Source organism: Triturus cristatus, chromosome 2_1 (genome assembly GCF_964204655.1).
Source record: "Triturus cristatus chromosome 2_1, aTriCri1.1, whole genome shotgun sequence".
In the NCBI taxonomy this organism is placed as follows: domain Eukaryota; kingdom Metazoa; phylum Chordata; class Amphibia; order Caudata; family Salamandridae; genus Triturus; species Triturus cristatus.
In genome coordinates this window covers 1,044,737,435-1,045,717,569 of record NC_140581.1, presented here as the reverse complement: position 1 = coordinate 1,045,717,569, position 980,135 = coordinate 1,044,737,435, and the positions used below count along the sequence as shown (strand labels likewise).

The 980,135-nt window shown below is 45.8% G+C and overlaps 1 protein-coding gene across 3 annotated transcripts; it reads right to left on the bottom strand.

Annotated features, from left to right (window-relative positions):
• Nucleotides 1–9,822: 9,822 nt before the first annotated feature.
• FAM13A (family with sequence similarity 13 member A) lies at nucleotides 9,823–937,270 on the bottom strand. Of its 3 annotated transcripts, XM_085635480.1 has the most exons (26): nucleotides 936,887–937,270; nucleotides 874,681–874,870; nucleotides 815,443–815,652; nucleotides 762,280–762,460; nucleotides 668,581–668,734; nucleotides 658,619–658,708; nucleotides 648,667–648,753; nucleotides 590,142–590,225; nucleotides 549,699–549,895; nucleotides 333,730–333,771; nucleotides 282,482–282,526; nucleotides 280,232–280,411; nucleotides 274,737–274,923; nucleotides 255,426–255,502; nucleotides 250,253–250,295; nucleotides 185,021–185,171; nucleotides 146,973–147,186; nucleotides 137,769–137,907; nucleotides 113,934–114,015; nucleotides 113,267–113,481; nucleotides 86,478–86,561; nucleotides 60,996–61,091; nucleotides 53,769–53,852; nucleotides 32,315–32,511; nucleotides 30,973–31,074; nucleotides 9,823–12,346 (listed from the first exon to the last, which is right to left on the bottom strand). In XM_085635480.1, exons 1-26 carry the CDS (start codon nucleotides 936,911–936,913, stop codon nucleotides 12,223–12,225), a joined length of 3,282 nt encoding a protein of 1,093 aa, XP_085491606.1. In that variant the 5' UTR covers nucleotides 936,914–937,270; the 3' UTR covers nucleotides 9,823–12,222. The 3 variants fall into 3 exon arrangements, with proteins under 3 accessions (XP_085491606.1, XP_085491596.1, XP_085491613.1); XM_085635470.1 differs by lacking the exon at nucleotides 936,887–937,270 and having other exon boundaries at nucleotides 874,681–875,201; XM_085635487.1 differs by lacking the exons at nucleotides 53,769–53,852; nucleotides 936,887–937,270 and having other exon boundaries at nucleotides 874,681–874,963.
• Between the last annotated feature and the right edge of the window lie 42,865 nt (nucleotides 937,271–980,135).

The window sequence follows — 980,135 nt, the reverse complement described above, 5'->3', positions numbered from 1 at the left end:
AAATGTGAAGTTGGCTCTAACATCGGAGCTTAACTCAAAGAGGGTTCAGGAGGCATTAACAGCACAGAGGGTGGGCTCTCTGGTGATAACCAGAGAGTGGCCTCTGGGAATCTGAGGGGACTTAAGGTGCACAAGAGGGAGCCAGCAAGGACCCAAAGAAACACAGCACTGTTTCCTTGGACTCCTCTACCTATTACTGCATCGCATACATTCCTGGAAATTCAGGTACATTGGAATCGGCTGCAGAATCGCCTCTTCTGCGGGGACTGGAAGAAAGCCCAAGGAGCGCCTTGATGCCCTTGCGACTAGATGGATAGATGGAGGAGCATTATTACCCCCTTGCAACTCCTTAGAATGAGTGGCGAGGCTGGAATGAGGCCTGTTTGGACTTCTGTTTCTTTTTGGATTTAGACTTACCCGAAAAACTTGGACCTCGATGAAGACCTGTGAAGATAGACTCCAACAGCATAAACTGGTCAGTGCTCTAGACTCGGAGCGAGAACAGGGCCCACAAGACTTCCTGTGGTGGTCGGCGACGTACAGTTTGGCTTTGCCATACCAAATTGCCTTTGAATGCATAAGGGCACACTCCTCTCATGTAAACTGAACTCAAACACCAGAGACCGAGTACGTGGGGATATGACACAGATATTTGGTTGTGACAGTTCCAATACGGTTTAAACTCTGTAGTTTTCTTTCCACACTGGAGGCACATTTCAAGAAAAAACTAGTCAACTGACGATAGAAAGTTAGGATCTAGCTCCAGATCCACACACAGACGCAGAAAGAAAGAAACAGACGTCAGCATGCTTGTGTGGCGTTTATATGCTGCGCCAGCCTTCACTTCCGGGGCGGAACGGGTTCGACATTAAGCTGCATGACACCCCCTACCGGCGATCCACTCTGGCACCTGGGGATGTTCTAAAGGTAAGGACTCTGTGGTTAGAAGTATTAATCAGAAGTGTTAAACTGTTCCTTTATTGAAATATCTCCCACTCATCCTGATATTAACTTCCCTTTCCTCAGCATCTTCAACTGTTTTAGAGATTTTGACAGTGCCTGTATCTCAGACAAGTAATTGGCTGTGGCTGTACTCGGTTCATCTACATTCTCAGGGTCTGTACGTCTCCATGATACGATATTCAAATTTCATGTGGTTACTTTTAATGTGTGTTCCGTAAGTGGCCCATTGAAGATTTTTAAAGTGGAACAGTACCAAGTTTTTTCGTTACAGGCCTTTAACACTCCGGAGGAAGTGACATTCATAAATTTGAAATGGAATTTCACAACAAAACTGTTTTGGGCTCTACTGGATTTTCAAGTTGTTTTTGAAGCCAATGGATATGTACTGACCGACACCAACAAAACTATGGCAACTTACATCATCTGATGTGAACATGTGACAGGGTTATCAAACACTTGGCTGTGTCATCTTTTTCAGATTCCATTATTTTTAATTGCGTCTTCTGAGTTTAAATTCACAAAATATACCATACGCCTGATTTAAAAAAAAAATGCAAATCTATGAGTGAACAATTACATCTCCGTCTGAATGTACTTTACAACTTTTTTCCAGTTCACAGACAAATGCAGAAGTGCACCTAGAAACTCACCCCTGGTGCAGATTTTCATGCCTTCTCCTAAGAATGTCATGTAACATTTACTCCTGGTTTCAGTGCCTCTGTGCAGAATTCAACATAGTGTACAATTCATGGCAAATCCAAGCATATTTTTTCTCCATGGGGTAGACATTCTCAAGACATTCTTCCCTATGAATAAAGCCCGTCACATACACCTCCAGCAAATGTGGAAGTGAACAATTCCCTTTCTCATTCTGTTAGGGACGTTTCTCCAGCTCCACAGTAAATCTCTGACCATTTCCACGGCACAAAGGGGTCAGACTGTTGTTTGTGAAAGCCTGAAACATACGACTGTGGGCTTTCCTAAACCTATAAAGTACACCCCACCATGTAGTGCTACCTTCCCACTCCCAGCTATGGACATATAACTGTGGCTTTCTCCACACTCATGCATGAGAAATCTACTGTGATAAACCCATTCAAGTCAAGCAGGAATTATTTTGTAAATTCCTGGCAGATGTAAATAAGGTCTTATTGGACTTTCAAGCTTTCATTAGCAGGTGCGGCCCGTGCAGGTAAGAGCGGTGGGACCGGGTTGGCGGGGGGGGCGATTCGACTGACGACCACGAGGGAAAATAAAATAAATAATACATTTTCCCTCTTCGTTACCGAAATCCCCCCCCTCTCTCCCCCCCCCCCCAACCTGGCCCAACCGCTCTTACCTGCACGGGCCGCAGCTGATCATTAGTATAAAGAAAAAAGACTTTCAATGAGAAATATCAATGCGGTTGAATACAAATTCTCTAGTTACGTTAAAATTCAATAAATACATAAAAAAACAAGCAAGGTGTCATCTGCCACATAGCAGCCAAGTTTTCAGATTATATATGTGTGACCTTATCATCGTTTACGTGTGCGCATGAGTGACATTTCATGCCTTTTGTGAGACACTTAATTCTCAATAAAAACAAACAGAAAAATCCCTTTAATAAGGTACATATAATGAAATATACTCATTTGTGCAACAGATAAATCTTTCCTAGCCCCCTTATTATCTATCCTAGCTGTAAACTTTTATAGCAGCGGTACTGATATTTTTACCACTGGGTGGCAAAAAACAGAAAGACTGTTGCTGAGCCCAAAAAAGTGTGACACAAAGTTCCAGTGTGGTAATGCGGGAAGGTTTATCAAATTGTGTTATTCTGACCCTTGATGCGTGCCACTTGGCAAGGCTGCTGCAAGTGGAGTCTTTCTTTGCCTGCTAGGTTCAGCCCTCACAGGGGTCACTCAGGAGCAGTATGCTCAGTAATAAAATACCTCTCAGGCACGAAGTGCAAAGCTATGAAGAAAATATTGACTGGAATTTTTGAAATATTTGATCAAAAAACACTACAGTATTCTCTGCTCACATTTTCAACATCACATGAGAAGTCTCCTAGTATCACATGAGGAACAAACGCTGATGAACATGTCCAGTCCAAAAATAATTTTTATTCCTTTCTTTTATACAAAATACAATCATGTACGAAAATGTACATAACATTTTTTCAATCGATCCATTTACATAAAAAACAACACTTTCCTTTCAATTTTCTTTTAAACTTACATAGACCGTGTAAACGTTAAAAGCTGGGCCCACATCAGAAAAGAAAATATTTTTGTTATATATATTTGTACAATATTGGTGGTTGCTTTCGTGCAGAGAATGGATGGAATCTGGAAAATGATTATGGTATATGGCTATTATTGGCTTCTGAACTACAAACATTCAAAGATAAATATATTTACAAATGCCCAGCAGTCGGTGATTGATAACACTGGTACAACTTCTCCAGGGTTGGGTGTATTCACCTCCTCATGCTACAGTGATTAGAGTTGTCCCTGGAGTAGGGGATACCATGCTATACCAAAAACTGTGCTGTCATGGGATGTAAAGTAAGGTTTGAGCCACTAGTCGTGCTTCACTGAAGCAAGATTTGATTCAAGGCTGAAATATAGTGGTACTACTGACTAATCACTCTCATGCTCAAAAAATGAAACACAGGGAAATGATTGTGCGTAAATAGAGGCTGAAGGCTCTTAGGTCCCAAAGGGTCCGTTCATCATGAAGTGGAGAGCTGTTGAAGTGTCATGTGTGCTGTATATTGTGTTTGCTGCTCTACCAATCATTATTGGTCCAGATATCACAGACATACTGGAATCTCCTTTTTCTAAGTTATAAGCAAACCCTTATACAAAATTCTGACTCATAAGAATATGTTAAAGAACAATAGCAGGTGTGCATGAATGGAGCGTTAACAAAAAGTAAATCAATCATCAAACTATTAGCAAGTAGAAATAAAAATGAATCAATTTAATCCACAGAGGAACAATTACTGCTTTTATCTCCACAAATCCACTGTTGTAAGAATAGGCAATCAGCACCTCTTCAGTACTATTTGATCTCCGTGCGTAGGGATATCCTTATCACTTCTTTTACATTTAACACAAAATATCTATCCTGGAGAGAAGCCGACAAAATATTATTCCAACCCCCTTTTCTTCTAAGCAGAATTTCATTTTCCACAACAGTGAGGCCCAAATCCTCTGGACTCATGTGGAATAAAAAAAAATATTAAACTGCAAAAACAACATTTGGAAAACTCTAGACTATACATATTGCCTGGCAAAATCTTTACCATATATCATTATCTCCCTGAAAACATTTTCACTTGTAATAAATTCCTAAATCTATCATAACTCACTGGCCACTTATTTTTGGACTAAGCAAATTAACTGTTCTCACTGCAGTTCTAGCAGGCCTTGAAGCTGGCATTTTGTGTGTGTGTGGGTGTGTGTGTGTGTGGGTAAAAATTTTTACAAGGAGATATTCATGTAAGATCAAAAATTTAGTAATCTAGGTTACTGCTAAATATGTTTTGAGTCTCTGTCAAAATCTACATTAAAGGCAGACGTGCAGCCTATTCCCATTCGGTGAACAGAGTGGTAGATACATTCTTATCTAGTTGGCACGGTTATGCTGCCCGTGAAATAAACGATTCAGCTGCTGCAGCACTTAGACTGACTCCTAGCTGAACTTCAGCTCTGCAGGTGATGAGCAATGCACAGCAGTGTGTTATTAACATGTCCGATAATTACAGGACTCCGGGTGAACTCATCCATGTATCCTTATTTTCCCTATACCCTTCACATGCTCACACCCACCGCACGCCATTTTACAATCATGATGACTATGCAATCAAATATTTCCCATTCATGAAATAACAATCTTAAAAAATAAAAAGTTATTTGTTGGTATCTCGGTATTTGAAATGTTCCACTCTAATCTCTTTACATAGTTATGCATTAAAAAAATATCTAAGCCAGTTCCCTCAAACCTTTCTTTGAAACAACCCCATTTACGTTTAGTAAATTGAGTGTGATAATGTCATGACCCCCATACATCTGCTACTATGATACTGAGATGGTTATAAAGTTGTACAATTGTTTGACCAGCCCTACCAGAAGGTCCTACACCATTCTGTCAATAACAAAGGGGTCCCACCACCGTTGTGAGAAACCTCAAAGTAGACTTAACTGCTGAGTTGGCAGGTTGCTCAAGGCAACCTACCACACAGCCTGGAGAAAAATATTGTGTTGAAAGGCATTCTCTGTGCAAATACTGAAGAGTATTGCATCCACGTTACGATTCACCACTGTACTATATATAAGATGCTATGATCCTTACCACAAAATAGCATGTCGAAATGCTAGAAACAATCAGGGCATCTGTATTAGGCCATTGCAACAGTCCTATCCCATTTAATTAAAAACGTATTTCTCAAATCTACCCGAATAGATTATAAGTGGGAATGAATACTGACACTGCAACATATATAGCTCAAAAAAGAATTTTAAAACCCGGTTGCGAAGAAAGGGAAGCAAAGACTGAGGACCTTAATAAGCAGAGCATTATATATATATTTTAGATGGAATGAACACTTAGATAGTGACCACAGCCACACTACAGCTTTGGATATGTTTGACCAGCAATAACCTATGATAATGGCGAAAGAGAACATAATGTCTAGTGGAAGGAAGCTCAGTAGAGCTACATTTTCAGGAGCTTAACAAGAAAGCAAGAAAAAAATAAAAATCTAAGTAATGGATTTACATCACAACTATCTACAATCTTGGGATCTACAAAGTTGACACATCTTGACACAAACTAATCAATGTATTGACAAATTAATTCCGGCCTAGATAAGCAAGACGACTCTTTACTATGCTGATGCAATTAGCATAGCATCTATTAAAGCAAGCACATGCAGACAGAATAGATGACAAAGTTAGAATGACGAACTCAAAACCTATTCCAGATTAACCCCAGACGATCTCCTTGCAAATTAATTGCAATCACAAACAAACAGAACTCATGCCACAGAACTCAAGCATTTTAGAAAGCAAGAGGTTTAGGTCCAGAGGAAATTCATTAAAATCTACTCCAATATGCAGTTTATGGGCCCAACGGTACTGCAGCTTACAGTGGAATCCCCAGAGGGAGGAGAACAAGCCTACTGTGTTTAAATCAACTAGACAAATACAGAAATTAATTTTCCTTTATGTACTCATGCAGTCAAAACTGAAATAACAATCACAAAACGAAACCTAACAGATCAGCTAGAGTCAAAAACGTCTTCCATGCTCATGAGCGATGAACAAGGGATTCTTGATAAATAAGATAAGTAGAAACATTAATGCCAGTGCAGCAGATTTATGTGCTTATAACAAAGAAATCCAGCAGAGGGGATTCAGTTTCTTTATTTGTGGTTTAGCTCGGCAATGTTGTCACTGCAAGACACACCTATTGTGCTCCTCTGTGGGTATATTCAGAGAACTATGCAGACATAAGCATAGATGTTAAAAAGCACGCTCATGATAAGGTGCGCTAGAGGATGCCTGGATGGGATGGAAGGGGTGAGCAGAATGAATCTGTGAATGTGCATAGACAATGGCTGAAAAGCCCGTCAAAGCCCTTTTAAGCAGAGGTTCCACGATCAAGGTATGACGCTCTCTGGGACATTAGGCTCTTTTCAAGATCGATCCCCGGAGGGAAGCTTTGCGCGTAGATAATTAATTTCGGTTTGAGGCAGAGGGTGTTGTGCCCAGTCCACAGCCCTGAAAAAACAGAGATGTTGTCCCAGTTCTGGGTGCAGATTTTTACGAGGGCCTGAGAAGGTCTTGGTATCCAGTCATAGTGCTGAGGATCCAAATGTAAATCTCCTATTGGGCTTACAGACTAATGGAAGAGCCCCCCTTTCATTGCTGGAGTGGACTTGTTTCATGTCCTCAGTAGCTGCAGTAAATTGCGACTTAGTAGAGTCGGTGCACTGACTTGTGGAGTAATGCACCAATGTTCTGTCCATTCAATGATGAATGGTCTTTCTGAATTTCAAAGCATTGCGCACCAAACAGTAGCTTTAGTTGTGGTCCCTTGGCAGACAGAGGTTACAAATCCAAAGTTGGTTCTTCCACGGGAATATACTGCTAAACATCGTAAAAATTAAATACTGTATTCTCCATACCCTCTACCCAAATATTCATTCTTATGTGAGCTTGTCACACAGTCTGGTTCTGAAGTGATTGATGAAACGGAATGGCCAATTCCTTCAAACTATCAGTGTTTCAGCATCTAAAATAATGTTTTTCAGTGAACATTGGTGGTATAGCAGCTGAAACACGTCCAAACCTGATTAAGGAAAACACTTTAAGCTAGAGTCTGTGGCCTGGTACATTGCAAGTTATCAGGTAAAGTACCACAAGTCACCTCGTATCCAAAACTCCTTTTTGAAGCAAAACTAATGGTACTGGTCAAAACCCAACACGAGATGGTAAGAGTGAGCACAGCATGTGATGACAGCAGCACATGCTGTAAGCCTAAGAATCAGAGAATGCACTGTGTGTAATAAATCCCATCTAGGACAAGATGAAGGACCTGATTGAGAGTTTGGCTGAGAGGATACTCTGTCGCAACTGTGACAGTGTACCCTCTCCGTCAAACCCTCGGTCCACTTGCCTGATTTACAGGTGGGCAGATCTTAAGTATGTTGCGGCAGAGCCACTCTGGATTTGTCCCCGTCATACTCATTTAACAGCCCATCACAGTACGGTTTGCCATATAACACTATCTGTCCAATTTGAAGAAGGCCGTGTTATTTTTTTTTTTTATTACTGTTTGTCACCCACGGACAGTGGGGAAAAAATGACCCCCAAACGATAAGAGCCGACTGCTACACTGTTGGAGGGGGTCATTAGTTTTTTTTAAATTTTTTTTACAAAATCCCACTTTTGGAATGTTGTTTTTAAAAAAGCAAACCGTTATTAAAAGTTTGACGAGCAATTGCTATGTTTGCCAGAGCAGTCCGTCAAGCTTTTAACACATTATCAGGAAACCAGAGATGGCAGTCCCTGCAACTGACTAGAGATGTCTGCCGGGTTGGTAGACATCTGTAAATGCGGAATAAGGGTAAAATACTCTGTTGCCCTGATGAAGTAAATACCGTCCCCCGCACTCTAGGTCAGGCCCTAAGTTAGTCCATCGATTTTAAGGTGCACTGACACTCCATGGTATACTGAGAAACAGAGAGCGGAGCTAAGATGTTCTTGGGTACTGATTAAGAAGCTGGTCTACTTTGCCCTGGTGTTGCAATGTTTGAATTTGGGTCAAGCTTTCCTTTCTTTTGGGGTATTCCAAAAGCACTTGGGCTTTGTTTACAAAACAGCACTGTTAGCATGAAGCCATGTGTCAGACAGCTGAATGAAATCGAAAGCAATGAATCCTCGATGAAAACGCATTAAAACACTGACCAACTCATTCACTCCTTCAGCTAAAATATCAATCCATTTAGGAAATTGAATTAGATTCAGCAAGACAGATTCACTTGGAGAACACAGCAGCCTACAATCACACACACTAACTACCACCATAGCCAAATCTGGAAAAAACATTTAGGACAAAGGCAGGAAATGTTCTTTTCTATGCAGCATTAGTGTGTTTGACGACCCCATTGCTAATTTCATCATACACTCGAAGCACTTGAGCATGCAACTGAAGCCCAACGCACTGACAGAACTCAAAGAGGATGACTGATCTGTCCTGACAAATCTTGAAAGGAATTCTTAGCAAACCAATATTACAACATCCACTTTAGAAAAGTTGCAGGTGGAAGTTACATAATCACCTACCACTACTCCTCTACAACAACTGTTTTTCTGCTTCGGCACTACATTATAAAAATCTATGGATCTCAATGATTTTGGGAATGATTGTAGTCTGCTTTTCAGTATTAATGCTGCATCCTCAGCAAAAACAGAAATACATGAACGGGCAATAGGTGATTTACTAAACTGTGTACACACACACACAAACACACACACACACACGTGCACATGCGATAATTCCATAGACAATTAACACTAAACTAAGTGACCTGCGCAAAGGCCCTGCCATTACTAAGCAATCTGAAAACAATAAAGCGACTTTAAAGTTATTTTGGACCAACTATTTTGGTTAGAGCCTTATGCAAAAACGTAAACTTGTTGCTCTTGTATGAGGCACGGGAACCTTCATTATACCCTTAAACGACAATTGAAATGTCAGTGAAAAGCAGAACAATTGAGGGGTAGTGCCACATTGCTCTATCTCTATGCAGTGTATCTGGCATATTACAGGAAAGCAGAAAGTGCTGCAACGCTATATTACCCTAAATTTCAGAAGAATACACGAAGGCCAATGGTTACAGAAACATTCAAAGACACCACAATTTACCCCTACCATTTAGTAAAAGAAACATATGCTATAGGGGACCTATTATTCGAGGACAACAAGGATGAGTACCCTTTGAAGCCTGGCCAGTATGCTGCCTCATACACATGAGTCAGACACCTTTACATAATTTCCTGCCTATTGGGCAATTTCTGGATGTGGAGTGGAAACTCAACACCAGAAAAATCCTACCTTGTAAGAAGGCACACTATTGCGCATGAAGGGTAGGGAGGCATTAGAACAAAGACAACAGGGTCAGTTTTCTCGCACAACACAGGTCGCCCTCCACATTCTTGTTTGAGATCACGGGGAAACAAATGAGTAAAAGAATGGTCTGTCAAAAATAACAGCATAAAACGCAAGGTAAAGTCTTTTGACAATGAATCACAAGATAAACTATTACCTATTCTTTATTGATGCTACATCAAAAAATACAAGTCTGTTTCTTTGGAGTTTATTTAATCTCTTTCAGTCTGTCGAGCTATTCACAATGCTAGATATTTCTTTTATTGAAGTGATTTAAAAAAATGATTATTTCAGTGCATCACTATGATCACAGAATATAAACAGCGATGTGAAGGGTGCACTGATGCCGATGATGACATTATTATGACTATATAACGCACTCTTCGTCTTCGGAGAAGTCAATGTTGTGGCATACCTATATACAAGGCACCCTCTGACTCTAAACTGTCTTATGCAGTTTTAACATTTTAAAACACCTGCACCTCTTATTCACAATATCTTCATAACAGCAGAGCATTGTTTTTCAAATACTTTCCAAGGATAATATTTTTGGGTGCGTGAATACTCATTTTAAAGCGACAGCTTGTCAGCGCTCAGAAGTTTTCATCTGATCCAGGCACAGGCAAAACAGTTTGTTGCTCGTTTTTAATATAGAAGAGAATAGACTATGTTAAGTGGACACACCACCTTTTTTGTAGTTTAAGTTACAGTGGTAACCAACCTACATTCTTTCAGCGTGTTCTGCTTAACTAGTCCTTGGATATTCCTTAAGATGTCAGCTGTTTGCGGTTTTCCAGTTTCAACCATTTTGCAGAGTGGCACAAACATCTGGGTTAACAACCGATATGTGGGAATCTACCCATGATGTACAATTTTGGATATGTAGCTTTTCATACCATCAAATTGTTTTCTGAGTGTTAAAAAAATAATTATATTCGTAAAGTGCATAAGAACACATGGGCTGCTTAAAGTTCTGATAATTCACTTGTAAAAAAAAAAATGAAGTCTGGATCTTTGGAACAAAGAAGGGTTAGAGCTCTTTGGGGAAAATAGAAATAGTAGAAAATGTGCAGTCTCACAGACAAAGCCCCAATTACATAGTAATCCCCCATTTACTTGTTGAATGTGTAGCTTATTCACTTCTCCTTCAAGTCACCACAATTCTTCACCCACCACCACTGGCCAGACCACTCTTCAAGCACAAGCTGTTTACAGAGCAAAGGTCTGAAGAATTCATCACAGATGAGTCTTCAAACCTGAACTGCTGCTCAGCACTTGAGAAGCATGATGGCTGAGAACACTGTTGTTGGGTTTGTACAGAGGGGGTCTTCCACCCCACATAGCAGAGTAGAACATTATCATTAAACCTTCTTGCTAAGACAATGCCCTGCACCACAAAGTACACCTGGAAGGACGCTTTACCTTCGATTTGGCTTCAGTACCACCCACTAATAAAGTCACCTCGTTATCCAGGAGCAGTGTCCTTGTATCGTTATTGTATCTTGGATGGTGGACCAAATGATGTGCGGAAGGTGTGAGGGAATTCCTTTGTCTTTCAGACTCCTGTCCAAAATGTAATCAAGCCCAAGTAGCTACCATACCGGACAACTAAGAGCACAACCCATTCTGTCCCCTCATATACTCCAACTTAAGTAATGTTTTCTTGTCTAGTATATCAGCATCAAGGCAGCTCACCGTACCCTGACCTCCACTCACTTACTCTTTCATGAGTGAACGTTGTCCCTTTCATCTAACATCTGAATGTAGATGAAATTCCTCAGAACTGAAAACAAGTCAGGTGGTGTACGTGCTTGCATTCTCTGGTTGTGCACACTCAATACTTCAAGAAGCACTGCTTTCACAATTGCACAATAAATCAGTCAATGCCAAGTAGTTAATACAGAGGTAGAATGATCCACAGATACCATTACTTGGCATGCACACCTGTCAAGAAAGCAGCGGGAGCGTCTTCACTTTTATAACCATTGATTACAAAAAGACCATCTTAAGGGCCACTAAGGTAGTTTGCAATAAAATACATACTGCTGAGCAGCTGATTGCAGCATCCACCCACAAGAGTAAAAGTGTAAACAAAACCGAAACTCCAGTTTCTAAGTATTTTAGCGTACTCCTTTTTTTTTTTTTTTTATGATTGTGATCCCTCTCGCCCCGGGCCAACAACAATTTCAGATGAGATCTACCTGTGAGCTGGCACTCTGCAGCGATTCATAATGGGGAAAAGCAAAGATCTCTCTCTCATCTAGCTGTTCGTCACTTGAAATTATAGTGACAGTGAAGGGAAGAATACATTATATGACAGATAACACAAAGAAATTTTGCTATCAATCAAATGCCACTGCTTCTTAGCAAATGGTCAGCTCCCCATCCAGAAGGAGCAGGTCAGGCTGGTGCAGAGGCAGTGCACACCACAGAGAGGCTTAACAGCACAGAGTAAGAGACAGCCTCTTCCCTCTGCCGTCCAGAATGGAAGTCTCGCAGGTCTTTAAGAATAGCTTCTCTCTCCGACTGGTTCTTGATGAGTTCTTTCTGTGCTTTTTGCATGACGTCTTGTCTCGCTTCTAAGATCCTACTTTACACAGGCTTTGAAGCATTCCTCTTGCCGATCAGTACCTCCAGGAGTCGCATCTTTGCTTTCATTTGTTTGTAATCACTGTATTCGTCCACCATTGGAGAGCGATCTTCCTTCTGAACGGTCCTGTAGAGAGATCATGACAGACACATGAATGCCTTATAACACAGAAAATTCAAAACAGCCTGGGGCTCATTCTCATGGGGCACCAATGCCAGCTAAAAAAGATGAACAAGAATGTAATGAACATCTATCTGTAAGCCTCTCATGGGGCACCAATGCCAGCTAAAAAAGATGAACAAGAATGTAATGAACATCTATCTGTAAGCCTGAAATGTAGTTTTAACTAGAAGATAAAAAGTATATAGTGGGTATGAAAAAATACATTCATCAGCTTAAGCAGAGTCATTGTATTTGCCGGAATTCTGAAGAACTTTAGGAATTGACCACTGTCAACTTACTTTCCAAGTTTCTCATCAATGGATATAATTTATTGCTATATGTACATTTAAAGTTGTATTGATCATATTGTTTTTTCCTTTGTTTCTTTCTCCCTCCATTTCTTCTAATCAACCAAATATTTGTATCATGTGCAGGTTTGTGAGGAACAGGGTAAAATTAGTGAATTTTTATAGAACACATTAAAAAACTTAACCTTAGTCTGATTGTGACATATGAAACAGTGGGAAATTTGAATTTTTCATTTCTACTAAACCACTCAATGTGGTTTTCCTTTTTTGTTTGTAATACATAAGCTAATATTTATTCTATGTAGGATCAACAGAAACACTGGAATTGGAGTTGAAATTTACACCAATTTTAACAGAAACAGTAGAACTGTATTACAAATTAAATCAATCTCCACCCTGCTGTACTAACAACAAATTTCGGCAATTCCTGCACTCCACTCATCTGTTGGCTATATAATTAAAAAGGAATATGCTACTTACCAGTATGCATCCGTTCTTGGCATGTAGAGCTGCAGATCTACACACTTTTGCATACATCGCCATCTGGTGTTGGGCCCGGGTGTTTGCAGTTTGCTTTTCCTCTTGGAAAGTCTTTGGAAGTCACGAGGTCGGTGACTCCTCCCTTGGATCGTATTGCGCATGGGCTTCGGCTCCATCCTCAGATTGTTTTTCGCCAACAGGGAAAGATGGAGCGTAGTAATAACAGTGAAGAAACCCATGTGTGTTGTATCTAAATAAGATAGACTGGAACAGATACAGGTAGCCGGGGAGGCGTGTGTAGATCTGGAGCTCTACATGCCAAGAACAGATGCATACTGGTAAGTAGCATATTCCGTTCGAGGCATATGAGCTGCAGATTACATACTTTTGCATAGACTATATAGCAGTTCCCAACCCTAGCGGCGGCCACCAGTATCTGTTGCAGTGGTTTGAAATAGTGTTTTTTGCACAGACTGGCCCACACTAGCTTGTTGCTTGGTTTGCACATCTACACAGTAATGTTTAGTGAAAGTGTGCGGTGTTGACCATGTAGCTGCTTTGCAGATATCATCTAATGAGATGTTCCCTAGAAAAGCCATAGAAGCCCCTATCTTTCGTGTAGAGTGGGCTTTAGGGGGAACAGATAGCGTTCGTTTTGCTTTGTGGTAGCAAATCTGTATGCATTTTACAATCCACCTAGCCATCCCTGATTTAGAGATGGGGTTGCCTTTGTGTGGTGGAGAGAAAGAGACAAACAGTTGTTTGGTCTTTCTGAAAGGTTGTGTTCTCTGGATATAGTAAAGTAAGGCCCGTTTAACATCTAGCGTGTGTAGAGCCGTTTCTGCAACAGTTTGAGGTTGCGAGAAAAATACCGGTAATTCTACCGATTGGTTTAGATGGAAGGGGGAAATGACTTTGGGTAGGAATTTTGGGCTGGTACGGAGGACAACCTTGTTCTGGTGCATTTGAAGAAAAGGTTCTTGTATAGTAAGTGCTTGTATCTCACCGACCCTTCTAAGGGAAGTGATGGCTACAAGAAAAGCTGTTTTCCATGTGAGAAATTGAAGTTCGCATTTATGCAAAGGTTCGAAGGGCGGTCCCATTAGCCTTGTGAGAACTATATTTAAGTTCCACACAGGTGAGGGTGGTACTCTGGGGGAAATTATTTGTTTGAGGCCTTCCATGAAGGCTTTAATGGCAGGCACTCTGAAAAGTGATAGGTGCTGTCTGTTCTGTAGGTAAGCGGCAATTGCTGCAAGGTGTAGCCGAATGGATGTATATGCTAGGTTACACCTTTGTAGATGGAGCAAGTAGCATATGATGTGCTGTATAGATACGTGTAGAGGGTTGATTGTGTTGTTATGGCAATAAACAACAAATCTTTTCCACTTTGCAGCGTAGCAGGCTCTAGTGGTAGGGCGTCTAGCTTCTCTGATGACGTTCATACAGTCAGGGGGAAGGTTAAGGTATCCGAATTCTAGGATCTCCGGAGCCAGATTGCAAGGTTGAGCTGAGCTGGGTCCGGGTGTCTGATCTCTCCATGGTTCTGGGTTAGGAGGGATGGTGAGAGGTGTAACTTTTGGTGTGGCACTACCGAGAGTTCCAGCAGTGTGGTGTACCACGGTTGTCTGGCCCATGTTGGAGTTACTAGAATCAGTGTGAGGGAGTGCTGTTGTAGCTTTCGCACCACTAATGGAATTATTGGGAGAGGTGGAAAGGCGTACGCAAATTTGCCTGACCAGTTCATCCATATCGCATTGCCTTTGGACAATGGGTGTGGGTATCTGGCGGCGAAGCTTGGCCATTTTTTGTTTTCGTGGGTGGTGAAGAGGTCTATGTGTGGATGTCCCTACATCTGAAAGAACGGATGAAGAACCTGCGGGTGAAGTTCCTACTCGTGGATCTGCTGCGTTTGTCTGCTGAGCAGATCTGCCATGGTGTTTTGGACTCCTGGGACATGTTGGGCTAGGAGAAAGATTTTGTGTGGAATTGCCCATCTCCATATGCTCTGTGCTAGTTGAGAGAGCTGTGGAGAGTGTGTGCCGCCTTGGTTTTGAATGTAGTACATGGCCGTCATGTTGTCTATGCGAATAAGGTCTGCCTTGCCTAAAATGTGAGTGTGAATGGATTTTAGGGCTAGAAAGATTGCCAGTAACTCCAGATGGTTGATGTGGAGTAACTTTTGTTGCGGCGTCCATGTGCCCTGCACTGTGAGGTGTAATAGATGAGCTCCCCAGCCGGAGAGCGATGCGTCTGTTAGGATTATTTGTGGAACCGGATCCAGGAACGGTCGACCTCTGGAAAGATTCGTGGTTAAAGGTAATCGGTTTTGAAGTTGCTGGCTGCGGTTTTATCGGCTGTGGTTGGTACTATAGGGAACTGTAAGAAAATACCAGCTCTATTCAAAATATTTTTTATTTGCCAGTTTTCTTCAAAGAAAACGGAGAGCACCATACAGGGTTTGTTGTATGATTTTTTGGGACCCAAGATTGGCTGAAACGGAATATGTGAGCATACATGCCAGCATACCCGATTCAGACTGGAGAGTGGGGCGGCAGAATAATTTGTGGCCAGTTTGAACTTGTTGGGCATAGTCTTACCGGTGCCTGTTCCTGTAGCCCTGTCTCCCCTCCCGCCGCCGCATTTGCCAACGTTGCGGCCGCTGTGAGGAGGGGGACTTCATCCCCCAGGGTACCTAGCGCCAAGCCGGAAGCCGACGTGGTAGCGGACGCGCCTGGAGGCGCTTCAAATTGCAGCACAGCCCCGGTGGAGCGGGCGGCAGAATAATTCGTGGCCAGTTTGAACTTGTTGGGCATAGTCTTACCGGTGCCTGTTCCTGTAGCCCTGTCTCCCATCCCGCCGCCGCATTTGCCAACGTTGCGGCCGCTGTGAGGAGGGGGACTTCCTCCCCCAGGGTACCTAGCGCCAAGCCGGAAGCCGACGAGGTAGCGGACGCGCCTGGAGGCGCTTCAAATTGCAGCACAGCCCCGGTGGAGCGGGCGGCAGAATAATTTGTGGCCAGTTTGAACTTGTTGGGCATAGTCTTACCGGTGCCTGTTCCTGTAGCCCTGTCTCCCCTCCCGCCGCATTTGCCAACGTTGCGGCCGCTGTGAGGAGGGGGACTTCATCCCCCAGGGTACCTAGCGCCAAGCCGGAAGCCGACGAGGTAGCGGACGCGCCCGGAGGCGCTTCAAATTGCAGCACAGCCCCGGTGGAGCGGGCGGCAGAATAATTTGTGGATAGTTTGAACTTGTTGGGCATAGTCTTACCGGTGCCTGTTCCTGTAGCCCTGTCTCCCCTCCCGCCGCCGCATTTGCCAACGTTGCGGCCGCTGTGAGGAGGGGGACTTCATCCCCCAGGGTACCTAGCGCCAAGCTGGAAGCCGACGAGGTAGCGGACGCGCCTGGAGGCGCTTCAAATTGCAGCACAGCCCCCGCGTCGCGGGACAGCGCGCGGGCAGCGCCGGGGCTAAGCCCGGGCAAAGGGCGGGCCGTCTGTGGCCGTCCGGGGCAGACAGGGGCTGGGCCGGGCCACCCCCCTAACGTCGAGGTAAGAGGAGCTCGGTGTTTCAGGCCGTATTGCCGCATCTAGTGCCGACCTGCTCGATACCTCTGCTGATCGACAGATGTGAGACTGTTCCTATTGTCGTGACTCATGGATATTGACTGGGTTGCACTAGAAGGGGCTATTGTGGACGATTATATCTGCTCTCCTGCCCGGTTTGTGAGATTCATGTGAAGCACACAACGACAAACTTGTAGGCATTTAATTTTCAATCTATTTTCCACTTAGATACGTTAGGTGTTAAGTTGCTTCTCACCTTGTTTGGAGGAGCTTGGGTGACCTTGCCCACCTTTTTAACCTCTCTATTACTCAAGTGTGCTGGTCGCAGAGTATAGATTGTTGTTGTACAACCGGTGGTTATTTATTACTCCCAAAAGTGCCCGTAAGACTGAATAATTTGTGTAGCATTTGAGTAGTTTTCAGTGTATTAATGTCTAAAAATAAATTGACTATGGATAATTATTTAGTAAAGGTGGTGAGTAAGATTAATAATGAAAGAAGGAAATCACTGGGTCGGGGGTTCTCCCCACCCCCACCTTCTCCCGCACCTAATGATAACTGTAGTGAAAATGCTGTATCCCCCACTAATGACATTTTGTTGGGAGAAACTTTTGTACCATTGGTTGTAGACCAGGATGCATTACAACAGAACTTACTAGATGCTTCCACGATAGTTTCAATCGCACAATCTCCTGTAAAGAGAGTTGTAAGAAAATGCATGAAAACGCTGCCTAAGCGGGGGACTTTAATATAAAAGTCCTCATCTGCCCCGATTCAGAGTAATGGGTTTATTCACAAGAGAACTATGACTAGTAAGTGTAATACTAGCACAGATATGAATATAGACCTTTTAGCCCAAATAACAAAGATATTTGAAGATAAACTCGAATCGGTTGTGCAGCCACTTGTAGATGAGATTGGTTTATTATCAGCTGAAGTGTCTAGATTGAGTGGTCTTATATTAAAAATATCTAATGACCATAGTACACCACTAAGGGAGAGGGGGGACCAACATGTAAAAGCAGCAGCACGGTTATCGTCGATGGAGAGAGTAAAGAGTCCTCAACCTATTAAGTTAAGTCAGTCGAGAGATAATAATCCCCTGACTGTAGAGGCTCCAACTAGGCTGGCGGTGCCTCTAGGCTCATTAAGGAAAACTCATTCAATTAATTTACCCCCAGAGTGTGAGCCATATGTTGCTGTTCTTTCAAAATGTCCCACCCCTGGACTCTTCCCTACCCAATTCACGGAATGAATCCCATGACTCACTCAAACGCAAAACGGTCTCCTGGTTGAATAAAAACTGTGGGTTCCCAATAAATTTTGCGGACCAGATATTATTAACTAGGCGGGTTCCTTGGATCGGCAATGCTAGAAAAACTTGCAGAGGTGATTGCATAATCATAAACTTTAGACACCCCCAACACGTTGCGACTGTGCTACTCAGAGCGGCGTCGCTGGTATTGGGGGAAAATAGTGTGGGTGTGCATCCCTTGGGGTATTTTTATAGTCATCTAGCTAGGTGGTACTTCTGATCTAGAGATATCTGTCGACACTCAGGCAGGGGAGCAGAGTATGAGCATCATAGAATCCGACCAACCATGTTTGGAGGTTTTCCCACTACCTAATGATGCTGAACTTACATCTGTCTTGACTCCTAAATCTGTGATAGTAGATGAGATTCTAAACACTATGGAAGCTAGTAATTTTGATTTGAGTGAGGGTGGACAATGTAGTATTGGGACCACTGAGATTGCGGTTAACAATACTAAAAAACTTATAATAGATAAAATAAACATTGCAGCTAGCTCTGTATCTGTATTAGTTGAGCATGATAGATCGGTGAAGGCAAATTCACCCTGCCCTGAAGGGAATTCATCTGTTAGACTAATATCATGGAATATAGCAGGTGTAAGCAGGAACTTACGGGACGCTGTTTGGTGTTCCTATATCGAGGAGTTCGATATAATCTTTCTCCAGGAGACTTGGGATGTTGAAACTCCCCATAGACTAGGGTATAAGACATTTTGTTGTGGTGCGATCCCATCAGTAAGAGGGAGAGCATCAGGGGGATTGGTGATCTGGGTAAGGGTTACTTTAGATATAGATGTTGCCCAATTATCGATTTCTTCTCCTGATTTATTGATATTAAAAATGGATACAAGGGGCAAAGGTATCATACATTTAATAAATATATACAATAGACCACATTCATCTAACAAGGAATCCAAGGTGATAGAGCTTTTGGATTCCGCTTTGGACAAATTAAGCCCGGATGCACAGGTAGTGGTTGGCGGGGACTTTAACCGTAAATACGAACCAGTGTTGGGCCTGGAAAATTTATTTGATGACCAGGATTCTGCAAATAATGTCCCGCCCCTGGATTCTACTGGATCGGTTAAGAGTTCTATAGCTGCCATCCAGATCCTACAGCTGTCTGTGACCCACGACTTAAGGGCATGTAATGGTCGTTTTCAGTCCGACAGACCTCCTGCCCCTACATTTTGCAAAGGCAACTGTAGGTCACATCTAGATTTTATATTGGTGTCCCTGAACTTATGGCATTTATTGATTGATTTTAATATCGATCACAGAACAGAGAGTGATCATTTTCCGCTTCATTTACGGCTGGACTTCGAGCCATTCATATCTAACCTAATTGGAGAATCTACATTAAGTTGCTCATTTGGGGAACCTCAAATAACAAATAATAGGCGTGCATTAAAATGGCCATATATTTTGGCTAAAGAAGAGACGTTGCTAAAAATCTATAATGCATTCGCTGATACTGTGGAAGCATGTCAGATGCCCCTAATAGGCACACAGGGCGTTTTAGATATGCATTACAAATTAGTAGACGCTTTAAACCCTCATCTGAGTAAAATTTACAAAAAGGATAATAATAATAAAGTTAAGCATGTAGAATCAGCCAATCAATGGTATAATAAGGATTGTCGTACAGCTAAGTCACTTTTGATTCAGGCAGTTAAACTAAATAACCCTAGGGATATAAGAGACAGAAGACAGGTATATAATAAAACCTTGACCCAAGCAAAAAAAGATTGGGATGATGCCCTATGGGCCGATCTTTTAAATGCGGCCAAAACGAGAGACCAGAGTACCTTTTGGAATATAATTTCAAAGGGGAACAAAAAGGGTAGATCTTCTAGGGATATCTATTTAGATGAAAAAACATGGTGCGACCACTTTTCGAAACTGTATGCTATTAATGATGAGGGGCTACCCACGGGGGACCAAGAGATTATCTCAGTACTGAATACGGCTCCCTTGTGGTTTAGCCTAAAGGAAACCACTGATATAATACAGGCCGTTAAAATGGGTAAAGCTCCTGGTCCGGACAAGATTCCTAGAGATTTATTTAAGCATGATAACGAAGTCTGGGGGCCTTATATAAATTTTTTATGCAATTCTATTGTGGCAGGAACACCAATTCCCGAAACCTGGAAAGGGGCTGAAATTGTAGTAATTTTTAAGAAAGGGGATCGTTATGACCCGAGCAACTACCGCCCGATAAGTTTAATAGACCTTTTACAAAAAATATTCGCCAGACATATTTTAAACCGCCTTTTAGAATGGATAGAGGAGACTTCAACATTAACCAAATGTCAGGCAGGGTTTAGATCCAAAACCAGCACGGTCGACCAAGTATTCAGATTCACGTGCATCTGCTGGAAGTATATTAATATAAGGAAGGGCAGCGTGTACGTGGCATTTATTGACTTGAGGGCCGCTTTTGACCTCGTTCCACGTAATTTGCTGTGGATCAATCTTAAAAACATGGCAGTCCCTGGTGAATTGCTCAAAGAACTTATTAGATTACACACAGGGAACTATGCCAAAGTCAGATGGGGAAAGGGTGGTGAAGTTTCAAAGGCCATACCTATAGGTCGGGGTGTGCGCCAAGGCTGTGTGCTGGCGCCCACACTCTTTTCATTATATGTCAACGATATACCCATCTATTTAAGTAACTGTGATCATGACTCCCCGAAGTTAGGAGGTGAGGTGATCACATCATTACTTTTTGCCGATGATACGATTCTCATCTCACAAACACCTAAGGGCTTACAAAATTTAGTGAATTCCTTTAGTAATTATTGTGCAGGGAAGGGGTTAGAAATAAATTCATCCAAAACAAAATATATGTCCATAAACCCACAGAAGTCCTTTAGAAAAAACTTGATATTAAATGACCAAAAACTGGAGTACGTTGGGAGCTTTAACTATTTAGGAATTATTTTGGACAGTACGCTTTCTTGGAAGGGGCAGCTGGAAAAAAGTAAATTATCCTTAAAACAAAATTCTATGCCCATTTTAAAAATGCATGGTAGTAGCTACTTTAAAGCTATTATTCCGGCATTGGAAGTATTTAAGGCAAAGGCACAATCAGCAGCACTCTATGGAGCGGAATTATGGGGGCATTCCTGCAAAAGTACTTTCGAGAAAGAGGAAAACTATTTTATACGCAGGTTGCTCAAGATACCAACGAGAACTCCCTTAGTACCAGTGTTTTTGGACATAAACCTCAAAAGGACAGATTACCATGCAATACTAAGGCCACTATTGTATTGGGTCAGATTATGGACAACCCCGGAGCTGAGCGATTATAAGAGCGGGCTGATAGAAATAACTCAGAATGTTGGGTCTAATAGAATAGCATGGCTAAAGCACATTTTTCAGTGGTTTAATAAGCTGGGACTCTCCCAGCTATGGGAAGAACCCCAAAACATGACACCCTCTCTTAAAAAACTTGTAAAATCTACCTTTTGGTCATACGTTAGTGATGAACTAATTCATAGCTCAACGATTGGCACATTGTCCCAGAAATTTTTGACTTTAAAGGATATTCCTGAATTTGAACAATTTATGGATGAGATAGAACCACCCTTAGCTAAAACTCTATACTTGCAACTTAGATATGGGGTTTTACAAACCACCGCTAATACTTGTAGGTGGGGGGGGGGGGAAATGATAGCAGCCTGTGTACCCTTTGTTTCCAAAATGCAAATGAAAAAGATGCCCACTTATTGTTTTTCTGCCCAGTCTATAAAAAACCAAGAGACCTTTGGATCAAACCCTTATGTAAAAACTTGGGGGTTAGGTCTTATAAAGAGGCAGAACGTATACTTAAGTCAAACACCACCCAACTGGTGGTGTTTTGTATAAGTAGTTTTTTATTTAGTGTGTATTTCATTAGGAAACAGATCGGTTGTAAGTTGTAATGAATTGTTGCGGGTCCTATTCCCTGTCCTGACAAATTGACTAGATAAACACTGATCTCTTCCTTTTAAATGTTTTAGACGCAAGTTTTAAACCTGGCTTTTTAAATTAATTTATAATGTCTTATTCGATTTTATGCGGTAGTTGCATAATTATTGTGAAAGATTAATTGCTGTCCGTCCCATTCTATGTAATATTAGAATATTGGTCTGTGCATATGTATCTAATTGTACTTAATCATTGGAAATGTTTATGTATATATTGCTTTTATGGCTTTTGCCGAAATAAAGTTGAATATGATATGATATGATGATTCGTGGTGTTCCACCACTGCAGAGAGCGATGGGTGCGACCGTCTACCAACACCAGATCTGTCAGTTGCCCCTGGGCCTGGTTCCATTGGCGCGCTAAGCACTCTTGGAGTGGACGCATCTGGAGTCTTGCATGAGGCACTACGAAAATGCAAGAGGCCATCATCCCTATCAGTTGCATAAACACTCTTGCTGGGAGAGAGCGTTGAGGTATGAATCTTTGACGCAAAGCCTGAATGCTTGCAATCCTGGCAGGATTGGGGTAGGCTATGGCTTTTGAGGTGTCTATGGTGGCACCGAGGTATTGCTTTGTGTGGGATGGTATTAGCTGGGACTTTTGGTGGTTCACCGTGAAACCTAGCTGGTGAAGTAGTTGGATTGTAGTGGCGGTGTGATGTACACATTGATTGTAGGACGTGGCTTTTATTAGCCAGTCGTCCAAATATGGGAAGACGTGAATGTGCTGTCTTCTGAGGTGTGCCGCCACTACCGCTAGGCACTTGGTGAATACCCTTGGTGCTGTTGTGAGCCCAAATGGGAGCACCTTGAACTGGTAGTGTTGCCCGTCCACTATAAATCCGAGGTACTTTCTGTGGGCATGGTGTACCGGAATGTGAAAGTATGCGTCTTTCAAGTCCAGTGTGGTGAGAAAGTCATTCTGGGAGAGGAGCGGAAGTACCTGCTGAAGTGTTATCATGTGAAAATGGTCCGAATGAATGTATGTGTTTAGAGGCCGGGGATCTAAGAAAGGTCGTAGAGTCTCGTCTCTTTTTGGTATCAGAAAATATAGGGAGTAGACCCCTAAATTTTGCTGATTGGCGGGGACTTGTTCTATCGCCTCTTTTTGTAGGAGGGAGATTACCTCCTGTTTTAGTAACGTGGAATGTTCTTGTGACATTGGGCGTTGCCTGGGTGGAATGTTGGGGGGGGGGGGGGGGTAGATGTCAATTCTAGGCAGTACCCTGAACGAATATTTGGGTCACCCATCTCTCTGATGTGATGGACTCCCAGACGTGAAGGAAATTTTGTAGTCTGCCCCCGACCGGAGTGGGATGGTCTGGAGGGAGCAGGGGGAAGTCATTGGGTAGGCGGTGTGGCAGAGCGGGCGGTATTTGTTTTGCCTCTGCCTTTATTGTTATTGCCTCTATAGCCGCCTCTTTGATAACGCCTTGTGAAGGTGGATTGAACAGGGGATTTGTAGGAAGTGGACGCGCTATCTGAGGAGTAGCCTCTGCCCGTGCCCCGAAAAGAAGAGCGGCGAAAGTAGCGCCTAGGAGGGTGTGACTGTAGGGCTCCCATAGATTTCGCCGTATCTGTGTCTTTCTTCATATTCTCGAGGGCCTCATCTACTTTTGGACCGAATAAATGTTCTTGATCAAAAGGATGATTTAATATGGAGGCTTGTACCTCAGGTTTAAAGCCTGAAACTCTCAGCCAAGCATGGCGACGGAGGAGGACGCTAGTGTTAATGGCCCTGGAGGCTGTGTCTGCTGTGTCTAAGGCACAGCGTATAGAGGTGTTAGTTATGGTCTTACCCTCTTGAATTAATTCATTGGCCCTATTTCTGTATTTTTCTGGGAGATGGTGCATGATGGGAATTTGACCTCTTCCGTGCAGTGGATACCACTAGGGAATCCAGTGGCGCTGGCCCTTTGATGTAGGCAGGATCTGTGGGGGCAGCTTTATACTTTTTTTCTATGCGTGGGTTTAGGACCCTAGCCCTGACTGGGTCTTTAAAAACCTCTGGCGCATGTTTTATTACCCCTTTGAGCATAGGCACTATAGAAGTAGACCTATGTGCGGTATCAAAGGTGTCGAGGAGGAAATCTTCCTCTACCGGGTCAGTGTGTAGCTCTACCCCGTGATAATGTGCCTCCCTGTGAAGTAGGTGGTGAAAACCTAATGAGTCTTCTGGTGGAGATGGCCTGGATGGATAAAGGTCATCTTGTGCGACATCTGGAATGTCTGGATTATTATAATCGTCCCATGGGTCTGGGGATCCTGTAGGGGTGGGGTCTTGTGGCACATCTGCTGGATCGTAGTATGGGTCCCCCTGATCATCATGGTCTGGAGACGGGGTCGGAGAGTGATGAGGCAGGGGTGGAGAAGGCGGAGAGGGTGGAGGAGGTGGGGAAGGCACTCTGAAAGGGGAGGTAGCAGAGTCTTTCCTCTTTGGAGGTGGAGCTGGTTTGTCCAAATGTCTCTTTTTAGAAGAAAGTGCCAAATGTCCAGTTTTTGGATCCTTGGTAAGTGTCTTTTGCAAAGGATCCGGTGTAAACAGTTCTTGAGACAATGGCTGTTCGGTCGGCGCCGAAGGTTTCGGGGCCGATGGCTTTTTAGGCTTGTCTGTGCCGTGCTTTTTTGGAACCTCCGATTTTTTGGTCGGCGCCGAGGCAGGCTTCGGCGCGAGGCCGATCTCTTCTTCGGTGCCGAAGTGTGTTTATCGGCACCGCTGGCAGGCTGGCTCGAGCCCGAGCCGCCGGAAGGCTTATTAGGCTTCTTCACCGGGCCCGAAGGTGGGGTGTTTGAAGCAGTGTCTATGGTCTTGCCTAGGCCCGGTGGCGAAGGCGTGACCGAAGCCTTTTTGGGAATCGGCGCGGGTGTGGGAGGGGGTATTTTACTCACGACCCTCTGTGCCGGGGTAATGTCCTCCACATCCGAGTCATCGGCTTCGGAAGCACTGACGAGGTCCTCTTCGGTGTGCTGCTGTCCCGGAGCTTCGACGTCGTCCCCGAAGATGTCGACTGGAATGGAGGTCGAGGAGTGCGCCATGTTTCGTCTGGCCCTTCGATCTCGATAAAAGTCTTTTTGGATCTGAAAGACTTGCAGGAGGGACAGTCTCGAGCCTCGTGTTCAGGGGAGAGGCAGAGGTTGCACACCTCATGAAGATCGGTGTGGGGGAATTTGGACCCACATCGAGGGCACTTCTTGAATGGAGTTCTTTCCATCAGCCGGGACCGGAGCTTGGATAGGCCCGAAGGCTGCCGTCGACGACTGGAATCGAAGGTGTGTCGAAGAGAAGGTGATTGAGGGGATCAGTATCTGAACAATACCGCGAAGAGCGAGGATTCCGCTTCGATCGTCGAACTGGAAATGTTCGGAACCGGAGCGCGAAGTATTACATCCGAACACAATGGCGGAAAAAAAACTATCTGAGCATGGAGCCGAAGCCCATGCGCAATACGATCCAAGGGAGGGTCATACTAATCGTGTAAACATTATCAACTCCTCCCTTATGATCCAAAAAGCTCACCCCTTCATTCCAGATTTAGTGAGCAACAACTCTTCAACCAGCTGACCGTACTAACCTACCTCCATACTACAAGCTTGCAAGAACACTCACTTACATGCCTCTTGATAGCCCAAGACAAGCAGCACAACCCTGTTGACCCAGCAAGCTGACCCAGCAAACGCACCCAGATGTGTAATCCTATAAATAAAGCACACTTTTGATTGTTCAAACAAATCCATCTTCAATATGTCGCTCTTGCAAACATACAGCAGTAAAAGCAGTAATAAAAATAAAATCTCCTACCTCAGCAGGACTCAGTCAGAAAAATAGTCATCACATCAATTATATAATGAGGACTGACTTGCTGACACAGCTCATTTTGTGGGCTACACAAGTTAACAGTTTGTCTTAAACGGAGAGGACACTTCAATGAAGTTAACGATGGGGTGAACAGTTGACATGAAACAGCATATACAATGTTCCAACTATCAGTGCTGCAACTAGATTTCCATTTCATTGCACTTTGACCAACCACTTCTATTCTGATCACAGGACTAAATTACACTAGAAACGCTCTGTTTGAATCACAGCCAAAACCCATAGACAATGCCAATATATCTAGAACTGCAGCAAACATGCCCATTTCAGTTGACCTGCTTTACAGTTCCAATTAAATTAGTGGGACTGTGTATTGGATCAACAAAACTTCATAATGTAGGGACTAACTCTTCTTCTATCATCAGTAAATGTTGTTTCGGCTAGCTCACAGTACTGCATCTAAACTCCTAAACCTCCAGAGTTATAGATCCTATAGGCAACCTCGAACATGACCACTCTTATTAATAGAAACAAATCTAACCCTTTCATCTGTCACTTTTGCATGCACATGGTTTCACAAAGAGAAGAGACAATAATACATTTTCAATATTTATTGAAAAGATCTAATCCTTGTAAGTTAAACATGATAATTATATGCAACATTGTTCTAAAGCTTTAGAATGGAGGAAAACAAACAATTCAACCATGTTAAATATTCCTAAAGCTACTCCCATCTATCACTAACACCCCTACACTAGTGACAGCATGGTGAGAGGTCCCTTCTGCCAGACCCTGTTGGAATGATCTAACCCCATACCTTGGTGTAATGTCTCAGAAAGCCGGCATCAGAGCATTAACAAATGCACTCAGTCTCGGTGTTCAAGCCTGCACACATTTCTACTTGCACAGCTATCTTCCTTCTCAGGATGAATACCAGGGCCTGCGGCCTGCATTATTATTATTCACAGCTGTCTGTCGCATAAATGGTAACTCTGGTGAGAAGTGTCACTTGCAGAATTCAAAATGGACGCTGTTTAAATAATAAAACACCAGCCTTATCTCATTCTGCTAGAGACGCAGATTTTATTTTAACTAAGTCTGGGGAAGAAAGTTGTCTCCTATGAGCATATAATAAAGCAAGGACATTGTGTTCTAGTATGTGTGTCCCTGGAACTAACAGTGCAGACTACAGAAAAGCAAAGTCTACCAAACATGCGTGTGTGGCATTTTCTCGTGTTAGCGAAAAACATGTTCAAACCCCCATCTTAAACAAAATGCTAAATTAACAATCATTTGCAATGCAATAGGTCTTGCACTACTGAAAGTTTGAGCTATTGGCAATGCTATTAATAATCCAGCACAAATAGCTCAAACTTTCAGTAATGAGAGCTACTGCAAAGCAATTGCGGCACTTACGCTTTAATGTCACTCATAGGAAAAACGAAACAATAGAAAGGTCATTTATAAGCAATCTGAAGACTTGGCATGGGGAGTCGTTCATAACACTGCTGTATCTGCAAAACAGATGAACAGCACTCAGGAAATCTCACCTATTCATGTTTATAATAAATGTTTCACGTTTCCAAGCCACAGCACCATTACCGCTGGCAGCATTTGCATCTTGCACTGCCACTTGTGTTTGCACGAGAGGTCAGTGCTTGCACCGCCCATAATTACAACTGTGTTTATTAACATAATTGCCAGTCTCCTCTCCTCTTAACATGCCAGCCACCCTTCTTTCACAAGCGCAGCAGCACTTAACCCTTATGTAGGAAACCGGGTGGAACTGGTTTTAACTGCTCACATTTGAGATCACAGGGACAGATGTTTAACAGGGCGGTTACTCATTCCAGGAAAGACTAGAGGAGGAGGAAGATGGGGGAAGGGGAAAATGAATAAAGCCCAGGCGAATACATTATCGTAAAACATCAATGACGTTGAACAGAGCTAACTAAATAATTCCAGAAAGATTGGTGGAGCAATAAATGAATACACAGTTTGACCAGGAGTAGTCCAGAAGAAATATGCTGCGCTGCCGCACAGAACGAGTTTGCACCATATAAAACTGCCACATAAAAACAAAAATTGATCAACCATTCCCAAAAACAGGAGCAAGAAACAGTGGGAGGAAAATTGAATAGCAAGCTCCCAGATGACTAAAATACACTATTTCACCCGGACTGACGCAAAAACACAAATTCATGACAGCAGCACAGTTCAATGAATCATTCCATAAAAAGAATCACAGCAATGGAGAAACAAACAACTGCACACTTGGGACAGGCCAGAGTAAGAAACACAGGACTGCCTCTCAGCGTTTTTTCAAACATTCAAAAACACAGACACAGAGAAAAGGAGATGGAGAACAAACTTTGCCAAGATTATGAAGAAACTAAAAAGCCAAAAAGTAAATTGCAGTAAAAAATCCACCGCCACGCGATTTCTCTACCTGGCGTGTTGTCTTTAAAACATACAGAATGCTTGTAATGCATCAATTAAAGAGCCGTGTAATGCAGGTCTCCTAAGTACCTCCAGATTATAAACTATTTAACAACGTTTACTAAATCACCATGGAATCAATAACGCACGATTTCAGGCTTTCAGCAAGTTCAGTCACACCTGAGAGCTGAATATTGTGTTTGAATAGATCTAGAACATATTTCCGAAACTGAAAAGCATTTCTTTAATAAATGGCTCAAGATTAAGAATTGCCAATCCATGGGCTCTGGCAGAATCTAATGGCATATTTTACAGATGGCCAGTATGAGCAGGAAATGCTTCTACCTGCCAGAGCTGAGCTCAGATGCACATACATCTGCACAAAGGCTGGCTGTTAAACATTCCAGAAAAAACAAGCAGCGACGGGCTAAAATAATCAATTTTAAAAAAAAGTTCTCCCAAACAGGAGATAAAGAAGGTAAGCGTAAGTCAGGGGTCTCCAACCTTTTCTGTGTTGAGAGCTACTTCTGCTCAAGGAAAGTCCTGCTGAGCCACTAGCATATGTTATCTCTGTAAAGTAGTGGCAGCCTGTGTTAAAGTTACACTATGACCACTCTAAGCTGGATTGTCAGTAGTAATCACCCAAGCATTCAAGATAAGGTTACCTGCAGAAATAGCAGGAAAGCATTCCTCGCTATTCAATGCCACCCCCTCACTAATGAAGTTACATTCAAATTATCAAATGCTCTGCGGCACAGAGGACAGAACTAGAGCAGTAAGCCCCCACCAACTCAGCTTGAATTAGCATTAGGCTATCAACTTTAAATGTGTTTTAGAAATAAAATATTTTGTCTTCGTCAGCATATTAGTTATTGAAAATACACATATTTTTTTTCTATCAAATACCACTTTCCATTTTGGGCAAACAAACTTAGTTTCCAGAATAAAAATCTAAAAAGCATATTTGCCATTAAAATATCAGTTTTCAATTTTAGAAAACACACAATCCACAAATATCAGTACTATCATGTAAAAATGCCTCACATAGACAGATTCTGCTTAAAGTGCCCAGGTATTACAATCATAGGTAATGGATTTTCACCATAGCACCAAGTATGCTTTTGTTATGCAAATAATGCCCACCGTTATACCAGGGCCAACTTACCAAGGCTGGGTGCCATAACATCCAGGAAGCCCAACGTATATCAGTTATGGCTATTTTTATGCAAGAAACAGTCATCATTTTGTCAGGGGTGGCTAAAAGTAGGCCAGTCAATATGTTAATGATGGCAGCCGGTATTGGAAATCCACACTAAAAAATACCTGTAATAGTCAAGGATGACCATTATTACAGCATGGGCACTATTATGCCATGAACGGAAACAATTGCACCAAAGATAAAACCCTAATGATGCAGGCCTGCATACACTTTTGATGGTCCTTGACTCTAGACATAGCTTCCAGGAAACAACACTGTTTATTAGGGAGCGACTCCATGTCAGACAGACGACACATAAATAAATGCAGATGAGGCAATTATTTTTTATTTGCTTTGGATCCATACACTGCTCCTCTCAGCTCTTGGGTTGATCAAGCTCCTAACAAATTTTCTCTCCGGCTCCTACAGTCCTACACTTTGGTGGGTCAGCACTGATTACTACTGACATTCTTTGATAGTGCATTGTTCACATATGTGCTGGGACTAAAAGAGCAGGGCGTATAACATGGCCGATCTCCTTGTGATTTAGAGTTAGAGTGGATACAGACGGTCATGTGGCAGACCCGTGACCCAACTCAGTTTGTGTTTGAGTGTTATTAAAAGGGTCTGCTATTGGTTTGGTTGGCTTTCACTCTAAGTGTTTTGAGATGAGCGGTGCTGCCTTCTTTAATATGCATAGACTCTCTGAGATTGTCTTGGCTTGTCTTCAACTCTGAGAGCTACTTTCAGGGTACTGGCGAGCTACCAGTAGCTCCCGAGCTACTGGTTGGAGACCCCTGGCGTAAGTACACTGTACTTTACCGGTGCTCCTCAGCCTTGAAAGGAAGTGAGGTATTATTGGCTGCACGAGGCTGCAAAGAAGAGTGATGCTGGAAAGAACCAACGGTAAGCAGGAGCTAGAAATAGAGTGGCTTTATTGATTACAGAAGGTCTTGCAGACAGCGCATGCACACTGACTGGCTCGACCTTAAAAAGGAAAACTAAAATGGAGGCTAAATCTAATTTCTGTAATAAGCCAAGTAAGAGGTTAAGAAGGCACTGCATCTAAGAAAGTTAAAAATTGTTGTAACAAGCCAAGAGGGCTGAGGAAACACATGGCAGTACTGAATGGCTGTTTCTCGCAAAATGCTACGGAAGCACTCCCCCACTTCTTTGTTGGTTAAAAACTTGAAAATAGGTTCTGTAGATGTCACACAGGAGAAGAGGTGGGGATAATTGAAAGGCAAATGATCAACAAGTCATTTGCACCTGAAACCAGAGTCTGTCTCCAGGTATACACTATTCCTTCAATAAATGTTTCAATGAATGAATGACTGGAAATCTTTCTCTCACTACTATTTCAACGTTACACCTTATTTTGCCTAAACATGTAGAACTTACATGCTGCAGATATTAACAAGACTAATAGTAATAGAAACTGAATTGGACTTTCCACCTCATATGTGCAGACACAAAATTACATTTAATCGAAATGAACGTACCTTCCATTTTGTCTAAAGAAGTCATCTTCAAATTCTCTCAGTTTTTTTCGAATTTTCTTCTTCTCCTCCCTTGCTTCGTGCAACTGCTCCATGAGTTCTGGCCTAAAGGTTAAAAGCACAAACATGGATGAGGGGATTGCGGATGCCAAATGCAGGTTGGGGTGTAATTAGTAAAATATCAGAAGTTCCTCTGGAGAAGGTTTGAAGGAACAGAAAAAAATGGAAAATTAACAGATTTCTGTCACTTGCTATTATCAAGTATGCACAGCAAAATGTTGAATCCTCATAAAAAAATGTGTCTCATGAGCAACCTCCCCTATTTCGATCTTCAGAAACTAACGAATACAGGAGATATTATGCATGGAGGTGGATTATATCCAGCGTTTAGTCCCAATTACCAGTTACCTAAACTTAAATAATGCACCCTCTAGACTTCTAGAACAATGCAGTTTTCCAGGTAGGGCAGATGTGTTCTGTGATGTGACAGTAAGGCACAGGATCACTGCGAGCTAAAAGGTTATCATATCCAAAGATTTTGCAAAAGTTGAGAATCAGTAGTTTCTCTCGTTTCCAGAAAAGAGAAGAGAGAATTTCAGAAAGTTGGTGAAGTGGCTCAGGATAACTGTGCATGCTGAAATGACTAAACTATCAAGAACAATGCAAGGATATACACCTATTCAACAGTAGTGCTCAAGAGGAAGCAAATCCTTGAACTAGCTGCCTCTCCTAAAAATACATACTTTCCTTCCTTTAACTGTGTCGTTTATTCATGTTTTTTTTACTTCGTCTTCATGCCATGCACTTGGTCTTATTTCCATGGCGATAGTTTCTTGGTTTGCTTTATTTCAATCATTTGGTTGCAAGTTTAGAATCACAGCTGCCTCTGTCTTTTTTTCTTGGAGGACTACTTACAGGATAGAGATGAAAGCAAAGCTTGATTAATGCAATAGCTCAAATTCTCCCCACTCCACTCCTCATAGTGTATTGGTCCTGTAGCACTGAGTCTTGAAGAATAAGCCTTGGTACGAGGGTGTAGAGGGCATATGGATCATGTGAGAAGGACTCAAATGTTAACCTTCTCTTCACTCCACCAGGGATTTTTCCTAATAGGAAACACTGAAAGAAGGGGACACTTGGGTACCCTTTAACATGGCCCAGGAGAGACGGAGAGCAAGTGCTTTAATCTTTAACCTGGATAGCTGATTTATGCAAAATGAATCATCGTGTCTGCTGGGGATAACCAACAGTGTAGTGTAGAGCATGCAGGCAATTCAGTGGACAAATCAAGAGTTAGTAAACATTATTTTTGGACGCAATCTGGTCTTAAAGAATAATTACGTACATTGATGCAGAGTGAAGGTTAGAAAGACCCAAGTCCTGGCTGCTCTTGGAAGGTGTCTTGTCATCTGCTGGTGAGATTACGCCATCTGGATCATCTTCAAGTTGCTCCAAAAAACTTCTCATGCTGAAACTTGCTTTCATGGTGACTGTGAAATCCTCTTTCACATTGTTTTCATCATCTGATCCATCTTCCTCTTCCTGTAAAAATAATTATAATCATCAAGAAAAGAAATAGAAAAGCAACTGAGTTTCATCATAGATGTTGACTTTAAGAAAGCACAATGTGCATACAGATTCACAAAACAGAAAGACACACACCCATGCAGAGCTAGATGATTAAGCAGCAGAGCAAGCACAGAACACCCTAGACAAACCTATACCGAATGAGTATTTCACAAAACAAATACAGCTTTTTTAGTGCAATAGCAGTAACCTTAATCAGAAGTTACTTCCATAGGGAGATACGAGTAATACATCAGCAATAGTTGACATTTGTAGTGTTGATCTGTGGAACTGTGCATGTTTTGTTGAGACTCTACTCCTGAAGTCCATTTTTTTTTTTTTTTTATCACAATCACATCGATTTCGAATTGAGGCTTACTACCATGATTTATTGGTCGAAGGCACGGTTTCTCATAGGCCCAGTAGGAACTTCACTTGTGAATGGGCTAAGTGACCCGAAAGGAATAGTGTACAGGTGTAGAGAACAGTATCAAAGCTCAGTGATTGAAAGTATTTGGAAACATTGCTCACTAATGAACGGTACTTACCTGGGTAACGCTCTATATGGTGAATATTTTAATCGCAAAGTCCTAATACTGTGAATCTCCTCACGTGTCAAACTCTAAGTTCTTGCTCCTGTGTGCCGGAAGGTGGCACCATCAGCCTCCATCATAACTCCATCTGCGTTGAAGCATGACAACATGGAGCAGATTATAGGTGCCAGTCCTGTGTGTTGACATTAGGTTCTCCATCTTCTTGGCACCCTAAGATGCAGAGATGTGCTTATAGATGGAAACAAGCTTGCAGTATTAAAACCTACCCAAGAACCTTAATATTTTCCAATAGTCCACAACATAGAATAGGGTGGTGGGTAGGTGGTGAGGAATCAGTTGTTTGATATCAGATAAAAGGTTTGCCAAAGTAACTTATTCATCTGATGGATACTTCTAACTGCAGAATCCTCACCATGAGAATTAATACCAAAGCAATGACCCCTCCAAAGAGGCAGGTCTGAGGAGTGGATCTTTCACCAGGTAGGGCAGAGGGGGCAATATGACCCTCCATGTGGATTTGAGAGTCGATAAAGTATAGCTTGGTGAAATCATAAATGGATGCCCTGGCGCATGTCTGCAGATGTTCAAAACCAGAACGCACACAGTGAAAGCCATACTTGCAGCCCTCGCTCTGGTGGAATGAGACTGAAAGCCTTCTGAAGGATCTTTGTAGGCAAAGACATAACCAAGTTTGATGCAAAAAACAGTTCACCTGACAAGGTCCGTTTTTGGATCAACTTTCCTTTCTTCGCACCTTTTCTTCACACGGGCAAATCCAACAATAAGCTGATAATCCAACCAGTACTTCCTTAGTCATATCTATGTAAACCAAGTGGACTAACACCCCCCGAGCCCCCTCCTTAGAAAAATGTGGTAGAGAAAAGAACATAGGAAGCGCAATGGCAAGCACATGGGGAGCATGAGGGACTTCCTCTCATGAAAGGATGACATCACTTTCAGAACAAAGGACGCACAAGTTCGAATCACCAGAGTGTCAAGACAAAAGGTTATATATGAGGACTGGACCAACAATGTTGGAGGTCACTGATGTGATGCTTTGACTTATTACAATCAGGAGCAAAGCCTTCAAAGTCAACAACCAGAGAGCAGCTGTGAGAAGGCTAGAAAGATGCACACATGAGGAGTGTGAAGACCAAATTAAGATCCCACAGCAACATTTTAAAAGGTAAATGAGGTAAATATATGTGAAAGCCCTTTAAAAAAAATGCATTACACTGGTAACTTAAACAAGGAAGACCCTGATAACTAGCCTTTAACTGTGCCTATAGCAAAACTTTGCCAGGTCAAGGACAATTAGAAAAGCTGTGTAACAGAGTTTTGCCTGCAGAAGATTGCACCAGACAAACCTAGCGCAACAACCTAAATAAACAGACTTGGGAGAATGGCAACACATAGCCAGAATGACATCTACTACTTCTGACAAAAGGTGAAAACCCCTCAACTGTTTGCACTCAATCTCTACAAATGGAGTTGTAGTTTGTGGGGGTTCAGGTGGAGCACTCTTTCCTGGTACTGGGACAGCAGGTCCTCTGGAAGAGGCAGTCGAAGTGGAAGGCAAATGCACAGTCAGTAGGTCACAGTAACCAATTCTCCTGGCCACAATGATCAAATGAGCCCGGTCCCACCTTACTTTTTTAATGACTCGCAGGATCAGATGCAGCTGTAGAAAAGCATACGAGGCTAAAACCCCATTGAATGTGCAGCGTGTCTACTAGAGATCCTTGAGGAGGAAACTAGAGCGCAAAAGGCCAGACATTAAGTGTTTATGTTAGTGGAAGTGGCAAAAAAATGCACCAAGTGTGTGCCCCATTGGGCAAATAAGGGTGCAGATGCTACTCATTATCAGCAAGATCACATCTTCAGAGCTAGTGTGCCCTGACGTAGAGCGACGCTGTCAGAAGATAAGACCATCAAGGAGGTCCTCTGAAGCTTCTGGCATTTCAACAGTATCAAGGCCACCAGACAGAGGGCAGGTGAGCCACACTGCTGGTGGCAGAATGGAATCACTGTTGTGTTGTCAAACATACTGCAGAGGCTTGCCCTTCATAAAAGGCAGAAACGTCTTGAGGACCAGTCGGACAGGTTGCAGTTCAAAATGATGAATGTGATGCACTGAGGCCTCTGTCCAGGTGATCTCCCCAACCGAAAGAAGACGTACCTGTCACCACGGTTACCTCCAGCGAAGATGTGGCAATGGTCTCACGCATGTCAGGTTGATGTTAGTTATTCACCACTGAATATCTCTGCAGCCTCATCGTAGATGCGTATAATGTTGGAAGGGCTGTTCCCACTGCAGACATAGGTTACATTGAAGGGTCCCACATGTGACAAGGAGCATGAGGCACCACAAAAATGTAGAATGCAAGAAGACCAAGCAGCCTCTGACCAAGCAGTCTCATAACTATTAAGGATGGGACAGCAGCTCTCACTTAAAACATTGGGATCATAGCCTGAACATGCTGGACTCGCTGTGGTGGCGGGTAAGGCGATGCATCCATAACAGCCCCAAAATTCTCATGGATGGAAGAAGATGCAATCCGAACACCTTCGACAAACCCAGCTAAACAATCTTTTCGAAGTGGTCAGACATCAGCGGAGTTTAGCAAGTCTTCAACAGACAGTCATCTAAATACAGGAACACATGTTTCCTGACCTACGAAGATTGGCCTCAACCATAGACATGACCTTTGTAGACACTAGAGGGGATGATGTTTGGCCAAAGGCAGGAAAGCATTTCCACACACAAACTGCTGTCTTGTAGGCCTCGCTTTGCACGCCTGTGGTTCGAAGATGGCCATCATGTTGATTTGGCTGCTCCACATTATGTTAATTTTCATCCTCTGGGTACTGAGTAAGTGTGTTTGGCCTCCGCATTGTTGCTCTGTGGGGGCAGCGCCATAGATTTCCACAGAAGAAGTGCAGATAGAAGCACATTTTACGGGGTATTTGAGCAGGCTGGGTAGCTCACCACTAGAGTGCCTTCATGGCATCAGTGCAAGTCATGCCCTCTCACCACCCCCCAAAATAATTTCTTTTTCAAGGGTCAACGTTTTACGTCAACTAAACTAGTGTTTTATTTAAAAAAAAACAAATGGGCCCTAAATTTAGTTACAAGTACAACAGAAGGATAATGTTACTTACCCAGTAAGCATCTGTTCTTGGCATGTAGAGCTGTAGATTTGCATGCTTTGCATACTCCTGCCATCTAATGTTGGGTCCGGAAGTTTGCAAGTTGTTTTTCTTAGAAGAAGTCTTTCCTAGTCACGAGTTAAGGTGACTACTACTTTCGGTGATAGTGCGCATGGTCATGGACTCCATTGTTAGATTGTTTTACCGAAGGGGGTGAGAATGGAGTAAGTAAGTGTAGTATAGAGATGTCCATGCGTATAAATGTATAATGAAGAACGCAACAACTACAGGTACCCGGGTGGGCGCATGTGAATCTACAGCTCTACATGCCAAGAACAGATGCTTACTGGTAAGTAACATTATCCGTTCGAGGCATGTGTGCTGTAGATACACATGCTTTGCATAGACTACAAAGCAGCATACTCCCAAAGAGGTGACTAACCAGTAGATGTCACAGTTGTTTGCAATAGTGTTTTAGGTACTACTTGGCCTACATTAGCTTGTTGACGTGTTAACACATTTACACAATAGTGTTTGGTAAATGTGTGTGGTGTAGACCATTTAGCTGCCTTACATATGTCAGCTAGAGGAATGTTACCTAATAAGGCCAAGGAAGTCCCTATTTTGCAAGTGGAATGCGCTCAAGGGGGTACGGATGAAGTTTTTTTTAGCTTTAGCGTAGTATGTTTGAATGAATTCAACAATCCATCTCGCAATACCAGATTTAGAGATGGGATTGCCTTTGTGAGGTGGGACAAATGCAACAAACAGTTGTTTTATTTTGCGAAAGTCTTTTGTTCTATCTATGTGGTACAATAAAGCTCTTTTAACGTCAAGCATTTGAAGAGCGCGTTCTGCTAGATGATCAGGTTGAGGAAAAAAGACTTGTAACTCAACCGATTGGTTTATATGAAAAGCAGAAACCACTTTGGGAAGGAATTGGTGCACAGAACTACCCTGTCTTTGTGTAGCTGAAAGAAGGTTTCTTCTAAGGATAATCTGTGTAGCTCACCAGCTCGCCTCAGTGATGGGATCGCAATGAGGAAAGCAACCTTCCATGAGAGAAACTGCAAGGGGCACTTGTGCAATGATTCAAAAGGTAGACCTATGAGCCTTATGAGAACAATGTTGAGATTCCAAACTGGAACCGGAGAAAACCTTGGTGGTATTACTCTCTTCAACCCCTTTATGAAAGCTTTGATTACTGGAACTCTGAATAGAGACAGATGTTGCCTGTTCTGCAAATACGCAGCTACCGCTGCAAGGTGCAAATGAATAGATGTATAAGCTAGTCCAGTTTGCTGTAAGTGTAACAGGTAACAGATTATGTTTTGTATAGAAGCATCTAAAGGATCGATTTTGTTGTTATTGCAAAACATCTTTTCCACTTTGTTGCATAGCAAGCTCTGGAGGTAGACCTTCTTGCTTCCTTTAGACTATTCATACAGTCTGGTGGTAAGTAACCAAACTCTATGACTACAGGAGCCAGATCGCTAAATTCTGTTCTTTGGGATTTGGATGTCTGATTTCTCCATGGTTCTGTGTGAGGAGACTGGTGGTGAGATGCAGCTTTTGATGTGTAACTAGACACAGCTCCAACAGGGTGGTGTACCATGGCTGACCAGCCCATGTGGGAGCTACTAGAATTAGTGTGAGGGATATTTGCCTGAGCTTCTGAACCAGAAACGGAATGAGCGGGAGAGGAGGAAAAACATAGGCAAATATCCCTGACCAGTTCATCCGAAGGGCATTGCCCTTTGAGAGCGGGTGTGGGAACCTGATGCCGAAGCTTGGGCATATTGCGCTTTCTGCTGTGGGGAACAAGTCTATTTGTGGGAATCCCCATTGCTGAAAGTAAGGAAGGAGAACTTGGGGATTAAGTTCCCACTCGTGAATTTGTTTCTCCTTCTGCTGAGAAGGTCAGCAATTTGATTGTTTACTCCTGGGAGGTGTTCTGCCAGAAGATAAATCTTGTGATGGATCGCCCACTTCCAAATGGCTTGAACGAGTCTTGACAGTTGGAGAGAGTGCCCCCCCCCCACACTTTTGCACGTAAAACATTGCTGTCATTTTGTCTGTTCGGACTAGGACAGTTTTGCCTATGAGGTGAGTTTGAAAAGCTTAGAGCGCTAGAAAAACTGCTAGAAGCTCTAGATACTTGATGTGGAGGCTCTTTTGTGTTTGTTGCTCCACAGGCCTTGTACTGTGTAATCTTGGAGATGAGCACCCCAACCTGTCAGAGATTCGTCTGCTGTGAGCACAATCTTTTGAATAGGGTTGTTGAAAGGTCGTCCTTTTGATATATTTTGTAAGTTCCACCACTGCAAAGAGTGATGGGTACGGCCGTCTACCAACAATAGATCGGTTAATTGACCTTGCGACTGATTCCACTGATGTGCCAAGCACTCTTGTAGGGGATTCATGTGAAGTTTTGCATGGGGTAAAATTTCGATGCAAGATGCCATCATTCCCAGCAGTTGCATGAACACTCTGGCTGGTAAGCCTTGGTTGGACTGAAACTGTAGTATGATAGCCTGAATATTGTGAATTCTGGCTACATTGGGAGAGGCTAGAGCTTTGACTGTGGAGTGGCTCCTAGGTAAGACTACATCTGTGACGGATGCAGGTGAGATTTTTGGTATTGACTGTGAAGCCTAGTTGATGAAGTAGGTCTATTGTGATCTGTGTGTGTTGTAGACAGTTTTGGTAAGTGCTCGCCTTGATGAGTCAGTCGTCTAGCTATGGGAAGACGTGAATATGCTGTCTTCTGAGATGAGCTGCGACTACTGCCAGACATTTGGTAAATACTCTGGGCGTTGTAGTCACTCCGAAGGGAAGTACTTTGAATTGGTAATGCTTGCCTGCTATCACAAATCTGAGGTATTTTCAACGAGCAGGATGAAATGGAACATCAAAATATGCGTATTTCAAGTCTAGAGTAGACATAAAATCTGAATTCTATAAAAGTGTAAGTACCTGTTTAAGGGTCACCATGTGAAAGTGTTCTGACAGTATATAATGGTTTAACTCTCTGAGATCCAGAGTAGGTCTTAGGGAACCTTCCTTTTTGGGCATGAGAAAATACAGAGAGTAAACCCCTGAGCCCTGGTACTGTGTTGGAACCGGCTCTATAGTTCCTTTCAGTAAGAGAGACTGCACTTCCTGTTTGAGCAATTGTAGGTGTTCTGGAAACAATTTGTGAGGTCGAGGTGGAATGTTTGGAGGATTGTTGGTAAGCTCCAGGCAATAACCATGTTGGATAATTTCAATCACCCATTTGTCTGTTGTTATAGATTGCCAAATAGGGAGAAATTGTTGAAGTCTTCCCCTGACAGGTGTGGTATAGTCGGGGGGAAGCATGGGCAAGTCACTGCTTATTAGGGTAAGGGGAGTTATGGGGTGCATTGCCCTTACCCCTACCTTGAAAGTCGTTCCCGCTATAACCTCCTCTAAAAATAACTCTTGAGGGAGTGGTCTGGTTGTTACCTTTGTAGGTGGAGGTATTCTGGTCTGAGGATGTACTTTTGCGCTTTAGCTTTATGCTCGAGTGGGAAATATTGAAGCAATTGCTTCATTTCATCCCAGTGTGCCCTGTGATACCTGGCAAGAAGGCCATGTGTATTTGCAATGCACCATTGATTCGCAGCTTGAACAGCTATGTGCTTGCCAGAAGCGTCTATTAACTTAGACTCCTTATCTGGTGGAGGAGCATCCCCTGATTTTTGGGAATTAGCCCGCATACGAGCATTAGACACAATCAGTGAATCTAATGGAAACTAGCCCTTGATAAATACTGGGTCTGTTGGGAAGGCTTTATACTTCTGGTCAACCCTAGGAGTCAAGCTGCGTGCTCGTACTGGGTCCTTAGAAATTTCATCAGCGTGTCTCATCATGCCCTTAAGCATAGGAAGTGTTTGTGACGAAATAAGTGTGAATCCTACGGTCTCAAACAAAAAATCTTCTTCTAATGATTCTTTGTGCAGTGCCACCCCATGATATTGTGCAATGAGTTCCTGGTGGGATACACTGTCATCTGAAGGAGATGGCATGGCTGGGTAAAGGTCTGGGTCATTATCTGCTGGAGGATCAATTGTATAATCCGTCCACTGATCTACTAGTAAATGCGTACTCCCATCTTCAACATCATCATGGTGAGATTCAGGAGGATCCTGAGGTGTGATTTGCAAAGGATTTAAAGGTGGAGAAGGAGGTGGTGGAGAAGGAGGTGGTGGAAGGGAAGATGGTGGTGGATGAGAAGGACTGGTAGCAACAGATTTCCTCTTTAAAGGGATCTTCTAAGGAGTGTCCTCATCAGGAAGCTTATGTTTTGGGATCCGTTTTTGAATTTGAATTTGAATTTAAAAACATTTATTGAGCGCACTTATACCATGCGGTTTCATGGCGCTTTGAGTGATGCAGTAGCAGTCGGCAGTAGAAGGCTAGACAATGTAGGCTTGCTCAAATAACAGGGTTTTGAGATCTTTCCGAAATTGTATGTATGAAGGAGAAATACGGAGAGCGGCAGGAAGAGAGTTCCAGAAGAGCGGGGCGAGAACAGCGAATTTCGCTCCGCCAGATTTCTGTTTCTTGAAGCGAGGAGTGGTCAGGAGAGCCTTGTGGGCAGAGCGGAGTTCGCGACCTGGAAGGTACGGTTTTATGGCAGAGCATATAAACTCGGGGGCTGTACCCGATCTGGCCTGAAAGGTGAGGCAACCGAGTTTAAAAAGAGCTCGTTCCCTCACCGGGAGCCAATGCAAAGCTTTAAGCAGGGGAGTGGCACGATGGTATTTGGGTAAGCCATAAATCAAACGAGCCGCTTGATTCTGAATGAGCTGCAAGCGATAGATCGCGTAGGCAGGAGCTCCATTGTAGATGATATTACCATAGTCAACTCGCGACAATACCATGGCCAGCACAATAATTTTTAAGGCAGAAAGGGGAAAAAAACGGGATACTTTCCTAATTAGCCTTAGTGAAAAAAAACAAGCAGAAACCACTGAACCAACTTGTGAGTGGATGGAGAGTTGTGAGTTAAGAAAAATCCCGAGAGTTTTGACCTTAGGGACGGGAAGAGGGGGAACACCAAGTGACAGGGGCCAGTGGGAGGAGGTCCATGGACTGCAACCACCTCCGGTCAGGACTAACTCAGTCTTGTCCGGATTGAGTTTGAGGTGGTTGCAGTTCATCCAGTCCTGAATGAATGTCATAACTGTCTGAACATTGGAGGCAGATGAAGGGGAATTAGAAAGATTAAAGATTAACTGGAGATCATCGGCGTAATTAAACACCGTGACCTCCATCTGCTGTAACGAAAAAATGAGGGGGTGGATGTATAAATTAAATAAGAGGGGGGAAAGTGATGAGCCTTGAGGAACCCCGCATTCCACCTTACGAGAGTCCGCGGTGAAGTTGGCCAGATGGACAGCTTGGGCCCTCCCTGTGAGGAAGGACTCAATCCACGAGAAGGCTAGGCCTTCTATGCCCGCCGCCCTGACACGATTGAGGAGAATGGAGTGGTCCACCGTATCAAAGGCGGCGGACAGGTCTAATAAGATCAAGGCTTGCGGAAGGTTGGTGTCAATGCCTTCACGTAGCGCATCCATTACCGAGATCACCACTTTCTCGGTGGAGTGCAATGGGCGAAAACTGGCTTGACGAGAAGAAAGACAGTGATAGATTTCTACATGAGTACTTAGGGTAGTTGTGACATGAGTTTCCAGAATTTTTGCTAGATAAGGCAGTAGGGATATGGGACGATAATTGGAGGGGGAGGAGGGATCAGCGTCCGGTTTTTTAATAATAGGTATTACAACCGCTGATTTGTGTAAGCCAGGGACATTTCCTTTCCTTAACGAGTCATTAAGGAGGGTCAAAGGGGGAGTGGGGGAGGTTAAATAAATTTCCCTAAGGATATGGGCTGGGGCGAAATCTAAGGGAGAACCAGATTTGACTCGGTGAAGTAATGGGAAGAATGTGTCCTCAGTTAGTAGTGGAATGAGATTGAGTTTAGAGACAGTGGGTGGGTGGGGGGGAGGGATTGACAAATGTGAGGGAGGGTGGGGGAATGTTAAGTTTAATTTTGGCTACTTTGTCAATAAAAAACTCATTGAGCGAGTTACAGAGGGACTGAGAGGGGGGAATGGTAGCCGTGGTTCTACTGGATAATGCTAGTTCATGGACCGTGGCAAAAATTTCCTTTGAGCGGGACTCAGCTGCCATAATCCTGCTGGTGTAGAATTCAGTTTTAGCCGCAAGAATGCCCTTTTTATAAGTTTTTAGAACAGACAGATACATTGTCTTTAGCTCTGGGCTATAGTTTTTCCTCCAGGCTCGCTCAGCTCTTCTAGCTGCTAATTTCTGTTCTTTTAGTTCTAGAGTAAACCATCGATTGGCTGCATGGGCCCGCTTAACAGTAAGTCGCCTCAGGGGGGCAAATTCGTCACCCGCCAAAGTCAGCCAGTTGTCGATGGCGACCAGTTGAGAGGTAGCAGTGAGGTCTGCAAGATCGGGAGCGGTTTTGGCCAGGGTTGAACAAAAAGAGGGCATATCCGTTTTTCCCCATTTCCTGACCCAGGTGTTTTTGGGAAGTGGAGGTTTGACCAACGCGGTCAGTGCAAGGGAAAAGGAGATGATAAAATGGTCGGACCAAGAGCACGGGGAAATTATGGGGGTTGTAGATGGAATGTTTAATGCCCAGATTTGATCCAACATGTGACCGTGTGTATGTGTAGAGCCATGAGTGAGCAGTAAGAAATTTAAAGAAATCATAAAGTCTGTAAATTCTTTGGATTGAGGGCTCTCAGCAGGTTCATTGGGCCAAAAATTAGGGTCCCCTAGAACTAGTACCGATGAGTTGTTAACCACCAGGGTGGCTAAGAGAGCCTGAATGCTAGGAAGGAAGGATGGGGTAGGCTGGGGAGGACGGTAAATTAAAACAAAAGTGAGTGGTACCTGGTGGAAGGTTGAACGAGCTACAAGGTAGTCTACCTCAGGAATGGGTAGGGAAGGGAGAATCTGGAAGCTAAAGTCAGTCCGGGCTATTAAGGCCACTCCACCACCCCGTTTGCCCTCAGGCCGGTCAGCTCGAATGGCAGAGTATGATGGAGGCAGCGCGGCTAACACGTTGGGCAGGGAGTCAGCCTTGAACCAGGTCTCAGTTAAAAATATAAGGTCTGGGTTATGAGTATCAATATAGTCAAATAACTCGTATTGATGACTAACCGCGGATCTAGTGTTTAAGAGTATTGCTGAGGTGTTGCAAGTTGGCGCTGGGGGAGCTGATGGGGGCAAGAGAATAAAGGATGGTGTTTTGGGTGAAGGAACTAAGTGTGGACCAATGATGGGAGGACAGTGAGGGGGGGGGGGGGGGGAGTATAGATCAAGCTGTCTCAGGTGGGTACTGATCAGGGGGTCAACCGCTCCAGGGACCCAATAGGAAAGTAGTAGTGCTGACGAATACGTAAGTAAACGGGTAGCCTTTCGTGCCCCTAGCCCCGGTCGGCCGCGGACGGGCGCAGACGGGCTTAACTCTGGCGCAACTCCGGCGCGCCTACGTCGCGCCCGCTGCGCTCGTCCGCTGCGCTGACACATACTGCACGATTAAGTAGGGGCGGGGCGGTGGAGGAGGGGCAGGGCTGGGAAGGAAGGCAGCCCGATCTAAGATGGCGCCCGTTGCTGCTAAGAGCCCGCAAATACGCCAACCCGCCCTGGCAACCCAACTCTGAAACCCCAATAAAGGTAAGAAACCTGCACAAACTTTAAAAGCGAGTTAGTAGCAGTAAAAATGCAGTACTAGTAAACATCGCCTGCGCTAGTAATCAGCGGAGGCGGAGAGCAGGGAGATCGCGACCAGTTGTCCAAGCGTTATACCAGCCAGCCCACTGCCACCGGGCTACTAGCAAACACGGTAGGAGAACAAGTCCAAACTCTTAAGTAGGGGCGGGGCGGTGGAGGAGGGGCAGGGCTGGGAAGGAAGGCAGCCCGATCTAAGATGGCGCCCGTTGCTGCTAAGAGCCCGCAAATACGCCAACCCGCCCTGACAACCCAACTCTGAAACCCCAATAAAGGTAAGAAACCTGCACAAACTTTAAAAGCGAGTTAGTAGCAGTAAAAATGCAGTACTAGTAAACATCGCCTGCGCTAGTAATCAGCGGAGGCGGAGAGCAGGGAGATCGCGACCAGTTGTCCAAGCGTTATACCAGCCAGCCCACTGCCACCGGGCTACTAGTAACCTCTTTTTGTTCCACTATATAAAGAGCCAGCTTCCTACATCAACCTCTGTGTAAATATAGTTACAAGAAAGTTTGTTTGAGGCATGTGTGCGGTAGATACACATCACATGCTTTGCATACTCCTGCCATCTAGTGTTGGGTCACGATGTTTACAAAAAAAAATTCTTCGAAGAAGTCTTTCCTAGTCACAAGGCAAGGTGACTCTTTTGGTGGTTTTTGGTGGAACAATGTCTAAATTCGGATCCGAAGTAACATCTTTCGGTTTCGGCTCTGACGTTTTCGGCGCCGGTGCTGGCATTTTGGTACGGAAGATTTCGGCTCCGAAGGCTGATTGGCTTTCGGCATGGAGGATTTCGGCTCCAAGATGGATTTATGTTTGGAACTGGAGAGCTTTGGTTCCCATGAAGACTTTTAACGGCTACGTACAGAGCTGGAAGGCTTAACTGGCTATTTCGGAGGCAGGCCTGGAGGCGGGGCATCGGAAACATTGTCTTGGTGCCGACCCTGGCTAGAAGGCAGAGGAGGTGCTGAAGCCTTGTGCTTTTTGGGAGTGATGTGAAGGGGCAAGGGGTCTTCAGTACTCACGTCACCTTGTCCCCGAGCCAGTTCTTCTGCACGGAGAAGGCTTCTTCCTTCTCTGTCGCTGATGCCTCAATGTCTTCTTGACCAGAATCTTTACTGTAGATGTCCGGCATGTCTTTGATACTGTGATGCTGCGTCTCACGACGTCGAGCCTGACGATTGCGAAGAGTTTTCTTTGAGCGAAATGATCTGCAAGCGTCGCAGTCTTCTTCCTTGTGCTCCGGAGACAAGCACAGGTTAACACCCTTTGAGAATCAGTGCGCGGATACATCGCGTGGCACTTAAGGCAGATTTTGAATGGTGTCCGTTACATCCACGGAGAGCTGATCTGACGCAGATAGGCCTGAAGGCTGTCAACGAAGCTTTACAATCGAAAAGTAGATTCCGTTGACCAACACGATACACAGAAAGTGGGAAATACGTACAAAACAATACCGTCGAGGGTAGAGAGGATTGCCTGTCAAAGGGAACCCTGAAGAGCGGTTTCGAATCGGAGCGAAGCAATACACGTCTGACCCGATGGTGAGAAAGAACAATCTAACAATGGAGTCGATGACCATGCGCTCTATCACCGAAAGGAAGAGTCACCTTACCTTGTGACTAGGAAAGACTTCTTCGAAGAATTTTTTTTTGTAAACATCGTGACCCAACACTAGATGGCAGGAGTATGCAAAGCATGTGATGTGTATCTACCGCACACATGCCTCAAACAAACTTTCTTGTAACTATATTTATAGTGGAACAAAAAGAGGTACATTGTGTAAAGAGTCCAGGCAAACCACAAAGGAATTACAGAGGCCCAAATTATACCCCTAATACCGTCTTTTGAGGTAGTGTGGGAGAGAAATTAGGCACATCAGAGGGTAGAGCTAAGCATTTATCGCACACATGCGCGCACACACACACATGCTGTGAGACACACACTCAAAGACTTCCGACACCAATTTATAAAAATAATACATACTTTTATATGATATTAGATACCAACATCATTGAAATCAGGCAAGTACTTTTCGACTTGTGAATTTTGACAGTTTTCAAAAGTTGTCAATTTTTGGGAGCAGTAATATTTTCCTATGGGTGGAAAACATATACTGCATTTGGGCACTTAACGACTTTAGGGACCAATATTTTGGGCTTAAGGTGCAACTGGGGTAAGGTCAAAGGTAGCACCAACAGGTCACCTCGGGAGGCTCTAAGGCATCCGGGTACAGAAGTGTGTTACGGCATCGGGTGTCCCATTTACTTTAATGAGGAGCGGTCCAGCTGCAAAGAGGTTGCAAGCTGGGACTGAGAGACCAGTTATGCTGACCCTACAAGGGGGCTCAGGTCTCACGATGCTCAGGGACATGGTGACACCTTTGGCCCTCATCTCCTCTGGTTAGGGCGACCGGGTACAGAAGTGTTCTGAGGCATTGGGTTTGCACCACCGGAGACGCTTGCGGTAGAGGGGGCCTGCACAAAGAGGCGGCAGGCGAGTCGGTGAGTCCACTGTGGGTAAAACCGAGGTGGGCTGTTTCTGGAGGCTTGGGGGACCAGGCTGGCACCATTGGCCCACTTAACTTGGGGCACGGGTTTAGAGGTGCTTTCCCGTGTTGGGTTAGCAGCAGTCCGGAGTCTGCACAGTTCGTTTTGGAGAGCATGTGCAATATAGCTGCATTCAATGATGGGTGGGTCCCTTGCGAATCTGTGAAAGATACTACCTTTAGTTATAATCAAGACACATTGGCTTCTTCAGCACTGGATCTCTTACAATCTTTGAAAATGAACAGCATGTATCTTGAGCAAAGAATAGAGGTGGGATGAGTCACCTTTTCTAAACAGGTTCTAGAGTAAAGCTTGCCCCACTCTTGGTTCTGTTCGGGCATGTACATCCTAGCAGAAGTGCCTAGAGAAGGAATGTACCATTCTCTATGTCGCCACTCTGCAAATGTACTGACACAGAAGTGTCTGCAGAGCTTCAGCCATGACTATTCCATTTGAAGAATGCACACTTATCCTGCCTCTAATGCTTCAATTCACTTTACCATTGCACAGCAGATGCATGCCAGTATTCACATTGCTATACCATGTTTAAACATAGGATGTTCCGTCTTAGCATGCAACAAACAGTTGATCCATTTTGTGGAATTCCTTTTCAAGTAATTAACAACTGATTTAAAGTGTGAAATGATTTTCGAAATAAAATTATTTCATGAAAGATGGTTCGGTACAGGTATGTGCATCAGTTTCCATAGCATTATACTCCGCTACCAAAGATACAAGAGGTTATCAGTTGGGAAACTCTCAGAATGGGCCCCTTTGAAAATAATCTTGGATTACATTTTTTACAGAAAAACAATTTTCTGTCATTTCTAAATCTTGAAATAGCCCCGAAATTGATTTTTATGAATCTGTGGCCCTGCTCCAACTCTTCCAGGTGTAAAAGATACAATAGGACTTAATAAGGTTAAGGCTGAAAACGGATGCAGTAATTTGCACACACACCCAGTAGTTAGATCCCCGTCCTTTGGGTGAGGTGGCTCCAGAGTTTGGGGTGCTGCATATCTCACACCTCCCACAGCTTGGTTTACCGCACCTGCCTCACATGGGTCAGGTGGCCAAGATCATTGTGCAAGGTTCTCATCCAGTCTTCGGAGCCATTCTGAATAAAACCAAGAGAAAGTATCTCCTAGACAGCCCCAATGGACGTACTTATTTGCAAATTAAGTCATTAATTTGTCGTTCGTGGAAAAAGGAGCAGTTGCCAGACGGCCTCTGGTCTGGCCCCTTATCATGGGAAGCTCACTGAGCTGTAGTAAGCAAGTCTGCTTGGTTGCTACCTATTTGGATTTGCTCCAGAACTGCATGTTTTAATGAGCTAGGCACAGGTCCCATGGCTTTTGAGCTCTCTCAGATAAGTATTGTGATTTGAGCAACCTAACTTCTGAATATGAAATTAGATTTCCACATATTGTATTGCCCATCAAGGACATTAATATCTGACTTTGACTATATCCAACTTGAAAGCTGGCCTGGATACCTTTATCTCCAGGATGTTTATGTGCCTTTTTCCTCCTCCTGTGCCCAATGGCATTTAGGAGTCGGGTCCAATGCATCTGGTCCCCATCGACAGAGAGATGTATATGTGACACTAGTTGTTTCTGGCCGAAGCACATTGGAATCAGTCCGATCAGTATTAAATTTTGCATCCAGCCAGATGTTGAATTGGCACATAAAAGATCAAGGATTGTCGGAATCCATAACACTGTCCCATGCATAGCTAGAGTGCCCAACTGTGTAAGTACTGTCATACAAGGCATCTAACCACTGAAACACTTGTGCAGTTGCTGCAAAGTCACCATAAAAAAATGGTTGAGGAAACTCAACTGTTGGATAGGACACCATCCTCAGTATTCATTGTTACCAGAAACTACCATAAATCAGGGGTGTGAATTTTTTTTCTTTTTTTGATAATCAATTTTATTGAATTTTCAATGTAACCAAACAAACAGCACCACTCAGAATTACATTGCATGAGAATAGTCCAGGGTAAGCACATTCCACACTGATACAAAAAGTGACGTACATGCAAATCTAAGGACCACATCTCCAGAGGCAATCCGTAGATTAAACCGACCCACCTTAAAACTCTATCACTCCCACCCACTTCCCCCACATTCGGCGAAATTTCCCAGGGCATCCCCATGCCACATAAAGAGGTCGTTCCTGGGTGGCACACCAGTCCACCCCCTTGCACCAACGTGCCAATGTTGGTGCGGTAACCGTCAGCCAATGGGCAGCGATATCCCTCTTTGCTACCACCAAGGCAGTGTTAATAAAAAGCTTTTCGACTCTGCTACCGTTCAGTCCATCAGTGATGCCCAATAGAATACGTGTAGGAGCCAGAGGAACCTCCCAGCCCAAGACCTCCGTTAATACTCCTGTTACGGACTCCCAGTACCTCTGTATTGCAGGGCAAAGCCACACCGTGTGATAGAAGTCTGCGCAGGGGTGGGAGCAGCGGGGGCAAAGGGCATTCGACTGGAGCCCTGCGCAGTGAAGGCGCAGCGGTGTGATATAAGCAACATGCAGGAAGTAAACTTGGACCAACCGAAGCCGCGCTGAGCCCTCCCACTTATCACGGAGTTGAGAGAGGGAGTTGGGGGTATTATTAGTGAGTGATCGGTATATTCTGGAAATGCCCCCTTTCCTCAAGTCACCAGTCATAATCTGAGCCTCCGGCGGACTGCATTCCGGCAAGGAAGTACCATCTGGGATGTATGAGCGGAGGGCATGGCGCAGCTGCAGGTAGCGGAAAAATTGGGAGGTGTAGAGAGAGTGCCTGGCCTGCAGGTCTTGAAAGGAGTGCAAATGGGTACCACTCCAGACATCGCCCAGCAGGGATATCCCAATGAGGTCCCACTGCCGGAAACCTGCCAAGGAAGCCACCTCCTCGAGCCGTGTTCCACACCACAGGGGGGATATATTGCGTCAACCTGCCCGACCAGCAGGTGTGGCACAATGAGGCCCGCCAAGCCAGGAACACTCCACGAGTAACCTCAGGGAGAGCCCGAGGGACAGCCGCACCATAGAACATCCCCTGGAGGGAGGCGAAGCCCAGAGTGTGCAGTTCCAGGCGATACGCCGGATCGGACCATCCGCCGTTAAACCAGCCATGAAGAGTGAGTAGTCGGGTCGCTAAATAATACAAATAAAGGGTTGTGGAATTTAATAAAGTATTTACTTGGCCATGGGGCAGGTTGCTTTATAAATGTACTTGTCCTAAATGTACTTGTCCCTTTGGTGCAACATCACTACGTTCTGCAGTGACAAATTATGGCAGCAATCTCTTTACACAAAAGATCTACTATTTGCCTTCCTGATTATGCCACAACCCATACCATAGTAGAGTTTGAGTACCAGCAATTTTCTTGTTCCCCCACACAGATCTACATACTGGGGCTGGCGTTAGTGCTAAGCAATAGTTCCAAAGTTGAATGCCCTTTTGAGTGTGTGCAAGCCTACTACACTGCATTGTTACTCCAGACAATGGCAGAAGTAAGTTCTAACAGGTTTGGGGGAAAAAGTTGTCGGAGGGTAAGGCAACTTAATAAAAGCAACAGATTTTCGCATAAGCAAATCTACATCTGCACATTTGCTCGTGCTAAAAAGCAGTTAACAAATAATTTCTAAGACTACGATTTCATGGCCTAATTCTGTAAGTCTTGTGAATTCATGAAAGCCGTAAATCTGTACTAATTCAAGGACATATACCATTGGTGCAACTTTGTGACTAACTTTGAGAATTGGGCCCCTAATTAGGTCTGGAGCTACCAAAGACATTTTTGTTTTTATTAAAATTCTATCTATCTATCCATCCATCAATCGACTGGCTTTTGCTCTTTAACAAGGAGCATATCTTTACACAAAGTAGTTTTGTTCATCGTCATAATATGGCAATGTGTACTTTTTGTGATCAAAAAATATTATTCTTTTTTTGTCAATGTTTATTATAATGGTAAGGGCCTGGCAGTTCCCACAAAGTTGTATAAAAATCATATCAAAACAGACACGCATTGACAAAACCAAAAGGCCGACTACTGATATCAGTCCTGTTGGCTTTGTCAATGCTCGTTTATTTTTGTTTCTCATTATCTTGCTGAAACGAATTGCAATGATTTTCCATTATGAATAGTTTTTGGAAATACTAGAATATATCAAAATATTCTACTATATGATGCTTCAAAGAAATGTTACCTACTATTTCACAGTAGTTTAGCAAAACTATTTTTTTCTTCCTAGTTGCATTTTTTTGGGAACAATTCATTTTGTAAGCAAAGGATCATCAATCTTGCTTTCAAGCTTCTGCAGATATTTGAAACTAGAGAGCATTCTTGGAGCATTGCATGTAGCCTCATATTGTTAAACGTTGCAAACATTAGACCGCTCACCCTAATAAGAAAGGTTTTATATTAATGAACTACAAATACTAGTTCGAACAGCATTAACATATGAACACAAATATTTCCTTAACTGCGGACAATACCCTTGCCCGATCCATAATGTGGTCCTGTAAGCTGGCAGCCAAAGGCTTTGTGCTGCAGTGGGTTGGGCCTAGTTGTCCCAAGGACAAAATAATAATGAAAACTTGTTGTCCTTGACCCTAACCAATATTTCCTGGGAGTTGAACTATAGGAATTCCACACCCCTGCATAAATATACTCCTCAATTTCTTTGGTGCATGGATGTTCTTTCTATTTCTATTTCAAATTTTAGTAGAATATCCTTTTCTTTTGTAACTGTAGAAAACTGTAATGTCCCCAACAATATATTTTTCAATAGCCAACTGGTATTGAAAATTCTTGGCAGCAATTTATAGGTCTACATATGTTTTGCCTATCCTCTCTAAATATATCCTTAAACACAGGGTGCCCCAAACCTGAATTTACGCAGGAATACGTCACATATTGAATGGGTATATATCCAATTGAAGAAGAAAATGAAGCACAAATGTATGCAAGTGCCTCAGTTTGTAAAGAGACTTAGCATGGTTAAATTAACAAAAGTTTGCCCCAAGTGTTGGTTAGGCACGCCAACTTCGTGATGACCCGAGAGTGGTATTCGGATTTTGCAGCCACAACTTTATATTGAGTTTGATACAAATCGGCAAACAGTTCCCATTTACTACAAAAGATGGTTCTGATATCAAACAGAACCCATACTGTCTAGTGAATCACAGACCTGTTCTATTCAAGTGATTTATGACAATTCCTATTCACAGGCATTCACTTTAAGGAAGACTCCTCTATCCCTATGCATTCAGGCTTTGACCACCCCAAGCACGGTGATTGATATGCATTTAAAAAGGCTTTGCTTTTCATGAGGAAGGCCCTGATAATTTGTGTATGTTACTGTTAAATCACTGTTAACTGTGAATTGCTATGAACAATCCACATTGAGTGAGCAGGGATAAATGACGTGGCTGGTCTAAATATGGAAGCATGCAAAAACAGACTGCAAACCTATCTTCTGCAACAAAAAAACTCCAAAAACAAGATGGCCAAAATCGTGACCATACATAAATATTCCCCTATAAAATGTTTAACCTGCACCTAATCCCATTATGAGGCACCTGTCCATAATTATATTCATGTTGGAGTTAGAATAGTAAATTAGCCCATAGCTAATATATATAAGGAGATAGGCTGGATTTATAAATTATATATAGGTCAAAATGTTTGTAGGGAGATAATACTCATGAGATTTTGGTGGTCTATATTTGAGGCTACAGTTTTGCAAAAGGTGTTGATGCGGTCTGTCTTATGCAGCTCTAAAATAAACTGTGAAGGGACCGGGGAACCCCTCAACAACACAAGCAATTCCTGCCTTGCCTCTTCTACAAGTCAGCTTTCTACGAGTGCTCCTCATCGCCACACTGGGCTTATCCTCCTGGGCAGTCTCTCCTCCTGCAGAGCCAGGCAGGCATGATTGAAGGCACTCCTAGCAGAAAGTGAAGACTTCAGGTGATATCCCTTTACCTCCGGGAGACTGGCACTCATGCTAAATGTAGCCATGTTCACACAGCAGCTCTTTCTGTACTCTGCAGAGCAGTCCCCCTCTTTGATCAAGACTTACTAAAGCCTGTTGATCCCACATTTATACACATTTTCCAGACAATGGATGTGAATCTACTGTCTAAGGTTACAGAACTGGATTGGGTTGGTTCTCTACCAAATGCCAATGCCTCCCAGGTTGCTCTGTAGAGACAGCCTGTGTGCAAAGTGGTGGTTCTCAGCAGCAAGCAATGTGGCTGCCTTCAACCACGAGTACCAAAAAGTGTGAGATCTCTGCACCTGACTGTCATCAGCCTTCTTGAAGAAGTAATCCGGGACAGACAAAGGGCATTTTTTTGCCTAGAAACGTCTTTACCTTGAACAGAAACTTTAGATCCATCGATCACCCCAACCATCTACCAAACAACACTTGCTAAGTGACACCGTACTGGTGAGAATGATCAGAGAATACCACTGAGGGTGTGCCCTAAAGAGCAAGGTGTCTGCTACAGCTTTGTTTTAAAAGTACATTCTGGAAAGCTAAAAAGGTAAAAAGCTGCTACGTGGCTCTGTGACTATACATGTAGAGACACGACTTGGATAAGGGATTTATTTTTAAAAATAACAACTTTTCAATTACATTGCAATAAATCTTAATCAACAATCCACAATTTCCCAAAAGGTATTCTGTGCAAGGATTGCAATATTCACCACTGTTCATCAGGCCATGTTTCAGTGCCCCTGAACAAAATGGAAAATGTGATGCAATAGGCACATAGAACAATGCACAAGCTTAGTCTTAAAATACAAGTGAAAATGAAGCATTCACCATGGCTCACATTCATGGGAAACAGCAAAGCTTCATGTTAATTCTGCAGATATCACACACTTTGCAGACATGAAAATGCAAGAAATACCCAAGAGAAAAGCAAGAAGTGCGCACACTTATGCGTAGTGAGATGCTAAAGAGCACAAAGCAAAGGCAGCATTGTATGCTAATCTGCGACAAGAGGATTTAGGAGGAGGGTATAGTTCATGATAGCTTTGCTCGAAAGCGACTACTGATTTTCAGGTGCCACTGCAAATAATCAACAAACTAAGAAGAGGAATGTGCTCTATTTCATTGGCTGGCGAAGGATTGAGACGGATTCAGCAGAAAGTTAGTAGCTGGAGGTGTTCACCTTTATATCCTTGAAGAAGGAAGCTGTTTCACCCTCGATAATTGGCTGCAGCAAAGGACTTCTCCGCTTGCTGGTAGGGGATCCCTGTGACAGGTGTTAACAAGTATTGTTACATTAATGCTTCCCTTTTCCCTCACTCCACCTGTGCTCATCGCAGTGACCAACATAGCCTGGAGTTTTCTTGCAGGGAATACAAATCTCCCAGACAAACATTACTATTCTTCTACTCATATGGACCTGGTTGCTGATGCTAGGTGCTAATGCGCAACACAATCTTAAATAGAATTTGCTTTAACCATGCTTTGTAGTAGCTGACAATACACAGCATGCTCATACCAGGACGGACTTCTCCCTTCTCCATCCCTAGAAGATAATACTTGTGTTCAGCATTACATAAATGATGGATTTGTACAAGAATAATAATAGAAAAAAGACATTATGATGCCAAGTAAACCACCTGTATCAAAGCCAAACTTTCCTCCAAATTTACTTGATTTGTGTTGACATGCTCTTAACTACCCAAGCCGACTCGATTGAGAGCTGTCTATGGATAAGGTAAAAGCCACAACCTAAACTGCTTGCTAGAGACTTCTACTACAACACCTTCAAAGGAAGTTACTTTATGTCAATACTTGAGCTCATTTACCGCTGCGAAATGGCTACCGAGTTCCTCATTACAGATGACCTGTAAAAATACCCATTATTTCCTCCCTTGCATTTACAGTTACCGAGGCCCCTGTAACCTCAAAGGTGGGGGGAATAACTGAGATAATGCAACTTTGGAAAACAGCGTATAGAAATCTAATTTACTGTGTAATTTCTGCATGGTTTCACCTGGTATTCCATCCAGAAACTTCACCTGCTGGCAGCAGGTGAAAACTCCAGGTGGAATACCAATACACAGCAGTATTTCAACTAAACCCATAATTCCAATGGGCCTAGTAACCCCAATTAATCTACAAAATAACAATGCATTTTTTTTGCAGAGAATGTTCAATCAACAAGGGAAATGTAATGCATTTGACAGAAATGGTGTTTCTACAGCACAGTACCAGCCTGGTTATCGACCAGAGGTCTACTAGTTATAGCATGATTAATTTACTTACCTGTAACCAGCATTATCCTTCATAGAATTTTATGCTATTTACATCTTGGAACAGTGGTACTTTAGTGCAACGTTGAAAAAGCTTTTGCAGAAGAAAGACTTGGGCAATACAACAAAAAGTAGCTGGATATATCACAAATCCTTGCTTTGCCAAGTAGGGGCTTCTACTGCACAAAAGCTGAAATAGTTGATTCATGTCAAAGTGGACAGAAGTGTCAAACCATTATCAGCAGAGCCTGACAGCGCTCCATTTACCTTCATATTATGAAATACCATAAAACTGTTTGCTTTTGTGAATGCCACTGTGTGTTGGTGGAACTTTAATCATTTATTCTGGCCATCTGCCATTGAGGGTCCTCTACAAAATCATGCTATTTATACTCTGGGATCTCAGGAGCCAAGCCCCAAATTCAGAAATGCCACATTGCTATAAGTAATCTCTTCTGTATCTGGAATGAACCAGTTTTCCTCTCCAGGGCACCACAATAGGAATTATATTGCATTTTTGCATCAGATACTCTTGTATCAACTAATGGATCAGGTGGAAGATATAATCTATCTGCGCATTCCATATTTCTTCAAAGACTGCATGCAGAGGACCTGGACCTAAATCTACAATGTGTAACGAGATTTGCAGTGTTTTCTGTTTCATTTTCTGTTTCTATGTGTTGTTCCAATAACTGTATACCATAAAGTACAGTTCATCCAAATATTTGTGCGGAGACTCCAACTATTAGGTTCTGGGTAGATGGTACCCACCAGGATGATGAGGGAAACAGAGTAAGTCTCCTTTCACCACATTGTCTCTTGATACCCAGAAATGTCATCCACTACTAATAAAGTGTAAGTTGTTTGAGAAACAAATTATAGAAGGTCAGGAGGATGCCTCCTTATTCAAACTAGAAAGATTAATAGTCTCTGGGATCTAAGAAATGTATTAGACTTGCATGGAGGGGTGAGAAAAGCAGGGTAACAAGAGGCAGGCTGATTGCTCTTGTGCTGTCAGGGCAGCAACTTACCAAGCGATTTGTCTCTCATCCTCGCTTGTGCAGCTGGCAGTCTGTCTCAGGTCTGAGCCATGAACTGAAAAATTCTAGACTGAGTTGTTCTTTCGTCGCATTTCATAGCCTTTTAGAGCTTGAGGGGGACTTGGGATGTGAACCTCTATTCAAAATGTTGGGTTGCTATGGCCTAGACCCAGTAGGAGGAACCAAATGTTTTAAACTTTTGAGTAGTTTCTACTTTGGTTACTATCCTTGATTGTCCTTCCACTTTCTTCCTCCTTCATGGGGTGTATTTATTCAGAAGTAGCCTTACTTTTTTTAAATACATAAATAAATAGAAAAATAAAATAGAATGGTCCATATCGATTGCTTATGTCACCAATCACATTCTTGTACTTTTGGTATCCCTTTGGGCAGTTGACAGAATCGCTGCCTAGCACATGTTGCCATGTGGATTACTGGGCCTTTTTTAAATCCCCTCTTTTGGTGTGCAAGCACACAGCATCCCTTTGCCCCTGTGGCTAAGCTGGTCAGTGCTTATTATGATTAGAATTTGCGAGTCTATCTCTCACATACCCTTCACTCTTCGGACTGCCGGGTGCAGTGTCCCACAGCAAGATAACCTCACCTTGGTGGTCATCACGCACAACATGAAAGCACTTCCCATATAGGATCCCCCAACTACACCCCCTATATGGTGCAGATTGCTATCGAAGTTGGCAACTGCTTCATTACCCCCACACAGGGGGTAGTAAGTGTTGAACAAATTCCATAGTACAATACTCACCCATTTACTGAGGCAGCGTTCAACATGAAGTTTTATTGGAGGAGAGGAATGAGTAGAGAATAAAACCCTAGGGTACTAAAATACCCGTCAGGAGAGGAATAGCTCTCTGGTATCGATTTTACTGATGCCCCTCCAACCACAAGATTAAAGCAAAGGATTGGACGGTTCAGGTTTCAGCCATGTGAGGCTGACGTATTTCAGTGTTTGATCATACTGCAACAATTTTATCAGGACCAGTTAATCAGTAATTGTGAGAAAGTGCCATCTTTCTTGCATGGTATGCCCCCACTTTTTGCTGAATTGCTGAATGTACTTTGACTGAGTGTGCCCTGGACTCCTGCCAATCAGGTGCCCATGGCCTATGTTCTTTCCCTAAAACACACAAAACCCAAATTGGCAAACCCTGGCCACATGTCAGCCCCGGGTAAATCGTACCCTAGGTACCCAGGGCCTTGTGACCAGGGAAGGCCTCTAAAGGCTGCAGCACTCATTGTGCCTACCTTAGAGGCCCTGTACCCTTACACACACACACACACACACACACACTACCTTTGGAGGCTGGGTGTCTGGGTGCAAGACAAAACAAAGTCGACATGGCACACATCCCTGTGTGCCATGCCCATCACCTACACTGCCATGGCATACATCAGCCACCCCTCTAGCTGGGTGCCTTATGCCAATGGTGTGGGCACAGGAGTAGGAGCCCTGTGCCCCTACAGTACCCAGGTCCATTCCTGAGCACTGTAAGTTCAGTGCTGCCATTTAAGAGTACATGGTGCTGAGAGCTCGTCAAACACGAACTCCACAGCACCATAATGGCAACACTGAAGACTGAGAAGTTTGGTATCAAACTTCTCAGCACATTAAACCCACACTGATGCCAGTGTGGGATTTAATGTACCAAGCACCCCAGAGGGCATCTTAGAGATGCCTCCTTAAACCTAACCTACAATCCACGTCTGCTCTGAGGCTGCCTAGGCTGCCACACAGCAGACATGTTGCTGGACCCCTGGGTGGGAGAGCCTCTGCTCTCCTGGGCCTGCAACAATGCACATCCTGGGCGAGGTGCTAGATCTCCTCCCCCAGGATGGGCAGGGGGAAGCTTCAAAGGCATGCCGCTTCTGTGAGCTTCCCCAGGCCACTGCAACCCCCCACTCTGGCGGGAAGCTTGGCCGGAAACCCCAAATAAGGACAGGGGATGTGCCAGCCTGCCAACCCCACCCCTCAGGTGGGGTAGGCGAGGTGAAGCACATCTCCGGGCTCTCGCCATCTTGAAGATGAGAAGCCCTACCCTATCAGGACTAGGCTACTGCCCCCCTCCCACAGGAGAGAGGCAAGATAGGGGGTGTACCCACCCCAGGACAGGGACCCATTGGTCCCTGCCCTTCACCTACCTGTAACGCCCCTAAATCTAGTATTTAGGGGCACCCTGAACCTTCCTTCCCCAGATTCCGAAATACAAAGAAGAGCAAGAAGAAAGAAGACCTGCCCTGCAGCTGCTAAGAAGAGGAAGACACCAACTGCTTTGGCCCCAGCCCTACCGGCCTGTCGACCCTCGAACCTGCTCCTGCTCCAACCCGGCATCTCTTGTGGCCAGCAACCTCACAAACCCCAGAGGACCTGGCTACCTTTTGGCTCTAAGCACCTGGGACTCCCATGAGTAGAGGCTCTACTCAAAACCTATTTCTAATCCCTGGCAGCAGCCCAGAACAACGAACCCAGCACTGCACCAGCCAAGCCTGGCCAGTGCCGGAGTGAACAAAGCCCACGAGGACGACCCCTCGGCGACTGTGACCCCGAGTCCGGCACCCAAGGACCTCCCTCGACACTCTTGAAGAAGCCTGCAGCCTCAGAACAAGGTGCCCCTCCACCGCGATCAACAGAGGGTAAGATTTCCCGACACCAAAAGGCACCCCTGCACGCAACGCCCCGCGGCCCCCTGTGCCCAATCCCGGGGTACCTACCTATCCTCCAACTACCCAACTTACCTCTCGAAGTGGTGGTGGCACCTGAAGAATCCTCGGTCCCGAGCTTGCAGTCTTTTTCTAAACTGGAGATTTCCCATTGAAATCAATTGAGCGGCCGAAGGCTCAAAAGCACCCTGCACCCAGCTGCCCGAGTGGCCCTGGCAGCGCAACCTCTACACCTACCTACTTCCCCACTTGCCCTGAGTAAGTGACCAGGAGCGCAGCAACCACAGCCGCGTGGCTTGCTAGTCAGCAGCCACCAACCAAGGCCCCCCTATCCCTCATAGGATAACATTGGGCCTAACTCTCTCTGCACCCGGCCGCCCTAGAGTCGCTGAGGGTGAACCAACTGTACCTACCTGACCCTGGGGGACCCCCTGAGTCTATGCTCAGAACCTCAACTCTGCCAGTCGAGTATTTACCTTTAAACCGATAACTCTATTTTCTTCATAGGGTAACATCGACTGGCTTTTTCCTGAACTTTCTTCTAAGTGTGGACTTTTCAAATCTTAAAATATTCACCAAAAATCAGCCGAGTAACGAAAACGAAAATACTCACCTGCTCTTAGGTGAGCTCCCAGTGCTGGATCTTGGTGCCCAGCCCTGACTCTGAAAAATACTTACAACTGTACTTACCAGTAACCCAATTTTCTCCCATAGGAAATCATTGACTGTTTTTCTGTGAGATTTCTTCTAAGTGTCAATTTCTGCAATCTTTAAATATTCTTTAAAAATCGTATAATATCTGAAAACGTAATTACTTACCTGTTTTGGATAAAGGTCCCAGTACTGAGTCTAGGTACCCAGTGCTGGATTACAAAAGTATCGAGAACATACTGTACCTGCAACTTGAATTTTCTTCCATAGGGAATCATTGACTGTTTTCTTTTAAATATTTTCCAAGTGTCAACTTTTAAAATAACTAAATATTGTTTAAAAATCATCACAGTAATTAAGTCGACTTTCATCACTTGATTCTAAGTACTGACCCAGGACTGAATCTAGGATCCAGTCCTGGAATTCCAAAAGTAATCCTAAAAGTAATCTGTTGCAAATAACTTGAAATTTCCATTGAGCTCAATGCATTGTTGTGTTTAAAATAGTGTTGCCTATTGCAACCACTTGTAACTGTTTACAAAAGTCAATTGCATATTGCAAAAGTTTTTATATAAAGCATCTCATTCTGAGAAAGTATATTTTAATGCCAAGTGTTGGTTCTAAAATAAAACAAGCATATCTTTTTTTTATATATAAACCATTGGCCTAGAGTTCAGTTTTTGAGTGTGTGAGACCATTTGCTGACTGAGTGTGCACAACAAATGCTTTACACTGTCCTCTGATACTGCCTTACTGCTCGACCAAGCTACCTCTTTAGAGAGTAAGGTTATATCTAACTTTAGACTCTGTCAAACCCTCTGTACACCCTCTGTACACCCTGTACCTATTAGGGAACAGTATATACAGAGCCACTTTCTCACAGTAATCATACAAAAAAAGTTATCCAGACCCATTAGTCTGCCCACTCCAGTGTCTTGACTGCTACATCCAGGGTGAGAACCAAGAGGAGGGGAGTACTTCATGGTTAGGAGCCTGGTTGGGTGAGCCAACATGCCTCAAGCACAAATGGGTATGCATAGCATATGATCTACAGCTCATATGCCTCGAACATGGGTCTTCCCAGAGATTACTCCCCAACTTGGTTCTCACCTTCTGGTGGAGTTTTTAAACATGCATTGATTTCATATTTTAGACTGGGAAAAAACAGTTTATTAGACTATGAGACTCATATCAGTGTTCGCAAGTAGTTGAGGGAATAACTTCTGAAGGGCCTGCTTTATGTAATAATCCAATACTAGCCTGTGCCAAGGAGCACTTTCATCTACAGGATGTTTGAGAGTAAGAAACAAATATAACTCTCAACCGATAGAAAAACTGTCAGTGGAGGAGACAGACTGGGAAATTACCTCTTCAGAATAGCCACAAACAACAATCACGTCGAGGCATGAAATATAATAGTAACATCCTCGAGAATGCTAATACTCCCTTCTGGGATGCGATGGTACCATCTATGGGGACGCAAACCCATCTTATAATAATGCAAAACCTTAGGTTTTCTAATTCACTTTATGATTTATTTTCCAGTCGTATTGCTCAAATGCAATGAGCTATAGAAAATGGGTGCATTCTTTTTCTATACATAATAAATGGCATTTTGCATTGGTATGAGGACGAGGAAGGGCTAATGGGCACTGTATAAGTGGCATCTCTTCATCTCTATACTTATTAAATGAGATATCTGTGAGCCAACAAGCTTGAAAACGAGATAGGGGATAAGGCATAAAATAACTGAAAAGCCATACTCACAATGACAGGAATGGTGCTCGCTCGGTACAGAATTTGTTTGACTAGTCGGTATCTGTCATACAAAGGCTTCATGACCTGCCTTTCGATCTTTGTTACCTAGAAAAACAGAAGAGAGAGTGTTTGATATTAATGCATGGATCAGAAGATACCCATGTCTGTCAATAAGGTTTCATTTCTTCAACAGACGTCTTGGCTGAACAATAGATAACCTGGTTACCTAGAAAAGGACATGGAGATTGTTCAGCAGTCAATTTCTCTGAAACACACACCTGTCTGTCCTACTAACAATGTGTTTCTTTGACCCGCAGGGCCAGTGACTCCATGCAACTGTGCCACTTGAACAGAGGATTAGAACATGATCTACCCGAGATGGGATGGAAGCTTTAGTGACTCTTGCACAACTGGTCATAAAAACATGGGTATTCTCTACAGATCCCTGGCAGCTAAGTACTTCAATAAATATATGCATTATTTTGCATCTCAGGGCTAGCCTGTTTTACAAAACTTTTGACATATAAAGGGTATCAGTACAATATCCATAATAGATCTATTAAGCCTTACAGCAATAATCAGACCGCAATTAACACTTAAAGTGAATTGAAATATAAAATGGATTCTGTCAAAGTCAATGAATAATTAGGTGCAATCTGAGAACAGGTCTAACATAATTAGCACGTAATTCTCAATTACCAAACCAAAAGCATTAAATACTTGTCTATTCGCTCTATGGAGAGAGAAGAAGCTTAGAGGGTGGTGGTGTGTGTATCTGTGTGAGTGCATGTGTGTGGGGGAGGGGTGTGGTAGAGTTGACTACACTGATCAGTAACAAGACCACTAGAATATGGGGGGGGGGGGGGGGGGGGGGTAGTGGTTATGGTTAGTTGCAATACATTGGATTATTAATTGAGGCAGGCACCTCAAGGAATAATCACAACTCTTGCCAGATTAATCCTTAAAGTGACACTGCAATGTCAAATAGGGTGCTTAGAGCACCCACCCTTCATATTTTGGGAAGTTCAGAGGAGTCCTTCCATGTCAATTCATGTCAGCCTATTGTGTGCTCTTGGGACTCACTTCACACCTTTTTCACACATATTCAAATGGTCATTATTAGCTGGCAGAAGTGGGAGAGCAAATCCAAATTTAGTCTTTAGAAATTTCAGGTAAACTATAACTTTATAAAAGCTACTTTTACTTAATATGCATTAAAAATAATCCAACTTCACTATTGTATTTGATTTTTAACAACTTTTCAAACTAGCTACTCAATTATTTTTCTAGCTAGTTTAATTCCCGAGATTCAGAATTAGAATACATATGACAGCTAGGCCTGCAACAGTGAAAAAACTAACTGTTGGATGCTAGTTACTGTAAGAACATTTTAACATTAAATTTCCACATGCCCAATGACTCAATATTTAAAAATGAGATTTTGATCTCTTAAAACGGGTTATTTTGACAGGCCGAACTGCAGTTTTGACTCTGCTACACTAGTAGGCCTGAAGAACAAGCTACTTACCTTCGGTAACGCTTTTTCTGGAGGATACAATATCTGCCTGTGGATTCCACACGTTGAATACCCCCTGCACCAGCATTCCGCGGGAAAATTATTTCCTAGCTCTCCCACGTCGACGAGGACGTCACAATGGACCGGCTCCGCTCGCGGCACCATATGACGTCATCGGAGCCACAAAAGGACCTCATCGGCGTGCTGACGTCAGATCCACCCATTTTTTCCGTGCCACCGAGGCAAACGAGCGGACCGACACATTTTCAAATGCAAACATAGCATACCAAATATATACATGTATATAAGTTCACAAATGAATAATCGAGAAAGGTATAGAGAAATAGCAACAGAATAAGCATTTCTCATAATTAAAATATAAACATGATTAAGACATATTAAAATAAAATATTTTTGGGTAGAAACAGGTGGACAACGGGGAGGCGGGTGGGAGCGTGAGGAATCCACAGGCAGATATTGTACCCACCAGAAAAAGCGTTACCGAAGGTAAGTAACTTGTTCTTCTAATGGATTCTTCTGCCTGTGGATTCCTCACCTTTTGAATAGATTCCCAAAGCCGTACCCCACCCGGAGGAGGGTGTCCACCTGACTAGACAAAAAAATCCTGCAAAACAGAGCAAGCAAAATGGCCATCCCTCCTAACCTCAGAGACCAAGCAGTAATGCTTTGCAAAGGTGTGGAGGGAGGACCAAGTTTACTGCCTTACAGATATCAAGAACAGGAACACGAACAGGTACTGGCGTCGCTTGAGGAGAAGGAGTTGGAGAGATAAAGTCCCTTCTCCGAGGTCGCTCAGCCGGAGTCGGCGACCTCGATCTGGGCCTTCGCAGAACGATGATGAGAGGTATGTCTTCTCTTGGATTTTTTGTGCTTCTTCGACCTCGAAGTGTGAGAAGACGAAGACTTAGCCCTCTTCCTACTACTCTTCTCCTTCTTGGCTTTCGCCATGAACAACTTCGCTTTCACGTTCTTTAATCGCCTTCGGATTCATTTTTCTGCAGCTTCTGCATTCCTCGACGTCGTGGTCCGAAGATAGGCACCACAGGCAGTCATCATGCGGGTCCGTAATGGACATGTGCCCGCCACACTCTCTGCAGGGTTTGAATCTGGTCTTCCTGGAAGTAGTCGTTCTGAAACAATATAGAGATACAAAGTTTTCCACAAGAGCCCTGAAAAAAAACGTTAAGCGTCGACAGCGCGGTAAAAAGGGAACTGAGGTCAGCACGCCGACGAGGTCCTTTTGTGGCTCCGATTACGTCATACGGTGCCGCGAGCGGAGCCGGTCCATTATGACATCCTCGTTGACGTGGGAAAGCTAGGAAGGAATATGCTACTTACCTGTAGACTTAGCTCTGGTGGAATGAGCTCTGATACCTTCAGGCGGTTCCTTCTTGGCCAGGGCGTAGCAAATCTTGATGCACAAGATAATCCACCTGGAAAGCGTCCTCTTGTGCACTGCCTTGCCTTTTATTTTCCCAACATAGCCCACAAAGTGCTGATCGTTCAGCCTCAGATCTGTAGTCCGATCCAAATAAAAGCTGACGGCCCTCTTAGGGTCCAACAGATGCAGTCTCTCTTCCTCCTTGGAAGGGTGAGGGGGAGGATAAAAGGTGGGTAAAGTGATGGATTGTCCCATATGAAAAGGGGTAACCACCTTGGGAAGAAAAGCAGCCCTGGTCCTTAGAACCAACTTATCCGCATGACTGGTCAGGAAAGGAGGTTTTGAACTAAGAGCTTGAAGCTCACTTACCCTCCTAGCCAAGGTAATGGCAATCAAGAAAACCGTTTTAAAAGAAAGAAGCCTCAACGGGCAAGAATGAAGAGGCTCAAACGGAGAACCCATTAAAAAAGTGAGTACGAGATTCAAATCCCACTGAGGCATAATGAAAGGTGTGGGAGGAAACTTATTTGTAAGACCATTAATGAACATCATGACAATGGGGGACTTAAATAAAGACGGCTGGTCCGGCAAACATAAAAAGGCCGACAAAGCCAATAAATAGCTCTTAACAGTGGCTACAGCACAACCTTGCTGTGCTAAGGAAAGAGAAAATACCAAAATATTAGACAAACGGGCCTTCAAAGGGTTAATGTCTCTCTCTCTGCACCGCTTAACAAATCTGGACCATCTGGAATAGTAAACAGATTTAGTGGAGTGTCGCCTGGATGATAAAATAACATTCACTATCTCTGGAGGGACAGAGAAAGAACTCAGGTTGCCCCGTTCAATCTCCAGGCATGAAGGTGCAAGCTCTGGAGGTGGGGGTGTAGAACCTGCCCCTGCGAGAGGAGGTCTGCCCTGAGAGGGAGATGGAACGGAGGGTGCGACGAGAGGTGAAGTAGGTCTGTGTACCACACGCTTCTTGGCCAATCCGGGGCGATCAATATAACTTGGGCTCGGTCTTGGCGAATCTTCCTCAGAACCCGAGGAATCAAGGGTATGGGAGGAAACGCGTAAAGTAGTTGCGAGCTCCAATCTATCTGAAACGCATCCCCCAGCGCTCCCTGCATCGGATACTGGAGACTGCAGAACAACGGACAGTGCGCGTTCTCGTGAGTGGCAAACGGGCCCAACCGAGGAGATCCCCACATCTGAAAGATGCGATGGACCACCTCCAGATGAAGCCGCCACTCGTGATCAGCCGAGTAGCGCCGACTGAGACTGTCCGCACGAACATTCAGCACACCGGCCAGATGATTTGCAAACACACAAATCTATTGGCCCTGAGCCCAGGACCAGAGTCGCAGAGCCTCTCGACAGAGGCGATACGACCCTACACCTCCCAGTTAGTAGATATACCACATCGCTGTAGTGTTGTCCATCAGGACCTGAACGGACTGACCGCGAAGGGAAGGGAGAAAAGCCTTCAGTGCCAAACGAATCGCCCGCAATTCCAGAAGGTTGATGTGAAGCAACCTTTCTTCTGGAGACCGAAGACCCTTGACCTCCAGATCCCCCAGATGAGCACCCCACCCTAGAGTGGAGGCATCCGTGATCACTGTGGCCACCGGCGGAGGAGGCTGAAAGGGCTTTCCTTGAGACAGGTTGCCCTGCACACTCCACCAAGACAGGTCCGCTGCAGCTTCTCCAGAGATTCTGATATTCTTCCCGAGATCTCCGTTGTGCTGATACCACTGCCTGCAGAGGCACCACTGGAGTGCCCTCATGTGCCAGCGTGCATGGTTGACCAACAGAATGCAGGAAGCAAACAGACCGAGCAGGCGAAGAACCTTCAGGACTGGAACAACCGCTCCATCGTGAAATAAAGGAATCATTTCCTGTATGTCGAGAATCCTCTGCAGAGGCGGGAATGCCCGACACACAGAAGTGTCCAGTATTGCCCCTATGAACAGGCTGCGCTGAGAAGGCACCAGGTGAGATTTGGGTACATTTATCGAAAAACCCAATTTGAACAACAGATGAGTTGTCACTTGCAAGTGGCACGAAACCAACTCTGGAGACTCCGCTTTCAAAAGCCAGTCATCCAGGTAGGTAAAAACAGGAATCCCTGACCTTCTGAGATGAGCCGCTACCACCGCCATCACCTTCGTAAAGACTCGAGGCGCGGAAGTTAGACCGAACAGAAGAACCGCAAACTGGTAATGTTGCGATCCCACTATAAACCGGAGATATTTCCGATGCGACTTCAGGATGGGAAGATGAAAATACGCATCCTGCAGATCGATGGACACCATCCAGTCTTCCTGTTGCAGCGCAAGGAGAACCTGAGCCAAGGTCAACATTTTGAACTTTTCCTACCTGAGGTAAAGGTTCAAAATCCTGAGGTCCTAGATCGGCCTTAATCGACCGTCCATTTTGGGAATCAGGAAATATCGGGAGTAGCAACCCTGACCCCTTTCCTGCTCCGGAACCACCTCTATCGCATCTTTTTGAAGGAATGCAAGAACCTCCTGCTGCAAAAGCAGCAAGTGGTCTTCTGAACAACCACCCTGGCGAGGAGGGTAAGGAGGAGAAAACTCCAAAAATGGGAGGGCGTACCCATTCTCTACAAGATTCAAGACCCAATGATCTGATGTAATCAGTCTCCAATCTTGTAGAAAGTGGGACACCCGACATCCAACTGGACCAACATGTTCTAAGATGGGGAATCTAGAACTGCTTTCCTGGTGCACCAACGGTGGCAGGAGGGGAGGTAGAGGAAGAGGAGGATGTCTGTTGTCGATTTGCACCCCTGAGGCCTCTCTTATTCTTCCCTCTGTTTGATTTATACAAGGGATTCTGCTGTTGTTGGCTCTGCTGAAATTGTTGGCTGCCACAAAAGGAAGCAGATCTCCCAAAGCCCCGATATCTTTTGTAACCATAACCTCTAGACTGCACCTGGAGGCCTAAAGGTCTTGCAGTAGCTCTACTGTCTTTGAAAGGCTGAATCCGCCTTTGAACCAAAGAACCTTGACCCATCAAAGGGCAAATCCAGCAAGGTTGCTTGAACATCAGCCGAAAAACCAGAAGACTTGAGCCATGCCTGTCTCCTTGCAGCCACAGAAGACCCTATAACACGAGCCACAGAGTAAGCAGTGTCCATGTCTGACTGAATCACTTGACGTGCTGTGGCCTGCGAATCCGAAAGGACTTCCAAGAAGTTGGCACGATCCTCCTCAGGCAACTTAGGAGCCAATTGAACAACAGAGTCCATCAATGCATGAATATATCGTCCAAGAAGGCAAGTTGCACTAGTTGACTTAAGAGCCATACTCGCGGAAGAGAACACTTTCTTCGCAGCTTGCTCCATCTTCTTCAAGTCTCTCTCACCCAAAATGGTAGGAAAAGCACTAGAAGACTTCTTTGAGCAAGAAGCTTGGACAACTAAACTCTCTGGTGACGGATGCGATGACAAAAAAGCCGGATCACCAGGGGCAGGCATGTACCTTCTCGACATAGAAGGAGATACAGCCGGAGCAGACAAAGGTTTCTGCCACACCTCCAGAATTGGATCTGTTAAGGCATCTGTGAAAGGAAGAAGAGGCTCAGAAGTTGACGAAGAAGTATTTAAAACTTCTGTTAGTATGTTGGACTTCATCTCCGCAGATGGGAGTTTAAGGCCCAATAAATCAGCAGCCTTCTTTATAACTACATGGTAAGGTGCAACGTCCTGTACAACACATACACTTGCAGATGGTAAGTCATACTCAGGGGAAGTATCTAGTCCACTAGCTTCCTGAAGGCTTTCAAATTCATCCACAGAGTCCACAATTTCTCCTTCCTCCTGATCTTGTAAATACTCCTCTTCCTCAAGCAATCTCTGAGCCTCTCTCCTGGAGCGTTGCTTAGGCAACGGCGTTGGTGGAGCCACACACGGCGCTGGAGAAGACACCAGCTGCGTCGATGGAGGAGCCTCAACATCGAACCTCGACATCCATCAAATTCGAGGTGGAGCAGACTCAGCAGCTGAAGGAATCCGGTGAACCGGAGTGGACGATCTCAGCGCCGGAAATGCCAAGCCGGAGTCGAAGGCAAAAATGGCATGAAAGGAGCCTGGGGATAGAACTGAGGAACGCCCAGGTTGAAAGCCAAAGGACCCACGGGTCCTGAAGGCGCGCCGGATGGAGTTGAGGCTCTGGTAAATAAACCAAACATCGCATTGAAAAAATGCGAAGAGTCAGCCCCAGGAGCAGGAAAAGGAGCATATGGATCCGTACCTTCCTTTAGGGGAGTCATCTGAGGTCGCACTGGAGCTTGCGGAGCCGGGGATGGCGCCCGCACAGGTGAAGCCACACGGCATGGAGAGGACCCCACCCGGCGCCGGTGACGTCACTGGAGCCGGTGAATCTTCATGAAGTGAAGAAGCCTATGAAACCGGCGACGCCGCAGCCGGAGATGGTACTGGCGTCGCTTGAGGAGAAGGAGTTGGAGAGATAAAGTCCCTTCTCCGAGGTCGCTCAGCCGGAGTCGGCGACCTCGATCTGGGCCTTCGCAGAACGATGATGAGAGGTATGTCTTCTCTTGGATTTTTTGTGCTTCTTCGACCTCGAAGTGTGAGAAGACGAAGACTTAGCCCTCTTCCTACTACTCTTCTCCTTCTTGGCTTTCGCCATGAACAACTTCGCTTTCACGTTCTTTAATCGCCTTCGGATTCATTTTTCTGCAGCTTCTGCATTCCTCGACGTCGTGGTCCGAAGATATGCACCACAGGCAGTCATCATGCGGGTCCGTAATGGACATGTGCCCGCCACACTCTCTGCAGGGTTTGAATCTGGTCTTCCTGGAAGTAGTCGTTCTGAAACAATATAGAGATACAAAGTTTTCCACAAGAGCCCTGAAAAAAAACGTTAAGCGTCGACAGCGCGGTAAAAAGGGAACTGAGGTCAGCACGCCGACGAGGTCCTTTTGTGGCTCCGATTACGTCATACGGTGCCGCGAGCGGAGCCGGTCCATTGTGACATCCTCGTTGACGTGGGAAAGCTAGGAAGGAATATGCTACTTACCTGTATGCATCTGTTCTTGGCATGTAGAGCTGCAGATTTACACACTTTTGCATAGATCGCCATCTGGTGTTGGGCCCGGATGTTTGCAGTTTGTTTTTCCTCTTGGAAAGTCTTTGGAAGTCACAAGGTCGGTGACTCTTCCCTTGGTTCGTATTGCGCATGGGCTTCGGCTCCATCCTCAGATTGTTTTTCGCCAACAGGGAAAGATGGAGTGTAGTAATAACAGTGAAGAAACTCATGTGTGTGGTATCTAAATAAGATAGACTGGAACAGATACAGGTAGCCGGGTGGGTGTGTGTAGATCTGCAGCCCTACATGCCAAGAACAGATGCATACTGGTAAGTAGCATATTCCGTTCAAGGCATATGAGCTGCAGATTACACACTTTTGCATAAACTATATAGCAGTTTCCAACCTTAGCGGCGACCACCGGTATCTGTTGCAGTGGTTTGTAATAGTGTTTTTAGTACAGCCTGGCCCACAGTAGCTTGTTGCTTGGTTTGCACATCTACACAGTAATGTTTAGTGAAAGTGTGCGGTGTTGACCATGTAGCTGCCTTGCAGATATCATCTAATGGGATGTTCCCTAAAAAAGCCATAGAAGCCCCTATCTTTCTTGTAGAGTGGGCTTTAGGGGGAACAGATAGCGTGCGTTTTGCTTTGTGGTAGCAAATCTGCATTTTACAATCCACCTAGCTATCCCTGATTTAGAGATGGGGTTGCCTTTAAGAGGTGGAGAGAAAGAGACAAACAGTTGCTTTGTCTTCCTGAAAGGTTGTGTTCTCTGGATATAGTAAAGCAAGGCCCTTTTCACATCCAGTGTGTGTAGAGCCCTTTCTGCAACCGTTTGAGGTTGTGAGAAAAAAACCGGTAATTCTACCGATTGGTTTAGATGAAAGGGCGAGATGACTTTGGGTAGGAATTTTGGGTTGGTACGTAGGACAATCTTGTTCGGGTGCATTTGGAGAAAAGGTTCTTGTATAGTAAGTGCTTGTATTTCAGTGACCCTTCTAAGGGAGGTGATGGCTACAAGGAATGCTGTTTTCCATGTGAGGAATTACAGTTCGCATTTATGCAAGGGTTCAAAAGGCGGTCCCATTAGCCTTGTGAGCACTATATTTAAGTTCCACACAGGTGAGGGTGGCACTCTGGGGGGAATTATTCGTTTTAGGCCTTCCATGAAGGCTTTAATGGCAGGCACTCTGAAAAGTGATAGGTGCTTTCTGTTTTGTAAATAAGCGGCAATTGCTGCGAGGTGTATATGCTAGGTTACATCTTTGTAGGTGTAGTAAGTAGCATATGATGTGCTGTATGGATGCGTCTAGAGGGTTGATTGTGTTGTTATGGCAGTAAACAACAACTCTTTTCCACTTGGCAGCGTAGCAGGCTCTAGTGGTAGGACGTCTAGCTTCTCTGGTAACATTCATACAGTCGGGGGAAGGTTAAGGTATCCGAATTCTAGGATTTCAGGAGCCAGATCGCAAGGTTGAGCTGAGCTGGGTCCGGGTGTCTGATCTCTCCATGGTTCTGGGTTAGGAGGCATGGTGAGAGGTGTAATTTTTGGTGTGGCACTACTGAGAGTTCCAGCAGCGTGGTGTACCATGGTTGTCTGGCCCATGTTGGAGCTACTAGAATGAGTGTGAGGGAGTGCTGTTGTAGCTTTCGCACCACTAATGGAATTAGTGGGAGAGGTGGAAAGGCGTATGCAAATTTGCCTGACCAGTTCATCCATATCGCATTGCCTTTGGACAACGGGTGTGGGTATCTGGCGGTGAAGCTTGGGCATTTTTTGTTTTCGTGGGTGGCGAAGAGATCTGTGGATGCCCCCACATCTGAAAGAACGGGTGAAGAACCTGCGGGTGAAGTTCCCACTCGTGGATCTGCTGCGTCTGTCTGCCGAGCAGATCTGCCATGGTGTTCTGGACTCCTGGGACATGCTGGGCTAGGAGAAAGATTTTGTGTGGAATTGCCCATCTCCATATGCTCTGTGCTAGTTGAGAGAGCTGTGGAGAGTGTGTGCCGCCCTGTTTTTGGATGCAGTACATGGAGGTCATGTTGTCTGTGCGGATAAGGACTGCCTTGCCTAAAATCTGTGTGTGAAAGGATTTTAGGGCTAGAAAGATTGCCAGTAACTCCAGATGATTGATGTGGAGTAACTTTTGTTGCGGCGTCCATGTGCCCTGCACTGTGAGGTGTAGTAGAGTAGCTCCCCAGCTGGAGAGCGATGCGTCTGTTGTCAGGATTATTTGTGGAACCGGGTCCAGGAACGGTCGACCTCTGGAAAGATTTGTGGTGTTCCACCACTGCAGAGAGCGATGGGTGCGACCGTCTACCAACACCAGATCTGTCAGTTGCCCCTGGGCCTGGTTCCATTGGCGCGCTAAGCACTCTTGGAGTGGATGCATCTGGAGTCTTGCAAGAGGCACTATAAAAATGCAAGAGGCCATCATCCCTATCAGTTGCATAAACACTCTTGCTGGGAGGGAGTGTTGAAGTATGAATTTTTGACGCAAAGCCTGAATGCTTGAGATCCTTTCCGGATTGGGGTAGGCAATGGCTTTTGAGGTGTCTATGGTGGCACCGAGGTATTGCTTTATGTGGGATGGTGTTAGCTGGGACTTTTGGTGGTTCACCGTGAAGCCTGGTTGGTGAAGTAGCTGGATTGTAGTGGCAGTGTGGTGTACACATTGGTTGTAGGACGCGGCTTTTATCAGCCAGTCGTCCAGATACGGGAAGACGTGAATGTGCTGTCTTCTGAGGTGTGCCGCCACTACCGCTAGGCACTTGGTAAATACCCGTGGTGCTGTTGTGACCCCGAATGGGAGCACCTTGAACTGGTAGTGTTACCCGTCCACTATGAATCTGAGGTACTTTCTGTGGCATGGTGTACCGGAATGTGAAAGTATGCGTCTTTCAAGTCCAGTGTGGTGAGAAAGTCGTTCTGGGAGAGGAGCGGAAGTACCTGCTCAAGTGTTACCATGTGAAAATGGTCCAAATGTATGTATGTGTTTAGAGGCCGGAGATCTAAGATAGGTCGTAGAGTCTCGTCTCTTTTTGGTATCAGAAAATATAGGGAGTAGACCCCTAAATTTTGCTGATCATGGGGGACCTGCTCTATTGCGTGTTTTTGTAGGAGGGAGATCACCTCCTGTTTTAGTAACTTGGAATGTTCTTGTGATATTGGGCGTTGCCTGGGTGGAATGTTGGGGGGGGGGGGTAGATGTGAGTTCCAGGCAGTACCCTGAACGAATAATTTGGGTCACCCGCTTGTCTGATGTGATGGACTCCCAGACGTGAAGGAAATTTTGTAGTCTGCCCCCGACCGGAGTGGGATGGTCTGGGGAAGCAGGGGAAAGTCATTGGGTAGGCGGTGTGGCAGAGCGGGGGGTATTTGTTTTGCCTCTGCCTTTATTGTTATTTCCTCTATAGCCGCCTCTTTGATAACCTTTTGTGATGGTGGACTGAGGAGGGGATTTGTAGGACGTGGACGCGCTATCTGAGGAGTAGCCTCTGCCCGTGCCCCGAAAGGAAGAGCGGCGAAAGGAGCGTCTAGGAGGGTGTGACTGTAGGGCTCCCATAGATCTCGCCGTATCTGTATCTTTTTTCATCTTCTCGAGGGCCTCATCTATCTTTGGACCGAATAAATGTTCCTGATCGAACAGATGGTTTAATATGGAGGCTTGTACCTCGGGTTTAAAGCCTGACACTCTTAGCCAAGCGTGTCGACTGAGTAGGACACTGGTGTTAATAGCCCTGGAAGCTGTGTCTGCTGCGTCTAAGGCACAGCGTATAGAGGTATTAGTTATGGTGTTACCCTCTTGGATGAATTCATTGGCCCTATTTTTATATTTTTCTGGGAGATGGTGCATGATGGTTTCTAGTTCATCATAATGCGCTCTGTCGTATCTGGCCAATAGCGCTTGAGTGTTGGCGATACGCCATATATTAGCTGCCTGTGACGCAGTGCGTTTTCCTGACGCGTCCAGGAGCTTTGATTCTTTGTCAGGTGGTGGTGCTTCGCCTGACGCCTGGGAATTTGATCTTTTTCTTGCGGTGGATACCACTAGGGAATCCAGTGGCGCTGGCCCTTTGATGTAGGCAGGATCTGTAGGGGCAGCTTTATACTTTTTTTCTATGCGTGGGTTTAGGACCCTAGCCCTGACTGGGTCTTTAAAATCCTCTGGCGCATGTTTTATTACCCCTTTGAGCATAGGCACTATAGAAGTAGACCTATGTGCGGTATCAAAGGTGTCGAGGAGGAAATCTTCCTCTACTGGGTCAGTGTGTAGCTCTACCCCGTGATAATGTGCCGCCCTCTGAAGTAGGTGGGGAAAACATAGTGAGTCTTCTGGTGGCGATGGCCTGGATGGATAGAGGTCATCTTGTGGGACATCTGGAATGTCTGGATTATTATAATCATCCCAGGAGTCTGGGGATCCTGTAGGGGTGGGGTCTTGTGGCACATCTGCTGGGTCGTAGTATGGGTCCCCCTGATGATCATGGTCTGGAGACGGGGTCAGAGAGCGATGAGGCAGTGGTGGAGAAGGTGGAGGGGGTGGAGGTGGAGAGGGTGGAGGAGGTGGAGAAGGCGGGGAAGGCACTCTGAAAGGGGAGGTAGCACAGTCCTTCCTCTTTGGAGGTGGAGGTGGAGCTGGTTTGTCCAAATGTCTATTTTTAGAAAACAGTGCCAAATGTCCAGTTTTTGGATCCTTGGTAAGTGTCTTTTGCAAAGGATCCGGTGTAAAAAGTTCTTGCGACACTGGTTGTTCGGTGGGCGCCGACGTTTTCAGGGCCGACAGCTTCTTAGGCTTGTCTGTGCCGTGCTTTTTGGGAACCTCCGATTTTTTGTTCGGTGCCGAGACAGGCTTCGGAGCGGGAGTGTCGGTGCCGAGGGCCTTATGATGTTTGGTCGGCACCGAGAGGCTGGGTTTCGACACCGAGGGCTTTGGTGTGGAGCTCGGTGTCGAGGTAGAGGCCGATCTTTTCTTCGGTGCCGAAGGGTGTTTTTCGGCACCGCTGGCAGGCTGGCTTGAGCCCGAGCCGCCGGAAGGCTTAATTGGCTTCGTCACCGGGCCCGAAGGTGGGGTGTTCGAAGCAGTATCTTTGGTCTTGCCTAGGCCCGAAGGCGTGACCGAAGCCTATTTGGGTGTCGGTGCGGGTGTGGGAGGGGGTATTTTACTCACAACCCTCTGCGCTGGGGTGATGTCCTCCACATCCGAGTCGTCGGCTTCGGAAGCACTGACGAGGTCCTCTTCGGTGTGCTGGTGTCCCAGAGCTTCGACGTCGTCCCCGAAGATGTCGACTGGAACGGAGGTCGAGGAGTGCGCCATTTTCCGTCTGGCCCTTCGATCTCGAATAGTCTTTTTGAATCTAAAAGACTTGCAGGCAGGACAGTCTTGAGCCTCGTGTTCAGGGGAGAGGCAGAGGTTGCACACCTCATGAAGATCGGTGTCGGGGAATTTGGACCCACATCAAGGGCACTTCTTGAATGGAGTTCTTTCCATCAGCCGGGACCGGAGCCTGGATAGGCCCGAAGGTCACCGTCGATGACTGGAATCGAAGGTGCGTCGAAGAAGGTGATTGAGGAGATCAGTATCTAAACAATACCGCGGAGAGCGAGGATTCCGCTTCGATCGTCGAACTGGAATGTTCGGAACCGGAGCGCGAAGTATTACATCGGAGCCCGATGGCGGAAAAAAACAATCTGAGGATGGAGCCGAAGCCCATGCGCAATACGAACCAAGGGAGGAGTCACCGACCTCGTGACTTCCAAAGACTTTCCAAGAGGAAAAACAAACTGCAAACATCCGGGCCCAACACCAGATGGCGACCTATGCAAAAGTGTGTAATCTGCAGCTCATATGCCTCGAACACAATTTTCTCGCGGAATGCTGGTGCAGGGGGTATTCAAAAGGTGAGGAATCCACAGGCAGAAGTATCCATCAGAAGCCATGTTACACACTGTCACTGTACTGAACGGCACAACAGGTGTTGCAGTCTACTAGTGACATTTAACTTACAGGCTGGGTACACTTTGTAACATATACCAGGGACCTAGAGCTAAGTTAACCATACCAATTTGGATAATGCCAATTTGCCCACGTTTGAAGGGGGGAGTACACACACTTGTAAGTGAGCAGAGTTCTAAAACCAGCAAAAAATATAGAGTCCTGCAAAAAACGAAAAATACAGGGTGAACGTGCAGAAAACGTAGATTTCCTAAAGTGCATTATACCACAAGCTGCCCTGCGGCCACTAGTGGCCTGTGTTGAATAGGTACAATTAAGAAAGACTAAGGCTTTAACAAAAGCTGCCCCATAATCACAAGACTGCACGACAATGATGATATAGCGTCACATAAATGCCGCTTTTTCCCTGAAAGCCAGCAGGTGTTCGCCCTTTCAGAATGTGCCAAGAACAGTCCGGTAATCTGCAGTGACGCTTGCACCGATGAAGAATAGAACTAGGTGAAAGTCCTGGATAAATTGAGTGGTGTACTTTAATGAGCTTGGCAGTGTCTAGAAATGTTACAGATAGAGAAATAAATATTATTTCAAGAACAGAGGGAACACATGTTAGAGGAAAGAATTCTTACATTTTCACAACTGAATGGAACTTCAGGGGGGAGTCATTTAAACTGCATGTCCCTGTGTTGGCACTGCATGTCAGATACTGAAAGTTTTCATGAGTCAGGGATACTCCAATCACCACACGCATAGTCACATGCTGTGTGAACAAAGGGAGAGACGGGGTGGGGGGTCAATGGTCCGGTGGGCACGGCTTTCCATGACACTCCGTGTGGCCCTGCTTGGTTGCCTCCTCCCGGTTGTTTTACACTGTGGTAGTGACTGCTTCTACCGGTCACCTGAGAGCGACGCACTGCTCCACATATTTAACTTTCCCAACGCTGGGTCCACCGGAGTCCGCCATTATCCATGAGCACTTTACCCTTAATGCTAATTGTCTCCTGCCCTCATCTTTTATTCAGGAAACTACGCGTTGAATTGACGTGCTCATTTGTTGCCGCTGACCGATGCGGTCAGTAGTGAAATACTTTTAGGTGAGTGGCCCTACTACAGTCTTCTGGTGATCTACACTACTAACCGGAGGCCGCTGGGTTGCCTAAAGTACCCGATAAGATTGTTGGATAACTGCTGCCCTTTTATACTTTTAACTTGACACTATTATTACTCTGGTATTTAGTCACATACACGACTAGGCCACCCTTTAAGGGGTCACTAATATATGCACGTGGCCGCACTAGATAACAACTACATTGTACATTGTCATGCTACTTGCTTACAATGACAAAGCTTGCAATTGATGCTCTCCCTGTATTAGTGACTATGTGGTTCCACACTTTGTTTTAAATCCTAGATTGATTCAAGCACTGACGGACGCTCCTCGCCGATGGTGCTCCAGAACTGGTAACACCTAGGTCAATGCACCTCATAACCAGTAATTAGTGTAGTATTATATTTATGATTTTTGGTCCTGAAGAATTGCCGCTTGATTCCATTTCTTGGAACTACAAGGCAAGAAACATGTTGACCATATTAGTGCAACTACCTACAACATCATTGTAGTTAGTTACCATCACCGTTTTAACCAGGGTAGGAGGCAGGATTATTAACGTAGTGGCCCTGACAACCGGCCCCTGTTTTAATTCACTATCTTTACACACACTACACTTTCGCACCTTGGGGTCCCACACACGCACTCACCAAACGGCAAGGATAAAAGATCTCCGCCAAAGAGCCCCCACTGAGGGTGCCCATCGGGTATAGTACCGCCGACCCGACGAGGAGCACGCCCGATGATGAAGCATGACACCTAGCGGGCTGGGTGTGTGAGGGCATTTTATCCGAAAGGAAGAATTCCCCATCCTCCTTTTTGGGTACTAAACACCATTGGTGTTCCCCTCTTTAATCACTATACAGATAATTTCTCTAGGAACTGCATACCAATTCTTGTTATTTTCATAGTCACATGCTGCCCACAAGACTTCTTTAATCCCTGGCCAGTGTCTGCCTTAAAGTCAGTAGTGAAACTTTTTATTACTGTGCTTTCTGTTATGGACAATGTAGTCGAGAGGACAAGCAGAGGATATATTTACTTAGTACATCTGTGTCTTCCAAGATATGTAAACAACTTACAGACTCTGGCTGTCAAGAGTACAGTGCAACCTATCTGATACGTGACATATATAAGTAGAATGCAAAAAAGGGGATGCAAAAGTCTACAAAAGTAAATTCATTTGAGGTCAAGACCCTTAGAAGCTTAACTAAGAAGGTGAAGATAGGAGCGAAAGTTCAAACGTCTGAAAAATAATTCTTTGCTTGATAAATGAACAATTCATTTACATGGTCTATATAACTTTAGGCAAGAAACACTAAATGTGCATATGGGAGTGATGCTGTCTCCCTTTCACTTCCTTCATACTTGCAAAGCAGTGACAATTAGTATTTTCCTTATTTATTTATTTGTTATTATTTTACACTATAACATAATAGAAACATTTAGAACAGTACATATTACATTTAGAATACAGAAATATTGTGCTACACAAAATAGGGACATTGTGCCTCGTATCAACTAATAGATTTAAGCAATGTATTATTCATTTATCAGTTCACATCAAATTAAATTACTCTTTTCATATTCAGATCGCCCCTTTATTAGAAGTATATCATGATTACTTGTATAAGCGCCTTATGAGGGATGCTCATCAGGTGGAAATAACAGTTACTGTTCATATCAGCAGCATCCATACAATACTCTTGTATTTAGGGGCAAGACCATGGAAGGTGGAAAAAACTGCATCTACTGATCGCATTTAAAGGGCTTACTTAGTAGGCTTGCATCTTATGTAAAGTCTGTGGCGTGAAATCCATTCTGTACAATACACTAAAAAGTAGATTTCTAAATCTAGTGTTAGGAGATACTCTGTGTGCCACTTAGATTTTTATCCCATTTCTTAGTGTGAATATTTTCACCACAGTTAAACTCTCATTTCTCCATCTTTGAGGTACATATAATTTAGTAATAGCTTTACATAAGGGTCATTCCTCTAATTGGTAGTTGTGAGGTCTAGTAAAGTGGGCAAAGTTAAGAAGAATTCTGATGTCTGTGACTTTCTGCCATGTTTCTATATCTGCCCTGTGTAACATATGTTACTGCAATTGCCCATTCCCTAGTTCCAAAATGACTTTAGCTTTTTCAAACGTCAGAAAGGCATCCTCTTTGAACACAGCAAGCACAACGTCTGTGCATCCTGTAAGTAATGTTCCTGTCCTCAGCAGTGTTCTAAAACTCTGGGAAAACCCTTGGTTGAGCCAGTGGTGCTTACAATAATCTAAATGTATGTAAATTCTTAACTGGGATTATGATGGAAACCCTGAAGCCAACAGGGCAAGGCACAGGGCTAAAGGAGAACAGGAGGGACTGCCAATGTGCCGTCGCACGATACAAATGTTATTTCCTAATACCCCTCACAATAGATCATCTTTACTGTCCTTATCATCTTACCTCTATCTCTTCCAGTTTCTCTCTCACATCTGATTCTACTTCTGTTCTCTCATTCCTATATTTTCAATTTATTCTCTCACCAAGAACCCTCGCTGCCTAAACTCCATACCTACCCAACTTTCCTACAAAACAAAAACTAGAGGGAACTAGAGAAAGGGAATGAGTTCTGAAATTCATCTGAACAGAGGTATAGGGAAGTGACAGGAGAATAGGGAGAGAGAGAGTCAAAGAGAAAGAAGGAATTGAGAGACTGAAAGGAAGAAAAAAGCACCCAGAAGAAAGACAGGCAACCGCCAACTAAAGAGGGGGCTAGAAAAGAAGGGTTAATCATAAAAAGACAGTAGGAAAGAGACACAGACAGATATGCTTTTAGCAAATTGTTTGACATGACAACCTTCTGTGCTATACAAAAAACACATCTTCCAGACGACAAGCTTTTTATAACTCTTGTTCCATCCCCCCTAACAATCTGCAAGTGCCACTTCACATCCATGCCTCTTTCAATCTGCAATGACCTGCTGCTACCAGCTCTGCTCATTTCTCTTTCTACTGAGCCCCTGTGTGCCACAGCTCCCCTACCCCTATCCTTCTTTGTGCTCATTTCAACCTATGCCCCATGCCGAATTAGTCTGGCTCCTTCACCTAAATCCCATCTCAATAAATTGCACCCACACATTTGTGCCGCCTCTGAACCACACCAAAGATACATGCTTTTCCCTCTGTCTTTAGGCAGAGTTCTATCGCCTGCCTCCAAATGAAATAATGACCCACAGTAATAAACTTATAAGGTTTGATTTATTTTGAGTTCCAGAGATGAGCCGCATGTGAAGTATGGTCACTTGCACTCATGTAAAGCGCCCTGTGAAATTACATCTAAAAGATTACCTTTGTTGTCCAGTGGTAGCAAGCTAGGCTGCTTCAATACCAATTGAAGCCTTCTCACTTTTATATAACTTGCTATGGTTAGAAAATAAGTATCTATTTCAAAAGTTTGAAAACTATCCGTATTTGACTAATGTGCCAGATAACACGCTTTAATTATCTAAATTTGCCAGCTTTTTAAAAGATTTCAAGGGGCACATACCCCAAGACCCTGTGCTAAATAATTTTTGTTTGTTTGAGCTAGGTTCCAGAAGCTCTTGTTTACTTACTTTACATTGTTTATCTCATAGATGGCACAGTTGTCTTTCCTACTAATTCCACTTTCAAAATTTCTGTACCATCTATGTAGGCCTCCTAAGTCAAATTATAAACAACACTTTTGGTTCCCATTAAAAATGTTATCAGTAACCATGACCTCGTTAATGGAGATCTTGACATACATTTAATGCAGCATAGCTGTATTGTGTTGGCATAAGGGTCTGCAAATAAGACTGACGAGGCTAAAATACTTTCAATGCAAATACAAAGGAAATGCCTGGACTTTGGATGAGGACAGGGAAAGGTTTACACACCGTACTTGTTAGAAGGTGGCAAAGCAGCAAGATGTATTTATTCTGCTTTGTGCTAAAGACGGATGGATTAAAATTCCACAGTGGTGTGCAAATTCCTGTACTTGCTGCCCCTGTGGTTTTATTAATGCCGCTCTCTTTTCACTGCACCCCTGAAAGCCGTGTCTGGCTCAGATGGCATGATGGTTGCATTTTGTTTATGCAATCTATTCCTATCTCGGGCCCTTCACGTGGATTTGAACTTGTTTATTCACTTTAACAGTTTTTTGTTCTGCTAAATCATGCAGTACGTTTGCCAATCTCAGTACTTTTCCAAAGCATTCAGTCCAGTGGTGAAAGTGAAGCCTACAATCTCACCTGAAGTCAGATAAGCTACAACACAGAACAAACGAGAAAACTACAAAAGCAGGGAAACAACATGGACAAACGTTTATTTGAAACCTGCAACATCTGGAATCTGCATTTGAAGGGAAAGTAAAATATGATCGAGGGTCATTCAGAAGTAGTGAACATATAATTATTTTAATTATTGTGGACTAACAGATGCAACATAAGCGCTGTGTACATTTTACTTGTCCAACTTAAAGAGGATAAGACAGGAGCAAGGTTGCATAACATGTCTGGTTGTATGGCTTCACAGGCAGTCCAGTCTGTTGCATCACTCACTGGACTCCCTTTAGATAACTGCCAGATAGCTGATGAGGATACATCCACAAAGTTTATGCTAACAAAGACAAGGCAATTACAGGCAAGAGAACCAGGGATCTGAGGAAAATTATAGAAAGGCTGGTTTTGAGGATGCATGCATCGTTGTGGCAATAGATTACAGAATCTCAGCTAGTGGGGATTCCTGCAAGGAAAACTATGTCCAACACACTGGAATAATTTATAAGAAAAGATTTTCATGAAACATTGGTGGGGTACTAAGGTGGTTTGATTAACCTTTTCATATTGTTCTTCCCATAATTCGATAGGCTGTGGCCAGCGATCAGTCGGGAAGGTAGAGCCAAAACCAGTGTGGGGACTGGTTTTGAGCAGGAGAGTGAAAGAAAGTAACAAATCAGTCGACCATTCGACATCTATATAGTAATGACGGCTTGCCACGGCAGTGGCGGACAGTGAATTTCGTAACTGGTGTGGCTTAACTTGTTGACCTGAGCTAAAGTAGCTGAGCCTAATGAGAAAGACTAATTTTCCTCCGGGTTTTATGCAAACCTTCATTTAAAAAAAATATATATCTTTTTAAATGATCTAAATTGTACTTTTTATAATACAGTTTGCAAATATATTTGTAAAAAAGCCACAAGTTTTACAGATAGCCCTTAAGAGAACTCACCAAAATATTTACTGGAGGGCTTCTACCAGTGCTTTTATTTGTACATAGAAATAACGTGCCGATGACCAAGCATTTCTAAGAAGACCAGTGCAAAATGTTCGAACTCTAAACATCAATATAATAGAACCATTGTGTAATCTGGTACACCAATAGACCAATTAGGAATAAATAAATCTACAATACCCAGAATAGATGTTAAATTAAAGCTTAGTACTGGTCCATCCATATTACAAAGACATCATCTGGCAACTGTTTAATATCGACACTCATTTTCTTCAGGTCAGACAGATGAAGGTGGAGAATCTGGATTTCAAATGTGACTTTAAAAAATAATAAACTGATCTACGGAACACGAGCTGAAACCTCTGAACTACCTTGCCATATTGTATATCATGACATTAAAACTACTAATGTACTACAAGTAGAATCAGTACCCTACAGCCAATCTATTGCTACTCAATAATCTCGGGCCTATGTGACAGCAGGCAATCCTGACTTGTTCTGACAACAGCTGTTTGCATTGTAACATGTCATTATGTTTGCCCCTTTAAAGCATTGACTACCAGTCCAGGTATGTAAATTGTATTTCAACAAAATGAGGGACTGGTGGGTAAGTTTAAAGAGGTCCAGTGTACATACCCTAACGACTAGTAGTACAAAAAGAGTACAAAGTTCCTCTGATCAGAGAAAAATATATAAAGGTGGGAAAGGTTATATTATCAGTAGGACTGTCATGTGTCACGAGGGGGGGGGGAAACCCTTTGTTGGAACTAGGGCTCTCACACACCCAGCAAGCTAGGTGTCATGCTTCATCATTTGAGCCTGCCCCTCGTCAGGTCGGCGCTGCAATTCCTGACGGGCTCCCAGTAATGGGGCTCTTTAGCGGGGATCTTCTGTTCCTGCCGAAGGGTGCTGTGGGGGTAAGGGGCCCTAGAGGGTGTAGATGTAGTGAAAGAATTAAAATAGGTACTGTTTGTCCACGGAAAAATATTTATTAAAGTGGTAAACAGCCTAATTAAAATAAGTGAAAAATGAGGTGGGTATAGCCACTAGTGGTTATGTTGCTAGTTATGTATGCCCTACACTCAAGAAGATCAACATGTTTCTTGCCTAAATAGCCAGCAAATGGTCACGGCAATTCATCAGGATCAAAAAAATATAAACTATCTACAGCGAAGGTGTGTGGATTCTACATACCTAAGAGGTGCTCAGCAGTAACCTATTGTACTGACAAGGCAATCTTGCAGCAGTGACCGGCGGATAAAAGGACTCCAGCGTGGGTCCTGCGTCGGTTGACGCTCGTGCTCAAAGACCTACCCCTGCCGCCGGACCTGGGATGTAAATTGTATTGGCATAAAAGACAGATGTCTAAATATTATACATCCAGCCTCTGAAACATGGAAATGTTCTCACAGTTTTGAGACAAAAAAAATGATTTTTATGCCTGTAACGCATGCCAAAAATACCACGTCTGAAATTCACCTTGATCATCACAAACTGACTTATGAAATCAGCCACAAGATAAACGTGTATTCCTCAAAAGCATGCAAATGCTGGATAGGTCTCTTAAATTCGACCCCCAAGCAGTAAAGCTTGCTTTGGAATCATTAGATTGATCTGGAAAATGTTACCGCTCCTTCCGTTGCCAGCTAGGAGAGTCACGGTTCAGGCATTAGTTCTCTCCTGCCAGGACTATGGGAATTTCCTCTACCTTGGTGCCCCTAAAGCCACCACGAGGAAACTCCAAGTCGTGCAGAATTGTGCAGCCAGGCTGCTAATCAACATCCCTAAAAAGCATCCTGCCAAGCCTGCCCTTAAAATGCTTCATTGGCTGCCAATAAACAAACGCATAATATTTAAATCATTGTGTATAGTACACAAGACCCTCTGGGGGAAAGGTCTCACAATCAACCACTCCCTTTATCACCTTCTATTGCCCCGTGAGATGTCTTTGTTCGGTCAATCTGGTCTTAGCATCAGTCCCTAAAATCAAAAGGGCCCGTTCTGGAGGCCGCTCTTTCTCCTATAACATTGCCAGATTATGGAATACCCTTCCTCTTCATCTCTGCTCAACTGCGCACCATTTCTCTTTTCGGAAGCTACTAAAGACCTGGCTATTCCAGAATCCGATTTAGAACTCTTGCTGTCGTCTGCCTGTTGTCGCTAGCACTGGGATGCCTACGGGTAGTTACACGCTCAAAAAATGTTAAATAATAATAATAATATATAAGAATGCCCCTCAAATATGCAGGCGCTTGCAACCCTTTGGATAGCCCCTCACATACATCAGTATGTCCAACAATACAACAAGCGGAGTCCAAAATATACATCAGAATGTCCCCAAATTTGCTGTTGATATCATGCAAATGCCACCATTATGCAACACCTTCCCTTGAAAACGCCTATGAGAATGTACCCCAAGTGCTCAGACTGTCTCCTAACCATGCAGACTAACACTCAAATATGCATCTGACTGTTGCCAAAAGATGATCTACACAGCTTCACAAATACATAGCCTCCACCAATGCGGTCTATCTAGTGTTTGCAGCTTTGGACTGGCCTTTCGGGCATTCTGCCACTGCCAGGTGGGCCAGCTTGATAGGGCCAGTGTGTGGGCTGGTTTTTTCTGGGTCTAGCCACAGTCTATGGGACCACAAAAATGGCCCACACACTGACCCTTTCAAGCTGGCCCATCTGGCAGTGCCAGAATGCTGAAAGGCTAGTCCAACAATGAAAATAAATGCAGAAATTATTTCCCTAAATAAATACCAGACCATTCACATCTGTATGAAACTTTGCTAAATGTATGCCAGAAAGTGCAAGGAGGTTCCTGCAGAACATTCCACTCCTCTTCACAAAAATAATTTCTACACTTATTTATTAGAGGGGCATCACACTTTCTATGAAACATGCCTCATATTTATTTACAAAATGTACATTGCTGTCACCCTCTCGCACAGGCCACTGCTCTCTTCATCTGAAGCCTGCTGCCTCTTAATGCTGTTTTTATGTTTCCCAGGTGTAAGGTCATGGTATAAGAGGTAACCCTGCAGCCAAAGTGGGTTAGAAGCCTTTATTTCAAATAGGTGGCCTTCTCCATCACTAGGACTCACATGACGTCCGTCCCAAATTACTGTACTGCTGAAATGACGAGATATTAATGAGGCACGCTCAGACAGCACCATCTATGGAGTACACCTAAGGATGAGTGGTCTTAAAACCCTCTTAGTGTTTCCAATAGTGAAAGAGCATGGAGTCTGGAGTTATGATATACACTTAAATTCCCTAAGCCTGTTAACTTGCCCTCCGGCTTCCAAAGAACAGTAAGAGCAGGAGCTCAGCTGTAATCTGTACCATATAGTGGAGAGCAGAGGTTGCTTCTTGTGTATCTTGTGGCACAAGGACTGACTTTACAACTATGGACACTGTGACTGTCCGTTGCCCGGCTAAGAGTGCCTGCTGATGTTGCAGGCTAAATGTTACGATGTAAAGACACTCAGTTTGAGTCAGTTTGTACTGAGCTTGCCTACTGGTTACCAAGGGTAAGACCACTCCCATCCGCAACTCTATGGTGGGGGCTGCAAAGTGGCACATGCAATTGCTGCTGGGCCTGACAGACTTATGAACAGCGAGTGGTGTGTGAGACTGGCCATGGCCCAACAACTGTGTTGTTTCAGTGCAGGGTTCCCCTCTGCCGGCCTGACCTTCTTCCCATCCCCTGGGTCCACTACCTCATCTTTTACTGAGAAGCCAGAGGGTTTGCACTTCATAGCCCATGAGTTCAGCTCATCTCCTTTTAAAGAGCTGAAAACAAATAATACTTCGTGTATAGCAAGCAACTCAGTACGGACTCCTGTTTAACAGAATCAGAAGAAGTAACTCACTCAGTATGGACTCTGGTTTGACAAAGTCTGACAACATGGTTTGTTCCCTTGATTTTTTTTTAATGCTGTATTGCTTTACTGAATTACAGTGAATTCAGCATGCAAATGAATGCCAGCAACAATACCTGTTAAGCTTTGTTTTTTGTTCACTTATTTCTCTTGCTGCCTTGGAACTGTTGGTACTGTCATTGCTCAGGAAGGCTTCTAGGTGATGTCGACACGTGCCTGCAGACACCAGAGTTGGAGCTCAAATTAACATCATCAGTGAGTGGAGACTGGTCATTAAGGCCATGTCTTTCTTTGCTGAGCTGATGACCTCACAAGCCTCACAGCTGTGAGCTCGTCAGCCCGGCAAATACTGTAGACTGTGGAACTGCACACAGGCAGCAGGTTAAGGGAATGCTTTGGCGTCGCTGACTAGCTGGCAGTGTGTTATCATGAGGGTAAGCACAGCAACAACAGTCCAGGCCTCAAGAAAGGTGCGTATACTTTTTTTTTTTAAAGCACCTTTAAAAAGAGTTTGTTTATACTTTACCAATGGAGGACACAGGGGGTGAAAGTAAAGGGGGTGGAGCCCCAACCCTCTTCCTCAGAAACCGCTGCTGCAGCAAGAATAAAGAAACGTGAACACACCTCGTTTTACTGAAATGCACAGCGTCAACTGAGAAGCACCACCAAAGTTTTGATTAAGTGGGTGATGCAGCATAGCGACACTGACCTCCTAAGTGGAGAATCTAGGATGATGATGATGTCTAACTTTTCACACACCTGCACATAGTAAAGGCAAGCTTGATGGCATTCATCAGTGAAGATGATCAGGTCCTGTGGCTCTCAAAGGGGAATACTGCACCATGAGATGCACGCTAAACTTATGAAACAGATAGCATGTTGTGGTGCATTACCTACCCCAAATCTAAACTCAAGTGTAGAAAAGCTAGAGTGTGGGGGAGCTGAAATATTTACAGAGCCCTTTATAGGATGCATAATGAACAACTGTGACACTGCTGAGGGTCGAACCTTGATTCTGCCAATTGATTTAGACTGTTTTCTCTGTGGTTAAAAATTAAATATCATTTAAACAAAAATGGTCCTCTAAGCGCCACAATGACTGTAGTTAACGTGTGGTTTACTTAGAGTAGTTTTTAATTCAACAGTGTGCTAAAACACAAAGCGGCACCTGAAGGCCTTGGCATGCATTCGGATATCAAACACAACATATCAAGAAAGCTACAGAAGCTATAAAGTTGAAAGTTAATTTCTAGCAGTAAGGCTACAAACACATTAATAAATGGTGATGGAAAATAGGCATACCGGTCTTCCGTGAATACTTTCATAATACAGCAGAGCTTTCTGAAGGGCCACTTTCTCTGAAGCAATTTCGTCTCTTGTCAGATCCTGTGAAAGAAAATAGGACAACTTGTTATCGGCAGCCACTTCAGGGTAGGGTCCTTATTTAATATGTGGCCACATCAAAATATCACTCCTCCAGACTAAGCTACAGTACCATCAGCCTGGACTGTCATTTTAATTGGCAAAAAAACAGGAGTTCAATAGAGATTGGGCACAATCTGAGAACTAAAGACGTCAATGAGAGACTTACAGCATCATGAAAATAAAAAGCTCCCATTCTGAACATCGTGATGACATAAAAAGATTAGCAAACATATCTGAGCTATGTTGCACCTACAGACTCCACATTGGCACCCCTGTAGGGGCATTCTACATGCTGCAGCAAGTCTCATCCAGGGCATGAAGAAAGATGACCACATCAACCCACCATGATAGAACTCCGTTGGCTCCCCTTGCAAGCCCGCACCATCGTCAAAACCAGATGCCTCTTTTACACAGCCATCACAACCAGCACCCCAGTATATATTGCAGACATGCCCTTCATCTCTGGTGGTTGTCAGCATGTTCGCAGCCTGAACACAATCAGACTGCAAACAAAGAAGTGCAAAAAAGAAAAAAAACAAGACTACAGGCTTTCTTCATCTGTGCACCCAGTATCGGGAACAACATGCCATATCCATCAGTACCGTCCCAATGCTCCTTCAATTTGGGAATGTTCAAGTCTCACTTTTTAAAGAGCACTACAAATGTATTAACCATAAACAACTCCCCTTCCTCTCCTACTACTCGTTGACTTTATGCTCATCTTTTACCACGTACAGCACTCCGCTGGCTTTTGGCAGGGTTTGTACGATGGAAATAACATATAAATACACACAAACACTCATACCAAGGCACTGCACAGAAAAGGAATATGCTACTTACCAGTATGCATCTGTTCTTGGCATGTAGAGCTGCAGAGTTGTACACTTAGCATAGGTCGCCATCTGGTGTTGGGCCCGGATGTTTGCAGTTTGTTTTTCTTCTTGGACCGTCTTTGGAAGTCACGAGTTTGGTGACTCCTCCTTCGGTCCGTACTGCGCATGGGCTTCGGCTCCATCCTCAGATTGTTTTTCGCCAACAGGGAAATGATGGAGCGTAGTAATAACAGTGAGAAACCCATGTGTGTTGTATCTAAATAAGATGGACTGGAACGGATACAGGTAGCCGGGGAGGCGGGTGGGCGTGTACAACTCTGCAGCTCTACATGCCAAGAACAGATGCATACTGGTAAGTAGCATATTCCGTTCGAGGCATATGAGCTGCAGATTGTACACTTAGCATAGATTATATAGCAGTACCCAACCTTAGCGGCGACCACCGGTATCCGTTGCAGCTGTTTGAAAGAGTGTTTTTAGTACAGCCTGGCCCACCCTAGCTTGCTGCTGGGAATGCACATCTACACAGTAGTGTTTTGTGAATGTGTGCGGTGTAGACCATGTGGCTGCCTTGCATATGTCATCTAAGGGTATATTCCCTAGAAAAGCCATAGAAGCCCCTAACTTTCTTGTAGAGTGGGCTTTAGGGGGAACAGATAATGTTCTCTTTGCCTTCTGGTAGCAAATTTGTATGCATTTTACAATCCACCTAGCTATCCCTGATTTTGAGATGGGGTTGCCTTTATGTGGTGGAGAAAAGGAAACGAACAACTGTTTGGTCTTCCTGAAGGGTTGCGTTCTTTGTATGTAATATAGCAACGCTCTTTTCACATCTAGTGTGTGTAAGGCCCTTTCCGCAACAGATTGGGGTTGCGAAAAGAAGACAGGTAATTCCACTGATTGATTGAGGTGGAAGGGGGTAATGACTTTGGGCAGGAACTTCGGATTAGTTCGAAGTATGACCTTGCTGTGATGCATTTGTATGTAAGGTTCCTGTATGGTGAACGCTTGTATTTCACCAACCCTTCTAAGGGAAGTGATAGCTACAAGGAAAGCTGTTTTCCAGGTGAGAAATTGTAGCTCACATTTGTGCATTGGTTCGAAGGGCGGACCCATTAGTCGTGTAAGGACCAAATTTAGATTCCATACAGGGGAGGGTGGTGCCCTGGGAGGAATTACTCGTTTGAGGCCTTCCATGAAGGCTTTAATAGCGGGCACTCTGAAGAGTGACAAATGCTGTCTGTTTTGTAGATAGGCAGCGATCGCTGCTAGGTGTAGGCGTATGGATGAATACGCCAGGTTACACCTGTGAAGATGGAGCAGATAGCATATGATGTGTTGTATGGATGCATCTAGAGGGTTGATTGTATTGTTACGGCAGTACATTACAAATCTTTTCCACTTTGCGGCATAGCATGCTCTAGTGGTAGGACGTCTGGCTTCCATGATGATGTTCATGCAATCAGGGGGAAGGTTAAGGTACCCGAATTCTAAGATTTCAGGAGCCAGATCGCCAGGTTGAGCTGAGCTGGGTCCGGGTGCCTGATTTCTCCATGGTTCTGGGTTAGGAGGCATGGGGAAAGGTGCAGTTTTTGATGTGGTACCACTGATAGTTGTAGTAGCGTGGTGTACCACGGCTGTCTGGCCCACGTCGGAGCTACCAGAATGAGTGTGAGGGAGTGCTGTTGTAGTTTCCTGACCACTAATGGAATTAGTGGGAGAGGTGGAAAGGCGTATGCAAATCTGCCTGACCAGTTCATCCATATCGCATTGCCCTTGGACAATGGGTGTGGGTATCTGGCGGCGAAGCTTGGGCATTTTTTGTTTTCGTGGGTGGCGAAGAGGTCTATTTGAGGATGCCCCCACTGTCGGAAGAATGGGTGAAGAACTTGTGGATGCAGTTCCCATTCGTGTAGTTGTTGAGTCTGTCTGCTGAGCAGATCTGCTATGGTGTTTTGTACGCCTGGAACATGTTGTGCCAGGAGAAAAATGTTTTGGGGAATTGCCCATCTCCATATGCTCTGGGCTAAGCGGGAGAGCTGGGGAGAGTGTGTCCCCCCCTGTTTCTGTATATAATACATCGCAGTCATGTTGTCTGTGCGAATGAGGACTGCTTTGCCTGAAATCTGCTTTTGGAAAGATTTTAGGGCTAGAAAGATCGCCAAAAGCTCCAGATGGTTGATGTGGAGCGTTTTTTGCTGTGGCGTCCATAGACCTTGCATTGTGAGGTGTAAGAGGTGCGCTCCCCAGCCGGAGAGCGATGCGTCCGCTGTTAGAGTCACTTGGGGAACCGGGTCCAGGAACGGCCGTCCCTTGGAAAGGTTTGTGGTGTTCCACCACTGCAGAGAGTGATGTGTGCGGCCGTCCACCAACACCAGATCCGTCAGCTGACCCTGGGCCTGGTTCCACTGTTGTGCTAGGCACTCCTGAAGTGGACGCATGTGGAGTCTTGCATGGGGCACTATGAAGATGCAAGACGCCATCATCCCTATGAGCTTCATAAACACTCTTGCTGGTAGAGAGTGTTGAGGAAGGAATATTTTGCGTAAGGCTAGAATGCTTGTGATTCTGGCTGAGTTTGGATAGGCAATACCTTTTGAGGTGTCTATGGTGGCCCCGAGATATTGCTTTGTGTGAGATGGTATGAGGTGGGACTTTTGGTAGTTCACCGTGAAGCCTAGCTGATGAAGCAGTTGGATGGTGCTGTTTGTATGTTGCACGCATTGGTGGTAGGACGCGGCTTTTATGAGCCAGTCGTCTAAGTAAGGGAAGACGTGAACATGTTGACGTCTGAGGTGTGCTGCTACTACTGCTAGGCATTTGGTAAACACCCGTGGTGCAGTGGTGACCCCGAAGGGGAGAACCTTGAATTGGTAATGTTGCCCGTCCACCACGAACCTGAGGTATTTTCTGTGAGAGGGGTGTATTGGAATGTGAAAGTACGCGTCTTTCAGATCCAGTGTTGTGAGAAAGTCTCCCTGGCAGAGGAGTGGGAGGACTTGTTGTAAGGTGACCATGTGAAAGTGGTCTGAATGTATGTAGGCATTTAGAGGCCGGAGATCCAGAATGGGTCTGAGGGTCTCGTCTTTCTTTGGGATTAAGAAATATAGGGAGTAGACCCCTAGATTTCGTTGATTGTCGGGTACCTGCTCTATGGCGTGTTTCTGGAGGAGCGAGAGTACCTCTTGTTTGAGCAGTGTGGAATGCTCTTGGGACATTGGACGGTGCCTTGGTGGGATATTGGGTGGGGTAGATGTTAGCTCGAGGCAGTACCCTGACCGAATGATTTGGGTCACCCATTTGTCCGATGTTATGGACTCCCATACGTGGATAAAATCTTGTAGTCTGCCCCCGACCGGAGTGGAATGGTCTGGGGGGAGCGAAGGGGAGTCATTGTGCGGGTGGGGTGGCAGAACGGGTATTGTTGGTTTTGCCCCTGCCCTTATTGTTGTTGCCTCTGTAACCACCTCTTTGGTTGCCCTTTGAAAAGGTATTTTGAGGAGGGGATTTGTAGGAGGTAGAGGCATTATCGGTGGAGGAGCCTCTACCTGTGCCACGAAAGGACGAGCGTCGAAAGGAACGCTTAGAGGCTTGGGTCTGGAGCGCTCCCATAGACTTCGCTGTGTCTGTATCTTTCTTCATTTTTTCGAGCGCTTCGTCTACCTTTGGGCCAAAGAGTGTTTGCTGGTCAAAGGTGTGATTAAGTATTGATGTCTGGACCTCAGGCTTGAACCCTGATATCCTGAGCCAGGCATGGCGTCGAAGCAGGACACTGGTGTTTATGGCTCTAGAAGCAGTGTCTGCTGCATCGAGGGCACACTTAATGGAGGTGTTTGTGATTAGTTTGCCCTCCTGTATCAGGTCATGAGCTTGGCGTTTGTATTTGTCTGGAAGGTGCTGCATAAGAGCCTCTAATTCATCATAGTGTGCTCTATCATATCGCGCAAGCAGTGCTTGTGTATTTGCAATGCGCCACATGTTTGCAGCCTGGTAGGCGGTGCGTTTACCAGACGCGTCCAGAAGTTTAGATTCCTTGTCTGGTGGTGGGGCATCTCCTGAGGATTGGGAGTTAGCCCTCTTTCTAGCTGTGGAGACAACTAGGGAATCTAGAGGAGCAGGGCCCTTGATGTATGCAGGGTCTGTGGGTGCCGCCTTGTACTTCTTCTCTATTCTAGGGTTTAGTACTCTGGCTCTGACAGGGTCTTTGAATACCTCTGTAGCGTGCTTGGTGACACCCTTAAGCATGGGTAAAATAGCAGTGGAACGATCTTGTAAATCAAATGTATCCAGTAGGAAGTCTTCTTCCACTGGTTCCGTGTGCATGTCCACCCCATGGTAGTGTGCTGCTCTCTGCACTAAATGGTGAAACCCTAAAGAGTCCTCTGGAGGAGACGGCCTTGATGGGTATAGGTCGTCTTGAGGTACATTGGGTACATCAGGGTTATTATAATCCTCCCATGGATCTGGGGTCCCTGGTGGAGTGGGATCCATTGGGGCGTCCCCTGGGTCATTGTCCGGGTCCCCGTCATCCGGGTCTGGGGATGGGGCCGGATCGTAGTGAGGTAAAGGTGGAGGGGGTGGTGGTGGGAGGGGGGGTGGCAGTGGGGAGGGTACTCTAAGGGGAGAAGTAGCTGAGTCCCTCTTTTTGGGTGGAGGAGGAGGAGCCGGAGCCTCAAGGCGACGCTTCTTAGTAATCACAGTCAAAAGGCCAGTCTTTGGATCTCTGGACAAAGTCTTTTGTAGAGGGTCTGGTGTAAACAGAGCCAATGGCGCCGAGTCGTCTGTCGGCACCGGCGATTTCGGAACCGGAGGTTTCGATGTTCTGTGTACGCCCTGCTTTTTGGAGGTCTCCGTGTGTTTCGGCGTCGAATGCTGTTTCGGCGCCGGAGCGTCGGTGCCGACCGATTTCTGTTTGTGTTTGGTGGGCGCCGAGTGTCCAGGCTTCGGCACCGGTGGTTTCGGAGTCGAGCTGGATTTTGCAGGCTTCGGTGCCGAGTGGTGTTTATCGGCACCGGGCGTCGGCTGGCTCGATCCCGAGCTGCCGTGAGACTTTGAGTGCTTCGACACCGGGCCCGAAGGTGGGGTGATCGAGGCTTTGGTTTTGGTTTTGCCCAGGCCGGCAGGCGAGGGAGTAACCGGAGTCTCTTTGGTTTTCGGTGCGGGGCTGGGAGGGGGCATTGTACTCACGGCCCGCTGTCCTGGTGTTACGTCCTCCAGGTCGGAGTCGTCGGCCTCGGAAGCGCTGACGATGTCTTCTCCCAGTTCGGTGTGTGTCTGCCCTGAAGCTTCGGCGTCGTCTCCGAAGATGTCCGGTGGAACTGTCGAGGATGAGTGCGCCATGGTGCGTCGAGCCTTTCGATCTCGGATCGTTTTCTTCGATCGAAAAGACTTGCAGGCGGGGCAGTCTCGAGCCTCGTGTTCCGGAGAGAGGCAAAGGTTACACACCTGATGGAGGTCGGTGTGGGGAAATTTAGACCCACATTTTGGGCACTTTTTAAACGGAGTCCTTTCCATCGGCCGGGACCGGAGTCGCGGAGGGCCCGAAGGCCGGTGTCGATGTACGGGATGGAAAAAGTGCCGCTTCGAGAGATGAAGATGAAGGAACTCGAAGAATCGAGGATTTTCCGTCGAGGCTGGAACCGTAGAAGTTCGAAGCCGGAGTACGAAGGATCACATCCGAGCCCGATGGCGGAAAAAAACAATCTGAGGATGGAGCCGAAGCCCATGCGCAGTACGGACCGAAGGAGGAGTCACCAAACTCGTGACTTCCAAAGACGGTCCAAGAAGAAAAACAAACTGCAAACATCCGGGCCCAACACCAGATGGCGACCTATGCTAAGTGTACAATCTGCAGCTCATATGCCTCGAACAGAGGAGTACTTCCTCTCTGCCCAGTCCTGGGGCACGTTCTATGCAACTTTACAAAAGGTGAGGATAGTAGGAGCAATTCCTCTTTGATGGACATGTTCACTAGTCACTTTGAAAGGGATTTCACCTACCCAAATCCTGGACATTCAAGCATGGACGGTTGCTACTTTATTTTTACTCTATGTTTGAGTGGAGGAATCCCATCAACCCACTATTGTATACCCTACAGCAAACATGAAATCTACTTTAGTCTTCCCTCCATCCTCCGAAGAGTTCAATTAATCTTGAAGAGTTCTATTTATCTCACCACGGTGTACGTTCATTAAATTAATAATTTTCAAATCTATGGCTTAAGAAAGCCTCTAGCAGCTCCAGATCTAGGGAAATCATTCTTTTAGTGAACAAGTTACTTACCTTCGGTAACGATGTATCTGTAAGAAACATTAGTTAGTTAGATTCCTCACCTTAGAATATCCCCAGGCGTCAGACTGGATCCGGAAGATTTTTCGTCAGCAATACCCCTTGCGCGTCGCTAGGCGTCGTCTGCGGCTCCGCGTCCGTCGTCGGCGTCGTGCGCCGGAATGACGTCGTCGGAGTACTTAGACGCCGCCCTCGCGCGCTGACGTCAGTTCTTGTACATAGCTTTCCGCGCCAGGAACGCAGAGCCATGCAAAGACTGACACTGGTGCCAAAAATAAAATCTAGGGGCCTGAAAAGGACAACCTTAACCCTAGATGTCAGTTCGCAGAACGGGGAGGATGGGTGGGTCGGTGAGGAATCTAACTAACTAATGTTTCTTACAGATACATCGTTACCGAAGGTAAGTAACTTGTTCATCTGAAAGAAACACGTTAGTTAGATTCCTCACCTTAGAATAGATACCCAAGCAATACCATCCCCGGTGGTGGGTCTGCGAACCAAGATCACACCAGAAAGTCCTGGAGGACAGAACGGCCGAAGAAGCCATCCCTCCGGACTTGGCTGTCAAGGCAATAATGTCTAGCAAACGTGTGTAGCGAAGCCCACGTTGCCGCCTGACAGATGTCCTGCAAAGGAACTCCTCGTCCCAAAGCAGTAGTAGCCGCCGTGGCCCGAGTGGATTGGGCGCGCAGCCCAACAGGAGGGTCCTTTTTCGCCAATGAATAGCAAATTTTGATGCACAAAACAACCCACCGAGAGATGGTCCGTTTGTGCACAGCTTTCCCCTTCTTAGCACCCACGTATCCAACGAAAAGTTGGTCGTCCACCCGGAACTGCTTTGTGCGGTCCAAATAAAAGGAGAGCGCACGTTTTGGGTCCAGACGGTGGAGCCTCTCTTCCTCTTTGGAAGGATGCGGAGGCGGAAAGAAGGTGGGCAAGGTGACAGACTGCCCAAGATGAAATGGAGTCACCACTTTCGGAAGAAAGGAGGGATGAGGCCGAAGGACAACCTTGTCCGGATGAACAGAGAGAAAAGGAGGCTTCGAAGATAAAGCCTGGAGCTCACTCACCCGTCTAGCCGAGGTGATGGCTACCAGAAAGGCAGTCTTAAGCGTCAGCAGACGAAGAGGACAATTATGAAGAGGCTCAAAGGGAGCGCACATTAGAAATGTGAGAACCAGATTCAAGTCCCACTGAGGCATTACGAAAGGGACAGGAGGGAACGTGTGAGTAATGCCTTTCAGAAAGCGTGTAACAACAGGGGACTTGAAAAGAGAAGGCTGATCAGGAAGCCGTAGGAAGGCAGAGATAGCAGCAAGATAACCTTTCAGGGTGCCCAGGGCAGAGCCCTGCCGGGCCAAAGAAAGAAGAAAGAGGAGAACCACAGAAAGAGGGGCGGAAAGGGGATCCACAGCCTTTGCTGTGCACCATGCCACAAATTTGTTCCACCGGCAGGCGTATACCGTCTTTGTGGAGGGACGCCTGGCTGCCAGAATGATATCACAGACTTCAGGAGGCAAGTCAAATGGTATCAACTGCCGCCGCTCAATCTCCACGCATGGAGGTGGAGGCTGGACAGGTTCGGGTGGAGGACCGTCCCCTGCTGCTGCGACAGAAGATCCTCCCGAAGGGGCAGACGTATCGGAGGATCGGTCAGCATACTGAGTAGCTCGGGATACCAGTACCTTCGTGCCCAATCCGGAGCCACCAAGATGACTTGGGCCTGGTCGTGCCTGATCTTCTTCAGCACTCTGGGCAGAAGTGGTATAGGCGGAAAGGTGTACAACAGACCGCAACTCCACTCGTGACGAAAAGCGTCGCCGAGCGAGTGCCGCCTTGGAAATTCCAACGCGCAGAACTGCTGACATTGCGCGTTCTCTTCGGTGGCGAATAGATCTAACCAAGGCTCTCCCCACTGCTGAAAGAGACCTTGCGCCACTTCGGAGTTCAGACGCCATTCCTGATCCATCATGCACCGGCGGCTGAGTTCGTCTGCTCTGGCGTTCAGAGAGCCCGCCAGATGTTGAACCACTAGGGTGACGCCCTGGTGTTCCAGCCATGTCCAGAGGCGCAGAGCCTCCTGACAAAGGGTCCACGACCCCACCCCGCCCTGTTTGTTGCAATACCACATGGCGGTGGTGTTGTCCGTGAACACCTGCACAACACTTCCCCTGACAGAGGGAAAGAAGGCTTTCAGTGCAAGTCGGATCGCTCTCAACTCCAACAGGTTGATGTGGAGACGAGACTCCGCCGGAGACCAGAGGCCTCTGATCTCCGCCTCTCCCATATGGCCACCCCATCCCAGGAGGGACGCATCCGTCACTACGACATGCTCCGGTTGGGGAAGGGAGAGGCTCTTGCCCGTGACCCAATCGCGGTCCGTGAGCCACCACTGCAACTGTTGTGCAGTGCCCTCCATGATCAAGACGTGGTCGGACAGGTTGCCGTGATGCTGGGCCCACTGAAACTTCAGGTCCCACTGCAGAGCCCGCATGCACCGCCTGGCGTGATGCACTAGTAGGATGCAGGAGGCCATCAGCCCCAGAAGCCGCAACACTAGCCTGACCGAAACCCGGGATAGAGGCCGAAAGATGGGAATCAGGGCCTGTATATCCCGGACCCGCTGTTCCGGCGGATAGACCCGGAACTGCGCCGAATCGAGAACCGCTCCGATGAAGAGGAGCTTCTGAGAGGGACTCAAGTGTGACTTCGGCACGTTGATGGAAAATCCCAGCAAATGCAGGAGATCCGCCGTAGTCTGGAGGTGGGAGACGACTGTCTGGGGCGAGCCCGCCTTCAACAACCAGTCGTCGAGATAGGGGAAGACTGGAACCCCTGATCTGCGCAGATGAGCTGCGACCACCGCCATCACTTTCGTGAACACCCGAGGGGCACTGGTAAGGCCGAAGGGGAGCACGGTAAACTGAAAGTGCTCTTGGCCCACCGTGAACCGCAGGTAACGCCGGTGGGCCGGCAGGACGGTAATGTGGAAATATGCGTCCTGCAAGTCCAACGCTACCATCCAGTCTCCAGGGTCTAGGGCAGCCAGAACCTGAGCCAAAGTTAACATCTTGAACCTCTCCTTCCGGAGGAAGGCATTGACGTTCCGAAGGTCCAAGATAGGGCGTAGGCCCCCTTTGCCCTTCTTGGGAACCAGAAAGTAGTGGGAATAGCAACCACGACCTACTTCTGGGCTCGGAACGCGCTCGACGGCCTCCTTGGCCAAGAGGGCCGAAACTTCCTCGTGGAGAAGACTCAAATGATCCCCCGAGATACGGTGGTGCTGTGGTGGCATGGCTGGAGGGGTCGTCTCGAAGGGGAGGGAGTAGCCCCTTCGGACGATTTGCAGCACCCACCTGTCCGATGTAATGGACCGCCAGTGGAGCAGGTGATGGCGAACTCTGCCGCCCACTGGCGTGGAATGGGCCTGAAAGCACGGACTAGGAAGGCTTTGAGGCGGATGCTGCCGGGGTGGATGTGGGCTGACCGCGTCGTCCTCCGGAACCGCCTCGGCGGAAACCACGTCCGCGCGCAGGTTGGTTCTGCGGCTGGTGGCTAGGCGGACGTGAGGAGGCACCCCTTCCTTGGCCACGAAAGGGGCGAAAAGCGGAGGTGTGCGCCCGCGGAGCCGAGAGGCCCAAGGACTTGGCCGTAGCCCGGGAGTCCTTAAAGCGGTTCAGCGCACTGTCCGCCTTCTCACCAAACAGGCGAGTGCCATCAAAAGGCATGTCCATGAGGGTGTTCTGGACATCCCCGGAAAATGACGTAGACCGCATCCAGGCGTGACGTCGAAGCGCCACCGTGGTGGAAATCGCCCTACCTAGCGAGTCTTTCGTGTCAAGCCCACATCGTATGGCGTGTCGTGCTGCATCCCTCCCATCGGCCAAAGCCTGGGTAAGACGTGTCTGGACCTCCTCCGGACACAGGGGCAGCACGTCCTCCACCGCATCCCACAGGGAGTGGGAATAACGGTCCAAGAGGCAGGCGGTGTTCAAAGACCGCAGGCCCAAACTAAGGGACGAGAACAGTTTCTTGCCAAACTGCTCGAGTCTCTTGGAATCCCGGTCCGGCGGGCGGTCGGGAAGGAGGATTGAGAGGTAGAGGCCTGGATAACCAGACACTCGGGGGTGGGGTGTTGGAACAGGAAACTGGGGTCGCCTGGAGCAGGGCGGTGGCGCCTGGCAACGTTCCTATCCACAGGAGGGACTGTGGAGGGCTTGGACCAGGTGCCCTGGAGAACGTCAGTGAGGGCCTCATTGAACGGCAACAGAGGCTCAGTGGAGCTTGCGGCCGTTTGAAGCACCTCAGTGAGGATGTTAGTCCTCACAGCCACGGCAGGCAGCTCAAGCCCAAGGGACGCGGCCGCCTTGCGCAGCACCACAGAAAATGCGGCACCCTCCTCCGAAGCCACAGTCGGAGGAGAAGTGAATCCAGTGTCCGGCGAGGTGTCCAGCCCACTGGCCTCCCCCAGTTCCTCCGCCCAGTCCTGCGAAAGCTGCGACTGAACAGCCATAGGGTCATCATACCCCTCCCAATCGCCCCCCGTCATCCGATTCCTGATATGCAGGAGGAAGGATCGGAGCCGGACAGTAGAGCTGATGAGGCTCAATCGGCGCCGGCGTCGGGGGCACCGGTGGCGTCGGCGTCGGCGGTTCAGGCGTCGGCGGAGGAGTGACTAGGTCAACCGGCGCTGACGGGGGCCCAGGCATGGGCCCCCGGGGACCTGCGGCGTCGGGACCGGAGTCTCCGACGGCGCCGGGGCCGGAGCCGCCGGCCCGCAAGGTCGCCCAGTCGAGTCCGCGGGGCCCGAAGGCGCGCCAGCGGGCGTCGACGGCGGAGCCAGATTCCTCATGGCCGAGAGGAAGGCACTGACCTCCGCCGGTGTCGCGTCAGTCCCAGGGACCGGAGGGTATGGGGACTTGCGCGGCGCCTGCGGCTCCGACGGAGCCGCGGGGGTGGAACCACCCGGACCCTCGGTCGAGTCGCGCGACCGGCGAGGGGAGTCCGAAGAGCGATGTCGCCTCTTGGACTTCTTAGAGCGTTTAGACTTACCCGACGACTTGGAGCCCGACGATCGATGGTGGCGTCGGCTGCGGCTCCGCGAGCGATCCTTGGACCTCCTCCTGGACCGGGATCGCGCACGACGCGGAGCCGAGTGGCGAAGCTCGAGAAGCTTGCGGGACCGCTCCCGCCTAGCCTTCGAAGTCAGGGCCTGGCAGTCGGAGCACGACTCCGCGTCGTGGTCGGGGCCTAAACAGTAGAGGCACCGGCGGTGGTGATCGGTCACCGACATCAGTCGATGGCAATCATCGCAAGCCTTGAACCCATGCATCCTACCGGCACCAGACGTCGATTGACAGGATCAAAAAGGATCAAAAAAGATTTAGTCAAAAAAGACTAAAAGGGGTAGCTCTCCCGGATCTGCGCTTACTGGCGCAGAAAAAAGAAGAACTGACGTCAGCGCGCGAGGGCGGCGTCTAAGTACTCCGACGACGTCATTCCGGCGCACGACGCCGACGACGGACGCGGAGCCGCAGACGACGCCTAGCGACGCGCAAGGGGTATTGCTGACGAAAAATCTTCCGGATCCAGTCTGACGCCTGGGGATATTCTAAGGTGAGGAATCTAACTAACGTGTTTCTTTCAGATATTTAGGTATTCATCAGCTCAGGTGTTCCGTAGAGCCAACAAATATGCAAATTACCAATTTCAGCTTCATGTTATGAATATTTATTAGGTGAAGTCCAGATTACCTAAAGGCATTTAGATCATGATATGTGGCTTGGAATTATACCCATGTTTTCCCTACCCTGGGAATACTGTTCCCAGGGAATTCCAGTGTATGTGGTTAACACGAATTACAAGTTACCAGCTATATCAGAGTTACTGGACCACTCCTAATGAGAGCCTAAGTGTTCAGTTCCTGGAACAACTGTATTATGGGGATATTTGCATATTTAAAAACCTCAAGCATGCACAGCTTCTATGGCTTCATTGTGCAACAGTAAGAGACAACACAATAGGTTCCAATAATCTGATTTACTTTTAGAACTACTCATTAAAAATGGGAGAGCAGATCATAAACTACTGACAGAAACTGTGGAGTGTAAATAGCGCACATCAGTGGCAAAAAGCAGAGCAACTGGATCTCGGCTTTATTAAGCTCATTTATTTTTCTCCTTATATTTTAGCAACTAGGTCACTAATCTAGTTGACCACATTTTGATGATTCACAGCTGATATTTTTTATGTGACACACAGTGCCATTCACCCTTGAAAAACTATAGTTATAGCCCATCACCAAGCAGCGTGGTGTGTCAGAGATTGGATTTGTTAGCATATGTAAATACAAATGGGATAGAAACTTTGATGCAAGTGTGAAAAAAATAAGTATCTTTCAGCCATGACGTTCACCAGATATGACAGGCCTTCACTACATAGCAAAGGGTTGAACACAAGACATCCTAATTTCAGTACCTTAAACATTAAAGGGTACACGGAGATCATCCCTGCCAATGCGAGGTCATGGCCAGCAGAGGAAACTTGTAAGAAATCTGATCATTCAAAAATCTGATGGCGTTTTGCATGTTCACGTAGGCATGGAACCTTCTGCGGCAAGAGAGTTGGGCATGTTAGGGGGCTTGGTTTACGCTGGGCAAGAGCCTCCTTGCGCAGAGTTATTGTGATGAAGTTGAAGAGATACTTGTTCTGCCAGCAAAGGTCATGGAAACTACCAGAATCCATGAACATTTGCTCAACTTAGAGCTACATCATGTAAGAGTGCATTGGGTGACAAAGAAACTGCAAGTAAAAGCTGATGCAAACACGCTGGGTGATAACATGAGAAATTTGCCTCTATTGGACAGGAAGCTTCTAAAGTTCAAAGAGCAGAGCACGTGCTGACTTGGGAACCTGAACACACAAGGACTTGCCGCTACACACCCTGGGATATGAAGGAGCTCTATTTGAACCAATAACATTTTTGTACACAGCCTTACATCACCTCTTTCTGGGCTCCTGCTTGAATGTTATGTATGCTTGATTGATAGAGATGCTCTTATTTGAAGTAGACTTAAGAACTGGCAATTCAGTTTGTACGCAAGAAAACTTTCAACACCTTAAATTCTCAGAATGACTGGTTATAAAAAGCTGACATGCTCACAGCCATGCAAGTATATATTTTGGCATTAAAGTAAAAGGCTATTCATTTGTTCCTGCTGCCCTATAATACCCTGTTATTTGTTACAACAATTTATCCATGGATTGTGAAAGCATCTGAATATGTTATAGCCCATAGACCTCGATATAAATCACGATTAAATGACAGAATGAATATACATAATAAACATTACAAATTGCTATTTAAAATAGTTTCTCAAGTGGTGACATAGTCCATTGTTAAGTATTTGAATATCTATCACTATCTTTCGATCTTTGTATCTCTCTCCCTACATATATATATATTCACTGAAAAAACCATAGGTTTCAGGGGTGTTCTAGTTATCTGGACTTTTCACTTGTACAAAACCATTGAAATTCCCCCGTTATAGTTAGTTCAGCTAACTATAACTCGCGCGCCCGCAATGCACTGCTGATGACGTCACATATTACATCACTCATGACATGGTCAGTGACATCACTCATGACATCTCAAATGACATCACTGATGACATCACTGATGACATCATCGATGACATCATCGATGACATCATCCAGTGAATGTGTGTTTTTCTGAAAATTAAATATGTTTTATATATGTATATCTCAAGGTCGATGGAAGAATAAATGGGTATATAAGTGTCTAAATGGATGATTTGTTTTTGAAAAATTGATTGTGTAACTGACTGATTAAGTGTATCATAGTGAATACATGGCTTAGTGAGTAATGTTTAAATATGTAAATATCTGTATCAGTCTCTCACTTTGTGTATAAGTGGCTGCATGGGTTGGTGAGTAGCTACATGGGTGTCTATATAGGTTATTAGTTGGTTTTTTGAGTATCAGTCTGAGTGTCTGCATGGTTCGGTGGGGGGTATGACGTAGTGCATAGGTGCATGAATGAGTGACTCACTGTTTGTATGTGTTGAACACAGCATGTGTGCAGGACTGTATGGGTGGATGAGTGTGTGTATGGGTGTGTTAGTGAGTGAATGGCTGTCTCAATAGTGCCTTTATGAGTAACTACATATGTTTTAAACTAGTATATGTGACTATTGGTGTATATATGTGAGTATATGTGAGAGTGAGAGATTGAAAGAGTTCCTGTATGAATAAGTATGTGTTTCTATAAGTGATTGTTTAAAAGACTAAGTATGTGTAAGTTTCCGTAGAAGTAAGTGTGGTGGTGTGTGTATAACTGTATATGCAAGTAAATGTATGTTTGATTCTTTATTAGCATGAGTGACTATGTGTGTGAGTAACTCTATGGATGAGTGGCATTGTGTAACAGGATGTATAGGTGTATGAGTACATATGATGAGTGAGTACATGTATGAGTGACTGTATAGGACTGTTGGTGAATGAGTGGATGTGTATGTGGATCTTAGAATTACTGAAGAGGTTGTTGTAACTGGTATTGGTATGTCCATTGTTTTGAAAATTTTAGTCTCTATTTTTGAATGTGTGTATCAAAGGTTATATTAGGGTGAGAGGAGGTCTGCCACTCTATCACAAGGATGATGTCATCAGTGATGTCATTTGAGATGTCATCAGTGATGTCATGAGTGATGTCACTGACCATGTCATGAGTGATGTAATATGTGACGTCATCAGCAGTGCATTGTGGGCGCGCGAGTTATAGTTAGCTGAACTAACTATAACGGGGGAATTTCAATGGTTTTGTACAAGTGAAAAGTCCAGCTAACTATAACACCCCTGAAACCTATGGTTTTTTCAGTGAATTTCTGAGGTTTTTTAAATGCTAATTCCTAACTATAACGTGCCTGAAACCTATGTTTTTTTCTGTGAATTTCAAAGGTTTTTTAAATGCTAATTTCTAACTATGCCTACAAAGATAGGACATGTGAAGAAAGAAGAAAAAATGCACAGAAAGAAACAAAAGAAGTGCAGAAAGAAGCAACAGAAGTCCTCAAATACGAAGATAAGTGCAGGAAGAAGGATAACGTGCAGAAAGAACAAAAAGAAGAGCAGAAAGAAGCCTTGTTGCAAAATCATCCTGTACCCTCAACTTTTTCAGACGGATACTGGTGGTAACTGAGTCTGACTAACCAGTCCTAGAGCCAGTGCTATGTTAAAAGACACTTAGAATACAGTGAAAACACCTACATACACTAGGGAACATTATGCGTTGGGGTCCCCCTGTGATTAGCATGACCTCCTCTGTAAGCCCCTAGTATATAATAGGGCATGGGGATTAAAACTACCTCTTAAAACAGGCCACAGGGCGTTTTTGCACACGTTAACTCAGGCCCCGTCCCGTCACCACTGTGTAAACACGCCCTGTGTCCGTTTTTAGTTGGGAGATTAAGTTCATTTGAATCCTGAGGGTCCCTAGGGTCCAACTAGCCCACTAGGTACCTCCAGTAAGTGCCACAGAGCTGCGTTGCAGAGAGGTGTAAGAAGTGGCACGGCCTGGACCACCTCTCTGCAATGCAGCTCAGTGGCGCTTACTGGAAGCACTTGGTGGGCTAGTTAGCCCCCAGGGGCCCTCAGTATTGAAGGGAAATGATATCCCCAATTTAAAACGTGCCATAGTGCGTGTTTGCACACGTCACCTCAGGCCCCGTCCCCTCCCTTCACCACTGTGTAAACGCGCCCTGTGGCTGTTCTAAGTTGAGAGATTAAGTCCCCTTGAATCCTAAGGGTCCCTAGGGTCAAACTAGACCACTAGGTACCTCCAGTAAGCGCCACAGAGCTGCGTTGCAGAGAGGTGTAAAAAGGGGCTTGGCCTCAGAACACCTGTATGCAGCGCAGCTCCCTGGCGCATACTGGAGATGCCTGTTGGGGGCGCGTTTGCAGAGTGCTGCACGGAGGGGGCATGGCCTCCGGCACGATGCCAGTCTTTTATTTATTTTAATTTTTTAAGAAGGGGGGGCTGTGTGGTTCCCCTTCTTATTCTAATTTATTGGCCCTGATGACCCCATCCCCCAGGGCCTGTCTCCTAATTATATTTTTTTGACCCCAATCCCCAGGGCCGGCCACTGTTTTTTATTATTTTAAAAAATATATATATTTATAGACACACCTAGGACATGCTGGACAAACTGTACGTACCTATCACCATGACGATTTGCATGATATTCATTAAAAGGCGACTATGCATGCAATGAATCCACGTGGAATGTATTTACACCACTAGTGAAGCTCTGACATGTCTGATGCCCTACCGTGCTTAATCCCGGTAGACACCCTTGTCGTTTATTTATACAAACATGGGTAGCTATTGACGGGCACATTTAATACACATGCACACCAAGCCATTCAAAGGGGATTCGACAAAAATTCGACCAAAACTATGCAAGAAACCCCCCTCACGGTTAATAAAACACACATCCACTGCCGGATGTGTAATACTTTTTATTTTACTCTCTGGAAAGGGGACGAACATCACTTGAGAGTCACAGCGCGCTTCTGACAGAGCCCAATGCTGTGTTACACCCACCATTGCCTGCCGAGTGCCACACACCTCTAGCTAGTGCATATGCTATGACACTCTCTAGCCCATGTGCACTGTAACACCACCCCGTGAATATGTCATGCCACACTTGTCTTCGCACGGGTTATATTGCCCCATCTAACGTGCCTTCCTCGATGCCTATGTTATAACGCAGTGCTATGCCATACATATTACAATCTGGGATCCATGTCTTTGTCACAGTGCATATGCAACGTTACACTCCCCGGCACATATTTTATATTACAACTTTAGAGACTAGTTAGGTTACACAACACTGCCCTGTGCATATTACACTCCAAGGCGCATATCGCATAGCACGCGCTAGTGCCTGTGCTATCTCGCGCTCTCCAATGAATCTGTCATTGCGCACAATGTATTGCATATTATATTTCACGCCCGGTTCATCTTATATCACACTTTTTGGTGCATAGTTTATACCATACACTATATCTAGTTTTCATTTTCAATCGTGCTCTCAGGACTATGTTCTATATAACACTGTGTTCACCTACCCTTTTCACGGGCATTACATTTTGCGATAGGGGGTGGAGGGTCAGGGGGTGTTTCTGCCAAGTGAGCCCGGAGGCACAGTCACAAACGTCCTCTTCTTCCTGAATAAAAGTGAGATTATGCTGCATACTTGTTCATATTTTAAGTAGTTCGCACAGACACAATGTTTTAAAAACAATAAAGTTCCTAATACCCGCCTTCTCTGAACAGTTAGCTTGCTGCCCCATCCCCCTCCTCCCTATCCTCTGTTGTGTGAATCCATGGACTTGCCTCCTCCCTCCTGCCATGCATGGTCTGATGTGCTGCCACTGCCCTCAATTTAGTATGATGTACCAGTCCATTCCTCCTGCCCTCCATTGCCCAATTCTATGCCCCATCATTGACCTCCTGCTTAAACTCTGTGCTTAGCTTGCTGCCCCTATTCTCCTTCCCCCTGCCCTCCGATGTCTTTGTGCATGCCCCTGCTCCATCCTTTTTGCCCACCATGTCCCATGGACCTGCCACTCCTATCTACTCTGGGTGTTCTGTTGAGCTGCCACTCCCCTCCCAACTGCCTAGCATTGTCAGATGACTGTAACCTGTCCCTGCCACCTCCACCCTGCCTGTCCACATGCCATGCCCCTATCCTCTTCCTCCTGTCCTACATGGTCCATTGTACTGCCACACCCTTCTGCCCTCCCTGGTCTGTTGTGCTGCAACTGCTCCTCCTGCCTGCCCCGTGTGGTCTGTTGTGAGGCCCCTTCCCCTGAACTTTCATGTCTCTGCACAGGTCCTGACCCTCCCTTCTATCCTCCATCGTCCTTTGTGCATACCCCTGCACCCTCCTTCTTGCCCATCATAGCCATTGTGCTGCCACTAACCCTCCCACTTGCCATGCATGGTCTTCTGTGCTGCCATGGCCCCTCCCACCTTCCCTGTGTGGTCAGCTAGCTGCCCCTGACCCTCTCCCACCTTCCCTCCATGGTCTGTGTGTATGCCATCACAGTCTCACTGTTGCTCTTCATGGTGTGTCTTGCTTCTAGTGCCCATCCTGCCTGACCTCCATGGCTATCTTGCTGCTCCTGCCCTGCCCCCTTGCCCCCAGCCCTCTGTTTACATGTGCAGACGCCTACTCCCTCCCTCCTGGCTTGTCTGTTCCATTGTAATGCCCCTGATCCGTCCCTCCTGCCCTTTATGGTCTGTTATGCTGCAGCTTTCTCTCCTGTCTGTCCATTATGGTCAGCTAGCTACTATTGCCTCTTGCCCCTCTGTTCTCTGTTGTCCATGTGCATGGTCCTGTCCCCTCCCTCTTGCTTTCTATGGATTGTTGTGCTGCACTCCCGTCCTGCATGCCCTGTGTGGTGTATTGTGCTGCTGCAAACCCTGATGCCTGCACTGCAGGGTCAGTTTGGTGCACCTCTCCATGTCCCTCCTGTCCTCTGTTATCCAAGTCCATGTCCCTATCCCATTTCCTTCCATGATCCAATGTACCATACTTGCGAACATTTTGAATTTGGTAAGAGGGAGATTTTGAAAAAAAACTGGGGTATTGATTTTCCCCTTTGAGTTGCATTGAAAAAAGAGGAGATTGTAGACAGGAGACAGATCAAATAAAGCCCATTTGAGCTTAAAAACATTGGACGTTTACAGGCTGAATCGGGTCTGTTGGCATGTATGGTTGTACTACCATTGCCTCTTCCTTCTACCCACAATGGTCTATTACATTGCCACAGCCTCTCTTGCAAGTCCTGTATTGTTGGTTTGTTGCCCCTGCCCCCCTTTCCACTGCCCTCCATAGTCTGTTGTGCTTCCACGGCCCTTCCTGCCTGCTCAGTGTGGTTAAATTGTTGCCTTTGCACCCTCCTACCTGCCTTCAATTTTCAGAGTCCGTGCCCCTGGCCTCTGCCTCTCAACAGTATCCTAATGAACAACTAGATTGCTAACATTCTATATTTATTACAAAAGTGCGGAACGCCTGACATCATCTTGATGTAATCAAAACTGTAATACCTAGAGCATTACCTTTAGAAATTACATATATGAGCGGGTCTTATTGGCATCAAAATTATGGTTAGTGCTCTAAAAGACTAAAATAAGGACATATTTTCTGAGTTTTCAAATAGCGAGAAAGCACTTTTAAATTATTTGTTATCTTTATGTTTTTTTATCCAGTTGACCACTTGATTAAATGTTGCACTTAGGGGAGAGGATGTGGTGTTACTTCCAGAACTGCAGACTTTGCAACTGGGGAACCAGGTTGAAGTTTCTGCTTCAGCTCGACATTCTGTGATTCTGGTCAAATCACTTAGTCTCCCCATGTCTACAACCAAAATGAATTTGTTCTTGTGTGATGTAACCAATGCTCATGTAAAGCACTCCAATACCTGACAAGTCTGCACTATATAACACTGCAAAAACACAAAATAATAAGTGTTTTGCACACTTCTGTCATTGGGCTATATTTGGGCTACATCTGGGTGATTTTGGGCTACATTTGGGCTCTTTTGTCTCTGGTGGCCATCTTGGGAGACTTATTTGTTATGAAGTTTCCTAATTTCCTCATTTACTGCAGTCTCCTCAGTAGGACATACTTTCAGTTTTTTACTTTGATTCCATCAAGAAGGCATGCAGATGTGTCACACATTTGCCATAAATTCAGAATGTTAGCACTCTTTTTGCTCATTAGATCACTGTAGTAAAGCTACTGCTCACCAGGGAAAACTGCTGCTGGTATTGAAAGTGCATGTTTCAGTCTGCATGTCAGAATTTTTTAATGAAATAGAAGAGGATTTGAGAAGTCACTCAAAATGTGCCCTAATTTTTCTTTCTGCAGCACTAATCATACTTTTTATGGAAAAATGAACCCCCTCATTTTGTTCCTTTTTAAATTAAATGTTTTAAGAGTTACCACTTTAATCCAAGCAAGATGGCTTCAGGTGTGCCATACGTTTATCATAAGTAGGACTGTTAGCGCTCTAGTAGTTCTTTGGAACACTCTGGGAAGCTGCAGTAGAACACAAAGGAATCAACTGACAGTCTCTGCCCTTGTTGGATGTACATGTTTTACTGAGAATGTCAGACTTCATTCTCACATGACTGAGAAAGATAATGTGAATTTACAGAAAATAAGCTCTCAGCTTAGCTTATAGATCACCTTCCAAACCTCTGTGGTAAAAGCATGAGAAAATATTTTTCTCTCAATCATGATATCCCAGCAGAAGGCTTTTTCACATGGTGATATCACCTTAGAACATACCACAATTCCTAAAATGAGTATGGTACCATCAACAAATGATTTATAATGTAACTAAAGTCTTAAAACCTTCTATTAACTGCAATGCTTTTTAATGAGGTGCTATCATGTATATTGGTCCCAAGATGGCTGCCAACACTTCTTGGATGAAGTGCTGACAGCCAATCAGATCTCAGGATGAGAGGTGTGGTTAGGCTCCGCCCACATATATATATGCTTTTAAATGCTATTTTCTCAGGAAATACTGAACAGATTTACACCAGACCTGCAAAAGGCACTTCCTTGACCTTATGGCTACCTCTCTGCCAAATCTCAAGTAATTCTGTTCAGCCGTTCGGGCTGTAGCTGCGTCTAAAGGTCCTATGGAAAAATGCATGGGGAAAACGCGTTTTGGGACCCCCCTTTTTTCTCGGCCACTGCTTGACGCATCACCCCGAGACTTTCAGGGTAGGAGCTGAACGGAGCGCCCCATTCGTTTTGAAAATTTCGCGAGGATTCGTCAACCGGCGCCAAAGTTATTCAAAATAGAATTTTGAGATTTCCTATGGAAACACGGTCCTAACTATAACTATCTACTGGCGACCGCCAGTAGATAATATATATATATATTATCTACTGGCGGTCGCGCCGAGAAAAAGTTTTGTTTAAAAAAATATATTAATAAATACATAACTTAGCATTTAAAAAACCGTACAAATTCACTGAAAAAACCATAGGTTTCACACACGTTATAGTTAGGAATTAGCATTTAAAAAACCTTGCAAATTCACTTAAAAAACCATAGGTTTCACACATGTTATAGTTAGCTGGGCATTTCCCTCGTAAAAAACCAATGAAATTCCCCGTTATAGTTAGTGCAGGCAACTATAACTCACGCGACCGCAATCCGCTGCTGATGACGTCAGATATTACATCACTGATGACATATGTGTCTTTCTGGAAAAAAAAAAAAATGAAATATATGTATAGCTAAAGATGAATGGAAGAAGACATGGGTAAATAAGTGTCTAAATACAGTGATGTAATATCTGACGTCATCAGCAGCGGATTGCGGTCGCGTGAGTTATAGTTGCCTGCACTAACTATAACGGGGAATTTCATTGGTTTTTTACGAGGGAAATGGCCAGCTAACTATAACATGTGTGAAACCTATGGTTTTTTAAGTGAATATTTATATATATATATATATATATATATATATATATATATATATATTACCTACTGGCGGTCGCCAGTAGGTAGTTATAGTTAGGACCCTGTTTCCATAGGAAATCCGCAACATTCTATTTTGAATAACTTTGGCGCCGGTCGACGAATCCTCGCGAATTTCTCAAAATAGGTGGGGCGCTACGCTCCGCTCCTACCCTGAAAGTCTCGGGGGGATTCGTCAAGCGGGGGCTGAGATAAAAGGGGGGTCCCAAAACGCGTTTTTCCCATGCATTTTTCCATAGGACCTTTAGACAGGGCTACAGCCCGAACGGCTGAACAGAATTACTAGAAATTTGGCAGAGAGGTAGTCCTCAGGTCAAGGAAGTGCCTTTTGTAGGTTTGGTGTAAATCTGTTCAGTAGATTCTGAGAAAATAGCCTTTAAATCAATATATATATCTGAGCCAGCTTACGGTACGCTTACCGTAAGCTTACCGTACGCGTACAGTGGCGTGCGCGAGCGCGATTCTGATTGGCTGTTACATCTAAGTAAACATTCGAATCGGTCGAAACCAGGAAGCGGCGGCCGCCATTTTCTCTCTCGCACTCTGAGGGGGGGGCTGTAAACAAAGGCAAAAAACATATAAAGGGGCTGTTTAGACAGCGCCCATGCACATAGCCATGTTAGTTGAGTCCTCAAAGATCCCCCAAGGCCAAAAACGGTAAATTTTTATTTTTTGAAAATTTCGCCGATTACGCTTACCGTACGCGTACGGTGCGCTTACGCTAAAAATTTTAATAATAAAAAAAAAACACTCTCTGTGCATGGCATATTATTGTCATCACTTACAAATTAAATTTAACAGATTACCTATCACAAGGAAGCGCATAATATGTCCTCCATGTGCGCACTGTGCGTAACGTGGGCACGCGGTGCGCGTAGCGCACTGCGTGCCCACCTTGCGTGTACGGCACTAACTGCGTAAAGTGGGCGCGCGGTGCGCGCACGGAACGAACTGCGTTAAGTGGGCGTGCACGCCACGAATGGCGTAAAGTAACTTAGCATTTAAAAAACCGTACAAATTCACTGAAAAAACCATAGGTTTCACACACGTTATAGTTAGGAATTAGCATTTAAAAAACCTTGCTAATTCAATGAAAAAACCATAGGTTTCACACATGTTATAGTTAGCTGGAAATTTTACTGATAAAAAACCAATGAAATTCCCCCGTTATAGTTACTGTAGGCAACTATAACTCACGCGACCGCAAACCTCTGCTGATGACATATGTGTCTTTATGAAAAAAAAATATTTGTAATATATGTATAGCTAAAATTTAATGGAAGAAGACATGGGCAAATAAGTGTCTAAATACAGTATTAGCATCAGCAGAGGATTGCGGTCGCGTGAGTTATAGTTGCCTACAGTAACTATAACGGGGGAATATATATATATATATATATATATATATATATATATATATATATATATACACACACACACATACACACACACACATACAATATTAAAGGCCAGATTACAGGTTTGGTGATCTATAGGACCACCAAACCTGTGGTGGCGGTCCGACTGCCAGCATACTGCGGGCCCGCCTGCAGTATTTTGAGTGTGGAGGTCGGCCCGCCACACGACTGCTGTGACTGCCGGGGTCTCGCAGTGGCCAGAGGCAGTAATATGCTGGCGGTGAAGCAGTGTCACCAACGAGCATATTACGTGTTGTCTCAATGCCACCCTTTCCATGGCGGTTAGAATGCCATGAAAAGTGTGGCAGTGAGACATAAAAGGGGGCCCTAACAGGGCCCCTTCATGCAGGGTGGAACATGGTGTGCCCCCCCTGTAAATATGCACCCCCTACTGCTGCACAGTGTGGCATGTATGCCACATCATGCAGGAAGGTGCAATAGGCGCTCTGAGAGCGGCGGTCTGCCTGTTAGGCTCTTTTATGAGACTGAAAGACCGCCGCTCGCAGGCCGCTGCAGGAACACCCTCCAGATCAGCAAAAAATCATGTTCTGGCAGGTGGTCGCACCACGGTTTGGCGGTCCCACAGCAGACGCCACGTTGCACCGTCCACTGTGGGACCGCCAAACTCGTAATCAGGCCCCAAATCTCCAATACACGTGCAAATTAATTGAAAGTGATTTTGAAAGTTGTGAAGTTGCAATCCATTAAGAACAGGTTTTTTGAGAGTCTGTAGAGGTTCGGCCAACACGTGTTTCAGCCTACAGTAGCAAATACGCCTAGAGCTTTTTCAAGGCAAGTAAGAAATTGTAGTCAATCCTGAGAGCACAATGCTCTACAGTAAGCGAAGGAACGCAATCAAGTAACTGGCTGGATGTTTAAGGGGTATGTGTGAAAACCTCAGTAAAAGTTTTTCCGTATAAACACATTCCGTGGACTGGTAGTTACGGACTGGAGAAGCGGCAGTGGGCTGTCAATACCCATGATAACCTCTCATGCGGTCTGCTTTCAGAGTAATGAGTGTTTATGTCAAACTGCTGTGCAGCTGTGGCCCTAGAAGGAGAAATATGAAGGGCATAAATGAACAGTGTGTACTTGTACTGAGAGTATGCCAATCCCGCCATGCCATCTTTCAAAGAAGAATAAAAGAAAACAAGACACGTTTTCACCGCCTGAGCTGCATCTAAGAAGGTGGAGTGAAGATTGTGATAATAAAGACTGCTGGCAAGAGAAAGAAATAAAGCCAGACTGTCTGTTAGATAAATGTGGCTGAGAGAACAATGGGCCTATAATAACAATCTTGGAAAAGGGCTAATAAAATTAGTAACCATTTATGCTTATGTGTTAAACTGAAAACTGACAAATGCTTTGGACGGAACCCGAAGAACTGACCCAAAAACTATTAACACTCCAAAACGAGGAATTACTTCCAAAATTCTTTTGGACTAGAAATGGCTCTCATTGTCCTTTTGTGGGCATGCACAGAAGTAAGACCACTTATAATATCTCTCTGTTTTGTTTTACCATACCTCTCTCCCTCACATACCCTTTTATCCGTTCTGCACAGCGGTCTTTTATTTAAAGATGTATGCATGCTGTTTGACCTCACCCAGTCTCACCTGAATATTCTTTTCTAATGCACCATCCCTTCAGCCAGAAAAAAATCCCTTTATCTTCTCCTCACTGTGCAACTTTTCTTCGAGGCCAGTGAAGATTAAAGAAACTGTAGAGTGAAAGGCATCTGTTTTTACCTTTTGATTTCTAAGTATTCATGCTCTTTAAGTTATTTTAAATTGGATATACTGGTTTCCACCATTCATGTATTGTAACTCTTTTTTTCCTTAAACACGAATGCATTGACTCAAAATCAGAATCCTTACAATTATTTTGACTCGAACACTTTTTTTTAACTTAACATTAAGTTGTTTTCTAGAAGCTATATTCAAGGTGGCTTTCGGCAGGATAGCAGAAAGTCAGCAACAAAAAAAAAGGAAAAAATCCCGCAACTCGGTATGTAGCCAAAATAAATAGTGGCATCACAGTTAACAGGAAGACAAACAGCACTTTTCTGTTTAAATCTACTATTCAGAAAGCAAGCTTAAATCAGGATCTTTCTCTAATTGACAATATTTCTTGCAGTAGAAAGGCAGAAATCAGTGTGTTTATTTTCTGTCTTAATTTAAAGTTAAAAGTAGAACTGTTGCAAGCAACACTTTTTTGTATTAACAGGTATCCTTTTAAATCAAAATTAAACAAATGTACATGAGTAAAAAGAGGAAATAGAGATGAATTGTGTACTCGTTTTCTGAATGTATCAAATATATTACTTTTATTTTTAATTCTCCCCATTCATTTGAAGCTTTTCCTATTTGAAAATTCCAGGTTGACTGGCACACTAAGTTGTTGTAAAATGTCTAACTATTGTTTTCTAAGGCCATCACATCAAAATTGTAATGGTACACTTAATGACAATGAGAACGGAACTTTCAGACTGTGGTTCCGATCACAAATACTTCAAAGTCGGCTCTGGAAGTTATTACCTTGATGTCATCCGACCGGTTCGTCTCAGCCCTCTTTTCCTGCAACTTTTTCTGGATTGACTCCATTGTCTCCTCTACTGTTGGCTTTGCAACTTTATCAAGTGCCTCTTGTTTTCGGTCCTCCTCCAGCTGTGAGAAAAAGCTCTTTGGGAGGGTGTTGCTCCGTTGGCGCACCTGGGGAACCATGTCCTCTTCAGAGATCTTCAATTTTGACTCTGGTGGAGCAGAGAACAATTAAGAACGGTCTTAAGTGCTATAACATAAAAGACAATCTATACAGAAAACTCTCAATGCCCAGACCATGGCAGGTGTACAGAGAGAACTATTGTTATTGTATATGCATAGCATCTTGGAATGGGAACTTCTGAGCAGTAGGACAAATAAACTGCAATACAAGTGACTGAGGTTAGCAATGGGTTTGCATGACTTCTTACAGAAATGATTTCAAGGTGTTTGGGGCAAGTGTCTATTACACGTTTAAACGTAAGCTTTTATTTATCCCTGGACACCCACATAAAAATTGTACATACGTATATAACTACAATCAAGATGCACCTTACACGTAGAATATATAGTTTAAGTAGTTAAGTATTTAAACTAAACTGTAACAATAAAATGCAGATCCAGTGGAACTAAACACTTCTTAAATAAAATATGTCCTACATACCTTTCAGTTGCTTACGGAACTTCGACAACTCATTCATCCATTTTAAGACTTCAGAATTGGCTGCTTTGTCGCTGTGCGAAGGCTAGAAGGGACAAGAATAAAAAAGAATAACAAATGAAATGTTCTGCTAGACAGCTTCAAAGTACATTTTAATTCTTTCACAAAGAAATCAATAAGTAAACTTTCAGAGAGAAGTAAACTATTTTATACCCTTCCAATAGGCCATGTGCCGTACTAAAGTAGAAATGGTCCCTGCCAGTCTCTATCATGCCCTCAAAGATGAAGCATGATATCTCCAGGACAACAGGATAAGAACAGGAAAATCATGTTGTACTGGCAACTAATTTGTTCATCTCTATGCTAACTTGTAAAGAGTTTCATCATTCTCAGAAGATAGAAAAGTAATATGATGGACAGGAATGAGGAAATAGGTGTTCGTGAGATAAAGCCAGTGCAAAATGTTTGATTATAGTGTGCAGATAAAATGATAGCTTCGCACCTATTGTAGAAAGATATAGATATGACTTCCAATAGGAGCAACTATGCCCATGGCGCAGTAAATCATTGTCTATTCTGGCTACGGAATATAGTAGTAAACTGCGGTAATGGACCACACGCTTATCATTTCCCTTTACAGATCTCAACAAAATACTATTGCATGATTAAAGTCTTAAACCTGCAGGACTACTTGGAGATGATTCTCAAAAAAACATTCATAATTATATCATTGTTTATGCTCAAGATTTGCACAGTTGGAAGAGTTACTTACCTTCGGTAACGATATATCTGGTAGAGACACAGTCTAGCCGCAGATTCCTTAACTTAAAACATCTCGCCAGGCGTCAGACTTGATCTGGAAAATCTTTTTCCCCAGCAATACCTCTACATGCAGGGAGGCGGCGTCGCCCGGCTACGTCCTGACGTCGTCCACGGACGTCAATGGAGCCATATAAGCCCCTCCCGGTGTGCTGACGTCAGTTTTCTACAGGAAACGTTCCCGCGCCACAACATGTAGCCATGCAAAAAACTGCGATAGCATAGGAACAGTGTGTGTTAAAAAAGAGCAAAATCGTTGAAAAAGCACCCAGTACCCGGAGGGACTGAAGGGAGCTCACAGAGTACTTGCTGTGAGCAAGGGCCCAACAAACCGCCAAGCCGTGTCCCATCTCAAGGGGGTAACGACTGCGGCACAAAAGATATGACAAGCCGGGCACAGCATGTCACCACAGGAGGGAAATGAAAAGAACCACAATATTGAAGCAACATGTTGCAAGACAAGTGACTAGAAGTGAACGACCACTAGAAAGTTCACTACACACATCAAAGAGAACCCAACCCAACCGACTGCCAGAGAAAGAAGGAGGTACAGGCGTGGGTGGTGGGAGGGAATTAAAAACAGAATAACTCCACGCGTGAGGAACACAGGTGGAACAACATGAGAAGGCAGTAAAAGTATAGACCATAACCACCTTAAAACGTGGACGGAGTGTACAGCCAAAGGTCTCGAAAGCCGAACCACACCCGTGCGCCAACGGACGGAGCGAGAACACGCCACCAACCTACCACTAGGACGGAGGGGAGGCCGAAGGGCCCCACGCAGAACACACCCTACCCCAGAGTGAGGTGCGAGAGCACACTTCCGGAAGACCAAGGCCACCAGAAAGTGGGGCTAGGTGGAAAAACACCATATGAAAAGGCCTTCGCAGAGCGTGGAGGATGGGCAGGAGTTAAGGAATCTGCGGCTAGACTGTGTCTCTACCAGATATATCTGTACCGAAGGTAAGCAACTCTTCCATCCGATAAGAGACATCTAGCCGCAGATTCCTTAACTTAGAATAGATACCAAAGCCATACCCCATAGGAGGAGGGTCTGCGAAACAACCACCAACTTCCAGGAGAACATATACGTCAAGAGGCTGATGAAACACGGTGGGAACCGCAATGCCAGGGCAACTGACATGAGACCCAGGAAACTCTGTAAGGAACATGAACAAGGGATGGCAAAGACACCAAAATCCGTCAAGGGACGGTGTGAGACCATGCTCGTCCAGACACAGACGAAAGGAAATACAGAACTAGAAAGGTCAGTGCCAACGTAAGGAACAATGCTGTGACTCCATCAAAGAAGGATTCCAGCACCGGACCCTATGATCCATAAGTAACGAAGCCCCACAGGGGCAAAACAACATGACAACGGTAGAGCATACCGCCGGAACATGCACCACAGTAGATGCCAAAATGAAAACAGGGGATAGTCCGAAGACTGTCAGGTTAAGAACAGGAGCCGTAACAGGAGGCCCGTGCGTCTAACAAAAAACACATCAATTGTGTACCCCCTAGGACATGTGACAACATTGGCAGGGCCGAACATAAGAGTCTAGTGCCAACAGAGACAGAAGAGTCACCATCGAGCAAAAGCTCAGTAGGTAGGCACTCAGACAAACGTACCAGTGTGAGGGACCAACCTGCAAAGCCAGGAACACATAGAGGACTCTATCCCAAAGAAGAGAGTGAGCAAGAAGGCCTAAAACTAGGGCAAAAAAGAACCTAGTATGCGAGCACCCCCGTGGCGTGTAGAACCTATGACATATACACAGACAGGAATATTGTCACACATACATGAAGTAACGAAACCCTAAACAGGGGAGTCGCTCAAACGGTACCACTGTACCAGTGTGCGGCATAACAGTCACAGAATGCATAAAAAACAACAGTGTGCCGAGGGGGAAGAAACCTGGTCTCCTGTGAGGCAGGCGGAAACATAGACAACGATACTGCCAGTGAAGGATTGAAAGAAGGCACAGACAGAAGCCTGTTGCCAAAAAGCATACACAGCTATAGACTGACACCATCTACCAACAGGGAGAATGTCGAGAAGAATACATGCACAGTAATGCTACCTAAAGAAGCAACTGTGCCAGAATGGGAGTAAGAACTCACTCAGAAAAACAGCTGGTGGGGAGCCCATCACCAGTGCTACAAATGTGAGTAAGAACCCATACCCCGAGAAACAGCCGGGGTGGAGCACAGATCCGGTGGAAAAAAGTCATATACAAGAGCCACTCCTTGAAGAACTGAGAAATATGCACAGGGCAGGAGTGGACAAACTGGACACCCTGTCCTGCAAGAAGCAAGGGACCGGCGACCCTGCTAGGGAAGTGAGGTAGGAGGCAAAACACAGCCGAGATAGAGCCGGTGGGAACTCACCTTGCCCTAGGCAAGAACCCCAACAGTGCTTGAGCCACAAGAAAAGATGTAGCGCACAACCTGTGTGCACCAATACGGCAAGTATTCACAGAATATAGAAGAGACTGTTCCAGAATGGAACAGAGGGACCTGCCCCCCAGGGGCGCATGGCCACCTGTAGACAGGCAAGACGGGCACAGCGAGGCTGCAAGAACACAAGAGGAAAAAACAAGCAGGACCAAACCCCAACGAAACGGCAGGGAAGGATGCCCCTACTGAGGCGGGGATGTACTACGGATCAACCGTAGACAACCAATTGTAACCCCCGCAGAGAAACCAACCACATGGATTTCACCAGAGGAGACATCCTACAACGGTAGGAAGAGTCAACGTACGGCAAAACTTCCTGGGTAAGGAAGAGTAGCAATATAACAGCCAACAAATACCCCACATAGGTTAAGGCATAATCCTTCAAAAGAAGGGTCCCTCTTGAGATAAGCTCGTAGGCAGAGGCTCAAAAGAACGGTAAACACAGCTTAACCAGCTGTACCAGAATAAGGAAATAACACGGCTGAACAGCCACACAACCCAGAACGTCTGTAACCCGTAACGGGTAACAGAAAAGAAAGTGACGGCAACTTCACAAAACCAAAAATCCTCCACGAGGATTAAAACCTGGGAAGACAATCAAACATAGACAGGAGGCGCCTGACCGCCGAATCAGCATGGGCGTCAAAAAGAGTGACCCCATCAATTGGTAAATCTCTAAGCCGCTCCTGAACATGCTCTGGGAAAACGCCATCACGCAACCACGCATGGCGGCGCATGACAACCGACCTGGCCATAGCCCGATCCACGGAGTCCGTGGTGTCTATGGCAGACCGAATCGAAAATTGCGCCATATCATGGCCATCACGGATCAGGCGGACCAGATCGGCACGAGAGCCATCCGGCAAGGAGGGGAGGAGCTGCTTGATAGAGTCCGAAAGGGCAAATGTAGCCCGAGCAAAGACACACAACGGGTTTAGGGACCGGAGTCCCGAGCTGGCGGATGCAAACGCATTGCAGCCACATGACTCCAACTCCCGAGTAGGAGGATGCAACGAACAGGAGTGGTAGAGAGAGCTGCCTGAATCAAAAGTCCTCCAGCCCCAGGATGGAGGGTCAAACAGGCGGGGTCATCGGGAGCCGGACGATGGTGATGTGCCACAGCACGATCCACAGGTTCCCCCGAAGAGGGCCTCGCCCACGTCCCGTGAAGGATGTCAAATAATGACTCCGCAAATGACAACAATGGATCCATATCTCCTGCGCCCTGGTGGAGAAGATCCAGCAAAGGCTCCGAAGGTCTAGAGACTGAGGGTGGCTGCATCCTCAAAATGTCTGCAGCCCTGCAAACAGCCCTGACAAACGTCCCACTAGCCTCCGTGGCCCCGCAAGGCGGTGACAGCAAGTCATCAGTAGGTGACGGACGCAAGCTAATCCGGCCACCCAACTGAGGCTCAGCAAAAGGATGAGTAGGCCAATGTCAGACTGGTGCCCGCTCCGGAAAGCGTTGAAAGGACTCAGGGGGTGGAGAATCCACTGGGACCACATCCTCCACCAATAAAGCCGGAGATGGTACCGGCGCCGAGGCGACGTCACGCCGGCGTCGGCGACCTCCGAAAAGGCCTCGACTGGCTGAGTGGAGCAAGCGTCGGCGACCTCTGAAAAGGCCTCGACCATCCGGAGTCGGACCGGCGTCGACTCAACATTCCCTGAGGTGGAAACCTACGGAGAGAGAGTGCGCCGCAGCGGTGTCGTGCACCGCGCCTCAGCCACCTCCAGCGACGCCGCTGGGAGCCACGGAAGGCTGTGCGACGGTGCTGTGGAAAGGCTAGATGTTGTGGGATGCCCCTCCAGGCCATGTCCCGACGTTGCGGCAACTCCGGAGTTGGAGTCCGGGCACATGGTCGGAGCCGAGGGTAAACCCGCCGGCAGAGTCCCGACCTAAGTCCCCACCTCCCCTGTGGGGCCCAAAGGCGCGCCAGGGAGGGGGGAAAAGCAAGAAAGGACTGCAGGGCCCTGCAGTAGTCCTCCATCTGAGGTCGAGTCGCTCCAGTACCCGGAAACGGGGGATATGTGGGGTTTGACTCCTGGGGGTCCGAGTCCGGGAAAGACCGGGAGCCCCAACGTGATGTCGAAGACTTCTGTTTGTGCTTACCAGAGGTAGGCGAATGACGGCGACGGACATGGGACCTGCCCCGAACAGGAACGTCCTCCTGTGAGGACTGGAGCCGCATGGACGCCTCCGCTGGAGAAGGAGACCTGTGTCGTGAGGGGTCCGTTCGGGACATCCGGGCAGACAGCAGCGTCATGCGGCATTCCCACAGGGATTTCGGCCGCAGCTGGCAGCAAGCGTCACACTCCACGGAGTCATGGTGCTCGGCCAAGCACCTAATACAGATTTCGTGAGGGTCCGTCGCGAGCAGGACCGGCACGGCTTGAAGCCCTCAAATGGCATCAAACACACTGTTCCTTGATGCAAAAAGGCGTCAAGAAGGCCTGAAGATAACAAAAACAGGCAAGAGGTATCACTGTCCCGGATCCGCGTTAGGACGCGGAAAAGAAAAAAAAACGGGCGTCAGCACGCCGGGAGGGGGCTTATATAGCTCCATTGACGTCACTTCCGTGGACAACGGCAGGACGGAGCCGTGCGACGCACCTCCCAGAGTGCAGAGGTATTGCTGGGGAAAAAGATTTTCCGGATCCAGTCTGACGCCTGGGGAGATGTTCTAAGTTAAGGAATCTGCGACTAGATGTCTCTATCAGACACTCATTTTCTAAAGCTTAGCATCTCTAGGCATGACAATTTCAAATTAACCAGGCTCTGAACTGAATATGGCAACGTTATGAAACTATAAAACATAAATGCTATATTGAATTGACCAAAAACGAACAGTCTGTCTTTCATACTCCTGCAGGACTGGGAAGAAAGTGAGTTTTAAATACCTATTTTGTTCAATAAGATTGGAACCTGGGTCCAAACTGGGGTTGGTCACAAAGCGGTGTTCTGATGTTAGCTTATGGTGTACTTGGTTGGGTGCTGTGGGTTTTGGACAAACAGTGTCTCAGCACGGGCTTGGTCATAGGCCAAGCCTGGTACTCAACTCTCATTGTGCACAGTCAAACGTTACATGGAGGAGAGGCACAGTTCCTTCATCTAATCTCTACAGCTGTGTGGCACAGTGGGTTATGCTCATATAGGGGCTGGGTGCAGGTCCAGGCCTTGTGCACAATGCGTTTTGCCCACAACGCGGTTTGTGCACAACTACACGCCACATGAGGGTGGGCCCAGTGCTTGACAGATGGTAAGGTTAAGGTTATATTTCATAATAGTAACTAACAGTAGATAAGCCACAGAAAGATTTTTTTTTTTTAATAATTGAAATAAACATTTTTACATATTGACAAACAAACAACCACATTTGATACAAAAATCACCAACTAGGCGATACATCATTTCCATCATCATTCCCCCCTCCCCGCACTGAGGCACTCTATTTTGGCTGTCAAGATGTAGGATGGATAGCAATGACACACCCAACACTTCCTCCCTCGAATCCCACTCTCAATTTTGCCAGGTATAATAATAAATAACATCAAGGTTTCTCAGGTAGCGCTTGATCTATAAAAATGAATTCCACTAGTTATGTATGGCATAGTGTAATCTGGGTAGAGGGACATTCTCTCCCCACCTCCTTCGCATGCAGGAGGTTGTATCGGTAGGTTATCAATTTCATCCGGCCTAGGGGAAAGCTCCAGTCTCGATCGGGTGGGGCAGGGGTTGGGCGGATGTTGTATGTCCCGGGCACCCTATGTGCTCTTTCTACTGTGAATAACATGGACAGGTTATTAGGCGCTACATCTTCTAGGCATACCCAGCACACTTTGGACGAGAAAGCAAAGCAGACACAAATGATGGACTAAATGCGGAACAAATAAAACATTCCCACCTAGTCAAGAGATCTGGGTCAAAACCATTGTTCTTTTGCTCATCAGGCCACCCAGTAAAGAACCAGTCATATGCAAATTAGTCTTACCCTGCTCCTTTCTTGCCCTAAGTGTGATGGGTATGCCCAGACGTGGGTCCCGGGTTCACTGTGGCACTGGATTCAAGCTAGCCTGGCTGATAAGGGGTGACAACCTGAAACCGGTCCCATGATGCTGGTTTCTGGTCAAAGGATGCCCTGGCTTGGCAATTCAGGCTGGACTGTCCCATGAGGTGCTGGGTCAAGACTGATTTGCATATGGCTGGGTCTAAACTAGGGTGGCAAGGTGAGAAAAAGAACCATGAGTTTATCAGAGATCTCTTGACTGGGGGTGAATGTTTGACTTGTTCCGCATTCTGTCCATCATTTGTGTGTCTCTTGCCTTCTATTTAGAGCCCTGGCCCTGCATTCTGCACACTTGTGTTGTAGTCTTTTTTCAGGGGGCACTCTGCCAATATCCGGCCTGTTGATAGTCCCTCTCACAGGTCTAATCAGCGTCCACCCTCACTGTAATCCTGGCGAGCCAAAATGTCAGCACTCACAGCCATCTGCTCCCATGTAGGTCAGGGGCAGCCTAGTAGGCCACTGCACTACGCTGGTTCTGTTCTCCACTGGAGCCTTCCAGCAGTGAACAGGTGCTGCATCTCAGTCCACAACACCTTTAACCATCAATTGGAGCTCAATCTGCTACCTGGAGACAGGAAGGGAAAAGCCCTATTTCCACTGTTTGGAGCGGGACCGCCTTTCAATGCAGCTAGTCAGCCATGTTGCTTAGGCCACACCCCCACAAAAAGAACAAGTAATGTACCTTCAGCAACATTCTTTCTTGTGGATACTCCAACTGCAGATTCCTCCACTTTTTAAGTCCTCCAGGTGCTGTACTCAGCTGAAATGTTTTGCTTTTAGCAAATGCTCCTATGTGCTGGTAAGGGGTGCCTTAGGACTCCATACAGGCTTTGCACCATCTCTGAAAGCGATAGCCCCGGTGCACCAATATCAGCTTTCTTTTTCAATCTTCCACGCCCTCAGACACTATCAACTGTGACAGACTCTAATTATGACAGTGTGCGAAACCTTAACTCGGTCCCGAAAAAGTCCAACCACAGAACAGGAAGATGGAAGATGGTAAAGAATCAGCAGATTCCTCACCTTTCAAACAGCTACCAAAAGGAGTACCACCCAAAAGGTGGGGGGAGGGTCCAAGACATGCAGGGGCAAGCAGGCGAAATGGATCTTCCTGCAGACAAGCTTTGAAACAACATTGAAACCTGGAAAAGGTGTGGACGGATGCCCATGGGGAAGCCTGACAGATGTCTAGTACTGAAACACCTTTCGCCACCACTGCAGTTGCAGCCTAGGCTCTGGTGGAGTTGTTCAGGGCCAAACATAACACTTAAGTACATCATGGTTATTTGGAGAAGGTCAGTTTCTTAATAGCCCTTCCTTTCTTAGTTAACCATACAAACAAGCGTACAATTTAGTTTTTGATAAACTTTGTTAGCACCAGAAAATCCAACAAAAAGAAAGTTGTCCACCTGGTACTCCTTAGTCTGATGAATGTAAAAACTAAGAAGCCTCATTGAATCCAATGGATGAAGCTTTAGAAGAACGCGACAGAGAGGGGGGAAAAAAAGCAGGAAAACATCATGGAGCAGCTCAAATGAAAAGGCAACACCACTTACGATTGGAATGATGCCCAGATCCGAAAATCCAATTTGTCAGGGAAGAAGGTAGCATATGTCAGCTGTACTGACAGCACCTGTAGCTCAATGACGCAGTTTGCACATGTAATCGCAATAAGGAAAACAGTCTTAATGGTCAGTAACCTGAGAAAACAGGCTAAGCTCAAAAGGGTAGCATATCAAGAATGTGATTACCAGGTTAAGGTTCCAATATGGCACGATAGAGGGCACAAGAGGAAACATACATAAACTTTTATAAAAAACGACCTCACAAATGAGGACTTAAATAACAAGGATTGGTCAGGCAAATAAGCTTGAATAGTGCTTATTGCAGAGCCTTTCTAACAAACGTCAAAACATTAGATAGCTTTGCATGAAGATAACCCGGTCGTTCCTTGCACCAGGCCACCAACTTCACCCAGCAACCAGAATTAACAGACTTGGCAGACAGCCGCCGAGTTACCAGGAAAATGTCTGCTACTTCTACTCAATCGCTAAGCATGCAGGTGTAGAATGGAGGTTCAGGTGATGAACCCCGCCCTGTTGCTGAGAAAGGGGTGGGCCTCCTGAAAAGAGATGGAACAGAGGTGAAATGCTCAGGATCAGCAGCTCAGAATAACACACTCTCCAGGCACAATGCGGTGCTAACAGGAGGAGTTGTGCTTGGTCCCTCCTAGCCTTCTTCAGAACTCGGGGCAGAAATGAAAGTTGTGGAAAGGCATATAAGAGACTGCAGCCCCACTAATGTGTATCGCCGGGAACTCCAGATCACAGAAGCCACAACCCTGCGTTTTCTGCAGTGGTGAAAGGATCGGCCCAGATCACTTCACTGGGAGAAAATACCTTTAGCCACCTAAGGGTGAAGAAGCCATTTATTTGGGGTCTTACAGATGACATACATGAAGCTCAACCTCTCTGGCACTTAGCAAGCTCACCAAATGATTGGCTGCCAGAGACATCCCTTGGAAGTTGAGCCACCACCAGAGTCTCAACGTTTCCTGGCATAGTGTCCACAACCTCACAACGTCATGCTTGGCAACAGCCACATGGCGACTGTGTTGTCAGTCAGGATCTGGACCGCTTCCCACTAATGGATTGGATAAAGGCCTTCGGGGCTAACCGAATGGCATACAATTCCAGAAGACTGATTTGGTGTTTCTGCTCCCCGGAGACTAAAGGCCCCCGATTTCCATCTTGTCCAGTGGAGTACCACCATTCTAGAGCTGATGAACCTGTACCAACTGTAAGTTCTGGGTAGGGTAGGAAGAATGGCATGCCACATCTCAGCAATCACTGAAGGTCCTGGACTGTCTCATCAATGATAAGGATGTTGTCAGAGTAGTATACTCAGTACTGAGCCTACTGTAGGCAGGGTTTTCACTGAAAAGCCCGCATGTCTCAACGAGCATGGGGAACCAGTAGGACGCAAGAGATCAAGAAGCCTTTGAACGGTCTGCACCAGAACACAGGATTAAACCTGAAACATTAAGAATGTCCTCAGATGAAGGGAGGAGCCTAGCGCTTGACCAAGATGGCCGCGTGAGCTTAGAGCTCCCGAGACCCTCGCGCCCTCCGTCGACTATCCTGTCTCTAATCCTGATGGTATGCATGGCACCGTGTTGCTGAGTTGTCAGGGAGGCGATTGATGCTACCCGCGGTCGGATCGCCCATCGGGAACCGGACTTACGACTGGCGGAAGATTGCGGCCTAACTCCCGGGGATGCCAGGGGCTAGAGTTGGCAGGATGCCCGACTCCTAGTTGATCAACAACGGCCTGGCGAGGTGTGAACTGTCGGACGGAGGTCCTCGCACTTTCACTTTCGATTTCGTTCCCTTTGTCTGCCCGGACACTGTAGAGCTCTGAGTGGTTTTATTACCCCAAGGACGCTCGGCGGGCTGCTCACTCCTTATCCCTCTCGCTGAGAGGGAACAGTCTTAACTGCACTGGACTGCCCGGAGTCCATTATGTCGGGCAAAGCAGAAGGGGATCGGCTGAAGACTAAGTCCACCAGGCGGGGAACATATTCCCAAGTCAACAGTATGGACCGCTACGCCCTCCTGAAAGCATCGCCGAGTGGATCGAGCCAGGCGCCGGATGCCCAGAAGGAGGACTCGCCTGGGACACCGGAGCTCTCCCTACAGGATGTCATGGGCGCGCTCGACGGGATGCAGACCTCGATGGGGAGACAGTTCGAGGCCCTGGCGCATAAGGTGGATGCCATCCTGGTAGATGTCAATCTGATCCGCTCGGACCTGGGCAAGACGAACGAGCGAGTTAAGAACCTGGACCACAAGACCACGGGCCTCACTGATGATGTTGCGGATCTGCAGACCGAGGTTCGGAAGCTGAGGGCCGAGAGTGACCTCGCCGCCCGCCGGCTGGAGGACTTCGAGAGCCGGGCCAGGCGCAACAATGTGCGCGTCATCGGGGTCCCGGAGTCCTCGGATGAGGCTTCGGCGGACCTGCTTGTGGAGGATTTGGTCCTCAATCATCTGAAGCCTAAGGGCCTTGGAAAGTTTTTTGCGGTGGAAAGGGCCTATAGGGTGCCGGGCGGGCGGCCTAAGGCGGGTGCCCCGCCGCGGCCGATTGTCGCCCGGCTCTTTCATTTTCGAGATCGGGACGCTATCCTGCAAGCTTCGAGGGTGACGGGCCCAGTCCCCTTCCAGAATGCGTCGGTGAATTTTTATCCGGACTTCACCCAGCAGGTGCAGAGACAGAGACAGAGCTTCCTGGGGGTGAAGCGGAGACTTCGGGAACTGGATCTGAAGTATGCCATGCTTTTCCCTGCCAGACTACGGGTGGTGCATGAAGATCGGACATTCTTTTTTGACTCTCCTGTTATGGCCGACGAATGGCTGGACGCTTTGCCCCGGCGACGGGCGGGGGATGACACAGCCGAGCATGGAGACAGTGGTCGGGATGGACAGGGCTGAGATCTCAGAGCCGGCCTGACTTGATTTGACCATAATTGAAGATTCGAACAGAGTGCAGTAACTGTGGAGGGTTGCGGGAGGACGAGGGGTGCTCTTTTCCTCCCTTAGGGTACTTTTTGTAGATTTTTTGTTTTTGAAGGGCGACAGGCACACTGCAAGTTGGGGGGGCTTTGTAAGCTGCAGCAGGGGTGCAGGGTGGGGGGAGTTTTGGGGATTTTGAGTTTGTTGTTGGGGGGTTTATTTCTGCAAGGCATGATGATTATCCTCAGGGCTGTTCCATGGTGGCTCCTCGGGTGTGGGGTGGGCCTCTTTCCGTTTGAGGATGGGGGGTAGGGGCTTAAGTGTTATAAGCTGGAATGTTAATGGTTTGGGGGATCGCATCAAGAGGGGGATTGTTTTGCAATTTTTGAAACGCTCAATGCCAGATGTTGTCCTGCTGCAGGAGACGCATCTCATAGGTAATATGTGCTATGCCTTGAATAGGAAGGGGTATAAATTCATTGCACACTCGGGATTCTCCTCTGGGTCCAGGGGTGCGGGCATCCTTGTTAGAGCATCGTTGCCTTTTGAGGTGGACTCCACCATTGTTGACGATAGGGGGAGGTTTGTGGCAGTGGCGGGGAGGTGGGAAGGAAGGATTTTGGTTTTGGTTTCGGTTTATGTCCCGCCGGCCCTGCAGGCCTCCACACTTGCCGACCTGGGCAGGGCTTTGCTGACTCTCCCGGGGGGAATGCTGGTAGTGGGAGGGGATTTCAACGCTGTGGGCTCCGGACTGTTGGATAGATACCCGCCCAGGGACACAGGGGGGGCTCAGAAATGGCTTCCAGATTTCCTGGATACGTTTGGTCTGATAGACTGCTGGAGGCTCCGGCACCCCACGCAGAGTCAATACACGTTTCACTCCGGGGCGCATGGTAGCCTCTCCAGGATTGATTACCTGCTCACTCTGGCCGCACATGCCTCGTTGATATCCGAGGCGAGGCACATGGCACGCAGTATCTCTGACCACTCGCCAGTGTGGATCCGGCTGGATCTAGGTCGGGAGGGAGGAGGGAGGGTGGCCCCCATCAACCCATGGTATTTCCGAGACCCCAAGATGCGCAGCGCCCTGGTAAAGAAAGTGGATAATTACTTTAAGGACAATCTGGGAACCGTGGACTCGGCGGTGTCGCTGTGGGAAGCCTTTAAGACCGTGCTTCGGGGGGAAGCCCTCTCCCTGGTGGTGGCTGCCAAGAATCGGAGGGATGGCGAGGTGCGGCAAGTGGAGGAGGAGATCGCGGCCCTTGAGGGGGCTATGGAGGAGGAGGTTACAGAGTCCTCACTGCATGAGCTTTGCTTGAAGCAGGCGGAGTATAGGGACCTGGTTACGAACGCCGCTAAGACCCTCAGTAGGGAACAACAGGGCCGCCTGTATGACGTTGGTGATAAGGCAGGGAAACTCCTGGCGTGGTTGGACAGGAAAGAACGGGTCAATAGAGTGGTGCCAGAGTTGACGGGAGAGTGGGGAGAGGCGATCGTGGAACCTGAGGGGATTGTGAAGTGTTTCGCCGAGTATTTTCGTAGGGTTTATTCCTCTGTGTCGGACAGGCCGCCCGAGGACTCGTCTGAGCTCCTCCGTGATATCGAGTTGCCCTGCCTCTCTGACGTAGATAGGGATGATTTGGATGGTGACATAACGGTTGACGAGGTGGCGGGGGCGATTCGCGCGTTAAACTCGGGTAAGGCCTCTGGACCGAATGGACTGCCGATCGACCTGTATAAACTGTTCCCGGATAGGGTCGCCCCTCACCTGCGCGCCATGTTTTTGGAGGCGCGGGGGGATGGGATCCTTCCGTTGGATCAGCGGCTCGCGTCGATCGTGGTAATACATAAAGAAGGTAAACCCCGAGATAGGTGCGCCTCCTATCGGCCCATTTCACTCCTCAACGCTGAGCCGAAAATTCTGGCCAAACTCCTGGCTACCCGTTTGAGTAGGGTGCTTGGCGACTTGGTCCACCCGGATCAATCTGGCTTCATCCCGCACCGAAACACAGCATTAAACCTTAGGCGTCTTCATGGCGTCATCGCCAGGGCGGGCACGCTGCGTGAACCGGCTATTGTGGCATCTCTTGATGCCACGATGGCCTTTGACACGGTGGAGTGGGCATACTTATGGGCCGTGCTGGCCAAGTTTGGTTTCGGTCGCGGTTTTGTGAGTTGGGTTCGGTTGCTGTACGAGGGGCCACTAGCGAATGTTGTGGTGAATGGTCAGGCATCTACTCCGTTTCAGCTTGGTAGGGGTACTCGGCAGGGTTGCCCCCTGTCGCCTCTGTTGTTCGCCCTCGCCCTTGAACCGTTGGCTGCGTGGATACGTTGGCACCCGGATATACGGGGCCTTCGGTGGTCGCCTGATCACGAGGACCGTATTTCGCTTTATGCCGATGATATCCTACTGTATCTTGCCTCACCTAAGAAGTCACTTATAGTGGTCTGTGACGTACTCGCATCGTTCGGTAGGAACTCGGGGCTTGTGATTAATTGGGGCAAATCGTACTTGTACGTTCTTAGTGGAGAGGTCCCACCGATCCCTAGAACATGTTCGATACAGGTTGCCCAGCAGGGTTTCGTGTATTTGGGGATTTTTATATCCATGGATCCTGCTGTGCGCTATGAGAGGAATCTGCTCCCCCCCTTGGCGCGCTTGAGGCGAGATGTTGAAGGTTGGCGGAGGCTGCTGCTCTCCCTTGTTGGGCGTGCGGCCCTGTTTAAAATGATGTCTCTTCCCCGCTTCCTCTATGCCCTCCAGAACACCTTGGACTGGGTACCGGACAAATACTTTCGGGAGGTCGAAGGCCTCCAACGGACGTTGCTGTGGGATGGGCGGCCGCGAATAGCTATTTCAAAGTTGACGCTACCATGGTACGATGGGGGCATTGCGCTCCCAGACATCCGACGGTACTATTGGGCCACGCAGCTGAGCGCGATCAACCATGGGTTTTATGGCCCTGCCCTCAGCCCTGGGTATGCCCTGGATAGGTGGCTGCTTCGTGGCGGCAACTACTACAGGGCGTTGTATTCGCGGTCCTTAGACTCGTCCCTCACGGGGCCCACAGGTGTGGCGGTGCGTGTATGGAAGATGGCGACTGATTCGTTGGGCTGGAAGGATAGGCTCACCCTCGCTACCCCATTGTTTGAATCGGAGAGATTGGGAAGACTCTGGCATACGAAGGGCTTTGATAAGTGGGACCTGATAGGTATATCCAAGGTGGGAGATGTGCTGCATAAGGGGAGGGTGAAGTCCTTCGAGGAGTTGCAGACTGAGTATGAGCTAGGGCCCTCAGAGTATTTCAGGTATATCCAGCTGCATCACGCCCTCCGATCAGTCCTCGTGGAGGGTGAGAAGGTGCCGGAGTCCTCTCCCCTTGAGGACCGAGTCCTTGATGGTCATATGCCCGAGAGCACGATCTCGCTCATATATAAGAAGTTGATTAACGTCCGGGCAGATATGCTTTTGGGACTGAGAGAACAGTGGACTAGGGATGGCCTTGAGTTGGATAATGAGGACTGGCAGTCAGCGGTTTCTTCTCCTAAGGAGGTTGCGATCCCGTCGCGTCTGAGGCTGGTGCAGCTTAAAATACTGCACCAGGTGTATGTGACGGGGCCAAGGCTGGTCCACATGGGATTCTCGGAGGACGGCCTGTGCAGAAGGGGATGTGGTATGGTGGGTACTTTCCTGCACATCATTTGGGAATGTGGTGTCATTGTGGAGTTCTGGAGGAGAGTCCATGCAGTTATGGGGGAGGTGACGGGCACTGCGGTACAGCCGGAGGCGCGGTGTTGCCTCCTGAACGTCTGGGGGCCCACTGACCTCGATGAGGCGCAGACCAAATGGGTGACTCTGGGTAACATGGTAGCTAAAAGGGATATCGCGCGATTGTGGGGCTCCTCGGGACCCCCTACACTGACCGCGTGGAAGGAGAACATGGACTGGAGCATGTTTAGGGAGAAGACGGTCTACTGCTCTAGAGGTCGCCCCCGGAAGTGGCACGCCATCTGGGGGCGGTGGAACCAATACAGGGGGGGAATATGTCTTGCCCCGGATCTGGAACCTCCCGAGGAACAGCTTTCCCCCTGACCTACTTTCCAGCACAGTTTGGTTTTAGGAACCGTTTTGGGCCTCTGCTGTCCCCCTTCTTCCTCCGTACACAGTCTTGTAACTAGTAGATGAGCGGGGTCCGGCCTCCCCTGGGGGCTTTCGCCATGGGCTTTCAATGTTCTGCCTTGCTGGGGTTTGTTGTGAGTTTTTTCTGTGTTTATTTAAAATTGGACCTATGCATTACTCTTTGAACTGTATTGGGGACACATCACTGTATCTAACTCTCAATGCTGCCGAACCTTCGGGCTGTCGGCTGAATAGCTGTGTCCTGAATTTTGAAATAAAGGTTTAAAAAAAAAAAAAAAAAAAAGAATGTCCTCAGATTATCTGAGGAGCAAAAAGACCCTAAAAGCCATTATGTCCAAGATGGCACTTAGGAAGGAAATCCTATGCATCAATTATGAAGGAGATTTCAGTTAATTTATCAAAAACCATAGGGAAGGCAGCAGGGAGACAGCTGTTTGGAGGTGGTTTGCATGCTTTCAATAGCCAGTTGTCGTGGTACAGGGCTACATGTAACCTGACCTCAGAAATGTGAAGCAACAACTGCCATCACCTTCATGAAACAGCCCAGGGACCGAAGGAAGGATAAATGGAGGGAAGTAATCGGAAAATGTTCCAAACCCACCATGAACCGAAGGAGGAGTCTGTGGGACTGCAGGACGAGTACATGAAAGTACACTTACTGGAGATCCAAAGACAACATCCAGTCCCCCGAATCCACGGCAGAGAGGATATAGGCAAGATTCAACATCTTAAACTTGTCTCCTGAAGAAAGGTGCTGTAGAACCAAAGGTCAAATATTGGCTATAAGGTACCAAGAGTAACCCTCCCTGCCCTTTTCCATTTCTGGAACTTTATCTACGACCCCTTTGGTCAACAGTGACCATACTTTCTGGGCAGGGATGGATGCTTGGTCTGCTGGAGTCTGAACAAAATCTGGAGTTACAAGAGGATGAGAAGACTCAAAAGGGAGGGCCTAACAACATTGAACTAGCAGCACCCACGGACCTGTGGTACCTACTTAACATCCAGGGAAATAAAACTGTATTCTGCACTCTACCGGCTGCCCATGATCATGGGAGGCAAAGTCGGAATGGCTTGGCTGTAGTCATGACATGCAACAAAGAATTACTGCACATGCTAGTGGCCATGGCCTTCGCTGCCACCATGTCTTCTGGCATCACGAAAAAGCTGTACAGCCTCTTGAATGGGCTGCAAGGGCTGCCTCTGTCAATAGGTGAGACCATGAGTATCCTCTGAACTTCCAGTACAGTAGGAGGAACAGTGGGGACGGAAACAGAAAGCCCGCAGAACGTGCAGAGCACGGTCATTTAAAAAAAAATCTTTTTATTAACTTTGCTCATGGTCTCAAACAGAATACAACCAATGTTGCAATACATAGTGAATAAGTCCTGTGCATGGTACCAATACAAGTCATCAGAGCTAAACAACGGCATTTTCATACTTGACCCCCCTCCACCCACCTCCGGGCACTCCGAAACCTCTTCCACGGTCCCCACACCTTTTGCCACTTCTTCACACAGCCCCTGTGTTATATATGGTTTCTTCAGCCCTCTGACACCAATCCAAATCCCTGAGCCATTGATCCCACTACGGTGGTGCCTGCACCCCCCAGCAACTGGCAATATTGCGTTTTGCTACCCAGGCCACCAGTGCAAGCCAGATCTCGTGATACCTGGAACAATCTGTGGGTCCTTTGATCATGAGAAGAAGCCATTTGGGCTCCACTGGGACCGGCGAGCCTACCAGGTCCGACATCGTACGCGCTACCTTCGTCCAAAAGGGTACTATGTTCGGGCAGTCCCAGAGGATATGATAAAATGACCCCTCCCCCTGACATCCCTGCATGCATAATGGGGACAGGCTACTGCCCCATGTGAAAATATGAGTACATGGGTAGTACACCCGATGGAAGATTTTAAGCTGCACGAGGCGGAACCTTACCCGAATGGCCACTTCGCGCGGGCTTTGCAAGGCATCCTGCCAGTCGTCATCCTCGAGGCGGCCAATATCTCTCTCCCATCTCTCCCTCAGGGACACAAGCGGGTCAGGCATATTGTTTATGAGTTTACAATAAATAGTGGCCATTGGCCTGCCTAGGATGGGATCCAGCAAAAGCCTGTCCTCCATGGGAGAGAACACAGTTATTTTTAAAGTGTTTCAAAGAAGAATCAGCTTTCTCGTCAAAAAGCATTACGCCTTCAAATGGCATACCCATGACGGACCTCTGCATGTATCCAGAAAATCTAATAGCACACATCAAGCATGACATGAATTCACCACATCGATGGCAATGGTGCAAATCATGCCGTCTGCAGTGTCCAAATCAGATCTCAATATGTGCTCAGCTGAGTTCTATCCATTATAGATTGTTTGTGCGAACGCTATGCTGAATTTCTCATGATTGGCTGAGCAACATGTCACTGTCCACAGCCCAAACAGCTTATCTATAGCACCTTAGCAGACTTTCTGTCGTGCGGGGTAGTAGGGAACATTAGGGTTGACCTTGCTGGTGGAAGCCTGAATCACTAAGCTCTCAAAAGTTGAGCACTGGGCTAGAAAGGCTGGGTCCCCAGGAGAATGCCTAGGATTCCCAAATACAGGCCAACTCAATGGATGTGCAGAGCACTGCTTAGAAAACCTGACTGGTATCATCATTGCCTCTGAATAAAGGGCTCTGACATTAAAAGGCCAGGATGCAAGATCGTGCTTAGCAGATGTGTTTTGAGGTCTACATGGGGCACTTGAAGGTCCAACACTTCTGCAGCTCTGTGGACTCCCACTGCAAAAGAGGTGCTCTTCTGTGTAGGGGAACCCGGTGGAGAGTTCAACACTGTCTTTAGAGAAGTGTCCAATATGAATCTGATTTAAATAAAGTAATATTAGTAGTGGCATCCGGATAGTGGTACTGCCTGGGAGTTCTCCCACACCAGAGGCTGCAGCTTAATTATTTCATAATAGGACATTAGCCAACCTCGGCTGAAGTTGGCTCCGGATTCAAAACCGGCATTTGGGGACGGGTCCAGAGTCAAGCCAAGGCCGGAGACAGACCAACTGGAATCGACAAGGCCTTCAGCGCAAGTGTGGTCTGAGAGGGGGGCCAACCAGGTCAGCTGGTGCAGGGACAGGTTGTCTGTGTAATAATTACTTGGGTCCCCAGCAGACCCATGATACCAGAACACACTCAAGAAAAACGCGGAATAATCCAGCACGGCCTCCAGGAAGGCCTTTACTTGCTGTCGTGTAGGATAACGCCCATGAAACTGGTGGTGCATCGTGACCAGCATCCAGAAAGGTTCCAAGATAAATCAGGGAAGCAGAGTCAGATCCTTCAAATGCTGATTGCATGACTTCTCACAAGTGCGGGAGTGATGGGAGGGAGGAGAAAGCGGTTTGGGCTTCTTATGCTTATGGACAAGACTTAGCTTTCGACTTCAACTTTCTCCAGGACTGCAACTTGGAGTGGGACTGAGATCTGAAGGGAAAGCAGGACCAAAGCTTGGAGTGTGACCTGCCCGATTTCTTCTGCTCATTAACAAATAACTTTGCTGCATGCTCCTTGATGACCTTCGGATGTATCAGGCATCATTAGTTGCAGGACCGTAGCTAACATCTGCTTCCTGTAGAGCACAAAAGATCTTCAGGGAAAACACTGTCCAAGCACACATTTTGGAAACTATTCTGAGGTTGGTAATACAGAAGCAAGACGTTTTAGATTGAAACTCCCGACCTGCACTAAAGGATGTGGAAAGAAAGGAACGGATGTCAGCACATGGGGGTGACACCTATATGTTGCTCGGTGCTGTCACTTCTGGAGGCTATGCCAAACCACCACTGAGTCCTATGACGCCACCTACTAGAGCACAGCAGCAAATGCTGAAGAGGTTATGGATCCAGTCAAAAAGGTGATGAAACTTCAGTTAGAACTATTCTTCACAATAACAGAGGCAAGAAAATGACTGAGGGCCCGATTCACAGAACTAACTTACAACACAATTCTAAACTTACTACCTTGTTGGTAATCACTGAAGGCAATTACTCATTTTGGTATTTGCAGAATGTACTTACTCATTTTGGTATTCACAGAAGGCACTTACTCATTTTGGTATTCACAGAATGCACTTACTCAAACTAACTTTATGTCCACACTTGGGACGGAGATTCCGGCCCAGTGGTGGAGGTTCCGGCTCGGTGGTGGAGATTCCGGCCCGGAGGTGGAGATTCCGGCATGATGGTGGAGATTCCGGCCTGGTGGCAGTGATTTAGGCCGGTGGAGGAATCTCCGCCACCGGCCAGAATCTCCACCTCTGGGCCGGAATCTCCACCACCTGGCCGGAATCTCCGGCCCGAGTGCAGACATAAAGTTAGTATGAGTAAGTGCATTCTGTGAATACCAAAATGAGGAAGTGCATTCTGTGAATACCAAAATGGTAGTAAGTTTAGGATTTTGTAGTAAGTTAGTTCTGTGAATCGGGCACTGAGTATCCATAGTGATGTTGTCAATGGCAAAGAACTAGGTTATCACTTGATGTCATCTGTGATGTCCTCTGTACTTAACACTATCAGACTGACTTCGTCTTCAGATTCCCTGAATTAAGACAACAATATGTGCTCAATGTTAAAGCTAAATTAGTATGTGATGTTGGAGGGTGCGTATGCTATTTCTAGGTGTCAGTTCTTCCAGTACTCATAATTGGATGGGCCACCACAATAATAAGCCTACAATACTGTAGAAACAATTGCTTCTTTCTAAGACTGACTGTAAAATAATATGAATAATCCACTGGCCTCAGAACTGCTGTTTCAAGGACGATGGTGATCATTTTACATTGCATTTATTTATAATACTCAAGTTGGCACTGGCATTTTTTATTTGGAGTAAATATAAGAACTTGAGGAGACCCATCCTTTTGTATAACATGGATATACTGAGGACCGATATCTGGAGCTTTAATCAATTTCTTCAATATTCAACATCAGCCTGATAGTCATCCAGGATTCTACCCAGGTTATGCTGCATGAAGTTTTTTTGTTTGGTAGTGACATGGATACCGAGGTATTTGAACCCAGCCATGTCCATTGTATAGGGAACTGGCAAGCAGCGGGCTGGTTTCAGTCCGTGAGGGGGAACCCCATCGTTTTTTGCGACACTGACATCATTAGCAACTGCTAGGCTCAGTTAAATCAGCTGTTTGCTTTTGTGTACTTATAAAATTTGATAACTCTAGCCAGGGAAATTTGGGGTAACTTAAGGTACAGGCAATTTTCCAATTAACGTAACTGAATTATCATCAAAAGTGGAAGAAAATCACTATGGGGCTCATTAGGCTTTCCGACTGACATCCATGGTTTAAAGTCTGACCACCTAATTGCAATGTAGGTGGGTTGGAGTTTAAATCGTCCGGTCGGACTGACTGGCTTCTGACGGGCTCAAGGAGCCTGTCGACAAGTCGGAGGCCACACATAATATCCTACGGATGGCGTTTCCCCCGTCGGGATTATGATGTTGGTTTCCGACAGGCTTTCCATGTCGGGCCTTTCGATATGAAAAGCCTTTTGGATAGTGACTTGGGGGCCACTAGCAGGGCCCTCATGCCTCTGCAACCTCTGGTTGGGGGCTTAGGGGGGCCCCTGTAAATCTCTGCATACTGTAGCAGGCACCATGAGGTGACTGCCACATGGTGCAGGGATTTACACATACTCCTATTTGTCTATGGGAGCTTGCGCTGCGGGCGGGTCCTGCCCGCAGCACAAGCTCCCATACAGCAATGGGAGTTTGCGACGGCATCATGTGTGGTTGCATCATAATACAGTGTGCAGAACCGCCGACCTATGGTTCGTCGGTTCCCACACCGAAACGGTGTTGGGCTGACTCAAGTTCGCCCGGCATCGTGATAGGGCCCAATGAGTAAGAAAAATGAACGAGTCGCCTAAAAAAAATTAAGAGATGACATAATTGTGACCGTTTTATGCATATATAGATCAAAGGATTCTCTGACTTCACTTTTGGCTCTCACTCAAGAAGCATACACCTTATTATAGTTCTTCCTCTGCTACCATATTCTAGCTCGCTTTCACTTTGGCAAATGCAGTTCTAGTATGGTGATGTTAGTCAGGATAAAAACAAAGTGGCAGTCCTACTGAGGCATCTCGGACCAAATATTAGATCAAACAACATCTTGATCTCAACTGTTCTTACACCAGTAGTTCCCACCCTCCCCCCCATTAATATTCGTCCTGTGCCAATGAAGTCTGGTTGGTTTAATGAAGAACAACGGTAGGATATGCCTGACCAAGAAAGGTAGCATGAGAAGCACATGAGAAGCAAGTGAAAATGGGCACTACAATATAACGATCAGTGAAGTACCCGCTTTTGATCTTGAAGCATGTACCCTATGGCCTTGAGGGATGGAGACCTTAGCAACAACATAAAAAAGAAAGATGCTAAGTATAAACCACTGAAGTGGCAGTGGATATCTTTAGATATAGGTTATGTTATTCATAGGCAATAGTGCAAAAAACTGGATCAATCTTGTTCATTAATATTATCGATCACAAAACCTAAGGAGACAGAAAAATAGCTGAAAAAGTCAAAACTGGGATATTTCTTTCTGGTGAAGTTAGCAAAACACACATTTTTACCCCACCTCCTGCAGTGGGAATCAAAAGCAAAAGACAACTGAGAACTTTAATCAGAAGAAAATATTTGTAAATAAAATCTCATGAACGAACATTGAAATTGTCCTAACAAGGTGAGGAATCCACTGGCAGATGTATCCATCAGAAAGACAAAATCACAACAGAAAACCACCCACTGGAATAACTGTGCAAGCGTCCCAAAGAGAAGAATGATGGGACAAAGACAAGTCTTGAAAACAGCAAGTATTTGAGGTCTGGGGTAGTATGGGATTTTGCATTCACTGTGGAAAAATGTTGGCTTTTTGAGGGCAAAAATACCAATCAAATATACTAAAGATACACTGCAAGCGGGCTTGTGATTACATTGAAAATTCTTGCAAATCATAAGTAAAGGAAGGTGCTGGAGTGGCATTATCCCGCCTACTTCGTGATGCCGAAAGAGATGTATGAATGGTTTGTGACCAATCTAGTGGTCACAAAACATTGATAGCATACTCATAACGGACATGGCTGGGATCCTGAGCGAGAGCTCCCACAAACTGAAGGTTTGTGGTCGTTGCATGCTCTCCCTTAGCATAGTGCCACAATTATTTTCATTCCTCTGGCTGTCTTTTTAAGTTACAGGGAATGCAATGTCAGCGTTTAGTTAAGTGACTACAGAGCTCTGGAGGTCTGGTGTCCCTCGCAGGCAAACCCTTCTTTGCATTCACCCATGGAATTGTTTCATGAATTTCAATGAGACAAAGGTTCAATTTTTGAGCTGTGTAAAATTAGAACATTCAATACAATACAAAAAAGGATTGGGTGATACTGTAGGACAAACTCCAATCAGTGTGAGATACACTCCCTACTGCACAAGGCCACTAGCTTCTGTAGCAAAGATTTATCATATGCCAGAACGTACAAGCTTTCCATTTACAACATGAATGACTTTGCTCAGGGTCATTGTTAAATAAAACTGCTGAGTTCATCCAAGAAGCATCTGTTACTTCCTGTCTTTAATCGAGCTGAGTTAGTACGCCAAATTAACTCTGTCATCTAAAAAGAACACAGCATCACAGATACAACATGCTTTAGCTAAATAGTTTTTACTCTATCTGTAGTGCTTACCAGAAAACTGGACCCACAAAACTACCATCAATTTGCTGCTGTCAAAAAAACAAAAAAAGCTATTTTACTATTATTTTGAGGAGAAAATACCCACCCTGTATTTGCGTTCTTCTTCAAACCGGTCCTCAAACTTCCTTATCTTCTTCTTCAGACCCTGGATCTTCCGGGTCAGCTGCACGGGTGAAAGATCTTCATGATCCTCATCACATGATCCCAGGGAGGAGCTGCGTCTCCTGTTATGTAGACAGCCCAATGAGATCAGACATATTTATTAATGTTTCTCAAGAATCTCTTGACACTGTCAAGGCTACCAAGATGTAACACGAGATAACCAAATATGTAAACAGAGGATAAAGTTCTCGCACAGCAATGTCAACCAAGGCAGGGGCATTAATTCTATACACATGTTTAACCATCTCTCTGAACAGTCGCCACAAACTACTGCACATCAAATATCTTAATAGAGTGTATTATACTCCAGCTCGTCTGATTTGCTATGGGTTGCGTGACAATTCTCGCAGTCACTGCTGTGGTGCAGAGGACGCAGGGTTTGCACGCTTAGTGTGGCACTGCCAGGGGATACAGAAGTTCTAGCAAGGCATGCAGACGGTATTAGGGGAGGTTATTGGTGAACACATGAAGCTGACCCCCTTGATGGCGCCGCTGGGGTACGACAGAGACGTCCTGGGCCTGGCAAGGCGCTTGGTGGCTATTGGCATACTGCTTGCAAGGCGCAGGATAGCGCTGCATAGGGCCCGTGTGCTGCTGCCGACCTTGACAGATCTGGGTTAAATCCATCATTCTTTTGCTCACCATGCCACCCTAGTTTAGACCTGGTCATATGCAAATCAGTCTTGACCCTGTGCCTCATGGGAACAGTCCAGCCCAAACTGCCAAGCCAGATCCTCCCTGGACCGGAAACAAGCATCCCAGGACCGGTTTCGGGGTTGCACCCTTACCTTAGAATACATACCCAAGCAATACCAACCCCGGTGGTGGGTCTGCGAAGTGAGAGTACACCAGAAAGTCACAGAGAACTGAACGGCCAAAGAAGCAGTCTCTCCGGACCTGACTGTTGAGGCAATAGTGCTTAGTGAAAGTATGCAACGAGGCCCAAGTGGCCGCCTGACAGATGTCTTGCAGGGGACACCGCGTCCCAATGCTGTAGTAGCTGCTGTCGCCCTGGTAGAATGGGCGCACAGCCCAACCGGAGGTTCCTTTTTAGCCAGAGAGTAACAGGCTTTAATGCACAAGACAACCCATCGGGAGATAGTGCGCTTGTGCACAGCCCAGCCATTCTTGGCGCCCACGTAGCCAACAAAGAGCTGGTCATCCACCCGGAACTGTTGTGTGCGGTTGAGATGGAACAAAAGTGCACGTTTTGTGTCCAGGCGGCGGAGCCTCTCCTCTTCTCTTGAAGGGTGCAGAGGCAGAAAGAAAGTGGGCAGAGTGTCAGTTTGCCCGAGATGAAAGGCAGAGACTACTTTTGGTAGAAAGGAGGGACGTGGACGAAGCACAACCTTGTCCGGATGAATTGCCAGGAAAGGAGGTTTACAGGAGAGAGCTTGGAGCTCACTCACCCACCGAGCGGATGTGATGGCCACCAGAAAGACAGTTTTCAAAGTTAATAACCACAAAGGACAGTTATGAAGAAGCTCAAAGGGAGCGCACATCAAGTATGTGAGAACCAGGTTCAAGTCCCATTGAGGCATCTCAAAAGGAATAGGAGGGAAAAGGTGTGTAAGACCTTTGAGAAATCTATTGACAACCGGGGACTTGAAAAGAGAGGGCTGTTCAGGCAGCCTAAGAAAGGCTGAAAGAGCAGAAAGGTAGCCCTTGATAGTGCCCAGAGCAGAGTCCTGCGGGGCCAAAGAAAGAAGGAACAGTAGGACCTCAGAAGGAGGGACAGCAAGAGGATCTACAGCTTTCGCTGTGCACCATGCCACAATTTTTTCCACCGACAGGCGTATACCGTTTTAGTGGAGGGACGCCTGGCTGCCAGAATTACATTACAGACTTCAGGATGCAAGTCAAAGGGAATAAACTGTCGCCGCTCAATCTCCACGCAAGGAGGTGGAGGCTGGACAGGTTCAGGTGGAGGACCGTCCCCTGTTGCTGCGAGAGGAGATCCTCCCGAAGAGGCAGTCGGATCGGGGAATCTGAGTAGCTCGGGATACCAAACTCTTCGAGCCAAGTCCGGCGCCACAAGAATGACTTGTGCCCGGTCGCATCTGATCTTCTTCAGTACTCTGGGCAGAAGTGGTATAGGTGGAAAGGCGTACAATAGATCGCAACTCCACTTGCGACGAACAGGGATACCAAACTCTTCGAGCCAAGTCCGGCGCCACAAGAATGACTTGTGCCCGGTCGCATCTGATCTTCTTCAGTACTCTGGGCAGAAGTGGTATAGGTGGAAAGGCGTACAATAGATCGCAACTCCACTTGCGACGAACAGCGTCTCTGAGCGAGTGCCGCCTTGGAAACGCCAACACACAGAACTGCTGACATTGCGCGTTCTCTTCGGTGGCGAATAGATCTAACCAAGGTTCTCCCCACTGCTGAAAGAGAGCTTGCACCTCCTCCGAGTGAAGACGCCATTTGTGGTCCAACATGCACCTGCGGCTAAGTTTGTCCGCCCTGGCATTCAGTGTACCTGCCAGGTTTATTCGCTTGTTTCACTAGCCTGCAAACACACATCTTACGTAATGCTGCAAGCCAAGCAGACGCTAATAGCATCCCATAATACTAACTGTTTTGGAAACGCAAAATAGCCTTTAAAACATATGGCCAGGCATATTGCCCAATTATTGAGCCTTTGGGTCGTATAAATACCATGTTAAAGTCACGAAAGATCAAACCGAGTCTCCTCAAGCAGCTGATAATAACATAAAGTCTTGTAGTCACGGAGCAAAGGCTCAATAATTGGGGCAATATGCCTGGCCATATGTTTTACAAGCGAATATCACAAATATATATTTTAAATATTTGTTGCCATGTTTCCGTTCATATCTATCTTTTTTCTTCCTTTTGGTTTATGATTATATGGGTTCGAGATACTATTGTGATGATAGCATGGTTCTGGGATTCATGATTATTGCTTGTGGTTATTCTACCCAAGATTATAACTGTTTCGTAGGAGTTAAAATTGTTTGTTTTGTGGGATGGTAGAATTATATGATGCTTGCTTATCACACTTAGGTTTACCAGGATCTGATGTTAGCGTGCACTCTTTACGCTAGTCATTTGTTGCCGGGGAGAAGGTTTACCACTATACCTTAAGGGACATTCAACACCCGGCTGGCCTACATTGCCTTTGACAGATATTTTGGATGATTCAGGAATTCCTTTAATGGATCTTTCTAACTGCTTCTAGGTGAGAACAATATGGTTAGGGTTTATTTTTCTATCCCCTTTCTTGTTCTAGTTTCTTCACTGGTCCTTGGTGGTGGTTTCGATTTCCCGATAGTAGGGACACATACTTTTTCTTTTCGGTGGGTCAGTTGATTATGGTTTGTTAATTAACACTTTGGTTGCTACACCATGTTTATGTTTTGATGTATAATATGTGTTATATGGTTTATAAATGGAAAGCATGACTTATTTATTCTCTTAAATAATGTAATCAGCATGACATTGTAAGTGTACTAACTGCCTACCCATAGGATCACAGTTGTGATAATGAGATTTTATGGGATGGGTAACTGTTTTAGGTTTGTGATTGTTCTTTTTATGTATTGTTTACAGCCTTGAAAAAGTCGTTGTTAGGACGAAACACGTGTCGGCTGGTGTGCGGCAGTTGTGCACACATTTCTGGATTTTGCAAGAAGCGATATTAAAAAGAAACGTGCAAGTGAAATTCCAAAGCTATTGATGGACTCTAATTTTCTGATATGCTCTAACACATTGTGGATACCAGCTTCCCTGGTTTATTATAATTGTTGTGTGCCTCAGCAATTTGTGGTAAAAAGTTTGTGAAGTCCTGAGAGCCTTGCCTCTTCTTGGATTTCCGTTTTATTCTCCTAAAAGCAGAGGCGGACGTTTTGCTTGAGAGCACCGTGAAGACCAATTCTATGGAATCTAATAGTTTTTTTTACATGTTTACATTAAGTGGATGTGCATGTAAATGTTCTGGTAAGCTTCTGCTTGTTTCCTTGTGGTTTAAAAAAGTGTACCTGCCAGGTGTTGAACCACCAAGGAAATGCCTTGACGTTCCAGCCACTCCAGAAACATAGTGCCTCCTGACAAAGGGTCCACAACCCCACCCCGCTTGTTGCAGTACCACATGGCGGTGGTATTGTCCGTGATCACCTGCACCACTCTCCCCTTGACAGAGGGAAGGAATGCTTTCAGTGCCAGTAGGATCACCCTGAGCTCCAACAGAATGATATGGAGCTTGGACTCCGCCGGAGACCAGAGGCCTCTGATCTCCGCCTCTCCCATGTGGCCGCCCAATCCCAGGAGGGACGCGTCCGTCACTACTGTGTGCTCCGGTTGGGGAAGGGAGAGTGATCTGACACTGACCCAACACTGGTTCGTAAGCCACCACTGCAAGTCCTGTGCAGTGCCCTCCGAGATCTGGATGTAGTCGGACAGGTTCCCCCGATGCTGCGTCCACTGGAACTTCAGGTCCCACTGCAGAGCCCGCATATGCCATCTGGAATGATAGGTCAGCAGGATGCAGGAGGACATGAGGCCCAACAGCCTCAGGGTCTTCCTGACCGAAACGCAGGACCAGGGCTGAAAGATCGGAATCATAGCCCGAATGTCCCGGACTCGCTGTTCAGGAGGATAAACCCGAAACTGCGCCGTATCCAGAACCGCTCCGATGAAGAGGAGCTTCTGAGATGGAATCAGGTACAACTTCGGCACGTTGATGGAAAACCCCAGCAAATGCAGGATGTCGGCCGTAGTCTGGAGGTGGGAGATCACTGCCTGGGGAGAGCCCGCCTTCAACAGCCAGTCGTCGAGATAGGGGAAGACTGAAACCCCTGATCTGCGCAGATGAGCTGCGACCACCACCATCACTTTCGTGAACACCCCAGGGGCGCTGGTAAGGCCGAAAGGGAGCACAGTGAACTGAAAGTGCTTGTGGCCTACCGTGAACCGTAGGTAACGCCGGTGGGCCGGCAGAATGGGGATATGAAAATAAGCATCCTGCAAGTCCAACGCTACCAGCCAGTCTTGCAGGTCTAGGGCAGACAAGACCTGAGCAAGCGTGAGCATCTTTAACTTCTCATTCTGGAGGAAGCGATTGACGTTCCGGAGGTCTAAGATAGGACGGAGGTCTAAGATCGGACGCAGGCCCTTGTTCTTCTTTGGAGCCAGGAAGTAGTGGGAATAACGACCACGACCTACTTCTGGCGTCAGAACGCACTCGATGGCCCCCTTGGCCAAGAGGGCCGCAACTTCCTGCTGGAGAAGTGCCAAGTGATCCCCCGACATGCGGTGGTACTGAGGTGGCATGGCTCGAGGGGTAGACTCGAAGGGAAGGGAGTTGCCCCTTCGTACTATTTGCAGAACCCACCTGTCCTAAGTGACGGTGCGCCAGTGGGGAAGGTGATGGCGAATCCTGCCACCCACTGGCGTCTGGTGGGCCTGAAACACCGGACTAGGAAGGTTTTGAGGCGGCGACGGCAGGGGCAGTGGTGGATTGACCTGCCCGCTGCCCTCGGGACGCACCACGGCGGGTCCCACGTCCGTGGCTGCCCTGAGATTGCAGCTGCGCAGGCTTGTTGGTCTGAAAGGAACGTGCTTGGGCGCCCCGACCCTGAAAGGAGCGGAAAGTGGACCCCGAAGGAGTACGCGAGGTGGCAAGACCAAGGACTGGGCCGTAGCCCGAGAGTCCTTAAAGCATTCCAGGGTGCTATCCGCCTCATCACCAAAGAGGGGAGTGCCATCACATGGCATGTCCAACAAAGTGTTCTGGACATCCCTGGAGAAGCCAGAAGTTCTGAACCAAGCATAACGGCGGAGCGCCACTGTTGTGGAAAGTGCCCTGCCGAGGGAATTGGCCGTGTCAAGCCCACAACGGATAGTAAATTTAGCAGCATCCCTCCCTTCGGTAATGGCCTGGGAGAGAACCGCCCGTGCTTCCACAGGGCACTGAGGCAGCACCTGTGCCACGTTGTCCCACACAGAATGGGTATAGCGGACCAACAGGCACGCTGTATTCACCGCTCACAACCCAGAACTGGCAGAAGTGAAAATCTTTTTCCCAAACTGCTCCAGTTTCCTCTATTCCTTGTCCGGAGGAGCAGGGAGCAGAAGGGAATGCGCTCGGCGAGGCAGAAGCCTGGACAACCAGACTCTCAGGCGTCGTGTGTTGTGTGAGAAAGCTGGGGTCGCCCGGCACCGGGCGATGGCAGCGTGCCACACCCGTATCTACAGGGACCCCTGAGTTAGGTTTCGCCCAGGTGCTCAACAGGATGTCAGTAAGCGCCTCGTTGAAGGGCAGCAGCAGCTCCACGAAGGAGGACGGTGGCTGCAGCACCTCGGTCAGGAGATTGGTCCTGATAGGTAGAGAGGGGTTCTCGAGGTGAAGAGCCTCAGCCGCCCTACGCAACACCACTGAAAAAGTCCCAACCTCCTCCATTGCCACGGAAGAAGGGGACAGTGTAGACAGAGAGAAATCCAGATCCACTGGACCTTCCATGTCGCCTTCCCATTCAGGCCCATCCTCGCATTGAGACGCAAGAGGGTCTTCAGACCCCTCCCAGTACTCTCCTTCATCCACCGGTTGAAGAGGAGGCCGGTAAGGACGAGGTGCCAGGGGAAATGGGACGAACTCCCGACCCAGAAATGGAATTGGGGGGGATGATACCAGTCCCGGTTCGGCGCAGTCCGGTATCAGCGCGCCCGGCTCCGATGCCGCCGAAGGCCAGAGCCGGCGGCACCGCAGGGCATGGTGCCGGCATAGCCACGGCCAAAGGTGGCGGCACGGGGGCAGACCCACCCAACAGGTCCGCGAGGCCCGAAGGCGCTCCGGAGGGACCCGATGGGGCAAACAAATGGCGCAAGGCAACACAAAGGCCTGTACCTAATCCGAAGTCGCGTGCGGTCCCGGAAAGGGTGGGTAGGCCGCAGGCAACGACTGAGGCTCCAACAGAGCCACGGGGGAATGACCGCCCGCCCCCTCCACCGCGTCCCGCAACCGGTGAGGGGTAGAGGAAGAGCGACGTCTCTTCTTCGACTTTTTATGGCGCCTCGACTTACCTGTCCCTGGTTCCGGCGAGTGATGCTGATGGCTCCACGACCGGTCCCTCGACCTCCCATGGGAGCGGGACCATGATCAGCACGGAACCAATTGCCAGACCTCTAAAAACTTTCGGGAATGCTCCCGCAAGCTTTCGGCGCCATGATCCGACAATCGGGGCACACCTCGGGGTCATGGGCATGCCCCAAGCAGAAGAGACACACGTCGTGCGGGTCCGCTACCGACATGTTCCGACGGCAGGCCCTACAGGACTTAAACCCGGGCATCCCTACTGCACCAGGAGTCAAGTACTCGACAAAACAAGTTGTCAGAAACCAAGATAAAACTTTTAACTAGGGGTACCGCTCTCACTCTAATCTGCGCTGCTGAGCGGAAAAAGAAAGAACTGACGTCAGCAAGCGTGGGTGCGTCTATGCCGCTCCGATGACGTCATCTCGGAGGCTACGACGCCACCGACGTACGCGAAGCCGTACGACGACGCCTACCGACGCGCTGGGGTACTGCTGACGAAAACTTTCCAGATCCAGTCTGACGCCTAGGGATATTCTAAGGTAAGGAATCTATCACTAACGTGTCTCTTTCAGATCGCTACGTTATCCTGCATTATGTAAGTTATGTTAGGTGGAGACTGCCTTTGTACTTAAACAAATAGTGTGTCAACCCATTAGCCACTGGGGGAGTAACCCTCACACAATTTCTGGAATGCAGACTTACTCTGTTGTCGATGCTGTTGTTTGTGTTACATGCCTCTTTGTAACCCTGACTAATTCTGTGTTTGTTGAGATGCCCACATTTGACATGTCCACTTACTCTGTACAACATCATTGATTTGCTTGTCATCAATCTCTGTATGTTTGTTTCAAAATGAAAATAAAGTTTGAAAAAATAAATTCTATACAAATGGTTTTCCTTCACTTCACATGTTCCATAATCATGTATCATACAGAGCTCTCTTTCATAGAGTGACACACTGATTGAAAGATGTGACTGTCAGACATGACCTAATTTTACTTACTTGTGCCTTGGGCACTACTCATGAATTTATTACATCAACAATCACCCGTGGATCCATCACATGTTCTAGGGATGTTGTATCTCTATGGATAAGACGAATGTGAACCACACAGTGTCGTATTTTTTGCAATGGATTTTCACTTGTTGGACAGATAAGTAAAAGTGAAACAGAAACCAAACAAAAAGAAGTGACAAGAGACTTCCGCATAAACATGCATTTCTGTGTTGTTCTTGGTGCAAAAATGCTCACGTTGTATCCTATCATTTTATGGAATTGTGTTTGGACAACTCACCTGAGGAAATGTGAAACAATATGAAGACGAGGTGATAGAGAGGTACCTATACAGAACAGAAACTTGGGATGTAAATGTCATGGGGTGATACAAATGTAATCGGGGTGCACACATGCGGGGGCACAAGGAAGGCAGATACAAATGTGCACGGGGGGGTGTACAAATGAGAGGGCAGAAAGATGGTAGGGATCATGAAAGTAAACTATGCAATAGAGCAACAAAATAAGTGTAAAAGAGTTTTAACATCAAGGGAATTACATCTCTTGATTACAGAGTTTAGCTTTCAAGATTCCTTTTACACAATTTATATGGATAGACAGGAAGCACAGGAGAGCAATGGTTTATTAGGAATCAGAAAATACCCACACTGCTTACTTGAAGTTGAGGTTGTTTTGGACAAATCTCGATGTGTACATTAGGAATGCAGCATCCCACGGAAAGCGACAGGATAATTCACTACTGCTGATTTAGATTTATTACACAGTAGCATTTGTACATTGCAGAAGCATGTTTGTAATATGTTAAACAGGAATATGTGCAAAAATGTAGACAAATGTGAAGTATTTTACAAATACAAATGTATCAGAGGCTGGCTTGTGCACTACAACCAGCCTCGATACATAGCAATACAGATAAAAAACACACATTAATAAGCCACTTATCACACAACGTAAGAAAATAGTAATTCACAGTTCTAAGAAATGAAAATATTTACCAACACAGCATGGCTCACAAAGGCAAAACTCACTGCAAATCAACATTATCCATCCAAACGTACCTCATGAATGAATGTGAATTTGGAGGGGAGGGAGGCACTTCAGTATCATCTAAAAACTGTTGACTATGTCCATAGGCATAGAAGCGTGGAGACAACATGGGATCATTATCTCCCTCTAGAAGCTGCTGAATCAGTCGTCCAGCCTGTGGCGATAGTCGGGCCTCATCTGGTTCAGGGGTATCCCTCTGCCAGGATGGGAAAGCTGGAACGGGATCTGCAAAAATAACAGCCGAGCAAATGTAAACATACATAACGCTATTATTAAAATCAAAGATGTAAATACATTTGTTATCAAAAGTATATGGCAGCTTTTGGGAAAAATAACTGCAAAAGTAATGAAAAGTTACAAAGTCGGTCAGTATGAGAGTATGAGAAAATAAACAGCACACATTTTAAACAGCTATGATACAAATTACATTGCACCCCACTGATTAAACTGGTTAACGTTAGTTGAGTGCTTAGTACAAGACGACTAATTCACTCTTTACTCTTGTAAAAGAAGTACGGAAAAATGAATTTGAGACATTTGGAGAATTGAGGGGAGCTATACTAATTTGAAGCAGTTAGTAAAATATTATTTTACATTTTGATTGTTTAGATAGTATGTGTTTTGTGTCAAGCACAAATCACTTCATTGAGGAGCAAACTTTCTTTATAGCATGATTTATAGCTAGGAGGAACAGCAAACTAATCCGGCTTTGGCTCTATTAATCTCCGTTTTGGATTTTGTACCTACCTGGAAAACAGTGCCAACCCCTAAATGCGGGTTTTGTGATCACACGTTTGAGAACTTCATTAATATTCTATGCACCTGTTCAAGTTTGCTCGAAATGCATAGAAAATAGCAATGCCTGATGTTTCTGAACCTAGGATTCAAAACCTGCATTATTGTGCTTAGAAGAAGATTCACTACAAGAGTCCTCTAGGTTTGTGAAATTCCTGGACTTAGTAAAAATATCACAAAAAATATTTTTATGTTGAAGGTTTGCTCTCTTGGTCATTGTTTTCAAGTCTCAGATTAATGATATTATTACCTATACCATGGGGGGCGCTAGAGGGCCACGGCAAGATTGCCGCACCCTAGTGCTGCTCTGCCCTGCCGGGCTACAATCCGCCAAATATCTGCCTAAGATCGACGCATCCGTTTCCTAAACTGGGTTAGGAAGTGTAGGGTTGTGCTCCTGCGACGAGTGGAAGCGAGTTTTGCCACCTTTGCTCGCTGTAACATCGAAAACGAGGACCTTTCAGCTGCTCGGCGAGCGCTCACAAAATGGTGCCCGCCGTGTATTCCTGCAGTGCCTGGCGACTTGCGGTGTGTCTTGCCTTCACCTCCAGCACGACGTGGCAGTGCATCTGGCCTGAGCGCTCTGCTAAATCGCATTTACTGGTCCCAGCGGTGAGGTCTCGGACCTGGAGTGTGGACGGAGGCGGAGAGCGGCGGCCACCCGACAGTGTCCCCAGCGTATCGGACTTCCAGACGGCGCCTGGCTGCTGACTGTGGGCTCCTTGTGGCCGGAGGTGGTAAGTGGGATGCGGCGCCTTGTTGGGCCCACGGCTGAGGCCGCAGGTGGGGGCCCACGATTGGCACTGTGCTCTGCGAGCTGCTGCTGGGCTCTGCGGGGCTGCGCGATCGGCAGGGCCACGGTCTCCACATGTTGCACAGGAGCTAGCTGCTGCGCCGTCTGTTGCTGTTGCTGCTGGGCTCATAGCTGGTCATCGAAGGTCGAGCCTGCACCATCCCTGCTTGAATCAAGTTTGCTGCATTCTCTGGTTTCACGCAGCTAAAAATCAGATTTCGCCTTCAAGTGGCACGGTGGCGCTATGTGAGCGGCGCCACTGAAACGCTGGGACTTTGGGAAAGTGTGGCACCTGGATTGTGTTTTTCCTCTGCTGATCCCTGGAATACATCCTTATTCTTCCCTACATATGTGCGCCACTGCGGTTTGTGTTGTGGTTCAAGTTAGGGTGTCGCTGCGTGGTGAGCCTCTGGAAGCCTACGGCCAGTAGTGGGCCCAATATCCCTGGCGCTTGTGTTTTTGCTGGTGGGCCCTCTCAACTCTTCACGTATGGGGGAAGTTGAACAGCATGTTTCAGCAACAGAGGATGGGCTAAGCGAGGTGTCTGGTAAGACGCTTAACATGGAAAAGGTGCTGTCCCTCATCCAAGCCAAGAATGAGGATTTAGAAGTTCGGTCCCGGCGCAATATCAGCAGGATGACTGGGCTGCCGGAACCCACCAATGTGGGGAGAATGGAAACTTATCTTGAGACACTCATTAAAGATATTTTTGGCACTGAGCACCTGTCCCACATGTTCATCGTTGAGCATGCTCCTCGCTCGCTTGCAGCAAGACCGCCCCCTGGCACTGCCCCCCGTTCTATCATAGCAAGACTTTTAAATTATAGAGACCGGGACACTGTTCTGCGTCTAGCCAGGGACAAAGGGACTATCGAGCATCTGGGCAATACTTTGGCGTTTTTCCCAGATTTCGCAGTTGCTGTACAATCCGCTAGAAGGGAGTTTAGTGCAGTGAAGACATTCTTACAATCTGAGGAAGTACCTTATGCTATGCTGTATCCCGCACGCCTGCGCATAGGGCCGGATGGTGATTCCAAGATTTTTTCTCACCCTAAAGCTGCCATGGAACATGCTAAGCAATTGAAACGCAGGCGGCACGAGACTAGCACGCCTCATGACGAAGAAGATTGAATTGTAGCGTTGCTTCATGCTGTCGTTTTATTTTTGTGGTTAATGTTGCTCACTCAGGGATGTAGTATGTTAAGGTTTCCATATGTGTGAATGTTTATTGGTGGGATTATCCCATTTCCGGACGACATTATGTTCATGATGAAATGTGTGCTGTTGTGAAACAGATCCAACCTCTAGGCCCAGGAATTAAACCTACTCGGCCACTTCCCACTGGATGGGAGGCTAGTTGCACTCTGCGGCCCCAAAAAGGGTGTACCCCAAATGCAAAGTTGTTTTGCTTGTTCTTGTTGGGGGGGGCTTCATTGACTTGGGATGGCTTTGGCAAAGTTTGGGACGCTGAAGTGGGTGGGGGGTTGGGTTTGGGGGGTTGAATGGGCAGGCTGCTGGTGTATTCCTTTTATGCATTTGTTGTGCTGATCGGCGGTGGTATATTTTGTATGTCTGCCAGGATGCATTGCGTTGGTATATATCTAATGTTATGATATGAGTGATGTGGTTAAGTTCATTACTTGGAAAGTGCGTGGACTCAACTCTCCCAAAAAGATCAGTTCTGTCTTTGCACACTTGGATAGACTGGAGGTGCAGGTAGCATTACTCCAGGAGACTCAACTCACTAAGGGCTCCGCACAAAACATAGGTACACAGTGGGCAACTATGAAAATTGAGTCCTCGTACTCCACCTATTCGAGGGGCGTGATGATACTTATTAAACAAGGAGTTCCCTTTACTATGATCAAGACTGATGCGGATGAGCATGGGCGTGTGGCGATTGTGTATGGACACCTGGGGGGCAAGACTGTAATATTGGTTAATGTGTACTGGCCGAACACTGACGATCCGTCCTTTTTTTCGGATGTGTGGCGCTGAATTTCTGGGTTCCCACAGGCTGAGATAATCTGGAGGAGTGACTTCAATGTAGGTTTGGATATAACCTTAGGTAGAGCTGGTAGTGGCACAGGGAGGCTTAAGCAGGCAGCGAAGTCTATTCTGGGGATCTTGGATGCGGGTCAATTGTTTGACGTCTGGCGTCTTCAACATCCCGGGGGCAGCAAAAGTACGTTCGTCTCCTCGGTGCATGGGACCTGGTCCCGTATAGATTTCTGACTTGTTTCTGAGGCTGTCTGCAAACGGGTGGTGCGAGTCGGACATTTGCCTAACACACTTTCTGACCACTCTCCAGTGGTTCTTGCCTTACAGGTACCTTTGTGTGAAAGACCGCCTTTTGCATGGAGACGAACAAAAGTTACTTACCTGTAAACTGTGGTTCTCCAGTATTGGTGTCTTTCATAGATTCACATGCTTGAATATTCCTTGTCGTCGAACTGGGTGTCCCACGGTACATAACATAGCAATGTAGTAATAACATAAGCCTAATAGGCATAAAAGAAAGTAAAACCATAGAGTTTTATGGATAGACAGCTTGTCACATCTATTACATATTACTGTCATTATGTTTTAGTCCAAAATCCAGCCAATCAGGCATCCGCACCCTCTAGAACCCTCTCCCCAGAGGCTCAGGCCCTCAGATTTTCGTAGCACAAGTGTGACATAAAAGTCAAATACATGATGGGAGCCTCTGAGGGGAGGTGGGTGGGTCGCATGTGAATCTATGAAAGACACCAATACTGGAGAACCACAGTTTACAGGTAAGTAACTTTTGTTCTTCTCCAGTATTGGGGTGTCTTTCATAGATTCACATGCTTGAATAAGAGTAGTGAGCAGTGATATCAGAATAATACAAGGTACATAAGAATCAAAGCAATAGCAATACCCAGTGCAAAAGATTTTAGGCATATAAAATATAATATATATATATATATATTCACTTAAAAAACCATAGGTTTCACACATGTTATAGTTAGCTGGACATTTCACTCGTGAAAAACCATTGAAATTCCCCCGTTATAGTTAGTGCAGGCAACTATAACTCACGCGACCGCAATCCTCTGCTGATGACGTCAGATATTACATCACTGTATTTAGACACTTATTTACCCATGTCTTCTTCCATTAATTTTTAGCTATACATATATTACAAATATTTTTTTTTCAGAATGACACATATGTCATCAGTGATGTAATATCTGACGTCATCAGCAGAGGATTGCGGTCGCGTGAGTTATAGTTGCCTGCACTAACTATAACGGGGGAATTTCAATGGTTTTTCACGAGTGAAATGTCCAGCTAACTATAACATGTGTGAAACCTATGGTTTTTTAAGTGAATTTGCAAGGTTTTTTAAATGCTAATTCCTAACTATAACGTGTGTAAAACCTATGGTTTTTTCAGTGAATTTGTACGGTTATTAAAATGCTAAGTTATGTATTTTTTTTTAAAGTTTTTTCACCGTGCGCGTACCGTACGCGTACGGTGCGCTTCACGCACCGTGCACGCGCTGTGAGCGCTTGGTGCGCTTCGCGCACCAAGCACCCACGATGCGTTGTTCGTGCCATGCGCGTACGGTGCATTGTATTTTTTATCCATCCTAGGAAGGATAGCTGGAATGGAGCTAGGAGTCTGCATCAGCTTGAGGCCTTCTTGCCAGATAAAATCGATAATTGGTATACAACGGACCTGCTTTTGAGGTTGATCCTTAAAATCATATAGGAAACAATCCTCCTCCCTGGTGGTCATAGGAAGGTGGAATCTTTTAGCTGCTCTTTCCATGAGCAAATGAAAACCACCAATGTCAACCGGTGGAGAATCCAAAGGAGCTGGATCAGCAGGAGATGGTGTTTGTATTTAATAGTTGTCCCATTCAGAAAGAAAGGAACCGTCATCCAGCTCACCTTCTTCTTTGTCACCCTCATCATCCTGCTCCTCGACAACATCTTCTTCTATGATTTGAGGAACTGCATGATGTTGCACTCTTGTCGCCGACGTAGGTGTGGCCTCCGTTTCCTTATTTGAAAAAGGTTGTGGAGGTATCTGCGGCGTTGGAGAAGTCTGCACAGAACGTGGAAAATGGCGGTTGTAATCATCCAACATATATTGAAGGTTGGAAATAAGACTTAACGGCAGTTGTGCCATAGGAAGTTCTGGAGCTGGGTGTGTGTCACAAGTAGAGAAATCGTCCTCTTGTAAATCGTCATCATCATCATCTGATTCCTGACATTTTATTAAAAGTTCAGAGGGACTGCGAGCAGCCCGAAATCTCTCATCCTCGGATTCCTCATCATCAGATGAAAATAGCACTTCTGGAGGCTGAGAAGGAGCTTTAATTGGCATCAGAGTATCCAAAGAGGAATGTCGTCGTTGAAGCAAAGAGCTTGAAGCCCTTAATGGTATCAGATCTTGAGATGGAGTCGTAGCCGTTGTTGCTGACGATGAAAGTCGTCGTTGAGCCACCGTCGACAACAAAGCCACCGTCGACGACAAAGCCACCGTCGACGACAAAGCCACCGTTTACGACGTAAGCTTCTTTCTATGCTTGCTTGCCGTCAACGACGAAGTTAAAGGCAGTGTAGATTAAATGGGTCTCACCTTAACAGATTCCAACGTCGACGGTGAAGACGCCGACGACAGGATCATGGACATAGAGGTCGAAGTCGTCGACGTAGATGCGACGACGGCAGCTCTCGTCGACGGAGGAAGCGTTGATGAGCTCATCGACGAGAGAGGCAGTTGCTGAGGTAAAAACTGTGCAGATGGAGTCTTTGACGCCTGAGAATCAGATCTCGGGGGCGTAAAGGATTCAGATAGACTCCTGGGGGGGGGGGGGAAATCACCCCTTTTGAAGTAGAAGGTTGGGTAGTGGGCTTATCTACATGATGTTTCTTCACCACCTTAGGTCTTGGAGAAACCTTCTGAGCAGGAGGGAGCAGTTTTGATTGAAGACACACTCTCCACATCTGAAAGAAGATTTTCTGAAGTCTTCAACTTCTGTAGCCACAGGAGACACCCTTCTCTGTCCTTTAAAGTTTTTTGAGAAAAGGTTCTACAAATTTTGCAATCCTTTACCAGATGTTCAGGATATAAGCAATAAATACATTTCTTGTGAGGGTCTTCAGAATGAAGCCTCAGTTTACCACAACTTCCACAAGGTCTGAAGAGGGATTTCTTGGATGTAGACATCACAGAAATAATCTTCTGAGGAGATATGAGAAGAAAACTGAGCAAGCTCTGGGAGACTCCCTTCACACGACGTGCGGTAGAAAAATCTGAGGGCCTGAGCCTCTGGGGAGAGGGTTCTAGAGGGTGCGGACGCCTGATTGGCTGGATTTTGGACTAAAACATAATGACAGTAATATGTTATAGATGTGACAAGCTGTCTATCCATAAAAACTCTATGGTTTTACTTTCTTTTATGCCTATTAAGCTTATGTTATTACTACATTGCTATGTTATGTACCGTGGGACTCCCACTTCGACGACGGGGAATATTGAAGCATGTGAATCTATGAAAGACACCCCAATACTGGAGAATTCAGTCTACTGAACTCGCGGACCCGGTTTTTAAATACACTATCGGCGAGGCAATTCAGAAATAAATTCACGAAAATGAGGGGTCAGTCGATAGTGCTGGAATGCTGTGGGAGGCATTTAAAGTGACGATTCGTGGGGCTTGCATTGGAGCGCAATCTGGAGTGCTACGGGATCTCCGACGTAGAATAAATAAACTGGCGTCTGAGATCCCTACACCGAGACTATGAGGAAAATCCCTCCCCACACACGTTAGCCAAGATAAGAGATCTGGTCACTGACCATAATGAAACGGTTGATCAGGAACTGCAGCACCGTTCTCGGCGCACAACTGCTCGCTATTATGGGGAGGGGGACCGTCCTAGTTGTTCCCTGGCACAGAAATTGTCGGTACCACGCAGTCAAGAGTGTATCAACTTGTAGACGAGGAGGGAGTAGCACATTACTTGACTCCCGAAATTAGTGATATAGTTTTAAGATTCTACACTACGCTCTATGCAACCAAAGATGCCCCCCTGACGGCAGAGACAGACTCCTATCTTGAACACGTTGCGTTAGGGTGGCTCTCAAACGCACACAGGGAATATTTAATGCAGCCTTTTGATGAGGAGGAAGTCAAACTAGCTATTATGTCATTGCCTACCTGCAAGGCGGCTGGTATGGCTGGATTCCCCAGCGAATTTTATAAAACTTATGTGGAAGATCTCGCTCCTAGGTTACTGGCTGTGTTTGCGGATGGCTGTGTTTGCGGAGGCTTATGAAGAAGGGAAAGTCCCACCTACTCTTAGAGAGGCTCTACTAGTGACCTTGCTGAAACCAGATAAACCCCTTGATCGGTGTGAATCCTATAGGCCTCTCTCAATCATCAACATCGATGCCAAAGTCCTGGCAAAGATGATCGCCACTAGGCTACAACCACTAATTCCTCCGTTAGTCTTGCTTAACCAGTCAGGTTTTGTATCTGCGTGCTCTACTACACACAACCTACGTACTGTTTTCTCCACGCTACACTATTTCGACCCAGATTTCCAGGCGGTGGCTGTGCTGCTTGATGCAGCAAAAGCCTTTGATTCCCTCAACTGGGATTTCATGTTCACAGTTCTAACTAGAATGGGTCTACCTCCGTTTTTTCTTCAATGGCTTAGAGTGCTGTACACTGCACCGGTCGCATGTGTGTGGGTCAATGGCTGGGTGTCCTTGGTGTTCCCCATTGGTAGGGGCACGCGGCAGGGATGCCCCCTGTCACCAATGCTCTTTTCATTGGCGCTAGAGCCTCTGGTCTGTAAACTCAGACAGAAGCATGCAGCTGCGGCATTAAGATTTCGGCAGAGACCACTAGTGGTCTCCCTATATGCCGATGATATGCTGTTATATGTCCGATACCCTGCTATCTTTTTACCAGAACTGTTACGGGAATATGTGAAATTTGAGCGATATTCAGGCCTGGGTATCAATTGGTCAAAGTCGGTGGTGTTTCCGCTGACAGATAGTATTAAGGTGATAGAACTGGATTTCCCGCGGACGTGGACTCAAGATCCGGTGCGGTATCTTGGGGTTTGGTTACACAGGGATCCTGATAGAGTGATATCCGAGAACTATGGTTGGGCTCTCACACGCATCGCTGAACAGGCGAGCGGTGGGTGCACTTGCCTCTCTCCCTTGCAGATCGAATTGCAGTTGTAAAAATGACCTTTACCCAAGCTGCTTTATTTTTCTGTTAATATTCCAATCAAGTTGAATATAGCGCTATTCCAGACGCTCCAATCTGCCAACCTTACATTTGTATGGGGTGGGAAAAAGCCTCGATGTAGTTGGGATGTTTTAGTACAACCGTTTTACTGGGGTGGGTTTGAAGCTCTGGACTTTCGACTCCGTTATTTATGCGCGCAGGTGCAGTTTGCGTACTACTGGAACTATCCGCCACGGTTTCAACCCCATCTTGCTATTGAATCTGACGCTGTTCTGCCATTGTCTCTGCAGGCGGCGACCCTTTCTGGGGGTTCGGGAGGTCCTAGGATTGAAATTAACCCAGTGTTATGCACTGCATGGGCTTGGAGGATGCTTGCAAAAAGGGCGCGGTTCCCATATCTATACGCCCTGCTACTGCCACTGGCTTCACACCGACATTTCTGCTGCACGGGAAAAACCTGCCATGCGGGAAATAGCAGCAGTAGGTATATCCCAGATGGGGGATCTGTACAAACAAGGTCGGTTCAGGTAACTGCACGATGTACAGGGGTCTACAGCTCGCAGATTCATGTTAAGTTTCACCTATGTCAGAGTCCGGCAAGCTGTCAAAACTATTTACCCGGAGGAACCTGACACTAGGATGTGGAACATCAACATAGAAAATAGATTTGGGGTTCTGTCAGATCTGAACGACTGTGATTGACTTGATGGGAATGCGAGACTCGAGGACATTGCATCAACTTTGCACGATACTTCATCTATCCCTATAGTGTCAGCCAGTTACAAAGACAGTATTGAAATAAGCAACCCCAGTTTTACCCAGCCCATTGCAAAGGAACTCTATAGATCAACATTACCCATTCATTTAGGATCTGGAGACATCGTACCCCAGGTACCAATAATTGAATCATCAGGCATTCCACGCAGTAGTGTTGATTATGTGAATGGGATTGGTGGTGAGACTCAAAGCTCACCAATGTTAAATGAGTTTATTAGTCCTCTTAAACCCGAGTCACATCTGTCCGTCTTATCCTGGAATCTTGCAGGAATTGGCAATAAAATGCACTGCCCTGAGTGGCACATTTTTGTCGACCAGTTCGACATAATCTTATTCCAAGAGTCATGGTCAACGGACCCGGTTTATCGTTTGGGTTTCCTTAACTTCTATGTACCTGCTACTAAAAAAAACTAAAGGTCGTCCCTCAGGAGGCTTGATAATTTGGATCCGCCAATCCCTACGCTGTAAGATAGACCAACATTGTCTTCAATCTAGCGACATCCTGTCCTTAAATATCACTTGGCCTAATGACCAGGGAGTGGTTATAACAAATATCTATGCTAGAGGGACGGTTGGAGGCACCTCATCTGATGTGATATCCGCCTTAGACCATCACCTTTCTGTATTACCATCGGAGAAGCCTATTGTAGTGGGTGGTGACTTTAACACGACGTTCGAGCCTCTTGGCTCGGAGGATCAGTTTCTAGCAGAAGAAGAGGATAGTAGGTGGGGGGTTCCCCAGTTGGATCTACCCCCGGTTAAGAGGTGGACTGCCGCGGCCATCCAACTCAAAGCACTCTGTTTAGAGAGAGGGCTCAGAGCTGCTAATGGACGTACCCGGTCAGATCGCCAGGGCGCAAATACGTTTGACAATGGCAGGTCCACTAGTCGTATTGATTATTTTCTAGTGGATATAAGGATTTGGGCTAGATTGAATGATATGACCATAATCGCACGAGGAGATAGTGATCATAACGCCCTGTGCTTGGAGCTACAAACCCCCAATGAGCCCACAGAACCTGAAATAGATGGAGGGAAAATCAGCCTGGATGTTGTCGTATCAAACAACAGGAGGCATGTTAAATGGGGAAGATTCATAGAGAAGCCTGAGGAATTAGAAGATCTTAAAAAAGTGGTAATCGATGAAGTGGCTAAATTGAATACCCAAACGACTGGTAATAAATTTTTCTCATCTATGGATGAGGTCCATACCTCCTTTTTTCTAAATCTCCAAAAATTCTTCGTAAAACCCCTAGAGGGTGAGAAATCTAATAAGGGCAAACAACTTATGGCGGGATGGTTCAATAAATCCTGTAGAACAGCTCGCCAGAGTTTAAGTTTGGCCCTTAGATCGAAAAATGTGGAAAATGTGAGATCTGCCAGAAAGCTATATAAACACACACAGCTAGTGGCAAAGAAGAAATGGGACGAGGATCACTGGCAGGATTTGAAAACTGCTTGTTTGTCCAAGGATCAAAAGAAGTTTTGGGCAATAGTGAAGTGGGATAGAGGCGGGGTTGCACCATCTCCCCAAAATAATGTGGCAATAAACCAGTGGGTTGATTTTTTCAAACCACAATATGCTTCAGTCTCGCTAGAAGGTGAGCACCCACCCCCTCCGGCTATTTATTTCCATACGCAGGTGTTCACGATCAAAGATGTAAATTTAGCATTAGATTGTATAACCAGGGGCCGAGCCCCCGGGATGGACGGGATACCTGCGGATGTATTTTTAACTGATAGATCATCCTGGTGTCAGTACTTTCAATATCTAGCAAATTCTATAGCTATGGGGCGCCCGTACCCCCCTCATGGAAAGGGGCTGAAATAATCCCAGTTTTTAAAAAAGGGGACAAATCATTACCCAGTAACTATAGACCTATCAGTCTCATTGATTCTGCTCAGAAACTGATAGGTCGATTAGTACAAAATAAACTACATACCTGGATTGAAGAAAACAATATTTTGTCCCCAATCCAGGCTGGGTTTAGACCATGTACTAGCTCGGTTGACCAGGTATTTTACTTTCTAGCACTCTATTGGAGGAATGTAAAGCTAACTAATGGGACCCTTTATGCGGTTTTTATAGACTTAAAATCCGCATTTGATCTAGTGCCCCGTACTAAACTATGGAGGGTTCTCGACGAAGCAGGGATAGCACCGGAACTGCTAACATTACTCGTCCGCTTGCACGAGAACAACTATGCACGAATTAGGTGGGGAACACAGGGGGAGGTTACTGACACATTCCCTGTAGAGCGTGGTGTTCGGCAGGGATGTGTCTTGGCACCCACGTTGTTCTCCCTGTTTATTAATGGCATTGTAGAATACTTGAGCCGTTACCCCACAGACGCTCCTGTATTGGCTGGGTCTCGCGTGCCTGTTCTCATGTTCGCGGACGACACGCTGATAGTCTCACGGACACCTAGTGGCCTGCAGAAGGCGCTAAATGCATTCGGTGACTTTTGTCGAGAACGAGGTCTTGAAATAAACACCTCCAAAACAAAGTTCATGTGCTTAAACAAGCGACAAAATTTTAGAGGTGTTATTAAATTCAATGGCACCCCGCTGGAACAAGTAGAGGCATTCACATATCTAGGGATATCCCTCCAGAACAATATGAAATGGACAAACCATATTGATATGGCTGTCCTAAAATTCCACCAGTTAGCGGGAGCAATTGTTTCGAAATATAAACTATCCTTGACTAAACCCATCACTCCAGCCTTAGAGATTTATAATATGAAGGCTATTAGTGCTGCACTATATGGATCGGAATTATGGGGCTTTGGCAACCTGAAACAACTAAGATTAGCCGAAAATAAGTTCTTACGTTGTTTAACGGGAGTTCCTCGAAGTACCCCTATGATTCCACTAGCATATGATCTTGGTAGGAAAAGAGTTGAGGACTTGGCACGATTGCGCCCACTCCTTTATTGGCGACGCATCATGGTCACACCGGAACTTGCGCATTATGCTACTGCCCTAAAAGACATTATCAGGGCTGACCATTTTCACTCTATAGCATGGCTTAAAGAAATCAGAGACTTGTTAATAAAATTAGACCTGGGACATCTATGGAATGACCCAAATGGGTTAAAATTTCCTTCAAAGTTTGAACTTAAAAAAATGTACTGGGACATGACTTTAACATCTGCTTTTAGCTCTGGCCAGAATTCCAATCTAACAGGACGATACCTTGACACTAAATGTATTCCATCTTGTGAGGCATTTTGGGATTACATAGAGGCCCACTGATAGAAAACTGTACTTTCAGTTTAGAATTGGGTCTCTCCCTGTCAAAGCATTTACCCAAAATTGGTTACCTAATAATGATAATAGTTGTCCTCACTGTCGAGATTTGATTGAAGATGCTGGCCATCTATTGTTTGTCTGTCCATTGTATGTTATCCCACGTCAAAGGTGGATAAAACCAGTATGTTTAAATTTGGGAATACGTAGATACAAGGATGCCCTAAGGATACTCGAATCTGATTGTACCCCATGCTTGGTTATTGCTGTAGCAAAATTATTGTGGTGGGCCTGGGTAATACGTTCGCGTACCCTAAAAATGCTAGAAGTTGGACAATGAGTATCTGACACTAAGGTTATTGTTCTACTTTTATTACAAAGGTTGTTTTTTAAATTGATGGTATTAATTCATCGGAACTATTCGCCAGCATCATGGTTTAATGTAATTTTAAAAATTGTACATTGTTTTTAAAAATAGTATTTATATTTATGATATTGTTAGGATGTAAACATGCTTTTATGACATGCTGTCGAATAAAGCTTTAAAAATATAAAGGAACCTGAGACTCTGTGGGCATTGCAGGCTATGCTGAAGGGGGAGGAGCAAAAGGGTCTATTCACCAAACTTTACAATGCCTCTTTGCGTGAGCAGGAGCCTGGGGAGCAACCATCCTATCTTAGATGGCAGACTGCACTAGGGCCTGCACTTACATTGGATGTATGGAAGACTTGCTGTAAGCTAACTGGTCGCCTTATGGCGAATTGTAATCTCCGAATTATCCACTTTAAATATTTGCACCAATTATATTATACCCCTTTGCAACTTAGTAAGTATGGTCTGCACGAGTCTGCTAATTGCGTGCGGTGTGGACAAGCTGACGCTGATTTCTTACATGTAGCTTGGATGTGTGCTGGAATATCTGCTTTTTGGTCTAAGGTGACAAATATACTCACTGATGTTGTGCTGGAACCGGTGCAGTGCACACCAGAACTCTGCCTGCTTGGTTTTTTGAAAAATCTAAATCCCTGCATTAGACGGACACCCGCAATTTCCACCACATTTGCTAAGAGAGCTGTAGCACTCTGTTGGGGAGCGAAAACCACTCCAACTGTGAAAAAATGGGTCCGGGACTTGTTTTACTGCAGGGATAAATTTGAGATTTATGCTGAGGAATTACCTGAAGCCTCACGCCCTAGGGATTTCTGGGCACCTCTCCGGACTTGACATGAACTGTTGGTTATGAACCCTTACTGCTTGGTGGAAAGTAGTTTTCATGATGCGGAGCCGCGCCTCGAATGACCGCTGATCCTCCACTCATATTTGTTTCTGATGTCTAGTATACTTCAAATGTATGATACACGGCCGTCTGTCCTGTTGGGGGGGGTGGGTTAGGGGTTTGTTCTTTTTCCGATATGATTATTCAATTTGCATCTATTTGTATGTCACTATGCACAATAAACACACTTAAAAAAAAACAAAAAAGTATACCATAAATGTAAATTTTATTTGGACTACCAGTTAAGAGATAACTTGTTGGATGGCTACAAAGCAGGTAAAACCCGGACTACAAGGAAACAATTCCAGGTACAGTCTGGACAAACTGTGCATGGACTCCCAAATGGTAATCAAGAGTACCGATACCAGAAAACATAGTGGCGTAGAATGTGACTCTCCAAGTTCATGTGCAGGTTGTCACATACATTTATGTAAAGCAACAGATTTTGTCTTGGCTCTGGCATAAAGTACACTGGCCCATTTGAGGGCAAGGACAGGACGACCTTTAATCTACAAACAATACCAGAAATAAGAAACAAAACTCCAGGACCAGCCCCTCCTACATTGAGGTGGTCAGCTGTACTTGACTAACCACCACAAACTTTGTCTGATGTCAATAAGATGGGGGTATACCTGGGCTATGAAATAATGATGTACGCCGAAACTGACAAACCTATTAGTTCTGCAAGGATGGGTGAAACATGTATTTCCCATTATGGAGGCCATCCAATTAATGGTGCTCATAAGAGCAGGTGTGCCAGCAGAGCTTGGTTATGTGACCTCAGTCTACGAAGGGTGGCAAGCCCAATCTGTCAGGAGGAAGGCGTAACAAAGATCCAAAATGTACCCTCACAGTGCCCTGTAACCTGAGGACATCTTAGCCAAGTTGCCTACTGCAGGCCAATTCACTCGATTGTCAAGGGAAATAAGTGTAAGCTTTTAATTTGAGCAATACGCCTTCTGGGAAAGAACTGCTTAGTTTTAGGACATGACTGTCCCATACCATCCAACTAAAGGCCTCAGATAGAACAGGTATCATAGGAAGGACTGCATGGATGATATCGGAGAAATCCAAATCAAGGGCAAGACTCATTTATGTCTCAATGAGCCAAATAGAGGATTGGAAACTAGAATAAATGGATTAATCTGGAACACCCAACACTCCGGAATCGCACGAAAGAAAATATCAAGAATAAGAAGAGAGTGAGAACTGGCAAACTGAGACTTTTACACTTTATTATATGGTGTCAGCGTGTTGAATATAATTTCTCTTGGCTCCTGCTCTAACAGATCATATCTTAATTCTGAAATACCCGATCATGCAGAAAGTCGTTTTCTTTTGAAATACAGTCCTTCAAAATTTGTCTTCAAGAAAATGGATTTAAACAAATTAAAATCCTTTGTAAGATGAAGTGTGAAATAATACATATGGAAAGGTTAGTTAGCTGTAACAATCAGTTGTGAAATTTATCTGAGGTGGAGCCTGTGTTCCTCTACAATACAGATCTTTCAGAACGTGAAAGAGTGTGATTGGGTGCAAGCTTGAAACCGACCACAAAAGACTGAAGAATAAACAAAATGTAATAGTTGGAACCAACAGTAGATGACAGATGAAAGCAAAGCATATGACTACAACACCTGCTGCATACACACATTTCCTACAACTTGATATTTCAGTTCAAATCAGAGTAACCTGTCTTTTCATAGAATAGAGTGTGCTTTGACACCCTCCCCCCCCCCCAGATGAGCATTTCTCACTTCATACTATTGGCTGTTTGGGGTATCATTTTAACTCCGACAGATTGATTATGAGGCAAAGCATGGGGCTACTTCACATTTTAATAGTACATCGAGTTATCACATAATAAATTATTTTATTTAAAGCCACATACCATAAAAAATGAATCTCTTTGTATTAAAGCAGGCTTTTTTTAGGTTTTAGTTGGGACTCAAAACGCAAGCCAGACTCTGTGACTTAACAGTGTTGGTTCCCAAAGAGTGCTTTTCAGATGACACAGTTATGCAAGGACATGGATGAAAACGGTTTCTTTTCTTACAGTATTTCCAATTCAGAACTTTCTTTTAAGGGAAAGGAATTCCTTAAATCATGCTCTTGTGCAGTGCTATGTTCAGATACAAATATACGAGAGACGTGCTATTGCATTTTTGTAATTATGTTTCTTCAGATCATCTGGCATTATTTTACTAAGTTAAAAGCTTTGGACTTTAGAAGAGCACTGGAGCACCTACGCCTTAAGAGTTGTCATCAATTGTGTTACAAGCATCTTCACCTTTACAACTGCTGCGCTGGAAAGTCCACTTTACCCCTAGTAAATTTGGTTTCAGTGGCATACAGCAATAACGGGATGCGTCATGGTGAAGAGGAAGATCATCATATGTTCAATCTCGAAATTGGAAAATCATGCAGTGGCGCATTTACTTTCTCGCCATCATCTATCTCCATTCTCCCCTCCTTTTTCAGTGTAGAGGCGTTCAGGTCTGGCAAAATGCACACCCCATTCACAAATATCAAAGTGACCTTCAGAGGCAAAGATGACCTCACTAGGTTTCAGGCACTCTTCGGCACCAACCACAACTCAAGTACTAAACAAGGTTGCATATGTTGGCATTAATGGCCCACCGCAATGAACCCAGGGACTGTTATGCCAACATACCACAGCCAAATTACCCTTTGAAGCTGGGACTTCGGCAGCCAGAGCTGCTGTCGCCTTCCAAAGGAAGTATCATCAAGAACTACAAAACTGTAAGCCTGAGTGGTGTCGCCGAGCGTGCTCGAGATTTATGTCATGAAACAGATAGGGTTTAGAATGGCACCGATTTTGACTTGGTCAAGAACCTTATCAGTGATGTATTCATAGAGCATAGCTGGCAGACAGAATTGGGATTCAGAATAGAATTTCAATTGTATTTACCTCATACAATGGTTGCAGCAGACATGAAGATTGTAATTACCATGGCCAACAGAATTTTTTGTACACTGTCAGAAGATTTGCAATCCATATATCACATAACAGAGTAACAACATATCAAATTTACTCCTGTGTTAAAAGAGTTCTACCTCACTGTTCCAGGTCTAGGATTCTCACAAGGCCACAGCTGAAGAAATTACATGTTCCATGTGCCTTTGGTGGCATAGACAGCTCAGGAAAAATGAATTGCCTTTGATACTTCTTGTGTTCCCACTGCATGCGCTTTCTCCTTTGTCACCTACTCTTTTCTGTGCGACACCTTGCGGCAGGACCAAAAACAATGCTTAACTAGACTGAAAATCTGTGGAGTCTAAAAGCAAGTTCTCTCTAAAACCGGACTTCAAGTTTGTTAACAGATTACTCAACTGCTCAAGATTCTGTTGTTCAAATTAGTTTTTTCCCATTTTTAGGTCTCGGCTAGCGAAGGTTGCGCTTGCGCAGTCTCGCTCGCGAGATTTAATGATTTCAGAAGTGGGGCTTGAACCCGAATCTCTTCTTCCTCTTCTCCATTGGCTGGCCTCTTAAATGCTGGTCAGCCATTGGAGAAGAGCTTTGTCTCTCCAAACAAGCCCCATCTTTTTCGGATTCGGGGGCGTGTTTTTTACTTTCTTTCTCTCCTCTGGAATGTAAACATTCCAGCCAATGGGAAGAGGAGAGAAAGAAAAACATGCCCCCCAATCCGAAAATCCCACTGCGTTTCTCCGAGGCATTTCTACTTGACCTCGGAGAAACATGGTTACCAAGTCGGCGAGCTCCTGTGGGGTCCTGGGGTCGGTGTCAGCCATCCCGCTGTCTGTGGGGCACGATTTGTTTTTCAAGCGCAGTAAACGGTAAATGATTTGCTGTGGCTCGGGGTTAAGTTCACTAATTAAATCAATAAAGGCAGAAATACACGTTAAAATGAATGCAAAGGATTTGTAAAAAGGTCTTTTTTTAACTACATATCCCGGCCTTTCTTAAACCGTGTACAAATGATTGCTATTTATTTCTGGGAAAGGTGTCAGTCCTGCCTGGTAAGCGTGCCCCAGCAGTTGACAAAACATAATCACGGGGTGTTAACAAATAACATGAAAGGAACGGCACGTGTGTTTGCGTCAGTCAGTTGCACATAGTTACAGACATTAGTCACAACTTCGAGGTAGCTGCTTCCTTCCACTCCCTGAGTTTCGATCGACCTCACATACAAGCTTTTTTTTTCTTTCAAAAGTGCTTTTGCACACGATAATGCCTGCTCTCAACTTAGCCGGGGAACCCTTTAAAAGAAAAGTGTTCAGAGCGAGGACAAGCGTGGTGGCCATCTTTACTTTGAGCCGTTTCAAAAATGGTAACAAAAAAGCAAGTCACAGCATTGAATACTTTCAATGGTAACAAACGCATCCAATATCGAGAAACCGTTACTGCACCTTGTGGCCGGGAAAAAGGACCTATGTGTTTTTTTCTTCGATTTCTATTTGTGGACGACATCGACTTCAATTGTAGCTCTAGTGTAAATCTAGACGTCATAAAATCGCAAATCCTGCCTGCCAGGCTCTCCCATGATTACGTTACGGTATTCCTGGTTTTACCTACACGTACCCAATGGAAATATGAAGATAGATTCTCAGAGTAGGGACTCCTCGATTCCACCGTAAAACAGTTGTGTGAAATTGACAAGACACCGGAGGGATTTTTCATGTTTATTAATGTTGATTTAAATCGTGTCAGTGTTATTACTTACTTGATAAAATTTAAAATTCTGGTGTTGGTTTTGTATATTCGCTAACGTTATTACTATAAATTACAGTTTAATGAAAACAACTGTTCAAACATAATTGAATAATGTCCTTCAGCCGGCTAATGTTTCAAGATGGCCACTCCGTTTCCCACAGTCCTGCAGGCCGCTGTTTTCGCCCCACTTCCTGGAAGATTCCGAACCCTGATTGGACGTCACGATGGGCTGTCAGTGCAGCTGGTCGTCCCTGGGAGACGTTGTTTTCGTGAGTGCGGTTCTGGAGTAGCATTAGCGGCGGCACTGCATCCATTGTCCCCATAGCCCCAGTATTGCGAGAGAAGAGGAGCTATGACCCGCATTTTCGGCAAGTCCAAGCCCAAGGCACCGCCGCCCAACCTGACTGACTGCATCAGCAATGTGAGTACTTATGAGCGTCTGCCACCAACTTTGTGTGTGGGAGAGAGGGGGTGTTACATGTACCGAACACAGTGGTATAGTACGATTTATGGAGGTGAGATGTGGGTAGTATAGAGGCCTGAATCCAAGATGTGTGCCTTGGGGGTTTAACTTGCCCTCTAGTTTCTCCCTATCTGCCTTTGCTTGTTATAGTATTGGTCCTTCGGGTGTCAGCCATTATTTCTGAACACCTGCATTGGCATTTGTATTGCCCCCTAACAAACACTTCATTTAATATAAAAGTGGCACTATCGTTGTCCAGAACACCGGTGAACCTCCTCTAAGAGTCTGATATAACACGCGTGAACTCCTAGCGCCTCTTGAGACCGTTTAATATTATCTAATGTCACTCCCCTCCTGGTCTCTCAAAACGACGTAGTGTACGCTAATGGTCACATCAAACTCCCCTGTCACCCTCCCCAGGTGGGACACATGGCATTAGACAGCGCCTAGCCTCACTATATCTATATCGCACATTATTCAACCAATCGCAGTATTCGCTGTTCTCGCTGCTGACCTATCCACGAACTTGTGTTTGTTGTAAGGTTTAGGTTATACACTTAACTGCTTTCCAGTGACTTCCTGAAGCAAAGACCCTAATACTTATGACACTATACACTTACGCTTGTAGTTACCCGTGATTGCGTCGGGTCTGCTACCCTCAGGAATACTGGATTTTGATTGTGCGGGTGACAATCATACAGTATTGCTTGAGCACAATCGCTTTGTGTATCACTTTTACTTCCTGGTGTCCTTTGTGTGTGGCTGTGTGTGTGGGGGGGAGGCTCTGTGTGTGTGTGGGAGGCTCTGTGTGTGTGTGTGTGTGTGTGTGTGGGAGGCTCTGTGTGGTGGCTCTGTCTGTGTGTGGGTAACTCTGTGTGTGTGTGTGTGTGTGTGTAGGTGGCTCTATTTGTGTGTGGGTTGCTCTATGTGAGTGGCTCTGTATGTGTGGGTGGCTCTGTGTGTGGGTGGCTTTGTGTGTGTGGCTCTGTGTGTGGGTGCAAATGCAATAGGTCTCGCATTGGAGAGTGATTAAGCTATTGACATTGTAAATGACAATGCCGTTTCTTTAATTGTTTTAAAAACAAAAACATAAACAAGAATAATGTCATGAGCAATGCCAACAGCTCTAACTTTAACAATGCCGAGACCATTGCATTGTAATTGCTTGTTATGACCAGCAACCAATCTCCAATAAAACCGCATGCAGTTAAAATATTTTTGACCTCAAATGCGCCTTTCGTTTCAGAACTGCAAGTTGTTAGCCTGTAAGGACACTCTTAAGGTAAGCAAGTCCCAGTAACTCCAAAACATATGCTGAACGTTATATTCTTACTCCTGCTACAAAACGGTAGAATCTAAGTGCAGAAGAACTAGTGATTTAAAAACCTCGTTGTTAACCATGCAGAAGTTCCCAGTTTCAACTATCGAAAACTGGAAGGTTGTATGGTCTGTCAAGTCCTTTTTAACGTGCCGCACAGCAGCAGGCAGCTCTCTTGGTTGCTGCTCGTGACCGAGAAGGACGCGGTCGCTTCTCGCCCCCCCATTCACACCCCCACAACAATCACGCACTGCTGGTGGGCCCCCTTCCATCTCATTGTCCTCCCGGGAGCCGCACTAGCTAGAGAGATTTTCCCCACCCACCATCCCCAGAGCAGGGTGCCCAAGGGGGTGCTTGCGGTAGCAGGGGTTGGGCAATGGGGGACATAGTAATTACAATGTAGTTGTCTTTTGCAGCGATTTACCAGGATGTATGTAATGTCATGTTTGACCTTTTTTCTTTAGCATTCAATGTATTCTGCTCTCTTGAGTTGACAAATTTAAGCTGGGGCGGGTGAGGTCAAGATTGGGATAGGGGGAAACACTTGGGGTCCCTGTACAGCATCCTTTTTCTATCAAATTTAACATCAGTGTCCCTGAATCCTCTAAGGGGTGCTGCCACCAAGTCGAAAGAAGGTTGCAGGGGCGCGGGGATTCTGGCCAGTCGCTGACAGGTGGTCCTTACCCATCAACCACCCACGCAAGCGCATTTGGGCACAACCTAGCACTGGCCCTTGGGGGATGAGGAACTTGGATGTAGGGGCTGCCCGCGGTAGGTATCCCAAGGGCAGCCGGGCCCCCTGCATAGGAACATCCGAGCTCCCAGCACTGAAAAGGGAAGGTGGGGCCCTCCCATGAGGAGGCCATCCATCCTTTGGGACAGCGGAGGTGTAAAAGGAAGGGGCACAGAGCCAGTCATGATCTCATTCGGAACGGTTATGGAGTTTTTTGTTGGTTGCACAGGAACAGACTAGTTATGGTTAGGTGATTCCCATGTACTAGACTAGAGTCTTTGTTAAGTCTAGGTCTCACTTGCAAACAAGATGAAATAATGTGGTAACTGGGCAAATGTTATGATTAAATGTTTTTTGCGTGAAAAATAATAAATACGGCCAGGGGTCTTACGACCCCTAATCCAAAGAAATAAGAAATGTGCTCATGACATTGTTTTTGACATGGATATTGATCAGGTAATGGTAAGTACTCATGGGACATCGACAACTCCCTGGCCATATGCACTGAAGCAATCACAGTACTTTGTGGATAAGTGAAAGCATGCAGAGCGTGACGGAATGCACACTGTACCTACAATGGGGCAACTGCTTCAGACCGGTTGCTTTGTCCTTACCGTGTGCCATTCATCCAGAAGTAACGATCCTAAGCTGGTTTGCATGCTCCTTCTTAGCACACCATAGGATTACATTTGTGCTGTGACCTTGTAATACGAACAAGCAGCTACGGAGTCAGGATAATCAACAAACTAAAAGGGAGCTGATTATGTTTAGGATGAAAGGGTGGAATTGGCCCCCTGAGAGTGTTGAAGAAACCATTAGAACATAACTGTTTCACTGCGTTTCCTCTATGTAGAAGCGGAAACACAAAGCATAACAAAGTTAAGAAGCAGAATCGCTTTTCCTTCTGGAAATCTACTGGAGACTTTCAACTACTAAACTAATTGGGGAGGCATGTTTGAACTCTGATAATACTAAAGGCCTTTAGCCGCAAATTAGCCAATTTTTTATAATGGAAAGTATATGGATATAATTTCTTAACATTTAATGAAACTGAGCGTCTAAATTGAACAAGAATAGGACTGTTTTTGCTCCTCGCCCCATCCCCATACTCCGAAGGCTAACAAATGAACATGCCAGCTCCAGGGGCTTCACAGACTATCCACTCACAGTTTGCTAGGCGAACTGCATGGAGCACCACATTGGCTGTTCAATACTGACCTAAATTGAAACATCTTAACTTTCATTAGCTTCTGGTGATCTGTTTGAGAACTTATGACAAAAAAAATATTCTGATCTCATTCCAATTCTCAGTGGGGCATTTTTTCCGCTGCTAAAAACCTCTTTGATACTTGGCACAATTTTGTACCCTTGCTGGAAGTCTTAGCACAGCTGCAAAATAAATTAATGAGCAGAGACTGACCTACTTTCTCAATTGAAAATGTTTGAGGTGCACTGGTGACTGTGAGGAAGCGTGCATAGCTGTGGAGGCTTGAGTAACTTTGCTTCAAGCAAAAATATGTTCACGCCCTAATAACCTACAAATACCTACACGTGATGCAGTATACAATGTGTGCTGCGCAAATATCTAATTCTCACACTAGAGCATGTGCTCTGTCTCCCAGGAAGTATGTAGCAGGCGAGCTAGACGTGCAAAGAAGTATGATGATGAGAATTAGACTCCCAATTCTTCAAAACTACTACAGCAGCAGTATGCTACAGCTCTGCTGCCAGTTTTAGGCTTACATTTTCTTTCCCAGGCAGGATGTAGAAGAGAAATTAGACTAGTTGAATGAAGCAGCCTTGTAACTTAGGCTCACAATGACAAAATGTCTGTGAAATTAGGTGGTTTAATCATTCAACATTAACACACATTCCAAAGAACAAGCAGCCCTTTTGCAGCCTAGAAGCTCTGTGCATTCAGTTTTGCAACTACTGCCATGCCATGACGACACCTCATGTTAGGAACTGGAGAGATGAGACAGGCCTGGCGGAGCGTGCTGGCAAAAGAGTATGGTTCAAGAGGTTCTACTTTCAGAAATATGTGGATTCGTTGATTTTATTACTGTGCCCTCACACCTTAAACAACTGACAACATGCAGGGACAGATGGTCATTAGTTGTGTATTTTTAGGTGAATACAGTAGAGGGACAAGCAATGATACAAGAACAGATAATGCAGAGGGTAATCAATTCTTTCGCGGCTAGGGCAGTTGACCTTGAAGCTGGGGAACGGGGTTCGAGTCTTGGCAGGGACGCTCAATATCCTGCGATGCTGGGAAAATCACTTAATCTTCCTGCGCCTAACAAAAACAAGCATTTGCAATGCAATAGGTCTCGCATTTACGCAAGCTTGAGCTCTTGGCATTGTAAATGACAATGCCTTCTATTTATGTTTTAAATAACAAAACATAAATAAAAGGTATTGTCATTTACAATACCACTAGCTCAAACTCGTGTAAATGCGAGACCTATTGCATTGCAAATGCTTGTTTGTTTCGTAATTCTTTAATTAAAGATACAAGTAAAACGGCGGAGAGGGTGGGGGGGCGGGTCAAAAAAATGATACCATAAACCATACAATGCTACAAAGCTGCCGCCCCCTAGGCCATCAAAGAGTGCAAGGGTACATATGACAGGGAAACGGGGATCTGGAACAAATGGGAGATGGTGGGTGAGCCAGGGAGGAGGGGCGGGGGGATGGGGAAGTGACATAGAGCACAAGGGAGGAAGGGTCAGGAGGTGACAGGGAGGGGAGAGGGAAAGCGGAACAAACCAAAAGATTGAAGCGGGAAAAGGAAATGATAGAAAAGAAAGAAAAGTAGAGAAAGAGACGAAAAAATAGGCTTACAAAGAAGGGGAGGAGAAGAGAAGAGAAGAGAAGGAAAGAGTAAAAACGAAAGAAGAGTACACAAAGAACCGAAAAGGAAAATGCACGCTGGGAAAAGCAGGGGAAGGGTCGGGCAGAAAGGGTGTAGAAAAAGTGTGAGTGGATGTAGAGGGGGACATCGTCGCTGGCGGGGTTGTTGAGGATGATGTGGGCCCCGAGCGAGGGCCACGGCAAGGAAAAGGATAGGGGGAGAAGAAGAAAGGAAAGGAGAAGAGGCCCAGGAAACAGCCCAAGACCCGGTACCTCCGGTAGTGCCGCCAGGGCGTCATCCAGCCCGGCAGCGCACGCAGGGGCACCCGGGCACTGTAGGAAAGGGGCTTATCAAGGGGACACTCCCGATGAGGAGCTCTAGACCAAGCCACCCATTAAGTGTCCAAGCGGAGTCTCGACTGTCCAATTGAAGTGCAGCGGCTGCGGTGCTACGGCCCTGGGACACAAGCGATAAAAGACAGTCGATACTGCCCAATAATAAGCACTGCCCCAGGGCCCCCAAAAAAGACTGCACGATGACAGGCAATCTGCCGACACAAAGCAACCATAGAGAAAGACCGTCGTCGAGGTGCTGTCAATGCGCCCAGGAACAGAGCAGCAGAAAAACAACACGGGAGACAGTTACTGTACAATTACAGAGGCACAAGACTGCTAGTAAGAGAGCCAGGGTGCGACAGCAGAAGGAAGCTGAAGGGGGAGAGGCAGATTAAAAAGACGCAGAAAATGAAGGTGAAAAGTCTAATATTAAATGGAAAGAGTAAGACCTACAGTGAGAAAGTTAGTACTTCTGCTGACAGTGTGCAGAGTGAAGCTCTCTCTAGCGTGGGAGTGAGACAGACTGCCTTAGAGTGATCATCTTTTCAGCGAGATAGGCGGTATTGGGAGCGATAGTCTCTAAGGAGAGACATACAGTATTTAGAGTGGTTGGGTCCTCAGAGGGAGACAGGCAGATCTCAAGGGCAGAGAGAACACCCGGCCGGCCCTCAGAGCGCCTGGAATTTCTGATCCAACCCGCTGCAGGCGATGCTGAGGTGTGCCAGTGCAAGTCCTGACTGGGAGAGCGCAAAGAGTGAGTGACACGGAAGGCAGTCAGTCGGTACTGCCCGCCCCCACAGCACACACACTCCTGCTCTGCTACCTCCCCTCTGACCCCCACACCCAGCTCCCAAGACCGCAGCTAGGGCAGATAGGGGGCCTCCGAGCCTTAGGAAGAGGAAAGTACTCTCAATCAATAATGCATGAACGCGCGTAATGGACGGGAGGAGGCCCGCAGAAAACCGCAGAAGCAGAAAAGGACTAAGGCCTGATAATTAGCGCCAAGGAGGGGAGGTGAGCGCTAGAGGGGAAGAGAAGCGTGAATGGTTATAGCCAGGACCCTGTGGGAAGAGGCGTCAATGAGCAAGAGCAGCGCGTGGAAGGCAGAGGACCAAGATCTGCGCGCTTACAGCAAGGATTGGGAGCTGGCCTCTGGGAACCAATGAGTGGGACCTAAAGGGCTAGTGCCAAGAAGCGACAGCGTGTCACAGAGACCCAAGGAGTGAGAGGCGAGGGGCTGCTACAGCCGAGAAGTCAGGGCTGGGGTAGGAGAGACATCCGGGATAAGCGGGGAGTTCGCATTAAAGAGCAAGTAATGCGCCTTGGATGCCCTGGACAGAGACCCGAGGAGCTAGAATTAAGGAACAAGCACTAATCAGTGAACGTCGACTGGACGGCGCTTATGACCGACAGCTGAGCCAGATCAAAGAATAGATTTTCGTGTGGTAAGTACAGCATATTCAGTCCTCAGTGGAGCACTGCTGACGAGGATACCACACACTTCCTGTCCACGGCACGCCCCGGCCCTTCAGGGCCTGTTTAATAACTGGCACCCAGGGTTAGATAGACTAGGACAAAAAATAAGCTCGGATGCTAAAATAAAACTGGCACCCTAGCGAATTGCAGCGCCGCTCGCGTTCTATCTCCCTAGCGCGAGCTGCTCCAGTGCGAAGTGGACACGTGTCTGGGTGCGAGCGGGTCCATCGCAGCCTTGTCTGGAGGCTATTCATCCACAGACCGGACCATTTAAACCAAGCGCTCGCCATGACGTATTTGCTTGGCTTTTTCTGCCGGCCTCGCCTGCCAAAAGGTTTCTTGTCATTATGGGGCCATGTGTTTGGCCCCATAAAGATAAGAAACCTTTTGCGAACAACGCAAAGCAAGCGAGTCCGTCCAAATGGGACGGCTCGAAAAGCCAAGCAAAAACGTCATCGACACCTCTGTTCCAATGGCTGGCCACCATTTAGCATAAACGGTGACGCTGGCCAATGGAACAGAGGGGAGGGGCTTAAAGCCCCTTACAGAAAATCCTGTTAACACTAAATCTCGCCAGCGAGGCTGCGCATGTGCGCAGCCTACGCCAGCAGAGACCTAAAAACCACGAATGTGTCTGTCTGGAATGCAACTGGTGCTCATGTAAAGCGCTCTGATACCTTCGGGTCTAGTTCACGTTCTATAAAACTCCCCCCCAAAAAAACAGAAATCAAACTGGGCATCAGCTCTGGCAACCGCTTCATGGTGTACTGAAGACCAGAGATCCTTTCCCAAAAGATTTTTTAGAGTTGTTTTCGGAACAGATGTTGCTTTTGAATCATAGTGGCGAACAATGCGTAAAGGCAACAAGGGAGCTATAACTAGCTTTAAAGCCCTGAGAAGAAAAACAATAGATAACAAACAGCCTAGCCAGGTTTACAGGAGCAATTGAAAGAAAAGACTAAAGAATGACCTCACAGATTTCCGCTCTTTCAAAGTGACATAACCGTGAAGATACATCAACCAATGTTACGCCGTTTGTCTCTTGTGAATGTAGGTACATTTGCTGTGCAAATTCTGCAATTTTCTCGTAAAATTATAACTTTTTACTTCCAAACGTTTGTTTATATAATGTTGCTCAGGGATCCGTAATGCACCACACACAGACACTTCACAGACACTTCACTTATAAAGGAGCTTCCATAAAGGAATATAATTTGAAATATCATCAGTAAACAATAAGGACGGTAAAGACTTCTAGATATCAGTAATTCAAATTTAGCTTCAAGTGTATCTCTTGTAGGCTTGAACTTAAAGAATTTCTAGGCTTTTAAATAATTACTCAGGTGCCATGTAGATGTGTTTTTAGAATGCGGGTAGGTCGATGCAATTCTACCTGCTCCTAGGACGGCCAAGCAAGTTAAACAGAGATGCAGAACTAATGGCTCTTGATGACAGTTAGATAAAACAGGCCTGATTGTATATTAAATTTTGGAACGGAGTTCTACAGGAAGGTCTCGATCAAGATTCCCTTGCCTTTTCATTGGGGATAATGGCAAAATGATTTTCCATACAAGTCCATTGAGAAACAAAAAGTTTTGGTTAGTTGCTGAGCAGATGAACTTTCACAAAAAAATGATGGAGCCTATTCGTCTTGATTTCATATGCTAAACAAAAAGACCGACAATTTAGCTGAGTGAGATAAGCATGGCCGATCTTTTCCAAGTTGAACGTCATCAGGGCACTCTGTAAGTAATAGATATTTTCCGTAAAGAAAACTAACACAGGTTTAATGTCTCAGTCTCTGACTTGGACACAAAAGAAAGGATTTCTAAGGCACTCCAAAAGTGATTTCCAACAGGGAAAATCCTACACTGAGCAACGGACAGGTAAGCTTATACTACCAGAGGAAAAAGAGTACCACATAGGATAAACAATCATTTTAAGGCCCTAAATAGAACAAAAAAGGTGGATACAAAAAGCATCTGTTATCCTAAATTTAGGGTACCCAAAAAGTAAAATGAATCATAAGTAGAGCTTATTTTCCTAATTCCCATCGGTGTACACTTATTGCGACGCAAGACCTTAGATTGGTCAACAGCTACTTTTTCAAGAAGGTTTTGTTGGCTCAAGTCAAAGTCAACTGCCTCAGGTTGGTTAACTAAAGACCCAAAGTGAGAAAGGCTAATGTTTCTAGAGCCAGGTGCTCAAGATAAGTGATCGTAGGAAGAAATAATGATGGACCCGTCACTCCATCTCTTAAACGTCTTACTTTTACAGGAGCTGGACGGGTTACTTGTTGAAAGGAATAGGAGCTCCACAATCCATATCTCTGCTGCGCCTTGTCCCAGCCACAAAAATAACCGAACACCGCAGATTGTTTTTGATTTTCTGAAGGACCCTATGAAACTGAGGTATTGGAGAGAGGGCATAGAGGAACCGCCAAGACTAGATGATCATGAAAACACACTTCGGAGCAGGTGCTGAATTTTCTATTTCAGTTTTGATGAGTTGTACAGATAGTTATGTCCAAGCAACACTAAGCCTCAAAGACTGAGTCCAGACTATCCGGCTGAGCTTCCACCAGTGATGTGTGTGTAGCTGTTTGCTCAGACAGTCCACCACAAGCGGAGCACTCCTGCAATGAGGGGCACCAGAAGGAAGATGTCTTTAGAGAATACCCATTCTTCAGGGACATCCCACAAAGTCGAAGGAAGTGATTGATGCCGCAATGATTGCTTTCAAATTTTACACACATTTTGAAGCAATATATTTTATGTGATCCATAAACAGGTTTGGGCAGATCCTCTCAGTGGAAGGCCCAAATCATATTGGAAGAATCTCATTAGTGAGGTCTGTGGACTCTCCTGCCATAGCTTTTCGGTATCCAAGACTCTTTATCTGTATGGGACGAGGATTTGTTCTCATTTAAGAAGGCCACTGTTAATCCCATAAATTGAACTGCAGGGATGGGCACAAACACCGTTGTTTGATGCACTGTATACATTTGCCAAGACTTTGGCATGATAGGCTCAGAATCTATCTTATTCCATATCCCTTGAACCGGTTTCAGGACGTCCGGCTCAATGCTGAGTGATAGTGTAAATGAGAGAGCAGAAGCAACAATCAAAGCTTAAATGGCGGTTGCCACGCCACCAAGGTGTCAACAGACATATCCAGAGATGTGATCCGGATAGGGATACACCAGTTTCCCAATGATAGACTGACTAACTCAATATGGAGAATTCCAGACAGGCCAGGCTGCAGTAAATGCTTCCTAACTAGTTCAGGGCCACTTCGCTAGTTGTCCACATTCCTCCTTATTAGGAATACCAAAGACGAAAGTATGTTTCAAGAACTGTGTTAAGCAGGACACCTTTGTTCTGCAGCTCCTCCCTCCCCGTCACCCTGTAACAAAGTACCAACATCTCACTGGCACCTCTACACAGCCTATGTTCTCAGTGTGAAGTGCCACTCAACGGACATCCAGCCCAGGCTACTCGAGGAACGATCAGCCCAGGTCGTTGGAGGTTTGCCAGTCCACTACAGCATTCTTTGATTCTCTGTCAAAGGTGACCTAAGTGAAGAATCAGCATCGGGGGTGAGCTCACGGTTTAAGGGAACAGCCGAAGTTGATGGCACTGAACCTTGTGGGGAAGATGGACGTTAGCTGGCTCCATAGTTCTTTTTATGTCACTCAAGGTGATCATAGAGGTATCAAGAAAAAGCGAGGACAGAACATTAGCAAGTGGCATGCAGGCTTTACCAGACCAGATCTATCCAGATCCACTGTGTGATCTTGGGTGTGCACCAGCGGCTTAGGCAAGATGAAGCCTTGGAGTGAAGGTGCTCATAATTCTATCAGTAAAGCTGAATTGCTAGAATGCTCATCCGATAAAGCAGTTTATGCCTCATCCACTTAGGCGTCACACTAGTGGGTCTGCTCAGGGAGCTAGGAAAAAAGTTCCATATTATGAATAAGCCTGTTATAGCAGGTTCGAAACAGGAGACGCCAATCAAGAAGATGTACCCTGGTAATGTCCTCTGTCTGGAACAGATTTATTTAGGCTTTTCCATATGCATACCCAGTTTGGAGAATAAGTAGATCGGACTAGTGGCCACTGGGAAATGAACTACTTCATAACAAATTAAAACGTGAGTTCCCTGAATTTGAATAGTGGAGGGATATGGGCAATCCAATCAAAAGGATGGTAAAGAAGCTATGCTTGAGGGACAAACAGAAGAGGAAGAAAAACCATGAAATAATAAGCAACAAAATGAGTGACAAGAAAGCAAACCAATGGTAAGCAATGGGCTGACCCAACAGCCAGTGTAAGTATTAATGTTGCGAGATTTAAAAAGAGCAGGAGACCCGTGAAATGGAAACAAACATAAGAGAAGCAGATTCTTTTTCTAATCAATTGGCAAGAAGAAAGGAATAGTCTTCTAGGGTGAGTGTCGAACTAGAGATAGAGTGACTGACAACATATGGCTGCATATCTGGCCCCAGCTTTGAGGACCACTTTGAGAACCAACGCACCATTAGCACTGGGAAGCAGTGGATCCACTGATCAAAAAACAGAAGAAAGCAAGAGTAGTAGCACTTAGGGTTCTGATACACATTTGCATCAAAGGAGCTAGTCAGAAATCTGCAGACTGGAGACAGTATTGTACTTTGAACACAACTCTCATACCCTAACCCTTTCATAATTCTCTCTCTTCTGAGCCAAAATGTCTGTCTTTAGGTTTTACTATTTACAAAGCATTAAACTTGCAGGGCAGTAATGAAGAACTTATGTTTTGGGGCTACTGCAGGCAATAAAGGATGATTTACATCAAGTGCAGAGTGAAATCTTTGTATTAAAGAATTACAATTCACATATTTATAATTGCATTTCAAATCTTTCTGCACCTAAAAGTGTAAACATTACGTGATTCGCACATTATCACGTGATTACCGAGCATGTGCTGAGGCTAGGATTCAAACTAGGTTCCAAAGTCAGCAGCTTTACCACCAAACCACATTGCCTCTCCAAAACCAGGGTTACTTTAATTGTGTACCTCTGTTAAAAGACCTCTTACTTTTGAAAGGTCTGAAGAATTCTGGTAAAATCAAAACATGTACTAAAAACAAGCACAATGTTGATCAAAGGTTGATAGCATTTTAGTGGGAACTGCCTGGAATGAAGATTTTTTTTGTGTGTGTTGCAGCTGCATCCGATATGTTTACCTCTTACCCACTTTCCTTTCACTGCATTCAAGTAGCAAGCTGTGCAAAGTATGTTGCAATTGATCTCTGTTGATAGTTTTAACAATCCTCAAAACTAATCTGGTAGTAATCCTTTGCAGCGACTACGGGTGAGGGGTGAAACAATTGGGTGCTGTTGTGGTATGTGTGCACTGAAACAAAGAGTTTGACTGTACTTGAGGATTTTAGGCCCTATGACTGGTTTATAGACTACTGTAAAACTGAAGATACTGGTTGGTCCTCAGCTTTAGTACTTCTGTCACACAGTTATAGCTTCCTATGTCAACTCAATGCTTTACGGCATTCAGTTACTCTTTTCATCCGTTCTCATCTCTTTTCGCGCAACCACCTGTACTAATTTAGAATAAGACTTTATTATGCTACTTTGGGCTGCTGTGTCCCCCAATTTTACTATATACTGCAATCAGAAAACTATTCGACTGCAAAACCTATTTCCTGTACAAGGTTTGTCAGATAAGTACCTATTCTGATGCAAAAGTCAAGGAGAACATGCTTGGTGTGAGCTGGGTGGGATATAACATGCAAGCACGTAATACGTTTTCCTGCACATGACCTTAAATACATTTCAAGTAGGGCTCCACTTTATTTTCATGTATCTGACAATTATGACATACCTTATAAGAACTGAAGCACAATTTTATACAGCGAGACTTTTCATGTAAATGACATAGATTGCTGGCAAACATACAATATAAGAATATTTCATAAACAATTTAATGTGCAATCAATTCGAGATACTGACAGAGCAAACAGTTATAAGCCTTGTACTAGTGGGCAGCAGGCACCACAATGCAAACCTCAGATTGTAGGGGAGTGGACGAGCAAGGCCAAATGTTTGTGTTTTACTGAGCCAGGACTTTAGTAAGATTCTATGGAGGTTTTTTCCCTCTAGGAGTTCCTATATTCTAAATCAAAGATTGGCAGTCTGGAACAGAGTGTCTAGCTTCAAGCTGGGGGTTGGTTGACGGGACCATTAGCTGAGAAGGACCAACATGAGAGTGTTTGCGCAAAGGGAGGATTTTATGCACACAATACTTTTTTTCTGTGGTTGAGCCTAAAGCCACTGAAAACTGTCATCTTGCTAGCCAAGCAAACATGGTGCTTTTGGTGGAACACATTATGTAAGTTAAGGCTACTTTGAATGGGATACAGTCTTCAATTGGGAACCTGAAGGAAAAAAGTCACTACTTACTGATATCACAGACTATGCTGATGGGGGCTACTTATTCACTGACCAGGAGCACAAGTAGCCATATCCACACAGTAAGATCCATTAGATTACAGACAAGTGTCTGTTGGCTGTTTACTATAGACCAGAGTGTAGCCAGTGGTGGCAAGCGGTGTAATTCGGAGTTGGGAGGAAGTTGTTTTATGGGTGATCAGAAGGCAGAATAATTAAGAGTTAAGCGTATGCAACAACAAGAGGCCATCAAACAGCTGAGCACTTTGGGAAGCCTCTACACCTCTGGGTAATTGTTTGCACTCGAATTTCTATAACATATCTTTAGGAATGCAGCGGTTTGCTACTTGAAGGATTGAGACACCCATTAAATTGAAGCAGACATTACAGCACCCCAAACCCAGCTAAAGCATAAAGGTGAACGAACCCTCCGAGCATTCCATATGGACCGAAGTTTCACTTTAGTCTGAATCAACTTACTTGCATGGGATAAACATGGGTGAAGTGTAGATCAAGAACTAAACGCTCAAGCCCATGTTAGAAGCTGTGTTGCACTAAACAGAGTTCTGCTAAGAAGCATTGGCAAAACCAATATCTCTGGTTTTAATCTGCAAATACGTGCAACACTAGCGCATTAGAGAGAGACAAACGGGAGGAAGCCAGCAAGAACAGGAAGCAAGGGCTATAGCTGTAAAGTAGTACCTCATGAAGATGAAAAATTAATACTCCATTGGGCTGAGCTAATGTGTGATTAACAAAACATCAAGTCAATGGCTGAAAGACGTGGTTAGAAAAAAGCTAGTGGCTGAAAGGGGTGGACTTAGAGATTACTCAATATATATTGTTAGTAATAGGTTTGTCTGAGAGCTAAACTGCCAAATTCAAGACGTAAAAGGGGATAGGTTAGGCAACAACCATCAGCAAAAAAGCTCAGACGTAATTAATGTTCTTATGATTACATACGAACAAACACACATCACGTGATGGAGCAATAGCATATTGCAGACTAATTGAGCATCTGATATTATATTAACGCACAGTGCAGGAGGAGAAGCATAAAAGGAAATACAATCTCAAACTTATTGGGGTACGAATGGGTTTATTTTGAGAGCAAAAGTCTAAAATCACTAACCAAAACAAACCTAAATTAATCACTAACCATCAATCCTGGAGCGGCATGCTACTCGACATAAAGGGCTTCAACACCTAGTGAGGAGTGGTATGAGCTACATAAATACAACCGCAATACAATTCAATAGTGGTAGATGGAGACAGGTGGGAGGACACTGTGAAATAGTACATAGAAGCAGAAGGTGGGGCGAGTTGGGGTGCAATCATACCATGAATCATGGGTTCTCCTGTATTCTTTTGGAAATTTGTAGCGAATAGTTCAAAAGAGGTCAGAGTTTTAAGACCAATGAGACAGACTACTCTGGGATCAAATCATAGTTTGTTGCAAAAAGGAACAGATTTGCGAAATAAAAGCACTTTTAGAGATTAAAACAGATTAGATTCTATAGAAAATAAGTTTTTGCTCCACATAATTTATCAAAAACATAAGCAAAGTGAGGTTATCGTAATGGGATTTTGGCCATTACTGTTGCTCAAAATAGGTTGCATTTAAAATTATAATTGTTAGGTCTGATGTGCGTTACCCTAAGAATTGATGCAAGAAAGCACAGTGGTGGCTTTGTGTACACAGATTTGGTTAACTAGATTAGTGGGGAAAAAATGAAATTGCTGCAAACAGGGAAATGAACAGTGGTTAGAAATGGTTGGGAAAGCAACATTTTGGCATCGGTTTATGCAAAATTGGCGTGCTTAAGAACAGGCAATGTCAAAGATGTTTATACTAGCAATGGAGTAAATCTCTCTCACATTTACTGCTTCACAAAGGCTGAAAAAGTACATCCCTTGATACCAACTGTCTAATGTCCAGACCACAAACAAGTTAGATTAAAAGCTACTAACTTTAAAAAGTAAGACCAGGGAGTACTGGAACGGTAATACCGTCTGGTCAGAAAAAATAATTACCTAGATTATTCATGGTGTTTTCTCTGGCAACAACACAGCTAGGAGGAGGGCAGTTATTAACCTACATGGATTTTTAGGTTTGGCTGCTGGTTCTGAAATGATGCCTCACCTTTGGGGCAGAGGAGTACTACGGCTCATATATATATGCAAAAGCCTGATTCCCAAAACCACAGAATTCCAGAGACGCACTCAACCATGGGATACTCTCTGCAAAAATTCCATTACACATGGAGTAGGGTGTAGATATCAGTAACCACTTAAAGACTCCTTTCAATTATGTACTCTAACTTAAGATTCGATTGAGGGTACATGGGATCAAAAGGAAGAGGGCATTATATGGTCAAGTACTACGTTTATAATGCCACTTGCTGGATTAAATTCACAAAGTCTAAACTTGTAAAATGGGTTTCTATTCTGTAGACTATTGGTGACCCTGTCGACGCATGACAAGCAATGGGTTTCCCGGAGTGTCCAGTTACGTTTCCAGTTATGTTTCCAAACTACCGCAGGGTGCTCTCGATCTCACCTCTTTGAGGGGAAAACTCCATTGTTCCTGTTTACCACCGAAAAGGACAGCACACACCTGAGGGGGGTGGGGGGTGGAAACGTAAAATTAGACCTCCGGCTAGGGCGCCAGCAGCAGAGGGCACCAAATATGCCTGATAGCCTGTGGTGAGAAAGGTAGCAAAGAGGCACTGCTTCTAGGAGGGCAAACAAGGCTTCCCCTGGCATCATCCCAGGCAAAGTGAACAGTGGAGAAAACAGTGAGAAATTGATGTTTTGAACACTAAGCGTGTAGGGTGGGCAACAATAATTAACGCAGTACAGCACAGTTCACGGAAAAATAAACAGCAATATCTTTATAAACTTGTTTTTGTCCTCCCACAGTGACGTTGGGATGGCTAGCTTACACACAAGGCTTTCTGTGATGCCAGCTTTAGACAGTGGGCTTATTCTGCACTGTAGAACACTGGGAATGCTGCATGAAAACAATAATAACACAGTAGAAAAAGTTTCCATACCGAAAGGTTTAGGGAGTGCTATAAAAGAGAGGACGCTATGTTCTCAAAGCATTGTGGTGGCCACTACACCACTATAAGAAGCTTTTGTTTCTTTCTAGGAGCGTCAAGGAACGTATGATGGCTGCTGACCCTTACATTCCACATGGGCTGTTTCATAAAACAATGCTTGTCTACGTACTATGAGCAAAGAGTACAACTCAAAGATTCATCTGAACTGTACATTAACGAGTATGAAAATATATTGATGAAGAGACTTTCCAAAGAATATTTACACTTGTTCTCATGTCCATGTATTTTAACACCTTTACTTGTATTTTAGTTCTGTCATGGAGACAGTTCTAGCTGTCTCGCGAGCCCTGTGTGCTCCAAAAAATGAATAATAAAAATACACTCTTATAGGTACCCAAATGGGTTTTTTGACCACCCAGCATCAAGTGGCAGTAATATTTTCAACTACTGCCCACCACGGCATATAGCAGGGGGGGACAAGTCAGTCCACTCCAGCCACTTGTTCATTTCAATGTGAGTGACACATTTTGCTTCTATTTGCAAACAACCTGTACATCGGTGCCAAGGTGGAAATCCCACTCGACTGTCATTTCTGCCTTCATTTCATTTTTTTATTTTTTGATGGGTTATTTCTTTTACATACATATACACATTATCTTCCAGAGGTATTCTAACTGTGAGGTCATCCCATGGAGGCTGTGGCTTATTTTTTAGTAGAAGGGCGCACTTCCACATCTAAGAAGCTCTTACCTTTTAGTGTATCAAGTATGGAAAAAGCTGAATTGCGCAACTTTTGGGAAATAAGCCCTAAACAACCTAAACCCAATTATCGTCAAAGGTTTATTAGCATCATTGTATTGGGAAGGCTGGAGACCTGGAGTGCGGGGTGGGGGCAGTGCAGGGGCCGGAAGGAAGGCAGAGCTGCAGGAGTCAAAAGTGTGGTGACACTACAGATGGGGGGGGGGGCGGCAGGGGGGCCTGCAGGAACCTGGAAAGATGAAGCAATGCAAGCGGTTAGCAGTGACTGTTGCAGGAGCTAGGGGTGGGGAAACCAGAAGCATGGTCCATTCCTTTACCCCTCATGCTCCAGGGCAATCCCTAAGGTGCAATACATTTGAATACATTTCCTTGCCCTATACATCAACCACACTCCACAAAATGTAATCCCCACACGCATGTCAGTTTGAGGGCCCGTCCACCCACCCTGTCATAAACAACTTGTTGAAGGGGCTCAGCCTTACAAAGTTTTAAGACCACTGGTTTACACCGTAGATTTTTTAAACCTTCTCATCGCATGTAATGCCCATTTCATGGTTGTAAAAATAAACACAAATACCAGGCTTGCTGAGGGTAGACCTATTTGACTTTAAAAAAAAATAGGAGGTCTTGCTTCCACAGTGTTGGAGTTAGGAGCTGCTTTAAATTGAATACTTGCCTAATTCTTGTTATATATCCGACACAAGGGGGAAAGGCTTAGTTGACCCTGCTGGCGTTCGAACCCGTGACATGCACGTTACACATATTTTCAGCGGGATCATTAACCCACCAGTCTATCTAAGCGGCTAGCCGGAATAGCTCAATTAATGCCCATCAGCATACCCAACTTTGTTTCACCAGATCTAGGTTACGCAAGATAAAGAAGGAAAAAAAACAAGGTTCAAATAGCAACGTTTGCCCAGACTGCCAAAGTTCACAAACAGCGCCTGAATTTTGTTCAGCATCCTTGGAGACAGAGGGAGGGGTGCTTTGCTTGAGTTATGCGGAACAACCAGTCGAAAACGGAAAGGGAGTGGGGTTAAGGCAAGTACATTTTTTTTGTTCTTTATAAACAATTCGCCCCCCCCCCCCAAAAAAAAAAATCGCCACTTCCAAAACAACAGATGGGTGCAGAGGAGGGGGAGGGGCGAGAAAACGCACAGGGCCCTTGTTGTTAACTGCTGACTTGTATTTGTCCTGACTTGTCTGGCGCGGTGGCACCTGATCCACAAGTTACGCTACCAAATCTGCCTCACTTGTGTAGTGGGGAGTGGAACGGAGAAATGGCGGAAGCCCCTTTTAAAACAAGGGGCGCAGTCAGGTAATTGTATTGGAAAACGCATTATTTAGGCGAACACAACCTATCCTAGGATTTTTCCTGCTGCCTCGCGATATATAGAAATACAGTCCTGCAAGCGGAGGCCAGCTTACAAAGCGAGGGCACATTGAGTCGGTTTCTAGTGCACAAGAGCCAGGATTTGTGCAGGACCCGGTTGGTCTTTGTATTGTGTCTGCAAGTTTTATATCGTTTTAACGTAACAGAATCTACTACATGAAGCAGCCATTCTGACCCTTTAACTTGGTGAATAATAAATAATTGATGCAACACTGCTTTCGTGTTTCGATAATGTGTTGTATTACCTAAACTGCACTCTGTACCGCCCGCGCAGCTGTTTAAGGCTGAACCAGGATTCGAACAAGTAAGGGGCATGCGAGGTTCATCTGCAGGAGGGAAGCCAGGCAATGTCTCATTTCGATAAAGCTTCTAAAATCTTACCTTCCCAGTTGGTGTCTCCAGAGAGAGAGGTCAAGTCGAGCCGCGGCACCTCGTGGGCGAAGCTCTCTCCAGCGGGCACCTCCGCTTCTTGGCCCCTCTGCGGCCGGGCCTCTCCGCCGCCCTGGTGCTCCGGAATCTTCATGCTGGAAACCTGCAAGAACCCAAGAGCCAGGTTTAGAAAGGCGGCACGCGCTAGAAATCACCAAGCAGCCCTCTGCAAAGTTCAAAGCCACAACAACAGTTCACAAGTCCCAGCCCCCTGGCCAGTGACTCACGCGGCTAATGAGGAATGCGAAAACATCCGCCCCTCGGCCCTCCTCGACCCCGGCTTCTTGAGAGGGGGCTCAGACAGACGCACGCGGCCTGCCGACGGAGTATTGATCCTCGCGGTCCCGGGGGACGCAGGCGTTTGCTGGGAAGAACAGCACCACAAGTCGCGCGGCTTCGGTTGCTAAGGCGATGCTGGCAGCACAGCAAGGGGGTGCCGCCAGGCCGAGCCCCCGACGGCTGGCATCAATCGCAGCGCTAAGCTGAGCTATGCTGGGCGCTGCACGGTGCCCCAGGCTCCATCCACTCCTCCTGGGCAGTGCGCGGGGCGTATTCCTGCAGCCACGGGGCTCCGGCCTCTCAGCTGGGAGGAACGCAGGCCTTGGCGAAGTGCCCAGAAACAATATGCCAACAGACATGAAGGCCTTCTTGCGTCTTAACACGTCACTGAAAGCATGCATTCTGTGTGTTGTTTTGCATGACGGATATTTACCTTTCTTTGCCCAACCAAAGAAGTGCACGCCATCACCTGAATCAAGTGTACATGTTTAGTGATAGCAATGAGGCCAAAAGTTGCAATTCAAACACCGCACAGCAGTCTTATGATAAAAAATAAAACATAATTCAAGTCTAAATCGAATAAAAGCTGAATGCAAAAATGATGCGCTACTCTGGGTACCTAATTACATTCTTCCGGTATCGCTGGAAATGCAGTTTTTAACAGAACAATAACATACAATTATAGTCAGCTAACAAGGGCCAAACTGCCCGTTTTTTCCCGCTGACCTCGTGAGTCTGAGGCGCCTTAAATCAAATGACAGTAATCAACCGTCACGATAAATACACAAGAGACATTGACTCGGACAACCAAGACGCTGCTAATCTGCACACACCGACTGCTGTTTGCCTCAACATTTAGGGATCTGTGGCAGCGATCACGTGTATTTACCAGGGTTGTGTGAGATCAAGGGAACTGTGGCGAAAGGCGTCATCGTTCGCGTGCTGCTGCCCATTAGCAGATGTTAAGTGCCCTGGGCTCGTTATGCGCCTTAAGAACAGGCCCTCTATTCAAGGCAGGCACTTAACAGTCATTAATGCCACCTGCCCCCCCCCCTCCCCCCCGCAGGTGGCAGGCTATCCCCCATAGCATCCACTTGTCAGTGTGAGGGAACACCAGTATTCTTATATTATGCTCATTCAACTCGTAGCTATACTTTAACACTGACCATCAATCAGCCCAAAGACTCTGGGCACAAAGCCCGGCCTCGGGTCACCAGTACAACCCCACTAGCTGCGGCGATGCGCCCCAATGGTTATTTAGCAGTATTTATGGTTTCGGCCATAAGCCACACAAACAAGACATGCAGCAGAGGCGAACAACGATGTCAGAAGATAGTAAGACGGTCACGATTGTACATTTATTAAAAGGCAATACATAAAACTCATTTGAACACGCTAGATTGAAGAAAGGGTATTTACACTGTTCATCTATTCAAGGAACAACGAGTCCCGGTTATCGTAGGTAGGGCACTAAAGGCTTACAGACAGCATCCGCATCCGTGCTGTGTCACCGCATTCTAATATTTGTTTTAGATTATGACCAATAATGAGATCTTACTGATGATGTCATCCGTGATGCAATCCGTAAGGCCAGGCGCAGCGCCTTGGACAGAGGTACACATGGGTCCAGCAAAACCAGCGACTTTCAGACATTTTTAGGGCCTGTGCTGGAACCACCAAATCACGTTTACTGACATCTATAAGGAAATTACAATGGTCTTGTAACAAACATTTTCTCTTCTAAGCGTACAAAGGCAAGAGCATTTTCGGTTCCTTTTGAATGTTGTACTTTAAGACCGGGCCACAGTGAGAGCCCAGTATGCACAGCCCTTAGGAGGCCGCAGCATACAGCGCAGCCAGCCCCGCAGCATACAGCGCAGCCAGCCCCGCAGCATACACCGCAGCCAGCCCCGCGGCATACACCGCAGCCAGCCCCGCGGCATACACCGCAGCCAGCCCCGCGGCATACACCGCAGCCAGCAGCCTACACTGCAGCCATCCCAGCAGCATACACCGCAGCCAGCCCCACAGCAGACACCGCAGCCAGCCCCGCAGCACACACCGCAGCCAGCCCCCGCAGCATACAGCGCAGCCAGCCCCGTAGCATACCCCGCAGCCAGCCCGGCAGCATACACCGCAGCCATCCCGGCAGCATACACCGCAGCCAGCCCGGCAGCATACACCGCAGCCAGCCCCGTACCATACACCGCAGCCAGCCCAGCAGCATACACCGCAGCCAGCCCAGCAGCATACACCGCAGCCTGCCCCGTACCATACACAGCAGCCAGCCCCGTGGCATACGCCGCAGCCAGCCCCGCAGCATACGCCGCAGCCAGCCCAGCAGTATACACCGCAGCCAGCCCCGTACCATACACCGCAGCCAGCCCCGTACCATACACCGCAGCCAGCCCCGTGGCATACACCGCAGCCAGCCCAGCAGCATACACCGTAGCCAGCAGCATACACTGCAGCCATCCCAGCAGCATACACCGCAGCCAGCCCCACAGCATACACCGCAGCCAGCCCCCGCAGCATACAGCGCAGCCAGCCCCCGCAGCATACAGCGCAGCCAGCCCCCGCAGCATACACCGCAGCCAGCCCCGCAGCATACACCGCAGCCAGCCCTGTTCCATACACCGCAGCCAGCCCAGCAGCATACACCGCAGCCAGCCCAGCAGCATACACCGCAGCCAGCCCCGTACCATACACCGCAGCCAGCCCCGCAGCATACACCGCAGCCAGCCCCGCAGCATACACCGCAGCCAGCCCCGCAGCATACACCGCAGGCAGCCCCGCAGGCAGCCCCGCAGTATACACCGCAGGCAGCCCCGTAGCATACACCGCAGCCAGCCCCGCAGCATACACCGCAGCCAGCCCAGCAGAATACACCGCAGCCAGCCCTGTACCATACACCGCAGCCAGCCCAGCAGCATACACCGCAGCCAGCCCAGCAGCATACACCGCAGACAGCCCCGCAGCATACACCGCAGGCAGCCCCGCGGCATACACCGCAGGCAGCCCCGCGGCATACACCGCAGGCAGCCCCGCGGCATACACCGCAGGCAGCCCCATAGCATACACCGCAGCCAGCCCAGCAGCATACACCGCAGCCAGCCCAGCAGCATACACCGCAGCCAGCCCAGCAGCATACACCGCAGCCAGCCCCGCAGCATACACGACAGCCAGCCCAGCAGCATACACAACAGCCAGCCCAGCAGCATACACAACAGCCAGCCCAGCGGCATACACAACAGCCAGCCCCGCGGCATACACCGCAGCCAGCCCCGCGGCATACACCGCAGCCAGCCCCGCAGCATACACCGCAGCCAGCCCCGCGGCATACACCGCAGCCAGCCCCGCGGCATACACCGCAGCCAGCCCCGCAGCATACACCGCAGCCAGCCCCGCAGCATACACCGCAGCCAGCCCCCGCAGCATACACCACAGCCAGCCCCCGCAGCATACTGCCAAGCGCGACTATCAGGAAGCGCGCCCTTAGGACCCGGCACCCCCCGCCCCTGAGACACACCCTTTAGGGGGAGGCGGCAGCTTGACCGGCAGCCGGATTGGTAGCCGGTCGGCAGTTGTCCTTCCGGGTCATCCAACGTTGGGCGAACGTACTCTTCCGGCTGGGATGGGTGGAGGCGGGGCGTGGGGGCTATTTAGGCCCGCTTCTCTCCTCCACTCATCCTCTCTTCCTGCTGATACGACGGCCATCCCAGCAGCATACACCGCAGCCAGCCCCACAGCATACACCGCAGCCAGCCCCCGCAGCATACACCGCAGCCAGCCCCCGCAGCATACACCGCAGCCAGCCCCCGCAGCATACACCGCAGCCAGCCTAGCAGCATACACAACAGCCAGCCCAGCAGCATACACAGCAGCCAGCCCCACAGCATACACCGCAGCCAGACTCGCAGCATACACCGCAGCCAGTCCCGCAGCAGACACCTCAGCATACAACATATTAAGCACCGCATTTGAGCGCAGAGTGTGGGCTAGCCATGCCTTTCGCTGACTTTAAGCTGTGCACTACTTCCAGCCATACCCTGCTACTAACCCCTGTGCTCCAGAATCTTATGTGCACAGCTTTGGTCGTGTGCAGTGAGCCTCTATAACGCCCTAAGCATGACCTAAGGACGCAGAGCCTCGCTTATTGTCACAGCTTTTAGGCAGGGTGCGATTCTCAGTGACGCCCTGCACCCCACTATCAAAACATCCCATGCACAGCTTTTGCCTGTATCCAAGGGATCTGGTGCAGATCGAGGCCTCTAGCCAATCCATGCACCCAGAAAACCTAGTATATGACAAAGGCCATGCACAATGGGATAATGGCACGAAGTGTAACCTTCCACTTTCATGCATCCATTCCACTGCTCTCTAAACCTGCTACGGTAGTCTTTGTGCTCCGAGATTATGCTGTGCAGGGCAAACAATACTGCTAAGGCCAGGCCATGCCCGGCACTCATTCTCATGCCCACAAAAACAGCTCCACAAAGCTTTTGGAAGTATCAGTCTTTGGGTTCAGGATGTGGCTTCAAACCACACACTGCAACCGCCCCTGTGCTCAGAGAATTCGCTGCATATGGCCTATGGTCATGTCCAGTGACCACTGGAGTAGCCTTTGCCAATGCACTGTGTGCCCAGTCCCGCTATCCAGAGCCCAATGGGGTATTTCACACTGGCATCCGGGCCATGTTGCCCCACAAGCTTTTGTGCACAGATATCTCACAACAATAAGGGTTAAAACTCTGCGCTGCTCAGTTAAAGCTTGAGTACTTATGTCTGCATCACTTCATTCCGGTGGGGTTGGGTGACAACCATTAAGGACAAAGGGTTTGAATGAAGTGGTGCTTAAGGGACGACATTTACAGTTTCTATTCTTGTGATAACATTGCGTCTGTCTGGTGGTTTTCGTATTCTTTAATACAGTACTCCGCCTTCTTACCACAAATCACTGACAGAATAGGGAAAACAACAATATTGCGTTTCAAAAATATTGTGTCCCCATACTTATAATGGTATGGCCAAAAATATTGAAAATCAAATATTTCACACTAATATAGTTAAAAACATACATATATATATATATATACACATATATATACACACACACACAGTTTAAAATAGTACATTTTACATATTTTAATATATAACTAATAATGTAAAATTAATATTTAATACTACATATAAATATATACTCATATAAACACACACATGTATGTTTATATATACATATATATATATACTGTAACACTTATTCAAAAGACATTTTACATTATATTTTTGTATGTACTATTGAAAGTATATATAATATATATTAAACATAAAAAAATTAACAAATCAAAAGCAAAACAGTAAATACATTACCAAATAAATAAACTATAAAAAAATTTAAACCCAACAAAGACATTCACTAAAATTATATTAAAATATATATATATCTAGATATAGATATACATCTATCTATCTATCTATCCATCTATCCATCCATCCATCTATCTATATATATATCTCTAAAGCAACTTGCGCTCCTTCAGCAGCGTAATACGGGCCACACCAACAGTGCTTTCAAAGGTTTTTTATTTCAAGACCAACAGGCATTACGCGTTTCGAGTCATGCGACTCTAAATCATATGCCACTTGCTGTTACAACGGTGGGTTCGTTGGCTTTTAAATAACGCAACTCTTTAGACATTGAAAAAGGACAACCGTCAATTCTCCCAATTACAATTTAAAAGGGCAGTCAATTCTTGGTTTTTAGTTCGTGGTTCATGCCGTATATCACCAATGCAACGAGGGTGAGTACAGTTTCTTATTTCAGGTTACCCATTTAACCCCCAAATGGTTTTGCAATAAATGTGTTCCTTCGTTTCAAAATTACATTCGTTTTTTTTTTTTAATAATTACTGGGACTGCCACTCCCAAAGTGCTCCATAACTGCCCTTTACCTTCTTTTTTTGGTTTTCAATGTCGATTTTGGCAAAACTCAACTTGCTTCGTTGTTTACCGAATGCAACACTTGCTTCAAAAGGACAATTCCATAACTCGGTCACAGTATTCCACAAAAAAGTCCCGCTACCACCGAGTTCCTTTACAGCTATAGTTCGCCTTTTGAGATGGTTATTTCAAGCACGAAGTGCGTAGGAAAGTTCCTCTCGCAAATCCTGGCTGTTACAAAGTTAATTTCCCAAGTTGAGGCGGGCCTCACAAAATGGCCCTTCCGTTGAAACTTCGTTCCTGCTCAATATCACAGCCGGAGGGCACTCCTTTCAAGTAAACTCCAAGCTTCAAAACAACATCCTGACAGGTAGGAGGGACACTGCCTCACGGATCGGGGCCCGTTTCAGGTGTGTAAGACACCTCTTTACAATCTAAAGCAACTCACGCTCCTTCAGCAGCATAATACGGGCCACACCAACAGTGCTTTCAAAGGTTTTTTATTTCAAGACCAACAGGCATTACGCGTTTCGAGTCATATGCCACTTGCTGTTACAGCGGTGGGTTCGTTGGCTTTTAAATAACGCAACTCTTTAGACATTGAAAAAGGACAATCGTCAATTCTCCCAATTACAATTTAAAAGGCAGTCAATTCTTGGTTTTTAGTTCGTGGTTCATGCCATATATCACCAATGCAACGAGGGTGAGTACAGTTTCTTATTTCAGGTTATCCATTTAACCCCCAAATGGTTTTGCAAGAAGTGTGTTCCTTCGTTGCAAAATTACATTAGTTTTTTTAAAAATAATTACTGGGACTGCAACTCCCAAAGTGCTCCATAACTGCCCTTTACCTTCTTTTGTTGGTTTTCAATGTCAATTTTGGCAAAACTCAACTTGCTTCGCTGTTTACCGAGTGCAACACTTGCTTCAAAAGGACATTTCCATAACTCGGATATATATATCTATATATATTTATATATATACACACACACACATAATATAAAGAAAACAAATTAAATTAATATAGTAACCACACTTCAAAAACAGTAGGGAAAGTTTTGTGCTTCGGAGTGTTTACATTTATTATTCCCACCCCAACCAGCACAAAATTAGGGAAAGTGTTGGATTATGGAGGGTTTGGATTTACTATTCCTACTCCAATCTGTGCAACAGTAGGGAAAACATTGGACTTCGGAGGGATTAAATTAACTATTCCTACTCCAGTCTGTGCAACTCGCCTTTGGGACCTTATAAGTGTTTAGCCATGCAACAGTTGATGTTGTTGCACCAAGGATATTGTGCTGGATAACTAAACACTTATAAGGTCCCAAAGGCGAGACCTATCGGCTATGCCAATGCTTGTTGTTAGGGAGCCAGAGGTAAATGTTGCTCCTGTCCTCAGAGAAATATGATGGGGGGGGGGGCTCTCTGGCATAGCAAGCACTTGGAGGAAGTTGGATATGTTGCTGCTCACAGACGTCACCAACCGGCATGGAATATGCGCTTAACTGGACATTAGAGTATACTTCTATCAACAGACAACTAGGCGATCATCTAAGATAACGATGGCCCGATAATGCTCCTGGTATTAAAGACAGGATGATCTGCCCTCATGACTTCCCCTCCCCAATGTCTGCATTTATTTTACAACATTCCTACTACGCTCCATCAAACATTCTCCGCCACCCTGTGAGAACGGCTGACAAAATTAATACGGGAGGTAGAAACCCAGATTGTAGTGGGTCATGACCATCTTGTCATTTGAGAGCAGGGGCTTTGTGATACCGACTTTGGAGTGCTATCTCGCAGCACAGTCCCATTATGCAGCCTAATGGTATTAACCATGACAGTAAAGACCCTCACCTTCTCACAGAAAGATCAGGCAGAGACTGGAGATCTAGACTCAGGGATTGCCTGTAACCCAATCAGACCCTTGCAGGAGGCGTGTCAGCCAGGAACTGAGATGCCGGAAGAGGAGAGAAGGGATTCTTGCTCCCAGAGTTTGCAGATACTGAAGTCGCGAGTGAGGAGGACACGGGCCATGAGGATAGCTTGGAGTGAAGAGTGGCTGTTACTCCCGGAGGGTGCTTGCAGTCCGCCGCAATTGTGGAGAGTTGTGGCATACGGGGCTTGGTAGCCGGGGTCTGTGTTTCCTTTAAAAAACAAGAAGCGCGAGCAACAAGCCCGGGAGTTGTGTGCGCACGCACGCGTTAAAAAAAACAACACGCGAGTGGTGTGCGCGAAAGGAGAGGCCTGTGCACGTTCACGGTCACATGCACGCAGGCTTTAGGCCACTCTGGTAGCACTTTGAAAACCCGCTTACTTAAGGTCTCGCTTGAGCTAGCGCATGCGCTAGCGCTCAGGCGAGACCTAAAAAACGTGTGACTTCGGAGGGGTTAGACTTACTATTCTGACTCCATTTTGTGCAGCAGTGGGGAATACGTTTGACTTCAGAGTGGTTAAATGTACTAATCCCACTACAGTCTAATAAACAGGACGGAAAGTACTTCACTTCAAACACATTACATATTTGAATAACCGTATTCATTTAGAACAAATATAAAACCCTTAATATGAACATTAATAATTAACTCCCCACGAAAATATATATATAAAATAAAAAACAATCAACTATTTAGATGATTATTAAACAATTTAAAAACAATTATCAATTACAAAAATTGTTATTTATTACTTAATGAAATTCCCACACTACACAACTACAAGCCCACACTTAAAATATAACTAATATAAGCAGAACACAACTTACATAATTGATAATCAATTAAATAAATAATTATTTAATTACCCTAAACACCTAGCAACTGTCTACACCACTATAAATTACTATTAGTAATTAAATAAAAAATGATAAATCACTTAAAATTACAAACTATATTTAAACATATTAACAATTATACAAATAAAACATACAATTCATACATATGAACTGAAACACATTCAGATGATTAAAAAACGATATTTTTACAACTATAGTATTAAAAACGATATTAACAACAACATTCTCAACAACTAAATTACTCCCCTGAAAAAAAATGTATATTCTTGACAATGATATTTCTGCATCACACAATTTCTGTATCCCAATATTTACAACTCAGTATTTTGTCAAAATACCTCTTACTACTCCGCCCCTTTCTTCCACCTCCCTTGCCACCCAATTCTCAGTCTTGCTACAGCCCATCCTCCCTTTGATGCATCTGCTGAAGGTCAACTGCAGGCCAAAGGGCGGCAGATGGAGGAGAGGCCATAAATCAAGGGGAGGATGGGCTGTAGCAAGACAGAGTTACCAAATCGGTGTCCTTACTTCAGCATGGGTTGTGCCTTCTATTCACAGAACTGCTGCCACTCCACGACAAAACCACTGCTTTTACTTACAGGGAAAGGACCCAGTACAATCAGCAGTAAAAGCTTTGCCTCCTCCTATGGTCCTTAATCACACATACCAAAAAGAGCAACCAAGGTCAGTGTTCACATTTAAAAGAAAACCTAATAACTTGATTCAAAGAAGTGGAAGTAATGCAGATTATTACTATTAGTAAATGTTTTACTTCCCTGCAAAACAACGCTGAATATTAAGTCAAGTATACCACTTTCCATCAACCAAAAAGCTTTTTTTCATCAAATCTTTAACTCCTTAACTCTATTTTAACAGTGTTTTAGCTGAGCGCATGTGTCCCACTTAAAAACAAAGAGGTTGTCCTCGTCTTTACAAAGATTTAGTGAAAAAGCTAAAGAATGTGGATGTTCAGACACTGTTTTTGGTTTGTGTTTAATTAAAAGCGCAGTGCCTTAGGTACAGGTCACAAAGACAAGAGTCCGCTTCAAGGCAAACCAGAGGCACCATGTTAAGGAACCATTTAGACTGAAGATAGACAATAACTGCACACGGTGCTAATAAATTAAATGGATCGCTGCAATAATAATTTAGCGGTACAAGTACACAATTTAGCAAATCAGTTACGTAATGGAACAAATAGGATTTCATAAATCTGGAATTTAGTAGAATACATGACATATGTAAATACAGCATAACTAAGTAACACCGAAAAAGATAAGAGATTCATCATAGTGGGAGCTGAAATCCACTTCATAATTCGATCAATAACCAAAAAGGACACAAAGAACAATTATGTTAGCAATGGACAGGACAGAAAACAAGTATTAGCAAAGCCAACTGGTCTGGGTTTAATATGCTGACACATGCTAAGTTATCACATTACAGCAAGACATCCAGGAGGGAGCCTGCAGGGGTGGCTGAGACAGCTATAGTTCTAAATTAGTCCCTCATGCAGTTCAATTCAAGCACTTGAGCGGACACAGAGGAAAATACCCAAACAGGCAATTGCAATAGATGAGAGATGAATAATCCACCAGGCTGGAGAAAACCGTGATCGACAAAGCCTCAAGCCAGTGGCTGAAAGAGGCTGATAAAAGAAAACACATTTTTGAAATGGGGTAGATTCAAAGCTCACTCTAAGTATGTTGTGAGCAAAAGGTCTGTCTGACACATACACTGTCAAAACACAGACAAAATGCAATAGATGCTATTTTAACAGGTGACCATAGAGCAAGGCCACAAAGGCTCATTTTCTCACCCAAACATTAGACCAGGTTTACGCATTATATATACATCTGCACCACAAACACGCATTCGGATATACACTTCTCTACTTACTGATTTTGTAGCAGTGCGGCTGATAGCCAACTATTCTATGGACAATTATTAGTTCAGTATTTACACTCATTTTTCAGCTGACACGGATCTTGCAAAGTGCCTAAATTACTATTCAGTGATCTTAACACTCCAATTTTGTCTTCCTCGTCCCAAGAGAGACACAAGATCATACCACCTTGTGAGATGGGCACTGCCATGGCCCACCATTCTTAAGGTCTAAAATAGGTCTCTTATGCTCGTAATTCCTTCCCCTTGTCTGGCTGTAACTACAAGAAGCTGCTTCTTTGACAGTTCTTCATGTGTTCAGTCTGTCTCACCAATTCTGAATTCCTGTCACCCCCAGAACCTTCGTTGTAAAGGTGCAAACCCTTATTACTATCATCTTTTTTCTTGGCCTACTTTCAAGCACGTGCTATCAGATGACAGTAACAACAGACTGGTTCATCATTTCACTGAGGTGAGAAGGATATTCTGTCAGCTCCAGGGCAACAAGGGGTCACCAGAATCAATAAGACAAATCTACCCCACCGGTTTTGTGAAAAGGAAGAACCTGCTCCCAGCTAAAGTAGACGCATACGAGAGCAATGGTGGATTAGATTCCCGTTTCCTTTGCCAAGCCACACACGTGGGGACACACGCTATTCGATTTCACCAGGTGAGTCCTCAGAGCAGATACCAAAGTATGTTAAAGTCCCAAGCAATACATGATTCCACTTCCTGGCATTTGTGCTTAGCGGCTTTGCTGACTTGAGAAGGCTCTCACATGTAAGGAGCTCTACGGCAGCACGTGCAGGTTGCTTGGCTACCAGCACGTAGCCAGCCTCTAGAACACAGCATCTCTGGGAGTAGAAGAGGATCCAGTTTAATGGTGTCACACCAGGTGGTGATCCACCACGATCCAAATAACAGACTATGCTTGTTTTGATTGAGGAGCATTCCTCATAGGGAGTGGTCTTTCACTTCTGATACCCCTCATTGCTGATCAGGTAGCGGCACACTGCTCTCATTCAACCCTTAGCCTATCAGTCCATACAAACTGGATAGATATCAACTCCTGTTCATTTTCAACAAATCAGGCACACAGGGAGGCTGCACGCTTGTGGTATAAATGCTTCACTTCCTTTCACTGAGTTGGGCATATCGGGTGGAGTAAACATCTACTAGCTGTGCTTAATCTTCATACATTTTAAGTGGCAGCTGCTTATTTTCAGTCTACTCAGTCTATTCTCGTAGTCAGGATGACTGTTCCTAATAGCTGTCTTACAAGAACAGAGGGCTCCTGCACAATGACAAGGGTTTAAACAGTGCTGCTTCTTCCCACGGCAAGGGGCTGTGTCTGCCTGGGTAAAAAAAACAGGGGCCGGCCCTCCAGGAGGGTCAACCCTACAATAGGCTATGGCCTGCTTATTTGCTCAAGCCAAGTGGAGGCGGAGGTGGAAGAATCTATGTGCCCTATAGATACAGTCACTGGAGTGGAAAGTTGTACCAAAGAGTAAGGGGCCTAATTTAGCCTTTCAGAAAGACTGGCAGGGTGCCCAGCACACGAGGGAGGGGTCTGACTTCATGCATATGGAAGGACTGCTTTCAGGACAAAAACTCGGCAGTAATGGAGCATGAGGATATACAACAAAACTGAGATCAAAAACCAAGTCCGAGTTTCTCAAAGGACACATTTCCAAACATCTGTCAAAATACTGAGAACATACGACCTAGCGTGCTCCGATGGAACTGAGCGAGGATGGGCTTGAATGAGGACTGAAGATGTTCAGTAGTTTATAAATAAATTTCTTTCTCAAGTACTTAACTGTACGAACCTTTCACAAACAACCTTATGGATTATGGTTACGAGTGGTTGAATGTGGCACTCATAACCTGGAACTCACCGTAGTTCAGGAAGGATCATTGAGATGAAAATCAGGTCTTTACCATTCTCACGGTGACTGGACTTTCAAAGCCTTTCCCTCACACACAGAGACTGTGAGAAACTATGTGTATATATATATATATATATATATATATATATATATTCACTGAAAAAACCATAGGTTTCACACATGTTATAGTTAGCGGAAATTTTACTGATAAAAAGCCAATGAAATTCCCCCGTTATAGTTAGTGCAGGCAACTATAACTCACGCGACCGCAATCCTCTGCTGATGCTAATACTGTATTTAGACACTTATTTGCCCATGTCTTCTTCCATAAATTTTTAGCTATACATATATTACAAATATTTTTTTTTCATAAAGACACATATGTCATCAGCAGAAGATTGCGGTCGCGTGAGTTATAGTTGCCTGCACTAACTATAACGGGGGAATTTCATTGGTTTTTTATCAGTAAAATTTCCGCTAACTATAACATGTGTGAAACCTATGGTTTTTTCAGTGAATTTGCAAGGTTTTTTAAATGCTAATTCCTAACTATAACGTGTGTGAAACCTATGGTTTTTTCAGTGAATTTGTACGGTTTTTTAAATGCTAAGTTACTTTACGCCATTCGTGGCGTGCGCGCCCACTTAACGCAGTTCGTTCCGTGCGCGCGGTGCGCTTCGCGCACCGCGCGCCCACTTTACGCAGTTAGTGCCGTGCACGCACGGTGGGCACGCGGTGCGCTACGCGCACCGCGTGCCCACATTACGCTAGATGGGCCATGTACGCACGATGCGCTTCGCGCACCGTGCGCACATGGAGGACATATGATGCACTTCGTTTTGAAAGGTAATATTTTAATTTTTCAAAATTTTATAAGCCATGCACAAATGGTGCCCTTCGGGCACCATTTGCACACAGGGTGGGGAGAGTGTGGATAATTTTTTTTTTTAATATATTTTTTTTAAATATTTTAGTTTTTCACATTAACAATATGCCATGCACAAATGGTGCCCTTCAAGGAACCGTTTGTGCACGGGGTGGGGAGAATGTGGATACTATTTTTTTTAAATATTTTTTTACCGTACGCGTACGGTAAGCGTAATCGGCGAAATTAGCGAAAAAATAAAAATTCCGTTTTTGGCCTTGGGGGATCTTTGGGGACTCCATCAACATGGCTATGTGTGTGGGAGCTGTCTAAACATCCCCTTTACGTGTTTTTGATCTCTGTATTTTAATCATCACTCTCAGTGCGAGAGAGAAAATGGCGGCGCCGCTTCCTGGTTTCGGCCGATTCGAATGTTTACTAAGATCTAAGAGCCAATCAGAATCGCGCTCGCGCACGCCACCGTACGCGTACGGTAAGCGTACCGTAAGCGCACCGTAAGCTGGCTCAGATATATATATTGATTTAAAGGCTATTTTCTCAGAATCTACTGAACAGATTTACACCAAACCTACAAAAGGCACTTCCTTGACCTGAGGACTACCTCTCTGCCAAATTTCTAGTAATTCTGTTCAGCCGTTCGGGCTGTAGCCCTGTCTAAAGGTCCTATGGAAAAATCCATGGGAACAACGCGTTTTGGGACCCCCCTTTTATCTCAGCCCCCGCTTGACGAATCCCCCCCGAGACTTTCAGGGTAGGAGCGGAGCGTAGCGCCCCACCTATTTTGAAAAATTTGCGAGGATTCGTCGACCGGCGCCAAAGTCAAAATAGAATGTTGCGGATTTCCTATGGAAACGTGGTCCTAACTATAACTACCTACTGGCGACCGCCAGTAGGTAATATATATATGCACAGTAATTGGAAGGTGGCAATTGTAAATTCTAAAGGAAAACCCGAGATTATAGGTTGGGACATATATTTGACCTAAAGCATCGCTATACTTCAAATATCCTGCTTGCTGACATAATCAGCTTGCACCTTTGTAACATTAAAATATCAGTTGCCCTGTTTACCCAAATCAATGTTATTGATTTTTTAAATGGATTTTGGGAAGATGAAATGTTGTGTTGGCCCAGGTCAGATTGGACAAACAACTTCCACAGTTTACAAACATCTGCAGCAGATGTACTAACCCACCAGCTAGTTAATTTGTTGTTAAAGTTGACAACTAAGATAAGTTTCACTTATTAAAAGTGTTCCTTTAGGAACCATGGCCAAACATATCCATTCCCAATAGTTTTTGGACAATTCCTGCTTAGGTACTGTAAAAACCAAACAATCAGAGGATAACCTAGCCATGGCAATTCCATTTATTAGGTCTCGCCTAGCGTGGCAGCAGATGCGCTGCTCGCTCGGCGAGATTTATTGTTAACCTCTTAACCGCGGCGCAAATTACGCCGCGGTGAGGGAGTTTTATTGAGTGGGCGGGGTCGCATCGGCCAACGGATGTGCGCAGCACTGCCGAGGTAGTGCTCGGGACGGCCGTTGGCCGACGCGCGCACGCAACGGGTTAAGGAAGGCTTTCAGAAGAGGGCTTGAAGCCCCGCCCCTCATTTCCATTGGCTGGAGTCACAGTTTATGCTAAACGGTGGCCTGCCATTGGAAATGAGGGTTTTGGGTTCTTGCCCTTTCGCCTCTGATCCGGACTCGGTGGCCTGATTTGCTGCAGTCGCAAAGCACATTCTTATCTTTATGGGGCCATGTGTTTCTAATTAGAAACACAAGGCCCCATAAAGACAAGAGATCGCCATGCTCCGGCAGCAGCGCGGTCCTCTTTCACTTATTATATATCTGTATGCTATGACAGAAGCAGCAAAATACAAGTTGTCGTACACAACCACCAGCAAGGCTCCGTTTAATGGCGCTGTGCGCCTGAATCTCCATGTCTGTCAAGCTGCAGGGTTGACTGTGGCGTTACAACCAGAACTGCAGAATTTGAGAACCATGACTAAATCTCGGTGTGCTCAGAATCCTGTGATTCTGGGCACATCACTTCTCCCCGTGCCTCAAAACATGAATGTGATCTTGTGTAATTTAACCGGTGCTCATGCACAGTGATCCAATATCTTTGTGTGGAGTTTGCGCTATATAAAACTGCAATAAACCCTACTCCATCATGGTTTTACATTTGTTTTCATCTTGTTGGTTGGCCTGTGGGGTTGCCTTCCATCCTGGCTTATCTTGCTTGTAGTAGCGTGCGCAGAGCTCTAGGCATCTGTGAGAACTGACCTGAACCAAAACTGACTCAGTGTCGCCGTTAGTTGTCCTAGTCTCCCACAGATGCAGGGGCACAGCCAGCTAGGGCATGGTTTTACTGCCAGTGTTGTGTGTGCTGCGTGATCACTAGTGTGTCAGGAGCTGTGCTCCCTGCTGGGTTCCAACCTCCTACAGGTGAGCCAGGGCTTTAAGTGGGCCGGGTCCTGCTGGTGCTCTGCACTGGCAGTTCTATAAAGCAGTTGCCAAAGCAGGTCTCCATCGGGCTCTCCATTTTTTCCCTCGGGGTGAAAAAAGAATCTTACCTCTGCAGCAATGCCACTCGTCACTGCTTTTGAGGTAACTTCAAGGAGACTCGTTATAGTTCTTTCAGTCTCATCATTTCAGAAAGAAAGCATTTTCAATGTTATATACAAGGAAGCCGTAGTTGTTGCTGATTTATCTTACACAAACAACAATAGCCCTGGCTTGCTGTAGGTGTAATATTACTTTCTTTATCGGTATTATTTATCTGTATGCAATGACAGAAGCAGCAAAAATACAAGTTGTCGTACACGACCACCAGCAAGGCTCCGTTTAATGGCGCTGTGCGTCTTAATCTCCACGTCTGTCGACCTGCAGCGTTGACTGTGGCGTTAAAAGCAGAACAGCAGGATTTCGAATTTGAGAACCATGATTGAATCTCGGCGTGCTCAAAATCCTGTGATTCGGGGCACATCACTTCTCCCTGTGCCTCAAAACATGAATGTGATCTTGTGTAATTTAACCGGTGCTCATGCACAGTGATCCAATAGCTTTGTGTGGAGTTCGGGCTATATAAAACTAAAAATAAACGCTACTCCATCATGGTTTTACATTTGTTGTCATCTTGTTACTTAGAGGAGTCAAGCGAAATGCTGCGCATGGGCGGCCTGCTGTGCCACTTCTTTTCTTTTCTAGTATTTGGGCCGGCTCCTCAGGTGTCTCTCCCGGCCCAAACTGCACGAAAAACCTCTTGTGTGCCTGCGCAAGTAGCCGCTCTTCCTCACACTTTTCAGGTTACTGCTGCTGCACTTTGACTCCAGGGAGCACTTCAGCTGCATGCTGCAGATCCTCGCTGCCCCCCACTGCTACCCCACTGCCGGGGGGGGGGGTTTCTTTAAAGGTGCACTCGTGTGTGCCCCCAACCGAGGCTAACAGAGGGCACCTTGGCCCCAGCACTGCAGCGGTTGGTATTCCTCTAAAGCGTTTGCCTCGTGGTTAACTGCAAACGTGAAGCACTCTTCAAAATTTCACCACGCAGCACGCTGTTTATTTGCAGTCTGCACCCATTATTGTGTGCAACTGTGCTTGTGCACATTAACAAAGCAGTGCTTTCTTTTAGCTACATAAATAAAAACATTCCGATTTTGAAACGCAACGGTCACATTATTTTCAGGCGCCATTTACGGGTGCTTTTTGTTGTACATGCTTTGTGTTTAACTCACTAATCATTTATTTATAGCCTGTAAGATTTATTGTTCAATGTTTCTCATTTTTGTGCTGGAATGAGGAGAAAATGAATTAATTGCCGTTAGTTCAACCCCGATGCGCAGCGGCAGGGCTGTTTCAGAGGTCTCCCTTCTGTTGCTCTTCCCCCCACAACTGTGCTTTTATGGCTCTCTCGCCAGTGTGCCTCTCTGCTCTGTGCAACCTGACGAACGTGACGTGACGTGACGAACCTGGCATGCTGTCCTGCTCCTCTGTATTCTTTCTACTCTGCCACACCTTTCACACACAACAGCTATTATTTTCTCACATGAGCGCCTGCCGAGCTGGGCCTCTTTGCTTCGCTAGGTGGCTCTTTTCCATAAATGAGCTCCCTGCCGAGATTTATGGCTGCGTCTGCTACTCCACCCTTCTACAGTGAGCCATTAGACTTCACATGTAATGTCACCAGGGCAGTGTCATAAACCCAGCACACTAGCTGATCAAGACTTTGTATTTAGATTACTGTGCACTTTGTATGTCTGAGTTCTTATTTCAAGAAACATGTTTAGGGTTTGCATTTTTAAACATTTGAAATGCTGCTGAAGCTTTATTCATTAAATCTGCATTCACCACCTAAATTATGTATAAAAAGTTATTTTTTTTCCAAGTCATGGGCAAGGGATGGTTTAAAGTGCTCTATCCAAATTGTAATATCACCTGAAACCTTTCATTTAAGTACTTTCTGGCAGCCTCTCCAGGATCTGTGTTTATATATTTTTGGAAATGTTGTGGCGGTTTCTGTCTGGTAACTTTGCATCCAACAACTTACTTAGGCTAAAACAGGCCCTGCAAACACTTATAATTTTGACAGTCCTCCTGCAGCTGTTTTTACCGTTATTCATAAAGGATAATAAAGTACATTCAATATAGCCTTTGCACATACATGAACATTAATCATTGCCACCTAATTACACTCTACTAAATACCAGATAAATCCATCCCACATAAAACCACTATGCCACATAGCAAACATCCATACAAATACACTCCACACCATGCCACATAATTCCCATCAGCATAATTTCACTCAAAATACCACACAGTTCCACGCCACACAATTCAGCGCCACACATTTCCATTCTGCACCACATAATTCAACAAACCACATAATTCAAATCGACACACTTACACAACAAATGCATCCAATACACACCTCAAAATTCAACATCATGTCACACAATTCAACAGCTCACCACATAAATTAATACCACGCCACAAGACAACATACCAATACACATATTTACACTACATAATTCCAGCTAATTTAATACCACATAATTACTAGCAACATAATTCCACTACACAAATACACACACACACACTATTCCACCCCATACAATTCCACAACGAACAAATTCAATCCAATCCAATCCATATAATTAAACTCCACACTACATACATCCACTCCATAAACAAAAGACATTGTCATTTACAACACCATTAACTCCAACTTTCACTAATGGGAGACCAATTGCATTGCAAATGCTTGTGTTATTGTACTTTATAGCCGATCTGCTCCACTGTATCTCTTGGGGCTCTACAAACAAATTTGGTGATGAAGAGTTAATTGTATTTTTCTTATCAACTTTTTAATTAAAAAGTTCTTCTCTTCAATTTTCTGTAATTCCCACAGTTGAAAAAACAAGTATTTTCAATGCAAAAGGTCTTGCATTTCACGAGTTTGAGCTATTGGCAAGCGGACTGCTGGATGCTGTTGGTGTAGGAGTGGTTGATCATAAGAACTTGCAGGAGACACATGTGAACTCTCGTTCAACGTTGTGTGGTGCAGTGTGGCAGCAGTGCGGTGAGCGGCAGCCAGGCCTGAAAGCACAGCGGAGTGCAGCACGGTAGCGGGGCTTGGGACAGAACCAGGGTCCCTAGTGCTGGTGCAGATAGGCGCAGCTGTGCCTGCTGCACGCATCCTTTCATCATCCGTTTTGCAGCTGCCATCAAGTAGTTTGTGGGAAAGAGGAGGAGTACAGGGTGCCGTGGGCGGGAAACGGAAACCAGTTATGTCACTTCCTGTACGATGGATGATCGGAAATCCAGTGACGTCTCTTTCTGTGCAGATGGTTGATACGAAATTAAGTTCTCTTTGTAGGTTTCTTCTACTGCCTAGATATAAGCCCTCATTTATTCCCCATGCTTGCAGTGCAATACAGCAGGTTAAACATTCACACTACACATATAGCCAGCGCACCTTTGTGCATGACGGTGTTTACATGCATGAGCACATTGAAGCTTGGTACAATCAGACTACAGCATTAGTTCTGTATTGAAGAGATAAAAGTTGGAGAGTTTGCGGCTTTTCTCGAGAGTACATATGGAAAGATAAACTGTTTTCAAAGCCTGCGTTCTATACGTTTTATCTTGAGTAACACAGATGTAGGCCATAGAACTGCTAAGCTCGGCGTTTCATTATTGCAAAATATCCAAGATAAGGATTGACTGAAAACTGGTAAATATAAAACTTTGCATCATTTTGCGATTAACACAAAGGTGTGTTATTACCATGAGTGCTTGGCGCTGTACCTGTGTGCATTCTATCAGCGCATGGCGCTGCCCTGTAATGGCATTCTTGTAAAAATAACATCTCTGGGGTAAAAATCTTTCACTACAGGGCACATAATTTGACAGGTTATTTTCCCCTTCTTACTACCATACTCCTGTCGGTGCACTGTAGTTACCAGCAAGCCACTTTCGTCCTCTTGAGAAGGAATGACGGCGGCCGTTTCACCAACTCTCTGAGGAAATCGGCTGGGTTTGGCAAGTACCATGCATGCAGTCGGAACAACTCGCAGAAAAAAAAAAGCATTACAAATGCAATAGGTCTCGCCTTTGATTAAGTTAAAGCCATTTGCTTTGCTATACAATACTATTAGCAAAGCAAATGGATTTAACTTAATCAAAGGCGAGACCTATTGCATTTCCAATGCTTGTTGTGTAGGTTGTCAACATTTGCTGGGAGATGATTAGGTGTAATGGCCCCAGATTTTCTGTACTTTACCAAGTTTCTGTTACCTCATCTCTCTTGCATTCGCCTCTTTCGAGTGAATCTGCTGGTCCTACATCACGACAACTCTGAATGCTTTTTCTGTTACTGTGAGTATGTATTTTCGCCCCCACCGCAACAGGCTTACCAGGCACAAGGAATGTAAAACTATCCTGGAGGAATGTAACATGTTCCTGACCTTTTAATTCCTCATAATGCGGTCTGAATAAGTGGTTGTTTTTTAGTGGTGGGGAGGAAGATGGGAGGTACGGAGAAGGGGAGTGAAGAAGGGAGCAGCAGAGTAGTTATTAACTGTCTGTTTACCTTCTAAACACCACAAAACACCAGCAGACGACGTTTTGGATTACTATTTTCAATTCACTTATCCAACGGTAACATTAGTGACCACACAACATCAGCTGTCTTTCCTGGTAGCAAGAAAATTGGACCATTGTTATGCCAATCTTTAAACATTAAAGCAGGGCTTTAGGTGGGATGAAAAAACTGGGGGATCTCTCAAAGGAGCGTGGCCAATGTAATTAAGGGCGTGGCTTAAAAGCACTTAAGCTAAAAACCTGTGCTTAGCATAGTGTGCAGCCCGACTTGTATTTTGCTGTTTCTGTCATTGCATCTAGATATATGATACAACAAGTAACATCATACCTACAATAAGTCAGGACTATTGGCTTTGTCAATGGTTGTTAGTTGCATAAGATAAATAAGCAGCAACTATGGCTTGTATATAATATTGAAAAAGGTTCCACTTAAAGCCCTGGTGACACCACGACAATGTTGCAGCTCCTGAGTTTCAAAAAGAGAAGGGAAATCCAGAGATAAAAAGACTCTTTTTAAAGGATTTTCTCTTCCCCTACAATGCTCACCTGGCATGACTTCATGCTGTAACTTCTCCATTAGTGAGAAGTGCACATCGATGTGCCTACTGTCACTGCAGTCCGGGAAAAAATGCACCGCCTGTGCCATGGCACAAAACTGAGCCGATAGAGACCCGTTTCGAGGCCCCCTTTAAAAAACTGTCAGTGCTCAGCACCGGTGAGACCCAGCCCACTGAAAGCCCTGCATTAAAGGCTGTTCTCATTTTGCAAAAACTGAACCATAAACGCAAGGAAAGTAATCGGAACAGCACTTGCAACAAATTTGAAAGATTACTTCTGAATATTATCCAGACATGTCTATTCTGGAATGCAGTGCTCAGCTACGGCGTACAGATGTGTATGAATAATGGGATATGGTGGGACATTACCATTTCCAGTGAAGCACATTTCTTAACAAGCAATGGCAATGCCAACTGGTCTTACTTACCTTTACATAATTGCAAAACAGACTGGCAATGCCAATTTTTTGCTGTAAATAGCCTGTCAAGATTAATATGTTATCTTCCACATTTCTAATACATTATTTCTAGTGACCACTAGGTGGCACAGAAAGGCAGCAAACTGGTGTTTAAACGTAGCTCTGTTTGCAAAGCTGTATTCGGTGCTGGAAGAATGTTGCATCTAGAGACAACACAGCATAGCCAATAGGTCTCGCTTTTGGGACCTTATAAGTGTTTAACTATGCAACAGTTGCATAACTAAATACTTATAAGGTCCCAAAAGCGAGACCTATTGGCTATGCCAATGCTTGTTTTTTGGTAGGCACGAAGAGCCACCCTCCCCCGTGTAATGCCAGCTGCTGCAACAGGGGGAGGGACGGACTCTGAGGAGAGAGAGCAGAGGAGGAAAGAGCAACAGAGAACCAGTCTGCCAAGTAGGTGCGAACGTTAAAGTGAAAGTTATCATTTCGCGGGCGCTTTGATGTTCGCAGTGGCCGCGCGGTTTACTGAGAACATCAAAGCGCCCGCGAAATGTACACGCAGGCTGCCAAATGGTGTACGCGCCCGGCGCACATGCACTGTAGTTGGGGGCCTGAAAAGCACTCGTTTGCACTTCCAAATCCCTGTTTTCTATAGCTCTCGCCAGAGCAGCGCTAAAGCGCTGGCTCAGGCGAGACCTAACAAGCACCTGTGGGCGGGTCAAACACAGAAAGGGAGGAAAGACACAAATAGGAGCACGGTAACAGAGATTGACACCAAGGACATCCAATATTGAGCATGGATTGGCTCTGTGGAGCTTGGTATGCAATGTTGTCTCGAGACAGACAGCTGAAGCGATCTTTAGTGAGACCTCCAAAAATGTCTTCTACTCTGATGTTGTTTTCCTGAAATCCTGTTCACTTATATGTTATGTTATGTTAAGATGCGTTTATATAGCGCTCGGCTACTCTAAAAGAGTGTCCCGGCGCTTTCCACATACAGCTACAGTGTATAACAACATAACAAGAAAAACAGGAGCCCCAAAAGAGAAAAGGAAAAAAAATCCACCTAAACAGAAAGATTAAAAAGCCAAGTCTTCAAATTCTTTCTGAATTGAAGCAAATTGGGAGTACTGCGAAGTACCAGTGGGAGCGAGTTCCACAGCTGGGAGGCCTTGTGGCTGAAAGAGCGCCCCCCAATCCGAGCCTTCCTCACGCGAGGAACCACAGCCGTGAAAAGGGATTCCGAACGCAGTGAGCGGGCAGGGCGATAGAAGGCCAATCTCTTCTGCAGATAACCTGCGCCTGAGCCAAACAGAGCTTTATGTACCAGCGTCAAGGATTTGAACATAATCCGCTTTCGGATCGGGAGCCAATGCAGCGTCTGCAGAAGACCAGAAGCCCGTGCGCGTCTATGCAAACCAAAGATTGCGCGCGCTGCAGAGTTCTGTGTCACCTGCAGACGCTGGACCAAATAGTCTGGAAGACCCAGGAAAAGAGCATTGGCATAGTCTAGCCTGGATCCAATAAGCGCCTGCACCGTAATCCGTCTATGCTCCGCAGATAGTAGTGGAAGAAACCTGCGGAGCATTTTCAGAACACCGAAACAGGTGCCGGCCAGGCCAAGAACATGCGATCTGAGAGAAAGCTTGTTGTCAAGCTTGACGCCGAGATTTTTGGCCACCAAGGAAGATTGTGCCGGGGGACACATGGCGGCCGGCCACCACTGCCGCCCCTCGGGATCGATGACACAGCCGAAGAATAACACCTCCGACTTACTGGAGTTGGCCTTTAGACTGTTCCGCTGGAACCAGCCAAAGACCATATCCAGGCAGTCCCGTATTCTCTCCCCATCAAATGGCTGATCTTTAGCACAAGTGAAAAGGAGTTGTGTGTCGTCGGCATAGGACACGATCTGGGCTCCGTAAGCCTTCACCGCAGCCGCCAGGGGGGACATAAAGATGTTGAACAATGTCGGGCTCAATACAGACCCCTGTGGAACCCCAACTCCCAATGGCGGCATCTCGGCGGAGCTCTGGGACACCCAGACCGTCTGGCGGCGGCCCTCCAGAAAAGATGAAAACCATCTGAACGCCGTCCCCCTTAGGCCGATGTCATGAAGCCTAGCGAGGAGCGCCTCATGGGGGACGGTGTCAAAGGCCGCCAACAGGTCCAACATGACTAACATGGCCTTGCCACCCACATCCAAGGTCTCCCTGATGATCTCAGAGACCTCCACCAACGCCGTTTCCGTACTGAAGTTCGGACGGAACCCGGATTGGGATGGATGGAGCAAATTGTTAGATTCTAAAAAGCTCGACAAGACACCATGAACATGTTTCTCGGTGATCTTAGCCAGGGCCGGGAGAAGTGAAATTGGCCTATTATTGGCCAAGACCTCGGCATCAAGACCAGGCTTTTTCAGAAGGGGGATCACCATCGCCCTTTTCCAGGTGCGAGGGACACTCCCCTCCCTCAAGGAGGCATTGAGGATCGGGTTGACCAGGGGATTCACCACTGCTGCCATCCCGGCCAAAAATTTGGCAGGGCAGGGGTCAAGTGGGGAGCCAGATTTGAGACTGGCCAGCAGAGCCCGGGACATATCACTGGAGACAGGAGGAAAGTCAGCCAGTACTGCCGTAGGCAGGGACGATGTTCCAAGTCCTGCCCCGAGGCCACAGCAACCCTCCGCAACGCTCTCCGAGAAGGAGGCCTGAATTGCCTTGATCTTGTCGGTGAAAAAAGTGGCAAGATCACATGCCCACGCATCCGATGATACAGGGGGGGGAGAATAGGAGGAAGGGGCCGTGAACTCCTTCACAATCGTGAAGATCTCCTCACAGGAGTTCGCCGCCGCCTCAATCCTCCTGGCAAGATATTCCCGCTTGGCACCAAGAATGTCACGATGATAGGCCTTCACCGCCGATCTATAGGCGAGTTTGGCCTCCCCATCATATTGAAGGCGCCAGGCCCGCTCAGCAACCTTGCATTGACTGCGAGCCAAACGCAGCGCCTCCGTAAACCACGGCGCCGACTGCCGTCTCACCGAGGACCGGGGGGTTACCCTTGGTGCAAGATCATCTAACCTCTCAGTCAGCCATAGCTGCAGGGCCTCAGTGTCTCTTTCCGGATCCCCCGAGAGGGGACAGGGATGTTCCGTGAGCGCCTGCTCCAACATATCAGGCGTCACTCTGTACAACGCTCTCGAGGCCGTTCTGGGCACCGTGGGGGCGCAGATGTCAGACCGCCCATTTTCCAACACGGAAAACCCAATCAATCTATGATCCGACCAGAGCACCGGCCGTATTTCGATGTCGACAATTGGGACAGAAGAGAACACTTGATCGAGGGTATGCCCTCTCTCATGTGTAGGCCCTGACACAAACGGTGCCAAGCCAAGCGGAGATGTAATATCCAGCAGTTTAACCCCATTCGGATCGTCCGTGACATCGAGATGAAAGTTGAAATCGCCTGCCAGCAAGCAATGCTGTGCAGACAGCGCCAGCTCCGAGATGGCTGTCTGTAGGTCCTCCCAAAAGGAACCCACCGGGCCAGGAGGCCTGTAGACCAACAGACCCTTAAGTGCTTGAGCTGGAGACAGTCTGAGCGTAAAACCAAGGGATTCAGAGCCCTCAATGGAGTTAACAGGAAGAACAGAGCAGGAAATGTTCTTCCTCATCACCACAGCAACTCCGCCCCCCCTACCCTTCGCCCTGTCTTGGCGGAAAATATTATAGGTTGGAGGGATCCCAGTAAAGATGTCCGGATTGGACGCCTCTCCCAACCAAGTTTCGGTCAGGAGCAGGCAAAGAGGATTATCCCTGACAAGAAGATCGTAGATGTACTGGGCATGTCTTCCTACCGATCTTGTGTTCAACAGCAGACAGAGATGTTTCACATGTACTTTAGATGCCCTAGGGGCGCAGCAGAGTGACCCAGTGGGCGACCAGCCACACGCCGGGCAGCGACGTTTACCCTTGTGTCGACCGGGGAAAACAGAGCGACACAGGCTAGATGTAGTACGCAAGGCTCGAAGCGTAGCAGAGGTATAATGTAACATACTCCCCGCTTCCAATCAGAATCCACAGCCGCCCCGCCGCCTCCGAGACGCTGACGGGCGCAGACGGGGAGGACTCTGGCACGACTCAGGCTAAGCGAAGGCTTCCACCTGCGCGTTCCGCTGCGCGGAAGGGGCGCCTTTAAGTAGGCTCTCCCGTCACCCTACGTGCGCGAGTCCGCTCAAAGATGGCGGCCGCCGCTGAAAGTAATGCCCCAAACCAAAATGGCACCCAAAATCGATTCCAGGGCCCCGGACCCACCAAAGTGGTGGTGCTTGGAGGCGCAGAGTGCGCTTTTTTAAGTGCAGTGAGGGGCCAGAGGGCGCGCGCTACAAGCTAGAAGCAGCAAGAGGCAGTGGGATTAAAAACGAGGGTAAGTGCAAAACAAATACAAACCCAGATACAAAACAGGGAAAATTGTTAAAAACACAGCGCTAGTGCAGCGCGAGCTTCACAAAGTGGTAGGTGGTCAGAAACACCGCCACGCAAGGAGCCGCCTTAAGTAGGCTCTCCCGTCACCCTACGCGCGCGAATCCGCTCAAAGATGGCGGCCGCCGCTGAAAGTAATGCCCCAAACCAAAATGGCACCCAAAATCGATCCCAGGGCCCCGGACCCACCAAAGTGGTGGTGCTTGGAGGCGCAGAGTGCGCTTTTTTAAGTGCAGTGAGGGGCCAGAGGGCGCGCGCTACAAGCTAGAAGCAGCAAGAGGCAGTAGGATTAAAAACGAGGGTAAGTGCAAAACAAATACAAACCCAGATACAAAACAGGGAAAATTGTTAAAAACACAGCGCTAGTGCAGCGCGAGCTTCACAAAGTGGTAGGTGGTCAGAAACACCGCCACGCAAGGAGCCGCCTTAAGTAGGCTCTCCCGTCACCCTACGCGCGCGAATCCGCTCAAAGATGGCGGCCGCCGCTGAAAGTAATGCCCCAAACCAAAATGGCACCCAAAATCGATCCCAGGGCCCCGGACCCACCAAAGTGGTGGTGCTTGGAGGCGCAGAGTGCGCTTTTTTAAGTGCAGTGAGGGGCCAGAGGGCGCGCGCTACAAGCTAGAAGCAGCAAGAGGCAGTAGGATTAAAAACGAGGGTAAGTGCAAAACAAATACAAACCCAGATACAAAACAGGGAAAATTGTTAAAAACACAGCGCTAGTGCAGCGCGAGCTTCACAAAGTGGTAGGTGGTCACTTATACTCTACGCTTACAAACTAGGTTTATTTGGAGAACCAATCTAAAATTATTCACATGATTGTGTTATCTGTGGAAGTTGGGAGAAGGCCATGGCAAGCAGTTGTGTGTTTACAGGTTTGAGCAAACTTCTCAGAAAACCTCAAGCCATGAGCTCCTTTAATCCAGCATACTAAGGAACAAATGCACCAACTGTGTTAACCGCAGCAAGATTTGTTTCTGACCGGAGAGCATGGCTGCCGGACCACCATGTTCAACAGTTTGAGCTTCTTTTTATTATTTGTGGACCTGGATCATCGTATCAGCTAGGCACATCTACTTGTTTACCTTTTAACTGGAGTGTAGCCCTTCAATTGCTTTTATATTTAACAAATATATATACTATTTATTTGAAAACAATAATAGATAAAGGAAGATGGCGGATCGACTCCGCTGTGAGTAAGCAGCGTCCTGTGTGCAACCCCGACAGATGGCTTTCTTTTAAATCTCTGCAAGCTGCCTTTGGTGTTAAATGCAGAAAACCAGCGGATAAACTCTTTCCTGATTATGGCCTATTAACAGCTAAGAAATCACTACTGAATATTCTCTGATACCCTGTGAAACGTTTACAAACTTACCTGGTAGAAGAAGGTCCTTCTATATGTTCCGATGGGACGCCCAGCACTCTTTACCTGTCAGGAGATACCCAGAGTTCTGTGCATTGCCGGCTTCGACAACGGTGCTCAGTATTCTACTGGCTTGGCCTGACAGCTTGTCTTCGAACAGGACGACAGCTAATGGCGCCTCTGAAGGTGAATGTGCAGCGGGCCGGTCGGATAACCCGAAATACTGCTACAACTGGCGTGGCTAATTCTTCTAATCCTGCCGCAGAAAGTGCAGTAACCAAAAAAGCTGCTACGCGAGTTGGCAAGCCGGTTATGCAGCTACTTTGTTCAGGTGAGGCAACGGATCTCTTCACTGCTACCTCTGATACTGCCATGGGAGAGACAATCATGGAGGCGGTACAATGTAAGTTCAGCTGTTCACTGGCGGGTTCACCTGATTCATTGCTGGCGGCGAGAGCTGCTCGTGTTACGGAGCCTGGAGCGGAGTCAGCGGATGCTACGGGAGGTGCCGCTAGCCCAGACTCACGGCGTACCGGTGGACCTGCGATGGGTTCTCTGTCGCTCGACTTGCAGGCAGTAATGGTGACAGTCAGATACTAGCAACTACGGCAAGTGTCGGTAATGGGGGTAATGTTAGTGATGCACCCGTCGAGATAAGTGGCTTCTCGGAGCAGCTACAGACTGATATTGACCAATCTAGACTTAATTCTAATTTTACGCGGGTTGCGCCACATATATCACCATCTGCATGCTGCTCTAACCAAACAGTGGAAACCGGCAAAGATAATACGCATTCTTCATACGCAACTCTTAATGCCTTACCAAATGCCTTAAAAACTGTTTCGGTAACTTCTTCAGCGGAGAATATAGACCGGATTGTATCCTCGCAACCACATGGACAGGCAGAGACGGATGAAGTTGAACTGCCGAATTTGCTAAGTAGTAAGCTGGTGGATTCATCCGTAGATACATTGAAAGCATCATTGCTTTCTCTATCCCCAAGGAATATTGATGATTTGTCTGGTCACTCAATGGCAGAGACTACAACCTTTCAGTCTCATTCTGCTAAAAAGAAAAAACGCAATCTGAAGTTTACTACATCAACAATGGCTGGTCATAAGACAGAAAACAAGGATGCTCTATCTTATCAACAACAAGCCAAAACCCTGACTACTTCCAAAACAAAATCAAACACTCAGGATAGCCCTCTGCGCAAGTGGGTTACCTCTAAAGGGGAGGTAAAGGCGATTGTCTCGAGGCTATCGGGATCAATGCAAAATGTGTCTACGAACAGCGCTCAGACTGCTCCTGTCTCTCATTGCTTAAATAATCAAGCACTAAAACGCTGTAATGTGATTGGGGCCTGTAGCACTGATAATGAACAATCTCTTGCACCATCCATTGGCATGTTTGTTGCCAATCCAGCTAGAGCTCTACCAACACCAACGGCTATGCAAGAGCTGTCATTATCTTCAATTATGCAGATATTATCAGTGCAAAGATCTGAGGCACAGGAATATAACACACAACTTAGGGCGGACAATGCCACTATACAGCAGTAACTGTCATCAGTAACTAGTAAGGTGGCAGAACTCTCAACTGACATTAGTAACTTGCAGCAAAGGCTGTCGGATAACGAAGATGCAACGACACACTCCACTAAATTGTTACAAGAGCATGACACGCAACTTGATCTTTTACAAGGGAAAGTTGAAGATCTAGAGAACCGGCAACAGAGGAATAATTTACGAATATTTGGGATCCCGGAAGGCAAAGAAGGCTCGGACACATGACTATTCATCGTACAAGTATTTCAGAAGGCATTTCCTGATTTAGCAGACTGGGATTGGGACTCCCATATACAGCATGCTCATAGGTTACCAATCTTCCTCAATCGAGCAGATCAGAGTAGCTCGTGTCAGCCACGGCCTATACTTATTTAGGTTGGTAATTTCTGGCTACGCCAGACCATTGCTCTTAAAGCCCGTGCTACCACACCAGTTTTAGTTGATTCATTCTCCATCATCGCAAGATTTGATTTATGTAAAATTACGATGGATAAGAGGTGTTCGCCGTTGCTTTTTGCTCTGTATATTGATCCGTATCTTATGAAAATTCAGGAAGACTCAACAATCTTGCCAGTTACTGTTAACGGTACAGATTATAAGACGTTGGCATATGCTGACGACATTGTCATCTTAACTAGAGATGCTTCCATAGCTTTCACAACTATCATAAATTTGGCAGATCAATTTGGTTTAATCTCAGGTTATAAACTCAATGTCGATAAGACACAGATTCTCCATTCTGCTTTTATGTGTCCCTCAGACATTCCCATTACTACGGAAGCAACTTATCTTGGGGTGAAAATCTCTGCTTCTGTATCAGACATTCCTGATATCAATATGCTCCCAGTGGTCAAATCTATTAACATGAAACTTGGTAGATTGGATCACTTGCATCTCTCCTTATATGGTCGCTGCAATATTCTCAAAATGTTAGTCCTGCCGAAACTATTATATTTGTTTAGAACTATTCCGTTAGAATTTTCTTTAGCGTCTTTAAGTAGCGCCGAGAGGGCTGGCTCAAGATTTCTTTGGGGCTATCGTCGGGCACGGAGAGCAGCTAAATTGATGTGCCTTCCAAGAGCCCGTGGTGGGTGGGCGGTCCCAAATTTGATAATGTATTATTGGTCAGCTATGCTGCAACATTTTGGAATTCTTCTAGTAGGGGGTAGGGCAGATGTCCCCTTAGCAAATAGGCCCACTATCTATGAAATAGGTCTGGGGGACGCCGCTAAAGGTATCTTAGTAAAGATACTAGAACCTAGTTACTTCAAAAAGACAAGATTTAAAGTGATCTATGCTGCATTTATGATTTGGCGGAAGATTCGCCGTAGGTGTATGATTGCAAATATTAATTCATATACCCCCTTTTCCGCGGCTGGAACGTTGCCATCAATTTTCCAGGATCAAGTTACTTTAAGATGGCAGTTACATGGATTACAGGTGATTGGTGATTTGTGCTCGGGTGGGGAAATATCTACCTTTTCTGTTCTTAAGGAGAAGTTTAATTTATATACTCATGATTTTTTTAAGTATCTTCAGATTAGAAGTTTCCTTGAAAAACCCCGGAATGAGATCACTATTAAATTTGGCAATATAACTATAATAGAAATGGCTCGTAAGAAAGTCAGAATAGGCGCGATCTATCAGTATTTCTTATCCTGTCTACCAGACGACTTGGATTCGCAGGATTTGAAGTGGGATGGGAAATTTGGCAAGACAGGGGTTGATACTAGGCTCACATTACAGTTAGTAAGTCGGATTTCAGTTTCAGGCAGCTTACAAACACAATGTTATATGGCGATGTTCGACCTATACTATACACCTGCTAAGATTGCAAAATGGGGGGGGGCAGAAGGGTGATAGATATACTAGATGTGGATTTCAGGCTGCGGATGTAGTGCATATGTTTTATCTATGTCCTAAATTGGGGATATTTATGCATGAGATTGAGCAATTTATTAATGTGATGTTAAAGATTCAGTTTAAAGTTTCCCCTGAACTTGTGATAATGGGTTGTGATGGTAACGGATCCATTGGGGGCTCTAGATACACGGCTGCTTTTCTTTTTCTTGCAATGGCAATGATTTGGCTATGCATTACATCACAGTGGATTAGCTCGGAAGCTCCAACTTTCTTTAATTGGAGAGCTAGGATGTTAGCACTATATAATTTGGAGTCAGCGGTTTTTTTGTTAAGGGGGAGGAAAAGGCGGGAGTTAGGGGCTAGAACCTGGGCCCCTTTCAAGAACTGGTTTGAAGGCTGATGATCTGTTTTTCTAGTCTGTTTTCTTCTCTGTTCTCTTTTGTTTTACTTTACTGTGCGGTGCATAGTATGCTTGTCATGTTGTGTATTATTGTAAATTAAAAATTCAAAATAAAATAAAAAAATAAAAAAAAGGATAAGAGGTGGAGAATGAGGGAACTGATTGATTCTTGGAAGGCCCTTGGAGCATTGGTGTATCTTCAAGAACCTGCTCGATTGAAGGTTATTAAGGATGGCAAAACGCAGACTTACTATTCCGACCAAGAGGCAAAACTGGCTCTCGCAAAATTACAACAGAGTTCTAAATAAGTACACATTCAGAAAATATTTGCTGCTTTGGGATAATTGAAGCAGGATGTCTTGCACTGCTCAAAGGATAGGGTGGTTTCTTTTTTCTTATTCTGGGATTATTGGGTCGGGCTTTTTTTTTTTTATATAAATACTTTCGCAACATATATTCACAAGTGTTGTATTTACTAGCCGATGCTGGGAGGGTCTCGCAGGGTCCTGCTTCTCGATGCAGTCATCGATCGACAGCAGGATAGGGGGGCCGATTCCTTTCCTAGATACGGGTGGGGGAACCTGCCAAGGTTCAGGGCAGTGGGGGAGGGAGGGGTCTGCTGATCAAAGGGTGGTGTACTTATGAGCATTGGATATGGGGGTGTAAAAATCGGAGGGCACAGATTATTTCATTGTTGAATAGGGATATAAGCTACAAAACATATATAAGCAAGAAAAATGTATTTATGATTTGTTTGCAGATACTTAAAAGCTTGTTGTTTAAATAACTATTGAATTTTCTCAAAGAAAGAATTAGAATAAACCCGAAAAATCAAAGGCTACATAAAGGGTACTATTAGATGTATAAGCTGGAATGTGGCTGGGTTAAACTCATTTATCAAACGGCGGTTGGTTAAAGAAGAGTTTAATATATACAAACCGCAGTTGGTAGTTTTAGTAGAAAAACATTTGATATATAAAGATCGGGGTCTGTTTAAACAGCTTGGTTTTCAGATACTAGAATGCACTTTACAGGGTGCAGCAATTAGAGGGGTGGCAGTTCTCAGGGACAATCATTTTGTCTGTAAGAAACTAAAAACAGCTTCTGACCCAGGTGGCAGATGGGTCATTATACAGCTTGAAATTAACAACAAAAAATTAGTTTTGTGCGCATTGTATGGACCAAATCAAGATGATCTTACTCTTTTTGATAAATTAATTCTGGAGCTTCTGAATTGTCAGGGGGAAATTATCATACTGGGAGTTTTTAACTGCACTTTAAACTATACTATCGACTCAACAAACCGACATGCCCTTCCAAGAATGAACAGGGTCCACTAAGCGATTTTGAAAATGATCCATCTGTATGGGCTGGCCGACTTATGGCACATATTACATCCTACTCTACCTGGCTATACATACTATTCTGGGCCGCATGGACATTATTCCAGAATTGATTTAATATTAGTAAGTAGCTGTTCTCTAGATGTCACATATGGAGGTCTGTCCTCGGATAACATCTGACCATAACCCACTTCTGATTTGTTTTCAACTCGCAAATGTGGAGAAGAGTAAACATCCCTTTTCATTTCCAAGGCATTTGTTGTCCGACTCACACTTTATTACACATATCCAAGGAGCTCTAATTGAATTTTTACAACATAATATGGGTACTGCCCCTCTTTTCACTATATGGGATATGATAAAAGCTGTTATATGTGGCTCCACTCAGCAATACATTTATTACTTAAATAAGAATAACCAAAGAAAACAGGACAAGCTTTGTGATACTTTAATAAAATTAGAAATAGCATATGCAAAGGTAATTATGTCTAAGGGCCCGAATACTGGCGCTATCTACTCTTCATTAATAAGTACAAGGGCACTTATGACTCTGCAGTTTAAGGAGAAGGCAGCAGCTGCTTACCATAAAAACGGAATGAATCAATATGAATATGGCGATCAGGTTGGGTGGCTATTGGCTTACCAGGTCGCAGACAAGAAAGCTAGAACTAGGATTGATACAACTAAGGGTAGAGATGGGAGGTTATATAAATCGACTAATTCGATCTTAAAACAATTTTATCATTTCTATTCGGAGCTGTATGCTTTTTCTGATAATGTAGATGCAAAGCTGGCCGAAGAATATCTACAATTATCAACCTCACAAGTTCTTAATTCAGAGGCTGTGGATTATCTCCAGTTAGATATAACGAAAGAGGAAATTTCAACTGCTATAGCAGCACTACCTTTAGGTAAGGCTGCTGGGGAAGATACGTTGCCTATAGAATTATATAAGATTTTCAAAAACGTAATACTTCCGCTATTTCAGTTGGTCATTAATCAAATCAGAGAATGCAAGCAAGCTCCTAAATCTTGGAACATTACCAATATATATTTTTTCTTAAGAAAGGGCCCGAATACTGGCGCTATCTACTCTTCATTAATAAGTACAAGGGCACTTATGACTCTGCAGTTTAAGGAGAAGGCAGCAGCTGCTTACCATAAAAACTGAATGAATCAATATGAATATGGCGATCAGGTTGGGTGGCTATTGGCTTACCAGGTCGCAGACAAGAAAGCTAGAACTAGGATTGATACAACTAAGGGTAGAGATGGGAGGTTATATAAATCGACTAATTCGATCTTAAAACAATTTTATCATTTCTATTCGGAGCTGTATGCTTTTTCTGATAATGTAGATGCAAAGCTGGCCGAAGAATATCTACAATTATCAACCTCACAAGTTCTTAATTCAGAGGCTGTGGATTATCTCCAGTTAGATATAACGAAAGAGGAAATTTCAACTGCTATAGCAGCACTACCGTTAGGTAAGGCTGCTGGGGAAGATACGTTGCCTATAGAATTATATAAGATTTTCAAAAACGTAATACTTCCGCTATTTCAGTTGGTCATTAATCAAATCAGAGAATGCAAGCAAGCTCCTAAATCTTGGAACATTACCAATATATATTTTTTCTTAAGAAAGGGAAGAGCGCTGATGAGTGTGGATCCTATCGCCTAATATCGCTCATTAATTCTGACTCTAAAATATTCGCCAAAGTGATTTCCAATTGCCTGCCATCTTATATGCCTGGCTTAGTATCTGAACACCAACATGGATTCATCACCGGTAGGGATACCACCGCACATGTTAATACAGCTATACAAGAAACAAAAAGAAAAAAAGAAAACAATAATAGACCATTTTTTACAGCATAGGTTCATGTAAGTAATGCTGTGTGCTTTAAAGCGTTATGTATGGGGTAACAAAGAGACCCAATTTAAACAAGGTATAAATTTTCTAAATGGGCAAAAGGAGAACATTGCTTCCCTAAGGCACAACATTAGGGAGATTGGGCGTGCAATGCTGCCTGTATTTATTTTGTGTGATGGGAGGGGGTTTTATAGTGCTGCTGCAGAACTGAGTTCATGATGCTGGTTGAAGGGCTACTCTAGTCGTGCTGGCAATTCTGGTTTATTACTGTGGTTGAGGCCTGTGTAAAGATGAGGGAATACCACTGATAAGCAAAACTGATATGCCTCTGACCCAAGGTCAAAAGAAGTTCTGGAAATTCAGTGGCACCGGCGAAAGGCTTATTGCACTTTTATGTGCCGTCTGTAGCTATCTGTCAGAGACTCCACTTTACCATTACACGTACATACAGAAGAGTGAGCTTTTGTTCAGCCGCTTCAACAGCTGGCTATTGGCATTTTTTTAAGTTGCCATTAGCAGGGTGGGTTGACCTAGTAACCATGGTTTTTTGTAGAAGGTTATATGGGTTTTTAAGTTGCCCCAGTCACTCACCATTGAGCTGCTACCCCTGACTGTCTATAGATGCACAAGCATTGGCAATGTCAAACTTTCCAAAACAACCACCACACGTGTGCACTATGGCCACCTTTTAATGATGGTTCTTCAGTTTTTTTTAAACCCCATTATAAGAAGGGAACTATATGCATGTGCAATCACTGTGGCCATCTTGTAAAGGAGTATGAAAAAAAAAATAGAAAATCCATTACAAGAGGGTGCATGCAGTGGCAAAGCTGGTAAGTCGCAGCTAGATAGCAAAGGCAAGACTTTTTGGCTTTGCCAATGCCTTTTTATTTATGTTGCACTAGTACCTGAATTGAATTTGGGACTAACGGGGAGGCAGTGAAGTTGGCCAAACATGTGTAACATGGTCTCAGTTAAGTGCAAGCCTGTGGTAATAGAAACTGTTCACACAAACAGATTTGAAAAAAAAGCAAGATCTGCCTCTGGGAGACACCTTGCGTCCAGTCATTTCTTTTTTGAGGTGATTGGGGAAGATGCACTGAGTTAAGGAAACAGCTTCAAATTCAAATGTATATTTTTTTACTTATACTATGCACCTGATTAGGCTTACTATTCGCCAACCCAGTGGTATTGCTTTTATTGACCTAGGAAGGACGGTAGGTCCAGTGCACCCATCCCCGGCTCATGTTCCTGCAGGCCTCACAGAGTTCTATACAAAAGATGCATTAGTCTACCCGGCTATCTTACTTGCTAGAATTGAAGCCTTCTAGAGTGGCAGGCAGGCAGCGGGTGCCTCACTTCAGAGCCTGCATTCATTATCAACTGCTCAGGATGAAAGAGAATATACTAGTCAGACATTAAAACTGCACAGCACGAGGCAACAGAAAAGGAGAACAGTCTGACTTTCCCGTTTTATTTTTGCTTCTATAAGCTTCAGTTGGAACATTACACGTTTCACTTTGCGTGACGCTGGTAGATTCCTTTATTTAATCAGACGCATATTGCATATTTCTGCATCTAAGAAAGAAAGTCAAATGGTATTCCCCCATCGAACAGTGCCTCCTGTGCAGCGTCGCCAGCGGTGGGCTTCGGGGTCAGTCATGCGTTAGGAAAGCGCCCTGGGGGCAGTGGTGACTGCTTTCTCTCATGTTTTAACGGCCTCTACACTGCCATAAATAAGCTCGAATAGAGATTTGTATTAATTATTGCTCAGTCCAATGCTATCACTCCCTCCCTGACGAAAAAAGCATCTCACATTTAAATTACATTTTGTGACCTCTCAGGATACAGAGGGGGCATTTTTAACATTCACACCGACTACTGTTTTATTTCCATTTCTAACAGCTTCTCTAATGTACTTGTCACCTTAGAAATTGTCTTCTGAATGCTGCTCAATGCCTCCAACATTAGGTCACTGGTATTGAGGGAGCCTGTTACATGGCTCTTTCATTTCTACTAAAGCAAACAAAAACAATCACCTTATTTCCCATTCCTCTCTTCAAGTCCATTTCCCAGTTAACATTTTTATTCGGCCCTCATTGTTGACTTCTTGCAGCTTACTGATCCCACCTCATATCCGTTGCATTGAACATGAGCCTGGTCTACTACCTTCCTTCCGTATCTTTCTTTCCTGCAGCAATTCCCCGTCTACAGCCTCCTGGCCAGTACTTCGATCACGGTTCTTTTCTTCAAGCCACTCCAATGGGGATACTTCTCAGCTTCCTGTCCTTTCTCCCACCTCTTATGAGTCTCTCCAGCCCATAGGCTTCTCAAGTGTGTCTCTACTGCTCTCGCACAGTGAACTGAGGCCTGCAACCGCATGCTTGTCCGTTGCCACAATGGTGTCGAAGTAGGACCAGAAGGGAAGGAAACATGCCAAATTTGAGGGAATCATTGACTATCTGAAAAAGTAGTATTCACATCCCGTGGATATCATCAAAATCTGGCATAGACCCTAGCCTCCTGGGCCTAGGAGGCCCATACCTACCTCCAAGGCTTTAAGTGGGATAAAAAAACTTGGGGGTCTCTCGGAGGAGCGTGGCCAATGTAATTATGGGTGTGGCTTAAAACAGGTAAGCAAAAAATCTGTGCTTAGCATAGTGTGCCGCCCGACTTGTATTTTGTTGCATCCAGATATATCGTACAACAAGTAACATCATACCTACAAGTCAGGACTATTGGCTTTGTCAATGGTTGTTAGTTGCATAAGATAAATAAGCGAGAAAGCAAAAGACACACAATTGCATTTGTCACCCAGAGTGGGACGGGTATGCCCAGACGTGGGTCCCGTGCTCTCCATGCCACTGGAATCAAGCTAATCTGGCTGAAGAGGGGTGAAACCCCGAAACTGGTCCTAGGATGCTTGTTTCCAGTCCAGGGAGGACCTGGCTTGGCAGTTCGGGCTGGACTGTTCCCATGAGGCACAGGGTCAAGACTGATTTGCATATGGCTGGGTTCATACTGGAATGGCATTGTGAGCAAAACAACGATGGATTTAGGCCCAGATCTTTGTACTGGGGTGAATGTATGACATTGTTCTGCATTGTCTATCAACTGTTGTTTTGGCATAAGATAAATAAGCAGCAACTATGGCTTGTATAAAATATTGAAAAAGCTTGAACTTAAAGCCCTGGTGACACCACGACAATATTGCTGCTCCCGAGTTTCAAAAACAGAGGGGAAATCCAGAGAGCAAATGACTCTCTTTAAAGGGTTTCCCTTCCCCTACAACGCTCACCTGGCATGACGTCATGCCGTAACTTCTCCACTAGCGCGAAATGAGCAGTGTGAGCACACCACATCGATGTGTCTGCAGTCCGGATAAAAACGGACCCTGTGCCAGGGCACAAAACAGAGCCCGATAGAGGCCTCCTTTAAACAAGCATTGGCATAGCCAATAGGTCTCACCTTTGGGACCTTATAAGTGTTTAGCCATGCAACAGTTGCATAACTAAAAACTTATAAGGTCCCAAAAGCGAGACCTATTGGCTATGCAAAGCGGCTGTGCGGCTCCAAAAGTGAAAGTAATCGGGGTAAAGCGCAGCGCGCCCGCGCGCGTGCACTGTGGCTCTAGGCTGGCCTGGTAGCACTTTTTGGAGCCCTCTCAATAAGTCTCGCCAGACCAGCGCATGCGCTGGGTCAGGCGAGACCTAAAAAACTACTGGTGCTCAGTACCAGTGAGACCCGGTTCACTTAAAGCCCTGCCTACCTCTACCGGTTTCTATGCAAGGATGCACAAGACAGGCTTCTGCAAACGTTACAGGACCAGCTCAGCTCTCTTGCCCCTTTCATGCTATTTCTACTTTGTGCTTTCTGATTTACCGCTCGGCCCAAGGGTCAGCCCCAGTTCGCTCCTCTCTTCCAATCATGTAACGTAGACCATTTACTTTTTAGGCCACAGAGCATCACCTGCCCTGTGCTCTCGTGGATTTCTTCCTAGACAGAAAACCCAAGAGAGTGACCGTATTAGTAGTCACAATTAATCTACAGAAAAACAAAGTGCTAATTAAGCAAAAGGTAGAAACCTTTACCGAAAATATTGTTGCCCTCCATCTCAGAGGATCAGTCTAGAGGACATGAGTCATTCTAGTGGTGACTCCAGAGGCCATGTATCTTGCAGCCATCGCGGCCAAGTTGCACATTGAATGCTCTACTTCCCAATGCTCACGTGCCATCTTCTGCGATGTAAACAACCAATGTACTTTTAACAGAAATTATTCTCAAAATCACTAGGTTTTTTCCTTTTTTGACTACTGACAGACACATTCGCTTGCATGAAGGACTAGCTTGCTTTCTGTTACAATATATAGTCCTGATCATCTTCACACCAAATAACAGTTAGTGTTTTAGGTTGGCCAGACAACAGTTCTGGTATTTTCTCAGTGCCAAAATGGGAGGGAAAAACGCTTGAGTGTAAATTTTCACCTTAAGGAATCCACGGTCCAGTAAACAGCGCAACTAGCACATTTTTTTTTTACAGTTGCTCTCTATATCTACATTTAGCAGCCTTGTTCTCGAGGTGGGCACGGTAGGGAAAGGTTATCTTGGGCCACTCAGATTGCCTCATTGAATTCTGCAGTTATTAGTAACCCCACCTATGGACACAGTTCGTTGTCCTCCAATTTTCTTTTTACAAAATTTACCATGTGACTGAAATGTGAACCTGTGAAATGAAGGCACGCTATTAGCGTTTCCTCTAAGCACTTCCCATCAACTTAACCATTAGGCTCATCTCTTCTCTCTCTGGTGAAAATGTTTATGCTCCTGATGGTATGGGTGTATCTTGCCCACTCATCAACATTTCCACTTATGCGTCCATCAAGTGCATCCTTCTGTGAATGTTGGCAAAACCCAGAGACATGGGAAATTAGGCTGTCAACGAATTCACTTAGGTGCTGTATCTGGTTCCAAATATCTGTCAATTTGTGAATTTAAACCTGCTAGAATCTAATGGATTGAAAACACTTTTGTTCAACTGGGGAAAATCTCAATGAAATATTGCTTAATGCAAGTCCTTGGTGGCATACAATTGTCGAAGATTTGCAGACGTCACTGACTGAGAGGCAAACACCCGCAGCAGCTCACCTGTGATGAAAAAACCTTGAGACCTGCTAAAGACTCAGCTAGATAATCACTAAATAACAGAGCAAAGAGGGATGTACATGGTGGTAGGATAAGTAGGAGCACTGTGCCTCAAAATCCGTAGCAAGAGGACGTGATCCTTTTCTGTCCACACATTAGGGCATTTTTCCCACAATGGATATTAATGTAAAAGTATTAATTGCCCCTTCAATAACTGTCCCGCTAAATATCCCAAAAAGTTTTCCCATTAATGTGCAGGAACATTTTTGTCTCGAAAGTACTGAGGTACGAACTTGGTGCCTTCAAACTAGTTAAAGCCAAATTATTAACAGGGCAAATGAAGAAACACAAGATATCCCAATACTACCAATCATCTGTCATTAATACCCCTGATATGTTTTGATGGGAGAGATGATGGGGAACTGACAAATGAGGAGGGCAAGAAGTGAGACTGGCCCCACAACAACAGCATTAAAATTCAGATTGATCTAGCCTAAATATCTATACTGTACCTTACTGACCATGGAGAAGCTCTGGAAAATGGTGTGTGCTCCCTCCCTGGAGTGCCTTAAGACGCACAAGCCAAGAAGCAGAACTCTTACACACAACTTGGCAATGCACCAAACTGACACCCTTTTAAAGTGGGGTGCATGACACAGAGGAGGTGGCGCTGGTATGGAAAATATTGCCTATTCCTAAATAAGCACTGCCTCATAAATTGGCTGATTTAGATATAAAACTATATAAACTGGTCTTACTGCTGTCGAGCATCCTTGTAGCCAGAAGAGATATTGCCAGAAACTGGCAATCCGCCGAAGCCCCTTCTGTAGCGGCCTGGTGAAACAAGATGGACCACTGCATGACTTGAGAAGTACCAGTTTATAAGGCAAGTGGATGCCCAAAGAACATAAGATCTGGAGGAGTGGTGTCAATATAGAGGTATAATGCTTGATCTGACCCCAGAATTTAATCAGATTCCGAAGTCTGAGAACTATGAAACTCGGACAAGATTAGTGGGGAAAAAATTGACATTCTCTGGAGTTACCTCAAATGTTGTACTGCTGCTTTTCTGAATACCAATGTGATGCTGTGATTGCCATGTATTGTTTTCGGTTTTGATCGGGCACAAAATCAATAAAAAGTCCTCCCTCTCCTGCCCACTCCCCATGAAAAATATAGATAAATGCCCTGTGAGAAATTCCCTCTTTTCATCATGTCTTTGTTACTGCAAACTATGCCACACTATTTGATGGCAAATTCAATATGGGAGCACCTATCGGCCCTTGGATGCTGTCGGTGTGTCAGACACTGGCATGTTTAGGGAAATGAGAAATCTCCTCTTCTTTAACTACACCAAAGTGGTTCTGGGTCCAGCCCCCCATCCAACGGGCTAATGCCAAGCTGGCTACATAATGCCCCTAGAACAAATGATTCTCTTCCTCGGGGCTCCCATTTCATTTAACAATGAATGTATTGGCCCAAACCTGCTCTCTTTCACGTTACTGAAGTTTGTGATCCTTCCCCAGCAGCATTTCCTGAGCTGATAGGAGGCAACTACCAAACACTTAGGTCTTTCTGTCAAAGTGGGAAGGGTTGCCCAATAGACCTTTTTTATCATTGGTTAGGCAGTGTCCAGGATGCACAGGCCCATCTACTGGCCAGTGAACCCCTTAAAAAGTGGCACCTCACCCACAGCTCATTGGAACACATCCAAACCTGCAGAACAACGGAAGAAAACTGGACCTGCTGACGGTGACCTGAACGGAGAACTGAAGGGCCGGACCCGCTCCTACTTGAACCTAGGACTGAGTAGTGGACTCTAAGGGTCAGTTGGCTGACCACATGTGTGGCTACAGGGACATAACAAGCTGCACAGGGTCTTTTCCTGAAGTGCCCAGCTAAGCAGTGGCAACTAGACCTGGAATGGGCCCTGCTGGTGGACTCTGCTGCAGTGAGTCCTGATACCCTAAATGCTGTCTATGAGGTCCTGGGAGCCTTACAGTAGGCCAGGAGGAACTGCTCCAGAAAGTCAGATACAGCTTCAGGCTTGCCTCAATGAAAGATTTTGCGCTCGCTAAAAAAAAAAAATTGATGGTAAAAATCTGGACTTGGCGAAGGCGCGAAAAATAGCCGCACAAAGAAAGGATGATAGCAGTCACAAAATTATCATGTTCCCTCTCTGAGCGTTCCCCCCGGCAAAACAAACATCTTTAGAGGGACCTTGTTCAATGGCAATACGACTCTGAGAGGACTTCATTGGATCAAGCATGCAGCCATGCCCAGATAGTCTCTGAAAGGAAAATTTAAATCCTCTAAGTCAGAAGGTAAAATATATGACCGTGATGACATGCTTGGAGTATCCGACTTCTGCTCCATCACCGTCAGCCTGAAATCACACCTAGGTACCGGTCAACCACGAACACTGATTTGTGACTGGCGCTTTACTTTTCCTAAACTACAACTGAAACTTTTTAAATGATATCTCTGGTTCCTCTTATTGAATGTTAGTGATTTTTATGTAATTTTCCTCATTAAGTGTTTCTCTATTTTTAGAAATGCCTGTTACGTGCTCCGAGCTACAAGCAGCTGAATCCAGATTTATTTATTGACTTGTGATTTGTACCTGATAAACCTTGGGAAGGATTCGCATCATTTTCAACAAGTAACCCATTTACGCACATGTACCTACAAACTTCAGAACAAATCAACAGGGCAATGCACTAAACAGAAGCAAAGTCTGAAGAGGAGGTGTGACTGATCAGTAGTTTTGAGCTTCAAAATGTTAATGGAAACTCCTGAAAACTCCCATAAAACGATCAAACAATAGGTGGGGTAATGTTTTATGCCTCCAGGGCAAAGAGGCCCTACAAAAGGTAATCATTTGCCCTCAGGCAAGCTAGAAAATGAGTCAAGTGGGATGAAACACTAATCCCAGGGACAGGCTGGTCTATAGGACAATGGGAAAGCTTGGGATTGATTATGCTACTTACAAGTATGCATCTGTTCTTGGCATGTAGGGCTGCTGACATTCATATCTGTGCATAGATCGCCGCCTAGTGTTGGGTCCGGATGATTGCACATTGTTGTCCTGGAAGAGTCTTCGAAGTATCACGAGATAGGTGGCTCCTCCCCTGGACTACAGTGCGCATGGGCATCCCCTCCATCCTTAGATTGTTTTTCGCCATTGTGGCAGAGATGGAGTGTAACACAGTGAATGATGACCATGCTAACTAGAAATTACTGAATGCTACAGCTGCTACAGGCGCCGGGGAGGAGGGTGGGCGATATGAATGTCAGCAGCCCTACATGCCAAGAACAGAAGCATACTGGTAAGTAGCATAATCAGTTCGAGGCATGTGGGCTGCTGAATTCATATCTGTGCATAGATTATATAGTAGTCCCTCCTTTTAGCGGCGGCTGCCCGTGCCAGCTGCAGCAGTCTGAAAAAGAGTTTTGAGAACAGCCTGGCCTACAGCAGCCTGCTGTCTTGAGTGTACATCTACACAGTAGTGTTTGGTAAAGGTATGTATAGTGGACCATGTGGCTGCTCTACATATCTCCTCTAAGGGAATATTTCCCAGGAAAGCCATGGAGGCCCCCAACTTTCGAGTGGAGTGGGCTCTCGGAGGAATCGTTAGTGTGCGCTTAGCTTTTTCATAGCAAATCTGTATACATTTAACGATCCACCTAGCTATCCCTGCTTTGGGAATGGGGTTGCCCTTGTGCTGCGGGGAAAAGGCAACAAACAGTTGTTTTGTCTTCCTGAAAGTTTGTGTACATGAGAGCTCTTTTGATATCAAGGGTGTGGAGCATTCTCTCCGCTACATTCTCGGGATTAGGATAAAACACTGGTAGTTCTATAGATTGGTTCATATGGATCTGCGAAATGACCTTGGCATGAAAGTAGGGTTGGTGCGTAGCACGACCCTGTTTGCATGAACCTGTATAAATGGCTCCTGAATGGTGAGTTCCTGAAGTTCACTAACTCGTCTTAGGGAAGTAATGGCAACGAGGAAAGCTACTTTCCAGGTTAGAAATTGAATCTCACAGGAGTGTAGAGGTTCAAAAGTTGGTCCCATCAGTCTGGTGAGGACCACATTTAGGTTCCAGACTGGTGACAGGGGGTGTCTAGGGGGAATGACACGTTTGAGGCCCCTCCAGGAAAGCTTTGATGGCAGGCACTTTGAAGAGTGAGAGGTGCTGCCTGTTCTGAAGGTAAGCTGCCAATGCGGTTAAATGTATACGGATGGAATTGTATGCTAGATTGCATCTGTATAAGTGTAATAAATAACAGATAATGTTCTGGGTTGACATCCAGTGGATTTATGTAATTATTTTTACAATACATGACAAATCTTTTCCACTTGGCCGCATAGCATTCTCTGGTAGTGGGTCTCCTTGCCTCCTTGATGATATTCATACAGTCTGGAGGCAAGTTTAGGTAGCCAAATTCTAGGATCTCAGGAGCCAGATCGCCAGGTTCAGCTGTTGCGGATCTGGGTGCTGAATCTCGCCACGGCTCTGCGTTAAAAGAGTGGGTGTGAGCCGTAGCCGTTGATGCGGTACCACGGAGATTTCCAGAAAAGTGGTGTACCATGGCTGGCGTGCCCACGTTGGAGCAACCAGGATGAGCGTCATCGAGTGTTGCTTGAGCTTGCGTGCCACCAGCGGTATTAATGGTGCTGGGGGAAAAGCGTACGCAAATTTGCCGGACCAGTTCATCCATATTGCATTGCCTTGAGACTGTGGATGTGGGAACCTGGCGGCAAAGTTTTGGCATTTTGCGTTTTCCCTTGTGGCGAATAGGTCTATCTCTGGATGACCCCACTGTCGGAAGTACGGTTGGAGTACTGATGGGTGTATCTCCCACTCGTGCATTTGGTGGCTGTGCCTGCTGAGCAGATCTGCCATCTGGTTGTCTTTGCCCGGGAGGTGTTCCGCCATGAGGAAGATGTTCCTCTGAATGGCCCACTTCCACATGCTCTGAGCCAGATGAGACAACTGTGGCGAGTGTGTTCCTCCCTGCTTCTGTATGTAGTACATGGCGGTCATGTTGTCCGTTCGGATCAACACGACCTTGTTGCACAAGTGTATCTTGAAAGCTTTCATTGCAAGGAAGATCGCCATTAGTTCCAAAAGGTTGATGTGCATCCTCCTTTGCTGTGTCGACCATAGTCCCTGCACTGTGTAATTGAGTACGTGAGCTCCCCATCCCTGGAGAGACGCGTCCGCTGTCAGTATGATTTGTGGAACAGGCTCCTGGAACGGTCGGCCCTTGCAAAGGTTTTGTGGATTCCACCAATGCAGAGAGTTGTATGCCCGACCGCTCACCAACACTAGGTCTTTTAACTGTCCGTGGGCCTGATTCCACTGACGTGCCAAGCACTCCTGAAGCGGGCGCATATGTAATCTTGCGTGTGGGACTATGAAGATGCAGGAGGCCATCATGCCTATCAACTGCATAAACACTCTTGCTGGGAGTGAGTGTTGAGGTCTGAATTTCTTTATGAGCAACTGAATGCTGGTGATCCTCACTGAATTTGGTTGTGCCGTGGCTGCCAGAGTGTCTATGGTTGCGCCTAGGTACTGCTGTACGTGGTTGGGTTGAAGGTGGGACTTTGGATAATTCAGTGAGAAGCCCAGGCTGTGAAGAAGGTGAATGGTGTGGGACATGTGGCTGGCACAGTGCTGGGCCGACTTCCCCTGGATAAGCCAGTCGTCCAGATAAGGATAGACATGTATGTGCTGTCTCCTTAAGTGTGCCGCCACTGTAGCCAGGCACTTGGTGAACACTCTGGGTGCCGTCGTTACCCCGAAAGGGAGGACTTTGAACTGGTAATGCTGATTGAGAACAGTGAACCTGAGATACTTTCTGTGTGAGAGGTGTATGGGTATATGGAAATACGCATCTTTGAGGTCTAATGTTGCGAGAAAGTCTCCCTGACTGAGCAACGGTAGCACTTGTTGCAGAGTGAGCATGTGAAAATGCTCTGAGAGAATGTAACGGTTTAGAGGTCTTAGATCTAGTATGGGTCTGAGAGATCCATCCTTTTTGGGGATCAGAAAATACAGGGAGTACACCCCTGATCCTTGTTCCTTTGCAGGCACGAGTTCTATGGCTCCTTTTTGGAGCATACTGATAACCTCCTGTTGGAATAAGTGCAAGTGCTCTGCGGACATATGACGGTGTCTTGGTGGTATGTTGGGTGGAGTGGACGTGAACTCCAGACAATAACCGTACTGGACAATTTCTCTCACCCACCTGTCTGTAGTAATGGATTCCCAGACTGGCAGGAACCTCTGTAGTCTCCCCCCGACAGGTGTTACGTGGTCGGGGGGCAGTGACAAGGTGTCACTGTTTGTTGGTGGCGGAGGACCTGGAGCTGTTGTTTCCTCGGCCTCTGCCTTTGATGTTGTTTCCACGGTATCCACCTCTACTATTCTTGTTATAGGTGGGCTGTGTACCTCCTTTAGTGTACTGCGACTGTTGGGAGTTCTGTGTTTTAGATGGTCCTCTGTTGCTAGAGCGACGAAAGGACCCACTCCGAAACTGCTGGGATTGCAGAGCCCCCATAGACTTTGCAGTCTCTGTATCTTTTTAGGTCTCGCGAGCCAAAGGCTCGAAGAGACATTTTATATGGGGGATTTTCAAAGTGCTACCCACAGTTTTGGCTGGCCTAAACCTTGAGTGCACGATCACATGCACGTGCACAGCTGCTCCCACTCCCCCCTCCCTTCTAGCTTTCTTTCACTTTAGCCGCTCTGCTCCTCTGCTCCTTCCATTCCCCCCTCCCTTCTCACCCAGCCCTTTGATGCTCTGCTTGATTCGCTGCTCTAGGAGTGACCTATAGAAAGGGGCCATCTGTTTGTAATTAAAGTCGCCACGCGCGCTTGTTTATATTGCTCTACTCTCACTCCCCTGCCTCTCTCGCCCTCGTTTTCCGAAGCCAGGGCGCATTTCATTTGGAAATAAATTCCCTTTATTGAAAGAGAAAGCACGTGGAAATTGAACCCTTACAAAACACGCTCACATTAACCTGTAAGGTGATCCTCAGTAATGCAGCAATACCATTCGCTTCGAGGAGTTTCCCTTGAGCTAAGATGGCCGCTTCTTTGTAACTGGCTCGCTAATTTATCGTATCTTTTTTCAGTAGCTTGCCTCTGTATACTAGAGGGCCTGGATATCATGGCTGGTGGGGGCTGTGGCAGAATCCTGTCAGTTACTCTCATGGTCTATGTGGGCATATGCATACAAGCTGTAGTGGTGTGTTCCCGCCTATAGTTGCCTAGCTGGTAAGTGCCTGGGCAGCCTGTGCCACTCCAGCTGCCACACACAGAGAGCCAGGGTTTTTCAGTCCTAGCTGGGTGTCCCTTGCTTCCCCTTACATCATCACAGAAAGAATGAGGTGGTCGATTCATAGCTCTATACCCACAGGAGGTGGCTGCGGAGCTTAAAGAAAGCCCTTTGGCTGCACGAAGCAGCGCACACCCTTACCCCTGATAGTGAGGTGCTATTTACTTGGGTGCCCAGTGACCCTCCTATTGGTATTGCAGTGTGCTTATAGGTTGAAGCGCCTCTTCTCTTCTGCTCCTGGTAGGCGCTCTTGGCAGTTGCGGAAAGACCGCTGCTTCAATATATGATTTCAGTTCCCACAAACGTAATCTATGTTTTTTTTTTTAAAGACAGGATTATTTGTGAGAGAGGCTGATTGGGTGGAGCAGCAGCACCAGGAGCCAAATAATGCACCACACCTTGAGCTGCAGCACTGTTGCCTAAGTAGACCCGTCTCCTTTCAGACATTCAGTGCTTGTAAACCTGGGACCTACTGAGTTGGGCGGGCTGGCTATGGACCACAGCTGTGCCTGAAGAGGATGTCTCATGACTCATTCAAGCTGCCAGGGCCCTCCCGTCCCTCTCTCCATTTAATTTCATTTTATAATTTTGTAAAGCACGCAATTGCCAGAGGCGTCATAGCGCTAAGCATGCCTGCTGGATAAAATGAAAGGATCAGCTAATAATGACCTGAAAAAAGCCAAGTCTTTAACATTTTTCTGAAGTAAATATATTGAATTGAGACCTTAATGCAATGGGTAAAGAGTTTACAAAGTGGACGCTAAAAACGAAAAGCGTCTACTGCCGTGGAAAACAAGTGGTGGAATAAAAACCTACAGTCCATCCCGTCAGTACTGTACCTCTAGAATACAAACCCCTTTTCTGCAGTGTGCCATGGAAAATCATCCCGCCTCCTACCACCTTCTACTACTACTATCTCCAGTACTAGTCTCTCCCATCCAAAAGTACTGGTCACTACTGGAACATGTCTTCTGCAGTAGCTGTGTAGTGGTGGCGAGATGTGCCTGTGTGAGTGCATGTTACGACGCTTTAAAGGCTTTTACTGGTAATAACTGGTAGGCATTTAAGACATTTTGTGAAGTATTTGTTTTAAATGCATTGAAGAATTTTGATTCTCCATCATTTTGGTATATTCTTTGTAAACCAGTCATCCAAAAATAAGGGTCGTGTTTGATTAAAAGAAGATTGCTACCCGTTTCTCTAGGAATACAATGCGTGGTATAATGTAAAATGCAGCATAGGTTGTTAAAAAGATGCTTTGCATGCTTCCAGTAAAGCTTGTAAAAACATTCACTTATAACAGGATTTGACTGAAGCCTGTTGTAATCTTGGGAGGTTTATTTGTAATTCAGAGGGTGAATAACAGGAAAAAAATGGCGCAAACTCTTTGTAGCTTGTAAAAGTTTGAGCTGCTGACGGTTCTGGTCTAGAATTGCAAAAACAAATGGATGATCTGGAATCTCCGCAGACATAAGCATGAATGAACAGTCTTGGATGGACTACATTGTTTAATTTTATGGGCTAAGTATGTGATGTATCCATCAAAAAAGAAAAACAAAGGGGGGAGTAGAGAGGTTCCACTCAACGAGTGGTGGAGGTGGATACTTCCTCCCAATAAAGCGTACTTAAACAAAGGGATCCACCCGCATGTATAGTAGATCAAGAGACTCCCGTTCATACCATGTGTGTCCCACGGTCGTGGAGAATACACATCAGTTGTTAAAATACCCCTCACACACCAAAAGGGCCCTTGGTGTCATGCTTCATCATAGGGGTCTTCCCGCCCCTCTACGGGACGGGGCGTGCTACGACCAACGTATACGTGGGAGCACTGTTCTTGGTGAGACTACTATGTGTAGTGCAAGGGTGTGCAAGGAAGGGTCAGGAGTGAGTGGAGAGTGATTTAAAAAAATACCTGGCTCACTGGACTAGGAAAAAAATTTTTTATTCTGCCATCTAAGCTGGTATTAGTAAAAAGGTGGGGGTGGAGGGTGTATGCCTCAATGAGCTTGACCTCCTGGTGTCGACATGTTTCGAAGCTTCCCCAAGCTTCTTCGTCAGGACCTAAGAAGATCCCTTCCAACGACGCACTGTGATGTGGTGAAAAATAGTGGGTGAAAAAATCAAATAGGAGGTAAATAGCCTCCAAGGGTTGGTAACGCCCCAATGGGTCTTACATACTCCTTGTAACCTAAATGGAGAGAATGGTATGAAAAGAGAGATACACAAGACATTATTGTTATAAGGATAGACGTTCATTCCGTCGTGTTTAAAACAGTGATCTGAAAAGGAAGTGAGCGATGATCGTCTTCTAACGCTATCACGTGATCTGTGATAAAAATATTGTGTGACATACTACATTAAAAACATACAATAACAAAACAACAGAAAACACACACTCTACTCAGAAAGGAAACGAGGTTCCTGTAGGGCGAAAATGTCATTGTGGTTGTTTGCATGCCCAACAAAGCAAAGAGAAAAACATACTTGCTGCAAAGAGAACAATTTCCTCATGAGCTCATTTACCGAGTGGTTGGAGTGCCAAATAGGCTACCTAAATAGCGGGAGAGAGGAGACTGTAATCCAATCGTCATTTTCTGAAGGTAAATCTTCCACCTGCCGGCTATGCCGTACTTACGCCTCCTAGGATCAGTGTCCTGCTCAAATAACCACCCCGGTCGGCTCCGTCGATAAATTTAGACTGGAGATATTGTAGTTTAAATACCCCCACCAATCAGGGAATAAGTGCCACTCCGCCCCGTTTGACGGACCAATAGAAGGCTACCTGCTAACAAAGTAAGTGGAAACCCGCAGGCGCTGCTACACGGGACCCGGAACCGGAAGTTAGAAGCGGCCGGGTCACCGTGGTGAGACCGCAAAGGACCCCTAGAGAGAGAGGTGTCTATGTCGGATGCCTGATGGAGCGCTGACGAAACCCAATAATGAAGGGTGATAGATGTTCCAAACTGTCAACATCACCTGATTTTGAGGTTTAAATGTAAAAAAACAAATAAATAAACTGGGAAGGGGTGTGCATATATCGAGAAAGTATCCCTAGGTGTCCATATAGGTTGCCTGAATAACATCGGGATGAAAAGAATAAAATAAATAAAGGCATGTAACGGGTAGGAGAAATGCCCCCAACCTGCGTATTAGAGACACCCAGCTGGTACATAGCTAAACCAAGAGGTACATATATGCATGAGGTATGCAAAGCCCACATAAATAAGAAGGCTACAGCAGGGGGGCCTCAGCTGTGGTCACGAGGGGTAATTGACAAGGGCATGAAAAAAAGACAAAGAAATTACACAATGGTCCTAGAGTGGTACTACACTGGTTCAGGACAGATACGGGGGACCGAAAAAAAGGAGAAAAAACGTGAAAGGATTATTTTCGTCAGGTTGAGAACCGGTAGCTGAACAGTACTCAGTCAGGTATGATGATGGTTATACTCGGAACTGATTCCATGGTATATCCTCATTTAATCCATGGATGTGTGTTTTGAGACGGAACACCCATCGTTGTTCCTTCTCTAGGAGGCTGTGTTCGTTACTCAATTGTTCTATCACTGTCCACTGTAAATCGTCTATACAATGACTTTTGGAAATATAGTGATTAGACATCTTGGTAGTGCTCCTACCGCATCTGACATTACTGCGATGTTCGCCAATACGTACCTTAATTGGTCTGGATGTCATCCCCACATACTCAAGGCCGCACGGACAAGTGATTAGATATACAACATTTTTACTATTACAATTCGTGAAGCTTCTCTGGTCCCACTCATCGCCATTCCGGAACGTAATGTGTGTACTTTTTCTCGTCAGGTGACAGGTGCTGCAGTTCCCACAGGGATGATGCCCTTGTACTGGGGGTAGTAGACCAACAGGTCTTGGTCGAGATATGTTCTTTGGTCTTGTGTGAACAAGCATGTCTCTTAGGTTGCGTCCCCGCTTGTGAGCGAACATAGGTTTCGTTATGTTCAAGCCGCAGGAATTGAGTAGACGCCAGTGTTTATTCACTATCTTAGTGATCTGGTTAGAATGTGTGTTGTAAGTTGTTACACATATCGGTCTCTCATCGATCTGGTTTTCCACTTTGTCTTCCAAAAGAGCCTCTCTGTTATTATTCCTTGCTCTTTTCAAGGCTTTGTCAACGATTTTCTCAGGATAATTGCGTTTTATCAGTTTGGTACGCAGTTCAGATGCTTGTTGTTTGAAGTCACTAAGTTCAGTACAGTTTCTTCGGAGACGGAGGAACTGACCGTACGGTAAGTTTTCCCTCAGGTGACGGGGGTGGAAACTGTCAAACAAAAGTAAACAGTTCTTAGCTGTTGCCTTAAAGTGTGTGGTGGTTTTGAGTTTCCCCTGTTCAGGGTAGATATTCAGGTCCAAAAACACCAGGTTTTCCGCCGATACACTATGTGTAAATTTCAGAAATGCATTCTGTTGATTCAGCCATAGCATGAATGCCTCTGTTGATTCGACGTCACCTTCCCATACGACCAAGACATCGTCAATATACCTTTACCATACTTTGATGTGAGCGAGGTATGGGTTCATCGTGTGTAGGATCCTGTTAGTTTCCAGATGGTGTACATACAGCCCTGCTAGACTTGGAGCAAAGGTACTCCCCATGCTGGTACCGTGGCGTTGTTCATATATATCTTCAGCATACATAAAGAAATTACGGGTGAGAGCCAGTGAAACACATTCCATCACCAGACTACGAGGTGTCTGGTACTCCCAGGGAGTAGAGAATAAAACCTCCTCAATGATTAGCAGTGTTTCGTCGTGTGGGAGACTGGTATATAGGCTCTCCACGTCTAATCCCATAAGCAGATTTTTGGTGGGGTCAAAGTCGATGTCCTGCAGAATTTGCAGGACGTTCTTGGTATCACGCAGGTAGGTGCTGGTACTTTGAACCAATGGTCGAAGGAACGCATCCGCGAACCTTGATAGAGGTTCCAAAATGGAATTCACACCAGAGACGATGGGTCTACCAGGTGGTGAGACCAAGTTCTTATGGATTTTAGGTATGGTGTAGAAGTAGGGGATCCTGGGATTGGTATTAACCAGAAATTCAGCCTCCTTCTTGGAGATCCAGTCGTTTGCTAAGGCCTCCTCTACCATTGTGACAATCCTGACCCTGATTGACTCAGTAGGATCTACCTGAAGGATTCCATAGTTTCTACGGTCATCCAGCAGTTTTCTACATTCAATGTCATAGTTGACAGTGGTTTGTAAAACAATGGCTCCCCCTTTATCTGCAGGTTTGATGGTAATGTCCTGGTTTGTTGATAATTCATGTATAGCCAACTTTTCCTCCCTTGATGTATTGTGAAAGGTGTTACCAAATCCTTCAGGTAGATCCTACTGAGTCAATCAGGGTCAGGATTGTCACAATGGTAGAGGAGGCCTTAGCAAACGACTGGATCTCCAAGAAGGAGGCTGAATTTCTGGTTAATACCAATCCCAGGATCCCCTACTTCTACACCATACCTAAAATCCATAAGAACTTGGTCTCACCACCTGGTAGACCCATCGTCTCTGGTGTGAATTCCATTTTGGAACCTCTATCAAGGTTCGCGGATGCGTTCCTTCGACCATTGGTTCAAAGTACCAGCACCTACCTGCGTGATACCAAGAACGTCCTGCAAATTCTGCAGGACATCGACTTTGACCCCACCAAAAATCTGCTTATGGGATTAGACGTGGAGAGCCTATATACCAGTCTCCCACACGACGAAACACTGCTAATCATTGAGGAGGTTTTATTCTCTACTCCCTGGGAGTACCAGACACCTCGTAGTCTGGTGATGGAATGTGTTTCACTGGCTCTCACCCGTAATTTCTTTATGTATGCTGAAGATATATATGAACAACGCCACGGTACCAGCATGGGGAGTACCTTTGCTCCAAGTCTAGCAGGGCTGTATGTACACCATCTGGAAACTAACAGGATCCTACACACGATGAACCCATACCTCGCTCACATCAAAGTATGGAAAAGGTATATTGACGATGTCTTGGTCGTATGGGAAGGTGACGTCGAATCAACAGAGGCATTCATGCTATGGCTGAATCAACAGAATGCATTTCTGAAATTTACACATAGTGTATCGGCGGAAAACCTGGTGTTTTTGGACCTGAATATCTACCCTGAACAGGGGAAACTCAAAACCACCACACACTTTAAGGCAACAGCTAAGAACTGTTTACTTTTGTTTGACAGTTTCCACCCCCGTCACCTGAGGGAAAACTTACTGTACGGTCAGTTCCTCCGTCTCCGAAGAAACTGTACTGAACTTAGTGACTTCAAACAACAAGCATCTGAACTGCGTACCAAACTGATAAAACGCAATTATCCTGAGAAAATCGTTGACAAAGCCTTGAAAAGAGCAAGGAATAATAACAGAGAGGCTCTTTTGGAAGACAAAGTGGAAAACCAGATCGATGAGAGACCGATATGTGTAACAACTTACAACACACATTCTAACCAGATCACTAAGATAGTGAATAAACACTGGCGTCTACTCAATTCCTGCGGCTTGAACATAACGAAACCTATGTTCGCTCACAAGCGGGGACGCAACCTAAGAGACATGCTTGTTCACACAAGACCAAAGAACATATCTCGACCAAGACCTGTTGGTCTACTACCCCCAGTACAAGGGCATCATCCCTGTGGGAACTGCAGCACCTGTCACCTGACGAGAAAAAGTACACACATTACGTTCCGGAATGGCGATGAGTGGGACCAGAGAAGCTTCACGAATTGTAATAGTAAAAATGTTGTATATCTAATCACTTGTCCGTGCGGCCTTGAGTATGTGGGGATGACATCCAGACCAATTAAGGTACGTATTGGCGAACATCGCAGTAATGTCAGATGCGGTAGGAGCACTACCAAGATGTCTAATCACTATATTTCCAAAAGTCATTGTATAGACGATTTACAGTGGACAGTGATAGAACAATTGAGTAACGAACACAGCCTCCTAGAGAAGGAACAACGATGGGTGTTCCGTCTCAAAACACACATCCATGGATTAAATGAGGATATACCATGGAATCAGTTCCGAGTATAACCATCATCATACCTGACTGAGTACTGTTCAGCTACCGGTTCTCAACCTGACGAAAATAATCCTTTCACGTTTTTTCTCCTTTTTTTCGGTCCCCCGTATCTGTCCTGAACCAGTGTAGTACCACTCTAGGACCATTGTGTAATTTCTTTGTCTTTTTTTCATGCCCTTGTCAATTACCCCTCGTGACCACAGCTGAGGCCCCCCTGCTGTAGCCTTCTTATTTATGTGGGCTTTGCATACCTCATGCATATATGTACCTCTTGGTTTAGCTATGTACCAGCTGGGTGTCTCTAATACGCAGGTTGGGGGCATTTCTCCTACCTGTTACATGCCTTTATTTATTTTATTCTTTTCATCCCGATGTTATTCAGGCAACCTATATGGACACCTAGGGATACTTTCTCGATATATGCACACCCCTTCCCAGTTTATTTATTTGTTTTTTTACATTTAAACCTCAAAATCAGGTGATGTTGACAGTTTGGAACATCTATCACCCTTCATTATTGGGTTTCGTCAGCGCTCCATCAGGCATCCGACATAGACACCTCTCTCTCTAGGGGTCCTTTGCGGTCTCACCACGGTGACCCGGCCGCTTCTAACTTCCGGTTCCGGGTCCCGTGTAGCAGCGCCTGCGGGTTTCCACTTACTTTGTGAGCAGGTAGCCTTCTATTGGTCCGTCAAACGGGGCGGAGTGGCACTTATTCCCTGATTGGTGGGGGTATTTAAACTACAATATCTCCAGTCTAAATTTATCGACGGAGCCGACCGGGGTGGTTATTTGAGCAGGACACTGATCCTAGGAGGCGTAAGTACGGCATAGCCGGCAGGTGGAAGATTTACCTTCAGAAAATGACGATTGGATTACAGTCTCCTCTCTCCCGCTATTTAGGTAGCCTATTTGGCACTCCAACCACTCGGTAAATGAGCTCATGAGGAAATTGTTCTCTTTGCAGCAAGTATGTTTTTCTCTTTGCTTTGTTGGGCATGCAAACAACCACAATGACATTTTCGCCCTACAGGAACCTCGTTTCCTTTCTGAGTAGAGTGTGTGTTTTCTGTTGTTTTGTTATTGTATGTTTTTAATGTAGTATGTCACACAATATTTTTATCACAGATCACGTGATAGCGTTAGAAGACGATCATCGCTCACTTCCTTTTCAGATCACTGTTTTAAACACGACGGAATGAACGTCTATCCTTATAACAATAATGTCTTGTGTATCTCTCTTTTCATACCATTCTCTCCATTTAGGTTACAAGGAGTATGTAAGACCCATTGGGGCGTTACCAACCCTTGGAGGCTATTTACCTCCTATTTGATTTTTTCACCCACTATTTTTCACCACATCACAGTGCGTCGTTGGAAGGGATCTTCTTAGGTCCTGACGAAGAAGCTTGGGGAAGCTTCGAAACATGTCGACACCAGGAGGTCAAGCTCATTGAGGCATACACCCTCCACCCCCACCTTTTTACTAATACCAGCTTAGATGGCAGAATAAAAAAAAATTTTCCTAGTCCAGTGAGCCAGGTATTTTTTAAAATCACTCTCCACTCACTCCTGACCCTTCCTTGCACACCCTTGCACTACACATAGTAGTCTCACCAAGAACAGTGCTCCCACGTATACGTTGGTCGTAGCACGCCCCGTCCCGTAGAGGGGCGGGAAGACCCCTATGATGAAGCATGACACCAAGGGCCCTTTTGGTGTGTGAGGGGTATTTTAACAACTGATGTGTATTCTCCACGACCGTGGGACACACATGGTATGAACGGGAGTCTCTTGATCTACTATACATGCGGGTGGATCCCTTTGTTTAAGTATCCATCAAAACACAATGAGGCCAATATGCTCTATGGAGAGGAAAGCCATTCATTCGGGAACATGGAACAGATATGGACAAGAAAGCAGTGAAGCTGTGAGAAACGGGCAGACCCAATGCCCATCAAAGTCTGTATTGGGACAAGAGACCGTAGTCCTACGTTGTTGCATTGAGCAGCGGCCTGAGTTAACACTTTCCACAATGGAAAAGCTTTAACCCGGCCCCTGGGGTGGAAGCACCTGACCTTGGGCTCAGTTCTCTGGTTCACAATGTCACTGAGAGCCCGATACACAATCTTGCAGGCCCGAGAGCCTGTCTAGGTTGCGAAGCTCTGACCAGGCACTTGAGAACTCCAGCCCCACTAGGGTGGTAGCCCCCGGCTTTGAGGCCTTTTCTCTGACCTTCCATCTCTTAAAGTGTCCAGGAAGAGGAACATCAGGTCTCGGGAGGTCTCCCCTGCCTGACTGGCTTAAGAATCTCTAACTGGGACAAAGATGAGAGCTCCAGCTGGTGTGGAGATCTGTTCTCTGGTTCAGTACGTCTCAGAGTGCTCAGGACGGATTCCTGCTGGCACAGGAAGGTCACCACCGTCTGTAGGCATGACCTGAAAAGGGAGGAAGGAAATTCCTCTAATTTCTCATGATGGGAGGCAAATTGTAACAGCAAACCGATTACATTATTGAATGTAACCTGTTAATTGGTCACCGGCTAGTTTTTTGGGTGATTTGGGAGAGAGTAAATTGTAATGTAAAGGCAACAGCATTACTGGCATCAAAAGCACTAACTATTAGAGGTTTGTGTCTATGTCATTACATTGACTGTGGTAGGATTCCATACCAACAATTTAATTAGAAAGCATCTAAACTGTTACTAACCAGGGACACCTTCAAGGCTCTTCTTTTAACGATTTATTTTGTACATGTCTTCACTAGGAAATTGGAGAAAATGCACTGTTTTCTGCTTACATTGGGGGTAAAAGGGAGTAACCTGGTCAGCATGTTGATGTATGCTGACAATCTTGTCTTATTTAATGCAACCTAGTTAGCCTACAGAGGTTGTTGAATGAACTAACCATTTTTTTAAATGAATGTTAAAATGAAACCTGCCCCTTTCCCTAACAGAAATCCCCTCCTGCATTCAAGACACTCTGTCCTGTGTTTTCATTGTAAACCCTCCTTGCAGCGGACATTCGAGTCATGTTTCTGTTTCTCTCATTGTACAGCATTTACAAGACCCTTCTACCACCGTACATTCCTTTTCCCCAGGTGGATGGAAAATTTTAACAAAACAAATTCATGGGCTGCAATCTTGACGGGCTATGCTAGGAAGACCTATTGAGTAAGAGGTCTAATAAAGGTCTCCAAATCCCATTAGTAGTTGGGTATTTTCCCTTCATGTAAGTGATCGGATGTTGCATAGTCACTATTTTCACTGTCCTGATATCAGAAGGATCCACCTTCCTCCAGTTAAAGGCGATAGCCATCTTTTACGCACCCAAGCAATGTTTGAAAATTACTTTTACTGTCTGGGTCCACTCACAGAGTGATGGTTCTAGGATAATTCAGTATGGAGTAATCCACAACTTCCTTTATGGTGTTGAAGACCTTTTTTTTTCAGAAAAAAAGCCGACATGGTCAATCTCCATCAAACATGGAACATATCCATCCCTTCCTTTTTGGCCATATCCTCTCCTGCAATTTGGATTATTTGGCGCACATTGTGTAATCACAAGTGAGTTTAGTGCTAGGCCTAAATAATCTGATAATGTCCTTTCCTGTTATGAATACTCTTAAACATTTCTTTCGTAACAACACTTCCTACCCATTTTCAGTCTTGGTTTCCCAGTATTTTAACCAGCGCTCTTTCCCACTTCATCATATATTCGACAGGTACGCAGCTATTCTACCTTTTAAGAAGTTTATGTACATCCTGGAAATAATCGCCATGGTACCATCCGTGGCAAGTGGACATTTTTCTAAATCGTTTTGATCCCTTGATACCAACTTTTTCAGTGTTGGTTGTAAAACCCAGTGAAAGTTCTACATAGCTTCGCCACTTGCTCCCTTTGTGTCCCACTAAAATTTTATCTTGTATCTAACAGAGTGCTTTTTAGGTCTCGCCTAGGCAGGGCGCATGCGCTGCTCTAGGAGGGCCTTTAGCCATCGGTCTGCTCCTTTTCAAGCACACTTGTGCTTGGGCTGGCATCCACCTTGCGGGAGCAAGCAGCGGCACGCGTTCTAATTGAAAACATATGGCTCTCGCGCCGCCGCTGCTCGCTCCCGCAAGGCGGAGGCCAGTACAAGCACTGGTGTGCTTTAAAACAGCTGCTGCTTGTTTGCGTTCCAGCATTAGTCATTCACTGTGATTAACCCCTTCAGCGCGGCGCGGATTACCGCGCCGTGCTGAAGGTTCGTTGCGCGGGCGGGGCTGTGACGGAGCGGTTCTGTCATCCGCACAGCGCAACCAATGCGCATGACGGAACCGCTCCGTCATGCGCATCGAAAGAGTTAAACACAGTGCGGGCTGCGTTTAAAAAAAAAAAAAATTTTTTTTTATTCGTCCCTCACTCTCTTTCTCTTTCGCTCGCACTCTCTTTCGCCTGCTCTTTATTGTCGCATGTCGCACAAAGACAGCAATTCGTCTTACAATGTTCTTTGTAACAGCAATTAACAATAGCCTCAATATAAGGCAGACACTACTGAGCCATAAAATATCACATACGTTTTCCCTCATGCACTGCTCTCTCTCCAAAGTGTCCCATCACATTCCATTTTACTGCATTGCATTATGTTTGCATGTTACTTTCCTACTACCGGCTGCTGGGCCTAAAATGCTTGAATAACTCAAGTAGTGGCAGTACTTTATCTGCTATGATTTCAAAATAACAACCATTGCTTCCATTTATGGAGGAAAGATACCATAGAGCCAACCATAGAGAAATTACCCGGGCTCGTCCAAGTCCACTACCACATCCACCACATCCTCCACCACCACCACTACGTCCACCACATCCACCACCACCACGTACACGGCCAACACCACCACGTCCACCACCACCACGTCATCCACCACCACCACCACCACGTCGTCCACCACCACGTCCTCCACCACCATCATGTCCACCACCACCACCATGTCCACCACCACCACGTCCTCTACCACCACCTCGTCCTCCACCGCCACCACCACCACGTCCACCACCACCACCAGGTCCACCACCACCACCAGGTCCACCACCACCACCAGGTCCACCACCACCACCAGGTCCACCACCACCACCAGGTCCACCACCAGCACCACCACATCCACCACCACGTCCATCACCACCATGTCCATCACGTCCCCCACCACCACGTCCCCCACCACCACGTCCCCCACCACCATGTCCACCACCATGTCTTCGTCCACCACCACGACCACCACCACGTCCACCACCATGTCCACCATGTCCACCACCATGTCCACCACCACCATGTCCACTACCACCACCATGTCCACTACCACCACCACGTCCACTACCACCACCACGTCCACTACCACCACCACGTCCACCACCACCACGTCGTCCACCACCATGTCGTCCACCACCACCATGTCCACCTCCACGTCCACCTCCACCACGTGGTCCACCACCACGTCCTCCACCACCACGTCCACCACCACCACGTCCACCACCAGCAGGTCCACCACCACCACCAGGTCCACCACCACGTCCACCACCAGCACCACCACATCCACCAGCACGTCCACCACCAGCACCACGTCCACCACCACCATGTCCACCACCATCACGTCCATGTCCACCACCACCATGTCCACCACCACGTCCATGTCCACCACCACCATGTCCACCACGTCCATCACCACCACGTCCATCACCACCATGTCCACCACCACCATATCCTCCACCACGTCCACCACCATGTCTTCCACCACATCCACAACGACCACATGCACCACCATGTCTTCCACCACATCCACAACGACCACATGCACCACCACGTCCACCACCACCTCCAGGTCCACCACCACCACCTCCAGGTCCACCACCACCTCCAGGTCCACCTCCAGGTCCACCACCACGTCCACTATCACCACCACGTCCTCTATCACCACCACATCCACCACCACCACGTCCACCACCACCACGTCCACCAACACGTCATCCACCACCACGTCGTCCACCACCACCATGTCCACCACCACATCCACCTCCACCACCTCCACGTCCACCACCTCCACGTCCACCACCACCATGTCCACCACCACCACCATCACCCGTGACAGGTAAATTGTCACTGGAGGGCAGGGGTAATAGGAGTGTCAACCCCGGCTGTACATGGGACATTTAAGGATGCATTGGGTGTAAGAAGACGAGAATAGGGAATAGAGGTATTACACTAGACCCAAGATATATTTTGAAGAGGCGCAATGTCACAGAGGCTCCTGTAAAAGCACTCGCAGCATCTCTACCTCACAGTGGCATACCTGCACGAGCCACTCACTCAAAACAAGCATTGGCATAGACAATAGGTCTCACCTTTGGGACCTTATAAGTGTTTAGCCATGCAACACTTGATGTTGTTGCACCAAGGTTATTGTGCTGGATAACTAAACACTTCTAAGGTCCCAAAGGCGAGACCTATTGGCTATGCTAATGCTTGTTTGAGTTTCTCTAGAGTGGTGTCAACCTCGGGGCCAAAGAGGGAGTTAGGGTTGACCGGTTGGTTGAGTATAGTTGTTTGTATCTCTGGTTTGAATCCCGAGATTCTCAACCAAGCATGCCTTCTTAACATGACGCTGGTGTTGATAGCCCTAGCTGCAGTGTCAGCTGTGTCAAGAGCGCATTTAATGCAAGCGTTACTAATGAGCTTCCCTTCTCTAATAAGTGTGTCCGCTCCTTCTTTATACTGATCTGGGAGGTGCTGCAGCAGTGTCTCTAGGGTATCATAATGCGCCCTGTCGTATCTAGCGAGAAGTGCCTGAGTGTTGGCAATTCTCCAGATGTTAGCTGCCTGTGCAGCAACCCTCTTTCCTGATGTTTCCAAGACCTTAGACTCCTTGTCGGGGGGAGGAGCATCACCCGTTGTCTGTGAGTTGGCTCTCTTCCGAGCATTGGAAACCACCAATGAGTCTAAAGGCAACTGTCCTTTTATGTAGGCAGGGTCCACTGGAGCTGGCCTATTTTTTTTTTTTTTCAATTCTAGGGTTAAGGACTCTCGCCCTAGTGGTCTCCTTAAAAATGTCATTAGCCTGTTTTAGGACCCCCTTCAGCATGGGCAGATTTTTCACAGATCTTTCTGAAGTAGAGAAGGTAGCCATTAGAAAGTCGTCCTCAATAGGATCAGTGTGGAGCTGTACGTCATGATTGTTGGCAGCTCTTTCAATTAAGGCATTGAAAGCAGCAGTGTCCTCTGTAGGAGATGTTTTTGCCACATATGCCTGTGTGTCCAGAGCAGTATGTGTGTCCCCTGCATCCGTATTGTCCACCCAAGGTTGGTTTTGGTCCTCAGGGTCAGTATCCACAGGATAAGTGCCCTCAGCATCACCATCATCTCCAGCATCCGTATCAGAGTGTGTGGGCGAGAATGGCTGAGTTTCTGGGGTGCCAAATTGAATATGTTCCACCAGAACTGGTGATGTGGTTCTCTTCTTTTTTAATGGAATCTTGTACGGCTCCATTGTTGTCTCTGTTACGATTTTCCGTTTGTATATGGAAAGTCTACCAGTGGTGGCGTCGATAAACTGCCGTGGAACCTCATCGTCGTGAGGCACTGCAACAGGTCTCTGTCCCATCTGTATTCCTGTTGGTGCATCGACAGTTTTCTTCGGGTCGAGAGCTTCTTGCGGGTCGAGACCCTTCTTTGCGTCGAACATTTTCGGTGGCACCGCTGGTGGGAGGCCGAACTTTATATGCGTCGACGCGATGTGAACCGCGCTGACCGTTTTCGGCTGCGGGGCTGTCTTCGCACCAGTTGTGGAAGCCTTGTTGTGGATGCGTAATAACGACTCCGACACCTTCTGCTTGACAAAGGGCGATGGCGTCGTGGATTGGACACGGTCCTTCGACGCCTTCTTCGTTGTGGCATCAAGCCCCGTACCAGATGACGTCTTCTGGACCGGAATAGTGGGATGGGTTGGCTCTCGATGGCCGCCCTCCATATCTGTGTTGACGCTCTTTGGCGTTGGCGACCTTGGCTTTGAGTTTCGGCGCCGCCCTTGGCTCGACGTCCCCATGACCTCTCTTGGCGTCGACAGCCGTCTTTTGTGTTTTCGGCTCCGAGGGCTTCGAGGCCTTGTCGCCGTGGAGAGACTCTTTTACTTTCGGTTTTGATTTCGGTGCCGTTGCCTTCAGTTTCGATTCTCGTTGATCGAGTGATGGCGCTTTGGATACCGATGGCTCTTTAGGATAGTTCGACGCGGGCGTTTATGCGGGGCGGAAGAACGAGAGGAATGATCTTGGGTAAGGCCTTGTGGCGATCCCGCGACCTGAGCCTTATCGAGTGCCTCCGTCGGCCCTGTGGAGACCTGAGGGCCTACCTCATGTTCTGAGCCATCCTCCTCGGCCCCAAGGGCCTCTTCGTCATCTCCTACCTGTACGACGACGTCATCCTCCTCTTCATCTATTATATGTTCGTCTTCGGCATCATAGTCGGATTCACGCTCCGACGCCGGATCCAACATCTCTCCCTGAACTTCAAGGTCCACGACCTCCTCATCTTCGGTCCCGAAGATGTTGTCCGGGTGCGGCGCCGCTTTCTGCGCCTCGAGCCGAGCTGCTCGACGAATGCGAAGGGTCTTCTTCGAACGAAAGCTGGAGCACGCCATGCAGGTGGCTTCGTCGTGGTTTGGAGAGAGTTACTTGTTGCACACCGGGTGCACGTCGAAGCGAGCATACTTAGCATTGCAAAGAGGGCAACGCTTGAAGGGGCTATTCGATGTTTTTGATTCCATCGTCGATCTTGCCTCGGATGTCGAAGGGCAAATGGCTAACTTCGATGAAACTACTCGGCGCCATATGAAAACAATACCAACGAATAAAGGCCTAAATACTCTAAGAGCTAAGATTAGGACATCCGAACCCAATGGCGGAAAAAAACAATCTAAGGATGGAGGGGATGCCCATGCGCACTGTAGTCCAGGGGAGGAGCCACCTATCTCGTGATACTTCGAAGACTCTTCTAGGACAACAATGTGCAATCATCCGGACCCAACACTTGGCGGCGATCTATGCACAGATATGAATTCAGCAGCCCACATGCCTCGAACTATGGGATATACTTCAGAGGTGATTGAAAAGATGGGGGTGGGGCTGGGGCATGATGGGGACGGGGGAAAACAGGAGAATGAATGTGCTACTGTTTTTCACTTCTTTCCCTCACAGTGCCCTGCCTCAGCAACTTGTGTAGGAGGCATTTGAGGGGCAGGAATACCCCTGCCCAGTGTTGAGAAGATGGATGAGAGAACATTGTAGGGCCAGGGGGGTGAAGATTAGATGAAGCATGGGCAATGCCAGGGTGCGGTGGTGTCAAGTTACAGAAGCATGGTGCAATTAGATGAACAAGAGGCATGTGAAGTAAACCACTTTTTTGCCTGGTAGATAATGTCCTGTGCTACAATTCATTCTAGTCAGCATTTTCAGAAAATAATAAAAAAAAAAAATCTAATGAAACTGTATTTTCATATGAAAGTCCGAAAAGCCACTAAAAAATTGCTGTAACCGTTTAAGTTGAATGATGCGTGTGTTGTTCTAAATACCTAAAAAAACATTAAAATGTGTGAAAAAGAAACCACTTAAACTACTTGGAAGTGGAGTTCTCTTGACAGCCCCCACTTGGGTGTGTGTAAGCCCCAAGTTTCCTTTGAGGTTTTCTCCTCAGCACTGGACTCCTGCAACAGCCCCATAAGATAAGCACACATTTACCAGGCCGGACGACAAATAATGTCAATCAACAGTTTGCTTAATAAAATCCAAGTAGGAATGCTAGATGGACCCCACTGAACTTCTTTGTACATAAAACAGTCTATTTGGCTCGTTGGGAAAGGCTACAATGTAAGAGGCCAAGAAATTAGTTTGTTAACACGGAGGACAACTGAGTGCATTGCATGTTTAGGACATTCTGAGATAAAGAACTCTGCTAAGACCATTTTGCTTCGGTCTATAATATCATTGATTTCGAAGTCCCACACAAAAAGACCAAACTTGAACATGCTACCAGAATTGCATGAAATAAAACATTATTTGGATCAGTTTGTTAGGAGTATAGCTAAAATTTCAAATAAAGCCACATTATATGTCAATTTGAGTGCAGGCCAATCACACGTGAACATGTGATGTGACAACTAACAATCTTTCCAAATATGCAACAAACCCTGGTCTCATCAGAGCACTTTAAACTGCATACTCAGCCTGATTAAGCTGGTCTTTATGCCAACGCAGCCCCTGCGGTGTGTCTGGGGGCGTGGGGGGTCTCAGGCACTCCGCAGGGGTGGCAGGCACTTGTCCTGAGAGCTCCTGACTGGGTCCAGAGCGTGAGGCCCCCTCCATGTACTTTACAAGGGGGACCCCTCAAAGTCAGTCCTGGAGGGCAGGATCCATCCCGGATTTTTTTTAGCATATCCACATTTAGATAAATGCAGTTTTCTTAAAAATCTGGAATGGATTCGGCCCTCCAGGACCAACATTGGAGGACCTTGTATTAGACTGAAACGCTAAACCAAGTTCACTGGAGGGAGGGTGCAGTGCAGGCAGGGGTACCCGATACAACAGAGGCAAATAAAGGAGCTGGGGGAAAGGGGAAAGATTGAAACAAGGAGTAAATGATACTGAGGGCAACACAGGATACAGGTTTTGAAATAGAGTAGATACGCAGTTTCAACTGAAGATTAGGTTTTCAATGAGTAATGTATGCAACAGTGCACCCTCAAACAAAAACGCCCTCAAAAAATAAATCCAGGTATAATGAGATAAACCAGCACTCCATCTGTATCCCCTTATCTCATAGGATCATTGCATCTCGGATACATTTAGCAATTCTATTGTTAACACTAATAAAATAGGCATATTTCTATTAAACCATCATTTTTATCGTGACTGGACAACAGTTGGATACTAACCTGTGAATGTTTACCATAGTGTGAGTCAGGTTCGCTGTCCTTGCTAAAATGAAAAGGAGAATAATCTAGTTTAGCTTTACAAAAACTCGCTGGTGTACATGAGTTAGAGGCAGCGTAGTTACAAGTTTTCTTTAAACACATACAGGTGACCCATATTCTACTTATACACCAGGCAGAAATGCAGGGCACTGATTCTCGTTCAACTACTCAACACAAAATAGGACAAATCACAGTTGCTACGAATTTAGCCTAAGATGAAAGAAAATTATCAATTTACAGCTCCTTTCTTTTTCGTGTTACAGGTAAAAAAGACAAAAGTGAATCTCCTTTACTGATTTTTAGGTCTCGCCTGATCCAGCGCATGCGATGCTCTGGCCGAGACATTTAGTGTACGGGTTTTAAAAGTGCTGCCTGTGGCCTAAAGCTTGCGTGCACGCTCACGTGCACGCACGCAGCCGCCATGTGTCTTTCCTCCGCCGCGCTTGATCGCGATCACTTTCACTTTCGCGGCCGTAATGAAGTGATTCTTTCTGTAGTCCTACATTTTCCAGAGGTGCACACTACATATTTTACCAGTAAGTGTTATTTGTTACATTTATTTTTGCTAACTTCTGAAAGGTGACGTGCTGAGTTCGCCCAAGTGATATTTTAACTTTGAAGCTTGCACCCAGTTCTCTGCAGTTGGCACAATAACCCTCAGGGCCAGCCAGCATCCTAGTATAGTAACCCGTGTAGTGCCTTTCGCATACAGATCTCTGTTGCAGATTCACTACCATCTCAATTTTACAGATAATCAAAACTTCATATGCCCGTTAAAGGGATAGAACAGCATAGAAATTTCCTCTCAAACCAGTATTTTGGAAATCGCAGTTGCGCCTGCTTAGGTTCAGTCATGTGACTGATTCTGTCCCATCTGTACCTCCTACTTAGCAGGCACATGTCTTAGTAAGCATGGAGTGCGGACTTCTGTAGATGCTGGTGGGTCGTAACTTCTCTACGCTATCCACCTGGTCTGAAGCACTTAGTCACTTTAGTATCAATTGTTTTTAAGTTGCTTTAACTTGTTTTTACTGGTTTTTATTTGTCACTCTACTGCGTGTTGCAGAGACTTATAGATTCAAACTTGAGTTTTCCTCTTGCTCTTTCCTGTTTGTGCTGCTGCTAACTGTTCTTGCTTTGTTGCTAGGCAATGCCTTCACTTTGCTCTAACGCATGCATCGTTTTAACCTACAGTATTAGTTGCACTCCAGTACCTACAGCGCATGCCGCTTTAATTTGATTTTTTAATTCTTTTCTTCGGTATTCGGTGTAGTGCCTACATTCTGTTTTCCGGCTCTCTCTGAGCAGTTAGAGGAGCTGCGAACCTACAGAGACTAGAAACGTAATGGAGAGATTTGTGCGATAAAGAACAAAGCAAGCAGGTTGAGCAGTGGGCAAGTTTTGAGCTACGACTATTGATTTTTTTTTTCCTGTCCCAAAATTTTACATCTAGTGCATGTCACGGTTCATTTCTACTTATTTTATTGAGAATATTTGTATCGTTCCAACTCAACTGTGGCCTCAACAAAGCGCTCCCTGTAGTTAGACGAAAAGGGTGGAGTCATTTGATGACAGTGGCAGATTTTGGCAACTTTCTGTTGCAAATGTGCGATGAACATGTCCGTTTCTAGCAAGATTTTGCGCCTATGGTCGCCATCTCCGCCCAAGTAGGGTCATCCGCCCCCTTGATCCAAATTGGGGAACTGCTCTCTGTAGCCCCGAAATTTGTAAATTTAGTACTTTTGCTTTCTGTAATAACGTTATCTTTAAAGGTCAGAATACTTTTTCTGAATTTCCTTTATTTTTCAAGCCCCTACCTACACCTTAGGTGGCAAATACTAGCTATGCCTCACAGCGCTATATGTTTGTCATAAGGGATGGCACCTTTCCCAAGCACACAATATAAGGAACGTTCAACCTCCCTCATTGCCTCCTTTAAGCTTCCTTACTGTGAGAGCACAATAACCTTTTCACTCTGATGTTCACCAAGCAGGGCGAAATGTGTCCGTGATTGTGGAACGCCTTTGAGCGCGTTCATTCTCTGGCTCTTGGTGTTGCGTTTACACTCTAGTGACACTGGATGACGTCATGCTTCCAGTCATTGCAACTGAAAAGGGTGCTCCTCTGCCCATTTTGCACACTCGCAACGTCTGCTTGTGAGCACCTCCCAGGATGTAAACTCTTGACTGGGAGAGTCCCTCAGGAATGTGTGTGAGGAATGAAAGAGAGCTAGAAAAACAAGGCGTGAGTCGATGTTTTGATCGATTTGTGCGTTCAGGAGTGCTTTGACCAAACAGGACTCAAGTTGCTGCTGCTGCAGCACTGCATACCTCTAAGATGGCTCGGTGTGGTAAGTACCTGCTGCTATAAGGTTTCGTCTCCAAACTTTTTATTTGTATCCTATTGTAAACAAGAAATAATTTGGTCTCCTTGAACCTTTCCTTCTATTGAACAGCAAAATATCTTTCTTACATTAATTAGCTCTGAAGAGCTCCCCTGAATGTATAAACTTAACATATTCGTCACATCTTAATACTTTGTATATTTTAGCACTTTTTTTTATTTTTCATGAATATATTACATATAATGCTGTTCTTCGGCATTTTCATAAATTGCTATATGTATTTCTCGTTAACTGGCGCTACCCAACCCCATTTTCTTTCCTCTCCCCTTCTTTATTTTATGTGTAATATAGTATATTGTTCTTGAACATGGGGTTCCTGGCACTGCTGGGCGTTGCAAGCAAAGGAACTAAGCTGCATTATATTTCTATTTATAGTTGTAAGAAGATGTTAACTTATTTTAATGATGTGTTGCGGTTATGATTCATGCGTATACTCAAATATTGTACCTGCTGTTAACACCTGTGCTCGACATGAAAGTAACAGGTTTATATCTCTCCTGGGCCTTTCATCCTTCTGAGGTTGATAAAATGAGTATCACTGACGAAGGCATAGTTTAGAGTTCAGGGGCTGCTGCACTCGTTGTACTGCGGTGTCCCGCACTCCTTTCCTCCTTCGCTAGTTTAAGTTTTATCATTTCCAATACAAACACACATTTAATGTGGGGTGTTAAATTAAGTGTCACTGCCTAGAATAAGCCAAATGAGAGTGTAGCCTTTAACCTAAAGAGTGCACTATTTTCCTTTAAAGAATACACATTTTTAAACCTGGCTCCAAATGACTTTAGATTGTGTCAGACCTTTTACTGTCAATTATTTAAGATATACAGATAGCGGCTGTTGGCTATGCAGAGAGGAGTATTTTTCTTTGACTTCATGCTATTGGCTGTTTGGTATATCATCCCACCACCAATGGAATGTGTGCACAAGGGACTATTTTAGATCTAAATTGTCCACTCAACCACCAGACTTTTTGTCACATTATTTTTTTTTAATCGTAAACATGAAATACCACTATCACTGGCAATACTGCCTCCACCAGTAGAGATACCATCAATACTACAACCAGTACTAAAACCAATACAAATACACCAATATGACCGCCACCAATATCTCCACCGCCTCGATGAACTACACCATCACTGTTACCACACATTACCTATACACCATCACCAATACCACCATCACCAATATTTACACCCTACCACCAGTATCACTGCCAATATGTTACCAGCTCCACCATGACCAATAATAATACTGCCACCACCAATACCACACCAGCACCAATAACACTATACCAGTTAAATCACAACACCCCACAACCATCAGCAACACTACCAATATCACACCACCACCTGCCATGACAGATGCCACCACCACAAATACCACTAACTCGGACAGCTGTGTTACCATTAATACCAGGTTGGTGGAACAGTGGACTAAGACATCCAACTCCCGGATTTGTGTTTGACCTAATGGTCACAGGTTCGAATCCCAACAGGTCCACTCAGCCTTTCGTCCTTCCGATATCAATAAAATGAGTAACATTGAGTTGAATAACAATAAACATCTGTTATTTCAGAGCCAGAAGGCCCAAGACTTGGGCGAATGTTTACTTTACAAACTCATGTTATGTGAATTCTATCACAATAAGTATCAACGCTACCACTACCCTAAAACAAAACCCACCACCAGCCCATTGTCACACCACCGCCAGTACCACTAATGATGCTACCAACACTACTGGTGTAACCACCACCAATATCTCCACTACCACCACTACCATGTCAATAAGTCTGGCTTGAATGTTTTATCGCATGAAAATGCATTCCTGTGTTTGCAGTGCATGCGCGGTCACTTTAACAGTTGCTGTTGTTGCAACAAGGATATTGTGCTGCATAACTAAATACTTATAAGGTCCCAAAAGCGAGACCTATTGGCCATGCTAATGCTTGTTTGAGAGGCTATTAGATTCACTGCTTTCGCAACCAACACAGATACTTTCCTTTCTAATCACAGGCTTCAGCTACAGTATAACCTGATTAGGTGTCTTACCTCATGTGCATGCCCAAAAAAAGTCATGCTTGTCACCCTACAACCAGAATGAGCAAGACCCCAATAAATCTAGAGATTTAGTAGTAAAAGGTGACATAGGAAGGCTGAAAAAGATCACTGTGCCTTAGGTCACTTAGAAAGCTTCCACTTTCACCTACTGAAATGCAATATCCTGTCATTTATTAATTCCTCCCACTTTCACACCGCCACTGAAAAAGAAGGAGAACATGAGATCTCGAGAAGAGAGACAACAGGGCAAAGGAGAGATGGGGGGGGGGGGGGGGGGTTCAGATTTTTAAGGTATCCACTTAAAAGATATTTGTATTCAATAACTTCAACAGAGCTCACGAGGAGTCAGTACAATCCTGAATATTTAGGCACAGATCTGTCACTCCTGGGCTTACGTAACATACCCCTGCTCTAGCCATTTAGTTCTTCCCTGAACACTGCATTTTTATCATTATTCTTTTCAAACGAACGAAAGAAATAAGGACCTTAATAGATTAAAACATAATGGATATGCCCCCTGTTACCAGGAAAATGATAACTTCTTTGGGACCCACCTGCCCCCAGCTCTCATTTCATATTGCAAGTGAGCAGTGAATTCAGTCACAGCATTAACAATTGCAAGTGAGCAAACATGAATATCAATAAAAAAAAGGCCAGTTGAATAATTACCCTTCTTCAGACAACACTTCCATGCTGTCGGGTCCAACTGTATCTGCTGACCTCGGGGAGCCAAGAGTTTCCATGCTCTGCAAAAAGTACACAACATATATTAAGAGGTATCAATGCAAAACCATAGCATCTACATAAAAACAAAACAGAACATCAAGCCTTGCCTAGGTGAGCTATCGAATAAGACAAGAGAGGATAAGAGAGACTGGGAGGCGACCAGTGTCCAAGACGTCAACAGAACACGCCCACACTAGAGAGATAAACATTAATTTACACTTTTCAGGTTTCTTCTTCTGATGTTTTTTGAAGTCCTGTTTTTAATAACCCATACAACATTGGTCCAATGAGTAGGCAGGCCTAGACGCAACATTAGTTCTGACTATTATTTTTCATCAACACCCTCAAATCTCCTTTAGTAAGCAGATTAGTTGATAAGATTTAGAGGAATTCCGCACACTGTAGAAAAAGATTTTTCCATCTAAACCACTTAACATTTTCTCTCACAAAGGCACAATTCCAGCACTATTGTGAAAGATCGATTCACAGTTCAACAAAACTGAATTTTGGGTGGAACGTCTGCACTTCTGAGCTTGATGAAGCACAACATGTTAGCTGTTGTCGGTCGTCATTAAGGGTACTGTCCACTGGCACATTATGCCACAAGTGTTTACACTGATCTGTCTGGGCAGAAAATTGTATAGTACTGGTCATAGCACAAGATGGTTGTGGGGGCCCTAAAAGTACTGATTCCAATGCTCCAAAGGATTGGAGAGGCCTGGGCTGCAAATATTATTTCTAGGACAAACAAAAGGTTCTTCCCTTGCTGGGTATGCACATCTTAAGCCTTGGTGACCACTCACAGTAGCACTGAACTTTAGTGCGAAGCCGTGTCTTCCTCAAAATGACTACACCGCTACCACATTAGTGAGCAGGATCTTACCATATGAACGTACTTCCAGCAGCCGGAGTCAGATTACCATTAAAACTCGGCCCATTGACAGATTATATATATAAATATATATTCACACTCTTGATTACACTATTACACTTCCGATGGTCCACCCTCTTACTGATACATCCTGAATCCTGTACATTACCCTTGATACAGGAAGGGGAGGATCAAAACAATGGTGAGCCACTTACAAAATAGTTTGATGGCCGCGATCCTTAATCACCCATAAGTATGATACTAGACACCTCCCCTCTCCTCTCCCACCCATTCCTCCCTCGCTCTAGCTTCCAGTGTATGAAAGAGTTTTCAAGACAGATGAGGTCTGTCCCGAGGCCCATGTCTGGGAACCTCGTTTTTAATGTCATGGTGGCTCTGGTCTACTTACTATCTGTAATGAAGGAAGGGTTCAGGCATGCTTTATGTATCGTGTGCATCAGCATAATTGACTGAGATTTTCTGGCCTGCTGCCAATCGATTTTAACAACAATGTGTTTCTGGTGCCTGGGACAGGGGTTTTGCAGTCTGTGTGGATTTGACCCTGAGCCAATCCCTAAGGAACGTAATTTTCATGACAGTGGATGATCTAGCTTTCTTCTGGTGTTTCCACCTATGAGGAGGGAATTTTCATTTGCGGTCCCATGAGAAGGCAGAACACCTGTGCATGCAGATGCAGCTGGCAAGTTAAAACTGACTTCATGAACTGACATGGGGTGTGTACCAGAAAGACAACTGGGTGCAGCAAACAGCTCAAGAAACATTACGTTAGAAGAATATTTCTGCCGAGTGAAAGTGACTCCTACTGGCTGCATCCATTTTGTGTAAAAAGATATGCTTCGCAGAAGTTATACAGTCAACTTGGGCTTTTATATAACGCTCATTAGTTTGACAGTTTTAAATTCAGAGTGAGGTAGGATTTGGAGGTAGCACCGGGCGATGGAATGGTGGTAAAGAGTTGAAATGAAAGGAACTGCTAAGTGGAGACACTATAATTTTTTACCCGGGTCCAGAAAACATCTGCCTCATAACAAGTACTTTAAGAGGCATAAAAAAAGTGGGAGGCAATTGAAGGGGTTTGATCCAAGACTCTTAGCGAAGATACTTTCACAAGAGGTGTGGCCTATGTAACTAAGGGAGCCTGATACAAGTGAAATACAATCCTGTGCTCGAGAAATTTAGAGAACTCATGGACAAAGATTAACAGAAATCAGGAGGCAATAAGGTATATATCAACAGTTTATATTGCACCACTAACCTATCAAATAGGTTTCCTCGGCAGCTGACACAGGTAGGGACTCCATCACCACTAAAATTCCAATGTGACAATTCGAGTTCTAAGTCACTATTTTTTTTTTCTTGACTGTAGTAGATATTTTATGACCATAACGTCGTCAGCCTAAGGGAAGAGGACTGTACATTTAAGACATTACAGTTTAATCACAGACTTTGTGCCAGTGGCAGTGCCGCTATTCTCAAGAACCTTAAAAACATTTTACCGTGACAATGTAGCAGCTCTCCAATGACGCACTAAGATGTCCACAAAGCAAAAAGGGAAACGTGTTGCGTCGCTGGTCATGGAAGGGCTCAGCCTGAGATGATAAACAAGCCCCTGTCCAAAACAACAGGCAGCAGATGGCATGCGTGTATGCCCGGCCTCTCCTGAGCTCCCATTTCTGTCTGTCTGACGCGCTTGAACATCTGCGCATTTGCACGCGCGCAGAAGCGAGCACGCAGCACATTCTTAAGAAATGGCGGGCACCGGGGCGCACTCTCCGGGGTCACTGACTGGCCAAGGTCCAGGAACAAGCAAACGCAGCCAGAACGTTTCCGTCTGCGGATGATCCGGGTTCGCCACGAGGTGACAAGCTTCTATATGTATATAATTTCTATCAATAGTGCGCGCATCCTCAAAGAGATACGTCTGTGAAGGAGGCTCAGCTTCCAATGAAACGACGGCTAGCCTGCACTGCTAAATATCTTAGCAATGTCGCCATGTACATTATCGAAAACAGAGCCCAGTGGCCTCTTCAGATCCGTAGACGATGAGAGGTTGTTTTACGCCCTGGCTGCTTCGGGGACTATATTGAGCCTCACGACGCTGACTGGACATGACAAGGGGGATTTAAGACCTTTCGCCTTGGTGTCAGGTGGCAGATGTTTTCCACTCGAGAGCACACACCTCCTTTCTGCAGGGTGAGCCATCAGCTTTGATCCCACTACTGACAGCACACGAAACTGTATAGGAGCGTATAACGCCACTACCCTCCTTTCAGCTGACCCCTTGCTAGAAAAGAGAGTAAAACATGCAAGTCTACTGAAAATATAACACCTTGCTCCGAGTCAGAGCCATGGGACTGGCACAAAGTTGCAGTCAGCTGGCCTAGAATAAAGTTGCAAGGACCATGATGTCTCCCTGGGTACATAAGGCCCACTCAAATATAATAGAGCTGTCTACCGCAACGTTCAGAATGGCCTATACTGTGTGGAAAGCCTGTTTGGGACACGGAGAAGAAATCCCAGTTCGAAAAGCCATCTTCCTCTGGTACAGCCAAACGCTGTACTTTCCCAAGCGTACTGCACAATAACAGGCACATAGTACTCCCTGTGATTTTGATGGTGCAACGGAGCAATGTGTTCGGCACCACTAAGTCATGTGCACAAGATCTTTAGGTCAATCAGGAGATGCTCTGAACTGAGGGGGTCCCTGCAATACAGGCAACGCAGGTGCTAGTATGCATCTGCATAGCTTTCCTGTCCAGACACTGACGACACTTATGGGGCCCTCTAGTACCCAACACTCCGATCTTTCGGTGATCAAAGGGCTTTACTAGTTTCATGTGTGTCCCAGATCTGAAGATGTTGCCTTCTTGTGAGCTTAAAGGGATTTTCTGTCACAAAAATGGGGATTTTCACCTTGGGGAGACTTGGCTGTTTCCGCCATCTGTGACAGTGAAAAAACCTTATCTATGTTATAGCCTTATGTAACTGGGTCCAACGAGTTCACCCTGGTCAAATTTGAAGGATTCAAACTCTGAGCACGTCTAGGAAGACACAGCGTACAGCGCCCAATGACACTGCTGTCGAAGCTTACCAGCTTTTCGCGTGAACTTGCTTTAAGATAAGGAAGGGCTACTTGGTACTCCAAAATTAAATTAAGTGCTCTTTGTTGACTGCACTTATCTACAAAGTGGAAAATGTAATTTGCAACTAAGCACAATTTAAACACAATTGTGTTTAAAGGCAGAAACTCTCCTTACCCTAAACAACCAAATCAACAGAAAATATGAAGTCTTGCACAGTGTTGCATAAACTGTCCTTTACTGGAAAAAAAGGAATCCCAAATCACGATGTTGAGGCCTTGAGTGATTTCGTCAACAAATATATTCCATAAGAGTTTAGATAGATTAAAGAATCTAAACATGTGAGATTGCGGACCTCTGCTCGGCATCCTATAGCAGTATTGTTATTGAAAAACCCACTGTCGAGGATCACACAATTTTTTTTTAGAGAAAAACATGTCACACTACGCCAGTTAAACTGTACATGGTTTATATGTGACATGTGAATCTATATCAGATTCTTGCTGCAACCATGTGTTTCCTCTGCTCAAAGGTATCGGATTCCACAGAGCATCAGCCAGGCATTCACAGCCACCTTACCAGCTTTTGAAAAACAACGCTGGCGCTTTGGTCTGTGGCAGACTACACGGAAAAATGAGTGCCAGCAAAGTAGATCTTACTGTAGCACAGGAAGAATTTGTCCTAATGCAATCTGGGGCTAGCATGTTGCTATTGTGTTACCCTCCATAACGTATGCAATTAAATATCTAAGCACAGATGCTCTCTTAATGAAATAGAGAAGATGACAGGGTACTGGCACAGTCACAGCTTGTTTGAAGAGCTGAAGTTTTGTTTCCTGCTTTTTGAGGCACACTTTAAAAACTTAATGTTAAATTACAAATACACATAAATCACGATTTAGCAGAACAAATATATATTTAGAACTCAAAAGAGGACTATACTCTCCTTAAGTGAATTCAACCCTTTATTTTAGAAATAAATTAGATTTTATTGTTGCGCATACAGAAACAAAATACAAGTTTTACTTCTTTCATGATCTCTTTAGCAAAAGAGCAGTGCAGGGCCAGTGGTATTCCAAGCATGTCACAGAGAAGGTTTAGTCAGGTCTGCTGTACCCCAGGGAAGACTATTTATGTCAACATTCATTTTGCCACACAAGCCACTGATTGCCTGGAAAGACACTGACAGCTGCCTGGAATAGGAAGGGGGAGTCTCCTGACAGAAGAAACAGTGGCTGATGTAAGACACTGTTCTGTTATATATTAGCCAAAAATAAATCTTTCTATTAAACATTTTAGGGATATGATAGCAGAACTTGTTGTTTAGCAAGTATTCTATTTCCGTTTTTATAGTGCAGGGTTGGGCAAGAGAAATGTCACTTGATTTAAAAACCAAATAAAAATTAGAAACCATCAGAACCGCCATCGATGTATCGAAAAACATACTACAACATGTTTCAGCGAAATTAAGACACAACAAATGACATTTTAGTACATATCGCACACATTAAACAATGCACACATATGCTATTTATTTGGACATCACATGCCTGTAACAGTACCCACACTTCCTGATATTTCACACACCAGCCAACCAACTGACCACAAACTATTTAATATCCAACCAAAAAGCCATACAGATAGATTTAGATCACGACTCCCATAGAACATTACTAACTCCATCCAACATTCTCAAATAAAAACAACTGGAAATGGACAAGTTAAATAACCCACATTTTAACTAAACACTTTGGGCAAGACCTCCGGACCATACTCCTTAAATTCTATAATTCGCCTATCAATTATTAAAACAAACTTATGCTAAACCACAACAGAAAAACAAGCTTGCTAGATTTGTAGACTATGCCCCTTCTCCAATGCTACCATAAAACTGGATAACACAATTGTGTGTTAGACTAATAAAGCTATCACCATTCAATTATGTGTCCATTTCTCAGTTTTCTGAAAGGACATACATTCCTCAGAGGCACATAAACACGATACACTAGTGACTATCTATAATCAATTCTCAAAACACAAGTTAAACACTGAAAAATTCTCATGTTAATAAAACAAATTTGTGCACTAGAACAATGCCTATCAATAAATGTGAATTTCTTTTGGTCTTGTCTGCCACAGTGCATGCCCTCTTGCTTGCAAGAAGATATCTAGGCTGTCCTGTTTTCAGTTTCAATTTTTGGTAAATTTTTGGTAAATTCTGATGGGGTTTTTTCAGTGTTTTCAAGCGATTTTAATACCTTAAAAAACAATGGTTACACATTTTCGCACCATTAAAACAACAGAAACAGTGTTTTTCTGGTGTTTATGTAACTTTTTGCTTTTATTATTGCTTGCTTTCTGCACTGACAGTACATGGTATATAGACAGTGTACGTACAGTGTAAATGAGGTCCAAATAAATGTTTACAAATCATACTTATCGTAGTACACCATACAATACTTCTCCAGTGAGCCTTTGGTCATGCACGCTTGCTCTTACCTTCCAATGTAAACTTTTATCTGTGAAAAGGCCCTCTCAACATTGGCACTTGAGACCGGCAACTCCAAATTAGCCAGTATACAATTTGCTAACTCTGGCCACTGACATAGCTTTCCATGTCAATATTGGTGCACCTCAAGATTGTGATTCTCTGCGACAGGTTCTGCAACATATGCGTTGAACTGGGTGCATATGACCTCAGAGTTATTGAAGCGGTCAAAAATGAGGCAGCACTTTTGAAACTCCAGAGAAAATGTCCCTTTACAGAAGGGATCTAAAACTTGAGCAGAGTACCACAGTGAGGCTTCATTGACTTCAAATGCCATGGTTGGTGAAGTGCTATTTCTCATACATTGTAAAATAAAAGTTCCTGAATTGCTCCTCAACATTTCTTTGTTTACCAAGTAGCAAGCAAGTAGCAAGCACTCTATCATGGAATATGTTGCAGTGCCAAAGTCACTAAAAGTGTTGCCCAGCCTACTTTCAAGGAGATGTTTCACATCTACACCAATTATGCTGAACACTTGGTAGACAAGGGTATTTTCAGACTCTAGTTTTTTTTATTATGTCCACTACAGCAGTCATGCTTTCCTGTAAAAATCTAAGAAGGCAGTAGAATGTACTTTTTTCAAATCACTATCAATATGTGATCAAAGATCCTCCCATTTCTTGCCTTTGGCATCATCATTCAACAAAAGTTCTGTATACGGTTGCCACATGAATAAGCATTTGTGGCCTCTAGGACTGAGAACCACCAACTACGTGACAGTTGGGAGGACTCTTTCTTTGATGCCACACAAAGCACAAATTGAGAAATATTTGTGTTTTAGTTTCCGTGCATTACTAAACAGTTCACCAGAATGGACTAAAAAGTCAATAGCATTCTTCATTAAATCTGAAGATTTTAAAGATGCTTTCAGTATACCATCTAACAAGTGGCAAGGATCTCTTACAGGGAACCACTTTAGCTCAAGTATCGATTGTGACAGGTCATCACACAACTTTTTCATATAAGTTACTGAATCACTGCAAATTCAAACACAATCACTCCAATCTTCGTTGAACTTGGTAAGAACTTTTTGCAGCAGCATTCCAAGTGACACTACGTTCCATGTTTTCCAAAAGTCTGGTGTCATGTTTTCACCAGTATCACAGATGCTTTGTGGCTGCACTCTTTTCACATATACCAGTGACTGTACATTGCTTTGACTGTTTAAAGCCTGGGGTATTTGGCAATTCACCTATCAATACTGACTCCCTAGAAAAGGGGGTTGATGTATCAAGGGTTTTTACCCATTCTCTGTGGGTAAATGTGATGGTACATATTGGTAAAGATTCTTATGAAACCTACATTTTTCCTTATCAGTGAAAGACAAACGCAGCAAAAAAAAATCAAATATGGTTTTGATATATCCTGATTCTTTACAGTTTATAAAATAAATAAACAAGACCTAAAACATGCTAGATTCTAACCCCTGTATCTTTAGACCAAAGACCACAAAATTGAAAAAAGGAAGAAACAATATTTTAGTGACATCCCTAAACAACAAAACTCAAGCAGAATAGTGTTAGCCCAGTCTTTCTTACTGCTACCTTAAGTAACAAAGTCACATTGTATTGACCCCTTCAGGAAGAAATAAAAATGACTCTTTCACGCTCCTTTTCCTTTCTTTGAATGGCATTTAGTTTGTGGTTGTGCAGGGTTTTTTTCAGTGTTTATATGTTTACACTGGTGAGGGCTATTTCCCTTACAGTGGAGTTTTATCAGTTATTATAGGTTTAAAACTAAAACCGGACAGCTTAAAGATATCTTATACAACAAGGGGATTGCAACCCACTCATTGCTTAACATTCATTGGCTTCATTGTCATACTTATTTGCAGCCTTCTTATTTGCCAGCGTGTGCTGGCTTCACTTCCCTCTTCTCTTGGCTTCAGCATGGACCATGTACTGATTGCTTCAGCTTGATTGCTGTCCTTCCGCTGCGACTACTTTTAATTTTTCTTCTTCCGTGTCATACTTGTTGAACCTCTTGCTATTCATAGGTATGCTTTACAAGGCCACACACACATTTAAAAGAAGCCCTTTCTTCCTTGAAATGGATATTTACATTGACGATTGGTGTTTTAAAAAAAATTGTTTTAGCCACACTGCAAAGCATCCGCGCTGCTGTATAGCATGGCTACAAAACACTGTGAAAGCCAATAGCTCTCATTGGCGAGACCTATTGGCTTAGCCAATGCATGTTCTAATTTTTTGTACATGAATGAGAGAACGGTTGCAGCAGTTCAGATACTAGGGAGCAAGTGCCAGAGAAGAACAGATTTCTTAAAGGTTTATTTTAATTTTATATTATTTGTGTATTTAATATAGTGAACAGGCAGTTGTGCAGTGCATTACAGAGAATATTTGAGTGAAGAAAGCATCTCTAAACAGGAGTTCCACATGGAGCAATAAAATGTATGTGGATTCCCACTGAAGAGCAATTGCTTACCTCTGGTAACGCGTTTTCGGTGTATCACCAGCACTTTACATTCAGCACAACTATTTCACAGTCAGCACCTTTCAGGTAAGTAATTACTTAAGGAGTCAATACATCACAATAGGCATAGCACTTTTACAGCAGTATATCAAGTGTATTGGCGAAGTCTTTGTAAACCTATGTAAGGTGTTTCAACCAAAGGTAACCATAACTTTACAAGCACCTTTACTTTTTCCGTTTTTTTCCCTTATCTCACATCTGACTGTATCCTGTGTTCAACTCGCCATGGACAGCCAACGATCGCAGTCATGGCCTTCGGCGCAGTCCGTTTTTTCTTTTTTTAAAGAGTTTGCAGACCGTGCCATCAGGTTTGTGGCCCTTGCTGAATCATGGACCCATGCAGCAACTTTAGTTGGGTCCGTGGACAAAAAACACTTTTAAACACAAAAAAGATTTGCATCAAAAAGAGCAAAGGCACATCCTTGACTGTAGTTCTCTTTTCAAGCCACCTATTAAATATATGGGATGCTTACCCGCAGAAAGGAAGTGAATGAATGAATAAATGAGTAACATTTATACAACACAACAGCTGTCCCGTAGGCTGTCTCAGCACTAAAATATAAAATGGTATGATAGAATCTTATAAAGTGTTCAAAAGCACAGATGATTCTTGATGCGGCAACTGTTGGAGAGGATTATAAACTGGATAAGCCCCCAATAATTAACCAGCCAAGTTTGTAATGCCTTTCTAGGAGATTGCGGTATAAAAGGGGGTGGTGATGGACGGAGCATCAGAACCAATCAAACACTCACACCCAGTCAACAGATCCGGGTTTGATCCATCACCATTCTTTAGCCCACTCTGCCACCCCAGTTCAGACATGGCCATATGCAAATCAGTCTGACCCTGTGCCTCATGGGTACAGTCCAGCCCGAACTGCCAAGCCATGCCTTCCCTGGACCGGAAACAAGCTTCCTAGGACCGGTTTCTGGCATTTCAACCGTCTTCAGCCAGGCTTGCTTGAATCCAGTGGCAAAGTGAGCAAGGGACTCACGTCTGAGCATACCCTGCCAACTTATGGCGAACAAAGGGGTACAAAAGGGGGTGGTGATGGACGGAGCATCAGAACAAATCAAACACTCACACCCAGTTAAGAGATCTGGGTTTAATCCATCACCGTTCTTTAGCCCACTCTGCCACCCCAGTTCAGACATGGCCATATGCAAATCAGTCTGACCCTGTGCCGCATGGGAACAGTCCAGCCCGAACTGCCAAGCCATGCCTTTCTAGGAGATTGATCATGGATTTCAAGTTTAGAGGTAGGCTGTTCCATAGTTTAGCGGTGCGGCCATTAAAACCTCTGTCGCCACAGGAGGAGTGCTTACATTTGTGAACCCTCACATTTTTGGAAGACAGGCTGAAGCGTCCTAGCGGGAATGTACCATTTGAAACTATGCTCGGGATAGTCAGGGCCTGTATCGCGAAGGGCCTTATGGGCGATACAGAGGGCCTTAAAGGCAATGATTTTCTGGATTGGTAGCCAGTGTAACTTATGCAGGTCTTGCAATACTGACTGGAACTTGGGGATCCCTAGCAGCATGCTGGCTACTGCATTCTGCAAAGTCTGGAGTTTGTTCAGCAGTCGCTGCTTTATATTTCTACAAAGGGTATGACAGTCATCAATTATAGAAAGAACGAGGGTCATCACTACAGTCTTCTGAAGTTCAAAAGAAATGCACAAATAGTTTTTACTATCCTTAAGGTATGGAATAATGAAGAGATGACTGCCTTAATTTGAGTTTGTCATTAAACACGACACCTAAATTCCTTACTTCTTAACAGGGACTGGGAGTATTCACAGCTCCTGTGGCCACCAGGTGGGGGACCAGAAGGAAATGTCATTCCAAAATAGGAGGCTCTCAGTCTTCCCAGAGTGTAACTTAAGGCAATTGCCCTTCATCCATTTGCCTACTTCCAGCATACAGTTATGGAACCTCACGGCTGTATCTTAAATATCACTAGGCATCGAGACAATAATTTGTGTACGTCAGCATATGACATCATGGAAAAGCCAAAGGTTCTAATCAGACTAGCCAATTGTGTAACGTATATATTAAAAATCATAAGGCTCAAAGATGACCATTGAGGTACCACACAGAGTAAGGAAAAGGGGCTGGAAACAAACTCATATAGGGCAACTGATTTTTTTTCTTCTGGAGAGAAAGGATCCTGTAATGGCCAGTGCAGATTATTCCCAATATTGTTGAGACAGACAAGCAGCAGATTATAGTTTTCCATGTCGAACGCGGTCGATAGGCCAAGTAAAATAAGGGATGCTTTGCCCCCATTATCCAAAATTGCCCTCATCTCCTCAGGGGCCACAATCAGTGCTGATTCAGTACAATGACTGCTTCTGAATTGAAACTGGGTGGAACCCAGAAGGTGATTATTAGTTCAAAATGAAGCCATTCCTAGTTCAGAACCATCTCCGCAATTTTGGCAGGCACCAGAAGATGGGATGGCAGCTACTAGGTTCCTGAGGATTGAGAGTGACTTTACTTTAATTAACGGTAGCACAGAGGCAATTTTCCATTGTTTGGAAAATACCCTGATTTGAACATCTGATTAAAAATATCTGCAAGATGTATAGCTAAAATAAAGGGAGGTAGATCAGCACAGTCTTAAGCATTCTGAAATAACCAGAATTTCAGCTACATCTTGGAACTTGGTTCAGAAGGGCTAACTCTGAGATCAAGTTGTAATCATTCCACAGTTTGGAGGCTACAAACAAAAAGGATAAACTTCTTTTTCTGGCCCCATACATCTTTGTACTTTTTTACATCCGCTTCCTCTTTGAAATTTTTAACAGCAGCTGTTAGAAGATTGAAGCAGTCTGTAGAGCTTCTGAATGAATTACTTTATACTGCGGACATCCTAAGAGTTTCCTGGCGCTAAGCTCATACTGCTGAAATCTCTCCTTTTTTATGGCCTTTTCCGTAAAAAAAACTCTGTAAATAACCCATGTATTTGAAATAGATGCACCTTTGAATCAGTAACCAGTGCAACCTTTTCAAATGATGTGCAACAGATTGCTGACAAAGAACATTAAGTAATAGCCTCGTTGTAGCATTCTGCATCACATGAAGCCAGCACAGCAAGAACCGAGGCAGACAAAGATAAAGAACCCTGGCTTAATCCAACCTCAAGGCGATCATCAAGAGGACTATGGCCCTGTGTTATCAGCGAGCATGTTCACGATTTTTCTTAGGGCACATTAGAGTCCAAAACAGGTTGCAGTCAATGACAATATTTGAGGGCCAAAAGGCAGCTGTTTGTTAAATGTAATGCGCAAATTCCTTGCTACAGAAGTAGGGGAGGGTGGCTCTCCAAATTCATTTGGCAAATATAGGCTGAACCCTAAGGGCTAGGAATTGTCAGAAAACAACTTCGTATTTTTCCAGAGTTTAATTTGAAAGAGCTCTTTTTTATCTGATCTGGCACACTTATACGATTTAAAAGCCTCTTGAAGTTCGTTGTTCTGTTCCTGAAAAAAAAACATAAGTGGAGTGTCATCCGCATACACCACCACCTTGATGCCATATGCATGAATAATTGTGGCAAGAGGCACCATGTACACCTCAAATAAAGTAGGGCTCGAAGATGAGCCCAGGGTCACACCATGGCTCAATGGCTTAGTAGTGGAGGAATAAGGAGAAAGAAGAACATCTATCGATAAGAAGGACTGACGCCACCACAGCACACCACCACCTCTATGGAGGCATCTGATGTAACAGACATTTGCTCGGCAATGAAATCTGTCTGGACTTTACGTATTGCGTTAAAGCAAATTTATAGGAGTTTTTTTTAATCACTCACATCATACTTCTTACACAGCACGCTCTCTAAACGTTTGAAGTAGCTCCTCCTTCTGAAGCTCTGCTGTGAATCAAGCGACTGATGGTTTGGTTTTCAGGGACGTCTGAATTTTCAGAGGATCAATATAATCAATGGCAAGAAATAGCCATTGATGTTTAGAGCACACGTCCGCAACAATATCTGCAACATTTAGCTGAAAAGAGGCAAGTTGTGGTAAGAGATTACTTTCAATAACCCTATGCTATGCTCGAGAGGCTTTGATATATTTTAGGCTTGGCAACTGATCAGACTGGTGAAAAACCGAAAAAGGCGCAATATAATGATGAGACCAGATTAACGGGAAGGTGAACCAACTGATAGATCACTTTGAGAAAATAAGATCTAGTGCGTGGCTGGATACGTGGGCGGGCCCAGAGAGCCGCTGTGCTAGATTAAGGACTGAAAAGGCATTTATCAATTGGGAAGCTGGAAGGGAACTAATGTTAATTTCCTGCACAATAAAATCACAGAGCACGGTGAAGTTGGAGTACTGCACACAGAACGTGAGCTGTCCGATGCCCTCTATGATGAAGTACCTCAGATGTGAAAGGTTATCATCTGAATACTAGTTAACTAAGATTCTCTATGACCCTAGCTACACCCTATATGTGCAAATCTAATTAGCAACTAGTCATACATATTAACAAGTCAATATTTAACAAAATAATTAACTTGTAAAGTATCTTGATCCAAGATCCCTTCATCGGGCTGCGTGCATGCAAATGAGACTTGAAAACAAAGCACAACTTCTACTGCAACACCTCTCATCACTGCTTCCCCAGTCCACAGTACATTTTAGAGAGAAATTCCATCCAATCATTCGGATGCAGTGAGATGTTAACTTTAGGAGATTGTAGGCTACCCAGTGCTCAATGCATACACAACATATATGGGTAATGATGCCTCTACAGTTTAAGCGTTTAAACTCATGTGGGTGCTATAGCGATCCTCCCGCAAGTCAGTATTCAGATTCAAAATGAATAGAAGTTTAACGGATCTGTAAAGATCTCGACAGAGGAGGGGACAAAGGCAAGCTGAAATCAGTCAGCGCCAATCTCTACCTGCTATCAACGAGGAAGGTGACGAGCTCCTCAGAAGAGGTGCACCATTCTCCGGTTACATCTTCCAGAGCTGCTGTACCATCCTATAAGCAATTTTGATGGGCACCGCTCAAAAATCCAAAAGTGCCAACAGGCAAGGATCCCACTGAGCAGGGTATACGAATGGGCTTTTTAAGCATCCAAAAGGGCAGCTGTCTCAGGGCTGCATGTGCCCAGACTGGGAACTAGTCTAATGAGTGAGGAGCAAATTATTTCTGCTACATACTGATTATTCAATTCTCTAGCGTTCTTACCAACCAGGAAGGCCCAAAACTAGCTTTGTCGACAGAGTCAATGGACCAATCTTTAAAGAATGTGTAAAACACTTACAATCAACAATAAAATAAGATCAAGTGATAACGAGAAAGAAATAACTCTAGTGAAGCATGACATAGTCGCTTGCAAAATAGTGTTCACACGCATCAATTTGGATCAGAGAGACATCGGGGGTTCAGTTCTTCCTTAATATGGAAATTAGACTCTGAACATGTTTGTCGATCTTTATTCTCTTACCCTGACCACGAGCAGAACTAGCACAACGTGAAAATTGTAATACAACACAATACACCACACTAAGAAAAGGATATAGATACAAAATAATTAAAGTGTAAATAGCATATGAGCTCGTCACACACGAGATATGGCAGATATCCACAAGAAACTCTGCTCAAACATAAGAAAAGAATAACTCTTCCAACCATAGCTTCCAGCGCCTTGACCCCTGCAGAGTCAAACAATCATATGGAAAGGAAGCTGCTGTGTTTACCTCCTGGTCCTTCTATGTGGACGCTCTAGTATGAGTCTTGGATTTCAACGGGCTGCTGCCATTTTCACACCTCTCATTCACACACATTATTATTCCCCGGGCACTGGGCTGTCGGCTTTATATTAGCTCTATTACTGTATCAGTTTATGTAAACTTTCACAAATATTAAATCTGACAATCTTACAAAAGTTGTGTTGTCTTTCCCTACCTCTGGGGAAGGTTGCCTAGGCTGCACATTAATCTTTAAGTGACACACGCTTACTCGGAGTAGCAACAAAGCACTAGATGTCTTATGAGTCTTGCATGAATTCTAGCACTACTGACAAGTGACAGTATTACTAGAACTCCATGTCGATGGTTTGCAAAGATTTGTACACTCATTTTCATATACACACATTTTATAGAGACGCGTGACCCAAGAAAGGAACATTTTCAGCCATCCTGATAAAGGACGTGCACTTGACATTACTGTAAGATGTTTATTTGCCAATCTAGAACAGATCTGAATGCAGCTTATTATTCCGGCATGGTCAGTCATAGTTATGGCAATCAGTCTAGGGGACAGTAGTACAAAATCTTCAAATAGTTAATTTGCGTTTTTGATAGTTCATGTTCTGTTCAAATAGCACATTAGTCCTCTTCAGACATCTCAAGTGTGCCGTTATCTCTTAGCTGCTGGTTGAGGGTTTGGAAAGAATGTTGGCAACTCAAATGTTTGGCCTACACGAAAAAATGGAAATTACACTTGCCAAGAATATTGGGCATGTTAGAAGAACTCTTTGTGAATTTGAATAAAAGGTTCATTACAAGTAGGAGCCTGTAATTCAACGTAACCCTGAATTACAATTTATCGAGCAACTGTGCATTTTCTTAGTGTTTTTAGACCCTACATGAGTGGTGCCTTTACTTATCTTGGCAGTATCATGCTTGCAAAACAGGTACACACAAATGAAGTTTATGCTTATCCCCCAACTACTAGCTGGCTTTATTATGTGTTTGGTACACCAGTGTGTAGTAGAGGAAGATCTGTGCAACCGCCAAACCATAAACTAATTCCAAATTGCCATGTAGGATTATTTTGGTATTCATCTGGACAAATTTGTAGTAAAGAGCTAGATTCCAGATGCTAAATTTAAAAATCTCGGTTTTGGATGAAATGCAGTTGACTGGTGCGTTGTCAATAGGCGTTGATGTTTTGCCACCTTCCAGTGTGGTGCTTCAGACATCTCAACTAGGTGTGAGAATAATTTGTGCCTGGCTCAAGTCGATGCAATGCACTTTAATGTCACTGTTGAGAGTCTACTCTAACTGATCCCGTGAGGCTCGGCCGACAAGGGTGAAAGGATTATGCAAATGTCTATATCGAGTAATTCCTAAATAATTCAGCTTTGAACCTCAACATGTTTTAATTCTCTTTTTTTTTTTAAAGTCTGTGATTGCTGATCCCCAATCCTGGACAACTAGTTCTGCAGTATTCCGATTTAGTTCCCTCTCGTAGATTTCTCCAATTCGTCCTAGTCGAACTTAGAGGGCTGCTTATTCTTTTATTTAATTACCTATATTACCTTTCAAGTTTTTAAACTTAAGAAGGTAAACATTCAATGGAACTGTGTTGATATTTGCCTAAGTCTCATCACCAGTACTATATTTCTTGCTATGAAACAACCAATACAAAAGGCCACATACATAAATTTCATTCTGTGAGCTGCTATCCCCATGGCATGCAGCTTTTCCACTCGCAGGTCCTTGAGGTTCCCTCCCTGAGGTAAATCCAAGTCCCCATGAAGTTTCGATAGCTCCCCTAGTTTATCAAACCTTTCGGACATCCTCTGCTTCCACAGACCGTTTGTTCTGTGGCAAAGCACCACTCCATATACAACAGGTCTGTTGTTCAGACTACATGGGTGCCCCACAAATCGGTGCTGTGTCTGTAGGCACTGTTCTCATTCCCTGATTAGCAATCAGCTTATGGTATTTTGGTAAGGCCTGTTCACACCATATACCAAGAAGCACGGTGATGGTTGAGACATATATTGATAAGGACTACCAACACTGCGATAAATGTGCCACGTTTTGCAAATTCTTACTATATAATATACAAGTGCATCTTCATATATTACACCCAGTGCCAATCTCATGTGCCTTCTGTGATGGGTGAAGCGATTAAGAGTATATTTGCCATAATAAACATAGTACTACTGTATTGCACATAAAGATCAGTGCCACATTACAAGACACAAAAGAGCCTGGAAGGCTTTCCCTTGCAGAACTATTGCCTACGTTCTAGTTCATCAAGTAGTAGAATCTGACTGTACAGTTACGTCTTGTCATGAAATGCCCCCCGTATGTTCCACCAGACTGCAAGGGAGGCACTTGATATGGCCACACTTGGAACATAGCATAAAAATGGTCTTCCCTGGTCCAGGTTTCCGTGCCTGCTTCATTACAAGTTTGGGAACCTTTGTGTCCCAATTCAGTATAAACTGTAGTACTCTTTGACTTCCGAAGGGCTTTAGGTGTACATCAAATATGTAAACAGCCATAAGCTAACTTTTATGTTTGCGTAGTTTGTTGTCACTGTCTACTGTCTGACTGAATTCCCTTTTTGTTAAAGATCTCGAGGATAAATCTATTTAACAAACCATATTCATTAGAACCTAAAAACAAAGAATCTTTTCATGCTCCATGAAGAGAAAAACAAACAGATTTTTGTGTCCTTGCTGTGTCTAGGATTTCCTAGGGCATAAACCATCCTTCACACTTTTCGATCAAAAAGTATTTGCATTACAGGCAAACCTTGCAGATCTTTAATTGCTCACAAAAATAAGTGGGATCCGAGTGAGTAAATGTTTAATGCACCACCTAGGTGTCACTTGAGTGCACAAAAATTTGAGATTGTTAAATGGCAATTCTGACTACCAGATTCCAGATTTTTGCATAAGAAATGTACAACTACTTGACAGACTTTTCTCTATCAGTAAGTCCGAATTAGGGTAGAGAATAGGGGAGCATAAACGCGTCAACAACTTTTGCACACTTACAAAATTAGGCATTCCACATAATTCACCATAAGAAAGGATCTGAACAATTCTCCTGAAAAAGGAGCATGTGTGTTTCCAGTGTGGGACAACATGGCCCTCATATTCAATGAAGGCAAGGCGGGGGAGGTCTACAAGTGTAACTGCACACATACACAACATCTACTCATGGGGACTTGTCCACCTAAAATTGTTGCAATAAACATACTGAATGGAAGCTCTCTCTTGATTACAAGGACGACTCCAAGTTATTTTCTGAACCCCTTAAAAGCTGGAACTCTAAGAGAAGAGAACGGACTTTTAAAAGTATTTGGGCTAATTTCGCTCCTAATCGTAAATTCCTTTTTCCGTGCCCCTACTAGACAAAAAACAACAATTTTCCATGAATTTTCAGAAGCATTTTTCAAACTTGGTTGATACTTGAAAACCTGATATAGAGGGTGGGGTCCTTTGCTATTGTTCAAAACTCATTAACAGTGAGTTTTGCTCGTATAAAGTTTGAATACAATTGTGTCAAATAGCCCACACTGTAAAAGGCAGTTGGAGTCATAATTCCTAAGCAACTTGCCAACAAATGATCTTACCATCAGACAGCATGCATAAACATATTGGCATGTGCTTGGGCATTTAAAGCCGACATCATCATGAAACATACTTAAGTGGTTTTCCCTTCTTTAATTACATTCGCACGAGACAACATGTTACTATTGTAGGCACACATTATCTTCTCCTTCCCCTACCTCTGTGCTTGAATCCAAAGCCGGCCACTACTTCACATCTGTTCATGACTACATGGCTATCCTATCTTTTATGCTAAACACCGCAAAGACTGAACCTATTTACTTCCCTGCTACACCAGAACCATCTAACCTACTAATTCCCTGACACTCTTACACCTACCACTTGAACCAGAAACCTATGTGTGTGATGATGATGAGGTAATTTTATAAAGCAGACAAATACCCGAAGGTGTCTTAGCACTGTGCGGATCAGAAAACTCAGGATAGAGGCCGCCTGGAGGCCTACCTTAAGAATATAGCTGATGACTTACTGGGAGAACAGCCAGGTATTTAGCTCCTTCCTAAACAGCTGCAGGCTGAGTTGCGAGCGAAGGGTTAGGGGCAAGGAGTTTGCTATATTCCCCCCACGGTACAAGAGCATTCTTCCACCCCACTGTGCTGTGCTTATTCTTGGGATAGTTATCATGTGCGCTGAGCTAGACCTCAGGTTCCTGCCAGGGGTATACCTAAAAAAAAGACGATCCTACTGCTGCTATGTGCAGCATGTTTGTCAAATGCATATTTCTAGTTGAATAAATCAAATTAAATGCTGCATGTGTCTTGTATATTGTCTTGGTAGCTTGGATAGCATATTGTCAATCGACTCATCTGAAGCATGGTATCCAGCACAGTGCTCATTGGGTGTCTGTACTTGCTTACACCACGACATGCAACAGTCTGATAAAAATATCATTCCACTTACCAAGTGGCTGTCCTGGTTATCATTCCGCTCCGAGAGCTTTGTGCTGGATTTCTGGCGTTTGGGCTTGATCCTCTCCTCGAGATACCCAGAGCTTTTCTCCTGCAGCTTCTCCGCCTCCTGGGCAGCCAGGATGCATTCATCGAGGCTTCCGAACTTCGAGCGAATATTTTCTTTGTTGATGGCCTCTCTAAATAGGAAACAAAGTTGAAAGTCAGAGGGCTGCACTTTAGAATACACCTTCTTGAGCACACGCCACCGCAGTACCAAGGTATATAAATGCATAAAAATAGGAATGGGTATTTCAGAAGGTCCAGGGTACTACATTTTTATTGGGAGTCTCCAACAGGGAGAAGGACGTTATCGTAAGTGCGCAACAGTGCGATAAACACCTGCCAGGTGCCACCTGCTACAGATTATTTGCCCATGTGTCAATAATTCGAAGACTGAGTCACAATTCAAATACATTTTCTGTGACCTACTCTTACATTCAATGTATTGCAATGTCACCTGTGTTAGGTCACACAATGGTAAGCACTTGGTTATTTAAAACAAGCCTCCTACTGGGCCTCAACTACCCTAGCAATCCTCCACAGAAAGAAAAAACTAATGGAAAATCAACAATCACACACTTTCTCTGGGCCTCTTTCGTGCTATCCCTCTCAGAATAAACATGAATGAATTTGACATTATTTCCTGAGTGCAATAATGCTGCCTTCCTTGAAATTAGGACTTTCATTTAATAACCAGCACATGGATGACTGGGTACACTACAATGATTTGTTGAGCTACTGTAGCCACTTCTTTACTGAGACCAACGTGTTCTTTTTCGTGGTTAATTCCATTTTCTTGATAAGCCTTACAATCAAGAACTTTATTTTGATCACTTAAGATCATCAAAGTACATCATATAACAAGACAATTACAAGCAACGCGATACAAATAAGACATGACATTATAAATAAACATTCACAGTATATCTACAGTCACAGTACAGAACGGTCAAAGTGCATCATTGTTTGGACGCAATTAAAATTCATTTTAATAGCAGCAGTATTAGGGGCTAAAAAATGGCACCAATTATTTACGTTTAAAAACAACATAATAAAATGTTTAAAAGGGGAATAAAATAGATTAATAAGTGTGTTCATTTAAAATCGCACATGGCCCACAGTAGAACCTAGGGGGCCGCCAATAAAATATAGTACACCCTGGGAACTACACCCTAAAAACTATCAGGAGAGTGCTTTGTGCACCTGATCCACATGGCTCTTAAGAACTTGGCTGTACAAAATGCAATCAAACGCGTAGTATTTGATCGCAGTATTCTATAAGCCTCCTTGTACCTCCTTACTCACAGTTTTCTACAAAGGGGTGCAATCCATTTAGTTCGAGATTGGTGGTACAAGGGACAAAAGAATAGGACATGTTCAGGTGACTCAGGTAACCCTTGACAACAGGGGAAGTGTTCTTCAGCACTCTCTCCTGCTTTGCAGCAGTTAAAAAAAAAAAACAATTTAGGGGTAGACAACCATGCCTGAATTGTAGGTATAATTTCCTTGCTAGTGGTGGTTCAATTTCGTCCAGTGTGGGCTCTAATGAGGCTGTCTGTTTAAAATTCATAAAAGCAATTGAAAGTGATCCATTGCAATTCAATATCAAATCAGTTTGAACTAAACCCCAATTTTCTGCTTTAAGACAGGCTTTGTTAATCTGGCCAAGGGTTTACGGTTCACTCCAATAAGCATCCAATCCTAGCTTGAGTAACAGGTTCTTGACTGTGAGCAACAAGAGAATCTTGTCCTCCCAAGATGTTCTCATTAGTTCACAGACATCCACCCTATAGGAAACAAGTGCTACAGTGGACCATAACTGGTTCCAAAATAGGAGTATCTGCAGGGCCATCTTGTGTACAATTCTCTTCTGGACAAGATCTAAGTAGAGTGGAGCTTACATGAACAACTAAAAGCAATACATGCAGTAGAAAAAGTCAGGGACAGTGTAATAGGAAAGCCAGATTGGAGTCAACATGTGAGAACTCCAACGCGGGAAATAAAAAGGCTACAATGAAGAGTTTTTAAGCTCTCCATCAAACTGCATAGAGAATTGATTGCATATCAGTGAAAAAATGAAACAATCGTAAAATCTAAACCAAAACTAGCGGATTCCAAAAAAATAAGAATAGTTGGCAAGTAGATGGTAGCGGAGGGTGGGAAGCCATTTTCACTCATCAAGTTCCAAGATTCCCTAACTGAGGGAACTTAAGAAAGCTTGCTTAAGGGTCAGGTTTCTGATTGTCTGTTCAAGCTTAGGTCCAGCATGCATACACATTTCACAGGGTAGTTTAGACAGTGCTTTAGCCGCAAAGTCTTCTACTCAGAAGTATTGGACAGAAAAGCCAAGTGCAGTGTGGGGCAATATTCAGGGGGTACAATTGTATAATGCTAATAATGCAAAAGAAACAATTGATGGACGGAATGCTGGACAATGCAAACATTCACCCCCAGTCACAAATATCTGGGTTAAATCCATCATTCTTTTGCTCACCACACCTCCTCAGTTTAGACCTAGACATATGCAAATCAGTCTTGACCCTGTTCCTTGTGGGAACAGTCAAGCCCGAACTGCCAAGCCAGGTCCTGCCTGGACTGGAAACAAGCATCCTAGGACCGGTTTCAGGGCATCACCCTTTATCAGCCAGGCTATCTTGAATCCAGTGGTGTAGTGAGCAAGGGACCAACGTCTGGGCATACCTATCCCTCTTAGGGCGACATATGCAAAAGAAACAATGGTCCTCGGATGCTTGTTTCCAGTCCAGGAAGGACCTGGCCTTTCGGGCTGGACTGTTCCCATTGGGCGCAGGGTCAAGACTGATTTGCATATGGCTGGGTCCAAACTGGAATGGCATGGGGAGTAAAAAACGATGGATTTAGGCCCAGATCTCTGTACTGGGGTAAGGTATGACACTGTTCTGCATTCTGTCCATCAATTGTTCTTTTTGCATAATGCTAATAATAACCATTTACTTTGCAAATGCCGCAACACTGTCCATTGCAACCGAATAAGGAGGTATTATTACTACACAATTCAAAGGAACCCAGTTTAATGAACTGCAGAAGAATGACAGGCTGAATCTATCCTGCCAGGATTCAAACATTGGACCGTCTTGTTACAGACTAATTCCTGCGTCAATGCATTAGTTCTTTAAGTTCACATTTTATGAGCACTTGATATTCAGAGTGGACTCGTTCATTTAGTGGTATTTAGCATGTTCACCTGTATAACAAAAGCTGTCAATTTTTAGAGGGTGAGAACTGATGAGCGCCAAACAAGAAATGGCTCAACATGGGTAAAGCTCAAGGCTGCCAAGAGAATGTAGGACACTGCAGAGGGATCCTAGTGCAGAAGAAGTACATCCTGTTGCAAAGAGGAAGTTATGATGATGTATTGTCAATCAGTGGATGGTGTGACCTCATCTACAATAACGCGCCCAGTTTTGGAGATTGGCCCTTCACAGGCACAAAGCACAAGGAGTACGGAGGTGAGGGACCCAATTAACAGAAGAATTGGACTCAAAACCATTTAAGTGACATGTGAGGACTTGCAAGCACAAACTGTTCCTGTATATAAAAAATATGATACAGGTATGATTGGATTTATGAAGATAAAGTAATACAATATTGGAATGACCGACTCGGGAGACATTCAAGGAAAGGACTCTTCTAATAAAATTTAATGGGCTCCATACATCAGTCTCCACTGATGGAGGAGATGGTTACAAAGTAAACACTCTTCCTTCAGACTAATCGTCACTCCTTCAGGCAAAACAGGTAAAATCAAAACACACTATCTATCATATCTCCTCGGACCCACTCCTTTGTTCAGGAAGTGCTTCCAAGAGATATACAGAGATCTGATAGCCCATTCGCTCAGGAATGTTAGCTGGCACAGAACTGAAGCAGAGGATCATAAAATGGTGGCCAAGTAAGTTAAACATAAGACATCATATCTTGGTCGAAGGGGGCAGTCCACTGGCAGGCTGTCTAGGCATCGTCGTAATTAACTTCTACTTTATATAAGTCTCTCAAAATGCAAAAAGGTACAAGAAGACAAAAGGGAAAAGTAGACTCTTCATTCAGCAATCAGGGAGCAACTTTGATTACAGACAAACTACAAAGAAGCGACAATGGTGTGCAACTTGGCCAAGATTATAGTGCCAAACTGTTGGACTTACTTGTGGAAATAGGTTATTCAGAAAATCTCTAACTAACTGTTCCACGGGAAAAAAAAAACATGCTTGAGTGCTTCTGAGTACTAGTGGATGCTGCCAGCATATCAATGGCCTCAATATCTAGGACTTGAGTCTGTTCCTTATGTTGCCAGTTATGTGATATTCATGATGAGATGTTCATAATTATTTTCTTAATTGACAAAATGTTGCTTAATCTAAGAAAATTGTACTTAGAGTAACCAATTATAAATAATGACTCTTATCAGCGGTAATGGTCCGATCTAATCATTCAAATCAAAGTAAAAATGTAACTAACAACACAGTGAAAGTGGCATAACATGTTACCTAGCAATATGAGTTTGCTGCAAAGGGCACATCCTGGCAAGGCAGGGTGCAGTGAAGAGTAGTTCACCACGTTCCCCACTTCACTGCGTGCAAGGTTGATAAGTCAAAGGCTCGATGGAATAAGAAGTGGACTCAAGTCAGCTTCAGCCTTCAATTCTCCCATCCTCCTCCAGCCTACTTACATGAGGTCAATCATCATTTCATAACTTATCTTTCCTCATATAGTTCTTTTTGAGGCACTGCCTGCAAGTCTTTTGTGTCTTTTTAATTGGATATATCAAAACTATTTTTCCATGGCATCAACAAAGAATCTGCAGTAAACAGTTTCAATGATCACATCCCATGGTGGCTGTATCCACAATGTCAAACCGCGCAGAGGCGACAGGTCTTTTCAATAAAGCTCAGTTAGGTTTTCAACCACCCTGATTTGCGTTGAAGATGATAATTTGCAGACCTTGAGCCTCAGCATGACAAACACCACAACCATTGAGCACTGATCCAAGATCCACTGCATAAGGCGAGGTTTACGCCTGATGGTGCATTGATGGCCACGGGACCATTTGTATTGTATTATCTAAGGATACTTCCCTTTTCTGAGTGCACAATGATTTCCTAACCATCTAATACATGAAAGCCCAATTGGATTAATACCCAGAGACATGGTCTGACATCTCATTAGTACACAGAGTACCACTTTTTCAAGACATTGTGAATTTGAATCTTGATACAAAACAAATAACAACTAAACATTCCATGAACCACATACATTGTGGTAGTGAGAGCTTAAAATTCAATTACTCAGTGGCGTCAGAGGTGCACAGCTGGCAGCGAATGAAGAACTCCCAATAAAAGATGGTGCATGTCACCATTGCGTTTATCTACACATGAGGAAAAAGGAAGTGTATGATATTTCTGGTCTTACACATCTCTATTCCTCCAGGCTTCGTCCTGTTCCTTGAGATGCCTCCTCCTCTGTCTGGAAGACAACGTGGGCATGGTCGAAGACGTTCCAGATTCAGAGTCTTCTGAACTGTGACTTCCAGAGCCATGCACATCAAAGATATGCTGTTCCACTGCAGATCTGATGGTCCTCTCCAGGTACCTGGGAACAAAGAGCAGGAGGTAAACAGTGGAAAACAAGCAACCCCTACTGCTCTCTACCTTCACCACCTAATTATCTGGTTTATTACTTACAAGTTTTCCCATCATTGACTTAATTTCAAAACAATGCAGCAAAATCAGAACATGGGTACCAACGTTCATAGCAATAATCACTAATATTCATGCAAAAGAACTATTTTGACAAGCCATCATAAATGCAAGGTTGATAACGCTCAAATTAGAAGTAATATGTAAAATTTGCTTTCAGAATCATAGAGGTTAGCTTTTTTAGACTCGTCCAGACCGTGTTTCACCGCATTGTGGCAGAGGGGACTGGAGCTTTTTCAAAACGTATATTGGTATGAAAGATGCTAGTTGAAATAAAGAATATAAAAAAGCATCATATGTATGGTAAAAAGTTCAAAAATACTTAACAAAATATGGTCCATGCTGGTTTATGTGAATCACAGCGGTGAGACACGGCAAATGAAAACATACATTGGTTGTCTTCCCAAAAAAATAACATGTATGATACTGGAAACAAGTTACACATACAACTTCTATGTGAATATATAAAGAACAATAGCACACTTCTGTAATGAAACTATTGCCCTTGCATTTATGATAGATTTTCAAAATAATTATTTAGCATAAATATTAGTGATTATTGCTATGAACGTACCCACATTCTGATTTCTGTGCACTGACGTATTTATAGAGGACAGAGGGTATTATGCATGTCATATGAATGCATTAGTTACCTATTAATACAATTATCCTCGTTGATTTAGCTATCACACTGTAGACCGAAATGCACTGGGGTCCTTTTCTCTCTTCATCACAGTTTAAAAATAGCCGGCATGGCTACCTCTAGCAAACAAACACAAATTGTAAGACAGGTAGAAAAAAATAAATTATCTTAAAAATGAACGCTTCGGTTTAGCCCTCTTGGTGCAGTTATTGTTCTGCAGCGCATAATAGCAGAGCCAGTGGGTAACATGCTACCTGAAACAAGCAGAGGCGAAAAGTTGACTTTTATATTAACACCTTTGTGCCAGAGAACACTTAGGCCTTCATATAGCCTCCTAGAGGCAACACTACAGGGCCCTGATTACAGGTGCATTTGTAATGTTGCCATGTCGTGAAATCACTGGACCAACAGAGGTTATAAATCATGCAGAACACTACAGCTGGATCAATTTTCTCCATGCACATTTTTTGCAGGAAAAACATTCAATTAATTAAGAGAGCAAAAAGGCCAGAAAAAAAAAAAAATGGGAATCAGTGAGAAAACACGATATTCCCAAAGTTATTCCACATTCGAAGGTTGAAAACGTATTATCTTATAGGAATGTCATGTCTGGGAAAAGCCTCTTCACTTCCCCTCCCTCCTCTTTTGGAATTGGTACTTCCTAGTGAGAAAATGGTCAGTGGTTTCCATGTACACCCGTGAGGGCCAAAGGGTCTTTTTTTGATTCGGGTATATTTATGGCCCTGGCTTGTAGGAAAGAGGTGATAGGTTACCTTTAATTTTGCAGTCACTACAACCCTTTGCAGATGCCACTGCGCCCGTTGCACTGCTGCCCTGAAGGGCTTGATCCGTCTAAGCTGAATTTCATCACAACCTATTCCCCAAAAGGGCGTGTCCCACATGGTAATGACGAGCCATGTAACGCTCAAATCTGTAACTCTGGTCGTTATAATGTTAATCATTTATGCAATCGTGCCTGAGAACACACTATGATAGATTTGTTCAAATACTCAATTCCCTTTCAATCAAACAATAACAAATATGCTCCAAGAAAACCTTGTAAAACGGTACAAAAATAAAATATAGAATGGAAAACCGTGAAATATACACAAGCAGTGAATACAGTGACTCACAGGCTCCAAGTGCCTTTGTAGAGGAGATTGTGAAGGCTCAGAATCTGTGCGTCTGGCAACACACGAGGGTTGTGATAAATTCACCATTTCTGATGCAAGAAGTATTGAATACATGAGGCAAGATCATTCTTCTTGTATCCCACTAAACACAAAAACTCTAATACAACAAACGGATAGAACCACTTACTCTCCGCTGGCAGCAGGGACATTGCTGGCTTGAGTTGGGTGGGTGCTGTGGAAAAGCAGATACAAACACAGATGTTAGCCGAGCCTTCAGGAGATGCATGTCAATGCTCAAGAGGAGACTGAGGTCAGCGTGCCTTCCCGTTCTCCCTTTTTGGAAGAGCGGAAAGGAACAAAAGTTCATTATGTACTTACAATCAACACATTAATCTCTCCAGAAAAGGTAATAAGCCCTCACTATTTTCTCACGCACATACAAACAAGAATTGCGGCACGAAACTGACAAACACAATCTCAAAGCATGAGATTAATAGCCATACACAAATCCAGAGGAAGACCCCACCCCATTTTCAACCGAAAACAGTAACAAAACAGCACGTTTTTAACATAAGAGAGTACAACACCACAGAGACAGCCAGACTCATGATCCAATATCCTAGCATCCATAGGATGATAACATGGCTCCTCATCGCCGCGAACCATGCTAGCCCCTTTAGTTCAAGTACAGACTATGACTCCCAGAACACACTTTGTCAAATGGATCAGAGGACTGCAAAAGGGGTGCCCAGTGGCATCTGGTCACTTCAGACATGCACTCAGGCGCACATTCACATGTATTCAGCCAAACGGACACATAGGCACCACACTAACGCAGCAGGACATCATACAGCCGGAGGAACGCTTGCACAGAATGAATAAAATCGGACTTTAGACTACTGACAAATCCCAACAGCGCCTTGTGCTCCAATTTATGTAGTGCAAATGATTGCAGATTATAGGCATAGGCGCAGAAGCACCATTACAATAGGAGGTACCGAGTTTGAGGCTCCCTTGGGAAAGACGCCGGCTCTTTTTCTAGACAGGCACATGCCTGGGGTTTTGAAAGTCTAGTCCAGCTCCTGGTCTACATCAGCTTATTGAATATCGCCTAAATATCTCAAGCAGCTACTGAAGATCTCACTGGACCCTTAATCTCTGAAGCCTCTTACATGATCAAGGATCTTCGACCCATTCTGACGTTCCTGAGTTTTGCATCTGTGTATTTTCAGCTCGCCATGCACTGGTATCTACTGATCTCTCGCATGGTCATACATTGGATCAAGTCTAGAATAACTAACTCACCCACCAGTCGAATGGAAATCTTTCACACTTCCTCAATGAAAATCTATGAAGGTCTCACCAAGTTCCGTGAGGCTATGATTTGGCCTACTTATCTGGAATTGAGCAACGGCAACCTAATGGATGTATATTATTTTAACCTCAACATCTATGCAACATGCTCATATATTTGAGTAATGATTTCATAATATGTATTTAAACATGCAATTCTGTAGGGAAGATATTCTAAACCAAAATAGTCCATAAATAAATTTTACACTACATAAAAAACTTACCGAACAGCCTAATTACATAAGTGTTTTTGAGGTGGCAATAGTATTGAGATCTTATGGCATATACGTTGTTCCGCCTGCAATTCCCTTGAGAAGATTGGCAGTGAAGAAGCTGTATCAAGAAAATTCTCAAAATTCAACTGAAGAGTCCACTTTATATTCAGTTATCTAGGAATCATAACATTTTTGTTCCAAAACACTGCCGTGTTATGGACTTCCAGACGTCGAGGTCCTTCTGTTTATGTAGGCAATTCAGATTTTTCCTTACTCCAGATAAACCTATTTTGTCTTTGATAGCAGAAATCCTTTAAAGAACAACTGCCATTCACATGTTTGTGCTGGAAGCCATGCCTCTGTCCCTGCACCTCAAGATGCCCCAGCAGCGGTCTAAGGATCAACAACGGCCCTGCTTCCCCAGATGGATCATGTGCAGCGTGAAAAGGCTATAGCCCAAGTTTGGATCTGAAAGGAGTCCATGCGAACTGCGGAGCAGGACCATTATGCACCCATCTCTACTGCTTGGAAGATAAGGTAACAGATCATTTTTAAAAGAGCAATGAACTGCTGCTTATAACACTGCAATACAAAGCTCAACAAGCATTGGCATAGCCAATAGGTCTCGCCTTTGGGACCTTATAAGTGTTTAGTCATGCAACAGTTGCATAACTAAATACTTATAAGGTCCCAAAAGTGAGACCTATTGGCTATGCCAAGCGGCCGTGAAAGTGATCGCGATCAAACATCAAAACGGCCGTGAAAGTGAAAGTAATCGCGGTAAAGCGCGGCAACTGGTCCCTATAGTGAGGTCCAACGGAATGATGAGAATCTGCAGATGTGGCGTTTTCCGCATAATTGTGCATTTACCACCCTTTCCACATGATACATCATCTTTAGCAGAATTTGCAGATTTCAATGTAACAATAGTTTATAGCTCAAATTGTTCAAACGTTTGTAATGTAAAAAAAAATGTGCAAAGTACCGCGGTGCGGTGGCAGGCCCACTGCAAAACATAATGATTCCAAAAAGGAGCTATAGAGGGACAATGTGCCAGAACACCCTCCACTCAACACTTATTTTACCAACAAAGGTCTGGCTCAGATAGGCACTAATCTAATTGTATATAAATCCAGGACTGGGAGGAGGAAAGATAATTTTATCAAAAACCTCAATCACCTAATTAATGGCTTAGTGTAGCCCAATCCTGCGTGCCTCTTACTCTATTAAAATGAAGGAAACAGAAAAACATCAGACAAGAAAGTGATCAGTCAGTACCTTAAAAGGATTTTTTAGTTGACACATACCACCAATTTCAAATGTATATGTGTAAGAAAAGAGAAAGTATCTCACTTGCGCACCACTAGAGGAGCTACTGGCAGGTTCTCACCAGCTTGCCCACGTTTGTATCATCATTGATAACTTTCTCATAGAAAAAGTGATGTGTCCAGTGGAGAAGAGAGTGAAGATGAAAGAAACTTGTGTCCCCCGTGAAAAAAGTGAGACCAAAGAAGTCTCAATTAAAAATGGACTAAACTCACAAACACTATTCTCCTTTATTCCGGACTGAGAGTCTGTACCAAGTTGTGACTGGAGATACCGCGAGAAGAGATTGCAGGAGGTCTTAACAGTCGCACTTCGGCCGGCGGGGTTGCTGCTGGGTTGAGTTACCACCCTTATTCGCTGGGATGCGGTAAGAGTGTGTGTGACGAGAGCGCTTTAATGAAACGGGAAAAAGTGACAAGAGAAACTATGTATAATGTCACTGTTATGCCGTTTAGTTGAGAAGCTCGAGCTGGCATTGTATTATAATGCTGAATATTAGATATGATATGTTAGTGATGCAGGTGGGTTTCCTTGAGACCTCTCTCAACTTTCTTCTCTTTTTTTGAAGATGACACCGATCTGTGCCAATATAAAAGGATGTTTTGAATGCCGGTCAGTTGATCGGAGATACGAACGAGCATTGTAAGAATGTGTGGTTAATTGAGGATTAAAGCGGATTTTATTGATCAGATCCTCACGCTTGTGGTGAGTGTGGAAGGTGTCAACTTTCTGTGATGTTTTGTAGTTTTAAGTATATGGTATGACATCATGTGGGTACTGACTAAGATATGGAAGTGGGTTATTTGAGGTAGTTCACTTCGTGACATGAGATCTAGGACATCCCTGAGCTTCCAACACATAGGGTGTGATAATCATTGTGATTTATGATTTTTTCCACAGATGCAAGCATATAGCAACGAAAGTGCTTTTTGAAAGGGACGAAAACTGTACTTGATACATATTCCCTTGACTTGGTGGGAGCTGGTATGTGGGCCCATAGCTCCTACTAGGTAAATATTTGATGATGAAATTATAGGACTAATGAGTAGATCTAATTCATGTATCCTAGTTTCATGAGTTTTACCTGTACTGAAGAGAGCCTGGAGTTGGATATATCCCTTCTAAACTAGTTTTCCTTGTGTTTTTTTTGTCTGTCAGTCCTTTTTTTGATGTTGTTTGTCCAGGGAGGGGATTGTTAACCTTGTTTGCCCTGACGAATTTGCCACAAATAATATGGCAATGAAACATGTTGGCCGTCACTAAAATGGTTTAAAACATGCTGTGTTTTTAAACTTCGTACAGACTCTCAGTCCGGAATAAAGGAGAATAGTGTCTGTGAGTTTAGTCAATTTTTAATTGAGACTTCTTTGGTCTCACTTTTTTCACGGGGGACACAAGTTTCTTTCATCTTCACTCTCTTCTCCACTGGACACATCACTTTTTATCTGAGAAAGTTATCAATGATGATACAAATGTGGGCAAGTTGGTGAGAACCTGCCAGTAGCTCCTCTGGTGGTGCGCACGTGAGATACTTTCTCTTTTCTTACACATTACACATATACATTTGAAATTGGTGGCATGTGTCAACTAAAAAATCCTTTTAAGGTAGTGACTGATCACTTTCTTGTCTGATTTTTTTCTGTTTCCTTCATTTTAATAGAGTATGAGGCACGCAGGATTGGGCTACACTAAGCCATTAATTAGGTGATTGAGGTTTTTGATAAAATTATCTTTCCTCCTCCCAGTCCTGGATTTATATACAATTAGATTAGTGCCTATCTGTGCCAGACCTTTGTTGTTAAAACCACTGCAAAACATACCTGCTCACATTCCGTTCCTGAATGCTTGATTTAGCCGTTCAACGTCTGACCAGACAGTATGAATGCCATTAAAATGACGAAACAATATTGCCACACGAAGTGCTGCATTACGTGACACGCTCTGCCTCCTCTTGCTGCACAATTTAGTTAACGAGCTTAACAACAAAGAGAACGTCGTGTGTCACACAGAGAGAAAGAAGAACGCATCCAGCACACCAGCCCAAGGTAGCTCCGTAGAACCCTTACCGCCTCAGGGCAAGTAAAAAACAGCTTTTCAAAGCTTGGCCAAAAACTGCTGTAACGACCTACCACTAAGCAGGGACTCTGGAAAACGGCGATTTCAAGGCCAAAGCTTTTCCTATTTAAATATCAATTTGCAGCACTTGCCACATGGTCCAACACAATCTGCATAAAAGGACTTTTTTCATTTAAAAAAATGTCTAGTTCATAAGCATTAAAATCGCTGAACACATAGTGCAACGTCGCACTCGACACGGCAAAGCTTAACTGGTATCCAGCAGTTGCTGGGTGTTTTCAGCCATCTAAAGGGGTGACATTTTCTTCTCATTTCATCTTACTATATCACAATGTTTCTTGAGTAACAGTGGATTGCTGAGGAAAGGGGAATTCAGAAAACTGATGCAGGATGTTGCTTCAAAAATCTGAAACTGGAGCATGTTTTGAGGCGTAACCCAGACATGTTTTGAGAATTCTGAATGGCTGTAAAACTGAATGGAAAGAAGGGAGTACATTTTACAACTTCTTGCGGCTAAACAATCATTAAAAAAAAACACATTTAAATCATTGTTCTAGGACTTGCAAATTGCTTCTTGAACAAATAGCTCTACGCAGAACACTCCAATTCAATTGCAACCAACATACCTTTTTCTACACCCTCAGAATGAGTGCCCTGTAACAAGGTGAGCTTGGTACTGAAATACTTCACAATGGGCATCTGGCTAAATGGCACTGAACGCCCACCACTGAAACATGTAGCGATTGGTAGGACACAAGTGCAAATCCCCATGCCCAACTCAGCCCTTCATCCTTCCGAGGCCCACAATCCAAGCCATTAAAGTAAGTGATGTTAACATTTGTTAGTTACAGGTTAAGAAATGACAGGAGTGTAGTATGAAGCATTATGTAAGAAATGGTCACTACTGTCATATAAGGAAGTAAGGGGTGCCCGAGCCTTGGCCAGCTGACACATAAATGGCCTTCTTTTGAATATGGCTGCTCGCAGTTTTTCTTCCACCTATGGTTCCTCCATCTTTAAGCTCACAGGTGGCGGTTTGGGGGACGGAGGTGACACAGAAGAGGCTGATATGTTTTTGTTTGCAGCCAAGCGTTCACTAATAGTAGTCTCAGTGAAAAAGGCTGTCAGTGCTGGACTTCAGTACTGACTGCCTGGGTCAGGGGTGCATGTAGTGTGTAAGCCCATTTCTCGCAACCCGAATGGCATACGTTCCTGTTTGAAATCAGGGATAGGCAGCTCCAGGCAGGTGTAGCCCTTACAATGCCCAGTCTACTGGCCCTTGATGCCACCCAGGGGCATACACCAGAGGGGCTCAAGCCGCGCAGGCTGGGACCGAGAGGAGCAATGCCTACATGTCAATCATGGTGCTTGGATTCTCACACTAACCAGGAATTTCTAAGCTCTCCCTGTCCCGCTCGCCCCCAAGGTTGCCTGGCTTTGCTTAGATGTTTTCCTTTTAAAGCTCAGGCACAGTGACCCACCAATCCAGCCCCGGGCAGGCCACAGAATACAATTCATTCACGACAAACAGAACACATGAGAAATGTCTGTACCCAAAGCCAGATTGTGGTTTCATTTTAATCTTCTTAAACCCGGAAGAACATTGTTTCCGCTTTCACTCAGTTAAAGAATGACTAGAAAATAGGATTTAGCTTGCAGTTGGTCCTGTGACACAAGGCTTTTTTTAATGCTGTCTGTTGATGCAAGATCTGAGTCTGCCAGATATTCTTGTAAAGGGTAAACAAAATAGCCCACTGGAGATTACCAAAACAAACGGCTTCAGATTGCGATTGTGGTGAAGGCTTTTCCCATATTTAAGAGCATCGTCTAGTACCAAGGTTGTCTCTGAAGTTCAGTCATTTCTTAACTGTTAACTATTCAATGCCATTCAGGCATTTAGCTACGCAAAGATATTAAGTGCAAAAATTTACTCATTTCAACCTGTCACCTGTAAGTACCTTGACCATTCCTTAACCTGAAAATACACACTGGTAAAACGGATGAAACCAATATACCATACGTCTGGGGGTTCCCACTGCTTTCAGGTCATCCTCCTGCTGCATGCACCGGTATCGCTGATGTATGCAAGGTGCTACTTAGTTCGGTTCGCACTGACTATATATGGTAGGGCTCCCCGTGTCATGGTATTTATTTTTGACACTTCAGTCTGTTCTCATCCATATTTATTTTTCATATCCAATTGGTGTCTACGAATACCTAATTTTCGTCGGTGGCAAATAGAATAGTTCTGCATTTATTTAACTGACGTTCACTCACACTTGGATGTGTGCAGGATTTTAGTACACTAAGGGGCATATGTATCAAAATCACCATTTGCGATTCTCAAATAGCGATTTTTAAAGAATCGCTATTTGAGAATTGCAAAACGGGATGTATTAAAAAAATTGCAAACTTTTTGCGATTTCTTAAAATTCCTTAATTGCGATTAGCAAATTGCAAAATCGCAATTAAGGAATACCTGCCCATTCATTTCTATGGGCCAGGAGAACCATAGGAATGAATGGGAAGTAATTCTCAAATAGCGAATCGCAATTTGCTAATCGCAATTTGAGAATAATTTCAAGGGTGTCATGATGACACCCTGATGCACCCCTGAAATGAGCATGTGTGTGCATATGGCGCACATGTATGAGCGCCACGTGGCACTTTGTAAAATTCCAAAAAGTGCATTTTGAAAGGAAATCGCAAATTACCACCAACTGGAAGTTGGTGGTAATTTGCGATTTCTTAAGGATAATTCGCACAACTTGGGTGCTTTTTACATATCATTTAAGAAATCGCAATTTGCGATTTCCTAAATGCTTACGCAAAATTAAGAAATCGCAAAATTAGCAATTCCTTAATTTTGCGATGGGATTTGGCTCATACATCCCGATTACCGATTTTTTAATCGCAAACGCTGTTATTTTGCGAATCGCAGCGTTTGCGATTAAATAAACGTTTGATACATATGCCCCCATGTGTGTGTGCACAATGAAACAATCCAATCACCCGAATAGATCAGCGGTGAAGTACAAGGACGAGTAAAAATCCGCACCTCTTTAAGCTTCAATAGGACACTTCATCTTTTGTTTTAAACCTTAAACGATGCCGACATACAACGCTATTGGCCTCAGTCATGACAGATAGCACGGAGGGGCTCACACCAAGACATTTCTGCATTTTGCACGTGTAGAAAGAAATACAGACTTTGAAACTGTTTGTTTTCTGCCAGTATTTGGATAAAACAATAGAAACAGAAAACGGAGCACCTTATGTATAAATAAATCTACACTGGGTCAGCAGCAGACCAGTCCTCTCCAGCAAACAAGTTCTCTGGATGATTAACACACCCAACTCTAAAAGTCTTGCCGTGTGGGCCACACTATTTGCTCCTAAGTCTCAAGTGTGATGTTTGCTTAATCACAGCAATTGAGGAAGTACAGTTTACTCCCTAACGTGACTAGTTTGAGAATGAGAAACTGCGAGCGTCAAGACGACTGTGTCCCTGCTTACTTGAGAAATACATTCTCCTTCAGTACTAACTCCAGTCTTTCAACAAGCATTGGCAAAGTCAGTAAGCCTAGCCTTACAACAAATGTGATGTCTCCCCTTCAAACAAACGAAGTTCACAAAAATAAATTATCAAAAATATAAAAACAAATGAGTGGCCCGGGAAGCAAGACACCAGCGCACTCCTTTTCAGGAGGATCTGTACTTGTGAGCGGCAAAATGCGGTCATTCACAGCGACAAACAGTGAATGAATGAAGTTGGCGGACCAACTGACTCACGAGTAACGCTGAGCTGGGCAGAAGTAAAATGTAAATAATACCTGAACGGACCAATGGTTGAAAATAGCTTACCAAAAGCCCCTCCCTGTATGTACGTATATGTGCATGTATTTTTCTCAGTGGTTTTTTGAGAAACATACTGGAGAGGCAGTTGTAAAAACTGCACTGACTCCTTTGGGAAAGGCCTTCTTTTTAGGGCTGAGAATGATTTTTCTTTTCGTATTGCCTTGTTCTTTTTTTAAAAAGCTCTATGACCCTTATGTCTGTTTTTCTGTTGCGTCATTTCTTTGGGCTTGCAAGCGAAGGAGACATTTTCTATAATGGCGAACTGTGTACATTTTAATTATCTATTTAACTAAGTTCTTATAGTATTGAAAAAATTATGCTTTTGAACCAAGACTGACACATTAGGGGTTGGTATAAATTACCCAACTTTTCAATGCTTCTTATGATTGAGATTGATGTTTTACTTGCAACTCATTTTTAGTTATTTATGAATTGGAGTTTTGAAGGTAATCAAGTCATCTGATTTTGCACTGTGTCCACTTAACTGAATAGTAATAGCATTATTGCTAACCATGTTTACTAGAGAATTGTTAAACCCGAAGCCCTTTTTGAGCAGGACTTGTAATTGGTTCTTTTAAATTCTAGTTTGTTCTAGTTTGTATTGTTTTATTAAGAAGATTCATCTTAATGCATGTACTTTTATGATCTATGCTTCTTAACTAGATCGAATAAAGTTATTGAAATGGAATCGATTTTTAATTTCGTTTTGTAGATGAGATTTAAGCAGCATGGCTAGGCTTGTGTTACTATACCACTGAAGGAGCTAAAGGCGAAGCTACTTACCACTAGTAACAATTTCTGTTGGATACTCTCACTACAGATTTCTCACCTTTGGAACTACCCCCGTCTCCAAGATAGATCCAGAACTTTTTTAGCAACTGCTCGTATGCGATGATAGGTGGTGCCAACCAACATATGCCGTGGAGGTTACACACTATCTCTGGAAGACACAGCACAGAGCTGCATACAGGAACCACTTCTGCACGCCAAGGACAGTTTTATCTTTTAACACTTCCACGCCCTCAGATGTTACTTTATCAAATGTATTGAGTGCAAAATACTGAAAATATGTCCTGGTGCTAGGAGACTACACCCATAAGTCCTATGGCTGCAGGGAATAGGGGAATAGAGGAACAGAAAGCAACTTAAAATACAGGTGCATAAGAACAGTGACAGACTGCATACACAAGTGTGCCAAACCGAACGTGTTACTTTTTAGAATCCTAAAATGGCACTACACATTAGACGGGTGGGTGGTGGGCAGTGCTTTATTTGGGCCAGTGGTTTCTGGTGCCCGGCACTGGCACTTAATTGTGAACACCAGCACTTATGGCAGACTGCCACATGGTGGTGCTGTCAGTGTAATTTAGAGATGAGCAGAACAACAGCTATTTATTACTTCAATATACATTTAAAACAGTTAATTCCTGCCGCCCAAGCCGTTCTTATAGCTTTGGGGGCCTGGAATATTCTGAATTATCACACTAGTAGGAGTGTTATGGCTAATAGTTGTGTAGGTATTATCCTTGGTAGCGCTAGCAGGGGCAATGGCCAGTTAAAGCTGCAGTGGCCACCTGACGTGGGCTCTGGCACATATTTTATTACAAATTAAGCATTGATGGTGAGGTATCGGGGGTTCAATGGAGGATCAACCAGAAAGAGAGTAACTGAAGTAAGAAACTTTCTGGATTTCCTCGATGGATATTTCTAACAGCAGATTCCTCACCAGAGCAGTACTTCCCAAAAAGTGGAGAGTCTGATGAGTGGAATTCAACAAACTGCACCACTGATAAACCAGATTTTAATTGCTTTGCTTTATACATAGCAAGCCCCCATCCTGCACAGCTACCTTGGCTAACCTCACGTTGCTGAAAAATATTACTGCAACAATATTTATGAGGACATTAAAACAATTCTTATCAATTTCCAAGCTCTAAATTGCACTTAATAACAAAGGACATTTGAAATTTTACGAGTTCTGTTGGAACGCTATTGGCTACACATTACTAATCCATCCTTCCAAGATGGCAGCCGGCCTAAGAACAGAAACCTTTGGCCAGTCCACTTTCGAGTATCAGGGGCTGAGCTTGTAGCCTATGCAAGAGTTGCTGGCGATTGAAAGTGAGTGACTGTGCAAAGAAAAGAAGGGAGGTGAGCGCAGGACGCCACTGGCTGACCCTCAGGTGTATGGCACTCAACACCACCTGCTCCAGCCACGCGCAGCAATCAAAAGCTGAGCGATGTGGAGGAGAAGGTGAACAATACAAAACCACTGACGGCAGGAGTGAGCGAGGAACAGAAGAGGGGTTACACAAATAAAACTGTGTGGGTGAGAGGGACGGGCTGAAGTGGGAGAAGCAACAGATGAGCTCGGGTGGGAGAGCAATATGGAAAGCAGGGGACATGGGGATGTGAAGGGAGAAACAGCCCACAGGAAACAGCCAGAGGGAGCAAGAAACACATGCATTCCCAGACTGCTTAAAAGCAACAAAAAAACAAATAAATGTTTCCAAGACGTTAGCAGGGCTAGGTCACAAGTCATCCAATGAAAACTATGGTGATGAAGCTATGATCCAGGAAGGGATAACTCAAGAAGGAGACAGAAAGCGGCTGAATAAGAAGCAACCATTTAGGATAGGCAAGAAAGCCAGCCAGTGACACTTTGGGCTTTGGGTTAGTTCATTGTGTAAGTATGGGGAGTATGAAAAGCAGACAGCACAGCAGGCAGCTATTAGCGGTCTGTGAGCAGGACTCACCACGCAGAAAATAATCTCACGTATAATACGCAATTCATGCAGTGCTTAATTTGAGCCGGTGGTTGCTGGTGGGGGGGGGGGGGGGCATTGGCACTTAATTACCCCATATCCCATATTTACCGAGTGCAAGAGCACAGATCAGAAAGCCTGAGGAAGAGAAAGACGGCAAAACGGTCTTAGATGGAGACAGCAGGAACCTGCAAGAGTGAGAAGAGGAGACAGGGAGTGTCTGGTAGTGGATTCAATACTACCATCGTGGTATTCGGCGCGCCGACGTTTAAACTGCACAGGCCGCAAGCTTCTCGGCAGAGCTTCAGGCACCGGCACTCTTTCATTCCCAAATCAAGCCCCGAGTACAAGATATACTGCCCATGAACAGCTACACTTAGTACACTGCTGCATAAGCTAGACACAGGGAGTACCTCCGGGATAAGACTCCTCAATAAAATGCTGCATTGCTTGGTGTCTGCATACTTCCATGGAAGAACCCTTCCTTTGCAAGGCACACAGCACAATGCCTGGGCAAGCTTTGCCCAACCTCCTCCCCAACCCAGAGCCACTGATCCGAAGAGGCAGACTCGCACAGCACGGCCAGCTCTCGGGTCGGAACTAATGTCTGTATTTGAAGCGTTCTCATTACACGAATGCGCTGTAAATGGGACGACAAAATAGTCAAAGGACGTGACACTGAGCAAAGGGGTGGTGTGGAGAATCACAATGCGGACCGGGCAAAAACACCAAACCAAGTCTCGTGGCAAGCACCGGACTGGGTGACATCCAATGAAAACACCCCTCTGCCAATAGAAGGCAAGGTACCGAAATATGTCCAATCAATGATGCCTGTGTCAAGGTGGCCGCCTGCGACGTCTTATTTGGGATCATTCACCCTGTGCCCTGACGCCTGCCTTGGAATCCGAGGAATGCCACCAAGGGCTTAAATAAACAAGTGCAGCTAAACAAACACTTCCTTGACAAGCAAAGAACTGATGCTCAGACTATTCTCAAAGGCACCCAGTCTGTTAAATAACGGAGCACTGCTAGGCAAACAGCTCTAGGACAAGCAGAGACCAACCAGAGGATGCTCAGAATATTCTTACAAGACACACGGCAGCACCACCCGAGTCAAATAACCAAGCACACAGGGCTAAGAATCAGCTCTTCTACACAAAGGGAAACAAACACCTCTGCTCAGATTACTCTCACAAGACCCAGAGCAGCATCAACCCATTAACAATAGGCAATTTCATATTTCCCCATACTAAATCACCTTCACCTCCCCTTTACTCACCCAAACCCTCTGCTACGGCTATAAACGAGTTCTAGACTAGACTCTATCCTCTTCCTTCTCAATCCAAATAACTGACTAACATATCCACCACTTAAATTACTTTCATATTTCACTATACTAATTCACCACTAATCCTTCATAGGTTCCGGAGTAGCGTGCTACTCTCTGAAAAAGTGCTTTAACACCTCATCAGGAGTAGAAAGCGATATACACACACAAAACTTTTTCTCTCTTCTATCTCTCCACTATCCTTCTCAATCCAAATAACTGTTTAACATATCCACCACTCCAATTAAGTTCATTTTTCACTATACTAATTCACCACTAATCCATATGGGTCCCGGAGTATCGTGCTACTCGCCGAAAAAGTGCTTCAACATCTTACAGGGGTAGCAAGCGCTATATAATTGCAAACCTTTTTCCCTCTTCTATTTCTCTAGTATCTGTCTCAATCCAAATAACTGACTAGCATAGCCACCACTCAAATAACTTTCATATTTCACTATATTAATCCACCATTAATCCTTTATGGTATCTGGAGTAGCGTACTACTCAACGAAAAAATGCTTTGACGCCTAGTCAGGGGTAGTAAGCACTATATAAATGCAATTACAATACAATAACCAAGCACAGCAATGCAATCAGCTCCTTACATGCAGGTACACGAGCAACTCATGCTCAGAAACCCAGGTCAACATAGGTTTCTCCCACAACAATATTGGGAGAAGGCACCTCAACATTTTGCTTGCTAAACATGGAAGTGGTGAATGATGAAAATAGAACAAGAACTAGGGGGCCACATGTACTAAAGCATTTAGTAGTAGCACCCTGTAGGAAACTGGACTGGGTGCAGATGTCCCCCACTTTTTGCCCCCATTTGAACTGCTAGATGCCAGTTTTTAATTCTGACAGCGCACTGAAGCTTGCTAACCAGACTCCAGTGTTATTTTCCCTTAAGTGACGTGTAATTGGCATCTCCAAATGGCAAAGAGCTCACCTCCCTTAAAGTCCCTGATAAGTGGTACCTGTGGTACCCAGGGCATGGTTGGTGAAGGGGTACTCAGGGCCTGCAGCACGGGTTGTGCCAACCAGAGTGACCCAAGTAAACTAATGACAGAGGGTCTGCCATTGCAGACTGCAGGAACAATGTTCACTGCTCCAATCTAACTTTGTCCTCACCACGTGTGACAAAGTCCCAGCATGGTTTTTAGGTCGAGCCTGGGCAGAGCACCTGCCCACTCACCACCCATATTTTTATTGGCTGGTGTCATTTTCCACTGTAAACTGTGGCTGTTCATTGGTCAAAAGGCTTAGTGGTCCCTCCTTAGTACCACCTTGTCTCACTTTGTAACCTCCCATGGCGACACCCCCTGTTACGTTCTATTGTTACTCGGTAGGCTTTAATTACAGCCAATGAGCACTATTTTCTCAAATAGCTTTGTCCTGCCTGCTGTTGCAGGCAGGACAAGTCCTCTCAACGTTTTATTTTTATTTTTATAGCACAGGCGCCAAAGGCATTAGAAATGCAATAGGTCTTGCATTTGCAAGAGTTTAAGCTATTTGCATTGTAAATGACAATGCCTTTTATTTATCTGTTTTAAAAACAACACATAAATAAAAGGCATTGTAATTTACAATGCCAATAGCTCAAACTCTCGTAAATTTGAGACCTATTGCATTGCAAATGATTGTTAGGATATATTAGTCACCCCCAGACCAGGCCTCTTGAGCCCAGGAGGCATGGTGCAGTATAAGAGTGTAGACAAGTGAGTGCAAGCTTACATGTCTCTATAGTGATTTCACCATTAAAGTGCAATATAAGTGATAGGTGGTCCATAGGATAAGATGGGACTAGTACCTAGGAATACCCAAGTTGCTAGCTCCCTTTTAGTACCACCTAAATATTTTGAGATTGGTGTTAAACAACTTGCCTGCTCTCCCCTGATAAAAATCTTGTGTCGAGGGAAGGCTGGAATGCACCCAGGTGGCTACCTTAGAGGATGCCCATATGGTTACCCAATCTGACATGTACTTTGGCTGGCAGGCCCGGGTTTTCCCACCTCAGATTCCACCAAGACAGAGTTCTGACCTACTACCAGGTAGTATGCACGCTCCAGGAAGTAGAACAAAGGCTTAGGCAAGCAGGTCACACCTCCCTCCCCCTGGGTAGGCTAGTGAAGTGAGACACAGTGGCAAGCTTTAAAGGCTTTTACAGACTCGGATATGCAAGAAGGTTGTCTCCCCGTGGAAGACAAAGACCCCCCTTATCCTTAAGCGTGCTCGACCTGGGCGAGGGGGAAAATTAGGTATGCAGGTGGTGTGCACCTCCAAAAAGGTTGGCTACACCCCTAAGCATTGGCAGTCGAGCTGCACACCAAAATTGGAGTTCTGCCATCTTTAGGAGGGCAGAAATAGTGGGTTCTGGGTTGAAAAGGTGACCCAAACCAACGGATGGGGTCACCTCAGGGGTGGGTTAGCTGTAGGGAGTATTAGCTGTAGGGAATAGCTGCCTGTTGGCTACTAGCTCCCACACCTCTAACTACTCCTCTAAATCCAGGATTTAAGGGACACCCCTGAAACCAGAACCCCCAGATCTGTTCGACATGCTGCAAGGAAGGACAGCAAGAAGACCATTTTTACCAACAAGACTTTTCTCTGCCACAAAGGAAGAGAAGAATACTGAATCCCTGTGGCACCACTGTTTGGAACTGCATCAGCAACTTTTGACCGTGGCCAAAACTCTGCACTCTCTGGCAGAGAGACCTGTATGGGAGCCAGAAGCAGTTTCAGGCTCCCCTGGACTGGTGGAACTAGTCTCCTGTAAGTTGCAGGTAAAACGACGTGCTGAAGTAAAAGAAGTGCTGGCCACTGTGAACGCTGAGAAATCGCCCAAAGAAAAGTGGTGCAGTGCACTCTGGAAGTTGTAGTCCAGCTCTCCCTGAAGTCTTGAGCCATTACCTCACTCCAGTGGACCTCCAGCAGCAGAAGTTCCTTTGGATTACCTTTAATGCAACCACGGCTTGTTGGTCACCAGGCTGGTGACTGACCCCGTAAGTGGACTCTGCATTAAGAGAGCAGCTCCCATGAACAGCGACCAGCGTCAGTTATTACCTTGATCTGCTATACCTGCATCTTCTTAGCGACAGCGTCCCTTTAGAAAAAGCAGCCTTGGTGTGACTGGATTCAAGTGGATTGACAGCCCAAAGCTACCTCTGCACTCGGACTCACCGAGCACGGTAAAAGTGAACCGGCGGTTGAACCTGGGTCCCCAGACCCAAGACCTCTACCCTGCAAGAGTAAAAAAGTAACTTGACCCCGAAGTGACCATTTGTCACTAAGCAGCTATTCCCATAGACCACTATGTTAAAAACCCCTTTTTAACCTCTTGAGTGCCCATGACGAGCTGGTCTCGTCATGGGCCGCGGTTGCGCTGTGCCCATGACGAGACCAGCTCGTCATAAACCCCGCCCGCTAATGCAACGGCCGGCACAGGGCGGGGAAAGGGGCGGGCACTCAAGGGGTTAAAGCCCACTGACAGCTCAGAAGTTACCTCTGAACCCGGATTAACAGAGCACGTTAAAAATACTCTGTGACTGTTGAAACCTGGTGCTGAGGCCCCACAGACCTCTACCCTGCAAGGGTGACTGTTATGAGCAGAATTACCCAGTGACCGCAATGTTAAATGCCTGCATTCCTTAATATGTAGGATACAAAGTTTTTGTTTTGGTGTCTAAATTTGCACACTAAAATAAGCTCTATTTTTATAAATTGGTGTCGGAATTCTTTCGAGTCGTGTCAATTACGTATGAACCATAATGGCACTGTAAAATGCTTTAACATGTTCCTCCTGTAATGCCTGACTGAGTCAAGCAAATAATGAATGGTCCATGGGACTGCAGCATTCTCCTATTGAGTTCATCATAGCAGGTCAGCTTTTTTTTCTTTGTTTTTTTTTTAAGCAGCCCGTGTCCATTAAAGGGAAAGGTTCTGCTTTTTAAAAACACACACGACGGCATGTAGAGTAGATGGAGGTCTGCTGTCACGCGCAGGTCGTACTGTGTTCGCAGCATTTCATAAAGATTTACAAAACGTAACCTGCCTCGATGCCCAGGACTCTTAGCAACCAACAAATAATCCATCTAGCGACACGACTGGTTAGTACATCAGCGGCAACACAAAATTCTAGGAGGGTCGCAAAAAGTCGGTTCACAATGAAAATCATGCCTGTTTCCAGTCACTTCGCTTTTTGCAAGACACGCATCCGGCATCCCACTCTGAACGAGCCAGCCTAAAGCGCAGGGATTTTAGACTTGAAACCTTTATTTCCTGAGTGATCGGTTTGATTCTTCCAGATCCGGGCAGTTGTGATACAAGCCCCAACTGCTGTTCCCATGCCGTCAGAAATCTGGTGCAACTGCTGAAAGACCGCAGTTTCAGTTGAACTTATTTGGGTGTGAGCAATTATGCACAAGAACACTCGAGGTGCACGGCTCACCTGGAAACTATTACCATGGTTTTATTTTGAGATTTAACATATAAAGGCCTAGCAGAGGAACAACGCTGAGCTGTATCTTTTTCTCCAAGCTTTGTGTAATTTTACTGAGACCCGAAAAGAACACAAAGGAATAGTTAATGGGGCAAAGGGAAAAGTCAGATAAAAGACATTGGCTCAGTACTGTACTCATTGCGACACAGGCTTAAAGGCCTTCGTCATCCGTTTTCTTATTTTCCGGCAGACAACACATATGAGAAGTCAAAAATAGCTTATGATACTCTGAAGTGTAAGTCTAAACATCTCAGCAGGGAGGCACAACACAAGATCGTTTGAAGAGCAGTGTGGGCGACGGGCTAGAAGATCGGGATAAGAAGTTGGTATTGTCAGTGACAAGCAGGTGATATGCACAGGGTCTTTTGAGGGTTTTAATGATTTAGGTTGACACTTAAATGCAGTGAAAAGGGTTCTCTTTCAGCAGGTGGTGCATAAGCAAACCTGGGGTGGCGTAGGACTTAGTTTAATGATCCTACCATATTGTCCAAGAATGGTGGCTCCAGTGTCTTGTCGGATTTATATTTTTTAGTCCATGCCTGGTGTTGCTCAGGCTGTCAAAGTTGATGAGTTTCTCGGTCATACAGGCAGAGGATTTTGCCACAATGGCTAAGTAGGTGGATGCAGCTCTATTTAAGGGTGATATGGGCATATAAGGGTGGCAGCAAGTTCTCTGCTGTTTGATGAGTTGTGCTGGAGCACGCAAAACCATTCTGATGGATGCCATAGATTAATTGCGGTTGCCTGTAGTTACAGGGTTGCCACCATTTGATAGTCATCATCATCATCATCACTTTATTCAGTTATAAAATACAATAACCATCAAAGTACAGTATTAAAAAGAATAATTTACAGCAATAAAATCCTTATCAAACATAAATGTTGGAGATCACATAATCATTGTTTTCCGGCATCTAAAAACATTTTTAAGAAATACAGTAACAGAGGCGATGATGAATTCATTCTCTAAAAATTGCAGAGCTAAAAGGACGGGGCGACAACATCTCAAACCAAAGGTCTTTAAAACTGGTGTAATCCATCTCTTTCTTGGTACTTCATAATATTTACAGAATAAAATAATATGAATGGTAGATTGCATAGAGGTACCATCACAAGGGCATTTACACAGATGTTCATCGTAGGGAAACTTAGGAGTCTAAATATCAAGTTAAATCTGAAACGGGTCAGCAAAAGACGATCAAAATCATGAGTAATTATTGATAAATATAATTGAATAGTGGGTGAGGACAGGGTCAAATAGTGGGCTTGAACAGTGGGTTTTTTCATCTCAACAGCTATTCTTTTTTCGCCCAGATGGTCCATACAGCAGGCCTTAAGCTCTTTCCTGGAAATGTTGTGCATAGCGCTGGGATCTGTGTAGTATTCAGGGTGTCCTATGTCTGACATGAATTTTTTCACATATTCCAGCCACCTAATGAGTTTGGCACCATCAGATTTCAGTGCATCGGTCAGTAGGTAACGATTGAATCCTGTTTCCTCTGCCGTCCAGATTCTGTGCCACAGAAGAACGGGTTGGGTTTTAATCGTATCTTCCAAATATGGAATACCCAATTCCATGTGTACTATATATGTTGAGGTGCTTTGGGGTACTGCTAAGAGGAACTTCAAGAACGTGTTTTCCACAATCTGCATGATTTTTGTGTCAGCGTAACCCCAGACACCTGCTCCATAGATGGCAATGGGGACACATTTGGCCTTGTAAATGTGTAGGGGTTCAACCGGTGGACGCTTACCTAATTTTCAGACGCTAATGCCCTGGCAAACAATAGACGTCTACTCTTGATCGCCTCAATCCAGCTTCCTGTCCTCTCAATTAAGATCCCTAGATAAGAGAATGTTTTTGTTTGCTCGATTGGGCTGGTGTTGATAAATATGGTCTTAGCCCTCCTATTTGTCCCTGCCCCACAATTCATAGAATAAGTCTTTGCGCAATTTATAGACAAACCCAAGTTTGACATAAAGCCAATAAAAGAATTAACTACCTTTTGAAGTGCAAGTGGGGTGCAGGCCATTAAAACAGCATCATCTGCATACAGAAGTGCCGGAATGGGACGCTTAGCTGCCTTGGGTAGGTCCCTACACTATTTAGTTAAAGTAGATTCCAGACCATTTATATATAATGTGAAAAGAAATGGGGCAAGGACGCAGCCCTGCCTCACCCCTTTCTCAATTCCAAAGTGCCTCGTGCATTCTCCATTCCTACTATATCGTACCCTAGCCCTAGCTCCAGAATAAAGTTCCCTTAAAAAAGCAATAATTAAAAGATCTACGCCGAGCCCTTCTAAAATCAACCACAGCTTATTATGCATGACACAGTCGAAAGCTGCCGTTAAATCGACAAAGGTCATGAAGAGTCTACCCTTTTTTGCCTTAGTATATTTTTCCATCAATATGTGGAGGTTCAGACCCTGTTCAACTGTGCCCAAACCCTCACGAAACCCATATTGGAGGTCGCTAATAATATCTTGTTCATCTGCCCAGGTCTGTAATCTATTAAGTAAGACCCGGCCTATAATCTTAGTGGTGGAGTCCAGCAGCGATATCGGGCGATAGCAGGCTGGATTCGATCTATCACCCTTTTTAAAAATTGGTACAATCAAGGATTCGTACCAGTTTGGTAAAAAGGCACTATTACAGGCATTAGAAACCTGGGTTAAAAGAGGACCCCATAGGGCAGTATTAGATTTAAAAAGGTCCGCGGGAATACCGTCTGGGCCTAGAGCTTTACCAGAGGGGCTCGAATCAATAGCTACAATAATTTCATTTAGAGTAAAATTCATTTTAAAGTCATGTACTATGTCCAGGGTAGTGGATATAGGGCCTTGTTCCTCTAAGATTGGGTTATTATACAGGTTGGAATAATGTTTGACCCATTCAGATTCCGGAATAGCAACCTCCAATACTGCCGACTCCTTATCTGCCATAAAAGGTGAATTCACCACTTTCCAAAAAGCAGAAAAATCATGACTGTCTGCAGCATCACGTAATGCCCGCCAGGTGTTTTGTTTTAGGGTAGACTTAGCATTTTTGAGGGCATTTTTGTAATTACGTCTTGCCTCCCTTATATGTACAATGTTTTTAACTGTTGCATGAATACAATTTTTAAGATGAATATATGCTTTTGCGCATTCAGCATTAAACCAGCCTTGTTTACTTCTCGGGGTCTTGTTGTTTTTAACAGATAGTGAGTCTTTTATGTATCTGGAGATTTCCAGGAAGTTTTCCCTGATCTCATTACTAGGTGTGGTGTCATCAAGACATTTCAGAAACATGCTTTTACAGTTCGTAACAATATTTGAGATAAGTTCGTTAGTATTTGCATTGGACCATTTTAGTGCCAACCCATTTTGTCTAATGCCAACAATGTGATCAACATTGTCAGCAGTTGTTGATCTAGCGTTGGTGCTCTGGTTAAGCATAGTTACGTCAACACTGAGGGGGAAATGATCACTTAAGGCTATTTCGTGTGTCGTAAAATTATTGATGCAAGAGGAGTATCTACATGAAGACAAAATAAAATCAATTGTAGATGATAGACCTCTAGCATGAAAGGTAGGGCGAAAAGAAATCAAAGGGGAACACAATCTATTGGCAAACCCTAAGTCAAAAGTGAACATTATGTCATTTAAAGCATCCCCGTAAAGTGTATGCGGGAAATGAACAAAACTTTCCCCATTGCCATACGTTAACCCACAAACATCGTCATCAATATGTTTACAAAAGGGAGAATTAAAATCCCCACCCCAGATCACAAACACCTCCTTCTTTAGTCGGGTAGTTAGTGTGTGGAGAGAACAACTCAGTGACCTCATAGTGTCTGTAACCAGAGCCGATGACATATTATTATAAAAGTTTACAATTACTAGACAGAGGGTACTATCCAGATGGAGGGTCACAATATGATAATGGGGATCAGGGGAAGTGAATTACATTTTTACAACAATAAGATAATTAGAAACATATGTAGACAGGCCCCCCTTAGCTCTGCCAGATGATGTTGCAGTGGCTGGCGTATAAAATGTTTTATAACCATTAATATGTAGGGGGTCAAGCATCCAAGTTTCTTATATGTTAATTATTTTAAAATTATCAATAAATTCAGTCCACAGGGGATTGTCCACCTTTGATTTCAACCCTGCGATGTTCCAAAATAATATTTTGCTCTGGACCTCTAGACCTCTTCCATGATCATTTTTCCCTATTTCAATGTCTTGGAGTTGCGACAAACCAATGTGTCGTACTGGGCTGAGAACTCCCTCCGTGATACTAATAGCCATCAAATCTCGCACTAGGCCGGTGCTTACTAGATCATTATGTGCGGGTGGCTCATCTAAGGTGGTAATAGGTGATGGATCAGGAAGGCTCTTTCTAACCACCCGATCCTTAGTATTGGGTATGTCTATGCGGGGAGGTTCTCCCATTTGTTGTCAATCAACTAAGTTAAGATTTGAAAAAGTTTCAAATCGATTTTGAACAGGGACATTAAATCGACTTATGGGACCATTTGATAGTCATATACTAGGGCCTGTACAATAGTGCAGTATTTCTACATTATATTACACAGGGACAGCTGCGATTAGGTTGTCTTCATTTTCTTTGCAAACTAGGTCTTGAATCTGAGCGATTTGAGAGAAGTGATCAGGCGTGAACCTGAGGCGAAGCCTTTGAAGCCACAACTGGACAATAATGGGATGGTGAGGGGTCTTATGGGCTGGGTAGGCATAGGGGGTCTTAGGTCCTTGAAAGTGAAACGTTGTGTGTGTATTTTTTAATTTTTCAGCTCCCTTTGCTCTCGCCTTTGGTGGGGGTTTCTCTCAGCACATCTGATTGGAGCAAGGGTACCCAGACATGAGTCATGAAGGCCACATCAGTTGTGCTTCTGAGGATATCCGAGTGGCTATATAGCCTTAGAGAACTGAGCGTTCACCCTCTAGCCTGTTTGTTCGATGCCTCAGTCTTGGGAGGAAAGACTTGCTTGCAGGTGCATAACTGGTGATGTACATGGAAAACAAACTGATCAGGACCTGTGGACAATTTGGGGAGTATGCCTGGCTGGAGTGTGACAGAGTTCAGGTTGGAAAGGGCTAGCAAAAGTAGTTTGAGATGGGGGTCAGAAATCAATTTATTTCTGGTTGGATACATGCAGCACAAGGGTACCCCTAAAAGGACATTCATCATTTTGCCCTTTGCAAGGGCCTAGAGATGGGACCGCCAAACAAGGCTCATAGTGAGCCTTGAATGGGAAGACCTGTACTAGACCTCCTGGACCATGTAAATTCAAACATCCGTACTTATTCCGCGGTCTTGCTTACAAACCAGAGGTTAAATGTAACAAAAAAGCAATAGGAAATAGGAAGTTACGCCCAGAAAATTATGGTTTGGAGAAGATGGGGGCCTTCTTTATAAAAGCTATTGCCCCGGTAAAGATTGATAACTTGGTTTATTGTCTTTCAGTGTACTCAGATGTGTCAATGCAAAGGAGGTTTATCTAGGTTCTACACATGGTATAAGAATACCAGCAGGTACGCGGCGTAGCGTGATGGCTGCTGATTAGTGTAGCTCTGTCCAAACCAACTCTCCCCCGCATATCCGACACATTGATCCGGTACCTGAGAGGGAAACACGCAACCGGAAGGTGCAAGGTACAAAACCCAGAAAGAATGGAGCCAAAAGCCCGTCTACAGCTGGAGTTCCAAACTGCGGCCTGCACCGGGAGCCTAAGCCAGGGCCTAGAGTGGAGGCAGTGGCTGATTACGTGCTGATGCAACGCGGCGAGCTCAGGCGAAGGACCCGGGGAGGTGGCCAAGCACCGAAAAGTGAGGCCCTGAGACCCGCAGCACTCGGCCAGGGGACGGCCTGCCGGAGGGTCAACTGGGAGACGAAAAGGAACCAGAGCGACTCGTGGATTGCTAGCAGCCCACACAGCGAGGAGACCATGTGGTAACGCTGGGACATTGGGACCGGCCTTAAACAAATAGGGAAGGGGAGGTGACAATCAGGTGCCTGAGGAAGGGTGCGGAGGCCCCCCCACCTTCCCACCCGCCCGCACTGGACCGTGAAATATCATAGGTGGAGCCCCCCGCAGCAAGCAACAAAGTTCAAATGCGGAGCAGCGCCTGGCAGAGGGGAAGACTCTGCAACGGAGGGGCAGAGATGAAGAGCGCTCCCGAACATCGGCCTGAAACTGCAGACTGACTGAGCGGAAGGGCCGAGACTGAATTGTATGGTGAGAGCGGCGGGGAGTGACTGCATCCTCTAATGAGGTACTTCGCTGCCATGAGGAACAGTGCATCCGTTAAAACATGGGGCAGCACTCCTATGCATACCCCAGTGGCCCCTCCATCTATAGAGTTCATGAGGGGGGAGCCGGAACATCAATTGTACACCAGGCGATGATGAATTCATTCTCTAAAAATTGCAGAGCTAAAAGGACGGGGCGACAACATCTCAAACCAAAGGTCTTTAAAACTGGTGTAATCCATCTCTTTCTTGGTACTTCATAATATTTACAGAATAAAATAATATGAATGGTAGATTGCATAGAGGTACCATCACAAGGGCATTTACACAGATGTTCATCGTAGGGAAACTTAGGAGTCTAAATATCAAGTTAAATCTGAAACGGGTCAGCAAAAGACGATCAAAATCATGAGTAATTAATGATAAATATAATTGAATAGTGGGTGAGGACAGGGTCAAATAGTGGGCTTGAACAGTGGGTTTTTTCATCTCAACAGCTATTCTTTTTTCGCCCAGATGGTCCATACAGCAGGCCTTAAGCTCTTTCCTGGAAATGTTGTGCATAGCGCTGGGATCTGTGTAGTATTCAGGGTGTCCTATGTCTGACATGAATTTTTTCACATATTCCAGCCACCTAATGAGTTTGGCACCATCAGATTTCAGTGCATCGGTCAGTAGGTAACGATTGAATCCTGTTTCCTCTGCCGTCCAGATTCTGTGCCACAGAAGAACGGGTTGGGTTTTAATCGTATCTTCCAAATATGGAATACCCAATTCCATGTGTACTATATATGTTGAGGTGCTTTGGGGTACTGCTAAGAGGAACTTCAAGAACGTGTTTTCCACAATCTGCATGATTTTTGTGACAGCGTAACCCCAGACACCTGCTCCATAGATGGCAATGGGGACACATTTGGCCTTGTAAATGTGTAGGGGTTCAACCGGTGGACGCTTACCTAATTTTCAGACGCTAATGCCCTGGCAAACAATAGACGTCTACTCTTGATCGCCTCAATCCAGCTTCCTGTCCTCTCAATTAAGATCCCTAGATAAGAGAATGTTTTTGTTTGCTCGATTGGGCTGGTGTTGATAAATATGGTCTTAGCCCTCCTATTTGTCCCTGCCCCACAATTCATAGAATAAGTCTTTGCGCAATTTATAGACAAACCCAAGTTTGACATAAAGCCAATAAAAGAATTAACTACCTTTTGAAGTGCAAGTGGGGTGCAGGCCATTAAAACAGCATCATCTGCATACAGAAGTGCCGGAATGGGACGCTTAGCTGCCTTGGGTAGGTCCCTACACTATTTAGTTAAAGTAGATTCCAGACCATTTATATATAATGTGAAAAGAAATGGGGCAAGGACGCAGCCCTGCCTCACCCCTTTCTCAATTCCAAAGTGCCTCGTGCATTCTCCATTCCTACTATATCGTACCCTAGCCCTAGCTCCAGAATAAAGTTCCCTTAAAAAAGCAATAATTAAAAGATCTACGCCGAGCCCTTCTAAAATCAACCACAGCTTATTATGCATGACACAGTCGAAAGCTGCCGTTAAATCGACAAAGGTCATGAAGAGTCTACCCTTTTTTGCCTTAGTATATTTTTCCATCAATATGTGGAGGTTCAGACCCTGTTCAACTGTGCCCAAACCCTCACGAAACCCATATTGGAGGTCGCTAATAATATCTTGTTCATCTGCCCAGGTCTGTAATCTATTAAGTAAGACCCGGCCTATAATCTTAGTGGTGGAGTCCAGCAGCGATATCGGGCGATAGCAGGCTGGATTCGATCTATCACCCTTTTTAAAAATTGGTACAATCAAGGATTCGTACCAGTTTGGTAAAAAGGCACTATTACAGGCATTAGAAACCTGGGTTAAAAGAGGACCCCATAGGGCAGTATTAGATTTAAAAAGGTCCGCGGGAATACCATCTGGGCCTAGAGCTTTACCAGAGGGGCTCGAATCAATAGCTACAAAAATTTCATTTAGAGTAAAATTCATTTTAAAGTCATGTACTATGTCCAGGGTAGTGGATATAGGGCCTTGTTCCTCTAAGATTGGGTTATTATACAGGTTGGAATAATGTTTGACCCATTCAGATTCCGGAATAGCAACCTCCAATACTGCCGACTCCTTATCTGCCATAAAAGGTGAATTCACCACTTTCCAAAAAGCAGAAAAATCATGACTGTCTGCAGCATCACGTAATGCCCGCCAGGTGTTTTGTTTTAGGGTAGACTTAGCATTTTTGAGGGCATTTTTGTAATTACGTCTTGCCTCCCTTATATGTACAATGTTTTTAACTGTTGCATGAATACAATTTTTAAGATGAATATATGCTTTTGCGCATTCAGCATTAAACCAGCCTTGTTTACTTCTCGGGGTCTTGTTGTTTTTAACAGATAGTGAGTCTTTTATGTATCTGGAGATTTCCAGGAAGTTTTCCCTGATCTCATTACTAGGTGTGGTGTCATCAAGACATTTCAGAAACATGCTTTTACAGTTCGTAACAATATTTGAGATAAGTTCGTTAGTATTTGCATTGGACCATTTTAGTGCCAACCCATTTTGTCTAATGCCAACAATGTGATCAACATTGTCAGCAGTTGTTGATCTAGCGTTGGTGCTCTGGTTAAGCATAGTTACGTCAACACTGAGGGGGAAATGATCACTTAAGGCTATTTCGTGTGTCGTAAAATTATTGATGCAAGAGGAGTATCTACATGAAGACAAAATAAAATCAATTGTAGATGATAGACCTCTAGCATGAAAGGTAGGGCGAAAAGAAATCAAAGGGGAACACAATCTATTGGCAAACCCTAAGTCAAAAGTGAACATTATGTCATTTAAAGCATCCCCGTAAAGTGTATGCGGGAAATGAACAAAACTTTCCCCATTGCCATACGTTAACCCACAAACATCGTCATCAATATGTTTACAAAAGGGAGAATTAAAATCCCCACCCCAGATCACAAACACCTCCTTCTTTAGTCGGGTAGTTAGTGTGTGGAGAGAACAACTCAGTGACCTCATAGTGTCTGTAACCAGAGCCGATGACATATTATTATAAAAGTTTACAATTACTAGACAGAGGGTACTATCCAGATGGAGGGTCACAATATGATAATGGGGATCAGGGGAAGTGAATTACATTTTTACAACAATAAGATAATTAGAAACATATGTAGACAGGCCCCCCTTAGCTCTGCCAGATGATGTTGCAGTGGCTGGCGTATAAAATGTTTTATAACCATTAATATGTAGGGGGTCAAGCATCCAAGTTTCTTATATGTTAATTATTTTAAAATTATCAATAAATTCAGTCCACAGGGGATTGTCCACCTTTGATTTCAACCCTGCGATGTTCCAAAATAATATTTTGCTCTGGACCTCTAGACCTCTTCCATGATCATTTTTCCCTATTTCAATGTCTTGGAGTTGCGACAAACCAATGTGTCGTACTGGGCTGAGAACTCCCTCCGTGATACTAATAGCCATCAAATCTCGCACTAGGCCGGTGCTTACTAGATCATTATGTGCGGGTGGCTCATCTAAGGTGGTAATAGGTGATGGATCAGGAAGGCTCTTTCTAACCACCCGATCCTAAGTATTGGGTATGTCTATGCGGGGAGGTTCTCCCATTTGTTGTCAATCAACTAAGTTAAGATTTGAAAAAGTTTCAAATCGATTTTGAACAGGGACATTAAATCGACTTATGGGACCATTTGATAGTCATATACTAGGGCCTGTACAATAGTGCAGTATTTCTACATTATATTACACAGGGACAGCTGCGATTAGGTTGTCTTCATTTTCTTTGCAACTAGGTCTTGAATCTGAGCGATTTGAGAGAAGTGATCAGGCGTGAACCTGAGGCGAAGCCTTTGAAGCCACAACTGGACAATAATGGGATGGTGAGGGGTCTTATGGGCTGGGTAGGCATAGGGGGTCTTAGGTCCTTGAAAGTGAAACGTTGTGTGTGTATTTTTAAATTTTTCAGCTCCCTTTGCTCTCGCCTTTGGTGGGGGTTTCTCTCAGCACATCTGATTGGAGCAAGGGTACCCAGACATGAGTCATGAAGGCCACATCAGTTGTGCTTCTGAGGATATCCGAGTGGCTATATAGCCTTAGAAAACTGAGCGTTCACCCTCTAGCCTGTTTGTTCGATGCCTCAGTCTTGGGAGGAAAGACTTGCTTGCAGGTGCATAACTGGTGATGTACATGGAAAACAAACTGATCAGGACCTGTGGACAATTTGGGGAGTATGCCTGGCTGGAGTGTGACAGAGTTCAGGTTGGAAAAGGCTAGCAAAAGTAGTTTGAGATGGGGGTCAGAAATCAATTTATTTCTGGTTGGATACATGCAGCACAAGGGTACCCCTAAAAGGACATTCATCATTTTGCCCTTTGCAAGGGCCTAGAGATGGGACCGCCAAACAAGGCTCATAGTGAGCCTTGAATGGGAAGACCTGTACTAGACCTCCTGGACCATGTAAATTCAAACATCCGTACTTATTCCGCGGTCTTGCTTACAAACCAGAGGTTAAATGTAACAAAAAAGCAATAGGAAATAGGAAGTTACGCCCAGAAAATTATGGTTTGGAGAAGATGGGGGCCTTCTTTATAAAAGCTATTGCCCCGGTAAAGATTGATAACTTGGTTTATTGTCTTTCAGTGTACTCAGATGTGTCAATGCAAAGGAGGTTTATCTAGGTTCTACACATGGTATAAGAATACCAGCAGGTACGCGGCGTAGCGTGATGGCTGCTGATTAGTGTAGCTCCGTCCAAACCAACTCTCCCCCGCATATCCGACACATTGATCCGGTACCTGAGAGGGAAACACGCAACCGGAAGGTGCAAGGTACAAAACCCAGAAAGAATGGAGCCAAAAGCCCGTCTACAGCTGGAGTTCCAAACTGCGGCCTGCACCGGGAGCCTAAGCCAGGGCCTAGAGTGGAGGCAGTGGCTGATTACGTGCTGATGCAACGCGGCGAGCTCAGGCGAAGGACCCGGGGAGGTGGCCAAGCACCGAAAAGTGAGGCCCTGAGACCCGCAGCACTCGGCCAGGGGACGGCCTGCCGGAGGGTCAACTGGGAGACGAAAAGGAACCAGAGTGACTCGTGGATTGCTAGCAGCCCACACAGCGAGGAGACCATGTGGTAACGCTGGGACATTGGGACCGGCCTTAAACAAATAGGGAAGGGGAGGTGACAATCAGGTGCCTGAGGAAGGGTGCGGAGGCCCCCCCACCTTCCCACCCGCCCGCACTGGACCGTGGAATATCATAGGTGGAGCCCCCCGCAGCAAGCAACAAAGTTCAAATGCGGAGCAGCGCCTGGCAGAGGGGAAGACTCTGCAACGGAGGGGCAGAGATGAAGAGCGCTCCCGAACATCGGCCTGAAACTGCAGACTGACTGAGCGGAAGGGCCGAGACTGAATTGTATGGTGAGAGCGGCGGGGAGTGACTGCATCCTCTAATGAGGTACTTCGCTGCCATGAGGAACAGTGCATCCGTTAAAACATGGGGCAGCACTCCTATGCATACCCCAGTGGCCCCTCCATCTATAGAGTTCATGAGGGGGGAGCCGGAACATCAATTGTACACCACAAAAGTGTAACCGGGATTGGAACAGCCCCACATTGCAGTCGTAGGGAGCGGGCTGAGTTGCCCGGAGAGGGATAGGATGACATCTACGAGGGGACCCAAAACGGTTCAAACGAACAAACTCGACCGCTACACGCTCCCCAAAGATGTGTTACAAGACCCATCACCTAGAGATAAACACACCGGAGAAAAGGGGGGGTGAAAACCCGGAACTCACATTAAAAGACGTGATGGAGGAAATAACCTCGCTTGAGCACAAGATGGACTCAATCTCGTTTGAAGTTAATCTCATCCAAGCAGATCTTACTAAAATCAGCGAAAAGGTCAAAAAGGTGGAGATCACCAAGGCGAGCAGTTGGCGAACTGCAGAAATTTCATAAATTCGCAGAAAGCAAGCTGGATGACTATGAGGGACGCCTCAGAAGGAACAACATACGTGTCCTGGGAGTCCTGGAGAAATCAGGTCAGTCACCGGACCTCTTTGTGGAAGAGCTTATCCTTATTCACCTACAGCCCAAAGGACTGGGCAAGTTCTTTGTCATAGAGAGGGCACACAGAGTCCCTCGAGGTTGACCGAAACCGGGAGCCCCCACCGTCCAATTCTGGCCAGGGTCCTCAACTTTCGGGACAGAGACGTCATACTCCAAAACGCCAAGGTAGCCCCCCCACTCCGCAACGAAAACGCTGACATAACCTTTTTTCCGGACATCAACCAAATGGTACAAAAGCAGAGGCGATCCTTTGTGGCAATTAAAAAGAAATTCTGAGACAGAGGCTTCAAATATGCTATGTTGTTCCCGGCCCGGCTCTGGGTGGAGGCAGAGGAGAGGGCATGGTTCTTTGACCATCCGGAGTCAGCTGCCGAATGCCTGGAGAGCCGGAAGGAATAATTCAGAAACTATCAGGCCCACAGCAAGCGAACAGATTGTAATGTCAACGAACGATTGGGACCCATGGAGCAGTGGAGCCTCTCACCCAGATACACCAGACCCATGCCTAAGACAGGAGCAGAATTTTCTACTTTTAGTTAACTTGTTGGGTGACAGGCACTCTGCAAGTACCGTATGGGCAGTTTAGCGCCCAGAGTGCAGTGTCGCAGGGAGGGGGGTGGTTGGGATGCAGGTTTAAAGTTATTGAATGTTGTAGTTTTTGCATCGACAGAGCAAACTGACATCAAAACAGAGGAGACCGGCAGTTACACAGGTTCCAATGAGTATACAGTGGGACAAAAGGGCTAAAATCCTGAGTTGGAATGTCAATGGGCTTGGTGATAACGTCAAACGTAGCGTGACCTTGCAATATATCAAAAAACAGGCCACTGACATTATCCTGCTTCAAGAAACCCACTTGGTGGGAAATTCCTGCAAGGCACTAAATAGAGGGGGATATAAATTGGTGGCACATGAGGGCTTTACGACCAGCTCGCGAGGGGTAGGAATAATGGTGCAAAACTCATTCCCTCTATCTGTAAATTCCACACGATAGGAGTAGATATATAGGAGTCTCAGGACTCTGGGAAGGAAACACAGTCACGCTCCTGTCGGTCTACGTGCCGCCTAGCCTCCAGAACGACACATTTAAAGACTTGGGAACAATCCTCCTGTCACTCCCAGAGGGTCTCCTAATGGTGGAGGGAGGGGGGGGGATTTCAATGTAGTGGTATCAGGCACCCTAGAACGACACCCCCGCGAGATCAGGTCCTCTTATAGATGGCTGCCCAATGTTACAGAGGCATTGGGATTGGTGGAGAACACACAACCCACATAGAATCCAACATACTTTTCACTCCGGAGTTCACCACAGCCTTTCCCGCATAGACTACCTCCTAGTCCCAGCATCTCAGGTAGCTAGTATTCACGAGATCAGGCATTTGGGAAGGGGAATATCAGACCATTCCCCGATTTGGGCGACTATAGTCCTGGGTCAGACAAGGGTAGGGAAAATCGCTCCTATTAATCCGTGGTATCTCCGAGACCCAGGAGTCCGGAAAGCATTGGTACATGCCATAGACCACTATTTCCAAGAGAATGAAGGAACAGTGGACTCAGCCCAGACCTTGAGGGAGGCATTCAAATCAGTAATACGAGGGGAAGCATTTTCACTAATTGCTGGAACGAAGAAAGACAGACAGAAAGACATAGTTGAAGATGAGGTTCTCAGGTTGGAGGTAGAGCTAGAAATAGAGGTTACCCATGAGAAACTTCACCAACTACAACTCAAACAGGAAGATTACAAAGTGTTAGCCACCGATAGGGCTAAAACCCTGGGGGGAGAAAAACAGAGCAGAATATATGAATTGGGGGATAAAGAGGGGAAGTTAATTGCTTAGCTTGACAAGAAGGAGTGGGCCAGTAGACTGGTACCTGAGCTGAGGGGGGCTGAAGACACAACTATCACCGAACCGCAAGAAATAGCTAATCAATTCGCTGCCCACTACCAGGCAGTATATCACACTAGTGGGCCATTCACGGAGAAGGACTCCTAGTCACTACTACAAGACATAAAGCTCCCCTCCATGAAAGAGGAAAACTGACACCTCCTAGAAAGCGAGTTTAAAAATGACACAATTGCACAAGCCATCAGGTCTACACTCGGGGAAGGCCTTAGGCCCTAACGGCATACCCATTGAGTTGTATAAACTCACACCCGACAAATTGGCCCCATACCTCAAAGCCATGTTCGTAGAAAGCAGTGAGCGGGGAGTGCTACCAGAGGATGGCCACCCTAATTGCCATTCACAAAGAGGGTAAACCAAGGACTGATTGCGCTTCATATAGACCCTGGACTCCTGAGGCTTGAGCCGGGAGACAGAATCGGGTAGCGTGTTGCGTTGCGCGTTGTGCCTGTTTGTTCATTTTTCACCCTTAATTTTAAAATCAGTATACTTGTGAGGCTGTTTTGAAAAAAAGTATTGTGTGAGGCCGTTTTTTTATGTTTAAAACGTTTTTATTGAAACAAAACAAACCATGGGGGAGGGGGGTAGGAGGTTAGGGTACAGTTAATACAATCAAAGAAAAAAGGTGCAACTCAAGAGGGTTGGCGATGGATAGCTCGATGGGCCAGGGGAAAGGCACAGTAAACGAAAGGCTAGAGATGCAAACTGTGGAATCCCTGCGTGCATATCCAACACCCCAAATCTGAGCAATGAAAGCCAGCAGCAACTCGACAAAGCACAATCCACCCCCCCCATCCCCCCAGTAAAGAAAGAAAGAAAGAAAAAACAATACCCCACCCCCCCGTCCTATGGTCCCGCGTCAGATTAGTCCTCACCAAAAAGCCCCCCGCACCCCCCCCCCACCCCGGAGGCCTCTGTCTCACATGTGATCTAGTCCGCCGGGATCACCGGCGGCGTCAGCCTGAGAAGCCTAAGATACCTCGGACAGGTGAGCTCCCGGAATTCGGTGGACAGCAGCGCTAGAAAGGGTTGCCACAGCTCTTCAAATTGGTCTATTTCCCCCGCCACCGTGAGCGACAACTTCTCCATTCCCAGCACATGCCAAAGCCTATGCAACCAACCCGTGATGGAGGGAACAGTGTTGGTGCGCCAGTGGATAAGGATGTTCTGGACCGCAGACCCCAGCGCAATCGCGATCTGCCTACCCCTGCGGGACTTCAGTGGGTACATTAGGTCATTGGGGAGGCCCAGCAGAACATACGCCGGGAAGCGCGGCAGCTCTATCTCAAAGTGCTTATCCACCTCGTCCAAAACTTCCTTCCAGTAAGCGGTCAGCACGGGGCAATCCCAAAGAATGTGTGAGAGGGTACCCTCCTGCCCGCAGCCCCGCCAGCACCCCTTGTCAGTGTGTTTATGCATTTCATACAGTCGCTCCGGGGTGTAATACCAATAAGTGGACACCTTAGTGAAGGTCTCCGTAAGGCCCGTGTGATACGCAATTTTGTCCCATTCCTTGTGGCTGAGTGTCCTACCCAATTCCCTGTGCCAGCGCTCCCTCCCCGGGTTGTAATAGTGAAACGGCGGGGGTTGTAGGTACTTGTACAGATCGGTAATTAGCTTAGCGTCGGAGGTCCGGGTAGCCAGCCACCTCTCATACGGTGTAATTTGACGAGCAGCGGTGTCACGCACCTGGGGCTGGAGGGCCCAATGCCGAACCTGCATGTAGCGCAATCTGTCCAGCTCCGTCAGGCCGAACTCCTGGCGGAGTTGCTGAAACGGAGTCACTCCCTCCGGGCCATAGATCTGGAAGAGCGCCCTGCAGCCCGCCTGCACCCAATGGGAGAAAACTCCCGGCTCCATCCCTGGGGAGAAGTCCGGGTTGCCCGCTATGGGTGTGAACGGCGAAGGGAAGGTGGTGAGGCCCCGAGCCTCACAGACTGCGTCCCACACCCGCAGGGGGACCCGCGTAATAAAAGAAGCGTAAAGGTTAGGAGGGCGGTGCGCGCGGCGCAAGAATGGAACCTCTTGTAAAGTGCGGCCCGCCACTGCCTGGTCTTGAAAGAGCCAGTGTTTGTCGGACTCCCACCTGCTCCACTCCACCAAATATCGCAACTGTGCCGCCTGAAAGTACCTACGGAGGTCCGGAATACCGAGGCCCCCCGCCTCCGGAGCAAGCGTGGAGAGGACCCTCTTCATTCGTGGCTTGCGGCCCTGCCAGACAAAGCGGGAGATGTCAGCCTGCATTTGTCGTATCCAGCCCACCGGGGGCTGGAGAGGGAGGGCCCGGAAAAGATACAGTATCTGGGGCAGCACCGTCATCTTAACCGCCGCGATTCGCCCCAGCCAGGACAGTAGGCCTTTGCTCCAGCGACCAAGCTCCTCCTTGATCTTCCTGCTGAGGGAGGCATAGTTAGCCGTGACCATCTCCGGTAATGTGGGCGCCAGCAGAATCCCCAGGTATGGCACCGTGGAGGAGGACCACTGCATGGGGAAGAGTCGCTGAAGGTCCCTCCTGGTGTCCGCAGCCAGGGACACGTCTAACGCCACCGACTTGCTCATATTCATTTTGAAGCCGGCCACACAGGCAAAGGAGTCTAGTTCCTGGAGGCAAGCAGGCAGCGACCTCCTAGGGTCGTCCAAGGTCAACAGGACATCGTCCGCGTAGAGACTGACAGTGTGGACATACTGGCCCATCCGGACCCCAACCGCATCCGGGTTATCGCGAATCCTCTGAGCAAACGGCTCCATGTAGAGGGCAAACAAGAGCGGCGAGAGGGGGCAGCCCTGCCTTGTGCCGCGTTCGATGGCAAACCCACCGGAGCTACACCCGTTGACCCGCACCGACGCTGAAGAATGCTTATAACAGTTGAATACCATGGTGCGGAACTTATCCCCTATTCCCAATTTCTTGAGAACCAGCTCGAGATACGGCCAGTGAACTCTGTCGAAGGCCTTCTCCGCGTCGACGGACAGCAACATCCGCTCCCCCGGGATCCGCGAGGCCTTCTCCAGAACATGCGCCACCCGCTTGGTATTGTCAACCGTCTGTCTGCCGGGTACAAAGCCAGCCTGGTCCGCCTCCACCAATCCGGGGAGGTGTGGACCCAGCCTGGACGCTAGAATCCCTGTATACAACTTGAGGTCGACATTTAAGAGCGAGATGGGTCGATACGAACCGCGGAGGGCCCGGTCCTTCCCCGGTTTCGGAATTACCGCGACCGTCGCCCTCAGGAGATCCGGTGGGATGGCTCCCGGTTCGGAAAAGGAATTAAATAGCCGAGTAAAGACAGGGGCCACAGGCGTGCAAAGTCTTATAAAACAAAGACGTGTACCCGTCCGGGCCCGGGGCCTTACCATGCTTCAGCCGCGCGATAGCGGAAATCACCTCCTCAACATGGATATCCCGCTCCAGGTTGTCCGCCTGAGCCGGATCCAGCACCGGAAGGGTCACCGACTCCAAATAGCCTTCGGCATCCTGTGGCGAGGAGGGTTCCTCCGCATACAGCGCTTCGTAGAAGCCGCGGAAAGATTCCGCTACCTCCGCGTCCCCGGAGACGACCACCCCGTCCGTGCCCACCAGTTCCTTCACAACGCCACGCTGCTGCGTGACCCGGAGCCGGTGTGCTAGGAGCTTGCCACATTTGTCCCCCCCAGTGTAGAAGGCGTGTTTCAAGCGCAAGGCGGCATACTCCGCCCTATCAAGATCCATTGCCGACAGGAGCTTCCTCGCAGCCTTCAACTGCCTCCACACCCTTGGCGCCCCCGTACGGCGGTGGACCTGCTCAAGCTCCCGGACCCGAACGGTCAGCTCGTCCCTCTTCCGTTGCCGCTCCCTGTTTTCGGCTGCGGAGATAGAGATAAATTCCCCCCGGAGGACTGCCTTCAATGCCGCCCACTGTGTCGCTTGCGAAGTGTCGGTGTTGCTATTATGAGTTAGGTAGTCCTGTATGACCTCCCCAATGCGCTGGACTACAGACTTTTTGTGTAAAAGGGTATCCCGGAGGCGCCACACCCCCCGAGAGGGGGAGGCCGCCGGCCACTGGAAAACGCCGGTGACTGGTGAATGGTCAGACAAGGTCAGGACCCCGATGTCCGCCGCCGTGGCAGCGGCATGCATCGGTCCACTCACCAGAAGGTAATCCAGCCGTGAGTAGGTTCGATGTGCGTGTGAAAAGTAAGAGTAGTCCCTATCCGTGGGGTGCATGGAGCGCCAAAGGTCGTGTAAGTCCATTTCCGCAATCCGGGCCTTCATAGCCTGGGGCAGTTCCCCCGTCTGCGGGAAGCGCTGCGCCGATCTGTCCATCACAGAATCGAAGACAATATTAAGGTCTCCCCCCAGAATGACGTGGCGGTCGGGGGAAGCAGTGACATCCACCAACACGGAGTCTAGGAAACGCTCTTGGTGGTCGTTTGGGCTATAAACGGAGCCAACCATAAACGCTATGCCTCCTAAGCGCATGCGATACGCAAGAAGCCTCCCCTTCTGTTCAGCACACTTATACAAAACCTCCCCCCTAAAGGAGCTCGCTAGAAGAATGGCTACCCCCGCCGTCTTGTTCGCTGCCGAGGAGAAGAACTGGGTAGGGAACTTAGCAGAGCGCAGCCTATGGCAATCCCGGGACAATAAGTGGGTCTCCTGTAAAAGGCAAATGTCCGCCTGCGTCCCCTCCAGCAAAGATAAGATCGCTCTGCGCTTCACGGGGTTGTTCAGACCCTGAACATTAAGGGTCACTACCTTTAGGGCCGACATTCCTCTCGGGGATCGGGAGCGCCGTGCAATGGGCAGGGGCTCAGCGGGTGGGGCGCGCGGGGCAGCCGCGCAGGACAAGCCATAACAGACCAAGCGTGGGCATGGACAACGTCGGACGGGACCTCCCCAACCCCAGAACAACCCCTACACCCACCCGAAACACAACCCTGGCAACTAGCCAAACGCAAACTCAAATACCCCATTGTCCCAGTCAAGCCCCAAAACGGGCAAGTCCGTAGAAAGGAACGAAGTGGACGTCCAGCCACTCACCTCCAGCCGCTCCCCCCCGACCCCCCCGCCCCGAACCCAGCATTTAAAGAAGCTAAAGGCATCTCCCCCCGGAGTGAGTGTTAGGCCGTCAAGGCCACGCCGGTGGAGCCGGCCGAGTCCCTGGCCGCCGCCCTCAAAGCGTCGGCCATGTCCGCCCTGATGGTAGGGGAATCAGGACGCCCTGCGCTGGCCGCTGATCGTCGCCTCGCCGACCTCCGCCGGCTCCGTCTCTCCGAGGCCCTCCACGACGGTGTAGCTCCTTCCTCCTCCGCCGCCGTAAGCCCCAGGACTCCACAAATGTCCTGCAAGGAGCGTAGCTGGTGTAGCACCCCGTTCCATCGGAAGATCAGGCGGAAGGGATGACCCCAAGAGTACGGCGTCTCGTGCTCGCGCAAAAAGTCAGTGGCAATCCTGAAGGACCTGCGTTTCTGCAACGTGATGGCGGAGAGGTCCTGGTAAAGCGCCACCGGCCGCTCCCGGAAAGTCAGGGGCTGTTTCCTGCGGGCCTCAGTCATGATGCGTTCCTTCAGCGGGAAATCGGGCAGGAAGGCCAGAATGTCCGGTGGAGGTGCCGATGATTGGCGCTGCCGGCCAACCCTATGTGCCCTATCAATGCTAATGGGGAAGTCCGCAGCCTCCCCCAGGATCTCTCGGAACAGGTCCCGCAGGTAGCTCCCCAGATCGGACCCCTCGTCTGCAGTCGGCACACCACGCACTCGAATGTTGTTCCTCCGTGATCTGTTCTCAAGGTCCTCAGAGTGGGCCTGGAGCTCAACACACTGCTCCCGGAGGCGGAGAACGTCCTGTTGAAGATGGACTATCTCCTCCTCCCGGCGTTGGGCCTCCGTCTCCACCGTTTCAACGCGCTCACCAAGGCCCTCCACTTCCCTGCGCACTTCCCGGACCTCGCTGGCCACCTCCCGCTTCAGTGTCTGGAAGTCCTCCCTGAGGGAGCTAAACAGTTCCTCCATAAAGGTCCTCGTGACGGGTGGCTCCCCCCCAGTCACGTCCGCCGAAGCCCGGGAGGTCCCCGGCGAAGGCTGTGTTCTGTCCCGCAGTTGCTGGGCCCTGCCAAGCATGTCCGGCAGGGTGCGGTCCCCCTTCTTCGAGCCTCCTCTTCCAGACATCGCAAGCACTGCGGTCGGGCACTGGTCCAGCCGCCCCAGGGGTGCCCAGCTGCTGGCAAGCGCTCGACGTGGGTGTCCCCCACAAGCAGGGTCGCTGCGTCACAGGTGACAAGATGGCGGTCCAGCCCGGTCACCGCCAGCCGCGGGTGCCCATCCGAGACAGGAATGGAAGCTACAGTGGGGGGCTCCTCATCAGCACATCCCCCAAAAAGTCAGCCCGGCAGCAGCGGCGGTCACATACATCCACCAGCAAGGGCTCCGGTGAAGGCCAACACCACTGATCCCACGGGGACAAGATGGCGGCAGGGCGAGGCAGGGCAGAGCGACCAGGCCCGGCGACACCACCGGGGCCCCCAAAACGCACAGCAATCAAATAGGTTCCACCGCCGGTTTCAGTCTATCACACGCAGGGGCCCAGATGGTCCGACCCCAACAGAGAGTCCGCCGTACCTCGGCCAAGGGACAGGGGCCTACACAGTGCGAAGCGTCGCCGACGCAGGTCCGAGTGCCAAAGCACCCGTCCGAAGTCTTCCGCACCGTCGGGTCCCCTCCCGCAGGACTCCTTCACCCTCCGTCGAACAACGGGCCAGATTCCCTCCAGATCGCAACTTTCAGCACCAGGCCCAGCCGAGGCGCCCGGACAGCACTCCGATGCGCTCCGCCCCTCAGGCCCTCCTTCGCTCCTCGAGCTTGATCGGACTTTTTGGGGGCTTCCCCCGAGGCGATCAGAACCAAAACGGCAACAACGTGCGCACCAGGTGCTCCGCCACGCTCCTCTTCCACGCTGAGCCTCAGCGGGGGGAGAAAAGCATAAGAAAAGGGCTCAAGCTTGGCCGGGCCGGAGGAGCTACGGGAGGAAGCGTCCGCTCACCCCGCCATCTTGGCCACGCCCCCGAGGCCGTTTTTTTAATATAATAAACTCTACATCACCTTATTTTCCGCCGCATTGAGTTATTCACGCGGGCAGCGAGGTCCGCTGACGGCTGCTGAGGCAGGAGGGGCTGGGAGGAGGACAGACGCCATCTTGGTGGGAGTGAGGGTTGACGGGCTAGTTGCTCTTCAAGCGACGTTAAATGCCGGCACTACTGCGGCCGCGCAGCGGGCTCGCGCAGTGGGCGCGCCGCGGGCAAGCCCGTCTGCGCCCGTCCGCGCTCGACAGTCGCCGGTCACCAGGCACCCTGCCCGTGTTCCCGCGTGAGGAACTTTTGGGGCTGGAAACCAGGTGCTGTGCTTCTCGCTGGGAGCACCAGGTTGACTCCTTCAAGTGTAAGTCTTGCTCATTTCAGCTGCCAGGGGTGGTTAGGGTACCATTCCCCCCAGAGGCTGCGGAGTACAAGTTCCTTAGTTTGAACTGTCGGTCCCTCGTAAGACATCATGCGGAGGTGTTCGATTTGTTAATAGATGAGGCCCCAGATGCCTTGTTTTTAACAGAGACTTGGCTCACGCAGGACTCGATGGCTGTGCCCTGGTTGGCCCTTCCCCAAGGATATGTGCTGAAAACAGTAAATAGAGAGGGGGGGCAGGGTGGTGGCATTGCAATGATCATTAAAGATGTTTATAACTGTAGTTTTACTAAAGAGAACATTGCGGATTGCAAAAAGTGCAGTGTTCAAAGTTATGTTGAGCCCCAACTTCACTATGTCCGGCCTTCTGGTCTATCGGCCCCCGGGCTCCGCAATTGGCTACAGGGAGGATTTTCTGAGTAAAGTCGCACTATATGCGGGTAGGGCTTCGAATTTTACTATCTTGGGGGATCTTAACCTTCATTTTGAGATGCATGAGAAAGCAGAGATTTCAAACTTGCTGGGAGATTTGGATGCCTTTCAGCTAGTACAATGCGTCCTTGAGAGTACGCATGTGGCAGGGCACTTATTGGACCCTATATTCTCCAATCTATGTCCTTTACAGGTCTTCCCCCCCGGCGCCCCAGGCCTGGACAGATCTTTTCCTGGTTTCTTTTGTGTTGCGATTGCAGGGAAAAGCTGTTCCCTCACTTTCTGCCCCTGTGCTGAAACGTCCTTGGCACAAATTAGACCTTTGTCAACTATCTGCTTGTCTGGCTAACAATAGGCCTTTGCTGCCCCCAGACATGGATCCAGCAATCTCTTGTTTCCATGACTGGGCTTTACTGGGTCTGGATACTTGTATCCTGGCCCGTTTGGGAGCAAGGAGTAGAGGGTCTTCTAACCCGTGGTTTGACACACTACTTGTCAGCCAAAAAAGGGTGTAAGCAGCTTGAACGTGTCTGGAGACGCTCTTATGACGTTACAGCTAAGTTAGATTATCGGGCTGCCATTAAGCAGTATCATCGACTCATCCGGAAGACTCGAGCTGAGTACGTGGCTAACAAAATCTTGGCAAGTACTAATCCGGCTAAGTCGATATTCGCCTTGCTTAAAGGTATGAAAAGCGCTGGCTCAGTGGTATCCTGCCCGATTGTTTCTAACCAACAGTGTAGTGAGCTGGCTCATTACTTTTTGAACAAGGCTGAGCAGATTTACTCTAACCTGCCGATGGCAGATATGCATGTTGGGAGGGAGGTTCTGAATATTCCTGGCCCTATGGTGGGTAATAGCCTGGTTTCCTTTCCACCTTTATCATCTAACGAATTTGATGCACTCTGCCTGAAAATCAAGTCAGGATCCCCGGCAGACCCTCTGACCCCTACCTTGTTTCATCAGCTTCGCTCTGTGATCGCCCCTTGGGATATGTATTGGTGAACCTGTCTATGTCTTCTGCAGTGGTTCCTAAGGTGTGGAAACATGCCAAAGTCATTCCACTGCTTAAGAAACCCTCCCTGGATCCCGTGGAACCAGGTAATTATCGGCCAATCTCCCAGCTGCCTTTTCTGGCAAAAGTGGCGGAATCTCAGGAAAACTCTGTCCTTTCTGAGTACATCGAACAGAACTCCATTCTGGATCCCTCTCAACATGGCTTCCGAGCGCGCCATGGGACAGAGTCTGCACTGTTGGCTGTAACGGAAGCTATTAGGGCCAGTTTGGACAGGGGTGACTCAGTGGCTTTGGTCCTTTTAGATCTAAGTGCCGCCTTCGACACCATTTCACATGCAATTTAGTAACTCGTTTGCAGGAAATTGGTGTTGCGGGTGTGGCTGTGGGCTGGTTCCGCTCCTTCTTAGAGGGAAGATCCTTCCAAGTGTTTGTGCCTCCGTTCCATTCTCAGGAGTTTGCTCTGCATCAGGGAGTACCGCAGGGCTCAGTTTTGAGCCCGCTTTTGTTTAACATCTATGTCCGTCCCCTGGCTGCAGTAGCAAAAAATAGAGGGCTTGCGTTGGTGTCATACGCTGATGACACTCAACTGCTGATCTCCTTCTCTAAGAATCATGATGACCATCTGGAGAAATTCAAGGAGGATCTTTTAGCAGTGGCTGATTGGATGGCGGCAAATTACTTGCAGCTTAACACCAGCAAATCAGAGATCTTGCTGTTCGGGAAGGACCGTGAACTATGGTCCGAACAGTGCTGGCCTGAGCGTCTTAAACCTGCGCCCTTTCCCAAGAAGGTTGTGAAGAACTTGGGGATTTGGTTTGATCAGGGTCTGACGTTTGAAGCTCAATCTAAAACAGTGGCTGGGGTGTGTTTAAGACCCGTGATAGGCTTCTTTCCCCCTAAAGTGCGACAAACCATAGTCCAGGCCTTAATCCTGTCCAGGCTGGACTATGGAAATGTCCTCTACTTGGGTGCTAATAAGGCCAGTATTAAGCGTCTGCAGAGGGTCCAGAATGCTGCTGTGCGGCTGTTGGTAGCACTCCCTAAGTCTAGCTCAGTGGCCTTTCTGCTCCCTAAGCTGCATTGGCTGCCTGTAGAAAAACGCATTCAGTTTAAGGCATTATGCGTGGCGCACAAAATCTTGTCCTGTCATGCTCCTGTGGGCTTGTCCAACTTACTCAAGTTGTATGCTCCACAACGCCTATTGAGATCGGCTGGCTGTGCCCAGGTCTGCACCCCCCGCGTCTTCAAAGCTAGAGCAGGTGGCCGTTCCTTTCGGAATTTGGCGGCCAAACTCTGGAACTCATTGCCTGTTTCTATTAGAGTAATTCAGAAGCACTTGGCCTTTCGCAAAGCCATAAACACCTGGCTCTTCTCTGGCTTGGTTAAATCATCATCTGCTTAGCATAAATCTTGCTTCTGTCTCTGGGACGCTGGTCTTGGTTGGGGTCGCGCTGGGACGCCCCGTTGCTGGGGCAGCCATGCGCGTTACAAATCGGTCTAATAATAATAATAGACCGATTTCCCTCCTAAACGCAGAACCTGGCAAAACTCCTTGCAAACCGTCTAGTGAGGGTAATTGGCAGTCTAATTCACCTTGATCAGTTCGGATTGATGCCACATCGATACACCGCCTTAAACCTATGAAGGGTGCATGGGGTACTAGGGAAAGCAGCCACTATCCAGGAGGCTGCAATAATCGTGTTGTTAGATGCGACCATGGCATTCAACACTGTCGAATGGCCATATCTTTTTGCAGTTCTCGCTAAAACGGGGTTTGGACCGAGTTTTACAAAATGGATACGGATCCTATACTCGGTGCCCCTGGCACAGGTCATAGTCAACAATAAGAAGTCAACTATGTTCAGACTGAGTTGGGGGACCCGTCAGGGCTGCCCTCTATCCCCTCTATTGTTCGCACTTGTCCTGGAGCCGCTTGCTTCATGGATTCGCAGGGACCTGGTCATCTGTGGTCTGAGATGGTCCTCAGAGTGGGCGGATCGTATCTCTCTCTACGCAGACGACATCCTGCTTTACCTAGCCTCCCTGAAAGCATCACTAGTAAGTGTTCTGGATATCTTGGCAATATTCGGGCGATATTCTGGGTTCTCTACAGTGGGCTTTAAATACCTAGGTATCTTCATCTCCTTAGATCAAACACTCCGTTTCAACTGTAATCTCCTCCCACCAATATAGAGGTTGAAACGCGATATTATAAGCTGGAAAACGCTTCCGCTCTCGCTGCTGTGCAAGGCAGCCCACTTTAAAATGATGGCGCTGCCCCGCTTTCTATATGCACTACAAAACTCTCAGGACCCAGTCCCGGCATCATACTTTAAAGAAATCGAATGCCTACAGAGAGGCCTATTGTGGGACGGGAAGCCTCAGATAGTTTTAGCTAAATTTACCTTAAATTGGTATGATGGGGGGGGGGGGGGGGGGGGGGATTAGCCTCCCAGATATCAAAAGGTACTACTGGGCAACCCATCTTGCAGCCATTAATCAAGGCACCTACGGACGCCCAGGCGATCCGGGGTACGCCATGGATAGGTGGCTCTTGCCAGGGTGGAAATTATAATAGAGCACTCTATTCAAGACCCCAGAAATACTCCTTAACTGGGCCAACTAAACACTCGGTCCATATATGGCACACTGTGAATAAATACCTGGGATGGGACTGTAAGCTTACATTGGCAACCCCCTTATGGGACTCTGAGAAGCTGGGGAATTTGTGGAAAACTAAGGGTTTCGACAAATGAGACCTCATCGGGATCTCACAGATCAAGGCTGTATGAGTCAAAGGTGAAATGATAACGTTTGAATCCCTGCAGCAGCAACATGAACTAGCTGATGCAGAGCACTTCAGGTACACACAGATCCGCCATGCCCTCCAGTCCCACATTCCAAAAAGCTCCTCCCTCCCAGAGGCCTCGCCTCTACAGGACAGACTACTGGATGGCCACCTGCCTGAAAAGGCCATCTCCCTGACTTATAAAAGATTAATCTACAACATGGTAGACCCGCTTCAGCCCCTCAGAGAAAATTGGAAACGTGACAGAATAGAGCTGGATGATGAAGAAAGGCAAGAGGCACTGTCTTCCCTGAGAGAGGTGGCGATCCAGGCTAGATTGTGGTTAGTACAATTCAAAATACTCCACAGAATCTAAATTACAGGGCCCGGTTTGGTTCACATGGGTAGAGCGGAGAGAGGAGATTGCAGGCGACAATGTCGAAGTGAGGGCACTTTTATGCACATAATATGGGAGTGCGCTCACATACAAATATACTGGAGCAAAATACATGACATCCTTAGTGAAGTTCTTACACTTGATCTGCGCCCAGAGGCTTGTAGATGCCTCCTGAATGTATGGGAACCCACCCACCTAAAGAACTATAACAAGCAATGGGCAACGCTTGGAGTAATGATAGCAAAGAGGAACATTGCACAGCACTGGGGAGCTCAGCAATACCCTGGAGTAGAGGCCTGGAAAGAAGACCTAGATTGGTGCATGTTTAGGGAAAAGACAGTATACGTAGTTAGAGGCTGCCCTAGAAAATGGGCTTGGATATGGAGCTCTTGGAATGCTTACAGAGGGAACATCTGCACCCCACCGCAATGCACTAACACTGATGACTCCCCTACCCCATAAAATGTATATACAATGTACTGTTGCGCACTGCACAAAGATAATGTAAATACCGATAGGAAATGTACTCCATCTTCTCTGTACTGTAAACTGTTTGTCGATGAATACGTTTAATAAAAATATATATATATTTTTTTTAAAGAATACCAGAAGGCTAGGTCAGAGGTAGAGGTGCAGAGAAGAAGCAACACTCTTTTAACGAATCCCAATGTAGTTACCAACAAGATACATTAAGCAGTCGTCACTAGGCACGTCTGCAGGCCCTTTATCCTCCCTTCTATTTATTAATGTTGTCTGCTACCAACCCTCTCAGTAAAGTGCTCAAAATTGACCCAGGAGACTTACGGTAGATCCACAATGGCGCACTTGAGAGAGGGTGATCAGCAAATGATGCTTCTACCCAGCTATGTTCAGATAAATAAATTTCCGTAGACACTGCTATACTCATATTAAAGGGGTTAGGAAAGGGGGCATGTTTGGCAAATGGTAATTCTGAATTTGTTTTAGGCTACTGCCAGCCTGTTCATCTTCAAGATTTCAGTTCCAGGGCTCCCTTTACGATCGTGCATGCTTATATGCTTCCCAAAGTCCCGTGCTTGCTTCTAGCACTTCAGTACCTTTTTAGAATGGGTTTTTCACAAGGCTGTTGGTATAAATGAATTCATTCACTACCTTGATCATTTCCTGTTTACGGCCCCCTTTCCCCCGAATAGTGGGGCATACAAGAAGGCTCTGGACACTTATATCTTTGATGGGCATGCTAGGAGTCCTCTTAGCTACAGAAGATCAGTATTGGGGCACGAAGGCTTTCCCTAGACGAAGTTGAGGCTTTCAGGCCTGCCACTGAAGCCTGCTTAGATGACAGGAAAGTGACCCTAGACCTGATCCAGGACATGGTAGGACAACTGAATGATGTATTGCGTGTTATCCCCAGGAGTTACCCATTCTTCAGAGCTATGGTGCGGGCAATGGCTGGCCTGGAAACCTAGCATCATTGTACTTGTTTATTTGCTGAACTGCCTGAGGATTTGAGAATTTGGAAGAGTTTGAGTTACTTCAATGGCATAATGATGTGCCATTTTGGACCTACTCGCAGCGAGCAGTTTGGCGTGCCTACAGATGCCACAGGTAGTGTAGATTTTGGAACAGTACTTAGATCAGATTGGTGCAAGTCACTGGCCAGCTGCTTCGTACGGGTCTGGTTTGGTAAGGAATATCACCTTGGAGTTACCAATTTTGGTATACACACACATTTGGTGGAAGCAACTCTGTAAACCAGGCGTTATATTTTGGTCAGAGAGTATGTCTGCTTTGGACGCAATCAACTGACAGGGGGACTTGTATGCTGGTGGTAAGGTTGCTTAAGTAGTGGTGCTGCTTTGTTTGAAATACAACACGGTACGGTACAGGGTAACGAATAATGCTTCTGAAGTGTTGTCTTCTTCCAAGTTTAAGGAATTTCAGGCCTTTCACAAAGCTCAGCAAACTATATATAATTCCCAGAACAACTTTGGCATCTTGCTGCCTAAGTAACCGGGCTCACTGCAGCATCACTAGCCGTCATGAACAAGAAAGCTTATAAGGATGCTTTATGTTCGGACACTGCCTTTGTTAGAAGTGAAAATATTAAGGATTTACCTTACTTAGAGGCAAGGATAGCATGCAAAGCCATTTGAGGGAAGTAGGGCGCTCAGCTGCTTATACACAGACAGTTTGTAGCAATGGGACTCTTGGCTAAACTGCAGGGAAGCCTAGGCACTCTTAACAACAATTTTATAGTGAGGAAGGTTCTAGTTGGGTGTTGCCACATTGAGGGAACCCGAATGACAGGAGGGGAACGGTTTATTTTCAGAAAGAATCACTGTTGACGACCTGGCAGAAGTATGCCTCTCTGTCACTGGGTGGTCAGTCTTTAAGTCAGCCTTCACTATGGCATTTTTTTATGGGATATTTTGCATTGGGGAAATGGTGAAAAAAGCGAAAAGCAATATACAAGGATGCTAAGATTTGGAATATGTCACATTGGGGTCAGAACAGGTGATTGTCTGGCGTGAGGGGTTAAAGACCTATTAGGAAGGAAGGAATATTGGGATACACTAGGGGTAGTCCCTTACCAGTCATTGTGCCTCTACGGCGGCCCTTAAGTGTTACATGAAGACACGTCCTACAGTGCAATCTCGGTCTCTGTTTATTAATGATTACCTCAGTCCCTTGACCGGTTTTCAAATAGCAAAAGTGTGCTCAATGGTACTGGAAAGGTCAGGGATCATTTTTTTAAATCAGGGATCAACCGTAGGCAGTTTACACCACATACCTCAGGATAGAGGCAGCAACCACGGCAGCAGAGATGGGATTAGCGCTACGGGATGCAAAGAATTAGTAGTTGCGAGTCAGATTTTTACAAGAGGTAAATCCGGCACAATTTGCTGTGAATTGATTGTGTTCAGCTCCTGATCTTTTTCTGTCATCACTTTTCCATAGTTATTACTGATGTTGACAGTTTGGGTATTTGGTCATCTGTTAATGTGTAGCTAGGGGATGTAGATGAAAAAGTAAAAAGGTCCCCATGAGGCTTATAAGACCAGTGCTTAGGTGTTAGAGGATTCAGATTCTATAGGCACTAAGAGACAGTGATGAGAATTATGCATTATGTGGTGCACATGCTGCCAGAAGTGGTCATTCTTCACTTTTGCCCAGAGGAACTCAATAACAACGTTGGCACAAGATGTACTAAATGCAGTATTAAAACAATGTAGGGTCTTACAAAACGTATTTCCCACTGCTGTGGAGGCATGCTCAGCCATGAGCCCAAAACAGTGTTGGAGTGGTGTGCTGCACCCCAAGACTCTCAGTGTATATGTCAGGAGGCCTAATTCTCACTTTGCTGCCTTAGTAGATGATATTTAATTACTAAAGGTTGATATGAGGCGAGAACATGTTTCACATAGATGGGGTTAGGTTGTTGAATAAGGGAACATACGCCTTCGTAGAGACACAGGTGTCATTTGCTTCTACAATAGAGCTGAAGAGAAAGGAGAATAACAGTGGCCGTGGTAGCCCTTAGTGGGGTTAGCACTGATCCTGTGGTTTCTCAATACTTTTGGGGAAATTTACATCTCACAATTTGACATGTGAAGGCCTGATATTAACAATTCTGCACCAAGCATGGGCCACTTAAGGGGTTGGTAGTTTCTGTGACACAGAACTCTGGGCCCATGGTTCTGACCAATATACCAATCAAGAGATGCCTATGCAGCAAAAAGGGTGAATAAGGACAGAAAAGGGTCATCTAGAGATGATTACTGGGATCAAGGGCAGAGTGGGCACTCGAGCATGAAGAAAGGGTTGTCATTGTCATTTTAGTGTATCATGTTACGGGTCATGCAAGAGGGTTTGACCTGTTGAGTAGTTCTGCTTGGCCAATAACTGAAAAGGGTTCTGGGTTGGAGCAATGCTGGCCTAAATGTAAATATTAACCCTGGGCGGAAAACTACGCTACGCTCGCAGAGTGTGTGTAGCGAGCGCAACTATGCGCTATGAGAATCGCACGTAGCACAGTACAAAAACACGTAGCGGGCATGTTTTGCTCACTCGCGCGCGGTCCTCAACGTCAAGCCGATGTGAACAGTGAGGTGCAGTGTTGGGTGTGATTATGTGATTAGACAGGTGTAATGTGGGACTCTAAAAATAACTAAGGGATACCTAAAATCAGTCTAACATGTGGGTCCCTTGTTATCGTTTAAAAACAATGAATGGCTAGAAATGGATACAACAGTCTAAACTAGCTCATTAAATGATAACAGAAGGTTGACATGTTTCTTGCCTTTAACGTCAACGCTGTTCATAGCAATTCATCCAGACCAAGATTCTAATCTACTCATGGTTGGGTCGGTAGAAGGTTCCTAATATGTAAACCATTGCAACAGCGATCACAATAGCATGCAGTATACCTTAAGGGTTTTAAAAACTGACCTGAAAAGAGAAAGTAAACAATGAATCAACATATTTACATTCAATGGCATACTGTGCAATAGGAACGGTGCATGCCGAGGTATGTCCACACTAATGGTGCAGGTGTGTAATAAACAAACAACAAACTTAACCAAAAAAGGAAGTAGTACACACAGACAAAAGACACACAAAAAAAGCCCAAATGTGCAGGTCTAGCAAAATGAGGCCACTAAGACGTTGCAGGAGCATACATCGGGGTGCGGACTCCATCTTGAATAGAGCGCGCGGCATATTGGGAAAGTTTACTTCGATCCAGGTAATGGACATAAGTCACAGTCAGAAAAACCAAGCTCATATAAACTTGGCCACAGTTAAAAGGCGCCAGAAGTCCTGAACAAAGAGAAGACCCACGTGACTGCAGGAGACACATACCGCAGGGGCATCTCTGGGTTATATGAATAGTAATGAGCGCCATCTGGAAGTGGTGATCTGTCTTGAGAAAAGTGCAAACTCCTGTAGTTACATGGAGAGTGCTGACCACTGGGGCATCCATAAACCATGTGTTCTACACTAAGCGCCGTCTAGGAAGTGGTGCCTTAACTTAAGTAGAAGTGAAAACTACTGTGGTCATGGGGGGAGTATGAAGGTGCAGCACTCCAGTGATGGTGCCCTTTGGCAGGTCACATCACTGATAGATGCCCCAGTGGCAAGCACCTTCAGACTCCCCCACGCCGTTTGCTTCTTAAACGCCGCTCACTCTGCACACCAATTACCTCCGTGGTGACAGAGTAGGGTAGGTCGTTTGCAAATTGAGCTCTCGACAAACCATTAGTGTTGACTTCTATGGACCAGCTCCCCTTTGATATTCCAACTTACTTACTCGATTCAGAGTAATGCTCATAATAGTCTCTCCTTGGGTTGCTTAACGCCAGCGAGCGTTTTCCTCTGCCACTTTTTGTTGAGGTATAGTACCTCCCCATATATGGTAAGCCTCTCTTTTTGGGACACCGGCTTTTGCCTTCTTCATTTCCCCTAAACTGCGCATTTGGGCTTTTGTTGTGTGTCACGTGTCTGTGTGTGTACTTCTTTCTTTTTTGGTTAAGTTTGTTGTTTGGTCAATTCCCACATGCGCCATTAGAGTGGAGATGACCTTGGCATGCACTGGTCCTATTGCACAGCATCCCACTGAATGTACATATGTTGATTAATTGCTGACTTTCTCTTTTCGGGTATGTTTTTAAAACTGTGAAGGTATACTACATACTATTGTGATAGCTGTTCGGTACAGTTTACATATTGTGCACCTATTACCGACCCAACCATGAGTAGATTAGAATCTTGGTCCTGATGAATTGCCTTGATCAGCTTTGACATTAAATAGGCAAGAAACATGTCGACTTTCTTTTAATTATCACTTGTTGAGCTAGTTTGGACCACTGTATTCCGTTCTTGCCATTCATTGTTTTCAAATGACTACAAGGAGAGCCACACATTAAACTGACTTTGGGTATCCCTTAGTTATTTTTAATCCCACATTACACCTGTCTACTCACATTATCACACCCAACACTGCACCTCACTCTTCACATCGGCAAAAAACAAAACAACTCCGGCAAAGAGCCCCCTCGCGGGGCGCATTAGGGATAGCAACGCCCACCCAACGAGAAGCTGACCGATGATGAAGCATGACACCCATTTGGGTGTGTGAAGGCTCTTGTTCCTGAGGAATCAGATCCCCCGATCTGACGCTTCAGGCTTCTCCCAACCTCTTACGCACCTGTTAGGAACTGCATAGCCTTTGGATTTACATAGCCCAATTGGGTGGGGGCTTGTATGCTGGACCTTCATTCTCCCCTTGTAGATTCTGAGGGTTAGTGTTATCACACAACATACATAGACAGAGGCTTTTGAACAGCCTCTTTTAGCCATTGGCAACGGACGTTCTGCTGACACTGGTGCACAGGCCTATATCAGTGTTGATATCAGGCAACACCATTTTGCAGTTGCGAACATTCAAAAGGTAGTGCACACAGACGAAGTCTGGCTACACCACCCACCCCTTCAAGCTCCCGCATTCAAGTGCTGCTTACTGAAGCTTCCCCGCCTGTACAGCTCAAGGACCCCCTTCCTCACACCTGCCCCCCGCATCTTTTAGGGACCCCAGCTGCAAAATGCCACTGGGCCACTCATTTCTCATGGATGTACTCCTGCGCATTTTTCGGTTAATTACTTCGAGCCAGCCTACCAAGCAGGGGCAACTACATTTGTATCATTAAATCTCTCTTAATAGGCAAGATTGGTACAATGAGAGAAGCGTGGTAAAAAGTGTTCATTTTTCAGCACGTTAATTTGTCGTACACACACACACACACACACAAACTACTACTATCGGATTTGTTGTTTTTGTTCCAAGGGCTCCTCAATCAGACTGAATTCGTGGATGCCATCACCGACTTCATCCTTCCCATTACCTTTTGAATTAAAAAACAATGCTTACATCGTCTATGTAACTTTGTAGCCTATCCAGGCGAATTCCAGAAGCTAGAAGAACAATCCCACATGAGAACACTGAGGGCGGAGAGGGGCAGGCAGGAGGAATCCTTTAAACCAAAATCCACGGGAGATACTGAGCAGTCTCTTGGTACTTTAGTAACAGGCTCGTACTTTCACCCAACACACATGTAATTCACGTGACGCATCAGAAGTACACCATGGTAAACAAGGCCGCTTGGATTCGAACTAAGACTTAAAATAGGTTCTTCCTATTTTCAATCAGATTCATAACACGGCTGTCACGAGTGACGTCTCTCTACTAACACTAAGCTATAACGCAACCAATCCACTTTTTGTTCACCACTTTCTGTTGAATCCATGCAGATGTTTTAGAATAACTAAATTAAAATCCCCAGCCGCGATCTGCTGGGGTCTCCAGGCCTCCGTTTGTAAACAGAGAACGCTGAAAGTTTTTCGCTGCTCTGAGGTCGGTTCAATGAGTTTCAATTTCAAATGTGTATTAAATGCACATACCATTTTAAACTAGTATCTAGAAAAATCATTTGGCTATATTAAAGTAGATTCTACGTAACAGCGCCCTCGATTCGAAGTTGTGAGCAATAAAAAAAAAAACCTGCCAGATTAAGAAAGGATATGTATATACACAGGTACAAAGGCAGGGGAGACACGAAACCACACGCACGCCCATCACTCAATCTCCTGCACACATTTCGGGTTAACCCATCTTATTTTAGGGGGGTTCCAAGGGAGGTAAAAATAACTTACCTCATGTAGAAAGGCGACATGGGTCGTTCTTCATCCTTAACACTGAAACGACAGAAACCAATAGAGGGTTAGAGTTTTTTTCGGTAATGCCTCTGAAGGGACACGTTTTTACGCATCAATCTTGCACAGAACGCTTACAAATACATAATAAAGGATGAAAGGTCGGCCGAGAGTTTACCTCAGCCTTCGTTCCGTGAGATGCATGTTCACGCTGCCGGGCCTCGGGAAAGCGAAGGACGTGTTGGAAAAAGCAACAGTAAACAAAAGTCAGCATGCGATGTACAGTACCAAACGGAAGGCAGAGTCAACTGCTCGGGTGTGTGCGCGCGCCTGGGGGTTCCACAATAACGAAGGGGCGGTGCGCTGCATGAGCAGGAACGGCTGGCCCGAGCTACCTCAGACTGAAAATAACCAGTATGAACTGCCCGACAAGAAGAGAACTGGGTCGATGGTTAAAAAGGGTGTTTTAAGTGACAGCGTGAGTGAAGATGTCCCAGAAGATGACTCACAGCGGCTGTGACTGGCCGACCCCGACAAAAAGAAGATGAATCCTGTTGTTCTCGGGTGCAAGGGCTGTAAAGGTGGCAGGGTGCTGACAAGCGGAGTATGCGCACAAAGGGAGCCTGACATCACACAGCATTGCATAAGCACTGAGTCCAGTGCAGACGCATACGTGTAGACGCTGTCGTGTTTTAGGCGGTGGTATCTGTTCTCGCTTGAATGAAAAATAAATATATATATATATGTTATTTTTTTTTAACAGAGCTCTACACCGGGGGTCAGTTTGTTTCGCAGTGTTCCAAATTTTTTCAGGTTACGAACTGAGGCACGGGGAGAAGGAAATGTGTTTTGGGATCCAGAGTTCGAAGTGGGGAAAAAATATTAGGGAAACTGTGGGAAGGAATAACCCAAGGATTGGGCCAGTGGGCGGAGTCAATTGTATGGCCAGAAAGAGCAAAACATCCCAATTTTTAGTATTTGTTCGGCATTTCACTGACCCGTTACAGCTTTTAAAGTTATTTAATAAAAACAATGGATACATATGTTTATTTATGGTTTAATATGAGTTAGTCGCATTAAAATACATTCACAAACTGGAATATGTTCCCAATCACAGAATGTCCCAAATACGCTTTTAAGTGGACGCACAAGCCATTTGTCTCAGAGACATGGAGTATCTGTCATCAGCGCTTCTCCTCCCTTTTTCCACATGAGCAGTTGAAACATGAATGGCAAAATATCCTAGTTTGCAAAGGTTTTCTATATAATTATGGCTCTGCCATATTTGCCACATAATACATCTGCTGCATAATCTGATAATTTTAAGTAATAAATTGTTTGTGTATCAAACGGATCAAAAGTTACAAATAAATGTGACTTGGGTTGCTGCTACCTGTTGCAAGGGTAGACTGATCACCTTTCTCACTGCTAATGTTGTAGTTTACCCCTTGAAATGTTGCAACTTTTTGCTGCAAGCTTAAGGCACTTTAGTTTTGGAGCTGAAATTATAAAGCACGTTTTTTCTATTGCTAACTGTTATTGGCATATTGTTAAAATTATTTATATTTGCTGCTATTACAAGGCATTTTAGTTTTGGTGCTGTAAGTAAATCTCATTGTATTTGTATATGTATATGTTTAGTTAGATGTTGCTGTGGATATTCATTATTTTTTATTTTTCTTTGTAATGATTTTAATTAATCAACAAATAAATAAACTTAAACTAAACCTTTCTCACTACTGCACTTGAATGTTACACTGGTACTAAATAAGGCTACATCTTTCCAGAGACTGTTAGCATGTGTAAAAAAGTACAAATAATAAAGTATCAGAAAAAATACTGCATTACGCTGCAGCCTTTTTGCTGCATAATTTAGTAAACACTGCAGCATCATTTTGTCCTCCTTTGCTGCATAATTCCAGCAGCCCCAGAGCAGGCAGCCCAATGACTACCTCTGCCACGGATTCCCTCATAACCACCCTTTGACAGTGCCCCCCAAGTCTCCATAACCACACTCTCTCTCAGATGCATTTAATTTGATTTACAGTGCCACTCATACTAGTGTAGGGTGTCAGAGCACTTTATTTCACACACATTACACAGAGACAATCAATTCTACGTGTAAGAAATGTTACACAAGACCAAGGACTACAAGGTGCAGGAGTCACATGACAACCATACTATTAGGCTGTATAGTTTAATAGTGATTGGTGGAACCTTTTTTGAAACTTTTCCCTGTGGCCGGGCTTTGCTCCGCTGCCTTCCCTGTGGGACTTCGCTTTGGCCGGGCTGTGCTCCGCTGTCCCTCCCTGTGAGCTTCTCCGTGTGGCCGGGCTGTGCTCCGCTGCTCGCAGAACTCAGGACTTAATCCCCCAGCAGCCCGCAGGCATTGAGGACGCTGACGACGCTGTTAACGAGCGCCAGGAGGCGCATAAAGATCGGGGCGGGGCCGAGGCCGTGTGGAACCTTTTTTGAAACTTTTCCCTGTGGCCGGGCTTTGCTCCGCTGCCTTCCCTGTGGGACTTCGCTTTGGCCAGGCTGTGCTCCGCTGTCCCTCCCTGTGAGCTTCTCCGTGTGGCCGGGCTGTGCTTTGCTGCTCGCAGAACTCAGGACTTCATCCCCCAGCAGCCCCGCAGGCATTGAGGACGCCGACGACGCTGCTAACGAGCGCCAGGAGGCGCATAAAGATCGGGCGGAACTTCGTCCCGCGGGACGCGCGCGGGCGCGCCGGGCTAAGCCCGGGCAAAGGGCGGGCCATCTGTGGCCATCAGGGGCCAGAGGAGGCCAGGATGGGCCAGCCCCTTGACATTTCCAGCAGGACACAGGACTCAAATTATCGCTAAGTGAGCCGCAAGGTATTGATTGAATCGACTAGTTGTCTAGTGTTATCAATTTGCTGACTATAGTGTGGCATCATTCTCTTCTTATTAATAGTAAACCTTCTTCCCGCCAAATGTATTGCTAATTCTAAAGGGGGGGGTGGGGCAGGGGGTGTAGGGACATTGGATGCTTTTCTTAAACGGGCAGAATCAGTTGTGGCCAAGGAGATAGAACTAGTTGAGAGGAGGTTATCACTTGATCCACTAGGCCAAAACCCAAATCAGACACCAATTATAGAATTAATAGGAGGCATCGAGACTCCCCTCCAATCCCCTCAAGTATTAATTACACCCTCTAGTGATGTCGTGACATCAGTGTTACATACAACTAACATTTCCTGTACACCTATACCCTGTCCCCCTCCTTCACCTCCTAACACACGCACTAGGCAGTCACGGGCTGCACTTGACACTAGAGCTAAAGATCTGTTGGGGAACCGGAAGGCGAATAGTGCTCCAAAGGGAAGTAGGCAAAATGCGAAACAAGCTAGGAAAAAAAATTCTACACTCGGGCCGGGTAGTCAAACAGAAAGTTCAACGAACCAGGAAAACCACCCTAAGACTCAAGGAGGGGGTAATTTAATTACACGTGTAACAGATAATTCTACGGAGGGTAATACATTGTCAGAATTTATAGGGAATATGGAGGAGCGCCTAAAGGCACTTATCAACCCAGTGATGGACAAACTTGACTCAATCGATTGTAGATTAAAAGTCCTTGAAAGACACGTATTAAGTCAACAGGGGCCTACGATTGGGACAAAACTGACAGAAGCACGCTTCACCAATGCTCCCACACCCATATTTGCAGCCACTAGCTCGAGTGAACCCATAGAACCTATAGTCGCTCAGGCGACACAACCATCAAACATCTCAACTTCAGTTAGTGGAGTTAAGCTTGGTTGTGGGGGACCCAGGGGTAGTTTAAATCACACAGGTTACATTCCCCCGAAAGAAACTAGTCTTCATCTCCCCCCAGAGGCGTGCCCGTATTCCATCATTCTGGCAAACGTCCCCAAAACCTTTGATGGCAAAGAGGAACATTGGTCTACACTTAAAAATAAAGCACTCCACTTTTTGAATAACAGAACAGTGTTAGGCGAACATCTTTTTAACAACTTTAAGATGGTAAGAAGGGTGGACTGGGTGGGCAAGACTAGGAAGGGTATGGAGGGAGACTGTGTTGTCGTGAGTTTTGGATCCCCCCAATTGGTAGATCATATTCTGAGGCAGGCAGGATCATTAAGGATACATCAAGATCGCATCAACATACTACCATTGGGGTTTTTCTACCCACCTAGTAACACTGCCGCCACTAGCAGGAGAGACCATGTCATTCGGGTTGACCCTTATATTAGTTTCACACCAGTGAGCAACAGATTTGAGGTTCTTAGCTCACTGGATATTAACGACTGACTCTTGCACGGACAAGATCAGGACTTACGAGGAATTAATACAGCTAATCCACATGGAGTGAGTCTAGTATATGGAATAGGTCCACATGATACAATTCCCCCTGTATTGGCAGACAACACTCTGACAAGTGGACTAACCAATATTAATAGTCCGATGCAAGAGGTTCTACAATTAGGGGGTAAAGTAAATGGTACCCAAAATAGGGATGCGGATTCTGCTTTCTCATCATTGGTCTCCTGGAATGTGGCGGGGTTTAGAAATAAGGCAGCGTCATCAGACTGGTTAACCTTTCTTGATAGCAAGGACCTAATACTATTCCAGGAAACCTGGTTGAATGCAATAGAATTTAGACCAGGATACCTTAGTTTTAACGTTCCTGCTATTCCTAGCCTCCGTGGTAGAGCAAAGGGGGGACTCTTAACTTGGGTCAGACAATATAGCAGGTATAATGTTAATCAATTGGACTCAAAAAGCAGCGACATATTATTAATTCTAGTTCAGTGTCCTGGATCGAAGGACCTTTTTGTTTTTAATGCTTATGCAAGAGGGATGCCGGGGGACAAGTCTTCAAACACTGTTGAAGAACTAGATGTACTCCTTGAGATATATTGCAAAAAGGGTAATATTATAGTTGCGGGCGATTTCAACTGCTGTTTCGAACCTCTAGACAGTAATGATGTTGATCTTACCCTAGAAGAAGACCGTACATGGAATATTCCCCAGTTGACACTTTTGCCTATTAAAAAATGGACAGAGGCTGCACTTCAGTTAAAGGTCCTATGTGTGGAACAGGGGCTACGAGCAATCAATGGTAGATCTGCTTCTGATAAACCTGGGGCTTTTACGTTTAGCAATGGTCTACGAAAAAGTCGCATTGACTATACACTTACCAATAAAGAGAACTGGCCCAGTATCAAGGACATGATGGTAGTGGAAAGGGTTGAAAGTGATCATGACCCCTTACTTCTATCATTTAAGTTATTTAAATCTTACAGTCAGGAGGTTACTCCCGTAAAGGCTGACATTGTCCTATCAAATGATACAAGACGCATTAAATGTGAAAATTGTTTAAGGAATGAGAGTCCGATAATAACCGTTAGGGATTTGACCACCACGGCGACAAATGCCCTACAAAATTGTATTACTCAAGAGGAGGCTATTGCTAATGTCAACCCGATTCATACAAACTTTTTAAATCAACTTAGGGTTTTTTTTACCAAAAAGGCTTATACCAAACCTAAAAGACTACTTAGAAAGGAGGATCAATGGTACGGGAAGTCGTGTAGGGCTGCGTACCAGGCCTTGACCGAGGCAGTGAAATCCAAAGATAGAGATCGTGTTAAGAGTGCCCGTGTTGCTTACAAAAAAGCCCAATACGATGCCAAACATGCATGGGACAAGGATTATTGGAGGGACCTTCATTCTGCCAGCAAAGAACGAACATTGTGTACCTTTTGGGATATGGTCTAGTGGGGCAGGGGGTTACAAAGGGAAGAACCAATAAACTATGTCTCGCCTAACCTCTGGGTTTCGCATTACGCGTCCCAGTTTGCATCTTTTGAAACGGTTGGCGAGATTAGTAAAGATCCCACCCCCCTTAATAAGGATATAATCCCCTTAAACTTCGAGATAATCGAGGTGAGAAAGGCACTGAATACCATCCCCAGGGGTAGAGCACCAGGGCTGGACTCCATCCCAGCTGATTTGTTTATCCACGATAAGGAGCTTTGGGCACCATACATCCAATGTCTAGCTAACAGTATCGCCAATGGATCACCCATACCGAATACCTGGAAGGGCGCTGAGATCATACCGATCTACAAAAAGGGGGAGCGCTCAGATCCAGGAAATTATAGGCCCATAAGCTTGATTGACTGCATACAGAAGGTGGTCGCAAGGCTTGTTCTGCAGAGAATCCAAGGGTGGATTGAGGAGGAGGAAGTATTGGCACCACTTCAGGCAGGAGTTTGCAGTCACAAAAGCACCATGGACCAAGTTTTTAGGTTTCTTTTAATTTATTGGCGGGTGGTTTTGTTGGGGGAGGGTGTGTTATTTGCAGCTTTTGTTGACCTCAAATCAGCGTTTGACTTGGTTCCACGAGCAAAAATGTGGGCAGTTTTCGAAGATCAAGGTATGCCACTTGACATCTTGACCTTTTTAATGAAGCTCCACGAGGATAATTATGCCCAAGTTAGATGGAACCAATCGGGCAGTGTAACAGATAAGTTTCCCATCGCTAGGGGAGTACGCCAAGAGTGCGTATTAGCCCCGACCCTTTTTTCATTATACATCAACAGGGTGATCAACTATTTCGAGCAACACCCTACCGACGCTCCCAAGCTGGATGGTAAGTTGATCCCCCTGTTGAGGTTTGCAGATGATACTCTATTAATCTCAAAGACACAACAGGGTTTACAAAAAGCCATTGATGTATTCAAGGTCTTCTGCAAGGACCATGGGCTTATAGTAAATGTAAGTAAGACCAAGTTCATGGTCCTTCATAAGTCTAAATATACAAGAGGAAATGTGCAAATGAACGGGGTCAAACTAGAACAGACTAAGGTTTTTTCGTACCTGGGTATAACCCTTGCATCAAATCTAATTGGAAACCGCACACTACCCAGCTGGTTATAAGGCATGCTCAGCTAACTGGAGCACTAACAAAAGAGCTTCACCTCTCATATACCAGGCCAATAATACCAGCACTTAAAATTTACGATGCAAAGATAGGAACAGCAATTCTTTACGGGCGGAATTGTGGGGATTCAGTAACCTCACCCTGCTGACTAGGGCCCAAAATAAGTTCCTACGAGTAATTACAGGTCTTCCTGTATCAACCCCGCTGATCCCCCTCTTTTATGATCTAGGTGTCCAACGTTTGGAGGATATGGCCCGATATAGACCAGTGGCATACTGGAGGAGACTGTGGGTCACCCCAGACCTCTCACAGTATGCTCGGGCATTTATGGATGTCAGAGGAGCAGATAAGGTGCAAAAAATCCCCTGGATGCGGGAGGTTAAGGCAATTTACTCCGCCTTGGGCCTAGCCAGTCTTTGGGAAGACCCAACAGCACACACTTTCCCCCCTAGGCAAATCTTAAGAGATCTATACTGGAGTATGGTTTCAGTGAAAAGATTTGGTTCATGTATTTGGTCCGTCACGAACTGCGGATTTTATGGAACTTAAAGACTCGCCAGTGTTTGAAAGCTATTGGGACTGTATTACTGTTGTGGAGGACAGAAAGAGATACCATCAATTTAGAGTGGGCACACTACCTATTAATTCCTTTGTTGCTAAATGGAGAGAAGGCCTTGACCCTAGTTGTCCTTTCTGTCCTACACAACGGGAAAGTACTGGGCATATTTTATCTATTTGTCCAGAGTATAAAGATCCCAGGCGGTCCTGGCTTAAACCTATTTGTTTACAGCTGGGCCTTCGGGCAGGTGGAGAGGCTTTACGGGTTCTTAAAACTAACACCTCCCAACCTGCGACTATTGCTGTTGCAAAATTCCTTCAATGGATGTGGATAATCCGTGCACGCAAATTACGCTTCTTGTGAATATTTCAGATTTCACTTGTATAGCCCCTTTTTATATCATAAGCCTTTTAAACATTTTAAATGTTTTATTTATAATGGGATGTGTATTTATAACTGTTCTGGTGTGGCTTTTAAACAATATTATGAAATCTTTTACATTACATCCCTCGTGAAAGAACCCCTTTTCTCTTTTAAAATTGTCAAATATTTTAATGATGTCTTTTATGATTGAAAATCGAAATAAAGATTTTGAAATTGAAATGGATTGGTCTTGAAAAATACAAACTCAGAATTTAAAATGTAATACCATGGTTAGGGGTTCTCTTTAATAATCAGACTAGATTTCTATCGAAATGAACACTCTTTGCAACATTAGGATAATCAAAGACTTGGGGAAAAAACCACAACGCTCTCATTTATACCTTGCAGTTTGCATGCAGCTCTTAGATGACAATGAATAGTTCACTGTTCTGTGTTAGGATATTAACTGATAAACTGCAAATAACAAAAGGATCTCTCTGACAAAAGCAGTAACCCTCTGACCTATTTACATTATATGCACTTTGTGATCTGCATGGTACATGTTCTTTGCAGCAGGTACATTAACCCTCTGCGCTACCTTTCCAGGAGTCAAAACCTCTACTAGACAAAACTCTGTTCCTTCTCTAGGAAGAACATCAATCACTGGAGTGATCATGATATTTTTATTGTAGCCAAAAATTGCTGGAGGCCAAGAAGGGGGCAACTAGCCCTTTTAAAACCAAAATATACTTGCAAACACAACACCTGCAACCAAATTCAGCACCTGTTGCGGTCACACCGGTCGCACTGCCCTAGAGCTGGCCCTTCTCAATGGTCCTGTGACCTCAGTGGTAGAGTCACTGTTGCTCTAGGATGTGCTGCTTCATAGGCCTGCCTACAAGACAAGAGATGATTGTGGAGGACAGGCCTTCAAGGTTAACCGACACTTGCCACCACTAGGGTCCACTTGCTGGTGCTAAGACACCAGGGCTTCTAAGGTCTTGCGGAGGACTTCTAAGGTCTAGCATGGGAAAGTGTTCCCTCAGGAGAGTGGTCTGGAGAGCTGGTCATGAAGGCTGAACCTGGTTCTCCAGTTCCAAATTCGGCAGTTCTGACCATAGTGCCACATTCTCTCCCATACTGAACACCATACTGCCCCACTGAGAGAAACTTGCACTGCTTTCAACTACAACCCAATTGTGGCCCACTATAAACACCTTGATGCAACTCAATTCAAATTATGTACTAGACAAGAGCAATATGCATCCTGGAAAAAGCAAACACTCATAGGGAATGCAAGAATAAGTAAAGCATGAGAAATGTAAGCATGAACAACATGGTTACCATAACGCTATTACACTCACTAAGCAGAAATCAGTGAGTTCTTTTGCCTAAAAAGTTAAGGACATGACTACAGGGCCCGGAAGGGACCCATTTCAACGTCCATTGCATATATCCTTACTAAATGTAAACAATATGGTTTAAAAAGACTAAGTCCGTGAATACAGAGTACACATTTTGTTTTCCAATCCACCGGTCAATCAGACATTGCAGTACCGCCAGGATTGGGGCACTTCCCCACCCGGGGAAAACAATGCTGTTCAAGGAAAGTCAAGAAAACATAAGTAGCGTTTCACTGGCAAACTCTATAAAGTGACGCTAATGTGTTTGGGTATGAATAAAACCAATCTGCTCACTTTGCAACCAGTCTGTCTTGCTTTATTTAGTTATTTATTTATTTTTCATATTTTGTATTCCCGAAGCTGCACTTTGGAAAAGAAAAATGTCAGAAAAAGACGATATTTCCAGCAAAAGCGATTTTCTTTTTTGTATTCATTTCACAGGGGAACAAATAAATGCAAGAGAGGATGAGAACCATATCATGAAGTCACGGTTTTCAGTAAGTGAGGAGGAACTAGACAGAAAGAAAGGGAATAAGGGGAAGAAAGAAAGAGGGGGAAGCTGCTAGCGGCAGAGCAGAAGTGGACGCTGTCCTTGTCTGCTCTGGGCAAGACGGAAAAGACAGAGTTATTTTCCTTCTCTGCCCATCCACCCGTCCCGAACGCCGAGCCTTATCTGTAGGCCTTGGCTATTTCTGCCGTCCTGGGAAGCATGTTTAAAATAACAAAAGTAGGGGAACAGAATCTATTAAATTAAAGAAGTTGGGGCACGCTGTACCCTGCATATCCCGTCCACTCCAACCACTGCTTGGATCACACAATTTGTTGAAATGGGGGCGTAAACAAGCAGATCCCATGCTTTGTACGTCTGCAGCCAGCAAATATACGACTAATTTACACCCCATATTTACGAAGCCTCTTGGCTGGCAACACAGCTTAATTTTTTTCCCTAATTCTTTTCCTGTTCCTTAAAAATTTCTATACTTTTACTGCTGAAACCCACACTAGCAATGTATATAAAGTTGAGATTTACAAGTCTCGTTGTTATCTTCTCTCAAGCAGCTCACTGACCAGAGATAGTCAAGTATATTCTGAATCGACTGTCTCTCAATATTTCTGACTTTATTTTTCCTTTTAAGACAGGTAATAATAGCCGATGCATCATAAGATAGTATGACTATGTACATTTGAGGAGTTTCTTTATCGTTTCACTTTTTTTGTCATGTCTTAGAGATTCCACATGAAAAAATGTGATTTTTTTTTTTTGTAGATGGCCTTCCTTTCCTCCTTGCAATAGTCGTCAATTTGACTATTGCGAAATTGCTTCAGCAAATGTTAATATGGAAAAAGTTGAAGCTGATATGAAAAACAATACATTGATTTATGCGAACAAGATCGCGTCTTAATTAACAAATTCGCCCGTTGTGAACTTCACATCAACCCGAACTGCAAATGCGTAGTCAGGCCAGCACTGAGACCTAGGCTTGAAGTTATTGATTGACCGGTCACAGGTGGGGTGGCACGTAGCCGGCAGACAAACACACGGACAGGAAACCTTAGATTAATCCCACAGAGGGTTGGATCGGTTGGCGGGCACTCGGGCAATGGGCCGGTTGCAGCTGTGGGCCGCTTTATTGGCTAGAGTGCTGGCTGAATTGGGCTGTTTTTGTGCTGTTCAGGGGTCGTCAGACGCCCAGTGTGGGCATGAGCGGCCTTTCCGGAGGCAGATGGGCCTTTATTACCTCCCTTTTACAAACAGGACAGAAGTGTCATTCCTAGTCTCTCGCTGAGCCGGCCCATGCTTGTATGCGGATTGAGCAGGGGGCCTGAGCAGAAGTGGCCTCGCTTATATTCAGATGTGGTTCACAACAGAACTAATATGTGCACAAAAAGTCCTGGCAACATTTGCATTTTGTTTTATCTCAGTGAAATTAGGAAAACATGCCTCTTTTAAAGAACTGCCCCCCTTCATACTACTGAAAACACTTAAGAAGTGTTTTGCGAAAAAGTGCATTCCGCAAATGTTGGACACTTTTCTTTTTAGGGTGCCCAGGCCCCTATTTTTTAACCCAATCCAACCCTGATCCCACAGATAGGCACAGCGACACTACAATGGTCAAGGGAGATCGGCACCAATAAAGCACATATGGCCGAGGGTGGGAGGGGGAGAACACACTCCTAAAACACCATAAAGTCAGATGCTACATAAGTTAGGAATATATAGCCAATCAGAATATGGCACATGAAGTGATCATGCACTCACCATGCGGGACATCTTGACACATTACCCACGCAAGTCGCGGCCCACCTGTATTATCCATTTAGACAAATATTTATGCCTCCAAAAGCAGCAACTTACATTCCTCACCCTACAAGGATCATCGGAAACATTTTAATTGTCTATGATAAACTGTATTTAAGAGCGCCACAGATAAACTGTAAATGGAGACAGTCATCAGACACTATGTCTGTAAATGATCTCCCGGCAATGTTTAATTAAACAACCTGTTCTCTTGTTTTTTCAAGGTATTTCATGTTCAAGCAACAAGCACAATGTACAGTAGGGACCCACCACAACCAATAAAACAAGCACTGACATGGTCAATAGGTCTGTCTTTTTGTTAGAAGAAGAGTTTCTTAAATAGTTTGGCGAATGTGTGGGTTGCCATCAGCGACACCAGAAAGAAAATCTAAAAATCAAGCAACATCACAGGCCACAACTATGTGGAAGCTGGGAGTGGGGCACCTTAGTTAAACGGACGGCATTAGCAGAATTAACCTGTATGCTCAAAGAATAGTGTTGTGGAAAGGAGTAAGAAAATGAAGTTTGTGTTTGAAGTGGTGAAAACAGCAAACTACTGCATACTGAACACTTTTGACAATGCCTGCATGTCTTGACTTTGTGAACAAAAACAGTTGAAAATATAAGAACATTATAAAGGCAGCAAAAGCAAATGACCTTTCAAGGGTGAATAATGACTAGCCTTAGCCTGCCATAAAGACACCCGGGACACACTCCCTAAATAAAAACTCCACAAGCCAGCCGTTAAAAGGTCATCATGTCAGAACTTCTTGAGCACCATCACCAATGAGATCAAAGATCGGAAAATAAGCAAACTCCAAAATGCCACAGCCTTGAAGGACAGCCCACTCATGCAATCGCAAGCCATGAAAAAAACATCAAAAGCCAATGAATGAAATTGCCAGACCCTAAGCCCACTCGCTCTGAATTACATTTACTTTTTTTTTTTTTAAGTACAGGTAACATGAGGTCTCCCTCGTCTAAAGTGAGAAGTAAAAAAACAAAACACTGGCAAAGTCAATAGGTGAGGCATTGGCAGCTCTTTGTCTTCCTTGATCAATGCATGTGTTCTTGTCATTTTTTCTGCAAAATTCTATTGCTCTGGGAAGCCTCCCCTGAACTTCATAAGCTCCGCTGATCAGGAGGACCCAAAAGGCGCATGTTTAAAGTTAGCCTCAAAGACCGCAAGGCACTGACCACAGAAGGCCAAGACAGACCTAAGAGCAACCTCCCCCACCCCCCCAAAAAAGTGGTTTGGAAGATACATGTGATCGTATATTTCAGGCCATCCGAGAAACCAGATTAGGAATAGAGTTGAAAACAGACTCAGTAGTGGTAAAAGTTGAAGGTGCTGAGAACAGAGCACCACAAACTTTCGGATAGAGTGACAAGAGCATAAACCAGTGACCACTATGGAACTAGGAATTGTGGAACTTTTCAACCAGTTACAGAAACGGTAAGCGAGTGTAAGGTTCCTCAATTAAAGAGCAGAAGATGTCTTAATATGGTCACAACAGAAAAAAGTCAAATAATAATGCATGCCAGAGAAATCTGAGGGGCCATCAATGTAACTATTTCTAAAGGGCTAGATCATGAAGGAGATCGCACCCATAGGTCTATTCAAATACTTTACGGTGGAAAAGGCACACAGCTGAAAAGAGCTTCCTCCCCCACTTCCCAACCAGGTGCCAGAAAACAGCCCATTATCGCAAAGGTACTGTTTATGGGAACCTTTTACTTTATTGTCCAGAGAGCCAGGCACCTCAGCTCAACAAGATAAGAGAACGCAACTGTACAAATCCCCCCTCCTCCTACGACTATTAAAAAGCAGTCCAAAATGAACCAAATTCTTATCTAGGCATGAAAAGGAAACTTTAAGACCTTGTTCTAAAGTACATAACATATTGTTCTTCACAGTTATGCTGAAAGTGATTGTGGATGGGAAATTCCGCTTCTTTAACAATGTCTGAAAAGCCTGAGACTGGGAGTAGGTTACGACATACTCTGGAGAAGTACTGAGAATAGGAGAAAGGAGAGAGCCATGCAAGACCAGGCAGCGTTCCAGGATGGGACCGCCATGAATCCTGTGGGAACTTTTTCTGAAGTACATTTTGTTCACAGAGAAGTGGAAAGTGTTTGCGGATGGAAAATCCCACCTCTTTAGGTGTTGCTTATGATGGAACCAGGAGTGGAAGTAGAGAGAAGAGAAGAGCCACTCAAGTCCAAGGAAGCCAACAGTATCCCAAATAGGTACTTACAGAGCAGCAGAGATGCACAATTTACTGAACTTACATCCAAGACTGCAACAGAAAAGAGACCACGATGCTGCTCAATCGACTGCCAGCCCAGATTCTGGAATTGTGGTATCCAAAACAGTACAGTGGTGGGACCTACAAACACCAATGACAGCAGTAGAAATAAGCAGCACTACTCTTGCATCAAACATGGTCGCAACTACTAGTGGAAGCCGAAATTCCATGGGGAACCACTTAGCAGATTTGCACTTGTTGCCTATATAAAATGAACCATAGTGCTGGAAAGTACAATATATGACACGGTGAACTGGAGGAGCACTCCCAAGGAGTGAGGCTCCCCTTCAACTGCCACATTGGGACCGAGGAACCATTCAGTTATACATGGAAAGGTTGCCCCCCTAACCCACCTCCCAACGTTCTCTATTTTAACCGTGAAATAATTTTGTTTTACAATGTTTGGCGGTCTGGGTCTAATACCACAACTTGATGCACTCAATTGGTTCTTCTCACTAGGTTAAAGTTGCAAATATAAATGTAAGTTGAAGAGGATTGGACATGGTGGCGCATCGCCTAGTACAGGGACGTTTGGTCATGAAAGCATATTGTTACTAACTACACAATCTACGTCCACTCAATACCAAAGACCTACGAATGGTAACACCACTAAACTGTTCTTCACAAAAAGTCTAAAGAAGCTACTCACACACTAGTCGCTTTGAATGTCAGTCAATCCGGTTAAAACATACTAGATCCATGGTGTTTAAAAAAAAGATGAGCTCCCGTTGCCTTTTAGCAAGAAATGCACATTACAGACGGGGAAGGCCTAAAACCCCAGAAAAGCTGTAGAGGGCAGGGGTACCACACAGGATATTCAGACTGCATCAGAGGGATATTAAACTGATATGAGGAAAAATGGGCGTACCCTTTGTCTGCACCGGTTGCATGGTGAACTCCAGCGGTAGACACAAAATAAGAGTGAAAAAGAATGTATGCCCAGTTAACTTGGTGTGTATAAAGGCCCTAATGTGAAAACAGTACAGTTCTTGCGTCAAACATGGTCGCAACTACTGTTAGATGCACAAATTCACACCTTGGCATAGATCATATCCACGCAGCCTCGGGATTTGATCTACTTTATGGCTCCATGACCTTATAATGTAACTCTGCTTTCGACTTTCCTTTATATGGCCATGGAACTCCTCGGCAGGTGTTACTTTATCTAACATATTATAAAAAAGTAGAGGTGGGTGAGCCACAAAAAGCTCAAGCCAAGCTCGAGCCTGAAGCCTGGCTGTTCTCGAGGTCCTGTTGGAACCTGGAGCCAACAGCAACCTGAGATTTCATGTGTATTCCCCCCCCCCCCCCCAAATTACCCTGGGTTTGGCGTTAGGGCCAGAGATGTAGACTTTGGACGTGGTGAACAAAGTTGGAGTCTCGGCGTCGGCTCAATGTTCTGTAATCCTGGGCAAATACCTTCATTTCCCCATCCCTATAAACAATGAATGGTGACCTTGTGTAATGTAACGGATGCTTATGCAAAGCGCTTCAATACCTTCGGTCGTGTTTGCGCTATATAAAGCCTACTGAAAGGTGCACAAAAAGAAAAATAAAGCCTTACCATAAGAAATAGTGCTGTATAATAATCGGGACCATGTGCAGGGTACACATGACTAATGTCTGGCCTCTTAGCTCACTAATGGTTCATGTTTAAAAACTATCACTTTCAATAACCTGCTTCTCAGTATATATTGTGACAAATCAATGTCAGAGCTTCCATGTTAAAGAAATTACTTTTTTTGACTTCTGAGGAGACTTAATCATATTTCAATTTAAGTTTGGTCTATAATCTACAGATACAAATATTTTTAGGGCTCGGCTCATGCACGGGCTCTAAGATCCGAGTCAGAAACTTGGCTGAGCTATGGATCGACTCTCCTGGTTAATTTGTTGACTCGTCCACTTCTAATATAAGCATTAACAAAATATATATATTTTTTAGGTTGTGATGGTTCAACAGAGAGAAGGGAGGAGTTAAGCAAGGGGAGGGGTGTATCCTGTTGTTGCTCAAGGCCTCTATCAGTGTAACGCTGGCTTTTTCTTTAGGACATGTGTACTGGTAGCCTAGGATGTAGAACCGTGCCAGTGTGCACAGCTGCTTCCAAACGGAGCATGCTCCTCGCTTTGATGCCTACGTGAGCGACGTGTGCGAGTGAGCACACCATCTGTCCCCTCCAATCGCGCAACCGTGATGGGTGACTGAGGACTCAGGTGGTGGTGCATGTTTATTTAGCGCAATAGCACATAACTGTTCCCTAAAATAATTTGCTCTGGACTCTCCCGCACGCATGACTGAAGGAGTAGTTGCAAGGCGACATATTTTTCTTCCACTGCAGGGAACCCGTAATACCAAAGGCACCTTTCTCCATTCTCATACTTTGAAGTAAGTCACTTTTTCCTTTTTGTATTCAAAATCCGTTTTTTTCCCCTTTTTGTAGTGTCTGCTCGTTTACCAGTACCATTCTACCTTGATGTAACGGTCAGCCCTTCCAGCGACATCGTCTGCAACATTTCAGTATTGTTTTACACATGAGCTTAGGTTAGTTACTTGTATCTTTTGTACGGCCTCCTTCAACACACAGGCAAGTGAGAAGCTGTGTAAGATTCCCAGATTCGTTTTTTTAGAGGAATACAATATGCGTGTGTCATTTCATTAGATGTAAAAATTCCATTCCTCAAAAAAATACAAATAAAGAGAGAATACACCAACATTTTTTGTCATATCAAACACGCTTTTGAGTACCAAGTCCTCGCAGCACAACAAAATCTACAAAATTCACAGATAACATTCATAGTTTAGGTACTTAGTGACAGGCACACTAAAATTCAAAATTAGGAGTGAAATTTGACCCTCATTACTGATCCAAACTGCCCGACTTTTTAATGTGACATAGAAGAAATCCATCTATCTTTATTTGTAGGATTTTGTATTTAGATCAAGCCTACTAGAGGCAGACAGTAACTGGTGCAAGACCATATTGTGGTCTTTCCAAGAACATACAGGAGCTTGGAGACCACCCATTGCTCACCATCGGTTGACTTTCCTGTCACTCATTTGCTTTCTTCTTACTAAATGGCTTGCTTTTTCCATCTTGTGCCTACCCCTCCACTGGAGTATTGTCCAGTGAATTGTTTTCTTCCACTGCTCACTTTAGGAACCTACTTTTTTCTTTTGATTTAAGTAATCAATGAGAGTGCATGCATTTTCCAGCTGCCTTCCTTGTTTACGTCTCTTGACATGCCCCTCCTCAAGTGCCGTATTGCGCTTTCTCCACGTATTCATTGCCACATGCTTTGCCCCCATGTTGCTTTCTCACTCGTGTGCATCTTGCCCCTGCTCCACTTTTCGCTTTGCCCATTTGCTCTCCCCATGCTCCAAGTTGCGCTCTTTCCCATTGCTTCTCCTCCCCACCCCAACCTCCATGTTGCTTCTGTCCCCCTAGCCGGCTGCCCCCCCCCCCCCCATTCTGCGCCCTCCTCTCTTGACCGCTGCTTCCAAACCCTTCTTGCTATTTTGCTTCCCCCACCTTGGCCCTCTGCGTTATTCGCTCCTGACACTTCATTAAAAATCGCTCCCGTCATTCTGTAGGAGTGAGCATGATGGTGTGTACACCTACAAAATAACGCAGCTACTGCATCATAACATTTTTATTTTTGAAAGGTTTAGTGCCTCATGCTGCACAGTTTTGGGGATGCATTACAGCTTGGTAAAAATCAATGGCAAAGCCAATGTGTCCCAAAGGGGAGACCTATTGGCCTTCCCAATGCTGGTTTCTATTTGGGATCTGATTTTTTTTGGCTCAACGGACGATTTGTCTATTTGCGCTATAAAATGCCATGCCTTAGTCTTTTTGGTGCAGCCTAAGTATTCTAGGACCACCTAACTCCTTGTCAAGGCATTAGGCTGTCTAGGACACCTGCTTAAAATCTTAATGGCTGGTGCCCAAGTAATAAGGCAGGATGTCTTGTTGCACTGAAGTTAGGTATGAAAACTGTAGAGCAGGCCGAATCATCTCCATTGCACCGATTATGACAGACAGCTCGGGCTATGCTGAATTTGGACAACTGTCATGCAGGCACATTTCAGTCAAATAAATGCAACTTCACCGTCAATGGTGATATTGAGTTTGATAAATGTGATCAACTCCAAAATTACAGCATGCTTTTACTTGAGCTGAATGTGAAGCATGATCTGCATTACCCATTTGTATCTTCTGGTTACTTGATCCAGCTTTAGTGGCTACATGACATTCATCTTTGTAACAAAAGGTCTTCACAGTATTTATATTATGCTAAAACCTCTGTGAATGGAGATTAGTGGCTCAAGCTTCAAAAGACGCATACCGCATGTCACAAAAAGGAAGGAGGCTGGAGACCCGAGCCAATGGCCCTTTACATTTGTGAGTGGCTAGACCTGTTCCTTTCGGTAGAAGGTACCTCTTATACTGTCTACTAGAAGTAGTGCCAGGAACATGGGCTTGAAACACTCTAAAGGGACCAGGCTGAACTAGTTTGAGTGCAGTTGGAGGGAAAGCTAGACGTTCCCATGTACAAAGATGTCCCTAGCCATCTTGGATATTACCCCACTAGGGACTATGGGTGATTTGTCAGTAGGCAGAAAGTTTACGTTGCAATGAGATGTGTGGGACTAATTTTGGATCACCTACCAATGTATACCAGTTTCCTTTTAAAAACATTTGCTTGACACACCTATCAGTTGCAAAGAGTGCTTCTAACATTTGGCATGGGAACGCAGAGTTTGTGCCACCCCTGGATTGAACCAGGGCTTGAATACAGAACTAGGAGAGCCAGTTTTGTGGCTAGCATCCCAGGAGTACTTGGCCCTGCATATGTTGGGAAGGATGCTTACTGGACAGGCTGCCTTCAGGGACTGAAAAGCTTCTGGAACCAGACACATGTGCTCATCAGAAAACCCTTGAACTAAGAAGACCGAGCTTGGTAGATCCAGTTATTAAGAAGAAGCACCTAAGCTGGGTTTGGGTTAAACTGCTGTAACCCTTTGGAATCAGCATTAACATCCCCATCAAGCTCTGGATAATTTTGAAACTCCCTTCGTTGAACCAGCATCATGCTTCAGATTCCGAAAAGCGTCTTCACTTAGTTGTCCCACCACAGACATACTGGCTGCTCACAGAACCTTACGCTTCAAGTTCCCGATCTTAGAATTTAGCGCTACAGTTGGAGGCCTCATTACAAGTGGCCAGTAAAATCCAAAGTGCCCGGGTAATGGGAGCCCAAATTTCTGTGTGAAACTCCAGGGTAAACAAGGGGAGGTCCGCATAGAAACACAGTCTGTTCCCTGGAAATCCATAGTGGAGTAAAAAGGCTTTTAACAGGCTACCTATAATGAGAGTCTGAGTGTTTGGTCAAAGCACATCCCGCTTCAATCTTTTTTTTATTTATTTTTTTAAATAAATATTGTATTGGTGTCATCAAACACAAACCATTTAAAAAATGTTTTTTTTATTGGTGTCATCAAATACAAACCAGCGCCATTGGGTGCCAAACTACGTGCTACATTCCATCGCGTCACTATAAAAGTTCATCTTTCACCTTTGAATCAAATGAACATCACAGTTACAAAACGTCCAGTATGTGGCTGATCAGGTCCATTGTTGATCTATCCCTTGTACCCCCTTCCACCCAATCCCGATCTCCCATTGCACCCAGAATTCGGCTTTAAGCTTGCCTAGATGGGCTCTGCATTATGGTTTATCTGTAGCTTGTTAAACTACTTCCACACGGATGCTCGGACTCATTCAAACCAAATTTTCAACAACTTTGAGCCAGTGTCGACTGGCTGCAAGCCACGGTACCTCCAGCGTGGACCACTGGCAGCACAGTTAGATGAAGCCTCTGTGACCCCCAATAGCTGGCTCGATCTATTAGATTTTGAAACGCTGCGGATCAGGAGGTGACACCCCATCTTATAAAAACCAAATCTTTTTGAAACGTACAGCCAGAGTTGTGCGTTTCTGGGATTTTCTGATTTGTTACATAGACATCGTTTGTCTCTCTTTGACTCATACATTTACAACTCTTGAAGTGCAATCTCATGTAGCCATTGTTAATTTTTTTTTATCTTTTCCCAAACTTTGTGCAGACCTAAAGTTCTTTATTTCATGTCATCTGATGTGCCGCTACACACAGAATCCCATATTTTTATTCCAAGTGAGATTCGACTTCTCTGGACTAGCCAACAAAGATGCATCAAAAACATTCTGTGGAATGGCGACTGGGCATTCCAAACACAGTCCATCTCTCACAGGTATGGTATGTTATAATAGCATATCCATGCACTTAAAAAGAAACAATACCAAGGCTGCGTACGTTGCTACTTTGCAAATGGCTTCTCAAACATCCCATTGAGTCACAGTAATTCAGTAACTTTTCTTAGAATCAATAAAGCATTAAAAGATTACAGTTTGGACAGTGCGACTGGCTATTTCCTTAAAGACAGATACTAATTGTGCAACCCGTAAACGTCGTTGTCATGGAAGCCACTAAAGAAAACACCACTGCGTATTAAAATTATAAACGTCTATTTGTGCCTACATTTGATAATGGTAATTCGCTGGACATAGGCGTCCAGGTTTACCTACTAGACAGTGCAGAAGAAATACAAACCCTGGTTATAGATCTGGCCAGCAGATTAAGAAAAATGGTGCACTCTAAATACAAATTCCTCCTCTTCTAGGTCATCAGGAAATGCCCCCTCGGCCACAGCAACCAGATCACCAAACACTTCTCCGTTTTAACTACCTGCTGGTTTGCACCATTTCTCTTACGGAGCTCTGTGCGTGTTTTTAGTGGGACAGCTGCAGACAGCGACAAGGCCATGCCCCGGTTTCTCTGAACTACGCACAGCCTTGTGGGTAAGCCTGGGACTTGGCATGTGGTCTTGCCATTTCTGACTTTTTAATTTGATGCTTTGGATTATACTGCACTGAAACATGTGTCATTTATATTTTGTAATTCATATGCACTAGTCTCTCTTTAACACTTGTTTTGTTGTTCATACGAACCGATACTTGTTGGGGTTTGAGAAGTGTCATTTGTTAACAGATACAAATTGTAATGCATTCCTTACAGATGTCTATCTTGACGCACATGAACGGACTGTCATATTTATTTTTCACTGACCGGGACCCAAATTGAAGCTTCCCTTTTTCACTGCTCATTATTGTAGTAGGCAGACTGACAGTTGTTTTTACTTTCTCCTGATTAGGATCTGAGTTTGGCACCACACAAGAGTCGAAACGTCAACATCCACTACAGGTCTGGATTTACTGAAATCAATACGCTCCTGATCCCCGATTTACACAATATTTTTGTCCACCTGTGTTTTTTCTTGTAGCAATGTATACAATTATTCAATAGTCACCATGCACAGCACCGTCAGCAGCATAACGTCTGCAATGCACCGATATTTATTAATATGTCGAGTATGAAAATGTAGATGAACTGGATAGATTGATGATGTTTCTGGATCCGTCTGCCACTATAATAACTGGATGGTTTCTGCTATTCAGATAACTAGCAGAATCTTGTTACTGCATTTCATGGTCCTAGGGGAGTGCTCCCATGGTATTTTTGAAAATGATTCACACAATTCTCTTTAAAGGGATTATTGGAACCATTGCTTCCTTTCTTGCTCCATCCACTTCAGGTGGGAGGGACGCGCTTCTCAAACAACAACATATGAACAGCTTTCTTATGCACAGTAGGAACAAAATCTTCCACTGCACATTTAGTTAGATTCTAAAAACATTTTTTTCTCCAAAGACCAAATCAAAGGGGTCCATTGTCCACAATCCTACTGTGTTATGCGTCCTAAGTTAACTGGCATGTACTCATGCTAACCTGAATGTTGGCTCGTCCTTTAAACCAGAGTCCCTTTCTGTATGTAGCTTGCGTAACCTTTTACCAAGGTCATGTGACTGTCAGTGGTTGTTCGGCAGAGTAACCTTAGTATCCATCTCTCCTAGTTTTTCGGCAGTTCTGGGTGTGAGTAAGACAAATCAGCAGGTTTGAGAATCTGCCAACATTCCCAAAATACAAATCACACAAAATGGTTTAAACTCTAAAAAAAAAAACACCAGCCAAAAGTAAACTAGTATCCCCATACACAGATGGCGAAGTGCTTCGCTGTAACAGACAACAGGTCAGGGGTCAAAATTCCAGTATTCAGTTAGGCTATCAGGGACCTGGTGGTCAGTGACAGTCACTGGACTTTGCTGAACACAACACGAGCTACTGCTTCACATGGTCTTTAAGAAGCACAATTTCTAACAGAGGGGACAGTGGTGCTGGAGATGACCTAGCACCAGTAGCACCTCACTATGCAGTATTACACTTCAGTGACTTTTACGAAGGGTTGGTGTCCTCGTCCCAGGCCTGGGGACTTCGGAAGATTGCTACAGGAGGATGCCCCAAGTCCAGTAACACTGACCACATATTTCTAGCCACTGCAGGTTTGGCATGTTCACATCTGAACCATTAACCACCAACTTGATAATTGTTTTGCTGTTGTCAGTGGCAAGAATCTGTGCCTCAAGACCTGTGGCATCAAACATTTGTCAACCACGACAGGAGCTTTCCAAGATATTTGCCTTGAATCGTCTTGTGCATTTGCGGAGGGATCCAGGTGCAACCGAGCACTCCAGACAACTGTGCCCAGTCACAAAGCACAAGGCTTTGCAATCGCAGACCTACATTTGATGTTGTAACGCCACCAAACCAGGGTGGGACCCTTGCAAATTCGAGGTGGGTCTTGAGCAGTCCTTTGGTTCCAGAGAGGTTTCTTGTAACAAGCACTGAAACCACATGAAAATTATAGTACCAGCAATCAAAGATAAATGACTGCTTTGTAAACAGAAAGCTACATATGGCTATGGAGCGTATCCCGGATGTGAGAGCTTGAGGAAGGAACACCAGGAAGTGACTTGAGGAGGAGCCATGCAAAGACTGGCTGCTCTCCCTCACTGAAAGCACAGATAACATTTCTTGTACTATGAAGATAACCATTTACAATGCAATAGGTCTCGCATTTGCGAAAGTTTGAGCTACTGGCATTGTAAATAACGTGTTTTTGTTTGAAGTGGAGTGGAATTATGTGGGTTGAATTGGAATTGTTAGTTGCGGAATTGTGTGCAGTGGAATTGTATGGAGTGGAGTGCATTTGTGTAGTGGAATTATGTAGTAATTATGAATAGATCGGGGTGAGCGGTCCACAGTGTATATACAGAAAGGAAGATAGAAAGGGATAGGTAGTTTGTGCATAGAGTGGTGAATAAACTCCAGACAGAGGAGCAGAAACAGTATGTGGGAGAGAGAGAAAGAAAGGGTGAGCATACCATAGACGCATAAAGAGGGAGCTTCTGTGTACACAGAAGACACCCCAAGAAGAGGAGAGCATGGGTTTGAGGAACGGAAATATTGAAAAAGCACGGGAAAGAAACTGTGCTTGAAGACCTGAAGTGAACCATATGAGTGAGGTTAGAAGAGTGCATGAGAGAGCTGGAGAGAGAGGAAGGAGTGAGAGGAACCCGTGGGGGTTAGGGGAGACCCAAGAGGTGGAGTACTGCACATCGGGAGGAGGTATAGGAAGGTAGTATGTGTGAGCATGCAGTATGGAGAGGAGGCAGGGAGTGTGAGGGAGGTAGCGGCTTGCAGTGGAGTTACGAGATGAGTGCATGGAAATGCAATCTGTCTTGCATTTGTTTTAGTTAGAGCTATTGGCATTGCAAATAGCTATGTCTTTTACCTATGTATTATGGAGTGTATGTATGTGGTGTGTAGTGGAAATATGTGGGTTGGATTGGATTAGTTAGTTGTGTAATTGTGTGGAATGGAATTGTGTGGTGCCGAGTGGATTTGTGTAGTGAAATTATATGGCATGTTGTGCAAATATGTGGATAGTAATTATGTGGTATACAGTGTAGTGGAAATATGTGGAGTGGTATTGTGTGCTACGGAGTGTTATTACATGGAGTGGTATTTTGTGTTGTTGAGTGGTATGTTGCGGAGTTTAATTACGTGGTGTGCTGTTGAATTTTGAGGCACATTGTGGATTTTTGTGGTTTGGATTGGTTGTATGTGGTGTGCTGTGCAATTGTTTTGTTGAGTTGTATTATGTAGTTTGGTGTTGAATTATATGGTGTAGATTGGATATGTGTGTCGTACTTTAATATTCGGGACCGCGTAGGGGACAGGGCCCTACCCCTGTCTATCTTGGTATTAGCGAACCGCAAATGGTAAATGCGGCATGTACGAGTGCTTTATATATCGTTCTAGCTATGAATGCACTGTGTACACGTTATTCTGCTTCACTACGCGGGTTCCATTTTGGAAGCAGTGGCCATCTTGTCATTGCCCTCACATAGGCTATAATGGAGTAAATACGGGCCTCACAGTACATGGGCTTTCCCTCTGACTTCTCTGTGACCTGGGCAGCTGGCTCTGCTGCCCCAGGCCAAACCGGTCTCACGAGCTCCCCTTCCTCCGTCCACCTGTGATTAGCATCAGGGCTTGACCCGTCATAAAACCCTTTCATTCTACACAATCCCCCGGCTAATCTCTTCCACACCTGCTTGTTCCTGCTTTATGACTTGTTTCCCAAAACAGGAGATGCTCATGTTTATTGGGGGGTCTATTTACATCAAATGTGGGATCTGAACCTTACTGTGTAAATCATTGTGGGCTGGCCGAACTGGAATGTGGGATGGTCATCATGACTCTGCTTTTTCGTTTGTAATGTATACTTATAATGGCCATATCGTAAACCAAGGAATGTGTGCCTGGAGCATGATATTTTGTACTTAAGGAGAAGTCCGTTCCTATGATCTTCAGCAGTCTCCTGAGAACATACACGCTGTTGTACTTCTAGGATACCTGTAATTGGTCTGCAGCCAATAAACGAATCTTTGACTTCACCCAGAAGACTCTGTGTTTCTGTAGGTCCGGAACAGGGTGAACCCAGAAGTCATAGGGTGTGTGCCCCTGCACCGCTGGGTCTAAAATACCCAGTACTTCAGTTTGGCGCCCAACGTGGGGCGATTTCAGCGGTACCAGTCCAAGCCAGAGGTTCGTGAGGAGCTTCGTGTGGAAATTCCGGAGGAAGGCCGCCACTTCATCGACCCCTGCATGTCGACGTGGTCCGAAAGTCTTTTCTGCGAGGTTCTCCGCGTCCCGACGGCTACGAAGGACTGCTGCCCTGATTAATCGACCTGTTTTGGACCCTTGACGAGTTTTGAGAGAGCGAAACAATCGAGAGAGTCTTCTGGTGACGCCATCGATCAGCAATATTCAGTTAAGTATAAGTGGAGCGTCTCCTATTTGTTTTTGGTATCCTTCGGGATCGTTTGATTTGGTAATTTGGTACTTTGGAGTTTGCAAACGCCAAAACCAGAGGACTCGTGTATTCACGAGGCTATCGTAATCGATAATCCTTTGACGTTTGGATCTAGACTAGTGAGCGAAGATGCCTGGTTCTGGAATATTTGGTAGATTATCCTGTTTGGGTTGTGGAAAAGATTTCCAGCTAGAGGAATCATGTCCGGTTCCTCCGGTTGGAACTCCAACTTATGAGCTCTATGTAAAACATGGCGTAGGCCCCATTGCATATAACGAAGTGTGGATCCACTACACCAGGAAAGATGGTGTTTTAAAATGGCCCCAAAATGGTAGTTTTGATACCGATATTTTAGATAATTTGGAAATTAAATTGTTTAAGAAGAAAGCCCGGCCGGCGATGTTTGACTCTTTCCGCTTATGGCGAAAGGAAGCCAAACAAAAGGAAATTAAGTTAGCGAAAAAGAATAAGAGAGAGAGAGGTATGTCAGTAATGCAAGCGGCTGTACAATTTAAAGACAATGAAGAGGAGCAAATGAATGAGCAATTGCACAGGCAGCATAAGTTAGGGATTGACAAATGTTACCCAGCTTTACCACATTCTAAGCAGAATGAGTCCGAAGAAAAGGAGAAAGATCCCCTGATGTCACATTTGTTGAGTTCGCCACCCCCGTATGCTCAAACTGCCACGGCGCCTCCCCAGCTTGTAAATATGCCGCCTCCAGTGCATATACTGCAAGCCTTGCCGCAACCGCCAGTTGCTTTGCAGCCAGTTCCTATTCCTGTAGCGCAGCCCTCTCAAGCGCCGCCAGTTGTGCTTCCAACTGCCCCCGCACTTCCTGCGACTTTGCCTAATTCAGCAACTGCCTCCCCTAACACTCTTCCTTCCACCACTCCAGTACCCGTCTCTACATCCTCTTTTCTTCCCTCTGTTTTTCCCCCTGTTCTCGCCTCAGCTTCTCCTTCAGCGCGACAGCGCTTAGCTAATGTGGTTACTACATTAATGTCTCCTCTCTTCGAGTCATCTGGTGCGACTCCTGGTTTACAGCGTAAGCAGTTGCGCAGCCAATTGCCTAACCCCGATGAGAAAAAGGTAATAGATAACATGGCGCGTAGATGGATCGTTTTTCCTTCACTGTATGATGTGGAATCAGTTGTCAACGTTTTCCATCAATGGGATGCCCCTAAACAGAGATATGTGTTTGAGAAAATGTGCGAAATTCTCTGTGAAGAATTGGAGGATAGTGGTAAAAATCCGAACCCGCAGGAGTTGTGTAGAGTGAGGTCCGATTTTGGAACTGGTATAATTGTGGACCGCGAAGTAGATCAAGCAGTTGCGGTTGTATTGTCCTTTAGGAATGATGATTGCCAACAGTCATTGTTTGAACAAGAGGTCCTTGTGGGGAAAAAGGCAAAAGCGCGCCAATACTCTATGAGAGAAGTTCCCCCGGTATGGAAGGAAGCGGTTGCAGCTGCCGGTGGTAACCCCGCTGTGGCAGCGCATTTCCAGCGTGTTTGGGTGCATGTTCCATGGAAGCGCTCTGAGGTGTTAGCGCTTAAGCAGTCCTTGCCTGATCCCCGTAAAAACCCAGCAGGTTATTATAAAGAGTTGTCACAGACGGCAGGGTCATGTATTATGAATCTGGCCGACATAGACATGTTGTTTGGTAATGTTGTTCCACAGCCTCTATGGGGGTCAATTCGTAATGTAGATCACAATGCAGAACTAGGGGATACATGGGCTAACATTGTTGCTGCTGATGCTAGACAAACTGGTGGTGCGAAACCAGAACCTTTAGTAGCTGAACTGCCTGGTAGAATCATCACGTATATGAAGACAATAATGCCTGCGATGCGCGTAAATTGGGACAAGTTATCTGCATGCAAGCAGAAGAAAGATGAGACAGTGTCAGACTTCTTTACTAGGTTTGAAGAAACGTTTATTGACCACAGTGGGCAGGATATGAGTACTGAGGGTGGCCAACGGCTGTTTGTGGATAAGTTTGTGCAGAATTTACTTCCTGACCTGTGTAAAAAGTTAAAAGATTCAGAAAGTTCTTGGGCTGTTTCTTCTTCAGCGCAAATACTGGCTACTGCACAGTATTATGAAAATAGAGATAAGGACGAGAAAGATAGAACAGAAAAGAAAACGAAGGAACTAAAGACAAAGGTCCTTTTACAGCAGGCCTATCCGCCACGTGGAGGTCAGAATAATTATAGGCAACCCCAAGGTGTCTATCACCAACCCCAACAGTTTCAGAACAATCAGCAAATGAATGGGTATTACCAACCACGTGTCCCTGTAGGTCCCAACCAATGTTCATACTGCAAAGAGGAAGGTCATTTTAAATACAGTTGCCCTAAATTAATGCAGCGAAACGGTAATGCGTATGGCGCAAGAGGAAGGGGTGGTCAGCAAGCTCCTAGAGGCAGAGGGCGTGGAAGTGTTCCCCAGAACGCGCGTCCTCTGCCGCCTCAAAATACCATCAATAGCTTTGATCAGCAAGCTAACGCGATTAGTAATACGGCCCAGTATTATAATAATGATTATTATGCAGAGGACGGTGATGCAGAGAATAATGATTACTAGGACAGCCGTAGACAAAGAGAGGGAGTTGTTTCAGTGCCAGTGGATCAGAGTGGACCGTATGTTGAGGTGACTACAGCAAATGTAACGGAGCCTTTTCTGCTAGACACTGGTGCTGCAAAGAGTTCAATCATGCATTCAAAACTCCCTGGCGCACCTTTGTCTGGCGATATAAATGTTTCAGTAGGTTTTTCTGGCGCCCCAGTTAGGAACCCGATTTCCAGTCCCATGTCACTTTCTGTTGGACCTTGCGAGCTGAAAGCACCCCTGATTCTGACAACAGGTTGTGGTGAGAATTTGCTAGGATTAGATTTGTTGAAAAGATTGCACGCTACACTGTACTGTTCTCCTTCAGGAGTACAACTTACATTAGGGAAGAAAGTGATTTCCCCAATGTACTTGTCTAAAAACACAATGCCACCTGAATTGTCATCCCTTCCGGATGCCCTTTGGGCTACTGGTCCCAATGATGTGGGCCTCTTGGAGATACCGCCATATGTGGTGACTTTAAAGGCTAATGTCAGACTGCCACGTATTCCCCAGTACAAGATCTCTAATGAAGGGCAGAAAGCATTGTTAGACATTGTCAGCGACTTGATTAATAAGGGTGTGATAGAAGAGACAAGAGGCAACGTTTGCAATAGCCCGATTTTACCTGTCTTAAAACGAACGGACCCTTCACAGCCACCTGTTTACAGGTTTGTGATTGATCTTAGAGAGGTTAATAAGATTGTTGTGCCACAGTTTCCGGTTGTCCCCGATATAACTGCCTTGTTAACGATGATTCCAGCCTCTGCTGCATAGTTTTCAGTGATCGATTTAAAGAATGCTTTCTTTAGTATCCCAATTGCAGAAGAGAGCAGGGACATTTTTGGTTTTAGTCTGGGAGGCCGAAGCTTCCGCTTCAAACGTGCTCCCCAGGGCTACTGTGAGAGTCCATCCATATATAGTCAGGCTTTGAAAGCGCAGCTTGATGCACTTGTTTTACCTAGTGGCGCTATCCTGATTCAGTACGTGGACGATTTACTAATTGCCGCGGATACTGAGAAGATTTGTAAAGAAGCCACATTGTCACTGTTGCGCCATTTATCTGCTTTCCATCACAAAGTGTCTCTCTCTAAGCTGCAATATTGTCGACAAGAAGTGACCTACTTAGGTCATCTCTTATCGAAGGAGGGAAGGAAACTGACCCCAGAAAGAATTCAAGCCATTGCACAGTTGAGTGTGCCAAAAACACAGAGTGAAGTGCGTGCTTTCCTGGGCATTACTTCATACTGTAGGCATTGGATCCCTAGTTTTTCTTTATTGGCAAAACCTTTGTTAGCCTTAACATGCAAAGACACACCGAATCCTATCCCATGGTCTGAAGAGTGCCAGAAAAGTTTTGTGGAATTGCGTAATGCATTATGTTCAGCACCTGTGTTGGGTACTCCTGACTACAGCCAACCTTTTACATTGTATGTTCACGAGAAAGATGGATGTGCGTTGTCAGTGTTAACACAGCCTTTTGGCGACAGACCGCGCCCATGCGCATATTTTTCATCTACCTTGGACCCTGTAGCGAGGGCATTGCCAAGCTGTCTGAGAGCAACAGCTGCTGCAGCGATGTCTATCCGACAATCTGCTGGTTTGGTAATGGACAACACATTGATTGTTATGGTTCCACACGCTGTAGACACATTATTAAATAGGACCAAGACACAACACTTGACTAGTGCGCGGCTATCAGGTTATGAACTTACACTGTTAGCTAATCACATACACATAAAGAGATGCAATACGCTGAATCCAGCTACATTGTTGCCAATTCCAGCAGATTCAGATGAGATTGAGCAACATGATTGTCTGTTCAGAACGGAAGAAGAGACGAAAGGGAGAGTAGATCTAAAAGATACTCCCCTGACTGAGTGTGATGGCACTTTATGGGTGGATGGGTCTTGTTTCAAGCTCCCTAATGGTGACACGACTGCTGCATATGCTATCACGACTTTGCACACGGTTGTGGAAACTGCACGTGTGCCACATAATTCGGCCCAAGCAGCGGAATTAATCGCCCTCACGAGAGCATGTGTGTTGTCTAAAGGAATGAGAGTGAACATATACACAGATAGCCAGTACGCCTTTGGCGTGGCTCATAATTTTGGGCGACTGTGGAAAGAGCGTGGGTTCCTGACGTCACATGGAGCTAAAATTCAGAATGGCAAGCTGGTGAATGATCTCCTTGAGTCACTGACCCTACCGTTGCAAGTTGCGATCATGAAATGCAGTGCGCACAGGAAAGTTACAGATGATGTTGGACGTGGGAATGCGTTTGCTGATGAGACCGCGAAAGAAACGGCACAGAATGTGAAGACTAGAATGTATGTTGCAGGCCCTGCAAGATGGGTTAATGATGTTGGGATGTGTGAAAACACAATAGAGAGTGTGAAGTTGCTTCAAGCTGAAGCCACAGAGGAAGAGTTAAGCAAGTGGAGAGAAAGTATGGGTAAGTTGGATGAGAATGGTTGCTGGATTGATCTGACAGAACATAAGCGATGGTTATTGCCTGATGCATATGTACTTCCAGTGGTTACTATGGCACATGGAATGGCACATATTAGTACGAAAGGTATTTGTAAGTTGTTGGCTCCAGTATGGCAGAATGCTGGGATTCCCAAGTGTGCAGAGAATGTGGTCAAGAATTGCATAGTATGCTTGAAGTACAACCCTGGTAGGGGAACCCCAACTCCAGCTGGTCACTTCGCACCCCCATCATGTCCATTTGAAGTTTTGCAGCTGGACTTTATTCACATGGAAAGATGCAACAACCTGAAATATGTATTGGTGGTTGTTTGTGCTTTCTCAAAATGGATAGAGGCTTATCCTCTGAAAGATAACACTGCCCTATCCACAGCCAAAGCCCTTGTGAAGGAATTTTTCCCTAGGTTTGGGATGCCAAGAATGGTGTGGTGTGATAACGGAAGTGAGTTTGTGGGTAAAGTGATGAAGAATGTATGTGAAGGGCTAGGGATAAAGCAGAAGTTCCATGCTGCAAATCACCCCCAATCAGCTGGATTAGTAGAACGCTACAATGGAGCCTTAAAGCTCAAGCTGGCCAAAATCCAGGCGAGCACCGGTCTTAAATGGCCTGACGCTCTGCCTCTAGCACTCCTGTCCACCAGAATGACCATACACTCACGAGTGGGGCTTAGCCCTTATGAGGTCGTCTTTGGCCGCCCGGCTAATGTATGGGGCGTGCCAAGACCGGCGAAATTTAGTGAGATAGAACATCCAGTACTGCTCGATTACCTGTATGATTTGACTGTTAAACTGCGTGTTTTGCACCAACAGGTACATGATACTCTTCCCCAAGCTTCTGAACCTCCTGGACACCCTATCAACCCTGGTACGTGGGTGCTAGTCCGAAATTTTCAGCGCAAAAGCAACGACGAGCCTCGCTGGATCGGCCCTCATCTTGTTCTTCTTTCGACAAGATCAGCAGTGCGAGTGAAAGGGAAGAAGCACTGGATTCATGGTACCCACTGCAAAGTAGTCCCCTTGCCTCTGCCATATGACCAGTGGGTCAAGGAGGGTACCGCCGACTCAGAGACAGACATTGTACCTCGCTTTGTACCATTCAGTGACGCGCGCATAAAAGGCACAGTTTCAGACCAAGAGAGTGACAATATTCTACAGGAAGCTGTGCCACCATCAAATCGACTGGACACCACTGAGCCTGAACTTTTGTTTCAAGACCAAACAGCACCTGGCCGTCTCCGCTATAATTTGAGACCTAGGCCCATGGACAAATAAAGATTTCCTTACGATTTCCCTTTTGACATTTTTTGCTCTCCCATCTGAAGGACTTTCTTGATTTTTGTTTTTCGAACCACCATCCGGGTTCTGCCGCAGGGTCGCGGTGCCAAGACTTTGGGGTACAGGCCGAAGACGCTAGGTCAACGGTTCTGGTTGGTCTAGGGCGTTTCCCTGGACTGACAGGCGTGCCCCTCAGCAGAAGAAACTCATCCACCGCGAGCGGCCCGAGTAGAGGATGGAGTTTTTTAAGATGGAGAGACCGATTGAGGAAGTGAACTCTAACGCAAGGATGTGTAGAATTGTAAAAAGTAAATGTTTTGTCTTTTTGTGTCTTTTTATACTGTGTAGTATCATAATGTTTATTGTAGGATTTGTGTTTTTCTCCGCTCAAAAGCCCATTGCACCCACTGAACAGCCTATATCTCCTTCTACTGCCTCCTCTCACTCTTTTCACCCTTTGCCTGAGCACGAACAGATCAGACGATCAGAGTTTGTAAATAACTCATTTATCCAGCTCTTGCACCAGCACCAACTAGTAATGAATACGACCAATTGCTGGGTGTGTGGGTTAATGCCACATACCATTAACAAGGGTATTCCCTACCTGGTGCTGCCGTATAGTTACAATGGATCGTCATGGGCATTCCAAACCATGTTCCTCTATGCTCTAGATACATACTCCCCTCGCCAACCGCGTTCCATCAGACCTATCACCAATAATAAGGCTTTGATGAAAGGAGTTGCCGATATGAGTAGGGATATCGATGCATACTCATCCATTCCCAAAGAAGAGTTGAGACCTTATGTAGGATGGAACGCGACGGGGTATAGTATTAGTCTGGGTGAAAGACAGCGAAAAATCTCATCTCCAATCTGGGTCGTACCCCACATGGGTCGGTTCTGCTTACAGGGTAATGGTCAGAATCCTAGAGCTCAACTGGGAAGAAGTGACTGTACCGAAACGTACACCTTCCCGTCACAGTTTTCCCCTGCGTTTTTGGCTGCCAAGGGCACATATTTCATCTGTCATGACCGAGCATATACATGGCTGCCCCCTGATTTTTCGGGCACATGTTATATTGCGAACTTGCTACCGCCGACATTTACTGCTGCCTCTGACTATCACAAGACCAGAGTTGTGAGAGGTGTGATTAGTAAGGAGGACACTGCCGGTCAGGAAGCAGGAGACTTCTTCTTGGGTTTCCTGCCGTTTTGGGGTCCTATGGTCAATAGTAGGAACCTGAGACAGCTGACACGTGTGGTTGAATCCACTGTCAATGTAACGGCTGGTGCCCTTAGTAATCTGACAGCTGAGCTCCAAGCGGATCGCCTTATGACTTTGCAGAACCGCATGGTTCTAGACGTTATTCTTGCAGACCGCGGTGGGGTATGCAAGGTCATCCAATCCAGTTGCTGCATTTTCATACCAGATAATGCTCCAACAGTGTATCAAGCCATCTCCAAACTCCATAAAATATCTGAAGCCATACACGTGGATAAGGGAGATTGGTCACTGGTGGGGTGGTTCTGGGAATTGATATCTGCCTGGGGTTGGAAAGTTCTGACGGTCATTGGAATGATCTTAGCCATTCTTTTCCTGTTCTGTCTGTGTATACAGTGTGCTCCTGCGATATGTGGTCTCTGTGCTACCTTATGTGTAAGGAAACCTGTATCAAGGGACGAGCTAAGTAATAGGATGATGCTACAGCAACATCTCCATGACTTTGTGAACATTGACCTAGACTCGGATTAAGATGAGTATAGTGATTGCCTATGTAAGGGCAAAAGGAGGGTCTGTCGTACTTTAATATTCGGGACCGCGTAGGGGACAGGGCCCTACCCCTGTCTATCTTGGTATTAGCGAACCGCAAATGGTAAATGCGGCATGTACGAGTGCTTTATATATCGTTCTAGCTATGAATGCACTGTGTACACGTTATTCTGCTTCACTACGCGGGTTCCATTTTGGAAGCAGTGGCCATCTTGTTATTGCCCTCACATAGGCTATAATGGAGTAAATACGGGCCTCACAGTACATGGGCTTTCCCTCTGACTTCTCTGTGACCTGGGCAGCTGGCTCTGCTGCCCCAGGCCAAACCGGTCTCACGAGCTCCCCTTCCTCCGTCCACCTGTGATTAGCATCAGGGCTTGACCCGTCATAAAACCCTTTCATTCTACACAATCCCCCGGCTAATCTCTTCCACACCTGCTTGTTCCTGCTTTATGACTTGTTTCCCAAAACAGGAGATGCTCATGTTTATTGGGGGGTCTATTTACATCAAATGTGGGATCTGAACCTTACTGTGTAAATCATTGTGGGCTGGCCGAACTGGAATGTGGGATGGTCATCATGACTCTGCTTTTTCGTTTGTAATGTATACTTATAATGGCCATATCGTAAACCAAGGAATGTGTGCCTGGAGCATGATATTTTGTACTTAAGGAGAAGTCCGTTCCTATGATCTTCAGCAGTCTCCTGAGAACATACACGCTGTTGTACTTCTAGGATACCTGTAATTGGTCTGCAGCCAATAAACGAATCTTTGACTTCACCCAGAAGACTCTGTGTTTCTGTAGGTCCGGAACAGGGTGAACCCAGAAGTCATAGGGTGTGTGCCCCTGCACCGCTGGGTCTAAAATACCCAGTACTTCATGTGTGGCGTTGATTGGCGCTGTAAATGCAAATGTCTTTTACCTATGTGTTATGGAGTGTAGTGGATGGATGTGATGTGTAGTGGAATTATGTTGTTGTTTTGGAATTGTTAGTTGTGGAATTGTGTGGTGCGGAGTGGATTTGTTTAGTGGTGTGTAGCATGGTGTACAGTTAAATTATGTGGATAGTTATTATTGTGTATTTGAGTGTATTGGAGGTATGCTTAGTGGGATTGTGTGTTATGGGGTATAATTATGTGGAATGTTATTTTGTGTTGTGGAGTATTATGTAGTAGAGTTTAAATATGTGGTGTTTTGCAGAATTTTGCGGTATGATGTGTGATTGTGTGGTGTGTATTGGATGTACGTGGTGTGTTATGTAATTGTATTGTTGAATAGAATTATGTGGTTTGTTGTCGAATTATGTGGGGTGTATGGAAATGTGTTGAGTTGAATTGTGTGTCATGGAACTGTGTGGTGTGGAGAGAAAATATGCTGAGAAAATTATGTGGGATGGTACAGAGTGTTTTTATGTGGACTGTTGCTATGTGGTATAGTTTGCTTTTATGTGGTGTGTAATTATGTGGTAGTGAGTTGAGTGTTATGTGGAGTTGAATTATGTAGTGCTGAGTGGTATAATATTGAGTGTAAATATGCTGGGTGGTGTTGATTTGTGTGTTGGCGGATCTCAGTGTCATCGAGCAGCAGGGTGGCATCACCAGTAAAATGGTGTATATAAAAGCACAGCAGGCTGCGGTGAGGCTCTGCCTCTTGAAGCCTCATTTAAGTTTCTGCTCTAAATAAGTGGTAATACCCAGTATGATGCATACAGGACCACAATAGGACGTACAGTATTACAAATAATTAGGGTACTCTACACATGGATTGGGAAAAACTTTCTCAAATAACTTTAACTACTAATTTTCCATAGGACCAGAGAGAACAGTAATATTTTTTTTGTATTTTTGTTGCTGTAAGTGCAATATGCTAAGTCAGTAGAAGTTGGTGCTAGAGCGGTACTCCTTAGCTTTCCTGCATTTTTCCAGAACTCCACATGAGGGATATCTGGATACATGAGAGAAGCTTGGTCATTTACTATGTAGGCCTCAAACACTGCTGTCAACTAATCTCAATAGAGAAACCTGCATGAGATGTATTTATTTTTTCTTCTTTTTGAGAACAGCAACAATCTTGTAATCAGGGCCAAAGCTACCGTTGATGCAGAAGGGGCAGTGGCACCGGGGCGCACAGCCTTAAGGGGGCCATTGAAGCCTTAAAATGATTGTTGTTTACTGCCCAACAGCTGTCAAAGGGCCCGTTTCTTTACACCAAGGCATATTGCATGCATGTAACTGATTGTAATAAAGACAAGACCATAATTTGTAAACCAGCAGCACACTTATTGTCTTTTTTAAATCCTGACTTTTCTCCTAGATGATGGGCGCAGTTTCTGCTAGACCGTCATATCCTGGAGGACTATGCAGAATGACAGTTTGTTGATGTTTTTATACAATAAACATTTTGCTATGAAAAATGGCAAACCAGTTATTAGAAGTTACAAAACTGAATTCTGAGAATATAATAAAGTTACGACTGTGCCGTTCTCTCCACTGTGGCAAACGTGGCTATGAAAACATCAATTAAATAAGGAAAGTTACATGAAAACTCCTTTGCCCCCCCCCCCCAACAATTCTGAGTTCCCCGTTAAATGCCTTAGGAGATAACAAATAACAATTCTTGACTGTATCTCTCTTTTAGTTAAGACGATTTACACTCCCTGAAACCAGTAATAACCCACGGGCCAGGAATCAGAAGGTCCTTTAACACCGGTGTTAAACAAGTCCAATGAGTTTAACGCAAATTTTTATCACCAGCACAGAACCAGTGGTAAATATGGGCTGGTTTCTATTGTCGGTTTGGTGCAGGGATGGTTAGGCTGTCCGGGGTGATGGCGAGACTGTAGGCTCCGGGTGGGAGGGAGAAGAAGAATTGTCAGGCGGAGCTGTACTTCTGCCCCGATCCCCTCTCCTTCTCTACCCATGGTGTTGTCCAGTATTTCTGGGCCCGGAAATTTGGAGTCTGGAAACCCCAAACCGTGTGCAGTTATTCAGATGGTATCCAAGTACACGTTCCCAGGAAATTTGTAACAGGGACTGCGAAAATGTGTAGTTCATCCCAGCACAACAAACAGGCGATCAAATGTCGAGTAACTGAAGCGAAATCACGACAGGGGTCTGTTTCTAGAAATATTACAAGTTTGAACTGTGTGGGAGAGACTCCAAAGAAAATGTTATTCCTCAGCCAATACTACTGTAAGGCTGCCCGGGGGGGGGTTGCGCAGCGGCCCGCCCCTTTGAGGGCGGCCGCCTTAGTGCCACAGGAAGGCACAGGGGTGGGAGGTCGTGTCCCTGGGATGGACCTAGGGAGACCCCAGCAGATAGCTGCTTCCGGCGGGGAGGAGCCAGGGGGGTACATATTCTGTCTCCGTCCCCTCCTCGCCCTCTTGTCCGCTCGTTCGCCTACAGGACAAGAAGCCTGCTGACTCCTTCAAACCATCCTCGTGAGCCACCCTCGCACCCTCCCTCAGCTGCGCCCTCTCCTCTCCCCCTCACTCCCACCGCTCAAGCAGCCAGCGCTCCGGCGCCCCTGGCCATCAAGGGTCCTTCCCCTGTCATTCTTGACCGCTTGCTCGAATTACTCAGACTGTACCCCCTCTCCTCTGACAGCGCTCTCCTGCTAGAAGGCTTCTCGCTGGGCTTCACCATCCCTTATGTAGGTCCCCTGTCCAGTCGCGATGCGGAGAACCTCAGATCTGCCAGGGTTCTCCCACAGGTTTTAAAGGAAAAAGTTCAGAAGGAACTGAGGCTGGGACGGGTGGCGGGTCCTTTCAGGGAGCCCCCGTTAGATAACTTTGTAGTCTCACCCCTTGGCTTGGTCCCTAAAAAAGAACCAGGGTCTTTCAGACTGATACATCACTTGTCTTACCCAGACGGGAGCTCAGTAAACCACGGCCTCCAGGAGGGGTCTTGCTCGGTGTCTTATTGTACATTGGATGTCGCACTTGACCTGGTAAGGAGGGCTGGCAAAGGAGCATGGTTGGCAAAGGCCGACATTGAGTCGGCCTTTCGGTTACTACCAGTGCACCCCAGCAGCCAACACTTGCTGGGTTTCAAGGTGGACGGCATGTACTACTTTGACAAGTGCATGCCCATGGGGTGCGCGGTTTCCTGTGCCTTCTTCGAGGCCTTCAGCTCTTTCCTTCAATGGGCCTTTCAGCACACCTGCAGCGTTTCCGGGGTTTCCCATTACTTAGATGACTTCTTATTCATCGGGAGGGATGGCACTCATGAATGCAGGGCAGCCCTCGATGATTTTCAGGCCCTGATGCATCACCTTGGCGTTCCCTTAGCCCCTAAGAAAACGGAGGGTCCGGCCCAGGTTCTTTCTTTCTTGGGTATTGAGTTGGACACAGTGGCGGGGGAGGCCAGGCTGCCAGCCGACAAGGTGCGGGACCTGAGAGATCAGATTAGTCAAGTGGTAGGGAAGGAGAAGGTTTCCTTGGCAGACATTCAGAGCCTCTTGGGGAAGCTAAACTTTGCTGCCAGAGTCATCCCTGCGGGCAGGGCATTTGCGAGGAGGTTAGCTAGAGCTACGGCCTCTGTGAGTAGGAAGCATCACATGGTTAAATTGAGCAAGGGGATGCGTGAAGACCTGATCATGTGGGCAGACTTCCTATGCAACTTCAATGGGGCAGTCATCTGGCGCGACCCCTGGGCCAACAGTCGGGAGCTGGCCCTCTTTTCTGATGCGTCTGGCCGGGAAGGGTTCGGAGTGATTTTGGACAGGGAGTGGTGTGCAGAGAGGTGGCCTAACGCCTGGCACAAGAAAAAGGTCACGTCCAAGATCACCGTCCTGGAACTCTTCCCAATTGTGGTAGCTTTTCATCTCTGGCCCAGGGCCCTGTCCGCCAAACGTGTGCTTTTCTGGTCAGACAACCTGGCGGTGGTGCAGGCCATCAACTCCCAGTCTGCCAGCTGCCCCCTGGTCCTGTGTCTACTGCGAGAGCTTGTCAGGGCCTGCTTATTTAACAACGTAGAGTGCAGGGCTAGGCACATTCAGGGGATTTCTAATGTTGCCGCTGACTCTTTGTCTCGATTCCAGTGGCACCGCTTCCGGGAGGCCTGGCCGAGCGCACGTCAAGAGGGGACTCCTTTCCCGCCGCACTTGTGGCGGCTGCTGAAGTGGGACCACGGATGAGGGAGCTGGGAGAACGGTCCTTAGCCCCCAGAACTGCAAAGCGATATGGGAGCTGTGTCACTCTGTTCAGTGCAGTTACAGGAGGAGGATCAGGTGGCCCTGGAGCTGAGAGTGCAACAATTCTTGCTGTGGGCCAGAGGGGAGGGCAAAACACATTCCTGGATAGCTGGGCACCTCGCTGCCATCAGCCACCACGCCAAACTGAGGGGACAGTCTGATCCCACCAAGGCTTTTGTGATCAAGGCAGCCTTGCGAGGGTGGGCCAAACTGGTTCCACGGTCCCCTGATCCCAGGTCCCCCATTAGTTTCTCACTGCTACAAGGGATGTTAGATTGTATGGGTAGGGCCACCCACTCGGGGTACGAAGCCACACTGTTCTCGGCCTGTTTTTCCCTAGCCTTCTTTGGGGCCTTCAGGATCGGGGAACTAGTGGCTCGCTCAAAAGGTGATTCCTCGGGGGTGGCTTTGAACGTAAAAGACGTAGAGCTGGAGCCGGGGTGCCTGAAAATAGTCATGAGACAGTCCAAGACTGACCAGCTAGGGCGGGGGAGGTCATTTGTGCTACACAGCCTGGGGGATGAGAGGTATTGCCCGGTAGCTTGTGTCAGAACCTACCTGCCGCTTCGCCCGCGGGGGGCGGGTTACCTGCTGGTGCATCAGGATGGCCTCCCGGTCACTAGATTCCAAGTGGACCACATCCTCAGGGCCTGCCTAAGGCTGTCCGGCCATGAGGTTAGGGACAAAAAATTCAGCAGCCATTCTTTCCGCATAGGTGCGGCCACCACAGCTTTCCTGGCAGGACTGCCCGCAGAAGGTATCATGAATGTGGGGCGCTGGCAATCGCTTTGCTTCAAGCGATACATTCGGCCCTAGGAGTGGCCGTGCGGGCAGTGGGACACGTTGGTTGGACTGTCTAATTCGAGACCTACTATCTTGTCAGGCCTCCCCCCCCCCCCCCTTTCTCTGGCTCCTGATTGACGTATACCTTGACTGTAGATGTGCTTTTGTTTTGCTGATTTTCCGTTCAATAAACAGATACTCAAAACCAATTTTCTCTTTATTAGGTATGAAGGGTGGGTAATTGGTCACTCAATCATTGCAAGACTGGCACATTGGGCGGAGGCAAGAGAGTGGCAGAATGGCTTTGCCAACACAGACATCACGTGGTTGGGTTTCTCAGGCTTGCGCTGGTGCGAGCTGTTACGAAAAGTGAAGCAGAGACTCCAGGGGGGGGGGCTCCCGCCCAACCTCTTGGTGGTTCACCTGGGGGGGAATTACCTCACATCACTAGGAAGGAGAGCTTTGCTCCAGGACATGAGGGATACTTTCTGCAAGTTAAGCGTGTTGTTGGGGCCGTGTGAATTGTGGTGGTCGGAGATGACACCACGCGCGATTTGGCATGGTGCTCGCTCAGGGGACGCCATCGAAGTGTCTAGAAGAAAAGTTAACAGCGCCATGCGCAAGTTCACTGAGCAAAGAGGCTTTGGCTTCATCAGGCATGGCCTTCTGCACGGCAAATCAACTGGATGTCTGTCAGGAGATGGGGTTCACCTCTCGGATCTAGGCATGGAGTTGTTTTTACTGGATCTAGGGGAAGCACTGGCAGCTGCGGGTTGCAAATAATAGGGGACTTTGGTGGGGGGCCCTGGTAGTGACGGTGGCCACTCCCAAGGCTGTGGAGGAGTTACAGGGCGATCCAGGGTCTGCACTTACCAAGGGGTACAGCATGCAGCAGCACCATGGGGTGCTAAGCCAGGATACCCAGGGATGTTTAGCGGGTCCCCTGGAAGAACGACGGCGCCCCGCTAACCGACAGGCGGTTGTGGGTCTGAGCAACCGGGGGCTGCCATGTATGCTCCGCCCACCCATCACGGGGGGGCGTGTGTAGCAAGTGGACTGGTGGTCCACAGGTGGGAGGGGGGGACCCTCCCAACATTAGGTATACACCAATTGGCGTTGCCATGGTGACTCTAGGCTTATCAGACGGGCAGGCGGCATAGGGGCTGGCCTGCCCTGGGATCGCCCGTAAGATAACCCACCATGTTTGCATATTGCTTATGCTAATAAACCTGCAGCAATATTTCTCCACTTACATTCAGTGTCGTGTGTTTTATTTATGTACTTATGTGTGTTGTGATAACTGTTGCCGATATTGGCACTATGTAAGGCTGCCCGGGGGGGGGTTGCGCAGCGGCCCGCCCCTTTGAGGGCGCCCGCCTTAGTGCCACAGGAAGGCACAGGGGTGGGAGGTCGTGTCCCTGGGATGGACCTAGGGAGACCCCAGCAGATAGCTGCTTCCGGCGGGGAGGAGCCAGGGGGGTACATATTCTGTCTCCGCCCCCTCCTCGCCCTCTTGTCCGCTCGTTCGCCTTGCCCGCCCATCCGCTTACCCGGCGTCCGGAGGGACAATGGGGGGGCCAGGTTTTCTAACAATTCTCGCTTTGTGTTGCAGGAGGAGTTACAGGGCGATCCAGGGTCTGCACTTACCAAGGGGTACAGCATGCAGCAGCACCATGGGGTGCTAAGCCAGGATACCCAGGGATGTTTAGCGGGTCCCCTGGAAGAACGACGGCGCCCCGCTAACCGACAGGCGGTTGTGGGTCTGAGCAACCGGGGGCTGCCATGTATGCTCCGCCCACCCATCACGGGGGGGCGTGTGTAGCAAGTGGACTGGTGGTCCACAGGTGGGAGGGGGGGACCCTCCCAACATTAGGTATACACCAATTGGCGTTGCCATGGTGACTCTAGGCTTATCAGACGGGCAGGCGGCATAGGGGCTGGCCTGCCCTGGGATCGCCCGTAAGATAACCCACCATGTTTGCATATTGCTTATGCTAATAAACCTGCAGCAATATTTCTCCACTTACATTCAGTGTCGTGTGTTTTATTTATGTACTTATGTGTGTTGTGATAACTGTTGCCGATATTGGCACTAAGACGCCTGTGCTTTTCTTTCAGTTTGCCCTCATCGGCCGTGCTCAGGGAAGCTAAGCGGCTTGTCTCCACTATACTTTCCTGACTGTCAGGAAACGTCCCTAGCCGAGTGCGGCCTGTCAGAGACTGGAGTCAGAGCGGGTCTGATGGAGAGGTCTTATGCTTAGAAACTCGACCGATTCTGCAGTTTATTTTTGCCAAATCCATTTAAAAGGGGGAGGCTCCTCCCATTCTATCGGTCACCGACCGCTGGGATCTGGCGGGGCCTAAGTTGTATGTGGGTGATTTGGAGTTGTTTTTAGAAACGTGTTATTTCCTTCCTGCTGTTGCACTGCGTGAGTTTGTTTTGGATCGGATATGCAATAGCTGAGAGAATTATAAGTGCAAGAGAATTATAAGTGCAACATAGAGAAAGTGTTCGGTTAATGAACTGCCAAAGAAATACAGAGATGTAAAAAGAAAGCCATTTCCAGCAGACTATACACACACGCAGATCTCGAGTGGAAAAAAAAACGATGCTGCATCAGTGATGCACAACCCATGTGTCGCTGGAATCTAGCACAGGGGGGGGGGGGGCAGTCGAGGGGACACAGACTGAGATTTATGGTATCCATTTAGTCAGAACAGCCGTCAGCCAATGACTCCAGCGCAGAAGTAGGAGGCATGTGTGCGTGTGCGCTTCACAAGAAGAACAAATTCAGCTACTTTACATGTGACATAAAAACAAACCCCTCACTTCATAATAAATTGATGACGAGTGGTACATTAAATCCAGAATGGAGCCTGACCAGTCGGAAGGCAAATGGGAGTCCTCTGAAGTTGAGGCGTAGACGTTGCTTCCCTGAGAGCTTTGGAGCAGTGACATATTGAAAACTAAGGTACAGTCTGGGTAGCTGAAGTCAGTTTGATACACCGCTTGCTAGAGCCACCTTTGAATGCACCCTGGTGCCGTGGAACATAGAATAAATCCGGTTCCATTACAGATAAGTTTGCACATTCTAGGGAGCCAGGCAACTTATTTTTTAGAGTTGCAGAGCTGAAGTGTCCAGCATGCTGACCCCCTCATTAATAACAACAAGAGTCCTGCGCTGTAAACAGACACCTTCGAAGCCCCAGCCCTCGCCTCCTGACCCCTCCCAGGAGCGCACGTAATCGAATCAGCCTTGTTGAAGGAACTCATGAATGCATATAAGCTTGTTGTAGTCGTAAAGCATGAAGTGCGAGTGTTTCCTACCTCCAACAGCAGCAAGGAGAAACTCATTTAAGAAAATAGTGCTCACAGACTGTAAATGAAAAAAACTGAGTAACAACACAAGTAAGAGGGCCAGTCCTGGTGGGAGGTAACAACAGAAGACAGGGAGGTACCAAGACGGGACTAATAAGCCTATTAACAAATCAAAAGCCAACATTTACAAAGGACAATCACAGCAGCCAATTAAAAATATGGGGGAGAGTGGACAGAGCTTCAAGTCCATACCTCAATACAGCACGTCTCGAAGAGACAGCACAAGCGCTGCCTAGGCAAGACCTAAAAACATGGAGTGAGTTAGTCTGTTTAATAAGCTTGAACTAAGGCACATACAGCTCCCCTGCATTCTGAATGTGGCCCTAGGTTCCTCGGTCCAATTAAGTGACCAAATCTTATTCTCTCTTTGTGGATCAATCATAAGAAGCAGAAGACATACCAACACTGACCCATTCCAGACACCGTGACAAAGACGTCCACTTCTTTCTGTCTGGCAGATAAGATAAAATTAGCAGTCAGAAGTTAAAGAAAATGAAAGCATACAAAGGATGTATAAATATTGGATTTGCCTGCAGCACTAGGCTACAGCTGTGAGAGGACAGAAGTTACGAGACATAGTGCTCTGACAATCCATGACAAATAAAAGTGCTTCCTCAGAGCCCCATAGGCCCACAGTTCAGCCCTCGCCAAACAGGTCTCGTGGAATGGTGAATTTTAGCAGACTGTCAGAGGAGAAAACTCTAGGGCCTTGTTAACCCTCAACCTCCACCAATTTATTGTCAAAGTTTTATGTTAGTCACACCGGTATACAAACTTTTGCTTCCGTATCGAGCCACATCACAAATTGGCAAAATTCAAGTTGTTCCTGATGGGCGAGATGCCAAGAGATGGCAAGGGAGAGAGGCCCAACCTAGGGTTGCTGTGGCAACTGTTTATTATTAAACATCTTGGAGTTATAGTGACAGATAGTGACCAGGATACCTTGAAACATAACAAAGGCACTGTAATGTAGGGTCTTAAAGCAGAGGTCTTAAACCTGGGAGTGGGCCCTGGCCAAGAGAATCATCAGGATATCAGAAAAACTAGCAGACGGCTACACACCCGCCACAGCAATAGTAGGGGCTCCACATATTCATTAACGACACACCAATGACATGGCCGCTCACAGATGGCGAACGTAATAGGCGCTGAAGGCGTACTCCCTTAGCACACTGACATCTCTTGTTTGTTTTGGTTTTATTGTTAAGTATTGGGGAAAAAAAAATTTGTTCAGATGACCTGAATTTTGATGCACCCAAGAATATCGCTGGTAATGGACAAACTGAACATTCCCAACCCTGTATTTGATTGGAAATAATAGAATGTGCGGGCAGTTAACGCCCAGGATAATTCATAAACAATGGTTAAAGGTGGCGCCAAGTCTATGCAAAAGATATATACGCTGACGGCTCTTTACAGAGTCAGAGACCAAGTAATGTTATATGGAAAGTGATGCTTGCCGATGCTAGACAATAGATATGCTGTAACAGGAAATTATACAGGAAAATGTACTAATAAAAGATATTCAAACAAAAAAATCAGGATATCAGAAAAACAGAGCTGCAATAGGCCACTCAGTGCTGTGCCATCACTGACATCTTTGACCACTCGTGGCCTTGCTGGGAGTAGATGTCAAAGTGGGAGCACCTCCAAATAATCACCCCCCTCCCCACACATTTCAGATAAAGAATCACACAGTGAACAGTTTTACACTTTAATAAGACCAGTCTCCCTCTGCATGTTGGCAACCAAGTATTTGAATGCATGCTTAAACGGGATAACGGAACATACTGCAATCTTCAAATATGGTTAGGCATATTTAAACACTGCCAATTTCCTAGAATAGTTGTAAAAATATATATCTTTTCACACTGGGGGGGGGGTACGGGTGGGGGGTAATGTTTTTTCTTTACGTGGGGAAGGAAGGGAGGGGAGGGGAGGAGTGGCATTGAAAAGTTTGAAGACCACTGTCGTACAGGATTTTAGAAACTGGGCCAAAATCGCCACATTCATTGATGCGAAAGGTGTCCTTGGTTACAATGCTGGTATAGCACAGGTGTGTATATGATCCCCAGGGAACAATAATGGGGGTGACACAGAGACTCATAATAAACTAAACAGAACTTTTACAATAACATGGGCCAGATGGCACCCTACTATTGAACTAGCCACATTAAAAAGTCCATATGAGCAGGTGGAACTCGCGTTCCTGGATTTGGGGCGTACACAACCGAGCAGCAAACATGCAATAATTAGCATCATGGTGGCAGGGAGGCTGTAACTGGGAGATGTCCCTATTAGCAATCACCAGCAGAATGGCGGATCTGAGAGAAGTGCGACTGAAGTTGGGAGAGATGCCCCAGGAACCCCCCAGCCGGATTTCTGTTTTGGGTTGTACAGGGAACAAGTCCATATGCAAACTAGGGGGACACACCCAATATAACTCACACAGGCTCCCTTGTGGTGCCTATCTCATTTTGGTACTTTATGACTGGAGGAAGTAGATTAGGAGGATACAGAGGAGGCGGGGGAGGGGTGTGTGCAACATTTTGAGGAAGGGGCGCAGTTTCTGACATTTAAAGAAGTGCAGACACAGCTGAGATTCAAGAGGTGACTTCAAGCTAGATTAACAGGGCCAGGGTAACCTCAGCAGCCTTCAGTATCCAGGGCGTTGGGGACAGCAGTAAACCGGACAAATAGCTACCATGCAATATCTCTCCTGCATAAAGCTATAGGAGATACCACCCCCAGGATTCAAGCAGGGGTTTAGATTACATGGAAGGCAAACTGCGATAGAGCCTTGACTGACTTGAAGTAGGAACAAACATTCAATCAGGTAAAACAAGCTTTGGCACGGCCAATGCCTTTTGTTCACGGTGTACACCATAGTCAGAAATGCAGATGTTATACAGGATTATCAAAATGGGAACAAAGTCAATTTGTAGGACCACTAAGGGGGATGAGAGGCAACGAAGGAGCAGGTCCAGTTAGCCATTGAAGGGGAGGAAGGGAAAAGAAGCACACAAGGGAGGGAGCAACAAAGACTGCAAGGAGATGTGGACACCATAAAGTGAACAGATCAATGGCGCAATGAGGCGAGAACAACGTGGAGCCCGGGGGAGAGAACCACATGCGTGAGAGTAAGCAATACAGAACACAAGGAGAGAAACAAATGAGGGATGCAGCTGGAAAACAATGCATTCTCATGTAGTGTTCAAGCAACAACAAAAAAGTTCTCTGAAAGTGAGCAGTGGAAGGAAAGGACACAAGTATAGAGGGTATGGTCCAGGACAGGAACAAACAAGCTGGGCAAGGCAAACCAATGAATAAGAGGCAAGCATAGAAGTATGAAATAAAGCTCAAAAATGGGAAGCAGGGAGTGTACTTTAAGCCCACTGTAGGTGGTTGATAAGCTGCGTGGTCTAGTAGACTCAGACTAAAAAGCACCAAGTAACACGAGATTTAAATTCCTACTGCTTAAGGTCCTGCATATTAAGATCACAGTGCCCGAAACATTCCACATGATATGTTCCTCCAGAGAAGGAACTTATGCCAAGTGCCACAGGGATGACACAAATACCATGCAAATGGTATGGTCATGCCAAACAACAGAAGTATTGCGTGGGGGTGGTGAAGATAATGCAGGTGGGTGGAAGGTTGACTGAATAAATGACAAATTACTACCTGCAAGGAATGTGTAATAAGTCAAACTGAAGGAATATGAAAAGTAAATGTTTGTCGCTGAGCTTGGTATTTACCCAGAAATGCTATACATTGGTTTGCAGCCTGTAGAACCGGACCACCCATACATGTGGCGCAAATACCTCCTGAAATGGGCAGTGGCAGAAGAGTTGAATGGGGTAAAGGTGAGAAGAGATCCTAAAGCCGAAAAGGACATTGTACTATGGAGAGGTCTGTTTCGTTCTATGTTGCCGGAAACAGATGATTTACCTCTGTTACTCTCGTAATACTACATAAACCACAAGCGTGTTAACAAATATATGGGATCTGGGAATCTGTATGTGAAGAGGTTGTAAAAATTAATACCCACACACACGCAGTAATCTATTGTATGTTACTGTGGATGGACTACTGGGGGGGCCTCTTATAATGTCAAGGCTGTATTAGGATGGCATGTCTGTGTATCTATATATTTTTTTAAAATATACCATTACAGAATTCTGCTGAGGGCTGTAACCGTTGTTAGAGGCCCTGAACCCAAAGAAAAGGCCTGAGTCGCAAGTAGCAGAGTAGCCTGAGGCAGAAGGACTTACTGAGGGTAGAATGTCGTAAATTAAATAGGTAGAAAGAGAAAGTCAAACATTGGAATGTTGGAGAAGACGTTCTGTACCAGCCATTTTTGGCCCTAAGCTTCTCCATTGTTCTTAATTGAGCTCTCAACTTTCCAATGTTCTAATGAAAATTACTTTAAACAAAAAGAAAATGTCAGTGTTAGACCTAGCATCCATGGTGTGGTTTCCCCAGACTTTTTACCTTCTGACCTCCTGTTTTTGACTGTTTTGCTGACTTTGTTTTTGCTGGCTTTAGGAATCTGGGAGCTTTATCACTGCTAATCAATGCTAAAGTGCATGTTCTCTTTACTTAAAACAAGGTAACATTGGGTTATCCCCAAATAACATATTTGATTTACTTGTAAGTCCCCAGTAAAGTGCACTATATTTGCCCAGGGCCTGTAAATCAAATGCTACTAGTGGGCTTGTGGCACTTAATGTGCCACCCAATTCAGTAGCCCTTTAAACAAGTCTCATACATGTCCCTGCAGAGCCTGTGTGTGCAGTTTTAAACTGCTGCCATGTCAACCTCATTAAGTTAACCTACTTATCAGGCCCAAACTTTAAAAAAAAAAAAAGAATTTCAGATAAGTCAGTCAACCCTAAGGTAGGCCTTGGACAATCCATGGGCAAGGTGCAGTGTGTTTTAAAAGTAGGACATGTACTTTCAAGTTTAACAAATCTTGGTAGTGAAATACTCTAAATGTGTTTGTCACTGTTGCAAGGCCTATCTCTCCCGTGGGATAACATTGGGATTGCCTTATTACTTTTTATAAATTAATTTCCAATTGGGAAAAGATTGGCTTCCGGCACCACCGCATCCCTCACGAAACCGACGCATAACCACCACTCCGTGGAGACATCCGGCGCATCGACCCAAATGAGTGGAGATCACAGATTTATCTCGTTGCTGGCAACCACGATGAGGGTACTTTTGCTCAGCAGGCCCTGTGTGGGTCTTGTATCCACCCCGCGCGCCATTGTAGTCTGCCTGAATTCTTGACTTTGCCCCGATCCAGCGCAACCATTTTAACTCTAAGAGCTTATTACTTCTAAACACTATTTTTGCATTTAATCTTTAGAAATTCATATCTTGACTTCTACTAATTTAATTTTTGTTGCTTTGGTCTTGTTTTATTTATAACATTTTAGTCTATTTTTCTAAACTGTTGAGAAGACTTTTGTGGTGTTTTTACTGTATTACTGTTTGATATATTGCACAAATACTTTACAAATTGCCTTAAGCCTGACTTTTGTGTGCCAAGCTTCCAGAGGGCGAGCACAGGTTAATTTAAAATTATACTGACTTATCCGGACTACGATTGTGGTTCATGCTTGGACAGGGTACATACCTCTGGCAACCAGAAACCAAATTTCGAACAGTCAGCGATAAAAGCAGCATGCTACCAGAGTAAACTTGGCAAACATACTCAAGGATACAACTGAAAACAGAATGAATCCATTAACTTGGAAAGCGGGTGCAGAGAAAAGAACAAGAAGCTAGAGAGCTAAATATGGATATTTCTCCACAGTATCCTCAACCAATAAAACCTTGTTTGCTTATACCCTGCATTTTAAAATATAGAAATGGGCTGCTCTCTTTGGGCGTCATGTGCTTTGGTCCCTGCGAACGTATAGATTGGCGCTCAGAGCCATTAGAGAGAAGACACAACTGACTCCCAGCATGGGTGGATTTGCTGGCGTGGCCTTAGATGTCTGGGCACTCTGTTGGGACCCCTCCCCCCTGCTGGACCCGCGTGCTTGAACTGTAGACATGGAGCATTGGGCGCTTTCTTTTAGCGTGCTGTGATGGTTGTGGTTTGCGTTCCACTCTCGTCAAGAGACTAGCTGAGGCATATTTTATGTAATTGTCCCACTTTGTTTGTTGGTTGGTTATTAATTTCAGTGTTCAATTTCCAAATTCAAGGAGGAAGTAACTACTCTTGTCCGGTTACCTGGCACAGCTTGCAAAGATGTTTCGCATTATTTTGGACGCGGACGGCCCTCTGGGGTTGTTGGCGACACGCTGTGGATACATCATAATGTTGCACGCTGCCGGCCCAAGTGGGTCGTAGGCATTATTGCTGTGTTAAGCTCTTATATGCTCAATAAAGGTTTTGGGAAAAGAAAAGAAAAAATAAAAAAATAAAAAATAGGCTGCTCTCCCCTCAACGGGCTCACATCGTTTGCCCTCACAGTTCTCCTAATAAACCCTCACAGCCGATCAGTTTCTGCAGTGCACGCTGTTGTAAATTTCGCCCATCTTATCAGCAAAGAAAAATCAGAGGTCTAACCGGACTAACCGGATGACTTGAGTCGGGTAGTCAGGCCCACATGGCCTCACCCGGCAACAAGGTGTACCGACTGCTCACCAGCACCCAGCCTGTGACCTGGATCACAGTGTCCTCCGAGTCACCATCCCCAAGCAGGCGAGCCACTCCAATCGCTGGCACTGCCCCGTGAAAAGGTGTGCCAGAGTCCTCAATGCACCGAAAAAACGTAAGGATTCGCAATACACTTCTAGGAAAAGACGAACAAACCTTTCCTGCAGAAAGACCCTGTAGGCAAGGTCCGATGAAGGCCCCGTCTGCACGAGGCGGCAGCGGGGAGCCGTCACAGAGGGTGACTCGGCTGGGAACAATGGCAGCTCACTGTGGAGGGCTGCAGCCGAGAGGGCTGCTCGTGAACACACGCCTGGGAATGTGGTGTACATGAGCACATGGCTCCCAGCATCATTCCTAGAGGAAAGGTCACGCAGACACATGCCACAACATTCAGAACAGCACTCTGTTTAATGGAACGGATCACGCTTGCAGAACCTGTTCAACGCTCACTGAATTATTTATGGCTCTTTGAACAGGGATACAAACTAAGTAAAAAAACACAATGTCTCACTGTTAAGCAAGTGACCAGCTTGATAAAAAACAAACGAAATCCCAAAAGAGCAGAGCTCTGCCCGCAGGCAGGTGGTACTGAGGGGCCCTCCACAGACACAGCCCCAGCTTCTGAGGGACTGGACAAAACGTTGCCGTCTTGCACACGCGGATGGACAAGACCTCGTTGAGCTGTCACAGTCTGATGGCATCCACTTGAAGTTAGTGAACGCAATGTGATCCAAAATGGGCAGGTAACCCCTTTACAGAACAAGCATTGGCCAAGCTAACAGGGTTCGCTTTAGTGTGCAGTGTTTTCGCATCGCAGGCAGGCTGTGTCAAAGCTCCAAGGGGAACAGGAGAGAAAGGGAGGGGCAGAGAGGACGGGAGGACATAAGGGGGAGAGAGACCATAACGTCACACCACGTAGGTGGCACGCATAGAACCAAACAAAGTTGTTCCGATGTTTTTCTCAAATAACGCTGCATGCCACAATTCTGCCGTTTCTACGTGCTGTGAATAACAGGTATGACTACGCCCCACTTTAATAGCACTTGCAGTTTATGGCCTCATCAAAATGGAAAGCTGTGTTGGCATTGGCAGCATTTCACCTCATCATTCCTATCAAGCAGAAGTCAGTGACGAGCATGAACCCACTGAGCCACTGGCCACCAGGCTGCTCCAGAGCGCTACAAGGAAGTGCAGTAAAGGCCAGGAGAGGAAGGAAGGGCAGAGGAGAGCGAAAAGGGGGGGTAGTAAAGATGTTATATATCATGTTTCTTACCCCTATAGTAAATATGTAAAAACGTTCAGGGAGATACTTTTTCCCCTAAACAGACCGCTAGAGTGACCACTACGCAGAATGAATGGCCTCCTGGCCATTAATGTTTGGCATGGTATACACAGCTGCATCACTTACATTAAGTTACTAATGAGAGATTGGGTGCTTTCAATTCGTGTTCATAACAGTGCACTTTCGGATGATGGAAGGGCTGGGTGACAGTTGCACAGGTAGCTGCTTAGCTTAGCAGAGCTATGCTTATGCCCGAGGCGAGACGTGTTGCATTAGCTCCAGACTGCTGACCACAGACGGCTCATCACGTCTCACCATTATACACACTGTGGTGTCACACGTGGCTGGTTTCATATCTCCTCAGAGGAAGCCCATATGCATTAAAAACCACAGACTCGGATTATCCATTAGACTATGCGGTCTCTTCCTGGCCTTGCGGGCTGGCACAGGAAAGGGTGAAAGTCAACCACAGACACATCCTGAACCCAGATACCATGAAAACATTGTGGCCATCAGAGGCTGCTTACTTCTGCAATGGCAGACGGAACTTGCATTGGGTTGAGTTACTAACGCTCCATTTTTCATGTGCAGGCAACAAGAACATATGTAAGCATCCAGCAACAAGTGATTGGAGGGGTAGCTGGTCCAGAGACTGGAAGTGGGTGGTTACTTTGTCACGTTGTACTGTTCTTTAAAAGAGGTGGGTCTGAAGCTCCTGAACTGGAGCAGGACTTAGGTGGTTCTGTTTAATATGGGGGGGGGGGGAGGGGGGTTCTTTCCAGATCGCGGGGTTATAGCCTGAGAAAACTTTACATTTGTAGTCAACCCCGATACTGGCTAATGTATCCTTGATTGTGATCTTTTAATACCACCCTTCAGCTGCAAGGAAATAGCAAACAAGTCTCAGTGTCGGTCAAAAGCTGAAAAGAGCAGATGCATCTGGGTCTCTCACCATTCCCTGAAAAGCCTTCAGTACCGTCACTCCCTAAACAGAGTTTCACGTCTAGCAGGCCCCAGAGCCTAATCACATCAAAAATATACAAAATGGGAGTATTTGTGCAGCAACGCCATGCTCATCTCTCAGTGTGTACACTGAAAAGCACACAACAGATGGGGAAAAAGCTTTCTTTCTTTTTTTCTGGACCAAGAACAGGAAGAATTGAATAGATGTCACTGGAAGGTGGGAAAGAATAAACAACCACCAGTGATTCAGAGCCTCTCTGGACACACATATCTATGCAAAAATAAAATATAGGCTTACCTCCTCAGACACGTGTGCCTCCAAGCATGTGGACACCTAGATTATCAAAGAAAAAGAGTATTCCATACTTGTCGTATAACAATGGAAAGTATTTGCTGCTCTGAACCTTTTGCAGAACCGTTGATTAGGCGAGGACAATTGGACTTCAGTGAAGAAACATTTGTTATTCAAAAAGGGCAGAGGAGCCCCTGGAATGTGATAAAATAGGTACTTCACTTAAAAGCCAAACACTCTCAGACGCGCCTTAGCATCTCTTAGTAATTAGACATTGCCCCATCACCCTTACATCTGTAGAAAGGTTTCCTTCATTGCTAAAAGCAGATCAAATCCCAATGCAGAGCCGAAGAGCTACGGGCATCTCCAATAGTGGATTACAGGTACCAAGCACACCGTTTTAATGTTCTCTGCGATGCCCAGGCGGATTTGGATGTAGTTGGTCCCGGGTGCAGTTGGAAAGCATCCCAGGATGGTCAGTAGGGGATGAGAATAATTCAAGCATGCCACTTGCCACCTTTTGTTTCTCTACTGACATAGGAATGGCATGTGCCACTTACAGGGCAGTCATTTGCATGTATTAAAGGAGTTAACTGACTCAACCTCGAAGATAACCACATCTCCAGCACTCACCTGCAAAGCTTTTTCATTCTGTATAAGAGCAAATGCAAAAAAACACAACGGCCTAGGAAAGACAACAGAAGATCTCGAACCTGCAACTGTGCAAATCCTTCAACTCATCGCCTGGGTATGATGTGCATCTGGGGAATGGAGAGCCTGGGGCGAGGCAGGTTTGGAAACTGAGACGGACATTCACATTAGGGCCCTAATTACATATTAGGACATTGTCTCGGTATGCTCCTGTCGCACACAGTGTACCCGGCAGCGACTGAGACAAGGCGCCTGATTACACTATGAAATGTGCCGTCATGAGCGCAACCACAAACTCTTGACATTTTACTCTTGCGCTGATGAGAGTGCATTAGTGTAAGAAAGAGATTCCGCAGTGGTTTGAGCCCGGACTCTGTTTGAAGAGGGGAAAGGGATCCCCAGAAAGATGGTGGGGGGTGTACACTGCCTGTGCACCACCTCATAGGGAACAATCATTGCATTTCCCAACAGCTTCTTTCACATCGTGCCAGTGTTTGTAGCATTTCACAGGTTCAAAGGCACAGGGTTCCCTCATCCGCAAGGGGCCACAGCGCCAGGCAATTCACGAAGGGCCCTTGTGATTGTGCTGGCGTACCTCTGATGCCAATAGGTGCACACAAAAGGATTTGTATAATATGGTTCAAGGAGGCCCGTGAAGAACGTTAAGTTTCGTGGAAATCTGGATGTAACTCATAGACGGAGAAGTGGAAGGTTCTAGACACCGGCCTTGCTTATCTTCATGGGTTCACACCAGAACCCGTTGCAACAACATGCGAGAGATCCAAGTACAGGCAGCGGTGGTGAAAGCTCCCAAAAGACCCAAACCTCAGTTTGATTCAAGTTCATAAACAGTTTTCCAGGAGGAAAAGGAGAACAGATGGGAGATTCGGAATATGTAAATTCATGCTTTTTTTTCTCAAAATCTACTATTGCGGTGTAAAAATAAATAAAATGTCGGTATTGCTTTCTCAATAGGTGCAACCATTTGAGTGTGCAATGCTTCTGGCACGGAAGAATTCTGTGCGTCGCATGCTACTCTGTAAACCCGTCAGGCTGAGGCGAGTGGAAGGCCTATAGGGTGGTTTAAACACAAAAGCGGGAGACTTCAAACTTGTATTCGAGATACCGAGAGAAGCAGAAAGAGCAAGATCCAAGCCCTTGCCGTTTTCTCGTCCCCCAATCCTCAATCAGCATCTCAAAACACAACAAGAAAGCAAGTGCTGTGGGCCAGGAGAACACATAGTATTATACATTTTATGTAGCGCTTTCCACACAGTATATTGTGGCTTTGTAGCACTGTACATAAAGTAAGATTCAACTTAATGACACTCGGTTTACCAACCTCAAAAGTAAAGACCAATCTGCTCTGCAGGGATTCGAAACTCTGCCTAGAACACGAATCAGTGAGTTCCTAGCTCGCGGGACCGGGTTTGAGGCTTAGTTGACTTTTTTTATTCATTGTATACAAAAGTCAGTTTCAGTTCAGTTCAAAAGCTTTATTCGGTTTGTAATAACAACCATATAAGCGACAAAAGGAAAAACATTATACATTATAACTCGACATTCCCTTTGAAGTACAAGGTCTGTGCTAAGTTACACACAAAAACTGAATTTACAGGTACCGACACAAAGAAGTTGCAGTAACTCTCAAAGGAATACCTACTATTCGCATGGGGCCTCTGGTTCCTGCAGTTCGAATCTGCAAAACTTGCTTTGTTCAATGAGAAAAACGTGTCGAAAGAAATCCACAATAAGCATCAGGCCGGGCCAGTTCGTCAGCACAGAGGCGCATGCGCAGTACCACATTAGCAGCGAGGCTCAGGAGGGCCCGCTGAATAGAGTGCAAGCCGTAGCCTAGATGTTATGCAGAGGCCATCCCGTGCAAGAATCCGCACCAGCCCGTCCTGCCATACCAGAGCTCTGACATCGCTGTGTGACAGGCAGAACCACTGCTGGGAAACGGAGCCGATTGCCAGCGAGAAACAACGTAAAGCAAAGCTCACTGGCGCGGTCTCCAAGGTATGGTTCAATGCACCGACTGCACAGCTCCGCGAGGGATAGAAACTGCAGGATGTGACGCAGTATGTGCAGCACGGCACTCAGTGTAACAGTGGCCAAGCCGCCCAATCGTAATGTAATGCAGTGCCAGAATTCGACTTGACCACCATTAATAATCTCAAACTGGAGCTAATATTTCTAAAATAGGTCTCGCTGACCAAGCAAAAAATTGTCTTCGACAATTTCGTCATGTCCCGTTATGAGCAAGAAAATATTAGATGTCTCTGTTCAATTTAAAAGTTGTGCCTTTTAATCTTACAATAAAAGCACACATCTCCAATATCAATAAAATCCATATCCTATTCACCATACACCATTTAGTGCCCTTTACTGGGCTCTCTGAAGGTCCTCGACACGCCAAAACTTGCATTTTTCACGCGTTTCAATGAAAACAAAACGTTACATATTTTTCTTATAATTCCTTCATTTGCAAGCTTGGGAGTGGGTGGGGCATAAGCAATCATGGATTGGTGCATACCCAATTATGTTATCACCCCGCAAGCAAACACATGATCTCTTTCCACCGTTCCAAACACTCAGAGCTCCTTGCTGAAACAGCTCATTAATAACAGCACTACATACAAATGCAGAGAGAAGCGCCTGGAAGACAAGGTGAGTCATATATATAATTTTTTTCGATTCATATTAAATGTATGCGAGGCAGCGCAGGGGATTTACCCGCTGTTGTAAAGTGGTGGGCATTCCAGGCCAGCTGTCCAAAACAATGTCAGAAGAAAAATCCGAGGTGAGATATATTCATGAGGTTTCCATGGGGATGTAAGGAGTTATTTGAAAGCAATTAAGCTCAATATAAACCTATTAAAATGCATTCTATAACCAGGGCCACTGTAATTATGTGACAGGGAGGGACACATTTTGCGGCAAGGTTGACTAAATTATGCTGCAAGAAAAGGCAGATTACGCGGCATAATGAGGCACATTCTGTGATTACATTACTTCACTATTTTTCTAATTTTTACACTCGTTAGCCCTGTCTGGCATAGACTGTACCCCATTAGCACCAGTTTAACACCAACATATAGCATAAACAACCGAAAAGTGACCGGTCAGCCATTACAAAGGCCTTCCACTGTGCGGTAAAACTTGTCCCAACGTTTTTGGTATCTTTTGAACCGTTTTAGCTGGAAAGAATTATTTTTTTAGTTGAAATCCGCAGATTATGCAGCAGATGATGGATTATGTGGCGAATAATGAGAAAAACGGCGCGGCATCGCATAACTCCAGCGGAACCGTATATAATCAAGGCTTGCACTACTGTGAAGAGTTCGCTCTGGAAGTCACAACATTCGGAATGCAGTATTATGTACCTGCTTTAAAATACTTCTGTACAGACACACCTTGAGAGAATGAGGAAACAAATGATCGCCCCGCCCTTACCCAGGCAGCTCTGCAAGCCCGTGCTCGGCCACGGGGCCGCGCAGCAAGCAGTGACGTATGCAGGAGCTATGACGACAGCTTATGACCAAAGGCCAGAGGGCAGCACCGCATGTGTGCACATACACACGAAATAAGAAAATCGCTGTTAACGTAACGAGACAGCTTAAAGACAGAACATGGTCAGACATAAAAGAGGGCTGGCACCACTATACGGAGATTTATGGGTAAAATCGAGCCATGTCGCAATCAATTCCGATAGGCGTTCAGAGGTGCAAAGACTCGACAAGCATTTGATTGCTCACAGCAGGGTCAATTTAATGCACCGGTTACTAAACATTTTCTAAATTTGATGTCAAAGCCGCATTTTTTACTTGTTTTGTCAACACGGTGTCTGACACGCTGCAACTACGAATGAACAATCAAGAACACATAGAAGGCGAGCAACTGCCCTACTGTGGGGAACTGCAACGTTGCCCTCCTAATCAAAGTAAGCGTGGAGCCAATTTCCGTGCCCAACTCCACGTTAAGAAGTTAAACACGTGTTCATGTACTTAGTGAGAAAAATAATTGTTGTGCCAAAAGTTTTATATTGCTCAGATTTACTCAAGTATTTAAAGCTTTTTTTGTTAAGCCTTTTCCAAATCATTTCCTCTGCTAGATCAGACATCAATACTTCAACTACGTTTGGGGGAAAGGATTAATCAGAATTATAAGAGAGGTCCAATTTTGTAGAGGTAAGAGAAAAACAAGTACTGGTAAAGCCAATAGGTCACGTCTATGCGAGAGCTATTGGCTTTGTAAATGTCTTTGACTCATATTTTACAACAGTGCGGTTAAAGTGTTAAAAATCTATGTTACTTGCTCTATTGGGAATGACTGCGCCGTGAGGAACTCGTCAACACGAATAGAGGCATATCATAGCCTAAGAATATGTGACTACCAAAAATAGAAAACAACCAGTGATCCTATACGAATAATATGAGACACAGTCGTTATTAATAACAGAGTACCATAATATACTGAAGGACAGACGATTTCTTTCGACAAAGACTTGGACAACTTCTATATAAATTTACCTGGCTGCCTATGCTAATACTGATCAAAGCCTTGAAAAAGTTAAAAGAAACGAAACACATGTTGGCTGCCAGTTCAACGTATGGATTGTCACATCAAGATGCCTAATCCTGATTATGTTGCTATTGCTTTTTGTTATGTTATGTTATCTTTGATTTATAAAGCGCACAGCTACTCGAAAGTGTCCCGGCGCTAAACTCAAGACAAGAGGCAGAATAAAGGTAAAAACCCGACAAGCTAAAAAAGCAAGGTTTTTAATTTACTTTTAAACAGAAAAGGGTCATGGGTAGCGCGAAGCGCTACAGGCAGGGAGTTCCAGGCTAGGCCTGCTTACGGCCGAAGGAGTTCCCGCCCATTCTTTGGCGATTAAACCTAGGGGTCTGCAGCAAAAGCTGAGCAGACGAACGCAGCGTCCTCCCTGGTGTGTAGAAGACAAACCTCTTACGCAGATAACAAGGACCCAGACCTTAAAGGGCCCTATGCACAATGGAAAGCATCTTAAATTTCACACGAGATTCCACTGGAAGCCAGTGCAGAGCGCGCAGATGGGAACGAACACTAAGCCTAAGACCCACGCCCAGGAGGAGTCTGGCCGCTGCATTTTGGACCACCTGCAGTTTCCTAACCAAATATCCTGGGCTACCTACCAAAAGAGCATTTGCGTAGTCCAGACGAGATAGAATTAGGGCCCGAACCACAGTTTCTTTAGCCTTGTCAGGAAGAAGAGGAAGAAACCGCTGCACGCTTTTAAAAATACCAAAGCAAACACCAGCCAGCCTCTTCACTTGAGTTGCAAAATTCAAATTCTCCTCGAACCAGACGCCAAGATTTTTTACTGCCTCTTTACCAATGGAGGGACGAGGGAAATCAAGAGGCCAAAACCTGTCTCTAAACTCAAAAGAAGGAGAGCCATAGAAGAGAACTTCCGATTTACCTTCGTTGCATTTTAGCTGGGCATCAGCCAGCCAATGGAAGACCGACGACAGACACTGTTGCGCCTCCGTGACCGAGTCATCATCCTTATTCCAACAAAACAAGAGCTGAGTGTCGTCCGCATAGGCCATCACTCTTGCCCCCAAAGACTCCGCCAGATAAACCAGCGGGGTCATATAGATGTTAAATAACAGGGGGCTAAGGGATGAACCCTGCGGAACACCCGTAGTCATTTGTAGTTGAACGGAGGCAGAAGGAGGAATCCAAACCGGTTGAGACCTACCCTCCAAAAAAGACCGGAGCCACTGCAGGGCAGAGCCGCAAATGCCTATAACCGATAGACAATCCAAGAGCAGAGAGTGGGGCACGGTGTCGAAAGCGGCTGAGAGATCTATCATCACCAAAGCCGCTTTCCCACCGGCATCCAAACAATCACGGATTGCCTCTGTCACCTCAAGCAGGGCAAGCTCAGTGCTCTGAGCGGCACGGAATCCGGACTGGGCCGGGTGCAGCAAGCCCGCACTCTCTATGAACTTAGTCAGTTGAGTCGTGACCACCCTCTCACAAACTTTCGCCAAACTAGGCAAGAGTGAGATAGGGCGATAATTCTCAGGAAGGCATGATAATTCTCAGGAAGGCACGGGTCAAGAGATGTCTTCTTCAGAAGAGGGAGGATCAGCGCCTGCTTCCACCCCGGCGGAACTAGCGCCTCAGACAACGATCTGTTAATCAAATAGTTGACTTCTAAATTGATGGTAACTGCCACATCCGGCAACAGTCTGGCGGCGCATGGATCTTTAGGCGAGCCAGACTTTAGAGCCCTAAAGATCTTAAGAGAGCCAGGGAGATCAATTGGGTTAAATGCTGAGAAAGAAGGAGCAGTATTGCCCCTTAGCGGAACCACTGTGGTGCCTACAATCTTCACCGGTAGGTTTGAAAACGTCTCTTGGATGCTGACTATTTTATCCCTGAAGAAATAAGCCAGAGAGTTGCACCAGGACTCCGAAGACTGTGTCACTATCACCTGGGCGGTAGGTGACAGAAAATTTTGTACAATAACAAAAATTTCTTTTGAATTGTTATTGGCCCTCTCAATGCGCTCAGAATAGTACTTCCCTTTGGCCACCCCAATGGACGTGTAATTTCAGATTTTGTTATACACTTATATTAAATGGATTCAGCAAGAATCATACATATGTCCTGCTGGTATTTGGAGTAATTTCTAAATAAGTTTGTGAATCAACAGAAAACAGAATAGGAGTGCCGAATTTTATATTTTTGTTTCCACGTCTTCACCGGGTCCGATTGGGCTCCAGTGGTTTGGCACCTTGGGTAGTGGGGTGCAGTTACTTTGATCTCAAGGGGCACCAATACTTCTATGTTTTTATCTAGTGCACAAAGATAATAGATGTGCTACCAATCAAACCACTACTGCCATTTGTAAATATTGTTAAGAATCTATGGCCGTGTTATAGCACTTTAAAAAAAAAAAAAAATACCTTGTCCAATAATCAGGTATATTTATTCTACTTTTCACAATTCAGGTTCAAAGTTTGGTAACTTGAAACATGGCTATTATCTCTCATGTACCACACCTTAAAAAGAAAGAGTGCCACCTGCAGATGAAACCACGCTCTAAAACTGGCCGCCCTCTCTCGGCGTTTCATCCCCACTTTGCCTCACTTCACAAAACCTCAAGAGCAATTGAGCCATGAGGATAGAAATGCCTGAGCACAGCATTTTTAACAGGCGCACAAAATACTTGTGTGGGTGCATCTAGAAAAGCGGACCTGTGTAGCGCCTTATATGCAGGTACACGAACCTTCAGCACCACAGCATTTACAAAGTCAGGGCGTTTGCATTTATTAAAGCGCAAACCTATTTAACTTAAAAAGTTCCATTAAAGCGGGCCAGACCACTACTCATCTTTATATAAATACTGATAAATGGGCCGAAGCACCGATTCTGTGCTTTACTCCAGCTATCAACGGTTGGAATCAAGTCACATTGGCCAAAGCATCACTACATATAATACAAGAAAATGTGACCAAGCGTCACTTGAGCAGTTGTAAAAAATAAGCAAACAGATACCAACCTTAAGTAGACTCTCAGCCATTGCATGTGAGCACAGAAGAAAATGAAACCTGGAATGGGCACAAAAAAAGAGAACAAAGGTAGAAGTGTTTCCCTTACATCGCTACGGGGCGCCCTTTTTCTTTTCCTATGGCGGGTGGTGGCGGGCAACACGGACAAGGGGAGGGAGAGTGAGAAGGAAAGGGCAGCGGGACAGTTAAAAAACAAAGATATGACGCGGACAGTGCTGGACTCACCATAGCCTTGCCTGGGGGTTGGGAGGGAGAAAACGCAACATGAAGAATAAATTATAACAAGCATTTGCGAGAGTTTGAACTATTGGCATTGGCCGCGCGGCTCACTGAGGACATCAAAGCGGCCGTGAAAGTGATCAGGTAGGCTGCCAAATAGTGCACGCGCCCGGCGCACATGCACTGTATTTGGAGGCCTGAAAAGCACTAGTTTGCACTTCCAGATCCCCCTTTTACAAAAGCTCTCCCGAGAGCAGCGCTAAAGCGCTGGCTCAGGCGAGACCTAAAAAAAAATAGAGGAGGTGACGCTGGCACACGTTGCCCAATTAATAGGCAGCAAACAAGAATGACAAAGAAGCTAACGAATGGTAAACAATGGGTGGGTGCCAAGCCCCTTGTTGTAATATTACGTCTTGAAAGGGAGAGTGCATGAGCACTTGCAAGCAAGACCGAACTATTTTTTTCCTGGCTTACATGAGAAAATACTTACACACAGAGTATGACTTTACTGTTCCTTTTGCTCTTCCCTTTTTTGGCTCTGTCATTCTAGCAAAGGCTTGCATGAAAGTCAGCCCAAGGAGCAGATCTATTAGCCTGTGTTTCAACTAATCCTACTCACTCCACCTGCTTCACTGCCCTGTGCTGGCCAGTACTTGGAGTGCATCCATCACGCAGAGAGCATTCACTAACACTGGGGCCGGCTGGAACCTCTTAGAACAACTAGAAAACGTCACAAATCATTGTGTATAACCTCTAAAGATCAACATCTTCTCCCAGCTTTTCAGCTTCTTGTGACGACTAGTGGGTCAACCAGCATGTTCCTGCTAGCATACGATTACTTATGGGGGCAGTGTTTACTACAGCTGTTGCAATCATAGACCCCCAAATATTTCATCCAAGAAGTACAACTGTAAGCTCAGTTTCTGAAAATGCACATTGGGCCAGTGAATCACTAGAGCACAAGAAGATACACATAACCACGAGTGAATAAGTGACTGCAAAATCAAACACCCCTGCTACCAAGGAGCTATTCGTAGGGGTTCCCTGAAACGACGGGGAGCACACAAATAACAATGCTTGATTTCTTTGGAAGAAAATCAACTGGAGAAGTTAATACTGCAACTCATCAGGTAATCACACCCCTCCAAGGCATGCCTATAAAATACAATCCAGGAACAACAACAAAACACATGGTAACCTAATTCAAACACCATCCATGCTAGCAAACAGCACGAGAGGGCCTCATGGTGCTGAAACAATTGAACATTTCAACCCCGCACAACTCACTTTTAGATTACACCAAACACACCGAGCAGCGGATGGGATTTACACTTCAATGAAACCTTACAGAAAGGTGATGACTAGGACAAGATGAGCAGTCGTGGGATGGAAGGTCAGGGTAGCAAACCAGGTTTAGAAGCAGCTGGATGATTCTTGGGCAAGAGCACGGATACATTAAGCCTGCCTGAAAGAACACAAGATTAACAGGAGAGCTACCACCAAGATCTGTGATTGGCTGAAGATACAAATTATGTTGATGAAGAAAAAAAACACAGCTACCTGAAAATGGCAATTATTCGGCCTAAAGTTAATTTGTCCGATGGAGCTGTGGTATTTGGCGCAATCTGCAACAGCAGGACTCGATGCTAATTTAGTGGAAATTAAGATTTATGATGGCTGCGACTAGCGCCTTGAGACCAAGAGTTTATGCAGTGCACTTTACAGGATCAGCAATTAATTCACTAAAAGTGATGTTCTATGGCTGTTAGAACCCTCTGCAACAGAAGAGGATTAAAAATGATGATGTTCGAAACCAAACCAACCCCAGAAAGATACTAGGGGTTGCATGTTTAACACCTTCTAAGCACCTACACAATCTAACAAGTCTTTCTGTCAAACACAGAGACGGCAATGACAAAGCCAATGGGACTGGGGTTTGCAAGTTGGTCCTAGTTTAAAAAAATATATATTGGAAGCATATACCACAAAAATAAAAAGGTTAAAAACATGCTGCTGCCTAAACACGGCAGCCATACATTTGCAATAATAATCTAAAGATTACAATTCAGTATTAATTTTAAAGCGCATCACAGAAAAATTGTAATTTTATTTATATAGCACTTGCTACCCTTGATGAGGTGTTGAAGTTCTTTTCGGCAGGTAGCTCACTACTCCGGAACCCAAAAACAGGAATTGTGAGTAATTTGTATAGGGAAATATGGAATTAATTTGAGCTGTGGACATGTTAGTCGGATTGAAAAGGATAGTGGAGGGATAGAAGAGGGAAGGGTCTAGATTATTTTGGGGGGGAGAGCTCATAGCAGTAGGAGGAGGTTTGGGATGAGTAAAGGGGAGGCGGAGGGCGGAAGAGTCAGAAGGAAAAGTTTAGAAAGGTTTGTTTGAGAGATCTGAATAGTAAAATATGTATGAGATGTTGCAAGGAGGGGTAGAGGTGGGAAGAGTCTAGAAAGGGTTATTTTGAGGATGATAGTAGTAGAATTGGGTTTGGGATGACTCAGAGAGTGAAGGGAATGGATATACTGAGAGATGTATATGGTGAGAAATAGGATAGTGCGCTGGAGATGCTGAATTAGAAGTAAAGTAATTAATATATGATTGGTGAAAAGAAAATGTACTAGTGGGTTCAACTTTAATCTTAAAACAATGTAAATACACAAAGCTGATGTAAAATAAATAAAGATGTACAAGGAATGAGAAAACAAGCATTGGCATAGCCAATAGGTCTCGCCTCTAGGACCTTATAAGTGTTTAGCCATGCAACAGTTGCATAACTAAATACTTATAAGGTCCCAAAAGCGAGACCTATTGGTTATGCCGAGCGGCCGCGAAAGTGATCGCGATCAAACATCAAAGTGGCCGTGAAAGTGAAAGTAATCGCGGTCAAGCGCGGCGCGCGCGCCCGCGCACATGGACTGTAGCTCTAGGCTGGCCTGGTAGCACTTTTTGGAGCCCTCTCAATAAGTCTCGCCAGACCAGCGCATGCGCTGGGTCAGGCGAGACCTAAAAACACTGGTAAAAGAAAAGTATTGACACTAAAGTGAACTTCTTTTAGGCAAATGCACATGTGATGAAGCAAAATGCAATCACAATGCACAGGGCTAGAGGCAGAAGTAGCCTTACCCATTGTCTTGTGCTGTATTCTGTGGTGGGAGGAAGGTAAACGTGAATGACAGCTAACCAGACCAATGGATGAACAGGGCTACCCAAATCCACTTTTTGCATCTAACTAAGCGTGTGTTTTTATTTATGATCTTGTATTACTTGATGCGGTTTGCCCGGCTAAGCGAGCCTCTAATCCAGGGCTAAAAACGATGCGGTGTTACTGCCCGCATTCCCGGAGAGGCCTTGTGTGGAGCAATGGATGCACTTTAAAGCTCACACCATGCCCGCTCTCCGAAGCAAGCGCAGACGGGGAAGAGACTTGTATGGCAATCTGTATCAGACGCCAACTAACAGCTTCCTTGTAATCTTGCCAGGCGTTTAAACACCTTCATAGCTACATTGTGACAGTGTTACTAAGGGAGAAAGAAACATACTCCCATTAAATACGTAACAGGTTTAGTAAGGATGCATCCTGCACCTCTGGCGATGCACAGCAGTCACAAGGCGTGTACACGCTCCATACATTCTCGCGTTCAGGTTCATGGAAATGAATAATATTAGTTTGCTCACGTCATGTATGTTCTTTTTTTATTTTTTTGCCACATCCCCACGTTTTCTTCTCTCTCTTCTAGATTCTAGGAGTGCAGTAACAGTAGATGCAATTTTGGAAATATGGCGAAAAAATGACTATCCACAAGCTCTCCGTTCAAAAATCATACGCAGCGCGTGCACCTCAACTTGCACTGAACACGTTGGCTAAGAAACTGGGCCTCCAGGCACCCGTACTCCCTAGAGCCAGCTATACTTTACCAACGTTAAGAGGTTCCTGGAATAATATACGGTCACGTGGTTTGTATGCTTTACCAATATATACCCTACTGTAGGCTTCATCCCAAACCTCGTGGAAACAACGAAACAAGAGCCAGGTTGGTAGCAAGCCTCTAATATCAGGCAAGCGTTTTTCCAAAACAAGTGCACAGCTCACCAGGAACACAAGCATGTTTAAGGTTAGAAGTAAGACTCGAACAAGCTGGGCACATCGTGAGTTGCATCGATCAGACGATAAAAACTCAAGATTAGTCAAACAGCATTAACAAGACAAATCCTTCAATACCACTAAACTGAAAAATACCTCTCGGGAGGAATAGTGCAGCCTTAAGGTTTTCATTAACGTGTTAACATTTAGGATATCTATGGAGTGCAGATCTAGCCAAAAGTGCATCAAACCGTTGCACGTTTACCAGAGAGGAACACACGGTGCAGTTTGTGACGAGGGCAGACACTATGAAACTTCCTAAAGCACAGATTTTGCACTGGACTGCCAGGGCAAAAACAAGCATTTGCAATGCAACAGGTCTCGCATTTACGCGAGTTTGAGCTATTGACATTGCAAATGAAACTGCCTTTTATTTTTGTTTTTAAAACATAAATAAAAGGCATTGTCATTTGCAATGTCAATAGCTCAAACTCGCATGAATGCAAGACCTATTGCATTGCAAATGCTTGTTAGAACTAGGACCCGGTCCACTTCAAGCCCTGGACTGTGCCTAATTTATAAACGCAAGTGTGCCGGAGCCTGTGAGGCTCTGCTGAGAACCCACGCCTGGGGCTACTAAACATTTGGAGGGCCAAATGCCAAGGCTGGTAATGTTTACTTCTCAGGCTCAAAATGTCAGAATTAAATTTGCATCGTTGTTTTTCATTTATCTTAGACAGCTAACAGCCATTGACAAAGCCAGTAGTCCAGGCTGGTTTTAGGTGTCCATCAGCTGTTGTGTTGTATATTTGGATACAACAGAAAGCTCAGAGAAGAACCACAAACCGGTCAGGAGGCACTCTATTGGAATCACAGAAATACAGTCTACAGGTTTAAGCCACGCCCATAATTAAACAGACACCGCCCCTTCTGGACACCGCCTCACTTTTTTCATTCCATTTAAAGCAGGGGCATTAAGTGGCACAGGTTCCTCGCTTTCTTAGACACCACAGTAATTTAAAAACAGACATTGAAACTGGCCACCTTCGGGGCTTATGTTCATTTCCTTAACTTTACACGGAAAAACACAGACAATTTCTGAACAAATCATGAATGAAAAAAACGTGAAGGTAATCCATGACGGGGATTTAGGTCTTCTACAATTTCTTTCACGTTGTATTTAAATCTTGTATTCCTTAAGAGTGTTTGCTATTTCTGTGGTGAGTTTCTGTATTTTGTGTGAGTGGAATGTTACTCTTGTATAGTGCATAATTTGAACACTAGTAATTTGCCATATATTTTGCAGAAGCCAGCGCGAGGTTCTCATAGTGCCGATTTGTGGATCAGAAAGATGTTCAGAATACATGATCTTACAATCCTTGGACTCTCTGCAGAGAGCACAGAGACAACCATCGACAAAGCCTATAGTCATGGCTGGCTTTAGCTGTACATCAGTTGTTGTGTTATATATCTGCATGCAATAAAAGAAAGGTCATGGAGGCGTTTTTAGCACGCATATAATTAGAGGCCACGCCCCCAACTTTGTTGGTCTCCCTTAAAGCCCTACACTTAAGTCCTGCTCCCCCACTCCCTTCTCAATTGTCTCGAAGCACTAAAAGGAGAGAAGCACCGCTCTGAAAACTGAATGTTACTTTTCCTCATCAGCATGAGTACAAGTAACATTCCTTGCATCATCCGTACACCAATGTCACAGACAAGAAATTGACCTTGGAGTGCCAAGTAGCTAGGAATGTGGTTACCTGCGATGTCTGCCAGGTATAATTAGATGCTTGGAAAGTCACCTATGTTGAGGGTTGCTGGATGACTCCACGCCACCAGGACACAAGTTGTCTGTTCGCCCCGGGATTTAACGTGTGCTAGCGCCTGTGCAGCTCCAGAGCCTAGGAGGCAGGTGTTTCCTGTACTGCCCGACAGTCAGGGCTTGCGATGGGTCTGTTGGAAAACCTGGAAGTCGGTCCTCCAAGTATTTCTCCAAGGCACGCTGGTTGAACCGGTGCTCCTCCCGCACAGCTCCGCACTGATCCTTGGCCATTGCGGTCTGCCGCAGATCACACCTGCACGGGTAGTCCCGGCTCTTCTTCTCAAACAAGGCAGGTTACACTCGGTCAGTGGGTATGCATGATCCCCGCCCTCTGACTCCTGAGCGTCCTTTGCACATTAGTGACGCAGCCTCTGGAGCCAGGCAGGAGCATTGTGTTAAATATTGGGACTACAGTAGACCCTCCTCCTTATGAAAACAACGCTGGTGGCTTACCCGACCTCTGGGTAAATACCAAAAACTCTGCATACCTTAGCAGTCCGAGCGTTTAGCCAGCAGCACTATGCATGTTAAGAATTTTTTATGCAGCACTTACAAAGTTAAATCCGCATTGGCAAAACCAAGAGATCTCGGTTGTTCGAAATCTATTGGCTTTGTTAATGTAGTGCTTACAGAGTAATTGAAGGAGGCCGTGTCCCTCTGCAAGTAAACAATCCAATCCGGGTGGGCGGGGTCAAAAGCGGACAGGGTGGCAACCCTCAGTGTAATGATTGCCTCCGGTGCAATCATTACACTGTGTTTTGCATCATCCATGACGCAAAACAACGCGCACAAATCAAAATTGCAGGTGGAGCAGCGACACGACGTCTGTAATCGTATTGATTCCAAGAAGCCCTCGCATGGCGAGAGCAGCACCTGCACGCTGCTAACGCCAGGCGAGACCTAAAAACGTGAGCAGGATTGGTGCTCCGGCTCCAGTATGAGGACTTCCTGTGATCTGGTAAACGAGAGCAGGGTACTGTCCTCTTCACCAAACCACTGCTGGCAGGTACCCTGAAGATACTACAGTGAGACTAGAACATATAGATTGTAGGTCCCTGCTCCATGAAAAAAAATGGGCTTTCTATACCCGTGCCTCCCTACTCATATCATCAATACATCTTAACGTAACCTCCCCATCTGTATATGATGTGTGCTCAAATATAAATAAATATATATAAAAAACAAACAGTACAAGTATCATTAAGCATTCATTAGACCACCCTGTGACATTTTTATCTTCGTGTTAATCTTTCTACATACCCTACATTATTTTTAGGTCAAGCTTAGAGCCAGCGCACATGCGCTGCTCTGCAAGACTTATTGTAGAGGAGTAGGGAATAGAAGCCCCGCCCACTCTCCGCCCATATTTGCCATTGGCTTGTGTAACTGTCCGTCCAAAATGCTGGCATCTGATTCGTCAATAGGCTTGTTAGTTCCTCCTTAGTACCGCCTCCTCTTCATTTGTCACCTCCCATGGCAACTGGCCCCTTTACTTCGGTTGTTACACGGTACTTGTTATTTAGACTGTGAGCACTATTTTCTTTAACAAGGTTCTCCTACTGCAGGCACGACATGCTTTGGTCAAATCAAAACAAAAACCCACTGCCTGAATAGTTTAGTAGGTCCGCTATATGTTGGAAATAAAGAGACAAGGGGGACTTTCAATCCAGTCCCCTGGGAGTAAAGAGACCGGGAAAATATGTGGAGACAAACAATCTAATAAACATAACAGGAAAGAGACCTGGATTATATGAAAATAACATTAGGTTTATTCAACATTTTCAAATATCATTTTCTTTTAAAATTAGGACATCATTTAATAAATATTGCAATAAAGAACCACATCCTATGCATAGGAGATGCTTGCTATAGGTGAAACAGTACCCAGGCACAAAAGAGACACACACTAGATCCTCACATACATACCACAGATTCATGCTAACTCATTCACACAACAAATAGTTCAATGGCCTTCCACTGACTAGGAAAATCTCCTAAGAGGGTATGGGTGGTATTTAATATACACCTCAGTATGCAAAGCTTTATAATAATTGCTTATTATGCTGCAATCATGAAATGGACATGGATAGTCGATGGTCAATGGTTAAATAATGCTCTTAGAGCTACATATTAGCCTTGGGGTATGCATATATCAGATGGAAAGAGCTGGGGACGTATATGTCAGTGGATAACTGCGTCGACGCGTGTTTGGCTGACCGACCGGGGATGGGTCACACCTTCTTCAGGGCTCAGAGGTGGAGATGAACAGGAGAAAATAGGGCTGATGTGGGCCACTTTCCCTCTCCGCCACAGCGAGCTACTTGAAAATGACAGTCTTCCTTGTCTCTCCATTTCTGACACATTGCGGACCTACTAAACAATTCAGGCAGTGGGTTTTGTTTTGATTTGACTTCTTGCTTTCCCCTGTTCCCCTGCCTAGGCATTCTCTACAGGGTGCCCCCTTCTGTGTTATTGTTCTGTTATGACATGCCTTCTTTACTCCCCCACCTCCCTCCGGTTGTTGTGCCATCTTTCCCCCGCCAACCCTTCAGTTGTCCGTGCCTTCTCCCCCACCCCTGCCCACCCGTGGTCCGTGCCTTCTCCCACTCCCTTCGACCGCCTTCCCGTTGTCCGTGATTCCTACCATTTGCAATGCAATAGGTCTCGAGTAAATGCGAGACTTATTGCATTGCAAATGCTTGTTTTAAAAGGCATAGCTCAATCCTTCACTTTCTCACATACATTTACACTTCAGTTTTTGGCAGAGAACACCATTTAAGGGAAAGAATAAAGGACATGTTTACTAGTGGACAAGGAATCGTGCAACGAGACAGAAGACAAGAACTCAGATTCTGAAGCTTTGGACAGGGCACACGCGAGTTTCATTTGTGTATATCATAATAAAATATAAACTCTCGAAGCAACACCTATCTTCCCATCAACCTTGCCTAGCTAGTCACCATAGTAAATAAAATCGCCCTAAGCCCCAAGGTCAAAACCCTGGTAATCACTTTCAACTCAAAACAAGCATTGGCATAGCGAATAGGTCTCGCTTTTGGGACCTTATAAGTATTTAGTTATGCTGCACAATATCCTTGGTGCAACAACAACTGTTGCATGGCAAAACACTAATAAGGTCCCAAAGGCGAGACCTATTGGCTATGCCAATGCTTGTTGCTGTTTTTGTGGTACTGCAATATATAGGGATGTTATTTGTCACAGTTTACAGTTTGGATTAGATCATTAATGACACTATTGTTCATAGGATCACAATGTCTCCAGTGACAACTTCTTGCTGCCCAGGTCGTGCCGAGGGGTTCCTTTTCCGGTGGTTCTGCTGTCCTGATCGAGCCGAAGGTCCTGCTGCAGTTGTCTCCTCCCTTTGTGTGTGTGGTTGTGGTGGTGTGTGTGGTTGGTTGTGTGTGTGTGTGGTTGTGTGTGTGTGGTGTGTGTGGTTGTGTGTGGTGTGTGTGGCTGTGAGTGTGTGTGGTTGGTTGTGTGTGGTTGGTCGTGTGTGTGTGTGTGTGTGTGGTTGTGTGTGTGGTTGTGTGTGTGTGTGTGTGGCTGTGAGTGTGTGTGGTTGGTTGTGTGTGTGTGTGTGTGTGGTTGGTTGTGGGGTTGTGTGTGGTGTGTGTGGCTGTGAGTGTGCGTGGTTGGTTGTGTGTGTGTGTGTGTGGTTGTGTGTGTGTGGTTGTGTGTGTGGTTGTGTGTGTGTGTGTGTGTGTGTGGTTGTGTGTGTATGGTTGTGTGTGTATGGTTGTGTGTGTGGTTGTGTGTGTGGTTGGGTGTGTGGTTGGGTGTGTGTGTGGTTGTGTGTGTGTGGTTGTGTGTGTGGCTGTGAGTGTGTGTGGTTGGTTGTGTGTGGTTGGTTGTGTGTGTGTGTGTGTGTGTGGTTGTGTGTGTGGTGTGTGTCTGCTTGTGGATGTGTGTGTGGTTGGGTGGTTGTGTGCGTGTGTATGTGGTTGTGTGTGTGCTTGTGTGTGTGGTTGTGTTTAGGTGTGGTTGTGTGTGGTTGTGTGAGTGTGTGTGGTTGTGTGAGTGTGTGTGGTGTGTGTGGTTGGTTGTGTGTGTGGTTGCATGTGTGTGGTTGTGTGTGAGGTGTTGTGTGTGGTGTTGAGTGTGTGTGTGGTTGTGTGTGTGATTGTAGGTGTGGTTGTGTGTGTAATTGTGTGTGGTTGTGTGTGTGGTGGTTGTGTGTGGTTGGTTGGTTGTGTGTGTGGTTGTGTGTGTGGGGTTGGGTGGTTGTGTGTGTGTGTATATATGTGGTTGTGTGTGTGGTTGTGTTTGGGTGTGGTTGTATGTGTGGTTGTGGTTGCGTTTGTGTGTGTGTGTGGTTGTGTTTGTGTGTGTGAAAGTAATACTAAAAGCATCTCAAAATAAAGGAACACAAACATTGAGTTTGGAGAAAGAGAAAGCAAGTTGGAAGTCAAACAGGCGCAGCAAAGCATTGACACAACAACAAAAACAAAACAAGATCACTTAGCGAAGACTGAGTGCTGATAATGGATACACACAGCTCATCATCTTAAGAGTTTGATTGCAACCAATGTGCACTCAAACCTGCCCCCTCCTTGTGAGTTGCACCTCATATTTCATGAGTTATAACTGCTGCACCCACCATTGCGCTTTGAGATCTAAAGCGCAACATAGGTCTAATCGACTAAGCAGTCGCCAACATGCTGTACTTTTAAAGAGAATGTGGCAAAAGTTTCCAGCTTCCTCATCATGTCCTCATGAAAGCACCAACGAAAGGACTCCCTGAATGGTGCAACGGACATGAAGCAGCCGCTGCGATCAGAAATAAACACTGTGAACTTAGTCCAGTTGCACAGTAACATTTCCTAAATGTTCTTTAAGTCACAAAACAGTAATACTAAAGGCATCTCAAAATAAAGGAACACAAACATCGAGTTTGTTGTAAGAGAAAGCACGTTGAGGCAGCGATGGAAGATACATTTAAGGTGGGCGTGATATTGCCTGACGGAGATGCACCCACTGCAGGGAGCAAGCAAGAGGAAAGACAGATGGTGCTGAAGGCTGGCGGTTCGCGCGTGCATGCTCGCAAGAACGCAAGCTTGTCGCCAGCCAGCAGCACTTTGAAAACTCACCTACTAAAGTCTCTCCGAGCAGCGCATGCGCGCTAACTCAGCGAGACCTAAAAATGGCTCTCTATCCACAGTTCCGAGCAGTGGGCCGTGCATTGCTCTCTCGGTGTCTCTTGATCACATATTAACCTTCTTCATTCTAGAGAGCAAAAGTGTATTTCTGAGAACAATCATGAACTCCTGCCTTAACTACACCAACTCTCTCCACGTAACCATTCCCAAAGTGGTGCCAGGGAAAAATACCCTGGGCCTCCGCTGACACGACCCTCCAGGATCAGGACAAGTCAACTCCACCAATATAGACCAAGTGGATGAGTGAGGTTTTAAAGTTGTGGATTTTGCAGTGGTAAATTGCACAGAGAATGTGTTGGCCTTTCGCTGTGTTTTGCTTGATGATGCAAGCATTTCAACCTCATAGGGATAATAAACAAAGGTGTAACATCAAGCTGAGCAGGAATATTACGTAATAGGTGTGCAACGACAATTCCCTTGCAAAGGTGGGGCTGATGATGTTATGTCAAAAAGACATTCAAGCATCTGCACAGGACTAACTTGTTGAAGCTTTGTTGTTATGCTTTTGGAAGTTGAGAAAGAATAGGGAATTGTGTGAGAAAAGAAAGAATTCGCTGGAAACAGCAGACCTCCTGTGTCATCTTGTGAGATCCTACAAGGTCAACACATCTGTGGAGAGTTCAGTAGTGCAGACAACTTCCTGGAAAATATCTGTCTTGTTGATGAGACACCTTTCAACTTGAGTATTTGGTAAGCGATCGAAGGCGGGTGGACACTGCAGCCGTCACCAGGCAGTTTGAGATCTGAGATATCACTGCAGAGCAAGGTGACCAGATTTTTTTTTTTTTTTAAGTCAAGGTCAGAACTAGAACAGCCTGGAAATAGGCAAGGCGGGGGGGAGATACAGTGAGTGAAGATCAGATAACTCTTCCAATACATCTATCTAGTTCTGTGATCACCTCTGTGTAATTTGAAACTTTAAGTAGGTGAACAGTGTTGACAGGGCCTGGAATTCCATACCACTCCTGTCAATTCCATTACCTAATATCGCCCTGTATAAAGGCAGGACGTAATACTTAATTTCCTGGAGTAACTTGCCGTTCCACACAAAGTTTTGTGAATCAGAACCAAGGTCTGACATCATCTTTGTATGCCACAGTTGTCTTTAATGCTGTCAGCCAGACTCAAAGTGAAATTACGTAATACCTTAGAAGAAAACTACTACCAACCTTGAGTCGCCCTAGGCCCTTGCTTCCACAATCTGATCCATGGCTCCTGAACAAGGTACAATTCAAACGAAGTTAAACCGCCTACTGAATGAGCTTCCCGTGAACAACCACAGGAAGTCTAACCGTGTCTCTCTCAGATGAACAACCCCACCCACCATCCACACTCACCTCTTCTGCACTCTGTATGCACACTCCACCAGGAACAGTGAGCAGTGGGCAGATACAGTGCGATACAGACTTTCATGCACTTGTTTATTCAACAACAGGCAATGAGATACTACAAGATATGCAACTAAGTTGTTCACTTTGGCAACATGTTCTCATTAGTTCCAAACCACACATCCAGGCTGGCAGATACTAACACGCAACAATGTTTCAATCATAGAGTTATAGCGTCACCATGGAGAATGTAATCATAGAGGAAATACATTAAAACAAACACCCACACATCTTGTTCCAAAACTGCTGTCTGTATTAGGTTTGAGCCTGCCAGAGCATGCCTTAGCTCGCTTGAGAGATACTGTTGTTCTAAATATTGCAAGTGACATTGTTTATTTCTTACGTGTAATTTCTGAAAAGAGGCTTTAACACATTATTGTGCAGTACACCCCATTCCACCCAACTCCAACTCTAAACAAATCCACCCCACCTCACCCCACACCAATCCAGCCACTCAATCCAATCCAAACCACCCCAATTCAACTCCAATCCTCCCAACCCACTACAATCTTCCCCACTCCAATCCAAAAACGATATGCCTACTCAAATACACAGCACTCCAATCTGTTTCACTTCAATCCAATACAATCTGCCCCACTCCAATCCAAAACATTCTACCCCACTAAAAATCCGCCTCACTCCAATATGCCCCACTCCAATCCAAATAAATCTGCCCAACTACAATCCAAAACAATCAGCCCATTACAATCTGCCCCACTCTAAACCGATCCATTCCAATACAATCTGCCCACTCTAATTCGCCCCACTCCAATCTGCTCCACTCTAGTCCATCCCACTCTAATCCAAAACAATCTGCCCCACTTCAATCCAAAACAATCTGCCCCACTTCAATTCAAAACAATCTACCCCACTAAAAATCCACCTCACTCCAATATGCCCTACACCAATCCAAAACAATCTGCCCCACTTAAATCTGCGCCGATTCAATCTGCCCCGATCCAATCCAAAACAATCTGCCCCACTCCAACCCAAAACAATCTGCCCCACTCCAATCCACAATAATTCTCCCACTCAAATACGCCGCATTCTAATCTGTTTCACTCCAATCCCAAACAATCGGCCCCACTTCAATCCCAAACAATCAGCTCGCTCCAATCCTAAATAATCTGCCCCACTCAATACGCCAACCCCAATCCGCCCCATTACAATCCAAAACAATCTGCCCCACTTCATCCAAAACAGTCTGCCCCACTCCAAACTAAAAACAGTCTGCCCCACTCCAAACTAAAAACAATCTGCCCCACTCCAAACCAAAAACAATCTGCCCCACTCCAAACCAAAAACAATCTGCCCCACTCCAAACCAAAAACAATCTGCCCCACTCCAAACCAAAAACAATCTGCCCCACTCCAAACCAAAAACAATCTGCCACACTCTAATACAAAAACATTCTGCCCCACTCCGATTTGACCTGCTCCAACCTAAAACAATCTGCTCCACTCCAATGCAAAATAACTTGACCCACTCCAATGCAAAAAAATCTTCCCCACTCCACTGCAAAAAAAAAATCAGCCCCACTCCAAATCCAAAGCAATCTGCTCTACTGCAAATCCAAAACAACCAGCCACACTCCAACCCAAAACAACCAGCCACACTTCAACCCAAAACAACCAGCCACACTCCAACCCAAAACAAACAGCCACACTTCAACCCAAAACAACCAGCCACACTCCAACCCAAAACAACCAGCCACACTCCAATCCAAAACAACCAGCCACACTCCAATCCAAAACAACCAGCCACACTCCAACCCAAAACAACCAGCCACACTCCAACCCAAAACAACCAGCCACACTCCAACCCAAAACAACCAGCCACACTCCAATCCAAAACAATCTGCCCCACTCCAATGCAAAACAATCTGCCCCAATGCAAAACAATCTGCCCCACTCCAATGCAAAACAATCTGCCCCACATCAATGCAAAACAATCTGCCCCACTCCAATGCAAAACAATCTGCCCCACTCCAATGCAAAACAATCTGCCCCACTCCAATGCAAAACAATCTGCCCCACTCCAATCTGCCCCATACTAGTCTAAAACAATTTGCCCCTCTCTAAACTGCTCCACCCCAATACAATCTGCCCACTCCAATCCGTTTCACTCCAAGCCATCCAACTCCAATCCATCACACTACGGTCTATCTCACTCTAATCCAAAACAATTGGCCCCACTCCAATCCAAAGCCATCTGCCCCACTCCCGTCCCAAACAAACTGCTCCCCTCAAATTCAATCCACCCACTCATCCCAATTAACCTCACTCCAGCCCTACACAATCCACTCCACCACAATCCAAGCCAACCCACCCCAATCCAACTCCTCCAATCCAATCCACACCACTCCTTCCCCAAACCACCCCACTCCAATCCAAAACAATCTGCCCCACACCAGTCTGCCCCACTCCAAAATAATCTGCCCACGCAATCCGCCCCACTCCAATCCAAAACAATCCGCTTCACTCCAATCCAAATATTTGCTCCAGTCCACACCACTCCAACCCACCTCACCCCAATCCAAGCCACCCACTCCAAACCAATCCACCTCAATTCAATCTTTTCCCCTCCTAACCACCTCAATCCAATCCACCCCACCCCAATCCAATTCACCCCACCCCAATCCACTCCACCCCACCTCACTCCAATATACTCAACTCCAATCCACCCCAGTCCACGCCAATCTACCCTCAATACAATTCACCCTACCCCAATGCAGCACAATCCAATCCACACCACTCCAATTCAACCCATCCCCCTCTCCAATTCAATCTACCCCACTCCAATTTAATCCACCTCAGCCCACCCCACTCCAGTACATTCCACTCCACTGCAGTCCAATCCACCCCACTCTACCCCATCCACTCACCCCAATTCAGTCCACCCCACTCAATCCAATCCATCCAGCCCACCACCCCACCTCAACCCAATCAAATTCACTCCAGTCCAATCCCCCCCACTCTAATCCAGTCCAATCCACCTCATCCAGTCCAGTCTAATCCAACCCACTCCAGTCCAATCCACACTACTCCTACCCAATTCACCCACACTGTTCCAATCCATCCCACCCCAGTCATATCACTCCAATCCACACGCCCCTCTCCAATCCACCCCATCTAGTCCACCCACTCTAATCCACCCCACTCAATACCACCAACTCTACCTCAATCCAATCCACCCCATTACCTCAATCCCCTCCAACCCACTTCCTCCTATTCCAGCCTATCCCCCCTCCACACCATCCCACTCTACGACCCTGCTCTTTACGACACTCTGCCACTGAACTACTGAATTCTACTCCCATCTACGACACTTTACTCCAACAAATCCAGACTATGACACTCTACTACCCACAATAACTCTAGGACACTCCACGCCACTAACATTTAGCCGTGCTGAACAGCAGCCACACTGGTGTACAACATGGCAAAAAAACATTGTCACAGCCAATACCTACTGTATAGGATATTGGCTTTGCCAATGCTTGTATATGGTGCTTCTTTTAACATCCATCTAGCTTACTTAACAAAAGGAAGCTTTTACACATCACCTTGCCAAGCGCTGAGAAGCTACAACTACCATTCTATTATTCAAACTTTTTGATAAATTGTTGGCATACATACTTCAAACCAACAGACAGTCCAAATGACAAACAGAAAGGTAAAGTTTCGAAGGGGCTAGTCATGCAGCCTGCAAAAGTGATGTTAGTCAGCGAGCTCATGGATGGATGTTAAATGAAATACCTTTAAAGAGAACCGAGGTTTGCAACTGTTTAAATTAAAGAGAATGATCTAAAATGTTCTAGATCCATTATAAAAGAGATAATACCAACTTCATCAGTAAGGGATTCTATTAGTAGAGGTAAAGAATGCCAAACAGAAGGCGATCCTGGTGTGTGCTTGATGTCATGCAATATTCAACGGTGACGACATCCAACCATCGTACCACACAAATGGAGGCTGTTTCAGGAAGCGAAACTAGAAGCGTGATCACTGGATTGACTTGTTATTTTAGCAAGGTTAGAGGTGTAAAACAGCAAGAGGTATTCAAGTCTCTGAAGCACAGCTTGCACAAGATCTCTGAAGCAAATTCATTAGCTAAAAGCACGGCCTTTAAAACATACATCAACTGTGAAAACAGTGAGTAACTGAATCCATTAATACATTCCTACAGAGAAAAGAAGCACTGAGCCAGGGGAAAATGCTGCATGTCCCTTCTACTACGGTTATCTGGCGGCTTTCAGTAACTAAAAAGATAATACAGCAGACCTAGGGGTTTCTATAACAAACCACTGTAATCTGGTAACTCTGCTCAATTCGTTCAGTTGACATGAGGTAAAATTAGAACTCCCACATTGCACTATGTGGAGTGGTGTGGCTCACTGGTTAGAGGCAGCAGACCCGGAAGCAGAGGACGGCCCGGGACCAGGGTTCAATTCCCGACGCGGCAGGGTCGTGGACCAGGGCCAGCGGACTCGATAATTCTCGCTTCGGTGCCTACTCTAACCAGGGATCACACTCGGCAACTCTGGGCATTAGCTTGCCTCATCTCCACAACGGCCCCCCACATTCGCCGGGGATGCCTGGTTTCACCTTGGAGATACCCCAGCGGTCTATAGCGCCACGATGCCTCAGGGCAGCAGTGCGCTTTACAAGACACATACATTTACATTTACTATGTTGTTCGAATAAATCCCAGGGCTGGAGCACTGGCTCCCGAGGACACGGTTTAACATAAGACTTCCTGCTCCTCTCCAGCTGTTGACACAAGGATTCAAGTACAGAAAAGAAATCCACCTTGCTACTAATTGCTTCTGAATATTCACTGGTGCAAGGGCGATCATCAAAACGTCTAGCTACGTCATCCGCGACTTCCACTTTATTAAGCAGAGCGCATTACACAAACCCCTCTCTCTACACACACCACATCAACAACATTGCATGTAGTTTGGTGTCAACATCCAGGAGCCCTACCCACAAAGATCTATCACACACCACCTTACAACTGCACACAAATCGTGTAAAGCCAGCTCAGACCGAATACACAATGAATTGCCTATTAAGGCGCCAAGTTGCATTTTGTTCCGTCAGAGACTTACCATCCACGTAGACTGGCCAGGCAATGGTACATATGTTAGGAAAAATGAAAGCATTTCCGGAATGCTGTCCTCCCTCATCCACAACAAAAAAACAGCACAGCTCAATAATCTGACAAGCTCCCACACTAACAGCAGAATGTGTCCAATACAAGTGCCAATTAGTATGAACAATCAATGACAATGCATCCAAAATCTACTTACAGCTGAGGATGCCAACATCTCATTTATAGCTCTAGGCCCAACGTGGACAGGCCGTGGTGGCGCTCCTGCCAAGGTATGCCATTCTCCGCCTTTCAAAAAGAGGCTATTTGTGAATGGGCATGTGTGAATTCATAGGCTCGAGCGCTGGCCAGGTCAATTCCTGCAGTCCTGGGCATGGCAACTTATCCACGTGATACTGAATGCCAGGAAATGGCGTCTTCACATCTACCTACCATGATGAATGACTATGGGGTGCAAAGACAGACATGTGCCAAGGGTGCAGATACTGGGAGTGAATATACAGTGGTACTTAAATACCTCAAAGATATAAGTGCAATTGATGCCCAGGGCTGAAAGAAGATGAGTATGTAAAACTCATTACGCAGGCAGCATGAGCATAACGAAATCAAGTACTTCCTAAAAGCCATGTATGAACAAACCGACTGCAGGACCGTGACAGACGGGGGGTGGGAAGAGCTGAAAGAGTTCTGGGATGGCACAATATGCGCTGCTGTGGAAGGCAAGAGAATGGGTGCACATTATTCTGGTTCCATATTTGAATAGTGTTTAAACCTCACATACCTTAACGGGTTCGCACTGAATGACCCACTACCGAGATCAAAGAGCGCTGCTGTTCTGCTGGCCTGCAAAGCACCTTTCCAAACCACCGATACACCTAAAGCTTTCAAGAGGGTCACTCTACCTACAAGGATGCCAGTGGCAAGCTTTTGCACCTACATGCTTACGCATTTGACAATACCATATGAAACGACCACTAAGTCAATCCAGTTGTTTTTCGCATACATTTTTTAAAATATTTTTTCTATTGCCCTTAGGAGAAGGTGCAGTGATGTATGTACTCCTTTTTTTATGTAAATCTACGTTATTAAATGTTCTCCCGTATAGCATACCAAAACCACGTTACAATCCATCTGTACAAAGTTTTTGACCAGGGAGGCATAAAGTGGAACAAGACAAAGGACATTAAAGTACAACATATATCATATCGTGGTGGTGGGAGGGGGGATACTACTCACTCGGACTCATACTTCACAATGGGGGGTTTCACTGAAGCGGTATAAAATCTGTGTGTTATATAAAGCAGCGGTACGTGCAACACACATTTAAAGCTCGGTATGGGTGGAACTACTTCATAAACAAAGAGGAAATTAAGTCTTAATGCTTTTATAAAGTAAATATTTTCAATTGTGCGATGGAGTATTTCTGCAGTGGGAGCAGATAGCATTTCCTTCCCATTACCGAGCTATGCTAACATGAATGCGTGCAATAAGGACTTTTAAAATCTTCATAAGTACAGTTACACGATTGTGGGCTGGATGCTGCACGGAAAGAAAGAATCGGTTAGACAGTAATGCACAACCGTGTTACGAAAGACGTAACTGAGTTAAATAAAACATTAAAATTGAATTCCATTTGTACCTTTGCAGAGCCATGATTTCACAAGCCATACCAAGCGCTCACAGGAATAGCAGAAGACGGTTCTGTCTCCCGAAGAGACTCCCAGACCACCTCAAATGTTCTCAAGAAACCCCAGACTAGATGCTCCGTGGGGAATCAATTCCGAATGTAGGACAAGGTCCGAGAACAGAAAAGTCCCAGACCAGCTGTGCAGCGCCTCGCCTCGCCTCCTCGAGCAGTGTGGGCAGCTCACCATGCAGCAGCCGCAGCAAGCCTGGCCCCCGTTACCCCGCTGCTTACAGCCACTAGCCTGTCTGAGAGGCGAGAAGCACAACACACTCCCGCCCCTTCGATGGCCACGCTCTTCAGTGCTCGCTCATAAGCGGCGGGGAATGCCTTTCAGGAGGGGCAGCCAATCGAAACGCACGACGAGGCCTGCGGTGAACCCAAGAATCCAGGAAGGAAATCGAGTTGACAGTGAAGAAAACAAGGCAGCTGGGAGTCGCCGCTCCTTCAGGAATAACCCACCCTCCCCTCTTCTTCCCGCCCAAAATACATATTTATGCTGTTACCCTTTCACCAACATGCCGATTGAAAGCACACGCCCTACATAATACAATCCTGCGATGTTATCTTGTACGTCCCCTCGTGCCCGCAGCGCACGTAAACCGTGTTTACGAGCTGAGGCGGGGGCAGCCATCATCCCAGAGAGGGCGACATCATCTCGGACACGTAGCTGCCCCGGGGGAGCGCTTTTCACAGCTGCTGCCCTGCAAAGAACAGCTCTATTAACCCTTCAGAGCAGATCGAGTCAGGCACGTGGTGCAGCGCTGCTATTTGGGAAAAACACCCCGCGCGTGCTCAGCCTAGCAGTTTCACACCTTTATTTTCGTGCATGCACAACAGTGCCGTATAGAACATTGTTCAAATAAGGTAAAATAGTGTAAATGAGCCAGCAGAAAACATGCCGGACTAGGAAACAAGCTCTGGCAAAGCAAATAGGTCTCTGCAATTCGAGAGCTATAGGCCTTAGCAATGTAAATGCATTTGTGAACGGCTCTGGGACTGTTTTTATTAGTGTACATAAACGCATAAACATTGCCAAGGCCTATAACTCTCAGATTGCCGAGACCTAATGGATTTGCCAATGCTTGTTAGCACTTGGGATAACAAAAATAAGTGTAAATGTGCTCAGAACAGCAAAGTAATGCACCTCTAGGCACTCTGAAAGGTAAAGTCTGGTGGCTCAGCGTACGCATAATAACAAAGTCAATAGCCTTTGATGTTGGTACACTGAAGTAGGTAACTACTACGTATAAGAACAGATTACTTTAACTTACTATGTTATTTATGGCGTATTTATAGACTTTAATGTACTTACGCCTTGCTAGAATTAGCCACTGATGGAACCGAAAAAGTAAGTATTACAAAGTATAATAAACAGGCAAACAAACTAGGAAAAGTAAAGCAGTGCGCTTCTAATGGCCTGGAACGGAAAAGCACGCGTCTTTTAATTTACAAAACTACAAATTGTAGTACATCTCCCAGTGAGATCTATTCACCAGTAACGTTGGAAAATTACGGAGCTTTCTGCCAGTGCCAACACATCCTTTCTGACTTTATGGTATTCACAAACACTCCCAACAATAAGCCTGTCAAGCTGTGCCAGGTGACTGTTTCCAAACTTACTCTCGGCAAGGGCATGTGACTTTACCAGCAGGGTCCCAGTCTCCCTGTGGAAGTTTTTCATGACAGGAACAAGGTGACACGGCACCAGGTGAATAGGATTCCACACAAAATCTGGGGGTGATTCATTCCTTTTCCCACCCTGGAAAAGGCTTTAAACCAGCTATTGACTGGAGTAAAAATACAACAGTTTCCAGGGTGGAAAGGGGAATGAGAGGATTTTGTGAATGCCAAAAACACATAAAAGTTTGTGGACGTTCACAATATTCCAAGGTTTATCACACTCTGGAACGCCCATTTCCAGTTACTGGAGTGGAATTTACAGATGCGGAAACATTCACACTCACGGTGAATATCTCCAGACATACATGGACTTACGTCTACCAGGAATCTCTTTTTGAGTTCCTGACAGGAGTACAAAATGTTACATTTGGATGGAAACCTATGTTTATGACCAAATGTACCTTTCTGAATAGGGCCTAGAGTCTTTCTTCCGTCTCTTTCTATAGCTCAACCTCTTTCCTACTCTTTGCCCGTCTCTACCACTAAATCGGTCTCTCTGCCTATCCCTAAATCACTGCTCACTACCTTTCTATTTACCTATTTCGATACCTCACTTATCTCTCATTCCATCATCTCTTTCTGCCTACCTAGTGCACTGCACTTTACATCTCTCTACTTCTACCTCCATCCAACTTAGTCTTTCCTCCCGTATCTAACATGCGGCTTCCTCCTGCCTCTCCCTCTTTCAACCTCACCCATCTCTAGCTCATTTACCTCTCTCTCTTTTCCTATCTTGTTGTAGCTCATCTCATCTCATCTACCTTGCCAATCACTAAATCTCTGCCATTCCCTCGGACTCTCGTCTATTTCAACCTCCCTCTCTCCGACAACCTCTAGATCACCTCTTATCACCATGTGCCTCTGTTTCTCTGCGTCAAGTATCTTTCTGTTGCATGCCTCTCTCCTTAATTCATGTTGCATCATCTACCATACCTCTCTGGGCTTTCCTCTCTACCTAACCTCTACATCTCTATGTATCAACCACATCTCTTGGTCTCTACTGTCTACCTCTCATCTTGTTCACTAAACCTCTCTCTACCCCACCTCTGTCAATCTGCCACTCTCATCCTCACATCTTTCGATCACTCTTGGCGCCTCTTCTATATTTATACCTCTCTACTCCTCCTCTCTACCCGACAGGGCACAAGTCCTAAAAAAGAAGTGGAGGACTCTCCAAGTTAGGTGGTGTCACAGGAAGTGACATCACGGCAGGAAGTGACATCACAACAGGATGCTTTGTGTTACTCTCTCCCCCCTCTGAATTACCTAGCTGGCCGAGACCACTGATTGTTTGTGGAGATATTAATCTCACTGCTTGTTAAACTGGTACTAATGAGTTGAAATCTTTGCCCAGATCGTGTTACCGAATAAAACTATAAAAAAATTACCACATTATGCGCATAATTTGCCTTTTATTGCTGCATAATTTAGTCTACCGTGCAGCATATATCCAGTGGCCCTGACTGTGAACCCAGTTCTCTTGTTTTCTCCAGTTCTACTGGAGTCTGACCCATGCTCTCCCCAAACTTGAGATGCTCTAACAATTGTTACTCAGAAGCCTCTGCGGCAGCCCTGTATCTGGGCCCACAGTTGGAAACGTCATTTTCTGCTGAAGGAAGCCCCCCCCCCCCCCGCTTTCCCCCTCCCCCTCTGTGCTGTGTAGGCCCAGGGAGTGGCTAACCACACCCTGTCTTGTTCTCTGATGTCATCTGCTGAGAGCCTCAAACATTCTCTGTGGGGCATAGTGGGACTTTCATCTTACAAGTGCCCTGCTGGGAAATGATTTGTGTCTTCTGGTGTTGATCCCTTCCCCACCTCCCCAGCTCTGCTGGGCATGTCACCAGCTTCCAGCATAACAGTTCCTCTCCGAGTAGGGGCGTTAGATGCTTTTCTGGGCATAAAATGTGATATTTCTTTGCTTTACATCATGTTTTGGTATTTTTTTATACGACACAAAGAAAAGCAGCACTTGATTACAACGTTACAAAGCCAATGACTGGGTACAAAAGCCAGGAAGTTTAAATTAGTAGAAGGGAACGAGAAAACCCACTCCTATTGGTAAAATATTCGCAAAGCTGTACTCGTGAGCACATCACAGCTCAGCCTTTCATCGATGTGTCTCAGTGGGTTGAGCTCGTGCTGTACAGATCTATGCATGCAGCATGCAGGCAGCCTCTCATCCCTGCCCGTACCTCTCCCCTCCATCCTTCCGTTCAAGATAAACTAAGTACCGGAAATTGGGTAATGACAACATTTCATCATTCGATCGCCAAGCGACATGTACGTTTATAGTGAGCGCTACACCATTATAAGGGCTTAGTGTAGAAATTCCTCCTCTATATCTTGGAGTAGTACCTTGAGCCCCGATCTGTGTCTTGTCCCCTTACACTGGGACAAGACACAGATCTGGGCTCAGTCACCACGATGCTGGAAGACGGAGAAATGACCGGAAACTATCAAACGACAGCGGCCCGGTGACCCCTCCCAGAACAAGCACAGACAGCGCCAATACAAGCTACATATCTAATAAAAAAAGAAACGGAAAACAGGTATAATGCAAAACACGTTTACTTAGCGTACATTCTCAGGTGTTGGTGCTCATGAGGAAATATTAATTTGTCATTTTTGGTGATGATCCAAACATTTTTACTGCAAAGACTCTTAAAATGTACCATTTCTGATAAGTGTTAGCGAAGTGGCTAGAAGTGAGTCGTGCAGGCGCTACCCTTCTAGGTCTAGGTATCTAGTGACCTTAGGGAAGGTGGGGGTGGGGAGGGGGCTCTTGTCCATTCGCAACAGGCAATAAATGGCAACTTAGGTGTGCGACTTTGTCACCAGACAAAACGTATCTAGAATTCGAGCGCATCTTAGAAAATCCAGCTTTTGAGCAGGAGGGACGGCGTCCCCCCAGTAAAATAAGTGGGGGGACGACGTCCACCCGCGTGGTACCCTGACCCGTGCCCTGCTACCCGATCCTTCCCTGCACCCAAATCCTATTTCCATCTTAACTGCATGTATCTTTCTTCATCTATCTAACCTCCTCTTCAACTTCATCTCTCTTTATCTGACCTGTCTTTCTTTCATCCCTCTATAGTCTATGCCTCATCTTTCTTTACCATACTACCTACCTCACTGCTCTAATTCATTTCTGTCTGCCTCAAACCTCTATCTCACCACTTTCTTTCTTTTTACATTTCCGTATTCCCATCTAAACACACCGTATGTCTAAATCTAAAATCTAAATCCGGTATTTGTAAAGCGCGAACTAAACACCCCTAAGAGTCTCAAGGCACCTGGGGCAGTCCGGAAGATTAAGTGAGTTATTGCCCAGAGTCACATGGTGCTGAGCTGCACCAGCGCCGGGGATCGAGCCGTGAGCCTTGGGCTCCAGAGTCAGCCAATCTGGCCGCTGCGCCACACCTCTCAACTATCTCTCTCTACATTCTTAGCTTCTTGCCTCCATTCTCTATCGACCTTTTCCTATTTCTCTGTCTTTCCTTTTGACTACCACATCTTTCTCTCGTTACATTCAATCTCCACTAGTCACCTATTCCTCTCTGTTATCCCAGTCTCCACCCCTCCTCTGTCTATTCCACCTATCTCACTGGAATATTTTCTTTATCTCTCTGTCTTCTTGTCTCCTCCTATTTCTCTTACTCAGCAGTGCTGAGGGTCACAGTCTAGTCAGTGAAGTGTTGGCATAGATAGTGGAGAGGCGGGCCGAGGCAGAGAGAGAATTAAGCAGAAAGTTATCCAAAGTTATCAGATTTCACCTGATAGAATGGTGAAAATCTTCAAAGCAGAGCTCTGATGTTCTCAGTTGCAAGGACGCCAATTGTGAAGGGGGCTTTATTTGCAATTATGAATGTCAAGCAATTAAAGATTCAATTTTAAGTGCTACGTGCAGATGAAATAATTTTAAGCTTTCACCAAGTCTCCCTTTACCATGTGTTTGGTACAATAGAACAGGTTGGTTTTGGTGGATTCCACGTTCTAATTCTAGAAAATAAAATCTAGATCCAAGAAGAAATGACTTAATCAGTGCTTGTTATAGCTTCCCTTTGGTACGGTCTGTCTGGTGGATGCGGGACAGCTTGAGCTTTTGGCTGTTTTTGCGTGGCCGCACTGCAGAAAATTTAACATGCAATTCAATTCTGTTTGGCATCATGAGGACTTGAATTAGTTGAAAACGGACCAATCAATTGAAAGCTTTTCTGAAGATAGGGCCCCAAAATAGGTCTTGCTTATGGCCCCCATAATCCTTAAAATGGAAGTGAAACAGAGAATGAAAAAGAGGAAGGGGGGCTTGCAAGGCTCCCAGTCAAAGTTTGCACTTGATCTGGAATACAGGGCCTTGAGGAGACGAAGATAGGAACTGCAAGAGGCTTCTAATGACCACGGACCGGCAAGGACAACGACTGCAATGCCTGCAAAACAACACACCGATTGCCATCTATTTTTCATGTTATTGCAGAGCCTTGTGCCAAAACACACAAACTTGATGCCACACAGTGCTTGAAGCCATATATATTTACTAGACATTTGAAAGGCGGTGCAGGAGTATGAAATCTAACTTCGCAGCATTTAAAACATGTTCAGAAACTCTTGACCAAATAGATCCCCGAACACACAGTTAACATATGACTAACCCAGGCATGCTCAGGAGCACAGTCTTTTGGCAGGGCACATCTCAAAATGTGTCCAAAAGAATCAAACTGCATACCAAATTTGATGTTATTCAATTTCAGCAATTACGAGTTGCGCAGCCACAATCTGGCACAAATACTAAATGTAAAATCTCACTGTAGCAACTTGAGTCTTTAGCACGGTAATGCGAGTGGTGCCCCTATTTACACATATAGTATATTAAAAAGAACTTGTGTCCTTACATGGCCTCACAGACCGCATCTTTCTGCAGGGGCGGCTCCTCCATTAGGGCGGAGGAGCGTCGCCCCACTGCTTTCTCGCAGTGCAAGAAGCAGAAACATAAAATGGTATTTGAAATACCATTTTATGTTCCTGCTTCTTGCACTGAGAGAAAGCAGAAGGATATGCCTGGTTGGGGGCGGGCAGGCGGGTCGCAGTGAGGCAGGTGGGGCGGGGAGGTGTGGCCTGCCCAATGCTGTGGGCCCTGACTCTTTGTTCGTGCGCACTCTGCCTTTTCTCTATGTAGCAAACACAAGGAGATGATGGACGGAGTACTGAAACTTTTCAGACACTCCCCCCCCAGTCACAGATCTGGGCTGAATCCATCATCATTCTTTAGCTCACTTCGCCACCTCAGTTCAGACCCAGCTATATGCAAATCTGTCTTGACCCTGTGCCTCATGGGAACAGTCCAGCCCGAACTGCCAAGCCAGGTCTTCCCTGAACCGGAAACAAGCATCCTGGGACCGGTTTCTGGGTAACACCCTTCATCAGCCAGGCTATCTTGAATCCAGTGGCAAAGTGCACAAGGGACCCACGTCTTTGCATACCCTGTCAACATAGGGCGAACACAAGGAGATGATGGACGGAGCGCTGAACATTTTCAGACACTCACCCCCAGTCACAGATCTGGGTTGAATCCATCATCATTCTTTAGCTCACTTTGCCACCTCAGTTCAGACCCAGCTATATGCAAATCAGTCTTGAACCTGTGCCTCATGGGAACAGTCCAGCCCGAACTGCCAAGCCAGGACTTCCCTGAACCGGAAACAAGCATCCTGAGACCGGTTTCTGGGTAACACCCTTCATCAGCCAGGCTAGATTGAATCCAGTGGCAAAGTGAGCAAGGGACCCACGTCTGGGCATACCCTGCCCACTGAGGGTGAACAAAGCGAACACAAGGAGATGATGGACGGAGCGCTGAACCTTTTCAGACACTCATCCCCAGTCTCAGATCTGGGATGAATCCATCATCATTCTTTAGCTCACTTCGCCACCTCAGTTCACTTCAATTGATGGACAGAATGCAGAACAATGTCTCACATTCACCCCAGTACAGAGATCTGGGCCTAAATCCATCGTTCTTTTTCTCACCATGCCATTCCAGTTTGGACCCAGCCATATGCAAATCAGTCTTGACCCCTGAAACCCACCGCTTCTCCACACGAACCCGCGTGACCCCCCCAGCCGCGAGTTATGCCGGCCGCGACGGTCTTTCTGCAGCATCCACACATACAGGGCTTTAAGTGGGATGAAAAAAATAGGGTGTCTATCAACGGGGCAAGGCCGTGGCTTAAAAGACGCAAGCTAAAAATCTGCCCTTAGCATAGTGTGCGCCTGACTGGTATTTTGCTGCTTCTGTCATTGCATCCAAATTTATAATACAACAAGTAACATTATAACTACAACAAGCCAGGACTATTGGCTTTGGCAATTTTTATTAGTTGCATAAGCAACAACTATGACTTCTTTGTATATAATACGACAATCCTTCAGTTTGGAAATGATGAGAGTGACTATGAAAGAACTTTAACGAGTCTCTTCGAAGTTACACCAAAGGCAGTGACTGGTGGTACTGCTGCTGCAGAGTCGAGTTGTTTTTTTCACTCCGAGGGTGATGGCAAAAATGGAGAGCACCTGCTTTTTAGAACTGCCGGTGCTGAGCATCGGCAGGACCCGGCCCACCTAAAGCCCTGCACACATATCTCGCATGTTTTTCATGATAGTTTCTAAGTCCCCTAAATATCTCTTAAAGCACTTTTCACTGCCATTCCCACAGGGCAGGACATTTTCTAGTTCCGGGAAGGCCTTTGCTTTTCACTGACGCCTGTGTGACACTGTTCTCTCACAATTGAGACGAGCCGACACACCGTGTGGGAGAGCTACAGGTAGAGACAGACGATTCAAGAGAGGAGCGGCTGTGTAGGCGGCAAATAAAGAAAGTGCGTGACAAAGGGAAGTGAGAGCCAGGGAAGACATAACAGGCCAACATTGTATTTTTTGCACGAGCCTGGCAACAGTCCTGGTCTTTAAATGTGTTTCCCTTTAATTTGTTCACTCACCATCAGCAACAGAAATATCAGCGGTGCCTAGATGAGGGCCTACAGGAAACTTAAGCTAGGTGCTTATTGTCACACAAGGCACTTCATGCATCCGGAAAACAACCCCATTCTGTAAGACATCTAGAGTTCTCGATGCATTTCTAATCATGCGGTAACATTATTCCACATTTTCAGTTTGCTCGATTCATATATATGATTTACATTTTTCATTTTGAGGGAGCTCATCTGAATGTCTCACTGCCTCAGGCTACAAGCCGATAGAATTTGAACTGATTCCAATGCTATATGTATATGTACTATGTGTAGAGAGGCGTCTACATGGAAGAAACAGCAGGCGACTAAAGGGTTCTCAGTTACGTAAGGCTAAAGTCATCCTTATGATGACTCTTTTACTCTTAACCAGTAGCTTCTTTCCGACTAGCAACTCTTAAAGTACTCTGCCCCTTACTAACAAAACCAGAATCTACTTTTAAAACTTTTAATTGAGAGCTCTTACGTATACATTTGTCGTAAATAGTAAACCCCATTCCTTGTAGGAATGAATCTGTGTCCTCGCCAAATCTACTTTTTGATTGTTTAAGTAACAACAAAGTAACCAACTCACCATAAAAGATAACTTTCCTTACTCAAGAGTCTTTTCCACTTTCATTTTTGTGAGCAGACTCCACAGCAATTCAGAATGGCAAAGGAGGATGGAAAAGGCACGATCAGACAGCAAAGGCAAACAGGTTGCACAGAACTTCCTGCTCAAATTAACAAGCATTCTGGAAAGAAGTCATGTGAGCATAATGTCGGCAGTGGGTCAACCCAACAGGCTGTCTGTCTTCCATCTCATACAGGTAAACGCTTGCCGCCGCCACCACCACCAGTTTTCGTCCTGGTGGAGACTGCTAAAACTGGAGATGGACTTCATGTACAGCGTAATGCATCTGGCAATGCTAGGTTTAGCTACCATGAGTCACAAATGGTAGAACCAAAGTCCTCAAATTTAAAGTGAAGGACCTAAAAGTCGTGCAGGCGTCCGAGCCAAGCAAGAATAGAGACACACAAAAAAACATTTCAACAAATGGAACTCCTTGTTCAAAAGTTACTTTTGAAACAAAATGGGACATGTCCTCATAACCACTTTTTCCTGGTGAAGTACCATAAATGGCTCTGAAGTGCAAAACACTGGCCAGCTTACTTATGCACCTGGACAATCTTTTGGCCACTGTCACGAGAAAGGCTCCAGTTCTCTTGAGGCCAAGGGGTCAATGTCTAAGGAATGGGTTAAGGTCTCAAGAGATCATGGGTTCTCTGACCAAGAGGAGCAGATGAATCTGGCAAAGAAAATGTCTCAATGGCCATATAGAACTCCTTGGTCCAGTCAGAAATGCATGCAACATAACCCTTACAGATGTCGACCTGCACAGCTGTCTCAGCCAGAGGACACAAAAAGCACTTATCTACTGAGAAGGTTGATTGTTCGACACTACAGCCATGTGCTAGAATTTCAGCAAATTGCTTACTTATTAAGCTCTTGTGGAGGACATCCTGGCAGCTGCTAGGAAGTCCACTTTCACAATAATTCCTATTTGTGTACAGACTGGCTCCTCCAGAACCATGCCATTAAGTACAGTGAAATCAGCGAGGGCAAAGAACTCATCCCTTCTTCAGGTACTTCCACCAGCGGTGGTTGCTCTATTGGAGCACCTGGGCATTGGCCTCCTTTAGTCCCCATAGTACCCCCACTTATCTCCCGCCCATATTCCTGCGAATAAATATACATGTATATTTTTGTTCAGGCTGCTGCATTTCTTTTTCTAAGCTGCGGCCTGGGCTGCAGCAGGATGAGTGAGGTAGAGCCTGCAAGCCAGCGCGGGGATGTGGCTTATAAGTGATGACAGCAGGCACAGGTGCCATAAAAAACACATGGGAAACCCCCCACTGCAATTTGTATAAATGGGCAATATCTCCAAAATATTAAGTAGTCACCCACAGAACAAGTTCATTTAACTATTATTTATTCATAATTTTATCAAAATTCATTTCTTTTTTTTTAAGGATTTTTATAAAAAATATTTAATACATTTGATGTGCACAGACCGTAATAAATAACAACATTCAGATATACATAAAACAAATAATCTCAGCACAAACATAAGAGCCCTGACATAAACAAAAACACTGTTAAACAAAAGTGAAAGGCGCAGTTTTCCTGACTTTAATAGGTGGGCATATCATCACCATCCACAATAATAGTATACATTGTAAAAGCGAACAGGGCTCTAAAAGAACCGTCTATGCGGCAGTGCAGGGCGAAGAGCCTGGTAGAAATACAGAGTCGGTGCCCAGGCAAGTTGAACAATTCCACAACAGGAAAAAAAAGTACAGCAAGGACCGCTTCGGGGACACGTGGGGAGAGCGAAGAAAGAGACCAATAATAAATGGATATTGTAGACAATAAGGAAATCGGCGTCACATAGACATCCTGTATGGGCTGAGGGTACTGGAATCAGGGTATGGCCAAGAGGAATGTGAAGTAAAGTCCTCCCCAGAAGCTCGCTTATACGATATTGGAGTAGGATTGAAAAACAAAACAAAATCCCAAGGGCTTCTCTCCCACAGTCCTGCAGGCACAGGTGCTACTCACCTGGCTTGTGTCAACACACACCCAGTGCGCAAGTTAAGGTGGCCAGCTGCCTTTAAAGGACCAGCCTGACATGAGCGTTAGAGGCCTCTGAGCCTCTCACCACCAGCACAATTTAGTGAGGCAGGGGTATCACACCCACAGCACCCGGGCTCCTGATGAGCGCCGGGTTCGCCTGACCAAGGAAATGCTGGTGCTGTTCTCATGTGGTTTTGGTAAGCACAACAATATGAGAGCAGTGTCTGGATTGGCTAAGGTCACACAATTAGGCCTGCACAAGAGGCAGGGAGATTCAGATCCACAGAAGAATGGCCAATCACTGCATGGGTTTATTATGAAGCCATTCAATGATTGGCCATTTCTGTTTCCATGCTCTCTTCCTCCGTCGTGTGCATCGTCAGTAAAGGAACTGTGCACGAGGGGGAGAGGAAACGAGTCATTAGAGCTTGCCAGCTCTTGACCTGACCTTACTGAAAGGCTGCAGTAGCACACTCAGAGTCGCCGAATTGGAGACACTAAGCGGTGTAAAAAATAATAATAATTATAGCAAGATGAACATTGAATGTCTGTGTATTCTGTGCAATAGTGTGTTTGATGGTATGTCAATGTGACGAGATTTCAAAAATATATGGGCCTATTGTATGACTTGTGTGTGTGTTTTAAGCTCCACTTGTAAAATCCTTAATGTTGAAAACAACTAAATATGTTGCATGCTATGCTTGTTGTTCTTCCGCTGCCAAAGGACATCCGATCAGTGGGAAGATAAAATCAGTGGAGAATCGGTGATTGGATTTAAAGCGTTTTGGATGTTTGTAAATTGAATCAAAATAAAGGTTTTTGCATTTTACTGAATCAAACTAGTAAACTGCAAACACATTCTATTTGATTTAAAAAGCAGCCCAGATGCTTCCTGTTTGAATACTTAGTTAACAAGCATTGGCATAGCCAATAGGTCTTGCCTTTGGGACCTTATAAGTATTTTGCCATGCAACACTTGATGTTGTTGCAACAAGGATATTGTGCTGGATAACTAAACACTTATAAGGTCCCAAAGGCGAGACCTATTGGCTATGCAAATGCTTGTTATATTTTACTTTGCCATGTTGTCCAGCAGCAACAATGCACAACATGGCTAAAAGACAGCGACAAAGCCAACAGCTCTTGGGTATGCGAGAGATGCTTGGCTTCTTCAATGATTTTTTTTTGGTCCCGGTGGGGCGAGCAACATGGGACAGGGTGGGAACTGCAGAGGTAACACAAAATGACCGACAGCAAGAAGAGAGCAGAAAGGGCAAACATGACCACGGAAGAAAGGGAGGGAGCACGCTACAACAAGGATGGCGGGAGGGAGCCAGTAACAGAGCACAGATCAGCATACTTCAGTTCATCTCTAATTGGAGAGACATCACCACTGGCAAGTAGATTACCTTCAATTTTAGGATGCTGTTGTGATTTCATCTGTCCAATGGAGTCCATGCATGGGCATTGAGAAGGCCGAGAGGTGCTCATTGTCATAGTCAGAAGGATTTTTGCTCTTGGAATCTCCTGATCCGGAAAGCTGATGGACAGCCCAAATCAAAGGGCTGCTGCGATAGATGTCTTTACTGTTTAAGAGACTGGCTTCAGTGTGATTTGCTGGAGGATAGCTTAGTTCCAAAACTGTGATAGTTGAGTCTGAGTATATGGGTATTAGATGATCTCAAGAAGCAATCTGAACTATAATAAACCACCTGACTGTAGTAGAAGAATGAGGGCGAAAGTAAGAGGGGTTATCATGTATAGCCTGGATCTATTGTGGGATGGGAAATAAGACCTTGCCTACTTCTGTATCCACATCACCTAACTATTGAGACAGACTACTGAGCATTTGAGTTGTTAATTTCAGACTTCCTCTTCTCCAGGGCCACATATTCAGAGCTATTTTTGAATAGCCAGGCTTCTCCAACGAGTAGCTTGTGAACATGGTAGCGCTCCAGCTACCTGTAAGAAGCTCTTCTGTGTGCAGTCCAGCCTAATAAATCAGAAGTGTTTACTTGGCTAAATTAGTATATGTATACCAAAATTGAAAGGTGCATATTTAAGATGAAAAGTTGTTTCTTTTCAGAACTCATAAGCTGATGCATAGGGAAAATGGTTGATTTCCAAAATATATTTAATACTGATATTTGAGTGATAAAATCATGTGGCATTGGGGAGACTTATTGTTAACATTATTACCTTGGATATAGGGGGCCCTGCATCAATGGCTGTTATGTATTACCCACATAAAGGCATTCCAAATTGGCAAAGCCGTTTTCCATTACTGCTGGCAACCCTACCTCATGAACTAACATGATTCCAGCCGGTAAACATGCATAGGGCGGCCACTAGTGTACAGCTGGCTGATGTGGAATTATAACACTAATAATATTAGTAGCTTGAGATGATTTGCATTGAAGATACGTAGCTCTTATTACAGAAAAGGCAGGAGACCCTTCGAATATGCCCTTCAAGTAACTGAAGCTGCTGGAAAGTTTTGGGTACATTTCATGTTCAATCTCCTTGGAGCACCTTCATACAGGAGATAATAGAATTGCTGTCTTTTTGAATATATAGTTACATCATATTGCACAATCTATACCCCACTACCCCGTTATCTTGGTTTTACATTTCATAGGAACCTTATACTTTCCTTGCATCCAGGCAGGACTGAGCTAGAATTTCAAGCACATCAATCGGTGTGCCTCCTGAACCAGATATTGGGCCCTCAGTGGATGAACTTGTAAAGCAGATGATACTGCAAAGATGAGCCCCGCTTATTGCATGCGTTTATAAAAATTATCAATACCAATGTCCTTGGGAGTGCAAAGAGGAGTCAATACACAGGTACTGTATCACACATACCTAGGCTATTCTGGGGCACGTCATGTGATGTGGGCACCACTGAGATGACTGTAGCCAGGATAAATTGGAGATTCCTGTGTTGAATACTGGAAAGTCTGGTGGACTTGGGCAGCACCTCAGGTGAACATGCAGAGTTAGGCCTTGTCTTGTTGATGCCTTAAAGCAAGCCTCAATTTTAGGCGAGAAGCATTCTTCGAGGAAATCCTGGTGTCAAAGGCGGGGCATTAGGAAGAATGGGAGTTTGATTTGGAGGCTCCAGAAGCGGCGGAAAGGTGACAGTGCAAAAAGACGTAGTAACATGGACGAAGGCAGAGATTAGGAATTGAAGGGAGGTGAGTTAAGTCAGAGGCACAAAGTGGGCAGTCAGAAACGGGGCTGGTGGCTAAGAATGAGGGACGGCTGGAGGGAACAAAAAGAGGCATAAGAAGTATATGTAGCATGAAGCATTAGTAACTAAGAAGGACAGAAAGAAGGTTTCTTGGCACAACACCATCACCAAGGAAACTATCTGTCTATCACTCAAGCAGAGTCGGAAAAGGCTTCCTGTGTGGGACCCATCGGATCTTGCAGCATCCCACTGCGCTGTGCCCTAAGGGGACACAAGGGTTCCTGGAGGGAGGGAGAAGAGCTCACTCCTCGAGCTGTATTACAACCCTTCCCCATAAAACACTAGTTAGTGAGTTGATTTTATGCCCATAGGTACATTGTTCCAGAGCAGAGGAAGAATACAGCTTTAGGCATAGTTTGCATATTAGGATTTTTGTATGATTCTCACTTGGTGCGGCTTATCTATGCTTCCGGTGCAGATTGTGACATGTAAAGCAGTGACCATGTCAATATGATCAACATAGGGTCACATAGGGTCACAAAGAGCAGGTTACCTGTCAGTGAGAGAACCTGTCACCAGAGGTGGGACATGCACCCACCTTTAGCCATTTGCAGGCTTTGATTTGAAAAAGACATAGGCAAAAGCTAACCCAATGCGTGGGAGGAGTCAGACCCACACAGAGTAGATACAAGAAGCCTCACAGAGCAGAACATGCACCCTGTGCTAGGCTGGACCTAAACATTACTAAATAATGAGGCAATACTATCCCTAAATATGTCACATTAGGCTGCATAAATTGCCTTTTCTTGTTGCATAATTTAGTAAACCTTGCCGCATTATTTGGTCTTCCCCTGCTGCACAATTCTAGTAGCCCTGGATATGTGTCTATAGCTGCTTACAGTACACAGGACAACAGAAAGTCATAAATGGCCTGCATCCCTCCTCCATGTGTCACATACACCCGAGCAGCATAGACTGTAGTCTTTTAAAATTGCCATTATTTAATTGAATTAAAAAGAAGCACTCATGAAACGCACCCAGTACATGTATTTGGCCCTGTTACGTCATGTGCTCTAAAGAAAGTTCCCAGTAGTGTGCGATAAGAAAAGTTTGAAAAAACCGCAAAAGGCTCTCGTGCATAATTGTGCCTGCCAGCAATAGATAGAACAGGTGTCTGCCGTACATGGAATATGATACACTCATAAATCAGTCTGTGTAATGAGGATGCTGAAGAAACGGCTCTTTCGGGTCACGAACACCGACAGGAGGCATGAATCATACGTCTTTTAAAGGAGGACAGTAGGCCGGGCTGTGCACGTCCTGCATAGCCCTGCTACATACTCCAATCAGCACAGGAAGCACTGGCAGTAGGCTCCATGTGTTTGCGAGAGACACCTGTAGTGTAATAACAAACAGCTCAAGAGGAGTGGTGGGGGCGGGCACAGGGAGACAAGGAGGAGGGGTGCAGGGGAGACAAAGAGGCACTGCAGCAGCCGTCCTGCGCGCCGCTGCTCCTTCCCATGGCAAAACGCCGTGGGAGTGAACCTTTCAAAAGAGGTGGGACATGCACCCACCTTTAGCCATTTGAGTGCTTTCATTATAGAAAGACATATGCAAAAGACAATCCAATGCGTGGGACGAGTCAGACCCACAGAGTAGAGACAAGAAGCCTCACAGAGCAGCGCCTGCTAGGCTCGACCTAAAAAGCAAGGTGTAGGTTCGAAAGTGAAAGTGAAACACAATAAGATAAACAGGTACTACTACTTTTCTGTTTGGAAAAGACCGAGAGTGACCGACTGTTAATAATCTGTGGTCACCGTCGGATAATATGTGCGTTTCTGTTGCTGGATGTCACAGTCTGACTGACATCATCATGCACAGTGTGAAGCACAGGCCCTGAATTCAAAGCAAATTCGACAATTTTATAGGCATCATGGTCGGCAACTTGTGCTGTGCGCCTATTCAAAAATAAGCTGTGACACGTGCTTGCAAGGTAACGCACACAATTAAAATAATGATCATGGTTTTCAAGGCTTCCTCTGTGACTTACATGATCAGGCACAGTACGTGGCATTGTTGTGGCAAGTGTGTGAAACCGTATAATTAAAAACTATTGTTGTTTGTTTCTTTGTGGGAATGTTAATTAACTGTAAAAATGTGCTCTCTCATATACTATGGTGCATTCATGTCAGACTAGATCCCTGAAGCTTTCCCGAGTTCGACGAAAACTGTGTAGTGTAGCGTTCTAGTCTTCGCGTGTACGCGATGACGTAGGACGCGGCGGCCATCTTAGAGATCGGCAGAGAGTGCGGAGCCGCGGAGCTGATCGGACGTCTCCCGGCGCTCTCCTTTACATATAATAAGTAATACAATAAATACAGTATAATTACCCACTACCATGTGCCTGAGTTATTACCACCTGGTGGGGCTTTGAGGACATTACAACTGGCGACAAGACTGGGACCTGGGGAACAGATCCATACCCAGGCTGAGACCAGAACCCACGTGGGCAGCTAACCAAGGAAACAAAGATCCACCAAGCAGGCACAAACAGGAAGGAGAGCGCGGCAGAGGGGAAGACAAGAACTAAAAGGCAGAAAGCACAGTGCGCACTGGAGAAATAATAACAGCAGCTAGTGCACCGGCACGGGCGGAAGGACAGTGATCCATACAGCCACACCGCAAGGCAAGGGATAGCAGGTAGAGCAACCGCACAGGAAGGACGAGGCCCACCAGAAGGGAAGACCAGAGGCCAAGACAGCGACCGGGAAGCGCGCAGGCCAGTGCTCCAGTTCAAGGGAAGCAGACGGACCGCCGAAGGCCCTGGCAGAGCAAGCAGGACACAGACAAGGAGGTGGAGCAGAGGGGCAACAGAGTCCCCCACGCACACCAAGGCAAAGTGCGCCAGGTAGCCCAAGGGGTGAAGAAGAGTCACCGGGAAGAAGAGCAGACATGTGCGTCCAACCTTCCTCACTCACGACGCCCATCCCATTCCTGCCGAAACCAGGAGACCCGTCGATGAAGTGGGAAGACTGGAGAGAATACTTTATGAACTATCTGGAAGCCCTAGAAGACGAAAATGGAGAAGCATTTTCAAGTAAGAGAAGGAAGAGGATATTACTTCACAACCTAGGTCCAGAAGGCATCAGAGTGTTCCAGAACATAGTCCCGACGCCACGACAAGCGGCAGATGATGACGTATTTCAACATGCCATCGACGACCTGAACAAGCATTATAGACTGGCAGTGTGCACGTCCATAGACCGATACAACTTCCAACAAAGGAAACAGGCGGCAGGAGAGTCGGTAGAAGAGTATGTGGCCGCGCTGAGAAAGTTAGCGGTCACGTGTAAATTTGGAGTGCTGCATGACGAATTCATAAAGGATCAGATCGTAATGCACACAACAAATGCGACGATCCAGGACAAGCTATGCGTAAATGGAGAGGCGACCTTGAAGGAAGTGATAGCCATGGTGAAGAAGGCAGAGCTGTCAAAGAGATGCGCGGAGGCAGCGAAGAGAGAGACAACAGTCAGGCCCATGGTGAACAAAGTTACCGAAGTGGAACCACCGGAAAGGAACAAGGGATCGACGGGGGACGTGAGAGGGCAGGCAAAATGGACGCCCAAGTCAGCACCGGTGAAGAAGCCGAGTAATGAAGGCAAGAACACGTGCTACCGGTGCGGCAGTCTGTCCCATCCAGCCTATGACAAACGTTGTCCTGCATTCAGAGCGAAATGCATGTTTTGTGGTATAATTGGACATTACGAGAAAGTATGTCGCAGAAAACAAAAGAGAACAGCAGTAAAGTACGTTGCACAGGAAACTGAGGGGGAAGGTGAAGAGGAAGACGATGGAGTGTTGTGCATTGAAGAACACATACCGGGAATAGACTACAACCGTCCCAAGAAACCCCAGTGTGACCTGGTAATAGGAGGGATACCGATCAAGATGGTAGCGGATTCAGGATCTCCGTACACCATAATACAAAAGACGGTATGGGAGGAACACTTCAAAGGCCGCCTAGGGAAGCACCTGGAGCCCCCAGACATTCGTCCAGTCACATTTACGGGAGACCCGATCCCCATGGTGGGGTACAGAAGATTGAAATTCGAGTTCAAAGAACGGAACGCGACATGCAAACTGTACGTGGCAGAGAAAGGCCCTTCGGTGCTAGGGTGGATAGACCAAGGAGACCTAGGAATACAATTGAACCCGGGAGGCATCACGCAGGTCTTGATGACAGGTGAAGAACAACGACCAGTTACAGGTAAACTGCAAGAGGAATTCCCCACAGTGTTCGGTGGCAAGGTTGGAAAATTAACTAAGTTCACACACAAGATAGAACTCAGAGCGGAAGCGAAACCGGTGTGTCACAAAGTAAGGAACATTCCGATGGCAATCAGAGAGAAAGTACAAAAGGAATTACGCAGATTAGAGGAAAATGGCATCACAGAACCGATCACCAGCGCAGAATAGTTGGCTCCATTGGTGGTAGCAATGAAACCGAATGGCAAGGTGCGTCTATGTGTGGACTTGAGAGAATTGAACAAGAACATAATAGTAGAGAAATTCCCACTACGTTACGTTAAACGTTACGTTAAAATTATTTGTAACGCGCACTATCACCATCGGTTTCTTGGCGCTCATTGACAGGTAACGTGATCCAGGATGAGAGGGTTAGTCATATGCGGATGGAAAAAGCAGGGTTTTTAAAAGTCTGCGGAAACAGTCGTACTTTGGGCAGAGACGGAGTGACGGTGGCAGGGAGTTCCAGGTGGAGGGGGCCTGGACAGAAAAGCTCAAGCCACCGTGCTTTTTTCTTTTGAATTTGGGGACCTCAAGGAGATTAAATGATGCTGAGCGAAGAATTCTGGAAGGGATGTGACGGGTCAAGCCCGAAGAGATGAACGCGGGGGCTGCATCCGAGAGGGCCTTGAAGGTAGAACATGCCAGTTTGAAAGTGCAACGTTTGGAAATAGGGAGCCAATGCAGACTACGGAGGAGGGGAGTGACGTGCTGATGTTTGGGCTGGCGGAAAATCAGGCGGGCAGCTTGATTCTGCACCAGCTGTAGTCGGTGAAGGTGGCATGCAGGAATTCCCGCGTACAGCATGTTGGCATAGTCGAGCCTGGAGGTGATGAGTGCAATGACAACTTGGGTCAGGGCTTCTTTGGTGAGAAACCTGCTGATCTTGCGGATCCGCCTGAGGTGAAGGAAGCAGGCTGAGGTGACCGCGTTGATTTGCGGTCTCATCGAAAGATCTTCAGAAATGATCACCCCCAGGCTTTTGACTGAGCTCACAGAAGTGGGTGCTGTCCCCAGAGATGTTGGCCAGAAGGTGGAATTCCATGGGTGATTGGGGCCTCCTACCAGGACGAGCTCAGTTTTGGTAGGGTTCAGCTTTAAGTGGCTGTGGTACATCCACTCCGCAATGGTCAGCATGGTGGACTGGAAGTTAAGACGGGAGGAAGGAAGGGAGTCTATGGGAAAAATTAACTGGAGGTCGTCCGCGTAGTTAAAAATTGTGACCGGGGAGTTGCGGAGGGAGGCTAAGAGGGGTTGGAGATACAAATTAAAAAGTAGAGGGGATAGTGAAGAGCCCTGTGGGACGCCGCAGGGAAGGGATGTGTAGGGTGCGGAAAAAGTGAAAAGATGGACGGACTGTGATCGCTGGTGAAGGAAAGATCTGAGCCAGTCAAGGGCCACTCCCTGAATGCCGGCATTGTGGACACGGTCGATCAAGATGGTGTGATCGACCGTGTCGAATGCCGCCGAGAGATCTAATAGAACAAGGGCCTGGGAGGTGTTATTGTCAGCGCCCTTCCTGAGGGTGTCCATGACTGCTACTATGACCGCCTCTGTGGAGTGGAGGGGTCTGAATCCCGCTTGTTGAGGGTCCAGGAAGGAGGATTTCTCTATGAAAGAGCTCAGGCAGCGGGTGACGTAGGTCTCCAGAATCTTTCCTAGGTAGGGGAGGAGGGAAATGGGTCTGTAGTTGCTGAGTATTGTGGGATCTGCGTTGGGTTTCTTTAGGATAGGTAAGACGGCAGCTTGCTTGAAGGAAAGAGGGACCTCCCCAGTAGCAAGAGAGTTGTTAAGTAGTGCTAGGGGGGGGTCTGGACATGCGAGAAAGGCTTCTCTCAGGATCTGCGGCGGGCAACAATCATTGGGGGATCCCGAACTGACTTTGTGAAGGAGTGAGGTGAATTCTTGTAAAGAGATAGGTGGGAACTCCGACAAGGTGCTGGTATTTCTAGGGGGAAGAGGAGGGAGAGTAGGAGATGCCGGGGTCGGGATGTTGTTTTTTATTGTTGTAATTTTCTCTATGAAGTAGGAGTTTAGCGAGTCACAGAGGGTTTGGGTCGGCTGGGGTTGGGGGGTGACCCTATCCGGCAAGGAGAGCTCATTTACAATTGAAAAAATATCTTTTGTTTTGTTGTTTGAGTCCAGGATTCTTTGTGAGAAATATGCCGTCTTAGCTGCCAGGATCGATTGTTTATAAGATTTTAAAGCCTCAGTGTAAACAAGTTTAAGCTGTGGGTAATAGTGGCGACGCCAGCGGCGTTCAGCTTGCCGCAGGGCAAGTTTGTCCGCTTTGAGTTGGTCCGTGAACCATCGTTGTGCGTCGTGGGGGCGCTTAGCTTTGATCTTTTTTAAAGGGGCAACTTTGTCACTAGCCTGACGTATCCATTCATCAAGTTTGTCAACCTGATCCTCTAATGAGGTCAAAGACGTGGGTGCAGTAGAAGCCAGTGAGTCGTGAAATTCAGGCAGATTGGCTCTTTTCCAGTTGCGAGCCATTAGATTATTAATATGGGGGGGAGGACGCAGAGTGTGCAGATGTAAGTGAAAGGAGATGAAGTAATGGTCAGACCAGGAGCAAGGGAGAACTGAAGGAGGTGAAATGTCGAGGTTAGATGTCCAGACTTGGTCAAGGATATGACCTTTCTGATGGGTGGGGGTGTGGATGTGTTGGGAGAGATTCATGCGTTTTAGAAGGTCTGTGAATTCCACCGACGATTGGCTTTCATGGACATCAGAAGGCCAATAATTAAAGTCACCAATCACTACGATGTTAGCGTGGTTGATTGCTAGTTGGGCGATAGAGTCGCTGAAGAGTTTGGGAAAGAGAGGCATATAGTCGGGGGGTCTATATACGAGAACACAAATAAAAAACGACTTAGGGGAGGTAAATTTTAGTGCTAAGTAATCAGTTTTAGGGATAGAAGTCACCGTGATCTCGGAGAAGATATGTTCAGAGCGGATGATAGCCACCACTCCGCCACCAGTCTTCCCCGCGGGCCGGTTGGCGTGCATAATGTAGTATCCCGTAGGGATTGCTGCGAGAATGTCGGGGGCTGAGTCTTCAGTGATCCAGGATAGACGAAATGCTGGCAATGACCAAAGGGGTGAGATGGTTCTCTACCATTGACCTCACATCAGCATACCACCAGATAGCCCTACACCACACATGCAGAAAACTGACGTCGTTCATAACCCCGTTCGGATGCTGCCAGTTTCGCAGGATGCCGTTCGGGCTAGCCTCGGCAGCGGCAGTATTCCAGAAACTCATGCACAGACTATTCAAAGAAGTAGAGGGAGTTCAGTACTTCCAAGATGACATCTTGGTAATGGGGAAGTACAAAGCAGACCATGATGCCAAGCTGTCAACGGTCCTACATGTCTTGGAACGCAACGGACTCACAGCAGAGTGGGACAAATGCCGGTTTGGGATGACAACAGTTACATACCTGGGGCATGAGATCAGTGACCAGGGTATCACACCTAAACAATCCAATATCAAGGCTATATGTGATGTGCCATCCCCTAGGACCAAGGAAGAAGTCAGATCATTCCTAGGCATGGCTGAATTCCACAGCAAATGTGTGCCTCACTTTGCTACCAAGACACACCACCTGCGTCAACTCCTACGGGATAAAACAACCTTCAATTGGACTGAAGAGACTCAGGGAGAGTTCCAGAAGATCAAGACAGACATCAGCACAGCAGTCCCCTTGAGCGGTTATGATCAACGAGCCAGGTCAGTGTTGACGACAGATGCAAGTGAAAGGGGCCTGGGTGCGGTCTTGATGCAAGAAACAAAGGAAGGGGAACTAAACACCCTCAGCTTCGCTTCCAGAGCCTTATCGCCCACGGAACAAAAGTATAGCGTGATAGAAAAGGAAATGTTGGCAGCAGTATGGGCTATGGAGACGTTCCGCCAATTCTTATGGGGCACAAGATTCAGAATCAGAATCAGAACCGACCACAAACCTCTGGTCAAAGTCCTCACATCATCGGGACATGCCCACGCGACCCCCCGCATAGCAAAAATGACTTTCAAACTACTGGATTACAGGTATGACGTAGAACACATTCCAGGAACCCGAAACAAAGTAGCAGACTACCTCAGTCGTGTCGCAGCCATGGAGTAAGCTCCGAGAGACTCTGAGGAAGAAGACCTTAGAGTGGCATTCACGGAGGATCATGAACGGGTGATAGGCGAACAGGAGTGGAAGGAAGCGTATAAGGCTGACAGGGACATCGAGGAGATCAAAAAGTACACCCTTGAAGGTTGGCCCGAAAAGAGACACATGGGGACCTCGCTCAGAATTGTTTTCGAAGTGAGAGAGGAGTTATCGGTGGGGGACCGAGGAATCTTCCTGCGAAGAGGCGAAAAGGTAATTCCGCCCCACACGTTGGTGCCACGTCTACTAGCCATCATACATGAAGGACACCTAGGCATTGTGAAAACGAAGCTTAGGGCGAAGCGGATGTATTGGTGGCCAGCGATGGACAACCAGAGAGGCACGTGCGGGAGTGTGAACAATGCCAAAGAGCGGACAAGTCTCAAAGCATGATGCGTCCTCCCTTAGGACAAATTGACAACCCTATTAACCCTTGGGAAGATTTGTCGATAGACATCTTAGGGCCGATATTGGACAACCAAGGAGTCCAGAAATATGTGGCAGTAATGGTGGACTGGTACTCAAAGTGGCCTGAAGTGGACATAAAGGAAGACATGGACACTGACAAAATATTAAAATTTCTAACCACCGTTTTCCTCAGAGAAGGGATTCCCCGATCTCTTGACAATGGGCCTCAGTTCACTTCAGACCAATGGAACGCGCACATGGGGAGGAATGGGATAAAAGTCAAACATACCTCTATATACCATCCAGTGGGGAACGGACTGGCCGAGAGGTTTAACAGGGTCATCATGGGCTCGATACAATCAGCGATAGGATCAGGGAAGGATTGGGAGAAAGAGCTCATGTGCATGTTGTGGGAGTATAGGATCACCCCGACAAGCACAGGATACAGTCCCTTCCAAATTCTCAGAGGCCGAGACCCGTTCACGGGAGACAATGTTATCTGGAAGCAGCGCACGATAACAAGCAAGTGGTCTCCCGCGGTTGTTCAACATAATCTGGAAAAGGCTCAAAGAATATATACCGAACATTACAACAGGAGGAGGAATGTCAAGGAGGCCGAGTTGGAGAGAGGTGAATGGGTGTGAGTAAAACTATCCCAGTTAAGGAGAAAGGGCGACAGCAAGTTCAGCGCGCCCATGCAAGTAGAAGAAGTCTACAACCGAGCAGCTTTATTAAGTGACGGTAAAGTCTGGTCCCAAGATAGGATGTCCAAATGCAACAAGATCTTGGGATGGAGTGTGAAAGAGAGTGGACCAACGGGAACCCCACAGATACCAGGAGTGGAGAACAATCTGGAGAGAGTTGGATTGGGGGTAAACCGAGAAAGAGGAGGAGAAGAAGAAGTAGAGGAAAGGAGTGATCCGAGAGTGGAGGAACAGTCGGGAAGGACTCTCAGCTCACCGAGCGGTGGAGTTCCCTGGAGTGGTGAAGGAAGGGGAACCAGGAACACCCAAGAAATAGATGAGCACACTTCTATGACTCCGGTAAGGCGAACCCGCATGGGGAGAGCTGTGGTAAGGCTGTTGAAGTACAAGGACTTTGAGATGGGAGAAGGGAACACAGCGAATAGCAAGTAACCCAGAGACAATTGTTTAAATATAAATTGTTATGACTGTAAAGGGAGGAGATATGTAGTGTAGCGTTCTAGTCTTCGCGTGCACTCGATGACGTAGGACGCCGCGGTCATCTTAGTGATCGGCAGAGACTGCGGAGCCGATCGGACGTCTCCCGGCGCTCTCCTTTACATATAATAAGTAATACAATAAATACAGTATAATTACCCACTACCATGTGCCTGAGTTATTACCACCTGGTGGGGCTTTGAGGACATTACACACTGTTTAAAAATCAAACGTGTTATGTACACCGTCCATGACGTGACCTATTACTTGCTGATGTCACACGAGTTACAAAATGGCAGCACGGCTGGGCTGGCACAAACACTCAAATACTGCCATTTCGAGTTACGAATAGTTTCGATTTATGAGTAGGGTTTACACCTTTCCTAGAGAAAAATAAAATACTGGCCATTTTTTGTCATTAAAAGAGTATGCAAAGGCCTGGAAATTATACGACTGCAAACAGAATCGTATGTATTTGCAACATGACTTTTCCACTTTTGTTTACTTTAATTATTAGACAGGGATAGCTACACAGGTTTAGAACCCATTTAAAAGTGCTTTCTATTTATATTTGCTTGCGGTTTCAAGTATTTAAAAATGAGAGCTAAAAATACAAGCTTTAGGGGATTATGTTTATTTCTGTACAGCTGGGACAGCAGAATACTGAATACCAATGGTGCATTTTGAAAACCGGTCAGGTAGGAACCCTTACTGTGTGTGACTGGCAAGTGGGAACATATTATGACTACTATTGTAGAGATTGTGGCAATATAATATTTTGCCCCTTTTAACTGTGAAAGGTATGTGCTTAACTATGTTGCTTCTTATCTGTGTGACATCGCTGAATCTTCCCGACAATGGCGTGTTCAAATCAAATGAACACTACAACACTACTTAGTGCGCACATCAGCAGCAGCACTAGTCAATATCACACGACTTACAAAATGGCAGCACTGCTGCGTCACCAAGGCTGTCCTGCTTTGATGTTGGTACCATTGGGATAGAGGATGTTTCTGTCCTGCTTTAGGCAAGGCGCCTGGAGTGTTTGAATATTTCAAGTCTCTGCACTTTGAATATTGCTTTATAAACTGCTTGGCTTTGTCAGATTTGCTTTAAAATGTGCCATTTGTCTACTCTGTTTTTCAAAATTTTCTCAGGCGGGAAAACTTCTCCAAGCCCCTCTTAGGACAGTCGTGCTCGCTCGTGATGCAACACTCATCCAAAACTTTTATGCCCCATTACTTTCAAATCTCACCGCCACCACTGTAGTGGGGCGGGCACACACATGCACACACACTTCTACCCATACACAAGCATACACACTCACACCCATCCATAAGCACATACTATTCACACACACAATTATTCACAAACACACACACACACATTCAGAAGCACACATGCACAAATACAATACATGCACACACACACACACTCAAGGATTCAATAAAGCACATACATGGCCATGGCGGTGATAACGGGACTGGAGCTGGAGGCTTCGGCAGGAACGCAGGAAATAGAAGATACCAGCACCTCTTCTTATTGGCTAATCTAGCCTGTCAAGGGTTAGCCAATGAGAGGAGGACCTTCTCTAACTCGTTACAGAGTGGGGTGGAGTCAGTAAGACTTGCTAATCCCACCCCACTCTGTGATAAGTTAGGGAAGGGTGGTGTGACAGACCGCCAGCCCTGGTCACTTCAGGTCTTAAACCTCTAGTGACCAGGGCTGAGTCTGTCAGTGATGGTCCAACCCATCATGAAGCGGAGGATCACCACAGGGCTGCAGGGCTGAGTATGTTACTGGGGAAACAGCCATTACAATGCAGCTGTTTCCCCGCATGTCATTACAACGCATGCGTTACAACGCAAACGATGTAACAACGCGTAGCCATTACTTCACATGCCATTACATCGCATGTGCTTTTACAACGCATGCAAAGTAATGGTGACCCACCTCGTTGTGAGGAAACTGAGACTGTTCCGTTTCCTCACAACGACGTGCGCCATGCACCGCCCCTCAGACGAGGCAGGAACCAGGAGAGAGGAACCACAAGGAGAGCGAGGTAAGGGGGATTGGGCCTGGGGTTGAGGTTTATTTTTTAAGGTTTTAGGGTAGTGTTGGGGGGGTCGTGCAGGGTAGTGTTTGAGTTTAAGGACCGGACGGGGGGGTAGGGTCGTGCAGGGGGTAGTGTTTTAGGGTTTAGGGTAGAATTGTGGTGTTTGTGTAGTGTAGGGTAGTGTTTTAAGGATTAGGATAGTGTCAGGGGGTCGTGCAGGGTAGTGTTTGAGTGTAGGGACCGTATTGGGGTCGGGGGAGGGTCGTGCTGGGGGTAGTGTTTTAGGATTTAGGGTAGTTTTGTGGTGTTTGTGTAGTGTAGGGTAGTGGTTTAGGGTAGTGTTGGGGGATCATGCAGGGTAATGTTTGAGTGTAGGGATCGGACTGGGGTAGGGGGAGGGTCATGCTGGGGTAGTGTTTTAGAGATTAGGGTAGTGTTGTGGTGTTTGTGTAGAGTACGGTAGAGTTTTAGGGTTTAGGATAGTGTCGGGGTTGTACAGGGTAGTGTAAATGTAGGGAGAGGACTGGGGGTCGGGGGAGGGTCGTGCAGGGGTAGTACATTAGGATTTTGGGTAGGGCAGGGTAGAGTAACTTACCTTTCAAACTTTTACCATGAGTATACCTTTACCACCCATGCCTTTGCGTTGTAATAACATGCGTGGTAAAGGCATAGTCGCAGGGGCGTAACAGGCCCCTGCAGCCCCCGCGGTGCGGTGGGGCCCCAAGCTCCAAGGGGCCCCCTCGGCACTGCACTCTGGCCGGGGAGTTCCTGATTGAGCCCGGAGGGGGCCGGCCCCTCTACGTACCGTGTAGGGAGGCCCCCTCACTTTTTGTTACGGCAGTGCATAGTCTTGGTAAAAGTTTGCGATGTAATGGCATGTCGTTGTCATTGACACTGCGTAGAAATACCCACGTTGTAATGGCAAGCGTGGTGTTGGTATACGATGTAATGAGACATATTCATGTTGCTGCCTTCGGGACTGGGAGAATCTTTAGCCTGGAATATCTTGGCTCAGGCTGCCAGGCGCCTGATCATTAGCAAATGGAAAGCACCTGGCTGCCTGACCCTGACACGTGAGTGTCTGTCAGGCTGACTTTTTTCTTTGTCACTCATCATGCTTTGAAAAAAGGTTAGGGGGAAAAGCCCCGGGACACCTCTGGATAAATCAAACAGCCAGTAGTAAGAGGTGACAGATATATAATCCTAAAGGCTGATCCATGATGTGATTGATGCAGTCTAAAGGCAATATTTTAAAGGAGATGACGCAAACAGTTAATGGTTAAATTGGACTAACTCAAAGCACACTATGCACATACTAAATGATAGGTCCCACAAAGAGCTGCCCCGCACCTAAAATCCTAAATGTCACATTTAAAAATAATTGCCCTTGCCCAGTAAAGACACTTGTGTACCAAATTATTTTGGGCGCTGCTTAATACGAGCCATGATAAAAGAGCATAGATCTCCTTACTTAATGAAATGTGCGAAGTGAACAATAAACAACAGAAAAAGAACAACACCTCTCTTGGCTGCTGGTTGATCGCTTCTTGTTCCAAGAATGAACGATGCCATCCAAACACCCCGGGAAGTCTTTTGCAGGCATAATGGCTGCAATGTTAACACGTGGGTTTGCCAAACAGACTTTAAGTCTACAGTTCTTCAATTTGGCCCATCTGCAAATGATTCCATGTATTTACAAGGCTATAAGAGACAAAATGCAACCACTAATGCCACCAGGGCAGCAGTTTTACCAATCCAGAATTACGGCTGTCTTAATTGACCAGTAGTATTTCTAATTTAGGTATGAATGCGATTCAACCTACTGATCTAGACAGCTTCAAGTGCAAAGAGGGAACTGCAATGAGACTTCAACAACCATACATGAGGCAGCCATTGGGTGCAATACCCAGACGGCATCACTAACCTATCCCTCGGAAATCCTGTAACGCCTCTGCTGCCCAGACAGTAAGTGGGCTGTGGCAGTTTGTGTATTTGTCCGAGCTGAGAACAAACCAGACCATTCAGCTCCTTTGGACAATGTACTATGGAGACCAGTGTTCGCCTCCTTGCAATTTGTCTTCGACTTGAGATGCTTTGGGTGGTCAAAGCAAGAGACTATGGGAGGTGCGGAGCGTGCAAAGGTCTATGACACGGCGACACTTGCAGAGCAAGTCCTAGAAATCATACGACGATTCTCAGAAGAATATCCAATGTAAGCCCAAGCCAGTTGTGATCTTCAAGACTTAGCAAGCACATCATTGAATTACTTAAAATGATGGAAAAAAGAAGGCACTGCAGCATCTTTGAGACACCATGTAGCAGGGCAAGCTATCACCTACCGTAGTAAGCTTGACAGTCTTGAGTACAGCGGAGGACTGCATTTCTACTTCAGAGAAGAGATGGATGTTGAATCATCTAGACAGACACCGCACAGGGCTTTCTAACCAAAGCTAACAGCATTGGACGGTTTGGACACTTGTACAAACCATGTTCTACACTATTATATTTGTATGGATTTGATTCATTAAAATTACTACATTTTTTACTTTTAATCTTTAGGCAACTTTTCACGGTTCTATAAATATGTAAATCACATAGAATATATTCATATAACTATGACGAAGAAAAGTACACAACTGTTATTCAGCAACAGTGATGCACCAGCAAGTTAGGTCTTCTCCCGTCGTAGGGGAATGACATTCTGATCTGTTCTCATGCAAACAGAAATCTGGCTACTTAATGGCTGCTGGACTTTGAACAATGTTCTGATGCCTTACTGCTCAATGTTCGGCTATGCTCTGGCAAACGCGGTTCCACTGCCTCTCCCGGGAGCCCAGAGACCCAAAGGACACAGTGAAAGAGTGGCTGGTGTTCCAAGGCCTCTCACGACCTTCTTTGGCCTGGATTGTGTCTTCAGAAACCTCAAGCGGTAGGGAAGGCAGGTAGCGCTCTTGCAAGGACAATGGCCATCACTCCTGTGAACTGCAATATGAGCAGACTGTGCTGACGGGCAACTGCCAACACAGATCTCTGAGAGCCGCTGTCAGCAAGGCTCAGGCTTTGTGTACGCAGCTTCAGGCAAGGAGAGGGCAGCAAAGTGCAGAGGCTGAAGAGGGAGGGTGGCGAGACGCCCCACATTCCGTAAAAAAGAAAAATAAGATTGGGGTGAGTTACCGGGTGGGTGTGGGTGGCAAGATTCTAGGCATTTTTGTTTTGTAAATGTTAGAACTGATAGAGGAGAGAGGTAGCAAGAGTGGTGTGGGAGGGTGGCAGCAAATCAAGCATAATTTGTGTTTTTTGGAGAAAGTACTGAGAAGGGTGATGGGGGTGGGTGGCGGGGCACAAGGTATATGTCACTTTTCAAGTATAATTAGGGAAAAGAGTGCTGAAGATGTGGCATGACTCCCCCATAACTCGTCTGCCCATGCACAGCCAATCTAAGGGATCCGTTGAAAAAGGAAACAGGATTTGGCGGCACATATGTAACACAAATCTGTACAATGATAGTTGTCAATAATGTGCTTCCAGCCCTGGGTTCAAAACGGAATCCAAGACCACTTAAGCTTTGCTCTAGTCTATTTGATGTCACTTGGAATCGCCTTTTTGAAAACAACTTGTTATTGACAGAAATCTATCTAAAATTATGTACATTTTTTAAGAACAGTATGGGGTAGGAATCTCATCACCTCCAGCACAACAGCTACTTGGTTCCAACTTCTTACCTTCAGGAGAACTTTCGACTACCTACCTACAAAGTCAAACCCTTGTGCCTTGACCGCTACTGCTTTACCTATAATTATATTATCAAACTGGAGGTATTACTTCTGTTGCTTTTCACTCTGGCTTTCGTATAACTCTCTAAGATTGTCACGGTCACATTTTTGCAGACCTCGTCCAGTAATGGGTATTATAATAACAATTATTATTATTATATTGTTATTGTTATTATTATTAAAATAATAACAAAACAACTATTAATGCACACAACAAACAGGATTGTACCCTGGCAGTTGGGGTTTAAGGGTTAATTATTGTGCAATTCAGAGGTACTTATTTTAAGGGCAATTGACAAGTTAAATACTGATTTCTTCGAGAGGGGGCTAAAACATTTCACTTTCAGGTCTATGGACAGGCACTCAGACCACTGGGCCATCCTACAACCATAAATGGTTGTCTCCCACTTTTTTCGGGATATGAAATATTTAGTTACCTTCATGAGCCACTGTAACGGCCACAAATTGCAACCCCATGTTCTTGCAAGTTTCCTATATCTCAGACATTTAATTTCCTGGTTTGAAATCTGTTTAACCCAACAGAAAAATCCTTCTGTTGCACTTCTGGGATTTTCATTTGTGAATTTATTTGTGCCATATACCTTAGACCCTGAGCTTCAGTATCAGAATGAGGTCTGCACACAATAGGCACACAATGGTGTGTCGCAGTATACTTTCTTCAGTGTTATGGAGTTTGAAAACAGTGGAGACATTGTGCGCAATAGAAAAGAACCATTCCCTGGCTGTGACAATCTATTCACCACTGCAGATTTTCATCAAGAGGTGTTTGCACTGAATCAAAAGACACACTGAGCAATTGTTGCGTGGCAAAACATTCCGCTAGAAATCTTGTAACGAGTTTATTTACTAAAAGCAAAGTTCAAAAGTGACACTGCCCGTTAAGGACAGCCATCTTTAGAAGATTTTCATCATTCAGACATGTTTTCAGCACGAGACTCCACAGTTTGATGCCCAGTAGCTGACATGCTTTCGGGTAAAAAATAAAATAAAAAAAGCTGGCGGGATGACAAAGCTCAATCATTTTTGATGATATGGTGAGACAATAAAATAAGGAAAAATACTACACAAATGTAAATAAGCTCATTATACATTAATTTGGCCTAAGGTTTTTCTCGACATCATGATTTATCAAACATTTTTTTAATTCGAGTTTGGATTTAAAGGGTGACTCAATCAAGTAACATGATATTTGGAAAGATATTTTGTCATAAAACGTCATCCACTCCATATAATTTCACCATCATTGACAGAAGGCTACGAAATATATGCTTCAAGACCCAGAGGAAGTGAAACATGGAATGAACTGCACAGTGACAGTGGATGCAGGGCGCGCTCGTGAGCACTGAAGGCATGGAGAGACGCGCGCCCTCTCACCTTGATTGAAGCATGTTGCAGAGATGTGTTAATATGGATTTATGGTGAGACTGATTAATATATAACTATAATTCATCAGTGTACGTAGATTCTCTCCCGCACGTTATAAATAACTTGTTATCGGTATGAAATTCGGTAGAGGCAGCCCGTGCCAGACGGGTCTCTGTTTCAGCGCCGCGGACTATCCTATCCTCCATAAATAACTATTAAGGCTGCGTTTTACTGGAACGAATTTCCTGTCCTCTCAGTGTCGAGAAGGACCACAGCAGGAGGCCGCGTCCTCTGGAACGGCGTAGAATGCCACGGCGCGAGCCAGACTTGGGCACACAAATACCAGCCCGCGTGCCACCTCAACGCGTGACGCAGTCGTTAACCAGTAGCTTCTAGTAGTATATCTTAACATGTTTTGCTTCCTCGCGCAATGTGGGGCTGCACTCTGTTCCCATTGGTTGTCTTCTCTCCACGTCATTTAGAATGTTCCATTGTTATTTAATCTACGTCACTTAGAGGCACGGCATTCTGCTTACCGACGGCTTCCTGTTGGTCCCGACTTCTTATCAGCTGTATGCGGGTCTTTATATAGAAATAAATACTTAATTCATACTGACATCTTTGTTGGTATTTCTTTACGCAAGCTGACACTTCAATTCTCTTCCTGGAGAAGAGCAGGCGGAGAAGACACATATCAAAATGTGGATCAAGGGTCAACAAATGTATAGCTGCCTTTAGTCTGAGTGGCACAAAGGAAATGTACTCTGGTCAGAAAGGGTATAAATAATCAGTTGAGTCTCCCCTGTTGCCCACACGGAGCAACAGAGGTCAAATCGAAAGAGTGGCTGCAAAAACGTTTGTTTAAAAATATTAAAACATGCATTCCATCAACAGAAGACTGAAAGGCTGGTTCCACTACTCCTGTGGTGCAAATAACTGCATGCCTCCACGCAGGGGCACAACCAGGTCCGAAGTTCGGAGGGGGGCCTAGACTCCCATCGGGAGGAAGGGGGGCGGAGGGGGACGACGACGACTCAGTGGCAGCTGGTGACATTTGAAAGTGGTGTAGCATATAATTATTGTCATACTACACTACAGCGAGCCGCAAAAACCTACAGGGGTTTGGGGGTTCCCCCCCCCCCCCGAGATATTTTTTTTAAAAAGAGTGGGCAAATGGTGCCTTTTCAAGCAAATTTGAGAAAGCAGGAAGGTTAATAAAGCAATTATGAAAGTGCAGTTATTACATTAATAAAAAGATGTTATATAACAACATAGGTAGCTGCTTTTTCAGTATAACCACAGAGCCTCATAACAGATTTCGAGATACAATGACTTTTTAATTTCCTGTAAAGCCCTTCTTAAAAGAAACTAAGAAAGTAAAGAATGTCATGCTTCTAGAGTCTGAAGAACAAAAATGCAGAATTAAAGAGAGGGGTGATTCACAACTCTCCAAGCTGGCATATCATGGAAACAAAAACTGGGAGTCCAAGACTACCACCCTAATTAACCGCACTCTGTGCACACCCTGGCACGTTACTGAAAATATTGTGCACTGGTCACACTTATTTATGTGACACAACGATAAGAGCAAGACAGCAAACGTCTTCAAATGTTCATTTCCGTCTTCAAATGTTGTGATGAATGTTTTTGTATGGATTCTAAAAACTACAAACAAACGGCTAGATTATAGAATCATAATTTTATTTCAGGATTCCTCCTCCTGTCTCCCCTTGGCATCTCCCTGCTCTTACTGAAAGGATGGTGGCGCCTGGAGCCATAAACCGGATAGTCATAAATTAATTAATGCTGGGCCTGGAACTGGAAGGGGTGAGGTGAGAAAGAGAAGAGCTTCAGCCACGCAGCAGTTTCGGTTTCATGATGAAACTGAAACTGTTTTCTCTCACTTGAATGCAGTAGAGACAAGAGGAAGACCTGCTAATCAAGAAGCAGCAAGTGTGTTCCATTAGCTTTCTTTAACCCCTTCCCCGCTCATGACAGAACCACTCCGTCATGAGCCAGGGTTGCGCTGTGCTCATGACGGAGTGGTTCCGTCATGCTACGGCCGTTGGCGGCCGCTCCGCCCACGCGGCGCTAATTCCCCGCCTGTGCGGGCGATTAGCGCAGTGGGCGGAGACGTGACGGAACCACTCCGTCATGAGCACAGCTCAACCGTGGCTCGTGACGGAGTGGTTCCGTCACGAGCACAGCGCCACCGCACCTGCCCCCAAACCCCCCCAGCGCCGCGGCGGAATTCCTGCCGCGGCGAAGGGGTTAACCAACTGGTCCTCATGTAAACATAACTAAGCAGCATCAAGCGCTCCAATACTTCGGTCGAATTTGCGCTATAATAATACTGAGTCTGCCACAAAAAACGGAATACCTTTGTAAAATAAGTATTTTATATGTGATAGTTTCCTTCCTGGTTTGCATGGGGAAACAGTTTGTTAATGAAGGGTATAAAACATGCATTAAAAATTACGCCCAGTCTTGTATCAATGCAACCAGGCTGTGCAAGCACCCCAGCCCAACAGGACGTATCATTGAGCAGCGCGATGTGCACGGGGGCTGTCCTGTCGTGCTGTTGAGGCACGAGAAGTATTGATTTTCTGTATTGTGACGGAGCACACCGCTGCCAAGTTCTAATCTGCAATTAATCGATGCCCATCCATGCATGCAAAGTCGGGCCGCCAATTTATCTCGCTCTGGCTATACTGTTTTAGTGCACCTTGACACACACACCAACTGTTTCCCCACCTGCTTTCCAGCAAGGTTATTTAAATTGATATAATTCTTCATCGTGCTCTGGTGTTATCGGAAGCAAACGCATTTAGCAACATGCAGCCATTGGACAAATAAACTCACTCTAGGTTCATTGGGAAAAAAAACGCAATGACAGGATTACTCTCTGTGGTCTTATCTACTTTGGCTTATCCCTGACATCATATCTACGACGTTTCACATGTTCCCATCGTTTGGTCAACTGTTTAAAAAAAAATAATAATATTAAATGAACTGCCACCCTGGAAAATATTTTTCCATTTCACCCAGGCCAGGCGTCAGACTTCGCCAGAGTTTTTGCAATACCAACACTCGTATTGTTGGCAATAAAAGACAAATTTTATCAAATGAAAGAGGGAGAGATACAATTGCTAAATTGTGTGGCCATTTGCAAAAAACTACTCATATGACGTCAAGGCTTAGTTTTAACTAAATAAAAGTACGTTTTAAACACATTTTTTTGCGGGGAAATAAATCACCTCAAACTCAGGATCCCAAATACATAGACGAGAATATTAAAACGTCCGGAATTCACCTGGCGAACAAGTTACTTACCTTCGGTAACGATGTATCTGTAAGAAACATTAGTTAGTTAGATTCCTCACCTTAGAATATCCCCAGGCGTCAGGCTGGATCCGGAAAGATTTTTCGTCAGCAATACCCCTTGCGCGTCGCTAGGCGTCGTCTGCGGCTCCGCGTCCGTCGTCGGCGTCGTGCGCCGGAATGACGTCGTCGGAGTACTTAGACGCCGCCCTCGCGCGCTGACGTCAGTTCTTGTACATAGCTTTCCGCGCCAAGAACACAGAGCCATGCAAGAGACCGACACTGGTGCCAAAAAGTCTAGGGCCCTGAAAAGGATAACCTTAACCCTAGATGTCGGTTCGCAGAACGGGGAGGATGGGTGGGTCGGTGAGGAATTTAACTAACTAATGTTTCTTACAGATACATCGTTACCGAAGGTAAGTAACTTGTTCATCTGAAACAAACACGTTAGTTAGATTCCTCACCTTATAATAGATACCTCAGCAATACCAACCCCGGTGGTGGGTCTGCGAACCAAGATCACACCAGAAAGTCCTGGAGAACAGAACGGCCAAAGAAGCCGTCTCTCCGGACTTGGCTGTCCAGGCAATAATGCTTGGCAAACGCGTGCAGCGAGGCCCACGTTGCTGCCTGACAGATGTCCTGCAAGGGGACTTCCCGGCCCAAGGCAGTGGTCGCCGCTGTGGCCCGGGTGGAATGGGCCCTCAGCCCTACAGGAGGATCCTTTTTAGCCAAGGAGTAACAAGCTTTTATACACAATTCGACCCACCGCGAGATGGTTCGCTTGTGTCCTGCCCGCCCTTTCTTAGCACCCACGTAGCCCACAAAGAGTTGGTCGTCCACCCGGAACTGTTTGGTGCGGTCCAAATAAAAGGACAGCGCCCGTTTTGGGTCCAGACGGTGGAGCCTCTCTTCCTCCTTCGAAGGATGCGGAGGCGAAAGAAGATGGACAACGTGACAGACTGCCCGATGTGAAAGGCAGTCACCACTTTAGGAAGAAAGGAAGGACGAGTCCGGAGGACAACCTTGTCCGGATGGACAGAAAGAAAAAGAGGCTTTCGAAGAGAGGGCCTGGAGCTCACTCACCCGTCTAGCCAAGGTGATGGCAACCAGGAAAGCAGTCTTAAGAGTCAGAAGACGAAGGGGACAATTATGAAGAGGCTCAAAGGGAGCGCACATCAGATATGTCAAGACCAGGTTCAAATCCTACTGAGGCATTACGAAAGGGACAGGAGGAAACATGTGAGTAATGCCTTTGAAGAAGTGAGAAACAACAGGGTATTTGAAAAGAAAAGGCTGATCAGGAAGCCGTAAGAAAGCAGAAATAGCTGAAAGATAACCTTTAAGAGTGCCCAGAGCAGAGCCCTGCTGGGCCATGGAAAGAAGAAAGAGGAGAACCTCAGAAAGAGGGGCGGAAAGGGGATCCACAGCCTTTGCTGTGCACCATGCCACAAATTTGTTCCACCTGCAGGCGTATACCGATTTTGTGGAGGGACGCCTGGCTGCCAGAATCACATCGCAGACTTCAGGAGGCAAGTCAAAGGGCATCAACTGTCGCCGCTCAATCTCCACGCATGGAGGTGGAGACTGGACAGGTTCGGGTGGAGGACCGTCCCCTGCTGCTGCGACAGTCGTATCGGCAGATCAATTGACAGACTGAGTAGCTCGGGATACCAGTACCTTCGTGCCCAATCCAGAGCCACCAAGATGACTTGGCCCGGTCGCGCCTGATCTTCTTCCGCACTCTGGGCAGAAGTGGTATAGGCGGAAAGGCGTACAACAGACTGCAACTCCACTCGCGACGAAAGGCGTCCCGGAGCGAGTGCCGCCTTGGAAACTCCAACGCGCAGAACTGCTGACATTGCGCATTCTCTTCAGTGGCGAATAGATCTAACCAAGGCTCTCCCCACTGCCGAAAGAGGCCTTGCGCCATGTCTGAGTTTAGACGCCATTCGTGATCCATCATGCACCTGCGGCTGAGTTCGTCTGCTCTGGTGTTCAGAGAGCCCGCCAGATGTTGAACCACCAGGGTGATGCCCTGATGTTCCAGCCATGTCCAGAGGCGCAGAGCCTCCTGACAAAGGGTCCACGACCCCACCCCGCCCCGTTTGTTGCAATACCACATTGCTGTGGTGTTGTCCGTGAACACCTGCACCACACTTCACCAGACAACGGGAAGGAGTGCCTTCAGAGCAAGTTGGATCGCTCTCAGCTCCAAAAGGTTGATATGGAGCCGAGACTCCGCCGGAGACCAGAGTCCTCTGATCTCCGCCTCCCCCATGTGGCCCCGCATCCCAGGAGGGACGCATCCGTCACTACTACGTGCTCCGGTTGGGGTAGGAAGAAGGATCTGCCGCTGACCCAATTGTGGTCCGTGAGCCACCACTCCAACTGCTTTGCGGTGCCCTCCGAGATCAAGACATGGTCGGACAGGTTGCCCCGATGCTGGGCCCACTGAAACTTCAGGTCCCACTGCAGAGCCCGCATTCGCCACCTGGCGTGATGCACTAACAGGATGCAGGAGGCCATCAGACCCAGAAGCCGCAGCACCAACCTGACCGAAACCCGAGTCCAGAACCGCCCCGATAAAGAGGAGCATTTGGGAGGAACTCAGATGCGACTTCGGCACATTGATGGAGAACCCCAGCAAATGCAGGAGGTCGGCCGTAGTCTGAAGGTGGGAGACTACTTGCTGGGGCGATCCCGCCTTCAACAGTCAGTCGTCGAGATAGGGGAAGACTGGAACCCCTGATCTGCACAGATTAGCTGCGACCACTGCCATCACTTTTGTGAACACCTGAGGGACACGGGTGAGGCGAGAAAGTAGTGGGAATAACAACCACGGCCTACTTCCGGACTAGGAACGCGCTCGACAGCCCCTTTGGCCAAGAGTTGTCTCGAAGGGGGGGGCAGTAGCCCCTTCAGACGATTTGCAGCACCCACCTGTCCGAAGTGATGGAACGCCAGTGGAGCAGGTGATGGCGAACTTTGCCGCCCACTGGCGTGGAATGGGCCTGAAAGCACGGACTAGGAAGGCTTTGAGGCGGATGCTGCTGGGGTGGATGTGGATGGACCGGCACGTTGTCCCCCTGTACCGCCTCGGCGGAATCCACGTCCGCGACCGCGTGGAGGATGGTTCTGCGGCCTGTGGCTAGGCGGACGTGATGGGGCGCCCCTTCCATGGCCATGAAAGGGGCGAAAAGCGGAAGTTTGCGGGCGCGGGGCCGAGAGACCCAAGGACTTGGCCGTAGCCCTGGAGTCCTTAAAGCGCTCCAGCGCACTGTCCGCTTTGTCACCAAAGAGGCAATCGCCATCAAAGGGCATGTCCATGAGGGTGCTCTGGACATCCCCGGAAAAAGACGTGGACTGCAACCAGGCGTGACGACGAAGCGCCACCGTGGACGACATTGCCCTGCCAAGCGAGTCCGTCGTGTTCAAACCACATCGGATGGCATACCGCGCTGCGTCCCGCCCGTCGGCAAGAGCCTGGGTGAGCCGTGTCCGGGCCTCCTCCGGGCACAGGGGCAGCACGTCCTCCACTGTATCCCACAAAGAGTGGGAGTAACGGTCCAAGAGACAAGCGGTGTTAATCGACCACAGCCCTAAACTAAGGGAGGAGAACAGCTTTTTGCCAAACTGCTCCAGTCTCTTGGATTCCCGATCCGGGGGAGCAGATGGGAAGGAGGTCTGGGAAGTAGAGGCCTGGATAACCAGGCTCTCAGGGGTGGGGTGTTGGGACAGAAAACTGGGGTCGCCCGGTGCAGGGCGGTGGCGTCGGGCCACGTTACGATCCGCAGGAGGTACTGTGGAGGGCTTGGACCAGGTGCCCTTGAGAACGTCCATCAGTGCTTCGCTAAATGGCAGCAGAGGCTTCGAGGAGCTTGCTGACGGTTGGAGCACTTCAGTGAGGAGGTTAGTCCACACGAACTCAGTAGGTAGCTCCAGCCAGAGGGCTTCGGCCTCCTTACACAACGCCACAGAAAAGGTAGCACCTTCCTCTGAAGCCACGGTCGGAGGAGAGATGAAGCCAGTGTCAGGGGAGGTGTCAAGGCCACTGGCATCCCCCAGCTCATCTGCCCAGTCCTGTGATAACTGGCCCTGGCGGGCCAAAGGGTCATCAGACCCCTCCCAGTCCCCACCGTCATCCGATTCCTGATAAACAGGGGGAATGACCGGAGCCGGGCGTAAGATGAAACAGTCATCCATCGGCGTCGGATGCGGCGCCGGACGGCGACGCACCTGCGCCGGGCCCAGACTGGGGGGAACGGCATCGTCCGGAGACGGCGCCGGGAGTGGAACCGGTGTCGACGCTGGTGGAGGAGGCGTCGTGAGGTCGACCGGCATCTACTGAGATCCAGGCCTGGATCCCCCGGGGACCTGCGGCGTTGGGACCGAAGTCGACGACAGCGCCGGGGCCGGAGCCGCTGGCTCCCTAGGCCTCCCAGTTGAGCCCGCGGGGCCCGAAGGCGCGCCGGCAGGCATCGATGGCGGAGCCACGCCCCTCATGGCCAAGAGGAAGGCACTGATCTACGCCGGAGTCTCGTCAGTCCCAGGGACCGGCCGGTATGGGGACGGACGCGGCTCCCGCGGCTCCGGCGGAGCCGCGGGGGTGGTACCACCCGGACCCTCGACCGAGTCGCGCGACCGGCGAGGGGAGTCCAAAGAGCGATGTCGTCTCTTGGACTTCTTACTATGCTTCGAATTACCCGAAGACTTGGAACCCGACGAGCGGTGATGGTGGCTGCGGCTCCGCGACAGGTCCTTCGACCTCCTCCTGGACCGGGACCGTGAACGGCGCGGAGCCGAGTGCCGGAGCTCGAGAAGCTTGCGGGACCACTCCCGCCTAGCCTTCGAGGTCAAGGTCCGGCAGTCGAGGCACGACTCCGCATCGTGGTCGGCCCCAAGGCAGTAAAGGCACTGGCGATGGTGGTCCGTTACCGACATCAGTCAGTGACAGGAGTCACAGGCTTTAAAACCAGGCATCCTACCGGCACCAGTTTGAGTCGACGAGTTCATGAGTAGACAAAAGAGTCCGAAAAGTTTTAGTCAAAAAGTGACTAAAGGAGTAAGCGAGAGGGCGACAACGTCATTCCGGCGCACGACGGCGACGACGGACGCGGAGCCGCAGACGACGCCTAGCGACGCGCAAGGGGTATTGCTGACGAAAAATCTTTCCGGATCCAGCCTGACGCCTGGTGATATTCTAAAGTGAGGAATCTAACTAATGTGTTTCTTTCAGATAATAACGGTGATGCATGCAGATTATGCCAGCCTGGCATAATCTCCATGCATCGCCGTGTGTTTTTTTAACATCCCGTTTCAATTTCTGGTCTGTGCTAGCATATTTTATTTTCCCTGAGTGGACTGCCTTGTTATTGCAGGTGCGTTTTTGCGTACTTTGTAAGAACATTTCAGTCTGTACACCTTAGACAGTGTTTGCTGTCCTGTCCTCTCGGTTCAGATGTCCCTCACTTTAGTGAGTGATTGTGAGGAGATGCACTTGAGATAAGTGTATAAACTTTAAAGTATGCAGTTCACTGCATGCCATGTGCACCCTTCATGATGAGTATGCACAGGCTGCTCTCACTGCACCATGCAAATGTTGCTGCTCTCTATCCTTTTTATGCTTCCTTAGAACGTGTCAATATCAAAACCAAAGGGGGGATACTGTTCCTATAGCATGGTGCAAATAGTCACCATTGCATCAAGGTGCAAAAAGTCACCTATTGATTAAAAAGGAAAATTGAAGGAAGAAAAGGAAAGGGAGAGAAATCCTAGATAAGAGGGACCCACCAGTGAAGTGAAAGGACACATATAGTCCTCTGTTGCCCTCACACACCCCAAGGAGTGTCATGCTTCATCATCGGGCGTTTGCTCCTCGTGGGGCCGGCGCTGCAATTCCCCACGGGTCCCCCGAAGGGTCTCTTTGTCGGAGATCTTTTAGGACTGCCGGATGGTGCATGCGGGTGTGTGGGGTGGAGGTCTAATGAGGGTCAAGGTAGTGCGTGCATAGTGATGAGTCGGTGTATAAAGGGTAAACGTGCAGCAATTATTAAGATTGTATACCCTTCACAGACTAGTCTACTGTGTAAAATATTGCCCCTGCAGCGCATTATGCCTGGGTGTGAGCAAGGTCGTAGGTCAACATGTTTCACGCCTTTGTTGCCTTAGTGGTCGTTGGCGCTTCCTCAGGACCGAAACTGTGAGGTGCACGTGAAATAATTAAAATACCCTCTAAATAAGACAGGGCAGGCAGTGAGCCTGAGTACCTATGAACTGGCTGCAACTGCATGATGTATACCGCTCCTGGTTGATGCCTAGGAAAAGAAACCATAATAGATCACAGGAAATGAGCATCAGTAACAACTTGATGCTACAGGGTCTACCACAGTTGTGTGTATAATAGTTACATAGAAAAACAGAGAGCACCTGAGACATAACAGTAAAACATAGATACTCAATGGAACCCATGTCTAAGGGTGGGTGACTGACAAGGTCTAATTGAGACACCAGAAGTACGTGGACCGTGTCCTATCAAAGTAATCATAATAAGCAAAAGTGTTCTGGCAACTTAGAATTAATATGTAACGTGTTCTGGCTGCACACCGTTAAAAGACTGGCCAATTAGTGCTCCAATGAGAATAAAGTAACGTGTATGCTCGATGTCAAAACACTAATGGAAACTATTGGGTCTCCACGGGCACATACCTCCCACTGACAGCAGTAATTCTTATCTCGCTCGAGCTATGGACGCCCGCACAATGTCGGGCTGGAAAGCAATTAGAAAGTGGGCATGAAAAGATGTAGAATACATGCTCGTGCGCCAACGCTACTCCCTACTAGGTTAAGGAACACAATTTTTGCCGGGATGTTGACTCCTGTCCACCTACCCCGTCCCTGCGACTGCCAGTTTATGAGCCAAAAGGTAGTGGGACGCGGTACTAATAAGGAGGAGTATGGCCGGTTACCCTTTCCGGGATATCCTGAGGGAGTGGGGAGAGGTGCGCATGCGTAAGGGGAGGAATACAGTGCGCATGTGCTTTAATGTGGGAGACTACTTTCCACGCCCTGCGCAGAACCTTGCTGAGGAATTAACTAGTTAGATGCCGGTGTGGACGGTACGTCCACTTCAATTTATTACCAGCAATTCCTCAAATTAAAGGCATGGTGTTCTAGAGATGCCCCATAAATAATCACTTGTTAACTGATCACTGTATGCATAACACCCGTCCAATTGGACATATTATGTACTCCCTCAGCCTATCCATGTAATAAAGGAGGCTGTGATGGGGGTGCCAGTACGTGATAGTTCAAGGAGGAGATTTTATCATTGTAACGTTTATAAGGAGAGGCGAGGCTCAGTGAAATGTCACTGGAGTTGCGGACTCCGCATCCCTCATGCCTCCTGTCTTAAAGGCGTCATTGAACAGATAGCAAACCCACTATCAATAAGTTAGTACCTCAAGTGCTCATAGAAAGGAAAAGCAAGTAAAAAGCGACTATAGAAGGGTCCTCGGCTGAACCGCCGTACATTATCAATATAAACAAAGAGGGGGGGACCCAGGAGCTAATAAAGGTCCAGTATCCATGCTCCATATGTCAATATCAAAACCAAAGGGGGGATACTGTTCCTATAGCATGGTGCAAATAGTCACCATTGCATCAAGGTGCAAAAAGTCACCTATTGATTAAAAAGGAAAATTGAAGGAAGAAAAGGAAAGGGAGAGAAATCCTAGATAAGAGGGACCCACCAGTGAAGTGAAAGGACACATATAGTCCTCTGTTGCCCTCACACACCCCAAGGAGTGTCATGCTTTATCATCGGGCGTTTGCTCCTCGTGGGGCCGGCGCTGCAATTCCCCACGGGTCCCCCGAAGGGTCTCTTTGTCGGAGATCTTTTAGGACTGCCGGATGGTGCATGCGGGTGTGTGGGGTGGGGGTCTAATGAGGGTCAAGGTAGTGCGTGCATAGTGATGAGTCGGTGTATAAAGGGTAAACATGCAGCAATTATTAAGATTGTATACCCTTCACAGACTAGACTACTGTGTAAAATATTGCCCCTGCAGCGCATTATGCCTGGGTGTGAGCAAGGTCGTAGGTCAACATGTTTCGCGCCTTTGTTGCCTTAGTGGTCGTTGGCGCTTCCTCAGGACCGAAACTGTGAGGTGCACGTGAAATAATTAAAATACCCTCTAAATAAGACAGGGCAGGCAGTGAGCCTGAGTACCTATGAACTGGCTGCAACTGCATGATGTATACCGCTCCTGGTTGATGCCTAGGAAAAGAAACCATAATAGATCACAGGAAATGAGCATCAGTAACAACTTGATGCTACAGGGTCTACCACAGTTGTGTGTATAATAGTTACATAGAAAAACAGAGAGCACCTGAGACATAACAGTAAAACATAGATACTCAATGGAACCCATGTCTAAGGGTGGGTGACTGACAAGGTCTAATTGAGACACCAGAAGTACGTGGACCGTGTCCTATCAAAGTAATCATAATAAGCAAAAGTGTTCTGGCAACGTAGAATTAATATGTAACGTGTTCTGGCTGCACACCGTTAAAAGACTGGCTAATTAGTGCTCCAATGAGAATAAAGTAACGTGTATGCTCGATGTCAAAACACTAATGGAAACTATTGGGTCTCCACGGGCACATACCTCCCACTGACAGCAGTAATTCTTCTCTCGCTCGAGCTATGGACGCCCGCACAATGTCGGGCTGGAAAGCAATTAGAAAGTGGGCATGAAAAGATGTAGAATACATGCTCGTGCGCCAACGCTACTCCCTACTAGGTTAAGGAACTTACAATTTTTGCCGGGATGTTGACTCCTGTCCACCTACCCCGTCCCTGCGACTGCCAGTTTATGAGCCAAAAGGTAGTGGGACGCGGTACTAATAAGGAGGAGTATGGGCGGTTACCCTTTCCGGGATATCCTGAGGGAGTGGGGAGAGGTGCGCATGCGTAAGGGGAGGAATACAGTGCGCATGTGCTATAATGTGGGAGACTACTTTCCACGCCCTGTGGGTCCCTCTTATCTAGGATTTCTCTCCCTTTCCTTTTCTTCCTTCAATTTTCCTTTTTAATCAATAGGTGACTTTTTGCACCTTGATGCAATGGTGACTATTTGCACCATGCTATAGGAACAGTATCCCCCCTTTGGTTTTGATATTGACATATGGAGCATGGATACTGGACCTTTATTAGCTCCTCGGTCCCCCCCTCTTTGTTTATATTGATAATGTACGGCGGTTCAGCCGAGGACCCTTCTATAGTCGCTTTTTACTTGCTTTTCCTTTCTATGAGCACTTGAGGTACTAACTTATTGATAGTGGGTTTGCTATCTGTTCAATGACGCCTTTAAGACAGGAGGCATGAGGGATGCGGAGTCCGCAACTCCAGTGACATTTCACTGAGCCTCGCCTCTTCTTATAAACGTTACAATGATAAAATCTCCTCCTTGAACTATCACGTACTGGCACCCCCATCACAGCCTCCTTTATTACATGGATAGGCTGAGGGAGTACATAATATGTCCAATTGGACGGGTGTTATGCATACAGTGATCAGTTAACAAGTGATTAGTTATGGGGCATCTCTAGAACACCATGCCTTTAATTTGAGGAATTGCTGGTAATAAATTGAAGTGGACGTACCGTCCACACCGGCATCTAACTAGTTAATTCCTCAGCAAGGTTCTGCGCAGGGCGTGGAAAGTAGTCTCCCACATTATAGCACATGCGCACTGTATTCCTCCCCTTACGCATGCGCACCTCTCCCCACTCCCTCAGGATATCCCGGAAAGGGTAACCGCCCATACTCCTCCTTATTAGTACCGCGTCCCACTACCTTTTGGCTCATAAACTGGCAGTCGCAGGGACGGGGTAGGTGGACAGGAGTCAACATCCCGGCAAAAATTGTAAGTTCCTTAACCTAGTAGGGAGTAGCGTTGGCGCACGAGCATGTATTCTACATCTTTTCATGCCCACTTTCTAATTGCTTTCCAGCCCGACATTGTGCGGGCGTCCATAGCTCGAGCGAGAGAAGAATTACTGCTGTCAGTGGGAGGTATGTGCCCGTGGAGACCCAATAGTTTCCATTAGTGTTTTGACATCGAGCATACACGTTACTTTATTCTCATTGGAGCACTAATTGGCCAGTCTTTTAACGGTGTGCAGCCAGAATACGTTACATATTAATTCTACGTTGCCAGAACACTTTTGCTTATTATGATTACTTTGATAGGACACGGTCCACGTACTTCTGGTGTCTCAATTAGACCTTGTCAGTCACCCACCCTTAGACATGGGTTCCATTGAGTATCTATGTTTTACTGTTATGTCTCAGGTGCTCTCTGTTTTTCTATGTAACTATTATACACACAACTGTGGTAGACCCTGTAGCATCAAGTTGTTACTGATGCTCATTTCCTGTGATCTATTATGGTTTCTTTTCCTAGGCATCAACCAGGAGCGGTATACATCATGCAGTTGCAGCCAGTTCATAGGTACTCAGGCTCACTGCCTGCCCTGTCTTATTTAGAGGGTATTTTAATTATTTCACGTGCACCTCACAGTTTCGGTCCTGAGGAAGCGCCAACGACCACTAAGGCAACAAAGGCGCGAAACATGTTGACCTACGACCTTGCTCACAGCCAGGCATAATGCGCTGCAGGGGCAATATTTTACACAGTAGTCTAGTCTGTGAAGGGTATACAATCTTAATAATTGCTGCACGTTTACCCTTTATACACCGACTCATCACTATGCACGCACTACCTTGACCCTCATTAGACCCCCACCCCACACACCCGCATGCACCATCCGGCAGTCCTAAAAGATCTCCGACAAAGAGACCCTTCGGGGGACCCGTGGGGAATTGCAGCGCCGGCCCCACGAGGAGCAAACGCCCGATGATGAAGCATGACACTCCTTGGGGTGTGTGAGGGCAACAGAGGACTATATGTGTCCTTTCACTTCACTGGTGGGTCCGTCTTATCTAGGATTTCTCTCCCTTTCCTTTTCTTCCTTCAATTTTCCTTTTTAATCAATAGGTGACTTTTTGCACCTTGATGCAATGGTGACTATTTGCACCATGCTATAGGAACAGTATCCCCCCTTTGGTTTTGATATTGACATATGGAGCATGGATACTGGACCTTTATTAGCTCCTGGGTCCCCCCCTCTTTGTTTATATTTTCCTTAGAACGTGTGCACACAAAGGAGGATGCGGAGTATAGTAAGTACTGTGCGCTCAATTCTTCGGTCACGCTATATAATACAATACTGAGTATGCCACCAAAAATAAAGAGACTCAGACTACTACGCTCTGGTGCAGTATACTGTCTTAGTGTCTTCGCTGCAGATCAGTGCCTGATCTGCAGCAAAGACACTAAGACAGAAAGCATTGCAATTTGTATTTGCGTATTGCGTTTAAAACAGAGACCTGATGCACTGACTGCCTGCCTCCGCAGTCCGCAGTAACTAGCTATTTCAATTACAAATCCTGACATCCATCACACCAACCCACTTTATGCCGTTCAAGATCGATGCCAGAGTCCACGGAGGGTGGAGTCGACCACTTCGACCGGGGTGAGGTCGACTTGATCTTCGTGACCACTGATCACTCTCAGACATCAAGGCTCCGGAGTCCGGACCGTCACGTCACGCTCGCTCCCACTGACCCTGAGTGGGAGGGACTGACAGCCAGGCTGACTGAACAGCCCAGCAACGGTCGAAATGGCCAATCACTGCATGGCTGCACAATAAGCCATGACAGTGATGGGTCATACACCGTGTTAGTGCCTCCCACGCGTGGCGCCTCACAAACAATGCTCACTGCGGAGAGCGCGGCCTGGGCCACCTGGCAACCGCCACGTGCCTCTCAGCCAACCCAGACGCTGCTCTAGCAGCGCCAGGATTGGCTTGAGCAGTGATAGTCACCGCTCATTAGGAGACCGGGGGCTGCGGCATGGAACAACCCTTGCTCTTCACAGTGCAGCCTAGTGCGCATGTTTGGGCTGGTCGGAAAAATGGCCAGCCCTAAACAGAACATGCGCACTCTTGCTGTACGCTCCTGCTCCGCCGACCTGATATTGATTACAACAAATCACTGACAGAACTCCTGCTGACCCGCCCCCTTCAGAGCTGACTGCCTCGGGCCGGCCCGGGATAGATTTTTAAAAAGTGAGAGACGGCATGCGCAACGCTTGTTTGAAATTGAATGCCTGCCTCAATAGTGAGGCAACACCCAAACGCCTTAATGGACGTACCGCCACTGTCCGGGGCCCTAGCACTGGTCGCGCACATTGCAACCATCTTTTTTTGGCACCCCTCCCCCATTTCCTTCTTCACCATGAATTACCTTACTTCTACTCGCCAAAAATGCACCTCATCTATCTAAAGCCCCTTTATGACAAACATTTCATGTTTTTTTAGGGCTACTCGTAGTTTACTCATACTCAGTTCTGTGATTTGCATGGTACACGTTCTTTGTAGCAGGCACATTAACCCTCTGCGATGTGTTGGTGAAAGGAGTGCCCATGTGAGTGCATGGTGAGCGATGCAACAGTGTGAGAGTAGGGTGAGAGGAGTGACTGCAGGGTGAGTGAGATTACCATATGAATTAGGGTATGGATGTAAGTGCAGAGTGGGACGAATGGATGTATGGTTAGTGATGGGCTTGTTTGAGTGAGATTGGAAAGTTAGCAGTGAGGGGGACAGTTACGTGAAGTGTCCCATGAGGGCAGGGTGAGAAGTGTGCTTGTGTGACTGCATGGTGAGGTACAGGGTGATCAGCGCAAGTGCATTGTGAGTGCAAAGTGATCACTGAGTGCAGAGTGAGTGGTGTGCTCATGTAACTGCAGGGTAAGTGGAGGGAGAACGTTGTGAGTTCATGGCGAGTGGCATACGTGCTGTGTGGTAATTGTGAGTGCAGGGTGAATAGTGTGAGTGCATGGTGACCAGTGTGAGTGCATTGTGATCGCTATGAGTTCAGGGTGAGTGTGAAAGTGAAGGGCAAGAATGAGGAGTTAGTTGTCTGAATGCAGGGTGCATTCACTAGAAGTAACTCAGCATGTTATTTAGGGCTGGCATAGGGTTTCAGATATAAGTTGAACTATTGCTATTATGGCATTATTCAGGCACAGGGCCAGACTGGCCGTAGCGGGCACCAGGTGTTTTCGTGGTGGGCCGGAAGCGTGGGGGCCGGTTTTGGACCAGTGGGGGACGTATTTGGTACAGGGGGGGCAGTTTTGCAGCAGTGCTGCAATATCGGCCCCCTATACCAAAAGCAGCTGCAGTGTTTTCACATGCACTCCCCCACCCCCCCCCCAACCCGCCCAGACACCACCCTCCATCCCCGTGGCTGGTCCGACTCAATTGCCAAGGCCAGTTTGCATTCCCAGTCTGGCCCTGTTCAGGGATCGAGGGTGGAGGAAATAAATATTGTGCTAATCCTGCAATAAACTTACAGTCTTGTGATTAGGGCTGCCATCTCATTATATTGATGTCCCAGACATTACAAAAAATAAGCAGTCACCTAACGCCTATTTTCAGCACTTATCTGTGCATACTTGGAAGAGCAAATATAAACAGAAAGCATTTTTAATTGTGTTCTAGGGCTGCCTGAATGATCCATGACTGATAATTAAAGGGAACAAAGACAGAAAAGTCAAATTACAAATGAATACATATTATTTTATGTATAACCCTATTTAGTGTCAACTGCAGGCTCTTTAAACAACAAATGGCTGGTATTTTCTTTTGGCAACCCTACTTTATATTTCTTTTCATGAAATGCATTCTCACACTATGGCAGTAAAAGTGAAATCCAAATTTAAGGAATAGGCAGAATGGGGGCACAGGGGGTACTGGAATCAGAAATAAAACTAAGCCTTGGTAATCAATTTACAAAGGTATGTGTATATGCAAATGGTCTTTAAAGACCGGTGAACAACTCGGGCGTGCCGGAGATAAGACTCCAGACACTGCCCAGCCGAGCCCACAGCAGCAGCCCGGGCCAACACCCTTAAACCCACCCTAAAATTACTTTTACTGCGTAGGCTGTGAGGTCGAGCCTCTCTCTCATCACTCTTGACCTTAAAGACTTTGGAACAAGAGACTCACTGTGGTCAATGTATAGTCATAGAACACTTACTCTCATACTCATTTGCTGGTTTATGTTTCCACCTGCCACCATCTGCTGCTAAATATACAACAAACATTGTCAAAGCCAATAGGTCTTCCCATTGAGACATATTAGCAATGTTTTTTGCCATGCTGTACAGCATCCCCGATACTAGACAGCATGACTAAGAAACAAAAACCTACGAAGCAGCTGGCTGGGTCATTTTGTAGGAACGTGCACCACACTGCCAGTACCCCCTCCCCTATTTTGTTGTTGCTGATACGAACTGGATCAGCAAATTAAAAGAAAATCTGTGCTAAAATATTTATTTGAAGAACGCATGAAATGAACAATACTTAAGGCGTGGTGGGGTGACATGGAGGTCTCAGATGGGGGGAAGCAACAAGTGGGTTTGGAAGGAGAACCAACAGAGGGTGGGGAGGCAGAAGGAGAACGGAGGGCGCAGGCAGGGAGGAGAAGCAACAGGCGACAATGAAGGGGAGCGAGGATGGGGGCAAGCAAAACGGAAGGCAGTAAAGATGGGAGCATCACAGAGGGTCGGGTTAGAGAGAAGAGTTAACAGGGGAGAGCAACAGGGTGCGGGAGGGCGAGAAAGCAGGGGTGGCGACTGAAAGCAACTGCAACATGGAGGGCACGGCAGAAGTACACAGCCAACAGTGAGCAACACAGACACAGGGTGAGAGATGTATACAAGGGAGATAGGTGGAAATCACATGCACTCTAGTGGAGTGCTGAACCTCTGGCAAATTAAAGTGATAGGAAGGCCAACTAATGTTAAGCAATGGGCATTTATCAAGCCCCTGTTTTTCTTGGTAAGCCCACAATATGTCTTTCTCAACCAGACAGCTGCGCTGTTTGGTAGGCTCGACCAAAAAATGCTATAACCAACACTTAAGTGAGCGAATCTTAACTTATAAACAATACAGAGTGCCATCAACTTAAAGAGTTAAACGACTCCACCTAAATGAAGTAAAGTTAAGAAAATGTACAGTAAAGGTAAAGGTGGTTTCAACAAGGAATGCTTGTTACTTATAGTCATTCCATAAAGTGGCTAATTTTTTGGGGTTTGGACTAATACCCCCGGCAGTAAAAAACGAGAATCTATTAACAGAGGACTATGAAAGCGAGGGGCTGAACGATTTATCACTAGGTAAAACAAGATTTACTTGGGTTAGAAAAACAAAATGTAAAACCATCTGGCAGTGTTTCTTCTTCATGGTAAATGGGATGGTAGTCTCAGCCCAGATCACAGACGACAACGCCATCTTAAAATAAAACCCCTTTCCATGTACCACAACGATTTACACTAGAGTGTTCTAACAACCAACAAACATCTGAGGCAATCTGACATTCTTTTATTAGGGCAAATGTTAACTGGATTCTTCAAATGACACGGAATATAGGGGAACAACGTCTGGCATTATTAAAAAAGAATTACTGCAAGCAATCAAAACATATTATTCCTAAACTTGCCACGAATTCGAAGTTATACCTCACTATTGTGACTAAACATTGCTATTTCCTGAACTTAGTCCAAGTTATTCCCGTCTTTCCCATGGTCCTAAACCATAGAATTTAAAATGCAGCAAGGCCTATGACAACACTAACTAGCGGTATTTCCAGCATTGCCGGAGTCAGAAGTATCGTTGTACACTACACGTCAGGCATTCTGCACCAAGAAGTAATCGGCGAATTTGTGGATCCTGCCTTCTGGGCACACCATCCTACCTAATACTGTGGACTCAGCAGGCTTCCCATTTCGTTCTTCTTCCCCTCCATAGTAACTGGATAAACGAATGAACCCATTGTTGCCTCTTTTCTAATAATTCACTTGTGTGTGGCGGGTAAGGGGGGCTTCAAAGATGAATATTGCTACTTCCACTACCCCATTACTTTTTTTCATCGATTCCCCTGTGTCAGTCAGTCCAGGTGGTTTAACTTTTGAAGAAGGGCTGAAATCATATGGTAAATTCTTGCCTGCATTTGTCCTCCATGCAGCAGTGCGATCCCATCCAAGATGGGGGTTTGCTATTCTAACGAGGTGGCGGCACTTTGGCTGGGGTTAGCATCTTGGGGTAGTAGTAAAGCCAGGTACTTTCAGTGGCTTCCTCTTTAACCAGACACTTTTGCTATTCATTCAGTGACAGAGTAAAATTAAAATAATGCAAATTTACAATAAACTGCTGGGTCTCCCATGTCCTCTCACAGATGATTCACTGGCAGTCTCAGCGAGGAAGAGGCTACATTTTCTTTCAACGCAGAAAATGGAAGCGGGTCCCTCTGCGAAAGAGACGCGCTTGTTGTAAAATGGCCCCCAATCAGCATCTTCCAGGCTCATCATCTCCAGTTAAAATCAAACACATTTTCGACTGCTTTTCTGACCCTTTGTGAATATCCGTGCTGTAATCCAAGGACTGATCACCCAGGATGGCTCTAGCCTCTGCGCCCACATGCTGCTCCGTCATGTATGCACAGTTATGGTAGGGCTGGAAACATGACACAGCCGAGCTGAACTGGTACTGGATTCGGTGTAAACAATGACGAAGTAGCCTTGGCTAACAGTACACATAACAGCCTCATTACGAGTTGTGTTTAGGGTAAATCCTGATTCTGTTGCTAACAAAAGTTAGCAGCCGGATGGGGATTTACAGAGAGTGTGAAAAAAACACAGCATCTCTGGGCTTTTGCCAGGACACGTTTTGCCTGTGAAAAACAGGTGGAAATTAAATGGGGGAGAATGTCTAAAACGAGGGAGAATCAGCAGAAATACCGCACCCCAGAGTTACTCCTCACTGAGGGCAAAAATTAACACCTCAACCTGTATTTAACGCACCCCTCAGTACAGGAAACTCCACCATTGCAGCATCACTGAAATGCAGGACCCGTAATGAGCATCGCAGCAGTAAGAGTTAATAGAGACTATTCTAACTTTGTATTCCAGCACCCAGCAAAGAAGGAAACAACACAGAATGGAGCTCGGATACACGAGGCAAAATAGAAAATCATACTTGTCGAAAATATTTTTCATTTATTTAGAAGACAAAAATGCCCAGTTATATGAAATCCTTTCTTTGCATGCTGAGTGATTAGGAGATAGAGTGTTGTTAAGAAAGTCCCCGGGAAGAGAGGATTGGTTTTAGTATGGTACAAATCAAACCAGAATGGAACGAGGTAAACATTAAACATATTTCACATATTAACTCTAAATCAAGTCAGATAGTGAAAGTATGTATCTTCTCCCAGAAAACATGACCACCCTGTCTTACAGATGCTGTGTCTCGCTTTAGAACCACCATCTCCTGAGGAGGTCTGACCTGAGCCCACAGAAGTTGGCAGCTTCTCTGTGAACTCCAAACCCGCTCTCCCGTCTAAATACTATTGAAGGCCGGGGCCAGTATTAGAAGGTTCCACCTTGCATGTGAAGGTGTGAGGATACCCTCATGCAGCACCATGGCCCCAGAAGTCACTTAAATGTCCAACTCAATCCTGTGCTTGAGCCAAAGCATGACACTTTTGTGTCAGTGAAAATGATGACCACCTTATCCGGATGCCTAATCTCCTCATAAATGTGTGCTTGATGGCACTGATCAAGGTGACACCCTGTACCCTCTGGGAATCGCTTTGGGGTACTCACGGCTCGACCCAGACCTCAGATGTAATAACATCTCCACCCAGATCTGAATCTGTTCACGTCACTGCCTATGTGATGATCTGCGGTGCAGACACAGGCTTGGGCAGGAAGTGAATACGTTGCAAAATGGCAGACACAACGAAGAAGCATAGCATGATCTGTTGAATGGCAGCTTCAGTTCAGTGCAGAACCTTCCTTTGACAGCAGAGACACAGCTTTTGCTGGTCACGATTTGTTGAACACTATTTGCCACTGCCAAAGTCCGCGGTTCTTAGGCGGAAGCCCCTTTTAGGGATGTGGAGATGGTGAAGAGTTTTGTTTTTCCAGGGAGCTGTATGTCATTCAGTGATCTCCTGGAAGAAGCGCCCATCACCTGGATATTCTTCACTAAGTGGTGTTGTTACCTCATCACACAATGAAATCTACCGGGTTCAACAAAACCATCCTAAATTCGGATTTTTGTGTACCGAAGAAAGAAGGCAAACGTCCTCTCTTCCATTTATGAGACCCTCACTCGCTAGTTTTGCATGCTTTATCACTGGGTCACACCCTGGTGATGTTCATCCATTGTGGGCTCAACCTCTTATGAGGGCGTGCTTAAGACTGAATGGGGGGGGGGGGGGGAGGTTAAAATTGCCTAAAGGAATAATCCTAAAATATTTGGTAGTCTTTGGGAAAGTATAAAATTAGTTAAGTTTGATGTATTTGAGCCTTAATATCTCCTACATCGATTCATCATCGACATATTTCAGAGCCAAACTGATATGCTATGTAGGTTTGGGCTACAGTCTAGGAATGAATCCCTACTGATATACTAATCGCAAATTCAAGTGGGCGAAAATGCGTTCATCTCTTATAGTTGTGTAAAGAATAAAAAGTAGTTGTTTGTTTCAGGAGGGAATTGGTAATACCCAGACTTTAAAGCTAAAGAACCCCCGGGATATAGCAAGGTAGACAGTTACCTGTAGTAACATATTCATCAAGGATTGCGTGTCGCTTCTCCACCTCCGCAATCCCTACCAGCAGCAGGATAATTCTTTGGACCTTAATTCCTCTAATTTCCTCAAAATGTTTGTGATATTACCTTATCTTCATTATCACTTCCAAAATGTTCGGTGATACTCAATTTGCCATTTGCCAGGGAACAATATCCTTCTTTAGTGGCCAAATACAGTGATGTCAAAAGAAAAATGGCCTTGGACAACCCTACAACTGGCTACGGTGAAGGGGAGGGAGGACAATCTTGGAATGTCAGACTGAGTTTTAGTATTTTGCAGGCCAAAGCCAATGCGCATCAAAACAGATATCTGATGTACACAACTCAAGTATTGCTGTTTAAGTGTGTTGTGTGGCCTATGACCTTAGTTGAGGTATTCAAGAGTGATGCTCCTTTCAAACGAGTTGCAGACCCTTGCCACTTTTGGCAGAGCTGCCTGAGAAGAACAAAGTTGATTTCAACCTACGCACCTGCCAACCCATTCAATCCCTTTTAAAGGTCTATCAAAATGTGTAATTTTAGCATGGGGTACAAAACTGGCTGCGTGCACCCAAGCAGGTGTTAACTTTTGTAAGGGACCTGCATGGCTTAATAACTAGGCACAGATACAACTAAGTCAGACTGGATATAATGTACCAACTGGGCAGTTTAATCCATACACTTCGGACTCCAGCAGCTCACCTGACGTAGAGTTTTGGGACATTGAAACCTGTCACTAATGCTGTGGCAGAGACACCGCTGGACTTGGATGCAGTCAAGTAGGCAATTAGTTTTATATTGGCAATACACTCATCACAGAGCACCACACTGAAATGTGACTGCAGTTGCTGATCGAGGGATTTAGGTATTGTTTTAATGTCCAAAAAGAAGCTATGGACAGAAAAACACACAGCAAAATGTTTTCTAATTTGAAGTTTACATTGATACGGTGCCATAATTAACACTGTATCCACCAGACTCTAGCCCCACAAGCTAAAGGGACACCACAAACTGATTTGGTCCATAGATGAGGCTGACAGTGCGGGTTTTTAGGTTTAGCCTGCACAGCGCTTGTGATGTGCTTGCAAAATCTATGACATTAAAAAAAAAATCTTAAAAGGGGTTTAGAGCCCACCCATTAAGTACCTCTACTTACCACTGGTTGGCTCCCAAGTGGCTTCCACGTCACTTTACATACCATTGGCTGGCTCTCACGAGAGTCTCGTTTCCTTGCTTCCTATTGGTCAGCAGCTTCTATGGGCCTCAAGCTTCTTCCTACATTTCAGATTTTTCTATTGTTTGCCCAGGCTGTGGAGCTTGGACTAAGTACTGCTTCCTGTAGCCAGTTTCCTGTCAGTGGCTAGCAGGTACTTTTTTTATTTACTTTTGCACATGCACTGAGTGTATCTGCAGTCTATCCTAAAACAATTTAATTGAAATACCTTCCAAGATCCACTCTTGTTTTTTTAATTTTAAATATCTGACACTATAAACATGAATATCCACATGCCACCCGATTTGGGGGCTATATTTACTCCTTGTAGAATGTGACAATGAATGAATGTCCCATGTGATGAATTGTTTGCTTCTGAGATTTATGTTTAAATACAGCAATAGATTCATGATGTGGCTACTGACTCGTTTGCTTTGCAACAAAGTGCTTATTTTATGTGTTTCCTGAATCCGATTATATAAAGCAGTTGTGCGTATATATTCGCATTTTTGAATCCTCTCACAGAGTGCCCTTTTTGAAAATATCAGATAATTATTGTCAAAGGGACATCTTAGATTAAAAAGAAATTACTTTGGCAGTCTTTCATTAATTATCACGGCTTGCAATAATCAAAATTAGATTTTGGACTGAATGCACCAATAGAAGCAATGATATGTTGGCCTGAATACAAAAACAAACAACTGTTTGTCGTTCACTCTTGAGGAGAAACGCGTAGTCATAGGCCAGTTTCATCATTTAGGTAGTTTGAATGGAACTCATTCATTCACCTTTCCGAGTTTCAGTGTGACTAGTGTACAGGGCGTGGCAAAAGCGAGAGACGTGCATACATTGTACTGAAGAGCAAATGGGAGAGAAGACTGAACCAGCAATCCTGTCAGTGCCTTCATTGTGAATGACTCGCAGTTAGAGTTGCTTTTTGTGATTAATTAATTGGTTAACAGTATTTATTTTTGCCTGTTACGCTCACATTGACGCAAAGTGTCAGTTATTCCATCTGCACACAGTGGTGCTAGAACAGTTTCTGGCATGGGGTTTTCTCGCCATTTATCACAGTACGAAAATTGTACGTGCTGTCAAAAATCGAATTGTAAAGGGCAAGTGATATGAAGGAACCAAGCCCCGGCAAGAGGGAAGTGAGGGTACAAAGGTACATACTGGAGCACATTCTGCAAATACATTATGTAAGGTATAGTCAATTATAGAGAGCACTTCCTCCATAACTACCGCTTTGTATATCAAATTCACTAGAAATTACTTACTGTCAACTCCATTTTGATTGGGAAAGAGCAAAGTCTTTGCTTTCGCAAGTATGATTAACTTTTTAAAGACATCACCTAGAAACCACATAATCTTCTAACACAAACTGACAATGAATTGAATTGAATTGAAAAGACATTTATATAGCGCATGGCTACCCAGAGGCATCCCAGCGCTGGTAGCAGCAGAAGTAGAGAGTTTCACCAACTAAGGGAATAGCAAAATTTTTAGCAATTTACGGAAGGCTAGGTCGTTGGTTTCTTTACGTAGATGGGAAGAGAGGGAGTTCCAGAGCTTGGCCGCGTTAAAAGAGAATTGCCGACCCCCACTTCTGGCTTTCCTGATCCTGGGGACAGTAACAAGGTTTATAGTCTCCGAACGAAGACTTCTGTTGGGCCGGTAGGACTGAATGGTGCTGTGAAGAATGGCGGGAACTGTTCCAGTTATAGACTTGTGGATAATGCATAAAGCTTTAAAGTTAATTCTCTCCCAGACGGGTAGCCAGTGGAGTGATTTCCGAGCATGTTTGGCTGAATGATGTGTAGGAGTGCCTAGTAGAAGTCTAGCTGCCCAGTTTTGTATAATCTGAAATTTGGAGAGGGTAGCGGCAGGAGCACCCAGATAAAGGGCGTTCCCGTAGTCCAACCGGGACAGGATAAGGGTCTGGACCATGATTTTTCTTGCCTGGAAAAGAAGGAGGGGAAGAACCTTCCCGATCATTTTCAGGATACCATAGCATGTGGCCGCCGTCTTCGGTGCTTTGTCTTTAAATGTGACGTTTTGGTCGATCCAGACACCCAGGCTTTTTAACTGGGTCTTAGGGGTGGGGGCTGAGCCGGGAGTGGTTAGCCAGATTGAGTTTAGATCAAGGGGGGAGTGATTGCCCAAGATCATTACTTCGCTTTTTCCCCCATTCAATTTCAGGAAGGACTCATTCATCCAGTTGGCAATTTCTTCTAAGCATGGGCACAGACTGAGGGGGAACTTTCGGCTCTATTAAGCCCAATCACAAGTTGTGTGTCATATACGGAGGTGACTATGTGTACTCCAAAAGGTGATGCCACCTCTGCTAGGGAGCATGTGTATACGTTGAATAAGGTGGGGCTCAGGGAAGATCCCTGCGGTACTCCACAACAAAGGGGCATCTGCTTAGAGTTCACCTCGTTGTCAAAGACCTGGAAGGATCTGTTACTCAGGAAAGACTGTAGCCATGGCAGAGCAGTTCCGGTAACTCCCAGTTTTTTGAGTCTATGGACCAGGATATGATGGTTTACTGTGTCGAAGGCAGCGCTGAGGTCCAAGAGAAGGACCACAGCGGTGCCTCCGGAGTTCACTATCTTTCTTGACTCTTCCACGACTGATAGCAAAGCCGTTTCGAGAGGTCAGAAGCATGTCTGGGACCGGTGGAGAAGTTTGTGGGTCTCTAGGAAAGAGGACAGTACTGATTTGAAATATTTTTCAGCAATTTTGCTGACCCCTGGGAGCAATGATATGGGGCGGTAGTTTCACAAATTAGAAGGATCAAGGCTAGGTTTTTTGTAAAGTGCCTTTACCATAGCTTCCTGCCATAGGGGAGGGACCACTCCAGTAGAGAATGAGGTATCAATCAACTCTAAGACGACAGGGGAAACAACTCCTGCCACCTGCCTCAGTATCTTTAAAGGGGCTGGATCTTTGGGCGACCCACTTTTTACCTGAGTCAGGAGGCTTTCTAGTACTGGCATTTCCATCACTGGGATAGTTCCCAAAATAGGCTGATAGCTATGAGTGTGGAGGGAAAATGTACAATCTTTAATAGGGGGAAATGAGGTGAAAATAGTTTCAATTTTATTGAAAAAGAACTCCGCTAAGTTGTTACAACGTGCACCTGAGGTGTCAGGGATAACTGGAGGAGGGGGAACTCTGGAGAGAGTTTTGGCAATGCTAAAGATCTCACGGGCGGAGTTGGTTGCTGATAAGATTTTATTTTCGTAGAAGGCTGCCTCGGCTACTTTGATTTCGGCTTTGTAAATATTGATGACTTCTCTATATTAAATTTTCCTATCAATAGAGAAGTTTTTCCTCCAGTCTCTCTCAAGCTTTTTACAGGTTTGTTTTAGGCCCCGAAGTTTGGCTGAGTACCATGGTTTCCGGTTACTTTATATCTTAGATTGAATGCTTTTTACGTGAATGAGCGAATCTAGTGATTCTTGGAGCCAGTTGTTAAGGTTTTCATTGGCCGTTACAGCATCCGGAGAAGACACCGGTCTAGTTAATTCTAATATTGTGGTCCAGTGTTCAATTGACAATTTAGGCCAGGGACGTAATGTTGAGTAGATGGGTTTTGTGTGTAGAACCATGGGGGACGGTGCCCAGGTAAAAGGTATGAGAAAGTGATCTGACCATGGGACAGGGGCAGGTTTCTCTCCCATTAGGTCCTCCAAGTTTGAGAAGATGGGATCTAGTAGATGCCCTTTTATGTGGGTGGGCTCACACACTTTTTGTATGAGCTGATAGGCCGCAAGATCCTCTGTAATTTCGGTTGACGACGTCTGTAGAGGGTCATCAAAGTGGAGGTTGAAGTCCTCCATTAAAGTGAAATTGGCCGAAGTGCTAGCCAGATTTGCTGTCAGATCGGGTAGGGAGTTACAAAATTCCATGGAGGGACCCGGGGGCCGATAGATTAATATACCCGAGAAAGTGAGTGCTGGGGAAAATTCGATGGAGAAAACAGCGTTCTCACAGTCTGGCACAAGGCTGCTAGTCATCCGACAGGTCAAACAGTCTTTATAGATAACAGCTATCCCACCCCCTTTCCCTGTGGGCCGGTCCAGCCTCTGTATGGAATAACCGGGGAGAGAGCCTGGACGAGGTCCGGGTCAGAGCTAGGAGTAAGCCATGTTTCTGTGAGAAACAGGACCTCTGGCCTTTCTTCTTCGAGAAGGATAGAGATTTCTTCCGTATGTTTGGGCAGAGACCTGCAGTTTAGCAGGAACATTTTTTATTTTCTGGGTTTGGTAGAGTAGGTGTGGGAGTCTACTGTCAGTAGAAATCTGCAGTGAGGGCATTCGAGACAGTCGCTGGCGGGTGAGATGGAGTGTTTACATATATTCCTTATCGGGCCTGCTAGGCTGAGTAGCTCTTCTGCCTCATACTGTTCTCGTTGAGGAAGGCGAGATGCAGGGGTTATGGCCCCTGGCCCCGACCGGGTGCGGATGGGCGCAGACGGGCTTGCCTTTGGCGTGCCCGCTGCGCGCGTCCGGTCTGGCATCCTGATTAAGAGGATTCTGCCCCGGAAGTGAGGGAAGGTAGGGGGAGGAGCCACGTCCCTCCGCTTAAATCAGCAATCAGCTGTGGCGGACCGGGTACCGGCTGTGTAAAGGAGCAAAGTGCAAAGGTAGGATACCAAGTTAAAAACAATTCCCCCAAGTTAAAACGATTCAATTTTACAGATTTTTTTAAAAAACAACACTGCTTTAACCAGAGCTGGCGATTCTGCAGGTATGCGCTGCCACTACTGCTACGAGAATTTCAACTCCAGAAGAACAAGGATTCTCCCAGTCTCCGCTACCAATGGATTCGACCCCTGTATGGTGTGGAATGACTTTTTAGGAGTTGGTGCACCCCATCACAAAACACAGTTTGGCATATCTAAAAATTGAGATGTTTCCCCTTTCCTTCACCCCTGCTTTTTCTTGCAGGTTTATATTTTACTTTTCCGCGCTGTCCTCCCTTTCCTTTAACCCACACATTTTTTTCTTGAAGCTTTATATCGCGCAAACTCAAACAGAAGGTATTGGAGCACTTTAAATGCGCACCAGCTACAATACACAAGGACACATTCATTTTTGTTTCCTAGGCTTGTGGATATTAAGTGACCTGCACAGAATCACAGAATGTTGAACCACAGCCGAAAACTCGAACCTGGTTCACAGTCAACAGTTCTGGCTATTATGCTACATCTTCGCAGAGGAGAAGGTTGCTTCTCTGTGGCAAGGAGTGCCTCAGAGATCTTACCCGAGTCTAGGTCTTTTTAATGTTTATGTACACCCTCTGGCTGAGGTCATTGAACGCTTTGGGTTTACCAATGTCTCATATGCGGATGACACTCAGCTTATCACCACTCTTTCGCAGAATAGCAATCACATGGCCTCATCTCTTGGTCTGTGTCCCTCAGAAGTTGCCATGTGGCTGAACTCGGTCTAAAACTGAACGCAAGGAAGACTGAGGTGCATATCTTAGGTAAACAGCCCAATATTTGGTCTACTGCCTTGTGGCCCAATAGCCTTGCTCCATTACCTCTGCCCAAGCCCAAGATCAAGCATCTGGGCATCTGGTTCGACAACAAACTTTCCTTTGACAGTTAAATCACCACACTCACAGGGAAATGTTCACTTCTTTTCACATTATGGGGCTTAGATGGTTGATAGATGACACCATCATTTACACGTTATTTTTTCACCATTTCACATGAGCTTAAGAGTTAGGTCACATGTTTTTAGGTTGAGCCTAGCGCAGCGCTGCTCTAGGAGATGACCTTTAGAAAACGGTCTGCACTTTTGTTACACTTGTGCTTGTGCTGGCATCCACCTTGCGGGAGCGAGCAGCAACACGCAGGGGCCATCTGTTTTCTGTCTGGATTGAACTTCCGGAGGAGGAGCTTGTGTTGTGCCGTGCGCTGTGTTCATGAGAAGCGGTGAGTGGTGAACAGAGAGCCTGGGAGCCCGAGAGCCTGGGAGCCGCAGAGTGCCGCCGAGAGCTAAGTGTCCCGCCCGCAGCGCTGCGGAAAAAGTTCCCGTGGCCGCTGCCGTTGCCGTTTACTGGTTCAGAGTCTGCGAGGGTGCAGACTCCCAGCTGAGGCAGCCGGTCTCTGAGGGCAGCCGGTCCCTGAGGGCGGAGGACGGTGAGCGGCGGGCACAGCGCAGAGAGCAGCGGGCGGCCAGAGAAGTGAGGCTCCTAATTAACCATGGGGGTATAGAGTGATACTAAGCCACAGAAAACTTACGGACCTGCGGACTGATAGAGTCAAGGACTTTGCTGTGGGGAGTAGTGTGAACTGTGGTGAAAAAAAGTCAGCAAAGTTAATTGGCAGGCAAAGCAAGCAAAACAGAAGCTGAGCGGTGAGGAGGAGGAGGAGGGGTGGTGTCGGGCTTGGGCTTGAGCAAATACAGGGCTAAGGAAGAACTGAGAAGATCTTATGGTCCCTCCTTGCTCCCTCCTTGCGCCCATCCTGCAGTTCGGCTTCGCTCTGCCCTACCCTGTGTTAAGCCTTTAAGCTACTGAACCACTGATCCACTTCCAAACCACCAAAACCATCAAAATAATTAAAACCATTAAGATCTTGCCAAGTTTAGATCCTGTTTGGGATCCTGTTTGTTCCCCATTTAATCCCTGCCTTAGTCCCCTACCCACGCCACAACTTTGCTAGGATTCTGGATTTTGTCTGGATTTGGTAAAAACCTCTGTTAAAATTAAAATTTAAATTGCAACAGCAAACCATCCTCTGAGAAAAGACCTGTCAGCCTTGTTGGACCTGTGGGAAATTTATTGCAGTTAGAAGGTGACAGAGGTGCCTCAGACAGACGGTCTTGTGCCCCTAGAGCCTCATGCTGGCAGTCAGTAATTCAATATTCCGCCCGAGCTCATGAGACTGCGAGATTAAGAGCTGTGCATTGGAGAGTGGAAACTCGGTGCTCGGCGTTGCATAAGCGGAGTATCGGTGCACCAGCACATTGGAGCTATACCTCTCTGGCTGTGCTGGCCGTCCTGGCTAAGGGACTCGTTATATAAGAACTAAGATATGACCGCAATAAAATTACGCTCTGGAAGATTGGTGTACACAAAAGCTTGCAAAAAAACTAGAGCTAATCCTCATAACTCACTGCAAATAAACATTTTGAAGAGTTTCAATACCATCCCTTCCTTCTTTCTCAAAAAATTAACAAGTTTAAAATCAGTAGGGATGTTGGAGTCTTCCCAAAAAGGACATGAAGATCATGTAGAGGCTAAAGTTATTCCCGGAAAACCATTGCCAATAGTACACTCCACACTACCGCCCAAAATCGGGGGAGCATGGTTTTGAACCCGAAAGATTATCTCAACTAGTGTCCAAAGCGCGAGAACATATAATGTAAGATTTCACACTACCTGATATTAATCTAGATCAGTCTCCTAAGAGTTCTCATGTTTTCAATCTAGAATCGTCCAGGATTCTTATTCCAGTCACTTCACGTTACTCCAAGGATCATCCTGTTAAAATGCAACTGTTTAGTAGTACTCCTAGTTGAACAAGCTTATTAGATTCACGGGGCTCATTAACTCCTGAACTATTCCCGAACTTTCTTCCCTTAATCAATAATCCAGAGACAAAAATGGACTCTGTTTTGGCCCTGACAAAGTTGATAGCCTCCGAACAAAAATTATTGCCAGGCAAAGCTGGTGCACTTCCCCTCAGTATTCTAAATCTAGGGAGGGGATCTCCATTCCCCTCCTTTCAGGGGAGACTCCAACAAGCTATATACTACTCAAACAGACTCTCTTCTACATGTTAAAGGGCAGGAGTTTGGCATCCAGGCTGGTAAGCCTTTCTTTAGTAGAAAAAATAAAATCAAAATGAAAGAAAAGAAGATATACTTGATAAGTTACATTCCTCTACTTTACTGCAGCTCTTCGATTCTGAGTCTTCAGCTACAGTGGTTGTACCTATGTCCCACCCGCAAGCTAAGACGGAAAATACAAACTCAAGTACAATTCAGAAGGTTTTCCCTATTTTCCAAAAGACTGCTGTGAATTCTTCTAAGCAGCCTATGGAGGAAGGACTAAAAGTCGGATCCCCTCCTATTAAGGAAAAGGCTACCAAGAACAAATGTAACAACACCAGTAAGAAAAAGAAGAAGGAATAAAGGGAAAAACGCCGAAGGATAAATAAAAAAAGGACAAAACGATTACGCTTCAACCCCAACCTCATTCATAACATTCCATCAAATCTGGAATCGAATGTTCTGAAGAAAGAAGATGGACAAACAGAGTTCAATCTATCAGGTCCTGGTTCCTCTCTTCTGAACTCAAGTGCACTAATTAAATCTACCCAAGAGGCAATGATTTTAGATATAATTGTTCCCCCTACCACTCAGTGTATTTTGAACCCCAATGGTCTCTATTTGCTTCTTCTTTAGATAATAATGTCATTTATAACCCCAATGAAAATATTTCTGAGGTATCCACTCTAGTTAATAGCTCACATCCTGCCCCTTATAGCCTGGATTTTTCGTTTATTTTTACCATGAATTATTTATGAATAGGTTGCTTTGCTGAAATTTCAGGCCTTCAGATGATTGAAAGCAATGATATCGCTTTGGTTGAGGTTCAGAAATATAATAATTCTAGGGGTGCAAGAGTAACAATAGTATCCAAAGCTATCTCCCACCTGATAATGGCACACAGCGATAAACTACGCTGTTGTGGCACTGATGTTTTAATACTGGAAGTGGAGTTCCCATAAAAAAAGTGGCCCAAAATAAGCTGCCTAACATCGATCTAGAAACCTCCGTAAGAGGCAGACCTTTCTCGGAGAAAGAGAGTATTTTGCAGGTTTTCCTCAGTAAAGAAGGTAGGAGAGTTTCGCTCCATACAGAGAAAAATACTCAGTATTTGCCTCCTGCTGAGGCGGAAAATAAGAAATGGAGTTGGGTTGCAGGCGTTCTTAATTCAAATAGACCCCTAGGCCTAAAATGTGGGAGCTCTTCATAGCAAGGATATTAATGTGGTATCCTGGAACGAAGCCGGCTTAAGCAGTAACAAAAGCAAACTCTCATTTTTGAAAGAGCAAAATAACAATATAATTTGTCTACAAGAGACTTGGATCACAAAGAACTGGTCCACTGAAGATTATATTGTGCTGAGCCGGCCTGCGCTCCCTGTGAATAGGGGTCACTCTAAAGGAGGTATTGCTATTTTGCTAAGTACAAGTCTTAGCTGGTCATTTAAAGAAATTTTGCATGCTTCTAACTTAATTCAGGCAATTAAGTTAGATCATAAGGATGGCCAGGATCATTTCGATTCCTTGTTGATCATAAATGCATATTTACCTCCCGATGCATCCTATTCTTATTTATTAAAAGATCTATTCATTGTTATCTCCTTCACCTTGGAAAGTGAAGACTGCAGGTCCCTATTATTAGTTGGTGATAAACTCTAAAGTCTCATCTCATAGTACAAGGGTATTTTCCAACATCGAAAAAAACGAAGCCCTAAATATCCCCATTGCCCAATTTCCTAATAAAAGCAGAACAGACACAAGAGGAGTCTTATTACTCGAAGGCTTGAGAATTCTAGATCTCATAATTGCCAATGGGAGGCTAGGCAAGGATATTCCAGCAAATTACACTCAAAAGGCACCAACTGGGAAATCTATTATAGATTATTTAATTGTTTCTGCAGATTTTTCTGTAAACTTGCAAATATGGAAGTCCTGGGAAATGCTTTCAGTGACCATATGCTGATTTGCTTTAAATTTGAATTCACTTGTGCTAAGGTAGGCCCCTGGAACTTTAAAGGCGACTCAGTAGGGTTCAATGTAACAAATGGTAGGATTCACTGGAATACGCAAGCGACCGCTAAAATAAAAGCGTACTTAACGGCACTAATAAGAGATCAGCAGCACTTATTATCGGTCGAGTGTGGTTCTACCCAATTAGATTTACTCGAAGCCTTCTCCCATAATACAGGTCTCCTGGCTAAATCTCATAAATTAACACATGCTCCAGTTAAGCGGAGGTCATTTGTTAACCCATTGCTTACTAAAAATAGGGAAATAAATACATTAGTGAGGGCCCAGTACCTGAATTTTCCGTTCGAGCAAAGCAATTTAATAAACCTTTTAAAGAGGAAAAGACAGAGGAAAAAACACTTCCTAAGACAATAAAAGAAGATGGTACATGGATGCAGTTAAAAGAGGCAGCCTCAAAAAAGTAATTCCAAAAAGTACTGGGAAATAATCACCGAATGCTGTGGCACTAGAGTGAAATCTCTCCCTATACCCATAAAAGAAGAGGAATGGAAACTTCATTTGTTAGAACTGTATTCTGCAAATTTTTATTCCACCAGATTAATCATTGCAGCACCCGATCAGTTTAAAACCCCTGTATCCAACTATGTACATTCAATTAATGAAGTGGCTGGAGCTATTAAAACAAGCATTTGCAATGCAATAGGTCTCGCATTTATAAGAGTTTGAGCTATTGGCATTGTAAAATTACAATGCCTTTTATTTATGTTTTGGTTTTAAAACAAATAAAAGGCATTGTCATTTACAATGTCAGTAGCATAAACTCGAATAAAAGCAGTGTGTGGAGTGCACCAGTGTGCGGCGTGCAGCAGTGTGCGGCGTGCAGCAGTGTGTGGCGTGCAGCAGTGTGAGGCGTGCAGCAGTGTGCGGCGTGCAGCAGTGTGTGGCGTGCAGCAGTGAGTGGCGTGCAGCAGTGTGCGGCGTGCAGCAGTGTGCGGCGTGCAACAGTGCATTCTGGGAGTTGTAGTTTTGGTTCATATTAATAGATCAACATTTCTGATAACAATGATATGTCAAATAAAAGTTCAGTAATGGAAAAGAGGTGTCTGTCCGAGTGACGTGGAGCCGCCTGGCTACTTTAAGCAGGAAGGGGCTTCTTACAGACCGTCGGGAGACAGACACACTCTCTTCCACTCTTTCAACCACAATACCAGAATTGAAGGTTGGCTTGAAAAAGAATCACGTGATCCACGCAGGGGATTTTGGGAATGTTTTCAACCTTGCCCGCATGTTTACCGGCAGAGGCCAACTGACAGGAATTAAAAGCATCCTGCTATAAATATTCATGAAAGGCTCGGGAGGGCGGACATCTGCACGCTGCGTTCCATCAAAGAGGAATGTACCATGTAACATGGGCCGTACCAATGCAAGGGGTACTCACGCGCTACCAGATCCGCACTTAGATTGAGTTAATTAACCACATCATAGTTACTACCGTGACCCCCAGTTCATTTTCTTCCAACCATGTGCGCGCGGAAGGAATAGCAATTCCTACCAACTTTCTATTATCAAGGTGTCCACCTTGGGACCGCGTCCGCGATCGTTGACATTACGTCTGGACTATTGCATTGTGGGAGCTGAAGTCTAGTCGCGCTTTCATTAGTCCAATTCCACGGAAGGCAATGATCTGTAGTGGAAAATCCTCGGGCTAGACATGTGGCTCTCAGATCATGCATGGTACGGTTAGTACAGCAGAGCGCCTCGATACCGTTTAGTATAGGCGCTTGATTAACACATTAGACTCTGTCTGGAGTGGTTGTGTTTGTTAGTTTTGTATTGATTAGGAGTTTGCAGAGAGGCATCTCCCGCGCCTTTATGACACCCCACTGATCCCAGGTTAGTAGAGGGCACGCCAAGGTCTTCGGTTCTTGCTAGACATGTGGAAATGTGTATTCAATGGTGTTTGCTGATTGGAAGAGAAGAACGCGCGCGCACAATGGGCACGTGACGACTTAGTGGTAGTTGGTGACACACGCCTGAGTGCCTAGAAGTGCTTTTAGCTGCATGTGGCACTTTACACAGACAACGGAATACACAATAAATAGTGCTTGTATGGGAGAGAACAGCGGCACATGGTGGCTGCTATATTGCACGTAAAGGACGAGTTCCTTGCACACCTCAAATATATTTGCGGGTTGTTCTGTACCTAGCAGGTCTTTAGTCCCCTCGAGTGGAGCGAGGAGACGTCTAGGCTAACTCACCCTTCCTTCACCAGAATTTGTATGAGACAGCCGACATGTTTGTGAGCAGTCCGGGCAGGTGATCGGCGCTCCGTACACCGCTCCCCACACGTCTCCAGTGACCACGAAACGTGTTCGATGCGGATTGGGCAACCTGGAGTCCTGAATGTGTGTTCGTGCGCTTCTGAAGGGGCGGCCAGTTCAATGCCACGTGATAGGCCATCCATCCAATGGTGCAACAACCTATCATATTTAGCGGATGACGTCACGAAGGGTCCCATCTAGAGTGATGTCACAATACATTTTCTCTCGAGCGAATGTCGCCTCACTGGGTCTCGTCCATTAAGTTTTCATCGAATGACGTCACAATGCGCCTATTCCACCGAATAATGTCACAATGAATATCGGTCTCACCCAGCAGGTGTCGCTCCCTCGGTGAAAGACGTCACAGTATGTCTCATCACCGAATGATGTCACAATCTGCACTGGGCAGCTGTTGTCAGCGGAAATGGGTCTCATCCAGTGGAAGATGTACAGCTCATTCAAAATCTGCATTAGACAGCGGGTGTCTCATTAGACCTCCAAACAGATCCCTTCGCAGCCAGTTTTATCTAGCGCATGGAATACTCATAGGTGTCATCCAGGAGCTGTCACAGTACATTGGGTTACATCGGTCTCATCAATCGAAATACGTCATAGCTTGTCACGTTCAGCAAATTAACTCACAGTAGGTCTAATCCAGGAACCTCGTAATCTGTTTTTATCAAGGTGACGTCACAGTGGGTTTGAAAAACAAAAAGAGGTCAACAAAAGATACTCTGGAATGTTTAGCTTTAGACACTGACGGTGACGCAGGACTACGAGAGATGTGTTTCCGTTGATTGGAGCCCCCCCCCCCCAAAAAAAGAAGCTTATCGAGCATGAATAAATGAGGTCTCTGACCTAATCATGCCCCTTATTCCGATTGTGTATGTGAGGGGGAGGGGGGTATTGGTAGCACAAGAACAATTAGCAAAAATAATTATTTTCGAGCTCTGACGGTTTCTATTTTCGGGTGTACTTTTTAGAGAACAGAGGGTGTTAGGTTTTACGCCTTCATGTCTTTCGGTAACCGGGGTTCAGCAAGTTGCTGTCCACACAATGTCCTCCAGGACAGGAAGGAGCGGTTCCTCGTCGACTTGCGAGGTTGAGACACAAGGCTTACATTGTATATCTAGTCCTTCAGTCCTCGTATTTTCTCCCCTTTATCAAACCGTGTGATCTTTGGTGCGGCAGGGAATGAATACCCCTGTTTCTGTTGTCGTATCTGCTGGTGCTACAACTGTCGGTGCTTAGAATGAGGGCGAACATCTTTTTGGGGGCTAAATGTCAAAGCTGCTTTAAATGACACGTCGCTGACAGCTTCCACTGGCCCTTCTTTTCTATTTTATCTTAAAAGCACGGTGTTGTGTAAACTAAAGTTTACTGTGTGTCTCCAACGCTGGACACAGTATTTACAGATGGGCGTCTCTTACAGCGATAATTTATTAATTAAAATGCACATTTCTGCAGAGTGCCCGCAAAATCCAGATGTCCTTCATATGCCCTTGTAAAGGCTTCACGAAACTTAACTTGTAAATGTCCACGGAGAAATTAAAAAATAAAAGAATAAAGAACCATGTACGTTTATAAACACCATATTGCTGGTTTCTCAGCGGAACAGACCTGGATCGCTTTTAAAATATTAATAAAACAGAAACGCTTCCGAAGCAGCCCGAGAGGCAGCACAAATAAACCGGCGGTTGACTCAAAAGTAAAATAAACAAAAGAAGCCCGGCGGAGCGTGGTGCGCGCACTGGGCGGGGGAGCGCATTCCAGGCAGGGGAGCGGACCCTTTGAAGTGTGCTGCCAAACGGATTGCATGGCGGCATGATGCGCGTGATTGTGCACGTGCTAGCCATGCAATCCGCTTTTTGGGAGCACTTTTCAAACCCGCTTACAATAGTCTCGCTTTGCGCGATCGCTTACGTGATAGCAAGGCGAGACCTTAAAATGAGCTCTTCAGGAGCAATTGGCCCTGATGAAATTCCTATGACGGAAATTTAAAAGGAGCCACTTTTATGGGCCACTTATCTAGCTCCACTGTTTAATGTTTGCTACTCCCAGGGGAAGACACCACCATCTTGGTCTGGAAGTATTTTAATTCCTCTGTACAAAAAGGGCCCTAGAACACACCCAGGTAAGTATCGGAAAATAGCCTTATTGGATGCGGCGGGGAAAATATTTGCACGTAGTATCCTCGAAAAAATCATTCCACTCTTGATAATATCTCCATGCTGAAACTAATTGAGGAGAAATACACAATTTCTCGTAACTCAAATGTATACATGGCTTTCATAGATTTTTCAACCGCCTTCGATAAGGTAGATCGACCACTACTGTGGAGAAAATTACAAAAAATGGGATTGCCCTCACCCCTGCTATCCTTAATTATTGCATTACATTCGCAAACTTGGTGCCAGATACTAATGGGTGGAAAATCAAGGTTTATCTGACGTAATCCCTACAGAAAATGGTTGGAAACAAGGTTGCTTTTTTCTTTATATATGCACCAAAGATAAGCAGCCGGCCTTTTGCATGTCTTTTATATGCAGATGATATAGTAGTAATGGACCTTCCCCTATTGGGCTAAATAGAAAGCTGATATAACTAAAGAATTTGGCTTGATATGCACCCATATCCAAGATTTATCCAGGGTTTTACACTGGGGATATCAGCTAAAAAATAGCGAGCCAGATTCGTTAAGAGGCTTCATGTCCCATGAAATCTTCAGTGTTAAGGCAGGTTATTACTCTTTTTATCGTGATTTTTCATTGGCATTAAAAAAAATCGGATTAAAAAAGAATCAGTGATTACCCTTCCACCATTAGTATTCAAATCTCTCTTAAAAACTTTAAGTGGCAAAGTTAGCTTTGATAGAGATACTAAATTCTGTAATTCTAAAGAGAGATTAAAGCTAATAGCCAGGACAAACTCACCGAGAATTTCACAAAAATATTTATTTTGAATTTAGAACACGGAACTCGACGTTTGCTCACTTTATTTATTTATTTATAAAGTTTTATATAGCGTGAACAAGATCCCGAAGGATATCAGAGCGCATTACATTTATGTTGTATGAATCTTTTACCTCTAAACGACTTAACAGCAAACTGGCCCCAGAATTTGAAAAATTGAAAAACTTGTAAAATGTGTCAACTGAGCATTTAGTACCTGGACCATGTCTTGCTTGCCTGTCCAGCACTGGCTTCGAGACGACATCGTTGGCTTCGGCCGATGTTTTTTTACAAAATTGTGTTAAAAATGTAGCTTCAGCCCGAGATTATCTTTTTTCTCCCAAAAACGAAGCAGTGTGTGTAAAACTTTTTAATTATTTTAAGGCGTTTATGTATATATTTTAAATCTTTTATACATTCTTTTAACTGGGTAGTTAACCCCCTTGTCTGTCGTCTTCTTACAAGATATTAGTATTTTCTCATTTGTCAGACTTTATTTTGCACATTGATTGGCTGCTATTTACTACTATTTGCACAAAAGGGATATGTTGTGCTCGTTTCCCACTATGTTCTTGTTGCTAATTTCAAAACTTAATTGAACTGGGATTTTGAATGTATTTTGCACATAAACTGTCTGCTACCGAATTGCTCTTTGCACATGTTAGGATATGCTCTGTTATTCCTTTTTCTTGCTGCTAATTCCAAATTGAATTTTTAGCTGAAGCTGAATTTTGGACTCCATTTTGCACATGAACTGGTTGCTATTTACTGTCCTTGTACACTATTGGATATGCTCTGCTATTCCTTCATTCTTGCTGCTATTCTAAACTGAACTTTTAGCCAAAGTTGAATTTTGGACTTTATTTTGTATACAAACTGGCTGCTACTTACTGTACTTAGCACATGTTAGGATATGCTCTGTTACTTCAATCCCTATGTTGCTAATTCTAAATGCAATTTTCTCTCGAAATGGCTATGTGCTGCTGTCCAAATGATTGCAAATTTTTGCTAAGCACTGAGGTTATGCATATTATTTTTTACTTAAATGTACCTGCTATTGTCTAATACGGTCCTAAACAAACATTATCTCATACAGTAGAGGACTTGGGCCTCTGTTTGAGTCGTGAGCTAAACGGTTTCATTGTTGAAAATCGTAATTATTTTGAGTATTGGGATAATTGATAATATTGACTGATGTTATCTGAAGGAATTTTAGCCTTGCTAGTGCAGGCCTCTGATGATTGTATAATGGTCCGTGAAATGAGTTTTGTCATGTTTTATCCTTGTAATAATATGCATGCATTTTTATGTGGACCTCTTAGGAGTGCCAAATCTTTAATAAAATATTGACTAGGCCATCTGTTTTCAATTAGTGGGTCCACCCACGCTTGTTGACATTACTCTACTCTAGCTCTCACCCTCGCCCTCCCTTGTTTTTTAATAAGCACAGCTCTCTTGCTGGGCTTCCCATCCCTATTCCCTATCGCGCTTGTTTATTTTACAAATTATTTTCAGTTTAGCATCTCAAAGTGCTTCACATTTCACGCGACGGGGACGCCACATCTCCGAAGAACATATTGGATGTTATTGCTTAATATTGGTGATCTATAACTTTGAGGAGCACTTTTTTCATGACCAGCTGCTTCTCAATTTTTTTCCTCTTTGCGGCAAGCATTTGGATAACATGAAAGAAAAAAAAAGCCCACATGGATTTCAAATGCCTTAAATCCGTAAAATTGCATTAGAGGAATTTAAGCATATGATGTAGCCCAGTTACATGTGTTTAGAATGCCCAACATCTCTACTTTGTTTCAAGGTACCACGCATCCGCTAAATTAGCGCAGCCTGCTGGTGTCATATTTTTACCACAGCCTCTGGCATCTGTCTCATATTAACTTTATTTTCCTAATGTTAACGTAGTTAGCAGTCGATTTATCTACTTTATTACGGAGTTTCCCCATCGCGGTGAAGTAGCTTTCATAAGCCTGGGGTCAGATTCCGAGTTAGTTTATGCTTTCAAAAATTCACTTTAGAGCAAGTTGATGTTAGTACCAAAGGGAGGTTGTAACAACACGAATGAACTGCACTGATTCAAGCTTGGTCAAGCTGTAGCAGCGGCACGGTGGAAGCTGACCTTGGAGTAATTAATGCCCCCTTGCAACCACAAGCTGCGAGCTAGCATAGCATAGCAGGCATCCAGCCGCAGCGCGCGCAAGAGCACCCCCGCAGACTTACAATGGTATCACCTTACAAAGCCTCCCTGAGCAAGAGTGACCTGCACAGCCAAGTAAGGAAACACAGTCACGAAGAATGGTGATGAGTTAATCACGATGGCTCTCAAAGATTTGCTTTGGCTAATAGACCCTCGCTGTGTGTTTTAGATTCAAGCCGGGGTATTTACTCTGGAGAGGCGTCGATTTTGAAACAAATGGAACCAGCTTCGAGTCCCGACGTCGGCTCCACGTCCTGTGATTCTGGGCAATCAATTATTCTCCCCGTGACTTAAAAACAGGAATCTGACTTATGTAATGTTAACTGGTGCTTGTGTAAAGAGCTCTAATTTGGTCACGTTTGTGCAATATAACAAGCATTGTCATAGCCAATAGGTCTCGCTTTTGGGACCTTATAAGTATTTAGTTATGCAGCACAATATCTTTGGTGCAACAACATCAACTGTTGCATGGCTAAACACTTATAAGGTCCCAAAGGCGAGACCTATTGGCTATGCCAATGCTTGTTCTTTTCTGTCAAGAAAGTTGCAGATGATGACAGAACGAGCAAACTGGCGAGTACCAACCAGTAGTTCCATGGATGGTGCTTACGTGAGGCACTTTCTGACTTCTCTCACAATTTCTTCTTTGGTGGGTGTGAGAATAGCTGTGGATGGTTGATAATTTTTAACAATGAGGAACACTTATAGGCGGGCATGACTAGATCATTAAGCAAAGCCACACCAAGAAGAAGTAAATTATAATACCCGCTTAACATATTTTTCAAGACAACAATGTGTTCTCTATAACCAGGTTTGGTTTTTGTATGAAAATCGCTTATATAGAAACTACTGGCTTTGTCAATATTTTTTTTAATATTGCACAGCTGTTGAGCTGCAGTACAACGTGGCCTAAAGAAAAAAAAACTATGACGAGGACAGCATCATAGCACTATTTTTCTTTTTTTTTTATTTGAAGCCATGTTGCACAGCAGCTCAACTGACGTGCTACATGTTAAAAAACATTGACAAAGCCAATAGATTTTACCTAGTTGAAACCTTTCAACTTTTCCAGTACTTGTTTCTATATAATATGAGATGTTCAGAGCTTAAGCCCATGGTGGTACAGGTGGTAGCTAAAGTCTCGACCCCAAGGGGCAGAATGAATCTGATCTGCTCAAAGGTATGCCTGATGGGAAACCTGCTCCTCTGATGGGTGTGCAGCAGAAGTGCAGATTTATAGATTTAGCACTCCAGCTTGCAAAAAGTAGGAATATAATTTTATGGCAATCAACATCAGTCCTTACGTTTGCAGACTGGGTGAGTGATCTCCTCGGTGGGTCACAGCAGCAGTGAAGGAGAGCAGCAATAAGACTAAGTTCAAATGCATGGAGAACGTTCATGATGTTTACGCCTAATTTACACCACAGTAACACCAAGCAACTACTATTGTTAAAGATCTGGAAGTTGCATCTGCGACTGGTGGCCATCTTGGGTTGTATTGATTGTGGATGCAGGCATTGACCCTCACCCCAAGAAGCACTGTAATACTTTTCCTACAATGGTGTTGAGAAACACCAACTGGTCGCTAAATCACTGACTAGCCTAAGTTGAACACTGCAAATGGAAGATGGCCACTAGCGAGCGTAGAGCAGCAGGTGGTACTGGGTAAGGGACAATATCCTTAAAGGAGATCAAATGGAAGGATCTATCAGACCAGTAACAGGAACACACCACAGAACAAATAACTACTCACAGGGAAAAGTAAGGTTACATGTCCAGAGCAAAAAAAGACACCATCCAGGTGCGAAAGGTCAGGCAGGACATCTAACTCCCAAGGGTTGGAAAGGTCATGAGGGCTGCTGCTCTTGAGTACATGCCAAAGTATCAGCAAAGACAAGTAAAGGGTAGAGGCTGAAAAGAGACTGACACACAGAGGAAGAGGACAGAGAGAAGAAAAAAAGCAATTCCCACCTATATGTTTCCTCCAAAACCCTCTCCTCCTGCAGAGCCTTCTTGAGTAACTTAGTAGTATTGTCCTACTGTGTGAGGTTCGACAAAATGCCATATTTAGATCTATTTCTATGCACATCATTGGCGGCAAGCCCCTTTAAATTGGTCTTTAAAACCATATCATGGTTGCATTAACGTTCTTAGGCCAATGTGATTTAATTTTGACTCTTTTGCACTCCTTTTAAGTTAATGGGAAACAGTCCCAACCCTTCCAATACGGTCTTAAATATTTCAGAAAGATTTGCTTATTACTGGATTATTTGTGGCCCAATGTGTTTTGAATGCACTCTTTTGCACACATTTTCTGAAAATGTAATTGGAAGGCAATCACCTCCACTCACCTTTAAGAGTTGAAGTTGAAAAATAATTTTCTGACCACCAGGACAGTCATCTTCCTCAGACACACAGAGCAAGAAGCGGTGGGACATGGTTTCTTCACATGAGCATCAGCAAGTGTGCTACACACCAGTTCAGAAGTGTTAGTGGGGAAAGAAACATTATGAGCCGCAATAGGGAAAACATCCCTCACACACAATACTAGAAGCGGAGGGGATATCATTGTTCACATGGAATATCTGGAGAAGCAGAGTGAACACACTCTAAAATAAAGCAGCGTGGGGTATCAGGAGGGCAAGTTTCCATCCATAGAATGAACAACAGGGGCAACATCATACAAAGTGTCCCAGAGGCGTTCACAGCTACTTTTTGTGCCCTCTGGGAATTTAGATATTACAAAAGAAACTGTAGATGCCTGTGCAACCCATTCTGTAATACGGATCCCACCAATGTGAACGATGTGCCAGGCGCAATCACAAAGAGGCATTGCCCTGATTTGCATGGGGATGTGGCACGGACGTGCTCAGAGGCACAAAGCGTGTCAGGAGGCGCACTGACCATACACCACATCTGAGGTGACACTTAGTGTTCCCCCACCCCTAAGGGTGGATCTTGGGCAAGAGAATGAAGGGTCCAAGAGACCCACTTGGCATCTCCGTCAGGCTGGTGCAGTCACATACTACACACCTACCTCTGGGTGATATCGGCAATCCCCTTACATGGGAAGCGGGATCCACTGCCTGCAATGAAAGGTGGACATGCTGCTTCAAACAGCTTATTCGCCTTTCACGAATGCGCTATTACCAGTTCAGGTGGGGGTGAGCAGCTGCACGTTGAACTGCACATTTAATGTAATACGGCACACTGCTCCGGTCTGCACGCAGTCAAAGGTGCTCAGCAGCGCAGATTGGGAAAGTAAGCCCTTTGTGTAATACAACCCCGAAAGGCAAACTTCACACAAACACACATGACAGGGGACAGTCCTCCAATCATAGTATGATCAGGAGTAAGCAAGCTTCCTCCACATACAGGATCCGTAGCGGCAGGGGAAGCACAACACACGTAACGTGAGTAAGAGCAGGGAAGGCAATTCCACACAGCATAAGTAGCAGTAGAACATATTTCCTACACGTGTTGTGCTACCAGTAGTAGGGCAGGAGTCCTGGTCGAACAACGGTAGCCCAAGTTTCCTTCAGAAACAGCAGACCATGCTTAGAAAGTGCAGTAGTAGAACAAAATGTCTTCCCATTCAGTGCAGGAAGCTGCAGGGCAAGCTTCCTCCACGTACAGAAGGTGCACTGGCAGGTCTGAAGACACTTTACTTTTACACGTAGACATACACACATACAACACACACCTGGAGTGGCACCCGGGAAAATATAGTACCGATGCGGAGTAGGGCCGCAGTCGGGAGTCTTCTTAGCTAGTGCGGTTAGAGCGCCACTAACCTATTACCAGTGTTTTGTAAGGGACGGTACTGCCAGGGACGGAGTACTGGCACTTTTTTATTTTGAGAGGGATTGCACCGGCACTTCTCAAGAGATACGTAATACTTTTAACTGAAGAGAACCAGCACTTCTCAGAAACAATCAGGTACTCTGGTACGGTGTACCTGCATTTCTGTTTTTCCATTTTAACCACTGCCTATTACCCATTTAAACTGCAGAGAGGCACTAATGCTGGCCCATCAGTGGAGACTACTCAATGATATAACTTTACATAATGTTCATCCCCACACCACCCTCGCAGCAACAGACACAGGGGTGCCTGGCGACTGTGGGGGTCTGTGCACCACACCACCAGTACATCTTCAAAGCAGCTCAACAGGAGCTAGCTTGTAGTCCCGCTCTGGCTGTACTACTGGAGTTATTACGATCGTCAGAGCAGCCAATAAACAGTGGCACCTTCTCAGCAGCAGAGGAGAACTGTTTATGAACATACTGTTCAGCACAGTGCAATGTTTGTGTAAAGGGTTCAACCGTGGCACGGGCAAATAAAGATATTTTAATCTCGGCTATCAGTTGGCAGCAGGATGGGGGCTGGGGCTTGGAAGTCCCAAGGGCAGGTTTGTCATCCAGTTCTCTGCGCGGCCTTTCCTGACTCATAACACAAGTTATGCCGCTCGACCTTGGCGGGTTTTCATCACTCGAGGGCAGCCGTGTGAGCGCCCAGACACTGCTTTTGTAACAGAGCGGATATCATAAGCGTTCAAAAGGACCCTTCCCATTCACCTTTGAGATTTATTCTAATGTATTTATTTATTTTCAACTGCCTTATTGCTATTGATCTTTGTGATAGTGTGTGGCGTTCTGTTTAAATCTTTATATTAAAGTACCAGAGGAGCAGTACCATTCAAAGCAAAGCCATCTAAAAAAGTCTTTACCTTCCTAAAATCACCTAAAAAACGTCCATAATGAAAGCTCTTATCAGATCCATTAGAACACGACCACAGTCCTTAAAACTCTGCGTTTCTCTTACCACAGGGGGCGAGCGAGGCGTGGGGATGGGGAAAGGAAGTTGACGGGGTCCCATTTCATTGTGTGTTTTCAGGATTAATAAACTCAGTTTTCTCTACCCCTAGCTTCTGCCACATGAATGGCTGCTCTTCCCGGCCGCTTAGTATTCACGAAAGGAGCACCCAAAGGCAAAGTCCATAAAATATCCAGAACAAAGGCCAATTTCGAGGTCCCATATCTGCAGTGTCGTTGGGCCGATCGCAAGTTGGGAGGAGTGGTATCTCCACTTCGCCCAATTCCGAGTGCCCTGCTTTTACCACAACGGAAAATAATCGGGGCTCTGCAAAGAGGGTGGAGTTCCACTTGTGCAAATTAGTTGGAACAGAGAAGGTAAAATGGCCCGGTGATGGGCAAGAGATGTGTTCTATGCATTTCCCATTACGGAGTCCTCAATTAGTAATGACAATGAGATACCACATGATTTGGGGTAATTCAAAGTGAAAAATGTAATTACCTCCCCGCCCTATGACCTGTCACCTGTGTTCAGCACCTTTGTATTCTTTCTTGAAGAACTTCTGAGCTGCGCATACTAAAAGAAACAGCAATATATTTTCGTGTTGTAAATGTTAAACTGTGATGGGCACACCACAGCCATATGTAGACTCATGAGGAAAAGCACCATTCTAATGTCCAGAAAGATTTCCTTTTCAGGTTAAGTTATGTTCTTGATCTTTGTCACAGCGGTCAATAGCTTCACTCATCCCAGTCTTTCATTATGCCGCCTTGATTGGGTGCACTATCTGTAACTAGTCTCAATGTGAAATGGCGGAAACATGTCTACCATCCATCTCCAATGCCAGATTCCAGGCTCAGAGTAGACAACGCTTTACATAAGGGACTCCAACTGCCATGAGGCAATAATGGCGGTATTCCCAAATCCATATATATTTCCCCTACGTGCCATCTTTTCCAAAAGTTTCACTTTACTCTGAAGCTGAACCATTAAAATAGCTGTACAGACCTGGAATCTGATGGAGTTGTCCTGTTCAGTCCCCGTCCCCATGTATGATGACCTTTCCCCCCCTGTTTCCAACGCCAGGTCCCTTTCTCTTCTCCATCTAGTGTACAGGCCATTGTCTCCAATTCCACTCCAATAGCCACCAACTCCTATTCCTCAACATACCAGTTTTTAGGCAATTTCTCCAGAGACTTGGGTATTTTTGTATGGCCAAGCTGCCAGATTTCTTGCCTCTGAAAAACGCCAAGGCAGATCCTCTGCCATTGTCTGCATACGATTTTGCATTTAAAGAATTCTGAATTAATTTTCCATCATCGCCTTTCCTGGGCCTGTTTCCCTCATACCAGTCAGTGTAGTCCAGGTCACTGACACCAAGAAGGTGCCATGACGCTATACTGAGGTTGATAATATTTGTATTTCTTTATGGATATTTATTAAGCATTACTCACAATCCAACTGATTCTCTTAGCACTATAGAAGTTACAACAGAATAATTAATTATATTGAGAGAACGGGATGCTGGTGGTTGTGTTACTGAGAGCATAACCAGGTTTTCATAGCTTTCCTAAATTTTAGCAGGGTAGTAATAAGGTGTATTATCAAAGAAATGTTGGTCCTTAATGGATTCCCTAGATTCTAACAGCTCGATCACCCCATTTTGCAGGTCTGGAATGGAGGACTTGGAAAAGAGCATTGTTTTCCGATCTGAACTACCTAGATCTGTAATGCCCAAACTGGGGCACGACCCACTGGTCAAATGCCAGGCCATGTCTTCTGAGAAATTACGCTTATTTTTTAACATGGGGATTGGAGTTTACAAATTTCTCTCACTTTGCAGTCAAAGAAAGAAGAGTAAAGTGGATTACAGGACAATTTTGGTAATTCTGAAGTGCGATGGAAGCATAGATTTTAATAGGATCAAAACAAAGCAAGACACTTTATTTGGTGATGCACAATTGATACAAAATGTACTGAAACCCAATTTCTACACATTATCATTTCTGGCAACATAGTTGTATCCATGAAACAGTATGTCTGTGCACATTAAGTGGCTATTTCAGTTACAAATACTTTAGATACATTAAAAATAATTGCCAGCCTCATGTCCATTAAAGCTAGGTGAGGCGCAAAAGTTTGATGCTTTAAAAAGTGGGCTGTGGTTCTAAAAACGTAGGAAAGCACTGACCTAAATGGTTCATATTTATTAGATGTTTTGGAATGAAACATGGATACTGTTCCTAAATAGGATCCATTTCTCTCCTGGAAGTCAGTGTAGCTGGCATAGATATTCCAAAACGGATAAGTGTGTGCGCTTGTGAAGGGGTTAGAGTGAGTGTGCACTTCTGCAAGTCCCCAGCCGTCACTGCAAAGAAGGTCTAAAGGTGACAAGGAAACAGCCATAGTACAGCTCAAACACCTTAAGCATAGCCAGCTCTGAGGAATACCTAGAGAGACTTCAAGAAGAGAGGAACATCAGCACTTTCCATACAAGGAAAAAAAGATTTCTTTATAGAGTCGCTAGATTTGAAGAGGCCATTGACAGCAGATAACTGGTGGGTTATTGATGGGCTCACCAATAAAGGGGAAAGAAGGGATATAAAGGGACAAGTCTTCCTAACCTCAGATTCAGTTTCAACCAGGAGGGCATATCCCTTTTCGAGGAAACTCTGGTACCAGTGAGAGGAACTGGACTGACCAAAGAAGGCCCATTTCCAAAAGCTGCACAGTAAATGAATAAAAGGTGTTTGGCCCAATCTGACTGACTACCCTCACACTGGTACAAAGGTGGCCACTGGAGGCAAACAAAGGCCAGGTTTCTATCTGCACTGACTGTACAAGGGGATGAGGCTTTCTCACAAGTCACTTGACTACTGTGGCACTTAAACACGTACAAACAACTAACTAGATCATATTGCCCACCCACTTCAGGGTCTCCTGCATTTGGCACTGCTTCGAGTTTCACAAACTATTCCTCATAACGAGCATTAAGTGAACTTGATAATACACCATCTGTAGCTGTTTAGAAGATGTTTAAGCGGGGAAATGTGTCATCCATACACATGACTGCTCGCTATGCCTGCTGCAAGCATTATTCTATGAATGCCTCTTTCATCTAGGATTCTCTGGCACCGCCGGCTGTTATCTTGAAGGTCACTAGCTTACAAAGCCTCTTCTGCTTGATAATCAGTTTCCACGAGCTGGGAAACGCAAGGAATCCGTGGCTCTACGAGCGAGGACAAGTTATCTACTAAAGAAAGCAATTCCATTAAGTGAACATTTTCAGGTATCCGCATACAACTACATATCACAACAGAGTGCATTTAGAGAGAATGCTCAGCGCCGGTGAGAGTGTGTGGAGCCGCAAATAAAAGCTCCCTTACTTTTAAATTACAAAGGAAATACATATGACCCTTATTCTTGTTATCTCGGTCTTGGATTAAGCTCTGCATGAGCATTTAGCAATTTCTTTACATCCATTTTTTTAAAATCTAGGTTACTGTTTTTGTGGTATTGAAATAGTAATCTTTCATCCTAAATTTGCCAGTTTATATCAGTACAGATTTGGGAGGACAATATCGCTATGTAATGATACCGTTTGACTCTATTAAGGATGTGAAAGTGAAAAGGAGCCATGAGTCGGAAGACGGCGTAGGCTTGACTTCCTATTTGTAGCGCCTTGAGTTTGACTGCATATGCATCTCTGCACTTCCCACTCAGGTCCTCTAACAGGCCGCCCCATTGCAGCTGTGGAACGCACCTGAATGAACCGAATAAATTACACCATCTTTGCATCCTTAAACTGGCTTACTAGAAATCTTGTCAGCCTGCACCTTACAAGCTGAACCACACTTTTGGAAGCCAAGGTCTATGTTGTTCATGGCAGAACATGTTCGAAATGAACTGGCTTCCAAGGAGTTTATTAGGGCATTTACTCTGTGCCATATGAATTTGATTCAGGGCCATTATATTCCAAGCAAGCAGCTGTTTGGAAATACAAAGAGACAAGCAAATAAGAACGAACACAGAAACACACCCATACACCGGATGTGCAGTCAGTTAAGGATGATTCCAGGGTGCTTGCCTTTGGTCAAGAGGAATAAATCGTGCCGTTCGGCATAAATGACAATGATGTCAGCCCCCTTGGACTCACGCTCCAGACAAGTGAAAAGCCTCCAGTGCACACTAAATGGGAGCATCAGCCCTGAAAACCTTCCTTTCATTCCAAAAATGTTTATTTTCCATTAATTTCAAGGGAGTCACCCTCAAAATCCACTCGTCTTCACCCCCCCATAAACTTAAAATGTTGAAAGTTATGCCTTATCACAAGAGACCATAGGAGAAAGTGCAAACAACGAACGCTTGTTGCGTGAAGATCATTGTTGATTACATTCAGTTATAAGAAGGAGAGGTTGAAAGTCTGGAACATTAGAAAACACATTTTTTTTCACTTAAGATGTTATACCTGAGCTACAGTATACAGTAGACTCAACACAATTTGCTTGCTGGAATACGCATTCAGAGGTTGAATTAGCTGTTGTCTAGGACAAGAAATGACATCCATTGGCTACTATTATTTTAGTTCCAAAGCTTCTTGCTATATGCGAGATCAAAGTTAATAGTGGGGGAGAGGAGTGGGGAGGGACCAGACAAGAGATCGAAAGGGAAGTTAATTTATAAAGATATATATCACAACCAACATAGGCCAGAGAAGAACTGGAGTAAGACAGAACAAAATGGTAACAGCCCATTCTGTGCCATGATGCTGTCCTAGCTGAAACAATGGAAGCAGGGCGTGTCTCCTTTCACCACACTGTTCTTTTCAAATGTAATTTTCTTCTAATAATGAAAGTGAACGTTGTTCTAGGAGCAAAGTCATGAAGGTCAAGATGCCTCCTTTTGAGGTTTCGCTTGCACTGGGCTTGTGATTAGGTTTCGCCTGCACAGCGCTTGCACTGTGCTTGTGAAATCTCTTGTATTTACTATATCTTAAAAGGTTTTTTTATCAGTTCTTAATGCCGAATTACTGTGTTAATTCACTTTTGTGTGGAGCTTCCTTTTTGTTAACTTCCCGTTGCTGCACACATTTAAGATACTTCTACTAATGCTGTTCACATCGTTTAAGCCCCATTCACTGTCAAGATAAGATCTCTTCCCATGGAAAAGGCAGACCGCTTCTAACAGTATGTTGGAATGCTTGCTTTTTAGGTCGAGGACTACCGGTCTGCCGAAGGCAGAACCGGAAGTCGGAAGATTTAATGTTTCCTAGAGTGGCTATTTAGCCCGCCTCTCTTTTTGCTTCTCCTCCATTGGCTGGCTTCCTAAACGGAGGCCAGCCATTGGAGGAGAGAGCCATCCCTCCAAATAGGCTCAGTCTTTTTCAGATTCGGGGGCGTGTTCCTTGCTGTTCTTTCCACTTTTTAGCCACGCCCTTTTAGAACAGCAGGAACACGCCCTCGATTCCGAAAAAGTTTGGAAGCTTCCATCCGCCATTTTTTAGCAATCAAGAAGCTCCGAGGGCGTTGCGGGCGGCGCCGGGCTCGGGAATCCTGTGCACAGCTCCCAGGTGCAGCCTGCTCCATGCCGGCTGCCCTGTGCGCATCACAGACCGACAGCCTCCTCCCGATACAAATCTCTGCGAGATGACTTCTTTCGAAGTTTGTGCCAAACTAAATTAATTCGCGTACGATAAATGTTCAAAATAATATGTTGGTAGAGCCTGCTGTATCGAGTGATTCTTCTTGTCCTTTGATCGCAGAGGGCTCCTTCCCTCGCCACTCCACATAAGTGCTGCCGTTTCAAATGTCGAAGAAACGGTTTGCCGAGACACGACCCCTTTAATATTTTAATGTTCCACTCGTAGACGCGTTGTTAAAATAAGTCCTCCGGCTCAGCTTTTCATCCTTTCTTCCTAGTCTAAAAGTGTGGCTTTTGAGTTGGTTGGACTTCGTTTTCCATCTCAAAGTTTAATTCTCCTCTCTCAATTAAATCTGAAGAAAAATTTAAAATGAGTTGGAATCCCATTGCCCTCTGCCTTTCACCTTGATAAAATGAGTACCAATATCTCCTTTAATATTTCGGGGATCTCACGGCTCATTTTAAAAGCTCAAGAAATACAGTGATGTATTATGTATGTATACATAGATGTTTAAGTGCACGGCACTTGAATGCACACTTTTTGGCGCTACAAATGATGTGAGGTTATTGTGTTAGCGTTATAGCTGCTGCGAACTCGTTTTCTCCTTTGAGTGAAAGGCTTGTATGAGGGCCCCAGGAGCCTGGGTCATGCCTAGCGCACCTCTGTGCTCGCGGCGCTACTCCGGACTATCCGCGCACTGCGGCGTAAAAGGTATAATTTGACGGACTACTGTCCAAAATGGATTTCAGAACCCAGCCCCCATCCTTTCTAGGTCGGTAAATTCGTCGGTAAATTCGGCCAACCTCGGAATGGAGGGAGAGGCGCAAGTACGATGCAAGAGGGGCTTCTCTCCTGCCCGGGCTCTTTAGCCTAGACTCTATTTCTTTCACAGTCTTCTTCACAGCGCCCCCCTTCGGACAGCCCGGACCCTCCATCCCCTCAGTTCCTGAGCTAACCTGGCCCCCGGGCTCCTGCAGGGACAGGGGGGGGGGGGGGTGGGTCGGGCATTTCAGTGTTTACCCTTGCTGTGGTGCACGGTGACGAGTCTCTCCGGTCTCTCCTGGGGCTGACCTCCTTGTAAGGGGGGGGGGGGGGTCCCTGTCTCACAGTCTGCATCACTCGCAGGCGGTCCTGGGGTGCTGTGGGCCTTTCTCTGTCCCATCGCTCTCACACGCTCCTTCACACCTCTCACCTCCTGACAGCCCGGACCCTCCATCCTCTCAGCTCCTGTCCTCTGTATCAGGCTCTGCCGCTCTGTCCCAGGCCTCTCCTTCAGGGCCTCTCTCCTGTCCGGGCTCTCCCTCCCCAGCAGCTTCAATCCCCCTGCCTCCGCATCTTCTCCTCCTCTCTTTGTGTCTTCGTGAAGCCCTGAGCCCCCTTTCTCCCTCCTGTCTCCCTTACAGAGACGTTTTAATGCATGGGCAAAGTGGGCTCTGGCCCAGGGCCCCAGCCTTTCAGAGGGCCCCCTGATAGAGCCAGCTCTGTTCTGGAGAGAGTCATGACCTAATGACCTTGAATATTTCTGAAATAGATTGTTTTAAATACTGTTTTCCTTTAATTTACTTTTAATGTGGGTGATGTGTGAGAGTCCAGTACAGACATTTTGCAATGAAATATTGTATTATGTTTCATACAACATGCATACAAAGTTTCTTTCAGATCAAAACAGGGCCTCACATATGAGAAATAGGAGGGTGTCACGGAGATTTGCAGTCATATTGATGAGCTGCTACTGCTGTGTTACAATATTAAAAACACACATAATTTTCCCTGAAAATGACATGTAAACACATTTAGAATGTGGACCAGTGTGTCTGTGCACTGTCAGTGACCTGGCCAAAGAAGATATGGAAGAGCTGAAACCGTATCATAAATTCAAAGCTGTTCCGAACAGGGGCCCCCAAAACACATTTGGCCCAGGGCCCCCAAAATCCTTAAGATGTCCCTGCTCCCTTACCCTGCATGAGCCCCTCTTCTCCCTGCCCCTCTGACCCAGACCCCTCCTTCAGAGCGTCTCTCCTGTCCGGGCTCTCCCTCCCCAGCAGCTTCTCACCCCCTGACTCCGCATCTTCTCCTCCTCGCTCTGTGTCTTCGTGAAGCCCCAGCTCTGAATCCCTCCTAACCCTCCTGTCTCCATCCCCTCTCTGGCCCTCTGAGCCAGCTCCATCCACACCCCCTGGCCTCGGTCCTGAGCAATCCTGGCCCCCGGGCTCCGGCAGGGACAGGGGGGGTCGGGCATTGGAGGGTGTACCCTTGCTGGGGTGCACGGTGAGGAGTCTCTCCGGTCTCTCCTGGGGCTGGCCTCTTTGTAAGGGGGGTGGGGGGGGGGGGGGTCCCTGTCTCGCAGTCTGCATCACTCTCAGCCGGTCCTGGGGTCTCGGGGGTGGGCTGGGCTTTTTTGTTCTCTATCGCATCCACAATCCTCTGCACAGCGCTCTTTTTCTGACAGCCTGGACCCTCCATCCTCTCAGTCTCTGGTAGAAGTCAAGCTGCTGATCTTTCCTGCTGTAAACGTCTCTCTCCTGACGTCACAGGTGTGTTTAGAGCACCCTCCGCCCGTTGCCCTCGGCCAGGTAGAGATGGGCCCGGCTTACCTGGCATCGGACGCCCTTTCCTGGACACTGCTGATAAGACACACCCAGCGCCAGACACTCTGAGCTGAGCTGGTGATAAAACTGCACATCCTCCTTAATTACTTTACAACGTATCTGTGAGAGGGAGGGGGCGGGGGTCACTTGATTCCCCCTCCCCCCCCCCCCCCCCCACGGACCACCTCTATCCAGCGCTGAAACTGGAACACATGTACTCCAGGAACCCATGCATTGGGGGCAGGGGGTGAAGCCACGAGGGGCGGGGGTCACTTGATTACCCCCCCCCCCCACGACCCACCTCTATCCAGCGCTGAAACTGGAAACCATGTACTCCGGGAACCCACGCACTGGGGGCAGAGGGTGAAGCCACGAGGGGCGGGGGTCACTTGAGTCACCCCCTACGGACCACCTCTATCCAGCGCTCAAACTGGAACACATGTACGCCGGGAACCCATGCAATGGGGGCAGGGGGTGAAGTCACGAGGGTCGGGGCTTGGAACGCAGAGGCTGACAGACCACTTCCACTTTTATTAAAAAAGACTTTGGCACCAAGGCCTATATGTGCAGGGCCGGACTGGAGACTACATGGGGCCCGGGCACTGAAAGAACAGGGGGCCACACTCGCGGATAAGGGCCTCATGAAACGCTGCTTGGGATCGGGGGTCATCGTGTGAGAAATCTCTGATAATGAATCTCCGAGCTAGTGGGGTCGGAGCACCCCTGCAGCTCGCCCACAGCGCTGCTCGCCTGATCTTTAGGCCTGAACATTTCCTCACGTCAGGTGCCTGACTGTATGAGTCACCTGTTGGCCCCTTAGCCTGTGCCGCCCCCACTGCAGACCCCTGTATGTCCTGCATTGTATCAGGCATGAGTCAGAGAGACACGCGCATCCTCCGCGTCACCCTCGACCCTCCTCGCTCCTCCACCTTTCCTTTCTTCCTCCCTTCATTTCCTTTCCTTTCTTCCTCCGTTCATTTCCTTTCCTCTTCCAATATTTTAGTCATTCTCCCCCCTCTGCTCTCTCACTTCTCCATTTCTCTTTCTCCACATTGCGCTCCTCTCTCGAACCCTCTTGCTACTTTCCTGCCACGTGTTATTTTGACCCAGACTGCACGTTCTCCACTTTAGAACACAATTAAAAAGTAAATGTAAGTACTGTAACACTTATTTGTATTCGTGAATGAGCTCAGAGCAAATGCACTTCCAACTACTTCTTACTTCTCTCTCTAAAAAGATCACTACCTCACTCTCTATATCACAACTTCTCTCTCTCTCTCTAACTCACTACATCACTCACTCTCTATCTCTCTACCTCACTCTTTTTATCTCACTAACTCACTTTCACTGTCTCTTTCACTACCTCTCTCTATCTCACTACATCACAACACCACTCTGCTTACATCTCACTACCTCACAACATCCATCTCCCTCACTACATTACTGTTTCACTACCTCACTCTCTCTCACTACATAACTCTCTCTACCTCACTACTCCACTCTATCTCACTACCTCACTATCTCACAACTTCTCTCTCTCAAAACATCACTACCTCACTCTCTAGCTCACAAACTCACAACTTCACTCTCACTCACTACCTCAATCACTCTCTATCTCACTACCTCACCCTTTCTATCTCACTAACTCACTTTCACTCTCTCTTTCACTACCCCTCTCTCTATCTCACTACATCACAACATCACTCTATGCTTATATATCACTACCTCACAACATCCCTCCCCCTCACTACCTCAATACCTCACTCTCTCTATCTCACTACCTCACTCTCTATCTACCCCACTCTCTCTCACTACCTCACTCTCTATTTCAATACCTCACTCTCTCTCTCTCTATCTCACTACCTCACTCTCTCTCTGCTAATGCAATAGGTATCACATATGCAAAAAAAAGCTCATGCCAATAGAAATGACAATGCCATTTATTTAGGGATACAAAAATGATAAAAAAATAATGAGCAATACCAATAGCTCTACCTATAATATTGCCGAGACCATTGCATTGTAAATGCTTGTTAATACATAGTTGTGTAAAGCAGATGCATTAGCATTGGAATGTTTGTGACACTTCCTATTCATGTCTCAGTACCTTTCTTTGCACTTTGTAGGTATTATCGGATTGATTTTTTCAACATAATCTATTTGGTCATTATGTTCGTACTCTAAACGTTGTAATTAACAATGCACGTCAAAAATAAAGTTAATATACAAGAGCTATGATATATTTTACTACTAAAGAGGCAGCCACAAGTCCAGTTACCTTGCCATGATTTGAATGGTACAGCAGGTGCAGTAGCACCGGCCCCAAAAGTTGTCAGAACTCCTCTAAACACATAATATTGCTCCATTTGACTACTAAACAGGTAGTCAAAATTGCAGTTACCTTGCAGTTAAAATGGAATTGATTTGAATGGTGCAGCAGGTGCAGTTGTACAGGGGGTAAAAGTTCTAGGGACCTCACTAAACCCAGATTATTGCTAAAATGTAAAATTAAACAGGCAGTCAAGTACAGTTACTCAGCAGACAACAGGGTCATGATTTCAATGGTGCAGCAGGTGCAGTGACACCAGGACCAAAAGCTCTAGGCACCCCACTAAATACCTAAAGTTGCTATATTTTACTACTAAACAGGCAGTCACAATTGCTGTTACCTTGCAACTGAAAAGGGCTTGAATTAAATGGTGCAGCAGATACAGTGGCACCTGGCCCAAAAGTTGTCAGAACTGCACTAAACACCATATATGACTATATTTTACTAGTAAACAGGTAGTCACACGTGCAATTATCTTGCAGGCTGTGGGTCATTATTTGAATGGTGTAGCAAGTGCAGTGGCACTAGGTTCAAAAGTTGTCAGTACTCTTCTAAATATTGCTAGATTTTACAACTAAACATGCAGTCATAAGTGCAATTATCTAGCAAGCACTAAGGTCATGATTTCAATAGTGTAACAGGCGTAGTGGCACCGGGACCAAAAGCTCCAGGCCCCCCACTAAACACCTAATATTGCTTTATTTTATTCCTAAACAGGCAACCACAATTTCAGTTACCTTGCAGACAACAGTTTCTTGATTTGAATGGTGCAGTGGTACAAGGCCCAAAAGATGCCAGAACTCATCTAAACACATATTATTGCTATTACATAAATTCATTCAATTATTTCCCTTTCATTTCATTTTTCAAAATCTTGCTGTTACTTACCCGCACTATGCCACTAGTAACAGTACAATATTATGCCTTTTTGTACATAAAAAGTCATAACACTTTAACAGACTTTCTGTAACTTATACAACTACTCGGCAAGCAACAATTTACAACAAAAAAACAGTTTATAATATAATCACACAGGCGAAACCTAATGCATTTATCGATGCTTGTTTAAAATAGAAAGAACAAAGGTCTCTAGGATACCAGAAATTATTTGGGCTAGGATGGAGGGGTGAGGAAACCAGGGTAACATGAGGCAGGCCAATGTCCTTTTGTGATGTCAGGGCATGAACCTACCAAGCGCTTTGTCTTGTTCCCTCGCATGTGTAGGCTGCCAATCAGGATGGAGTCTCAGCAACAAACCACATAGGGCTCACCCAGTTTGGGAGCCTTTGGGAAGTTAAGAAGGGCTTGGAGTGTGAACCTCTGCTCAAACCTTTGGTTTCCTCCGGCCTAGCAGGAGTAGGTGGAACCAAGGTATTTTAAGCTTACGTAGCTCCATCTCAGATTGCCGTCTTGGCAGCTCTTCCATTTATTTCCCTACTCATTCATGGGATGTATTTATTCAGTGTGAGAAGTTGGTCTGGTACATACTGTCTACTATTTAAAGTGGGCACCTTGCACCAGTCGAAACGACCCTTATGATGATGAGGTCAAAGATAACCTTTAGAAAGCTATCCGAGTGGTAGCTGTGGAGAGCAGCCTTCAGGCTTAATCTTGAAGGAATATAAAGCAGCTTGTTTTACCAGAATATCACCTCCTGAATCAATTAAATGAAGGAGAACCGCACAGTAGTTATATAAAAATATGTATTTATTAATATAACACTCTCTAGTATCCTCTACACGCGGATAGAACACAAAGCACACAATACGAGATCAATAGAACAGTTGTAAGTAGCACAATACACAGTGGGCTCCAGGGGAAGACCAAACCATATAGTAAAATAGTGATATAACAACCACGACTCGTGTCAAGACAAGGTCTGGAGCACGTAGAATCACTTGGACCCCAAAGAACCACCCAAGGTGAGTAGATAGGGACCCCATGGAGGACGGGTGCAGTGTGCTAACACGACCACGTGCTCTGTATAATTCTATGGGAAAGTCGCGGTTGCAATTTTACAGTTTAAGGACCCTTCTAGGAGGACTTTGAGCTAACCCTTTGGAACTTAAGAGGTGGGAGAGCCACCCCACCCATGGATACCGTAGTACCCGAGTTACCTATCCCAGAGAAGCCGAGTGCGTAGGTCTGGAGTGGTGTCGAAACCCGCAGTTGTTCGCAATGGGGGGCTGCGAAGAAGTACTCCTGCTGTGAAGGTGAAAAGAGTCCGGTGGAATCCAAGCCTGGATTCTGGAAGGAAGGAACCTGAAAGCAGAGGAGACAGAGTCTGGGTCACTTCAGAGTGACCAGGGGCTCGGTAGACGAATGCTTACCGAAGTCGGGTGCTTCAGGTGCGAAGAAGGGATGCTTGACTCTGCAGCCACGAGGACCTGGAGACGTCGAGGACGACCAGGAGCCAGGTGCGAGCAGTCCCAAGAAGGATGTCGAGTGCTGAGGGGTCGGTGTCCGGCTGGAGCACCAACAAGCCTTGGCAAAATCAACCAACGCAAGAAGGTCAAGCAGTTTACGGTGTGGACCAGCTAGGTCCAGGGGACTCACCAAGCAATGGCGACTCTGGGCACATCTGGAGCAACCAGGAAAGCCCAACAGAAATCAAGATGACCCTCAGGAGGACCCACAGGCCGAATGACCAGGAGTCGCAAGGGGACCTCGAGCAAGATTGCAAAGTACCAGCCAATAGAGCACTCGGTGCAAGGAGGCCGGAGTTCTTTGGTGCAAATACTGCTCAGGGTCAGGACCACACGGAGTCCAATGCACAAGCTCGGGAATCGGCAAAAAGCATATGCAACTGCAAATGGACGCGGTGCAGAGGGGTTTGGGTTATGCAGTCCCCACGAGGAATACTGGCCTCAAACTTGCGGAGAGGGCAGATCGACCTCAGGGACCTTCAAAAGCCCACCTCCTGTGTTGCTGAAATCTTCGGAGTCTGCAGGAGCTCGGGAGCAGCAGACGGCTTTGTTGCGTTAAGGTGCCTGCAAATGCAGGGGAGTGTCTCCTTTACTCTAAGGGAGAGTCTTCAGTTGTCCTTAGTGCCCCACAGGTCCTGCACGGAGTCTGTATGGAGCAAGGGCACAGACGAAGCTTTGGATGGAGAGGGAGACGAAGTAGGGCCCAGTCGAAGTCCAGAGTGTCCAGACAGTCGAAGGTCAGTGGTTTCTTCTTGTCGAATCTTGTCCATGTAAAATATAAAATCTTACAGTCAGGTAAGCCCTTTTGTACCCATGGGAGAGGGTTGGACAGATTCAGGGGACCCGCCTAGGGGAGGGTCAGGACAGAGGGGTGGCTACACCCATGTCCTTTGTCCAGTTTTGCGCCAGAGCAGGAGCCAACGGCTCCCAGAACTGGTTTGAGCTGGGCTATGCACAGGGACACCAAATGTGTCCCCAGTGCAGACTTTCAGGCACTCTCAGAATGCACCCACCCAGCCCCAATACACTAAATCCTGTCTGGGAGGTGGTCACACCTCCCTGTGACAGGATGCCTACTGTGCTGCCTTCCTCTGCTCGAGCTTGGCTCAGCAGCAGGAGGGCAGAAATGTGTCTCTGGTCGGCAGCATCCATTTTGTGCTGACCGGGTCAAGATGGATAGACCAGTGACCCCACGAAGCTCGCTTCAGAAAGTAAGAATCATACCTCCCACACTGGTTACCGGTGTGGAGGTATGATTCCAAGGTATTTGATACCAAATACGCTACGTTTCTATGCAGCCGTTTTCAAAATAGAATTTACTGCGAGGTTATAATGCACCTCTACCTATAAGTCCGGCTGAGTCACCGACAACCCGGGAGAATGGTCCTCGAAGGCTGCAGAGAGGCTCTGCTCATGCAGGGGCACCCTCTAACTAAAAACCCAGCACCCTGCCTTCAGGATTGCTAAGGCCTGCTATAGGGGTGACATAAGTTTTTTGTGCAGTGACCTATAGATATAGTGAACCTATATCTAAAGTAATTGGTGCAAGCACCAGCTTACACAGGTTGCAGTAGCAGATCTGTAGTTCCATTTTCTATGGCCTCTCATGGGTGGCATAATACATGCTTCAGCCCATGGGAAGCCTCTGGGGTACCTATGCCCTGGGTACATGGGTACCATATAGGGACTTAAAAGGGTGCCCCATTATCGAATCTGGAGTGTACCAAAGTACATGTGTAATAATTTAAAGGAGAAAGCAGATAGACTGGGGTCCTGATTAGCAGGATCCCAGTCAGACTAGTCAAAAACAGTGCAATAACAAGCAAAAAGTGTGGGTAACCATAAGAAGCAGATTCTACTTCCCTTCATTCAGCAGTAGGCAGTACCCTGCCTTTAAATAAAAATAAAATACACAAAAATAAATAAACAAATACAACTTTGAATAGCGCATGGCTAATGCTTATGCCACCAATTCCAATTCTTGTCCTTTGGCCTTACTGATGATTCAGCAGCATCTCTGTCTGGTGCAAGTCACCATATGGGGTACTAGGCCCTCTCGGAATAGCACACATTCTGGTGTACAGGCACACAGCATCCCGCTGCTCCTGTGGATAAGCTGGTTAGTCTTTACCACAAATATAATTTGTGCGCCTATCGCTCACATACCCTCATCTATCACACTAGCATTACACGATAACTGCACCTCAGTGGTTATCACGTGTGGCATGACAGCATGTTCTGCTCGATTTTCCCGGCCTTCTTGTGTTAACAAGTGATTGAATGTGACTTCAGTCTCTTACCATTCAAGCCTAAGGGTTAGAGTAGTGAATGGAGCCTATTTACTAGGCGCTTCGACATGATTCTGTGCTCTTCCCCATAGATCAGGGCTTGCACACATAGCCTAGGGGATAGACTCGTTAGTATTAGGGATAACCTGTCCTGTAGTGAGGGTATTTCATGGAGCTGTGCTGAATTCAGGCCTGGTAGGCCTCAAACGGGAGAGACTCCATCTTTCTTTCTGCTTCGGCAGCTTGGGATGCTTCTAGGCCAAGAGTAATGTTTTAGTTATGAGGTGTTATTCGCTTGGAGAGAACCGGTTCAGGCCGGCCCTTATCGAAGGATTGTATTTTTCTTCATGCCGAAGACACTACATCAGGCCGGCCGGCTGGGAACGTGTCCTTGGTACGGGGAGGTACAAGAATTTGGTGGGCGGCAGGTTACGGGCCGGAATTTTCCATGAGGAAATGCACCTCTATATTAGTGAAAGTCTGAGGCAGTTACATGTTCAGTCCGTAGGCGGCATCTAGCCGTTAGCAGTAAAGCTACTACTTATTCCAGGGAAGACAGACGCCATCTTGAAGGCGGAGAAGAACTGAGAGACAGATGCTTTCCTAACAGAATAGCCAGAGAGGAGAGAGTAGCCGATAAGGAAGAGGTCCCAGTGACTCGGAGAAGGGTGATTCCAGGCGAGCCGAGGCACAGACGAGAGGGGAGCCTAGATGACCACTGAGTGCAGGCTACATACTACTAAGGTGATGTCGACCCTTTCTTATTAGAGTGTACAACTTAATCTTTCACTTTTCTTTGCAGGTTATGTGTTATATTGTAATGTTATGTGATTGTGTATGTAATGAGTAATAAAGTATCCAGTTCGTAGTGAACCAACATGTGATGCGTGTTCTTGTATAAGAGGGTAGCCTATTCTTCTAGTCAGCTGTGGCTACATGAACAGATGTTAACCCTGATCAGGTAAGTGGTAACTGAATAAAGGAAAGAGGAGCCCCTCGAACCTGAGAACAGGCTATGCCCGAACTGGCAATCCTTGTGTGATCTGATGAATAGTGAGACTGATTCCCTTTTTGTATGTTATGGTGATCATAGGATGAACTGTCGTATGAGACTGCCGTCTAGGTAGAGAGGTCTGGATTCGTAGGGGATCGCGAGGCCGCCGATTGTGCTGATACTGTCGTATGGGCAGAGAGGTCTGGGTTCGTATGGGACCGCGAGGCCGCCACTTGTGATACTGTCGTATGGGCAGAGAGGTCTGGATTCGTAGGGGATCGCGAGGCCGCCGATTGTGCTGATACTGTCGTATGGGCAGAGAGGTCTGGGTTCGTATGGGACCGCGAGGCCGCCACTTGTGATACTGTCGTATGGGCAGAAAGGTCTGGATTCGTATGGGATCGCGAGGCCGCCGATTGTGCTGATACTGTCGTATAGGCAGAGAGGTCTGGGTTCGTATGGGACCGCGAGGCCGCCACTTGTGATACTGTCGTATGGGCAGAGAGGTCTGGGTTCGTATGGGACCGCGAGGCCGCCACTTGTGATACTGTCGTATGGGCAGAGAGGTCTGGGTTCGTATGGGACCGCGAGGCCGCCACTTGTGATACTGTCGTATGGGCAGAGAGGTCTGGATCCGTATGGGATCGCGAGGCCGCCGATTGTGCTGAGACTGCCGTCTGGGTAGAGAGGTCTGGGTTCGTATGGGACCGTGAGGCCGCCACTTGTGATACTGTCGTATGGGCAGAAAGGTCTGGATCCGTATGGGATCGCGAGGCCGCCGATTGTGAGGTCTTGGTATGCATAGTAGGAATCCCCTGTCCTTAGGTGATAGATATATGTGGTTGCAGGATTGTAAATAGGTTCTAGGGAGGGGGTAACGTTCTGGCTGGGTTAGTGAGGCTCTGATGAGCGGGTTCTATCTGATCCGAAAACCCAAGCAGAACATTTGGCGTCACGAACCGTTTACGAAACCTGTGTGCGTTGTGGTTGTATCGTGTTTGCCTTCGGCGCGTGCGTGGTTTTGTTTCTATATTATTTGTATATAATTGTTTCTTATTTTCTTTTCTCTTTCTTCTTTTTCTTTTTCTCTTTTTCTTTCTTTTCAAAGATGTTTTCTAGAAAGTCGAAATCTACTTTTAAGTTGCCCGTTGATATTCCCGGCTGGGATTCAACGCCTTATGAAGCCTTAGCCCGTGAGTGGGCTGATTCTACTGGTTTGAGTGAGAATTGGAATTCTTTTTTGGAGCTGGCGGAGCCGGCTAATGTGATTACTTGTTTACAGAAGGCGCCGGTATCTAAGGGTGATGAGCTTCCCGTTTTGAGGCGCAGAGGTTGGATTGTTCTGTCTGCGTACAGGATTCTGCATGAGAGGTTGTTGAAGTTGCAGAACTTGCATAAGGATTTGGAAGCAAACTTTGTTGAGATTCAGAATGCTCATACTTTGTTGCGGTGTCAAAAGAAGTTGCTTGCTGATAAACTTGAGACGTACCAAACTATTGCCGAGAGGGCGGCTGTGCGAATTGCTCGTTATAAATACAAGAATCGGCGTGGTCGGGTCTCGACGCGAAAGGTGCGTCTGGTCGTGGCGAAAGCCGGACTGGATTGGAATCCTGATGAATGGGATGGTAATATCTGGAACTCGAGTGATTCTCCTTCCTCGGGTGAGGAGTCTGCCAAGCGCGAGTCCTCTCGCTCCGGCCGTGCTTGTAAATCTGCTTCTTGCGCCTCTGATGGTGCACCCCGTGATTGCGCTCGTCCTTCGAGCGGGGTCGATGCTTCTTCCACTAATTGTTCCTCTACGTGTACTGGTCGAGCTCCTTGTGATGCTCATCCCGCGGTCTCGGCGCATCCTGTTTTTCGACGGAAGGTGCAGCAGGCTCCCGGTGCTCCGAATGGTATTGCTTTAGACTCTTTGGAGGATTTTACTCAACAAGAAATTAGTGATATTTTGCAGCGATTTCGGCAGCGAGTTGGTGAGCCCTTGCTCACATGGATGGTGCGCCTTTATGAACTGGGCGCTGCTGGCATTATGTTGGATGCTGGCGATTGTTTGAAGTTTTGTTCCTTGAGTTCGGATTCTACTGTACAGGATCATTTTCGTAACTTTAATGGTGGTGGTCAAATTTCTTTGCTTCAATTGGCGACTGAGGGTTGTAATCAAAAATATCCTACTGAGTCTGACTGGCCTCTGAATGACAAGCCGTGGTATACTTTGCGCGATGCTGCGCAACGTCTCAAAGAGGAGGTGATGAAAACGGCGATTTTTCTAAATACTGCTGACAGGTTGCTTGATGGTTTCTTGACATCTTCTGTGCGGAATCGTATTATTCGTTCTTCCCCTGTTGCTTATAAGCAGGTCATGATGACTTTATTGATTAATCAGACTGGTAACATGTTATCTGTGGTGCTGGAATCGGTACGCCAACTCGGTGAGTTGGGTGAGTGGTTTAAACCTGAACGGCAGTCCCGGCCTGACACTCGTACTCCTGGTGACAATAAATTTACTAGACGTGATATGTTTTTTGCTCTTATGGCTGATGGTGTGCGGAAGGAGGACATTGATGGTGAGACTACTTCTCGTTTGTGGGAAATGTTTCGCAAACGTGGCTTGGATCGAAAGGAGGGTGCCCGGCGTGTTCGGACAACTGAGTGTGATCGTGGTTTTTCTGATGGTAGCGATGATGACGACCGCCGTGGGCGCTCTGATCGTCGTGATGATCGACGTTATGCGCGTGATTTGTCCCCCCGTCGTGAGAGGGACAGGGAGAGAGAGGGGGAAAGAGAGAGGGGGAGAGATGATTATGTTAACAGCAGACGTAGAGATGATAGGGATCAATCCCCTGAGTTGAGAAGGAGAGAGGATCGACACATATTGGCCGATCGAAACCCGCAGTACAATGCAGGGAACAGTAATCCATTTCGTAATAGAGATGGATATGAACAGGAGGTATCGATACCTAGGAACCGTGAGAGTCTTTATCCTGATTTATCCTGGTACACAGAACACAATAAAAAGGACTAGGAAATAGGTCAAGCTCCAGTACACAGATGGGCTCACAGAGATAATAGACCCTATGTAGATATTGATATTTATTGGAGACATCGTAATATCCAAAGGGCCCGAGCATTGGTAGATACAGGAGCGGAGGCCACTCTTATTCATGGAAAATCAAAGAAGTTTAAAGGTCAGCCTTTTACAATTACCGGATTAGGTGGAAAGGAAACTCCCGCAGTTCAAACCTTACTTGAAATGAGAATAGGTAGAATTCCTAGAAAAGAATACTCTGTATTAGTGGTGCCACTCTTAGAATTCATAATTGGAATTGATATTTTGAAAGGAATGACTTTGCACTTAGATGATGGATGTTACCAATTTGGAACTAAACATTATATATCGTCCAGGCCTGTACGAGTTGGTCGTTTAAGAATGCCCCCCATAAAAGTTCCCCAGGCGACAAAAGTGGTTCGTCAGAAGCAGTATCGTATTCCAGGTGGTCATGAAGAGATTAGTACCACTATTCAGGAGTTGGTGGATGCAGGAGTTATAACCCCAGTTACTTCTGCTTGGAATAATCCTGTTTGGCCTGTACGTAAGAGTGATAATTCTTGGCGCATGACTGTTGATTATCGAGAATTGAATAGACACACACCCTCTTTGACTGTTGCAGTACCGGATGTTATTACCCTAATTGAAAGAATCCAGAAACATCCAGGTACATGGTATGCGTCCATTGATATTGCTAATGCTTTCTTTTCGATTCCGATTGCCCCTGAGTGTCAGGAACAATTCAGTTTTACGTGGAATGGGCGTCAGATGACGTTTAGAAGTCTTCCTCAGGGCTATGTGCATAGTCCTACGATATGTCACCGGCTGGTGGCAGAGCATCTGGCTGAGGTACCAGTTCATCCACAAATTCAGATATGTCACTATATTGATGATATTTTGATCCAAGGTGAATCACAAGAGGAAGTTCAGACCCAGTTGGATAGAGTCATTGAGTGCTTGCGTGAGAAAGGTTGGGAAATCAACCCGGATAAATTACAAGGTCCGTCCCAGGCTGTGAAATTTTTGGGTATTAATTGGCATGAAGGGCACCGAGAAGTGATCCCTCAGGTTAAACAGAAAATTCTTGATTTTGCAGTTCCGAGAAATAGGAAAGAAGCCCAAAGCTTCATTGGTTTGTTTGGATTTTGGCGCCAGCATATTCCTCATTTGAGTCAAATATTGGCCCCTTTGTACCAGGTCACTCGTAAAAAGAATGCATTTGAATGGGGTAAACCACAGCAAGATGCGTTCAGTCTGGCAAAAGAAGCAATTCAGCATGCTCTGGATTTATGGCCTGTATGTGATGGTGATGTGGATTTGAATGTGTCTGTACAAGGCCTTTATGCGAATTGGAGTTTGTGGCAGAAACAAGGCAAGAGTAGAGTACCGTTAGGTTTCTGGACCAAAAAGTTACCTGATGCTGGTGAGCGTTATACACCTTTTGAGAAACAGTTACTTGCATGTTATTGGGCTCTGGTGGATACCGAGCAATTGACTTTGGGACATGATATAGTTTTGCGACCTGAAATTCCTATCATGCAGTGGGTTATGAGTTCGCCGAAAACTCACCGGATTGGACACGCTCAAGAGGCGAGTGTGATTAAATGGAAATGGTATATACAAGACAGGGCACGTGTGGGACAAAAAGGAGTTGCATCTTTGCATGAGCAGGTGGCACGGGCGCCATCAACTGAAACTGAGAGTGAATGTTCCGTACCTTTAGTACAGGAGTCTCCTGTTAAGTGGGGTAAACCTTTTGATGATTTGTCCGCAGAGGACAGAAACCATGTCTGGTTTACGGATGGTTCAGCAAGGTTCATAGGGACGAAACGGCATTGGAAGGCAGTGTCCTATAATCCGATCACACAAAAATTGCTGAGTACAACTGGTGAGGGTAAGAGCAGTCAATTTGCTGAACTCTATGCTGTTTATCAAGTTCTGAAACAAGAGTTACCTGGCACATGTCATATTTTTACAGATTCTTGGTCTACTGCTAATGGACTGGCAGTTTGGTTACCGACTTGGCATTCCCATAGTTGGAAAATCCATTCCAAAGAATTGTGGGGAAAAGAATTATGGCAGGAGATTTGGGAAATGCTCCCACAGAGTACTGTTACAATCTTCCATGTGGATGCTCATACCCCGATAGACTCTCTTGACAAATTCTTTCATAACATTGCAGATGAGAAATCTAAAATTGCTGAGGCAGTGGTGGACACGCAAGATTCTGATATTGCGGGATTGGCGAAATGGGCCCACCAGAAAGCAGGACACTTTGGAGAAAAAGCCACTAGCAGGTGGGCTGCTGATTGAGGAATTTATATTCCCCTAGATTTAATTAAAAATGTTATTCTACATTGTCCCATTTGTCAGCATATCAGGCAGCGCAAAGTGCCCCAAATTGTTAAAGGTCATTTACATCGCGGGAAATTGCCCGCTCAAATTTGGCAGATTGATTACATTGGTCCACTTCCTATGAGTAGGAATTGTCAATATGTTTGCACCATTGTTGATACATACAGTGGCCTGTTGGTGGCCCTTCCCTGTAAGCAAGCTACCCAATTGAATACTATTAAAACATTGGAATTGATTATGATGTATTATGGTGTGCCATTCCAAATTCAATCTGATAATGCATCCCATTTTCGTGGAAGATTGGTACAGGAATTCTGTGTGGAAAACAATATTGAATGGGTGTTTCATATACCATATTATCCACAGGCCTCGGGTCTTGTGGAGAGGTTGAATGGCCTGCTAAAAGACCAACTGCGCAAATTAACAGATGACAAGTATAAGAATTGGCGAGATTTTTTGCCTCAAGCGCTATTGATTTTGAATAACCGTCCTTTTCTAAATGCTGAATCCCCACTTATGCGTTTGTTTCCTCCGAATGTTGATGCTAAGCCCAATGAGATCAGAGAGACTGTGATGTACTGGGAGATTACTCCCGGAGCTTTGGCTCCATGCAGAGCGACCCCAGGGTCGGCAGGTTTAGACTTGCATGCCATGGATGACACCATTATAAAAAGTAAAGATCGAGTCATCATTGAAACAGGTGTTGGTGTTCAGATACCACCTGGAAATTTCGGATTAATTGCCCCTAGATCGGGGCTGGCTGTAAAAGGTATTCAGGTGCTTGGAGGAATCATCGATAGTGATTATCAGGGAGAGATTAAGGTGCTCCTGCTGAATAGCAGTGAGGTTGACTTATTGATACATAAAACTGACCGAGTGGCTCAATTGCTAATAATGCCTGTCTTCAGTGGTGAGATGGCAAAAGGCACTGCCCCAACGTTGCTAACTGTACGAGGCCAGAAAGGTTTTGGCTCCACAGACAATCCTGGGGCCAGAGTTTGGGTGCAGTCGCCTAAGAATCCCCCTGAACAAGCAGAGGTCATTGCAACCGGTCAAGACAATACCATTTTAGTTATGAGACCAGGGAAAGATAGCTGGGAAGCAGTCCCGGCTGACAAATGTTACTTACGAGAATGAATAATGCCTGTATTTGATTCTCTTTCAGATCATTCTTTGGACTGTTGCTGCAGGATGTGTCGGCGTTGGACTGTTTTTGGGCTGGTACGACGAGAGAGGAGGGATCCCATCAACCCGGGATGAGTTGAGAACCCGAGTGTCGCGTTCCTTCGCTGCGTGGGATTCGTCGTCGAACTTTTGGACTTCACTAGCGAAACGGGTGACTAACGCCCCTCATTTCTGCTTGACACCGATGAGATCAGTGAATGACATTTTGGCAATTTGTTTGGTTGCTGTCCCTGCTTCGTTGGAGACTTTGACTCATATTTTCAATATATCAACTGCCCGCCCCAATGTTCTTCTGGGCGATTTCGCTACCCATGAGTATTGCCCCTTGTGTACTGAACTGTCAGACCCGATACCCCCCATCCAGTCCCAAATAGTTACCTATAATATCACACAAGGTGATTTGTGTTTTTTCCTTACATGTAATCCTAGTGCAATTTCGGAATGTATGCGTTTAAAATTGAAAGGTGCCACTTCATTCACCGCTCATGAACGAACTTTGTGCCTTCAAAGGACACCGAAAATATGTACTTCTGTTCAGAATAACATGACTTGCAAGAGCATGGTAGTTGCCCCCAGTCATTATCGCACGATGTTACTACCTGCCGGATGGCTTTTCTCATGTGGTAATACTTCCTGGCCATATGTCCCCGCAAATATTTCTGGAGGCCCTTGTGCCATTACTAGATTGAGTTTATTGATGTTTTCATCACATCCGAATGCCAACTCTCGTGTGATTCGAGATACAGTGAGGTTACAGGAGGATTGTGACTCATCTTTGCATTTATATTCTAAGTCCGAATACCTTAGCCTGGCTATTTCAATTATTGGTGTTCCTGCTTTGGCAGTTTATAATGCCAAATCTATTGAGAAAATGGCCTGCTGGATGGTGAAATCCATTAATCATACTTCTACAGTCCTGTTGGACATGCTATTAGACGCCCAGGGTGAACGAAGGGCTATCTTGCAAAATCGAGCGGCCATTGATTATCTTTTGCTTAAACATGGACACGATTGTTCTGATTTTGAGGGTCTTTGTTGTTTTAACTTGTCTGATCATACACAATCCATTCGAGCTCACATTAATAAGCTACATGACTTGACAGAAGAAGTTAGAAAACACATTGACCAGGGCTGGTTTGACTGGCTCTTTAATTGTTTACCTGATTTGCATTTGTTACGTCAAATATTAGGAGGTATTCTGATTACTATCGCCATTTTGATTTCCATCTGTTGCTTTATTCAGTGTATTCCTTCACTACTTCAATTCTACACACCTGGTACTAGACATAGATCAGTTAGTTTTGTTTCATATTATTCTTCCACAGATGTTAGTTCTGTTTAATGAATGTATAATAGACTGAAGTCAAGGGTGAAATGTTCTGCTCGATTTTCCCGGCCTTCTTGTGTTAACAAGTGATTGAATGTGACTTCAGTCTCTTACCATTCAAGCCTAAGGGTTAGAGTAGTGAATGGAGCCTATTTACTAGGCGCTTCGACATGATTCTGTGCTCTTCCCCATAGATCAGGGCTTGCACACATAGCCTAGGGGATAGACTCGTTAGTATTAGGGATAACCTGTCCTGTAGTGAGGGTATTTCATGGAGCTGTGCTGAATTCAGGCCTGGTAGGCCTCAAACGGGAGAGACTCCATCTTTCTTTCTGCTTCGGCAGCTTGGGATGCTTCTAGGCCAAGAGTAATGTTTTAGTTATGAGGTGTTATTCGCTTGGAGAGAACCGGTTCAGGCCGGCCCTTATCGAAGGATTGTATTTTTCTTCATGCCGAAGACACTACATCAGGCCGGCCGGCTGGGAACGTGTCCTTGGTACGGGGAGGTACAAGAATTTGGTGGGCGGCAGGTTACGGGCCGGAATTTTCCATGAGGAAATGCACCTCTATATTAGTGAAAGTCTGAGGCAGTTACATGTTCAGTCCGTAGGCGGCATCTAGCCGTTAGCAGTAAAGCTACTACTTATTCCAGGGAAGACAGACGCCATCTTGAAGGCGGAGAAGAACTGAGAGACAGATGCTTTCCTAACAGAATAGCCAGAGAGGAGAGAGTAGCCGATAAGGAAGAGGTCCCAGTGACTCGGAGAAGGGTGATTCCAGGCGAGCCGAGGCACAGACGAGAGGGGAGCCTAGATGACCACTGAGTGCAGGCTACATACTACTAAGGTGATGTCGACCCTTTCTTATTAGAGTGTACAACTTAATCTTTCACTTTTCTTTGCAGGTTATGTGTTATATTGTAATGTTATGTGATTGTGTATGTAATGAGTAATAAAGTATCCAGTTCGTAGTGAACCAACATGTGATGCGTGTTCTTGTATAAGAGGGTAGCCTATTCTTCTAGTCAGCTGTGGCTACATGAACAGATGTTAACCCTGATCAGGTAAGTGGTAACTGAATAAAGGAAAGAGGAGCCCCTCGAACCTGAGAACAGGCTATGCCCGAACTGGCAATCCTTGTGTGACCGGATGAATAGTGAGACTGATTCCCTTTTTGTATGTTATGGTGATCATAGAATGAACTGTCGTATGAGACTGCCGTCTAGGTAGAGAGGTCTGGATTCGTAGGGGATCGCGAGGCCGCCGATTGTGCTGATACTGTCGTATGGGCAGAGAGGTCTGGGTTCGTATGGGACCGCGAGGCCGCCACTTGTGATACTGTCGTATGGGCAGAGAGGTCTGGATTCGTAGGGGATCGCGAGGCCGCCGATTGTGCTGATACTGTCGTATGGGCAGAGAGGTCTGGGTTCGTATGGGACCGCGAGGCCGCCACTTGTGATACTGTCGTATGGGCAGAAAGGTCTGGATTCGTATGGGATCGCGAGGCCGCCGATTGTGCTGATACTGTCGTATGGGCAGAGAGGTCTGGGTTCGTATGGGACCGCGAGGCCGCCACTTGTGATACTGTCGTATGGGCAGAGAGGTCTGGGTTCGTATGGGACCGCGAGGCCGCCACTTGTGATACTGTCGTATGAGCAGAGAGGTCTGGGTTCGTATGGGACCGCGAGGCCGCCACTTGTGATACTGTCGTATGGGCAGAGAGGTCTGGATCCGTATGGGATCGCGAGGCCGCCGATTGTGCTGAGACTGCCGTCTGGGTAGAGAGGTCTGGGTTCGTATGGGACCGTGAGGCCGCCACTTGTGATACTGTCGTATGGGCAGAAAGGTCTGGATCCGTATGGGATCGCGAGGCCGCCGATTGTGAGGTCTTGGTATGCATAGTAGGAATCCCCTGTCCTTGGTGATAGATATATGTGGTTGCAGGATTGTAAATAGGTTCTAGGGAGGGGGTAACGTTCTGGCTGGGTTAGTGAGGCTCTGATGAGCGGGTTCTATCTGATCCGAAAACCCAAGCAGAACACAGCACTTCACACATTGGATCAAAACAAAAATAACACCCTTCTAGCTACACACCCTCTATGGCGTAGCTTGCTATCCAAATAGTAAGAGTCCCTTGCACGGGGAAGTAAGCGCTATACTATGCTATAAATAAGATACAACACAAAAGAAAAATATCGGTACATAGCTCGATGTGTATGTGCGTGCATGTGTGTGTGCTGGAGGTCTTGTACAAAGAAGCTCTTTTGAGATCGCTAGATGGTGAAAATAAATGATAATGAAAAGATTTTGTCTAATGATGGCAACAAAAGGATGAAGAAAACACCCCAATCTCCTTATCTGCATCCATGCAGGATAACTAAAGGGCGCTGCTGGAGACTACAATGGGGTTTAGTGCTATTACAAAAACTATGGTCAAACTGTTTACAGTTTATTATTATAAGAAATGTGGTTCTTCACGGAGATCCACGGGCTCTTATTACAGAATAAATAAATAATAATTCATTTCAGTACAAATATGAACAAACACGCACTGGCAAAACCAATAGGTGTCGCTTACGAGAGCTCTTGGCTTTGGTAATGTTTAGTATCCAGGATGTACAGCAGTGAGGATGCTTTTCAGTGTGGCTAAATCAATTTTTAAAAAGTGCTACAACACAGCCAATCTAAAAAAAAGTACATTAGCGCTGGATGCACCATAGTCCTTTTTTAAATTATTTTTAGAAACGCTGCACAACAGCCATGATGCTATACACACAGCTACCAATCATTGCCTAAATCGGCAATGCCCATGCTGTACAGCATGAACAAAAAGACAATGGCATAGCCAGTGCTCTCAAAGGCTAGACCTATTGGCTTTGCTAATGTTTTAGGTCTCTGCACAACACCCCTGTGATTCTGAGAAAATCAGTTAATCTACCCATGTATGAAAAAGAAAAAAAAATATGACCTCTAGCAAACAAATCTTATCACATAAAGAAAGTAATTGTGTCCCTGTCTTCGTGAAAATACATTTGAAAGCGGATAACATCTGTTGTCACCATAAAATCAGATAATTTCTGTTGTCACAACAGAAATCCATTTCAAAGGAGGAAAGAACTTCTTTGAAGTGCATGCAGCATAGTACAACATAGCTACAAATGACAAGAGGTTCCACAAGGATGACAGGGAAGAAAAAAATAAAAGCAGTACTCCAATCACAACACAATCAACGGAAGGAAATCATTCAAGCTTAAGCAATTAGTACTTGGTCCATGCTCCAGTGGAAAGAGGAGGAAGTGAAACCAGAATGCACTGGTCAATAAGAAGGCAGCAAATAGAAGTGACAATTAAGCCAAATACTGTTGAGCAATGGGCAGACTGCAACTCCTTGTGGAATACGAGATACTCAAAGTGCGGCCCTTCTCACCTTTATATTCTGGTCCCCTGGTGAACAGCAGCACTAGGCTACTGTTCACTTGACAGAGGACAAACGTTCTGAGAGCTGTTTAAATGGGCAAGCATTTATTCAAATGTTAACTACAGTAACCTTAAAGAAGCAACTTATCTTTAGGAACATCTTAATGCTTAAAGACATCTTGGAATAAACATGTAAGGATATGATCAATTCTCTTCAAAAATCTAAAAAGTGTATTTCATGAACATGCAGTAGTGTTTCACCTAAGTACGCCAGAATATATCACTCTATTGAGGCATTTAGTAGAAATTATAATTTTCAAACATGAACTAAGAACATTCATGCCGCCCCGTGGAGAAAACAATGCCATTAGTGAACCAATAGGCAAGCCATTTGTCAGGTACACCCTCTGTGTGGCCTAGGTCATTATAATTGGGACATTATAATTTATTGAATCAAACACGAGGAGGTTTTGTACAGAGCACATACTGAACTCATATCTCATGATGCTCTCATATGTGGTATTGAAGAAAAAGGAAGCAAAGTGAAATAAAACAATTGTCTAGGATCACACAATTTGGTTCAGTGGGGAAGCCGGGATCGATTCCAAGTTTTCTGGGTTCACACTGTGCAAATCAGTCACTAGAGAAGTATCCATTTCCCTCCCACATTTACACCACCATGACCCTCGCCATACTGGCATGAGTGCGGCCTTCAAGAATGCCACCAACCATACGTATTGGCCCCTGAGGAAATGTTTGTGAGTACCCCTTGTTGCATACAATATTTCTCACCAACGAGAGTGCGCGCGCTGTCGCAGGCAAGACCTAAAACTTGCAAAAAAATATATAATTCTAAAACGTCTTTGATTATTTTGGGACTATATAAACTGGCGAGCCCTTAGCAACAATATTAAAAACACATATCTAATATGAAGAGACTTCTATGCTTGAGAGCCCATACAGTGCAATGCTGGGCAGATAAAAAACAAAATGGCCGAAATCTTAAATCGCATCCATGTCCGAACACAACTAAAGTGCTAAAGGTTGAACTAGACAAAATGCGGGTGCATTTCTGCAAGTCTGTATTAGTACAGTGACCAACATGCCACACTGCAAGACCGACGCTCGTTTTTTCAAACGAGAGCTCTGCAGTGGAATCACTGTTTCCTGACAACAAGATATGAAAGATTGCTGGCTCCCGAATAATAGACATGTTGTTACTTTGGACATAATGATCACATATACCACACCGATAAAAGCAAACCAATCACGGAGCAGCAGCAAAATAAAGCGGTTTAGTCCAGTCAGCAGAACACAATCGGGGTTTTATCGGGCTGCATTCCAAAGTCAGCTGCTGTTTTCAAAGCGAAGGAAGTTTAAGAAAACTCGGCGACAAAGGCCTTGGCAACCTCACCAATAGGCCCAGAGAACCAGCTGTATCCACAAAATGCCAGTCTTTGAGGGCACGGATTTTAAGACACGTCACGATAAAGCACTCAGTGATCCCAGTCATAACTCGGCTACAAGGTCTTTGTGGGTGATGCCGGGGGCTGGCACGCCACTTCGCTATCCATATCTGCCCGTCCTTGAACACAAGTATGTTCCCGCATCATTCGCAGGCTATTGTTATTAGCGTTCTTGATTGGCGTTTAACTGAGCGATGGAAACCAAAGTCCTCAATGCGTCCAGCGAATTTTCGGGCACGGCTCTTTTAGTCATTGTTAGCATGGCTTGTGCGTCAACATAAAAACAGCGATTGGTCCAAGACTACTCAGGGCAGGAACCAGCAGTGTTATCCTCAGAATTGTTTCCAAAAGTCACCAAAGCAATAAACCGATTTTAAAGCGGTTTCACACATTGACAAACCGCAAACAGAACATGACGTGCCCTTTGGAAGGATAAACTGAAACTTTTCATTAGAAATATATATATATATATATATATACATACATATATTTTTTTTTATTTTTAAATACAACCTTTAAAATTTTCATGAGAGAAAAATCTAGTGCCTGCCTGCTTCATAAAAAGGAATACGTCTGTAAACTCTCTGTTCTGTGGAAAAAAACATCTACTTTGGCAGGGTGCGCCTGTAGATCGAGAGATGGTCATTTGTACAGATTCATTCATTTTAAGGTGCCTTGACACATTAAAAACTGCACTTATGGTCCATGACAAACTGGACTACGCTTTCTGTAGGTATTGGGTCCAACAACTCCAATGCAGCACCCAGCATTGCAGCAGCAGCCAGGGTCGAACTGGCCTACATGACAATTGGGCAATCCCAATGGGCTGGCCAGACAGGTCTGGGTTAGAGTTGTTAGGTCGAGTCCGGGCAGCGCAAGTGCTGCTCTGTGAGCCATGCTGTATTGGAGTATGTACTTGAAGCCCCGCCCGCTCGCCACCCATATTTGTCATTGGCTTGTGTCATTGTCCTTCATAAATGCTGACTTCTGATTCGTTATTAGGCTTGTTAGTCCCTCCTTAGTACTGCTTTGTCTTCATTTGAAACCTACCATGAGTACTGGCACTTTTACATAAGTTGTTACACGGTACGTCTTCTTAAGTCTGTAAGCACTATTTTCTTTAATGAGTTTATTACTGCAGGAGGGCCAAGAATTTTAAAGTTAATAGGTCTCGCATTTGGAGAGTTTAAGCTCTTAGCATTGTAAATGACAATGGCTTTTATTTATGTTTTAAAAACCAAAATATAAATAAAAAGCATTGTCAGTTACAATGCCAATAGCTCAAACTTGCGTAAATGCAAGACCTATTGCGTTGCGGATGGTTGTTTTTTCTGGCTGTTTTGGGTCTGTTTTAAGGTTTACTGGGCAGGTATTTACTGTTGATTTCCCAGATGTCAAAACAAAAATTGCCTGCATCAAGCACAAATCCATGAGGTTTTCCATGCCTTCCAAAACATCTATATAGCGTGTCTTTAGAAGTTCAAAAGTGTCTTAGTCTGCAAACATGGGCTAGTTTTTTTATTTAATTATGTAGTTTAGTAATGGGGCCACTTTTACTTTGGTGCCTGGGCCAACTTTCTCTCCGAGTCTGACCCTGACAGCAGCCTCTCATGATTTGAGTAAACCCCTTATGAAGGCACCAGGATTTGTTTTGTGCCCATCAAGCCAAACTATATTTGTGCCCCAGAGCCATCCCGTTACCTCAAAACCTGAAGAGTACAGCAATAATGCGCAAAAAGAATAGATAGTTCTTGCCCAGGGTACACCATCGGTATGTAAAGTTTCCTTGAGCAAATAGCAGTGGTTAAAACAAGCCAGTGGCAATAACGCCACTGTGGACAAAACAAATGTACTGCTTCATTTCTCCACAACATTTCACAGAGTGAACACTGGGCCAAGGTGTTGTAAGAAACCTAGAAGTATTAATAGAAATGTGCACAGATCTCGTAAAACATATCTTGAATGTATAGCAATATAGGCAAGGTGAGAAGGAAATCAGATGAGCATCTGTCCGAAAGATGTTTCCTCTGAGTAACCCCAGTGGTGGTGCGTCCATTGGGGGCGTTGCCCCACTAAGCATGGACGACCGTCACGTCACGCTAACAATAACATTAAATTTTAAATTCAATTATAATCTAGTCTCGCCAATTTTTATAATCTCGCCAGCGCACTGACTGAGTGAGTGCGCACTCGCAGTCTGTTCAAGTTCAACGCTCTAGCTCTGGACAGTGAAGGGTGTGTGGGGGCGGGGCTGCGGCAGTTAGTGAGCGCGGGAATAGCACAGCAGTGCGCATGTCAATTTTTGGGCTAGTCATTTTGATGACTGGCCCAAACATGCGCACACGCGTAGTACTACCTTGAATACCATCGACTCAGACAGTGGCGAGGGACCCGAGGGTGCTTCTTCATAACTAGGGCTCCCAGTTTTCCGTTTTTACTGATTTTTACAGATAAATACAGACAGAAAACTATTTTTTCTTGTCTGTATTTATTTTTAAATACAGAAAAACACGGAAAATATGTCTTCTTTGGATGTTTTTTTTTGTCAATCATGAGTGCCAGGTCAGTAGGTGTACAGATTGAGAGGTAGGGGGGATTAAAAAAGACAATACATTTCCTAATTAAGCTTAATTAAGTGCAGATCTACAGTTATTTACACTATTCTACAATGCAAGTGTTTTCAGATGACGCTGTTGCACTGCATACTGCTGAAACCTTTTGGACATTCAAATGAGAATGTACATTTATCAGTTAAATAAATGTGGAAAAATACCCATGGCAGCTTCATTTATACAGAAAACACAAAATAGAAATGGATAAATACAGACAAAATTAGCAAAAAAGAAATATGGCTAAATACAGACGGAAACGTAGAAAAAATAAATACCATAAAACCGGGGCCCCCGCGTCTCATTATGGGCAGGGAGTAACCCTGCTCTTAGCCAATCCTGGCGCTGCTGGCGCAGCGCCAGGATTGGCTGAGAGTCTAACACCGCGCAGCCTGCAGAATGGTGCCGCACGTGGGTGGTGGCACTGCCCAGTGCTGCACTTGTATGCCCAATCACACTGCGGCTTATGTGAAGCCATTCAGTAGTGACCGGCCATTTCCTCTACGCTGTCGGCACATCACCGCGCCAGTGCCACACGAGTCAGAGTCACGAGTCGTCCTACCTCACACAGAAGGTAGACCTCGTGCCACCGGGGTGTGTCTACAGTACACAGTCAGTCGAGTGAGTCTACTTACTAGTACACTACTTCCAGACTAGTCAGTCTTCGTTCCCATAACGTAAGTTTTTAATTTTAACACAAACAGTGACTGTAGTTTGTACAGTGGCATGAATGATGTGAGAGTGTCAGGGACGCAAGCAAGGAAAATTGTCCGCGTTACCGTGCATAAGCCTCCGTTTGACCGTTTGGATTATTGGATATGAATTAAATTGCATTGCAAGATTCAAGAATCGTTTTTAAAAAACAAATGCTTCTCCAGTGGACCTTATTTTGATAAGATAACGCAGCGCACACCAGAGTCTTAGATTCCCTCATGAATGCCTGTGCCACCCTTCTGTTTACCTGATTACTGATCGACAATGCTGCCTGTTTTTTTGTTTCTGTTTGCGAACGTGAACATGCATTCTTTATGGATAACACGCACTTCCTCATTAACCAATAAATAAATTTCCTATATATGTGGCGGTTGGATCCCGTAGTCGAAAATGAGCAGCGCTGCTATTAATTTGAAGAATTTCAAATTCTTTCTCTGTACATTGATCCTTGCGCCCCGTATACACATTAACCTCGTCATAAAGAGAAGTATAGGATTTCTGCAAGTAAGTATGACAATCATTTTACGCATCCCCACTTTCAAATGTCACCGTCCGCCACTAACTGAAGGCCAGCCTAACACATGGCAGGGTATTGTAAACGTTCAGAAGAGGCAGAAATGGCTGCATTTAAGGTATAAAAGTTCAAGAGAGAGGGGCGTGGCTTGGTGTCCACGGAGGGGCGTGGCTTGGCGCCCGCGGGAAATGGCTGTCTGCGGCTGAGGCGCTCCGGCGGGAGCGGGAGTTTCTGCATTTTGTGATGGAGCCTGGCGAAGTTCTTCACTAGTGAGCCGTCGGAATGTGTGCTGAGCCTTCCCAGCACTTCGGCGCTCACGGGACCGGCTCAGGAATATTTTTATTTACCGAGTGAGTTTCCTTAGCGGCGCTGCAATACCGCGGCTGCCATTTTGGATTTTCGAGCGCTCGGCAATCTTCTTTGAACTTAGTGCGCTCCTACTCTACCTATTTCTTGTGCCCTCCTGCTTGTTTTTTCATGGATTTCTGCAGCTGAACTTAGTCTGCACGCCTTTGTTAGGGTTGTTGGGAGCAAGGAACGGTGCGCTTGTTTTTTCTTGACTGGAAGCATTCTCTGGTGGCCATTTTTTGTTTTTCTTCATGCTCCTTTGCAGAGGCGAATTGTCACTCTTGGAGCCACAGTGTCTTTTTGCCTACATGGTCAGGTCAGGAGTCGTGTTTACTCCGCCTCGTTATTGTTGACCGCTCTGACTATTATTTGCATATTTACTGTGAGTTGGGCATGGTCTTTTTCTTTACTTTGAATCCATATTTAAGCTTTAGTCTCCACGCTTATTCTTTATTTGGCGACTGTGCTGTGTCCTTATGGGCAGAACGAGAGGTGCTCTCTCCGCAAAACCACAGCACAAACATATTTTTATAAAAAAATCCAAGATTTTCACTGCATTCTCCCAATTTGAAGATTCTATGCAGCCTACATCAAATACCCCGGGGACAACCATGGATCATTCAGTGGTGCCACCTGCAAAGACACTCATTAAACGCCTAAAGCAAAATCCCCCTTCGCCTCCTAAATCAACCTCACCGGTTTCTTTGGAGCTGCTGTTGGATGAAATCAGAGCCCTTCGACCTTTTATGGAAGAGACTAATTCTAAACTACAAGTCTTAACAGATAACTGGTCTCAACTTGATGCAAGGGTCACTGCTGTGGAACAATCAGTTTCTTCCTTCAGGGATACTGTCCCGAGTGTCTCTCAACTTCAGTCACAGGTTTCAACGCTCCAGAAGCAGGTCGATGACCTTGAAAATCGTAGCAGGAGGAATAACCTACGTTTTTATGGTTTGGCGGAGGGGAGTGAGGGGGCGGACCCTGTCACTTTCTTCAAATCTTTTCTTCCTAAAGTGTTGCACTTGGCTGAGGGTGCAACTCTCAACATTCAAAGAGCACATAGACTAGGTCGCCCTTCTTCCAGTACGTCACCTTCACAGTGGCCAAGAGGAGTCATTATTTATTTCCTGGAGTATACAGACTTATTAATGGTGTTATCAGCGGTCAAGTCTACTCAACGCATTACTTGGTCCGCCTCAACTCTTTTTTTCGCACAGGACTATGCCAAGGTCACTGCTACTAGACGTAAAGCTTTTCTCGACATGCAACCAGCTCTTCGTTCTTTGGGAGCCCGCTACGGTCTTTTCCATCCATTCCTGTTCAAGGTTACATACAACAACAGAACAGTTACATATGATAACCCTGTAAGGCTGCAAAGCTTCATTAATTCTTGTAATTCTAGTGCCATGGATACTCAGCGGCCTTCCTCTTCAATTAACAGATGACTTTATGAGTTTGCTGGAATACTATATGGCCCAACTCATGTGGTTTAGTCGTCATAACTCCTCTTGTTCTTGACTGCGTTGCTTGTTATTTGACGGTTCGTTATGTTCTCATTGTTCTCTGTTCTCACTGTTTTCTCGCTTATACTGTGTTTAATTACACTCCCCCTTTGGTGCCGCGCTTAAGTTTTTGGTTTACTCATTGTTGGCTTGTTTGGTATAGTTTACCAGTTTATGGCTATCGTTCCTGTTATTGTTTAGTCCAATATCTGCCCTTCTGTATGCTTAATTATTTACCCTAACTCTTGTTCTGCATCGTTCTTACAGATTCCTTGTCCCGACATCGTGGTTTATCCTGGGCTCTCCGTTCGTCTCTTCCTGGATATGTCGTTCTCTCCATGTGGTTCTATCCCCCCTTACATATCTCCCTGATTTTACCTTTCGTAAGTATGTTGTTTGTTTGTGTATTACTCGTTCAGCCCGCTGTTTTATGTTTTGCAAATTCTTCATATATTTTCCACCTCTACCATTACAGTTCTACACTTACTTCTTCTCAGGTGACTTACCTCTTTCTTCTTTTTCATCTTTGCCTTTCTATCTTTGCTTTTCTCATTTTTCTAAGCTCGTTTTACTCAGACTATTTTCTTGTGTCTCTCTAAATATCTTTCACCTTTTTTGCGAGGTATTGAACTTTAATACTACAAGTTTGGATTCTTTTATTGCTGACCTTTTCACTTTATTTAATTGGAATATTACTAGGAAATGTTTCTTGTATTTTAATTTAGTATGTCATGTCACTTAAATTAGTTTCATGTGATATTATGGGTTTAAATTCTCCTATCAAGAGACAGAGGGTTCTGTCACATCTAGCTAAGTTAAATGCTGATATTGTTTTCTTACAGGAAACACATCTTACGGAAAGTGAATCCTTGAAACTGAAAAGAGGTTGGGTAGGAGAGGTTTATTTTTCTCCAGGAGATGGAAAACGCAACGGAGTTGTAATCCTATGTCGTACATCTCTTCCAATTATTTTACGATCGCAGGATGCTGATACTGATGGACGATGGCTTATTGTTCAATTATTACTAAAAAATTTACCAGTTTCCTTTCTTAATGTTTATGCACCCACAGGTGGGGATGTCCCTTTTTGGTCTGCCTTAACAAAGAGGATTTCGAATTGTATTGAGGATAATTGCATTTTGGCTGGAGATTGCAATCAAGTATTAGACCTTTTTTAGATAGGAACTCTAAAGTAGCTTTTATTCCCAATAAAACGCATAAATCTTTTGCTCACGCTATATCTCAATATAAATTGCTTGACGCCTGGCGTCTTTGTAACCCTACCACCAGGGAATACTCATTTTACTCCTCTTCACATCATACCCAATCCCGAATTGACTATATTTTTGTCTCCCATACCATTTCTCAATCCCCCACGTTTGCAGACAATGGTCCTATTCTCCTTTCGGATCACGCACCTGTTTCCATTGGCTTCGATATATTGCCTAAAACTAATTCTCCCAGAAGATGGCGTTTCAATAACGCTCTTCTTTTTAACCCCAAATTTTCTGCATCTTTTATCTCTTTCTTTACCGATTTCTTTGAAAGAAACCAAACAGAGTCCCTAGCGCCCGCAATTATCTGGGATGCATTTAAGGCATCAGCGAGAGATTTTATTATAAACTTTTTTGCGAAGAAACCAAAGTCTGCACGTGAGACTACCCCGGCTCTATTAAAAGATATTAAAGCTCTGGAACAATCTTATTACGCATCACAATCGGAGACTTGTTTGAAAGCCCTTCTTAACGCTAAATTAGAATTTAACAAAAAATCAACGGAAGATGCTTCACTTTATTTATTAAAATCAAGTGCAAAATTTTATGGGGGAAAAAACAAATCAGGGAAAGTTTTAGCCAATTACTTAAAGATCCGTCAAAACAAGTTAAATATAGATTCTGTTTTTGATGTGCACTCAGTTTTAAAGTTTAAAGATACCGAAATTTTGAATGAATTCTCCCTTTTGTACGAATCCCTATACTCTTCAGAAACCCAACCCACAGATCATTCATTAGGGCAATTCTTCTCTAATATCCAAAAACCTCCGCAGTCACCTCCAGATTTGTCTAACTTAGAGTCTGATCTTTCCCAGCAAGAACTTCTCCACACTCTCCAAAACCTTAAAAAACAAAGCACCCGGCCCAGAGGGTTTCACTGTTGAATTTTATACACATTTTTCTTAGCTTTTAATACCCAAACTGCACTCACTTTTAAGCTTTTTTTCTTTATCAAATAGCTCTTCTGGCTCCTTTTCGGACGCCAATATATGCCTTATTCCTAAGGAAGGTAAAGACCCCAAGCACTGTAAAAACTACAGACCTATCTCATTGGTTAATATCGATTAAAAAAATTTTTCCAAAGCCTTAGCCATACGCTTGGATTCCTATTTACCTGACCTACTGGGGAAAGAACAATCTGGTTTTGTTAAAGGGCGAGTTATCACGGATAATACATGGCCCTTTTTTGATATCACTCCCTGGAGGCAATTAGCTTTAGACGCTGAAAAAGCTTTCGATAGGGTTGAATGGAAATATTTATTTTATGCTCTTACATGGTTTGGATTCGGCCCTAATTTCATAAACTTGTCTCTTCTTTATTCTAACCCTCGTGCAGCAGTTTGTGCAAATGGTTCAATCTCCCCTTTCTTTAATTTAGGTAGAGGGGTGCGTCAAGGTTGCCCTCTTTCTCCTTTTCTTTTTAATTTGGCGCTGGAACCATTCTTGTCCAAATTATGCCAAAACCCTACTATTTATGGGTCAAATGCTCACCTCCAACTTGCGGCATATGCAGATGATATTTTACTTTTTATATCCAAGCCAGACAAATCTATTCCTGCTTTTTCAGAGGAGGTGCAATCCTATTCTCTTATTTCTGGCTATAAATTAAATAACGATACATGTGAAATACTGCCCTTAACAAAATATACTTTCAGCTCAGATTTTCTCCCATCCCGATTTAATTGGAGTCCAAAAAGCATTAAATATCTAGGCCTACATTTTACACCCTCAATCTCAGAGACAGTAACATTATGTATGACTAAATGTCTTCTAAAAATCTCGGAACTGACTTCTAAATGGCACCCTCTATATCTGTCATGGTGGGGTCGTTTGGACACAATCATGATGATGTTATCACCCATAGTTCTATATACCATTTTGAATATCCCAGTCCCAATCACATCCAAGTTATTTAAAAGAATTAACTCCACATTATCCTCTTTTTTGTGGTGTAATAAAAAACCCCGTATGTCTTTGTTAAAATTAATCCGCCCTAAATCAGAATGAGGAGTTAATTTCCCAGATTTCCGACCTATCAGAAAGCCTTCCTATTGCGTCAGGCATCTCTCTGGTTGCTTGATTCTACAGATGATTCTCCTCTCTGGACCTTAATGGAGCGATCTTTTTTTATCTCCTTACACATTTCGGGAATATCTCTCTTTCTCACGCAAACCACAATCCATTTCCACTCCTGTTACAAAACACACTTCAAAATTACTTGCTTTATTTTCTCAACCTATTCACGATTCTAAGGATTCTTTCTTAATTCAACAATTTGACATAATACACAATTGTTGGTACATGGTAAACCTTTTTATTGGAAGGCTTGGAGAACAAGGGGTTTGGTTTGGGTACACCAACTATTCTCAGAATCACAATTTATATATTTTCCTACGCTCAAATAGCTATTTAATCTGCCGACTTCTTTTAATCATAAATATGCCCTACTCAAACACACTGTGATGGAGGCCTTCTCCCAACTTTCTACTCTGCCTACAACCCCCGGTACCTCTGACTTCCCTTCTAAACTTCCTGCCTTGTTAGCAACTACACCCAAGGCTTCTATTATTTATAAACATTTGCAGGATACAGCCACCGTAACGCAGAAGACAAAAATTGAAGAGGCATGGGAGCACTACTTCACCACTTGCTGGCCATTATCTCTTTGGGAGGGTATATGGACCAAATTGCGTAAAGCCTCCAGGGCAGCAAATATCACTTAGACACTATGTTTTGTTTATAATAGACATTTATTTACACCAGCTTCTTTATGTAAACGTTTCCCATCTAGTACGGATACATGTTGGACTTTTTCTTCCCCTAACGCTGATTTGTTTCATATGTTATTCACCTGTTCACATGTACATAGCTTTTGGAAACAAGTATGGTCTCAAATCAATTTAATATATGACACAAATTTTTCCTTTTCTTTTGCACACATTTTCTTGGGTAGTCTCTCATCAATCTGGAATGATGTTTCACTTAATGTCAAGATTATTGATTTGTTACTAGCAATCGCATTTCAGCAACTTACTGTCAACTGGAAAGATTTTTCGAAAATCTCATATAGGGCCTGGTGGTATTCTGTATGCCATAATCATAGATTAGACACTGCTTTTGTTTACCCATCTCACATGACCTCTAAACGTGCTGATTTATGGTCGCCTGTCACGATATTTATCGATATTAGTGCTCTGCATTATTCCCAACCTCGTCCTTCACAACAGGAGGTCTCTAAACCTCCTTGAATCCCCTAATGGTTCCATCAGCTTCGTTCTAATATTTAACATACATATATGTCCCTTTTGATATGCATTTTTTCTTGTTTTGTTTCCTCTTTGTATAATTCACCCAATTCTTCTATTCTCAATGTATGGAGCTTAGATTATGATGTTTTACAATATGTACTGTATATTGTGTTGGTCACCAACATTTTTTCTTAATAAAGTCATTTGAACTTTAAAATGTTCAAGGAAATGTAGAGGTGCATAATAGCGTTCCAACCACAGACAAAGAATTAGCATTAATAGAAATGCGCAGAACAAAATGTAAAATGAGAATTAAGTGTAGAAAAAAACATGCATTTAAAATAACAGAGCTGTTAAGGCCTAAGAGCTCTTACTGCGTACAGTGTTATGTTGTCATTCTGGGCACAGTCCGAAGATTGGCAAAAGTGTCACAGTGGTGGACAATGAGAGAGGGACCAAGAGACGTAGACCAAGTCAGATGCCTCTAACAGAAACACAGTATACCTGTGCCAGCTTTGCAGCAAAGTTCCAGTACGACGGGCATTTAGTAGCCAATCACCAGACAAGCTCAGCAGGAGTTTCTATTTAGTATCTGTTACATGGCAACCAGTCTCACTAAACAGAAGTGTGGGGAAAATACTTTCCTTTTTGGTACACTAAAGTGAAAAAATAACTCAATATACCGGCTAGTATACTTTGTGTAACTGAAGTATTCATTGTCTGGAAAACATACAAATGTAAAGAATAGCTCAATGATACCAGCCGGATTGTTTATATTGTATAGTATTAGAGCATTTGTAGTGCACTTACTAGCCCTATCTGGGACGTTGAAAAGCTTGTCCATAAGTTTAGCTCACTTCTCCATATGGGTGCATGGTTGAAAGAGCTATCTATGCTTTGAGCCACGGTTGAAAGTGTTTCCATGTAGAAAAACTGACAAGAGAGTAGCAGATTTGTACCAGTAGTATTTGGGGAGAAGATGCTCAAACTAAGCTTGCGTTGAAAAGGCTACATATGGTTGTATTTTAAACAAGCAGTTACAATGCAACGGTCTCGGCATTGTTAAAGTTAGAGCTATTGGCATTGCTCATGACATTATTTTTGTTTATGTTTTTGTTTTTAAAACATTTAAAGAAACGGCATTGTTATTTACAATGTCAATAGCTTAATCACTCTCAAATTAGTATGGACACTCCCTTGAACTAAAAATGTGCAGAAAGAGCCCATTTTGGAACTGCCCAAGACCCGAATGTGTATTTGTCCAAAGACATATGGTTTGGATTTGGTAGCAAACATCTGATGCCAATATGCAGTCTGAGTTCAAAATGTACAACTGGCAGGCAGTGGCGGGCATTTGTGAAATCACTCGGCTTTTATGCGTCGGATTGAGCAGCCATGAATCCGATGACTACATCCGAATGCTTGATAATATGCTCCCTCTTTTTTTGGTAAAACGCGCGATAATTCTCTCTTTGCAGATTTTTCGTGTATACACAAACCTGCATATGCACAGACACGCACCCCAACGGTGCGCACACGTATGCATCACGCACACACTGCTCAAGCTCTACGAAACGTTGGGGGGGACTTCGGCGCTCCAGTTCTGGGGCCAGAGAGTATCTGAATTAGCAGGGAGGCGGGGGAGTTCATCAGACTGGGGGGAGGAGGGTGACGTGTGTAACAAATTAATTAAATATGTCCCCTTCGGTGCGCGCCTCCCTGTCAACCTGGACCCTTGGTCGGGCTAAACCTTCCACCCCGAAGCCCCCTGAGTGGGCAGGCCGTGGCCCTCGCTGGGGGAACTACCCGGTCCGGTCGGATTAACCCCTGCGTGGGCAGGCCTGGGCTCCTGTTCGGGTTAGTCCTCCGACCCCTGAAGCCCCCTGCGTGAGCAGGCCTTGACTGCTTGGTCTAGATGAGCCCCCCATGCCCAGGAGTGGACTGGCCTTCTTTACTACCGGGGTTTACAGCAACCTTTAGAGACAGAGGATGAACTGCACCAGCACAGTGTATACAAAGGTCTCCGCCAGATTCCACTGCAGACCTCTCTGTCAACAAACACACCGAGCCGTGAACTGCCCCACTCTCGGGGGCCAGCCCATGGCCTTATACCGGGGCACAGGAAGTGCAGGTGAAACATGGATAGAAACTGAGCTGCCCAGGCCCCTACAACTTCCGCCGACCCTAGCGCTAACCCCCAGAACATGGACGCTGGCAAAAATGGTGTCACGTGAACGCTGGAAAAACACTATCACACGTTTGATGGCAAACATAGTGCAACCTGGTTGCTGGCAAAGATAACCACCAGGTCCATTGTCAAAAACGGCAATTTCGGAGGGGGAAAAACTAACCAACATGACTGTTGGTAAACTAAGAGCAAAACTACAGAAGTGGAGCACCGGGACACTTTGCGTCCCGTTTTTTGCTAAGTAAACTTGTCACTTAGCAGATGTTTGTTCGGTGCCAATGAACGTGTTGTTGGTCCAAGAGATACTTGAAATGGCATTTATTATTAGACAGGGCAGATAACGAAAGTCCCTTTCCTCCCGCAGAGCGCTCTCTCATGATTCAAAACTTTTGTCGCATGCCGCCTGGCCACGAAGCCACTTTGACGCCGCCACAGACGTATGCCTCGCTAAGCAAACGTATTTGCAAACTGAATTGTGCCAGGGGAAGTCGTCATTCACGAGCGTGTTCCACGGTATTCTAAGTGGTACTGAGGGGGTGAGTGTTGACACTCGTCAGCTAATGGTGTGCACGCTAATGGTGTGCACACTTATGTTGTGCACTACGACTGTTAACTCACAATGACTGAGGAATCAGTGATAAGTGCCCAATCAGCACTCGCACAGCACGTGAGCGGTGTCAGAAATAACAGTGGCCACGCTACAGAAACTTCACGCAGGTGGAATAAAAAAGAAAAAACACACTAAACATCGATTTCCATCATTTTTACTGCTTCTATAATAAGGAATGGGCAACAGTAATTGCACGTGGGAAAAACAGATGGGCAGGCTTCACAGTATTTTAACTATGGGCACGTGATGGAGAATGGAAAGAAACATTTCACAGGTTTATGTCTTTTTTGCACATGTTCAAACTTCTTGTAATACTCACCAAGGCGTTATTATTAGCACCTGTGACAAGAAATGAACCAAATGAACTTTGCTCTTTATGCCACATGCGTTTTCTCCAACTTAAACATTTAACTCAGGACACAAATACCCAATGCATCCCTTTCTATTTTTGCTGTTTAAATAAAACAAAAGATGAGCAAATCCAATGTTCGACTCTGATTCCTAATGACGGGTATATGTTTAAAACAAAATGTATTTGTTGCACAGTTAGTTCTGTGAACAGCAGTGGCAGTGCGGCTTAAGTTGAATCATGGATCCCAATTTCATCGCTAGCAATTACGTATCTAACGTTTTGATTGGTAAGAGTTACCATTTTTATAACCGTTTGAAACTTCCTTTAATTTTCCGTGTTGCAAAACTCATATGATATGTGGACGGGGCTAACATTGTCATTTCCGTTCTCGAAGAACAAGCAGCAAAAATGGACAGCATGCATTTCCCCTGTTGTTCGTTTGCTCCCCTGTAACATTTACCTCGAACACCCCCTAATGTTCTCACCCTCTAGTCTCACGGATGAAAGACCGAGCGACACTCGTCAGACCGAAACTTCCAACACCAATGTCACAAAGACGAGACATGGTCTGGTGACCTGCCGACAGAGGGCGCTCCTCTCGCTTTCCAGGCCTTCCGTTGGATCTGCCGAGAAGAGCGCGCGATCAAACCGAGTTTCCTAGAAGCACCCGGACGGTCTCGCTCGGTTGCTAGGCCTAGTTCATACACTGTCAGCATTATTCGAATATCTGTTTATCCCTTTGACAATTTATCCCCACAAATATACATTATGAAGTGCCTTAAAGTGTATTCACTCAGTTTCACGGCGCATTTCCGACCTCCGAGTGCTCTTGGTGACCGTATAGGATTTTGTGATTGTTTTAAGTGATAATAAAATACACAATTCTTAAAGTTTTACAACATTTGCTGGATCGAATTTTGTATATGACTGTTTGCAAAGAATTCCAACAGTTTTCCTCAACCCATGAAACTGTTTTAACACACCGAATGGTGTCATCTTCTGGCTAAATTGCCGACCGTGGAACCAGGCCTTTAAACCGCACCAGAAAATAGGCTGCGAATGTTTATAAACCACACTAAACTACCCAATACATAGAAACATACGGAGACACCACCGCCTTGCTCCGAGGTCAAGCAGAAATGCCTCGGAGAAACGCAGCGGCGTTTTCGGATTCGCGGGCGTGTTTTCTTTCTCTCCTCTTGCCATTGGCTGGAATGTTTACATTCCAGTGGAGAGAAAGAAAGTAAAAAACACACCCCCGAATCCGAAAAAGACTGGGCTTGTTTGGAGGGACAATGCTCTTCTCCAATGGCTGACCAGTATTTCAGAGGCCAGCCAATGGAGAAGAGGTAAAAAAAAGGGGCGGGTTAAAGCCCCACTCCTAACATTAAATCTTGGAGCGAGACTGTGCAAGCGCAGCCTTCGACCCGAGACCTAAAAATGATGCATGCACGTGTTTAAAAAAAATAGTTGTGGTCCCTTTCATATACACAGTCAGCATGGAAGGACCTGGTATTGCCGATACCTATAAAGAGGTCATGTGTTACTTGGCACTGTGTCTAATTATATGCACAAGATGCTTACAATACCCTGCAATGTTCTTCCTTTACAACATAATCTTCTTCCTTATTACAGGATTTATTTTGTCTACTCTGGATAGACTAGTGGTTCTTTAACTTCATACCCTACTGCCCGCATTTTACTGCCCGTTCTGGCTCCAGAAAGCAAACATCTCCAGTCACTTATTGACAAATTAAGCATGTTTTCAGAGTTGCAATGGCCAAGTGAACATTTGCGAACACACCCTAAATTGGAGTTTAGTGGGAATGTATTTGGTTGGGTTTAGATTCCAGGCCCTTTCCAAACTCCGCCGCCACACTGTAGTCTGATACAGTGCACGCAATGGAAAGTCCCAAGTGGCTGCAAGAATACTGGTCTAACTAATGAAACAGTATCAGTAATGGGTTGCTTGAAATCAATTGACAAAACCAGGACCAGAGAAAAGAAATACGATCCTGGTCCAGCATTTGTGGAAGGAGAACACTTTCTACAAATATTTTGCTCCTACATCAAATCCTGAAATCGGTGTAAATTTCAGCACTCTGTAAGAGAGTCAGTCAAATCAGTTACTATATTGTTTACAGACATCTCTAGGAAAATGGCTACCCTCTCTAGTACTCACCCTTACTCAGTTGCTTGATCCCAGTCAGCATGCCCTTGCACTCTGGGACACGCGTTGTAAGAATGCAAGTAGCTTCTTCTTTGGCTTTTTTGCTTTTGGCCAGCAGCAGCCACAGATATGGCAATATTAGTGCCACTGTAGCTAATTCATGTACCATGAAAAATAATGTGCTGTTTGTGCCACGGCCCGTTTATGGTCACAGGCAATTTGTGCACAACTGAATTCCTGAGGTCTCCCCTTTGAAGTAAGATATTTCATGACATCCTCCGTCCTTGAAGAACCATTTATTGAAACCACTCACAGTGCATCAGCTGTCAGATCATTAATGGTGCAAATGAGTGACTGACAAACAAGGGTGGGAACTTGTTATAGGAACTTGTTATCAAACGATAGGATTTAGTTCTGTACAGTACGGTTTATTCCTGACCAATTCACAAAAGGTTCTGTAACAAGCATTTGCAATGCAATAGGTCTCGCATTGACACGATTTTGAGCTAATGACATTGTAAATGACAGTGCCTTCTATTTATGTTTTGGGTTTTAAAACATAAATAACAAGGCATTGTTATTTCCAATACTAATAGCTTAAAATCGTCCGGTTTGTTAACTACATTGAAGCCGCTGGACATCTGTACCTAGCGCTGGGACACCTCTAATGAGGTCTCCCAACACCGCACTGATTAGAGGCATGATCCTCGTTCTAATTCCAGCTGCATTAGCCTACCCAGAACTTTAGACCAAAGTAATCTCATCAAATTCATACAGTACGATCTTCCCCCATCCAACCGGCTACTCTAACTTACTTTCCAGTCACTGGCTCTTACCAAGTTCTGGACGGTTCGGTTTGCTGCACGTCCTCCTGTTGTTGATTAGCTATCTTTCCTGAGCATGAATATAGTGTTGCTCATCGGCGTGTGCTGGATTCTGGAAGCGTGGCCCTTACGTGACTTCCTAACAGACTGGCCTCAGAAAACACAACATGGTGATGGAGACCTGCGGAGCGACATGTGGGTGTCCCCAAGAGTGACTGCCTTCTGGGACAGGCAGGGAAGTACATGTAAATCACCAAAGAAGAAAGCATCTAGTTACCATTAGAGGAAGTCCCCATTTGGTGAAAGAGGTTGACACAGGTCACCCTTTCTATCTGTCCCATATGTACCCCACCATCTGGTCATCCAGGCCCCATGAAGGAAGGGCGCAGGAACCCCTGTAGTCACACTTTTGTCAAGGTGCGTTCCTCTCGAGAAACCTGATCCCGTCTGCTCCTTCCTCCCACCTGGTGGTGTGTGAGGACATCCCGTCACATTTTTGTGTATTTACAGCTACAGATGCTATGTTGAGTAGAACCCTGAGGGATATATAATCAAAAAATAAAATCTTGGATAGCTCTACTGTTTGAAAACATGTTTAGTGGCCAGCTTACCTTGAGGCCCCACAGTCCTCCGTGGAGAAGTTCCAGTGGTGTGTGTTTGTGGTCTCAGCACGTACACAGCAGGAAGGAGAAGAGCAGCAGAGCGGCAAATGGCAAGGAGCAGGTAAGTTATTTTCATGTTTTCAATTGTCTGTAAGTCCGTTCCCCCCTCCCCCATCACCCCAGACCCCTCCCCAGCCACTCTGCTGCGAGATAAGTCGCTACTGGTGGCTTGTGGCTAGGGCCAGAGAAAAATAGAGAAAGGGTTTTTTGTTCATAAAGCATAAATGCCCACTATGCTTGTTATCCAGGTTGTAAACATTTGCTGTTGTAAAGCACTCAGACTCAGATGCTCTGTATGGACTTGTTTTCTTTGATGTGAACATTTACTGTTGTAAAGCACTCTGATACCTTCAGGCCTAGCTGGCGCTATATAAAACTCTCAAAAAAATAAATGTTAAAAAGGCGCAGGTACTTAGTACCAGACAGTACCTGCCATTTAAAGTACTGAGCTGCATCAAACCCCCTTGTCCAGCATTTGTCTAAAAAAATGGTGGGACACTACAGTCAATCAACTCATGTTGGAATACGGGAAAGGGAATTGGGTTGATAGGGGCAAATGCTATACTTCAAAACTTCGCTGGGAGACATGTATGTAAGGGTGCGATGGTCCTGGGGAGGGAGTCAGTGGCACGTAGAGTGTGTCCCCCAGGGAGGGGGGGATAAGGCCATCCGGAGATCAGAGCCTTACTTCCTGTACAAACACTGACAGTCAACGGCCCTCCACATTTGTATGGGGGATGGAAAGGCTTGTTCTAGGTTTGATGGAATCTTGCATTGATGCAGCCCGTGATGCACCTGTTCTGTGTGTACTAGACAACCCTGGGGAAAGCTTTTGATGCACAAAAGTTAATGACTTACTGATCTACTAAATGGAGATAAAACAGAAAAGCCACACCCCCTCCCTTCCACCACTCCCCGGACACCAACATCATACATGCAAACCTCGACGAATAAAACATATCCCAGGATGACTCGGACTCTAAACCTCGGAACTGTGTAGGCGGCACTTACACAGCGCAACGAGGCCTTAATGACAGGTTGAGCGCTAAAAGATTACACACGTTTGTCAATGACTATGCTGGTATAGTAGCAGGTCGTTGCTCAGTGCACACTCTGAATGCCGGATACCGGCGCAGTGAGATGCAGAAGTGCTCCACAATGAATGCGCAGACTGACTTCTGGTAGATGCGGGGGCAAGGGCTCTCTCTCCCCCTGCAGCAAGCCCAGGCTTCCCCAGCGAGAAGCACGGGCCCTCCCCCACCTGCCCCTGCTGCAGGATGCCCATTGGTTGATTTTACTGTGAGTGTTTTTAGAAATAAATGACCTACTCATACACAGTTTTTGAGGCAGACCTTGCTTTGACGGTGCCTTAATAATTTACTTTATATCCCATTTCCAACACTTATTGCATGGGTCACACTACCCGCTGACAAATGTAAACAATCACTCATTAAACCGTTTAAGCTTGAAACAAGCCAACCCGGCGTGCATGTCCGTGATTTCATGAGTACTAGAATATTCCCCTGTATGTTACACTGCTCCACATTTCATGGAGATTTCCAAATATAGCTCATCAGAAAGAGACTGAATGAATCCATGCAAGCGCTAGAAAGCATGCGGCTGTGGGATGACTCGTTCCATCAGTTACCACTGACGCCCAGCTTGGAAAAGCCCCCGCCCAGACCCCCAGGCGGCATCTCGAGGCCAGCAACTGTCTCTTGTCTACTGTGCGCCTTTCTGTTTTTGTGGTGGGTCTCGGCGCGTAGAGCGCTTTATAGCGCTTCATACCGTTCTCTTAGCGTTTCCCATGGGTGTTTCCGTTAACACTGTTTCTCCGTGGCAGAGTATATGTCCCCCCTTTATTCGATCACCCCCACCACCACGACCACTTACCATGCACGGCGCCCCAGCCCACCAGCCCTCTTTGCACTCTCAACTCCTACAGCAATGAACGCTCTTGTTTATTTATTTAAACGTTTGTATATAACGTGCAGTTTTGCCCAGAGATGTCAGAGCGCTTTTACAATAGAGCAAAGTACATTACAATTTTCGTGAGGCCTTTAATTTTAGTTTTTCACAATCAGTTGCGCGTTTGACAAAAAATGCACAAATCCACGAGGAATCTGAAAACACGCAATCGTACATTTTCTAAAGCGACAAAACCGCACTTCCCATTAACAAGGCGAGAGTGGGGGGGAGGAGCCTAGCGCTTGACCAAGATGGCCGCGTGAGCTCTGAGCTCCCGAGACCCTCGCGCCCTCCGTCGACTATCCTGTCTCTAATCCTGTCTGCATGCATGGCATCGTGTAGATGACTTGTCAGGGAGGCGATTGATGCTACCCGAGGTCGGATCGCCCACCGGGAACCGGAGTTATGCATGGCGGAAGATTGCGGCCTATCTCCGAGGGATGCCAGGGGCTGGAGTTGGCAGGATGCCCGACCTCTAGTTGAACAACAGCGGCCAGGCGAGGTGTGAACTGTCGGATGGAGGTCCCCGTCCTTTCACTTTCACTTTCTCTCCCTTTGTCTGCCCTGCCCCTGGAGAGCCCTTGGTGGCTTTATTCTCCTTTGGACGCTCTACATGCTACTCTGGCGGCCCACTGCAGACCTGATCACTCCTGATTCCTCTTGCTGAGAGAGGGCCGTCTTATCGGAGCCGAACTGCTTGGTGCCAACCATGTCGGGCAAAGCAGAGGTGGATCGGCTGAAGCCTAAGTCAACCAGGCGGGGAGCCTATTCTCAAGCTAATAATATGGACCGCTATGCTCTGCAGAAGGGGTCACCGAGTGGGTCGAGCCAGTCGCCGGATACCCAGAAGGAGGTCTCGCCCCTGGCCCCGGAGCTCTCGCTGCAGGATGTCATGGGGGCGCTCGAGGGGATGCAGACCTCGATTGGGAGACAATTTGATGCCCTGGCGCATAAAGTGGATACCATCTTGGTGGACGTCAACCTGATCCGTGCTGATTTGGGCAAAACCAACGAACGGGTTAAAACCCTGGACCTCAAGACCACAGGCCTCGCCGATGAGGTTTCGGAACTGCAGACCGAGGTTCGTAAGCTGAGGACCGAGAGTGATCTCGCCGCCCGTCGGCTGGAGGACTTTGAGAGCCGGGCCAGGCGCAACAACGTGCGCGTTATCGGGGTCCCGGAGTCCTCGGATGAGGCTTCGGTTGACCTGCTCGTGGAGGATTTGGTGCTTAACCACCTGCAGCCTAAGGGTCTTGGGAAGTTCTTCGCGGTTGAAAGGGCCCACAGAGTGCCGGGTGGGAAGCCCAGGGTGGGAGCCCCGCCGAGGCCGATCGTCGCCCGGCTCTTTCATTTTCGAGATCGGGACGCTATCCTGCAAGCATCGAGGGTAACGGGCCCGGTCCCCTTCCAGAACGCGTCGGTGAATTTCTATCCTGATTTCACCCAGCAGGTGCAGAGGCAGAGACAGGGCTTTCTGGGGGTGATGAGGCGCCTTCGGGAGAGGGATCTGAAGTATGCCATGCTCTTCCCTGCCAGACTACGTGTGGTGTACGAAGACCGGACATTCTTTTTTGAGTCTCCCGCCATGGCCGATGAATGGCTGGACGCTTTGCCCCGACGACGGACGGGAGAGGACACTGCCGCGGATGGGGACAGTGGCCGGGATGGGCAAGGGTGATGTTTTCGGAGCTGGTCTGACTCGATTTGACTTTATTTAATGACTTGAACAGAGTGCAGTAAATGCGGAGGGTTGCGGGAGGACGAGGGGAGCTCTTTCCTCCCTTAGGGTACTTTTTGTAGATTTGGGTTTGGTAGGGCGACAGGCACACTGCAAGTTGGGGGGGCTTTGTAAGCTGCAGCAGGGGTGCAGGGTGGGGGGGATGGTTGGGACTTTGGGTTTGTTGTTGGGGGGTTTGTTTCTGCAAGGCGTAATGATCGTTCTCGGGATTGTTCCATGGTGGCTCTTCGGGTGGGGGGTGGGCCTCTTTGTGTTTGGGGATGGGGGGTAGAGGTTTAAGTGTTATTAGCTGGAATGTTAATGGTTTGGGAGATCGCATTAAGCGCGGGATAGTTTTGCAACACTTGAAACGGTCAATGCCAGATGTTGCCCTACTGCAGGAGACACACTTCATAGGTAATACGTGTTATGCTCTTAATAGGAAGGGTTATAAATTCATAGCTCATTCGGGATTTTCCTCCGGGTCCAGGGGTGTGGGCATCCTAGTCAGGGCCTCGCTACCATTTGAGGTGGACTCCACAATTGTTGACGATAGGGGGAGGTTTGTGGCGGTGGCGGGGAGGTGGGAAGGTAGAACTTTGGTTTTGGTTTCGGTTTATGTCCCTCCAGCCCTGCAGGCCTCCACGTTTACAGATCTGGGTAGGGCCTTGCTGGATCTCCCGGGAGGTATGCTAGTGGTGGGGGGGGATTTCAATGCTGTCGGCTCTGGGCTGCTGGATAGGTACCCGCCCAGAGACACTGGGGGGGCTCAGAAGTGGCTCCCAGACTTACTAGACACACTCGGCCTGATAGATTGCTGGAGGCTCCGGCACCCCACACAGCGTCAATACACCTTCCACTCCGGGGCGCATGGTAGCCTCTCTAGGATTGACTACCTGCTCACTTTGGCTGCGCACGCCCCACTGGTGTCTGAGGTCAGGCACATGGCGCGTGGCATATCGGACCATTCGCCAGTGTGGGTCAGGCTGGACATAAGCCGCGAGGGAGGGGGAAGGGTGGCTCCTATTAACCCCTGGTACTTTCGAGATTCTAAGATGCGCAGCGCATTGGTGAAGACAGTGGATAATTTCTTCAAGGACAATCATGGGTCCGTGGACTCGGCCGTGTCGTTGTGGGAAGCATTTAAGACCGTGCTGCGAGGGGAGGCCCTCTCACTTGTAGTGGCGGCCAAGCGGCGGAGAGATGGCGAGGTTATGCAAGTGGAGGAGGAGATCGGGGCTTTGGAGGGAGCGTTAGAGGAGGAGGTAACAGCGGCCTCATTGCATGAGCTGAGCTTGAAGCAAGCCGAGTATAAGGACCTTGTGACAAATGCCGCTAAGACCCTCAGTAGGGAACAGCAGGGCCGCCTGTATGATGTTGGTGACAAGGCCGGGAAGCTCCTAGCTTGGCTGGATAAAAAAGAAAGGGTTAATAGAGTAGTGCCGGAGTTGACGGGAGAGGGGGGAGAGGTGATTGTGGAACCTGAGGGGATTGTACAGTCTTTCTCGGACTATTTCTGTAAGGTTTATGCCTCAGTGTCGGATAGGCCGCCCGAGGACTCGCGTGACCTCTTGAGGGATATCGCTCTGCCCGGTCTCTCTGATGTAGATAGAGATGATCTTGATGGAGACATAACGGTCGATGAGGTGGCGGGAGCTATTCGCGCGCTGAACCCGGGCAAGGCCTCGGGCCCGAATGGCTTGCCGATTGACCTGTATAAGCTGTTCCCGGATAGGGTAGCCCCTCACCTGCGCGCCATGTTCGTGGAGGCGCGGGGGAGTGGGACCCTCCCGTTGGACCAGAGGCTGGCGACAATTGTTGTGATACACAAAGATGGTAAACCCCGAGATAAGTGTGCCTCCTATAGGCCCATCTCACTCCTCAACGCCGAGCCGAAGATTCTGGCTAAAATCCTGGCGGGCCGATTGGTCAGGGTACTTGGAGACTTGATTCACCCGGATCAATCCGGTTTTATTCCGCATCGCAACACCGCGTTAAACCTTCGGCGCCTTCATGGTGTGATCGCCAGGGCTGGCACGCTGCGAGAACCGGCTATTGTGGCGTCTCTTGATGCCACGATGGCCTTTGATACGGTGGAATGGGAGTATTTGTGGGCTGTGCTAGCCAAGTTCGGCTTTGGCCCTGGTTTTGTGAGTTGGGTGAGGTTGCTGTATGAGGGACCCCTTGCGAGTGTGGTGGTAAATGGCCGAGCATCGACTCCGTTCTGGCTTGGGAGGGGGACTCGGCAGGGCTGCCCCCTGTCGCCTCTGCTGTTCGCCCTTGCCCTTGAACCGCTGGCGGCGTGGATACGATGGCATCCGGACATACGTGGCCTTCGCTGGTCGCCCGAACACGAGGATCGCATTTCGCTATATGCTGACGACATCCTGTTGTATCTTGCCTCGCCCAAGAATTCATTCATAGTGGTTTGTGACGTTCTTACATCTTTCGGTAGGAACTCGGGTCTCGTCATCAACTGGAGTAAATCGTATTTATACGTCCTTAGTGGTGAGGTTCCACCGATCCCGCGAACTTGTTCGATCCAGATTGCTCAGCAGGGCTTCATGTATCTGGGGATCTTTATCTCCATGGACCCCGCTTTGCGGTATGAGAGAAACCTGCTCCCCCCCCTGGCGCGCCTGCGGCGGGATGTTGAGGGCTGGCGGAGGTTGCCGCTCTCCCTCGTCGGGCGCGCTGCCTTGTTCAAAATGATGTCCCTTCCTCGGTTCCTCTACGCATTGCAGAATACTCTGGATTGGGTGCCGGCCAGGTACTTTCGGGAGGTCGAAAGCCTCCAACGAACGTTGTTGTGGGATGGGCGGCCGCGGATAGCGATTGCTAAATTGACGCTTCCATGGTATGACGGGGGTATCGCTCTTCCAGACATCCGACGCTATTACTGGGCCACCCAGTTGTCCGCGATTAACCATGGTCTTTATGGCCCGGCTATCAGCCCTGGTTATGCCATGGACAGATGGTTGCTGCGTGGTGGGAACTATCTTAGGGCATTGTTTTCGCGGTCCCTCGACTCGTCCCTCACGGGGCCCACTGGGGTGGCGGTGCGTGTATGGAAGATGGCGACTGACTCTCTGGGCTGGAAGGATAGGCTCACCCTAGCTACCCCGTTGTTTGAATCTGAAAGGTTGGGTAGGCTTTGGCATACGAAAGGGTTTGATAAATGGGACTTGATCGGCATCTCCAGGGTTGGAGATGTGCTGATTAAGGGGAGGGTGAAGTCCTTTGAAGAGTTGCAGAAAGAGTATGAGTTGGGGGCATCCGAGTTTTTCAGATATGCTCAGGTGTGTCATGCCCTGCGGTCAGTCCTTGTGGAGGGTGAGAGGGTGCCCGAGTCCTCTCCTTTGGAGGACCGGATCCTTGATGGCCATATGCCAGAGAGCACAATCTCGCTCATCTACAAGAAACTGATAAATGTTCGGGCTGATATGCTTCTGGGGCTGCGGGACCAGTGGACCAGGGACGGACTCGAGTTGGATGATGAGGACTGGCAGTCTGCTGTTTCCTCTCCTAAGGAGGTTGCGATCCCGTCGCGTCTGAGGCTGGTGCAGCTCAAGATATTGCATCGAGTGTATGTGACGGGGCCGCGACTGGTTCATATGGGATTCTCTGAGGAAGGCCTATGCAGGAGGGGATGTGGTATGGTGGGTACTTTCCTCCATATCATTTGGGAATGTGGTGTCATCACGGAATTTTGGAGGCGAGTCCATGCGGTGATGGGGGAGGTGACGGGCATTGCTATGCAGCCGGAAGCGAGGTGTTGTCTCCTGAATGTCTGGGGGCCCACTGATCATGATGAGGCGCAAACCCAGTGGGTGACTCTGGGTAATATGGTTGCTAAGAGGGACATCGCGCGCTTGTGGGGTTCCGCGGGGCCCCCCACGTTAACCGCGTGGAAAGAAAATATGGACTGGAGCATGCTCAGGGAGAAGACAGTCTATTGCGCTAGAGGCCGCCCTCGGAAGTGGCATGCCATCTGGGGGAGGTGGAATCAATACAGGGGGGGAATATGTCTTGCCCCTGATCTGGATCCCCGCGAGGAACAGCTTTCTTCTTGATCTTCTTTCCAGCTTAGTATGCAGATGTGATGGTTAATTGACTTCTTGGGCCTCTGCGTTCCCCCCGTTTTCCTCTTTTCACAGTACTGTAACTGTTAGACGATTGGGGTCCGGCTCCCCCCTGAGGGGCTAACACCGTGGGTATTCAGTGTTGTTGCCTTGCTGGGGTTTGTTGTGTGTTTGTAGTTATTTAAAAATGGAACCTTTTCACTGCTCCTTCAATGCACTGTGGACGCTTCTTTGTCCTCTCCTACCGAAGCTGCCGAACCTCCGGGTTGTCGGCTGAATAGCTGTGTCCAGATTCTTGAAGAAATAAAGGTTTTATAAAAAAAAAAAAAAAAAAAAAACCAAAAAACAAGACGAGAGTGGAAACACCCCAAAACCGAACGTGATAAAGCCAGTGCATACCAGAACAAGCGCTCGCCATTGGAGGAAGGCAACGCTGTTTATATTTGCATTGTGCTTTCACTTTCGAAAGCGCGATGCAAAAATAAACACAGGGCGCCCTGTCTCCTTTTGGGAGGCCCATCAGGACTGGATCTCAGGGGTTGTTTACATAACAGCCTCCTTGAGAAAAGAAATTGCTTCACGACAGTCGTGAAGCAGGAGACCCAGTCCGGATGGGCCGTCCCAAAAGGAGAAAGGGCGGTAACTAAGAAGCCTCATTTTCAATGGGAAGCCACCATTTACCATAAATGCTGACGCTACCCAATGAAAATGAAGGGCGGGGCTTCAAGCCCCCTTCTGAAATATACTCTTTTTCAAGATCTTTTCCACTTCAAACGGAATAGGGTAGGCAGACGTCCAATCCCCATCTATCTGTGACAGTTATGCCCAAAAAAGTAGAGTTGGCTTGATAACCATAGACTTAGAGAGATAAGGAGCCAAAAGGTTCTATAAAGAAACTATGGCCATAGACATATTGTGTCCCGTTCAACTCGTATTAGGAATGGAGGCAGTTTTCCGCCTGGTCATACCTGGTACTGAAAATCACAGTGAATTGGCATTTATCTAACGCAGTCCGCTGCTCGCGGAGCTCCGCGTAGCGCTGCGGAGGGTTTTTTTTGCACTTAACGCCGGGAACTACGCCCAGGCTTAGTATATACTGGATCACAACAAAATCCACAGGAGCAGACATGGACATCCAAGCAAAGTATATTTCCCTGCATTCTCCTACATACTTATACATACTTCCGCCGATTTCTCAAACTGCAGGAGTAATGTGCATGAGCACATATGCCTATTTTGTCATTTCTTTTTTACTCTTTCATTAAGTTACATGCCCTTTCCCACCCTTGAATACACTTAACCCTGACTTAACTAGGAGTACGTTGGTTTATATTTCAGAGATACAATGGAAATCCCCATATTAAACGATTTTCTCCAGTAATAATGTGAGGTCAGAAAAATCCACAAATCCGGATACTTTCTGAGTCAGAATTTTAAAGTTCATTAGATTCAAATTGCTTAGCATCTACGGTGGATTTGGGTACACAAAATGTTCTTGAAATCAGCCCCAGATGCCTTTTGGGTACAGCTTTTAAAACAACAAAGTGCATGTCTGCATATGGACATATTAAATGACATTATACACAAATGGAGGGCACTACACACGTGTACATGTTTTTGTATTGTAATCTATGTCAACAATGCAAGCTGAGCTTACTGCTCACTGTATTTACTTAGTGCGTCCACCTCAATAGTAAAGACTTTGCAATAATTCACCGTACATACAATTTTGAACATCTTTTAAATGTGGATGGATGAATGAATGTCTTGTTTTAGAAGCCGACAATCTCGAAATGTAAAGTGTCAGCCAAAGGGTTCGCGTTGCAGTGATTTCGGCCTACATGTCCAGTGAACAAAATGAAACTGAAAAATGGTGTCCTTGCCCCAAACAATATATCCTGGGCGTCGGCAGATAAGAATGCCACGCTCATGAATTCGTTAGCAGCTGTGAAAGTGTTCCACGACAGATATTTATTACACTTATTAAACAACACAGAGCTATGAAAAACTCGCTCCAATGGAAGACCTCCTGCGTCACGCTTTCTATACAGCAACGCAGAACAATGACCATGAGACAACTAACTGTGCAATCTTCCATGACGTCACAGTGATGAAAAGAAACAACACTGTATTGTACTAATGTATCGCAGACCAACCAAACAGTATCTTCAGGCTTGACGACCAATTACAGAACCTGGGTTTAAAACCGTCATGGATCACAATAAAGCGATATTTCATATCATTCAAAATTTTAGGAAACTGAAAGACATAGTATTTAGGCGCACCATGCTTACAAATATAAGAGTTGCATCGAATGACATGCTCAGAGAGCACCTTTAAAATAGTAGGCAGTTTTAGGTGCAATATCCCAGTCTCACTCAGAGAGACACCTTATTTGTGAAATAGGAAGTTGAACTGTTGCCCAATCATGCCATAAGACATGGAATGGCAGCTTCCTAGAACAGTATCGAGGTTTCAGTTAACAAGTTCCAATCTCCATGTATGGCTTCTCAACAATACTGGCTCAAATGTTTGCATTATTTGTGGGAAAACAAGGGATGCAAACGGTTCTGCAAAACATAATGAAAGAGCCAAAGACAGCTGACATGTGAACAGCCATATTCAGAATTACGTAGTTCTAACGATTACCCTAAAATAACAGAGGCACTAAGAACTACCACCAGCAAGGAGTAAATAAATTACATACAAAAAAGAGATGCATTAAAAAAGTAAAAACTCTTTAATAAAAAAAGCAGGAAAAAGTGATAAAAGCTTTCAAACAGGCACTCGCTGAACTGGTCAATTTAGTAACCAAATTATTTAGGGAGACTTTGTTTTCTACACTCGAGCCAACAGAACCGAAAAAGAAACATGCGATTGGGACTTTCATGGCACATCTTTATAATACTATACTGTTATACGTGTCCTGTGAAATGCCAAATGCTTCTACATGCCAACCTGTATCTATAACTGAGATTGAAATCAGTGCAATATAAATCGAGGGCATTATTCCAGTAGCAGTGTATACATATGCAATTACCCTTAAGTGTAAGCATTCAAAATATATTATATGATGTTTGTATAGTGCAACATTTAACAACGCCTTAGGAGGATTCTGGAGTCTGAAGGTTTGGTGAGGAGACCATGTTCTCTACAGAGAGCTCTGTCACACCATCCAGCCGCCTGACTCAGGCACCATGAGGCTGATTGACGTCAGTCATGATAGGTTAACATCACCCTGGATGGCCAGCAGGGCATCGAGAAGCCGCTATTCACCCCTTAACTGCGACAGAGAATATCTCCGCGCTGAGATATCAGAAACATGCATAAGGTCCCAGAGATGACAAACATGCTTTGATATTTTCTATTTGAGATACCATTAAAGTCAAGTATTTGTATTACTATAGACATCAGAAAATCACTCCCAATTACTGAATTATTCAGTCATGCCACAGTAATATAATTCACACCGGACTGGCATTGTACACAAATGCTGTTGTACTGATTGAGAATGCATTTGTATAGCGTTTTTTACCTCTATGTTGGACGCTGAAGCGCTTACCCAAACGCATAGCAAGCTACACCGTGTAGGATATGATATGTTCTTGGAAGAGAGCGTTTTTTGTTTTGACCAAATACATTGTCATTGGACTTATATAGGGCGTACTACCCCAGACAAGGTGTTGAAGTGTTTTACAGTGAATAGCATGCTACTTCGTAACCTAAGGTTAGTGATTAATCTACTGGTTATTGTTGGTTATTGCAATTAGTCATGTGCTCTGGAAAAAAACATTGCATGCATTTATAACAGGTAGGCTTGACAATTATATTCAAAAAAGGAGTTAGAGAAGGAAAATGTATACCAGGTCACCCTCCACTCAATCTGTAATACAACAAAACAGACCTGGTAACAACAAGGCACACCTTTAGACCGATTGATTACATAGGATTTCTAGTAGGGTAATGTAAAAATCTATTACTCCTTCATTAGTAGTTCTTATCATGAACTATCATTAAATCCCTGGTGCCATACAACTTAATATTTATTAATTCCCAAACGGTGAAAATACCCAGCCATGTATAAAGTCACTCAACCAACATCTATGGTGCAAAAAAACAAAAAGTGAGGAAAAAATGAGAAAGTATCTCACGTGCGCAACACCAAGGGAGCTGCTGGCAGGTTCTCACCAGTTTGCTCACGATTTTATCATCATCGATATCATTCTCATAGGAAATAATTGTGTCCCATGTAGGAAAGTGTGAAAAAGATATAAATGAATAGTTTTATGCAAACCCCAAAAGAGCAAAAAAAGACCTGTGAAGTCTTAAATAAAATTAGGTCTGGCTCACATATACAAATCCAATTTCTTTATTCTGTTGTGTGAGTCATCCCAAGGTTAAAAACACGGTCATGTCATGTAACCACATTCAGGACTGGCCAACATGTTTCATTGCCTTATCAAATTTGCGGAAAATTCATCAGGGCATGAGAGGTCTGCGTTCACTTTCCCTGGACTTTTTCTTTTTGAAAGAAGAGTGACTGCAAATATGCAAAGATGGTTACATGTTTTCAGGCGAATGGTTGGTGAAATAGATAGGCTGGTGAAGATTAAGAGCCACAGCCTGTTGTGTGCAAAGCCCAGGACAGCCCTTCTGATCATAGTCTGCAGTATCCCAGCCGTCGTACAGGATCTGTATGCTGCACAAGGGGAGTTGACACAGAAAAAAGGTCTCATTTAAAGACCTTCCTTCACTATTCTGTAACTTAAAGTTTTTTTTCCCATCACTCACTAAAACAGAGTTATTTGGCACGGGCTGAGAGTGTCTCGCCACTGTATAGTCAATTTTATACCCTCTTTGGTCACCTAATACCACCCAAGTGTATGTTATGTTTATGGCTACTGTAGAATGTGCATTGTATGTATAAGCGAAGAGGAGTGATGAAGGCCTGTGGGTCCATTTTGAATATCCCAGGTCTGTTCCAGTGCAAAAGTTGTGAGTGATGTGGTTTTCCCAACACAACCAGCTCTAGGGCGGTGGGACTGGTGCAGCTGCACCTGGCGCTGACCTCTGGGATGCCGTGTTTAGAAATAACACAGGTTAAAAAAGTCACCTGCTGCACATGTCCTTATTTGTCCAGCAGTTTTCAGGCAACAATAAACGTGTCAAAATAACTCTGGTGCTTAATGCTGTTACTGGAAAGAGAGATCAAGTTTTGTCTAGTGGCAGCATAAGGGATATGACAAAATATAAAACAACTGAATTTGTGGGGGGAAAAAAAAGCACTGACCTGCAGGTAGACTCATTGCTCGTGTTAACGAGCGAGAGTTCTTCCGCCAAATCCATATCTTCTGAGAAGGTGGTCCTGCTGCTGGTTACACGGACACTGACCTGAGGAATCCCATCAGAGGTGCCTGGCTGTGGCAGTGGGGTTGGAGGCGGCTCTGGTACTGGCAGCGGCACCACCACGCTCCTGGGTGAGACAAGCTGGAGAGACACACAGGAGGTAATGAGAAGCTACAGGTCACTGAAGCAAATTAATTCCAGACACACTCATACCTCTGTGAGGAAAGCAGAGTGACAGTTTTTCAAACACAAGACTTCAAAAAAATGCTGGTTAAGAGGAACAGAGGCCATGCAGAACAAATGACGCCACTGCAGGTTTGCAGAACGACCAGGCAGGTTTACATCAAATACATCCCAGCAGCACATGCCCATAAGGTGCATAAAGAGCAATTAAGAAATAGTATACATGCTTATAAATATGACTATGAAATATTTCAAGAACGCAGCTCCGACAGATTCTTTGCAAAGCTGTCCTACCACCCACTACAGTTGTGATTACAGGGGTATGTACAGGCGAGAGATCTAGAATCCAAATTGTCGATTTGGGAATCAATCAGGTAACTTGCGTTCTTAATCCTGGTCTCAACCACTTCAATAAAACTGCTATTCGGAGGAAATAACATTATCTTCCTGTACCCTAATTTCACAGAAAATAATTTATAAACAGAGTAAGCATCGGCATATATTCATTCATGTACACTTCCCAGGAATTCACAAAACTTGTGCTATATTTCAACCATGAATGTGGAAATGTTCTTCTGTAACCCAAACGCAAAGTTGGATGAATCTCTCAGCCAATGAGTGAGGAGTCGACCAGAAGATTGTGTAATTTAAGCATCAACTTGTAATGTAAGATGATGGGGGTACATACAATCTCAATTTACTGTTTCTGAACCCATAATGAACCAATGGACATTAAACAGGAATCAGGGGGTGGTGGGGGAGGTTACTCTTCTTTTATTTTAAGTGCATTAGGCTGTGCGTTAAATCACAGTATGCTTCTTGTGTACTTTTTTTTGTTCAAATATTTTTTATTGTTTTAGTTCAAAGGAAATACATTTGCAGTACAGTAGCAATACAGAAGAATCGGAAGCAAATATATAATAAGAAAGAATAAAAGAAGAATGGACTATCTAACAAAGAACTGCTGGGTTGGAATAAAAAATGTCAAAGTTATTATGTGTACTTTACATGAATTCATGCTAAAATCCAACAATAAGTAATGTAAGCCTTCTGTTCAATTGGAAGTCTCCTTTTAATGTTAACTTTGCTCCCAGGGTTTGAAAAAAGTAACCACAGCCATATTTGTTGTCTGACCAAAATGACCCTACCAGACTCCACACAAGTACATTAAAAAGGCATATGAAACTCTATAAACTAGCCAGTTTATGTGCCTCTGGATCCAGAGCTATTGATGGGACCATAAGGTCCTTTGACCCATCAGGCCTGAAATCAAAATTTCTTGTTTGAGGTTAGATAGGCATTCATCCTCCTCCATTTCCCAGTGGAACTTCCTCGAGTCCAGTGCCATCGGGCCCATGTGGCCATCCCCCTTTGCTCTGAACAAATAGTTTTCCTTAAGGTCAGGGAGCCTCTAACCCTAAGAGAAGGAGACATGAGTTCCTTGAAATAAAAAGTGCAATCCAATTTTTTTCAAACACAATCATGGCTCAAATAATTTAGTAAATGTTACTTTTGGCCTTTCCTACTACTAACGAAAGTCAAGTTTTATATCAAAAGTTCAGTGGCCCTAACGTTTTTTACTGTCGACTGGTAGATACCAAGAGATTGGTCCTAGTGGCCAATGGTGAACCCTAACCCCAACCAAAAGGTATCAGGAGATGCAAGAATCCAGAGTTTAAGAAGAGGGAGAGAACTAAAATATTTTGATGCAATCAAGGGGGCATTAGATAATTGCACTTCTATTTTCATTGGTTTGTTGCTCAAAATAACTCCAAAAAGCTTTCACCTCTAGATGGACAACGAGTTCTATCTCTCCGGACTATCATTATACAATACAGTCCTATTACCTGTGGCTACTACATGCTTTCAACATTGCACCACCATATATCTCATTGCTAATGTTCAATATTTTTGACAGCTCTTGAGCTATTCATTGTCTTGAACTCTCATAAGACAGAATTTTCTCATATTATTTTGTGAAAGATGTTCTGCAAAAATCAATCATCCAACAGAGTCTTAACCCCAACGCTAAAGGCTAGACAAGCCAAATTTGAACTGTTGATTATCATCTTTTGTTTACACTGATCTTAGTGTGTTATATTTTCTAATGTAACTCAATCGGCAAAGAGTGTATGTGACTGTGATAACACCAGTCATAGTGTATGTGGCTGAACTTTCATGCCTCCTCCGATGAGCTAGGCCTTGAGTGCTAACCACTCAAGCAGAAGAGTTAAGGAGGCCCAACACTTTATCTTAGACCAAATATCCAGCATCTTGGTCCGTAAGGAACACAAAGATTCTCACCTTTACCCTGGCTAGGTTATCCCTGCACCTGAAAGGTCTGGAAAAAGGTCTGGTGGACTGCCTAATGGAGGAGCAGAACTAGCATTCGAGCATAATCACATCAAAAAATAGAGATTGGCATGGGGTGAAATTTCAGGGAGGAAACGAGGCAGGAGCGGGGGAATGGGTGAGATGCCGAATTACCCTGGTAATTCCTCAATTCAAAGGGGACATAGAGAGGGAAGGTGTTGTATGGTCCTGCCATTGTGAACCTAAAAAAACAAATACAAGAATTCCTGTTGATCCAACGACAATGCTCCAACTCAGTCTGTGGCTTCCTCTGAACTAAGAAGATACTCTTCCAGGATGTGACGTTATAATAAGTAATTTTATCCATTATATTAGAAAATACATTTTGCCTGGTTCTGAAAATAATACATGATCTTGCATGTGGCGGAAATTCCACAGATTAAAGAGGACTGAAAGGAGGCAAATGGGCCTGAAAATAAAACGAAATAGGAGAATCAGGCTCCACATATGGCTTGTTCAAAAAGAATTTGATTCTCATACCAATTATCCGCTTTTTTTCTTACTATATGGCACATTAGTTAAGGCTTAATTTCTATTTCGGTCTAAGAACGTTTAGACAAGAAAGCACCTCTAATTGAACATCAAAGTTCAACTGTCAACTGTCAACAGAAATAAGTTGTCACGTTCTGCTGTCCTCCCCATACTCAGCCACTATCCGCATACAAAGCTCTCTGCACAATCTTTGACCATAGCTATTTTTAGAACACATTATCCATATATTTGGTAGATACTCGAAAATCAGGAATTCAAGGAGAGTTCTGAATGTATATATTTATTTATTTGCTTGTGAATATACATTTTTTATTTCTGTCGTCTTATTCAGTTTATCATGTCTGGAACAGTGATTATGGTAATTATGGTACTTAATTTCGTTTTTTGCTCTTTCATGTCCTTAATTATTTTTTACTTTTTTCCTCTTTTATTTTGTTTTATTCCATATCTTATTCATGAACATGCTGATTTGTACAAGTTATTCAATGTTATGTACTTTTGGACATTTTTTAATAAAGAATTATAATAAATGGAGAAAAGAAAAAAAAGGACTGTAGCCAGAGCTCAAAGGTAACAAGTTACAAATATTTAGAGACCACATTAATATAAATAAACAACACATCCACGAAATGTCAGAAAATATTCACAAACGGTCAAATAGTTTCTCAGCAGTTCAGCAAAATTTACAAGTAGTTCATATGCCAAAATATTAGCACATGCAACGTTTCAAATCAACAAGTCAAGTGGATTAAACAAAGCCATAACTCCTAACGGTTGGCTTGTTATCACATGTAAAGTCCGCGTTAGCGAAATAATCAATCGATTTGACATTAAGAAAATATCATGAGCTGTAGTAAAACATTTCCATTTATTATCGCACCAGATTAGCCACAAATCACCTTAGTCAGCGAAGCTAAACTTCCCACACAATGCAGCAGAAATGGCAATACAGTTTGCAAACATTACCAACGCCATTTCCACCATATTTCAAGCATTTTCAAGAGATTTCGGAGAGTAACCTGTTTCTACTGGTCCTTGCTACACATTTCATGCGGTTGTATGAATTATTACCGGCAATTTCCAGAAATATCAAATAATGCTCCAGAGAGGAAAACACTGCCCGCATCCTTGACCACCACAATCTCTTCACAGTTAAGAAATGTGATAACTCCCAGCACCTTCATCCTATAAGATCATAAAGCAATTTCCTTTAAACAATACCAAGATGTGCTTCAATTAAGTGGTTGTCACAAGCAGAAACAAGGACCCAGCTCTCATTTCATGTTTAGATTGTTCAAAGTTAGCCTTTTATTTGGCAGCATTTCTATTGTGTTTTCCTACTTCGTTGAGGCCGTACAGCACTTTCTTGCAGGATCCATGAAGTACTTATTACATCTGTAGGACAGGGATAGAAGGGAGTTGGTAGTGCTCAGCTCTATTGATGTTGTATTTTGGTTCTGTGCGAGGCCCAGAGACTCTGCTCCAGACCTGGTGCCACTGCATGTACTTGAGGTGTTCGTAAGCAAAGGCGTCTGAAGATAGACCACAAGTAGCAAATACAAACCAGCCAATGGGTTAAATCATGAGTTTCAATTGGGCCCGAGTAATAAACTCCAACTTGGCGAAAAAAGAGAATGCTGCGAGAGGGAAATTTACTTAAATAACATAACACAACACCAAATATAGGCCATGCTAAAACCCCACAACCCTTCGACCATATATTATGTGGCTAGTCTCGAACTTGACCATCTCGAAGTGCTTAGCAGAGCTGACAGGTGCTGCAGAAACAAATGATGTACTGGGGTAAATGTATGACTTTGTTCAGCATTATGTCTATCAATTGTTCTTTTTGCATTTGTCACCCCGAGTGGGACGGGTATGCCCAGACGTGGGTCCTGTGCTCACTGTGACACTGGATTCAAACTAGCCTGGCTGATGAGGGGTGAAACCCCGAAACCGCTCCTAGGATGCTTGTTTCAGTCCAGGGAGGACCTGGCTTGGCAGTTCAGGCTGTACTGTTCCGATGGGAAACAGGGGCAATACTGACTTGCATATGGCTGGGTCTAAACTGGAATGGCAATAGGAGCAAAAAAACTGAGTTTAGGTCCAGATCTCTGTACTGGGGTAAATGTATGACACTGTTCAGCATTCTGTCCTTCAATTGTTCTTTTTGCATTTAGAGGAACTGACAGGCTCATGAATGGCTACACAAATGCTGTACTGATCAAACTGCCTGCGACTGTGTGAGGATCACCTGTCCAGGAACTGAAGCTTACTTAAACAAAGGGATCCACCCGCATGTATAACATACCAAGAGATTCCCATTCATACCATGTGTGTCCCACGGTCGTGGAGAATACACATCTGTTGTTAAAATACCCCTCACACACCAAAAGGGCCCTTGGTGTCATGCTTCATCATAGGGGTCTTCCCGCCCCTCTACGGGACGGGGCGTGCTACGACCAGCGTGTACGTGGGAGCACTGTTCTTGGTAGGACTACTATGTGTAGTGCAGGGGTGTGCAAGGAAGGGTCAGGAGTGAGTGGAGAGTGATGTTAAAAAATACCTGGCTTACTGGACTAGGAAAAAATTTTTATTCTGCCATCTAAGCTGGTATTAGTAAAAATGTGGGGATGGAGGGTGTATGCCTCAATGAGCTTGACCTCCTGATGTCGACATGTTTCGAAGCTTACCCCAAGCTTCTTCGTCAGGACCTAAGAAGATCCCTTCCAACAATGCACTGTGATGTGGTGAGAAATAGTGGGTGTAAAAATAAACATAGGAGGTAAATAGCCTCCAAAAGTTGGTACCGCCCCACTGGGTCTTACGTACTCCTTGTGACCTAAATGGAGAAAATGGTATGATATGAGAGACATACAGGACATTTCTGTTATAAGGACAGACGCTCATTCCGTGGTGTTTAAAACAGTGATCTGAAAAGGAAGTGAGCAATGATCGTCTTCTAGCCTTATCACGTGATCTGTGATAAAAAACATAGTGTGACATACTACATTTAAAATACACAATAACAAAACAACAGAAAACACACACTCTACTCATAAAGGAAACGAAGTTCCTGTAGGGCGAAAATGTCATTTGTGGTTGTTTGCATGCCCAACAAAGCAGAGAAATGAACACATACTTGCTGCAAAAAGGATAATTTCCTCATGAGCTCATTTACCGGGTGGTTGAAGTGCCAAAATAGGCTACCTAAATAGCGAGAGAGAGGAAAATGTACTCCCATTGTCATTTTTAGAAGGTTGACCTTCCACCTGCCGGCTGTGCCGTACTTACGCCTCCTAGGATCAATGTCCTGCTGGAAAAACCACCCCGGTCGGCTCCGTCGATAAATTAAGATCGGAGTAAATGTACTTTAAATACCCCCTCCAATCAGGGAATGAGTGTCAGAAAACGCCCCGTATGGCGGACCAATAGACGGTCCCTGCTAGTAGAGTAACCTAAAGCGCGCAGGCGCTGCTGCACGAGACCCGGAGCCGGAAGGTAGAGGCAGACGGGTCATTGCAATGAGACTGTAAGGACCCCCAGGGAGGTGTCTAAGTAGGTGCCTGATGGAGCGCCTTACATAAACTCATAATTAAAAGAGTAAAAGAGGCTATGGGGTGTGTGTAAAGGATAATCTACATAACACAAAATCGAGTGTAATGGGACCTAGCAAAATAAATGAACTATGGAAGATATCATTATTAAGAAAATAATTAGGTGTCCAAATACTTTGCCTGTAACATACGGATTAACAGATATTGATCTGGAAGGTTGATATAAAAATAAATCTAAACATATGTAACAGGTAGGAAAAATGCCCCAACCAAGCCTAGTGAAGACACACAGCTGGTGTATGGCTGCATCAAGAGGTATGTGTATGTATCGGATAGCTACTACAGGGGGGCTTCGGCTGTGGTCAGGGGGCAAATGACAAGTACATGTAAAAACGAAAAGAGATAACCCAGTGGTCCTGGAGTGGTACCATGCTGGTTCTAGGCAGATACGAGGGGCAAAAGAGATGGAAAGAAGGCAGACTTGAAGGGGTATCTCTAGTCAGGTAGATAACCGGTAGTTGAACAGTGCTTAGTTAAGTATGATGACGGTGGTTATACTCGGAACTGATTCCATGGTATATCCTCATTTAGTCCATGGATGTGTGTTTTGAGACGGAACACCCAACGTTGTTCCTTCTCTAGGAGGCTGTGTTCGTTACTCAATTGTTCTATCACTGTCCACTGTAAATCATCTATACAGTGGCTTTTGGAAATATAGTGATTGGACATCTTGGTAGTGCTCCTACCACATCTGACATTGCTGCGATGTTCGCCAATACGTACCTTGATTGGTCTGGATGTCATACCCACATACTCAAGGCCACACGGACAAGTAATTAGATACACAACATTTTTGCTGTTGCAATTCGTGAAGCTCCTCTGATCCCACTTATCGCCATTCCGGAATGTAATGTGTGTACTTTTTCTCGTCAGATGACAAGTGCTGCAGTTCCCACAGGGATGATGCCCCTGTACTGGGGGTAGTAGACCAACAGGTCTTGGTCGAGATATGTTCTTAGGTCTTGTATGAACAAGCATGTCTCTTAAGTTGCGTCCCCGCTTGTGGGCAAACATAGGTTTCGTTATGTTTAATCCGCAGGAATTGAGTAGACGCCAGTGTTTATTCACTATCTTAGTGATCTGGTTAGAATGTGTATTGTAAGTTGTTACACATATCGGTCTCTCATCGATCTGGTTTGCCACTTTGTCTTCCAAAAGAGCCTCTCTGTTATTATTCCTTGCTCTTTTTAAGGCTTTGTCAACGATTTTCTTAGGGTAATTGCGTTTCATCAGTTTGGTACGTAGTTCAGATGCTTGTTGTTTGAAGTCACTGAGTTCAGTACAGTTTCTCCGCAGACGCAGGAACTGGCCGTACGGTAAGTTTTCCCTCAGGTGACGGGGGTGAAAACTGTCAAACAGAAGTAAACAGTTCTTAGCTGTTGCTTTAAAGTGTGTCGTGGTTTTGAGTTTCCCCTGTTCAGGGTAGATATTCAGGTCCAAGAATACCAGGTTTTCCGCTGACACACTGTGTGTAAATTTCAGAAAAGCATTCTGTTGGTTAAGCCACAGCATGAATGCCTCTGTTGATTCCATGTCGCCCTCCCACACGACCAAGACATCGTCAATGTACCTTTTCCATACTTTGATGTGAGCAAGGTATGGGTTCGTCGTGTGTAGGATCTTGTTGGTTTCCAGATGGTGTACATAGAGCCCGGCTAGACTTGGAGCAAAGGTACTCCCCATGCTGGTACCGTGACGTTGTTCATATATGTTGTCAGCATACATAAAGAAATTGCGGGTGAGAGCCAATGAAACACATTCCATCACCAGACTACAAGGTGTCTGGTACTCCCAGGGAGTAGAGAATAGAACCTCCTCAATGATTAGCAGTGTTTCGTCGTGTGGGAGACTGGTATATAGGCTCTCCACGTCTAATCCCATGAGTAAATTTTTGGTGGGGTCAAAATCAATATCCCGCAGAATTTGTAGGACGTTCTTGGTATCACGTAAGTATGTACTGGTGCTTTGAACCAACGGTCGAAGGAACGCATCTGCGAATCTAGACAGAGGTTCCAAAATGGAATTCACACCAGAGACGATGGGTCTACCAGGTGGTGAGACCAGGTTCTTATGGATTTTAGGTATGGTGTAGAAATAGGGGATCCTGGGATTGGTATTAACCAGGAATTCAGCCTCCTTCTTGGAGATCCAGTCGTTGGCTAGGGCCTCCTCTACCATTGTGACAATCCTGACCCTTATCGACTCAGTGGGATCAGTCAGCAGGATTCCATAGTTCCTGCGGTCATCCAGCAGTTTCCTACATTCAATGTCATAGTTGACAGTGGTTTGTAAAACAATGGCTCCCCCTTTATCTGCAGGTTTGATGGTGATATCCTGGTTAGTTGATAGTTCATGTATAGCCACCTTCTCCTCCCTTGATGTATTGTGAAAGGTGTTACCACAACCTGTAGTGATGTCTTGGATTTCACCCATCACCGCTTTCTCAAAAGCAAGCAACTCTACCGGTAGGGTGGAGTTAGGGGGAACAAAAGTGGATTTGTTACGGAGGCCAGTATCTTGTCTAACCCCCTCAGTGGTAGATGGATTGTTCTCAAAGAAAACCTTCAATTTCAATTTACGTATGAATTCGGTAATCTCAGTGAGGATCTTAAATTTATCCAACCGATTAGTGGGTACAAAACCCAATCCTCTCTCAAGGACCTTCTTTTGTGTTGGTGTAAGAACCACATCGGTGAGATTAACCACCAGATTTACTTCCGGCTCGTTGATGGTTGAGGAGGTATGTTGTTGGTCATACTCCTGGTTGACATCCGTGGGGTCCCGGTCTCGGGTGCAGACCAATGGACGTTGTGTCCTCCTCTGTTGCGGGCCCTCCGTGGGCCCTGGCGTGCCCCTAAAAAAGGTTGTGGGTTGTAATTGTATTCGTACTCTTGAGGAGGAGGTATCCATTGTGGAAAAGGTCCCATCATAGGTGGACCATAAGCGTATGGGGGATACATCGGGGGGCCTTGATAACCATCCCATCTCCCTCCCCTCTGGTACGGAGGGCGCTGGTTGTAGTTGCCTCTCCCTCTATAGAAACGTTTACCACTGCCCCTGCTGGAGTTAGAGTTATCTGAACCAGTGTCAGAGGAGTCACCATCCTCACTCTGTTCCTGGTTCTTGGGAACATAGTCATCTCGTATATAGGGATATACTCGTTCGTGACTGAACCGTGAAGTGTCCTTCTTTAGTTTGTTATATTTGCTTTGTTTTAAAGTCATTTCGAACTCAGTCATCTCTTGATTGAGTTCCTCTAAACGTTTCTTGAGTACACTGGGGGATATATAGGCTTTCAAACGGACTTCTAGATTGACAATCTCGACTTTGAGTTCTTGTGTGAGTCTGGTGGCTGTTTTTATAATTAGGACTAGCCAGTCCCGGGTGCAATGCCACGAGATTAGTGACCAATCACGTTTGAAAGTCTTATCCTGTTGGAAAATGAAAGGCTCATTGCGGACAATTAAACCTTGGGGGGCTGCATTGGCCCGCAGGTATTCCGTCATTAATAGACCATGCAGGGCAGTTCTGATCTGGTTTCTCCTTAAGTTAGCTAGCTCATCCCAATCAGCATGATTTGGACCTGGATCGGTATTGCTCAGTCCTTCAAAAGGGTTGATAGCTGCCAGGATCCTTTCTACTTCGTCGTCAGCGAAGGTTAGACCCATGTTGTCTGCCATCTTGGTGAACCGGAGGTGTAAGTATAGTGATACTTGATAGAGTGTGTGTGTCGACTGGGAAAAGTTATGTGAAGGAGGTTAGTAGTATGGTAGTCTACAAAAAAGTATGTGTAGCAGAGGTAAATAGCCTTTGCTCTTAGATGAAAATGGGATATATAGTGCTAATATTAATAGCACTGATATCACAGTACCCAGAATTTGGGTGAAAACAAAAAACTCCCACAGCTGTACGCTGTCTATCATGGAAAGAGAAACAAGGGGGGGAGTAGAGAGGTTCCACTCAACGAGTGGTGGAGGTGGATACTTCCTCCCAACCAAGCGTACTTAAACAAAGGGATCCACCCGCATGTATAACATACCAAGAGATTCCCATTCATACCATGTGTGTCCCACGGTCGTGGAGAATACACATCTGTTGTTAAAATACCCCTCACACACCAAAAGGGCCCTTGGTGTCATGCTTCATCATAGGGGTCTTCCCGCCCCTCTACGGGACGGGGCGTGCTACGACCAGCGTGTACGTGGGAGCACTGTTCTTGGTAGGACTACTATGTGTAGTGCAGGGGTGTGCAAGGAAGGGTCAGGAGTGAGTGGAGAGTGATGTTAAAAAATACCTGGCTTACTGGACTAGGAAAAAATTTTTTATTCTGCCATCTAAGCTGGTATTAGTAAAAATGTGGGGATGGAGGGTGTATGCCTCAATGAGCTTGACCTCCTGATGTCGACATGTTTCGAAGCTTACCCCAAGCTTCTTCGTCAGGACCTAAGAAGATCCCTTCCAACAATGCACTGTGATGTGGTGAGAAATAGTGGGTGTAAAAATAAACATAGGAGGTAAATAGCCTCCAAAAGTTGGTACCGCCCCACTGGGTCTTACGTACTCCTTGTGACCTAAATGGAGAAAATGGTATGATATGAGAGACATACAGGACATTTCTGTTATAAGGACAGACGCTCATTCCGTGGTGTTTAAAACAGTGATCTGAAAAGGAAGTGAGCAATGATCGTCTTCTAGCCTTATCACGTGATCTGTGATAAAAAACATAGTGTGACATACTACATTTAAAATACACAATAACAAAACAACAGAAAACACACACTCTACTCATAAAGGAAACGAAGTTCCTGTAGGGCGAAAATGTCATTTGTGGTTGTTTGCATGCCCAACAAAGCAGAGAAATGAACACATACTTGCTGCAAAAAGGATAATTTCCTCATGAGCTCATTTACCGGGTGGTTGAAGTGCCAAAATAGGCTACCTAAATAGCGAGAGAGAGGAAAATGTACTCCCATTGTCATTTTTAGAAGGTTGACCTTCCACCTGCCGGCTGTGCCGTACTTACGCCTCCTAGGATCAATGTCCTGCTGGAAAAACCACCCCGGTCGGCTCCGTCGATAAATTAAGATCGGAGTAAATGTACTTTAAATACCCCCTCCAATCAGGGAATGAGTGTCAGAAAACGCCCCGTATGGCGGACCAATAGACGGTCCCTGCTAGTAGAGTAACCTAAAGCGCGCAGGCGCTGCTGCACGAGACCCGGAGCCGGAAGGTAGAGGCAGACGGGTCATTGCAATGAGACTGTAAGGACCCCCAGGGAGGTGTCTAAGTAGGTGCCTGATGGAGCGCCTTACATAAACTCATAATTAAAAGAGTAAAAGAGGCTATGGGGTGTGTGTAAAGGATAATCTACATAACACAAAATCGAGTGTAATGGGACCTAGCAAAATAAATGAACTATGGAAGATATCATTATTAAGAAAATAATTAGGTGTCCAAATACTTTGCCTGTAACATACGGATTAACAGATATTGATCTGGAAGGTTGATATAAAAATAAATCTAAACATATGTAACAGGTAGGAAAAATGCCCCAACCAAGCCTAGTGAAGACACACAGCTGGTGTATGGCTGCATCAAGAGGTATGTGTATGTATCGGATAGCTACTACAGGGGGGCTTCGGCTGTGGTCAGGGGGCAAATGACAAGTACATGTAAAAACGAAAAGAGATAACCCAGTGGTCCTGGAGTGGTACCATGCTGGTTCTAGGCAGATACGAGGGGCAAAAGAGATGGAAAGAAGGCAGACTTGAAGGGGTATCTCTAGTCAGGTAGATAACCGGTAGTTGAACAGTGCTTAGTTAAGTATGATGACGGTGGTTATACTCGGAACTGATTCCATGGTATATCCTCATTTAGTCCATGGATGTGTGTTTTGAGACGGAACACCCAACGTTGTTCCTTCTCTAGGAGGCTGTGTTCGTTACTCAATTGTTCTATCACTGTCCACTGTAAATCATCTATACAGTGGCTTTTGGAAATATAGTGATTGGACATCTTGGTAGTGCTCCTACCACATCTGACATTGCTGCGATGTTCGCCAATACGTACCTTGATTGGTCTGGATGTCATACCCACATACTCAAGGCCACACGGACAAGTAATTAGATACACAACATTTTTGCTGTTGCAATTCGTGAAGCTCCTCTGATCCCACTTATCGCCATTCCGGAATGTAATGTGTGTACTTTTTCTCGTCAGATGACAAGTGCTGCAGTTCCCACAGGGATGATGCCCCTGTACTGGGGGTAGTAGACCAACAGGTCTTGGTCGAGATATGTTCTTAGGTCTTGTATGAACAAGCATGTCTCTTAAGTTGCGTCCCCGCTTGTGGGCAAACATAGGTTTCGTTATGTTTAATCCGCAGGAATTGAGTAGACGCCAGTGTTTATTCACTATCTTAGTGATCTGGTTAGAATGTGTATTGTAAGTTGTTACACATATCGGTCTCTCATCGATCTGGTTTGCCACTTTGTCTTCCAAAAGAGCCTCTCTGTTATTATTCCTTGCTCTTTTTAAGGCTTTGTCAACGATTTTCTTAGGGTAATTGCGTTTCATCAGTTTGGTACGTAGTTCAGATGCTTGTTGTTTGAAGTCACTGAGTTCAGTACAGTTTCTCCGCAGACGCAGGAACTGGCCGTACGGTAAGTTTTCCCTCAGGTGACGGGGGTGAAAACTGTCAAACAGAAGTAAACAGTTCTTAGCTGTTGCTTTAAAGTGTGTCGTGGTTTTGAGTTTCCCCTGTTCAGGGTAGATATTCAGGTCCAAGAATACCAGGTTTTCCGCTGACACACTGTGTGTAAATTTCAGAAAAGCATTCTGTTGGTTAAGCCACAGCATGAATGCCTCTGTTGATTCCATGTCGCCCTCCCACACGACCAAGACATCGTCAATGTACCTTTTCCATACTTTGATGTGAGCAAGGTATGGGTTCGTCGTGTGTAGGATCTTGTTGGTTTCCAGATGGTGTACATAGAGCCCGGCTAGACTTGGAGCAAAGGTACTCCCCATGCTGGTACCGTGACGTTGTTCATATATGTTGTCAGCATACATAAAGAAATTGCGGGTGAGAGCCAATGAAACACATTCCATCACCAGACTACAAGGTGTCTGGTACTCCCAGGGAGTAGAGAATAGAACCTCCTCAATGATTAGCAGTGTTTCGTCGTGTGGGAGACTGGTATATAGGCTCTCCACGTCTAATCCCATGAGTAAATTTTTGGTGGGGTCAAAATCAATATCCCGCAGAATTTGTAGGACGTTCTTGGTATCACGTAAGTATGTACTGGTGCTTTGAACCAACGGTCGAAGGAACGCATCTGCGAATCTAGACAGAGGTTCCAAAATGGAATTCACACCAGAGACGATGGGTCTACCAGGTGGTGAGACCAGGTTCTTATGGATTTTAGGTATGGTGTAGAAATAGGGGATCCTGGGATTGGTATTAACCAGGAATTCAGCCTCCTTCTTGGAGATCCAGTCGTTGGCTAGGGCCTCCTCTACCATTGTGACAATCCTGACCCTTATCGACTCAGTGGGATCAGTCAGCAGGATTCCATAGTTCCTGCGGTCATCCAGCAGTTTCCTACATTCAATGTCATAGTTGACAGTGGTTTGTAAAACAATGGCTCCCCCTTTATCTGCAGGTTTGATGGTGATATCCTGGTTAGTTGATAGTTCATGTATAGCCACCTTCTCCTCCCTTGATGTATTGTGAAAGGTGTTACCACAACCTGTAGTGATGTCTTGGATTTCACCCATCACCGCTTTCTCAAAAGCAAGCAACTCTACCGGTAGGGTGGAGTTAGGGGGAACAAAAGTGGATTTGTTACGGAGGCCAGTATCTTGTCTAACCCCCTCAGTGGTAGATGGATTGTTCTCAAAGAAAACCTTCAATTTCAATTTACGTATGAATTCGGTAATCTCAGTGAGGATCTTAAATTTATCCAACCGATTAGTGGGTACAAAACCCAATCCTCTCTCAAGGACCTTCTTTTGTGTTGGTGTAAGAACCACATCGGTGAGATTAACCACCAGATTTACTTCCGGCTCGTTGATGGTTGAGGAGGTATGTTGTTGGTCATACTCCTGGTTGACATCCGTGGGGTCCCGGTCTCGGGTGCAGACCAATGGACGTTGTGTCCTCCTCTGTTGCGGGCCCTCCGTGGGCCCTGGCGTGCCCCTAAAAAAGGTTGTGGGTTGTAATTGTATTCGTACTCTTGAGGAGGAGGTATCCATTGTGGAAAAGGTCCCATCATAGGTGGACCATAAGCGTATGGGGGATACATCGGGGGGCCTTGATAACCATCCCATCTCCCTCCCCTCTGGTACGGAGGGCGCTGGTTGTAGTTGCCTCTCCCTCTATAGAAACGTTTACCACTGCCCCTGCTGGAGTTAGAGTTATCTGAACCAGTGTCAGAGGAGTCACCATCCTCACTCTGTTCCTGGTTCTTGGGAACATAGTCATCTCGTATATAGGGATATACTCGTTCGTGACTGAACCGTGAAGTGTCCTTCTTTAGTTTGTTATATTTGCTTTGTTTTAAAGTCATTTCGAACTCAGTCATCTCTTGATTGAGTTCCTCTAAACGTTTCTTGAGTACACTGGGGGATATATAGGCTTTCAAACGGACTTCTAGATTGACAATCTCGACTTTGAGTTCTTGTGTGAGTCTGGTGGCTGTTTTTATAATTAGGACTAGCCAGTCCCGGGTGCAATGCCACGAGATTAGTGACCAATCACGTTTGAAAGTCTTATCCTGTTGGAAAATGAAAGGCTCATTGCGGACAATTAAACCTTGGGGGGCTGCATTGGCCCGCAGGTATTCCGTCATTAATAGACCATGCAGGGCAGTTCTGATCTGGTTTCTCCTTAAGTTAGCTAGCTCATCCCAATCAGCATGATTTGGACCTGGATCGGTATTGCTCAGTCCTTCAAAAGGGTTGATAGCTGCCAGGATCCTTTCTACTTCGTCGTCAGCGAAGGTTAGACCCATGTTGTCTGCCATCTTGGTGAACCGGAGGTGTAAGTATAGTGATACTTGATAGAGTGTGTGTGTCGACTGGGAAAAGTTATGTGAAGGAGGTTAGTAGTATGGTAGTCTACAAAAAAGTATGTGTAGCAGAGGTAAATAGCCTTTGCTCTTAGATGAAAATGGGATATATAGTGCTAATATTAATAGCACTGATATCACAGTACCCAGAATTTGGGTGAAAACAAAAAACTCCCACAGCTGTACGCTGTCTATCATGGAAAGAGAAACAAGGGGGGGAGTAGAGAGGTTCCACTCAACGAGTGGTGGAGGTGGATACTTCCTCCCAACCAAGCGTACTTAAACAAAGGGATCCACCCGCATGTATAACATACCAAGAGATTCCCATTCATACCATGTGTGTCCCACGGTCGTGGAGAATACACATCTGTTGTTAAAATACCCCTCACACACCAAAAGGGCCCTTGGTGTCATGCTTCATCATAGGGGTCTTCCCGCCCCTCTACGGGACGGGGCGTGCTACGACCAGCGTGTACGTGGGAGCACTGTTCTTGGTAGGACTACTATGTGTAGTGCAGGGGTGTGCAAGGAAGGGTCAGGAGTGAGTGGAGAGTGATGTTAAAAAATACCTGGCTTACTGGACTAGGAAAAAATTTTTATTCTGCCATCTAAGCTGGTATTAGTAAAAATGTGGGGATGGAGGGTGTATGCCTCAATGAGCTTGACCTCCTGATGTCGACATGTTTCGAAGCTTACCCCAAGCTTCTTCGTCAGGACCTAAGAAGATCCCTTCCAACAATGCACTGTGATGTGGTGAGAAATAGTGGGTGTAAAAATAAACATAGGAGGTAAATAGCCTCCAAAAGTTGGTACCGCCCCACTGGGTCTTACGTACTCCTTGTGACCTAAATGGAGAAAATGGTATGATATGAGAGACATACAGGACATTTCTGTTATAAGGACAGACGCTCATTCCGTGGTGTTTAAAACAGTGATCTGAAAAGGAAGTGAGCAATGATCGTCTTCTAGCCTTATCACGTGATCTGTGATAAAAAACATAGTGTGACATACTACATTTAAAATACACAATAACAAAACAACAGAAAACACACACTCTACTCATAAAGGAAACGAAGTTCCTGTAGGGCGAAAATGTCATTTGTGGTTGTTTGCATGCCCAACAAAGCAGAGAAATGAACACATACTTGCTGCAAAAAGGATAATTTCCTCATGAGCTCATTTACCGGGTGGTTGAAGTGCCAAAATAGGCTACCTAAATAGCGAGAGAGAGGAAAATGTACTCCCATTGTCATTTTTAGAAGGTTGACCTTCCACCTGCCGGCTGTGCCGTACTTACGCCTCCTAGGATCAATGTCCTGCTGGAAAAACCACCCCGGTCGGCTCCGTCGATAAATTAAGATCGGAGTAAATGTACTTTAAATACCCCCTCCAATCAGGGAATGAGTGTCAGAAAACGCCCCGTATGGCGGACCAATAGACGGTCCCTGCTAGTAGAGTAACCTAAAGCGCGCAGGCGCTGCTGCACGAGACCCGGAGCCGGAAGGTAGAGGCAGACGGGTCATTGCAATGAGACTGTAAGGACCCCCAGGGAGGTGTCTAAGTAGGTGCCTGATGGAGCGCCTTACATAAACTCATAATTAAAAGAGTAAAAGAGGCTATGGGGTGTGTGTAAAGGATAATCTACATAACACAAAATCGAGTGTAATGGGACCTAGCAAAATAAATGAACTATGGAAGATATCATTATTAAGAAAATAATTAGGTGTCCAAATACTTTGCCTGTAACATACGGATTAACAGATATTGATCTGGAAGGTTGATATAAAAATAAATCTAAACATATGTAACAGGTAGGAAAAATGCCCCAACCAAGCCTAGTGAAGACACACAGCTGGTGTATGGCTGCATCAAGAGGTATGTGTATGTATCGGATAGCTACTACAGGGGGGCTTCGGCTGTGGTCAGGGGGCAAATGACAAGTACATGTAAAAACGAAAAGAGATAACCCAGTGGTCCTGGAGTGGTACCATGCTGGTTCTAGGCAGATACGAGGGGCAAAAGAGATGGAAAGAAGGCAGACTTGAAGGGGTATCTCTAGTCAGGTAGATAACCGGTAGTTGAACAGTGCTTAGTTAAGTATGATGACGGTGGTTATACTCGGAACTGATTCCATGGTATATCCTCATTTAGTCCATGGATGTGTGTTTTGAGACGGAACACCCAACGTTGTTCCTTCTCTAGGAGGCTGTGTTCGTTACTCAATTGTTCTATCACTGTCCACTGTAAATCATCTATACAGTGGCTTTTGGAAATATAGTGATTGGACATCTTGGTAGTGCTCCTACCACATCTGACATTGCTGCGATGTTCGCCAATACGTACCTTGATTGGTCTGGATGTCATACCCACATACTCAAGGCCACACGGACAAGTAATTAGATACACAACATTTTTGCTGTTGCAATTCGTGAAGCTCCTCTGATCCCACTTATCGCCATTCCGGAATGTAATGTGTGTACTTTTTCTCGTCAGATGACAAGTGCTGCAGTTCCCACAGGGATGATGCCCCTGTACTGGGGGTAGTAGACCAACAGGTCTTGGTCGAGATATGTTCTTAGGTCTTGTATGAACAAGCATGTCTCTTAAGTTGCGTCCCCGCTTGTGGGCAAACATAGGTTTCGTTATGTTTAATCCGCAGGAATTGAGTAGACGCCAGTGTTTATTCACTATCTTAGTGATCTGGTTAGAATGTGTATTGTAAGTTGTTACACATATCGGTCTCTCATCGATCTGGTTTGCCACTTTGTCTTCCAAAAGAGCCTCTCTGTTATTATTCCTTGCTCTTTTTAAGGCTTTGTCAACGATTTTCTTAGGGTAATTGCGTTTCATCAGTTTGGTACGTAGTTCAGATGCTTGTTGTTTGAAGTCACTGAGTTCAGTACAGTTTCTCCGCAGACGCAACGTCCATTGGTCTGCACCCGAGACCGGGACCCCACGGATGTCAACCAGGAGTATGACCAACAACATACCTCCTCAACCATCAACGAGCCGGAAGTAAATCTGGTGGTTAATCTCACCGATGTGGTTCTTACACCAACACAAAAGAAGGTCCTTGAGAGAGGATTGGGTTTTGTACCCACTAATCGGTTGGATAAATTTAAGATCCTCACTGAGATTACCGAATTCATACGTAAATTGAAATTGAAGGTTTTCTTTGAGAACAATCCATCTACCACTGAGGGGGTTAGACAAGATACTGGCCTCCGTAACAAATCCACTTTTGTTCCCCCTAACTCCACCCTACCGGTAGAGTTGCTTGCTTTTGAGAAAGCGGTGATGGGTGAAATCCAAGACATCACTACAGGTTGTGGTAACACCTTTCACAATACATCAAGGGAGGAGAAGGTGGCTATACATGAACTATCAACTAACCAGGATATCACCATCAAACCTGCAGATAAAGGGGGAGCCATTGTTTTACAAACCACTGTCAACTATGACATTGAATGTAGGAAACTGCTGGATGACCGCAGGAACTATGGAATCCTGCTGACTGATCCCACTGAGTCGATAAGGGTCAGGATTGTCACAATGGTAGAGGAGGCCCTAGCCAACGACTGGATCTCCAAGAAGGAGGCTGAATTCCTGGTTAATACCAATCCCAGGATCCCCTATTTCTACACCATACCTAAAATCCATAAGAACCTGGTCTCACCACCTGGTAGACCCATCGTCTCTGGTGTGAATTCCATTTTGGAACCTCTGTCTAGATTCGCAGATGCGTTCCTTCGACCGTTGGTTCAAAGCACCAGTACATACTTACGTGATACCAAGAACGTCCTACAAATTCTGCGGGATATTGATTTTGACCCCACCAAAAATTTACTCATGGGATTAGACGTGGAGAGCCTATATACCAGTCTCCCACACGACGAAACACTGCTAATCATTGAGGAGGTTCTATTCTCTACTCCCTGGGAGTACCAGACACCTTGTAGTCTGGTGATGGAATGTGTTTCATTGGCTCTCACCCGCAATTTCTTTATGTATGCTGACAACATATATGAACAACGTCACGGTACCAGCATGGGGAGTACCTTTGCTCCAAGTCTAGCCGGGCTCTATGTACACCATCTGGAAACCAACAAGATCCTACACACGACGAACCCATACCTTGCTCACATCAAAGTATGGAAAAGGTACATTGACGATGTCTTGGTCGTGTGGGAGGGCGACATGGAATCAACAGAGGCATTCATGCTGTGGCTTAACCAACAGAATGCTTTTCTGAAATTTACACACAGTGTGTCAGCGGAAAACCTGGTATTCTTGGACCTGAATATCTACCCTGAACAGGGGAAACTCAAAACCACGACACACTTTAAAGCAACAGCTAAGAACTGTTTACTTCTGTTTGACAGTTTTCACCCCCGTCACCTGAGGGAAAACTTACCGTACGGCCAGTTCCTGCGTCTGCGGAGAAACTGTACTGAACTCAGTGACTTCAAACAACAAGCATCTGAACTACGTACCAAACTGATGAAACGCAATTACCCTAAGAAAATCGTTGACAAAGCCTTAAAAAGAGCAAGGAATAATAACAGAGAGGCTCTTTTGGAAGACAAAGTGGCAAACCAGATCGATGAGAGACCGATATGTGTAACAACTTACAATACACATTCTAACCAGATCACTAAGATAGTGAATAAACACTGGCGTCTACTCAATTCCTGCGGATTAAACATAACGAAACCTATGTTTGCCCACAAGCGGGGACGCAACTTAAGAGACATGCTTGTTCATACAAGACCTAAGAACATATCTCGACCAAGACCTGTTGGTCTACTACCCCCAGTACAGGGGCATCATCCCTGTGGGAACTGCAGCACTTGTCATCTGACGAGAAAAAGTACACACATTACATTCCGGAATGGCGATAAGTGGGATCAGAGGAGCTTCACGAATTGCAACAGCAAAAATGTTGTGTATCTAATTACTTGTCCGTGTGGCCTTGAGTATGTGGGTATGACATCCAGACCAATCAAGGTACGTATTGGCGAACATCGCAGCAATGTCAGATGTGGTAGGAGCACTACCAAGATGTCCAATCACTATATTTCCAAAAGCCACTGTATAGATGATTTACAGTGGACAGTGATAGAACAATTGAGTAACGAACACAGCCTCCTAGAGAAGGAACAACGTTGGGTGTTCCGTCTCAAAACACACATCCATGGACTAAATGAGGATATACCATGGAATCAGTTCCGAGTATAACCACCGTCATCATACTTAACTAAGCACTGTTCAACTACCGGTTATCTACCTGACTAGAGATACCCCTTCAAGTCTGCCTTCTTTCCATCTCTTTTGCCCCTCGTATCTGCCTAGAACCAGCATGGTACCACTCCAGGACCACTGGGTTATCTCTTTTCGTTTTTACATGTACTTGTCATTTGCCCCCTGACCACAGCCGAAGCCCCCCTGTAGTAGCTATCCGATACATACACATACCTCTTGATGCAGCCATACACCAGCTGTGTGTCTTCACTAGGCTTGGTTGGGGCATTTTTCCTACCTGTTACATATGTTTAGATTTATTTTTATATCAACCTTCCAGATCAATATCTGTTAATCCGTATGTTACAGGCAAAGTATTTGGACACCTAATTATTTTCTTAATAATGATATCTTCCATAGTTCATTTATTTTGCTAGGTCCCATTACACTCGATTTTGTGTTATGTAGATTATCCTTTACACACACCCCATAGCCTCTTTTACTCTTTTAATTATGAGTTTATGTAAGGCGCTCCATCAGGCACCTACTTAGACACCTCCCTGGGGGTCCTTACAGTCTCATTGCAATGACCCGTCTGCCTCTACCTTCCGGCTCCGGGTCTCGTGCAGCAGCGCCTGCGCGCTTTAGGTTACTCTACTAGCAGGGACCGTCTATTGGTCCGCCATACGGGGCGTTTTCTGACACTCATTCCCTGATTGGAGGGGGTATTTAAAGTACATTTACTCCGATCTTAATTTATCGACGGAGCCGACCGGGGTGGTTTTTCCAGCAGGACATTGATCCTAGGAGGCGTAAGTACGGCACAGCCGGCAGGTGGAAGGTCAACCTTCTAAAAATGACAATGGGAGTACATTTTCCTCTCTCTCGCTATTTAGGTAGCCTATTTTGGCACTTCAACCACCCGGTAAATGAGCTCATGAGGAAATTATCCTTTTTGCAGCAAGTATGTGTTCATTTCTCTGCTTTGTTGGGCATGCAAACAACCACAAATGACATTTTCGCCCTACAGGAACTTCGTTTCCTTTATGAGTAGAGTGTGTGTTTTCTGTTGTTTTGTTATTGTGTATTTTAAATGTAGTATGTCACACTATGTTTTTTATCACAGATCACGTGATAAGGCTAGAAGACGATCATTGCTCACTTCCTTTTCAGATCACTGTTTTAAACACCACGGAATGAGCGTCTGTCCTTATAACAGAAATGTCCTGTATGTCTCTCATATCATACCATTTTCTCCATTTAGGTCACAAGGAGTACGTAAGACCCAGTGGGGCGGTACCAACTTTTGGAGGCTATTTACCTCCTATGTTTATTTTTACACCCACTATTTCTCACCACATCACAGTGCATTGTTGGAAGGGATCTTCTTAGGTCCTGACGAAGAAGCTTGGGGTAAGCTTCGAAACATGTCGACATCAGGAGGTCAAGCTCATTGAGGCATACACCCTCCATCCCCACATTTTTACTAATACCAGCTTAGATGGCAGAATAAAAATTTTTTCCTAGTCCAGTAAGCCAGGTATTTTTTAACATCACTCTCCACTCACTCCTGACCCTTCCTTGCACACCCCTGCACTACACATAGTAGTCCTACCAAGAACAGTGCTCCCACGTACACGCTGGTCGTAGCACGCCCCGTCCCGTAGAGGGGCGGGAAGACCCCTATGATGAAGCATGACACCAAGGGCCCTTTTGGTGTGTGAGGGGTATTTTAACAACAGATGTGTATTCTCCACGACCGTGGGACACACATGGTATGAATGGGAATCTCTTGGTATGTTATACATGCGGGTGGATCCCTTTGTTTAAGTACGCTTGGTTGGGAGGAAGTATCCACCTCCACCACTCGTTGAGTGGAACCTCTCTACTCCCCCCCTTGTTTCTCTTTCCATGATAGACAGCGTACAGCTGTGGGAGTTTTTTGTTTTCACCCAAATTCTGGGTACTGTGATATCAGTGCTATTAATATTAGCACTATATATCCCATTTTCATCTAAGAGCAAAGGCTATTTACCTCTGCTACACATACTTTTTTGTAGACTACCATACTACTAACCTCCTTCACATAACTTTTCCCAGTCGACACACACACTCTATCAAGTATCACTATACTTACACCTCCGGTTCACCAAGATGGCAGACAACATGGGTCTAACCTTCGCTGACGACGAAGTAGAAAGGATCCTGGCAGCTATCAACCCTTTTGAAGGACTGAGCAATACCGATCCAGGTCCAAATCATGCTGATTGGGATGAGCTAGCTAACTTAAGGAGAAACCAGATCAGAACTGCCCTGCATGGTCTATTAATGACGGAATACCTGCGGGCCAATGCAGCCCCCCAAGGTTTAATTGTCCGCAATGAGCCTTTCATTTTCCAACAGGATAAGACTTTCAAACGTGATTGGTCACTAATCTCGTGGCATTGCACCCGGGACTGGCTAGTCCTAATTATAAAAACAGCCACCAGACTCACACAAGAACTCAAAGTCGAGATTGTCAATCTAGAAGTCCGTTTGAAAGCCTATATATCCCCCAGTGTACTCAAGAAACGTTTAGAGGAACTCAATCAAGAGATGACTGAGTTCGAAATGACTTTAAAACAAAGCAAATATAACAAACTAAAGAAGGACACTTCACGGTTCAGTCACGAACGAGTATATCCCTATATACGAGATGACTATGTTCCCAAGAACCAGGAACAGAGTGAGGATGGTGACTCCTCTGACACTGGTTCAGATAACTCTAACTCCAGCAGGGGCAGTGGTAAACGTTTCTATAGAGGGAGAGGCAACTACAACCAGCGCCCTCCGTACCAGAGGGGAGGGAGATGGGATGGTTATCAAGGCCCCCCGATGTATCCCCCATACGCTTATGGTCCACCTATGATGGGACCTTTTCCACAATGGATACCTCCTCCTCAAGAGTACGAATACAATTACAACCCACAACCTTTTTTAGGGGCACGCCAGGGCCCACGGAGGGCCCGCAACAGAGGAGGACACAACGTCCATTGGTCTGCACCCGAGACCGGGACCCCACGGATATCAACCAGGAGTATGACCAACAACATACCTCCTCAACCATCAACGAGCCGGAAGTAAATCTGGTGGTTAATCTCACCGATGTGGTTCTTACACCAACACAAAAGAAGGTCCTTGAGAGAGGATTGGGTTTTGTACCCACTAATCGGTTGGATAAATTTAAGATCCTCACTGAGATTACCGAATTCATACGTAAATTGAAATTGAAGGTTTTCTTTGAGAACAATCCATCTACCACTGAGGGGGTTAGACAAGATACTGGCCTCCGTAACAAATCCACTTTTGTTCCCCCTAACTCCACCCTACCGGTAGAGTTGCTTGCTTTTGAGAAAGCGGTGATGGGTGAAATCCAAGACATCACTACAGGTTGTGGTAACACCTTTCACAATACATCAAGGGAGGAGAAGGTGGCTATACATGAACTATCAACTAACCAGGATATCACCATCAAACCTGCAGATAAAGGGGGAGCCATTGTTTTACAAACCACTGTCAACTATGACATTGAATGTAGGAAACTGCTGGATGACCGCAGGAACTATGGAATCCTGCTGACTGATCCCACTGAGTCGATAAGGGTCAGGATTGTCACAATGGTAGAGGAGGCCCTAGCCAACGACTGGATCTCCAAGAAGGAGGCTGAATTCCTGGTTAATACCAATCCCAGGATCCCCTATTTCTACACCATACCTAAAATCCATAAGAACCTGGTCTCACCACCTGGTAGACCCATCGTCTCTGGTGTGAATTCCATTTTGGAACCTCTGTCTAGATTCGCAGATGCGTTCCTTCGACCGTTGGTTCAAAGCACCAGTACATACTTACGTGATACCAAGAACGTCCTACAAATTCTGCGGGATATTGATTTTGACCCCACCAAAAATTTACTCATGGGATTAGACGTGGAGAGCCTATATACCAGTCTCCCACACGACGAAACACTGCTAATCATTGAGGAGGTTCTATTCTCTACTCCCTGGGAGTACCAGACACCTTGTAGTCTGGTGATGGAATGTGTTTCATTGGCTCTCACCCGCAATTTCTTTATGTATGCTGACAACATATATGAACAACGTCACGGTACCAGCATGGGGAGTACCTTTGCTCCAAGTCTAGCCGGGCTCTATGTACACCATCTGGAAACCAACAAGATCCTACACACGACGAACCCATACCTTGCTCACATCAAAGTATGGAAAAGGTACATTGACGATGTCTTGGTCGTGTGGGAGGGCGACATGGAATCAACAGAGGCATTCATGCTGTGGCTTAACCAACAGAATGCTTTTCTGAAATTTACACACAGTGTGTCAGCGGAAAACCTGGTATTCTTGGACCTGAATATCTACCCTGAACAGGGGAAACTCAAAACCACGACACACTTTAAAGCAACAGCTAAGAACTGTTTACTTCTGTTTGACAGTTTTCACCCCCGTCACCTGAGGGAAAACTTACCGTACGGCCAGTTCCTGCGTCTGCGGAGAAACTGTACTGAACTCAGTGACTTCAAACAACAAGCATCTGAACTACGTACCAAACTGATGAAACGCAATTACCCTAAGAAAATCGTTGACAAAGCCTTAAAAAGAGCAAGGAATAATAACAGAGAGGCTCTTTTGGAAGACAAAGTGGCAAACCAGATCGATGAGAGACCGATATGTGTAACAACTTACAATACACATTCTAACCAGATCACTAAGATAGTGAATAAACACTGGCGTCTACTCAATTCCTGCGGATTAAACATAACGAAACCTATGTTTGCCCACAAGCGGGGACGCAACTTAAGAGACATGCTTGTTCATACAAGACCTAAGAACATATCTCGACCAAGACCTGTTGGTCTACTACCCCCAGTACAGGGGCATCATCCCTGTGGGAACTGCAGCACTTGTCATCTGACGAGAAAAAGTACACACATTACATTCCGGAATGGCGATAAGTGGGATCAGAGGAGCTTCACGAATTGCAACAGCAAAAATGTTGTGTATCTAATTACTTGTCCGTGTGGCCTTGAGTATGTGGGTATGACATCCAGACCAATCAAGGTACGTATTGGCGAACATCGCAGCAATGTCAGATGTGGTAGGAGCACTACCAAGATGTCCAATCACTATATTTCCAAAAGCCACTGTATAGATGATTTACAGTGGACAGTGATAGAACAATTGAGTAACGAACACAGCCTCCTAGAGAAGGAACAACGTTGGGTGTTCCGTCTCAAAACACACATCCATGGACTAAATGAGGATATACCATGGAATCAGTTCCGAGTATAACCACCGTCATCATACTTAACTAAGCACTGTTCAACTACCGGTTATCTACCTGACTAGAGATACCCCTTCAAGTCTGCCTTCTTTCCATCTCTTTTGCCCCTCGTATCTGCCTAGAACCAGCATGGTACCACTCCAGGACCACTGGGTTATCTCTTTTCGTTTTTACATGTACTTGTCATTTGCCCCCTGACCACAGCCGAAGCCCCCCTGTAGTAGCTATCCGATACATACACATACCTCTTGATGCAGCCATACACCAGCTGTGTGTCTTCACTAGGCTTGGTTGGGGCATTTTTCCTACCTGTTACATATGTTTAGATTTATTTTTATATCAACCTTCCAGATCAATATCTGTTAATCCGTATGTTACAGGCAAAGTATTTGGACACCTAATTATTTTCTTAATAATGATATCTTCCATAGTTCATTTATTTTGCTAGGTCCCATTACACTCGATTTTGTGTTATGTAGATTATCCTTTACACACACCCCATAGCCTCTTTTACTCTTTTAATTATGAGTTTATGTAAGGCGCTCCATCAGGCACCTACTTAGACACCTCCCTGGGGGTCCTTACAGTCTCATTGCAATGACCCGTCTGCCTCTACCTTCCGGCTCCGGGTCTCGTGCAGCAGCGCCTGCGCGCTTTAGGTTACTCTACTAGCAGGGACCGTCTATTGGTCCGCCATACGGGGCGTTTTCTGACACTCATTCCCTGATTGGAGGGGGTATTTAAAGTACATTTACTCCGATCTTAATTTATCGACGGAGCCGACCGGGGTGGTTTTTCCAGCAGGACATTGATCCTAGGAGGCGTAAGTACGGCACAGCCGGCAGGTGGAAGGTCAACCTTCTAAAAATGACAATGGGAGTACATTTTCCTCTCTCTCGCTATTTAGGTAGCCTATTTTGGCACTTCAACCACCCGGTAAATGAGCTCATGAGGAAATTATCCTTTTTGCAGCAAGTATGTGTTCATTTCTCTGCTTTGTTGGGCATGCAAACAACCACAAATGACATTTTCGCCCTACAGGAACTTCGTTTCCTTTATGAGTAGAGTGTGTGTTTTCTGTTGTTTTGTTATTGTGTATTTTAAATGTAGTATGTCACACTATGTTTTTTATCACAGATCACGTGATAAGGCTAGAAGACGATCATTGCTCACTTCCTTTTCAGATCACTGTTTTAAACACCACGGAATGAGCGTCTGTCCTTATAACAGAAATGTCCTGTATGTCTCTCATATCATACCATTTTCTCCATTTAGGTCACAAGGAGTACGTAAGACCCAGTGGGGCGGTACCAACTTTTGGAGGCTATTTACCTCCTATGTTTATTTTTACACCCACTATTTCTCACCACATCACAGTGCATTGTTGGAAGGGATCTTCTTAGGTCCTGACGAAGAAGCTTGGGGTAAGCTTCGAAACATGTCGACATCAGGAGGTCAAGCTCATTGAGGCATACACCCTCCATCCCCACATTTTTACTAATACCAGCTTAGATGGCAGAATAAAAATTTTTTCCTAGTCCAGTAAGCCAGGTATTTTTTAACATCACTCTCCACTCACTCCTGACCCTTCCTTGCACACCCCTGCACTACACATAGTAGTCCTACCAAGAACAGTGCTCCCACGTACACGCTGGTCGTAGCACGCCCCGTCCCGTAGAGGGGCGGGAAGACCCCTATGATGAAGCATGACACCAAGGGCCCTTTTGGTGTGTGAGGGGTATTTTAACAACAGATGTGTATTCTCCACGACCGTGGGACACACATGGTATGAATGGGAATCTCTTGGTATGTTATACATGCGGGTGGATCCCTTTGTTTAAGTACGCTTGGTTGGGAGGAAGTATCCACCTCCACCACTCGTTGAGTGGAACCTCTCTACTCCCCCCCTTGTTTCTCTTTCCAGGAACTGAAGCTGCCAAGAGCTCCCACTGCCCCAAACAAGGTAATGTACAATAACACTCTAATTCTGTAAATATACGGGGGCATGATACACCACGGCAGCATTGCTGCACAGTAACGTCACTGAATTAATCTGATTCTACAATTTATTAAAAACGTAATTAAAAACCAGGACAGATCGAAAGAGGTACAAGGTCACAAAAGAATGCTTCATTGTTCCGTACAATCAACTATCGGCCATAAATAATCACAGAGTACTCTTTAGAAAATTACTATATATGCCTCTCCACTGCCAAAAAGAGAACACAAAGAACACCGATTCAGCATTTCTTGGAAATTACTAGTTGGAGGCTGTTTAAATGGTATTTCCTGTATTTGTGTGCCAGAACGCTTGCACCTTCCAACGTGTACCTCTATCTTCTCAGTATCAGGAAAGTTATCTCTAAAGTACAAAAACCTGAAGCGTAAATTGTTGGATTACTCCTTTACAAAGGTTGGCGTTCTCAAAATAAACCTCTTGACACGTTTACTCTGGACTAGGGCAGCTAAATACCTCTGATCACTAGCCACACATTTATTAGTAAACTGAATACTTACTAAACAAGCAGGGGCACAACCAGTAGGACTGGCGTAGGCTGCCTGCCTTTTGGTTTTGTCAATGCTCGTTTGGTCATGGTTTTTGTAAAACAAAAATTTGTTGAAGCTACGAGGCCCTCAACAATATGAAAAAAGAAAACATTGGCTAACAGCAAAAAACATTTCTCAAAAAGAAGACATTGGCATAGTAGTCCTTGTCGCTGAAGAGTAGTAATTTGTCTGTGGACGATCTCACTGTGAAAGGACAAAATGCCATAACTCACAGTGGAATTAGCCAGTGTGTGAAGTGCGTTGACCCACTGTTCCTTGCTGCGTGCTGTAGTGGGCAGAAGGAAAATGTGAATGACAACAGAAGGATGAAGAGGGCTGCAGTGGCGTAACATAGGCCCCCTCAGCACCCGCGGTGCGGGGGGCCGAGCTCCATGAGGGCTCCCTTAGCACAGTACCCAATCCTGAGAGCTCCTGGTTGATTCCGGAGGGGGGCCCCTCCTTGTACCTTGCAGAGGGGCCCCCTCAAGTTTTGTTACGCCAATGGAGGGCTGACTGAAAGCTCCTATAAGTAAGTATATTAAACATACAATTATAGTCAAATCAAAAGGTCCTGGCTAACATCACCTTTACGAGAGTGATTGGCTTTGGCGATGTGTTTTAGACATGTTGTACACCAGTGTGGCTGCTGTTCAGTATAACTAAAAGTTAGTGGCGTGGGGTGGGGTAGAGTGGAATGGGGTAGACTGGGGTAGAGTGGAGTGGGGTAGATCGGCATAGAATGGAGTGGGGCTACAAAGGGCTGGACTGGGGTAGAGTGGAGTAGGGTCGTTTGGAGTGGGGGGATTGGGTAGATTGCCGTGGTAGATCGGAGTGGGGCATATAGAATTATAATGGATTGGGTGGTGAGAGGTAGATTAGCATGGAGTGTGGTAGATAGGAGTAGGGTAGATTGGGATGGAGTGGGATATATTGAGGTAGATTGGAGTGGAGTGGGGTAGATTGCGTAAGAGTGGACTCGGGTGGATTGGGGTAGATTTAAGTGAAGCGGGGAAGACTAAAGTGGAATCCGGTAGATTGGAGTGGGGTAGAGTGGGTGGATTATAGTTGGGTAGAATGGGTAAATTGGAGTAGGACAGATTGGAGTAGAGTTGTGTAGATTGGAGTAGATGGGAGTGGTATGGGGTACACTGGGATGGGGAGGCGTAGATAGGAGTGGGGTACTTTGGAGTGGGGTCGATTGGAGAGGGGTGGGCTAGATTGAATTGGGGTAGGTTGGGGTGGAGTGCAGTAGATTGGAGTGGAGTGGGGTAGATTTGAGTAAGGTGGGGTAAAGTGGGGTAGATTGGAGTGGGAAATATTGGGGTAGATTGGAGTAAAGTGGGGTAGACTGGGGAAGACTGTAGTGCAGTATATTGGAGTAGATTGCAGTGGAATGGGGTAAACTGGAGTGGGGTAGATTGAACTGGAGCATATTGGGGTGGATCAGGGTAGATTAGCATAGAGTAGTGTAGATAGGAGTAGGGTAGATTGGGGTGGAGTGGCATATGTTGGGGTAGATTGGAGTGGAGTGGGGTAGATTGGGTAAGAGTGGACTGGGGTGGATTGGGGTAGATTTAAGTGGAGTGGGGTAGACTAGAGTGGAGTCGGGTAGATTAGATTGGAGTAGAGTAGACTGGGTGGATTATAATTGGGTAGCATGGAATGTAGTGGGGGTAGACTGGAGTAGGATAGATTGGATTTGAGTGGGATATATTGGAGTGGAGTTGGGTAGATTGGAGGAGTGGGGTAGATGGGCAGTCGTATGGGGTACAGAGGGATGGGGTGGCGTAGATAGGATTGGGGTACTTTGGAGTGGGGTTGATTGGAGAGTGGAGGGCTAGATTGAATTGGGGTAGGTTGGGGTGGCGTGCAGTGGAGTGGGGTAAATTTGAGTGAGGTGGGGTAGATTGGAGTGGGGTAGATGGAGTGGGAAATGTTGGGGTAGATTGGAGTGAAGTGGGGTAGACTGGGGAAGAGTGAGGTGCAGTGGATTGGGGTAGATTACAGTGGAATGGGGTAAATTGGAGTGGGGGAGATTGGAGTGGAGAAGAGTAGATTGGACTGGAGTGTAGTAAGGTAGATTGGAGTGGGATAGATCGAAGTGAGCTAGATAGAAGTGGGGTAGATTGGAATGGAGTGGAGTAGATTGGAGTGAAGTAGGTTGGAGTGGAGCAGGTTGGAGTGGAGTTGGATAGAGTAGTGTGGGGTAGACTAGGATAGGATGGAGAAGATTGGAGTGGGGTAGATTTGGTTAGGGTAGAGTAGACTGGAGCGGATTAGATTGGAGTTGAGTAGATTGGAGTGGGGAGAGTTTGGTGAGGTAGACTGGAGCAGGGTAGTTTTGGGTGGAGTGGGGCGAGGTAAACTAGAGTTGGGTGGAGGAGGGTGGATTGGGGTGGAGTGGGTTAGACTGGACTGGGGTAGATTTGAGTGGCATGTGGTAGTACTGAGTGAAGTGGAGGAGGGTAGGATAGGTAAAGTAGAATGGAGTGTGGCAAATTAGGGTAGAGTGAAGTGGGGTGGGTTGGATGGACTAGAGTGGATAGATTGGAGTGGGTTAGAGTGGAATGGAGTAGATTGGTTTAGAGTGAAGTGGGGTAGATTGGCATAGAGTGGTGTGGGGGTACAGTGAGTTAAAGTGGGCTAGAGTGGAGTGGGTCAATTGGAGTGGGGGAATTGGGTAGATTTTTAAATTTATTTTTGCAGTTTTATATAGCGCAAACTTGACCCGAATCGGGTATCAGAGCGCTTTACATAGCACCAGTTGCATTACATGAGAACACACATTAATTTGTTTTGGTTATGCACGGGGAGATGAAGTGATTTGCCCAGAATCACAGGATGTTCAGCGTCATTTCCGAGACTCGAACCCAGTTCCCCAGATTCGAGGTCGACCGCCCTAGCCGTTAGGCCAACTCCTCTCCCCTGGTGGATTGGCGTGGTAGATTGGCGTGAGATAGATTGAACTGGGGTAGATTAATGTGGAGTGGGGTAGATAGGAGTAGGGTAGATTCAGGTAGAGTGGAGCGGGATATATTGAGGTAGATTGGATTGGAGTGGGGTAGATTGGGTAAGAGTGGAGTGGGGTGGATTGGGGTAGATTGGAGTAGAGTGGGGTAGACTAGAGTGGAGTCGGGTAGATTGGAGTTGAGTGGGGTGGATTATAGTTGGGTAGAATAGAATGGAGTGGGGTAAATTGGGGTAGTTTAGCGTGGGATAGATTGGAGTGGAGTTAGGTAGATTTGGGAAGTGGGGGTACATTGGAGTGGTGTGGGGTAGACTGGGATGGGGTGGAGTAGATTGGAGTGGGGCCTAGTGGGGTCGATTGGAGTGGAGCAGATTTGGGTAGATTGCAGGGAGGACGTGAGGTGGATGGAATTGGGGTGGAGTATAGTGGGGTGGAGTGAGGTAGATTGGAGTGGAGTGGGGTAGATTAGAGTGAGCTAGAAAGGAGTGGAGTAGTTTGGAGTGGGGTAGACTGGAATGGAGTGGGGTTGATTGGAGTGGAATAGGTTGGAGTTGAGTTGGATGGAGTGGTGTGGGGTAGATTGGGATAGGGTGGGGTGCATTTGGTTAGGGTAGAGTAGAGTAGATTGGAGTGGAGTAGATTGGAGATAGGTTGAGTGGGGTAGATTGGAGTGGGGCTGATTTAGAAATGTAGATTGTAGTAGGGTAGTTTGGGGTGGAGTGGGGCAGGGTAGACTAGAGTGGGGTGAAGTGGGGTGGGTTGGGGTGCGGTAGATTAGACTGTACTGAAATGGGGTCGATTTGTGTGGCATGTGGTAGTACAGAGTGAAGTGGAAGGGGTAGATTAGATAAAGTAGAATGAAGTGTGGTAGATTAGGGTAAAGTGGAGTGGGGTAGCTTGGATGGACTGGAGTGAACGTATTGGGGTGAGGTAGATTGGGGTAGAGTGGAGTGGGGTGGAGTGCAGTTGGATAAATTGGAGTGGAGTTGAGGTTGGAGTGGAGTGAGATCGATTGGAGAAGTGTAGAGTGAGGTAGATTTGGGTGGAGTGGGTTAGATTGAAGAGGGATGATTGGAGTGGGGTAAATTGCAGTGGGGTAGATTGGAGTGGAGTGGGGTACCGTGGGGTGGGGTAGAATTCAGTGGGGGGAGTGAGGTAGATTGGGGTAGAGTGGGATAGATTGGAGTGGAGTAGGTTGGAGTGTAGTAGATGGGGGAGATTGGAGAGGGGTACTTTAGGGTGGGGAAGATCGGGGAGGGGTAGATTGGAGTAGGGAATGGGTTGAGTATATAGGGGTGGAGTGGGTCAGACTGGAGTGAAGTGGGGTAGATTTGAGTGGTGTGTGGTTGAGTGGTGTGTTGTAGATTGGAGTGGGGTAGATTAGAGTGAAGTGGAGTGGGGTAGATTTGGGTTGAGTGGAGTGTGGTAGATTGGGGGTGGGGTAGATTGGAGTGGTGTGGGAGAAATTTGTAAGGGGTGGAGTGGGTTAGACTGGGGTAGATTACATGGGGTAGTTTGTAGTCTGGTAGATTGGAGTGGGGGAGCGAGATAGATTGTATTGTGGTAGAGTGGAGTAGATTGGAGTCGAGTGGTTTGAAGTAGGGTAGATTGGAGTGGGGTAGATTGGAGAAGGACAACTGGAGTGCGGGAGTTTGCTTGGAGTGGAATAGATGGAGTGGAGTGGGGTAGACTGAAGTGGAGTGGGTTGGATTGGAGTAAGGTAGAGTGGGGACAGGTATATTGCAGTGGAGTGGGGTGAAGTGGGGTAGACTGGGGTAGAGTGGTGTAAATTGTAGTGGAGTAGAGTAGACTGGAGTGGAGTAGATCGGGGAAGATTGGAGTGAGGTAAAATTGGGGTGAGGTAGATTGGAATGGGGTAGTTGGGGTCAGTAGGGTGGGGTAGATTGGAGTTGGGTGGGCTGGGATACATTGGAGTGGAGTGAGTAGATTTGAGCAGAGTGTGGTAGATTGGAGTTGGATAGATTGGAATAGAGTGGAATTGTGAAGATTTGAGTGGAATGTAGTAGATTGGAGCGGGGTGGAGTGAAGTTGAGTGGGGTAGATTTGGGTACAGAGGTGTGTGGTACAGTGAAGTGGGGGAAGATTGGAGTGGGGAAGATTGCAGTAGAGTAGATTGGGTGGATTGGAGTGTGGTAGATTGGAATAGAGCGGGGTAGACGGTGGTAGATTGGAGTGGGCCAGATCATGGTAGCTTTAATTGGGGTAGACTGTGGTGGAGTGGGGTAGACTAGAGTGGAGAGAAGTTGGATGTATTGCAGTGGCGTCTGGAGCTGGAGTGTGGTAAATTATAATGGAGTGGGGTAAATTGAACTGGGGTAGACTGGAGTGGAGAGGGGTAGACTGAAGTGGAGTTTGGTATTTTGGAGGAGGGTGGGTTGGACTGAATACACTGGAGTGGGGTGGATTGGGATAGATAGGAATATGGTAGATTGGAGCAGAGTGGGGTAGATTTGAGTGGAGTGTTGCAGACTGGGGTTGAGTGGGGTAGATTGGAGCATGGTGGGGTTGATTTGGGTTAGATTAAGTGGAGTAGTGCAGATTTGAGAGGAGAAAATTGGAGTGAGGTAGATTGCGCGTAATGGATTGGGGTACATTGGAGTGGAGAGTGGTAGACTGGATTAGAGTGGGGTAGACTAACGTGGGGTAGATTGGAGTGGTGTGGGGTGAGTAAATGAGGGTGGGATAGGTTGGAGTGGTGAGGGGTACAGTGGAGTGGGATAGACTGGGTGGAGTGGGGTACATTGGGTGGAGTGGCGTAGGGGTAAATTGAAGTGGAGCAGATTAGGGTAGATTGTAGTAAAGTGGGGAGGGGTCGATTGGGGTAGAATGTAGCGAAGTGGGGTGGGGTAGATTGGGGTACACTGGAGTGGAATAGAATCAGATAGAGTGGAGTGGAGTAGATTGGAGTGGGTTAGAGTGGAGTGGGGTAATTGATGTGGAGTGGTGGGCCGTAGAGTGGAGAGGCGTGTTGTGTCGTGGAGTAGAGTTGAGTCGAGTGGCGTGTCACAGAGTGTCTTAGTGTGGAGGGGCTTACAGTGGAGTGGCATGTCCTGGAGTGGAGTGTCACAGAATGGAGTGGCATGGCATAGAGTGGAGTGGCATAATGTGGAGAATGCATGGTGTGATAGCGCACTTCCATTACAGACAACAGCTTTTCAATTGAAATGACCATTACATTTGCACCGAAATACGGTTTTACTGCACACAAATGATAATGTGTGCAAATGTCATCACCTAGTTTATGTGTTTTTCTGATCGTATTCATATATTTGTTTCCACCACGCTTCAGAATTACAAAAAAAGTGCTTTATTTGTACTAATTATGATATATTCTGAAACATCAGAACAGTTCATTTTTTTGTTGTGTGCTAGGAAATATAACATTTTACACCCTCTCCTCTTACATGAGTACTCAGCAGAATAGCCACATAAATTCTCTCACTTTGAAGTCAGAGAAAGATAAATAAATACGAAGCTCCCTGAAAAAGAAAGTCCAATATTTGACCTCTGTCTTTGAATGCACAGCAAATGTGACAAAATAGGAACAATATTGAAACGCCTGTTAGTTTGTGGAAGAAAGAATACAGTTAACAAAGTTTGGGAAATGGGAGGGACCAACTCAAGCTGGGCAGCCTAAAGCAAATAAAGTCAGCAAATAGAAATCCAGAAAATGTAAGTTACAAACCACAAAGTCAATGGTAAGCAACGAGCGGAATGCATTCCTAGGTGAGCTTTCCGAATGCCCCCAAGATGTTGGTAGCAATGTCTGGTAGGCTTAGACCTAAAAGGCATCTTGACACTCTGCACCGAGGGACAAATAAGGGCACAGACAATAACACTTAATAGAAAGAAAAAAAAATCAGAGACAACTTGAAAAGAGGAAAATTTTGCAGTTCCACAAAACTCTAGGAAAAGAGCGTTCCACCATTGGGACACCACTACATGAAAGGTTTTGCGCCCGCGGTGGCCAGTCTAAAACTGAGGATTTCTAATAGTAAATGTGCACTAGACCCTAGGGTCCTAACAGAGACGTAATCTATAATGTATAATTCTGTATAAGGCATAATGCAGGAGATAAAAAATAGTCAAGTGGATTCTTGGATTACCAGGAAGCTAGTGAAGAGAGTGATGGTCCATACATAGTCTGCACAACACATTTTGGAGTTACTGGAGTTTAAAGATCTCATACACAGCTAGAAAGAGATAAATCACATTCCAGTAGTCTAATGATAGCACACAAAGCCTGACTACTGAGGTATGCTTGGAAGGAGGGATAAAACAGATAATTTTCTTCAGCATTTTAAACTGTAGAAAGCCAGTGAACTAGACCTTTTGACTTTGTGGACCAAATAATAAATTATCATAGTATTGTATATTGTATTAATATAGCGCTTACTACCACTGATGAGGCATTGAAGAGCTTTTTAATAAGTAGCAAGGTTAGAATTAAATAGTATATATGCCAATATTTTAAAACTAGGAAGAGGGAAGTTTTGGAAAGAAAAATAATCGAAATGCCAAACTCTTGGTGCAAGCAAAGAAATCTTGATGAATGCAACAGGTTCCGGGACGGGACTATTTGTAATGGGAACAGATTAGAGGGCCAGAAGAAGTTATCTCGCCTGATCAGACAAAGCTATATTTTTTCTCCATTTAATTTCAGAAACTTAGAGGACACCTAGCTCTGGATGCTGAATACATGCTGAGTGACTGAAAGAGATGACGGACGTTTGGTTACATTTCAGCAATAGCAGGGTATCTGTCATCAGCATAAAAGAGTGTGTTAAAGCCAACTTACAAATGGGACAATTAACTCTCCCAAAGGTTGGATATATAAACCGAAAAGATGAAGAAAGAGCAGCGACATTGGGAACTGTGCGGGCAACGATCACTCTGGAGAACAGATATGGTCAAGCATATCAAATGCTGCAGGTAGGTAGAGCAATAGCAGGCCAACTCTCTCATCCTCACTCAGTTGTACCTGAGGCTTGTAAAATACAACCACCAGTACAGATTCAGTACAAAGTGCTGAACGAAATCCTGCCTAGCATTCATCCAGGAGATGAATAGACAAAAGATGCCTGTCCAGCCACTTAACCAGCTGCATCCCAATTAATTTGGTCATTACCAGCAGCACAGTAATGGAGCAGAGGATTTTCAGTCCTAATAAATCAAGCTCCAGCTTTTTGAGGCCCTACCCAGAGTAGTTATCTCTCACGTCATGCTATTGGCTGTTTATAGCGTTGTTCCACCTCCTAGGAACTCCTTCCACTGTCACGTATTAGGCGCTATTTTCCACCTCGAAAGCATTTGAATCAAGACACATTAAATTCTTTACCTAACATATGTACTGTATACAAAAAGTTTTTTTTTCTACTGCTGCAGGCTTTAAACAATATTTTAGTTAAGGCTCAAATGCAAGCCAGATGTTTGTTAATCTGTGGAATTACAATACCTGCTATGACTGACTATTGCACCTCGTGTCTTTGCATAGTACAATTTAACAAAAAAATCTCTTAATGAAACAAATTTTGCTGTAAAGTAGTGTTTGAACGCATGCTTACCTAACGTATAGCATGGCCTACCCTTATGTTTCATATTCAATTCAGATGTTTTCTTTAAAGCAAATAAACACCCCTATGTTTTCCTATCTATTATGTTCATGGACGTTTGGGGTTGGGGTTGTGCTATTTATCTCATAAACTAAAAGGAGACAATTTACTTAATTTTATAAATATTTGCAGGTAAGTTTTACCTTTAAGAAAGACCGTATATAAAGAGTCCCAAATTTGCCTGCTCAGATCCGAACATTCTACTTACTGACCTTTCGTTAAGCAATGCACGCAAATTACGCATGGCTAGGGCATTCTATAAGCAACGCCCAAAACAAAAAACCCATTTGCTCAATCAAACCTGGGAAACACACATTGCATTTATTGCGATTGGAGGTAAGGGCGTGGCTATGAGGTAATATTAAAGGACAAGAAAGTTAAATGTGCTCGGAGGTTCCGGAAATTCCTGTCAGAAGGATCGGACTGGGACAGAAAATGGGTCCGGCAACAAAATAAAAGGCCACCCCATTAGTGAATTAAATAGGCAAAAACCGGGCCCATTTTTAAAAATTGAGGCAGTTTTGAATAGAGGTGTCCGAGTCACTAAAAGTTCAAGCCAGGCTCAAGCACGAAGCCTGGCTCTGACTCAGTTCAAGGTCATGTTGCAACCTTGAGCTCATAACGAACCGAGCTCTCATGTGGCTTCAGCCTGCCTTCCTCCCTGATCCCCAGATGCGGTGTTATGGCCAGAGCTGTCGACTTTGGAGTTAAGGAACCCAGTTCCAGTCTCAGCATTGGCTCAACATCCTGTGATTCTGGGCAACAATGAATGGTGACTTTGTGCAATTTAAAGGGTGCTTATCTAAAGCGCTCCAATACCTTCGGGTAAAGTTTGCGGCTAAAGGGGCACGAAGAGGTAAAAACAAAGCCTTAACACAAGGAATGTTAGTCTAGAATAATCTGGACCAGTACAGGGTTTACATGACAATTGTCTTGCCTCTTAGTTCACTTAAGATTCTTGCTTTAAAATGGTCACTTCTAATAAAGTACTTCCCAGTGCAGACCTACAATCTGAAGTATTGATGTCAAAGCTTTCACATGTCAAAGAAATAAACTTTTTTGAATTTTGAGGAGACTTTATCATATTTTAAGTGATGTTTTGTCTATGATTTACAGAGGAAACCTTTTCATGGCTCGGCTAGTGCACGGGCTCTAAGATCCAAGCCAGACCCTTGGCTCGACTCTGGCTTGGCTCTCCCTGTTAATTTGTTGGTTTGTCTACCTATAGTTTTGAGTCAGGCGTGAGACTACCTTTTTTTTAAGCCCAAAATATCTTTATTTTAGCGCTCTTCTGCCTGATATTGCCTCTGCTTCAATACTAATCAATGGGAAATATCCATTCTCCCAATTTATTTTTCAAAATCTCCCACTTACCTATTCTAAGATGTAGACATGTATTCACACTATATACGTGTTTTGCAAGTTATGGAAGACTTCGTGGATTTGAGCATGCTGCAGAAAATATTTCTTTTAATATCAGGAAAATCAGAATAAGACCAGCCCAGAAGGCCATAAAACAGACCTGCAAACAGTGCTCAATTTGTAAAATAATAAATGCCACGGTGCTGACCAGGAGGCCTCTGCAGCTTGCACCACCCATCGCTCCTGTAAGCGCTGCCAAAACAACTACTAATCATCTCACGCCTGCAAGCGCCACAGTCAGATTATTCCAGGTCCCCAAAGCTAAAGGAATGGCTGGGGAGGCAGATAGCAGTCATTTTTTTTTGGGGGGGGGGGGGGGGGGAAATCTTTTTATTGAGAAAAGCAAAACAAATAATATCACACACATCAACACAAATACAAAAAGCAGTCGTGAAAATATACAATACGGATAAAATCAAATGTGGCCAATAACGAATCTTACACAGTACATAAGGGCACATTTTACAAGAGATTAAAGCCGGGTGTCTCCATTAGGACTGTGGTCAAAGAGCACAAGATTACAGTGGGTCATTGTCAACCGCAAACGGAGAGGTATCCCCAAAGGGGGTGCACAGCCATCCTCTACTTTCATTCCATGGGACAAACGGTAGTAGTCATTTTTAATGTATATTGTATTCATAAAGAACAGTGGTTCTGCTCATCTCTAAATTAGATGAGCAGTGCCACCATACGGCAGACTGTAATAAGTGCAGTGTTGACAATTAAGTGCCGTTGCTGGGCACCGGAAACCACCAGCTCAAATTAAGCACTGCCCGCAAACAGCCAAAAACCAGCACCCACACTGACCTGTCAAAGCAGTTTTTCGGGTACTGCCTGATTGCCCTATAGACCAAATACCCTCTGTTTCAGGCTTCCTGTCAGAATATGGGGCCCTCATGGCTGGATGAAAGTGTGGTTTCGCATGAAGAGGTGAAGAGGGCGTATGTGGGAGGAGGGGGAATAGCAGTGGGTGAAGGGTTACAAAGGCGCATGTTATGCCTTTAGGTGATCGTGAACAATGGATATTTGGGGCCATCGATATTATTATGATAAGGATCCCCTTTAATTTGCACTTCTGAAAACTCTTGGAAAGGAAACTCCCATCAGGCAGTATGTGGTAGAGGCATGTGGCTGTCACCAGAGTCTTCATATGGCAAATGATCAAAGGGAAACTCTCAGAAACAGGGCGCAGCTTTCACTATTTAAACTGAACCATCAGCATGGGAGCTGCATGGAAACAGGGTGCAGCTTTCACTATTTAAACTGAACCATCAACATGGGAGCTGCATGGAGTTTAAGCGACTCCTCCTTTTACTCAACTTCACTCTTCAACGAACAGCGGATATGATGGCAATAAGTATAAACAAGCAAGACATCAAATACAGCTATATGTCCCATAGGGGAGAATGCCAACTGTTTGTTCATAAATAAGACACCCAACAAATCCAACCTTGCACCACTGCAGAAGGGTAGGAAAGGAAAAAGGAAGGAGAGTGTCAGCCTTACCTTGCGCCTCGGTGAAGGTTTTGGAGCAGCTTTTTCCGAATCACACTGCAAAAGCACTGAAGGGGGCTCTGGTTCCGAAAAGACCTGAAAGACACATGTCAGCACATGAGAATAAGTTCCAGATAATAGAAGAACAACGCAGGACAAGCACGTATCTTCCGGAACACTCTTTCTGATGGATACTCTATCTAATCACTGATTCCTCACCTTTGAATATACTCAGGTGCCAGACTGGATCCTCTGAACCTGGAGACACGAAGCATCGGCAAATTATACGAGACAGTGTGTTGAGCTGGAACCTGGGACCTTTTAAAACTATCAAAGAGAGGGCTCCACAGAATGGGGAGGTGAGAGGGCAGTGAGCAATCTGTGGTTGGATCTAGAATTCACCTGCTTTCTTTTATTTACTTGTTGACCCTTTTGTGTTGTATTGATTTGGTTGTTTTATTGTCGGTTTAAAAAGAATGTTGCGAAAGAAAAGAAAACGTAGTATTTCATTTCACACAAGCCTTGCTGCTAGCTTAGTTACCTTGTGTAGCTTCTGTATGGAAGGCTTGAATTCTATAGCATGTTGGGGGTTTGAAATGTAATGGAAGGTTGGTGGAGACTGAAGCAAATTGGAGCCTGTGAGTTTCAGGGCAGTCTTCATCCTTTCAACTCAAATAAATCTGCTTGGTGATTTACAATAGTCTTGGGTCTTTGAACACCACAACAAGGTTCTCATTTTCACTGCTTTGCCATTTTCTGTAACTGAAAATCCTTCAATGAGCTGATCGTCTGCCTGATAGTCCTTTGTTTGGTCGAGGTAAAAGTGAGGCGCTCTTTTGGGGTCATGATAATGGTGTGTTTTCCTCCTTTAAGTGAACAGGGGGAGCAAAGACACTGGCAGAGTGATCGATTGGCCATCATGAATGGACCTTATGACTTCTAGAAGGAAAGCTGCCAGAATTCTCAACATCAGTTTGTCTGGGTAAAAGGTGGTGTAGGGTGAATGTACCAACAGCACTTACAGTTCACTCGCATGTCGTGAGGATGTGATGGAAATGAAAAAGACTGTCTTCAGAGTCAAGAGTCTCAACGAACAACTGTGCATCAACTTAAAGAGCATGCACAAAAGATATGTTATTGACCAGACTACGGTTGCACTGAAGTATAACAAATGGCTTGCATGAAATGTGTGTCAAACCTTTTAGAAAGCACATCACTGTGATTTAAACAACAGCTGGTCAAGTAAACATAACAAGGCTGAAAAGGCCCAAGCATATACTTTCACTGTGTCCACAATAAGGTATTGCTAAGACACCCCCCAACATCTCGGTATAGAGACACCACTCGTGGTGCCCCAGACAACTCCTGCTTAGCTCATCCTCTCAGTATAACAATCTAGGGGTTTGCCCACGTGATCCCACCACGAACTATTGTGTAGTTCATATAAAATCTATACAGGATCTGCGCGTTCGGGCAGCATACACTGTAGGATTGGTGTCAGACTGATTCTGAACACCCCCACCGAGTATGTTGGCCTTCTGTATCAGCTAGCTCACAGTGCCACTAGAATCTCCTCCTACCAGGGAGAGAATAGTTCTTGGCAACCATCGAACATGACAACCCTGATCCCTCAGTACCGTGGAAACAATATACCACTTTTCGCTCAGTCACTCGTGCTTACTTAGTCTGTCTTAGAGAAATACACAGAATAAACAGGCAGGGCGTTTTCAATAAGTATTTATTGAACAGTTGGTATTCTGGTGTAAAATAGATGAGCTGCAACAACCATTAGACAGTAAAAGATATAAATGATTAGCAGTACTATGAAAGTAAACGGATGGTATAGTTCTACCATCTTGCAGTAATCATTAATACATACGAGTATATAAAAGACATGACACTAAAAAGATGCGTACTCCTACGATGCCTCCCTAACTAGATGTACGTAAGTGTACCTAGTATGTGTGTAGGTGTTAAGCCAAGAATCCCTCTAGGATAAAGTCAACCCAATTATCTGAAGTGAGAGACTGCGGGACCCCGTCCTGGTCTCGGGTTGGACACCCCACGAGGATGTTAGACCCCTGCGAGCTGTAGTGTCTGCATGCAGGAACCTCAGCGTCTCTGGTCAGAGTGTCGGCCGGGAAGTTCTGATCTCCTCTAGCTATCTTAGCAAGATATGATACATATATACCCATAGGTCTCCCCAGGGGTCCTACCTCGCTGTATTACTGTCTCGGACTAAGGATGACGGCAGGAATGAACTTTATACATAGATATTATACAGGAGAGGGTAGTCCTCCTGCTGTGCTTCCAAGAATCCTCATGCATAATGTATGAGACTTCAAACTTGGGAAAACTCGCGTTCTGAATGCAGTGTCATATTTAGGTAAAAGGTCAGTCCCTGTAAACTGTTATAAGTATAATGTAGGGAAGAATATAGGTGAAAGGTTATGAAGTTACCTGGGCCTATATTATGGTACCTATATGGAATATAACAAACTGGGCACATGAAAACCTCATCCTCTCAAGCATTCAGGGACCATGGAAGGTGGTTGGTGATCAGGGAGATGAACAAGTTACTTACCTTCGGTAACGATGTATCTGTAAGAAACATTAGTTAGTTAGATTCCTCATCTTACAATATCCCCAGGCGTCAGACTGGATCCGGAAGATTTTTCATCAGCAATACCCCTTGCGCGTGGCTAGGCATCGTCTGCGGCTCCGCGTCCGCCGTCGGCGTCGTGCGCCGGAATGACGTCGTCTGAGTACTTAGACGCCGCCCTCGCGCGCTGACGTCAGTTCTTGTACATAGCCTTCCGCGCCAGGAACGCAGAGCCATGCAAGATACCGACACTGGTGCCAAAAAATTCTAGGGCCCTGAAAGGGATAGCCTTAACCCTAGATGTCAGTTCGCAGAACGGGGAGGATGGGTGGGTCGGTGAGGAATCTAACTAACTAATGTTTCTTACAGATACATCGTTACTGAAGGTAAGTAACTTGTTCATCTGAAAGAAACACGTTAGTTAGATTCCTCACCTTAGAATAGAGACCCAAGCAATACCAACCCCGGTGGTGGGTCTGCGAACCAAGATCACACCAGAAAGTCCTGGAGGACAGAACGGCCAAAGAACCCATCCCACCGGACTTGGCTGTCGAGGCAATAATGCCTGGCAAACGTGTGAAGCGAAGCCCACGTTGCCGCCTGACAGATGTCCTGCAAAGGGACCCCCCGTCCCAAAGCAGTAGTAGCCGCTGTGGCCCGAGTAGAATGGGCGCGCAGCCCCACAGGCGGTTCCTTTTTTGCCAAAGAATAACAGATTTTTATACACAAAACGACCCACCGGGAGATGGTCCGTTTGTGTACAGCTTTTCCCTTCTTTGCACCCACGTAGCCAACGAAAAGCTGGTCGTCCACCCGGAACTGTTTAGTGCGGTCCAAATAAAAGGAGAGCGCACGTTTTGGGTCCAGACGGTGGAGCCGCTCTTCCTCTTTGGAAGGATGCGGAGGCGGAAAGAAGGTGGGCAAGGTGACAGATTGCCCAAGATGAAAGGGGGTCACCACTTTCGGTAGAAAGGAAGGACGAGGCCGAAGGACAACCTTGTCCGGATGAACAGATAGAAAAGGAGGCTTGGACGACAGAGCCTGGAGCTCACTCACCCGTCTAGCCGAGGTGATGGCTACCAGGAAAGCAGTCTTAAGAGTTAGAAGACGAAGAGGACAATTGTGAAGAGGCTCAAAGGGAGCGCACATCAGGAATGTTAAGACAAGATTCAAGTCCCACTGAGGCATTACGAAAGGGACAGGAGGGAACGTGTGAGTAACGCCTTTAAGAAAGCGTGACACTACAGGGGACTTGAAAAGAGAGGGCTGATCTGGAAGCCGTAAGAAGGCAGAGAGAGCAGCAAGATAACCTTTCAAGGTGCCCAGGGCAGAGCCCTGCCGGGCCAAAGAAAGAAGAAAGAGGAGAACCTCAGAAAGAGGGGCGGAAAGGGGATCCACAGCCTTTGCTGTGCACCATGCCACAAATTTGTTCCACTGGCAGGTGTGTACCGTCTTTGTGGAGGGACGCCTGGCTGCCAGAATGATATCACAGACTTCAGGTGGCAAGTCAAATGGCATCAACTGTCGCCGCTCAATCTCCACGCATGGAGGTGGAGGCTGGACATGTTCGGGTGGAGGACCGTCCCCTGCTGCTGCGACAGAAGATCCTCCCGAAGGGGCAGACGTATCGGAGGATCGGTCAACATACTGAGTAGCTCGGGATACCAGTACCTTCGTGCCCAATCCGGAGCCACCAAGATGACTTGGGCCCGGTCGCGCTTGATCTTCTTCAGCACTCTGGGCAGAAGTGGTATAGGCGGAAAGGCGTACAACAGACCGCAACTCCACTCGCGACGAAAAGCGTTGCCAAGCGAGTGCCGCCTTGGAAATTCCAACGCGCAGAACTGCTGACATTGCGCGTTCTCGTCGGTGGCGAATAGATCTAACCAAGGCTCTCCCCACTGCTGAAAGAGACCTTGCGCCACCTCGGAGTTCAGACGCAATTCGTGATCCATTATGCACCGGCGGCTGAGTTTGTCTGCTCTGGCGTTCAGAGAGCCCGCCAGATGTTGAACCACCAGGGTGACGCCCTGGTGTTCCAGCCATGTCCAGAGGTGCAGAGCCTCCTGACAAAGGGTCCACGACCCCACCCCGCCCTGTTTGTTGCAATACCACATGGCGGTGGTGTTGTCCGTGAACACCTGCACGACACTTCCCCGGACAGAGGGAAGGAAGGCTTTCAGTGCAAGTCGGATCGCTCTCAGCTCCAACGAGTTGATGTGGAGGCGAGACTCCGCCGGAGACCAGAGGCCTCTGATCTCCGCCTCTCCCATATGGCCACCCCATCCCAGGAGGGACGCATCCGTCACTACGACATGCTCCGGTAGGGGTAGGGAGAGGCTCTTGCCCGTGACCCAATCGCGGTCCGTGAGCCACCACTGCAACTGCTGTGCAGTGCCCTCCGAGATCAAGACATGGTCGGACAGGTTGCCGTGATGCTGGGCCCACTGAAACTTCAGGTCCCACTGCAGAGCCCGCATGCGCCGCCTGGCGTGATGCACTAGTAGGATGCAGGAGGCCATCAGCCCCAGAAGCCGCAACACTAGCCGGACCGAAACCCAGGATAGAGGCCGAAAGATGGGAATCAGGGCCTGTATATCCCGGACCCGCTGTTCCGGTGGATGAACCCGGAACCGCGCCGAATCGAGAACCGCTCCGATAAAAAGGAGCTTCTGAGAGGGGCTCAGGTGTGACTTCGGCACGTTGGTGGAAAACCCCAGCAAATGCAGGAGATCCGCCGTAGTCTGGAGGTGGGAGACGACTGTCTGGGGCGAGCCCGCCTTCAACAACCAGTCGTCGAGATAGGGGAAGACTGGAACCCCTGATCTGCGCAGATGAGCTGCGACCACCGCCATCACTTTCGTGAACACCCGAGGGGCACTGGTAAGGCCGAAGGGGAGCACGGTGAACTGAAAGTGCTCCTGACCCACCGTGAACCGCAGGTAACGCCGGTGGGCCGGCAGGACGGGGATGTGGAAATATGCGTCCTGCAAGTCCAACACTACCATCCAGTCTCCAGGGTCGAGGGCAGCTAGAACCTGAGCCAAAGTTAACATTTTGAACCGTTCCTTCCGGAGGAAGGCATTGACGTTCCGGAGGTCCAAGATAGGGCGCAGGCCCCCTTTGCCCTTCTTGGGAACCAGAAAGTAGTGGGAATATCAACCACGACCTACTTCTGGGCTCGGAACGCGCTCGACGGCCCCCTTGGCCAAGAGGGCCGAAACTTCCTCGTGGAGAAGATTCAAATGATCCCCCGAGATACGGTGGTGCTGCGGTGGCATAGCTGGAGGGGTCGTCTCGAAGGGGAGGGAGTAGCCCCTTCGGACGATTTGCAGCACCCACCTGTCCGATGTGATGGACCGCCAGTGGAGCAGGTGATGGCGAACTCTGCCGCCCACTGGCGTGGAATGGGCCTGAAAGCTCGGACTAGGAAGGCTTTGAGGCGGATGCTGCCGGGGTGGATGTGGACTGACCGCGTCGTCCTCCAGTACCGCCTCGGCGGAAACCACGTCCGCGTGCAGGCTGGTTCTGCGGCCGGTGGCTAGGCGGACGTGAGGAGGTGCCCCTTTCTTGGCCACGAAAGGAGCGAAAAGCGGAAGTTTGTGGCCGTAGCCCGAGAGTCCTTGAAGCGAGCCAGCGCACTGTCCGCTTTCTCACCAAAAAGGCAAGCGCCATCAAAAGGCATGTCCATGAGGGTGCTCTGGACATCCCCTGAAAAGGACGTGGACCGCAGCCAGGCGTGACGTCGAAGCGCCACCGTGGTAGAAATCGCCCTACCCAGCGAGTCCGTAGTGTCAAGCCCACATCGGATTGCATGGCGCGCTGCATCTCTCCCATCGGCCAGGGCCGAGGAAAGTCGCGCCCGGGCCTCCTCCGGGCACAGTGGCAGCACGTCCTCCACCGCATCCCACAGAGAGTGGGAATAACGGTCCAAGAGACAGGCGGTGTTCAAAGACCGCAGGCCCAAACTGAGCGAAGAGAACAGCTTCTTACCAAACTGTTCTAGTCTCTTGGAATCCCGGTCCGGAGGAGCGGACGGGAAGGAGGATTGGGAGGTAGAGGCCTGGATAACCAGACTCTCGGGGGTGGGGTGTTGGGACAGAAAACTGGGGTCGCCCGGAGCAGGGGGGTGGCGCCTGGCAACGTTCCTATCCACAGAAGGGACTGTGGAGGGCTTGGACCAGGTGCCCTGCAGAACGTCAGTGAGGGCCTCATTGAATGGCAGCAGAGGCTCAGTGGAGCATGCGGCAGACTGAAGCACCTCAGTGAGGATGTTAGTCCTCACAGCCACGGCAGGCAGCTCGAGCCCAAGGGCTTCGGCCGCCTTGCGCAGCACCACAGAAAAGGCTGCACCCTCCTCCGAAGCCACAGTCGGAGGAGAGATGAATCCAGTGTCTGGTGAGGTATCCAACCCACTGGCCTCCCCCAGTTCATCTACCCAGTCCTGTGCAAGTTGGCTCTGAAGGGCCATAGGGTCATCAGACCCCTCCCAGTCGCCCCCGTCATCCGATTCCTGGTAAACAGGAGGAATGATCGAAGCCGGTCGATAGACAATATGTGTCTCTAGCGGCGTCGGATGCGGCGTCGGGCGGCGCCGCATCGGCGTCGGGACCGGACAGGGGCTGAACCGGGGATCGACGTCGACCGGAGCCAGCGTCGGGGGTAGTATCGGTGTCGGCGCCGGCGGAGGAGGCGTAACGAGGTCGACCAGCTTCGACGGGGGCCCAGGCTCGGGCCCCTCGGGGACCTGCGGCGTCGGGGCCAGAGCCTCCAACGGCGCCGGGGCCGGAGCCGCCGGCATGCGAGGTCGCCCAGTCGAGTCCGCGGGGCCCGAAGGCGCGCCAGCGGGCGTCGACGGCGGGGCCAGGTTCCTCATGGCCGAGAGGAAGGCACTGACCTCCGCCGGCGTCGCGTCAGTCCCAAGGACCGTCGGGTATGGGGACTTGCGCGGCGCCTGCGGCTCCTGCGGAGCCGCGGGGGTGGAACCACCCGGACCCTCGGCCGAGTCGCGCGACCGGCGAGGGGAGTCCGAAGAGCGGTGTCGCTTCTTGGACTTCTTGGAGTGCCTCGACTTACCCGAAGACTTCGAGCCAGACGAGTGACGATGTCGAGTGCGGCTCCGCGACCGATCCTTGGACCTCCTCCTGGACCGGGATCGAGAGCGACGCGGAGCCGAGTGGCGAAGCTCGAGAAGCTTGCGGGACCGCTCCCGCCTAGCTTTCGAGGTCAGGGCCATACAGTCGGAGCACGACGCCGCGTTTTGGTCGAGGCCCAAGCAGTACAGGCAGCGGCGGTGATGATCGGTCACCGACATCAGTCGGTGACAGTCGTCGCAGGCCTTGAAACCAGGCATCCTACCGGCACCAGAGTCGATAATTGACCAAAAAGAGTCAAAAAAGTTAGTCAAAAATTGACTAAAGGGGTAGCTCTCCCGGATCTGCGCTTACTGGCGCGGAAAAAAGAAGAACTGACGTCAGCGCGCGATGGCGGCGTCTAAGTACTCCGACGACGTCATTCCAGCGCACGACGCCGACGACGGACGCGGAGCCGCAGACGACGCCAAGCGACGCGCAAGGGGTATTGCTGACGAAAAATCTTCCGGATCCAGTCTGACGCCTGGGGATATTCTAAGGTGAGGAATCTAACTAACGTGTTTCTTTCAGATGTTCTGTTTTCCAGCTACCTCCAGAGACACAACAACTCCTAGCATACGATCCAAGACCCCAGTCCGCTTTGCTTGTTGCAGTACAACATGGCAGTCATGTTGTCAATGAGGAACTACACCAACCTCACTCTGCCGGAAGGCTTTTACGGCCAGACGGATAGCCGGAAACTGCAGCATATGCCTCTGACCTCCACATTTCCTAGGTGACCTCCCCAATCCAGGGTGGATAAGGGATAGTAGCATGCCACAGGTCAAATTGGCATCCACCATCCTCGACTGGAGACCATGTGCTGTCTCCTTCGAGATCTGGATAAAGTTGGCAAGGCAATAGAATGCTGGGAGCGTTGCGATTTGAGGTCACACTGCAATGCCCCAAATTGCCACCTGGAATTCAGGATGAGGAGGATGCAAGAGGCCAGGAGACCAAAAAGCCTCAGAGCCATATCGGTCGAAACATCCGAAAAATCAGGATCATGTCCCGAATGCCCTGGACTCGCTGTGGAAGAGGAAAGTCCTTGAAAGCCGCCATGTCCAGGATTGCCCCAAAAAATGCAATCTTTTGGGTTGGGCTTGGGCCTGACTTCTGTTCACTGACAGGCAATCCCAATGAAGTGTGGTCATTGTGTAGAAGTCACCCACAGGGACATTGGCAAGCTCGCCTTAAGGAACCAGTCATACAGCTACAGGAATACATGTACATCTGACCTCCGAAGATGGGCAGCGACCACTACCATTACTGTTGTGAACACCCGAGGGGCTAAAGTAAGGCAGAAGGGGAACCAGGCAAGCAAAGTGGTCTTTGTCCACTCTGAACTGCAGGGAACCATTGTGGGTCCACTGGACAGCTACATGAAATATCTGTCCTGGAAGTCCAAGGACTCCTTCCAATTGCCTGATTTCATATCTGAGAGAATCTGGGTTACTGAAAGCATCTTGACTTTCTCCTTTTGTAGAAAAGTATGATTGGTCTCTGTCCTTCTTTAGGAGAAGGCAATAGTGAGAGTAATGGCCCACCTCTTTCTCCAAATCTAGTACTCACCTGTTGGCACCTATGTAGAGCAAAAGATTAAACTCCTGCATCAAGATTCTAGATAGTTCTTCCGAAATGCGTTCTGGTGTGGGAGGCTATGATGACAAATAGAAGTAAAATACATGGCATCACCCTTTTGGACAATTTGTAAGACCCATCTGTCTAACATTATGGATCTGCAACTGGGGGTGTACTGTTGGATCCTGCCTCTTACCGGTCTAGCATGCGTCATTGAAGTCAAGCTAAAGTGGCTAGAAAGACTCTCCTGAGATGTAAAAATTCTGTTGGTGCCACACCCACAGCCTCAAAAGGAGTGTGTCTGCAAAATGTACATCTGGCTGACATGGTATATAAGCAATTCACCTGGAGTAGCCTCTGAATTCCAGAACTTGTGAGGAAATTGTTTTGTTGGCGTGAATAAGGCAAGGGATTGTGCAGTGGCACAGCGGTCTTTGAATTCTTCCATTGTTAAAACAGCCTTCTCCCTGGAAAGACTGGAGCCATTACGGGTATATCCATGAGAGATGCTTGGACGTCACCAAAGAACCAGTTTACCTCATCCAGTCATGCCTTTTAAGAACAACACTGGTGCCAATAGCCCTGCCAAACAGCCAGCCGTATCTTGGCCAGCCCACAGCATTTACTTTTCACTATCTTGGCCATCTAGAGAAGTCTATGCTACCAGGCCCTGAGACCATTTGGGACCATCAGAAAATTATCACTGCACATCTTATACAAGGCATGTGAATACTGGCCTTGTTAGAAAACTGCGACAACAGATCTAAGTTGTAGACCAGTCGTAGAGACGAGCCATTTACCAAAGGCATCAAATCTTTTTGATTTCCTGTCAGAAGGATTGTCAGGAAACAAACCCAGGTTGACCTTACATGTTGAGGCTTGGATGATCAGGCTTTTCCATGTCCAATCTTTTTTTAGAAAGTCTAGATCACCAAGGGCAGCCTATATCTTTGAGCTACAGGTCAACTGACTGTTGGAAATGAACGTTATTTAGCCCTTGTAGCCATGACAGCATCTTCAAGGCTTTATTAAACTGTAATGTATCTCAGAGAAAGCGAGTGGCTGCCATCTTGGCTGAGGACAGGAGGCTCCTCTCACGTATGCAGTACGCAACTACAGTCAGATTGTGGACCTGAGGATAAAATGGTACTGCTCCCCCAGTACTTTGGAAATTGTATTGTAGTGTAATATTTATACAGCGTTTACTACCCATAAGCAGGTTCCTGAAATGCTTGCCTACATGGATAGCACACTACACCATATGGGGTGTGGTTGGAAGGATGGGGGTCTTTTGTTTCGATCCTCTGTGGGCTCTGTCTTCATGTTGTATGTGACGACCACAGAGGTGCCCTTTTTTGTTTTGAGATGAAGTGCTTAGAAGTTTCATGGGTTACCAAATGTGAAAGAGAGGGTTACAATTTATGAGTTTTGGTAATCTGGCAGCTTTAATCAGCTCTGCATGTCTCTTTATGGTGTTTCTTATAATCACGGTCCACAAAGTTGGTACCCACACAGGGTTGTACATTATAAAATGTTTGCTTATGTTTATGGTCCTTAATATGCAAAGATTGGAGGGAGAGATGGTCAAGAGAGCTGCTAAAATGAACTTCATTGTATTCATCCCTTATATGACTGCCTTCGCTGAAGGTCCAGAAGTGGGCTAAGTATATAGTTTGTTGTGTCCCGCAGTGATGAACTAAATTAGAGTCCTTCAGTGACAAGTTGTATGTGGCAGATCTCTTTCGTTTTCCATGTTTGTTCGAATAAGGATGGGTGGTTTATTACAGCAGAAAGAGGCTTGTGGCAGCATTGTTGGTAGCGGAGTTTTGAGTATGATGAAACTGGGTGTGCTGTGGAATAGGCTTCTGGCACATTTGAATTTGGAGTGTACGAGTGTGAGCACAGAATTGAGCCTTTTTTGGTATCCAAGGTATTTGAGGTTTTCATTGTACTGAATGTGCACTTTGTGATCTTATTGACCTGTGTTATCAAGAATAGGTCTTCATCCGTGGCCACAGCTAAGTTTCTTTTTTCTCTTGATGTGGTTGGAAGCAAAATAAGGGGTCTATTGCGGTGGCGGGCGGACCGCCTGCCATAGATGGGGCGGTCCCGCCGTTGGCATTAGGATACGCCCGCCACACTGGTGGGCGCATCCTGCATTTTTTACACTGCGTCGGGCGTTGCTGCAAGCAGCACCCGCCGCATGGTAAAAAGTGCATGTTGTGCATTTGAATGCACAACGTGACAGGCATCGCGTGGTGCCTGCCACCTTGTGCATGCAAATGTGCACCCCCCACCACCATGAGGGCCCGAAACGGGCCCTCAAATGCAGGATCCGCATGCCTTTCCATAGCGACGTTGCCGCCATGGAAAGGCTGATCTCCGCAGTCATCTTAATATGGATGGCGGTGTCTTGGAAACACCGCCACCATATTAAACACTTTTTCCGCCTGGTCAACGAGTTGACCGGCAGAAAACCGGCAGACGGTCTTTCCATCCGCCGGTGTCCCCCCGGCCATCGTAATGTGGCGGGGGAAATGGGAGGCGGGTGGTGGAAATTGGCGGGCGGATCGCCACCGCCATGCAGGCGGTGGCGATCCGCCCGCTAACATAATCGACCCGTAAATTCCTTGGGCTATATAGCAGATGGCTGGTGTTTGTGCCATTATCCACAGTTCATAATCTCTCTTTAAGGAGCGGAGGTTTTGGTGGTTACTCATCATCATGCAATTAAGGCACTCATGCAGTCAAGTCTTGACTAGTAGAGGACTTCTGGGCCATACATTTTCAGATGGGTTTGCAAATCATCTGCAAAGTTGTAGCAGGTGAAATTGAACAAACTAATCTGGTCTGGTCTGGTAAGGGGTTTAGGTCAATATTAAATGAGAGGAAATATGAGGGAGCCCAGAATGTTGTGTGTGAAAGGTTGATATGACTGGTGACAGGTATTTCAAGCTATTTTTGTCATTGAGGTATGAAACAATTCATTTTACAGCTATTTCAGGTGGTGGATAATGTCAAATGCCACCGACTGATCCAGAAGCAATAATGTAGCCATTCCGTTCTTGTCCATTGTGAGTTTTAGGTCATCCCATACGGGTCCGAGGACTGACTCAGCCCCTCTGTCTAGCCTTAATCCAGACTGTTGGTCTGACATCAAGTTATTTTCCTCAGTAAATTTGTTCAGCCTTCTATTGTGAACTTGACCTATTTTACTCCTTAAAGTGGTTAAATAATGGTCCATGGAGATCTGTCGCCTACATCCCTTATAAAAAAAGAACTACACTCACATTTAGAATGGATGAGAAACAAAGACACAGTCAGGGGTCATCCATCCCTAAGAGGCTTAAAAGCAACCAAGTAATGTGTGTGCTGCCTTAGAAGAAAATATATTTCAACCTAAAGTTAAAAGATCCAGAACATACATACCCCACATAGGACAATATATTCAAATTCTGCCAACTCGTCTGCACAGAGTTCTCTGTCAAAACAACACAGAACTGGATCATAAGGTCCAATGGTGCAACACACTGGAACAATCATTGATGCATATCTCATGATGTGAAAAGAAACACGCATTACAAGACACAGTGGACATGATAAGTGAACTTGCTGCGTAAGCCACCTGAGTTAAAGCACTTTTACAGGCGGTGGCAGATGAACAGAGGTCCTTACAGCAAAGCTGATTTTATGTTCCATACAGCTAATTTTCAATCCAACATTATCTTTACACTGATATCAATAATGTCATGGAACGGCAAGGATATTTGTATGAATTCCCATGCTACCCTAAGATCCCCTGGTTAGCTCTCTGCTTCTAGATCCATCATAGCCAGTGGCGAGAAGTCATGTTCCTTTTGAACTCTTGGGGCCTGCACTACCAAAAGAAATCAAACAAAGCTAATACACACTGCTCAAAACACAATGTGGAGAACAGGAACTAGGTATTCACCAAATGTCACAATATTCCCTGTATGGCTTAATGCTACACTGCATATGTTGTTTGTTGGTGGACCATGATGCCAGATTCCGCTGGACCAGTCATAATCATGAACGACTGACAGACACAGCAATTCTTTTAACTTTACATTGTTATGGTGATTATCTCCCCATGATTGTCTTTCACCCCATATACTGGCAAAAGAGGGAACTAAATATGCTATAAAATATATACAAGATAGATATACGCCCACTTTTAAAGATAAATATAGCAATGGCTCTATTTTTCCCTTTTACATTTTGGTTATACACCATCAATAAGGAGACAATAGTTTTGTTGAGGAACATTGAACACCTTTGCATTATTTAGGGAGTTCACATATGATGTACACCCTTAAAAAAAAAAAAAGTAGCAGTGCCATTATTTGTTTCGTACCAATATTTGTAATCGCTGCCTCTTGAGGAGAGGGTTGGTTCTTAATTATGAAGTGTGAACGTACTGACAAGCCCCATAAATTGACCTCTCTAACACTGAAAGGACGACCACAAGAGTGTCATGACTTGGGGATAGGGTCAGTCTTCTTGCATGTTCTGTTACCAAGTGCACGCACACTGTGTGATGTTGCTATCTTGTGAACTCTGAATGTGTGTGTATAATGTTGTTTTCCGGCGAAATTTCAACTCGGGTATTCCAAGATTTACTAGTTTTAGTTAGACATCCTCCTCTTTTAGGAATGCACTGAGTGCATTTCAATGCCAGTGCGCTTCTACTGATCCAAACCGAATTAAATCGTTTCCCATGAAAAAGTGTTCTCGGTTATTCTTAGCTGCAAATGGATTACTTAAGGATGCCATTTGAATAATTATTTTAATTAGAAAGCATATGAAATGCATTATCTTAGTGCACAATTTTTTTGTTGGTTAATCTTCTACCACCTGCGATTCGCAGGTATATGCAGGGCTTTAAGTGGGGCGGGTCCTACCGGTGTTCAGCACCGGCAGTTCTAAAAAAAAAAGCAGGTGCTGAGATGGGTCTCTATCGGGCTCTCCATTTTTGACCTCAGGGTAAAAAAAAAAAAAATCTACTCCGCAACAGTACAACCTTTCTGCCCGAGTGCCTGAGGAGTAAATTTCAAAGAGACTCGTTATAGTTCTTTCACAGTCTCATCATTTCAGAACTGAAGCATTTTCAATATTCTATAAACTTAAGCCATAGTGGTTGCTTATTTATCTTATGCAACTAACAACCATGGACAAAGCCAATAGTTCTGGTTTGTTGCAAGTGTAATGTTTATTTGTTGTATTATATATATGGATGCAATGACAGGAGCAGCAAAATACAAGTTGGGAGGCACACTGTGATAAGCGCAGGTTTTTACCTTGCATATTTTTAAGCCACGTCCTTGATTACATCGGCCACGCCCCTTTGAGATACCTCCTTGTTTTTTCATCCCACTTAAATGCCAGGATATATGGACTAGACTACCGAGCAGCAACCAACCCTTTGCACCTCATGTAACAAACGTAGAGAAATAGAAGTGCTTTGAAAGGCACTAGTTCCATGGAAGAAACACAATGCTATATCTGCATCTAATCTGAGTGACGTGAGCACTTTTTAAAATCGCATTCAATTCTCCTATCAGCAGTGGACATGCTGGCTGCTGTCTATGACCAACAACGAGCAATTTAGATGCATGCTTGCTCAGCACACTGAGACCAACGTGCACAAATGAGTGCCTCCTTCACTTCCTCCTACTGGGCCAACTAATCCCAAGCTACAAGTGCTGCTCTGAGCTATAAATGGACGTAACAAGCTGACCTCAAAGAGGCGACGATCTGTCAGAGGTACATTTCGTGACGTGTGCCTGCATGCTCCAAACAACCGCAGCAGCACAGACCACTTTCACAACAGAATGTTCTGGAGACAAAGATAGGTGCCGGGCTCATTCACCACAACAGGCTGCGTCCCAGAAACGACGTAGTGACCTGCATGTGGCAATCCTTTGGCTCTCCACTTACTACTCTTGCTGCTCTGACGGTGACTCACCCACGCAGACAGAATCTTAAGTACACCAGGCACTAAACACGACAGACATCTTTTGAAATGTAGTATCCATCAACTTAGAGCTAGGCCAAATTTTCATTCGTCCCACCCTGCACCCACACTCACTCCAAGCCACCGCCTTCATATTCCTACTTTAGAAAGAGTAGCTCGAATGTAAATGCACTTATCATGCAGCCTGCAAATAACAAATACTGTAAGAGATTAAGACTCCAAGCTGCTACCCATTATCACTGTTGTTTCGAGGATAGTACTCAAGATTTTAGATTAAAATCACAGGATTTCATCTTAAAAATAAGATAAAATAAGATTTTATCTTATTTTATCGTAAGATTCCTGTAAGTTTTCAGCTCTATTGCCTATTGTATAAATACAAGCTGAAAAGCTCAAAGTAGAGTTTTTTGCTGGAATACTACTTAGAAATGGCAAATACACTAGTGATCAGAAGGTAATATATGCAAAAGATAACCGCACACCAGCAAACCCAAATCACATCTCACTTGAAATCGAATGAATTCCCACTCAATACCATATCACGTTTCCAAGTTAATGACACAAAATATGTCTGGGCAAGCAACGTATGGCGATGCAACCCTCTCCATCAGCAAAGGTACCATCAAACGACTGCCTTACAAAACCTATCTGGGTCTTCCAACTTACACAAACACAGCACAATAACGGCAACTGCCATAAAAATGGCTTCCACTGGCAACACACCCTAAAGTGCTCTATGCTAGCCAAACCAACTCAAATAATCTTGCTAAAGAAATCAATTTAGCCCAAAATCCACCCCATACATAGCCGACGCAAGCCCGCCACTTGTGCTCAGTTATTTATGTGGGGACCAGGCATGCAAATGTGAATACATATGAATACACAATCACTACAGTTTGTAGACTACCTTATAGGCAAACAGGAATATCTTCAAGCAGTAAAAATCAAACTGGCTCCAGTGCAAGGATTTTCGGAGGCCCAAGTATTATGGTATTTTGTTTTTTGGGCAGCTTTTCCCTAGCAACAAAACCATTTTCTGAAACCCGCCGCCCTATATTACAGATTTATAGCAGCTGCATACACTGGCCTTACTTTAGCAGCAGCCCTTAATCAAATAAACCCATCCAGCATGAAATGTGTCAGTGATCTATATTTAGCCTCTCTTCATGAAAATATTCTATCCAAGTCAGCCCTACAGTTTGACAGGAGGACCCCGGGGCCTTGGCTCCTGTCCTGTTTTTTTTTCCAGCGTTTATTTATTATTTAATGCAACTATAAAGCATACTCATGTAAATAGCCATAAGATGTGCAAGCAATTTGGTTACATGGCTAGTGTTCCTTTCTCATGGTACAGCTCTACGCAAACCATTGGCACATGCTCTCTCAAACCGAAAACATGAATAAGAAGCAGTTATTTCTAGTCCTGGTTCTGCATTGCAGTGATCTTCAATGAAGTCATAAATATTAGAATAATTCCCTGCTGCATGCAGATTCCCTGGAACACTTTATATCCAGTACATAAAAAAACATATTGTGTTTGGTGTCGAACACCTTGGAATCATACCCCCACACCAGTAACTGGTGTGGGAGTATGATCCCGCCCTTCTAGAGGGAGAGACATGACAGCACCGGTATACCCAGTACCAGCTTAACAGACCCTGGCATCACAAAATGGATGCTGCCAGCCACAGACACAAGTCTGCCCTCCTGCTGCTGGACGAAACTCCGGCAGGGGAGGCCTGGACGATAGGTTTCTTGTCACAGGGAGGTGTCACCACCTCCCACACAGGTTTTAGTGTATGGGGGCTGGGTGGGTGCACTCCAAGAGTGCTTTGAAGTCTGCACTGGGGGCACCTTTGGTGTCCCTGTGAATAGTCCTGCTCTGGCACGAAACTAGACAAAGGAAATGGGTGTAGCCACCCCTCTTTCCTGACCATCCCATAGGTGGGTCCCTAGAGTTTTACCCACCCCTTCCGTGGGTATAAGATAGGAACCCCTGGCTACAGGAAATTAGATTTACCTGGACGAAACTCTGATACATAATCCTGGAACTCCGACGATCTACAAGGCGCTAGATGACTTAAGAATCTCCCTTGGAGTAAAGGAGTTACTCCCCTGCAAGGCAGGCACCTAAGACACATCTGACCGGTTTGTATCTTCAAAGCTCCCTCTGGACTTCGAAGAATTTGCAACACAGGAGGTGGGTTCCCAGACTTCCCAGAGGCCAACCGGAGCTCCCAGCAAAGCTGAGTGAGACCCGTAGCCCTCGGGGGGACCGTGGAACCGGAACCCCTGGACACCGTCGATCCTTGAGGCTGATGCTTTGGGCTACTTGTAGTCCACACCCCGAGCAGTGTCTCCACCAAAGATTACTGGCCTACACTCACCGAGTGTCCCTTGGGCTGGTATTGTGTGATTCCTCTCGAGGTCCCTTCGCGATCCCTGGTCCGTCGACTGGTGGGTCCCTGTGAAGGCAACTCTAACTTTAATTGGGCTTACCTGGTTGCTCCAGACGTGCCCTGATGTGCCCTGACTCTCCATCGCTTGGGGAGTCCCCAGGACCTTGCTGGTCCGCACCGAAGCATCTTTTCTCTTCCTGCGTGGGTTACTGTTGCCAAGGCTTGTTGGGTTCAATCCGAGCACCGACACTGCAGCATTCGACATTCTTCGTGGGACAGCTCGAATCCAGCTCCTGGTCGTCGTCGACGCCTCCTGGTCCTCGTGGCTGCAGAGTCAAGATTCACCTCTTCGCACCTGAAACACCCGACATCGGTGGGCATTCGTCTATCGTGCCCCTGGTCACTGGCAAGTGACACAGACTCTGTCCCCTCTGCTTTCAGGTTCTTCTGATCTTCGATCCAGGCTTGGATCACCCCAGACACTTTTCTTCTTCCTGGCAGCAGCACTTTGCAGCAGATCGCCATTGAAATCAATGACGATTCCCGACACCATTTGACACCTATGCACCCGGCTTCCCTGGGTGAGGTAACTCGAGTTCTACGGTACTCCCGTGGGTCCTGGCCCTAGATCCCCCACGGAAGCTGGCCCTAGCACCCCCCCAAGTCTAAAGGGGTTTGCTCAAAGTCCTCTCCTAAGAGTCCTTAACTTCTAAAATTCCAACCGCGACCTTCCCATAGAATAGTACGGGGCTCACGCCTGTGTTCTCACACTGCACGCATCCCCCGTGGGTCTCCTGGTCACTACCTTGGGTGGTTCCTTGGGGTCCCAGCGATTCTACGTGCTCTAGGCACTGCGTCTAGTCAAGTTGTGGTTCTTATACCACTTTCTTAATATATGGTTTGGTCCACCCCTGGGGCCCATTGTATATTGTGCTATTTACTGTCGTTTTAGAATTGTATTATTGTGTATCTTGGACTCTAATCTCATAAAGAGATTAGTAGTGAGTGTTTAGAAATAAATATATATATTTTATATATACCTTGTGTGGTTCTCCTTTCATTTAGTAATTCAAGAGGTTATAATCTGGTAAACCAAGCTGCTTTATACTCCTTCAAGACTTAGCCTGAAGGCTGCTCTCCATAGCTACCACTAGGATAGCTTACAATAAAGGTTTTCTTTAAACCTATTCATCAATAAGGGCTGTTTGGACTGGTACAAGGTGCCCACTATAACTAGTGGACAGTATATACCAGGTCAACTTCTTACATTGGTGGCAGCAATGGGATTCAAGCTTGCTATTGCTTTACCAGATAATCCCTTTGAGTGACTAACTGAAAACCACCATAGGTACATATAAATCAAGTCTAGAATAAAGTAAGTTCTACTGAACTTGGAGTTGGGTTAGCAAAGGGACCAGCACACCCCTTTTCCCCAACTCAAGAGAGTCTAGCAGCTCCCACTAGGTTAGGTAGGTGCAACACCTCACTACACTAGTATGTCTTCAATACCTGAAGCCAATGGCTCCTTGTCATCGAAATATGACCATCTCACATTCGTGGAATTGAGAACATGTGTACAGCTAGGAAGTTGAAGACAGGGAGGAGTGTAAACACTCAACGCCTAATGGAGGCTCTGCTATTAGATGATCTCAGAAAGACCCCAGGGTCTGATGAGGCAGGCAGGTTGCGTGGGGCAGCAGAAGAGGAAAGGCCAAGAGGTGACAATACCTATGACCAGGACTCTGAAGCTGACCAGGAGGATCAAGATGATTCTAAGCGGATAATACAATACATTCTGAAGGTGAGGGAGAAGGCCTCAGTGGCCCTCTCCATACCCCACCTGGAAGGGTTGGTGGTGTGCCAAGAAGCTCAAGATATCCTTCTCCGGAGTCTAATCATTCTGGTACATCTGTAGGGACCTCTGTCTCTCATAGGACCATTTTCCCTCACCAGAGGGGGTCCTCTTATGAGAGACAGTGCAGACTGCTTGAGTTTGAGAAAGCTACGCTTAGGATAAAGAGAGAGCAGTTGGCATTAGATAAGGAATCCCTGGAGCTCCAGAGAGCTTCACACATATGGGGGCTAGAGCCCCATGGTGGCAGCAACAGTGTCCCTAGAGGTAGAGATCATACTCATGACCATAGGAACCTGAACAAGATTGTCCCTCCCTACCAGAGTGGGGATGACATCCCCAAATGGATAACTGCACTGGAAAGGGCCTGTAAAGTACAGAGGGTCCCTCAGGAGCAGTGGGCAGCAATCTTGTGGCTCTCCTTTGCAGACAAAGGTAGATACAAGATCCTCACTGTTAGAGAAGAGGATGCTGACAATTACAAAGTTCTTGAAGAGTGCACTGACAGATGGGTTTGGCCTAACCACTGAACAGTACAGGTTGAAGTTCAGAGATACCCAAAAGGCACAGACTCAGGACTGGGTTGACTTTGTAGATTGTGGAGGGCTGGTTACTTGGCAGTAAAGTGTGTGATTATAAAGGATTGTACAATTTGATTATGAGGGAGCAGATCCTTAATAATTGTCAAAATCAGCTGTTGCATCAGTACCTGGTGGACTCTGATCTGACCTCTCCCCACAAATTGGGTCAGAAGGCAGACAAATGGGTCAGACCCAGGGTGAGGCAGAAGGTTCAGAACCAAGGTGGTGACTACAAGACACAGGATTCCAAAAACTCTGTGCAGGATGGGGACAAGGGTAAAGACCAGAAGTCTTCTCAAGGGCCCCAAAAATCTGCATCTGGTGGGGAGTCCCAATCTAGCAAAGGAAAAGGCCAAAAGAAACCATGGTGTCAAATCTGTAAACAGAAAACCCATTGGACAAGTGACTGTACCGTGTCCAAAAACTCAACTCCAGCTACCATTGCCCCTAAGGCAACTGTTCGCACTAGTTGTCACACCAAAAATTTCACAGTGGCCCCTCCTTGAAGGTGGCCCCTTTTTCGACTGCTTAGCTAGGGTAAATTCAGGTTCTCCTCTTGATCCTTTACCGGCTAGTATTTTGAAACAACTTTCCCCAGCTGTGTTAGGAATCTGTAAGGGGTTCCTCAATTCCTCTTTACGTGAGTCCACTGTTCCCTCAGACTGGAAACATGCGATGGTAGTTCCTCTGTTGAAAAAGTCCAATGCTGATCCTTCGGTCCTAGCCAACTACTGCCCCATTTCACTTTTGCCCGTGTTTTCTAAAGTTTAGGAAACACATGTTAATTTTCAGCTCACCACTCATATTGAAAACTCAGGTTTTTTACATCCATCCCAATCAGGTTTTAGGACCCACTTCTCAACAGAAACCACCTTACTGGGGGTAACTGAAAAACTATGCTCCCGTCTTGACCACGGTGAGACTATGGCACTCATTTTATTAGACCTGAGAGAAGCTTTCGATACTGTGTCCCACTCTATTCTGTTAAAATCTCTTCAGTCAGCAGGAGTGGAAGGTTCAGCCCTTTTGTGGCTGACCTCCTTTCTCAGTGATCGCACCTTTCAGGTTCTCTCTTCTGGCTCTTCATCCACTTCTCGTTCATCTGCATATGGAGTTCCCCAGGGGTCCACCTTGAGCCCATTGCTCTTCAACATCTATGTGAGACCCCTTGCAACCATCGTTGAGGATGCAGGCCTCACCTTGTACTCCTATGCCGATGACACACAAATGATTTTCTCTTTATCCTCTTCTAAAGAGGCTCCTGTATCCTCTCTACGGAGTGGATTACGTCAAGTATCGGAATGGATGAATGCCAACTGTTGAAATTGAACGGGGATAAAACTGAGGTCATTATCCTGGGCAAAGATAAACACCTTTGGAGGCCCCTTCACTGGCCCCCAGAAATGGGTCCGTTCCTCCAGCCAGTTGCTCAGGTCCGCAACTTAGGGTTCACTATTGATAGTCAATTATCCATGCGGCAACAAGCGGTTAGCACCGCTGGTACCTGTTTTTCTATACTCAGATGGCTACGGAAGATCATTTGGATGCTTCCTGCCTCCACTCAAAGAACTGTGGTCCAGGCCCTTCTCATCTCTCGCCTGGACTACGGGAATGTACTCTATCTGGGAAGCAACAAGGAACTCTTGAACAAGCTCCAGGTGGTCCAAAATTCTGCGGCGCGCCTTCTTTGCCACGTTCCTAGAAAAGTTTCCATTTCTCCTTTTCTTCACAACCTGCATTGGCTTCGTATCGGAAGCCGTATTAAATTTAAGACCCTCTGTCATATTTTTAAAATCAAGCAAGGTTCTGCTCAGGCATATTTGCAGGAACTTATTCACCCTTGCACTCCTCATCGAGTCCTGCGCTCCTCCACTCTAGGTAACTTGGTATCCCCTAGATTTAAACTGACTAGAATGGGTGGACGTTCCTTTGCGTGTCTTGGACCCAGACTTTGGAATTCCCTTCCTAACCCTATGAAACAGGAAGCTTCCTACCTTAAGTTTCGACTAGACCTTAAGACCTGGCTTTTCACCCAGTAATTAGCTTAGTTACCTAGTCTAGATTCTAGACATTTCTGCGCCGGGAAACCCAGGTTAGGGTAGCTGTGCGCCATATAAATTTAATTAATAATAATAATAATAGTTCAGCTCCAAGTGGTGGTACTCAGAATAAGGGTGTAGTAGGGTTAACCCTGGGTTCTGAGGTGGACTCTGTCCTAATCAGAGTTCCAACTCAGGCTGTACTGATCTGTGATGGAGGCATGGATATGTCCTCCTTTGTGAGTCCCAGTAATCTGGACAAATACAGACCGCAGCCTTTAATCAATGGAAAAGATGCTTTGGCATTCAGGGACACAGGGGCAAGTGTCACAATGGTGACAAAAGATCGTGTGGCTCCTGAGCAGATCATCCTTGGTGAAATGTACCAAGTGACCAATGCTAGCAATGTCAGGACAGACCATTCCTTGGCAGTTGTTAATTTCTCTTGGGGAGGGGTAACTGGCCTTAAGAAAGTTGTGGTAAGTGCTGACTTCCCTGTTGAATGCTTGCTTGGCAATGATTTGGAAACTTCAGCTTGGGCTGAAGTGGAGCTGAGGACTCAGACGTGCCCTGACTCTCCATCACTTGGGGAGTCCCCAGGACCTTTCTAGTCCGCACCGAAGCATCTTTGCTCTTCCTGCATGGGTTGCTGTTGCCAAGGCTTGTTGTGTTCAACCCAAGCACCGACGCCACAGCACTCGACATCCTTCGTGGGACAGCTCAAACCCAGCTCCTGGTCATCATCGATGCCTCCTGGTCCTCGTGGTTGCAGAATCAAGTTTCACCTCTTCGCACCTGAAATACCCGACATCGGTGGGCATTCGTCTATCGTGTCACTGGCAAGTGACCCAGATTCTGTCCCCTCTGCTTTCAGGTTCTTCTGATCTTCGATCCAGGATTGGATCACCCCGGACACTTTTCTTCTTCCCGGCAGCAGCACTTTGCAGCAGATCGCCACTGAAATCAACGACGATTCCCAACACCATTTGACACCTATGCACCCGGCTTCCCTGGGTGAGGTAAGTCGTGTACTCCGGTGCTCCCGTGGGTGCTGGCCCCAGAACCCCCTAAGTCTAAAAGGGTTTGCTCAAAGTTCTCTCCTAAGTGTCCTTAACTTCTAAAATTCCAACCGTGACTTTCCCATAGAATAGTACGGGGCTCGCGCCGGTGTTCTCACACTACACGCGTCCCCGTGGGTCTCCTGTGTCACTACCTTGGGTGGTTTCTTGAGGTCCCAGCGATTCTACGTGCTCTAGGCACTGTGTCTAGCCATGTCGTGGTTCTTATACCACTTTCTTAATATATGGTTTGGTCCGCCCCTGGGGCCCATTGTATGTTGTGCTATTTACTGTCATTTTAGAACTGTATTATTGTGTATCTTGGACTCTAATCTCATAAAGAGATTAGTAGTGAGTGTTTAGAAAGAAATACATATCTTTTATATATACCTTGTGTGGTTCTCCTTTCATTTAGTAATTCAAGAGGTTATAATCTGGTACACCAAGCTGCTTTACACTCCTTCAAGACTTAGCCTGAAGGCTGCTCTCCATAGCTACCACTAGGATAGATTTCAATAAAGGTGGTCTTTAAACCTATTCATCAATAAGGATTGTTTGGACTGGTACAAGGTGCCCACTATAACTAGTGGTCATAAATATTACAATAATTATCTGCTGCATGCAGGTTCTCTAGAACACTTTATATCCAGTACATAAAAAAACATATCAAAGAGAGGATGCGGAATCCAGCATGAAAACATGTAGAGAGGCAAAGCCTAAGCAAACACAAAGAGATGATGGACGGAGTACTGAAACTTTTCAGACACTCAACCCCAGTCACAGATCTGGGTTGAATCCATCATCATTCTTTAGCTCACTTTGCCACCTCAGTTCAGACCCAGCTATATGCAAATCAGTCTTGAAGAACAGTCCAGCCCGAACTGCCAAGCCAGGGCTTCCCTGAACCAGAAGGAATATGCTACTTACCAGTATGCATCTGTTCTTGGCATGTAGAGCTGCAGATCTACACACTTGTGCATAGATCGCCATCTGGTGTTGGGCCCGGATGTTTGCAGTTGTTTTTCCTCTTGTAAAGTCTTTGGAAGTCACAAGGTCGGTGACTCCTCCTTTGGATCGTATTGCGCATGGGCTTCGGCTCCATCCTCAGATTGTTTTTCGCCAGCAGAGAAATGATGGAGCGTAGTAATAAACAGTGAAGATGCCCATGTGTGTTGTATCTAAATAAGATAAACTGGAACAGATAAAGGTAGCCGGGGAGGTTGGTGGGCGTGTGTAGATCTGCAGCTCTACATGCCAAGAACAGATGAATACTGGTACGTAGCATAAGTAGCATATTCCGTTCGAGGCATATGAGCTGCAGATTACACACTTGTGCATAGATTATATAGCAGTACCCACCGTTAGCGGCGACCACCCATATCTGTTGCAGTGGTTTGAAATAATGTTTTGAGTACAGCCTGGCCCACACTAGTCTGTTGCTTAGTTTGCACATCTACAAAATAGTGTTTAGTGAAAGTGTGCGATGTTTCCTAGAAAAGCCATTGAAGCCCCTAATTTACGTGTAGAATGGGCTTTAGGGGGAACAGATAGCGTTGTTTTGCTTTGTGGTAGCAAATCTGAAAGCATTTGACAATCCACCTAGCTATCCCCGACTTGGAGATGGGGTTGCCCTTGTGTGGTGGAGAGAAAGAGACAAACAGTTGTTTGGTCTTACGGAAAGGTTGTGTTCTCTCGGTGTAGTACAGTAAGGCTCGTTTGACATCTAGCAGTGTGCGGCCAATTCGATTTGTTACATAAAGGCTCCCTTGAGCCATTCGGGCTGACGAGCTCTGGACCTGCACCTGCGCGCCATGAGAGGTACTCTACCTGTTTTAATTACATTTTGGCAGTCCACGCGGCACCCCTTTACACTGACCTGCTCCCTGCTGACGAGAGGCAACTACCTCGAAACACGTGTCCAGGGATGGCTAATGCGACACATACTTCTTTTCTAACACTGTGGCATAGGCGTACTCGCCGTCGCCACTACATCTACCAGAGTTCCTTGGGGCTACTTGCTGGTGTGACGAGCAGTGTGCGGCCAATTCGATTTGTTACATAAAGGCTCCCTTGAGCCATTCGGGCTGACGAGCTCTGGACCTGCACCTGCGCGCCATGAGAGGTACTCTACCTGTTTTAATTACATTTTGGCAGTCCACGCGGCACCCCTTTACACTGACCTGCTCCCTGCTGACGAGAGGCAACTACCTCGAAACACGTGTCCAGGGATGGCTAATGCGACACATACTTCTTTTCTAACACTGTGGCATAGGCGTACTCGCCGTCGCCACTACATCTACCAGAGTTCCTTGGGGCTACTTGCTGGTGTGACGAGCAGTGTGCGGCCAATTCGATTTGTTACATAAAGGCTCCCTTGAGCCATTCGGGCTGACGAGCTCTGGACCTGCACCTGCGCGCCATGAGAGGTACTCTACCTGTTTTAATTACATTTTGGCAGTCCACGCGGCACCCCTTTACACTGACCTGCTCCCTGCTGACGAGAGGCAACTACCTCGAAACACGTGTCCAGGGATGGCTAATGCGACACATACTTCTTTTCTAACACTGTGGCATAGGCGTACTCGCCGTCGCCACTACATCTACCAGAGTTCCTTGGGGCTACTTGCTGGTGTGACGAGCAGTGTGCGGCCAATTCGATTTGTTACATAAAGGCTCCCTTGAGCCATTCGGGCTGACGAGCTCTGGACCTGCACCTGCGCGCCATGAGAGGTACTCTACCTGTTTTAATTACATTTTGGCAGTCCACGCGGCACCCCTTTACACTGACCTGCTCCCTGCTGACGAGAGGCAACTACCTCGAAACACGTGTCCAGGGATGGCTAATGCGACACATACTTCTTTTCTAACACTGTGGCATAGGCGTACTCGCCGTCGCCACTACATCTACCAGAGTTCCTTGGGGCTACTTGCTGGTGTGACGAGCAGTGTGCGGCCAATTCGATTTGTTACATAAAGGCTCCCTTGAGCCATTCGGGCTGACGAGCTCTGGACCTGCACCTGCGCGCCATGAGAGGTACTCTACCTGTTTTAATTACATTTTGGCAGTCCACGCGGCACCCCTTTACACTGACCTGCTCCCTGCTGACGAGAGGCAACTACCTCGAAACACGTGTCCAGGGATGGCTAATGCGACACATACTTCTTTTCTAACACTGTGGCATAGGCGTACTCGCCGTCGCCACTACATCTACCAGAGTTCCTTGGGGCTACTTGCTGGTGTGACGAGCAGTGTGCGGCCAATTCGATTTGTTACATAAAGGCTCCCTTGAGCCATTCGGGCTGACGAGCTCTGGACCTGCACCTGCGCGCCATGAGAGGTACTCTACCTGTTTTAATTACATTTTGGCAGTCCACGCGGCACCCCTTTACACTGACCTGCTCCCTGCTGACGAGAGGCAACTACCTCGAAACACGTGTCCAGGGATGGCTAATGCGACACATACTTCTTTTCTAACACTGTGGCATAGGCGTACTCGCCGTCGCCACTACATCTACCAGAGTTCCTTGGGGCTACTTGCTGGTGTGACGAGCAGTGTGCGGCCAATTCGATTTGTTACATAAAGGCTCCCTTGAGCCATTCGGGCTGACGAGCTCTGGACCTGCACCTGCGCGCCATGAGAGGTACTCTACCTGTTTTAATTACATTTTGGCAGTCCACGCGGCACCCCTTTACACTGACCTGCTCCCTGCTGACGAGAGGCAACTACCTCGAAACACGTGTCCAGGGATGGCTAATGCGACACATACTTCTTTTCTAACACTGTGGCATAGGCGTACTCGCCGTCGCCACTACATCTACCAGAGTTCCTTGGGGCTACTTGCTGGTGTGACGAGCAGTGTGCGGCCAATTCGATTCGTTTGACATCTAGCGTGTGTAGAGCTCTTCCTGCAACAGTTTGTGGTTGCGAGAAGAATACTGGTAGTTCTACAGATTGGTTTAGGTGAAAAGGAGAAATGACTTTAGGGAGGAATTTTGGGTTGGTACGGAGAACAACTTTGTTATGGTGCATTTGTAGAAAAGGTTCTTGAATGGTAAATGCTTGTATCTCAGTGACCCTTCTGAGGGAAGTGATGGCTACGAGAAAAGCAGTTTTCCAGGATAAAAATTGGAGTTCACATTTGTGCAATGGTTCGAAGGGAGGCCCCATTAGTCTGGTGAGAACGATATTTAGGTTTCACACAGGTGAGGGTGGCACTCTGGGGGGAATTATTCTTTTAAGGCCTTCCATCAAGGCTTTAATGGCAGGTACTCTAAAGAGTGATAGATGTTGCCTGTTTTGTAGGTAAGCTGCTATAGCTGCGAGGTGCAGGCGAATAGACGTATAGGCTAGATTACACCTTTGTAGGTGGAGTAAGTAGCTTATGATGTGTTGAATAGAGACGTCTAGGGGATTGATGGTGTTGTTGTGACAATAGACAACAAAACGTTTCCACTTGGCGGCGTAGCACGCTCTAGTGGTGGGTCGCTTAGCTTCCTTGATGACGTTCATACAGTCAGGGGGGAAGATTTAGATAACTGAATTCTAGGACTTCAGGAGCCAGATCGCAAGGTTGAGCTGAGCTGGGTCCGGGTGTCTGATCTCTCCATGGTTCTGGGTTAAGAGGTGTGGAGAGAGGCGTAATTTTTGGTGCGGTACTACAGATAGTTCCAGCAGTGTGGTGTACCACGGTTGTCTGGCCCAAGTTGAAGCTACTAGGATTAGTGTGAGGGAGTGTTGCTGTAGTTTGCGCACCACTAGTGGAATGAGTGGGAGAGGCGGAAAAGCGTATGCAAATCTGCCTGACCAGTTCATCCATATCGCATTTCCTTTGGACAATGGGTGTGGATATCTGGCGGCGAAACTTGGGCATTTGGTGTTTTCGTGGGTGGCGAAGAGGTCTATCTGTGGATGCCCCCACATCTGAAAGTGCGGGTGTAGAACTTGTGGGTGGAGTTCCCACTTGTGGATTTGTTGTGTTCTGCCATAGTGTTTTGGACTCCTGGGACATGCTGAGCTAGGAGAAAGATTTTCTGGGGTATGGCCCATCTCCATATGCTCTGTGCTAGCTGAGAGAGCTGTGGAGAGTGTGTGCCGCCTTGTTTTTGAATATAGTACATGGCTGTCATGTTGTCTGTGCGGATTAGGACTGCCTTGTTTGAGATCTGGGTTTGAAAAGATTTTAGGGCTAAGAAGATCGCTAGTAACTCCAGATGGTTGATGTGGAGTAACTTTTGTTGAGGTGTCCATGTGCCCTGCACGGTGAGATGTAATAGATGAGCTCCCCAGCCGGAGAGCGATGCGTCTGTGGTTAGTACTATCTGGGGAACCGGGTCCAGGAACGGTTGACCGGTGGAAAGGTTTGTGGTGGTCCACCACTGCAGAGAGCTATGGGTGCGACAGTCTACCAACACCAGATCTGTTAATTGACCCTGGGCCTGGTTCCATTGGCGCGCTAAGCACTCTTGGAGAGGACGCATCTGGAGTCTTGCGTGAGGTACTATGAGGATGCAAGAGGCCATCATCCCTATTAGTTGCATAAACACTCGAGCTGGAAGGGAGTGTTGTGCTATGAATTTTGCGCGTAGAGCCTGAATGCTTGTAATCCTGGCAGGATTGGGGTAGGCTAGCGCTTTTGAGGTGTCTATGGTGGCACCGAGGTATTGTTTTATGTGGGATGGTTGTAGATGGGACTTTGCGTGGTTTACTGTGAAGCCCAGTTGGTGAAGTAGCTGGATGGTGGCATGCGTATGTTGTACACACTGGCTGTATGAACTGGCTTTTATTAGCCAGTCGTCTAGGTATGGGAAGACATGGATGTGTTGTCTCCTTAGGTGTGCTGCCACTACTGCTAGGCACTTGGTGAATACACGTGGTGCTGTTGTGACTCCGAACGGGAGTATTTTGAATTGGTAGTGTTGGCCGTCCACTACGAATCTGAGGAACTTCCTGTGAGCGTTGTGCACTGGAATGTGGAAATAAGTGTCTTTTCGGTCTAAAGTGGTCAGGAAGTCGTTTTGGGAAAGCAGTGGAAGTGCCTGCTGAAGCGTTACCATGTGAAAATGGTCTGAGTGTATGTATTTGTTTAGGGGCCTGAGGTCTAGGATGGGCCGCAGAGTCTCATCCCTTTTTGGTATGAGAAAATATAGGGAGTAGACCCCCATATTTTGTTGGTTGGTAGGAACGTGTTCTATCGCCCTTTTCTGTAGGAGGGAGATTACCTCCTGCTTTAGCAGTAGCCTGACCGAATTATTTGTGTTACCCATTTGTCTGAGGTGATGGTGGCCCAGACAGGGAGGTAATTTTGGAGTCTGCCCCCGACCGGAGTGGGATGGTCTGGGGGGAGTGGAGGGAAGTCATTGGGTAGGTGCGGTGGCAGAGCGGGCGGTGTTTGTTTTGCCTCTGCCTTTGTTATAGTTGCCCCTGTAGCCGCCTCTTTGGTAGCCCCTTGTAAAGGTGGACTGGGTAGGGGCCTTATATGAAGTGGAAGCGGTGTCGGAGGAGTAGTCTCTGGATGTGCCACGAAAGGAAGAGCGGCGAAAGGAGCGCCTGGGAGGGTGTGATTGTAAAGCTCCCATGGATTTTGCCGTGTCAGTGTCTTTTTTAATCTTTTCTAGGGCCTCATCCACCTTTGGGCCAAACAGATGTTCCTGGTCAAAGGGATAGTTGAGGATGGAGGCCTGTACCTCCGGTTTAAAACCTGAGATCCTTAGCCAGGCATTGCGACGGAGGAGAACACTAGTATTGATGGCCCTGGAGGCTGTGTCTGCTGCATCTAGGACACAACGTATGGAGGTATTAGTAATGGTTTTGCCGTCCTGAATTAACTTGTTGGCCCTAGGTTTGTATTTATCAGGGAGATGTTGCATTATGGCTTCTAATTCGTCATAATGGGCCCTGTCATACCTGGCTAGTAGCGCATGTGTATTAGCTATACGCCATATGTTGGCAGCTTGGGATACAGTACGCTTGCCTGATGCGTCCAAGATTTAAGACTCTTTGTCAGGTGGTGGTGCTTCACCTGACGCTTGGGAGTTGGCCCTTTTACGTGCTGTGGACACTACCAGAGAATCTAGTGGTGCTGGCCCTCTGATGTAGGAGGGATCTGTAGGGGCGGATTTATATTTCTTTTCAATGCGCGGGTTAATGACCCTGGCTCTGACTGGGTCTTTAAAGACCTCTGGCGCATGTTTTATAACTCCCTTGAGCATAGGCAATATGGAGGTAGTCTTATGTGTGGTGTCAAACGTATCGAGGAGGAAATCCTCCTTCACGGGGTCGGTATGGAGATCTACCCCGTGATAGTGTGCCGCTCTTTGTAGTAGATGGTTGAACCCCAGTGAACCCCCTGATCATCCCCCTGATCATCATCATCCGGAGAAGGTGTTGGGGAATGATGAGGTGGGGGTGGAGATGGTGGAGGAGGGGAAGGTGGAGGAGGCGGTGGAGGTGGGGAAGGTATTCTGAAAGGAGAGGTAGCAGAGTCCTTCCTCTTTGGAGGTGGAGGCGGAGCAGGTTTATCCAGCTGTCTCTTTTTGATGGAGAGCATCAAATGTCCGGTTTTAGGATCCTTGGTTAGTGTTTTTTGTAATGGATCCGGTGTAAAAAGTTCTGGTGATGTTGATTGGTCCGTCGGCGCCGAAGGCGTCGGGCCGTTGGTTTTTTGGCTTTTTCCGCGCTGGTTCGTTGTTTGGAACTATGCTTGGAAAAGTGTGATTGTTTGGTCGGCGCCGAGGTGGATTTCGGCTTAGAAGTGTCGGTGCCGGTGGCCTTGTGTGCGTTTGTCGGTGCCGAAGATGGTGTCGGCACCGAGGAGCTGGAGCTGGTTCTCGACACCGAGTGTTTCGGTGCGGGGCTCGGTGTCGAAGCGGAGGCATTTTTCGTTTTCGGTGTCGAAGAGTGTTTATCGGCACCGACGGTGGGCTGGCTCGAGCCGCCGGAGGGCTTAATTGGCTTTTTTACCGGGCCCGAAGGTGCGGTGTGGGAAGCAATGTCCTTGGTCTTGCTTAGGCCCGGAGGCGAAGGCGTGACCGAAGCCTTTTTCGGAGCCGGCGAGCGTGTGGGGGGGGGGGTAAATTAGTACTCACGACCCACTGTGCCGGAGTGATGTCCTCCACATCGTCGGCTTCGGAAGCGCTTACCAGTCCCTCGTCGGTGTGGTATCCTTCTGGAGCGTCGACGCCTTCCCCGAAGATGTCGTCCGGAATCGTCGTCGACGAGTGTGCCATGGTTCTTCTAGCCCTTCGGTCTCGAATGGTTTTCTTGGACCGGAAGGACTTACACGCCGGACAATCTCGAGCCCCGTGTTCAGGGGAGAGGCAGAGATTGCATACTTCGTGGAGATCGGTGTGGGGGAACATGGACCCACATCGAGGGCACTTCTTGAAGGGAGTCCTTTCCATTAGCCAGGACCGTAGCTTGAGTAGGCCCAAAGGCTGTCGTCGACGACCGGAATTGAAGGTTTTTGCCGATGAGGGGCGCATCGAGTGGGGAGATCGCGATCGAAAACAATACCGCGAGTCGGGGTGAGGATTGCGCGTCGATCGTCGAACTGGAAGCTGTTCGGAACCGGAGCGCGAAGATCACATCCGAGCCCGATGGCGGAAAAAAACAATCGGAGGATGGAGCCGAAGCCCATGCGCAATACGATCCAAAGGAGGAGTCACCGACCTCATGACTTCCAAAGACTTTCCAAGAGGAAAAACAACTGCAAACATCCGGGCCCAACACCAGAGGGTGATCTATGCACAGGTGTGTAATCTGCAGCTCATATGCCTCGAACACAAGCATTCTGTGACTGGTTTCAGGGTAACACCCCTCATCAGCCAGGCTAGCTGGAATCCAGTGGCAAAGTGAGCAAGTGACCCACATCTGGGCATACCCTGCCAACTTAGGGCGAACAAAGCAAACACAAGGAGATGATGGACGGAGCAGTGAAACTTTTCAGACACTCACCCCCAGTCACAGATCTGGGTTGAATCCATCATCGTTCTTTAGCTCACTTCATCACCTCAGTTCAGACCCAGCTATATGCAAATCAGTCTTGACCCTGTGCCTCATTGGAACAGTCCAGCCCGAACTACCAAGCCAGGTCTTCCCTGAACTGGAAACAAGCATCCTGGGACCGGTTCCAGGGAAACACCCCTAATCAGCCAGGCTAGCTTAAATCCAGTGGCAAAGTGAGCAAGGGACCTACGTCTTGGCATAACCTGCCAACTTAGGGCAAACAAAGCCAACACAAGGAGATGATGGACGGAGTACTGTAACTTTTCAGATACTCACCCCCAGTCACAGATCTGGGTTGAATCCATTATCTTTCTTTAGCTCACTTCACTTCAGGGTCCAAACCACTCCTTCGGGGTAAAGCATCAATTCAGAAGGCTACATTTTTACTTATCACATCATGGCATCCTCTTGCTTCTGAGACGCCATGCGTGTAACAAATATTTTGATACAACGAAAATCAGACATGCAGCTGAGTCACTTCTGAAAATCCTAATGGGGGACCTCATTTGTCTTACAGACAGGATGCAAGAAATTGGAACTAACCCAGATCTCCTGTTCACAGCATATCTGGGACAAAGGAATAGAACATGCTCCTCTGTTTCAAGGCTATACAGACAGGATGCAAGAAATTGGAACTAACCCAGATCTCCTGTTCGCAGCGTATCTGGGACACTGGAATAGAAAATGCTCCTCTGTTTCAAGGCTATCTGGACAGAATGGACATAGAGGCGAATGTTTTGGACATTCCATTTACAGCAAAAGATGTTGAGTGGCAAAATGCCATAACTAATTTGAAGATATAATGATATCGCTTCTGGGGGTTCAATCTGGTATAGGAACTCCTCACAGTGTGGATTATCTTTGAAATCCAAAAACCTGCCAGTTAGATCTCCCACAGTGTTAGGGTTCAAACATTGGGCACAGATATACTACGAATATCTCAGCTTAAAAGACAAAGTATTTTTCTTAATACAGTGGGGATTGGTCCACAGCTTACTCATGCCAAGTTTAAATAGCCAGGTTTTGATGTGTTTTAACCAGGGAATACTTTGAGGATTCCCTGGAAGAGAACTGAACGTTGCCACGTGTGATTTGTTACAGTGACCGATGTCCAGACAAATAGAGGTTAAGGGTGCAGTACGTGGTAAGCCCAGAATTGATCTCAAAGATATTTTCTGATTTCTCTATGGGCCCTACGTTCTGGTAACCCCAGATCTCAGCACTGTATGGAGCGGCACTTACCGCCTTAGCCTGATAGATATCAATAGCAGGGGTAACTGGCCTATATATACTTGCTTTCAGCTTTTTAAACAGGGCAGAGCTGACATGCTGAAGGGTGAGCTGGGAATTGGAAATATGTGAGGACCATGCCATTGTATAAGTAAATCTGACCCCTAAATAAATAAATTCATAGAGTCTCCAGCTTCACTTTTTCCTTAAAAGATTTATGGGGATTAAACGCTATACATTTTGTCTTGTTGGCATTGACTTCAAGACCAGGATCATCACATGATGCAGAAAACCTATTCAGTAAGTTTTGTAACCCCATGGGTGTCCTAGAAACAAATAGTGTGTCGTCCGTAAAAAAAGACGCAATTGGGCTCCCAGCTATCTTAGGGGGGACCCTGTTACAGTCCTATAGGCAGTCTAGTAGCCAATTAATGCATAGGGTAAACATTGTTGGGGCCAAGACACACCCTTGTCTCAACCCTCTGCCCACCTTAATGTGTTCATTAAGTTTGCTATTTTGTCCCCATCTTATTGAGGGGTAATTTCCCTGGTGAAGCCTGATAATCGTTTGAAGGAGGTAGCCTGGAACACCTAGCTGTGCGAGAACTCCCCACATTTTCCCCTTGGGGATAAGCTCAAAGGCAACATGCAAGTCCTCGAATGCGACGTATACGTGTTGCTTTTTAATCACCACGTACTTCCATAGAATTATTAAAAATCTAAATAGCTGATCAATTGTCCCAGTATTCTTTCTAAAACCACCCTGAAGGGGTGAGAGAATATCATTTTCCTTAATGTAATCGCCATGTAATCTCCCCAACAGGTGCCTTCAGAGAAATGTGTGCGAGATATCTATTAGGATAATCGCTGTCTGTAATTAGTGGGGTTGTTTTTGTCTCCTCATTTATACACTGGGACCTCATCTGTTCCTAGCCAAGAGTCAGAGACCTGTGCACCACTTAAGATAGGATTAAAACAGCGACTGATAATGACACTCCATTCATTCACTTCAGAGAGGAAGAGAGCCCCTGGGATTTTATCAAAACCAAGGGCTTTTCCTCTCTGTAGCACAGGCTGAAGTCAATAAGGTCTGTGCCCCTGGATTAAGTATTTAAGACAGTAATGCCTTATAAAATAATAGACAGATTTCAAGTAGCTGCCTTAATAAGTCAGTCAACACTGTTTCTCAACCAAACCGTAGTAGATACTTTTCTTCCGATAGAATGGGGTGCGAGATTCCTTTGTATGGGTTTGTTTTCCAACTGCTAACAGAAAGGAACACAGGAAACAATCTGTGAAGAAGTAAGACTCCTAAACAGAGGTTTTACCGGAAGGTTAATTATGCAAAACAGCATACAGGAAACGTCCAATCCACAACGGCGTTGTGCAGGCATCTGACCTGCATCATTGCACAGCATCTCCACATTCCTAATCCAAGTTCTACAATCCACTGCTCCATTTCTATAATAACCCAGGGTTGTATTAGGAGAAATGAATGAGCAAGAGGTATTTAGATAGAGAAGATATCTCCCGAGGTGTGGGATGTCAAGAGTTTAAAAGCAGGCAACACTTTCTCCTGATTGATGGCACTCTCCTTCGAAAGAAACACCTTTCTTTTGTTACATCTAGTGTTGACCCTAGAAAGGGGAAAACATACACTGGCATTGTTACATACTTCTACAAATTTACTTGTACCTACAGGGTGAAATAATGCTATTATGGTACGCAGCTCTTGCGTAACTTTGTTTGAACATTTACCAGCCAATTGGGCAGATACAACTAAATAAAAAAAACTGAAAATGAAGATGGGCCGCCACTACTGCCATGTATTGTGAGAAGGTGGAAGGAGCTGAATTAATGCCGAATGGAAGAACAGCATAATGTAAGTGTGAGTGGATACTACAAATTTTATCAACGGTGCTTCTTCGCTCCCAGGAAATGAAAATAGGCATCTTGTAGATTTACTCAAGACAAACCAGGAGGAAAACCCAGTACTCCTATAAATTGGGTGGTGTAAATGTCAATATGAAATGTGTTCTTTCAGATTCATTTCAAAAGCATTACTGAGTAAGGGAGCCTTAATGATTGCTGATATAAACCCCTCATGTCAATAAATCAACAATAACATTCCGTGATAGCATTAGCATATATTATGGACACAGTAAAAATGAATGGGCATACAAGATTGCTAATAGGTATTCCTAGTAAAGACGGCAGTGCAACAGATTAGTGAAGAAAGTTAGAAGTGCCCCAAAGATGTACATATACAATGTAAAATGGTCAAAAAGACAAATGTCTCCATAGCCCAGACTATGTAAAAGTTCTGTGCTATGCGGTTCATGATTAAGGAGTGACCAAGTGACAAACTGTCAACATTTCAACCGAGAATATGACTTAGAACAATCTTCCTCAGACGAAAGAACAGGTAGCAACTTAGATTCCATTTGTGTCAGCGCTCACCTATTACATGCGCATGATGCGGAATATTGGGAGCCTTAAAGTTTAAAAAATCCTCCAGTCTTCTAGTACAGCACTTCAATGGAAGAAGGAAAGAGCCAGCAGTAACTCTCAAAGTAAACAATTATGCCATCTAGTATTACTGACAGCAAAAACCCGTAAGCTGCGTAAAGGTTCTTAGTAGAGGCACTAATAAGCTCTCCAGTCATTTAAATCAATATTGGGGAATCACTTGATCAAGGTATTCTTTGTTAGCTCAGCACTGTATCTGGTTTCTCTGTGACAGGGCAGCTGCACATATTTCATGTTGTCATTTCCTGTAGACATGCAGCATAACATCCAGTCCCCTTTTCTCAGATGAGGAAAAATTTGCTGGAGAGCTAGCATGTGTAACCTTTCCTTCCTGATCCACTTGTTTGCTAAACGAAGGTCAAGACTAGGTCTAAATTATTTCATGTGACTTCTTTTTAACAAGAAAATATCTTCAGTAAATGCCTTTGACTCTGTGAAACACCAAGACTCGTTTTATCACTTGATTTTCCAAGAGAAAGAAAGCCTCAACAGCAACTAATGGTTTCATTTACCTGCACATCAGTGTAGTTCCCAATTATGAAATCTAGGTGTTGTGAGCACTGGAGAGCCAACTACGGATGTCACCTTCTTCTACTTCCACCCAAAGATCTGGGGGAAAAAAGGACGATTTTTTTTCGATAGGACCCCACTCTAAATAAGTGCTTTAACACATCCATCACCTCGAACACCTTTCCAGAAGAATGGAAACACAGTGAATTCAAACCCCTCCTCAAGATGTCGTCCGCCGACCCAAACAAGATCAAGAATTCACAGCCCATCTCTATGCTCCCCTTTTATGGCAAAGTCCTTGGAAAGGGCAGGAACCACCAACTCATGGAATACCTGAAGAACGATGATCTTCTGGACTCATCCCAATCCGGATTCCGTATGAACCTCAGCACTGGAACTGCCCTGATCGCAGCCACTTATGATATCAGAACCTTTTGGGACCAGGGAAAAACAGCCACCCTGATCAATCAGATCAGAATCCAAGAGGGCACCCTCAAATGGATCGCAGCCTTACTCACCGTAAGAACTCAGAGACTCCGCCTACCACCTTTCACCTCGAAACCCAAGAACATCATCTTCAGTGTCCCTCAAAGTTCATCCCTCAGCCCTACTCCTACAGGCTTCAAGAAACACTGTAAACATCTCCTTTTAAAACTTTGAATGTACATTTTATAAAGATGTAGTTTTCCCTATCCTCCTAAGATTGGATAAGGATCAGCCTTCACTGACATGTTGGCTTCAGAGATCTCCATGCACTTTTACGGCATCCGCACCTTCAGATGATTACGATACGTCTTCAGTGTACATGCACACTTCCCAGACATGTTCCTCCACGAAAGTTTAAACTGTGTGTGATATCACTGCATTACATGATGTTTTATTTATTTATTTATTTTTGCTATTTTTAAAGCGCGCAAATACCTATGCAGGTGTCTCGGCGCTGGTGTTCAGAGAACTCCTTACTCTTTAAGGGGATTTAAACAGAGGAGAAAAGCCACGTCTTGAGGCTCTTTCGGAACTTAATGAGGGTGGGGGCAGTTTTTATATGCAAAGGGAGGGTGTTCCATAATTTAGCAGTGGCTGTAGTGAAACACCTATCTCCCCAAGTGGCTTTTTTTGTCCGAGGGACAGACAGCAGAAAGGTTGTGGAGGATCGAAGTGTTCTGCTATGCTTCAGTGGATGGAGAGCCATTTTTAAGAACTTAGGCCCTGGATAGTTCAGGGTCTTGTAGGCTATGCAAAGAGCCTTGAATTTTATTCGGCTCCTGATGGGTAGCCAGTGGAGCTCTTTGATGTGATGGGATACTGAAGCGAATTTGGGGATAGAAAGTAAAATTCTTGCGGCCGCATTTTGAACAGTTTGGAATTTATTGAGGACTCCTTCTTGCGCATTAAGAAGCAAAGAGTACTGATAAGTGTTTTACCGGCTGACTGTGGTAGATATGGAAGAAGTTTCTTGATCTTTTTGAGTGTATGAAATGCAGATGATAAGACGGCATTTGCGTGATGGTGGAAGGTCAGTTTGTTGTCGAATATGACTCCCAGGTTGCGGACCTTGGTCACCGGTTGGGGGGGGAGTCCCAGCTCCGGTGGCCACCATTGTGGGGACCATGCTGGTTTCAAGCTCCCGAATGTCATCACCTCCGTTTTGTCGGAGTTAAGCTTGAGGCAGTTTGATGACATCCAGGAGCCTATTGCCTTCATGCCCTCCTGGAAGTTGGCTGATACGCTAGCTCCGTTATTGTACACCGACAGCACTAGTTGCGTGTCATCGGCGTATGTTGTCAGGGCAATGCCATAGGATTTTATCACCCTCGCCAAGTCCGATACATAGATATTAAAAAGCGTCGGACTTAGCGAGGAGCCCTGTGGAACGCCACAGGGGAGAGAGAATGTCCGGGAGGTGAAATTGCCCATTTTGACAGTCTGCGGCCGATTGGCGAGGAACGAAGCAATCAGGTCTTTAGCTGTTCCTCCTATTCCCAGAGCTGCGACACGGTCGATCAAGGTAATATGATCGACCGTGATTTTACTGTGAGGAACCATTAAATTGAACATTTCGTTGGAAGCTCCTTACACCTCAGTTAGAGATTAGGCGCCACATGTACGGCCGATTAATTTTGCCAGTCCCTAACTGCGTATTTTTGCGACTCGCAATACGGAACTTGCTAAATGTCATGTACAAATGTGTCTCAGACACATTTAGTGATTCCTTATGGGGTCGTAATTGACATACCTCATCAATATTCATGAGATAGGTCATCATTTGCAACTCATTGGGAATCGCAAAAAACACCGGGATGATGGCCTGCTGGGGACAGACGACCACCATGTCTGTGTTTGCTTTTAGATAAAGCAACCTTTTATTTTTGAAATGCAGCCCATTTTCTTTAAAGGAAAATGGGATGTGTTTCAAAAAATGTTTCAGTTTCATTTTTAGGTCGAGTCTGGGCAGCGCATGCGCAGCTCTGCAAAGCATGCTGTATTTGAGTATGGAATAGAAGCCCCGCCCACTCTGCCCATATTTGTCATTGTTACAACAAACAAATGATGGACGGAATGCTGACAATGCAGACATTCTCCCCCAGTCAAGAGATCTGGGTTAAATCCATCGTTCTTTTGCCCACTACGCCACCCCAGTTCAGACATGGCCATATGCAAATCAGTCTTGACCCTGTGCCTCATGGGAACAGTCCAGCCCGAACTGCCAAGCCATGTCTTCCCTGGACCGGAATCCAGCATCCTAGGACCGGTTTCTGGCTATCAGCCGTCATCAGCCAGGATAGCTTGACTCCAGTGGCGTAGTGAGCACGGGTCCCACGTCTGGGAATGCCCATCCCACTTAGGGCGAAAAGCGTTACAACAAACAAATGATGGACGGAATGCTGACAATGCAGACATTCTCCCCCAGTCAAGAGATCTGGGTTAAATCCATCGTTCTTTTGCCCACTACGCCACCCCAGTTCAGACATGGCCATATGCAAATCAGTCTTGACCCTGTGCCTCATGGGAACAGTCCAGCCCGAACTGCCAAGCCATGTCTTCCCTGGACCGGAATCCAGCATCCTAGGACCGGTTTCTGGCTATCAGCCGTCATCAGCCAGGATAGCTTGACTCCAGTGGCGTAGTGAGCACGGGTCCCACGTCTGGGAATGCCCATCCCACTTAGGGCGAAAAGCGTTACAACAAACAAATGATGGACGGAATGCTGACAATGCAGACATTCTCCCCCAGTCAAGAGATCTGGGTTAAATCCATCGTTCTTTTGCCCACTACGCCACCCCAGTTCAGACATGGCCATATGCAAATCAGTCTTGACCCTGTGCCTCATGGGAACAGTCCAGCCCGAACTGCCAAGCCATGTCTTCCCTGGACCGGAATCCAGCATCCTAGGACCGGTTTCTGGCTATCAGCCGTCATCAGCCAGGATAGCTTGACTCCAGTGGCGTAGTGAGCACGGGTCCCACGTCTGGGAATGCCCATCCCACTTAGGGCGAAAAGCGTTACAACAAACAAATGATGGACGGAATGCTGACAATGCAGACATTCTCCCCCAGTCAAGAGATCTGGGTTAAATCCATCGTTCTTTTGCCCACTACGCCACCCCAGTTCAGACATGGCCATATGCAAATCAGTCTTGACCCTGTGCCTCATGGGAACAGTCCAGCCCGAACTGCCAAGCCATGTCTTCCCTGGACCGGAATCCAGCATCCTAGGACCGGTTTCTGGCTATCAGCCGTCATCAGCCAGGATAGCTTGACTCCAGTGGCGTAGTGAGCACGGGTCCCACGTCTGGGAATGCCCATCCCACTTAGGGCGAAAAGCGTTACAACAAACAAATGATGGACGGAATGCTGACAATGCAGACATTCTCCCCCAGTCAAGAGATCTGGGTTAAATCCATCGTTCTTTTGCCCACTACGCCACCCCAGTTCAGACATGGCCATATGCAAATCAGTCTTGACCCTGTGCCTCATGGGAACAGTCCAGCCCGAACTGCCAAGCCATGTCTTCCCTGGACCGGAATCCAGCATCCTAGGACCGGTTTCTGGCTATCAGCCGTCATCAGCCAGGATAGCTTGACTCCAGTGGCGTAGTGAGCACGGGTCCCACGTCTGGGAATGCCCATCCCACTTAGGGCGAAAAGCGTTACAACAAACAAATGATGGACGGAATGCTGACAATGCAGACATTCTCCCCCGTCCTAGGATGCTTGATTCCGGTCCAGGGAAGACATGGCTTGGCAGTTCGGGCTGGACTGTTCCCATGAGGCACAGGGTCAAGACTGATTTGCATATGGCCATGTCTAAACTGGGGTGGTGTAGTGGGCAAAAGAACGATGGATTTAACCCAGATCTCCTGACTGGGGGAGAATGTCTGCATTGTCAGCATTCCGTCCATCATTTGTTTGTTGTAACGCTTTTCGCCCTAAGTGGGATGGGTATTCCCAGACGTGGGACCCGTGCTCACTACGCCACTGGAGTCAAGCTATCCTGGCTGATGACGGCTGATAGCCAGAAACCGGTCCTAGGATGCTTGATTCCGGTCCAGGGAAGACATGGCTTGGCAGTTCGGGCTGGACTGTTCCCATGAGGCACAGGGTCAAGACTGATTTGCATATGGCCATGTCTAAACTGGGGTGGTGTAGTGGGCAAAAGAACGATGGATTTAACCCAGATCTCCTGACTGGGGGAGAATGTCTGCATTGTCAGCATTCCGTCCATCATTTGTTTGTTGTAACGCTTTTCGCCCTAAGTGGGATGGGTATTCCCAGACGTGGGACCCGTGCTCACTACGCCACTGGAGTCAAGCTATCCTGGCTGATGACGGCTGATAGCCAGAAACCGGTCCTAGGATGCTTGATTCCGGTCCAGGGAAGACATGGCTTGGCAGTTCGGGCTGGACTGTTCCCATGAGGCACAGGGTCAAGACTGATTTGCATATGGCCATGTCTAAACTGGGGTGGTGTAGTGGGCAAAAGAACGATGGATTTAACCCAGATCTCCTGACTGGGGGAGAATGTCTGCATTGTCAGCATTCCGTCCATCATTTGTTTGTTGTAACGCTTTTCGCCCTAAGTGGGATGGGTATTCCCAGACGTGGGACCCGTGCTCACTACGCCACTGGAGTCAAGCTATCCTGGCTGATGACGGCTGATAGCCAGAAACCGGTCCTAGGATGCTTGATTCCGGTCCAGGGAAGACATGGCTTGGCAGTTCGGGCTGGACTGTTCCCATGAGGCACAGGGTCAAGACTGATTTGCATATGGCCATGTCTAAACTGGGGAGGTGTAGTGGGCAAAAGAACGATGGATTTAACCCAGATCTCCTGACTGGGGGAGAATGTCTGCATTGTCAGCATTCCGTCCATCATTTGTTTGTTGTAACGCTTTTCGCCCTAAGTGGGATGGGTATTCCCAGACGTGGGACCCGTGCTCACTACGCCACTGGAGTCAAGCTATCCTGGCTGATGACGGCTGATAGCCAGAAACCGGTCCTAGGATGCTTGATTCCGGTCCAGGGAAGACATGGCTTGGCAGTTCGGGCTGGACTGTTCCCATGAGGCACAGGGTCAAGACTGATTTGCATATGGCCATGTCTAAACTGGGGTGGTGTAGTGGGCAAAAGAACGATGGATTTAACCCAGATCTCCTGACTGGGGGAGAATGTCTGCATTGTCAGCATTCCGTCCATCATTTGTTTGTTGTAACGCTTTTCGCCCTAAGTGGGATGGGTATTCCCAGACGTGGGACCCGTGCTCACTACGCCACTGGAGTCAAGCTATCCTGGCTGATGACGGCTGATAGCCAGAAACCGGTCCTAGGATGCTTGATTCCGGTCCAGGGAAGACATGGCTTGGCAGTTCGGGCTGGACTGTTCCCATGAGGCACAGGGTCAAGACTGATTTGCATATGGCCATGTCTAAACTGGGGTGGTGTAGTGGGCAAAAGAACGATGGATTTAACCCAGATCTCCTGACTGGGGGAGAATGTCTGCATTGTCAGCATTCCGTCCATCATTTGTTTGTTGTAACGCTTTTCGCCCTAAGTGGGATGGGTATTCCCAGACGTGGGACCCGTGCTCACTACGCCACTGGAGTCAAGCTATCCTGGCTGATGACGGCTGATAGCCAGAAACCGGTCCTAGGATGCTTGATTCCGGTCCAGGGAAGACATGGCTTGGCAGTTCGGGCTGGACTGTTCCCATGAGGCACAGGGTCAAGACTGATTTGCATATGGCCATGTCTAAACTGGGGTGGTGTAGTGGGCAAAAGAACGATGGATTTAACCCAGATCTCCTGACTGGGGGAGAATGTCTGCATTGTCAGCATTCCGTCCATCATTTGTTTGTTGTAACGCATATTTGTCATTGGCTTGTGTCATTGTCCTTCGTAAATGCTGGCTTCTGATACTTTAATAGGCTTGTAAGTCCCTCCTTAGTACCACCTTGTCTTCATTTGTAACCTCCCATGGGGACTGGTCCTTTTACTTTGGTTGTTACACGGTATGCTGTCTTTTTTAGTCTGTAAGCACTATTTTCTTTAAATGGTTTCTCTTACTGCAGACACGACACGCTTTCCTGCAAAATTCAGCGCGGCATGTGTGCATTCACTTTCTAAGCTGCCTGGGATAATGGCGGCCGCTTCTTTGAATAGGTCTCGTATTTGCGAGAGAGTAGGCAGTAGTGCCTGCTCTTAAAAAACCTTTTCGCTGCCATTTACAAAGGGGACGAGGTCCACAGGCTTACCAGCTATTTGAAAAAGGCAGTAAACTGCAAATATTTTGCAACCGCATTCTGGAAGCAAAACATTCATACATCCCACTGAGACTCTTTATTAGGAAGGGACGCCCTTTACACGCCCCTTCCTAATACGGACTCTCAAACCTATTTTGCGAGTCAGTAATAGGTTATCGACTCGCAAAATAAGGTTAGTACATGTCAAATGGCTCCATAGCGGTCAGGAAGGACCCAATTCTCTGTTTGCGACCGCTGAAACATGTCATACCTGTGGCTCCAGATCTGCGCTGAGGTCAGCAAAGTCCTTGGCTCTCTTAATTCTGTTTTGAAGGTGTGCAAACTGGCTACAAAATCTTCTTTGGTCTATGGCAGGTTTAGCGCTTACAGGTTCTGCAGTGTCTACTCAGCTCGCATCTCCAAAAGGTCAGATCACTCCGGAGTCGGCGAGATTGGAGCAAAAAACGTTTTCTGGGTGTGCTTATTGAGGGCATGAACCCTTTGTAAGTAGATGGACAAGAGGCTTTGCGTTCACACCACTTTTTTCATCAGATGTAGTAGATGAGACACCAAACGTAAGCCGCTTTGAAGATAACATCTGTGCAGGTGTCTGTTTCGTGTGTGACATCTCAGAACATATCGGGGATCACCATCAAGCCTAATTTTATAAGAATACCCATTTAATTAGTCTCCTTCTCAGGCTGGGCAATGTCAGTGCACATTAATATGCCTCTACTAGCCGGACATCATGTTGAACAACTTTCAGGGTGAGCTACTTGACCCCCTCGGTTTAACGAATCCTAGATTGCCCAATGGAGACTAACACAGTCCAGGGAAGAAAGCTCATTACTGTTTTTGTCATGGAAAGGTAAACAGCTGGCTGATATGTCTGTATGGGTAATGCCGTGCTAGAGCAGAGGGTGGCACACAGCTTCCCGCAAAGCTCCCATACTCAGTGAAAAACAGCAGTGCCCCAGGGAGGTGCAATAGCCACAGAGGTACTGTGGTTACCTCTAAGCACCCTAGAGTCATTTTCTGCAATTAGGGCTGTAGCATCCTTGATCTTGTCAGTGGCGTAACGAAACTTGAGGGGGCCCCCCTGCAAGGTATGTGGAGGGGCCCCCTCCAGGCTAAATCAGGAGCTCTCCGGCCGGGGGACAGTGCAGAGGGGGCCCCCTGGAGCATGGGCCCCCCCCGCACCACAGGGGTTGCGGGGCCTGTGTTACGCCCCTGGATCTTGTCAGCCCATATCATGCTCCAAATATCCAAGGAGTGCTTAGTTGAACGGAGTAGTGCTTCTTTCCCCCTCTTCTCCGTGTGTCTAAGTCAGATGCCCTCCAGCACCGCAGGGGCAGCGACCCTCACAAGTGGTTCAGATAAGGACAAGTACCCACCCACACCACAGCTCTAAAGTTGCTCAGCCACAGGTCTCAAGACTCCACTGCCTCTATGCAGTGCTAAGCTAGCCTGCCTTCAGGACACCCTGCACCATCAGGCGGGCGGCGCCGCTTCACCTCGAAAGTCCATCGTCCACAAAGCTACGGAGGTGACAAATGATTCAGGAAGTCCCAGGCATGGGATCTGCCAACTTCTTTTTAAGCAGCTGCTTCTGTTTTTGTGGCCCTGGCTGTAGTCGCAGCCACTATCTTGAATGCAACTCACACCTTTTAGCCGGCATTTTCACCAGAGTGTCCTCTACTCTGCCTTGCACGACTCAGTAGACGAACATGGGAATAGTGTAGGAGGTAGGCCCCCTAGAAGCCACCCACCTTTATTTTTTAAAGGTCTAATACTCAGAAAACTTGCCTGAATAGGCTTTGGAGAGAGCTTCTCTACTTGTGGACATGCTGAATACCTTAACCTCTCTGCAATATATTTAAATTCACAAGTTACTTACCTTCGGTAACAATATATCTGTAGGAAACATTAGTTAGTGATAGATTCCTCACCTTAGAATTACCCCAAGGCGTCAGACTGGATCCGGAAAGTTTTCGTCAGCAGTACCCCTACGCGTCGGAAGGTGGCGTCGTGTTGCTCCGCGTCTGCCGTTGGCGTCGTGGTTGCCGAGATGACATCGCAGCAGCTACTTAGACGCCGCCCTCGCGCGCTGACGTCAATTCTGTACATGACTTTCCGCGCCAGGAACGCAGAGCCATGCAAGATACTGAACACTGGTGCATTGAAACTAGGGCCCTGAAAGGAATGACCTTAACCCTAGAAATCAGTTCGCTGAATGGAGAGGATGGGTGGGGCGGTAAGGAATCTATCACTAACTAATGTTTCTTACAGATATATCGTTACCGAAGGTAAGTAACTTGTTCATCTGAAAGAAACACGTTAGTGATAGATTCCTCAACTTAGAATAGATACCCCAGCAATACCAACCCCGGTGGTGGGTCTGCAAACAAAGATCACACCAGGAAGTCCCGGAGAACAGAACGGCCAAAGAAGCCGTCTCTCCGGACTTGGCTGTCCAGGCAATAGTGCTTAGTAAAAGTGTGCAGCGAGGCCCACATAGCTGCCTGACAGATGTCTTGTAAGGGGACACCACGTCCCAATTCCGTAGTGGCAGCCATCGCCGTGGTGGACTGGGCGCGCAGCCCCAAACGGAGGCTCCTTCTTAGTCAGAGAATAACAGGTTTTAATACACAAGATGACCCATCTGGAGATAGTCCACTTGTGTCCCGCCCGACCTTTCTTGACGCCAACGTAGCCAACAAAGAGCTGGCCATCCACCCGGAATTGTTGTGTGCAATTCAGGTAAAAAGAGAGCGCACGTTTTGGGTCCAGAAGGTTGGAGCCTCTCTTTCTCTCTGGAAGGATGCAGAGGCGTAAAGAAGGTGGGCATAGTGATGGTCTGCCCGATGTTAAAGGCAGTGACAACTTTTGGCAGAAAGGATGGACGTGTCCTGAGCACAACCTTGTCCGGATGGACAGATAGAAAAGGAGGTTTGCAAGAAAGTCCTAGGAGCTCACTCATTCTCCTTGCAGAAGTGATGGCAACCAGGAAAGCAGTCTTCAGAGTTAACAGACGAAGAGGACAGTTGTGAAGAGGCTCAAAGGGAGCGCATATTAAGAATGTGAGAACCAGGTTCAAGTCTCACTGTGGCATTACGAAGGGAATTGGAGGAAAAAGGTGAGTAATGCCTTTAAGGAATCTGTTAACAACAGGGGACTTGAAAAGAGAGGGCTGATCAGGGAGCCTGAGAAAGGGCGAAATAGCAGAAAGATAGCCCTTGATAGTGCCCAGAGCAGAGCCCTGCTGGGCCTAAGACAGAAGGAACAGTAGGACTTCAGAAAGAGGGGCAGAAAGGGGATCCACAGCCTTTGCAGAGCACCATGCCACAAACTTGTTCCACCTGCAGGCATATATCAACTTAGTGGAAGGACGCCTGGCTACCAGAATGACATCACAGACTTCAGGAAGCAAGTCAAAAGGAATCAACTGCCACCGCTCAATCTCCACGCAAGGAGGTGGAGGCTGGACAGGTTCGGGTGGAGGACCGTCCCCTGCTGCTGCGACAGAAGATCCTCCCGAAGAGGCAGTCGGATCGGGGAATCGATAGTCATACTGAGTAGCTCGGGATACCAAACTCTTCGAGCACAGTCCGGAGCCACAAGAATGACTTGGGCCCGGTCGCGCCCGAACTTCTTCAGCACTCTGGGCAGAAGTGGTATAGGCGGAAAGGCGTACAACAGACCGCAACTCCACTCGCGACGAAAAGCGGCGCAGAGCGAGTGCCGCCTTCGGAAATTTCAACATGCAGAACTGCTGACATTGCGCATTCTCTTCGGTGGCGAATAGATCTAACCAAGGCTCTCCCAACTGTTGAAAGAGACCTTGCGCCACGTCAGAGTGAAGACGCCATTCGTGATCCATCATGCACCTGCGGCTGAGTTCGTCCTACCTGGCGTTCAGTGAACCTGCCAGGTGTTGAACCACCAGGGAAATGCCCCGATGTTCCAGCCATGTCCAGAGGCGCACAGCCTCCTGACATTGGGTCCTCGACCCCACCCCGCCTTGTTTGTTGCAGTACTACGTGGCGTTGGTGTGGTCTGTGAACACCTGCACTACTCTCCCCTTGACAGAGGGAAGGAATGCCTTCAGTGCAAGTCGGATCGCCCGGAGCGCTAGAAGGTTGATATGGAGCCTGGACTCCACCGGAGACCAGAGGCCCCTGATCTCCGCCTCTCACATGTAGCCGCCCCATCCCAGCAGGGACGCATCCATCACCACTGTGTGCTCCGGTTGGGGAAGGGAGAGGGATCTGCCATTGATCCAATGCAGGTTCGTGAGCCACCACTGAAGCTGTTGTGCAGTGCACTCCGAGACCTGGACGTAATTGGACAGGTTCCCCATTTGCTGCGCCCACTGGAGCTTCAGGTCCCACTGCAGCGCCCGCATATGCCATCTGGCATGATTGACCAGCAGGATGCAGGAGGCCATGAGGCCCAGCAGCCTCAGGGTCATCCTGACCAAAACCAAGAATAGAGGCTGAAATATCGGAATCAGAGCCTGAATATCCTGGACTCGCCGTTCGGGAGGATAGACCCGAAAGTGCGTCGTATCCAAAACCACTCCGATGAAGAGGAGCTTCTGAGAGGGAATCGGGTGCGACTTCGGCACATTGATGGAGAACCCCAGCAAATGCAGGAGGTCTGCTGTAGTCTGGAGGTGGGAGACGACTGTCTGGGGCGAGCTCGCCTTCAACAACCAGTCGTCGAGATAGGGGAAGACTGAAATCCCCGATTTGCGCAGATGAGCTGCAACCACCGCCATCACTTTCGTGAACACCCAAGGGGTGCTGGTAAGGCCAAAGGGGAGCACGGTAAGCTGAAAGTGCCGTAGTAAACCGTAGGTAACGCCAGTAGACTGGCAGGACGGGAATGTGGAAATATGCATCGTGCAGGTCCAACACTACCATCTAGTCTCCAGGGTCGTGGGCAGACAAGACTTGAGCCAGAGTGAACAACTTGAACTTCTCCTTCCGGAGGAAGCGATTGACGTCCCTGAGGTCCAAGATAGGATGCAGGCCCTTGTCCTTCTTGGGCACCAAAAAGTAGTGGGAGTAATAACCACGTCCTAGTTCTGGCACAGGAATGCGCTCGATGGCCCGCTTGGCCAAGAGGGCCGTGACTTCCTGTTGAAGAAGTGCCAAGTGATCCCCCGAAATGTGGTGGCACTGGGGTGGCATGGCTGGAGGGGTAGTCTCGAAGGGGAGGGAGTAGCCCCTTAGGACTAATTGTAAAACCCACCTGTCTGAAGTGATGGTGCGCCATTGGGGGAGGTGATGGCGAATCCTGCCGCCCACTGGCTTTTGATGGGCCTGAAAAACTGGACTAGGATGGTTTGCAAAAACAAAAGTTGATGGACAGAATGCAGAACAATGTCATACATTCACCCCAGTACAGAGATCTGGGCCTAAATCCATCGTTTTTTTGCTCACCATGCCATTCCAGTTTGATGCTTGTTTCCGGTCCAGGGAGGACCTGGCTTGGCAGTTCGGGATGGACTGTTCCCATGAGGCACAGGGTCAAGACTGATTTGCATATAGCCAGGTCTAAACTGGGGTGGCATGGTGAGCAAAAGAATGATGGATTTAACCCAGATCTCTTGACTGGTGGTGAATGTTTGGATTTGTTCTGCATTCCGTCCATCAATTGTGTGTCTTTTGCTAGGATGGTTTGGAGGCAGTGGTGGCCGGGGTGAAGGTGGACTGACCCAACCGCTGGTTCCCTGACCCGCCTTAGCGGGTCCCACGTCCGCGGCAGCGCTGAGACTGTTGCTGAGCAGGCCTGTGGCTCTGAAGCAAACGTGACGGGCGCCCCTTCCGAGGCCACGAAAGGAGCAAAAAGCAGAAGGCAGAGTAGAGCGCGTAGCGGAAAGGTACAGGGACTTGGCCGTAGCCCACGAGTCCTTAAAGCACTCCAACGCACTATCTGCTTTGTTGCCGAAAAGGCGAATGCCATCAAAGGGCATGTCCATCAGAGTGTCCGGGACATCCCCAGAAAAACCAGTGGTCCTCAGCTAGGCGTGGCGACAGAGCGTCACTGTCGTGGAAATCGCCCTGGCCGGTGAAACGGTGGTGCCAATGCCACAACGAATCGTGAACTTGGCTGCATCCCTCCCTTCAGCAATAGCTTGGGAGAGCACTGTCCGAGCCACCTCTGGACAGTGAGGCAGCACGCACGCCACCGTATCCCACCCAGAGTGGGAATAACGGCCCAAGAGGCATGCGGTGTTCACAGACCGCAGCCCTGAACTGCAGAAGAAAAAATCTTCTTACCAAAATGCTCCAGTTTCTTGGATTCCCTGTCCGGTGGTGCGGTAGGGAATGCGCTCTGGGACGCAGAGGCCTGGACAACCAAGCTCTAAGGGGTGAGGTGTTGGGAAAGGAAAAGGGAGTCGCCCGGGGCCGGTCGATGGCGTCGGGCCACGTTCCTATCCACAGGAGACCCGGTGTTGGGCCTGGACCAGGTGCCCAAAAGAACATCTGAAAGTGCATCATTAAAAGGTAGCAGTGGCTCCGCAGATGTAGACGCCGGCTGAAACACTTCTGTCAGGAGGTTAGTCCTGACTGCCACTGTAGGGAGTTCGAGGTGGAGGGCCTCAGCCGCCCTACGCAACACCACTGCGTAACTTGCACCCTCCTCCGTAGCCACGGTAAGAGGAGTTAGCATGCCAAGGTATCAAGAACACTGGCCTCCCCCAGCTACTCTACCCAGTCCGGGTCAAACTCACATTGTGCTGTGAGAGGGTCCTCAGACCCCTCCCAGTACTTCCCTTCCTCCGAAGGCTGATGAACAGGCCGAAAATAAGGAGGAGGCTGGACATAGGAATAGAAATCCCCCATCAGCGTCGGGCGACACCGTTCTGCCGCCGTATAAACATCGGGCTGAAACCAAGGGCGACGTCGTCCGGTGGGGTCGACATTGGTGGTGTAACGCCCTGAACGTCTCAGGATCGTTTAACAGACACGACAATGACGCAACCACTAGTGAAGGGTTAGTTGTTTTAATGAAGGCAAATATAATACAAAGAATAAACAAGTTATAGTCACTGGAATCCTCCAGGCTAAGTACGTTACCAGCCCACAGCACGGATGGTCCTAACCGTCCTCTGCATATACGCCGGTCCCGGCGTATGCCAACAGAGGGCAGAAATGAAATGGCCGACAATGCCAATCGGTAGGCTGTGAGGGGCACGAAGAGTGTTGGGGAGAATCGAGGAGTCAGGGAAACACCCAGCCGGGGTCTCTACCTGAAGGGAGCAGCCGCTCAACCTCTTCCTCAGACTGCACCGGGACGCGGAGTCACCTCCTGGTGATGCGTCACCGATACCCCAATCACAAGCAAGAAGACTGAACCGAGAGCAGCCGCTCGATCGATCCTGTGGACTTCCGAGTCTGTAACGCGGCAAACACCTCCTGGTGTGCGTTACAGCTGGCAGTCCCTGTGTCTCTGGTCGGGCTGGGAGTTACGACTCCAACCAGCAAAAGCGCCACTGCGCTTGGACTCAGCCGAGTCAAAAAGCGAAGCTCAATGGTTGACCGGTAGAGCTTCCGGGTCCTTCACAGGTGACGATGGGGCAAGACACGGCCCAGGGAGTAACGACTCGACCTACCTCCGTTCTTGCCTTACTGGAGCACCACTCCGGAACACTGCTCTTCACGAAGCAGGTACGTCGGTGTGAACACAATATCCGACAGCGTTGTACCTCCCGGTTCCTCCCTTTATAGGGCGTGTTTTCCTTGAGTTATGTAACAGCTCTCCTGTTTACATAAGGGCGTGTTTCCTTGAGTTATGTAACAGCTCTCCTGTTTACATAAGGGCGTGTTTCCCTTGAGTTATGTAACAGCTCTCCTGTTTACATAAGGGCGTGTTTCCCTTGAGTTATGTAACAGCTCTCCTGTTTACATAAGGGCGTGTTTTCCTTGAGTTATGTAACAGCTCTCCTGTTTACATAAGGGCGTGTTTCCCTTGTATGACAGGAATTCTTGACAGTACATCCTCCCTCTCAGCGGCTCCCCACGGGTCCAGCGCTGGCAGGAAAACGCCGATGGAACAAGGAGACCAAGCGCGGAGCATGAACCCCTTCAGCCGGTTCCCATGAATGCTCCTCCGGGCCATAGCCTTTCCACGCAACCAGGTACCACAGCTTCCCCCTGCGCCATTTGGACGCCCGTATGCCCGACACTTCATACTCCACCTCCGACTCCATGCATACCGGCCGAGGTGTCCCAGACGGCTTGGAGGGTGCTGGTTTGAGCAATGATACATGAAAGACAGGGTGTATCCGCAATGACTGGGGCAAGCACACCTTCACGTTCACGGGACCCATACACTTGGTAATTCGATAGGGGCCCATGTACTTGGGATGGAACACACTGTTCTTTCGAAACCTCATGTTTCTTGTGGATATCCAGACGTAGTCTCCAGTGCGGTACAGTGGCCCGGGCCTTCTCTTCCTATCTGCCGCAGCCTTGTATCTTCTCTTGGCCTCTATTAGGACAGCCCTTGAGCGCATCAATGTGTCTTTTATGTGTGCCACCCTGTCCGCTGTGGCGGGAATCCTGTCCTCTCTGAACGGATGTAGAAATGGCAAGAACCTGGGATGTTGGCCATAGTTGCTATAGAACGGAGATGACTGTGTGGAGCTGTGAGTGGCGTTGTTATAGGCTATCTCTGCAACCCATAGCAAGTCGACCCATTCTTCCCTGCCCTGGTCCACAAAACATCGCAGATACTGTTTGAGCGTTTGGTTCAGGCGCTCGGTTTGGCCGTCCGTTTGAGGGTGGTAGCTGGTGGACAGGGCGGTCTTAACATGCAGCGCAGTGCACCAAGTCTTCCAGAATTGCGCAGTAAACTGCGACCCCCGGTCCGACACGATCACCCCAGGTAATCCATGCAGTCGTACCACATTCTTTAGGAGTAGTGACGCCAATTCCCCGGCCGTAGGGACTCTCTTGCAGGGAATGAAGTGCCCCATTTTCGTCAAGTAATCCACCACCACCAGTATTGCCGTCATCCCCTGGTCTACCGGTAGGCCCACCACGAAGTCCAGTGATATGCTATCCCATGGTCTATCCGGGGTTGGAAGTGGATGTAAGAGCCCTTGGGTTCGGCCATGGTCGGCCTTCATGGTAGCACACGTAGGACACTCCTGTCCCCACCTCCTGACATCCACTCTCATGGTTGGCCACCAGAAATGCCGTCCCATGCTAGCCACCGTTTTTTCAAAGCCCAAATGACCTGCGCATGGGGAGTCATGGCACCAGATGAATGCTTGTTTCCTTAGCCTAGGCGTGGGTATCAATAGGCACCTGCCCTTCAGGGGTATCCCGTCCTTCAGCTGCCATTCTCTGTGACTGAGGAGCCACCTCCGCCATGCGAATGACCTGATCCCTCTCTTTATTCCCCTCAGGAAAGTATCCGGTTGGATAACCCCCAATACCATCCTCGGGGAAATGATGGAACGCTCGGTCGCAGGCAATGGTTCCTTAACTGCAGATTGACGGGACAGGGCGTCCGCCTTTCGGTTTTCCGTCCCCGGCCGATATGTGATGCGGAAGTTGAACCCCGCAAAGAAGATCATCCACCGCAGCTGCCTGGGAGAAAGGTGTCTAGTGGCAGTCATGAACTGTAGGTTCCGATGGTCCGTGTACACCGATACCACATGTCTTGCCCCCATCAACCAATGCCTCCATTCGGTGAAGGCGTCCTTGATTGCGAGAAGCTCCTTCTCCGCAATATGGTAGTTGCGTTCGGCGTCGTTGAGTTTGCGGGACATGTACGCAACGGGATGAAGCACCCCTGTGTCGTGGTTGCGTTGGGACAAGATAGCCCCCAGCGCCACATCCGACGCGTCCGCTTCCACCACGTAGGGGAGATCCGGATCGGGGTGAGCCAACACCGGCGCCTTACCAAAGGCGCTTTTCAGGGCCTCAAAGACTTTGTTCGCTTCAGGGGACCAGACAAACTCCTTGGACTTCCTCAGTAGCTGTGTGATTGGGGCCACCACTCCTGAAAATCCATCTATGAACCGCCTGTAAAAGTTGGCGAAGCCAATGAAACTTTGGACGTCCTTCACGCTTTGGGGCACCGGCCATTCTTTCACCGCCTTGATCTTTCGTTCTGCCATCTCCTGTCCCTCTGGACTCAGCATCACTCCGAGGAATTCCACGGATGTGACGTGGAAGTCACACTTGCTGAGTTTACAAAACAGCATGTTTTCCCTCAGCTTTTGGAGCACAGCTTTGACGTGGTGTACGTGCTCCTCCACACTGGACGAATAGATGAGGATGTCGTCGATATATACGACCACGTAGATATCCAACTCCTCTCTGAATACCTCATTCAAAAAGTACTGAAAGGCTGCCGGGGCGTTGCACAGACCGAACGGCATGACGAGGTACTCAAAAAGGCCGAACCTGGTCTTAAAGGCGGTCTTCCACTCGTCTCCGTCCCTCATGCGCACCAGATGGTATGCCCCTTTCAAATCCAACTTGGTGTAGATACGAGCTTTCTTGACCTGTTCCAGAAGTACACTGATGAGAGGCAAGGGGTACCGATTTTTTATGGTTATCGCATTCAATGCCCTAAAGTCCACACAGGCTCTCAGCTCCCCATTAGCCTTCGGGATGAAGAAGAGTGGCGAGGCGGCCGGAGACTTGGACGGGCGGATGAATCCTAGCTTGAGGAGTTTATCCAGGTACCCCCGGAGATGCACGTTTTCAGGCTCCGTCAGGGCATACAGCCTGCCGCTGGGAACGCTGGCCCCTGGCACCAGGTCGATCTGGCAGTCAAACTGTCTATGTGGTGGTAGCACTTCCGCCTTTACCTCATCAAATACATCCTCAAAACTGTGATAAGCCTGGGGGAGAGCCACATCTTTTTCTGCCGCTGTAGCCACCGTCTGACTCCCGCTCTCATCTGCGTCAAGGGATTCCGTTCTTATTCCACAATGCAGGATGCAATACGGTGACGTCATTTCGATGCGATGTGTTGGCCAATCCACAAAGGGGTTGTGTTTCTGTAGCCACGGCAATCCCAATATGACGCCATATTGGGGCGCTCGGATGATGTTAAAATCGATTTGTTCCAAATGGTTCCACCCATATCTCATCGGAAGGACCCCCGTGTGCTGCCCGATGGGCCCCGTCACCAATCGCCTTCCGTCTACAGCATAGACGTCTTCGGGTACAGCTTTGGGAAGAAGCACTAGCCCTAGCCTGCATGCCTCGTTGTGGTCCATAAACATGCCAGTGGCCCCTGAATCCACCATGGCCACAACGGGTATCCACTGGTCATGCACTCCCACGTGCACCGTGATAAACAGGTGTCGTTGTCCCTTAGTGACCGAGTTGGAAAGTGAAGGGATGGATGAGTGACTCCGAGATGCCCCTTCTCTGGTCTTGGAGTCCTCTAGTTTTCCGCCGGTATGTCCACCACGGCTGTTACCGACCGGTTGGCCCGATAACGTGACGTCTTCGGTTTGGCAGGGCATTCATGTACGTAGTGGCCTTTTTTGCCACAATATAGGCACAATCCTTGTTTACGGCGTGACTCTTTCTCCGTGGCTGTGAGGCTCGCTCGTATTGCGCCGATGTCCATGGGTTCTCCCTTGGATGCGGTGGAAGTTTCAGGACTTCCCACCGTCACATAGGATGGAAGGGATTTTCCTTTTCTCCCATGATCCCCCTTTCTTTCACTTAGCCTATGTTCCAGCCGTAATACCAGGTTGATAAGGCCCTCACATGTCTTGGGTTGAGGGTCAATATGAGCCACGGCGTCCTTGAGCTCATCGCACAGCCCTTGATGGAAGAGCGCCGTCTGTTTAGCAACAGGCCACTTGGTTTCCGCAACCAGCCTTCGGAACGCGTTGAGATACTGCACCAGGTCGTTGGATCCCGGTCTCAACTCAAGCATTTCACGGTCCGCCGTGTACGAGTCAGCCCTTCTGTCGAATACCTTCAGGAATTCCTCGCGAAAAGCACCCCAATCACATAAGAGGGGGTCGTCCCTGCTCACCAGAGGTACGGCCCATTGTGCCGCGTTTCCAGCCAAATAGGATATAAGGAAAGCCACACGAGCCTGACTCGTGGGGAACGCCTTTGGTTTGCACGATAAATGTAGCGCCACTTGTGTGAGGAATACCTGCACTGTGTTAGGATCCCCACTGTACCTCTCTGGTGTCGCCAAGGGGATGGCTACCGGCATTTCCACTACTACCGCAGGGGTCTGATTCGTGAGGGAGGTGCTGGGCGTGAGCGGGTCCAATTGGATAGCATCCAGTCTGGCTTTTACATCGGCTGTTTCTTGCCTAGAGGCAGCCACTTCAACTTGCATGGCCGCTAAAGCAGCCAGCACATCATCAAGTGTTGCCATGTCTGTTATCGACCGGGAGACAGTTAGTGTTATTAAGGTCGGATATTTTGTAACGCCCTGAACGTCTCAGGATCGTTTAACAGACACGACAATGAGGACGCAACCACTAGTGAAGGGTTAGTTGTTTTAATGAAGGCAAATATAATACAAAGAATAAACAAGTTATAGTCACTGGAATCCTCCAGGCTAAGTACGTTACCAGCCCACAGCACGGATGGTCCTAACCGTCCTCTGCATATACGCCGGTCCCGGCGTATGCCAACAGAGGGCAGAAATGAAATGGCCGACAATGCCAATCGGTAGGCTGTGAGGGGCACGAAGAGTGTTGGGGAGAATCGAGGAGTCAGGGAAACACCCAGCCGGGGTCTCTACCTGAAGGGAGCAGCCGCTCAACCTCTTCCTCAGACTGCACCGGGACGCGGAGTCACCTCCTGGTGATGCGTCACCGATACCCCAATCACAAGCAAGAAGACTGAACCGAGAGCAGCCGCTCGATCGATCCTGTGGACTTCCGAGTCTGTAACGCGGCAAACACCTCCTGGTGTGCGTTACAGCTGGCAGTCCCTGTGTCTCTGGTCGGGCTGGGAGTTACGACTCCAACCAGCAAAAGCGCCACTGCGCTTGGACTCAGCCGAGTCAAAAAGCGAAGCTCAATGGTTGACCGGTAGAGCTTCCGGGTCCTTCACAGGTGACGATGGGGCAAGACACGGCCCAGGGAGTAACGACTCGACCTACCTCCATTCTTGCCTTACTGGAGCACCACTCCGGAACACTGCTCTTCACGAAGCAGGTACGTCGGTGTGAACACAATATCCAACAGCGTTGTACCTCCCGGTTCCTCCCTTTATAGGGCGTGTTTTCCTTGAGTTATGTAACAGCTCTCCTGTTTACATAAGGGCGTGTTTCCTTGAGTTATGTAACAGCTCTCCTGTTTACATAAGGGCGTGTTTCCCTTGAGTTATGTAACAGCTCTCCTGTTTACATAAGGGCGTGTTTCCCTTGAGTTATGTAACAGCTCTCCTGTTTACATAAGGGCGTGTTTTCCTTGAGTTATGTAACAGCTCTCCTGTTTACATAAGGGCGTGTTTCCCTTGTATGACAGGAATTCTTGACAGGTGGAGGTGTCACAAGGTCAACCAGCATCGACCGGGATCCAGGCTGGATCCAAGGGGGCCCTACGGCGCCGGGGCAGAAGCCGACAGCGATGCCGGAGCTGCTGACAGTAAAGGGCGAGGACCCCCAGTCAGGCCCGCGAGCCCAAAGCCGCACCGGCGGGGCCCGATGGCTCAAAGAGGCGAGCCATGGCTGACAGAAATTCCTGCAGCGGGGCCGGAGTCGCCGACGACCCGGGAAGGATGGGTAGGCTGACGGTGACTGTGTAGGCTCCACCGGAGCCGCGCGATGGGAAGTCGGAGAGCGACGGCGCTTCTTTGACTTCCTGGAACGCTTCTTTTACCTAACCCAGAGTGCGAAGACTTTGATCCCAACGAACGATGGTGGTGGTGGCTCCGCGACCGGTCCCTCGACCTCCCACGGGACCGAGACCTTGAGTGGCGCGGAGCCGACTGAAGGACTTCAAGCAACTTTCGGGACCGCTCCCGCAAAGTCTTCGGTGCCATGGCCCGGCAGTAAAGACACACGCAATGCGGGTCCGTCACCGACATCATGAGATGACAGTCCCTGCAGGACTTGAAGCCGGGCATCCCTACTGCACCAACAGTTGATCGACTCGAAAAATAGAGACAAAAAGGCCTAGAAAAACTCAGTCAAAAAGTGACTGGGGGTACCGCTCACTCCGGATCGGTGCTTGCTGGCGCCGAAAAAGAAAGAACTGACGTCAGCGCGCAAGGGCGGCGTCTAAGTAGCTGCCGCAACGTAATCTCGGGGACCACGACGCTATCGACGGACGCGGAGCCCCACGACGCCACCTTACGACGCGTAGGGGTACTGCTGACGAAAACTTTTTGGATCCAGTCTGACGCCTGGGGGTAATTCTAAGGTGAGGAATCTATCACTAACATGTTTCTTTCAGATACTAGATGTAAAGTGTTCTGGGGTCTCCGCATGTAGAGGGGAATTATTCTAAGCTTTATTACTGGAATTGAAGATCCTATGATGCAGAAATGAATGTTGATTGGATACTGTAGCATATTTGGAAGAAGGAGGGACTAGTGTGGCATGCTTTACTTGGATTTAAGGATGTGGCTGCAGAGTATCAAATTTTGAGGAGGATTTGAGCACCATTACATATTTGTATGCAGGAGAGTTTGAAGTGTACTATACTGATGAGGTGCTATTTTATGAGTTAAGAAGACACCATTACTGAATGTAGTAATATGCAGGAAAACAATAAGCATTTTTACAGTTTTTTAGCAAAGGTGTGAAGAATAAAGTGAAAGGGTCAATAAGGATGGATGTGTTAGGTGATGGGGTGAGATGCTGAGCAGCAATATCTGAACCCTTACTTTTATGGCAGGAAGATAGAGAGAGAAAATCTGTATGGGTGTGTGAACACTAGTTAAGGAGTAGGAAAAAAGTAAAGAGAGATTATAACCAATATATTAACAGGCTGGTAACAGAAAGAGAAATTATGAGAACGACCACTACAAAAACTATTACGGGCTACATTTTTTGGCAGACCTCTTTTACCTATTATTCTATCCCTTTTGATGGAAATCTGATTTTTGTGATTCCGATATTCAGAAACAAGCAGTAGAAGACTTCTAACTATTAATGAGACACATACCACATTTCAATCTGAAATGCCATTACCTTATAAAAAATATCTTGTTTACTCCCTCCAGTTCTACAGATTGCTCATGCTCCTATTTAGCCATGCGTACCTGCATGTCTTACAGACTAGAGATGTGGAAAATGGGGTTCTAATTGAGGAGGCAACTTACCTTTCTTCTAGGTAACGGCTTTGGAGCATCTGTTTCTACATCACAAATGAAAATGATAGGCTGGGACTGTACTTCTGATGCAACTTCCTGCAAAAAAAAGATAAAGAAGAGATATTGCTCTTAGTAAAGTAACAGTGGTGAAGAACTGGCATTGGCAAAGGCAAATTATTTTGTCAATGCCCGAGCTATTGGCCTTGTCAATGTAAATGTCTTTTTGGCATGCTATCTAGCAGCACATCTGCATGTTTACCATGGCTGAAAGTCACTGGAAGCCCAGAATCACAGGATGTTGAGATGACACTGTGTCTCTTTGCCCCCCATGTTGAGTTTATTGTTGTGCCCCTCCTAACACAAAAAAAGCGCTATGACGTGGTCAGTGCAGGCCGCATCACAGCACTTTTTTCAGTGACTTTCAGCCATGCTAAACAGCTGGATGTGCAGCTAAACATCATGGCAAAAAGAAATTCACATTGACAAGGCCAGCCGCTCGGGCATTGCCCAGAGCTATTGGCTTTGTCAATGGTTGTTCAGTGTTACCGGGTCTTGCTGAACAAGTGTGAGAGTGAGAAACTGTTGAGCAGCTTTGAAGTGAAGCGAGGATGTGGCGTAAGGACCACAGCTGCCAACAGGGAAACTGGGAATACAGGTTCCAATATCAGGGTCAGCTGAACAGTTTGTGATTCTGGGCAAATCATTTAGGCTCCCCCCTGGGTACGGCAATGAATGTGTCATTTTGTAATGTAACTGGTGAGCACTTAAAGCGCTCCAATACCATTGAGTGGTGTAAGCACTATGGCAATATGGAGGACGGAATAAGTGTTCCAATACCATTGGATTATGCAAAATACATAAAAATAAATGCAGCAGCGACAAGGGAGGTAGTGGGGGGACGGGTCAAGCAGGGAAGCGGAAAGGGAAATAAGCAAGCAACGATGGGTGAGAATGGGAGGAAGTAACAATGAAGGGGGGAAAATACTTTAATTGAAGCAGGATCAGCAACACAAATGAATGTGTCATTGTGGAATGTAATTGGTGAGCACTTAAAGCGCTCTAATACCATCGGCTCGAGTTTGCAGTATGGCAAGACGGAGGACAGAGCGAGTGCTCCAATACCATCAGATTACGCAAAAATAATAAATAAATAAGTGCTGGTTGGGTTTAACAACTTCTTAAGAATTGCATTATTTTATGTATACACGCATGCATTTTAGTAGCATTGGTGTATGTGTACAAGGAAGACGGCCTGAAAAAACACAAGTATGCCTATGAAGTGCCTGAAAACAATAAAAAAAATTGCTGCGCAAAACGGGCGCAGTATAAGTGGACATGGTCCATGCGCTATGGGAGGGCCAAACACAAGAAGAGGGCATGATGCCCCCATGTCATGACAAATGGCTTCAAAGAAAATGGGAGCAATGCTGAAGTTTATCAATGGTAGGAGATGGGTGGCCTGTAAGCCCACAGATAGAACACAACACGTCTCTTTGAGACAGCGCATGTGTTGTCTAGCCGAGCAGCGCATGCACTGTCTAGCCCAGACCTAAAAGCAATAGATTTCACACAGGCAAAACCTGACTTTGCCATTGCCTGTAGTGTTTAGAAAAGGGGAGATTAAGTGATTTTCCCGTAATCACAAAATGTAGAACTGAGGCTGATGCTAGGGAGACGATATGGCGTAAGGGCCAGAGCAGCCCACTATGGAGCTGGGAAACCAGGCTTGAGTTTCGGGATTGGCTTAACATCCTTGAGTTGGCGCAAATCTCTTAATTTCCCCGTGACTACAAAAATGAATGTGCCCTTGTGTAAAGGAACTGGTGCTAAAGTAAAGCGCTCCAATACCTTTGGGTGGTGTTGCCGCTATATAAAACTGCACAAAAATAGTAACTGGTGCTAATGTAAAGAGTTTCACTACCTTTCGGTGGTGTTGGTGCTATATAAAACTGCACACAAAAAACAGAAAAAATGACAGCGTTAGGTTGGTTAACAGTAGCAAACACAGGGAAATATCGCATCGCACTACTTTTGCCTTGGACACAGAGGGGCAGGCAGACCTTGATGACATCAAGACTCAGCCTGGCTCCTTTTATGAGAATTCAAGTTAATCAACAATGGTGCTCGGAAACACATAACCGGTGAATGCGGAAAAGTAAGAAAGTGCCCTGACGGGAGAAATGTGTCCCACCCTATGAAATTGAGAAGCACCAAGGTGAGACATGAACAGTTCAATCACTTTGCACAGGAGAAATGTGCCTAAGCAATTATATCGGAACATAGGGGTACTTTAGAAGCTCCGACATGTCCTGTGATAACGCCTACCTAATTCACTTGAGATCTGATTTTCCATTTCCGAACGAATACAGATGGTGTAAACATGCACACATGCCTAGTATCCAAAAACAAGGAAAATAAACAGAGATTACACGTGTCAAGTAATAGCAGCCGTGAACACATGCTCAAATTAGCATATCAGCTATACACTAACAGGACAATAAAAGGCGGAACCCCACTACTCGCTAGAACGAAAAAGACTACAATCGGGGTTTAAAGCAGTAACTGGGTCACGCTAGAGAGTGATTTGAGGATGGGGCAAGCACTGAGAGGTGCGAGGGAGGAAACAGAGATGGGAAGGAGGAGGTGGGGGAAACAAAGAGCTGCAACAAAGGGAAATGCAGTGACAGGGAACGCACCGGGAGTTGAGAGGAGCAAGCAGCGATGGAAGCGATGAGATGGGGGAACGAAAAGCAGCAATGATGGGAAAAGAAGTGCCTGACAAGGGGATGATCTGTGGACAGGGCAGGCACTGGGAGGTGCGTGGGAGCAAGCAGAGATGGGATGGAGGAGGAGGGGTAACTAAAAGCAGCACCCCTCACTCTTTGTCTCTTTCGCTCAACCTCTGTAAATCTCCCTGTACCTACGCCATCTCTTTAACTTTTGTTGTCTCTTCCTCACCTCTCTCAATACACTTCTTTTTTATATCCCATCTCCATTTGCCTGTCTTTATTGCACTTGCCTCTCTCTTTACACTCTGAGCCCACCTCTGTAGCTGTACTCCTTCCTTCTATCTCAGTTTCATCCCTCTCTGCACTTCATTGCTGTGTTTCGGTCCCACCTTCCAGCATCTTTCCCCCCTATATCTCAACCTCTATCACTCTACACTGGTCTTCTCTATATCTTTCACTCCTTTACTACAACACTCAATAACTGACCATTCTTTCTACCTCCTTTCTCCAGCTTTCTCCAGCTAGCTTACATCTTTCTCACTACCTCAACTAACCTTTCAATTTACCACACTATTTGTTTGTTACTTTGTCTCTGCAACATATACCCTCTTTCCACTTAAGTTTTCTCTACCTGTCTCACTACCGTACTCCTTTCTTGCTACCTTACTTTCTCTAACATTACCTCACCTGTCTTCTCTCTCTCATCTTTCTCTGCTATCTTCTTCTCTACTTCAATTTACCCTCTCTACCGCACCATACCCACTCCATTTTTAAATGCCTACCTATTTATCTCTCCCTCTAGCTCATTGCTCTTTCTCCCCCACTGTTTCAACCTAACCTCTCTTTCGCTAACTCAGCCCTGTCCCTCTAAGTCACTCATTTTCTCTCTCCAACCTATGTCAATTTTAACCCCTTACTCTTCTCTCTCTGACATCTCATTTTCCAGATCTCCCCATCGTAGTACTTTCTCTCTACCTTGCATCGCTCTATTTGTCTATTACTACCTCACCTCTTTACCCATTTACATTTACTTCTCTCTGCATTAACCGCTAACTCACCCCTTTTTCTACATTAATCCGTTTCTACTCACCCTTGGTACACCCAATGCTGCATTATAAATTTCTTTTTCTATATTTCTAATAATCATCACCTCTCAATCTCTCTCGGAAACCTTGCCTACATCTCTTTCTCTACTTAAATCTTCCTTATCCTTCCTGTCTGTATATTTCTTACCCATTATCCCACCTTTCTCTTTTTAACTTACGTCTCTACATACATCACCTATCTCTGTAGTTCATCAGTCTCTGTGTCCCTTCTCTTTCCACTTAACATCACTATGCCATGCTCTAAACCTCTCGACCCTTCTTCTGTCTCTCGCTCACTGCTATTTCTCTAATTCAACAGAGTCTGAGGTCAGGGTCTAGCCTCAGAAGTGTACAAAAAGAAAGAAGAGAGGAGGGACATGGCCAGGAAAGAACACTAATGAGAAAACTGTCAGGTTTTACCAAATGGAATCGTTAAAATTATCAGAGCAGTGCTTTCATATTCCCTAATGCAACAAGAATGCCTGTTGAGCTGGGGGTGGATTGGGGTTTAATTGTGATTACTAATATCTGTCAATTTAGGCTACAATATCAAAATCTAATTGCACATGGCTTATTTAAATATTAACACTATAAAAAACAGAAGCACCTCAGTTTCCTTGAGAACCTGGGAGTAATTAAGGCAATTCAAATAACAATGGTTATTTTCGGGTTATTTTGTGAAAACATCTTTGAAACAGGGAACCACTCTTATATTGAATTCAAACAAGAATTATTCAATCTAAAGGGGTACTCACAAACTTTCTCTCGGGGGCCAAATTTACAGTGTGGTTTGTGGCCGAGGGCCGCACCGGTGGGGGCGGGGTCAGTGGTGGAGTGGGCGGGGCTAGAGCAACAAAAAAAACTGACCTTGAGGTTGAACACAGACCCCTGCAGCGGACGCATTCGTCCACTGAGCCGCCAGACCCAGCATACACACACACATATGTATACAGTTCATTGGGGATTTGTCCATCAGAAGAACCGCACTTGAACACAAGCTGCTTTTCCCCACAAGCTTTTATTAGGTATGGTTCGTCGCGCTTGCCTGTAATTATTTACACCTGACTGAGCCCGACGCGTTTCGATGACTCTATTCCTCAGAGGCTCACACAGTCAGTAGTATGCAAATGAAAGTTCCCCGAGTCCTTGTTTGGCAGTATATCGTACGCAACGTGCTGTCTCATATAGAGCAGCCCATTTGGTCATACGACATACTGCCAAACAGGGACTCTCTCTCTCTCTCTCCCGGTCTCCCTCTCTCTCTGTCTCTGTCTCCCTCTGTCTGTGTCCCTTTGTCTCCCTCCCTCTCTGTCTCCCTCCCTGTCTCCCCCTCTCTCTGTCTCCCCCTCTCTCTGTCTCCCCCTCTCTCTGTCCTCCCCTCCCTCTCTCTGTCTCCCTCCCTTTGTCTCCCTCTGTCTCCCTCCCTTTGTCTCCCTCTGTCTCCCTCCCTTTGTCTCCCTCTCTCTCTCCCTGTCTCTCTCCCTTTCTCCCTCTCTCTCTCCCTGTCTCCCTCTCTCTCTCCCTGTCTCCCTCTCTCTCCCTGTCTCCCTCTCTCTCTCCCTGTCTCCCTCTCTCTCTCTCCCTCTCTCTCTCCCTGTCTCCCTCTCTCTCTCCCTGTCTCCCTCTCTCTCTCCCTGCCTCCCTCTTTCTGTCTCCCTGTCTCCCTCTGTGTCCCTCTGTCTCCCTCCCCCTCCGTCTCTCTCTCTCTCTCCCTCCCTCTCGCTGTCTCCATCCCTCTCTCTCCCTCTGTTCCCTCTCTCTGTCTCCCCCCCTCTGCCTCGCTCCCTGTCTCCCTCCCTCCCTCTCCCTCCGTCTTCTACATCTCTCTGCCGCTCTCTGTCTGAGAACTCATTGTCCTTGTGAGGAAAATTAAACATGCACCCATTCTAAAACCCGCAAAGTTCTACAGGCCATGCTGACCTGTAAGTGGTAACTGGTTGAAGATTAGATTCTGTGTGCTGATTTTTGGCGTCATCGGTGATCTTTGGCAGTTGCCAGCCCACAAATACAAGCCCCCTGAATATGGGCCAAACGTACGTTAAAAATATTTTACTGACATTTATTTTTGGAAAATGGAAAACAAGCACAGTCCAGCAACATCAGTGGACAATTAAACTATGTGTCATTTCTCATGTTTATTCACATCTTTGCTTGGAGCAGTATGTGGCAAGAAGGAATATCTATTTACAATCATTTAACCACCTGTGTGGCAGCTCGGGATGAGACAGCTTCCCGGGCCACAGCCGCACCCGAGCACTTCACAGGTCTTTGAAAGACCATTTGCATGTTAATGAGGCCTCGCTGTTTCACCCCTTCTAAGAGGCCCTGCAGCGCCACTCTGCCTATTGCTTAAAGATGCAGCCCCCCCCTCCCCCGAAATCAGCTCCACTCTGCTTAAAGATTCAAGCCCCCCCCCGCCGAAATTTGGCTCTAGTTGCGCCTCTGCTTGCGAGGCACTGGTTTTGCGCATGCCTCTTTCATCCCTTACCCAGTGAATGCGGCCCCCCGAGGATTAACAACAGGCGGAATTGCAGTTGATTGCCAACTGTCTGTTGTATTACACGAGGGCCGCATGGAAGGGGCTGGCGGGCCGCAACTGGCCCGCGGGCCGTACTTTGAGTACCGCTGATCTAAACCATGAACGACACAAGCACCAATGGTGGTTCGAGTATTTATTGAAAAGCCAAAAATATAGCATATATGGCATTTGAAATATTCAGTCTAAAAACGTTACAACAAACAGTGGATCTCTGGTAGCGCAGGGCTCAACTGATAGTCAAGTGAGAAGGCAAATACACATGATATAAACAGGTCGGTGGGTGCCAGATATTGGACATCTAAATACCAGATGAGTAGTCACTAATAACATTATTTTTGCAGTGTCATCATCAGGACAAAATGATAAACCAGTAGCAACCCACTGTATTGCTTGGGATCTCAAAACCTGATTATTTCCCAAAGAGATGCTATTTAATTAGGTGCAGAGGTAACAATTCAATAAAAAAGGCATCTCTTATGCAGTTAGTCCACTAGTACAAGGCTTATGTATTGTGAGTGAGCCTACAGTCGGATTACACACCTCAAGCATACATTCCCTGACCTCTGGACACTGATGGTCATGTCTCAGCAGTGTTGGCTTACTCTTGCTATTTGGGTAAGTGCGGTATTTCTTTGCATGTTCCTGAATATTTGCATAGCAACTGAAATTGATTAATACTGGATTTAGATCATGCTATAAGCTGATGACCTCTTGATCCTATTGAAATTGTGGCACTGCGACGTCCCACTAGGGCTTCTCCATTCGGAATATGCAACTTTTGGGTGCTGTACTTATGCTTGAACTAAAACTAGCTTTATAGGTAAGGATGATGTTCGAGTAAGAATGGTACAGCACTATAAAGCACTTGAAAACATCCACGCCCAAGGATAATCCTCTGAAAACAAGCATTGGCGAAGCCAATAGGTCTTTCGCCTTTCTGACCTATTGGCTTTGCCATGCTGTACAGCATCTGCAATGCAATACAGCATGGCTAAAAGAAAAAGAAAACAAAAGACTTTGACGCAGCAGTTGGTGTCATTTTGTAGGTTTGCGCACCATGCATGCAAGTGCCTACAAAATGATTTGGGCACATAGGTAACTAAAAAGAAGAAAAAAACATGCAAACACTTTTTTTTAATGCAGGCGGGCAAGGAGGAAGTAACACGGGATGGGTGGAGGGAATGGCAAAGCAATAAGGGGAGGCTGGGGAACGGCGAAGAAACAAGGGCGAAGGCCAGAAAGCCAAAGCAACAAAGGAGAGGATGCAAAAGCAGGAGGGGCAGGAGCTAAATAAAAATGTGGGTGAGGAAAACAGCATGGAGGGTGTGGGCGAGGAAAGCAATGGGGAGAAACACACAGGTGAGTGTAAGAGGGAGGAAGGCAAGAAGAAGCAGTTGGGCAACAGAAAGCAAAGCAGAATGCAGGAGGACAGATATACACAAAAGAGACGGTTCAAAGCGCGTGCACACAGAGACCTTCACAAAAAAACGTTATGCTCAAAAGCATGCAGTGGAAGCATCGATGACAGAATTAAAGAGATTGTAAAAAGGCAATGCTTCTTTGGAGGGACAAACACAAGACTGACAAGCTGGGACACAAATAAGAAGGCAGATGAGAGTGACAAGGAAAGCCTGTCAATGATAATTAATGGACAGGACTCCAAGTCCCTCTATATACTTGGTAAACCGCAATATGCCTCGCAACAGACATCGCATCAGCTGTCTAGTAGGCTTGACCTGAAAAGACAGTGTGAACCTGTGCTTGTTGTCATAGATGCCAAAGTCATGCCTGTTCCATTTCCAGTGAAGATTCGGTTCCTGAGCACACTTTTGCAATCATATCTGGCAGTATTTAGGGAGAATCAGGGAGACTTGAGCCCCCCCGGCCCTGTCTGCCCATTCCTACAGGTGATATTATATTGTCCTCATTCCCCTTAATTGTTTTATTCTCCAATGGAACAGAGGAAAGACTGTAATTTATAGTGATGCAGACCGGTCACGTTTTTGGAAGTGATGGAGGCAATAGCTAGGAAGCATTGTCACAGGAACACACTGAAGAATTTTATAAATGTATTAATTGTTCCCCCGAGGGAAAGTCTTTTTGTTAAAACAAAAATGGATCAACTCGAGGATCCCAGGGAGTGTCATAAGAGCCTAACGCCATTCAGACTAGTTTATTGGCGCTGGGAAGGTTCACTCTCACTATTCTGCATTGTTTGAAATAATATTGCTGATGATTTCTCGTTTTTAATGTTCTAATTACCATTGTCTTCTAATAGTTTTGAAGTGTATGATTTAAGCTGATCAGGATCTTTAAATTGAATATATGCAGTATAGTGGTTGGTTTGATAATTTGGTAGACACCGAGTTCAGTGTGCGCAATAAGATATGGTTCTCAGACACTCTACGCTGCTCTACTCTACACCACTCCACTCTACGCCAATGCACTCTATGCCAGTCCGCTCTACTCTACTCCACTCCACTCTACGCCAATGCACTCTATGCCAGTCCGCTCTACTCTACTCCACTCCACTCCAATGTATGCCACTCTATTACATGACACTCTAAAACCACTCTACCCCACTGCACTATACGCTATTGCACTCTACAACACTCCAATATACTGTGCACCACTGCACTCTACAACACTCCACTCTACTGTGCAACACTGCATTCTACGCCACTCAACTCTACTGTACACCACTGCACTTTGTGCAACTACACTCCGTGCCACTGCACTTTTTTCTGCACCCCCCATTCTATGCCACTGCACTGTACACAGCTCCACTCTATGCCTCTCTACACCACTCTACTTTGTGCCAATGCACTCTACGCCAAATCACTTTACACCAATGCACACTATGCCAGTGGACCCTATGCCACTGTATGCTATGCCAATACATTCTATGCAGATGCTCTCTACCACTCCACTCTACATCACTGCGCTCTTCGACACTCTTATCTACTCTGGTACCACTGCACTCTTTGCAACTCTAACACACTGTACTCTACCCTGCACCACTCCATTCTATGCCACTTCACTCTACTCTGAACCACTCTAAGTAACTGCACTCTACTTCACTTTGCGCCACTACGCTCCACTCTGCATCTCAGCACTCTACGCTGTGCCACTGCGCTTTCCTCTACTCTGCAGTACGCTATGCCACTGCACTTTACGCCACTCTCCTGTACGCCACAAACCTTTAGCCATATTGAACAGCAGCCACGCTGGTGTACAACATGGCTAAGAACAAATTGCCAAAACCAATAGCCCTAGCATTAGCGAGATTGACTGCCTTTGCCAGTGCTTGTTTACACTGGACATGTTAAATTTGTACACCCATTTTGGGAATAATGTGTGGGGAAAAATGTTCTTGGGTCACCAAATAAAGCAGGGAAGTGTTTTAAGGTTTATGATTATTAATGAAAGCCTTACAAAGCAGGACAAAGCACTTTTAAAACTGCAACTTAAAATGGTGCATTCAACTACTGCTATTACACTGTGAATGTGTTCTGTTTAACCCTTTCCACAACTTTGTTGTTAAACCATGTTTTGAAGCCTGCCCTGTGGACAAGGGAAGAGGGCTCCAAGTGAGGAGGAGCGCTTACCTTTCTTCTTCTTGGGGATGGTTTTGGTGTATCAGATTCGACATCAAAAGTAAAAATTAAGGGGTCGCACTCAACGTCTGGTGCGGCTTCCTATAAAAAGGAGGAAAAATAATGTGTTCGTAATTTAACAAGAAAACGAAAAAACACATACATTTAATATAATACATTTTATAATAGCTGAACGCAACATGAAACCAAACGTTTACATTTAAATGACTGAGTAGGACAGTCGCAGCACAGAGCCATTAAACTAGATGTCAAATGGTGCTAGAACCTCTGTCCTATGTGTTTCAGGTACGTCCAGCCTCAACTGCTACTCCCCCTGTACTTCCTCTGTGCGGAATGTGCATGAGGAAGTTGCATGGTCTAAGGTTTTGGAATAAAATGGCTCCATATTTACGCTATGAATAAGAAGCACAGGATGGGGTAGCTATCAAATGCCCCACACGCAAGACAGGTCAGCTTTTCTGAGACGCATTTATGCAGGGCTCGATAGACGTTGCAGATATAGCATGCCTATGAAACAAATGTAATGGCAAACCAGTTGAGCATTTACGCCAATGAACAATGTATCACTCAAAAGACTATGAAGCAAAGTGGCTGATGAAATACATCCACTCAAGTTAAGCGCATTGTCTCGTTTTAATTTTAGCGAGGCATCGGCCTACTCAACCCACCACAAAACCACAATAGAGCAGATATTGGGTAGCGAGATTAGGTGGCAGGATCACTGAAGTAGTCATACAGAGATTGTAGAGTGGATGAAATAGACTAAGGAAACACAATGAAGAAAAATCAGACATCAAAACAAAACGCAGCAAATCACTAAACCCAAAACTGCAGCCATTCACTTAAAAAAGCTCAAATGATTTTCTCAGTGCTTTAAACCCCCGTCGATCAACATATGTTATCTGCAGGTACTTTTATTTTTTTTTAAATTAAATGAAATTGGTTCCTTTATTATGACTGCATTTCTCAGTCCTAACAAAGGTTAATTGTATTATTAATCGCTTTTGGAGCATAACAGCTCCCAAGTTCTAAAATCAGAGCTCGTGACACTGCAGCTTTTAACTGCAGGTCAAATATGCCAGAAGTATAGAATTAAACACACAAAAGCTAATAGGAGGAAAGCTCGCAAATAAAATAATCACTGGAAAGTACTCCGATTCATTGTTTTCGCCCACCGTGCCAAACTAGGCAGAAGCTGTCCTTAGGCAAATCAGTACTGACCCTGCTCTTCAGGGGAACAACACACACCAAACTGCCAGGAGACGCCCATACAGAAGGGAACACAAGCAACCCCAGGGCAGACGTAAAAACAACCTCTGTACAAAATGAACAAAGAATCATTACCCAGACTCATGGGGAAAATGCCTATGAACCATTACCTAAGCCAAGCGGGTTCTCTTGTGACGTAACATAGAAAACATTTTTCCTTACAAAGAGGCAAACTTTGAAGTAGGCAGGCAAATAACAGCCTACTCATTACTGGAAATGAGTAACTCAACGGATGTGTCATCTTTATGAGGTGCATGGATTACAAATTGACAAACATCGCGGTGCAGCTCATCCTTCAAAAGTGCAAAACGGAAAACTATTTGTATTTGTTAAAAAATAACTGATTCGGAAATGTCAAAAGTGCTTTATACAGCTCATGGAAACATAGGTGGTAACGAAAACTAAGGGCCAAAGGCAGGTAAATCATTTTTCAACAGAAAGGGAGTACTGAAAACTCTATTATGCAATGTATAGCAAACTCTCTTAGATCTTCCCTGACTTTCTTGAATAGAGGAATGTGAACAGGCTGCCTAACAATATAAGCTTTTATGCGCAGTCCCCCTCTTATTCAATGAAGGGACATTAAAGAATGTCATTGTAGTAAAGACGTATGAATCAAACAAGGCAACCCTATGCCACAGAAATGAGATATTGCATGTGAACTATGAAAATATGTTAAATAAATAAGCATACTTGTGGTCAACTAAGAATAGGAATATCACTTTTCAATGAAGGACTTGTAGATTCCGGAGTGAGTAACTAGAACTTCTCATTTTACAGATCTAATTGCTGATCTAATATTTAGAATTTATCTGTACTCCTGCATCAATTAATGAGATTTTTTTAATATGTTCTCAAGATCTTGGGTCCTTCTGTAATGTCCAATTATGGTTCATACTTGGAATCTGTACTAAAACGGCTTTCTTTAGATGTTATCTAGATATGCTAAAGCGCTTCTTTACAAATGCAATACCATCTCAGACTTAATAATGCTCAGCATGCTTTAGTCCCACGTTTTTCCCCACTTGGGAAGATGAGGCAAATTACCCCAACCGGCCCCACACAAGTGCTCAAAAATCAAAAGTTTGTTGCACCGTATCCTTTGCCACGGATGGGTGTTGTGAGGACAAACAACACATTTGAGGATCTAGCATACCTTATTGTGCGATTGCTGCTCACTTCCATGATTTTATGGATGATATAACCTATTTTGGCCCCCATGTGGCTACATTTTATTATTATAGAACAATTTTCTTTTCCTCTTCTATACAAGTGACCCAAAAGTTTAAAACAAATTCCTCCCATGATGGAGAAAAAACAGGATGCTGCTCATCTTTTTTGGCCAATATGGATTCCATCGAGGCTCTGATTTAACTCACGTAGTGCCTGTACGTGTATTACACACATAACAAGGCTGAATTTTGTGGTCTAAAAGTCTCTATGGGCATTGTAACTAACTCACTTTTTCTACATCTCACCCCAAATTTTGCACCATTTACTGAATCCTATTGTTGCTGGTATTAGGACTCTGCGACACTGATTATGTGTATCCAGTGCGTGTACTCTGGCCCCAAACAACTATTGGTAAAATTGGATTCACTTTTTTGGTCTATTCATCTCCTATTTCAGACTACTGAAGATGGTGCAGGAAGTGCACCCATGGTGTTCAAGTTAAATATCAGAAGTGGGCTACAGTGTGTATTCATAGTACCCACGTACATGACCAAAAATATATGCCTATCAGGAGCATCACTGTACAATGGCTGGGCTGCAGTTTAAATGCACTGCAGTGACACAGCAGTGAACGTGCCTTTGCCATGTAGGAAAAGCCTATTATTATGTATTTTTAAGTCACCATTAAAGTGTGCATTGCAAGTCCACTGGGCGTTAATATATAAAATAGTGCATACTACATACTGGAGTTAGTGTGCTCTCACAGTGAAATGAAACCCAAAAGCTATTTCACTGTGTGGACACGGCTAGATTTATTTATTTCCTATATCTGCATGCAAAAATGCTAGAAGAATTCTCAAAAACATATTTCTTTCCTAATTTTCAAAATCTGATTTATTGTTGGTAACGGCGGTATCACATTTTTGATAACTTAAGAGGAAAAGTAACTTTATAAAAATGTATTTTGTACTGCTAAGCCAAAACTGGCCTAAAAACATTTTACCCATTTAGCTCCACCAAAGCTACAACATACATCCTTGGCTGCGACAGTTAACAAGTCTGGGTCAGAGGACAATAGCCTGCCTCTCAGCCTAATTAGCATGAATTGCCTATCTGGGAGTGGACAGAAACATTGTGGAACAAAGGGCAGGGTAAGCAATATCTCTTTTGACTCAAAAATGCCCAGACGGCTTCTTCTTTTCATTACTAGGACCCTGACAAACAGCCAGGTTTTACTGACAGGGAGAGAAGAGAAACAGCTTGGACCCTGTCAGGTGGAAAGAGAGCTCGTCTAAACAGAGGAAGTAGTTAAGGAGCTGAAGGCAGACCTGCTGGTTCTGTCATCTGTAATTTTACAGTAAGGCAAGGAGGAAGTGCTGCAAAAGGAGGTGGGGTGACTGTGAGAACAGAATTGGTTCGAATTGGGTGGCAGAATTTATCCATTCAAAGTCTAGTGCACAGGATAAATATGGCAACTCAGCCTCCACCACCTCCTGAGAATATTCCTGGGCTGTGAATACTGCACAAGATGATCCTGCTGGAAGGCTTCTGGTGCCTGCCGGAAGACACACTGAAGGACTCCTGAATCCTGCTTACACACAGGGATTGGAACTGCTCTCCGAAGGTAAAGGTGCTGGCCTCCTGTTTGCCTCCTTCAGGGACACGAAAAGCAGAATGATGTCTGATTCCAAGATGACACTGCTGACCACAGAGAACTGGACCCTCTAGGAGACCTGGTGCGCAGAAGCCTGCCCTGAGTAGCTAGTGCTACAGGACTGACTAGAAGGGGCATTCTAGGCACCTGAAGACATAGTTCTTTTTACCACCCAAGGGGACTCTGGCAAGGTGCTGAGACTTTCACAGGAAGGTTATATCCTGGGGGGGGGGGGAAGAAAACCAAGTTTGTTCCACCACTTGGAGCTTTTTGCGGAGATGAAAACTGTTTCAGAGGAAGCTCACGGAAAAGGTATCAGGTCTTGTGAAGACCTGCCTGACTGCAGCTTCAAGCCTTGCCCCAAAGGAGGATTCTGGCTTCAGAAAAAGAGACTATGTCCAAAAGTAAAACCTTTGTGAAAGGCAGCAAATCTATCAGACCCAAGTGATTACAAAATCCAGGTTTGTCTTGCTCTGAGCTGTTGGCGCCAAAATCACCAGCTTCATTAGAAGCTCGACGATGATGTACCTGACTTTGAGGGACCCTCGCTAGACATAGTCTTAGACCTTACCTTGACTTCCACTGGTAGACTAAGCATGAAAATAAAAACTTTGACCAGGACAGCCAACAATGGGTGTCTGACCTCCAGTACATCACGCTCAGCCTAAAATCACTCCTAGGTCAAGGTCAACTGCAAACAGTGACTTTTGATTGTCTCTTTACATTTTTCTTGGCACTTTTTGGCTTAAAACTGTAACATTTTATATCTCGGTTTCTTTTTAACCTATTTTAATGATCTTGGTCTCATTTTGCTCATGACATTTTTCTCTATTTTTCAAAATTAATTTGTGTTGTGTTCTCTACTATAGAAATGTTGGTACTTCTTAAATTTAACTTGCATTTCTCTGCGGATTTGCTGGCTGTTTGTGCCATAGCTAATGGGTTGAGCAGAGATTCTATAGGGACCTAACTAGATAGCATTGATTAATTATTAGGTGTATCTCAATCTCACATTAATAACCCACTTCCTGACAGGCCTATAAGCACAGCCCAAGATGAACAAATGCCAACCTCTCTATTGTAGTCCCGAATGATGGGTGACCTAAGGGAAAGAAAAAGAGAAATGTGTTAGGATAGGTCCTCCAAAGGATAATAAAGGGGGCTTCAGAAGAACCACACCAGGGCTATATTGTCTCCATTGACACTGCGTTGGTCTTTAATACTGTAGGTAATTATTTTCAAAGGCTTCTTGAAATACTATTAGAGCAGTGAGCATACTGAACCTAAGCTCCATTCCCCTTTTTGTATTCTGCTTCACCTCTGAAACTTCTCAATTCCATCCTTTACCAGCAGCAAACTGAAAAATCAGCATTGAAATCATATTTAAATTAAATGATCAGAGGTGTAACAGGGGTGCCAAGGGCTCGAATTAAAGTAGAGCACATTCTGAGTAGGAAACAGCAGCTAAACAAAAAATAAGGCCCCATAAAAATAAAAATTTAACTGTAGGCGAACACCCACTGTCCTTCGTTCCAAGCAATTGAGCTCCCTGGTCGCCTGAACATTACAATTAGGGGTGAGCGATCATCTCCGCTCTGCCAGCGGAGTTCGTGAAGTCTTGGCCACTGCACGGAGTTCTGGAAAAACTCCGCCAACTGCCGCATGGCAGACTTTTTTCTCACGTGCCGCTCGCCAACATTAAGCGGGCAAGCGAGAAAATCGAAAGCTAGAACACTTCCCGGTGAGATTTCTCAACACAGGTAGTCGTGGCAGTTCGTAACCGTTTGCGTTGAGAAAGCGGCGACTTGAGTAGAAAATCTACTTGAGCGGCAGAAAGACGCAGCATCCTCTGTCGCGCTACATGGTATCGTTTGTGATGATTTTTCAGCGTGGAACAAGCTCTCGGTGCTAAAAATCAGCACGAGCGGTGCATGTCGAATTACGCCACTCAGGGAACTCCACAGAACTGTGTGGAGTTTTTATAGAACTCTGCAGAATTCTGTCACTTCTGCCCACCCCTAATTACAATGCAGTGGCTCCTCTATGTGAGACTAAATTGCTGGGGAAACTGTTTCATTTAACAGTTTCCCATTTGAAAGACCCAAAACAAAACTTATTTGGTCATCAATTATGCTACATATACATTCCTCTTGAGAAAAGAGAGAAAAAATTATATATATATACACATAATATATATATATATATATATATATATATATATATATATATATATATATATATACACACACACACACACACACACAACTTTATGCAGGTTTTAAGAAAACAATGAAGACAAAAATTGTGTTTTAAACATGTTTTTTTAAGGCTTGGGGGTAGGAGGGAGAGGTACCTTGAGATGGTGGTGTTATATTTTGAACATGTTTGCCACAATGCACGGACGACTGAAAACCACAAACAAATCTACCCAACTGTTGATTTAACATGTTCAAAGCACCACATGCCACGGTAAGGGTTTTGCAGGGGGCTGCTAGCTACAACCAAATCATACCTGGAAAGACTAACAAGAATTATGGAAATCGGGAAAGGAAGAATGATTAGCTATGGATGTCTCCTTTTCCTGAATGTTTAAGTAACTGCTGTGGCAGGCACATTTAAGGTCTGAGGTAGTTAGTGCCCGAGTGTCCCTGTCACAATGGGATGAACTGGAATAAGCGGAGTCAACCAGCAGACTATTATCAAACAGCAAACACGAGCACCCATGTTGGGCAATTCGACAGTTACAACTCGAGACACTCGGCATTAAATACTTTTGTGACTGTTCTGTTTCAGAGTCAGTTCTCGAGCACTCGGGACTAGCTCTCTGTGCTAGATTGTTTGTTGAAGCCACAACACGCACATAAATTGCTTGTATCGGTTGTGCCACAATGCACATTTTTAGGTCTCGGCTGCGAAGGCTGCGCTTGCGCAGTCTAGCTCCGAGATTTAATGACTTGGAGAAGAGGGGCTTGAACCCGCCCCTCTTCTCCCCTGTTCTCCATTGGCTGGCCTCTTGAATGCTGGCCAGCCATTGGAGAAGAGGTCAGTCATTCCGATTAGGCCCCGTCCTTTTCGGATCGGGGGGCGTGTTTTTTGCAAGAAGTCTCAAGGAGGAGATAACAGCAAAACACGCCCCCGAATCCGAAAATGCCGCTGCCTTTCTCCGAGGCATTTCTGCTCTGCCTCGGAGAAAGGCGGTGGTGTCTTCCGGTGCCCTCGGCTTGTTTCCTCTTTACTTGTTGTGGAAAGCAGGAGCTCTCCACGAGTCAGTCAAGGTAGTTTTTTCTAAACTTACCCATGCAGGCTGTAGTATCCCCGTGTGTTTTTTCACCTTAAAGTCTTGTTATTAAAATGCTTTTAGCTTTTGAGCTACGCATCAGTGTCCCCTTTCCCATTCCATGCCTTGATAGAATTGACCAGTGAAGCAAAGTAGATCTGTGCGTGCGCTGTGTTAGTGTTGGGCATAGGGCAGGATGACGAACAAAGAGAGAGTGTGAAGCCGAAGGAAGACGGAGAGAGACGGAGGTAGGGGAGATGTAGAGACTTGGAAACGAAGACAGGGGCCGTTTGTGTTTGGGGTGCACACGCGCGTGAACACTTGTGTACGTGCGCCAGTACATGGTTATGGTTTTAGTGCTGCACACAGGCTGCGGTATTGTACCGTGTTTATTTCTTTACATCTGAAGAAAGGCCCGTGTGGCCCCAAAACCAGAAGCGCGCGCCCCCTCTGCTGGTCTGCTCACGGTGCCTCTTGAACGATGGGTGCTTGGGTAAAGTGCAGCGCTCCGCAAAATATTCAAGAGGCTCCTTTAATATTCTCACCCCAATGAGGAAAGTTAAACCCCCCCCCCCCTCCACATTTTATTTAATTTTTGCACTGTGATAGTTTAGCATTGTAAGCCAGTGCTGGTCTACGGGTACCGCGAACGCAAAAGGAATCGGGCTACCTACCGCCTAGAAAACAGAGTGCCGAGGAGCTATTCGCGCCCCTCAGGTGCTGAACACATGGTTGAACCTGTCATGGGTGGGATGCTCTCTTGTAAGCAAACCATCACCTTCATCTGACAGGGAGACTAGTATTTGTATTCATTTTATTTTTAATGTGTTATGTAGCGCAAACATGACCCTTGCGGGTATCAGAGCGCTTTACAATAATCACGGCGACATGTAAACCTAAATAAGATCAGCCACCCTTTCCATTCCTTTGGATCTCAGCAATTGTTCATCGTACACCCTTTTAATTCATTTTTTCTGGGTTCTCCAATGATTTTATTTAAAGGGTGCGCACTTTTATACAAAGTGTCTGTATTCCCCTGTTATTCCTCATTGTGCTGTCATTGGAAGGCTCAGCCAGCCCATGCCTGGGAACCTTGACTTGAACCCTTGACACAGGAGTTTTCCACAGCACGCAGGCAACGCTGCTCTCATGGTTTGGCACAATTGCTTACAGCAGCCACTGGACTGACGTTGCTGAAATAGCTCGGTGAGTAAAGTGCGCGCTGCAGGGATCTAGGTGTGAATGGACTCTTGGAGGGGCTGACTCAGCCCTTCATCGGTCTGAGGTCTGCACTGCAGTTAGTGCATTTATGTAGGTAATGCCACCACCTGTCAGAAATTGATATTTATCAACACTAATAACTTTTATTGGCATAGGGGATCAGGACAGATCTTAAGAGTTTCTTGTTGACTAATACAGGCGCTTTAAAAAAAAAATTACCACAGGAACATTTAGTTCACAACATTTAAGTAACATCAGTACTCAATAGGATTTACATCTAAACGTTTAAAATGTGCATACTGTAGAATAATTTGCCTCTTCGATATAACGTGCATATTTTTTTAACTTATTTTCTCACTTATGAAATTGCTTGAAGTCCTAAAGATTGTGTTGGCTATACCACCTTAATTATTACCTGTTAGATACTGTAGTCTTCTAATAATATGTTGCTGTTCGTTGCCGTTACTCAGTAGGAATTATTTTTATAATTGTAAATTATAATCTGCTCTTAGTAAACCCAGTTGACTGAGCTGTCATTGTTTTCGTGAGAAACCTTGTGGTACAAAAATAATGTAGGTGCACATGGAAGAAGACCAAATAGTAAACCCAACATCTCTTTACATTTGTTTTGGCTGTGCATTTCAACGACACTCAATAGCTCTCCAAAGTGATGCGTTTTACATCCACAAAATGCTAAATCATTTCCCATTTGGCTGGCATTGGGTGACAGTCTGATTTACAATGCAACGGTCTCGGCATTGTTAAAGTTAGAGCTATTGGCATTGCTCATGACAATGCCGTTTCTTTAAATGTTTAAAAAAAAAAAAAAAAAAATAATAATGTCATGAGCAATGCCAATAGCTCTAACTTTACCAATGCCGAGACCATTGCATTGTAAATGCTTGTTTTTTTATGGCAACAAGCACATTTACATTCCCACACTCGAACACACACAAAATAACAGCGGTCCGATCACTCTCTCGGATCACACCTTCTCAATTAATGGCGCAACGTATAACGCTGAGTAAGACTCGGTAGGACGTTCTGATATGACTTGGTTACCATGAGTAACCAGATTTACAAATCCCACAAATTGCAGAGAGACACTGCACGCTCCTCCCAAGGGTGCGAAACGTGAGCGGTCTGGCTCATTAAAAGACACAGGCCAGAGAAGGTTTGGAAACACAGTAACTGAACTCCAATGAGTGAACTCCACGCCAGTGCAAGAGCCTTCGCCGCACGCGCTTCTTTCTGATCAGGCCATCGTTTCCACCATATTACAAAACTCCTTGTATACCCCTCCTTGAGCAAATTCATCTCAAAGCGCCAGAGGAAAGGTGAAATAAAACACCCACTGACCTTCACGGTGATCATTCGCGGCATTTCTCTGCAGAATTCTTCCTTCTCAACTATGAGGTCCGATTCAAACAATGTATGGTAGTCCGATAGCAGTTTGGCCATTATCTTGTTGCAGAGGCCTTGTTCCTTCATGCCTTCAAATCCAGATGGAACCCTACAAAAGACAGGCGAAATTAATACTGCACTGCAAAAGATGCACCAGGGTAAAGTAAGGAAATAGACCACCAAGCGTTTACATTTTTGGTAAATGACTATTTTCACCGTTTTGCATGGGTCATGCTAACCACCACATCTGACCACACCAGAAGAAAGAGGAATTAAATAAAATAAAATACGTATTCAGATTACTCTAACAAAATGCGCACGAGGTTGATGGAGACTTGTGGAGACTTCAGTGACTTTTTTGGGGTCAGGCATAGAACACTACACCAAACCTTTATGTGGCAATAGCTCCTATTTGCATATGGATGCTGGCAGTTTCAGTAGTGACTAATGTGTAGCTATTAACCGCAGTGATGCTTTTTAGGTCACGGATATGGTCTTGCATACAGGTATACAAATAATAATGTGGTTGTCATGGAGTACGGCGCACACACGTATTTGCAATACACCGTAAGTGTGCCGTAATGCTGTGTCATTCGGGACATATTTCCTGGAAATGTTGGGGACAACAAATCTAAATTTGAATCCAATCCAATTCTTAACCTCCTGAGGGTCGCGCTACAACCATGCATAAAGGGATGTATGTGCAGGCATCTATTCCCGCTTATTCTACCGCTGCCCCCGCCACATAACTAAATACAAATGACAAAAAACGGTATAGTTTGATTTCATCGCTGAATACTACAGGCCAGAGAGACGAACACTTGATTTAATACAAATACTATCGAAATTGACGCATGAGTTCATCCAGGAGCAATTACAATACGTCTGCCTTTTGGTCATGATTCTCAGCTCACTCCACTTTCCACCATTAATCCAATGATAATGTTTGTTAGATTTTTTTTCCAAAGAAACAACACAGCAGTAGCATAAGTAACATATATTTTCTTTTATTGCTTATGCTACTGCTGGCATATTTTTTAACACAAAATAAAACTAACAAACATTATCATTCGCAACACCAATAGCTCTAACTTTCACAAATGCGAGACCTATTGCATTACAAATGTCTGTTTGCCTTGAGCAGTGCCCTCTGGGAAGCACTTCCTGGCAATGCAGAATTACAACTTTTCCACCCTTTTTAGTCAAGCCTACTAGATAGCTCTACTTTAGAGTGTGTGTGTTTTCTACCCGTACACCATGTACACATCTCTTCCCCTTGCACTCTGTGATGCTCTCAGTTGTCCAATTGCTTACCCCGCCCCCTCCCTCTTACGCTCGCCCATGTGCTTCACTCCACCGCTTCCCCCACTCACTCCCTTTGAGTTGCTTTCTCTCAACCACCCATGCGTTTTTTGCTTCCACCCTCCCCTTGTTCCTACAAGTCCCCCCAGCCCTTCCCGCCTATCGAGCTTTGGTATACCACCCACACCCCCCGTTGCTTAGCTGTTCGTCTCCCACCCTCAAGTGGTGTAACAAAACTTGATGGGGCCGCCCTGCCAGGTACATGGAGGGTGTGGTAAATAATTTAATTACCGGGACTTAATTTGATACAGAAAAATAATAAAAATAGCTCAGTAAAATAAGAGGCAAAATCCGTGGTATTAGAGGTTCGGAATGGGCTTTATTCCAATGGACGATTCGAATCGTGGACTCCAAGTTCCATCACCACGGAGGTTCAGGAAGTGAAGTACCTACTTTATTGATAAGTAATCACTTTTATACAATAGGCATTACAGTGAAGTAAATGCAGGAGGCGTAACAATTGATAGTAAAGATAAAACATACATGCGTAGCAAAAGTGGGCGTAACTGGGTGTAACTAAAGAACGTCATCAGGTATGATGTCATAATAGGGTGGTTCCATGAAAGAATTTCGCAATGTCAGCAGAAATACTTGGCAGAAATGCGCGCGCAGCAGCATGGCGTATGATTGACTTGCAACTAGGGGGTGAAGGGGACTTGACATTTAGCTCTACATGTGGCGACAGAAGTCTGGAGGGTCAAGTCAACCTAATCCCAAATCATATCTAACATCCTATGTTTAAAGAACTATGTTATCCAAAAGAGAGGTCTCTTAGAGTAGAATCTTATTCTATACTGACTGTGAGTGCGTGTACAAGCTTCTAAGTGTCTACACTAGATGCGAGGGCAGAAATCTTCCATAGTAATAGGGCTATGAATTACTTGCATAAAGACAGAGAAGCCGGGCCTTTTGCTCGGTAGCTGGAAGAATGTTTACTTAAACTACTAGACAGGAATGCATTGGGCAGGGAGCGGAGCAGATAATTTCGAAGGTGAAATACAGTTTTTGGCAGGCAACAGGCTGATGTCAGGCACCGTGAGCCGCGCAGGGAATGAGACAAAGTTCATGGTCACAGATGCAGGCTCAGACTGGAGCTTTCAGAGGCAGAAGGCAAGAAAAGCTTGATGACAGAATCAGGGCCTACTTGCCTGGACTGTAAAATGGCATAAGTGAACCATATAAAGCCGGTGGCCTTTCATACTTAGGAATGGAATATCCGGCCCATTCATGGCGGATCTGAAAGAGGACATGTTGACGGTGGACGCACATGTGTTTGCGTCTTCATAACTGGAACTGGAGGGAACATACATGTACTTGTGATTCATACATGAAACCGTTGGGGTCCAAGATAGGGGACATAACTGATCAGAAAAATCCATATTTCCACATTCCCTCCTTGTCCCCTACTTGCCCGTTAAGAGATATCAATCTTCATCAATCCGTTGATCTGTTCATATAGCATCATTTGTTCTTCTTTTTTCTTCTGGGATGAATGAAATCTTGGTGGTGGAATACACGATGTGGCACACAGACCACAGATCGCTGGTCCACATTGTAGACATAGACAGCAACTGAATAGTATGAGAAAGCCAATACCTAGGAAGGATAGGACCTTCCATCCAAAGGTAGATAATACACTCCAAAACCAACCGGACCAAGTCCAGGTGCCTGGATTCTGGTGTATCTGGCTTACAATCTTATGAAGGCGAGTTATGGCTTTATATACAGATGGCGAATTTTCTGGTATGAAAATGCAACAACTTGATCCGATGACCCTACAAGCTCCGCCCCTATCGGCCAGGATGACGTCAAGGACAAGACGATTTTGAAGCACAACAATCCGCATAGCAGACTGCTCTTCTGTTAAATTGCCTAAGGCGGAAATAGTTTCGTTCACTACTGCTTCAAGGGTTCTAGTTAATCTACGTATCAGCTTACTATTAGTAACGGTACCTATATAGGGAAAGAGACCTTTATTGAAATCTGTGTATTTTTCCCATGCTGTTTCAGTGTAATCGACTATTGGGAGATCTCTCCTTTCTCTATTGTGTACTAAATGAGTATTTCTGTGATAATCAGGAGGAGCTAGGAAAACAGGTGGCAAAAGGAATCCGATGTAGCAGGTACCATCCCAATCTAGAGGCAGACGTATATATGCCGTCTGACCACATATAAAATAGGAATGGCGGGAAGCTCTAAATGTAGACTTGCCTTGATCACTAAATTCTATTACAGTGGTGCATCTACTATGGCCCATATGTATGGAACCATTCTTTCTTACACATAATTCACCTTTTACTGGAAATATTGACATAGCGGGCAAAATTGGAGTAGCTTCGGATTCGACATTTAGGATCATAAGATTAAGCGTAAAATTACCTAATCCATACACTTCATTTTCTAGATCAGTTCCTGTTCTTTTGGGAAGTCCCTCCTTGTTAGGGTAGCAGACTTTAAGTAAAACTAAGTTCAAATTTCCCCATACCCAGTTGTCTTGATAAACTGCAGAATTCGAATCTAGGGAATTAATTAAACTAAACCATGCTCCACAGGAGCCGTTGTGTGTGAACGGGTATGGAAAGAGAGGTAGAATTCCTTTATAATTCTGATAGGGAGGGAGTCGGCCACATATCCAACAATTTGTAGCATTGCTAACCTGATGGGAATGATGTAACATTATAAGACAACTCATGCGGAGGTAATTCACTAAAAGAATGTTCAGCAGTAACATTATAAACATGTCTAGAAATAGGATAATATATATGCAACAATATACTTGCAGTAATTATTAAAAGACTTAAGAAAAACAAAATTAATAACGTCACTGTGCAATGACTACGCAGTGATTTACAGTACGCATGTCGTTTCAGTTTTATCCTTCTGTTTCTTTCTCTATACAGGTCTAAGGGATACATGTCAGAGACAAATTCGACCGATTCACCTTGGAGAGGACTTAAACAATCAAATTGCCTGACTTGTTAGACCTAAGTTTTAGTTTGTATTGTTCGTGGTTACTCAGTTCAACCAAAGGAAGTTTTGAGTCAATCGGTGAAGACACGCAAGGTGTGTCGTTTACGTCTGACGGTAGTCCATGAAATTTCTTGATATGACTTGAATGTATCCAGCCTTTTCGACCTTCGATCTTCACGGCTGTCCTCGTCGTTTGCAATACGAGTTGAGGCGACTTCCACCTAGGATCCAGCTGAGACTTCCGATCAAAGTTCCTCACTAAGACCAAATCTCCTGGAATTACGTCATGGGGTTTCACCTCAGTGTTGTCGGGAAAAGCTGCAGCTACCTGTGAACGACAAGATTGTAGTGCAGACATCAAGGAAGCCAAGTAATCTGTCAGCATATTACAGTCAATATCAGTTATTTTGCGTGGTATAGGCGTCCCCCACATATTTGGTGGTCTGCCAAAGATCACCTCATACGGGGATAGCCCTGTTCGAGAGTGTGCTACCATTCTCATGTAAAAGAGTGCAACTGGTAACGCTACTACCCAGTCGACACCTTTCTCTCTGCATATTTTGGACAATCTAATTTTCAGGGTCTGATTATGTCTTTCCACGAGACCTGCTGCCTCGGGGTGTCGGACACAGTGAAATTTCCACTGATAGCCTAACAAAAGTGAAACGTGTTTCATTAGTTCGGATGAAAACGGCTGGCCATTATCTGAGTAGACAACACGTGGTAAACCGTATCGTGGGAAGAATTCTCGAACCAATTGTTTGGCAGTAGTCGGGGCAGTGTAATCTGAAACCGGGTATGCCTCTGTCCAACGGGAAAGAGCACAGACAACTACGAGAACATATTTGAATCCTCGACATCGTTCCATCTGGATATAATCCGTCTGGAGGACTTCAAAAGGGTGATCAGGAGGCTGAAATCCACCCTGTTCTACGGGAATGATTTTACCTGGGTTAAACTGACAACAGATCATACAGGTACGAACTTTTTGTTTAGCTGCTGCTCGTAAATGTTTGTTGAACCAAATGTGTTGAATGCTGTCTAGCATAGCTTTTTCTCCTAGATGCGCTGGACTATGTACAGTGTTAATAATGACTTGGACCATTGAATCAGGAAGGAACCACACAGATTTTTCCTTCGTCATCCATCCTTGATCCGTTTGGATCCCTCCTAATTCAGTCCATTTCTTTATTTCGTCTGGTGTAGCATGTGTCTGTATGTCAATTACGTCAAGAGCGGGATCCTTAACCGTCATACAATGTGTTGGCGTCGGGACTATTGTCTTTGTCATGTCGGATGTTTGAGTTTGAACAGTCTGTTTAGCTGTTCTGTCAGCTAGATCATTGCCTTGAGAAATGATATCAGTAACTTTCGTATGAGCTTTACATTTCATAATTGATATTGCAGTGGGTAGATGTATTGCATCTAATAAGGCATGAATGAGGGGTCCGTGCTGAATGTGGGCACCGTGAGAAGTTAAATAACCTCTCTCTCGCCACAGCACGCCGAAGTCATGTACAACTCCGAATGCATAACGTGAATCAGTGTATATGTTGACTTTTTTATTTGCGGCTTGAATACAGGCTTGTGTCAGAGCGATGAGCTCTGCGGCTTGAGCTGACAAGGTATTTATGCAATTTGTTTCAATGATTTCAGTGTCTGTTGTGACTGCGTAAGCGGCCACTAGCTCTCCTGTACCTGTTCTCATACATGAACCATCTACATACAACGTCAAGTCTGGGTCTGACAATGGGACATCTGTCAAGTCTTGTCTGGGTTTCGTCGTGATTGTAATAACTTCAATACAATCATGAGCTAGTGGGTCTGTTCCGATTACAGGTAAAAGTGTGGCAGGATTCAATGTACTACAGCGTCTGATTTCTATATGTGGCTGAAACAATGTTAATTCGTACCCTGTAAGTCGCGCTATAGTCAAGTGTTGTGTTTGTGTGCGGTTCAAGAGAACCTCTACTGCATGTGGTACTTGTACTGTCAATGGATGTCCTAATACTATGGCATCGCTTTGTCTGATTGCTAAAGCTGTTGCTGCCACTGATTTTAGGCACGCAGGCAAAGCCTGAGCTACGGGATCTAATGTACTAGAAAAATAAGCACATGGTTTGTGTGATCCTGCTTGTTCCTGTGTGAGTACTGACAAGGCAGTACCTTCGCGTTCTGTAACAAAGAGTGTAAACTGTTTATTGTAACATGGTGTTGCTAAAACAGGTGCTTGGCATAAGGCTTTCTTTAGGCTTTCAAAAGCTTGTGCATGTTCCTGAGTCCAAGGGAGAACAGTCGATGTGGCTGCCTCCTGTGTTGTCAATTGAATGAGTGGTTTTGCTAGAAATGCATACTGAGGGATCCACTGCCTACAATATGAAGTGAGGCCTATAAAAGCCCGCACCTCCTTTTGTGTCTTGGGTATTGGCATGTTAGCTATTAACTGAATGCGGTCGGGTGTAAGCTGCCTTCCCTCCTTGGACAGCGAGTGTCCAAGATAAACAACTCGCTGGACACAGAATTGCAGCTTAGAAGGGGACACCTTGTGCCCCTTTCCGGCCAGAAATTGTAAAACCGTCAGTGAGGCTTTTTCACATTCAGGTTCGCTTCTAGCGGTGATCAGCAGATCATCGACATATTGAAGCAGGGCAGTGTTGACTGGCATGTGGATACTGTCGAGTTCTCGTTTCAGTGCTTGGCTATAGATGCTGGGGCTTTCTGTAAATCCTTGAGGTGCGCGTGTGAATTTAAAGCTACGTCCATTTAAACTAAATCCGAACAAGTATTGGCTTTCCGGATCTATTGGGACGCTGAAGAAGGCATTCTTGAGATCAATTACAGTAAAGAATGTTGCTTCGGAATCAATAGCTGTCAGTAATGACGAGATATCTGGGACCACAGGGAATTGTGGCACAATGCATTTGTTCAATTCGCGCAGATCAATAACCAATCGATATACTGGCGGGGCCTTTGGATCTGTTCGTTTAAGAATCGGAATTATCGGGGAATTACATACATTGGAGTCTGTTTCCACAACCACTCCTTGGGCAATGAGCTCGTCAATGATTTGCAGTAAAGCCACTACAGCATCTGGTGGTTGTAACGCCCTGAACGTCTCAGGATCGTTTAACAGACACGACAATGAGGACGCAACCACTTGTGAAGGGTTAGTTCTTTTAATGAAGGCAAATAAAATACAAAGAACAAACAAAAGTTATAGTCACTGGAATCCTCCAGGCTAAGTACGTTACCAGCCCACAGCACGGATGGTCCTAACCGTCCTCTGCATATACGCCGATCCCGGCGTATGCCAACAGAGGGCAGAAATGAAATGGCCGACAATGCCAATCGGTAGGCTGTGAGGGGCACGAAGAGTGTTGGGGAGAATCGAGGAGTCAGGGAAACACCCAGCCGGGGTCTCTACCTGAAGGGAGCAGCCGCTCAACCTCTTCCTCAGACTGCACCGGGACGCGGAGTCACCTCCTGGTGATGCGTCACCGATACCCCAATCACAAGCAAGAAGACTGAACCGAGAGCAGCCGCTCGATCGATCCTGTGGACTTCCGAGTCTGTAACGCGGCAAACACCTCCTGGTGTGCGTTACAGCTGGCAGTCCCTGTGTCTCTGGTCGGGCTGGGAGTTACGACTCCAACCAGCAAAAGCGCCACTGCGCTTGGACTCAGCCGAGTCAAAAAGCGAAGCTCAATGGTTGACCGGTAGAGCTTCCGGGTCCTTCACAGGTGACGATGGGGCAAGACACGGCCCAGGGAGTAACGACTCGACCTACCTCCGTTCTTGCCTTACTGGAGCACCACTCTGGAACACTGCTCTTCACGAAGCAGGTACGTCGGTGTAAACACAATATCCGACAGCCTTGTACCTCCCGGTTCCTCCCTTTATAGGGCGTGTTTTCCTTGAGTTATGTAACAGCTCTCCTGTTTACATAAGGGCGTGTTTCCCTTGAGTTATGTAACAGCTCTCCTGTTTACATAAGGGCGTGTTTCCCTTGAGTTATGTAACAGCTCTCCTGTTTACATAAGGGCGTGTTTCCCTTGAGTTATGTAACAGCTCTCCTGTTTACATAAGGGCGTGTTTCCCTTGTATGACAGGAATTCTTGACAGTACATCCTCCCTCTCAGCGGCTCCCCACGGGTCCAGCGCTGGCAGGAAAACGCCGATGGAACAAGGAGACCAAGCGCGGAGCATGAACCCCTTCAGCCGGTTCCCATGAATGCTCCTCCGGGCCATAGCCTTTCCACGCAACCAGGTACCACAGCTTCCCCCTGCGCCATTTGGACGCCCGTATGCCCGACACTTCATACTCCACCTCCGACTCCACGCATACCGGCCTAGGTGTCCCAGACGGCTTGGAGGGTGCTGGTTTGAGCAATGATACATGAAAGACAGGGTGTATCCGCAATGACTGGGGCAAGCACACGTTCACGTTCACGGGACCCATACACTTGGTAATTCGATAGGGGCCCATGTACTTGGGATGGAACACACTGTTCTTTCGAAACCTCATGTTTCTTGTGGATATCCAGACGTAGTCTCCAGTGCGGTACAGTGGCCCGGGCCTTCTCTTCCTATCTGCCGCAGCCTTGTATCTTCTCTTGGCCTCTATTAGGACAGCCCTTGAGCGCATCAACGTGTCTTTTATGTGTGCCACCCTGTCCGCTGTGGCGGGAATCCTGTCCTCTCTGAACGGATGTAGAAATGGCAAGAACCTGGGATGTTGGCCATAGTTGCTATAGAACGGAGATGACTGTGTGGAGCTGTGAGTGGCGTTGTTATAGGCTATCTCTGCAACCCATAGCAAGTCGACCCATTCTTCCCTGCCCTGGTCCACAAAACATCGCAGATACTGTTTGAGCGTTTGGTTCAGGCGCTCGGTTTGGCCGTCCGTTTGAGGGTGGTAGCTGGTGGACAGGGCGGTCTTAACATGCAGCGCAGTGCACCAAGTCTTCCAGAATTGCGCAGTAAACTGCGACCCCCGGTCCGACACGATCACCCCAGGTAATCCATGCAGTCGTACCACATTCTTTAGGAGTAGTGACGCCAATTCCCCGGCCGTAGGGACTCTCTTGCAGGGGATGAAGTGCCCCATTTTCGTCAAGTAATCCACCACCACCAGTATTGCCGTCATCCCCTGGTCTACCGGTAGGCCCACCACGAAGTCCAGTGATATGCTATCCCATGGTCTATCCGGGGTCGGAAGTGGATGTAAGAGCCCTTGGGTTCGGCCATGGTCGGCCTTCATGGTAGCACACGTAGGACACTCCTGTCCCCACCTCCTGACATCCACTCTCATGGTTGGCCACCAGAAATGCCGTCCCATGCTAGCCACCGTTTTTTCAAAGCCCAAATGACCTGCGCATGGAGAGTCATGGCACCAGATGAATGCTTGTTTCCTTAGCCTAGGCGTGGGTATCAATAGGCACCTGCCCTTCAGGGGTATCCCGTCCTTCAGCTGCCATTCTCTGTGACTGAGGAGCCATTTCCGCCATGCGAATGACCTGATCCCTCTCTTTATTCCCCTCAGGAAAGTATCCGGTTGGATAACCCCCAATACCATCCTCGGGGAAATGATGGAACGCTCGGTTGCAGGCAATGGTTCCTTAACTGCAGATTGACGGGACAGGGCGTCCGCCTTCCGGTTTTCAGTCCCCGGCCGATATGTGATGCGGAAGTTGAACCCCGCAAAGAAGATCATCCACCGCAGCTGCCTGGGAGAAAGGTGTCTAGTGGCCGTCATGAACTGTAGGTTCCGATGGTCCGTGTACACCGATACCACATGTCTTGCCCCCATCAACCAATGCCTCCATTCGGTGAAGGCGTCCTTGATTGCGAGAAGCTCCTTCTCCGCAATATGGTAGTTGCGTTCGGCGTCGTTGAGTTTGCGGGACATGTACGCAACGGGATGAAGCACCCCTGTGTCGTGGTTGCGTTGGGACAAGATAGCCCCCAGCGCCACATCCGACGCGTCCGCTTCCACCACGTAGGGGAGATCCGGATCGGGGTGAGCCAACACCGGCGCCTTACCAAAGGCGCTTTTCAGGGCCTCAAAGGCTTTGTTCGCTTCAGGGGACCAGACAAACTCCTTGGACTTCCTCAGTAGCTGTGTGATTGGGGCCACCACTCCTGAAAATCCATCTATAAACCGCCTGTAAAAGTTGGCGAAGCCAATGAAACTTTGGACGTCCTTCACGCTTTGGGGCACCGGCCATTCTTTCACCGCCTTGATCTTTCGTTCTGCCATCTCCTGTCCCTCTGGACTCAGCATCACTCCGAGGAATTCCACGGATGTGACGTGGAAGTCACACTTGCTGAGTTTACAAAACAGCATGTTTTCCCTCAGCTTTTGGAGCACAGCTTTGACGTGGTGTACGTGCTCCTCCACACTGGACGAATAGATGAGGATGTCGTCGATATATACGACCACGTAGATATCCAACTCCTCTCTGAATACCTCATTCAAAAAGTACTGAAAGGCTGCCGGGGCGTTGCACAGACCGAACGGCATGACGAGGTACTCAAAAAGGCCGAACCTGGTCTTAAAGGCGGTCTTCCACTCGTCTCCGTCCCTCATGCGCACCAGATGGTATGCCCCTTTCAAATCCAACTTGGTGTAGATACGAGCTTTCTTGACCTGTTCCAGAAGTACACTGATGAGAGGCAAGGGGTACCGATTTTTTATGGTTATCGCATTCAATGCCCTAAAGTCCACACAGGCTCTCAGCTCCCCATTAGCCTTCGGGATGAAGAAGAGTGGCGAGGCGGCCGGAGACTTGGACGGGCGGATGAATCCTAGCCTGAGGAGTTTATCCAGGTACCCCCGGAGATGCACGTTTTCAGGCTCCGTCAGGGCATACAGCCTGCCGCTGGGAACGCTGGCCCCTGGCACCAGGTCGATCTGGCAGTCAAACTGTCTATGTGGTGGTAGCACTTCCGCCTTCACCTCATCAAATACATCCTCAAAACTGTGATAAGCCTGGGGGAGAGCCACATCTTTTTCTGCCGCTGTAGCCACCGTCTGACTCCCGCTCTCATCTGCGTCAAGGGATTCCGTTCTTATTCCACAATGCAGGATGCAATACGGTGACGTCATTTCGATGCGATGTGTTGGCCAATCCACAAAGGGGTTGTGTTTCTGTAGCCACGGCAATCCCAATATGACGCCATATTGGGGCGCTCGGATGATGTTAAAATCGATTTGTTCCAAATGGTTCCTCCCATATCTCATCGGAAGGACCCCCGTGTGCTGTCCGATGGGCCCCGTCACCAATCGCCTTCCGTCTACCGCATAGACGTCTTCGGGTACTGCTTTGGGAAGAAGCACTAGCCCTAGCCTGCATGCCTCGTTGTGGTCCATAAACATGCCAGTGGCCCCTGAATCCACCATGGCCACAACGGGTATCCACTGGTCATGCACTCCCACGTGCACCGTGATAAACAGGTGTCGTTGTCCCTTAGTGACCGAGTTGGAAAGTGAAGGGATGGATGAGTGACTCCGAGATGCCCCTTCTCTGGTCTTGGAGTCCTCTAGTTTTCCGCCGGTATGTCCACCACGGCTGTTACCGACCGGTTGGCCCGATAACGTGACGTCTTCGGTTTGGCAGGGCATTCACGTACGTAGTGGCCTTTTTTGCCACAATATAGGCACAATCCTTGTTTACGGCGTGACTCTTTCTCCGTGGCTGTGAGGCTCGCTCGTATTGCGCTGATGTCCATGGGTTCTCCCTTGGATGCGGTGGAAGTTTCAGGACTTCCCACCGTCACATAGTATGGAAGGGATTTTCCTTTTCTCCCATGATCCCCCTTTCTTTCACTTAGCCTATGTTCCAGCCGTAATACCAGGTTGATAAGGCCCTCACATGTCTTGGGTTGAGGGTCAATATGAGCCACGGCGTCCTTGAGCTCATCGCACAGCCCTTGATGGAAGAGCGCCGTCTGTTTAGCAACAGGCCACTTGGTTTCCGCAACCAGCCTTCGGAACGCGTTGAGATACTGCACCAGGTCGTTGGATCCCTGTCTCAACTCAAGCATTTCACGGTCCGCCGTGTACGAGTCAGCCCTTCTGTCGAATACCTTCAGGAATTCCTCGCGAAAAGCACCCCAATCACATAAGAGGGGGTCGTCCCTGCTCACCAGAGGTACGGCCCATTGTGCCGCGTTTCCAGCCAAATAGGATATAAGGAAAGCCACACGAGCCTGACTCGTGGGGAACGCCTTTGGTTTGCACGATAAATGTAGCGCCACTTGTGTGAGGAATACCTGCACTGTGTTAGGATCCCCACTGTACCTCTCTGGTGTTGCCAAGGGGATGGCTACCGGCATTTCCACTACTACCGCAGGGGTCTGGTTCGTGAGGGAGGTGCTGGGCGTGAGCGGGTCCAATTGGATAGCATCCAGTCTGGCTTTTACATCGGCTGTTTCTTGCCTAGAGGCAGCCACTTCAACTTGCATGGCCGCTAAAGCAGCCAGCACATCATCAAGTGTTGCCATGTCTGTTATCGACCGGGAGACAGTTAGTGTTATTAAGGTCGGATATTTTGTAACGCCCTGAACGTCTCAGGATCGTTTAACAGACACGACAATGAGGACGCAACCACTTGTGAAGGGTTAGTTCTTTTAATGAAGGCAAATAAAATACAAAGAACAAACAAAAGTTATAGTCACTGGAATCCTCCAGGCTAAGTACGTTACCAGCCCACAGCACGGATGGTCCTAACCGTCCTCTGCATATACGCCGATCCCGGCGTATGCCAACAGAGGGCAGAAATGAAATGGCCGACAATGCCAATCGGTAGGCTGTGAGGGGCACGAAGAGTGTTGGGGAGAATCGAGGAGTCAGGGAAACACCCAGCCGGGGTCTCTACCTGAAGGGAGCAGCCGCTCAACCTCTTCCTCAGACTGCACCGGGACGCGGAGTCACCTCCTGGTGATGCGTCACCGATACCCCAATCACAAGCAAGAAGACTGAACCGAGAGCAGCCGCTCGATCGATCCTGTGGACTTCCGAGTCTGTAACGCGGCAAACACCTCCTGGTGTGCGTTACAGCTGGCAGTCCCTGTGTCTCTGGTCGGGCTGGGAGTTACGACTCCAACCAGCAAAAGCGCCACTGCGCTTGGACTCAGCCGAGTCAAAAAGCGAAGCTCAATGGTTGACCGGTAGAGCTTCCGGGTCCTTCACAGGTGACGATGGGGCAAGACACGGCCCAGGGAGTAACGACTCGACCTACCTCCGTTCTTGCCTTACTGGAGCACCACTCTGGAACACTGCTCTTCACGAAGCAGGTACGTCGGTGTAAACACAATATCCGACAGCCTTGTACCTCCCGGTTCCTCCCTTTATAGGGCGTGTTTTCCTTGAGTTATGTAACAGCTCTCCTGTTTACATAAGGGCGTGTTTCCCTTGAGTTATGTAACAGCTCTCCTGTTTACATAAGGGCGTGTTTCCCTTGAGTTATGTAACAGCTCTCCTGTTTACATAAGGGCGTGTTTCCCTTGAGTTATGTAACAGCTCTCCTGTTTACATAAGGGCGTGTTTCCCTTGTATGACAGGAATTCTTGACAGTGGTAACTTGTATTGTCGCATTCGTGGTAGTACCACTCCTGCCTTTAGTGTAACTCGATATGGTGTAATATTCATGCAACCAACATCAGTAGGGCCTTGTGCCCATAAATGTGTAGGTAAAGTCTGCAGTCGGGGATCCATGTCTCGAGACACATAGTGACCTTTGAAATCACGTAAAAACAATCTTACTCCTTCCGGAGAACAACATATTATAGCTCCTAGAGCTTTCAGTGTTTTAATACCTAACAAGTTTTCTGGACATGATTTAGTAAGCAATAAATCTGTAGTTCGGGTCAAGGGTCCAATCGTAAGTGGAAGAGGCTGTGATACTTCATTAACAATAGGTTTTCCTGAAAAACCAAGGGAAATATTCTGTGAGCCTGAGAGGGGTGCCCCTGGAACTTCACTACGTTTTATGGTTGTTCGACTTGCCCCTGTATCAAGTAAAAATTTTCTATCTTGGCCTAATAGTTCACTATGTACATAAGGTCCTTCTTGGTCTACAGGGACCTCGATAAGGGGTAAGTCAACTTCCCTCTCTAGGCTGGTTCATGCGTATCGTTGATAATCAGGATAGTCGTACTGTGCGGTCTGGTACAGCTGTCGTGTCGTGGTTTGTGTGGCAGCAACAGGCAGCGCTGGTGCAGCTGGCACAAACTGTATAGACTGTTGTGGAGCTGGCATGGACTGTGCATGCTGCGGGGCTCCTTGTTCATTCTGATCCTGTCTAGGTGGCCGTGGTCTTTCTTTTGTAATACCTGTGGCGATATTACGCTTCAGGACTGGGCAATCGTGTATGTAATGACCTGGTTGTTTACAATAGTTGCATGTCCCTTTTACAGGTCCTGCTGAATCACCGGACTGCGTCGTACCCTTTTTATGACCTTCAGCTGGAACTGTCTGGGAGACTAACATTTTCATTTTTGTGTCTTTCATGCGTCTTTGTTCATGTTCTTGTTCCTCTCTAATTCTATTGTGATGATACTGTAACGTTTGTAACATTTGTGATGGGGTGTTACCTTGCCAGGTACTCTCGAATTTTAATACTCTATTCTTCACTTGGGGCAAGGAATTTTCAACTAATTTTGTCACAAACAGATGTGGGTATGATTCGCTACTTGCTTTTATGCCACTATTTATACCAAAACATTTTTCGAATCGGGCATAGAAATCACTAGTGTCTTCATCTTGCTTTTGTTTACAGGCTGAGATTGCACCCCAGTCTTCCTTTTTCGTAGTTAATAAACGTGGCAGTACCTGTACTAGTAAACCTGGTAGTGCTTTAGTTTTATCCCCAAGCCCTGCTCCTGCAGTTCGGGCCTTTTCTTCTGCTTCTAATGCTGTCCAGTCTATCTTTTGGTCTCCCACCTCCCACTCTTTTTCCTTGAGTTTTTCATAAATGCCAGCAGGCATTAATACCTTTAATATTGTCATAATGTCGGGATAGGTATACTCTCCCATGAGTAACATGTCTTTAATTTCTCGGTGAAAACCCGCTGGGTCTTTGTCATGACTGGGTACCACTTTCTTCATTTCTAACAATTCTATTTTCGATATGGGCGTATATACAAATACACGTTTAAACTGATTGTCCTCGCCTTTTATTGGGTGTACTTCTCGTAAGGGATTCTGTCTGTCCATGTAATACGTCGTTCTTTCCTTGATGGGCAGTGAGACATGTTCTGGGCATACAAAAAGAATGTACTGCTTTCTTGATTCTAGTATTTCTCTAATTAACTTAGTACCTGAACCTCTCCATCTATTCGTGAGTAATTCAGTCAATATATCAGGTAAGGGACCAGGATCGGAATGTTGGCTTTTATATAGTATAAGAAGTTGTTGAATCATATAAATCCCAGCTAAACGCTGTTCATCTGGGGTGAGGTTCAAAAATGTGTGTGCTACTGTATCATCACCATATTTTCCGGGACTGTCAACCCAATGAACGGCTGACCTGGCTAATTCTTGTTCATCCATAGAATCGAGTAAATGATAACCCCTTCGTTCTCGGAGTAATTTGTCAGCGGCTTGGAACGAATGCTCGGGGGACCTTATATTTATTATAGGTGTTTGGAAATTCCTGTTATTATCTGGACATATCGGACGTATCGGGTCAGTAAAACATCTAGTACTATTACAAGATCTTCCTCTACCTACATAGGCTATGGTTTCTGACTGTCCTGTGGGCAGTCCTGATCCTTCCTCCTCCTCGTTTTGTTCAAACTGGTCTACCGCTAATCTCTCTTCGTGTATGCGTTCTATTTCTTTACGGATCTTTCGGCACATGGCTATTATACATGTTTGCCTATCATGTTTCCCTTCTGATATATTCTGGCTCCATCTGGTAAGAGTTTGCATTGTTTCCGGATCTACCCCCGGTCGGTCTTGATTTCTGATCACACAATTTATGAGGAAACGTAACAGTTCCCCCTGTATCTCCACTTTCTGGTATTCCATAGCTCTGTTAATACATTCAGAATCTCGCCCTGTTTGGACAAAATGATATATATTATCTAGATGCATAGTCATTCCTGGTAGCTTCCCTAAATACACCGCAGCTCGTCTGATACGTAATGATGCCAGGATCATTTCGTCCTCTTTGCCGGGCACAGGGTCATATCTACAATCTACAAGAAGTTCCTTGAGCGTGCGGGAATTTATGAGTTTGGGCGTACGTGGATGTGCTGATTCTTGAAAAGTAAGTTTATTTATTCTGGGTGGCGTAGAAAAAATGTTGGTAGCACCTCCGGTAGCCCCGTCTGGGGTACCGGACGTGAAAGGATTCGTCGAACGCGATACAGCAACTATAGGTGTGGACACAGCTGTAGAAGCAGCTGTAGGAACAGATGTAGGAACAGATGTGCTTGCCGGAACTTGTGTCAGGATTTGTTGTTGTAGAGGTACAGATACAGGATCTTGGCGTTGAACCTCCCCGGCAGACGGTCTATGTGGGGCGGGGTTAGCATACTCGGGAGCTGCGTCATCTAAATATGAGGAAAGAAAAACATCTTCTGCGGTTCTAGGATGCCCCTTAGGATGCACTTTTATTGGAAACAATGGGGGTGGCAAGTCTTTTGGTATCTCCGGAGTAGCCTTAGGTAATCCTTCGGCCAGAAGGGGATACATACCATTCATAAGGGCATTTCTTTGTCTGTCTACTTGTTCTGATTTCACTCGTGTACCTTCTTCAATTAATAGATTTTCTCGGACTTTATTTGAATTCTCCTTATTTTTCTCCTCCTGTCTGAGTGCTTTTTCTGTACGTCTATGAGATTCTTTACGCCATAACTCAACGGCGTCTTTCTGTGACTGTCTAGCTTTCCTTTTCCATAACTCTTCCTCTACTTTCATGATGCACTCTGCATCCCAGGTCCCAGCTGCGGGCCACCTCTGACTTTCTGGTAATTCCTTGGTGTAGTCTACCCATAAATCAAGAAATAATATAGCGTCTAAGCCGTGTTTATGATACATGAAGTACCCTGGAGTGTCCCTAGGAGGAATAGGAACAGCTTCTTCGAGTACCCCTTTTCTAGTTGTGATCTGTCTTAGTTTCGAAAAGAGCGGCATATTGAGAACTGATCTGATACTTGATTTTGAACAAACTTAATACAATAAACACAATAATGAACAGTCATTCACACCACAATATGCAGGACGTATTAACACATTTAACATTTAACATTTAAATGAGCAACAATGATGATGACGATCTAAGAAAACTAATCACTAAACATAATACTCGGCATTAACTGAATTATTCTGAATCTATATACTTGATATACTAGATATACTGCTAAACAGTACAGATACACTGCTAAAACAGTGCAGACCGGATTTGTGTACCCAAACCCGTCTTGACCGGCACAGCCTATGTGCACGTCAGAACGCCTCCCCAGCAATGGTACTCACCGGGTAGCTCGGAACGGAAGGCCTCGGAACGGAACTGAACTGGACTGGACCGGACTGGACTCAACTCGACAACTTCGGAAACTTCGGAACATCGGAAACCTCGGAACTTCGGAACTTCGGAACTTGGTGGGCCTCTGTATACCTCGGATCTTGCTCTCTCAGCTAGGCTCTGGTCGGGATACTCCGCACTTCTCACCGCCTCGTCTGGGTGTTGATCGCAGCCTCAGTCGCCCCCGCTTGACCGGAGGGAGATACAGGAAATCCTGCTGGTACGCGTTGTTGTCCGTCCAGCTGTGGCAGGAGACCGGGCCTGCAACACACCACCGGCGCGTGAGATGAGAAAGTGTCCCTATTCGGGCGCCAATCATGTGGTAAATAATTTAATTACCGGGACTTAATTTGATACAGAAAAATCATAAAAATAGCTCAGTAAAATAAGAGGCAAAATCCGTGGTATTAGAGGTTCGGAATGGGCTTTATTCCAATGGACGATTCGAATCGTGGACTCCAAGTTCCATCACCACGGAGGTTCAGGAAGTGAAGTACCTACTTTATTGATAAGTAATCACTTTTATACAATAGGCATTACAGTGAAGTAAATGCAGGAGGCGTAACAATTGATAGTAAAGATAAAACATACATGCGTAGCAAAAGTGGGCGTAACTGGGTGTAACTAAAGAACGTCATCAGGTATGATGTCATAATAGGGTGGTTCCATGAAAGAATTTCGCAATGTCAGCAGAAATACTTGGCAGAAATGCGCGCGCAGCAGCATGGCGTATGATTGACGTGCAACTAGGGGGTGAAGGGGACTTGACATTTAGCTCTACATGTGGCGACAGAAGTCTGGAGGGTCAAGTCAACCTAATCCCAAATCATATCTAACATCCTATGTTTAAAGAACTATGTTATCCAAAAGAGAGGTCTCTTAGAGTAGAATCTTATTCTATACTGACTGTGAGTGCGTGTACAAGCGTCTAAGTGTCTACACTAGATGCGAGGGCAGAAATCTTCCGGCTCGGTAGCTGGAAGAATGTTTACTTAAACTACTAGACAGGAATGCATTGGGCAGGGAGCGGAGCAGATAATTTCGAAGGTGAAATACAGTTTTTGGCAGGCAACAGGCTGATGTCAGGCACCGTGAGCCGCGCAGGGAATGAGACAAAGTTCATGGTCACAGATGCAGGCTCAGACTGGAGCTTTCAGAGGCAGAAGGCAAGAAAAGCTTGATGACAGAATCAGGGCCTACTTGCCTGGACTGTAAAATGGCATAAGTGAACCATATAAAGCCGGTGGCCTTTCATACTTAGGAATGGAATATCCGGCCCATTCATGGCGGATCTAAAAGAGGACATGTTGACGGTGGACGCACATGTGTTTGCGTCTTCATAACTGGAACTGGAGGGAACATACATGTACTTGTGATTCATACATGAAACCGTTGGGGTCCAAGATAGGGGACATAACTGATCAGAAAAATCCATATTTCCACAAGGGGGCCACCCCTTCCCGTCCCATCACCTACCACTTCTGTTGAGGAGGCCCCCTGGAGCTTGCCCCCCCCCCCACATCGAGGGGGCTGTGGGGGCTTATGCTATGCCACTGAAGCCTCCCCTGTGTTGCTTCCACTCCCTTGCCTGCTTTTTACAAAAAATACTTTTGCATGCATTATTTTGTTTTTAGTTCCTGTTTAGTTACCAATCCAACTCGGATCGGTAACAAAAAAGAAAAAAAATAAGAAAACATCTGCATCATTTTATAGGCACTCACATGTGTGGTGTGCGCATCTACAAAATGAGGCACCCGTGGCAAAGGCTTTTTTTCCTTCAACTTTAGCCACGCAGTACAGCATCACAGCTTAAAACTATTTCCAAAGCCAAAAGGTTACAAAGGCAAGACCAATTGGTTTTGCCAATGCTTGTTTAAAACACTTGATGAATTTTTTACCTTTCACAAAATATTCCAGAACTGAAATTAGAATAGTAAATTGGCCTCCTGGACTAGTTTGGTGAAATCTGCACTTTCCCGAAATATTCTAGGACTGGAGAGAGAATAGAATATTTGCCTAAACCAGGGTCCACAAACCCTCTGCTGCTCAGAGGGCGCAACTAAAGCATTAGGGTATGGCTTTTATTTCTTTTCCTCATTACACCTCTCTTCTTCGAGTAACTTCTGGTCATCTTACTTAAGATCTCTCTGCCCCTCTCACTCGTCAGCAACTCATGCACTCCATGCTTTTCTTATATATGCTCTGTTCCATTCCCTCATCAGCAGTTCCTGCTCGCCCTGCTTTATTCTATCTGCCCACACTGGCATTAAAATGCTTTTTGTAACCTTCAAATATGGTGGACAGTGGTCTGCCATCTACACCCTTCCCTCCTATTTCTGCATGTAATAAACAAACGTACTCTGGGATCTTTTCACTTGATTCAACTTTTTTTAAAAACAGGATTTACCTCTACAAACAGTTCAAAGCTTAGAAAGGTACAAAAAGCAAAATATGACTTCACAGGTAACGCAAACTGGAATTGTCAGTGATAAGAGGAAATGCAGAAAAAAAGACAGCCAATGTGTTCGCAGGACACACAAAACGCAGAGGTGCAAAAGCAGATTAAAAGGAAAGAAGTCCTGTAGCCTCGTAAGGAGCTGTAGTATTTAGGCAGAGTGGTTAAATGGTTTAGAATGTGGGCCTCCTGACCTTTGATCACATTAAATTCAATACACCCAGTGATGATTTTGTGCCAGTGGTTGGCATCAGCACTCAATTTTGGGGACCTGGACTTATTGGACTTTCAAATAGAGGCAGACAGGGTCGGAATGACCTATGGGGCAATCTGGGAGAGCCCGAAGGTCTGGTCTGACAAGGCAGTGTGCGCGCCGTTTTTTTGGCACTTTATGTGCCTGTTTTATGGTGTGGTGGGCCGTTTTGTTTATATGGTATTACCACAAACATTCCCTGCAGTAAGCACAAACGCTTGCAGTCACTCAAATCTTGCAAAATACATATTGGACTATGGGAACATACTCTATTTAGGCTGTAATAAGGAACCTTTAAGGAGGCTGCAAATGGTCCAAAATTCTGCAGCACACCTTCTCTGCCACATTGCAAGGAGAGCCTCGGTTACTCCTTTTTTGCAGGATCTCCATTGGCTCTGCATTGGCAACCGCATTAAATTCAAAGCTCTTTGTCATATTTTCAAAATAAAGCAAGGTGCAGCTCCAGTGTATGTACGGGAACTCATCTGCCCTTACACACCGCATCGCGCCCTGCGCTCCTCCGCCCAGGGTAACCTGATGCTTCCCAGGTTCAAATTGACAAGAATGGGCGGACGCTCCTTCTCATACCTTGGACCAAAACTTTGGAATTCCCTTCCTAATCATGTGAAGCAGGAATCTTCTTATTTAAAATTTCGCCGAGACATTAAGACCTGGCTCTTCATTCAGCAATTGGCCTAGTTACTTAGTCTGACTCAGACTTATCTGCGCCGGGAAACCCTAATAGGGTAGCTGTGCGCCTAACAAATTCAATAATAATAATAATAATAATATACAGTTTGTTTTTACAAGTTCAAAAATGCCCCGAGTTGCAAATGTGGGCCATTTTTTAGCTATCCGATTTGCTAATAAGGGCCACTTTTATTTTGGTGCCCAGGACTTTCTGCTCCAGTCCCACCCTGAAGGGAGAAGGCAGAATAGGGATAACAAAGGAAGTATAGAAAGCTAGGATTCAGTAACAGAAAGAGAAAGCAAGGATGACAATCACCCTTCAAGAGTGAGATAAAGATTCATGAAGTGTTGGGGGACAGAAGACCGAAGCAGGAGGTGGAATCTTTACTAGGTAAGCCTGGCATTCTGCAACCCCGGCATTTGTTAGCATCAGCGATGAATCCCACAGAATAACTAAGCGCATCTCCATTTACCAGTTGAATTTATTTATTATTATTTGATTTTTATTTTTTTATTTACAAGTTAAGCAGTGACCACATAGGATTAAGACCAACACACCTCCAAATACTATCCGCTGCGTAACAACCAGCTGAAACTCTATTTCTGCCCTCTCCTGCAACATTGAAGAGGCCTGCTCTCGTCCTCTGTTGGGTCTGAGAGTGCAAACACTCTCAGTAAACATGCAGTGCACAGAACACACGTGTCTCGCTGCAAGATTCCTAGAAACACTTGAAAGCATTTTGGAGAAACCCTTCAAGGCACAACCTTCTTTTACATTTAAATCCCATTTCGACTGCGAAGCGTTATTGTCTCAAAGTAGACATCCAATGGACTACAGTGAACACAGGACCACTTGGCAAGGACTGCTCTCAGCCGCCTGTAGTGTGAGTTAGTTATTCAATTATAAAGGCAATTGGATAGGAGACAACAGCATGACTAGCAGCTTCCTTACGGTGGATTTGAAAATTCTATTCTATTCTATTTTTTTCACAGAAAACATCCAATTTCAGATGACTAGCAACAATCTCTTTCTAGCACAAAGTTTTTTCACGCCTAAGAACCGTATAATTTCAAATTTAATCCACGCCTATAAACCACATAAAGTGCCCAGCTTCTGCTGCAGTTTTTCGGTGAGGGCCTAAAAGACACAGGGGCAATGCAGTACATTACTTGTATACAAGGTCATCTGCTTGTGAGCTTCTCTCTTAAACCCTTATTGCTTCTAGTTGGATCTTTCATTAGATAACACCTACAACATAATCGTGACAAACACAGTTTATGTGTGGGTTAAACAATAACAGATCTAGAATCAATAAAGACCATTAAGCCAAGACTCAAAGAACAATGAAATAGCCTTGTTTCCTCATAAACAAACCTCACTGTATCAGTAATAGAGGTGGTCGAGCTCAAATCCTGCAAAGAAATATAGCACTGAATAAAAAAAAAAAAATCTAACCGGGATCGATGCTCAAGTATTCACCTCAGAAAAAGAAAATATTTTTCCATCCCCAGTGTCCCATTTAGGGACACTGTCGACCAATTTGGTGAGGCCAATAGTTGTCACAGCGTAGTAGGAAAAGCTCCACAGTTCTCTGAAGTCCCAGAATTCCTTTCCAGGGCCACAAAGGCACACTAAGAAGTAACAGTGATTAATTAATTCCTTTTTAACTGTGAGAATTTATAGCACGAGCCACAGCAGACATGGAACAAGGTATAAAAGTATCAACAATGTAGAGAAGCCGATCCTAGCTTGAACTTTCAAAGGCAGGGATATACCCTTATATGCTAAATAAAATCATCGGAACAAAAAGTCGGAATCAATTAAACGAAAAGAAATACATCAACTTTAATCAATGGGGTTCATCCCTGGCAGGAATAGGATGAATCTTCGCACGTTATTACCACCGTAGATCAAAACAGGGAATTTAAGGAACCAGAGATCAGAGCTAACGTAGATGATGAAAACGCTATTAACTATTGTTTTCAGAAATGCCCTAACCAAGCTAAGGGACACATCTGTATTCTTCAATCTACGACAACTTCAAAGGCTTCCAAACATGGGTCTCAAAGTAAAAAATGGAGAAAAACAGGTAGGCATTTCCGAAGAGCGGTGCACCACCATATGTGGCATACCTCTTTCCACTAACCACACAGCTACTTATTACAGATGGTAAACAAAGCTGTTACCTCCCCGTGGTCTACCAAGCATTAGGATGTCTGAAGCAAAAGGTGCCATATAAAGCTACTCATTTCTGCTCATCTGCCATTAGGAAGATTTATATATAGTGTTCTCACTTTGTATGTATTAGGTGCTGCTTTTCAGTCTAAGCAGGAGTGCCAATGGAGCTTTTTGCTGTGACTTAGTTTACATCTCCCAAATAATCTATATTGTGGGGAAACAGCCTTTAGAAGACTGCCTTTACCACGCAATGCCTTTACCATGCATGTAAGTTTTTATGCCTTTACCACACATGGCAAGCATTGGTAAGGTAAGTAAGTATATGTTGTTTAGTAGAGGTGGGTAATGGCTCATTTTAGGGTTTAGGGGTGGGTAGTGATAAAAGGTGATAAGGAACATTTTAGGGTTTAAGGGTGGGTAGTAGCAAACAGAAGTGAGGGTATTTTTTTAGGATTTAGAGATGGTTAGTATTAAAGGATGGTAGGATAATTTTAGGGTTGATAAGGGTAAATTCAGAGTGAAGGGGTGGGTAGGATATATATATATACATGTGCATGCACACACGATGTTGTAATTCCTGTATACATGCCAGATTCTAATTTCTTTATAATCAACAACATGTGATGCACCCAGTCCAGGATTATGAAGAAAAGAGTCAGAACTTCCCTCCCCACAATGCCTGCTGCTTGAGCCCACAGCTGAGGTGAAGGGCAGGTCAGGCCACAGAGCATAATTGAAGCAGCTGTTTATAGCAACAAAAATGGAACATTGCTTTTCTTTCTTCTGCTCAATTTTTCTAGTTTACAATGTCAAGCAGAGAGAACATGTTTATTTTTTGATCTCCTTAGATAGTTAGAGAAAAGCTAGAACATTTCTGCATGTTTCTACACATTCTAAGGTTCTGCAGCTTTTCTTTTTTTAAACTGACATGTATTGAACTGTTTCTAATAAATATCTAGCAGGGTTTTGATGTGTTTAATTTTCCACTAGAGGTTTTATTTTTATTCATGTTTGCAAACATGCTCACTCTTTCCTATGGAAGATCAATGCACTAAGGTGTTATGTGGTTTGTGGGAAAGGTGATGGAGTGACCATGCATTCTATTGTATCAAGTACCATCTGGTGTACAGAATAAGGACATTGCAAGTTCCCTTGGAGTTCCATAACCTTATGAAGAAGAGAGAAAACACACACACACACACACACACACACACACACCCGCCCCCAAACAATTTGGAACCAAAAGGATACAATGAGTCACAAAGAGATAAAATATACAATGAAGAAGTAATTCAACAAGATGGACTCAGCAAAGAATGAAAATATATTTCCACTTCAATGCTTCAGCTACAGCCATCCCCAGGTAGTAAAAGATTGTTTGCTGAGCCACTGAGCTAACCATCTTGTACTACCTGAGGTAGGTGGAAGTCGAAACATTGTAGTGATATATATATTATAGGCGTGCATGGTAACAATAAAGGCATGCGTTGTATTGTCATACATACTATATTGCAACCCTAAACCCCATTACAATGAAGAACCAAAACATAAGACTGTCAATTACATCAACCATGCTCATCATCATCCCAACTTGGCAAAAAAAAAGCAGCCCTAGCGATTTGGGCGCCAAATCCAAACAAAGCTAAGAGTAAGCGCAATTAATGATCAGCACCTAAGCTCAACAAAGTAGTCAATGAAGGTAACAGTGCTGAAGCAAAGGGTGTAAACAATAACAATGGCATATGTAATGGATTCAGCATTTACAGCTCTGAGCCTGTCATATGCCCCAGTTAGGCCTGGAAGGAAACATTGCTACTTTACATGTACTAGTCCTTCCGAAAATGCCTTCACTTTTACACATTGACTTCTGACACACATTTGCATCCACAACAGTGTGGATTAGTTTCTTGGAAACTATACTTGCTTACAGAATCAACTTTACAAGAACACTATTATGCCACCTTGACACCATGTACAAGGTTGATATGGAAAACATTGGTTACATCGGGGTCTTCACACCGCAATACCTTTACAATGCGGGCATTACAACGCAAGTCATTACAATGACTTGCGCTGGATGGAGATCTAAGCTAAGGAATAGTATGATTTACTATTCCAACACCTTCCCTACTGTAACGTAGGCTGGAGTTGGAATAGTAAATCATACTATTCCTAAGTCCAGAGCCCTCCAGCGCAAGTCGTTGTAACGACTTGCGTTCTAAAGGTATCGCGGTGTGAACACCGTGATGTAACATCATGTATTCGGTTTATACATATGTTGTGCAAATGTGCTTGTTGTTTTCGTACATATGGCGACATAGCTATCTATAACACACAAACAATGGCAGTCTGGTCAAGATCTCGGCCAAAGGCAAGGATGCATTTTGTTATAAATAAACATCAGTTTCCAGGTGTTGGGAAGAGAAGCGCTTTGCTGACATTGGCAAGGTGTCTACATGCTGATGCTTCGGCTCATCCGCCATCTGATATCTCTACGAGGAGTGTCCAACTCATGACCACGACGAGGACCTACATTTTTTCCCTTCAGCTAACAGGGATTGGATCATCCAGTACAGGGATTCTTGGCAGAACACATACACGCCCTAGACACTTAGGTTAGGGGACGCATAGTAAGAGTATGCCAGATTTCTCTATTTTTTTATATGCTTGCATATATACATTGTTTTGGTATGATGGTGGTACTTTTCATTCTGTTCACTGCCCTAATACTTCTGATCACTTTCATTTCCTTCCGTCTATTGATCATTGCAGCACATATATTTTATATAAGAATTACATTGGTTAAATAAAGATTGAAAACGTCCCACTGTGTATTCCTTGTATATTTCTCGGAGAGAAAGAGAGCACGAGTGACTAAGCAAACGGGCTCTAGAACTTTTCTCACAATTCTTTGGGTATCAGGGTGGTCATGTTCAGTGGTTGCCAGAACCATATGCTACCTGCCTAGGGTTAGGGGGGCTTATGGTGGCACTGTGAGCTAGCTGGCCTATAAGATGACATATTCTAATGGGGCATTGAATCAGTCTGGCACAATCCCAACAATTATGATCCCCACAAAAGTGCAGTTCCTACCGTAGGGTGGAAACTACATGACAAGCCCACAACAAAAATGGAGTACTACCATGTCAAACTACTTCATTATGTATGATCTCAGTCCTGGCAGTAAGCCATAAGAAGAGTTAACAAGCACTTGAAATATGTCCAAGTGTTATTGCATTTTGCGAATGCACCTAAACAATGTGGTAAACATGTTGTTGCTTTGTGATGGTGCAAGTCCGCTACTGTGCTCAGCTTCAATTGGTACCCTAGTAAAGTTTTATGTACGCACATGTATATGCTGGTATTTGTATGATGCAATCTAGCTGAGAACAAACCACTGTTAACTGAGGTACTGAAGAAAAAGAACTTGGAGTGGAGAAAATTCCAGTTCTTAAAGCAGTGGAGAATCATCCAGGGACAATGGTAACAGTGGTTCTTTCTAGTTGATACGACTTTGAAGACTTTCATCTTCAGGTCTCGCTTAACCTTCAGGTGCAAAGGGATAAGACTGAACTATGAGGGATGTTGTTCCAATTTTTGGGTCTGTACATGAAGAAGGCTTGTATCCAGGAATTTAACTTTTTGTAGATATTTTCCACCGGGTTATGGCCTGGCTTCCTGTGATGCATTGATGTTTCTTAACTTAGTACTTATTTGTACAAATATCAGATGTGTTCGCTATTTAAACAAAGGGTACAAGCACAAAGGATACAAGGGAGAAATTGATAAGGCGATTCTTCTTTTTGGTATACATTTTTATTGGCATTTACAACAACTTGTTAGAGATCACAATTAGCACAATATGAACAACATAGAATCCCCCATTCCCCTTCCCTCCGCTCTACCGCTACAGTTACTTTAAACTATTGTGGCGTAGAATCCATAATAGAAGGGAGCATCTGTGTCTATATTGTCAACACTTATGCCCCTTCTGGGTTTGCTACCAGGGAGTACGGTTTACATCATGTAACCGTTGCCCCATTCCCTCCCTTAAGGTTGCGCAGCATTTGGCTCATTCACACACAAGCCTAGGGGGGGCCTGGCATCAGGAGGATCAAGCAGGTCTGCAAGCATCGCCAGCCATGTCGTAGGTCATCTTCTAATTTATCGTCATGGCTACATTTATGGTTCCAGCTGTCTTTGGTGTATGGGTATCTGCCCCAGCAGGCATTGTCTGGGATCTCTGACCTCCCACTCTGTAGCTGCGTTTAACCTGTCAACTATGGTCTGCCACTAGATATCCAGGAAGTCCGCTCCTTCAGCCAACCAACAGGGAAAAGTGGGTGCCCTTCCCGGTAGAACAGCATGTAGTGTAACTGGTGTAAGATATCCCTGATGTAGAGCATTATAGTGGATTAATCTGAATTTCAAGTTTGAAGTGGTCAACTGCTTCCCTGCGTGTATGTTCTCCCATTCTTGATCTGTGATTTGTTCCCCTAGTGCCTCTTGCCATCTGCCCCACACCGGCAGTGCGCTTAGTGGGAAATCTTCACTGAGTGCCCTACAAATGAGGGATATTAATTTGCAGTCCCCGCTATATTAAGTAAGTAAGGTTTTCAATGTTTGGGACTCGTTGGGAGCACTTGGTACTAAAGTCCATATTTCGCGAGCCACAATTTTTGCGAACTGCATAAATTGTGCATGTCCTAAATTAACGGTTTCTATCGCATCAGGTAGTGTAATAAATCTGCAATTCGGGTATAAATCCCGCAGGGTGTCGCAGCCACCTGCCCTCCACCAGATCCATCGTCATTGACTGCGCTTTTTGTGCAAACTGATGCAGGTACCACATAGGTAAATCTGGTGCATAGCATAGGGGAGGTGACGCGGCACCCGCCGGACTGCCCCCTCCTATACCCCACATACCTGCCTCATCACATAAGGGACTGAAGCAGGTGCCTGGGTCCCCATCATCAGGAGTCCAGCAGAGTCATTTTGCTGCATGTGCCTCTCAGCAGTCTCTTTTCCCAGTTTTCCCCTTTGTCTTAATAAGGCTATTTCCATATTAAAAGTAGGACTTCAAAGTTTTGTTTTCTTTCTGCAAAAAGAGTGCAACATCGTGGTCTGCAAGTGCTACATTGTAGCACACCACATGCCAATATTGCATTTCCATTGCCAAAACCACGCACTCTGAGATCATACATCTTTACAAATTTGGTGGAATGGGGCTTTTGTAAGGTTATCACATATGAATAAAAGCACCACATTTAAATCAGTATTCACCCACGCAAGCCACTTTGTGACACTACTACATCTCCAATAGACAGATTCTTACTTTTGGTTGAAAATTGTTAGCCTGTGCCTCTGCGCCAGCAGGCATTGTGCAATTAATTATTCAGCGTGCACACGCTTCTGACTCTATGCTGGGATACTCTGGGTAACAGAGGTTTTGATTATCAGTCTATCAAATTCTAAGTCTGGATAGATGAGTTTTTAGTAATAGAAGTTAGTTTATGCTTTTTTCTGTGGAGACCAGCAATAAGACTCTTCTTAGCTTCCATCAGGGCTTTCAAGATAATGTAGGATTTTCCGGGGCCTGGAAATTTGTAAATTAAGGATTTTTATCACTTACTAAATCTGTGATGAAAAGGCCAGGTCTCTGGAAAAAACATACCTAACATTTGACTGTGTTGTGCTGTGGGGCATCCTAAAGAGAGGTTTGCCAATTGCACTGCCCACTACAATGATCTTGTTTTACCCTATAGATATTCATAATATTCCATTATCCCAAAATATGTGGTTAATGCAGTCTGGAATGTTCAAACATACATCAACTGAACATCACATACACATATCTGGAACTGAAGCAGGGGCGGATCCCCTGCTATGGTGGAGGAGCGTCACACCACTGCTTTTGAGCAGTGAAGTAAAGCAAATATAAAATGATACTAATTTTAAGTTATCATTTTATGTTTTCTTTACGGGCGGGCTGGCAGGTGGGCAGGGCTGCTCTGCTCTCGGAGCAGGGCAGGAGTGGTTTGCCCACTCCTAAGTGCGCAATGACTGTTTGGTCGGCCCTCTCGGGCTGCCAAAACCAGTCATGCGCACTTTACCCATTCTTCATGGAGGCTGCATTACAGCCTGCATTGAATCAAGCCCAGGCTCCCATTCCCTAGTTGAACGTCCAACCAGGACGCTCACAACCAATCACAATGCTGCATTGCAGCGTTGTGATTGCTCAGGGGATCCTTTTCTGTGCTTCCTGTGCCTCGGTCTGCTGAGGACAGCAGAAGCAGAAACGCGGGACTGGCGCGACAAGGTAAGTGTTGCTGTTATTTATTTTACCGTCTCCCCGCACCCCTCCTCGCACTCACGTCCCGTGCGCCCACACCCACAAATAATGCCGGCCACAACTGAACTGAAGGTAGTGATTTTGATTACGCAAGAACAGATACTTGTAGATTTTCGAAAAACAGTGTGATGGCTAACCCAAGAAGTATGCTGCACATAAGATTGCATCTTCTAGACTCCTCAGACTCAATAGGGATAGTCTTCCAGGAATGATGGGACCCACTCTTAGGCCGTTCCTGAAAATTCCAAGCCACCCCCTTAGAATTTTGACCAGAATTTCATGGGCAAACCATCCACAGAGTAGCCTGAAGTTGCTGAGGATCAATAATGGCTGGTTGTCTTCATCTAGGGAATACAAATCTCCTCCCCTTATCATGAACGATGTCTGATATGTTTCTTGCTCCAGTCAGAAACTGGACTGTTGATTGTGTAGGTGACCAAGTCTACACACTCACAAAGTTGCCCCGCCATTTCACTTACTAAAAACTTGATGGAACATGGGAAGATCAAGATTCCCCTGTAGTTGACCAGAATCACTGGGCCTCTATTGTATTCTAATGTCAAGAGGTTAAAACGTTTGTAGAAGATGTTAAAGATTTCTCTTTTGTGATCTGTTGTTTTATTGATACAAATTTAGTAGGATATGTTTGCCACCTTGGCTGTTTAGAATTAACATTTCTTTGTATTTTGCTCTGGGTCCTGTCTTTCTCAAAGTTTAATAGGTGTCATGGGCATTCTAGCTTCCAGCAAAATTACTTTAGATCAATTAGTTTGCCTTTCAAAAATGTGTTAGATGCTTTGCTTCCTCGTTTCATTTTTAAAATACATTCTGAAGAGTGATTCTGCTGAGGGGTTTTCTCAGCATATTTTTCTCCTGATCTTGTAGTGGGCTTCATGAAAATAAGTCTAGTTGACTGCTTTGGATTCAAAAAGAGTGTGCTCACTTTACAGTCATAAGCCAGGGACTGGAAATATCCAGCATGTAAGCTTCCACCATTTATTAGGCACAAGAAACTACAAATAATTAGTCAATACACCTTTTTAGAACCATCTTTTGGTTACATACAACCCTGAATCATCTTGGAGGAAAAGATAGGTGGGGTCAGAAGGTGGCACACAGTAGCTCAGATCTCTCTCATGAAGATGTCTTCTCAGAGGGCAAAACCTGGCAGACAGGAACTGCAAAAACACAAGGGAGAGAAAACAGAGTGGCTGTCTAGACGTATGTTTTTTTTCATCACCTCCCCTGTTCATTAATAACCCTACCAATCATGAGCCACCAGCAGGAAGCCCCCCCCCATACCCAGGTTGTTGATGCCATTCCTACACACAATAAACGTGAGGCTGTAGTTCTTGTGAGGTGTATTAGCTAACCTATTTTTGTGAATTTGCCTAATAAAAGTCCCTACAGAATAAGAAAAGCTTGCACTCTAGACACCTCCGCTCCTGGTTTCTGAAATTATGGTGAATGCTCTCTTTGTTTTTAGTTTAAATTATACATGGTAGGGAGTGTCACTTTCTGCCCCAACTATTAATAGTGTCACGGTCTTGAATGTCTGATCTGTCTAACCTCTAGTGGGTTTTTACTGTGGTTGAGTATCAGGCTGAGAAGAAGAAAGAACCCAACCAACCAGACCAAAGATACTTGTGGCCCTAGGATTAGACTAAATTCATTAATGATGTAAGTAACTAGGTGCAGTTTGTAGGAGGCTGTTTACCAGGTGTCTCTAACTAGGCAATTGTGAGCTACCAGTTGCTCAGACACCTTCAGAGTAGCTTGCAGTCTTGAGTTCATTAAATTCGAGCCTGCGCTAGCGCATGCCTCTAGCTTGGATGACACTATTGTATATAAAAAGGGCTTGCAGTCTGCCAATTGCTTGCTATTTGTTAGCATCACACTACTCTTCTTTATAGCCTCCTTAATAGGCCAGTGCAGGCGAAATGTCATATCCTATCATTGCTGTGGGGCAGGGACCAAGCACAGATTGATTCAGGTTAATCTGTGCCTGTCCGCTGTGCCCAAAGGGATTGATGTCCTATTTCTTCCCCCAAAAAATACCCGCCTGTTGCTCCCTCCATAGCTCTGGTTTTAGGTTCTCCTGCCTGCCTTCGATGTTATTTGCTGTTTCCTGCAGATGGGATAGTCTTGGCTGTGGTGTGGCCACATCTCGCACAGCATCGCTGTATCTATTCAGTGTATATCTGGAATGCAGAAACCGTTCCTCGTTTCTCATCTGCTTTGTCTTTAGAGGTCGGGTGTTCTCATGTAAACGGTGTGTCACACGCTTACCCCAATTTGGCAGTTTTCATCGAGTGGGCAAGGACGACGTGTGCATGACAATGTTTTGCGGCACTCACTAGTATATGTACTCTGTTTTGCATATGAAAACCCAATGAGGGGTACAATCCTACATTCTCATATGCTGTGCGTCAGCAGCCTCGGTCAGCTTTCTGTTTAAATTCCCATCATTAACTAATATTTAGGCACAAGAATGAATGAGCATTTGGCTTATTAAACCCATTTTCTTCTTATTCCTGCGAAATCAGTTGCACATCAGAGCGCACCATTAGAGACTTGAAGTTGAGGTGCTGGGGTACTTCTTATGTACAATCTTTTGCAAATACAGCAACACACAGGTGAAACAGTCTTGAATCTGAATTGCACATCTGTTCGTCAAATATTACAGGCAGCTATTAGTGGCTGTGCCCAAGTTTTGAAAACTATATTTGTTTACTTTTTGGTTTACTTATCTCCATTTAACGTTAAAATTGCTTATTTGGAATGCATGTTCTGCATAGTGGCATGGAAGCACCAGACTTCTCTATAGTTTTCAACAAAACGGCCCTCTTTACTACTTTCTAATGCTGCCATTCAACCCCTTACTCTGCATTGAACTGGGCACATGATGATTTATTGTTAATATAATGAGTGCTCTTTTAGTTATATTTGGGCTTTAACAAACGCCCTCTTAGCATACTATCATTCTCTTCTCCACAGTAACAACTCATCCAAGCTGTGAAAGCAGCCAGCAGTGTATGCTGCAGAAATAATAATACAAAGCTAAAGATACTTTCTTGTGTGCTTGTGATTTAACTTTGTTACGAATATAACTATTTCCACCCCATAGGGGAGGGAATCACACTTGACCTCCACACTGTTTGCTGCACTGCCTTGCCTTAGTCGTCCACTCCACCGGTGGCATCTTCAGCTCGTGTTTCTGTGATCACAGCATGATTGATCCGCTTTGTGTCCCAGCATTATGTTTTTTACCCTTGCTCATCTACACTGTTGTAGTTGTATTTGTAGCTTTTTATTTGTAGTCTAAAATCCTCGTTTTTTATATCATGCCTGAGACCTTTTGTTAGCTTAAGGGGTCCTAGAGGCCTCCCATTGCTTACCATAGGTTGTCTTAATTGTCACTCGCATTTGATTGCTTCTTATTTGTCAACCTTCCGTGGACATCCTTCTTCTGAATGTGTTTTTCCCTCTCCTGGTGCATGGACGTATTACTGTGCCCCTCATAGCTCAATTTTTCAGGTGATACATTTTTATTTTTGGTTATTCCCTCAACAAGAGTGTGTATTTCTCTGTTGACTCCCTCATGTGCTTTTCACCTCTCTGTGTTCCTTCTGCTGTCTCTCATGTCCACCCTCCGTTATCTATGTGCTCACCCACAGTCCCATTTGACCACGCACTGTTATTCATGCACTGAAAAATAGTCCTTTTTGGAGGGGGGGGGGGGGGGGGGGGCGGAGAAATTTAATGCGAAGAAAATCTTTTTTAGGAAACATTAAGCCTGAATGTTTTTCTCCCTTTTCAATTAAGCCAATTAAACCTTAACGTTTTATAAAATGTGTTTCTACACTTTAAATTGCTCCAATTTAAACAAATGGATTTATTTTTCTGTTTAAATACAGGCCACGGGGAGCATGATGGTTGTAAAGATGACACTTGAAAATGGGAGAACTGTAAATGATGAGTTTTATGGAATCCTTAGAAACATAAAGTTAACTCTTAAGTTTAATTTTCCCCCATTTCAAACTGTCGCCTTTACTCACAGAAGGCATCTTGGCCCCAGTGGCTTGTAGCCATGGTGCCATATTTATAACTTAAAACACTGCCATTATTTTAAGTGGGAGATATATTATGAACATTTTTGCAAAAAAAATAAATCTGCACTTTGAATGTCATGTTTGTGTTATACATGTAGCAAAAGGTATGTCCTATGCCAGAAGTACATACGACACAGGCTCTCAGTCACCCATATACATATATATCCCATTCATACGCACATGTTTATACATCCCCAAAGACCACGCTCTCACTGACACACATGGAAGTCCTGTCATAGTGTTCCTAGTCAAAGTATTTTGTTCAAACCACAGTGTATGGCTCCATGTATCTGTACTTCTAGCCTCTTAATCTCACCACCCAACTCCACCTCTAACATCAAAGACTGACTCTCACTGCCTTGAACTGTACCCCACATATCGTTGATTCAGCAAAATCCCTAGGAATAACACTAGACAACAGTCTCATCTTGTTGAATCACATCAGCACCACAACCAGAGGAGCCAATTACCATCTCCACGTTTTAAGAAAACTAAAGCCATTTCTGTCCGATGCAGATCTCAAAATGGCGGTTCAGGGTCTCGTGATTTCCAAACATGACTATGGGAATTCTACCCTCGTTGGCCTACCGAAAATGAAACTAGCACCGCTGAGGGCTACCCTCAATGTGGCTGCACGGCTCATCACAGGCATAAAAAAAAAATATCAAATCCCCCATGGCCCTCCACTCTCTAAACTGGCTAACTTAGAATCTAGGATCCACCAAAAAATAGCATGCATGACGTACAAAAAGCCATCCACCAAAACACTCCCCACCACCTGGCCTAGAAACTGGTTATATCTGGAAGGAACAGAGGTTCTCGTAGTACAAGCTCCCTACTACAGAAACCCAAAACATTTCTTAAAGCAAAACTTGTAAGAGAACTTTCTTCGGAATTGCCTAAAAAATGTTCAACTCTCTTTACCCGGTGATAAGGACCATCCCTTCATTCAATCTTTTCAAAAACGAAGTAAAAATTAGACTAGTGAATAATCTCTTTCCTATCTAATGCAATTATCCGTGCCAATTTGAATTAATTGTTGGTGTTTTTCACTATGTCTCTTTTTATTATCTATTCACAGTATATGTTTTACCCCTTTGTTCAGCGTTCGGGCTTCACCCTATGACTTTATATTTTGCTTCTTGTACAATTGATACTATTTATTATGTTGTACAGCCCTCTGACACTAAATGTGGTCTTGTTCGCGCTTTATAAAACTTCATAAATAAACAAATAAATATATGGCATTAGGCTTAAGGTCAATGAAGCTAGGCGTGCAGGTGTCTGGTAACAATGTGTGAGTTGCTTAGACTTCAGTTTACAATGATTTTCACTAATCATAAGTAGTTCTCACTACAGAAAAGAGTGGAGACCCCTGCTGTATAGCCTGAAAGTTTCCCTTTGGCTAAGAGCACTGGAATTTAAAATCGTTCATCTGCTTGTGATGGTGAGTTTGAATAATCTACACAAACCACAGACACTCCTAGCCAGATGAAATCTGCAGTTTGAAATAATGTGCTTTACAATGGATTATTTCAATTATAGTTCAGGATTGCAAGGTAAAGAGGGAATTGTGAGGGATGAATTCTGGGTTAGAGACAGCCAACCCACCATTCACACGGTTCTAAATAAAACAAAACAAAGTTAATGATTCCAATCATTTCTTAAAGCCTTTAAATGCTTGCTTTGAAACGGAGAATGTGTCTGTGGCGACTTGTCCCCTATTATATGTTTTGGAAAACTATTGATAAAAAGCTGGGGAATGCTTCCCCACTAGACCTTGGGAAGGTTGTCTAAACATTTAAAACACTTAGGCAATAAAGACAAAAACGCTTATTAAAAGTCATTTAAAGGATGAATGATTTAACTAAATGTCAAGTCAAGTCAAAAAACTTTATTTTGGACAAAATGTCCTAGAAAGTACATACACATAAGTAAAAACAATAGAGTTATACATACAGTTTCAAATTTAGAAAATCATCGAATCGTTGAGTCATAAAATTTGGACAGAGATAACACGATTTTTGTTAGAGAGTTCATGGAACAATAAATATATAAATTAGACTTAAAAGCATTTTTCAATAAAAATAGGGAAAAAAAGAATCCTATGTTTAAAACTAATGCATGAATGATGGATAAAAGAAATACAGTTACAGCATAGAATTATACAATCAAGTTACATTTTGGGATCTCAGATGAGCCCTTCTGGTGCACCATGCCGAAAATAAAAAACATGCAACCGAATAAACTATTGGGATACCAGTATCAGATTTCAGTATCCTAAATGCTTCAGAACAAGACCTGGTGCCAAGATTCCTGCAGATCTGAGCCAACCAGCGACTCCTTGCCTTCTGGTATCCAGCACAACAGAAAAAAACGTGCAGCTCTGTTTCCTCGGGGTAATCACACATAGGACAATGGATCGGATTTTGTTTACTCCATTTAGATGTAAAACAACGTAATGGGAGTACCCCGTATCTGAATTGTAAAAAGAGCTTCCTGGCTGCAGGTGGAGTAATGAGATCAATTGCCGGTTCAAAGCAAAAAAATGCTTTGATTTCTAAAAAGGCACTAGTACATTTCCCAATCCTAGAGGAATTATTAAATTGAGCTAATCTGTGATCACTATAGCAAGCCTTCATTTGACCCTTTGATATTGATAAACAAGCAGACTCGGGATGAAGCCAACAATCTCCAAGACCCAGGCTAGTTAGGAGAAGTCTTATATGGTTGAACCATGGAATTTTCAAAGAACCACAAGACCTTAGTACCTCTGTGAGCTCCTCCCTATAAGGTATAAGCTCGGGAGTTGTCCACAGGCGTCGCTAATACATAATAGGTTTAAGTCCTACAACTTCATCTATTGGCATTATGCCTGTGTCTAGGCGTAACGGGACCAAAGGGGTACTACGGGGCAATCTAAATAATTGTCTTAGATATTGGTTCTCCACCTGTAATAATTTTGGCGTGTTTAGGTGGCCCCATAATTCTGCACCATACAATGCTAGATTTAACTAAATGATAATCGATGATTAATGAATAATGGGCCTAGCTGAATGGACATTGAAAGTTGAACTATACTATGGGTTTCACTGAGTTTCCACAAATACATGGTATAGAAAAGCATACGGAAAAACTGACCAAAGTATGCATGAAGAACTCAAGTGTAAGTATATCAAGTCTAGTTTTTAGACATCTGAACTTAAGATTTGCAATTGTCAGTGCTATTTGAGAGTAGTTTGTCAAGTCATTTGCTGTTCCAGTGCACCATTTCGGTGCTTGTAGCTTTACTTTTTTCCTCACAAGCACATAAAGAGGTATCGGATTTCAAACAAAACAAGCATAGGCAATTCAATACCACTGGGTAACAGTCTTTTGAATATGTCAATGCTTGTTTTATTTCTGTATAAGTTTATTGTTGTGGAAGCTGATAGGCCATCCCCAATATTAAAAAACTATATTGCCTCAAAGCAAAATATTGTATTGGTTATCGAAAGCACATATTGCCACAGCAGTCCTGGTACTCAAGAAACGACTTTGTGTGCAATGTGCGCCTTGTGAAAGAACAGAAGGCTGTCACTCACAGTAAACTCAGCCAATGGCTAAAGTGGGCTGACCACTGTCCTCATGCCCACTGTTGTGGGGGAAGAAAAACAGCACAAAAGCAGACCAAGGGATTAGAGGGCTCACTGAAAGCCCCTTATCAGTATGTATATTACCGATATAATTTTAGTAAAATCATAAGGTATTGACTAACAGCAGACCTATAAACTGCACTAGCGATTTCTCACTACACCACGATTCTGATTGAGATAACACGTGTACATGGAATTGTTACATCTACTTAAATAACACCAGACAGCTATGCTAACCTTGAGAGACACCAGCCTGTAGGAATAGCACCCCAATGTTGTATGGATCGCCCTCATTTAATCCCGTCATGAAGCGCCCTTGGCCCATCTTCAAGTAGGCCTATAAAAGTCTAGCGAGCAGGAAGATGGGGTACACCTAAATCGTGTAGTCACTAACATACGGGTGATATACTGACATTTTTCCAGGTGAAATCTCGTCACTTTGTGCTGGCTTTTGTACTTTTTATCCATTCCCTGATCTCGGATTTCCATTCAAATAATAATACACCCACAGGAATCTGAGTAAGTCTATCATAATGAATAGAGAGGAAGTGAAGAGGTTTCTGAGCACACAATTTAAAGAGATAAAAGGCATTTGCTCAATAAACACGAATGAATATGAACAATTGCCTTCGCCCACCAGTACTTTGCAGACAATATCATGCCACTCCAGCTAACAGTGACAGACAAACCTAACAGACGTGCATTATTCATGACAATTAATTATAACCTACGTATGTGCTTGTCACAAAGAACGTGCTCAACAGCAGTTCTTCTGAGGTCCAGGAACGGCAGAATAATTCTATCATCGGTCTGAATGGAAACACGGGTCTAACAAAAACGCTAATTTTAGTAAGTTTGAGAGTGTGAAAAAGCAGGATTGTGGCTATGTGTAATAAAGCGAGCACACTGATTTAATTTAGATGACTTTAGTGGCCATTTATTGCATATTGATCATAATTTCATGACGTAGTAAATTGAATTGTTTTGCGCCTGGTCCAGAGAGAGGCATGGAAAGGTCATGGCTCAGAAATGAAGTTTGGCTTTCTCACGTGCTATAACAAGTGTTGCTGCTTTCACTGGTGACTGGGCCCTGGTAGAGAAACAAAGAGCACTTCGGCACAGGCATTTTTTAAAGCTAATAGCATTTTCGCCCTCACGTTTCATTGATCTGTTTTATGGAAGCAATAGTCAGCAGGAAAAATAAACCTATTAAGATACCAAGGGCCGCATTAATGCATTTTCATCTGTTTGCACCGGGTGCACCTTTTAAAAGGTGCGCCAGGCGCAAACAATGAAAATGTGACCTATTACGATGATTGCGCTGCCCCAGGTCAGCCAGGAACTAGCGCTGCCCTGGGGGCAGCACATTCAAGTGAAAACACACAGCGTCAGCCGCTCTGTGTCGGTGTTATCACAGTGCAGGCGGCAACCGGCCAGCACATTTGAAGGGGATGTCTGAGTGGTTCATAGGATTTCCTCTCCCCCTCCAGAGGGCTGCTCTCAGGGGGGGCACTCACAGTGTGCCACCTAAAGGTGGCGCACTGTGAGTGCGCCCCCTGAGGGCTTCTTTGCCTCTGCGCCCGCGTCTGTAATATGGCGTGGGCGCAGAGGCAAAGGATTTCCCTCCTTTGCATACAGCCCCTATGCAAATGAGGGAACGCCCCCTAAAGGTTGCACTGGTGCTTTAAGAGTGCTATCATTATTACTGAAGGGGACGCAGAGGCATCGGCGCCACTTTCTGTAATACCAAAGTAACCAGGGGTTGTACAAAGTGGGCACAAACGCCTGTTGCGTCCTCTGGGCACTTACTGTAATACGGTCCTATAACACGTAAAATAAGACTGTGTGCAGCAGGTGCCATTTGTGTGAACACAGAACCACAAACATAAGGCACCATGCACAGCAAACCGATATTTAGAACAATTAAAAATACTTAAATAAACATTTTCCTTTTTTCTTCTTGGGCATCTTGTGTAATGCCGAAACACGTTTAATTTTATGGAAGCAGGAATAGGGAAACATTCAATTATGTAGCTTGCTTCAGCCTCATACTTTAAAAACTTTTATTTGCCAAATAAATGCATTCTGGAAGTTTTAGTATTCACTCTTCCTTGCTTCAATCAACCAGTGCATTTGATGATAATCAGTACTTTTTTTAAATTTATTTTTTTATTGGCATTTCAAAATTATACAATACATAAACCAAGGAAATAAACCCCCAGACTGTAGCACAACAACATCCATCATCCAGTGAATGCATAGCCGACAAGTTACCAGTAATTAACATGCACGACAAGTATACTACGATGCACAACTAATCCATTTGGTTTGCTTGTAAATAGTCAATCAAGTATGACCAATAGTCTCTTGCTTTGGCTCCAGTGGGCAACTCCTCCGTGTATGTTTGTAAAGCATCTCTACAATATGTCAGATCCTTGAGCCACTGTTTAATCTTTGGAGTCACTTTACTATCCCAGCACAACGAGACTCTACACTTTGCTAGCAAAAGAGCAATTACACAGAATTTGCGCTTACTGGCTCGCACACCTTGAACGAGGCCCAACAAGCAGGTGCGAATGGTACATTCAATATTTGCGTCCACCATTTTCCTCAATTCCCTCATAACGTTTAACCAGTACTCATTCACTGTCACGCAGGACCATGCAAGATGTATAAAGTCAGCCTCATCCGCATTACAGCGTTTACTTTTCGCATCAGTTCGTAGACCATATGCACATAACCTGTGTGGTGTATAGTACGTTTGGTGTAGGTATTTATGGTGCACCATACGCAAATTTCCGTTAGGCGTAAGCATGCCAGTGAGAGCACATGTCGTGACCCATTCCTCCTCCGTAAGTGGAACCTCTAGAACCTCATTCCACTTCTCCATCGCATGAGCCGTCGTGGCAGCTATATCCTCCTGCAATTTAACGTATAATTTAGATACCATGTGCGCATTGCTAGGTGTAGTAAGCATCCACTGTAATGCTGACAGCTGTGACGGCTCTGCAGGATAAGAGGGATATAGTGTCTTGATCGCGTTTTGCAGTCTATAATATGTGAATCGAAACAGCAATGTTTGGTTTCTGATCTATGTAAGGTTGTTGGGTGCCCTAAAAACACCATTGTGGTAAAGGTCCCCCATTTTATCTATGCCTACCAGTTTCAGCAAGTTCAGGCCCGCCTTTTCTTGAGTGACGGACAGTTCTGAGTGGTGTGAGAGTGGAAGTGTCGGAGCATATAGCGGGAGTTTGCCTGCTAATTTCCCCATTTTATGCCAGGCAGCATTTGTCGTGTCTATAGTGTTTATATTGCGATTATGAAGAGGGGGACTATGATGACAAATCAATCAATCAATCAATCAATCAATCAATCAATCAATCAATCAATCAGTTAATTTGTAAAGCGCACTACTTACCCGTAAGGGTTTCAAGGCGCTGTGGGGGGTGGGGGGGTGGGGGGGGGGGGAAAGGTGCTGCTGCTACTGGTCGAAAAGCCAGGTCTTGAGCTGTCTCCTGAAGGTCAGCAGGTCTTTGGTGTGTCGTAGGTAGAGGGGGAGGGTGCTCTAGGTCTTGGCGGCGCGTTGGGAGAAGGACCTGCCTCCGGAAGTGGTTCTACGGATGCGCGGGACCGTGGCCAGGGCGTGGTCAGCGGAGCGGAGTTTCCTGTTGGGTACGTAGAACGAGAGTCAACTGTTGAGATAGACTGGGCCGGTTTTGTGGAGTGCCTTGTGTGCGTGGATCAGGAGCTTGAAGGAGATTCTCCTGTCGACGGGGAGGCAGTGCTGGTTCCTCAGGTGGGGGGTGATGTGGTCGCGGCGCGGGACGTCGAGGATCAGGCGTGCAGCGGTGTTCTGGATTCTTTGTAGTCTGTTGATGAGCTTGGACGAGGCTAAGGTGTAGAGGGCGTTTCCGTAGTCGAGTCTGCTGCTGACTAGGGCCTGGGTGACTGTTTTCCTCATGTTTGTCAGGATCCATCTGTAGATCTTGGGGAGCATGCGGAGTGAGCGTGCGTGGGCGGTGGGGGCCGGGGGGGTCCCCAGTGATGCGGGCCACCATGATTCGTCCCATGCTGAGGGATTGGACCCAAGGATGAGGATCTCCGTCTTGTCTGAGTTTAGCTTAAGTCGGGGTTCCTTCATCCATTCGGCGACGGCCTTCATTCCCTGGTGGAGGTTGGATTTGGCGGTGAGAGGGTCCTTGGTGAGGGAGAGGATCAGCTGCATGTCGTCGGCGTAGGAGATTATGTAGAGGTCGTGCTGTCGGGCGATGCGTGCTAGTGATGCCATGTAGATGTTGAACAGCGTCGGGCAGAGGGAGGAACCCTGTGGGACGCCGCAGATGATCTTGGAGGCCTCGGACAGGAACGGGGGGAGGTGGACTCTCTGAGTTCTGCCGGAGAGGAAGGAGGTGGTCCAGTCCAAGGCCTTCTCCCGGATCCCTGCGTGCGTAGTGTGTGGTGGCAGACGGTGTTGAAGGCGGCGGAGAGATCCAGGAGGATGAGGGCCGCCGTCTCGCCGTTGTCTAGAAGGATCCAGATGTCATCTGTGGCGGCGATGAGGGCGATCTCGGTGCTGTGGCTGCTGCGGAATCCTAATTGGGAGGGGTCCAGGATGTTGTTGTCTTCGAGGTGACGGGTGAGCTGGGTGTTAACTATCTTCTCGATGACCTTTGCTGGGAACGGAAGCAGGGAGATGGGCCGGAAGTTCTTGAGGTCGCTCAGATCCGCCTTGGGTTTCTTCAGTAGGGCGTTGATCTCTGCGTGCTTCCAGTTCTCAGGGAGGGTAGCGGTCTCGAAGGAGAGGTTGATGATGTTGCGCAGGTGGGGTGCGATGGAATTGCCGGCTTTGTTGAAGATGTGGTGTGGGAGAGGCTCAGACGGGGATCCGGAGTGGATTGTGCCCATGGTCTTAATTGTGTCTGCGATGCTCACGTTGGCCCAGGTTGTCAGGCAGTAGTGGACGGTGGGGTGCGGTGGGTCCGGTGCGATGAGGTCTGCAGGGATTGTCCGGGGTTTGAAACTGTTATGGATGTCGGTGATTTTTCGGTGAAAGAAGGTGGCGAGGGAGTCGCACAGGGCTTGTGATTACGGGATGTCGTTGGCGCTAGAGAGTTCCTTCACGATGTTGAAGAGCTCCTTGCTGTTGTGTGCGTTGTTGTCAAGGTGGTCTGTGTAGGAGGTCCTTTTGGCGGCCCTGATGAGGTGGTGGTGGTTGCGGATGGCGTCTTTGTGGGCAGCGCGGCTGTCCGGCGTCTTGTCGCTGTGCCATATGTTCTCCAATTTCCGGCAGGTGCGAGGAGTTCCGGGGTGAACCAGTTGGCTCTTTTGCTGGTGTCTCTGTTGGTGGGTTTTTTCAGCGGGGCTACGGTGTTGGCGCAGTCGTTAATCCAGCATTCGAGGGTGAGTGCACCATCATCGGGGTTGGTGGGGTTGGTCGGAGGTTTGAGTGCGAGGCTTGTCTGTAGTTGTTCTTCAGTGACTTTGTCCCAGCAGCGGCGGGGGGTCTGTAGGGTGCGGTGGTGTGTGAAGGGTTTTCTGAAGAAGTGGATGCAGTGGTGTTCTGTCCAGGTGAGTTCGGAGGCGTGGCTGAAGGTGACGTGGGGGCTTGAGGAGAAGATGGCATCAAGTGTGTGACCGGCGATGTGGGCCGGCGTGGTGACGAGCTGTTTTAGTCCGAGGTTGGCGAGGTTGTCGATCAGGGTGGAGGAGTTGTTGTCGTTGTTGTTCTCCAGTCGGTGGAGGTCAGCGCGTGTGTGCTATTGAGGTCGGCGATGGAGTCGCAGAATTGAGGCCGGGGTCCTGGCGGTCTGTAGATGAGGGTGCCTCTCAGGGTGGTCTTGGGGTCTGTGTGGATCTGGAAGTGCATGTGTTAGGCTATGCTGAGGGTGTCGTTGGTGTTTGTTGAGACCCTGATGGTGTTTTTGTGGACGATGGCGATTCCTCCTCCGGCCCTGTTGGTGCGGTCTCTGCGGGTGATCTTGTACCCGTCGGGGATGGCTATGGCGATGCCTGGCGAGGAGGCTTCGTTCATCCAGGTCTCGGTCAAGAAGGCGACATCCGGGGATGCGGTGTCGAGTAGGTCCCAGAGCTCGACGGCGTGTTTGCGTGCGGAGCGGGTGTTGATCAGGATGCATCCAAGCTGGTTGGGTTCCAGCGTGGCGGGTGTCTCTCGCCTTCGAGGCAGAAGAAGCTGCAGTTCAGGCAGGTGAAGGGACCGTGGGTGCGCTTCGGGCGGCCTTGCAGCAGGTGTGGGTCCTTCCTGGGTTGAGAGTGACGAGGGTGATGGCGTCGTAGCGGAGGCGGTCTTCGTGGCTGGTGCGGGGGGCAGGGGTTCTGGCGCTGGGCGCGGTCCAGGCGCGGACGGGTGCAGACGGTATTGCCTTAGGCGAGCCTTCGGCGCCCCAGCGGCGCGCCCGCTGCGCGCGGCCGCGCAGTGGCCACCATATATGGGGAGGGAGGAGCAGCTGGGAGGCGGGAGACGAGTGTCGGGTGGAGCGAATAAGCGCGGAGGGGGCGGGGCCGCAGGGGAAGCAGCGGCGGGGACGGAGGAAAGGAGACGGGCAGGGACTCAAGAAGGGGGCACAGAAGTCAGCACAAGGGGTACAAAATAAAAGGGGGACAGAAGTCCCAGAAGTCAGCACAAGGGGTACAAAATAAAAGGGGGCACAGAAGTTGGCGAGGGGTACAGAATCAAAAGGGGGCACAGAAGCAAAGCGGCGAGCGGGGGGCAGGGAGGCACAGAAGAGGAGCGGGCAGACAGTTACAGGCACACACAACAAAGCGGATACGAACCTAAGGCGACCACTGGCCACCAGGGATGAGGCTCAGGTGGAAGCCTGCGGGTGGTGGAGGGCCTCGACTTCAACGGCGGCAGTAGATGACAGCGAGGGTGCAGGCGGAGCTGCAGCAGGGGGGGAGCGACCTACCAGGGAAGGTCAACGGTCGCTCTCCTCACCGCGCAGCAGGCGCCATATATGGGGAGGTGGGGAGGGAGGAGCAGCTGGGACGCGGGAGGCGAGTGTCGGGTGGAGCGAATCGGTGCGGAGGGGGCGGGGCCGCAGGGGAAGCATGGTATAGGGAGTGCGTCACCTTCTTCAATGGCTACATGTGTGACATTCGGGACAGTATGATACCAATAGTGTGAAAACTGCGCTTGGGCACACAAACAGTAAAGCAAGAAGTCCAGGACCGTAAAACCACCACGTGAGTATGGTAAGGTAAGTGTGTGCAGTTTAATACGGGCCTGGTTACCTGCCCATATCAGTCGTTTTACCATTGCTGACAGTCGTTTAAAAATCACTGGTGGGGGAGTGATCGGGATGTTATTAAAAAGATATAAGAATTTAGGTAAGACTACCATTTTAACAATCGCCAGACGATCAGCTAACGTTAAAGGCATTTGTATCCATCTTCCGATTTTGTCCTCCATGGCATCAATCACCCTGCCATAGTTAGTACGAATCACAACCTCTGGATCCCGGTGATACCAGACCCTCAGATACTTAACTGGGTCTGATTGCCATTCCAGAGGGAATTCGGTTTGGTGTGGGAGCGTTGAGTCAGTTAACGGTAGGATGAGGGATTTAATCAAAATGATGACCCCTCTGGAGTAAGAGAAGTATGAAGACCTATATATTGCATCCGCCCATTTGCGCCCAATGTGATTAGTAGAACTATGAGCTATATGAGTTTCCTGAAGAAATGCTATGTCAATGCGTAGTCTGTCTAGGTAAGCAAATATTTGCCTGATTTTTTTCGGGTTGTTGAGCCCTCTGACATTCCAAGTAATCATATTTAAATGAGCGGGCCGTAGCCTATTTTCGGACGTCATTAAAGAGCGAGATGTGTCCTGAAACAAGTGTCATTTTCCCCTTCTTGTACATCTTATGTTACTTAGTGAAAAACTGGCAACTACAATCATGTGACAGTACAGCTGGATATCCGCGATGTTTCTCAAGTACAATAGTCTGTATAACACTTTCCAACCCCTCCCTTCCACCCACTTCAGCACCCCAACCATGCCAAAGACAAACCCCTAGTGCAGTAAACAACGTAACAAAACCACTTTGTGGGGATCGCCCGCCTGGGGGTACTGCCAAGTACACACAACTCCATCCATCAAAGTGGATGCGGTCAGGTATACGTTATGCATGCAGATCAGATTCTTTCCAATAGTTTGTCAAGTGGCATGATAACGCCACATCACTATATATATCTGAAAGTTATATGCTATAGCGTAAAGATTCGTAACCATCTGCTTAGACTAATACAGTTCGTAGCCTTTTCTTTTTTTGCTCTAAAGAGATAAGCGACCAGTACCAGCAGGGATTCAAAGACTTAGCAAATTACTCCAAAAATATAGAAACAACATAGCCTTGAGCACCGCCAAAAACAGTGCCCAATGCACATGGTATGTATATTGCCCCCCATTGTCTTCAGCGTCTCTGTGCACTAACATGAATATATTGTCTAGTCGCTGACCACTCAACCTCAACTGTTCCAAAACCCTGATCGTCCTTTTGGTGGGCAGCAGAATCATACAGACCTTGCAGTTGGCGTCAATGCCGTGTACAGGCCGACCAGCATATTACATCCATGGCTCAAGCTGGCCGTATCGCCTACATCGCAACTTCATTTCGCGCCATCTCGTATATTGTATGAAGATTGTTCTCATTCGGAATCTTGGTTGTGCCCAGCTTGCTTTCGCTCCCGGCGTTGGCCAGTCAACTTCTTAATAAAATCTTGCGCTGCCTTTGGAGAATGGAGAACCGTAGAGCGGCCATCTTGAGTCACCTTCAGCTGAGCTCGATAAAGCATTGCATATTCCACTCCTATTACTCTCAGTTTCTTTTTTGCCGGAATGAATTCCTTACGTGCTAGTTGAACCGTCATGGTAAAGTCCGGATAGAACGCCAATGCATGGCCCTGGTAGGTTACCTGCTACTTGTCACGTGCCATGCGCAATATGGCATCACAATCCCTGTAATTCAGGATCCGGGCAACTATAGGTCTCGGCGTGGCGCCTGGCGGGGGTCTTGGAGCCAGGGACCTATGTGCACGTTCCACTATGAGGACCGTCGAGAAGTGATTAGCACCAAACCCCTCTCGAAGCATATCCTCCACATAGGTATCCATCCGTCCCGTATTTGTGGATTCTGGAATTCCCGCAATTCTGATGTTATTGCGACGGGACTGCTCCTCCAAGTCCTCCATGTTGTTTTTAAGGACCTCCACCACTTTCTCCATATCCGTGCACTTGCGAGTTGTGGTTTGTGATTCATCCTCAACAGTGGTGATACGTCTCTCGGCCTCATCCAGTCGCTCCCCTTGCTTATCTAGTTTTGCCGACATATTGTCAACACGATGCGTGAGGGAATCCAGTTTGCCATTGATGTCCTGTAAGCTTTGTTGTATCGCATTGAGGACTTGTTTCATTGCGTTGCTCGTCTCATTTGCCCCTTCCAATTCGGTATCCGAGAGCGCCGTTGCGCCCTTGGTTTGGTGCTTCGCTTCAAATGGGAGTTTTGACTGCCGCTTGTCCGGCTTTCCCATGATGACAGTAGTTAGCCCCAAAGACGGCAACACCTGATGCTTTTTATCACCACCGATGGGGAGGCAGTTTGCCCTATGCTCCACTATGTGGCTTCCTGTTCCCCCAGTCCTCGGCGCTGCCCAAAGAGATCTCGCAATATGATGCGTCACACAGTTCTGCCCTCTGATGATAACAGATGGTAGTCGCAGCCTATATCGTAGTGCCACTGGCTACGCAGCGCAGCTTCTGTAATCTTCGGTGCCGCCCTCACGTTCTAGCCTGCGCAGACGCTCACGCTTCAATCCACACCTTCGAATGAGCACGGACGGTTGGGCCCGCTTTGCAGATAAGCCGGATTTGGTTTTCTGCGTCGTCTCTGCGTTTTCATCACAATATCCCCAGTGCGCTTTTTACCCGAGCGAAGGGCGCTCCTACGAGTTTCCAGACAATAGCAGCCTGCCATTACTCAAGAAAAATACGACCTGTTTCTTTCAGCCCTGATTAAACCTCGAGTAAAGCCGCTTTTGTTAGACAGTTCCAAGGGAGTGATTACGCTAAATTCCCTTTTCTCAACAAACCGGCGGAAATCTGCAGTAAAAGTACTTTTTTGTTTCAAATTCCCTCAGTTGGTTGATTTGCTGGAAGATGTATTCAACAGAATCAAACGTTTCAGACTCGCACGCAGGAAAAAAGCAGCCAGCCATGGCCCGTATCTTCCGAGGCAGGCATCTGCCATATTTAAACACCAATTGTGAGGTAAACTCGTGCAAGCGTTGGTATACTTGGGAAGCAAGGATTCTCTCCCCACTCAACGACCCCCGCTTAGTTGAGCTCTGTTTTGGAACACGAGCAGTGCCGGGAAAGCCAAAAGCCATTCCATGTACAGTGCGATCTTGCACGTGGTGTTACCCTGTGCGGAACTGTGAGCGTTAAGCATTTTCTTATCTGTAAATTTGTACCAAAAAATGCCAACTTTCACAGTGTGTAGAAATTCTTATCTAAAAGAGTTCCTTGTTCAGAAAATTGCAACAGTTCTATATAAGACTATCATATTCTGCTTAGACGATTGGTACAGTTTGTATGCCTTAAGCCTGTTTACCACTGGTCTCTAGACATGGGGAAACAGCCTTCACTACGATGTTTTCACCTTGTTGTGCCTTTACCATGCATTTTTTTGCGCACATGTTTTTACCACAAATATGTTTTTAAAAAGCATGCCAATACCACGCATTTAAGGTAAGTTGGAAGAGTGGGGGGTCTCCCCCCCACAAATACATCGTTTTTAAATCTAAAAACTATGTGTTGTATTGGCATGCGTTTTAAATACATATTCGCGGTAAAAACATGCGCTCAAAAAAATGCGTGTCAAAGGCATGCAAAGTAATTGCATGCGTTGTACCGTCGAACAACCCTAGACATGTATATATAAGATCATAGCAACTCACTGAGAGAGACTCCTGATGAAGAGTTATCTTACTCAAAATGGATTGAGGCAAACAAAATGTACCAATGAACTAAATGGAATATGGTGGTCTGATATGGAAGTGTTGCAAAAGTACCTCTATTAGATTTTTTTCCCCACTTTTTGCTATAAATTAGCAAATTAAAAAAATAATGCTACATGCATGTAAATGTAAACAAGCATTTACAATGCAATGGTCTCGGCATTGGTAAAATTAGAGCTATTGGCATTGCTCATGACAATGCCGTTTCTTTAAATGTTTTAAAAACACAAACATAAACAAAAATAATGTCATGAGCAATGCCAATAGCTCTAACGTTACCAATGCCGAGACCATTGCATTGTAAATGCTTGTTTATTTATCTGTTTTAAAAACAACACATAGATAAAACGCATTGTCATTTACAATACCAATAGCTCAAACTCTTCTAAATGTGGAACCTATTGCATTGCACATGCTTGTTTAAACAGCTACATCGACTGCCATTTAAACCCTTGGCAGAGTCCAAAACTTCTTCTTGAATATTTATAAGTCACTCTAAGTTAGGTCTAACACGCCCTAAAGGCAGAATGCATTATATTAAAAAGATGAACATGTGTTTTGATGACTTTACATGTCCTTCTGAGAAGAGGTGAGAACGACTCTCAGGAAGAGGAAAAAAAAAACCTGCGGAGGGAAGAGGTGTGATGACCCCCTTCAGAAAGGATGGTAGAGTGGGTGTGAACCCAAGCGGGCGGGACTTCAAAGGGGAAGCAGTCTTTAAAGGGCTAATGCTAGTTACACTTGGTAAAGGCTACTCTTTTGTTCAAGCACCTCTGGCAGGGAGAAAAAGCCTGTGTCAAACTAGTTTTACAATGAATGTGTAGCTCCCAGGTAGCCACAACACCACAGGCATTGGAAGTAGGGTAGCTGCAGCCCCTCCGCCCCCAAAAAAGGTGAATGAGCAATAAAGATATCTTTAAATGTTATCTCGTCATAGAGGTCTCTGTCTTCTGACAAATTGCTGCTTATTCTTTTAACATGGAAATTAGAATTTAATTTTCTTTTTCTGACTGCAAAGTGAGAGCATTTTATGATGTCAAATATGTGACCATCTTGCTGAGTGTGAAAGGAAAGGCAGCAGGATGATAATCTTTTCTAACAAACAATAAAATTGCACTGTACCAATATTTTAAAATATATCAGCAATTAGGAAAGCACAAATAAAGACTTTTCTTTTGTAATTTTGAAGCGTGATGCAAATCAATATTTTAATAGGATCAAAACATATCAAGACACTTTAGTTGGCAATGCACAATTGATATTCATCATAACTCGATTTGCACATAGTATCATTTGTGTGCTGCTTAGTGTTATCAGTAAAACTACATGTCTGTGCACATTTAGCAGCTATTTCAATAGAAAATGTGCTGTCTGTAAATGACAGTGCACTACCACACCATACTTTAGTAATATATTAACACCACTGGGTTGGCCAGTGAGCTCCAAACATCAAGAGGAGGGTCTGCCATGTTGGGAGAAGTGCACTTTCGAACAGCTAGATGCTGCACTACACAGGAAGTCATCACCAGGAAGGGGTATGAGGGGGGACCTGGTATTAGCTTATCGGCTAGTTGGTCACCACCACCCACTAAGCTCTTAGCAGGCATAATAGTGGTACCACTGGCACCCAGATCTCAGATCACAACTGTTCTGCAAAGAAGACCAAAGAAGGACTGCCCTGCTGCTACCTAGACCCAGCACAAAGAGGCTGCAACAAAGACTGGACTGCACCTGCTGAACCGGAGACCTGGCAAAGAGAGGACTGCCCCACTCACGAAAAAGTTGCTAACGTGTGCCAGACAGAAGCGACTTCAATAGTCAGTTGGCTGACTCCCTGTTACAGCCACAGGGGCATAAAAGCTGAGAAGCCTGCACACCTGGGAGCCCAGTGCCAAGAACCCTGAATACTGCTGGATGCCAAGGGGCAGTCTGAGAGACTGAGTCTTAACCCTCAAGAGGTGGTCTGAGTTTGATGGACCGTGAAGGCTGTCAAGAGTGCATTCTGGTCATCCTGCACACAAGTTATTTTCAGTAGAAGGTAACCACTGAGTTGGCTGTAACGGAAGACCAGTTGCCTAGTGGCAACTGGACCTGTGCTAGACTTCGCCTGGGTATCGTGGGAGCTCGACTCCTGAGGCCAAATATGCCCCTCCAAGTTCAAGGGCCAAGGGATGGCCACAGGAAGACCCACAGCACCAACTAAGAATCCCCAGCATCCTGTAACGCTTGCATCAAGACTACTTTCATTTCCTTCAATAGCAGTCCTGCCTAACAATTCGCAACAGGACTGGAGACTGCTAAAAGAGAAAGGTAGCTGTCTCCCCGGGTAGCTGACTCCCTAGACCTCTTTGGTCCCTGTGACTGGTACTGTGTCTGAGTTGGAACACAGAAAAGCTATACTCTACCCTTGTTATTGAAATATGTACAATGTATCATATTTTATATATAAAAAAAGTAACAACAATAAAAAAATAAAAAATTATATTAGAAAAAAGAGAAAAAAAAAATGGGTTACTTGTTCTTTCTGTCTTTTTATAATTTTTTTGGGTGTTTATATGTATGTATATGTCTTATGATCTTGATCCAGCCAGAGTGTCATTGTGCTTGCACTTAAATCTATGATACATTGTACATATTTCAATAACAAGGGTAGAGTATAGGTTTTCTGTGTTCTTACTTGATTTTCCCCTGTTTTCTCTACCCGTATCAGTTCTTTTAGGGGTCCCCCTTTGTTTTGTGACTGTGTCTGAGTTGGCCTGTCCAAGAGTGCGCAACTTCAACAAGTTCAAATCTCCAGATACTGCTGGTGGATCTTTGTTGTTCGGGTGTCTATTTAAAGATAACAATATACCCTATTTTTATAAACTGGTGGTGGAATTTTTATGTGTGATGTTTTTTTCTGATTTACTGTTTCGAAACTTCTTAATGCTTTACACTTGCTCCTTAGATAAAGCCTGACTGCTCTGTGCTAAAGATACCCAGGACTGAGCTAATGTTTTACAAACTAATCTAACTTGACCAGATATGAAATTGTGTCATTGTTAAAAAGTGAGGTCACACAACCACACCACATAATAATCCATGGTTTCTCCACAGCCCCACATACAATGTGGGGCTGTGGAGCCCCTGATAATGTGGGTGAAGCCGTTGGTGTGAGGCAGCCAATCTCAGACTTGGCAAAGGGCTGAATCAGTACCTCTGCCATTTCCCCAGGTACAGCAAAAAGGAGAAAGTCTTAAAGAACTGAGGCTGCTGAGGTGATCGCTGGGGGCCTGGAATGAGCAGGAGCTAGGCCCTGAATTGATTAGGCATTTTTGCGGACTACTCCTATATACCATGCCCTCTCCTTGAGGCAGTGCAGAGAAGCTAAAAGATAGCAACAGTCAGAGTAATCCCCCTACCCTTTAATCTACATCAACTGGCTGCTAAATGGGCTATCCAGTAGCCCGGAGCAGGTGGTAGCAAGAGGTGGAGGTTCAGAGTCAGATGATCAGTCTACAGACAGAAGAGAGACCTGCAATGTGGTGGCAGTGTGAATAGGCCCCCAGACTGTGACAAAACCTAATGGCACCTCTTGGTGGGCCTCACCTGGTGAGGTACTGGAGCACTGGAATAAATTAAAATACATCACAACCAAAAAAATGAATGGACTATTGTGGAGGGAGGGAAAGGACCAGTAAAAAAATCACCCAGTGAGGGACCAAAATAATTGCTTTGGACAAAACTTGAGTCACACTGACTGATTTGCGGCCCCATTGTTCCTGGTGGAGGGCCACAGAAATCTGATATCCCACAAGCAATCCAAGAGACCAGTCAAGTACTGGAAGACAAAATAGGAAAAGCTGGGAGGGGGGTTGTCGATGTAAACCTTTTCCACTAGGACTTAAGGAAAGTTGAAGAAAGAGATACAGCTGAACATGGAAGTGGACATGGGTGGAGCAAAGTTAAACTTCACACAATTCCTGCCAGTGGCCAATACACTCAAAGACAGAGTTGAGGACGTGAAAATAGGAGCTACATGGAGTAATCTCTGAGTGGTGCCTCTTGCAGAGGGAACAGAGGGAATGCAACCGGAGAACATCTAGAAGAAATGGCTCAGGTTTCTAATGTTGCCTGAATTGTCCTACTGTTCTGCAGTGGAAAGACCCCAAACAGCCTTAGTGCAACGCCCGCCTCCTGGAGCACACCCACAACTGATTATCCCAAAATGCTCAATTTCAGAGACTAAGACATGATCCTAAGGGTTTTCAGGAAATTTGGCAAAGTGGCAAACAAATCTACCAATATAATGTTCTTTGCAGTCTGCTTCCAAAAAGTGCTGAAACAATGCAAAATATTTAATGATGTTAAAACTAAATTGAGAGCAATGGGCTTCAAATACATGCTTTTCTTCCTGGCAAAGGTCAAGGTAATCCTTGGCAACAGAACCTTCTTCTTCAAGAAACCAGAGGTGGCGTGGGAGTGGACCACATAGAGAACACAACACGGTGCAAGGGAAAGATGGAGAGGCCACAATGGATGTGGGAACAAGACAAGAGAATAATCGGCACAATCAAAGACCCACCCATCGCAAAGAGATGAATTCATTGACAAACAGATTCAAAGCAGAATCTGATCCAAACAGAGCGGTGGGGATGGGGGAAATGACGACACTGGGTGCTCACCTGGAGGAGAGAGAGGCAGATATGCAACAGACTCTGGGTCTACCTGGCTGAGGGATATCCCGAAGAAAAAGTATAGAATGACAGGCGTATAGACATGGCTCTTATAAACAACATGCCTAGCTTTCCTTTTTCACAGCGAGGGAGAGTATATGCATCCAGAGCAGGGGATCAGTTCTGGGTCCACCGGCTTGAAGTTTTGGGGAGGACACAGGAGTAGGGAGAGTTTATGGTATTCTTGTTGGTTTTGAAGATATTAGAGATATGAATTCTGGTAGAGGGAGACAGCACGGGGACACAGAGTGAGAAGGACGGGGTGTTAGATCCCTAGTCTCTCTGCTTTCAATGGAAGCAAATGGAGACAACAAATTAAGCTATCATATAGAACATAGCCTCATAAGCCATAAGGACTTGAAACAGGAATGGATGGGTGACATATTATTTAAGGAGTAGTGAACCAAATCTAGGCAAGCACAATCCTGATCTGGCCTTACTGCAGGAAACACACATGATGGGGGCAGGCTGTGGCATCCTAAACTTCACTCAAGGGATTTGAGGGTGCTCCTGAAAAAAGGGGATCCCATTCTGTACGCTATGGAAATGGGAGGACTCAAAAGTCTGCTAGACCAGAATGTCAGGAACATGAGGAAGACAGACACTCGCTATTCAATACATATGTCCCAGCTACTGCTGCAGGGCAGGATGATGCAGAAGATAAGACTGATAATGTTGTAAACACCTGAATCACTACACATCATAGCAGGTGAATTTAATGACATAAATTGGCCTGGATACCTTTTAAGGAAAGAAGGTCTGAAGGATTAAGTGCAAAGTGCCACACACACATAAAACAAGCATTGGCATAGCCAATAGGCCTCGCCTTTGGGACCTTATAAGTATTTAGTTATGCAGCACAATATCCTTGGTGCAACAACATCAACTGTTGCATGGCTAAACACTTATAAGGTCCCAAAGGCGAGACCTATTAGCTATGCCAATGCTTGTTTTCAAATGCCAACCACCCCGACCCCTTAATTCGGCAACAACACCAACAGTCAAGTTTCTGGCCTGCATTAAAGGGCAGACATCAGAGTGAAAGTGCACCAGAGTCGTACAATTAGTAGTAGGTTTTCAAACATGTACATGGCTTTTCAGGCTCCATTTACAGGCCTCCTCTTAAAGTAATCAGCTAAGTCCGGTCCAAAAAGCAAATTCACGCAAGGATTGCTCTGCTACAAGTGGCTCTGCTTCGCCCATAGACCGACCAAGAAAAGACCAATTGTAGGAAGATAAAATATTTAAAAGAAACCCACTGCACTGAAAAATGTATTGCTTGGAGGTTCCTTTATCAGTCTAAAGAAAGCAATAGAGAAGGGAGGCTAATTTCGAGCCAGGACAGTATACCATGGTTTCCTCTTTTGTGCTTAATCAGCTGCAAGCTAGAGTTCTTATTGGAGCAGTGCTGCTCATGCCTTCTCGTTCTATCACTCAGTTTAAACAAAATAATAAAACAAAAAATATCAGTGTGAGGGTCTGGCTTAGTGGCCCACACCAAGTTCTCTTCAGTCAGCCACGCTTTTAAAAAGTGTGAGCAAGGACGAATTAAAACCTAGAACACTGGGGGCAGCTTCTCCCTGCTGGACGGCTACAGGATGGAATTTGATTACGTTTTTTAAAATGTAATGTTTTCCTAAAATATTTTCTTTTACGTTTGATTAACTGAATATTGGGATTTTTTGGGGGGAGGTTCTTTGTTGTTGCTTTAAATCACCTTTGGAAAATTTCTTCTTTTACGATAATGTTTAAAACTTAATTTGAGGAAAATATTTTGGTTTCATGACTAAAACTGTTAGTGAGATCAATTACTCTACTGAGACTGTTTTCTTTAAACTTTACCTCCTAAACACACACCAAGTATGGATGCTGTGATAATTGAAAATGTTTCAAATCAACTGATTTTCAGAAAGGAAGGGAAGAACACAGGGAAAAGAGGAGTTAAAGAGAAAGGAAGGTAGGTAGATCAAAGAAGGAAGAGAAAAAGAAAGGTGAAAGGGGAAAAAGAAAGAACGGACAAGGAGAAAGGAATTTGGTGAAGGAAGAAAAAAGCAATGTTAAAACATAAGAGGGAATGAAGACATACGAGGGAAGGAAGGTATGGACAAGACAAAAGTGAAGGAAGACAGTAGGGAACGGAGAAGTTCGACAGGATGAGTGGCTAAAAGGGAAAGGAAACTAATCACAGAGGGAAATACAAAAACAGGAGGGAAAAGTGTGAAGTATTGAGAGTAAAGGAAAAAGGCATGGAGAGGCAAAGTGAGACACATTCAGGGTTTGCAGACTTGTGACCTGTGATCTGATATCCTCCTATTTGAGTGTCCAGTCATCTTTAGATCTTGCTGGCAAAAGGCCGGTATATGCTGCAAGGTTACATCAACATGAAAGAAACCATATTCAAGTTGACAGATTACAATATCCATCTGGCTCAAAGGGGTGGGGGGGGAAACAATTTTAAATTCACCAAAGGCTAACAAGGTAAATCGGAATAAAGCAAGCAGATAGGTAGACGATGGACAGATAGATAAGGAAACTGCTCCATGCCAAATGGCAGCCCGAACATTTATGATGGCCATACCTAACTTAAGATAAACAATATTTACTCTTTATTACATGAGTGTAGTTGGAAAGGATACTGAACTTTAAGCTATAAAAAGCTAGTTCGTTATATGATGCTTTCCAGATTGCCCTGATGTGTGGTCTGCAAGCCCAGTCACGCGCATAATGCAACAGGACTTAAATTTACATAAAAAGCCGCAGAATCAGATGATGGCAAAGCCAATCCTCTTATAAAATCAACACAAGCCTTTCATCAAGACGGAGATCAACAAAGAAAACACAAATTAGGCATTTTTTGTTTCATTAGCTTGTCAAGAAGCGCGAGCAACAAGCCCGGAAGTTGTGTGCGCGTGCAAAAAAATAAACAGGCTAGTGGTGCGCGCGAAAGGAGAGGCCAGGGCGCTGAAAGCTGGCGGCTGCGCGCCTGCACGCGCGCGTGAATGCAAGCGCTAGGCGGTGTGGCAGCACTTTTAAAAGCACTAACTAAATGTTTCGCAGAGCAGCGCATGCGCTAACTCAGCCGAGACCTAAAAAAGAGCCCAGCACTGTGGGTGGAAAAACTTCCCTAGCTAAGGGGTTAATGGATGCAGAGAGTTTTGGGTAAGAAAAAGTATGCCCACCATACTACCATGGTTTCAAGTGGGTCCCTAGTTTTCAGAAATGCTCAGGGGTGATAGCATTATATAAAAGGTTGCAGGAGAATCCCAGGCCCAAACACTGCAGCCATCCCCAATGGAAAGTTTTAGTTTGCACCGTAAAGTTTACATTTGCAGCTTATGCTGGGTAAAAAAACGTAGTGACAGCTACACAAACCATTCCACCCTAGAATTCCCCCAGGTCTCCAGTTTCCAAAATGGTCTGAGGTTGATAGGTTTCCTTCAGATCCCCGCTGACCCAAAGCCCAAATAACGCATCTATCCAGATCCCAAAAAATGACTGAGAAAAGATGATTGACTCCCTTTTACTACCTGAGCCTATCTTGTACCATGTCACAGGCCCACACACAAGTGGGGTACCAGTTTAATTGAGCAGTGTGGGACCGCAAGTTTATCATTGATACCATTTGTGGGGAAAAGTAATGAAGGCATAAGTGAGTACAGCCCCAAATATCGACAAGCATTGGCAATGCTAATAGATATGGCTTTAAAGGAATGCTGTACGTTAATGTGAAGCATTACAAGTAAATAGCCTGGGAATAGATATGTATTTGTGTGAAAGTAAAGAACTGTAGAATAATATTGGTAGAGGCTTAAAGCTCAAGTGACACTTGCACTGTCAAGCCAGACATAAACTCCATGTAGGTTAATGACTACCCTCCTCCAACTGTCCTGCTGCTAGAGGGAAAACATGATAAATGATCTAGTTATCTAAGACACATTAATAGAATTCCAATATCATATGTGTACCCCTTAAAGTTCAAGCTGAGGCAGTTGGATAAATGAACAAAATCACAGCTAATGGTGGGCAAGAACTTTTTTGTGTGGAAGCACATGACGTATGTCCAATCAAAACAGGTTCTCCTGGCTCCCAACATGTGGTCAGAGCAAAAGCCTCTTGTGTGATACTCACATAATTGTCTGGTGACAGCTGCACCGTCGAACCAGACCATAAACACAGGGCTTAGCATTCTAGGATGAAAAGGGTTAGCAGTGAAGTCATTAAAAGCAGATATAAAGGACCACAAGACACCGCTAACATCTTCATTCCTCACTCCCCCTTCCAGAAGACCAGACCTTCAAATATCCAAGACTGGCAATTGCGGACAGGATTTATCAAAGCAACGGAACAAATCTTAATTGTCAAAGACCAACCCATTCAATGGGCAAGGGTTTTTAAATAGGAGTGATATCGGGGCATGATGCTTTGGTAAAACTAATATTTTGTTTTCCGTTCACAACTCCTACAACAGATCCTTTAATACTCACCGCTGCGGTGTGTCTGGCAAGGTGCCGCATGTCACAGGGTTAGTCCTCTGCGTTTCTGCTCGCTATTTATAACTAAGGACTTGATTTAGAGTTTGGCGGACGGGTTATTCTGTCATAGAAGTGACAAATATCCCATTCGTCTTCTTGCAAATGCTGAAATATGAATCATTATTGAGACATATAACCCATCCACTAAACTTTAAGTCAAGATCTCAGTATCTTTACTTTAAAATTATGACACCACACAGGACAACGGCAGATTACAGTTTTTGAAATATTTGTCTTGTTATTTGGGCTGTGCTCATTCACTGGGTCTGCAATAAGGTACACAGGCATTGATCCTACTTTTTGAATCCTAGTATGCACCATTCACAATGGAAATTACCCAGAAATGTCTCTTATACATATCAATATATATATATATATATATATATATATATATATATATATATATACACACACACACACACACACACACATATATACACATATATAATCATATATAATCACGTTCACAATAAAATAAGCACACTTGCACTCGGAGCTAGCGAAAAAATATTGATTTATTGCAGACTAAAACACCGGTCTTGCGCACGGATTGTTTGCAATAAATCGATACTTCCCGCAAGTTCTGAGTGCGGGTGCACACGTTATATTGTGAGCGTGAGTAATTATACTTGGATTCCTTCTGGGTACCGCTTCCACAATGCGACAACGCCGCAGGGTGTAGCAGTGCATAGTGGACTTCTGACTGAATATAGATACATGGGACCTATGGGGGCAATTACAATATTACGATATGGATCACTCATTATGTACCACGTTACCAGTGAGTTTTATCATGGTGTACAACGGTGGAAGAGGCATTTCACTGTCAAATATCCCATGACGTATTATCCCAGTGAGGTTTATGCATGCTTCTTTTCTCTATGTAAGTTAATGTATAAAAAAAATTAAAGAACTTCAATCAACTCCCTAAAATAATTTTTGAGCACAAACACATTCCGAATGGAAAAGGCTTGTTAAATCCATCCAGCAAGTATATGAAGCATCAGAAAATGAAGTAAAATAGTGGGATGGAAGCAAACCAACAAATATAAAAGCATAATGCCCAACGACAGAGCATCAGCTGTTGGGTGGACAAAATGAGCCACTTCGTCTGGCTCTCCATTGCACAGCATACCATACGCTGACTGAACAAAGAAACACAATATCTCCATTCATAAAGGTCCTGCCGAGGCAATGCACTGCAGATCAACCACCACAGCTGGATACATGCAGACATTACACGTTACCTGGCAACACAAAAACAATTAGGAAATTACGCAATGCTGTAGCCATTGTTCACTTTCAGAGCTGCGTCAGCACTTAATGTGTTTACAGGGAGCACTTATCTAAGGCATCCTGCTCTCTCTGTATGTTTTCAACAGCCCATGTGGGAAGAACAATAATTTGCTAGATACCCATCATTACACTACCTGCTTAAAAACATCCAAATGGGAAATGTTACAAACACTTGATGGATGGGCTAGTGTTCAAGCAATATATAAAATCTAATTCATAGCTATATGGCACGTCTACCTCCCCATGATGCACAACACAAACATATAATGAGAAGTGAAAAATAAATGTGCTTATTGCATATGTTTTAGAAAATGACAATGATCATAATAGAAAATATAATAAAAGCATCATAAAAGTAGGCTTAGGATATACAAGTAGTCGAAAAATCATATAAAATGTGTCTAAAAAACGAAATTATTAAAGAGAATTTACATGTGCTATAACTAAAATGCCTTATTAAGATTTAACTTCACCTCCCCACCAGCCATCCTCCAAAACCGCGAGCTTGGTACACCTCCAAAGACCCTCGAGTCGGCTCAAGCCAACTTTTCTCCCCTTCCAGCTATACATGCTGCCTGTACTGCTCCTGAACCTTTGCCCCCCTGCCCTCTAGCACCTCCAGCCTATATTGATCTCGAAACTCTACACTCCAGAGCAGCTAAACTAACCCAAAGCATCCATAGCGTCATTCTGGACCTTATGAACCTCCTTCACCTTGCCAAACTCTCCCTTGCTAACCTCAAGTCACCTCAATTCTCCCCCCCATTGATCTCCGAGCATCCCAAGCACCCACTACCGCTACCCATGAGACATCTTCGCCCACGCAAGCAACCTTGCCACCTTTCAGAGGAGGAATCCCAAGCTCTTGCCCTCTCTTACAACCCTACCACTGCCACCTCGAATCCACTATACCTCAAGGGAAATGAAATCCTAGCCATCCTCCAAGACCACAACTCTGTCCAAGTCATCCCTTGCGAGTTCCGAACACCCCATCAGCACGGTCACCATCAACCAAAACAGGCAAGCTACTCACCATAACAGAAATGTGGTTAAAAGTAACCTCGCGCCAGTATTCCTATCCGTCCAGACCCCTGACACTCCCCCAGACCCACCCCCTATCTGGTCTCTTAATCAATTGCCGATCGGCAGTTAAGCACGACACTGATATTGCTGACCTCATCCTGAACAAAAATTTAGACCTAGCTATACTAACCGAATCATGGCTCAATTAATACTCTTCCCCTTGCCTGGACCTATTAGTCCCTCCTAACTACAATATTACTAGACTGACAGACAATCCAGCAGGAAAGGAGGAGGCATCGCCTGCATCTACCGATCCTGCCTCCTTGTCACGGAACTCACGGCGGACACCACTGACTCCTGCGAATACCTCGCCCTCTCCATTTGCAGCAACTCATTACATCATTGCAACTTGCACATCTTTTATCACCCCCAGGTTTGAACTACTCTTTCACCGATCACCTCTTGGAAATCATCACAGCTAAGATTTCCTCCAATGCTAAAGAGATTTTCCTTGGTGATTTCAACCTGCACTGGAATGACCCTAAGGATCCCCACGTCAACGCCAACAAAGACCTCCTAACCGATCAAGCCCTGACTCAAGTCTGCTCTCTGCCAACTCACTCAAAAGGGGCCACCCTTGACTGGATCATTTCTAAGGAATCGTCAGTCAAGCTTATCTCCATAGACCCATGTGACTGGTCTGACCATCACGCTGTTGCCTTCCTTTTACCTGGGACCCACAAGACAAAGACACCGCAAACGGTGATTCCCAAACGCTGGATCAGAGACACCAAGAACCTTGACCTCATGAAATTGGAGGCTCGCTGCAAATCTGACCTCCACCCTCCCTCACATAAAACTACGGTCAGTGACCTCAATGAACATTACTCTGCGTCTATATCGAACATTCTGGACGACCTTGCCCCTCTAAAACTAAAAAAAAACACAAATCAAAGACAGAAACCCCTGGTTCACTGGATCCCTCAACTTGGAGAGGAGATCCCTACGGCAATCTGAAAGAATTTGGAGACAGCACCTCTGTGCTGCGCATCTAAAACTTCTCCGCCAGACGAGAAACTCCTACAACAAGAACATCCTCAATTCTAAAAAAGAATACTTCAGAACGGAATTGGGGAATGCCAAGAATAGACCCCGCAAGCTCTTTGAACTGGTCAAAAAACAATCAAATAAACTGGCTAAAACACCAACCTAAGTCTCTTATATCATCGGAGGATTTCTCCTCTTTCTTCGCTGATAAAATCACAGCTTTAGGAATTGAACTCAGTACCGCCACATACTCTCAACCCCTTCCGGACCTGCCCCCCCTTTCCACACTACCCCCACTGGCCTCACCTAAAAACCAAGCACGCTGGACCGATTTAGAATAGTATGACGAAGACTCCATCTCTAAAATGCTCTCTACCTTAAACACAAATAACCACTTTAATGACCTGCTACCATCCAACTGCCTCGCTGCTGCCTCCCAATCTAATGTTCCTATCTGGACTGCAATAATCAACGCCTCTCTCCAGCAGGGGTCGATTCTTGACCCCTTGAAAGCCGGCCAAGTCCTCCCTATTTTAAAAAACCATCGCTGGATCCAGCCTCCCCTGACAACTTCAGACCTATCTCCAATATCCCTCTGTTAGCCAAAGTGTTAGAGAAGTGTGTACAACAGCAACTAAGTCAGCACATCAACAACTTCCACCTACTTGACGACTTCCAATCTGGATTCAGACCGGGGCACAGCACTGAAACTACTATGCTCCACATCGTGGACGATGCCCTCCAAGCCCTAGACCAAGGCAAAACCTGCCTTCTAATCCTCCTAGATCTATCCTCCGCCTTCGACACAGTCAACCATGAAAAACTACTCGAATGCCTCAAACTCAGGATGGGTTTGGATGGCGCTGTCTTAGAATGGTTCAGGTCCATCCTCCACAACCGATCTCAGAGATTCCTCATTAACGGCTACCTATCGGCTCCCAACCCAGTCATGGTTGGAGCCCCCCCCAAGGTTAAACCCGATCTCCCACCCTCTTAAATTTTTACTTAGAGCCACTCACCGAAGTTCTTCGTACCGCTAACATCTGTACGCGGACGACACCCAAATATACATTAATATTGCATCGCTCGAGGAGATCCTCTCCCTGAACAAGACCCTGAAACTGACCGTCCAATGGCTAGCCTCTAACCAACAAAAACGCAAAGAAAACTGAATTTCTCCCAATCTCCCCTAAAAAAGCCAACCCGTAGATTCAGATGTGGATCAAGGCCATCACAGCCTTAAACTGCCTGCCGACCATCGTGGACTCCGCCAAATCTTTGGGCATAATCCTCGACTGTAACCTGAACATGCGAGACCACATTAACTCGATGGCTAAATCAGCCAGATTCCACCTGAGCTACCTTTGGAAACTGAAACCTTTCATCGATGCTCCTGACTTAAAAATGGCAGTCCAAGCACTAGTCATCCCTAGACTGGAATATGGCTGTTCCACCCTCACGGGATTACCCAAGATCTCCTTGGCACCTCTAAAAGCCTGCCTCAACGCGGCCGCCAGACTACTTACTGGCACTAGGAAATTCGACCACATCTCTCCACATCTAAAAGCGTTGAACTGGCTCCCTCTAGAGGCCAGAATACAGCTGAAACTGGCATGCATTACACACAAGTCTCTTTATGCAAACTCCCCTGCTTATCTGGCACAGAAACTAGTGGTATCTGGAGGAAGCAGGAACTCCCGGTCCGCCAGAAACCTCTTGCTCCAACCTGCTCGTTTTCAGAAAAAAAAGGACCTACAATAGGGCCTTCTCCGGGGCAGCACCAAGAATTTGGAACTCTTTCCCACCCGCCAGCAGAAGAATCCCTTCTCTAGCACGCTTCAAAAAGGAGGCCAAAACTTTCCTCATGGGTTAATTCCTCGTCTAAGGCCTGCCTTCAACCACCACAGTGTGCCTGACTAATCTAAGACTATTGCTTCTTCCTCTGATCACCATCTCACTCCACCAAGAAAATGTGGGGCTTTTGTTTTTACTGATTCCAACTGTAATTGTAACCATACACTTGTGTCCCTCTTTTTTTCCCTATGTTCCCAGCACCCCTGCCCCCCTCCAACCATTTTTTATATTTCTGTACTCTAAGTCTTTTTGTTTGTTCGCCTCTGTAAACCGCTGTAAAGCGCTCTGATACCCTCACGGGTCAAGTTCGCGCTCTATAAAACACTAAAATAAATGAAAATAAAACACTAAAATAAATTAACTGCAATAAAATGAGTATTGTGCACTTTCCACTGGAAACTTCTTTCCCTTACCATGTAATGTAATATTGAGTAATGAATATTTGGTGCAAAATCAATTTCATAATAGTAGAAAACTGAAACTTTCTATATGTGCCTCTTACATGCAGAGTTTCAAAATTTCCAAAACGATGTTAGAATTTACAATTATGAACATATGTTACATGTGTATGTTTTCTGATTGAAGTAATTAAGTACACGTACCGTTAAACATTTATGTGACATAAAAATATGATATCGACTGTCCGACTAATGCACAATTGAAGTCACCTACGCTCATCCTCAATGATAAATTGCATATTAATAATGTCATATTATTTTAAGATGCATTTAATTTGATGTTCATTTCTAGGTCTGTGCAATTTTCCCCATGAGAACCTAAAGGAGCTGTTACAAAATGTCACATTCTTGATACTCTTGTGTGAACTGGACTTAAATGATTAACACATGCAAAACTTCTGACAATGAGTAGCCTATTGTGCTTTAAGCTGTGTGCTCATGAGGGACGCTCATCTCTCCTACTCTATGTTGAAAAAACTCTGAATGTTTCCAGTTTTGAACCTTGTTAGCAGACGATCACCTCATGTATGTCGGACGATGATAGTGTGACACAGTGAGTGTCATCTCCGGACTGATGATCTATAATTTCGAAGTCTGCTGGGAGTAAAAGGGGACACTCTCGCTTGCACATGGTCACCTTCATCATAGCCGCCAGCACTCTTTCTCAGGGGAGATGCTTGCGGACTCTGATCAGACCCCATGGTTACGCTGAGAGGATTTTGCTGACTTTTTCCCTGCCATTGAATCAGCAGGTACCCTTTGCCTAATGGACTTACCTTGGACTCGTTTGCCAAACCAGAGATTTGCAAATGCCTTGCCAAGCTTTTCCTTAAACTTGTCCTTTTAGACTTGCCCATGGATGCTTTCTCTAATGAACTTTTAGAACATTTTACTTTCTAGACTCGAACTGATGTGTGGGTTTATGCTACACCTGAAACTGATTTATATGTGGCTCTCACTGATTAATGTCTTACATTATTGCCATTTCCATTATAAATTTGATTGAAACTCTTTAAACGTCTGAGTCTCTTGAGTTTTTTCCCTACAGCTACTGTGTTTGAGGTATATAGATTAGTAATGCATAATAGAGATAACCATAGATTTTTCACTGAACGCCGGGTTCTGGTGCTGCTGTTCTGTATCACAACAGTAGAGATGTTGATGCTTATTATTCTAACCTGATTGAACTTTTTCAGGAGATTAGGACTTCCAGCTGCTATCCTGTATCTTTACAGTATGGTACTAAGAGTTGTATTTTAAATCTGATTATCAACCTGTAAATTGGCCACAAATTCCTGGTCCTCATTGAGTAGCTAAAGATGACCACCCTGAGTTTCTTCACCCTCAGTGCAATGATCAAGATTCATCACAGGACCAAGTGAAGAGTAGTAAGTAAAACCTAAGTTGTGTGAAAGAAGTGAGCCCAGGAAATGCTGGATCATGGCACATCACCCCCCGACGATGGGGTGGAGGAAGGGGTAGGAAGTCTTCGGATACACCACGTGCCCTCATGACCCCAGGCCTGCCACAAGGCTATTGCCTTCAGAGAGATTCGCTGTGTGTGGGTCTCTTTTGTATGCCTGATCTTAGTAAGGATGTTAAGAGCTGGACGCCTGTCTATCTGCATCCTTCAACATAAGAGTTTTCCACTGGCATGACTTTAGAGTACAATCATTTCTCATTTGCTTCTCAAGCTTCAATGAAAGACAGCAATTTTAGCGCATTCACAGATTTATATACAATCAGAAAATTACATTTAGTCTGTGGAATATAAAGAGCCACTAAGCACTATTGGCCTCTTCGATAAGTTACAAAAATTAAAAAGTTAACGTAAACCAGTACCTTGATCTACAAATCAACGAACAATCAATTTTACATTGTAACTACTGTAGCAGCTTTATGTCTCCACATACACGGAGGCAAATGTGGATAGGTCACTCCAGTATCTTTTACTATTTATCTGGCTGTGGCGAGGCTACATTCATGACGAAGTGACCCTTTACACCAACTCCAGCACCCATTAATTGGTCACCCGGTGACGTCACCTCTCAGGAGTAATAACCAGGCCTACTGGAATTATGTGATTCTGTGGGAACGTTTCCCCCGCATAATTATGGGTTTGCCACATAATCCACATCATCTGCTGCATAATATGCAGATTTTAATGAAAAAATAGTTTCTAGCTCTAACGGATAACAAATTACTAACAATTATGAAACATGTGTTCCCCCACCGTGGAAAACCCTTTGCAAACATTGACTGACTTTCAGTTGCTTCTTGCAATATTTGGTTGTTAAACTGGTACTGAGGTGAACTCTTTCCCAGTGTTGCCATGAGTAAAACTGACAAAATAAAATAATACTATCCCAAATGTCCCGCATTACGCTCTGTATTTTGCCTTTTCTTGCAGCATCATTTAGTCACCCATGTCACATATTTTGGTCCTCCCCTGCTGCATAATTCCAGTGGCCCTGGTAATAGCTCTCATTATAGCATTATACATTTGCTGCCACCCAACTCACTGAAGGAAAAGTCGGGGCAAGCCCATGAACAATCTTGTAATAAAGCAATAATGTTGGGAAATTGCGAAGTGATTATCAAAAAGCCACCAAGACGCAAAAGTGGTGTTAGCATAAGACGGCAAACAGATTCCTGCTAAGGAATTTCGGTCTCTACTTCACACTTGTGATCTCCAAAGGGAATTATTTAGTTAGTGCTTCATTTTTTTTTTCTTTGTTCTTCTTTTAGCATCACACTAAGTATTCAATATAGTTTATATTTTGTGTATCCTCAATCAACCGAAAAGGAAAAGAATCAGTTACGCCACTGTTTTAAGACTGCGACAAAATATTAACATTTAAGCATATAATCATTGCATATTTTTTTAATAGATATTTGATTCAAAGTTAAACAGGTAGCAATAAGGCAAGAGGAAGAGTACAATGAGAAGACATACATTAGGTAAGTAAGCATACAATACATGACCTGGAAAGACCAAAACAAAACAGATGGTGATGAAACAGAATTCCCTGATCCTTGTTGATTCTATATGAAAGTTTCGATAGGTGCAGCTCATCAAGTCCACAATTCTGGGAGATGCTCATATTGGCGGGGTAGATAAGGAAAGAATACGTGTTCAAAAGCAAATCTTATGAAATGTGCAGCTCAGCAGCAATTTGCACCTGGGAGGCACCCCCCCCCCAAAAAAAAAACAATTCAGGGAGTAATGAGGGGCAATAGAAGAAGCGGGTGGAGAGGCAAAGTCAATGCCAGAGCACTGCCTCAAGCAGCGCGGAGTGGTGAGAGTCGAGGAGCTTGTGGGATGGCATGAGCAACGCAGGAAGTCTATGGGGGAGAGGGCAGATGGGGAGATTTGAGAGGAGAAAGATACAAGTCACTCAATCAAAAGGATGGTAAAGCTATGCTCTAGCGGAGGGATAAACATAAGAAGAGGAAGGAAATCCATGAATTTAGAATCAAACAAATAAGAGTGACAAGAAAACCACTCTAAAATCTAACCAATGGTAAGAAATGGGCCGTCCTAAAGCCCATTGTAAGATCTAATACTGTCCATAATAGGCCTGACAACAGACAGCTAAAAGTTGTCAGTGTGGAAGACTTAAAACACATTTGCCTACCAATATCAAGAGGCAGTGTTGAATGGAAAACGCATGAATGCTTATTTGTACCATAGCCCTGTGTGGTGCAAATACCAGGCCTGTAAGTCGATTATGTTGCTATGCACAACGTGTCAGTCTGACATTGTCCCACCACAGTTCAATGTTCTCCGTAAACAAACACACAGGTTCTGACCAAAGCCCTGCAAAAAAAAACGTGATTTTTACAGACCTATTTGGCAAGTTCAACATTCTTATATTGGGAACCCTAAGCAAAGCAAAGCAAACATGCATAGGGATCAATGACACAATTTTGTGGTAAACAATATCGTTGGCAAACATATTGGGGCAAAATATCGTTTACCACAATATTGTGATCTTAAATTTATAAAGCAAGTTACAAAAATATCGAAAAAAAAATGTGTGTGGAATAATATTGCAAAATAAAAATTGCAAAAACTATAATTTTCCTACTATAGCTACATTTCAAAGTAGTAAATCAAACATTTTAATAAATACAATTAATATATTGAAAAATAAATAAATTCTACCGATTCTACTATATAAACACATTTATATGAAGACACATATATATCATAAATTATTTTTTTGTGCATTATATACATAAACACAAAATGCATATATAAATATACACATACACACATATACAAATGTAATCATAAAAATATACAAATTAATAACAAAATATATTAATCAATTTCACCAGTATTGGAACTCCCAAAAACACGTCGTACAAATATTATAAATACCTAAAAAAATAAAAGCAAACAATATTAAATATAAAAAACAAATGATAATATACATTCTATTTAAAAAATAACATATACTGTTCACACCAGTTTAACCACCAGCAAGGCAAGTGTTGGACTTTGGAGTGGTTACATTCACTATTCCCATTCCAGTCTAAACAACAGTAGGGAGAGTACTTCACTTCAAAGTGCTATCTATATAATTAACCATATCCATGAAGAAAAATATTTTTCAAATATCTAAAAATTATAAAATTACAATAAATAAAAAAGGTTTTATTTATTCACAGGCTTGAAATTTACTATACCCACTCCAGTCTAAGCAGCAGTAAGGAAAGTGTAGGACTTCAGAGGGGTTTGATTTACTATTCCCACTGCAGTCTAAGCAACAGCAGGGAAAGTGTTTGACTTCGGAGAGGATAGATTTACTATTGAGACTATAGCCTAAGCAACAGTATGGAAAGTGTGGGATTACGGCGAGGTTAGATTTACTATTCCCACTCCAGCCTAAGCTACATTAGGGAAAGTGCTGAAGTTTGGAGTGGTTAGATTTACTATTTCCACTCCAGTCTAAGCAACAGTAGGGAAACTACCTCACTTCAAAAACATTACATATATGATTGACCCGTTTAATTAAGAAAATATATACAAAAACATTATTAAAATACATTAGATACAAATATATATGTATTTAATAAAAATATAAATTAAAAAGAAAGTAAAAAATCGAATTACATATTATAAAATCAACTTTCCTAACTACACCCAAAAAATCATTAGTAATAGATTACATTTAAATTAATACATAACAAACTAGTCAAAGAACAACCATCACAACACAAACTTTGTCATTATTGAAAGATATACATATTTACTCATTAATAAATTACATATAAATATCAATTAATTATAAAACATACATATTTATTTTCTTCCCAATCAACTCATTCCATAAAATAAAACAGTTAAAAATAAATGTGCAATACACATAAAAATCCTAAAACACATACAAAATTAAACTGAACATTTACACAATCATTAGTTTATTAATTTGCATAATCACTAATCAAATTAAAAATATTACAAAAATCAACATTAAATTAAATTACATGTCATTTGAAATAACTTACTACTCTATACCCCTACAAATCCAACAACTATCGCCTAAAATATAACTTAAATAAATCAGTATTAAACAATTGACATTAATAATCAATTAAATGATTAATTACTAATTAAGAATATGTGATTATTTGTAAATAACTTCCCACCCACAACCCCTACAAAGCCAGAAAGCCACTACTAAAATACAACTTACTATTGCCAATAATAACAATAAAAAAATAACATTTCAATTGTGAAATCAAAATATATTATAACAAAATAATCAATAAAAAAATAATTAATGGAAAAAATTCATAATGAAGTAAATATATTTCTAATTTAAATAACTTCTCATCCAATACCCTTACAAGCCCAATGACCCTCTTCAACAGTATAAATTACAAAAAACAATCAAATCAAATAAAATATGAAATCACTTAAAATTATCAACTATATAAAAAAATACTAATAGTAACACATAAATTAATATATTAACTAAAATGTATTTAAATAATCCAAAATGTTATTTTTTCAACCATATTACTGAAAACGATATTAAGTACGATATTATTAAAAACATTATCATTTACTTTAAAAACTATATTCTTGACAACGATATTCTATACCACAATATTTTTGCATCACAATATTTTGTTTCCTGATATTAATGTGTCCCAATATTTTGAACTCAATATTTTGTCTAAGCACCTCACCTCGATTTCACTATCAATATGCTGGTGGTAAAATTACATGTAGTAAAGAGAAGGAAACAAAGAAAATGGAGTGAGCATTTAAAAGGGTAGACAGCTCAGGGGGAATCTGGAAAGTTACAGAGATGTGGTTTAGAAATAATGTTCTAATATATATTTCTGAAATGAAAAACCAGTGTGATTAAAATCAAAGCAGCAAGGGTTCATGTTCCTCAAAGGTGTTCTATGCATGTAGCTAAATTAAATGATAGTCTACTCCTCATATCTCAGAAGAATATAGTTTACGCATGGGCCTATTAGCTCCGTTACTACATGTGCTCGATACAACGCTGTATACCCTAGTTGTTCTTTTAATTAATAAAAAAATAAGAGCAAAGGTTTGATTGCTCTTAACACTAAAGCTGCACACAACCCCAGATGACTGGAACCTATATTGACATTTTATCTTCAATATTTGCTAAGAAATAGGCAAATTCACATCCAAATGGTCAGGGTGCACAATGGTCTTTATCTTAAAATGGTGGGGGGCATAAGCTTTCTGGATCCTATTGCATGATTTTACTTTAAGTAAAGCACTTGCAGCTGTAAAGTTGTCTGCCTGAACAAGGAATGCAGTACTATAAGGCATCTTGTCCAGGTAGTGTCTGGCTGTAATCAGAAGTCTTGGGAAAAATACTCCATCTCTGGGGTGCATAATAAAGAAATTGCTATACACCACTGAGAGCAAACTTTGGAAGAGCATAAAGCAGCAGAATTGAGGCCCTGAAACAAAAAGGCAATAACATACGTTTTCCACTATTGAGGCAAAATATCACAACTGTCTGAAACAATAGGCAAATATCCACACAGTTTGCTTGAAAAAAAACAACAACTTCTGGGAATCCACAATTAATAATTCGAACATTAAACCATATACCATTTTAAGCTAGTTCCTCTGCCAAAGCCAATACAAAATGTGCCCTTCAGGTCACTCCTATGGAATTGTGCAACAAACTAAGGGGGTCATTATGATGGCGGAAGGACCGCCACCACCGGCCAAATTAGGATGTCGGTGGGTACCGCGGCGGACGCAAAGTCTGCCTGCTGCTCTTCTGCCGGAGGCAATCGCACCGATTGCCTGGCAGACGGTGAAGGGCCCCATAAATGGTGGCGGTGTCTAGCAGGCACGGTCCACCATATCAGGATGTGGGTTTAGGAAGGCCTTTCGAAGGCTGGCGGGGATAGGGTTTGGGGGCCCGTTGCAGGCCCCCCTGGGGGTGGGGGTCGCTGCACAGGGGGGTACCTCATTTCCATGCACCAAGTGGCAGGCACCGCATAGGGCCTGCCACATAGTGCAGGGAAATGCTGTGCACACACTTATCACATTGCGTGCAGTGCTGCAGCCAGCAGCACTGCCCGCAATGTGAAAAGCCCAGGATGCGCCTGCCAGTATGGCGGGCCCATCCTAATTGCAGTGGTGGGACCGCCACACGTCTGGCGGGCGGACCCAGCACCGCTACGATGGCGGGCGGACTGATGTCCACCCGCCATCGTAATGAGCCCCTAAATACTTTATTTATTGAAAAGAATCAGTGTGATTGATGGGTGTAGTTTTGCACCCCAACCCCCAAACCTAATAAACAGGCAAAACCAAACAAAAATTCAAGGGTGTCAGATCCATGAGCTCACTCAAAGGTTAATAGACTTGGCCACAACAGATTCTATCCTGCTTGCGGTTGCTACAATTGACGCTGCTGAGGAGTTTGATAGAGTGTATTGTGCGTATCTTTGGGAGGCTTTGCCGATATTTGGTTATAGCTCATGATTTATCATAACTCTCCAGAAATTGTATGAAAATAAGTCTGCTAAATCTTATTAAATGGGGCATTGACAAAGAGCTTTGAAATCAGTACAGGTACAAGGCAGGGATGTCCTCTCTCTCCCCAACTTTTATAGATATATATATCGAGACATTTGCCCAATTGCTCAGAAGGCACCATCAAGTAACTCATTTCACCTGGCAGCACTTTGAATATAAGATACCCTTGTATGCCGAATTTTATATATTATACTTCGAATCCCGCAAAGACCATTCCAAGAGTAGAGAAGTTGGCAAAGGAGTTTGGGACGCTATCAGGATATTTAGTCAATACATCAGAGTCCGAGATTATGTGTTGGAATATAAATAATTGGGATGGAGAGGTTAAGTCAGAGATTAAGTACTTAGGTATATTAGTACAGTCTTTGGAGGTTCTTCCAACACTTAACTTAGGAAGGGTGGCAAAGGCAGTTGATCTATTGCTTACTAGCTGGAAGACCTTGCCCGTAACAATTTATGGGTGAGTAATTCTGATTAAAATGTCACTACTGCCTAAACTGATATACCTTTTTAATGGCATTCTGCTAGCATTTCCTGGATTGGCTTTAGCTAAACTACAAGGGAAGTTCACAAGTTTTATTTGGGGTTCAGGGGGAGCCAGGCTCTCCTGGAAGAGGTTGAGGTGGAGAGTGAGGAAAGGAGGCCTGGCGCTCCCAGATTTGAACCTGTATTGCATAGCCTTTCAATTTAAGAACTGCAGGATGCTTCTAGGGACTCCGGATAGTTCATCTTGGGGGAGGATGTTGGCTGAAATGAACGCAGAATGGAGAGTTACGTTTTTTACTTTATGGGTCAAAGTTAAGAAAACCTTGGGGATAAGCTATTAATCCGGAGTTTTCACCAATTTGGAATTCTCCTTTTTCGTTAAAAACTGTTTTGCACAGAGGTACCTGCTTTTTGTTTGTTTATTAAAACAAACCATTAGCTCCCAAACATCAGTTTGTCATTACATTATTTGGTTTTAATTTGAAATTCCAGTGATGCCAATTGTATGGCAAGGATTCTCACAATCATTGTGCCATGGTTGGCCACTATTATCTCACGAAGGCCCACACAATGCCAATCATGGGCAACATTAAGTCAGGGATGGGCACCATAATCCCAACCATGCCTAAAATATACCAAGGATGGTCATCATTATGACATGGAGGAGCCCATCATGCCCAGTAGGCCCTAACTTTATCAAGAATAACCCCTCATCTTTGGCGCTAGCCAAGATGGACGCATAACAGGCAGCCCTTCCGCGATCAACATAATCTGACTCTCATCCACCCCATTCTGAGAGTCGGGAGTCACAGGAGTAACAGGCAGTGGGTGATTCGCGCCTGGGGCGGAAGATGGGCCAAAAAAGATTGCTCTGAGAGGCCCAATGGAGTGAGGAGCAGCAGGCCTGCGAGCGGCCTGGCAGGGGACCCCAAACGCCGGCCTACCAACGGCAAAGCGAATCGGATCGAAGGTGAGATCTTGCGGACGCACGGGCGGCAAGCTCCAAGACCCACTCCGGAACAGAGTGTACAGAGAGGCCCATAAGACAAGGAGGTGAAGGGCCTGTGTGCGTCCCGGCGGGAGGCTGCGGAAGCTGGCAGCCCAGTGGACAATTGAACCAGCCTCTCATTAAGAGCCAGCAGATACCCAGGTGCGGGCTGCGATCTCCGTGCCCCTCTACCCTCCGGGCGCAGCTTTCATCGGTGGTATGCGAGGGCACCACTAGGTGCGGAAAGAGCTCCACAGGCCTATGCAGAGGCCGTAACTGACCCAGCGGTCTGCCTTTCATCCGGCTGGGGGGGGGGGGGGGGGGGGAGGCAGCAGCATATGGATTCATAAGCACAGGGTGCCAAACTGGTGCCACCTGTGAATCTCCAAGAGCGAGAGGAGATTCGACTGACGAGTGCCGGAGGCCTTGGGGCTGGAAGGCAATGAGGCCAGGTTGACGGGCGGTGGGAGTTGGCGTGACCGGACACTGTATCCCCCAGTGGGATCAAGTAGAGAGACGAGAGAGTCCAGGAGTAAAAGCCGACGACACAACCCCCTGCTTGCTTGACGGGAGGATAGCCAACCAAGGAGGAGGAGAGGTTGCCTGATGCATGCCAGGCACACCCTGCATGGGGTCGAGCGAGATCTGCAGGGGACAATGGTAAGAGATGTGACAGATGAAGGCTCCAAGCAAGTGAAACTCCAGAGTTCGGAACGTGGAGCAGGTCCTGGGTGACGCAGGCTCATATAGGGCTGTAGGATGATTGATGCAGCGGTGCTCCTTGGAGAGACTGTGGTATTGAGCCGGCGGTGAGACCAGACTCGGTGGCATTGGCGGGAGGGCCCTCTCCAGGTCACGTCTCCATCTACTGGGGCCATGGAGGCACCCCCTCTGGCTACCCCAGCGGGCAACTTCACACAGAACTGAGAAAGGACTGGGGCCAGGGCAGAGGGTATAGCCAACTTCCCCCCATGCTCGGAACGACATGCGGCCCAAGGGTGTCCCCCGCCCCAGACCAACAAGTTGGACAAGTACGCGGTAACAAGGAAGACAATGACAGAAGGCGCTACAGCACCAGACACTCAAGAGATGGCGGAACCGTCCATGGGGGCCATCATGACCACAATCGAGATCTAGGAACAACCCTAGAGTCCAAAATGGACAAGGTCACTATCGAGGTGACACTCCTGCGGGCAGACATGAATAAGACATCCGAATAGGAACTGCAATCCGCCACCAAGAAAATGGAAGAGCGGATTCACCAGCTTACACATCACCACAAGATAATGGCGGCGAAAATGGAAGATCAGGAGGGGCGGGCCCAGAGAAATCACATTAGGGCGGTGGGATTTCCAGGGGGGGAGGGGGCCCAAGGATAGATCTATTCCTGGAGGACGTCATAGTGAACCATCTGCAGCCCAAAAGACTCTTGACCCTCTTCTTGGTGGAAAGGGCGCACTGGGCACCGATACCACCGCCAAAGCCAGGGGCCCGCCCAAGGACTATTATTGCACAGATCCTCAACTATCGAGATCGCGACTCAATTTTACAAGCCGCTTGAATCAAGGATGACTTGCCACTTGAAAACACAAATCATTAGTTTCTTTCCGGACTTCACCCTCATGTTTCAATGCCAAGGACGCACATTCCAGGAGGTCAAAAGAGCACTGCGGTCTGAGGACATCCAATACAGGATGCTCTTTCCAGCCAAACTCAGAGTGCTAGACAATGGCAAATCTTGGTACTTTAGGTCGCCTGATGAGGTATGGGGCTGGCTGGAAGAAGGAAGAGCAGCCAACGAACTTCCGCGACAGGGAAGCAGCCGAAGACACAGGGACCCAAAAGACTTGGTGCAAGAGGAACGCCGCTCTGAGAGCTCAGGAGAAGCCCTCTTCTAGGGGCTGAGCTCCCGAGTCAGAATGAATGAAAGAGTCAGAGGGAGGGCAAGGGGTGGGGGGGGCAGGTCTGGAGGGCCTCAGCCAGAAACGAAATGTTACTGATCACAAGAATTGGCGAAAACATTGGGAGGCATGGCTGGTACACCAATGCCCTCCACATCTGACTGTGGTACAGAAGTAGAGTCTTCAATATTGTAGTGCTAAAGGACAAGTATCAGAAACGGATAAAGAAAGGTGAGCAGGTCGGGAGGAGCCTAGCGCGCAACCAAGATGGCCGCGTAGGTGCGAGGCTCCCGAGGACCTCCGCGACCTCCTGAATAAATCCTGGAAATATCCTGTCCTTGTTAAGGGGACTGTGTCGGGGAACCCGAGCTGAGGCACTACCCGTTTTTTGGGCTCGAATCGGACCCCGAACACCGGTGGGAACATCGACTGAAGGTTGCGGCCTTCTCCTCGCCGGCCCCCCGGATTGGAGTAGTGGCGCGATCCGGGGACAAGGTGAATAACAGCGGCGAGCGGGGCTGGGCGACTCGCGCACCCCGCACTTTCACTTTCGCTTTTGCGCCCTCCTTGCTCTCTGGCGAGGTCGGGCTGCGGAGCGGGGTGCGGTGGTGTGGCCTTGTCCAGGTACCCAGCTGGCCCGCCGGCGGTGGGTCGACCCGCGGCTCTGTGGTCGCCCCCTTGACACCCGTGATCTGGTGTGACGGCCCGTTTGGAGATCTTGGCGCGACGGTGGAAGGGCCAGCATGGCCACCAAACAAGATGGCGACCGGGCGAAGGTGAAGACGACCCGCCGTGGCACGGCGCACCAGGCCAATAGTATGGACCGCTACACGCTCCAAAAGGGTTCTCCGGAGACAACGCGGTCATCCCCGGTGGGACCGACGGAGACACCTGCCCATCCAGTGGATCTAACCCTCCGGGACGTCATGGGCGCCATCGCTGAACTGAAGGCCTCAGTGGACCAGCGTTTTGATACCTTGTCGCAAAAAATTGACTCGGTCCTGGTGGATGTGGGCCTTGTGAGGGCGGACTTGTCAAAGACGAACGACCGAGTCGATTCCCTGACCCACACCACAACGAGCCTCACGACTGACGTGGTGGCCCTCCAGAAGGAGGTGCGCCGGCTTGGCCAGGCGAGCGCCCTGATGGACCGGCGACTGGAGGATTCCGAGGGACGCGCCCGGAGGAATAATATCCGCATTATTGGTGTGCCGGAGGGACGTGAGGCGGAGGCGGCGGATCTCTTCGTGGAAGACTTGATCCTGACCCATCTCCAGCCCCGGGGGCTGAGTAAGTTTTTTGCGGTGGAACGTGCCCACCGGGTCCCTGGGGGCCGCCCTAAGACCGGTGCCCCGCCGCGGCCCCTTATTGCCCGAATCTTTAATTTTCGGGACCGAGATGCCATCCTCCAGACCTCCAGGCAACAGGGACCGGTCAGGTTGGACAACATGGACGTAAACTTCTACCCAGACTTTACCCCGGCAGTCCAGAAGCAGCGGCAGAGCTTTATTGGCATCAAACGTCGTTTAAGGGACCTAAATCTTAAGTACTCAATGCTCTTCCCGGCTAAGCTGCGGGTGGAGGTGGATGGTCGCACGCACTTCTTCGACCGGTCCGAGGCGGCTGGGGACTGGTTGGACACCTTGCCTGGGGATCGGGGCCGGGGGGGTGGGGGGAGCGCAGCTGGCGAGGAGGGCCCGCTGGATCAGAATTGAGGGGTGACTGTATTGCCTTACTCGGGACATTGTTCCTTCACCACATACTGCTTCTGTAGGTTCCCCTCCCATGGAGGTCATGTGGGGTCTGCTGGGGGCTTCCCTCCTCCTCTGGGGGACTAGTTAGTATTTAGCTATGGGGCGACAGGCACACTGCACTTTGGGGGGGCTGTCTGGGCTCATGCAGGGGTGCAGGGAGGGGGGAGTTTTGTTGGGACCGGGGGGTGGGGGGGGTGTGTTGTTTGTTCGTACCGCAAGGCAATCCTGCAACTGTTTTGTTGTCTTTAGACTGCTCGGTGGGGGACGACCGATTGTTTCGACGTATGATGGGGGGTAGGGACTTGACTGTGTTGTCATGGAATGTTAACGGCCTGGGGGATAGGATTAAGCGTGGTGTGGTCCTGCAGTATTTAACACGTATTTCCCCAGATGTTGTCTTTCTGCAAGAGACGCACCTTATAGGTAACACCTTTCATGCCATGAATCGGAGGGGATACCGTTTGGCGGCCCACTCTGGCTTCACCTCAGGCTCGCGGGGGGTGGGTATTATGGTTAGGAACTCGCTCCCGTTGGAGATTGATGAGGTGCACCACGATGAGAGGGGACGTTACACTGCTCTGGCGGGACGTATGGAGGGTAGAGTGTTCAGTTTTGTGTCGGTGTACGTCCCGCCTGGGCTACAGGCCACTACATTTGCGGACCTGGGGCGCCTCCTTCTGGAACTTCCGAGTGGCCTATTGGTGGTTGGAGGGGACTTTAATGCGGTTGTTTCTGGATCTATGGATCGCCATCCCCCTAGGGACCTCCCCCGGGCACAGGCGTGGCTGCCTGGCCTTTTAGACACACTGGGCCTGGTGGATTGTTGGCGCTTAAAGCATCCCGTATTGCAACAATACACCTTCCACTCGGGGGCCCATGGTAGTCTTTCGCGGCTTGATTACATCCTTGTCCCAGCGGCCCATGCGGGGAGGGTGGGAGAGGTGCGCCATCTGGCACGGGGTATTTCAGACCACTCCCCATTGTTGTTGCATTTCGATGTCTTCCCGAGGGGGGATGGCAGGGTGGCCCCGATTAACGCCTGGTATCTGCGCGACCCCACCATTCGTGCCGACTTGATCACATCCTTGCAGCGCTATTTTGAGGAGAATGTGGGGTCGGTCCCATCTGCCATCTCCCTATGGGAGGCTTTCAAAGTGGTTCTTAGAGGGGAGGCCCTCTCCTTTATTGCCAGTGCCCGGCGGCGTGAGCGGGAGGAGGTGACCCGGGTGGAGGCCGAGATTGCGGAATTAGAGGGTGACCTGGGGAACGGGGTAACAGACGCCAGGTTACATGTTCTGCAGTTAAAGCAGGCGGCCTACCGGGCCCTCGTCACGGAGGCGGCCAGGGGCCTTGGTAGAGAGCAGCAGGGGCGCTTGTATGATGTGGGTGATAAGGCCGGTAAATTGATTGCGTGGTTGGATAAGAGAGAGAGAGCGAGCCGAGTGGTGCCTTTGATTGAGAGTGTGGATGGTGCGTGTGCCACGGAGCCGGAAGCCATTGTCTCCTGTTTCGCGGATTATTTCCGCGGAGTCTACTCCCCTGCTTCTCCCTGTTCGGAGGCGGACTCCCGTGCCCTGCTTCGGGATATTGCACTCCCCTCCCTTACGGCGGAAGACAGAGATTCGCTGGACGTCCCTCCCACCTCGGACGAAATTGCCTCGGCTATTCGCTCGATTTCATCCGGCAAGGCCATGGGCCCGAATGGCATTCCCATTGAGCTATATAAGTTACGCCCGGATGTGCTGGCACCCCACCTGCGAGCGATGTTCCTCGCGGCCCACTCGCAGGGCTCCCTCCCGCCGGACCAGCGTCTGGCCACAATTGTGGTAATCCACAAGGAGGGGAAGCCCCGTGAACGGGTCACATCCTATCGGCCGATTTCGCTTTTGAACGCGGAGCCCAAAATCCTCGCCAAGGTGTTGGCTAACCGGTTGGTTGGCGTGGTGGGCGATTTGGTCCATCAAGACCAATCGGGCTTTATCCCACACCGCAATACGGCTCTTAATCTACGGCGCTTGCACGGCGTGCTCGCGCGTGTCCCATTTGTGCGGGAGCCAGCCATCTTGGCGTCCTTGGACGCCACCATGGCGTTTGATACGCTCGAATGGCCATATCTCTGGGCGATGCTCGCGAAGTTTGGGTTTGGCCCGGGTTTCATCAGCTGGGTCAAATTACTATATTCGGGCCCGATGGCGCAGGTGGTGGTGAACGGGCGTGTGTCGACCCCGTTCGCGCTGGGGCGGGGCACGCGACAGGGTTGTCCCCTGTCGCCTCTTCTGTTCGCCCTGGCCCTGGAGCCCCTGGCGGAGTGGCTGCGGTGGCACCCTTCCATCCGTGGTCTCCGCTGGACCCCCGAGCACGAGGACCGCGTGTCCCTCTACGCGGACGATATCCTTTTGTATCTCGCCTCCCCGCGCAAGTCCCTGATCGTCCTAGTTGATGTTTTGCGCTCCTTCGGTCGCAACTCAGGCCTAGTCATTAACTGGGCGAAATCCTGCGTCTACGTGCTTTCCGGGGAGGCTCCGGTCCTGCCGCGGGACTGCCCGATCCAGATTGCCTCCCAGGGTTTCCGGTACTTGGGTATATATATCACTCTTGACCCGGAGGCCCGCTATGAGCGGAATCTGCTGCCCCCTCTCCAGCGTTTGAAGGAGGATGTGGTGCGCTGGCGGCGTCTCCCGCTCTCGCCGCTCGGTCGAGCGGCCTTGTTTAAAATGATGTCCCTGCCGCGCTTCCTCTACGCCCTCCAGAACACTATGGATATGGTCCCGGCACGCTACTTTCGTGAGGTGGAGGGCCTTCAGCGGCGCCTGTTCTGGGACGGGAGGCCGCGTATTGCTCTGGCTAAACTGACGCTCCCGTGGTACGATGGAGGGGTCGCCCTCCCGGACATTAAACGGTATTACTGGGCCTCCCAGCTAGCTGCAATTAATCATGGCCTTTACGGGCCCGCCCTGAACCCGGCATTCGAGATGGACAAGATGCTCCTGCCCGGTGGCGATTACAATCGAGCGCTGTACTCTGGCGCGCCTGACTCCCGTCTGACGGGACCGACGCGTGTAATGGTGCGGGTTTGGCACGCGGCTAATGCAGCTATGGGGTGGAAGGACCGTTTGACCCGGGCGTCTCCACTGTATGCCTCTGAGAGACTGGGCTCCCTGTGGACATCGAAGGGCTTCGAGAAGTGGGACACGATCGGAATCAGCACAGTGGGGGATCTCTGGACGAGGGGGGGATTCAAAACTTTTGAGACGCTGCAGGCGGAGTTCCAGCTGCAGGGCAGTGAGTACTTTCGGTACCTGCAGGTCCGCCATGCGCTGGGCTCCGTCTTCCCGGATGTTGCATCCATTCCGGAGTCTTCCCCCCTGGAGGACAGAGTGCTGGATGGCCATGTCCCGGACAGCACGATCTCCCTCATATACAAGAAGCTGATTAATGATAGATCGTGCCTGTTAACTAGTCTACGCGAGGCTTGGGTGGCCGACGGGCTGGAGCTGGACGACGAGGATTGGATGTCCGCGGTGGCCTCTCCGAAAGAGGTGGCCATCCCGGCTCGCCTTCGTTTCGTCCAGCTCAAGATTCTTCACCGGGTCTACGTGACGGGGCCGAGGCTTCTACGTATGGGTTTTGCCATGGACGGACTGTGTAAGCGTGGCTGTGGTGCGTTGGCGACTTTTATGCATATACTGTGGGAGTGCCCGAAGGTGGAGCGATTCTGGCGTGGTGTGCATGAGGTCCTGCATGTGGTCACGCGTGTAGCGCTGCTGCCCGAAGCGAGGAGGTGCTTGTTGAATGTATGGGAACCGAATGACTACTCGGTTCCGCAGACGCGGTGGGTGACTCTGGGATACATGATAGCGAAACGTGATATTGCTCAATTGTGGGGATCCCAGAGGCCCCCTGCGGTGTCGGCCTGGAAAGAGCACATGGATTGGTGTATGTTCCGTGAAAGGGTGGTGTATGTGGCGAGGGGCAAGCCTGGGGCGTGGGTGAAAATCTGGGGCCCCTGGAACGCCTACCGTGGGGGCATTTGTGAGCCACCACAGCTGCCGGCTGCCTCGCCTGCTCCGTCTCCCTAGCTGGACCCTCTTGCTCGGCCGCGGGCACGCGGCCCCCCAGTCCTTGATCTCCTCCCATCCCCCTCTTCAGATCTTTCCTGCCAGTCTGGATCCCCCACTATGGAGCAAGTGTTGTCATCTTGAATCTCGGGTTGCCTTGCGGTTGTGGTTTTTTGTTGATGTTGTTAGTCCTTAAAATGAAACCGTACTCTGTGGCAGGACGCCGTGAGGCCTGCACCGTTGATTACTCCTGTGTTTCTACTGTACACCGCTGAGAGACCTTTACTGTGTGTATGTACTATATTTGTGATGCTTTAGCGGCCGGCCGTGCGGTTGTAGGCCCATACCTGTAACCTTTTTATGGATGCAATAAACGGTTTCAAAAAAAAAAAAAAAAAAAAAAAAAAGAAAGGTGAGCAGGAGGGCTTCCCTCGGTCTATAGGCGTCAGGGCTAACCAACCCCAAGTTATAGACTAATGGTTTCAGTTGGGCACCAGGCGCTCTGCAAATTGGGGACGTGGGTAGTTTTAAACCTACAGTGCAGGGTAGCAGGGTGGGGGGGGGGTCAATAGGATTGGGGCTGTTTTACACAGTTTAAAAGTTATGGTTATTCTATGGTTCATGCGATCCACTTCTGAGACAACACACCAAGTGCATTATGTAGGGCAATACCAAAGGTACAGAGGGGCTGGGTGGGCACGTGGGAGGGGGGATGGGTTGTCAAATTCTTAATTTTTGACATGGCATCACAACCCCTGGCTACACTGAAAATTATGGCATGGAATGTCAATGGTTTGGGGGACAAAATGAAGAGGACTGTGGTTCTATAATACCTTCATAGGCATTCCTCTGACCTGGTCTTCCTACAGTAGACGCACCTACGAGGCAACCACTATTTAGCACTCAATAGGTTTGGGTACACCCTTCTAGCACACACAGGTTTTACATCCAGCTCTCGGGGTGGCGATTCTAACAAGGAATGCAGTACTTATTCTGACAAATCGTATTTGGCAGGTCTCACTGTGTCGGTTCTTGGCGATTGCTCGGACGTGGGAGAGGTGGAATCTGAACATGTGTTCCACATACATCCTGCCAAAACTCCATGCATATACCTTCCCTGAGCTCAGCAAAACACTGTTAGATATGCAGTCTACTCATAATAGGAGGAGACGCAAAAGCAGTGATGACCCCTGACCTCGATAGGACCATAGGGACAGCTCGGGGTGGGAAGCCATCTCCCCTAAGGTTGTTCACAGAAGCAATGGACCTTTCGGACGTCTGCAGACTCCACAACCTGACCAACAGACAATACACACACGTTTCAGCAGCACATGGTAGTGGGACGCGGCTACATCACCTCTTTACACAATCCATACACGTGGGGCATTTCCGTAGGGTGCAACATAAAGCAAGGAGTAAATCCGACCTCTTGCCGATAGAAGTCCAATTTCAGGGTCCCACTAGAGACTATCCCATGCCACCGCACCTAGCCCCCTGGTACTTTAAAGACAAAGAAAAGTTCAGAGGCCGAACCCAATTGTACTTTAGCGAAAACGCTGGGTCTGTGGCATCAGGCAGTACCCTCTGGGAAGCATACAAAGCGGTGGCCCAGGGCTATGTGCAGGCAGAGATGGGAGGGCAGAGGATGGAGAGGAGAGCCATTGATGAGAAACTGGAAAGGGACATAGAGACCTTAGAAAGATCGCCACTATGCAATGGGGCAGTTGACCCTGAAGTGAAACATAAGGAATGCCTCAAACAAAAGGTATTTAGAGACATAGAGGAAGACGCGGCACACAAACATGCAATGGCCACCCAGAGGCGCTATACGACCTGGGATACTAGGCAAATAGGCTTATTGCAGACAAGGTAAATAGGCTTATTGCATGGCTGGAAAGGAGAGATCGGGAACGGAACTGGGTTGCGGAGATTCGAGAGACAGATGGTGGGGTACGAAACTCAGGCAAGGAGATAGCTGAAGCCTTTGCGTCCTATTATGAGACACTATACCAATCAGCAACAACTACAACTGGAGAGGAGAGTGCTGAACTGCTAAAAGATCTCTCTCTGGTAACACTCTAGTGGGAGGACAGAGATGACATCGAACAAGACCTGAAGAAAGAGGAATTAGAAGGGGCCACCCAAGACCTACAATCAGGAAAAGCCACATGTGTAGCATTAGTGGTGGCACAACCGATGTTAGATATGTTTCATACAGCGCTGCAGGAGGAGAGCCTACCTGAGGACCTGAGAATGGCCATGTTTGTGGTCATCCCAAAGAAAGATAAACCACTGGAGCAATGTGGCTCCTATCGGCCCATTTCGTTACTTAATTTAAAAACAAGAGTTTCTTGCAGAGGTATTATCCAATCGCCTTAACCCCAATATCTCCCAAAATAATTCACCCAGATCAGATAGGTTTTATGGCCCAGAGAAGCACCAGGCTGAATCTCCGATGCCTGTATGGTGTTATGCACGGGACAGCGACGCTCTCAACAGAACCTGCGGAGGTGCCGTCTCTAGACGCCTGCATGGCGTGCGACAGCATTGAATGGCCCTATTTAGAAAAGGATGGGCTTCCGCCCCAAATTTTGTGCTTGGGTCAGTCTGCTGTACCGTAACCCAATGGCTTGAGTTTGTGTAAACGGATCAGTCTCCAGATCTTTTGCATTGCACAGGGGCACACGTCAGGGGTGACTCCTATCTCCTATGATCTTTGCAATAATGTTGGAACCACTCGCTCCGTGGGTCCGGAAGGACCCACTAATCCGAGGTATTGATATGGGGGGCGCGTGGGAGGAACGTATTTCCTTGTACGCTGATTACGTATTATTATACGTACGCAAACCCAGGTAGGCGATCCACAGAATTATCAACATACTCTGCCTCTTTGGTAGCAATTCGGTTACCAGACAAACTTGGAAAAATCACTCATTTTTAGTTTAACTGGCGATATCCCGCAGCTCACTAAGGAATGTAAGGCTCTAATACGATAAGCCGCAGCTCACTAAGGAATGTAGGGCTCTAATACAACGGGACCACTTTGAATATCTCAGCATCTGTATCACAGAATCAGACAAAGAATTCCTAAACCTAAATATACAGGCTCAACTAGTGAGATTGCGTGAGGATATAACACATTGGAGTAAATCACCAATACCCCTCATGGGTAGAGCTGTGTTATTCAAAATGATGGTCCACCCCTCAGTTGCTGTATGCACTGCAGAATACCTTCTGCAAGATACCGGAGACTTTTTTCCGGGTAATTGAAGGGGAGCAACATAATCTACTGTGGGAGGGTGGCACTCTGTGCATAGCACCACGTAAGCTGCAACATGGGGTCTTCAAGGGTGGTCTGGTTGTACCAGATTTTCGGAATTACTATATGGCGGCCTTGCTCATTAACATCAATGGATGGGCCTTGTGCCCCCCTCTGAGCCAGCATACCTGGTTGATCAACGTGCAATGGGGGGAAGGGGGTTACGCTTCAATTCTGTATCAAAAGAGTCGGTGAGGTCCCTGCCTACGCATACACAGACTGGGGTGCGAGCATGGCACACTGCCATTAAGTTGCTGGGATGTGCATTGCGACTGACCCAACAATTCCTGCTCTGGAAAAGCAATGCCCTGGTTGAGGTGGGAAGTGTGCAGGGCTTCCGCAGATGGAGCCTTATCGGCATAGAAAACCTCCGAGACATTTGGAGGAGTAGGGCCATGCTGACCTTTGCTGAACTCCAGACGGAATACCAAATGACGGACGGAGAGCGATTTCGTTACCTGCAATTGAGGCATGCTGGGCATTGCCATGTATCAGAGGGGGAGGTATAGCCGAAATATTCCCCGCAGGAACACCGATTATTGCTGGACCCAATAATAGATAAGGCGGACTCTTTCACATATCGAAAAATAATGAAAAATCTTCCTGGCCCCCTAGGTACGCTAAGAGAAGCATGGGAAACGGATGTGGGGTTACTGGAGGACGCCGACTGGCTAGAAGTGATTCAGAGTCGAGTCCGAGGGAGGTGGCCATACGCGCGCGGTGCAAATTAATTCAACTCTGTGTACTGAACAGGTTGTATGCTTTCAGAACACTCCAACACAAGCTGTGTAGATGTGAAACAGGTCACTGCGTCATGGGGTGTAGGGAGATGGGTACATTCTTTCACACTATCTAGGCATGCCCTAAAATTCAGCAATATTGGGCGGAAATAGTTGGGGTCATGTCTGAGGTAACGGGCCCACACATACAACTTGACGCACGGTGGCATCTCCTGGGGGTCTCGGGAGAGGACAGGTGGACCACACATATTAAGATTTGGCTCCCGTTGCAACAGTGATAGCAAAAAGGAATATAGCGAGATTATGGGGGTCACCGACCACAATGAGACTTAACAATTGGTAACAGGATCTAGACTGGTGCTGTCAGGCAGAGAGAATTGTGTATAAAAGCAGGGCTGCCCCAAAAAATGGGAAAAAATGTGTAGTCCATGGAAAAAATATAGGACTTGACGGTGTGGGGGATAGAGGGGAGGGAACAATGGGTGGGGGGTGGGGTGCTAATGGGTGATTTGGGTGTCACATTCATGAACTGAACAGATGTATGGAAAAGCATACACCTTGCTCCTATATTTGCCTAAAAGGTTTTGCTTCTCATCAATTGCCTGTCTTGGTAGATTGTGCATATATTTTAATAAAAAAAAGTTTAAAAAAAAAAGAATAACCACTCATGCCTAGGTGTAAGGGGCAGCAGCATCAAAAGAAGGTAAACCACAATATGCCAAGATTGGGCACCACTATGCCAGACGTGGGCCTCATCATGCCAGATATGAAAAATGACCACCCTTAGGTCAGGACTAACATTTTGGCCATGGTATTACAATAATCAAATGATGCCCATAACATGCCAAGAAATAGATTGTGCCAGGTTTTTACCTATTCATTTTGAAGGTTGCAAAATAAGTGATGGGTGTAGTACTTGTATTAATCTCAGTCACTGGCAATTACTCAGGCCACATCCCAGTCCATTGTTATTTTTCACACCATGTTCCACTATGTCTATTCATATAAACAGAAGAAGGAGAGAGGAAAAATAGCTTGCCAATACTTCCTCCCAACAATACAATCATAATACAAAAGTATAGCTAAGCATTTCAAGCCACAAAAATGAAGCTTGCTATGAATGTATGTTCAAATCACAATCTATAGCTGATTGGAAAAAACAGCCCTTTCCTAAAATTAGCAGCATGCTTCATCATCAGGCTTTAAACCCCGACATCAGTTCTGTCATGATGGGCTCAACCATTTAAAAGGGACCACTTAATAGTGTATGAAAGGGATCCGAGGTAACTATATTACCGGAAATAATATTATCTTGAAAAACCCCTCAATATTTTATTGCTTTTGTTTTTTTCCACAGACAAGATAAAAAATATAAGCATGGGAAAAGAAAATTAGTATCCTACAATCCTAATTTTTAGTCAACATGTTTCAGCTTTTTTAATTGCTACTAACATCAAGAAGATTTAATCAGGACTATATTATCCTTATCTGCTTCATATTCCCATGGTCTTCGTGTATAGTCAACACATAAACAAAACAAACAATAGTATGCAAAGATAATCACTCAGTATCTGGTCTCAGGGTTTTCCCCTGTACTCAAGTGCGAGAGACCTCACAAAAGAGGAGAGAGAGAACATCGACCAGAGATGACGATTCCACTTACTCAGCCCTTTCTTCTCTGCTATGCACCCACATATTTACCCAGAATCAGTGAAGGATAGCAGTAGTTTTGGCATAATCAAAACAGAATCCTCTCACCTCTTTAATTGTAGGCACTAATACATGCAAAGTAGGTTTGGCAGCACCTGTTACTCAATACATGGCCATATATCATCTGGCTGAGTAAACTATGATGTAATTGGGCAAGTGTTGCAGTCCTTGCTGTCAGTCACACTGCATGTGTAACTACAAGGGGCCTAATTTAGATCTTGGCTGTCTTACTGATGTGGCTGCGGTCGCTAGTACTTCGCAGAGATGCCAGTCTTTCACCCGCCGAATTTAGGTGCATGCAGGCTGATTTGCCGTCCAAATCGATAGTGTTTCCCACTGCGGTCCCTGCAAACCGCCGTAAACGTGGTGGGCTCCAGTGTTGGTGAATACTACTCTGTCAGTGCGGCAGGTTCCCGCCGAGCCTATTTAGATTTCACAGAGGCAGTCTACTAGTGGCAGGTCCCAGATGGAGTGAGTCAATTGTAGTACGTGCTCAACAATACCCCATCCTTGTGGCCATTGGATGGATGCTAGTAGAACACACCTGATGTCCATTGGCCAAACGGAAACACCTGCATAACACACAATAAAACACACCCCACTTCAGACCATGATCCTTTGCCATTCCCGCTCCACCACAACTTTTGCTACTAGAGGCTTTGCGAGTCAAATTCTCCCCCGTCACCTGTCCCTTTAGCCCCTTTCATTTAGTACCTTGTGGGCATTTATTTAATTTAATAATATAATTTGCACAATGCCAGGCCCCAAAAATACACGTTTTACTGAGGGAGAATTGTCAGTCATGGGGGATAAAATCTTAAGAGTAGAGCCACAAATGTTTGGAGCCAAGTCTAAAATACACCTCTACCCCAGAAAAGACAAATGTGGACCAGAATTATCAACAGAGTGAATGCTGTAGCAAACAACCTGCGCACACAGTAGCAAATTAGGAAGAGTTGGAACAACCTGCAGGGGGGTAGGGGGCGTGTTCTCTGGCCTCCAAGCATCATGTGGAGGCCAACACGACTGGTTGTGGTTCTCCCAGGCCCCCAATACCATTCATGCCCTGGGAGGAGAAAGTCTTGCAGATCCTAAATACTGAAGGCTTGACAGAAATACCTGGTGGAATGGAGTCTGGTAAGTTAAACTTTGCAAAGTCTCAATCAACCTCAATGTCCTGTTTGTTCTCAACTCAGCTGTTGCCAATGTGTCCTCAAATATTTTCCTAACATACAAACTTCAAAGTATCAATATCAGATAATTTATATTATTTGTGTGAATGTATTCTGTATCTAAGATTGCAGGTGGATATCTCCATTACATGTCACATGATGGTAGAGTGCCCGTAAGTGTTACAACACCAAATAACACATTACCCACATGTGAGTCAAAAAGTAAGTATCTGGCCCATTTCCACTGCATATTTTCCACGGGTATGTCCCAGTAACCATTTTGCAAGTGTTGGGATGTTGTCTTTGAAATGACTACAACTACCATGATGCCCAGTTTCTGTTTCTCAAAAGAATATATCTATGTCATGTTGCACTTTCTCCCTTCCCTAACATATTTCAAGACATGGGAAAGTGTCATGTTGTGGTCAATTCCTAATCAATGTTCTCTTCGGAAAATGGTTTGTGTTGTTTTCTAAATGTTGTCCCGTTCTACTTAACCAATTGTATTGATGTCATGAATTTCCCTAATCAAACTGTGTTAACAGAAAATGTGTAAAGTATGCTAATTGCAATGCTGAATATAAGTGGTACTTGCAAAAATTGACACTGCATTGTTCACATTATGACTAATGCCAAACATCCATCCAAGTAGTGGAAATGTCTGTTTTGCAGTCTGCTAGGCCATGGAATTGTAAATTACACATTTCACCTTTCCACTGTGTTGAGCTGAAGGGTTGGGAGATACTAGGTATACTCCCTAATCACTTCATGAACATTTTAGAACATCTATTAACCTGCTGATTTAAAGTTGTACTGTTTGAAATCGATAAAAGTTAGGGTAATATGTGCAATACTACAGGGAGCTAGCATTACAATTTCTCTACCTATTTTGCCTTCAAGGTAACTGCATTGTTTGTCTCTAAAGATTTAAATATATAATACACACTTTTACTAATAAGAATGTTCTCCATTTTTCAATAGGTCAAACTGGCCGAGCAACTGAGCAGGTTCCAGTTACTGAAGAAACCTCTACTCCAGCCCATGATCAATATTTCGGTGAGGACAGCACTCCTGGTGATATGGAGGTGCTTGAGGAGCCTGGTACATCTGGTCAGTCTGAGCTGCTGGCTCCAGTGGCAATCTCTGCACCCACACCCACATCGACACCTACCTCCCACTGTGACATGGATCGTGTGTCCTCCAACTCATCCTGGGTGATGTTGAGACCACTCCAGCTCACCCAGGAATCAGTCAGATGGGCCACACTGGGCCAAGTGCACAGGGTAGTGGGCTTAGGGGTCGTGCGAGGGTGTTTGTGGGTCAACATACTGAGTCCACTGGGGTCACTAACACCCAAACCATCATTGCACAAGCCTTGGGAGCCTACCATCAGTCCCAAGACATGATGGACCAGGTTCTCACTGAGCTCCGGGAGATGAAGCAGCTGCAGAGTGATCACAACCAGCAGATGGAAGCCAAAGACTCAAATATGGGCTCCCTGATTGGAGTGCTGCAGGACATTTGCATCCACATGTACAGGGCTTTCCCACCAACATCTACCCCTTCCTCTGGTCCTGCAACATATGAGCATTCTACATCGGCCACAGCAAGGCTCTGCCACCTGGAGAATCACCTGCAGCCCCTCTAGCCCCTGCAACTGTGGACTGCTCCATCCTCCCCCAAGCCCCCGGATACAATATGTAATTTCAGCATCATCCGGGGCTGGAGAAGGCGCCAACGTAGGTGGGGAAGCATCTGGCCACTGTGGTTCCAGAACCGACACCGAGGGACACAGTGGCCCGTAGAGTGAGGGAAGTGCAGCGGAGACCACCAGTGACTGTACACCTACACATGGCCGCATGAGTTGAGCCAGGCTCCCTAAATGGGATAGAAGTAGGTCCTGGGGATCCAGAGACCTTGCTGATAGCCATATGGGCATTTAAAGTAGCTAACTATAGGCTGAGAGGTTCATAGTGGGAGCATTCGCCACAGGAAAGAGCCTCTGGTCCCTATGGTGGCATTTTATTGGTTAAAATCAGTTTTTAAATGAAAAACAGAAACTCTAAATCACAAGATACATGTAGTACAGGGGTTGTAAAATTCAATTGCTTTTAGGCATGAATAGATGAGTGAAAGGTAGTGCAACTGACAGGAAATATGAAGGAAGTTGTGAAAACTAGACTATGGGGTGCTGAAATAAGCAGGGCAGGGGTTATGACAATTTGCTGTAAAGACAATAAGTCAAAAAGTGCAACATAGAAAGGTACCATAGGGTTACAGTGTGCTCATTTTGATATGTGATTCACATACATTCCCAGGATTTTTTTTTTTAAAACATATTTTTATTGGCATTTCAAGGTTTCATTAACAAAGTACATCTGAATACAGAAATGGATTGTACTATTCTCCGTTTACCGGATGATACAATTTTAGTCGTACTCTGAGTAGTCCATTGGTCAGGCAACCGTGAGGCGCCAAAATCCGTGATTGCCATCTAAAACTGGGGTACCAAACTGGGAAGGTGGGTGTGGACTTCTGGGTACTGTTGTCAAGTAATGGTTCGGGGCGAGGCATACACATTGATCAGAGCAGTTGTACATTATTTGGGAGCATGGGAGACAGCTAAACTGAGGCAGTCTGACAACTTGTCGACAGGTGCGGTGTGGGGTACGGTGCAATGCACTAGCGATTCTGCGGGGACGCCCACATACATTCCCAGGATATTGACATTTTCCCTAGCCACACTTGTATGAAGTAGTAGTTTCTTCCTTCATAAAAACCTTGAAATAAGGGGAATATTAGTGCATTGTCCCACAATTTCTGCATCAGTCATCCTAGGATCATTCAGGCATATGTCTAGAAGTGCAGATAAGCATAGAAATGCATTACAGATATGGCAAGTTTGCATAAGCTTATTTCAGTGAAGATTTTAAAATAATTGACCCTGCATCACCTTGCCACTGTCTCAGTAATTGCAATTATATAGTGCTTACAATCCCTAAAAAGGCCTTGAAGCGCCTTTTGGCAAGTAGCCCACAACTCCGGAACCCAAAGTATTATTGGTGGATTAGTATAGGGAAACGTAAGCTATTAATTTGAGTGGTGGACATGGGAGTCTGTTAATTTGACTGAAAACGAATAAGGAGGGATAGAGGAGGGAAGAGACTAGAAAGTGTTATTTGTGAGTTTATATTAGTCAGATGAGGTTTATGATGAGTCAAAGGAGAGCTAGAGAAGAAAGGAGTCAAAGGCTTTAATGGCGATCATAGTAGTAGAATTAGGTTTCGGGTGAGTCAAGAAGTGAAAGGGAGGGAGAAGTTAAGAAAGGATCTTATTGAGATCATAATAGTAGAATGCGGTTTGAGTTGAGTCAGAAAGTGGAGGTAGAGCATATATTGAGAGAAGTAGAGGATTATAGGATGAAACAGTAGTGCGTTGGAGGGAGTTGACTTTTTTCTTCTTTCTTTCTACAGTAGGAGTAAAGTAATATAATATTATATATATATATATATATATATATATACATACATACACACACATATACATAACTACATATAAAGGGTATACATGTAGAATGAAGGAAAAAATCAGATTTGGCCAGTATGGCACTCATCAGTGAAACATCGCGAATATAGTATATGGCTTTTCTTCAAAACGTTAAATAGACTGGGACTTTCCATGCTTGGATTACACTTATACAGAAAACGTTTTCTAAATCTGGCCTAAAGATGCTATTTTCACTATTTTAACAGGATATATGTTTAGACTCTCGTCTTTTTACAGACAAAAACATTTAATTGGTGGGAGGGCGGGGGTGCAAGTTTGAAAAGCTGTAGCAGAGTGCTCAAACAATCAATAAGAAAAAGCAAATCTGGGTGAGTGATTGAGAGTGAAATTTGTCAACTACCTCCTAGGATGACAAACACAGTATTATAACTGTTGGCTTGGTCTCTTTCATTAAGTGCTCCATAGCATTGTGAGGAATGGGACGCAGAACACAAATGAATCTCTGCTTCATACCTCGATATCACCTCATCTTCCTTTTTGGGGATACACAAGGGCAATTTATTTCACCATTAAAGTGGTAAATGCTTTTTGACTAAATTGAATTGGAAACATGGAAGATGATAGTGCATGTCAACTCTCCACCACTCTCTTCTAGGCAACACATCCAGCCCATACCTAATCTGAACCTAGCACCTCCCGCCTCCACATGGATCCCCATTCTTCCAATGTTCTAGATCAAACCCTTTCCATATTCCCTACCCAGGTAACAAAAAATGAAGAGTCCCCTTACTGATACCGAGTTTGACCACCAAAGAATCTCCGTTTATGAAACTAACTCCCTTGCTCCGGAATCTCACAAGTACTTTTATCTTATTACACATAGCGTGAATCTGTAGACAAGAGGTCACAAAGAAACTAAATACTACTGAAGCAAAAGGTCTACAGGAAATCCCTTCTCTGCAGACTGCAACACCAAATACACTCATTACTTTTAGAACTGAGGATAAGCTCTGTGGCAGAACAAGTACAATTTATATATAAAGAAGAATTCAAATTCCTTCCAAGGCTTTATTTAAACATTTTGACTGCATAACTGTTTTCGTGCCTGTGCTAAACAGTTCTAACAATTTTACAAAAAAAAAATTAGTAAGGTGAATCCCTGAGTGAAACGGAAAGAGCAATTTCCCTGTAGTCCACTTGTAATTTCTAGCCGATAACCTTTGGTTAGCCAGAAACTCTGGCTGATTTGGACAAATAAGGAGCTCTTTAAACTATCCGATGTACTACATGTTATAAAAGAACAACATTCGAATATACAATAGTCAAAAATGCTATTCTATATATTAGGATGAGGCAGGAACAGCACACTATTTCCCATGGAATTGGTAGTTATAGTTCTTTCAGAGAAGATCAGAAAGTATTTTTCCCATGTGGCAACATTCACAAATTAAACAGCTTTCTGAATGCGCTTCAATAAAAGTAACCCTGATATATATAGCATAGAATCTGACAGTTCATGAGCCAAGACTTGACTTTAGGTACAATGAGCATAGAGTTTGCACAAGCAGGGGTAGTACTGTAACAAAAGAGTCTGCATTCTACAGGCTCTCTGTAAAAATGCCATCTGCAGACAGGATTGCGATGGGCAACTGAAAACTCTTTAGTAAGTGCACAACTTCACTAATCAAATACTATGACAATTTAGTTAATGTGGCTATGCAAAACATGTCTCTCAAAATCTGTAACTGCTTTATATGAGGTTCCAGATGGAGTTACTGATGGTGGTGAAAGCCTATAATATGACACTGCAACTTGGTCCAGCCTATTTTAACAACTATCCTTCCCATCAACACACAGATGGTACTTAGGATTGGAAAGGGTTTCCAAGCCACAGAAAGAGCCGAGACATCTACATCCAACTGTCTGGGCCTACTCTGAGCATACCCAGTGTTGCTGTGGTGCAATCAAGACTAATTTGTTTAGCTGTGTCCATTTGTTGAATGTCTTTCTGTTGGTTTATTTGTTTCATTGTATTTGCTTCCGTGTATTAGGTCATGTCTGGAACACAGTCGTATAAAAGAAATTTTAAGTGAAACGAGTAACATGTCAAAGTCATGTGTAAATATTACATTTTAACCTTTGCTCACGATTTCATACTAGCCGCTCTCATTTCCCTCTACCCAGGCTAAAAAAAGCCTCCATACGCAATCATGAATAAAGTGGTACAAAGGTCACTTAAATACAGTATGTGAAATCAAGATATGTCTTGGAACACTGCCATTTTTAAGAGTATTGTTTTACTGACACCTCAACGTGAGCCTGTAGCAGGCATGATCTGACTACACAAAAATTAAGTACAACATTAAGTACTCTTTTCAAAGTCGTACAAAATGAAATGCTATGGAATGACAGAATGCCCCCACCCGCAAAATAAAGAATGATTACATTGACTTACAGAAAACAGTTTGGCCCAAAGACTGTTGCAAGATTGAAAATATTCATTCGATTCTGTGAGTGGTGCTTGGCTACTTGCATCAAAAACTGACAAAGATACTTCAGCAGGCAATAGTGAATGTCAGGCAAGTCCAGCAGTAATTCCTTTAGTCCTTTCTCTCGTTCAGCTTCACTTCCATTTTCTAGGTAAAAAGACAATGGTTCATAAAATATGACTGTCAGAATTTCTTTTAAAACGCTACTACCACAACTCACTTAATCATTACTCTGCTTTCCTCCTAATTAAAATTAACCATTAGACAGAGCTCCTCACACTGTGCCATGTTGAGGTAGGCTTTACATACTTAATAGTAAGTCACTCTATCGAGGCTTTCCTTCTCATTCAACCTCTCTCTAACACATCCTGGTCCCACCACTTTATCTCCCTCTTCTCCATCTGCTTTTTGTTGCATTATCTGACATGCATGGATACACAGGCAACGCAGAGAGATTCCCTCTGCTAGTATATTATGAAGATAAACTTCACACATATGTGAGGAGAGTTATACAAAGGTGCATTTCAGTGCCATTGAATCAAATACTAAAAGACAGTAAATCCTCTGCACTTGAAAGGTGTGTTTCATGAATATAGTTTCAAAAAACTTTTTTGGTAGGTTACAAATGAAATATGTAACTTGCACTGGAACTGAACTAAATACATTTGCATTGAAGATTTATTATAAACCTAATCATAAGAAAAACAAAATAAATTAAAAGAACCAAGATAATCATCATCATAAGTTATTTTGGTTAAAAACCACAGAAATCGTCATAGTTATAAACACTACTACCAATGAAAAATTCTCCTTAAATTGAAAATGTACATAATCCATAAATACAAGAAATCATAATAAATCACATTAATATCATAATAAATGTTACTGGTTTATAAAATATACATGTACTACCTCCCTGGCAGCATCTTTACATGCCCTGCTATCCACTTTTAGGTCGAAGCATACCAGACAGCTCAATTCTCTGGTTTCCTAACAACATCTTGGGGCCTTTCTGAAAGCTTCCCTGGGAATCCATTCCAGCCATTGCTTACCATTGGCTTTGTGGTTTGTAACTGACATTTGCTTACTTTCAAATTTGATGGCTTTATTTGTTTTGGGTTGTCCAGCATGTTTTTGGTCCTCCTCTGGAGAATATCCTGTTTACCACCTCTCTGACTGGCCCCTTGCATTCTTCCACAAGTGCTCACTTTCTAGGAACTCTTTCTCTTTTTCATGAGACACTCGACGAGAGTACATGTGGTTTCAGCTGTCTCACTTGTACGCTAGTACAGGAAACAGTAAACGTGCTGTATTTCTTTGAAAAGGTTTCCTGACGCATCTTTCAGTTTGACTGATCCTACTTATATTTGCCACTTCCAGATGTCTGTGAGGAACAATATTCTGTCTACGAGCTTGTTATTTTGGTCAGTGTTCTTTACTAATAGCATAACTTAAACAATCCTCTTCCCCAATTTCAAGCCCATGTCATAGGACCTGGAAGTAGAAGGGAAGGAGGGGGGAGGGTGCTGAAACACCCTCAAAGTCAGAAGTGAATGGACATTGAAACAGATCTTTGAATTTTGTTTTTATCTTGTCCCATTTGCTGTGCATTCAAAGACAGAGGTAAATTGTCAGCAGAGTCTGTCTTCTAGGGAGAGCACGGTGTTTACTCTTCTTTTTCTGGCTGTAAAGTGAGAGGAAATATGTGACAATCTTGCTGGGTATGGAAATGTAAAAAGGCTGTAGGATGTTATTTTCTAGCACACAACATAATGTTGGTAAACGAACAGTGCAAACATTTCAGAATATATCAGAACTTGGAAAGCACGAATGAAGCACATTTTTTCATAATTCCTAAGTGTAGTGAAAACAAACATTACTCCTGTGGAAATTGTAATGTGTGTGAGTTATCCACTAGAGGAAAATACGTTTTCTTGGGACTACCAACACCATGGATCCTAAAGTCCCTAACCAATTGCAATTCAGAAAATGTGGTGCACAGCCTTACATGCCCTTGTGCCTTATATTACGTAGATCAGACCACGAGAAAAGTAAAAATTAGGGTAAATGAGCACCGGAGCACCATTATGTGCTGCAGGAACAACACAAGGCTGACCAGACACTACTTAGAAGCAAGACATACTGAGAATGATTTACAATGAGTAGTACTGGACAAAATCAGCAGGAATCCAGTAACAATGGGGGAATGTTTATTTTTAAAAAAACAAAGAGGGATACATCGATTAAGGACAGACAGACATGGCCTCAATGACAATATATTAACAGGACAGCAATAAACAACAAATGTGAATGAGATCAAACGATGTGGAGGAAAGTAGGTCCCCATATCAGCGAACATATACAAACTATTATAGGACCATGAGCATAAGCATGGTGTGGGAGAGTATGCTCTTTGAATTACTATTCGAAAGAGAAAAGGTTATAAGTATGAAAGCATGGAAATAAGTTTGAGATATAAATTATATTCACCCAAGCACATTAATTACAAAAATGGGATTGAATTATACAACCCAAGAATGCAGAGACTCCACTGGAACATACCATGAGACCATCAAAAGGACACATGGTGCCTATAGACCCCATCATTTACAGTTAATATTTGGGCCATGGAGGTACGAAGTGCAATCGGTACATTTATTATTCAGCAACGATGGTTGGCACGCTGACGGAAGCCTCACCTAAAAAAACTACTGGTTTCCTGAATATGAGCGGCGGCAACTGACTACATCCACCATGAGGCGGTGCACCTGAGAAAAATCGCACATATTGAATGATGTGCTTTGGCTCCAGGAGGGGGAATAAAAGAGATGGCGCTGCACGCTAGCCTTCCAGTACGGCAGAGGAGAGTTACCATGGGTGAAAAAGAGACATTGTACCCTTGGGGTAGAAAGTACTGGATGGCATGCAACGAGAGAGTGTTAAGTTCTCAACAAGACAAAAGATTGGTTCACATATAGAAAAGGAATTACACTAAAAAAAGAGATTATGGGGGGAATGGATATAAAAGGACAAATTTCAGCAATAATGGAGGTGCTTTATAGGGGTGCTAGGCAGAATGACTAGAGGAGCCAGTTGATCAATGTGAGGGATTCTGTGTAAAAGACAATAGTGTATGATATATATGAGTACAAGATACCGTATGTGACAAAGAGACAGTGTGCCCTTGATGTAGTAGTCACTTGGGATGTTGGAAAGAGAATGAGTGACATGAGACAAAGCATTAAGGCCCATGCGCTTCAAATGAAACATTAGCACTTTCCTGTGTGATGGTAGCCACCGTGAAAGGTGGTATAGTCCTGACTGATAAGTATAATAAATAGAGGGACAATAAGTAGATGCGAGTTACGCCTGGTGGCTTTCATAAAAGAAGTTGTACAATGGGGCACCCATCAGGGATTATTTGAATCATTTATCTATATAGCAATACTATTTGTCAAGTAGCATTGATGTGACATAAAAAAAGATCCTGATGCTACTCTGCCTTGAAACAACTAGGTAGTAGAGGAGTGAATAAAAATAAAAATGTGTGACAGGTGATACTTTATCTCTCACTAGCTACAAAGAATGTGACTAGAGGAAATGCCCACTTCCTCTTGGCCAAAAAGGCTGAACTAGCAACCACCTTAGGGTGAGTCAGGCTACTACAACAATCGATGTGGCAATGTTATTTTATATTGCCATGTATTTGTGATAACGGTATATATGCATGGTCAGAGTGTCAAGTGGTTTTCCAAATTATTAATATGCAAGAGTGTTCACAATACACCTGGAATGGAGTTAACAAATACAATATATAGGTCTAGATTTTCCATTATTAATAGTTTTAGGAAATACTAGCATGCATCAACACATTTAACTAAATGATGTTTCAAAGAAATGGTACATAAAATTTCACAATTGTTTAGTAAAACCTTTTTTGCTTAGTTGCATTTTTTGTGAACATTTTATTTTGAAAGCCAACGATTCATCAATTTTGATTTCAAGCTTCTACAAATATTTGCATCTAATCTGAGAGCATCCTGTGAACATTATAATTAGCCTCATATTGTTAAACTTTGCTAACTTGTGTACACATTTTTAGGTCTCGCCTGACCCAGCGCATGCGCTGGTCTGGCGAGACTTATTGAGAGGGCTCCAAAAAGTGCTACCAGGCCAGCCTGGAGCTACAGTGCATGGGCGCGGGCGCGCGCGCGCCGCGCTTTACCGCGATTACTTTCACTTTAGCAGCCGCACGGCCACTTTGATGTTTTAACGTGATCGCGATCACTTTTATCTGTAAGCCAATAGGTCTCGCTTTTGGGACCTTATAAGTATTTAGTTATGCAACTGTTGCATGGCTAAACACTTATAAGGTCCCAAAGGCGAGACCTATTGGCTATGCCAATGCTTGTTATACTTGAACCACGGTCAATGAGGCAGTCCGAGCTTACAACATTTCCTTAGACTGCTCACTCCAATAATAAAGGCTTTGCATTATTGAGACATAAATACAAGTTTGAACAGTATAACATATGGATACAAATATTACCTTAACTTCAGACAATGCCCTTCTCTGATCCATTGTAACTGGCATCCAAAGTGTTGTGCTGCAGGAGATTGGGCCTACTTGTCCAAAGGACAAAGTATATATGAATACTTGTTGTCCTAGATCCCAAACAATATGTCCTGTGAGCCTGCCTATAGGAATACTGCACCCCTGAACAATGTCATAAGATAAGGAAATTGTGTTAATTCATCAATATTAAATATTTATATGTTGTTGATGTGATTTATATGTTGACGGAGAGAGAACTCCGTTGCAATGGTGATGTATCTCCCGCCCCTCCAACATTATGGCCATGTCTCAACTGGGGTGGCGGAGTGAGCTAACGAATGATGATGGATTAAACCCAGATCAGTTGACTGGGGGTGAGTGCTTGCAATGTTCAACACTCCGTCCATCATGCCCTTTGGTTTTGCCAGATTTAGAGTCAGAAGGACAATAGGTTTTGATGACTGCAGAGACTGCTCAGTCTCCGCCATGGTCAAACCTCTCAGATGAAGAAAGGGCCATCAGAGGTTTGGCTGCATGTCCGCCCACCTAATTAGGCTGGGTGGACATACAGACACTTTATAATGCCCATCACTGCCAAGAGAAACGTGACGGTAAAAGGCATTTGAAAGTGCCCAATGATACTTTGCTATGGAAGGAAATGCCAATGGCGAGGGGGCACTGTTTGTTTATTTTCAAAAAGAATATCCAGCTTTGGTAATTTTCTTTATGAAAATAAAAAAAAATGTGTATGCTTGACGTACGGTTCCGTAATGTTGATGGTGCTTTCCGTCAAACTTATGCATTTCCAGGAACTGCTCTGATGGTGGTTTCTGAAAATGCTACAGATGTCCGCAGGAGCAGCAGACATCTTTAAATATGAGTTAAAATTTCGGCTGTGGCGATGGCAATCACTCCGTCCGCTGATATAATAATCAGCCCTGTAGTGTCCCCCAGCATAGAAGTCAATTCCTCACAATTAAATATGATAATATTCGTTATGATGGTAGCCAAGAGAAGCTATTCTCTCCGCAGACTGTTACAAAGCTATTCACTCCGCTTTGCAGTGCAGAATAGTATGGACGAGTGCAATGATGCCCCAATATATTCAGCAAATATTGGGGAAAGGGCATAAATGACTGACTAGGATTGAATGACTAGGCAAGAGATACTCTATGAGGGTCCTGGGAAGGTTTTTGGACTTCTAAATCTTGGTAGAGAGTATAAATGATATGCTTCTGCTATGTGATGACTCACCTGCCATTAATATGTTTACAATACTTTGTCATCATATGATGTTTGGTATAAATTCAAATAAAAATGTTTTAAAAACATCAATGTGTTACCAGCTTAGTACGAACTATCACTCAAAGAGCAGCTCAAACTACATTTTGGAAATAGATGCTTGTCCTTTTTATTCACTACTAGCCTGTCATAATTAGTAAATACACTTATTTCACTAAACATGTATTTGTTATTTCGTTTGAATACGCTTAGTTTTCCCTTAATTAACAACTTTTCCCTTTAGGCCACATTTTAATCAAATTATCAACATGTCATTGTCTGAAACTGCACAATGATGCCAACCTCAAATAAAGCTTTTCATTTTGTGGAGTACATGTATACTTTCGCTAAACAGCAGAGTAACACTCCCTGAAACTATTACAGTTGTAACCGCAAAATAAATCACTTTGTCACTTTCAGTAAGTACACAAGTATTTTCCTAACTATATGCGCTCTTGTGTGTTCAGGGGATACAGGGCAATATTAGCTTCAGTGTTGTTAATTGCCTCTCCCCTCCAAATCATCGAGCCACGATGAGCCGATGACATTTACTTCAGAAATCTTGGACATTTCATTAATTCTTACAACCAAAACTTGGAGAGGAGTTGGCCCTGCGCTGGGATCCAATCAAAATTCCAAAACAGACCTCAACTGAATGGGCAGAGCCATTAGAAACACGGAACATCAACGTCTTTATGAATGGTGGATTTCCACTACCTTGAAAGGCCTCAAGCTTGCAACAAATTCATATTGAGGGTAGTAAATCAGTCTCAAGCAACTATAGAGTAATTGCTTTATTGGAGAAGAACCCCACAGACAAACTTGTTTGTCTTGTTTTTGTGCCTTGAAATCAGAACCCATCAACCACCTCGTTTGTCTTTTTCGCGTGCAAAAAATACATTCACCTAATCTTTAGTTAAGAACTCTGTAGGTCCACACATGAAGCTGTTTCTCGGGTAAAACTTAATCCAATCATCAGCAGCTTCATGAAGTACTGGAGGACTACTATGCAGAGAGACTTGGTAAAGAACAAGTTACTTACCTTCGGTAACGCTTTTTCTGGTGGATACAGTATCTGCCTGTGGATTCCTCACCTTGTGAATATCCCCTGCGCCAGCATTCCACGGAACTTTTCTTCCCCAGCATTCCACGTCGACGTGGGCGACGTCACAATACATCGGCTCCGCACGCGACTCCGTACGACGTCATCGGAGCCATAAGAAGCCCACGTCGGCGTGATGACGTCAGTTCCACCCATTTTTTCCGTGCCTTCGAGGCGAACAGGTGAACCAACGACAATCCCAAGTATACACAGTATATAGAAAAACCAATACATATACATAGCATACAAAACAAAGGAATGCTAATCAAACAAGCATTACCTACAAATGTACAAGAGAAAATATAAGCATTTCAAACAAGACCTATTTCATGGTATACAAAAGGTGGACAACGGGGAGGCGGGTGGGTTGGTGAGGAATCCACAGGCAGATACTGTATCCACCAGAAAAAGCGTTACCGAAGGTAAGTAACTTGTTCTTCTGATGGATACATCTGCCAGTGGATTCCTCACCTTGTGAATAGATTCCCACAGCAGTCCCCACTCCCGGAGGAGGGTGTCCACCTTTCTATACCAGAAAGTCTTGCAAGACAGAGCGCGCGAAGTGGCCCTCCCTCCTCATCTCAGAGTCCAAGCAATAATGCTTTGCGAAAGTATGGAGGGAGGCCCAAGTCGCGGCTTTACAAATATCTGCCACAGGAACACCCCGGGCCAGAGCAGATGATGAAGATTTAGCTCTAGTAGAGTGAGCACGAATACCCTCAGGAGGAGTCTTACCAGCCAAGGCGTAGCAGATCTTGATGGTCAGTATAATCCATCTTGACAGCGTGCGCTTGTGCACCGCTTTACCTTTAGAATGACCAACGTAGCCAATAAAAAGCTGGTCATCCATACGAAAGTCCTTGGTCCTGTCCAAATAAAAACTCATAGCCCTCTTCGGGTCAAGGCGATGGAGTCTTTCTTCTTCTTTGGAAGGATGAGGGGGTGGATAAAAAACAGGGAGGGTAATAGACTGCCCCAAATGGAAAGGAGTAACAACTTTTGGCAGGAAAGCAGCCCTGGTCCTGAGAACCATCCTTTCAGCATGCAAGGCAAGAAAAGGAGGTTTGGAACTAAGAGCCTGAAGCTCACTCACCCTCCTTGCCGAGGTTATGGCTACAAGAAAAACCACCTTAAAGGACAACAGCCTCAAAGGACAACTATGAAGAGGCTCAAACGGGGACCCCATTAAAAAGGTTAAGACAAGATTAAGGTCCCACTGAGGCATTACAAATGGAGTAGGAGGAAACATGTTTGTAAGGCCCTTGATGAACCTCAGAACAACCGGAGATTTAAACAGTGACGGTTGATCTGGAAGGCACAGAAATGCCGATAAGGCCGAAAGGTAGCCCTTGACCGTGGCCACAGCAAAGCCCTGCTGAGCCAAGGAAAGAGCAAACTGGAGCACATTGGAAAGATGAGCCTTTAAAGGGTCAATGGATCTCTCTCCACACCATTTTACAAATTTTGACCACCTGTAGGAGTAAATGGACTTGGTGGAGTGTCGCCTGGCCGATAAAATAACGTCCACCACATCAGGTGGGAGAGAGAAGGAATTCAGGTTGCCCCGTTCAATCTCCAGGCATGAAGGTGTAAGCTCTGGAGGTGGGGGTGTAGAACCTGCCCCTCCGACTGCGAGAGGAGGTCTGCCCTCAGAGGGAGACGGAGCGGAGAGCACGAGGAGAGGTGGAGAAGATCTGTGTACCACACCCTTCTTGGCCAGTCCGGGGCGACCAAAATGACTTGGGCCCGGTCTTGGCGAATCTTCCTCAGAACCCGAGGAATCAAGGGTATGGGAGGAAACGCGTAAAGGAGTCGTGAGCTCCAACTCAACTGAAACGCGTCCCCCAACGCCCCCTGCATCGGATACTGGAGACTGCAGAATGACGGGCAGTGCGCGTTCTCTCGGGTGGCAAATAGGTCCACCCAAGGAGTCCCCCACGTCCGAAAGACGTGACGAACCACCTCCGGATGGAGCCTCCACTCGTGGTCGGCGGAGAACTGCCGACTGAGACTGTCCGCACGCACGTTCAGCACCCCGGCCAGATGATTTGCCATCAGACAAATCTGATGGTCCTGAGCCCAGGACCACAGCCGCAGGGCCTCTCTGCAGAGACAAAGAGACCCTACCCCTCCCTGTTTGTTTATATACCACATCGCGGTCGTGTTGTCCGTCAGGACTTGAACTGACTGACCGCGAAGGGAAGGGAGAAAGGCCTTGAGTGCCAAACGAATCGCCCGCAACTCCAGAAGGTTGATATGAAACAACCTCTCCTCTGGAGACCAAAGACCCTTGATCTCCAGATCCCCCAGATGAGCCCCCCACCCTAGGGTGGAGGCATCCGTTATCACTGTGGCCACCGATGGAGGTAGATGAAAAGGCTTTCCTTGGGACAGATTGCCCTCCACGCTCCACCAAGACAGCTCCGCTGCAGCTTCTCCGGAGATCTTGATCGACTCCCCGAGATCCCCGTTGTGCTGATACCACTGCTTGCGGAGGCACCACTGGAGCGCCCTCATGTGCCAGCGTGCATGGTTGACCAACAGAATGCAGGAAGCGAACAGACCGAGCAGGCGAAGGACCTTCAGAACTGGAACAACCGCTCCACCGTGGAATAAAGGGACCATCTCCTGAATGTCGAGAATCCTTTGAGGAGGAGGGAATGCTCGACACACAGTAGTGTCCAGTACTGCCCCTATAAACAGGTTGCGTTGAGAGGGCACCAGGTGAGACTTGGGCACATTGATCGAAAAACCCAAGTCGAATAACAGCTGAGTTGTCACCTGCAGATGACGCTGCACCATCTCTGGGGACTCTGCCTTCAGAAGCCAGTCGTCCAGGTAGGGGAAAACCGGAATCCCCGACCTCCTGAGATGAGCAGCCACCACTGCCATCACCTTTGTGAAGACTCGAGGTGCAGTAGTAAGACCAAACGGGAGGACCGCAAACTGATAATGTTGCGACCCAACCGTAAAACGGAGATACTTCCTGTGCGACTTCAGGATTGGGACATGGAAGTACGCGTCCTGCAAGTCGAGCGACACCATCCAGTCTCCTTGCTGCAACGCTTGAAGAACCTGCGCAAGGGTCAGCATCTTGAACTTCTCCTGTTTCAGGTAAAAATTCAAGATTCTGAGGTCCAGAATCGGACGCAATCTGCCGTCCTTCTTGGGGATCAGGAAATACCGGGAGTAGCATCCCTGACCCCTTTCCTGCTCCGGAACCACCTCTATTGCGCCCTTCTGAAACAAAGCTTGAACTTCTTTCTGCAGGAGAAGCAGGTGGTCCTCCGAGCAATAACCTTGGCAAGGAGGGAAAGGGGGAGGAAACTCCCGAAAGGGAAGGGCGTACCCAGTCTCTACGAGGTTCAAAACCCAAAGGTCGGTTGTAACAGATTTCCAACCCCGTAGAAAGTAGGACACCCGACCCCCCACAGGTCTTACATGATCCGGGATGGGGGATCTAGGGCTGCTTCCCTGAAGCCTCATTTGGAGCAGAGGAGGAGGAGGAAGAAGAGGGGTTGCGACCAGAACCTCTCCGACCCCTTTGCTTCCCTCTATAGGAGCGATAGAGGGGATTCTGCTGCTGTTGTTGCTGCTGTTGTTGTGGCTGTCGGAAGGAACGAAAGGATGACCTTCCGAATCCCCTAGCCTTACGGAAAGTTGAACCTCTCACAGGAACCTGCAGACCCAAGGACTTCGCCGTTAACCTACTGTCCTTAAAACGTTGAAGAGCAGAATCTGCCTTCTCCCCAAACAACTTTTGTCCATCAAAGGGCAGATCCACCAGCGTGGCCTGGACATCTGCAGAAAACCCTGAGGAACGGAGCCAAGCTTGTCTCCTTGCGGCAATGGACGACCCCATAATTCTCGCCACAGAGTCCGCCGTATCCAGCCCAGACTGGATCACCTGCCTGGCAGCTGCCTGAGTGTCCGCCACAACCTCCATGAAGGACGACTTATCCCCCTCAGGTAACTTAGGGGCCAGAGTTTTTATAGAGTCCATCAGGGCATGAACATAACGCCCCAGCAAGCACGTAGCATTTGATGACTTCAATGCCATACTTCCTGAGGAGAAAGACTTTTTGGCCGCCTGATCAACTTTCTTCGACTCCCTATCAGCAGGAGATTGGGGGAAAGCACCCGAAGCATGTTTAGAACATGAAGCCTGCACCACTAGGCTCTCCGGAGAAGGATGCGTGGATAAAAAATCCGGGTCTCCTGGCGCAACCCTGCTCAGAAGCCGACGTCGGGGAGTGCAACACCTCTGTGAGCAGATTGGACTTGTATTCCACAGAGGGCAGCTGCAGATCTAACAACTCCGCGGCCTTCTTGATCACAACATGGTAGGGCGCCAATTCCTGTGGTGGAGAAGACCTTGTAGAAGCATGCTCCCACTCCGGGGTGGTATCCAAACCACTTGCTACCTCTATACCTCCAAACTCATCCGAAGAAGAGTCGACTTCACCTTCTTCCACCTCAGCCCGAAATCTTTCCTCCTCCAAAACCCTTTGGGCCTCCCGCCTCGATCGATTCCGGGGAGCCGGCGTCGTCGACGTCGTACGCGGCGTCGGTGGAGCCAAAGGCATCGGCGTCGGAGGCGCTACAGGTGGAGTCGGCGGCGCCGGATGCGGCGTCGATGGAGTCGGCCTCGGCGTCAAAGAAGGCTCCGAAGATTGACCATCCATCCGAGGTCGAGCCGGATTCCCAACCGGCGCCGGAAACTGCCAAGAAGGCGCCATCGGCATAAAAGGCAGAAAAGGAGCCTGAGCGTATTGCTGCGGCACTCCCAGAGAAAACGCCATCGGACCCACGGGACCTGCTGGTGCTCCGGATGGGAAGGATGCTCTCTGAAAAATGCCATACATGGCATTCAGAAATCCCGAAGGATCCGTACCTGGAGCCGGGAATTGGGGATAAGGAACTGCCCCTGTATCCTCCTGTGGAGCCACCGGCGTCGGCTCCTCCGAATCCTCCACCGGAACCGCGGAGTCATCAGGCACCGGGACAGACTCTTCCTGCTCCTGCTCCACATCAGATTCCACCCGACCAGGAGTCGAAGCCTTGGACGGCGCCGGAGACGGCGTCGGGGAACGAGCCGGAGTCCGCTTCGGAGAGGGAGACTTCGAAGACTTATCCGGAGAAGGCGAAGGAGACAAGATCTTGCTCTGACGTCGACGAGGCGAAGCCGACCTCGACCTCTTAGACTTCGAGGACCGACGCCGAGAAGAATGCTTCCTCTTCTTATGGTGCTTCTTCGACTTCGACGACCTCGAAGTCGAAGACTCCCGCCTGGACTTCTCCTTTTTCCTCCCTCTCTTCTCCTCACCGATCTTCTTCATGAAGAGTTTGGTCTTCCTCTCCTTCAGTGCTTTAGGATTCATGCTCCTACAGCACCCGCACTCATCCACATCATGATCAGAAGAGAGACACCATAAACAATTCTGATGCGGATCCGTCATGGACATCAGGCCTCCGCACTCCCTACAGGGCTTAAAGCCCGACTTCCTCGTCGAAGACATTCCGATTTTAACAAGAATACACCACTAGATTACAAAGTATCTAGAGAGCACTGGGAAAAAACCGTTGCGCGTCGACGGCGCGGAAAAAAGGGAACTGACGTCATCACGCCGACGTGGGCTTCTTATGGCTCCGATGACGTCGTACGGAGTCGCGTGCGGAGCCGATGTATTGTGACGTCGCCCACGTCGACGTGGAATGCTGGGGAAGAAAAGTTCCGTGGAATGCTGGCGCAGGGGATATTCACAAGGTGAGGAATCCACTGGCAGATGTATCCATCAGAAGTGCGATTACTGGAGTCTAATTCTTGATTGAATAGGAAATCTGCAGGCTTTAAAAAAAAAACTGGAATATTCAAACTCGCAAATACAAACCTGTACAACGATGTGTACACTAATTCATATCTTATTCTTTATTTTTGACAGTTTTTAATTTCCTGTACATATTAAGTCATTATTGAAACTATGTGCTGTATGCAATCTCGCTTTTTTATTCTTTATTTTTTAACGCATTTATCATTCGGTGATTTTTATCCTACAAGATAAAATGCACTGCCTACCTACTATGATACATCTGGAAAGTGCCAAAGACCCAGTTTTGACATTTTACAATCAAATGGTAGTGAGGTAAAGGAGTCAAAGTCTCATTAAATTGGGGGTGAGTGGGGGGAGATAACTCAGATACAGATAAACACCATCCCATAAAACACATTTTTTTTAATGTCTATCCATTTCTAGTCTTTATATAGAAGAACAGGACGTTATTCGCAAACACAATTGATATGACAGCGCAATCAAGTATATGCACAACAAACCTGGCATAATCGGGGTCAAAGCTAAACCCAAAAATGTAATCCAAATGTTAGCTGCCTCTTTACATATTTAGGACAATTCAATGGTGCTGGCATTTATAAGTAAGTGCCCATGTTCAAAAAGTAAACTACAATGGCAGGAGACTGTAAACAGTAGACAGATTAATACGGTGTATTTGTAAACGCAAGTCTTTTACAAGTGATAGCAAATGTTCAATGGAGACACCAATGTTTTCTGGTACAGTCAATGACTCAGAGTACATTAGGACCCAGGCAAAGGTCTTACAATGACTAGCCAATGTCCTGAACTGATCCTTGGTTTATTAAGGGAACTTCTGTAAATAGCCTCTACCAGCCAATCTCACTTCTCAGAGTAAATGGAGGCATATCTGCTTAAGGGTTCATGTCACCTGACCCTGCACGTCTTAGGGAAGCTTACATTTTTCACGGGACAGTATCCTAAAGTTAGACGGTTTCCACTGACGTTTTTAGGTCTCGCAGACCTGCGTTGCAGCGCGCATGCGCTGCTCGCTCTGCGTGGCTTCTTGTAATCAAGCAGATTTCAGAACTGGAGTGTAGGCTCCGCCCCTTCTTTCCATTGGCTTGTGTCAGCTTTTATGCTAAACGCTGGCTTTGGATTGTAAGTGAGGCTTTTTAGTCCCTCCTTGTTACCGCCCTGTCTCCATTTGGCCCCACCCACCCGGACTGGATCTTTTACTTGCGGTGATATACTCTTCCTTCATTTAGTCAGACAGTAAGCACTATGTTATGCACACTGTGGGATCCTTCGGACGTGGGCCCTAGTGCGCAGCAGCGCGCCCCGGCGGCCATGTTGTTTGCTCAGGGACTCATCCCTCGGCGACTCTCCCTGCAGCCTCCTCCTCCGCTTTTTGAAACACTATCCTTTTGCCAGTTGCTAAATTTGATAGCAGTCTTAGCAGAGGGATCGATTTCGGCAAAGCAGAGACAAAAGATGGGATGAAAGACAAGTCGGGGGCAGGCGGCACAAAAGGGCCGTGCATCAGTGGGAGAGAGCATGATGGAGCCGCTCCTGCGCAGGCCCGCGCCTACGAGGAAGAGAAAAGACAGACTGGAGGTCTCTTAGCGCCGCTGCCGAGAAATGGGGCGATAGCTCAGCTACAGACTCCCGCCCCCTAACCTCTCCCCCATAAGCTCTTCTGTCTGATGTGCACAGAGCCAGGCTCCACTGGCAAGAGACAAATACTTAAGCCTTCCCGTGCGGGGGCGCATTGGCTTTCTTAATCAACTTTAATGACTGCGTGGCGCACCTCGTGTTCAGAGGCCAGAGACGTGCTCCTTGGGGTCTCCCCTGCCTCTCCCTCTGAGCACAGGACACCTCGCCACTCAACATAAAATAAACGTGCAGATCACATGAAGGGGAGCAGTTGTGTACCGCTACGTGAGCACCGCACACGCCGCCATGTGTGCTCCGGTGCACGCACTGAGCCCACTCCGTCCATAATCAGTAAAATAAAGCAGGCCATGTGAACATTAGCAGTCACCTGAGCGCCGTACACGTTAACATGTGTCCTCCGGTGCACGCACCAAGCACGCCCCTTCCATAAGCAGTAAAAGAATGCGCAGCCCTTGTGAACAGGAGCACTTGTGCACAGCTCTATGAGTGCCGTACCACCGACATGTGTGCTCTTGTGCACGGACTGAGCCCACCCCGCCCATAAACAGTAAAATTACGTTCAGCCCTTATGAACGGGATGGAAATTAGTAATACCCTAACTTTTTCTTACTTCTTCTGTACTGCCTCCCTTCCTTCTGTTTCTTTCAACAACCATATGATTCTCCCCTTGCCTGTCTCTTCCCCAACATTCTGTTTTTCCTATAACCTTCTCTCCCCATACCCTTCTGTCTCCTCAATGCCCATCAGTCACTTTCCTTGCGCGTCTGTTTCTTCCCAGCCTTTCGGTCTTTAATCCGGCTTCTGTTTCTCACCTGCCTTTCTTTCACTCCACTTGCCCGTCTGCTTTTCCCCTTGCCCTTCTGTTTCTCCCCCTGCCTTCCTGTCTTTACCCGTGTTTCTGTCTGTTTCTGTCTGTACCCCTGCCCTTCTGTTTCTCCCCTTAACCTGCTGTTTCTCCCCTGTCTTTCCTGTCTCTCCTGTGCTTCTGTATCTACCTCTGCCACTTTGTTTCTCCCCGGCCTTTGTATCTTACACCCGTGCTTCTCTTTCACCCCTGCACCTTTATGTGTTCCCCTCCTATTCTGTTTCTCTCCCTGCCTTAGTCTTTACCCATGCTTCTGTCTCCACCCCTGCCCTTCTGTTGCCCCGCCCTTCTGCTTTTGTCATGCCGGTCCATCACTCCAAAATAAATTTTGGTAACAAATTTGGTCAGCCTGCATAACAATTGAAGATTTTGACCCATAAAGCATGCATTAATGCAACCTGTAAAACAAAACATTGGCCTTACTCACCTTCTGGGAGTAGGCATTAAGCCTTCTCATATGCAATCAGTTTGGTGGTACACCCTCCATTCTAGATCCACATAATCAGAAACATTTGTGTTTGAAATTTCATTACAAGACCGGAGGCTACCATTATGCAAATACTTTTATTTGCTTAGATTTTATTCCTCTGAAGGTGTTCACTTCAATATTTGGAAAAGAACTAAAACAATGTCAGAGTCTATCTTCTACCCTTTCTTCCATGAATGTGAAAAACTGTGTGATGTGAATTGTATGAAGTGTTATGAAAATAAGATTTCAACATTTAGACGTGTTGGTTGTGATCAGCTTCTCTTATCATATGTTAGACCCTTTAGGCGTGTTTCCTCAGCGACCTTAGCCAGATGGATCCTTTTAGCTGTGTCAGAGCAGCGAACAAAAGAGGAAGATGAGAGCCAACACAGTCTACTCATCATGTTGTCAACGTTCTACTTATTATGATGTACTTACATTCTTTAAAGGGCTGCATGTTTTGGGCAGCAAATAAAAGTATTTGCATAATGTTATCCTCCGTTTGTCTTTAATGAAATCAAGATTCTCTCTGCATAATAATTGGAGAATCGTCATTCTATTTCGCGAATGAAATACTGATATCTCAAATAGGTAACTGCAGACAATTAAACTGTAAGAAAGAAATAAGTCACAGACTCATAACTACAGTTATCCAGGCTTGCCATCTTTCATAGAGTTACATGATTGAATTATTCAATATCATCGTAATCCGGGTTGGAATCGCCAGTAGTTTAAAACAACAATAAATATTGTTCAAATTCTCAACGGCCTATGAAGAGTATTTTTCAGTGTCACTAAAGAACACTCAAACTTCGACCAATCAAGTAAATGACTCCTTCTTGAGGATAAGCAACACTTTTTAAAGAACATAAGTGTAAGGATATCAACCAACCATTGAACGGGGAGGAGGGTGGGTCGTGATAACAATGCGCTGGAGAACATTAGTTCCCGGTAAGTGATTTTTTTCCTCTCGAGAAAATGTGGCTCTCTCATAGATTCATATGCTTTACTCAGAATAGTTAGGAGTCTAGTGTACATTAGGAAGCAGGTTCACCTTATTTAAAGTGGTTGTCTAGGCAGTAGTGATTGGTGAATATATGCTTGTTTTTCTAGTTTGCAACTCAACACGCGAAGAGGCACATCAGTGATGAAACACCTCTGGTAGAGCGAGCGGTCAGTCTTCCCATCAGAGGTCCATTTGTCTTCTTCTGACAGAGCACAAGCTGGTAGCTATCTCAAAAGTCCTTGCTTCGAGAGGGGACAGCCCCACCAAGACGCACTAAAGGACACGAATATCTGGTATGTTTATCTTAGATACTTAGTTTTGTCGAAGTAAAATAAAAGGTACTTGCAAATGTCCAGTATGTGCAGACTGTTTTTAGCACCAGACGGAGGGCTTGGAACAAACAAGGAGAGAACTACTGCCTCATTAAGGTGGATGTCTGGAGTCTCTTTTGGCAAACGGCCATAGATTCCAACATAGCACCAACTTAGCCTTTCAAAAATGAAGGAAGGGTTTCTTGACAATTCTTTTATGCAGCTCCCTAATTGTTGAAGAGTATAAGGCAAAAAGTAGTGCAATTTTTCAAGACTGGAACTTAAACTCTGCAATATGAATAGCTCAGATTAGTGATGAGGCATCCAAGGACAGTGTTGAGCTCTCACGGTACTTACTGGTGGATGTTTCACAGGTAGAAAGAATCGAAACAGACTTTTCATAATTTGCTTGATATTCCAACGGGAGAAGAAAGATTAACCTGAAGCCAGATGGATTTTGAGAGAAGCATATTTGAGGCTGAATTTTACCAATATTTATTAATTATGCCAGTATTTGATGGGGTTGCACCTTAAACAGATTTAGGCGAGCACCAGACTCTTTTTCAATTTGCGTTGGATATTTTGGAAGTGGGCTTGCGCCAAATATCTCTGCAGTGCTATGAAACAAATATGTGATCAAAATTTAGAGTCAAGAGCCAGCCAATGAGATTCAGGATCTTCAGGTTGTGGTGGTGAATGTGTTGCTCTGCCTGTACAAGAGCTCCAATTGGAGCTGCAGCAGAACAGGAAGAGAGCTCAAGAAACGTACAAGCTTGGTTTACCAACAGAGAGTCTCAGTCACACACGGGGTGATCAGTATCAATTTGCATTGCTCCTTTGCTTTGTTGAGAACTTTAGTGAAAAGGCGAAATGGCAGAAAAGTATAGACAAAGATGCTAAAATGATTCACCCTATGTTCTCAAGTGGGTAATGCCTGCTGGCGAAGAGGAGGCATATCTTGTGGTCTCTGGTTACAAACTGATTTATCTGAGGACAACACCAGCATTAGAACAGCTGCTGCAACTGGTTAAGGTGCAGTTCCCAGTCATGATAGTACAGAAAGTGACCTCCTGAAAGTATCTTCTTGGTTGTTGTGCAGATCTGGTAAGTGTTCTGCTATCAGCTCTATGTTGTTGGCTACGGCCATGACCGACATCTGCTGGGCACCTTGACAGGAGCATAGATTTTGTTTCACCCTTGCTTCCATGTATAATGTACTGAAGTTGTGCTGTCTATTTGAAAAGGGACTCTTGGATTCAGAAGGCAAGAAAATAAAGCTTGAAGATATAGATAAATGTCTCCAACTTCAAGACATTTATGCGCAAACTTTTTTCTTGGTCTCTGACAACCAGCCTTGAATCTGCAGTTATTGCATGTGTGAGCCCCATCCTTTTATTGATGCATCTGTTGTCATTACTATTAGGTACTGCAAACTTTGAAAAGACAAACCTTTTTGTAAGATTGTTTAGCATCATCCGTCAAACCAATGCTTGCTTTATGCACCAGGTAACTAACACCATGTCACAACCTGACCCTGCTTCCCTTGCCAGTCCAACTCTTGCTGGACTGTTCTGCTTTACAGTCTGCAGTTTCAGATTAGCAGTATTCAGGACAACATGATGCCCAGAAGAGACTTGCATTGTCGCACTGGGACAAAGGAGTGTTAAAATGGCTGAGGTTTGAGCCACCAGCTTTTTCACTTGATCTGGTGAAGGAAATATTTATCCTCTGTTAAGTTTTGAGGCATGCTCCAAGATAAGTCAATGCAGTTGTTGGTGATAGGAATGACCTAAATCTGTTCAGTTTGAGCTGCAGGCATATGGAATAATGGCAAATATGTTGTCAATGAGTCTTCCTCTTCTCTCTGTTGCCTCTTATGACCCTGTTGGCTAGATATGGATAAACTTGACAGCACATCATGCATTGATGTGCCGCAACCAGCACTAGACACTTCGTAAAGACTTCTGGGGCTGGCAAGAGGCCAAATGGAAGGCATTTGAATTGACAGTGTTGTCCGTCCACAGAAAATTTTAGATACTGCATGTGGCTCTGAATGATAGCGATAGAGAATTAAGCATTTTTGAGGTTCAAACTTGTGACTATGTGAAAGATGTAATGTTATGGAATTACAAGAATATATCCACCAGTATACTGATTACACCAAGCTTACCTGCAGGCATTGTCTGTGGAAGACCTTCACTGAATGGGTGCTTGTCTGCAAGCTATTAAAAATTGGGAGTCGAAACAGTTGCCGAGGTTAAAGCCAATTAAGCCAATTTTCATACTTTAATTCACCAAATGCAATCTAGTGTCACTTGTACTTTCTTCACTTGGCGTTCGCTCTCTTCTAGACCGGGCTGTATGTCCTCTTGTGCTTACCTAGATTTGTATTAATCTTTCCCTTACTTATATTCAAACTCGACAGATGTTCTTTTCAACTTTTTTGGTTTAGAATGTAGCCTTTTCTCTTTAAGATTATTTCCTGGTTTTCAGGCATTTCTTCTCACAAGATTGGACAGTGTAAAAATGTTCAAAATTTTCCCTCTACAGTCTACTCTAACCCCTCTAAAAGCTATCTTTCATTCTGTAGGTCATTTAGCGATTGTTGCCAAAATGTGATCATATCACTCAGTTTCAGTTCAGACTCATCTGGCTTCTACAATTCAGGATTCAATTTCAAATCGGTCACATCACATTCCATTCCCTTTCCCTTTAGCCAGATGTATTTAAAGCCATGATACTTTGAATTTACATATAGCATGCTTTCCTCACATTTTGCAGGAACGTTTTTTCAGCAGAGGACTTTTGAAACTGGAATTAGGCCTCGGCGAAACTGAGATAACAGTGGAGTAATTTGCATAATTAGGGGAATTTTGCATTCCACTGGTTATGTCACTTTCCGAAATAGTGTGTGCCATTTATCTCAAACGCATAGGAAACAAAACAAAAGCAGTTGTTGCCTGTGGTGCTTTGTGCCTGCACTGTAGTATTTTACTGGCATCATTCTGTTAAACTTACCCTCAATTATGATCTTTCTTATGTTTTACTTTTATGCATCTTTGTATTATCGCATTGTATTTTAATTATTTTTCTAATGTACTATCAGCATTTATATAATTTTAAATGTGTTTATTGGTACAGTGCACGGATGCCTTTGGGAAGAAGCATGTGCTTTTAGGAAAATTAAAAATTAACTTTCCCCACTGTGCTTTAAATGGGCGCCCTACAAAGCAGAAAGGACAAGTTGACTAGCAGCACTCAAATAATTTAAAAGAATGGAGGGACTGAGGGAGTGCAAATTAAAAGATTCAACCGAGCATGCAGAAAGGACTTCTGGGATAACAGATGTACTTGATGCCCAGCTTGCTGCTGCCTTTTCCAGTTAAAACTTACACAACAGCAATTCAGCAGTACAAAGGTCCTCTGGAATGGCACGTTGGCATCCATCCCCATGCCCTTATTTATTAGCGCTTGTCACTTTATATGTTCTATTCAAAAGTTATCCATCAACTAAGTGAACTAAATGAAATCTCAGAATCACAACACGATGTATAAATAGCTTATTCACAAAACACCAAGGTGAACTTTGCTTGGTTAAACCGTGAAACAAAGTTTCCACAATTCAGTCACTGCCCTGATTGTGTTTTTGAAGGACATGTGCTAATGTCCCAGCATTTAATATTCTGAGTTTGCGCTCCTTACTAAATGTTGAGTATTTGATTTACAAATGGAAGTTACATGGTGGTTGGAAAGCTAGCCTCGCGTAGCACTGACCTCATCTCACTCGATTTGCATCCTACAGGTCAGTATTAAAGGACTTTGAGGCTATATAGGCTGCCCCCCTTCCCTATACAATCCTATATTTTAATCTATTGGCTCCATATTTAGAAACACAGCCCAAGTGCTGCCCCACTTTAGGTAATTTAGAACTCTTGAATATGAAATCTCACAAGTCAAGAGCTATAAGTAACTGGTCCATAGGCAAACAAAATCCAAATAACCATTATTTATTTTTTAAATGTACAAAGAGGTAGCACTAGCATAAACAATTGCACCTCCCAATAGAAATAAGTTCGTGGGTAAATTTATTATAGACAATGAGTTGTAAGTGTAGGTGCTATACTATGATCCAGTGCATAAAACCAGATACAAAAAGATACCAGAGCACTCATAAATAAGTCAAGTCCATAAATGTAAGAATGGCAGTAGATTAAGTTGAATTCACTTTATTGTGTTAACATGGTGTGTTCTGCATAAAGTACATGTCAATATAATATATAGCCACTGTGTGTTTCGTCACACAAGTGACTTCTTCAAAGCTATTGGTAAGTATATGGAGATGAAGATGTGTAACAAGAGATCCAAGTCAAAAAGTCTGGGCAAGTGATATCTAGATGAAGTGTTACACCATCATAGTAAGTGGAACCGAGACCATACCACAGCTGGGAAAATAATGCGTCTCGTAGTAGTCCAATTGGTGAATGTGTCAAGTGCACTCATTGATAACAGTAAGGCAGAAAGTAAACTGGATGAACATGGAGTCTGCACACAATGAATATTGAAGACAATTGTACCGTCTATGTCCACTTGACAACCAGTAAGTCTTGGAGCACATATCTCCTGTAGCGTCAAATAAGTAAGTACTCAAAAGAGACACTGCTGTTTTACAGGTAGCCCACCAGGGAGTTGGATTTTATCACGAAAAGTAAGTATATTTTAGTACAGGTGAGGCACATCTCCTGATAGAACCAAAGTAAAGCAGGCCTCATATGCAAACAAAATCCAATGTCAACAACACGAAGTGCTGAGAGACCTGGTAATCTCTAATGAGGGTAGGAGACCAGTATGCTCCAAAGTAACAGACTTCACACATGCCGCGCAATTTAAGCTAAGTCAGGAGCTTACCAAGTCTCCGTCCTGACAAGGAGCATACCACAGTAAACCGTGAAAAATGGTCACAGGCCTCAGCAGCAACGTTTGTTTAGCAGCACATCCACCTCATTTGAAACAACCCAAACTTCAGCAAATGAAGTTGAGGTGGTAAGTCCTCGGACTACCCGTAGAGGTCACAATAGCTCAGGTTTCTACCACATGTCCTGTGTCAGCGAGTCCCCGAGAAGAGCGTTGTCTAACCTGTACATGATCTTATCTGGATATTTTCTGGTCTTCACCGCACTTCATCCAGCCATTAACGTCAGCTTTCAGCATAGTGAGTTGCTTTTAGGGTTTTTATTTTTAGGAAAATCCGCACTTTCTTGGCCAGGGGACCCTCCCCATTACGAGCTACCTTCACGACTGACAAGGAAAAGCTATAAACCTTGTTCCTGACGATGGGCAGAAGAAAATGTCCCTTTATCCGGCAAACAAGACATCTATCTGCAATATCTATAAAATAATTCTTTCTAAGCCTCGGATGAAAAAGAAGAAAATTCTCCCTTCCAAAGGTCTCTGGGGATGATTGGTGCCTAGAGAAGTGTTCCACCAAGCACTTTCATGAAGGCTGCACAAATGCTGAAATGGAAAGAATATTAAATTTTTCATCTAAAAGCGCCTGCAGCTAAAAAGAGAAAACAATAGTTTTCCCAGAAAAAACCTCAAAAAGGGGCAAACATCATCCACTGCGAATGGTTTTGAGAAGATCCAGCTCCACTGAAGCCCTGTCAGATCTGCTATCCTCTCCGTCAAGGACAAAACCCCCAACATCCATGAAGGTTTCATCATGGTTGACCATTTGTCGACAACCACTCCTCTTGGTCAGCGAGGCATGTGCCAAATGGCACATGCCTCGCTGACCAAGAGCGCCCCGTTGAAGATACTGTCGACAAGAGCACTGTCAACTGCAAAGCCATTGGTGGCGGCATCCTCGGTGACCACACCATGGATGTCTATCAACCAACCATCGACAAAAAATCCAGTTGATGGCAGACCACCTCCTCCGCTGCCTTCACCTCTCCCAAAGTTGTAAACATCTCCTCCACACTCTCCTCCAGTGCTCCACAAACTTCACACGCTGTTCCACCCCCATCTAGAGAAATGAGAGCACAGGCTACTTCAGATTCGGAAATAGAAGAAGAAAGCGAACTGCAGGAAGGAGATCAAGAAGACTATGAGCAAGAATCCTACCAAAAGAGGGAAACCAGTTGCCAGGACAGCATGACTCCCCTCCAGATGATATACCTCTCTTTCATGCACTATTGGAAACATCAGCCAAAAGATTAGATTTCGCTATGGTTTCAGTAGAACAGCGATGCTCTCTGCACTATTTTAAAGAGCAAACCCGCAGGGCTATAAAGTCAATCTACCTCCTGGATTTTGTATAGTTAGAAGGCCGTAAATCAATAAAGACACATGCACTGGTACAGTCAATGGTACCACAATTGGAGACATTTAGGTCCACAGATTCAGCCCCATCCTGTCTGACAGGCCCTACTAAGTTTGATTCCATTATCAAGACACCGGCACAAAGGCAATCAAAAAAGCGTCCCACGCCAACTTCAGCTCCACCTGACAACGACCAAAGAACAGAGTTTGTTCGATAGAAGCAAATTTTATAAAAGCTGCTAATGCCGTATCTTTGGCCATTATGACCGACAGATGAGACAAAACATCTCACCAAGGCCACAGTTAAGGAGAGGGGTAATGCATCAATGAATATCACCGATGAGGCGAGGGACAAGTCCAACACAGGCTTCTGCCAACTGGTAGAAGCTGTGGTGTTAAGATAAAGATGGCTATCCAACTGGAAAGAATCCTACTCCTAAAATGAGCAATAGAGAATGTCCTGAAATCCCAAAGAGGTCAGGGGTTCCACTCATCACTCTTTTTAGTAAAGAAGAAACCAGGACAATGGAGACCAATTCTAGACCTCAGAGAGTTAAACAAGTTCCTGAAAAAGCAATCCTTTCAATGGTGACCCTCCAGGATGTCATTCTGATGCTTTAGGAAGGAGAAAACCATACTTTGATGCATTGTCAGGATGCATATTTTCACATTTCAAACATCATAACCACAGTAAATGCTTCTGCTTTTCAGTGGCGGGGAAGCAGTACCAATTCAGGATACGCCTATTTGGACTCAGCTCTGCGCCCTGGATTATTACAAAGTACCTGGTATTGTTTGCGGTCTTCTTGCTATAAGGGTCACCAGATATACCAGTACATAGATTACTGGCTCATCAAAACTCCATCAAAGGAAGAGACAAACTCCTCTACAACTGCCTGCATTTGCTTGTTCCACAGATTTACTTGGAAGACTCGAATGCTGAGCAGCGGGAAATTTTCCCTTCACCCAGTGACCAGATTCCAGTTTTTTAGAGTAATCCTGGATATTCAACAATAGAACGCCTTTCCTTCAACAGAAAGTATGGTGAAATGTCCAGTGTTGGAAATATTTTTTTCAAAATTCCTCCTGTGCCTGAAGTGATCCTCTATAGAGCTTATACTCATTTGCACACTCAGGAGGAGACCCATACAGCAGGGCTTGGACCATCAATAGCCAAGAAATAAATGCCTCATGGGATGACACAGTCCAGGTGACAAAAAACTCAAATGGCTATTGCTGTGGTGGAGGTTTCCATCGAACTTTAGCGCAGGCTCCCATTCTGACCTTTGATAAATAGGATCGCAATGACAACAGAAGTATCTATGATGGGCTAAGAAGTCCATATGCTGTAGCTTATAACCAGAGGCCTCTTTTAAGACTTGGAGAAGCCACTCAACATACATCCTGGACCTATAGGCCATGGGGGTGGGACTTCAATTGTTCCCCTCAAGGTTAGCCATTCGAGCTGCGTTAATCAGAACAGACATCATGACATCAATGTACTACTTGACAAAACAAGGTGGAATGAGGTACTGTCCTTTATCAGAAAAGGCGCAGATGCTCTAAGACTTGGCTATATCCATCAGAGTGGACGTTGAAGCGTAACATCTCCCAGGATGCCAGAACAACGAGGTAGATGTAATTGGCTGAAATCTATCAGGCTGCCATGAATGGAAGCTCCCTAAACACCAAGTGGATACATTGTTGAACTACATTACATCTGTAAGCCACTCTGCATAACAAGAAATGTCAGTAGAAAGCCAGCAGATTCTGGTAACCTGGAACCAAGGGCAATGCCTTTTTCATGACAAACATCTTAATATGTACCTTTGCTCCATCTCCTCTGAGCCCTAGGGTACTGAGCAAAACAAGGATGGATCTCTATTCTCTGATCCTATTTTCCCCGGAAGGCCTTACCAGGACTGATATACTGACTTCATGAGGCTGTTCACATATCCACCACACAGGAGGGATCTTTCAGACACAACCTCAAATGATTGAGCCTGACAGCTTGGTACCTGACCACCTAGATTTTGGTCATTTGGATAGTAAACAAGACGGCAAAAGATTCTGGCGCAGGCACACATACCAGCAACTACAAGGCCTTACAATGTCAAAAGCAAGCATTCTTGCACATGGTGTAAAGATCAGAGTCTTAACCCAATCTCCATGCAACCCTATCAAGTGCATTCGTTATTGCTAGGTCTGGCCAAGGGAAGTCTTAAATACTCTTCAGTGAGAGTCCTCTTCACAGCAATTTCAAGTTTCAGAAGACAACGCATCAATTTATTTTCTCAAAGACTCCATAAAGCAAATCATAAAAGGGCTTTTCAGAGCTTTTTCGATCTGCGCAATAACCTCCAAAGTGCTATGGGAATGCCCCATACTACTGGGCCAGCTCATGCTGCCTCCCTTCAAACCAATCCATAAGTGTAGGTAGCTGGCTCTGTATATACTAGACCAAACTGAGGTATAGTGCGCAGTGAAGGAAGTGACCCGATTAGGGCCACCCAGGTCACTCACGACCACCTCTCAGCCTTCCACACAAATGAAGAGTAGGTCAGACAGTAGAGAATACAACCCAAGTATATTTATTTAGATATACTCGAGCGGAGTCCAGTCTGACCAGCCTCCTGGGATTGCTGCAGAGGGACTGACTTCAGCAAGGCGATACATTATGTACAATGCAGAACCAATAAAGACACGCCCGACTGGAAATTTCCAGTTGGTAGCAGTTGAACAAAGGAGATACAGAAGGATGAGTTTCGATCCGGAGACCGGCCACATGCTCTCTTGATGCCAAGGTCACCCTGCCTGTGCCTGCCGCTCTAAGGGTGGGAGCAGGCCTATCTAGTGGGAAGGGTATGTGCTAATAAGAACAGTGTATTCATTAGTACAGCAAGGCTCAAGCTTGGGGAAATGGAAACTATCGCCGCTGCTTTCATCAGAGGCAGGGAAAGAAATCTGTTTCAATCGTAACTCAAAATGGCGGCCAAACATAAAATGGTGCCGCAAATGCTAACTTAAGGCACACAATACATAAACAATACAGCTAGAACATTTTTATTGCGACAGCATAGAGTCCAGTGGAACCCCAAAGGTAAGCAGAGGTAAAAGTAGATAGCACCTTATTCTCCATTTGTGGTAGTTTGGGCGAGCAATAAGGCTTTAGTCAGAGGGTAGTGTTAAGCATTTGTTGTACACATTCAGGCAAGAAATGATGTCACACACTTAAAGACTGAACTCAGACCAATTTGTTAGTATCAAAAATATTATTTAGTTATTTTATTTCTAGAACCAAGCCAAGCCTGGTGCAGGTAAGTGAAATAATACTTTGCAGAAATCTCATGCAATGATTTACAGTTGAATGCAGGTTCATATGCAGTTGGTTGAATTACAGATAAGTCAATAGTTCGAAATTACTTTTTAGTTACTTTCTAGATTACAGTACACATTACTTATTGCATTACTTTTTGAGTTACTATTGTTAATCAGTGTGATATGCCTAGATAGTACATTGAAACGTTTCCTAGGCAAAGGGTAAGTAATTCTGTTTTTACAGTTATGCAGTTTTTCAATGTTTCATACAAACCAACTCCACACTTACACATATTTTCAGGAAAAAGCAGTCAATGCAATCCTATGGGAGGAAATTAAGTTAATGGTTTGCAGGTAAGTACTTATTTGTGGGAGTTGGTATTCTGGAGTAAGAACCTGTGGTCCCCCAGGGTCGAGGATTCACTCTCAGTACACACTCAGCTGCAGTGCTGAGGCCCAATGTTATCCATGGGGGGTAGGGGGCCTCCGGTTGATGGCTGCTCATGAGCAGGCCACCAGGTTGTGGGAGCAAAGCTCCTGGTCTTAGGCTCAGGGCAAAGGGGGATCCGAGTTAGCACCCAAAGTACACCCGCAGTGGCGGCTGGGTGCAGGTTGCTGTTTTAGCATTGGGTGCCTTGTTGGTTTCAAAGGGGATTCTCTAGTTGCAACAAAGACTGCAGACGAAGATATTCTGGAGAGGACTACTAGTCGGACAGGTAAGTTGGGATGCCTGGGGATGCCTGGACACCGTTGCTTGGGCCACCCAAAGCTGTGGGACGTAGGGTGCAGGGTTGTCTTTAGGCATTGGGTTTTCTCACCAGCTCCGGACGTGGTCGGGGGGATCCTCCAGAAAGGGGCTGCAGGTGTTGATTGGAGATTCGAGGCAGATTAGAGATCACCAGATCTCAGGTCCGGATCGCGTGGGAGACCTCCTCATGGTGTTGGGCCACTCGAACTTGGGCCGTGGACGTCGGGTGCAGAGTGGTGCAGACTCGCGGATTTGGCCGGACCCAGAGTCTGTGGGTGAGGAAATCTGGTGCTCACAGGAAACAAATTCTTGGTTTTGGAAGGCAGGGCAGGCCCTTCGGGTTCTTGAGGGCTGCTGGCTGCAGGACACACCGGGATTTCACTGGAGCAGGTTCGAGGTGCGGACAGGCCGGTAGGGCTGAGGCCAAGTCAGTGGGCGTCCTCCTCTTCTTAGTTCAGCCTTGCTTCTTCTTCTCTTCTTCTGGTCAGTTCTTGTCTGAGAAGGCAAGGTTCGGGGTTGCCCCTAAATACTAGGTTAAGGGCCGTTACAGGTAAGTAAAGGCCGGGACCAATGGGTCCCTTCCTTGGGTTGGGTACACCCCCTATTATGCCAGTCTCCAGTGGCTGTGTCCACCCATGTGCAAGAAGGCAGGGACTGAGAGTTGTGCTTCACCTTGCCTCCGCCACATGAGGGGTGGGGTTGGCATCGGTGGCACACCTCCCTTCCTCACTTGCTTTTCCCAACAATACTCCCACCCAAAGTGGGGGCCAGTACCTGTGGGGGCCTGTTGCTGGAAGCAGCAAAGTCCTGGGGTAGCTCACAAAGGCGCAAAGCCTTTGAAGCTTTCCCTTTGTGGACCCTGCCCATCAAGTGGGAGGAGGCTTGGCACATCGTCCCAGGATGTGCATTGTTTTAGACCCCCGACAGCAGCAGGCTCTCGACCCAGGGGTCCAGAAACATTTCTGGTGGTGGCAGCTGGCGAGCAGCCACTCAGCCTGTGCACTAGAATAGGGTCATTTTTCAGGAGGAATCTCTAAGATGCCCACCGAGTGCATTTTTCATTAAATCCCACACTGACATCAGTGTGGGTTTAATGTGCTGAGAAGTTTAATACCAAACTTCTCAGTTTTCAGTAAAGCCACTACGGTGCTGTGGAGTTTGTAATGACAAACTCCCAGCACCATATACTCTTAATAGCATTACTGCACTTACAATGTCCAATAATTGGTTTAGACACTGTAGGGGTATAGAGCTCATGCACCTGCACCCTCACCACTGGCATAGTGCACCCAGCTAGAGGGGTGGCTGACCTATGCCAGGGCAGTGGGTTGTAGGCATGGCACAAAGGGATGTGTAGCAAAACACACAAGATGATGGAGGTTTCACCCCTCTTCAGCCAGGATAGCTTGACTCCAGTGGCGTAGTGAGAACGGGACCCACATCTGGGCATACCCTTCCCACAAAGGGCGAACAGCAAAACACACAAGATGTGTGCCATGTCGACTCTTCAATTGATTCTGCAACAAAACACGCAGCCTGCAACGGCAGTGTGTTGGTGTAAAGGTATAGGGCCTCTAAGAGTGACACAATAAGTGCTGCAGCCCTTAGAGGCCTTCCCTGGCCACAGTGCCCTTGGTACCTATAATACCATATACAAGGGACTGACATGTAGCAAACGAGTGCCAACTGGGTTCTGTCTTAATGCAATTTAGGGAAAGAACATAGGCCCTGGGTACCTGTTTGGCAGGAACCCAAGGCACACTCAGTCAAAGTACATCAACAGTTTGGCAAAAAGTGGGGACAACCATGCAAAAAGAGGGCACTTTCTTACAATAGGGCGCAACTGAAATTAATCTTGTGGAAGGCAGAGCTATTACTTGCCCTCACATCAGTAAGAAGAGCAGGAGTTGCAGGCATAAACCATAAAAGAGCTTTTCCTTCGATTTACCAAAGACAAAGTCATGTATGTTCAAACCAACTCAAAGTTTATACCAAAAGTCCCTACAGACGTTCATTGAATTGAATTACCTCTTCACGCTCTCTCTTTATGTTGACATGTGCATTAGATTTTACATGGACAAGAGGAAACACCTGCATATAATAGACCAGCTTTCTGAGTCTTTTGTCCAGCTAGGTAGAGGCTGCCCTCTGTCCAAAATAGCACATTGGTTATCAGCCTTCTTCGCCTTCTGCCACAACAAGGCAAAGTGTCTGCTTCTGGGTAGAGTAAAGGCACATTCAACCAGAAGCATGGCGACAACTGCTGCACTCTATACTGGAGTGCCTCTACAAGACACTTACTAAGCAGCAAAGTGGAAGAGCAGGCACACGTACACCAGGCATTACTGCTTCAATGTGAATGTGACAGCTGATTCAGGAGCGGTGTAGGCAGTCTTTATGTAAAGGAGAGCAGCCCTGCTAAGTGCCATGCATCAGGGGTTAGACTAACTCATTTAGTGCTGGTGTCCGCATCACCACACTAAAATGCATTGGTCACGCATTATAGCTCTGCCGACCTCATGAATGATGGACTAGGCGCTGTAGAAATAATTAACATCAGCCTGGTTGAGCTTGGATTTGGTGTTTGCTGTTACCTGCTCCAGGCAATTCACTCAGCCCTGTAGGCCTGGACATGTTGCTATGGTAAGAGCAGTTTGAAGAGTGGAAAGATGAGTAATTATGTAACTGAGTGACAAAGCAGTGCGCAGTTTTTACAGTTTAAAATAAAAACTGCTGTGGCGACGTCTGGCTTCTCCGGGACATGTGGATCAGCAGCAGCGCGGTATACACTACCAAGGAGAAATTCGCAGGAAAGAGACACCTCTCTCTGTCTACCCTGCTCAGAATCATTCATCGACTCACAGCCAATGCAAAAGTACAATCATGTGAGTCCTTAAATCGGGTGGGTGCATGGCTGGTGACTGCTGCGTGTGTGTTAACACGTTACCTTATTGTTCCAGGCAATTTAGACACTGGACCCTTCTGTTTACGGTCTGTTTTTTACTGATGAATTGGAGGGCTGCACGGGCCAAGCAGGGCACACACTGCACAGAAACTCACAGATACGGCAGGATGGGAGCTGTGAGGTTCCTTATTTCCTCAAAAGCGTAGGCAATCATGCTCCCTTTATTATTGTCACTGTCTCCAGTTTTCAAATAGACTTTGTTGTCTTTCATTTAGAACTACTTTGAAAGTTGAATACTGTCTGTGTGTGTTTTGGATAAGCGCTATCTCTGCAGCTGTTCTTCGTGATGCAAATCATTAAGTTAGAGGCAATCTTTTAATAGAGGACACATCAGGGAGTTGTAGAAGCCATCTGGGTTTCAAATGGGGAGAATTTGTGGCACAGTCAAAGATGACGACTTTGGAAGTGGAGAACCAGGGTAGAGTCCCAGCGTCAACTCAACATCCTGTGATTCTGTGCAAATAACTTTATCTCCATGTAATAACAAAAAAGACTAAACGAATCTGACCATGTTTAATCCAACTGGTGCTCACATAGAGTGCTCCAAAGTCCTTGGGCCGAGTTTGAGCTATATAAAACTGGAAAAATCCAAAATGACAAACATTGTGGTGGTGATTAAGTTCCCTGCTCCTGATGGGCACTCACAACACTTCTTAGCCTTTCTACTAGATGCAGAAATTCAAAGCAATTCTTTAATAAATTAGAATGCTTCAGTAAACACTTTGTTAACTGCACTGTCTGTTTTGTTTGAGAAGACTCCGCATTAAGTGGTGGGCGGAATTTCTCCTTTATCATAAAGCAATGAACATACTTTTATGACTTCTGTATCAAACTTTTGGTTAACAAGGCGCGTACTTCTTATGTTTCCTACTTCCGCCCCTGACAAAATCATACATTTTAGGATTTTCTTTCCATTTTGGGACTTGTAGTCCTAACTTTATAACAATATAACCAAACCTAGAAGTCTCAAAAGGTAAAGAAAATGTGTGGATCGGAATAGCTACTTAAGAGTTACATAAGGATACATGGCGCTCCAAATACACTATATATTAAAAGAGCAAGATTGAAAAAGGATAAGAATTTATTTAAACATACTGGTGATTTATTATAGTGCGGATGGATCAGTGGAAAAGTGTTCAATTGGTGAACTGCTAACTAAACACAAATTATTGCTTGAAAGAACACGTCAGCTATTTGTGCTCCACCGATTTTATTTTAGCACACCACGTCATAAAGTGGCACAGAGTGTGTTTCAACATGAGGGTGTAGATGTCACTCGCAGGCACACCCGAACAGAGAAAAGTCACACATATGCATACTGAAAACTTGGCAGCTATGGGAGAGCCTGCTTCCCACTTTATTAAAATGTTATGCACTGCTTGCTTATCTGATTCACGTTACAACAAACAAATGATGGACGGAATGCTGACAATGCAGACATTCTCCCCCAGTCATGAGATCTGGGTTAAATCCATCGTTCTTTTGCCCGCTACACCACCCCAGTTTAGACATGGCCATATGCAAATCAGTCTTGACCCTGTGCCTCATGGGAACAGTCCAGCCCGAACTGCCAAGCCATGTCTTCCCTGGACCGGAATCAAGCATCCTAGGACCGGTTTCTGGCTATCAGCCGTCATCAGCCAGGATAGCTTGACTCCAGTGGCGTAGTGAGCACGGGTCCCACGTCTGGGAATACCCATCCCACTTAGGGCGAAAAGCGTTACAACAAACAAATGATGGACGGAATGCTGACAATGCAGACATTCTCCCCCAGTCATGAGATCTGGGTTAAATCCATCGTTCTTTTGCCCACTACACCACCCCAGTTTAGACATGGCCATATGCAAATCAGTCTTGACCCTGTGCCTCATGGGAACAGTCCAGCCCGAACTGCCAAGCCATGTCTTCCCTGGACCGGAATCAAGCATCCTAGGACCGGTTTCTGGCTATCAGCCGTCATCAGCCAGGATAGCTTGACTCCAGTGGCGTAGTGAGCACGGGTCCCACGTCTGGGAATACCCATTCCACTTAGGGCGAAAAGCGTTACAACAAACAAATGATGGACGGAATGCTGACAATGCAGACATTCTCCCCCAGTCATGAGATCTGGGTTAAATCCATCGTTCTTTTGCCCACTACACCACCCCAGTTTAGACATGGCCATATGCAAATCAGTCTTGACCCTGTGCCTCATGGGAACAGTCCAGCCCGAACTGCCAAGCCATGTCTTCCCTGGACCGGAATCAAGCATCCTAGGACCGGTTTCTGGCTATCAGCCGTCATCAGCCAGGATAGCTTGACTCCAGTGGCGTAGTGAGCACGGGTCCCACGTCTGGGAATACCCATCCCACTTAGGGCGAAAAGCGTTACAACAAACAAATGATGGACGGAATGCTCACAATGCAGACATTCTCCCCCAGTCATGAGATCTGGGTTAAATCCATCGTTCTTTTGCCCACTACACCACCCCAGTTTAGACATGGCCATATGCAAATCAGTCTTGACCCTGTGCCTCATGGGAACAGTCCAGCCCGAACTGCCAAGCCATGTCTTCCCTGGACCGGAATCAAGCATCCTAGGACCGGTTTCTGGCTATCAGCCGTCATCAGCCAGGATAGCTTGACTCCAGTGGCGTAGTGAGCACGGGTCCCACGTCTGGGAATACCCATCCCACTTAGGGCGAAAAGCGTTACAACAAACAAATGATGGACGGAATGCTGACAATGCAGACATTCTCCCCCAGTCATGAGATCTGGGTTAAATCCATCGTTCTTTTGCCCACTACACCACCCCAGTTTAGACATGGCCATATGCAAATCAGTATTGACCCTGTGCCTCATGGGAACAGTCCAGCCCGAACTGCCAAGCCATGTCTTCCCTGGACCGGAATCAAGCATCCTAGGACCGGTTTCTGGCTATCAGCCGTCATCAGCCAGGATAGCTTGACTCCAGTGGCATAGTGAGCACGGGTCCCACGTCTGGGAATACCCATCCCACTTAGGGCGAAAAGCGTTACAACAAACAAATGATGGACGGAATGCTGACAATGCAGACATTCTCCCCCAGTCATGAGATCTGGGTTAAATCCATCGTTCTTTTGCCCACTACACCACCCCAGTTTAGACATGGCCATATGCAAATCAGTCTTGACCCTGTGCCTCATGGGAACAGTCCAGCCCGAACTGCCAAGCCATGTCTTACCTGGACCGGAATCAAGCATCCTAGGACCGGTTTCTGGCTATCAGCCGTCATCAGCCAGGATAGCTTGACTCCAGTGGCGTAGTGAGCACGGGTCCCACGTCTGGGAATACCCATCCCACTTAGGGCGAAAAGCGTTACAACAAACAAATGATGGACGGAATGCTGACAATGCAGACATTCTCCCCCAGTCATGAGATCTGGGTTAAATCCATCGTTCTTTTGCCCACTACACCACCCCAGTTTAGACATGGCCATATGCAAATCAGTCTTGACCCTGTGCCTCATGGGAACAGTCCAGCCCGAACTGCCAAGCCATGTCTTCCCTGGACCGGAATCAAGCATCCTAGGACCGGTTTCTGGCTATCAGCCGTCATCAGCCAGGATAGCTTGACTCCAGTGGCGTAGTGAGCACGGGTCCCACGTCTGGGAATACCCATCCCACTTAGGGCGAAAAGCGTTACAACAAACAAATGATGGACGGAATGCTGACAATGCAGACATTCTCCCCCAGTCATGAGATCTGGGTTAAATCCATCGTTCTTTTGCCCACTACACCACCCCAGTTTAGACATGGCCATATGCAAATCAGTCTTGACCCTGTGCCTCATGGGAACAGTCCAGCCCGAACTGCCAAGCCATGTCTTCCCTGGACCGGAATCAAGCATCCTAGGACCGGTTTCTGGCTATCAGCCGTCATCAGCCATGATAGCTTGACTCCAGTGGCGTAGTGAGCACGGGTCCCACGTCTGGGAATACCCATCCCACTTAGGGCGAAAAGCGTTACAACAAACAAATGATGGACGGAATGCTGACAATGCAGACATTCTCCCCCAGTCATGAGATCTGGGTTAAATCCATCGTTCTTTTGCCCACTACACCACCCCAGTTTAGACATGGCCATATGCAAATCAGTCTTGACCCTGTGCCTCATGGGAACAGTCCAGCCCGAACTGCCAAGCCATGTCTTCCCTGGACCGGAATCAAGCATCCTAGGACCGGTTTCTGGCTATCAGCCGTCATCAGCCAGGATAGCTTGACTCCAGTGGCGTAGTGAGCACGGGTCCCACGTCTGGGAATACCCATCCCACTTAGGGCGAAAAGCGTTACAACAAACAAATGATGGACGGAATGCTGACAATGCAGACATTCTCCCCCAGTCATGAGATCTGGGTTAAATCCATCGTTCTTTTGCCCACTACACCACCCCAGTTTAGACATGGCCATATGCAAATCAGTCTTGACCCTGTGCCTCATGGGAACAGTCCAGCCCGAACTGCCAAGCCATGTCTTCCCTGGACCGGAATCAAGCATCCTAGGACTGGTTTCTGGCTATCAGCCGTCATCAGCCAGGATAGCTTGACTCCAGTGGCGTAGTGAGCACGGGTCCCACGTCTGGGAATACCCATCCCACTTAGGGCGAAAAGCGTTACAACAAACAAATGATGGACGGATTGCTGACAATGCAGACATTCTCCCCCAGTCATGAGATCTGGGTTAAATCCATCGTTCTTTTGCCCACTACACCACCCCAGTTTAGACATGGCCACATGCAAATCAGTCTTGACCCTGTGCCTCATGGGAACAGTCCAGCCCGAACTGCCAAGCCATGTCTTCCCTGGACCGGAATCAAGCATCCTAGGACCGGTTTCTGGCTATCAGCCGTCATCAGCCAGGATAGCTTGACTCCAGTGGCGTAGTGAGCACGGGTCCCACGTCTGGGAATACCCATCCCACTTAGGGCGAAAAGCGTTACAACAAACAAATGATGGACGGAATGCTGACAATGCAGACATTCTCCCCCAGTCATGAGATCTGGGTTAAATCCATCGTTCTTTTGCCCACTACACCACCCCAGTTTAGACATGGCCATATGCAAATCAGTCTTGACCCTGTGCCTCATGGGAACAGTCCAGCCCGAACTGCCAAGCCATGTCTTCCCTGGACCGGAATCAAGCATCCTAGGACCGGTTTCTGGCTATCAGCCGTCATCAGCCAGGATAGCTTGACTCCAGTGGCGTAGTGAGCACGGGTCCCACGTCTGGGAATACCCATCCCACTTAGGGCGAAAAGCGTTACAACAAACAAATGATGGACGGAATGCTGACAATGCAGACATTCTCCCCCAGTCATGAGATCTGGGTTAAATCCATCGTTCTTTTGCCCACTACACCACCCCAGTTTAGACATGGCCATATGCAAATCAGTCTTGACCCTGTGCCTCATGGGAACAGTCCAGCCCGAACTGCCAAGCCATGTCTTCCCTGGACCGGAATCAAGCATCCTAGGACCGGTTTCTGGCTATCAGCCGTCATCAGCCAGGATAGCTTGACTCCAGTGGCGTAGTGAGCACGGGTCCCACGTCTGGGAATACCCATCCCACTTAGGGCGAAAAGCGTTACAACAAACAAATGATGGACGGAATGCTGACAATGCAGACATTCTCCCCCAGTCATGAGATCTGGGTTAAATCCATCGTTCTTTTGCCCACTACACCACCCCAGATTAGACATGGCCATATGCAAATCAGTCTTGACCCTGTACCTCATGGGAACAGTCCAGCCCGAACTGCCAAGCCATGTCTTCCCTGGACCGGAATCAAGCATCCATTGTTCTGCATTCTGTCCATCAATTGTTGTTTTTGCATTTGTCACCCCGAGTGGGAAGGGTATGCTCAGACGTGAGTCCCTTGCTCTCCATGCCACTGGAATCAAGCTATCCTGGCTGACGAGGGCTGAAAGCCCGAAACTGGTCCTAGGATGCTTGTTTCCAGTCCAGGGAGGACCTGGCTTGGCAGTTCGGGCTGGACTGTTCCCATGGGGCACAGGGTCAAGACTGATTTGCATATGGCTGGGTTCAAACTGGAATGGCATGGTGAGCAAAAAAACGATGGATTTAGGCCCAGATCTCTGTACTGGGGTGAATGTATGACATTGTTCTGCATTCTGTCCATCAATTGTTGTTTTTGCATTTGTCACCCCGAGTGGGAAGGGTATGCTCAGACGTGAGTCCCTTGCTCTCCATGCCACTGGAATCAAGCTATCCTGGCTGACGAGGGCTGAAAGCCCGAAACTGGTCCTAGGATGCTTGTTTCCAGTCCAGGGAGGACCTGGCTTGGCAGTTCGGGCTGGACTGTTCCCATGGGGCACAGGGTCAAGACTGATTTGCATATGGCTGGGTTCAAACTGGAATGGCATGGTGAGCAAAAAAACGATGGATTTAGGCCCAGATCTCTGTACTGGGGTGAATGTATGACATTGTTCTGCATTCTGTCCATCAATTGTTGTTTTTGCTTATCTGATTCAAGCATGTGAATATATGAAAGATCCAATGCTGGAGAAGAAATAAGTTTCTTAACTGTAACTTCAGTTAACCAGCAATGATATTTTCATATATTCACCTGCAACTCCACTGCTCCACAATCAGAGGCTCACTTCTATCAAACACTTCATGAGGCATTTGGCCATTTTTAACACAGTCAGAGCTATGTAATGTTTGCAGGGATTCCCAGCCTAATCATGTGGAATAATTTAACAATTATATGAAAGATCCAACACTGGAGAAACTTACTTACCAACTGCTAGTGGCAATTTGCATTTAACGCTGCCTGCCAAGATTTTCATGTATAGCTCCCTGCCTTCTAGTTTTAATTTGCTAATGACGTAAGGTATGTAAGAACCTCCCTTCACCTTCTTCACAAACATGCAAAAATCAAATAATTTTTTGTGTCTCTTAGTACAAAACTTAACTTGTGAGGGAAAAAATAGGATGACAGCCAAACAAAACAACAGCAAATTAAACATTACCTAAAAAAAAATAAAAAAAACTGAAGCAGCAGTGGTAGTGCTGGGACACAATGTACAGATGGCCAATCAATTAATGCCACATTTCCTGCTGTTCATGTTCAAAGGAGACAGGACCATGAATGTAAAATGGCGGGAGTGGAGATTCAGAGTGTGGACACTAAATTGAACCCATTCAAAGAACTGTGTCATAATCTAAAACTATAGGACACCAATTGGCAAATATCAATCGATAATTTATTCCTGCAGAACTACTCCTACGACTGAAGTTTCATCTTTTTATGAGTTCATAAAGGTTTTCAGAAGAACATTAGGAAGATTTGTCAGTTGTAGTTTTCACAAAAGTACTCCTGTGATTTTTGGGGGAAATCCATTTTTGCATGACCATTGACCAAACATACATGTGTATAGTTGCGACACAAAATTTACCAGCCCAATGAAAGTTCATTAGCTATCTCTTTTTCCTACTGGAGGAACCTTTTGCACCCCCTATCCTACCCAATAATGGGGGATGGTTCGAACTCCATTCCTACATAGGATGTAGGTACTATGCCCAAAATAAGACTTAATCGCAGACATTTGCCAGGGTGGGAATTTGCTTTGCAAAAGTATGTTACTATACAAAAATGCAACACTTAATTTGCAAAATGTTCCACACCTGGAACAATGGACTCGTTAACATGTTACTAGTGCACATAAGTTAAACATCAGAAATCAGAATGGCAAAGAAACTTCAAACAAGCAAATGTTGCAACACTGTTCACATTGGACAGAAAATTAAAAGACATTTAGAAAATAATGTCTGTGAGTTTCTGCCAAACAATGGAGTAAGGGGTGGGCACTTTTAAAGCACAAGGAAGGTAGCTTCAGATGGAAGGGCAAAAAAGAACAGTGGCTTATTAAGAGTCTTTCGCTTCAGAGTCACTGCAGAACTACAACACCAATTATGACATATAGGACGGTCTCAGTTTTTTACTCCTTGATGTAAAAATAATGTGAAAAGTATGTACACAAGAAACTAAAACTGAAACTGAAACCCAGGCGACAGTCTGGCCACAAAGACTGTCTTCAGATAGGGAAGATCCCACCAAAGATCAGGTTTCTTTAATTAAACAAGCTCCAGGGTGGAACAAAGTTGTCAGAGGACTGATTCGCCCCCACCTAGAAGTGAACTGCTATCACCAATATGAGGAAGAAAAAACAGATTGACCTGCAACATGAAATTAGGATTCATGAATACCTTTCAACTATCTCAACCAAAGAAGCTGTGGAAAAGCAAGACTACAATGAAAAAAACCTAAAACTATGAAAGAGGCGAAAGAGAAGGCAATGCCCTTCAGATACAAGACAGAAAAACAGGGCTACACAGAAGGCGTTTTAGTAAGTCGGAAAATAGCAAGAATAGCAAGACTCCACTTCATAGAGGAAGCAACTATTGAGCTCTCTGAAAAGATGAGCAGGCACACAATCTTCATGTAATGACTCCCGAGTTTATTGTTAAAAACTCCACCCAACACACGGAGCGTCCTCCCAGGGCAGTCAACGAACGGCAACTAGGTTACCGACATCGAATCCCCACCAGTGAACGCTCCATGCGTCAGGCCCACATTCAAATGAACACGGGCTACCGAACACAACTTAACATTCCTAGAATGTCATCGCGCTAACCGTGCGATGACTAGTATAACATTATATTCACGAGCATCGCGCGCTAACCGCACAATGCTCAACATGTCCCCCATTACACCACCTTCCCCCTTTACATAACACAAATACAAAAGGAGTAAATTTACACTAAATAATATCCTAATTATACTTAATATGTAATAAAACCATCAAGTTTATTTGGTAATTTCACAATCCGACCTCTTGAGGTACAGATACTAGAATTATAGGATGATGTGATGGGAACAGGCTGGATATTAATGTCTGACACCGGGTCAACAATTTGTGTAACAATAGATGGAACCATTCCCGCAGATTCCTTCCCTGAATCCAACCATTGTTCCCAATCCGGATCATCCTCCACCTTCTTGTGATTATCGTGTATGATCTCCGCTTGCTGTGGGGACACTTTAACTAGATGCCTTATATTCCACCAACCTTTATTCCCCACAAAAGCAGCCCCCTTACTGACTTTAAGTACCTGTTCAGGAGTAAAAAATTTAGATTCCCCTTTTTTTTTTACTAAGTTTGGATTTTTGATCAAAACTCAATCTCCAACCAGTACATCCTTACTATGTAAGTTACATTTTTTATCGAATTCGGTTTTCATCATGACTTGTTTTGCCTTCACTCTCTCAGCAATTTCATTAAGGTTTTTTTTTTTTTTTTTTTAAAGTTTCCAAAACCTTTATTTGCCAGTAGGAGGTACGCAGGGCCAGCTGCCCACAGTTCACATGACAACGACTGGGCGCCGCCCACACGGGTGAGTCGCCCCACCAATACTTAACACAGCCATTTAGCCGACATCCCGGAGGACTGGCGGCGTCTCGGTTGTTCAACTTGGGAGCAATACGTCCTTCAGTGACAGGCCGCTGTGTGCAGCCCCGTCGCCGCCAGCCTATGTAAAAGCTTGTAGAAATCTCAGTAAAATCAGGGACTGTCAGCCCGAACTGGCGAGCCCAGCCACACTCCCATGCACTCCACTCGCAGCCCCTACACCCACCCCCCCACCCACCCTTCGCACGCACACTGTCCTGTCCGGCCATCCTTCCCTATCTGTGTGTTTCCGTCGGTACGTCTGCCCACTCCTGCCAGGCATCACACTCCGCCCCCATCATACCGTTTCCCGATCCATACCGCACTGTCACTCTTCCCGTTGCCCCCGCACCAGCCACCCTACAGGTCCTGCTACAGTCCTGCACGCCGGACCCCCCGGCCATCGTCCTAGCCATATCGCAAGCCATTGCCACTCTCCCCCACAGACGTCCCTAGTTTGGATCAGGGGCCGGGGCACACTCAGCACTCTCACTTCCATCGCGCCCCTCCCCCTGGGCTGCCTCCCGGGTCGCCGGCTCTAGGGCCGCAGTCGTCAGATACGTTCTGTATAACCCCCAGAAATTCTTGGGACGACTTTTCGGCGGCAGCAGTTCACTATAGGTCTCCGCCTGTGTACTGCAATACAGCATATCCCTGGCCCACCGTTTCTTGGTGGGAAGGGGCCCCCTCATCCAGCAGGCTGCAACGACCCTTCTCGCAATGAGCAATGCCATGTCTACCAACCGGCGCAACGCCACCGGGAGAGGCCGGGAGTACCCTAACAGCGCCAGGGCTGGGTCTGGGGCAATCTCCGTGCCCAGGATCCGGCTCAACTCAAGGAACACCTCGGTCCAAAACTTAGCGATACCAGGACAACGCCAAGACATATGCATAAAGTCCGCCACCGGGGCATGGCAACGTTCGCACTCTGCAGACGCTCTGAGCCCGTACCGATGTAATCGCTCCGGGGTATAATACACCCTCTGTAGGTACTTGAAATGCACTAATCTGTGCCGGCCGTTAAGCGATATCGCCTTGGTGCTGACACAGCAGTACCTCCACATCTCATCTGTGAACTCTAAGTGCAGGTCACCCTGCCAGGCGAGCCGCGCCGAAGCGTGTGTGCGCGCCGTCTGCCGGTCCCCCATTCTTTTAAGATTCGAGAGCAATCTAGGAGGCGCTACCGTTTTGATAATGTAGGTGAGTTCCGGAACCTCCGGAGGCTCTGCCATGCCCGGGCCCAGCGCGACCGCCAAAGCCCTGCGAACCCTGTGGAACTGAAAACGCTGCAGAAGCGTGTGGGCAGACTGCGCCAGCCCAAGCTGATCCCATGTCTTGGCCACTCCATCCGCGAATAAGTCGTCCATCCGCGTAATGCCCAAGGAGCCCAATGCCTGTACCACTCCTCTCTCCCGCAGCGGGGGGAGCCAAAGCACCCATTCCACCGGCAGCAAAGGGGAATACAGAAGAGCGCAATCATGTGCCCTCATTAACGCCTGCCATGCATGAGTCGTGGCCTGGAGGGAGTCCAGGCGCCCCACCGAGCGGCTCACAGGCTGAAAGACAACCGCGGGCAATGGGAGCGGGTCCGCGAACAGACGCTCCAAGATAACATGGGGGATGTCAGCGCTGGCATGTATCCACGCGTGCAGGTGTGCCGCCTGTGCCACCCTGTAGTATTTCTCCATGTCCGGCGCCCCCAGTCCTCTCAGTTCGTACGGAAGAGTTAACACCTTCCATTGTACTCTAGGCTGTTCGCCACCCCAGGCCAACCGTATTAGGGTTTGGGTCAACTGCTTAAAGAAGGCTCTGGACAACACAATGGGGATGTTGGTGAAGAGGAACAGGAATCTCGGTAAGACAACCATTTTCATAATGGCGATTCTGCCCAACAGAGATAGGGGCAGTCGATTCCACCTCTCCACGTCCTCGACCAGCTTAGCGTATGCTACTCCGTAATTTTCTCTAATAAGCACCTCGGGGTCCTTATGTAGCCGGATCCCCAGGTACCTAACCGAGTCCGTAGTCCATTGCAGTGGGTAGTCCATTGGAAAAGGCACCGTAACCGGCGTCAACGGAAATGCCAGTGACTTGCTCCAGTTCACCTTGAGGCCAGACAGCGCCCCAAACCTGACCACTTCCCGCAGTATGGACGAGAGGTTCGTCTCCGGATCCCGGACGTAAAGCAACGTGTCATCTGCATACGTGGAGATGCCGATTTGGTAGGTGGGAAAGTTAATGCCCTCATAGCGGTGATACTCTCTAATAGCGCACGCCAAGGGTTCCGCCACCAGGGCATAGAGGAGAGGGGAGAGAGGGCAGCCTTGCCTGGTCCCTCTGCTGATCCGGAAGGCTTCCGTGACCCGGTCACCCAATCGTAGCCTGGCTGTAGGCTGATGATATATTGCTCCCAGCATCTGCAGAAAGGGCTCCCCCAGTCCGATCTTACGAAGCACCCGTACCATAAAGGGCCACTCCACCGAGTCAAACGCTTTTTCCATGTCTAGGAAAATGGCCAGTGCCTTATTTTCAGGGCGCACATGTTGCATGGTCCCCAGAACCGTGCGAATATTGTATGTAAGGTTTCTGGCTGGTATGAATCCCGCCTGTTCCGGGGCTACGAGTTCCGGTACCAGCAGCGCCAGACGCGTGGCCAGCACCTTAGCGTACAGCTTCGCATCCACATTGATGAGGGAGAGCGGCCGGTACGAGCCACACGCGTTAGGGGGCTTCCCTGGTTTCAGAATAGTGACTAAAAGCGCTTCGCGCATCGTGTCAGGCATGTAGCCATCCTGGCATATGCCATCAAATAAAGTGATCAAATGGGGGAGAAGCTTATCTTTGAATGCTTTATAAAAAGCCACCGTCAATCCATCGGCCCCAGGGGCGCTGCCAGACCGCATCCCCTCTAGTGCCTCCAAGATTTCGTCCTGCTGTATGGGGAGCGACAGGAACTCTCTCTGTGAGTCGGTCAGGAAGGGCATTTTGATATAGCTGAGATAGTCCTCTATTTCCTCCTCCATCTGGGCGGACTTGGCTGTATAAAGCCCCGCGTAGTAGTCCCGAAATTCGGTGCATATCGCCTCCTCCCCAGTGACCACTGTGCCAGCCTCTGTAACCAGCTCGTCGATGACCAGGGGCTTCCTGCTGTTGCGCAGTATGCTCGCCAACAGTGAGCCCGGGCGCTCGCTCTCCCCATATGCTCGGGCCGTTGCGTACTTGCCCATATGTTGCACCTCCCTGTCCGCCTCCCTGTGATACTCCGCAATCAGCGCCTGAATCCGGGTCCCCACTGCAGGGTCCGCAGAGGACCGCTGGCTCTCCTCCAGAGTTGCTAACTGCGTCTCTATGGACTTGAGGCTCCCCCGTATAGATTTTAGGACCCCAGAATGCTTGGCCATGGCCATGCCTCTGATGTAAGCTTTGAACGAGTCCCAGACCGTGTGGAAACTCTGTACCGAGCCCAAGTTGTTGTCGAAGAAGGTCTCTATGTCCTCTGCCAGGTCCCCCCGGAACACCTCATCTAGGAGCGAGTATGGCGGAAATCTCCATATGAACGGTGGGATACGTCTAACCGATGTATCCAATATTAGTAGCAGCGGGGAGTGATCCGAGAGCGTGCGAGGGAGGACCGCACAGCCCCTGACCAGGGTCAGCAGCGACCGCGACATCAGCCAGTAATCTATTCTAGTGTGGGTGTCGTGGTATGCGGAGTAGTGCGTAAATCCTCCCTGCCCTGGGTGTCCCTGTCGCCAGACGTCCACCAAATCGAGTCTGGTGAGCTCCGCCTGCATGCACAAGGCAGCCGCCGCCGGGCGGCGCGCCGGCCCCGAGGAGCGGTCCAGAGCTGGGTCAAACGTGAAGTTAAAATCACCCCCCCACACCATGCGGGCGTGGGTATAGCGACGGCAGACGACGGCCAAGGCCGCGTAGAACTCAGGGTTGTCGTAGTTGGGGCCATACACGTTGACTACTACTAAATCATGACTCTTCCCTACGCACCGAACTATCAGATAGCGCCCGGCCGAGTCTGCGTCTAGGACCGTCAGCGCCAAGCGGGATTGGGGATTTACCCAGGTAAGCACACCCCTGGAGTGCGAGGTGAACCCCGCCGCGGCACTATTGCCCGCCAAACCGCGCGCGTTAAGCATGTGGCTCGTGGGAGGGAGGTGAGTCTCCTGATCGATGTGATGCCTACGCAGGAAGCTCAATACTTTCCTCAACTTTCGAAAATCATTCAACCCCCGCACATTCCACGTCAGCACCCTGAGGGACGCTGTGACATTATCACCAGACAATTCACTAGGGTCTCCCATCACATTTACTCTGTCTTACGGCGGGCGTGTCCCAATCGCCCCAGTGAGAAGTGTCACCCACCGACAGTGCGCAGACGACCCAATCCAGACATTGGACAGCAAAGCAAACGACCTACCACTCCACTGTGCGTGCGAACCCCCCGCCCCGATCCCCAACTTACCCCCCGCCCACAGCCGACCTCCCCCAACCTGGCCAGACAGATCCCCCAGCCACCCCCCCACCCCGCTAACCCACAAACATACCCCTCAAACATACCCTGAACCAGACCCCACAGGAGTCAAACTAGGCAATAGCGCTGGGGCAGAGGTACCAAGCACTGCTCCAATCACAACTTGGCAAATAGCAGCGCACCTCAGCCGCCCAACCCTCGAGCAACCTTACTGCTTCGCGAGCTGCCGTTCCATCACCTACAAGGAAGTCAGGGGGCACCCCGCAACCCCCACCCAAGGGCGACCCCACTATCAGGCAGAACAGCGCGCGTGGCCTCGAAAGAAGCACCCCGCAGGCCCTCCCCCACCCATGCCTCCTCAAATCCAGGCCCTAGAATGCAAACTTCTGACGCGAGCCCCCATAGGGCACTCGCTCCAGTATTCACAGCGGGTGGGCAGTCCGCATCGCACCCAGCATAATAACCAGAGTCCCCTGAATTCGGAGCCGAAGGGGCCCAAAAAGAACACCACAGTCAATGGCACCCAAGAGAGAGTCCCATCCGAAGGAGCGCCTTTCAGCTCCGAGTCGCCGGGGTATCAGCAGCGAGTGTCCGTACAGTTCCAGGCAACCCAATCACCTCTAGGGTAGCACATGTCCCGCATACAGCCTGTGAGACCAACAGTCTGCTTGCATGTTATGCCCGGCCACCCACCGGCAACTAGTCCTGCCCATCCAGGCCCGAGGCCGTCTCCGGAGCGTCCCCCGGACCCCTGGGACTACCCTGCCGCTCCCGGGACCATACCTTCAGTGATTTTTGGAGGTCTCTCGGGTCCGTGAAGAAGTGCGAGTGTCCTTGCCTGTTTATCCTCAGCCTCGCCGGGTAGAGCATGGCATAGTCCAGACCAAGATCACGTAGCTGTCGTTTGTACGGAGCAAACTGACGTCTCTCCTCCTGGACTTTCGCCATGAAGTCCGGATAGATCGAAATGTCCATGCCCTCGTGCTGCAGCTTGCCTTTTTCCCTGGCCATCCGCAGCACCACGTCCCTGTCTCTGTAATTCAGGAGCTTCGCAATGATGGGCCTCGCCGGCGCACCCGGCCTGGGGCGCGGGCCCAGCGATCTGTGGGCTCTCTCCACCACAAACATGGGCGAGAACACATCCTCCCCCAGCAAGGTGCGCAGCATTTTTTCGACAAAAAGTTCCATCTTCCCTGTCGAGGTGGATTCCGCCACCCCCGTGATGCGAATGTTCGATCTGCGGGAACGGGCCTCCAGGTCCTCCGACTTATCCTGTATGACCTGCAGCAGCTTGCTGAATTGCTTGCGGTCCGCGTCCCACTCCGTCTGGGCTGCCTCCACCTGCGAGACCCTCATCTCGGCCGTGTCCAGTCTCTCCGAATTCTTATCGACACGCTCCGACATGCGGTCCAAGCGGTATGTGAGTGCGTCCAATTTGGCATCGATTGCAGTTAAGCTGCCCTGCAGGCCTTTCTCCATCGCCACCAGCATTTCCCTGATGTCCGCTCCTGCCGCACCCTCCGCGCCCGCGCCGCCAACGGGTGCCTCCTGGCCCGCGCCGGCGGACCCCTTAGGCTTGCGCGGGTCGAACGTGAGTTTGGGCTGCGTTTTATCTCCTTTCCCCATGTCGGTGACTCCCTGTCGCCGCACCTCCAAGTCTGTGCGCCGCAGTCAGGACGTCGCGGTAGGTATCAGAACCCCCGAGGTCCCAAGGAGGCAATGAGGCACCCGGGCAACTTCCCCGAGTTCTTTTCAAGGGCGACCACCCAATGCGCTCCCAAGTTCAGATTTGGGGCGCTGCGAGGCTCCTACGCGGGACCGTGGACCCGCGTCACGCCGCTCCGGACTGCACCCGGAGCCCCCCTCTCTCCACTTACGGGCCTCCCCGGCACCACCGGTCCAAGCTGGGGGGCCGCCTCCACTCGTTCATGCGACGTCCCGGCTGAGCGCGCCCGGGCACCTCCTCTAGGTCCCTTCAGGCGCTGGGGGGCACCCCGACAGGCACCGCCCACGTGGCCAAGGTTCCGCTGCACTCCGTCTGTCTCTGCAGCTCCAGGGCCCACACCAGATGGCAGCTCCACTCTCTGTACTCCAACTCGCAGGGGTGACTCTCCGTCCCAAGCGCTGAGGCCGATGCCGGCGTCCCCTTCACCGCTCGTGGGGGGGCTGCAGTACCCCCAGCTCTCCCCGGAGCTGTCCGCTCAGCCGCCGATGCAGGCCACCGCCCCCCCGACAGAGGCACCGGGAGACCGGGACAGCGTCCCTCGGTCAAGCCGCACGTCGACGCACGCTCTCCGGGTAGCCACACACCACAGCTCGGGGATTCCGGCCCAGCCCGGCGCGCCCGCCTCCGCCCACTTTGCGCGGTCCGCGCAGCTCCCTCGGTGGCGTCGGAGGGCCGCAGCACACACCGCCAGGATCTAGGGGGGCTCCCCCGTCAGGAACACCGAGCAGCTCAGCAGTACAGGATCATTTAGCGGATCGTGCGAGGGTCGAGACGAGGAGCTCAGTGCTCACGCGTCCGCCATTGATGCCGGCAAGCTCCGCCCCCCCAGCAATTTCATTAAGGTTGACCTTATTTTCACCAGAAATATTCTGTAGCCAAGAAGGGAAAAGAACAGTGTGTGCTTCTCTACCCCTTAATAATGTGAAAGGAGGTACGCTGGTAGTACAATGGGGGGGAATTATTATAGTTCAAAATTTTCTGTTCAACAAAGGTTGCTACTTCCATACCTAAAGCAAGCGCGGTTTTAATGCCTTCTTTCAATACCTTATTTCCCCGCTCAACTAAACCATTAGATGTGGGGGAGTATAATGCGACTTTCAAATGTTTAATGTCGGAGTCTTTCAAAAATGTACACATTCTTTCCGACACGAAATGTGTGCCATTATCGGTAACAATTTCTTTAGGAAATCCCTCTAAGAAATTTTTTTTACTGAAAAACGTGATAGTTGAATCAGTATCAAGTGATTTCACAATACTATGGTACATCCACTTTGAAAAATAGTCTACGGCTAAAATAACGTACCTCTTATCCCGATTTAAAACTGAATAAGGACCTGAGAAGTCAAGACCAATTTTTTCCCATGGGGCACCTGGAAAATCTGTGGGATGTAAAGGGGTTTTGATAGTACGCCAATGTTTGTCCGACAAAAGACAGACGGGACAGCTATCAATCATCCTTTTGACTTGAGCATCTAACAATGGCCACCAGTAGTGCTGTTTGATTTTCATGATGGATTTAGTCACCCCTAGATGTCCCAGGTGTGCCTCGTTGATAATTGAAGGTCGGAGAGGGGTGGGCGGGACAAATTTGGCACCGCGCCGAACAATCTTATTCTCCACCGAAAGTTCATTAGAAACCTGAGCGAACACACGTAACTCCCTTGACAAACACCTAGCATCAGGCCAAGAATGAGTGGAGTACTCTATTACTTTCTGTAAAATCAAATCATTTTCACATGCTGAATTCCAATCGGTTTCAGACAAAACAGACTTATATTCTTGAATTGCATCCACAATCGCCACACATTCAATCTCTTCGGTAACTGAATCTTCGTCATCATCTTTGTGCATCAATAACCTAGACAAACAGTCGGCGCGGAAGTTTTTCCCGCCTTGTATGTACTTAACCTCAAAACAAAACTATTGAAGTTTGGACACCAATCTCATTAACCTTGCCGACATGCTTGGGGAATTCACTTTCTTAAAAATATAAACGAGAGGTTTATGGTCCATAACTATCTAAAATTTTCGTCCCCAAATGTACATTCTGAACCTGTGAACAGCCCATACGCATGCTAAGGCCTCCCTCTCAATGGTGCTATACTGTTGTTCAAATGATTTTAAAGACCGTGAGGCAAATGCGAATTGCACCAAGACCATGGATACTGGCATCGACTGTTATACAAGAGGGGCAGTCATCTCTGAAAGCATGTAAAGCTTGGGCCGAAATAATCATTTTTTTAACGTCTTTGAAACTTTTGTCTAATTCAGTAGACCACTTGAAACTCTGTCCCTTCCTAAGTAGCGCGCGTAAAGGCTCTATCGCTTGAGCATAGCAAGGTACAAACCTTGCGTAATACTCAGCTAGCCCGAGAAATGACCGTAAGGCATCCTTGTCGGAAGGAGGTTTAGCATCTTCAATGGCTCTAATCACAGAGAACTTGGGTTTAATTCCAAATTTTGATATGGAGTGACCCAAGTAATCCAATTCCTGCACGGTGAACTTACACTTGTCCGCGCGAACAGTCATGTTTCTAGACTTCAAAATAGTAAGTACTCTACCCAAAATGTAATTATGTTTATTCAAAGATTTCGCAAAAATTAAAATATCGTCCAAGTAAGCCTGGACCCCACCAATGTTATGAAAAAGAGTATCCATAGGTTTCTGGAATACGCTGCCAGCGGAAGCAAGGCCGAACGGTAAGTGTAAAAATGTGTATGCCCCGAATGGGGTGACGAAAGTTGTTAACTCTTGGGAGTCTCTCGTCAACGCTACCTGATGGTAAGCCGATCTTAAATCTATCAACGAAAACCATCTAGCCCCTCTGAGGTTCGCTAATAACTCCTGGATCTTCGGCAGTGGGTGGCAATCTACAATTATATTATATTTTTATTTAGACTGTGTAAGTCGGCACAGAGTCTGATCTCGCCGGATTTCTTACGCGCGACCACGATGGGGGCCACCCACTGCGAAGAGTCAGTAGTCTCGATAACCCCTTGGTCACATAGGCTTTGCAAGGTGTGTTTCAATTTATCCTTGACACTCAATGGAACAGAGCGTACTTTATGTGAGACTGGTTGGGCGCCAGGAGCTAATCTGATACGATGTCCGATTCCTTTAACCAAACCCACTTTGTCGTTAAAAACGGTTTTGAATTCTGAAATTAGTTTTTTTACTGATTCATTTTCTGTCATAGTAACTGGGCACTCTATGTTACATACGGGCAGGTCACCCACTTTAATTGGGTTCTCGTCCCCTGGAGCTAAATATAGCCCCATCCGTGCCAAGTCTTTCCACCCAATACTGTTCACGTTGAGTGACCTCCTGGCATTCCTGCATACCCCCTGGAAATGGCCAATCTTTTTGCAAATAACACAGCGTTTACCAATAGCAGGGAAACTTGGAAAATTTTCAATATGGTTTTTGGACCCACATCTGTAACAGAATAGTTGTTTCTTGTGACCAAATTTTACATTTCTACCTTTGACATTTACGGTACAAATGAGATTGTCTTGTTCTACCTCTGGGGATGACACTACGTTAATGCCAGTTTTAGCTGTTTCTTGCATGACCTTGCTTGAGATTACGGAACGTTCGATACTAAGGGCTAACTCAGTAACCTCAGATAGAGAAGGATTTTTACAACCAAGAATCCTTTCTCTAATCTTTCGTGAAACACAATTAAAAACAAATTGGTCTCTAATGTAATTGTCAGTGAGTGGTCCAAAACCGCAAGTAGTAGCCAAAACCCTTAGTGCCGATATGTATTCCTCAACCTTTTCTTCTTCTCCCGGTTTTCTTTTGTAGAATTTATGGCGTTCCAACATAATATTTGGTTCATCAGAGAACTGCTTTTTGAGGCGAGCAACGGCTTCCAAGTAGACGTTTCTTTGTCACCAGAACTGGACGCAGGGGGAGGGACAGGGTCATTACTATCAAAAATCCTTTGTGCCGCCTAACTCAGTCATTCGAAAAGCAAAGCAAATTTGCGTGCAGGCGAGTAATCCACCGTGTCAATGGCTACCAAATGGTTTTCAAATAGTCTGTACCATTCTGACCAAATAATTGGTGGGCTACCAGGTTTACTGAGACAAGGAGGAGTTTGTGTTATCAATTGTACGCTGGCCATAATAGAACACAAGCAAATAACAGCAAAAAAAATGTGGAACAATATCTCTTAACACTCTAAATAGTAGTATTTAAATTGTAAAATACTAATTATGTTGGGAAAAATAATTAAATTACAATATAGAGCGTATTAAATAACTGGTAGGTTGTTAACAGAGACTACAAGGAACACTTTTCAAATTGCAGCGGTGTAAATAGAAGTAGAGTGCACATTACGTGCTGTGATGGACTAGAATAGTCAATCACGAACTTGAGTAATTCAAAATTATAGCGTGCGCAGTGCAACACCACTAATAGAATGCCAAAGCCAAGCGTGCAGGTCCTGTAAAATGTGCAGGCGCGCAGAAGGATGCCGCTTTGGTAATAAATAATCCCAAATTATAGCGTGCGCATCGCTGGAAGTAATACAGGTGCGGTGTGGAACTCCACTAATGATATGCGAAATCAAGCGTGCGCGTCGCTGTGAAATATGCAGGCGTGCGGAAAGATGTCACTTTAACCATAAAATAAAGCGTGCGCGTCGCTGAACAAATCGGCTTACTCTCAGGCGCGCTGTGTGTGTTGCCGTTATTTCCAATGAAATTTATCCCAACTCAAGATGGCGTCGCGTTGCGTGATGACGTCGATCCGCTTAGGATGATGGGAGCACTCAGGACTGTGCACGATGAGGTAGTAGGGGTGAGCGCGTGCCAGCTGGGTGCTCCGCACAAATAAATTCGAAACCACGTACCTCCTCGTAACCTCACCCGACAGACAATCAGGAACGGAAAGCAGACCTCGATCCACTGTGCGATTTCGTGGATCCCGCTCAGGAGACGGTGAAGGAATACAGGTACGATGGTTGAATCATAAGATTTCAAGGTTCCTCCTTTGCGTGGGTATGTGGGTGGAGTCGCTCGTCGCCAAATGAAAAGATGAGCAGGCACACAATCTTCATGTAATGACTCCCGAGTTTATTGGTAAAAACTCCACAAAACACACGGAGCTTCCTCCCAGGGCAGTCAACGAACGGCAACTAGGTTACCGACATCGAATCCCCACCAGTGAAGGCTCCATGCGTCAGGCCCACATTCAAATGAACACAGGCTACCGAACACAACTTAACATTCCTAGAATGTCATCGCGCTAACCGCGCGATAACTAGTATAACATTATATTCAAGAGCATCGCGCGCTAACCGCGCAATGCTCAACATGTCCACCATTACACTCTCATTGCCACCCAAGAGTGCTATGTCTTCCGGAGAAGACTTTTTAGGACAGAGAATGTTATAATTTACATACCGGTGCACGGAGATGCATCCTCCCTCCAGCAGTTCTCCCAGCGGTTACATGTACATGTTAAACAATCATGGACTGAAACCCGAACCTTCGTATACGCCATACAATACAAGAATGAAAGGAGAAATAGAGGACTTAAATATAACAAACGGAATAACCATTAAGAGAAGTGAGACGACTGCGAACCTGACCTTACACTCACAAAAGGATGGATAAAATAGATGGGTGCCCATAGTTGACTGTATCAAATGCTGCTAAGGTTATCGTCAAAACTCCATGCTTCTAGTTCTTGGATGCTATCCAAATCATCTCATCTAGTACGTCAGCCCAATGAAAGCCACACAGTACAACAAAGGGAAGCCCAGGAAACATGTTTTTAAATGACTTGGAACTAGGCGGCAACCTTAAATAAAGTAGTGACCAAGCAGGATGAGGAAGCTGTGACCAATATCCACAATGTGAAGGAAAGCCATCAAGGTACAGCAGGGGGGGCAGAAATCAGTCATGGTAAACGTCAAAACCATGTGCATGAAGCTTTGCATTGTAGCATCCCTGGCTACCATCCAAATGTGGTCAAATCTTATCATGAGACCGATGTTTGAAGTCAACTTCCAAATATTGACATCTGGCCCACCGAAATGAAATTTTACGGGCGATCTCTCCAACCTCTAACTTATCTAACATCCCTCGCTCTGAACCTGCTAGAAATACAGCAAAGAGCCTTACACCCTTCTATTTCACTAAGTGTACCTAAAATGGCACGTCTTCCTTAAAGCTTCCACTGGTATTGCACCTAAGACATGCTACAACTAGAAAAACACTGCTGACAGTAAAGTACCTGTGAAAACTATTATGAGTAGCACAGCAGTTATAATCCCATATACTTAACGCAATTAATCAAATGGCAGAAAAGAGATAGTAAGCATGATTTCCAATTCATGTTCACTTTGTAGAAAAGGAGCCATATGACACACAAGTGGATAGCAATCTTTCTATAATATGTGTGCCTTTAACTAAACTACATATAATAATTCCTAATTGTGCCGCATGCTGCTTGTGTGTGGCATGTGGAAAGGGGAGTGCTTAAATGTGTGAGGTGGGTGTTTTTAGTGAGCGAATGTAGGAATTAAATAAAGTTGTTTGAGCGCTCAGTCGTTTAGGGTTAATTGTAAGTTGGTCCTCGGCTCTGCAGGCCCTTTCTCTCTGTTACTACATATTTTACTTACTTATATTACATTAAACCCCGGTTTGGTCCATGAAGGATTGCGTACAGCCTTCTGTGTGATAATGGACGAACTTAACATTTCTGTTGTGTGATAATAATGTATGCATGTATGTGGCATTTTGAAAGCATAAACATAGTCAAAAGACAGTGGAGAATTGTACAGGGTAAAAGGCAAAGCTATAGGTACCGAGTGATTGGATGGGAATCTGGGTTCACAGGCTAGAAGTGGGCAGTCATTTTATTGTGATGTAATTTTCTTTAAAGTTTCATTGCTCAAAGCAGTTCTACAAAGAGTACATGATTCAATGACTGTGGTTTCTGGCAGTGACGAACTAAGTTAGCATACTGGAGTGGAGACCTAAAGGAAGGGACTTACCCTGGTAAAGCTGGATAAATTTGGGATGCAAGTCAGAGGTGACAACCCCATCAGGTAGTTCACGCAGAAACAGCTTCAGCAGACTGGCGGCAGAGTACACATCTCCATCAGTGTTCAGGTCGACGTCTTCTCCACTCTCGTACTTCACTCGCAACTGCTCCACCACTTTTACGTTACCATTCACCCTGAAGAGGCCTTCTTGTGTCATTCCTGTACATAAACAAAGTGTGAGAAGAAAAAAAACACATCGTAACTAACAATTTGCTGGATCTTGTACATCGTGCACTGATACAAAAGAATGATCTGACAATGACTACATCTCAGCAGCACCCATCCACACAAGAAAGCAGATCCGAAGAGGTGGGAATGGGGAAAAAAACACAAAGGATGGAAAAGTGTTAACCAACCTCAAACATTGCCAAGTCCCTGAGATTCATTCCAATCCAATATTTTTAGTTTGTTTTGCTCTCCACCAAAAAGCAGACTTTTAGGCCAAACTGAGTGAGACAGAAGCAACTCCAGACATGTTTCACCCTTGTTGGGCAGCAGCAGTCGGGGCATCTTGAGTATCTACAGTACAGCAAGCTCAGAGTCCATGTCTGGGCATAGATCTCCAACGTAAGGAGACTCCCTCAGACAGCATGCGGACACTTGCCTTCTCAGCACTGGATGCACTTACCCAGCACTAGGCAAGCCCTTGTTACTGAAATAATTAATGCCTCTCTGTATGTAGGCAAAAGAAAGTTTATTCCAACAGATGCTCTTCTGAGAAGCAGGAGCTCATGGATGGGAGAGCATCATACTGATCTGCCAACTGCTGTATAAGTTGAAGCAGACACATTATACATTGTTATTATACACCACTGGAGATGCGAATACCGAATAACCACTTACAAAACATCTTCTCCCTTAGCACATTATACAACTTAGATAAAAGAACACGTATTCTCAATTCAAAACACATATCACAAGTGATGACTGCCCTGACAAACATTCACAAGGCATCCGTGCACAAAGCTACTAATAGGGCCTCTTTTAAACTCTTTGTTAGGTGCCTTTTGGATCTACCCCAGGCCCCTCAAATCCCTGCTTTCAAATCACATATCCATCTATTGCTAACTCTAGGTTTGCCAGATATGGATTACATTCTACATCAAATGCATTCTCCTTTCCCTTAACATTTGGGCATACCTTGCTTCCTTTGCTCCACGCTGATGCTCCCCCTATTACAGTATTTCTACACACTTTAACAACTTTCATTTAATAAAACAGATGGCAGCCTAGACGCACTTAGACTGCTCATCTTTCAACGATCAGTCTTCTTCAGTAAAGCATGGCCAGGTGCCATTGCTGGGCCCAGCCATTTAGACTCAATGTTTTCTCTGGACTGCGCACCTATAATATGAAGTCACAGCGCCCCCTAGCAATGGGCAATGTCTCTAGCAACTTGCAATGGTGTTATCTGATACAAACAAAGTATCGGTAAAGCCAACCTAAACCTCATCTTATGGGAGACTAGTTCACACATATAGTGCACCACAGTAGCCACTAACAGCAGCGAAGCCGCCATATATCAGCATTGAACAGCAAAGGTATTTATTACCAACAAGTACAGAGCGGACCATTTTTCTTGAAACCAATTTTGCACCGTCGGAAAGCCTTAGATAATATCAAAACTGTCATTGGTCTGGCTCTGGCTCCATTTAATGGTTCCAAGTTGACACAAGAATTAGATATAGGCATGTTGTAGAAACGGGAGCAACATGTTAAACCCTAGTTCAGCTCATTCACAAAGTAGGAGGATATCGCCATCTACTGGACGCTTCTGGTATTGTATGCCAACATTCTAAACGCGGCAAGACTATATTTATGTGGAATGCAATTGTGCTGATTAAAGTACAGGTGACTCCAACCTTTTCTATAAGAGATATTTCTGATCATGTTCACAATAATGACCACATTAGACAAGGTTATATTAATGGTCATACCACTTAGGTTTACCATTAGTGATCAACTCCTGAGGATCCGTAATGACATAAAAAGATTCGCCAATATGAACTGCCCCTACAGGAGTAATAAATGCCACATCAGCGAGTCTATATCAAGGAAAGAACGTCAGCAATACGTTCCACCAACTTAACATGCATTATCATTCATTTCCAGATATCAGCTAATCAGTTTCTGAACATACACCCTTGAAAATGAACACACCCAAAAAAAAGCATGTCATTTTCAAGGGGGAAAACTTGCTTCAAAAATCCCACTTTTCATATTCCAATAGAAACAGGTTTGCCTCCAAACATCAGCTTGTCATTTTCATTAATTGCTCATATATATGTGTGTCTCACATGGGAAGCTTCTACTTCCCAGGCACTACTATAACATGCCAGTGAAGCTCACCATTATGTAAAGGAAGGCCACAATATGCGATCTATGGAAGAGCCACCACTGTGCTTCACCCGGAGACCAAAATACTATGGATGCCAAACATTTATCAAGAATAACCATAATTATAATCGGGATGGCCACCACTGAGCCAGGGTCGCCACGATAAGGCCAAGGAAGCGCACAATATATTAATGATGGAAACCATGATATCAGGTGTGGCAACAATTAGGCCAAGGATGGTCACATTATGCCAAGAATGTCTGCACTTATTGCAAAGCATGACACCATAATCCCAAAGATACCAAACAATGGGTCAAGGACATATATCTGAATGTCCGGAGTAGCCACAATTATGATTGGGGGTGGTGAGGTAAAATGATGGTTGCAATGTTATAGATTAAAGCAGGGATGCTCAAAACACGCTACAATTATGCAAGGGACTGCCGTAATTATACCAGGAAAGGCCTCTGTTTTGCCAGAAAGGACTTCTGTGAGCAAAGATGGGGAAGGACGCCAAATGATGCTAGTGGCCTCAAGATGCCAGAGACGGCCAATAATACTGTCTTGTAGGAAGGGATTCCAAGACAGGCAGACACACACAGAGGCAGGCACACATGCAGTATCCCTCCGACCAGGTCAGACTGGCCTATAGGGCAATCAGGTAGTGCCCGATGCACTGGTCTGACAGATCAGTGTGTGGGCCATTTTTTTAGCTGTTTGTGGACCTGTTTTAAAGCCAGTTGGGCCTGTTTTTATTGTTAAATCCCTGATATTTTCACAAACATTGTCTGTTGCAAACACAAATGCAATACCATGCAAAATACCCATAAAGTGTGTCTTTATAAGTTCAAAATTGGTCCCATTTACAAATGTGGACCACTTTTTTTTTTAGCTATATGGTTAACTAAAGTGAAAAGGAGGAACATATCGTCATAGAAGTGTAAGAAATATCAGTCACAAGGGCGGTGTTCGATCAATCAATACATCTTCATGGGAGGAACTGTGTCCAATTTGCGAGATTTCCATCCTGCCTATGACCAGACGCGATCTGTGCAGGTAACAGCGGTGGGGCCACATGAGGCGAGATTTCGAGGGACAATGCAGAGGGAGAATTAATTATTTATTTAATTTTCCCTCTGCATCGTCCCTCGAAATCCCCCCTAACGCCGCCCCACCACTGTTACCTGCACAGACCGTGGCTGCCTATGACTATATAACATGAGACCTACTGAGTTTGCTAACATTAATATCCGTTTTAGAGACTTTGGTAACTGAGCACGATATAAAAAATCCAGCACTTTCTATTTTGTTACCCAGGCCTATTTCCTTCACAGTCCGACCCCCTCCCCCGACACACACACACACAACCATGGGCACAAGACACTCAACTCTACAAAGGCACATTAATGAGCAGAAACAAACATGCACTAGTACGCATATTCCACACCAAATCCCCCTGCAACAACTAGTCAGTCCTTTAGATGCCCCCAGTTCCATTCCTGTTCTACTAGCTATGACTGCATTCACAACCACAAGAATTAATCTTTTGGATTCTGGAGGTCAATCTATAGACTGTGTGAATTGTGTACACCGAGCTCTAGACCTTCTGAGTGGAATGCTGTGCTCTAAGGCATACTTGCTAGCAGAGTAGGTGCTACTCTTAGCTCCCAGGCCGCTGGCTGAAGACCCCCTGCCCTGGAACATCAAACCAGATAAAGACTGCATGGAAGGGGCCAGTCAGGAATCTCATTCAGAAAAAAAGTCAAAATCAGGTTAAGACTTGCTAGGGTTGCCACCGTTTTTAGGTCTCGCCTGACCCAGCGCATGCGCTAGTGTGGCAAGACTTTTAGTGAGGGCTCAAAAAATGCTACCATGGCCAGCCTAGAGCTACAGTGCATGTGCGCGGGTGCGCGCTTAGGATCAGAGTCACCATATTGCATACCTGATCATGCTCATTAAGCGCCCACGATCACTTTCACTTTTGTCCGCGATCACTTTCGCAGCGCCCCTTTGATGTTCTCGTTCAAAGAACATCAAACATCTAAGAACATGCTGTTGTGTTAAAGCTTTGCTGCGCCCGTTTGATTTACAATTTGCTTTTTCTTTCCACAAACTCGATGTTTGTGTTCCTTTATTTTGATATGCTTTTAGTATTACTGTCACACACACAACCACAACCACACACACAACCCCACACACACACACACACACACACAACCACACACACACAACCACACACACACCCACAACCACACCCGCACCCACAACCGCACCCACACACAACCACAACCACACACACACACACACACAACCAATACCACACACACAACCACACACACAACCACACACACACACCACACACAACCACCCACACAACCACCCAACACAACCACCCACACAACCACCCAACACAACCACCCACACAACCACACACACACACAACCACAACCACACCCAAGCACACGTCCACACACACCCACAACTGCACCCACAACCACACAAACTACACACACACAACCACACACACAACCACAACCACACACACAACCACAACCACACACACAACCACACCAAGCATTGGCATAGCCAATAGGTCTCGCCTTTGGGACCTTATAAGTGTTTAGCCACGCAACAGTTGATGTGGTTGCACCAAGGATATTGTGCTGCATAACTAAATACTTAGAAGGTCCCAAAAGCGAGACCTATTGGCTATGCCAATGCTTGTTTTAGAAAACGATATTGCCTATCAGGGTGTGACTGACAGAATATAGACCCAGGCACCAAAATAAAAGCGGCCCCCGTTAGTGAAACAGAGCTTTTTAAAAAAAAGTGGGCCACATCTGCACACAGGGGTAGTTTTCAACTTGTAAAGACAATGCGTGAAAGACTGCATGCGTGTGTGCTTGCTGCGGACAATGTTTGTGGTAATATCAGGGAAATCAATAGTAAAATCCCACCCACAACATTATAAAATAGGCCAGCACACTTACCTGGCAGACCAGCCCATCAGGCACTGCCTGACTGCCCTATGGGCCAGTCCACCCTGCTACCTATTTGTTTGCGTTTTCCTATTATGAGACAGCCAAGAACTGTTGTGTGAAAAAAGTATTTGTCAAAAACTGTCAGGATTCATTTGTAACATGACAATCATCTCTCTGGAGGCTCTAATATTCATTCTTAGACAGTTCTCAATTTTTTTGTTTAATGATTTATTTATATGTTATCTGTATTAGGTTTATGTTTCAGGAGGGTAAAACTACCGGAATGCACTGCTTTTCTTAATATATTTACCGGCCAAGGTATAAAAACGTGACACGCTGGTAAAAAAGTGGCCAGGTGGTAATTCTATCATGACCCTTAAACAAGGATCAGTTTAACAAAATAACTTTCTTTCTGGTGACAAACAAGTAATGTTGCGTAGCGGTATGGGTGAAGAAAAGGCAAAATTGTAATTTCTCTACCAAAATTAGCAGATTTCCCATTATGTGATTTTGTGTAACTTTAAGCGGGCGCATACAACGCATAAAAAGGTCTTGCAAAATACCTGCGGGAGGACGAGGCTTATTTGCACAGAAAATATCTTGCTGAAAGACATTTTCTACTCAAACGAACCTCCTGATGGTATCTGGCACCACTTTTTTTTCTTACACGTCTCGCGAGATGCCAGCTTTCACAGAATTTTCATGGATTTTTTTCCCTGAAAAAACAAGCATGCATTTTCCAACACCTTAAATGTATGCAGCAAACAACTAGATTTTTAAAAAGGAGTCCAGAAACACATGACTACAAATCAGCTTTGACAATATTATAACAATGCACGGGATTCAAATTTAAAGGCTGCTGCGACACCTACTGTCGTGCCACCATATCTGCATGCTTTTTAGGTCTCTCCTGGCGTAGGCTGCGCACATGCGCAGTCTCGCTGGCGAGATTTAATGATTTGGGTATTTTGTGAAAAGGGCATTAACCCCCGCCCCTCTTTTCCATTGGCACATGGCCCCATAAAGATAAGAAACCTTTTAGCAGGCTCCATGGTATTCGGTGCAGGCTTCTCTTTCTTGACCCTGTTAGTAAACACCACTTTTGGGATCATGTCGGGCCCAGGGCCCGTGCCTGCTGTGCGGATCAGCATTGAGTCGGCCTGCGAAAAGCAGGTGCAGGAGGTGGGTCTGGATGGATCCGAGACCTATGTGCAGCCCCTGGACATGTCCCAGAACCTAGCTCGCCTAGCACAGCGCATCGACTTTAGCACTGGGTCCGGAGGCGAGGACGAAGCGGACGGCTCTCCCTCTCGTCGGGACTGGGCTGTTTCCAAACCGGAGGAGGAAGAGGGTAAGGAACGTGGTCCAGATATGGGAATTGAGGTGTACATTTGTTCGCGGTAGATGTATTATAGGCAGTGCTTTAAGTATCTGCACTTCACATCAGCTGCTTTAATTTTAATTGGAGAGAAGCAGTACTTCTCAGTAGCAAACGGGTACCCTGCCTGGGAAAGTGAGTACCGGTGCTTCTGGTTTTCCATTTCAAGCAATGATTGTGTTGTAGCATTTAAATAGCGCTTCAGACGCAGATGTGGAGCGCCTTCTCTGATAGGTAACAGGCTACGCCAGGGAGAGCGCGTAGTTAAAAGTGCTTTATTGTGCCCCGATGTTTCCACCAAAGAGTGATCAGATATGTTATTTTATCATGTCTTGCCTATCAGTGTGATGTACTAGTGGGTGTGATGCATAGGCGTGGATAAAATAATTTTAATTAACTGATGATTAGAATATACTTTAGAAGTGCAGCATTACGTTTCTAAGTTTCTGTTATGCAAGAGGTTTGGATTTATCTGAATGGTTTATGTTACAGGTACTCCCGTTTTTGTGGGGACTAAAATATGTAGGCAGGTATCCAGAGGAACAGTGTGATACATGTGTGTGTGCTTAAAAAGGGGGTGGGGTGATTGGAGAAGGCACAGTAATCCATATGGCAACATGCTAGAGATGGTGATGCTGTTATATGTGTAAAATAATGACAAATGAGTGAGAATAGAAGTTGGTGACGAGCTGTAGCCACTCATAAAGATTAAAGTGGAAAGGGTGTATTAGGAACAATATTTCAAAGCTTTTAAAATGCTACCTAAAAAGTTACCACACTTTTTGTTAGGAAAAAAAGATTTCACTTTCATTATTAATAGTATATGACAACTAGTGGTTAAATGGAGACAATGTGGTGAAAATAATCTTACCCTGCTTCCAGTTTTTTGGCTAGGATAGCTGCATGGCATAGATTTGGTAGTTTTCATTTTGTTTAATCATAGGGAAGCTCTTCTTTGATTTTCGAGTGTTATGGAGCTTTTAGGAGTGTCTCCACAAGTTAACTTTCAATCTGATCTCCTTTCCTTGTTCCCTTTTCATTGTCCCAGCAGTATAAGGATTAACTCTTCCGTCATCAGTAGGAAGAAGCGTTTAATCGTAAACATTAGTAGCCAATAGGTGTAAATTCCTGTTTGAGAAGGCTCTTAATTCATCTTCCATGAATGTCCGCTCAAGCGAGCAAAGTGTTTATTTAGTCTTCTGGATTACTTCAGCTTGTGCCTGCCTTTGCAGAGCAAGGCCTTTGCCTTCATTGTCTTTCCAAGAACTCAGGCCCTGGGCCCTCTAGGAACATTTTAGTAAAAAAAAAAAAAAAAAATCACACTACACCTTGTTACTTCATGGCTGGTCGCAATCCCTGATGCTTGTATTTCTGGTTCCCAAGCATTTAGTCCTATTGTGCTCATAATTACCACTACAAAGAAGGCACCATGCTACCTACTTATATCAACATTAGTAGTGGAACAACGTTGAATCCTGCCATCTGAGAAAAACTCAAACTACCCTTTAACTACCCAAGGGCTGGTGCAATGAATCGTGTTAGCCTGCCTTCTTCCTGAGCACTTGATCCCATCCTCCTGACCCTCACCATCCAGAAGATATCACCTGCAGACTGTTTTTGTCGACATTAGAAGTAGAAGTATGTTGAGGCCTGCCAACTAGGGAAAATTGAGCACTGACTTTTTGCAAATCCAATCTGATTTTGCGAACTGACCTATTTACTAATAGGTCGGGTCACAAAATAGGGAATCAGAGGAGGTCCCAGAATGACCTCCCTAATTTATAGTCACTAGGCAGGTCGCAACTAGCGATTGACTACACTCACGAATGGTGGCCTGCAAGGGACAGCAGACCACCATCCCTGTAATTGCATTTCATAGTCGAAAAAGGGTGTATCATACAAATGATGCCCTTTTCTAACTTTATGTGCATATATTTTTCTGTGCTGGCCAGCCTTCATTTTTAGTTTGAGCGTCAAAGTACATGCGCTGTCTGCAAGACCTGCGGTAATCACTCCACAGGAGTGAAATTACAGCTGCTGCTTACCATTGGTTGACAACTCCATCGCTGCTCCTTATTGGCTGGCCAATTACAGTTTTCTTACATCGCAGGTTTTATCTTTTTATTTATGGACACATTTTTTTTCTCATAAAAGTGCCTCATTCCGTGCTTTACCTTTAATGGTGGCCGCGGCACTTTCTTTAGACACGGCTCATCTAAAAAAAGTTGCGCGGCCCTATGAAAGTAAAATCACGAAATGGGGTGCTTTTATAAAAAAAAAAAGCATTTGTCAAGTTGGAAAGCAAATGCTTTTTTTGTGAAAGTGTGGCATGGGACTGTTTTACAAAACAAGCATTTGCAATTAAATAGCTCTCGCATTACTAAAAGTTTGAGCTATTGGCTTTGTAAATAATAATGCAACGCCAATAGTTCAAACTTTCTGTAATGCAAGACATATTGCATTGCAAATGCTTGTTTTTATTTTTCTCCGCTTACTTCTTTAGTTTTAATCAGTGTATATATAACCAGCCCTTTAAATCTGTTGAGGCAACATAAGTTATGTCTTCACAAATCTTCGCCTTTGTCTTTGCTTTCAAAAGTCTTTGACTAGGGTCAGAAAAGAGATAGATGAATGACATGATGAAATGTTATTGCTGTAGCAATGTGCCATCAGGTGACAATCATGCTCCTGCAAATGTCTTACTCCTCAACCTATCCGCACATTGCGAGTAAATGAGTTACACTTTGCACCCTGATATTAGAATCTTTTCCATATCCCTCATCTACCTTCTATTTTCATTATTCTCTATTCTCACCACCCATGAGCTTGGGAGTAGCCTGTGATTGAATCCCAGAAGGCTTAGAGAATTTGAAAGCAGAAATGAACCTGGTTCATATGAAATATTTCCTAGTCTAATGTAAAGAAGTCTGTAGCAACAGAAGAGATATTTTTCATTTATTTTATTTAGGGTTTTCGTTAAGCTTTACCAATTACCATGTGATAGCCTCAGAGTAATTTAGAGTATGGGTACGTATAAGAGGGCACAGTGAATTGCATTTGCCTGAACTAGTAGGGGAGGACGTTTTGATTATCCAGCTTCGATGGACAGTATCTGAAGATAACCCGCCTTTGAATATCTTCTCAACATGAGGAAAAAGCTGGTAAGAGAGCAGAATCCGAGTCAACTTCTGACTGGGCAGGACAAATGCCTGACTCTGTCCTGTCACTAATAGTCTCCCAGTTTTAGGTCGAGCCTAGCGGCAGCGCGCATGCTCTGCTCGCTCTGCGAGGCATGCTGTATTAGGGTATGTACTTGCAGCCCCGCCCACTCTCCGCCCACATTTGTCATTGGCTTTGCGTCATTGTCGTTCTTAAATGATGGCTTCTGATTTGTGTGGGACCCTGGAGAAGAGTTAATTTTAACAGGGACATTGGGACATTTTATTTGCACACATTTACGTTGTTTAAACCATCCAGCAATCACTACGAGATTTAACTAGTTACCTGAAAACGTTTTCCCCGGGATGGTGCAGTCTGGGAACCGCGGTCCGTCGAGCAGGACTGCAATGACATTTCAAGCAATATAACTCAGCTGGGCTTCCACCAATGGGAGCGTGATCACTATTTAAACAACGGACTGATGCAAACCACTGATGTATGGCATATGAATAAGGCAGTTCGCCGAAACGCGTAATGCCGACAGTGTTTAAATAAACGTATCCAGGAATCCCCGCTGTGTCCCTCCGGTTTCTGGTATGAAGAGAAATCTTTTGGTGGATATTGTGCGCGTTAGCCCCTGATGCGCTTGGGGGACCCGACTGTCAAGTGGCCAGAGTTTCATGGGCAAGGGATCCTGCTCTAACTCTCACGTTTCCAAGGGATTGGATCACTTTGGCCCCCGCATCCCAAGTACAGCATGGTGCTGATGTGTTGAGATACAGTCTGGGATTGCACGGAGAGACCGACTGTCTACAGTGAAGTCTCCGGTACCGCAGAACTTGATATGATGCGGTAAGGCGTTGGGGACCCTGGAGAAGAGTTCATTTTAACAGTGACATTGGGACATTTTATTTGCACACATTTACGTTGTTTAATCTATCCAGCACTCACTACGAGATTTAAGTAGTTATCTGAAAACGTTTTCCCTTTCAGCCAGGATGGTGCTCTCTGAGAACCGCGGTCCGTCGAGCAGGACTGCAATGACGTTTCCAGCAATATAACTCAGCTGGGCTTCCACCAATGGGAGAGTGATCACTATTTAAACAACGGACTGATGCAAACCACTGATGTATGGCATACGAATAAGGCAGTTCGCCGAAACGCGTCATGCCGACAGTGTTTAAATAAACATATTCTTCCAGGAATCCCCGCTGTGTCCCTCCGGTTTCTGGTATGAAGAGAAATCTTTTGGTGGAGATATATATATATATATATCTTTAATACTGAGTGCGGCGCCCGCTTTAGGGACACCGCGCTCGGTTTCATTATTTAAAAAAAATGCTTTAGTAATGAGGCACGGCGCCCGCTTCAGGGACACCACAATTTTGTTTTCTTTTGTTTTTTTTACTTTAATAATGTGCAAGGCACCCGCTTCACGAACACCGCGTTCTGCAATACAATATGTATTGCTTTTGGTATTGTAAATGACAATGCCTTTTAATTTTTTATGAAAGGCATTGCCATTTACAATGCCAATAGCTCAAAAACTCGCAATTGCGAGACCTATTGCATTGTAAATGCTTGATGGGTTTTGCAGGGGGTCTATTACCTTTACTCGAATATAGATAAATAAAGGGAGCGTCATTATTTGCGCTTCATTTAGAGTCTGTCTCTTCCGCCTCTTCAGCTGGGCGACTGTGCCCCGTCCTACAGAACTGTTGCAGACAGAAATTTCTTTAAGGCTCTGTACTGTGCGGGAACGCTTTGCGAACAGAAACTCACGTCAATCATCCCTTTTGCGTGCCAGTGATACGCCTTCCACGGGGAAAAGAGGGGGGCATGGTTGGGTGAGGGGGCATGGGTAGGGGAAGATGGGGCAGAATGGATTGGAAGAGAGCAACAACACAAGTGGGTTTTCTAGTAAAACAGTTCCAGTTTCCAAGTGGGTGGTGGTGCCCTTGAAGGTTTGTGTAACTACGGTCGACTGCTATCTACAGATACACTATAAGGCAGATATTTTAAAATTAGGAACATATCGCGAAAGAAGTAAGAAATATCAGCCACGAGGGTGGTGTTCGGTCAATCAATACATCTTCTTGGGCAATTTGCAGGTCTTCCATCCTGTCCAGGACTATATAACATTAGAACCACTGAGTTTTCTAAAATTAATATCCGTTTTAAGAGACTTGTGTAATTTAGCACGATATAAAAAATGCAGTAGGTCAAATCCCCCGCTCTGGCCAAGGGTCTACAGCCTTTCCTATAGTGAGAGCTACTTCTGATCATTGAAAACCGTTGTGAGCTACTGCCAAATATAGGGATACGATAAATGTACAGAGAGGTCAAATAATTTAAAGAGAGCATCATGGAGCCTTAATGGCACAGGAGCTTTATCACAAAAGGTTTACATTTGAGGTCCTTAAGGATCAGATTTGTCCCTTTGCTCTTTAGACAACAAATGGGTGAAAGAAAGAGAAATAGAGAGAGAAAGAAAGAAAAGAAAGAATGTCAGCATGGGAAAAAGGTAAGAGAAATAAAATAAAAAAGAAGCAGAGAAAGACAGAAAGAAACAACAAAAGAAAGGAGAGAAAGAAAGAAGAAACAATAAATAGAGAAAGGAGCTAAAGTAAGAAAGGAGGTGAAGGAAGGGAAATTAGGAGGAAAATGAAATTAAGAAAAATGTGAATGAGAGAATGAAAGGAGAAGAAAAAGAAAGTGCACAAAAGAGAAATTGAAGGGAAAATGAGAAAGAGAAACGAGAAAAGGATGGAAAGTAGGAAAAAGGAAAACATGTGAAAAAGAGAAAGAAAAAAGAGAAAGAAACAAAGATGGAGAGGCATGGAGAAAAGAACCATAGTGGAGGAAAAAAAGGAAAAGTAAGATAAGTAAAAGCAACAAAAAAGAAAGACAAAGAACAACAGAGAGAAGGAAACATGGAGACAGAAGGAAGATAAGACTGAAATAAAAGAGGCAAAGAAAGAAAGAAGAGAAAACAGCAGAGAAAGAAAGTAGTAAGACAAAAGAAAGTAGACGAGGAGAGAAATCAAAAAAGGAATGAAGGAAAAAAGAATGAAAGAACAAAGGAAATACTTATTGAGAGAAAGGAGAAAAGGAAGCAGAAGAAAGAATAGGAGAGAAACAAAGAAGAGATAAAGAGGAGAAATAAAGATAATGGACAAGGAGAAGAATGAAAAAGAAACAGCCTTGAATCACCTAACACTATATTAGTAAAACTGCAAATAGGTAAGTCCTTTCTAATTGAACTGTCTATGACTAGCCCGTTTCTTTCCAATTTAAATGTTTTGAGGCTAATTCACTATTGATGTACTACTTTATGTACTCAAAAATGCCTTTATTAATAGGCCCCTCTGTTTCTTTTCTGCGCTTTTATACATTCCTGGAGATGAGAAGCAGGAAATACCAACACCTCACTTTTCAGAAAGATTTATCTTTCATCTCAGTCATATATTTCACAGGGCCTGCTTCTGAAAATGGAAACGGTAAATGTGAAATGAAGGGTGATCTCCACAATTTTAAGAAAATTAAGAAAAAAAACCTTTATCCTAACTGAATATAAAATCTCAGAAATGTTTCTCATATATTCATCCATTCTATCCCACACTTGTTCATGTTTATTTTTTACTCCAATGCATTTGGCATAGCTGCATTATATATTTATGATATAATCTTTCCGTTAATTATCATTTTAGTATCAGTGGGAGGAGAAAGGAAGGCCCTTTTTCCCCACTTGTGGGAAATTAAACAGCATACAAGTAACATCCCTATAAAGATTTTTTTAGACCCAGCGGTTTCCAGCTAGCAAGGACACATCGAAGCCAGGCAGAATCTACTGCTCTAGACAGGATGAGTACTATACACATGTCCGATAACCTGTGCTCACCTATAGGTAGCTTGGCACTGAGCAGTCAGGCTTATCCTCAGGGCCCAAGTGTAAAGTATTGGCACAACACCATCTTCGCAACACACTGCGTACACCATAAAAAGACTCCACACCGTATGTATAAAAACACTTGTCTTTGTATTACACACACACACACACACGATACGCATTGTATATACACTTTACAGTTATATGCAAATGTCAAACTTCCCCATCTAAATCAAAACGAGATACATATTGTAAATACACTTTACAGTTATATGCAATTGTCCAACTTTCCCATTCGCAGAAAGGTCAAACAGTCACAGGTATTTGACTACGCCTAGTGACCTAGCCCCTCAGTCATTCAACCACACCAGCCAATGATACACACTGCCCCTGCTGGCGCCCCGTTGACTAGACAGTCGGAACCACCTAAAACAGAAAGAAACAGTTACTTAGTTTCATCTATTGGGATTAGACCTCCAGGCACCCAACAGCACCTGCACGAGTGCGGAATTAGGATACTCCCGTAGACAAAAGGTTGTGACCCACGAAGCTGATGCGCTTCCAAGTCTGGAGAAATGTTCCCCCTCAGGAGGTGTGAACTGCCATAGCTTCAGATAGTCTGCTGCAGGTGTCCACAAGGCACACAAAAGCCCGCAAGCTTCGTCACTATGTTCTCCACAGCAAAGTACCTTGTGGCGTGGGTCCAGTGAGAGGGAGTCAACGACTAGGGACAGAGGCCACAATGTCAGGTACTATCATGCTCCTGATCTAGAGGTCGAAGACAGTCTCAGCTCCTGGCTCAGGTTCCCCTAACACTCCTTGGACAACAAGAGTTCTGGAGCACAAGCTTGCACAGGTCGCCTTGGTTGTGAGCACGGTTCCCTCAGACTCTGCAAGCTTCTCCCGCACTCCTTAAACTCCTCATGGCTGGGCACCTCAGGTGGATGCTGATCTTTACCAACACGCTCCTCTGCACAGGGTGATGATGGTGTCCATTAGGACGGTCCCTGTCCCAATCTACAATCACTTCCGCCTGTTGCCACCACATCCAGTGAGGTCCTTACGATCTTATGGAAACAGGGAAATCCATTGTGTCCTTGGGATCGCGAGGACAGGAGACCAGCTAACAAGCACTTGGAGAGAACTTTGAGACCGAGGCCATGACAGTTGCCACTTAACTGCAGTCCAGCAATGTCCAGGCAAAATAAACCAAGTGATAGTCCCCATCCTGGAGAAAAACAAACCCCAGGTCACCACAAGTCTGTGGATAATCCAGTTACAGTCCCTCCTACCCTAAGGATCTATCATGTTGATATCCCAGCGTTGAACCAGCGTAGTACGGTTCCAAATCCAAAACAGTCTCGGACTGCTGAAGCCAGAACCCCAGTAGTTATACCCATGATGGCTTTTGAATATACGATCAGTACAAAAGGCCACATTTGAAATGCACAGGCCATCTCTAAATTTTGTCCTGTCTGCCATCCTACTTCAGGAGGTCTGATCACTATATTTAGTGGGGCCAAGACCCTGCCCCTTGCAATGCAGGTGCCAATTCCATCCCCACGTAACCATCCCAGAAAAGCCTCTCAGAGTCAGAGGTCCACAGTTTCCCTTGAACCTCTAGTTTATGGCCTTCAATCAGGAATGCACAGATGTCGCTGTCTCCCTTGCACCCAGATGTGAATTGGAGACAGGCCGACATGCACACAGAACCATGAATATCGAAATTCCCACTTTCCCACAAGTGACATTTCCACATACGTAATGTCAGATCCACTTGCACTATTGGAGAGGATTCGCCATTCTGAACTAATCTATATAAACACGATCCTGCTGGTGCTCAGCCCATAGGAAATATTGCTCAAAGGCCTTTCTCTACATTCCCCCATGCAAATCCAATGCAAGAAGCAGGCCCGTCATACCGAGCATACCACCGGGTGCCATTCATGACCCTTGTATGTAATGCACACACACACACTTGCCCAACCTTTTCCCAACACGGCACACTGTCCCCAGGGAGAGCTCCGATATAGCAAGAGACATGCAGAACTTTGGCACATAGCTTTTTAAATACCAAACCGAGTAACAGTAACTTGTGGACACAGGCCCCACTAGGGCAAACCTGTGGCATAATTGATCAGCTACCTCCGTGGACGCACAACCAGTGCTGCAGTTCCCGATACATGCCCTGGGTATATGTCTTTCCCATTGACAAGGAACTTGCAGCTAACTCAAATCAACCAATTGTGTATATGACGAGCACATCAGTTTGGCAAAGAATAGCAGTGTCAAACGCGCTCAGAGTCCTAATGATAGCAAAACAAAGTCCAAACAGGAGGTCGGCAGCCAAAGAGGTCAGAAAAGACCACACCAAATGATACCAGGTCTAACAAGATTAGTTTGCAATCCTGTTTAGACAGATTGGTTTCTAAAGGTATATGCCACGGCATAGATGTTACTGAGAGGGCTAGATTTAATTCCCTTTCATGCGTGAAATGTAGTTTTACACTACTGACAAAAAAACATACTTCGAATCAGATCATATGGGCCCAACTGCTGACAGTTTCATTGCAGCACCGTGGAAATTTTCCAGAAATCAATGTTCTAAATGTGTGCAGTTTTTCAGAAGGTAAATAAAACAAAATAATCAAGAAACATTGCATTCATCTAAAACTGGCTCTCTAAGAGAGGAAAAAGTACAATAACAGAGTCCTGACCATGTTAAAGTTGGGAGCGTTATTCTATACATGAAGAACCTATTTCGTGCAGGTTTTTAACCACCTATGGTTTATTATTTACACCATTCTCCAATTCCCCAATGTGAGTATTTCAGGAAAGAATTTAGAGACACATTTAGATGACCCCGATATTTCAAGTATGCAGGTTTAAAAAAAATCCTAATATGCAGATATGGAAAAAAATCAATCTTGCTCTTCTCTCACCTTATTTATCAGATATTCCCATTAAACCATTTAAACGGTTATAAAAAAAAGTAATTGAGCTCATATTTGCTTCTTCTGATCCTTTAATGATACCTTGCGAAGGCCAAATTCTCTGCATTATTGAAGTGTAATTTCTGCACGTATAGTATATTTTCTGCATCTCACCTAATGTCTTATACTTTACTAAATTTAGGCTCTGTATCGACAGGGGGAGGGTGGGACCAGTATGTTGGAATCAATATTTAATTCTTCCAGATTTTTATTATCAGGATGCTAAAAGAAATGTTGATTGGAAGGAAGAGAACCTGATGATATATCGTGTCTAGGCTGCTTCATAATAACCGCTTAAATAAAATAAATCCTATTCCACCTTTCATTAAGTTCTTTTGGAGTTTGTCATTACTGATCCTTATTTTTTGTTTTTTTTACAACGTTTAACACATTTACTGATTGCACCATCGATATTGGAAAGCTATCTAGCTTGTGCAATGTATTGTGGAAACGACAAATATAAACACTGGGAGAACAGACATTTCCACCAAAGCAATTCGCCCTACAGTGAAATAGGAAGCTACACGCATCTCTCCATCATTCTAATCGTCTTATTAAATAAATTCTTGAAGCTGTCATATATCTTCCCAGCATCATGATGGCACTCGTATCAGGCATGAACCTTCTCTGAAGTGTAACACTTCAACAACCAGCAAATGAAATCACCTGACCAATATGTTACATTAACATGAAGGTTCAGCATGGCTAATGAATGACAGGATTCACAAAAATTAAGATACCTATGGACTGGAGTACTACTACTCTAAATGCCCCTCTCGTTGATAAGGGAAGCACGCATTTCAAATACCATTGAGCAACAGACATCAAGTTCGGAAGGAGTTCTACAAAATGATTACATGACAATTTTGCCTGTTTCTAAATCCTAAATATGCTTTATAGGAACTCAGTGCAATATATACACTGTTATGATCGTGCAGACGGCACAGTGCTCAAATGTTGAAAATATATATGCAAACACATACAAAGACACTGTAAAAGCCCCAGGATTTGAAAAGATTTTCAACAATTTAAGTAAGAGTTAGCATCTTTGTATACAATATCACCTCACAAGATTCAATGCTAAAACAACCAAGGGAAGGGTGTTGATGTTTCAATTTATATTTGCTCGTTGGATCTCATCAGGACCAATGTCATCTGACTAATGCACCACATGCTGTATGAGCATAGATGAACTCATAATGGTCACCAGCTGAATGTTCAGGACCATGAATAGCAACTGTCTAACATAACTTGAAAATCCCTGACCTTGCATTGATGACTACAGCATATAGAGGAGTTGCGATTACAAACATTGGTTGCAGATTAACTCAGACATTGAGTGGGACCTGGGAAACAGGAGGAGGCGGCCCACAAGTTATATGGTTAGTCAGATGACGCTGGTTCTTATGAGACCCGACAAATACATTAATCTCAACAGTTTTCAAGGATTGCCTAGCCTATGGAATTTCTCCCAGAGCATTGGGCAATCTACTTGTTGGAATGCCAGGGAAAGATCTATGAATGCTGCAAAGACCAGTTAACCCTGAGTGGTGATGTATTTTTTCATAATCATTTGAGACATTGTAGTATTATTACACGTACATTAATATTTCCTGGAGACATGTTGAGTTGGGATTATCTTTTCATCTTCCATCTAGCTATTTAGATGTTCCACAATACTTTACCAAAACATCCTTCCCACTGAATCTAAAAGAGCTATTTCCCTTTAATTATGAGACTGATTTTGTGACCGTTTTATGTAGTGGAACTATGACACTCCCTCTCCAGGATGAAGGAATTGAACAATGATGGGAACAGTACTCAAATAATGGGTTAAAACAATTGACCACAGTACTGCTTCCCTTTTTAGGTCGAGCCTGAGCCAGCTCGCATGCGCTGCTCTGGCGATCTGCTGTAGTGGAGTATGGAATGGAAGCCCTGCCCACTCTCTGCCCATATTTGTCATTGGCTTGGGTCATTGTCCTTCATAACTGTTGACTTCTGATTAGTAAATAGGCTTGTTAGTCCTCCTAAGTACAGCCTTGTCTTCATTTGTAACCTCACATGGCTACTGGCCCCTTCACTTCGGTTGTTACATGGTATGTGTTACTTAGTCTTGTGAGCACTATTTTCTTTATTGAGTTTCTCCTACAGCGGGTGCCGCACTGCCTCGCACGGCGCCCGGTTTCATGGTTTTTTTTAGGCACCGTGCTGCCTCGCACAGCTCCTGGTTTCATGGTCTTTTTTTAAGCGCCGCACTGCCTCGCACGGTGCCCTGTTTCATGTTTTTTTTTTTAATCAGATGTGACAAGAACGCATACTGCACTTTATTTTTAACACTGCGCCTGCTTTTACCTGCACAAGGAGGCACCTGCACTAGGACCAGCACTGAGACCGGCTTCATGACCACGGCGCCTTTGCCTTGCCGCGGCCACACCGGCACCCACCGCCGGCACTTGTGGCCTCCGTGGCAAGTCAACAAATCCAGCCCGAACATCGCCCCCGCAGACTTAGTCCCTAGTCCGCGGGCTGTGCTGAAGCACTAAGGTGCAGATGCAGGTCGCAGGGCAAAGACTTTTTAGGGCAGGGGCGAGGGAAATATGGAACCGCCAGCCTGAAACTTGAACCCTCTGACCTCACTCTGACCTCAACAGAAACGGTGGCCACAGTCCAGAGCAAGAAGAAACTTGGAAGAGTCTCGGACTGCAGACGGCACTTTTCTGCCCTTGCTCGTCTTTCTCGCTTCACTTATTTACGCTGTCATCGGGGTACACAACTTATTTAATTCTTTTGAAGACTCAATTACTTTAATCCTTTCTTCAAAGTGGTATCTTACGGTTTCCATGCGATCAAAGGCATAAACTAAACAAAAAAAGATGAAAAGGGTAAAATCAATGTGCAGCAAATTTGCCGTGCACATCTAATGCCGGCTTTCATGTACACATCCTCCACTTCCGCTGGCAGCAGAGAAAGCTCCCCTCCCGCCCTTCTCAGGTAAGGGATTCGATTACTACTAGCATGAGCTCCCCTTCCCCTCCAAACACGCTGCCCCAATCTGTCATAAAACAAAATAAATGAAAAATCGTGGCGAAAGGAACAACAAGCATTTGCTATGCAATAGATCTCACATTTACACGAGTTTAAGCTATTGGCATTGTAAATGACAACGCCTCTTTATTTATGTTTTAAAAACCGAAACATAAATAAAAGGCATTGTCATTTACAATGCCAATAGCTCAAACTCGCGTAAATTCGAGACCTATTGCATTGCAAATGCTTGTTCTAACAGATATCAGGATCTCATCTGGGCCCAGCGCGCTAAAAGATCTAATTTCCTGAATAAGACTCTATTTTTACCCTTGTAGGGGCCCCACATTTTATCTGCGAGTCTGAAGATGGAAAGATATACCGACATCTCTTCCACATAATTAGGGGTATAGTGCGCAGAGCTGTAATTAACCCATTGTACGTCCCTGACTGGAATTGGGACCGATCTAACTAACTCTATTCCCACAATACTCTGAGTCTGAGATAATCTCCCAAAATGTCTGAGTCTTTGAGATAAGCAACTGCGTTTAGAGCTATCCATTTACGATCACTCTCTTATTTTTTTACGCTGGCTTTTAACCTGATTCTTCTCCTTTTCAATGGCCCAACTAATTTTCCGCTTTCAAAAGAAAAGAAGAGAAATTGTATTCTAGTTAACCTATTAATTTCCTTATTTAACAATCGATTGTGGGCATGGCCAAAGTTGGGGAAATCTAGATGACAAGTTATCGTTGGCCAAACATTGTTTCGCATGCAAGTCATATTTTTGAGAATATCAAGCACACAATCACTGACTGAGCTGAAAAGGTTAGTGTGAGCCTCTTTAAATGAGCGAACTGGAAGTAGCAGGGAATTTGCCACAGCATTTCTTACCGAAATTATTTACAGACGAGACACAAAATCAATGACTCAGCATTCAGTCACCAGCATTCTGTGTATTTTAATTTGTCATTCATGAAGGATTCTTCCCTTCCTTCAGATCTACTATGGCTTGCCTCTCTCATATTACTTTGCAGCTGACGCATAATTTATACCTTAGCCACCTAGTCTTGTCCTTTGGTATATCAATGGCAAATGAACAACAGGAATGGAAAGCCGGACAGCTTATGGACAAAGAATCACATATATGTGACTCAGACATGTGCTGCACAGTAAGAATCACATAATAAATCAAACTATAAGATCGAGTTCAGACATACCTAACTACATTAATATGTCAGTTTTTTTATTATTAGGTAAGGAGTTGTGATCACAAGGATTTGCGGCCCGTGACATATTTTTAACATGGCTGCTTTATTCAGAGCTTCAACACACGTATGCTTTCGTCATGAGGATAACGAGCCAAGGGCACCGGTTGACAGCAGCAGTCCAACTTCTAAGTGCCAGAGGACCAGTTCAGAAGCCTGGAAATTAGGCAATTTAAGGAACTGCAGGTTACATAAACCAGTAGACACAAATAACCAAGAATGCCTAAATCATACATGTGAACAGCTGTTCACTGGGGACTGATGGGTTTAAGGAGCACGGCAAAAGCAAGCCATTGATCAGCAATCTCTAGAAACACAGCAAAATGTAAGTCAGCACCAGTTGCCATGGACAAGACAAGGGCTATAAATCTTAGACTCTGCCCCAAGTCTAGATTTTCTACCATGAGGTAAAAAGAGGAAGGCACAATCCGGCCGAAGTTAATTCACAACTTCTGTAAGAGGGACATCTTAATGTCATTTGAATTTTGGAGGAAAAATTGGTTCCCAGTTATCCTCCTTGTTATTACCTTCTGCCTAGAAGTTGAGAGGGAGCCATAATACATTATAAATAACGATGTTACTTCCAAATTAACGTACCCCATTAATACGAAATAGTTCCTCAGAGAGACGGCTATTCATTCACACAAGCTACAATAAACCCATTATTCACTTTCCAGGGACATATGGAATACTATGTAAAATGTAGACCACTTCGGGCAAGACATGACTGCAAACAATACCTGCAAGGGTCACTATGTCAATTTCAATATTTACCAAATGGATGATGAAGGGGTCAACACACAAAATACCTTTTGTCTGTATGCGTCACCGATGGGCAGATAAAATGTCACGTGCAACTGGAATTCTGCAGACTTTTACCTATTGATGAGGGACACAGGAATTATCCAGCAGGGGAGGACAACATTATGCGGCAGGTTTGACTAATGCCACTGCAAGCCAACACAAGTTGATGCGTTTTTAGTGACTTTTGATCAGTTTGGGGTAGAATCAAAACTTTTTGTTAAAATCTGCAGCTTATGCATCAGATAATGGATATGGCAGATGCAGAAAATCCATAATTATGCAGAAAATGCATGAGTCGGAAAATCAAATAATTCCAATGGTCCTGATCATTGAAGTGTCAGTTCCATGAGTGTGGAAAATCCAAAGTCATAAATTGCAACTGGTTGGGGTTCCAAAGGCACTTTCACAGAATGCCAGTGAAACCATGGCAATCCCTGACAGAAAATATTTTAAATGTCCCTGATGCGCAGACAGAAAATTCCCAGCACTGCTGGGAGGGTCCTTGAAATGGACCCCCTTCTCAGGGGTCTTTTTCAGCAACTAACATTAAGTGACAATAATGCCACCAAGGCATTGAGAACCTGCCTCCATGTATTTTGTCCCCATTAACAGTTGGTGTCATGCAGGTGGGAGCAGTTTCATGAGATAAATGGCAGTCACACATGCTAGGCAACTTTAAATTTGGCGGCCCAGCTGGTGGCAGCATGGCAGATGCACCACACTATTATTGAGGCAGTATTCACAAGCATTTTAGTGGTGTTCCTCTTGGTCAACAGCCTTTGTTTCACCTTCTGCGTGAGACTTGATAACTCACTGCCTGCGTGGATGTTACAGCAGGACTGAAGAGGTCAAGGGGTAGAAAGAACGTTGCACGCCCACCAAAAGACCAAAAAAAAAAAAAAACACAGACTCGAGCACTGGGGAGGGGGGGGTTGGTAGTTTGTGGCGGGTTGCCGGTGCGGCGGTTGAAATGGGTATTAATGCAAGGGGAAAAAAAGACGAAAACCGTTCCAAATCAAGGCCCACCCCCTTCACATAACCAGGAAACAGCACCAGTGAAGGGAGTTGTAAACAAGGTATTGTGGGTAAGAAGAGATATGGACGAAGGAAGCAGCATGCACAGCATGAATCCCACGGGGAGCCTTATTGACACAAAGAGTGTGTTGGAGTTTCCTACATAGAGATGTCCTGGAACCCTCTTGGCTAAAGGTGAGCAACAAGAAAAAGAGGTATGTTTGAACAAAACAGAACTGGATAAGAATGAAATAATGACTTGCCAGCAAATGATGTAATGAGAAGGTCAGTGTTAGAAATGGGATTTCTGGTTGGCTGAGGCATGTGCCTAAGCCAGGCACAAACCACCAATCTAGTCAGGGCAAGGGAGGTACACGCTGAAGATAACCACTGCTCACCCCCTTGGTAGCTTGGCAGAGCAGTCAGGCTTATCCCAGAGGCGATGTGTGAAGCGTTTGCGCAACACACTCACACAGCAGCAACACACTAGGCACATGCAAAAGAAACTTCACAAAAGATTATGTAAAAAAATAGCCTTTGTATCCATAAAACACATTAGAACATAATCACATATATACACTGTGCCACCTGGCACTTGGCATGACTTTACAGGGATTATATACACCATGGGGCCAATAGGGCCACTGTCATAACATCAGAACTCACAGTTAGTGAAGACAACCAGTAACTACTGGTAAGGGTACACTTAGCATGAACACATTAGGCCAAACATTAGCCTCAGGGCACTACAGTAAACCCTTCACTGATGACAGTATGCCCAACATTACCATTTGTGCAATGAAGCCAACGTCAATTAGTTGCAAGTGTTGCCGCTAGAGTCAGTATCCCCAGTCGCACTAGGGGCACTAACAAGGCAAACGGGCTCCCACCTGCATGACGGGGCGAACACACCATCCCTGGGTGCTCCCACTAGCTACTGCGATGGGTCTGTCGGCCCGCGCTCTTCATCACCACGCGACCAACCGGAAAGTGTGCCCCATGCCCCTGGTGCCGCTTGGTAGTATGGCACAAAGCTCTCCACGTTCTGCATCAGGCAGCCTGGGGCGGCTGGGAGGTTCCTGCCTTCCCTAGCAACACCCGCGCCCAGACCTGATATGCAGCGAGGGGCCCATGTTGGCCCGGTGCGGAGCAAGAGACTTCCTTCTCCTGTCCTCTGTCCCCGTTGAGACTCCCCACCAACAACGCTCCTTCACTGGCGGCAGCGACCGTCTTCCACAGCAGTCGCCTTTTCGCTGGTAGCACACGGAGCCCGAGAGGCTCCGGCTTGATTGTGTCGCTGGCCCCACCCACAAACAGGCAACAGCCGTCTGACTTCCGCCTGTGCTGGGGACTTCCTGCTGCGTTGCAGCGAGCCATGGCTCCTGCTCCCAGCTTTCCAGGCGGCTGGGCAAAGCCCAGTACTTCTGCGGTCGCTCGCTGAAGAATCAACAGCGCTCCACAGGTCTTCCTTAACAAAGCGGGAAAAGCAAGGACAAAGCGCTCGCCCGGCGCCAAGTCTCTTAAGCACTACAGGGCTGGACACATGGAGCGGTCACGACACCTCAGGGACTGCAAGGAAGAAAGACAAGCAGCACTCCACACGTTCTCTCGCTGCTTGCGCTTCTCCAACGCATCCAGCTCCCCTTGTAGAAAGAACTTCACCGGCGCTAAGCCTCCTCAAGGCCAGGGACACCAGCAAGGCGTCAGCTGGTAGGCCAGCACAAGGGTCCCTCGGGGCTGCAGTCCTCTCCCAAGACCAACGGGCAGCAGGTCAGCAGTCCAGAAGGGCAAAGTCCCTATGCGGTTCCTCCAGGCTTACAGCAGCCTACTGGTCACAAGTCCCTTCTGTCCCTGTAGTCCACAAATTTCAACAGACATGGGGTCACTGCCCCAATAGTTATATAACTAGGTGTCTATGTTCTTCCCCTTGGCACAGGGCTCTGTGCCCAGTCCAAACCAGTTCTGGGGGGGGGCACTTACACATATCTTGGGGGCGGAGCCATCATTGTGGAAGGCAGGCACAGCCCTTTTCAGGTTCAGGTGCTCCTCCTCCCACCACTCCAAATGCAGATCAGGCCAATTCAGCCAAGCACTGAATCACCCAGACCTCATGGAGCCACTGCACCTGCCCAGCCACTGTCACTCCAAGGCCAGACAGTGAACACACAACAGGCAGGCACAAAGACACATAGCACACAGAATAGTGATAATAAATCCGTGAACACCATTATGCAGCATTTATCACCACTATTCCAAACATACCAAACTTGATCACGCTACCCCTCTCATATCAGGAATTACCACTGAAGCACATATCAGGGAATCCCCAAGGCATCCCTATGAGAGGGCAGCCTCACAGCAGTGAGAAACCAAATAGGCTGTTGGTCACTACCAGGACATGCCACACAGTTAAGACACATGCCCTACCTTTTACTTTCACCGCACCCTGCCCATAGGGCTAGCTAGGGCCTACCTTAGGGGTGACTGACAAGGGGAGTCACGGACGTGGCAACCACTTTATGTGCCACGTCACAGCGGCAGTGGCAGGAAACTGCGCGTGCTGGCCGTGCAATGGAAGTGGCCTGAGACAGGTTTGAAAGGTTACTTTGGTGGGTGGTGCAAGCAGCGCTGCAAGCCCACACGTAGCATTTAATTTACTGGCCCTGGGTATATGAGATACCACTTTACAAGGGACTGATAGGTAAATTAAATACGCCAAACAGGTGTAGACCAATCTTACCAAGTTTACCATAGAGAGCACATCCACTTTAACACTGAACAGCAGTGATAAAGTGCCCAGAGTCCTAAAACCACCAACGACAGGTCAGATAAAATACCGGAGGAAGGCAAAATGTTCTGGTATGACCATGCAAAAAGGGCCAAGACCAACAGTCAGGCATGGAGCCTTCTCTTCCTTCTTAAGAGACGCAGCTAAAGTGTAATCAATTCAAGCTCTGGTGCAAAGTGCAAGCAGCTGAAACAAAAATAAGGACTTTCTCCCTCATCAACCGATTTTAAACATTATGATCAAGCCTTTATCACATCAATGAAGTTTGAATATTTTTGCTTTCTGTTAAATCTTTCTTTCAGCTTGATGAAGCAGCCACAGGTTGTTCAAAGCAGGCGCACTCCAGTACTTGGACTTTTTGTCAGTTAAATATACACACGTGTACTGGCAGGCTTGGCGCATGTTTTAAACATGGCAACAATTGGCATAAAGTGAGGAAAGTTACTACTGTTCTTCATGGGTCATTGGAGGCCAAACAAGGAAATCTCCCTACCCATTAGCCCGGATTACATACTTTTCAAATGCGTAGGTATATGACTATCGCTAGATTAAAAACAAAACACTGTACTGATAATCGAACCGTTGCTAAACCGACTGGGTAATGACATACTCCCCTGTGGTGGACTTCCAATATCTCTGCTAGGAAGGGTGGCCTTATATAAAAATACTGCTCCCCAGAGACTCATATGGCTACTACAAAACACATCATAGGATATTCCCAAAGGGTATTTTTGGGAAACTTGACCACATGACTAGAACACTTCAGAGGGCAGGTGACGCCCTAAATATAGCATTGAGGACACCTTTCTCAGCAGTTTGTGTACAAAGAGAGAAACGTCACTCACAGGCTATGTGGATCCTTGCATTGTAAAAGGACAGCTGCAACACAGCCAATCATACTACATGCTTGGATCTGCAGATACTAAAACAGCCATGTGAAAGAGTACTTTCAATTTTTTTTTTATCTTTAGCTTCAGATTCTCTGTGGATCCACATACGGGAATACATTGCATATTTACAGTCCAAATGTATAAAAGGTTAACCATTCAAAACCCTGTGAACACCTTTTTTTGCAATTTCTCAAAAATTTCTGAGTGGATTTACACTAAAGCAAAGAGGCAAAATCAAACAAGCATTGGCAAAACCAAAGGTCTGGTTTGCATTTTCATTTATAAGAAAGTTCTATTGAGTTTTCCAAAGCTGGTGGGCTTGAAGATTTTGTATTTCAGCAGCCCGGTGGCAAGAGGTGGGAAGATGCTGGTTACTCTTAAATTATCATCGGCCTAGTATCTAAATGAGGTTGCTTTGGGACCGCAAAGGCTTGTAACTCTAAGAGCAATTCGAGAACAAACTTTGCCATACTTACCAATTTATTTGTTTTAGCATAAAGTGAAGTGAAAAAATAACAAAAATTGATTGATCTTCATTTATAATGCATGTATGAGATAACTGAAGGTGACAACAATGGCATGATTAAGTTTATTATTTAAATCTTAAGTATTCCCTTGTGCATTCCAATGGAAGCATTTTTAAGAGGAGGAAAGATGGGCCATGTTGGCCCAATAAGCCAATAGCATGATGGCAAATACAGAGTTTTTCTTTGCAATGATTCAGGATGTGATGGACGATAATTCAAAGCAATTGCTATGAGGATCAGAAGGGAAATATGCTACTTTTGGTTTGCTCTCACTTGCTTTAAAACCAATGCCCCCCTTAATTGTCTCTATGAAATTTGAAAAAAAGATTACCAGGTGGATGCACAAAGTGTCTGTGAATTTCACTACAAATTCATACAGAAAAACAATATTTATGCTAAGTTCAACTTAATTTAACTACATAGTCTGCATTATATGTAGAAATACACACACACTAATTGGCCTTGCGGGACCGCCGCACCTCTGGCGGTCGGTCCCGTTTTCAGTTACGGTCTGCACGCCATCGTAATGGGGCCCAAAGTGTTATGGTATTAGTATAATTGTGTCCCAGAAGGGTTATATATGAATTGACATTACTATATAATACCAAGGTTAGCCATAGGTCAGTCAGCCTACTGGCAAATCAAATAGGTCTCACATTGTGACAGCCAAAGAACATCTATTTGATTTGTCAACAATTATACTGACGCTGTACGCCATTTGAAAAAGAGCACACTAAAAAAACACGTGATGATGTATATACGTGAATGTGTCCTCAAGCATTCATACAAATGTATCAAGACACCACAGAGACTCTACGTCACCACCCATGCGCACACCCGCATCTTGGCATGACAGCCATTTTGTATTTATCTTTACTTGTGAAGAAAAAGTGAGCCAAAGTGCAATTTGTTGGGGGGTGGAAGGGCAGGAAGCATGAAACTGCAGCTACCATTTTCTCTAAATAACTAAAAAGGGTGAGTGGAGCTGCTGAGGTTGAGGGAGTGGGCCCAGGGGATGATGTAAGCACCGATGAGCAGCGGGAGCAGCAAGCAGAACAGGATGCAGCAACGGTGGAGGTAGGTAGGGGTTTTTAAAATAATAAGAGACAAAACCAAGAGGGATGGGGCAGGGCAAAGGAGCAAATGATATGCTGAGGGGAGTAACTTAGAACAAGGGTGCGAGTCGGAAAGCAGCGCACAATAGAGAGAGCAAGAAGACAAATGCACCCGAAATCCACACAGACTGACGAAAAAAACTGAAAAGAGTAGTTCCTCAAATATAAGGAGTGGAAGGATACAAGTCATCCAATCACTGATGACAAAGAAAATATGTTGCAGGGAGGGCCAAACACAAGAAGAAGGTAAACCACTGAATAAGAAGCAAGCAAATGCAATTGACAATTTGATTAAACCAATGGTAAGCAATGTGTTGACCTGAAGCCTACTGTAGGTATGGGTCTTATCCACAATAAGTCTCAGAAAACATGCTGAAAACTTGGAAAACATGCAGCTTACAACTCTCAGTTGGTAAGACCTAACAAGGCAGGTTCTCCCTTTTGACAGCAATGCTTATCTTGATGACCAATGTGGCTGTAAGTGCTGCGGCAACAAATGATGGACGGAATGCTGAATTAATCAAACATTCAACCCCGTCAAGAGATCTGGGATAAATTAATCGTTCTTTTCCTCACTACACCACCCCAGTTTGGACCAAGCCATATGCAAACCTATCTTGACCATGCTCAAGAGTCCAGCCCGAACTGGCAAGCCGGGTCCTCCCTGGAACGGAAACAAGCATCCTGGGACTGGTTTCGGGGTAACACCCCTCATCAGCCAGGCTAGCTTGAATCCAGTGGCACAGTGAGCCTCGTGACTGGGGGTGCATGTTTGATTTATTCAGTATTCCGTCCATCATTTGTTGCTGCAGCATTTTCTCGTCCTAAGTGGGATAGGTATGCCCAGACATGGGTCCCATGCTCCTGCTATGGTATAAGTAACCTGGGATTCCTGTTGATGAAACAGGCTATTAAATCATTGTAAAGAAAATTCAGCAGATTATAGTAGCCGTACATCAGGACTCACATGGTGATGCAGTAGTCAGATGATTTTGTCCTGAGACCCTAACATTTATACGGGGGTCGAAACGTTGACAAACACCTCCCTCTTGGTCTATGAAACATAGTGATGTTTATAGGGATTTTGGACTCCTTTACACTACCCTATAATGGATGATTATTAATCTTGTTAACCAAATATTAGGAACTATACAATGTCATGTCATATGTGTTGTAAAGATATATATAACTTTTCTAGGACACAGTGCGGTGTACGAGAATACTGCTCATCGGGCAGTAGTGTCTCTCTTGTAATGAGAGCATGGTTTCACCGCTATGGAGGGGTAGCATAGCTTAAGAATATTACATGGGCGGACCGGGACAGAATTACAACCGGACACAAGGTACATGTTTGGTTTCAAATATCAGGCTTCTTTGCACTATAACACATATAAATGTGTGTCATTACTTAATTTTTAATGGTCTTTTTAGATTGGAGGTAACTTTGAAGACGCTGACAGGTACATAAATAATTCTCAGGTCTGGGGCTTTCTCGGAGCACACTGTTATGCAATTAGGGGTCTTTTCGGGTATTACTGATTTTCACTGGAAACCTAATTTCTTTAGTTGGGAATCTGTTGGATGGCATGACACGATCATCGAGGTGTAGCTGATACTTAGGAATATACGTTATTGCGATGTTTTACAAAAATAAGTGCCAATGAAGTATGAAATAACCAATGGAAATGTACTTTGAACTATAAGAAATGATGACAGTGCATGGCTATCCATTGAACACTCACAGATTGTTTAACAATCTAACCTTTTAGTACATTTTCACGAATGTCACTCGATTAAGGGGTTACCAGCTGTATTATGAGATGTGGTAATTACATATGGGATTATTGTCTGTATTTACTAGCCCTGGCGAAGTCACGGGTGTATCCCAAACAGCGACGAAGAGTGTTGGCTCTGTGGCTAAGAATAAAAGAATTGGGTCCTAAGAAAACGAAAAATGTAAGAATTATTTGTGATTTCTATTGAATTTTGTCATAAGGATGTTAGATTGCTTGTCAAATGCAATTGTGAGTGCTCGGGATGAAGGCGTTTAGTACCAGTGATCTTCCGATCAGATTTGGGGAGTGAGGTGATTCTCCCTACCTTTAAGCACCTCAGATACAAACATTGGTCACTTTAATACATGTGCACTACCATTTGAGCCACATCGCCCTGGTCAGATCACCCTTTAGATAATGACCGTCCATGAAGTACTGTAAGAATAGAAATGCAGCCAACGCAGCACTATTTACAAAGCATTTTTCCAGGGCGTTTAATCATGATGCCTTTCTCTACCGTGTTTAGAGTAAATATCCAGAAGACCTCCAACTTCTTTCTGTAAGCATTGTTGTCTTTATTCTTTAGTAAAATAATTGTCTCAAGAATAGTCCATTTAAATTCATTCTCCGTGTGTCCAAGTTCTGTACTGTGATCTACCATGGGGGCAAGATTTTTCCTATTACGAATTGCTGACTTGTGTTCTCTGTATCTAGTTCTGAACTCGCTACGTGATTCTCCGACGTATCCTAGACTGCATGTACAAATAACATATACAGTGTTACTTGGTCTACAGTTCGTCATGCGATTGAAATCCACCGTAGTATCTCCATATCTTAGATATAATGGCACTGTCACATGCTTGGCATTGGCCACAGCGGTAGTTGCCGGTGACAGGAAAGTCACCTGTAATAGATTCCTGAATATATTTGGAGTTAGGCAGCGATCTGGCTCTCACAAATCTATCCCTTAGAATTCTATTTCTTCTAACTGCAAGCAGGGACTTTGGGAGAATCAAGTCATTCTCACTTGCATTAAGTATATGCTGTTGGGCATTACTGATTTGTCTAATCGTGTCATTGATGTTAGAATATCGCATAACAGATACTAGATTAATGTTGTTCTCCTGCCGTCTGGGCTCAAACATGCTTTCCTTGTATTATTTTGCTCTCTCATACGCCTCTCTTACCAATCTCCTGGGGTAACCCCTTTTAAGAAATGTCTTTTACTATTTCTACATTCTGGTCACATTCCTGTATAGTGGTGCAGCTTCTTCTTAGACATAAGAATTGACCAAACTGAGTGCCCTATTTTTGGCATCTCGTGGAAACTTTGAAAATGAAGGAGGGTGTTACGTGCAGTAGGTTTTGTGTACAGACAAACTTGCAAATGTCCCTCGTTGTTATTAATGCAAATATCAAGAAACTCAACTTGAGTACTACTTACTTTAGGGGTGAATTTCAGATTGTTATTGCATAGATTTATCCAGCTCAAGAATTCATTGAGAGTGTCCTCCTCACCTTCCCAGATGAAGGAAAATATAATCTACAAATCTAGCCCATGTTCTAACACTTCCTGAGAAAGGAGATACTTCATTGTAGATGAACTTGTCCTCGAAAAGACTTGTGTTGTTATTTACTACACTTGAGGCACATACCAATTCCCTTGACCGGTTTGAAGAAATACCCATCAAATTCAAAGTAATTTTCATTCAGCTCAATTTCTAAGCACTAAAGGATGAATTTGTTAGGTCTATCTGGAGCCTCATGCATAAGTATAGATCAAAAAGCTCCCACAGCTTCTTTCTGTGGTATGTTTGTGCTATATCCATAGTTACTAAACATTCTCTATTTGGATTGAACCCGAGGCACTCTACCTTTGAAATAATATGTCCTGTGTCTTTCACATACGATGCAAATCTAGCGATCAAAAGGTCTTAGAAAAGTATCAATATATTTAGACATGGGTTCCGTAGCTGACCCAATGGTGGAGACAATCGGTGGAAGTGGGGGATATGTTATTTTTATGGGTATTTGGGACCCCATACATAACAGGAGGATTCTGAACTTGTAGAAACAAGAACTCTTGTTTACTGATCATGCTGGTATCAAGTGTTTCTTTGTGGACCACTCAATTTTGGACACAGTATTTTTCATGGGGTTAACCGTCACTTTCAAGTAGTGTTCCAGGACCGAAAGCATAGTTCTTATTTTGGCTTTGTCTCTGTCAGTATCAAATAGAACAATGCCTCCTCCCTTGTCACAAAGTTTAAGGGTGATTGTTTCATTCTGTTGGAGGGCCAAGGGTGCTTTAGATTGTTCCCTGGACTGATTGTTTTGTGGTCCTGGGACAAATGTCTGTACCTTTTTTACTTTATTGAGCACTGTCTTTTGAAAGAGCTCCACTTCAGGCCCCACTTTATCTAGGCTGGTTATAAAGTTAGAGGGGGATTTTAAGCCCGAGAGTCTGATTCGGTTGACCTTTGTTAATGAAGAACTTTTTCGATCTGATTCTGCGAAAGAAAGCACGGAGATCCTTTATTAACTCAAAAGTATTTATTCTTTGGCTAAGCACAAAGGTAAGACCTTTGGTGAGAACATCGGTGGTGCATGACTCAAATTCAAGATTAGACAGGTTGAATATAGGGAGACAGTCTAAGGTTGCCAGTATTGTTGCTGGTGAATCTGCAGATATTAATAGGATTGAATCGGGGTCCTGGTAGTGTCCCTGGTATCCACACGGTTTGTGTTAAAAAAAAAAAAGTCTTGTTGTTTGGAGAAAACTGCTGATGTCTGTCTCCATATTAAATAAATCGATACGACCCTCCTTAACCATCTGACTCGGATGCGTCAGAGAAGGTGACTACTTGTCTTTTACCTGGTTTCGAGCTATTTCTGCTTTCTCTGTTATTGCTACGTGTGTAGTAATCTTCCACGAGGTACAGATATACTCTTTCCAGAGAAAAGAAGCGGATGTCTTTCCCGAGCTTCTCTGTCTTCTCTTTGAAGAGGTAGTCATTGAAAGAATCAATTTCAGTGTTAACCTCATCCAATTTCTTTTTAGATAGCTCAAGTACATTCGATTTTTTGAGTTTTTCTCTAGTTCTTCCATCTACCTATTGGAGATAATTACACCTTCCCTGGCCGTTTCATCCTGTCTTTCTGTTGGAAAGGAGAGACCATTTCTCTAAGAATATACACATATCTACAAATAAGCCTGTGATGTTTCTGACCCTTAGCCCATAGGTATAATTCCTGCTTTTAGGTAGCCTGCAACTCCTCATGTTTTGCTTTTTATTTTAGATTCATTAATTTGATCCAATCCTCATCCTGCACCTAGGAAACTGCTATCGGTTTGTCACCCATGGATCCTTGCCCTATCAATTTAGAAAATTGGTCATCTGAGAACTCAAAAGTTTTGATGTTTTCCATATTAAATGTGTAAAGATAGCAAGCTTGCCAAAAGAAAAATCCAAACACCTATCTATACATCAGCCATGAGTCATACAAAAACAAAACTATTAGACATACAAATGATACTCACATTCCATTACAACATATCATAAAAATTCAAACATTTACACAGGTAAATACACAAGCAAAAAAAGACAAATCCCCTCCAGAAAAGCTGTGGCCGATAATGTAATGCAAACAAAGGGGTCCCTATAGATCGCGATATGAAGTGGGAAAGGGAGAAACAAGGCAAAAGAAAAAAAGCATTGGCATAGCCAATAGGTCTTGCCTTTGGGACCTTTTAAGTGTTTAGCCATGCCACAGTTGTTGTTGCACCAAGAATATTGCGCTGCATAACTAAATACTTAGAAGGTCCCAAAAGCGAGACCTATTGGCTATGCCAATGCTTGTTTCAAAAAAGCGCATTAGTGCTATATAAAAAAGGTAAATTTTCTACAACTTTTTATTTAGTAATCTATCTTGTATTGATTAATTTAAAAAAATGCTCGGGAGGAGGAGCCTAGCGCGCAACCAAGATGGCCGCGTAGGTGCGAGGCTCCCGAGGACCTCCGCAACCTCCTACGTTTATCCTGTCTTCATCCTGCATCGGTTGAGGGGACTGTGTCGGTGAGCCTGAGCCGAGGTGGTACCAGTTTCCCGTTTTCGAATCGGACCTCGGGTGCCGGAGTGAGCACCGATTGAAGTTTGCGGCCTGCTTCTCTCCTGACCCCGGACTCGCGTTTGGGGGCGACCCGGTGGCAAAGTGAACAACAACGGCGGGCTGGGCCTGGCGAGTCGCGTACCCCGCACTTTCACTTTCGCACCCCCTTGCCGTCTTCGCAAGTGGGATCGCGGCGCTCTTGTGTTGGGGTGGCCTCGCTGGGAGACCCTGCCTGCCTGCCTGCTATGGCCCGCTCCGCCGTCCTGTGGTGACCCCCCGGAGCTCGTGGCCTTGATTGCCTGCCCTTTACTGCGTGGCTGGTGAGGGTGTGAGACCCGCGACGATGGCCACGAAACAAGATGGCGATCGGTTGAAGGCCAAGTCGACCCGGCGTGGCGCCGCACATCAGGCCAACATCATGGACCGCTACACCCTCCCGAAGGGATCTCCCGGTGGACCGCACAAGTCCTCTGAGTGCCCCCCGGATGCCCCGGATTTGCCCACAGATCTGACTCTGCAAGACGTCGTGGGCGCCATTGCTGAGATGAAGGCCTCGGTGGGCCAGCGGTTTGACACCTTAGCCCATAAAATCGACGCGGTCCTCGTTGATGTCAACCTGGTGAGAGCTGATCTCTCGAAGACTAACGACCGGGTCGATTCTTTGGCCCACACCGCGTCGGGCCTCACGACTGAGGTGGCGGCCCTTCAAACGGGAGGTGCACCGGCTTCGTCAGGCGAGTGCGCTCATGGATCGGCGCCTGGAGGATTCCGAGAGCCGGGCCCGGAGGAATAATATCCGCATCATCGGAGTACCTGAGGGATGGGAGGAGTCGGCGGCGGATCTCTTTGTGGAGGACCTGATCACTACCCATCTCCAGCCTCGGGGACTGAGTAAATTCTTCGCCGTGGAGAGGGCTCATAGAGTTCCCGGGGGAAGGCCGAAGATCGGAGCCCCTCCGCGGCCTCTTATTGCCAGTATTTTTAATTTTCGGGACAGGGATGCGATTCTGCAAGCCTCCAGACTGCAAGGGCCGATTAAGCTTGAGAACATGGAGGTGAACTTTTATCCTGACTTCACCCAAGCGGTCCAGAAGCAGAGATTGAGCTTCCTGGGCGTCAAGCGGCGGCTTCGGGACATGAACTTAAAATACGCCATGCTCTTCCCGGCCAGGCTGCGAGTGGAGGTGGATGGTCGCACTCACTTTTTTGACCGTCCTGAAATGGCCGGGGACTGGCTGGACACTTTGTCTGGGGGTCGGGACCGGGATGGCGGGGGGGGGGCTGCGGGAGGAGAGGGCCCACTGGACCGGGACTGAGGTGCTGATACTGGGACTCACTCTGGACGAAGATGCGGCCACTTTCGGCCAAGCTTAGGGTCTCTCGTTTTTTGTACTCGCTCTCCCTCCTTTGTAGGTGGTGCGGGGTCTCGAAGGGGTACTCTTTCCTCCTCTAGGGGGTTTACCTAGTTTCTATTATATAGGGGCGACAGGCACACTGCAAGTTGGGGGGCTGTCTGGGCTCATGCAGGGGTGCAGGGAGGGGGGAGTTTTGTTGGGGCTGTTGGGTTGGGGTGGGGTGTTGCTCATTTGTACCACAAGGCAAAAGTATTGTTGTGCTATTCTTAAAGTGCTCTCGGGGGGACGAGTGATTGCTTTCGTTTATGATGGGGGGTAGGGGACTGAGTCTTTTGTCCTGGAACGTTAATGGACTGGGGGACAGGATAAAACGAGGTGTGGTCCTGCAGTTCCTGAAACGAATTTCACCTGACATAGTTTTTCTGCAGGAGACGCACCTCATTGGCAACTCCTTTCGTGCTATGAACCGACGGGGCTACCGCCTTCTGGCCCATTCGGGCTTCACGTCTGGTTCAAGGGGTGTGGGCATCATGGCCAAGACCTCGCTCCCGTTGGAAGTCGATGAGGTGCTCCATGATGACAGGGGACGTTACACGGTTCTGGTGGGTAGAATGGAGGGCAGAGTGATTGTTTTTGTTTCTGTTTATGTCCCGCCAGGGTTGCAGACGACCACCTTTGCGGATCTGGGGCGCCTCCTCCTTGGCCTTCCGGAGGGGATTCTAGTGGTTGGGGGGGATTTTAACGCTGTGGTTTCTGGAACTGAGGACCGTCACCCCCCTAGGGATCTCCCCCGTGCCCAGGCGTGGTTGTCTGGCCTCTTGGACACCTTGGGGCTGGTGGATTGTTGGCGTTTGAAGCATCCTACGCAGATACAGTACACCTTTCATTCCGGGGCCCATGGCAGTCTCTCAAGGCTAGATTATGTCCTGGTGCCGGCGGCGCATGCGGGGAGGATCGGGGAGGTGCGCCATTTGGCGCGGGGTATTTCAGACCACTCCCCGCTCTTGTTGCACTTCGATATTCTCCCGAGGGGAGAGGGTAGGGTGGTCCCGATTAATCCCTGGTACCTGCGTGACCCCACCATTCGCGCAGAGTTGGTTAAGTCCCTTAAGCGATATTTTGACGATAATGTGGGGTCTGTGTCATCGGCGATATCGCTGTGGGAGGCATTTAAGACGGTGATTCGGGGGGATGCCCTGTCCCTTATTTCCTATTCCCGGAGGCGCGAGCGGGAGGAGGTGACCCGTGTTGAAACTGAAATCACTGAGTTGGAGGGTGACCTCGAATGTGGGGTGACGGATGACAAATTACATGTTCTCCGACTCAAGCAGGCGGCCTATAAGGCCCTCGTCACGGAGGCGGCCAGGGGCCTCAGTAGAGAGCAACAGGGGAGACTGTATGATGTGGGTGATAAGGCTGGGAAATTGATTGCGTGGCTGGATAAAAAGGAGAGAGCGAGTCGAGTTGTCCCGTCGATTGAGAGGCCGGATGGTGTGTGTGTCACTGAACCTGAAGACATTGTTGATTGCTTCGCAGAATATTTCCGTGGGGTGTATTCCCCGGTGTCCTCCCGCTCGGAAGAGGATTCCCATGCCCTGCTTAGAGATATCGCGCTGCCTTCCCTTTCGGAGGAGGACAGAGTATCGTTGGACGCCGCCCCAACCTCTGAGGAAATTGCCCTCGCCATACGTTCGGTCGCTTCCGGCAAGGCTATGGGTCCTAATGATCTTCCCATCGAATTGTACAAGCTGCGACCGGATACGTTGGCGCCGCATCTCCGTGCTATGTTCCTTGCGGCCCGCTCAGCGGGTTCCCTCCCGCTGGACCAGCGTCTGGCTACTATCGTGATTATTCATAATGAGGGGAGGCCGCGGGACCGGGTCACATCCTACCGGCCTATTTCGCTGTTGAATGCGGAGCCCAAAATTCTCGCCAAGGTGTTGGCTAATCGGCTGATTGGCGTGGTGTGCGATTTGATTCACCAGGATCAGTCCGGCTTTATCCCTCATCGCAACACTGCGCTTAACCTGCGGGGCTTGCATGGGGTGCTAGCACGTGTCCCATTCATACGAGAGCCAGCCATTTTGGCGTCCCTGGACGCCACTATGGCGTTTGATACACTTGAGTGGCCATATATTTGGGCGACACTCGCGAAGTTTGGGTTTGGCCCGGGATTCATCGGTTGGGTGAAATTGTTGTACTCTGGGCCGCTGGCGCAGGTGGTTGTGAACGGTAGAGTGTCGGCTCCGTTTGAGCTGGGCAGGGGCACGCGGCAGGGCTGCCCGTTATCACCGCTCCTTTTCGCGCTTGCCTTGGAGCCCCTGGCGGAGTGGCTGCGGTGGCATCCTTCTATCCGTGGTCTCCGATGGACCCCCGAGTATGAGGACCGCGTATCTCTATACGCTGATGATATTCTTCTGTACTTGGCTTCCCCACGTAAATCACTGATAGTACTGGTTGATGTATTGCACTCATTTGGCCTCAACTCCGGCCTTGTCATCAACTGGGCTAACTCGTGTGTGTATGTTCTCTCGGGGGATGATCCTATCCTTCCACGGGGTTGTCCTATCCAGATCGCCCCGCGGGGATTTAGGTACCTGGGTGTCTTCATTACCCTGGACGCGGAGGCTCGATATAAACAGAACTTGCTTCCCCCCTCCAGTGCCTGAAGGAGGACGTCGCGCGTTGGGGGCGCTTGCCGCTCTCGCCGCTCGGCCGGGCGGCATTGTTTAAGATGATGTCGCTGCCACGCTTCCTGTATGCTTTACAGAACACAATGGACGTTGTCCCGGCGCGCTACTTTCGCGAGGTGGAGAGTTTGCAGCGCCGACTGTTCTGGGAGGGTAGGCCGCGTATCGCCCTGGCGAAGCTAACGCTCCCGTGGTACGACGGGGGGGTTGCCCTCCCAGATATCAAGCGATATTATTGGGCCTCCCAGCTGGCTGCGATCAATCACGGCCTTTACGGGCCCGCTCTCAACCCGGCCTTTGAGATGGATAAAATGTTACTGCCGGGTGGTGACTATAATCGGGCGCTTTATTCTACCTCGCTCGACACACGTCTGACGGGCCCCATGCGGGTCATGGTACGAGTGTGGCACGCGGCTAACGTGGCGATGGGGTGGAAGGATCGCTTGACCCGGGCGACACCACTATACGCATCCGAGCGGCTGGGCTCCTTGTGGACCTCGAAGGGTTTTGAGAAGTGGGACAAGATAGGCATCAGCAGGGTGGGCGATCTCTGGACGAGGGGGGGATTCAAAACGTTTGATGTGCTGCAGACAGAATTCCAGCTGCAGGACAGGGAGTACTTTCGATATCTGCAGATCCGTCATGCGTTGTGCTCCGTATTTCCGGATGTTGCCTCCATCCCGGAGTACTCCCCTCTGGAGGATAGAGTGCTAGATGGGCATGTCCCGGACGGCACGATTTCATTAATTTACAAAAAGCTCATTAATGACCGTTCGGGACTGCTGACTGGCCTTCGCGAGGCGTGGGGGGCTGATGGATTGGAGCTGGATGACGAGGACTCGGTGTCTGCGGTGGCCTCCCCGAAAGAGGTGGCCATACCGGCCCGCCTTCGCTTCGTCCAGCTCAAGATACTCCATAGGGTTTATGTTACGGGGCCGAGGCTGATGCGTATGGGCTATGCTGTGGACGGGTTGTGTAAGCGTGGGTGTGGTTCTTTGGGGACCTTTCTCCATATTTTGTGGGAATGCCCGGAGGTGGTGCGATTCTGGCGTGGTGTGCATGAGGTTTTGCAAGTAGTTACGCATGTGCCGCTGCTGCCCGAGGCGAGGAGATGTCTTCTGAATGTGTGGGAGCCAACCGACTACTCAGTGCCGCAGACGTGGTGGGCGACTCTGGGATATATGGTGGCCAAAACGTGACATTGCGCAATTGTGGGGTTCCCAGAGGTCGCCGACTGTCTCGGCGTGGAAGGACAACATGGATTGGTGTATGTTTCGGGAAAAGGTGGTGTATGTTGCGAGAGGTAAGCCTGGGACATGGGTGAAGGTATGGGGCCCCTGGAACGCCTACCGGGGGGGAATCTGTACCCCGCCGCTACTGCCTGATTCGTCACCGGCCCCGTCTCCTTAGCCTGTTTGTCTTCCCGGTTCTGGGCAATGAGTCTGCTTAGTCCCCGTCCTGACCTAATCCCCCCCTCGATATTCCTATGGATCGGCGGGGTCCCCCCCCCTAGGGGAGCACATGCTGTTATTTCCGATTGTGGGTTGCCTTGTGGACTTGTTTTTTGTTGATTATTTATATAAAATGAAGCCGTTGTGTGGGGTCCGGATGGTGTGGCTACCAACGCCTCTTTCAACTCCTGTGATTTCCCTTCTGCCGCAGCGTGTGTCCTACTGTCTGTATTATATACTCCTTCTGTGTGCTAGCGGCCGGCCTGAAGGTTGTAGGCCCATCTTTGTATATTTTTTGGATTCTGTAATAAACGGCTTCAAAAAAAAAAAAAAAAAAATGCTCGCCTCATTTTGTAGGTGCATGCATCCCTTTTGGAGCACGCTCGTTTAAGCAGAAGATAAAAAAAATACCCAGAAAAAAACTGGAGGAGGGAGCTCGAAAACATAAATTGCACTGGGTAGCATTGCTGAAAAAAGAAAAAGCAAGCACTGTTACCTTACAGGAAGGCAGCCGTGGCAGCTCGGCTGGACTGCCAACAAACACCAGGGCGCACATGTAGGACTCCGAGACACATGTACCCCGTCACTGTGACCCATAGATCAGCTGTGCTCTGAAAGGGAAGTCACCAGAGTGATCGTTAAAAAGCCCGCGCTCTGCGCCTGTCATCATCCCATTACAGCTCCTCAACTTCTACACCAGCTAAAAAAGTGGAAGAAGGCGCGCACATTCATCTGTGTGCCTTTAGATATTTGTGCCAATATGTTATTATTATTATTATTATTAATTTAATTTATATGGCGCGACAGCTACCCAACAAGGGTTTCCCGGCGCCTAGACGCGAAAACTGAAAAAGGAAAGAAGTTAATGATTAAAGAGCCAAGTCTTCAGTGAACGACGAAACTGGGGATACGAAGGTTCCCTACGTATGACAAGAGGAATTGAGTTCCAAAGAGAGGGACCCAAGACGGAAAAGGATCTACCTCCCATTCTAGAAAGTCTGAACCTAGGAACATGAAATTTTTCAAGTGAGGCAGAGCGAAGATGACGAGTTGGAACATAAGGACAGACAAGGGTCTGTAAATATTTCGGTGCTAAACCCCATTTGATTTTAAACATATAGGTCAGAGCTTTGAACTCGATACGCTTGTCAATTTGAAGCCAATGCAGGTCGCGGAGATGATGGGAGATAGAAGAACATCTAGGAACCCCACATAGAAGTCGGGCAGCAGAGTTTTGCACAAGTTGCAGCCTACGGGATACCGCCTTATTTGCACCCAAAAACAGAACGTTACCGTAGTCCAGCCGTGAAGTAATAAGAGCATGGACTACGGTTTTTTGGGTGTCTTTAGGCAGCATCCAGATAATTTTGCGCAACCATTTCAAGATAGTAAAGCAGGTGCCTGCAACTTTAATAGCTTGATGGTGCATTTTCAAGGAGTCATCAATGTAGAAGCCCAGGTTACGGACATGGTCGACAGGACGAGGAAGGGTACCCAACTCGTTCGGCCAGTGACAGGCGCCCCAAGGATCCTTCTGTTTACCTAGAATAAGGACCTCTGTTTTATTTGCGTTTAGCTTTAGCTTTAGATAGTTGTTATTCATCCAAACAGCAATTTGGCGTAGGCCCGACTGGAGAGCAGAGAAGGAAGAAGAGGAATCTGATTTGGAAAGCGAAAAAATGATTTGGGAGTCATCAGCGTATGTAAAAAGAGACAGTCCTGCGTTAACAGCAATGTCAGCAAGGGGCCTGACATACAGATTAAAGAGCAAAAGATGAAGGAAAGATGTTAGAACTGTCCGACGCAGAAAAGACTTGAAAAGTGTGGTGAGTAAGGAAGGAGGATAGCCAGTCCAAAGCAGAACCGCAAATGCCAAAAGATTTCAGAGTGTTAATCAGGATGGGGTGGGAGATGGTATCAAAAGCCGCGCTCAGATCTAATAGTATGAGCGCGACTGTACCACCAGAATCCAATAGGTAGCGCAGTCTTTCTGTGGCGCCTAAAAGTGTGGTCTCAGTCGAGAAACCAGCACGAAAGCCAGACTGTGAGGAGTGGAGTAATTTATTTGGATCCACAAACTTGGCAAGGTGAGTGTGGATATGTCTTTCCAAAAACTTAGAAAAAATAGGTATGAGAGAGATGGGTCGAAAATTAGACAGAACTTTGGGATCAGCAGCAGGCTTTTTTAACAGAGGGACAACCATGGAATGCTTCCAGACCGACGGGACAGTAGAGAATTGCAAGGAAGAATTGAGAACTTCCATAAAAATTTGAAGATGAACGAAATCAAGTTGTTTAATAATGGAAATAGGTAAAGGGTCATTTGGAGAACCAGATTTAATTGTACCAAGAATGGAAATAAAAGACTCCAGTTCCAGAAGAGGCCAAGAGGCCAATTTGAAGGGGACACTGGAATGTTCCTGAAAGGTGTCTACCGGAATTGAAGGGAACCTCACGCAAGTCAGGGAGGAGTTTGCTATTTCTCAATGGATAAGCTCTCTTTTATCTGAGAAGAAATTTGCAAGATCCTCACATAATTGCTTGTCAAGAGGCAGGGACTTCGCTAAGGTCTGAGCGCCAGCGAGGTTTTTCACTAAGCTAAAGAGTGTCTTTGGACGATTGGTAGCAGTGTTGATAGTATTACAGGTATATGCAGCTCGCGTAGATTTGCATAAATCATGATCGGTTTGAGAGAATTTTTGTAAGCTATTTTCAGATCCGGGGCATAGTTACGGCGCCATTTCCTTTCTAAAGCTTTGCATTTGGATTTTTCAATCCTAAGACTGTCAGTAAACCATGGAGCAGAGGGGTGGTGATAAGTTAATTTGAACTTAATAGGAGGAAGGCATACATCAACAGCATGGGCCAGCCAACTGTGAATATTTTTTGCAGAAACAGGTACCTGCGAAGTAATGGAAGGGGTATTTTCACTTAGCAGGTTATTCAGAGTGTTGATATCGACTTTTTTCCAATCCCTATTAAAAAACAGACTGGGGGAAGGCAGAGGGTAAACTGACAGGAGCCAGAATATGGAATTTCAATAGGAAGTGGTCCGATCAAAGAATTGGTAATGCTGGTTCACATACAATAGATATGACATTAGAAAAAATAAAATCTAAAAAATGGCCGGCTTTATGAGTAGGGCCGAAATTACAGAGGGTCACATTCATGGCTAAAAGAGATTGGAGCATGTGACATTTGTGACATCTTCCAAATGGAGATTCAGATCGCCAAGTAAAGAGAAGTTAGTGGATGTCATAAGCAGGGAAGATACCAAAGCAGGCAAAGCAGCCGACCACAATGAGGAGTGACCTGGAGGGCGATAAATCAAAAGCCCTGAGAAGGAAAGTTTAGGAGTAAGAATAAGTTTAAATAATGCGGCTTCACAGTTAGGAAGGTTGACAGATTCTAAATTACATTGAAAAAGATGTTTATAAATAACAGCAATTCCCCCGCCTATCCCAGTGGTTCTGCGATGGCGTAATTGGAAGGAAGAGCAGTAGCTATATCTGGCCCAGAACTGTCATGAAGCCAAGTCTCAGTTAAAAAAAAGGTGTCTGGCGAATCTTCCAAAAGGAGGTCAAAAATGAAACTTTTGTGCTTAGGGAGGGAGCGACAGTTTATACTTAAGAAGCGGAACTTAGGAACAGTATTTTCGGAGGTCGTGGTTGTTCTGCAGTCGTACTCCGAAGGGTGGGTCAAAAAGAAGGAACAATGGGTCCCCGAACAGGTGTGGGCAAAGACGTTATCAACAGCTAAGAGAGAGCAATTAGCATGGCAGATCGGCCGTAGGGCAAGAAGTTGTGGCGAGGTGTAGACTAACCTTGGGGACCCTGGAAAAGGCAGAGTGGCAGGGGTTCTGGTCCCTGGCCACGGTCGGCCGCAGATGGGCGCAGACGGGCTTGCCTTTGGCGCGCCTCAGGCTAACAGGCATGAATGATAAAGCCTGCAACAAGGTCACGTGCCCGCAAGCCCAATGATACTCCGCCTCCCCACCAACGAACCAACCAGAATTCTTCCGCAATCTCCCTCCACAAACAAACGGGAAAGCCCGTGGTAGAACGGGGAGTGGGCGGAGCAGGAAAGCTAACAATAGTAGTGCAAAAGGGCAGCAAAGCAATTTAACAACGAAGAAATATTTTAAGAACACTTTTCTGTCATTTTTAAAAACAATTCGTAACTCTAGGTTAAAACAAGACAGGTATGAGGACTAACTTTCCAGCGCGCGTCCGGTATGCGCCGGTATGCAAAGTACCCCACCAGCATATGCGTTACCATTTAAAATGTAGGTACAGGCTGCGGCGGGGGTGCATGCAAGCACTGGGCAGAGGCAGGCAGGCAAAATGAAACGGGCCGGCAATTAAAAAAGAAAAGAAACATGGCAAAGTTATCGGGTTTTATGCAGCAAACCATTCAGATGTGGCAGGTCCGGAGGCCGTTTAGGAATGTTTCCAGTCTGAATTGCACGCATTACGATCGCTCAAGGAACACGGCATCCCTCCCTTATGAAGCAAATGGTTTCCCGCCTCTCGCTCTGCAGCAGCAGGCTTAGGTTTCAACACACACCATGCGCTGCAGGAGGTGAAGCATTTTGTAATGGCTGGAGCTGGCATTCTCTGAAGCGCGGCGGGCGTGGTAGTGTGAGGGCTGCCAACAAAAGTGAAAGCGCCAGGATGTGTAGCCTCGAACGTTTCGTTTCAGAAAATGTACTGGTGACTGAAGGGTCGTGCAAAACGGACGCATGAAGGTGAAAATACAAAACAAGAAAAAAATGCAGCCTTTCACTAAGAGGTGAAAATACAAAACATGAGCAATGCAGTTACTGCTGGGTGAATAGTGGCTGCAGAAACCTGGAAATGTTTAAGGGGTCAGACTGTGTTCCATGAGGTGAGAGTTACAAACAGTGAGTGAGGCTGTGCTGCAAGATGCAACAGGCACTCCAGAGGAGGGACATTACGCAGACAATTAGCTTCTGAAACCAGAATTCACACACGTGGAGCCCAGAAACGTTTCTCTTATGACTCCTTCGAGCACATAACATTTTTTTTTAAGTATCTAGACAGTTTATTTTAAAGATATCCAGGATGTTGTGACCCTAAACTAACGGCCTGAAGTGGATTCGAAAGTATTGAGACTTAATGAGCCTTTTTTAGTCATTATTCAATCTACACTCGCCTCCTAAGAGAAGTCTGTAAACCACCCTCATCAGAGAGAGACGTCTCAGAATTGGGAGGGGGGAGTGCGAGCGGAGCAGCATGAGTCACAGCAATCTATAAAAAAAAAAGCTGACAAGAAGGACGGGGGAAGAAAGGAGGAGAGAGTGAGGGGGTAGTGCAAGCAGAGCAAGACTTAATGAGATAAGAATGGCAGATGGCGGCTGCGCGCGTTCACGCGCACATGCATGCAAGCTTTAGGCCGGGAAACGCTTGTGGGTAGGACTTTGAAAAGCCCCTCACTAAAAGTCGAGCAACAGCGCATGCGCTGCTCTAGGCTCGACCTAAAAAGAACAACCCACCTCGACAAAAGCTCAACTAGAATCATGCCTTACATAAAGCAACACAAGAGTTTTTGCAATCAAGAATATATATATATACCACGCCCTTCCTCATAAGCACTGAAACAAAAAATGGCTTGTTTAAAACAAGCACGTCATCCTTTTTATTCATTCAATTATAGGACAGTTCCTCTCAGGTGAGTAAAAAACACATTGCATCATGGGGCTGGTAGTTTTCATGATAATACCCATGTGGGTTACTTGCCATTATGTCCATGTTTAAAAAAGATTTTCCCGGGAAACCAAGAATGTCTCACACTGTTGCTTGTAGGCTCCGTCCTGCTCAAAGCATATCGCTGCTCCAATACGCAGCGGCCGAACCGCAAGGATATTGTGGCGGTGCTCACTCGTGGCCCAGGCAGGACCACATTACATAAAACACAGGTTGCCTTTTTCTTGAGGTGCACTCGCTGGTCGGATTTGTTGCCACACACAAGTCATGCAGATTCGAGGCATTCAGCTCCCCAAACTTTGGCCTGACGCGTTTCGGGCTAACCACACCCTTCCTCATAGGCACTGAAACAAACAATGGCTTGTTTAAAACCAGCACGTCATCCTTTTTATTCATTCAATTATAGGACAGTTCCTCTCAGGTGAGTAAAAAATACATTGCATCATGGGGCTGGTAGTTTTCATGATAATACCCATGTGGGTTACTTGCCATTATGTCCATGTTTAAAAAAGATTTTCCCGGGAAACCAAGAATGTCTCACACTGCTGCTTGTAGGCTCCGTCCTGCTCAAAGCATATCGCTGCTCCAATACGCAGCGGCCGAACCGCAAGGATATTGTGGCGGTGCTCACTCGTGGCCCAGGCAGGACCACATTACATAAAACACAGGTTGCCTTTTTCTTGAGGTGCACTCGCTGGTCGGATTTGTTGCCACACACAAGTCATGCAGATTCGAGGCATTCAGCTCCCCAAACTTTGGCCTGACGCGTTTCGGGCTAACCACGCCCTTCCTCATAGGCACTGAAACAAAAAATGGCTTGTTTAAAACCAGCACGTCATCCTTTTTATTCATTCAATTATAGGACAGTTCCTCTCAGGTGAGTATAAAACATATTGCATCATGGGGCTGGTAGTTTTCATGATAATACCCATGTGGGTTACTTGCCATTATGTCCATGTTTAAAAAAGATTTTCCCGGGAAACCAAGAATATCTCACACTGCTGCTTGTAGGCTCCGTCCTGCTCAAAGCATATCGCTGCTCCAATACGCAGCGGCCGAACCACAAGGATATGGCGGCGGTGCTCACTCGTGGCCCAGGCAGGACCACATTACATAAAACACAGGTTGCCTTTTTCTTGAGGTGCACTCGCTGGTCGGATTTGTTGCCACACACAAGTCATGCAGATTCGAGGCATTCAGCTCCCCAAACTTTGGCCTGACGCGTTTCGGGCCAACCACGCCCTTCCTCATAGGCACTGAAACAAAAAATGGCTTGTTTAAAACCAGCACGTCATCCTTTTTATTCATTCAATTATAGGACAGTTCCTCTCAGATGAGTAAAAAACACATTGCATCATGGGGCTGGTAGTTTTCATGATAATACCCATGTGGGTTACTTGCCATTATGTCCATGTTTAAAAAAGATTTTCCCGGGAAACCAAGAATGTCTCACACTGCTGCTTGTAGGCTCCGTCCTGCTCAAAGCATATCGCTGCTCCAATACGCAGCGGCCGAACCGCAAGGATATTGCGGCGGTGCTCACTCGTGGCCTGGGCAGGACCACATTACATAAAACACAGGTTGCCTTTTTCTTGAGGTGCACTCGCTGGTCGGATTTGTTGCCACACACAAGTCATGCAGATTCGAGGCATTCAGCTCCCCAAACTTTGGCCCGACGCGTTTCGGGCTAACCACGCCCTTCCTCATAGGCACTGAAACAAACAATGGCTTGTTTAAAACCAGCACGTCATCCTTTTTATTCATTCAATTATTGGACAGTTCCTCTCAGGTGAGTATAAAACACATTGCATCATGGGGCTGGTAGTTTTCAAGATAATACCCATGTGGGTTACTTGCCATTATGTCCATGTTTAAAAAAGATTTTCCCATGAAACCAAGAATATCTCACACTGCTGCTTGTAGGCTCCGTCCTGCTCAAAGCATATCGCTGCTCCAATACGCAGCGGCCGAACCGCAAGGATATTGCGGCGGTGCTCACTCGTGGCACGGGCAGGACCACATTACATAAAACACAGGTTGCCTTTTTCTTGAGGTGCACTCGCTGGTCGGATTTGTTGCCACACACAAGTCATGCAGATTCAAGGCATTCAGCTCCCCAAACTTTGGCCTGACGCATTTCGGGCTAACCACGCCCATCCTCATAGGCACTGAAACAAACAATGGCTTGTTTAAAACCAGCACGTCATCCTTTTTATTCATTCAATTATAGGACAGTTCCTCTCAGGTGAGTATAAAACACATTGCATCATGGGGCTGGTAGTTTTCATGATAATACCCATGTGGGTTACTTGCCATTATGTCCATGTTTAAAAAAGATTTTCCCGGGAAACCAAGAATATCTCACACTGCTGCTTGTAGGCTCCGTCCTGCTCAAAGCATATCGCTGCTCCAATACGCAGCGGCCGAACCACAAGGATATGGCGGCGGTGCTCACTCGTGGCCCAGGCAGGACCACATTACATAAAACACAGGTTGCCTTTTTCTTGAGGTGCACTCGCTGGTCGGATTTGTTGCCACACACAAGTCATGCAGATTCGAGGCATTCAGCTCCCCAAACTTTGGCCTGACGCGTTTCGGGCCAACCACGCCCTTCCTCATAGGCACTGAAACAAAAAATGGCTTGTTTAAAACCAGCACGTCATCCTTTTTATTCATTCAATTATAGGACAGTTCCTCTCAGATGAGTAAAAAACACATTGCATCATGGGGCTGGTAGTTTTCATGATAATACCCATGTGGGTTACTTGCCATTATGTCCATGTTTAAAAAAGATTTTCCCGGGAAACCAAGAATGTCTCACACTGCTGCTTGTAGGCTCCGTCCTGCTCAAAGCATATCGCTGCTCCAATACGCAGCGGCCGAACCGCAAGGATATTGCGGCGGTGCTCCACTCGTGGCCCGGGCAGGACCACATTACATAAAACACAGGTTGCCTTTTTCTTGAGGTGCACTTGCTGGTCGGATTTGTTGCCACACACAAGTCATGCAGATTCGAGGCATTCAGCTCCCCAAACTTTGGCCTGACGCGTTTCGGGCTAACCACGCCCTTCCTCATAGGCACTGAAACAAAAAATGGCTTGTTTAAAACCAGCACGTCATCCTTTTTATTCATTCAATTATAGGACAGTTCCTCTCAGGTGAGTAAAAAGCACATTGCATCATGGGGCTGGTAGTTTTCATGATAATACCCATGTGGGTTACTTGCCATTATGTCCATGTTTAAAAAAGATTTTCCCGGGAAACCAAGAATGTCTCACACTGCTGCTTGTAGGCTCCGTCCTGCTCAAAGCATATCGCTGCTCCAATACGCAGCGGCCGAACCGCAAGGATATTGCGGCGGTGCTCACTCGTGGCCCGGGCAGGACCACATTACATAAAACACAGGTTGCCTTTTTCTTGAGGTGCACTCGCTGGTCGGATTTGTTGCCACACACAAGTCATGCAGATTCGAGGCATTCAGCTCCCCAAACTTTGGCCCGACGCGTTTCGGGCTAACCACGCCCTTCCTCATAGGCACTGAAACAAACAATGGCTTGTTTAAAACCAGCACGTCATCCTTTTTATTCATTCAATTATTGGACAGTTCCTCTCAGGTGAGTATAAAACACATTGCATCATGGGGCTGGTAGTTTTCAAGATAATACCCATGTGGGTTACTTGCCATTATGTCCATGTTTAAAAAAGATTTTCCCATGAAACCAAGAATATCTCACACTGCTGCTTGTAGGCTCCGTCCTGCTCAAAGCATATCGCTGCTCCAATACGCAGCGGCCGAACCGCAAGGATATGGCGGCGGTGCTCACTCGTGGCCCAGGCAGGACCACATTACATAAAACACAGGTTGCCTTTTTCTTGAGGTGCACTCGCTGGTCGGATTTGTTGCCACACACATGTCATGCAGATTCGAGGCATTCAGCTCCCCAAACTTTGGCCTGACGCGTTTCGGGCCAACCACGCCCTTCCTCATAGGCACTGAAACAAAAAATGGCTTGTTTAAAACCAGCACGTCATCCTTTTTATTCATTCAATTATAGGACAGTTCCTCTCAGGTGAGTAAAAAACACATTGCATCATGGGGCTGGTAGTTTTCATGATAATACCCATGTGGGTTACTTGCCATTATGTCCATGTTTAAAAAAGATTTTCCCGGGAAACCAAGAATGTCTCACACTGCTGCTTGTAGGCTCCGTCCTGCTCAAAGCATATCGCTGCTCCAATACGCTGCGGCCGAACCGCAAGGATATTGCGGCGGTGCTCACTTGTGGCCCGGGCAGGACCACATTACATAAAACACAGGTTGCCTTTTTCTTGAGGTGCACTCGCTGGTCGGATTTGTTGCCACACACAAGTCATGCAGATTCGAGGCATTCAGCTCCCCAAACTTTGGCCTGACGCGTTTCGGGCTAACCACGCCCTTCCTCATAGGCACTGAAACAAAAAATGGCTTGTTTAAAACCAGCACGTCATCCTTTTTATTCATTCAATTATAGGACAGTTCCTCTCAGATGAGTAAAAAACACATTGCATCATGGGGCTGGTAGTTTTCATGATAATACCCATGTGGGTTACTTGCCATTATGTCCATGTTTAAAAAAGATTTTCCCGGGAAACCAAGAATGTCTCACACTGCTGCTTGTAGGCTCCGTCCTGCTCAAAGCATATCGCTGCTCCAATACGCAGCGGCCGAACCGCAAGGATATTGCGGCGGTGCTCCACTCGTGGCCCGGGCAGGACCACATTACATAAAACACAGGTTGCCTTTTTCTTGAGGTGCACTTGCTGGTCGGATTTGTTGCCACACACAAGTCATGCAGATTCGAGGCATTCAGCTCCCCAAACTTTGGCCTGACGCGTTTCGGGCTAACCACGCCCTTCCTCATAGGCACTGAAACAAAAAATGGCTTGTTTAAAACCAGCACGTCATCCTTTTTATTCATTCAATTATAGGACAGTTCCTCTCAGGTGAGTAAAAAGCACATTGCATCATGGGGCTGGTAGTTTTCATGATAATACCCATGTGGGTTACTTGCCATTATGTCCATGTTTAAAAAAGATTTTCCCGGGAAACCAAGAATGTCTCACACTGCTGCTTGTAGGCTCCGTCCTGCTCAAAGCATATCGCTGCTCCAATACGCAGCGGCCGAACCGCAAGGATATTGCGGCGGTGCTCACTCGTGGCCCGGGCAGGACCACATTACATAAAACACAGGTTGCCTTTTTCTTGAGGTGCACTCGCTGGTCGGATTTGTTGCCACACACAAGTCATGCAGATTCGAGGCATTCAGCTCCCCAAACTTTGGCCCGACGCGTTTCGGGCTAACCACGCCCTTCCTCATAGGCACTGAAACAAACAATGGCTTGTTTAAAACCAGCACGTCATCCTTTTTATTCATTCAATTATTGGACAGTTCCTCTCAGGTGAGTATAAAACACATTGCATCATGGGGCTGGTAGTTTTCAAGATAATACCCATGTGGGTTACTTGCCATTATGTCCATGTTTAAAAAAGATTTTCCCATGAAACCAAGAATATCTCACACTGCTGCTTGTAGGCTCCGTCCTGCTCAAAGCATATCGCTGCTCCAATACGCAGCGGCCGAACCGCAAGGATATGGCGGCGGTGCTCACTCGTGGCCCAGGCAGGACCACATTACATAAAACACAGGTTGCCTTTTTCTTGAGGTGCACTCGCTGGTCGGATTTGTTGCCACACACATGTCATGCAGATTCGAGGCATTCAGCTCCCCAAACTTTGGCCTGACGCGTTTCGGGCCAACCACGCCCTTCCTCATAGGCACTGAAACAAAAAATGGCTTGTTTAAAACCAGCACGTCATCCTTTTTATTCATTCAATTATAGGACAGTTCCTCTCAGGTGAGTAAAAAACACATTGCATCATGGGGCTGGTAGTTTTCATGATAATACCCATGTGGGTTACTTGCCATTATGTCCATGTTTAAAAAAGATTTTCCCGGGAAACCAAGAATGTCTCACACTGCTGCTTGTAGGCTCCGTCCTGCTCAAAGCATATCGCTGCTCCAATACGCTGCGGCCGAACCGCAAGGATATTGCGGCGGTGCTCACTCGTGGCCCGGGCAGGACCACATTACATAAAACACAGGTTGCCTTTTTCTTGAGGTGCACTCGCTGGTCGGATTTGTTGCCACACACAAGTCATGCAGATTCGAGGCATTCAGCTCCCCAAACTTTGGCCTGACGCGTTTCGGGCTAACCACGCCCTTCCTCATAGGCACTGAAACAAAAAATGGCTTGTTTAAAACCAGCACGTCATCCTTTTTATTCATTCAATTATAGGACAGTTCCTCTCAGGTGAGTAAAAAACACATTGCATCATGGGGCTGGTAGTTTTCATGATAATACCCATGTGGGTTACTTGCCATTATGTCCATGTTTAAAAAAGATTTTCCCGGGAAACCAAGAATGTCTCACACTGCTGCTTGTAGGCTCCGTCCTGCTCAAAGCATATCGCTGCTTCAATACGCAGCGGCCGAACCGCAAGGATATTGCGGCGGTGCTCACTCGTGGCCCGGGTAGGACCACATTACATAAAACACAGGTTGCCTTTTTCTTGAGGTGCACTCGCTGGTCGGATTTGTTGCCACACACAAGTCATGCAGATTCGAGGCCTTCAGCTCCCCAAACTTTGGCCTGACGCGTTTCGGGCTAACCACGCCCTTCCTCATAGGCACTGAAACAAAAAATGGCTTGTTTAAAACCAGCACGTCTGAAGCATTTTGTACAACTGTTGCTATACACCCAACACAAAACACACAGACCAATTTGCACTATATCCATACATTCATACTATTACCAAAGCTTAAAACCTGTATTGTCTTATAAACATTGTACGGCACCATGTAGAAAACTTCAATAAATTGCTTAGGTTTATGCAGCATAATGAATAATCAAGAGGACATATTAATACACAATCCAATAAATTGAACTTTCATTTTTAAAAGGCAAAACCTCCTATGTAGACAGTACTTCCACACTTTTAGCTTCTAATTGGGCAGTAAAGAGATTCATCAAGTTTTTTCACATGCCGTTCCCTTGGTGCCAGTACCAATATTTTGCAGGTGGCAACGCACATTTCGGGGGAAAGGTTATCAACAGACCACGCACCTTCCTCAGGGCACAAAACTGCTTGCTAAAAACGCACAGGGAGCAGCCCAAACAATATCTAAAATCACAAGAACAGATCAATAAATACAAAAAACAAAAAAGCTCCTTAAGAGCCTCCAAGAATATCTCAATTAATTAGTGAACACCAGAACAGTCTACCCAACACCGCACATCCACATTCAAACCACCAAAGACATCTGCGACAAATTATGCCCTTCGATGCGTACAAAATTGTTGCATGCACCACAGGCCAGTCTTGTACCAAATACCAAAGATAGATATAGACATATAAACCAAATGCCCAACAAACAACTACAGTGAAAACAGTGCAACTTAATTCATACACAACAGGAATACCTATAAGCATTCCTTCGTCTCAACTGAAATTTGTCAACCTAAGTCCTAAAATGAACACGATGATGCTAGGGTTAATGTGACAACATCCTCAATCTCATAGTTTTGCTATTACAGATTGGGAAAGTCTAAGATTCTGAGTCCCGGAGGACTAGAGGTTGTATGCATAGTCAGAGCATTACAATTTGCCCACACTGAATATTAATTTGTCATATTTGGTGACAGACACCTGGTTGTAATTGAAAACAGTTACATTTTGTTTTTTTTAAAAGCATTCCTTTGTCTTCTGTTATCATATTGAATGAATGTGTAACCATCACCAGTGAACATACCTGTGTGTCATGTACATATATATCCAAGGTAAAGTCACTAAATACCGGATGACCACTGTTAGAAAATGTGATTGCTACACCACAAAAAGGTCCTTAATGGGATTAAATCCAGAGACATACACGAAACTGATCCCAAAGATAGAACTGGAAAGTAATGAAAAAGCAATGAATACCAGTGAATAAAAAACTGGTTAATACAGAATCCCTACCTTGAACAAGTAGTTCCATGGGGACACCGTCCTTCTCAAACTCCAGGGGGTTACATGCGTACTAGTGTTATAGAAGAAATTAAATATGAAAACATTGCACAACAGCAGAGAGTGTCACACAGCTATATATGAGGAAAGAGCAGTGCAAGTGAAAAACTTGTGCTGATGAGAAAGAGGTGAAGAGTTCACTTGAAGGCTGAGTGCGTGATCTGTAAGGTCGAATTTAAAGGGAAACTTGTGTTTAGCAAGCTTGAAGGAATGTATGGCCTTAGCACACAGGCACATACTCTATATTTTCAATAGATTGAAACATGATTAGACAATTGGAGCAGAAGATTGAAGTAGTCAACACACAGAATCTGATAAGAGGTATTAGGATCACAAAGCTAATGCACACAAGCAAATAAATATGCATTCAACCCAAATACACAAGCATTCAAAAGTAGAATACTTCACTTGTTAAGCATTGTTAGAACTGCAATAAAGGATGTATAGAGAATTAGGTTAAAGTTTAGAGTCTCAAGTGACTTCATGTTTTTCCATGACCAATGTGTACCAATATGTAACTCTCTAACAATTTATAGTTTGAACTTTTGTACCAAGCATTGTCTGACTGTATAAAAGTAGCTGCCTGTCAAGCAGCAAATTGATACTGGCTGTTTTCCTGTGTGGGGACAGTTGCTCTCCCTGTAACGACAGTAAAGAGCTGTTTAGGTCTCGCCTGACCCAGCGCATGCGCTGATCTGGCGAGACTTTTTGTGAGGGCTCAAAAAAGTGCTACCATGGCCAACCTAGAGCTACAGTGCATGTGCGCGGGCACGCGCTTAGGAGCAGAGGCACCATATGGCAAACCTCGTCATGCTCATTAAGCGCCCGCGATCACTTCCGCGGCGCCCCTTTGATGTTCTCGTTCAAAGAACATCAAACATCAAAGAACATGTTGTTGTGTTAATGCTTTGCTGCGCCCGTTTGACTTACAATGTGCTTTCTCTTTCCACAAACTCTATGTTTGTGTTCCTTTATTTTGAGATGCTTTTAGTATTACTGTTTTGTGACTTAAAGAACATTAAGGAAATGTTACTGTGAAACTGGACAACGTTCACAGTGTTTATTTCTGATTGCAGCGGCAGCTTCCTGTCCGTTGCACCATTCAGGGAGTCCTTTCGTTGGTGCTTTCATGAGGACATGATGAGGAAGCTGGAAACTTTTGGCACATTCTCTTTAATAGCACAGCATGTTGGCGACTGGTTAATCGATTAGACCTATGTAGCGCTTTAGATCTCAAAGCGCTATGATGGGTGCAGCAGCTACAACTCAGGAAATATGGGGTGCAACTCACAAGGAGGGGGCAGGTTTGAGTGCACATTGGCTGCAATCGAACTCTTAAGATGATGGGCTGTGTGTATCCATTATCAGCACTCAGTCTTCGCTAAGTGATCTTATTTGTTTTGTTGTTGTGTTAATGCTTTGCAGCGCCCGTTTGACTTACAACGTGCTTTCTCTTTCCACAAACTCGATGTTTGTGTTTCTTTATTTTGAGATGCTTTTAGTATTACTGTTTTGTGACTTGCCTTATGGAACATTAAGGAAATGTTACCGTGAAACTGGACAACAAGTTCACAGTGTTTATTTCTGATCGCAGCGGCTGCTTCATGTCCGTTGCGCCATTCAGGGAGTCCTTTCGTTGGTGCTTTCATGAGGATATGATGAGGAATCTGGAAACTTTTGGCACATTCTCTTTAAAAGCACAGCATGTTGGCGACTGGTTAGTCGATTAGATCTATGTAGCGCTTTAGATCTCAAAGCGCTATGGTGGGTGCAGCAGTTATAACTCATGAAATATGGGGTGCAACTCACAAGGAGGGGGCAGGTTTGAGTGCACATTGGCTGCAATCGAACTCTTAAGATGATGGGCTGTGTGTATCCATTATCAGCACTCAGTCTTCGCTAAGTGATCTTGTTTTGTTGTTGTGTCAATGCTTTGCTGCGCCCGTTTGACTTACAACGTGCTTTCTCTTTCCACAAACTCGTTGTTTGTGTTCCTTTATTTTGAGATGCTTTTACTATTACTGTCACACACACAACCACACACACAACCACACACACAACGACCACACACACACACACAAGCACACACACAACCACACGCACCACACCCACAACCACACCCACACACAAACAACCACACACACACAACCACACACACATAACCACACACACACACAACCACACACACCACACATCCACACACAACACAACTGCACCCACAACTGTACCCACACCCACAACCACACACACACACCACACACACAACCACACACAAACACACAAAACCACACACAAAACCACAAACACACACAACCACACCAAGCTTTGGCATAGCCAATAGGTCTCGCCTTTGGGACCTTATAAGTGTTTAGCCACGTAACAGTTGATGTGGTTGCACCAGGGATATTGTGCTGCATAACTAAATACTTAGAAGGTCCCAAAAGCGAGACCTATTGGCTATGCCAATGCTTGTTTTACATTGCCAAAAAGAGTCTTTCTTTTTCTTTATTTCTTAAGTTACCCTGCAACACTAGTACGGGCCCATCACCCGTCATTTGATTCAACTCAGAAAGGGGGAGGTCATTCAGATAGAGAGACCTCCATCTCTATATATCCAAAAACAAACAAACACTGCCAAATCCAATAGGTCTCAACCAAGAGTGAGCTTTTGGCTTTGGCAATCGGGGGCGATTAGGGTCGGTGAGGGAGAAACAGAGACGGGGAGGGAGAAACAGAGACAGGGAGGGAGAAACAGAGATGGAGAGGGAGAAACAGAGATGGGGAGAGAGAAACAGAGAGGAGGGGGAGAAGTTACAGAGACGGAAGGGCGGGGAGGAGAAACAGGGACAAGAGAGCAGGTGGAAGGGAAGAAGAACAAGGATCGTACACAGATATTCCCTATCACAGAAACACATACGTGCGTTACTGTTATTATTATACATTTGAAATAAACTATTGCTCTGAACTCAACCCCAACACTGAGTTTTATGCCTTTAAAGTGATCCGAAATGGCTTGTTGGGAGCGCCAACATTATACAAAGCCATTGTAGTCTAGAACTTTGGGTGAACTGAGGTGAATGAGGACTACAGTTCCCATTATGCACGGGCTCGTAAATAAAGGCCCAAGAGAGGAACTTTGTGCCCCGATGACAATCGTCTATGCCACAGACTGCAGCGTATGTCCTGATGATCTATTGTTTCCCACATGTTGTAATTTATCAGAATTTGGTTTATCTTGACAGCCCTGCAAGACACTGAACAGCGACGCAACTGTGTTTAAAAAGATAAGCTGTCTGCGGGAACATTGTAAGGCTCCCATGGGGCTCAGGCTGACACCAGTCGGGTTGTTCTGCCTCTGTTAACTGACTCCGCATGCATTAGTCACTAAGCAGCTTTCATCTGAGGTCAGCTCCTCCGGCAGGCTCACTCATATTCTGGCCACAAAACGATAAACAGGAACGGAGCGACTACAAACACAAGTGATGAAGCTACATCCAGAAAACAACAAAAAAAATAGTGCGCCGAACGTAACATAAATAGCCAGAAGTGAAATGAGACATGTAACAGGGCCAGTGTTCATGGTAGGGAACAACACACCAAAAGGAGAGACAAATGGCAACTATTCACCATTGAAAAGCAAGGAATTTCGAAAGGCACACGAAGGTACGAATAAAAAGCGATGGACGTGCTGAAAACCCACAGAGTAGATACAACAGGTCTCAAAGAGACCGCGCATGCGCTGCCTAGGCGTGACCTAAAAATGGAAACAAATAATTAAATAATCAGTCTCACCCTCAGGTGTAAATAAATACCTGAATGGGGGCAGCAAAATTTCACACAGAACGATGGACACAGATCAGACTTCCAACCTCAGGTGAAAGACATCGAGTTGAATGGTTCGCCATTTAAGCTAAAGGCATGTCCCACATGACACCTACAGAGTAGAGGAAATAGACGACAGGCTCGACAAGGACACAGAAGCCGGCCATCTTCAATTGTATAAATATGTTACTACCACATACCCTAATTAAATGGGGAAAGGAACCGCTTCTTACAATAATCACATTGCAAGTAGAAGCTTCATAGATCTGCATCTCATACGTAGAGGAGATGAAATAGAATACTCCAAATTGAGAGATGACTGGGCCACTAACAGGCCGCTTCCAGCAGATATTCACATTGCAAGTAGAAACTTCATACGTCTGCTGCATGTCAAGCATGAAAAGAACAAAATGAAATACCAGAAAATAGACAATGGAACATCGTAAATCATCCCAGGGAGGAAGTTGATCAAATATGGCCTGATGACTGCTGTGAGAGTAAAAATGATACACTTCAAAACAGGAAATTGATAACAGATCAGCCACATTAAAATATATAAGCTGTCAAGTAGACGAACACAGAACAAGAGTGATGGTGATCAATGAACCAGAGAGCATCAACCTTACGTACTCTCCAAAGGTAGACTAAGTCTCCAGACAATATCTACTATATGGTATATTAAAGGTAGATATTGATAAACGTACCATGTAATAAATGTCAGGTCTTTTTCGTGACCTAACATAATTAATCACTGTATGCACGTATCCAGAAGAAAGTACATCAAAATCCAAGGTTCAGACAATGTATAGTATATTACCTTTTCCTTTTGTGATGCAATTTGTACATTATTTATTTTCAATTCACAAGCACAATATCTGCTGGGCCCCTGTGTTTGCAAAACCTCCTAGCACCATCTAGCCATTTTGCTAGCATTTAGCACCGTATTAATTGTGAATAATTTATACATCTTGACCGCTTATTAATTCTCACAAAGAAAATTTCACTAATGGGAAGAGAAAACATATATGGCAATTTCCAGAGTTTCATATTTGGTTTCACCTTCATCCTTCTTCAAACTAAGTACATTAATTTATCATATTTGCTGAAAAAAGAAGGGCTCACTACATAAATTGTACACATATAATAGAGCTTATCTCAGCTCCTTGTGTAAAAGATCTCCGTCTTTCCACCTCAAATTAATGCTATTTAGTTATACACTTAAACTAAGATTTAATTACACAGACTTACTGGCAGACATGGAGATTGCCTTGTTTTCAGACCACGTGCATGGTTTACATAACAGCCAATAAATAAACAATGAAGTTCAGCGATCAACCTATGCAAATACTATTTGATGATTGAAGGTGCACAAAGAGTCAACATCCAAAAAATATTCATGCTTAATAATTTTCTAAAGCTTAACCACAAGCATTTAATTTACTTCGAAGAACAGGTTTTATTTTAACACAATAAAGGTAAGAAGCAACTTAAATTCATTTGTTTACAGAAATGGATTCCAATAGACTAACAAGTTTGAATAACTTTAGTCAACCAAAGTATTTATCTGGGAATAACATTTGCAGCAATATTCAATGAATTTGCTTTTGCGCAAAGCCAACCAGTTGGGAAATGTTCACTGTGAGACCAGGCGCTAAAACGTGACCTCATGCCAATTGCCACAAATACTTCAAAACTTTGACAAAATTATGGCAGTGCACTTAGCGATCAGCACAACTTAAGCATTTCACAACCACTGGTAACACTCTGCACATCAACTATTTCTGGAAGCTTACACAACTTGAAAAAGCAGAACCATTTCAACTATATTTGTTCAGCCGAAGAGGGCTCAATGTTTTCATTTTATGAATGTTACTTGTAAAGCGCGGCCATAACTTGAGGTAGACATAGCTCACACATTTAGCACTGGCTCCACATTTCAAACAGAATGGATCACCCACAAGAAGAAAAAGTGGCACTTACCCCCCTTCCTCAAGTACTCCACAATATTCCAGACCACGTGGGGGACGCCATTGGTGAGGAGGCCCTGCTGTTGCAGCTCCAGGAGGTGCACTCCGAATATTTTCCTCTGGGACGTGACGGCTTGCCGGTTCATGGGCTGCGTCACCATCTTCTTCATGTCTTCCCTCAGCTTCACGGCCGTCTTGCTTTGCTTGAAGGAACACAGGAAGAGAGAGCAGTCAGTCGCACTCACTACGGGCGGCTGCATGCTGCAACACCTAAGAGTTTCACATACAACCCACGCGCCTCATGCAGTAGCCCTTAGGACTAAGGGAAGTTTAGTGCGCAAGCCCGCTGGCCCCTGTTCAAATGGGTGTGCGCTTTTATTTACTGAGGAAAAGGCGAGCGTGCGCAGGACAGAGTCGGTGTGTAGCTAGGCGATAGAGTGCTTTCACAGCTGGGATAGGGCTGTATCCAAGGAATGGGCGCTACAGCAACCGGAGGGTGTGACTCAGCAGACGTTGTGCAAGCGCACGACAGACAGTCGCGAACAAGGAAACCTGCGGAAGTTTACAGAACAAGTACACAGCGGGAGCACTCGGAGGCGAAATAATGTTGCTGTCGGGTCGCGCAAACTGGCGGTATCTGAGAGTGACAGACAAGGTGAGCACGTCACTGTGATGAGCACGGAGCGCTTTCGCTCAGGGAGTGGGATACAGGCGCGCTTGAAAGATGGGGACTGTGCATATCGTGCGGGTGCGTCCTGATACAACTGTAAACAATTTTTAGGAATTATGTTAAAAACAAATGAGCAGGTTTGCGTTTTTTCCCCAGCAGAAACTCAAAACGTTCGGCACAATGCCCAAATCTGCACGCAGCAGTGTCCATGTTTTTTTAGCACGACAACTGGGATTCACAGAATTATGAAATAAAATAGTTCAATTCTAAAAAGCTGCAGCAACCGACATGGCTAGAGAAAAGATTATCACAAAGAAGGTCTATTTCGAGTTCATATCCATATCCATATGCATCACGTACAAAAGACATACACCAAGTGGTAAAAAAAAAACGGCGCCATAAAAATATATACAATCATAGAACATGGGTTTACGTAGATTGGTAACTAAAATGGGTCAATTGCGAAGTAAAATATAAATGAAAGCAGGGTTTGGTTTAGAATCTAACATGGACGATCGCTGAAGGAAATGTTGAGCAGACATACATTTTATCTGCCTATGCCCAGCCCAGGAGGGCATGCGTAAATGCACAACTGAAGCCCCTTTTTTGGTCTCACCTAGAGGCAGCTTTCGTTGTCGAAGATCTTCTGTGGAGGATACAAAATCTTACAGTGGGCTCTGGGTCAGCCCTTTGATTACACCGGGTTGGTTGACTTTGTCAATCTCTTTGCTCGATTCCTATTGGATGTCTTTTCTTCCTCTGCTTGTGTTTGTCCCTTCCATGGAGCTTAGATTCTTTACCACCGTTTTGATACCAACCTCTAGCCTCAACACTCACGCCTCCCATCCACAATCAAGGGCCCAGACATTCACATTTGATCCTTCAACAGGAATAAAGTTCCTCCGCATCATCTCTTGGACAGCATGGTGCATGTGGGTGACCTCATGGAGAGGGAGACTTTGCCCCACGAAGAATGCCAACCTAGCTTCTGCGGTTCTCTGGCTCAAAGGTTCCCTGTCTTGTGCACCCTTTCCCCAGTAAAGTTGTGGAGATTTTCTGAAGAATGCTTAACACAAGATTGAAATTAATTCAGGCATGTTTCCTAAGAACGTGCAGGTGGGCACATTTAGATGTGTAACAATAAATATTAAATTACTGATGTTCACAGCTGCGCAACACTGTCAAAAATACACAATCATACTTCGGGCCTCCATCCGTAGGCTGTTGTGCAATTTATGCAAAGACGTTCAATATTTGTGAGGCAGCTACTGAATGAGAAAGCTGCACAAAGCAAAACAACTTAATGAAATTACACAAGGAAACTGAACATGTTAAACTCAGATCTTCCATAAATGAAGAAACTGGGCAAAATTCTCTTTTTGTAAGACGATTCACTAACCAGATGAAATCAGAGATAAAGACCAAATGCAAACTTTTACCGGTCCCTATAAGTGCCTAGCTTGAAAATGAAGAACAATAAACATGTCCTTCTCACAGAGTCTCCATCTTGTGTGCCTAGGAGGACATCTCTTTAGGCAACAAGAGATGGAAAAGAAATTCATGACAGAGTAACCAACTGTGACACACTTAACGAGGGGGTGATACAGAGGTATTGGTTATCCAATACACTTTTATGGAAATGGAGACAGATTGGGAAGCAGAGCTACGCAGGCAGCCTGGTAGCAACCAGTGTAGACACATGCGAGGCTAAAGGTTGCACTGTATTGGTTAATCATGTCCTGTTCCATCAAACCAAAGGCAATAATCTTCAAGCCAAATGGTGCAGGAACCCGCAACACATCATCAATTCAATGGAAGTTGCTCCCCTGACAACACCTGTACACAAATTACCAGTGCAATTTCTATCTAAGTACACATTCCAATGATGCATAATGCAAAAGCATTTACCCAGGAAATACTTCATATTCAAATGATGGGACTCTGGTATGAAATCCTTGCTTGTGCTTATCGCAACAGAAAGCTTCTGGGTGGTATGAGGACCTGCAGGTCTGGGATGAACAGATTGCAGTGTTATTTGCTCCAAAAAATAATGCACCTACTAAGCACCTGTTAGATAGGACTAATTTGCACACTGTGCAAAAGGTGATGGCATAAGCGTATGATACAATGCATAACATATTGTAAGGCTGTGAGCCTAGAAAGCAATAGGATTCCTTGAGTGTGTGCCACAATACGAGCACGTCAGTGCAGTTTACGTCACCTCATCCAGTACCATATCCACACAAAAACATCATTATCCCAGCAAAATTATGTGGCCCTACGCTCACAGCTGTGCCGTACACTTCGATATCTGTGCAACTATAAAAAATGTCACCTCCCCTAAAAAATTTTTTTTTTAAACCCGCTGTTTTATTGACAAGTAAGCCGTGGTTTGCTGCTAGGGTCATAGGTCCTCTGACCTGCTGTCAGTGTATGTGTCTTGTGGACTATCTGCTGAATAGGACCCCCTGAAGACGAACAGCATCTGCAAACAGCAGTGGCAAAGCTAATAGGCCTGCACTAGTAGCCCTAATCTGAGACCTAGGTGCTTTGTCGATGCTTGTTAAAGAATCTAATGATAGGTCATTAAGGGAATACGAAGAAATATTGTTATTAGGCCATTCTGAAGAATCTATTTTTAAAACAGTCTATTTTTTTATTTTGTTTCTAAACACCAGGGTTCGAGTCGGGGGTACACGCAGGTACACGGCGTCCCCCCACTCTTTTCACAGGGTGTACGCCGTTCCCCCTGCCAATGAGTCTGTCCCCACAGAAATATGCTGAACTTGTCCTGGTGTAATTTTCAGACACCGGGACACGTTCAGCAGCACCTGCACGCTGCCTGCTTTCCATTCCCAGCAGCAACGTACAGGCAGGGAGGGAGCCTTTTTTCACCTCTAGCTGGGCCGAAGTTAAGGGGCCATCAGGTCTCCTTTTGTTTGTAAATGCTGACTGGGGGCCGCCTGGAACCTTACATTTAAATGTAAATACCACAGAGGGAAACAAAGGCACACAGCTTGCCTTCTCTTCACAGGTACTTAAGAGAGGCATGCTTTTGCCTTTGTTCTGTCCCTGTATATAAATGCAGACACTGTAAGACTGTCAGATGGGTTAGTCTGTCCCAGTATTTACACAAATAATTTAAATAGCACTATTTTATTTCTTTTATAGCGCTACGTCGTGACGTCATGAGGTCATTTGCATATTGTCTTACTTGGCCTGTCCCCCCACTTCTTTTTATAGGACTTGTGTCCTGCTAAACACAGCTAGGTTTTGTCAGCCATACAAGAAGCTACTTCATCCATGTTGCAGTTGGAGCACAGTCAACTCAGTGGCATTATTCTAAACTGATGCAGAATTCAAGCCACTACCGCAAATTAAGGCCCAGTCGCATGAATTGCAGCGTTTATTTCACAATTTCAATCTTCCCTTGCAATGAAGAGAAGGCCTCGACCTCAACATGGACCTCTGACACATCAGTGTATAGTAAAACCATGAACTAATCCAAAAGAATCATTTGAAACAAAAGGAATGGGCCAGGGTCTGGCAGTCCACCCACTCTGTTATGTCTATTTGCTGTTGAAATATAACAGAAAAAGAAAGAAAGAAAAAAAGAACAAACCACAATGACTCGGGGAGCGCTTGAACGAAGCAAAGAATGCCCAATGCACATTAAAAATCACACATGACGCAGGATTCAAGGAACAATAAATGTTGTCTTCAAGGCATTGCCGTTGGTGAAATGCAGTCAAATAATGAATAATATTGAAAGAGGAGGAAAATACGCAATTGAAGAAATTAGTCGAATCCTGAAGGCAGCATTTTTTCATAATAGCAATGGCTGAAATAATGTTGTATCTGTACAATCTTTCCTTCATTTAATTTTTTGTCACAGCTGTGTTGTAAATATGCTGCTTTTATGAATGGGATTAGCGTTAAGATTAGGTATTTAATCTTGAAAATGTTATCTTGATAATTTTTACAAATTTAAAACTGTACAAGTAAGTAAATAGTTGTGGACATGTGTAATTATTATGAAGTTACTGAAATTGTGAATAATTGGTGGGATATTGCAATCAAAACGTGGCTTTGATTGAGTTGGCCTTAAAACATGTGAAAGAATAAACGCCAAAGGGAAGGCAACTGTTGTGAAAGTTGCTAGGTCAAAATTTCTTCTGTAGAATTTTTAAGCGTGAAGAGGAATACTTAAATGCTATCGGAGCAACCAGCATGTCAGCACCATCAGAGAGGGTTTTAATGGCTTATGCTTTATGGTATTATTTCATCCAGCAGCTCTGAATTCAGGGACTTTTGGATTTAGTGTCCACGTGTTGTGTGAGGGCTAAAAAGCGTCAGTTTGCTAAAATGAAAGGGAATAGGGGGGCATGACCACGGATCAGGCACCATGTACACAGCCTTCTGGAGCTCTACACTTTTTCCCAAACATCCCCATAATATCCTGTGTAAGACCTGATTATTGGCAAATGCCCGCAATGCCACCCCGTACTGTGATAATCAATGTTAGTCCCAGAAGTGGGTATATCAGTCTGACCCACTTGCCCAGAATCTGGGACCAGCGTAGTCTTTGTGCACTGGATATTCTGGAAGCCGGTCCCGCAGAAGCTGTTGGAAACAGACTTCTCCGATTCAACGAAGAAACAGAAGAGAAGAGAAGAAAGGAGGAACAAGAGAGAAGAAAATAGAATCAGGATCCCCGACCAATGGACTGCGGAATCGACTAAGAAAGATGCCAAGTTGGCTGTAGCTGTTGATGGAGTAAGGGGGGGAACAGGTCCTCCGGGAGGGCAGGAAAAACTTGTGATCGACCAAGAGACACAGCCTGGAAGGAAGGAGCTGACCGTGAGCGGGAACAGACCAAGCAGCAAAGACCCAGAACATATTGGAAAAGATCCAAACGACCCAATGAGGCAACGGACAACTCTATTAATGCGCAGGCCCTAAGCACTTGTCAATTAACAGAGAGGTAGAAAGCTAACAAGACTGCAGATAAGGCCTACCAGCAACTCCTTGAGAAGCTGAGTGGGCACCTGCGAGCAGCCCAAGGTGACTATCTACTCTCTATATACAAAATGCCGTTAATAGACTGAAAGACTGAGCTGGCAAATCCCGGAACCAGTTTTCTGGGGAAGGAAATCAGAAACAGAATGAGAACTATCTGAAAAGGGTATATTTTAGTGCCTATGCTGTCCTCTAGTCCCTCAAGAGCCAAGCAAAGACCTTCAGACACTGGCTGATACTGTACATGACTATTAAACAGTTTTGAATAATGGGCAGAAAAAAACCCTAATCCCCTCAAAAACAGAAGCTGGGTAAATATGCATTTCAGCTCAACGGAACGCAAGATTAGAAAGTAGAACAATGGGGTAAATACCCGGCAGACAACACCTTGCAGGAGAACAATAGCCCAGTGCTCAGAGAGCTCCTACTAGTGGTGAAGGATACCTTGACAGTTTGGAAACAATGACACAGCTCCGATGCCATCAAGAGGGAAAGGACTGAAATACATTATGCTATTCTCACCACATTTGCACACGGTGGTTGAGAACAAAACGTGGCAGTTCATGAATCCTGTAGAGGCATGGGAGCTGGATAGAAGGGTGGCATACTGTGAGCTAGAAAAGAAGAAGACACAAGGTATCAATAACCAATTGAATAGAAGACCAGGAATGGGGGGGGGGGAGTAGGAGAAGAGGAGTGATGATATCAGATGAAAGAAGCAAGACCAGAAGGCCACAGAGGACAATATAGAGCAGAGAACCAGATATTAGAATCTCCTACAGACCCAGAATCAAACTTGTTAGACACTGGTGATGTGTCTCAAAACAATCCTGAATCAACCTAGCCCTTTCTACAAACCAACCAAATACAGGCCTAGGCTCTCTCCTCTGCAAAATGTGTGTGACAGCCAGACTGATGACATGAACACATTGGACCAATGCAACTGATGAGAATGCAGATTATGATGCAAGGCCACTCCTAGGTAACCATGGGCTTAAGGGACACAAACTGTCTCATTGAATATGTAAGAAGGGAGACAAGTGATCTTCAAAAAACTCAAATAAGGAATCTTTGCAGGGGGGGGGGGGGGGGGACAAGACACAGTGAAAATCCACACCACAGTAATCTAATACCAATTGTTATTGTAACATAGTGGGTGCATCTGCTGTGACACCTTGACTTAAGGTTATTAAGGGGGTTAAATATAAATTTTTGGGGAGGAGAGCACATTGCAAATTGGGGTTGTGATGGGTGAAGAGTCCACAATGCGATGCTGTGTGAAAGGGGGGGGAACCTAGCCAGGAATGCAAAAAAAAAAAAAACAGGTATGGTGGGAAAGGCCTTCTAGTCCAGTGAAAGATGGAAGGGGTGACAACCAGACTTCTAGATACACTGGTAAACACTCACATCTATGACAGTGAACGTCAAGGGGCTAGCCAATAAGAATTAAAATGGGGTTGTACAAAAAGTACAGCTCAAAAAGCAGAGACAGGATATCTCCAAAAAACCCTATTAGGAGCTCTGTTCGTTTATAGAGTGCCACTCTGGCCAACACAAAAGATCCAGAGGTGTTGAAAGATTACTAAAAGAAATCATTAAGATTCCACGAAGAACAAACTTGGACAGATCATCTGAGATAGTATGCAGCAGCTTCTGGCCAGCAGGCTGACACTACAAACTCTCAGGACTCTAATTGTAAATGGCCCTAGTGTAGTTAGAAGGGGATTTCAATATTTTAATGAACAGAAAGACCGGTCCCATAGGGCTTCATATATAGGTACTCACAATCCCAGACTGGAGGACTTCACGCAGGTGATGAGCTTCATAGGTATCTGGAGGAAACTCAATAATAGAGACAATAAATAGTTACTCTTTATTTAGAAGCCCATAACATGTACTCCAGAATAGATTATCTCTTTGAGCAACTACACTCATACATAGGCTAACCACAGCCCAGTACCTAGCCAGAGAAGTCTGGGGTCATTCCCCTAGAACGATAACTCTTGAGGTGTTTACTACATGCAGGTGACCTATTACTATTTATAGCGGATTCTACGGAAACCATGACCAGATTGAAAATTGTATCTGTAAAAAATGAAAATTACTCCTGATCTGGCATGAACTGGGATAAATCTCTACTGGTTCCAAAAGGAGGATGGAACCAGACAGCAAGACCCACCCCTATGTCCCTACTGGTGGAGTATGACCACTAGCTCACAAAGATTTTATGAGATCCTTGAACCACTGCTCCTAAAGACAGGTTCAGATGCCTTTCATTGGTGATCGCTTCCCTTGTGCATGTTAGGTCGAGTAGCCTGTTCAAAATGATTACACTTTTGAAAACCAGAGACCTTTTACCATAAATTGGATTATATGACTAATTGCTCTGGGAAGAAAGCACATTGAAAATTTAATTGAAGATATAAAGATCCATAAGTGGCGAGGGTCACCGTAGACTATATATTACCAGGCTGCCTAGTAGATAATATAAACGGATGGACGTTTGCGTCTCTGCATGAGTCAGAATAAAATATGGATAGACATGCTGTGGATCAGTGGGGATACAGAGGTTGTATATACGTGAGGCACCCTGCTACGGTGAATACTACCAAACAGAGAAACGAGTTGGGGAAATACAAGCATTAGCACAAACTCCAATTTGTGTAGCAGGAAGGATTCTAACCCGAGTGCTATTTGAAAACCCGAGATGTATGTTTGATATTTTCACCAGGTAAAACACAGTGCAAATCAAGTGAGCAAACTGTCCAAAATCAGGGCATGGACTCCTCAGAAGGGACAAAAAATGCACAATAGTTGAGCAATCTGTTTCTGAGGTATGAAACTTGGAATGGGGATGAATTGAGCACCTGATAAATACCACATCCCACGGGATTATTTACTGGGTGTGCAATTTGTCCCTCGAATAGCCCCAGTATTCTTATGTCTGCCTTTCAACCCACATTCTAAGTGACATCATTCTGTGGCTCCTTTGTTTTATTCACCGATTTCCAGTAAAGGGAACCACAGTTAGTTCAGCCAACACCTTGGAATCCTGAGCTGCAGCAAGTGTTTCAGTTGTTTCAGTACCTCTTACTATTCGAAAATCAGGATCTGCCCAGAGCTCTGTCAATGTGTCTCGATGCTGATTAACACTGCTACAGCACACACAGTCCAGGGACCCTCACACAACATTGACAAAGCACCTCAATCCGAATATGCAGGTACCCCTGCATCCTACAATCATCGTCTGCAAGTTTAGCATCTACTGCCATGCTACCACAATGGCAGTGGTTGCAGTTAAAGGCCTCCAGTGAGGCACAGATGAGGGTCTCAAGTGCATTTTCAATGGCTAACGGACACGGGTAAGGACTTAGATGAATGAGCCTCCCAGAGGTAACTCTGCATCTTGGGACAGAGACTCTGCAGTCCACCCAACCACTCAGTGATCATGCATCCTCTGCAGGATTGCTGGAAACAAGAAGTGGGCTGATGGTGTGAACGGATCCAGACTGTTATGTGTGTCTAGAGATCCTGTCCATTGCAATGGAGAAGAACCAGGTGGTAGGTCGCATTAACCACTGGCAGGGAGGTAAAGAGTGTCCAACCCTACGCAACATTTATTCTTTCAGAGGAACTCAACTGTGCTTCAGGTGGGATAGGAACATGCACAGTGCTGAGGGTATATAGACTGGGGAGGTGTGGTAGAAAATATATATATATATATATATATATACGGATGGTAAATTGGAGGTGCAATTATTTGCACCATTCCTATCTGGAGGTCATTTTGCTCAAAAGGTTTTCTGCAACAATTTATTAAAAGTGCTCATTCTGAATTGGCCATGGTGTAGCAAGTCAGATGGAATGAAACCCTGTGTCAGAAATGAATACATAAATAAAATAATGTGTGCGTGTATGTTGCATATTAATACAAAGATACAAATTCTGAAGTAAAGGTCAAACTCTTTTTCTCTTTGACGGTATTTCAATTTCTCAAATGAATTACCCTCACAAAGTTGGATTAAATTAAGCTTGGTCCAAATCATCAGTGCGAAAAGGTCCAAATGGGGAGGCGGGTGGGCAACAATTGCGTCTTCCAACAAAATCCCCCACACGCAATTAATTGTCAGCATCAGACCAATCAGCATCACTGTCCCCAGGTGTGGTTATGATTTACCCACTGTGGAAAAGGGGAGTAAGTTACATTGGGCTCCATGTGTTCTGCTTCCGCAAGACACACACACATTGTAGCGCATCACGTTAGCAAGCACACATATGCAAGCATTGCTTATTGACCCTATCGTGCAAATAGATACTGATTACCTCTGCATGGCTTGCTTATTAGTTAGTTAGTCATCTTGAGTTGGTAACTCTCGTAGTATACTTCAAAAGAAACAGTTCACAAACAAGATATATCTACTAAGTTTTCATTATTTATTATTTATATAGAACATGCCAAATATTATAAGGACACTCATAATAGTTTTAGTTTTGGCCATTACATTTTTTCTCTAGTATTTCTTTACAGGACTGCATTATCCCTATGATTAAGGGTGAAAAAGGGGACTCTGTTGCCAGGGCTTTCAATGCAATGAAAGCAGAGGAGTCATCACAATGCCACATCCATCCGTAATTGCAATTTACATAGTGAAACTGAAAGCGTACCATGAGGCAAGCAGACAGACTGCACAGCTGCATTCCTCATTGTACCTCGACTCTGCTTCGCTTATTTGTGCCTGGGATGACGACAAGGTTGTGGTTATTCCCCATTTCCAGTCTTTAATAGCTATCTATATTTTGTATTCTATAAGTTTTACTGTGTGTGGTGAAGGGTTATTATCGCACACCTCGAGACGGTTGTATTATTAACTCCCCAACGCCTCTTCCAACAATCCCCCATCTATGCGTAGTGACCTAAGACAATAAACAAGCATCAGTCTGGTCACTCATTCATGACAACAAAAGGCTTCCAACATAAGCAAAACTACAATTCAACATGCTCCTAACCTGCACTCCCTCATGGAGTACGATGTTGCAACGTCACGATTTATTTATTGTTCGAGTTTTGTATAGCGCAAACTTGACCCTAAGGTATCAGAGCGCTTTACAGAGTTGGCATAGCAGCAAATACACGAGTTACACTTATAGTATAAATAAATACAAAGTGATAGTGTGTAAACGAAGTATACGTCAGACATCCGGATATGTTGACGATACAGGTTTGAGGTATGTACAGTATATACGTATATAGTGCTTTACAAAGTTATCACAGCAGCAGGTGCATAGATTACATGGGGAGAATATGAAACAATAATACATAATGACAATATATAAAGAAAATTTGGATGAAACAGTAGTATATATGGAGTATGATTGAGGTAGAAACGGTATATATAAATATGACGCATTTGGGGTAGTTGCAGTATAAATATATTTTGCGCTTTACAGAGCTAGCACATCAGTAGGTGCACAAGCTACAGGTGGGGTAAATAAAAACCGTAAAAACAATATATAACGGAAAATGGCGAGAGATAGTGATATCAATGGATGATAAACCTTCGGAGGCAGATAAAGTAGGGTGCTGTGCAGGTGAGGAGAGTGGAGACACAGTTTTCCCCATAGTATTGATGTTCAGAATTATTCATATGGTGTGGGGTCGGAGCAAACAGACCAGTCGGATGGTTTAGAGAGGAGGGTTTAGATATTTGTTGAAGAGAAGAAGTTTCAGTTTCTTCTTGAAGTGAGGGAATGAAAGATTGTCTTGAGTCAGTGAGCTCCAGATTCCGGTAGCATTGCTGGAGAAGCAGCTGGTGCGAGATTTCTCTTTCTTACATTTTGGTGGGATCCAGAGTAGACTGTGAGAAATTGTCTGACGGGCTTTTGATCATTTATTTGGGAGGTAGACAGTTTTTTCCGTGTAGAGAGCTTCGTGAGTTATGCAAGTGGTTTTGAGTATAGCTCTCGATGTCACAGAGGTCCAAAACACTGTCACAATTTAGCTGTTCACAAGGGGCAGGTTCCAACTACATGTTTGACCCTCCTATGCCCCTTGAGACTGAAGCCTGCTGTTCAAGGACCCTCTCTCTGATCCTACCAATCCTCTCCCCAACCACTGGAGACAATGTAGCCAGGCAATGTGCTTAATTTCAACATCGGAGAGCATGTCCAATCATACAGGTAGGTGGTTTATGTAGCCAAACTGCTTCAACAAGAAGGCAAGTGCACCTCAAGTACTCAGGTTCACAACCAGCCTATCTCTGGCCTTATCTTCTTTTCTGGCTAGCCCTATAGAAAGCAAAACGTGTCATTCTCGTTTGTCTTAAATGGTATCGTACAAGTTCAAAGCTATAATACCGTGTCTAGAATGGTATAAGGCCTTTGTCATTTTCTTGCTCAGCGTGGGTAGCACTCGCTAAATCTACGCTCAATGAGTTTATGGAAAATAGCAAAAGGCTTTGTCACTTTCCTAGCTGGACGTGGATAGCAATTTTGATAATCAAATGCTTAAATATTCTATTTATCGTCAATAGTACCTGTCACTGACCTTTGGATATTCTTCACAGGTTTTGCTACTCATAGACCATTTTAAGTTGTGTTTGTTTCATTTGTTGTTTCACAGCACACCAAGATCACTATGAACATGTGAACTCTTGATATCCGAAGTACCTGCACGCTGCCTGCCCCCAGGGTTGTTGGCTCACTAGCTGTGTTAGCTATTGTACAATAACATGCCGCCGGCCCCCAGGGTTGTAGGCGAGAGGCTGTGTTGGAAAGAGGATTGTCTTCAATAAAAAGTAAAAAAAAATAAAAAAGGCTTACATATTCTGATGCAAAAACAGACAGTTGCGGTGGAAAGGTTCACAGCGTCCATGAAAGCAGCAGATGCACTCTGTAAAGGGGCAGTTCTCCATTTACCGACACAAAACTATCACCCGGGGGTTCCCTAAATTGTGTTTTGCATACTGAAGGGCAAGGACCGCTCCAGTCCAATTTCATACTATTCAGCATAGTGTCTTATTTTATTGACCATGGAGGACAGTGATTTCTCGGCCTTACGGGATTCAAAAATGGGACTTGTATGCTTCAAAAGTGTGCAAACAAGCATCCATGATGGATCCATCCTACCTCTCCAATCGTCAGCCTCTCATGTGCAAGTGTTCCACAAATACCACAGATACAAATCCACGAGCAGTGGGTGACACGCGGTGAGTGGTCTATGAGAACCAAGTATGTATGTTGATACCTTTGGGCCTTCAGCTGTTTTTCTACACCACACTGTAATGCTAGCTATGCTCGGGTAGCAGCACATCAGTTATCCTCGAGATGACTGCATCATAGGGATTTGTCAAGTCTGATATGTGCACTGGTCCACAGTACGCTGAACTGGTTTCAATCGTTCCCATTAAAGGAATGTACAAAACGGAAGGGTGGATCTCAAAGTACTTTAGTGTGACCCCACAGGTAGGATAGTAAAGGGAAAACAGAGCCAAGGTGGGCGCACAGTAAGGGCCATTGCACAGGGCCTTGCGCCAGGCACCACAAAGGGGGCCCCATGCCACATCTTTTAAATCGGCTCTTAATCAACAGGTTAGTAAGACAACAAAGCATTGGAAATTTGTCATTGATAAGTTATGCACATGGTCAGAAAGGACAGGACTGACCTGGAGGGCGAACAGTGTGACAGACATTGGTTGTAAATATAGATAGTCTGCCTTGGAAGGGCTACCTTCTTCGTTTGGCATCTTCCGAGGCTTTGTTTATTTTCTGGACGCTATAAAAGTCAGTAAGCAAACTAGAGAATGGAGAAGACCACCAGCTCAAACTGGCACAGAGCTATTGCATAGGTCAGTGCAGCAAGTGTAGTGTTAGGGGTAGAATATGTGTTTATCAGGGACCTAGCTAGTATTGGTGCAACAGATGCAGTGGCACCAAGACCCAGGGTGTTGAGTGGGCCTTTTTACATCAATCATGGCTGTCTTTTACTGCACAAGCAGGAAGCAAGGCAGGGTGTTTTCTTTGCTTGTATTAGGACTGATGACACAATGGCTACACTACAAGTCTTCTTGAAGCACGAGATTGGTTGTCAGGGTCGATTCCCAATCATTGTACACAGAAGCAGCATCCTATGCACCTCTGGCCTGCAGAAAAACAGCCTTTTCCGCAAACCACAAAGCAAACAATGCACAACATATGCAGAAAGACCTTGCAACCCTAGAAAGGGGCAACATAATGCATCCCCTACCTGGGTACCCTCATCATTTGCACCACAGTACTGCTTCTCAGAACTTCGCACACATGTTCATTTAAAATGATAAGAATCCCCAAAATGTCACCTTAATGCATAAAATAAACTATATCCCATATAAACATAACCTCTCTAAGCTTTTGAGTCTCAAAATACACCCCTTCATTATTCATAATAGGTTTTGGAAGCAGTGACAGCAGTACTGCTGCTGTACAAGTGCTTAATTTGTAATAGAATGTATGCCGGTGCCCCAAAGCTCTGCTCAGAAACCTGCGGCCGGTGCTTTTAAAAATCAGCTCACTAAATACCATGGCTGCGTAGTCTTGAATCGACTTTATGGTTCTTCCATCCACTATCAGACACTCCCTGCTCGTTTGTCTAACTCTTGCATGTTCCTGCTTAACGCAGATATCTCAAGTCCACAGGTGAATAACGTTACAACAAACAAATGATGGACGGAATGCTGACAATGCAGACATTCTCCCCCAGTTGTTGTAACACAGGTGAATAACAGCAATTTTGTTTGGAGAAAACTATGTTGCAGGTTTATTTGGTACAGTAATGTACCAACCTTAGGGCGATTCAAGGGCAGCCAGTGACGATGTAACTTAAGCTGGCTGTCTACCGGATTAGCCAATGATGACCAGGAATAGACACGTCTGGTGCTGAACCTTTGGGGATTCACCCCACATCTGGTCCCCATAGTCCAGGAAAAGAATTCAGATGCAGAGGTGGAGCGTTGCCAGGCAATTCAGGCTTACAACTGCCCATGGTTATAACAGGGAGCTGTAGATTTCATCCCGGGGCCCTACCATAAGGACTCCCGGTGTATTGCATTAGTAATCACACATAAGAGCTAGGGAGGGTCTTGTGGTGCTAGCCCATCCAAAGAGGATGACCCCTTCAGCCACAGGGTACTGGAGGATGATCCTGCCACGGAAGTAACTTTGCCAAAGGGTTTGGCTTTCGTTCTTAGGCTCAAGCACTTCCCCCTCAAGCCATGGGCTAGGGGGATAAAGCAGCAGAAGGTGTTCAGCCTGGCAGGACAATGTTGTACTAAGCTGCTGCCAGCCAAATGGTCGCACTGCATGCGACGCAGGCAGCAACTTCTCTTTTTTGACGTGTTGTCCATCTTCTTTCGTTCCACTTTGTGTTTCCCTCTCCTATTCGGGTCAATATATGATGAGTAAAAGTAAGTGCCAGTCTGCAGAAATGAGTGCCTGTGGACACTGCGGCTTAAATTGAGCACTGTCGCTGTACATTACAGTATTAGATTTTTTAAATCTTTAGTCTTAACATCAAGCCTAAACGCAGTGGACTCTGGTTGTTGCAACACTGTAATCAGTATGCTCTGGGGGAATGGACAACCAACACTGTAATCAGTATGCTCTGGGGGAATGCACAATGAGGAATGTAACGTTCCCTGGAAAAGCTGTAGGTGCTGCTGGGCTGTTCCATTAATTTCAGCATTTATTATAGTAATATAGGGCTTGCACTATGGTCAAGAAGCTTCTAAGCGCTACAAATTAGAAAAGGAATAGAAACAGTGAGAAACAAAACAAAAAACGCAAACATTGTATTCATTTATTTCGCAGATTTCTATAGTGCATAGCCACCCAAGGCATAGATGCGCTTTACATGTTAACAATAACAGCGACGCAAAGTGTCATAAGGAACAGATAAAGTTGCTGTAGATGAGAAAAGGTGTTTAGCAGGGGCACTGGGTTAAGCAGAAAAAATATTTAGGGTTTTACTGATATTCGTACCAGGAAAATTACTTCTTGTAAAGCTGCTACCCTGATGTCAAAGAGGACAAAGGGTAGAGTGATGTCACTTTCTGTGATGTCAGTTTGCGTCATGTCACGGAATATGCAAATTACGTGGGCTCACCTTTCTGGCTGGGGCCTCAAAAATCCTAGCAGCAGACCCAGATAGAGACCCTTCTGGCGGGTGGCGAAGGATCACAATCTAGCAGTCTGCAGCAGGGAGACCGCTTAAAAGCTTTGGCAGGGAAGTCCCAGGCAAACTGCTGTAGAAGCACTCTTGCATGCAGCCACAGGGCAAGCCGAGGCAAGGCGCAAGATTTAAGAAAGGATGTTCCCTTCCGGTCTGTATTAGGGAGAAGCCCTGTAGTCCACGTGAATACCATTTGCAGAGTACTGAATGGATACCATATGCATGGCATTTTAGGAACAGGGTTAGGATAGGATCATCACTTATAAAGCGCGAACGAATGCCGAGGCGTCTTGGCGCTGGTCCATAGAAAGAGATCGCTCCACCTAACCCCTAGTCGTATCAAACAGCTGTGTTTTTATCAGTTTTCTGAAAGCTTGGTGATTCTCCGTAAGTTTAACAAAGCCAGGGAGCTCATTCCACAGGCAAGCCGCCTGAAAGGAAAAAGCTCTACCACCCCATCTGGCTTTTCTGACACGATTCAGTTGCAGTAAGCTTTGCGTAGATGATCTCAGTGTCCGCCCCGGGAGATATGGGCTGAAGAGCTTCTGGACTTCCAGAGCTCCCCCTCCAAAGACCGCCTTATGAACTAGGCATAACGCCTTGAACTCTATGCGCTGCTGAACTGGAAGCCAGTGAAGCGCTTCAATTCCCTTGGCAACAGACTGGTCCCTGGGTACATCCAACAGGAGTCTAGCTGCCGCATTCTGCAGGATCTGCAGTCTTTTGAGCAAGGTCTTATTCAGTCCAAGCAGTACTGCGTTACAATAGTCCATTTTGGACAGCACTAAAGCTACAACCACATTCCTACGAAGATCTGGATTAATAAACGGGAAAATCTTCCGCAGTATCCTAATTAAGTAAAAACAGGAGGAGGCAAGGTTGTTGACCTGTGCGGAGAAATTGAGTTGGTTATCAAATATCACTCCCAGATTTCTGACCTTAAACACAGGACAGGGACATTCACCTGCCTCCGCCGGCCACCAGGAGCTATTCCATACCGGACTTCCTGGACCAAATTCCATTATCTCCGTTTTCTCTGTGTTGATCTTAAGGAAGTTTTCTCGCATCCATCTCATGATTGCAGACATACAGCTATGAAACTTGTTAGCCGTGTCATTTGATTCTTCACCAGCCGAGACTATAAGCTGTGAATCATCAGCGTAGGAGATCACAGTAAAACCCTGAGCCTTAATAAGCTTGGCCAGGGGGGCTACATAAATGTTGAAGAGCGTTGGGGACAAAGAGGAGCCTTGTGGCACACCACATGGTAACTGGAACGGGTCTGACCGCAAGCCGTCCCATAACAGACTGTTATCTCTGCCATCCAAGAAAGAGGCTAGCAGTGCCAATGCCCTACCCTGGACCCCACACTCCTGAAGCCTTCGAAGCAGCACCTTGTGATTAACGGTGTCGAAGGCCGCCGAGAGGTCCAACATCACCAATACTGCACGACCTCCGCGGTCAGCTATCGCCCGTACATTTTCTGCTGCGATCAACAATGCTGACTCCGTGGAGTGCTGGGCACGGAAACCGTGCTGAGATGCGTCGAGCAAATCATGGGCTACCAAGTGTGCTGTAAGGGCACGATTTAGTTCTTTCTCCAGAATCTTCGCCCCCAAGGGCAGGGCAGAGATAGGACGATAGTTTTTCAGAACGAGAGGGTCTAATGTTGTTTTTTTTAATAAAGGTTTAATTATTGCCCTCTTCCAACAAGACGGATAGCGCCCAGATTGCATTGCAATGTTAATTACCTGGGACAGTTCCTCCGCAATCAAGTCAGCAGCCAAATGGACCACGGATGGGGGGCAAGGATCCAGAGGTGAACCTGAGTTTGTTGAGAGGATCAACCTCTTAGTTTCCTCCACAGTAATTGCGGCAAACTCACTGAGTTCTATGTCGTTCCTCATGCCCAGATCCGGCCCTACCTTACCCGTTCCGGGGCTGTGACCCAGGCTGCTGAACTCATTATAAATGACCTGGACCTTCTCTTGGAAATATGCTGCCAACTTTTGACACATTTCTTGGTCCGGTCGATAGTTGCTGTCCTGGGGAGGTTTAGCCAGCACTGTTATGGTTCTAAACAACTCCTTGGCTGAGTTGCCGGCATCCCTGATTTTGGCAGAGAAATAGGCACTCTTGGCTGCCACTATCGCATGCTTATAGGTTGCGAGGGCGCTATTATAATGTGCTTTACCCTCCACGCTATAATCCTTCCTCCAAGACCGCTCGGCCCTTCTACATGTGGCCTTCAAGGTCTTGAGCTCTGCGTTGTACCAGGATGCACTTGGTTTCGTTCTCCTGGTACCCAGTGACTTCTGAGGGGCTACCCTATTCACCGCCGCCTCCAACCACTCCCTAAAGTACAGTGCCGCCTCAGAACTCTCATTAGTCAGGACAGGCCGTGACCCGGCCAATATAGGGAGTAGTTTTTCAGCAGTCACCTGAGACCATAGTCTGATCATACAATTCTCTACTCTGTGACCAGAGAAAGTGGCTGATATCCCAGTCATGATAGTGAAATTTACTACCTTATGATCAGACCAGGGGAGCGCCATGATATTGACCACTTTCAAGGTCATATTATTAATAAATATGCCATCCAGGGTATGTCCCCCACTGTGCGTGGGACTATTGACTATTTGGTTAAAATCCAGAGCTGCTAAACTCTCGATTAACGTGGCAACCTCGGATTGATTCGGGAGTTCTAAATGATAATTAAAATCGCCCAAAATCATAAACGGATGATAAACCACTCGAGACTCTAAGCAATGCATAAGCAGGCCTGGGAAGGTGGACTTTGGACCTGGTGGACGATAAACTAGAATCCCGCGGAAGTTATACAGATTAGCCACATAAATATTGAAGAACATTGCTTCCGCGGCCAGGTCCAGGTGCGTTTCCACCCGGATTTTCAAATGTGACAAATGAACCACAGCTATTCCCCCCCCTTTCTTCTCACCTCTATCTTGGGAAGAGACCACATACCCACTCGGTAAGGCAGTGTTCCAGTCAGGACCGGACGCCTCATCCGACCATGTCTCAGTTAAAAAAACTAAGTCATAGGCACCATTTTCTATCAGGTCATGAATTTGATAAGTATGCTTATGCAGCGACCGGACATTCACCAGCGCACAGCTAAGTGACTGGAGTGGGTGGCCTTTCGTCAAGGGGGGGAGCATTGCTTTACTCTCCGTCCTGAACTCTCCTGTTTTCTGGCCGGTCTGTGGGGGCCTCCCGTCGTCCTTCCTGATGTTGTTCCAAACCTGGCCCTCACACTTGGGGCAGGAGTTTGCCCATGAATCCATCTGATTAGGGTCCCAATTGTGGGGTCTACAGACAGAGTTATCCATATCAAATAACTCCCCTAACTTGGATTGGGATTAAAAATCGGCCTGGCCACGCTAAAAAAAGTGGCCCACATTTGCATATTGTCTTTCCGCAAAACACTGCTTTAGCAACATTTTATTAAACACGGAGGGTGAGGGGGTAAAAAAAATGCACGGATTAGTTTAACACTGGTGAAACATACCTGAAAACAAGTGAGGCCACTTCTGCCCCCGCGCAATAAGCATATATTAATGGGCCAGCCCAGCGAGAGAAAGAAAGTGACACCTCTGCCTGTTGATAAAAGGGGGGTATCCGAACAATGCAGAAACCACCCAAATCACCCCACCAGACTGCTCAAACAAGCATTTACAATGCAATGGTCTCGGCATTGGTAAAGTTAGAGCTATTGGCATTGCTCATGACATTATTTTTGTGTATGTTTTTGTTTTTAACCTCTTCTATGCCCATGACGAGATAGTCTCGTCATGGAGCACGGTTGCGCTGTGCCCATGACGAGACTATCTCGTCATGGACCCCGCCCGCTAATGAAAGGCCCGGCACAGGAGGGGGAAAGGGCGGGGCACTGAAGGGGTTAAAACATGTAGAGAAACGGCATTGTTGTTTACAATGTCAATAGCTTAATCAGTGCGTGTGTAGGTGGCTCTGTGTGTGGGTGCAAATGCAATAGGTCTCGCATTTGAGAGTGATTAAGCTATTGACATTGTAAATAACAATGCCATTTCTTTAAATGTTTTAAAAACATAAACAAAAATGTCATGAGCAATGCCCATTTTTCAGCGATTTCTAAGCACTGTACAGAACATGTCACTATTACCAAACGTTATGCTACAGAGTGTATCCAGCTCTGAAAGAAGGAAGGTTGTCAGCCCTGCCGAGAATTAGACGTGTGCACTGCAGATGAAGTCGGTATCAGCAGCGCGTGTTTCTCGCTCGGCCACCCTGTGAATCTTGGCTGCAGTCCGACATGGTGAAGGGATAAATACCCATCCCTCCATCTTCCCACTAGTCTAGCGTCCTCCCTAGTCTGTACTTAGCACACACAACGCTCCGCAGGTTGGATTGTCCTGTATGGCGGGAGCGCCCACGCAGGCACACGCTGAAGGACCTTTACATAGACGAACGGTATTGGTTAATGCGCCCTCAGTGGCCTGCATTCTGAACTGTCGAGGTCTGGGTTGCTCAAAGGGCCGAAGAACGCATTCTCCAGGCTAGCAGCTGCTTCTTGCCGCCAGAAGTGTTTTTTTTAAAAATTTTATTTGGACCGGAAAGTCATAACGTTTTGTGAAGTGGGCGTTCCTAGATGCGACTTGAGCGTGCTTTTGCGTTGTGTTCTAAAGTCGTCCATAAAAATGCATAGTAAATGGTACAGAGCACGCACCCGTGGCTGCTTCTCTGAAACTGTATTATCCCCGCTCAGTTAAAGAGGGGCAGACACTGTGCTAAGCTTGGAGAAAGCATTTGTGTTATTTTGACATTCCGTCCTTTTTATGGCGCTGATTTGTCAGCGATCGATGCAAAGGCAGGCCGGTGTTGACTCTGTGTGAAGGATGTTTGCCTGCGGGGCTGGAGGTGGAGACCGAGCGGGCGCTGGGGGCTGAAGCCCCTTGCAAGGCCTGGTGCTGTGGAATAAGGCACTGTCTCACTGCGCGCCGCCGTCTCTTGTGCTGCGAAGTGTGTTACAATTGGGTGCAGTCTCGTGCCCCCCTCCGCCCCGTTTGCCATGTGCATGGCTTGTTGCCGTTGGCAACTATCTGTGCAGCTTCTGATAAGGGGCCGCCTGCTTGCAGGAGGTATGTAATGAAAGGTTTGTGCGCCGTGGGAATGTTCATTGGGAGGGTGGGAAGCAATCCCGTCACTACACTTTAATAAATAGTTCTCATCTCTTTTGGGGAGCGGTGGAGGGGCGCCGGAGGGGCCGGTTTCCGCAGCTTCAAAGGAAGATATCCATGTATTAAACACTTCCAGGTGTCTGCCTTCAGCCAGGCCGCCCTCTTAGTGACAGTGTCGCACCCTGCCGCCAGGTCTCGGTGCGGGACCGACGGCAAGCCAGTGATGGGTATACCAAGACCAGAGACCCAGGAGCCTTTGATGTAAGGCGAGCTTCCTTGCATCACGCGCTCTCTTTTCAATTGGCCCTCACTCACCGTTGGACTTAACATGATGGGAACATACTTGAACTAGAATTATGAAAACTGTCACACGGTGTTCAGATATAGAAAGTATCTAAGTTAACCCCATGGTCTGCCATGTATTTTCTCTGTTGTGCGATGTATTAATAGATGAAACCCACTTATGTAAAGCGCTCTGATACCTCCGGGTCAGCCAGCGCTATATAAAACTCAATAAACAAACACTATCGGTGATTTCAATACAAATCGGACTCGATGTAAACAAAAAACATGCAATACATGCTAGGAGCATTATTCTAACAAGGCAGAGCAAAAGGCACACCACCGCCTTTCTCTGAGGCAGAGCAGAAATGCCTCGGAGAAACGCAGCGTCCTTTTCGGATTCGGGGGCGTGTTTTGCTGTTATCTCCTCCAGCCATTGGCTGGAGGAGATAATTAGACTTTCTGCAAAAAACATACCCCCCGATCCGAAAAGGACGGGGCCTGATCGGAGTGACTGGACCTCTTCTCCAATGAATGGCCAGCATTGAAGAGGCCAGCCAATGGAGAACAGGGGCGGGTTCAAGCCCCTCTTCTCCAAAACATTAAATCTCTCGACTTCCGGTTCTGCCTTCGGCAGACCGGATGGTCCCGAGACCTAAAAAGCAGCCCACAGCTAGAACTGGACACCGGCCCCTCGGGCATTGCCCGAGTGCCCATGTCCCCAATCCGACCCTGCTCAGGAACACCCTTGAGCAAGTGGCCAGAGGGCAGAGGTTGAAGTGGGTGGGGCTCGAGGTGAACAAGACGTGCACATACTTTCTTTAATTTATGAAAAACAGTTCCTCTACTTTTAGTCACAGGACAACTGCCCCGGCATGGTTAATTCCGATAGTTTAAATGATTCATCTGTCTCCTGTACAGTGAAACAGAAGGTGGGCAGACAGCTAAACAAGAAACAAGCCTTCTTGCCAGGGTGCTGGTGCCTGAAAGAAATGTAAATGTGCACAACTAGTTCATCTGCAAATGCAAAGGGTGGTTGGAAGCCGATATTCGCTTTAATTGATGGAATCATTTGAAGCTTCCTGATAACACAGATTTAGTTGTTTTGAATGAAAGTGCAAGGAGTTACTAACTGTGCTGTGAAGTGCATAGTTTTAAGGGACACCATATAAAAGGAATTGCACTTCGTATAGTCTGGGTATTGCTAAAATGTATATTTTGGAAGCACTTTTTTATTTTAATCCTTTTTGGGTATTTTGTAGCGGCCTACCTTATACTGTGTGTTATGCAAGTTTAAAACGATGACTTACATATTCACAGTGCTTCATGTCACAAGCTGGGACCTAGTAACACAAAAAAATACATGTCACATTCTCCACTGCACCACCACCAACCAAGAGCCCATATTTATCAAAGGCCTGTGCCACCCTTGCATCACACGCAGGGTGGCGCAAGGACAGCACAATCCTTAAGCTAGATTTATCAAGCCACGCAAAACCACTTTGAGTGGTCCTGTTGTGTGGCTTGGTAAATCTGGAGCAATGCAAGGCAGCGCAAATTTCTGCCTTGTGTTACTTTGCGCTGATAAGGCGTTACATGGGTGGAGAGTGGCTTTTCCAATGCTTCCACTCATTGTTTTTGCTGCATTCCAAGATTTATCAAGAGTAGTAATCTTGGGAATGTGTCAAAATTGTATGCCTTTCGAATAGAGGCGCAATGGTAAGATATAACTTTATTCCTCCTCATTGTTTCTTCTTTTTAAATGTGCTGCATTCTAAAGCACACTTAGAAAGAGGAAATCAAAGGATTATTTTTGTGCAGGAAGGTAATCCTCCCTGCACAAAAACAATCCTGCTTGCAAAGCAGGCACCCTTGCACCATGGGGCAGGGGTGCCTGTGTTGGTGTTAGGCAGGACATAGTGCGCTAGCGCAGGGAGAGAGGAGAAATTTGACATATGTTAGTAAACATAGCACATTTCTGTCCTCTCATGTGACGCAGAGCAATTTGTCTTACTGTATCAAATAAGATAAGTCTGCCCCCTTAATCCTGTGGCTCTCTGGTTACACACTCAGAACTCTGCAGTGTATTAACTAATAGAGATTTCATAAGTACTATAGAGCATTTCCAACTGATTAACTTTACTTGAATTTATTTTTCATTTAAGCGGAGTGTTATTTTATATGTGGTTACCTGAAGGTCATAGACTCAAAAAAAAGTACAGATTATTTTTTTTAGCCCATCTTTGACCCCACCCCACATTGACTGACCCCTCCCCCATTGCAGGCAGCATCACAATTTCCATACTTATTTTAAGGCACTTCGACCCCTGCCAGAGGGATTCCAATTGAAGTCTGTGGCATATAACATAATACCAATTTAGGTTGCTGTGTGGCCCCCTCACAGGCTACAGCATGCAGCATAACAGCGGCAGGCTGATTCAGGGTGCAGGAAAGTAGGATCTGCTTCTCATGGTTACCTCCACTTTCTGCTTGATGTGATGCTGTTTTTTACGAGTCGGACTGGTATCCTGCTAATCAGGACCCCAGTCTATTTGCTTTCTCCCTAAATTGGTAAGTTCAGTACTTAGGTATATCCCAGATTGGATACTGGGGTACCCTTATCAGTCCCTAGTATATGGTACCCATGTACCCAGGGCATAGGTACCCCTAAGATCCCCCATGGGCTGAAGCATGTATTATGCCACCCATGGGAGACCATTCAATTTGGAACTACAGGCCTGCCTGTGTAAGTTGGTGCATGCACCCCTTACTAAAGATATAGGTTTACTATATCTAAGGGTCACTGCACTTAAAACCTATAAGTCACACCTATAAAAGGCCTTTGCAATCCTGAAGTCAGGGTGATCGGTTCTAAGTGAGAGGGTGCCCCTGAATGAGCAAGACACCCCTGCAACCTACGGAGACCATTCTCCCACGTTGTCAGTGCCGCAGCCATATACTATATAGAGGGGCACAGCGTAATCATGTGATGACCATCTCGAAAACGGCTGCAAAGAATCCTGTCATGTTTGGTATCAAACATGTTGGAATCATACCCTCACACCACAAACGGTATGGGAGGTATGATTCAAAGCACTGGAAGAGCCCTATGTTAGGCTCTCAGTGTCCCTAGTACCAGCCTTCTTGACCCGGACAGCACAAAATGGTTGCTGTTGGCCAGAGACACATTTCTGCCCTCCTGCTGCTGAGCCAAGCTCGAGCAGAGGAAGGTGGAACAATAGGCATCCTGCCACAAGGCGGTGTGACCACCTCCCAGACAGGATTGAGTGTATGAGGGCTGGGTGGGTGCGCTTGCCAGCGGCAGAAAGTGTGCATGAGGAGCACATTTGGTGTCCCTGTGCACAGTCCAGTTCAAATCACTTCTTGGAGTCGTAGGCTCCCGCTCTGGATCAAAACTGGACAAAGAACATGGGAGTAAACTCCCCCCTGTCCAGACCCTTCCCTGGGAGGGTCCCCTGAATCGTCCCAACCCTATCCCTAGAGTACTTAAAGGCTTACCTGGGTGTAGATCCCTAGATTCGTCGTGGGACAAATTAAATTCCAATACCACTTCAATTTCGACCGTCTGGATACGCTGGACTTTGTAAGGGCCCGACTTCATCCCCCTGTTCGTCTGCTGTAACGTCTTTGTCCATGCTTCATACAGAAACCCTCCAAGGCCTGCAGAGCATCAAAGACACTTGAAGGAATCTCCCTTGAAGTGAAGGAGTCCCTTGCCTGCATTCGCAGGCACCTCAACACTGCTAACCGGTCTGCTGATCCCCAGCTCCTGCGGACTCCAAAGGGTTCAGCAACACAGGTGGTACTTTTCTTCGTCTCTCGAGGCCCAAGCTGTCCTCTCCCCGAGTTTGAAACCAGTATCCTTCGTGGGGTCTGCAATAACCGAACCCCTGTGCACCGCGTACTTTTGCAAGTGCAAAGGCTTGTTGGCTACTTTGCAACAAGTGCATTGGGCTCAAAGTAGCTCCAACCTATGTCAACTTCTTCCATCAAGATCTTATTCCAAATCACATAGTGTGCACTGTGGCCTGTTGCTTCGTTAAACTGCCCGAGGTCTTCCTGCGACTCCAGTGCCTTCGGCCTGTGGGTCCTGTGGATGGTCATCTACAACTTCTTTGACCTTCCCTTCTTTTTTAGGGGCCTGCCCTGACTCCCCTGCTCTTGGTGAGTCTCCTGGACCTTGCTGGTCACAACTTTGTACCTTTTTGACTTCCTGCATGGGTTGCATTTGCCAAGGCTTGTTGGTGCCCCCACCGGACACTGACCCCTCAGCACTCGACATCCTTCGTGGGACAGCTCGTATCCGGCTCCTGGTCATCCTCAGCGCCGTCTGGTCCCCACAGCTGCAGAGTCAAGGTCATTGACATCATCCCTGAAGCACCCAACTTCAGAGGGCATTTGTCTTCCAAGTCTCCTGGTCACTCCTGAGTGATATGGACTCTGTCCCCTCTGCTTTCAGGTACTCTTCTTCGAGAATCCACGTTTGGATTCCCACTGACAATCCTCTTTCAGCAGCGGCACTTTCCTGAAGTCCTCCATTGTGTTCGACCGCGGTTTCCGACACCACTTCACCCCTATGCACCTGGCTTCCCTGGTATAGGTAACGTGGGTACCTGGGTATCCATGGGTGGGGTGCCTCTCCAACCTTCTGTTTGCCACGCGGTTTCTTCAGGGTCCACTGGTAAAGGTCCTTAATCTTTAAAAATCCAACCACGACTTACACGTAGAGTTGTACGGAGCTCGAGGTCGTGTTCCCACACTGCACGCACTCTCCGTGGGGTCCCTATCTACTTACCTTGGGTGGTTCCTTGGGTCCCTAGCGATTCAACGTCCTCTAGACATTGTCCTGACTCGAGTCGTGGTTTTTATACCACTTTCTTAGTATATGGTTTGGTCTCCCCCTGGGGCCTACTGTGTATTAGTGCTATTTACTGTGATTTCTTTGCTAAATTATTGTGTGCTTTGTGTCTATCTCCGTGTGGGAAATACTGTAACATACTAGGTAGTATTATATATTAAATATATTTTTATACATATGTTGTGTGGTTCTTTTTCATTTAATCTATACTACACAATTGCATTCTGGTGAAACAAGCTGCTTTACACTCCTTCAAGACTAAGCCTGAAGTCTGCTCTTCACAGCTACCACTTAGAGAACTTTCTAAGGTTGTCTAAGACCTCATATCACCATAAGGGTTGTCTAGACTGGTGCAAGGTGCCCACTTGCATTAGTGGACATCATATACCAGGCCAGCTTCTCACACAGGGTCACCAGAAAAAGTGCACATTTGGACAGTCAGTAACAAGTCTTAAGTGTCTTCACTTCTAATGGCGGCAGATAGGCTTCATTTTAACACTGTACCAGCGACCCTCTCCCTCTGCCTTTTGCGACCAGCATCTTGAACTATGGTGAATTAGCAGCTGTGAAAGACAGCTCTGCAGACTAATCTGCCTGGAAGTAAATTATCATTGTAAAAGAGCTCGGCAGGTCGGATACCAGATTAGTCGGCTTCCCTGCTACTTAGAAGGAGCGATTAATCAGCTAACCTTTAAATAATTGATTGTAACCGCATTGCTTGTCAGTCATTTTTGGGAATTTTCACAAAAGAAACTGTAGTAAATGTATGGAATGCGTTTTTAAAAGCACAAGACTAAGTAAGCCTAATAACCAATGAATCCCTAGTTAATTAGTAAGTGTTATACAAATGCAATCACAATATATAACACAGAGAGAGAGATTTTCTCCTGCAAGCAAAGGGTTTGCAGGAGTATGGGAGGAATTAAGAATGTGAAGACCGGGGGACACAGAAAAGGAGCACAGTGGGGGGGCATAACCAGAGTCCAACTGGTACAGCAAACAAGCCCTGGCGCCAACATAAAAGTGGCCCCATTAGCGAATCTAGCTCAGAAATTGGCCCGTGTTTGGAAATCGGAACAGTTTTGATTTTATAAATACACGCTTTATGGTTGTTTTGTAAGGTATGGGAGTCTGCATGAATTTGACTTTGAGACTCGCAATTACAGCATTAATATCAGGAAAATAAACAGTAAAAACCGGCCCGGCGGGACCATATGACAGGCACACGAACTGCCAAAGAAAGGGTGCTCACACTAACCTTTCAGACCAACCCCTCGGGCACTACCTGATACGATAAGCCTGCCGGCCTGTCCCACCCTGGGCATAAGTAACTAGTTTATAGCAACCATTTGCAATGCAATAGGTCTCGCAGTTACGCAAGTTTGAGCTATTGGCATTGTAAATGGCTATGCCTTTTATTTTGGTATTGGTTTTTAAAACCTAAATAAAAGACATTGTCATTTACAATGGCAAAAGCTTAAACTCGCGTAAATGCGAGACCTATTGCATTGCAAATGCTTGTTTTCAGTCCTCTAGCAATATCATTTACATTGCGAATAGCTCCAACTTTAACAAAAGCGAGACTGACCACATTGCAAATGCTTGTGAAAACTGGGAAGAAAACTTTTCCCATTGCAACGCACACTCACTAGTCCCGGGAGATGGCGCTTATGTTTAAAAGTGAAGTATATAAAACGAGGATAATATGCTGCGTAACTAAATACTTACAAGGTCCCAAAAGCGAGACCTAATGGCTATGACAATGCTTGTTTGTAATTCTCATTGTGATGGTCTGACCCACTGCTTGCCATTGCTTAACTTGTGAAAGGATGAGTTCTGGTGTCCAAAGCTGTGCTCAGAAGCACATGGATGGTTCAGTTCAATGTTGGCATACCGAATACCAAGGCTGCATGTCCTAAATCCACCTCATGTCTCTTTAAGCCATATTCAGACACTCCGTGCCGGTTTAATTCCCTCATGTGGGTTCCTGTTTTCAAGTCTTTCTCCCTCAGTCTTTCTACTTTGTGTATTTTTCCTTCTCTTATTCTTGTAAAATTCAACTGAAAGGTAAGTGCCGGTCCCCAAAAGTGAGTGCTTGTGGCCCCCAACGGCTCAAATTAAGCACTACTTCATTCACTCTCCACATGCACCTGAAGCCAGCAGATCCACTTAGCACTCATTGTCATTACCTCCCCGTTAGTCTTCCTCGCCACATGACTAACAAAGTGAGCTTCAGCTCCACACCAGAACCCTCCAAAGCAAAAAAAGTCAGCCTCCCATGCCTCCCATCCCTTCCCAATATGGCCGACCCAGTATACCCATGACCTTTATAAGAGGCGGGCCGGCCCAACCCATCAGCCTGAAACTACCAAGCCTAAACATGAAGCCGATAGCCAGACAGGGAGGGAGGGATGGGAACTCATGTGGCGAGGAAGACTATACTCGGAGTAATGAAGATTACCGGTAAGTAATCGGGGCATTACCTCCTCGTTAGTCTTCCTCGCCACATGACTAACAAAGTGAGCACATACCAAAGCCAAACGGCTTCATGAACACTCACAAGAAACCAACGGACCCGAAAAGGGACGCCCAGGAAAGAGGGAAAACCCAACAGACCAGATGAGTGGAAGGACCACCCAAGAGAGGCAACCACGAGCCGGAAGAACGTGCCCGGGACAGAAAAACACCGGGAAGTCCGAAAACCCGGACCCCCGAGATACGAAGTGTCGCCAAAAAAACTGCCCCAACCAAAGGTCGAAGGAGGACAGAGAAGGCACGGAACCAGACCACATGGAGCCAAAAGCAACAGCAAACAGGCCCCAGAGAGAAAGCAGCAAGCCGGTCCAACACACCAAGACCGCCCAACGGACAGCCAGAAGCGAGAGGGGAGCAAAGCCCAGACTGAGGAGCCGAAGAAACAGAGGGCATCCCCACCACAGCGACCCAACAAAAAGGCCTCGGCAGAAAGAGAGACGCATGGAGGCATGGGAGGCTGACTTTTTTTGCTTTGGAGGGTTCTGGTGTGGAGCTGAAGCTCACTTAGTTAGTCATATGGCGAGGAAGACTATACTCGAAGTAATGAAGATTACCGGTAAGTAATCGGGGCATTCCTGGCGCGTGCGGCTGTGAAGCCATGCATCTTTCCTTGAAACACTTTGTTGTGGTGCATTGAGGAATCATTGACTTTCTCGTATATGCCTGTGTGAAATAAAGGTTTTGATCTATATGCCGTTCTGGGACACTTCCAGGAAAGGAACATTAACATGTCCTGTAGGTTTTTGGCTCGACTTTGTTTTCCCTGACCCAGTGTTAAGTTTATTCTCCTGAGCATTGAGGTAAATAGTCACAGCACGCCTTTCTTTTGAGCCCGCGCAGGAGTGCAGGTAAGTTTTATGTAATGTTCTGTGGCATTAAAGATGATCCTGTTTCATGAAGTGGTTCCCTCGGATTGACTAGAGGCAAAAATAAATTACCCCTGTTTGTGTGGTTGATTTGAAGAGGTGTCTGGTAGTGGCGTGCAGGAGGAGAGTGAAGCTAGGATTCCTTTGCACTGGGGTATGGTAGTCCTGCCCATAATCTCTGGTGCTCCTGTCTTTTAGGCTAACTGTGTCTTGACATACATCTTTTTGACAGCAAAACTGTTTGGTAAATGGACAACTCTAGTGGCCCTTAGCATCACTGCAGTTATGCCTTCCATTCCTGACTCTCCATAATGAAGGAGTAATTAGTCTATGAAGTCGTGCCTTACTTTGTAGCCAGAATCTAGGGACGGATTACTTTTTCGCACATCGGGCAAAGGGCGTTATTTTTAAAGGGACCCACGCATCAATTGTTTTTGTCTGATAAATAAAGCATTTGTATATTAAGGTTCTTGAAAGGTTCTGGGGTCTCAGTCTTCCAAAGTCCCCTTGCTCTTCTTCCTGCTTTAACTTAGTGAGCAAGTGTGAATGTACTAATTCCTTTCACACATAAAAATTGTGCCTTAGGTCGCGTGTTATTTTGCTAGAGAATTATGAGACACACTTGATAAAATATATACATTTGTGTAGTGATGGGACGCTCATACCGAGTGTTCCCTTCTTTAGAATTGCGCAATAATTAAAAATACAGTGCCCCGTGTACTTTATCCAGAGGAATAGTATTGCTATGTTGTTTTATGGGGTTGTGCATATATAGGTGTCTTATTTTTGACAGCAAAATTTTGATAACACTGATTATTTTTTTTTTTTAGCATCTGGCATATGAAACAATCAAATCCAAATGTTGCCTGCAGATGGATCAAGGAAGGTGCTAAATATCAGATATGTGGTTTAAGCACGTTTTCATAGACTGCCCAGGAGCACCCCACCGCATGCACAGCACAATAAGGAAATATCGCTTAGACCATCTTGTTCTTGGAAAGAGAATTGCGTTTTCCCTCTGAACAGTGGTGCGCGTGCCCCACAGAGGAGCGGGGCTAGGGAGCGCGGCAGCGAAGCAAACGCGCACTGCTGCGCGTGCTGGCCACCGACAGGAATGGATGGAGCAAAAGCAGCACATGCACCCGCCTTTGCCCAATTGCGTGCTGGCTTTTTTTTTTTTTTTTAAAAGCATGCGAAAGCCAATGGCAGCCGCGGAAAGCTGCTCACACGCACAAGCGTGTGAGCAGCTTTCAGAACCCCATACAAAAGGGCTCTCGCTGCGCGAGCAGTGCTACGCACTGCAACGCGGGCGCGAGCCCTAAAAACACATCCACATTTCGCCCTGTGGCTCAGGCTTCTGGTAAGTGCCAAAGGATCGGCCTCGTGCTCTCCCAGCCCACGATGGCTATGACCAGGGTACTGCGACACGTAAAAGTCGTCTTTGGGATCGCTGGGGAAGCATGGTGGACGGAAGGCACACATCTCTTCCGGTTTCACTCCACGACCCGTCTGGCAACCGATGGCAGCAGCAGAAAGGTGCCAATCTAGAGATCATAAAAATAATGATGCTGTACCCTTGCCTCCTTATGGGAAAGGGCCTTAATACTTACAGAAAGGAGGCAAAGAGGAGACACAGACCTATGTGCAGGAAGTACACTGAAAGTGAAATTCAGGACGGTGCTGAGGGCACAGCGGTGAAAAACTGCAAGGTGTGATACGAATGGAAAACGGTTCCAAAAATCTCACCAAAGGAGTAGCGGCTGTATAACTTAAGGACAGGGCGCAAGTTAATGCTTGGCCACATAACAACGTCTTTGTAGGAAATAATTTATAATACAGTCCAGAGAATGCAGGTCGACATTTGTACTCCATAGTTTGCATCCACAGGTCATCACCAGAACGAGTGAGAATGTATGCGCACTCTATGCAGTAAAGGGAAATACCAAAGTCCAGGGATGCAAAATTCTCAGCGATGCTAGAGGAGGATCTACTTGTACGATTAACAAGCACAAAGTGATTTTTGAGACTGAGTCGCCAATAGCTGCAAACACAAACAGATTGGAATGCTCCAGTCGGCTTTCAGATGAGGCAAACAATCACTGTCCCTACCACTCATCCTTCACCTGTGGATCATCTGCAGACTGTCGTGGTTCCCGATTCGTAGGAAGGCAGGAAAACAATGTGCACCTTTCACTCTATGTACCTCATTTTTACGCCCTATACAGATAAGACACAGTGCCTGTCGTTGCATTTGGATGCCAGATTGATTCAGAGTTAGACTTTTGGACATAACACCCTAAACAATGTGCAACTGCATCCTTCTATTAGTGGTTCCCTTATACATCAAGAAGATACCCCACGTTCTATGAATCAGCTTGGTTAACTTTGAGTAGGTCTGGGTTAGACCTCTACTAATTGAGGTCTCACTCTCAAAATTGAAGCTAGTAGGGTTAAGCTGCAGAAAAAACAAGGGTAATGCCAACTGGTACTTGCAGGAACACTTGAATGACAACCTAAGAGCAAGACCCACCAGGTGGATGAATCTGTCTGAAATGATGTGCTAGCCCTCACAGTGACATTTGATAGTGTAATCTCCTAAGAAACAAACCTGATCAATATTTTCAACATTGTATTTGATGCTGAAAACTCAATCAATCAATCAGTCAATCAGGGTACTTGTAAAGCGCGCTTCTTACCCGTGAGTGTCTCAAGGCGCCGAGGGGTGGGGGGTGTGGGGGGGGGGGCCGCTACTGCTCGAAGAGCCAGGTCTTGAGGAGTCTTCTGAAGGCGAGTAGGTCTTGGGTCTGTCGTAGGTGGGTTAGGAGGGTATTCCAGGTTTTGGCGGCGAGGTAAGAGAAGGATCTGCCGCTGGCGGTCGTACGTTGGATGCGGAGGATATCTGCAAGGGCGAGGTTGGCAGAGCGGAGCTGGCGGGTGGGGGTGTAGAAGCTGAGTCTGCTGTTCAGGTAGGCTGGTCCGGCGTTGTGGAGTGCTTTGTGTGCGTGGGTGAGGAGCTTGAAGGTGATCCTCTTGTCGATGTGGAGCCAGTGCAGGTCTCTCAGGACGGGGGTGATGTGGCTGCGGCGGGGGACGTTGACGATCAGTCGGGCGGAGGCATTTTGGATGCGTTGTAGTCGCCGTTGGTGTTTGGCTGGGATTCCTGCGTAGAGTGCGTTGCCATAGTCCAGTCTGCTGCTGACTAGGGCCTGTGTCACTGTTCTTCTTGTTTCGGTCGGGATCCATTTGTAGATCCGGCGGAGCATGCGTAGGGTGTTGTAGCAGGAGGAGGAGACGGCGTTGACTTGCTTGGACATGGAGAGGGAGGAGTCGCGGATGAATCCTAGGTTGAGTGCGTGGTCGGTTGGTGTCGGTGCTGTACCCAGAGCGGTCGGCCACCAGGAGGCGTCCCAGGCTGAGGGGGTGGGTCCGAGGATGAGGACCTCCGTCTTGTCCAAGTTCAGTTTCAGACGGTTGCTCCTTGCTAATTGTTGAGATAGTCAATGACTTAGTGTCGTCAAATAAGGCCCGTACACCAGATTTATGGAATGACAAATGTTATAAATTTATAAAAAGAAAAATTAAATTTTATTAAATATAAAGGTGACTGTTGGAATGTGAAGGTCTCTAGCATTATGGTGTCAGCATGCATTCTTGCACTGATTTACCCAAAAGTGAGCCTCTGGTGGGTTTTGTGGACCTTTCTCTTATCTAGCTGCACACAAATATTATCCCTATATATAAAGGACAGCTTTAGCTAGAATCTTGAGACCCAGAGCAGGGCTCTGTGGTCTGGAGGGGTGCACCATGAATGCCCTTCCTAGTGACTGTGACAATCTTCAGCTCATTGACTTACAGATGACTGGCAGTGATGGCAGAGTGTTAATTAATAATGGCTGGACAGGCCTTTTTTACGTCGAGCCTGGGCAGCGCATGCGCAGCTCTGCTGTTTTCAGGTAGAGACTTGAAGCTCCGCCCACTCTCCGCCCATATTTTCCATTGGCTTGTATCAATGTCCACTGTAAACTGTGGCTGTTCATTTATCAATTGGCTTAGTAGTCCCTCCTTAGTACCGCCTTGTAACATTTTGTAGCCTCCCATGGCAATACCCCGTTACGTGTGCTACTACTCGGTAGGCTTTAATTACAGCCTCTGAGCACTATTTTCTCAAAAAACGTTGTCCTGCCTGCTGCAGCAGGCAAGACAAGCTCTATTCTCACGCTTTTTATTAATTTTTTAGCATGAACGCATTTGCACTGCAATAGGTCTCACATTTGCGAGAGTTTAAGCTATTGGCATTGTAAATAAAAATGCCTTTTATTTATCTGTTTTAAAAACAACACATAAATAAAACGCATTGTCGTTTACAATGCCGATAGCTCAAACTCTAGTAAATGCGAGACCTATTGCATTTCAAATGCTTGTTTAACTTGTTGCTTGTGAAAGCGTGTGGCACTACTGCCCTTGCTTCTCCAGAAGTTCAGCCCAGTCTTATGTTACAGGTTCCTGCCACATTCCTTGCTTGTGGATATGGCACATCTATGCAGAACTGGTGTGTTGGCCTAGGAGTTGTGGTTATTAATGATTAGGAGCTAAGCGGAATCCATCTTGGTTTTTCACTTAAAACATGCAGCACAAAATGTAGATTGGAGGTAGCCTTTCCCAACTAGCCTTGCGTATTGCTAATATTCCTGATCCTGTGTGAAGAGTTAGCCCTGCAAGACATATTGGGGTAGAGGAGATTTCAGAAGGGGACTTGAAGCCCCGCCCATCATTTTCATTGGCTGGTGTCATCGTTTATGCTAAACGGTGGCCTCCGATTGAAAATGAGGCTTCTTTGTTACCGCCCTGTCTCCTTTTGGGACAGCCCATCCTGACTGGATCGTTTGCTTAACGGCTGTCGTGAGGGTATTTCTTATCTAAAGGAGGCGTGTAGTGACGGACCATGTTTCTGAAGACTGTTTTCTTTTCTAAATGTGATTATGTCTGCCACTGAGGACATTACAAAACAGCACCGCGCACAATCTACACCGAAATAAAACGTTCACGCTAATGTATTTTTCCTCACCCTAAATCTAATGTTTAGTTTAAACAGATTTCTGTGCTGATATACATACACCATCTCCCCCTCTGCCTCCAGAGCACACGTGTGCACCATCTCCCCCTTCTGCCTCCAGAGCACATGTTCAACTCTTCAACCAGTCACTGCTCAACACCAGAGTCCAGCCTTCCTTTAATGGGTGTTTAGCCAAAATATCGAGTTTTAAATTTCGACCTACAATAATATCGTGTTTTTAATATCGTAGGTACAGAATATCGAAGTCAAGAATATCGATGGACAGAATATCGATCCCAAGGTAAGTAATATCGAAGTTAATAATATCGAAGTAATTAATATCGATGTCAGTAATATCGTAAGCAAAAATTTCGATGTCAATAATATCGATATTTATTTAGTGTAATGTAATTTAATATGTATTTTATTTGGATGTTAAAGATTATTGTAATGTATTTTAATACATTTAAAAATAAATGTTTAGAGATTAATAATTATTTTACATTTAATTTAGCGGTTTAGTATCAGAGCGGGTTGTGGGTTTATAGGGGAATAGGGTGGGAAGTAATTTAATTATAATTAATGAATTAATATGTATTGTTTAATTGGTATTTATGATTAATTAATTGGCAATTAATTAATAATTGGTAATTAATTATATTAATAGATTAATTAATTGTTAATTAATTATTAATTGTAAAATTATTTTATTAATTGGTTAATTATATACATTATAATTAGCTTATTATTAATATTTATTTATTGTTATTGTTAATTAATTAATTGTTAATTAGTAATTAATTGGTGATTTAATTTTATTAAGTGATTAATTGATAATTAAATTAATTATGTGAATTTTTATGTGTAGTGGGTTGTGGGTTTATGGGGGAATAGGGTGGGATGTAATTAAAATAAAATAAATAATATTTTTTATTTATTTGTAATTATTAATTAATTGTTATTAGTTAGTTAAATATAGTAAATATAAATAATTTATTATTGTATTTTATTTGTTGTTATTTCTAATTAATGTATTGTTAATTAATAATTAATAGGTGAATATTTGTAATTTCGTAGTTAATATGTATTAATTAGTCAATTAATATGTATTAATTAGTCAATTAACATTTTTAGGTCTCGCCTAGAGAGCGCACGTGGTCTCTTAAAGGCATGTTGTTTACAGTTAGTGGACTACAGCGCGTCGCTAGGTTATCATTTGTTAGCTTCAACGTCGCTCCAATATACTTGGTTTTTCATTTGTCATGGCATCCATGCGTCATGCTTCTCCTTGTGTTTGGACCTCCCCTAGAGCAAAGACCAAGTACTTGTGCCCATCCACTGCTCCTGTTTTTGGAGCTACTTATTAAATTGTGTCTAAGCACTCGCTTCTTTCACTTCTTATCCACCCCCCAACCCTGTTGCTATTTTTCTGTCTCACCCCTGTTTTGTCTTTACCTCCCCCACAACCGCCACACTTAAATTGTGTCTAAGAACTGCAATAGTGCTTGATACTTTAGTTCTGTTCTTTTTACAGTAACAATCAAATGCATCACAATAAACTACATAAGAGTGCTTGTGTTTTCACTCACTTTTTTCCCTTCTTATCTGCCCCATCCCTTTTGCTTCTTCTGTCTCACCCTCGTACCCCTATCTGTTTTTTCTCCCGTCTCCCCCCCCACTTCTTTATGTTTAAGCACTTCAATAGTGCTTCCTACTTTGGTTATGTTCCTATTACATTACCAAGCAAATGCAACTGACTGTATTCTATGTTGCTTTCCTCAACCTCCCATACCCTCCTTCTCAATTGCGGCGGTTGGTTTCGCTTCGCACTTGAGAGTTCAGCAAGTGGAGACGCTGCAATGCTTTCCAGGCAGAACACAAACTACAGCAAAAATCAAACAGATAGTATATAAAAGCTTTAATCTGATAAGATTTTAAAGCAAAAATGATTTTGAAAATTTGGGCCCACTACCCATGCAAAATGCGCTGTCTACCAGCAACTTATAAAAATACTGCTAGTGTGGCTGAAAGACAATTAACAAGCATTTGCAATGCAATAGGTCTTGCATTATTAAAGTTTGAGCAATTGGTGTTGCATTATTTAGCAATGCCAATAGCTCAAACTTAAATAATGCGAGACCTATTGCATTGCAAATGCTTGTTTGTAGTTGCGGCTGATGTAAGGTCATCTCTTGGGGTGGGCTAAAAAGCTCATTTTTCCTGTAAGATATGCATTATTTTTATAGACGTGATTGACATTATGAGCATTTTATATAATATACTTGACTGGTGTATTGCATGAAAATTAAATGTGAGGGCATACCTAGTATACATGAAAAAGATTTAAGAAAAAAACATGTGTTTTAGTCGTGCCACAAGTTGGTTTTGTAGTCCAACGGAGAAATAAATTATGAAAGTTGTGTAATGCAAAAATATGCTTATTTTTGTAAAAATTTACCAGGTCTAGTTTCATTTCCCTTATTTAACTAATTACATCATATGAGAAACTCTATGGCCTTGAATTCCATAGCTCTTTGTACTGGGAGCAAGAGCTGATAAACACGTTGAATGTTCGAAATATAATTTCTTAGGTACTTAGGAGTTTACTTCTGATCTAAAATGCACACATCACATGTGCATCAACTTGCTTATTGATGGCCTGGGCACCTTAAAGACTGCAATTGTCCATTTACAATCCTACCCAAGCAAACCGCCTTCTGACTGACATCTGAGCAAAATTTTAGCAATTGCTCATCAATTGGTAATCTCGCTCTCCTAACACCAGACAATGACTTAAAGCCAGACTCCATTCAATATGGTATGTTGTGTCCTGCACTCAACAGCCACAGGTTTTTGGTTCACAAACTCTTCACTGTGTTGGCTCATAATGGACATTAAAAAACATAACGAAGCCCTGTTTGTGGACTCCAGCTTTTCATTAGGTTTGTACCGCAATACAGATAGGGCATAGCGCACTTGTTTTAATTCAAACTTCAAAGCTAGTAAATGTACACAACTTTTACACAAAGTTGTGAAATTATGGTAATTCGCTATAATTCGCACTTGCAGATTATTATCATATATTTTTCCCAGGGAAATTTGTCACACAAAGTTCTTGGCAAGAGAATAAACCCGCAAAATGTAGGCAAAATGACTTTTTATCCACTTTTGTGAAGTTCAGAGTGTTAAGTGCTTAAAAATTGCAAGAAGCGGGGGGCGTGGCCAAGATGGCGGGGTGAGCGGACGCTTCCTCCCGTAGCTCCTCCGGCCCGGCCAAGCTTGAGCCCTTTTCTTATGCTTTTCTCCCCCCGCTGAGGCTCAGCGTGGAAGAGGAGCGTGGCGGAGCACCTGGTGCGCACGTTGTTGCCGTTTTGGTTCTGATCGCCTCGGGGGAAGCCCCCAAAAAGTCCGATCGAGCTCTAGGAGCGAAGGAGGGCCTGAGAGGCGGAGCGCATCGGAGTGCTGTCCGGGCGCCTCGGCTGGGCCTGGTGCTGAAAGTTGCGATCTGGAGGGAATCTGGCCCGTCGCTCGACGGAGGGTGAAGGAGCCCTGCGGGAGGGGACCCGACGGTGCGGAAGACTTAGGACGGGTGCTTTGGCACTCAGACCTGTGTCGGCGACACTTCGCACTGTGTAGGCCCCTGTCCCTTGGCCGAAGTACGGCGGACTCTCTGTTGGGGTCGGACCATCTGGGCCCCTGCGTGTGACAGACTGAAACCGGCGGTGGAACCTATTTGATTGCTGTGCGTTTTGGGGGCCCCGGTGGTGTCGCCGGGCCTGGTCGCTCTGCCCTGCCTCGCCCTGCCGCCATCTTGTCCCCGTGGGATCAGTGGTGTTGGCCTTCACCGGAGCCCTTGCTGGCGGATGTATGTGACCGCCGCTGCTGCCGGGCTGACTTTTTGGGGGATGTGCTGATGAGGAGCCCCCCACTGTGGCTTCCATTCCTGTCTCGGATGGGCACCCGCGGCTGGCGGTGACCGGGCTGGACCGCCATTTTGTCACCTGTGACGCAGCGACCCTGCTTGTGGGGGGACACCCACGTCGAGTGCTTGCCAGCAGCTGGGCATCCCTGGGGCGGCTGGACCAGTGCCCGACCGCAGTGCATGCGATGTCTGGAAGAGGAGGCTCGAAGAAGGGGGACCGCACCCTGCCGGACATGCTTGGCAGGGCCCAGCAACTGCGGGACAGAACACAGCCTTCGCCGGGGACCTCCCGGGCCTCGGCGGACGTGACTGGGGGGGAGCCACCCGTCACGAGGACCTTTATGGAGGAACTGTTTAGCTCCCTCAGGGAGGACTTCCAGACACTGAAGCGGGAGGTGGCCAGCGAGGTCCGGGAAGTGCGCAGGGAAGTGGAGGGCCTTGGCGAGCGCGTTGAAACGGTGGAGACGGAGGCCCAACGCCGGGAGGAGGAGATAGTCCATCTTCAACAGGACGTTCTCCGCCTCCGGGAGCAGTGTGTTGAGCTCCAGGCCCACTCTGAGGATCTTGAGAACAGATCACGGAGGAACAACATTCGAGTGCGTGGTGTGTCGACTGCAGACGAGGGGTCCGATCTGGGGAGCTACCTGCGGGACCTGTTCCGAGAGATCCTGGGGGAAGCTGCGGACTTCCCCATTAGCATTGATAGGGCACATAGGGTTGGCCGGCAGCGCCAATCATCGGCACCTCCACCGGACATTCTGGCCTTCCTGCCCGATTTCCCGCTGAAGGAACGCATCATGACTGAGGCCCGCAGGAAACAGCCCCTGACTTTCCGGGAGCGGCCGGTGGCGCTTTACCAGGACCTCTCCGCCATCACGCTGCAGAAACGCAGGTCCTTCAGGATTGCCACTGACTTTTTGCGCGAACACGAGACGCCGTACTCTTGGGGTCATCCCTTCCGCCTGATCTTCCGATGGAACGGGGTGCTACACCAGCTACGCTCCTTGCAGGACATTTGTGGAGTCCTGGGGCTTACGGCGGCGGAGGAGGAAGGAGCTACACCGTCGTGGAGGACCTCGGAGTGACGGAGCCGGCGGAGGTCGGCGAGGCGACGATCAGCGGCCAGCGCAGGGCGTCCTGATTCCCCTACCATCAGGGCGGACATGGCCGACGCTTTGAGGGCGGCAGCCAGGGACTCGGCCGGCTCCACCGGCGTGGCCTTGACGGCCTAACACTCACTCCGGGGGGAGATGCCTTTAGCTTCTTTAAATGCTGGGTACGGGGCGGGGGGGTCAGGGGGGAGCGGCTGGAGGTGAGTGGCTGGACGTCCACTTCGTTCTTTTCTACGGACTTGCCCGTTTTGGGGCTTGACTGGGACAATGGGGTGTTTGAGTTTGCGTTTGGCTAGTTGCCAGGGTTGTGTTTTGGGTGGGTGTAGGGGTTGTTCTGGGGTTGGGGAGGTCCCGTCCGATGTTGTCCATGCCCACGCTTGGTCTGTTATGGCTTGTCCTGCGCGGCTGCCCCGCGCGCCCCACCCGCTGATCCCCTGCCCATTGCACGGCGCTCCCGATCCCCGAGAGGAATGTCGGCCCTAAAGGTAGTGACCCTTAATGTTCAGGGTCTGAATAACCCCGTGAAGCGCAGAGCGATCTTATCTTTGCTGGAGGGGACGCAGGCGGACATTTGCCTTTTACAGGAGACCCACTTATTGTCCCGGGATTGCCATAGGCTGCGCTCTGCTAAGTTCCCTACCCAGTTCTTCTCCTCGGCAGCGAACAAGACGGCGGGGGTAGCCATTCTTCTAGCGAGCTCCTTTAGGGGGGAGGTTTTGTATAAGTGTGCTGAACAGAAGGGGAGGCTTCTTGCGTATCGCATGCGCTTAGGAGGCATAGCGTTTACGGTCGGCTCCGTTTATAGCCCAAACGACCACCAAGAGCGTTTCCTAGACTCCGTGTTGGTGGATGTCACTGCTTCCCCCGACCGCCACGTCATTTTGGGGGGAGACCTTAATATTGTCTTCGATTCTGTGATGGACAGATCGGCGCAGCGCTTCCCGCAGACGGGGGAACTGTCCCAGGCTGTGAAGGCCCGGATTGCGGAAATGGACTTACACGACCTTTGGCGCTCCATGCACCCCACGGATAGGGACTACTCTTACTTTTCACACGCACATCGAACCTACTCACGGCTGGACTACCTTCTGGTGAGTGGACCGATGCATGCCGCTGCCACGGCGGCGGACATCGGGGTCCTGACCTTGTCTGACCATTCACCAGTCACCGGCGTTTTCCAGTGGCCGGCGGCCTCCCCCTCTCGGGGGGTGTGGCGCCTCCGGGATACCCTTTTACACAAAAAGTCTGTAGTGCAGCGCATTGGGGAGGTCATACAGGACTACCTAACTCACAATAGCAACACCGACACTTCGCAGGCGACACAGTGGGCGGCATTGAAGGCAGTCCTCCGGGGGGAATTTATCTCTATCTCCGCAGCCGAAAATAGGGAGCGGCAACGGAAGAGGGACGAGCTGACCGTTCAGGTCCGGGAGCTTGAGCAGGTCCACCGCCGCACGGGGGCGCCAAGGGTGTGGAGGCAGTTGAAGGCTGCGAGGAAGCTCCTGTCGGCACTGGATCTTGATAGGGCGGAGTATGCCGCCTTGCGCTTGAAACACGCCTTCTACACTGGGGGGGACAAATGTGGCAAGCTCCTAGCACACCGGCTCCGGGTCACGCAGCAGCGTGGCGTCGTGAGGGAACTGGTGGGCACGGACGGGGTGGTCATCTCCGGGGACGCAGAGGTAGCGGAATCTTTCCGCGGCTTCTACGAGGCGCTGTATGCGGAGGAGCCCTCCTCGCCACGGGACGCCGAAGGCTATTTGGAGTCGGTGACCCTTCCGGTGCTGGATCCGGCTCAGGCGGACCACCTGGAGCGGGATATCCATGTTGAGGAGGTGATTTCCGCTATCGCGCGGCTGAAGCATGGTAAGGCCCCGGGCCCGGACGGGTACACGTCTTTGTTTTATAAGACTTTTTGCACGGCTGTGGCCCCTGTCCTTACTCGGCTATTTAATTCCTTTTCCGAACCGGGAGCCATCCCACCGGATCTCCTGAGGGCGACGGTCGCGGTAATTCCGAAACCTGGGAAGGACCGGGCCCTCTGCGGTTCGTATCGACCCATCTCGCTCTTAAATGTCGACCTCAAGTTGTATACAGGGCTTCTAGCGTCCAGGCTGGGTCCACACCAGACAGACGGTTGACAATACCAAGCGGGTGGCGCATGTTCTGGAGAAGGCCTCGCGGATCCCGGGGGAGCGGATGTTGCTGTCCGTCGACGCGGAGAAGGCCTTCGACAGAGTTCACTGGCCGTATCTCGAGCTGGTTCTCAAGAAATTGGGAATCGGGGATAAGTTCCGCACCATGGTATTCAACTGTTATAAGCATCCTTCAGCGTCGGTGCGGGTCAACGGGTGCAGCTCCGGTGGATTTGCCATCGAACGCGGCACGAGGCAGAGCTGCCCCCTCTCGCCGCTCTTGTTTGCCCTCTACATGGAGCCGTTTGCTCAGAGGATTCGCGATAACCCGGATGCGGTTGGGGTCCGGATGGGCCAGTATGTCCACACTGTCAGTCTCTACGCGGACGATGTCCTGTTGACCTTGGACGACCCTAGGAGGTCGCTGCCTGCTTGCCTCCAGGAACTAGACGCCTTTGCCTGTGTGGCCAGCTTCAAAATGAATATGAGCAAGTCGGTGGCGTTAGACGTGTCCCTGGCTGCGGACACCAGGAGGGACCTTCAGCAACTCTTCCCCATGCAGTGGTCCTCCTCCACGGTGCCATACCTGGGGATTCTGCTGGCGCCCACATTACCGGAGATGGTTACGGCTAACTATGCCTCCCTCAGCAGGAAGATCAAGGAGGAGCTTGGTCGCTGGAGCAAAGGCCTACTGTCCTGGCTGGGGCGAATCGCGGCGGTTAAGATGACGGTGTTGCCCCAGATACTGTATCTTTTCCGGGCCCTCCCTCTCCAGCCCCCGGTGGGCTGGATACGACAAATGCAGGCTGACATCTCCCGCTTTGTCTGGCAGGGCCGCAAGCCACGAATGAAGAGGGTCCTCTCCACGCTTGCTCCGGAGGCGGGGGGCCTCGGTATTCCGGACCTCCGTAAATACTTTCAGGCGGCACAGCTGCGATATTTGGTGGAGTGGAGCAGGTGGGAGTCCGACAAACACTGGCTCTTTCAAGGCCAGGCAGTGGCGGGCCGCACTTTACAAGAGGTTCCATTCTTGCGCTGCGCGCACCGCCCCCCTAACCTTTACGCTTCTTTTATTACGCGGGTCCCCCTGCGGGTGTGGGACGCAGTCTGTGAGGCTCGGGGCCTCACCACCTTCCCTTCGCCGTTCACACCCATAGCGGGCAACCCGGACTTCTCCCCAGGGATGGAGCCGGGAGTTTTCTCCCATTGGGTGCAGGCGGGCTGCAGGGCGCTCTTCCAGATCTATGGCCCGGAGGGAGTGATTCCGTTTCAGCAACTCCGCCAGGAGTTCGGCCTGACGGAGCTGGACAGATTGCGCTACATGCAGGTTCGGCATTGGGCCCTCCAGCCCCAGGTGCGTGACACCGCTGCTCGTCAAATTACACCGTATGAGAGGTGGCTGGCTACCCGGACCTCCGACGCTAAGCTAATTACCGATCTGTACAAGTACCTACAACCCCCGCCGTTTCACTATTACAACCCGGGGAGGGAGCGCTGGCACAGGGAATTGGGTAGGACACTCAGCCACAAGGAATGGGACAAAATTGCGTATCGGGCGCGGCACTCTGCATATCACACGGGCCTTACGGAGACCTTCACTAAGGTGTCCACTTATTGGTATTACACCCCGGAGCGACTGTATGAAATGCATAAATACACTGACAAGGGGTGCTGGCGGGGCTGCGGGCAGGAGGGTACCCTCTCACACATTCTTTGGGATTGCCCCGTGCTGACCGCTTACTGGAAGGAAGTTTTGGACGAGGTGGATAAGCACTTTGGGATAGAGCTGCCGCGCTTCCCGGCGTATGTCCTGCTGGGCCTCCCCAATGACCTAATGTACCCACTGAAGTCCCGCAGGGGTAGGCAGATCGCGATTGCGCTGGGGTCTGCGGTCCAGAACATCCTTATCCACTGGCGCACCAACAGTGTCCCCTCCATCACGGGTTGGTTGCATAGGCTTTGGCATGTGCTGGGAATGGAGAAGCTGTCGCTCACGGTGGCGGGGGAAATAGACCAATTTGAGCTGTGGCAACCCTTTCTAGAGCTGCTGTCCACCGAATTCCGGGAGCTCACCTGTCCGAGGTATCTTAGGCTTCTCAGGCTGACGCCGCCGGTGATCCCGGCGGACTAGATCACATGTGAGACAGGGGCCTCGGGGGGGGGGGGGGGTGCGGGGCTTCTTGGTGAGGACTAATCTGACGCGGGACCATAGGACGGGGGGGGGGTGGGGTATTGTTTTTTCTTCCTTCCTTTCTTTACTGGGGGGATGGGGGGGGGGGGTGGATTGTGCTTTGTCGAGTTGCTGCTGGCTTTCATTGCTCAGATTTGGGGTGTTGGATATGCACGCAGGGATTCCACAGTTTGCATTTCTAGCCTTTCATTTACTGCGCTTTTCCCCTGGCCCATCGAGCTATCCATCGCCAACCCTCTTGAGTTGCACCTTTTTTCTTTGATTGTATTAAATGTACCCTAACCTCCTATCCCCCTCCCCCATGGTTTGTTTTGTTTCAATAAAAACGTTTTAAACTTAAAAATTGCAAGAAGCGAGAGTAAACAGTTTCACTTGTTTTCTTGTCACTAACTAAAGGGTTTGGGGCATAGAGAATTATTACTTTTATAAACATTATACTTGCACTTACAGTTTTAAATGTATTCCGCGAACAGTTGCGTAGCTGTGCTTACTTCAACTGAGTGATACGTCAGGAATGTGCAGCTATAGTTTCATTGAATTACAAATTGAAAGATCGTATATCTTCTGAACTGTGTTCAGAACACTAATTTCGAATATATTGTAGCGAAGAGTGATTTTTCTGGCGATTATTTGCCATCACACTGCCAATCGAAAAGTTAACACTACCGTGGGGTAAATTGGGCAAAGCAAGGTGTAAAAAAATCTTAGGTAGGCAGTGACGCCCATGGTATTGCCAAACAATAGGTTACACGTAGTGCTTAATTTGCACAAGTAACAATGAATAATATCAACTGTAAAATTCGGAGTAATAATACTGGTAATAACAATAATCATAGTAACAGTAGTAATTAGTGCAAGGTCTTAAAGCTTTCTTTTTTTTATAGGAAGCTGCCTTCAACATTGCCGAATTCATTGGTTGCTGGATACCAAGATTATTTCATCCTGATCCCACTTCATGCCACCGTATTCTTCCTGCCTCTTTATCACTCTCCTGCGGGTTCTTTTTAATCCCTTCTTTCTCCTTTTGTTGCTGTTTTTCTATCTTTGTCTTCCATTTTCTAACTCCCTATCTGGGTCAAAGTCTGACTTGTGAAAAATAAATGGAGCTCCTCAAAATTGCACGCCTGTGCCAAGCACCTGCAGTCACTGGCACAAATTAAGTATCCGTGACCAGACAGCATCGTTTTTTATCGGAGATGCTGGCAGACGGCATCGAGGGTTCACTGAAACTGATTTATCAATCGGGCATCGGAGGATGTGGTCAATATGGCTTCCTAGATGACGCACTTTCAGGTAAGCGTGTCTGCGAACAGTATGGCGTCCGATTCATAGTCAGCGGCAATCTATGAATGGCATTGGTGAGTGGACCATTCGGCCATGGAAGGGGAGCATACGGGCCAATACAAAACCGAGCAATTGCAATGCCATAGGTCTCGCATTGACGCGAGTTTGAGCTATTGACATTGTAAATATCAATGCCTTTTATTTATGTTTTTATAAAGAAAACAAAAAGAAAAGGCATTATTATTTGCAAATGTCAATAGTTCAAACTCGCGTCAATGCGAGACCTATGGCATTGCAATTGCTTGTTACCTTCTAGTCTTCAAGCCGGAAGTCAGGCGCCCTTGCCCGGGACGTGGGCGGGCCTGCTCTGGCAAAAACAGAAACCGGCGTGCCGTGCTAACGCGGGGCTCCCATACTGTAGGGAGAGCCCCGCGGTGGCGGCCGGAGCGGAGAGAAGCCCCGGGTCCCAGGAGGCGGCCCGGGTGAAGAGTGCGGCGCCGAGGCTGCCCACAGCAGCGCGGGGCTCCCAGGAGTGCAGGGAAGCCCCGCAAGAGAAGTGCTGCAGCCGCGAGGAGGAGTCCCCCCCTCAGAAGAGCAGCCCGGTGAGTGAAGAAGGGCTGGGGGGCTCTGTGTGGGCTATTGTTGGTGCAAAGTGTCCTTTTGGCATTCTGAGCGGCCCCATCTCGCAGAGGGCCGCACAGGGGGACAGGAGATGTGCACATCGCATGTGTGGACGTGCGTGTTCACGTGCGTGTACACCAACTCAAATCCGCCAAAAGCCTTGTGCGTGCCCATCTCCTGTCCCACTTCCGAGGCACGTCAGCAACAATAGATCTCGCTGGCGACAGCGCTTTCGCGCTATGTTCGCCAGGCGAGACCTAAAAAGGAGGAAGTATCTTAGACCGGCAATCACAGCCCATGGCATTAGGTGCATGCAAATGAACTCTGCAACGGCTTTTACGACATTGCAGTTAGGGACTAGTAAGAAAGGACGGTGATATGCAGTGAAACAGAAGTTTTCAATATTTCAGTTGTTCACTTGGAGCAACACAAATGTTATGCAAAGAAAAAAAATTACACAAACTAAATATGTTTTAACAACAAAATACCTACATTTAAACCAGCTGTCAAGCATTTAAAACTGGTTAGTTGGGTTTTTCTCTCGTGTACCTGCCGCAGGATAAATGTGTCCTGGGCCAGAAAAGTATTTTTTCCACTTTTCAAAACAAAATGGCTACACAGCTATTGATATTAGAGAGGAGCATCGTACTAATGCTCCCACTACCTCATGGCACTGCTGCCCCTCCTCCTCGCACTACTGCTCCTCCCATCTACATGGTAATGCTTCTCCCCTTTCCTCCATGTGCTACTGCTCCCCTTCTTTATCGCATCACACTCCACCCCAGTCCAATCTATGCTGCCCCAAACTACCCTTATCTACCCTACTCCAATCTACCCCAACAAACCTACTCCAATGTACCCCATCTACCTTACTCCAATCTACCCCACTCAATCCACCCTATCTATCCCCAATCTACCCAACTCCAATCTACTCTTATCTGCTCCACTCAATCTACCCAATATGCCCCACTCAAATTATTATATTTATTTTTTACCGAGTTTTATATGGCGCAAACTTGACCCGGTATCGGGTATCAGAGCGCTTTACATAGCACCAGTTACGTTACAGGAGGACACATTCATTTTTGTTAGGCACTGGGAGATTAAGCGATTTTCCAAGAATTACAGGATGTTCAGCGTCATTGCCGGGACTCGAACCCGGTTCTCCAGATTTGAGGTCGACCGCCCTAGCCGTTTGGCCACCTCCTCTCAAATATACCCCACTCTACCTACCTCTAATCTACCCCACCCGATCTACCCCATTCCAGGCTACCCCATCTATCCTACTCAAATCTACTCCATTTACCCTACTCCAATCTACCGTCATCCCGCACAATCCACCCAATTTACCCCAATCCAATCCACCCTACACCACCCACTCCAATCTGCCACAATCTATCCCATTTACCCTACTCCAATCAACCCCATCTACCCTACTCCACCATACCCAAATCTACCCCATTTAATATACCTCACTCCAATCTCTCCCACTCTACTCCACTGCAGTCTACCCCACCCTTTCTAAGCCACTGCAGTCTACCTTATCTATCCCACTCCAATCTACCCTACTTCAATTAACTCCAATCTACACCACTAAAATCAACATCACGGCAATCTACACCACTCTAATTTACTCCTATCTACCCCACTCAAAGTACTCCAGTCTACTCAATCTACCCTACTCCAATCTACCTCAATATACGCCACTCCAATCTACCTCAAACTACCCCAATCTACTAACCTCAAACTACCCCACCAAACCTACCCCAATCTAATCTACCCCTCTCCATTCTACCCCAATCTACCCACCTAAATCTATCTCAGTCTCCCCCTCTCCACTCCAATTTACTCCATCCAAACTATCCAAATCTACCCCACCCAACATTCCCCAAACTATACCACTCCAATGTACCCCACCCAATCTAATCACTCCTGCCCACCCCGTCTACCCCATTCCAATCTACCACAACCCAATCCACCCCACTCCAACTACTACAGTCTACTCAAACTACCCCACTCCAATCTACATAACATAACATGTGTATTTGTAAAGTGCATGCTCATCCAATGGTATCTTGCCCCTGAATTACATAAGTTTATTGTTACCCAACTCAATGGCAATCATTTTATAGACCTCAGAAGGATGAAAGGCTGAATGGACGCACCGGAATTTGAAACTGTGACCATGAGGTCGAACACATGCACCTACAGTGGACGCATTAGTCCACTAACCAAACCAGTCCTCACGTCACCCTACCCAACTCCAATTTACCTCAATCTACACAACACCAATCTACCTCACCCCAATCTACATCACCCAACCTACCCATATCTACCCTACTCCAATCTACCCCACCCATCCTACCCCAATCCACCCAACCTCAAACTACCACAATCTGCCCCAATCTACACCACTGCAGTCTAACCCACTCCAATCTAGCCCACCTCAATCTACCCCATTCCAATCTACTAATCTACGGCACTCCAGTCTTCCTGATTCAACCTACTCCAACCTACCCCACTCCAGTTTACCCCAAACTACTGAATCCAATCTACCCCACTCCAATTTACCCCAAAGTACCCCACTCCAATATGTCCCAATCTACCCCTCCAATCTTCCTGTCTACCCAGCTCCACTCGACTCCATCCTAGCATACTCCAACTACCTCAGTCTACCCAATCTAACCCACTAAAATATACACCAATTTAATCTCCCTCAAACTACCCCACTCCAATCCACCCCACCCTACCTACCCCAATCTACTCCATTCCAATCCACCCCACCCAATCTACCCCACTCCAAACGACTCCACTACAATGTATACCAACCTACCCCACTCCAAGCCACCACACTCCAATCTTCCCCAATCTACCACACTCTACCCCACTCCAATCTACCCCAATCTACGTAGCTCGAACTAACCCCAATATCCTCCACTCCAATCTACTCCCATCTGCCCCACTCCAACCTAACTTAACCTAACTCAACCTTCCCCACTCCAATCTACCCCACTTCAATCTACCCTACCCAACCTATCCCAACCTGCTCCAAGCTTGTGTGAGTACATGTGCTGCTTCCTTGCGGAAATTCCCTTCCAGCGCTTTCCGTGTTGCTCCTCCCACCCCCTCCCAGATAGTCTGCTGCTTCCTTTCCCTATCCCATACTGCACTTTCTGTGTTCCTTCCCATCACACCTGTAGGACAATGGACTCTGTTCCAGTAACTCTCCACTTTTTGTCTGGTATCTGGTACAACTTTGACTGAAAGTGTACTGGGTTCCTGCTAACCATGTCCCCAGTACCAGTGTTCTTACCCTAAACTGTACCATTGTTCCACAATTGGCACCGCTTTCGGGTCCCGGAAAGTCCCTAGTAAGTACCTAGGGCCTTGGAACTATAGAGGGTGCAGTAGGACTGCAGCACGAATTGTGTCGCCCTAAGGGGGAGCCTCACCAAGCTCATGCAAACTGCCATTGCAGTCTACGTGTCTTGGTGCAGAGAAAAATTAAGTCTACTTGGCACACACCCCTGTGTGCCATGCTAGCAAAACATTGCATGTGGTATACATAAGTCACCCCTACAACAGGCCTAACAGCCCTAAGGCAGGGTACACTATACCCCATGTGTGGGCATTTCTGCATGAGTGGATGTGTCCCTGTGATATCTAAGCAGAACCTTAGATATTACAAGTGCACAGGGAAGCCATGACAAGTACATGGGTTGGACACTTGTGAATGGAGTTTCTCAGCCACATGATGGCTTCACTGTACCGCAAGGTGTTTTGGTACCAAACACTGTCTTGATAAACCCACACTGATGCCGGTGGCAGATTTTTTAAGCAATGTACCCAGAAGGCACCTTAGAGGGACCCATTGAAAATCTACCAACTATTAGTGAGTTGACTGACTGGTCCCAACCAGCCAGCCAAGACAGACATGTTTCTGACCTCCTGAGGTGAGAGCCTTCACTCTCAGAGGCCAGGAACAAAGCCTGCTCTGGCTGGAGGTGTTCACACTTCCATTACACTGAATGTGCATTCCACTGCAGTAAGCTTCAAAGGCCTTGCCACTTTTGTTATGTGACCCAGGCCTCTCCAGATAGTGGAGATGCCCACCCCCCTGTCCTACTCCCACTTTTGGCAGCAAAACAGGCAGAAAAATGTGTACGATTAGGAGATGTGTCCACAGTCAGCCAGCACCACCACTGGGACAGGCTGATATGGACCCCACTATTCAGATTCCTCCATCTTGATTTGGAATGAATTAGCATTCTAGGGTCAGAGCACTGCCTACTTCCCACCCACAGGAAGTGGTCATATAGAGGGTGTTGACACCCTAAAGGTAGGTAGCCCACTGACTACTACCTGTCACTCCTATTAAACACCCCTAAATTGAGTATTCAGGTGCACCCCTGAACCCAAGAACTCTGTTTCGGTGGATCAAAAGAAGAATGATGAAAAAGAGTCACTGCCTGGTAAGAACTGCAGCAGGTGTGTAGACTTTTGGCACGAAACCCTGCCCGTCCTCAGCCTCTCGCAACAATTGTGACATAGTGACTTGTTCTGCAAGCTGGAGAACTACCAAAACCTTGGGTCGCCTGCCAGCACTTTGAAAATCACCTACAGTGTCCCTTGGAGTAGAAGATTTACTCCCCTGCAGTCCGAGGTAACCAAAAAGCAGAGTCCAGTCCACTGCCTTGCAGATCCCCGGCCCGACCGACGACAACAAGCAGAAGGTACTCGTGTTCTGGAAGGCCAGATTTATATCCCCACCAAATGTGAAGACACCAGGATCAACTGGAGCCGTGTAGCACCATGGGGTACCAGATGACCTGCACCAAACACCAACAGTGAGACTCCAGAATGGATTCGCCCTAAACCAGAACCAAGCAGCCGTCGAAGGACATCAGCACTACTTACACCCACTTCGTGTGTGGCCCATCTGCCTTGATTTGGCCAGGTCTAAACTGGGGTGGCATGGTGAGCAAAAGAATGATGGATTTAACCCAGATCTCTTGACTGGGGGTGAATGTTTTGATTTGTTCTGCATTCCGCCCATCTACTGTGTGTCTTTTGCTTCCTCGCCCTAATTGCGCCGGGTATGCGCAGACGTCGGTCCCGGGCTCACTGTGCCACTGGAATCAAGCTATCCTGGCTGATATGGGGTGAACTCCGAAACCGGTACTAGGATGCTTGTTTCGGGTCCAGGGAGGACCTGGCTTGGCAGTTCAGGCTGGACTGTTCCCGTGAGGCACAGGGTCAAGACTGATTTGCATATGGCCAGGTCTAAACTGGGGTGGCATGGTGAGCAAAAGAATGATGGATTTAACCCAGATCTCTTGACTGAGGGTGAATGTTTTGATTTGTTCTGAATTCCGTCCATCAACTGTGTTGTCTTTTGCTTGATTTTGCCCCTGCCAGCAGTTTGTCCATGACCACAAGCGCATCTTTGTGCACCCAACCTAGCCGACCTAAACACTCTGCATCTTAGCCGCCCGGTCCAGGTCCTGATGTACCGGGTGTGCCACCTGGCTCTAAGACCCCTTGCGACCCCAAGCCCCCATTTGGGAGCTCTATGGCTTTTCCCAAGGTCCCCTGTGCAGCAAATTTCTGGGTGGCCCACCTTCTCAGTAGTGCGCCATCTACAAACTTCACCAGCACCCTGCTCCCGGCAGAAACCGGGCAGTTCACGAAGAACTGCTGGTAGTACTTTGAACCATGGCCCACTACAGCTCTTAACCCTGAAGGAGAACCTCCAGAAGCCAACTGTACATAGCTTTATGCATATCTGACTTTTCCTTCAGCGAACAACTTTAAAAGCTTTACTTACCTGTACGAATTGCAGTTGAAAACAGTACTTACCTTTGAACTAAGTTCTTGGTTTTGAAACATATATAAAAGTACGTTTTATTTTTCCAAATTGGTCTCGGATTTATTATTTGAGTGTATGTCTCATGTATTGCCTCTGTGAGTACAACAAATGCGTAAAGCAACCCTCTGATAAGCCTAACTGCTCGCCCACACTACCATAAAAGAGAGCAGGGGGTGGCTCCTCCGTTATGGCGGAGGAGCATCACCCCACTGCTGGAACCAGCAGAAGCATTTAAAATAAAATGATAGTAAAGCAGTTACTAAAACTGCTTTATTATCATTTTAATTTATTCTAGAGCCACCGCCAAGTCTCGAGGGCGGGGCTATCCGGAGAAGGAGGAGTGGTGGGCTCAGGGCACCGCCAGTGTGCATGTAGGTTTGGCCGGCCATCTTAGTAAGGCCAAACAGACAGGCGCACTTGGATATCTCCAGGCTATTGCATGGAGATATCGACAGGGCTCAGGAGCCCAGGCTCCCAGTCCCTGCTGGAGCATGAAACCAGCCCGCTCTGACCAATCCCTAAACTCCTCTCATGCTGGGTAATACCAGCATGAGAGTAGTGTCTGGATTGGCGCAGGAGACTCTGGAAGCCTGTGTGAGCATCGTCTGAAGAGGACGTCAGGCTGCAGGTAAGATTTTGATTTTTGTAATTTTTTTTATTTCTTAAGGCTATAATAACCTGAAATTCTTTGGGAATTAAGAGTGCGAGTGAAACGTCACGTGAGACGCTGCCTTCAAAGTTTTAGTTAACTGAATACACGCATCACCACCGCCATATCTTTCCTCTCACACATCAGGTTTTACTTTTCCATTTTTCGGGTACAAAATACATCACACTCGTAAGCAGACCGACTGACAAATTAAGACTTTCTAACTGTAACACTTGGAGCTGTTTTCTAAATAAAGAAAGGTGCAAGTACGTCGCAGTTTTGGGGCGGTGTGTTACTTCGTTATTGTGTTTGTACAAATAACTGGTGAAAGAGTGGGGTAAGCAAGACTGGAGAAATTCTAAAGCCGAGTTGGCAGGCGGTCCCTGATAACTTGATTAAGTGCACGCGCAGCTCGCATACTAGGGTGACCAGAATTTTAAAGCCAAAAACCGGGACATTTCCCAAAAATAGAAGGACCACAATTTTACTTGAACCCAGTGCACAGAATAACAGTGCTCCTTAGCAGAGAATTACAAAATAGGCAGTACGAATATAAATAAAATGCAATTTTTAAAGCCAGTAGCATGCTTGTTAATTAAATTGCTTTCTTATAACAGCTGCTAACCATCCCTGCTTTGCAAAACATAAAAAGATACCGCCCACAGTTTTCAGCCGACCCTCTAAAAACCGGGACATGAGCTAAATTTCCTGAAATCTGCCGGGAAATCTGGCAAAAATCCAGGACTGTCCCTGCAAATCCAGAACGCCTGGTCACCCTATCGTATACCAAATCAGGGGTAACTGTTCCAGAGGTGGAGGTGTAGCAAGTCACCTACACACAAGGAGGAGAAGGAAAGAAAAGAAACGGTAAGAGGAGAATATGCAGGCAGGCGTGATGGCGGGTAGGTGCTGAGAGCCAGTACACCGAGGAAATCCTGTTAAGGTGTGGGTTACCTCACGCGCTAGCCTATGGAGCAACTCTTTTCATATCTTTAGGTTTCCTCAGGAGTGGCACAAACTATTCAGTTTTAGCCTATCTGTAGTTATCCACAGACGCGGTCCACCATGAGTTAGTAGGGTTTCTCAACCTATTCACTCACTTTCACTGTCACATCACGGTTTTATGGTCCTGATGAAGCGCCACGGATCTTTCAGAACAGTGAGGCGCGAAACATGTTGACCTTTTAGTTATTTGAGCACATTACGCCTGTTGGAGTAACGCATGACCTTTGGGGTCTTTTATCCTTACAAGGGTACCTTCACATTAAATGTATCTACCTCTGGTATCCCTTAGCCAGTTTTAACTTTTCAGAAACCCTCTCACTTTCCACATAGGACTCCACCCGCACTCATCTGACGGCTGTTCAATCAAAAGATCTCCGCCAAAGTGACCCTTTGGGGGACCCGTAGGGCATTGCAGCGCCGGCCCAATGAGGAGCAAATGCCCGATGATGAAGCATGACACCCTTCGGGGTGTGTGAGGGCAACAAGAGACAAGACATTTGCTTGCCTCTTACTAGTGGGCTCTAGACCTAGGACTCTCCTCTTACCGTTTCTTTTCTTTTCTTCAACTCCTTGTGTGTAGGTGACTTGCATCACCTCCACCTCTGGAACAGTTACCCCTAATTTGGTATCGTGATTAGCATTAGGAGCACGGGTACTGGACCACAATCTGCTCCTAGTCACCCCCTTACTTGTTGAGACACCCTATCGTATACCCATCATTCTATTCTATGAACTAATCATGAAACCACTTGCAAAATGGAAAGAATGCCCTCTGAAGAAATTATTTCTATCATAGACTTTCCCTTCAACGAAGCACCGTTTTTACTGTTTTTTGTTTTATTTACCCTTGACTCAAATGTCACTGTAAGAAAAGGCAGCAAGTGACCCAGATATGGTCTTTGGTATGAGGTAGTTAAGTAAGTGGTAGGTTATCCAACTACTACATTTGAAGAGTTCAAAAATCACCGTGATCGCATCAATCACAACCCCCATGACAAAAACTCTCAAATACTCCTGTATTACTTCACGGTAGTGTGGCACTGACGATACCTGGTTGCGCACAGACTTATGGTAACAATGTATATCACAACACAGAGGCTCTCTTTTAAAGTATAAAGGGAAATCCAAAAACCAACAGAATCATATTTACCCTAGAAAAGTACTGCATCTGCAAATTTTAGGATTTCAATGATATCCCGGATGGTAATACTCCATACAATAATACCCAAATGTGCATTATTACACGTTGTTTAAAACGTTATTCAGCATCGCCTGAAGCCAATGGTGTGGACAGGTGCAAGCATTTAACTAACAGTGCTATGAAGTAGCCACCAGTCCACTTGTTGGACCCAACAAAACAGCAAAATAAATAAATCACGACACCTTAAAACATCAATACATGAAATCAGGTCTGAATCATATAGGGCCATCAGAAATACCAAGAATATGGGCGCAGTTCCATACATTCACTGTTTGTCTGCAAATACCACAGCTCCTGTGGCTGTACATGCTCTACAACCGCCTCTATTTTTTCTACACATGATTATACACGGAAATGCTTTTGGGCATATTTTTAAACCAGCATTCCAAAGGGAAATGTGTTAAATTATTACTTACAATGCGGGTAACACCTTAAACACGGTCAGTGACAGGTTATCCTGTCATAGTAATTGCTGGTCATCAGTATAATTATTTATGCAGATTTTACACGTGCCACACTAACACATACATTTTCCACGGTTTACTGCACCGACCTGCACAGCGCTGATGGCAGAACACGTGCAAATACAGCAGTATTCGAAGATTCTGTGTGTAGTAGCGATGACAGCACATCCGGCTATTTTACTTGGAAGTAGCCCTTTAAAAGAAGGCGAGAACACCTGCGGGAACAGGAAGTGCTGGCTCGCATTCTCAACACACTTCTTTCTAATTGGGGGATCTGCAGCAGGAGGCTTTAAAGAATTGTAGGAAGAATTCTCAATGATATTCCACCAGACATTTCCGAGAAGAGATTCCTCATAGAACCCGCTGCTCTTTAGAAAGACGAAAGTCTTTGCACAGCCAGTAAGGTTGTGCCACCATACCTCTGTTTGACTTTTCTGGCTCGCACTGCGAGTGTTCCATTAGGGTCGAGCATTCGGCCTGTCTGCTGTAGGTACACGATGTCTTGCTAATGTTACCATGTTCCCACCAGACAGTCAGGCGCTGCGGGGGTGGAGTATGTCACCCACAGTCAACAGTAATTACTGTACTAGGTTATGGGTTGCTGGATTGCTGCCAGCCAATTCATAGCTGGCAGGGTTTCAGGTTGTTTAGGAGTGACATTTTCATAATTTCAATGTAATTGTGAGTGACATTCAACGACAATGAGTGACATTTTCTCGCGAACAAAATCATGCAATGAAGATGAGGGAAACTTAAAGATATCCGAAATTACACCTATTTGAGCAAAGAGAAACTATAAGATCATCGTAATAGGGCAGCAAAGCACCAGAACTGGAACGGCACTGTGGGACCCCACTGTACCAAACAGGATGTGAGAGGCCCCAATGCGCACGATCTCAGTTGCCTGCTAAACAAGCATCTGCAATGCAATAGGTCTCACATTTATGCGAGTTTGAGCTATTGGCATTGTAAATGACAATGCCTTTTATATATGTTTTTGTTTTTTAAACATGAATAAAAGGCATTGTCATTTACATTGCCAAAAGTTTAAACTCTCGCAAATGCGAGACCTATTTTGCATTGCACATGCCTGACCCTTCTGCCCTCCTGCAGTAAAAGAAACTCATTAAAGAAAATAGTGCTTACAGACTTAAGAAGACGTACCGTGTAACAACCGAAGTAAAAGGGCCAGTCCTCATGGAAGGTTACAAATGAAGACATGGCAGTACTAAGGAGGGACTAATGAGCCTAATAACGAATCAGAAGGCAGCATTTACGAAGGACAATGACACAAGCCAATGACAAATATGGGCGGAGAGTGGGCGGAGCTTCAAGTACATACTCTAATACAGTATGCCTCGCAGAGCAGCGCATGCGCAGGCTCGATCTAAAAATTAACATAATTACTCAGTCTTGCTTTCAATCTGCAGCGGTTCTGTGTTCTTGAGGGCACCAGAATGTTCTGCACATGGAAGCCTCTTGAACTCAACTCTCGAAGAAAAGGTAAGGAGAGTCCTGATTAAATGCAGCCTGCACCTGGCGTCCTGATTTCAAAGGCACGGCTAAGCAACAAGCATAACATTAAGTGGGCCTAGTGCCCTTTCGTCAAAGGCGTGACCCACTAACAAACATAAGATAATGTGAACTTAACGCCCTGATGTCAAAAGCACAACCTCCAAGTAACAAGCAAAACATAACCTGCACCTAGTGCCCTGATTTCAAAGGCACAACTAAGTAACAACCATAACATTAAGTGCTGCACCTAGTGCCCTGAAGTCAAAGGCACGAACAAGTAGCAAGCATAACAGCAGACCTGATTGAATGCACCCCCAGCAGTGTCAGCATTCAGTGCTGTGCTGTCAACGTAGTAAGGTCAGAACGAGGCTGTGCCTACTGCGCCGATCGCGCATGAGCCAAGCAGTTCGATGTCCATCCAGACTACGTTCACACTGTAGATAAAATAATATCATTAAATCTAAGATTATTGAGGCTCATCTGACCTCGATGGACCAGAGTCTTCTGGGGCCAGGCTTTGTTCCTGTCCCTGCTATTCCACATGGATGTAGCTGACATCCGGCGCTGAGCAAACCACTTTGAAGGGTGGATGACTGTCTGGCAGTGTGGTTGCTGGCCCTACGTATCTCACCAGCGCTGTGAACGTGTGTCGTCAAAACTTTCTGTTTAATTTGCCTTTGAAGCATGCTAGTAGCAGCTGCAGTGGGTCCATGGGCAGGCGGTCCTAGGTCTCGAGAGTGACTGAGAGAGACCCATGGCAGTGACGAGGAGTCTCCAAGCAGCCCGGTCAAGTCAGTCACAACAGGGCATCATGGTGAGAGGCACAGGCTGCAGTGCGAGCAGTGGCAGCTTCAAAAGAAACTTACAAACATAACTTTTGTCCACTTGTGCTGCTCACTTAATGACCTAATGTTCTGTCTCAGGCAGCAAATGGACAATGTTGCAAACGCCGCCGTAGTGCTGCAGTCCCAGTGAGAGCACAGCTAAGTCAGCTTGGCCCGCGCGACCGGAACCACCTCCTGTCAGATGAAGATGCTAATTATAATTAAACACCAAAGCAGTGCAGTAGTTACACTGCGCAGTGCAGTCTGTAACACATTTTGGGCTGCCAGAGCAGTGCGCGGCCAGTGCTTTGTTTAATGATCACTAATAGCAGCACTCCCATCTCCGATTGCCAGCAACTTCACAAAGGCGCTATAAATTTTTGACTTCACATTTTAGTGTGGCGATGCGGACCAACACACCAAAATACGATTGTCTAACGCACGATGCGTGGTACTTGGCAGGACTGCCAATTCGAGGTGCAGGGGCACATGCTTCCCCTGCTGGTGCACAGGGGTTGTCTGATAGAACACCAATAACAAAAATATTGTGTGGACAGTATATCATTTAAAAAATATGGAGGATGAAACTATCGGGAAGTTAAGTGAAAATTGGTAAGTACAGAGTCACTATTCTTAACTCCACAAGAATGTACCTTGAAGGTATATGAAGGTATATAGCTCTTCAAGGTACGTAGATGTGGAGTTAAGTACAGTACAACTTTTCTTAGCCTTCTTACCTTCACAAAAGGTTTGTCCTCAATATTCTTGACACAATATGTTGTCCACACAATATTTTTAACACACTATTTTGTCTAAACACCTGGGCATACAGTTTACTGTGTGCAGCACGTTGAATACACATTAGGTGAATGTGGATAGGTGATCAGTTTTGTGTGAATGATGGTCTGTGTGTGACTGAGGGTTCAAGGCAAGACTTAATTTGAAAAATAAACAATATGTAAGAGGCAGAGAGATCAAGATAGTTCTGAGGAAGCCACCAAAGGTACCCACTGTCCCTGCCAGCACTGCTAAATACCAGAATCAATGCTACTTACTAACATACTCTTACAAAATGTCAGAATCAGTGGTACCTACTAACCCACTCCTACAAATGTGACTATTTGAACTTTTCAGGTTAGCTAAAGCTGTAAGAATTGCCAAGAGGTACCAGTATTTGTTCTAATGTATAGTAAATTGTTTACCCCCCTACTGTTGAGCTCTGTTTACAAATAGAAAGAAAGGACCACAGTGTTGTAGAGCGTCATAAATATGTGTCTGTGTTAAGAAATTACTTCCAAGTACTGTGCACTAGCAAACGACAACACAATTTAGGCACAAGTTGAAAGGTGTTCTTATCCATCATGTGTACATAACCTACTTGAGGCTGCCTTTTGTGCTTCAGAAAGGAAACCCCTTAGCTGTCTGGGTGACAAAGTAAATATCTATCACTTTTCTGACAAATCCCCCAGTCTCCTCAATAGTACACACATCTCTCTGGTCCTTATAGCAGTAGACACAACAGAGGGCAAAAATGGCTGCATTGCTTGGGAATGCTCTACTGCCCAGTTGTATTCATGTTTATTGTTAGGACAGTGTTTGGGGTAGTTCTCTGCCCCATAATATGACATGGTGTTCTTTATTTAACTGCCATACTCTGATTTCCAGGAAAAAAAGCCCTATTCCTTTTTAATAAATATAACTGCGACTGGATATTACGTTTACTGTATGCAATCGCATGGGTCGTACAGTATTTGTGTTTCAAACCCCTACCACGTCCTGAAGTAAAGTGTTGCTCTTGCTGAGTAACTTGGGTTTCCACTTAGTGGTCAACAGCAGTGCGCGTTGTGGGATTCACCAATGGTAAACCAAAGTTACCACCACCAAAGATATGGCCCAGTAACCAATAATTGCCTCTGGACCACGGCTGAAATCTCATCCAACCAAAGCGCATAGTACTAGCATGCACACTTAAAAACAAGATGTGCAGGGTGAACATAGAAATATTTTGCTTAGGCTGTGATCAAGAGCAAATATATAAAATTATTGTATTCAACTTAAAAAGCAGATAAAAGCCCTCTTTATGGAATACAAAATAGCTGTGAACATTTAAGCCAATGCAAAGAGACACATCCTAATCTCATTATAAGGAAGAGATCACGAGTCGTTCGCGAAGTGATCTTGTTAACGGGCGCTGTAAAATTGTCGTAAGGACCTTGAAGATAATTAAACCCGAACAGACTGCCCATTATTCCTAGAGTGAAGAGCCTCTGAAACCCTGCCTTTCCTACTGTGCACAGGCTACATACTTGCCTATGATAATGTGGGAAATATGTGCCTGGATTGGCGTTTTGCATAGCTCGTAAACTGCCCCAATTTGGACAGTCAAATCCTAATTTTACCACCTTCTTCAGTCAAAAGTGCACAATTGTATTCATTGTTCCATCAAAGCATTTTTTTCTGTCCATTGTATTTCAAGAGAAATCTCAAACTTGGGCCAGCATTTTATAGTCTGGGGGCCCTAAATGTATCCTAAATAGGTGAAATAAAATAAATTAAATAATGATAAAGGGAAGTAACGCCTCGCTCATTGTTAAAAGGTAGTTCTTAATCTGGGTTCCACTCTCAAATTCACTAGAAAGAACCCAAAACTTACCTTCAGAAAGAAACTCAAAACAGCTCCTGTTTTAGTCAGTCATACTTGGACTCGCTATGCAATCTGGTTTTAGGGCTTGGATGAATTCTGTACGGAGCATGGAGCATCTTAAGAAAGAATTTGAATCCACAGAATGATGTAAGCGACCCCTGGTAGCTGTTGTCCCCAAAGATGACAATACCCTCTTCTACCATTCCGAGACCCAAGTGGTTCCGGGAGAGGTCAGTAGCCCTCAAGCAAAAACCCTAGGCACAAAGATTCCACTATGTGAGCAGTATAGACGTAGGGACTACATGAGAACGTTACGATGCAGGACTTGAATAAAAACAGTGACCCATGGTTAAAGCGTGTTACCAATAGGAAACACAGTTTAGAAGTAGGACCTCGAGTACTGGACACATTTGCAGTCAGTAGCAGTTAAGGAAGAAACCAAACGCCGTTCAGAACTTAGAGAAGCGAAAGAGTGGGGTAGCTCCTACATAATTATTCTTTTCAACTAGTGGTGTCCTTCATCTCTCTCCTTTTGTGGAGTAGAGCAGATTACAATATCTGAAGATAGATGAAACAGATTTCTTCCCAAGATCAGGAGCAACCGCTGCTACTTGTAAGCGCAATATGCCAATGCAAGACATCCACCTAGTCCTGATTTGCAAGAAAACACCCCTTGGTCTTATTGTTTTGGTTGCGTTTCCCTGCACGTTCGGAGGTATTGCAAAGGTTTTGAAATAATGGTATTCCTGTCCAATTTGTTTTCCTACAGGTATTTGTAGGGCTTTGCCCAAATCTCATCCGGAATAACCAAATAAAATGTGTTTTAAAAAAAAAAAAAACACCCCTTGGTCAGAAGGGGCCTACGCTTTTGTGCTTGGGATTGGTTAGCAAGGCTTAAGGTACTCTCTCCATGACGTACCATGGGAGGGACCAGCTACTGCTCTCCCCTTTGAAAGGGGCACAGCTTGCTTCCCAGACTCTTTCAGGACCCACTATATGCCAGTATGCTAGCCAAGCTTCCTTCAGCCCAACTCGGTGGGTGTGCGATAGCTTACACTACTATGGAGAAAATTTGCCTCCAGCGCACCAAAACAATCACATTTGACGAACACATGGGCACAAATGCCTAGAGGCAATTTAGTTCAAAGACTGCATTATATAAAAAAGTAATGGAGTAAACTTGCTACACACATTTGATTATCATGAGAAGCACGGTGAACAGCGCATACTTGAGAACGCCATCCAAATGGAAACAAAGACAAAAACTAAGTTTAAAAAAAAGAATTCACATTCCACCGTCTTTCATGGTGGGCAGACACGGAAATTGGCATCTGCCTAACTTCCCCATCTAGGATGCCAGATACTCGAAGCCACAGCTATTCCCGAGTCTTCTGTGGAAGTGGCATGTGATGGGCACATGTTGCCAGCAGGGCACTCCAATCGGCGGTCTGTGTGGGTATCCTGGTCAGCTGGCTAGTAGTCATGGATAACAAGTTGTTGGATGGAGTGGATGGTTAAAGTGAGGCAACTGGAAGATTCGTAAACTGAGTTGACCAAAGACAGTGTGAGGATTTCTACTTTACTCCTCTCTCTCTCTCCCGGTTATTCTAATCTGTGAAGCTTAATTTACATAATTCACTGCGTCTGCGAATGTACGGGTCGTTTCCGGCAACCCTCTTGGGGCACACAATTGTACCTTTGTTTATGATCTCATCCCAGCCCCATAGATGTTTCAGAGTGCAGACGCGTGCCGTCATGGCGGGGTATGCAGAGTAAAATCCAAGAGAGGCTGGCTGAGGCACGCATGCCACGGGGGCAGTACAACTGCAAATGAGGAAACCTAAACACGCTGTCAGCGCAGTTCCTCCCTCCCCCCAGCTTTAGAAACAAGCCCACAATCACATACTGTCACTACGCAACTGTTGGCAAAGCGGCGTTTGAGTTGTGGTTTCCAGATTTCACGGTTAAGCGAACAACTTTAAACAGTACAACGATGAAACGACACAAAATAGCCTAAGATTTTAAAATGCGCATTTCACCAGGCATCACAAGCTCTATACAAGACACTTTATAGCTTCAGCAAGCACAAAGAGCTACTTACACAGACGGCTAGCGCTCCTGCTCCCATTTTTGTATAGTCAGGAGTTTGTGGAGAAAAACAGTACAAAAAATAAATCCAAACAGAAGGTGCGATCTATGCCAGCCACTCTTTTTCAAATACAGCCCAAAACCTTAAAATCGCAAATAATCCGCAGGGTTTTGGTGGACGGGCAGTCTCCAGAGATTCCTCTCGCGGTGTCTGCGGGATCCGGTCCCACATGGCAGGGATTAGGGCAGAGGGGTGTAATCTGAGCAGCAGCGGTCTATTGGTAATCTCCTCTCCAGAGACCACGTGACTGCAGATTTAAGAACATTAGCATATTTCTTTAAACTTGCACTCGGTTCCCACAGGATGCGTGGCGAGGAAGTGCCTGCTGTTTGCAATGGCACACGAATGACTCCCTGCTGAAAGCATTAACTCACGGGGAACACCCACGACGCTCGCCCCTCCCTCCCAGCACACCTCCATTCCCCTAACACACCCACAGCTCTGCCCCCTTCCCCCACCCCCTAACACAGGGGGGTCCTTCTCCCTTCTGACAGTAAAGGGTTTCTTTCTTCTTGATGTCTGTCAATATGAGTCACGCCAGACAGCGTTGCTTCAGGAACAGCCTAGTAAGCCCAGGGCAAGCGTACACGTGTACCGGCCTGCCATCGGTGGTTTATTTACAAATGTACAGCAGTTTTGTTTCCGGAATTTGTGGAAGAGTGAAAGACTGTGGCAGGATTGAAGTGGGAAAGGTGGACGGAAGGACTGATGGACACACTGATGAATAGCTGGAAGGTAGACTACAATAGTGAAAGGATGGGTAGAATTGGTGAAAATTATGGTTGGAACCACTGCTTCACATGGGCTGGTACTGTCATGTTCTGAATATCCGCACTTTGTTATTTTGAGAGGGGGAGTGCCTGCAATTTTCAGCAGAGCTGCACTACTTTCAATTGGACAGTATCAGCACTTCCCAGAAACAAGTAGGTACTCTGAACAGGGTACCTGAACCTGTATTTTTTCAATTTCAAGCACTATATGGAATGGTGAAAAAAAAAGATGGATGGCCAAATGTAAGTGTGATTGATGGGTGAGAGTCCGGCTCAATGGATTTGGCGATATGGATCGACGTGGGGGGTATTTAAATATTGTGGCTACTCATTTGCTACAGTGCTCTAGGATCTGCACGCATAGCGGACCTCTCTGAAAAGTGCTCTGCCTCCTGTGAGGTCAGTCCTTCGTAACACGAATACCACCCCCACCCTGAACGAGGCCAGGCTGTAAAACATCACAAGGACCTAAAACAACAGGAAGATAAATTATCAAAGCATATAAATCCACTGGAACGTTCTACATAAAGTAATAGTTCAGTAGGTGTTTAACCCCCATCTTCCTGCTGACAGCAAATGGATGCATAAGAAAGCATTTAAACAAGTTAGAAGGCATTTTAATCAGACAAACAACAAGCATTGGCATAGCCAAAAGGTCTCACCTTTGGGACCTTATGTGTTTAGCCAGAACTTTTGGCTATGTTGTAGAGCATTGTGGCTGCTGTGCATTATGTTGAAAAGTAATAAGAAAAAGTGTTAAGCATTTTTGTTACCTTAATACAAACAAAGACGACATTATATACAACTGAAATACCTGATTAAAACAAGATTTTAACATAAAGAATGTCTTCTAGTTTTTTTGTACTTGCACTGCTGGCAACATCATCCTGCCTGTTCCCATGCTTGTTTGTTATAATTTTTTTTGTTATGGGGGAGCGGGACATAAATAACTGGGGAGTGGAGTTTGGAAAACAGTAATTGAATTAGAACACGAGCAGCAGATGGACACTAGGGGAGAATCAACAGATGCCATATTCCAAGGGCAGACTGACGTGATGCTTAGGTGGTGCGAGGATGCAATATGGTGGTGGTGAATGATGTTTGGTGCTCAGGTGGTGACACTATATGCTGTGGATTGGAGGTACATTGTGGATTGTGGAGTTGAAATATGTTGTTTGGTGTGTAATTATGCGGTGTGTATTGGAAATGTATGGAGTTGAATTGTGTGGCCTGGAACTGTGGTGTTGACTGAAATTATAATTATGCTTAGCGAATAGAGTACATTTATGTGGAGTGTATTTATGTTGCATTGAGTAGAGTGCAATTATGTGGCGTGTAATTATCTGGCCCTGAGTGGTATTATGTGGAGTGTATTTATGTTGCATTGAGTAGAGAGTAATTATGTGGCATGTACTTATGTGGTACTGAGTGGTATGTGGAGTGTATTTATGTTGCATTGAGTAGAGTGTAATTATGTGGCGTGTAACTATGTCGCACTGAGTGGTATTTTGCAGAGTGTATTTATGTTGCATTGAGTAGAGTGTAATTATGTGGCGTCTAATTATGTGCCACAGTGGTATTATGCGGAGTGTATTTATGTTGCATTGAATAGAGTGTAATTATGTGACGTGTAATTATGTGGTACTGAGTGATATTATGTTGTCTATGTTGCATTGAGTAGAGTGTAAATATGTGCCATGTAATTATGTGGCACTGAGTGGTATCATATGGAGTGTATTTATGCTGCATTGAGTAGAGTGTTATTATGTGGCGTGTAATTATTTGGCACTGAGTGGTAATATGTGGAGTGTATTTATGTTGCATTGAACAGAGTGTAATTGTGACGTGTGATTATGTGGTACTGAGTGGTATGTGGAGTGTATTTATGTTGCATTGAGTAGAGTGTAATTATGTGGCGTGTAACTATGTCGCACTGAGTGGTATTTTGCGGAGTGTATTTATGTTGCATTGAGTAGAGTGTAATTATGTGGCGTCTAATTATGTGCCACAGTGGTATTATGCGGAGTGTATTTATGTTGCATTGAATAGAGTGTAATTATGTGACGTGTAATTATGTGGTACTGAGTGATATTATGTTGTCTATGTTGCATTAAGTAGAGTGTAAATATGTGCCATGTAATTATGTGGCACTGAGTGGTATTATATGGAGTGTATTTATGCTGCATTGAGTAGAGTGTTATTATGTGGCGTGTAATTATTTAGCACTGAGTGGTAATATGTGGAGTGTATTTATGTTTCATTGAACAGAGTGTAATTGTGACGTGTGATTATGTGGTACTGAGTGGTATTATGTGGGGTGTATTCATGTTGCATTGAGTAGAGTGTAATTATGTGGCGTGTAATTATATGGCACTAAGTGGGATTATTTGGAGTGTATGTTGCATTGAGTGCAGTGTAATTATATAGCATATAATTATGTGGTACTGAGTGGTATTATGTGGAGTGTTTTTATGTTGCATAGAGTAGACTGTAATTATGTGGCGTGTAACAGACCCAGCACCCAAAAAGAATAGCATCAGGAAAATATGTGATTAAACACGAACATCAACTTTGTTAATCATCTAAAGTTTTGTTATATTAGATCTAATTTACAACAAGTGCATGTTTTCACACCGGTTTATGTTCCAACAACTATGTCATGTTGTATAAGGTGTTGTGCAAATGACGCATTTTTAATACAATCCAGGGAAGGGCAGGGTATTCTGAGTTACCGAGGGAGGCTTGTTAGCATAGACATGGGATTAGCCAGACAACAGGACGGAGTTTAACAGTTAAAAAATGGAGGATTAGAGGAGGAGCCAAGATGGCGACCGGAGCAGACGCTTGAGCGCCCGGCTCCGTCGGTCCGTGGCCTCGGACTACTATCCTGATGCCCATCCTCGCCGATTCTCGAGGTGCACCGTGTGCGAAGACGCGCTGACCGCGCTGCTGCTTTCCCGGAGTCTCAACCCGCCCGGATGCCCGAGTTCTGGGTGCTTTTGTCCTCGGCACTGAGACCCTGCGCCCTTACGGCCTTTGCCGGCCTCCTGGAAGCTCCGCAGTTACCGGACCAGCTAGCGCTAACCTGAGCCCCGCGGTCCCGATCTCGCCTCGCACCATGGATCGTTGCCGGATGAGCCCGGGGAGAGACGGCCGGACACCTTCTGCACCCTGTGCCTGACGGGCTGGAGCTGTGGGGTGGGCCCCGGTGCGGTGAGTCTCCTGCCCCGCTCTGAGGACCGAGCTGTGGGGGGCTGCTGCCACCTTTGCCTATTGCCTAGCCAGCGGCGAGGGGGACCGGCGAGAAGATAAGCGACTGTCGGCCTTTCCTGTTGCGGCGTAGACCTGAGGGGAATTGACCACTTGCCACGACCTCCCCCCCCTGGCCATTGCACCGTATAGCGGCAAAACATGGCGTTGAGTGCCTGCTCGCGGCTGGGGGGTGATACTCCGGTCTCGCCCGCTGCCCACTTCGCCCTCCCTCTTCCGGACACCAGCTCCACAGTGCCGTCCCGGATTGCTGCCGATGTTGGGGCCCAGCTTCCGCTGACATGCGGCTCCGTTCTGGCTGTCCTGCGGGACTTTCAACTACAGATGTGCGCTGGCCTGCAGGCGCTGAGTGAGAGGTTTGACCCCATACTGTCGGCTGCGGGCCGTGAGCGCACTGTTTGTCATCCACTGGGCGTGGGTCCTCCGGTGCTCTTGTCCTCTTGCGGGGACGCAGCGGCGGTGTATGATTGTGCTACACTGGTGCCTTCATCTAGCGCTCCCGGCGCCCAGGGTCCACCGCTCTCCACCTCAACTGCGGATACTTTGTCCCCCTGGTCATGGCTGCCTGCTTCATTGTTCCCTGCCTCATCGCGTCCGCGAGGCTATCCTGCTGAGCGATACCTAACGGCTTCGAGGGACCGTCCGCGGTGGCCCACTGCTGCCTTTTTGTGGAACTCCTGTACCTTACTTGCCAGGTTTGGATTTTATGTGGTGCAACAAGGGACCTCAATCGATGGTCGGCGGCCATTTCGTGATCCTACTTCCCCATCCTCTCACAAGCGGCCATCTTGTCTTTGTCTGCTCGGGACACGGGGCCTTCACGCAGGAGCTGGTTTAATCCCAAGCCCGCGATCGGGCCAGGGCTAGTCTGACTTCTATCGCTATGGTTTATGGACGGGCTGGCCTGGGACTGGGACTGTATGTATGTTTTGCGCGCACTTGTCGCGACTTGTATCCCTTGCTTAAACTGTGGTGCCAGGGTATCTTTGCATGCCGTTTTTGGCGTAGAGGGCTCTCAGTGTGTGGGGGCCATAACTGGCTGATGGTTCGGGGCGCTCTGGTGTCTAGTGGGCTCCTCCCCACCTTCTTTCCTGTTTTCTTCCCTTCTTTACTCTGTTCCTACTTTCTCTCTTCTCTATATTTCGGGTTCCTTGGGCGACAGGCACTATGCTGGGGGGGGGGTAGGCCGTAGCCTCCGCATTGGTGTAGGGTGGGGGGGTAATACTCTGTTCTCAATTAGTTCTATGGGCCTTTCTTCTTTTATGTCTCTGTGCTCTACTCTCTTCGATTCGGGGTCCGGGTGTGGGGTGGATCGAGTGGGGGCGGCTCTGGAGGGGCGCGTACTTGCTCATGTGACTATCCTGATATATCTCTGCACCGCCTCGCTGATTGAGATTTTACTCCCATTGTTGTTCTTACTGATGTTGCTGCTCGCCCGTGTGGTGAAGCTATCTTACGGACTCGAATCTACTTTGCTCTTATCCTTCATTGACTTTTTTCTCTGATAAAATTATCAAAAAACTTAAAATTAACCTTCACTTCTCCTTCCCCGGGTTTCAAAGATATCTCCAGTATGTGACTCATAACCTGTTGTTAATCCTGACCGTTGATGCACGGGGGCTGTAATGTGGGTATCAGTGCTTTACTGTATCGTGGCCGGCCTGACGGTTGTAGGCCCGTATTTGTTCTTTTAAGATGCACGAATAAAGGTTTTTAAAAAAAAAAAAAAAAAAAAAAAAAATGGAGGATTATGGGAGTTGAAGTTTGAATAGGTTTGTTTAAACAATTGACTAATGATGTAGGAGTGGTCATGTTGTTAAAAAAGGGGCTTATCACATGGGAGGGTGAAAAATCAGTATCCGAGGAGAAACGCGAGAAGCGCTGTACAAACATTCGAACGGAAAACAGAGGTATGAAAGACCCGCTTTTTAACCGTAGAGTAGTGGCAGTGTCTATTGTTGTATAGTTCATTGGGCAGAGGCTTATCTTAAAACCCCCTAGAGTGTCATTGTAGATCAGGTTACTTGGTAGCACATTTTGAAAGCGTTATGTCACACTTTTAGAGGGAAAGCGTTGTTTATGGGACATGTAACATGGCAGACATAGAAGGTGTTTAACGATGTTTATTGAAATGACTTTACAGCAAACTAATGACAATTCTTTTGATGTTTAACATTTTTAGAAAAGAACCCCTGAGAAGGGCCGGTAAGGCCCAAAATGCATTGGGTCAAGCTTTTTCACAATTGTTAAAGGAACTGGGAATTTCGACATGCTGTATAAAAGGCGATTGAGCATAATGCACGCATTTGAAAATTGGAATTACCTCGTTCTGCAACCTCAACTTCCAAACAATAAAAATTATGGAATATTGATTAAAATGTTTTACGAAGATTCTTGCATCTTATATGACGTGATGCATCCTGGGACTGATATCACCCATATCAGCGGCTGTTATGTTGTTTACTCAGCGATTCAGGATGTAGCGCAAGCCAGGATTGCTCCCCCCAAGAGATTATCATTGGATAAAAGGGAATAGAAACAAGGAGAGCGGGCCAAAGACTCTTTCATATATGCGTGTAATTATGTGGCACTGAGTGGTATTATTTGGAGTGTATGTTGCATTGAGTGCAGTGTAATTATGTAGCATATAATTATGTGGCACTGAGTGGTATTGTGTGGAGTGTATGTTGGTTTTAGTAGAGTGTAATTATGAAGTGTGTAATTATGTGGCACTGAGTGGTAACATGTAGAGTGTATTTATGTTGCATTGAATTGAGTGTAATAATGTGATGTGTAATTATGTGGTACTGAGTGGCATTATGTGGAGTGTATTTATGTTAAGTAAATCTTTATTCGGTTATAAAAACGTTAATAACCATAAAAGTACATAAAACACATATTAAACACAATTTACACAGTATAAAAAAGGAAGTGGGGTATGGATAGATTGTTAAAACTCATGTAGTCAAAAAGGCGTTACAAAAAAAGAGAGCGACAGCTGGGACATTTTTCCAAAACTCATTCGGACTCAAAGTGCATTACATTACAGTGCCAATCTGAATAATATTTTTTTATAAATCGCTTTTGGACTGCCCTTTTCCATGAATTGACAAAATTTACTTCATCCAAGATTTACTCTGTGTTTAAATATACACTTTAAAAATGTGCTAACGACTTTGAAAATCAAAACAGAATTCAAAAATTGCAAATACAGCATAGCGGGACGACATCTTCTAAGGCCAAAAGTTCTCAGCAAGGGGATTAGCCATAGCTTGCGATGTTCAGTGTAATATTTGCAAAACAAAACGGTGTGCATCGTTGATTGCTCGGACATTTCGTCACAGGGGCACGCCGTTAAACGCTCATCCCAATTGTGTCCTTTAGGAAAGGCTACAAGCCTGTGGAAAATATTCAGTCTGAATCGTGCCAGCAAAAAGCGCTCAAATTGTGACTCAACGTATGTCAGATATGTCAGATATGGTTCCATTTCCAAGGTAGTTGTTACTACCAAGGAATGTTGGACTGATGGTTTATTTATCTCCTTGCTCAACCGCAGTTCTTCCATATGACTCAGAGCCCTTATTTTTAGATCTTTCTTTGGGATCTCAGCGATTAATTCGGGGTTAGAAGAGTATTTGTCCAACCCCAGGTCTGCAAGGAGATTTTTCACATATGACAGCCACTCAATTTTCCCCACATGTTCCAAAGACATACAGTCCGCCACTATCTCTTTTGTAAATGAGTTTTTTGTTGACGTCCAGATGCGGCGCCACAACAAGAGAGGTTGGATTTTTGCTAAATCCTCGATGTGAGGCATTCCGAGCTCTGCATGGCACGAAAAAGTAGAAACTCGCTTAGGTACCACCAGAAGGAATCTCATAAATGTGTTTTCTGCTACCTGTAATGCATTGATGTTTTTGTGTCCCCACAACCCCGCCCCGTAAAGTGCGATGGAATGACACTTTGCTTTATAAATACGGAGCAGCTCCACTGGTGGCCTCTTTCCTAGCTTCTGAGAGAATTTTATAAGAGCAATTATTGCTCGCAGAAGTTGATGTTTGCGAGCTTCGATGGCCGCTTTCCAGTTGAGCTTTTCATCCATCATGATCCCGAGGTAAGGGTATTGGGTAGTCAGATCTAATCTCTCTTTATCAAGAGAAATGGTCCTTCCCCCTTTCTTTCCCTTTCCTGCCGCCATAACATATGTTTTTTTAATATTTATTTTAAGATCCAAACGGCCCATAAACCTTGAATATCTTTCCAAAGCTTTCTGCAGCTCTCGCGGCGTGCGTGCCAGGATCACTGCGTCATCCGCATAAAGAAGCGCGGGCACCAAGCGATTTTTCACTCGAGGGAGGTCCTGACCCCCCCTCAACATCTCTACCTCCAGGCCATTAGTATAAAGGAAGAAGAGAAAGGGGGCCAGGACGCAACCCTGCCTCACGCCCCGTTCCACTTTAAAGGGCTCAGTTAGTTCGCCCTGCGTTCCGAAGCGGACCCTGGAAGAAGCGTTAGAATATAACGCACGGAGAAGGTCTACAAGAGCTGGATCTATGCCCATGACAGTAAGGACTGACCAGAGCTTTGAGTGGGAAACGCAGTCAAAGGCCGCAGATAGGTCAACATAGACCATATATAACCTTCCTTGCTTTGCTGATACGTATTTTACCATTATTAAAGCTAGATACAAAGCCTGCTCGGTTGTTCCGAAGCCCTCTCGGAAGCCGAACTGGATGTCGGATAGAATCTTACGGTCGTCTGCCCACTCCTGGAGACGCTGGAGAACCACTCTGCCCAGTACTTTTCCAAGCGAATCCAGTAGCGAGATTGGTCGATAGCAGGTCACCTCCTCCCCGTTTCCCTTCTTAAAAATAGGGACAATAATCGATTGGGTCCAAGTTTTAATTATCCCACACTTCATTGCTGCGTCAAACACCCTCTTTAAAATTGGGGCCCACAGGTCTAATTTAAACTTGAAAAAATCGACCGGTACTCCGTCTGGGCCGGGGGCTTTTCCACATTTACTCATTTTAAGAGCATTTATAACTTCAATGATTCCAAAGTTTAAGGGAATCGGGAATGAATTGCTTAGTAAGCTCGGGTTATTCTCCTCTGATATGTCTAGTCCTGGTAGTTTGCCAAAAACTTTAGAAAAATGATTTACCCATACTGGGCCCTCAATCGCCACTTCTACTGTTGGGTGATCACTTGCATCTGTCAGGAAGGGTGTCTTCACCACCTTCCAGAACTGTTCGCTATTTCTGTTCTGGGAACTCTCATATAATTGGTCCCAGAGTACTCTTTTCAATTCCTGTTTTCTCATTTTACAGGCTAAACGATAGGACCTTCTTAATCTGCGTATCTCCTCTTGGTCTCTTACAGATTTTGTCAACGCTATTTTTAGGGATTTATGAGCCATGGTACAATCGTGGTTAAACCACCCTTTTTTCCCACCCTTATTCCCTTTCTTATTGCGTATTAAACAGTCATTTACCTTCTCCAAAATTAAACTGAAGTTGTGCAAGACTTCCTCTTCACCGATATCGGTGTCTAGGCACTTCACTATGGCGGGATATACCGCAAGTACCACCTTGTTTGTCAGATCTACTGGGTCTATCTTTCCCCATCCTAAGGCATAGCCATTTGTTTTTGTTAGGTGTATCTTATTCTGAGCAAGTGCGGTCATCAGCAGATGTGAAGTTGATTGCCCCTGGTCCACAAACAAGTCAAAGGCCAGGGCAACATGATCGCTAAGAGTGTTAACTATTAGTCTAAATCTCTGAGCCTTGCTATCAAGGGTCGCTGAGACCAATATATAGTCGATCGTCGACTCCCACCCCCTGCCCAGATAAGTTGGCTGTAACTGCCCACAAGGGGTGTTAGTATTATTTAGTATCACCAGACCTAATTCTGACAGGGTTTTATTTAGGAAATCTCGTACCCCAGAATGACTAAAGTGAGTCGTATAATTTTCTATTTCTTCCCCCACACCACAGATATTGCTATTTTTCGCATCGCAGGGGTGATGATTAAAATCACCCCCCCAAACGATGGATGGGACGTCTGACCCTTGCATTCTTTTTGTCAGGGTGGAAAGTTTATTGTGGAGAGCCCAGAGTATTTTTACTCTCTCACTTTCTAGTAAGTTGTCGTATGTGTTTACCAAGATAATTGTCCTCTTCTTCTGGAACGATAGTCTCAATATCTGATAATTAGACTGTAAACTAAGAGCTGTTACTTCTAACCCTGGTATGGTATTTTTTATATATAACATCAGGCCACCCTTAGCCCTACCATGAGAGCCTGCAACTGCCGCGGAAAAATAAGTTTTGTACCCTGTCAGATGCAGTTCATTGGTGGTCCATGTCTCCTGTAGACATATCACGTGGTAATCATGGACAAAATCCATGGCACTTCCATTCATTCTTTTTGTGCGTAAGCCCGCTATGTTCCAGGACATAATTTGTACTATATTATTGTCCTTTCTAAGGTCTAAGCATTTATTTGTGCTAGCAACCTCTGCTACAGGTAAATTCTCCAAGACTTTTTGCACATCTTCCCCCCGTATGCATAGGACTACTACAAAGAGTATTCCCCAGGGTAAAAGAGTCAGCTTCTCTAGTCAATTTCGAATTAGGTAATGGTGGGTAATTACTGCTTTCCATTTCTTGTCTTTCTACACTTTCGCTTGGGATGGCAACCTCTTTAGGAATAATAAGGTCTGCCATAATGGGTTTATGTAGGGAGACCTGCTCTAGACTAAGTCAATCTACATTTTCCAAGCCAAATAGCGTCGAGAAATGGTTAAAGGTGGGTACATTAAACCTCTGATGAAACTGGGGGCTGTTGTTCTGATGTAATACATTAAGCCTCTGATGTGAATGGCGATTGTTATTCTGTAATCCCCTAATAGACTGAGGGTAGAATAAATGATTGCAAGAATTTTGATGAAAAAATTGGTAATCTACTTCCCTCCAATCTAAGAGAGAGTCTTTTACGGGGTATGGTTTCAGGTAAGAAGTCAGTTCTCGTGGGTAAAAGTAATTGACATAGTGTGTGGAGATACCGTCCCCCCCCCTCTGGCTTCGTACCAGTCGCCAATACATCTAACAGCTCTATGATCCCTGAAGTTTATGATTATCACGTCCCCCTTCTTTTCTTTTGGTCTTGTTCCCACCCAACTCGTACTTCTCACCATTAGAATTTCCCCATTTATGTGCGCGGGAAGAGGTCTGTTTTGCTTCAGCCAATAAATAGTTTTATTTCTTAGGGCATGAGGGTCCTCCCTAATTCCCTCTGCCAGTTCTGGTACCCCAGTCATGATGATCGTGTATGGGGCTGATTCTGGGGGTAGGTCCACTCTTCTGCTTGGTGGAATATAAGGGGGCTGAGGAGGCCACTCGACATTCCCATTCTCCAATCTATCTTTTACAGGTGAATTATTTGTTACCAAAAAATGTTTTTTGTTTTTTATTTTTTCGGCTTCTCCTGTCTTTCCAACTTTGGAGCTATCGCCCACCTTTATCTCCCTTTCTTTTTCTTTACCATTTGGGAAGGGATTAATTTTGCCTTTATCTGTAATTTCTTTGGATGACTTGGCCCAAAAATTTTTCCCCTGCGCGGTAAGAGATTTCATTTGAGTACCGCTAGTTGATGGTTGTTCTGGCAATCGGGTATGAGGGGCGACTAAGTCGACAATATTACTTTTAGTCTGTTCCCTTAATAATTCAGTTAGGACCAAGTTATTCCCTTGTATTCGTTTGCCCAAATCGTCCAAGTGTAGGCTTATTAGTCTAGTCCTCTCTAAAAGAGGGAGTAGGAGGGACTTAACCATGGTCTCTATTTTGACGAGTAATTCACCCACAGGGTCCTGGTCAATAGGCAACCCTATGATGTTGGTACTTGCAGGTGGGTTATTTATCTCAGGGAGCCCTATAGATGTCAATGTTTGTTCTAAGGGTTTTGCTTTCTCCTTTTTGGCCAAGAATGACGTAATTGGAGAACCTCGTCTCTTTCTTATATTTGATCTATTCTCAAAGTGCCCTGTTGTCAATGGGGGGGATATAACCAAATTCGGCGAGTCCGATAGCCCAGATATGGTTAAACTAGATGTATGGTCGAAGGAGGCAGCTGCACCTGGGGAATTTATCTCAATAACTATTTCTTCCCTTGCGGGAGTGGGATGGGAACTGGTACTACCTAAATCCTCATTTATTACCCCCGGGGAGAGTGCTTTCCCAATTGTGCCTAGAGAAGAACGTTTACCAGTTAGCAGGTCTAATGAAAGGCGCTTTTCTGTGTCCGCAATTTCCTTTTCTAGAACAGTTGTTACACGTTTAAAAAATTGGTCTATTGTACCAGTTACTGGACCTTTAGTAGTGTTAACTATTAAAGTGCGCGATTTCCCTGCGTTTGATGACATAATGGAAAACAAAAAGCAATTGACAATTACCAGAAATATAAGTCCGAAGTAAGAGAGATACAATATCCGTGAATTGTGAATAATTGCAGCAGAACGAGGATACGTCTCTTACCAAGAAGTGGGGGTTAGGGGGGTGGCCCGTCCCGTCCTCAATCGGCCACAGACGGCCCGCCCTTTGCCCGGGCTTAGCCCCGGTCTGCGCCCCGCTCGCGTCCCGCTTGCGCGATAGTAGGCGTGGGCTATGTGGCAAGAGGAGAAGGGGGCCGGGAAGAGGCACCAGGTGCGCTGCGCAAGAACGTTGCAGGGCAGCCTGGGCCTCGCAGTCCCGGCAAGGATATCAGCCTTCACAAGTGATTAGCACTATTTAAAAAATCTCCCAACAACTCCTCCAGAAAGTCTAAAAGATTCATCCAACTGCTCCTCCAAGGATTAGGAGTTGGCGTAGTGCAAAATCCACACTCCACGTCAACGAGCGGCATTTATGTTGCATTGAATAGTGTAATTATGTGGCACTGATTGGTATTATGGGAAGTGTATGTTGTATTCAGTAGAGTGTAATTATGTGGCACAGAGTGGTATTATTTGGAGTGTATGTTGCATTGAGTGCAGTGTAATTATGTAGCATATAATTGGCACTGTGTGGTATAATGTGGAGTGTATTTATGTTGTATTGAGTAGAGTGTAAGTATGTGGCGTGTAATTATATGGACCTGAGTGGTAATATGTGGAGTGTATTTATGTTGCATTGAATTGAGTGTAATTATGTGGTACTGAGTGGTATTATGTTGAGAGTATTTATGTTGCATTGAGTAGAGTGTAAATATGTGGCGTGTGGGCTCGGCTGGGGGAACGAAGAATAGAGGAGGGGTGCTATGTCTGGCTTAGGTCACAGTGGCGCCGCTGGTCTGTTTCCCTGTAACACTTGTAACAACAGCGTTGTAATGTAACTGCGTGGAAGCGGCGGTGAAAGGAAGGCAGTCTTGCAAGGACAGTAATAAAGCTGTTTACACACACGGTAAATTAAACATAGTATAAAGCGCAAAAGAAATTACTGGTAGTGTTTACAATTGGACATTATAATGAAAACAGCAAACACAAAGCAAGACCCACCGTAAACAACCCAGTGTTAGCAATGAGCCGCAGGCAACATCAGCCCCTTTGCGAGCCTTGCTAATAACGAGAGTAGGTAAAAGGAGGAGCACCACTGCACATTAGCCTATATATTTCGAAAGCGCAATACTTACCCAGTAGGCTTCAAAGCGCTGTACAGTTTTGTATATACAGTATGCATTATACAGGAATAATGCGTAGTGAGGCGAAATCAGTCAGTGAGGCACAAACAGGTGAAATAAGGAACCATTAAGCAGAGTGAGGGATGCAGTTACAAAGCTGAGCCTCATACACAATGAGGTGGAATGAGGCACCGTAAAGAACAGTGAGGCGGAGTAAGGTGGAATGAGGCAGAGTGGGGAATGCTGCTACACAGCTGAGCCCGAGTCCCTGGTCTCTGGGATGTCAGTTTTGCGAGGACATGCTCCATATGGTACCTGACACTGGAATGCAGCCTGCCCTCCCTGCGCGCCAATGCTGATAATTAAACAAAAACAGATGTCACACGGTTGCGCTAAATCTCGCTCCCGAGCACCCTAGGCCAGGGAACAAAGAAGACAGGACAATCACCTGTCTTGGACCAATTGCGTGCTGTCTTTTTAAGAAGGACGCATGCACAGGCCAATTGTGGGTGTTCTCTGGTGTTTTGAACTCTGAACACACACTTGAGCGTTTGTTCAGCGTTCAAAAGCACTTACATGTGCGCTAGCTCAGGCGAGACCTAAAAAATCACAGTAGCATTTTTTGGAGACACTGTCTAATTCATCTGAATAGTCATTCGATACCCTGCTTGCTTGTAAATGTGTCCAGAGGTACCGTATGGCCAGGGCCACTGAAGTTATGCGGCAGGAGAGGCCCAAATTATGCGGCAGGGTTGAGTAAATTATGTAGTATTAAAAGGCAAAATATGCGGCACATTTTGTAATAGCATCACTTCATTATTTCATTATTTTTAAAGTTGGTAACACAGTCTGGGCATTGGTTGCACCCCTGTAGTACCAGTTCAACACCCAAATATAGCAAGAAACATCAGAAAGCTGGCCAGTGAAGCTTTGACAAGGGCCTACCACCACGTTGGAACACGTGTTGCTGCATTTTTTGTAATTTTTTAACAGTTTCAGCTGGATTTTAGATTTAAGTTAAAATCCTCTGATTATGCGTGAGATAGTGGATTATGTGGCAAATGCAGCAATTTTATAATTATGCGAAAATCGCTGCAGCCGCATATTCGCATAATACTAATGGCCTTGCATATGGCACAGATATTATACAAGGACAGAATTCCCTGTGTGGTATGAAAGCACAGCATTCAGTCCTTTCTGGCTCTTTGAGCAACGCAGTATCTTTTCTGCTTCTTATTATCAAGGATATAATAAATTAGTCATCTTCCATAAGCACCTTTAATTGGGGAGAATATCACCAAGATCAAGCTACACTACCTAAACAATTTTAAACCAGCACTGGCAAAGCCAATAGGTCTGGCCATGGCCGGCGGGTTTGATGGTAATTTATTTTTATATTTTATTGCAAGCATACGCCACAAAATAAAAAGGAAAGAAAGTGAAAACATGCCACTACTTAAACATGGCAGCCACGTCGTAATAAAATTGTAAATGTAAAAAAACATTAACCATTGCATGTAATTTTATTGTAACAGTACAGGTACTTTCTCTCAGGTATGTTTCACCCAAACCCAGCCAATCCACAGCTGACCCGTTCAATCTGATTAAACCCTCCCAAATTGAAACCATACATCACACGACACATAGAGGCCCTACTCACAACAACAGAAGGATAACCCTGGAGAATCTGCTGCAAGTTCCATTAACACTGGATCCGCCTTCCACCACAAAGCCGCGTCTCAAATGCATTCTACTAAACTGCAGATCAGCCTCAAAACACGCAGCTGACATAGCGGACCTAATACTCACTCATGATCCCGACCTCCTATTCCTAACTGAAACATGGCTAAATGAGTTTTCCACGCCGATCCTAGACATTCTGGTTCCCCCCGATCATGACATCACCAGACTAGATAGACCCGATAGACCAGGAGGCGGCATTGCCTGCATTCACCGGAACACTCTTTCAGTGAACAGCTCACCCTCACCGGATCTATCCTCCTTTGAATACCTCTGCTTAGAGGTCACAAGTAATAACACAATCTGCTGCATTTCACCAATTTGTAACTTGCTAAATACTTGGGAAATGAAAATCATGAATATTGCGTAGTATTTTTAAAGGGGGGAGGATTGAAGAATTGGACCACACAACCCTTATGGTAAAAGATCTTCAATGGTCAAATTTCCAAAGTTGGAATCAGGGGATGTTGCAGCAAGGAACATTCTCTGAGTGTAGCTCGCGTTGACAGAGGGTGTTCATTTTTCGGCGAAGTCATTAACAGAGTGTGACAGTCAAACACCAATTGTGAATCCCGTGTGAGCCCTCTCAGCCTTTCATTCTTACTTGGTTGAGACTTTTTTTCCCTCGAATTACGGAATTTTGCACGGCAAGCAGAATTGTACTAGATAGCCATGCGCTGTCTTTAATAATCGGACCGTATGCTGAGGATACACATGTCTATCTTCATATAACATCTCCTCCGGATATTCAACTTCTTTCCAAAACTGCAAAAAAAGTGCAAGACTTGATGACGTCACACCACTTGAAACCTAATCTTTTAAGCACAAGTTGTGCTTCATCTAGCCCTCTCACTCGAACTCACCCAAACAGCATTGGCTTGAATATAAAATGTAATCGCTATCGCTATTAAGGACACGGAGGAGAGGATTATGCAAAAATGTTATCCGTTTATTGATCAGCAGCGAATAACAAACATTAACATCAGAACGCTAAAGACTAGACTAGAGTGTAGCTCGCGTTGACAGAGGGTGTTCATTTTTCGGCGAAGTCATTAACAGCTCAGCATTTTTAAGTTTCGCCTTAGACAGCATGCATGTGTTGTCAGGGCTTAAATAGATTTGTGTAGTTCGGAAATGTAGATTTTACTTTGAAAAGATATTTTTAGGGTATTTTGCAACTGGCGATGCACTGTTCAGAATGGAATGTAGACCCCTACACAGATCTGAGTGTGACAGTCAAACACCAATTGTGAATCCCGTGTGAACCCTCTTAGGCTTTCATTCTTACTTGGTTGAGACTTTTTTTTCCTTCGAATTACGGAATTTTGCACGGCAAGCAGAATTGTACTAGATAGCCATGGGCTGTCTTTAATAATCGGGCCGTATGCTGAGGATACACATCTCTAACTTCATATAACATCTCCTCCGGATGTTCAACTTCTTTCCAAAATGCTAAAAAAGTGCAAGACTTGATGACGTCACACCACTTGAAACCTAATCTTTTACACACAAGTTGTGCTTCATCTAGCCCTCTCACTCGAACTCACCCAAACAGCATTGGCTTGAATATAAAATTTCATCGCTATCGCTATTAAGGACACGGAGGAGAGGATTATGCAAAAATGATATCCATTTATTGATCAGCAGCGAATAACCAACATTAACATCAGAACGCTAAAGACTAGACTAGAGCCCACCATATAAGGCATCCTGCAAGGAACTTCCTCTTTCTGCGTGCAAAAAGAGCTTCCTCCATCCTTTTAATTTAGCCATCTTGCTTCTGATCTGATCCTATCATAGACAAAACTAAACGTTGAAGCAGACCCTATGCACATTTCACATCGAGGAGCACATGTACTCTAGTTTTGATACTTTTATTGGATGTCAAAATCCCTGTTAATTTGTACACAGTAAAACTATGAAGAACCACTGTTGTTCCAATACAAGTTAGAGCCTCGAAGAAGTCCTTGTAGGCCGAAACACGTTGGCTACAGCGACTGTGGCTACTGTCAGTTGGTGTAATGAGTTTTTAAAGAAGAAAACAAATAAAGAATCTTTGAACAAAAGAATCTTTTTTGATATGCATTTGTTGCATGCATGATATGTAGTCGTGGATATTCATGCTGTGGAAGTTAAAAAAAACCACATGCATACAGAAAAGCTTCGTGGATTTGCTGAAAAGATCTGCACATCATTTAGTGTACATAAGTAATGCCAACAAACAGTAAAACATTTTTTTCAAGCAGTAGTATTGGGTGCTGACATGAAGCCAAATACTCATCCACTAAGAGTATTAATAATCTTTGCGACTGTAAGAATCCAAAGATTTTAAATCAACTCGAAAGGCAACGTAGCACACCACCATAGTCTAATAATACCCTGAATTGACCATTTCCTTGGGTATTGTCCATGGATTGTAGAGTTCATAGAAAGATGTACATCATTGTCCAATCTTGGTAAGGTTGTTGTGTTGAGTTTATTTATTATTAACCAAGTAAATGTCGAATGTTCAGAACGCAGCCGACGCGCGTTTCGCCCACAGGGCTTTCTCAAGGCTGAATACATACAAAGAAGAAAATAAAACATAAAGTCTAATTGACTCCATATATAAGTATGCAAAAAACATAGCAATCTGCACCAAACCATAAGTAATAAGGGAAGAGAAAATGGATTGTGCTAGAAACCATGTTAAGGGCAAGACTGAAAGAAAAAGATCCAAAGAATACCACCACCAAAGACAACCCCGTACCAGGTGGAGTAAAGGATCAGAATGATGAGTGAACAAATGACCAAGTATAGTACCAGATTGAAATAAAATAGAAGAACAATCTGTGAATAGTATTAAGAAATAAGTTGGCGAATGAGTAGATCCCCATAGTATGAAAGACAAATGTGCTAATGGGAGAACCGTTATCTCACCTTGAATGGTTCAAAGTGTAGATTGTACCGTAGGTAATTCCTGATAGTATTTATCTTATTTTATAGATTCTGCAAATAGACAATATGTATATATATGTATACACATGTTATAACTATCAGGGTAACCGTATATTCAAGGCACCTGAACTAATAAAATATTGCGTAGGTAACTACATTATATCAGTATCGTCCTTGTATGTTATGTGTTGGAAATCTTACCTAACGTGAAAATTTCCATCGGGTGATCATATGTCAATACGGCAAAAAATCCAAGTAATACAGCTCCTATTTCAGTATTGTCCAAACGATAATTGGGACCAGTATCCGTACTCTCTGTTAAAATGCGACAAGAAAAAACATTCTATTGGGGGTTGCCTAATATGTACGGCGAACATGTTTATACATAGATAAGTAAAGACACTCAGTCTATAATAACGTATCTCAATCGTTTTGGATGATGCGCTGATTAATAAACGATCTGGATTCGAATGTTAAAAAAACACATGTTGAAATATAATGTATCAATTTAATTGTCAAATTTGGAGTGCTGAACCACCAATGATGCAAGTTGTTTGGAAATTTTTGTTTCATTTTGGAGTATAGGGGGGCTGTATTCCGGGTTCATTGCACCATTAGCAGCTAATTATACTTTGCCTAACAACCATTGTTGATAAGTGCAGGACTCTATTGCTTCAACCCCTCTTTGTGTGTATGTGAAAAAACAAAACATATATCACCGACTAGGACTCAGAGTATAGTCCTATCATTTGTAAAAAAGAGAAACTCAAATACATTGCCAACAATATTAGCATTGTTATAACACTCCTTCATAGTGACACCAAAGAAAAGATATTTATCCTCACGTCCGTCTAAATCAGAAAAAATGAGTGAGGGTCACTGAATGTAAGTGACTAACTGGGAGGGATAATCCCGCATCCGCATCCTTAATAGAACTGAAACTTTCCCTCACTATAGCTAGAAAATGTTATATTCTATGTCAGGACCGGAGGCTCATATTATGCAAGTTTAATGCTGGCTGACCACCAGTGAGCCTTTTTCTTGGATCGGCTTAAAGTAGAAAGTCTTGGAAGCAGAGTCCAAAGACCAATCTACTGCCCTGAGGATGTCCTCCAATCTTCTTACTAAGCTTTTGAGGCCATCGCTCCCCTGGTCGAATGTGCACCAAAGGAGGAGAAGGCAACCCCGCCTCTTGTAGGATCCATTTTACCCATCTTGCAATAGTATCCGCTAAGACCGGTTTGGCTTTTTAAGAGCTATCAGAAGTTGTCTGGTTCCAGGGGGGGTGGCACACTTCTGTCATAGCCTCATAGGTACAAAGACATCAAACCACACACAATTTAGGCTGAGATGGTAAAGCAGGGTAATGCACCACCTTAGAATTAGTTTTAGTTCTTCTCGCTCTAGGAAACCAAACTTTCTCCAGGGTAAAAATGCGAGCTGCAATATCAGAGCTCGTACGTCAGACAGCAGTCTACAAAAAAAATCAGGCACAACAGAATCGCTAGTTTAGCAGACAGGTACTCATTATCCTGCAAGTTGAGCAACAAGCGTAACACCACATTAACATCCTATAGGGAAGAGTATTGTGGTTCTGGAGGAATAGACAATAGAATACCTCTTAGTAATCTGTCCACTAAGGGATGGTCCCCCGCCCGTACCTCTTGGAACGGTAAATGGCCAGCTGAAATAGCAGACCAACATTCATTGATTGTGTGGTATGCCAGCCCGGCACCTGCCAATTCTGACAGAATGTTATTTTTTTTTTTAAACAAACTTTATTGGGTTTTGTCATAGCAATTGTGTGGTAGCAATGCAATCACGATCATTCAAATAAACCTGCAGTGGTCAAACCCCATTAAATGGTACTAGCATAACCCCAGCATTACATCCGCAAGGTGGTAAAACATCTGCTCCATATGAGGGGGGGAACAAAGCGACGCAGCTGAGCTGCAATCCCAACATCCTACAGCACAGGTCTGCAGTTACTTGATGAGCGGTCTCATAGTGACTCACTCTCCCAGTTACCCCCTATCAAAATCCCTCAAAATAACAAAAACTCCCCACCCCCCTTCCAAACCACCCCCCCCCCAGGCATGTCGCTTGAGTATCCCCATCTATGTGTAAGAATTCTGGGCAGTGCTATATGGTGCTTGACTTGCTGACCCCAATGGGAAAAATGCCATTGCTGAGTTACCCATCACCCTCATGCTCCTCTAGGGCGGCATGGGTCCCTGGGACTGGGCCTAGTCAGGTCACAGGGCAGGTTCTCACTCACCAGTCTCCTGGTCCACGCTGGTGGGGGGTGCATCATCATCATCTCTTGGTTGCTTCAGTATGTCTACAAGTGCCGCCCAGGCCCTCGCCCCGTCCAAGGTTTTGTCGCTCCCACTGCGATTGGCCATTGCCAGGCGTAGGGTCCCTTCGCAGTCCGCCCACCTTATAAACTCCCTCAGCCATCTGGTCACTGTGGGTGCATTCTCCGCTTTCCAATTTTTTGTGATTTCTCTTATAGCCAGCACCAACCCCAGGTCTATGAATTTGCTGGTAACCTTATTTCGGGAAAGTGTGGGGGAATGAATGTAATAGACAGCACCCCAGTGTCCTTGCTACTTCCTGCTCCGTCACCTCTGTTAGGCTGGAGGTCACCTCCCGCCAATAGCCCCCTAATGTCGGGCAGTCCCAGAACATATGCGGGAACCCTGCAGCCTCCAGGCCACACCTCGGGCAAGTAGACCGGGTCCCGAAGTATTCAGTAATCTTGCCTGGGGTAAGATACGCTCTATGAAAGACGAAGAACTGGATCAGCTGAAAGTGCGCATTTCTGGTGCACTTCGAAGCGCGTTCAACCAGCTCCTCCCATGGCTTCTCTGCTATGTCCTCCCCCAGGTCAGCCTCCCCTTTCAGGCGCAAGGCCGTCAGGGGGCTCCGTGTCTTCCGCGTGATGTGCCTATAGAGGCAAGTGACCGCCTTAAACGTCCCTGCAACCATTACTATGTATTGCCCCAGCAGGGAAGTTGTCGGCTCCGCCAAGCCCTCCCGCCAATGTTTCCAGATGGCCGCCGTCAAAGCCGCGTGGAGGAGAAAATCCCCCCTCGGAAGGTCAAAGCGCTCTATCAAATCATTAAAAGGGAGCAGGGTATTGTCCTCAAATAGGTTTCCAATAATGGATATCTCCACCTCTTCCCAATCCCTCAGCCGCTGCCAGTCCTCTCCGTGGGGGAGGGGCTCACAGACTGTCGGCGGGATCTCTGGCACATACGGGGAGAGTATCCTTGCCCGTCCCAGGGACCTGTTCCAACAGCGGCGCATCACCCGCAGGTCTGAAGGGATCGCTCCCTCTCTCAGAGGGAGATGTAAGAACACCTTGGAAAGGTGCTGCAAGCTCGGGTCCGAGCCTCCGGGGAGTTCCTGATTCCGAAGGCGACCCGCCATCCACTTTGTGAACCACTGCAATTGTGCCGTATGGTAGTAGGCCTCAAAATCCGGGACCGCCAACCCCCCCTATGCCCTAGGGCGTATCATAGTGGACAGCACCACTCTCCTCTGACCAGAGCCCCATAGGAGTCCCGTGATCAGGGTATTAAAATAGGCGAAAAGCCTATGCGGGATCCATATTGGGAGGGAACCAAAATAATAAAAGCAAGCGAGGCAGCGTGACCATTTTAAATAAGGCCACCCTACCTGCCAGTGACAATGGGAGGGAGCCCCAGAATTCAAAGTTGCTTTTGGCACTCCGCATTGCTCTCCCCACATTACCCTCCAGTAAGTCATTAGGGTCATGGTAGATTTTTACCCCTAGATAAGTCAGACACCTGTCCTCCCATCGCACCTCCTCCGTCGTCAGCGGTCCAGCTCTTTCCGCCATGGCCGGGAAAAGGCACGACTTTGCTCAATTAACCTTTAGGCCCGAAACTCTGCCCAATCTGCCCAGTAATACCTTAGCTCCCCTCAAAGCATCTCCAGCGTTAGCCAGGAACACAAGAGGTCGTCCGCATACAGGGTGATGTATTGGGGCTGCCCGAGCGCTTCCAGTCCCTGATATGAACCGCCTAATCTAGCGTGGACTGCCAAAGGCTCCACCGCCAGTGCAAACAAGAGAGGAGACAACGGGCACCCCTGTCTCGTCCCCCTGCCCATGCATCCAAATTCATGCCTCCCGTCTTGACCCTAGCAGTGGAATTCTTATATAATAGTGCCGTTCAAGCTATGAACCCCTCGCCCAAACCGAACGCTCTCAGGACTCTAAAGAGATACAGCCATTCAAGACTGTCAAAGGCCTTCTCTAGGTCGATGGACAGTATACACACTTCCTCCTTGTTGTAGATAGTCACATCCAAAACACGCATGAGCCTGCGTATGTTCATTGCCGTGTTCCGTTTTGGAATAAATCCCGCCTGGTCTCCATGTACCAGTGGGGGCATGTGGGCCAATAGGCGAGACGCGAACACACTGCTCAATATTTTATAGTCCAAGTTGAGCATAGCCAGAGGCCTATACGCAGTGCGGTCCCATGCTGGTTTTCCTGGTTTCAGAAGCGGGATAATTACCGCCTCTCTCGTAGTGGATGGCAACTGCCCTTCACGGCGCACCCTATTATATAGTGTGACCAAGTGGGGGGCCAGAACGTCTACATATGTCGAGTAAAACTCGACCGGGAGCCCATCCGTCCCCGGGGTCTTATTCCGGGCCATATGTTAGATGGCACCTCGTATTTCCCCTAGGGCAATAGGGCTGCCCAGGGCCGTAGCAGATTCCGCGTCGAGCCGGGGGAGCTCCACCTCATCTGAGAAGCGGTCCTCGTCCAGTACTGCTGGGTCGAGTTTACTCCGGTATAATTCTGTGTAATATTCCAGAAACTGGAGATTAATATCCTGCTGGCTATAATAGACCTCATCATCACGCCCTCGTAATTCCAGTATCGTCATCCCCCTACGCGCTGGATTAGCCAGCCAGGCTAGCAATGCTCCAGCCTTGTCCCCCTCCGCATGGGCAAGAGTGGTATAAGCTCTATAGTCAAAGCATCGTAGTTGTTCCACTTGCGCCGCAAAAGCTTCCCTGGCTGAGAGGAGGTCTGGCTGCTTATCTACTCTTTCCGGCAGTTCTTTTTCCACTTCCCTGAGCCACAGTTCCGCATTCTGCACATCACGCAGGAGAACCCTTCGCACCCCCACTACGTCGCCAATGTACCGGCCCCAAATGACAGTCTTAAAAGCATCCCATTCAATGAGTGGGCTTGCCGTGGTACCGGCGTTAGTGATGAAGTAATCGTCAATGGCATCCCCAATCGTAGCTCTAAAGATCGGGTCCTCCAGTGCCTCCGGTCGTAGGCGCCAACTAGGGATTTTAGTGTGAGCCCTCACCCAATCTAGTGACACCAGCAGGGGATTGTGGTTGGAAATCGTCCTAGTCAAGTATTCAGTTAGCCTAATGCCACCATGAACATCTGGCAAGCAGAGAATCGAGTCCAAGTGGACATGCAATTCATGTAGGGCAGAGAAGTAAGAGTAATCCCTTTCCCCCGGATGTTAAGCCCTCCATGTGTCTGTCAGTCCCCAGTGGCGCTGCCAGTCTCTTCTAGCCTCAGCAATTCTATGTGTGGGGGCATCAGGGAGTGGCGGGTGGGATCTATCCAAGTGGGCGTCAGTGACGCTGTTTAAGTCACCTCCTAACAGCACTGAACCCGTTAGTACCGGAGCAAGCATTTGGGAGAGATGCGCCAGAAACGCAGGTTGAGCCACGTTAGGGGCATATATGCTCCCTAGGGCAATGTCCCGTCCATCTAATTTCCCCAGGACCGCTACGAATCTACCCTCCGGGTCTATGATTTGTCTGACACATTGGAAGGGGACCCCCGCTCGCACCGAAATCAGACCCCCCCTGGCAAAAGCCGAGTACCCAGTATAGAACACCTGCCCCCTCCAGCACTTCTGCAGGGTCGCTCCTTCTGTTTGCGACAGATGAGTTTCTTGTAGGAGGGCGATTTGCACCCCCCCTCCTAACCAGGTATGAGTGTATCTTGTGGCGCCCGGACATAGTGTGCATTCTCCTAACGTTCCAGGATATACACTTAATACCTACAGCAGTCCCCATCGTGCAAGCCGTGTGCTGCCTGGATGTGAAAATCCCCCTATAGCGACATGCCTGGTCCCCAACACAAACCCCAGAACAACAATATCTCCCCAACTTCCCCTCCCCAGGACAGGTTCACCCAAACGAGGCCCCATCCAAACTAGCGTTCTGAAACAATAAGTTCTAGCAAGTATCAGGGCGTGAGCTAACTCAGATGGACCCAGATCTCCCCCAAGCCCCCCCCACTCAGGTTTGGTGGGAACCCCAGGATCTTCCCCAGTGTCCATTTGTGTCCTCCTTCATGTGCTGATCACAGCTAGCAATCATATTTAAACCTTGAGACCCCCGTTTGTCAGTTTTGGCTTTTCATACAACCTGATGGGCGGGCATCAAATTATGCCATCCGCAGTTTGCGGGGTGACGTCTGGGAGCTCAGTCTCCGAATCCCCGTGTTCACTGCTCGCCCGCGAGCTCACCGACCCTCTCATTGCATGGCTGCCGGCATGTCCGGGCGGGCTTGCTTCTCCCTGACTGATGTCCGCCACCGCCCGGACAGCTCGATCTCGTTCCAGCCGGCGCCTCTTCGGAGAGGGGACCCTCAGAGGGGGTGAAGAAGGGCTCGGGCCCGCCAAGAAGAACCTGGTGATGGCACATGGTTTCCAGGCGCTGGTCGGGTCTCCAGCCATTCCCAAGCGGCCGCCGGGGTGGTGAAAAAGAGCGATCTGGAGCCGTCAGTCACCCTGAGACGCGCCGGGAACAACATGGCATATGGCAGCTTCAGCTGGCGAAGTTTCCGCTTAACAGACGTGTAAGAGGCTCTTTGGCGTTGGACCTCTCTAGTGAAGTCTGGAAATATCATCACGCAGCTGCTTCCGATCCGCAAGTTCTGCTTCTCACGTGCCCGCTTTTATTATATGGTCCCGGTCTCGATAATGTAGCAGCCTCACCACCATCAGGCGGGGAGGGGCACCGGGCTTCAGCGGCTGGGCCGGGACCCTGTGGGCGCGTTCAAGTGCATAGAAAGGGGATAGGCCCTCGGGGGCCACTGTTGCTCGAAGCCAATTCTCCAGAAACTGCACAGCGTCAGCTCCCTCCTCACGTTCTGGGACCCCCACTATACGCAGGTTGTTTGGTCGCGAGCGCCCCTCACTGTCCTCCGCCCGCAGCTCTAGTACCTTGACCTTTGCTTCCACCACCTGCAATGTGAGCTGCAGTGTGGCGACCGCCTCTGGGACTTCCGCCATCTTTTTCTCAGTGATATTAACTCTCTCTTTAAGCTTGCGATGGTCATCTTTCAGCAAGGAGAGGTCAGCTCTGATGGAGTCTATTTTTGCCTCCAGCACCTCCCTTGGGGAGGTGATGGCCTGCATGATATCGGCCAGCGTGGGATCTCCAGGGGCTGACTGCGTTCGTCTCTCCAATAGATCCTCGTCCTCATCTGCGTGATGATCCGTTTCTTCAACATGTAAAACTTCAAACCCCTTCTTCCGCGAGGTTCTTCCCATCTTGTCCAGCGCGAGCTCGGTGAAGCCAGTACCACCGCCACCCGTCAAGGAGTCCCCCCCCCTAAGTAGTCAGCCGCACAGGAGGAAGGAAGGACCACTCTCCGTCCACACCCCCGCCGCCGAGGGCGCAGAGTTCCAAGCGCCAGCAACTGCCGCAGGGCCCCCCAGCGTCACGATCCTCCGGGGGGCAAACAACGGTCAGCTACCTCTCAGTCCTGCAGTAGGCCTCCGAGGCTGGGGCCCCGCGACGCCCAGGCCAGATCAGCACGTCAGGGTATCTCTGGAGGGCCATGCGGTAAGGCTGCAAGAAGTAGTCCCAGGTGGGCTGCACACCCCGATCAAGGAGGAACGGGCCCCTTGCGTAGCTGCCAGTATACTCGAGCCTGCGGCGGTCACATCGCAGTCAGCCGCCAGTGGGGTCCCAAGCCCCGTGCAGCCACATACCACGTCGCCACGTGAGGTGCCCGGGCTCCACTGTCGGCAGGGCGCAGGGTCCCGAGGAGTCAGTATCCTCTCCGCTCTAGTAGCATGCCGTGGTGCTCACCTCCAGTGGCTGCGGGGTCCCGTGGGCGCCTCCAGAGCGTCGCGGGCAAGCACCAGCCCCCGCCTCGTCTCTTCAGGTGTGCCGCTGCAGGCAAGCCGCCTTTTTAATTGCGGGCTCACCCGCCGCCTTCAACAATTGTGTCCCCAGACCGCTGCACCAAATTCAGGGCCAGAGGAGCGTCCACAAACAGGGTGCCGCAGGAGCTCCGCCACGGAGCGCACACCACCTCCGATCGCCTCAGGGCTCGCCCACCAGGCCCGCTGCCGCCATCTTGCAATCACCCGTCAACAGCAATGGGGGGCGCCGATTCACCTCCGCCTCACGGCTCGTACCAGCAGACACAGTTTCGGGGGTCCAGGAGTGTCAGCGCCCAGTGCCGATTCGCACCCACGGGGCTCCACCGCCACCGACGTGATCAGAGGCGTCCGCCTCGGAATGGGGCAGCCCCCATCTTAGGAGCCTTGGAGCCGGCCGCTCCCGGGAGAAACTTCGGCGGTTTTTGCCCCTATAGTGGCGCTTCTCCTCCTCACCCCGCACCAGCAAGGGCATCAGCACTTCCGGACACGGTTATGCAGGTAGGGGGTCACCTCAGGGATGTAGGATCATTACGAGTGGGGGGAAGCCACGGACGGACCTCCGAGGTCTGCTTCCCCTCACATCGGCATCAAGCCAAGCCCCCTTCTCACAGAATGTTCATGATGTGAACTACATCTGCCCCCACAGGATAAATATCCCATCCCAGAAACCAGTACAGCCATCTACGCCAAGCTAAACTATATTGTTTAACCGTAGGGTCGGCCCAAGCTCTCCTGATTAGTAAAGAAGCTTGTGATGAAAGAACTTAGACATCCCAACATCCCCTGTAGTCTTCCATGCCATCAGACTGAGAATGTTATTCTGCCCAAACTGGTGCAAGTTGTCGTGATCTATTCAGAAGAAGAGGAGTCTGGGGAAGTGGGACTGGAAAATCCAGAGAAGGTTCCATAAGAACTGGATACCATACTTGCGACTTCCATAAAGGTGTCACCATGATCATCTCTGTTCTCGGACTCCTAACCAACGTAGTGAGTCTGGCAATTATCGAGATGGGTGAGAATGCATAACCCAGAAGGAGGCTCCAGTCCTGGAGGAAGGCATTGGTTGCCTCCGCCAACGGATCTGGGCACCAGCAGAAGAAGCAGGGCAGTTTTGAGACAGGAGGCAAAGAGATCCACTTGGCATGGACCAGACTTGAGCATGATCACCTGAAATAAGGCCTGGTCAAGCTTCCAAGCACTGGAGTCCCTCAGGTAATGTGAATGCCAATCTGCCGTCTTATTTATATGACCCAGAAGAGATTTTGCAGTAACTAAAATTCTGTTTGCTAGGCAATGGTTCCAAAAATCACTGGCTAGATCCACCAGCGCATTGGAACGAGTGCCCCCATACAAGTTATGTACCAAACTGCTGACACATTGTCCATCTTCAAGACGATGGAGCCCTGTTAGTTGCCAGGCTGCAAACTGCAAACGACTCTGATAGAAGCTCTAGACAGCCTTTTCGTTTGACGACTCCTCTCTGGTGGAAATCACTCCGCAACGAGCTCCCTATCCTTGGTGACTCACATCGGACTCTATAATCAAGCCTGGGTTCGAACTAAAGATGGCTCTGCCACTCCAGGCTTGCATGCGATTGAGCCACCAGAGAATCTCCAAGCATGCTTCCGCTGACAGACTGATCTCCTAGGCATAGGAGAGAGCTCTCCAGAGGTGTAGCACTTTCAAGCGTTTAAGCAACTTGTAAAGCAAGTGGTCCTGGAAATATCGCCTGAATAGATGGAAAGAAGACTGACGATTCTGGCTTGATGTCGGATAGAAACACATTAGTCTTCTCTAAGGTTCTGCACAGTTCACTGCGGATGAGAGTCATTTTCTCGCTTGGGAGTCTGAGACACTGATTCACTGTGTCTATCTTGAAGCCCAGAAAGAGCAACTTCTGTTGTAGTGGTTACGGAGTTCCATGTGCACACATTGCTATGTTAGCATAAGCGCTTTAGATGTAAAACGCCATCTTGCCACTTTGCTGCTTTTGCACACGACACTGCAGGTAGCTGTTATTACAAGAAAAACTGCTTGCTTGCTTTTTCTTCACATGGGAACGGTTTGTTGTTCACATCCCTAGACGTGCCCCGCGACCTAAGTCTGAACACTGTGTGCAGAAGCCGTCAAGGTGATATAACAATGTATGATTTTGAATTCAGGTTGATCGGCCCATGCTCTAGCCTTAACACGCACACAGATGCAAATATGTGAAACTCGGGTGCCTTTAATATTGCATTTGCATGCATGATTCAGAGACTTGGAGAAAACCTTTTCCAGAGACAGAGCAGAGCTGATCCTGTGATGTGATTCACCTAAGCTGATATTTACGGTATGGGGTTCCCCATACAAGCCTAGAGACCTTCTATTAGTTTCGTAAAACTAGCTTACTATTGAAGGGAGGGTGGTTGTATTCCACTATCATTTGTAATATGATTTATCCGTTCATTTTCTATGGTATTGTAACAATGCTGATGGTTTTGTTTTTAATCATTTGTCTGCTTATGTTAGCCAATGTACTGCACCTTAGGGCACGTAGTTAAAAATAAACATTTTAAACTTTACCGTGTCTCTGATTACTCTTGTTGTGGACTGATATGAGAATGATAACGAAAAGGTGTTTCTGATTCCCACCATTCCTGAGAGTACTCTAAGTCGCTTGTTCTGGGTTGTCCTATCATTGGTAGTTTCGAGATGATACGGAGAACGAATGAGACACTGATGCTAGTCGGATAGGGGTTCTGGGTACAGAGGTGAGTTTTTTGGTACACCACAATTCATGGAGGTCCTTGTTTCCTGCGCATAGTTCTGTGCCTCCAACATGGCGCACCTAAAGTTTGGTCTTATGATTGAGACGCTTTAGCAGTGCTTATATTAGTCCACAATACTCTCACTCTTGTTTCCGGTTAGCGGGAGTGACAGTTTAAACCTACCTACTTATTGATATATAGGTTCTCTCAAGTTTGACAATTAAAAAGGTTTAATTTTATCTAATACCCTTTTTGTGCTACAGTTAATATAGATTGTTTTTCTTCTCTGTGTCCTGATGGCTGAAGTCGCTATTGCAGTGCATAGTCGCGTGCCTCTCCGGTGTCATTTGACGCAGTTCGGGGTGCCTGACAATGGGATGTCTGTTATCTTTGTAGTAAGTGCCGATGCATCGCATCCCTATGAGCTATTTTACTCTTGGGTTACTTTGCCAGAAGTGAATGCGGATGATAATACGTTTCACGCATACACTCCTACGGTAGTCCTGGCTAATTACACGCCATACAGGACGCAGGAAATTCCGATTTCTGCTTGGCAGCATCGTATTTGGTTCAATGGCGCCATCACCCACACGGTTACACCGGTTCGTTTAGGTCCCTTGTCCATTCCAGGGTCCACTTACGTCAGCTCCATACCGCCTTGATTACGGTACATAGGGCTATAGTGCAATACGTCTCACGCAATGTCCAGGTGGGGGCACCTGGGGTTGCGGCACAGCCAGCTGGCCCAGCCGGGATTACTATTAGTCCCGTCATGGTTAATTCGGTAATGGGCAAGCCCCCTTATTGGCTTGCTGAGAAATTTGACCAGCTGGAAGCAGTTTTTCCAAATTCTACTCCTGTGGAAAAACACAGGATCCTCACCATTAGTTTGCAGAAAGACTTGGTCCCAGAGGAAGCTGATTGTGATAACTGGGGTAAGGTGTTTGCAGCAGTCTACTCAAAGTGCTTCCTCACCCAGTCTATGGCTGTACTGCCCTCCGTGATCAAGCTTGTTCAGGATCAACACGGTCCGGAGGCGGCGGTCGAGTTAGGGATGAGGCTTGTCTGTGTGTTTGACGTAGTTGCCACGCTCATCATTGCTAACGTCAGGGGAGATGCAGTTAACTTTCAAGTGTCGAATACGCTGCGCCTCGCCGACGACGTCGATAAACCCCGGCAGTTGCCTAAGATTAGTGCAGAGGCTTATAAGACCATTGGCCGCAATAGTTTAGGGGTTAAGCCTTTTGTTCAGACAACAACTGCGCAACCGCAAACTAAGACGACCATCCGGCTTTTCCCAAACAAAATCGTAAAGCTAAAAAACAGGGGAAGCAGCAACAGAAACAGGGGTCTCGTCCCGCGTCGCCGGTCCAAGCGACTACTGAATGCACATATGATTTGCCCAATCGCACTAGGATTAGGTCTCCTGATAGATTTCAGGTTCCTGAACAACGTTCTCCTCGTTCTTCACAGGAAACATCGGTCTCACTGTCCGGTGGAGGAGAATGTGGCAAAGGTCGGGGTGCCCAACAAGGACGTGAGCAGCCCCGCCAGACTGACGGTAAAGGCAAGCAGGACTAGTTTGCCCGACAACGACCCCCGTTTCAAAAGAAGAAAGTTGCTGCATTAACAGCGAGGTATGCCACAGATAGTGAGAACGCAGCTTCAGAACCTGACATGGGCACAGACGCTGCTAGACAGCGCAGCGGAAGTTAAAGTAGTGCGACAAGCACTGCGTCCATATCTGAAGGAGACAGCAACTGACACATTCATTACTGTAGAAACTGCTGATACTAGAGTGGCTCCCCCTGACAGACTATATGACATAGTCCTTTTAATAGAAGGTGACATACAACGTACCATAAAAGTGATTTTTGGGGAAAATCTGACCTCTACATATGACATTCTGTTAGCAGAGGCAGACTGGCCCCCAGCTTTCGTTTTGGCCGCTCCTAGAGGGGAGGAGGTAATCCTCCCATCTTTTGCGCACACTGTGCCGAAGGATCAGGCTCAGAACTTTGCAGAAGAGTGGGCTCAGGTACTTGCTCCGGTGTTGTACCGTACTCAGGTTGGGTGGGATAAGTTGTCGCCAAGCCATGAGATTCCATTACGGTCTATGCCCCAGCTGCAACCCCAATAACCCATGCGCCGCAAAGCTAGATCTCACGTCGCAGAAATCCTTGAACAATTGGAATATCAAGGTGTTATTGAAACATGTGTGTCACCCATGAATAATCCTCTATTCACTGTAACTAAACCTGATGGGTCGTACCGCCTAGTTTTGGATTACGGCATTTGAACTCTCATTGTCGGACCTGTGCCGTACAGAATACCCACAGTTCTGCCCTCGTTGATAGTCTCGTGAGAAAAAGGTTTAAGATCACACTTGACATGTCCAATGTCTTTTACAGCCATAATCTGTCCTCGATTAGTAGTCAATGAACAGCCTTTACTTCTAGCGGCAAACAAAAACAGTTTAAAAGATTAGTCATGGGCTATAAAAATAGTCCAGGTGTCTTTGCCGCACGTGTAGTCTCTCTGTTAGTGAGCATTGTCCCTGATGCGTACACGTATGTTGATGATATCTATCTCACGGACGACGAATTATGGCCGCATCTGTGTCGCGTTGACCGCATCATTGTCATGTTTGCGGACTTCGGTTACAAATGTAACTTTGCTAAATCACACATTGCAGAGTATACAGTGTTCTTTTTGGGCTATGAACTCAACAACGAAGGTCGAGGTTTAGCTCCCCACTTCCTGGAGAAGTGCGCATGTTTACATGCTCCGACAACACTGAAGAAACTACAATCTTTGATAGGTTTTTTGAATTTCGGGCGTACTTACATTCCCGATTATGCCCAGCGTATCAAGCCGCTATATGCATTGGTACAACCTACTTTTTCCAAATCGAGCTGGCTGCCAGAACATTCAGCTATCCTGAAATCTTTGCAAGCTGATCTTCTTGTTTCGAAATATTTACTGACGCGTGATAACCACACTTACCTGGTAATAAGAATTGTGGGTTTCACGTACTTAACATTCAATGAGGGCTACACAGTCCCCATTACTTACAAATCGCACTTGTACACATCGGCTGAAATGCGCTTTTCCACTGTCAAAAAAGTTTTGACTGCAGTGTAGATGGCGATTCTGAAGGAGAGAGCGCTGTCGCAAGGGAAACGCATGTTGGTTGTCACACCGTATCCTGCCCTTGAGGCAGTAACGAAAGCCAGTGTACCTAATTCTAAAGCTTTGCATCCACGTTGGATACAATGGGCCACTTCTTTGACATTGCCGGATGTCACTTACATCATTGCAGACTCAGGAGTACTAGCAGTATGAATTTATTCATACATCTCCTCTGTCCTTGCGCCCGCTTGAGGATTACCATTGTGTCATTTACACTGACGGTTCGGCGCAACAGGCGACAGATCTAAGCATGCTTATTTAGCGGCCTGCGCAATAGTGGCTGGTACTTTCGTCAATGGTGAATTCAAATCTGATGTCGTGCACACGCAGTCATTAGGCGATTGTACCGCCCAGTTGGCAGAGCTTCGTGCTCTGGTGCTTGCACTGGAGTTTGCTGATCCTCGAGTTACTACTCTTATAGTGAGTGACTCTTTACTGTGTTCATTCTTTCAACGACAATTTATTCTTTAGGTCTCAAAATGAGTATCGTGATTCCAAAGGTAGCACAATCAAGCATAAAATGCTTTGGGTTTGAGTCGCAGAACTTAAACAGCGTCTGCCTCTCGTGAATGTAATTCATACTCTTGGGCACCAGCGAGTAGCTGTCCACGCTGTCGGAAACAGCTTAGCTGACGAAGCAGCGAAAACAGCAGTGGCAACATATCTGGTAGCAGCAGTTACCAGATCCAAAAGTAAGATTGATGATGACATCTTGGCAGCTATTGCTGCGACGGAGAAGGGAGGTGATTACTCTAGAGGTTTCCCTTCTAAATACTCTTATCATTTCAGCCCTGATAAAGTTCTCTATGTGAGAATTAACAACGTTGGTGACAGACTGATTCCCAACGCGAACTGCAGACTTTCTTTGATAACAGCGGCTCCCGAAGGTATGGCTTCTGCCCATGCCGGCATTTCAGCGACTGTTACTAACTTACAACAACGTTACTGGTAGCGCGGATTGTATAAACAGACTCATGCGTTTGTTCTTAATTGTGACATCTGCTAGAAGATAAAAACTTCGACTGCTGCGCACCCACCTCAAACACAGTTGTACATATCTAATAAACCACTTGGGTGCGTTTATTTAGATCACGGCGGTCCTTTCTCCTCTGATACTGCGTATAAATACACCTTAGTTGCAGTGGATTCGTGCACACGTTTTCTTTGGGTCTGGCCACAACGGAGTGCTGATGCTCGAACTGTCATCAGGGATTTGTGTGTCTTTGTGGGAATTTTCGCATGTGGTACCCTTCATTCTGACCAAGGTCCTGCGTTCGCCTCTAAGGCGTACAAAGAAGCCATGAGATCTGTGGGGATCCAAGTCAAATTTTCGTCTCCATACCGGCCTGAGGGCAATAGTGTTGTGGAGCGAATGAACCGTGACTTAAAGCAATCCCTGAGAGCTAGGGTTTTAGGTACTGGCAGGAACTGGTTGGCCCATCTGTATAGTGTTCAACGTGCACTTAATAATCTCCCTAGAAGGTCTCTGGGTGGGCAGACCACATACGAAATGCTCTTTGGTATAAAGATGTTTGTCCCGGACCTTGATGGTCTAGACATGGCGGCGTCAGCCGCACCTTTTGACGTAGATGATCACTGTGCTGTATTACAGAATCTACAAGAGACCAGAGACAGTCTTGCAAAGGAACACTTGCCCTCCACAACTGATGCTGCGCTTCAGATTCCGGTAGTTGGCTGGCTACCTCGAGTTGGTGACCTGGTCCATGAGAAGGTGGAGAACAAGAAGGAGTTTGGCCCTTCTTATCGTGCTCCAGTTCCAGTGCTTGGCGTGCAGGGTACAAGAACAGTCATTTTACCTCCACTTCCTGGTCGCAAGAATAACAGGTACATCTCCATTGACAATGTCAAACTACAACGAGTGGCCGATTCTTCATAGTATGACTCCAGCGGTCTCTTGTCCAGCAATGCTGATAAATTCTGTTTTGGCTCCAGCAACTACAACAGGCCTGACATTGCCATCGAGATGCATACAGTTACTAATCCTTTACTGCCTCCAGCGGCTGGTGGTCCCGTTGAAGATACCGAGTATACTTATCCCACAGATGTGTTGTTGCTTGGTTTGCAATCAAGTGCGGTTGACCAGTCACGTTTTTCATTTGACACTAACTCTATGACTTCCAATGCCCCATCGAAAATTTCTATTTTTGCTGCTTGGTTTAAGAGACATTTTTTAATTCCCCCTTGGACTTACATTTGGCTGGTGCTCATAAGTATTTTTTTGTTTATGTCCATTGGATTTGTGGTTGTATTTTTTCGTCTAGTAAATAGACACTATCTCACCGAAAGATCTACAATTAGATTAATTGATGGAACTTTGGCACCCCACTCCTGGTCACACATCATGAAGAGGGACCAGGCTTTTGTTAATATTACTGCCTGGCCTGTGTTAGATGGGATTGTATGGGATGCTGTTAAACTTCAAATTCATGGGCCCACAGAGGTGATTAATGTCCCCAATGTACTTCGTGTTTCTATGGGGGATGTTGTAAAACAAAACATCCGCTCTGATAGTTGGGATGTCCAAGCCGTAGAGGCTCTTTTTTCTGATTTGAAATATTATGCTGCTTTTGATGCTGAAGATTTATATTTACACACAGCTAACTACGGAGCGCTGTTTTGCTACCAACACTATGGCAATCACTTCCTGCATAAAGCGAATACATTTAGGAATTTTGTCAACTATACACAATGGGAACATTGTCCAGCGCCCATTGAAGGCAGCTCCAAAACTCTAGTGAACAAATTTACATATTTTACTGACTTCAGTGTATCTAAACCTGAAGCCTTTTATTTTCAAATGGATGCTGAGTCAGCTTCTAAAGTTAGACTGACCCACACTAAATTATTGTATTCCAAGTCCTTTATGGATGAATTGGCTGTAGGGGGCTATGGGCTGTGGAAAGATACCTTTGATCTTAAATCTGTTTGGGGTTCTAAGGCATGGCAGGTACAAGATGTGGAAGCTCTGCATCGTGCTTGCCTTATCCCAAACCACATGTTGTTATTAAATTCTACCATTTATCAAACAACCTGCTTCGGATTGGCTACTTCTAAAAAGTTGAATTCCCCTTCTATTCCTGATCTGGGCGCTTATCCAAAATGGAATAACCACACAGATCTGTCCCTTGATGCGTTGCAGTCATTCATTACTAATAAATCCTTCAACATTTCCAACCTGGACCCTGAAGGGTTGTTAATATGGCAGAAGAGCTCAGATTCCTGTCAACATCTTTTTCTGGGTCTATACCCTGGCTATATACAGGTTAGAGTGGACCCCAGATTTGTATCCTCCCATTCTGTTACTACCTATTCTGTCTGAAAGTTATGTCAGAACTGGCTGCAACATTCCACCTTGGCATCTGTTAAACTTCATTTATCAAAATTGGATTTGAATGATTTTGTTAAGGGTCCTGTGGGTGACAGGTCCAAAAGATGGGTGTATGCTGTTTATAACGAAGTTTGGAAATTATCTCAAATTGAAGCTGCTTCCAGATTAAGAGCTATTGATCAAGCAAATTTTGAAAAAGTGCTGGCTGTCATCGATAATAGCATTAACACCCTTTCTTCAAGAATTTACACATTAGATAATATTGTTTCATCTGTTGTGGATATTGTACAGGATGATATGTCTGTTTTATACCATGGTCAAAATCAATTGCGTTCTATAATGCAGTTTGCATGGACTTTACAAACATTGAAGGCTGGGAAAGTTCCCTGGGACTACATGAATACATCATCTTTATTCCTGCCGTTTAATCTGACTGCAAAACAACAGTTCATGTCCATGAAAGATGCGACATACTCATTATTGCATATTGAAAAGTTGGAACCTTTACCTTTCTCTGTGGCCGAATCGAACTCAGCTGTGTGGCTTATCCGCGGTTTGATCACCTTGCCGTTTCCATTGTATAAGTTCAGTTCATGTATGAAACATTATGCCCTAGGCAGATATGAACCATTGGGTACTGCTTTCCTGCATGAAGTTTGGTCACTCCCATTTACATACAGGTGCATGAGAGAGGGTAAAGAAGTTTATTTAAAAGGAGAGGAATGCACTTCCACACCTGATCACTCAGTAGTTTGTAGAAACGTCCAATTGCATGGCGCCTGCAACGTTCAGGCACGGAATTTAGCTTGCATTCTGAAGGGAAATCCTGTGCCAGCAATTACACCGACTTTTACATTATTGGCTAACGGTAGCTATTTGCTTTTAAATAATGAGGCATGCTAGTGGGGATTCCGTACATTGTAACTGTCTCACAACACATAGTCTGCTGTAAAAATGTCCTTTTCCCGCCCACGCATGAGAGACTAGATGTATCTATCTGGCCTTCCATCCCAACCTTGAAAGCAGAGTTCAACAAGATGAGCAGAATAAGGGCTCTATTGTCTCAAAAAGAAGTCGCTCTGACTTCATACCGTGAAACATTCGTCCTTCACGTGGCAAACACCCACACCGAGGTGTATGCGCTTTTAAATACTGATCTCCCCCTTCATTTCGGTGCTCTGATTCATACTATATTCAATGCCTCATCAACAACTGGCTTGGTGCATTTTGTCAAAGTTGTGGGCTCTTGCCTCGTGACCTCCTTCCAAACAATATTTGGTGTGATACCGGCATTTTTTCATTCTATTTTTTCCAGCGTCTTCGGCGGGCTACCATTGATTCTCGCCCTGACTGCTGGTGTGTTCCTGTTGGTTTGTTTGCTCCGCAATGGCTGGACGATCTGTATCACACCACAACCCGCCGTGGCCTTTTCAGCTGCGCGACCGGATGCTTGAATATTATGGAACATTACCACTGGCCACCTTAAGTGTGGCTTATGGATTATCCTTCCGGTTCTCTTACTTTACCTGCGTGCAACCTGTTTTTCATTGCCTAGATTGTCCATTCGAATGGGCTCTGGATTTGTGCCTCTCGAACACGGTGTCTCCTGCCCCGGATTATGATCGACTAATGAGTCCCTTGGTAGCTCATGAGTTAGACTGTTCTGGAATGGGGATTATGGCCTGTGGAGCGGCACATGGAGTCCTAAGGAATTGGGATATATATGCGGTAGCATATGACTTCTTGGCAAGAAGTTATCTTGAAGAACACGCAAGTTGTCCTCTGAATGTGCCAGAGGCTCCAGTTATTGAAGAACATGTATGCTCATTTACTTTACTTGACTGGATGGCGGACTCTTTTACTGAACATTATAATGACTTCCTCTTGGAGGCGGTTGCTACTTATTGTGCCTACACGTTGATGGATTAACTTGGAAGTTGTCCATCTTCCGCACGTCCAAACCCAGATTTTTACATTTTTCTTTTTTACACCTCATTAGGCTCTGTCACGCCTCTGTGGGACGTTTTACTTTTTTACTTTTTCAAACAAGTTTTTCGAACTGTCACTACCAATTATATGGATTGGCAATACATGAACTTGGTTCTGTCTCAATCGAACTTGAACTCTGCGTTTCTACTTTGCTTCCCTATTTTGTTTGTGGTCCGATCAAGGAAGGGTGTAGTGGAGACGGAGTTCCATGTGCACACATTGTTATGTTAGCATAAGCGTTTTAGATGAAAAACGCCATCTTGTCACTTTGCTGCTTTTGCACACGACACTGCAGGTAGCTGTTATTACAAGAAAAACGGCTTGCTTGCTTTTTCTTGACATGGGAACGGTCTGTTGTTCACATCCCTAGACGTGCACCGCGACCTTAGTTTGAACACTGTGTGCAGAAGCCGTCAAGGTCAAATAACAATGTATGCTTTTAAATTCAGGTTGATCGGCCCACGCTCTAGCCATAACACGCACACAGCTGCAAATATCTGAAACTCGGGTGCCTTTAATATTGCATTTGCATGCATGATTCAGACACTTGGAGAAAACCTTTTCCAGACACAGAGCAGAGCTGATCCTGAGATGTGATGTGATTCACCTAAGTTGATATTTACGGTATGGGGTTCCCCATTCAAGCCTGGAGACCTTCTATTAGTTTCATAAAACTAGCTTACTATTGAAGGGAGGGTGGTTGTATTCCACTATCATTTGTAATATGATTTCTCCCTTCATTTTCTATGGTATTGTAACAACGCTGATGGTTTTGTTTTTAATCATTTGTCTGCTTATGTTAGCCAAAGTACTGCACCTTAGGACACGTAGTTAAAAATAAACATTTTAAACTTTACAGTGTCTCTGATTACTCTTGTTGTGGACTGATATGAGAATGATAACGAAAAGGTGTTTCTGATTCCCACCATTCATGAGAGTACTCCAAGTCGCTTGTTCTGGGTTGTCTAATCATTGGTAGCTTCGAGATGATACGGAGAACGAATGAGACACTGATGCTAGTCGGATAGGGGTTCTGGGTACTGAGGTGAGTTTTTTGGTACACCACAATTCACTGAGGTCCTGGTTTCCTGCGCATAGTTCTGTGCATGAGCAGAATCCCTGCAACACTGCGAGATGTAAACTCGGATTTCCGACAACTGATAAATCCTAGGTTTTGCAATAGAGATTTCATCAGCTGTAACTACGAGCCTAGTTTGCTCCGATCTTGCCACATTAACAGGATGTCGTCCAAATAGACGATGAGTCTGACTCCTCTGGCTCAAAGCCATGCGCTGGCGGGTGTAACACTTTGGTGTAGCACCATTGTGTGGAGGAGAGGCTAGAGGGGAGCCACGTGAACCTGAACACCTGTTCCCTCCACCTGAATTGCAGGAAGAATCGGTGAGGGGCAAAGATAGGGACGGTGAGATAAGCGTCCTTCAAATCTAACCTAACAAGCAAATCGACTGGGAGTAGGATATCTCAAAGGAGATGGCTCCCCTACATTTTGAAGTGACGGTATACCGTCCACCTGTTGAATTCTCGCAAATTGATGATGGGACAGAAACCATTGTCCACCAGGAATAGGTTACTGAGAAAAACCCTTGGATGGCGGGTAGAGGGCATAATCACCCCTTTGTGTGGTGACTCCTGAACCTCTTGGTGGACTACTTGGATGATGGGGTTACTAACACTGTCCAGGTGTGTCGTACAACTCTATGTGAAAACCCTGCATGGACTGCAACACCCATGCATCCCTCGTGAGCAATGCCTACGTCTGCAGAAACCATTGTAACCTGCCTCCCACCTCTGGTAGGGAAGAAGGGATATTGCTTGCGGTCAGGGCCCCCAGGGGCATTGTTGGCTCTTCTGTAGGCACCTCTGCCGACACAACCATTGCCCCAGGTGGGGTAGAAGCCTCCATATTTCTTTCTGTATTGGCACTGCAAGGATCTGCAAGTTTGGAACTTTTTGGGGTTGGAGTTAAATCCACGTCCAGAGAAGTGCCCCCTACCACTTATGGTCCTCCCAAAAACCTTTGGGTTGAAAACCCTCTGGATCTACTGGTGTGCCTTATCCAGCGAGGAAAAAGTTGCCACGAATTTTGTTAGCTCCTTAATGAAATGGTCACCAAAGAGGCTACCATCTGCCACTACTCCGGCCTCCACAGTGGCAAGCTCTCCCAATTTAGGATCAATTTTAATCGATAAAGAGTGTTGCCGCTCGGTGGACAATGCACAATTTGCATTTCCCAGAAAGCATAAAGCCTTCTGGGTCTAGCTGGAGAGAATAACCAGATTGATCAGTTCACCTGACTCCCGGGCTGCCTCTTCAATATCAAATATTTTTGTGAAAGGCCACAGGACATCAAGGACCTTATCCTGGCAGGCCCTCCAGGAATGACTCAGACCCTTTTTAGGGTCTTTGATGTACTTGGTAACAAAAGTCGCCATTGTGCAGTCAATTTCAGGTGTACATGCCACCTTCCCAGTAAGGAATGGTGTTGTGAATTCTGCCTTCAGGCGGCCACTGACCTCTTTGTCCATTGATTTACAGATGTGGGAGGCCACATATGCAGCCACTATAGAAGTTGGAAACAATTCCATAGATCAGGGATGGTAGATGTCATCAGGATCCAGCAGGTCCTGGGAAACCACTATGTCTTGCGGAGAAGACAAACCTTGATCATTCGGCCTGGGTCTTTCTATGCCAGTGTCCCGTCCCCAGAGTCTACTGGGACCTAGCTTGTCACCAGAGTCCTCATCAGGGTTCTCTGATTCTTCTCTGGTATGCACTTCTACCACCTGAGGGGAATAGGAATTCCCTTTGTAAGGGTTAAATTCAAGCTGGGTATCTGGTTCCTGTAAAGCGTCAAGGTGCTCTCCGAGAAAGGTGGTACAAAGCATTTCAAAGGCATCTACTTAGGGGGATACAGCCCAGGCCAAGATTTTGCCCTTCGTTTGTCCTGTCGGGCACCCTGAGTGTTCCAGGTGGGGACAGGCCCCATACCTTCCCCATTGGGGTAGTACATTGTGTCGGGCTGTCAGCTAAATAATTTGCTGACTCAGGGATTATAGGGCAGAAGAAATCCCTCTCTGGAGTGAGGCCTCAATGGCATCCAACTGCTCAATATGTTTGGGGAAGAAGTGATTACTCCTCTTCCCCCGCCCCCCCAAAACTATGAATTTGAACCTGCCATAGTGCTCAGGTACAGGCTAGGCAATATAAGAATATAGGAATCACCCTAGTAACAAATGGCATGCAATCTCTGAGGAGGAGTATTAGCAATATCCTGGTACTTGCCAATGCTGGTTTGTGGAGTATAAAATCGGGTAGGTATGAAAAACAGCGAAGCGCTCCGCAATTCAAATAAGTGCTTGACTGGAGCGAAGTAACCGTAGAAGATAAGGTCTGACTGAACTGACAGAAATTCTCACTCCGCACTTGTGTCTCAATCGTTTCCCCGAATCCTTCAGGCAGAAACTAAGATGATGAGCCACACCGGGAGAAAAGACTTTCAGGAAAGCCTGCAAGCGGAACCTTGTCCGTGCCTAATGCGCCTCCTAGACATCCACGCACAGGGGTGCAAGGAAAGCTAGGAATGCTGCCAGTGTGGACCTAGTCTGCGTGCTCAGCGCCCCCAAGAGGGCCCGACGTGTATTCAGGCCTAAACCACATGAAGCAAGTGGTTTGTCAGGGATATTACCAGACCATTAAAAAAAGAACAAGCATTTGCAATGCAATAAGTCTCGGGTTATCAAAACTTATACCTATTGGTATTGTAAATGATGGCTATTACTATTTCAGGTTTTTAAACGCATTACTAAAAAGGCATTGTCATTTACAATGCCAATAGCTCAAAATCTCACAAATGCGAGATCTATTGCATTGCAAATGCTTGTTTATTTTCTCTCGAGGGCTCCTCCACTTTGTCACGCAAGCTGCCAAATGGCATCTGCATGATTAAATGAGCAGTAGCAGCCCACAGCCGGCACTGTTTTGACATTCCCACTGCCTGCTGCCGAAAAATGGAAAAAGGCTGGAGAGCTCATCGAAGGTAGAGAAATTAAATATGTAGGAGTTTGACTGATTTTTTAGAGAATGACACGACCACCAATGCGAAGCCGGGCTTGGAATCCAAGCCTCAAAGTCGGCCCTAAAGTCCCTAGAAGCATTTGCTGCAATCCAAAAGAAGGCTGCTAATGAAAATGTTAGGATTTGTTATTTGAGATGTAACGCCTAATACTACAAGAATATGCAAGAGTGGACTGGGGCTTGTTCAAAAGCCGGTGAAATGTAGTCTCTTCCTTCTATGGAAGAATGATGCACGTCTCCAGATCAATATGCAAACAGAAGACAGCTTGTAAATGGTAACATTTGTCCTTCAATTAATCAGTGCTTAGGGCAGGGGGTCATGCACGTTATCCATGTGTTCTAACAGATGTGTAATGTAAGCAATTATCATAGCTTGCAAGGAACTACTTTACATCGCAGATTTTTCACGAGTCGACTTTCCTTTCTCCCACAGCTGGCCGGGACACGGCGGATAATGATATGCATACTTTAATGAATGTGAATGAATGCCTCTGTATGTGAAAAGGTGACACAACAGGGTGTGCCGAAGAGTGTAAATGTAAACAGTTCCCAGCATGGGAGGCCTTTTCACCTCATACTTCACTGCCTTCATGCTGTAATCACCCCACCTCCAGGGGACATAACGCCCTTTAAAATGAGTTCATTAACCTAACAATGTTAACATAAAAAGTGAAAGAACAATGTTGCAAGTCACCAGTGTGATCAAACGAGCACCATGCACGCATATGATACAGCACAGCAATCAACTTGAATTACTTTTCACCAAAATAATTATTTGTGACAACCTCTGTGCGTGTCTGCCAGGCATCGAATCCAAAGCAAGCAGGATTAGCCTTAGAAAGACGCCTAAACATGTTCAAATTCTACCAAAAGATGCCCAATCTCGCTGATGTATCAGTTTTCTTACATTATTTATTGGCAAAGGTATTTTATAACATAATGAATTTTTACTTTGTTATTTTTATCTTGGCATAGCCACCGCATTTTAAAAGAGTCAGTCTTTTTTATTCTATATCTGGATGGCTATTATAAAATGTATTATCTATGCGCCCTTGCACATACTTGAATGAAATTGTCCTTTTCTCACATGCACTCCTTACTCCTTTTTGTGTGGTTAATATAATAGACAAGTTTTGTATGGACAGTGTCCTGAGGGTGTTCAGGAAGAGATGGACTTGCTTCACAAGATCTCAGACGTGAATGTATGCAAAAAGTTCCACTCAAGATTTATACTCCACACAATGCTGCTACATTTTG

Coding starts and splice junctions, on each gene's coding strand:
- FAM13A (XM_085635470.1), bottom strand. CDS start 874,927: ATGCAGCCGCCCGTAGTGAGTGCGACTGACTGCTCTCTCTTCCTGTGT. Junction 53,853..60,995: donor CGAGCACCATTCCTGTCATT/GTGAGTATGGCT, acceptor CACCTGTCACAG/GGATCCCCTACCAGCAAGCG. Junction 32,512..53,768: donor CCTTCTTCAAGGATATAAAG/GTGAACACCTCC, acceptor TTATTTTTACAG/GAAGAGGAAGATGGATCAGA.